The sequence below is a fragment of the Monodelphis domestica genome, chromosome 1 (genome assembly GCF_027887165.1).
Source record: "Monodelphis domestica isolate mMonDom1 chromosome 1, mMonDom1.pri, whole genome shotgun sequence".
Classification (NCBI taxonomy): domain Eukaryota; kingdom Metazoa; phylum Chordata; class Mammalia; order Didelphimorphia; family Didelphidae; genus Monodelphis; species Monodelphis domestica.
In genome coordinates this window covers 596,356,631-597,400,452 of record NC_077227.1, presented here as the reverse complement: position 1 = coordinate 597,400,452, position 1,043,822 = coordinate 596,356,631, and the positions used below count along the sequence as shown (strand labels likewise).

Below are 1,043,822 nucleotides of genomic sequence, written 5' to 3'. Positions count from 1 at the left end.
TTCAATCTGCATCATTAACTTTTTCTCCATCACTTTTTAAAGTCTACACCAATCAACAAAGCAATAAATCAAGCCTTGATTTGTAGTGTGAATGCTCACGCTGAAAATTCAACCATCCAACCAACTTTCAAGTGCTAGTATGAGGCAACTCCAGCATAAGCACTTGGAGGAGGTCCTCTAACTAAGCCCCTCATCTTAGAGATGAAGACACTTATTCCATTTCATTAATATTACATACTATAATGTATTCAATTTTTCCAAAGATTTTTCTCTCCATTATTGATAATGCTATTAGCTAAAATTACACAAGAAGCAGAAATTGAGAATCTTCCCAGCAAGTATCTCTGATAAAGGCCACAATTCTAATGTATATAGGAAACTGATTCAAATTTATAAGACTAACAGTCATTCCTCAATTGATAATATGGCCAAATATATGAACAGGCAATTTTCAGTGGAAGAAATGCAAGCTATCAATAGCCATATGAATTATGATATGAATGAACTAATAATTAGAAAAATGCAAATTAAGACAACTCTGAGTTACAAAAAATGACGAATGCTGGAGGGGGTGGGAAAACATGTACAAAATGTACTGCCAATGGAACTGTAAACCTTTTCAGTCATTCTGGAAAGCAATTTGGAAATATGTCTAAAAAAGCTACTAACTTCTACATAACCTTTGATACAGCTTCTAAGTCTATACCTCAAAGAGATCAAAGAAAGGCAAAGGACCCATTTGTACAAAAATATGTGTAGCAGCTCTTTGTGGCAATGAATTGGGAGGGGGCAATAAATTTTGAAGGGGGTGATTTTAGAAAAACATGGGAAGACTTGTATGAACTGAGGCAAAGTGAAGAGAGTTGAACCAGGAAAACATTTTATATTATACAACAATACTATAAAAACAAACCAAAAGACATTGTTCAACACAGTGGAGCCAACCACAGTTTCAGATATGTCAGTTTGAAATATATAGTCTTCCAAATACAGAGATGATAGACTCAGACTATAGATTGAAGCTTTTTTTTTGCTTTTCCTTTATTGGACATGACTAATTTGGGAATTTGTTTTATATAACTATATATATTTGTAAAAGTTTTGCTTTACTTGCTTTCTCAATGGGTGAGGGAGAGAGAATGCAGACCTAAAAATGAAATTAAATTGAATAAAAAGTAATGCTCCAACATGAGGAATGTGAAAATATGTATTCCATGGTAGCAATGGAATAACATATCAGATTATTTGTTGTTTGGGGGGAAGGGGGGTGTATAGAGGGAAGGAGAGAATTTGGATTACAAAAGGTCAGAAAGAACAATTGTTAAAAAAAAATTTCTACCTGCAATTGAAAAAAATAAAAGGAATAACCCCCCCAAAAAATAAATTAAAATGGTAGTGCTATAAATATCTTTGAATTGATAGCTCTTTTTTCCCTTTCTGTTAGCCCTCAGCAACATGTTCCTAAAAATGAAATTACCATTTAGAAAAATATGATTAGTTCTATGATTTTTCCAATACATAGCATGTCCCCAAACTCTGAGTGCTGTTTTAAATATTAATTCTATTGGAATTACTTTCTTGCCATATTCCATCAGCAATTCCACTAGCTATATATTAGTGTGGCTACATGTTCATCTATAACCTACTAGCATTGAGCTTTGTCTTTCATTTGCATTTCCTCTGATATTTAGTAAGGTTGGCATGTTTTCAAATGATGGTTTATAACTTACTTTCTCTGGGAAATTGTTCAAATCCTTTGACCATTTATCCACTGGATTTTAATATTGATTCATTTTCATAGTTATTGATAAATTTTAGGTGTCCAGTAGTTGTAAACTCACTAAAAGGCAAAGTCACTTGAATTTTGTTTTTTGTAACACCAACACCTAGCACAGTGTCTTGCATAAAGTAGGCTGTTAATGTTCATTTAATTACTTGGACTTAAAATTGGGGTTTTTGCCATATTTTTTAATCTTTTTTCTTTTTCATTTAATATTGAAGGAGAGTTCACAGTATTTTATAATAAATCAACCAGCCAACAAGCATTTGTTATTTGCCAGCTTTATACTAGGGAGAGAGAAAAAAAGGCAAAAAACAGTCCCTATTCTTAAAAAGCTCTAATTCCAATGGAGGAGACAACATTCAAACAATTATGTACAAACAAGTTATATAAAGATTAATGGGGGAGGGGGGAGTTAGTATCAAAGTCACTAGCATAAAGGGGAATAGGAAAAGTCTTCCTGTAGAAAGATTTTTAGTTGGGACATGAAGGAATCCAGGAGATAGAGAGATAAGGAGAGAATTCCAAAAATAGGGAAGAGCCAATGTAAATGCCCTGAGACTGAAGATGGGGTGTCTTGTGTGAAAAATGTACTTGAACATATCTATGTGGTTCCTAATAATATCTTCTGCTTAATTGATTTTAAATGTATCTCTCCTCCACAAATTACATGTTAGTCTCTTTTCTTTTACCTTTTTAAAAATACTTTTTCTATGTTTGTCTATTATCCAGCTTGAATTTATTATGATGTATGGTGTGAGATGTAGCATATTAACTCATTTGTTCTACCTAATCAATTTATTTCTGTTCTTAATTCTATCCCTATTTTTAAAAACTTTCATTTGGTCTATTACATTGTCCCTTTTCTAGTGTCCTCAGTGCAAGCTTAATTAATGTACTTTCTTCATTTCATTAATAATGTAGGTGCTCAGCACTACACATTTGCCTCTCAAATTTCTTTGTTTGCATCCCATAGATTTTGGCATGTAGCACTTGTATTTTCATTGTCTTTTGAATATATTTTGTTATCTTCTGATTTATCCTTTAACCCAATTATTTGCTATCTTGTCAGTTTTTTTCCACATAACATCTTTTATTCATATTATTGATATTTATTTCTAATTTCATTGCATTATGAACTAAAAACATAGCCTATACAATTTTTGTTCTTTAAATTTTACCAAAAGTGTTTCATTGACCAAGTATAGGAGCAACTTTTCTGAGAGTTCCATAAGCATTTGTAAAAGAATGTATATTTCCTGATTCTTCTATTTAGTTCTTTATAACTAGCCTTTATTCATGACCTATTTATACAGCAATCAAGATCTGATCTTTCTTTATTGTTCATATTTTTACTATACTTGTGGATCCTGATAGTGAAACATTGACCTACCTTACTGTTCTTACATTTTCTCCATTTCTTCTAATATTGCTATCAACTTTTTTTTAATAAATATAACTGTCAAATTGATTGGTGTGTGTAAATTAAGAATAAAATATTTATTAATTAGTCCTTTTACCATAAAATTGTTTTATGTCTCTTTTGACATTTTCTCATTTGAATTATATTTTTTCTGACACATTAATGACACTCTTGATTTTTTAAACTTTCAGTTGTTACTTTTAAAAAAGAATTCTTAATTTTAATCTAACCATATCCCCATATTTCTTTCTATGAACAGTGTTTCAGCATATTGTTTCTATGAACAGTGAAGCATCATATTGATGGGGGTAGTTTCTTGTTCTGTTCTGTTCTGTAACTCTTTTTCTTCTAATGGGAGAATTGGTTTCAATTTGATTAATTTTTTAAAATTTCATTTGTTTCCATAGCATTTCTTTCCCCTCTGTACATACTTCTTATCTATATGTTTGACATTATCTACAAAGAATGATGTCTACATTAAACTTTTATAAATACTTCTATTAAAACCAAATAACGAACCAAATTACATTTCTGTCAAACTGCCAATTCTTTATAATTGCCTTTGAGACTTGCCCTTCTTTTTGTTGATGAAAGGGGCACTGATTTGTATTTAAAAGGAGGCACAAGGTCTTGGGTGTAGCTGAAGAGGAAAAGGGGGAAAGGTTCATCCTTTTCCTCAATGGTAGCTAAGTGAAACTGCAAGGGTATTTGTATGGCTCTATCACTAGTGCCCAGGTCCTTGATGAGGGTTAAAAGTCATAACTCAATCCAAGCCCAAATTCCAAGTGAGCCTAGCCAAATTATTATGGAGACCCAATTTTTGGAGGAAAGCTCTTTTGGTAATCTAGATGCTTTCTTTGAAACAAAGGGTCTTCTTAGAAACATCATTGATGGGATTATAGATTTAATTATTTTGAAATTTAAAATTAGGTAAAGAGAGCCTATGGGTCAAGGTGAATAAGTTAGCTTGAGGACCTACTGACTGATTTTTTAAATTAAAATTTATTTTTATTGTCATGCAAAACACTTCCATACTGGTTATTGCTGTAAGAGCAAACTCATATATAACTAAAACCCCCAAATAAAACCATAAATACGCTAATGTGAAAGATGACTCCCAAAGTTCTTTCTCCGGAGATGAATAGGATTCCCCATCATAAGTCTTTCAGGATTGTCCTAGATCCTCGCATTGCTGAGAATAGCCACGTTTTCATAGATAATCATTGTTTAATATGGCAGTTACTCTGTATAATGTTCTCCTGGTTCTGCTTATTTTACTCTGCATCAGTTCATGTAGGTCTTTCCATCTCTTTATGCAATCATCCTGTTCATCATTTCGTATACGCAACAGTATTCCATCACCAACATGTACCACAAATTGTTCAGCCATTCCCCAATTCTTTGCCACTACAAAAAGAGTTGCTATAAATATTTTTGTACAAGTAGGTCCTTTCCCCTTTTTTATTATCTCATTGGAATTATAGACCATATAGTGGTATTACTAGATCAATGGGTATGCATGGTTTTATAGCCATCATACATACTGTTTAAAAAAAAATAAAGAGAAGGAAGGGGATGTATTCCGAGGGGAGGTAGGCTTGGACCCCGAGGTATGGAGAGAGTAAATAGTAAATAGAGGAGCATCCCCTCAAAAAGTGGGGCTCAAGGGAGACAGCAGATGTAACAAGTTGGCTCAGAGAGAGGAGGGGGTTTGAAGATTTTCCCCCTTCTGCCTTCCCTCCTTAGCTAAAGCTGCTCTCCCCAATTCACTCTTGTCCCTCTTGTCCCCCCTCCACTACTCAAGACCAAAAGGTCTCCCCTTGATCCATTTCACTCACACTCAGCTTGGGGAAGAGATAACTTTAATGTTAACTCAATCAGGTAATACAAAGGAATAATGGGCAGGGAAGAATGGGAAAAGGAAAGTGGGAAAAGGGGGGTCCCTCTCTCTATCTAAACCCTTTTCCTCCCTCCTCGAGTTTGGGGGGAACTCAGGCCTTGGCAGCCCGAGCTCCCCTGAGAGAAAGTCAGGTTGACTCACCCCTGGGCAACAGGAGCTGAGGTAAAGTCTGCTCAGTTTTTCTCTAAAGAAAGTCCCTTCAATTGGGAAGTGTTGGGGGGAAGGATTTCCATTCACCAGCAGGAAAAATGGGTAACCCTCAGGAGAAAGTCTTTATCCACCTTCTCTCTTCAAGGTCTCAAGACGGAGAGACCCTCACTGCTCTCTAGCCAGAGTCTTCTCTCCTCAGGAATCCACTCCTGGGGCCCCGCCCCTGTCGAGGTGATCAATTTCATAATACTCTTCAGTCTGGCACTTTTTCTCTAGTGCCAGCCTCTATCACAATACACACACACACACACACACACACACACACACATATATATGGGCATAGTTCCAAATTGCCCTCAGAATGGTTGGATCAGTTCACAACTCCACCAATAATGCATTAGTGACACAATTTTGCCACACATCCTCTCCAACATTTACCACTTTCTTTTACTGCCATATTAACCAATCTGATGGGTATGAGGTGGTACCTCAGTGTTGTTTTAGTTTGCATTTCTTTAATCAAGAGTGATTTAGTGATAAGAAGTTTGCCATTTCTTCCTCCAGATCATTTTGCAGATGAAGAAATTGAGGCAAATAGAGTTAAGTAATTTGTCAGGATAACAACAAGTAAGTGTCTAAGACCAGATTTGAACTCAGGAAACTGACTGTAGGCCTTGCACTCTATCTACTGCACCAAACTAAACTAGCAAGCATTCTGTGTTGTCAATCAGTATTCAAAGGTTACATTAACTCACTGTCTTGGGCAATAAATCAGATATCATCCTTTGTTAATAACTTCACATTCTAAATTTCTATTTCCCAAACTTAAAAAGCCTCAAACACTGCAAAGACAGATGCTACAGATAACAACATTTTAGGTTAATTAAGCTTGCCTTTTTAATGACAAACCATTTATAATTCTAGGAGAGGCAACATGATGTAGTAGAGTGTGCCAAAGAATTGGAAACTAAAGGGATGTCCCTCCATTGGGGAATGACTGGTATATGATGGTGATGGAATTCTATTATGTTATAAGAAATGATGAACAGAATGATTGCAGAAAGACCTGGAAATACCTATGTGAACTAATGCAGAGTGAAATAAATAGAACCAGGGGATCACAGTAATTGCAATATTGTGGAATGATCAAAAAGATTTTGCTACTAACAGCAATACAATGATCCAGGACAATTCTGAAAGACTCATGAGAAAGAATACTCTCTACCTCTAGAGAAAGAACTGTTGGAGTAAAAATGCATATGATTTATCACTTGATTATTTAGGTATATGATTTGGGGTTTTGGTTTTATAAGATTATTAATTTACAAAAATGAATAATATGGAAATATATTTTATGTGATAATACATGTAAAACCCAGATTGAAATGCTTGTCAACTCCAGGAATGGGGAGGAAAAAAGGGAGAGAGACAACATGAACCATATAACTTTGGAAAACTTATGTGGAAATTTGTTATTAAAATAAAGAAAGAAAGTGTGCTACCTGTTACAAGTTCTTAAGTTTAAACATGAGTGATTTTTAAAAATATCTCTTTCCTTCTGTCTTAGAATAAATTTTAAGATAGAAGAGTGGCAAGGATTAGGCAATTGGGGTTAAGTGACTTGCCCAGGGTCATATATCTAGGAGGTATCTGAGGCCACATTTTAACTCAAGTCCTCAAGATCCCAGATCTGGCACTTTATCCACTATGCTACCTCGCTGACACCTGAGTGATTCTTATTGTGTGAGCCTCCCCTCATCTCTTAAATGAATGTATTCAGATCTTCAACTTTGTCCTGGTGATGAGGAAGTGACTCCTCAGTCAGAAAAGAAATGTGTACCGCACTAACTTACTGTGATCTAGAAAAGGCTGCCAAGGAGTTCTTCAACAAAGGATATGGGTTTGGTATGGTTAAAATAGATCTTAGAACCAAGTATTCCAGTGGAGTGGAATTTTCTACATCTGGTCATTCATATACTGATACAGGGTAACTTGGAAACAAAGTACAAAATCTGTGACTATGGGCTTACCTTCATTAAAAAATGGAACCCTGGGGACAGAAATCAGCATGGAGAATAAATTGGCTGACAGTTTGAAGCGGACTCATGACACCATATTTGTACCAAACCCAAGCAAGAAGAGGGGCAGATTAAAGGTCTCCTATAGACAAAACTGTTTCATTCTTGGTGGAAATGTTGACATTGATTTCTCTGGACTGACCCTCTATGGCTGGGCTATATTGGCTTATGAAGTATGATTTGCTGACTATCAGATGAGTTTTGATACAGCCAAATCCAAACTATCTCAGAATAATTTTACCCTGGGTTATAAAGGTGATGACTTCCAACTGCATACACATGTGAATGATGGCACTGAATTTGGAGGGTCGATCTACCAAAAAGTTAGTGAGAAGATTGAAACTTCAATAAATCTTGCTTGGACAGTTGGCAGTAACAACACCCATTTTGGCATTGCTGTTAAGTATAAGCTGTATCACAAAACTTCTCAATCTGGTAAAGTGAATAATGCCAGTCTTATCAGACTTGGTTATACTCAGACACTCTGAGCAAGTGTAAAATTAACTCTGTCAGCTTAATTGGTGGAAAAAGCATCAGTGCAGGAAGTCATAAAGCTGGGTTAGGATTTGAATTGGAAGCTTAATATAGTTTTTAAGTAAAGTATCAACTCTATCCCTGGAATTGAAGAGAAATGAACCCACTCAGTTTGGGCCTTAATATTCTTCTGTGAAATTTCAACGATGTGAACTTTTTATTCTTCCAAAGAATTGTTGTAGTACCGCCATGCTGAAGTCTAGAAGTTTTTGAGTATTATAAGAGAAAGATACTGGAAGACATGCATGGAAGTTGTAAAGTTTGTGCCACATTTCAGTTCAGTTTCTCAGTGTTATTTAAATTTGCTCTTCAACAACAGTGTAGTGTCATATTATAAAGGAAATTACCTGATCTTCCAGTTTGCACATCACATTCTGCATGTCTTACACCACTTTTTCATGAACTTTTATCAAATTGGTCTCTGTGCTCTAGTGAAAGCTTTAGTTTTGCATCAAAGTAAAATAAATTCATTATATTTGGAACGTAAAACAAAATAAAATTAATGTATTCATGTCAGATTCAATGAACTTTGTGGTCCCCTCCTGTTCTACATCTTTGATTTAGGAGGAATCTCAGAGATCATTTAGCCCCACACCCTCCTTTTACCTCTGAGGAGGCGGAGTTCCAAGGAGGTTCAATATAGGTAATAGCAAAGCCAGGATTTCAATCCAGTTCCTCTTACTTCAGATCCATTCCCCTTGCCATTAACCACATTGCATCCCATAAGCCATTCCAGGGTAGTGTGTTCATTTTTGTGTACTAGAAATGGACCAAAATCTATGGCACTCTAGTGCTTGGTCCATACCAAGAACATTTTCATAGTTTGGGGAAGAGTGAAGAATGAAAAAAGGTCTTAGACTTTGTTAAAGCACTGTATTTGTTTTCTTCTGTCATAAAACCCACCTCTGGGAAAACTAATGTAAAACAACCCACGGAAGGAAGAAACCAGGCAGGCTGTCTCCAAAGCAGCAAAAATCCTCTGAAAATCTCAGAGGATCTAAAGACTGAAAGGTGGCTGTTGCCACCTCTGCCAAGGGGACCATATATTTGGTTTGGCATAATAGTTAGAACAGTATTCAGTGAGAGTCACACAGATTGTTGTTTCACCTGGGACTCCTGAACTTTTAGACCACGAGAAAACAAAATTAGGAGAATTGTCCCAGTCATCCACAGGACTGTAATATGTTTGTCTTCCTACTAGAAGACATATATCTATCTGTATTTATGAGTCCCAACCTAGAATAGTAGAAAGAAGATGGCATCTGGCATCGGAGGACATGAGCTTAAACCTGGGTCTGCAACTTCTCTTGTGACTTTGACTAAGTAACTTCATGCAGTTCTCAATTTATGATCTTTTAATCACTAACTATGTAATTCAAGTCCCAACCTCCTCTGTAATAACTACTTTATATGTATATAGTGATTTCCAAAGTATTTTGCTTATGTTATCTTATTCTATCCTCACAACAACCCTGAAAGGTAGGAGTTCATTATTATATCTAATTGACAGATGAGGAAACTGAGGTCAGAAAGGTTAAAGGATTTGCCCAGGGTCAAATATCTAGTAATAATCTGAGGCAGGGTTCAAATTCAGATTATCTTGACTCCCAAGTTGAGCATTCTACTCTCTGGGACACCTAACTATTTCTGCGTACCCTCAGTATCTTACACATAGTAGGCACTTAAAATTTGAATTTTGTTATGTGATCATAGGCAAGTTACTTTCTGGATCTCAGTTAATAAAAATCAAACATTTAAAGCCAGAAGGAATTAGAGATAATTTAGTCCAAACTCCACCTTCTACAGATGCAGAGACTGGGCTCAGAGAAGTGATGAGAGATCACCCAAGGGTACATAGATAGTAAGTGTATAGAACTTGGATTTGAACTTGTGTCCTCAGACTCAAAATCTAGAACTCTTTCTTTTGTTTCCCATCTAATATATCAATTTTGGTTTTCTACTTGTCCACTACCTTAACACCATATTCATACGACCACCAGTTCTTCCAAGACCATCCTATGGAGAACTCAATCCATTTACCACTGCAGTGGAACCACTACATGGCTATCTTGTCCTGATTTGTGAGTCAACCAACACAAAATTACCTGGCCCATTTGGCTCACTCTAGTTGACCCCAACCACATTTCTCATCTTATCTCATTGTCTACTCTCTACCATCTGTCCTCCTGACACCATTTCTCCCTACTTCCTTCTTCCATCTTTTGCTCAAGGTGTAGCATCCAAGTCACTACTAGCAATGCTTCTGGAAAGAGCTTGCTACCCAGAGTCCTTGTGATGTCCCAAACCAAATCACCCTTCCTTGGCTACCACTTATTTACATAGGTTGTTTTCCCTTAATGGATTATAAACTGTTGAGGGCAAGGAATATCTTCATTTGGGCTTTATATCATCAAATTTAGCACAGTACTTGGCCCATAGTAAGCATTTAATAAATTAATATCATTTATGTATTAATTTATAAAAAGTATCCTAATTTCTAAAATTAGAGGATTAGACTAAATGATCTTTTTAAAGATATTTATTTTCTATTATTAAGATATTTTATTTTATCAATTACCTGCAATAACAAATTTCCCCATGTTTTTTGAAGTGATATAATCCAAGTTATCAACCTCCCTCCCTTTCTTCCTCTCCTCCCAGAGCTGGCAAGCAATTCAGCCTGGGTTATACATGTATTATTATGCAATACATATTCCAAAATTAATCATTTTTGTAAGAGAATAATCATATAAAACTAAAAATCCAAATAAACAAATGAAAAATCATATGCTTTCATCTCCCTTCTGACTCCAACAGTTCTTTCTCTGGAGGTGGATAGCATTCTTTGTACTAAGTTCCTCAGAATTGTCCTGGATTGTTAGATTATTGAGAATATCTAAGTCTATCATAGTTGATCATTCCACAATATTTCTAACTGTTAGACTAAATGATATTTAAAGTGGTTTCCTTCTCTAGATCCTCAGAATGGACTTAAATAATCTAAGAATGGTAGGAAAGGTACCCTATTTATTTTTTTAAACACTTATCTTCTGTCTTAGCCTTGATACTAAGTACTGGTTCCAAGGCAGAAGAGTGGTAAGGGCTAGGCAATGGGGGTAGAGTGACTTGACCATGGACACACAGCTAGGAAGTGTCTGAGGACAGATTCAAATCCAGATCCTCCAGTCTCCAGGCCTAGCTCCCTATCCATTATCTGCCCCCATAAAGGTACTTATTTAAAGTAAATAAATACCTAGGGACAATGAAGTACTTTTTTCATTAATCCTTAGTGCTATAAATTATTTCCCTGACCACTGTCCAGCCTAAAAGCTCTCCAAGCCCTTGATTCTCTTCTCTTATACATTTGAATCACTTCAAGCTTCCATATGTAGCTTATCCACAGATCCATAGTGAAGTTTCATTGGCACTATAATATCTGTAACTCCTCTCACAGCTGCAAGCTATGACTTGTATCTCAGATCCTCCCTCTTTTAGCTAGTTGAAGGAGATGGTACAGGTGGGGAGAGAAAGATATGATTACCCCTTTGGCACCCCTCTCTAAGAACTGGTCTTTCTTCTCTTCCATGACAGAAACCAAAAGTAAAAAATATTTTAGTGACATGGGTTATATGTTCCATTGGGAAACTTTCTCCCTCCGCCCCCAATTAAAATGTGCCTGGAGCAGAGAGATGGAATATCTTGTTCTTGGAGCAGCTGGGAGGCCAACATTGGTTAAAAGAGTGAAAGTCAGGAGTAGACTGGAAGGGAGGAGGAGGCTAGGTTATGAAGGGCTTCGAATGCTAACCAAAGCATTTTGTATTTGGTCTTAGAGGCAATAGGGAGTCATATGGAGTTTATTAAGTAGGGGGTAACATGGTCAGACTTGGACTTTAAGAAAATCTCCTTGTTGACTTAAAAGAAGATGGATCACTCCTACCATTAGTAACCTTCACTCCTACATACATGCTGCTGAATGAAGGTACAGAAAGTCATGCAACTGTTCTGACTGGGTCCACTTCCAATTTATGTTACATAACTTCAAATAATGGATTTATTCATTTTGGAACTATGCCCAAAGGGCTTTAAAAGACTGCCTACCCTTTGATCCAGCCATACCACTACTGGGTTGATACCCCAAAGAGATAATGAGGAAAAAGACTTGTGCAAAAATATTTATAGCCACATTCTTTGTGGTGGCAAAAAAATTGGAAAATGAGGGGGTGTCCCCCATTAGGAAATAGCTGAACAAATTGTGGTATCTGGTGGAGATGGAATATTATTGTTCTGGAAGGAATAATGAACTGGAGGAATTCCATGTGAACTGGAAGGACCTCCAGGAATTGACACAGATTGAAAAGAGCAGAACCAGGAGAACAATGTACCCAGAGACTGATACACTGTGGCACAATTGAATGTAATGGACTTCTCCATTAGTGGCAATGCAGTGATCCTGAACATTTCTGAGGGACTTATGAGAAAGAATGCTATTCACATTCAGAGGAAGAACTGTGGGAATAGAAACACAGAAGAAAAACAATTGCTTGAGCACATGGGTCGAGGGGATATGACTAGGGATGTAGGCTCTAAATCAGTGGTTCTCAACATTTCTAATGCCTTGACCCTGCAATACAGTTCCTCATGTTGCAGTGACCCCAAACCAAAAAATTATTTTGGTGGCTACTTCAAAACTGTAATTTTGCTACAGTTATGATTTGGAATGTAAATACCTGATATGCATTATGTATTCTCATTGCTACAAATTGAGAGGTTGAGAACCGCTGCTCTAAATTAACATCTTAGTGCAAATATTAATAATATGGAAATAGGTCTTGATCAATGACACATGTAAAACCCAGTGGAATGAGAAGGGGAGGGAAAGAACATGAATCATGTAACCATGGAAAAATTTTCTTAATTAACCAATAAAATAAAATTAATACTGAGAACTTGCCTTATATTTCACACACACACACAAAAAAACCTGAAGCCATTCCCTATGAACTCCTTTTCTCTCTTCCTTACCATCCTCAGCAAGCTCGGTTGCCCAGCAAAATTCGTCAAACTGATCCAGCTCTTTCATGTTGACATGACAGGGGAAGTCCTATCTAGTGGAGAGACTTCCAATCGCTTCAACATCTACAATGGCATGAAACAAGGCTGTGTCCTCGCTCCGGTACTATTCAACCTATTTTTCACCCAAGTATTTCGACATGCTGTGATGGATCTAGACTTGGGCGTCTACATCAAATACTGACTGGATGGCTCACTATTTGACCTTCGCCGCCTGACTGCAAAAACAAAGACAACAGAGAGACTCATCCTGGAAGCTCTCTTTGCAGATGACTGTGCTGTCATGGCCCACCAAGAAAATCATCTTCAAACCATTGTGGACAGGTTCTCCACCGCAACAAAACTGTTTGGCCTGACTATCAGCCTCAGCAAAACAGAGGTGCTGTTCCAACCTGCACCAGGGAGGCCAACTAACCAGCCGTGCATTACAATAGACGGCACACAGCTTTCTAATGTCAACACCTTCAAGTACCTGGGCAGCACCATCACCAACGACGGGTCCCTAGACCACGAGATTAATGCCAGGATCCAAAAGGCCAGCCAGGCACTCGGGCGGCTGCGCTCCGAAGTCCTCCAACACAGCGGTGTAAGCACTGCGATGAAGCTCAAAGTGTACAATGCAGTGGTCCTCAGCTCGCTCCTGTGCGGTTGTGAGACATGGACACTGTACGGAAGTACATGAAACAGCTGGAGCAATTCCACCAACTCTCTCTCCGGTCAATCATGAGGATCCGGTGGCAGGACCGAATCACCAACCAGGAAGTCCTCGACAGAGCCAACTCCACCAGCATCGAAGTCCTGGTCCTCAAAACCCAGCTACGATGGGCTGGACACGTCATCCGCATGGACCCACAGTGAATACCAAGACAGGTATTCTATGGTGAACTGTCAGCTGGACTCGGGAAACAAGGCCGACCAAAGAAAAGATACAAGGATCAGCTAAAGTCCAACTTGAAGTGGGCTGGCATTACACCAAAGCAACTAGAACTCGCTGCCTCTGACAGAAGCAGCTGGCGAACCCACGTTCACTATGCCGCCACCTTTGAAGATGAGTGACGTCGACATCTTGCCGCTGCGTGTGAACGCCGACACCAGGCTACAACCGCACCTCCCGTAACAGCTGGCGTCCCATGCCCCATGTGCCACAAACTGTGCGCCTCAGTCTTTGGACTCCAAAGCCACATGAGAGTATACCGTAGATGAAACTGCACAAAGACCATAGTCATTCTCTGTCACCGAGAGACTACCACTATCTCCTATCTTTCAGGGTCCTTCTTCTCTTTCACCACAGTTTTACATGATGAAGCAGATTTATCTCAAATCAAGGCTAATCCTTCCTCCTGTTTAAAGGATTCTATTCCATCCAATCTTCTCCTACAGACTGCCCCTTCTGTAATCTCCACCCTTCTAATTATTTGTAACCTCCCCCTTTCCACTGGTTCATTCCCTACTCACTACAAACATGTTGTTGTCTCTCCTATGTTTCAAAAACTCTCATTTGATCCTTCTATCTTCACTATCGACCTATATATCTTCTACCTTTTGTAGTTAAATTCCTTGAAAGTGCCATCTGCAATAGGAGTCTTCACTTTCTCACCTCTCTGTCTTCTTAATTTCTTTCACTAAGACTTCTGACATTATCATTCCACTGAAACTGCTCTCTCCAAAGTCACTGTTGATCCCCTAGTTGTCAGATCCAACAACCCTTTCTCAATCCTTATTCTTCTTGCCGGTTCTGTGGCATTTCTCATGCTGATCACTCTCTTCTTAATACTCTCTTTTCTCTAGATTTTCAGGATACTACTGCCTCTTGGTTTTTCTCCTCCCTATCTTATTGTTCCTTCTCTGTCCCCTTTGCTGGACCCTCTTCCAGATCATGTCCTCTAATTTGTAGGTGATCCTCAGAGCTCTTTCCTGAGCCTTCTTCTCTTCTCCCTCTATACCACTTTACTTGGTGATCTCAATAACTCCCATGGATTTAATTACCATTTCTATTCTGATAACCCTCAAAGCTACCTTTCCTGCCCTAATCTCTCTGCTGATCTCCAGACTCCAATCTCCAGTTGCCTTTCAGTCATCTCAAACTAGATGTCCAGTAGGCATCTTAAACTCAATATGTCCAAAACAGAACTCATTTTCTTTTCCCCTAAATCTTCCTCTCCTATCTTCCCTATTACTATAGGGGGTGACACTACCTTCCCAGGCCCTCAGGTTCTAAACTCCTAACTAACCTAGGTGTCATTCTAGACTCCTCACTATTTCTCACCACCCCCCTCCCATATCCAATCTGTTGCCAAGGCCTATCATTTTGAGATTTATAACATCTCTCTACCTCCCTAGTACAGACTCTTATCACCTCGCACATGGACTGTTGCAATAATCTGCTCATGCTGTCTACCTCAAGTCTCTCCTCACTCCTCACAGGGAATGACAGATAGTGAGCAATCCAGGCCAACCCCTATGTTTCAAGTCTGAGGGTCTGGGATGATGGTATGATAGGGAATAAGATGCTAATAGTCATAGGGAGAGGGTTTAGGGGGAAAGATAATGAATTCTATTTTGGTCATATTGAGTTTAAAACTGGGAAGCCAGTTTGAGTTTATCTGAAAAATAATTAGAGATGTAAGATTGGAGGTCAGCAGAGAGACATGGGCAGGATAGGTAGATTTGAGAATCATCAGCATAAAGATGGTAATTAAATCCATGAAAACTATGAGATCACCAAGTAAAATATACAGAATAGGAGAGGACTCAAGACAGAGCCTAAATAATACCTGTGATTAAAGGGCATGACCTAGAGGAGGGTCCAGCAAAGGAGAGAGAAGAGAGGTCAGACAGGAAGAAGGAAAAAACAAGAAAAAGTGATACCCCAAAAACCTGGATAGAAGAGGGTATCAAGGAGGAGAAGGTGATAATCAGTGCCAAAAAAATGCAAAGAGTACAAGAATATTCATAACTGCGCTTTTTGTGGTGGCCAAAAATTGGAAAATGAGGGGATGCCCATCAATTGGGGAATGGCTGAACAAATTGTGGTATATGTTGGTGATGGAATACTATTGTGCAAAAAGGAATAATAAAGTGGAGGAATTCCATGGGGACTGGAACAACCTCCAGGAAGTGATGCAGAGCGAGAGGAGCAGAACCAGGAGAACATTGTACACAGAGACTAATACACTGTGGTATAATCAAACGTAATGGACTTCTCCATTAGTGGTGGTGTAATGTCCCTGAACAATCTTCAGGGATCCAGGAGAAAAAAACACTATTCATAAGCAGAGGACAAACTGTGGGAGTAGAAACACCGAGGAAAAGCAACTGCCTGACTACAGCAGTTGAAGGGACATGTCAGAGGAGAGACTCTAAATGAACACTCTAATGCAAATACTAACAACATGTCAATGAGTTCGAATCAAGAACACATGTGATACCCAGTGGCATCAGCTGGGGGTGGGGGGTAGGGAAAGAAAATGGTCTTTGTCTCTAATGAATAATGCTTGGAAATGATCAAATAAAATATTATTTTTAAAAAATGCAAAGAGGTCAAGGAAAATGAGGATTGAGAAAGGGCCATTGGATTCAGCAACTAGGAAATCATTAATAACTTTGAGGAGAGCAGTTTCAGTGGAATGATAATGTCAGAAGCCAGACTGAAAGGTGTTAAGAAGAGAGTGAAAAAAGAGAAAGTGGAGGCACCTATTCTATGGCTTTGGAGTCCACCAGCCACGATTTCTCTTTCTTTGGAAGGAGAGATGGGAATTTTAAATCTTTTCTCCTTTAGAAACTCTAAGAGTCAGCCACCGCCCCCCCCCCCTTTTCTGTGAGGGGCTAAGTAGAGTTAACAAGCATTTTTAAGCCCTCATAGAGTTGGAGTCTAGTGATGTCTAGTGATGGAGTCTAGTCTCTACTAGTGCCTTTGCATTGCTTCCTAAGAAAGAATGTGAATTCTGCCATGGACACCACTATCATCTCTTTGGGATAAGGCAGGAACACTGCTTCGAGGGCTGCCCCCTATGAAAGGGCCTAAACCTGTGGTTGGCATTTGAATCCCTCCTGTCCCTGCCAATGGCTATGTGGCCATTGCTGGGATTAGAGCTCTTATCCCTCTTATCCCAGGACCTAGCAGTGGTTCTGTGGGTCAGGAACTATTCCCTTAGCACCAGGGCTACACTACCAATTGTTAGTGCCACAGGCCAGAGGATCATTTTCCATGATTGGCACACCATATTCAGGTCAAGAATGGCCCTACAGAATGGCTGAGGCAACTCCAAGGAGTTCTGGTCAATCAGGCTGGAGTTTGAGTTCCTTCTCTTGTCAATGATTATCCTTTTAGACACCAGAAATTTATGCTGGGATTGGACAGCCTTGCCTGAAGGACTTGGGCATCCCTGACACTTTGAATTCACAAAAATGTATGTTTCAGGCAAAGAAATATAAAACAGAAGAAGCTGCCAGTATATATGTTCTCTCTGCCATGTTTAAGCACTCACCATCTCTATCAGCATGAGAGAGTACTTAGAGCCTTAATTCTGCAGAGAACCATCATGTACCCTTCACTGTGAATCCCAGAGTGAGAAAGTTTTGATTTACAATTCTAGAGTGAGTTCAGAAGTTTCTTCCTTTCTTTTTATTATTATTTTAATTTTAATTTTATCTTCTTTCTTTTTAAACCTTTTTATCTAACCCTCATAATTGGGGTGTATTTGTTCACATTCCAATCCTTTCTTTTTCATTCAAAGATATTTTATTTTCCCAATTACATGTAATAATAATTTTTAACATATATCTTCTGAAATTATAAGATCTAAATTTTCTCCTTCCTTTTTTTCTCTCCCCCCTCTCAGAGTTGGCAAACAATTTGATCTAGATTATACATGTATTCTCATGCAACATACATCTATATTGGTCATTGTCGTAAGAGAATACAACCAAAACCCCAAAATGAAACTATAAATAAACTAATATGGAAGACAGTATGCTTTGATCTGCATCTGACTCTAATAGTTCTTTCTCTGGAGATGAATAACATTATTTGTCATAAGTCCTTCAGAATTGTCCCAAAATCATTGTATTACTGAGAGTAGCTAAGTATTTCACAATTGATCATTGTACAATATTGCTTGTTATTGTATACAATGTTCTGGTTCTGCTTATTTTGTTCTGTATCATCAGTTCATATAGTTCTTTCCAACTTTTTTCTGAAATCATCTTGCTTATCATTTCTTATAGCACAGTAGTATTCTCTCACCATCATATACAGAGGCATCTTGATACATGAGCACCTTAACTCATGAGCAATTTGAGTTACGAGCAGTCAGGATCGGGATTTTTTGCTTCATGTCATGAGCGAATATTTGAATCACAAACTTCTGCTCATGGGAGGAGCCCAAGGTAGGTGAGGGAATCAGTACAAATGAGATTAAGGAAATGTTGAGGATTTAGGAAAAAATTAAACAGTTTATTGAAAAGGCACACCCAGAAAAAGTTGCAACAGGTCATGTGTTGGAGCTGTGTAATGACACTTGTTTCACACATTTTCGAAATGTTCTGAAAGGAAGGAAGAAATAAACTTCCATGGAAAGGTTTTTGTTGAAACAGCCTCTAAGTGAAATCAAGGAAAGTGTGGCAAAACAGCTAAAATTCAATGAAGAAAATGATGATAATTAAGGAAAATTTAAAAATAGCAATTAAGTTTAGCAATAAAGTTACATATCATAAGTAATGTGTAAGGTCAATTTTGCATTTAAATGTAGCAATACGTGTGTAGAGAGTAAGTTATATTAAGCAATAGCACACAAAATGAAAAACTTCTCTGCCAGCATCTTTGTCTGACCCTAAAGGTAAATAACATTTCATAAGCAAGTTTATTTCTTTACATTCTTTATTATCTATAAATATATTTATCTGTTACTTATAAAGTACATTTTTGTATTTAAAAGCATATAAAATAAAAAATTTGTGTGTTTTTTGGGGGACAGAATGGATTAATTGCATTTCTATTAATTTAAAGGGGGAAATTGAATTTGACACACGAGCAAATTGAGTTATGAGCATGGCCATGGAACTAATTAAACTTGTGTGTCAAGGCACAACTGTACTACAAGTTCTTCAGCCATTCCCCAATTGATGGGCATTCCTTTACTTTCCAATTCTTTGCCACTACAAAAAGAGCTGTTGTAAGTATTTTTTTTTACAAGCAGGTCTTTTCCCCATTTTTATGATCTCTTTGGTATACAAATCCAGTAGTGATATTATAGGATCAAGGAGTATGCATAGTTTTATAGCCCTTTGGGCCTACTTCCAAATTGCCCTCCAGAATGGTTGGACCAGTTTACAACTCCACCAAATTATCAGCTTTTCTATATATAACCAAAAAGTTCAGCAGCAAGAGATAGAAGGATGAATTACATTTTAAATAACTCTATACAGTGTAGGATACCTAGCAATCTACTTGCCAAGACAAAGGAATTTTATAAAAACAATTACAAAACACTTTCTGCAAAAAGTCAAATCTAAACAACTGGAAAAATACTAATTGCTCATGGGTAGGCTGAGCTAATATAAGAGAAATGACAATTCTACTAAATCATATTACTTATTCAGTGCCATGCCAATCAAACTACCAAATAATTATTTTATAGAACTTGAAAAAATAACAAAATTTATCTGGAAGAACAAAAGGTCAAAAATATCAAGAGAATTAATGGAAAAAAAAAAAGAAAGGTGGTTTAGCAGTACCAGATCTCAAATTGTACTATAAAGCTATAATCATAATCAAAACAATCTGGTACTGGATTAGAAACAGAATGATGGATCAGTGGAATAGATTAGATACACAATATACATGGGTAAATGGCCTTAGTGACCTAGTGTTTGATAAACCCAAAGATCCCAGTTTTGGGGATAAGAACTCACAATTTAACAAAAACTACTAGGAAAATTGGAAAACAATAAGGCAAAAACTAGGTATAGGCCAATTTCTCACACCCTAAACCAAGATAAGGTCAAAATAGGTATATGATTTAGATAAAAAGAGTGATAATATAAGTTAGGAGAAGATAGAATAGTTTACCTGGCAGATTTATGGAGAAGGGAAGAATTTATGATCAGACAAGAGGCAGAGAGCATTATAAGATGTAAAATGAATAATTTTGATTATATTAAATTTAAAAGCTTTTATACAAACAAAATCAATATGGATAAGATTAGAAGGGAAACAATTTTTATGATAAATTTCTCTGATAAAGGTCTAATTTCTCAAATCTGTAGAGAATAAAGTCAAATTTATAAGATTATAATCCATTCCCCAATTGACAAATGGTCAAAGGATATGAACAAGCAATTTTCAGAGAAGGAAATCAAAGACATCAATAATCATATGAAAAAATGTTCTAAATTATTCTTGATAAGAGGAATGCAAATTAAAACAACTCTGAGGTACTACCTCAGAGCTATCAGATTGGCCAATTTAACAGTGAAAGCAAGTGATAAATGTTGGAGGAGATGTGGCAAAATTGGTCACTTCCTAATTCTGAAAAAGTCTCTGGATTTCTGGAGAGGATCTAGCACTATCCTTTCACATGCCACACCAGCGTCCTGAATCAAATACAGAAAGGAGGAGAGGTGAGGAAATAATTACTTTTCAAATGCCTGCTAAGTGCCAGGCACTATACTAAGTCTTTTACAAATATTAATCATACAGTTTCCAGCAGCCTCCCAGATTCCAACTAAAAATTCCTAAGCCTTCCCTTTTGCATGACTATAAAACAATCATGATATTGTAGTCTTTTGGTGGATGGGGGAAGGACAATAGTGTCAATAGCTCTGGATATGACTATCATCCACAAAAACAAAAATTATGCAAATTCCATAAACAAAGGTTTACAATAGTCATCATTTTTAGGGGATAGTTCTTAAAGCTTCATTGCATATTTATATCTGTCTTGATTTGCTGGAGGCTCATGGACAATTTATTCTATAATTCTGCAGGGGTGATGGGAACTACTCACAGTCAGAAGCTTTGATATTCAGCCACTAACACAAAATGCAAACAGAAGTGGCCCAAGAAGCTTGGGTGTCACCAGGGACTTTATCTTCCTCTACATCCCCATCTCTCTTCAGTGAAGTCATTCAATTTAATTGTGCATCAACTGTATCAGACGAAATAGATCAAGGCTGACCAGATCATACTGATAACCCCAGTTTGAGACTGTAATTATAGGAAATGTTCATCTAACAGTTAACAAAAAGAAATTTACTTAGGCATAATCCATAGTTGGGATAGACTGGGTAACCCTGGGCAAGTCATTTAACTTATTTGTGATGCCTCTATGAGATAGAAATCTCTTTAAGAACTAAACTTATGATCCTATGATGCCTCTCTAGATGAAAAAAAAAATCCAGTAACAACAATACACTAAACTAGCTTATTTTCCATGGAAATACTGTTTGGTAAATATTCTTCTTACTGTAGCATGCAACCTTGGGCAAACTACTTCTAACTACGTCACTCTAAGCCTCAATTTTCTTATCTATAAAATGGAGGGAGTGCATTAGAAAATCTCTAAGGACATTTCCAGCTCTAAGTCTTTGATGTTTTGCTTTTATTTTTAAAGTCATCCCATTTAACCAAGTATAAGTAATATAAAAGGAATGTCAGCAAATATTCTTCCTGAAACTTCTTAACATATTTCTACCTAAAAACTATGAATTGACATGGGTCAGGGGGATTGAAGGGAACAGATTAGGTTCTGAAACATGTTATGTGGGTGGCAGAGCCAAGATGATGGAGTAGTAGGAAACAGTGCAAAGAGATCCCCCTACAAACTCCTCCAAATCTACTTATTAAGTATCTACTATGTAGTGCTTTGGGAAGTTAATGGCACAGTGGATAGAGTACTAGATCAGGAGATCAAATCTGGCCTCAGATACTAGCTGTGTGAACATGGGCAAGTCACTTAATTAACCCTGTTTGCATCAGTTTTCTCATCTATAAAATGATTTGGAGAAGGAAATAGTAAATCACTCCAGTATCTTTGCCAAGAAAACCCATAGGAGTTCATGAAGAGTTGGACATGACTTAAATTATTGGCATGTGCTAGGCACTGTGCTAAGAGCTTTATAATTTTTTTCTCATTTGAACTTCATGACAACCTTGGGAGGTAAAGCTATTATTATTCCCATTTTTCAGATGAGGAAACTGAAGCAAAGAAAGGTGAAGGAACTTAGGGTTGCAGAGCTAAAAAGTGTCTGAGGCCAAAATTGAACTCAAATCTTCCTGACACTAAGCCTGGCACTCTAGCCATTATGCTAACTTTCTGAGATTAAAAGATTAAACAAAAATAATTCACATTTCCTTATCTTATAACAGACACATGTGGTAAAAAAAATATTCTTGAACTTAGGCTTTGTTCTCAATAAAGACAATAATCAGTTTCATGATACAATCATCGAAAAGACGACCAAAAAATTGTCAGCTGGTTTTCTGGCCTGATCTAACCCTTAGACAAGAAGCAGAAATTTAACATTTTGTTCTTGGGTCAAAATTGAGAGAGAAGGGATGATACTGGGGAGGAAGAAATAGTTTTCATGAAATCTAAGTTAAAAATTAATCTCTTCTGCCCATTAATTTTAACTTTCAGTCTCTTATGCTACATTTTCTAATTTCATCATCATCATCATCAAGTGGAGTACTCAGAGGTCAGCTAATGAAATATGAGACATGATCCAAATGAATAGCATCATTCAATTTTTAAAACTAGTCTTAGCCAGCCCCACCCTCTAGTTCTAATCATGATTTGAGCAAAGATTTACGTGTGCTTGGCTAGTCATCTTGATCAATCTAACATTCATCTGTAGCCTCTATGTTTCAGTAAATTTTTTCCCTTTCCCATGTTTACCCATGTGCAGAATATAACTTTAAAAAATAAATTTCTGAAGCACGCTACTTGTGTAGCAAAGCCACAATGATAGAATAGTGGAAACAATGCAGAGAGCTCCCCTTACTAAATTCCTTCAAATCTACTTAGAAAATGCACAGACTGGATACTTATGGGAAAATCTAATAAAAAGTTATAGTGAATCATTTTTCCAGTCCATGTTGGCTCAGAACAGCCTGAGAAGTCTTTAGACTGGCCCACCCAGCAATGCTCTTGAAGAGTACTCTACCATGCAGAGGGAGGCTATGCACTAAGGCAAGAGCCCACATTCATATTTGAGTACCCTCAACCACATACCAGTGTAGCCACTACCCAGTTCCCGGTCACATATCCAGAGTAGATGGAAGAAAATTTCAGGGAAAGCGTGGCAAAAGATCTGGGTAGTGTCTGGTGAGTGAGTTTAGAAACCAGCAGCACCAGTGAGTCTCAACTCCTAGGAGCAGAGCAGAGTCTCAATTAATGATTTTAGCCTAGTTGGAAACCTGTAGATGAATAACCAGGGCAGGAATCTCAGACCAAAGGGAAGTTTCTGCTCTGTCACTAAACCAGCAGCTAAGAGACACAGTGCATAAAGTGACAAGCCTGGAGTCAGGAAGACCTGAGTCCAAATCTGCCTCAGATACTTGTTACCCATGTGACCCTAGTAAATGATCTAGAGAAGGAAATGGCAAAACACTGTAGTATCTTTGCTAAGAAAACCCCAACCATTGTCATGGAGTCAGATATGACTGAAAACGACTAAACAAATCAGCAGAGCTTCCCAGCTGCCTAATAGAGATTGAATCCAACATCAGCCTATGGTTGCTCAAATTTAAACCCAAATCAGAAACTTCAAGAGCTCTGAAAGCTTTCATATCCCCAATCTGGGCTGTCCCTGAGATCCTACAATAAATATGACATTCAGTAGATCAAGAAAATAGCAATGAGATGAGCCTAGACCTTCACTCTGGAAGTGGCTAGACGCTTGGCCCCACCATAAAATCCAAAGTGAGGAAACAAGTTGTAAGAATGAGCAAACCAAAAAAGAATTCTACCATAGAAAGCTATTGTGGTGACAGGGACACTCAAAACATAAACCCAGAAGAAAATCACTCCAAAATATCTAAAAGCAAAGTCTTTAAGAAAGAGCGAGCATAAGCACAAATTCACCTAGGATTCTGAGAAGAGATGAAGCAAGATTATTTTTAAAAGAGTTTACAATCCTTTTATCAGTAAAATAGCAGTGCTATAGGGAAAAAATGGAAAATGGAAAATAAAAAGCACTATGAAAGAAAGGATTGGAAAAATAATTAAAATTTTGGCCCAGAAGATACAAGACCTTGCCCAAACAATAAAATTTCCTGAAATTTAGAATGGACTGAATAGAAGCCAGTTGACAACCTGAGACAACTAGAAACAGTAAAATAAAGTCAAAAGACTGAAAAAAAATATAAGAAAATGTAAGGTATTTTATATAAAAAACAACTGAGAATGCTGGAGGGGATGTGGCAAAGTAGGGACACTAATTCATTTCTGGTGGAGTTGTGAACTGATCCAACCATTCTGGAGGGCAATTTGGAACTATGTCCAAAGGGCGATAAAAGACTGTCTGCCCTTTGATCCAGCCATAGCACTGCTGGGTTTGTATCCCAAAGAGATAATGGGGAAAAATACTTGTACAAGAATATTCATAGCTGCACTCTTTGTGGTGGCCAAAAATTGGAAAATGAGGGGATGCCCATCAATTGGGGAATGGCTGAACAAATTGTGGTATATGTTGGTGATGGAATACTATTGTGCAAAAGGAATAATAAAGTGGAGGAATTCCATGGAGACTGGAACAACCTCCAGGAAGTGATGCAGAGCGAGAGGAGCAGAACCAGGAGAACATTGTACACAGAGCAGTCTCTGTGTTTGTACACTGTGGTACAATCGAATGTAATGAACTTCTCCATTAGTGGCAATGCAATGTCCCTGAACAATCTGCAGGGATCTAAAAAATACCATCCACAAGCAGAGGACAAACTGTGGGGTAAAAACACTGAGGAAAAGCAACTGCTTGACTACAGGGGTTGAGGGGACATGTCTGAGAAGAGACTCTAAATGAACACTCTAATGCAAATACCAACAACATGGCAATGGGTTCGAATCAAGAACACATGTGATACCCAGTGGAATCGTGCGTCAGCTATGGGAGAGGTGAGGGGGAGGGGAGAGGAAAAGAAAATGATCTTTGTCTCCAGTGAATAATGTTTGGAAGTGCTCAAATAAAAAAAATAAATTATAATTAAAAAAAAAATACAAGACAACTGACCTGGAGTCATCAGAACGAAGGAGGAGAACCAAGAGAGAATTATGTGCTGAAAATTTATAGAAAAGAGAGTGTGAGGGAAGAGAGAGTGACCAACAGTGTCAAAGGCTACAGAGAGATCAAGGAGAATGAAACTTGAGAAAAAGATCGTTGGATTTGGCAATTAAGAGATCATAAGTTACTTTAGAGAGAGTAGTGTCAGCAAAATGATATAGAGAGAAACCAAATTGTGAAGAGGTAAGATGAGAGTGAGAGGAGAGAAAGGGAAGGAAGGCTCAAAGGAGAGGTTTTGTTTTGTTTTTTTCAGAATAAGAGAGACATGAGCATGAGCCAGGAGAGAGAGAGAGAGAGAGAGAGAGAGAGAGAGAGAGAGAGAGAGAGAGAGAGAGAGAGAGAGAGAGAGAGATTAAAAGGGAAAGAATGGGCAATCTGTTGGAGGCATCACAGTAGAAGGGTTGAGTGGAATTTGGTTTAGGAAATGGGATGGGAGGGCTAAGAAAAATGGTAATAAGGAATTAGGTCATCCCGGTGAGAAATGGGGTTTGGAAGATGATCTATAAGGTTCAGAATCACTGGGATAGGAAGGATATGACCACGAATGAGAATATTAGAGACAGGATAGAAAGGGATCACCTAAACATGTAGAGGGATTAGCCTTGGTAAATAAATCCACTTTATCATGTGAAACTGGGTGAAAGAGATCATCTAAATGATAGATGAGGAAGAGGAAAGAAGAGGGAGTTCATGGCAAATGGTCTCAATTTTTTTTTCTGTAAAATATGGGGCAGGTAGGGGAATGGGGAGTTACGGGAGGTGAGATGATAGAGGAGACATAGTAGGATTGCCTAGAAGCAGCAAGAGATTAGTGGAGGTTGTGTGATCTAAATTTGTAGTGATCTCAGCAAAAAATGGTTTTTATTATTTTCTCCACGTTTAGTAGCACTTGTAAAGGAGAAAAGGTAGTAGATGGTAGGACTAATCCAAGACTAAGACTTGATAGGGAATAATCAGTGATAAGAAGGCTAGGGATTCAAGAGAAGAGGATGTTGTAGATAGAGTTGATTAGGTTTGCCATGAGATCAAGATGGTAAAAATATGAGAGTGGTTACTACAGGGGTGATGACCTGGGCCAGTTTTTTCCTTTCATTTTCAACCAAATGTGTTTGTTACTAGAGCAAAGCCTTATTGGGTATGTTATTTCATTGAATAACTTTGCTTTTTAAAAAAATCCATCCTTGAGTTGTTCTAATTAAGGTGGATATTTAAGGGCAGCTAGGTAGTGTAATTCATAGAGCTCTGGGTCCGGAGGTAGAAAGACTTGAGTGCAAATCCAACCTTAAACATTTACTAACTTGTGATCTTAACTTAACCTGTTTACCTCAGTTCCTTCATCTGTAAAATGGGAATAGCAATAGCACTTACATTCAAGGTTGTTGTGATGATCAAATGAAATAATAATTGTAAAGTGCTTAGCATGACGTTTGGCAAATAGTAAGCACTATATAAAGGCTAGATATTTTAAAAAACCACGTTTATGGGGATTCATTAGCTATGATTATTAGATATATGATGAATCACTAAATACTTCAGACATGGCCCTTCATGTGAGGGGGTCTTCAGGTGCTAAATATGTTTCTATGACATACTTTACAATATATTCAATTAACAATTATATCTGGATATTTTTTCTCTTCCCCTTTTTTAATTTCACTTTTAGTTGAAAACTTTACTGATCAGATCATCTAATCCCTAGGCAAACACACTTTTCCTTGTTCTCATCAAATGTCCTTTGTCCATCTATAGTTACAAGGCTATCATTCCATTATTATGAGCCATAGCTAAGAAAAGAAAATTTTGTTATTCAACATCACTTATGTAGCTAGCTGTTTGCTTCTGATATATGCCTTTCTTTCAGTATTTCCATCTTCATTTTGGAGAAGAAATGAGTAAGGGGTGGGGGGCTCAGTGGATAGAGAGCCAGACCTAGAGATGGGAGGTCCTGGGTTCAAATGTGACCTCAGAAATTTCCTAGCTGTGTGACCCTGGGCAAGTCACTTAACCCCCATTGCCTCGTGTCTGCCTTGAAATCAATACTTAGTATTGATTCTAAGATGGAAGGCAAAGATTTAAAAAAAGAAGAAGAAATGAGTATCAGCTAAGCTCCCATGTGCCTTCCCAAGATTTCTTGTCCCTAGAGATGCTTTGGGGCGTTCTCTTTTCTTAATTCATCTGCATGTGAATCACCAAGTATGGGAAGCAGTTGGAAAGTTTCATACATCACAGCATATTCTCTGTCATATCTTTTATAGAACCTCCAGGAAGTTAATACTCCCTTTAACTGGTCATGTTAGAAAAGTACATCCATCTGAATCTAACTCTAGCTGGAGCATCACAGACTACCATGATATAGCAATTCCTTCTGGGGCCAGAAAAAGATTTTACATAGAATCTCAGAGTCAGAGGAAATCTCAGTGGCCATGTAGTCCAACACATACTTGAAAAAGATTCTCAACTACCACCTCCCCAGTAAATGACCCAATTCTTTACTTGAAGAGTTCCAATGACAGGAAAGCCACTATTTTCCAAGGCACTTCACCACATTTTCCAAATAGTTCCTGACATCAAGCCTAAATTTGCCTTTTTGCCAGTTCCATCCATTGCATCTTGAGTTATCTTATGGGTCCTAGCAGAGCATGTCTAATTTGTCTTTCACATTACTTTTTAAATGCAAGAAAATAGCAGTCCTATACCTTCCAAGCCTTCTCCGAATTAAGCTAACCATACCTGGTTCCTTCAACTGATCCTCACAGGGCATGTACTTGAGAGGCTTTGCTATTTTGATTGCCCTTCTCTAGAAATTTTCCATTTTAGCAATATCCCTCTTGAATGTGGTACTCTGAGATAAATATGATCCTTCACATTTGGCTTCACCAGGGCAGAGGACAAAAGGACTATTATGTATTTTTCCTGGAAGCCATATTGCAGTAAGGGCAGCTGGAGATTGCATTTGTGTTTTTGGCTAGCACACCGCCATGATGACTCATATTGAGCTTACAGGCTGTTGGAATGATGCTTTTACAGACACATTGCTGTCTAGCTGGTGCCTACTCACATCTTGGATTTTAGAAATTAATTTCCTGACCTGAAATGTTCTACACTACATTGATTCCTATTAAATGTTCTACATTTGATGTTCTATATTCTACATTGATTCCTATTAACTTTTGATTTAGCCCAGTGGTTTTGGATCCCAAGTCTATCACTTACCACATTAGTGAGTCCTGCTGGTTCTGTGTCCTTCACTAATGTGATGTGTGCCTCCCATGCCTTTATTCAAGTCTTCAACAAAATGTTAAATAGCACAAGGTCAACCATAGGTTGATGAGGAATTCTCCTCCTTTTATATGTCTACCACGTAGCTAAATGGCACAGTGGATGGTGGTCTAGTCAGGAAGATCTGAATTCAAATTTGACTTCAAATACTTATTAGCTGTGTGATCCTAAACAAGTCACTTCACTACTGTCTGCCTCAGTTTCCTCAATTGCAAAATAGGGATAATAATAATACCTACCTCACAGGGCAGTTAGGTGGCTCAGTGGATAAAGGACCAGGTCTAAAAATGGGAGGTCCTAAGTTCAATTCTGACCTCAGACATTTCCTAGCTGTGTGACCCTGAGCAAGTCTCTTAACCCTAACTGCTTAGCCCTGACCACTCTTCTGCCTTCGATCCAATTCTCAGTAGACTAGTCTTGGGGCTCTGTATGGCCAAGTGGCTTGATCAGTAACATGTGGTCAGTTATACCTACTTGTTCTTCTTCATTGATCTTTTCCCAAATGTTCACCATCATGCTTCCTTCCTGTTTCCTAGATTTCTTCACATGAATATAACATCTTAATATAAAATATGATCTTATTATTCCTTTGCCCATCCTGTTTTTGTTGTATTATTTTTTAAAAAGTATACCTGTCCTGAGCTGCATTTTGGTCATGAGATTTCATTCTACCAATTCTTAGTGATACCTATGAGTCTAGTCATTATTTATTATTTTATTGATATATTTTGCTTTTACATGACATCAATTTTTGAATATATTCCTCCCCAATTCCTTATGTGGGAAGCCTTTTCTAATACCAAAAACATTTTCAAAATTTAATTTAACCATATCTATAGTCTTCTGCCTTTCCATTGAAAGGAGAGAGAGGTGGTTTCTTATTACTTCTCCAGAGTCAAGGTTGGTAATTATAATTAAAGAACATTTAATGACAACAATAGTTCTTCTTCAGTTGTTTTAGTCATGTCTGACTCTTTGTGATCCCATTTCGGGTTTTCTTGGCAAAGATACTGAAGTCGCTTGCCATTTCTTTCTCCAACTGATTTTACAGATGACAAAATCAAGACAAACAGATTTATGTGATTCATCCAGGGTCATCTAAATAGTGAGTTTCTGAAGCTGAATTTGAACTCAGGAGGATATTAAATATTAAATATAAAAATCAGTTCATATTTGTCTTCTAATATTTCTCAGAATTTTTCATATTTATAATTCTTATAGGGCAATTTTTATATAATATGAACTGATACAGAATACATAGAAGCAACATGCAAGCATAGAAACAACATACAACAAAACTATATACATAATTATTACAACAATGAAAATGGAAAGAGGCCATAGATTTTCTTTACTATTGATTTACTATCTTGGATTTTATCTCTTGTGAACCTCCTGGGTTTCTCAACGGAGATTCTACTTTCCATATTATATCTTCTCTCTGATTTCTAGTTTGATAACTATGCTAGGCAATTCTCTCTCTTATCTTTTTTGATTGAATATTCTTTTGATTAAATTTGCAAAATATTAAAAAAAAATTTTATTGAATCTTTCTACCTTACCCAGACTGGATGTGCTTTAACACACCCATGGGCATACCACATCCCTATCCCATCTGGGAACCTATTATTCCTCTATTTTTTAATTAAAAAAAAATCCCTTACATTCTGTTTTGGAATCAATTCTATGTCTTGATTCTAAGGCAGAAGAGTGCTAAGGGCTAGACAATGCAGGTTAAGTGACTTGCCCAGGATCATATAGCTAGGAAGTATCTGAGGCTCATTTAGAAACCCAGGACTTCCTATCTTTAGACCTGACTCTCAATACATTGAGCAACCTTGATGAGCCACCATTCCTCTATTTTAAACTGTGGTCAAGAAAAATTGGTTTTTCTATGTTGCTTCCCTTGGGCAATAGTAATGAAGTCTATGTCCTTCAGGCTCTTATTCAAGATTTCCCACTTTGGCAATGCTTTCTAGATTCCTTATGACAGGATCGTTTGTACTCAATAAAACACCTCAAGTGGGAAGTAGTCATCTATTTTAAGAAAACTTGAGAAATTCTGTTATGTCATATATATGCCCAGAAAGACTACAGACTTCTCTTTAATGTTAACAGGCTTATAAATAGCTACCTTAGTTCCTCTAAATAGCGATCATAGGATCATAGCTTTAGAGTTGTAAGTAACCTTAGAGATTATCAGTCCAACTCTCATTTTACAGTTGATGAACCTGAAGCCCAGAAAAGCTAAATTACTTACTCAAAGTTACCCAGGCAGTAAGTGACAGTCAGGATTTTAACTTTATTCTCTAAGACTTCAAATTCAGTGCACTTTCTATCCTATAATGTGCTGCTGCTCATCTTTTCCTCTTCTGACCTTTACTCGATAATTTCCTGCTTGAAAGAAATTGTGAATCATCATCCCTTCAAGAACAGAGAGCTTTGTCCTCAAAGCATTAAGCTCCCTCCTCTTCAGAAAGAACTTCAAATTTGTTCCTTAGCTCCACATTCTGGATGGACCCACCTCATCCTTTACATTCTTCTAGCAACTATCTCCTAAACCAGGTCAAGATTACCCTATGATTTCTAAGATACTCTTTGTTTTGGTTTTTACACTGAAGGCTTTCTTCTGGTTGGTTAAGGAACACTTCCTTATCTCTGAAAACCTGTAGTGTGTAAAGAATTCCTTAACCCCATTCACCTTCTCTTCTAACAGGAAAAGTAGCCTGAAATTTAAAGTAGAAGTTGTAGTCACTTAACTTTGACAGAAATACTGTATAAACATTACATACTAAATGCAAATTACTGCATATTTTTCCTGCTTTCCATTGTTTTCCCATTTATCTGTCTCCTTTAATTCTCTAAATTTTCTCTGTTGTGGTTAATTTGGGTTGTTTCTGGTGGAGTTTTTTTTTTTGTCTTCTATAATTTTATTTTTCCCCAATTACATGTAAAAACACTTTCCAACATTTTTCAAAGAATATTGAGTCTTGAATTCTCTAACTCCTCTCTCCTTAGTCATATTAAGGTTCACATACTACCTTCCCTGCTTCTCCCATCTTCTCTTCCACTGTAAAAGCTCTTTCAAATCTCTTTTATGTAAAATAATTTACACAATTCTATTTGCCCTCTCCTCATTGCTGGTAGAGTTGTGAACTGATCCAACCATTCTGGAGGGCAATTTGGAACTATGCCCAAAGGGTGATAAAAGAATATCTACCCTTTGACCCAGCCATAGCACTGCTGGGTCTGTACCCTAAAGAGATAATGGACACAAAGACTTGTACAAAAATATTCATAGCTGCACTCTTTGTGGTGGCCCAAAACTGGAAAACGAGGGGATGCCCATCAATTGGGGAATGGCTGAACAAACTGTGGTATATGTTGGTGATGGAGTACTATTGTGCAAAAAGGAATAATAAAGTGGAGGAATTCCATGGAGACTGGAACAATCTCCAGGAAGTGATGCAGAGCGAGAGGAGCAGAACCAGGAGAACATTGTACACAGAGACTAATATACTGTGGTATAATTGAACATAATGGACTTCTCCATTAGTGGCGGTGTAATGTCCCTGAACAATCTGCAGGGATCTATGAGAAAAAACACTATCCATAAGCAGAGGACAAACTGTGGGAGTAGAAACACTGAGGAAAAGCAACTGCCTGACTACAGTGGTTGAGGGGATACAACTGAGGAGAGACTCTAAATGAACACTCTAATGCAAATACTAACAACATGGCAATGGGTTCGAATCAAGAACACATGTGATACCCAGTGGAATCATGGTCGACTATGGGGGAAGGGGGAGGAAAAGAAAATGATCTTTGTCTCTAATGAATAATGCTTGGAAATGATCAAATAAAATATTATTTAAAAAAATCTTTTAATACCTATAAGCCAAGTCCCAAAGCCTTAAAAGCCAAAGATGGGAAGAGACTTTAACTCAGAGAATGAATCTCTTTTCTTTCCCACTCTCTTTTCAATTTTACCCTATCTTTCATGAATTTAGCTTCAGGGCATTGATCTCTGCGAATGGGAAAAGAATTCTATACCAATGGGCTTACTCCCTTTTATCACTTCCTTATGTTCTTACACCAATTTACCACCCCCTGGTGATTTGATGGTCATACTAAACCTTTTCCTTTCTTGAAATTTTTATTTTTATACTCTTTATTTGCTTTTTTTTTTACTCTTTTGTTTTAATTATTACATCTTAATAGTTATATTCTCCTTCTCCTCAGGTAATTTTCAACCCTATTCCATTTTTAGATTCAGCCCTCTTCTTAAGTTCAAGTCTATCTTCTTGAACTTTTCCTCAAGTTCTCCCAAAGAACTCCTTCCCAAATTGTGCAGGAGATCATTCTTTCCTTCAGGGAGGGAAATCTTATGCAAATGTTCAAGGTTCCAATTTCCTCCACTGCTCCAAGGTCTGCCTTTTGGGACCAAGCAAAACAAGCCTAAGTCACTTTTTCATTCAAGAGATGCTCAAATACTTGAAGATATGTAAGGTGGCTCTCCAAACTGAATACAATATTTTCAATGTGGCCTGACCAGGTCAAAGGATAAGGCTCCCATCATTTGCCCCATTCATAGCATTATTAATGTGACTAAGGTACCATTATTAACTTTCTTGGCTATCATGAAAAATATGTTCTGGTCAGTGTTTAATAATTAGCTCTCTGGGAAAAAATGTAATCACGATATGCTTTAAATTTAATTTTGCACTATTAACATCTTTGTAACTTTCTCAAGTCTAAACAATCAATGAAACAATAAATCAAATCTTGATTTGTAGAATTTGTTGATTTTTGAGGTGTAAATATCACAATGAAACTAGCTCTCTTCAGGTGGTTTGAGAAGGCTCTAGGATACACCTGCTAAGATGACACAGTGCTATTTTAGTATTTACGCTATCAAAGTAAGTACCACTCTGGTGATTCATATTCAGTTTTCAATCCACTAAAACTTCCAGATATTTTTCATGAGAATCAAGTAAACAGTCAATCTACATGCGCTTATTAAGTACCTACATTGTGTTGACCATACTTCCCCAATCCTATACTTGAACAATTGACTTAAAAAATACAAAAGTAGAACTCTACTTTTACCATCATTACATTAAATCTTTAGTCTATTAAACTCTCTGTTCTGTTCCCCATGGGTTGATTTGTACACCCAGGTTCATGTCAGCTTATAAAGTTGAAAGATATGTCATCTGTTCCTGCAACAAGGCCATTGACAAAAGCATTGCACCATTCAGGCCTTAAAACAAAGGTAAATCTATGACATTCAAGTAAATGTAAAATGAGGCAGTGAGTCGATCTAAGATCACTAAAGTCTCTTTCAGTTCTAATATTTTGTGTTTCCATGATCATGATTGTATTCTTTCTTGAATAGCTACAATCCCAGACAAAACCCAAATTTATTTTCTCCATTTGTCAGAGTGTGTCTCCAAAGGGGGAAAAAATCAATAATGAATCTTTGATAACTCTAGTTCCTTTTCATAAATCATTTAAGCCCTGAGGTCACATAGTGTATTCTTTTGGTATTATTCAAGGCAGCTTGTACTGTTCAGGCTATTAGCTGGCACAAAAGACTTCCCATAAAATATTCATAAGCTTAGAGCTCAGACTTTCCCAGTCCCCATACACATTATGTGTTCTGGAGTCTATTGCTTGAGGGATAACAACAACAACAATAGCAATAATAGATATTTATATGATGCTTTCAGGTTTGCAAAGTACTTTACATATATTATCTACTTAGAGGGATCACTTGTGGTCCCACTCTTTCTAGCTCAAGGGTGTGCTCCTGGCTCAGTAATAATGAGAGAGAGAGAGAGAGAGAGAGAGAGAGAGAGAGAGAGAGAGAGAGAGAGAGAGAGAGAGAGAGAGAGAGAGAGAGAGAGAGAGAGAGAGAGAGAGAGAGAGATGGAGGGAGGGAGGGAGGGAGGGAGAAAGAAGATGGGTAAAGAAAGACATAAATACATATAGATGTAGATGCAGACAGGCAATAGAAAGCAGATAGATAGGGCATTTATTAAACACTCATTGTGTACCAAGTACTGGGCTAATAGCAAGCAAGTCAGCTCTGGCCCTCAAGGAGTTTACATTCTAATGGGAGCAAGGAAGAAACAATATGTAAAGAGGAGCTAGAAAAGGGAATTTTTGCCAGAGAGAATGGGGCAGAGTTCAAGGCTCTGGGATGTAAGAACATAAAAATGATGGACCTGGTTGAACCCTTATGATCTGGAGTGGGGATGATGAGAAAGACAAGGTAAGGCAGAAGCTCACCAATCAAAGTCCAAGGTGGTTCTAAAGGTAGAGTTCAAAGTTTTCATAGGGAGACTATTTTTTCACAGTCCATCATCCCTACTCTGACCTCACTTTCCTTACTTCTCAGTCTTAACTGTCAAGTTAAGGTTAAACCATACACCAGCCTCTACTCTTGAAATCCTTGATACTGTCAACCTGGAAAAACACAGAACCCCCAAAGTAGTCAGATAAAACCTATCTCTAATCAGGAAAGAGATAGTGCTCAATATTTGACTGCCCCACAGAGTCAAGCGCCTAAAAACAACACAGAGCCAGGGATCCTATATATCTGTTGGGGGAATTAAGCACATCAAACATACACTGACAGGTTGTAAGCAGGCTTGGGAAAGAGGCTGGGGTATCAAGGAGTAGTCTACTACTATGAACACTAAAAGGATGGTTCCTGCACCGGTGTTAGTTTTCTATGATACAATGGGGAAAACTTCTAGGACAAAAAGGATACTTAACATTTGACTGCATCTAGTAGTCCCAACTAAACTGGGATCATTAAGTACTTTAAAGTCTATTGTTCAGTCTGAAACAGATCAGTCTGGGATATCCCTAGAGGTGAGTTCTCAGGGGACAGGGACAAAATTGGGGTTCCCCAAGACCCAGTTGACATCACTTTGCTATATCTTGCTAAACCCTATTGGTTATCTCCAATCATGTGCTGCAGGAGAAAAATCATGCAAATGTACTACTTACACTACAAATGAATGTTACCTAATCTCAACAGGGGGACAAATAGGTGGCATAAGGGACATAATGCCAGTCCTCTAGGCAGGAGGACCCGAGTTCAAATCTAGTCTCAGACTAACTGTATGATCCTGGATGAACCACTTAACCCTCTTTGCTTTAGTTTCTTCATCTGTAAGATGAACTGGAGAAAGGAATAGCCAACCATCCCAGTATCTTTGCCAAGAAAATCCCAGGTGGGGCCACAAAGAATTGACACAAGTAATTGACAAAAAAAGCACACAAAACAAAAAACTAACCCTAATCCTAAAACTTGTAGCCTAGTAAGATCTGATTAAACCCAAGTTTTAAGACTAGTTTGTAAGTTGGAGACCTCAAAAATTGTACTTGTTCCTATGAGAATCCACCCTGAAGGGAATCTTAGGCTAGCAGTTTCAGACTGAATAATGGACCCTAAGGTAAATGACAATCCCAGTTAGGTGGGGCTAAACGGAAGCCAAGTGACTCTTCTTGTCTCCAAAAGCCTCTCCCACTGTATCACACCCTCCTTTAGAGGATCGAACTCAGGACCTTCAGTTTACAAGACTGAGCACTGCCTATTGTACTAAAGAGTCACTTTATCATAGTAGAGGAAGACAGACTTTGAGAGAAAAGCACCATGAAGACGGGGCCATGGAATTGGCCTCCTGAGCTTGGGAAACAGAAAATGTGCCTTAAGCAGATCAGAGGAGTGCTACAAGGTGGTGAGAAGAAGTGATGAACTCTGAAAAGTCTTTGAGCAGAAGCCAGATTCTTAGGAACCAGTGCCCTGGGCCAAAGTAATGGTCAGCTCAGTGGAGTTATGGCTCTGCCTCCATGACCTCAGTATCTGGAGTATTCTTTTTCCTCACCTCTGCTTCTTAGGATTCCTATATTCCTTCAGAATACAACTCAGGGGCCATACCTTATTCAAACTCTTATCTGATCTTCTCTCATTCCCTTCTTCCTCTATGGCTCTTAAAAAAAAAAAACCACCTTATTTTCCATCTTAGGATCAATATTATCTATTAGTTCCAAGGCAGAAGAATGTAAGGGCTAGACAACAGGGGTTAAGTGACTCATCCATAGCCACACAGCTAGGAAGTAAGTATCTAAGGCCAGAATTGAGCTCAGGATCTCTTGTCCCTAGTCCTGACTTGATCCATTGAAATGACTTTGTCTTTACTTCTTTTTGAATGCTTCTTCCAACCAGTAGAATGTAAAATAGTAAAGAGAGGGGCTATTTTGTTTGTGCCCTAGTATCCTCAGTATATTGTATACAGTAGCTTCTTTCTCAAGCCAAAAAAATAAAAAGAGAGAGAAAAGAAGAGGCAATACTTAAGTTTGACTTTGTATTTGAAAGTATTTATTGTAAAAATGTAACATTTAATTTGATTCCATTTCAGACTGAAGTCCTATAGAAGCCCTAGTGAGCATTATGGAAACAATTAAGATTCTATTATTTCTGGATGACACAGAGGAGGGCAGGTAGAAGGATGAGGAAAGTGTAAATCACCTCAGCTTCAGCCCTACAAGGTGTGGGTGCCACTCACTCAGGATTCAGAGAAGGAAATACCAGGACCCAGACAAACAATGCTTAGATGTTAAAGAAAGAAAACACCTCAAGGATTTTCCTTGTTCCTGCCCACTTTGACTCAGCACCAGTCAGAAAAGGACCCAGCATAGGCTAACCACACCTCAGGGTAGACAATGGGGTATGAGACATGGTAAACAGTGGACATAAAAGAGGACAACTCTTTAGTCTGCAAAAAAAAAAAAAGTCCTTTGCTAAAGAGTAAAAGCTGGCTTAGGATGAGTGACCTTATAATAATAATTAGCAATGGTCCATGTCATATTGGAGAGTGATGCATATATTTATACTTCATATCCACTTATTTTCATAATTGGTATGTAATTTCCCAGCTGGAACATCTACCAAAGGTACCTTGCTTAGGCATTACTATTTATTTTGAAATCCTATTTCTATAGGGAATACATAAAGGATCTCTGATTTCTTCATTGTAGGGATCTCTGATATGGGAATTCTTTCTACCAAGAGAAATCATAGCTATTTATCTTCTATGAAGTAGTGGAGAAATCCTAGAGGCAGGTAGATGACTTGCTCTGAGTCATGTAGCTAGTAAGTGTTAGAGGTGGAATTGAAACTCCGGTCTTTCTGATTCTAAACCCAGCTGTCTTCAAGACTATCCTTATGAAACAGAAACATAGAGATTAGATCACCTGCCCATTCCTCAGATCAGTTTGCTAGTATAACCTGTCAGGTAGCACTGACTACTACAGAAAGACTGATCTGGTTTATCTTCTAAGTCAGAGGAGCTATCTGAAAATGCCTGGGCAACAAACCCATTTTCCATTCCCTTCTTGTAAGAGGAATTTCCCCAGCAGTTTATTCCTTTTCAGGGGAGTGGCTTTCCCTTTTCAAGCAAATAAGTATCCCATCTATCATAAGGATATTGCTTCCTTTTCAAACCTGGGGGACACAAAAGGGAGAAGGGAGAAAAAAATGTCTATCTTTGCTTTCTCTCAGACTCGGATTATTATCAGCACATGCTTTTGTTTTTAATTAGCAATATCTAGGTTGGGGCTTCTTTTGGGCTTCTTTTGCAAGACTTTTAATAGTCCTATACCAGCCCCTCTACTCATGGCAGTCCCTTTTCTAGTCCAGCCATCTCCATGACCAGATCAAATATTGTATTCCATCTCCTCTCTAAAAAAACGAGAGGATATTTTCTCTCCTCCCTTTATCTGAATAGGTGATTCTGAACAAAAATATAGCTTAGAGTTTATGTTGGTCAATAGGGTTTAAAAAAAAAAATATATATATATATATATATGTATACATAATTTGAAAGTAACACTTAAGAAACAAGTAAGCCCACACCTCAAGCTACTTTGACAGAAAGGAGACAAGGAGCTTTGGTGGAAGGTAAAAAGGGTCACAGAATTAATCTTAGCTCTAATAGTATCTTTCTGCTCTGAGATTATGGATTTCTAGTTCTTCTCCTCTCATTGGCACCCTGTCATAAAATAGTGTCTCTTTACTCTCTGGCATTTCTGTAAATATTCTTTTTTTTTTTTTTTTTAGCATCTGTTCCTGATTATGCCTTGTGGGCATCTTTACATTTGTGATGGCTTCTTTCTTTCTGTCTTACTTCCTGTTTTCTCCTACACATGTGATCTTTTCAGTTAATGTCTACTACCTGCTATGCTTGCATTGTATTAAGTCCTAAGGATATAAAGAAAGGGGGAAAAGTCTCTGTTTTTAAGTTCACAGTATAATGAGGGAGACAACATGGAAACAACTATATACAAACAAGATAAATACAGGAAAATTTGGAGAACATCAATAGGAGGAAGGGACTGGAATTAAAGGGCATTGGGGAAGGTTTCCTGTAGAAGGTTGGATTTTAGCTGGGAGTTGGAGGAAGCCAGGGAAACCAGGAAGCAGAGATAAGGAGGGAGAGAATTCCAGGCAGGAGGAACAGCCAGTGAAAATGCTGAGTTGAGAAATGGAGTTTCTTGTGTGAGGAACAATAAGAAGGTCAGTTTCACTGAACCATAGAGTGCATAGAAAAATACAAGGTGTAAAAAGATTGGAAAAATTGGGGCACCTTGGTGGCTCAGTGGATAGGAATTAGGAGGACCTAGGTTCAAATTTGCCTTAGACACAGCCTAGCTATATGATTCTGGATGAGTCACTGGACCCCAATTGCTTAGCCTTTACCACTCTTCTGCTTTGGGATGGATACTTAGTATCCCAAGACAGAAGGTAAACGAGGTTTAAAAAATAAAGAAGACTGGAAACAGAAGCGAGCCAGGTTGTGAAGTGTTTTGAATGTCAAAGAGAGGATTTCATATGTGATCTTGGAGGTGATACAGTATCATGAGTTCATTGAATGGAGGAAGGATGGGGTAATGTGGTCAGATCTATACTTAAAAAGACTAACTTGGCAACTAAATGGAGAATGGATTAGTGGGAAAAGACTTGAAGCAGGGTAACCAACCAGCAAATTATTGCAATAGTCTAAGCATGAAGTGATAGGGTCTGCAAAGTGGTGGCAGTGCCAGAGGAGAGAAAAGGGTGTATGTGTGAGATATTAGATTAGGGAAGGTGAAAGGAGTGAGAGGTGGGGAGAAAAGGGACATGATAATGGTGGAGTCAAATCCAAGTAGTGAAGCTGACTTGAAATTATGACGAATCTCATGTTATGAGCTTATGTGACTGGGAGCATGACAGTACCCTTAACAATTAGGAAGTTTGGAAAGGAGAACAATTTGGGAGAAAATATAAACAGGTTCCATTTTGAACATATATTGAGTTTAAGGTATCTTTGGGAGATCCAGTTTGACAAGCCCAAAAGGCAGTTGGGGATGGAAGTTTAAAGTTTAGGGACTTATCAGTAGATCTAAGAATCCTTAACATAGAGATGATAATTTAATCCATGAGACATAAGGGGATTGCCAAGTGAAAATAGTCTAGGACAGAGCCCTAGGGGATACACACAATTAGCAGGCTTAACCTGGAAGAGGATTCAGCATAAGAGACAAAGAAAAAGAAGTCAAGTGGGAGGAAAACCAAGAAAGAGAAGAGCCATTAAAACCTAGCAAAAAGAGAGTATCAGGGTGGTTGATGATGTGTGTCAAAGGCTGAGGAGAGATCAAGAAGAATGAGGATTAGGAAAAAGGGAATTAGATTTGGCAATTAAAGGATCAGTTGGTAATTTCAGAGAAAGCAGTTTTAATTGAATGATGAGATTGGAGGATCAACTGGAGAGTTAAGAAGAAAATGAAAAGAAAGGAAGTGAAAGCACTGATTGTTGATTGCTCTCTCAACAACTTTAACCACCAATGGGAAGAGAAATCTTTCCCCAGTGTGGTTGGGCAGTGGCACAGTGGAGTCTATCCGTATCAGGCCAAATCCACAGCCTCTCAGAATTTGGGGAAAAACACATGACAACAGACAGTCCTATGGATTATACTAGAAAAAAACTTCATCTTCCTGCCTTCACTATTCCTTGGCCTGTACTCTGTGATATGGCATACACAACACTCGTGCAAGGCAGTGTCTTTTGACAGTTCCCTTGTCTGGGTGATAATTCTGCTTCTGATGAAGGCAGTTAGGTCTGTCTGCACGGTTCACTTGGGTGAGGCAAAGGTTGGAATTCTAAGAAAAGAAAATACTGGGTTAAATGATTTACAGTTCTAAAAGAATTAGTTGCTCATTTGTGTAAGCTAATCCAGCTGAGTTTCCTTCCTCTGTGAAGTACACTGTTAAACAAGTCAGTTTAGCTGTGAAGGAAAGCACCTACTTAACATAGGAGAAATATTTATCAAGGAATTTTTATGAACAAGTTCCTGAGTCACAGAGAGGATGCTGACATCTTCATTTCCAGAGCTGCCAGTTATCCTGACCACATAGGGACCTTTAGTTGTGTGCATTCTCACTATAGATATTGTATTCATTTTTAGGAGAAGGTAATTGAGTTTTATAGGTGGAATGTTACATAAATACTCTATTTGGATTTTCAGTAAATGTTTTGGTTAAGAATAAAGAATAATAGGAGGCAGCTGAGTGGCTCAGTGGATTGAGAGTCAGGCCTAGAGACGGGAGGTCCTGGGTTCAAATGAGACCTCAGACACGTCCCAGCTGTGTGACCCTGGGCAAGTCACTTAAATCCCATTGTCTAGCCCTTACCACTCTTCTGCCTTGGAGCCAATATACAGTATTGACTTCAAGACAGAAAGGTAAGGAGTTAAAAAAAAAAGAATAAAGAATAATAAATATTAGTGGCTGATTTGTTTTGCAGGACTATACATATTTGAAAAGGGTTTTGTTTTTCTTGCTTTTTCAATGAATGGGGGAGGAGGATAGGGAGCAAATTTGAATCTAAAAATACAAGAAAATTAAATTAAGAAAAGAAAATTTTCTCCATAAAGATTGAAGCACCCCATTATGAAAATGATTTCACAATGAGAATAAGATAGTAAAACAAAAAAATGGATGATCCTTAGGGTCAGGAGGACCTGATCTCACCTCTGGCTACTGCATCTGTGACTCTGGGCAAATTACTGAATTGCAATGTTCCTGGCAACACTCTAAGATCCTTCAATTGCAGAGCAGTTGCAGCTGCTTTCATATTAAAATGGTAGATGGAGTTTCTTTCCTGGGAATTCTCACACTAAAGAAATCATGGGCCTGGTAAAACAAAGAAAGAAAACAATTAAGCAGAGGAGAATCTGAGCAGTGGCTCTGATCAAGAAAATATTTTCTGAAAGCTAATATTTTCATACACCTTTGGCATGTAGCTTCCTAACAAGTAATCCCAGCAGCATTTATCTCAATGATTCAATTAAGAAGATTCCATGGTATCTGGCTTAAAAATTGCCTTTCCACATATTTGATTGGTTTATCACCTTTTGTATCTGAAATCTCTTGGTGAATTTTATTTTTTTCTTAAAAAAAAAAAAGATATTAGAGAGTTACTTGCTTGTCCTAGGACTTTAGAAGTATATATATACAAATCTGTTTACCTCTTGAACTTAGAGCACATCACAAAATGTTGGAGTCCTTGCAACTGGATGGGACTTTAAAAATTATATTTTTTTTATCATGATTTTAACAATTATCAGCAAATATAAACATTTCAATATGCTGAAGTGCAAGATTTATGGCTACTTCCCAAACCCAATTTTCACTGGCAGGTTCTGTGAATCTTGAAATTTCTCAGACTTGTGAATGTTAAAAAATTCCCCATTGGGGAATTCTCCATTGGGACAATTCCCTATTGGGACCACTCCCCATTTCGGACAGTGAGAAGTCTACTTAGATAAAAAATGTGAAGACCTCTACTCCACCTGTACTTAAGACTGCTTTAGGGGAGAAAACTCCTTGCTGAACAATGAAAAATACTTAAACCCATACTTAAGCCATGCCTATTTTTAGAATTCATACAAAGGGGTGCTAAGTACCTATAAAGGTCAGGCAACTTGTAAACTTACATGGGACAAAGAGGTGAGAAACTTACTCAGAGGTTCTAGCCTACTCAGGTGTGGATTACTTAAAGGATTAGTCTACTCAGGTGTAAATTCAGAATGGGCTGTCCTTTGGAAAACGTCTACTGTGATTTGTAGATGGAAGAACTTAGGGGAGGTGACATAGGAGAAAACCCCCTATATAAGAAGAGGACAGGCTGTCGAAAAGGAGAGTCTCTAGAGAGACAGGCTCTAAGGAGGTCTCTCAAGGGAGGCTGACTCTGTCTGGAACTCCCTCTGGGGAAACTCTGTCCCCCTGAATCCTCGATTGAACAGATCTTGTGGTGAGTGATTAAGGACTGACTGATCTTTTCTTTTAGGACTTAGGCCTGGGTTGGCCAGGGCTGCCCTGGGCCAGTCTATCCTTTTCTCATTATTCCTTTTTCCCTCTCTTTCTCTCTTTCTTTAATTCCTCATTGTATTATTAATTAAATTCTCTATAAAACCCAGTTGACTTGGGTATATTCATAATTGGGAATATTTCCCTGGCGACCACCTTATATATGATTTAAAACAAGACACTGTAGTGAAAACATATTTTCTGAGGTCACAATTTACTCACCCACTCTTATATCTACTATAATTTAAGTCTTCCACTATTTTAACTCTTACAGTTTTTGGCCTTCAACCATTTTAATTATTACAGTTTCTAGGGGTAACCCTGAGGGGTTGGGAGTGGTTTCTTAGTACTTGAACTTACAAGTCCCCACAGAAATGTCTCTCAGTTGTTATCAATTTGTTGGTCAGATTTATTTATTTTTTAGAAATAAAAATCTCTAATATGGTGGTGTCAACATGGAATCTAGAAACGTATAGCCAAACTTATAGCCTAGTAAGATCTGATGAATCCCAAGTTTCAGGATTAGCTTGTAAGTTGGAGACCCCAAAGTTTGTCCTTGTTCTCTGTTCCTGTGAGAATCCACTCTGAAGGGAATCTCAGGCTAGCAGTTTCAGACTGAATAATAGACCCCAAGTTAAAGACAATCCACTTGAGGTGGAGGCTAAACCCAAGCCAGTGACTCTTCTTGTCTCCAGAAGCCTCTCCCAGTATATCACACCCTCCTTCTGAGGATCAAACTCAGGACCTTCAGCTTATGAGACTGACACTCTGCCTACTGCACTAAAGAGTCACTTGGCTAGGGTTTAGCCCCCACCTGAAATGGATTGTCATTCACCTTAGGGTCCATTATTCAGTCTGAAACTGCTAGCCTGAGATTCCCTTCAGGGTGGCTTCTCACAGGAACAAGGAACAAGTACAAGCTTTGGGGTCTCCAATTTATAAGCTAATCCTAAAACTTGGGGTTCATCAGATCTTAGGGGCTACAAGTTTGGGGTTCCTAGATTCTATGTTGACAATGGTATAAGAACTTTTGGTATAACATATTTCCTCACTTTTTGGGAGGAACTTTCCCAAATATACATACACAGTCCAGGAGAAAGTTTGTTGAAAGTCAGAAAGCATATGTAGCAACGGTTAATTAAATTTCAGCTCCTGGTTGTTGGAAATGCATATGGTCCTCATGAAATTCCACTTTAGCATGGTATAGATTTCTACTGGGTTTCTGGTAGAGTCCTTAGTAGGCTCAGCTTGACTTAAGCTCCCACTTGTAGGCAATGCCATTCTAGGGATTCTCCTAGGAGTGCTATGGGAAGTCCCAAATCTGACTTTTAAAAGTTCACAAGGTCATCTTTTGGACTGAGATGAGGGAGATGGAGACTGTCTTTCCCAAAGTGAATCATTCTGGGGGCCTGGCTTGAACTGCTCCCACAATGAGGCTGGACTATCACAGGATACCCAATTTCAAATTAACTCCTTATTTTTATATAAACCCCCTAAGGCATGGCCAACTACTGTCTCATTTCAACTAATGATTTTCATTTGATTAAGGACTTTCTATTTATTAGACTTTTTGTACCCAGTTTAATTGATTTTATCAAAAGAGGTGTTTTTCCCTAACGAACTTGTGATGGAAAGAGTTTGTGACTGTTTGTTGGTACCCAACCCACAGGGCACTAGAGTGCCAGACCAGAGTGAGCAATGAGGGGAATTGTCAGATCAGATTCCTCTCTAGTTTGGCTGACAAATCAGAGGCACAACTGGGCTCCTCTGTTGATTCCCATTTCTAAAGGAGAACTGCCAGAGAACCCTGGGCAGCCTAGCAAACAAGCTTTCCTTCTGGCACTGTTATCTCTTATGAACCTTGCCTTTTTATTCTATCTATTGACTACTATTTTTCACTGTCCATACATAATATTAATGATGATAGCTAATGTATATGCAGTGGTTTAAGGTTTACAAAATACTTTACATTTGTTATTTCATTTGATTCTCATAATAGCCCTCTGGGGCAGGTGCTACTTATTATCCCCACTTTACTAATGAAGGAACTGATAATGAGGGATGTTAATTGATTTACTAATCACATAGCTAATAAGTGTTTGAGGCAGAATTGGAGCTCAGATCTTCTAGACTCCAAATCTATTATTCTATGCACTATAAACTCACTTTCTCTATCACAATCTGTGGCAGTAGGAGGAATGGATGAATAACAAAGAATTATTAGGTGGGCACTGTGCAAAAACATAATCCAAAGACCTGGGGATACAAATATGCCATATCATGTCAATCCCCAGGAGACAACATATATGGAAAGTTCTCCTTGCAAGATAAATAGAAAGCCCTGTTGGTCTTTAGAGTGATACAATAGAGCAAATGGTACTGTAACTTCTTTCCATTGGTAAAAATGTCCATTTTTGCCACTGAGACATCGGAAAGGGCTAAGGTTTGGGAACTTAATATTTATAGAGGTCTTTGAGTCCCAGAATGTCCCCAGAAGCACCAGCAAGTTTTTCTCATTTAATTCCATTTGAATACATCAGATCTTGGTGATTTTGTGCTGAAGCAGTTTTCTTATCTCCCCTGAAATGAAACTAGTGACTCTCAGATGCACAAAAGCATCAACTTCAAGAACGACAGAGTCACCTGCTGCCCAAAGTCCCTCATTGCAGGCAATTTTCAGTGCCAATATAGCTTGAAGGACACAATGGATGTGTTTCTGAGAAGCCGAGTACCAACTGCATTCTGGTAAATGGACTCATATTTTAAATCCTCTAGGGAAGTTTATTGGCCAAAGGGCTCCTATGGTGAATCCTTTCATAACACGAAGAACCACTTATTAATATAACAACAGCTTCCATTTGTAGAGCACTTTGTAGTTTTCAAAGAGCTTTTGCATACACAATCTGATTTGATCTTCATCATTCTACTGTGAGGTTGATAAATTATGGGGTAAAATTACGAGAAGTACAAATTTGATCCAGGTACATTCTCAAGTTATATCCAGCTCAATTCTCTCTCTTTAGATTTGTAAGACCTTCAGAGTCTGATGTTTAAATAAATACAGATTGCACATCTAAAGCCAAGTCATCTGAAACATTTGTTCCTGTTCACATGTGCAGGATGAATCACAGACCCATGACAAACTGAGGTTCCCCACTATACTTGTCTGAGTGGCAGATGCATATTTCTTGGCTCTACATAGCAGGAAATATGATATTGTAGGTAGGATGTTGATCCTGAAGTCAAGAAGACATCTGTTCAAAGTCTGATATTCTAGACGTATGTACCTAGACAACTTACTTCGCCTTGCCAAGCCTCAGTTTCTGAGTATTTGAAGGACTTGATAGAAGAGGTCCATAAGGATCAAGAGAAGAGGAAAAGTTCTTGAGTTGTTGGGTAGTCACATTTTTTGTTTTGTGTATCTATGTGTATATGTGTGCTGTCTTATTCAATAAATTATTTTGTAGCAAAAGTGGAAAAAAATCTATAAAATGGGAATAATAATGACCAGCATTTATATGGTACTTTAAAGTTTACAAAAACCTACAAATACTATTTCATTTGATCCTCACAACTCTGAGAGGTATGAGATGAGAAAATTGAGCCAGATAGAGAGACTTGCCCAGGGTCACTCAGCTAAGTATCTGAGGTCAAATTTGAACTCAGGTCTTCCTAACTCCAGATCCTATGCTCTATCCACTGTGTCACCTAGCCACTTTTAGCTTAATGTATAAATATACCTATGTGTTTTCTATATGTACATATATACATGTATACAAAACATATACACATATAATATTCTATAGTGTTCTATTTAATGATATGATTGTCATGAGAATTTTGGAAATCTCACTTTTGTCATTTCTCACTTGTGTGATCTTGGACAAAATCACTTAACCTCCATGGGCCTCAGTTTCCTTATCTGTAAAAGGAGAGAGTTGGATTTATGTTCCTTGTATCTGTCAATAGACTATGATGTCAGTATAATCTGTAAGCTTGTCTTTACTCCCCTAAACCTGAAACTCCTTTAGGCACACCAAGGAAGTGTCATTAATTGATTTATTTCCAAAATATATTCTCATGTTTCCAGGCTTTCGTGGTCCCAATTAGGTACTTGATGTGAAGTCAGAGGACCTGGGTTTGAATGTTGTCTCCACAAATAGATATCTATGACCTTTGGTAAATCATTTAACTTCTCTGGGACTCAGCTTCCTCATCTGTAAAATGAGGGGGTTGGATCAGACTTCCTGATCTCTCTTCTAGTTTTAAATCCCATGACTACGACATTTTACAATTCTCCATTCTAAACAACCACAATATATTTAGCTTACTTCAAGCCTAGCTTGACTTCTTAAAATCTGGAACTGTGCTATCCCAAGTGAAATGCAGGTACGTGGTACCCTCTAGTGTACTTATTTATAATTGCAACCCAGAACTAGCGTTGTGGGCAGAAAAGAAGTGTTTTTCTAAAGCGAGTTAATTTTTGCTTTGTTGCTATTGGATTCATTATGCAAGAAGTATCCTCTTTCTCTATGCAAAGACTCCTCCAAGTCACAAATCTCATTTTTAGGTTCTGAACCTCCCATCCAACAGTGAAATAAAAGGAGAGTCCTTGGAAAGTGGATATGACAGGAATCATAGTTTCTTTTATCCTATTTGTCTTCAGCCTCCTTGATTTTCAGTTTCTTATCTGTAAAGAAACCAAGGTTTTACAGAATCACAAAATCATGAATCTCATGTTTGGAAGGGACCTCACGGGTCATTCAGGCCAATTAGAACACGAATAAGAACCCCATATTTGGCAAAGGATTGATCCATGAAGTCACTCCATGAAGGGAAGCCCATTAGCTCCCTTTTGAAAGCTTTCATTATTTTTTCTTACATGAAACTGAAATCTACCTTTCTGCATTTCTCATCCATGACTCTAATGCCAAATAGAATAAGTCTAAAGTCTCCTTCTCCACATGTCAGTCCTTCAAATACTTGTAGATAGCTAATATGTCTCCTCAAATCTTTAGTCAAGGATAAACATAATCATTTCCTTTAACCAAACCTCATGTGGTGTGCCCTGCATGCCTTTCTCCATTTTAGTTGCCTTCCCTTGGATGCTCTCCAACTAATCAATGGCCTTCTTAAAATGAGTCTCTTAGAACTAAACAGAACCCTGTAGGTTTGTTTCTGACCAGGTCAGAGGACAGCAGGACTTTAGCTGGGCTTTCTGCTGATCTCATAGACATGGAATACTAGGTTCCTAAGTCTAGTTCTCGGTCCGAGGGCTCCTAGGACACCTGGACTAAGAGGAACCACTTATCTAGACCTCAGAAAGGTTTTCTGGAAGAAGAAAGAGAAAAATTCCAATTAACATAATAATTGACATTTCTTTAGGCTTTTAGCTAGAGTGCTATAAGTCGGATGTTGCATCCTGGGGATAGGAAGAACAATGAATCAACAACCATTTGTTAATGGCTAATAATGCTAATATTAATAGTGGTTAATAATACCACCAGAGCTGAGCAGCAAAGGAAGATGTGGAAAAGAAAGTTTGCCCATCTCATATTTCCCTAAGTTCAGCCTAGCCCACTCTCCTCCTCTTAGCTGAGACAGTTATCTTATCCTCCACTTCTCCCTTTGTTCTGCTTAGTGACAACAACTCACATTTAATTCAGTTTAAAGTATGTAAAACACTGATCAAAATCATAGGAGACTGGTATTGTGGGTGTTATTATCCTCATTCTACAGATGAGAAGATTAAGGAACTTAGGTTCTAATTCCTTCCCTCAAAAGAGAAGCACAAATTCCTTTTGCCTTGGTTATTATGTCAGAAAATGTTGGGTTTCCTTCTTTGAAGGCCTTTAAGCAAAGGCTAGATAATCATTTCTTCACCAAGTTGTAGATGGGATACTTTTGGGGGTATGAGGTGTTTCCTAAATAGGAACTTTTTCAGTTTTTCTTCATAGAAATGCACCTTGTTAAACATTTCTAGAAAGCACATTCTCAATTGCAAATGTTTGCTCATTGCAGTAACCACAACACTTTCCCATAACCCCATGGAACAGAACAGTGACCCAATCGCTGTCACCAAGGAGGAAATAAGTAACCCACACATGAGTATCTAAGTGAAAGGGGAACTGGGCTGCACCTCTGAGGGTGAAAAGGATTAGAACAACTCAAGTTCCCTAAACACTTGCTAAAAGTGTTTTCTTTATGCCAGACTACCTCACAAGCTAGTTCACAGGAAAGAACAGAGTTGGGAAAGGAGGAGGGAGGAGATTCAGGTACTTTATTCACATAGTTAGAGTTTAGCTGCTGGACTCATTAAACACCTAATTGGAACTGTGGTCTCCCAAGTCTTTCCCAGAATCCTTTGTGAAAATATTTCCTCATATTTGTAATGTGATCTAGTGTAAAGAATTCTATAGTTGCAGTCAGGGAAGAACTGGGATTGAATCTTGCCTCTGATTACTTACATAAAAATGTTAATTTTTTTTAAATGAAGAAAAATCTATTTTCTCTCCTCACATTAAAAAAAAAAGAAAAAGAAAATCATTTAAAAGAAATATGCATAGTCATGCAGAACAAATTCCTGCATTGGCCAGGGCACCCCTCCCCCAAATATGTGTATATGTATATGCCTATGGATATATGTAAGTGTATGCATATCTGTATGGCAGCTAGAGGCATAGTGTGGATAGAGTTCAGAGCCTGAATTCAAATCCAATTTCAGACACTTAATAGCTATGTAAACCTAAGCAAGTTTTTGAATTGTATTTGCCTCAGTTTCCTCATCTGTAAAATGAGCTGTAAAATGAAGAAGGAAATAGAAACCCACTACAATATCTTTACCAAGAAAACTCCCAAAGGGATCACAAAGATTTGAGTATGACTGAAATGACTTAACAACAACAAAAACAATAGACACTCCAAGTTCATCACTCTTGCTTTGGAGATAGGTAGCATCAGTCATCTGGAATTGTGTTTGGTCAGAAAAAGTCAATAAACATTTGTTAAGTACCAATATCTGTCAACCACTGTGCCAAGCACTAGGAATAAAAAGAAAGGCACAATATAATCCCTGCTTTTAAGAAACTCACAGTAAAAGAGAGGATACAACATGCAAGCAACTATATAAATATGAGATAATTTAATAAAATGAATTAAAAATAATCTCAAAGGGAAGGGGCTAAAATTAAGGAGGATGGAGAAAGACTTTTTTATTTTTTAAAAAGTTTATTTAATTAATTTAGAATATTTTTTCATAGTTACATAAATCATGTTCTTTCCCTTACCTCCTCCCACCCCCTTCCCATAGCCACAGAGCAATTCCACTGGGTTTTACATGTGTCTTTGAACAAGATCTATTTCCATATTGTTAGTATTTGCACTAGGATGATCATTTAGAGTCTACATCCCCAATCATAGAGGAAAGACTTTTTGAAGAATGTGAAACTCCATCAGAGACTTGAAGGAAGCCAAGGAAGTCCTAAGGTAGAGCTGAAATGAGAGAATTCCAGGCATGAGGTATGTCCAATAAATGCCTCATCAGGAAATGGATTATAGGAGGTGTGGAATAGCCAGAAGACCAGCATCTGGATCTTAAAGGTCATGGAGGAGAGTGGGAAAATTGTCATGGTGATTTAGGATCTTGAAGATCAGAGATTTAATTGTCATCATAAGATCATAGTTTTAGAGCTGAGAGGGTCTTTTCAGGCTATCTAGTCCAACTTTCTCATTTTACAGATGAGAAAATGTGAACCTTCAAAGGCTAATTGATTTGGCCAGGGTCATTTGACCATGGCAGGAAAACAATTGCAAATTAAGTATGTTGCCGCAAAATTACCTTGCTCTAAATACTTCATAAAAGTAAATTCTTAGTCTCTGTTTTTCAAACTGCATGACTGAGAGTATCAGCCCAGCTTATTAGCACTTCTTTAACACCTTGATGATTTCATTATCCCTTCTTTAACAACTTGAGAGTCACATTCTTCTTTTCCTTTTCTCACTAACCTCTTACCTTGTCTTACCAACTACCTTTTTCTTTTCTTCCTACTCAGGTTATTTTTTTTCCCTTTAATAACAAATCCCTTTATTCCTTTTTTTAAAACAAATGTTGACAAATTTTATTGTGCATAGACCCAAGTAAGTCTCTGTCTTTGAGGAGTCATATTTAACCATATGAAAACAAGATACACACAGATAAATCAGTACAAAATATAAGCAGAATATCCCTTTAGACTGAGCCCTTTTTCACCCTTTGAGATGACATATATGTATATATACATGTATATACATATACATATATATATATATATATTATCCTTGAAGGAACTTTTGAGGTTTGTGTGAGGAAAGAATGAGAAAGAGAAACACTTGGACTAAATAAGAAGGAAATTATTCAGGTGATTTGGAGGACTCTGGGATTGTGAAGAAGGCCAAAGATTGAATTTTGGGAGGAAGAAATTTGGAAGAATTTGAGAAAAAGTTGAAGGAGAACTGCTCAGAAAAAATGTAAGGATGCTACTAAAAAAAGCATCTAAGAGACTACCAGTGACTCAGTTTTGTCACAAAAAGCAGGGATTCATTTGATCAGGTTTATAATCCAACCTCCAGAGGCCACAGAGGACAACTGGTACTCTCCTCAGTGACACAGGTATGCTTCATCCCCTCCTATTTCCCCCCATGCTTTCCTTCATCATGCTCTCCAAATCCCTCTGCCCACAGACAGCTACTACAGTGTGTGGAATAGCATCCTATGCCATCCATGCACATTAAACTAGAAGGTTACTGTGCTTTTCAGTAATCTTCTCTTCCTTTGGATTCCAGTAATTTTAGATGTTAGGCAAAGAATGCACAAAGGATTTAATGGAATTGGTGACCACACAGTGAAAGAACCTCTCCTGATGCAGCTAAGAACTGAGAGATGTAGCCAGAGATCCTCTATGTGGTCTCTAACCTAGAGATTCTGGTTCTAGTTTTATAAATCAATGAACATTTATTAAACACCTACTTTGTGCCAGGTACTATGCTAAGCACTGGGGAAGCAAAAAGGGGCAAAAGACAGTCCCTGTCCTTAAGGAACTTAGAATCTAATGGGATAGACAACATAAAAGCAAATGTATATAAACAAGGGATATATAACAAAAATGGGAAATAATTAACAGAGAGACTGATATTACAATTAGGAGGGGTTGGAAAAAGTTTTTTGCAGAAGACAGGATTTTAGTGGGGTCTTAAAGCCAGAAAAATCAGTAGGTAGAGTTGAGGAGGGAAAGCATTCCAGGCATGGAGGATAGCCAGAGAGAAGGCATTCTGTTGAAGATTGGAGCTGTGAAATAGGCCAATAAGAGCAAAAGCAAGGAAGATAATTGAAAAGTCGCACCAGCGGTTAAAAAAGGGGGGGAAAGCTATAGAATTTTTTATTACTATGTAGGAAAAATGATTTATTTGTCTGGGAAAAATTATTATACTGTTTAAATCCATCCTGTGATTAAAGGTTGTTCACACACAGAATATTGTCTGACTCCAGTATGGGTACAAGGTATTTTAGACTCCCCCCCAACCCCCAGGTCCTGGAACCAAAGCATTCTCATCAAACTTGTTCTTCAGTTTTCCTTGTGTTTGACTGTCCATATTTTGTTGTATGTTTATTTATATCTTTCTCAATCTACATTGCTGTCAAACTGCCCTCTGCAAAATGGCTTAACTGCAACATAGTGGGATTTGTGTGTGTGGACACCCTTGTTTAAATCCTATATGAACCTTTTAGAGCCTGGTTTGCTCTTTTCTACCAAATAACCTAACAAATTTTTTCTTAAACTATTTCAGATTTTGGAGTCTGTTCTCACAAACAACAACTGCTTCTGGGAGGAGGAAGATTCCCTTCCCTTCCCTGAAGGAGAAGGCTGTTTGCTAGAAGTTCAAACAGAAACCTGATAAATGACTCCTTAAAGGTGTGATCTAGTAGAGCTGGTGCTGATATGCTCAACGCCTTTGGACTCTCACATTTATTGTTTTAGAGTCCACCAAATTTATTAGGGGCTCAAGACAGGGGAACGTTCTTTGTATCCTTTTAAGTGTCTCAGAGAGACAGGAAATTATTGGTACCTAGCCCTATAAAGATGACTTCCTATTGAAACCTATTCCTTGATGACAATCTGCAAGGACAGGGAGAAATTCCTAAAGGAAATGAATTTGATAGATTAGAGTCATGTCCTCTCTCACCACCTCTATGCCTCAGTTGCCACACACTATACCCAGCTTGTCTCTTGGGCACCTAAATCCTAACTTTTGAGTGGAGTCCTACCAGAATAACTTCAGATTTTAGTTATGGATTCTCCCCCTCACCCCTTCCATGTTGTGCCTTGGGCAAATATTCCATCAGTGTTAATAGGCAATGGAAGGAGGAGTCACAGTCTGTTGTCCTAATTGGTAGACAGAACACAATGATAACTTTTGGAGTGTATCTTGATACAGATTTAATAAGGAAAAAAATTGATGGTGACTCTATAGAAAGGTATTAAAAATGCATAGGGAAATTCAATACCAAGAGAGCAGGGCTCCTTCAACTCCACCCAGCCCCATCCATCTTCTAAGACTCTGCCCTATTTGAATAATTTAGAGGAGGCTACAGAGGGCAGCCCAGGGAGGGAAGGGGTAGTTTGGGCTCTTGGAAGTCATTATCTGTGCCATTCCTTTCAGCAACCTCTATGCATGTTACTCTGAATAAGGACAGATGGAGACTTTTAGAATGACTTGAACCATCCCATATAACTGACACCAAATAATATTGGGTCCTCAAAGAAATGAAAGATATTTCTTAACTAGTGTTAGAGATGAAGGAAGGTAGAGTATTTAGTCATAAATGCTCCCTTTATGATAATTCTGTGATGCACTTAAGGTTGGCAGATGGTCCCTGGCAGTGGAACATAAACATCTAAACAAAAATGATCACTACAGTTGACTTTGACCTGGCAATGTTGTAGGTCAGGTAGTCCAAGCCCTAGATCAATGGTATGGGGTGACTGCCATCACTGTTTTCCCCTTCTCTGTTCCTATGACTAATAGTCAAAACCAGTTTGCTTTCATCTAGGAAAGAATCCAATATATGTATTTCCATTGTCTTTTCCCAGGGCTACCTGAACTCTGTCATATAAAGTTCAATGGATCAAAGGGTTTTTATTGTTAGGAGGTACATTGATTTCTGGGGCAGCTGGATTGTACAGTGGATAGTGCTCTGAGCCTAGAGTCAGGAAGAACTGTTCATATCCAGCCTCAGATATGTATTATCTTTATGACCTTGGACAAGTCACTTTACCTTTTTTTTGCCTTGATCCCATGAAGAAGAAAATGGCAATCCATTATCTCTGTACCAAGAAAACCTCATGAACAGTATTGCATGCTATGGTTCATAGGGTCACAAAAAATTGGAAATGACTGAATGATTGAACAACAATAACCTTGATCTCTAATAGCACAGGGGAAGTGATACTGTCATTGGTGAATATAAATATACTTGGAAGAAGGGAACAGAAATCTAAGAGACCTTCCCAACATATTGATGAAGAAATGTTGACTAGGCCAGATGAAGTCATGGAGGCAGAGGCCCCAGATCAGATGGTGGTTCATGTGAGAGATAAGGGATAATAAAATTGATCCTAGGAAAATTCAGAGTCTGGTCTGCTCAGTAAAATTTTGGAAAATACAATGAATGAGGAAAATCCAGAGGTCTGTAGGTCTTCATTTCATGATGATGAATCCTAGATAGAGTGGATGCTTCAAGGTTTAGAGAACTCAAATTCTCCACATAGGTATCCCAATGTTATTCATTTCTGCCTCTTTTAAATTTTTTAAAATTTATTTAATTTAGAATACTTTTGCATGGTTACATGATTCATCATTCCTTCCCTTCCCTCCTCCCTCCCCCCTCCTGTAGCCAACAAGCAATTCAACTGGGTTTTTCATGTATCATTGGTCAAGACCTATTTCCATAGTATTAATATTTGCAATAGAGTGATCATTTAGAGTTTACATCCCCAATCATATCCCCATGAACTATGTGATCAAGTAAGTGTTTTTCTTCTGTGTTTCTACTCCCACAGTTCTTTCTCTGGATGTGGATAATGTTCTTTTTCATAAGTCCCTTAGAATTGTCCTGGGACATTGCATTGCTGCTAGTAGAGAAGTCCATTACATTCAATTATGCCACAGTGTATCTGTCTCCATGTACTACATCCTTCTGGTTCTTCTCCTTTTGTTCTGCATCAATTCCTGGGGATTGTTCCAGTTCACATGGAATTCCTCCAGTTCATTATTCCTTTCAGCACAATAGTATTCCATCATCAACAGATACCACAATTTGTTCAGCCATTCCCCAATCGAAGGGCATCCCCTTATTTTCCAATTTTTTGCCACCACAAAGAGTACAGCTATAAATATTTTTGTATGTGTAGTTTTTCCCATTATCTCTTTGTGGTACAAACCCAACAGTGTTATGGCTGGTTTAAAGCGAAGACATTTAAAAGTCATTTAAAGCCCTTTGGGCATAATTCCAAACTGCTTTCCAGAATGGTTAGGTCAATTCACAACTCCACCATTAGTGTTCCAATTTTGCCACATCCTTTCCAACATTTATTACTTTCCTTTGCCAATCTGCTAGGCATGAAGTGGTACCTCAGAGTTGTTTTGATTTGCATTTCTCTAATTATAAGAGATTTCATTTCTTCCTCTTTTAAGAGTGCTTCTGAATAGGTTCAAGAAAATCTAAGGTTATACAGAGCAGTCTCTTCATTCAGTGCTTTATGATCCTGCAGAGAGGCACCAAAAGGATGCCAGATTAAGTAACTGTTAGGTTTCAGGAGCTGAAAGTTCCCCAAAGTGGTTACTCACTAGACCACCTTCGAAAAACAATTGCTCACCAATGAATGACTTTTAGTGAAGTTGCAGAATATGAGATAAATCCACTCAGATTATCAGCATTTCTATTTATCATCAATAAGACCAACCCAGCTGGAAGAGATAAAAAAATAAATTATATTTAAAAACCTTTAGAAGAAACTATATCTTGCCAAAAGTCACAGACAAGGAAGTAATATCCTTACTAAATGCATATGCAACAAATAGCATAGTATCTAAATTCTTAAAGGAAGAGTTAATAATTATTGGAGGAAATAGACAGAAACATTATAATAGTGAGGGGACCTCAATTTTGTAAATCTAACTATAAAATAAATAAGAAACAAATTAAGGAGGTAAATAGAATCTTAGAAAAGTAAGATATGATAGACTCCTGGAGAAAACTGAATAGGAATAGAAAAGAGCATACTTTTTCTCAGTTATATATGGCACCTTCACAAAAATTAACCATGCTTTAAGTCATAAAAATCTCACAAACAATGCAGAAAAGTGGAAATATTAACTGTACTCTTTTCATGCCATAATGCAAAAAAAAAAAAAATTACATTCACTCTAAGGGCTGTGAAAGCATGGATTAAAAATTAATTAGAAATTAAGTAATCTAATCCTAACAAATGAGTGGGTTGAAAAATGTCATAGATACAGTCAATTTCATTAAAGAGAATGACAAAAAAGAGACAATACACCAAAATTTGTGATGCAACTAAAGCAGTACTGTGGGGAAAATTTATGTCTTTAAACACATATATCAATAAAAGAAAGAGAAGATTGGTGAATTCAGTATGCAACTAAAAAGATTCTGGGAAAAGAATAAATTAAAAATCTCTAAACACAAAAATGGAAATCTTGAAAATCAAAGGATAAATTTGTAACATCAAAAGTAAAAGAAATTGAACTATAGGAGTTATTTTTGGAAAAAGCCAATAAAATACATAAGCCATTGGCTAATTTGATGGAAAAAAGGAAGAAAACCAAATTACCCATATCAAAAAAGAAAGGAGTTGAGTGTACCACCAATGAAGAAAAAAACCAAAGCATGTATTAGGAATTATTTTGCCCAGTTATATACCAATAAAAATTATAATTGAAGTGAAATGAATAAATATTTATAAAAATATAAATTGCTCAGATTAACAAAAGAGAAAATAGAATACTTAAATAACCTGATTTTGGAAAAAAGAGAGTGAACAAGCCATAAATGAGTTCCCTAAGAACTTGGGACCACATAGATTTACATATGAATTCTAACAAACATTTAGGAATTTCAATATTATTCCAATATTATATAAACTATTTTAAAGAATAAGTAAAGAAGGTGTTCTACCAAATTCCTTTTATTATGCAATTATGGTTTTGATACCTAAACCAGGGAAAGCAAAAATAGAAAAAGAAAATAATAAATCAACCAATCCTTAATGAATATCTATGCAAAAAAAATTAATTACTAGCAAAGAGATTATAGCAAAAAAGCACAAAGATCAGACACTATGACCAGGTGAGATTTATACCTGGAATTCAGGACTGGTTCATTATTAGGAAAAGTATTAGCCTAATTGATCATATCAATAACCAAAACAACAAAAATCATATGATTATCTCAATAGATGGAAGAAAAACTTTTGAAAAAATACAAGACTCATTAAAAACACCAGAAAACATTGGAATAAATGGAGCATTTAAAAATGATAAGTAGTATTTTTCAAATACCAAGAACAAGCATTATTTGTAATGCGGATAAATTTGAGATCTTCCAAATAAGAACTGGGGTAAAGCAAAATTATCCATTATTATCACTTTTATTTAATATTGTAATAGCAATGCTAGCATGATAAAACAAGAAAAAGAAATGGAAGGAATACAAATAGGTAATGAGGAAACAAAACTATTACTATTTATGGATATTATGATGGCATACTTATGAGAAGCCTTAAAGAATCAACTTAAAAAAAAACTAATAGAACAATTAATAAATTTGGCAAAGTTGCAGGATATAAAACATAAATCATCAACTTTTTTGTATACTACCAACAAAACACATCAGGAGGAGATAGAAAGACAAATTCCATTTGAAATAACTATAGACAATATAAAACACCTTAAAGTCTACCTGACAAGACAAACCTAGGGACTATATGAAGGCAATTATAAAACACTTTTCACACAAATAAAGGCAGATTCTGACAATTTGGGAAATATTAATTGCTCCTGGGTAAGTCAAGCCAATAAAATAAAAATGATAATTCTATATAGGTTAATTTACTTATTTAGTGCCTTACTAATTACACCACAAAATAATTATTTTATAACATTAGAAAAATAATAGCAAAATTGATCTGGAAGAACATAAGGTCAAGAATATCAAAGGATTCAATGAAAGTAAAATATGAAGGAAGGAAGCCTTAAAGTACTGGATTTCAAACTATATTACAAAGTGGTAATCATGAAAACAATCTGATACTAGCTAAGAAACAGAATGATAGATCAGTGGTAGAATTTAAATATCCAGTATCCAGTAGTAAATGATAATATCCAGTGTTTGGTAAACCCAAAGATCTAAGTTTTGGGGGTAACAATTCATCATTTCACAAAAATTGTTGGGGAAATCAGAAAGCAGTTTGGAAAAAAAAAAACTAGGCATACCATATATGAAGATAAGGTCAAATCAGATAAATAAATAGTGATATTATAAATAAATCAGGGAAGAATGGGAAAATCTCAGATCTATGGATAAGGGAAGAGTTTATGACCAAACAAGATATAGAGAGGATTACAGGAAGTAAAATGGGTAGTTTTGGTTATATAACATTTAAAAAGTTTTCACACAAACAAAACCAGTGTAGCCCAAATTAGGAGGAAAATAGGAAACTGGGTAATTTTTTTTTTTACAATAAGTTTCTCTAATAAAGGCCTCATTTCTCAGATATGTAGGTAACTGAGCTGAATTTATAAAAATATGAGCCATTTTAAATTTTGATAAATTGATTTTTGGTAATTGATAAATGGTCAAAGGATATGATTAATCAATTTTTAAAAGAAACCAAAGCTATCAATAGCCATGTGAAAAATGCTCTAAATCATTAAATTTAGAGAAATGGAAATTAAAACAACTCTGAGATACCACCTCACACTTTTCAGATTGACTAATATAACGGAAAAGGAAAATGACAGATACTGGTACGGATGTGCAAAAAATTGGGACCTTAATACACTGTTGGTAAAGTCGTGAACTAGTTCTAATTCTGGGGAACAATTTGAAATTATGCCTAAAAGGCTATAAAGCTATGCATACAAAGAAAAAAGAACCCCCATGTATGAAAATATTTATGTGGTAGCAAGGAATTTGAAAGTGAGCCTGAAGAAGTTATGACATATGACAAAAAAAATGCTTATCTTCCATCTTAGAATCAATACTAAATATTGGCTCCAAGGGAGAAGAGTGGTAAGGGCAAGGCAATAGGGATTAAGTGACTTGCCCAGGGTTAAATAGTTAGGAAGTGTGTGAGGCCAAATTTGAAGCCAGGACCTTTTGTCTCTAGGTCTGGCTCTCAATCCACTGAGTTGCTCTAGAATATGATTTTGATGGGATATTATTGTGTTAAAAGAACTGATGAACAAAATGGTTTTGGAAATCCTGCAAAGACTTATATGAATTGAAGCAAACTGAAGTGAGGAGAACCAGGAGAACATTGTTACAGCCATATTGTAAAGATGATCAACTGTGAAAAGTCTTGCAACTCTGATTAATACAATGATTCAAGATAATTCCAAAAGATTCATGATGAAAAATGCTGTCCACCTCCAAATAGAGAAGAGATCAAAGCATATTTTGCCTTTTTTTCTCACAACATGGGTAATGTGGAAATGTATTTTGCAATGACAATGTATGTAATAGGTACTGTATTTCCTACTTTCTCAATGATAGGGGAAAGTGGTGGAAGGAGGGAGAATATTTGGACCTGAGAATAAAAATTCTAAAAAAATTTAAAAAGAAAAGAAAGAAAAACTGTTTACTAGGGTCAAGCTGCTATGGAACAAATGACTGTTGGTCCTACAATCACCTTTTTTTCAAAGTTGACTATTATGGTTTGGGCCATGCAAGATGGTTACTTTAACAGATGGCTAGGGCTCTGGAGAAGTCTATTACTAATTAGCAATTATACATTCAAAATCATGTATGCCTGGATCCCTGCAGGGCTAGTGTCCTTCACAAATAGGTGGTAACTATTTTGGAAGCTGAGGTCTCTGGTCCAAATACTATACACTTACCTCTTCTGGCCCATTGAACTCCCACCTATAAACTTAGCTGCTGAGGAATGTTGTTTTGCCAGGTTTATCAGTGACTCTCACCACTACAAGAGAGGCTTATGCAACTGGATTTTAGTTAATCTTGTAATTTGGGTCTAATCGTTAAAGAATGAGAATATCAGAAAGTCTTTGCAAAGGGCTGAGCTCTAGGCTGCATGACAGGCATGTGGGAGAGTCTTAAGGAATGGGGAAGAGAAAATCTTCATCTATACTGATTTCTAGGAAGTGATCTGAAGCTTGGAAAGCAGAATACTAGAAAATTAAAGGCTCTCCCCTTTGGAATTAGAAACAATTGAAGAATTTTGCTGATGCCCACCACCATATGACAATAACCATACATTTAATTGTGGGCCATATTGGCACCCATCAGAAATGCTATATGCAAACACTCGAGTTAGATCCCTTACAAGAATAGCAGAATTTAAGGAAAAGGTTCAATGCTATTAGGTTTTGGGGTAAGTGATGTCATATTATGCTGAATATGGGACCATATGAGCCCCTTAATGAAGGACATGGCAATAATCCCTGCCCAATTAGGCTCCTTATTCCAGTTGAAGCAGCTATTTAACCTAAGTGACTCTCAACCTATTCACAATTGAGAAAGTGAAACCCTCATCTCACGGAAAAATGTTTGTCCTTGCTAATCAACAACTGTGTTGTTATGAATCTGATTTTTAAAGTCAGATGTCCAACCTTACATAAGCCATGACTTCTAATTCAGTGGTAACCTATGAAGGGGGAAAGCCCTCTTCTCTAGTGGTTACTGAGATCCAATATTCAGGGCATCACTGATAATAATGGACTAGTTTTAGAAATAGTTTGGGCTGACCTTCTCTTGCCTTTTAAAAAATTCCTTCACCAGGGCAGAGTTGCCATGTCTTCAAGGTTCTTGCCGTCTGAGAGGGTCTCATTTATTCTGGAGAAAAAGCTCAGAACCTCCTTATTTATAAGATTTCCTTTCCTTTGGGGTGGTTTAGATAATTCATTCCCAGAATGGACTTGCAGGAAAAAGAGTGCTATTGTTGCATAACAGCTTGTTTTCTTCTTCTTTTTCAAAAGGATAGTTTATTTTTACCAATTACAAGTAATAACAATTTTCCAGATAAATTTTCAGAAATTATATGATCCAAATTGTCTTTCTCTCTCCCTTCTCTCCCCCTTCCCAGAGAATTTGATCTGGATTGTATATGTATTCTCATGCAAAACATATTTCCTTATTGTTAATTTTTGTAAAAGAATAATCGTGTAAAACCAAACTTCCCAAATAAAAACAAAAATGAAATGAAAAATAGTATACTTTGATCTACATTCCAACTCCAACGATCCTTTCTTTGTAGATGGATAGCATTCTGTGTCCAGAATTGTCCTGGATCACTGTATTGTTTAGAGTGGCTAAGTCTTTCATAGCTGATCATTCCACAATATTGCTATTTCAAAGTACAATGTTCTCTTGGTTCTGCTTATTTCACTCTGCATCACTTCATGTAGGTCTTTCCAGTTCTTTCTGAAATCATCCTGTTACTTTCTTATGGCACAATGGTATTCCATCACCATCACATCCCACAATTTGTTAAGTGTGAGATTTAAAATGGTTGAGGTCTTAACTGTAGTGATTAAAATAGTGGAAGATATAAATTGTGATAGATATAAGAGAGGGTGAGTAAATTTTGAATGCAGAAATATGTTTCACTACAGTGTCTTGGGTTTAAAATCAAATATAAGGTGGTCGCCAGGGAAATATTCCCAATTATTCAAATATCCAAGTCAATTGGGTTTTATAGAGATTTTAATTAACAATACAATGAGTAATCAAAGAAAGAGAGAGTAAGAAAGGAATAAGTATGAAGGGCCTCAAGCCAATATGGCCTAGACCTGAGTCTTAAAAGAGAAATCAGTCAGTTTTTTAACACTCACCACAAGGTCTGACTAAACAAGGATTCTAGTAACACCAGGCCAGCGTCCTTCCTCAAAGAGTCTTCCAGCCAGAGATTGTTTCAAAGGGCCTCTCTCAAGAGCCTCCAGAGCTCCTACCCCAGAGGGACAGAGCCCCTCAGAGATGCTCCTCAAGGAGCTCTCCTTCAGAATGAGAGTCAGAAATCGAGAATCTTTGCTTTTCTCTGAGCTTTTATTTTTAAGGGCAAAATCTCCTCTGTCACCTCCCCTAAGTCCTTACATCTACCAATCACTGTAGATGTTTCTAAAGGACCGCCCATTTTGAATTCACAGCTGAGTAGTTTTAATCTCTTTAGTAAGTCAGGAAAAAATGCTGCTGTGTCAACAAATTTCATTAGAAAAAAACTCTGAATAAGGTATCACCCTTTTAGGTTTAAGTAGTTTACAAGTTGCCCCACCTTTATAGGTACTTAGTATCCCATTGTATCAATTCTAAAACAGTCATGACTCAAAGAACTTCCTGTCCCTTCCATAAGCATGGATCAAAGTACTTTCATTATTTAGCAAGCCATTTTCTGTCCTAAAGCAGTCTTAAGTAGGGTGGAGCAGGGACACTCCCATAGCTAGGAGCCCCAACACTCAAGTAGAGTTCTCACCATCTGCTAGGGAATTTTTTTTAAGTAGAAGATTCCCCAATGGGGGAAACCCCTAACATTCATAAGTCTGAGAAATTTTGAGGTTTACATAAGCCATTCCCCAAGTAATAGACACCCCCTTAATTTCTAATTCTTTGCCACCACAAAAAGAGCTGCTATAAATATTTTTGTAAGAGAAGGTCCTTTCCACTGTTCATTAAAAAAAAAATCTCTTTGGGATATAGATCTAGTATTGGTAAAACAGAATCAAAGGATATGTATGCACTGTTGTATAGCTTTTTGGGCATAGTTCCAAATTGTCCTCCAGAATGGTTGGATCAATTTACAACTCCACCAGCAATATATTAGTGTCTTAACTTTACCACATCTCTTCCAACATTTATCATTTTCCTTTACTGTCGTATTGGTCAATCTGATAGGTATGAAAAGGTATCTCAGAGTTGTTTGAATATGCAATTTTCTAATCAAGAGTGGTTTAGAACATTTTTTGATATGATTATTGATAGCTTTGATTTCTTCATCTGAAAGTTGCTTGTTCATATCCTTTGACCATTTGTCAATTGAGGAATGGGTTGTAGTTTTATGAATTTGACTTAGTTCTCTAGGTATTTGAGAAATTAGGCTTTTAACAGAGAAATATGTTTTTTCCCTGGTTTGTTGTTTTTCTTCTAATCTTGGTTAAATTGGTTTTGTTTATACAAAACTTTTTTATTTTAATATACTCAAAATTATTCATTTTACATCATGTAATATTCTGTATCTGTTGTTTGGTCATAAACTCTTCATTACTTAATTAAAAAATCTTCTATGTTCCCCTGATTTATTTATGGTATCACCCTTTTATGTCTAAATCATATACCCATTTTGACCTTTTCTTGGGATAGAGTATGAGATATTAGTCTAAACTTAGTTTCTGCCATTCTGTTTTTTAGTTTTTTCAGTAGTTTTTGTCAAATAATGAATTCTTATCCCCAAAGCCTGGACCTTTGGGTTTATCAAACACTAGATTGCTAAAGTCTTTTAACCCTAATCTATTCCATTGAGCCACCATTCTATTTCTTAGTCAGTACCAGATTGTTTTGATGATTATTGCTTTATAGTATAGTTTGAGATATGTTTCTAGGTCACCATCCTTCACATTTTTTCCATTAATTACCTTGATATTCTTGGTCTTTTGTTCTTCCAGATAAATTTTATTATGTTTTTAATTCTGTAAAATAATTCTTTGGTAATTTGATCAATATGGCACTGAATAAGTAAATTAATTTAGGTAGAATTAGGCATCCTGGCTTCACACTTGATCTTATTGAAAAGACTTTTAAAATCCCCATTGTAGACAATACTTGGTTTTAGATAGATACTACTTATCATTTTAAGGAAAGGCTCATTTATTGTTATGCTTTCTAGTGTTCTTAATAGGAATAGGTGTTGTATTTTAGCAAAGGCTTTTTCAGCATCTATTGAGATAATCATTTGATTTCTGCTAGTTTTGTTATTGATATGGACAAGTATGCTGATAGTTTTCTTAATATTAAACTAGCTTTGCCTTCCTCATATAAATCCCACCTGTTCATAGTGAATGATCCTTGTGAAATGTTGATGTAGTCTCTTTGCTAGTGTTTCACTTAAGTTTTTGCAACCATATTCATTAAGGAAATGTAATTTTCTTTCTATGTTTTTGCTCTTCCTGGCTTAGGTATCAGCCAGGACATTTATGTCACAAAAAGAATTTGATAGGACTCCTTTTCTTCCTGTTTTACCAAATAGTTTATGTGGTATTGGGATCAATTGTTCTTTAAATGTTTGATAGACTTCACTTGTGAATCCATCTGGCCCTGGAGATTTTTCTTGGGGAATTCTTTGATGGCTTGTTCAATTTCTTTTTTCTAAAATGGGATTACTTAAGTATTCTATTTCCTCTTTTGTTAATCTGGAAAATTTATATTTTTGTAAATATTCATCCATTTCATCTAAATTGTCAGATTTATTGTCATATAATTGGGCAAAATAACTTTTAATGACTGCTTTAATTTCCTCTTTATTGGTAGTGAATCCACACTTGTCATTTTTGATACTGGTAATTTGATTTTCTAATTTCCTTTTTTAAAAATTTAATTTTCTTTATTTTATTACAGTAACAAATCTACACATAAGTTTTCCAAGGTTACATGATTCATGTCATCTCTCTCCCTTCTTCCCTCCCCTTTCTCATAGTTGACAAGCAATTCCACTGGGTTTTACATGTATTATTACTCAAAACCCATTTTCATATTGTTCATTTTTTTTTAAACCCTTACCTTCCGTCTTGGAGTCAATACTGTGTATTGATTCCAAGGCAGAAGAGTGGTAAGGGCTAGGCAATGGGGGTCAAGTGACTTGCCCAGGGTCACACAGCTGGGAAGTGTCTGAGGCTAGATTTGAACCTAGGACCTCCCGTCTCTAGGCCTGACTCTCAATCCACGGAGCCACCCAGCTGCCCCCCCCCCATATTGTTCATTTTTGTAATAGGGTAATATTTAAAACCAAAACCTCAAGTCATATACCCAAATAAACAAGTAATAAACCATATTTTCTTCTTCATTTCTACTCCAACAGTTCTTTCTCTAGATGTGGATACATTCTTTTCATAAGTTCTTCAGAACTGTCCTGGTTCATTGTATTGTTGTTAGCAATTGTGAAGATAGGATTAACTCTCCCCTTGCCTATTTTTAGCTAATCAAATCAAGAACTTAAAGCACCCCTACTTACTTTTAAATATGAGAGTTCACAAGTCACTTACTAGAGTAAGTGATCACCCCAAAGACCACTGCCCCATTGGATTCTGTGAAGGAGGAGGAGTGACAGGAAGTGATGTGGAAAAAAGGGATATAAAAAGAGACCAATATGGTCTAGCATTCATTCCTTTCCTAGCTTCTGGAGAAATTGGTTGCAGCAATTCCTGCTTTGGCTTTGGAGGAGGCTGCATTGGTAGAGCCCTGGCTGAAGATACCACCAGGACTTCTGGCTTGGAGAGATTCCTGCCTTGGTGGCCCTGTGAGGAGAGATCCTCTCTGCTCATTGGCGCCTTGGTGGGACACTCACTTTAGCATGAGTTTTGTGGGGAGACTCTTTTCCTTGGATCCTGCATTGGCTTGCTAGTGAGTGACTCAGACTTCCATGTGGAGATTGGAACTTTGTTGAGGAGTGAGCTGAATTTCATTGGATCAGCACTTAGATTGGGCTAGAAAACTGTGAATCTTAAAACTGCTCAGACTCTACTTCAGAAGATTTGGTTAAGCTATTCCCCTATTTTCTACAATGGAGGTACTTGGTCAGGAATGTATTGAGAACTTTAAAATTACACCTTAGGGGAAGATAAAGCTGTAAACTCATGACTGAACAATGAAAGTCCCCAACTCATACTTATAGTAAAGCCAAAACCTTAAGTTAGGTGGTCTATTTTTAGATCTAATACAAAAAGGTCCTAAGTACCTATAAAGGTTAAATTAATCACTAAAACGCAAGCAACTTACAAAAGTCAAGCTTAACAAAAGAGGTGTGTGAAGTTTTAGTCTAACCAGAGAAGGTGTGAACCAAAGAAGATGTGTACTAAGAATGGGCAGTCCTGGAGAAAAGCATCTACTGTGATTGGTAGATGTGAAAATTTAGGGGAGGTGACATAAGAGAAAATTCTCTTTAAAGGAACTCTCTGAACTTAGTTCAGGGCTCAAGAGTTCAGTTTGGAAGCTGAATTGGAGCTCTGAACTCAGTTTAGGAGTCAGGAGTTCAGAGGAGGGTCTTTGAACTCAGTTCAGGAGTTGAGGACTTCAGTGAAGGACTAGAGCTTGTTTGAGATGATCTTGTGGTGAGTGATAAAGACTGATTCTCTTTTCCTTAGGGCTCAGGCCTAAAATGGCCTAGGCCCTTTCTACTATTCTCTCTCTCTCTCTCTCTCTCTCTCTCTCTCTCTCTCTCTCTCTCTCTCTCTCTCTCTCTTTAATTCCTACATTTGTATTAATTAAAATCTCCATAAAACCCAATTGACTTGGGTATTTTCATATTTGGGAATTTTTCCATGGCAACCACTTATTTTTAATATAAATCAAGACACTAAAAATTATCTTTACAGTTTGGCCGAAACCTTTACAGTTTTGGCAATTCACAGTCTTGGGAACCCACATTTTCACAGTTACACAACTCCTTCCCTCTTTCCTCCAACATTTCATACTTCAACTCTTTCTCTTCCTCGTTATAAATAAAAGCTGCTGTTTTTTTTTTCTGGTTTAGGGATAATATTTTGAATTCAGTAATCACAACAATGACTTTATAACTTTCTTATTTAGTCCAAACCCCAAGTTGACCCTTACACAATGTTTCAGTTACTCTGTCTAATGTTCTCCTAGTTCTACTTATTTCACTCCATATTAGTTCATATAGGTCCTTCCAGTTCTTAAAGAAATCAACTGTTTCATCATTTCTTATAGCACAATAGTATTCCATTGCCATCATATACCACAATTTGTTCAGCCATTCCCCAATTCAGGGACATCCCCTCAGTTTCCAATAAAAAGTACAGCTATAAATATTTTTGTACAAACATGTTGATCTCCATTAAAAAAAATCTCTTTGGGACACAGATGTAGTATTGGTATTACTGGATCAAAAGGCATGCATTCTTTTAAAACTCTTTGGGCATAATTCCAAATAACCTTCTAGAATAGTTGGATCAATTCATAACTCCACCAGCAATGCATTAGTGTCCCAATTTTGCCATATCCCCTCCAAAATTTATTATTTTTCTTTACTGTCACATTGGCCAAACTGTCAAGTATAAGGTGATATCTCAAAGTTGTTTTGATTTGCATTTCTCTAATCAGGAGTGATTTAGAACATTTTTTCAAATGATTATTGATAGCTTTGATTTATTCCTCTGACAACTGCCTATTCATGTCCCTTGACCATCTGTCAAATGAGGAATGGCTTGTTTCTTATAAATTTGACTTAGTTCTTTATATACTTGAGAAGAGACCTTTATCAGAGGATTTTGTTATAAATTTCCCCCAACCCCCAGTTTGTTGCTTCCCTTCTACTCTTGGGTGCATTTATGGGTGGTTTTGTTTGTACAAACCCTTTTAAATTTAATATAATTGAAAATATTCTTTTTTCCTTTTTTATTTTTTAAAAAATATTATTTTATTTGGTCATTTCCAAACATTATTCACTGGAAACAAAGATCATTTTCTCCCCCCCACCCCCCACAACTGACGCACAATTCCACTGGGTATCACATGTGTCCTTGATTCGAACCCATTTCCATGTTGTTGGTATTTGCATTCGAGTATTCATTTAGAGTCTCTCCTCAGTCATATCCCCTTAACCCCTGTAGTCAAGCAGTTGCTTTTCATTGATGTTTTTACTCCCACAGTTTATCCTCTGCTTGTGGATAGTGTTTTTTAGATCCCTGCAGATTGTTCAGGGACATTGCATTGACACTAATGGAGAAGTCCATTATGTTCGATTGTAGCACAATGTCTCAGTCTCTGTGTACAATGTTCTCCTGGTTCTGCTCCTTTCACTCTGCATCACTTCCTGGAGGTTGTTCCAGTCTCCATGGAATTCCTCCACTTTATTATTCCTTTGAGTACAATAGTATTCCATCACCAACATATACCACAATTTGTTCAGCCATTCCCCAATTGAAGGACATCCCCTCATTTTCCAATTTTTGGCCACCACAAAGAGTGCAGCTATGAATATTCTTGTACAAGTCTTTTTCCTTATTATCTCTTTGGGGTACAAGCCTGGTAGTGTTATGGCTGGATCAAAGGGCAGACAGTCTTTTATCACCCTTTGGGCATAGTTCCAAATTGCCCTCCAGAATGGCTGGATCAATTCACAACTCCACCAGCAATGAATTAGTGTCCCTACTTTGCCACATCCCCTTCAGCATTCATTACTTTCCATAGCTGTTATGTTAGCCAATCTGCTAGGTGTGAGGTAATACTTCAGAGTTGTTTTGATTTGCATCTCTCTGATTATAAGAGATGTAGAGCACTTTTTCATGTGCTTATTAATAGTTTTGATTTCTTTGGCTGAAAACTGCCTGTTTATGTCCCTTGCCCATTTATCAATTGGAGAATGGCTTGATTTTTTGTACAATTGATTTAGTTCTTTATAAATTTGAGTAATTAAACCTTTGTCAGAGGTTTTTATGAAGATTGTTTCCCAATTTGTTGCTACCCTTCTGATTTTAGTTACATTGGTTTTGTTTGTACAAAACCTTTTTAATTTGATGTAATCCAGGTTATTTATTTTGCATTTTGTAACTCTTTCTAATTCTTGCTTGGTTTTGAAGTCTTTCCCTTCCCAAAGGTCTGACATGTATACTATTCTGTGTTTGCCTAATTTTCTTATAGTTTCCTTCTTTATGTTCAAGTCATTCACCCATTTTGAATTTATCTTGGTGTAGGGTGTGAGGTGTTGATCTAAGCCTAATCTTTCCCACACTGTCCTCCAATTCTCCCAGCAGTTTTTATGAAATAGTGGATTTTTGTCCCAAAAGCTGGGATCTTTGGGTTTGTCATATACTGTCTTGCTGAGGTTGCTTGCCCCCAGATCCACTGATCCTCCTTTCTGTCTCTTAGCCAATACCAAATTGTTTTGATGACCACTGCTTTATACTATAGTCTGAGATCTGGGACTGCAAGACCCCCTTCCTTTGTATTTTTTTTTTCATTATTTCCCTGGATATCCTTGATCTTTTGTTCTTCCAAATGAACTTTGTTATGGTTTTTTCTAAATCAGTAAAAAAATTTTTTGGAAGTTCCATGGGTATGGCACTAAATAGATAGATGAGTTTGGGTAGGATGGTCATTTTTATTATATTGGCTCATCCTACCCATGAGCAGTTAATGTTCTTCCAATTGTTCAAGTCTAGTTTTAGTTGTGTGGAAAGTGTTTTGTAGTTGTGTTCATATAGATCCTGTGTTTGTCTCGGGAGATAGATTCCTAAGTATTTTATTTTGTCTAAGGTAATTTTGAATGGGATTTCTCTTTCTAGTTCTTGCTGCTGAGCTGTGTTGGAATTATATAGAAATGCTGATGACTTATGTGGGTTTATTTTGTATCCTGCAACTTTGCTAAAGTTGTTGATTATTTCGATTAGCTTTTTGGTTGAATCTCTAGGATTCTTTAAGTAGACCATCATGTCATCTGCAAAGAGAGACAATTTAGTCTCCTCCTTGCCTATTTTAATGCCTTCAATTTCTTTTTCTTCTCTAATTGCTACTGCTAGTGTTTCTAATACAATGTCAAATAATAGAGGTGATAATGGGCATCCTTGTTTCACTCCTGATCTTAATGGGAATAGATTTAGTTTATCCCCATTGCAGATGATATTAGTTGATGGTTTTAGATATATACTGTTTATTATTTTTAGGAATGACCCTTCTATTCCTATGCTTTCTAGTGTTTTTAGTAGGAATGGGTGTTGTATTTTATCAAAGGGTTTTTCTGCATCTATTGAGATAATCATGTGGTTCTTGTTGGTTTGCTTGTTGATGTGGTCAATTATGTGGATAGTTTTCCTAATGTTGAACCAGCCCTGCATCCCTGGTATAAATCCTACTTGATCATGGTGGATGACCCTTCTAATCACTTGCTGGAGTCTTTTTGCTAGTATCCTATTTAAGATTTTTGCATCTATATTCATTAGGGAGATTGGTCTATAATTTTCTTTCTCTGTTTTTGGCCTGCCTGATTTTGGAATCAGTACCATGCTTGTGTCATAAAAGGAGTTTGGTAGAACTCCCTCTTTGCTTATTATGTCAAATAGTTTGTATAGTATTGGGATTAACTGTTCTCTGAATGTTTGATAGAATTCGCTGGTGAATCCATCAGGCCCTGGGGATTTTTTCTTAGGAAGTTCTTTGATGGCCTGTTGGATTTCTTTTTCTGATATGGGATTATTTAAGAAAACTATTTCTTCTTCTGTTAGTCTAGGCAATTTATATTTTTGTAGATATTCATCCATATCACCTAGGTTGGTATATTTATTGCCATATAGTTGGGCAAAGTAGTTTTTAATGATTGCCTTAATTTCCTCTTCATTGGAGGTGAGATCCCCCTTTTCATCCTTGATGCTGTTAATTTGCCTTTCTTCTTTCCTTTTTTTAATTAAATTAACCAGTACTTTGTCTATTTTGTCTGTTTTTTCAAAGTACCAGCTTCTAGTCTTGTTTATTAGCTCAATAGTTCTGTCACTTTCTATTTTATTAATTTCTCCCTTAATTTTTAGAATCTCTAGTATGGTTTTCTTCTGGGGGTTTTTAATTTGTTCATTCTCAAGTTTTTTGATTTGCATTTCCAATTCCTTGGTCTCTGTCCTCCCTAATTTGTTAATATATGCACTCAGGGATATGAATTTTCCTCTAAGTACTGCCTTGGCTGCATCCCATAAGGTTTGAAAGGATGTTTCGCCATTGTCATTTTCTTCACGAAATTGTTAATTGTTTCTATGATTTCTTCTCTAACTATCCGATTTTGGAGTATCATGTTATTTAATTTCCAATTAATTTTTGATTTGGGTCTCCATGTACCCTTGCCAATCAATATTTTAATTGCCTTGTGATCTGAAAAGGCTGCAGTTAATATTTCTGCTTTTCTGCATTTGAGTGCCATGTTTCTATGACCTAGTGTATGATCTATTTTTGTGAATGTGCCATGTGGTGCTGAAAAGAAGGTGTATTCTTTTTTGTCCCTATTTATTTTTCTCCATATGTCTATTAACTCTAATTTTTCTAAGATTTCATTCACCTCTTTTACCTCTTTCTTGTTTATTTTTTGGTTTGATTTATCTAAATTTGATAGTGGTTGGTTCAAGACTCCCACTAATATGGTTTTACTGTCTATTTCCTCCTTCAATTCTCCTAGTTTCTCCATTAAAAATTTGGATGGTATACCATTTGGTGCATACATGTTGATTAGTGATATTTCCTCATTGTCTATACTCCCTTTTAGCAGAATATATTTACCTTCCCTATCCCTTTTGATCAGGTCTATTTGTGCTTTGGCTTTGTCAGATATCATGATTGCAACTCCTGCCTTCTTTCTATCAGTTGAGGCTCAAAAGGTCTTACTCCAACCTTTAATTCTAACCTTGTGAGTGTCAACCCATCTCATATGTGTTTCTTGAAGTCAACATATGGTAGGGTTTTGGGTTCTAATCCAATCTGCTATTTGCCTACGTTTTATGGGTGAGTTCATCCCATTCACATTCAAAGTTATGATTGTTATTTGTGGATTCGCTGGCATTTTGATATCTTCCCCTAGTTCTGACCTTTCTTCTTTAGCTTTCTCCTTTTGAACCAGGGATTTACTTTAGGTCAGTCCCCCTAGTCCCCTTCCTTGAGATGCTTCCCTTTTTAGCCCCTCCCTTTTTATGCTCCCTTCCCCTCCCTCCTCTCCTTCCCTCCCTTTTTTTGTACTCCCTTCCCCCTCCCCCTCCTTGATTTTCCTTTCTTTCTTGCCCTAATGGATAAGATAGAATTCAGGATCCCACTGGATCTAGCTGTTCTTCCCTCTCAGATTTGATTTCACTGAGAGTAAGATTTAAGTAATTCCACTTCACGCTCTCTTCCTCTCCTTTTCATATGAGAGTTCTTCCCCTCCCCTTCCCATGTGTATCTTTATATGGGAAAGATTATTCTATTGATTTCCCCCCTATTTCTTGAAGTTAATCTTAGTATTATCGCGGTTCCCCCCTCCCTTTTCCTTTCTTTGCCTCAACTTTCCCCAAATCTTCTTAATGCCCCAATCTTTCCCTGTGCATGTTTCTTCTAACTACTCTTATGATGCTACAATTTATGAGAGTTACACAAAACATTTTCCCCACATATTAATATATATAATTTGATGTAAATGTAGTCCTTATAGAAGAGAGTTTGACTTAAAGAAAAAGATAAGATTTATCTCCTTTTCCCTTTCTTTCATATTTACCTTTTCATGTTTCTCTTGCTTTCTGTGCTTGGATATTGAACTTTCCACAGAGCTCTGGTCTTTTCTTAGCAAATGCTTGGAAATCTTCTATTTTGTTGAATGCCCATACTTTCCCCTGGAAGTATATAGTCAGTTTTGCCGGGTAGTTGATTCTTGGTTGGAGACCCAGTTCTCTTGCCTTTCTAAATATCGTGTTCCATGCTTTGCGGTCTCTTAGTGTGTTAGCTGCTAAGTCGTGTGTGATCCTTATGGGAGCCCCCTTATATCTGAAGCTCTTCTTCTTGGCTTCTTGTAGGATTTTCTCCTTTACTTGGAAGCTCTTGAATTTGGCAATTACATTCCTAGGGGTTGTCTTTTGGGGATTTAGTATAGAAGGTGTTCTATGAATCCTTTCTATTTCGCCCCCTTGCTCCAGAACGTGAGGGCAATTTTCTTTTATAATCTCCTGTAGAATAATATCGAGTTTATTGTTTACCTCTGGTTTTTCTGGGAGACCGATAATTCGGAGATTTTCTCATCTCCCTCTGTTTTCCAGATCGGTGACCTTCTCAGTGAGATATTTTATGTTTTCTTCTAATTCATTAATTTTTTGGGTTTGCTTTATTGATTCTTGCTGTTTTATCATCTCGCTTTCTTCAAGGTGCTTAATTCTGGTCATTAGGGACTGGTTTTGCTTTTCAGCCTTGTCTGCCCTTCTATTGGATGCTTCGAGTTCTTTTTCCAATTGAGCATTCTTATCTGTCAGACAGCTGATCTCTTTCTCCCATTTTTCTTTCCAGGTTTCCATCTTTTGGATAAGTTCCAGTTTAAGATCTTCCAGAGCTTGTTGATAGTTTCCATTTTGGGAGGCGTGTTCTGAATTTTTTTGGATTTCCTCCTCATTCTCCTCTTTTCCTTGGGTACTTCCACCATAAAAGTTTTCAATAGTCACTTTTCCCCCTTTCTTCCTGGAGGCTTGATTTTGGGCCATGTGAGCCATCCCTTTGATGGTTTTATTCCCCTTTCCTCTTTGGGTTATATGGGTGGTTTTTCTGTGAATTTAGGTTGCTTCAGACTAGTTCTTCCCAGCCTCCGAGGTTTCTTAGAGCGCTGGGTCCCTGATCACAGCCACACTGCCCAGGTGTTCAGCTCCGCCCAGATAATCAAGGCGTGGTCTGCCCCTGTTGTTTAGCTCCTCGGAGGTGTTCAGCGCAGCCACCCCAAGTATAGCTCCGTTGAAGAGCTGGATTCTCCAGTGAAACCGCCCTGAGACGTTTTTTCCTGGCAGTCCCCAGATCCCAAGGACCCTGGAGTGCCCCCCCCCAGACAGAGATGTTCCCCACTCACTCGCTGTCCTGGTGAGCATTCAGGTAGCTCACTCTGGTTTAGTGGGGGAGGCGGGGGGGGGGGGAAGGGCGGCTCAGTTCACTTTTCTGTGCAAGCTTTTCCTTCTTATTTTAGTGTGGAAATGTTCAAGCCCCACATACCTTTGCCTCTGTGGGGTACTGGGGAGTCCTTCTGTTCCTCCAAAGGTGATTTTATGCTCCTTTGATGTAGTCTATTTCGTTCGGTGCCGGGGAGAGGAAGCGTGTGGCATCTAGATTGCAGCCATGATTACCCGGAAGTCCTGATAGTTTATTTTTTAATAGCATGGGTAAGGTGAAAGTTTTGTGATTTAACTATGGTAAATGTGTGTTTACTAGGAAGAAAGAAGAAAGGGGATTCCTTAGCTTACTTGGTAATAATTTTGAGAATCTCTAGATGAGAGAAAGGGAAAGTCTCTTGTTGGAAGAAGGGGGCAGTCCCTCTGCAGAAGCCATTAAGTAGAGGCAATATTCTGTATTATCTCCCTGATGTGGCTTTCAGGGAAGGAGAGGTTTTAGTTAATGCATGGAATTCTGAATGAGTATTAGCATTAGGAAAACTCTGGTATCAATATAGACCCTGCTTGTGAGAAGTTTGTACCTACTTAACCACTTTACCATTGATGACATCTGATATGTGATGAAGAATTGCTGATTCCACCATAAGAATCATCAATATGCTCCAGTGCTGCCTTTTCTCTTCATCACCATCTTATATCAGACAAAGAATCTGTGTGCTGGAACTATTCTGTGTTCTTGACATTTTTGGTACTGTTCCAGTTCACTGGCTCATTATTATGACCTTGCATTTATTAGAAGCCCCGCTGTGAACTGCAGAGCCAGTATCATTCACAAGATTATTGGGATCTGAAGCTCAGTCCTTCTGAATGTGGGAGAAAAAGCCCAGAATTTCTGACTTTTGTTCTTTACGTACTTTTTTCTCTTCTTTTTCTTTACGTTGACTGTGTGCACTAATGTCACTTTCTTTCTTTTGTTTTCTTAGTACTATCTATCCCGGGAGGACTGTTCAATAAAGCTTTAAAAGAGTTTAGATGGTGGAAATTTCTTTAGGAGATTCTTCCTTGCCTTCATGAGAATGTCATGTGAGAGGACCTGTAGCTACCAGAATTACCCATTCCTCCTTAAAAGGATTTTTTGTTTTCCTTAAAAGGTGATAAAGTTGTCTTGGGACCTGATTGGATCTTGTTTCCCTTGAAGCAGCTTTCTGGCCACTTAAAGGTATAAAAAAGTCCCAATCCTCATGGACTCAGGCTCCTTCCAACATGGTCTGAAGACCACAGGAATCACCATTCCCTGACTTGCTGCCCAGGAATGACAGTGGCTTCATTGAAGCTATGTATCCTTTTTTGCGACATCTTGGTGTGTGAATCTACTTTTGTGAACTGTTCAAATTCTACAAGTGTCTCATTTTGTCTTAACATCAAACTGAACAAACAGAGTTCTGGTGTTAGACCTACCCCTAACAGAGGGGATCCAAGAGGAGGAAGCCTACCTTTGTAATCTTTTTTTCAGAAGTTAGCTGTTAAGTCAGTGAATAATGAATGTTGTTACACCATCCCTTCCCTTTTCTAACAATAGACTAATCAGAATGGAAGTAGATCACAAAGGCACCACTTTAGTATTTTAGATACATATTTTATTAGATAATGCTTTCTTTTTACTGTTACATCTTCAGAAAAAAGGATGAAAAGGTCACAATAGGGACATCTTATGAATGCCAAGCTAACAAGCTTGAAAGTCATTCTCTCCTTTGTGTGATGGAAACTAATTTCAGTCTCTTACTGATATATTCCCAGAATCCCATAGACATACAAGACTATGAGGAACTCCCCAAAGATTTCTACTCTTCCCAAAGCACATTTAAATAAGAGTCACTTCTCATGGTCTTGTTCTATGGATACACTCTACAAGGATTCACACAACAGAGACAATGGTAATGTAGTAGAAAGAAAACTGGATTTGAAATCAAAAGATCTAATTTCAAATAGTAGCTCTTTCTTATGTTACAAATGTAATTGTCAATAGGCAAGTCATCTTACTTGTATGGACTTCAATTTCTTTATCTTAAGAATAAACAGTTTGGTCTAGATGATTTTTTAAAACCCTTATCTTCTGTCTTAGAATCAATAATAAGAATTGGTTACAAGGCAGAAGAGTGGTAAAGGCTAAGCAATTGGGGATTAAATGTCTGCCCAAGGATCACATGACTAGGAAGTGTCTGAGGCCAGATTTAAACCCAGAATTTCTTGCCTCTAGTACTGGCTCTATCCACTGAGCGACCTAGCCATTCTGGTCTAGATGATTTCTAAGGACCCTTTAGTTCCAGCCGTGGAATAATGGATAGAGTGCTGGAGCTGGAGTCAAGAAGACCTGAGTTCAAATAAGTCTTCAGATATTTCTTGGCTATGTCACCCCGGGCAAGTCACTTAACTCTAATTTTCTCATCTATAAAAATGATTATATTAATAGTACCTGCCTTCCAGAGTTGCTGTGAGGATCAAATGAAAATATTTGTAAAACACTTTGAAGACAGTAAAGTGCTATATAAATACTAGCTCTTAAATCATATGACACTATGATTTTACCATATCTAGGTTGAATGGACCCAAATTCAGGTGGATTTGTGATCTCATCAATGTGGAGACTGCGACCCATCTATTAGAATACAAGCTCCTTGTTAAAAAGAATTGCTTTATTCTTTCTTCTACTTGTATCGCTAGCATTCAGCAGACAGCATGGCACAGAAGAGGAGCTTAGTAAATGCTGGCTGATACATGCCTGTCCAGCTTCCCATATTTGCCAGAAAAGGGTTTTCACCTTCTCTTGACATTGCAAGCATGCCAGTGAAATACATAGCCTGGCAATTGGCTGTCCCTCGTTCAACCATGTAACCAGTCAACTTTACCTTAAACAATGTTTCTTTATATTTTTGTATGTTTCTTTGATGGCATCCTTTTATTCTGGGTCTTTGTTGTTTCTCTGTGTGTGTGTGTTGAAGCTTTTATACACTTACAATATGTTTCTCCATTGTTCTCTGAGCAACCCTCATTTTTAATTCTTCTTGAACTGTAGCATTCTGTGTCTTGAAGCCACACAACACTGATAGAATATTTATAGTTTTAAAATGGGCTTTTGCTTTCTGGAGAAGTTTGGGGTTATTAAAAAGGCTTTGCAATTTCCCATAGGCAATTTCTGTCCTATTACAACTGCTGTTTAATTTTAGGCACAACTCAGAATTTCTATATAGTGCCTATCCAATATGTATACATATATATATAACATATACACATGATATATATGTATATACTGATGGATGAACTTTATAGGTTGTTCTTTGATGCTGTCATAATCTGATTAATAAGCGATTCTTTTTTCCCGTCTTTTTTAAATGAAATATTTTATTAGTGCTCTTTTTATATTATTATCACTTATCAATGACTTGCCCACACCGAAAACCCTTCAAAATAAAAGATAATATAGTTAAGCAAAAGAATTCAAGGCATTGGCTATGCCTGAGAATGTATGCCTCATTTCATATTTATAGTCAACTTCTTTGCCAAGATATGGGAAGCATGCTATGCTATCAGTCCAACTGAAGTCATCGCTGGACACATCAACATTCTGAAGTGTTTCAGTGTTGTTTTCCTTTACATTATTATGGGCATCATTCTAATTGTTTTTACCGTTAAACATCTTTCATTTACTTGGCCTTTTCCTTTGTAGATGATCAGACAAGACCATTTTGAGTGGTTTTAGATATCATCCAAGAGGTTCTGTAATATTAAATGACAGGGTGCAACTAATAAATTGTCCTTTGGTATCTTTAAGAGGACATTGCATAATTAAAATTAATTTATCTTATTCTATTAATTAACAATTTTTTTTCTCTTTCTCCTCATCTAAATAAATGAAAAACAAAACATTTATAACAAGTATACATAGTCAAGAAAAACAAAGTCCTGTTTGGTCATACCTAAGAAATACATGTGTCAGCTGTGCCTAAAGTCCATCACTTCTTTACAAGGGAGTGAGGCTTTATTATCAGTCCTTTAGAATTGTGGTTGGTTAATGTGTTAACCAGAGGTCTTAGTATTTCACAGATATTTGTCTTTAAAGTCATGATTATATAAAATATTTTCTTGGTTCAATTCATTTTACTCTGCATCCATTCATGGAATTCTTTCCAAATTTCTCTGAAACTATATCTGTCCCATTTCTTATAGCACAACAATATTACTTCACATTTATATAACATAATTTCTTTAACCAATTCCTCAATTTATGGATAGTCTTTTAATTTCCAGGTATTTGCCATTAGGAAAAGAGCTACTTTAAATATTTTTGGACACATTTTCTATTTCCTTTGATCTCTTTGGGGAATAGATCTAGTAGTGAAATTGCTGGATCAAAGAGTACATACAGTTTAGTAACTTTTTGGAACTTTTTCCAAATTGCTTTCCAAAATGGTTAGACCAATTCACCCTGCTGACAATAGTGCATTAATATGCTGATTTTCCCATTGTCCTTTCACCATTTGCTATTTTCCTTTTTGGGGGGCCAATTTTTAAGTTTAATGGATATAAGCCGGAACCTCAGAACTTCAGAGCTATTTTAATTTGCATTTCGTTAATTATTAGTAATCTGGAATAATTTTTCATATGGCTATTGATAACTTGTTTTTACTTTTGAAAATAGCCTATTCATGTCCTTTGGGTGTTTATCAATTAGGGAATGGCTTTTCTTATACATTTGAAACAATGCCTTATATATTTTAGAAATGAGACAATAACCAGAAAATGTTTTTGTATTTTCTCCAGTTACCTGCTTCCCTTATAAAATTAGCTGCATTGGTTTTGTTGGTGCAAAAAGTTTTAAATTTTATATAATCACAATTCTCCAATTTTAATTCTGTGATCTTCTCTATTCTTTGTTTGAACCTTGCATAATTTTGGTGCATAAATAGGAAATATTTTTTTGAAAGAGAGCTTTTAAATAATATTTTGCTTTACTGAATAAAAAAACCCTTTAAAATAGTAAATTATATGATAGTAAGGGTATGTTTTATTGTGGAATATCACTGTGAAAGCCTTCCTCTTTATTACTAACATGTTTATCAAGAATGCCTTAAATATGTGTGTTTATTGTTCTCACATAAACATATGTGAAAAAATGTTGGTAGTTAAAGTTTTCTCTGATACTGCTTTTGGTATTATTTCAGATCTGAGGTTATTTCCATGCCTTTGTTATTTTTCCTTTCTTCAAATACTTTGCAAATCAATTCTCTTGTTGTCTTCACAGCTTTGTCACCCTCTCTTTGTACATTATAAGAAGAAAATGATTGTGTATTATGAAAAAGATTGAATTATGCAACTTAATCTTAGTTATAAGAGAAGCTACAAGTCAGTGCCAAACAAGTAATATTGTACATTGAACCCATAGAGATATAGTTCTATTTGTTTTTTTCCTTCATGTAAAAAAATATTTTTTAAAAATTATTTTCCATAGTTACATGATTCATGTCCTCTCCCTCCCCTTTTCCCTACCCCCTCCCACAGCTGACAAATAATTCTACTGTATTATACATGTATTATGACTCAATAACTAATTTCTATATTATTCATTTCTATAATCTTTTAAAACCAGATCCCCAAAACCTATACCTAATGTGGTTCTATTTGAAAATATCTAACAAGATATATCAGGCTTTGTCTGTGAGTTCCCTTCTAGCTCTCAGTCCTAGGAATATAAGAATTTTTTCTTTAATATGTTTTTAGATCCAAGGGCACTTATAGATTTGTTTTCTTTGTAGTGCCATTTTAATTTCCCCTATAAGCTCACCCAGGACTATGATGTCAGTATTCAAATGGCTCCTTTTTTACCTTGATAGTGAAAAATATTCATAATGAAACTATTTACAGATCTTTTCCCTTTTTCTTCTATTGTCCTTCGATATTTCTCCTTAAAAACTCTCAGGGTGATTTTGCTTATTCGGTTCTCTTGACAAGCCTTCTTTAAATTGGTTTTACCTTTCACTGTTTCTGTTTCTTTGAGGTGATGCTGTTCATAATTTTTCAATTCTTTTCTCTAAGATCTGAAAGTGATTTTATATTCTAAACTGACTTTCATATCTCCTTGGGTTTATTAAGAACTTTAAAGTGGAAAAAACCACACACAAAATAAATACTCATCAATGATTTGGGAATAAATAAATTGTGTTATAGATAGGTAGATATTGCTAAGCTTTGGAGACATAAATAAACATGTTATTCCCTGCTATTAAGAAATTTGCATTTTAATGGCAGATAACACATAAAGGAGGAGAGTGTTGCTGTCTGGAAATGTCTAAGAAGCGATCAGGAGGCCTGGAACTGAGAAAATTCAGGCCAAAGTTCTAACAAAGCCCAAGGAAGTTCCAAGAGGTGGAGGCTGGTTTTCCAGTGGGAAAGAAATAGACTTGCAATCCTGGTGTCACCTTAGATACAGGCAGAGATATCTAGGAAGTATAGTAATGTAATGATATATGAAAGTGAGGAAAGAAACAAATAATATGAAGAATCAAGAACAATTTGGGAAGACTTTTTTGAATGGCTATGAGTAAAATAAGCATAGCCTAGAGAACAAGATAAACAATGATCACATAACTCTAAAGGAAAATAGCTCTAAGAGACTTTAGGATCAATCAATGAGAAATCAGAATCAGTTCAATGCAATGATTAATTTTGTTTCTAGAGTACCAATGCTGAAACACTCCTCTCTGATCTTGGTAGAGAGGCTGTGCATTCCAGTAACAGAATGAGGAAGATTATTGTCAGATTTAAGTAATGTGTTGGCTTGCTTGGGTTTGGGGGAGGAGATGCTATTGGGAAGTAGTTTTATTTAAAAATAAACAAGTAAGGTGGCTCAATGGATAGAGAGCCATACCTAGAAACCGGAGTCCTGTGTTCAAATCTGGCCTCAGACACTTCCTAGTTGTGGGATCCTGGGCAAGTCTATTAACCCTAAATGCCTAGCCGTTACTGTTCTTCTACTTTAGAATGTATAGTTAGTATCCATTCTAAGATGGAAGGTAAGGGTTTAAAATATCCCCCCCCCCAAATAAATAAGTAAATAATAACATCAGTAAAATTCCATGCCAGTCAGTCAGTTACAGATCAATAAACACTTATGAAGCACTTATTGTATGCCATGCACGGTGCTATATATCATGATAGCAAGGCAAAAAATGATTCAGTCTTCAAGGAGCTGATAATATAAAGGGAAAAGACAACATTAAAAAAATTGAAAAGGGGAGAAGGGGAAGGGAGAGAGGACCCTTGACACAGAGGCATGATGAAGTCTTGCAGCTAGGGGGTAAATGAGGTGCCTATTCTGGGTCCTTTCATTAAATAGAGGAGCCATGTTTAGGTCTCCAGTTTCTACTCTCTGTCCTCTCCTCTCTGAGGGATAGAAGGACCCAAATTATAGGGGGTACTAAATAGGTATGAATTTCATAGTTGATTTCATCTTGCAGAATGATGAGTTCCTGGACATGATGATGAAGTCCAGGTGGGAAATGATACCAGGGAGAAAGGGCAGAAAACAAGGTAGAAGGTAAGGGTACACTCAAAGTGCATTGCTCAGGAGAGAGAAGGAGTTTTGAAGACCTTATAGAACCATGTGAAACAAGGGATGGAGGGGAATTAGAAAAATGAATGGATGGGGTGGGGTGGGGAAAGTAAGGAAGTTGGTGACTTTCTTTTCCTAAAATATCTCAAATGAAAGAAAGAAGGAAAGAAAATCATTTATTGATGAAAAATAACCCATTCCTCCACTTGACATTTATAGATAGTTTGAGAAATCCTACTATAAAGCAGAGGCCAGCAGAGTTAGAGAGGCAGTATGTGGGGCTGCATGTTAAAGGCATTCTCTCCAAAGGCTGTGAGAGGAAGGATTTCATTTCACTAGGCTTTTGGGCTAAAGATGCATTTTGAATGAAGATGGTTCTCCTGGATACATAAAAGCAGAGCCGAGCCAGACCCAACAACAAAACAAATAGAAAAGTCCAAAAGGGTCCTCATTAGGGATTTTTCTCTCATTAAATCCTCTCTGAGAAATCACATTAGGAAATCTCATCTCCTGACGGTTGGCATTGGCTCTCACTGGATGGATTTTGCCCCAGAACGCATTAGCAGCCTCACTCATGATTCCCCAGGTTAGAAACCCTTAACATTTCACATTATTTAAATGTGAATTTTGATTGAAATTTCTCCTCATTTGAAATGCAAAAGCTGGCTTTCCATTTACACTACGTGATTAATTCTCATTGCTATGAGCTCTGGTTGGAAAACCTATATCAAATATGATCTCAAAAGCTCATAGACTGGGCATATTTTTTCTAAGGAGGAAGGAGGTATTGAGGTATAGGGGAAAGAGTACTGACCCTGGACTTAGGTTCAAATCCTGCCTCTGTTTCTTATTCTTTGTATGGCCTTGAAAGTTTGTAAGGAAAGAAACAAGTTACATTTTCTCATTTGATTTTTATGACAACTATAGGAGGGAGATGCTATTATTATTTCCAATTAGTCAAGGAAACTGAGGTGGATAGAGGTTCTGGGACTTCCCCAGAGTCACACATCTAGTAAGTGTCTGAGGCCAGATGTTTTTTAATTTTTTTATTATTTTATATGTTATCTCACTTGATATTTACAATAGCCCTGACATAGTAGCTATACAGCCAACTTATATTATCTTATATGGGAAACTTAACCTCTCTGAGCCTCATCTGTTTCCTCATCTGCAAATGACAATAATAATAACTAGCATTTATATAGCTTTTTAGGTTTGCAAAATGCCTTACAAATATTGTCATGTTTTATTTGTACAACCAGCCTGGGAGGTAGTTGCTATTATTATCTCCATTTTCCAGATGAAGAAACTGAGGCATGGGCATGGTGGGTAAGCAAAGGGAACAAGCAAGTATTTGACTACTATATTCCAGGCACTGCGATAAGTGCTTTACAAATATTGTCTCATTTAATCTTCACAATCACTCTCTGTAGGTAGTATTACTATTAACCCCATTTTACAGTTGAAACTGAGTCAGAGGGTTAAGTGAATTGCCCAGGGTCACAAAGCATAGTAAATGTAAGTCTGATTTTGAACTTGGATCTTTCCAGCTCTAAGTCTAGCAGTCCATCCACTGGAGCTGGCCCTTCCTGGATCTCAAGTTTCCTCATCTGTAAAATGAAGGCTTTGGTTTGGATGGCCTCTGAAGTTCCTTTCAGCCCTAGAGACCTCTGATTCTCAGTATTTTTGGATAATGAGGCAGAAGAAATTGAGACTCCCCCCCCCCTTCCTCAGCCCAGATGTTTGGTTTAGTCATCATAATCAGATGCCACTTAGCTGCATATGAGGTCTTTAATAGGGCTCATCAGAGAGGAGACTACAGGGACCTTCTTGGCTCAGTAATGAACACACACATCTAGTAAAAGTTGACCTACAAAGCCTATGGACCATCAGGGGACTCATTAGTCCAACAACATACAGATCTATCAATAATAACTTCTATAGAATAAAAATAAAAGTCTTAACCACAACACTAAATCTTTGAAGCTTACAATTATCCTCATAAGGAGGATTACCAACAGATTATTGCTAATATCTATCTTAATCCCAGTGTGACCTACCTAGACATAAGTGCACAAATTTCGCTCTCGGTCTCTCTGTCTCTGTCTCTCTCTCTGTTTTTTTCTCTCTCTCTGTCTCTCTCAGACTCTCTGTCTGTCTTCCTGTCTCTTCTCTGTCTCTCTGTCCCTCTCTCCCCCTTCTTTCTCTTTCTCTCTCTCTTCCTCTACCCCTTTCTCCTCCCCCTTTTTGTTTTATTGATATTTTTTTAAACTAAAAACATTTACAGATGAACTCCATTATTAAGAAATCTCTTATAAAAAGTAAAACAATTAAGTATAACTAGTAATAGTGACCTCATCAGAAAGTTGTATGTGATGCTCTACATCTATAGTACCCTCCCACCAAATGAGTGTTGGTAAATGTTTAATAACTGGCTTTTGGGAAGGAGAGAATACATCTATGATGCATTTTTATATTTTATTTGCATTACAATAATTTTTTATGTCATATTCAGAAGCCTAGACAGTCAACCAAATAAATCAAGCCATGACTGAGGATGATTTTCAAGGTGTAAATGCTTACACTGAAAATTTGACAATAGCTTTTAAAGCATAGATACACACAGCTTTACCTTCTCTCTTAGAAGCATATTGACTCCAAGGCAGAAGAGTGGTGAGAGCTGGGCAATTGGGGTTAAGTGACTTGCCCAGGGTCACACAACTAGGAAAATGTCTGAGGCCAGATTTGAACCTGGGGTCTTTTGTCTCTAGGCCTGGCTCTCAATCCACTGAGATACCTAGCTTCTCCCTTAAATAACTGTTTATAGAAAAATATATGTCACATCCTGCAGCCTAAATCCATTTCTTCTGGCATAGATAACATGTTTCATATCATTAGCCTTATAAAATCATGAATGGTCATTGTGTTGGTCAGAGCTCTTAGATCTTTCAAAGTTGTTTTTTTTTTTTTAGTGTTGTGGCTATTGTAAAAGAACTATCCTATCTCAAGCATGGATTTCTTCAGGCTTAGCAGAGGGGAAGACAAAGGAAGAGTAAAAGGCGAATTGGAAAGCAGGACCAAGCACCTTCTCTTTTGCTCAGATTGGGGAGGAAAAGAAAGATGGGGGCAAAAGATGAGTGATAGCAAAGCCAAGAGGCTACTTGCTTGTGGGAAGAGAGAAGGAGGAGGTAGAACCAAAAAAGTAGGCAAAAGAGAGTGGTAGTAGGAGCAGCTAATAGGGTCTTACTCCTTCAGCAGTCTGATAAAAGAAGCTGGATCAAAGAACAAAATTCCGGAAATCCTGCCTACTATTTCTGGTCAAACTAGATCATATGCTTAGCTCCAGGGAGAGGCAATGCCTATCTACTTTGAAACCTCTATCAGAAAGAAGGCAGTGTGGAATGAGGGAGTCTGGCCCCCATTGAAATATTCATCTTATAATCGTCTTCTAATTAGTGCTCCTGGCTCAATTTTCTCCCCACTCAAATTCATCTTCTAAACTGTTCATGTTACTCCCTTCCTCAATAAATTACAGTAACACCCTATTACCTTTAAGAAAAACATAAACTCCTCTGTTTAGTTTGAAATTCCTTCTTTACCTGCCCCCTGCCTATTTTTCCAGCCTCAGTGAATATTATTCCCTCTTTTGTACTCTTCAGCTCAGTAAAACTAGCCTTCTCTCTCTGCTCTCAGACTGGATACTCCATCTCCCATCTCTGCACCTTTATACTGACTGACCTCAGTGTCTGGAATCCCCTACCTTTCCATCACTCTATCTGAAGGAAATTTTCTTTTTCTTTATGACACAGCTTAAGTAACATATTCTATATGAAGTCTTTTCTCATCTCTATAACTGGTAGTGCTTTACCTGACAAAACAAATTTGTATTTACTTTATTTTTTGATACTAGTTAATACTAAATTAATTACTTTATATCTGTGCCATATAGACTTTTTTGTGTGTTTGGTTCTATTAGACTGTAAATTCCTTGAGAGAAGAGGTTGCTTCCTTCTTTGTACCTGTATTCCTCATGCCTGGTACCCAGGAGGTGTTTAATAAAACCTTGTTGATTAATTTATCTTCCTGCAAAGAATTCATCCTATTTAATCAAGAGAGTCCTGTCCTATGTCTTTGATAGGAAGCTTCTTCCTCAGTCCTGTGACCCATCAGGGAATGTTCTTCTAAGAGCAGGAACTAGGTGGAGTCTATTCTTCCAAGCCCTCACCATTCAAACAGCTACAATGGAAGAAGCTAGAGGAGGGAGGAGGGAATAGGCTCTTCTGTTGACCTCATTCCAGTTTGTTAACTATGATATTATTAAGGAAGAGAGCAAAGGACACTCCTAATGGCAGTGAGTCATGGAATACCACAATTTCTAAAGATTTAAAGTATGATCAGGCTGCAGTTATCAGAGAATTTGAACAGGAGAAACAGTTCAAAGGATATCATTAAAATTCTTTTAAAAGAATTCTTTTAAAAATAAATTTATTGATATCTCTTATTTTTATATCACCAGAATTTCTTCCAGTATATCACTCCCTTTCCCACTCTCAGAGAGCCATTATATATAACAAATGATATTTTATTTTTATTATCATGAAAGACATATGCCCATATTGGCACACTCATACAAAAACAATACCCCGAAATAAAACCATAAATAAACAGATGTGAAAGATAGTATGCTTTAATTTGCTTACACCTGACTCCAACAGTTCTTTCACTAGAGGTGGATAGCATTCCCCATGATATGATTGTCCCAGATCAGTGCATTGCTGAGAGTAGCCAAGTTCTCACAGTTGATGATCAACAAATGATATTTTAAAAGAAACGGTAAAAAGAAGGAGAAAAAAAAACCAGTAAAACCAATGGATATGGGCATTTAGAGCATCAGGTCAGGAGTTGGAAGGTCCTGGGAGCAAATCTGACCTCAGACATTTCTTAGCTGTATGATTTTAGGCGAATTGCTCAACTCCATTTGCCTAGTCCTTGCCTTTCTGTCCTAGTGTTAGGACAGAAAGTAAGGATAAGAAACAAAAACAAGCAATTGCTACATTAAGAAAGTCTGAAAATAAAAGGTGCCCCCAAAGTCTTATTGCAATTTTGTAGCTATTAAAGCTTAAAACTATATTAAGACTTTTGAAATGACCTATTCATGTAATGTTCCATACCTGTAGACCTCACTTTTGCATTTTAGTGGGGATAGGGATATTTTTTCATAGCTCTTCTTTGAGGATATGCTTGTTCTTTTTAATTTGCAAAGGATATGATAGGTTTAAGTAATGGAATAGAGGCATAAGCTGTGGACAGCCTGTGCTGGGTCCCTTGGTACCTATACAATGTCAAGAGACCTATAGGAAAGTCTTCTGCATGAATGGATTGTGATCCATAGCTTGGAGAAGACTTTTGAGACATGCCTTGTTCATCAAGGAAATTAAATAAGGCAAGACTTAAGGAAATTAATTCAGATTATTCACTAGGAGGTTAAATACTGAAGCTGAAGCTTAAGCACTTTGGTCACATAATGAGAAGACAAGACTCACTAGAAAAGACCCTGATGTTGGGAAAGATTGAAGGTTAAAGGAGAAGGGGACAGCAGAGGTGGAAATGAATAGATAACGTCATGGAAATAACGAATATAAACTTGGACAGACTTCAAGGATAGTGGAAGATAGAAGGGCCTGGTGTTCCATGGTCCATGATGTCACAAAGAGTCAGGCACAACTGAATGATTGAACCACAATTCTTCTAACATTGGTATAGTTAAGAATCATAGAATGCCATGAAGAAGTAAAATTTTAGGTCACCCCAAAAAAAGTGCTTCTAGTGCTCTGGGTTGTCCATCAAGTAGCAAGGTCTTCATAGTATACCATCTGACAAAATATATTTGCTATGCTTATTATCTTTCAAAAAAGTAAGTAGCCAGTGGGGAACAGTGAGGGCAGGTCTGAGGGACTATCACATTTGAATTGTGTCCTTCTTTGGCTCAGATTCCAGGTCTTCTAGGGATCACTTCTGGTGCCTGAAACTGAGGGGAAAAAACATAGAATAGAAACAAATGCCACCAAACTCATTTCTTATAGTGAGGTAAGCAGAGAAGGCAAGTCCTTCCCTTCTCATGGTTTGATTCATGGCATCCATGCTGGGCTCAGCAGATGGAGATTGCTGAAAAGATGGTAGAAAAGATACAGCCAGAAGAAGGCGATTGGCCCCATTTCCCCAGATTTAAAGATGCAGGCAATGAATGATCAAAGGAGGTTCCCCTCGAGTATGTAGTAGGAGAAGTAGCAGGCTCTATCTCAGAAATGCTCAGAAAGCCCAAGTTGCATTAAAAGAAGAGCTCCTCACAAGTGAAATTGGATGCTTAGGGAGGTAGTAGATTTCCTTTGTGGAGGTCTTCAAGCAAAGATTGGTTGACCATTTGTGAGATGTACTATAGTGGGGATTCTTTTTTGGATATAGCTTGAATTAGACGACTACTTGAGGTCCCTTCCAACTCTGACATTTTGTATTTTTGTGAAATTTTTCTGATCCTTGTTCCAAAGGTACACCAGGCAACTCGGATATGAGCCTTTATTTTGGAGTGATTTATTCAGCTAAGATGGCTTTACCTTTTATACCCTAGAATAAATGACCTCCAAATAAAGTTATCAGGATCAAGGATCCCTATTGGACATCTAGATTGCAAAAACTTTTTGTTATTATATATTTACCATCAGAGATAATTTCTGAGCAAGGAGCCATATTACTATACATGGAGTAGATACAGATCATTCTGGAACAGGCAGGGCAATGTGATCACCAAGACATATGAGGAGTGGTCATTTTCTTGCCACATGGAGAGATAGGGAGACCAAAGCTTTAAAAGAAAGCAAGAAATGCACATGTTACTTAGGAGAGAGAGCCCACTGTCACAAACTATTTAATACTGATGTTTAGAAATCCTACTTAACTAAAAAAAAATAATATTATAGTTGCTAAGTTCTACTTCATTGCATTGCTGTGGGGTGGGGGTGATTATGTGTTCTTGGAAGTTTTGCCATGAAGGTCTGGCAAGATCTATGAAGTTGGAAAGGCTCTATGTACAAGACCCAGGGATGACCTAGGAATCCATTTTCAGAGGGCTAAACTAACTAGATTTACATTTTTTAGTTTTTTTTGTAAACCAAGACCATTTTATCTATTACATCTATATCCTTAGCACTTGGAATATTCTTGGTACATAGTGGCAATCAACAGATGCTTGTTGATTGATGAATTTCAACCAACTCATTATATATTTTACTAATGCATGGAGAGATTATTAAATATATCAGTAGAGAGAAGTTTTATTTTTCAGAACAACTCTTTGTGACCTCATTTGGGGTTTTCTTGACATAACTACTGGTAGGGTTTGTCATTCCTTCTAGAACACATTTTATAGATAAGGAAACTGAGGCAAACAGGATTAAATTATTTGCCCAAAGTCACATAGCTAGTAAATTTATACGGTCAAATTTGACCTTCAATCTTCCTGATTCACGTCCCTTGCTCTGTGCACTGCCAGCTAGTTGCTAATTGACCAGTCAATCAATCAAAAAGCATTTATTATGTATCAACGTATCAGGCATTGTGCAAAGAAGTTTTAAAGTGAGACAATCCCTGTCCTTAAGGAGCTTAGATGGAGGCATACCCTCCATATCTGGAAGTAAGCAGAAAGAGAAATTTTCCTTTAGGCAGTTGAGATTGTTTGTGGTATCATCAGTTAGTAGATTGCTATGGACTTTTCAGGAGTTGATTTGATTATTCCATTATTCCCTTAGCAAGAGGTGAAAACTGGCAAGGTGGGTGAAGGTAGGAGGAGGGAAGAAGAGTTTGTGCTCAGCAACAGGGCAGATGGCAATATACTTCATTCGGATACCCAGGTGGATGGACAGGATGAAGCATAGTCTGAAGTTTCCCCACAACTTTCTAGAAATAGAGGGTTGAGATGAAGACTGACTTATCCTCCAATCTAAATAGGAAACTAGAGCATAATATTTCATATTAGTAGAGAGCTTAACAATTTGCTGGTCCATGAATTTGTGCCTGTGTGTCAAGATTGCCTCTCTTGGTATGAGGTATAAGTCACAGACTTACGAGCTAAGTGCACAGGCCAGCTTCTCCCTTTCCTCTTCTCTTTTTCCTAGGCATCTTGGAAAGCTTCTGAGTAGCTCAGAAAAAGTCACCCTGGAAAATTTCCATGTCTTGGTATAGCCACCTAGAGGAAGATAGGAGATGGGAGGGAGCTCAAAACTGCCATGCTGATCCCCTACTCTTTCATGGGGAAGCACATCATCTAAGCTCAGGGGAAAGGAGATGATGGGAGGGATTCACTTTAACTCATGGAGAAATCAGAAATGAAGACTCCATGGTTTAGAGGGAAAAGAAGACTGTTTCCCACCCCCATTCCCTTTGTTTGTATTGTGGGGCTAGAAATAAATGGCTTGGAGCCATTCTCATCTTTCTTTGAAGGAATCTGAAAAATGTGATACTGTCTCCTAGGCTTCTGGGTAATTTCCCCCCATGATTCAGTTGGTTGAAAGTTAGCACCATCTCCCTGGGGGAGGAACCAAGGAGCATCTGCTAGAGGGTAGAACAGCAGGGAAAAGGGTCCATGATCTTTTTTGGAATGGAAGAAAGTGGAAATGGAGCAGTGGAGCATCTGCAGAAAGAAAGCTGGAAAGCTGGAAGCAACAGAGCAGAATTAAGATAATAATAATAATAAAGATTATGGTGCTGACAGGGAGCAGAAGGCAATAACTTCAGCAATGTGGAATGGTGGTGGAAGCCACCTGGCATCAAGAAAGCACTTTGTAAATCTGAAAGGGCTATATAAATGTGAATTATCATCATCCTCATCATCACCACCATCATTTTCATCACTGCCAATATCATTGTCATCATCATCATCATCATTATTATCCTCATTTGGCCCCCCTCTCCATTTCTATCCCTTATTTTTGCCTGTTGTTGAAATTCAACTGCCACTTTTCTGCTCATTCACAAAGTCCTTAAATGATCTTGTTGAAGGTCTTCCCTTTTATCATAACTTTTTGCTGGTGTAATAACTACAAATTTAGAGATGTCACTCTGTACTATCTATTTATATACATGGGAAGTAGGACTAGTCCCAGGAGCTAGCCTTAGGGACCCAACACTAAGTTTTAGCACTCCTCCATTCAGAGATGTGGCTATTTGTACTTATTGCTTCTTGTCATTAGGTCAGTTCCTTACAAATTTCCCCCAAATCCTACCCTGACTGGGTTTGTTTTTCTGGATAATACATGTATCATCATGCAAAACACACTCCCATATTAGTCATTGTTGTAAGAGCACTCTCATAGAAAATCAAAACCCCCAAATAAAACTGTAAATTCATTGATGTAAAGATAGTATGCTTTGATTCACATCCATCCAACTCAACAGTTCTTTCTCTGGAGCTGTATAATATTCTCTATCACACCTGGCTCAGTTTTTTTAAGAAAGGCTTAAGTACAAAAATTCACCAAAGGCTTTCTTCCTAATAGCCATCGATCCCCACCTTGCCAATATACTTCAATAACTCTAGTAGATTAATCAGGCATGCCTTCCTTTTGTAGAAAAATCCTTTCTTTTCCTCTGAAATGTATGCTTACCCACAGTGTCTTGAACATAGTAGCCATTCATTAAATAATTGTTGATTGTTTGGTTAATTAAGTACTCATTAATCTATAATTCCCAGGGTCTCCTCTGGAGCCTTTCTTATTGAATGGAATCATATTGGCAATATGCCAGTCATTAAACAGTATTAATTTTGTCTTTTGGTTTTGTGATTTTTACCCTTAAATTCCTTTGAAACTCTCAGGTGCCTGTCATCTCTGGTCTTGGTGATTTGTTTATCTTTCTTCTTTTTTTTTTAATCTTTATTCTTTAAAAAAACAAACAAACAAACTAGATCTTTGGGTCTCAGTTTCTGGTTGTGAGTCAAATCAGGTCTACAGAAAGGCACGAAAATCTCCTCTACCTTACCTCTCTTCAGGGTGAGTTGATTTGGAAAGTCAGGCTTTTTTGGTGAGGAGAGGAGGCTGCCTGCTCTAGGATCAGTCCCTTCCCTTGAATCTGTAAGGATAAAAGAGGCATGAGTGTCTCCTACCAGTGATGATGCCAACTAATCACCAACTGCCATGCCATGTCAGAGTTGGCCATATCAGGGTTGTGTTGGAGCCAGCTCTAACTGGCCTAAGAACCAATGATTAAATATTCAGTATGGGCATTTGCACCCTGGAAATAGCAAATGTTAAAAATTAGGGTTCAATTCTTTGTTTTTATCATCTGTCTTAATTTAATAAATGGAAAATATGTTAATAATGCATATTAAACTTGAAAGTATGTTGTGGATATTTCCCCCCAGGATATTCAGTTGTTAAACATTTACTAGAACAACCCTATGTTACCATATTCATTTTCTGCCTGGATTCCATAGCTAGTATTCCTGAACTTTACTAACCCGTATCATCCTTTCAAACCCAATTTCTTTTTTATTCTAACAAAGCTTTGAACTTATTATACTCAGTTATGACTGTTCCCTGTCATAAAGACCACCTTTAACACCAATAATGTCTCAGTAATGTGAAATGACTATAAATCATGGAGCACTCTAATCTCAGAAAAATCAAAATTATAGGTGGAAAGAATCACATAGCCATAAATTACCAGTGGTTGACTCCATAAAGAAAGAAAGTTATCTTCAAGTATTTAAAAGACTATTATATGAAACAGAGATCAGCCTTCTTCTAGTTGGCCTCAGAAGGCAGAACTAGGGGCAATGGGTAGATATTTTAGGGAAATAGGCTGGATTTGATGTCCTATGAGCTCCCTTCCAATTCTGACATTTTATGATGTGACTATTAAAGTCATCAAGTCACAGACACGTAAACTTAAATGTTTCACTTGTTTTAAATATTAGAAAGTACAATATTGCTCTGAGCACTTCAGATTTTATAAGGTCCAACTTTACATTTTCATAGGTTAAAAAAAATTGCCTAAGAGTGAAAAAATGTCAAGGAGGTTAGAACATTGAAGTATTGAAGAGTACACAAAATTTGTGTGGTTTTGTGTTTCAAGGCCAAAGAATTTTGTTGTTCAACCATGTCTAACTTTTATGATCCCATTTGGGGTTTTCTTGGCAGAGATATTGGAGTGGTTGGCCATTTCCTTCTCCAGTTCATTTTACAGATGAGAAAACTGAGGCAAACAGGATTAAGTGACTTGATTAGAGTCACACAGCTGGTAAGAGTTTGGCCATATTTTAACTTAAGAAAATGAATCTTCCTGATTCCAGGCCTGGTACTCTACCCTCTGTGATACTTAGCTGTCATTCAATAATTCATATGGATTGCTAACAAAGAATTTATATCTTAGAAATCCTTTAGGCTAACATTATTTTATAGATAAGAAATCTGAGGTCCAAATAAATTATGAATTCCCCAGTATCTCACAATGACCTCCTGGAATCCAGGTTTCCTAAGTTTTTTAATGTTTTGTCTAAATAAAGTCCTAAATCTTTTTCTTTCCTTGCAGAGTCAAAAGTCAATCTCCTAGTTCCACCCCTATAATTACCTAAAAAGATAAAAAACACAAGAGTAAGAAAAAGAAAGTTATTAGACTTGACTTCCTATCTCATGAGAACTCCGGTATTAAGGTGCCTTCAACACTGTATTCTTTGACCTAGAGAAGGATACAGCTTGTGGCACATGAATGTCTTCTGAGAAAACCAGAAATGAATATCTCTTTATAGCAGGGGTGAATTAACTCCTCTGAAAACTTTGAGGAGTAGCCAACCCCATTTCCAACATCTGTGAATGAGTTGACAAGTTATTAAGTTGCACCTATAGGTGAAAAAAGTATAGAATTGCAGTTTCTTCTAGAATTTCAGATGTCACATCATTTATTGCTTAGGATAATTTATCAAATGAATCTATGTCTGAAAAAAAATTCTTCATCCCTGATGAGGAACTGGAGGTGAGAGAGAAATGGGATTACTCTGGCCCATCATTGGATTAAGTCCACAATGTCTACATTGGTACAAAATCCCAAGTAACAGACTTGACTACAGTCAAGTCAGTTCCCGTTACATCGGGAACTTTTTGTTCTGTGTTGTTTTTGTATCTGGGGTCTTGGCTGAATTTTTCCTCCAGAAATCTGTGTTCTGGGTATAGATTTGGCTTAGGGAAAGTCATCCATCTGGATCTGTTTGATTTTAAAGTACCATCTTATATTTAAAATTAGAGTTCCCATGATGAATGCAGGTTCTCTTGATGGGTTTCCTCCCCCCACCCCCCCATCCACAAGCCTACAGGAAGCTTCTTGGGACTGAAAAAAATAACATATAGAAGTTATATTATATGTGAAGCCATTTGTTGTGTTGAAATATTCTGTTGATTCCAAATCTCTGGCAAGCTAAACACTGAGTTACCTTGCAACCAAAGATTCTCGAAATCTCATTTTTCTGATTGATCATAACAATTTATCTATTAAAAAAAAAGTTTTTTAGGGGGCTTGTATCATTCTAAAGGGTCCCAGACTAGTGTAGATTTTAAGTTATTTCACATATTTTTTAATAGTTTTCCCTATTTCTTTCTTTGCTGTTGGGTTGTCATTTATTTCTCATTTCTGACAATATCTGTCTCCAATAATTCCTTTCCTTATGTCTAGTTTTCTGCTTGTCATCTGCTGTAGTGAATGACAATCTAGTTTACTAGAATTGTGTGTAAAGTAAGAGCAAATGGACTCTGAGCTTCAGTGAATGGACTGGCATAATTTTAGATATTCTTTTGTGACTTTAGTGCTTGGTTCCAGACTTGTGGCTATGTTGCATGTGGTTGGTATTGGATAAATAAATTCTGAATAACCGAAATGTTATTGAATTTACATTGAAAGTACAGTATTTATGCTTTTGATTCTAACATAAATTAACAATGAAATTATGAATTTATCATTTCTCTGGTTTTGCAGAGGAGTCAATTGTTTTACTTAAGTGAATTTTCAATATAACTGAATCTTAACCCTTTTAGAATCTCACCTTTTTTGATTTTGCCATTTTTCTCTTTTGGATAGAAATTGCTTTAAAATGTCAGATCCTTCCTTACCCTCTTAAAAAGAGGCTATGAAAAACAATTTAACTTTTTCTAGCTATCTCAGGGTCATTATTATGAGCATTCATTAATCTATTATGCTGTTATCTACAATAGACTTTTGTCTACTTTTCAGCTTTTTCCGGTTCCTTTTGTTAGTATCAGGACCAGAGAAATCCCATGGTGGTTCAAGGAGAAGATCAATTACATTCTGAAATTCATCTTTTCCATTGTAAGCAAAAAGCATTTTACCTGAGGCATTTAAGAAGGCAGTACAAAGACTTTTTGCAGGTAGATATAGGACACCATCCTGTTGTCTTTGGAGAGAACTGGCTTATCACTGGAGAAAGGAATAATAAGAATAAGAATAAGGCAGCTGGGTGGCTCAGTGGATTGAGAGCCAGGCCTAATTCAAATGTGGCCTCAGACACTTCCTAGCTGTATGACATTGGACAAGTCATTTAACCCCACTTGCCCAGCCATTACTGCTCTTCTGCCTTGGAACCAACACACAGTACTGATTCTTAGACAGAAGGTAAGGGTTAAAGAATAAGAATAGCTAACATTTATATAACACTCTGTGCCCGGCACTGTGCAAGACATTTTATAATTATTATTTCACTTAATCCTCACCATAGTCCTGGGAGATGGGTGGTATTATTATCTCTATTTTACAGATGAGGAAAGTGAGGCAAACAGAGTTAATTGCAGAGGCACACGGCTAGTGTCTGAGGTTGGAACATACCTAAGTAGATCTAGATAGCTTGTGGGAAGGATGCAACTGAACTCTGTGAATATTCCAGGAAGTTTTGCCTGGGAAGATCACAAGGAAGGCAACTGCTATGTGTCTGTGTCTTCCCTTTCCAAACATTCTATCTTTGGCAGTTATTTGGTATGTGCCCCAGAGTAGGGTGTCTATTCATTGGCAGGGTGAATCTCTGTTGATTGGCAATTTTCTTGCCTGAGCTAAATATCTATAGAGGCTATTTTTCTGAGGTTTCATTCCATATCTAGAGGTATGTACTATGACTGTCAAATTATCCCTTCTGATTGTTGTCAAGGTATCTACTTTTAATGACCTTTCAGTACCAATTCCCATTCTGGATTGTTGCTTCCAACGTGAAGTAGGTTGGGAAGCCAGATAATCAAGGTTATTGAATCAATGAGGTTGAACAAAAATAATTAGCTAAGGGCCTTTCCTGAAGAACAAATGTCTGGATTTTAGTACAGGGAGTTTTGATCTACAATTTGGGATTCCATTTTGGTTACTTTGTGCTGTGTCCAGAGGGTTGAGTTTACTGGAAGCCTAACCTTTGAATAAGTTGACCGATGTTATAATGAAATTAAGGAAAGTCAGAAATCATTCTGATGGATGGACTGCTCTTTGACTTCTTCTGATGCTTAAACCTGGTTTACCTTGGATAAGTCCCTTAGTCTCTCTCAGACTCATATTCCTTATCTATAAAATGAAAAGATTGTACTGGATGGTCTCAGAAACCTGGTTCCAGATCAGTATCTCTATTTGGTTTTATTCCCTGGACTGTTTGTCACCTGAAATCTGTTTCCTGGAGATTGCTTCAGCTTTGGTATTCAAGATCTCATTATCCTCTGCTGCCTCTCCCAACTGGTTTAGAAAGAAGAAAAACTCCTCCCAAGCTTCTAATTAGATTGTAAACTCCTTGAGGGCAAGGATTGTCTTCTTATTATCTATATCCTCTCCAGTCAAACCACAATAAAATGTACACAAAATTTTGTGAAGATGATTCCACTCACTGTCAGTACAAAGAATGTGCGCACATTCACGGACCTTACAAGATCCACTAGATCCAAGAGATGAACAGCTCTTGTTGCAAGAGAACCCAGACAATAGGACATCCAAATAGCAGTCCTAAGTGAAGTCTTAGGAAGATTCTGATTACCTGGCAAGATAAGGAACTAGACACTGAGATCCTCTCTTGAGCTGAACTATGGGGCATTCTCAGTTCCAGAGAATGCAACTTTAATGGGCTGGCCACATAAACGGAATGTCAAATGCATGTTTACCTAAAAAGGTCTTTTATGGAGAACTCAAGGAAGGCAAACATTCACATGGCAATCAGAAGTTTTGTCCTCCATGTACAAAGCAGAATTAGTAACACAAAGGAAACATAAGCTGTGCCAATCCAGAGACATCTCCATCCCACATATTCTAAGGAATCATTTGTGCTCGACCTGTAGTAGAGCATTGGACTCATCAGCTATAGCCAAACACATTGGTCCCCGATACCAACATCATGATGTCATTGGTCCTCTTGGAAAATGAAGGATGAATAACATCCCCAGAGTTTAACACTGTACCTTTTCTTCCCTTTTAAACCCCATCTACTCCATGGTTAGGAAATTTGGTTTTTGTGTAACTATTCTGTTAACAGTATTTTTCCACTGGAAATCATAAATGAACATTGCCCTCTGCAAGACCCAACTTCCTTCTCCCATTGGTGACTTCCACCTTGGAGTCTCCATTTTGTGAAGGAACCCAAGCTAGCCTGACTTCATTCTTTTCTTAGCCCCATTTCAGACTTTCTGGAGTACAAAATCCTCCCCATATACTTTCTGGAGTACAAAATCCGCCCCCAGTACTTTTTAGCTATGTTTTGTGTGCCATTTTCCCCTATTAAAATGTAAACTCCTTGAAGGAAGGAATTGTCTTTCTTTTCACTTATGTTTGTAACCCCACTATTTATACCATGCCTGGAACCTAGTACAAACTTAATAAATGCTGTTTCTTTGCCCTTCTTTCCCTACTGACTACATTGATGACCCTATAGTCTCATGGTGGCAGACCATCAGAAGCTGCAAAGTATTAAAAGACAAATTAGCACCTATTGGCAACATTCTCCCTAAAATAGTTCGAGATGTTTTGCTGTAAACTTTGATATAAATGAGAACTGAAAAGGAAGCTTGGAGAGGAAGTTGGACAGTATGTTTCTTGCCCTGTTTAGGGAGAAGGAGTCTAAATGAGCCAGCAGGAGCACCTGGTTGGCTTGAGGAGGCTTAACATAAGCATTTTCCTTGGTCTAGTTTTACACCAAATAGCTTTTTGCTACTATTTTGATTTTCCAAGTAAGCTTCCCTTTTGGGAAGAAAATGAGCTGAGTAGGCAGCACAAATATCAGGCCACTTAGAATGCACGTCATTTTTTTTTCAAACTGATAACTCCAAAGGCAATTTAAGCCAACTCCTTCATTTTTACAGATGAAGAAACTGAGATACAGAGAGATAGAGCAGGAAGAATAATGTGGAGGAAGAAGCAATGGATTTGGAGCCTAAGGAATTAGGTTTGAATCCTATATCCTCCACTTGCTACCCCTGTGATCTTGATCAACTCTTCATTTTTCTGCCTTAGATTAGATGTCCCTCAGATTCTTCCAGTTCTTTCTTTCTTTTTTAAAATCCTTAGGTTCTTCTGTATATGAATCAATACTGTATATTGGTTCTAATGCAGAAGAATGGTAAGGGCTAGGCAACGCTAGGCAAAGGGCAGAGGGATTAAGTGACTTGCCCAGGGTCACACAGCTAGGAAATATCTTGAAGTCATATTTGAACCCAGCACCACCCTTCTCCAACCTAGCTCTCAATACACTGAGTCACCTCACTCTCTCCTGGTCCTTTCAATTCTAAATCATACGATTCTATAAGTGAGATGAGGTTTTTGCGCATTCGTTTGTTTATTTCTGATTTAATACCCTGACCACTTGATTAGCTGTCTATATCTCTCAAGATAAATTCTTAAATTTGTTTTTTTGGCATAAATCCATTTTGTGGGTGTGAGGGCAGCACAACTTAATGTTCCCCAGGGTCTGATTACTTCTGAAGAAGCTGATTTTGGTGATTCCAGATTTATATTGTGCCATAAAAAATTATGAAAGGAATAGTTTTAGATAAACCTGAGAAGACTTGTATTAATAGATGTGAAATGAAGGATACTTTATGCAAGAACAAAAACATTGTAAAGACAACTACTTTGAAGGAAGGATTGAAGAGCTCTGATCAATGGAATGACAAAGTGTATCTCCAGAGGACCTATGATAAGATGCACCACTCACCTCCTGACAACTAGGTGATAGATTCAAGAACCAGAAAAAGACATACATTTTTTGGGTATGACCACTGTGTGGATTTGATTTGCTTGATTATATCTAACTATTGCAAAGGTTTGTTGTTTTTTAAATGCATGGAAGGGAATGGAAGGAAGTTCAGGAGTAAGTACAGATAAACAAGACAGCTTTGAAAGTAACTTGTAAAGTTATATACTTTTTAAAAGCAAATAGTTTAAAATGGAGATTCACTGTTTCATACACAAAAATAAGAGGTATAGATAGTGTAATAGTGTTGGTTGTGATATTTCCTGAGCCCCCTTGCCATATGGATGCATGGAAAGAATCAGCAGATGTCCAATGAGTCATAGAACTACACTTAGAATTTCAGAGTTGAAGAGGACCTCAGAATTCTTCTAGTTCAACCCATAACCAAGAAGGAATCTCTCTTTAAACAGCCCTCAGTCATCTAGCCTTTGCATCAAACTCTCTAGTAAGCAGAATTAATGAAGTAATGACCTCCTCAAAAAGAGACACAGTAAGACTTATTCTTGAAAGACAAAATGGTAGCAATCCTGTTGGACACCCTCTAATTGGAGAAGCATTGAACCCAAATCAAGGGCAGGTAGGTGGCACAGTAAATAGAACCCTGGATCCAGAATTAGGAAGACTTGAATTCAAATGCAGCCTCAGACACTTGCTATCTGTGTGACCGTAGGTAATTTGCAACCACTGCCTGATTCAGTTACCTAAAACGAGGATAATGAGAACGCCCAAATTCAAGGGTTGTGAGGATAAAATGAGATAATATTTGTAAAATGCTTTGCAACCTTACGATGTATGTGCTAGCTAATACTGTTTATATGAAGGAATGGCATATGCCTTTACTTTGTTAGAATTGCAGGTCTAGGAGAAAATTCTAACCCTCACCACTTTTTGCACATCTCATATCACTTATTTGCTTGGATCTTATACAATGAATGCAGAGTGGTATATGGAGAAGACACTGAATTTGGAATTAGGAGGGCCCGAGTTCAGCTTCCACCTCTAGGTTGTGAGTCCGTAGGCAAACCACCTTACTTCTCAATGATTCAGTTTTCTTATCTGTAAAGTGGGGAGAATGATGCCTCCTTGTGTTGTTTTTGTGCAACTAAAAATGAAATAACAGATTTAAAGTACTTTGCCTACTTTGCATGAAAGCACTCTAGCAATATCAGCCTTTATAGTCATTTGTCTATGTGTGTATTATAAGTCATCTTTGTGTCTCCTTTTGTCCTCTCCCTCCCATCCCAACTCCCAACACCTAGCTTGGGGCTTTAATAATAATAATAGTAATGTGTTGATAACAACAAAAAGTTTTCTTAAAATTTTCAATAATAAAGTTTTGTTAAATGAATCAATACATGTTTACCAACAAGGCTTCCTGTGTAGGATTCTGAGGAAATTGAGGGGATTAGGGCAGCAAGTGGTTAATTGTGGGAATTGAGTGAACCACACTGACTCTATCTTGTGAGTCAATTCTGGAGCTAGTTCAAGTCTCTTTCTATTCAATTATAGGCCTAGTTCAAATTCTGTTTTATGAGAAAACTTTATTCAATTGTGGGAAATGGGAGAAGACCGTATTGTATTGTTTGAACCTAGCCCTGGGCAGCTGGGAAACTGGACCACCTGTACCTGCTGCTTAGAGACTCTTAACCAAGGACCTGGGTTATGTTGACCAGAAACACAGTCAGATCCCAAGACTGATGTAAGAAGTTTTCTTATAATTGTACATCTCACGTACATATGTTTTATTTAAAAACCAGTCCCATACTGATCAATCAGTTATTGTTTCCATGTTCCTTTGATTGTTTAAAGATACTTGGGGAGGAGTGAGACATCTCTCTTCCTGCATTGAGAGAATAATATCTGTTCACTCTCTTCCTCCTAAATTGGAAAGTCCCTAATTTTTCCTCCAATTAGAAATGAGATGACCGAATATTTTATTGTTTCTTAATTAATTAACCTCATTTGATTAATTGGGTTTTAATGTATAAAAGTCTGTCTCCCCTCAACATTCAGGGTCCAGCCCAAGCTGAGGAAGGGGCCTGGTCCTGATTTGTTGGGCAATTGGCATGCATTGCTCAATAAATTGTTGTGCTTAGATGGAACCTTTGTTTCCTCATTCATTTCATCTTTTGCTCATTACAGGATAGAGTCTTCAACAAATGCCAAGAGCAGAGGAAAGGAACATAGATACAGATCCAGGAGAGATCTTAGCCCAAATAGCTTCTTTTATAGGTGAAGGAAATGGCAAGTAGACTGGCTTTACCAAAGTCATCCAAATGATAAGAGATCCTAGATTCAAACTCAGTTCTTTTAACTCCAAATCTATCTTTTTCTACTTTATCTCTCTCTTTCTCTTTGCTCTCAGCATCCAATTATTACTCTTTCATGTCCTCAATTACTGGCTTCCAGATTAACAAAATATCCAAATAATTGAGAGAAAAGGATTAGACTAAAACAATGATTTCACTGACATAGGGAACTCATAGCTGAGGAAGCTCCCTTTCTAAATGCAGGCTGGCATTTTCTTGGCAACAATGCTTTAAAGAGTTGCCCAAGGCACTAAGAAGTTAAGACTTACACAGGACCATAGAGATAGAATGTACTGGAAACAAGACTTAAATTAAGTTCTTCCAAGTTCCATGGTCAGCCATCCACTATTCCATTCTGTCTCTCAAATAGTTTAAACATGAAAAAAAATTGAAGCATGTAGAGCAGTAGAGTGAACATGGGAGATGACTTGAGAACTCTGTAATCCAATTATAGCTTTACCACTTACTAGATGGCACAGTGGATAGAGCACTGGGCTTGGAATAAGGGAAAGTCATCTTCCTGAGTTCAAATCTGGCTTCTCCCACCCTCTTACTAGCTGTGTGATCTTGGGCAAGCCACTTAATCCTATTTACCTCAGTTTCCTTATCTGGTTAATGAGTTGGAGAAGGAAATGGCAAACTACTTGGCACATCTCTGCCAAGAAAACCCCAGATAAGGTCATGAAGAGTCAGACATGATTGAAAACAATGATAATGGTAGGTATGCAATTGGAAGTCACCTAACCACTCTAGGTCTTTACTTTTCTCACCTATTTAATGAAATGAATACTTATAGGACAGGTTTGTTTATATTGTTATTATTATTAATTTATTTCTCTCATCTATCTTTAATTGTAAGTGGTCTCTTCAAACAAAGATTCCCAACATTTCTACTTCACGATCCCTTCCATGTTGGTCATAACACAAACCCAGGACAGCAATTCACTCCACTGCTTCTTCTACTCTTTGGAGAATAAAATTATCGTTAAGATAAACTAAGAATTGTCAGTTACTTTACTTTTGGTAGAAAGGGTACAGCAGATGTCTGGATAGTTGAAGTTTTGCATCACAACTATATTGTGCTTCTGTGCCAGGTTTGTGATCCATTTCCTGAACTCCTTATTTATTTCCTCCTTCTGTTCTCACTTCTGTTTCTCTCTCCAATGATCCTCACCCAAATGTGCTTCTCCCTCTGGTTCCTGTATTTCCTTACATGTATATATCTCCTTGAGGGAGGCAGAATGATATTGTGGATAGAGGTCCAGCTTTGGAAGTAGAAATTAGACTCTAGTCTTGCCTTTGGTGGGTATATTAGCTAGGTGAGGATGGGCAAGTGACTTTTCATCTCCAAGCAATTGTGTTAGTTGCACATGAGATATCAATCTGCATCAGAATAGGGAATTTTTACACCACAAATTCCTAATAACAATTTGATCACAATCTGGTCTGTGTGTATGTGTGTGTGTGTGTGTGTGTGTATGCAGGGGGCTACACTGCCCTTCCTTTTTGTGCATATTGTTCTTTTTGAATGAATTCATTCAACAAACACAGTCTTTTATATTGTTGACTTTCTATTTGGATATTGTCTTCTGTGATTTATTGATCCTCTCTACTGTTATTAGTATTATTGTTATTATTTTACTTCACACCTACTATTCTCCATCTTGATATACACACTCAAATACATATATGTGTATATCTCTATCTGTCTGTCTGTCTATCTATCTATATCACTTGTACAAAATTCAAGCTGACTTCTATGTGGGAAAAGATAAAGGAAAAGATTATCAAAGACAATAAAGTGCTCCTAGAAAGAAAAGGAAGGAATACTTCAAAGGGAAACTTGAGAGAAAAGGAGAATTTTAAGAGAAAGAGAAGCACTCGAAAAATTTTCATATATATGATCTCCTTAAATAGACAGAATATAAATTTCTTGAAGTCAGGGACTATTTCAATTTGGTCTTTGTATCCCCAGCCCTTAACACAGTGCTTGAAATATGGTAGATATATTAGGATATATTGCTTATTCTATTGCTTACAAAGACTTCTATTGCTTAAAAAAAAGCAATAGAATAATTGCTTTTTAAGGGGGTAGCTGGGTGTTTCAGTGGATTAAGAGTCAGACTCAGAGACAGGAGGTCTAAATTCCATTCTTAGATACTAGGTATTAATTAGCTACTCATTTCCTAAATTTATCTTTCTTCAAAGAAGCCTCTATCTTCAATTGTCAGTGAATGATGAAAACATGACCTGTGGTCTAAATGGTGTCTGGGTTGTCATAACCTACTGCAATAGCATCTAGGTGTGTCTTGTGACAATATCATTCATTCCCATGTGAATAATGAAGAGTTGAGAGCAGTCACTAAATTGGACAAATCTTTCTGACATGTTACAGAAACCTGTGCCACAAAGATAGCAGACCTCTCTTTTTAATATAATTTATTTATTTATTTAGAATGTTCTTCCATCAGCACATGATTCATAGTCTTTCCCCTCCTTTTCTCTCCCCTCCTCCCACAACTGACAAGCAGTTCCACTGGGTTATACATGTATCATTGTTCAAAACCCATTTCCATGTTATTCATATTTGCAGTAGAGAGATCTTTTAACATCAAAACCCCAACCATATCCCTATCAAACCATGTGATCGATCACATGTTTTTCTTCTGTGATTCTACTCCCACAATTCTTTCTTTGGATGTGGATAGTGTTCTTCCTCATAAGTCCCTCAGAATTGTCCTGCATCATTGCATTGTTGCTAGTAGAGAAATGTTCAATTGTGCCATAATGTGTCAGTCTCTGTGTACAATGTTCTCCTAATTCTGTTCCTTTCACTCTTCATCAATTCCTGGAGGTCATTTCAGTTCACATGGAATTCCTCCAATTCATTATTCCTTTCAGCACAATAATATTCCATCATCATCAGATACCACAATTTATTCAGCCATTATCCAATTGATGGACACCCCTTGATTTTCCAATTTTTTGCCACTACAAAGAGCACAGCTAAGTATTTTTATATGTGTCTTATTATCCTTATAAGGATAATATGTATAAATATATATCCTTATAAGGATATATATATATAAATATCCTTATAATATATATTATTATCCTAATAAGACCTTATTATCTTTTTGGGGTACAAACCCAGCAGTGGTTTGGTTGGATCAAAGGGTTGGCAGTCTTTTAAAGCATAGTTCCAAATTGCCTTCTAGAATGGCTGTATTATTTCACAATTCCACCAGCAGTCTATTAGTGTCCCAATTTTGCTACATCCCCTCCCATGTTTATCACTTTCTTTTGCTGCCATATTGGCCAATCTGTTAGGTATGAGGTGATTCCCCAGAGTTGTTTTTATTTGCATCTCTCTACTCAGGAGGGATTTAGGACACTTTTAAATTTGATTATTGATAGTTTTGATTTCTTCATCTGAGAACTGCCTAGTCATGTCCCTTGACCATTTGCTGATTGGAGAATGGCTTGATTTTTTTGTGAATTTGACTTAGTTCCCTATATATTTGGGAAATAAAACCTTTGTCAGAGAGTTTTGTTATAAATAATTTCCCCCATTTTGTTGCTTTTCTTCTGATTTTGATTAGATTGGTTTTGTTTGTACTAAACATTTTTAATTTTATGTAATAAAAATCATTCATTTTTACATTTTCTAATGTTTTCTATCTCTTGCTTGATCTTAAATTCCTTCATTTCTCACATAGGTATACTATTCTATGTTCGTCTAATTTATTCATGATTTCATTCCCTATATTTAAGTCATTTACCCATTTTGAATTTATCTATAGCAGACCACTTGATTGTTCATGTTAGTTCTTCTCATGGCTGCATTGGTACCAAAGAGTGACCATCCATTATTACTCATTTTCTTTTACTCTGAGAAGTACTGATTTAGTGACCTTTCTCAGTGGTACATGTGAATCCATTCCATCTTTCTCTGGAGCCACAAAACTTGCTATTCCTCTGAGGATCCAGCTCCTTACCTTATAGGAATAGCCTCATGTCTGACTATTATATTATACCAAAAGTTCAATTGCCCTTTTTTCTTTCTTTCTCTATGTATCTGACATATAGTAGGTACTTAATAAATACTTGTCAGCTATTTCTTTTCCTTCTGTACTCCAATATCCAAATACAGGCTAGTGTTTCTATGTCTTAAAAGTCTCCCTTTCTCTCAATTTTCCTTTTGAAACATTTCTTCCTATTTTTTTGAGGAGTGGTTCATTGTCTTTTATAACATGGAGAGAGAAGAGACATTTTTCCAACCCTTTTACCTTTTCTGGTATGAAAACTAACTTGTGCTTTGAACCTGTGTCTGATTCTTGTGCTATGATAAAATTTTCTAGACTGTATATTAATTTATAATTATTTATTAATAAAGGAGAGAGACAGAGACAGAGAGAGAGAGAGATCAATCACATGATCACCTGGCTGCACCTAACTGCTTCTACACTACCCTTGCTTAAGGTCCAAGCAGAGTGGCTAAATCCAATTAAGTGGCATTAAACACCTCAGAGAAGGGAGAGGGAGAATGGCTTTCATCCAGTAAGTGAGAGTGAACTTCTTCTGTCCCTTCCCTCATAAAGCCAGTTTTCACAGACCTCAGTCCTAGTCTTGACTTCTGAATATGCCATCCCTTGCATGGGGACTTTCACAAGCCCTGCCTGTATGCCAAGATGCTCTGAGACTTCTGGTGTCCTTCCATGATACATATGCATAGCCAGTCAAAGGGTGGCACTAATATCAACCAAGTTTTAAAACAGAATAAGGGGGTACAACTGATATTAAATTCACACACTTGGCACTGGGTCATTGCAAATTCCTTTGGCTTCCATATTTGCTGGAAGAGAGATCTTCAATGCTCTATCATTCTCATTGGTAGCCATTTTGGCCATGACCAATCACTATTCTAGGACTTTAGATACTTCAGTCTCTTGAATGACTATCATGCCATTTTTATGTATGATGCAGGATCTGAAAAAAGCAAATGAAAATTTAGGTTCTATCATGAAAAGCCTAGTATCCATGATCAGGAAGATGATAAGTCTTAAGGTACTTTGCCTTAGTCAGACCATATCCAGTCCTTTAAGTTTTTTGAGTGAGACTTTGCATCTCACCTTTTCTTGAGAAATTATATTATTTTCTTCATCTTCCTTTGATGGATAACAAGTGGCTTCTCAAAAGAACCCAAATGCAAGCAAAAATTGCCTTCAGCTGTTTCTTAAAGGCTTCTTCAGACTAAACATCCCCAGATCTGGTTTCTTTTTTTAGCATGCTTTCAGGCTCCTTTACCATCCTGGTTACTCTCTTCTGAATACTCTATTTTTTCAAATAAAAATCAAACTTTCATATTCTTCTTGCCTCTTCCTACTTCTTATCCATCCTGAGAAAACTTCAGTTAACTTCTTCCATTCAACAATGATTCAGTTCAACAAAAATTTCACAGAATCATAGAATTTCAGAATTGGAAGGGAACTCAAAGGACATTTAGATCAATCTATTCCTGAATTGGAAGCCTATTTTAAAAATTCCTAACAACTGATTATCCATACTTAAAACCCTTACCTTCCATCTTAGAATCATATACTGTATATTGGTTCCAAGGCAGAAAAGAGGTAAGGGCTTAGGCAATGGGAGGGAGGGGGAGGTAAGTGATTTGCCCAAGGTCACACAGCTAGGAATTGTCTGAGGTCACATTTGAATCCAGGACCTCCAAACTCTAGGCCTGACTCTCAATCCACTGAGCCACCCAGTTGCCTCTCATCCAGATTTCCTAAAAGCTTCTTCGGAGGGAAACCCCAGTTGAAGCATCTCATTTTATTTTCAAATAGCTCTAATGTTGAGAATTTTTTTCTTTATATGAAGACTAAATTGAGATTAACTTCCCAAAACACACAAAAGAATAATCTGCATAGTTAGAGGACCATTCAGAGCTCATGGCTAGGTCATGCCAATATGATAAAAGATGACAATACTCCTAAAATTAATTTATACTTTTAATGCTATACCAATCAAATTAATTTGAGGATATTGAACAAAGATTGACAAAATAATAACAAAATTCACTTAGAAGACTAGATCAATTTCAACAGCTTCTAACTATTGCTCCTAGGTCTGCTGTCTAGGGTCAAGTTGAGGAAGTCTTATCTCTTTTGCCTCATGTTACTCTTTCAAATATTTAATATCTCTGTTCTCTCCCTCTTGCACCTCTACCCCCAGGATCTGTGACCATTTTGATCACCCTCCTCTTAATGTTCTCCATTTGTTAATGTTCTTACTAAAATATAACGTAAAAAATACATATAATATTCTGGCTATGGTCTGACTAAGGCAAAGAACCTTAAGACAATCATCTTCCTGGTCATGGATATTATGCTTTTCATAATACAGCCTAAATTTTCATTTGCTTTTTTTTAGATCCTATATCATACTATTGATGCTTAATGCAAAGCACATTGTAAATACAATGAAACATGGAACAGTCCCTGTACATAAGAAGCTTACATTCCTCTGGGAAGCTACAATGTGTGACCACACATGTAAATACAATTGTATTTATGCGTTGCCTTTGTTACTTTGGCTGATGAGAGATTTAAGCAGACAGTTATCCCAGAGTCTACTAGTTGGTGATGCTTTTGAATTTAAACTTCTAAGAGTATTTGGGGGGCTCTCTAGGAGAAAGGAGTCAGAAGGAGTTAGTTAAAGTCATTTTTTTTTGCGAGTTTTTGCGAGTCAAATTCATTTTTCAGTTTGGAGACAAGGAGTAGGTTTAGGTTGAACAATACTAGGTTGTGGGTCTCTGGGTGCTTGCTCCCCTGGTTTTTTTGTTTGTTTGTTTTTGTTTTTAGTTCTTTGCAGGCTGCAGCCCCTGCTAATGCTATTGATAATGCTGTTGCTATGTTAAGCAGATGGAAGTAGGACTTGAGGGAGTTCTAAAAACCATGCTTGATGACTTAATCCAAATGTACCTTGGAGACAGCATCCTTCCTTCCCCATGTGCTTTGCCTCCCCTTGCTCTCTTCCAGGGAAGAAAGCAATTCCCATCACTGCCTAATTCCTCTGTGCTTTGCCTCTTTCCTCCTTTCCATGAGGATGAAGGAATTAAAAACAGGAGAAGCTTGAAAAAAAAGAAATAAAGACAGAAGAGCCCTCAGGGAGCTCACATTCTAATAGGGAAATATAACACATAAAGGGGAACTAGAAAGTGGATGGTGCAGTTGATAGAGTGCAGTGCCTGGGATCAGGAAGACCTGAATTCAAATCTGGTGTCAGACATTTATTCTCTGGGTGACCCTGGGCAAGTCACTTAAATGTTGCCTCCATTTCCTCATCTGTAAAATGAGTTGGAAAAGGAAAAGGCAAACCACACCAGTATCTTTGCCAAGAAAATCCCAAATGGAGCCACAAAAGTCAGACATGACAACCACAAAATCCTTTGACTATGAAACAGAATATACAAACAACATAAAGTAGGAGTGGGAAGATAAAGGTGCTGCTTTCAGCAGTATGTTTTAGAGTTGGTGGAGCAAAAGCATTTTTTAGGCACTATAAGGTGAGAGTTTATCTATCAGAACCCAGGATGACTCACTGCCAGGACATCCCCCACATAGCTAGTCCTTCTTGATCCTAAAAATTGATAAGATCTAGACTGCCATTGTTTTCTGTTAAACACTCCTGATTCTTCACCCACCTATCTAGACTTTCTTCCACTGCCTACTTGTTGGCAATTTCCCTACTCTTTGATTACCTCTAACTTGTTGGCAATTTCCCTACTCTGACTCCCTCTAACAGGTCAGTCTAGTAGTCTTAAATTCATTACAATCTTGAGCCTGGCTTGTCATGCTACCCAGTGAACCCTGGTAGTATTTAGGTCTTAAATGTGAAATAACCATAGAAAGAGGGAATTTTAAGATCATAAAGCATGGAAAAGAGGAAAATCTCATGAAAAGAAGATGCAGACTTGAAATAATTTTTTTAAACTAAGGAAAATGTGGGAAGGCAAAATATGAATTTCTATTGTAAGCAAATTTATATTTGAAGTAGCCGGTGAATTTTTTTAAAGGCAGGTGATTTTCCCCTGAAACAAAAGCTCATAATTTTTTTAAACCCTTACCTTCCATCTTAGAATCAATACTGTGTATTGGTTCCAAGACAGAAGAGCTAGACAATGGGGTTAAGTGAGTTGCCCAGGGTCACAGATCTACAAGGTATCTGAGGCCAGATTGGAACCTAGGACCTCCTCTCTCTGGGTCTGGTTCTCAATCCATTGAGCTACCTAACTGCCCCAGATTATCTTTTTTAACTACAATATTTAGTGCTATTGTATATGGCTGTGAATAATAATTTAACTCTCAATCAATTGACATGCAACCATTAAGCACCTAACTATGTTCTAGTCATGTGCTAGTGACCTGGGGATATAAGACAAAAATGCCTTCAAGAAGCTTACATTCTATTGAGGAAAGAGGGCATACACATATATATGGAGATAAAAACATACACAATAGAAATAAAAATTACACAAGATAAATTCAAGATGACTCCAGTGAAGCACTAACCACTAAGGGAATCAGGAACAATCTCATGCAGCAGGTGGCATATGTGTTATGAAATATGTAAATTTTTAAAACATTAAAATTTTGAGTTAACCAAAGTACAATGGAGAGGGAGCTGTAAGGAGGCTGAAACAGAAACCTAACAAAGAATTTTGCAGGAGGAGCAATATAAAGGAGGTCATTAAAGAGATTTATAACCAGAAAAGAAAGTGGGCCAGTCACTTAGAGAAAGAAAAGGACATCATGTGCTCCCTGGTATCCATTCAATGTCAAGGGAACTAGAGGAAGGATCCAGATCCTAGTATATTCATTGGAACAACTATGGAAGACTTATGGGATGACATGGAATCCTCACAGGATGAAAGTGTCTAGATAGGTTTCCACCTGTATTGTTAGTAGGACTTCCCATTGATCCTTTGAGATACAGAAAAATAACCATTGAGGAAAGAGCCTAAATCTGTCTAATTTTCCTAGTTCTTTTTTTTTTTTCCTGAACAACAAGAATAAATGTTTATTGATAGAACAATTGATTGATTCAGCCATCCAGGCTGGCGGTGTTAATAGTCTTATCGTTGATGGTGGATCAGCAATCCCCAAATGAGTTTTAAAGGTGGACCACAAAAAACACAAGAATAAAGAGGAGCTCTTTCAAAATCATGAGATAAGGAGACTCAACAGGGTGCTACCTTTGACAAAACTAGAGAAACTGAGGGAAAGCTTCAGTGAAGTACACAAAGTGGGGATGATTCAAGTATTTCCAAGTTCATGAGACATGTACCATCTGAGAATGATACAGGCCATTTCTAAAGTACCTCTTCAGCCTTGTGAAGAACTTCTGACGCAGTGTTCCAGATGTAAGGAGCAAAAGTTGAAATAAATGAGGAAACAAAAGTTTGAACTCCTGAGCTTATCCATTTGTGAAGCAATGTATGCCAATGGCCAAAAAAATCAGGACACGGGTCCCTTCATCATCTTAGGGATGGACTCTAAACACAAAGGGATACATACTTTTATATGAAAAATGATTCATTATGAAATATCAATGAATTAAAATGAAACCATACAATAATGGGTAACCTAATATCGAATATGATGGAAAGTTAGGCACTATCATCCCTCTAGTCATCCAGGTCTCCTCCCTCAGCCTTATCTTCCTCAGCCAATCAGTTACTATTAACTGTACCTATTGACACCTCTTGCATCTGCCCCATTTTTTCTAATCATGACCACTGCCCCTATATAGGCTTTCATCAGCTCTCCCCTGGATTACTGCAACAGCCTCCTCATTGGACTCCCAGCGGACTCCCAGTGTTTAAATCTTTCTCCTTCAAACATTTTCCAACAAAGATCAAGATAATCTTAAAGCAGAGGCCCAGCCATGTCATTTTCCTCCTTAAGGAACCCTTAGTGATTCTTTTTTGGCTCTAGAATAATAAAATACCAATTTCTCAACTTAGCTTTTTAAAGCTCTCACAATCTGGCTTCATTCTACTCTCTTGGTTTATGAAACGTTATTCCCTTCCTTGTATTTTATATTCCAGCCCAAATGGTTTATTTGCTTCCCTCTGAACTCGGTTCTTCATCTTCCACCTCTGCCTTTGCATCAGCAGTCCCTCATGCTGGAAATATACTCACTCCTTACCTCTGCCTCTTGGCATCCTTAGCTGCCTATAAAGTTTAATCCTCATGTCATTTCTACCAGAAGTTTCTCTGAAGGAAATAAAAATAAAGAAGTTTCTCAGATTCTTTTAATAATTAGTGTTCTTTACTTTTCCCCCTCCAATTATCATGTATCAATACATTATGTTATTTGTTTTTGTTTTTCAGACCCTTCCCTCTTAGTATCAATTCAAAGACAGAAGAGTGGCAAGGGTCAGGCAGTTGGGGTTAAGTGACTTGTCTACCTAAGTGAGTAGCCTCAACTTAATTGGAGTTAAGCAACAATGCCCAGTTAAGAAGTGTCTGAGGCCAAATTTGAACCCAGGTCCTCCTGATTTCAGGCCTGGCTTTTTATACACTGAGCCACTCAGCTGCCTCAATATATCGATTTATCTGTTATATTCCCCTACAGACTATCAACTCTTAGAGGGAAGGGCTGTTCTTCATTTTGTGTTTGTATCTTTAATGTCTAGTAGATGAGGGGTACTTAAGAGGTACTGGTGGGATTGGATTGAATTATATTGGAAACCAGGGTATGTGAAGGAAATTTGGATTTAAGTGCTTGTTATGTGTAAAATATTATGCTAAGTCCTTTACAAATATTATCTCATTTGATCCTCATGAGAACCCTGAGGTAGGTGCTATTATTGTTCCCATTTTACAGTTGAGTAAACTGAGGAAGAGAGGTTAAATCACTTGATATTGCTAGTAAGCATTTAAGGCTGGATTTGAACTTGTAGTGCTTTCTCTACTGGGATTGAATTGGGTAGATCAGAAGGGGGGGGTATTGCATCATAGGACATGAAAGAGAAAGTGATGTAGAACATCTGTGAATACAAGTTTTATATTTAGATAATAAGAATTTGACAAAAGGAAGATTCTATCTACCATATGACCAGGATGAGACTGAACTATAAGGTTTATGAATTGAGGGAAACTCCAAAGTCAGGCCAGCTAGCAATAATGTTTGTGTGTGAAATGTAATTGTTAAAATTCCGATTTTCAGTCTATTATTAGCAAGTACCAGAATAAGAATGACATTTTTAAATATGAAAAATGATGACTCTCTAGAATGATTTCTAGATTCCATAAGTAGACAGCCATGATACAGTGTTGAGAACACTGGATGTGGAATTATGGATTCATCAAATTTGTGAGTTGGAAGGAACCTGAGCAACCATCTGGACCACCCTGAAGTAAATGGAATCTTCACTAAAACATATCCTAAAAGTGGTCATCTAGTATATCTGAAAGCTCCCAAGGAAGTGGAACCCCATTACCTCTCAAGGAGCACATTTTGCTTTTGGACAACTCCAATGATTAGGAAAGTGATGCAGTAGATAGAGTATCAGGCCTGGAGTCATGAAAATTCATTTTCCAGAGTATAAATCTAGCCTCAGACACTAGCTGTACAACCCTGGGGAGAGTCACTTAACCCTGTTTACCTCTTTTTTCTTATCTGTAAATGAGCTAAAGAAAGAAATGGAAAACTATTCCAGTATCTTTTGCTAAGAAAACCCAAATAGCATCATGGAGAATTGGATACAACTGAATAACAACAATAATTATAAGGAAGCTCCCCCACCCCCCCAAAAAAACCCTAAATTTGTCTCTTTGTAACTTCCACCCACTGATCCTAGTTTTGCCCTCTGGGACCAGATACCAGGAACCTAATTTTTCTTCCAACTGACAGCCCTTTATACTTCAATATAATTGTCCTGTCCTCATTGAGTCTTCTGTAAGTTTTCTGGAATTGATTCTTATATGACCTGAACTCAGAGTTCTCAGCCATCTTGGTGGCCCCATTTAGGATATTCTCCAGACTGTAAATGTCCTTCTTGAACTATAGTATCCAGAACTGAACACAATCCTCTAGATGGTATGTGATGAGGACAGAATACAAAGAGAGTATATCACCTACTTATTGCCAAAAGCTCTGTCTCTCAAAGTAGCGTCAGTCACATTAGCTTTTTTTGGATGTCACATCACATTATTCATGTCAAGCTTACAGTTCACTAAAACCCCTAAATCTTTTTCCAACTGTTGTCTGACCATGCTTCCCCCAACTTGCTCTTCTGAAATTGATTTTTTTTGTGTCCAAATATAAGACTTTATATTTATCCCTATTGAATTTCATCTTATTAAATTCAGTCCAGTGCTCTAGCCTGTCAAGACCTTTTTGCATCTTGACTTTGTCCTCTCTTATTATTTATCCCTTTTAGCTTGGTGTCACCTGCAAATTTGATGAGCATCTTATCTTTTTAAACAGCACGGGGTTACAGAGATGCTTAGGATAGTCCCCTGAAAACTTCCTACATGTCAGTTAAGGAAGAAACATTTATTAAGTGCCTACTATGTGTCAGGAATTGGGTTAAGCACTGAGGATACACAGAGAGGCAAAAGGCAGTCCCTCTCCTGAAGGAGCTCACAATCTAATAGGGGAGACAACAAGCAAACAAATATGTACAAACATTCAGGAAAAATAAGAATAATTAAGAGAAAGAAGGCACTAGAATTAAAAGGGGTTGGGAAAGGCTTCCTTTAGATGATGGGATTTTAATTGGGACTTAAAGGAAATCAGAAGGCAAAGATAAAGCTGGATATTACAAGCATAAGGGACAGTCCAGAGCCAAAAGATAGCATATCTCATTTGAAGAACATCCAAGAGGCTAATGTCATTAGATCAAAGAATACATAGTGTTGTTGTTGTTGGTGGTGGTGGTGGTGGGAAGGGTAAGATATAAAGAGATTGGAAAAGGAGTCAGAGCTAGGTTTTGAAAGGCTTTGAATGCCAGAGGATTTTATATTTGATCTTGGAAGCAGTTGAAACTCACTGGGATTTATTGAGTGGGAAGGAGGAAGTGGGGTGATATGCTCAGACTTGAGTTTTAGGAAAATCACGTTAGTGGCTGAATGAAGGATACACTGGAGTGGGGAGCAGACTTGAGTCAGGCTCATTACATCACAAGCAGGCTATTACTGTATTCCTGGCTTGATGTGATGATGGTTTTCTCCAGAATCAAGGATGGCTTCTAGGTTGCAACCTTGAGGCACTGGAAAGATGCTGTTGCCTTCTGTAGTAATAGGGAAGGGAGGAGGATGAGAGGATTTAGGAGGAAAGATAAGGAGTTTGGTTTTGGACTTATTGAATTTAACATGTCTGTTGGACATCTAGTTTGTGATATCTGAATAGCAACTGCAGATGTGAGATTGGAGATCAGCAAAGAAGTTAGGCTAGAAAAGATAGATTTGAAAATCATCAGCATAGAGGTGGTATTAAAACCATGGAAGCAAATGAGATCACCAAGTGAAATACTATAGAGGAAGAAGAGAAGAAAGCCCAGGAAAGAACCCTGTGGGAAATCTGCGGTAGGGCATGATCTGGAGGAGGATCCAGCAAGGGAGACAGCAAAGGAGTGGTCTGATAGGTAGGAAGAAAACTAAAAGACTGTATTCCAAAAACCTAGAGAAGACAGTATCAAGAGGGAGACAATGTCAAAGACTACAGAGAGATCAATATGGACAATGAATGAGAAGAGGTCATTAGATTTGTTATTGAAAGGATCATTTGGTAATTGTGGAGAGAGCAGTTTCAGTGTAATGATAAAGTTGGAAATCAGATTATATAGGATTAAGAAGAGAGTGAGATAAACTGGAGGCACCTATTGCAAATGACTCATTCAAGGAGTTTAACCACAAAAGGCAGAAGAGAGATGGGATGATAGTGGGGATAGAATTTTTTGAGGATGGGAGAAACCTGGGCATATCTATAAACAGAAGGGAAGGAGCCAGTAGATGGAAGAGATTGAAGATAAATAATAGAGTAGGGATGATAGAAGGGGCAGTCTGTTGGAGGAAATGGGATGGAATGGGATCACATATACAGGTAGAGGGGTTAACCTTGGTAAAGGCTAAGGCCACTTGCCCTGTTGACACTGAACCACTGATAACTGCTTTGAGCCTGAACAGTTTTGAATAAATTTAATCGTCTTTTCTATATATTTTCATCTGCAGAATAGTATGAAATGATTTGTCAAAACGTTACTAAAGTTCAAGTAAAAAAATATATATAGTATTTCCTTCATTTAGCAATTTAGTAACTCTGCTAAAAAATGAAATCAGGTTATTCTGGCAAGAACTTTCTTAATTAAGCCATGTTAGCTCTTTGTAATCACCACTTCATGTTCATCAACCACCTCTTTTCTGATCTGTTCTAGAATATTTTCCCCTATAATTGAAGTTAAGCCAACTGGATAATAGTTTGAAGATTGTTCCCCTCCCCCCTTTTGAAAACCCAAGCAACGTTTATTATTCAATTTTGTGATTTTAGTAATAACCCACTAGTGAGTCTGCCTGTCTCATCTTTCCTTACTCCAGTCCATCCTCAGTTCAGTCAATAAAGCACAAACCCAATTGTCACCCCTTACTCAATAAACTCCAGTAGCTGCCTATTGCCTCCAGGAGCAAATATAAAATGCTCTGTTTAGCATTCAAAATCCTTCATAACATAGCCACCTCCTACCTTTCTAATCTTCTTACATTTTATTCCTTGATATGTACTCTTTGATCTAGTGATACTGACCTCCTGGCTATTCAATAGCCAAGACACTCCCTCTCTCAACTTTAGATATTCTCTCTGGCTGTCCTCCATGCCTGGAATATTCTCCTTTTCACTCCTCCTCTCTGACTGCAGACCTCCCTGGCTTCCTTTTAGTTCCAGCTTAAAATTCTACCTTTTGTAGAAAGCCTTCCCTAAACCCTCTTTATTCCAGTGCCTTTCCTCTGTTAATTATTTCCTATTTGTCCTGTATATAGTTTGTATTTATATATATATATACACACATATATATAACATGCAATATGCAAACATATATATATATATATATATATATATATTTGACTCCCCTATTAGATTATAAGCTCATTGAGGGCAGGGTTTGTCTTCTTTTATATATCCCTATCCCTTAGCCCAGTGCCTGGTATGTAGTAGACATTTAATAAATGCTGATTAATTAAATATAAATTAATTGGTTATACCTTTTTCCATGCTCCAAAATCTTTGAAATGTCTGGTCTTAAGCACTTCTCTTTGTTCTATTGTCTTCATCCCTTATTCCTGGATGATTAGTCAGAAACTAATAGCAGTTTTCTTCCAGAGCCCAAAGGAACACCCCAAACTCATATATATCTTCTCTTTTTCTCTGTCTCTGTCTCTATAGCTCTAGCTTTGTCTTTTTTTTTTTTTTGCCCTCTTTCATCCAACCCCTACATCTCTCTTCCTTTTTTCCAAGAGTTCAAAAATCTATATGGGTCAAGATAACCCACCTGAGTCCAGGAGAGTAATCTAATTTCATCCTATTTTAGGATAGTTGGTATCTTTAAGATTACAGTTAAGAATAATATTCTCAATTTATAGAATCCATTTCGTTTTATGTGTTTGCTGCTGAGCCAGAACTTCCCTGAAAGAATATGTACCTCATTAAATACACCCCTGCTTTCTTTCTCAAGGGAAATTTTTCAGAAGGATTCAATCCACTAAAACATATCATTCATTTTTTTAAATTAAATTTGTTTTTTTTTCAATGAACGAAAATCTATTCTCTTTTCCTCCCACCTTTCTCTTTTACCCTTCTTCTTGAAAGAAAAAGAAAAAGGCCAAATAAAACAAATTCCCAAACTGACCACATCTAGAAAAATATTTTTAATTCTGCACTTTGAGCACAGTACCCCTTTTTCAGGAGGTGGATGCCATGCTTCATCATTAGTCCTCTGGAACATGGCTGTTCAATGCATTGAGCAGAGTACCGAAGTATTTCAAAGTTGTTTATATTTATAATGTTACTATTTTTTGTCCTCATTTTATTTGTTCATTAAAAATGAAGTTTTTTCAATTGTTGAGCATCTGTTTTTCTCCCTTCCACCTCTTTTCCTCTCTAGTGAAAAAGAGAGTAAACTCAAACTCTTGTACAAAATATGCAGTCAAAGAAAACAAAGTCCCCACATTATCCATGTCCAAAAATGGCATGTGATTCTACATTGTGAGTCCATCACTTCTCTGTCAGGAGATTGGTAGCATTCTTTATCACCAGTCCTCTGGGATCATGGTCGATCCTTTCTTTGATCAGTTCTTAAAGCTTTCAAAATTGTTTGTCTTAATAATGTTGTTGTAAAAGCACAGATTATTCTCTTGGTCCCATTCACTTTACTCTGCATCAGTTCATACAAGTCTTCCCAGCTCTTTAAAACCATATCTTTCCTAATATCTAATAGCACAAAAGTGTTCTATTACATTCACATACCATAATTTATCATAATTTGCTCAACTATTACCCAATTGATGGGCACCCCTTTAGTTTCTAGTTCTTTGCCACTAAAAAAAAGATACTAGAAACAATTTTGTACAGTTAGGCATTTTTCTTTGTGTTCTTTGATCTCATTGGGATATTGACCTAGTAATGGTATTATTGGGTCAAAGGGTAGGAAAAGCTGATTAACTTTCTGGATATAATTCTGAATTGCTCTCAAGAATTATACAAACAGAACCAATACAACCAAGATTAGAAGGAAAACAGCAAACTGGGAAAAATTTTATAACAGATTTCTCTGATAAAAGTCTCATCTCTCAAATATATAAAGAACGAAGTCAAATTTATAAGTATACAAATCATTTTCCAATTGACAAATGGTCAAAGGATATGAATAAGCAGTTTTCAGATGAAGAAATCATATACATCAATAATCATATAAAAATGTTCTAAATCCCTCTTGATTAGAGAAATGCAAATTAAAACAACTCTGAGGTACCACCTCACACCTGTCAGATTGGCCAATATGACGGCAAAGGAAAACAATAAATGTTGGATAGGATGTGGCAAAATTGGGACCCTAATGCATTGCTGCCAACCATTCTGGATGGCAATTTGGAACTATGCTCAAAGGGCTATAAAATTGTGCATACTCGTTGATCTCATTGGATATAATACCACTAAGTCTGTATTCCAAAGATATTTTTTAAAAAGGGGGAAAGGATCTACTTGTACAAAAATATTTCTAGCAGCTCTTTTTGTGGTGGCAAAGAATTGGAAATTGAAGGGATGTTCATCAGTTGGGAATGGCTGAACAAATTGTGGTACATGTTGGTGATGACTATTGTGCTGTAAGAAATAATGAACAAGATGATTTCAGAAAGAACTGGAAAGAACTACATGAACTTATGCAGAGTAAAATAAGCAGAACCAGGAGAACATTGTACACAGTAATAGCAATATTATGGAATGATCAACTGTGATAGATTTAACTACTCTCAGCAATATAATGATCCAGGACAGTTCTATCCACCTCCAGAGGAAATATTGTTGGAGTCAGAATGCAGATTAAAGCATATGATTTTTCACATGGTTTTTTTTATTTGGGTTTTTTGTTTTACGTGATTATTCACTTACAAAAATGAACAACATGGAAATAAATATGTTTTGCATGATAATACATGTATAACTCAGATTGAGTTGCTTGCCAGCTCCAGAAAGGGGGAGGGAAAGGAGGGAAAGAGACAATTTGGATAAGATAACTTCAGAAAACTTATGTGGAAATTTGTTATTACATGTAATTGGTAAAAAAAAAATTGAAGCAATTCACACTTCTATCAACAATGTATTGCTTTGCAGAATTTTCTGTAGTCCCTCCAAAATCGGTCCTTTTCCCTTTTTTTGCTTACTTTGTCCATTTGATGGGCATGACAAAGAAAGTGCTTCAATGTTCACTTCTTGAATTATTGAATACATGGAGTATTTTTATTTGACTATTGTACAGGTGAGTACCCAGTTAGTTCACGTTTGAAGTCAAAATGAAATGAGGCATTCATAAGTCATTGAACAGTTAATAGGGTGGTTTACTTAGTCAGAGCTTGGAAGAAATATTTTAAAAGTACATGATAGCACTTAGCTTAGGTGACATAGTGGTGTCCTCAAGGCAGCTGAGCTGGGATCAGAAATGATTGTTAAAATTTTGATGTGAGCATTTATATGTTAGAAATCAGAAAATGCCACAAATCAGGGCTTTTTAAAATTGATTCTCTTGACTTAAAATAAGGGAGAAAATGTTAATAATGCATATTAAATTTTAAAAATGCTATATATATATATATATATATATATATATATATATATATATATATATATATATTTGTTTGTTTTTTTAACCAAAGTTGATTGTTACACGTTTACTAGCATACCCCTCACCTAGCCTCTTCATCTAAATGTGTCTGGTCAACAGGGTAGGACATGGTGATTTATATGGTGTTGGGAAATTAGCAAGTCTGAAGGGCCTGGACTCCCTGTAGGTAGGATTTTTTGTGCCCTTAAGTAACTAGGAAGCTTTGTCAGTATGGTCAGAGACTAGCAGAAAACTACATTAAGGGAACACTGAGGCCAACCAGGTCCAGGAAATAGCTTTGTCACTATTTGGGCAAAACTAGCCTAATCTATGTTGTGGGTAGAGGGAAGAACCCTGGTAGATATTGGTTCTATCACAGTTATTGATAATATGCCATCTCCCTTTAAAAATTGCCTATTCATATCCTTTGATGATTTATCAATAGAGGAATAGCTCTTATAAGTTTGAATTAATTTCTCATATATTTTGGAAATCATATCTTTATTAGAGAAACTTAGTTGTTTCCTTTTTAATTTGAACTACATAGGTTTTGTTGGTGGAAAGCTTTTAAATTTTGATGTTATGCAAATTGTCCCTTTTATTTCCTATGATCTTCTCTATTCCTTGTTTGACCTTCAACTCTTCCCCTATCCAGCGATCTGAAAGGTAATTTTTTCCTTGTTTCTCTAATTTGTTTATGATCTTGTCTTTTATGGCGGTCATCTACTCATTTGAAGTTTATCTTTGCAAATGGTGTGAGAGTTTTGGTCCATACCTAATTTCTGCCAGATTACATTCCAGTTTTCTAGCAGATTTTGTCAGATTCTTGCTCCAGTAGCTAGAATAGTTGGGTTTATGGAGCACTAGGCTACTTAGTATGGTTGCTTGTGCATATTGCATTCCTAATTTGCCCCACTGATCAACATATCTCTTAATCAATATCAAATCGTTTTGATGATTAGTGTTTTGTAGTACATTTTTGGTAACAGTTATTCCTTTTTCCTCTTATTTTTTAAATTTCCTTTTGTTCTTCAATGTAAATCTTGCTACTATTTTTTTCTAGTTCTATAAAATAATCCTTAGTTAGCTTGATTAGTATGGCCCTGAATATGCACGTCGATTTAGATAGCATTATTAGTCTTAATACCTTTGCCTGGCCTGAGGACCAGCAATGAACATTTCTCTAATTATATTGAAACGGGACACTTCACAAATGAGTTCAAACACCTAGAATATTGATTATTGGAACCATAATTTATTAATAAATAAGAGAAAGAAAGAATCTACCAGCTGGGACAGAATTCCCTAATGGAATACTGCGTTGGTTTGACATTAAAGACCAGATTATATACATTGCAGAGTTCTTATCTAACAAACAAACCTTAACACAGGAATGTGGGGTCTGAGATGGGAGGGGACAATTCTTAGAATTATGATGGGGCTGTTAACCAAGGAGTATTTATCTTCACTTAGTCAAATGTTAGTTCACTGGCCCTTTGATATTCCTAAAATTCCTCTTTTGTCTCTTGCCGCCCAAACTGAGCAGAAAGCATTTTGTTATCTGCCCCAAACATCTTGTCCTTCTGGAGGAAAGGAAAAACCAGATCTGTCCCCTAAAAATGTGGACAGGGGTAATTTTTCCATCTTTGGTTCTTTTGGGGCTACTTTAATATAGATCTGTTCTTCCATAAAGACCATTTTGTAGTTGCATTCTTATAACTCCTATGTGCATCTTGGTAGGTAGACCCCTAAATAGTTTATATATTCTGCAGTCATTTTAAATGGAATTTTTCTTTCTATCTCTCTTAGCTTGGCTTATCTTATTATTAGTTTCCTTAAAACTTTGGCTCTCAACCTGAGTTCAGTATGTGAAATAATTAAAAAATTTTGATAACGATTTACGTATAACTGATTTCCTTTGTAACCCTGTGACTTTTATTTTATACATTTAAAAACATTATTCTGAGAAGTTCTTAGGGTTTACCAGAATGCCAAAATGGTACATGAGAAACGATGAAGAATGTGTGCCAAAATATCCTGCCCTTAATAGATGTGGTGGAATATATCAGCTGTAAAGGAAGAGGGGCACCGGAGGGGTGAAGAAGCAGGCAGGTGTTTTCACGAACGCTTCTCTCAGACAACGGAAAAGGCCTGAGACACCTTGTTTAGCTGAACAATTAATGATCACGCCACAGGAGAAGGTAATTACGACACCCAAAGAACTGTAGGTGGTGCTGTTGATGGATGGTACCCACCCACAGTGCTGAGTCCAGGCAGCTGAGATCTCCCGACACAGACAAGTCTTCTAGGTTCACCTTGGCCCATGTTTTCCGAGTGGAGCCCAGGCCATTGTGCCTGACTTTGCTCTTAGAATGGGAAAAGAGGGAGCCTGTGAAGAGGCTGAGAGTGAGGAAACAGCCACTAGAGGTCAGCCAGAGACCTTCATTCCGGAGCAAACAGTGTTGCTAGGCCCTCGGGTGCCATGTTTCCAATATGGGGGCCTGATGTACTGGCCGGCTGGTGTAGGCCTGTGAAGTCAAATTAAAAGAGAAATGGGAAGCCCTAATCTATATGTAAGGATCCCTGCCAGGCCACCTCTAGGCCGAGTTTTTTAAATGTAATGTGATCTAGGTTTTATTGTAGTCTTTATTTTGTTAAGTATTTCCCAGTTATATTTCATTTGGCTCAGGACACACTGGGAAGTGCTGCTGCTTCCAGGGAATCTATAGGCACCGCTGTGGGCAACACTGATCTTTCTTCAATGGGTGATTCGGGGAATGTCCCTCCCAGCTTTGGAAGGTGTCAGTCCCTTTCCATGAATCTCCCAACATAATATGGACTTGAGTTCACCAAAGGGGGCAGTGCCTAAGGCTCCATATGGGCTTTAGCTTTAGGTAAAAATAAAATAAAAATTCTTTCCTTTGGAATTTAAAGCCCTTTCCCAGAGGCCTCTCCTCTCCACTTTGAAGAGATGAGGAGCTCTACAGGTGGGGAACGCTGCATAGATGTCAGATTTTTTTGATGTAATACCCAGTGTTCTTCTTTGTATGTAAAATATGTAATTCTTCTTTCTTACTTTTTCTTTAAAAAATTCTTTGTTATATAGGATGGCTTTCTAGGAATGGGGTGGGAGACGGATAGGGGAGAAATGTAGGCAATGTAAAAACAAAAGATATCAATAAAATTTTATTTTAAAAAACTTACAATCTGGCTCCAGCCTACCTTTCAAGACATATATTACTTCCCTTCATATACTCTGTGTTCCAGTCCAAATGTCCTACTTGCTGTTAGTTCCCTGCTGTTCTATGACATTTTTTCCTGGTTCTGTGCCTATGAATAGGGTGTTTCCTATAACTGGAAGGCACTTTGTCTTTACCTCATAGGATCCTCAGCTTCCCTCAAAGCTTAGTTCAACTGCTACCACTAACAGGAAGTCTCCCTTCATCTTTCTATTTGCTAGTTCCTACCATAAAGGAAATTATTTGGTATCTACTCTGTGCATATGTGTGTATTAGTTATCTTTTTGTGCATTTCCCTCCAATAATATCTAAGCTTCTTGATTGTTTTTTGTTTTATTTTTATCTTTGTAGCCCCTGTAATTATAATAGTACCTAGTATAGCATAGGAGCTTAATATCTACTTTTAAATTTTGAATGAAGATGAGATCCAGGATGGGGAAAGAATTGAGCCTCATCCTTGTGGCTCCAAAGAGCCAAAGCAAGAAATAAATTCTGGGGGAAAATACTTTTAAATTCAGATCTCCACTTTGGGTCAAAAGACCTTGACCAGATGGGAGACTGAAAAAAATGATTAAGATAACCCTTAGCACTCTGGAAGTTTAATCCTCTGAGAGAGGGACAGAAGGGATCAGAGCACAACAGATTTAGATCTAGAAGGGATCTCAAAGGACATTTAATAGAGTCCATTCATTTTGTAGATGAGGAAACTGAAGTATTTAAGTGATTTGTCCAAGGTCACAAAGGTAACATGGACAGACAGTATTTGAACTCAGGTCCTCTGACTCCAAAACCAGTGCTCTTTCCACTACACTATTCTTTCTCTTAGAGAGGTTATAAATGGAAAGAAGGTAGGAAAAATGCTGGTAACACTAGGTTCAATTTTCAGCTCTGATTGCTTGCTCTGATTATTCTGCTCTTGAATAAATCATTTAACTTCCCTGGGCCTCAGTTTACTTATCCATAAAATGAGAGGGTTAAATTAGATGACCTCCAATGTTCTTTGCAGTTCTCTTCTTCTGATTTATTATTTTGGGTTTCCAATAAAGCATTTAAAAATAATTTCCTGACTTCCTGCGGTTTATTGACTTTTTAAAACTCTACCTTTCAATTTTTCTGACGAATGCATGCCTTCTCTTGGCCTTCTTTTCTAAAAATCGAATAACTATTGGATGGATGTCTTTCCCCCTCACATTAGGATCTTTAGTTTGCCCTGTGATAAATGTTGCATGGAAGCCCACCAGATCCATCTCTTAGAGATGAATTGGCTTTGGGTTATTTACATGCATCATATAGTCTTCATTCAGACCATCAGCTCTACCTCTTCCCCATTAGAACCTTGGACCCTGTCTTATAGGCAGAATTTGACCTGGGTTCTGATAGGTCAGCTTTGATAGAATTTTGCCTACATCCAGTCAGTCCTTTTTTTTTTCTTTAATCCAGTCAGTCCTTTAAAAAAATGCACACAATAAAAACCCCTTACGTTCTATCTTTGAATTGATACCAAGTATTGGTTCCAAAGCAGAAGAGTATTAAGGGCTAAGCACTCGGGGTTAAGTGACTTGCCCAGGGCCACACATCGAGGAAGTATCTGAGGCCCCATTTGAGCCCAGGCAGAGAAGTTATAGACTAGACTAAAGACATATGTTTTCAGACATGATCAATGAGTTGATTTATTTTGTTTGGCTGTCCTTCTTTGGTATTTTGCAGGGCTGCTATTTTTTGGGGGGAGGATGAATTAAAAGGTAATGATAGCAATGCAATAACAAAAAAGAGTAGCAATAAATCATTAATTATAGAGAATAAAGCAACGTGAAGGGGACCCAGACAAATACTACTATATTAAATTTAATATACACTTTAAAGCTGTCACAGAAATTTATTGTTTCATATGTAATCCTTTTTTTTGTTTTTCTTGAACACTGAAATGTTGGTTTTAACTGATGCTTAAGTTCTTGATTAAGAAATTCAAAAAATAATTTGCACACATTGAGGGACTCCTTGATGAGAATATTAGAAGGGAAGAGGTAGGCTTTCACAAATGATATTCAAGTAGATCACATCTGTCCTATCTCAGAAATGACTGAAAGATATAGGAAATGCAGGATCCCACTGATGTTTTTGCCTGCTGTCAAAATTATACAAAATTCCTTGAAAAGAGTCACCATAAAGAAAACCTTTTTAAAAACACTCTTCTGATGAATACTATCTAGCAATACCTACAACAGAGAGACGCATTCTTGCCAAAGATTTTCACCACTGTCATGGATGGTGTCCAGCATGGAGTCAAAGTCAATAAGAGATTTCTTTGTAGATTGTGAGGGGCTCCAGATACTCCAGTTTGCAGATGATATTGTGCTGATTATATCAAGGCCAGGAATACTGCAGAGCATTCTGTGCGAAATTCATACTTACCCCCAAAAGTTTGACATAATCAAAATTAGAAACAAAGAAATGAAGAATTCTAATATGCATTTGAATGGAAAATCTATATATATACATATATATATATATACATTCTTATACAGCATACATGCATCTTGTAGATACAAAGTGCCTCCAAAGTCTTAGTTTTAATAGTTTTAAGTTTTAATAGCAAACAGTGATGTCCAAACAAGATATATGCAGATCAATCAGAGACAAAATCTGAGGGAAATTATTAAAGGCATTAAGGCAGATCAAGAAAAGCTATTTGCAGAAGGCAAGATTTTAGCTGAGACTTGAAGGAATTTAGGAAAGCCAAGAAGTTGAGACAAGGAAAGAAAGAATTCCAGGTATGAGGGACAGCCAGTGAAAATGCATGGTGGGATGGAGACGGGAGGGAAGCAGAGCCAATATGGCAGAGTAGAAGGAAGCAATGCAGCTGACTCCCACCCACAACTCCAAACTGAACCAGAACAGTCACCAGACTGAGTCTTGATGGGGAGATCTTGAAAAAATCACAGTGAGTTCTTTGTCTAGCTTGGGCTGGCATAGGGAAACAAAAAGGGCTGTGGACACTGGAGACAGAGTTAGGCTAGGAGAATGCCACATGCAGAGCACAAGAGGAAAAGGAGACCCCAGACCATACAGAGTACCCCATAGTTCTTACAGGGGACCACAACTGGGACAGGTGTCAGCTTTGTCGCTCACCGTCCAATTCTGGGTCCCAGATCCAGGGCAGAGTAAGAAGGCAGTGGTGTATTCCCTTTCCTGGATAGAGAGATCAGTGTATCTAGAGAGGAAGAAGTTCAGAAGGTGGCAGCCGCAATGGAATAGATCAGACATCAACTCAGAATAGCACCTCACTTCCAGCATCGAGCCCAGACTGCAGAGGAATTGCCAAATCAGAAATCACAGATCAGAGGGAAACTTACAATTTTGCTTCTCTGAGCTCTCTAGCTGGCTGATAAGGATAGAGTCTATTAGCAATCTACTCTTAATACAGACCCCAAATCAGGTAAATAACTTGCAGAGACTACATACTACAGTGGGGATGGAGAACAGCATCAGTCTTTTGCCCTGGATCAAACCACTTAGAAAGCCCTGAAAGCTTGCAGGGCTTCAGCCCATCTCTGAGATTCTGTAATAATTCAACACTGAATACTCCAAGAAAGTAGCATCATGACTAGCTCAGACCTTCTCTTCAGAAGTGGAGCAGAGCCCATCCCTAACAAGTCCAAAGTCAGGAAGCAGGCTGGAAGAATGGGCAAACAAACAAAAAAAGAATTACACTATAATGAGCTATTATGGGAGCAGAACACTCAATGCAGAAGAAGAGAATAACTACAAAACATTTGCAATCAATGTCTCAGAGAAAAACAGCATGGGTACAAATTCAACTAGGATTCCTGGAAGAGATGAAACAAGAGTTTAAAAAAGTTTAAAATGTTTTTGTAAATGGAATGAAAGCATTGAAAGAAAAACAATTGAGAACTATGGGAAAAGAATTGAAAAGGCAATTAATAGTTTGGCACAAGAGATAAAAATCTTGCTCAACCAACAAACTACCTGAAAATTTAAATGGACCAAAAAGAATTCAATGACTTCATGAATCAATAAGAAATATTAGAACAAAGTAAAAAAAAACCTGAAAAAATTGAAGAACATATAAAGTATCACAATTGATCTGGAAAAAAATGTAAGAATCATTGGACTATTTGAACACCATGACCAAAAAAAGCCTTGACATTCTATTTCGAGAGACCTTAAAAGAACACTGCCAAGATTTCTTAAAACCAGAGGACAAAGTCAAAATAGAAAGAATCCCCAATATAAAAATTCTGAGGAACACCCTAGACAAAATTCAAAATTATTTCACATGATTAAGTAATTGGGGTATAGCAGTAGGCACCTATTCAAACAAGATGTACAGAGTGGATGAAATTTTAACCTAATTCTCATCTGAATTGATCAAAAGAAGGAAGAATATACACATATGCAGCTGGTCAAAGAAATACATCTTACCCAGTGGGAAAGTAGGGCATAAAGAAATATATTTCACACAATAGGAAAAATAGGAGAAGAGAGGAAGGGGAATTAATGGAGGGTAGATTAAGGGAAGGATTAGTCCTAAGCAAAACAAGCTCTTAGGTTGTACAAAAATACTTATAGCTAATTTTGAGGTAGCAAAAAATAGGAAAGTGAGGAGGCACCTAGGAGCTAGAAAATGAATAAGTAAGTAATGCTGTATTCATGTGATAGAATTCTATTGTGCTTGAACTCTTATCAAAATAGTAAAAAGCCAGGATTCCAGAAAACTAATGATGAAACATACGACGCTCTTCTTCATAGAGAGTTGAAAGACTCTCTATGTACAGAATGTACAGAATGAGACAAATTTTTTTTGGACGTGGTAAATATGGAAATTTATTTTGATTGGCCATACATGTTCTGTAATGGGGTGTGCTAATTATTTAAGGAATGAGTTAAGGCCAATTGATATCATCTCCAGTGAACCAGACAATTGGTGTGGATGTTTAGTGGGCCAGAAAAGGTGAGGAGAAGGCCACTGGAATGGCTAGCAAAGCCCTTCTTTGTGGAGAGAAGTGGAATAAATAGTGTCATCAGAGAAATGTATGACAGAAAAAAATGGCCTGACCATGTGGGCATAATAAGGAGAAAACTGGACGGCCTATATGTTTTAATGGAATCCTTTTGGTGTCAAAAGCATTCATGGTAGATCCCTGGTACTATGATGAACTAATGGGAGTGCGTGGACAAGAGTCACACAAAATGAGCAGGGGTGAATGAGTTGCCATCTATGTTCTTTTTCATTTTTTACCTTTTTTTAAACTACACTTAAAAACACTTTTTGACAATTGTTTTTTGATATTTTAAAATTCAGGTTTTCTCTTTCCCTCTATCTCCTGCCACCAGGCAGTAAATACTGACAAAGGTTATAGCAAAGCTTTCATGTACTACATATCTCCATATTACTCATGCCATGACAAAGTACACAGGGCAATATACAATTAAAAACTCATGAAGGAAATAAAGAGGAAGATGGCATACTTTGATCTGCAATCAGACTACAACAATTCCTTCTCTGACTATGGATAGCATTTTTCATCATGAGCCTCTTCCGAATGTCTTGGAAATTTGCTTTGCTGATAATAGTTTAATCTTTCACAGTTGATCATCATATACTATTTCGGTTACTGTATATAGTGTTCTGCATCTGCTCATTTCATTTTTCATCAGTTCATTTAAGTCTTTACAGGTTTTTCTGAACTCATCCTGTTTGTCATTTCTTATGGTGTAATAGTATTCCATTGTAATTATATACCACGATTTGTTCAGTCCTTCAATTTATATTCTTAAAAAGGAAAACCTAGGGAGCAGCTAGGTAGTGGATTGAGAGCCAGGCCTAGAGACAGGAGGTCCTGGGTTCAAATTTGACCTCAGACACTTCCTAGCTGTGTGACCCTGGGCAAGTCACTTGACCCCCATTGCCTAGTCCTTACCACTCTTCTACCTTGGAACCAATACACAGTATTGACTCCAAGATGGAAGGTAAGGGTTTAACAAAAAAAAAAAAGGAAAATCCATGTTGATGAGATCATAGATCCATTGAACTATTGAGGTATGCTTTGTATTATATAGAAGCCATTATTTGTAATATACTTTAGCCTACTTACATTCATTATGAATCTCTATTGCCATTTTGAGTCCCTTTGATTTTGACTCTTTGGAGAGTGAGTAGTTGATGGCATATAATGTAACTGAAAGAAATGTTGGTGTTAATAATGCTGTACCTAGGGCAGTGGATAAGGAACAAGAACAGAAATCTGGCCTCAGGTACTTCCTAGCTGTGTGACCCTAGGCAAGTCACTTAACCCCAAATTGCCTAACTGCTCCTCTGCCTTAGAATGGATTCTTACTATTTATTTTAAGACAGAAGGTAAAGGTTTTAAAAAAATAAGGCTGCATGTGAAGCAGTTAGCTAATCAATACTCATTTATTTATTTTTTTAATATATTTTATTTGATCATTTCCAAGCATTATTCGTTAAAGACATAGATCATTTTCTTTTCCTCCCCCCCACCCCCCATAGCCGACGCGTAAGTCCACTGGGCATTAGATGTTTTCTTGATTTGAACCCATTGCTTTGTTGATAGTATTTGCATTAGAGTGTTCATTTAGAGTCTATCCTCTGTCATGTCCCCTCAACCTCTGTATTCAGGCAGTTGCTTTTTCTCGGTGTTTCCACTCCCATAGTTTATCCTTTGCTTATGAATGGTGTTTTTTTCTCCTGGATCCCTGCAAGTTGTTCAGGGATATTACACCGCCACTAATGGAGAAGTCCATTACGTTCGATTATACCACAGTGTATTAGTCTCTGTGTACAATGTTCTCCTGGTTCTGCTCCTCTCGCTCTGCATCACTTCCTGGAGGTTGTTCCAGTCTCCATGGAATTCCTCCAGTTCATTATTCCTTTGAGCACAATAGTATTCCATCACCAACATATCCCACAATTTGTTCAGCCATTCCCCAATTGATGGGCATCCCCTCATTTTACAGTTTTGGGCCACCACAAAGAGCGCAGCTATGAATATTTTTGTACAAGTCTTTGTGTCCATTATCTCTTTGGGGTACAGACCCAGCAGTGCTATGGCTGGGTCAAAGGGTAGATATTCTTTTAGCACCCTTTGGGCATAGTTCCAAATTGCCCTCCAGAATGGTTGGATCAGTTCACAACTCCACCAGCAATGAATTAATGTCCCCACTTTGCCACATCCCCTCCAGCATTCATTACTTTCCTTTGCTATCATGTTAGCCAATCTGCTAGGTGTGAGGTGATACCTCAGAGTTGTTTTGATTTGCATCTCTCTGATTATAAGAGATGTAGAACACTTCTTCATGTGCTTGTTAATAGTTTTGATTTCTTTATCTGAGAACTGCCTATCCATTTCCCTTGCCCATTTATCAATTGGAGAATGGCTTGATTTTTTGTACAATTGATTTAGCTCATTATAAATATGAGTAATTAAACCTTTGTCAGAGGTTTCTATGAAGATTTTTTCCCAATTTGTTGTTTCCCTTCTGATTTTAGTTATATTGGTTTTGTTTGTACAAAAGCTTTTTAGTTTGATGTAGTCAAAATTATTTATTTTACATTTTGTGATTCTTTCTATATCTTGCTTGGTTTTAAACCCTTTCCCCTCCCAAAGGTCTGACATGTATACTATTCTGTGTTTACCCAATTTACTTATGGTTTCCTTCTTTATGTTTAAGTCACTCACCCATTTTGAATTTATCTTGGTGTAGGGTGTGAGGTGTTGATCTATTCCTAGTCTCTCCCACACTGTCTTCCAATTTTCCCAGCAGTTTTTATCGAATAGTGGATTTTTGTCCCAAAAGCTGGGATCTTTGGGTTTATCGTATACTGTCTTGCTGAGGTCGCTTTCCCCCAGTCTATTCCACTGATCTTCCTTTCTGTTTCTTAGCCAGTACCAAATTGTTTTGATGACTGCTGCTTTGTAATATAGTTTTAGGTCAGGGACTGCAAGGCCCCCATCATATGTGTTTTTTTTCATTATTTCCCTGGATATCCTTGATCTTTTGTTATTCCAAATGAACTTTGTTATGGTTTTTTCTAAATCAGTGAAGAAGTATTTTGGTAGTTCAATGGGTATGGCACTAAATAGATAAATAAGTTTGGGTAGGATGGTCATTTTTATTATATTGGCTCGTCCTATCCATGAGCAGTTAATGTTTTTCCATTTGTTCAAGTCTAGTTTTAGTTGTGTGGCGAGTGTTTTGTAGTTGTGTTCATATAGTTCCTGTGTTTGTCTTGGGAGGTAGATTCCTAGGTATTTTATTTTGTCTAAGGTGATTTTGAATGGGATTTCTCTTTCTAGTTCTTGCTGCTGAGCTGTGTTGGAGATATATAGAAAAGCTGATGATTTATGTGGGTTTATTTTGTATCCTGCAACTTTGCTAAAGTTGTTGATTATTTCAATTAGCTTTTTGGTTGAATCTCTAGGATTCTTTAAGTAGACCATCATGTCATCCGCAAAGAGTGATAACTTGGTCTCCTCCTTGCCTATTTTGATGCCTTCAATTCCTTTATCTTCTCTAATTGCTACTGCTAGTGTTTCTAGTACAATGTCAAATAGTAGAGGTGATAATGGGCATCCTTGTTTCACTCCTGATCTTATTGGGAATGCATCTAGTTTATCCCCATTGCAGATGATATTAGCTGTTGGTTTTAGATAAATACTGTTTATTATTTTTAGGAATGACCCTTCTATTCCTATGCTTTCTAGTGTTTTTAATAGGAATGGGTGTTGTATTTTATCAAAGGCTTTTTCTGCATCTATTGAAATAATCATGTGATTCTTGCTAGTTTGCTTGTTGATGTGGTCAATTATGTGGATGGTTTTCCTAATGTTGAACCAGCCCTGCATCCCTGGTATGAATCCTACTTGATCATGGTGAATGATCCTTCTGATCACTTGCTGGAGTCTTTTTGCTAGTATCCTATTTAAGATTTTTGCATCTATATTCATTAGGGAGATTGGCCTATAGTTTTCTTTCTCTGTTTTTGACCTGCCTGGTTTTGGAATCAGTACCATGTTTGTGTCGTAAAAGGAGTTTGGTAGAACTCCCTCTTTGCTTATTATGTCAAATAGTTTGTATAGTATTGGGATTAACTGTTCTCTGAATGTTTGATAGAATTCACAGGTGAATCCATCAGGCCCTGGGGACTTTTTCTTAGGAAGTTCTTTGATGGCTTGTTGGATTTCAATTTCTGATATGGGATTATTTAGGAATTCTATTTCCTCTTCTGTTAGTCTAGGCAGTTTGTATTTTTGTATATATTCATCCATTTCTCCTAAATTGGTGTATTTATTGCCATATAATTGGGCAAAGTAATTTCTAATGATTGCCTTAATTTCCTCCTCATTGGAGGTGCTGTCCCCCTTTTCATCTTTAATGCTGTGAATTTGCTTTTCTTCCTTCCTTTTTTTAACTAGATTGACCAGTACCTTGTCTATTTTGTTTGTTTTTTCAAAGTACCAGCTTCTTGTCTCATTTATTAAATCAATAGTTCTATCACTTTCGATTTTATTAATTTCTCCCTTAATTTTTAGGATTTCTAATTTGGTTTTCTGCTGGGGGTTTTTAATTTGATCGCTTTCCAGTTTTTTCATTTGCATTTCCAATTGATTGATCTCTGCTCTCCCTTGTTTGTTAATATAAGCATTCAGGGATATGAATTTACCTCTGATTACCGCTTTGGCTGCATCCCAAAAGGTTTGAAAGGATGTTTCGCCATTGTCATTTTCCTCGATGAAATTATTAATTGTTTCTATGATTTCTTCTTTAACTAAACGGTTTTGGAGTATCATATTGTTTAATTTCCAATTGGTTTTAGATTTGGTTTTCCATGTACCATTACTAATCATTATTTTTATTGCCTTGTGATCTGAGAAGGCTGCATTCATTATTTCTGCTTTTCTGCATTTGTGTGCTATGTTTCTGTGACCTAATGTATGGTCAATTTTTGTGAATGTGCCATGTGGTGCTGAGAAGAAGGTGTATTCCTTTTTATCCCTATTTATTTTTCTCCATATGTCTATTAATTCTAATTTTTCTAAGATTTCATTCACTTCTTTTACCTCTTTCTTATTTATTTTTTGATTTGATTTATCTAAATTTGATAATGGTTGGTTTAAGTCTCCCACTAGTATGGTTTTATTGTCTATTTCTTCCTTCAATTCTCCTAGTTTCTCCATTAGAAATTTGGGTGCTATATTATTTGGTGCATACATATTGATTAATGATATTTCCTCATTGTCTATAGTCCCTTTTAACAAAATATAATTACCTTCCCTATCCCTTTTGATCAGGTCTATTTTTGCATTGGCTTTATCAGATATCATGATTACCACTCCTGCCTTCTTTCTATCAGTTGAAGCCCAGAAGGTCTTACTCCATCCTTTAATTCTGACCTTGTGGGTGTCAACCCGCCTCATGTGTGTTTCTTGAAGACAACATATGGTAGGGTTTTGGATTCTAATCCATTCTGCTATTCGTCTACGTTTTATGGGTGAGTTCATCCCATTCACGTTCAAAGTTATGATTGTCATTTGTGGACTCCCTGGCATTTTGATTGCCTTCCCTAATTCTAACCTTTTCTTCTTCGGCTCTACCTTTTAGTCCAGTGATTTACTTTGAAACAGTCCCCCTTGTCCCCTCCCTTGATGTTTCCCTTTTTAGTCCCTCCCTTTTTGTTCCCTCCCCCTCCCCCCTCTCTTTCCCTCCCTTTTTGTTCTCCCTCTCCCCCTCCCCCCCTTGGTTTTCCCTTCTCCTTACCCTTGTTGGGTAAGATAGAATTCAAGATCCCAATGGATCTGGATGTTTTTCCCTCTCAGAGCTGATTTCCCTGAGATTGAGGTTTAAGTAACCCCCCCCCCCTCTCTTCCTCTCCTTCTTATAGGAGTTTTCTTCCCCTCCCCTTCCCATGTGAATCTTTGTGTGAGAATGATTATTCTATTTGGTCTTTCTTTACCCCCTATTTATACATTACATTTTTCCCCCCACATGTTAGTATACATAGGTTGATATAAATGTAGTCCTTATAGAAGAGAGTTTGAGTAAAAGAAGAAGATAACATTTTCCCCTTTCCTTAATATTTACCTTTTCAGGTATTCCTTGCTCTTTGATTTTCGGTATCAAACTTTCCACAGAGCTCTGGTCTTTTCTTTGCAAAAAGTTGGAAGTCTTCTATTTTGTTGAATGCCCATACTTTCCCTTGGAAGTATATAGTCAGTTTTGCTGGGTAGCTGATTCTTGGTTGGAGACCCAGCTCTCTTGCCTTTCTGAAGATCATGTTCCATGCCTTACGATCATTCAGAGTAGAACTTGCAAGGTCTTGGGTGACCCTGATTGGCATTCCTTTATATCTAAATTGTCTTTTTCTGGCTTCCTGTAGGATTTTTTCTTTTGTTTGATAGCTTTGGAATTTGGCAATTACATTCCTGGGAGTTGTCTTTTGGGGGTTTAGCGTAGAAGGTGTTCTGTGAGCTCTGTCAGTGGCTGTATTGCCCCCTTGTTCTAGAATCTCTGGGCAATTTTCTTTGATTATATCTTGTATCACCATGTCCAGTTTGGTGTTTATTTCTGGCTTTTCTGGGAGTCCAATTATTCTTAAATTATCCCTTCTCCCCCTATTTTCCAGATCTATCACCTTGTCGGTGAGATATTTTATGTTCTCTTCTAATTTCTTGGTATTTTGGCTTTGCTTTATTGATTCTTGCTCTTTTACACGATCGTTGTCTTCCAGCTGCCTGATTCTGGCCTTTAAAGCCTGGTTTTCTTTTACAGTTTGGTCAAACTGGTTTTGTAGATGCGTGAATTTCTTTTGCATTATTTCCAACTTTTCCTCCCAGAAGGCTTCCATCTTTTTGGTCATTTCTGATTCAAATTCTTCATAGGTTTGTGGAGAGTTTCCATTTCCTTTGGAAGGTTTTGGAGCATTTTCTTTTATATTATCTTCTGTCTGCTCTGTATTTTGTATTTTGGCTCCATAGAATGTGTCCAAAGTCGCCCCTTTCTTCTTATTTTTCTTGGTATTTTGGGGCTTCTGTGGTTCTGTGGAGTTTGCCATTTCTGAATGTGGAGGATTAGTTTTTCTTGTCTCTGTCTGGTGTTCAGAGGCTTTAGTCCTGGGCAGATGGTTCTATGAGCTTTCCCTGGGTTAAACTGAATATGCCTCACTGGAACTGGAATGGAAGGGTCAGACCACGAGGCCACACTCTCCCCCCCCCGGCTCGCTTTCCGGAAGTTGCCTTCAGAATCGCTGGCCGTGAGGCTGTTTCGTCGGCCTGTGGGGGGGATGGGCTGCAGCTAGCCCAAGCTCCGAGGGTGAGGACTTTCACTGAGATTTGGATAGCAGGATCCAGCCCGTGAGGCTGTCTTGCCCGCCCTGAGGGTTGCTGTTGTTTGCAGCGGAAGCCCCAGGCAGTAACTTTCACCAGGACTGTAGAAGGCCCTGAGGGTTCTGCTCTCTGAGCCCGGCCGGGCTGCGGCTTCCGGGAGCCTTGGACTCTGCGCTCCTACCCCTGAGGTCCGAGGGATCTCGGGTTCTGGCTTTTAAGGGGAGCCGTACCTTTTGATCCGGGTCCAGGTCCAGGAGGAGGGTTCCCAGGGTCTGTGCTGTTGATCGTTTTGAATTTCGGCGCCTTAGGAGCTTATCGTTTGAGATCGGTCGGGAAGGGTTTTCAGGAGATCTGAGCTTTAGCTTTCTCTAAGCCGCCATCTTAACCGGAAGTCTCAATACTCATTTATTAAGAACTTACTATGTGCCAGGCATTTTGCTAAGAACTGGTGACACAAAGAAAGGCCAAAACATGGTACTTACCTTCCTAGGAGACAACATACAAACAACTATGCACACACAATATATACAATGTAAATGGGAGGAAGTCTCAGAGGGAATGTACAAGTGGTGGGATAAGGTAGAAGAGTACTAGGAAAGGACTCATGCAGAAAGCTGGATTGGAGCTGATTTAAGGAATGCAGGGAAGCCTGGAAGGAGATGAGGAAGGAAAGCATGATAAGCATGGAAGACAAGTGAAAAGAATCTGGAGATGGATTATCCTGCTCGAAGAACTGCAAGGAAGCAGGTGTCCCTGGTTTGTATAGAACTAGGAGGGGGGTAGAGTATAAGGAAACTGGAAAGTTAGGAAGTATCCAGACTCTGAAGAGGATTTTATATTTGATCCTGGAGACAAAAAGGAGTTACTGGAATTTACTGAGTGGAGGACGGGGTGGAAGTGACATGGTCAGACCTGTAGTGAAATAGATATCTATAATAGCTAAGTAGAGGATGGACTGAAGGGAAGAGAGACTTGAGTTAGGAATTACCCAAAAGTCTATTTTAATAGTCTAGGTGAGAGTTTTTTTGGGGGAAGATAATTACTTCTGTTTTGGATACATTGAGTTTGCCATGCCCAAGGGACACCTATTTTGAAACGTCCAAGATGCAGTTGATTTAAGATTAGAACTCAGGAGGGAGACTAGACCTGGTAATTATCTGCATAGAGAAGATAATTGAACCCATGGCAAATAATATCAACAAGTTAAAGATCCATGATTTAGTCACTGACACAGATCTCAACCCCTCTGGTTTAGTAGATTGCCTTTGAGAGGAAGCTATGGATAGAAAGTTCATCGTCATGGAGCCTCAGATATCCATACTCGAAGTCTTTTCTTCTTTGTAGAACTTGTTGGAACGTGTATCCCAATGGCCTAGATTGTGAGTATGCAGGGTCACCTCTGCACCATGAGATGTCAGAGAAAGATATTATTGGCAGTAGAGAAAATTGTCATATGATAATTCTATGGTGGTTTAAATATTTCAATTCAAATAAGGCTTTTTATATTCATTTTTATCATTCCAGTCTCTTTGGCTTCATCATTTTCATTGTCATTTTTTTCTTCTCACATTCTCTTCTTTCCACACAAATTATCTTTATTATTATCTATTGCATTTGTAGGGAAATTGATCTGTGTCTAACCCTTCAGCCCAGAAAGTCTAGAATGTAATTGCAAGGTATTAAATCATCTGTAAAAACTGATCTCTTCATACAGTGTGAAATGCTTTCTCTTACAAAATTAAAGATAGCAAACTCATAGGCTAAGTAGACAAATTAGCCACACCTTTAGGGGCTTTCAAATAGCTAAGTTCCCAGGAATAGGTGACATTGGAAAGCACTGTAAGCCTGGAGTTGCCTGTGGAGACCTTTGAGGAGAGGAAAAGGAGGGAATTTCTCTTTCCTTCTTTTCCTCCTTTCCACTTGGCATCTAGCTTTGAAGGGAAGGCTCTTGACCAGTAAAAGAAATTGAATCCAGTGGGGAGAAGATATACAGACACTTACACTCTAAACAGACACAGATAAAGAGGTAGTCACCTTAGGCAGGAATTAGTTTTAGGGACCATGACCCTGGGCAGCAGAGAAAAGTTAAACAATCCCTGCCTTCAAGTGCCTTATAGTAGTAGTAGTAGTCTCTTGGTAACCGAGGATAACGATTGTCTTTGTGCGCTTTCATCTGTGATGTAGATGAGTGTACACAAAAACACTTGTGCGTGAAGGAGATTTAAGTGGAAAAGTCCGTGCACAGAGATAGTCCCACTCTCTTGGCGTTGGAAGCCTGGGTCCAGTGGCATGAAAAATCACTACACCTGGAGACTTCCTCAGCTGCATTGGATGGCCGTGTTGTCTTTTGTGCTCTATCACGCCCTAAGCACTCCACAGTGCTTTGCTGCGTCGCTCTCTCAGCCGTTGAACCTTCTTGTTGGTTTCTTCCGTCTGTTTGGCTAAAGCAGTCTTCACATGCTGGGTGAGCAAAGCCCTGGTTCTCCAGGGGTCGATGACCCAATGGCTACCCTCACAAGGTTTAGCTAGCCTGTCAAAACCATTGCCCAGTGTGGCCGCTGCCGCATGCTAGCAGCTACTAGGAGCCACAAGTGAGAGCTGAGTGTCAGGTGAGGGTCAGAAATTGGAGAATACTTTATAGTCTATTGAAAATACCAAGTATTAAAGGTATTAGGGCTCATCCCTGAACTTTGAGGTTGATATAAAAAAAGACAAGCCACCCTATTTTCTATGTAACATTGCAAGGTGGTGCTTCTGTTTGTAAAAATTAAAAATTTAATCTCTAATAATAAAATATCATATTTTAAGAGATTTGTTAATGATCATTAGAAATCAAGGAATAAAGAAGATACAAAATAAAGACCATGGCTGATCAGCCAGTTCAAACACCCACCTTACCACCACCAAGCTTGGGACAGGAAGTAAAGAGGTAGGACCTTCCATGTCCCTGCCTAATATCCCCAATCTTTAGGAAGTACATAATGACAGGACGTCAGTGGGCTCCTGGGAAATGTAGTTCTTTTTTAGGGTAACAGATTTTTAATTATACATGTTGGAGAGATAATGCTGGGTTGTATGAATATTTTATATGTTGTCCCAGAATTCTTTGGTGCTGTTGGTATGGGTTAGAGATCATCAAAGATGTCAGCAAAGTATGATTGCCTTGTTAAGAGATTTTCTTATCTATCTTCCAATCTTCTATTGTACCTCACTTCTGCCAATCTCTCATTTAAGAACTTTGACACCAATTTCACTGAAAACATTGAAGCCATTCTGAGAACTCCATTTTCTTTCCTCCTAATCTCACATCCCTCAGACATCTTCCATTCCCATTTCCTCCTTTACACCAGTCAGGTTGCCCCCATTCAAAGGTCAACTCCATTAAATAAACATGAGTCCATTCCTTACCATCTTCTCCAGGTGATAACCACCACTATCATCTTCATTCTCTATTATCTTTAGTCTCTTCTTATTGACTGGCTCCTTCCCTACTGCCTACAAATGTACTTATCACTCCTTCATATTTTATATAGCCCTCTTTCTTGATCCTACCATGTCCTCTGGTTATTGTCTTATATCTCTACTTTAAAAGAGTAATATAATATTCAATATCAGTACTTCTCATTTTTTCTCAACTCTGTAATCTGACTTTCTTCATCCAACTCTACTTTCTTCATAGTTATGAATTATCTCTTTATTGCCAAATTCAACCTCATCTCAAGAACTTTTCGTAGGATTTTCATCACATACTGGTCCTGGGTTCTTTCTTTTCTCTAGGAGTGTATTGGTGTGATTACCCTCTCTTAGGACTCCTACTTTTCTGACGGTTCCTGCTTAGTATCCTTTTTGGGATTTCTTTCCAGGTCATTTCTGCTAACCAAGGACATATTTCAAAACTCCATCCTAATTCTGGTCAAGGTCACATGTGATACCCAGTGAAATTGTGCATCAGCTATGGGAGAGGTGGGGAGAGGGGAGGAAGAAATGGAGTATGATTTTTGTAACCAAGGAATAATGTTTGAAATTGACCAATAAAAAAATAAATATAAAAAAAGACTCCATCCTAAGCGCCACCCCCCAAATCTAATATCACATTTTTTATTAACTTACATTTACTTGCTTGTTTGTTACATTAACATATGATGGTAAAGCCTTCTCTCTTCTCCACCCCCCAATTAGAAAAGATGTCATTTGACAAAAAGATATAGGAATATATAAAACTATGTATTTTTTTTTCTATTTATCAGTTCTTTTCTTGGAGGTAGACAATACACAAGTCATTCTTCAAACGTTTTTATTGTTGTATATAATGTCCTCTTGGTTCTGCTTGTTTCACTCTTTATAATTTCATGTAAGCCTTTTCATGCTTTTCTAAAATTAATCTGCTTGTCATTTTTATGGCACAGTAGAATTCTATCATATATATATATGTATATATATATATATATGCCAAAACATGTTTAGTCATTCTCCAGTGGATGGACAATCCCTTCAATTTTAATTTCAATCCCTTCAATTTGCTACCACAAAGAGAACTGCTATAAATATTTTAGAACATGATAAAAGGTCAAAATGACAAATATTGGAGGGTATGTGGAAAAATTGGGACACAAATATACTGTTGGTGGGACCACTGTGAACTGATCTAACCATTTTGGTGAGCAATCTGGAATTATACCCAAAGGATTATAAAACTGTGTATGCCTTTTGACCCAGCAATACTACTATTGGGTTTATTTTCTAAGATGATCAGGGGAAAAGGAGAAGAACCTAGAACTTTTTCTATTCTGTCTGACTCAGTGATCTCATCAGCTCTCTATGAAGATGATTCATGGATCCCTCTGACTACCAATTGTCTATTGGACACTTTGTTCTTGTTTTCCCTGAGGCATCTCATCCTCAATATGTCCAAAGCAGAACTCATTACCAAATTCTTTCTTATCACTGTTGAGGGTACCACTAGGAATCTTCCCAGTCCACCAGGCATATAACCTTACTTTCATCCTCAATCCTTCACTCTTACTCACTACATATCTGATGCCAATTCTTGTCATTTCTACCTTTATATCTCACATCTTCATCCTCTTCTCCTCATTTACATGGCCACCAAAATACTTCAGGTTCTCATTACCTCCAGCCTGGACCATTTCAGCAGCCTTCTAATTGGTTTCTCTGCCTCAAGTCTCTTTCTAGTTCATCCTTCATTCAGCTGCCAAGATGATTTTCCTAAAGAATAGGTCTACCCATGTCATCTTCCATTTGATAAACTCCAGGATCAAATATAAAATTTCATTAGGCTTCTAAAGCTCCTCATAACCTAACCCCTTTCTGTCATTATAGTCTTCTTATATCCTACTCTCTTCCATGCACTCCATGGCTCTACTATAGTAGCCTAACTGATATTCCCAGCACTTCTCCTGTCTCCATGCCTTTGTCCTGGTGCCCACGTCACCTTCTCCAGGAGAACTTTTCCAGGACCTCAAGCTGCTACAGCTTTCCCCTCTAAGATTATCTTCCATTGTTGTTCCATAAACAATCCTTTTGGTCGTGTCTAACTCTTCATGACCCCATTTTAAGGTTTTCTTGGCAAAGATACTGGAATGGTTTGCCATTTCCTTCAACATCTCATTTTACAGATGAAGAAACCAAGGCAAATAGGGTGAAGTGACTTGCCCAGGGTCAAATAAATGTCTGAAACTGGATTTGAACTCAGAAAGATGAGTCTTCTTGATGCCAGACCTGGAGCTCTATCTACCGAATCATCTAGCTGCCCACTGATTCTCCATTAATATCTTCCATTAATTACTTACATATCTTGTTTTTACATGTTATCTTATATCTGTATATAGTTATATTCTTATTATTTACATATTATCTTCTCCATTAGAATGTGAGTTCCTTAAGTCCAGAGATTGCTTTTGCTTTTCCTTATGTATCCAACACTTAGAACAATGCCTGGAACATAGTAAATAATAAATGATTATTGACTGGTTGATAGACTGAGAGGGTACCCCAAGTCTGGGAGAATTGTGTTTTCTGACAGACTATAGAACTCCCTTCTGCAGCGACAGGAGATAAGGGACTAAGACAAAGAAAGATTTGCTCTAGCAGAGATCTGGATTGTCCCCAAGAGAAATGTTAGAAATCAGTTTCCAGCTCAGATTCTGTGATGCTGATTCAGTTGCTAGGAACTGCAAGAGGATTCATGAGAGGGAATTTAGTCTGCCTGTCATCATCACCAGGACTGCTAAGGAAATGTGGAACATGACATCCACTGGGAACCTTGCCTCTTTGTGACTACCAAAGAAACAATGAGGACAACTCCTTTTCTCTTTCATTTTCCCATTCTATTAATCCATCTAGCCATACCCACTTAGATTATATTGCTGTCTGCCTTCTTTGCTCTATCTGGCCTGGTACTGTGATAATCATGATTTTTGAAATATGTTATTTGATGTTGAAGTTATAATGATAGCACCCCAAAATGGAGTCACTTAGGCTAAGTGGTCCTAATGCTCATAAAATATATAGGCAATAATACACAATTTTTACTTTTCCAACATCCTGACCTATTCTAACCCTGTCAAGTAGTTAATGATCACAGCTTCTAATGGGATGACTCCTGGCTGGTAGCATCTGCTTATGAGCCATTCTTTTCTTACTCCTTCAGACAGCCAGTTCAAACCTTTGCTCAATTTCTGGTTTTGATAAACTACCACCACGTAAGCCTGGTATCAATAAGTGGCCTTTGGGACTTTTCCCTTGGGTCTGATTAGTAATGCCCCCTCTCACATCTGGCATCAATTGCCTGTTCTCAACCAAGTCATTTTTAGGGCTTAACCTTTCTAGTTCATACCCCTATTCACAGCACTGACTTCTCCAGAGATCTTTGTCACCTTATATGACACCCTTCCCCTTGAGTTTGCTCCAGGCATCAGACCATGCATATCATCCCATTCCATCCATTCATTCACTTCCTAGACAATGCTGCAATGTGCCCATTCCGGCAGCCACTCTTCTTCCAATCCAACCTACTTTCCATTTTTGTTTTGGGCATTGTAATCAAATCTTTAGTGCTATTCCTTCTAGAAAGGGCATGTTAATTAACTATACATCAAATCATTATTTCCATTATTCCCCAGACCCAAGTTTCTTCCCTATCACTCCCTTATTTTTGTATTGTTTTATCCTATTAGAATGTAAGTTCCTTGAGGGCAGGTACTATCTTTCATTTTATATTTGTATTCTCAGGATTTAGCATAGTTCTTAACACATACTGAGCATTTAATAAATACCTTTTCATTCATTCATTTGTGCAAAAGAAACAACCGATGGCAATTTCAGACATTTTTATGGACACCTGTCAAACCTTGATGCTACAGTTTTTATTTTCATGATACTCTGATTCATAAAGAATGGAGGCAAAACTCATGTCATACTCCGTGGTGGATTTTAAAATCAGTTGCTAGAGAATGTCAGTTATGCAAGAAAATACAGAGCTTGTGGAAGAGGCATGAAGGAAGAGAGAATTTCAAGCATGCAAAACAAAGTAAAGGACCTCAGCTGTCAATCAAGAAAGAACATTCCGAATAGAATGTTCCCAGGAAAGTCAGTTGGAGAGTCAAGACAGGCTGAAGGGGGAAGAAGCTCTGAACTGATCCCCTGTTAGCTTCTGTCCTAGGCTGAAGGACCCTTGGGAGGGCTTCTGGATTTAGGCTGAGAAGAAATTAACTTTTGTTGGTGGCTTAGAATGTGAAGAACTGATTATATATTTGAGATTTGAGTTTGAAGAAGAAATAAGATTAAACAGTTGTCCTCCATCTCCCTGACAGATTTTTGTGTCACAGTGTGACAGGACTGACATTTTCCAATATCCTTCTAACCCTCCTTATAGACTAGGGACAACCCTATCCCTCTCATCTCAATTTCCATCCTTTAACTGTTTTTCCCAATAAACCTCCTTACCTGAGAAAGAGGGACAAAGTATCTTCTCTAAACCTCACAGTTCATCTTTGAGTTACATAGAACAGTGGCTGACTAACGGGGGAGGGGAAGGGAGACAGGAGGGTGTGGGTGGAAAACTGGGAGGTGAAGGGTGGATGGTAGGAAATATCTCGACCTATTAGACATCAGTAGTGATCAATAGGCAACCCCAGAGTATCTCCTTTAGTAGTGTCTCTCTATGTCTCAGAAATCTCTCTATCTCCATTACAACAAGGCACCCTCAGGTTTCCTCTAGTATCTCTCTAGTCAAGCCAGAGTATCCCAGTCATTACAACTAGAAATATCTCCCAGATTATTTTCTAATATAATCTGGAAACAAATTCCTAGAATAGAGTTCAGTTTATGGAATACAGAGTTCTTAATCAAGGTTATAGTATATCATGGTTAGGTCAAGAGGATCAGTCTTCCATTCAAAAAGCTATGCAATTTCAGATTCATCCCCTCCTCATTTTATATTACACCTACATATCCAATGGTTGACAACTTTCGTCAGTTCAAACCCCACAATATCTTTTACATCTAATCCTTTCTTTCTACTCCTGTAGCCTGAACTGGGCTTTTCTCCTGTGTAGTAGCTTTCTAATTGGTCTGCCTCAGATCTCTCCTTTCTCTAATCTATTTTCTTCATACCTTCCAAAGTGATTTCTAAAGCACAGTTCTGATTATGTCAATGCCCTAGCTCAATAAACCCCACTGGTTCCTTTTTGCTTTTGGGATCAAACACAAGCTCCTCTGTTTATCATTTTAAATTCTTTACATCTTGGCATCAAAAGACCGCTCCAGGATTATTATTTATCTGGAACTGATGTACCTATAGTCAATAATAATAACTAACATTTATATGGCACTTACTATGTGTCAGGCACTATACTTAGAGCTTTATAATGATAATCTCATTTGATTTTCACAACAACCTTGGAAAGTAGAATACTATTATTATCCCCATTTTATGGATGGGGAAATTGAGGCAAACAGAAGTTAAGCAATTTATCCAGGGTCACACAGCTAGGGAATATCAGAAGCTGAATTTGAATTCAGATCTTCTTGACTCAAGATCCATCCAGTATTCTATGCACACTGCCACCTATCTGTCCTTTTAGTCAAGTTACATTGTGAAGGACAAACTAAGAAGCTAGTTAAAATGAATGGAAAGAGAGTATTCCTCTTTGTTCACTTTACAATTTAGATAAACTGGCCCTCCTTTTAGCTTTCTGTTCCTTACACAGTTTTAAATTTCTTATTTCTGGGCCATTGCAGGTTGATCCCCACTATTAGAATGCATTCTCTCCTCACCTCAGAATCCATTACTTCCTTCAAAGCCCAACTTAAATTCCACTTCCTACACAATCGCTTGTTGTGATCCTTTCCACCCCCAACATGATTCTTGATTCTTCAGCTGCTAGTACCTTTCCATTAAATTATCTTATTTTTACTTTGTATATATTTGGTCGGTCTGTCTGTCTATCCTCTATCTATCTATCTATCTATCTATCTATCTATCTATCTATCTATCTATCTATCTATCTATCTATCTATCTATCTATCTATCTATATCTATCTATCCATTGTAACATGGATTTTTGGATGACTCAGTTTACCTTTACCTTTGAGAAATCTCAGTGCCAAGTACCCCATTTTGGTTTGAATGTTAAGCACCTTTTTGTTTTGAAGGCTTCTCTATCAGATGAAAGTTTTCTTCTCAGGAAGCCCAGTTTGACACTTGCATTTAATTTGCTACAGCTGACCATTCCCTAATACCATAGCTATAGATTGCAAAAAAAAAATGCTATAGACTGTTTATAAACCTGTTTGTGATAACTGATTATCCAGAGGATATAAGGACCCAATTTTCAATTTCCTTTCCTCTTTGGAGAAAGTATCTAGCATGTTTTCTCTCAGGGATGTGGTTCCCAGAGTCCCAGAGCCTTTGGCTCTGTGTGGCATTTAGTTCATGACTCTGTGTTGTAGTCAAATATTTGAACCCTGTCCCTATTCCTGATTAAAGAGTGGGTTTTCTGATTACTTGGTAGTTATGGGTTTTTTTTTTCCAAGTTAACACCATCTAGTTCTATCAATCTGTTTATCTATTTTCTCAATCTATCTAAAGGTAGAACTATGGATGTATCTATCTACCTATGTATCTACTTACTATCCATCTCTATCATTTTATCTATCATCTCTCTAAGAATCTATCCCCATTATCTCTCTCCCTCTCCCTCTCCCTCTCTTTCTTCCCCTGATAAGATGTAAATTCATAGAAGTCAGGGACTATTCATTTTTGTCATTGTATTCCCAGTAACTGTGTAGTTCCTGACACATAGTAGGTACTTAACAAATATTTGTTGAATGTTGGATTGGTAGACATCAAAGGATTTTTGTTTGGCATCAAGCATGTAAATAAGTTGGGGTCTCATTGGAAGTTTCTTGGCACTGATGCTGGAACCAGAACTCTAAATCAGCATCTTTTGCTCTCGAGAGCAAAGTTGGATATAATACAGCTCCTACCTGGTCTGAGACCAGCCTCTGAGGGTGGATTTTGTGACTCATTTTGTGTCTCCCCTCTGTGCTTCGGTTCCTTCCGTGGTTAAATGAAGATATTCACACCTGTTCTCCCTTCTCCCAGGGGTTTTAAGGGAATGACTTTTGTAATTTCATAGAAGGAGATTACTTGTAAGTTAGGAAAAGTCCCATATATTATCATGGTTACAACCATGATAAAAACAACATTTTATATTGCCAAAATTCTCCTTGAAACTGATAATTTCCTCAGTGACTGGACACATTAATTGTGGAGGTCCAAGGTGCAGTTAGGAGGTAGAGTGGATAAAGTGCTGGACTTGGAGACAGAGTTCAAATCCTGCTTCAGAAATTTACTTAGTTGTGTGACTCTGGGTAAGTCATTTAACCATTCACTTCACTTTCCTCATTTGTAAAATGGGGATAATAATGTTGTTTATCCTTCATTTTAAAAGGGGACCAATGACATCACAGGGTGATATATTGACTTGGGCATTGGACTTAAATGAAACAAAATTGCACAAAGTCATCTGCCTCACTCCCGCAGAGTAATTAAAGTCCAGTGGCAAGAGAAAAGTCGGGATGACAGATGATGGTCCAGGATACAGCAGATGACCATGGCTTCTTTGATGTTTGACTAAGCTCTAGGTGCTCCACAGGCCTGCTTCAGCCATCTCCATGGCTGTTGGAACCAATCATTCCATTGGGGAAGTCTTCACACACTTGGGGTAGATATTTCCCTAACTCATCTGTGGACTTGAGGTCTGTTGATTTCCCTCAACCTGAGTTAGTCCATCTGCCAAGATAGTTAACTGGGGTACTGTTGCTACAGCTTCTTGGAGCCACAGGTGATTTTGAGTGTCAAAGGTAGATGAGCAGCCCTGAAAAGGGTTTGGCACACACTCACATCAGAGGTGCTAGTCCTTCTGGAACACCTCCTACACCCTGAGAATAATAATGATATCTGCCTCATGGAAGTGTTATCTTCCAGATCAAATGAGATAATATACAGATCTTAAAGTGCAATATAAGTGCCATTCTTCTTCTTCTTCTTCTCAGCTCTCAGGGGAAAATGGACTAAATAGATATCCTATATGATGTGAACTTCGACATTAGTACCATAGACTACCATGAAGTGCCATTAATGCCACAACAGCTGTTTCTTTAGCAAATGGTGACAGAGCCAACGTGTTAAAACAAAGACAGGAAAGGGCTCTTTTGTAGGCTTTATAGAGCATCTGCCAATGAAACTCTGTGAGTTGTTGGTCATGAATTGAACTCATAAAAAGTAATACAACTTGACTGATATAGATGATTCACTTGGCTGAGTAAAAAATTTACATTTTTCCTGTTAAGAGCATTTCTTCTTCTTTTGGGGAAGGATGGAAAACCTGAGACAAAGAAGGCATGGAATCATAATAGGCATGGGGAAGCAATCTAAGGAGTGCTGGGTAAAAGAGCACTATAGGGTGAGAATAGCCAGGTAGGCAGGAAGGGCAAGGAAAATAGAGGTATTGACTGATTTGCAGCCCCTTATCCAAGCAAGTTGATACTTCCCTCCTCACTTTTGCTCATAGATTTTTTTTTAACTCTAACTTTCTGTCTTAGAATCTATACTAAGTATCAGTTCCAAGGGTTAGGTTCCATGGAGTTAAATGACTTGCCCAGGATCAAACAGCTAGGAAGCATCTGAGACCAGATTTGAACCCAGAACTCCCATTTCCAGGCCTGGTGATCGATCTGTTGAGCCATCTAGCTGTTCCTGCCTCGTAGAATATTTTTTTAATTGAAAAATTTCATTTAATTAATTTAGAATATTTTTTCATGATTACATGATTCATGTTCTCCCCTCCAGCCAATACGCAATTCCACTGGGTTTTACGTGTGTCATTGATCAAGACCTATTTCCAGCACTCATTTAGAGTCTACATCCCCAATCATATCCCCATTGACCCTTGTGATCAAGCAGTTGTTTTTCTTCCGTATTTCTACTTCCACAATCCTTTCTCTGGATGTGGATAGTGTTCTTTCTCATATATCCCTCAGGTTTGTCCTGGCTCATTGCACTGCTGCTAGTAGAGAAGTCCATTACATTTGATTGTACCACAATGTATCAATCTGAGTACAATGTTCTCCTGGTTCTGCTCCTTTCACTCTGAATCACTTCCTGGAGGTTGTTCCAGTTCACATGGAATTCCTCCAGTTCATTATTCCTTTGAGCACAATAGTATTCCCTCACCAACATGTACCACAATTTGTTCAGCCATTTTCCAATCAAAGGGCATCCCCTCATTTTTTTGCCATCACAAAGAGCGCAGCTATGAATATTCTTGTACAAGTCTTTTTTCCCTATGATTTTTTTGGGATATAAACCCAGCAGTGGTATCTGCCTCATAGAATCCTGAGCTTCCACAAAACCCAGTTCAGTGCAACACACTATCAGAAATTTCCCTGATCCCCCAGTCTTAGTGTTCTCTACCTCTTGACAAACTTTTATATTTATTCACCTTAAATGCTCAGGAGCAAGTTGTTGAAACTCTGAACTTTAGTTGGGGAATAATAAATAGTATCTATCTTCAATTTGTGGAGTTCAAATGAAATAATAGGAGAAAGGAAGTTTTGCAAACTTTAAGGTACTATATAAATCCTGCCTGTTATTATTGTGATGTATTCTGCCCTCCCCATTCCATTTAAATGTAAATTCCTTGAGGACAGGTACTATATATCCCCCCCTACTTTGTGTTATTAAACATAGTTATTGAATTGAATTTTGAAGTGGTTGGATCATCTAGTCAGTCTTTCCCAGACTTTTTCAAACTATACTTTACTCCAAGCTTTTGGAGATCCATCTAACAATATATTCTAACCAACTATCCACATTTTTGGCTTTGGTTCATGTGTTCAGCAACAATGGACACATATATCTTCACACCAGTTAGCCTCTTTTCTCCACCATGATTTCTTCTACCAATGGAAATAAGGTAACTTAGAATGCTGGGATGCATTAAAGTTGTCACAAGGATGCTTCAAAATGAAATGTCCTAGTTGGCAAACATTTGCTAAGACTCTCTAGGGATAATTACCATTGTAGTAGCATTACTACTTATCTGTAGTAATATTTATGGTGCCTTTTAGCAATGCACACAATAGAATCTAGCAATATTATAGAAAATTAACTATATGTGTATATATATCGCATATATATAATGTTATGTTTTTCAAAGTAGATGAAAAATTCCTTGCATATGCAGATTCGCTTAGAAGAACAGAATTGACCACCTTTAGAGCTTAATGATAAAACAAGTCCCTAAAAGGACCTTCTTCTGAATTCTCAAGGGTATGTTTGCCACCTAGTAGGCTTCAGCCTGGACCCTAGACTCTACACCATCCCATATCTTGTTTCCTCTCCTAATTGGAAATGTAGAAACTTTACTTCCCTATCTAGGCTTCCTCCAACAGTTGGACCATAGATTTTGGAGCTGGGAGGAATCAGATCACCGATTCCAATACCCTTGTTCTACAAATTGAGAAACTGTGGTCTACTTAAGCTTCCTAAATACACTGAAAAACTGCTCTTGGATTGCACAGGAATTAAGCAGAAAAGCCAGTATCTGAATTTAGATCTTCTAACTCCAAATCCAGGACCTTTTCTCCTATATAGTCAAATAGAAGGTTTAGAAAGTGGGGAATTAATGAGAGATTCAGTTGCTGTGAAGTCAATCTTTGGAAGCAGAAATCATGGCATGACTGTCCCTTTCCCTGCCTCCCTCATCTTCCTTCTCTACTTTTCGTCACACAGGTAAGGATTATGTTATTGTCACCAGTGTCTTCAGGTAAGTTCCCTCACCTATTATTCCCACATAAATATGTGCTTCATTAAGGGTAGAGTTGAACATTTGATCAAGCAGGCTGAGAAAACTCTTATGGTACCAAGGAAACTGGTAGGATTTCCAGTGACGGGAAGTCTCCAGGGTAACCTGTTATTCTTTTAACTCTTAAAGTGTGAATTGGTGTTATTCAGGCTGAGATCTAGATGGGACCTCTTGGTCTAACTTTGCCCAGATTATGAATCCCATTACAACATACCCATCAAATGGTCCTCCAGGCTCTGTTTGCAGATTGTCAGTATGGGGAAATTCACCCCCTCCTGTCCCCAACTCTTTCAAGACAGTCGACTGCAGTTCTAAACAGCTCTAATTTTAAGGAAATGTTTCCTTTTTTCTAGCTGAAATCTGCCTTTCTGTGTCTTCCACCCAATGGTACTAGTTTTATTCTCTGAGGCCACACAAAGACAAGCCTAATCCCCATTCCTGTGGCCACTTTTTAATGCTTTGGAAACAGTTATATTTTTCTTCCTCCAGGCTTCTGCCTCTCTACATCCTGCCCAGGTCAAGGCCCCTTTACCATTAGAACCAATCAGAGCTTGGGATGAATAAATTGTAACCCACAAATCCTACCTCGATCCCTAAGCTGAGCCAGTCTTACGCTCCTCCTGCTGGAGCTAGCTTCATTCTACTTGCAGAACCACTGATTGATTGCCACAGACCACTCTGCAATTGCTTCCTTTTTCTCTGATAAAGGCAAACATGTGTGACCTCCTGATTATTACATTAAATTTGCCAAATAAAACTACCCTATTCTCTTTCTTGCAAAGTGAAGTCAGATTTTTGACCATTTACAACTCTCTACAGTAAACTTCATTCGAAGAGATGAAAAAAAATTTTAGGTTGAATAAAAAAATCTTTGATATTCATATAAGGCTCTGTAATTTACAAAGAACTTTTAAATAACTTGCCTCATTTAATCCTCAAAATAACATAGAGTGGGAAAATGTTGTTGCCTTTATTTTACAGATTATGAAACTGAGGTCCAGAGAATTTAAATGTCTTAGCTGATGTAAGATAGCCATTTGGTGACTCGGGCACTAGATTAGAAACCCAGCCTTCTAACTCCTGGTTTATTGCTTTTTTTTTCCCAATACCCCATTTTTGCAAAGTTGACTTAGAGTATCCTGGAGTTACTAAAAGGACTAACCTAACAGGTAGGGTAACAGAGATGAGCTGTGAAGTAGCTTGCTTGTTTTTATTGCCCACCTCTAACACTGCAATTTACTGGAAGATGGAAGACTTATTATACAACTTTGAACTTTTAGGTTGTGCACCCAGTTACATTTTTGTGTTCTCTGGCCCATTTGGGAGCCTTCCTTGGCCTCATTTTCCTTGTCATAAAATACCCACTACCTAAAATTGCTTTCCAGCCCCTTAGGTCAAGTGTTAAGTCAATGAGCATTGATTAAGCTATAGGCAACTGGGTATAGTAATGTATAGATGATTGGACCTGTGGATACGAAGGCCTGGTTCAAATGTGTCCTCTGCTATTTCCCAGCTGTGTGACCCTGGAAAAGTCATTTAGCTTTTGTTTGCCTCAGCATCCTCAATGGCAAAATGGGGATGACAATAGCACCTACCTCCTGGGGTTGTTATGAAGATCAAAGAAGATGCTATTTATAAAGAACTTATCATGGTGCCTGGCACATAGTAGGCACTTAAAAATGCTTATTTCATTTGGCTTACTATGTGCCAGACATCACACTAAGTATTGGGGATAAAAAGACAAAAACAAACAAAAAAACCAAGGAACCCCAACCCTGCAAAAATAGTCCCTACTCTCAAGGAGCTCAATATTTGCTGTGTCCATCCAGACTTGATTTTTCTAACGGGGGCCGGTGCATTGAATCTTGATACCATTCCTTGTTCTAATTAAAAAAAATGCCAAACCAATCCTCTTTTGTTTCCTCTCAGAGCCTTGCTGTTCTATCAGTCAGACACACCAAAGAGGCAGCATGATATAAATAGAATAAGCACTAGACTAGCAAAAAGGAAGTCTGGATTTTGGTCCCAGGCCATTGTCTAATTACCTATTTGATCATGGCAAGTCACTGAAGCTCCCAAGGGTGATCTTCTTATTTATAAAGTGAGAGGTAAGAATAAATGGTCTTTTAGATGCATTCCAATGCTAAAATGCTAAGATTTAAGTGACTTTTTTTCCCCAGCCAATGGAATACTATCCTTTCCAGGTCAGATATATACATTTTTGCATGTTCTATAGCTAGTGCCTTGGTGAGCAGCACTGAGATGGCATATTGTAGAGATCTTTGGACTTAAGTTTAGAAATATGTTCCTATTCCGCCGTAGATACTTATTAGCTATGTGATGATGGGTAAATGACTGAATCTCTTAGAATTTCAATGTCCTTCTCTGTAAAAGTACAAATCATTAATTGTTCTTTTCCTATCTAACAGGATTTTTGTGAGGATCAAATAAGTTGTAACTCACAAATCTTAACCAGGTCCCAAGCCCTATGACGTCATGCTAATTGTTTCATGTGCCCCATCACCCTGAAAAATCCTCATTTCCTCTCAGCTCTTGCAGTTGTTCATAAATCACCTCAGCCTGGACCAACAATTTTGTTAGATTACTAAAAGTATAGTAAAATCAATAAAGCATCAGGTATATGTATTATATAGAATACAATACACCAGTCTTTTCCCAGCTCCAAATCCCTTTTTGGGGTTGGAGGTTGTTTTCGTTTTATTTGGTTTCCTGGGTTGTATAAGATAAAAAAATCCCTATAAGTTCAAAAGTTGTATAATAAACCTTCCATTTTCTGGTAAAAGCAGAAAAGATACCAGCAGTTAGCTTATAAGAGCAACTAGGTGGTGTAGTAGAGAGAGTACTGAGACTGAAGCTAGGAAGACTTATCTTCCTAAAATCAAATCTGGCCTCAGAAACCTACTAGTTTTGTAACTCTGGGCAAGTCACTTTACCCTGTTTGCCTCAGTTTCCTCATCTGTAAAATGAGCTGGAGAAGGAAATAGCAAATCATTCCAGCTTCTTTGCCAAGAAAACCCCACAAAGAGTTGACTCCAGGCCTCTTTTTACATAGAGAACAAGGAACATTTGAACTAGACCTTAAACTGGTTTCTGATGGTTGAAGATAGATGGAGGGATTTTTAAAAAAATTTTTAGTTTTGGTAGAACCAGGAGAACATTGTACACAGTAATAGCAATATTGGACGATGGTTATCTGTGAAAAACTTGACTACTCTTAGCAAAGCAATGACTTGGGACAATCCTGAAAGACTTATCACAGGGAATGCTATTCACCTCCAGGGAAAGAATTGTTGGGGTTGTCTTTCACACATTAGTGTATCTATGGTTTTATTTTGGGGTTTTTGCTATGATTTTGCCCTTACAACAATGACCGATATGAAATTGTGTTTTGTATGACAATAAAAAATTGAAATAATTTTCATTTTTTACCAATGTAATCAAATTTCCACACAAGTTTTCCCAAGTGGATGATTGAACTTTAAATGGAGAGATTTATTCAAAGTAGAGGGAATAGTATGGGTGTGCTGTAGTCTGTAAGTGAGATTTTGCACAGAGATGAGATGGAATGTTGAGATGAGGCACCAGTGACAACTAAAGACACCGCCATTTCCTTCTTTTTCCTTTCTCTTTTGAATTCTGTGCTATTTCTACAACTCATTATTCTGCATCTCCTATTACATCTACAAGTCAAGAAATCTGAACCTCAGTGGTACCAAAACCGACTGGAAGATGTCCCAGTACTTGTAGTCCAACAGACACATTCCTTACAGAGATTATGTGAGTCAAGTTTTTTGTCAACACAGTGATTCTTCCTACCACCAATCTCAGCTGAGAAAGTGATCACTCTTTTGCCAAACCTTTTCTTCATTCCCTTACAATGATCATAATATTCTGCTTTGAATTGCATTTAATGTATTCATCTCTTACCTCCTCTAGTAAACTATAAGCTCTTTGAGACCAGGGATGATGTTTCTGTTGTCTTCATATTTCCTATAGCACCTAGTCCAGTGCTTGCCACACAATAGGCCCTGAATAAATTTTCTCTGAATGGATAAAAGTAGGGCAGGCCCTCGAAGTGTGTACTTTATAGTAACATAAATTGACACAACCCACACCCAGTTTGTCTTCCCTGTAGAAAACGTAATTGGTGCTGAAGAATGAATACTGTTCCCTTGTGTGAACCTATTAGCTCTGTCATTTTGATTGCACAGGAATATCAAGGGATTGTTTCTAGAAAAAAACTCCTACCAAACCACAGGTCTCTGCAATGCCTTGCTTGTAAATGTAATGGGATTCTGGTGCCTGTGCAGACCTCATCAGGATTCACTCAGAGAATGTCATTCATGTGAAGATGCTTACAGAATTTTGAGAATCAGAGCACATGTGGATAGCTATTTCCAGTTCTGCTTGACCTTCCACATGGTTGAGGGGAGCCCTTTCCCATTGGCTGTTGATGTCTTTAAAAGTGCTTGACCACAGTTCCAGTTTTCTCTTTGCTACGATCTAATCATGGACAGTGAGGTGACTCCTTCCATCTTGGCAGAAGGCTTTAGGGCCTCCTTCACCCCCTAAGGTCATGCGAATAGCCCAAGAAAGAGCCCATTATCTTTGGCCTTTTTGTTCATTCTTTTTATTTTATTTTATTTGAGGTCTAGAGAGATAAGTCTCACCTGGCTGGGAGCACTAGCCACTAGGAGTCCAGAAATCCAGGATGGGTGTAGTTATCCATTCCAGCATCATTGAGAAGGAGAAATAAGGCATTGGAGATAAACTTGGTGGCACCAAGGCTGGTAGGACCTGAGCAAAGCTGTGAATCTAATCACCTTCATCCTTTTCCCTTGGTTTCCCACTCCCTCCCCCATGCTTTTAGGGAGCTAGAGCTGATATCAGAGGGGAAAAAATCACACATCAGCCTCCTAGAGTGTCCTATAAAATGGCTGGCCCTGAGGGGCTGTAGCCTGAATGTATCATGTTACAAAAATAAAATAACAAGTAAAAGTTATGCAGCAGTCCTAGAATCACAGAAGGGCGGGGCAGGCAGAAAGAAGCCCGGCAAAACAGTTTTAACAACGATTGTGAAATTGTATACTGGAGAAACCACACAGAAGTTTCAGATGCATTTGAGGCTGGTGTCTTCATGTGTGGCGATGTTTTCAACAAAAGACTGGACGAACTACAGAGTCAGGGTCCAGAGAAAAGGGAGCATCCATTATCTATGGAGTGAAGGATGCTGGGAATATTCCCCTTTCACGGAGAGGAACAGAAGAGCAGGCTTAATAGTGCTCTTAGCACCCCCTTATTCATCTATTTCACTCATAGGTGAGTGACCTGGAAAGTGGAGAAAGCAGGTCGAACAAAATGCAGGCGCCTAAGAGTGAGCTTGGAGGTCAGACGACTAGTGCTCTGCCGCCCTTGGAAATGCCTTAGCTGACAGCTAGCGGGAGCCGTTACCACGGCAACAGAACTGAACACAAGCAGAAGAGGCGGTTCGTGTGCTGGGGACCAGCAGGGGAATGTCAGAATGCTCCATCCAAGGGTCCCCCCCCCCCCTTCCCTTCGGCTAGGTTTCCCGATGGTGGTCCCTCCCATTTGGGAGGGCAGTTGCTTGCCACAGTGACTATAAGAATCGGGGCCAAAATTTCTCAGTATTTTATTCTAAAAATCTGGCCCCGCAAAGCCATGTCTCAGAGAGAGAAAGCAGTAGGAGAGCTCGCATTTGGAGTTATTTTTCATGGACCCAGAACCCTACTCTAGAGCATCTGGTGTCTAGCCCCCTTTCCTTCTGTGTAGTAATTCTGGATGATTGTTTCTGGGCCAGCCTCTTTGGGGTTCTTGTCCAAGGATGTTGGTCAAACCAAGTCAAGAAATATTTATTGAGTGGCTGTTATGTGCTAGGCATTGTGTGTATGTGTTTGGGGTGGGGGATGGAATATAAAGAATTATAAACCAGGGTTATTGCCCATAAAGAGCTTATTGATGGAGGAAGATAAACTTGAAAGTGACCTTTCCTGCCTCCAGGATTACAGAGCTCCTTTGTCTGTCTCTGCTTCTCTATATAGGGGCTTAGTGGAGACCAGAAGGAAGTAGAACTGGATTTTGACCCTATCAATTGACCAGGAACTGTTGGTCACTCATTTACCTTAGACTTGTCCATAAAGTAGGACTTGAGAAGTGGTTTCTGAGTATCTGTGTTCCTAACAGCAACAGAAGGCATCTGGGAAAATATCTTTTTTTTGCCCCACCCATAGGGACTTGCTCCTAAATCTCAGTTTTGCTGTTTTTTGAAGCATAAATGCACTGAGAGAATGGTCCATGGAACAAAGAAGTTTTGTTGGAGGGGAAGATTTAGGGAAGGGCATTGAGATAAAGGTTAAAAGGAAGTGGGGAGGAGTCTCTTAGGTGGCTCAGGGGGATAGAGAGCCAATACTGGAAACAAAAGGTCCTGGTTTCAAATGTGACGTCAGATTCTTCCTAGCTGGGTGATCCTGGGCAAGTCACTAAACCCCATTGCCCAGCTCTTACCATTCTTCTGCCTTAGAACTGATATTCTAAGACAGAAGATAAAGGTTTTTAAAAAAGGAAATGGGGAGTCAAGAAAAGAGATGAAGGAAAGTGCTAGAGTCAGATTTTGGGGGGCCACACAGCTTTGTTTAGGGCTGGATCTGGGCAGTCAGATCTCATCTTGGGTATAAATTGGGATCTTTAGGTCATGAATATCTTTAACATGATATCAGTAGTATATTCCAGGAAAACATACAAATCACTTTCAGATTTTATGCAAAATAATATGGAAGGGCATTTCCTTCGATTTACTACAAAAAGCCTGGTAGGCTTCATCTAGATTTATGCTGAAACAAATGGAGACAGTTACAAAGTAATTCTGTTAATGGCCTCGGATGTTCCCACTTTCCCTAAATGTGACATTATTGTGTTGTTGGGGTTTTATGGAGGTGGGCAGTAGATAGGTTAAGAGAGATTAATTTTTAATTCTGCAAGTGATTCTTTTTCATTAGCTCTGTATGCATTTGGGATAAAAGCCATTGATATGCCTGGAATTGGACACTAAAAGATCCTTGGGCTTATACCTAGTAGAGTAGATTGATAGGATTTTAATAGGGCTCTAGGTCTCTCTCTATCTCAAAATATCTCCTCTTATGCCATCTACAATTCTTAAGTTTCTCTCATCATTTGAAATTCTGACGGAGATTCCATTGAGTTAATAAGCATCCTCTCAGAAAATGTGAATACCTCTGAAAGGGAGGGGCAGGGGGAAGCTGAGATTCAGTCATTCCAGTCTTAGAATGAATTCAATTGAGCAACTCTTTATTAGGTCCTTTTTTATACATATGCAAGGTAAAGTGCTAGCCTCCATAGATACAAAGGTGAAAAGAGACAGCTTCAGTCCTTCCAAATACATTCCATACCTTAAAGGAATGGGAATTTTGAGGCAAGAAGGGAAGGAGAGGTAATTTTGAATTGCACTTAGTTAGAGCAGTTTGGTTTGGATAGTTCAGTGGCAGGCTTTGAGTAACCGGAAGGACACCTGATGGCCCAGAGCTTCTGGAAAAAGGTAGAGGTATGACACAAGGTGGAGAGGGTATGGATATGGACTTTGGAGGCTACCAAGACTAATTTCCCCAACTTAAAATTTTATTAGTGATAACTCTTAATTGTACAAGCTTATCATCTTGAGATCTTTAAAAATAGAATATTCACATGCCTAGGATGATTTAGGAAGGGCCATGTCTGGAGGAAGAGGGATGAACTTTTCAAGGTCCCTTTTTTCTTTGTGAGTCTGTTCAATTAACCCAACTTTTGGCTAAGAAATCACTAGGTAGAATTATAACTTTTCTTTTTTTCTTTCTCTTTTTCTTCCTCTCTTCTCTTCTCTTCTCTTCTCTTCTCTTCTCTTCTCTTCTCTTCTCTTCTCTTCTCTTCTCTTCTCTTCTCTTCTCTTCTCTTCTCTTCTCTTCTCTTCTCTTCTCTTCTCTTCTCTTCTCTTCTCTTCTCTTCTCTTCTTTCTCTTCTCTTCTTTCTCCCTCCCTCCCTCTCTCCCTCCTTGCCTTCCCCCCCCCCCTCTCTCTCTCTCTCTTTCATCCTAGAAAATACTCTAAGATAGAAGGGTTAGGGCTAGGCAAACAGGGTTAAGTGACTTGCCCAGGATCACACAGCTAGGAAATGTTTGAGATCAGATTTGAACCCTAGTTCTTCTTACTTCAGGCCTGGCACACTACCACTATGCCACCTCGCTGCCCCTAATTGTAATTTTTCTTGCCAGTGATCTCTTAACCATCATGTCTAGAGGCATTTTCTCAGTCCTTGTACTCTGACTTCTCTACTGTGTTTGATCATATTGGCAGGCTTCTCTTGGGTACTCTCCCCTTCCTGGGTTTTCAAGACATTATTCTCTCCTGATAATCCTATTCCAGTCTGATTTATTTTTCTCAGTATGCTTTGATGGTTCATCATTCATATTATACCCATTAATTCTAGATATTCCCCAAGGTTCTAACCTGGGTCCTCTTTTCTTTCTTCCTTTTTTTCTTTTGGCAACTTCATTGGTTTTCATAGATTTGGTTATTATCTCTATATTCATGACTCTCAGATTTAAATATCTATATACTAGTCTCTCTCTCCTGAACTTCAATTCTATATCACCAAATTACATATTTGACATTTCAAACTGGGTATTTCAAACTGAATATCTTACACTCAGCATGTCTAAAACAGAATTCTCCTTTCTCTACACTCACTGCAGTCTGGCCATACTGGCCTACTCACTATTCCACATACAAAATGTTCCTTCTTTATCTATGCCATTAATTTGTGCCTATATATACATTTCCCATACTGCCTGTGCCCTGTGCCTGGAAGACATTCCTTCCTCATCTCTGTATTTTAGCATCTCTGGTTTCCTTTAAAGCCCCACCTTCTTCATGAAACCTTTCCTGGTATACTTTCTTCCCCTCTCCCTCCAAGACTGTTAGGCTATTCTCTTCCAAAACTACTTTGTATTTATTTATTCTTCAAACACAGGTATATGGAATGTGTTATCTTCCCCATTAGAATGTAAACTCCTTAAGGGCAGAAACTGGTCCATTTTTGCCTATGTATAGACAGTACCTAGAAAAATTCTTGGTACATAATAATCTCTCTATAAATGCTCATGAGTTGATTGACTTTTTCTTTCTTTCTTTTGTTTTTCTTTTTAAGGAAGAGCAAAAGGGCTACTGCCACCCTCTTAGCAATTTGTCAGATCCATGTAGTAGTATCTACCTTTCATTCCCCTCCTGTCAAAATTATTTCTAGGAGGTTGTTAGGTTTTCATGGGGACCTATATTGTCCAATACCACTAGGTCAAAATCACCTAGTTAAGTGTTAGAAGACCCTTCTTTTGTATTCTCCTTTTCCCCCTAAGACTACCAGATCTAGGGTCTGATCAACTGGAGGCCAATGATAAATGCTGGGCAACAGAATGATATGGCTTAAAGTATTGGATGCTGTCTAAAAATTTAAAACAGATTTACACAAAAGGGTTCTATTGATATTTTCCACTTAAAGTTAATTGAGTTCCAATTATTTGTTTCTTGCTGGCTTCTGTTTATCAGTGTTCATAATGCAAACACAGTCAATGATGGTAAGAGACTTCTTAAATGAATCTCATTCCCCAATTGGGACAGTACAGCCCCATATAGATAGTCAGAGAAGTCAGGAGCAAGATGTGAAAATCAGGTACATTTTCTAAAGCCTTTGGAAGAGGATTCATGAATTTCCTTCATGAGCTCTGCAAATTACACCTTTATCCTCCCTTTCCTTTCCAGAAAGTAATTAATTAATTCTTTCTCTTCCTTCCTTCTTCCCTCCCTTCCTCCCTCTTTCTCTTTTTCTTTCCCTTTTAAAAAATACATGTACATCATCAAAACAAACTGTAGTCCTTGGCTTTCTAAATTTAGTGCATTTAAGATAGATTGTGGTTCTGTTATTGGAGAGGTAGAGGAAAAGAAGTGAGAGGAAGCACTGATTTCACTGATTGGTGAAATAGGATTCCCATAAAAGTGATTTGTTTTGACCATAAAGCTTTTCTTGTAGGGTGAATTATACAGTGATTCCAGGAAAAAGACTGTGGAGGAGTTGGGGAGTGGTGGGTAAAGGATTATGTGTATATGTGTGGGAGATGTTGAAAAGAAGTAGAGGATGGAATAATTTTATTTTTAAAAATGGAAATAGTTTGCTCCAACTACAAATAACATTTTCTTTAAATGATTAAAAAATCAGTTTTGGAAACCTCCATGGCTTGACTGGACTAAGTGGTGGGAAAAAGACAGTATAAACTAAATCATCTTAGGACGAAAAATAAGTCAGAACAGAGAAACAAAAAAAATGTGTTTTAAGACTGTGTTCTTTTAGGTAGATTCTAGTGCAGAGGCAGTGAACAGCAGGGGCCTGGGCTATGGGATACATAATTGGCCCAGGAATAATAAAGCCAAAATTGGATATTAACAGCAATTAGTTTCTGCAGTGACACTGGGGAAAAGACTGCAGAAAACCCCATTGGGGCTTAAACTGAAGCAATCTGAAATGAAACCAGTGTCTCAATTAAATGGGAATAAATATTGCCTCATAAATCTGTACAAGTGTGGGTGGGAGAGAAAGACAGACTCCGGTGGGAACCAGGTGTGGGGGCAAAAAAAAAATGATTTGCCACAGAAGCTTTCCGACTTCCTGTGCAGAACCCTATTGATATCTTCCCTTGAGTTGGGTGATCTAGAGGTACAGCAGGTTTTTGGTTCCTTAGACACCTTACCTGGAGGCCAGACCCCTGAAAGTTATTTCAGAGACTTAACATGTTTATCCTAAGTGTCCCATCCTGGTCTCTTGTGAAGCAGGGAAGAGAGAAGATACAGAGGCCAGGAGGTGTTTGGAGAGAACACTGGACCAAGGGAGGAGGACAGATGTAGCCTGGCTCTCTAGCCTCTAGACCTTGAATAAAAATATTAAATGTAACTGCCCTTCAGCTTATAACATTGAAGAGGTTGAACAAGATATGGCTTTGTCTTGGTTCCTTTCAGTTTTAACATACGGTGGCAGAGCCTTTCAAACCAGCAATGAAAGTCTAGGGAAAGAAGGCTTGATCTGGACAAATTTTAACCTTAAATTTAATGGTCCAGGAAGGAAGAAGTGTGGTACTTAAAGGCTCCACTGAAAACATCCAAAGGAAGAAAAAGGAAAGGAGCGGATTCTTTCCCTCTGCAGTCTCAGTCAAGCTGATTTACAAGCTTTTCCTTCCTCCCTAAGACCATCTGGGATAAGCTCTGATCAAGAAACATCTGATGAAGAAACATGTTTTTAGGGGTTTTTCATTTTTTCTTTTTTGGTGAGGGGGCGGAGAGGAAGGCAGGTGGTTGAGGATTTCGAGGCTGTGGCAGCGAGTGTGGGTTGAAGATTGCCTGGGATTGGGAGTTGACCCCAGGCTTTGTAACAGCCACTGATCCCTAGGGATTGGGGGTGGGGGTGGGCGGGTGCCACGCAGAAGCACGGATGATGGATTGAGGTAAAAAAGAAAGTGTGTGTGGTGGGGGAGGTCACTTTGCTGCCCCGGTCATTGAGAGTGTAAGGTGAAGGGACGTCAGGGTCGGTTCTGGTCGACTTCCTCTGACACTTTCCTATTTCCTTCTCCTTTTCGGCATCTTTTTATTCGAGTGACTCGAGTACGAAAGGAAAGGCTCCCAGTCTCAAAAGGTCAGGAAGCCTAATGAGACGTAGGGACAGCAGAGAGATTAGGGCTGGGGCATCCCAGGAAAGCTCCGGAACAAAGAGCGAGGTTTTAAAGGAACAGCCTGGGAGAACTACGGGATGGTTGCGAGGTGCAGTAAGGAGGGGATAGAAGGAAGGCTGTGAGGACCATGCTGTGGCTGTGGCCACTGAAAGGGCTATTTTTATACGGCATACCTCCTTCCTTCTCTAGGTCCCAATCTGGGAAGCAGAAAGGATGCCTCCTTCCTGCTCCCCCCCTCCCCCTCCCCCTCCCCCCACGCTCACCGCCCCTCACCCCCCACCCCGACTCATTTTCCGAGCTGACTGTCAAGTGTCCATCTGGCGCCTGGGCGAAAATGGGGCGAAGCAGGTGCATCGAAAAAGCAAACCGATTACCCCGTCAGCAGTCACGGGCTACCGACGGCCTCGCCTTTCTGTCAGTTACCTTCCATTTCTAAAAGCACTTCGTTAACTGCCTTTTGTGGCTGAGTTTGAGTTACCGAACAGGATGGGGGAAAATATTGTAAAAAGCAAAAAAAAAAAAAAGACCAGGAATTCCTGGCTTTCGTTTTTTCCAGTTCAGGACCTGCCGGAGAGAAGGGGAAGCTGCCTGCCACTGCAGTCTGCCGGGGTCGAGGCCCAAGAAAGGGGTCAAGGACCCCCTCTAACCTTTCTCCTTGACTTTTATCCAGGAACAGTTAGTTCGGATTAAGGAAAAGAAAGATCTTTTAGAGTATCTTCTCAGCGACAAGTGCATGAAGAAAACACTTACCGTCAGGGGAAGGAACTAACAAATAGATGGACTTAGTTGGAAAGTGAAGAGCGGAAGGTCACTTCCTACACCTCCTCGCCACTAAAGGACCTCTTTTCAAAAAACCAGGAACGCTTTTGAAAAGTCAAACAAAATTAAACAAACAAACACGATGCCCCAGATGTTTCATTTTTCAAACCCCACACCTTGAGGCGTCCTGGTGAGGAAGCTCACTTCAACTCTTAAGGGAGAAAGGCCAAGAAGCCTTCCAGGCTATAAGTCTGAGCCTGTGGCCAGTGACCCCTGCTTCAGGACTCCGCTGAGGAGCCAGTCAGCCGGCCCATGGCCTGGACTATTTATCTGCTTGCTAAACGGGTGGAAAGACTCCCCGACTTTGCTACGGAAAATATTCAGCAGGCTGGCCTCTCCCCTTTGCTAAGCCTGTCATGGTGGCATGACAAACAAAAAGAAAACATCACACTCCTAAGAAGCTTTCCTTTGGTATATTCTTTCTCTTCCTTTGGGCTTCCATACTAATAAAACTAAGAAAAATCTGAATATACAAGTTTGTCCTGTTTCTCTACAAATAAATACAGTGAGTCCATAGTCATAATAGTCAGATGTAATCTGGTAAAAAGTTACACATTTTCATTTAAAATAAAAACATTTCGACCTCTTTTTTTTTTTGTAGGAGAGGTAAAATCACTCTGTAATTCTTCTGCTATAAAATGGAGATATCTATGTCTCTGGTATTCCTGGCCCCTGCTAGTGATTTCTTGGTGACATCTTGACTTAAAAAAAATGTAAAGAAAGGGATAGAAAAACAAAAGATTGATTTATTGTGAATCTTTTTATCATGGCACTCCTGGACAGAAGCATGAGGGAAAACAAAAATAAAAATAATGACTCTGTTTTTTCTGCAACGGGGTCTGAATGTCCTAACCAAATCCGTATCCTGTCCCTGCCAAAAGCAGACCTTTAGGTATTAAAAACCAGAACAAAACAATCTCTGTTTAAATTCACTTCCCTTCTTCTATATTAACTTTTGAAATGCAATTTTAGATAATAATAATAATAATAATAATAATGAACAAATAAATTAATTGTGTAGTTAAAAAAAACTTCAATGTACTTGAGGAGAAAAAAAAATCTTTATTAAGTATAACTGTTTTTCTTATCATCATCAACATATTTTTTCATCAGTCTACCAAGCACACTCAACTTACTATTACATCATTTCCAGAAAGTTCCTCTACTGCAAAGCCTTGTAAAATATAGGCAAATAAAGATCGTCTTTGAACTGGGCTAAAGGCCAGGCTCCCACATTTTCAGAAAGACAATTCTACTGGTGGTTCGAGGGAGAAAAGAGGTATATGTAAATATTATAGAAAGATTTGGATAATTTTCCATTGCAGAGAGGCACAAATAGATTTTTCTTTGGGTGAGTGACTGTAGGGATAGATAGATGTCCTCACATGTATGAAAGGAATGCCGACTTTTGGATACTTGTATGTAAAGGTCTATGTGTATAACCACAGAGTAGTTGCTGTAGGGAAGGTTCCTCTAAGTTAGGGACTTTCTTGTTTCAGCAATAGTCCTTCCCTTCCAGACTTTCATTATCAGTTCAGGTAATAATTACCTTACGGCTGTTTCCTCTGCTTCTGTTAAAGAACAATTTCCTTTTTCTTTATACAGGAAACTGGCCCTACCTTTAATGAGAAAAAGGGGGAGGGGGGAATAGAGAATAAATATGCTACTTAGATTAATTTCATTGTGTCAAAGTATCATGGATTTAGACCTAAAAGGTACCTTAGAGGTCATTGAGTTTAACATTATCTTTCTGAATACCAAGTACCAAGCACAGAACTGGAGCTTAATAAATGCCTACTGAGATTGAATATGGTATACCCAATGGGGTATACTCATGAATGAGGGGATAGCTCATGAATGATAGGTCATAAGAATAGTGGGATATGTGAATGGATGGATGCCTTGGAAGAGTATATAAAATCCTAAAAATAATTTACCTCCAACATGATCATCATTTTTAGAATAAGATGCCATCTGAAGGTTTTATTGGTGGAGGATAGAGAAAAGAGAAGACAGTATTTGTAAGCAAGGGAGAAACAAAAAATCTTTGGGTTTTCTATGTATGGATATGTATGTAGCACATATAAGCTCTGCATGTTGGAAGGAGAAAGAGGCAGGGTATTATGTATTTACCTTCATAATGGTCCTTTATTTAGTAAGAACTGGGAAGGGTGAAAGAGGAATAGTGATCCATTACCTTCCTCACCCCCTCCTCACCTCCATTTTCTTTTTTGCCATTAAAGAAACACATGAATGCACTCTCTTTGAGTCCACAATTGAAAGCACAATCTCAGGCACACAAATACACGAAAGCACACACTCATGCAGATAAACAAACACATATTCAACCCCACTCAGGCCCAGTACCCCTATAACTCTAGACCTCAGAGGAAGCATATGTGTGTGAGATAGGGGTCAGGGGGTTCATTAATTCTGCCATTCTACTAGGAGGCTCTGTGGGAGGGGAAATCATAATCAGAAGAGTATGATTATAGAGAAGAGGAGGCTCACTAACATAGAAAATTTAGGATGATATGGCACTGATAACCATTGGTTTCAAATCATGTCTTTTGTATGGCCTATTTCTAACTTCTCTAATGCCAGATAGAATGTTTTCTCCTCTTTTTTCTTAACTACCCTTGTGGAAACATCTATTACAAAGAGGTATTATTTCAAAGGAGTTGTCCCAGTTACTGGAGGGAAAAGAAAAGCTCTTCCTTAGCTTCCTCTTAAATGTTTTCTGCAAAAAAAGGTGTTAAAATGTTCTCTCTCTTTTTTTTTTTCTTTCCCCTTGCCTCATGGGCACTGCAGTTCTATTCTAGCAAAGGCAGGTGGCTTATGTCACATCTCTGCAGGACCAGAGAGGCTTCTGGGAGAATGACTTGGGCAATAGTTAATATCCATGTTCTGGGAGTCCTCCAACTCAGGGCTAGGAATTTAGCTGGTGACCAATAAATGTTTGTTAAATTGAAATGGGGAGAATGGTGTTGTTCCAGGATGGTTTTTATTGCCAATTTATTGCTGGAAACAGGACAGTATTTGGAAACAGATGACATGAGGATGAGTAACCTTCTGAAGTCACATTTGGTGGAATATATGGCATTAGTAATAAAAACTAGTAATTATACAGTTGTTGTATAAGGGTTGTGAAGCACTCTATATTATCTCTCTGATCCTCACAACACCACTGTGGGGTGGATGCTATTCTTATACTTGCAAGGATACTAAAGAAGAAAAGAAACAGGTCAACAAATTCCAAGCTCCTTTCTTCACACTACAGAACCCCTCTACATATGACTGGCCATTCTTTCTGTTCTTAGCTCTTAAGAAATAGGCATCACTGGTAGGCAAGGGGTAAAGAACCCAATAGATTCCCTACTTCAACTCCTGATTCACAGAGGAAAAAGGTTCTGATACAGAACGAGCTTCCCAAGCTCCTCTATTTCTCTTTCCCCCCTCTTCATCTTCTCCTCCCTTCTTTTCATCTCCTACCCCTTCCTACACCTCCCCTCCCCCATCCTTCCATCTCCTCTTCCTAGAAAAAAAAAAAGAGTTCAAGTCTTGACACCCACCCTCTGGTCTTTAGTATGCCCTGCAGCTCAGGACTGAGCTAGTGTAATGCGGAGCTGGAGGGGGAGGAGGTAATGTTTTCTGGGTCCCTTCTGAAGAATGGAGGAGGATGCTGTGAAGCAAGAGTGGAAAATGCAGGGGAGCAGCTGCTGCTCTAGGTCTGGGGGTCTGGGGGTGGGGAGAGAAGGCACGATTAGGGAGCCAGATCCTGCAGTTAGAGGGCAGGTTTAATCCTTTCAGGTCTCTCTCTGCCTCCTTTATAACCATTCTCTAATCAAACCCCAGACATCTGCCCTATACGTCACATTTTCTTTCTGTTCAGGTTTAAAGAGGCACCTCCTTCAATTCCTCAGACCCCCTAGTTACTGCATTTTGCTTCACGACTCCTCCATTTCAACAGATTTCTGAGGGGTCCTCTGAAACATTAGGAATAATAAGCAATAATTAAATTAGGAAGCTCTTTCGGCGATGGGCTGGGGCAATGGGAGGTGTCAGGCTCTCTCCCTAAAGGACCTTGGAAAAGCTCTCTCATTCACTCCTCCCCATCCCCCAATTTTCTTCAGTCCCAGCCCTTCATCTACATCCATCCCTGCAGCACAGTGACCCTGGCTTCCCATCAGATGCCCCCAGAGCATTCACAACAACCCACCTGTCCTCTAGGCATCGGAGTTTGTCTTTTCAAGGGCACAACCAGACCCGACGTCGGAAACAAAAACGCAGACTGGGGGAACTGATGGTCCTTATCCACATAAAAAACGTACTCGCACACAGAGGGGGGAAAGTATCTATAGTGGCATCTGCAGTACACAAACGCACGCACGCACACAGGTCAATGCGAACATACACGCGGAGGTCTCCACACAAACACACCTATGTTGCAGAGACCACACACACGTACACGTACGCACACACACCCCTCCTCACCCGGCAGGCCCTAGCACAAGGCTAGCCCTGCCCGCAGTCGGTGCACGTCCCCTCCCTGTCTCCGAGACACGGCCGCTGCCCCAGTTGCTGCTGCAGTGCTGCGCTATGCGGAACCTCCAGTCGGCTCTGACCAAGACCGATCGACGATGCTGCTCAGCCCCATTCTTGGCATTCACCGCGTGCCTTAATTGTATGGACATTTAAATCAAGGTCCGCTGTGAACACGGAGAGAGAGGCTTTCTCCTGAGGGAGGGAGAGAGGGTTGGGGGGGGGGGGGAGGGAGAGAAAAAGAGAGAGAGAGGGAGAGAGAGAGACAGGGGAGAGAGAGAGAGAGACAGAGAGACAGACAGAGAGGAGAGAGAGGGGGAGGAGAGGGAGAGAGGGAGAGAGATAGAAAGAGGGAGGAGGGGAGAGAGAGAGAGAGAGAGAGAGAGAGAGAGAGAGAGAGAGAGAGAGAGAGAGAGAGAGAGAGAGAGTAAAGAAAAAAAGAGGGGTGTGTGCTCATGGTAGGGTGAGGGACTTGAAGGGGGGGTGTCGAGAAAAAAGGACAGTAGCATCCTCCCTACCCCAGCCCCCCCACCCCCGATACACAGACAATGAGATAACAGCGAAGTCTTCCAATGGCTCTTTGTTCTCCCCCCGATCCTTTTTTCATCCAGGCTCTTCCTGCAAAGCGAAGGGGGTGGGGTGGGAGGTGGAGGTGGAAATGGAGGGAGAGAAGCATTCCTTCCCCCATTTTAAATACTCCTTCCCTTTACCTCTTTCTTTCCTCTCACCTCTCCCTCCCTCAGCTTCAGACAATAGGGGGAAAAAAAAAACCCATCAAAGAAACCCACCTCGTCCTAGAGAAGCAAAGCCAACACCTATCTTCTCCAGCTTTCTTTTACCCATCTCTGCCCAGGAAGAAAAGGGAGGGGTGGGGTGGGGGGTGGGGTGGAGGGAGAAGGATGGAGAAGAAAGACAAGGAGGGAGGAAAGGGGCTTGCCGCTGCTGACAGGGCGGCTGCCTCCTCTACCTCTGGTCTCGGAGTCACTGCATAACACAGTCTCCTCCAGTATTCCGCAAAAAAACGGTCTGCTGCAATAAAAGGGCCTGGATTGCAGCAATAAACCGTCCCGGGCTCGCCTGCTGCAGTCAAGTCCTTTTGCTTAGGTCCCAAGTGGTGATGGGGGGATGGGGTTGGGGGGGGGGGGGGAAGAAAAGAAAAAGAGAAAAAAAAACCCATAAGAGTGGGGCCCATCTGGCTTCTCATCAGCTTTGTCAAGTCTTGCATACGCTAAAATGCTAATGACCTAGATAGCTCATGCAAAATGCAGCAGAGAGGGAGGGAGGGAGGAGGGAGGGAGGGAGCAAGGGAGGGGGGGGGGAGGAAGGGGAAGGGGGGAGGAAGAGAGGGAGAGAGAAAGAGAAAGAGAGGAGGGGGAGGGGAGAGAGAGAAAGAATATGTCTTAGAGACACCCCTACATATATCCTCCCTCTCTACATCCAGCCAATGTGCCTTACCAGGTGATGGGGTGGACTTTGATCTAAAAGGTCACCCGACTGTAATGAAGATATATCTGGGGTACAGGATGTTGAAAAAAGGGAGAGAGAGATCCCTAAATCATACCATACGGTCTACAAGGAATCAAAGAAATCATTTCAAGTCCCCTCCCTCTTCTTGTTTACACACCATAGACATTCACCTTTATATATGTGTGGGTATACTTATATATAGATACACAAATATACATAAATATATTCTCCCTCCGAAGACATCTATACAATATTGCTGGAGCTAGACTTTCCCCCATCAATACTCAACCTGTAAAGAGGAATCAAAACATGTCTTTCTCCTCATCTCTCCTTCTTCCACCAAATACAGCTTATCCATGGCCTCTACATTTCAAGACTCTCTCTAAATGTCACATTTACCCATCCCTCACCCCACCCTTTCATTATCCTCTAACACCGCAGAAGGAATATCTCCTTCAATATCGTCTTTTTCTAAACGGATCATTGAACTTCCACCATACCCCTACTAGCCCATCATAACACTCCAATCCTATGCTAGAAGAGGGTGATGAGAAGGTTCCCACCTTCTCAGAGAGAAGAGGAGTAGGAGGAATCCGGAAAGAGAAGTTGCTGCATCCACAGATTTAAAAAAAAGAGATTAAATTCACTTTTATCATCCTCATCCTGCATCTTCCAAAATGAGAGGGAGAAGAGGGAAGAGAAAGCAGAATCAAATGATAGTAGTAGTAGTAGTAATAATAATAAAGTACCTTATAAGGACAAAAAATGTCAAACCCCAAATTCCCTCTCCGAAGCTCAAATGCCTTGGCGCCTTTCTGTCGCAGAGAAAAGCTGTGCGAGATTTAGAGAATGCTCCTCCAACACCCTTCTCTCTTTCTCAGGTCTCATCCCTCCAACCGGATGATGCAGCAGCGGCCGCAGAGAAGGCGAGTCGAAGGTGCTGGGGCTGGGTATCAATCCAAGGTTTCCTTTTTTTTTTTTAGGGGGCTGGTCACTGACAGCAGCATCCCAATCCATGCCCACGAAAGCCAGGCAGCATCTATCGGGAATAAAAACCGAAAAATGTAAAGAGGTAGAAACAAAACCAGAGATAAAAGATAGAGGGAGAGCAGAGAAAGGAAAGAGGGAGGAAGGGAAAGAAAGAAAGGGAGAGAGAGAGAGAGAGAGAGAGAGAGAGAGAGAGAGAGAGAGAGAGAGAGAGAGAGAGAGAGAGAGAGAGAGAGAGAAGGAGGAGGAGAAGAAGAGGAGGAGGAGGAAGAGGAGAGGGAGGAGGAGAGGGAGGAGGAGGAGGAGGAGGAGAAGAAGAAAAGGTAACCAAAGGCTGCTAGTTGAATAATATAGATAAACACCAATCAAAGAACAGATTGGTGGCCAAGGTCGTATCTTTCCCAGAGCATCCAGGAAAAGCAAGCGACCAGGAAGCAGGCGATGGTGGTCTCTCCACCTTGCAGGAGAAAATAATAACCATGATAAGGAACATCATCATCATCATAATGATAAAAAATTCAGGATTTCCCTTCAGTGAACCAGAGCATGCGTGCAGAAAGAGGGTTGCTGCTGCTGCTGGTGGGCAAGGCTAGCGGATCAAAAGGCATTCGTATATTAATCATTATAATGTGCAGAGAGCAGGAAGCCTTTTGCATTGGAAAGTCTGTTGCTCCAGCTAACTTATATGAAGTGAATTTTGCAAAGGCTAAAGAAAGAAATGAAAACGGGGAAGGGACGGAAGGGAGACGGGAGAGAGAGAGAGAGAGAGAGAGAGAGAGAGAGAGAGAGAGAGAGAGAGCGCAAGCGAGCATTTCTGGGGGTCTTCCAAGCTACCCGTCCTCTAGTGAGGATGAACTTTATTATTATTGTTGTTATATCTTTAAAGGATTATTAATCTCAAAGAAATCACATCTGCTTACTGTTTCCCGAAAACAAGAGGATTAGAATGCTCGCGGATCAAGCCTGAGCCTTCTCTGCTTCCCCACTCTCCCGGTCTTTGAACGCTCACACGTCATATTCCTTGCCCCCCGTTACCTCCCTTCCTCTTTTTGCTCAGCTGCTGTCATAGGAAATGAGGATTTGGGGGGAAGTGGAGGATCATGGAAAAGTGGGAAAGGAAGAGCTGGAAGAGGTTCGACCTGCAACCCTTTCCCCTTCCTCTGTCCTCTCCCTACTTCACTTCTATCAGTTTTCATCCCCAGGGCGTTTCCTCTTTACAAATCATTTTGGGATCTGCTGCTGTTTGTGCCTTCAACCCCTTAAATGCGCCTGTGCGCGCTCCCTCCTCCTAGGGATCCCGGCCACCACACCGACTTCATCCACTCCTTGCAGATTTCTCCCAGCCGCACGTAGTGCAGCTGAAGCTGAAAACCAGGCAATCTCGCTCGCCCCCGCCCCCGCCCCCGCACTCCCCACATCCCACTCCCCACCCCCACCTCCGGCTGGAGTCTCTCCCCTCCAAGCATCCAGCCATTTATTTACTTCCTTATTTATCATTTAGCCATTCGACTTCGCCAAGAGAGGTGATGGTATTTTTTTTGTTTTTGTTTTTGTTTTTGGTGGGGGGCAGTAGAGAATGGGAGATCCGGACTCTCGAGTCCTTCCCTTCGGTGCGAAGCTTGCGGAGGTTGGGATAGGTTTGTTGGGATTTTGCCAGCCCGAGATGCTCAGCTTTGGGGGCGGGGACCGGCTGGCTTTTGCAGCTGACATCACTGCAGAGAGAGGATGAGCAAGCTCCTTGGGCTACTGCGGGGTTAGGGGGGGATTTTGCAGTTTTTCCTCTGACAATCTTCAGGAGAAGGCTAGATGGATGGATAACTAAATAGGCAGATAGGTAGGTATGGATCAATAGATACATATACCGAAAGACTTAGCCGCCCACCCTACGAGATTCAAGGTGAATGTGAAGGAGAGATGGACACGCGCATGCAAGCAGACGTGCGCGAGCTTTAAACTGCAAGTCCAGATGCACAGGAGAGATAGGCAGAGTGCGCGTGCACGTAGATCTGTCTTGTTTAAATTTAGAAACATTTAGGTGATGCCCCTTCATTCTTCCGGTGTGCTTGGTGGTAACCTTGTTATATTGCAAGGACGCAGAGTAAGCTGCATGGTAAAGAAGAAGGAGAAGAAAAAGGGAAAACCAGACTCCGAATACGAAAGAAAATCTTTCCATTTTTCCAGCGAGGGAAGTTTTTATGAGTCCATGCTTCCAGCCTGGATCTATGTAGTCCTTTTCCATAAATGAACTCTTCTGCCTCCTCGTTCTTCTCCCTGCTTCACTCATAGCATTTGCTTTGACGATGACTACAAAAATCTAAATGTGTCTCTGGAAACATTGCTATTATTGAAAAGTAAGCATTAGCTTCAACATTAAGCCCTCCTCTCCCCCAACTAAAAACGACTAGTCCCAACACAATCAGTTAAGTAAAACGAATCTACTGGGATTGCCGCAGTTGCGTGAAGATGAACGCACAGAGACAGACTTCTATAAATGAGTATTTCCAGTGGCACAGCTGACCTCAGGCACTTTTTTACTTTCGAATTGTGCACTTCGCTTTTTGAAGGTTGTTGAAAACTTACCTCGGAGGAGTCAGAAAAAAGGTTTCAAGAAAAGAAACAAGTCCTAACTGGCATTTTTTTTTTAGGAAGGGAAGATGCTTTAATGGAAGAAAATAATCAGGTTCCCAAGAGAAGGCAATGTGCCTGTAAGGAGAAAGTTTTGGTCTAAACGTAAAAAAAGAAAACCTAGTAGCATAAAAACAAAACAAAACTGTTAATATGAGTACTTAATATGAGATTTAGACTGCAGTTGCATCTGCAAAGAAGTCACCATCTCCGGCACTTCACTGGAGAACGTTACTCTTCTGATCTCCCCCTTTGTTTTTTATCCCCCACAAGCTCAAAAAAGTGGTCCAGAGGGTAGAGACCACAGTAGTTTGTTTCAGAACTTAAACTGCAGAGGAATTCCCATCCTGGACCTTTGTTGTTGGTGGTTATATTCTAGGACATAGATTCGTGAATGACACAGCAAAGGGGATGAAAATATTACTCTTTTCCACTTAAAAAAAAAAGCAAACAATTCATAACAGCCTGCCTTTGTTCAGATGACAACTGTTTCTTTTCATCTTCTCTTCTAGTGTTATGGGGTCTTTGCTGTTCCCCTTTTAGGGGTGGGGGAAGGGGGAGAAGAGAAAGATCTGTTGTTTAAGTGCAATGCAGTTCTCTGTAGGTCTAGCTAGAATATCTTAAATGATGATTCCTGGGTTTAAAAAGCAGCTGATGCTGAATTAATAGTTAAAATGTACCCCTGGGGCCTTCTCTAGCTAGGAGGAGCAAGAATCCTATCTTACTTCACTTAACCCACATATTGCCCAGATATTTATAACCGTTCTGAAATATTCTGGGCTGTTCTCTTTAATGCCTCAAACTCTGGGCTTACGTGATCTCTGCCCTTGATCAGGTGCCACCAAAAATATTAACACATTAAGAAATGACATCGTGAAACTGCCCCAAATCGGATTGCCTGGGATGCTCCAGGCCCATATGGCTCGGCAGCTGTGCTGACTCCACTTGAAAAGACACCATTGCCCCTCGAATGGCATCAACCAGGGGTTCCCCAGAGAGCTCAAACATGACCTAAGTATTAACTTAGCCTGGGGTATGAATGAGTTAAATCTCTTCCATATCAGGATGGTTTTTTTTTAAAGTACAAAAACCAGAAAACAAAATTAAAAACCCCCAACAACAAAATAGGTGGGGTTTTGAAATCGTTGTACCGTCTTCATTCTTGTCTACTTTTTTTGCTTTAAGGAGCACAACAGAAATAACCACTCATCAGCTTACCTCAAGCATTAGCTGAACAGACTGAAGTCAAGGGAGATTGGGGGGGGGGGGGGAGGAACATATATTACTTGCCAAGAGCACCATGTGTCAGTGAAATTTGTGGTTCTGCATTTAGGGAAGCTGGGGTTCTGACCTCAGCCAATGCCCCAGCCTTAACTATAAAAGTATAGCTATCACAGTTTGATGCCCTTAGCTGAAAGATGAAACACTGCATGGAAAAAGAAAAGCCCATTATAGACTGCAGCCAGATTTAATTTTTAATATGATGGCGTATCCTCTAACACATTCTTCACTGGTGTTTGCGTTCAGAATGAGTGATTCACTTGCTCTGTGGCAGGCATCAGAATAACGTTCAGACTGCCTGAGTGGGGCTGCTTTTGTAACATAACCTAGTTTAAAAAGATGTCCCCAAATAGAATATTCTATAGCCTTCCAGTTGCAGAGACTGAGGAAATTAAGTTCAAGTTTTGCTCATCTTGCTTTGTGTAAAGCTCAGTGGGGTAATATCAAAAAACAAGACTTGTTTCCAGTAAAATTTATGGGTGTAAGAGATTGTTTTTAAAGCCAAAGATATGAAAGGGTTCAATATATGGATATATGTATATGCTCTGCAGCTTGTTGTATAGGCTCCTTATAAAGTGATTATCTCATATATATGGATATACATACATATACTCATATTTTTTGAAAATACTGGTTTCTCAGACCTTAACAGACACTTAACCAACACTACACAGGATAAAAAAAGCTTTCATAGATGAAACTGGAAAACAAAATTTATAAAAAAGCTGTTTAGAAATATAAGTTCTAGGCTACTAGTCCAATGACTGGAATGAAACTGAAGCATCTTTGCAAGTTGCCTAGATGAAATGCTTTCTTTCTCTTTCAAATTAATTTTAAAACATCAAATGAACCTTATAGATTCAGACTTCTTCAACCATCTTTGGAAATGGGTAGAGATGCTTTGGCCTTTGTAATATCCATTCATCTATCTATCTATCTATCTATCTATCTATCTATCTATCTATCCATTCATCTATTGTCTATATATCTTTCTTTCCTCCCTCCACCCCTCTCTCTTTCTTCCTCTTATCTTTCTTACAAAGCTAAAGACCAGCCTTCTGCTGTATCCTTCTGCTGTTTTAACTTTCAGATTTTATTTGAATGACATGTGTCATAGAACCACAGAGTTGGGAAAGACCTTAGAGGTCATTTACCTCAACTCTTTCATTTTATAGATGAGGAAATTGATGTCCAATGAGGGTGAGACCTGACCAAACTTGCTCTCTTGGATCCTTTTCAAAATACCTCATTTTGCCATTATAACTTTCTAGCTGAACTTTCAGCTTGCCTGTAATTTGAGATGAGAGCAAATAGAACAAATACAAACCCTGTAGGTTATTCATTTTATATATATATAAATGAGCTCTAAAATTCTTCCATTTTCCTTGAACTTCAGCTAATTTTTACATTCCTAAAGAACATTTTTTTTAAATAGAGGAAGTGGTTTTTGTAAGGTTTGGGGAATGAAGGGGGGGATTGATACAAGAACCATAGTGTTGTGAGTATACCATATACTGTTCTGTGTTAAGTAAATGAATACGTTAGAAGTGGAGAGGTTTTGAGGGAGGGAAGCAGTTTCTGTTCAACACATAGAATGAGCTCATAGATTGTTTTAAGGGCAAAAGGAAGCATTTTCTCCACATTTCTCCTCACCCAGCTCACAATTCTCTAGGTGTCCCCCCCCCCAATAGATATAGTAGTTATTAGGTCAAAGATGCTTGGTATGGAGAACTTGTGAACAAAATAATTTTTATTTTATTAAGAGAGGAAGTCAGAATGGTGTAATGGAAAAACCACTAGACTACAAATCAGGACACCTAGTCTATCTTCTCAGTTTTGTCCTTGCTTTATTTCTACTATGAACTTGCTGTGAGATTCGGAGGCAAATCATTTTACCTTTGTGGATCTCGGTTTTCTCGTCTGTAAAATAAATGGATAGGACTAAGTGGTGTCCAAGGTCCCTGTTTTGGTTTTAAGATTCCATAATCTACTGCAAAGGAAGCAAAACAAAAAAAAAAGTGAAGGTAACATGTTTCTGAATCTGAGAAATATTCTCTCCATCTAAAAATCTACCTGGCTAAGTCCATATGGGACCTGGAGGATTGAAAGCTTGGGGGAAGGCATTTTATTTTGTATGTGCTTACACACACTTGCCTGAAGCTCTTGCTCCTGTGTTTAAATGGCATTCATCTGAAAGTATAACCTTTTTTATTCTGATTACTCTCTGGGTCAGGAAAAGGTCCTTGTGTCAGGTGAAAGCATTTTTTCCATTCCCCTTTGTGCCATCCAGCACAATATAAATGTCTGCCTACTGTTTGTTCACATAAGCAGATTTAAAAGCTCTCCTACTTAGCCCTAAATCCTGACCTAGATTGCAGGACCAAGTCTAATGATTCATTTGCAATGCTTATGATGGGCAGCTCCTTTAGTCCCCCCCCCCCCTTTCTTCTTTTCTCCTCTCCTTATTCAGGAGTAAACCTTTAGACCATTACCAACTGCTATTGCTCTAAGTAAATATTTTGGTTCTATTGCTATGCACGAAGTAGGAGGTGATTTTCTCATAAATTATCTGTCCCAGAGAGAAGGACTACATCCCACCAGAGAGGCAGAAATTTTTTTGCATTTTTTTATGCCCAAGATTTGTGGCTTTTTTGGGTGCTGGTAGTGGATTCTGGAAGGGAGAGTGGAAGTAGGAAAAATGTGACAAAATCTTTTTTTTTTTCTTTATGGGTTTAATGGTTCTAGACCTGTTAATTTTATTGACCTGACATTGGCATGAGCATGATGTCTTTCCTTACCCAGAGAATGAATGAGGTACTAAAATGGTGGTAAGCCAACAAAAGCTATTAGAGATGGGGTGCCCTTGTCTCTACTCCATGCAAAGATAGCAGAACATGTATTAGTCATTATGAACTCATTGTTCTTAAAAGAAAAAAGTCCCCACAAATGAAGAGATGCCAATTGATTTGTCCTTTCAATATACAAACCAAAGACCAAATTAGAGTGAATCAAAATCCTCACCAAAAAGAGGACAATCAGAAATGCAAGGAAATAACCACATTTGTCTCATCTCCTGAACCATTATGGATTTGGTTTAGAAGATGATTTAAGTGAATTTGGATTACTTTTAGGTGCCCAACTGGAAGTGAGAAATATGGCCATTTGAGGCAAAAATAAATCTGCAGAGAAAGGAGAAAAAGGAGAGGGGGGGGGGAAGCAGTTTGGTAGGGAGAGGAGTTGGAAAGGAAAGAAGAGAATGATTTGGTGTAGGAAGCAGAAGGGCAGAAGGGTATAGAAAGAGACTGCCTAGATAGAGGCCTTGGATTCAGAGGTCCTGGGTTGAATGGATGTTATTTACTACTGTCTGTGTGGTTTTGGACAAGTCACTTAAACTCTCCAGGAGTTGACTTCCTCCTCTATGAAATTAGGGCTTTGGACTTAATGACCTCTAAGTTCTTTTCCAAGTTCTAAATCTAGGAAGTTAAGATGAAAGGGCAGTTTGGTGGGGAAGAAGGAAGCAGTAGTTTAGTGGGTAATCCAAAGGGAAGGAGGAGGGGGTAGTTTGGTGGGTTTCTACCTGAAAATGTATTGACGACATTTGGATTATTTATATCCCATTGCCAACATTGAGAAGACACCTTGTTGTTTTCCATAAAATGTAATCATTGTTCCCACTGTGTTGAACAGTACCAAGCAAATTTTCTCTATGTATAACCCCTATAATGTATAAGTATTGAGGAGAAAAAAAAATGCTCTACAGCCTTGTGAACTAGCTAGCAACAGAAATGGGTGTTTATCTACTTTCCATCTTTAATTTAAAGAGTAAAGTTGATACACACTCATATAACCTTTACAAATAAAACAAATGAGATTTCCTAGCAGGTTTCCTATAAAGAATAAGACAATTATGCTATAATGTAAAGTGTGGATGAAAAAAGTTTCCTTAGCATTTGTCACTCAAGGCTTCATGTACCATGTTGAAGCAAACAGTGAGACTGACAGAGCTGATGAAAAACACCACTTAAGATAATTTTTTCGGCTAAACTCTGTTGTACACTATGCAAATATGATTGCCAAAGTGGGACATTATCAACACTTTAATGCTAGTTATCTTTCAAAGATGATACTTAGAGTAATCAACATAAACTCAGTATACAGTATCTTAAATAATAAAAATGTTGGCTTGCATCACTCTGACATCTTCATATGACCCAGAAAGACTGGATATATTGATGTAGGGGATCTATAATTATAATAACAGTATGCATTTAAATAGGAGCTTAACAGTATCTGTAACGTTACTGGGAGGAGGCAGAGATGTGAAGATGCTGGCAACTGAAAATAATTTAGAGCACTGGGCTTAGAACTCAGAAAGACCTGCATTTAGACATTTCCTGGTTGTTTGATCCTGGGCAAATCATGTAACAACCCCTAGCTGCCTCAATTGTAAAGTGGGGATAATAATAGAAGCTTCTTCCCAGGGTTGTTGTGGTGATCAAAATGAGATAATATTTGCAATGCACTGTACTTTGGTTTTGCCTTTAGTGCCTGGAACATAATAGTTGCTTAATAAATGCTTATTCTGTTCTTTCTTTCTCTTTCCTTAGGTTAGGTGGTTATAAACCGACCTAGGGATAGGGGAGGAAAAATTAAAGGTTATTCTATCCTGTTGTTAAGAGTATTGCTTTCAACACTACAAAGAGCTGTGACAGAATCATGTGACAGAAGCTTTGGACCATATTTGTTACACTGACACCTTTATGGTGTCAAGAGAACTACAGGAAGGCATGTTGGATAGACTCTCCACAGAACATTTACAGGAGGACTTGGAAAGAGTTATGGAAGGTGAGATAATACATCTGTATCTTTGAATGGAAGACCCACAAGAATAAGATCTAGTTGGTATTAAACTGCCCAACACTATAATGGACAGGTTTAGTAAGAACCATATCCAAGAGGGGTACAATGAAATATTTTTAATATTAAGAAGCCCCCAGAAAGAGATATAGAGCACATAAAAATGTAGCCAACTTAGATGGGAATCTTCTAGCAAGGGCCACACCCCTTTTTATATGAGGATGAAGAAAACAGAAAATGTGGCACAGTGAAGAAAGAAAGCCTTGTCCTCAGAATCAGAAGACCTTGTGCCTAGCTGTATGACTTTGGGACCAGTTGCTTCATCTTTCTAACCTCAGTTGACTCATGTTTAAAATAATGGAGCTGAACCAGATAATCTTTAAGGTCCCTTTTGGCTCATCTGTGAGCTCTCCAAGACTGAGGGAGATTAAAATGAAACGGGTGATGGAAGAAGGAGTGGGTGAAACAAAATGTTACCTTCCCTCAGTTGTTCTTGAGATAGTGTTTTGTGTGCTCCAACCTTCACATTTACCCCATCATTTACCCACACAAAAACATGTGACTTGTCTGCAAATAAAGATCTTTGGGCAGTGGAATTCTTTGGCAATGAAAATATGTACCTTTATAAGAAGTAGCATTAAAAGTAATTGTTGTTGTGCTCCCCCTGCTTATACACTAGGCAACTACTCCCGGTTCTGACTCTGTGTTTTTTAATTTGCTAGTCTTGCATATTCAAATTGTTGAGCAAGTGAAGCAGGGAAAGATGGTATCCCTTGCTTGGAGAGTATCTTGCACACTTAATGGACATAGAAGCCATTTCTTAATCAGTAGTGACCATAATGCTCCTATTAATAATAATGACATTGAATCAAACCCCAACAACCCTGATGTATCGTAGAAATACACTTGGACATGCTCAATGACTTAATTCCTTGCTTTAGGAAATCATTGACTGCTGGTGTTGGAAGGGGATTTGGAGGTTATCTAGTCCAGGGGTTCTTAATCAAGGACCAGGAATTTCACAAAACCTTGATAATTATATCTCAACACGACTGTCTTATACTTCTAAATATTTTATCTTATGCTTCTAAAATGTTATTCTGAAAAGTGGTCCATAGTCTTCATTAGACTGCCATTGGGGTTCATTGATGCAAACAGATTAAAGACCTCCCTGTAATATAAACCTTTCCTTAAAGAGGAGGAAACTGAGATGGAGGGAGATGAAGTGACTTGAATAAGGTGTCTTGGGACTAGTAACTCAAAGTTACATACATAAGATTTTGTCCATTGTTTTCCTTTGTTCCTTCCTTTCCTCCTCCCTCCCTCTCTCTCTTCTCTCTCTCTCTCACTCTTTCTTTCTTTTGTCCTTCCTTCCCTCCTTCCCTTTGCCTTCTGTCTTAGAATAAATACTAGATATTGGTTTCAAGGCAGAAAAACGGTAAGACAAATGGGGTTAAATGACTTACCCAGAGCCACACAGCTAGGAAGAGTCTGAGGACAGATGCTCACCTATTTGACCCTTATCCATTATTTTTCACAAATCATAGTCCAATTTTTCTTTTAATTAAGTCATTGCTTTCCTTCCTTTCTTATCAGTTATGTGATTACTTATTTCTGTTTTTCTGAGATTTGATCAATTCTGGAATATTATTCTTAGCAGAAGGGAAACATTTCCCAGGACATAAGGACAGTAGGCTGTATGTGTTGAATTTTTTACTTATCATCTTCCATGTAATAGTGCTTAATACTTTGTTAAGGCAAAATTTTGAGATAGGCAGACTTCAAGGTTACCAGCCTTCTCTCCATGCATGCTACCTGTCCCTTGCCCCCTGCCCCCTTTAGTGCCCGAATGTCTTCATGTTCTTTTCTCCATGGCTCTCAAAAACCTGATCTCAGAAAACCATCAATCCTTTACACTTTAGTATGAATTTAGGGACATGGACTACCTTCCAGGAGTATATATGATTTTTGCTTTCCCTCTAATTATAAGGGATTCTGTCCCTTGATAAAGGATTGTAAAGAACCACTTATGAAAGAAGTTCTTAGGGAAAAGAAGACTTTCTCTGGCCCTCTTGAAATGTTAGTCCCACCTTTTATCCTAAGTTTCCATTTTTATCATAAAAGTCAATTGAGGTAGCCTAAAACCTCTTAGAATCATTTGGAAAGACTCCAAGTAGAACTAATGAAATTCCATCTATTATCTCTGCTCCTACCATCCTTTCTCTAATTGGGGCAAAAACCTAGAGCCCCATCTACTATTGTCTAAAAGGCTTTTCTAGACTCTTCTTTGCCCCAAACTCATCTTTTAGTAGGTTTGGCTTCTGGGTGAAGTTTAATAATTCTGAGATTTTCAATACCTTCTAGTCAATGTGGAGAAAGAGATAGATGCAGAGAGGAGACTAAAGTTATGAGAATGAGCTGACTCATCCACCATTTGGCTGTTCTCTTAAAGGTGCCATTTTGTGCCAAGATATCTGAGTGGCAGAAAAGCAAGGAAAACCTAAATTCTTACAAAACCGTGGAGGAAACTAGAACTAGAAAAATGAACACTTCACATGAGTAACATCTGTAGAATTTTAGATAAGGAAATTTTTTAGTTGTATGAAGGCTGCAATAATAATAGTAACTGACACTGATATCATACACCAAAGTTGGCAAAACATTTGCACATATTATCATATTTGAGCTTCATAACAACCCTGTATTAATAACTGGTTGTTCCTTAGTCATTTTTAGTTCTTTGTGATTTGGGGTTTTCTTGGCAAAGATACTAGAGTAGTTTGCCATTTCCTTCTCTAGTTCATTTTACAGATGGGGAAAATGAGGCAGACAGGGTTAAATGACTTGTTCATGGTCACACAGCCTAGAAAGTGTTGGAGGCCAGATTTGAACTCAAAAGTTGACTCTTCCTGATTCCAAGTCCAGTGCTCTAGCTGGCAATAGGTACTTGAGGTACTATTATCCCCATATGAAAGATGGGAGAAATATAGTTCAGTGAACTTGAGCAATTTGCCCATCATCACATAGCCAGGGTTTGCTGGCATCTACAAGCAATGCTTTTCTTTTCTTTCTTTCTTTTTTTTTTGAACCTTATATTATAAGACTGAACTTCAGTCTTATAATTAATACCTTTTTGGTTTCAAGGCAGAAGAGCAGCAAGAGCTAGGAAATGGGGGTTATTTGATTTGCTCAGGATTACATGGCTAGAAATATCTGAGGCCAGGACTTCCCATTTCTGGACCTGGTTCTCAATCCACTAAGCAACCTAGTTGTCCCCCAGCAATGCTTCTCAATGACAATGCCTGCATAGACATTATCTATGAACTTAATGACTTCGATCATAGAAACATAGATTTAGAGTTGAAAGAGACTTTTGAAATAATTTACTCTAGTGCCCTCATTTTGTGGGTTAGGAAACTGAATCCCAGAGAAGTTACTTACCTAAGGTAGGAGGGAGTAAACTCTTGAAACACTGGAACTATTTTATTTTTGTCTTTGTATTCCCAGCATAGTGCCTGGCACATAGTAGATGCTTGATAAATCTTTGCTGAATTGAACTCAGTGTCTCCATTTAACATATGCAAAATCAGGACTTGAGAAGTTAAGTGATTTATACAATGTCACAGAATAAGTGGTGGAATTGGGACTTAAGCTCAATTCAGTGCTCCTTTGAAAGTAGTCCTACGTCCTTAGCTGCAGCTCTCTTACTTTAAAAATAGGGATATTAGGGGACGATAGTTTTCCTAAGCCCTTGTCCTTCCTTCTGTCTTAGAGTTGTTACTAAAACAGAAAGAAAGAATTTTTAAAAATGGGGATGATAATAAATGTTTATTGATTGATGATTCCTACCTTGTCCTATCTCACAGGGATGTTGTGAGAAGATGAATGTAAAAGCACTTTATAAATTGTAAAGAGTTATGCAATATTACTATTATTATTGTTAATAATAATACAAAGAAAACTAGATAACACGTGAAAAGATTTTGTCAATTTTAAAAACTATGAAATGTAAGTTGGTATCATGATAATGATGAGGAGGAAAATTATGAAATTAAATCATTATGTCTCTTGTAATTCATCTCCCTTTAAAATGTAAATACTTCTTTGGAGAAGTAAGTCATTATTAGACCTCAACTTTCCCAGGACATTGATATGATTATCAGATCTTTATGCGAGAAAGGCCTTGAGAGAATGAGAGAAATTTTGACTGGCCAGGTTCAAGGGGAAAAAATACTTGGAGCACTAAGTATGTAGATTTGGGGTGTTAGAGGGAAAACTGCTGGGAGTTAGAGAGGGAGGAGTCTAAAGAACATACAAAGATCTTGAAAGGAAGGGCTGATGAAATTTGCTTATATTGTTTTATCCAATCCAGCTCTTCCTGTGTTATCATTTGCTAGTGGAAAATTTTAAATAACCATTGGCTAAAGTGGTTTCATTCAGTGGAGGGGCTAAAGATTTCTTTCCCAAAATTTGTCCTTGTTTTTGCCATTCTGAAGACAAGATGAGGTGAAATCAGAATGAAAGGATACTCTTGTCCACAGTGTGGAGCTACTGCAACTGAGTAAGTGTTCAAAAATTTAATAGTTGAGATCCAGGAAATACAAGGGAAAAGAGAAACCCTAGTTCCTGGTTTCAGGTGGGTGGGAGGGGATGTGTAAAAATAGGGAGACACCTGGAGGATGAAACTCAATAGTTAAGAGTTAACTTGAAAAAAAAAAAACAGGCAGGACTGCCTTATGTAGTCAAGACAATGAGCCATAGCCCATTTTGAAAGGTCTAAAAAAAATTCAGGTAAGGGAAACAAGGTAGCTCAGTGAATTGAAAGACAGGCTGGAAATGGGAGGTCCTGGGTTCAAATTGGCCTCCTAGTTGTGTGACCCTGGGCAAGTCACTTAGTCACATTGCCTAGTACTTACCACTCTTCTGCTTTGGATCCAACACAGTATTGATTTTAAGACAGATGGTAAAAAAAAGAAATTAAGTAGAACCACTGAGCTTTCCAATTGGCTTTTTCTCTTGTTTGGTCTTCAAGGACTTCAGAATTTATCTAGAATTGAACCTTTTCATATTATTAAATGAGATATAATATGTATAGTTTCTTGTGGCCCTCAAACTACTACATAAATGTAGTTAGTAGTGGTAGAAGTATTAAGCTTTTGTAGCTTAAAACTGCACCGACTTTTAGAACTCCCTACATTTTGAATAAAGAAACAGGTCCAGAGAGATGGAGTTGGCTGACCTCAAGCTCCTGATTCCTAGTCTATTTGTCCCTTCTTCTCTACTTCACTGTCTCCCATGTCAAATAGCCCTTATAGGAATCTGTATATAGGGTAAGACATTGATGTTATCTATTATAAACAGTCATGTAAGGACTCAAGTATCTGAATAGTAGAGGCATTACTGAGCTATGTCAAATATCGTTTTAGTGTCCTCCAGAACCATACTCTATATTTCTGTTGTACTGGTCATTGAAGCTGGATGACCATATAAGTGGGCAGTGGCTGACAGGTTTGTCAAAAGTGGTGGCATGGCAATTTGGCCAGGGAATGTGAAGACACAACCTCAGAATATGTCACTATGGGCTGCAATGGAGTTGTGATCAGAACTCTAAAAGATAACAGTGGTAAATGTTGATGGGGCCATTGCAAATTTTGCAGATCAAGCAGTTGACTTTGAGTTAACACAAGTTGAGGAAAGCAACAGAGAATCCAAAACAGAGGCTAATATAAATTAATCTCTCTTCAGTTTTGAAATGAAATATTGAGGTCATAGGATCTAGAGCTGGAAGAGATTTTCAAGATTGCTTAGTCCAAACCCCTCACTTTACAGATAAAGGAACTGATGCTTACTGCTATTAAATGACTTGCCAAAAGCCAAGGAGTCAAGTAAGTGACAGTTGAGATTAAAAAACCAGGACACCCGATTTCTACTTTAGTTGTACTATAGTTCCACTATAGTTCATTGTAGAAAAGATGAATTCAAAGACCACAGAAAATGAATAGCTCCTTTTAGGGACCACAGCAGAAAGAAAAACAACCTAGAAATTTTTATCATGAAAGGACTCCAAGTACTCATTACCTTTTCTTGCCCTAAACTGGTCTTGACCCCTTATATCCCCATTCAATAACCATCCTTTGACCCTGCTAAGATAATTTCTTGGCACACAATTTCTTGGCTTCCAGTAACCCAAAGAACAGACTGGGTGAAAAAGGTGGCTATCAGGGCTAGAGCTGTTGAGAGAAAACAAGTAAAGCTATTCCCTTGCTGTTCTCCAGGCTGCAGATGGCCAGAAATGAGTTCTTGTTTACAGGAAGCATCAAGATGTGGCTTATAGATAGTTTTGCTGCAGCTGTAAGGAAGTAAATAACTTTGTGAAGAGGCACCTTGCATCTATTTATTCTACCTATAGTTCTGGTGGTACAAGTGCTTCTCTTACACACACACACACACACACACACACACACACACACACACTCACACTCATGATTTTGTTATTATCTAAACCTGGCACCCCAGTATGTTACTGCAGTACTCACCTCCCTTGGAGTGAGACACACCCCAGCTTGTTCTGGTCTAGGGATCCATCCGTCTTCTTTGTGACCTGGTGCAATTATGGCTCGCAAATGAGTTAGAAATGGTACAATCTGATTGTTTCCTTCCCCCCAACCCCCCAGCTGCTCCTACTGCAGCCACTGTGTGGCCACTGCAGCACTTGTTATTCCTACAACTGCTGCTGCATTAGCACAAAAGTGCTGAGGCCAGCAGATTATCCTTCTCAGGAATGGTGGGGATTTGTGTGCTGGGGATTGGAGTGGGAAGGGTTACTAGCTTTCTGAGATCCACAGCTATCCATAGGACAATTTGTAGCATGGGAGGGAATTCTGCTTGGAAAAAGGGGGGGTGGATCTCTAGAGGATGATTTGAAGACATGTATGTGGCTTTGGTCAATAGATTGGATCCATGTTTGTGGAGCATTCAGGGATGCCAGCTGAGGAAGAGAAGAGCTTGCAGTGCACCCTCTATACAGTGAACCTGCATCTGCATTGTTAATGATGACAATGACCCCATCTTTCAAAGGGACCAATGCTGTGATTTTTCTTAAAGGATGTTTCCCCCCCCCCATAGACTAAGAGGTCCAGAAAGATATAATTCTATTCAATAAAAAGGTGAAGTATCAGAATCACAGGGTCAGTTGTGCTGTTACCTGGAATGAGCAATTGGGGCAAAACAGTGCAAAACCTTAAGACTTGTTAGGCAACAGTCACTCTAGTATTTAGCACAATTCCAGGTCCAATCTTTGCAGTGATGCACTAAGAGGGCCTTAGTTTGTCTTGCTCTCCTTCTTCACAGGCTGATATTTACTAAGGTATCATTATTTCAGTTCATTTCAACTCAATTCAGTTCAATTCAATGTAATTCAGTTTAAAAACATAGTTGTTTGCATGTTGTCTTCCCCATTAGGCTGGCAACTCCTTGAGAACAGGGGATTTTTTTCCCCCATCTTCATCATTTAACACAATGTCTGGGACATAGTAGGTATTTAATAAATGCTTGTTGACTTAATATTTATTAAGCAGATACTGCAATACATTGGTGCAGGGAGCTTCTTGGTGAAGAAACTCCTTCAGACAATGTAGGTCAGTGCCTTCTCTGCGACTTATAGTCTTAGAGAGTTGCTGAGAACACTGAAAGATTAAATGATTTGCCCAAGGTCACTTAGCTAGTATGTGTCAGACAGTCCTGGAACCCAGATCTTCCTGAGTTTTCAATCCCTTATGCCATGCTGCTGGGGAGTACAAAGACAAAAAACAAAACAAAACCCCGACTCTGTGTGACCTTAGGAAAGTCACATAGCTTCTTTTGTGCATGTTTCCCCATTTGTAAAATTAGGGAGTTGGATACAGTTTTAACTGTAGGATCATGATCCTAGGCCAGTCAGCCTCTTCCCTCACGGAGTTTACATTCTACTGGACATTCTTAAGGATATCATGATCATAATGAAACCAATACTTTGATTTTATTGGCAGGATGCATGCCCCCCCCAAATCTCTAAGTATTATCACATGAATGGCATCATTCATTCTTACCATAGGAATAATAATAATGATAATAGTTAGCATTTACATAGCATTTTGAGCTGTAGATATTCCTGCTATTGAGAGAGGAATAGAGACACTGAGAATTTAGGGACCTTCATCAAGTTCACTTAGGGAATCTGTAGCCATTGGACTATAGGTTTCAGAGTAGGAATGAACTTGAGAGATCATCTAATGCAATTATAACTGTACAATGAAGAAAGTCTCAGAGAGGTAAATTATTTTCCTAATGGCTTATGGATAGGAAACAGTGGAGGCAGAATTGATTGCTATTATCTCGATTCCAAAACTAGCATTCTTTCCACTATATTATGCTGCCTCCACCCCATATTTTGCTGTCTCTATAGATTATGAGCTATGGTTCTCCTTTACTTACAATCTATCCAGCCCAGTTTTGTTTGTTTGTTGTTGCTGTGTGTCCTAGTCCTGATTCTTTACTCTGTGGAGCTATAGGATATTAGAACTGGAAGAGTCCTTAGAAATCATCCATTTCAAATAAATAACTTTACACATGAGGAAACTGAGGCTCATAAATGTGAAGTCACTTACTCAAAGTCTCACAGCTTTTAAAAATAAAGCCAGGGTATATATATCCCAAAGAGATAAGAGAAAAAGGAAGAGAACCTATCTTTACAAAAATATTTATAGCAGCTCTTTTTGTAGTGGAAAAGAATTGGAAACTGAGGAAAGAAGTAGAAACCCTATTCAACTGGGGAATGGATGAGCAAGTCATGGTAAATTGTTGGAATGGAAAACTAATGCACCATAAGGAATAATGAACAGAATGAGTTCAGAAAAACCTGGAAGACTTATAAGAACTGAAGCAAAGTGAAGTGAGCAAAATTAGGAGTACAAAGTATACAGTAACAGAAATACTATATGATAATCAACTGTGAAGTACTAACCTGTTATCAGCAAAGCAAGTCTCCTAGATAACCACAAAGGATTCATGATGAAAATGATATCCTAAGCCAGAATTCTCCCATATCATCTCTCCTTTTCCTCCAAAAGAGTATTGATGCTGCTTGGGAAGAGCCACTGAGGATAGATTTGTTCCTTATCTTCTATAGGGCTTTTAAAGAGTCAGAGTACATACTTAAGCACATATGTATTAGGAATCCTCCCTCATGAAAAAAGAAACACTTTAGAAGCATCTTATGTTTTTGGAATAGGACTAAGTTGTTTTTAAATAAAGAAATGTATATTTAAATATCTACCTTAAAGTAATAGAAAGAACATTGAATTAGAATCAGGAACTCTGGGTTCTAATCCTGGCTCTGGTACTCATGAACTATTTGACATGGAAAAATCATTTCACCCTTCATGGCCTTAGTTTCCACACCTCATGACCTTAGTTTCCATATCTGTCAAATGGACTTGGAATCTGTGATATCTAAGATTATCTGCTGAAGCTTGAAACCTCTTACCCAGGGACCAAATGGCCTTTCATTCCATTATTATATAATATTATATAAATATATGTCCCTGCTACTTGAATTTACACCATAGAGAAAAGTCTTGATGGAATCCTCAGTCATTGCCTTTCTGTGTGACCCTGGGCAAATCACTTAACCCCAATTGCCTAGCCCTTTCCACTCTTCTGCTTTAAAGGCTACACTTAGTATTGATTTCTAAGACATAAAGTAAGGGTTTATAAAATATCGATGTAAGTTCTTTAGCTTAGAGTAGTTTTCTATATGAGTTATGGTGGGTGGCATAATGGATAGAACCCCAGACTTGTAGTAAGAAAGACCTGAGTTCAAATTTGTCAGACACTTATTCAATTTATGGCCCAGGATAAGTTTACCATTTCAGAGCTTCAGTTCTTCATCTGTAAAACAAGGACAATAATAGCATCTATCTCAAAGGGTTGTTGTGAGGATAAGTGAGATAACACATATAAAGAGATTTGCAATTCTTAAAGTACCATAAATGTTAGCTATTATTTATTATTGGGAGAAGGGAATGCCAGAGAAGGAATAAAAAATAGGAAGGTGGGGGAGTGGGTGACAAATTAAAACTTGAGCAATTTCATGGCTTTTTCTAGGTTTCTATTTGAGACTAGCACTCACACGATTTGAAATTCCAGGATTCCTTTGCTATTCTTGAACTCATTATTACTAGCCTTAAACCCGAACAAGACTTTTGGAAATGTGGTGGTGGTGTTGTGGAGAGAAAACCTAGGGTACACTGCCCCTACTTCAAAGTAAGGTGAGGATTTACCTTTAAGGCAAATTATTGACAGAGTTATGAATATCATTCTGGTTTTCTTACTGCTAGCCATGGGCTTGAGCCACTAGGCTGTGCTACTTCAGCACCTAAGACAGCGCCTTGGGTAAGCTACATAGGCAAAACTGGGTTTGGTTGCTATCTCAGTATGATGCTATTTACAGGATGTAAATTCTCTGTATATGATTTAGTCACAGACATAACGAATGAAAAACGCATTTATTAAGCACTTGGTGCCAAGTACTGGGGGTACAAAGACAAAAAGTAAAAATAGGACTGAAATATGTCTTAAAATAAATACTGTGTTGAGGGCTCTAACTTGAATGTCTGGTTTTGCTATTGTTTAGGAATTTTCTTTTGTAAAGGTGTACTTTGGTTTTAGTAGGACCCCAAAAGTTCCTGGATACCTTTCCTACGGTATCTTCTGAGAGCAAATTTACCTGCTCTCCCCTCCCCATTTCCTATGAAATTCTTTTTACTCCCAATTGATTTAATCCATGTTCATCTTCTATGGTTTCTTTCTCTTCTCCGTCTTTCTGCTTCCTGTTTCCTCCCCTCCCCCACCTTCTCCTTACCCCCTTTGTCCAGTTCTGTTTTGCAGATGACTGTTAGGTAATGTGTTCATGGGTGAAAGTTATTTCTATACCACCACCACCCTGTTTTCCTCCAAGTAATAGGTATACATTTTTTTTATGAACTTTCTAGAGACCCCAAAGGAATAACTCCCATGGTGGGAAATTCAGAGCTCTAGTAGATCAGATGAGAAAATTATTTTGGGGAAGGCAGAACTCTGTGAAGTCCCACACATTATAACGTTTAGGAAAATCTTCTACCCTGGCTATATGCAGGGCCACCCCAAACACAATTCCACACAATCCACAATGGATAGACTCTAACAATAATGATCCTTTGATCTGGGCAAACTGGCACACATACATCAGAAAGAAATTTTCAGTTCTGCTTGGGGTAGCAGAGTACTACTGAGGGGAAGGGGGGACCCTGGCCTGTCAGAAGACATGAATTTGTATCCTGGATGAGTCAGTTATAAGATATCTGATTTTAAACATGCAATAACTTTTCTGAGACACAGTTTTCTTATATATAAAGAAGGGACAATAGTGTGCACCATCTACCTCACAGGACAGCTGGGAGGATCAAATTAGAGAGAGTATGTAAAATGTTTTGTGAAGGGACAGCATGGTGTCATTTGCTTAAGGTCACACAGCAGAATTGTTTGCAAAAAGTACCTACTATGTACCAAGTGGGCAACTAGGTGGTACAGTGGATAGAGTTTGGGGCCTGGAGTCTAAAAGACTTTATCTTCCTATGAACAAATCTGGCCTCAGAAATGTACTCCTTTGGACAAATAATTTAATCCTGTTTGTCTCAGTTTTCTCATATGGAAATGGCAAATGGTTATACAGTATTTTTGCCAACTAAACTTGGAATGGGGTCACAGAGTTGGATATGACTGAAATGACCAAAGGACAATGTACTGTGGTAAGCACTTTACAATCATTATCTCATTTGATCCTCACAACACTGACTGGGCCATGAGGCAGGAAGACTGGAGTTCAAATCTAGTCTCAGACACTTACTAGCTGGTTGACCCTAGGAAAATCACTTAACCTCTGTCTGCATCAGTTTCCTCAACTAAAAATGAATATAGTAATAAGGTTGTTGTGAGAATCACATAAAATAATATTTGAAAAGCATTTAGCACAGTGCCTGGCACTTAATAGATGCTTAAAAATACTTTTCTCTGTTCCCCACCCCAAGAATGGATTGGAATTCCCAGTGCTTTTTTTGTATACTGTTGTAGTGAAAAGAGTTTGGGAAATTACAATCTTTCTCTTATAGACCACATTTGAATCCTAGCTCTTATATTTTCTATATGCATAACTTTGACCAAGTCTTATAATTTTGGGGAGCCTCAGTTTCTTCATTCATAAAATGAAAGGTTTGAGATGACCCCTAAGTTATAGAGCCTGTGTTAGTAAATGCAGGCAATATACATGTTTTATCACTCCCTGGACATTTTAATTTTAAATAGTAGTTTAGGACAAAAGAGGAAATCACAGGACCACAAAATCTGAGAAGTGATGTCACAAAAGACTGTGCATAATTAATTGCTAAATAAATTGTGTAATACATTCAATCATTTGCCAAATCTTATTGTTTCTGCCTCTTTAGTGTCTGTCTTCCTTCCCTCTACTCATATGGTCACTACTTTAGTTTAAGACCTTAACACTTCTTGCTAGTAATGTCACAATTGTCTCCTAACTATTCTTAATTCCAGTTTCTATCTTTTCTAATAATCTATTCTTTCATAGAGATGACCAATTTATATTCTTAAAACATAGATTTGGTCATGTCACTCCTATGTTCAGGAAGCTTCAGTGACTCTTTCTTGCCTCTATAGTAAAATGCAAAACTTCCTTTATCCATAAACTGAGTCCAGGAGGACTTAGGTCCTTTATACCTGGGGCTCTGACATCCTGATTGGTGTTGCCTCAGCCACCAACTACAGGACTGGGCTCCAGCCATAATTCACTTGACTCTTGGTACTTTTCACCTGGTCCAGAGAGGACTTTATCCTTTTATACTCAGAACTAATCACTCACTCTAATTCTAGAATTATGATCAAATCAACTCTGTCATTGATTCTAGAAAAGGCATGTTGATCTACTTTTTATGGAATCTAGTTACTTTCTATAAACTTTCTAAACCAAAATGTTCTTTCTACCTCATTGATGATCTTCTTTTATATATTGCTCTTTCTATTAGAATATAAGCCTCTTGAAGGTGGGAACCATCTTTAGTGTTTTATTTGTTTCTACAGGATTTAGCAGTGTTTGGCACATATTAAGGAATTAATAAATTATTTTTCATAAATCCTGATTTATTTATTAATAATATTTCCCAGAGAGTCAGGATAGTGGGGTGAATAGAGAATTAGTCTTGCAGTTAGGGAGACCTGAAGTCAAATCATGCCATTAATATAGGCTAATTGAGTGAGTCTGGGTAAGTCATTTAACCTGCCCTGGGAAGCTCCTTAAAGACTATACATAATTTGCAGAGAAAATGCCAATGTGCATTTGTAGGGGGAATTCCTTAACCAGAAGTTCTGAATATCAATGAAATCATAAGTTTGTACATGTCTTTCCCTTATGTAAGATGTAAACTCCTATAGGGAAGAGACTTTCATTTTTTCCTTTCTACTCCTAATATACCTACCATAGTAATCAGGTATTTTCACATAATTTGGTGCTTAATAAATGCTTACTAAGTTAGATTACACTGTAAATAATTGGTGGGGCAGATTAGTGGTGCAATGGATAGAATCCTGGGCTTGTCATCAAGAAGATTAATTTTCACGAGTTCAAATCTGACCTCAGCAACTTAAGATCTGTGTGATCCCGCACAAGCCGCTTAATTCTATCTCAGTTCCTCATTGGTAAAAAATGAGCTGGAGAAGGAAATGGCAAATTACTCCAGCATCTTTGCCAAGAAAATCCCAAATAGGGGTTGGACATATCTGAAAATGACTGAACAACAATAACTGAATGAATAATTAGTATTATAAACAATTAGAGGTAGGAGGAATCAATTGAGGCTATGATTGACCTAGACTCACCATGCACTTATTCTCTGGGTCATCTTTGTGGCCATATCTCTTGTCTCAGATCAGTTCTTCAGATTCAATCTGGAGACCTTCTTAGCTGAGGATAATTCTTAATAACTGTTCTGATCTGGACCCACCATGCTGTTGATCTCCAAGTGTCTTCGTGGCCTGCACTCCTGTAAGTCTTTCTCTGTCCTCCTCTCTTCCCCCCCTTCCCTGAGAACCTTTCCACCTCTTCCTCTGGGAACAGCAATCAAAGTAATCCATAATTCCTGGAAAGGATCTGTCAATCAATTGCTCTAGGTCTCCACTCACCATCCTTTTGACTTCTCAAACTAAATGTTGTTCAATAATTTATATTTTGGCTTGACCCAGAGGTCCAAGGGATGATTTCCTAGCAGGATCAGCTCCTTTCTACTCATGCCCTTGACATTTCTATGCCACTCAGAGCTGGCAGATCTGATAAATTTCAGAACAGAACTTAACATGGTAGTTTGAGGTTGGGAGCTAAGATTTACAAATTTTATACAAATGTCTCTCCTAAAATTTCCCCAAACTAGAATGTGGTTATCAAGCACTATACTTTTGTTTGTTTTTTTAAATTTCAATATACCATATAAAATGACCATTTCCATGCACATATTAGAAAAGAGACATATATGAAACTGTAAATTTCTGTTGTGTATAGTTTGCTTTTCATTTAAAACATATATATAGCAAGCTCAATGTATGATTTTCAAAGCTGTCCTGTTTGTGATTCTTTCTGGATTTTCTTTTGTTCTTATCTTTGTTTTAAAATGCTTTGATGACCCTCTTTCTTTCTTTTTTCCTTCTTTTTTGGACTCCTTGTCTCTAACTATCTCTCTCTATCTTTGATTCATCTCTCATTGGAGAAAAAAAAAGATAAGGGAAATCCTTCATCATAAAACTTCTGGGATTATGGTTGGGCAGTTCATTGACCAGTTCTTAAAGCTTTCTATTTAAAAAAATTAACAAGATTGATTTCCCCTTTTTTCTGCTACTCTTACTTCACACTAGAAAAAAAATAAAGGCAAAATCCATGTAACAGATATGTACAGTCAAGCAAAACAAATTTGCTCATTGGTCATGTCCAGAAATGTATGCTTTATTTTGTACTCTTAGTTTATTGACTATAAGTGAGTAGCTTCATCATCAAGCCACTAGAAACCTAATTGGAAATTGCATTGATCAGAGTTCTTAAATTTTTCTTTTAGTTAAAAAAATTAAAAGCATATATTTTCTCTCCCTCCCATCTCCCCATCATCTCTCATACTAAAATCCCCACCTCAAAATCAACCCCCCAAAATCTTTGTAACAAATATACATTCTTAAGCATATTAAATTCCCACATTGACCTGGCTTAAAATTCTGTCTTATTCTGCATATTTAATCCATCATTTTTCTTCCTGGTGGTGGGTAGCATTATTCATTACTAATCCTCTGGAATTGTGGTAGGTCATTAAATGTTTCAGTTGTTTTTGTGTTGGGCAGAATAATGTAAACTCACAGTTGTAAGTGAACTTAGAGGTCATCTCATGTAACTTCTTACCCAGTACAGTAATTGTCCCCCACAAATTCCCTAATGTATAATCATCTAAACTCTGTATGAATGTGCCTTCTAACAATTAGACCATAAGTTTGTTCTAGGTAGCTTTTGGTCCTTAGGAATCGAAATCCTGTGTTGGCCATACCTTATGCTTGTGAATCCTTCTGAATATCAGGCTTATCTGTATACTAGCAAAAATGACAGAAGAGGAAGGGTTATCTGATCTAAAAATGATATAGCATAATAACAGAAAGCTAGCTCCAGTTCCATTCTGCCCATATCCTCCATAGCTACCAAGAGTGTGTTTGGATAATAGAACCAGAAATTCTATATTTAGAATCAAGGTCTTGATAGCTACAGTCAGCATTGTGGGGATGCAGTAGAGGAATTGTCCTCTTGCCTTCATCAAGGTATCTCTCACAAAGAATTCTGAGGTCATTGTCTCCATATGTTCTTCTCAATTCCACTTTTTGTTTGAGGTTTTCCACAGCTCATGTTGCCATGGTATCTGGGCCCCTCATCGCCATTCAAAAACCCAGAGATAAAAAAGAAGAGGATACAGCTCTTTGAGAATAGAACCGTTTTTGTTTTTTAAACTACATCTGATCCTCGCGGCAGGGTTAGACATCGAAGTTGCAAAGATAATGGTCACTGCCTATCCTAGATTTATTTAGTATCTTACTCCAAGAAGTACAAATCACTTTTCAGGCATCATCTTGTTGATCCTTGGTGTCCTTAAAAGATAGAGAAGGGACAGGGATTATTTTCTTTGTTATTCAGACAATGTGGTAAGTTCATTAAGTCCCTATAACCATATTCCTTATTCCCTGACTTGTTCTCTCTATTTCATAACTGGCATAAAAGACAGGGATGGGCCTTGGTTACTCAGACAACATGAGAAATTAATGAATCTCTATAGCCATTATTCTTTGACCTATTCTCTCCCATCTGGCACAAAGGATGGGGGGTTGTTTACTGATGGCCTTGAATAAAATGGATAGATAAAGAATCCAGAATAGTACTTAGAGTTGGAAGGGACCTTAGGCATCATCGGGTCATAAGATTATGGAACCATAGACTTACAGCTATAAAGAATAATAGCTACTAGCATTTGTAGAATATTTTAAGGGTTGAAAAGACTTTTCAGATGATATTGCACTTGATCTTCACAACAATTCTGTGCAGTAGGTATTATTGTTACCTCCACCCCCTTTTAGAGGTGATGAAACTGAGGCAAAACTAAAGGGAGATAGGTGACAACCTACCCAGGGTTACAGAACTAATGAGTGCTTGTTGCAGAATTTGAGCCCAGGTCTTCTTGGCTCCAAGGCTTACAGTTCTATTTTACCACCTTGTTGCCTTTATAAAGAAGAGATTTTATAGATAAGATGACTTAACATGATTTAATTGATTTGCAGATGAGGAAACTGAAGCTAGAAATGAACAACAAACAGGTTATGAGACTCTCATCATAGTTTGTTTGTTTTTTTTTAGACATAGTCTTGTCGATTGAAAGATCTATTCTCTTAAGTTCCACCATTTTAAGATTGCACTCCACAAGGGGGACTGATTCAAAGTAAATCACTGGACTAAAAGGTAGAGCCGAAGAAGAAAAGGTTAGAATTAGGGAAGGCAATCAAAATGCCAGGGAGTCCACAAATGACAATCATAACTTTGAACGTGAATGGGATGAACTCACCCATAAAACGTAGACGAATATCAGAATGGATTAGAATCCAAAACCCTACCATATGTTGTCTTCAAGAAACACACATGAGGCGGGTTGACACCCACAAGGTCAGAATTAAAGGATGGAGTAAGACCTTCTGGGCCTCAACTGATAGAAAGAAGGCAGGAGTGGTAATCATGATATCTGATAAAGCCAATGCAAAAATAGACCTGATCAAAAGGGATAGGGAAGGTAATTATATTTTGTTAAAAGGGACTCTAGACAATGAGGAAATAACATTAATCAACATGTATGCACCAAATAATATAGCACCCAAATTTCTAATGGAGAAACTAGGAGAATTGAAGGAAGAAATAGACAATAAAACCATACTAGTGGGAGACTTAAACCAACCATTATCAAATTTAGATAAATCAAATCAAAAAATAAATAAGAAAGAGGTAAAAGAAGTGAATGAAATCTTAGAAAAATTAGAATTAATAGACATATGGAGAAAAATAAATAGGGATAAAAAGGAATACACCTTCTTCTCAGCACCACATGGCACATTCACAAAAATTGACCATACATTAGGTCACAGAAACATAGCACACAAATGCAAAAAAGCAGAAATAATGAATGCAGCCTTCTCAGATCACAAGGCAATAAAAATAATGATTAGTAATGGTACATGGAAAACCAAATCTAAAACCAATTGGAAATTAAACAATATGATACTCCAAAACCGTTTAGCTAAAGAAGAAATCATAGAAACAATTAATAATTTCATCAAGGAAAATGACAATGGCGAAACATCCTTTCAAACCTTTTGGGATGCAGCCAAAGCGGTAATCAGAGGCAAATTCATATCCCTGAAAGCTCATATTAACAAACAAGGGAGAGCAGAGATCAATCAATTGGAAATGCAATTGAAAAAACTTGAAAGCGATCAAATTAAAAACCCCCAGCAGAAAACCAAATTAGAAATCCTAAAAATTAAGGGAGAAATTAATAAAATCGAAAGTGATAGAACTATTGATTTAATAAATAAGACAAGAAGCTGGTACTTTGAAAAAACAAACAAAATAGACAAAGTACTGGTCAATCTAATTAAAAAAAGGAAGGAAGAAAAGCAAATTCACAGCATTAAAGATGAAAAGGGGGACAGCACCTCCAATGAGGAGGAAATTAAGGCAATCATTAGAAATTACTTTGCCCAATTATATGGCAATAAATACACCAATTTAGGAGAAATGGATGAATATATACAAAAATACAAACTGCCTAGACTAACAGAAGAGGAAATAGAATTCTTAAATAATCCCATATCAGAAATTGAAATCCATCAAGCCATCAAAGAACTTCCTAAGAAAAAATCCCCAGGGCCTGATGGATTCACCTGTGAATTCTATCAAACATTCAGAGAACAGTTAACCCCAATACTATACAAACTATTTGACATAATAAGCAAAGAGGGAGTTCTACCAAACTCCTTTTACGACACAAACATGGTACTGATTCCAAAACCAGGCAGGTCAAAAACAGAGAAAGAAAACTATAGACCAATCTCCCTAATGAATATAGATGCAAAAATTTTAAATAGGATACTAGCAAAAAGACTCCAGCAAGTGATCAGAAGGATCATTCACCATGATCAAGTAGGATTCATACCAGGGATGCAGGGCTGGTTCAACATTAGGAAAACCATCCACATAATTGACCACATCAACAAGCAAACTAGCAAGAACCACATGATTATCTCAATAGATGCAGAAAAAGCCTTTGATAAAATACAACACCCATTCCTATTAAAAACACTAGAAAGCATAGGAATAGAAGGGTCATTCCTAAAAATAATAAACAGTATATATCTAAAACCAACAGCTAATATCATCTGCAATGGGGATAAACTAGATGCATTCCCAATAAGATCAGGAGTGAAACAAGGATGCCCATTATCACCTCTACTATTTGACATTGTACTAGAAACACTAGCAGTAGCAATTAGAGAAGATAAAGAAATTGAAGGCATCAGAATAGGCAAGGAGGAGACCAAGTTATCACTCTTTGCGGATGACATGATGGTCTACTTAAAGAATCCTAGAGATTCAACCAAAAAGCTAATTGAAATAATCAACAACTTTAGCAAAGTTGCAGGATACAAAATAAACCCACATAAATCATCAGCTTTTCTATATATCTCCAACACAGCTCAGCAGCAAGAACTAGAAAGAGAAATCCCATTCAAAATCACCTTAGACAAAATAAAATACCTAGGAATCTATCTCCCAAGACAAACACAGGAACTATATGAACACAACTACAAAACACTCGCCACACAACTAAAACTAGACTTGAACAATTGGAAAAACATTAACTGCTCATGGATAGGACGAGCCAATATAATAAAAATGACCATCCTACCCAAACTTATTTATCTATTTAGTGCCATACCCATTGAACTACCAAAATACTTCTTCACTGATTTAGAAAAAACCATAACAAAGTTCATTTGGAAGAACAAAAGATCAAGGATATCCAGGGAAATAATGAAAAAAAACACATATGATGGGGGCCTTGCAGTCCCAGACCTCAAACTATATTACAAAGCAGCAGTCATCAAAACAATTTGGTACTGGCTAAGAAACAGAAAGGAAGATCAGTGGAATAGACTGGGGGAAAACGACCTCAGCAAGACAGTATACGATAAACCCAAAGATCCCAGCTTTTGGGACAAAAATCCACTATTCGATAAAAACTGCTGGGAAAATTGGAAGACAGTGTGGGAGAGACTAGGAATAGATCAACACCTCACACCCTACACCAAGATAAATTCAAAATGGGTGAGTGACTTAAACATAAAGAAGGAAACCATAAGTAAATTGGGTAAACACAGAATAGTATACATGTCAGACCTTTGGGAGGGGAAAGGGTTTAAAACCAAGCAAGATATAGAAAGAATCACAAAATGTAAAATAAATAATTTTGACTACATCAAACTAAAAAGCTTTTGTACAAACAAAACCAATATAACTAAAATCAGAAGGGAAACAACAAATTGGGAAAAAATCTTCATAGAAACCTCTGACAAAGGTTTAATTACTCATATTTATAAAGAGCTAAATCAATTGTACAAAAAATCAAGCCATTCTCCAATTGATAAATGGGCAAGGGAAATGGATAGGCAGTTCTCAGATAAAGAAATCAAAACTATTAACAAGCACATGAAGAAGTGTTCTACATCTCTTATAATCAGAGAGATGCAAATCAAAACAACTCTGAGGTATCACCTCACACCTAGCAGATTGGCTAACATAACAGCAAAGGAAAGTAATGAATGCTGGAGGGGATGTGGCAAAGTAGGGACATTAATTCATTGCTGGTGGAGTTGTGAACTGATCCAACCATTCTGGAGGGCAATTTGGAACTATGCCCAAAGGGCGACAAAAGAATATCTACCCTTTGACCCAGCCATAGCACTGCTGGGTCTGTACCCCAAAGAGATAATGGACACAAAGACTTGTACAAAAATATTCATAGCTGCGCTCTTTGTGGTGGCCCAAAACTGGAAAACGAGGGGATGCCCATCAATTGGGGAATGGCTGAACAAACTGTGGTATATGTTGGTGATGGAATACTATTGTGCTCAAAGGAATAATAAAGTGGAGAAGTTCCATGGAGACTGGAACAACCTCCAGGAAGTGATGCAGAGCGAGAGGAGCAGAACCAGGAGAACATTGTACATAGAGACTAATACACTGTGGTATAATCGAACGTAATGGACTTCTCCATTAGGGGCGGTGTAATGTCCCTGAACAACTTTCAGGGATCCAGGAGAAAAAAAAACACCATTCATAAGCAAAGGATAAACTATGGGAGTGGAAACACCGAGAAAAAGCAACTGCCTGAATACAGAGGTTGAGGGGACATGACAGAGGATAGACTTTAAATGAACACTCTAATGCAAATACTATCAACAAAGCAATGGGTTCAAATCAAGAAAACATCTAATGCCCAGTGGACTTACGCGTCGGCTATGGGGGGTGGGGGGGAGGAAAAGAAAATGATCTATGTCTTTAACGAATAATGCTTGGAAATGATCAAATAAAATATATTAAATAAAAAAAAAAAGGAATACAAAAAAAAGATTGCACTCCTTTCACTCCATTGACTTTTTCTCATCTGTTTATCAGAGAATGGGATTTTGTCTAGAGAATGTTGACTGAAAGGGAAAACAGATGCAGCTTCAATAGAGAGTTACCATATTTAAGATGAAGGAGGCAGAATTTTACCTTGTTCCATGAATGGTATTTAGCTTAATTAGAGGAAATTGGAGGTTATATTCAGGGAAATGATAGCCTAGAATGAGGAAATATTCTATCTTCTCTTTAGCCTGCCTAGATCTCAAGTCCATTCCTGAGGCCCTGAATCCCAGGTTTAAAGTTTGTGGCTTGATGATTTGGCCTGAATCCATCATTGAATTTGAACTCTGCTGGGTTGTTTCCACTAAAAGAGGGTGAACTCTGCGTTTTCTGGAATATTTGGGTTTGAAGTAGTTCCTAAGACTGTAACTTCTTTGTGTCTGAAGGCTTGAGTTGATAGGTAGAGATTATTTAATTATGCATTGTTTTAAAATTATTTTTTGTACCATTTATATTTCATCAATTTTATACTGAGCAAAGGAATTGAACACAGCACCTAAGCATGTTTGCCTACTTCTTTGGAAAGCCAGCTAGATTACATAATCTAGGGTAACTGAAATAAAAGTCGTTCAAAGAAGAAGCAGGATTTGGACTGTAAGTGGGGGTTCAGAGGGAAAATATATAAATCTGTGCATCCCGTGACAAAATGTCAGCACTGCATAGGATGCCCAAGGACACAGATCCTCTATCTCCCATCTTCTCTTCTCCTCTCACAGTTCTGTTTTACCCATAAAAGGGGGCCTCTAGGAATGACTCTCTCACTCAGCTACACTTTTCTTTTGGCTTGTCAAGGCTTTTCTCTTATCTTCCACCCAACAACCTTCTCTTGAGACAAAAAACATTTCCTTTCATTGGGCTTAATCTTCACTACTAATAGAGAAAGCCTCATGAATTCTCCCTTCCAATCTACAGAGCTTCTACAGAGGTCCTTCATTGTTTGAGTATCACAGCCACTTTGGTGAAGTCTTTGGACCTTTGCTCAGAATATATATTTACAAACAATTGATTAAATGCTAAATATAAACTAAAATTTACATATTTATATAGTTTATGTAAATGAATTTTTTTCTATCAAAGTTCACAGACCCTAGGTTAAGACCAGCCCAGTGGCTTTTGGTACTGTAAGCTTGCCCAGGAGCAGAGTCTCCATCATGGAGAACCCTTGTCACTAATACTAAATTCACATGTGGTTATTATAAATCTTGACATCCTTTTTCTTTTAACTATCTAAGGAAGATACTTGCACTAATTGTCAATTCCCCACTTCTTTTTTTAATGCAATTTAAATTTTATTTTTCAATTTACAAGCATTTCCCATACCTTCTCCATTCCACCTCCATCCCTAATGGAAAAGAGGAAAACAGAATCCTTGTACCAAATCCACACAATCAAGTAAATGTCTCCATTGTCCATGTCCAAAAATGTATTTTTCATTCTCTATCTTGAGTCTGTCACCTCTCTTTCAGGAAATGGTAAGCATCATTGTTCTTAGTTGTTGATCACTATTAATCAGAGTTCTTAAATTTCAACATTTCTTACTTTAGGAATCCACAAAGACCCATTTCCTTCCCTCACATTTATTCTCTTAAGGAACTAGCAATGATGAGCCAAATTATTCAAGACTGTTGACCATCTTTGCTTGGGATTAGCTTCAAGGGGATTAGAATGGGGAGAAGGCTTTGCTTTCCCAGTTCTTGAAAAGTCACCTATCTTGGGAAAGGAGAAGAGAGGATCTTTCAATCCTAGTGTCCCCTATGGGCTATGGATCATGTCTTTCCCTCTGTAATACTCCTTGTTCTTCTCTTAGCATTGATTGATGAGCCCTAGTGTCAGTGAAAGTCCTGCTTTCTTTTCTTAAATATCTCTAAAGAGGAAGCTGACTTTTCATTTTGGGGAACATAGAGGACTGAGTTAAGTTCCTTTGAATTCTCACATCTCTGTCCTCCCCTCATCTCCAACCGATTTTGGGTCCTGACACTGTTAATGAAAATTGTGGTACATGAAAAGTATTGTTAAGACAGTTAAATTTTTAAAGAATTACAGAAAGTTCAGAGGGGAACTGAGGGGAAAATTCTATTACTTTATCTTCATCAGACTTCTTTAAGTGACATGGTTAGTAGGGTTACTTTTCCCTCTCCACTGTCTGAGAGAACTAGAGAGGAAAGAGACTTCACTATCTCAGGAACATCTAGATCTAGCTTGCTCTCAATCTTCATTTGTTTTTTTCAGAATCCTTAGGATATCACGTGCTCTCTGAAAACCATTGAAGCTCTCTCAAACTCAAAGACTGCCTTTCTTTTCTCCCCTAACTTATATCCTGTATCTAAGAAAAATCTGTATAGAAAATCTAGTATAATTAAGATAAGATGTCAGTAAGATTCCAGTCCTTCGGATTTTTTAATATCCTGATACTTATTTTTTTTAATATGTGGATTTACTATTTGGTCTTGGTTGTTTATTTTAATATAGTAATTAATTTTCAATAACTCAAATTTAACTAATTTTATTTCTATGGTTTTAAAATGATGGTTTTTATTATTAAAGAGGGATTTATTCAGTTATTCCATCATAAGACACATTCTATTTTTTAAACTTTCCACTCCATTCAGGAATGGTAAAGAGGAAGAATAAAAAGCAAAACATAAAATTCCCCTGATACTGGGCCCATATCCATGATATAGAAGAAACTGATTGAAATTTATGGGAACAAGAGTCATTTCCCAACAGATAAATGGTCAAAAGATATGAACTGTCAGTTTTCAAAGAAAGAAATATAAGCTGTTAACAACTATGGAGAGAAAAATTCTTCAAACCATGAAAAAGAGATATACAAGTTTAAACAACTGAATTTTTCATATCCTACCCAATCACACTAGCAAACATGAAAACAAAGGATAATGACAATTATTGAAGGAGCTATGAGAACATAGAAAACTTAAAGCAATGTTGGTGGAGTTGTGAACTAGTCTAGCTATTTTGGAAAGCATTTTGGAAATACATCCCCCCAAATCACCAAATTTTACACACCCTTTGACCCAGTGGTATCACTACCATATGCTACCACAGTGGCATCATTACCACTACCAATTGCCCTATGCCCCAAAAGGAATTTATACGTGCAAAAATGTTTATTGCATTGTGTGTGTGTGTGTGTGTGTGTGTGTGTGTGTGTGTGTGTGTGTGTGTGTGTGTGTGTGTGTGTATGGTAGCAAAGAACTAAAAACAAAGGGGATATCCATCTGTTGGAGAATAATTGAACAAATTACTGTAGTGTATATGAATATAATGGAATCCTATTGACAAAAGAGAAAAGTTCAGAGAAACCTGGGAATAATTGTACGAACTAATGAAGAATGAAGTGACTAGAACCAGAAGAACACTTTATACAATGACAGCAACCTTGTAAATAAATATAACTTTGAAATACTTAAGAACTTTTCATTAATGCTATGGTCAACCATGCTTCCTAAAAACTGATGAATCATTTCTCCCCCCTCTTGACAGAGAGGTAATGAGCTTGACTATACTTATTATAAGACAGTATGTTTATTTTGTTTGTTCGTTGGAGTGTGTGTGTATGTGTGTGTGTGTGTGTGTGTGTAGGCTAGAGTTATGGTTGGAAGTAATGAGAAGCAAAATAAAAAAGGAAAAAAGAAAGAATGATAAAGAAGTAGTAATAAAATACACAAGAGAACAGAGGAAGTTCAGAAAGAGATGGAGATAAGTAGGAGAGTATTGAAATTATTGTGTTAAATTTAGTATACTTTTATATTCCATCCCACCAAGTAGTATAATTAGAGATTCATGGTTTCATATGTGATTCTCTTTCTATTTTTCTCTTCAAAGGAAAATGATTATATTTGTTAACATTAATCAAGTTCATAATTTTAAAAAAATGAAATGGAATCCATAGCCTATGATTAGCAGGAACCTTCCTGGTCTTGCTTAGTCAAAGTCTCAGTTCTGAGGCTTGCTGTCTTCTGAGCAGCAGGTTCTGAACCCTAAGTGCTAGGCTCTCTTCTCTCTACTTGACTCCACAGCTAGACTCAGCTATATGCTTCTGCTATAAGATAACATTGCTGATGGATCTATCCTCTGGACATTCTCCAGCTTATTAGTGTCCTCAGTATGAGAGATTTATCAAATTCATTGTTTAAATCTGGTAAACTATACATTAAGAGTAGGAGTTGAGTGAATTAACCAATCAAGTCACTCCATCTTACTTGAAATAACAAGATGCTCTATACCTTGATACTTTTAAGGTATCAAAAGCATTAAGCTAGATTTAAAGTTCTTAATTAATTTGGAAAGAGAAAAAGGCTTTGAGCCATTTTGGATAAAATAAAATGGTGCTACACAAGAAGTATGTTGGATTGGTTGAAGAGTTGGTCACATTTCAAGGACCTTAGATCTAAACAGTAGGATGGTTCAGAACTAGGGATTCCAGGAGTGGTTCAGCCTAAAAAGAACAGCTTCAGCTAAGGTCATCTGAAGGAGTCACTTGGGGAGGAGAGAGGAGTAAAACTCTTCCTCCCCCCCCCACCCCCCACAAGAGGATGACATTGTAGTCTCTAAGCTTGAGCTCACTTTCTCCTGGACCCTGAACATATTTGTGGGAGAGTGTGCCCCTAGTTTGGGAAAATGTTTTATACCAAATATTTTAAAAAATTATACTGTCTTAGTAAATGCCAGTTTCTAAAAGTGAATTGATTCTGTTTGGATAATGGATATCAACTGATAATCAATGGGAGAAGCCAGTGTAACACTAGGGACTCATAAGTAATAGTATTATAAAGATACTCTGAGTCCTTCATTATTCTAATTTCCCTGGGAGTAGAAGTAATTGGTCATTTTCTGGGGACCCAGTCTACCTGTGCAAACGGGGGTTTGGGATAAGTAGACTCAGAAACTATGCTACATATATCTGTAGCATTTTCCTGATCTAGTTTAGTAAATGTCAAAAAAAAAGGAAATTTGTGTGATCTATTCATGATGGAGCCATATTGGTTCTTTATAATGATTGCTTTTTCTCTAGATGCCTACTGGCCATCTTTTTTAATGATTTGTCCTAGATTTTTCCTAGGACTTGAAGTCAAGATAACTGACCTACAGTTTTTAGACTATTTCCTTTCCTTTTATGAGAATTAGGATATTTATCCTTTAGTTTTTTGGAACTGTCCTTTACTTTTAAAAAATCATTGATATTGTCTCAGCATCACAGCTATACATATCTTTAAAAAATTAAGTTTGGTTCATTAATTCCCAGGGCATATACACTATCAATTAACATTTATTAAGTACTTATTATGTCCCAGACACAGCAAAGCTGAAAGGATAATAAGGGAAAACAAAATCAGTCTTTTCCTCAAGGAGTATAATGGGGGAAGACAGCATGTAAATAACTAGGTATATATAAGATATATTCAGAGTATTTGAAGGCTATCTGAGAGGGAAAGTTACTAGTAGCTGTGGGACAGGGTTGGAAAACAACTTTAGAAGGAAGGATTTGAATTGGGTCTTAAAAAAAGCCAGGGAAACCAATAAATAGGCAAGAGGGCATCAGTGTTTTCAGACAATGCTAATTTCCCCTCCTCATCAGACTTGTTTCTCTTTAAGTCTTCAGGATTTTCTTCTTTCTTCAAGTTTCTCATCTATCCTGGGCCAATTTCCCATATAGAACTTCAGGAAGTCCAGGGGATCTTGCCTGGTCTAGATGCCTAATGATGGATTGGTTGATTCTACTGAACTCTTTGAAACCTGTTTTTCCCAAATCTAGGGTGTCAGTTATACTATGCCAAAGTTTCCTCTGTTTTTATATTGCAACCACAAAAAGTAAATAGACCCCTATAGGGTTTCTATTATTTCTATTTTAGCAACCAGGCCTTAGTTAATGAGAATCAGATTTAATAGCACAATTTCTTCTTTTGGTTTCTTTACCTTTCAAAGAATGGAATTATAATTAATTGTTCTGCTTTTCAGAGAAAGAAAGAAAGAGGAAGAAGAAGAGGAGGAGGAAGAGGAGGAAGAAGAAAACTCCAATTATATATTTCAATTGCATAGACTATTACAAAATGATTTTTCTGTGATAAGGTGGCAATCTATTTCTTAGCATAATTCAATGAAAATCATTTCCATTTTTCATTTCCTCAATTTTCACCAAATTATTTTTATCATGTAATACTCTTTGGTTTCCTGGATTTCCTCACAAAAGTACCCTTAAATTTTTTTTAGATGATTGGGCTTCCTCATATCACCATAGTGGGAGATGCAGGGACCACTTACAGATCTAATCCTGCTACTGGTTGGCATGGGAGATTTGACCTGCTTTATTTCCAATCTGGACAAGTTTTCCCCTCTTTAGACAATATGTTGGCTTCCCACTCATCATATTGATCTTAACCCCCCATCTTTATGTTTACCACAATTTTGTAGGGTTCTGTAACCCATATGCTAACATATAAGGATAAGGAAAGGCTTGCTTAGAGATGGAAGGCTCTCTCCAACTCTTCTCTCCAAGAAAAGGTGCTTTCTGGCATTTAGGATTCTGTTGGGAGCTGCAGAGTGTTAGCTCTCTCTCCTGCCCCTCCACTTTTGGGAACTCTCAACCTGGAAGGCAAAATGCATTTACTCCTATATCTCCTTTGGCAGCAGGACAGTGGGAAGACAATATAACTCTGGCAGGAGGAAAGAATTCTATGTGGAGGAGGGGTTGGTGAGTAGAGGGAAACTCTGTTACCAACCATGTTTAATATCCCTTAGTATAAAAGGAGAACTGATCACACTATTTATAATATAAAATCTATTTTAATATCCATAAAATGCCTTTAAATAATATTTATTAGGTAGAATTATTTATTATAAATTATTAATAAGTCAACAATGCACTTTAATTTAATCATTAACAAGGATGTATCTCTTTAGTATTCTCTCGATTTTATTTCCCATCTGCTTCATAAATTTGTCTCTTTTTTTCCTACTTGTCTCTTCATCAAATTTGCTATTTTAATTCTAGGCATTTTTTCCTGGCCCCTTCAGATTTTCCTTCCTTTCCCCTTTCTTTGGGTCATTGTCCCTTCCCCCGACATTTCCTTCCCATTTTCCTCCCTCTGCTTGCTCACTCCATCACATCTGTTCCCTAGTGGGTTTCCTCTCTCCTCTGTCCCCTCCCCCCCCCTTTCTCCATGCTCTGCTCCAATTCACAAGATCACTTGTCAGTTTCAGTCTGCTGCTGGCAATTGAGTAGAATTGCCAAGCCCAGGAAGGGAAGAAAGATGGGAGTGCTAACACAGTGCTGGTACCCCCTCCATAGTCCCGTCCCTTGGAGCTTCTGCTTGGCTCCCTCTCCTGCTCAGAGTTGCACAGTTCTACCTGGCACAACTTGCATTAGACTGAGAGGGAGGAATCTGCTGATCAAGCTAATGGGTGTTTTTGACCTTAGGAGCAAATCTGATAAAATATTAATCAGATCCTCTAGCCTGAGTCTGAATGGAACAAGCGACTAGTTAAGGGAAGGCAAGAGATTTCATCTTGGAGCTCTTCCTACTGACTTTCTGGGTGATGAGGAGGTTCTTTCCCCCACAACCTTTGTTTTTACATCTATACCATTTGTTATCTTTGTACCCCTAGCACTTAGCAAAGGGTTTTGGACGATAGCAGATGCATAATTTTTTTAAACCTTACCTTCTGTCTTAGAATCAATAAGATTGTAGAGCTAGGCAATGGGGGTCAAGTGACTTGCCCAGGATCACACAGCCAGGAAGGGTCTGTGGTCAGATTTGAACCCAGGACCTCCCATCTCTGGGCCTGGCTCTCAATCCACTACCAAACCCAGCTGCCCCCTTTAAATGCTTTTTGATTAAATAATGATAATGAACTTTCCTTCATGGAAGAATTATAGATCACATTTATGTAGTACTTAAACAGTAAAAAACTGTTTTCCCCAATAAAACCTCATGAAGTACATAGTAAATGTATTATTATTCCCATTTTATAAAGTAGAAAACTGATTCTCAAAGAGATTACAGGTTCAGAGATAAAAAAAGAGACTCTCAGCCCTCTGGGATCATTTAGTACAGCTCCTTCACTTGATAAATTCAGTCCCATTGAATTCAACAAGCATTACTGAGCCTACTAAATGTCAGTGCTAGTTCCTGGCACATAGTAGACATTTAATAAATGCTTGTTGACTTGAATTTGCTGCCTCGGGGAAAAAAGAATGAGTTCTTGCCCTCAAGGAGCTTGCCTTCTATATGTACCCAGATAAATACATTACAAACAAAATATGTAAAGAATAAATTCAAAATAATTTCACTAACAGAGATACCAATCTTATAGAAGTCCTTGTAGTCTTTCACCTGAATTATTGCAATAGCCTTCTTTTTTTAAAAAATCCCTTACCTTCCGTCTTGGAATCACTGCTGTGTATGGGTTCCAAGGTAGAAGAGTGGTAAGAGCTAGGCAATGGGGGTTAAGTGATAGCTGGAAAGTGTCTGGTATCAGATTTGAACCCAGTTCCTCCCATCTCTAGGCCTGGCTCTCAGTCCTCTGAGCTACCCAGATGCCCCCTTGCAATAGCATTCTAATTGATCTTTCTGCCTCTAATTCTTAACTCTGTGTGTATGTGTGTGTGTGTGTGTGTGTGTGTGTGTGTGTGTGTGTGTGATAGACCCCCTTTGGCAGGTTGGTGAAACATATGAACTCCTTAAAATGGTTTTTTTTTAAATTACTAGTTGAAGGAAATGTTAAATTTTAGTTAGAATTGAGTAAAGATGTAATTTTTTTCCATCTGAGTTCATGGAAAACTATCCATGGATCTCAGTTAAGTCTTACTTTAGTCTCTCCTTTCTATAGTTCATCCTCCAAAACTATGACATTGATGTTCCTAGAACCTAGGCTTGACCACGTCACTCTATTGTCCAAGAAGTTTCAGGGGCTCCTTGCTGTTTCTAGGACAAGATGTGAACTCCTCTTTCTGGAGTTTAGAGTTTCATCATTTGGATCTAAACTATCTTTCCAGATGGATCACAGAGGACTCTCCTCACACTTTCTATGTTGAGTCAAACTGGTCTACTTATTACATTCCATCTCTCACCTCCAATCCCTTACCTAATCTGTTTTCCATGCCTGAAGTGTTCTCCCTTCTCATCTCTGTTTCTTGGAGTCCTCAGCCAGCCCTGTGAGATGAGCACAAAGGTCTTGCAATTTCCCTATGAGCGCTGACTTCAAATGAATCCAGAAGCACGTAAGTAAGGTTCTGTTACCTGGAAGGATTGTTCACAGAGACTCCTTGGAGAGGCAAATAAGGCAGTTGGCAGAGTTAGCTCTTTCATGTGTATAAAGGCAATCATCTTGCCTATTAATCATCATTGGCGATGAGCTACAGTCTGCTCACACCTACCGTATGCTTCTTCATTGTACTTTGGGTTAACCACAATTTTGCTTGTTCTGCATATGTGGTGCTATATAATTCATAGCCATATGGCAGTCCTAGAAGAATATTGGTGTTGGTATTTTCTAAAACCCTTATCATCTGTCTTTGAATCAAAACTAAGAATTGGTTCTTAGAGTGGTAAGAGTTAGGCAACTGGGATTAAGTGACTTGCCCAGGGTCATACAGCTAGGAAATATCTGAGGTCACATTTGAACCCAGGTCCTCCTATCTCTAGCCCTGGCTCTTTAACCACCTAGTTGACTCTGGTATTGGTGGTGGATATTGTGGGGTTTTGTTTCATGTGTATGAAGAATCAGTTTAGGATTCTTAGAAGAGCTTTTTTGTTGTTTTTGTTTAGTCATTTCAGTCCTGTCTGTCTCTTTGTGACCCCATTAGAGGATTTCTTGTTGAAGGTACTAGAATGGCTTGCCATTTCCTTCTCCAGATCATTTTACAGATGAGGAAACTGAGGCAAACAGGATTAAGGGACTTGCCCAGGGTCACCTAGCTAGTGTTTGAGATCATATTTGAACTTGTGAAGATGAGTCTTCCTGATTCCAAGACTGGCACTCTATCCAATACACCACCCAGCTGCCCCAGAAGTGCTAAGCAATTTGCCAAACACAACCCAAAGTACTTCTCTTCTTTTTAATTAATTCTGGACCCAAGCTCACTGTCCATTTGCACTTCTTTTTGCTAGTATTCTATTTAAGATTTTTGCATCTATATTCATTAGGGAGATTGGCCTATAGTTTTCTTTCTCTGTTTTTGACCTGCCTGGCTTTGGGATCAGTACCATATTTGTGTCATAAAAGGAATTTGGTAGAACTCCCTCTTTGCTTATTCCATTTGCACTTCTTGCCCCAGATTACACATAGTAAAGATGTGCTAATTCAGTGGACTGTCTATCCAACTGCATATCAGAGCTTAGACAACAGGCAATCTTCATTCATTTAGCTTTTCCTATATGGATGATTAGTCTAAATTATTTTAAATGGTCACTGACCTTATGAAAATATTTCTGGGGTCTATTGTGATATCCCAGGGCTTGGGGACAGTCAGCATGATGCTACCTACAGGAATGCATCTGGGATATCTCACCACTTATAGACATTCTAGAGTCATTTGGGCTCTGCATTGGCTAGTTTGCAGGATGGGGGCAAACACTTTGAGCAGACAACCACCATGTTCTGCATGTCTTGGTAATGAAGTTATCTTGGTGGATGCATCTGTCAAGGAATCTTATAATCCTAAGTTATGCATGAGGATGCCTTTAAGACTGTAATTTGTTTTGAGTTGAATGCCTTTTTTTATAATTAAAAAAACTCACAGCTAAAGCTTGTATTCTCCATACCTTTCAGTCAATTGAATGATTGAAGATGTGTTCTAGTGTAGAAAATCAGTTGCAAAACTCTGCTTTTTCCTTTCTGATACATGCACCAAGAACATCGTTAGTCTGTGTGTAGGTCATTCTCATGAAGATTTACAGAAATGAAGAGAGGAAAAGAATATGGATCTGTAGTTATTGATGCTTTCTAGATAAACTTTTTCACTAGTAATAGACTGCATGGAAAAAGGTAGAATGTGAAGTCCTACCTCTAATACATTTTGACTAACACAGGCTAAGTCACGTCGCCTCTTGGTGATTCCAGGCAGCTGTCTAAACACAAAAGAAGTTCTCAGTAATGAAATTCTGAAGATACAAGAAGAAATAAATCTGATATAGATGAAAAATGGGGAATTGTCTAAAAAAAAGACCAACGTGTAGACAACAAAGATAAAACATGTTTATATGTACAGACATGTACATGCATTGTAGACAATGAAGGTGTATGTGTATGACATGTTTTATATGCAGAGTAGACAACTCCGATTTAAATGTATATGACCTGCATATGCACGTGGCAGGTACATATGTTATAGACACCCAAGACATATGTATAGGACATGTACACATATGTACCAATTATACATGTATAGACACATATATCTTAGTAGTACACATATTGGTCTTTTTATGTATATATATATTATATATACAGACATACAAAGCCAAAAGTCATTCCCAAATTGATAAGTGGTCAAAAGTTTCTTAAAAGAAGATTCCAGACTACTGACAACCAGGTGAAAGAATGCTCCAAATCACCAAATAAGAGAAAAGCGAATCAAAACAACCCTGAGGTTTTACCTTACTCCCAGTTCATTTCTGTTAAGTGAAGGAAACCTTCGCTTAGAGGTAGTGGCTACTGACTCATCGTCCCAAGGGCTTCCCAATCATTCTGATTGATTCACACCTTCCTTCTGATCAATGATGGCCTTTGCAAACTGCTGGCCAGGGTGAAAGAAGCCATCTATTATTTTAGCGCAGACCTCAGGCTCAACACCTAACCCAAGTGGATGGAGATCTTCTGTATCTCTATTATAACTTTTAATTTTGGTTCTGTAAATAATGACTTTGGGTCCACTTAAATGCTACAATACTATACTGAGGATCTTCTATACTATCCTGAAAATCCTTTGAGGTATGAATAATAATAATAGCTATCATTTATGTTATACTTCATGGTTTGCAAAGTCCTTTACAAATATGAATCCATTTGGTCTCCATAACAACCTTGGAAATAGTAGAGGCTCTAATTATTGCTATTTTACAGGTGAGGAAATCAAGGTAGAGGGTAAGGGATTTGCCCAGGATCAAACAGGTGTGACTGATCTTTTCTAAAATATAGCATCTCAGACTGGACACAACATTTGAAAAGTGTCTGCCTGGGATAGATCTGAGGCTGAATTTGGACTCAGGTCTTCCTGCCTATAGGCACAATGTTTTTATCCATTGCATCCTTTGCTTAGCTCCACTAAATGCAAACCAGAAATTATTTTGGGCAATAGTCACAAAAAAATCTTGTCTTGTCTTATACAATGACCACATTGAAAGCAAAATTTTTATGCATAAAGTAATCACACCATTATAAAACCCCAAATATCTAGGTGAGTTCTATTCCTTAAAATAACTCTCATGTTTTTGCTGCTGCTCAGGAATTAATTGCTCTGTGGGAGTTTGCAGAGATGCTTGGTGTCTCCTCATATTGGTGCCAGACTTAGTGTGGCTTCTCAATCAGCTTAGTCCTCCAGCAGCTCAGAACTCTTGGACTTAATCCCCCAGGCTGGGCTTTCCTGGTAGTAGGGCTCCTTGGCAAAAGCCATCATGAGTAAATAGGTAGTCATTCTCAACAGTGGTCAGGTAGGTGGCAAAAGTGGATAGAGCACTGGGTCTGGAGCTGGGAAGACTATATCTACTGGAACTCAAACCTGGCCTCAAACATTAACTGTGTGACCCTGGGTAAGTCACTTAAACCTTTTGACCTCAGTTTCTTCATTTATAAAATGAACTGGAGAAGGAAATGGGAAGTCATTCTAGTTTCTCTGCCATTAAAGACCCCAAAAGGGGTCTTGTCTTGAAGAGTTGAACACAACTGAAAAACAACTCAGCAATTCTTAACAGAAGTTTAATAAAGAAATTACCTTATTTTACCCAAATGTTTTATCTTTTATATATTTCTAAAATAATATTTATCTTTTTCCCAATACAATGTAAAAACAATTTTTAACATTCGTTTTTAAAAAAGTTTTGAGTTCTAAATTCTCTTCCTCCTTCTAATCCTCTTTTCCTCACTCTCCTGCACTCTTCCCCCATCCCTGAGATAATAAGCAATCTGATATAGATTTTACATGTGTAATCACATAAAACATTTTTCTATATTAGTCATTTTGTGGGAGAGTTTTCAAATGGAAAAAAAGGAAGTAGAAAGGGAAATGCATACTATATGTTTCATCTGCATTCAGATTCCATTAGTTCTCTCCCAGAAGGCAGATGACATTTTTCATCATGAGTCTCTGGGATTGTCTTGGATCATTGCATTGCTAAGAATAACTAGGTCATTCACAGTTTGTCAAAAAATATTGTTTTCACTGTGTACAATTTCTTCTCATTTCACTTTGCATCAGTTCATGTAAATCTTTCCATATTTTTCTGAAATCATTCTGCTTGTCATTTTTTATAGCACCAAAATATTTCATCCCAATCATATATCACAACTTGTTCAGCCATTCCCAAAGTGGTGGACAACCAAAAATTCTTCACTACCATACAAAGAGCTGCAATAAATATTTATGTACAAATAGGTTCTTTTCCCATTTAAAAAAATCTCTTTGGATACAGACGTAGTAAAGGAATTAGTATATCAAAGGATATGTACAGTTTTAGAATCCTTTGAACATAGTTCTAAATGACTCTCCATAATAGTTGGATTGGATTGCATCTCCACCAACAGTGCATTGGTGTCCCAAGTTTACCACATCCTCTCCATCTATCATTTTCCTTTTCTGTCATTATTAGTTAATCTGATAGGTAAGAGATGGTAACTCAGAGTTGTTTTAATTTACATTTTTCTAAATAAGAGTGATTGAAATCATTTTTCATATGTCTAAAGATGGCTTTGATTTATTCATCTGAAAACTGCTTGTTCATATCTATTGACAATTTATCAATTGGAGAATGACTTATTTTTACAAATTTCAATGAGTTCTTTATGTATTTGAGTAATTAGACCTTATCAGAGATACTTGCTGTAAAATTTCCCCCAAGATTTCTGATTTTCTTCCAATATCTTTTATATTTTTTCATGGAGATAGTAGCTGACCAACTTTATCCAGGGGCACAGAGGTAGCAAATAGTATAACTGAGGTTTGAACCTAGATCCTCTAAATACAAATTCAATGCTTTTCCCCCAAAAGGGAAAATGGCAGCATTCTAGCCAATCTATATATCTCTTTTCCCCTCTAAGATTTTGAGGGATCTTGAGAAAATCCTCATCAGTCTCGTTGTTCATACTGGCCAGGTAGGAGAGAATAAATATGTGTTTATGAAAGTAAGATATAAAACCAATGTAGACAATTCAGTAACAAATCCTGGCAAATAAAGTCATAAGATCGTCTATGCATAGGATTCAGAATTGTAAGGAATCTTAGTCATCATCTAGTCCTGCTCCTCTGCAAACTGAGGTCTGGAGAAGAGAAGTCATTTGCCAAACTTATCAAGTTACTACATGACAGGTCTTGTCTCACTGTGGGATATGTTGTTATTATAGATGCATTGCTTGAGAAATTAAAGGCAACAAAGCAAATGCAGTAGCCAAATTGTATTCAAAATATGGACTTCTTGAATTCTCCTAAAAGACAGCTTGGAAGGAAAAGACTCTGGACTTTATAGAATCAGGCAATATATGCTCAAGTTCCAATGCTTTCATGTACTAGCAGCCTAACTTTGTCACTTAAACTTTTCTGAGTCTCAGGTTATTGTTTCATCAGTTGTTTCAGCCTTGTCCAAGTCTTCAAGACCCCTTCAGGGGTTTTCTTGGAAAAGAAACTAGAGTGATTTGCCATTTCTTTCACCAGCTCATTTTGCAGATGAAGAAATTGAGGCAAATAGGGTTAATAGACTTGCCTGGGATTACACAAATAATAAGTATCTACTTCCTTAGTTATAAATAATATATAACAATATATATTTATTATAATTATAAAGAGTTATAAAGGATATATAATATAAATAATATATAATATTAATGAAATAATAAATAATAATATGAATTAAAAAACCATACCAAATGCAAGATCACCATGAGGTTCAACTGAGAAAATAGATGTGAAATGTTTAATAAACTACAATGTAATTTATACATATAAGACATGATGACAATGATGAATCCATTGATTCCTGCTCTTTTGGGGGTGGGCAGGGTGCTTTTGTGTATATAATTTAAAAAAAACCCAGGACATCAGAGAAAAGAAAATTAACCCTTCAACTTGACTCTTATGTTTGCAATCTGTATTATATTAAGAAAGTTACCTCTTTGGGCTTTCCTCATTTAAAATGAAAGAGTTGGACTAGCTGGTCCATTAGGGCCAGTCTAGCTCTAGCTGTATGATCTCATTCCCACCCTGGTTGTTTTTCTCTGGAAAAGTTTCAGTTTGTCGATGTCTTTCCTAGAATGTGGCACCATTCCTAAATATGGTCCATTCCATATAGTGTCTGATTGGGGCAGGATTAGGTGTATCTACATTCCCAATGAATGCCTGGTCTGTTCTTCAGGGTCTAGATCTGCAAGCTCTTTAGTGCCCCATTCTTCATTACTCTCCCTTTCCCGGTCATCCTCTCCACCAGCATTGCCCTGGTCCATTTTCAGTGTCACCAGAGATAGATCACTTCCCACGGGACCATGGTTCCTTAATGCATGCATTTTCACCGAGGGGGTGGGGTGGGCAGAGATCCTTCCTTGATGTTTAGCCTAAATGAGCTTCTGCTGACTTCCTGGATGACATTGATTATAGCACCCACAGACTTCCCACCAGGGATTCCCAGACTATTTGGCCACTAATTTCCTTCATTTCCGAAAATTACTTTTCCTCCCATGGGCAGAAGAGGAAGAGATCTAAATTGTATTCAGAAGCACCAAGGACTTGGGAAGAAGCCGAGGCATTTATTTGAAGAGATCATGAGGAAAGGGATTGAGAAAGTTTTCAGAAATAGCATTTTTATGAGCCTTCCGGCAAACTAATTCTCTAGGTAGGACTCTAAGGAAGGGGGCTACATTAATGTAGCCAACATCTTTGTTAGGAATGAGTGCTCTGCCTCCCTGGATTTCCACAGTTAAAGGACAGAATAAGCATAATGTCCTATGAAGGAAAACGCTTTGATTTTCTCCTCACTATAAAGTTCCAAAGGCTGCACAAGTAGACGTTAATCCCTAACTGCATCAGTATAGAATGGAATATTGAAACTTTACTGGATAAACAATATGAGCCAATAAAAGTCTGATTCTCTTCCAAATTTGTTATTTAGTCATTTCAGTTGTGTCCAATTCTTTATAACTCCATTTGGGGTTTTCTTGGCAAAGATGCTGGAATGGCTGCCATTTCCTTCTCTAGCTCATTTCACAGAAAAAAGAAAATATGGCAAATAGGAGTAAGTGACTTGCTTAAGGTCACACAGCAAGTAAGTGTCTGAGGCTGGATTTGACTCCAAACCTGTCACTCTATCCATTGTGCCACTTAGCTCTTACAAATACGCTCAGCCAAAACAGATTACAGTACTTCCATTTTCCTGGACACACTTTGTAGAGCATACCTTGGATTTCTTTCCTGTCTGTCTTCTCCTATTGAATTCCTATGTGGTCTTTAAAATTCAACCAAAATGCTCTCTCTATAATAACATGCTCCCTCTATAATAACAATACATAAATATAAAATATATACAAAATAAATCTACAAAAAATAACAATAGTTCACATTCTGATAACTCTTTAAGATGAACAAGGTGTTTTCCCTATATCAATCTTTTGAGATCTATGGGGCAAATATTAGCATAAAAGTTTTATCTGGCAGAAGATTACTTGAGTTTATAGGGAGGTGAGCCTTTATCTCTTTAGGACTCTAGATTGAAGAGGGAGAAGGGAATAAGTACTTATTATGGGCAGAGTACTAAGTGTTTTAAAACAACCCTGGGCAGTAGGTACTATTATTAGCCCCATTTTATAGTTGAGGAAATTGAGGTAGCTGAGGTTAAGTGACTTGCTCAGGACTGTACAACTAGTAAGTGTCTGAGGTCAATTAGGTCTTTCTGATTCCAAGCCCAGGGCTTGATACACTGTGCCACCTTGCTGTTTGAGATGGCAAAATCAAAATGACTGTAGAGGATCATCTAGTACAACCCATTCATTTTTATACATGAGGAACCCAAGGAGAAGTTAAAGAACTTACACCAAATCACATAGGTGATAAAATGCCAGACCTGAAGGCAGGAAGACTTATTTTCCTGAGTTTGAATCCAGCCTCAGATACTTACTAGTTGTGTGACTAGTAGTGTGACAAATCACTTGGTCCTTTTTGCCTCAATTTCCTCATCTATATAGGAGCTGAAGAAAGAAATGGCAAGCCACTCTAGGATCTTTGACAAGAAAATCTCAAATAGAGTCATAAAGAATTGGACATGACTGAAACAACTGACCAATAACAACTTAGTAGAGAGCATTTTGAGTTGTTAATAATAATAATAATAACCAATATTTAAATAGCATTTGCTGTCTGCCAGCCACTGTGCTATGAAGTTGGAAGCCAGATTATAAGGGATGGAGAGTTGAGTGTGAGATGAGGAAATGAAAGGCATGATTATAGATATCCCCCCCTCCTAGAATCTGGTTGTAACTGGGAGGACAGAAAAAAGACAGAAGATATTTTGAAGGGGAAAGTAGGACCAAACTAAGGATTTAAGGATAGCAGAAAAGTGGGCATATCTGAAAGCAGAAAGGAAGAAGGTAGTAGATTAGGAGAGACTGAAAATTAGAGAAAGAGGATGATGGAAGGGGCAAGCTCTCAGAGAAATTGGATAGGGAAGGGATTGAGGGTAGAAATAGAGAGGTTGGCATTTGCAAAAAAAAAAAAAGGAATTCTACTTTCTCCAAGCATATAGTAAAGGAGGAGAGATTTGGGGATGACACTTAGGTGAAATGGATTGTAAAGTTGAGCAAAAGGATTGGGCTTGGTATCCCTCTGAAGAGAGTCTAACCCATCATATACAATAAATATGTGTTAAGTGCCTACTATGTGTCAGGTACTGTGCTAAGTACTGGGGATACAATTAATAAATTAAGGATTTTTATATATAATATGAATTAAAAAAATAATAAAAGGAAAGGCAGTCTGACCACGAAGAGCTTACATTCTAACTGGAGAAGATAATCCACAAAAGGAGACAAGAAAGCAAGGTGGGGTATGTGTATGTTGGGTTGTGGGGGTGGAAACAGAGATCAGGGGATACCTGGTCCAGAGCCATCATGTTCCATGGAATTGAAGCCAGGCAAAGTAGCAGAAGCAGAGTCAAAGGAGCCCCAAAGTCCAGTTTCTGCCTTCTGTTAAGGAAGGCATTGGGTGGAATTTGATTCTCCACCCTCCAGACCTCTGCTCTGAGGAAAGAAGGGGCTAAGGGAGGTGATGAGCCTTCAAGTCAAGGCTTGAATTTGCTGCATGATAATGAGATTAGAGGTGATGAGCTTTTCCTGGGAGGGGAATCTTGTTCTGTGGACCTGAAACTAGGCAGAGCAGCAGATAAAGAGTGGAGTTATAATCCTATGAATTTTGGAGGTTGAGTGGTACAGTAGAATATTTGCTAGATTTGGAGTTAGATAATATGGGTTCAAATTCTAGCTTCATTGGAATAAAATATAAAATCTTCTGCTTGGCTTTTAAAATCTTTCATAACCCAATTTCCTTCCTATCCTTCTAGTCTTCTTATATCTTATTCTCCGCTCCATCTAGTCTGCAAACCAGTGATAATGGCCTCCATGCAATTTTTTGCTTAAAACATTTAGTCTCCTGACTCTGAGGTTTTCTAATTTCCACTGCCAATTCCCCAAGCCTGGAACACTGTGTTTCCTTTTCCCTTAGCCTCCCTGGCTTCCTTTAAGCCTCAGCTAAAATACTACCTTTTATAAAAGCATTTTTTAGTCCTCCTTAATCTTAGTGCCTTCCCTCTGAGATTATTTTTAAATTGTCTTATCTATATTTTGTTTGTATGTGGTTGTGTGTCATCTTTATTATACCATGAGATCCTTGAGAGCAGGAACTGCTCTTTTTTGTTTGTTTGTTTCCTTTCTATGCCCAGAATTTATTTAGCACAATGCCTGGCACACAGTAAATAGTTTGTTCAGTCCCTTCAGTTATATTCAATCGTTCATGACTCAAGGATTTTCTTGGCAAAGACACTGGAGTAGTTTGCCATTTCCTTCTCTATTCATTCTATGGATGAGGAAACTGATGCAAACAAGGTTAAGTGACTTGTCCAGGGTCACACAGCTAGTAAGTGTCTGGAGCCAGATTTGAATTCAGGAAGATTCATCTTCCTGCCTTTTGGGTGGTCACTCTATCCATGGCAGCACCTAGCTAGCCAATAGTAACTAAGTTACTTGATTGTTAATACTTGTGTGCCTTTAGGTGAATAACTTAACTTTTTTTGAGCCTCATTTTCTCATGTGTAAAATGAGGGGTGTGAATCTTAAAACTGCTCAGACTGTACCTTGGAACATTTGGTTAAGGTTATTCCCTTATTGTAACAAATGAAAGTACTTAATCAGGAATGTATTGAGAACTTTTACATCACTCCACCCATACTTAGGCATACCTTAGGGGAAGATAAAGTTGTAAACTCCTTACTGAACAATGAAAAGTCCCCAACTCATACTTATAGTGAGGCAAAAGCCCTTAAGCTAGGCCTATTTTTAGATCTAATACAAAAGGGTGCTAAGTACCTATAAAGGTTAAATTAATTACTAAAATGTCAAGCAACTTATAAAGGGCAAGCTTAGCAAGAGGTGTGAAGTTTTAGTTTACTCAGGGAAGGCTTAACAAAAGAAGATGTGAATTAAGAATGGGCAGTCCCATTGTGAAAAACGTCTACTGTGACTGGTAGATGTGACAATTTAGGGGAGGTGACATAAGAGAGATTTTTCTTTAAAAGGAGCCATTTGGCCTAGGCCTTTTCCTGCTATTTCCTCTTACTCTGTCTCTCTCCCTTCCCTTAATTCCTTCATTTGTATTAATTAAAATCCCCATAAAACCCAGCTGAACTGGGTATTCATATTTGGGAAATTTTCCCATGGCGACCACTTATTTTTGATTTAATTCAAGACACTAAAATTATCTTTACAGTTTTGGCAATTCACAGTCTTGAAACCATATTTTCGCGGTCACAGGGGGTCAAATTAGATGACCACCAAGGTCATTTCTAGCTCCAAATCTATGATCCCGTGTAAGGGCAAGAACCCCAGAATAGGTGGGGCAAACTCAATTGAGGAAATTTGAGCCCAAGATTTATGAGTTTTTACTTTTTAAACCCATACCTTGTATCTCAGCATCAGTTCTAAGACAGAAGAATGGCAAGAGCTAGGCAATTAGGGTTAAATGACATGCTTAGACTCATACAGCTAGGAAGTGTTTGAGGACAAATTTGAACCCAGGACCTCTCAATGATTGGCATTCTATCTACTATGAGACCTAGCTTCTCTGGAGTTATGTTTTTTTAAAAGGACTACCTCTAAGATTAAATTAACTGGTCCTCAGGGCCTAGAGTCCTGGCTGTGAAATAAGATAAAAATGACCACTTCTCAAGCAAGGGAACTGAAGCTTAGAGAGATCAAGCATGACTTGTCCATGTTTTCATGGGTAGTGTCAAAGGCAGGATTCAAATTCTATTCTGAATCCAAATCCAACGTAGTTTCAACTATATCATGATGATTGTTTAGGAAACTTGATTAGATCCCATAGGTAGGTACTATGTAATTCTGGGCAACCAGGTGGGTCAATGGATGGAGTGTTGAACTTGGAGTCAGGAAGATCCATCTTCCCAAGTCCAAACCTGCCCTCAGCCACTTACTAAGCTGTTTGACCATGGGCAAGTCACTTAACCCTATTTGCCTCAGTTTCTTCATCTGTAAAATGAGCTGAAGAAGGTAATAGCAAATCATTTCAGAATCCTTGCCATAAAAACCCCAAATGGGCTCATGAAGAGTTGGATATGTCTGAACCACAAAAAGATATGGCACGTTTTTAACTGGTGAATCTGTCAGGAGAATGTAAACAACAAAAACCTTAGCTTATAGTTTTGTGTCTGTATTTCTCTTATTACAGTTATTATGTATTATTTTGTATTATATGTAAAAGATATGTTTGTGGGATTCCTAGAGTGCTTGGGGCTGAGAGAGACCCTCACATTTTATTTCCAACTTAGTAAATTGCTAGTCTACAAATCAAAGATTATTACTATGAACATTTTAAGAAAATTGTGGAAAGAGCACAGACTCTAATAAAGAGTAATAATGATAATATCTTTGGAGCAGCTGAGTGGCTCACTGGATTGAGAGCCAGATCTAGAGATAGGAGGTCCTAGGTTCAAATCTGGATTCAGACACATCTCAGATGTGTGACCCTGGGCAAGTCATTTGACCCCCATTGCCCAACTCTTACCGATCTTTTGCCTTGGAACCAATACAAAGTATCAATTCTAAGACAGAAGGTAAGGGTTTTAAAAAAATAAAGTAACAATACAAATATTTTGCAATATCTCAGGATAAGTACCTAAAAATATAGTAATTTATCTTACCATATTCATCTCCATGGTAGCTATGTGTAGGAAGGGGCAACTTTTCTTATTGGCCTGGAGAGTTTCTATGGCTTCACACATTAATCATAAAGCATCTGAATTTGGCTGAGATGACTTCAGGGTAAGAGGTCTACTTTGTTTAAAGAAAATTGATATATTGGGGTGGGTCATTCTACATGACATCTTGCTTTTATAGATTGTTTTGGCTTTCAGAACACTTGCAAGGATGGATCATTCCAACTCCTCAAGGGCCAGGATCGGGCTATTGTCTTTCTTTACATTCCCTGCCCCCATCTCTTCTGCTGGATCTCTGTGGGTGCCCCACTTGGGTTTGTCTGCGCTTCTTCTCTTCTCCCACTGTACTCTCATTTGGTGATCTCATCAGCAAGCAATGGATTCAATTATCAACTCTATGAAAATGATCTCAGATCAATTTTACATCCCTAAACTCTCTTCTGAATTTGTTTCTCCAGATAAGTGGCCATTTATCTCTTCTTTGCAAACCTCCAGCACTGGGGAACCTATTCCATCACCTCCTTTGGCAGCCCATTTCACTTTTGATCAGCTCCCATTGTCAGGAAGTTTTTCTTTACCTCGCATTGAAATCTGGCTCCTGATGTAAATTGCAGAGAATCGGATTTCAGTTCAATAGTTCTTCCCTCTGGGATCAGGCAAAACAAATCTATTTCCTCTATTCCTGGAGAGTCCTGAAAATACTCAGACAGCTGCCTTTCCTCCAAGCTAAACATCCCCAATTTCTTCCATTAATCCCTCATGTGGTCTAATTTCTGATCTTCTCAGGTATTCTAGCACAAAGAATGAATGCGGGAGAAAAGCATTGATTAAGCCCCTAGTATGTGCCGGGTCTTGTGCGAGGTACTGGAGAGGATACCTGCTCTCCAGGACATTCTGTTTTAACGGTGGAGGTAAAATATAAAGTAGGTAGCCAAGGAAGGGAGTCTTGGTCTGAGTAGTTAACAGGGATAATGAGTGAAATGAAAATATAGTCAAATTGTCACAAATTTCCCCTGGCAGTATTAATGGGATTATTGTTCTCAGAACAAGAGGCAGAAAGTGGAGGTGGTGGTGGTAGATGCCATACTTCATATCCTACAGATGGACATATGCCAAGATCCCCAGGGTGGATGGTTATATGGGATGGGAAGGACAGTCTGGGGCTAGCTAGCCAGAGTGGGTTAGGTGAGTTTGAAGTCAATCAGGACAGCTCAGCCATTTCCAAAACTCAGGTGGTATGGTGTAAAAATTAAATTAGTCTCTAGTAATAGAAATATTATATTTCTATGAGGTTTATTAAGGATTATTAGAAATCAAGGAATAAAGAAAATACAAAATAAGAAAACCATGTGCAGAGGGCTGATTAGCCCATTCACAGCTTACTTACTACATCTTGCAATGGCCAAAAGAAGAAGAGCAGAGGAAGAGGTTGAGGTAGGCGTTACAGCCAGTTTAAATACTAATTGTGATCTCGCCCAGGTGGGGACTCAGGTAAGATTATAGGGAATTCTGGGAAGTACCAAGGACTTCTGGGGATTCAAGTCTAGGGTTCAAATCTCCATTTTATATTCTTTCCCCCTGAGGCCTGAGGAAGACTTGTCTCTCCGCTGGGTTTTTTAAACATACCAACTTTGAAATTACAATAATTTGAGGATAAGAGGAAAAGAGAACAAAGCCAATAATTGCTAGACGCATTGACAAAAAGCCAGTTGGGGGCAGTCCCCTTTGACATGAAAGTATACATACAAATAAATGTTCAATCAACTACACCCAAAGTTCATTCTTGATCTTCTCCTGTAGCTTGTGGTCTGTGGAAGCATCTTCATGGTGTCTTCTCCAAACAGTTCAGTTTCTGGATTCGGAGAGGTAGCATGTTTCTTAACCTAAAATTTTTCTCTCAAGGAATTTAAACCTTGCAATTTAAAACAATAATAATTTTACATTTTTCTGAATTGGCTAATCAGCCATGGGCACAAACTGTGCCCATGGTTTATTATTTTGTATCCTTGATTTCTAATAATCTTAATAAACCTCATAAAATATAATACTTTTATTACTAGAAACTAATTTAACTGTTACATGGGCAAGAAATGAATGGTCTCTGGAGATCTCAGGTATGGAGGGTGCTGCTCCGGGTGGGAGGAAAGGGGCAGTGCCAGATGAGACGGTAAGATGCTGGGGGTGAGTGGCTAGATGTCCTGTGAAGAATGGCCTGTTAATATCCTTCTTAAAATATGGTATCCAGACCTACACTCAATTCTTCTGATGGGCTAAGGTGGTGTACAATAAGGGGACCACTTCCCTCATTCTGGACACCATACCTTGAATAATGAAAGCAAAGGCCATATTAGTTGTTGTTGTTGTTGTTGCTGTTGTTTCATATTGAACTTATAATCAACTAAAAGCCTCAGATCTTTTTCATGAGAACTATCTTTTAGTCTTATGTCCTCCCCCCATCCTATGCTTGGGTAGTTGATTTTTTTAAACCACAAATGTAGGATTTTGCATTTATTGCTATTAAATCTCATTAGGCTAAAACAATGGGCTAAATCAATAAGAAGAAAATTTTACTTTGATACTTACCATTAATGCTTACTTGGGGCACTCCATTAGAAACCTTCTTCCTAGTTGACATTGATCCATTAATGACTGCTCTTTGGGCCCAATCATTCAACCAGGTCTGAATCCACTTAACTGTACTTTTATATAAGCCCACATCTCTCTAGTCTCCCCATTGAGTTAGCATAAAAGACTGTCCAAGGCTTTGTTGAAATCTGTATATTATTTTTATGATATTTTCTGATTTACACCTAGAAATTCCATCAAAAAGGAAAATGAGATTAGACTTGACATGCCCCATTCTTGATGAAACTGTAGCAGTTAAAATTTAGTTTCTCTGCTAAAAGTATTATATTTTTAGAGGTTTATTAAAGATTAAGAATTTAAGAAAATAAAAATAAAGCACATACCTAGGGGGGCCGAATGGCCCATTCATTTACACTATATCATGAGAGACACGTCTGCTCAGAAGTGGAAGTAGGAAGAGAGACCCAGTAGACTTTACAGCCAGTTTAAATAGAAATTTTGATCTTGCCCAGGTAGGGATCTCAGTGAGATTAGAGGGCATCTCGGGAACTAGAGCAAGGACTTCTGGGGATTGAAGTCTGGGGTTCAAATCTCCATTTTTACAAAGCCAGGCTGATTCTTAGTGATCAATACTATCCATTCTAAATGCTCATGAAACATCTCTTTAATAATAATTTGGATCAGAAGTGTCAAACATGATACTTGCCCTCCAAGTGCCACTGAACCAGATCGAAATAGAATTGGGAAATAGTTACAAAATAAAAATACAATAGAACACAGAAAATGTTAATTATGTGTCATTTTCTAAATCAACATGACCTATAGAGGGCATAATTTAGTGGCCCCCATTTTTATTTGAGTGTAGGAACTGAAGTAAATTTTGTCAGCCTAGAGTTTGGAGACTCTACCCTCGCTCCTTTTTGGGATAATTGGGAAAACATAAGTCCATCTCCAGGCTTGTGGCAATTCTATTCTTCATAAATTTCCAAAGATGCCCAAAGGTAGATTAACAATCATACCTACTTCAATGGCAGAATGGTCTTTCTAAACCTCAGTCTGACTATGTCAATTCCCCACAATTGGCAAACTCTAGTGGCTTCTTATCCCCAAATATAAAATCTATCTACTTTATATTTCACCCTTTCATGATCTGGCTCCCTCCTACCTTTCCAGTCTTCTTATACTATATTCCCCTCTGAGTGCTCTATAGTCTAGAATCACTCGACTTCTTAGTGTTCTCATAACTGATATTCCATCTCCTGACTATCCCTGGTGCCTGGAATGCTCTCTCTCCTCATCTCTCTTCCCAGGCAAGTCTCAGCTCAAATCCCCCCTTCATGGAGAAGCCTTTCCTAGTCCTCCTTAATGCTAATGCCTTCTCTGTGAAATTACATTCATTTTAGCCTAAATACAACTCATCTGTACATAGTTGTTGGAATGCCATGTCCCTCATTAGGATGTAGCTCCTTGAGGGCAAGGAATGTTCTTGCCTTTGTTTCCCTAGCACTTAAAATAGTGTATGGTACATAGTTAAGTACTTAATTATTTTTTAAACCCTTTCCATCTGTCTTAGAATCAATACTAAATAGGCAGTGGAGTGTAAGGGCTAGGCAATGGGGGTTAAGTGACTTTCCCAGGGTCATACAAGCACTTAATAAATATTTGCTGATGTGGCTTTTTCCTGAGATAGAATTCATCTGGGCTTAGAGATAGAAATCAGTACTTGAAGGTGTTGATTTACTTTGGAAGCAGCTGGGTAAATTGTGGCTAGAACCCTGGACCTGGAGTCAGGAGTGAAATCCTTAGACACTTACTAGCTGTGTGACCTTGGCCAAGTTACTTAACTGGTGTCTGCCACAATCTCCTCATCTGTAAAATGGAAATAACAATAACATTTTCTTCCCAGGGTTGTTGTGAAAGATGAGATAATCTTTTTAAAGCACTTAGCGCAATGCCTAGCACATAGTAGGCACTTAATAAATTCTTGTTTCCTTCCTTCCTATTATCTTAATATTTGTTTTTCAGTTTCAACTACTTGATAGCCATTTTTTTCAGCACTATCTAGATTGAAAATTATTTTCCTTACTAGAAAAAATGCAAAGCATAATAAGAGTGATCCTAATCTTTCTTTGATTTTCCTTTTTTCCCAAGCATGGTGTAATGGATGGGGAAATGGAACCACTTACTACATTTATTTTGATGCTAGAGTAAGAGAGATGGAATGGAGCAAGAAGGTGGAGGGGGGGAGAGATTGTTCCTCCCCTCTCTTTCCTTAGTAAAACCAGCACTAGTTGTCTTCAAAATTACCAAGTATATTTCTTCAGAGACTGGGTTGAATGTAAAATCAAGAACTGATACTGATTCTTCTTCCTTGAGGAGAAAGTATAGCTCTCCTCCCCAAGCTTCCCTTCTCTCTCCCTGGATATTATGAGGCAGGCACTAGATCTAAGGAATATCTATTTATTCTAAAGGGACACACACAAGATAGGGTAAATAGGATTGTTGGGTAAGGAAATGGAAAGTGGGAAGTAGGAGATCCCTAAGGCTAACAACCAACCAAATCCTGAAGTCCTAGGTCAGTTGTGAGAGCTGTCTTGACTTCTATCTACCCAGGTTGTAGTATGAAGTTCAAGGACAAACTTTAGGGGATAGAGAGGAAAATCTTTCGATGGATGGCTTTATAATCAAAGTCCTATCCACTCCTTTTCTCATCAGCTGGATCCAAGGGGTTTGAGTTCACAGAGCGAGATGCTCAAAATGCTCAGAAGGTCTTTCTGCTTCAGAGATTTCTCTGAGAGCAACCACCTGGAGAGGCTCCCAAAGAGAAGTGAAGTAACTGCTTTGAATCCTGTCAGCTCTTCTGTTCCTTCCTGGAACTCTCTGTCCTCCTTGCTCCTCACCCTCCTGGGCTGCTCTTTTGCATGCTGAATCTGACTTTCCTCTCTTACACTAGAGAGAAGTTAGGGAGCTGGTCATTCACTATGGGAAAGGGATCATAGTTTGTTGGGCTTAAGGCTTGCCAGGCATCTCTGCTCTGCCAATGATCTGAAAATCAGAGGACTTTGGCAGACTTTGTGGGAAGTCTGACTGAATGTAGGGGTTTGGACAAAGGAAGAGCAGGGTGTTTACTCCTGGCCAGGAGAGCAAGATGGGGCCCAGAAGGTGAGGGAGCTAATCTTCAGAGTAGAAATCTCAGGTAGGATTGCAGGGAGGAAGAGCTGACATTTAAAATTTTACAAAGTATTTATTCACAATATCCCTGAAAAGGCATCCCTATTTCAGTGAGGAAATGGATGCTCAGAGTGGCTGGGAGAGACTTATATAAAATGCCCTCAGTGACATTTACAATCCTGAGGTTATTGGATAAATATTGAAACCCAGGCTATATTCACAATGCTGGAGTTGCTCTAGAAATTGCATTCCTGGCTCTGCTCATTTCATTCTCTGTCAGTTCATATGCAGGTCTGGGGTTCAGATTGCAATAATATGGTATCAGTCGAATAAGTAACAGGTACTGAGCAAGGCAAAGAGTTATTGCAAAATGTTGCATTCCCATGATTAGAGGTGGAGACACACAGAGCCTTCTCCACTGATTCTGGAGGGCAGTAATGTGTGTGGGGAGTGGGGTGAGTTCAGGCCAAAGAGAAAGTCACCTGGGTCCAGGAAAGCTTTCGGACCTTTCTTCTACCTGACCTGAACTGGCCTGAACCTCTAATCATCTGGCTCATACTCCCCTTACTCACCAACCCTGGGGAGGAGCAGAAAATAGGAGATGGTTTTAGGGCACATGATGGGGGAAGGCAAGATAGATCATTTCCCTCACTCCTGGAACATAAGACCAGGTCCCAGAGGGATGTAATAATAATGGGAATTATTAGGGGAGCATATCAGACAGGTAAGGGAGTAAAGGCAATTGAGGGATGAATGCAGACAACCATGGCAGGGATCTGGGAGAAGACACAAAGTATAGATAGTTGTGGGAGAAAGTAGCCCCTTAGGTTGGCTGCCCTGGACATAGCACTGGTCATCAGCACCCTAGTTATAACTCTGGGTCTAGTCTGGTCATCTAGTTTTTTCTGAAGTTCTTTAGTTAGAGCGATCTCTGCCACCTCCCTCATCATCCTCCATAGGACTATATCTAGGAAGCTTGCCATTAGCTGTAGTTTTGATATATTTCTTATGATATGAATATCTTATGATATTATGATGATAGCACCATGGAAAGACTTGGAATTAGAAAAACCTGAGTTCAAATTCAGTCTTGGATGTTCACTAACTATGGAACCCTGGGCAAGTCACTGAACTTCTGTCTGCCCCAATTTCCTCATCTGCAAAGTAGGCATAATAATAGCACCTACCTCTCAGGGTTGAGAGATCCAATGAGATAATATTTGTAAAGCATTTTACAAATCTTAAAGTATAATGTTGGTAGCTAGGTAACAGAGTGGATAGAGTGCCAGGCTTGGAGTCAGAACTTCCTGAGTTCAAATGTGGCCTCCAACACTAAGTAGTTGTGTGATCCTGTGCAAGTCACTTAACCCCAGTTGCCTAGTCTTTACTGCTCTTCTGCCATAGAATTTTTTTTTAAACCTTTATCTTCTGTCTTAGAATTAATACTGTGAATTGGCTCCAAGGCAGAAGAGTGGTAAGGGCTAGGCAATGGGGGTTAAGTGACTTGCTCAGGGTCACACAGCTAGGAAGTGTCTGAGGTCAGATTTGAACTTAGACCCTCTTATCGCTAGGCCTGGCTCTAAATTTACTGAGCCACCTAACTGCCCCCTCTGCTATAGAATTTTTTTAATGTATAATATTGTGAATTAATTAATTAAGAATATTTTTCCATGGTTATATGATTCATATTATTTCCCTCCTCTCCTCCTTCCCCCTCCTGTAGCCAAAGGGCAATTCAACTGGGTTTTACATGTATAAAGACTTATTTCCATATTATTAATATTTGCAATAGAGTGATCATTTAGAGTCTACATGTCCGCATTGAACCATGTGACCAAGGAAATGTTTTTCTTCTGTGTTTCTACTCCCACAGTTCTTTCTCTGGATGAGGATCGCGTTCTTTCTCACAAGTCCTGGATCATTGCATTGCTGCTAGTAGAGAAGTCCATTACATTCTATTGTGCCACAGTGTATTAGTCTCTGTGTACAATGTTCTCCTGGTTCTGCTCCTTTCACTTTGTATCAATTTCTGGAGGTTGTTCCAGTTCACATGGAATTCCTTTACTTTATTATTTCTTTGAGCACAAAAGTATTCCATCACCAACAGATACCACGATTTGTTCAGTCATTCTACAGTTGAAGGGCATCCCCTCATTCTGCCATAGAATTTTTAAAAATAGTCTCTAGAATATTATCAAAGATGATTTGCATGGAAGATGTGGAATGAAATCCAGGAAGGTGTCTATTAATGACCATGAAGGATACCAGATGAACTGTTTGAGTGATACATTGGTATCCCTGAAATATTAACTTAGAACAATGATTTTTCAAAGGATAGTTTTGAGGTTGGTCCCCCCCCCCGGGTCCCCAAGACCCTTTCATGGGGTCTATGAGGTCAGAACTATGAGATGAGGAAGGATGTGGCAATCCACTTTAGTGTCTTTTCCATGAAAACTCTAAATGGGTCTATTTGTATCTGATACAACTAATAGAGATGGAAAATGAACAGGATCCAGAATTGAATAGGAAGAAGAAAGTAGACTGGATTTCTTTGGGAAATTGTAATATTCCTTTAATGACCTTAAACTTCTCATGAAAGCAAAGACCCCTACTTTAAATGCCATATGTATTTTAAAAATTAAAATTAATTCTTATTTTTATTATTATTTTATTATATACTACTATTATTAATTTTATTTAAATAAGTAAAAAAAGTAAAATATTTTCATTTAAAATTTTATTTAATTTAAAATGTTTAAAAATAAGATAAAAAATAATAAAATTATTACATTTTAAACATATTTTTAAAAATAAAATTTAAAAATCCTGGTGTGTTTCTGTCCAGCAACAAATCATGGAATACAGTAACTTCTAAAAATTTATAAATGAATTCTGAACAGTGGTTACTGGAAAGACATGTGGTAGATAAAAACATGTTGTAGCACCTAACCCACAAAGAACTTTTTGTTCAAAGAAGAAAAACTATAAATTGTCATCAAAGAATTGTATAATAATAAGAGATGATGGGTTGCCAATGTGGCAAGGGCTAGGGATGACAGGTGGGCAGGCAGAGTATTGCACTCATACCCTCAGAATATCAGGAAAAGTTGAGGAAGACTTTAAGCACATTGGATGGATCCCCCTATAGAGAACTTCTGGAGGGCATGTCTAAGAGTTGAGTTGGACAGGCAAGCACGAATGGGTTGGAATCTGTATCTCTAAAGGGAAAATCCAAACTGGTGAACTCATAGGTCTTTTTGAGTATCTAAGGTTTTAAAGTTTGCAGATCATGTACATGATCTTGTTTGTTCCTCATGACTTATCCCCATTTCACAAATAAGGAAAAAAGACAAAGAGAGATCAAGCATTCCCAGGGTAATGTAGACTTTCTCTTCATTGTAACTTTTCATTTTGCCTGCACATAGTAAGCATACAATAAAAGTTCCTCAAATTGGATTGAATTCAATATATATGGGCAAATTTCCACAACTCAGCTTCAGATTTCAAACTGTACCTGAAGGCAATTACAGACGCTTCTTACTCACTAAATATCTCTTTCCATATAGGCACCCCTTCCTGGGGGTTTGTTTCTAATAAGTATTCAGGGCCCATTTCTAGAGAGCTAATGAAGACAAAATGAAATCAATGGGCATTTTTTTCACTGACCCATGATGATGGATCATTGAAGTTGAGAACCTCATCTGCAGGTGGGATTCTCCAAGAGATTGATGAAGAAAAGCCAACTGACTGCCAGGGGAAATGGATTAAACTTGAAAACTGAACTACCACCACCAGTCTTCAATCAACTGACTGTCAACCATGTGCAGATTACTGCCTTAACCAGACATTGTGATTAATGATATGTAGTATTTACATAGAACTTTTAGATTTGCAAAGTACTTTAAATAGACCATCTCATTTCATCCTCACAATAACCCTATGAGGAAGATATTATTAATATCCCCAAGTTAGAGATGATGGATCTGAGTCTAAGAGAGGCTATAACTCTTTTCTAAGGGTGACTATAGGCCAACTAGGTAGCCTAGTGGATACCTTGCCAGGCCTGGAGTCAGGAGGACCTGGGTCCAAATCTGACCCTGGATACTTCCTGACCATATGACTCCCAAGCTTGTCATTTAACCCCAATTGCCTTACAATTGTTGCTCTTCTGATTTAGAATTGATATTAAGACAGAAAATAAGGGTTTAATTTTTTAATAAATAATTTTATAACTAAAATCTTAAATAAAAAATAAATGAAAGGCAAAGTATCTCTATATCACCTGACTGGGAAATGCACTGGTTACTCACAGGCCCAGACCCACTAATTAATCTGCTCTATTTCAGACGTTGATTGGTTCATTCCTCCTTAGGCAACCTGATGGACCCAAACTCCCAGGAGTTCACCACACTCTGCAGTCATCTGATCAGCTTTAGCCCTACTCTAGCTTAGAACTACCAAGCCCGCATTCCTCAATGACCTCACCCCCCCCCCCAAGTAGCTGGATTTATAGGCATGTATCATCAATCCCTAAATTGAGACTTTCCAAGCTATTAAATGTTTGAGGAACAATTTGAAGTCAGGTCTTCCTAACTCCTGGTTCAGCTTTTGACCAATATTCCACCTAGCTGCTGTGAGGGAAAAAATAGGAACCATATTTTGCGGCATCTCGATGTCCTAATCTCCCAATCACTTGGTGGCTTAATATTAGAAAGTCTCCAGTCCCCAAAGAAGGGGAAATTAAATATAACAAACTATTCAATGTAATGGTAAAGCAGATAGTCTCACCCACTGTTATAACAACTACTTTTTGTCTTTAAATTAGAGAATCTGAAATTTTGCCTAAAAGGATTCATTTCACAGCTATAGAAGTATTTTGTCACTTCCTATCTCCTGCCCTTGGACAGGGAATGTCTTTTATTTTGGATCTTGCTAGATGCATTCCAAATATTCCCCTTTTTCTCTTGACTGTTTCCCCTCTTTCTCTACCTCTCCATTTCCTGTGAAGTGCTTTATATTTCTAATTTTTCTAATTAGAATTTTTCTAATTTCCAATATTTCTAGTTTCTAATTTCAAATTCCTAAAGAATGCTGCTGATCAGTTGTGTCCTTTAAGCAGTACTGGAAGGTTATAAAAAAAGTATAACATAAAAAGACGGCAAGATCAGTATTCCTAAGTATGCTAATAAATTTCTTTGCTTTCAGTTTGACCTCTGACATTTGATGTATAGTCATTAGCCCCCATTGATGACTTTACCTCTCTGAAAAGTCCCCATTCCTCTTCATCAAGAAAATTCTCCAACACTGCCTCTTGTATTCTAAAAAAGTATAATAATGGGGTTTATGATGTAGTTCCTAATCAGAAACTTGAAATTATGTCTTGTCATTGATTTGAATGAAAAGATCAGAGTTCTAGTTCTTCTTCATCTACCTGTATAATAAAGCTTCCTCAACATGGGATGTTTTTATTTGTTTCATTTTGAAAACCTTAAATGGAAAATCTCATGTACAGCAAGCATCCCTTCAATATATTTTATTTGCTATATCAGAAAGCACTGTTGTATATAGGATTAAAAGCCATTCTTAGAATTAGAAATATATGAGTTTATGTCCTGTCTCTGACCCATACTAGTAGAGTGAATGTGAATCAATAATTCAGCCTCTTAATATCCCAGGCAACTCTGTAAGATACTAAGTTAGTGAGCTGTCCATATGAATGGTGGGAGATTCTATGTTAGTAGCTTCCCATACAAATTAAATCACAATTTCAAATACCATCTCACTTTTTAAAAAATTGTTGAATTAATAATTTTTAATTCTAGGACATGAGAAGCAATAAAAGGAGCAAAGACCTAGTTGGGGGGGGTGGGTCACAGAAAATCAAGTTTAGAGCTGGGATTGGAGTTACCATCTTAATTTGTTTCTTTTCATTAAAAAGAAATCAAAACTAGAGCTAATGACCAAAAGCTTTAGGGTTCAGGATTAGGAATAACTTTTTAACAAACACACCTGCCCAGTCATTCTGAGCTGCCTCTTGGAGCATGGAGCTCCCCATCACAGGAAACATTTAGTCAAAGGCTGGACCTGTCAAGAATGAAGAGGTTGAAGGCAGTCCTGCATTTGATAGAGACTGAACAGAGTGACCTCTCATATCCCAAACTACTCAGAGATTCTATGAGTCTTCCTTAAGTCCCCTTCTAGAATCCTAACAACCCTAGAACTCTCATCTTTACAGGAAGGAGGTAACATGAGTATCAGTGAATTGATACCCACAGCTTTACAAATTGATATGGTACTAACATTTAGGCTGAAAGAGATATTACACTTGAGAAAATGTATGAGAGCTCAATTTACTGTGATAGAGGGTCCTGAGGAACTCCTTGATATATTCTGAGAGCTTTTTGCTTGTGTGTGATTTAGACACTAATGCTGATGTGGATAATATGGGGGTACTTCAATAAACAGGTGAGACCACTTGGCTTCTTGTAAGGGATGGTGGTGAAATGTGCATTTGCCCATGAGAAGAAGTTCTTTCTAAGACTTATAGTTCTTATAGGGCTGGGATGAGTCTGAACTTGGAGGGAAAGATGAATGTGAGGGGGCAGCCAAGGTGGCTCAATGGATAGAGAATCAGATCTAGAGATGAGAGGTCTTGGATTCAAATGTGACCTCAGATACTTCCTAGTTGTGTGACTGGGCAAGTCACAAAGTGAGCATAGGATTTGATCCTCACATTTCAATCCAATTTGATGAACTTTTATTATATGCTTACGTGAAAGGCACTGGAAATATAAAATAAAAATGTTAAAATAAAGAGAAAGTCTATATTACCATAGGAATCAAGGGCTGGGATTCCTTACACTCTTTTTCTGACTTTTTTGGTGAATTTTCAGTATGATTCAGGAAGTCTAATTGTCTTTCAAGACCAGATTTTTTTTTCAGAGACCCAAACAGATATACAGCATTTACTGAATGAAGATTTAAAACAGGCAAAATTCACAAGTTCTTTGGGATAGAGAGTTGATTCTGTAAATTTTTTTACTATGTTTCCAACCCATAGAGCTGTTTCTGTCTGTATGATGCTAAAAAACGTGCCAATTTAATCAAATTACTGAATGATTCAGTGGAGAAATAAAAAGATCCTTTGGGTTCTTGATGTGAATTGTCAAGCTGACTGAGACAAAATGGTTTGTCCTATGATCTTTTGTTAATATAGTCAGATGCCTTTCCAGAGGCAGAAAAAACTGAGTTTTCAAAATCACTAGATAGATGGAAGATAGAGTATTGGACCTGGAGTTGGGAAGACCTGAGTTCAAATGAAATATCAGATACTAGCTTTGTGACCCTGAAATCACTTAACTTCTGTCTGTCTCAATTTTCTTTTCTATAAAATAGGAATTATCATAGTACTTCCTTCCCAGGCTTGTTGTGAAGATCAAATGAGATAATATTTGTAGAACATTTTACAAACCTTAAAGTGTTCTATGTATGCTTCCTTCCTCCACCCCTTATTGACTCTGATGCTTTCAAAAGAGAATGAACTGGCATAGAAGGTATTCTTAGATACACACTATCCATAAAAGCTTTTGGTCAAATATTCTCACAGGGATAAAGTCCTATAGGACTCATGATGATATTCCTTGAATTTCACTAGATGGGGCTCAGAATTCCATCCTGAAACCTGAGACTTCCACATTCCCAGCCTTTCTCCTCAGTAGCTGACTGGCTTGGTGTTGGAAACATCATGATAACAATTTTATCTATGGAGATGCAGAGCCACTGCTGATGTGAGTAGTTAAAAAAAAAAGAAAGAAGGAAGGAAAGGGGTGTAAGGGAAAAAAGGGGTTATTTTATAAAAAAGGTTGGACTGGATTATTTAAAATTAGAGTCATCAGGAATTTTAATTCATTCCAAGAGATTTATTTATAATTTATTTACAAAATACATAGAGAGTGAAGTAAGAAAATCAGAGAGAGGATAGGGTAAGATATCTAGCTTAAGCACTAAGTAATTTACTCCTGACCTCTGGCTCAACCCCTGGCAGAAAGAGTTAGTCCTTAGCTGGAGAGGTCTTAGCAAAGCCAAGGACTTGGGGAAGTCTCTCTCAAGAGGTAGGAATCTCCTGAGGCTAGTCTCTTCAGAAAATTCAGGAAAGGAGTCAGCCTTTTCACTCACCATGTGTCAGTCCAAAGGAAGAGATTTAAGAACAGCATCACCAGGAACAGGGTCTCAGGTTGAGTCAGCAGATTCTTCTCCAGTCTCAACTCCAAAGAATGTAGAACTGAGTCTCACAGGAAGTTGCAATTCCTTTTAAAGACACTTTCTTTTGCGTCACTTCCTGTGCTTTCCTCCACTTTTTACATGGACAAACCATAGTCTAAAGCCTTGATTAGGACTTCCCAGGAGGCAGTCAATCGATTCTGATTTGTCACCCACTGTTGCACACATTTTGCTTTTTCTGTTTAAGTGATTAAATGATTAAGTGGGATGTTTACACTTTGGGTGATTAAATCTAAAAATGGGCAGGGGAGTTAATTTAATTTTTACAATCAGGGGAGAGTTAATTAATTTCATTTTTACAATCAGGGGAGAATTAAATTTAATCTTTACAGGGGGAAGGGGAAGGAGAAGGAGAAGGGAAGGGTTCCCAAAGCCCAAGTAATAGCTCTGGAAACCTGACTTAGTGGGAACCTTTCTTTGTTGCCAACTTTAAGGTTGAGAGTGTTGAAATTCTTTATGGCAAAGAATATTGTACTAAGGGGCAGCTAGGTAGCACAGTGGATAGAGTACCAGGCCTGGCATCAGGAGGTTCTAGATCCAAATATGGCCTTAGATACTTTCGAGCTGTGTGACCCAGGGGAAGTCACTTAACTGCAATTGCTTAGCCCTTGATGCTCTTCTGCCTTAGAATCGATATTTAGTATATTAGATTTTGATTCTAAGGCAGAAGGCAAGGGTACTGAAAGCAAATAAAGTTTGAGAGCCACTGGATATGATGTTCTCTAAGGTCTCTTTTTATCCTATAAACATATGGCCCCATGATTTTGTTTTTCTGTGCTTATTGACAACATCAAAATAAGGCATATCAGTAAGACATATCCTTAGCAAATTTATGCATTCAATTGGTCTTCAAAATACCAATGAACTTCCTGTAGTTATCCCAAGTTACTAGCCCATTTATTGTTAGTAGGGCCCAAAAGAGAATGCAAAAGAATTCTGTGAGAAAACCATAATCTTTTGGGTTTTTTAAAAATCTTCTTTCCTGACTCTGTGTAGCAAACATTATGAATTAGTTACATGGAACTTTTTCTGGGAAAAATGAAACAGGTCCTAAAAATGACTGAGGAAGTAGTTCCTTGAGAAGAATAAATAGGCAATTGAAGCAAAAAGTTTGAAAATGGCTAATGTGAATAACAGGGAGAGGAGCTAAAATAAATAAGAACAAATAAAAAAGTAAAAAAAATTAAAATTATGATGAAAATAATAAAATTATAGTTAAAAATAAATATACTTAGTCACACACGAAGAGAGACAATAACTGAAAAACAATTCCTTTATTCCAATTGTGTCTACAAAATGCCAAAAGATCTTAAGGACTTCCAGAGTGGTACCTTTGATGAGGATTTATAGGAAGATGTGTATAAGAGCTGCATAGCATAGGCAGGTATGGAGCAAGATCTACTTCATTAATTCTAGATTCTTTTTCTTAAAAGATACTGAAACTTCCCTTGATATTTTTTTCTGGAGGCTAAGGCTCAAACTAAGACTTCATCTTCTTTGAGGCATAAGTCCAAAAATTAGCAGAAGAAAAGTGAGGGGTTCTCCCTTAGGCAAGCCCAGAATGACTTCGCTTATTATAATCTGGAATTAATAAAACCCACTCACATTGCTGCCAGTATGGTACTTGGTGGTTATCAGATGATTCTTTCTCAGGAAAGGCTTGTAGAATCAAAGGATAGAGTTGTTGGGAGATGTCTTGTTTTCTGACAACATGGAGAAATGAAACTAACTTTTGTTGAAGAAAGGGGGCCAATATCTTCATAGAAATCTCTAAAAAAACAAAGATTTAGTATTTTCCTCATCTTGGGGCTCCAAGAAAAAGGGGATCCTGGGTTTTTTTGGCTGGTAAATAGAGTGGGTATGTAGAGAATGATTTTTGATTTTGACTGTGGCACCAGGATGAGCTGCACATAAAAGGGCAATGAGCTCATAACTATCTTACTACAGATGGTGCTGATTCAGGAAGAGTATTGATGACTGTAACTGAAGCACCATTATCTATTTTGTGGTCATAATGCTCCTGTTCTTGTTCATCATTCCCCTTTAAATTGAGAGACAAACTGAACTGCAAAGATTGGTATCATTTGACATCTGGACAAAATTGTTAAGATTTAGAGCTCAGTCCTTATAGGCAAAGCCTGAACTTTTCTGCCTTTGTTCTCTTCCATATTCAGTCGTTCCTTTAGGGGGTTACCTTATTTTTTTGTTGTTGTTGTTATATTGCTTTTACTTTTTGTTTTCTTTCTCTAAGGCTGCCTATGCTAGATTTCTTATAACTCTTAAGTTGGAGTTGTTCAGTAACAAAATAAAGGCCATTTAAAGCCTTCGATGAAACAATTCAGGACCTTGCGGTGGAATGTATGTTGTAGGACCAATATTTACCTCATATAGGTTAGACTCAGTTTTCCTTAAAAAATAATTAAACCTACATGTATAACCCAGCGGAATTGCTTGTCAGTTCCAGGAGTGGGGAGGGAAGAAAGGAGGGAGAGAATATGAATCATGGAACCATGGAAAAATATTCTTAATTAATTAGTTAAAAATAATTAAATCATCCTCAAACTTAATTAGTCTAGGTGACTAAATCTTTTACTACTGATATTATTTTCTGGTGATCTAAGTACAAAAGTTAGCTCATAAGGACAAAGGGGCTCATCCTTTGGACATGACACATGCTTCTTACTGGTATGGGCCTGGTCAACAAAGAGGCAAGAAAGTTGTGCCCAATAAATCAATGCTCCAATATGATGAATTCTATTTCCATGCTTTTGGGTAAGTAAACATCCTTTTGTTAACTTTTAAATCATCTCTAACCATTTCATTTAATTCCATTTAACTCCAATTCGTTGTGATATGCATTGTTGAAGAATGTGCCTACACTGATGAAATGACAACTCCATTGAAGCAACAGTAAATAATCAGCTTAGAAAAAGACAGTAAAGAGTTGTATCAAGAACAAAAAATATTTGGGAGCTGAGTATAACTGTGAATCATACTTTATTATATTTAAGAAGAGTAGTTTAATTAAAAGGGAAAGGTATAGGGAGGTAGCAATTTTCCTGGGAAAGTAATGAGTGGATAAAGAAAATTAAAGTATTTTTAACCCAAGGGTTTTGAAGCAATTTTCTCTGACCCAAGAAGACCCTGTTCTGTGCCCTAGAGAACTTGTGACCATCCCAAGGCCATACAGGTCTCTGTTCGTAGGGAACTCTTCCAAGAGAACATAAAGACTACCTCATTACAAGACAGATAAGTTAAATTTCCATGTTGTTAGGAGTTAAGTTCTGTTTTTGATGACAATTGTCCTTGGTGCTATCTTATCTTGTCTCTATTTTCAAGATCTTGTACAGAAAAGAAATTGGTATTCTTCCATGAAATCTATAAATTATGATGAGGATTACAATTAAAATTCTGACATTAATAGAAAATCACAAGTCAGAAAATGTAAATATGTGCATTAGGTATATATTCAAGCCACTCCCTCCCTTTGCATCCCATGCTGCCAATTCCAAACTTAAATACTGATGTGCTTGATGGTGTGAAACTGACAGTCTCAGTGATGGAGACAGGAAAAGTGGCAAAACTGCTTTTTGCACTCTTGGTTACTTAAGAAAAAGACTTAGTGGAATGGACAGGCATGTAACTGGCATGTTTACAAATCAGTAAAAAATCAAGTACTAGAAGTCCTAATTTATCATGTGCTCGATGCAAGGCTAAACAAAGACAATTTAATATAATGGATTGTTTACAAATGGAGGAGAGAAGACGTTATTAATGGATAACAAATGGATGAAAATGCATCTCACCAGCAAAGAAGTCAATCATTGCATGAGAATAAATAAAAAAGAACAAAAATGGCTTCTAAGTTATCTCCAAACATCTTTAATACATAAAGCACTGCACAAACAAAGCAGTGAGATCAATTTCTATCATCTCCCTTTATAGCTGAGGAGTCAAAGACCTGGAAGGATGAACAGATTTTTCCTAAGTCAAAAAGCAGACTTAGGATTAGAACTCAAGCCTTTTGCATCCTTCCCCTCTAAACAATGCTGTTGATAAATGCCACTTCTTTCTATGAAGGAGAAAAAAAGCTTTGAAATGAAAGCAGTTGTACAGTAGCCTGGAAAGAGAAGAATTATAGGAGAAGAAGGAGATGGGAGAGGTCTGCTTTTGAGAGGGTAATCTAAGATACTGGGGAGTATTTCTATTTTTGTTCATACTTGGGGCAGCATTGCTCTCTTGAAGAGATGATTGAGGGAAGACAGCTGTAGAGCTTTCTCTATACTGAGCAGAGTATGGCTTCAGATCTCAAGTGAGTAGCTCCTTAGGGAAACCAAGGGAGAGTTTCTTTGTTCAAGTAGCATGAATTGTACATGGACTCAAAAGAGCTAGATTCTGTCAGGACCTTGGATAAGTCACTTAACTTACTTGACCCTCAGTTATTTTTTTTGAAATTTCTAAAAATGGCCTTAATAATACCTCTCACCCCTTCTTCACATGGTTGTTGTGAAGATCAAATGAGATTACTCACGCAAAAATACTTTCGGGTGATAATGTTCTATATGTTTATATTTCATTTATAAAAACAGAGACAGTGTAGCTCAGTGTATGGAGAACCAAACTTGGAACCAGGAAGACCCAGCTTTAAATCCCATCTCTGACACATACTTGAATTTGATCTGAGAATTTAGGTTCTTGTCCTTTTGCTGTTTTTTAAAAAACAGTTTCCACACTATGTGGAAAATTCCTTAACTTTTATGTGTTCTAGGCAATTCATTAACTTGCAAAGAAGGTGCTGATCAATAATGATAGATTTCTTTTGTGTATGGAGTTCTCAGTGGCAATGAAATCACATATTCAGTCCCCATCCCTATGTATAAAATATGTATTTTATTTGAAACAAGAATATATTTTATTTTAGTTACATATTCATATTCATAGATTTTTTGTCATATATTTGATTATATTTTATAAGCTTTTATATTACTGAGGAAACATGGGATAATAGAGTTCTAGAGTAGGAGTCAGGTACACCTGGTTTCAAATACCATCTTCAACAGTTATAAAGCTGTGTGACCATGAACAAGGCATTTAACTTCAGTGAGTCTCAGTTTTCTCATTTGCAAAATGGGGTTAATAATGACTGGAATGTCTACCTCACAAGACTGTTGTGAGGTTCAAATAACATCATGTAAGTGAAGCATTTTCCAAACTTTCAATCACCACAGAAATGGGATTTAAAAAATTATGATGATTGTCACTCTTTGATTGGGTCCAGCTTTCTAAATGTAAACTTCTAAAGACACTGCTGCTTCCATATTCAGTATTTTGGTTGTCTAGGACAGCTTAAAAAGCAACTGTTTGCAGTCTCACTTTGATTGACTAACTCAAACTCCAACCTGTCACCTTACCTGCTGAGTTCCAGCACTCAACCTCAGGAGGGTTGTTTGAGGAACCCAGCATGACAGGCTGAAGACTTAAGAAAAAAAATCAACTTAGGGCAAGTATGAATTTTGATAAGAATGGAAAATATGACCAATTCTGAATTGCTAATATTACTCTGCTCTATTATGCTGTTGTAGAAAACATCATGAGGATCTGGGTAAGTATGGAAAATAATTTGGGAAAATATTCAGAGATTCATAATAATGATAATAACAATAGAACTTTTTAGATTTCATTAAAGTTGCATTGCTTTGTAGGCTCTTTTTCAACAAAGAATCTTCCATTTCTACATGAAAATAATTTAATATTCTTTGAAATATGCAGGATGTCCCAAAAGTCTTCGGGCCATCCTAAGCTACTGAGCTTAAAGCTTGAAGCTCAAATAAGTTGAGTGACTTTAAGCAACTAAAGGCTAAAATTGCTATAAGACTTTTGGGATATCTTGTATATTTCAAAAGCTACTAACACTTAAAATGGCGCTAAGACATTTAGGATACCCAATATTACAATAGAAATAACCTTGCTTGATGACCATCTGCTTGTAAGGTGTGACATAAAATAGGAAGATCTTCTTTGCATCTTATGCTCTGCCTGGTTTCAGGTCCATAGAATAAGATGTCTCTCTGAAGATAAGTACATCACCTCTAAACCTGTCACCATGCTGCTAAATTAAGCCCTGACTGATATCATCTCCCTCAGGCTCCTCTCCATTCTGACTGAAGAGAGTATCAAATTCCTCCTAGTGCTTTTCTTTATAGAGGGCCAAAACTGGACTTTTTGGTTCAGAAACTGGATTATGGATTCATTCCATTCTGTATTTGCTGTTTTCAACTCTGTGGGAAAAGAAATGCCCCAGGCTGGGTTCCTCTTGGCATTCCCCCTTCATTTCCTGCCTCTTTTTTGTGTGTGGTCTTCTCTGTCCTCCATTAGATCATAATTTTCTTGAGGACAAAGCCTGTTTTTCTTTTTGTTAATTTTATTCCCAGCACTTAACATCAATAGTTAACAAATGTTTATTTTATTAGATAGATGTATTCACTCCTGTGATGGAGGAGATCTACCCCCATGTCTAACCTAAAGAGTAATTCCCTGTGGATAGTAAGATCCTCTACATACTTCTGTTTGCAGATGACAGCTGACTGATTGAATCTAGGTCTAGAAGACTGCATCCTGGAAGAGATCAATAATTGTTCAAAGGAATTTGATCTGACCATAGACCCAGGAAAGACCAAATGGATGAAGAATGTATATTGCCAATATTATAATACATATCTCAATGGATAGCTTGTAGAGGTTGTCTATTTGTATCTGGGACAGGACAGTTATCAGAGGTGGATAATAAATAGGGTCCAGATTTGAATAGGAAGAAGAGAATAGATTAGATTTCTTTGGGAAATTATAAAATTCCTTTAATGACCTTAAACTTCCCATGAAAGCAAAGACCCCCTACTCTAAATACCAACATCCTGGTGTGTTTTTGACTAGCACAAATCATGGAATACAGCAGTTTCTAAAAACCCATAAATGAATATTGTACAGTAGTTAGTGGAAAGACTGTGGTGGATGCAATTATGCTACAACCAAAACCCACAAAGAACTTCAAAGAACAACTATAAATTATGTCAACAAAGAATTGTATGATAGTAAGAGATGATGGGTTGTCAATGCGGCAAGGGCCAGGGATGACAGGTGGACAACCAGAATATTGCACTCATAGTCTCAGAAGGTCAGGAAAAGTTGAGGAAGGTTTTAAGCACATTGGATGAATCCCCCTGTGGTGAACTTGTAGAGGGCATGCATAATAGTTGAGCTGGACAGGCATAGACATGAATGGGTTGGAATATATCTATATATATCTGAAGGGAAAATCCAAACTGCTGTGCTCACAGGTATATTTGAGTATCTAAGGCTTTAAGGTTTGCAGATCATGTACATGATCTTGTTTGTTCCTCATGATTTGTACTCATTTCACAAATAAAGAAAGAGATTAAGAGAGACCAAACATCTAGATCCGGGTTACTTAACTAGTAAATGTATAGGATTTGGTTTGAACTTAGGTTTTTCTGACTTTAAGTCCAGAATTCAATTGTTAGAACTGCAAGGGGCCTTAAAGAAGCTCAGACCTATAGAAATGAAGTGAATTGTTGATAATCACATAGTATTTAAGTGATTCAAGATTAGAACTCAGGCATCCTAACTCTTGTCTTGAGCTCTTCTTTATTTCAGACTGCATCTGTAGTAAATTCTCTATATGTGCATAGGTAAGGAACATAGTTATCAATCTATAACATAATTTGTAAGATTTTCTCAGGATTTCTACATAAAAAAACATGACTTGAATGAAAAGGGCAAGTGGGAGGAAATACTTATAGAAATAGAAAGAATATTAAAAGGTCATCTGGACCAGCTCTCTGCCCCTAGGTAATCACTATGTAAATTCTTCAAGACAGACGGTTGTCTATCATATTTTTTAAGATCTCTAGAGATGGAACTTGTTGCAATGTTTAATCAACCTTGCAGTTAAGAAATTCTTACTTATCATATTAATTGATAAAACAGGAGGTAGGGTGGGGTAAGGTAAAATTATGCAAACATCTCAGTCCTGGTCCTTGGCTATTGTTGGCTAAGAGCAAAATGCCTTTAACTGAGGAATTATAATGTAGAGATTCCATGTGTGAAGTTGTCAATGTATATTATGTCACTGTACTTGAGAAATAGAAGTAAATAAAGGAAGGAAATGCAGATCCTTGCAAAATGATTGTAAAGTAATGCCTACATTTTGGATCACTAGTGTCTCCTTTTCTTTCAAGTTTTAGGTTTGGTACAATGGAAGGACTATAAATCTGCTCTGCCACAAATATTCCTTCTAGTGTTTGTTTCTTTGGGTGCACTGATAGACATTAAAATCTCAGATAAACATCCTAATTGGTCGAGGTAAGTACTGATAGACTGGGGAGAAAGGAGAAAATCAGAAATAGTAAAAGTGTAAAGGGACATCTGTGTGGACATGAATCAATAAGTAATGAATTTCTTTTCTTTCCCTTATGCTTTAAGTGGCAAGGCTCTATGTCCACTCTCCTAATATTCATATCCACACCCTCACACTCCTGAGGGCTATACTAACCTGCCAAGCTCTACTGCCAAATAACTCATGCATAGTTTTATATCACATGATCACTATTTGTCCAACCTCTTTAAATCTCAGGAGGCTCTGAGCCAAAGGAAAGAAGACACAAAAAGGAGGAAGCTTCATTACAGGTATAGATTTATCTAGGAGACCATTTGATCATAGGCATGCTTGGTAGGGAAGAAAGACTCCCTCTATCCCAGTCCTCCAGAATTCAGAGAACTATCTTTATATTTCATAGTCAACAGGAAGGAAAGTGCAAAACAAAATCTCCCTTAGAGCCTTTTTACATGTACTCTTAGTTCTGTCTCAGTAGATAATCAAAAGTCCTCTTTGCATCAAACAGCAAGTAGAAAGGAAATAGTCACCCAAAATCTGGATATACTCTAAGATAGTTGGAAGGCACCATTCTATATCATCATGAACTTCCAAAAGCTGGCTCACCTTAAATAATTAAATAAAATAGTCAATATGGCAGAGCCCTTATACAGTCCTATATGTAAAGGCAAACCCCACAATCACCCCAAATACAGAGTTATGCAGATTCAGTATAAAACATTTTACAAAGTGTATCAGAGATTATAATTTACTATGTACCTAAAAATGGTCAGTCTTGGTGCTTAGAATAGCTTTCCCTAACTGAAAGACTATAAAGAAGAGGAAAAAAAATCCTAAAGACAATCAACATTTCTGTCTTAGAATAAAACCTTGTCTCTATGGAATTTCCCAGATGACATGTAGCTCTCCTCAAAGTGATTAAGGAATTATGGTTGATAGGAAGTCACCTCTCATCCTCAGGTAAGAAAACACATTGATTCGATTCAGCTTGGTGCTTGCAAACTGGCCCTGAGATTCAATCTGATGTTCTAGCATTCATCCTCTTCAAGAAAACTCTCCCCTATCTATTCTTTACCCACCCACAGATTGAGGTCAATGCTTTAAAATTTCTTTGTGTCCCTGCAACAACATATAATACCTACATTTTCCCCATGGATCCCTGAAATACAGAGAATCTAACTAGAGAACCAGACAAAATTCCAGGTGTCAGTTTCTACACATGACACCAAAATTCTCTGGGTCCCTGAAATGCCTCAGAAGACTGTTTCTAAATTTCTCAATAAGTCCCTGCTTCTACATGGAAAATTTGAACGGAATTCTCAACTTACCCAACAATAGGAAAAGCAGAGCAAACAGGATCAGGTATGCCATGAACAAGTGTGTCTCCTCAAGAAAGATAAGCATTTGAGGATGAATACTGATAGTTTCAAGGCTAAAAGGCCATAGGAACATAGATTTAGACCTAGAAGGAACTTTAGAGGCCTTTTAATCTACCCTACCTACGTTGCACATGAAGAAACTAAGGCCCATGGAGGTTAAATGATTTTGTCAAGATCATGTAGATAATAAGGGAATGGATCCTAATTGAATCCAGGTTTTTTGATTAAAAAGTCAAGATTTTCCCTCTACCAGCACCTTACTATTTTCCAGATGGATGCTGTTTTCTGTTGTTCTAATTTAAGTAAGTATCTGATGTGACAAGGATGATACATAGGTGCTTTGTGGATTGACTCATGGATGGAGTACAAATAGCTTTACGTGAAAGATGTTTCCTAATGTAAAAGCTCATTGTAAAACTGACTGATTTTCTTAATTTCTCCAAAGGAAGAAACTTCTTTAGGCAGCCATGGTTGTTATTTTAAAGCAGAAAAAAAATGAGCATGTAAATAGGGCGCTTATGCCTTCCCAGCAGAAATGACTATATATAGATTTTAAATTTAATTTTCTTTGAGCATATTATTCACCATCCCTACAATAGATTGTAAACTTTTTGAGCCTAGCATCTATTTTACTCTTCTCTGAATCTCTAGTGCCTAGAGTAGTACCAGCACATAAGAACATATTAAACTTAGCTTCTTGAAAACAGGGGCTATTATTATTATTTTTAAAATCCTTACCTTCCATCCTGGAGTCAATACTGTATATTGGCTCCAAGGCAGAAGAGTGGTAAGGGCTAGGCAATAGGGGTCAAGTGACTTGCCCAGGTCACACAGCTGGGAAGTGTCTGAGGCCAGATTTGAACCTAGGACCTCCCATCTCTAGGTCTGGCTCTCAATCCACTGAGCTACCCAGCTGCCCCCTGGGGGCTATTATTTTTATCTTTCTTTATATCCCCAGCCCCTTAGCACAGTGCCTAGCACATAGTAGTTGTTTAATAAATGATAGATGACTGGCTGCTAAATAAATTCTTATTGAATTGAATACATTATTAGCATACCTACTAACCTCAAAGACTTTATAATCTTGAAGCAAAATATCCCACTGAATCAGCATGAATATGGAAGAATTCAACTGGTCCTGATAGGAAATTTGTTAAGAGCTTTGCCTTAAACCATATGATACAATTTAATAGAGCTGCTATATTGGTGATATCTCTTCTGTAAGTATTAAAGGAAACAGCACAAATTAGAATATCAGGGCCCCCATTTGGATGAGGTTGCTCATATCAAGACAATTCAGAGATGGAGGTACCAGCAGAACCTTTACAACTGGATTTATCTCAAATGTGAAATGAAATTTTTACATCCAAATATTAATTGGGTCTAAACCTGGAATACCAAAAACACCATAGACTTGGTAATAGCCTAGAGGAGCCAAGCTGGATCTGATGAGAAATCAGCATGAATCTTAACAGGTAAACATCTCCAACTATTTGTTCACTGGCCATCAGATTTTCGGCATTATGTCAGTTCCTATGGAAAGTGCTGTCCATAGTGCTGAACCCATCAGACCTAGAAGCTGCAGTCCAGGTGAGGAGCACAAAGCAATGTAATAGCCCTGGAAGCTGTATGTAATTAGCCACGACCATTGCCTCTCTGTTCAGGTAAGCTCCCACAACTCATTAGGAAGACCTACAAAGCAGAATATCTACCACTGTTTTTTTTTTTTTTTTGCACTACAGCTGTTTGCCAAGCTGCTGAGGAAGTTTCTCAGCATAAAGGTTCTAAGTATTGATGCTGGAAACAAGTGTTCATCATGATTATGTAAAGCCTATCCACTCTTCCCTTCATCGAACTGGAGGTTTTTATCCCCATTTGTGAGTCTACTTGTCAAACTCCTTGCTAGAATTAATGTTTCTTATTGTGTATGCAAGAGTAGATTTCTCTTATGATTCTGTTTATCTGACATAACTATGCAGGATTTAAAATATTCTGAAGTGACTCCTGAATAAACGAGTCTCACAGCTCAAATGGCCTGCAACATTGACTGGTTTTATTTTAGGCCAGTGATGGTGAACCTTTTCAGGTAATATGAGAAATGTCCTCAAGTGCATGTGAAGATGAGGAGGGGAGCAGCCTGGCCATGTGTCCCTCTGGCTTTCTAGTAACAAACTCTAGTGAACTCTGTACTGGGGCAATGGCACATGCCCACAGAGAGGGCTCTGAGTGCCCCCTCTGGACATGTGCCATAGGTTCATCACCAAGATTTTAGGCAATGTTAAGGCTTTGTGTGAAACTTAAGCTTCTAAAGTCCTACCCATACTAACTATCAGAAAGCAACATCTGATGGGATGGGACAGGGAGAAGGATAAAGGGAATGAGAGGGGAAGAAGCAGAATATCTCATAGGTAAACTTGATCTGGAAAAAGAATCTAGATAGCCAGGAGCAAGGTGATATTTTTCATTCATTTATTCTCTAAACCAACATTTAGTGAATACTCTTTATGTGCTGACAAATGGACTTGGTATTGTGGGAGACACAAGATAAACAGAGTGAATGCCCATTGACTGTGGAATAATTGAACAAATCATATCACAAAGATATAATGGAATATTAATGTGCTCTAAGAAATAATGATCATAATCACTACAGATAACCATGATAAGACATGAAATGAAGTAAGTAGATCTAGGAAAGACAATATATATAATGACTACTGCTTAAGGGATCTGGAGACTTTTCTTGGCCCGAACAAGAAATAATAAGCCAAAGGCCAATGATAAGGACCCCTCATGTTAGACTGCTCTGGGGTCATCCCTGAACTTCATGGTTCTGTCACCCTACCTACATCCACTATGATATGAAGTAAATAATGAGGGGGAAAACCAGAATCTGATACATCTATGACAGATTCATATCTTGCTTCTTAAACATTTTGATGAGTCTAATTTTCTTTTTTCTTTAAAAAAAAATTAAAAACCTTACCTGCTGCCTTGGAATTAATATGGTGTATCAGTTCCAAGGTAAAAGGGCTATAAGGAGTAGGCCAATAGGGTTAAGTGATTTGATCAGTCATACAGCTAGGAAGTGTGTGATGCCAAATTTGAACCCAGGACCTGGGTATCTAGGCCTGGCTCTCAATCCACTGAGCCACTTATCTACCCCTAATGAGGATAATTCAAGCTCAACTAAACTATACATGGACAGACAAAAACTGACAGACTTGACAAAAACAGACAAGAACTACACTGGGCAGTTACCAGTAGGATGAGCAGAACAACAATGAATGTTAGCCATACAAGACCAGCAGGGACCAAAGACCAGTAGAGACAATACCCCTAAGAAAGACTGTATGACATGAGACCAGCAGGAAGCAGACAGAACAAGAGTAGCATCACGATGAAAACATGATTCTGTCTGAGATGATATTGCTTTTGCAAAGCACTGTAGCCCAGAACAGCCCAACTCCTGTTGGGTTGCTCTGACTATTCCATTTTGAGTAAAATCTCTAAATGTTTGATAAGATTGATTGAGGAACTGGGAATAATGGTTGACCTACATTTCCCCCTCATTATTCCCTGAATTAAAGGAGTTTTCACATTGTTTTCCCCTAGGCAATTACTGGGTACATGAGGTTTCTGCTTTTCTAAAAAAGCTGTTTAAAAAAAGGAAAAAGTCCTCCAGCATCTAGGCATTAAGGTAAAAAAGGAATGGCAGAGATCATTTCTGCTATGAGAAAGAGATAGCACTATGGGTGAAGGTAGAAATTTCTGCAAACTCATGACCAGTAGAACTATACTTTTAAGTTATCAATAGGGTGAGCAGAGCAATACAGTGAATGTCAGACACACAAGACCAGAAGGGAGCAAAAACTGGTAGAGACAATATCCCTAAGAGACAGGGCATGACAAGTGATCACCAGGGAGCAGATAGTGGGCACAGAAACCAGATAGGTAATGATGAAAACATCTCCAGAAAACACTGGTGATTCTGTAGCACCAGAGATCCGTATTGCTCTTTTACTTGTGTGCCCTGGCCATGTGTGTTTCCTGAATACATGCTATTCCATTTATTCATCTTGGACACTTCTGTTCCTCATATGTATGCTCTCCAGAACATGTGACCTGGCTACCTATGCTCCCTATTTGTTTCAACTTTTTCCATTGATGGTATGAATATTTGTGCAGTGTTTATGAAGGAAATATTTTATTTTTGTTTTACTTGTTATATAATTTTATTAAATGTCTTTATTGGAAATAATTTGCATCTTCTGACTGACTAGTCAGAAGGTAAACACATCAATGGGGGCTCATGAGCTATAGTTTTAAATGGATATAGGTCACAGAGTAGCTTGATTTTTAAGGTAGCATTTTCTGAGGTATCCACTGTTCAAGTGGGGGTATGACCCTGAGTACTAATTATTGTGTCAAGTTCTTGTGACATATTATTTCTATTTACATCCTGCTAGGTGAAAAAAATTTTAATTTGGAAAAAGTCTTACAACAATGAAATAAATATCAGTTTCAAATGTGACTTTCAGTAATTATGGAATAATGGCAGGGATCAGACCTATGATTTCATTGATATAAGAAAGTCTAAGATGACAAATATCTTTCTACCAATTCAACCTATTGTTAAGAGTATTAACTCAAGTGCTGAGAAGTTAAGTGATTTTCCTAGGTTCATACAACCAGGATGTGTCAAAGGAGGTATTCAAACTCAGATCTTCCTGGCTTCAAGGTAATATCTGTTCATTACTACATATCTCCTTTTTAATGTGGAATATGAGAGTATAGAATTGCTTTTAAAATCATGATAAGGTGGCAGCTAGATGGTTCAGTGGATGGAGAATCAGTCCTGGAGTTGAACCTGGGTTCAAATCTGGCCTCATATATTTCCTAGCTGGGAGGTCCTTGTGTGACATGTAATCCCAATTGTCTAGCCCCTGCCATTCTTGTTCTTTGGAATCAATTCTAAGTCAGAAGGTAAGGTTTTTTTTTTAAATAAAAAAAAGAATAATGACAAGGCAGTCATATAATCTTTAAATATCAAAAGAACTTTTCAAAAATAGGCAAATTAAGCATTTATGAAATACTAGTAAGTAATATTAATACTATATTAATACTATGTTATTACTATAAATATTCCCTAATTAGGTTGTGAGCTTCTTAAAAGGAGTTATTGGCTTTTGTCTATCCTGTATCCTTGGTGCTTTGCACAGTATTTAATAAATAATGGGCACTTAATAAATATTTATTTATTGAACTAGAATTAGAATCTCATCCTTAGAGACCATATGAAGGATCCCTGGCTATAATCTATCAGTTATCACTTGGTTCTCCTCTTGTGTGAAAAGGGAATTCTTTGTTCTCTTTTTCTATTCTGAGTTTACACTTGTGGAAGGGAATCCTTTATTCCCTTTGTCTATTTTGAGTTAACAATAACTTAAGTACTCCTACTTAGTACCTCACTGATTGTGAAGACAGGATTAACTCTCCTTTGTCTACTTTTGAATTGAATCAACAAAAGTTTGAACACCCTACTTAGCACTAGGTGGAGGAGCTCTCCACCCTTTCAACTCATTTAGCCAGGAAATGAGAGTTCACACCTCAATCAACCAGGAATCTGTGAACCCTTTTGATGAGTATTCACCTCTCTAGAAGGTGAGAAGTGGTTCCCACAAACACTGCCTCCTTGGCAGTGCTGGACAATTTGGAAGCTGTTACTGGCCCTTATGAAGAGGGGAAGGGACAAGAAGCCACTATAAAAGGCCCCAAATTTCTGGGACTAGGGAAGTAGACTTCAAGAAGGAAGTCAGCTTCAAGAAGGAGTTCAACTTGAAAAAGGAAATCAGCTTCAAGAAGAAAATCAGCTTAAGGAAGAAAGTTAACTTCAGGAGTCACCTTCAATTTGAGTCATTGTCTTGACCTGCCTCTTGGAGGGAACTTGGGTGAGTGGATAGCTGGCTTTCCCTTCCTGTCTTCTGGAGAGAGTTTAATTCAGTTGGAGGTCAACAAGTCCTGGCTGAGAGCACTGGAGCAATATTTAGATAGGCTAATATATTCTCTAACCCTTTTTATTTCTCTACTTTCACTCTTTCCACCTCTTTTGTAAATAAAAGCTATTAAAGGCCATTTCAACTTTGAGCAATAATACTTTGAATCAGAGACCATTATTATTTATAATCTTCATATACTTTAGTCAACCCATTAAAATTTAATTCTTATATTTATCTGACCATTCTTGCTTGGATATTTACCCTTGTCATAAACTCTAGTTCTTCATATGCTCCAAAGTTCTCTTCTAGGCTATCTTTTTTTTTCTTTTTCTATTCTCACTTGATGTCATCACCCAATTCTTTTGGGTTCAGTGATAATTTCTATACCGATGATTTCCATATTTATTTCCAGGCCTATTCATTCTTCTAAACTGCAGTCCCCATAACGAAGTGCTTATTGAGCATTTTAAACTCTGTATCTTATTGACATCAACATGTCCAAAATAAGTCATTCTTTTCCTCCTTCCCTCTAAAAACTCTCTCCTTTTGTGAAAATTTCCATTACTGTTGAGGATACTTCCATTCTTTTAGTCATCTAGATTTCTAACTTTGAAGTCATCCTTGATTCTGCTCTCTCATACCACATAGCCAGTCCCTTGCCAAATTTTGTAATTTCTCTAATCTGAAACTTTTTGCCTATTTAAAAAATGCAAATAAATAATACCTCTGATACCTTATCATGTTATTATGAGGCTCAAATGAGATAAGGTACTATATGAAAAGTGTTTTGCAAAACTTAAAGTGCTACACAAAGTCTAATATTATTATTCTTTGGGCTAACTATCTCTTATTCCTTCAACTTTTCTTATATGGCACAATATTGATACATATCACCATCCCAATTGCCCTCTTAAGATATTCTTCAGCTAGTCAATGTCCTCCCCAAAGAATCATGCCTAGGCTTAACATAATTATACAATTTTATGGTCTGATCATAGTGAATACAACAGGAGTATCATTCCTAATCTTGGATACTATATATGTCTGAATTTCTCCTAAAATCACAGCTTTTTGATTGTCATGTCACACTATTGATTCACATTGTATGTACTTCATTAACCCCCCCTACCATTTTTTTTGGATGATCTCCTGTCTAGCCACTTTCATCCATTTGGTACTTGTGAAGTCAATTGTTCTGAACCTGAATATAAGACTTTGAACTTATCCTTTTAAAATTCCATCTTATTCACTTTAGCTCAGTATCCTATGCCTTATAGGATCTTCTTGAATCTTAATTCTTGCTCAGAATCTGAAAATCTGATAAACATGTTATCATCTATGCCTTTACCTAAATAATTTACAAACATGTTAAACAGCATAGAGCTCAAGAAAGATCCTGGAACATTTCACTAGAGATTGACTTTCAAGTTGACATCAAACCATTAATTTATTTCAGCCATTAATTCAGTTCCATAGCTGGCTAGTCATACTTTCTTGTAGCCCACATCTCCCCATTGTATTCACAAAAATAGCTTGAAGAACTTTGTCAAAGGCTTTACTAAAATCTAGGTAAACATAAAGGTGGGTGGGCAATATGTTGTCAGTTCCCAAGTATATATTGGACAGACATTTCATATGAATCATAAGTTTGGCCTAGGATTGAATAGGAGAAAGAGTGATGACTTTCATTTGTAAAACTGTAGAATTTTCAAGAATCCCAAGCTGTTTTTCTGACAGAAATACCCATCTTTGAAAACTATTTTTGTCCAGTGGTGCTTTAAATCCACAAATCATGAACAATACAATTTCCAAAGATTCAAAGTTGTATGTGAACCCAAAGGTCAATAAAGAGATTCATGGTAAATTTAAATAGTCTCTAGAGGTGGCAGCTGGGGAGCACAGTAGATAGAGCACCAGGACTGGAATCAGACCAGTGACCCTGGGCAAGTCACTTAACCCAATTGTCTAGTCTTTACCACTCTTCTGCCTTAGAATTGATAGTAAGACAGAAGGTAAGCATTTTTTTAAAAGTTTCTAGAATATTTTCAAAGATGATTTGTGTGGAAGATGCAAGGAAAGGAAATTAATGACTGAAAGATAACAGACGAACTGTTTCAGTGTTGAGCTGGGATCTGTGAAATATTAACTTAGAGCAGTAGTTTTTCAAAGTATATTCTTGTGATTGGTCCCCTGGGGTTCCCTAAGACTCTTTTGTAGGGTCTATGAGTTCAAAAGTATTTTCATAATCATACTAAAATGTTATTTGTATTTTAAAATTCTCTTCCCCCTCCAATATTTGTCATTTTGCCTGTTTATTAATTTGGACCAATCTGACATATGAAATGATATCTCAGAGTTGTTTTGATTTATATTTCTCTAATCAATAATGATTTAAAGCATTTTAATATAGTTTATAGAGCTTTGATTTTTTCATCCAAAAACTGTCTGGTTGGAGAACAGCTCATATTTTTATAGATTTGACCAAGTTTTCTCTATATTTTAGATATGAAACCTCTCTCAAAGAAACAGTCTATTTTTTTTTTTACTTACTGCTTTCCTTTCAATCTTGGCTATATTAGTTTTATTTATACAAACCCCTTTTAGATTAATATATTTTGAATGATCCATTTTACATCTTACAATGCTCTCTATTTTATTTATTTTATTCACAAAATTCTTCTCCTACCCACAAATCTGATACATATGTTCTCTGTTATTCAGTTTTGCTTTTGATATCTCCCTTTATGCCTAGGTTATATATCCATTTTGATCTTATCTTGGTAAACAGGGTAAGGTATTAGTTTATATCTAGTTTCTGTCAGATTGCTTTCCAAGTTTCCCAACAATTTTTACTAAATAGTGAATTCTTATTCCAGAGACTTGAATCTTTATTTTTGTCAAACACAAAGTTACTATAATTTTTTACAGCTGTCTGTTGTATGTCTGTTCTGTTCCACTGATCTACTTTTCTATTTCTTAGCCAGTACCAGATGATTTTGATAATTACTGCTTTATGATATTCAAAATCTGGTACTGCTAGATCATGTTCCTTTACATTTTTTTAATTTATTCATTTGATATTCTTCACTTTTTGTTTTTCCAAATGAATTTTGTTATTATATTTTCTAGTTCATTAAAATAATATTTTGGTAATTTAATTAAAATAGCATTAAATAAATAGATTAGTTTGGGTAAGATTGTCATTTTAATTATATTGGCTCTGCCTACCCATGAACAATGAATATTTCTCCAATTATTTAAATCTGACTTTATTTGTATGAAAAGTGTTTTATAGTTATGTTCATATAGTTTCTGGATTTGCTTTGGCAGTTACATTCATAGATATTTTATTCTATTTATGGTTATTTTAAATGGGTTATCTCTCATTGTCTCTTTTTGCAGGACATTGTTGGTAATATATAGAAATGCTAATGATATTTGGTTTTATTTTATTTTATTTATTTAATTATTCATTCATTCATTTATTTATTTAGTTATTTGAAAACCCTTACCTTCCGTCTTGGAGTCAATGCTGTGTATTGGCTCCAAGGCAGAAGAGTGGTAAGGGCTAGGCAATGGGGGTCAAGTGACTTGCCCAGGGTCACAAAGCTGGGAAGTGTCTGAGGCCAGATTTGAACCTAGGACCTCCCGTCTCTAGGTCTTGCTCTCAATCCACTGAGCTACCCAGCTGTCCCTATGGTTTTATTTTATATTCTGCTACTTTACTAAAATTGCTGATAGTTTCAACTAATTTTTTAGTTGAATCTCTAGGATTTTCTACCTTTCTCCATGTATATATGTGTATATACATGTAAATGTTCATATCATCTGCCAGAACAGATAGTTTTATTATCTCTTTGTGCATTTTAATTTTTTCAGTTTCTAGGAGACACTAATACACTGCTGGTGGAACTGTGAACCGATCCTACCATTTTGGAGAGTAATCTGACATTATGCTTGGAGTTATGAACCTATGCATACCTTTTGACCTAGCAATGCCACTATTAAGTTTATTTCCTAAGATGATCAAGAAAAGTGGAAAAGAAACTATATATTCTAAAATATTTATAGCAATTCTCTTTATAGTGGCAAGAACTAGAAATTGGAGGAATATCTATCAATTGGGGAATGGCTAAATAAATTGTGGTATATGATTGTGATGAAATACTACTACACTATAAGAAATAATAAACAGGTTAATTTTAGAAAAAATGTGGAAATACCAATAGGAAATTATAAAGAGTGAAATGAGCAGAACCTAGAGAACATTGTATATAGCAACAGAAATATTGTTTGAAGAATGACTTGTGTATGTCCACTTCTAGACAAAGAACTGGTAAATAGAACCTAGTTTGACATATGCATATATCTTTTTGTCAAATGATGCCTTTTCTAATGGGGGGAGGACAGGGAGGGAGGGAGGTAAGTGGGTATTTTAATGTACCAAATTAATTAGTTAATTAAAAAATACTCCTCCTCTTCCCAGCTATATATCTGTGTCAGACTAGATTTTCTTCATATACTTAACCAAAACAATTTATCTCAACAGACTGAATGCAAAAGCAATTATGAGAATTTTACTTGTTTTCTATTAAGCCAGATATTAGAGATTTTCAGAAATATGTAAAATAATATCATTCATCTCATTAAATGCTTATTGTTTTGGACAATATAGTTATTTTAATAAAAATGTTTTATATGTAGCCTATTACATGTTAACATATAATAGATTTATTATAGTTAATTTAAAATTCACTAATATATATTTTTAATTTATTACTTTCAACTTTTAATATGGTAAATATCAACAAACATAGCCTACATAAATACAACTCTGGGTTTCTCAGTTAAATGAGACAATAACTGTAAAGCACTTAGCCCAATACCTGGCACAGAGGTGTTTTTGCATAGGATTCACCAAGCACTATTTCAATCACATCAATTGGTTCAGGTAAGACTGGCATTTTTTCTTCTTAAAAAGACTTCATTCTAGTGCTAGAGTAGTTAAGTCATTCCTAGTTGTTCATCATTATAATGTTGCTATTTCTGTGTGCAATGTGCTCCTGGGTTTGTTCCTTCACTCTGCATCAGTTAATGTGAGTTTTTCCTACTCTTGCCATTTCTTATACCACAATAGAATTCCATTACAACTGTATACCACAACTTACTCAGTCATTCACCAATTGAAGTGCATCCCTTTAATTTCCAATCTTTTTCTGCCACAAAAAAAGAGCAACTATAAATATTTTGTACATATAGATCCTTTTCCTTTTTGTTTTTTGTCCCTTTGACATACAGACCTAACAATGGTGTTTCTGGATCAAAGAGTATGTATGTTTTCATAGCCCTTTGGGTATAGTTCCAAATTGCTCTCCAGAACAGATAATCAGTTCACAACTTCCCCAACAGTGCATCATTATCTCAGTTTTCCCATATTGCCCCCAAATTTTGTCATTTTCTTTTTCTGTCATAATAGCCAATATTATAGGTATGAAACAGTATCTTAGAGTCATTTTAATTTGCATTTCTCTAATTAATAGTGACTTGGAGCATTTTTTATATAACTATAAATAGTTTTAATTACTTCATCTGAAAACTGCCTATTCATATCATTTGACCAGTTATCATTTGGAGAATTACATATATTCTTTGATTTATTTCTCTATATATTTTAAAAATAAGGTCATTATTAAAGAAACTTGTAAAATTCCCCTCCCCAGAATTATGATTACTGTGTATTACCCTTCATCCTATTTTCCTCTGTTTATCCTACTCCCCCTCTCTCTTTTTACCCTGTCCATCCTCAAAAGTGTTTTGCTTCTGACTACCATCTCCCCCAATTTGCCCTCCCTTACATCATCTCCCTCTTTATCCCCTTCCCTTCCTACTTTCCTGTAGGGTAAAATAAATTTCCACACCTAACTGATTGTATATGTTCTTCCTTTTTTTGAGTCAATTTTGATGAGAGCAAGGTTTAAGCACTTCCCTCTGCTCTTTCCCCATCTTCTCCTTCATTGTGAAAGCTCTTTCATGCCTCTTTTATGTGAAATAATTTACTCAATTCCATCTCTCCCTTAATTCTTCTTTCTTTCTTTCTCACTCCTTAATTGTTTTTTAAAAATATATTTAGATGTCATTCCATCATATTCAACTTACATCCTTGCCATCTGTCTATATATAATCCTTTTAACTGCCCTAATAATGATAAAGTTCTTAGGAGTTGAAAATATCATCTTCCCAAGAATGGATGTAAACAGTTATTGAATTCCTTTTTCATGATTTTTTTTTGTATTTGAGAGTCAAAATTTTCATCAAAAATGCCTAAAAGTTCTCCATTTCTTTGAATGTCAATTTCTCCCCTGAAGAATTATACTTGGTTTTGCTGGATAGGTAATTCTTGGTTTCAATCCTAGCTCGTTTGCCCTCAAGAATATCATATTCTAAGCCATTTGATTCTTTAATGTAGAAGCTGCTAAATCTTGCTATCTTGACTGAATCTACATGATATTTGAATTGTTAATTTTTGAATGCTTGCAACATTTTCTCCTTGGCCTGAGAGTTCTGGACTTTTGCTATCATATTCCTGAGACTTTTCATTTTGAGATCTCTTTCAGTTGATTGGTGGATTCCTTTCATTTATATTTTAGCCTTTGTTCTAGAATATCAGGGCAGTTTCCCTTGATAATTTCTTTACAAAAAAAAAAAAAAACCCTTACCTCCCTTATCTTAGAATCAATATTATTTATTGGTTCTAAGGCAGAAGAACATTAAGGATTAGGCAATGGGACTTAAGTGACTTGCCCAGGGTTGCACAGTTAGGAAATGTCTGAGGCTATACTTAAACCTAGGACCTCCTATCTCTATGCCTGACTCTCAATCCACTGACTTGCCCCCACAATACTTTCTTAAAAGATGATATCTAGGCTTTTTTTAATAATGTCTTTCAGCATTCAATAATTCTTCAATTATCTCTCTTGGATCTATTTCCCTGGTCCATTATTTTTCCAATTAAATGTTTTATACTTTCTTTTATTTTTTCATTCTTTTGACTTTATTTTGTTTTTTTTCTTGATGTTTCATAGAGTTGTTGCCCTTTTCTAATTTTTAAGGTATTATTTTCTTTGTTGAACTTTTCTACCTCCTTTTCCCATTTTGTCAAATCTACTTGTTGAGGAGTTCTCTTCAGTAAATTTTTGTGCCTCTTTTTCCATTTGGTCAATTCAACTTTTTAAGAAATTCTCTTTAGTATATTTTTATGCATCTTTTACCAATTGGGCTATTCTGTTTTTTAAGACATTTTTTTTATGGCTCCTTTACCAAGTTATCAACTTTTTTCATGATTTTCCTACATTGTTCTCATTTCTTTTCCCCAAATTTATACTATCTCTCTTATTTAATTTTTTAAATTCTTTTTGAGCTCCTCCAGGTATTCGTTTTGGGCTTGAGACCAAACCCCTTTTTTTTTTAATGTTTTGGGTACAGCTCTATTGACTGTGTTGTTTTCTTTTGATTTTGTGTTTTGGTCTTCCCTGTCACCAAAATAACTTTTCATGTTAAGTATTTTTAAATTAGTCTTTGATAAATTTTCCAGTCCTTTTCTTGACTTTTAACTTAAAAAAAAAACTGTTAAAGTTGGGTTCCATTCCTATGGTGAAGGGTGCACTATCCCAAACTTCAGGTTCTTTGCACAACTGCTTTCAGAATTAGTTCTGGTGATTGATAAGTTTTAGTTCTTCCAAGTTTATGTAATCTTAGGAGAGTTTTTAAAAAAATACTTTCTTGGCTTGGACTCTGGATTGTGGGCAACCACAAGCTTTTTTCACCCTACAACTGTAACTAGAATCTCCTGCTTCTCTACAACTGCAAGTGCTAGTATGCTAGTACTCCTCCTCACCCTGGAACTGAGACCTGGGACTGTGACTTGCTTCTGTATAAGGGTAACACAACCATATCCTGTACCCACAGCAAGCAAAGGGAGCCCTGTGATTTCCTTCTGACCAGTTGTATGATCCCTTTCATCCACTGGCTAAGAGCCTTGGAAGTCATTGCTACTGATTCAGTTTGCCTCCAAAGCCTGTGCTGAATTGTCAAGTTGGGATCTGCCTTGGTGCTCTGGTCCATGTTCCAGTTCTGCCTCACTGTGAAAGCCTTTTTGTGCCAATCTTGTAAATTGTCTTGGGCTAAAAATTTGTTTTACCCTGTTCCTTTTATGGTTTCTATTGCTCTAGAATTTTGAGGTATTATGTCAAAATTGTTTGGAGGGTAATTTGGGAGAGATCAGAATAAATCATGACTAGGTTCACAAATTCATGTTCTGATCTGGAAAAATGAAAAGTGATTACATTTATGTAAAATAGCTGTGGTGATACACTTATAAAATATGATTTTGATATGTTTCCTAAATTCTGTCCTGCAGGAAATAGAAGAAAATAAGCACTTATTTACTGATCACCTAGCTAGTATATTGAAGCATTTCTCATTTTATTTCAAAGACCTAGAGATTGTTAAGTATGAACAATTCATTTGAATGAAGAAGTAAAAACTTTCACTCCATCTGAACAATAGTGGTTAAGAGACTTTTGTTATATCAGTACACTGAAGCAAATATATGAACGTAAATAAAATGATTCTTTTACAGTAGACAACTTACTCTGGAAATTTTCTTCTATTACTCTATTAATATGTTCCTTAGAAAAATAGAATTTATTTTTGTTATAAATATGCAATGAATTATAATAAATGTTTATACAAACAATATTAATTCTTTATATTTATATTTTTGTTTTTTATAAATTATATGTAATAATAAATTTCCACACAAGTTTTCCTAAGTTATATGATTGAACTTATTACCCTCCATCCCTTCTCTTACCCCCCTCCCCCAACTGGCAGGCAATTTGATTTGGATTATACAGGTATTATCACGTAAAACATATTTCCATATTGTTCATTTCTTACAAATGTAAGTAATCTTACAAAACCCAAACCCCCAAACATAAATCCAAATAAACAATTGAAAAATCATATGCTTTCATCTGCATTATAACTCCAACTGTTCTTTTTTTGGAGGTGGATTACATTCTTTGTCATATGTCACTTAGAATTGTCCTGGATCATTATATCGCCAATAATAGCTAAGTCTATCACAATTTGATTTATTTGATTTATTCTACAATATCTAAGCAATATCAATTCTTGAAAAAGGATTATAGCAATATCAAGGACTCCATGTTTGGGGAAACTTTGTGCTGAAAACCAGTGTCATCCATCATACTGATAATGTTGGTTATTTTGCTATAAATGTCAAAATAGTAAATTATTTTATAGAAATATGTATTTTAATATTGTATATGTAATATTTGTCCAACAAAATTTTAATCAAATCTTAATTATATTTCAATAAAATGAGATACATAATTTAATGAAAAAATTGCCAACATCATTTAATAAAAGGTATGGGGAAGCAGCACATTTTTTTTTTAAACCCTTACCTTCTATCTTAGAATTAATACTAAGTATTGATTCCAAAGCAAAAGGAGTGGAAAGGGCCAGGTAATTGGGGTTAAGTGACTTGCCCAGGGTCACACAGCTGGGAAGCATTTGAGAATGCATTTGAACCCAAGATTTTACATCTCTAGGCCTGGTTCCCAATCCACTGGATTATTTAGCTTCCCCTAGCACATTTTTTTTTAATCCAAAAAGGGGGCATTGCTACATAAAGTCTGAAATCAATTCAATTTAAATGTCACAGGATGAAGAGAAAAATTCTGTTGGTTGTCAATTGCTTCCTAAGGAAATCTTGATCAAAGGATCTCTCAAAATCAAGAAAACCTAGGAGGCAATGTCCACAAGGCATGGAAACATTTATTCTTGGGAACGATATTTCTGTCAGTCTCTGACCTATGCTTAGGAAAAAAAATAGAAAGGAGAAGGCAGCTAGGAAATCAAAGTCCATGAACTCTCTGCTCAGGCCACGGGGGAAAGCATAGGATTATCACCATGTCTTTCTCCTGCCAGTCATCATTTTCCACTAAGAGAAATCTCTTCCTCCTCACCTTTAACTCTTTAACTTTAACTGAAGGTCCAAAGAAGAGAAAGCAAGATTCAGAAAGAAGAAAGCTGAGCCGTTTCACAATTTACCTTTATAGACCTTGGAGAGGTACATGGCGGCTCTTCAGACAAGAATATGTCCTTTCTTTCCCATGCCACCTCTTTATTTCAGTTTCCTGTCAGCCTGAGGCAGCCCCAGTTACTGAGAACCAATGAGAGGAGTCCCCAGTGTCTTCTCAGCATGCTAATACTACCTCAATGGGAAGTCCTTAATCTTATCAAGTTGATTGAGGGACTAATCAAATTACTCCCGAGTTTCCCTGTCATCCGTTACATACTTTTAAAAGATCAAGACAAAGGTAGCAATCAGTGACTTTGGAAATGGAAATAACTTCCAATTTATGGTTCCTCTTTAAGTCCTCTCCCTACCCAAACCCAATTCTCCTCTCGGAGTCTCTCTAATTAGGGAGTTGGACTAGATCATTTCCAAAGCCCTTACTAGCTGTAATTTTCCATGCATCTTCTCTCAGGAGTTCAGAGGACCAGAAAGATGTACTTATTCCCAGAACTTAATTCCATTTAAGCTGTTTTGCTAAAAACAAAAACCCCACGAATATGTGACATGTCTTTCCAAAGCAAGATGGAAATAGGAATGTTTTAGTGTTTCCTCTCTGCTCAGGTTGATCCGCTAAAGTCGTGAACTGGGAACAGCTCGCCAGCCAGGGATGTCTGCTGCTGGCTGCAAGTTTGCAGCTGGCTCTTAGATGCTCAACCTTTAAAGTTTATTAAAGCAATTAGTCTTTAGACTTGTTTAAATCGTCCCTGTGCTGGTCGGTTATAGTCTCTGCTTCAGAGGAGTCACTCTATTGAAATGAACTGCGGCTTCACTAGCGCTGCTTGGGTGATGGTTTAAGTCCCAATCCTTGATGCCTTGAGGCGATGCTGGCCCCCCCCCCTCCAATGTGTGTGTAGGCTGCTGTGTGTAGTGAGCTCTATCCCCGTGCTTTCTCTCTTACCCCTTTCTCCTCTCCCATCTTCCTCCTTGTTCTTTGCCCTCTTCCTCTCCTTTATTTTTTTCTCTTTTTCCTCATATTTTCTGAAAATGGGATGGAGTTTATCCCATAGTTTGTTTTTTTAGCTAATGAATCCAAAGTGAAATATAGCAGCTAGTAACTGTTATACTGGTACTGATGAAAAATTAAAAGGCTTAGAAGCCACCTTACATATTTTTTAAAGGAAGACATAGGGAAGACTTATGCAGAAAGAAAAAAATGGGGATAGATTCAGTTGTTTTTTTTTTTGAGGGAGTTACTCACATTCATTAGAACAATGATGCTCATTTATCATGTTTGCTTGATCACCAGTCTCAGCCCTTACCACTTTCTCCCCCTTTCCCCATCTTGACCTCTTGTTGAAACAGTTCCATTCTACATTGTCTTTTTCTGAATCTCTAGCTTCCTTATTATATTGCTCACTGTTCCCTACCAAGCTTCAGTACTTTTCTTCATCTCATACCTTTTATATGCCTTTTGCACGTTCTTCACCCATATCTCACATGAAAGATAACTTTACACCTTATTAAGGCTAACTCTTCTACCTGCAGAAGTGATCCCATTTTGATGCCCTTTGATTGGGGAATGGCTGAACAAATTGTGGTTTATGTTGGTGATGGAATGCTATTGTGCTCAAAGGAATAATGAACTGGAGGAATTCCATGGGAATTGGAATGACCTCCAGGAATTGATGCAGAGTGAAAGGAGCAGAACCAGGAGAACCTTATGCACTGAGATTGATATACTATGGCACAATCAATTGTAATGGATTTCACTTCTAGCAGTAATGCAATGACCCACGATAATTCTGAGGGACTGAGAAAGAACTGTGGGAGTAGAAACACAGAAGAAAAACAACTGCTCGATCACAAGGGTCAATGGGGATATGATTGGGGATGTAGACTCTAAATGATCACCCTAGTGCAAATATCAATAATATGGAAATAGATCTTGATCAATGACACATGTAAAACCTAGTAGAATTGTGCATTGGCTATGGGGTGGTGGGTTGTGGGGAGGGGAGGGAAAGAACATGAATCATGTAACCATGGAAAAATATTCTAAATTAATTAAATAAAAAATTTCAACTAAAAAAAAATGATCCCATTCTATGCCATCTCCTCCAACAGCTCCCTCTGTCATCCCCATTCTATCACTTATTTTTAATCTCTCCCCATCTACTGGTTCCTTCTCTACTAATACAAACATGCCCCAAACTCAAAAAAACTTCACTTGATCTTTCAATTCCCACTAATTATTGCCCTACATCTTTTTCCCTTTGTGGCTAACCTCCTTGAAAAGGCCATCTACAATAGGTACCTCCACTTTCCTCTCCTCTCACTATCTTCTTAACACTTAATAAACTGATGTCAACCTTTCACCAAGACTATTCTCTCCAAAGTTACCAATGATTCATAACTGTCACTCAATGGCCTCTTCTTAAGTCTTACTCTCCTTGACTTCTCTTTGACATTAATGATCACCCTCTTCTCTTTGATATTCTCCTCTAGGTTTTTGGGACACCATTCTTTCCTGGCACTTCCTCTAACAGCATTCTTTCCTGAATTCTCAAACAGATCAGGCTCTCTAATTGTGGGTGCCCCTCAGCATTCTTTTCTGGGTGCCTCTTCTCTTCTCATTCTAAACTATCCCACTTGATGAGCTCATTAGCTTCCATAGACTCTTTGTCATGGACTACTTGTCATGTCTCTGCTGACCATTCTCAAATCTACCTATACTGCCCTAACCTTTCTGTTGATTTCCAAATATTTCATCTCCAACTGCTCTTTAGACATCTCAAACTAGATGTCCATCCAGTGTATCCAAACTCTTTCCCTTCCTAATTTCTCTATTATTGTAGAGGGTAAAATCATCTTCCTTGTCCCACAGTGCAAGATTTTACATAATTTTTTTTTAGTAGCTCTAGATACAGACTCTTCAAGTGCCTCAGTTTCTTCTCACTCTGCTCCTGACTCTTTAAACTTCCCATCCCCTTACCAGCAGCATTCTCATACCATACCAGCGGCCTTCATGCTGTAGCCCTCTCCTCTTATTGGTGAATTCTTGAGTTGCACCATCATTTCAAAAGATGCCAAGATCATCTGTATTCACTTCAATCCTGGTTCTACTCCTGACTCTCCAGACTTTTCTGACTTGGAAGGTATCCTCCTCTGCTTTCCAGCTCCCTTTTATACATTGTCTTCTCTCTCTTCTCTTTAGAATATATAAAATATAAACCTCTTGAGAGTAGGGACTATTTTCACCCTCTTGTATTTACTTTGTATTCCCTGGGCTTAGCATACAGCTTGGCACCTAATAAGCATTTAGCAAATGTTTTCTCTCCTTCCTTCCTTCCTTCCTTCCTTCCTTCCTTCCTTCCTTCCTTCCTTCCTTCCTTCCTTCCTTCCTTCCTTCCTTCCTTCCTTCCTTCCTTCCTTCCTTCCTTTCTTCTTTCCTTTCTTCCTTCCTTCCTTTCTTCCTGCCTACCTGTCTGCCTTTTCTCTCTTTCCTCCTTTCTCTGTGAAATAGATTGTCAGATCACCTCCTTACACATTTCCTAGAAATACTATGACTGTCAATAAGATTGATCATATAAAATCTAGTGAGCATTGTGGAAGAAAACCTTATGGATATATTTTTGCTTGTTTGTTTAAATCCCTATCTTCTGTCATTATCAGTTCTAAAACAGAAGAGTGGCAAGGACTAGGCAGTTAGGATTAAGTGACCTGCCCAGGACCATGCAGTTAGGAAATATCTAAGGCCAGATATGAACCCATGTCCTCCTGACTCCAGGCTTGCTGCTCTGTCCAATGTGCAATTCTGATATTTCTTTTAAAGATCTAATTTTCTGGTTCCAATAAAGTTTTATTCCAATATTTACTCCAATATTCCTCATAGTGTGGAGGTAATCTTGATTTCTTATACATTAGAAAATAGCATTCTATCAGTTCTTACCATTCTGGAAAGTTTTTTAGTCTAGGCCCAGTGATCGATTGTATGTTTGTTATCTTAGATCCATCACAACTTAGTTAGTAGAGATCCCTTTTGTGGTTGATTACAGAATGATGAGTTTTTTAGGCAGACAAACTCAAAGATTATTTACTAAGTTATACAGGTCTGAAATCCATGTCAATAGAAGGTGAATCCATTTTTAAAAATCACAGATCTTTGAAGTATTGAAGATAGAGTACAGCTAGAAGAAATCTTAGTGATCTATTCCAGCCTCCTTAGTTTATGGATGAGAAAATGAAGTCAAGGGAGGTAAAATTATTTGCCAAGGTCAAACATGGAAGGGCCAGGACTAGAACCCATATTTGTCTATCTCCTTATTCAAGACACATTTCACTAATAACATGTCTTTATCCCTTAGAATTCTTATTTTTCCATATCTGCACATGCCAAAATCCTAGGCCTTCAGGCTATTGTGCCCATCACTCAAAGTGACTTTGGATGCCAAAGCTATAACTAACAATCTTTGTGCCTGAGGCAAGAAGGACAAGTGCCATGAATTCAAATACTGCTTGAGATGCTGTCATGGGATAGGGAAGAGGTAGGCTGCTGAGAAAATGAAGAGCTCATTGTGTAAAATTACTAGTCAGGGGTATATTGGAGCCAGCTTGATCTAGCCAGTTGGATATAGCCAATTATTAAATTTTCATTGTGAGAATTTATATGTAAAAATCAACAGACACTACTAATCAGGACTTGATTTACTGTTTTTCTGACTGTCTAGACTGAAGAAAGTGATGAAGAAAATGCTAATAATTCAAATTCAACCTAAAAGTATGCCTTGCATAGAGGATTTTTGTTTTCGAGAACCAATCATTAAACATTTACTGGCACAACCCTGGATGACATCCTATTTAAACTTTCTTGTTATCTAAAACTAAATTTAGTTGTTTCTTTGCTACTGAGGGGATATGAGTATTATTAGCACTCTGAATTTCAACATATTGAACCAATGTTACAGTCACCCTGCCCTTGTCCCAGCTCTACTATGTATGTTTCGATGTGGTGGTGTACTTTCCCAATTCAGACAGTAAGAAGTAGAGGAAAATATTTTAATATAGTAAGTCCTTCCCTCCCCTCCTTCTTGACAGATCATTAGCCTTACTCTGATCAAGTCTGTAATCCATTTTAAGACAAGAAGGAAGAGAGATTTTTTTTTAAATTCAGTGTTTGAAGCTATTAGAGAAGTGATTTAATTCCTTGCATTAAGTGGAATGCTCCATCTCTTCCAGTTTGTACTCACTGAACTCCAGGACCAGCTATTTGAAGGTTATAGCATTAGAGAGGAAGAGGAAGTATTTGTGGAAGTTTGTAGGGAATCACTGATTATTAATCAATAATCAAAGTAAAAACTCTAAGAGACAGTCTGCTACAATAAGAGGGTAGCAAGCTAGGAGAATGATTGGCTGCTTCAGGATCAAAGCTTCCTATTTGTGTCTGCATCAATATGAAGCAGGAGGAGAGAATCTAGTCTGAGAGTTTTGTCTCTGTCATGAATCTTGAGGTTCATGCTCCCTTTCACACTCAATCTTGTCAAGTAGGTGCTACGGTTGTTACTTTCTCCATCTTACATACGGGGAAATTGTATCACATGGTCACATAAACAAAGCTAGGTGCTTCTAATTCTATGTAAAATTCGAAATGAAGGCATTCTATAACTTCTAAAGTGGTTTCAGGTCAATAATAATTACAAATGTAAAATGATAATAAAAAATAACAGTTATGTGGCATTTCCCACACATCGTCACTGGGCCTCAACATAACCTTGTGAAGTAGGTGCTAAAATTGTTTTTCTCTCCACTTGACATGAGGAAACTGAGGTTCAGTGACTTGTTCAAGGTCACAAAATTAGTACCAGAGGTGGGATTTGATCCCAGGCCCCTGAATCCCTCCAGATTTAGGATTCAATCTGCTTTGTCATACATTATGCTATGGGAAAGGTATTCTCTTAGGTGATGGTTAATAAAATCAGAAATTCAAAACAAGTGATATGGTTGGAGTCATCTATGGACAGTTATATTGGTACCACTTTAATCTCATAGATCTTCATAGACACAGCTTTAGGTATCTTTGGAATAAGGTGCTATTAATAGTCCCATCTTGGAAGGTGGCATATCTATGCCTAGATTCAAAACAAGTCAAGAGAAAAGCACAGTAGTGTAGGTGAAGCAATTTAACATAGAACTCAGAGGTTTAAAACTGGAAAGGATCATAGAAGTCAATGAGTTCACATCTCATTTGACAGAGGACACCATTATTGGGAAGAAGGTATTAACAGAGATGGAAGGATTAGGCAGATACTATAAGTCTAGGAAAGCAGGAAATAGAATCCAAAGAAGTCAGCAGAGGAAGGAAGATACCATCTAGTCAAGGTTTCTGTTTTAGGATGATGAATCCAGATCGATGCAGATTATGCAATGTAATGACGGAAACTGCCTCACAGATCACTGTAGTTTGCAAAAACATATTTATTATATACCAGAAACCTAGAAAGACATGATTAGGTGGCTAGAATGATATACCAGAAACTCACTATCCTTTATAAATGACATATTTTTTCTTGGTTTGGGTCTTGAACTTCCTTGCCACCATTATAACTCTTTGTAGGGTAGGAAGATTTTTTTTTTGCATTCTTCTAGTCTTCATTCTTCTCATTTTTTCTTTTTTTAATTTTATTTTTATTATGCAAAATACACTTCCATATTGGTCATTGTTGCAAGAGCAAAGTCATACATGACCAAAATCCCAAAATAAAACCATAAATTGATGATGTAGAAGATGACTCCAACACTCTTGTTTCTGGAGGTGGATACTATTCCCCATCATAAGTCTTTTAGGATAGTCCCAGATCATTGCTTTGCTGAGAATAACCAAATTTTCACAGATAATCATCATCTGCATTGCTGCTATTGTGTACAATGTTCTCCCAGTTCTGCTTATTTTGCTTGGCATCTCTTCTCATTTTTTTTACTTCAGATGTGATATTAGAGATAGACTTTTTGGTACTTCTGGAGGGAAGGTCTTGAGTGGTCCCTTTATTGCTTACTTGAGGATATTTGCTGAGTGTTATGTTCCATGATGTCAGGAACCAGGGGCCTGAAAGCTTTTAGTGTTCCCAAACTTACCTGATTCAGGGCAAAGTCTGATTGTTGACCTTCCTAGTCTGGACTCTTCTAGTTCCTGACCTGTTTTTGCGTATGAGCAAGCAAGAATAGATGTTATTGGACTTTGCCTCTATCAGCCAGCTGAAAAAATGTTGAGAGTGGCAAAATTTCAGACTCCCTTTTTTTCTGCTGGGATTCCTGCCTTTGGGTTAGATGCAAGAAATGAGACTCTGAGTCTTGTAGAATCGGAGAGCCACATTATTGCTACTGCTGGCTTCTGAATTTCCTCCTTTCTTAGTATACTGTCCAGAGCCTGCCTACCTAGGGACATCATTCCTGTGCTCAGATCTCTTTCCCAGTTTTACCTGGATCTGTAACCCAGAACTGGGTAGTGGGTGACAAAGTTGCTAGTTGGCTCTTGTCCCTGTGACAGTGTCCTATTATGGGTCTGGTGGAGTTCTTTACATGACAGGACCTCCTCTTGCCCTGTGTAAAAATGGAGATTTGAATGGGCTAATCAGCCCTGGGCACGTGATTTTTTATTTTGTATTTTGCACATACCTAAATCAAGTAAGACGGAATAATTCAAATGAAAGACACTAGGGGAATTCTTTCTGGGAAATAAAAGAACTAGAATACACCTCAACAATGTGCCTTTTCCCAAAATGAGCTTCAGGTTTTGGTCTTGTTCTGATTGTCCTTTACAATTCTAAGAACAGGGAGTGGAGTCTTCAGTTCACTATAGTGATCTAGGCGCCAGGAATCGAGGCTGGCCCTCAAACTGGCTCAGAAGCACAGCCCGGAGGAATCAAGGTTCCTGATGCTAGTTCAGGGGAACTTTGGACTTGAACTGCAGACTAATGATTTGCAGGAATTGAGTGAAATTGTGATTCTAATCTGTTTCCCCTTCCCTTTATTTGGGGGTAATACAGAGGAGATTGGACCAGAAGATGTTGGGGGAAATGGCTTAATGTTTCTTCTTACTGTACCTTTAAAGTAAATATCCCTATGTAAATGTGAATATGATTTTAAGTGGCTAAATGGCAATAGTGTACCAGTCATTAGTCCCTAAAAAGGAGAGGAAACAAAATGGTGGGGGTCCTGACTAATGATAGGAGAAAAGGGACTCCCTTAACCTCTCAGGGTGCTAGAGCATCCTTAGTGGAGGGTGGTGATATATAATCGACACGACCTCGGAAAGTGGGCCGAGGGTCTACCACGTTTTATACACACACACACACACACACACACACACACACAAAGTGTGTGTGTGTGTGTGTGTGTGTGTGTGTAAAAGTTTCCTAAGAGTTATGCTAACCTCGAAAGAATTGACTACAGATGACTCATGGACCCCAGTGGGTAACTTCCAGGGATGTAGCTGAGTGAAGAGGGGGATGGCTATTATGCCGTCACCATGAAAGGTAGCTGTCTTGGGGAGAAATTGTGAGTGAGACAAACTACTGCCCATCAATGCCTCAGGCTGACATCTCCTGGGCTTCCAACTGTATCTCTGTCTTAATTTCATAACTCTTGCCTTTAACTCTGCCTTTAACTTGCGCCCTAGTAAAACATTCACAGCTTGGGCTATGCACTCTCCTCTTTTAGGCACATTTTCTCCCTTTTGTATTAATCCCCCCATCATGCAGATTAGGGACCTGAAAGCTGCCTCCGGGCTTGATGCCAGGAATTATCTCTTGTATCATAGTGACAAATAGGGGCTTGATCATTGTGCATAAAAATACAGTGTTTGTATCTGCTTAGACAGAAACATCTTGTATTGGAAAGAAGATCAAACTAAAAATCAGGAGATCCAGGCTCTAGTCTATTCTGCCATTAGGTACCAGTCATCTTGCTTCTTTGGATCTTAATTTTCTTAGGTTTGAAATTAGGGGCTTGGGTTGAATTTTCTATCTAGACACTTTAAATATTGTTCTTATGACCTTAGACAAATGACATAACCTCTCTAAGTCTCAGTTTCCTCATCTGTAAAATACATGAGTTGTATTAGAAATAATTTTTAAATTACTTTCAGCTCTAACATTCTATGATCAAGCAAAGTAAAGATAGTAGTAGTAGTAGTCTCTCGGTAACCGAGGATGACGATTGTCTTTGTGTGTTTTTGTGCACAAAGACACTTGTGCATGAAGATTTAAGTGGAAAAGTCGATGCACAGAGACAGTCCCACTCTCTCGGCGTTGGAAGCCTGGGTCCAGTGGCATGAAAAGTCGTTACACCTGGAGACTTCCTCAGCTGCATTGGATGGCCGTGTTGTCTTTTGTGCTCTATCATGCCCTGAGCACTCCACAGTGCCTTGCTGCATCGCCATCTCAGCCGTTGAACCTTCTTATTAGTTTCTTCCGTCTGTTCAGCTGAAGCAGTCTTCACATGCTGGGCGAGCAAAGCCTTAGTTCACCAGGGGTCGAGGACTGGATGGCTACCCTCACAAGGTTTAACCAGCCTGTCTAAGCTGTTGCCCGGGGTGTGGCCATTGCCGCATGCTAGCAGCTACTGGGAGCCACAAGTGAGAGCTGGGTGTGAGGTGAGGTAAAGTAAAGATAAGTGAAGTAAAGATAAGGGAAACAATATCACCAGGTCATGGGGAACTTTACAAGCACTTTGTAAGAGGTTTCTACATATGTCCTATGGGTATGTATAGGCACTGGGTGCTGTGTTGATAAGGATTTGTCCAAAAAGTATTTTTGAAAAAGCCAATTTAGATGCCAAATTGTTAATCTATTATCCTTTCTAAAGGAAGAGAATAGAAACTCTCTTTGGTCCAAAGCCAAAATTAGAGTAAGAAGAGCATGAAATGACCAATAAAAATAAAAGGAACCAATCTAATTTTGAAGCCCCAAATAAACAAAGGGTAAAAGAGGCAAACAGAGTATTTGACAAAAAGTAAATCGAATATTTATGAGATGTTCAATATCTAAGGAAGACAAATTGCACTTTGAGAGGAAATGCTATAATAGACAAATCTTATCTTGGCCTCTAAAATGTCTTTAGAGATGATCTTCTTGATGCATCTGTTATGGCCCATATGTCGGAATGCTCTTGTTTCCACTAAGAAAATTGATTTGAAGTAGGAGCTAGAAGACAGGGAGCAAAAGCTCCCTGGGCTTAAATAGAAAAAAAAAATTACAAATGATAAAACCGCGGCATGAAAAACATTAACAAATCAAACAATAACATAATTTCATTTTACTTATGGACTCAATTTATTATTATGCAAAACTGCATGTGTGGATGTTGCATATTTTTAAAAACTCTTATCTTCCATCTTAGAATCAGTATTGTATATTGGTTCTAAGACAGATTGATGGTAAGGGCTAGGCAATGGAGGTTAAGTGACTTGTCCAAGGTCTTGAAGCTAGGCAATGTCTGCATCTAGATCTGAACCCAGGACCTCCCATTTCTAGGCCTGACTCTCAATCCATTGAACCATCCAGTTGCTTCCAATGCTGCATATTTAACACTACTAAATTCCTCCACCCATGTCCCATCCTGAAGATGAGGTGACCTTGGGTCCTCAAGGGCTCTGCCTGTGGAATCCAAACTCTGGCAGGACTTATCTGCCAAGCAAGAAAGACTTTGAGTAAGGGCAGTATATAGTAATAGTAATAGACTATATATTTTTTCTATGAGCAGCTCAGTCAGGTTCAAAGAGACTGGTCAATAAAAGGTTGGCCACCAGGTGATAATTTGTTTTTTTGGCTATGGGATCTTATGAAGATCTATTAAATTACACTTACTTTATAAATAAAGGAATGGTCTTTCCATTTTAATTTCATGAGGATAATTTACTAGATAATAAACCACTAAAATATCTGTGCAGAAGTCAAGGAGCAACTGTATTTAGCTGTTTTCATAGGATGTCTTGCTAGTGCATCATTTTCATTTTAAAGCCCCTTTAATCATCAGTTTGATAAGTCCCCAAACATGAGGGTTTTTTTTAGGCTTTGTGAAATGCTCATATGCCTTCCAGATAAAGTATCTGAAGCAATGGATAGACAAAATCAAAGTCTATTGTCAAATTTCAAATATGAATCTACTTACTACATTTTCCTATTTCAAAGCTCTAATCTTCTACTTGAAGAGATGAAAATACCACCTGGTCCAAGTTTTTTGGTTTACTATCCCATTTCCTTCCTATACCTTTTGGCAGGGAAGTATCCTGGATAGTAATATGTTTAGTTATGCCCATGAGAACTTCAAGGATTGAATCAACAAGTATTTATTAACTATCTACTATGGGCTAAGTACAGTAATGCAAATGGAAAGAATGAACTAATCCCCAAATACAATGAGCTTAGAGATGAACTAGAAGACTAAAGATGGGGCAGGCTCAGTACCATGAAAATTATATGAAGGTTCTATGATAGTAGGAAATATCAAAGGAGAAAAGAATGAAGGTAATGCAAATCAGAGACTGTAGTTCACAAGGGATGGGAAATAGTGGGCCCATCATAGCTTGTGCTTGGTCTGGTCCAATTGTCTATCCCAAAGGTGCTAGCAGGAATTTTAGGGAAAGGAATTTGGAATTCAGGAAGTCCTAAGAATGGACAATAAGAAGCCAGATGAGGAACTTAATTTTCTTGTAGCATAATTATATCATATTCTTTAGTACTTGTGCTTCTGTACAGGACCTTATGTTGCCTGAACAGGGATTGTAGGCAGCAAGTAACTTGGGGTTGGAGGTCTGTTAGAGACAGGATAACTCAGGAGTATGATGAAAACATCTAGTTTGATCATATTTAAAGGAGTCTTTATTAGGATCTAAATGACCTTAAGTATTGGTTGATCTTTGAGCCTCAGGGATTTGATGTCTGGAGTTTAGCAGTGAGATGGAATGTGCCCATCCAGAACCCAGCACTGAGGCATCAAAGTTTGGCCTGCATCACTCCCAGACATCCAGTGAATACTGGGTTCAAGGCAGAAGGAGCCTTGCCTTTAGAGAAAGGAAGCCCCTTTTTTCTTACATTTATTGACTTGTTTAGTTTCCCACCCTACCTATCCCAGGGACAATTTTACCTATGGCTCATAAGTCTAGGATTCCCCCCCAAAGGGGAGAGTACAAATGAGAATCAGGTATGGGACAAGGAGTATATTCCTAACACAGAAAGAGAAAGAATTACAATTCTCATTAATAGAAAGAATAGAACAGAATTCAATCATTTAACTTACCTATGTTTATCAATCCTTGTGAAGATAATATGTAAACATTATCAGAACATAAAGTAGTTTCGTTATACTACTAACCAAGCAGCTTACATTTCATCTTTGCATTTCATCTTTGTTGGGCATTGTCTAATTGAACACCAAGAATGGTCCATTTTTTTCCCCAGTAGTCACCCTCTTGACATAGATGCTTTTATTGCTATCAGCTGTTGCCACTCCAAGGACAACCACAATCCTTGCATACCTTCCAGGACCATCAGATTTCTTGAAGTCATGAAGTCACCTAATAGGAAGAGAACACAAAAGAGTCAAGAACTGCCAAGTGCCCATGTTCAAGCACACTTAATTATGACCCTCTGATAAAAGCTGCCACTTGGGCAGGAACAATATGATATCAGGTTAGAGAAAGACCCTTCACTGTGGTCATGAGTCCCACAGCCAAGAGGGGCTGAGCCAGATACTTTTTCTTCTTTTAACAGGTTTAGTACTCCCATGTTGTAACAGTGTCATGGACTTCATTCATAGTCTTCTATAGCATTCCAAAATACTGGGTCCTTTAAACAGTAAATTACCATATGATCAGAAGCTGCTAAGTTCACCATTCTCCAAAGGCCAAGAATCAGTTACTATATTGTTGGAGTTCCCAAAAGTTTTCAGGAGAACTCTGGGCTCTTGCTTCCTGAGATGGCTCCCACAGGTTTATGTAGCCTTGTAAGAAGAGGAAGAGCTTCTCTAATAAAGCTGTCATGAATGAGGGAGAACTGTAGAAAGGAGGGTTGTGATGGCCCATCTCTCCAGTAGAAATAAGCTATTTGTGGGCAAGAATGGTCTTAATTTTGTATTTGTATCCCCAGCACAAAGTCTAGTGCCTGGTACATAGTAGATGTTTAATAAATAGCTATTACTTGATATAGTGGGGTTCACTAAAGCTGGGCAATTTTGAGACTGGACAATATGGTCGTGTAGGGGGCAGGCTTTGGGGAAAATAGTTTAGGCAACAAAATCCTTGCTTTGGGACAATGTGGTATAGTGGAATGAATGCTGGATTTGTAGTTAATTTGCAGAGGGAAGTGGGTATGAACTTTGTCTTTGTCACTACTAGTTATATGAATAAAAAAAGGGATGGAGGGCTCTAAGAGGAGGGAATACTATTACCACAAACAGGGAGGTAGGGCCGCTGTGCTATGAGAGTAAAAACGAAGAAGCTGCCATCAATAGCATTAATTAGGGTACCAGCCTCTCTCCCACTCTGAGGCAACCTGAAAGCAACCTATAAAAATAAGGAACTCCTGAATCTTGAGGCTGTTCTTACAAAAGTGGCCTTTATGTTGTGGCTTTAGAGGGAGGGTGTTGCCAAGGAGAAAAAGAGAGCCAAGAATGATGGCAAAGTAGTGTGGGTCTTATGAATTTGGCTACCTGGATGGCTGTCCTTGTTTGCCTCTGCTGGGTTCTTCTGTGTTGTATCTCTGAAAAAAAAGTCTTATGCATTGGATTGTGACATAAGCTGCCTGTGGTCTAATGCACAGAGTAAATCAAAGGCCTATGTAACTATAACTCGAGGACCCAGATAGTGCTATTTCCACTTTAATTCTCTGGACTTCTCTTTGGCTCTCCACCTCACCACCACCAAAAAAAGGGGAAGCTTTTATGTTGAACAGGCTCAGGTTGTTTTTTTTTTTTTATGCCCAACCTTGAGTCACAATTATAGGGCATACGGAAATATGGTGTAGTATTTGTTGTACTCTGATCCACAAAGGGAAGCAATTCCAATGAGAAGGAAAAAGGGGATTGGACTGAAGACACAAATGTAGATACATAGGGAGTTCATCTACCTACTTAGCTTAGTAAAAGAAATGTATAAAAGGTGAAAGCCAGGCCAGGTAACAGAAGATGAATATAAGAATGTGACTTGGTCCTATAAAAATGGTGTAAAAAATGCTAAAATTCAGAATGAGCTGAGGCTCCCGAGGAAAGTTCACCATAAAAAGCATGTTTTTTAAAAACTCTATTGCAAGTAAAAAGAAAGTCAAAGAAAGAGTCAACTTGGGGTGGATGGAATGATGATAACTTCAGAAGAGAAGGCTCAATTTTTATGTTGTTCCTCTTTTAGCAGCCAAGGAAAATGCCCTTTTTATTTGAAAGGACAGAACAAAAATGACTAATGGAGAGTTCTTATGGAAGATGACAAAGAAAATCATTAGAGAGCAACTAATTGTTGGTAAATTCAAATCACCTGGCCTAAATGACCTACTTCTTCAGCTATGGAAGCAACACTTCCATCTTCAAGTCGTTTACACATCTCCTCTCTGATTTTTCTCCACTGAGGACTTTGCCTTTGAATTTATTGAGAAAATTAAAGTAATTTTCCATAGCTCTCTCTTCTCTCATTCTCTTTATCTTAAAAGCCCTTGACATCATCTCCTACTCTTTCCTACTTTCCTTTGGTCTTCAATTTTTCCTTGCTAAGGTCAGCATGATCCCATCACCTTGTATCTTTTCTATCAGACAGCATCCACAATTATCCTCTCTCAAATTTTTAGTCTCTTGTGATAACATAAATAAGCAAAAAAACCACTGTAAAGATAACTTCTGTACCAATGGAGAGAAGAAGAGGAGGTAAAGAACCTATGTGAAGAAATAGGCATTTCAAATTAAATCTATATACGCACACATATTTTTATATATGTATTTCAATACTTTGGCATTGCCTTTCTTTAGAATTGGGACATAAAGTGATCTTTTCCAATTCAGTGCCCATTGTTGAATTTTCTAAATATTCTGGCATATTGAGTGCAGTGATTTAATAGCATTACTTTTAGGATTTTAAACAGCTCAGCTGGAATTCCATTACCTCCATTAGCCATATTGTTAGCAAAGCTTCCTAAGACTCACTTCGCTTCGTTCTCCACCATGTCTGGCTCTAAGATCAGTAACCATATCATTGTGGTTATCAGTGTGGTCATCGGTCAAGATTTTTCTTATATAGTTCTGTGCCTTCTTGCCACCAGTTCTTAATCTCTTCTACTTTTGTTAAATCCCTGCCTTGATATTTCTAATTTTCTTGAAGAGATTTAACATCTTTCCCATTCTGTTGTTTTCTTCTATTTCTTTGCATCACAATTTATGCTCCAATCCTAATGAAGAGCAATGCCAAAGAATGTTCAAATTATTGAACAATTGCACTCATTTCACATGCCAGCAATGTTATGCTTAAGATTCTGCAAGCTAAGCTTCAGCAATAGGTGAACTGAGAAATACCAGAAGCATAGGGTGATTTTTAAAGAGGCAGAGGACCTAGAGACGAAATTACCAACATTTTGCTGGATTATGGAGAAAGCAAGGGAGTTACAGGAAAACAAAACAAAACAAAACATTTACTTCTGCTTCATTAACTACACTGAAACCTTTGACCATGGATCACAACAAAATTTGTCAAGTCCTCAAAGAGTTCAAAGTATTAGATCATCTTATTTGTCTCATGAGGAACTTGTATGTGGGCCAAGGAGAAATAGAACCAAACATGAAATAACTGATTGGTTTAAGATTGAAAAAGGAATATGATAAGGCTGCATAATAATATAATAATAACCTTATTTATTTAAATTATATGCAGAGTACATAACTCAAAATGCCAGGCTGGATGAATCAAAAGCCAGAATTAAGGTTGCTGGGAGAATTATCAACAATCTCAGATATGCAGAAGATACTACTTTCTGTTGGCTGAAAGTGAAGAACAATTAAGAAGCCTCTTGAAAAGAGTGAAAGAAGAGAGTATAAAAGCTGACTTGAAACTTAACAACAAAAAACTATGATCATGGCAATTGGTCCCATCACTTCCTGGCAAACAGAGGGAGAAGAAATGGAAACAGTGTCAGATTTTATATTCTTGGGCTCAAAGATTACTGTAGATGCAATTTCAACAATAAAACTAAAAGATGTTTGCTCCTTGGAAGGAAAGTCATGACAATATGCTAAAAAGAAGAGATATCATCTTGTTGACCAAGGTCTACATAGTCAAAGCTTTTTTTCTTTCTTTTTTTTAGCAATGTATAAAGAATGTTGAACTCCACAGAACTGATGTTTCTGAATTGTGGTGATGGAGAAGACTTAAAAAAAATCAATCAATTAATTAATTTTAATGCTTTTTCTTTTTCTTTTTTTTAAACCCTTACTTTCCATCTTGGAGTCAATACTGTGTGTTGGCTACAAGGCAGAAGAGCAGTAAGGGCTAGGAAATGGGGATTAAATGACTTGCTCAGGGTCACACAGCTGGGAAGTGTCTGAGGCCAGATTCGAACCTAGCACCTCCTGTCTCTAGACCTGACTCTCAATTCACTGAGCCACTCAACTTCCCCCTATCTTTTTTTATAACAAATTTCCACATAAGTTTTCCAAAGTTACATGATTCATGTTGTCTCCTTCCCTTCTTCCCTCCCCCTTCCCAGAGTTGACAAACAATTCAATCTGGGTTATATATGTATTATCACACAAAACATATTTTCATATTATTCATTTTTATAAATGAATAATCTTATAAAACCCAAAATAAACAAGTGATAAATCATATGTGTTCCTGAATCATTGTATTGCTGTTAGTAGCAAAGTCTATCACATTTGACTGTTCCACAATATTTCAGTTACCATGTATAATATTCTCCTGGTTTTGCCACAATTTTCTTTTGTTCCCCCCCAGTCATTCCACAATTGAGGGATATCCCTTTAGTTTCCAATTCTTTGCCAACACAAAAAGAGCTGCTATAAATATTTTTACATGAGCAGGTCCTTTCCCATTTTTTTTATCTCTTTGGGATACAGACCTAGTAGTGGTGTTGCTAGATCAAAAGATATGCATTCTTTTATAGCCCTTTGGGCACAATTCCAAATTGTTCTCTAGAAAGGTTAAATTCACAACTCCACCACCAATGCATTAATGTTCCAATGTTGCCACATTCCCTCCAACATTTATTATTTTCCTTTACTGTCATATTGGCCAACCTGATAGGTGTGAGGTGATACCTCAGAATTGTTTTAATTTGCATTTCTCTAATTTAGAACATTTTTTAATATAATGATTGATAGCTTTGATTTCTTCATCTGAAAACTGCTTATTCATATCCTTTGATCACATATCAATTGGGGAATGCCTTAGAATCTTATAAATTTGACTTGGTTCTTTATATATTTGAGATGTGAGACCTTTATCAGAGAAATTCGTTATAATTTTTTCCCCAGTTTGTTTCTTCCTTTCTAATTGTGGTTGCATTGGTTTTGTTTGTACAAAACCTTTTTAATGTAATATAACAAAATTATTCATTTACATCTTAAAATATTCTCTATATCTGGTTGGGTCATAAATTCATCCCTTCTCCATAGATATGACAGGCAAACTAATCTACATTCCCCTAATTTACTTAAATCACTCTTTATGTTTAAATCATATATCCATTTTGGCCTTATCTTGGTATATGGTGTGAGATACTGATCTAAATCTAATTTTTACCTTACTGTTTTCCATTTTTCCCAGCACCTTTTATCAAATAGTGAGTTTTTATCCCAAAAGCCAAGATCTATGGGTTTATCAAACACTAGATTGCTGAGGTCATTCACCCCTAGTCTATTCCATTGATCTACCCTTCCATTTCTTAACCCGAACCAAATTGTTTTGATAATTATGGCTTTATAGTACAGTTTAAGAATCAGTACTGCTAGGCTACCACCTTTCATTTTTTTTTTCATTAGTTCTCTTGATATTCTTGACCTTTTGTTCTTCCAGAGGAATTTTGTTATTATTTTTCTGTTCTATAAAATAGCTTTTTGGCAGTTTAGTATGGCACTAAATAAGTAAATTAATTTAGGTAGGATTGTCATTTTGATTATATTACCTTGGCCTACCCATGAGCAATTGACATTTTTCCTGTTGTTTAGATATAATTCTATTTGTGTGAAAGTGTTTTATAATTGTGTCCATATAATTCCTATGTTTGTCTTGGCAAATATATTCCCAAATATTTTATATTGTCTAGAGTCATGGTGGTGAGCCTATGACACATCCACCACAGAGGGCATGCAGAAGTTAAAGGTAGGGCACAGCACAAAGTAATTAGTCATGGAAACATTCAACATGAATTTCAACATACTTTGAGAGATAGTAGACGATAGAAGGGCCTGGTGTGTCATGGTCTATAGGAACAAAGACATGACTGAACAATAAATTTCAATACTTTTGGTGACTTTAATGAAAGGATTTATAAAGGAGGTTGATAAAACTATGTCTTAGGATAAAGAAATGAAAATGCCAAAGACTTGTAGAAAAAAATAACCATTTATTAAGTTCCTACTATGTGCTAAGCACTGTGATAAGTGCTTTACAAATATTATCTTACTTGATTCTCGCAACAACTCAGAAAAGTACCCACTATTATCATCATCATTTTCAGATGAAGAAACTGAGCAGATAGAGGTTAACTATCTCTATTTACTATATTTAAAGTCACCCGGTAACGTTCCCAGGATCACACAGCAAGTATCTGAGGCTGATTTTGAACTCAAATCTTCCTGATGTCAAGTTCGGCGCTCTATCCATTGAACCTCTAGCTGCTTGTTGGTTACGCCTCATACTCTATGAATAGTTTTTCCAAAAAGGTAGTTGGGAGGCTTTGGAAATGAGGGAAATGAATAACATCATGACTGTCTATTAACATACAGGAAATTACTGGTTTTTTACATAGAGTGGAAAGAATGTTGGATTTGTTATTAAATGATTATGGCAAATTTATTGACCTCTCTGGACCTCAGTTTCTCCAGGGGTCTAGGTCCTTCTGGTTCCACATTCAATAGTCTTTCTACTATACTACACTGCATTTCAAACAAAAGGAATTCTTAGCTATCTTAGGTTTAATGAGTTATTAATTAACTAGAATTTGTAAGACACATATAGGTCCTCTGATAAACCTTGTATAGATTACAAACCTTCAGCAGGTTTTCTTCTTTATATCTGTTCAGTATTCGTTCTCTGCCTTCCATCAGTGATTATATAAAACTGGTTTCCTTATCTCATATAATCTTTGATCCTATAAGGAGTTATGGAATGGAACAAATATTCCTATCAAACACATTAGCCATGACCATTTATTTTCTTTGATATATCAGACAGTTTGAGGCTTATTTCACCTTTCCCCCCAAATTCCAATGTAGTTCTAAATAGCTCTACATAGAACAATTTATTTTTTCCTCTTCCTTTCTTCCTTTCATTTTATTGACTCTGTGGAAGTTGCCACTCAATCTCATCAATTAGTATGAGACTATATTAAGGATGGTTCTTCTGTCGCAGCAAGTGGCAGAAAGAGAATTATGTAGCTAATAGCAGTGGAATACATAAATTATTCACCAAAACACATAGTGTTTATTTGAATATATTACTGCTTTCTAAGCTCCAGTTGACTAACAATATACTAGAGCTGATGTGTTGATTTAAAGGGAAAAAAATAACTCGTTATTTCTGTACATTTTATGGGAGCCAAATACTTTACTTATTTTGAGGAATAGTCTGAGTTGACAAACTTAAAAGGAATGGGTACAATTAGACTTTGCTAACCTCAGATTTATGCTTATGAAAGATAACCTCCCCAATACGATTATGCCAGCCTAGAGTGAGATATCTACTCGCATTTCATAAATTAAAGAAATATTTACTAAATGCCTTCTCTATGGAAGGCAATGTGCCATGTGCTGGGGATACGAAGACCCAAATTAAATTAGTCCTGTCCTTAAGGAGCTGATATTCTAGTGAGGAAATATAACATTTATATAAGTCAGTAAATGGTATCTCCTCACTTCTCTTCATATATGAAGATTAGACTAGCATCAGGTTTGGTGACTATAATACCTTTTTCTTCCAACAATTGCTATTTAGTGGATTTAATCATTGCAGCTTCTGTGCCCTCACAAACAAGGCGGGCAGTGTTAGTTCAAGACCAGCAAGCCGACGAGATAGCTTCTAGCCACATGATATTTGCTAATAACTACTGGGAAGCAGAAATAGCTGAAAACTTGTATTCTTTGCTTTTAATTCTCATATTTATTGATAAAAACAGTATAAAATTATATAAAACACTCTTAAACTAGGCATTCAGAGCCCTCTACAATCTAGTTCCAACTTATTTACCAAGTCTTACCTCTCATCACTCCTTTTCAGGTCATTTCTTGTCCAGTCAAACTGGATTCCTGATTCTCAGCTCCAAAATGTGCTTGATTTTCCTTCCTTTATTGATTCCATAAAACTACTACTACTACTAGTAGCTTCTTTTAATCTCATTTATGCCCTATGAAATTATTTTAGACACCCCTATAGGCATTATCAGGCAACTAGATGGCACACTTAAATCTTCATGCACAAGGGTCTTTGTGCACAAAAACGCACAAAGACAATTGTCATCCTCGGTTACCGAGAGACTACTACTAGATGGCACAGTGGATAGAGTCAGGAAGACTCTTCTTCCTGAGTTCAAATCTGGCCTCAGACACTACACTACCAGCTGTGACCTTGGGCAAATCATTAACCCTGTTTGCCACAATTTCCTCATCTGTAAAATGAGCTGGAGAAGGGACTGACAAACTACTCTAGTATGTTTTTTAAAAACATCTTCCATTTTAGAATTGATACATTTTAGTTCCAAGGCAGAAAAGCAGTAAGGGTTAGGCAATTGGGTTATGTGACTTGCCCAGGGTCACATGGATAGGAAGTATCTGAGACCAGATTTGAACCCAGGTCTTCCTGACTCTAGGTATGGTTCTCTAATCACTGAGTCACTTAGCCTCTACCCCCTCAATATCTTTGCCAAGAAAACCCCAAATAGAGTCACAAAGAGAAAAACAAAATGGAAGAATGTCTAAATAATTAATAATCACAACATAGGTATTATCTCCATTTTGCAGATGGGGAAACAGGCTCAGCCTGATTAAGTGACTGACCCAGGGTTATAAAGTTAATTAAGTACCAGTGGCTGGATTTGAATGCACATAGCTTCTGTTTCCAATTGCAATTTTCCTTTACTAGACCTTTTGATCCAGTGTCCTTTTCACTACATTGCCACCTTTTGAAATACTATCCTATTCTTCAAAGGGTTCTTCATGAAGCTTTTCCTGATCTCTCTGCCCTCAAGCTCATCTAGCCCATTGTACTTCTCACTTTTCTTTTATACCATTCCATACTGTATTATACTATGCCATAACATATGCCACGCCATGCTGTCATGTGTTATATTATGCAATACTATACTACAGCATCTAAGTTTTTTGGCAAACATGACATCTTCCTCTTATAAGTTCCTTGAGGTCAGAAACTGTATTGTATTCATCTTTTTTTTTTTTTAGCTTTAGCATTTTTTAAGAGGGCCTGGCACATAACAGGTAATCAGTACATGTTCGTTCAATTGAATGCAATTGAGCTAACTTCATCTTTAACAAAAACCCCGTGATATTCCAAGAATTTTTTTTGGCAGTTTTCAAGATGTTAGAAGTTCTTATGGGGCCATACCATTATGCAAAAAGCACATGAATAAAACTTCTTGAATTATTTTGAAAAGAGGCAAAAGTTTTTTTTTATCTTGTTCTGAATCTCAAATGTCACAGCTATAATTTCTTACTAATTACATAATTAGATTGTTATGTAGTACTAGTAATTGAACACTTGAAATGCTTTTTTAGAAAATTCTAGTTTTAAGAAAGTAATTACTTAATTCCACTGCATTTCTCTGATATAAATTAAGTGGTGGGTAAGGTTCTGTCTTTCAAGCTCTTCTCTTCTCAGTCTATAGTCTTTCCCTTGGCAATATTATCCACCTCTACAACTTCAAATACTCCCTATGAAGATGACTCCAAATCTGTACCTACAGCTAGGCTCTATTCCCTGAATTCCAGGTCCACATGGAGTATAGTCTACTGCCTCGAGGACACGTCCACCTGGATGATTCATCAACAACCCAAGGCTCAACATGTCTAAAACCAAGCTTTTTATCTTTTCTCCTAAATTGTACCTCCTTCAGTTTCTACTGCTTCTGCTTGTGGCACCACCATTCTCTCATGTTTGAAACCTTAGTACTATCTTTGATTCTTCCTTTATCCCTTATTTCTCATAGCCAATCATTTACTAAGTTCTATTTTATCCTGCCTGAATGCCTCATTCCCTCCTCTCTTAGACTACAGTCATTATCTTACTATAGGCTTTCAAACATTTATCTTAAACATCAATACCTTTGGAGCAACTAAGTGGTTCAGAGATTAGATAACCAGTCCTAGAGATGGGAAGCCCTTGGTTCAAATGTAGTCTCAGACAGTTTTTAGCTATGTGACCTGGGCAAGTTATTTAATCCTCTTTGCTTAGCCCTTGCTGCTCTTCTGCCTTGTATTGATTAATTGATACCTTGGGTTAGTATCAATTCTAATACAGAAGTTAGGGTTTGTTGGGAAAATTTATTAGCTGAGATACCAAAAAATAAAACAAAGTCTCCAAATCAAAAAGAAATAGGTTTATTGAGAGAGGGATCCAGTCTCCAAATAAGGCACCAGAAGACCTTGTGCCTTGAGATTTCCCCTAAATTTTTTCATGTAAATTATACATGTGAAGTCATGTAAAACATTTCCATATTAACCATATTTCAAATTAAAACACCAAAAAACTCCCCAAGAAAAATAAAGTTAAAAAATATGCTTCAATCTGCATTCGAACCCCATTAGTTCTTTTTCTGGAGATGGATGGCATTTTTCATCCTAAGACACTCAGAAATGTCTTGACTCCTTGTATTGCTAAGAATAGCTAAGTCTTTCACAGCTGATCATCATTGCAATCTTGTTGTCACTTTATATTGTCCTCCTGGTTCTGCTCACTTCACTTTGCATCAGTTCATCTAAGTTTTTCCAGGTTTTTCTTTCTTTTTAAACTAGAACTTTAGTTAAGTCAAAGGAATACCCTGGGAGAAACAGAAGTTAAATTACTTGCCTAGTGTCACAAAGATGGATTTGAACCCAGGTCTTCCTGAGTACAAAACCAGTGTACCACCTACCAAGCCAACTCTGACTTTACAAGAACTGACATATAAAGGAAACCACCACAGTGACTCTGGATCAATGTAGCTATACTATTTTCCTGCTGTAAAGAAACTTTATAACCTATTTTCCCTCCCTCTACATTCTACCATTCTGTCTTCAATATTATAAAAGAGTTCATTTAAAGAGGAATACTATTAATGGTTACATTGCCTTTCTTGCTTAAATATGTTGGCTGCATGCATCCCCATCATGAGTGGAAATACCATCAGAGCAATTTCATAGAACAAACAGCTGCACCCTCTTACTTTCTACCTCTATAATTCTATTCCATTGCCTTCCCTACTGTGTTAACAAAATGTGTAGCCTTGGAAGCTAACTATTTTGAAGGGAAACACTCATTTGGATGTATAAATTTTGGTCTGTTTAAAAAAAAAATCGATTGCTTTCCAGGCACACCCCCTATATTTTGTGCCCTGATATTTTAGAGTAATGGTATGGTAAAAGGAGATTTGTTCTTTAAATGGCTGATTGACTTGTACTCACACAATCTTTTAATGCAAGTTTTACACTTGCAATAAGGTACCAAATGAACAGTTCAGAAAAATATAAGGCTTATGTTCTTCTGTATAATAAACAGGGAAGAAAGAAGTAGAATAAGCTTTATTATAGACATGTGCTTATAAAGTACATAATATGCACACAAAAACCCTACTTTGAGTCATTGTGTTCTTATAAGTGGGGAAAAGAATCCTGATAATCATTCAAGATTTTTTCCTTGAAACCTTTAGTTGAATTCTAAATCAATGTGTGAAGTGCTGTAACATGGTAATGACACTATATTTATTAAAAAAAAAAATAACATGACACATTTCTTCCAAAGAACTGTGGGCGAATGTTCTTCATTTGACATTTGTACATTCCTGTGAAGTAGGGGCCAGCTTCTGACCTTCATTCTAGGAGGTTCTGTTTTATAGGGGTTCTTTCTGCTCTTACTTGGTTTGACTTCTGAATTGAAGGAAGCAAGACTGTCTTTGGGGCCCTTCAGGTGCCAGTGCAAACTGCAATCAAGATGGGGAAAAAGCCATCCAAAACCCTACTCACCCTACGTTTTCCTTCCCCTTCTTCTCATTTGGTATGCCACAGAAAATGAAGCACTTTAGAGGTATGGTCTAGTATAAAAATGTTTGTGAAATGCTTGCTTAGAGTGATAATGATAATAAATAATAAAAATAGCTGGCTATGCTTTAAGGGTTGCAAAGTATTTTATTTAATAACCCTGTGAGGTAGGTGCTATTATTATTTCCATTTTGTAGATAAAACTGAGGCTGAATGGTTAAGCAACTTGCTTGACACCTAAGGAATGTCTGAGGCAGGATTTGGCCCTAGGTCTTCCTCACTTCAAGGGGACCACTTTATCCATTGCATCATCTTCTTGCCTACTCTAACTGTGGGTGTGTTCCTGATGTTAGGGAAGAACAATAGCTAGAAGATGAAGCATGGTCCACACCCAGATTCTTGGCTTTCAGAAGGGAGGAAATACAAATACTAGTAACAATAATATCTTTCACTTTTACAGAGCTCTTCAGTTTGCAAAGCTCTTTACATTTGGTCTCCATATATAAGACAAACTGTTTCCTCTGGATGTTCTTTCCTTTGGATTTCTCTCTATTATTCCCTTCCTGAAGATGCAATAGTGAAGTATATGTGGCTTGTGAAGCCTCCAGGGATCACCATAAATAGAGCTGCCAAAGAAGTCACGGAACGCTGTGCTATGATGTGCCATTTAAAACAAAGACAGCTGCCTGCTTTATGGGAAGCCATGCCAGAGGAGGCTCTGAGTGGCACACAGCCATACGAAGCACACCTGAGAAGGAGCACCGGCAGTGAGACAGCAGCACAGTGCCCCTACAGAGTGGAGGCCTGGGCTTGGGGGAGGCTGCAGTTGTCAAGAAAATCCCTTCTTGTGTTCTCCACTGAACTCCAGCTTTCCCTTGGTGATGGGCCAGCTGTCTCCACAAGAATCTGGATAGGAATCACTATTTACCACATGGAGAAATGGTTTCCCTTCTTCCATGGGTGACTTTAACTGAAGAATGGCCTGTTAGCCCTCTTCTTCAAATGGCCTCTGGCTGCATCTGTTCTGCTGGTGAAAGAGACATTGAGATCTTAATGGGAACAGCTGAAAGTGCTGTGATCCTGGGATCTGGGACCTTGTAAGGAGATGAGGATTGCTTAAGAGTGAAAATTTCAGACTTTCCTCAGAGCAACTGTAGTTAGACAGTCGGTAATACTGATCTTTTTCTTTCAATTCCTTTCAGTATAGGTACTCTTGTCTATAATAATGGTAATTTAAAAAAAATAGCTGTACACCATTTGTATAGTGTGTTAAGGTTTGCAAAGCATTATATATATATAATTTCAGTGTATAAATAGATAATTCTTTGGGTCATACCAGGTTTGGAAGGAGTGACAAGAATTTTAATGGGAAGGGGTGTGAGATGTTTGGATAAAAGTTATAAATTTTAAGTTGTCATAATGTCTACATTTTCAACCCAAATCTAAATGAATGTGGCAAGCTAGAACCTTAGGTGATCTTGAAAACACCAAAATGAGTCTGGGGACTAGCAGGAATCTAGATAGGTCTGTTTCCATATGCTCAAAGGAACAAAGTACTCAGTTTGGAAGCTACAGGATGCAAAGTGGGTCTTGCTGCATATGTGGAAGAGTATCCAGAGGGAGACTTTCTGATCCTGGTTCATTATGCCATGCTGCCTCTAAGAAAAACATCTGGATTTGATTCTTAGTTCTCAAACTTCTTAGCTGTACAGATTCTACTTCTTTAGACTTTAGTTTCTTTATTTATAAACTGAGAAGACTGGACTTATATCTCTAAGGTCTCTTGTGGCCCTAAGTTTATCAGTTCAAGTTTGCCCTAACCCTATTTCACAGGATTGTTGTTAGGAAAATGTTTTATAAAACTTTAGAAATGAAGTTATTGTTTTTCAACAAACATTTATTAAGTGCCTAGGATATGCAAGCCACTGTGTTAGGTGCTAGGGAACATAAGACAAAAGTGAAATACTCCTTACCATTAAGGAGCTTATATTTTAATACTAATTACTATTACTGTAACTCCTTGTGGAGTTATTAAACCTAATTATGAATGGTAGATCTCAAATATTTTCTAAGCTTCTGAAAGCCAAGAAATCAAGTGTAGTGGCATAGGGAAACAAAAATATGGATAACATGATTTTCTCCATTCTTTATGAAAGCTTGCTCCTTTAGGACCTAGGAGGTTATAGTAGCTTACATTTATGTAATCCTTTATATATCACATTTGATTTTCATAATATCCTTGTGAAATAGGTACAAATATTATCCCCAATGTAAGGTTGAGGAAATTGAGGTTCAGAAGTGTAGTTAGTAAATGGGAATGCTAAGACTTAGACCAAGAGCCTCTGATTCCATATCCAGTGTTCCTTTTACAATATACTGTATTGCCTCTGGTTTGATTAATACTTTTTATAGATCGGGTCTATTTGAAATACACCAACCCGGGGTTGTGAAAAAAGACCCAGACTTTGGTCTTTAATTTGCTATTTACAGCAATATAACTCTTGTTATGTGAAGTCACCTCTCTGGGTGTCAGTTCTTGCACATGTAAAGCAATGAGGTGGGGCTAGATGACCTCTAAGGTATATACCAGATGTTAACATTCTATAACTTTTACATGATTAATGTTTCTAGGTTGTATGCTTGGCTAGCTGTGCATGACAGAAATCCCCCTGTGTATAGCTTCTACTTGTGTACAAGGCCATCTGTGTACAAAATTGTCAAGTTTAAAAAGTTTGTCTTTAGGATTCTCATGTTCATCTTTCTTTATTCATGCTTTTTTCCTCCCTTCCCAAACCATTATGCCCCCTTCTTTTTTAGGTGCTCAGTATTATAAAGATTAAAATTGAAGTTTTGACTCAATAAGAAAGTTATAGAGTTATATTGTGGTCACCAATTTTAAAATATTATAGCTTAGGTCAAAATGACTTTTAGCAGCTTTTATTAACAAAGAAGTGGAACGAGTGAAAGTGGAAAATGTAGATAAAGAGACAGATTCTTAACAAGCCTACCAGCCCTAAGAGCTTCTCCTGCGAAGTAAAGCCTGGTTTAGCACCGCAGCAGGAGGCTTCCTCAGGTCTTGAGCTCCTCATGGAGTCTTCAGCCAGAGTTCCACCAATACAGCCTCCTCCAAAGCCAAGGCAGGAATCTCATCCAATCTCTCCAAATGCAAGGAAAGGAATAGGCCTCTCCAAAGCCAAGGAAGCAAAGAGTCCTCCTCCAACCTGGTTCACCAACGCAGTGTGAATGACTGAATCCTCAAGCTGACCTTTTTAAAACAGTTTTCTCAACGTCACTTTCTATTGCTACCCCCACTTTATGGGAACCAATTGCAGCCTTCCAATTTGCCTAGCACTGCCATGGGGGGTGAGATGGGGTGGTGAGGCAGTGGCCTTTGGAGATGTCACTTATAAGTGACTTGTGAACTCTCATACTTAATGGTCAAGTAGGGGTGCTTTGAGTTCTTGATAGATTGATTGCTGATTGATTTAATTAAAATAGACAGATAATTCTATCTATCTATCTATCTATCTATCTATCTATCTATCTATCAAATTCCCCTTTGATTCTTTGGGAGACTAGTCTCCCCAATGAATCATTTAACATAATTAGCTTATACCTCTAAAATTCTTCTAGCTAAAGTTAGATATAATATTGCACTTTCTAAGAGGAAACTACAATAGTTGGAGATAAGAGGGAAATAGAAGAGAGAGAGCAAAACCAATGTTTGCTAGGCACATTGACAAAAAGCCAATTAGGGAGTAATCCCCTTTGGTATAAGAGTTTACATTCAGAATAAATGTGTTCAATCCCCTTCACTTTAATTCACTACATCCCAAAGTTTATTCTGGATCTTTTGGGGGCAGTGTAGGTTTGTTTATGGCACTTAAACAGTTCATTTTCTTGATTTGGGGAGTTAACAAACTTCTTTTCCTGAAATTTCTCCCAAAATTTTTAAAATCTTGGATTTTACAAAAATTATACAGTATCCTCCTACTGTTTGATGTGTAAAAACAAGAAAAGATTTTATTTCAGAAATATATATGATATATATTTGATATAAGACTTTTCATACTTATATATTATTTTTAGGCCTCCCTGTTATTTGTCTTTTATTTCTCAATGCAGAATGAAAGACTTTTTCATATAAATAGGACACTAACCAGGGGATCGCTATTGAGTTCCCCCCCACCCCCCAATCCCTTTGGTGATATTATAGGATAATAAGCATAGCAGAGACAATGAGATTTAAGCATATTCTCAAGTCTTAAGTAAGTGGTCACATTTGTCAGTTATAAAGGTATCCTTTTTTATGATATGCTAATGGGCCAAAATCTGAAAATATATCCTCATTAGTGAGCAAGTATTTATTAAGCATTCACTATGGATCAGAGACTATGCTAAATGCTGGAGATACAAAAATGAAAATCCTTGACTAATAAAATTACACTTCAATAGAGGCTATATAACATGTACCTCTATATTTATACCTATCTAACTATAAATAAATACACATGCCAGAACTTTTTGGGGATGAGTTGGATCCCTAGAGCTACTATATTCCCTCAGGGCTTTAGGGGTATACCTGACAGATTGGAAGGTTGTCTTTTTAGTATTTAGTAGACTTTCTGTCTTAATTATCAGTTGAGAATTATTTGTTTTTGTTTTTTTTAGAAAGGAGTAGTTTACATTAAGAACAGTTGGTACAAAATAATCCCTAGCACAACCAGCACTGACTGAGAGAACTTCTCAAATTCATGAGGTCATCTCCCAGGATAGGAAATATCTGTTTTAGAATCACTGTTCAGCTACCTATGATCAAATAAAGAAGTACTGGAAGAAGGAACTGGCCTGAGATACTGGTTCAGGCTCTCCTAGGCAGCACAAATATCTGCTGCCATGTGGGAGAAGCCACTATTAGCTGTCTGAGATAGTTGAGAGGAAGAAGAAATCCTTTCCCCCACCTTGCAAGGGGGGTCTGAGAGAGTTTCATGCTACACCTGATAGGTGTGGAAGGGAGAGAAACAAATGCAGCATGTAGGTCAAGAAAGATTAGAACTGAGCAAAAACTCAGATTTGGCAATTAAGAAATTAGTGATAATTCTCTGGAAAGAGTAGTTTCAGGTGAGTGATGAAACTGAAAGCCATACTACAAAGGATTGAGGAACAAATGAGAAAGGAACAAGTGAAGGCAGAGAGTACAGATAACTTTTTAAAGAACATAGGGAGGAGAGCTATAGGATAACTTGAGGGGCTGGTAGAATATAGTAAAGGTTTTTAAAGTTGGGGCAGCCTTGGACTTTCCTGAAGACAAAAGGGAAAGAAGCAGTTGATAGGGAAATATTGGAGATGAGAGAGGGCAGGGATGCTTGAGGATGCAATCTGTTGGAAAAGACAAGAGAGGATAGGATTAAGTGCCCATGCAGAGTGACCATGTGCCTATGTAGTACCTGTCTTTGGCAAGGAGAAAGCACACTTTTTTTGTCAGAGACTAGAGAAAAGTAGGTGAGAATAGGAAATAATGTCAAGGAGTTTGGAGGTGAAGAGAATGGAAGAAAATAGAACTCACTTGGAATTACCTCAATTTTTTTCCCAGTAAAATAAGAGAAAAGTTCCCAGTCAAAAGAGGAGGAAGAATAATTGTGATGGGCTTGAACAGGGAAAAAATTTGGAATAATTTCTGTGGAAGGTGGGATAGGAATTGATTAAGAAGAAAAAAACAGACTTCCTTTTGCAGTGATGGGCTATAGGAATTTATAATATACCCAGGCACCATGATAGTTCTTCCTCCAGCTCTGTTTAGAGGCTTGTGAATAGTAGGGTGGTGGAAATCATCTAGGGTTGAATTTGGTAAGGAAGAGTGGCAAAAGGTCAAGAGAACAAAGGATTCAAGGGGAAAAGACAATGTAGAGTTGAAATGATTAACTATGGAATAGAAGTTGGAGAGGGAGGAAAGTGGAGTCAGAGCAAATGGCCTGAGAAAATATTGAAGGATAGAAAGAATGGCAATCTTGATTAGGAATAAGAGGTGAAGAAGGGATGAAGCACATGGAGGGGTGGAATGATGGGAGGTGATGATCAGATATAGAAGGATGTCAATTTCTAATTAAGGAAATAGAACACTTGTAAATGTATGCTCATTTATACATGTGGCTAAGGTGAAAGAGTAGGTTATAGGACTTCAGGAAGTTGAGAAAATGAGTTTAGGGAGTTGAAGGAATTATCTATTACTATAGTAACTCCCTGCTACTACAAAACTTTCCTAGTAAAAGGATAGGGGTTGTGATGAAGAGGAAGATGGTGAGTCAAGTCCTGCCTCAATCTCAGGAAGCTAAGTGGCTCAGTTGATGAAGTGTTGGGCCTAGAGTCAAGAAGATGAGTTTAAATACAGCCTCAGACATTTATTACCTATGTAGTCTTGGGCAAATCATTAAACCTCTGTCCACTTTGGTTTCCTCAACTATAAGATGGGGTTAATGATGGTATCTGCTTCCAGGGTTGTTTTGAGAATCAAAAGAGATAATATTTGTAAAGCACTTAGCACAGTCCCTGGATCATAGCTGATGCTTAATAAATGTTTGTTATATGTATATATATTTTTTTCTTGATAAAAGAGGTGTGTGTGGGGGGGGGGAGTTACCTTGAGGTCAGAATGCTACAGCAATGATTTAATAAAAATTTTTGAGTGACCTTTAAAAAAAGAAATGTTACTAAGTGAAAGAGGCAAAAGGAGAGTCTGCTAATGACAATGGATAGCAAAGAGTATTCTGCCTCTGGGGAGGGTAGGTAGAGATGCAGTATTATCAGAATGGAGTCAGATTTCAATAGTTTGGATGAAGGTGAGAAAAAGAAATTCTGGATAATGAGCACAGTGTGAGAGTTGGGTAGAGTTGGATTTGGACATGGGTGGAACAAGAGGGATAAGAAATATGGGGATAAGAGAACATAAAGAGCACAGGCAGAAAAAATGATCAAAGAAAAAGAAAACTAGGAGAAAGTAGGGTCATTGAAAACCCAGAGAAGAGAGGATCCAGGAGGAAAAGGTGATCAACAACAGTTAATATTATGGAGAGATCAAGAAGAAATAGATTTAAATAAAGCCAGTTGATTTGGCAATTAAGAGATCATTGATGATTTGAGAGAGTAGTCTCAGCTGAGTGATGAGGTTAGAAGTCTGATTCTAAAGGCTTTAGAATCAAATGAGAGGAAAGTTAGTGTGGAGTGTGAATGATTCTCTCACCCCTTTTTAAATGTTATTTATCCTTCTCATCCATTGAGAAGGCAAAAAGACCAAATTCATTACAAATACATACAGTTAAGCAAAGCTTTTAGCCACCCCCTCCCAAAAGAAGGAAAAATATATACTTCAATATGCACTGAGTCCATCACTTATCTACCTGAAGGTGGATAGCATATGTCATTAAGTTCACTTTACTCTTAATAAGTTCATACATATATTCCTAGTTTTTTTCAGAAACCATCATCTTCATAATTTCTTACAATATAATTGTATTTCATCATGTTTGTACTCTATAATTTGTTCATCCATTCTCTATTTGATGGGTACCACCTTATTTTCCAGTTCTTCACAAAGAACTGCTATAAATATTTTTGTACATATGGGCTCTTTTCCTCTTTAAAATCTCTGGAATTTACCCCTAGTAGTGGTATTATTGGATCAAAATATATACACAATTGAATAGTTTTAGGGCATAGTTTCAGATTGCTTTCCAGAATGATTGAACTAGTTCACAGGTTTACAAATAGAATATTACAATCCTTTAAAGAACCTATTTTCCCCACAACCCCTCCAGCATTTACCATTTTTCTTTTTTGTCAATTTAGCCATTCAGATTGGTATGAACTACTATCTTAGAATTGTTTTAACTTGCATTTCTTTTCTTTTCTTTCTTTTTTTTATTAAAACAAAAAACCCTTACCTTCTGTCTTGGCATCAATACTGTGTAGTAGCTGTGTAGGGTCACACAGCTAGGAAGTGTCTGAAGCTAGATTTGAACCTAGGACCTCCTGTCTCTAAGGCCTGGCTCTCAATCCACTGAGCTACCCAGTTGCCCCTTGCATTTCTTTTCTAAAAGTGGCTTATTCATATCTTTTGACCATCTATCAATTGAGGAATGGGTATTATTCCTATAAATATGAACCAATTTCCTTTTGCATTTTATAAATTAGACCATTGCCAGAGAAACTTGCTGCTAGCAGTTTCTCCAATTTTCTTACTTCTCTAATTTTAGTTGCATTGGTTTTGTTAAAAAAAAATACTAAAATTTTATATAATCAGAATTGTCCATTTTATTTCCTGTGAACTCTCATTTTTTAATTGAAAATTTTTATTTTTTATTTAATTTTTTATTTAATTATTTAATTTTATTTAATAAATTAATAAATAAAATTAATTATTTAATTAATTTAGAATATTTTTCCATGGTTATATGATTCATGTTCTTTCCCCCCCATCCCCCATAACCAACATGAAATTCCACTGGGTTTTACTTGTGTTATTGATCAAGACCTATTTCCATATTATTGATAATTGCACAGGGTGATCATTTAGAATCTACATCCTCAATCATATCCCCATCAACCCATGTGCTCAAGCAGTTGTTTTTCTTCTGTTTCTACTCCCACAGTTCTTTCTCTGAATGTGATCTATCTCATTTGTTCATGAACATGAATTTATCCTCAACTATAGATCTGACATGTAGTTGTTTCCTTGCTCCTTTAATTTGATTATGACACCTTTATGTTTAAATTGTGTATTTTTTTGGTAGATGCTAAATTTTATGTTATCTTGGCTTCTTGATACTTGAATTCTTTCTTTCTGATTCTTTTTTCTAGGCTTAGAAGTTCTAGATTTTAGTTATAATATTCTTTAGAGTTTTCATTTTGGGGTTTCAGGAGGTAATCAGGGGATTCTTTAAATTTTTTCTTTGATCTCTAGTTCTAAGATATCTGAACACCTTTCTTTTATGACTTCTTGAAATTTGATGGTGAGGCTCTTTTTTGTTCATGGCTTTCAAATAACCTAATGACTTTAAAATTATTCTTCCTCAATCTGTTTTCCAGGTCAGTTGCTTTTCTTATTAGATATTTCATATTTTCTTTTATTCTTTTACAATCTTGTGTCTTTGCTTTACTTTTTTCTTGATGTCCCATTAGCTTACATTTGGCCAATTCTTGTATTTAAGGAATTATTTTCCTCAGGAAGGTTTTGTGTCTCTTTTACCAAGTTAACTCTTTTTGTATATTTCTTCCAAGTTCTCATTTGTTTTTTCAATTCCCCTTACCACTTTCATTTGTTTTCTAAAAAATTTCCCCTCTCTTTAAAACTCCTTTCTTTAGCTCTACTAGGAATTCTTGTTTAGCTTTTGTTCAATTTACATTTTTCTGTGAACTTTTGCCTATAGGTACTTTTAAGTCATTGCCCTAGGTGTTTACATTTTGTTCTTCCCTATCACCATGGTACCATAGTTGCTCTTTATTATTTTTTCTCTTCCTACTCCCACATTCTTCCAGTCTACTTCTTGACTTTGAACTTTATGTTAGTGTTGGTTCTGCTTATTTCTAAAGGGGAATGTATTGCTTGAGCTTCTGTCCTTTTAGGTCCAGTTGCTTTCATAGCTCATTCTGGGAGCCTGCAAATTTTCCATCCTCCCCAGAATGTGATCTTTGGAAAGGTTTATTCATTGCCTTCTTGGTCTGAGATTTGCAAATTCCTGATCCATGTTTGGGTCTGTTGGCTTATGTATTATAGTAATGTGTATTATTATTGTATAGACTGCTGATAAGACTTTGTCACTGTTAACCCCCTATGAGGATCTGTAGATTCAAAGCAACTTAACTGCAATCTCCCCTTTGGTCTGGGCCTCTTGCTTTGGTTACTCCATATAGGCTTATGTTTTAGGCTTAAGCTAAAGTGAAGTTGCTGCTTTGCTTCTGGGCTGAGAGCCACAGTTACATTTCAGGAACTTGTTTCTTGCTCAGTGTATACCTAGGGTCCATGCTTACTCTGCCCTGGATCTGTGACTCAGAGCTATGAAATGTGTGACAGAGTTGCCAGATGGCACCTGTTCCTGTACCTAAAGTTAGTTAAAGGATCCCCAGAGATCTCTTTATGATCCATACTTCCTTTCCTGGTGCTCTCAGTATTTTTTTCCTATCCCTGGATGCTGGAATGCTCTTTGCTACTGTTGATCTGTGCTCCTGGCAAGCTATCTCACCTCCCTAGTATCTCTAGTTCTCTCTTTATATCCACCTAAATTGCCCCGGGCTGGGAAAATGGCTCACTGTGTGTTTTTCTTGGCTTTCTTAATTAGAATTCAGGCTGACATGTTCCTAGGTTGTTGAGGATGAGGTATGTTGGGTAAACAAGGCAAAAATACTTCTCACTCCACCACCTTATTTTACCTCTAGAAATTATTTATTTTCAAATTTAATTGAAAAAGGGAGGAGAAATATAACAAAATAGCTAGTGTGGATAGTAGGAGTTTGAAAAGATAGGGAGACATGGTTGAGTTTGTAGGCAGTGGGAAAGAAATCAATTAATATAAATTAAATATTTGTGAGAGTTGTAAAAGAAAACTCTTGGTTCTCTTTGTCTATTTTGAGTTTACACTTGTAAAAAGGGAATCTTTTATTCTCTTTGCCTACTTGGAGTTAACACTTTGGTTAACAATAACTTAAGCACCCCTACTTATTACCTCACTAGATTGTGAAGCCAGGATTAACTCTCCTTTGTCTACCTTTTGCTTGAATTAACATAAACTTGAACTAGGTGGAGGAGCTCACAAGCCATTTAGTGAATTCACACCCTCAGAAACTTAATCAGCTAGGAAACTGAACCCTTTTGATGAGAATTCATACCTCCAGAAGTTGCGAAGTGGATCCCACAGAGATTGCCCCCCTGGGCAGTGTTGGGCAATTTGGAAGCTGTGATTGGCCCTTGTGAAGAGGGGAAGGGACAAGAAGCCACTATAAAAGGCCCCAAATTTCTGGGACTAGGGAAGTAGACTTCAAGAAGGAAGTCAGCTTCAAGAAGGAGTTCAACTTGAAGAAGGATATCAGCTTCAAAAAGAAAGTCATCTTAAGGGAGAAAGGCCTCAGGAGCCACCTTCAGCTTCTTGAGTCATTGTCTTGACCTGCCTCTTCAAGAGAACTTGGGTGAGTGGATAGTTGGCTTTCCCTTTCTGTCTTCTGAAGAGTTTAATTTCAGTTGAAAGTCAACAAGTCCTACCCGAGTCAAGCACTGGAGCAATATTTAATTAGATAGGCGAATATCTTCTCTAACCTTTTGTATTTCTCTTTCACTTTCCACCTCTTTTGTAAATAAAAGCTATTAAAGTCATTTCAACTTTGAGCAATAATACTTTGAATCAGAGACCACCCTTATTTTTTATAATTTTCACATATTTTAGTCAAACCATTAATTTTTAAACCCTATAGAGTGTGAATGAGAGTGGAGGCAATGTGTTGGGGAAAAAATGGGAGGAAAGAGGATCAGGTATATATATGTAGAGGGGCTGGTTTTGGTAAGGACAATAAGCATCCTTTTTCATCAGATTAAAGAACAAAATGGTAGGAGGATGAAGTTATGGAGTTAAAAGGCAAGGTAGAGAGGACAGGGAACTCCTAATAGGTGCTCTCTCTTTTTTTTTTTCCTCAGTAAGGTTATGAAGAGATTATTAATCTGAGAGTATGGGAATGGGGGCATTCTGAGAAGAGAAGTCTGGAATTGTTAACTTTTGTGAATGGAATAGTGTCAATTCTGAAAAAAAAAATCCTTACTGAAGTGAGAACCATCCAGTCCATCTTACATAACAAATTTTGTTTTGTGACTTCCTTCAGTAAAGTAAGAAGTTCAGCACCATGTGAGGGAGAATAAAGAATGATGATGATGAAAATAGTCTAAGGTTGTGATTTGGTTAGGCAGAGCACTGACAATAAGGGAGCAATATCACACCAAGAGTTTAATTAATTTACTTGCTGGGAAAGGAGGAGAACAAGGGTGATAGCTTGAGAAAGAAATGAGTGGTATATGATTACAGAGATCACCGGACAAAGAATAGGTATAAGGCACAGAGAGGAGAGATAGAGGGAGGGAGGGAGGGAGGAGAGAGACAGAAAGAGGGGGAAAGGAAGAGAAAGAAAGGGAAAGAGGAGAAAGGGGAAAGGGAGAGGTAGAGAGAAACAGTGTGTACAGGGTCATGGAAATGTATGGAAGATGGTAGAATTAAGGGAGTCATCAGCTTTCTGAATAGTTGTGGTGGAATAGAGGAATTGAGTAGACTGGGGAACTGGGCACTTAGTTTTTGAGGGAACAACAAGATGTATTTTGGAGTTCCATAATAGGGCAGGATTTGGGGTGAAGTGGAAGGTATTGAACATGCTAAGGTGGAATAATTGTCTTGGTGGAAAAACTGCTAAGAATCTAGTTTGGGGGGCAAATCTGAATGTGGCAAATGTCCAGGTAAGGGAATTTTCAAGTTATGGAAGTAACGGAATGGTATTTCATCTTTATTTTCCATCTCCTCCAAGATCTGTGAGTTGGAGGTGGTATGAGAAAAGATGTTGGAAAGGCTATCTAGGCCAAGGTTAGAGAGTCATCTGGGAGGAGCAGTGATGGAAGGGAAAGGAATTAACCTTTGTAAAGCATCTACTATGAGTCAGGTACTGTGCTGAGCACTTTGTAATTCTCACTTGATCCTGAAAAACCTTGTGAGACAGGTGCTATTATTATCCCCATTTTAGTTGATAAAACTGAAGTGGAGAGACTGACTTGCCCAGGGTCACACAGAAGCATCTGAGTCTGAATTTGAATCCAGGTCTTCCTGACTCTAGACCCATCCCTTTATCAATTGTGTCATCAACTGCCTTTAAACAAGAGGTAGTTGGAAAATGTGATATTTCCATAGATGAGGAAGACTTTCAGAAGTTGACCAGCTGTATTTGCATACAAAGGAGTTGAGCAGGTATAGAAACAATGACCTACAGGATTAGTATTGGGTCTCTGAGTTTTTCTTTATCTCCTCATCTCATGTGGCATAATAGGAAAGACTTAAGGTTTAAAAACTGAATGATTATTACCTGGTATATAACCTTACTTTCATAGACTGAAGATGGGAAATATATGGAATAATTTATAAGAGAGAGGTCTCCCTAACTATTAAACCCTATACTAGGGAAAGGAGTCCAGAGAAAAGATTGTTAGCTGGGATGACTCTGCTCTTTGTTCTAAAGAATATGGCACCTGGGGTTGAGAATGTTTTTGCAAAGGAGATAAAAGGCCTTGAAAACTAGAATCTGAGGAAATGGAAGCTTTCTGCTGGTCTGAGTGGCAAAAGTTCTTGGGTCTTATCTATTAGAGCTGAAGAAAAAAGGGAGAAAAAGCCTGGTATGGGCATTAAGTGGGCAGAATAGCACCCACTCTTCACTGGGGAGGGGGTTGACACGGTCTATCATACTAGCATCTGGCAGAATAGTGCCCTGCAGATGCCCGTGAAGCAGAGGAGACCCTATAAAGTCAGGGTCAGTGGGAGGATTAGAATGATGTCACTAGAAGACATCATCACTTTACAGCATGGCATGAATGAACCCTCTTTTCTTGTTTTGTGGTTGAGTTTTGTGTGTTCCTTATGTGTTTCTACTCTTCTCTCTGAAGCTATGTACATGCATTTGTGAGGGACTGTCTCCTGGGATCATGGGGAAATGTTTTGTTATTGCTTTCCTTATTATGTCATTGCATTGTGTTTTTTTCTTGAACTAATTGTGTCCTGCTGGCTACTCAAAACACCCAATGGTGGGGTTTATGAGTGATACATAGCTAGTGTGTGTAAGACTGAACTCAGGTTTCTTTTGCTGTGAGGCCAGTTCTCTACCCATTTAGGCCATTCATTTTGTATCTTATGTTGCCACACCCTACTTCATACTAAAATAAGTCTAGTCGGCGTGAAAAAAACCGATCACTTCCTCGAATGCTAATATCGTTATGCACACCTCACACGACGAACTATGTGATCTAGACTGTAAGAAAGTGATAAATCATACAGGCACCAAGGCACATACCAAAATGTATTCCTGGGCCATGGTTGGATTCTGCAGTTACAGGTGAGAACCACCAGATGGCTTAAGGAAATGAATCCATCACAAATGTAAATTCTTTCAGGGAATCAGGAGTTGGTGGGGAGGGGAAGTAACTAGGGATTAAACTGCTCTAGGCACTGGACACCCAAACCAATCAGTGCATTCTAAGGTACAACTTTCCCTGGCACAAGCAGAGATCAAAAGATGTTTTAAAATTATATAGCAACTTTTTTAAAAGGGCAAACTGAAAGCTGACCATTAAAATGAGAACCCTGAACTGAATGGGATCTGTCAGCACTATGTCTGCTGGCTTCAGAAAAGGCATCTTTACTGAAAGATACTGTAGGTTAAAGTTTCAGATGAAGCCTAGGGTAGCTTACTGAGCATGTATACTTTACTAAATGAAGATGACCAAAGGAGGCTGTATGAAAGTTTTTATATTTGTGAACAGACCACTACCCTTTGGAGGAGTTGGTAATAACATTGATGATGTAGTAAACTGTGGCTATCACATCTAGAGGCAAGGAAGGTAAAACTAGACGGATAAATTAAAACATTTGAAGATAATTTAAACTTAAGAAATAGTAAAGCTCTGAGGCATGATCATGAAATGGAGATCAAGCCTTCTGATTACATAGTACTTGAGATAACATATTCAGATAACATAGCCTACTCATAAAACTTTCCTTAAAAAGGTCATGGACTATTTCTAGTTCTTTTTTGGGGGGGGAGGGAGTGGAACAGAGGAGGCTGATATCTAGTGCTATAACTAAAGAAAAAAAGTTATCTATGGATATGAGTTTCATCACTTCTTCATAAAACCATCTACAATATGTTTTAAGGCTATGAAGAGAAAAAGAATGATTTGTTCATAGATCATAGATTTTATAGCTGGAAGGGATCCTAAGATGTAGGTATTAGATGGCCTTCATTTTATAAATAAAAAATAAAGGGCAGAAGTGGGATTTGAATCCAAGTCCATTGACTGGATATAGTTTTAAAGAGCTATACAACTGGATTTATAGAAGTCCCTGAAGCACATCATTTAGCAGGGCTTACAGAAATGTTATATAGTCATAATTTATTCTAAAGGTGAAAAGAATTCTGTTTTCATTTGAAGGATTCATGAATAGGAAATTTTTGTCTTCTTTCTCTAGGCTATGAATAAACAGGAAGATGAAAATAGTAGTATAGCCCAATTTTTTGAAGCATCTCAATTTGACTTAGTTGAAATTGGCTATTTGATATATAGACAAATATATTATATATAAAAAACACCTTATACCCACTAAATTTTCAATGGTTTGAAAAAAATTCAAAGTCATTGAAGCTGTGGAGAAATAAGTACACTGGTACTTCTGTACAGCTGGCATAGTTATAAATTGGTGCAATCTTTTTAGGAAGCAGTATGGCTAAAAAAGAAAAAAAAAAGAGCTAAAGAATTTTATTTATCTTTTGACTCCAGTGATCTCATTATTATGACTATGCCCAGAGGAAGTTATTGAAAGGAGAAAAAAACCATTACCACTACAAAACACACACACACACACATATATATATATCTGCGGGTATACATATATGATATATATTTGCTTTATTTTTTTAAGTAGGAAAAAGATGGAACTCCTGTTCAGTAATTGGAGAATAGTTGAAAAAAATTGTAGAATCTTATGAAAAATTACTAAACCATAAAAATCAAGTGTGAAGACTAAAAATAGAAATTATTCTTAACTCTTATGAATATAAAATTTAGGCATAAAAAATTCCAGACCTCAAATTAGCTGAGGCTTGTAATTTGTGCATCTAATTTCTTTTCACTTTAACATTGATTGCCACATACAGGTTGACTTTCATAGTTCAGCTCCTGGTTCAGTATGTAATTGGGGATGCATGGTTGTGGGCAGGGAATTATCTTTAGATATAGGGTTCTAAAAGGCTATGGGTATAAGCAATAGGTAGAAGGTAGGAAAGGGAATTCTTGCTCTAGATTTCTACCACCTCCCAACTCATGGACTAAGGTACCAAGATGTTTTTCAAGGTAAATACCATCAATGTCTGGAAGGTGTTAGGTAGAACTCTATAATAATAGCTAATATTTATTTAGTGCCTGCTATGGGCCAGGCACTGAACTAAAAACTTTATAGTTGTTATTTCATTTGATTCTCAACATCCCTAAAGGATAGGTGCTATTTTCTCCATTTTAAAGATGGGGAAACTGAGGCAGATAGAGGTTAAGTGCCCAGGATTACACAGCCAATAAGTATCTAAGGCTGGATCTGAATTGAGATCTTCTTAACTCCAGGACAGGCACTCTATCCACTGTGCACATCTGTGACCTAGATAACTGTTCTCTTTGGAAGCCTGGATTTCAGTTTTAGCTCTTGTAATGTAGTACTATGTGACCTTGGACAAATCAGTTAACTATAAATCTCTCTAAATGTCATCTATAAATGTATGACCTATCTACCTCATAGGGTTGTTGTAAGGATTAAAGCAATATGCAGAAGTCTATTTAAAACATCTTGGGTAGAAGAGAACCAGAACATGCCTTCTCTAGTTGTTTTAAAACTTGAACTAAATTGTGAAGGAAGCCAAGAGGCAGAGGAGGGGAAGCATTCTAGATATAAGGGAACAGTAAAAAAAGGCACAAAGTTGAGAAAAGCCAGTGGCACTAGCTCAGAGTATTTAGAAGGGAGTAAAGTGTAAAAAGTCTAGAAAGGAAGGAAGGGGCCAGTTTGCCAAATTACTTAAAAAGCCAATACAGGATTTTATACTTGTTTCTGGAGTTGACAGGGAGCCATTGGCAGTGACCTAGTCAGAACTTCATGAAAATCAATCTGGCAATTGTGTTGGATACACTGGGAAGGGGACAGATTTGAGACAGGGAGGCCAATTACAAAGAAGGCTATATTAATAGTTCAAGCAAGAGGTAGCAAAGTCCTGAACTAGGAAGTTATTATTTACTATTTAAATAAAAAGGAATCAAACTCAAGGGGCACTGTGGGAACAGAACTGATTGAATATGTGGAGTAAAAGAAAGTGAGGAATTAAGGCTAACACCAATACAGCAAATGTAGGTGACTAAAAGGATGATGATGTTCTGAAAATTTGGAGTGGTTCTAGGGGGCAAACATAATGAGTTTAGTTGTGTATGTGCTCAGTTTTAGACACTTTCAAGACATTCATTTTGGAACATTTAAAAGGCAGTTGGAGATGCTTTAGGAGACTTCTGGAGACAGGCTAGGGTTGGATACAGGTAACTGAGTATTAGAGTTCCCATTACCTTCTCACTTAAAATTCAAAAGAAATTGAAGAGAAAAACTTTATAGGATAAAGAAGATCTGGGTATGGATCCCTCTGCTAACTGAAACCTCTATGACTTTGGGACACTTCTTTTCTCTGGGTCTCAGTTTCCTTATCTTTAAAAAGCCTTTAGATGATCTTTAGGGTACCAACCAACTATAGATATTAGGAGAGAGAAGAGGTGAGGGGAGAAGAAATCAAACCTGAGATTTTGAGCTTGCCTTGTAAAGATTAAAATTCATTAGAGACTGTATCTTAATTTATAATTATTAAATGATAAAAAGTGGATCTGAGAAAATTAAGGCACATGTGACCAACTATTCCCTTTGCAAATCCCCACCCCCTTTGACCTCAAGCATGAAGGGGTTCCCCTGGCCACCATTCACCCACTACAGCTTTTCTATCAGTCTCTTCTCCTCAAGTCTGGGCAAAAGAGAGTGATTTCCTTTTTGGACCTAAAACTTATACTTTCCATGAAGCCACTTTTCTAAGTCTCTCTGATTTGATGGCCTTGACCTCCAACAGGGTCAGAGGCTGGTCTTCAGGATGCCAGGAATCAGTGGGCCAGAAGGCAAGTATCTTCTAGGTGCCAGGGAGCCATGTGGCTTCTGGCATCCTCCCAGAGTGCTCATGTGTCCCCCTTATACAGATAAGCCTGGGCCTTGTTCTTAATTCAAAGGGTGGAATTGAATTGCAATCTCAAAAGAATAGGGGTTCACACTAGTAAATTCTCATAGCTTCATGTGGTCATTTCAGAGATATTGTTACTTCTGCTATGCTTCATACACTGAGACATGATCACTTTTACTGTTAAAAACTATCCATGTACTTGTAAGAACTTGTAAACATGTGTAATTTATAATTCCGTAAGTCAGTATTCAAGCTGTATAACTTGTATTATCATTTCTTCTACTTTGAACCAGAGTTAGGCTTTCTTATATAATGAAGATACATTTCATTTCATGTATTCAAATATCAAAAAATAGAAAAAGCAAATTAGGAAACTCAGATGACCAATAATCCATCAAAAGCGAATAAAAGCTTTAAGAAATTTGCTTGTCTGGATAGCTGCCTCAATGTTTCTCTTGCCTAATGCTTCCAAAGTAGGGGTAGGGGGAGATAAATGGATGAGAGGTGTGGAGATAGTATTAGAACCAGGACTTTGGAATTGTCTTTATAATTAGGCAGTGGGAAAAAAAATATTACTAAATTCCTAGGTTCTCAGTAGTCAAGAAAAACATCAGTGGTGAACAAGTCAATCAACTTTACTATTTCTTGCTAAACTGGAATTATTTGCTCAAGGACACTTGTGGGGCTATTTTACCGGTTACCTGTCATATTCTCGACTATATTAAAACACAAAAGGTAGCAATTCACCTTGGAAATGGTCCAAGTCAAGACCATCTAATTTCTTTTATCTAATTTCTTTTTGATGGTGAATATTAACATAGATGATGTACCTCTCATTTATCTGAGAGACTGACTACTCATTTTAAGAAAACATTTATATTAAGCCAAAAACTCACTTCTGGGACCTTGAAGTCATTTATTTGTCTCCATCTAAAGAAGTCTCATTAGCAAATGGGACAAAGGCCAGAGGACTGTGTTTGTTTGTAATAACAAAGAGTTCCATTTGAGAATTTAAAAAGTGTTCTAATATCACTATGAAATGCTATCGAGTATGCCTAGATTAGTCTGATGAACTCTGCTGTTACTTTTCTGCTAATAACTAATTTATAAAGTGTCTTCCTGGTACAAAGTTGGTGTCTACCTTGTACAACAGTTAAGAGGCAGAGATGCAATGGTTCCAAGTCACTGGATAGTTACTCTGTTTTCACTTTAGGTTAATTGTTAAGCCATTAGCTTATGATTAATTGGTAAGGGTAAATTTTAATGCTCCTAACGCAGGATTCCTAAAATCCTAATGGCAATTCTGAGTACACAAGGGGATACAGAGTGGATAGAGTGCTGCGCTTAGATTCAGGAAGACAGGAGCCTAAGTCTTGATTCTAGGCAAGTCACTTACCTCTTGGATCATTTCCTCATCTGTAAGATGGGGATAATACCTATTTCATAGAGCTGTTGTTGTCAAAGAAAAAAAAGTTAATGTTGTACTATGCTTTTTAGGTAACTCTGCCAGAAACAAATTTATTATCATTCTGTATCCAAGCATTTTCTAGCTTAAAGAAATATCTAAATTGGCACAATCCTCTAATCATGCCCTCAGATATCTCTTAAGCCAAGACAACTTTAGGTAATATTTATAGGAATCTGGAAAAAAGGAAAATGTTATTATCTTAAAATGTAGTTTTGGGATAACATTCCAGTTTTCCCAGTCATGATCTTCAATCAGAACTTCCTTCAATGACCACTTACCTCACAGATTAAAAGGATTTAAAAATATCATAAACCTTTCTGAATGGAAAAAAGGGGTGTCTTCCCTTGGTGTAGGTTACAGGTCACACTGGGTGAAGGTTTAACAAGCCAAGAAGTACTCTGTTTAAAGTTTGGTTCTTACCCTTAATTATTTCTCTAAGGCCTTTTGTTTTTGACCTAACCCTTCATCTAATAATGAAAAGCCAGGAAAGGGTTTTAGGCTGGAGAAAACATTTTTAATAGAAATAAAAAATGCTTCCACAATGTAAAGCTTAAACAAGAGTTTGCATTTAAAGTGCTTTGCAAACTTAAAATCACTATACTGTATGTCATCATCATTAATGAATTGCTTGTCAATTCTAAGTTGTTTCCAACAGAATACTAACTCCTGGAGGACAGGAATTTTTAAATTTTCTTCCTTATAATTCTACTTATATCAATTATGTGTTATAGGGAGGTATAAGGAAAGATAATGGTTCCTCTTTGTTTAGCAAATTGTCTGACTTTCCCCATAATCCGGTGTGGTAGATGGTATTAAGCAAGATTTGCCTCACTTAACAGATGTGATAATGAAGCTCCGGAAAGGGTGATTTGCCCAGAAGTCACAACTGGTGAAAGGTTTAGAAGAAATCATACAGATCTGGAAGGGGCCTTACAAGTTATTTGTCCCAAGCGCCACATTTTACAAATTAAGAAACGGATGCCCAGAGAAGTTAAGTGATTTGCCCAGAGTCCCACGTGTCAGGAATTCAAACCGAGACTCCCTGCCTTCAAAAGTAGCATTCTTTCTAGTGCACCATTTCCTCCATCCCCCAATCCTCCTCTTTAAACGCCTAGGAGAGGAGCTCAAGGAACTTAAATATCAGGTGACTAGAACCAAGGAATTTAGATGTTTAGATCTGGACCCAAGTTTTGTAGAGTGGAGGGTTTGGAAGTCGGAAGAATCTCACTTTTCTCCAGGAAATGGAGGAACTGTAATTTTCTCATCCGTGAGCTACCTTGCCAGGATTTAAACCCAGGTTTCTTGACCAGCACTCTCCTCCTCTAGAGTTAAGTCAAATGCGGTCAACTATTCAGTACAAATGTTCTCTTCTTCCGAACTCTCCCAGAGTAGTTTAAGGCACAAGAGTCATAAACACGCCCACAAAACCTAACCCAAACACAAAAACCCTGGGTGCAATACCAGCTCCTCCCTCGGAAGGTCCTGTAAGCCGCTCTGGCTAAAAAAAGGTTTGTGTAACTCCCGCGGTAGGGGAAAAGCTCTACCACTCGGGGTAGAGATTTTAAAAAGCAGAGAGCCGGGGCGGCACGCGGACAGTCTTGCGCCTGCCCGGGATTCCACACCCTCCTCTCCCCCCAGCCCCATCCGCCCCCTTCGCTCCGCCCACCCCTGGATTTTCGACCCTCGACCCCCGACCCAGTCTATGCTGTCTCGGATCGCAAACTCTCGAAGACTGCTCCACGGTTTCTGGTCTCGCTCCACTACCGGGATAATGGGAGACTCAGTTTCAAAAATAATCAGACGTGAGGAGGCTTTACCCGGCCGCAGCGAGTCGCTCAAAGTAGCAGGTAGGGACTACGGGGAGCAACACGCACACCGCCGCGCAAGCGCGCTGCTGCCCTCCCTTCCCCCACTACTCCCGCCGGGCTCCATGCCTGGAGGAAGAAGCAGTGCCCAGCTTCACTCTGGGCACGTAACGTGGGGTACGGCGCAAGCGCAGAAAGCAATCGCTCCAGCCGATGGGGGCTGGAAGGAAATGTGGAGTGGAAAACAGAAAGGAGGACGCGTGGAAGTGGGGGGGAAGTGTAGGTTGGGACTTGGGCTTTGTGCTGAAGGCCTAGTGGTATTTCGGCATCGTCCTTCTTCTTGTCATTCATTTCCTTATATTTCATATACTCCAAGGAGTCTAAAGTATTTCAGACGTGTAATGATAAGTTATTATAACTTTATAGTTTTTATGTGATGTTTATTTGGTGAGTTACTATAACTATTATATGTTATATATTATGGTTATTACAATTTAGCTTACAATATTCATATAGCATTTTAAGGTTTGCTACTATTATTCGACCGGCCCTCATTCTTGAAATACTATCCTTCCTAAATTCTTCTGGTTTAAAAATCCCACCTTCTATAGGAAATCTTCCCCTATGGCCTCTTAATTTACAAAGTTTTCTGTCTGTTAATTATCTCACTTTATCCTGTGCATAACTTTTTATGTATTTGTTGTCTCCTTTAGATGATCCCAAAGACAGAGGCTGTCTTTTTGCTTCTCTTTCTAACCCCTAGGGTTTAGTATAGTTCCTGGCACATATAAGAAGCTTAATACATGTTTATTGAATTGAATTATCTCACTTTATGTGTGATTTGAAGATGTAAAGGTTCTTGGTCTCAGAGGATCCTAGAGGGTCATTTTCATTTTTTCTCTTAATTTTTCTCCAATCTCCTCTTAGGGTTCATAATTTGGTATTCCTTTGTTCTGCTGATAAACACTGTACCCTAGCACTTAGTGAGCATTTGATTGTGAAACATTCTTACCTTGGGAGGGGAGGTTGCAGGAACTTCACATGGAATGTTCAGCACCTCTACTTTAGACTAACAAAGAGAATGGTGAGTTGAGTCCCTCTGCCTCAGCCTCACTTCCTCTTTGAGATAGCTTTCCTTATCTAGGTCTTCTTTCCTTTTCATCCCTGGCTTACTCGAAATGTCAGGTACTACTGCTGTTATTGGAACTTTGCTTTTCAGAGCTTGTACTGGGCTGAGTATGCCCTGTAGATTAAGAAATGGGGAGGAAGATCTGAGTGGATTTTTTTTCCTCCTACAGAACTTTATTGAAAAGGACCTCAGAGATGGTCTTGTCCAACCAGAACTTGAATAAGAATCCTCTATAGCCTCTCAGACAAGTGGGCATCTCCCTGAAGTTCCCTAGGAATGGAAATCCCACCATTTCCCAGGGTAAATTAGTCTACTTGTGGACAGCTCTATTGTTAGGAAATTTTTCCTTGTGGAGAACCTAAATCTTCTTTGTTGCAACTTCCACCTGTTGCACCCTGTTTTGAATTATAGCAGAACAAATCGAATTCCTCTTCCATATAATGGCTCATCAAGTTAGAGTTAACAGAGATCCCAAGCTGCAATGAATAGGTTATTCTTCTCAAAAAACTATTCAAGTGAAAGCCAAATGACCAGTTTTAAAAAATGTTAAAGTAGGGATTTCTGTATAGGTACAGGTTGTGCTATATGGCCTCTGAAATCCCTTTCCACTTGAAACTTTTGTAATCATATCAGATATTTTAAGATAGCTATTGTATGCCCTGTTGCTAAGTTGTTTCAGTGCCTTTGGACTCTGAGCCCATTTCGGGTTTTGAGCAAAGATACTAAAGTAGTTTGCTATTTCCTTCTTCAGCTCATTTTACAGATGAGGAAATTGAGGCCAAAAGGCTTAAGTGACTTGCCCAGAGTCACACAGTGTCAGAGGCCAGATTTGAACTCTGATCTTCCTTACTTCAGGGCTGACTTTCTATCCATTACTCCATCTAGCTGCCCCATTGTATACCCCACTTCCTCTTAAATCTTCTAATAGGTTAAAGAGCCTCAATTCCTTCCATTAATCCTTGTATGGCACAATTTTCAGCTCCTTCACTATTCCGATTACCCTTCTGTAGATGGGCACCAGATTGTCAATAACCTTCCTAATTGTTGGTGCCCAGAACTAGAAGCTATATCAGAAGTAGTCCAGTATGGACAGAGTACTATGGGACTGTCACTCCATTATGAAAACTTTTTTAGCTGCTTTGATGGATGTTGGATCCAACATTTGTTGATGCAAAAGTTGCAATTATCTTCATAGTGAAGTTCTACAAATGGTTATGAAAGCACTGTAAAAGTAGATGGTCCTAAAGTGATGTTTCTCATTTTGCCATTAGTTCTGTGATTAAAACTAGTTTTGTCATCTCCTTTATCTACTGCTTTTAATAATTAATATAATAATTTTAATAATATAATTTAATATAATAAAATACCACATTTGAAGAATCAGACTGAGGTGAAACCATTAAAACTTGTAGCTCTTTTAACAAAGTGTTACTTAGCAACACCCTTCTATTTTATACTTGTGTACTTGAGGTTTTGAATTCAAGTACAGGACCTTACATTTGTTCTAGGTTTCTTGGGAAGCTGTCCTAAGCCCAGGTATCAGAATGGCACAAATGATCAATCTAGAATAAATCCAGGTTATAGCAGAATAGGTTTACTTAGCTTATAAGAAAACAGAGCAAGGATACATGTTGGTATTTCTGATGATGGTTCAGTTAAGCACCAAGACTTTCCCAGGTAGCACAGTCTTAAGTTACATCTTTGGAAGGTCTTAAGTTAGCCATGAAATAAAGTAACTTTGTGCTATAGCTGTACCCTTGGGAGGGAAGTGGGGCAACTACCTACTTGCATTCCAGAATAGAGACTTCCTCAGTTAAAATCTACCCATACCTAGGATACAGCCTTGACACTTCCCCTTTGAAATTCTGACTGCTTCATCAGACCTATCTTCTCCATTGTAAAGAGCATAGGTCTGACCATATTCTACCTCAACATTTATTTTTATTAAATGTTATCTTATTATTTTGGACCATTTCCCATATTTATTAGGATTTATAAATTAGCTTATTAGCCAATCTTCTCTGCTTTGTGTTACTTATGAATTTGATAGGTATGCTACTGCCATCAATGCCAGCTCCAAGGCTGAGTGCTGGGCTTACCAAGCTAGTGGTAAAAAATGTGAACATCACAGGGCCATCCGTAGTTCCCTGGGACATTATTCTAGATACCTCTCTACAAGTTGCTATCAATCCATTAATGAATTCTCTTCTTGATAATGTAAGATCCTCCTCTTCTTTCTTCTCCTTTCTTCTCTTCCCCTTCCCTCCACTTGGGGTGGCAGTCCACATACTCACAGAAAATGTTCTGTGTGCCATCTTTTGGCACCTGTGCATTAGGTTTGCCATCACTGGCCTATAGCATTCTCAAAACACTTGGGATTTATTTTTCATCTCAAAAGCCCTCCCATTTATTTCAGATTATATAACTGTTCTTTTTTCTCAAATAATTTATAGCTAATGGAAATTCTTTACATTCACTCTTTTACTTGGTATTTTCTTTGTATTTGGAAAACATTACCATTTGTTAGATTGGGTACTTATGTTCTGGTGACATCAATCAAGGCTACATTCTTTCTTGACTTCCTTTCAAAACCCACTTTCTTGTCTTGATATCTTAGGCTACTTTTGGTCCAATTTTAGTCTTTTTATCCTTCCTTTCCCCCTTCTATTCTTCCTTTCTTGAACTCAACTGCTTTGCATTTATTTATACTTATTCTCCTTATATTAATTCCTTTTTATTATCAGTATATGTATTTGTCTACTTGATAGAATATAAGCTCTTCACCAATAAAGAATGTTTTCTTCTTTGTATTTTGTAGCCTTGGTGCCTAGGACAATTCCTGGTACATAATAGACTCTTAATAAATTCATTTTGAATGATTTCTCTTGTTATGTTCATTCAAGTTGAGCAGTGTTAAACCTTTAATAAACCTTTATTTAATTCCTATTATATGTAAAATATTGTTCGACTTTAAACATATCTAAAAATTATTCTAAATTTTCTAGCAAGTTATCCATTTCCCAATTATTTATCATTCTTTCTCTTAGCTATTTCAAGTGTGTTTCATCTTATTTCCTTTTTTTTTGTCCTGTACATTTTTCTCAAATTGCTTTTGTAATCAAAATCTACATTTTGGCATGATTTTGAAATCTAATTTTAGAGGAGGGAATTGGAATAAGTTCATCTGAGTCATTTTACATTTCATAAATATTCATTTTTGCAGTGGCATCATTAGTATAGATAGGATATCTTTGGAGACAAATTTCTTTCACATTTATATGAAGGGTATTGTTGACATTTTAAAAAATTGACTGATACATAGAAAAAAATTAAAGTAGGAAATAGTTTTTAACTTAAGAGTAGTTCTCTTTCTGATTAATTTTTAGATTCCAGCATATATAGTTAATATCAATGCTATCTTTCTTTTTCTGTCCATTGTTCTTTGATTGTGTCTCTCTCTTACTTGATTATCTTCCTAAAATACTCCTTTAATAATATGAATACTAAGGTGAAAGGAAAAAACCCAACCATTTTAGTGATTACTCATTTCCTATATGGCAAAGACTAGACTTTAGCTTAGTATTCTGGGCCCTCTACAGTCAAACCCCAGTCTGTCTTTCCTACCTTATTTCTTATTCCTCCCAAGTATGAATCTTCAACTGGTTTTCACACTGTCCTTCCTGAACAAACCTTACACTATTTCATCTTTTCATCTTTGCTCCTTCTGCTTCACCTTATTGGAACACCCTCTTCTGTTTTTATCACATACACAATGCTTCAAAACTCAGCTTACCTCCTGCCTTCTTAAACATTTGAGTATCCATCTCACTTTATGAGTCAGAGGGAATAACTCTTTTCTCCAAACTTCCTGTAAAAATTATTGTGTTTGTGATTTACTTGACATAGGATCATATATTGCCTTGGGTATCCTTTCTTGTCTTGAACTGTTGTTTAAATATTTTTCTTTTATTGCTTCAAGCAATTCTTTAAGATTATATATTTTGGGGACAGCTGGGTAGTTCAGTGGATTGAGAGCCAGGCCTAGAGATGGGAGGTCCTAGGTTCAAATCTGGCCTCAGACACTTCCTAGCTGTGTGACCCAGGGCAAGTCACTTAACCCCATTGCCCAGCCCTTACTGCTCTTCTACCTTAGAACCAATACCCAGTATTGATTCTGAGACAGAAGGTAAGGGTTTAAAAAAAAAAGATTATATATTTTGGAGCAGTTGTTTATCTGCTTTGGAAGGAAGGATATCCTCATCAGAAATCCCCTACCTACACCAATGAAATACGAAAAGGAAGAAACAAACAAACCTGTTATTTTACTTTGCTCATGTTTACATACTTTATCTCCAGTTAGTAAGCAAAATTCCTTCAAAATGATATCTTCTGTAGGATAAAGAAAAAATTAGACTAAATATATTTGCTTTGCTTCAATGAATTTAAGATTTAACTAAGCCTAGGGAAAATAAAAGCAAGGCAAAAATTCAGTAGACCCTCAATCCAATTCTGTGAGATAAATTGATAGAGCATATTCTCTATTCACCCTGCAAAGAGAAATGAGTAGCTAGCAGTGAACTTCACTGAAAGGCATTGCCACCAGTGATCTCCATCTCATTCTCTTACTAAGGAGTATCATGAATTGGATTGTTTGAACTACAAGTCTTCGGACTGTATACTAATCATAATAGTTCACCTTTTTATGGCACTTTAATTACATTATCTCATTAGTTTATAAGAACAACTATGTGAGGTAGGTCCTGGAATTATACTCATTTTGAGGATGAGGGAATTGGCTCAGAAAGCTTAAATAATTTGTTCATTCACAAAGCTCATAAGTATCTGAGGTAGGATTTGGATCCAGGTCTTTTCAACTTCGGGTCCATGACTCTTTCCACTGCCCTGTTTTCTCTACATAAAAATATATATCTGACCATAGTTACTTTTTCTTTATGAACAGAAAAGGTAAATACAGCTAGACCTAGGCAAAACTCTGATGGTTACAAAATTAGACTTTGATACAAATCAGTTACGATTAAAGTCTCAAAGAATTTTAATGAATATATATATGTGTGTGTGTGTATGTAGGTATATATGTACATTTGTGTGTTTGTGTTACAAAGTTTTTTGGCTTAAAAGTAATTCTCACTACAGTAAGTAGAAGAAATTTTTTTGACATTTGTGCTGATTTCTTTCTAACATAATTATGCCTATCATTAAATGTGCTAGGCTAACTTTGTTGTAAATTGTATTTGATTACAATACTAAACACTCAGCTTATCCATTGTTCTTTGATTATATTATCTGTTTACAATTTTTTAAAATGGCAAGAATATTTGTATTGGGTTTCCTTCAAAGTTTAAAACATTGTCAGAACCAAGAACAAGATCCAAATGTCCATAAAATTCCCAATTGATTTTCATACATTTTGTGTTTCATTATGCCTTTTAAAAGTGGATCCTTCTTGCATCTTCCAGTATGCAACTTGTCTGAAGGTTTATCTTCCAAAAAAATCATACCTCTTCCACATCTATCTCCACCAATATTTCAAGATTTAGCTCAAATATCAACTTCTTTTTATTTAGCAAAACAGTGTATAGTATAGTGAAAATAACATTTAGAATTGGAATAAGTTTTCTGGGTCTGGAATTCTACCTCTGCTACTTGGTAATTGTAGAACCATGGCAAGCCCTTATGAAACAGGGATGATTGTTGTACTGCTCTTACCTTAACTTATAAGATTTTTTGAAGAAAATGCTTTTCACACAAGTATCAGATATTGTCCTGATGATAAAAGTGAACTTTACCTCATCTAAACTTAACATTTTGCAATCCTTTTAGGCATATGCAGATTATTTCCCAGGGTTTAGATCATAGGATCATGGATTTAGAGTTGAAAGGGACCTGAGAAGTCATTGAGTCCAACTTCCTTGTTCTATTACATTCTAATTTGTAATTCATTTATGTACATATCTTATTGCATTTATTGGACTATAAGTATAAGGCTTTTGAGGGCAGAGCTCATCTTCAGTCAAAAGTCTTTATTTTTACTCTTTTTAAAAAAATGCCTCAGAGAGAGCATTCTTCTAAATGTTTAATGAATGGGTGAATATATGTGTGTTCTTGGATTTTGTGCAAATAAAAATTTGCTACACCTGAACTACATTTACCCAGCATCCTTTTAAGTTATGTCCTCATTTTCATATGGAGGCTTGGAAGATAAATTTGGCTGTGGGGCTCTTTTTGAGCTTGGGTTTTTGGTAAAGCACAGTAGGAGTGGGTTTTTCTGGCTCAGTGCTGTCTGCTCACTTGGCTGAATTAAGCCCTTTCTTACTCACTTTATTATTATTATTATTAAATCCTATGTAATAAAAAACTAATTTTTTTTAATTTGTGAAAACAGTAATAGTCACCCTAAAGTTTGGGAGCTCAGCTGTTAGGTCATATATAAGTCTAGTGTGTTAAAAGCTAAAATGTGTTCTTTGTGCAGAAAAAATTTAGAGACAGATTTACTAACTTAGAAGAAAATCAAAGAGTTCAACAAATTGAAAAGACAGTGTAGTGTGAAAAGTGCTAGCCTTAGAGTCAGGGCACCTGGTTTCAAATCCCACTTGACATACTTCTTAGGCAAGTGTTTTCTGCTGAACAGAACTCTGAGGTTTGTTGTATAAATAGTATTCTCCCCCTCCCCCTTTAAAAATGAGGATGTTAATCTCTGAGAATCAACCTATTTGCCTTGAAGTATGGCACAAATTTAAGTTATTATTAGTACCCCTAAAGGTTTTTACTATTTATATCCTTACGTCCATTACTTTTATGAAATTGATGATGAACACGAGTGGAAAGTGGCTAGTTTCATTGAAAACTGCCTTATTCACAGTGAAGATAGAACTTTAGATATTTGTACTTGTTAGTCTTTTAGTGTTTATCTGTTCTTCCTGCTATTTCAAGAAATTTAATTGTTGAAAGGAAAATATTGCTGCCAAAGCAAATTTTTTTTTTGTGGCACAGGAATCACAGAATCAAAAAACTTTAGAACTATAAAGAAACTTAGCCTAACTGTGGCCAACAAGTACCTGAAAAGAAGCCCTACTTGAAGATACCTGAAAAGTATGGCTATCTAGCCTTCTCTTTAAAGGCTGAAAATGGGGGAGGGGCGGAATCAGAGATAGTTCTTATTGGTAGGAAGTTTTTCCTCCTGTCAAGTCTAAATGAATCTTTTTGTCATTTCTATCCATTGCTCTTAGTTCTTCCTCTTGGAGCCAAGTGGTTATTTCTTTGTGTTAGAGCTCCAAATACTTAAGGATAACCATCATGTCTCCCTTGAGTCTTCCTTTCTTCAAATTAATTATCTTCAATTTTTTAAACCCATCCTCCTAGGTCATGATCTCCAAACTCTTCTCTAGACCCATCCTGGTGGCTCTTCTTTGAACATTATCAACCCTTCCAGTGTTCTTTCTAACGTCTGGCACCCAGAATTGAACATAATAATAATAATTGCTGATCTTTATATAGGATTTTAAAGTTTGCAAAATGCCTTGCAAATAATATTTCATTTTATCTTCCCAACAACCCTGGGAGATAAGTGCTATTATTACTCCTATTATTCCTGTTTTACAGATGAGGAAACAGACAGGCAGAGAGGTTAAGTGACTCGCCTAGGGTCACACAGGAGGTTTCTGAGGCAAGATCTCAGCTCAGGACTTCCTGACTCTAGACCTACCTTTTATCCACTGTTCCATCTAAGGTAATGTTCCAGATATGGTATAACTAAGGGAGATTATAGGGTGGAAGAGGTATCAATATTTGATATATGGGTAGTCACTCAGTTGTTTCATGAGAATTTCTTTATCTTCCCTGTTTACTAAATTCTAGATTCAGAAGACTACCATAGCATTGCCTGGGAACAGTTAAACAATTAATTTTTAAACAAACCTGCCATTAATTAAGATGAATATTGTCATTAAACTTGGAACACTGCTTATTATATTGATGATACCATTGCTTAGAACATTTTGATCACTTTTTGGAATTGTCTTTCAGGTCGTTAATGACATATTCAGGAAAATATATTTCATTTCTTTATAGCATACCTTATTTTTAATGATTTCTTTTTTTAATTGAAAACATTTGCGTAATTAATTTAGAATATTTCCCATGGTTACATAATTCATGTTCTTTCCCTTTCCCCTCCCCCCATATAGCATTCCACTGGGTTTTACTTGTGTCATTGATCAAGACCTATTTCCTTAATGATGCTTCTTAGCTAGATCAACCAATTCAGTTACTAGACTTGACTCTCTGAATGACTTTAGGCTATTTTAACATATGAAATCTCCCTTTTAAGAGTAATGATTTCTATTCTTGAAAATATTCAAAGAATATGCTACAGACACTATAGGAACTTTTATTCTCCTTTTTTGTTACTAACAAAGGAAATAAAAGGTAACTTTGTGGATGGACAAATCTATTCAAACTACTGGTTTAAAATGAAAAGATTCAAAAGAAATGCCTTTCTGATGGTGACTCAGTATCATATTGACATATAATTGGAATTATATTAGTAAAATGTCACAATTTGTGCAATAATTTTAGTGGAGCTATTACTACTCCAGCCCATTGATTTTGTAGATAAGGCCCAGAGACATGAAGTAATTTGTCCAAAGTGAGTTACGTAGTTTGTTAGTAGCAGAGCTAAGATTAGAACTTTGATCTTTTGGATTTCACTCTTACCATACTCTCACCTTTAACTCATGTGATACATAGCAGTGTTAAAAGTTGGTATTTGCAAAGTAACAATACCTTTAATACTTCTACTGGGTCATTCTCTCAACTTCACCTCAGGTTCCTGACTACAGACCTAGCATATCTTATCCATTGTGCCAGTAGATAGCTCTAGGTATGAAGGAGAAGAGAAGTGAGATCATTGTTGGGAAGCATTATTATCCTACTAAGTATCAGACATTGTGCTGAGCACTGGAGATACAGAGAAAGGAAAAAAAAAACAATCCTTGCTCTCAAGGAGCCATTGTCTTATGGGGAAGACAGTCTGCAGACCACTAGGTACAAACCTGATGTAATAGGATAAATTAGAGATAATCCCGGAAGGAATACATTGAAGTTAAGGAGAACTGGGAAAGGCTTCTTGCATGATATGTCATCAGACTTTAGCTGAGATTTGAAGGAAGTCCAGGAAAGTGAAATCAGTGGCAAGGAGATATATTAGAAGATTTATTCCTACAATTCCCAAGTTAGGCCAGAGGAGATAGAGCCTATAACTTCAAGGGTGGTGGTGCAATTAGAAGGAGGGACAGATAAATTCAGGAGGTGAGGAGACTGGTGATAAATTCAGCTTTGAACCTATTTCAGTGGTGCTGTTGCAGACTTGTCTACTTTCTTTATTCTTAAGGTGATTGGTTATTATCATTCTCTTTATTTTAGTAGTTTGAAAGAGAGATAAGCAATTAGGGAACCTGGGTTCTCACTCTGATTCTGACTTTGTGAAAAACTTCAAGTAGTTAAGAAAAATTAGTTTTCAAGTCTTTCAACTGCCTCCAGGCCTTTTATTGCACAGCTTTCTAACTTCTTTAGCTATTTCCCTCTATAAACTCTAAAAATTTTATAAGAAGAGAATGTGAAACTGACTAGGTATGTGAGTGACTATGAGTAGATGGGGATAGTAAAATTCTATGTGTAAAGGCAGGTAGTTAGGAATTTGGGTCTTCCAAGTAAATCATTTAAAAATGATCCCTTACCTTTTAGTAATTACAAGACAAATGACCAGCTTTCTTGCAATGCCAGGGCTATTGTGTTGTATTTACCATTGATTGAGAAAAAGAGTATATTGGTCATCCTTGGGTAGAACAGAGGCATTGTGAGTAATTACCCTTTCCAAGGGCTGAGTAGACCATCAACAGTTTTAAGAATTAATCAGCAGGTAGATTAACTACTGAAATTTTAGTGAGTTTAGTAGAAGTGATTATTATTTGTTAATGAAATAGCCTGTGAACTTAACTTTCTTTTAAAAAATATTTATTTTTTATCATTTTTTTTGAATCTTAAGTTCTAAATTCTCTCTTTCCCTCCTACCTCCTCCCCACCCACCGAGAAGGTAAGCAATATGATATTTATGAGGCTTAACTTTCTGATAACTATGTAAAAATCCTTTGTTGAAATATTAGAAGCCAAATTTTTTAATCTAGGGCCTATAACCTGGCAGGCTCTAAATAAATATTTGTTGGATGAATGAACGCATGAACAAGTAGGATGTTAAGTACTGCTGCTACTAGGACTTCCTGCTTATATCTTAAGAGTTGTTTTTTAAAGACTTTTTTTTAGTGTTGCATAGGCTTCTTGAACTATAGTTATGATTGATATGTCAATACTATCAACAATCTGAGTAATAAAACCTTCAGTTCAAGTGTCTTTGGTTAATTCTTTTGCCTTCTAAATATTCCCAACATTTGACCATCTCATTAATCTCCAGTCCTGGTTTTGTAGCCTTCTAAGAATATTTTAAATTATGTAAATAGGTATGAAATTTTAAAAAATTCTCTTAGTCCTTTAATTAAAAAGTTTTAAGCCACATTGCATTTTAAGAAAGAAAGAGTATTAAAGAATCAAATAGTGAAGTTAGTGGCATTACCAGGTCCATCCCTGGATTCCAGTATGACTTTTCCACTGTCTTTGAATAATAATTATTTCTATAGTGCCTATGAAATGCCATACATTTGATCTTCACAAACACTCTGAGAGGAAGGTACTATTATCTCCATTTACAGTTGAGGAATCTGAGGTAAACAGAGGTTATGTGATTTGTCCAGGGGAGCATAGCTAGTGAGTGTCTAAGATGGGGTATGAATAAAGGTCTTCCAGATTTTAGGTCTATTATTTCATTTAATTTCTCCAGATCTTAGTTTTCTTCTTTTATAAAGTGAATAATTTTCCACTAGTCCCATAATGAATGCTGCAACTCCCAAAATGTTGGTAATTATGGGTCTAATTAAGTATTATGAAAACTTATGGAAAAATCAGTTTTTTTTCTTAACAAATATATTTACTAGACACTGACAACTTTCAAGGTTCTACATGAAGACATTGTTCCTCATATTTCTGTAGAGTTAAAATTTTAAAAATACATTTCAGAAGGGGGAAATTAACGATATTTCTCCATTAGTAGGTACAATTCTGATCACAAGCTTGTTGAACAAGTGTATAAAATTTGCATTACAATACATCTAAAACCCCAGCTAGTGAAAGAGGAATTGCCACATGTCAATTTCTTTAAAGGCGAAAGCCTCCTTAAATGTTCATTAGATTTTCTTAAAAACGAAGACAAAAATTTGGGATCATTGAATAGGTTTCCTCAAAGTACCTATTTGAAATGAACCTTGAATATGGCAATCTGATAAGAGTGATCGTTAACAGGAATGAATTTTCCCCTGGTAAAATTTTTAAAAGATTTTTTTCAATTTTTGTACTATGGTGCTTTGAAGTAACTTATCCTTTCCTTGGTCCGAATATATACTTCAGTTTTGTAATGAATTCAGAGATTAGGGGACTATAAAATATCTAAGGACTGAATGTATAAGGCATGAAAATATAAAAACAGAGTGTTTTAGGAGAATTTTTAGTTTGCCAGCTGGAGAAAAAAAGGCCCTCAAAGTCAAAAACATGCCTCTCCTCTAGTTAGCAAACAAAAAGAATTCGAGTGTTTTAGTTTGCAGATCTGAGTAGCCAGCTGTCAAACCGAGAAAATGCCGCCCTTCCTCAGGGCGTCTTCAGCCCCAATTCATAAAGAGCTACGTAATCCCGCAGTAAGCCCTCCGCAGTCACTCTTCTGGCCCCGCGGAGGCCAGGGCTGCTTAGCATTCCGCGCACACTCCGCGCTGGGCAGGGACCCAGAGCCGCACTGCACAAAGCATTTCCCCTCCGGACTGCGGCGAGCGGCCCAGCTCACAGAGCTAGCTCTCTACCCGCTTTCTCCCTGGTAACAGAATGCGAATTTCTGGAAAACAGCATGAAACTTTACCCGATTGTCAGTTTTCTGAATGTAAAAGAAGGGTTTGAGGAGCTTGGGACAGGTAGCATCGGTGAGAGAGGGAGGGAAGAGGACAGACCAGGAGAAAGAGAAAAGAGATAAGGAGATGGAAAGAGAAAGAGACACAGAGAGTGTGGTGGTGTTTTTTTTCTGAGGATTATGTAGGAGTATTACTTAGAAGCTCTCTTTTCATATATGATGTAAGAAAAGATTATTTTTTTCTCGAGAAGGGGAAAGTGTTAGATAAGCAAGATCCAGTAGCAGCTATAATTAGGTGTAAGGCACACACCAGATTTATGAACTAAAAGCATGAATTTCCAGGAGTAAAATATGAACTTAGACATCTGATGATATTTTATTAAATTTCACTAGAAACTAGAAAGTTTATTGTTATTTTTAAAGGCCAGTTGTTTAGTTTAAAGTAAAGACATTCATTAGGAAGTTGGATTTTACTTTTTAATAATCATTGTCTTTCAGAGGTCCACATGTGGGTAAGCCTTCTTCAGCTTGTGAAAGCCCCTAACCAGGATAAAAAGTTGAGATACATGACAACAGAAGAGGACACCAAAGAAATGAGATATGGTTTAATTAAAAAAAAAGCTAACAATAAAACAATGTGGTACAGTGGAAAGTGAGCCAATTTGATTGTTAGAGGATTTGTATTCAAATCCTGGATCTGTTATGCACTCCCTCTGGGATCTTGAACAAATTTCTTCTGTAACCCCTTTGGACCTCAGTTGCATTATCTGTAAAATGAGGGGTTGGTTTAAGTTTTCTTCCCAGATTTATATCCTATGGCAGGGGTCCCCAAACTTTTTACACAGGGGGCCAGTTCACTGTCCCTCAGACCAATGGAGGACAGGACTATATAAACCTAACCCTAACCCTAACCCTAATCAGGCAGCAGTATACACAGTGTGAAATCTCCTCCCCCACATCGCAGCTCACCATGCTGAGGTCTTCCATTGTGCAGCCACATAATCCTTTGCATGGTGCCCCCTTCTAAGGTGCCACACAAAGGATTATGTCACTGGAAGTAGTACTGTAGGTGAGCCATGCGGCCACATATAGTGCTCCTCTACTGACCACCAATGAAAGAGGTGCCCTTTCTGGAAGTGCTGTGGGGGCCAGATACATGGCGGCCGCATGTAGCCTGTGGGCCATAGTTTGGGGACCCCTATCCTATGGTGTTTTTTAGCTTTTTTTTTCTTTCAGAAAAAGCACTGCTTATTCAGGGAAAATCTAGATTTTATTCACCATTACAGCTGACAAATATTAAACCTGATAAACCTATTCAAATACTCTTAACTCATAGCTGAACTGGAATAGTTCTTCAAATAGTAAATTTGAAGTTGTCTTTGACTATGAGGTCTAGGCCAGACACCCTTTTCCCCTTCTCCTTTTTTCCAGTTTGTCCTGACCATATTGTTTACAATTCTCTATTTAGAACTTCCATGGTAGTTAGTGGTCTAAATCATGGTCAGGTAACCTTCAGTACCCTAGTCCATAGTCTGCCTTATAGATATGCCAGTGTTACAGCAACACATAGGTCTGTGTTGAAATTATACCATCAAAAATGACCTTCAGATACCACTTTCTCCATGAAACCTTCCTGACCCTCTAGCTGAGGATGCATTCTCCCTCATCTACCTTTGTACTTCCTGTAAGCATTTCATCTTGAGGGGGAGCACTCACAGAGATCTGATTGGGGATCCATTAAAGCAGGGATCCCCAAACTTTTTACACAAGGGGCCAGTTCACTGTCCCTCAGACCGTTGGAGGGCCGGACTATAAAAAAAGCTATTAACAAATCTGTATACTGCTGTCTAGGATAGTGGAGGCTGCAGTGCTGGCTGTGATGGGCCTGTCACACCTTGTACAGGCCCATGACCACCACTATCCCAGGCAGCAGTATACACAGTACAGAATCCCCTCCCCCAGATCACAGCTCACCATGCTGATATCTTCCACTGTGCAGCTACATAATCCTTTGCATGGCACCTTATTCTCCTTCAGTTACTCTCAGAACAAGGCACCACACATAGGATTATGTCACCGGAAGTAGTTTGTGAGGAAGTGAGCGATGCCCCGCTTTGAGGTGCTGCCACATACAGTTCTCCTCTCACTGACTACCAATGAAAGAGGTGCCCCTTCCAGAAGTACGGTGGGGACTGGATAAATGGCCTCAGAGGGCAGCAGTTTTGGGACCCCTACATTAAAGGAAATAATTCTTTGAAGAGAAAGTATAAATATCTATTTGTATATATTCTTTAGCAAGTTCCTATTGTATGTTCCCTGAGGGCAAGGACCATATCTTATTTAACTTTGTTATACTGCATGATATTCTGCACATGCAGGATTCAGCATGTGTTGAATAAATGAGTAAAACTGAACAGAATTTTGTTTCACAGTTCTAACCAAGAGCCCAGTCTCAATGTCTTCTCTCCACTGAAGATATTAATTTATCCTTGCCTTTGTATCTTGTTCAATTCACGACCATGTCCCCATGTAAAGCCTCCAATGAAAACAAATTAAAATGCAAGTGCTTAAGGGCACAAAAAGATACTACTAGGCTGCAATGAAATATAATAAATCCAAGATGCTCCAAATTTCATAGAATGTGAGAGTTGCAAAGGTCCTAGAGATCATTTAGTTAAACCTCTCCATTTTACAAATTAAAAAACCCTGAAATCCAGAGAGCTTTAATTACTTGTACAGTGTTATACAGCTAGTTAATGGCAGATCCTGGCAAAAACTCAGATTTTCTGATTTCCAAATTCCAAGGAACTTTGGGAGGAAGCTTAGTTAGCCATTTCATCATCTGATCACTGATGATTTCTCACTTGGCTTATGCTTTTGTTGTTTTGATCTGTGCTTAAGGTAGTATTTAATGGGTGCTGAGGGCTTGCTAGGTAATTGGTTTGGATTTTAATATGAACCTCTTGGAGACAGAATGAGGTGTTACTCTTAATAATTCTGGGCCTTTTGCCTCTCCTCAAATCTTACCCAGTAGGCATCTACCAATTCTTATATGTAGGACTGATTGTGGTAGCAATAAAAATTGTGCTAATTAAGTTTTATAGATTTATTGAAGTTAGATTCAGAAAGCTTCTTCTTTGGTAGTTATCTAGAAGTTAAAGGACTTGCCCAAAGTCACACAACTAGGTGGTTTGTTGAATGAGATTAAAAAAAAAGAATTTAATATAAAATGTGTGGTGAGAAATTGGATAGTAATTATCCTATATATGTAATAAAGCATTCTGAAAAATTCTGGAAAACACTTGCGGGTGTTGAATTTGGAGTCATCAGCTACAAATGTGGAATTTTAGGATAGGATAAGAGAAACCATGTTGAGGAGATCAAATGAAACAGCATCTGGAATGTACTTTACAAACCTTAAAGTCATATATGAATGCCAGTTATGCTGATACTGATGACAATAATAATTTTGGAATGGATCAGGAAGTCTTCTGTACCTTTAATACCTTTGAATGTGTTTGTATATGCCCTTTTTTTCAACTGATGCTATCTTTGGATATCAGCCCAGCTTTGAAGAACAGCTTCGGAAGAGAGAATATTCTAATTTATGACCAAATTGGAAAGGACTAGAGCTGATGAATATTTTAGGAATCATGGACAATGTGGTATTTTTTTTTATATCTCCAGCATTGTTTCCATTTTGGTATATGGATACTAGAAGTACTAGTCCTCATCCCTTGAATCCTAATTACTTATACTTCATGTGCCTTATAGTTAGTTCTGGGACCCCATTAGTGTAAATTCCAATCTCACAGATCTCTTCCAGCATTTAATTCTATACTGGAATGGTACACCCTGGACCTAGAACTCCTACTAAAAATTTTAACAATTGGTGCAAGTTCATTTAGAGAGGGAAATTGTGAGGAATTAGAGATAAGGATTAAAGTGAGTCCATTTTTCTTTGTAGTTGGGTTGTACTGGAGACATAGATCATGGGACTATAGGAAACTGAAGAACAGGGAAGCCAACATATTCCAAGGGGAAGAAGGGTTTTGTTGGAGGTGATAGCAGTAAGATTCTGGATAGACTGGAGTAGACCTTATAGTAGGTTGCTAATGGATTGTAGTAGAAGGATGTTCTGAAAGTGGTAGTGTGGTGTTGTTAAAGAGAATGCCAACTTCTCTTGGTCCAGTGTATCAGAGAATATGAGAGTAGGAATAGGCAGCCATGAAAAGAATGCTAAGAGGAGTAACTTTAGGAGGTTAGGTTTCACTAAACATCAGAAGATTAAAGGAATATGAAAAAAAGAAATTTAAGATAAAAAACCCATAGATTTATAACTAAGGGGTCCTTAGGGATTATTTCAAGTCCAACTCTTCATTTTACAGATGAGATAATTGAGGCCAAGAGAAGTGAAGTGATTTGTCCAAGATTGTATAATCAATAAATGGTAGAGCCAGGTTTCAAACATATTTTTTTTTCTCTAAATACAGTGATCTTTTCACTTACCAGTAACAAAAGAAGAGTCTCAAAAGGAGAAGGACAGAGGAGAATATTGATTGTGTGAGGGTTATGGCTGAATTTATTATGATTGGGGTTTAGGGGTGGATCTTTGGCTGATCCTTCTGGCTCATCCTGCATTGATTATGGTGTATCCTGTGACTTGGGTATCCTGGCACAGAGGTATGGGGTAACAAATTCTGTACCACATGGGAGAGGGTTGTGACATCCATAAGACCCTGAGCTGGATGGTGGGAAGGTAGGGGAGAATGCCAGCCATGAGTCCATCCATGAGCTAGATCTGGGAGAGAGGTGAGAGGGGAGGGTGGGAAGCATGCTCCATGAAATGACAACTGGGGAGAAGTCTTGAGTTGCCATGTGCTAACTTTGGCTTTGCCCAACTTTCACCATCTCTAGCAATTAAACTACCTCTGAGAATCTAAACTTTGCAATTCTGCTGAGGAAAATTAATGTTGGATTATATTATTTATTTGCAATATTTCTATGAATCCATTCATTCTTTTAAACTTCAGCCCCAGAAGGTCAGAACTAAGTAAGATAATTAGTCCCAGGCTCCTAGTCATTTAAGTGGGCCAAGACCCTAGTCATTTGTTAAGCCAAGTGTAGGTAGACCTCTACTTTCTTTGTCTATAAACAAAAACCCTTCCCAAGGCATTCCACAAGCACATGCTCTTTTGTCCTTGCTAGACCTATCATCTAGTTTTCAAGTGATTTGATTTACAAAAAGGGAAAGAGCCAGTGAAAACCCATTTGAGACCACATATTTTTCCAGCCAAAGACTGATAGAAGAAGGTGAGTTTCAAAAATTTACTGACATGACATTTCTTAAAGTACCAGAGAAGGGTGGGTCAGGTACATAGCTTAGTGAAACTGTAGGGATCCATCCAATTGAGGAGAAGTCCTTCCCCTCCCTAAAATGAAGTAACATTTTGATCTATTTGATCTGAACGTTTGATCTGAACCAGTTGAGATCTCTAAGTCAGCCTCTCCCTTAAAATACCCACCAATTGGGATTGCCATAGGAGGTCTAAATGATGTACTTGCCAGGCCAATCAGAAGGAAAGTTGTATAATAACTCTGTATAAGACTGTCAACTTCCTTTTCAGGGCCTTTATGTGCAGAATCACATGTGATTGATCCATTCTTTTAGATTGTATGTCTCTATTAATAAATGATATTCTACTCATAGAAATAGCCTATTTTTGCTTAATTGTTAAAATTTCCAGTTCTATACTGCTTTGTCCACAATCTCCTATGCTTCCATTTCCCCTATTCTCTTTTACCACACAGATTGTTATGAGGATCAGATGAGCTAATGTGTGCCATTCAAATGTTTTTTTGAATAATCATGCTAAAATTTTGCCTTTAAAGTGATAGGTCTCTTATGAAAAGAATGCTATCCACTTTCAAAGAAAGAACTGCTGGAGTAGAAATACAGATGAAAACATGATTTATCACTTCTTTATTTGGGTATACTTTTGGGGGGTTTTTGATTTTATAAGATTATTCACTTATAAAAATGAATAATATGGAAATATATTTTATGCGATAATACATGTATAACCCAGATTGAATTGGCTTGTCAGCTCTGGGAGGGGTTAGCAAAGAAGAGAGGGAGACAATATGGATAATATAACTTCAGAAAACTTATGTGGAAATTTCTTATAAAAATAATAAATAAGAAACAATGAAAAAACACCAAAATAAATAAATATACAAAAAAGAAAATAAAGTGATAGGTCCCTGACTCATCTGTATTCTTCTCTTCCATCTCCCCAACACTAATTTCACTTACATCTGTACCTAACTTTGACCTCATAGTTAAATCACTTCAGTATTTCATTAGCCGCTGCCCCTGACTTTACATTGGCCATGTCTTTTATGTCCTAATTTTCTTCTTAGGTAAGCCCTACTCTGATTTCTCTGTACTTGCTTTATTACTGCTTAGTGTCACTTGAAAAACTTACACAATTGAACTGATTTCACCATTAAATTTATGGTATATTTCATTAGCTGAATCCTTGATGCTTCTCGATATTTTTTCTTGTACTGTGGAAAATGCCTTGGTTCTGGAGTAGGAGGACTTGGATTCAAATTTTACCTCTGGTAGTTACTATCCTGTATGATTTAGGGCAACTTGTTTAATTTCCCCAGAGCTCAGTATCCTTTTGATGAAGTTGTACTAACCTCTGAGTTCCCTTCCAACTCTACATCTGTGATCCTATGATTATCCTGCTGGACATTTACTACTGATTTTCTGTCTCATTCCCCATAGTAAATCTTCCAAACTTTTTCTGTCCTCAAGTTCCCAACTCCTGTATTTAGAGGAAAAGACTTAGCTGTCTGCTTTAGTGGGAAATTAAGGAGTTCCTCAGCTCTTGTTCTCCATTCATCAAACTCAGCATCATCATTCAGTATGCCCCCCTCCGTGCTAAAGTCACAGATCTAGATCTCAGAGGCCATCTATTCCAGTGCTCTCATTTTGCAGATGAGGACACTGGAGCTCAAATGATTTGTTCAAGAGAATGTAGATGGTAATCTTGAGAAGCAATGAGAACTTCTTGACTCCAGTGTTCTTTTGTGGTAACCTGTCTTCACTCATTCCCTTTCATCTTTTCTGGAATGCCACTATAACAATTATTTCCTCTATCCCATGCATCTTTGATCTGTTCCTTTCCCCTGGCTTCTTCCTATCTTGCCCTGAATACTCAAGTTGCCTCAGTGGTAAACATGTCTTCATTAGACTTTATGACCTTTTCTAGCTTCTTAAAATATCCTTAATATTCTCTCTCTCACTCTTAAAGTTGTTGAAAAGTTGTTTATACATGATAATTCCATTTCTTTAACACCTACTCTTTCCTCAAAATTTTGTAATCTAACATCTGCCAGGAGTACTCTATTGAAAGTATTCTCTCAGAGGTTACCAGTGAGTACATAATTTCTAAATTTTATGTCTTTTATATTACATTCAAACTATATTACTTTTTCCTGCTTACACCCTTCATTTTCCCATGGCCTTTACTCACCCATACCTATATCTGAAATGCTACTCTTCCCTTTCACCCTTCCATTACTTCAACTTCTTTACCTAATTCAACTCACAATGCCAAACTTTTTAAAGGAAGGGTGCCATAATTAAAATTGTTGACAAATTCTGCATAAAACATTTCTGGTGGATCTCCAGTTTTTTTGATCGCTTTGTTGCTCATTATTTTTCTTTCAAGGAGCAGTAAGGAAGAACTGCCCACTAGTAATCATAATAATAGCTCTTATATTTGTAGAGTGTTTTAGTGGTTACAAAAGGTTTTCATACCCATCATTTCATTTGAGTTTTACAATAACTATGTGGGGTATGAAGGACAAATGGAATTATTGAAAATTTTCTTCTGATGATTCTTAGGCTCAGTGAGTAGGGGGCTTGTACAAACCCATGATACTAATCACTGCTTTATCTGCCTTTTGATCTCATCACAACTTTTACTGTACCTGAAACCTCATGTTTGAAAAGGAGCAATGCTGTTGATATTCTCTTACAGGTGAAGTCAGAGATGCCTGTTGCTCTTTTCTTCTGTCTTAGATTCTTCTTTGATCAGCTCTAGCTCACCCTCCTTATGTGACTGTTGAGTGATGCTAGTCCTTCCCTCCTTATCCTTTTTTCCTAGGGGATAACACCTATTTCCTAGAAAACCCTTTGGAATGAAGATAATTCATTTGTATAGTTATACCCCTAGTTGTTTGCACAGTGTTTTTTACTTAATAGATACTTGATTATTGCTTACAGAATTGAATATAGGATAGAGTAAGATCACTTTCCAATGTTGATCACCCTAAAAGGGGATGAGGGGAAAGTTGATTTGGAAGGAACTTCCTCCAGTCTTTGTGGTTTAACTCTGTACTATTTTTTTTTTGACTCTCATACTTCTGGTAGAATTAGGAGTTTCAAATAGAATAATAAATTTCATGTTAGGACCATGTTTCATATCCCACCTAGCCATCTACAGGGTTACTAGACTACACTTATCTCGAGCCATTTGTATTCTTGTTATGTCTTTTCCTCCTATCGGGAATAGTGACCTTCTAGACTGAGCTCCTCAGAGACCATGACTCTTCAGTATGGGGGGGAACAAATCTATTCTATTTTGGAACTCCACAGTAGGGTTGAGCTGTCCTGATTGAATGAAAACTCACCTATCACTCTCTCTATTCTGCCCCAGACCATGCTTTACACCCCATGCTGGCAGAATCCCTTTTTCAGTGCTTCTATTTTTTTTGCGGGGGGGTATAGTTTTCGGATTGGATGAAGGATCTTACTATTGTTTCTCACTGAATTACTTAATCATTATTTGATCTGTACTGGAAGCACATGAAACAGCTGGAGCAATTCCACCAATGCTCCCTCCGGTCAATCATGAGGATCCGGTGGCAGGACTGAATCACCAACCAGGAAGTCCTCGACAGAGCCAACTCCACCAGCATCAAAGTCATGGTCCTCAAAACCCAGCTACGATGGTCTGGACACGTCATCCGCATGGACCCACAGCGAATACCAAGACAGGTATTCTATGGTGAACTGTCAGCTGGACTCAGGAAACAAGGCCGACCAAAGAAAAGATTCAAGGATCAGCTAAAGTCCAACTTGAAGTGGGCTGGCATTACATCAAAGCAACTAGAACTCGCTGCCTCTGACAGAAGCAGCTGGTGAACCCACATTAACCAATGCCGCCATCACCTTTGAAGATGAGCGACGTCAATGTCTTGCCACTGCACGTGAACGCCGACACCAGGCCACAACAGCACCTCCCATAACAACTGGCGTCCCATGCCCCGTGTGCCACAAACTGTGCGCCTCAGCCTTTGGACTCCAAAGTCACATGAGGGTACACCGTAGATGAAACTGCACAAAGACAATCGTCATTCTCGATCACCGAGAGACTACTACTACTATTTGATCTGGTGCCTTTTAAAAATCTTTACTAGAGTGTAGATGAAAAGTCTGGGTTTCTATATGCCTTTTCAGTTTTCTATCTAGAAGTCCAAAGATGTTCTTTTGGTGTCCATTTCTAGGTTTTTGTGAAACAAATGATTACTATATAGTTACAGATTCTGCAAAGAAGGGAGAGCCAAGACTGATCAAGGAAGAAGTCAAGTCAGAAGAAGAGGAATAGGCCTCTCTCTATTCTTTGCCTAGCAGGGAATATCAACAGTACTGACTCTTTTACGAAGTTGAAGCTGCTTGTACAGTAAAAATAGTGACAAGTTCAGAAGACAGAAAAACAGTGATTAGTATTAGAAGATACTAATGAGTTTGGGCAGACTCCCACTCTGTGGATCTGAGATTCATCAGATGGAAAACTGGAATAATCCCATTTTCCCTTTTACCTCATAAAAGTTTCTGTGAGGCTCAAATGATATAATGGATATAAAATCATTCACTACTGTGGATCTCTATACTTGTTTTCTTTCCATGAAAAATTAGAGTCTACTGTGTTTCTGTGGTATTTATAAACACAATTTATAAAGCAGCAGGTAAGAATAAACTTTTGAAATAATTTGTTTTCTGACATCAAAATCTTAACTTTTAGTTATCCTTTGTTAAAATCTCTTTACCTACCTTTTCATAGAGTTCATATCAATAGAAATTTCTCTTTCATTATTTGGTAGATTTCTCAATCTAATCATTTCAATTTACTACTTATAATTATATACCATTTATTTTAAGTCCTTTAATCCAATCTCCTTAGTTACTTATCTTCTTTTTTCTCTATTCTTATTGGTTGTTATAATTTTATGTCCAGTAACTAGAGCATCCATAAGAAATTGATGACTTATTTGCAGAATTGCCACTCCTCTGACCAAAGAAAAGAAACTCAGATTGTAGTAATAGCACTCAAATATTTTGTACAAAGGACAAATAATGAAGAAGTGGAAAAGAGAGATTTAAAGTTCATGAAGCTAAAATAGAAAATTTTAAATATTCAAATCACATGCAAATAGGTAACTAAAGGAAAACTACCCCAATTTTTCTATAGCCATAGGAGTTTAGCTACTGGAAAGACTAATTCAAGTCAGTTTTAAAAGTTTTGAAGGTTTTTGCTATCTGAGCATTGTGTTAGTTACTGTGATGAATAGGTTGAAACAGAGAAGTCTAAAAAGACAAAATATCTACCCTACAGCTTATATTTAGTATAAAGGGAGATATATACAAAAGCTCTTATCACAGATATTCAACCAATCAAATTAATTTAATTAAGATGATCTTGTGTTTTTCAGCATTCACTGTCTTTTGCTTTAAAGATTTCTGTGTTAAGACAGAAAGATTAGAATTCTTTCTGATAACTACTAGTTTTGTACTGATTTCTTCATTTCATCATCCTATAAAGTACTTAGTGATTTTTCTCATTTAATCCCATGCCTCAAATGTGACAGTTGTTCTAATGTTTTATTAGTTCTATTACATTCACTGTCAACAACATCATTTTAAATATAATTGATAGAATATTAATCATTTACTAAAATTGTATCATGTAGTATCTTTGCAAACCAATATACAAATCTGTACTTACATTATTTAAAACTTAAAAAAAACCCTGTTAGATGAGAAACATAATAAAAAGGGGGCAGTTGGGTGACTCAGTGGATTGAGAGTCAGCGTAGAGACAAGAGGTCCTTTGTTCAAATCTGGCTTCAGATACTTCCTAGCTGTGTGATACTGGGCAAGTCATTTAACCCCCCATTGCCTAGCCCTTACCATTCTTCTGCCTTAGAACCAATACAACAGAATCGAGTCTGAAGGTAAGAATTAAAAAAGAAGAAATATAATAAAAGTAATTGATATTTTTATAGTACACCAAAGTTTGCAAAGCACTTTATACACATTTTCATTAAAGCTTCAGATCATAATGCCTTGAAGTTACAAATGAGAAAATTGAGATTCCGGCAGGTTAAGTAAATAGCCCATATTCCTATAGCCAATAAGCATCAGAAGTAGAATCTGAACCTTGTATTTAATACTACATTTAATTTGTCATATAGTCTCCATAATATAATAGAACCCAATACTACAACTTTGAAGAGTGAATTGATGAATCATTGTAACATTTAGACTGTTCATTTGTAAGCTCTCACTTGTTGCTATATGCCTGGCTTTCTTTATCACATGGATTTCTCATTTACTACTTACATGACAAGATCTATAATCACACAAAAGAATTTGATTTAAGTATTAAGAATGGAAAGACTTAAGAAAAACCAGGTGAATGAAGAATGCCTTATTGTCCAAGTCAAGTCAAAAAGCTTTTATTAAATGCTACTTTGAGGCTAACATTGTGCTAAGCACTGTGAGAGGAATGAAACAAATAATTTTTTACCTTAAACTGGAGGTTCAAGGAGAAAATAACCATTCAGAGGAAGGGACCCCATGTGCCACAAACTCTGTGCCTCAGTCTTTGGACTTCAAAGCCACATGAGGGTACATCAATAGATGATAATGCACAAAGACAATCGTCATTCTCGGTCACCGAGAGACTACCACTAACTAACTAACTTTGAATTGAAGATGTCTAGGGGATAGGACATCCAGTTTGACCTGTTTAATAAGCAATCAGAAATGTGAAGTTCTTCGCATAGAGTTAATATGTAAGTTATAATCTTATATAAGTTCTTTGCATAGAGTTAATAATGATGATAATAATAATAATAATAATAACCCATGGGAGTTGTTGGGATCACCAAATGAGAAAGCATAGAAAGAAAAGAAAAGAGGGCTCAAGACAGATTGTGGGAGGATACCCATGACTGTTGGGTAATTTATAGCTGATGATCCAACAAATGAAACTGAGAATGAGTAATCAAACAGATTAAAACCAAAATTTGGAAATCCATGGTAGAATATGAAGTGGCTTTACTGAGCCCTGAGTCATCTTCTGGGATATGATATTCTAAATCCTATGGTTTTATTTTTACACTGACAACACTTTTTGCATTACTGTATTTCAGAGCCCTTTCTGTAATTTTTGCTTCAGGGAAGTTCATAGTTTTAACTGAATATTAGGAAGTAGATAGACACTGGGATCCAGATCCTTGAGCTATAGGTAAATTAAATTTACTTTCATAAACACGGAAAATTGTGTTAGTAATGTTTATGTGACTTAGTGGAACCATGGACATAATCACATTGAAAGGGGAAGTTTTGCCCTGTAGTGTAAAATTCTGTTGATAAAATAGCACAGAAATATTTTTCAAAGTATCTTTTAAAACCATATCCAATTAGAGTTATGTTCAAGTATAGAAATGTAGACTTCATTATATGTATTCCAGTAGTTTTAGTCATGAGAAACTTGAGAGCTATGAATTTTAATTCCGACTTCTATTAACTTATATACAACTTGGGTAATTTAATCTTTTTATGCACTGCAGTTTCTTGTTCTGTAAAATGATTATCTTTAAAATGCTTTGCATAGTGCATGTAGGTGGCTATGTAGATAAGACATCCAGACCTGAAGATGGGAGGCTCTGGGTTCAAATCTGGCCTCAGTTACTTCCTAGCTATATGACCCTGGGTAAGTCACTTAACTCCCATTGCCTAGCCCTTATTGCTCTTCTGCCTTGGAACCAATACTTTGTAAGGTGTTTTTTTTTTTTAAGATGCTTTGAAAGTCCTCTTAATAATAATTGATTATTTAAAATTAGAAAGGGTTTGCACAAACAAAACCAAATGCAACCAAGATTTACAAGAAAGCAAAGGGCTGGGGAAAATTTTTTTCTCAAATATATAGAGAACTGAGTCAAATTTATAAGAATTTAAGTCATTCTCCAATTGATAAATGGCCAAACGATATGAAAAGTTTTCAGACAAAAAAAATCAAAGTTATCTATAGCCATATGAAAAAGTGCTTTAAATCACTATTGATTAGAAAACTGAAAAGTAAAACAGCTTGGAGGTACCAACTCTCACATATTAGATTGGCTAATGTGACAAAAATGGAAAATCCTAGATGTTGGATGGGATGTGGGAAATTTGGGACACTAATGCACTGTTGGTAGAGTTGTGAACTGATCCAAGCATTCTGGAGAACAATTTGGAACTACTCTCAAAGGGCTCTAAAACTTTGCATGTTTTTTGATCTAGCAATATCACTACCAGGTCTATACTCCAAAGAGATTTTTTTAAAAAAGAAAAGGACCTATTTGTGGAAAAATATTTACAGTAGCTTTTTTTGTGGTAACAAAGAATTTGATATTGAAGGGATATCCATCAACTGAGGATGGCTAAACAAGTTGTGTTATATAATTATAATGGAATATTATTGTGCTATAAGAAGTGATGAGTAGGATAATTTCAGAAAAAAACCTGAAAAGATTTAAATGAACTGATGCATAGGGCAGTGTACAGAACAAGGAGAACATTGTACACATTAGCAATATTGTATTTTCAACCATTTTCAGCAATACAGTGATCCAAGACAACTCCAAAGGACTCATGATGAAAAACATCCAGCTTCAGAGAAAAAACTGATGGAGTCTGAGTGCAGATCAAAGCATACTATTTTTCACTTTATTTTCTTTGTGGATCTTTTTTTATATTTGTGTCTTCTTCCATAACATGACTAGTATAGAAATATGGTTTGCACATGTATAATCTATATCAAATTGTTTACTGTCTCAGGGAAGGGGAAGGAGAGAATACATAGTGTTTAGTTATAATACTTTCAGTAGGTAATATTAGCAGCAGCAGTAGTAGAATAAAAGAGATGATACATAACTTTCAAGCCAAGGTAACTGGGAATTAATGGTGGTGTTCACAAAGTTAGGGAAGTCATATAAAAAGATGAATTTAATGTTGGATTTGTTGAGCTTGAGGTATCATCAAGCCATTGAAAAATACTAATTAACCAACACAACCCCTTATTTCCTCTTGACACTGCCATCACTCTGGTATAGATTCTTATCATCTCACATATTTCAAGAGCCAGTTGCGTCTCCCTACTTTAAGACTCTCCTTACTCCAGTCCATTCTCCAGTCAGCTGCCAAAGCACAGGTCTGACAATGTCAGCCTCACATTCAATAATTTATGCTGTGTGTTCTCCTTCTACAGTGTCTGTCATATCTATTCCCTTTATTCCCACTGCCATAACCATAAGAGAAGCTCCCAAACTGGTTTCCTTGATGACATCTGTAGAATGTAGATTATGGTACCAATAGCACTCATCAGGTAGCTTTCTTGTGAGTATCAAATTATGCAATGTAAAATTCTTTGCAAACCTTAGAACACTCTATATATTCCACTTATTATTATCATCATTACCCTGATCTTAGGGTACTAACATGGGTCATGTTGGTATTGAGAGTTCTTCATTGTGGGTTTTTGTGATCTTCTGGAAATTTGGCTGAATCAGGGAGATAAACAGGGAATTGAGTTCTATGTTTTTTTATCCTTGGAAAGTGACTCTAGGAATATCCTTTGGTCGTGTCTGTCCTGGGGCCTTTTGGATTATCAGATTGAAGATTGTGTTATTGTTGACAAAGGTTCTACAATGAGTTTTTCTCAGTTTTGGCTCAAAACTCAAATGCTACCTTTACTGTCAAATGTTCCATCAGTAATAATCTCTTCTTTCACATAGAATATGCAAACAGAAAGTAAAATTTAAATCGATTTAAATTTAGTTTCACACAAAGTGTAGCAATGCATTCCAAGGCTACAAAAATACATATTGGAGTCTGATTGTGGAAGGCTTAAGAGGCTAGGGGAGATTGTACTAGGTCCTGGATGAGCCACTGGAGTTTATTGAGTATAGGAATAGCATGTCCACTTTGGCAATTGTATGGAGGATGGATTTCAGGGGTTCATGACTTGAGGCAAGATACCAATTAGGAGTTATTTGCAATAGTCCAGGCAAGAGATGAGGTCCTAAATTAGGGTAGTGGCCATATAAGTAGAGAAAAGAGGTCTGATGCTGGAGATGTTTCACGTCTTTACTTAACATTCTACTAAAACTACTCTCTCCAAAATTACCAGTAATTTACTTATTGTCCAAACTTAATGGCCTTTTCTCAATCCTTATCTTTCTTAGCTTCTCTGCAGCTTCTGAAACTGTTGTTCAGCCTCTTCTGGAGATCCTCTTTTCTCTCTATGTTTTCATATAACTGCTTTTTCCTTCTTCTTTTCATAACTGTCTGATCACTTTTCAGTGTGTACTGAATGTGGGTGTCTCATGGGTCTCTGACCCAGGCCCTCTTCTCTTCTCTCTTTCTACTATTTCTCCTGGCAATCTTACGAGTTCCCATTGACTAAATTCTCTTCTCTGCAGATGATTCTCAGATCTATCTGTTGTTGGTCAATTGTTTTTCAGTCATGTCAAACTCTTTATTAGACCATTTGGAGTTTTCTTGGCAAAGATACAGGAGTGGTTTGCCATTTCCTTCTCCAGTCTATTTTATATATGAGGAAACTGAGGCAAAGAGGGTTAAGTGACTTGCTCAGGGTCATACAGCTAGTAAATAAATGTCTGTGGCCACGTTTGAACTCAGGAAGATGAAGCTTTCTGACTCTAGGCCTGGCTCTCAATGCACTGTGTCACCTAGCTGCCTTCAGGTCTAATTATTTAGCCCCAAGTTTTCTTTTGACTTCTAGCCTTGCATTTCCAAATGTCTATTACATATATCCTGAAATACAGCACCTTAAACTCAAAATTCAGTATCTTTTCCTCCTACTTTATTATTCTACTGAAACTCTATGTTGACTTCTAGTGAGCTCTTATGGGAAAGCCTGTCCTTCTTTTAGAGTTGTATCTCTAGCACTTAGTACTGTGCTAGACATATAGAAGGTACTTAATACTTTCCATTAATCCATTCATATATGGATATTAAAGTTATTTGCATAGAAATGGTAATGAGATCTAATGGGGTTAATGAAAAAGAGTGTAAAGAGAGAAGAGGGCCTGAAATTAAGCCATTCACAATTATAGGGCATGATATTAATGGTGATATAGCAAAAGATCCTGAGATAGAACACTGAAAGAGAAAATGGTATCAGAAAACCTAGAAAGGAGAGAATATTCTTTATCTCACTGTCTACACAAATTTTTTAGGTCAATCAGATTGGCCTATGTAGTCAATGTCCTAGGAAAATGCCACTGTTTGGCTTGTGCCTTTCTCCTCCATGAAGGTTTATTTTGTACCTTGTCATATAGTACCTTATAGAATTTGTTATATCATTAGCTTGTATTATTTTACTTTTGTAATACTATTTAACTTTTCATGTATGTGAGTTTGTTTCTCACAGTGTTCATCTGAGCTTTTAGAGTATTAATGCTGGAAGGGACCTTAGAGATCATAATATACAGATGATTAACTGAGGCCTAAGATGGACACTTGAGTAGCTTAAGATCACATAACTAGTAAATGATCAAGCTAAGTCTAGAATCCAGATCTCCTGACATCTAGCCAAATATTCTTTTCACTATGTTATCCTGCTTTCTTGTTTCAAATTGTAATCTTTTATAGGCTATGTATTCTATCTAATACTTCTATCTATCAGTACCTAGACAGGTACTTGGTAATTTATGACTTTGTATTTAGTGTAATTTTATATCAGGAATCTACTATGAGGCAGAGACAAGATCTCTTTGTTCAATCAAGCCCTCTTAATATAATACATACTTATTAAATATTAATATTAATAAATTTCTCAAGAAATGTGGGTTATGCTTTTAGATTTACCTTTTTGGGCAAGCTTTACATCATCAAATATAAGTTTGAATAGGAATACTTATGTGAGCTTAATGGTTCCCTTTCCAAGTGAAGAGGAGTTAGGGTATTTTAACTTCTCTATTACTATTTGTGTTTAATATTTATAGGAGAAATTACCTTCTATAAATATGTGAAAACATTAACCAGTGAAGCAAATGGCTCCCAGTGTGACAGAAGAAAATATCTTTTAAAGATCTGCAGTTATCAGCAATTTCCCAGAGGTTGTATTTACATGGAAAAAAAAAAGACATTGTTTTATATTCTAGAATCAAGGGATGATTTTTGATTTAACAAGTTATGTGAAGAACTTTCTTAAAATTATCAGTACTGAAATAACTGCTAAAGAGATCACATAACAATATTGGTATGCAGACTTATTGAGTTGGCTTCCTTCCTTCAGTGTTATTCATCTTTCTCTTGAGGGTACCACTTTCCTCACTTAATACAAAAATGTGGAAGCTCATTTATGCTTCATTGTATGATGCTGGGAAAAGAATGACACTCTGTTATCTCTCCTTCTAGGACCCATCACTGTAAGAGGTAGATGATTTTGAGCTTCTATGTAAATAGGTGATTTGGGGCAACATTTTATTTATCATTGAGGATTCCACAGAGGGATTTATAGTAGAGGCAGCACTTATCCCTGGGTTATCTCATCCTCAATGATAGTGACTTGCTGTTAAAGGAAATCACAGTAATAAATGATGTCTGCAGCATAGGATAAGGAGGCAATTAGGTTACAGATTCATCTACTCATTCCAAATCCATATTTTTAACTTCCTTTCTGAGGAACTTTATTTTACAGGAGGAATGGCCAGGGGGACTCTAAACTTGGAATTTTATTGAGACCTAGTAGCACCTTCCAAATAAGAGTGTATCATCGTTTAAGGTCACAGTATCATAGGATCATAGATTAAAAGCTGGAAGGGACCTTTTTTAGAGGTTGACAAAGTCCAACCGTGATTACGGATAAGGAGATTGAAATTCAGAGAAACAAATAGTCTTTCCCAAGGTGACATGGTAGTAATGGGTAGATCCAGGATGTGAACACAGCTCTTCAAATTTCAGATCCAGTGTTCTTCTTACTGTATCATGCTGTCTCTCTCCAAGTACTCACATTCTCAGAACAAGCTTTCCTTAAGGTAGTCTCTTTAAGGCCTTTCCCCAAGGCATTTTCCTATAGTTCAAAGTCCCTAAATTTGCCTACTCCCCCCCAAATTTTTTGGTGTGCTCAATTTTAATAGTGTATAATTATAATTGCTTAAGAATTCCTTAAGAAAAGTGAAGTCCTTGTGGGAAGTGCTTTCTTAAGGGCCAAAATGGACCCTAGGTCTTTGTTAAGTGTTAGCTTAGTTGCCTACAGGTTATAAATCTTTCTTCTAAGAATAATATAAACTCTGATGACAAGAGATTATTTTGTTTGTCTTTGTATGCTAGCATGTAAGTGATACCTAGTCAAAAAGAACAACTCAATGTGATTCAGTTGAATTCCCCCATTAAGACCTCCCATTCTCCTGGGATGCTTTACATATTAACAGTTGTCTGAGATGAGAGAGAAAGATAACTACTAGGAATGTGGACCTGGAGAAGTTTTCTTTAGGAGGAAGCCCCAGTGATGAGCCTTGATAGAAACTAAGAATAGTGAGAGGCAGAGGAGAGGAAGAAATACATTTCTTTCGGTTCAGTTGTTTCTCAGTCATTTGGGGTTTTCTTGGTAGAGATATTGGAATGGTTTTCCATTTACAGCTTGTTTTACAGATGAGGAACTGAGGCGAACAGAGGTAAGTGACTTGCCCAGGGTCACATAGCTAATATGTGGCAGAGGCCAGATTTGAGCTCAGGAAGATGAGCCTTCCTGATTTCAGACCTCTATCCCCCATGCCATCTAGTACAGTACATTTCTAGCATTTATTATCTCAAATCTTAACTTTTCTGCTGAAATCCTGAACTCCAGTCATCTCTGCCTGTATGTCCTACTTGTGTCTCCAACTCAACTTGTTCAAAACCAAGCTTATTATCTTTCTCTATAAACTTACTCTTCTTTCTGAATTTACTCTTTTAGCCTATAGTATCACCACATACCAAGATTTATGTTTTTACTTCTCATATCCAATTAGTTACCAGGTTCTGTAATTTCACCTCAGCAATACCACTCACATTTGTTCCTTTGTCTCTATTCCTCCAGGACCTATCTTACCACAAGTCCTTCTTCCTATCTTCCTGGACTATTGCAGTGACTCCTAAGCTCTCCCAGTCTCCACTTTCTTTCCCAACTAAGCACTTTTTATATTTTCATAATAACCATTTTTGTGTATAGATATTCTAAAAATATTCATTGCTTTTCTATTGTCTTCTGAGTAAAGTTCAAACCTCTATTCCTAGCATTTAAGTTCTTCCATAATTCTTACTCTAGAAAGCCAATGGCATAGGAAAAGGAACATTAGAATTTAGGTTTGAGTCTTGTCACTCACTACTTTTGTAATTTTGGACAAGTTATCTCTGAGTCTTAGTTTCCTCTGTAAAATGGACATTAATGCACCTCACTTACCTCTCAGGCTTATTGTGGGATCAAATGAGCATATGCATTTGAAATAGTTTTATAAAACTATGAAGTTTTTCAAGTATTAGAGAATATTACAGATGTTGACTTTAGTCTGAGAGATGGTCTAACATTCTTTTGATGGAACTTAGTGTTATCACCCTAAGGATAATATAGAGAGGTAGTTTGTGATTATTTCATTTAGTCAACAGGTACTCTGTGAGCATCTGTTATGTTCTTGGCTTTGTGCTAGATGCTCTGGATTTTTTTGTAGAAGGCAAAATACATTTATCTCTGTGCTAAGGAAATTTGTAATCTGGCCAGTGTGGGTAGAGAGGAGTTGGGGGAGGAACAAGATAGTTTAGAGAATGGGCTCCTGGAGGGCAGAGACTCTGCTTTAATTATTTTTATATCTCCCTAGTATATTGTACAACACATGGTAGATGCTTAATAAACATTTATTGAAAGAAGTATTAAATTACATAGTATAGACTAGTATCATACGATCACAGATTTAGAGCTAGAAGGGATCTTGGAGGTTATGTAGTCCAACTGGGTCATTTTACATATTTTGCATATGAGAAAAAATTTTTCATATCAGAAAAACTAAAGCCTACAGAGGTTAAACAATTTGCTTCAAGGTCACACAGCCAGTATGTCTGAGGACATAAGTTTTGCTTCTGATTATTACTTTTGGAAGATGGTTCCATGTTAGCTACCTTTGTGAACTTAGGCAAGTCATTCACCTTTTTCAGCTGCAGTTTCTTCATCTGTAAGATGGGGAGGGGGTTAGACTAGATGATCTCTCAGAATCAATTCCAGACCCTTTGATATCAATGCTAGTGTTACCTCTTAATGCTCCCAGGAAACTCTCTAAGACTGCAAATTGCAGAATAATTGTAGATCTGCCTTGGGGAGTTGCCTCATAGGGAGTTTATTACAAAATAAAAAAAGAAGGAGGGCATGCTTACCAATACTTAGGCTCTGTGTTGTATTATTTACACTATTGAAATTGTGTGCTTTTTCATGGTTCACTATGATGTTTTTCCTTTTAAAAATAGAATAATTGAATGGCTTTTGTTAGTGATGTTAAAGATATGGGTTCTGTTCTGGAATAATTAATGAAGTAAAAAAATCCAAGTAACTTGTTTTCTAGAGATATTGTTATGAGAAGAAATGTCCATGCCTTACATAAAAACTCACAGTTATTTAGTGACATTTTTTTGCAACTTGCTTTCCTCACAGTCATCCAAAGAGGTCTGTAATAAAAATACTAATATTCTAATTTTATAAATAAGGAAACTAAGATCTATAGATTAAATGACTAAAACTCAGGTTATTTGACCCTGATTTCTGTGCTTTCTTCTCTTATGCTTTATAGTTCACAGAAGAGTATATAGGAGGCAAGTGGGTGGCTTAGTGGATTGAGAACCAGGCCTAGAGATGGAAGCTCAGTCCTGTGTTCAAATTTGATCTCAGACACTTCTTAGCTATCCTTAAAACCAATACCAAGTGTTGATTCTAAGACTGAAGGTAAAGGTTTAAAAAAAAGAAGAAAAGAAGAGTGTAGAGAATAAGATATTGTTTTATAGTATATACCATTAGATCTCATGGGGATTTGAAAGAAATTTTATCCATAAGATTTTGATTCAGATATAATTTATTCATTGAAATGTGAAGGTATTTGGTGTTCAAAAGATACTTATGATGCTTTTAAAGCTTCTCTTTTTAGAATGAATCTCATTTTGCTAAAAGTAAAGTGTAATACAGCCTTCATTGTAGAATTCTATTTTATGTTGGTTATGCCAATGGTTATATTCTAGCCCGGTCATTTTGATCTTGAAAATTTTTTCTCTGGCTATTTAGGGCTGAGTAAAGGAAATTTGTCAAGAGGAAAGTTGTTTTTTACCTGAATCAACTTTGTTTCATCTCTATCTTGTCACTATTTTTTAAAACAAAACTTTAAGATTTTAATAAATGTTAGGCAGTGAAAGCTCTTTGGCTGTTTGGTTTGGGTATTCAGATAATTTCATGCCTTTCAAAAACTTAGAATTAACATTTACATAAATGGATATATTTTTAAAACTCAGTAGAAATTTGTTACCAGTACTGGATAAATATTTTAGACTTTGAAAAAAAGTGTAAATTGAGATCTTTATACAGCAAAAAAGCTTGTGCTTTGAAATTTCTAGAGTAGTTTTGGAAATAAAAAAGCAAAGAATTATCATTTATGACATTTAGATGTTTAATTAGTTAGCCACCTGTTAGAAACCTTTTCTAAACTCCCTTCTCTCTGTTTTTCCATTAGACTATCAGTAAGCCCCTTGAGGACAAAATTTTTTTTTCTTTGTATCTCCAGTCCTTAGCACTGTGCCTAACACATAGTAGGCACTTATTAAATGCTTATTGACTTAATTTGACTTTTATCTGGAAAATTACAAGTTATCTTCAGAGTTTATTAATAAACTGTATTCTGGCAGTGAATGCCAAAACACTTGATTGTTTTCTCTGAATCCATGATTCACCAGCATGGATGGTCCTCTCCAAACTGCTACCTATCTGTATCTTTGAATAAAAGGGGATTCATCATGCATCCTGGAAGAATCTGGTGAGATCGCAAGAAAATGATTTTTCCATTGCCAAATTGTTCATACTGTGCTGTTCAGCATAAAGAAAATTATATAGCCTTTCTTGCCCTTTAACAACAAGATTAGAGTGTTGTCATGTGAAACAGCACTGAAGGTTGTTTGTTTATTTGCTTGTCGATCTGTTTTAGGGTGTGTGTGTATGTATGTGTGCTGTTTTTTCTGACTTATTTCCTTTCCTTTCTTTCCCATAGTAATCTCATACAGATGAGTTTAAAATAGCTGTATCCTATAAATGAACATGGATAGCAGTTTTCTTTTGTTTGATAGCTAAACTAAGCTTTGAACATATTTTCTGGTACATGTCAGTTGGGTAAAACAATTTGGCTATAAATTTTTGAACTGTCTTACGTGAAATATGTTCTTCATCATATACAATTTAGAAAGCTACATCTTGGATTCAGAATGGTACCTTTTTGTCAATAAAGTCTTAACTAGATTTGATTTTGTGTCTCTTTAATGAATGATTCATTTCCTTATTGAAATTTGTAAATTTAAAATTTGTTAATGGTCATTGTTTACAAAAAGTATACTTCCTTTCTTCTGATGGCTGTAAGACCTCCTCTAAGTTGATAGGGTAACTATTTTAGGATTGTATAGCAGCAATGAGGTTTTACTTTCGTTTGGGAAACATGAATTTGTAGTGGACCAGTCAGAAAAGTTACATGATTTTCACCACTTTTGTTCAGCACATGTGTAGGAGCCAAGGTGGTAAATGATGGGAGTGATCAGACGCTTTGACTTAGCTGAGCATTAGGTTGGATAGTGTTTGGTTGAAACTTTGGGGTGGGAGGGTTAATGGAGAAGCCTTTGAAAAATTAGGTGGTGGGAGGTGAAGAATGGGATTTGGATACTTATCTATAGGAGTTCAGAGTCACTTGAATGTAAAAGAGTAAGACCAATGTGAGAATGCTCATCCTTGAGTGAAGGACATAATAACTCCTTTTCCCAATAAAGGTTAGAGATCAGAATGGAGGCAAGTGTATCATGGGATTGGAGGCACATAGTCAGATGGCATGTGGGAAGCTCCACTTCACCATACTTCTCTTCCTTACAAAGATTATAGGTTAGGTGGGATAAAGACCCAGAAGATGGAAGGTGAACCTATATAGCAGGAGAAAGAATTCTCATTCCCCACTGACTTTCCTCTTCCTTTTCTCTCAAGGGACAGGAGCAGCAGGAAATGGAAAACCCGAGGTCAAAGGGTAGGTTGTTTCCTTTTGCAGTAGAGCTTCTCCACATCCAAGATGAAGACAATGGTTGTGATTTGTGTCATGTACTCTCATCATATTAGAAATAAAAGTCATATATATTACAAGAATCTCTTCTAAATAAATTTGATATATACTTCATTGTTTCAACCATGTATGATGTTTTAAATGTTGGGTCTTTCTCTACTATTGAAAATTATAAAACCCTTTCTTCCTTGATAAGCATGTTGGAAGTACTGTGTTGCTCCAGAGGGTGAACTATAACTAATGGATAGAAATTACAAGTGGGCAGATTTTGTCTCAGCATAAGAAAGAACTGAGTGCAGTTAAAGCTGAATAATAAAATGTTTAAGTAGAGGTTATTTGTTAGGTATGTATAGAAGGAATTCCTGTGCTGGATGAGAGGACTTCTGTGGTTCCTTCCGGGGTTCTTTCTGGCTCTAAATTTTGTGTTTCTATGATTTAGAGAAATGAATATGTAAAGTTTGACTTACTTGCCCAAATATATATGGATCTAGTACCAGTCTTGGCACATAGATGCAACTCAGAGATTGAGTTTCATTTTTTAACTGAATGATATTTATCTGGATAATTCACGAAGAAACCAACTTTTGCCTCAATTATCTGAATATTTAGAAAAGTAATTTGTGTATCAGTCCTTTCATTCTTACCTTTATAATAATACAATGAGAGATCATGGCATAATTATTTTCTCAGGGGTGCCACTACTCTTTCAGACACCTGGATTTGTGATCTTGAAGTCATTCTCAACTTTTCATCCTCCCTCATCTCAAGTATCCCAAGACTCTTGCCAAGTTTTTTTCAGTTTTAGCTCAACATATTTTGCATCCACCCTTTTCTCTACACCTACTCAGTCACTACTCTAGTTCAGGCCTTTATTATATTTCATCTGGATTATTGTAATAGACTCATCATTGGTCTCTTTGCATCAAGGCTTTCCTTTCTCTAGTGCAACCTTTATATAGTTGCCAAAGTGATATTCCAAAAGCATAATTTGAATCATGTCACTCCCTCTTTTTGTAAAAGTGATGGCTTCCAAATTCAAACTTTTCTATTTGGTATTTAAATCTCTTCACAGACTTGCCCCAGGCAACCTTTCTAGGCATGTTATGTATTCTTACCTTTAATCAGCAATGTGGTCAAGCTAAACTGGCCTCCTTGATGTACCTTACACATGACATTCCATCTCCCATCTCTTATTGTGCTTTTGTACAAACTGACTCCTATACTTGGAATTCACTCTCATCTTAACTTTTAGAATTCAAGATTGTTTCCAAAGTCAATGCCTATATACATCTTTCCTGATTCCTGTAGATGCTACTAGAGCCACTCCCAGAAATTATCTTGTATTGACTTTGTATTTATCAACAAACTTGTCAACAAACATTAAAAATTTTTTTTTTGCTATGGAGTTGCATGAACTTGCAAATGTACTTTATTAAGAGCATAAATTACTTCCAGATAGAGTATTATGACTACCATGATGATATATATATATATATATATATACATACACACATATATCTTTAATAAATATATATAGTGATATTGCTTTCTTTTAGTTAAAGTAGCTTAGTATGAACTTTATTTTTTTTCCCATTCCTTTTTTTAAAATTTTTATTTAATTAAATGATTTAGAATATTTTGCCATGGTTACAAGATTCATGTTCTTTCCCTCCCTTTCCCCCGCCCCCTTCCTGTATCTGATGCGCAAATCCACTGGGTTTAACATGTCATTAATCAACATCCATTTCCATATTATTAATATTTGCAATAGGGTGATCTGTTAGAGTCTACTTTCCCAGTCATAGCCCCATCGACCCATGGGATCAAGCAGTTGTTTTTCTTCTGTGTTTCTTTTCCCACAGTTCTTCCTCTGGATGTGGATAGTGTTCTTTCTCATATGTCCCTCCAAATAGTTCGGGATCATTGCGTTTCGACTAGTAGAGAAGTCCATTACATTTGATTTTACCACAGTGTATATGTCTCTGTGTACAATGTTCTCCTGGTTTTGCTCCTTTCACTCTGCATCAATTCCTAGAGGTTGTTCCAGTTCACATGGAATTCCTCCAGTTTGTTATTTCTTTGAGCACAATAGTATTCCATCACCAGCATAAACCATAATTTGTTCAGCCATTCCCCAATTGGAGGGCATCCCTGTATTTTCCAATTTTTTGCCACCACAAACAACGCAGCTATGAATATTCTTCTACGAGTCTTTTTCCTTATTATCTCTTTAGGGTACAAATCCAGCAGTGCAATGGCTGGATCTACCTGGTAGACAGTCATTTAGTGCCCTTTGGGCATAGTTCCAAATTGCCTTCCAGAATGGTTGGATCAATTCACAACTCCACCAGCAATGCATTAATGTCCCAATTTTGCCACATCCCCTCCAACATTCACTACTTTCCTTTGCTGTCATGATAGCCAATCTGCTAGGTGTGAGGTGATACCCCAGAGTTGTTTTGATTTGCATTTCTCTGATTATAAGAGATTTAGAACATTTTTGTGTGTGCTTATTAATAGTTTTGATTTCTTTATCTGAAAATTGCCTATTTATGTCCCTTGCCCATTTATCAATTGGAGAATGGCTTGATTTTTTGTTCAATTGATTTAGTTCCTTATAAATTTGAGTGATTAGATCTTTGTCAGAGGTTTTTTTAAATAAAGATTTTTTCCCAATTTGTTGCTTCCCTTCTAATTTTGATTGCATTGGTTTTGTTTGTACAAAACCTTTTAAATTTAATGTAATCAAAATGATTTATTTTGCATTTTGTAATTTTTTCTAACTCTTGCTTGATTTAAAAATCTTTCCTTTCCCAAAGATCTGAGAAGTATACTATTCTGTGTTTACCTAATTTACTTAGTTTCCTTCTTTATATTCAAATAGGATGAACTTTAGAATTAAAATAAACCTTCATTTCTTTTTCCATTTAAAACAATAATTCTCAAGTGATGCTGTTTTCCTGCCTTGTTCATCCTTAAATCTTTGTAAACCCAATTATTTAATTTTATTTTTTCAGTTCAATGTAGAAACAATTTTTTTATCTGACTTTTTTTAAAACCCTTAACTTCTGTCTTACAATACACAGTATTGACTCCAAGGCAGAAAAGTGGTAAGGGCTAGGCAATGGGGGTCAAGTGACTTGTCCAGGGTCACACAGCTGGGAAGTGTCTGAGGCCAGATTTGAACCTAGGACCTCTTGTCTCTAGGCCTGACTCTCAATCCACTGAGCAACCCAGCTGCCCCCTATCTGACATTTTTTGTTTCAGATTTTCTCCTTCTTCATGTGCTCCCTACCCCCATTTGTGGTAAGGATACATATTTCCATATTCCTCATGCCATGAAAGAAAACATATCACACATACAAGGAAAAACTTGTGAAGGAAATAAAGTGGAAAATGGAATGCTTTTGATCAGCAATCAGATTCCAATAGTTCCTTCTTTGTCTGTGGATGACATTTTTCATCATGAGTCCCTTGGGGTTATTTTGGAACCTTGCATTGCTGATAATAATTTAGACCTTCACAGTTGAACACCATACGATATTTCTGTTCTTGCACAAAATTTTATCCTGGTTCTACTAACTTCACTAACATTAGTTCATTTAAGCCTTTCTAGGTTTTCAGCAAGCATTTATCAAACCTTTCCTGTGTGATAGGCAATGTTTACATGCATATCTGGATAAATTTTATCTCTTGATAGAATGTAATCTTCTTGAGAAGTGGGATAGTTTCATTTTAGTTTTATATCTTCAACATATAGTATAGTACCTGGCATGAAACTGGTGCTTAACAATGCTTTCTGATTGATTGATCTGTTGATGGAGTTCTGTAACTGACATCAGGAAGCTATGGATTCATCTAGATACTTACTGGGGGGTTTTGATCACTTATCACTTAGCCTTTCTTGAGTTTCAGATAGCTTTTTTTAAGATTTATCTAATAATTGGATCCACTGGAGAAGGAAATAGCCAACCATTCCAGTATCCTTGCCGAGAAACCCCCCACAATATCTGTGGTCCATCCGGTAATGAAAGGTGGAAACAACTGTATGTTGAACAACAACAATAATTCATAATGATTTGCTTTGGCAGAGTGCTGACAAAAACACAGAAACTTAGGATATTGATATAATACCAAAAATATTTATATGTACATCTTCTGGCATGTACTTAGTTAAAGTTTCAGATTCTATCTCTGTAATAATTAATTGAACTAAATAGTGATATAACTGAGTTTTGGACACTTGTTGAGGGGATTCCTTCATAAACTGTGTTGATCATTAAGACAACAGAAATAACTTCAGTAGGTTGTGTTGTCTTTTGGCCAATTCATGTGAATATACACAGCCTTCATTTAAAAAAAAATTTACCTTGCCTTTTCATTCTAATTCATTCTATGTAGCTTTACAAACACTTTACAGATTTATGTTTTACTGTCCATTCAGGAGTTTCCCAAGTACTCTTTTCTACTTTTAAAATATAATTTATTATTCACCTCCAGTGATTGGACAAGTGGGTATATTCAAAGTTGATTACAAAATCTGTTTACTGTAGTTTCTATGTAAGTGTCAAAGGGTGAGGAGTATAGTTACTTTACTCATAGGGAGGAATGCATATTTTTCTTGATGGAGGTAATAGTTGTTGATAATACTGATCTTCTAGTAATTATTTCTTGTGTTTTTTTTTTTTGAACTGTGTATCTGTTAGCCAAGTTGAAGGGACCTAGAAAAATAGTCTGAATTCTAACTTAGATTTCACATTTACTTTACCTACTATTTTGCCCCATAATTATAGGTTTACTGTTGCATGATCACATGGTTGGTGTTATTATAGGGTATAGGCAGGCAGCCAACTGTTACTATCCAGTAGATAATGGGCTGGGGAAATGATAGTCAGATCTGAGAGGGCAGGCAGGTAACCAGGGCCATGGATTTCTCTTGGTAATAGAGTCTGCCTGTATCAAGCAGTAGGGTGGGCTGCTGGCCATGGTGCTTAATCACCCTAGTCCTCCAGTGTTGTGATGGCTACATGCCATAAGGCTACATAAGAAGGGCAAACAGCTCCACCTAGCATAAGAGAATTTCATGTAAAATCTGGTGGGGCAACTAGGCTAATCCTTTGGTGGTTATAATTTATAGGCTACCATTTTTTTTGGAAATCTTACCTTTCCTCAAACCCGGTGAAAATGCTACTTCTTCCATGAAGCCTCTTTTATCTATACCTGTTTCTACTCTACCTTCAGAGAGAACTGCTTTGATTCTTGACTTCCATGTTTAGTAAGCATATGACCTGAGGCAAATATTTTAAAAATCTCTGAGCTCCAGTTTCCTAATTTGTTAAACAGGGATAATAATACATTGCCTAGCCAATAGACTTTTGTAGAAAATGGTTTTGTAAACCTTAAAATACTTTATAAGTATTAATTATAATAATAATTATTATCATAATAATTCCTAGAAAAGACATTACAAATATGGAATGCTTTCCCTCCTCATTTCTACCTACTAAATTAACTAGCTTCTTCTAATTCCCAACTAAAATCCCATCTTTTATAGGAAGTCTTTTTCAACTCCTTTTAAATTTGATACCTTCCTTCTTTTAATTATTTCCTATTTATCCTATGTGTATCTTGTTTTTGTCTCCTTTGTTGAATTGGGAGCTCCTTGAGGGCAAGGACTGACTTTTGCTTCTTTTCCTATTTCCAGCACTTAGCACAGTGCCCAGCAGCTAAATGTTTATTGATTGATTGGTGTAATTTCTTTTTTTTAATAAAAATTTTTTTTACATGTACAATTTTTAATACTTTTTTTTTTTAATTTTGAATTCTAAGTTTTTTCCTCCTTTCCCTCCTCCCTCCTTGAGAAGACAAGCAATTTGATATGGCTTATAGATGTGCAGTCATGCAAAATGTATTTCCATATTAGCCATGTTGCAGAAAAAACTCCCACAGAGATTGGTGTAATTCCTAATTGCTTTTCAGAATGCTTGGATGAATTCAAAATTTACCAATGTTATAATAGGGTCCTTGTCTTTTCAAAGCCCTCCAGCATTGGTTATTCTCTTCTTTTGTTATCTTTGTCAGTTGGCATGAGATAAAGTGAAACTTTAGGGTATAGGTATAGGAACACCATGAAATATAAGGAAGATGATTATAGAGAAGAAATTTTGGGTAATAGTTCTCTGTTTTGGTTTTCAGCTAGTAATATAAAATCAGTTTGATTGCTATATTGAATGTTCTCTCCAAAATTACAATGATCTCTTTGTGGCCAAATTTAATGGCTCTAGGTGTTCTCTTTCTTGACATCACTGCAACAATTGGAAGAAAAATAATTATTTCTGTTTCAGACAATGCTTAGTTTGAGATGCCCGCAGGACAACTAGTTTGAGATGTCCAATTTGGTAATGGGGGGCTGAAGCTCAAGAGTGAGATTAGAGACGGGTGTATAGATCTGCCAATTACCTGCATAGATATGATCATTAAATCTAAGGGAGCTGATGAGATCACCAGATATGAAAATATACAGTTAAAAACAGAAGAGTCAGGAGAGAGCTTTGGGAGATACCCATACTTGGATATGGTCATGGATAAAGAAGTCGTACAACAAAGGACACTAAGAAGTGACCAGACAGGTAGGAGAGAACCAGGAAGGATCAATGTTAAAAAACCTAAATGAATGGCAGGCATATTCTATAAACTATAATGTAGGCTCTTTAGTCCAACTTCTACATTCTGTAGTTTAGTAAACTGAGGTCCAGAAAGGTTCATTTACTTTGCCCAGGGTTACACAATGAGCTTGTAGAAAATTGAGTATACTACCCAGATCTCCTAATTTTCTACTCAAGTATTCTCCACCTTTTGGGTAAGGGCGATGAATTATTTTTTAATTTTTATTTTTTTGCAGGTAAATTTTATTTATTTGAGATAAAGAATAAATAATTTCCTTCACCAGACATTAGAATATAATACAAATAAAGTGATAATAATAGCAGAGTTCCTCTAGCTTAATAGTCTCCTTTTACTTTGGTCTTATTTTATTCTCAGCTTACAAGGGGAGCTAAATAAAGTCCACAGATCAAATGATTTGTTGTTTTTGTTAAGTCATTTCATTCATTTCCAACTCTTTGTGACCTCATTTGGGGTTTTCTTGGCAAAAGTTACTGGAGTGATTTGCCATTTCCTTTTCTAGCTCATTTTACAGATGAGGAAACTGAGGCATGACTTGTTCAGGATCATTCAGCTACTGTCTAAGGCTAGATTTGAACTCAGATTATCTTGACTTTATTTTAGCTAGGTGGTGACTGCACCACCTAGCTGCCAAATGATTAATGCAAGGTCATCTGGCCTGGAAGTGTCAGAGCCAAGATTCAAGCTTATATTTCGTCTGACTTGAAATCCTGTGCCAAGATAAACTCCATAATTATCAAGGTCTAACTGGGAATGCTTCATTCCATTAAAAAAACCTGATTTTTTTAATGAGGAATTTCTGTTTTGAAAATAATTGCCTCTCTTCCTCCCCACCCCCACAGCTCCTCACTTCCAATGATTAGTGTTTTTAAGAAAAGGAGGAGATGAGAGCTTTGATATTTGATCTCTTGAGAGTTGGGATTCTGATCAGAATAACCGAACAGTTGAAGCAAATTTTTCAGAAGATAAAATATGACTTCTATGTGTACTCAGTTCTTAGTTTTATTCTATATGCCTCCATTCTTCTTCCCAGGATTCTTTGCAGTTGGACGAGGAAAGCCAAGTATTATAAAAAGAAATACAGTATGTGGTACGTACTTATTAAAGTTATATACGGCCCCTCTCCCAGAAGACTCTTGATTTAATGCAGGTTGTGCAAATGTCGCATATGGGCATTTCTAGAGAACAGATTCCTTATCGCTGAACAGTGAATGGCTTCCGATATTCCATGATTGCTTCAGGAAAATGTTTGTAGTGATTACGAAAGGTAGGGTACCATGAAATCTGTAAGGTGATTTGGCAGGAGAAGAGGCTGTTGGTGCCAGGATTTGGTTACTAAACCACAGTTTCCTGTTTTTAAATATATTAATTGATCCGCAAAGGGCATCTTTTGGAAACAAGAATTCAGACAGCCTGGCACAGGTTGGAGCTCCGCCAAGCCTGCTCGGGAAGGTTGCCATACTGGGAGCAAAAGAGAGTGACAGAGAGAGAGAGAAAAAGAGAGAGAGGGAGAGGGAGAGAGAGAGAGAGAGAGAGAGAGAGAGAGAGAGAGAGAGAGAGAGAGAGAGAGAGAGAGAGAAGGAGAGGGAGAGGGAGAAAGAGAGAGAGGGGGAGAGAGAGAGGGAGAGAGAGCTGAGGAAAGAAAAAAAAAGGCAAGACTTGGCACAGCTCAGTCAAATCAGCTTCTTTTGTCTGCTTTCTCGGCTTGAGCTTGAGGAAAGAAACCGTCCTGGGGCACAGAAAAACCCAGAACTTTTTGGTTTTCAAACTTAGAAGGCTTTTTAAGTCTCTTGGGCTATTTAAAAAGTGGTGGTACATACAATGCCAGTCAGTCACCAGTATTAAGGGAAATAAGAGGCTTTTCAAATGAAGCTTCCACAATGTCCACACATTTGGGAAATGTTGCATTTGGTTTTTGCAGGTATGATAACATAGTAAGGGAGACAGGATTAATTTAGAAGATGGCAAGTCAGATTTCCAAATTAAAGGGAGAATCTTAATTTTCGACAAAAAAGTTTGCTCATCTACCCAAACCTGCTTTCAAATCAAATCAGGCATCCTTCGGAATGTATTCAGAACGTAAGTTTTCAGATTTTTTTCTTTTCTTTTTTGCCCGTTAAAGAAATTAACTTTTTCAAGGAGCATCTCCAAGATTTCATACAACTCAGCCAAGAAGTAAGAGTAAAAGTTGTTTTATCCAAGTATTTAAGAAAATGTTTTCTTAAAGCAACAGCTTTTATTTTTGCTTCTTCATGCTGTCCTAACTACATTCCCCAGCAATTAGTGACAACACTGAAGACCAGAAAGGCAAGCTGAAGACACCCAGACTACGCCTGAAGGGCAAACCAGAAATGTGAGCATTGTCATCTTTTTTTTTTGTCTCTGCTCTAAAACATTTTTGGGGTGTGGTGGGGTGGGGGTAATATATGTATAAAAGTGTGTAAGATTAGTGAATTATATGTGTGAGGGGGAAATTTTCAAAGATAGTTTCTGATGCAAAAAGAAATGACTTGGAGTACAAAAATGAAATTTGATGTTTATACTAGATGAACAAACCAGTATATAGCGAACTGTGTTTGAATTAACTGGTGGGGAAAAATTCCATGATTTTTAGTTAGTTAAGTTCAATATTTCAGAAATTATTGCAGTCTAGACTTCTGGTGAAAATTTAAGCAGATCAAAGGGCTAAGTATTCTGTCAATTGTCTTTTAAAAATTATCTGAATTCTCAGTAAAATAGGTATTTCATTTTAAATTTTATAATAGCAAATATTGCCCAATAGGCCTGGTTATAGTTAGATTATACAACTTTTGCTCTTGCAAACAATATTATTGTAAGGGAGAATAACTGTAAGTCATGTATTTTTATAAACTATTTTCACTTTCATTAAGTTTTCTATTTCAGGAAATAGTTTGATTCATTTGGATGTGCAGTTTTATGATTTCTGTTAAACATGTATTTCCCTTTTCATTGTGTAAGTTAGAAGAGGAAAAAATCCAGGACATTCAGATCCTTACTACTCATTGACAACTGTAGAAAAGATTGCACAAGAATACATGCTTTTGTTTTGATCTTATTTGTGGATCCTTGAACAAAAGAAAAAGGCTTTGTGTACATATACCTATAGCGACTTATTGTAGAACTTAAATCATTGGCAGCTTTTAAATAGTTTTTTTCTCATGACAATAATATATCAGCAAGCATGACAACGACATTTACTATATGAATCTGAATCGATAATCTGAAAATTAAAACAGGTGTTTCAGCATTTAAGACTGTAGGTTTTACTAAGCCATTTTATTCAGTAATATTTTAATCTTCAAAAAAACCCCAATTATTAGTTTATGTGGATTGGCAAAATAAGAACCTTTACTGTGTAAGCTGCTTAATACAGTATTAATGGTGTTTGCTAAAATGGTTGCCTGGAAAGAAAAGACACACCGATAGTCCCTGGAAAAGGAAATATTTGTATGATCTCTGTGTTTATTTCTGAATTACCCATTTTACAACTTGTTCCTTTACAAATACTGATAACAGATCATAGATGTATGATTTAAGATATGAAAGCAAATAAGCTTTCAATTAGAACTATATAGCTTAAAATTTCCTATTATTACACAGATCCTCAGGTCCAGATACAATTTAAAAAGCATAATGCAATTTTTGTTATTTGTTTATGAAAAATTTAAAGACTTTTATCTTATACCTTGAATGGCCTTTGGGAACTTATTTTTATTATTTTTTTAGAGAAAACTAAGGTTTTAAGGAGAACAAATCTTGCAAATGCTAAATTTATAGCCACATTTTACTTTTTAGGAAGCAATATAATTAAAGGTGCATTTAAAATTGATAAATTTCAGAAGACAGCTTAAAAATATTTATTTTTTTGTTTCCACTCAAATTACATTTTTATCCTATGGTTTTGACTTTTATTTTGTAAAAAATCAGTTATTTTGCCTCTTTTCGTTTCTTACTATTGCCATTGTTGCATTATCTTCGGCCTACATGTTGAGGAATCTAAAAATGAATTTCGCTACAACCAAAATACTTCATGAAGCTATGTCTGGGAGAAACACCTTTCTCCAGTTCAGATTTCATGTTTTTTGTTTTTTTTTTTTTTTGTTTTAGAACTGGCAAATTAGGTGGATGATTTTGTACAACAATGTCATTTTTGGTGTTTATATATTTGGTAAACTTCCTTTCTCTTAGACATCTCATTTCACTAACGTTCTGAAATTTGAAAATTTCTGAATATTTTAAACCCAGTTTAAATACTTTAGAACTTTTACTTACTAGATGCATGGATGTCAACTATTTGATTATAAATGAACATTTACCTAAATCTGTTTATATTTTGAAATTCATGGCATTTTATAATCATACTGTTAAGTGACAGAAGTAAAGCTTGGGGGTGAGTAGATAATTGATCTGTTAAGTTATTTTTAGGTGTATAAAAATGACAAATGACTCCATTATTCTCTATGACATAATTACAGCAGTGTTTTTGTTTATTCATTCAACATATTTATCCAACTTCTTATCAGAACTGGCATTCTAGGGGCAGTTGGGTGGCTCAGTGGATTGAGAGCCAGGCCTAGGTTCATATTTGGCCTCAGACACTTCCTAGCTGTGTGACCCTGGGCAAGTCACTTGACCCACATTGCCTAGCCCTACCATGCTTCTGCCTTGGAACCAATACACAATATTGATTCCAAGTCGAAAGGTAAGGGTTTGTTTTTTTTTAAAGGAACTGGCATTCTACTTTGTCTTGTATCTTAGATTGCAGAGAAGAACATTATCAGTATAGAAGGAGCATTTAAATTGAAGTATAAAAGAGTAGGTAGGAGTGTATAGTGTTGCCATAAAAGTATTTTTTTAAATAAATAAAAAGTAACTTTCAACATGTTTTATAAATGTTATAGTCTTGTTTTTATTCATTAGTAACTTGTATAGGAAGATCACACAGCTGAATAGAGGCATTTGTGTGCTTGAGATTTGAAAATTGTCTTGCTTTGCATTTGAAATTTGTGCTTCCTACAGCATGAGTTACTATCTACCAAAGACTTTGAGCCTTCACTAAAACATGTACAACTTGATTTATCTATCACTGTAAATAATTACTATTGTACCACTGTTATGTGTCACTGAAAATATAGGTTTTTATAAAAAAATAATTTGAGGGGCAGTCAGGTGACTCACTGGGTTGAGCCAGTAGACATGAGAGTGAAATCTGAAAAGTCAATTAACTCGTTACCTAACTTGCTTAGCCCTTACCACTCTTTTGCCTTGGAACCAATACTTAGTATTGATTCTAAGATGGAAAGTAAAAGTTAAAACAACAAACTAATTTAAGGATCTACAAAGTGCTCATAGTACTGCTTGTGTTCCTGCTGTTTTCATGTTTCTTAAGCTTCAGTCCTATAAATTGTCTTCTTAAAAATCTAGAAAATTAAGCGACCCTGACCCTAAACTCTTTAAGAAGTAAATTGCGTGGGAAAGATTGAATCATCTCTAACATGTTACTTTTCTCTTAATTCTGTTAGGATTTGTGAAATTTTTTTAGTGAAATAAACCAAAGTGTGCTGATGGCTCTAATTTATTTAAGAATTATTTATATGAGTTTTTCTTTCTGGAGATTTCTTACATGATACAAAAGAGGCTAAACAAGCATATCTTACAGAATTTATATTACCTAGATTGGCTCAATGAGGGCATATTTTAATGGTGTATAAGGGAGCCAACATAATTTCCATAAATGCTAATCAATTCATAATTCTTGTGGTCTTTCATTTTCCTTGCCCTCTATAAAGTTACTTATGACCTCTATCATCATTCTTAATTTTTTTGGAGCATTTGGAGCATCTTATTATCTATTTTCCTTTTACTTCTCTTGGTTCTATTGCCTCTGTAGCCAATTTTCTCCTGTCTTCATGCCTTCTTATCCTCCTTTCAAAGTGTGAAATGGCATCTTTCAAGATTCTCTTTCCGCTTTGAACTTTTTTCTCTTGGTGATCTCTTCTACACTCATGACTTTATCATCTCTCTATATGGATCACTTGCAAATATGTCAATATCTGCGTCTAAGCCTAAGTCCGTGCCAATGTCTGTGTCTATGTCTATGTCTTTGTCAGTGTCTAAGTCTGTCTATATTATGTCTGTTTTAGGTCTGTGTCCATATCTACATCTAAATATATATCTTCGTTACTTTTTAATTTACCTTTCTCTCTATCTCATCTCCAATGCCAACCTTCCCTTAACATTAGTTACACATTTCCAGTAACTATTGGACTTGTACATCTCCTCAAAGATTCAAAGGCAAAGGCCCCAAATTGAATTAAACATGTTCTACCTTCCATATTCCTATTAATGGTATTTACCATTCTCTTAGGCTCAAGGACAGAACTTTTTTTTTTTTGCTCAGTTAGTAAGCATTTCTTAAAACACTTATTATGTACAAGCACCAGGAGTACAAGGAAAGGCAAAAAACTTGGTCCATGACTTCAAGAAGCTCACATTCTAATTTTAACCTAAGTAGAATAGTTTCATGTTATTTTTTTTAAATTTTTAAACATTATTTTATATGATCATTTTCATACATTCTTCATTGGAAGAAGAGATCATTTTCTTTTCCTCCCCCCCCCCCCCACTACCACTCCATTAGCCGACGCACGATTCCACTGGGTATCACATGTGTCCTTGCTCCAAACCCATTTCTTTGTTGTTGGTATTTGCATTAGGGTGCTCATTTAGCCTCTGTCCTCAATCATATCCCCTCCACCCCTGTAGTCAAGCAGTTGCCTTTCCTCGGTGTTTTTACTCCCACAGTTTGTCCTCTGCTTGAGGATAGTGTTTTTTCTCATAGATCCCTGTAGATTGTTCAGGGACATTGAATTGCCATTAAAGGAGAAGTCCATTACGTTTGATTGTAGCACAGTGTCTCAGTCTCTGTGTACAGTGTTCTCCTGGTTCTGCTCCTTTCACTCTGCATCACTTCCTGGAGGTTGTTCCAGTCTCCATGGAATTCCTCCACTTTCCTTTTAGCAGAATACTATTCCATCACCAACATATACCATAATTTGTTCAGCCATTCCCCAATTGAAGGGCATCCCCTCATTTTCCAATTTTTGGCCACCACAAAGAGCGCTGCTATGAATATTCATGTACAAGTCTTTTTCCTTATTATCTCTTTGGGGTACAAACCCAGCAGTGCTATGGCTGAATCAAAGGGCAGACAGTGTTTTATTGGCCTTTGGGCATATTTCCAAATTACCCTCCAGAATGGTTGGATCAATTCACAACTCCACCAGCAGTGAATTAGTGTCCCTACTTTGCCACATCCCCTCCAGCATTCACTACTTTCCTTTGCTGTCATGTTGGCCAATCTGCTAGGTATGAGGTGATACCTCAGAGTTGTTTTGATTTGCATCTCTCTGATTATAAGAGATTTAGAACACTTTTTCATGTGCTTATTAATAGTTTTGATTTCTTTGGCTGAAAACTTCCTGTTCATGTCCCTTGCCCATTTTTCAATTGGAGAATGGCTTGATTTTTTTGTACAACTGGTTTAGCTCTTTATAAATTTGAGTAATTAGACCTATGTCAGAGGTTTTTGTTATGAAAATTGTTTCTCAATTTGTTGCTTCCCTTGTAATTTTAGTTACATTGGTTTTGTTTGTACAAAACCTTTTTAATTTGATGTAGTTAAAATTATTTATTTTACATTTTGTGACTCTAAGTCTTGCTTGGTTTTAAAATCTTTCCCTTCCCAAAGGTCTGACATGTATACTATTCTGTGTTCACCTAATTTACTTATAGTTTCCTTCTTCATGTTCAAGTCATTCACCCATTCTGAGTTTATCTTGGTGTAGGGTGTGAGGTGTTGATCCAAATCTTTCCCACCTAATCTCTCCCACACTGTCTTCCAATTTTGCCAGCATTTTTATCAAATAGTGGATTTTTGTCCCAAAAGCTGGGGTCTTTGGGTTTGTCATTGACCATCTTGCTGAGGTTATTTACCCCAAGTCTATTCCACTGATCCTCCTTTCTGTCTCTTAGCCAGTACCAAATTGTTTTGATGACCACTGCTTTGTAATATAGTTTGAGATCTGGGAGGCCACCTTTCTTTGTATTTTCTTTCATTACTTCTCTGGATATCCTTGATCCTTTGTTCTTCCAAATGAACTTTGTTATGGTTTTCTCTAATTCAGTAAAAAAGTTTTTTGGAAGTTCCATGGGTATGGCACTAAATAGATAGATAAATTTGGGTAGGATGATAATTTTTATTATGTTAGCTTGTCCCACCCATGAGCAATCAATGTTTTCCCAATTGTTTAGATCTAGTTTTAATTGTGTGGAAAGTGTTTTGTAGTTGTGTTCATATAGTTCCTGTGTTTGTCTCAGCAGATAGATTCCTAAGTATTTTATATTGTCTCAGGTGACTTTAAATGGAATTTCTCATTTTAATTCTTGCTGCTGAACTGGGTTGGAGGTATATAGAAATGCTGATGACTTATGCAGGTTCATTTTGTATCCTGCAACTTTGCTAAAGTTGTTGATTATTTTGACTAGCTTTTTGGTCGATTCTCTAGGATTCTTTAAGTAAATCATCATATCATTTGCAAAGAGTGACAGCTTGGTCTCCTCATTGCCAATTTTAATACCTTCAATTTCTTTTTCTTCTCTAATTGCTACTGCTAGTGTTTCTAGTACAATATTAAATAATAAAGGTGATAATGGGCATCCTTGTTTTACTCCTGATCTTATTGGGAAGGCTTTGAGTTTATCCCCATTGCAATGATGTTTGCTGCTGGTTTTAGATATATACTGTTTATTATTTTTAGGAACGCCCCTTCTATTCCTATGCTTTCTAGTGTTTTCAGTAGGAATGGGTGTTGTATATTATCAAAGGCTTTTTCTACATCTATTGAGATAATCATGTGATTTTTGTCGGTTTGCTTGTTAATATGGTCAATTATGTGCATGGTTTTCCCAATATTGAACCATCCTTGCATTCCTGGTATGAATCCTACCTGATCATAGTGGATAACCCTTGTGATGACTTGCTGTAGTCTTTTTGCTAGTTTCCTATTTAAAATGTTTGCATCTATATTCATTAGGGAGATTGGCCTATAGTTTTCTTTCTCTGTTTTTAACCTGCTTGGCTTTGAGACCATATTTGTGTTGTAAAAAGAATTTGGTAGAACCCCTTCTTGACTTATTCTGTCAAATAGTTTGTATAATATTGGGATTAGTTGTTCTTTGAATGTTTGATATAATTCATTTGTGAATCCATCTGGACCTGGGAATTTTTTCTTAGGGAGTTCTTTGATGGCTTGTTATTTCTTTTTTTGATATGGGGTTGTTTAGGTAATTTATTTCTTCCTCTTTTAGTCTAGGCAATTTATATTTTTGTAAGTATTCATCCATATCACCTTGATTGCCATATTTGTTGCCATATAATTGGGCATAGTAGTTTTTAATGATTGCCTTAATTTCCTCTTCATTAGAGGTGAGGTCTCCCTTTTCATCTTGGATACTGTCAATTTGGTTTTTTTCTTTCCTTCTTTTAATTAGACTGACTAGTACTTTATTTTATTTGTTTTTTTCAAAGTACCAGCTTCTAGTCTTATTTATTAAATCAATAGTTCTTTGACTTTCAATTTTATTAATTTCTCCTTTGATTTTTAGAATCTCTAATTTAGTCTTCATCTGAGAATTTTTAATTTGTTCACTTTCTAGTTTTTTAATTTGTATGCCCAATTCATTGACCTCTGCCCTTCTTAATTTGTTTATATATGAACTCAAGGATATAAATTTCCCCCTGAGTAGTGCTTTGGCTGCATCCCATAGGTTTTGAAAGGATGCCTCACCATTGTCATTTTCTTCAATGAAGTTATTAATTGTTTCTACAATTTGTTTTTTAACTAGCTGGTTTTGAAGAATCATATTGTTTAATTTCCAATTAATTTTTGAGTTATCTCTCCATGTACCCTTACTAATTATTATTTTCATTGCATTGTGGTTTGAGAAGGTTGCATTTATTATTTCTGCCCTTTTGCACTTGTTTGCAATGTTTTTGTGCCTTAATACATGGTCAATTTTTGTGAATGTACCATGTGCTGCTGAAAAGGTGTATTCCTTTTTGTCCCTATTTATTTTTCTCCACATATCTACTAACTCTAATTTTTCTAAGATTTCATTCAGTTCTCTCACCTCTTTCTTATTTATTTTTTGGTTTGATTTATCTAGTTCGGATAGACGAAGGTTCAGATCTCCCACTAGTATAGTTTTTCTATCTGTTTCATCCTTGAGCTCCTCTAGTTTCTCCTTAAGAAATTTGGATGCTATGCCATTTTGTGCATACATATTGAGTACAGATATTTCCACATTGTCTATACTGCCTTTTATCAGGATGTAATTACCTTCCCTATCTCTTTTAACTAGATTTATTTTTCCTTTGGTTTTGTCAGATATCATGATTGTGACTCCTGCCTTCTTTTTATCAGTTGATGCCCAATAGATTTGGCTCCTTCCTCTTACTTTCACCCTATGCATATCTACCTTCCTCATGTGTGTTTCTTGCAGACAGCATATAGTAGGATTTTGGATTCTAATCCACTCTGTTATTCGCTTGCGTTTTATGGGTGAGTTCATTCCATTCACATTCAGAGTTATGATTACTAGCTGTGTATTTCCCAGCATTTTGATTTCTACTCCTGGTCCTGCCCTTTCTTCTTTCACTATTTCCTTCTACACCATTGTATAATCAGTCCCCGTGGTTTCCACCCTTATTTTACTTCTCTTTCTACCCCCCTCTTCTTATTCCCTCCCTTATTTTCCCCTGTAGTCTTTTTAAAATTACCCCCCACTGTCTCCCTCCCTTGTACTGCTTCCCTCCCCACCAGTCCATTTTTTACCCTTCTACTCCCCTATAGGGCGCAAATCTATTCTCTGCCCCAATGGAGTGGATTGTTCTTCCCTCTTTGGGTCAGTTTCAAAGCACATAAGAGTTGAGTATTTCCTATCTCCAACCTCTTTACCTTTCCAGTGTATCGATGTTCTCCCCCTCCCGCTATGAGCTTCTTTGTGACATATAAATTTACCCCCATTTGTTTCTTTTCCCATTTCTTTTAGTATTAACCTCTTTTTTTTTTAGCTCTGGTTGTGTATATATATATATATATATATATATATATATGTATTTATATATATACACACACATGTATATGTATGCATATATCTGTATACTTATTTATGTCTTGTCCTTTCATCCTATAAAGTTTGTCACTGTTCTCTCTAAGTGTAATTCTTCTAGCTGCCCAGGTGATAGCAACAGTTTTTAAGAGTTATCAATGACCTTGTTTCTTATAGGGGTACATATCATTTTAACTTATTGAGTCTCTTAAAAAATTTGTAGTTGTTTTGTTTTGTTTTTCTTAAGTTCAGCTTGGTTGGGCTGGATGTGCTCTGAATCCAAAACTTCCAAAACATATAAACCCAAATAATGGAAAAATCACATTCTTTCATCTGCATTCTTACTCCAACAGTTCTTTCTCTGATGGTGGATAGCATTAATTGTCCTTAAACCTTCAGAATTTTCCTTGATCTTTGTATTGCTGAGAGTAGCCAAGTCTCTCACAATCAATCATTCAACAATATTACTGTTATTGTGTACAGTGTTCTCCTGCTTCTGCTTATTTCACTCTGTATCAGTCTGGGAAGGTCTTTCCAGCTCTTTCTAAAATCATCCTGTTCATCATTCCTTATGGCACAATAGTTTTCCTTCATCGTCATATACCACAGTTTGTTCAGCCATTCCCCAATTTATGAACATCCCTTCAATTTCCAATTCTTTGTCACTCTAAAAAGAGCAGCTAGAAATATTTTTGTATAAGTATGTCCTCCCTGCCCCCTTTTTAATGCCTTTGGGATAGAGACCTAGAAGTGGTATGACTAGATCAAAGGAATTCATTCTTTTATCACCCTTTGGGCATAGTTCCAGATTGCCCACAAGAATGGTTGGATCAGTTCTCATGTGAGATTATTTCCACTGAAAAATATGATTTTATTAGTTATGCTATTCTAACATTATTCCCACGTGCCCAGTTCAATAATTAGAAGGATTAAAAAAGAGAACAAGAAGACAATGGAGTTATTTTTGATAGCAATTTATTGGAAAAAAATCAAAATGTCACGCTTGAGTTTTAACATCCAAAACTATTATGCTGGCATGGTTCTGATATGTATTTAAGAAAATTAAATTGAACAATTATTGTTTATCTTGTGTTCATTCAATTCTATGCAACAACTATTTAGTATTATTTATTTAGTTCTTAGTATGATTATGCTCAAGGTATTATGCCAGGCACTAGAAACTCAAAATAAAATAATTTATGCCCTGAGGTTCTACCAAGATAACATGGCATTTTTTTCTTGACAATGGTCTTTTTTTCCCACTGAATTTTTGGGAAATGGATCATAAATTTGGAACCAGAAGGGAACCATTAGTCTGTCCTCTTAATTTTGTAGGTAAGGAAACTAAGATCTTTTTAAGTTCATTCACTTGCCTAAACAAGACACAGGTGGGAAGTGGCAAACTGGTCCTCCAACTTTAAGTTTTGCACACTTTCCATTATGCCATATGGTCTCATTCTAAAGAATTTGTGGTGAAGTAGAAAGGAAGGTTGTGATAAAATTATAGAATCCCTGTAAATTAATAAAAAAGCACGTTCATTCTTTGCTTAGAGATGAAGCACATAAAACTCATCTTACTGTTCTGATTTTGTTTTTCATGTGCCTCTTCCAACTGTCCATGTAACATCCCATAAAGTAATGGGGTGAGCAGTAAACATGGTGTTATTCATAGGACAATGAGGAAATCAGCTTGAAAAGAGTGGACTGATATAGCAGAGGGTAGATTTGAGTAGTTTGGCATCTATCCTGAGAACAGAGTGGACACCCTGAAGTTTTTTTAAATAAAGGACTGACACGACAAAAGCAGTATTTTAACAAGAGTAATCTGCCCTTAGTGTCTAGGATGGATTGAAGGGAGATTAAGAAAAGAGATAGGCAGAAAAGTTAGAAAATTATTAGGTATAAGGTGAAAAAGTCCTACCAGAGCAGTAGCAATGAAAATGAAATGGGATTTAAAAAAATAACAAACATTACTCTGACAAATGATGGGGATAGACAATAAAAACAGAATTTAGAATTGGATGGGACCTTAGATATCAATCAGCTAGTCCTATCTCTTAATTTTCCCCCCTTTTCCTTGTTAAATTCCCTAGAATAGGTTAGTATTAGTTAGATTAAGATAGTTGAGTGTAGGTTGTTTGTTATTTTGGGTAGATATCTTAGTTTAGGTAGTTGGTAAGTATTTTAGGTTCTGCACAAATGCCACAATCGTATTTTCAACACGATTTAGACTTTGTTCAAAAGGGGGACTGTATTAAGGAAGAGAAAAGACTGCATTTTGATTGACAGAGACATGTGACTCAGAATCACATGGGACCCTGGGTCAAGATTCCAAGCAAGGAGGTTGGGGAGGTTTGTCCCAACTGACAACAGTTTTCCCCTTCTGGAGCAGAAGTAAGTGAGACTGGTAGCTACAATTTCAACTATAAAAGATACCACTGGTCCTTGGAAGACATCACCTGTGGAGAGGGACTACTTCAGCCAGACTGCAGGTCATCTGGACTGGAGAATAAAAGGAAGATTCATCTACTTGATTGGGAGCTGTTATCTTTCCTTTTGGACTTTGGCCTATCTTGGACTCAACTTTGTGAGATACTATTAATGTAGGGCTTAACTTATTTTGCTTAGGAAGTTAGCCAATAGGATAGTTATTAGTTTTAGGGATAAGATTTAGAAATTTCCCTTCTCCTTATTACCTTCATTCCTTTCCCATTTCTCCACCAATAAACTCAAAATATATGTTTACCTCTTGTTTCTTCCCCTTAAACATCCCATAATAACAGTTGTTACTTATTTTACACAAGGTTGAAAAACTATACATATATATGTGTGTCTGTGTATGTGTTTTGTTTTTTTTTGAGAGCTTACTGTCTAATGAGTGTGCACATAGGGAAATCTAACATTGCACTCTGACTCACCCCATCTTATATTTATATTCTGGTACTATTCCAGTTTCTAATTTTGCCAGATATGTTACAATGCCCATGGTGCACTATCAGTGATGACTCTGAAAGCTAACTACTTTTCTTTTTATCCATTTGAAATGTAAATGATTGATAGAATTTTTTTTCATGACTAACAGATGAAAAGCATTTTATACCTCTAGTGTTCTAAAGTTTTCTTAGTGTGAGTAAGAATCTTCTTTGTGATTCAGGTATAAATTCTGAAGACTGTTGAATGTTCTGTCCTCAAAGATGGAGTTGGGACTGGAATAGGACAATGTTGTAAAGCACAAATGAGTTCCCACAATGTATTGGATCCAAGACAATGCCAGGCTCCAGCACTTTGGAAAGTAGTAGAAATTCTCACTGGATATTTCCAAGTGGAGGCCCAAAGAGATGACTCTCATTCAGATATGGTAGTCTAATATGGTACGTGAGGTACCTTCTATTGCATAGATCCTATTATTAAGTCATGTGTAGAACCATCCAGTTAGCAAACACAACTATGGCACTTATTCCTAATGGGAAATTATACACAATTTGTTCAGTCAAGAGGCAGCCAACCAATCAACAGTGTTGTAAGTTGATAAGTTATCCCTTTGTCACTGGTATGGAGTATATAGATTTAGTGATGAAACAAAAATTTATTTAACTTTTGAAAAAAATGAACATAATATCACTTTATTATAGTAGATAATTTACCTTACAAATTATTGCATATTTGCAAAACACAAAATCCAGTTTCATAAAATACATAAGTACAAATGGCATGGAAAATTCCTCATGAATACTCTAATGAGCTCTGTTTGTGAAACTGGTACTTCTGTTAGATTTCTCCACACTGTAATTAATGGCATCTTCATCCTTATAGTTCCTAGGCTAATTTTTTGAGATATTTTGAGTTCCTTCTTTTGTGTTATATATTCAATTTTGCCATTACTACTCTATCCCTTTAGATTCCATTGGCGACTCAGCCCAACAACCCTAGCAAAAGGTTAGTGCACCCCAGAATACCTTGCCAGCTTAGCTTAGCAACTACAATTATTAAAGACCTAGAAAAGAAGACTTCCTACAAGTCCTTGGTACTCCAAACAGTTCAACATCAGAAACAATAGGATTTTATCAGTGAAATGACATTAATGAAGATGTATTACCATCATCTTTGCTATTTCACTTTAAGAACCTTAGGGCCTTTCCATTTGACTTGCTGATAAAATTTGATTTATGATATATAATGTGAGCTCTTTGAGAGCAGATTGTCTCTTTTTTCCTGTTTGTATCTCTAATGCTTAGCATAGTGCTTTGCATATAGTAATAATCATTACTACCTATATAATAAAGATATTTTCTTTTATACATTTTTTTAAACTCTTACCTCCAGGACTGGCTTTCTATCTAATGAACCACCTGGCAGCCCCTATTTATCCATTTTTTCAATTTCTTTAGATGACCTTTTAGTTTGGATCTTTAGTACTGTGAATCTTAAAATTTCTCAGAATTATGAATCTTAAAAATTCTCAGACCCTACTTCAGAACACTTGGTTAAGACCATTCCCTATTTTAAACAATGAAGGGACTTAGTCAGGAATGTGAGAACTCTACTCCACCCAAACTTAAGCATACTTTAGGGGAAGATAAACTTGTAAACTCCTTTACTGAACAATGAAAAGTACTTAACCCATACTTATAGTGAGGCCAAGCACTTAAGCTAAGTCTATTTTTAGATCTAATACAAAAAGGTGCTAAGTACCTCTGAAGGTCAAATTAATCACTAAAGGTTCAAGCAAGCTTAGCAAGAGGTGTGAGGTTTTAGTCTACTCAGGTGTGAATTAAGAATGGTCTGTCCTTTGGAAAACATTTACTGTGATTGGTAGATGTGAGAACTTAGGGGAGGTGACATAGGAGAAAATTCTCTTTAAAAGGAGAATCAGACGGCCTCCAATAGAAAGAGATTCAGCCTTGGAAGCTGAAGTGGAGCTCAGGAACTAAACTGGTGGGTCTCTTTGAACACTAGAATCTTGCTTGGGACAAATCTTGTGGTGAGTAGATTAAAGACTGACTGATCTCTCTCTTAAGGCTTTGGCCTAGGCTGGCCTAGCCCTTTTCTCATTATTTCCTCTTACTCTCTCTCTCCCTTTCATTAATTCCTTAATTTGTATTAATTAAAATCTCTATAAAACCCATCTGACTTGGGTATATTTCATATTTGGGAATTTTTTCCCTTGCAACCACTATATTTTTGATTTGAAACCATATTTTTGCGGTCACAATTTAAGGCAACCACTTTTTTAACTGTAACAGTTTATGCCAACCACTCTTTTAATTGTAACAGTACTCATATTTGGACTGCTTTAACAATCTCTTCTTAGATTTCCTTGCCTCTATTCTTTACCTACTACATTTAATTGCTTAGAATAATCTTCCTCAAACATAAATCTTTGAGATATGACAGTGGAAAAAACAATTAGTTTCTTCTATAGAACTGTTATAGCAGATTCTACTTAAATATCTTCCCTTTTATCATATTAGAACTTAATTCCTTAGCTGGATAGAGCATGTTTTTTTAAGAGGTATCTACACAAAATAGAGTGTTCAAGGGAGAGTGACCAGGGTTGTGTGGAGTCTGGAAATTATGGAATAGGAGGTTCTTACAGACATGTTAATCATCTTAAAATATCTGAAGGATTACCACATAGAAGAGAGAATATTTTTATTCTTTGTTCTTCTGTCTAGCGGGTGAAAATAGAATCAATGTGTGGAAATTACAGAGCAATGGATTTGGTCTCTGCCCAAGTCCGAATTCTCAGATGAAGTAGACCTGTCTAACCATGGAATGTCCTGCTTCTTAAAATAGTGAGCTCCTTGTCATTGATAATATTCAAACAGATATCTCTTAGGAATGCTATAGAAGGTAGCAAAAATACTGATTCACATTTATTTAATATATCTCACAGTTTATAAACTTCTTTTTCTCACCATAATTTTGAGTTAGGCATTATGAAGTCCATTTTGCTGATAAAGAATTGACCTCAGAATGATTAAATGGCACATAGCTAAGAAATGGAAGAGCCAGAGCTCATACCCTTTTCACTGTGCTCCCAGGATTATTCTTTTTAATTATGTTGTTTTTTTCCCTGAACTTTGTGGGATGTTGGATGTGAAGCCCATTGTAAGGATAAGTGATAAGGGATAGAGAAAAATACACATATTGTCTTTAAGAGGAAAAGAAGAGAATTTAGACACAAACCCTGGGAGAAGATTCTGGAAGGAGAGGAGGATCTTGGGAGTTTACTGGATTTAATGGTCACTCCTGATCTGGTTTTCCTCTGAGGTGGTAAGAAAGATCTTTCCTTTGACATCCCCTGGGAAAAGACTAATCTTGTGGAAAGATTAGGAAATTCCTGAGTTGGAGAACTGTTTTGGAGGAAACTTGCCTTTCCCTGAAGTACAGAGATCAACTTACCAGAAACAACTTCAGGCAAACCCAAGGGTTTTGTCACCTGGGACTTTGAGTTTACCTAGGAAGCCAACCCCAGGCTTTGGGTAAGGATTCAGTACATCTGTGAGTCCTGCATCCTCAGCATTTTTTTTTTAAGGAAATCATTTCTTCTTCTTCAAAAAATTCTCCCATAAGCATTATAAAAAAAATTCTTTTTTTCTCCATAGAAGTCATACAGAATCTCATTTACAGTAAATGGTTAGCTTATAACAGTTACCATACATGAAATGACCCAGTTAGCAAACTCAATAAACTTTTCACAAAGATAGAGGTAGAAAAGTCCAAGGGAGGAGATCTTAACTTTGAAATCTCAAATCTTAACTTGGATAAACATACAATCTCAATGATCAGATTTGTGTGGCCTCTGTGAAATGCTGAACTTGGAAAGCTGATACATATCCACACCTTCCCTTAACAATGTGAGAAGTGTAAAAGAGTTTTTGGCTATTCAGTTCTCTTCTGTACATATTGAACTTATTTAGATTCTGTAACAAAGTATATAGGTAGTCAGATAGTTTTTTGGGGTCTAGATTAGATCAGGGAGTGAATAGGAAGGGTTTGAGAAGATCAGAAGAGCAATCTACATGAGGGGATGCATAGATTGGTGGGAAGAGTTAGAACTGTGTAGATTTAGGACCTTATTTATAATTTCCCTTCCCTCAATAAAATTGTTTTTTTCTATAATTACAAGGGTTGTACTTTATTGGCCCTGGGAGGTTCCTAGTTGTTTTTTTTTTCCTATTTCCCATCCATCTAGGTCCTTCCTATTAAAGTTGTCTCCTTCTGGGGGTAGTTTTCTCTTTCAATTGGTGAGTTTGAAGGACAAGAGCCAAGGAAATTTTGAATTTTAGGGGAAACTGTCATCTTGAGTCCCTTGAAATTCTAAGAGTTCCTTCTGGCTGGGCAAAAGCAGCTAATGGAATCTTGGTGCTGCTAGCAAGGGGAGTGGCTCTAACAGGTAGCCATTTTGGTTGGAATTTTCTATCTCATTGGTACTCAGGGAACATTCTGTTGGGAACTATCATTCTGCAGATCATCTTGGGGGAACAGTGGAAGATTCCATTTACCTGTTTTTCACTCAGCTTCATTTCTAAAAGCTTCAGCTTGGTCTGAATACTTTTTACAGTGGCAGTAAACAATAGTTTTCCTTTTTATTGGTCTACACCATTACCACAGCTGATGTTATCTGTAATATACCCTATAATTACTACAAAGATGGGTTTGGGATATTATCTTTCTCACATTCCCTATGTTCTTTTGGTAGTAATACCTGACTATTTCTATGCTTGGTCTAGGGTTGAAATATTATTACCCTTTACTGAAACAACTATACGAAGGGCTATGTCTTGTATTTCATCTGTGATATTGATTTGTTGTTTTATGTCTGTGCTGGTAAATGTTTTAAGATGGGTATTAAAGAGATGCAATGTATATGGCTGGATAAGTTTTGGTACTGGTGAATTAAAGCAAATGGTTATTGCCTTACAATTGAAATTGAACCAAATTGAACAAACGTGGGGAATTGATGAAACGTAATGGCATGGCACATGATCTAAAGCAACAAGAGCTAGTGAAGCTTCAAGGGGCTAATCAACAAGCTCCTACAAAGCTGCAACTAGAAATTGAGAATTTGGAAAATAATAGTTACAATGTGTCCTTTAAGAGATGTTCCTTATGTTACACCAGGCCATGGCATTGTTCACATTAGACAGCAGAAGAATTTCACCCAAGGTGAACTGGAATCCTTAAAAAAGTGGATTTCTAAATATGAAGAAGAAGCAATGCAAATTGTTAAAGAGTTTGAGAGAATTATCAGAATCTTTGATCCAAGTTACTAAGATTTTGACCATCTCTTGGATGAAATTTTAACAAAGAGGAAGAAACAATAGATTGTGGAGCAAACAAACAACAATACTGCTCTTACTCCATGGTTGCCTGAGTATAATGATTTGGAGAATTATAGGCAGCTTGGAATGTCAAGAGAGTCTATCTTGGAAACAATGAGAGAAAACTCTTAAGTGTCCTGGGACATGGTCTAAATTTGAGAGGTTGAGGCAGGATAAAGGAGAAATACCAGCTAGCTTCCTCGATAGGATTATTGATTGTGGAGAGCATTGGCTTGGGCTAGATTTAAGATCTGAGGAGAATGCAAGTCACATCAGGAGGCAATTTGTTAAGAATGCCTGCCCAGTGGTGAAAATTTTTTTCAGAAGCAATTGCCCAAACTAGTTCACCTTGGGTCTTGATGAATTGAAAAGAACAGGGACTTACCTATACCAGGATGAGTTGGATAGGCAAAGGGAAGATAAGACTTACAACATCTTATTCTGCATAAAGTTTGTCTTCATTGGAACAAAACTTATTCATGTTTGTCTTCCTGGAGATTTTCAGTAGTGTCAAGGAATCATCCTTCTTTCATTTGATCTTTTTAAAAGCGGTCAGAACAGTGGAATGGTAAAAGCTTATTTCTAGTGTCAGAGGACCTGAGTCTAAATCCTGCCTTTGATGCCCACTAACTAATTCTGGGCAAGTTACTTGCCTTCAGTGTTCTTGTTTGTAAAATGAGGATGTTGGGTTGGACAGTATCTGAGGTCCTTTTTGGCTCTAAACCTATGATCTGGTTATTCCAAGATATTCTCCATGATAATGGCAGACACCCATGATGAGCATTCCTGTGCCTGTTTTATACCTTGCTTGATACTGATAAGCAGAGCATCACTGAACTACATTATCCCTGTGGTTTGTATCACAAAATCTTGTATGACTTTAGAATATGCATGAGAAAATCTTTGTTGAAGGAGAGTCTTCAAGGCTGCATCTGTCCTAGCAAACAAAAAGCTTTTTTTTTTTTTTGTAATCAAGAAACAATAACCAGTGGGATCCTTTATTCCCTACACTTCTTAGTTGATTGTATCACTATGAAGATGTAATGTGCCATAGGAAAATGATTGTAAAAACTTGCTTGTTTCCTTCATGAAGGAAACTTGATAACATATTCATAGATCATTTTCAGAAAGAGTTTATGTAAGAAAGTAGGCATATGGTATTTACTGCTATCTTCCTAGTTTTCTTTTCTTTTCTTTCTTTTTTGGGGGGGGAGGGGGTTAATATTGCCCCTGATCATTTCCGTTCTTTTGTAACCATCACTGAGATGCTATGGAAGTTAATTTCTGAGAGGAGTTAAAGTCATGTTATAACTAGTCCTGAATTAGTCTGTATATATTTGGTCAACTGATTTTTATCATTTCAAGTTCCATTTCATCTTTGTCATGTGAGTCCTAAGGTGTTAGAATTCTGTGGTCACTGAGGTGAATAGAAATGATGGCACATCTATTTGATTTCATGGGACCTTCTCTCAAAGACTTTTCCTGGCTTATTCATATGCTAGAATTTTCTCAGTTAAAGTTACCCAGTGTCTACTTTGTAATGCATCTTGTATGTAGCTAGTTATTTACATGTTATCTATTCCTCCCACCCCTATTTGAATGTAAACTCCTTAAGAGATTGGATTGTTTTTGTTTTCTTTGTGTCCCCAGCCTTTAGCACAGTCTTTCATAAATGCTTGTTGATAAATATGTTATAGAATATTGGTCCTTCTCTCATTTTCCATCTATAAATATTTTTGGGAGCTATATGGCCCAATTGGATCTCAGATCCAGTTTCTCCACAGTCTTCCATTCTCTATTTTTCACTATTTTATAATGTGATATATCTTCTAATATTATGCTATACTCCTCCATAGTGGTTTTAAAATATGCATTGATGTTTTTGTTATTGTGTTAATTTCTTAATAGATAGATCCTTTGCTCTCCTATCCTCTTCCCTAAACTGTAAAAATGCTTAAAAAAAGAAGAGAAAAAACCCTAGCAAAACTAACCTAACAAAACTAATTGTATATGCTTTCCAAAAATTTTTGGAGTAATAATATGCTAGTGTGCCTGTTTCCACTATTCTATCAATACTGATTATTCCCATCATTTGTCATGTTTTTCCAATTTGCTGGGTGCAAGGTGAAATTTAAGGTTGTTTTGCTTTGCATTTCTCTTATTAGAGATTTTTCATATGGTTGTTAATGGCTTGTAATTTTTATTTTGAGAACTATTTTTTTAAATATCCCATGGCCATTTATTCATTGGGAAATAGATTTAGTCTAACATATGCACATACACACATATCTATTAGTTGTCTACATATTATGTATAATAAAACCTTGTTTGAGAAATTTTCTACAAATACATTTTTCCTCATTCAGTCACTTTCTTTCTTCTCATAGTTGCAGAAAACTATAAGGTTGCTTGTTTTCTTCATGCTCTCTACAAAGAGTATACTGGCTTTGGGGCTGGTTTATTTTATTTTATTTTTACATTATAGAGTGTTTCTGACTCCTTATTAGGTAGATGCTTTGCTTTAACTCTGGTTTTTGATTTATTTTTCTGAGGTTTTTGGGTTGCAGAGTTCTGAGGAAAATGACCACTTTTCTCTTTTATTACTCATATTATCTCTTCCATCTTTTTTTTATAAAAGGGTTTGTTTCCCTTGGTTAGGGTATAGGTATTGGTATAGGACCCTTGGTTGCTATGTCTTTTCACTTAAAAGTAGGTTAAATATTTGTTGACTAAATGTTTTGGTTTTTCTTTTAGACTCTTCATCATGACAATTCTTTTATATTGGTTAAATTTTTATAAGAATATGGCTAAGAACAATGAAATCTTTATTTTTACCAATTTCTCACATTTTTCTGGATTAAAAGCAGATTTAAATAGGTCGTGTAAAAACTGTGGTAAATCTGCTCATATGTCTTCAGATATGGTGTTAATTTTCTGCTTTATTCTAACCAGCCTCTAATTTTTTACACGCATGTTCTATAAATATATAGACTGCTATTATTATTATCTTGTTCTTTTTAATGTAATTATATATAAGTTATTGTTCTGTTATTCTTTTATATTTAATGTTTTGTGACAACTTCTTTTTTTGTAATTGAATAAGAATATTGGCATGTGAGGCCATCTTTTGTAGTCTTAATGAAAACAATTTTAAGATAGTTCCAGTAACAGATAAGATGATTGAAGATCAAATATTTGATTTCTTTTTCTTTATTTCTTTTTTGAAAGCTTTAAATTCCATATTGCTTGGAGACTATGGGTATTTGGTAAGGCAACATTTATTAAAATATTGTTCTTAAACTTTTATGGATCCATGCCGTGTCCAGGTAATTGTGGACAACATTTTTGTCATTAATTCTCAAGGATATTTTGAGTTTTTATTATTGATTTGTTATCTATTAGTTTATGAAAAAGAGCAAGCTTCTGATGCTTTATTTCTATGTACTCAAAAGATCCTAAATTTTTGCAGTCTTCATCAATATATTAATTTCTACCACTTTGTTGTAAAATCTGCCTTGGTCCAATAGGTTAATATTGCTTAAAGATAACCCTTCTATAATTTCTGATGGTGTGGCAGAGTTGGTGTCTCTTCCTTTATCCTGTTCCTTTCATCTTTATCACTTTATTCTTCATTTATCTTGAATTGAGACAGTTCCAGTGAAATGTACTGGGTTGATCCTTTGAAGGGCTGAGTGTCCATTTGGCTTCTTTCTCACTTGACTCATGAAAAGACTTAACCAAATGGGAATTGATGTCAGAGAATAGATGTAAGCTTCCTCAGCCTTGAGCTTCTGACCTGGTGTCTATAGGTAGAGGGGAATACAGTTTTGTTTTAATATTGAAACTGATTTAAATTTTATTTAGTAATATGGCTTTTAGTTCATTTTCTCATCCATGAATGCCCCATTTACATTTTAGACCTTTAAGCAAAATCATTAAATTAGCTTGTGAATGTTAGTTGTAGTACTTGGGAATATTAGTCTTTGGAGAATCTTTTGATTTTCCTCTTGGATCTTAGCCATTTCATAGGCTTTATTATTATTGCTTTTGTTATTGTTCATCTCATTCTCACCTTTCTAAGTGTAATTTAGATAGAAATGACCCTGAGATAAACTGTTAGCCTGCTACTTTTCTTTTATAGATAATTTTTTGTAGACTATTGTACTTCCTGCAAATCCACTGATAGCATTATCAGGACAGTTTTAGTAGCAGACAGGTTATGGGGATGAGGTGTACCCTATCTTGTTCCCACATGATTTTGATTTCTTCTAGCTCTTTTGTCAATTTGTGTGTGTGTGTGTATGTGTGTGTGTGTGTTTCATTTAGCTTAATATTGATGAACATTGGTTATGGAAATGGTCATTTATAAACATTCTTAAATTTTTGGTGAGGTGATTTTGAGGAAAAATTATGTCTGTTATGTCCATCCCAGTTATTAGTTGAATTTTAAAGGATATTTTGAAGTTTATATTTTATAAGAGGGGAATTGTCACTGTTAATTATCAAAGATAATGAGCTACTGAAACATTTTCTAGCTACCAAGTCATGCCTTGTTAGATATTCAGGAAATGATACATTTTTACATCCTGCAGTGACATTTTAAACAGTTTCTATTATTTTCAAGAGTAATCAGTATTGATATTAGCATCATAGAAAACAATTTATCTTATTTTATTTGGTAGGCTTCAGATTGAAATAGTCTTGGGGCAAGTCACATTAATTTATATTTAATGTTATGTGGACAATTGCCTAAGATAAAATAATTAGTAGTTTGCATGAAAGCATTTGGCCCTTTTGGAGGTATGATGAAATCATCTTTAGGATAATTCCAGTATATACCTCATCCTGTTCCTGGCAGATGATTTTTTCTTTTGTTAGGACTCTACTTTTGAAAGTTTTTCATTCTACTCAGCTTAGAGAGTATTAGTATTTGATATAATGGCATAGGCAGCTAGGTGGTACAATGGATAGAGTGCCAGTCTTGCAGTCAGGAAGCCTTATTTCCCTGAGTTCAAATCTGGCATATGGTACTTTCTATCTGTGTGAACCTGGGCATGTCACTTAATCCCATTTACCTCATTTTCCTCATCTGAAACATGAGCTGGAGAAAGAACTGGCAAATCATTCCAGTATATTTGCCAAGAAAACCCTAACTGGGGCCATGAACAGTCAGAAACAACTGAAAACAACTGAATGAAAACAAAAATAGTTGCATCTATTAAAAACGTTGTCTTTAGGTTTTTATGAATTAGCATTATGTGCCAGTGATTGTGGGCATTAGTTTTGGCTGTGATAATAATCTGGTTCCAGTACAGATTATTGGTTTGAGTTCTTAATGATATTTTAAGGTTTATTTTCAGTATGGAAATTTGTCATCTTTCAGTCTATGAAACAGGGTGAACTTCTTATGCATAATTCTAACTATGAGATCATATCTTGCCTAGTACTAAATTTTTGTTAGCTGCAGTATTGTACTGCAAAGAGTCTACATTTCCAAGTGTATGCTGCACTTTTAATTCCAAGGCCAGGCTCCTTAAACCCTTTTGTAATTTCTAATGGCTATGATCTATTCTTGAATTTCTATCAAAAACCTTTCCATGACAATCATTTGTTCATTGCTTCTTTATCAATGTATTGTTGGCTGTGTTCCTGTAATTGTCCACGGAAGTTCTTTTGATTCCTTCCTTGGATCTTAGTTGTTTTTATTAGGATACTCGATAATCGTCTTGTTTTATTTTATAATTCAAAATGTGTAAAAATTAAGATGGGGATTGTTTGGGTGGTTATTGAATAAAAATATTCTTCCAATTGAAATTGCATTTTCAGTATGACAGTGAGTCTCTAAACCTACTTAGCCATAGCTTTCTTCCTGATAGCTTTAAATTTAATGTGTCTAAGATATATATTTGTAAGTATTGTTTTTGTTCTTTGCCTCAATTTGTTTCTAGCTCAACTGCATAAAAAAAGATTAGGACAAGATAATAATAATAATAATAATAACTTATTTGTAAATATTTTCTTCATCTAATAACTTCAGTTTGAACTTTTATCTATATATAATGAAATAGTTATTATTGTGATTTATTAAAGGAAATGAACAAAACAAGGTCTGAAACATCTTTGTTTTATTTATTTTTATTTCTAGGAAATATAGTGATTTTAAGGAAAGATAGTGAGTTCCCCATCAACATTCATTAGGGTATTAGAAACATCCACTCAGTTTTGAAACTCTTATTTCAGGCATCTCAAATCATCCCTGGGGTCAGTATTTTTTTTTTATTAAAACCCTTACCTTTCATCTTGGAGTCAATACTGTGTATTGGCTCCAAGGCAGAAGAGCAGTAAGGGCTAGGCAATGGGGGTCAAGTGACTTGACCAGGGTCACACAGCTGGAAAGTGTCTGAGGCCAGATTTGAACCCAGGACCTCCCATCTCTGGGCCTGGCTCTCAATCTACTGAGCTACCCAGCTGTCCCCATCAGTATTTTTTAAAGTCAATGGTACAAGTAACTTTCTTTGTATTTAAAAACAATATAGGAAAAAAAATTTATAATTCATGTACAGTGATGACTACTGTAATTCCTCACCTATCCCACTCTAGTCTCAGTGTCCTATGCTATTTGGGGAATACTTTCTTCATTCTTGAGTTTTGTGGCCCTTGTAAATTCCACAGAAGAATGTCTCATCTTTAATGCATCAACATTATTCTCTTTCCCTTTGCTCTAGTCTTGCAAGAACTGGTAGCCCTAGTCTTTGTTAAGGCTAAGATCTCTATTGGCCCTCTTTTATTTATTTAAATGGTTATTTATCTATTTATAATTGATTTATTTTTAACATTCTTTTAAAATTTGGAGTTCTAGATTCTCTTCTCTTTCATCCCTCCCCAAACCATTGAAAACATAAAATAATATATTAATTTTACATGTAAAATCATGCAAAAGACATTTCCATATCAGCTGTTTCACAAAACAAAGGAAAAAAACCGAACAAAAAAGAAAGTGAGAAAATTATACTTTGAATTTTACTCAGTTTATCAGTTTTTTTCTCTGGATAGAATTTTTTCATGATAAGCCCTTTGGAATTGCCTTGGATCACTGTATTGATTAGAGTAGCCAAGTCTTTCACATTTGATCTTCATTACAACATTGCTGCTAATGTGCCCAGTGATCTTCTTCTCACATCATTTTGTACTAGTTCATATAGATCTTACCATGGTTTCTTGAAAGTACTACTCTCATAATTTCTTACAGTATAATAGTACTCCATCACAATCATATGCCATAATTTGTTCAGGATTCCCCAGTTGGTGACTATTTCTTAAATTTCCAATTCTTTGTCAACACAAAGAGCTACTATGAGTATATGTAATGAAAAAGTTATTATATGATTTATTAGAGGAAATGAACAAATGTCCTGAAATGTCTTTGATTTAATTATTTTTATTTCCTTCTTAGCTCATCATTTCTAGTCTCCTCACCATGCTGCTAAATGAAATCTTGGATACCTACTTTGCTCAGTCTCCTTTCCCTTGTGACTTGAGGGCTGGAAAGTGTAGTATCAAACTCCTCCCAAAGCCTTCCTTTATTGAGGCCAGAAATTGGACTTCTAACTTACTCCTCTATACCTGGTTTCAACTCCATAAAACAAGATACTCCCAGGCTGGGTACCACTGTGTTGGAGACTCAGTTACTAAGGCATTTAAGGTAAAGAGAAAAGCTGGAACAATGACTAAGAAATAAGGTCAAGGAGAGACTGAATTCTCAATTCTCCTCCCCCCACCCACTTTCTGTTTCTTTCTGTTGGTTTCAACAGTGATTCAGAGTTGGTAAGTTGACTGCAGCTTCTAACAGACTAATCTCACTCTATAATGCTGAAAACAGGGATTTATTTTTAAGGAAGAAGGGTAAAGGAGTAGGGATAGAAGAGAGGGAATTTTGGTTTCCCTAATCTATTATAAATTCAATATAAGTAAGTAAGGTTGAATAGTCTTTAAGGGATATTGTTAGTAACTTAAAAAGATCTTCAGAGCTGTTCCACAAATCTTTCAAGGAGAAGCCAATAACTAGAAAGGTAGAGTAAATCTCCCTGATAGCTCCTTCCTCAGTAAAAACAGTTTGTGCCAGCTTATTCAAACTGCCTCCCTCCTGGCCACATTCTCCTTTGGAATCTCCCTGGTTTACAGATCTTCAAACTTCCATTCCTTGCACTTGTTTGCAAGTCTTTCTGTTGTAGTATTAAGTTCTTCACACTACCTCCTACTTCTCTGTGAGGATGTCCCATTTACTTTCACCCTTCCCTCTGTTCAATTCCCATTATGCTTTCCAGCCTCATTTTATGTTCTGTCTTTCCCCTATTAGACTGTTGAGGACAGGGAGTGTTTTTCTTTTTCTTATTTGTATTTCCAGCACTCAGCACAGTGCTTGGCACATAGTGAGCACTTAATAAATATTTATTGAATTAAACTGAAGTCTCACCTTTGCACTTTGAAATTCCTAGTTCTCCTCAAGCCTCAGCTCAAATCTGCCTTCCTATGTGAGAGCCCCCTCCTGATCCAGCCATTTGTTAATGTTTTTCCCTTCTCCCTGAAATGATGCCTATTTTGTATTTACTTATCTATATACATGATTTCTTTCTTTCCCTCCTCAGAAGAATATAAATTCTTTATGGGCAGACTGTTCATCTTTGTCTTTGTGTATCCATATTCTAGCAAAGTGCCTAGGTACATAGAAGGCCCATAGGAGATGCTTATGAATTGACTTAAAACTACAAAAATTAAACTTTATAAGTTTGCAACAGACTGCTGTCTTTCCTTCCCCTTTCCCACCCTCCCCACTATCTTGTTGTGAGGATAGGATGGGATTTTGTTTGAATGCAACAATTCTGAATTTATAAGATTCTGTCTGATTACTGACTGATGCACTGATTATAGAATGATAGGAAAGGATATATTTTAGTTCTAAAAACAACTTATTCTATGCCCTTACTTTTAAATAGCTAAGAGTTACCTATTCCTAGGGATCCCAGAGAAGTAAATTTCATATTTTCTCTCAGTAACACTGTAACATGTTTAACAGTGCCTAGCAGGTAGGTGCTTAATAAATACTTTTGGACGTTTTTGATTCAAAACATCATCCACATTTAATCTTCCACCTGGATTCCTTTTAATGCTTTAGAATAGCACATCAGTAGACGATGGCTTTGTTGGGCTATTTCTGTATACAGCTGCAAAAATAGAGAAAAAGTTCAAAGAGAGAAAGATGAGTTTCCCTTCCAAGAGAGCTTTTGCCATTTTCTTAATGCTTATTCTCCTTTTGAGAGCTCATTACTGAACACTATACAACATCAGCTTACAGTGGCGAATGTGTCTTGCCTAGAGCCAGGGGATGAATTAGATGACTGCTAAAGGCCATAAGATCAGACAAAATCACACCTAAATTATCCTAGACAGATGAGAAGCTATTCTATTTTTTTAAAGATCTCTAGAGAACATCCCACAATCTCACTTGGTTTCTCTTTTCAGTGTTTAATAACCTTCACTGTCAGTAAATTCTTCCTTATATTTAACTTCGCTCTCCCTTGCTACAGCTTAAAACCATTTCCTCCTGTTCTGTCTTTAGTTGAGATGGAGAACATCTGGTCATTATCCTCTTTATAATAAACCTTCATATAGTTGAAGGTCATTATTAAGTTTTCCCTAAGTCTTCTCTTCCCCAGATGAAATAATCATAGTTCCCCCTTTAAAGCCTTTTTTCCCCTCATAAATTGCATTTTAAAACTGTCAACACCTTTTTAAACTTTACTTTCACTTTTCTGATCCAGAGAGTATGATATAATAGAATGAGCCCTCAGATTGGAAAGGAGATTTCTTAAAGTATGGTCTTTTAGAGGTCACTTGACTTCTCTGGTCTCAGTTCCTTATTTATAAAATAAAGACATCCTAAGAGTAGTTACTTTAAAAAATGCTTTGAACTCCTGTATTGCTATCAAGACAGTTTTATTCACTTATCCAATACTTATATCTAGAGTATGATGATAGACACTATATAACTTTTAAGGATCAAATACCTTTATGTCTTAAAGTGCTTTGAGGATATTTTGACACATTGACACATTGAATCTAATAAAATTGAATAGGAATAAATCCCAAGTATTACATTTGTGTTCAAGTAAATGACTCCACAAGTACACGAGAAGAGGGAATATCTAGCAATATTCAGAAAAAAATCTGAGGATTTTAGTGGACTGCAAGGTCAATATGAGTAACATTGTGATGCTGCATCCAAAAAAGCCAATGTGATTTTGACTTCATTAAAAAACATCACTTCCAGAAATAAGGAAGGATGGGAATAAAATTTTATTAAGCACCTACTATGTGCTAGGCATTATGCTAAATGCTTTACCAGTAGTCTCATTTGATCCTCCCATATCCTGGGAGGTTAGGTACTCTTGTTATCCTCATTTTGCAGATGAAGAAACTAAGGCACAGAGAGATTAAATGACTTCCTTGACATCACACAGCTATTAGCTGTGTTATTTGTTTATTTATTAATTATCTGAGTTTAAATTTAAACTTAGTCTTCCTGATTTCAAACCCAGTACTCTACCCCTTAATTGCCTCAGTAATAAATACTCTGTGCTTTCGACCTGATCAGACTAAATATGGAATTCTATGTTTAGGATTCTAGGCATCACACTTTAAAAAAGTTTTTATTGATGCTATTTATTTTTTGTATTGTCAGTCATAGTTTCCCCCTGCCTTTCCCTTTCCAGAAAGTTTCCATATAGCAAAATTTAAAAGATGGGGGAAAAAAAAGGAAGAGGAGTGTCAGTAAAACCAATTAATGAATTGAAACCTTTGAAAATATTTACAATATGCAATACTTGTGGACTTCATGCCTCTGCAAAGAGGTGAGTTGGGAGTATTCTCTCATACCTCTTCTTTTGAGTCATGCTCAATCTTTATAATTTTGCAATATTCACTTTGGTTTTTTTGCACATGGTTTTCCCCCTTTACTTTGTTATGTATGTTTATTGTTTTCTTGACTTTGCTTATTTCACTCAGCATCAGTTCTTTTATATCTTTCCATTTTTTTCTGTATTCATCATATTCACTATTTCTTACAACACTGCAATATTCCATTATATTCATGTGCCCTCTACTTTGTTTATAATTCACTGTTATCTCAAAAAGTGCTACTGTAAGTATTTTGGCATGTAAAGGAATTTTCTTCTTATCAGTAACTTCCTTGTGGTATTAGCTGGGCATTGTATTTTAATAAGCACATTGATAAATTTTCAGATGTCTAGAACAGGTGATCAAATTGGTAAAGAGTCTAAAATCCATGCCTTATGAATATTGGTTGAAAGAACTAGGAGTGTTCAGCTTGTAAAGAGGAAATTTGGAGGGGTGTGAGAATTGTCTTTAAAAGTTGTCTTGAAAAGATGTTGCAGCATATGAGGCATTAGAATTGTTCTGATTCTATTTGGCCTCAGAGGAAGAACCACGAACAATGGATAGAAGTTGTAAAAAGGCATTGACATTAGGAAAAACTTGGAAATGATAATAGGAATCCAAAAGCAGGTTGTTACTGAATTAGGGGACTGTTCACTAAAAAAATTATTTTTAACATTTTTTTAATTTAAAATTTCAGGTTCTAATTTCTCTTCTTCCCAAACTACTGAGAAGGCAAGCAATGTGTTCTCTCTCTCTATTATTTTTTTTTGCATGATTATATATATATATATATATATATATATATATATATATATATATATATAATATATAAAGGTAATCTCATCTCTCACCTTTATTTTGCAGATGGTGAAACTGTGGTCCGGAGAAAACAAATAAAAGTATCCACAGTTACATAGCTATCAATAATATATATATATATATATATATATATATAATCATGCAAAACATATTTCCATATTAGCCATATCACAAAAAGCAAGGAAAACAGAGAAATCTATACTTCAATTGGCACTCAGAGTTCAGCTTTTGAGGTATTTTTCATTGTGGACTCTTTGAAATTTTTTTTGATCATTGTATTGAACAGAATAGCTAAATTTTTTTACAGTTGATCATAATTATACATTTGCTGTTATTGTGTACAATTATCTACTGGTTCTGCCCTCTTCACTCTGTATCAGTGGACATTTTCAAGAAAAATCTGGATGATTAATCATCTTGTTGGGTGTGTGTTAATGATTCTTTTTCAAGTAAGAGCTCATTGTATCATAGGCCCATAAATTAGAACCAGAGGAAAGGTAATCTCATCTCTCACCTTTTTTTTGCAGATGGTGAAACTGTGGTCCAGAGAAAACAAATAAAAGTATCCACAGTTACACAGCTATCAAGTGTCTTGCTGGAATTTGAATTGAGATCTTTCCATGTCCGCCACTGTTTTCATTGTACTACCTAGATTAGCTGGCCACTGAGATGCCATCCAACTCTGAAATTCTGTGATACTACTATATTTGAACTTTAGATAATGCTTTACTTATGCTCATTAATTCATTAATTTAAGCACCTGCTATCTGCTATGCAACATGCTAGATGTGTGAAGGGAACTCCTTCCCAGGATCACACATTGGGGTTCTACCTGCGTCCCTGCGCTGTTAGAGCTGCATCACACCGAGTGTGGGTGATGGGACAGTGACCTAGGCACTTGATCCAGAAATGATTGGAAAATTGATCTAAGTGTAAAGGGAAGAAATAAAGGAGGGGGATCCAGGAAGTGGGGGCTCTCTTTTCTCTTGCATGTGTGGCTAAAAGAAGGTGGCTAAGGGTCCACTGGGAGACCACCTACATGGTGGGATAAAATTAGACTTTTCTCTCTCTGTCTGCCTTCTATCCAAGTAAATATGAATAAGCTTTATGGAAATTAATTATAGTTCTTACACAGAGCTGGGACTAGAAACAGTTCTTTCCTTCAAGGAACTTACATTCTATTTGGTGGAAACAATATGCATATAGAAGGTTTAATACAAAGTAATTTCTGGGAATCAGGCAGTAACAGCTACAGATGGTTGTGGTAATGTTGCTTGGGGATTAGAATAGGGTTCACATAGAAGGTTCACTTAGCCAAGCTTTAAAGGAAACTAGAGGTCCTAAAAGGTAGAGGTGGGGGAAAGAGTACAATCCAAACATGGCAGACAGTATATATAAAGGCACAGAATTGGAAAATAGAATGCCATATTTGGGAAAGAGCAAGTAGGTCAGAATGGCTAGAAAATAGAATGCATGAAGTAAGAATATCAAATAAGTCATTCCTAGAAATGCACTCTACCTTCATTTACTCCTGCTAAAAACGTACTTATCCTTTAAGATTCAGTTTAAACTCCACCTCCATAAAATCTTCCCTGATCTAAACTCTTTTCATGTTTGACTTGATCTTTTCCCTTCTCTTCTTGGTACCTGTTAATAATTTTTTTATTTACTTATGTTGTTTTGTATTGTGCTTATTTGCAAATATACTTATCTTCCCTAGTAGATTATAAACTCCTCGAAGGTAGGGACTATATTTTATTACTCTACACATTTTCTTTAGGGATTGACCTGATGTAGTGTGCTGTTATTTAGCTTCTTAATAAATATCTACTGACTTTAAAAAAAATCTCTACCTTATCTCTTAGAATTTAGGAGTAGGCAATTGGGGGTAAATGACTTGCCCAGGATCACACAGTTAGGAAGTGTCTGAGGCCAGATATGAACCCAGGACCTCTTATCTCCAGGTCTAGCTCTAGATGCCCCATTGAATTTTGAGAAAACAAATGAACCTAATTTTATCTTTCCTTAGTTTTGCCTGGAATGCATTATCTAAATCACCCTTGTGCCCTCAGCATACCTTTCCATTGTATTTTGTATTTTTTCATTTTACTTCATGCTCTACCTTTGGAATGTAAGCTCAATGAGGGTAGGAATTAGAGTGATGCTTTTTTTCTCCTTGGTATTGTATATGCCTAACATGGCATGAGCAAAGGCATAGACATGGGAACGCACTATGGTTGTTTTTGGAGAATGGTGAGCAGTTCAGTTTGTGCAAGGGAGATGATGTAGGGAGAATTAAAGAGCATTTCTCAACATCTTAGATCATGGCCCATTCTGTTGGTCAATGCCTTGTACAAAGTGAATGCTTAACATGTTTGTCGAATTTAATCACAAAATCTCAGAGCTGGAGGCAATCTCAGTAGGCATTTATTAAAATCCATACCCCCAAACAACCCCATCTGTATCATATACAAGCAGTCATTTAGCTTTTGCTTAAAGACCTCAAACAAGGGGAGCCTCGTATCTCCTGAGTCATTCCACTTTTAAATAGCTAATTATTAGGAAGTTTTTCTTGCTCTCATGGCCATTGCTCCCAATTCTGTCCTTGAGGGCCAAGAAGAAGTCGCTCCTTGTCTTGTGAAATACTTTTAAATGCTTGAAGAGAGAGATGATGTTTCCCCTGATCTTTTATTTTCTGAGTTTAAAATTTCCAGGTCCCTCAAGCTATCCTTATGTGGTATGACTAGTTGCCCTCCTTAATACATTCTACAGCTTAACAGTGTTCCAGATATGATCTGACCCGAGAAGAGTACAGTGAAACTCCCTTCATTGTTCTTGGTGGCTATACATACATTCAATGTAGTCCAAGACTGTATTTGCTTTATGAAGCTTTCATATTACACTGTTGATTCATAACGCGCTTGAACCCCCAAAATCCTTAGATCTTTTTCAGACAAACTACTGTCTAACCGTTCCTTCCCCATTTTGTACTTTTAAAGAATCCACATGTACGTAATAAACTTCATCTTGTTAGATTCAGCCCAGTGTTCTAGATGGTTATTATCTTTTTGGATACTGATCAAGCTGTCTGCCGATAGCTGGCCCTCCCAGTTTTACATGGTCTGCAAGTTTGACACAGATATTGTCTATGCTCTTATTCAAATCCCTGATAAAATTATTAAACAGCCTGGGACGAACACAGATCCTGGGAACATTCCACTTAAAACCTGCTAAGTTGGCATCAAACTATTAATGACTACTTTTTGATTCTGACCAGTAACTAGTTCGGAATTCATCTGATTTTTCTATCATCTCGCTGACATTTCTCCATTCCCTCCATTTACTCCTAGGAATAATATGAGACACTTTATTAATTACTTTGCTAAAATATAGGTAAGCTGTCTATGGCATTACTCTGATCTACAATTTTAGTAATCCTGTCCAAAAAGGAAATGAGGTTAGTCTGACAATCAGACCTGTGCATATTTAAGCTGTGCTGGCTCTCCTTGATCACTGTGGGCTTCTCTAGGTATTCTTCATAACCATAAAAGTTCAGCTTACTGGCCTAGGATTTGAAAACTAAAATCTGCTCTGTTTTGAAAATTAGGACCGGTGTCTACTTCTTTTAGTCCCATAAGGTCTTTTTCTGTTCTCCCCAGTTTTTCACATATTATTGGTGGTGGCACAGCAATCCCATCTTCTAGGTCTTGTATTTATTGAGAATATAATTAATCTGGTCCAGTTGACGTGACGTTTTCTTACTATCACCTTGTTTTCCTTGGGTATCAACTCTTTAATGGATATTTTTGTCTTGTCTTTTCAACATATTCCTTGGTAGTGAAAACTGAACCAAAAGAAGCATTTAACAGCTGTGCCTTGTCTCCAGAATCATTCAAGGCCAGTAGCAGGACAAAAGTTAGGACAACTGGTGATCACCCAGGATGCAGTGGATGATCTTGGTTTCTTCTGTGTCTGACTAAGGTTTAAGGGTTACACAATGGCTTTGTGGCTGAACATGGGAGAACAAATTGTTCTCATCTGACCATATATGTGTTGGGAGAAGACATCTCCCTACAGTACGATGGGTCTGAGGCCTTTTGGTTACCTTTAACCTGGTTTAGTTCATCTGCTGAGACAATTATCATCCTGTCCACCATGACCAGTGGTCCTATCCCTTTTCTGATACTCTTCCTTTTCCCAATAGATTTTTTTTAAAGCCTCTTTTTGTGAGTTCTTAGCTTCCCCCCCAACCCCACCCTAAATTCAATCTGTGCCTTCAGTTCTGCTATCACTGTTCTTATAGGACCACATTACACTTTTGTCTTTGTCCTCTGTTACTTGCCCTTGCCTTCATCATAGATCATACTTAGAATCATAGATTTAGCTGAAAAGAGGGGAATGGGGGAAGGGTTACATACCACATTGACTCTATATTCTGCTCATATCTTTTTTTTAGGTTATTAGTTGATTGGTTGGCACACACATCCATCTCTTCAGACAATTCACATTTTTCATCCACATTTGGACTTGTTTCTCTTTGCATTTTTAGAATTTAATTCTGTAGAGTTTTCCATCCCCTTTTGGGCTGACTTCCCCTATAAAATCTCAGTTCATGGGATCCTGTCTTTCCTCTCAAGGCCTTTGTTTCTTTATACTTTCCACCTAAACATAAAAGCAGTGCAATTATTGCTTTGCTACTTGAACAGGCAGCACTTCTCCCCCTGACTGCCAGGCTTTGAGCAGATGAAATAAAAATCTATTTATAACATGTCTCTGATGGATTTCCTCCCTACCTGTGGTGGTGCTCCATCAGCAGGTGTACTGAACAGATGGAGGAGGGTTTTAATTTTTCAGTTCAATTAGATCAACTCTCCAGGTTCAGACCAATGTGTTCCCTTTCTGACTTTTTTCTTTCCTCTTGGCATTAAAATTGTTGAGCACAGCAAAACACAAATTAAGACCAGGAGAAAAAAATGCATGCAGGTTTGGACTCTTAAAACTGCAGTTTAGTCATGTTGCTAGTCAGAACCATACCACTTGATTTTGTACTGTGTGCAAAGTTGGCTTTAACCCTTTTATCACAAATTCTTATTTTTAAGATAATTTTCCTTTGTAGCAATGAATCTGAGAGGCAGCGTGGCTTATTGTTTGTCCTCTTTTTTGAAGAGGACCACAGGGTAATATCTTGACTTTCAAATGAATTGGATTTAAGTGGAGCAGAGTCATCTACCTCCCTCTGTCTCCCTCTGTCTCCCATAGTCATTGAAGTCAAGTGGCAAGACAAAAATCAAGATGACTCGTGATGGTCCAGGATTCAGTGGATTACTTTGTCCCCTTTTATGTCTGCCCAAGAGGGGTCTAAGTGCTCCATAATGCTTGCTTCAGCCACTTTTATGGTCTTTGGAACAAATTGTTCTCACCTAACTATTCCCATGCTTGGGGAAGACATTCCCCCTACTTCACTGATAGGTCTCAGGCCCTTAACCTGGTTTAGTCCATCGACCAAGGCAGTTTTTACCAGGGTGTGACGTGAAAAATAGTATGCTGTGATCTGTATTCTGACTTCAACAGTTCTTTTTCTGGATATGGGTATCATTCTTTGTCATAAGTCCTTTAGAATTGTCCTGGATCATTATATTGCTGAGAGTAGCCAAGTCTCTCATAGTTGATCATCATACAATATTATTGTTATTCTGTATAATGATCTCTTGGTTCTGCTTATTTTGCTTTGCATGAGTTCATGTAAGTCTTTCCAACTTTTTTAATCATCCTGTTCATCATTTCTTATAGCATAATAGTGTTCCATTAACATCATATACCACATTTTTTTTTTGCCATTCCCCAATTGATAGACATCCTCTATGAGTGGTTTTAGTGAGAAATCAGGTAATTAAGTTTATAGAGCCTGGTTTACTTCTAACTACAATTTTTTTTTTATTCTTGTGCAACATGAGACAGACTAGAAATATTCTCTTGCTTCCAGCATTGTTACAACTGGCTGAAATACTTGATCTTTCAGCATTAGACATACATTTAATTTTTATTAAATTGTTTTGTTTGCAGAAATTGTCCATTTAAATAAGTATACCTTTGAAAGGCTACATTATGTTATTCTTATCAATCATTAACCCTTTGTGGAGGATTGATTTATTAGATTTCTTTATTTTTTTCTTTTTCTAAAACCTTACTTTTGCCTTAGAATTAATACCAAGTATTGATTCTAAGGCAGAAGAGTGGTAAGGGATAGGCACTGGGGTTAAGTGACTTGCCCAAGGTTACATAGATAGGAAGTGTTGGAGGCCAGATTTAAAACAAGTAAGTTTTATTAAAGGCAAAGGAGCAAGAAGTTTGAAATATTAAATGCTGTACCAGAAAAGCAAGTTGGTTCAGTTCTGAAGTAAGGGTTTCTGAGCAGTCAAGATCAACATGAAATAGCTGGTCTCTTGAATATAGGAGCCACCAGAAGGAAGGAGAAAACCTCAGAATGGAAAGACAATGAGAAGGCATGAAGCACAGGTGCCTCATTTGCCTATCCTATTACACTGTGTGGGAACTTGCTGTCCTCTGTGACTAAGTCAAACTTACTAGTACTGCCAAACTCAAATAGCCCACTCCTTGTGGGCTGTATATTGACCTAGAAAATCCACAAATTAACATTATCTATGTGGTACTGCATTTTTTATTTATTTTGCTGGACATTTCCTAGTTATATTTTAATCTGGTTCCAGGTAGTTTTGATACCTCTGTTTTAGACTAGGAGCTATATGGTAAAGATAATGTTAATCAAATTCTGTTAATTCAGTGGTGTGTCTTATACACAATAGGTTGTGGATATTTTGATGATGATCTCCCCAAAAATGTACTTCACTACAAAGTTAAAACATAATTCGATAAAACTTGGATCCTTTCTTGTGCTAACTGCAGAATAGTAGTTTGTTAGGGTGTTTTGTTTTTCTTTCATATCATTAAAAAACATTAAATGTACTCCATTGGCTCAGTTGGAGTAGTTGTAAGGTGTTGACAAAGAAATTATAAATTTGCCTTGATTTTCAGTCATAGCTGAACCTATAATTGCTCTAAAAAAGAAAAACCTGGATCTCACATCTTTGCTGGAACTGGCACAGGAATATCGCCTGTCTTGATTAGAAGATGTCATTTCCTTCATGTAAACCAATCTTTCCTCCTTGAGATGAGAACAGTTTAAATTAGCTTCAGTAGGAAAGATATTTTTCTGAAATCAAAGACCCTATCAGCCCTCAAGTGCTTGTTCTCCGTCTTTCTATCTCCACTGGACTAGCTCCTTGGTATTATACTGGTTACTGGAAAAGCTTTGAGCTCTTACTTTCTGATAGGTCAGTGCCACACAAGTCCCTTTTTTATTGATGCCACAGAAATTTTTGTTTCATCCACTTTCCCAACATCTTTTCTGCCTCTTTTATCAGAGACCAGAGCCTCTAGGACTTCCTACTTTTCTTTTTAGCTTTTCTTTAAGTATTCTTTCTCTTCCTGCTCCCAGAGTCAAGGAGCAATTCCACTGGGTTATATACCTATCTCCATATTATTCATTTTTATAATAGAGTAATTTTATAAAATCAAAACCCTACATCCTATACCCATATAAACAAGGGATAAATCAAATGTTTTCCTTCTGCATTTCTACTCCCACAGTTCTTTCTCTTGATGTGGATAGTATTCTTTCTCAAAGGACATCCCTCTTTTAGCACTAAAACTCCTACCTTGAGGAATTTCCACCTGCTTGTCCTATTTGTTATTGGCTGGGTATTTCCAGCCATGCTTTACATTATTCCCTGGTCAAGTTCTTGACAACCCTCCCCCCTTTCTCCAGTTCAGGAGATTGGGAAGGTATGTATCATTCTACTTCCCTTGAGTTTAATTTAATATTCTAGTGAGTTTACAAACTATCCCTCCTTTGGCAGCACTAGTAAAGTTTGACTTAGTCACAGAGGACAGCAAGTTCCCACACAATGTAATAGGATTGGCAAATGAGGCACCTGTGCTTCATGCCTTCTCACACACACACACACATATACATATACGTATGCTACCTCAGCCTATTAAAATATATTAAAATATAAGATCTCTGTAAGGACTATTTTTATTTTCTTATTTGTATCCTCAATTATCAGCATATAGCTTAGTAAATCCTTTTTCATTAATTACATGACAAATGTATATCAGTATCATTGTTGCTAATATCAACTGTCACGTATCAGTTCATTTTTTGCCTATGTTTAAAAAATTCTATTGTTTTCATTTTTTGTATTTATCTATCAGGGTTTTTCCTCTGTAGTAGGTTAATATTGATTCATTTACTCATTCAGCAACTATTTATTGACTATGTTATATACAAGGTACTCTGGGAGGCCCTGGGCAAGGTACAAAGATTCTATGGGTTCCACGTCTTTCAGGAGGTAGGTAAAAGGGAAAGTATATGTGGCAAGAATCTACTAAACAATGCCAGTTTCCATGTATTTTATTCCTTGGTAGACAAATAGCTAGGTGACATAGTGGATACCATGTGAAGCTTAGAGTCAGGATGACTTATCTTCCTGAATTAAAATCTGGCCTCAAACTAATATTAACTGCTTGACTCTGGTAAGACCCTGTGAGACACCCTATTTGTCTCAGTTTCCTCATCTGGAAAATTATCTGGAGAAAGAAATGGCAGAAGCGGTTGTTTCAGTATCTTTTCCAAGAAAATCCCAAGTAGGGAAATGAAGAGTCAGAAACAACTAAAAATTATTGAACAACAACAGACAAATTTGGATTTTGATTTAGCCATATATTTGTCAAGGTCCACTAGAAGGCTCCAGGCTGAAAAATATCTTGCATATTTTCATACATAGTTCATTAGTTAAAAATTAATTTTCATTTTAAGTTCCTTTTTTGGGATACAAATTAAAATTTATTTAACTTAAAGGATTAACCCTATTTGTTATTTTATAGCTTAGTGTCAGTGCTTTAATGGAATCAGTATCTAGAAAGAATCAGCCTTGATAAGTGAGAGATTTATCTTGGGGGGGGAGGGGAGATTAAAGGAGAGGGGCAATTTGGAGGAGTGGATACTTTGGAAATGGAGGTTAGGCCTCCTTGGGGGGGGGGGGGCGGATTTAGGACAAGAAAGTGCTTAAGCATTCAGGCTACCTGCAAGTAAAGGGGGAAAATGACAGAGATGGAGAAGGGAGAGGATAATCCCTTTGACCCCTTTGTAGTTTTGTGTAGAGACCTTCTCAGGACTGTAAAGGAAAAGTACATTGTACTGGGAGTTGGAAGCCTTGTGCTCTGGTTGTAGCTCAGCTTAGTGAGTAGCTCTGGGCCTGTGCTTGCTTATCAACAGAATGAGGGAGTTGGTCCAGATGATCTTTAAGTTCCCTACCAGTTCTGAATATTTTATAGGTGCCTGAAAATAAATTATATTGTTGCCTTTAAGTGATTAATAATATATCATAGATTATTACTATCTGATTTAGAATGGCAGAAATCACTGGGAAGGGCTGTTAACCTTATTTAGTAAAAATTTAGACTAATTTAGTCTATTTCAGTTTAGCCTTTTCTTTTCAGCCCACTATCTCTCTATCTTCTCAACACTCAACTGTGTGGAAGAAGATAAGAGAAGGAAGAAGAGAAATAATAATGAGCCACTTACCTTCAACTGGGGGAAGGTACTTCTGGTTCTTAGTTTTAGAAGGTCATCCTCCTCCTGGTTTCAGGCCATGATCATAGAATCAGAGCTGAAAGAAAGGGAGTGAAAGCCCAACTCCTTCATTTGACAGATGAAGACACTCAAGCTGAAAAGGCTTTAAGTGACTTGTCTAAAGTCACACAGCTAATAAATATTTGAAGCAGGATATGAACTGAAATCTTTCTGACTCAGCCCAGTGCTCTATCCACTAGTTTCCTTTTCTTTTTCCCTCTGCATTTCCATATTGAGAACTCAAGGATTGCTTTACTGGAGAGGACCTCTAGAAACTTTACTGTGAAAGCTGAGAGCTTCTAATATGTATTTTAACTACTAGCATGCTTCTTCTGGTTCTGACTGTACATAGCTGTAATTCATTCATTAAGACACGTTGCCATTCATGCCCATATCTAGATGAACCACACTATTTTATACCTCCAGAAGAGCACTCTAGTGAATTACAGCTATTAACTTCATGTGATCTGTTATCTTCTATATTATCTCTGGAATGTGTTAATATTGCTATATAATTTGCCCATAAAAATGCATGGGTTTATAATGAAATGTGAAGGAGACTGAGCTGAAAGTAAAGGTTTTAAATGTAGCAAACTGATGACACAGTACAATATGACCCTGTTATTTAAGCCTCTGTTATGTCAAGGTCATTATGATCTGAGATGACTGCAATGGCTGCTTTTTAATATAGTTTCTGTTGGTAGCTCAGAGAACAGAGCTACAGTCCCATAGGGGTGATAGGCAGTGGGATGAGTAGTTAAAAGTGACTGCAGCCCTTGAAACTGGTATGAGCAATAGAATCTTGGCAGATGAGTTGGGAACATTTTCCTAAGCTAAGAAAAACTTAAGAATGACCATACTGGGTCACATGCATTGTGAAATATCTAGTTTTAGTTCTTAGATTTCTAGGCTAAAGAGTGTTATTTTAAAATGTGTCATAATGGTACAGTTTCTTAATTTGAAAAATTATTTTAGTTGTCCACTTCTGGAATTTATTCAATTTTAGGAGAGTTTTTTTCAGGTGTATTGACTATAATTACACACAGAATTATAGGTGCAAATACTGCATTATCTTCCTCAAAATAAAATGGCATATAATTTTTGTCTCATTTCCATGTTGTTTGTTCATTTTAGAGGGTCACTTTTTATTGCATGTGTACATTGGACTTTTGCTTTCCAAGTATAATCTATAGTGATCCTTATATTCTTTATTGGATTGAAAATGATAATTTGGATGTCATAATTAAGTAAAACTCATTATTTTCTATTAAATACATTGCGCTACCCTCCCCCCATGAATTCCCTCTATCACCATTTTTGCTTCCATGCTCACATTCCTTAGTAGATGCTCTCTTTCAAGTTATGCTTACCTAAATATTTACAGATTTTTAAAATACAGATTCTTCCAGTTTACCTTAAATGATTGAAATTTGCTGGTTGGGGGACTCACATTATCATCTCCTAGTTCAATGACTATTAATTGCAATAAGCCATATATTTGAATCAATTCAAGTTTCAAATGTTCTTTAGATCTTTAAATGAATGCCCCCAATAGTCCTGGTTTTTATTTATATTGTTTTCCAATTAAATTTAAAGTAGATTACACATTTAATAATCTTTGATCAATCCCTTTATACTTATTCATTTCAAAGAGTAATTTAGGAATAAGAATCTCATCTCAATTCAGCAAATTTGTTTTATTTTTATTTTCTTTTTAAACCCATACCTTCCTTCTTGGAGTCAATACTGTGTATTGGTTGGAAGGCAGAAGAGTGGTAAGGGTTGGGCAATGGTGGTCAAGTGACTTGCCTAGGGTCACACAGCTGGGAAGGGTCTGACACCAGATTTGAACCTAGGACCTCCCATCTCTAGGCCTAGCTCTCAATCCATTGATGTACCCAACTGCCCCCTAGCAAACTTGTTTTAAAGACCTATCTATGAGGCCAGAGTCCTTTACTTATACACTTCGTCTTCTTATCTTCTTCTACAGTTCTCAGTACTTCCTTGTACACATACTGATCCCTTCCCTGCAAAAGTCTCCAAGTCTCTCTCATTACAAAAAATCCCCTTACTTGATCCTACCATCTCTTAAAGCAATTATCTTATATCTCTTCTCCCTTTGTTGTCACATCCCTTGAAAAATGCTATCCACCCTTTTTGCCTCCACTTCTCTTTCCTTGAACCTTGGAATTTGATTTCTCAAATTATTAAGTCAAATGAGATTGCTTTTTCCTGAGTTGCCAATGCTATTTAAATTGCCATATTTGATGATTATTGCTCTATTTTTGTTCTTTTTGACATTGATGTCAAAGATTTAAACTTTTAACCATTCTCTCCTTCTATATTCTCTTGTCCATCTTGGTTCTAGTGTTATTATTAATATTTATTGGTTCTCTTCCTACCCATTTGATTGCTCTTGTCTCCATTGCTGGATCATCATCTATGTTGTAGTCCCTTACTGTGAACATAGCTGAAGGCTCTGTCTTGAGCAATCATCTCTTCTCTATACTTGTCTTTTCTGTAACTTTTTATATAACTCTATGATTCATGGACTTATCACCTCTATGCAGATGATTCCCAGATCTATATGATCACTCAACTCTTTCTCCTGAGTTCCAGTCCCATATTGGATTGTCTATTGGACATTTTGAATTAGTTTTCCTATAGCCATTTCATTCTCATTATGTCAAGAACATATCTCCGAGTTCAACTTCCCTCTTCCTCTGCCCTATACTCATTCCTCTTCCAAACTTCATTATTACTGTTGAGGGTGCTACACTCAGTCATCCTCAACTCCTCGTTGTCACCCTCATCACATAACCAATCAGTTGTCAAGTCACATAGATTTTACTTCTACTATATTTCTCATGTCCATGCCTGTTTCTTATGTCCATGCCCTCTCTCTACTCTTGTGGCCACTATCTTACTTTAGACCCTTTCACAAGTGTCCTTCCCTTTACTTATCCATCATCCACAAAGCTGTGAGTGTGATCATCCTAAATCACTCATTTGATATTTGTAACTTCCCTATTCAGTAAATCCATTGGCTCGCTAATACTTCTAGGATCAAATACAGACTCTTCTCTTTGGAACTTGAAGCTCTTTACAATTTTTTCATATTCTTCCAATCTTATTCTCATACTTTCCCAGTCTTATTCCATATTACTCTCCTTTATACATTTTGTGACCTAGTCAAATGGCCATTCTTGCCATTTGTCACCAATGAGCCCATCTCTGGTTTTACTGCCTTCATTGGAGTTTCCTTGTGCCTAGAATGCACTTTCTTTTCCACCTTTTGTTTTTTAAAACTCAGTTTTAATACTTCTACATAAAGTCTTTCCAGAAATTTTGCTCCTTAGCTGCTAATGCTGCCTTCCCTCAAATTTCATGTTTTTAAATTTTGTATATTTTGTACGTTTTTACATAGTGCATGTTGCCTTCTCTAATATAATACAAATTCATTTAGATCAAGGATTGTTTCACTTCTGTCTTTATCACCAGTGGCTAGCAAGTTGCCTGGCAGTAGCAGGCACTTAATACATATTTGTACATTTATTGAGTAGAAATCAGTTAATGGACATTCCAGAGGAAGCTGTGGAAAGAGAAAGATTGCAGGATAATACCTGAGAAGAAATTGGATTGTATGCACATGAGAGCATGGAGAGAGGTGACAGGAAAAAAAGATTCTTCTTTTTATGGACACAGCCACAGTGATTAGGGGAGTAGGAGGTAAGAGCCAGTAGTCTTGGGACAAGAGAAATACCAGCTGATTGGACTATTAAGTCCACTGGAAGGCTTGACAGGAGAGTTGATGGAAATTATAGCCAGGAAAGATTTATCGTTTTAGAAGGCCAATGGAACTGGTGTTGAGGAGAGGCCTTTGGTAAAGAAGGCCTCTGATGTGCAATATCAAAAAGTATGTGGATGGGGTGGTTGTAGTGGTGCTATTTCCTTTTTTCTTAACAGTGGTCTTGCCCTCTTGGTTCATGTGGCAAATGAGGGCTCAACTCTGATCTTGCACAGCTATAGATATACTCCTTCTTAACAGTGATTATTTAGTGGTTCTTCTGATTGTTCAGATGACTTCTATTTTTGATATATTCAAAGAAACCTTTATTATTAGCAAATATTAAGAGAGAGAATAAATTAAATTACTCAAAACTACTCTCCATCAGTTGAATACAGCCTAATGGATTCCAAAATAGGGATTTTTTCCCCCTCACCTTAATACATGACCTAGGAGAGTTGCCATGATACTTTTCCTTACCTTTCAGATTACCATCTGACTGTCAGCCTTTGATGATTGAAGACTTTTCCATTTAGTTGGACCTGCCACATTTTATAATTCTATGCCATACCTTTAAAAAAATCCAGGATTGCTGTCATTAAAACAATGAAGTCTTAAAACTATAGTAGAGGACTCAAAGTAAATGAGTTAAAATTTTTTTTGTTCACATTCAGACACTTTTTGCCCAAGTTATTTCCCAAAGTTAAAATGAAATTTAAATTTATTTGCTTATAAAATATAGCAAGGCTTCATTGATATCTTTTAAAGAAGATTTTGTGACTGTATTAGCACCACCATGTTCTAAAAATAGGTGAGAATAGTGATGGAATAAAGACTCGAAACACATATCTCTATATAATATATATTACATATACATATATGACACATATAGATATATATGTATGTCTGTGTTTACCACATTTTTGGATATAGTTCTCTGAAGCCATTGGTAAAGGGACCTTCTGTTTTGGAGACATAGAAACTCCTTCTATTAGTGAAGATGGTCTGTGATTTAGTCTTAGCAAGTTGGCTCAAGCACCGGAAGGATCAAGCGATTTTTCCATTGGTCACAATGCTAAGATTTGTCACAGGCAAGTCTTAAAACCAGGTCTTTTTGACACTAAGGCTAGTTCTCAGTTTACTATTGATATGCTGTCTCTCACCAAATACTAGACTAGTCTTAAAATAAACAAGCATGCATATTGCCATATGAGAGGTCAAAGTACATCTTTTATATGGCACACAACAGAAAACAGATTATGATTTAGAGATGGTAGGAATCTTATAGGTAATCTTGGCCAAACCCATTCACTTTGCAACTGAGAGGGGTCTGGTTAAATGACTTGATCAAGTTAGTATGTGGAAGAATTTAGAGAAGCTGGAGGAGAGTGCCCTGAAGAAGGCAGTCAGGATGGTGGGGGCTTTGGGCTCAGATTTTATGAGGATTAGTTGAAGGAGCTGGACATGTTTGGATAAAAGAAAACTTGGGAGGAGGATATGACAGTGTCTATTTCGATTCAAAATGTCTTATGGAGAAAGGAGTATACTTGTTCTGTTTGTCCTCTGAGAGCAGAACATGTAGCCATGGACAGAGGTTATAAAGAGGCAAACTTAGGTTGTATGTCAGGAAAAACTCACTAGCAATGGCTAGGCAAAAATAGGCAAAAAATAGGCAGCTGCCTTGAGGCATGTTATGTGGAATTCCCACTCCTTTTAGTTCTTCAAGTGGAGGCTGGAGGAACAACTTTTTGAATATGTTGTAGTGGGAGATGGCTTGGATTAGAGAGATCTGGAGATCTTTCCAATTCAGCTTTTGTATTTCTGTGAACCCAGAGCCTTCCATTCCAAATCCATTGAGTTTTCTTCGGAGCACACTTTCTCTAATTTACAGTTCTTGCTTCTATTGGCAGTTTTGTTTATGTATATGCAAGGGCATCCCCACATCAACTCTGAACAGTATCATCTCTTTCTTCTGTCTTTCTGTAGCCTATCTCCAGATTTTTAAGTTGTACTTTGTGATTCCTCCCCACCTCCCATCTTTACCCCCATATAACCACAGAATTTGTGCTGGTCATTTTGTGGAGATGCTTGCTACCAGTTTGAATGGAATCAAGAGAGCTGGAAGTTTCACTCTCAGCAGCTTCTCTGGGCTTCGGTTTCTTCTTCTTTAAAATAAATGAGACAAGGGATAGACTTAGCAGTTACTCGCAGCCCTATCATCTCTTGGTTTTACGTCAGCCAGGCTCTGCAGTTTTTACTATGTTCTGATTTGGCTCCATGTGTGTAGTTAAATCTGACTTTTTGCTACTTTGGTTCCAGTTAGACACTAAATATGCTTTCCATTATGAGACATCCATCAGTAAATAGATAGAAATGTATGGTTAAATAGTTAACATTATTTTCATCATTTTCATCATTACAACTATAATATGCATTGCCATTTCAACCCAAATAACCACTTATCTTCCTTGAAATATTGCAAGAAATCTATTATTCAAGGGTACAGAGGAGGGTTTTTTTTTTGGTTGTGTTAAATTTTGTTATGGATTAGATGTGAATTTAGTACAAATAATTGAATTAAATTGGATGGCATGAATAATTCATGACATGTAATTTCACATTAGTGCTAGCATAAAAATAAAGCTCTTGGTTTATGTGCCAGGAAAAATGCATATTATTATTTGAAAGGTAGTGAACATTTATTATTTTGGTAGATAATTCACTGTATGATTAAATAGAGATATTAAAGCCCAAGATTGAAAATCTAAAGTTCTAACTCTGAGGACTTGATACATATATAACCATCTCTGTCTACTTGGTAAAATCCTTGAGTGTGTGTATGCATGTACACGTGTGCATATGTGATTAGTGATTTCTGACATTACATAGTAATAGCCTTTTCCAGGCATTGAAAATTAGTCCTTAACTCCCATGATGCCCAAGCTTAAGACAACAGAGAACTAATTAAACTTATGGTGCTCCAAAGACATTCTTAATACCATCTGACTCCCTAAAGGAACTATTGTAAAGACTGAATGCTTCTCCTTGTGGATCCATCTTGTCTATAGTATAGACTGTATTATTGCATTAAGGGATCATTATTAATTTTTGTGACTTGTGTTAATTTATACTCTCATTGGTGAGGAGTTCAAATTCCAGTTGTAGAAGGGCATAATGGAAAGCCACCTTAATCTTTGCCTTTTCTATGTATTATATTCATTTTTTTCTTTTAATCTCTCATTTCATCTCTGTTGAATCAGGAAGCAAGAGGAACAGGAAGCCATGATTTAAAAAAGAGGAGATATTTGTTTGAAATGACAGTATTGATACTCTTCTTATAGAACTTTTAGCTTTATGAAGTAGATATTCTAAATATTGTTATGGTCCTTGGGAGATTAAGGAAAGTGAATGACCTGTCTATACCTACCAAGCTAATAGATGTCAGAATTGAGATTTGAGACCAGGTTCCATAATTCTTTCTTTGCATGACACCAGGCGGTCTAGATTTGTGGTATCATCAGTATGGGTTGGTATTTCTACCATTAAACTATATTTACTTTGACCTCAAATCTTTTGGTCTCAGGACCCCCTTACACTTTTTTTAAAAGGTCCTTACCTGTACTAAATATTGGTTCTAAGGCAGAAGAATAAGAAGGGATAGGCTAGTGGGGGTTAAGTGACTTGCTTAGAGTCACAGAGCTAGGAAGGGTCTGAGTCCTGATTTGAACTGGGGACCTCCTCTTTCCAAACCTGACTCTTGATCCACTGAGTCATCCAACTGCCCTGCTAAATTTTGCACTCTTAAAGTAAAGACTATGGACATCTCAGAATAATATGTTTAAATGCATAAAATGAAATTCACAGGATTACAAAGGAAACCAATTATGTTGAAATATATTTTATCAAAAATAAATTTTTTAGAGGGCAGCTGGGTAGCTCAGTGGATTGAGAATCAGGCCTAGAGATGGGAAGTCCTAGGTTCAAATCTGGCCCTAAACACTTCCCAGCTGTGTGACCCTGGACAAGTCATTTAACCTCCATTGCCTTGGCCCTTACCACTCTTCTGTCTTGGAACCAATACACAGTATTCATTCCAAGACAGAAGGTAAAGGTTTAATATATATATGTATATGCATATATGTATATGTATATGTATATATATGTATATATATGTGTATATATATATATATACACACATTTTTTTTACAAGTTTTTGGATCCCAACTTAAGAAGCCTTGATGTTGACGAAGAAGCCTGGAACATATTTCTTTTTTTAAAAAATTAATTTATTTAGTCAATTTAGAACATTATTCCTTGGTTACAATAATCACATTATTTCCCTCCCTCCCCTCCACCCACCCTTCCCACAGCCAAGGCGCAATTTCATTGGGTATTACTTGTGTCCTTGATCAGAACCCATTTCCATGTTGTTGGTGTTTTCATTAGGATTTTCATTTAGAGTCTCCATCCCCAGTCATATCCCCTTGACCCATGTATTCAAGCAGTTGTTTTCTTCTGAATGTGGATAGTGTTCTTTCTCATAGATCCCTTTGAGTTGTTCAGGATCACTGCATTGCCACTAATGGAGAAGTCCATTACATTCAATCGTACCACAGTGTATCAGTCTCTGTATATAATGTTCTCCTGGTTCTGCTCCTCTCACTCTGCATCACTTCCTGGGGGTTGTTCCATTCTCCATGGAATTCCTCCAGTTCATTATTCCTTTCAGCACAATAGTATTCCATCACCAACAGATACCACAATTTGTTCAGCCATTCCCCAATTGAAGGGCATCCCCTCGTTTTCCAATTTTTGGCCACCACAAAGAGTGCAGCTATGAATATTCTTGTACAGGTCTTTTTCCTTATTATCTCTTTGGGGTACAAACCCAGCAGTGCTATGGCTGGATCAAAGGACAGACAGTCTTTTAGCACCCTTTGGGCATAGTAGAACATATTTCTTGAGTGATGAGGACTCCCCAAAGAAGAGAGTGTTATAGGGTCAAGCCTAGCCTTTTAAGAAGATCAGTTTGGAAGATGAGAGGATAGATTGCGAAGTGGGGGACAGACTTGTGATAGGTAGACCAATCAGTAAGCTATTGCAATAGTCCAAGGGTGAAGTAATGAGAGCTTATGCCAAGGAGGTGGCTGCTAGAGGATAGAAGTGGGTATATGTGGAGGATAATAAGAAAATAAAAGCAATGGGCCTTGACAAGTATGTATGTGTGTGTGTGTGTGTGTGTATATATATATATATATAGTGAGAGAGGCTGAGCAGTTGAGGATGACACCTAGCTTGTGAACTTGGACAACTACGAGAATGGTAACTTATTGGAGGCTGAGAATCAGTAGTTAGGTAGATGGGAAGAGAACCAGGCGAGAAAGCAATGTCACAGAAACCTAGAGAAGCATGAGTATCAAGGAGAACAGGGTGATTGTCAAAGTCAGACTTCAGAGAGGTCAAGAAAGGATGAGGCCTGAGAAAAGGCCATTAGATTTGCAATTAAGAGATCATTGATAAATTTGGACAAAGCTATTTCAGTGAATGATGAGGTTGCTTTGCAGTCTGAAGAGATTTAAGAAATGAGTTGAAAGGAAGTGTAATTATTTATTATAGATTACTTTCTCAAGGACTTTAGCCACAAAATAGATTATGTAGGACAATAGCTGTGGGAAATAGATGGGTCAAGTAAGGCTGGTGGAGGCATGCACTTGTTTGTAGATTGTAGAGAAATAGCCAGCAAATAGGGAGAGACTGAAGGTTTTTGAGAGCGTAGGGTTTATAGAGGGGACAATCTACTGAAGAAGATGGGATGAAATGGGATCACTTATGCATGTAGAAGAGTTTGCCTCAGCAAGGAAAAGAACCACCTTTTCACATGAGACAGGAATGTAAAAAGAGTTAGTAGTGGAAAACTTAAGAAAAGTGTGGGGAAAATGCCATAAAGAATGAGATGGAAAGTCAACCCTCTAATTTTACAGTTGAACACAGTGTAGCCCAGAGAAGTGATTTGTTTAAATGTTATACAAAGAGAAAATCTGGACTAGTTCTCTTATTACAAATCTAATATTCTTTATACCATTATATCCCACTGTATAAAAGATAAGTTAGATTGTAATCTTAGCCAGAGATAACTGAAGGGAGGTGAGGAAGAAGCAAAACAGAAACCAGGAGGGATTTATGCTAAATTGGAGTTCAAATCTGGAGGTCACCAGTTAAGGAGATTTAACTGATGCGGATTTAACTTAAATCAGAGTCTCTGTTCAATTAGTTAGGGGTTGATAAGCAAAATACTACATCAGAGGCAAGAAATACTGATTTTAGGACCATATTTTTCACATAACTTGTTGGCATATATCATTGCCCTTTTCAAATGAAAAATGTGGCACTAGACATGACCTTTCTCATTTCATCTATATAACCAGATGATAACATTAGTTAAGTTCATAGACATTATTTCACTTGAACTTGAACTTGAGGCTAGTATCCTATACTCTTTTCTGAATTTTTATTGCATTTGTTTGTACCACACAGTCTGGCATCTCATATGTTTTACTATTCTATAATTGCTTCATATTTATACATATTATCTCTCTAATGAGATGATATGTTTCTTAAAAGTAAGGGCTGCATCTCACTTTTTTCTTCTGTAGCACTTCCTTATAAAATCTTTTTCTTTTCCTAAGGCTCATCTCAAACTCATCTCTTGTAGGAAGCTTTTCCCAGTCCCCCAGCTGCCAGTGCTACCTCTCTGGCGTTAACTTCTGTTTACCAATTTATATATATGTTGTCTCTTCTGTTAGAATGTAAGCTCTTCAAGGGCAGGGCTTGTTATTGCTTTTCCTTTGTATCCTTAGTGCTTAGCACAGTGCTTCTAACACAGTAAGTACCTAATAAATTTTTGTTGATTAATTAACTTATAATAGTGAAAATGTCTGTAAACCTTGTAATTAAGAAAAGGGGCTCATACCTTGCTTTTTGCCACCTACCATGAGAAGTCTAAATATATACCTCACCAATTTTGATGTAGTTTTGGTTACTCTAAGATGAAATCGTACTATATATGCAGCTTTAACCTCTCTCTCTCTCTCTCTCTCTCTCTCTCTCTCTCTCTCTCTCTCTCTCTCTCTCTCTCTCTCTCTCTCTCTCTCTCTCTCTCTCTCTCTCTCTCTCTCTCTCTCTCTCTCTCTCTCTCTCTCTCTCTCACACACACACACACACACACACACACACACACACACACACGCCCCACTTTGCTTAGAAATTATCATGGCTCACTTACCTCCAAGACATAAACAGAACTCTGGCACTCAATCTCTGTCATGATTTGACCTCAGTATAATTATTCCAATTCTGTCTCCCACTCTTACTCTTCCTTTTCATGCATACTCTGCCCCATTAAATTTCAACTTACCCTAGACACAAATGATACCTTACCTCCCTGAACTGGTATGATACTTTGTACTTTTTATATATCTAAATGTTTATTTTCTATGTTGTGTTATAATTATATATATATTTACATATAATATGATGATATGTAGCAATATCATATTACATTATATTATTTGTAATGTCTCTCCAGCATTAGAATTTGAATGTAAGCTCCATGGACACAAGAATCATATCTTATTTCTTACTTATGTCTTAATATCATAGTACTAAGTGCTTAAAAATGACTATTAAATATATACACATGCATTCTCTCGTTTTGTTGAGAGTCCCCTCCCTCCCACCAATGATAATAAATGGAAGATATGAGATAGAAACTGGATTGGTGAAGAACCTCAGAATTTCTGTATATATACATATACATAAAGGTAGTTTGCTAAATGAAATTTTGCATCTCTTTTCTGATATTATGCAGGGAAACTAAAAGTGCCAATAATAGAACAGGAATGCAATGCTTTTGAAGGCTTAGAAAGCAAATGACAATGTGATAGCTAAGTAATATTTTCTAGTGCCTGGGAAGAAACTGCCATTCTTATGGTATTGCTGGGATTTATCTTAGAGCCTTTGAAGGTATGTGGAAAGCTAATGATCACTCAAAGGAATAGAGTGTTCAGTTTTTCAGTGATATAGAGATGCCTGTGATACTGAAGCCTGTATAGAATCCAGAAGCTTCATTTTTTCTTGGCTGTAGATACTAAAGCCATTGGCATTGCAACCTCTTCTCCACACCTCAGCAGATAGTAATTCACAACTTGATGTGACTAAAACAAAACAAAACAAAACAACAAAACTCATTATGTAGCAGATAACCTTGTGGTGATGACTCTCTTGGCATACTTAGTCTGGTCCTCTGATGATAGACACAGTCTATTGTGGTGAATACCCAAATCCTTTCTAGGTTAATGGGACCAGCAAGAGATTCTGCTGCCTCATCATTGACTTAAAGATCAAAAACTACTTCCATGTGATGGGGAAGCACTGCTGAAGAATTTTGAGAGAGGAAACCCTAGACATATTAATTTGTAACATGATTCTTATAGGGTCCCAAGAATTCCATGTTATGAGGCGGAATTCTTGTTCTGATGTGAAATAGCTGGGATATGCCATTTCCTTCCTCCTGAGTAGGCTTTGGGACTAGCCCAGGGCACATCATCTCTCAGCTCCTCCACATTCACAATGGTTTGAGGCAAATTTCTACTTCAGTTGAAGAGGCCAGGACTTGCCTTCTTTGCTTCTTCTCTAGGCTTCCAGACTGGAAGGAACATACAGCCTTAGTGTTACTCTTGATTCCTTACCTTACATAACTAATCACCCTATCACCCTATCACCCTGTCACACCCTATAATTTATTTTCTCTATAATATCCCTCATATATCTGCCATATTCCTCACTCACACAGCCACCACCCTGGTTCAGGTTCTCATCATATCATGTCATATGCCTCTGCCTTTTTCCATCCAGTCTCCACACTATTGACAGAATGATTTTTCTTAAAATGTAGTTCTGACCATCTCATCCTTCTTTCCAGTCAATGCTAGCAGCTCACTATTATTAAGTTTAGGATTTTTTTGGTATTTAAAGCATTTTACAACTTGAGCTCTTACGAACTTTTATATTTTAAAGGAAAGCAAAAAACATGTTATTGACCATCATATAACTCTGTGATCCAGCTGTCCTTTCTCTATCCATATGTACTTTATCACTCTCTCTCTTACAACCATGTCTTTACCCAGGCCCTAGGCCTAAAATAGTCTTTCCTAATCTCTGTGGAGAATCCTTGTTTTTGTTTTTAAAGATTCAGCTTAAATCCATCTCTTGCAATAAGTCTTTCTTAGCACTCCCAGCTTTTAATGCCAACCCATCCATGTGAGGATATCTTCCATTCCTTATCTATGTATTTCCTTCCCAACTGAAATGTAAACTCCTTTGAGGGCAGGGACTATTTAAATTTTTCTTTGTGTCCCCAGTGTGGAGTACAGTGTCTAGTGCATAGTGGGTATATAATATACACTTATTAATTTATTGTTCTATCAGTGAAAGTGTCTATAGACATTTTAATGAAGTTAAAGGGTCACATTCACCTTGCTTTTTGCAAATGATAGCACAGGAAATGTCTAAACTGAAACTCATTAATTTTGATGTAACTTTTATTCTTTCAATTGGGGTTAGGCACATAATACCTCCCGTCTTGGAATCAATACTGTATATTGGTTCCAAGGAAGAAGAGCAGTAAGGGCTAGGCAATGGGGTTTAAATGACTTGCCCAGGGTCACACAGCTAGGAAATGTCTAAATCTAGATTCAAATCCAGTACCTCTCACCTCTAGGCCTGGCTCTAAATTCCCTCAACACCCTAGCTGCTGCATTTTTCTTCCCCCCTCCCCACCTCTCACCCCTCGGCTCCCAATATTATTTTTCAATCATTATTAGGACAAGTATGGCCTTCTTACAGAGTATCTGGCTGATACAATATTATTGCCTCAGGTAACTAGCCTGAAAGTCTGACAACTAGCCAAGATTTTTTTTTTTATAGGGAGTGCAGGGAAGAAGCTAAACTTGCTTTTCTTAAGAAGTACAATCATCTAATATTCTCTTCAGTATCTACAGTAAAATTCCATTTTTATGTAATGCCATTTTAATGGAAATGCCAGTTTTATTAAATGAAAGTGAATGACTGGTAAAGAAGATTTGAATGATGTTTATGAGCCTTTCATATGATTTTATTGAGGTTTCTTTTTTCTTTCCAATTCATTAGTAAAGGCAAAAAGAAACATGAACAGGTTTTATCTTCAGTCATTAGTCAAGTAGGATAGACTTTCCCCCATAAAATTCTTAGGGTAAATAGCTGAATTAATTTTTCTGAAAAATGCATTTCAATGATTTATCTTTGATTTCTTCTCATTCTATGAAAAATAGTATTTTTAATATTCTGGGAAATGTATCTCCCTACATTTCCCTTTTCGGCACCAAGGTAGCAGGGTAGATAAAAGAAGACTCTTTAAATTAGCCTTTCCAGGCCTAGATGGCATACAGTCCAATAAAATTACTGCAGTTGAGGCCTGCCTTCTCTCTTGCTAGGAGATACTAGCATTTCTGGCTCTTCCTTGGGACTGTTGATCTATGTCCCTGGATCCAGCAAGTATGACAACAGTCACAGAACCCTGCTATGTTGAAGATTTCTGCCCTCTCCAATTTGGCTGTAATGCAAATGTTTGTATTAAGGACTATATTTCCATTTACTCTATTTGAAAATTGCCTGTCCCTTTTTTTGAGGACTACCTGTCATGTTTAGTTGCTATTGCCCCCTCTCCATTTTTGTTTTGGTAGCAAATGTGCTCATTTTATCTTGCTGAGATCAAGGCTGCCACCCAGTTCTCCCTGTCAATTTTACAGGGCACAGAGGATATGCTAGGCTTAGCAATAGTCACTGAGCCCCAGACTCAGTCTCCATTACTATTCTATCACTGCTTAAAACTAGCATCTCTGTTGAGGTTTGAAGAATGGGAGTCATTGAAATATAACTTTCTCTTAAATGGGGAAAAATGGCCTATAATCCTTAATACTGTCATACAGAGTAATGAGAAAGTGTTTTGAACACTGTTGTTGCTGTTATTATTATTATTCTTAATTATTATACTATCAGCACCTGAGGAGTAGCTACTTTTAGGTGAACAAGAGAGGGCTCCCTGGACTCCTAGGTCACTGGATCCTGGTAGAGAGTTTATTGTTTCCTCTGTGTGGGCTTCAGTTGGTACTTTACCTTTAAGAGAACCCTGCTTTTAGCCAAGAATAAGTGACAATAATAATTAAAGCGAATATTTCCAGGGTGCTTTAATGTTTGCAAAGTTGTTTATATACTGTAGCAAAGGAAAGTAAAACTTATGCAAGGAATGGTTGACAGGGTGTGAGACTTAGAATTCTCCCAGGGCTGTCAGGATTCTAAACTGTTGAAAAGACAGTTCTCCAACTGACACGTTGGACCTGAAGGTGAAGCCTGGAAGGTGAAGATCTGATCTCTCCTGGACTCCCCTGGACAGCTAGCAAGCAGCCTCTTTTAATTCCACCATACAGGGTTGAGAGGACATATCCATACACTCTGGTGAACAGAGTGAAACTTGGAGAAACCCTCTTTTCCCTGGGACAATTGAGAACTCAGCTGAATCCCCATACCTGAACCACCAAGGACCCTCTGTGTGTGAGAAATCTGGTTCCCTATTGGACTTAACCTTAGGAAACTTAGGTATTTAGATTAGAGTAAATAGGTAATGGGTTAATTGTCAGATGATAACCTTTTCCCCTCATTCCCAAAACCTTACCTTTATCTGTTGATAAATTCTATATATTTTTATCCCTCCATATTACTTTCCTTCCCCTGTCCAAATTATATTTCCTTATAACAGTTTGGTGAGCCAGCTAGGAGTCAAACCTAGAATCTTTTGATCAGATCCTCACCTTCCAGGCGTCACCTTCAGGTCCAATGTGTCAGTTGGAGAACTGTCTTTTCAACAGTTTAGAATCCTGACAGCCCTGGGAGAATTCTGAGTCTCACTTTCAATCAGTTATTACTTGCATAAGTTTTATTTTCCTTTGCTATAATATGTAGTGCCATTTGATCTTCATAGTAATCAATCAACAAGCATTTATTGGGCACTCACTATATGTTATTCCCAGTGTTAGAGACTGGGGATACAGATACAAAAAAATGAAACAATCCCCTCTTTGCAGAAGTTTGCATTTTATTGGGGAAGAAAATATGTATCTATAAATATAAAATTTATATAAAGTAGTTAAGGAAGTAGTTAGGAGTTGGGATGATCACACAAAGGCTTCTTGGACTTATTAGCTGCAAGACCTAGGGCACTTAAATTCTAATTGTCTCTACTTTCCTCTACTGTAAAATGGGGATAACAATAGCATTTACCATCCACTGTTGTGAATATCAAATGAGATGTTTGTAAGACTTTTAGTATATTGCCTGATACACAATGGATGCTTAATAAATGCCTTTCTTAAAAAAGTGAGTTTGATTCTATGAAGTAGAAAAATCAGTTCTGTATGAACCAGATACTGCAGGCATTATTATTTCCATTTTACAAATGGAGAAACTGAACCTCAGAAAGGTTAAGTGACTTGCCTATAACAAATGTGTCAGAAACAGCAGAAGCTGAGCCCAGGCCTTTTTGATTCCATATTCATAGCTGTTTTTACCATAACATTCTACATCTCAGTTGAATTAGGGTCAACTTTTTAAAGTGTTGACTTTTAAGAGCACAGCTCTAATCTCTGTGATGAGAAATGGATTCTGCTGAAACCCCTGAGACCTAGATGTGCATAGAGTAGGCATTCAGAATTTAGTTGGGGACTTGGGAGAGGCCCAGCATCCATGGACTACATAGTGAGTACAACTTGCATGGAGAAAAAATTTGCCTGTATTTCAGTATAATTGGATTAGGCCATAATATATAGGCATTGGATTTCAACCTTAGATTCTCAAGAATAGGAACACACACACACACACATAGATAAATAGATTGATAGATAAGTATATTTTGAAATAATTGATTTTCGTAATATCTTTTTTATGCATTTAACAGTGTTATTCTAAGAAGGAATCCATGGACTTTACCCAAATGCCAAAGGAAATAGGTTCATAACATAAAAGAGATTAGGAAGTCTTGCCATAAAATCTAAAATTTAATGCTAGAAGAACATGCATTCTTTTTTTTAAATAAAAAATTATATATTGGTTAAAAATAGTAATTTTTTTCATAGTAATATAACTGAAGGGATTTTGTTTGTTTTTAATCTGAAAAAAGATCAGAGAAGACTCTAAAAACTCAACATTTTCAGGAAATGTTTCCCACATCTGCAACAATCACTCTCTTCACTTCCACCCTTAGAAACTCATCTCTCCTATCTAGATTCAACTCAGTCTTCTTCTCTTTTTTTTTTAACATTATTTTATTTGGTCATTTCCAAACATTATTCATTGGAAACAAAGATCATTTTCTTTTCCTTCCCCCCTCCCACCACCTCTCCCATAGTTGATGAGCGATTCCACTGGGTATCACATGTGTCGATTTGAACCCATTTCCATGTTGTTGGTATTTGCATTAGAGTGTTCATTTAGAATCTCTCTTCAGTCATATCCCCTCAACCCTTGTAGTCAAACAGTTGCTTTTCATCAGCGTTTTTACTCCCACAGTTTATCCTCTGCTTGTGGATAGTGTTTTTTAGATCCCTGCAGATTGTTCAGGGACCTTGCATTGACACCAATGGAGAAGTCCATCACCTTCTATTGTACCACAGTGTATCATCAGTCTCTGTGTACAATGTTCTCCTGTCTCCATTTTGGTCACGTGAGTGATAGGGACTGATCTCTTTTCTTTGTCCCAGCTATCTAAGGGCTTGGGCTTTTGGCCCAGCCTAAGCAGAGGGGGTATTTAAGCCCTATTCCCTTCTCTCCCCTGTGCAAATGGTGGCTCTAGCTTAACCCAGGACCCCCCAGAGGTCTGTTTCCTTTGCACATGTCTGTTGAAGGTCATATTCTCAAATAATTAAATCTTGATCTTTGCTGCAGCCCTTCCTAAATCCTGTTACTCTGAGTAGGGTGGAGATTGGAAGTTCCAAGACCTGGTTCTGTCATTCCAAGTATCTCTATTGTATCAATTCTAAAATCAATCATGACTCAAAGAACTTCCTGTTCTATGCTTAAGCATAGGTCAAAGCCCTTTCCATTGTTTAGCGAAAGGTTTCTGTCCTAAAGTAGTCTTAAGTAGGGAGGAGAAGGATCCTCCCTTGACAAGGAGTTTCATATTCCAATAGAGTTCTTACTATCAGTAGGAAATTTTTCAAGTATGAAATTTCCCAATGGGGAAATTTCCAACATTCATAAGTCTAAGAAATTTTAAGGTTTACACCTGGTTCTGCTCCTCTCACTCTGCATCAATTCCTAGAGGTTGTTCCAGTCTTCATGGAATTCCTCCATTTTATTATTCCTTTGAGCACAATAGTATTCCATCACCAACATATACCACAATTTGTTCAGCCATTCCCTAATTGAAGGGCATCCCCTCATTTTCCAATTTTTGGCCACCACAAAGAGCGTAACTATGAATATTCTTGTACAAGTCTTTTCCCTTATTATCTCTTTGGGGTACAAACCCAGCAGTGCTATGGCTTGATCAAAGGGCAGACAGTCTTTTATCGCCCTTTGGGCATAGTTCCAAATTGCCCTCCAGAATGGTTGGATCAATTCACAACTCCATCAGCAATGCATTAATGTCCCAATTTTGCCACATCCCCTCCAGCATTCATTACTTTCCTTTGCTGTCATGTTAGCCTGCTAGGTGTGAGGTGATACCTCAGAGTTGTTTTGATTTGCATTTCTCTGATTATAAGAGATGTAGAGCACTTTTTCATGTGCTTATTAATAGTTTTGATTTCTTTGGCTGAAAACTGCCTGTTCATGTCCCTTGCCCATTTATCAATTGGAGAATGGCTTGATTTTTTGTACAATTGATTTAGCTCTTTGTAAATTTGAGTAATTAAACCTTTGTCATAGGTTTTTATGAAGATTGTTTCCCAATTTGTTGCTTCCCTTCTGATTTTAGTTACATTGGTTTTGTTTGTACAGAAACTTTTTAATTTGATGTAGTCAAAATTATTTATTTTACATTTTGTGACTCTAAGTTTTGCTTGGTTTTAAAATCTTTCCCTTCCCAAAGGTCTGACATGTATACTAGTTTCCTTCTTTATGTTCAAGTCATTCACCCATTCTGAATTTATCTTGGTGTAGGGTGTGAGGTGTTGATCCAAACCTAATTTCTCTCACACTGTCTTTCAATTTTCCCAGCAGTTTTTATCAAATAATGGATTTTTGTCCCAAAAGCTGGGGTCTTTGGGTTTGTCATAAATTGTCTTGCTGAGATCATTTACGCCAAGTCTATTCCACTGATCTTCCTTTCTATCTCTTAGCCAGTACCAAATTGTTTTGATAACCACTGCTTTATAGTATAGTTTGAGATGTGGGACTGCAAGTCCTCCTTCCTTTGCATTTTTTTTTCATGATTTCCCTGGATATCCTTGATCTTTTGTTCTTCCAAATGAACTTAGTTATGGTTTTTTCTAATTCAGTAAAGAAGTTTTTTGGTAGTTCAATGGGTATGGCACTAAATAAGTAAATTAATATAGGTAGGATTGTCATTTTTATTATGTTAGCTCGTCCCACCCATGAGCAATCAATGTTTTTCCAATTGTTTAGATCTAGTTTTAACTGTGTGGAAAGTGTTTTGTAGTTGTGTTCATATAGTTCCTGTGTTTGTCTCGGCAGATAGATTCCTAAGTATTTTATATTGCCTAGGGCGATTTAAAATGGTATTTCTCTTTCTATTTCTTGCTGCTTAAATGGGTTAGAGATATATAGAAATGCTGATGACTTATGTGGGTTTATTTTGTATTCTGCAACTTGGCTAAAGTTGTTGATTATTTCGAGTAACTTTTTGGTTGATTCTCTAGGATTCCTTAAGTAAACCATCATATCATCCGTAAAGAGTGATAGCTTGGTCTCTTCATTGCCAATTTTAATACCTTCAATTTCTTTTTCTTCTCTAATTGCTACTGCTAGTGTTTCTAGTACAATGTTAAATAATAGAGGTGATAATGGGTATCCTTGTTTTACTCCTGATCTTATTGGGAAGACTTTGAGTTTATCCCCATTGCAGATGATGTTTGCTGATGGTTTTAGATATATACTGTTTATTATTTTTAGGAAAGGCCCTTCTATAAGAACATGCATTTTGAACAGTCTTTCAAGATGTTGTTTGGTTATTTTAGTAACGTCTGACTCATGTCTGACAGAAAACTGAGGCAAATAGGGTTAAGTGATTTGGGTCACATATCTAGGAAGTATCCGAGGCCAGATTTGAACTCAGGAAGATGAATCTTCCTGACTCCAGAGCCAACACTCCATCTACTGTGCTACTTTGCTGCCCCAGTCTTTTCTATTTGTGGTGACCAATTCATAATGCACTTTACACTTGTATTCTTGCTTGACCTTGATGTAACCTGAGAAATGGCCAAAAATAGCCCAAAAAAATTGCTACCCCCACAAAGAGTTAACTAGCTCACAGAAGGATCAAACCTATAATTTTTTTAGTATGAGCAAATTGCCCTATGAAGACCATCCCTAAATTCAAACCATCTGAGACAAACCACTCTAGATTTAAACATAAAGAACATAGCTTTAATCACAGATTCCTGGAATGTTAGAGCTGCAAAGAACCTTAGAGATCATCTAATTGAATGTTCCTATTTTACAGATGAAAAAGCTGAGGCCCAGAGAGTTCATTATCTTATTAAAGTTAGCATCACATCTAGAACTAGAATTAGGATTTATGTGAACTGACTTCTAGTCTAATATTCTTTTTATGGAAGGCGCTGGGGGAATGGGGCATGGGGGGGGAAGGTCCATAGAATTAAAGCTAGAATGGATTTTAGAAATCATTTAAATCAATGTATCATTTTGCAGATGAGGCAAACTGAGACCTGGAGAGGGAAAGTGTTTGCCCCTAAATCTCACATCTAGTTTGTGGCAAAGCCAGGACAATTAGCCAGATCTTTTGACTCTCAGTCCCTCACACTACACTGTGACTGAGATAATTTGATTCATTTCAGCTTGCCAAGGCTTGTGCATGTCTCTCGGCAATTTTGAGGCTTGCTTAAAGACAGGCAAAATGACTTGACTGCCTTTCCTTAAGCACTAATTAGGTGTTTAGATTAGAAATCACCCTTTTTTGTTGCAGAAAAGATCAACCAATAGCAAATGTTTGCCTGAAACATTTGTGATGAAATAATTTTATCTGTTTAAAAACCTTGTTAAGTTTTCGTTTAGGTGTTGTTTTAGCAAGTTATCTTCTGGCTGAAGTACAAGTGCTTTCAGAAATAAATTCTGAGGAACTCTTTTGCTAGAGTGATCTGTACCCAATGCAGGCTGTAAAAGGTAGATCTGTTGCTAAGGTAACCATCTGAGAAATTTTAATGTATAAACCTTGGTATTGTGTTTAAATTTCATCAGACACCTAATCCAGGAACTCTGCTAGAGATTACTACTGGGAAAGGGAAACGTTCTCTCTTTCTCTTTTGAAAAAACAAAGGAGAGGGGAAAATTACTCCCTTATAACTTAGAAAAATTAGTCATGAAGGTTCACACTCTTCTGGGTTTAGAGATGAACCAACTGACTAATCTTTCTGCCAAAAGAAATCGAGGGAAGGAAAGGCCTTTAAAGAACTTCACTGGAGAGGGGACACAGTGTCTCCCTATCCTCCCATTTTTTCTCTGGTAGCTTTGGGAGACTAGACTGTGATAAAGTAGACATTACCTGTAGAAAGCAAGAGGAGACAACACATAGAACTTAAACCATGTGCAAACCTGGGGTTTAGATGCCAAATCAAATAGTTTAGAGAAAAGAAATATAAATTTTTCTATCTTTGCAGCCCTGAGGGAAAAGAAATAAAAGATTAGGAATGATAAAAGTTAAGGAATTAAGAAACCTGAACCTGCTTCTGTTCCCGTGTTTATCTCTTTACAGTGTGTTCTTTAGGACTACTTTGTTATTTAACTATGTTAATAAGTGATTTTATATGTATTTTTTAAAAAGATATGCTAGTAATTCAATCTTGAGTAAACTGCAAAGACAGCAAAAAGCCATTTATTGAGACCTGGTGCTGTGGCCAAGACACTATTGTTGTTATTTGGTGTCAGCTTCCTTTAGTAGCAGACAAGATGGGACACCTAACAACCTCTTGAATATTGAAGTTAAAAACCCCAAACAATCAAGGGATCATATTAACAGTTTCATTGACCAGAAAGTTTTGTTTTTGAGAGACTAGTCATTCATATTTAAATAGCGATTGAAAGCACTTTCCTTACAAAAATCCTATGAGAAATAATGCAAATATCTCCAATTTATAGGCAAGGGAATGGAGATTATGTGAAGTTAACTAGTTGACTAGTAGATTGTTGAGTTCCGTCCAATCTCTTTGATGGGGACACTTCCTATGGTGGTGCATATCAAAATTCTTCGATTGCCTATCCATTCTGTGTAACTTTTGTCTATCTCCATTTGTAAATCTGCCATAATATATTCACTTCACATGCTTGGGACCTTACTTTATCTTGATGTTGCATGAATACCAGAAGAACATTGATATGGCAAATAATAAATTCCAGAACTGGTAACCTATTACTTACCTCAAAAGTGAGGAGGTAGAGCTGATTACACCTTTTCATTTGGTTCTTTTCCAAATAACTTCAGATATTTCTCCTTTTAAATTCTCAGGGTATTGGTCTTCTGAGTTATTGGTACAGACAAAAAATAAGAACCCATTGGTTGTTGTAATTATCATTAGGTTGCCAGAGGACATTAAGCCTTAATCTGAGAGAAAATCAAGCAGAAAAGGTTTTTTTTTGTTGTTGTTTTTAAATAGAAAGCTTTTAGAATTTTAAAAATGTAATTAAATTTTTTTTCAAAATTAAATCAACAGTTACAAATATTTAGAGATGTGAAAAAGAAGTGATCATTTAAGAAATAAGTAAACTTTTATGACACACAGTATATTGGTTTAAGAAATATCTAAGTTGATGCTGTCATAGGAGGTGCCCTTTAGGTGCCTCCAAATAAAGGCTTATAACCTGTAATAATTAAATTTGGGAATTCATATTAATCAGGGACTCCCTTAATAACCTATCTCCCCCCACCCCCATCCATCGGGTTTGCATACAAATAACACAGAATATCTAATTTTCATTTTCTTTTAAAAAGTACATTATTTTTTCTGGATATGAACATACATTTATTTTTCTTTGAGAGGCATATCATAAGATACACTTATTTATTTCAGAGCCTGGTAACAACATACCGAACCAGCCTTCAGTTTACTATTTTACTGCAGATATGCTACCCACAAGATAACTAGTTTCTTGTTTTATACTCTGAATTTTCCTTCAGCTCTCTCTGCCATCAGTTTTACAGAAAAAAGGATATTTATACTTCCACTTAATTTCTATCCTGTTGAGCTAACTTTGGTGGCATCAGCAGGGCAGTAATCTATTTGAAGCCACTCTTCTATGTTTCTCTGAGATCGGACCAACAAAGCAGCTCAATTTTGTGTTCTTATATGTATAAGTGAATTCCTAAAACTAATATTTTCTCCTTTTCCATATATGAAAATGTTTTTTCAAAAAATCTTACAGTAGGTGCTGATGTGAATATGCTCGTCTGAGATAAACTGTTTGGGATTTTTTTGGGGGTATCAACTCAAGTTATTACTGGTTATCACTATCTTTTGGAAGGACTGATTAACTCTCCAGTAGTTATTTTTTTATAGACATAGTCCTTTCCACATAGGTTTAGCACCAGCTTGGAGGAACAGCATGCTACTTATTAAATTTAAACTTAATGTCAATGTTTATTTAAAAATAAGGTTTTATTTTGCAATGGAATTCCAGACTTTGTGTATTTATAAAAGAATATTTATTATGAAAGTAACTTTTTTTTGAGGCTCTAACTAGCCAGATAAGTCAGAGAATTAATGCAGAAATAGAATATTTAAATTTTAACAAGACATTTTCCAGGTGTTTCATACTATTCTTGTATTCAAAATAGGGAAATGTGTGGTAGCTGTAAGACCCAAATAACTCATGATTGAGTCATTGTCAGCTTGGGGGATGGTATCTAGTGGAGTGTTCCTTTATTCAACATATTTATCAGTGACTTAGATGAAAGAGAAGAAAGCATTTTGGTTCTATTTTCAGGTGACATGAAATTGAAATAGATAGCAGTAACATGTTGGGTCCTAAAATCTCAGAATTGGAAATAATCTCAGGTGTCATCAAATCAAATATATCTACAGCATATTTGGTAAATAGTCATACAGTCTTTGCTTGAAGATCTCCAGAGAACAAGAACTCACCATCTACTATCACAGTCCTATTACTCTTATAATTAATGTTTGTCTTTATACTAAGTCTAAAGTTATTTATTTGAAATTTTAAACCATTTCTCCTACTTCTACCCACTGAGGTCAAACAGAGCAAGTCTAATCCTTCTTCTCAGCTACAGTCAAATATTTAAAGTCAACTATTATCTCCATTTTAATGTTTCTCATTTTTGTAATAAAAATCCCCACGTTCTTTAACTTATGCTTTGATGGTATAATCTAGACTATGTAGCTTATTAATATCCTTTAAAAATTATGCCCAGCATTTAACTAGAATAGATTGATTATCACAATGAGATTATCACTTTCCTATCCCTGGATACTACAACTTCTCTAATACAATCCTAACATCACATTAGCTTTCTTGGCTACCATAACATTCTATAGATTATGTTGAATTTATAGTCCACTAAGGCCTTCATATCTTTTTCAGTTGGACTGCAATCTAGCCAGGGCTCCCTAATCTTGTATTTTTGGAATCCAAATCTAAAATGTTAAATTTCATCTTAACTGATTTGAGTTAACATTCTAGTCTGCCACAATAGTTTTTGGATCAAACTCCATTGTCCCAGAGGCAGGAGTATACTGTTAAGTGTTTAAAAACCAACTCTCAAAAAAAAAAGTGCACTTGACATACTTTTAAACTCATTTAAGTTCATATTATTAACATTTCTCTCTCTTAAGATTAGACAATCAATAAAACAGTAAATCAAACCTTGATTTGTAGAAAGTATCAAGGATAATAATGTGATCAACAGTGGCGCAAGTTAGAGAAATGAAGAGGATTGAGAAAAGATCACTGGATTTGGCAATCATTGGTAACTGTGGAGAGAGCAGTTTTGGTGGAATGATGAAATCATAAACTGAATTCTAAGGAGTTAAGAAGAGAGTGACAGTAGAAAAAGTTAAGACATCTATTGTAGATAGCTGCCTAATTTTTTGAAATTACATGTAGAAATTTTTGGCAATTGTTTTTTGACATTTTGTAATTGATTCTCTCCCCTTCCTGAATTGGTAAATAGTCTGATATAAGTTATATCAATGCTTTCATGCAATATGTTTTTCCATATTCCTCATGCTGTGACAGAAGACATATATTACGTGTACAATAAAAAACTCATGAAGGAAACAAAGTGAAAAATGGCATGCTTTGATCTGCAATCAAACTCCATCTAACAATTCTTTCTTTGGCTGTGGATAGCATTTTTTTTTTATCATGAGACCTTTGGGGTTATTTTGAAAACTTGTTTTGCTGATAATAGTTTTGTCCTTCATAGTTGATCATTGTATAATATTTCTGTTACTGTAGACACTGTTTTGGTTCTGCTCACTGCACTTTACATCAGTTTATATAAGGTAGATAGCCTTCTTATGGAGTTTAGTCACATAGGCAGAAGAGAGATATAGGAAGACAGTGAAAGAACCAGTGTAGAGGGATTGATTGAAGATAAGTGATAGAGTAGAAATGAAGACAAAAGGAGAAGAAGAGAGGGAATGGGATTAATTGTACAGGTAGAAGGATTTTCCTTGGTAAGGATAAAGGCCACCTCTTCCCATAACATGGAATGAAGAGATAGTGACAAAAGGCATCTGAATGAGGGAGATGTGGAAGAAAGGAGAAGAGAGAACTCCTAGTAAATGGTCTCATTTTTTTCTGTAGTGCATTAAGAAAAGTTCACAGATGAGAGGACAGGGGAAAGGAGAGCAATGGAAAATTTGAGAGGGATAAAAAGGCTTAAAAAGCCACTATGGAATAATATATTTATAAGGTAGGTAGGTGGCACAGTGGATACAGGACTAGGGCTGAAACAAGGAGTTAAATTAAAATCTAGCCTTAGACACTAGCAGTGTTACTTGAGCAAGTCACCTAACCTCTGTTTATCTTAGTTTCTTCAAATGTAAAATGAAGTTAATAATACTATCTAACTCCCAGAGTTGTTGTAAAGATTAAATAATATCATATTTGTAAAGTTCTGAGCACAGTACCTAATACATTGTAGGCATTTAAATGCTTATTCCCTAATAATATTCCTTTTTTTGTTAGTATTCAATAATCACCAGGTCCTTCACTTTATTGTTGTTTATTTTTCTGTTAGATTTGTCAAGATTTTAAAGGTATACATCATCTCATCTCCCCCATTATTATAGTTTCACTGTCTCTTCTTCTTTGTAACTTGATTAACTTTCCCTTAAAATATTTAAGTGTTATACTATTTAGTGCAAATGTATATGTAGCTGAACTATGCAATCTAATAAAAATTCTCAGACTTTTTTTTTTTTGCTTTTGTATACTCTCCAATTGAGAATGACCAAGTATTCACATTTTGGTCAAACAAACAAAAAAACACCCAGCCACTAAACAAACATAGACTGAAGTTGCTTTCTAGCATCTAAATCTTAAGACTAATCTAATCTAATATAAGTAAGCTACAACATGAGTAAAGGGATAAATTTTATCTCAGTTCTCACTCGTATTAATAGACTGGTATCCCAGAGATACCCTCAGTGTTCTAGAAGATTCTGAGTGTCTTAGGGTATTGTTGTAATGCTATAGCTCATTAAACTCAAAGGTAATGTAGTCCCCATTGATTATCAGTCAATATCTTTTTATTTTGTTTTATTGTTTCTTGATATCTTGTGAAATCATTAGACATGGAAGTCGTTCTATTTGCCCATTTCTAATTGTTAAAGAATGAATTTCTTCTGTGACCATTTGATCCTTCTTTTCCATTCTACGCTTTCCATTTTACTTTTCATGGAACTCTTTTCTTCACTGGATTTTTTTTGGGGGGGGGGCTCTTTTTCTAGTAGGTCAATTCTGTTTTTGAGAAAACTCTTTTCTTCATTGGATTTTTGCGCCTCTTTTCCCCAGTTGACCAATTTGCTTTTTAAGCTGCTATTTTCCTTTTTGTTAGTTTAATTTTTTCTCCATATTTCTTCAGCCTATTTTACTTGATTTTTAAATTCCTTTTTGAGTTCTAGCACTTGAGACCGATTTCCATTTTTCTTTGAAGTTTTGTATGTGATTGCTTGGACCTCACAGTCCCCTATGCATTTTATTCTTTATCTCCATAGAAATTTTCCAGGGTTAGGTCTTTCTTTTGTTCTTTGTTTTCCCAGCCCCCCCCTTTTTTTTTTTACCTATGGACTGGGAATTTGGAAAGCTTCAGATTCTGTATCCTCTGCTGCTGGTTTGTGAGGCTTGTTACTGTGACCTGTTTTGCTCTAGGGCTAGGTCTTCACTACAGTGTAGGCTTGAAAGGGCAAAGCACTATGGTCTTCTGGGCCTGACTGCAGGCTGGTGCCAGGGCTTGGGACTTAAAGGTTTGGGTCTGGGCACTCTACTGTTAGTGTGGCCCAGGTTCAGAACCTTGGTGCAGTAGGTGGGGTGGGAGTGGGAGTGCTTTGTTGATAACTCCTCTGTGTGCAGTTTTACTTCTGGTTCCCCTTTATCCCATAAAAATCGACACCCTCTGGCTACCTCTCAATTTGTATTCCATAAGAGAGCCTCCTCACTCCATCTTGCTGTTGGTTTTTGACTCTTGCCATTGTAAGGTGCTTTTTAAAAGATTGGTTGGAAGGATTTCAGAGTGGTTTTAGTTTTTACTGCTACTTAGCCTCTATCTTGGCTCCACACTTTCAAGTAATTACCTATCAGTTGATATCAATTTATCAGCCAAATTAGCTTTTAGAAAAATTTTATTTACTAGAGTGGTTAAGTAACAACAACAAAAAAACCTATCCCACAGTTTGTGATATACTCTTCTACCAATACATACACAATATAAGAGAGAATAGGCTTAAATTGGAATCATTTGTAGACAAGGAATAACTCATGACTCCTGGACTCTAGAAGAATTTTACTTCTTTTTATAGGATATTCATGAGGTACCCCATAGACATTATGTAGCTTTTTTGCTGGACTTTTTATAGAGTGTTTGGGGCTTTTTAACTGTTCTAGGTAGGTTGATAAGATGCTAATGATATTCCAAAATCCATACTTTTTGAAGTTTACAAGGAGGCCAAAGTGGTGGTAGTGGTGGGGACAGGAAGAGATTGAGGCTTCTTCTTCTCCCTATCCCACAACTATTCTTTCTCAAGAGATTAGCTAAATCAACTCTCTCTTCTGTGATGTAAAACACTGGAATGCCCAGGTTCTGATCTGGCTTGCTCTCTTATAGATGTTCTAGAGCACTTGGCTGAGTTGCCTCGACAGTGGCAACACACTATTCCTGTAAAGTATTATTCCAGTGTATCCAGTGGCTTTCAAATTTTGCCTAATTCCTTTGATTGATTGGTTGATTTGCTAGAGATGGTCTTACTTGCTTAAGGTAGTTACTTAAGTGGGGTGGGGTGATAGACCAATTCAACCTTCCCCCATTATTATACTCTGAGAAGGGAAATCTTCTAAATTGATTCCAGAGTACTGAAATAATCTCTCAAAGATGACCAGCTTCTTACTTCAGGATAAAGTTCATTTTATTTAACCCAAGGATATTCTAATAAATCAGATTGATATGAACTTTTAAATTCACTCTAATATTTATAGAGGATATAATCTATCTCTCTCTCTCTCTTTGTCTAGTAGCATCCTTAATAGCCTCAAAGACTAAAAGTAACCTGGATCAAGTGATCTGGATTAACCCTTTACCCTGAGGCATAGCAGTGACAAATCATTGAGATCAGATGGCTATTTCTCCCCACCCCCTTTAAGACTCTGGAAATGGGGACTCAATAACTTCTTTCCAAATCCTAACTCTCAATCAGTGTTTCTCTTTGATTTTTTAAAAAAATGAGTGTTTGGTAGATCTTCATTCTTTTAACCTTTTCATATGTTTAGAATAGGATAGCTTTCCTTCTACCTGTGCAGTTTGGAACCCATTCATGCCAAATTCATCTTCTTGATCTTTTCTGTGTCTGTCTTTATTTTGTTGACATTTTTATTCAGACTTCCTTTGTTTATACATGAAAAAAATTGGTAGGGTAGAATGAACCTCAGTTTGTTATGCATATGAAAAATTTTTCCTTTTAGGCAGTTTTACAAACATTTTGAGATACCCCAAGCAGTAAAGATTTTAGTGATCATAGTGTATTCATTACATTATTCAAATTTTAAAAGAACTAGTTGCTGTACTAAATGACAAAGTGTTATTAGCAAACTAAATAACATTAAGTTATAATATGTAGATACACTCTTTTCCCTCCCTAAAATAAAAACAATATAAGCTACAGTTATTACTAGTTCTTGCTTGAATGCCTAAGATATCACAATATCTGTTATACTTAGAGTGGAAAAAAAATTAAACCTCCCCTTAAATAACATGTACATTCCATCACATAATTTTAAAGTGATAAAAAAAATAAAAAGAATATTTTGGAAAACACATGAAAGTGGGCAGGTAGGCTGCACAGTGGTTCGAGAACCAGGCCCAGAGAAAGGAGTTCCTGGATTCAAATGTGGTCTCACACATTTTCTAAACGGTGTGACCCTAGGAATTGCTTAGCACTTACCTTTGAACCCAATACATTGTATTGATTCTAAACTGGAAGGTAAAGATTTTTTAAAAAAGTGAAAAAATACACACCAGAGGCAATGAAACTATTAAATATGTTCTTAGCATCTTATACCAAATAACTTGTTTAGACAGCCTAGGAAAATTATTATAGTTATTTATATATTCACTCATCATATATGCATAAAACATGTGTCTACAAAAATGTTATATTTTCTTGTATTAGAATTCTTTATTTTGTTTCTTTCAGGTATTATGTGTCATTTTGTTAAAGAGGCAGCATTTCTTCAGCCACCATAGTGGAGTCTTCTTCATTAATTCCAGATCTAAGTTTTATCACCATGTTGATCTTCTTGACTTGTATCTAGGGATGGGAAGAGTATTCCTATACCATGAGATAAAGAGAACCTTCCTAGATTGGTCTTTCTTGTCTGCCTCTGTCTCTTGCTTTGGAGTTTCTAGAATAGAATAGTCAGGGGGTTTAAAACTTAGTATTTTTGTTGTTGTTTTTTATAACTACATGCTTTTAAATAATATTCACAAGATAAACATATTTACATATCTCTTATGCATGTTGCGCGTGCGCGCGCGCGCGCGCGCGTGTGTGTGTGTGTGTGTCTGTGTGTAAAGGGGGTTATATAGAATTTGTATTTGTATTGCTTTATCTGTCAGTTCCAATCTCTAATTAAATAGAAGCTTAAGTATGTAGATAACAAGATAGGATAAAATAGAAGAAAGTGGGACCTGCTAGCTTGTGTAATATATAAAAAAAAGATGGTAGCTCATGAAACTAGTGAAGGATGGAATTCAATGTCTCATCCATTTGAGCCACCAAATCACTGATTCCACTTTATTTAGCTTTAACTTTTCAATCCTGTTGAGATGGTTAACTCCTCAATGTTAAACCTGTGAACTTGCCATTAAGTCACCCAGTTTGGCACGAGGATCTTATGCTGACCAAGGATGATCAATTGCACCCCAGAGAAAGTATGGTTTTGGACAAATAGGATAGTCCTTGTCTAATGACTTAACAAGATATCAAGAAATAATAAAACAAAATCAAAAGATATCAACTGATAATCAATGGGGACTACATACCTTTGAGTTTAGTGAGCTATAGCATTACAACAACTTGGACTATCCTATTTGTCCAAAACTATACTTTCTCTGGAGTGCAATTGATTATTCTTGGTTCAGCATAAGATCCTTGTACCAAACTGGGTGACTTAATGGTGAGTTCACAGGCTTAACATTGAGGAGTTAACCAAGTCCAAGTTGTGATCAAGGAGAGTGAACTAGAAGCTGGGCTAAATCTTAACATTAGCATGCAGCAGGATTCCCAGTCCTAACATGAGAGGCTCAGCCAGAGGGATGGTGGATGGGGGTCAGAAGTCAGAGGAGTGAGCAGAGACTCAGAGAAACTAAACCAACAAGGTAAGAAGCAGCCTACAGTGAAGTGACATTTTATTCTACAACCTCTTTGAGGAAGTCATTCTTTCATGGCATCAGTATGCCAGCCTTGCCTTCTCTTTGCTGTGCTACGTGACAAAAATGATATGGGTTCTAACACTTCCCATCCCTAACATGATTTTCACAATTTTTAAAGCTTTGGCTAACTTAATTTTTATATTTTTAGGTAGATAAGTAGAAAAATTCTTATATTCTGTGGAAACACTATTATATCTACTGATTTTTTAAAAATGAAGCTCTGGGAAAAAAAAACAACAAGCTCTACTTATTTTCATTATGTATGTAGTTTTACACAGGCTACATTAAAAATCTCCCCCCTAATTGTAAAATCTATCCTAGCAAAATTGTGTTGTGGTTCTGAGTAGATCTCAGTTTTACAAATATAATTTTAAGAAGGGAGACTTTCTTCCTTGTTTTATTCATTCTGACAAGGGAAGAGAAACTGGGAGGTGGTTAACTCTTTGATATCCCCATCTATACATATGCATTTATTAATCAGATTGCCTGAAAGCAAATGGAGTGTTATATGCAAAGAGGGGAGGAGTGGGGGAAAGCTGGGAGAAGTTGAAAGTGAAATTGCTTGAGTCTTAATTGGAAAAGCACATCAGTAAGCCAAAGGCTTTCAGAAAAGGGACACTTCATGGAATAATTTGTCTGGTATGGCATCACAGTTTGTTGTGTAATTTCAGTTCTGTTACTATGGGAACTTGCTTTAGTGTCGCAGTGATTGTTAATCAGGATTTGCAGTTATACCCCTTTCATCAGTAGGCTCTATATCCTTATGGATTAAATCACAGTTCTCATTGACAATGGCATAGATCAAACATTATTGCCAGAAATAAAATCCTATCAAGCTTTCTGTCATTTTTCTCACTGTTACCAGAAGTAGCAAATGCAAGCCCAAATCTAACTTTTACAAGGAAATCAAGATTCTTCTTAGCTATTCTACCATTTCTGATTTCTGCCAAATCCCACTTGGGGAGAAAGGATTATTTTCTTTAAAATAATTTTCCGTATGTATAAAAAGGGCACACCATTTTATATAGTCACAGGTGAGCTCTTGAAAAAAATAAAGACAAATAATAAATTAGTTAAATATGACCTCTAATCCCTCTCTCATTAATCTTTTTACTTACCACTAGTTATTTAATGAAATCCTTTATTCTATGAGTTGCAAAATTCCTCCTTTTTTATTAATAGATTTCTCCAAATTCTAAACTACAGCCTTCCTGGATGAACTCCAAGTTTCAGGCACTAAAAAATAACAGTTGAATAAGAAAGTTCCAAACTATTTCTTTATCTCTCATACGCTAATATCACTCTATAAAGTGTTAAAATGCTCATAACTATTTGGTCATCCCATCTTCCTTAAAAGTGAAAGCATTTTTTGGCCATTCTGGCACCAAAATGTTAAGGACCTTTAGGTTAATAACAGGTTTATACAGAATCTCTAAAAGGCCTTCTCTCAAACTGCCTTTTGAGGGATTGTGTTCCAGTTCAACTGGCATATCTCTTACTCCTGTTCTCATCCTGCCTTCTCCCATTTTTGTGCCTGTTCTCCTATTTCCTTCTTTCAAAAGCTGTTCCAAGGATCATCTTCATGACCCCGCCTCCCTCAGGTACCAATGATAGCTCTCTTTTCTTATATCTCATATTATTTTGTATGGATCTCTCCTTTACATTTATTTCACTTTTACTTGAATTATAATTAGTGGGACTGCTGGTAGGGACTGAGGTTGATGTATCATTTGAGTTTGAGAGTTTTGAGTTACAACAGGGCTAAACCTGTTCAAGTGTCCCCCACTAAATCCAGCATCAATACAGTAAACCCCCTAGAGCAGAGAGCCACCAGTCTGCCTAAGGAAGGAAAAACCAGCCCAGGTTGAAGGAACAGAGCAGGTTAAAGTTTCCATGCCAGTCAGTGTTGGGATTGGGTCAGGTTTCTGTATCCGCTGCTCTTCCAGCCTGGATAAAATATGAAAATCTAGTCTTAAAAAAGAAAAATAAAGAGTAAGGGCCATGTCATGTTTACCTTGCATCTCTAGCACCAAAAATAATGCCTTATACATAGTAGTTGCTTAACGAAAATTATTGAATGAGTAAATGAATAACAATGCTCAAACTTTTGTTACATGATAAATGCTTATAGATAGATCATGAATGATAATCAATCCATGCCCTAATTTCTAATTATCCCTATTCAAGACAAGAATTTTTAAATAATATGAGTTACATTTAATTTTTGTGTATTCAAAATATATTTAGAGGATGCATTATTCAATCATTTGAGTTAGAAATAGTGCTTGTTCCTACCATCTTCATCTCTCCCCACCCCCACTATATTTTTCCTTTCTGCTTTTTTTCTCCTCTTCATCCTTGCATATACCCAACCCCCACGTATAATTCTGATTGGCTAAATTAATTCTGCAGCATCCTGCTGTGAATAATTATGTTGATCCAGTGTGTATTCTGATGCCTTTTTTCCCCCCTTTGCCTAAATTATAATGTGACAATTGCAGCTCACAGCTGGCTCATCAGAGGTGGGCAGTTTGGGAATTGGCACTGAATGTGCCTCTCCGTTAACTCCCTGCCTTGATTGCTGAAGACAAGACATATGTAAACCCGATGATTATTGCCATTTTGGTGGATTTCACAAAGATTCTTCTTTTAAATATAAAGCTGTCGTATTTGTTGGGGGGAGGGGAGATGGTAAGATTTTCTCTAACACCCTCCCTTTCCCTTCAGACAATAAATAGCTGTCAGGCTGATGTCAAGGATGAAATTATAGGTGCACATGGGGCCTTGATTACATTGTTTTGGATAGATTGCTATTAGCATACTGAAATGAAGTCTAATTTTTCACTGACGGAGCTGAGTCAAAACTCGAGTGACACTGGCAGGGGATATCAGCTTTAAGAAAAGAAAGCTGTAATATGAGCACCTGTTCTATAGTCTGAGTCAGTTTTCAGCTATTTAAAGCAGATAATAAAATAAAAGAATGAATGCTTTAGAATATAGTGACTGGAAATGGAAGATAAATTGGTAGAATATGAAACAAGACATTCAAGTTAGATATAGTTCTTTGTGAAATTACTAAGTATATTTTGAAAAGAAATTTCAAGTGTACTTAATCCATTTTATTACAGCTTCTCATTCATTTATTACATTTGTGTTCCATGGCTGGAAAATGGACTGCAGGATTTTTTTTTCCCTCTCAGTGTTTGCATAATTCATTTTCTATTGCCCAATTCCCCAAGCATGTATCCTTTGAAGATGCATGCTGATTATCATCTAATCTGTAGGGCAAGTACCCTGGTTGTGTTTTTATTGTTTACAAATTCTGATGATATGAACACATTGCCTGTTCATTTTGAAAATCTTCAGTTTTATATTCTGGGAATATACTTTCCTTTCAATGTTTTAAGGATATGGTGCCCCATATGATGACAATTTTATTAGTGATATGTGTATTACATTAAATACCCTTGTTCTACTGAGGTGGGGTTTGGGGGAAGAAATTCAGCTACAAATGTTGGCCCTTTTGAAAATAAGAATATGAGAGTAATATAGTAGGGGAAGCCTAGCTTTGAGATTCTGCAGGACTTGACTTTAAATCCTGGTTCTCCCACTAGATGTCTATGTTTATGTAGGAAAGTCATAGCATAGAGGTGGGCCTCAATTTACCCCTCTATAAAACGAGTGGGTTGGACTAGATGATGTATAAGTCTCTCCCATTTCCAGAATTCTGTGATTCTGTGAATGCTTTGGTGAAGACGTGTGAGGCAGGAGTTATGGTGTGTATGCAGAGGACGTAGTCACTTTAGGATCATTGATATAGAACTGGAAGAAACATTAGATGTCTATTAGTCTAGACTGTTAATTTTATAAATGAGGAAAATGAGGTCACAGTTACTGATTTGCCCAAGGTTACCACAGGCAGCAAGTGGCAGAACGACTATTTGAACCTAGGTCTTCAGACTACAAAGGAAATAACTTTTACAATGTTCTCTTCTGTTTGTATGAAAATCTTTCAGTATTTCCCTATCATCTATCAGATAAGTATTTTTGGCATTCGAGGTCATCTACAATCAGACTCCAGTCTGACTTTCCAGGAATATTTCACAATTCTCTGCTACATGTACTGTATGGTTCCAGCCAAATTGTATTACTCATCCTCCCTTCAGTTTTAAACCTCCACTATCTTATATCTTTTGCCTTTGCTAAAACCATTACGGGAATGGACTCCCCTCTAAGTCTCTCTCCTGCCCTGACATCTTTGCCTACTTAAATCCTTCACTTTATCTAATCAAATTTAAGAACTACATCCTCTATTCATAGAGCCTCCCCAGCTGGAATGTGCTCATTCACCTTCACTTTCTCATGGTACTTTGTATAGAGCTTTCTTTTGCACTTACTGTTCAATTTGCATCCTAAATATTTACATACATGCCTTCTCTTTGGTTCTAGATTGTAACCACTCTGAAGACAAGGCCCCTTTTTTCCATCTTTTTCTCTCTTTCCTTGGGTGCCTAACACAGTAAAATTTTTAACTATTCAAAGTAGAAAATAAAAGAAGGGAATGCATGCTTTAGAATATAGTACCTGTAAATGGAAGATAAATTGCTAGAATATGAAACATGACATTCAAGTTACATATGGTTCTTTGTATGATCACCAAGTATACCTTGAAAAGAAATTACACAAAGAAGTGTGACCTGGGGCAAATTATTTAACTTCTCTGGACCTCAGTTTACTCATCTGTAAAATGAAGGCACCTGAGTTTCCTTCTGGCTCTCAATGGGGTTTTCTCTTAGATATAGATCTATGGTCCTGAGGTAGGAGTACTTCAGTAAAGACACTACTTGATGTTAGATCAATATATAATTTGCTGTTGTTGATAGATAACTGTGTTTCCATCATGTCAACACTCACTTCTCACAGCCTAGCAGCGGTTGTTACCACCCTTTGCTTTTTGCCTTTTGTGTTCATAGATCTTTCAAAACATTTGGGGCAGAAGACCTGTACTTAAGTGTCTGTTCTACACTTTACTAGCAGTGTGGATTGGCTGACCATGGTGCTTTTGGTAAATTCCAGTTATTCCTTATTGCCCTCCAGAATTAAATACAAGTTCCTTTGTTTTGTCTTTAGAGCCCATGACCATCTGGTTTCATCCTACTTTTCTAACCTTATTGTTATTCCTTTATGTGTGCTCTCTGGTTGAGCCCCTAGTTGGTTTTTTTTTTTTAATCTTACCTTCAGCCTTAGAATCAATACTGTGTATTGGTTCCAAGTCAGAATGGGGGTGAAGAGACTTGTCCACTCAGCTAGTAAGTGTCCAAGGTCAGATTTGAACCCAGAACCTCCCATCTCCAGGCCTGGCTCTCCATCCCCTGAGCCTCCTAGCTGCTTTTTGCCAGTTTGGTTTTAATTGTCTTCGTCCATCTCCCATCTCTGTGTCTTTGTAATGGATGTTCCCTGTGCTTGGAATTATTCCCTCTTCACCTCCATCTCCTAAACTTCATTTTCTTCAAGAGCTAGTTCAAGGAGCACCTTTTCTACAGAGCCTTTCCAGATGCTTGTAGCTGCTTTACCTTCCCTTTCACTTTGTATTTATGTGTTACTACAGATATATTTTACAATAGATACATACGTATGTATCTGTTGTCTTCATTGATAGAATATAAGTCCCTGGCAATGAAGGACTTTTCCATTTATCTCTCTGGCATCGATGCAAAGAGTGAATGGAGGAGAGTAAATGGGGTAAATATGGAATGACAGCCTGGAGCCAGGCCATGAAGGATGGCAAACGCCAGAGAGGAGTTTATATATTCTCTGCTAGAAGCAATAGGAGCTCCTGAACGTTTTTGAACACAAGAGTGACATGGTGACATCTGTGACGTAGGAATAATACCACTTTGGCAGCCATGCAGAGCATGGCTCGGAGAGGAAGAGAGTTGCTGCAAGGAGATTTAGTTTGGGCAAGCAATGCTGAGGGCCTGAACTAGGACGATGAGTTAGGACATGAGGAGCCCCCCTGCTTAGAGCTGGGAATCCCCTGCATGGAAATGATTGAGCCAAGGGGAGCAGATGAGATCCCAGGGAAGGTGCGGAGAGAGAAGAGAAAATGACCCAGGACATAGTTAGAGGGAAGCCTGTAATCCGGAAAGGGCTCATAGGGTTATACATTTGGAGCTAGAAGCTGTGTTTGCGCTCATCTGGTCTGATGTTGATTGATAGGGAAACTGAGGTCAAGAGGTTCCATAGCTTCCCCAAGATCCCGTCAATAGGCAGGGGCAGAGCTAGCCAGGGCCTCCCCCTCCCCAGTGAGGACTCTTTCCATTCTACGTTAGCCAAACAGGCAGGAATATCCAGAGAGTCAAATGTTGGTGCAGAAGGTGGCAAAGCCATCTGTTATCGAGGCCACAGCGAGTATCCTAGTGGAAAAGAGCATCGGCACGGAGTTGGGAAAATCTGCTCATAGCTGGCCTCGGATGCTTCCTGACTCACTGTGGGGCCTTGGGCAAATGCCTTCCCTCTTTCTGCTTCAGTTTACTCATCTATAAAATGGGGGTAATTATCCCTCCCAGGGTTGTCATGTTGATCACATATAAAGTGCTGGTACGGGGTATGCCTTTGAATGCTTAGTCCCTTCTGGGAGTGATAGTGTGGGCACTGGAAGTAGTGAAGCTAACTGTTGATACTGACTTGGGTAGACCTGCCAGGTCCTCAGGCCTCCTGGTCTAATGCAGGGAGCCCCAGACCAGGGTGAGGGGGTCTGTGTTCTGGGCTTGGGCTCCCCATTTACCAGGTAGAGGAACTTGCAGAAGTTTTGTAATCTCTCTAGGTGCTTGTATTTGCATCTGCAAAAGGGATATCTGTCTTTCTTACCTCATTATGTGAGCTATTAAGCATAAAGTGTGGTGAAGACTGGAAACATTTTAAAAACTGAAAAACTGTGTTTAAGGGAATATTTTCATTTGCATTCTTGGGGCCTGACCAGAACCAGATAGGTTTTGCATATGGCAGTTATAAGCTCTGGGAAAAGAGCTCGTCACTTGACCTTTTCCATGACAGATTTCCCTTCAAAGTTATATTCATTTGAGCAAAATGTTCTCATATGGACAGATTACCTTCTTTAGGATCAATCATGTAATGGCGAATATGGTAGATTGCTACTAAGAGTCTAGGGATAGTATCAGCTGAATATTAAGAGCAGGGTTTTATTTGGGACTGTACTATCTACTTCTGCAGGTGGGTAAATTTTCTCTATGCCAGAGAAGAGTTAAGAACGAACCTCTACAGGTGGGATGCTGAGAGATAGGGCATGGAATATCACTTATTCTATACTAATAATTAATTCAATAAATATTTATTAATGTCTGACTCTACATAGAATACATTAGGCCCTGGGAGAGATAGGAAGATGCCTTCCTGCTTACAGTCATTTCATGGTGCTCCTCACTATCTTGTTGATTTACTCTGAATTTTCTCCAGCTTGTCAGTGTCCTTTCTAAAATGTAAAAACCAGAACTTGAAACAATATTCTGTATGTATGATCTTAAAGGGCAGAGCATAATGGCATTATCCCCTGCATTATTAAGGACCCTATACATTTCTTAATATGTCCTATAGACTACACAGAATTTTTTGGCAGCTACATCTCAGGAAAAAATTAATCAAGGAGGTTAGATTTGAATTGGGCCGTAAAAAATGACTAAACTTTCAGTTGAATGAAGAATAGGATAGAGTGTGAAAAGGAAAGTAATTTCAAGTAGGAGAAATTGTGTGAGCAAAGTCAGAGTCAAGAAACCAAGAGCCATATCAGATTGACTGGGACATAGATTATATGTAGGCAACTAGATTTGGCAATTTGGGGTCAGTAAATGACAACCTTTAAACATTGAGCTATAAATTTTGGGCTTTATTCAGTAGGCAGTTGAATTATTTTAGAGCAAGATGATAATTAGGGCATCCAGGTGATACTCATTTTATAGATGAGGAATCTGAGGCAAAGTTAAGTGACTTGCCCAAGGCCACACAGCTAGTGTCTGAGGCTAGCTTTGAATTCACGAAGTTGAATCTTCTTGATTCCAAGAGCTCTATCCATTGCACCACCTAATTGCTACCACATATTTATTTAGCTTAATAATAATGTAAGAAGGCTATTAATAATAGATTATGATAATAATCGATTTTTATAGCCCTTTAAAAGTTGCAGAATATGTTACAAATACTTCATTTAATCCTTAAAAAATCTAATTGTATTTGGTCTCATTTTACCTGCGAGAAAACTCAGGGACACTGTTTTTTGCATTGTACATAGATAAAGATTAATGGAAGTTCGTTGTTTACTCACTATCTGAATGAGGGTCCATGACTCACAGTCAGAGGCATTGGTGCTAGACCTCCTATTCTAGAATTAGAATCATGAGAGTTTCAACTTCATAGGTACAAGATGGGGTAGTATGGGTAGACAGAAGTTTGTCAGAAAAAGATCTGGGAATTAAAATGAAATTCAATCTCAGTATGCTTCAACAGAGTAATATGGTGGACCAAAAGAAATAAATCATTTAAAAAAAGAATCATAAGATTTAGAACTAGAAGGTAACTTAGAGATCATCTTCTCTAACCTCCACATATTAGAAATGAAGAAACTCAGACTCAAGAGACTTGAAGTCACTTATCTAAAGACAGTTACTCAATAGCAGGGTGATAAGGTAACAATTAAAAGCCAGAGCAAGACTAGAACCCACTAAAGAAAAAAACTCCTGTGGATGCCAGAGTTCAGAATCTTAGCTACCTATGTTCATAACCTTAACTCTACTGAATGCTCCCCCATGGATTGACCTCTAGAGTCTCTTATTGACCAGAAATCTATATGTACATTTCAGTTTATTGTTAAAAGTTTGGGATTGACCTGGTCTTGTTTCTGGTACAAGCTCTTACCTAACCCTAGTTTATACTTACTTTATTTTGTTGATATCTCTAAGGATGTAAGGAATAGAACTTTGTATTATAAGTTAATCACTTTGAAATTGAATAAGTATTCTTGAACTTGTGTGGATCATAGTGCAGTTAGGACTTTCCAGTTTGGGGATAATTTTGGGAAAGATGATAAATTTAGGGAATAAAATTAATTCTCCTGGTAAACAAACTGTTAAAGTTTTCAAATTATTGAAAAGTTCTATGAGAACTTGTTATAAGATAGCCAGGTGAGAGGATGTTTAACCCAAAAAGAATAGAAATGTTTGAAATAAAGTAAAAAGCAACAACTAAAAGAGAAAAAGAAAGAAATCCCTATGTGAAAGCTCTCTAAAGAAAACATCAGCAGTGAGGCTAATGAAAAGCTCCAAATCAAGGTAGAAATACTACGGGATAAGATAATTCTAGAATGAAATTCTAAAAGACAACGAACCCCAGAAAGGAAAATTGAATGAGTGAACTCTGCAAGTGATCAGAAAGGCTAATAAAGGAACTGAAGAAAAATGTGAGTGAAATTGGACCTTACTGGAAAAACTTGAAAGGAGAAATTCATGGCTTAGAAGAGAAGCTGGAAAAATCTTATTAAAGCATTGGAGGCCCTGAAAAAAAAGAGTGGAGTAGAAGGAACTCAGAAATTTAAGGATATTCTTATTCTACCCATAATTATGAACAGTCCTTATTTTTTGTTCCTCTAATTTTTTATGATGTGACCTTTTTTTTTTATCTACAACATGTATCCATTTGGAACTTATTGTTATTGGATATGAAATCTTGGTCTAAACCTAATTTCTTCCAGTTTATTTTCCAAATTTCCCACCAGTTTTTGTTGAATAATTAGCTCTTACTTAATTGAGGTCTTTAAATTTAGTCTACACTATGTATCTGTGCTTGTTTACTTCTGTTTTAAGCCAATACTGAATAAATTTGTAATTCTTTGTAGTAGATTAAAATCCAACCCCTTCCTTCCTACTTTTCTTCCCATTATTTCCTTTGAAAAACCTTATCTTTTGCTTCTCCAGATGAACTTAAATATTTTTTCCTAACCATATAAAATAATCTTTTTGTAACTGGGTTAGTATGGCATTGAATAAATAAATTTAGAAGTATTATCACTTTTATTAAAAATATTGAAAAGCCATAAGTGTGAGCAATTAATATTCCTCCAGTTATTTGTGGCTTTCTATTTCTGTAAAGAGTATTTTGTAACCATATCCCTATTGTTCTAGTATTTGTTTTGTTAGATGGATTTGTAAATATTTTATATGTTCTATAGTTGTTTTTGAATGGGTTTTCTTTTTCTTACAGGGTATTGTTAGTTACCTATAGGAAGTCTGATGATTTGTTTTATATCCTGATTTTTTGATGAAGTTATCAATTGTTTCAACCAAAGTTTTAATTGACTTCTCATAAAGGCTGTCATTTCATGTGCAAAAATCATAATTATGTTACCTTTTTGCCTATACTTATTCCTTTTTTTTGACTTATTGATGTAACTAGTATTTTTTAAGATATGTTATATAATATTGATGATAATGTAAATCTTGCTTTACAGCCTTTATGTTATTAGAAAGGCTACTAGTTTATCTCTATTACATGTAACTCTGGTTCTTGGTTTTAGAAAGTCCCATTTATTCTTATGCTTTTTAGCATTTTAGCAGAAGTTGATGTTGCATTTTTTCAAAATAGCTGGTTGTTAACATTTTCCATTTTGTTTATGATTTTTGTTACATTGAGCTAACCCTAAATTCTTGATGTAAATCCAATATGTCATAATGTATACTCTTTTTGTATGTATGTGTGTTTGTTGCTATAACTTCTTTGCTAATATTTTACTTAAAATTTTTGTATTTATTCATTGGGGATATTTATATTTGTATTTTATTTCCCTTGTTGTATTTGTGTCTTCCTGATCTAGCTATTAAGGCCATATATTTATCATAGTGTGGACTTTTTTGTTAACAATTTTTGCAAATAATGTATACAATATCAGAATTAATCAATTTTTGACAGAATTCCATTTTAAATCCATATAGTCCTGAAGTTATTTTTCCTATAAAAGCTAATTTATGGCTCATTCAGTACCTTTTTCTGAGATTGGGTTATTAAAATTCTTTTTTTCTTATCCTGTTAAAAGTGTATTTCATATTTTTATAGACATTCATTCATTCCCTTTAAATTATTAGTTTTTAAGTATATATTTAGATAAAATAGTTTCTAACAATTTCTTGATTTGTTATATTTTCTCACTTTTCATTTTTTATATCAGCAGTTTGGTTATCTTTTTTAAAAGATGGTTTATTTATTTTTCATTTTAAAAATAAAGCTCTTAATTTTATTGATTAATTCATTGGTGGTTTTTGCCTTCAGTCATGTTTTCCAGAATTTCTAATTTGGTATTTAGTTGCATTTTTGTTGGTTTTCTGCACTTTGCAGTTGCATCCCCAGTTTGCTAATCTATTCCTTCTCATGTTTTTATTGATGAAAACAATAGAGATATACATTTTCTCTTTCTTGACCACACCCCATAAATTTTGGTATGTTGTCTCATTATTATAACTTTCCTTGATTCCTCTTTGGATTCTAAGATTTCTCCTTTGATCCATAAATTCTTATCCCTTAAGTTATTAAGCTGCCCATTAATTTTTTAGGGGATAAATACCTTTTTTGGGTAGTATCGTGAGAAAAACTTTTTCTGGTCTTACTTTAAGACCAGAAAATGAGTGTGGTGAGGTTACTAAGATTTAAGATCCCAAAATGGCTCCTACATTATTGTAGTCAAGGAACTCTCTTTCCCAGCAGGCAATAGGATGAGTAAAGTAGATTGCAAAGTTTGCTGGGAAATGTAGTTCCCTTGTTCTCTGAGGTCTCTCATCACAAAACTCAGATACCCAGAGTAACTTTCCATGAAAATGTAAAATGTCCTTTCTCTTCCTTTTTCCAAGCATTTTCAAAAGGAATTTTTAAAACTTCCATCTTATAGCTTTGAAATGGTTTTCAGCATGTTTTAAGAAATATATAAATCCTTAGAAAGCCATGCTCTCCAACAAGTTAGTCTAGATGGGGGGAAAATGAACTAAAATCAACAGAAATCCTTTTCCCCCTTCAACAGCTAATTTGGGCAAAGAGGTGAATGAAGTTAGACTGAGATTGGGGCTGGGTAGTTATCTTCCCTAGCACAAGAAGGCATCTAAGGCTTTATATGAAAGTTAGATGGTACGTACCATTTGAAAGAAATTCAATAAAAGTCATTGCTAAAAGCGGAGGAGATCCAAGAATGCTAGTGATTATGTAGGCTTGATTGATGGTGGATAGACAGGATTGGTAATACCAGGATACCCAGATATGAAGGATGATATGGAACTCCCTAGGAAGGTACACCCCTGGATACTCTTCATTGGTGTCCCATGTGCTTTGATGTTCTATTGCCTTTTCACTTCCATAGGAGCCAGAGTCCTTCCTTCAATTTTTAATTTTTAACCCTTTTTTCAAAGACCTTTCCCTGAATATAATTTTATTGTGTTTCAGTCAAGAGAAGATTTATTTAGTTTATTGGTTCTCTACGCTTATTTGTGGGATTTTTATAACCAGATACATAGTCAGTTTATGTCAAGATGTGATATATAGCCGAGTATAAGTATACTTTCTATTCCTATTCACCCATCAATAGAGATCTTTTATATCTATCACCTCATTCCTGAGAATGTAAGATTTCCTTTCCCCCCTTATGTTTGTTACTAATACCATCCTGAATATGCCATCTCTTTTAACCCTCTCTCTCCTTTCCCTGTATTTCTCTTGATTTATTATTGAGTTTTATGAATCTCTATGTTAAAGTTTCTATGTATGTATAACTCTCATTTGTTCAGATAAAAACCTGAATTTAGCTTATTTTTCTAACCCCCTCCTGGTTTGTATAAGCTCATTTAATATAATCATGTGATGGTGATGGGGGTGTCACATCCAGGGTGGACACTGATCATTATCCTTTCAAGGTTAGGGATCCTGTTTTGGGGTGAGAGTGACACAGCTGCAATCTCTAAGCTTCCTTAGCTAAAACCTGGTCTGAATTATCATCTCCTGACCCCTTTCTGTTCTAAACACATAGCTTCATGTCTCCTTGACCTTTACCCTGGAAGACTTAATATTCTTGGCTTCAGACTGGGCTTTTCTGCCAGTATCCCTTTTCCAGTACCCACAGGATCTTGCTATTTTTGTTTGTGAAGCTGGCCTGGCAAAATGCTCTTATGGTAGTTTTTCCTTCAATTCTCTTTTGAGTATGCTGGCTTTCTTTATTCTTCCTTCTTCTTCCTCATCCCTCCTCCTCCCTCCCCCTCTTTTCCTTCTCTTCCCCTTTTACTTTCTTTTTCCCCTTTTCCTCTCTCAGTCACTTCTCCCCCCTCCTTCCCTCTCTCTCTTTTTGAATCTTGATATAGATTATTGATAATTCCTTGGTGATATAGGTTGGAGGAAACTAGACTTTTCTGCATCCTCTCCCTCAACCTGCCATCTGTTTCTTTTTATGATGTCAAGATTGGGGAGGGGAACACTAAACAGGATTTTAAAGATTCAGTAGTGGCTGCCTAAATATAAGTTAGCTTTTTGGAGTGGTAATAGGTACTTTGTAGCACACAATCTGCTAAGATTGATGCCTGTATCAATCCTACTACCAAACTCCTACATGCAACCTTTGCTTGACTTTAGTTGACACTTTCCAAACCAAATGATGTCTGATTCTTTAACAAGTTCTGTTTTTTCCTGTAGAAGTTTGATAAACTATTAAAGAATATTTATTTTATTGAATCTAGAGTACATTAACAGGTTTGCAAAAGATTACTCTAAGTAAAATGGGAAAAATTGTGAAAGAAAGATTGAAAATATTGAAAGCTATTTGAAAAGTATTCTTTGCAAAAAAAATTGTATGAGATGAAACATGGCTTTAGGTCCTACATTTTTATTCTCAAATTTTAGGAAACATTTATCAAAAGTGAAGGGAGTACTTGAGATGGAAGTTCTTACTCTTATATGTAGGGGAAGTTAAACCTTACAATTTACAGTGAGCCATCTCAAAGCCAAACAATAAAACGTCCCTTCAAGAATAAAATCATCTTGTCATATCTTGACAGATATGTGTACATCAGCTGTAATTACCAGTCATTGTCTACCATTTTGACAATACTATTAATTATCTAATCAATGATAATTAAATACACAAGTCTAAATATCCTAAGAGAGTTTACATTTTATCAATTGAAACAAACCAATTAAAATATTCAAAATGCAAACATGTAATCAACAGCTTAATTCATGCTAATTGTGACCAAAATATCAATTAATGTGTTAATATATTATCTCAAATTCACAGAAACAACAAAAATAACGTAATAGTGATGCATATAGTAATTATAGGCTATTTTGATTGGCAGATATCTGGGAACTTTTTTTTTTCACCTTGACTTGGGGAATTCATTTATATCAAAATAATTGGTAAATGTTAATAGTAATCGGTTTCCTTTTCTCCAATTTTGGGAGCAATATTTATTAAGCATACACACTGAAGATATGGGTTCCTCTATATTCAGAAGAGAAAGGAATTGTCCTTTTGTGATTTATGCCAATATTCAATGCTAAGAATATTTCATGTTATAGTCATTAGTTTTTACTTTTATCTTCATTTTATGGACAAGAAAGCTGAGAAAATTAAAATTAAGTTACTTGGACATTCATAGGCTTTTATGTATGGTAGAGTCATTTAGATCTTTAAAAGGGACTACTAACTACATGGATATCTTCATGTAGAATTGCTTTAATTAAGCATTTAATTGAAGTTAGATTATTTTAAGCATTTCTGTTTTGAAGAGTTGGGAATTCCTTTGGAGCTTCTTTTTATCATCAGTAGTTTTAACAGATATTCTTTTGTCCCCCTAATAAGTTGGTTCCAAATTATTTCATGGAGCTTACATGGTAGTAGATAACATAAGCTATGTATATAAATTTAATAGTGATATATGAAATTTAATAATATGTTTTAATAGGTGTCTAGAGGAGAGAAAGTTAACTTTTTATTGGTGAAAACAGGAAAGCTTTATGGAGATTGTGACAAATTTGAATTTATAAATGTTTTGGAGATTTCACCATAGCTTTCTGCCAAATGGGATACAGGTATTACACTGTCCTAACTGAGCAAAACAGTCATTGCTGTCAGGGAATTCATATTCTACAAAGAAGAAACGATAGGTAAACAGGGAAGTAATATTTGTGTGTAATAGAAATAATAATTGCATATGTATATGCAACATCTATATACTATGTGTTACATTTACTTTTTTGTGTGTGTCCCATCTCCCTTTGCTCTATCTAAATAAAGGCTATCAAAGTTTAGAACTGCATTAGGACTTTTGGGATGAGGTGTCTCAGAAGTTTTAATTCCGTTTTAAGCTTTAGTTGCTGATCATCATGCTTACATTTCCAACTGCTTATCAGATATCTCACACTAGATGTCCAAGAGATATCTTACCCTCAACATGTCCAAAAGTGAACCCATTATATTTCCTCTCAAAACCTTCCTTCCAAGCTTTTGTGTTACCTTCCAGGGCACAACCATTCTTCCAAATCCCCTGGCTCACAATCATCCTCACCTCCTTAAACATTTCTCATCCTCCCAGGCCAATTTGTTGCCAAAGGCTGCCATTTTCCACTTTGTACCATCTCTTGAATGTACTCCTATTTCTCCTCTCATACTGTTGTCATCTTGGATACAAATCCTCATCTCTAACACTTGTACTAGTATAATAACCTACTGGTTAGTCTTCTTGCCTCAAGTTTCTCTCCCCAGGCTAGTCCATTCTCTCTTCAGCTATCAAAGTAATTTTCTTAAAATTTTACTTAATGGTACCTTAAGTAAAAAAATAAGGAAAAGAAAGAGGGATTAGTTTGGGGTAAATATCACTTCTGATTCTGGACATGTTGAATTAGTGATGCCTACGGGACATCCATTTGGAAATATTCAATTGACAATGATATGGTATTGGAGATCAGGAGAAAGATAAGGGGTTGAATGTTTAAGTTTAGGAAATCAGTTGCAGAGCCAGAATTGCTGATGAGATTACCTAGAGAGAAGAAAAAGGCCTAAAATAGAGAATATGGGGATAGGACATAAATAATGATGCAGAAAAGGAATCTGAGGAGCCAGACAAGAAAGGAGGAGAACTGGTTATTTAGTCCCTTTTTTCTACTATGTTGTAATGCCTTTCATAATGGAGTGTTCTTTCCCTTATATATTTTACCTTCAACTGTTTCATTCATTTATTCACTCGCTTATTCAGTGACTATTTATTAAGTACCCTTTCTCTCTCTCTACCAAGCCTTGTGCTAGGTGGTGGGAATACAAAGACAAATAGCAAAGAGGCACTTGCCCTGAAAGAGCTTGTATTATGATTAAGAGACTGGAAAGATGCCACAGTAGATAAAGTGTGGGCTTTGAAGTTGAGAAAATCTGAGATTGAACCTTGCCTTAGCTACTAACTTATTGTGTCACTTGGAGCAAGTCACTTAATTGTTGTCCACCTCAGTTTTCCCATCTGTAAAATAGGGATAATAACACCCACCTCACAAGATTGTTGTAATGAATGCTAGTTACTAACAGCTATGTCATCATCACCATCTTTTGGGAAATACAGATAAGTACAGATGGATATATACAGTCAAACACAGATGAATAAATACAAATAAATATAAAATTATTTCCAGTGGAGTAGATACTAACAACTGGGAAAACCAAGATATACCTTGAATTTAGGTAGCACTTGAGTTTGTAGAGGAAGCTAAGAATATCTTATCTCCTCTAAGAGACTTTACTGTACATTTCTGTAAACATTTCTATTCCTAGACCAAAAGATGAGGGGAGGCAGAGTGTTTTACAGGCTGTAGGATAGAGGTCTAGGTAGGTCATTTCTCTATATGTTTCTTATGCAGTGACTCACCCCTGGAGACTCTAAAAGGGTTTAGAGTGGGACTCAATGAAGGGGAGAATGGCAGATGCGTAGGATTTGTACTTTCATCATTTGTACAACTGGGACACATTCCCTGGTTTTAGTATTTTTGCAACAGCCCCTGAAGAGATCATAACATCCTAAGAGTCAAATCATTGATGAGTAAGCAGCAATGGGGGCCCTCTGGTGGACATGATCAGAGCCAGAAATAGTGGAAGAGGGTTCCCCAGATAGTTCTCCACAATTGTTATCTGTCCAGGGAGATAACTACCTACTAAAAATTCAAGTTTAATACTATAGGGAAATACAAGTCAATGAAGAAGACTTGCTTCAGCCCTTAAATAGCGATTGAGGCCATTTTAAAAGGTTAGCTTGCCCTTTTCTGAATTGAAATACTTAGCACTGCTTCATATCATCAGCTGGCCCTCATTTTCTTATAGTGTTCTGGCCATTTTGGAGGATAATTCAGTTTTATTCTAAAGGAAGCTGCTGTATTTCTCAAACAAGTTATCTATTTAAAAACAAAACAAAACAAATAAACAAACAAACAACTTCTATGAGCGTGTGATTCCACTCTGAAATGGTGCTTAGTGTTTGTGAATATAGGTTACTTAACTGGTTTGCCAATTTTATCATGAGCAATTAAATTTGAATTTGTCCATTTTTTATAGATTCCAAAAAAAATCTTCTTGAGGTCCTTTGAAAATTTGTTAAATTGGATTTTATTTTAGAAGGAATAAACAGAAAATAACAATAACAATAGCAACAATAATAGCTAGCATTTATATAGTGCTTTAAGGTTTGCAATGTACTTTATATGTTTTTAGTCATTTCTTAGAAAAACCCCATGAGGTAAGTGCTATAATTATTTACCACTTTATCCACTGCTTTTTCTTTTTGTATCCCCAGTAGCTCTGTGCCCAGCATATAATAGATGCTCAGCATTGACTGACTGACAAAAAAAATGGGTGGGAGGAGGAGACAGGATAAGGGAAGGTTTTATATAACAAGAAATTTGAGATGACTCTTGAAGGAAGCTAAGGATATTTATTATGGGGTGGATGTGAGGAAAAAGTACCTTCCAGAGTTGAGGGACAGTCTATGCAATGATTAGAGGAGGATAGAAAAGCAATTAGGCCATTTTAAATTTAATTGTGGTTGGACTCTGAATATTTAAATAGGTGGTCACCAGGGATTTAATTTCTAAATCCCAAAATTAATTACTAAAGTAAATGGAATTTATGGTAGTTTACTTACAATAGAGGGAAGATATTGAAAGAGAGAGAGAGAGACACACACACACACACAGGGTCACTAAGTCAGCCTTTCACTCACCAACAGTGACCATCTAAAAAGAAAGCAGTCCAATGTCTCCTGCAGGTGTTCCTCCAGGGTCGAGTTCCTCTTCCAGTCTCTCTTCAAGTGTCTATCTTCCAGTCTTTACTCCAAGTCAAGAGTTCTTCCATCCCGAATCCCTTCCGTGGTCCTCTTTATAAGATCTTTTTCTCTTGTATCAACTCCCCTAAATTTTACTTCTACCAATCACAGAAAACTCTCTGCTCTAGGACTGCCCAGAAGGCAATTAGTCGATTCTAATTTGTTACCCACTATTGCACACTTGGGTCACAGACCTCCCACCTCATGATTAAGTGGGAGATTTACACCCTTAGTGATCAGATCTAACATGGGCAGATCTTCCCACTCAACTTCAAGGACTGTGCTTACATTTCTGGGGATTAAATCAACAAATAGACAGAGGATAACAATTCAATCTTCATAATCAAGGAAGAGCTAAATACCTTCATTGTTACAATCAGGGGAGAGCTAAATTCAATATTCACAGCCAAAATGGCAGGAGCATAGTATGTACAAGTGAGAAATGTGTAATATATCTGAAAAGTAGGCTTGAGGGATCTTAATTATAAGAAAGGAATTTATATTTACTTCTAATAGCCACAGAGATCTTCTGAAGCTTTTTGAGCCAGGGAGTGGTATGATTCAGAGCTGTGCTTCAGGATTATTGCTTTGCTGGCTGAATGGAAGATAATTTGGAGTGGGAGATAGATTTGAGTCTGGAAAACTAATTAGAGGGCTATTGTAATCATCCAGGTGAGAGGTTATTAGAGCCTGAGTCAGGGTCATAGCCATATTAGTGGAGGGAAAGAGGACAGATATGAATTATATTTTGAAAGTGGACATGATAAGTCTTGGTACCTGAATGAATATAGTGATGAAGTTGAGTCAAGAATGACTGGGGTTTAATGCAAACACCAAGAACATGGAAATAGGTTTTGATCAAGGACACATGTAATACCCAGTGAAATTGTGCATCAGCTATGGGAAGGGTGGGGTTAGGGGAGGAGGGAAATAATATGATTCTTGTAACCAAGGAATAATGTTATAAATTGACTAAATAAATTAATTTAAATTAAAAAAAAAGAATGACTGGGGTTGTGACCTATCTCCATTAGAGAATTAATAGTTTTTCTGACCCAGAAGGGAGGAATAGTGGGTAGGTATTTTCAAGACAAAGAAATACACAATATGTGTTAACTTCTATTAATCTGATTTCCTTACCACTTCATTGGAAGACGAATCCCAGGATTCTGAATTTGAAGACTTTAAGGCATCATTGGGGAAATTCCTCCAGTCTGGATTGTTTGATCCAATGACTAAATGAATGCTTAGATATTAAAAAACAAATATTTTTCTAATTTCTTACACTCAGTGATTCCTCAGTACTCTGTTCTGGAGGATGTTGTTAAAGTAATTAAATCATGAAGAAATTAGCATTTATATTTTGTTCTACTAGTTATTTAAGACTATCCTTAGTAAATATGTAAGCTCCTTAAAGACTGTCTTCTAAAGGGCCTTGACCATTATAAATACCCTAGAACTATTTAAGAGAATAAGAGCAAGATCAATTAGTATCCACCATATTGGTGTGGGGTCTTAGTCGAGATACTTGATTTTAGTTTTGTAGCGGAGAACTCCCAAACTCAAGTGATCTACCACCACTCTCTTATTTTCCACCATTTTTAGTAATCTTGATTTAATTGCTACAAGTAGCCTTTTGGAAGAATATTAGGATAAGAACATAACTAGATTTTAGTCTTGGATATCTGTATGGCTTTGGTTAAGTTGTTTCAATTTTATGAGCCTTGGTTTCTTTCTGCAAAATGAGGATTTTGAATTAGTCAGTCAGTAAGCATTATGAAGCACATAATATATGCTAGCACTGTGCTAAGTGCTAGAGATAAGAAGAAAGGGAAAGGCAGTCTGTGTCCTCAAGGAGTTCACAATTCATTTGGGAGACAACAATGTCAACTAGTATGGTCAGACAAGTTATATATAGGATAAATGAGAAATAATTAACAGAGGAAAAGCCCTAGATTAAGAGGGTTTGGTAAAGGCTTCCTGTATAAGGTGGGATTTTAGCTGGGATTTGAAGGAAGCCAGGAAAGCCAGAAGGTAAGCTAAGGAGAGAGAGCAGCGATCTAGGAATGGGGGAAAAGCAGGAAAAAAAATGCCTAGAGCCTAGAGAGGGAGTCTTGTTTGTAGCCAGGAGGTCAATAACACTACAACCAAGAATGTGTTGTAAAATATAATTATGAAGACTGGAAAGGTAGTGGGAGGAATGCAGGTTATGGTACCCTTTTAGTTCTGAAATTCTAGGATCTTTAGCTAAGTAGGAGAAAGCTATAGAATTAGAAGGGGCTTTTAGAAGTACCCTTATTTTATGAATGAAGAAACTGAGGTCCAGGGAATTCAAGTGGCTTCTCTGAGGCCACACAGAGACTAAGTTAGAGATAAGATGTAATCTCAGGGCTGTTGTGCCCTAGAGTTTCTGAGAATTTTATATTTTGTGGTCTCTCTATAACTTTTTCAGGAAGCAAATTTTTGATATTAGTTAAATTGAAATTTTAATTAAAATTAGTTTTTAATTAAATTAGTTAAATTGACAGTTAACTGGTTAGATGATTTTGAGGAGATATTAACTGGAGATTGATATTGGGTAAATATTAACAAGTGGGGAAAATATATCAGATAGGAGCTTGTGAGCTATAGAGTTAGAATAATCACTTTCAACCCCCTGAGAGTTTCTCCAAGAACTTTCAGTGTGGTAGAACTATTCAAACTGTAGAGATGATCCAGTCAAGACTTAATTAGGAAGGGAGAATATTAAGTCCAGACTTTTGCCACATAATCCTAGAATCATATAATTTTATAGTGGGAAGAAAACTCAGAGGTCTTTTAGTTCATCTCCAACCTAAGGCATGGATCTTCTTTATAATTCTCTAGAAAAGTGGTCTTGAAGAATGGATAGTATTTCAATAAACAGAGATGGAAGTAAGGGTACATTCCAGGTATAGAGACATAAAAAGGGAAAAATAAGTGTTATTTCACTGTAATATATCATACATGAGAAGGAGTAAAAGATAAGGCTGGAAAGATAAGTGGGGACTATGCTTTTGAAGGTCTCAATTTAGAGTTTAATTAGAGAACCCATATGGTGACCTGGGAATAAAGGGCCACTAGCCTGCTTAGGTAGAGGTCAACCAGGCTCAGCCACAATTTAGGGGGCTGAAGAATTTTTATAGAAAGTGGGAAAACAGTGAAAGATCCTGAGCACAGAAGTAACATGAACAGAGCTAATAACTACCATTTTTTTGTTTAATATTTAGTAAGCAAATTGGTGACTATACAATTTAAAATTTTTTTAAATTGACTGGGAAAATAAGAAACTAAGCAATTTGCTTAGGGTTACACAGCTCGTTAGAGGTTAGAGGTAAGACTTGAACTTAGGTCTTGACTCCAAGGCTGGTTCTTTATCCACAATGTTATGATACCTGTTGATGGGTGAAACTGAAGTTATGTTGAATTATGGAAAAAACTGGAAAAGTCAGTAAAAAGAACCCTACTTTTTGGTTTTATCAAATATATTTTTTTGTCAGTGCAAGATATTACAGTCTTGTGTTTTCTCCTGAAGTCTATGTATAACTTAGACCCCAATCATAAATGTTATAGATTTCCTGTGTATTATCTTTGAATTAAAGAATAATAGAGCTGAAGGGAGATGTAGAAGTCATCAAGTATGAATCCATACAGGAGACCAGATATCCAGATGAAAATTTGAAGTTTCTTTAAAAAAGGTAGGTGTTTTATTTGCATAATGCTAATCCTGGTCTGTGGTCTAAATTTTGATTCATTACCTATGCAATCTGAGCCCAAATAATTTTGGCCAAGGTGTAATGAACGAATGACTTTCATTAATAATATTCAGTGTTATTGTTTCCTGTTTCCTTGTCTAGAAAATGAAGACACCAGAAGTAAACATAATAGACTTTGAGTTAAACAAGACACATTTTAGGCTATTTTGATGAATAAAAAAATAGATTTAACTAGAGTTTTAGAATTGAATAAATGTCAAACCGTGGTAAGTCATGGTGTGTTGGGGTACATTAGGAATGGGGAAGGAGAGGAATAAGCATTAATGTAGTGCCTAGTATGTGCAGGGTACTTAAAAAATCCCAAATATTTCATTTTATCCTCCAAAACCCTGGGAGTTGGATACTTTTATCATCCCTGTTTTAGAGTTGAGGAAACTGAGGTAAACAAAGGGTAAGTTACTTGCCCAGGGTCATATAATTTATACGGCTGGATTTGAACTCAGATCTTTCTGCTTTCAGGCTTAGTGCTTTATCTGTTGTGCCTCATTAGGACATCTAAGCAACTGCTTGCTAATTTTTCATAGAGCTGGAATGTGTTAGTGAACATTGTTCTTATAAATGTTAGAGTAGATATGTAATTTCAAACAAAATATTAGTGAGAAAAAGATATTAAAACTTCTTTTGAAAAAAAAAGTTCAGGGGGGCAGCTATGTGGCTCACTGGATTGAAAGCCAGGCTTAGAGATGGGAGGTCTTAGGTTCAAATCTGGTCCCAGACACTTCCCAGCTATGTGTCCCTGAGCAAGTCACTTAAGTCCCATTGCCTGGCCCTTACTGCTCTTCTGCCTTGGAACCAATACATAGTAAGAAAAAAAGGGGGGAAAAAAGTTCAAAGGCCATTTTCTTTCTTTCCCTCCTACCCTCTTCCTTCCTTCCTTCCTTCCTTCCTTCCTTCCTTCCTTCCTTCCTTCCTTCCTTCCTTCCTTCCTTCCTTCCTTCCTTCCTTCCTTCCTTCCTTCCTTCCTTCCTTCCTTCCTTCCTTCCTTCCTTCCTTCCTTCCTTCCTTCCTTCCTTCCTTCCTTCCTTCCTTCCTTCCTTCCTTCCTTCCTTCCTTCCTTCCTTCCTTCCTTCCTTCTTTCCTTCCTCTCTCCCTCCTTTCCTCCCTCCCTGCCTCCCTCCCTTCCTCCTTCCCTCTCTCCCTCCCCCCCTCTTTCTTTCTTCTTCGCTTTCTTCTCTTTCTATAGGTTCCTATTTTGAAAGAAAGTTTCACTTCTTTTTTAGCAAGGAGTATTAATATAGAAGTCATACCATTATTTAATTATTTAGAGGTCATTTAAGAAATTACTATGAAATGTGTTGGAAAAGGTTTTACATTTCTTTTAGAAACTGCCATCTACTGTTTCTATGGAAATTGGAACTGTGCTTATGAAAGGCTCTTAATGGAGGTTTTTAGAAGCTTAACATACCAAAGCTGAACAGCTCTTATTAAAAATCACTCAGAATTTGCAGTATTTTTATATGATGGTTATTCCTTCATAATAGCTGTATTCTGATTCTTATACATTCTGGTATTGTCTTACATTCACTCTTTGGGGAACCAACTAATTTTAGGAGTAATGGGATAATTAAAAAAATTTTTTAAGCTTGCCAAAGACTTTTGCATGTAAAAAGAAAATTTGTGCCTACATTAACCTCTATCCAACCTATAATTTGGCTTTTAATATGGCAACATAGAGATATATGTTTGGGCAGTTGCCTGGGAAATAAAATACCAAGAAAAATTTTCTCTTTTATTAAAGTTACCAGGATGCTGATTTATTTCTGTTGAACAGTAGAGGTATCACAAAATCTGCCAGTGAAGCAATGAATTGAAGTATATTTTTTCTGGTTCCATATTAATAATCTTAGTTTCTTAAAAATTGAAAGAAATCTGTACATATTAAGACAAAAAGTATTTCAGGATCATCTTGGTGTGTTGTGGGAAATAAAGTACAGTGTGGATTTAATTTTATTTTATACCGAAAATCTTTCCCTCATATAAAAATGACTGTAGAACTTCAATGATGTCCACAATAAAGCTACAACTTTACTGAATGTAGAGTATATTAAATTTTGACATATCTGTTAATTACTCTATGACCCTATTCAGCATTTTCTCTGACTTCCCTGTCTAATACACTTTTTCTTTGTCTCTACTCCTTTTTTGTATCAACTTACTCTATTAGAATTGAAGTTCCTTCAGAGCAGAGATTGTCTTGGTTGGTTGTAATTGTGTCCCTAGGATTTAGCAGTGTACCAAGTGCTTAATAAATGTGTTTTTTTCCTTCATTCATGTGAGAGATATATAGTGAGAACAACCTTGTATGGAGAATATTAGTCCCACCTCTGTTAACCAGCAAATTGGACAAGTCATTTATCTTGATCTCACTTATTTATCTATAAAAGATGGATGTTAGAAGAAAATATAAGCTTCTAGAGGGCAAGCCCAGTTTATTTTTGTTCTTTTGTCTCTCATGCATAGAATTATGCCTGATATGTATCATAGATATTTGAGAATGTTTGTTTACTGACTGACTACATAAGAGCTTATCTAGTACTATGATCATACTTTATTTAGAATTGGAGGAATTGCAAGAAGAAACAGTTTAATCTTCAGAAAATATAAATTATAAGATTTGTCTGCAAGTAATTGATGGTTTTTTGGTTGTTGGATTTCTTCATTTCTCAATTTTTCCACCCTGAAGAATTGCTGGCTATAGCAGTCACCTGAATTTTGATTTAATTCAGGCAATTGAACCAGTTATATAATATATGGGCTAAATATTCAGAAGTCTATTTCTATTTGCATACTAAAAGTCATCATCTATGTGATTCAGTTTAGCTGACTAAGATGGATTTAGCATAGAAATAATGTTCAGTGTGGTATGATAGTCTTAAGACAGTAATTATCTGATTAACTACCCCAGTAAAATGGGCAAAGGGTGTATGAGTTGGCATGGGTAGGAGAAGGGGAGTGGTGAATTAGGATTAAGGATATTAGTGTGGGTACTAAATGAAATCCAAAGATTCGTTTGCATACCCAACTTCCATTTTCTATGATGTTTTTGCTCTTCCTTAATTTATTTCCAGTTCAGTTTATTTCCACATTATTTATCTAGTACCTGCTTTGTACAAGAGTTTGTGTGACATATTCTGAGGAATGGAAAAGAAGTATAAGACATTCTTACTGCTTTTAAGAGCATTATCATTTTATTGGGTAGTTAAGTTATATACATATATAGTATTTAAATAAAGTACAAAATAGTATATGATGAAATGCCAAAATTCATGGATCAATAATATCTAAAGCTCAATATGGGATAAGTCAGATGAGAAAAGGTAAGGACAAAAAAGGATTATATTAAAGAAAAGAAGAGGATCAAAATGAAAGAATAAATTAATGAAATGCAAAATGAAAGAATAAATTAATGAAATGCATTTGTTAAATATTTAACCATGTGCCAAAGACTGTGCCTGAGATACAAATACAAAAGCAATGACAACTCCTGACTTCAAAGATCTTACATTCCAATAGATGGAGACAATGTAGCCTAGGGGTGACCAGGGAGGAACACTTTAATACTGAAACTTATGGAGAGAGTCAGAGCTGAGATCTTTTCTGGGTAGAACAATGGGCTGAATCTACTTAGGTGAAATTTCAGTCTTAACATGGGTTCAAAGAGCAACTTCAGGATGGAAAGGTGTGGCTAGGCAGGAGCTTGAAGCAGATGGATTTTTAAGTAAACTGTAAGCACATTTTTTTGTCCACAATGTATTATGGGAGTCATTAAAGTTAATTAGTCTTGGGCTTCCTTAAGAGAGAGAGTGCCTAGGACTAGGACTCTCCTGTGGTTCTCTACCTGCAGCAGGTTGTTCCTGGATTATTGAGTTCAATTTGCAGTGCCACATTTTAGAAAAGAGATTGATAAGCTAGAGAAAATGCTGAGGAAGGCAACCTGTGTGATCCCGAGGCTTGAGACCCTGACGAATAAAGGTCAATTGAAGGAACTGGGGATGATTAGCCAGAAGAAGGACAGTTTAGAGTCATGGACAGAAAAACCACCCTCTAATCTAGAAGAACCTTGTTTCTTGATGCATGATGTTGGGCAAGTTGCTTACTTCCTCACTGGTCTAGGCTAAGATTATAAATTAGAGAGACAATGTCTACCTGCATTGATAGAAGGATTTTCCTCATCTGGGAATTCCTTTTATTAGTGAAATCACTGGTTTAATATCTATCACTTTGACATCTTAAGTTAAAGAGGGATTGGACTTGTTCTTGATCCCAGGGGACGGAATCATGAGCAAAGGTGGGATCTGCAAAGAAATACTGGCTTGATGTGGTGGAGAGGGGACTTCCTAATAATGAATGTCTTCCCATTATAGATTATTGTGTATAGCTTTTGGAATGTTGTCCAGGCAGGAACTGTCTTTTGCCCTTTTTTCTTCTTTATTCTTAGTGCTCAGCACAGTGCCTGGCACATAGTAGATGCTTAATATTTATTGAGCATTTTAGGTTTTTGAAAAGGTTGAATAAACAATTCTGGACATTTTATAACAATAGGTATTCTTCTGATGTGGATTAGATTTGTAGGTCTCTGAGGTTCTAGGTTTCTTAAGAGGAGTTGCAACAAATACTTGCTATCATTGTTCAGGGGTGTATGAGATTAGTGGACTAGGGTGGTCAGAGAATGCTTCACTGAGGAATTAGAATTAGGCTTTGTAGATAGTTAACATTTGGCAAGATAGAGAGGTGATAGGAAGGTATTCTAATCAAGGGAAATATTGAGCTGGGAATGAATATGACTTATTTGTGAGATGCCATTGAGTCCTGAATGAAACACGGGATTTGTGTAACTGATAGGAATAGTGGGAAATAAGAATAGAGAGTTAGATTTGGGCTAGATTATAGAGGATACTGAATGCCAATTATGGAGTTTGGATTTTATCCTCTTGCCAATGTGGAACCATCTATGAGTTTCAGCAGGAAGAATTCATGTTGCAAGTGTTATTTTAAGAAAATTAATCTGGTGACTCTGAGTAGGACTTCCAGATTACATAGTGAATAAGCATGCCAGAAAGCTGATTTTAGTCTTAAGCTTTAAGCCATTTGTAAAAGAAGGAAATTGATTGTACCTATTATTTCAATTGGCATGGGAAACTTCCAAGTGAGGAAACTCCCTCTTCCAGTGTCGATCAATACCTTCTCATCAATTTACAGGTTTATAGAGTTGCCCAGAGCACAGAAAACTTTATGGTCTTGTCCAGGATCATAGTCAATATGGGGTTAAAGGTAGGAACCCAGGTCCTACAGTAATTGAAGCTAGCTCTCTCTTCACTCTATCATTCTATTTCAGTAAACCAAGTACTTCTCATTCAGTCTGTAGCAGGCTTACACTTTAAAGGTCCTCTCCAACACTTTGTTAAATTTAAAATAGTTTTGAGTGTTAAATAGTTGTAGATAAGAGAGTGGTAGCCATAAACTGTGATAATTAAAATGTTTTGGGAGCAAGGGAAATATATAACAATTATGACCACTGAAATATGTTTTCTACTGTGTCTTGGGTTTATATAAATATAAGATGGTCGCCAGGGAATATATTCCCAATTTATGAATATGCCCAAGCCAACTGGGTTTTATAGAGAAATTTAATTTATAATACACTGATTAATCAATAGAAAAAGAGAGAAAGTAAGAAAGGAATAAGAATGAATAAATCAGTCGGTTTTATCACTCACCCAAGATCTCTCTAGGTAAGGCTTCTCATGCCAACCTCAGGCTCCACCTTCAAGAGAGCCTCCTTTCAAGAAATGTTCCAGAGAATTCTCCTCCTGATTCCCCTGAGTTCTCCTTCCACAGCCTCCTTTAAGACCTCTCCAGGAGCTCTCCCTCCAGGACCTCTCTCCTCTCAGACTCCTTCAGAGCAAAACCTCCTCAGAGCAAAACCTCTCAGAGCAAAAAACTCTCCTCCTCCTGTCCTCAGACCCCACTATCTTTAAGGAAACCATATAAGTTCCCTCCCCTCAGTTCTCACATCTACCAATCACTGTCGATGTCTCCCCTGTGCCAATGATGGTTCTAGTTTAATCCAGGACCGCCCAGAGGTCTGTGGCTTTGCACATGTCTGTTGAAGGTCATATTCTCAAATAATTAAATCTTGATCCTTTGCTGCAGCCCTTCCTAAATCCTGTTATTCTGAGTAGGGTGGAGATTGGAAGTTCCAAGACCTGGTTCTGTCATTCCAAGTATCTCTATTGTATCAATTCTAAAATCAATCATGACTCAAAGAACTTCCTGTTCTATGCTTAAGCATAGGTCAAAGCCCTTTCCATTGTTTAGCAAAAGGTTTCTGTCCTAAAGTAGTCTTAAGTAGGGAGGAGAAGGATCCTCCCATGCCAAGGGGGTTCACATTCCAATAGAGTTCTTACTATCAGTAGGAAATTTTTTCCAAGTATGAAATTTTCCAATGGTGAAATTTCCAACATTCATAAGTCTAAGAAATTTTAAGGTTTACAACTTTCTGCCCCCAGAAATGAGATTTGCTTTGACTCAGATAATTTGCTTTTATTCCCCTCATGGTACTACTATAATATCTCAGTTGTAGAATCTAGAAGCAAAGTCAAAATATTGGAAGATTCTTTCTCTGTCCTTTTCCTTTTCACTTTCTCCCCAAAGCAAAAAATTCACTGCAGCATTGGCATAACTAGAAGGGTTAATAAGTCACTGGATTTAGAATTAGGAAGTGCTTTGTTCAGTTCCCCCAAAACTTACTAGCTTTGTGACATGGACAGGTGTCTTAACTTCTCAGTTCCCTCATTGGTAAAATGAGAGTTGGGCTCAGTGAACTCTAAGGTCTCTTCCATCTGACAAGTACAAAAAGGGATAGGGAAAGGTATCCTTTCTCCTATTTTAATTATGGATAACTTTTATTTAAAAATTGCTCAAAGATATGCATGACCTCATTTCAAGGACCTTTTGATAGCTTGGTATAGTTTGACCACCTGTTTATCAAATCCCCACCACTAAGGTCTCTGTCTATAGAATCACAGGACTTGGGAATTTGATGAGACCTTCAGAAAGGACATAGACCTTTTCTTCTAAAAACTGAACAGGAAAGCCTACAGACTTGGAAAAGTATGTTAGCTCCATCTATAGCTACATAGGCCTTTAGAAAAGTTAGGATATGGTACAAATAAAAGCTGGTGCTTCCCCCAAATTCAGGCTATTATTCCCTTTCCTCTTCAGTTCCCATGACTTCAGTCACCCACAGAACCAGTCTACATCTAGTCCAGATCTCTCAGTTTACAAATGAGGAAACTGAGACTCAGGTTATTGAAATGAATTGCTTATAGTGGCAAAACTAGTATTAATAAGAACTTGGATTTATGATTTGTATTTTACAATCCCCTTTCTTTGCAATAACTATGTCTACCAGATGAGTGTTATGATGTACTATTAAAAAAAAAACCCAACCCAATTTATCTTCTGTTTTAGTACTGATACTGTATATTTTTTTCTAAGGCAAAAGAGCAGTAAGTAGGCAATAGAAGTTATATGACCTGCCCAGGGTCATACAATTAGGATGTATCTGAGGGCATATTTGAACCCAGGATCTCCTGTTTAATATGCATTTTTTTAAACCCTTACCTTCCATCTTGGAATCAATATTGTGTATTGACTCCAAGGCAGAAGAGTGGTAAGGACCAGGCAATGGGAGTCAAGTGACTTGCCCAGGGTCACACAGCTAGGGAGTATCTGAGGCCAGATCTGAACCTAGGACCTCCCATCTCTAGGCCTGGCTCTCAATCCACTGAGCTACTCAGCTGCCCCTTATAATATGCATTTTTAATAGAAGATCCTGAGGTTGGGAGGGGTTAAAATGATTTTCCATGGTTACCTGTGGAGTAAGTGGTAGAGCTGTACTAAAATCCAGATGCCTTTAGTTTTTGTCAGGGCTCTCTCTAATGTACCACTTTTACATCTGCAAATAGTTATGGGCCACAGAACTTGATGTGTTTATTTTAATTTAATCTTTTTTATCTTTTCAGAAAGATTCTTCCCCCACTTCCCTCCCTTAGTTCCTACCCTTGCCTTTACAGAAGATGCTTCTATTGTTTGTGGAGGAAAAGGGAATGCCTGTGTTATTTTTTGTTTTGTAATGAAGCAAAATATTTCACTGGGCTTCCTTACTCATGATATGAGCCCTTTATAAAATATAAATAATTGGATTTTGTACCTCTAAAGAGCTCTTCATTTAAACTTAAGCTGTTTCAAAATAAACTGTTGTCTTAGAGGCTATTAGTCCATGTTTTTGGTGCTGTAAATTTTAGTCACACATCATTTCTTTATGTAAGTGATACACCATACTTTAAAACAAATTTTATTGAAATCCTTTGTTTTTACACCACCTATATTCTCCAATGTTTCATACAACACAAGGTCCTTAATTATTCATGAATCATGGTTTATTTATTCAGTCTCCAAACTATGGACATTGACTTTGCTACTACAAAAAGTTGCTATAAATAATCTGGTGTTATGGGATCTTTCTTTTTATCCTTGACCTCCTTGGATTATATGCCTAGCAGTGGGTGTCTTATATTGTATAAAGTGAAGATTGAATTTAGGATCTTGCTGTTTCAGAAGTGTCTCAGATTTTTGGCTAAAAAGGAAACTACAACATATTCTAAAGTTTCTTCTGGAGAAGAATTGCAAAAATTCACCTCCATTTCTGAATTGGGGAACTATAATTGTAGAGTATTGTTTATAACTCAGACACTGTCAATGTTTTGGTTGATTTTTCTGACCTGTTTTTTCTTTCCCTTTGTAAATTTTTGTTAAAAAAGAACTTTTAATGTGGAGAAGAGAAGGGTATATATTTTGAAATGAATATGGTATAATAAACAAAAGGTCTCAAGATAAAATATATCCTACTTATTGAAGTTATGAAGCTACACAAGTAACATAGCTTTTACCTAAAGGTAGAAAAATCATTACCTTAAAAACAAAAAAAAATATGTTTATTTTTGGAGAGATAACATGGTATGGGTAGAAAACCTGAACTTGAAGGCAGAAAATCTGGGTTTAAATTCTAGCTGGCTGGGCTGTTTTCCTAACTATATAGTGATACTGAACAAGACCCTTATCTTTTCATTAAAAATAAATTTTCTTGATATATTTTGTCCTTGTATCACCTGAAGTCTTTCCCATCTCCCTTCTTCCTTCTTCCCTCCAGAGAACCATCCCCTATAACAAAAACTTTTTTAAAAGAAAAAGAGGAAGAAAGGGGAAAAAACCAAACTAACCAAGTCATTTTAAAAAATCTAACAATAAAGGCAATGCTTCATATCTGTGGATGCCCCATCTCTGCAAAATTCTGGGGAAGAGAGGTACTTAACCTTTCTGAATTTCTTTTTACCTCACCTAAATGGCAGCAAATCATACCGGCATTGTCTCCCTCCTAGTACCATTCTGTTTATGTTTTAATATGTGAAAGGGAGTTTAATTTTGGGAAATCTCTGTACCTTATAGCCTTTAACTTCATGAAAAGATGTTAGCAAGGTATTAGAAAACTTTAAAGCTGAGTATAACTGATCCATTTATGATGTGTGAACACCTTTCTTTGATAGAATTAAAGGGAGCAACCTCAGAGATGAGCAAAAATTAGACATACCTTTGCAGGACTTTATATGGCTAAGCCCTAGGGCTTAATTAGGAGAATGTATTAACCAGATCCAGTATTCTGAAATATAAAGCAGAATGAAATAACATATAAAGGGTCAGTTTTAAGTCCTAAATGCATCCTTTTTATATGTGTTATTTTAGTATTGGATGGCTGAAACTGGCTGCTAGATACCATTTTGATCCCTGGTTTTTGTGTTTGCTTTTTTGGGTAGTTTTCTGGCAAGAAAGGAATATAGGCAGAAGTGAGAAGAAAGAAAGAGAAGACTGGGAGGATGGCAAGGTCATGTTGTTTCTCCTCCCAGCTTCATTATCCTAATGAATAAAAAGAAGAGGTTGGAATAGTTGACCCCTGTGTTCTCTCCCTGCACTTGCATGCATATAACACGTCTGTGAAGGGCGAGGTCACTGGAGGAGGAAAGGAGGAGAGAACAGGCTAGAAAGTAAGAAGGGTCAGGTGAGCAGTGCACCAAATGGGAAGACTTTTTGGGAAGTATATCAGATTTGTATGACAAATATTCACAAAGTTTCTGAAAAATGTCTTCATCAGAGGCCCTGTGTCAGGCAAATTAAGGATGGACTGTGGAAATACTTTTAAAAACTTGGGGTACATCAAGAGAGACATAATGAGAAATGGCAATGCTAAAAGCATTTTGTGAGAGATTGAAACTTTCCTTAAGGGCCATCAATCATGAAGTTTGATGCAGCAGGTGGCTTCTATGGTCCCTTCCCTGAATTTTTCTAGTATTTCATGCTGGAAGAAGATCATTAACAGAGGCTGGTACAGTACAGCCTTTGCCTTTTATCTACCAGGACTTCATCATCAGCAATCCTTCTATCCCCAGACCAGTGATCTAGAGAATTTAGGGAACTAAATATAGTCTTGCCTCACCTGAAGATGGGGGAGCCCTGCTTTTACTACAAGGGTCAGTCTGAAGTAAGAGTTTTCTTCAGGAGTTGTCTTGTCAACTGAGACTCTGTGCTCTTCGACTCACTCTTCAAAGTCATATAGACTAATGCACACACAAATCTTGGTGCTTGTGTGACTTTGTACAAGTTACTTAAATGCTCTGTGACAACATCTAGGAGGAATGCAGGGTGATACAGAGGACACAGAAGCTGACATAACCAAATCTTTTGTTAGGAACAAAGTGACAGTTTTCATTTTCCCTTAGGGATATGGGATACAATTAACACCCCCCCCCCCAAACAAACAAAACTGTGAATATAGTTCTTCTGCATCCAAATGATGAGTCCACAAGGTATAAGTAAAAATTCTCTCAATCTTTTTCATGTATCTAAAGAAAGTTACTAATTTTGATTTTATGTTGACATCTGGAAATGGGGAAAAATAACTTTAGTTTGTTCACTGGTTAACATAAAAGATTTATGGGAAACATGAAGTTCACTTTTATAGCTCAAGTTTTGTTTTTTTTGATCATGTATAATATGCCAAATTGATTTGGCATATTTTAGTGTTCAATAGGTTGTTGTTGAGGAAAGCATCTTGTAAACATTAAAAAGTATTTTAGAAATTTTAGAAATGAGTATTATTATTTTTGCTGTTGTTAACTCTGTGTAGTTGTTGAGTAAAGGAACTTTCTTTCCTTCCAGATAACCTGACAAAGACTCCAGTCAATAAATTGATCCATTTTTGTTATTTAAAAGGCAGCATTTTATTGACACAATCTCCAATTTTTTTAAAACTATGGTACTTTGGATTTGCATGACAGTCCATGAAATGAGAGTGTCTTTCCCCATTTCATCTTAGTAGTTTCCTTCCTAATTTGGAGCTTCAGTTAATTTGTAGCCTCTAAAAGGTGAGTTTTTCCTTTTCTTTCTCCTTTCAACTTTCTTCAGAAAGTGACCTTTACAATTTCAATCCCTTTTCATATTCTCAGAAATGAGTACAGATATAATGCTCAGCATGACACAGGATTCCTTCTTTCTTTTCCTTCCTTCCTTCCTTCCTTCCTTCCTTCCTTCCTTCCTTCCTTCCTTCCTTCCTTCCTTCCTACCTTCCTTCCTTCCTTCCTTCCTTCCTTCCTTCCTTCCTTCCTTCCTTCCTTCCTTCCTTCCTTCCTTCCTTCCTTCCTTCCTTCCTTCCTTCCTTCCTTCCTTCCTTCCTTCCTTCCTTCCTTCCTTCCTTCCTTCCTTCCTTCCTTCCTTCCTTCCTTCCTTCCTTCCTTCCTTCCTTCCTTCCTTCCTTCCTTCCTTCCTTCCTTCCTTCCTTCCTTCCTTCCTTCCTTCCTTCCTTCCTTCCTTCCTTCCTTCCTTCCTTCCTTCCTTCCTTCCTTCCTTCCTTCCTTCCTTCCTTCCTTCCTTCCTTCCTTCCTTCCTTCCTTCCTTCCTTCCTTCCTTCCTTCCTTCCTTCCTTCCTTCCTTCCTTCCTTCCTTCCTTCCTTCTTTCTGCCTTTCTTTGGCTCTTACCCCCTAGAAACTGTGAAAAGGAAAACATTTTAAATTCTCTTTGGATGATGGATTCAGCTTCATCAGGAAGAAGATGGGATACAAATGAGATGAACAAGTCAGGCATCATGTCTGACAAAAAGCAGATCATTATGCTAAGCCAGGCTAAATGTCAAATTTGGAAATGACTCCTTTTATTTCAAAGAACTATGGAATTTTAGCTTCAGGATGACCTTAGAGACAATCTAGTTCAAGCCTCATTTTACATCTGGGGAAGTTAAATTATAGAGTGGTGACATAACAATTTTTAAGGTCATATAGCTAGCTAGTGGCAGAGCTTGGCTTGGAACAGTACCCTCTGATGAAGGCAGGGTAGTATCATTATCTCCATTTTACAGACAGGCAGACCAAGGCCCAGAGGAATGAAGTACCCTGTCTAAATGTGGCCAAGCCAGGACTGGAGCCTAGCTTTCCTAACTCTTAACCTGTTGCACTTTCTACTCTGCTGTATATGCCACCTTCACCTTACCAGAGGAAAAAATGTAGGCAGTTTCTCTTCCCTGGAAAATTCTTCTTTGGCGGAGAGGACGGCAAGCATAGATTCACACTTAAAAAATCAACCAAGAAACACCTTTAAATTACAAATGAATGTACTTTTAGATTCACTTAGCTATAGTTAAATGAAAGTAATTATGATTACATTAGTGTAACGTTAACAAACATTGCTAATTCTTTGGATGTAATTATGTATAATAATAAAACATAAGTATTGAAAAAATATACCTGAGCTCTTAAAAACGAAATATTATGTACACATATATGACATATCATGTAGATAGATAGATAGAGAGACAGACACATATCATTGATTCAGATTGTGAATGCATATTGTTACCAGGCTTTCAGACACCCAATTTGTAAACATAGCCATTATGGGCTCTCATGGGGAAAAATGAACATTGTATAGATGCTTTCTCAGCATTGTGATCCAATATATGTGTGCTTAGCCAGGTAATAATTCCTTTCCTAAGAGAATTGTTGAGAAGAGTTATATAATTAAATATCATCTGTTTCTCTCTTTAATTCCTGCTTTTGTTTTTTGCCCCTATTCTTCCTTGGTAGATCAAATGCTGCCTTTGTTTGGCAATGGCCAAAGAAAGTGACTTCTGCCTTGATGAATTGTATTCATTAAGTGCTTGAGATTATGAAGTCCCAAACAATGCTTCATTTAAATCAGCATGTGCCAAAGTCAAACATTTTACCGAAGGCCTAGTACAGGTTAGAGTTTATTGCAACTCTAGGTGGGTTTGCTTTATAAAAGAAATAGAAAACTGATTCTCTTAGAAAATAACTTTGGGAAATACTTTTAGTTCACACATCTTTGAATTAGTAAGGTGAATAGCTTAAGGCTTTTCATACAGAAATGAATGAAATCTGTGGCATCGTAGAAAGGCACCCAGACTGGAATAAGATCTAATCCTTACTCTACTAATAACTGTATAAGTATCATCTAGGGTTGGAGTTGGAAGTGACCTTATAGAAAATTTTGATAATTTAGTGTAATCCCATCATTTTACAGAGTAGCCATTGAGGAGGTAATTTATTTGGAAGTGTTTGGAAACCATAAAAAACTATGCCTATCAAATACTATTAATAATATTTAATGCTTTTATTCATTTTTTACCTTTCAGTTGTCAATCCAAATGTCTTTCTCATGTTTTCTTGGCCATTTTCCTACTCTCTACAAATCTGTTTAGATTCATAAGAAGTCAAATGATTTCTCCAACTAGCCAGTGATGGAGCTACAGCTCCAACCAGTAATTTTCCATTACATTCTACCTGCTTTGTTATTAACTTTTTACAGTAATAAAATGATTTCATCTACATTATCTCATCTGTTTCTCCCAACACTTCGGTATGTTAGATAATGCAAGTATATAATTGTCTTCATAGTAAGTCAGTTAACATTTATTATGTGCTTAATGTATGCCAGGCACTGTGTTGACTGCTGGAGATATAAGGGAAGTGAAAAAAAGTTATCCTGACTCTTAAAGAACTCATATTTTGCTCCTCCATTCTTGAAATGCTCTTCTTTTCCTCTTGGATTCTTTTGCTTCCTTCATGTCTCAGCTCAAATCTGACCTTCTGCAAGAGGCCTTTTACTGTCCTTCTCAATGCTGAGGACTTCCCTCTCAGATTACTCTCTCATAAGTCAAGTGAAATTGTTTCCCCAAAGTTATGAATTATATTTTAATTTCCAAATCAGATAATCTTTTCTTTTTTTTTTTTAATAACTCAAGGTTCAAAGTTTATTGCTTTTCCCTCTATGGCACATTTTTTTTACTTCTTTTTTGGGGGGTATTTTATTTATTTAATTAATTTAGAATATTTTTCCATGGTTATAATATTCTTGTTCTTTCCCTCCCCTACCATAGCCGATGCACAATTCCACTGGGTTTTACATGTGTCCTTGATCAAGAATTTTATTTCCATATTATTGATATTCACACTAGCTTGATCATTTAGATTCTAAATCTCCAATCATATCCCCATCAACCAATGTGATCAAGGAATTGTTTTTCTTCTGTATTTCTATTCCCACAATTCTTCCTCTGAATGTGGATAGCATTCTGTCTCATAAGTTCCTCAGAATTGTCACTGCATTGTTGCTAATAGAGAAGTCCATTACATTCAGTTGTACCACAGCGTATCCTAAAAGGATAATTTTAGTGTTGTGACTTAAAATCTAAATTACTTGGTTGTCATGGGATATCCCAAATAATAAAATACCCAAGTCAGCTGGAAATTATGGTGATTTTAATTAATATAGAGAGAAGGAATTAAGGAGAAGAGAGAGGGAGAGGAAAGAATTAATTTAAACTACTCTGGCTCAGGCTGAGCCAGGCAGGAGTTAAAGGCCTTAGCCAAAGGGGAAAAGGAAGTCAGTCTTATCACTCACCATGAGACCGTCTCAAGGAAGCTGTCTGAGTGAGCTCCTCCAAGCTGAGTTCCAGGATCGAACTGGCACCCAGGCTGCTCACAGGAAGTCATCAGCCAGATCCACCTCTCTGGGGAAAGAGAGTGAGGGGAGGAAGTGATGTGCCCTATATAGACACTTTTACGTCATTTTCTTGTGTCTCTTCTGTTCCAATGGTAGCTTAGCTTGACTTAGGACAGCCCAGGGGTCTGTCAGCTGTTGAAGGCCATCCTCCTAGATACTTAATTCTTGAGTATAGGTGCAGACATTCGTGACCTTGTTAGACTAAGTAGGGTGGAGCATTTTAAAGTTCCCAAGACATTCCTGATCAAGTATCTCCATTGTTACAATCAGGAAATAGCTAAATCAAATCTTCTAAAGTACGGTCTGAGTAGGGTAGAGTAGTTTTTGAAGTTCACAACGTACATTGTTCTTCTGGTTCTTCTCCTTTCACTCTGCATCAATTCCTGGAGGTTGTTCCAGTTCACATGGAATTTTTCCAGTTCATTATTCTTTTGAGCACAATAGTATTCCATATACCACAATTTATTAATATATATATACCACAACATATACCACAATTTGTTCAGCCATTCCCCAATCAATAGACATCCCCTCAAGATCATCTTTTCTTAATCATTCCTCAGCAGCATATGGCACTGACAGCCCTTTCCTCTTGGATGCTTTCTTCTCTCAGTTTTCATGAGACCACTCTCTTCTTATTCTTCTCCTTCCTGACTGTCCTGACATTTTCAGTTTCCTTTCTACTCTCTCTGACAGTCCTTTCCCTCTACTGCAGGTGTTCCAAAAGTCTCTGCCTTGGAACCTGTTGAGTTCTTTATGTTCTTTCTTGGTGATTTTATCAATCTCTGTGGCATTGTTGTCTCTATGCAGATATTCTGTTTATCTAATAAAAGTCTTCCTCTTGACCTTGGTTTTACATTACCAGCTACCAGAGCCATCGGAAACTGAACATGTCCCAGAAACAGTTCATGACTTTTCATTCTAATCTTTGTGCAAACATTACTTTCTATTGAAAGAATTATGATCTTCTAGTCTCTCAAGTACATAATCTCACTCTTTTCAATGACTCCCCTCTCTCTCATTCCATATATTCAGTACATTACTAAATCTTTCCATTTCTTTCCTTACAATTTTTCTCATATTTTTCATTTTCTCTATACTCCCACAGCCACAGACATAACTTTAGTTCAAGTCCTTTAATTCTCTTGTCTAGAATATTTCAATAGTTTTCCAATTGATTTTTTCTGTTTCAAATATCTTACCACTCCAATCTGTCTTCCATATATCTGTCAAAATGATTTTCCTTAAGTGAAAACCTGATGCTATTCATTAAACTCCAATGGCTCCCTATCCTGTACAATTGTGTGTATCTGTGTGTACACAATAGCATATAAACTTTTCTTAGGCTTTTAAAGCCTTTTGTCATACACTTTTTTGTCTCACTACTCAATTAGAACTTCTTTCTTAAAGGTTACCAGTTGTCCTCTATTTGCTAAATCCATTTTTCTCCTTAAACTTCATATCCTCCTTGACTTCTCTTTAACTTTAGACACTTGTTCATCCCTTCCTTACTGTCAACTCTGTCTACCTTTGGAGTCAAAGTTAATGACTCTCCTGATTCTATTCTTTTCTCACTTGCTGCTGGCTATATATTGAGCCTGACTTCTCTCTGGAATCTCATATTTCTATCTACAACTATTACAGGACAACTCAAAGTGGGTGTTCTATTGGCATCTTTAATTCAACACATACCAAAATATTCTTGATATTTGCCCCTCTAAAAATGTTCCTATCTGTGGCCCAACCATTCATCCTATTTTCCATGTTTTTAATTATATGACTGTGTTTTACTATTCCCTTTTTTGCTTTTCATATCTAATCAATGTCACAATGGTTTACAGAAAACTGTAAAATTTTCAGGCTGTTCATAAAATAATCTATGCATAAAATTGTCTGAGTTTGTTTTTTGCTAGCAAATTTTTTTATTTTATTACAGTTATAACATCAATCATAAATATGTAATAAAATGTAACATGCACAGATTTTAATTTATTTAAAAAATATTTTACTTCTGGATACTTGTAACACAAAATAACCACAGTAATGACTTTGTGATGAACAGGGTTTTTTTAGTTTAGAATTTCTCAAAACATGAATTCTCTAGTGATATTAGTATTCATTATTTTTAACTATTAATGAAGATTAATCTTTTAGCTTTATAACAGCCACACCAGAAAACTCCTTTGAACAAGTAAGATGTTATGAATAGTAGCAAAATTTCTCTCTCCTTTGACAAACCAGAGAATTCTTTATTCAACCGTAGCCAAAACATAATAAGATTTTCAAATTTAAACACTCATTTCAGAATGTAATCAGAAGACAAGTTTATTAACTGTTCTTGTTCAGATAGAAATAAGACCAAATGTATCATATTTGTATGTGGCACATGGGTTCTTTTGCCATTCATAGAAATCTCTCAGGCTTTAAAATTTGAATTGCTTCTACAGTTGGTCAGGTTATTAATGAACAGGCCTTTAATTTTTCTTTTTCATTTGAAGGTCATATGTTTTTAAAATTAAGAAACATATTCAAAATATTATTTGTTCAATTTATTATTAGTAGCTGTATCTTTTTGATAAATGCAGTCATTTTATCTTTCTGTATCAGAGTGTTAATTTAAAGATCCAGTATTAACTTATTTAAAGTACTCAGTTTTTCAAAAAATGTCCACCAGATTTCTGTTATAAAAGGTATTTGCTTCATTTTTTTTGTTATTGTTACTTTAAAATGGCAATTTCTTTTTAGCACAAACACCCATCAAAGTACTTTATTTAGCACAACAAATCTAGGGTGTTTTGTTATAATGGAAGTGCTTTATATTCTGACCTAATATTGCAACATGATTTTGTAAAGAGCATTCCTTTTAATACACTCTTATTTTAATAAAGTTGATTACTCTTGAGGCAACTTGAAAACTACATATATGTCTTCACTGATGTTTCTGAATATAAGTGATTATCTGTGAAGCATATGACATGTCCAACTTTAAAAAGTACCTCATTTTTAACTGGTATGCTTCTAGATCTGCATTTTTTCCCTGGCACTGAGTCCCTTTAATGTGGAGACCCTTAAAATTCTCCTATATTATGTAAAAAATCTATCAGTTATATTGCAAATTTCTTTTCATGTGATGCTATTACTAATAGGTTTACAAAATAATAAATTGGCCCTTACATCAGTTTTAGTAACATATCATAAATATATAATCAAATAAATATCTTTACATTCTTTGTTTCATCCACTTGCAATACAAAATACTAAAATTTTAGTTTCTTGATGAATGGATCACAAAAAATAATCTATAAACATAGATTCTTTCCTTCCATATTACTTGCAAGTTGAACCATCTTGTTAGGGGTAAAATTTATGGTTGGACTGAATATATTTTTAGTTGTCCACCAGGGATTTTAAATTCTAAATCCCAATGAAATACTCAAGTCAGAATGGAATTTTATGGTGGTTTATTTACAATAGAGTGAAGATATTAAGGAAGAAAGAAAGAGAGGAAAAGGAGAGAGATGCCAGGCATGAGTTCAGAGGGGGGGCAAGGATTAAATCTAGCACAGGCGATGAGGCCTCCTACAAGATGAAGGGCCTCTTAGGAGGCTGGTGCCTCCAGAAAAGCCAAGGAAAAGGGAGTAAGCCTTGAACTCACTACATGACAGTCTAAGGTCTGAGTTCTCCTGCTGGATCTCCTCCACAATCAAGTTCCACTGCCAAGTCACACTCACAGGAAGTGACATGAAATATAAAGACAGTTCTTTGTGTCACTTCCTGTGTCTCACATGTACCAATGGTAGCTTAAATTTGGCTTTTGGACAGCCCAGGGGGTCAGTCAGTTTCTGATTTGTCACTTGCTAGCACACGCAGGTCATAGACCTTCCTCCCCTACAGTTAATCCTTAATTGGGGGTGTATACATTCCTGGTTGCTAAAATTCTAAAGCCTAAGCAGGGTGTAGTATATCTAAAATTCACAATCTGAAGCTGCTTGCTGTTGCCAGGCATTGTTTCAACCATATTTGTAGCTGTAGGCAGCCTCAGTGTCCCTTTTATTACATAAGATTTTTAAAAATAGAATTAACATTTCTGTAAGGTAACTCATATGATACAAGGAAAATCACTGACTTTGTTTTTGAAAAAAAGTTTACTTTTGCTTAATAAAAGTATTTAATTTAATTTCAAAATTCACTTATATTGCCAAGATATTATGCGTGTATACTTTAATAGTGTTTCAATTGATTAGATTTAACACTATTTGTAATTTACACAAAACAAATATAGCAAGTGATCTTTCTTCTGTCAGTAATAATAATTCTGAATATTAGGGATCACTACATAGTTCATGTTTTCTGGATTTGGGCTTTGTAGTTCTGTGTTTCTGATATACAAATTGAATCTGTTATCTTTGTTTATTCAGCCACTCCAATGGATTTTTCTCTTCAAGTTACTTTCATCATGAAGGGATACTATTTTACTTAAAATTTTTAAGATGATAAACATTTTATGACAATCAAATTTAAATATCCTTGTTCATAATTTCACAAAATTATCTGTAATCATTCAATAGTTATTTTGGTTTTTAAAATTGCAGGGTTTTTTTCAAGTAAGCACTCACTAAAATGAATAACATTGAGAAATATACCAGATATTGCAGTACTTTTAAGTTTATTCTGAATTGAAAAAATCAGTAAGCAGTAAAATGATACCATTCCTCTGGGTCATGAGCCTAATGGATGATAGAAGATTGCTGTTTAGACAAGCTGTAACATGCGCCAACTAAAATTTGGCCTCATTTGTACCTATCTTTTAGAGATGCTCTTGTTTCTCACTTCTAGAAGGTTGATGTTATTGTTGAGTTGTTTCAGTCATATCTAACTCTTTGTGATCCCACTGGAGTTCTCATGACATAGATACTGGAGTAGTTTGACATTTCCTTCTCCATCTCATTTTACAGATGAGGAAACTGAGTTAAACAAGGTTAGGTGACTTGTCCAGAGTCACTCAGCTTATAAGTGTCTGAGGCCAGATATGAACTCAAGTCTTCCTGACTCCAGTCCTGGCACTCTATCCCTTGTACCACCTAGTTGTCCTTTTCTAGAAGGAGATGGCCTAAACATTTCCCTTAGTGTTCTAAGGGTGCCCTTGAGGTGTAGGGGTTATCTACTCTCAAATACTTTTTTCTTAAGCTCCATTCTGGTATAGTTCAATCCCTGTTGACTAAGGATTAAATCTTCAGTTCCAATTAGCTTTTATAAAGGGACATTTACTTTGAAGATATATGGGATCCGCCAGCATCTCCTATATAATGAACCTGTGGGTGGTGACCTGAGAAGGAAAATGGAGGCTAGAGGAATATGGATGTAAGATAGATAAGGCAGTCAGAAGAAGAGATGCAGGAATAAAGACTCAGAGACCACAAGTTAAAACATGTGGGGAGTTGAGAGCTCTGTAATTACCTCTCAAGAAAGAGAAAGCAAGCAGAGAAATTATAAGTATGAGAAACAAGAGAACATACATGGAGCTGAGAACTCCGGGATATCTCCCATGGACCAGGTGGTCAAGCGATTAATGGGAGATATGCGGGGCAGCTGCACTGCATCAGTCAGTCAGACATGAGAGGCCATTATAGGCCATAGCAAGATTAAGAGGTGCAAGGAGCAAGAGGTATAAGAGAAAAGGAGGCTCACACATGTTCCCTAGCCTTTATTGGGGACCTTAGGAATGTCAAGTGGGAGGTGATTAATGAATACGTGACATGATATAGGTTTTTAAAATGATGGAATCAAAGAGGAGAAGATTAATCCAACCCGTGCTGAATATAGTCTGAGCCAGTGGCTGTCAACGCCCAGCCCAGGAATTTGCTAGTCCTTTGCACTAGTCCTTTGGACTGTCCCTTTCCATACAATGAACATTAAGTGATCTGACCATGTGTCTGGTAAATGAATATACAGGATACAATATTGATACATCAATCAGACTTCCAAGATGCTAACATGCCTGGTTTGCTACAAGATATAATAAGAATAAGTCACTAACTTTTTCTTCTGACATTCTCTGTACCTCTGATGGATAAGGATGGTGGACTGAGATTCTTTACATAGCATTGATCCTACCAAGCTACGTCCAAGTAGAGCATAGGAAGTTTGTGTATAGTGTATGCTCCAAATGAGCCAACAGTCACCAGTTCCGAACATGATAGATGCTCGGTTGCATCAGGAGAGGTAACATTTCTAGAATGAGGGCCATGGTTTTCCTTTTTCAGAGCTCTTGTCAGGCCACATCTACTTTATTGGAATCTATTCTGGTTGTTCCATTTTAAGGCCATAGAAAAAGTGGAGCATTTCTAGAAGAGTGAGACATAGGAGAGCTGATTAGAAGTGATGCTATTTGAGAATAAATAGGAGGAAAAAAGATAAGGGTTAAGGCAATATAAAAGATACTTTTTAGGTATTTGAAGGACCATCATATGAAAATGGAATTAGGCTGTGTGTAATCTGTCCCTAGATGGCAGACCTAAGGGTAATGGGCAGAAGTTGCAAAGGCAGACTTAGATTTGGTGAAAGATAATCCAAAGAAGAATGAGCCGTCTCAGGATTGAATGGGTTTCCTCAATACTAAGGTTCATTGCTGTGCTTGTTCAAAAGTTGTAGAGGGAATAGGTAAGCGTTAGAATAAGTGAGCAGTGAAGTCCCGTGACCTCAGAAGACTGCTTTGTTTGTGTCTCTGTCTATCTGTGTTGTATTTCAGTTGCTCATGTGTGCATCATATCACCTAAAGGAATTTAAACTCACTGAAGACAGGGATCATGCTTTAATTAAGTTTAGTAGCTGTTCAGTGTTTTGCAGAGTAGGAATTTAATAAATTGCTTAAGTAAGACTTAGCAGTGTTCCTTAGGCTGCTTGGTTAAACTGGTGGCAGTAAGAGAGAAGACAGAAACTTGTCCCACATTTTGGTTCATTTTGGTTTTTGCCCTTAGGGGGTTGTTACAACCTTCTAGAACTATGGGGAAAAAAAAGGATGCAATCAGATAACTGTTCAGGGACACGTTTTTCCTCCTAACAGTTCCTTTAATCATTAAAATTAAAACTATTATGCAAAAGTGAAAGAAGAAAAATGAGAAAAATACAAGGATGAAGACCTGCAGTATTGTTTTTTTTAAAAATATTATTTTATTTGGTCATTTTCATACATTATTCATGGGAAACAGAGATCATTTTCTTTTCCTACTCCCCACCCCCCACCCCTACCCTAGTCAAAGTGTGGTTCCACTGGGTATCACATGTGTCCTTGCTCCGAACCCATTTCCTTGTTGTTGGTATTTGCATTAGGGTGCTCATTTAGCATCTCTCCTCAATCATGTCCCCTCAACCCTTATAGTCAAACAGTTGCCTTTCCTCGGTGTTTTTACTCCCACAGTTTGTCCTCTGCTTGAGGATAGTGTTTTTTCTCATAGATCCCTGCAGATTGTTCAGGGACATTGCATTGCCACTAATGGAGAAGTCCATTACATTCGATTGAACCACAGTGTCTCAGTCTCTGTGTTCAATGTTTTCCTGGTTCTGCTCCTTTCACTCTGCATCACTTCCTGGAGGTTGTTCCAGTCTCCATGGAATTCCTCCACTTTATTATTCCTTTTAGCACAATAGTATTCCATCACCAACATATACCATAGTTTGTTCAGCCATTCCTCAATTGAAGGCCCTCATTTTCCAATTTTTGGCCACCACAAAGAGTGCAGCTATGAATATTCTTGTACAAGTCATTTTCCTTATTATCTCTTTGGGGTACAAACCCAGCAGTGCTATGGCTGGATCAAAGGGAAGCCAGTCTTTTATCACCCTTTGGGCATAGTTCCATATTGCCCTCCAGAATAGTTGGATCAATTCACAACTCCACCAGCAATGAATTAGTGTTCCCACTTTGCCACATCCCCTCCATTACTTTCCTTTGCTGTCATGTTGGCCAATTTGCTAGGTGTGAGGTGATACCTCAGAATTGTTTTGATTTGCATCTCTCTGATCTCTATTTATTTTTCTCCACATGTCTACTAACTCTAATTTTTCTAAGATTTCATTCACTTCTCTCACCTCTTTCTTATTTACTTTTTGGTTTGATTTATCTAATTCGGATAGAGGAAGGTTCAGATTTCCCACTAGTATAGTTTTTGTGTCTATTTCATCCTTGAGCTCCTCTAGTTTCTCCTTTAGAAATTTGGATGCTATGCCATTTGGTGCATACATATTGAGTACAGATATTTCCTCATTGTCTATATTGCCTTTTATCAGGATGTAGTTACCTTCCCTATCTCTTTTACTAGATTTATTTTTACTTTGGCTTTGTCAGATATCATGATTGTGACTCCTGCCATCTTTTTATCAGTTGATGCCCAATAGATTTGGCTCCATCCTCTTACTTTCACCCTTAGCAAATCTACCTTCCTCATGTGTGTTTCTCGCAGATAGCATATGATAGGTTTTGGATTCTAATCCACTCGGTTATTCACTTGCATTTTATTGGTGAGTTCATTCCATTCACATTCAGAATTATGATTACTAGCTGTGTATTTCCCAGCATTTTGATTTCTACTCCTGGTCCTGCCTTTTCTTCTTTCACTATTTCCTTCTATACCAGTGTTTGTGTATAATCAGTCCCCGTAGTTCCCACCCTTATTTTACTTCTCTTTCTACCCCCCTCTTCTTATTCCCTCCCTTATTTTCCCCTGTAGTCTTTTTAAAATTACCCCCCACTGTCTCCCTCCCTTGTACTGCTTCCCTCCCCACCAGTCCATTTTTTACCCTTCTACTCCCCTATATGGCAGAAATCTATTCTCTGCCCCAATGGATTGGATTGTTGTTCCCTCTTTGGGTCAGTTTCAAAGCACATAAGAGTTGAGTATTTCCTATCTCCAACCTCTTTACCTTTCCAGTGTATCGATGTTCTCCCCTCTCCCGCCATGAGCTACTTTGTGACATATCAATTTACCCCCCTTTATTTCTTTTCCCATTTCTTTTAGTATTAGCCTCTTTTTTTTCTTAGTTCTGCATGTGTACATATATATACATATATACACACATGTATATGTATTTATGCATGCACATATCTGTATACCTATTTATGTCTTGTCCTTTCATCCTTTACAGTTTGTCACTGTTCTCTCTAAGTTTAATTCTTCTAGCTGCCCAGGTGATAGCAACAGTTTTTAATAGTTATCAATGACCTCTTTTCTTATAGGGGTACATACCATTTTAACTTATTGAATCTCTTAAAATTTTTTTTGCTGTTGTTTTGTTTTGTTTTTCTTTTTCTCTTCCTTTTTAATTACCTTTTGATGATTCTCTTGAGTTCTGTGCTTAGACATCAAATTTTCTGTTCAGGTCTGGTCTTTTCATTATGAATGCTTGGAATTCTTCTATTGTGTTGAATGACTATACTTTTCCCCCTGTAAGAATATAGTCAGTTTTGATGGGTATTTGATTCTTGGTTGTGGACCTAATTCCCTTGCTTTCTGGAATTTCATATTCCATGCCTTTCGGTCCTTCAGTGTGGATGCAGCCAGATCCTGCATTATCCTCCTCACTGTGTTTCCATGGTATCTGAATGGCTTCTTCTTGGCAGCTTGTAATATCTTTTCTTTGTCTGATAGTTTTTGAATTTGGTTATAACATTCCTGGGTGTTATCAGTTGGGGATTAAATACAGTAGTTGATCTATGGATTCTTTTAATCTCCACTCTCCCCTCTTGTTCTAGGATATCGGGATAGGTTTCCTGAATAATTTCCTGTAGTATTATGTCCAGGTTTTTTCTTTTGTCATGGTCTTCTGGTAGACCAATTATTCTTAAATTGCCTCTTTTCGAACGATTTTGTAAATCCTCTGTTTTGTGAATGAGATGTTTCATATTTTCCTCAATTTTTTCATTGTTTTGTTTTTGTTTTATAGTGTCCTGCTGCCTTGTGAGGTCACTTAATTCCAGTTGTTTTATTCTGGTTCTTAAAGACTGGATTTCATCCCTGGTTTTTTGGTCATCCCTTTCATTCTGGTCTGATTTTCTTTGGAGGTTATCTTTCATCTTCTTCACCTCATCTTTCCTCTCCTTTGCCTTATTTTCTAGCTGGTTGATTTTGCCTTTCAGGACACTATTTTTTCTTTTTAATTCAAGTGCCTCTGTTTCCAGATGACTTATCTTAATTTTTAAGTTCTTTTCCCAATTGTCTTCAGCCTCTCTTAATTGTGTTTTGAGTTCTTCCACAGTCTATATCCAATTCACTGGGATTTCTGATTTATCGTTTGCTGATCTCCCCCTCTCTGTTCCATTTGCTGAGTAGAAGCTGTCTATGGTAGTTTCTTTCTTCTTTTTCTGCTGTTTGCTCAAATTCACCCCATCTTTACACCCTGTATTCGTCTGTGCTCTTGCTCCTCTTGTTTTTTTGGTTTGGGGGCCTCTGTCAGTCTCCCCTCTTGGAACTTAAACAGGAGATCTCTTGGTGTAGTCTTTGGTGGAGGCTTGTTGGGGTTTGAGCTTCCCTGTCCTTTTGAGGCTTTTGATTGGATTAAAGTCCAGCAGTCAATGAGGATGGGTGTGGAGCCTGGGCTTCCCTGAGTTCTGGAGACTTTTGATGGGATTAAGTTTATCTTAGTTGGACTGGGTTTGCTCTGAGTCAGAAACTTCCTGGAAGGCTGGAGCAAATATGGAGGATCTCCACAGCTCTGGCCAGGCTGCCTGGTCTATGCTCCCTCTGTAGCTCCTTCCCTGCTGTCTGTGTTGAATGCTCTGAACTTGGCCAGCCTTGATCTCAAGGAATGCCCTTCAAACCAACACCTTTGCCCACGCAGAAGTTCCTGCTGCTGTTGGAATCTCAGCGCTCTGGCTGGGAGGGGGGATGGGTCCTGGGACCTTCCTTCTGTCTTCCCCTTAAACCTGAGTGTTCTCGGATTTCGGCTTTTTTGGGGGTGTACCTTTTGAATTAAGTCCAGCAGGAGGGTTCCTTGACTCTGTCTTGTTGTTAAGTTTGTTTTTCAGTCCTCTGGGACCATTCAGTTCATGATCGGTTAGGAAGGGTATTCAGAGGTCTGAACTTCTGCTCCTTCTAGGCCACCATCTTGACTCCGCCTCCCGATAATCCAGTATTGTTTTCATATAGTAGATATACCCAATCCAGAGATTCACGACTAAGGGAATCAAATATTGCTATCAAATATGGTCACTGTGACCTCCATCCCCACCAAAAACAAAACAAAACAACCCACTCACCCTTTGAAAACTAATCAAATAATCATTAAAAAAAAATGAAAACATCATCCTAACAGTGTTGTTAACACATAAAAGACTCGGGAGTAAATCACTTTTAAGTATGACAAGTTTTCAAAATGTGTTTCATCTGAACACAGGGAGAAAAAAGAGATTTTTGTGTTATCAGAGATGCCATGAAGAAGGTTTTACCCCTGTCTAAATCTGGATGAATATTTATATGTGCACAGCATGACAACAACAATCACCCTAGCCTGAAGATTAGCACCAGTATTTTCTCTAGTAATTCCAGAATGTAAATCTGAAGCACATCCAGTCTTCAGTCTGAAGAATACAGGGTATTCTTTGTACTTCTGTTTTTAATACCTTGATAGTTATTGTCAGTTTTGTACCATTCTTAATTTTGTTCTGCTTTTCAAAGGTGTGCATCAGAGGAGAGACTGAGATTAATTACATCTATGCCATGTCAAATATCTGACTGCTTGGAAGCATCCAGTGATTGAATTGAACAGTTTAAAAATTCTGTGTTTTTGACCTTGTATATACCAAGCCAGAAGTATAGAAATTCTTTCTGAACTTGGAGAATAAAGCTAATTGGATTACTTATTTTCCTTTTTCATTATTTTTATTCATTTGTTTTGTATCCCTGTTCATAAATTTAGTCATAGATTTTAGAGATGGATGCAATGCTAGAGGCTACAAAATTCACACATTTCATTTTAAGGTTGAGGAAACTGAGGGGCAGAGAGGCTAAGAGACTATCCCAGTCATATATCTCATAAATGCGCAAGGTGGGATTTCATAGGGCTGCCTGTTGGTGTCTTGGTTAGAATGCCATCCCTGGAGTCTGGAAGATGAGGCTTCCTGAGTTAATATCTGGCCTCAGAGACTGACTAGCTGTGTGACCCTGGGCAAATCACATAATCCTGTTTGCCTCAGTTTCTCCATCTGTTAAATGAGCTGGAGAAGGAAATGACAAACCATTCCAGTATTTTTGCCAAGAAAAATTCTCAGATGAGGCCACGAAGAGTTGGCCATGGCCAAAATAGCAAATAACTAACAAAATAACAAAGCTTTCTGATTCCAAGTCCATTTCTTTAGCTATTATTCTATTTTATGGGTTGTGTTTTTAGATTGTGGCAAAATGAAGAAAATGTAAACTATTAATGTGATGAAGTTGATGGCCACTCTGTGGGTCCCTCAGCTTTCAGGTTCTGCTGTAGCATAGTGTCTGGAGTGCTGGGAATGGAGTGAGGAAGTCCTGAGGTCACATCTTGCCTCAGACCCCATCAAAAGTTATTTAACCTTTATTGCCTTCAGTTTCTTTATATATAAAAGAGGCAGCTAAGATGGTGCTGTGGATAGAGCACTGTGGCTTGGAGCCAGAAAGACCTGAGTTCAGATTGACCTTAGACCAGTTGTGCCACCTTAGACAAGTCACCCTGTTTGCCTCAGTTTTCTCATCTGTTAAATGAGCTAGAGAATGAAATGGCAAACAATTCCATTGTCTTTGCCAAGAAAACCCCATACAGGGTCATGAAGCATTGGACACGACTGAACAACAAAATGGGAATAATAGCTTCATAGGGTTGTTTTGGGGATTAAATGAGATAGCCTATATATGGTACTTTACAAACCATAAAGCATTTTATACATGCTATTTATTATTATTATTATTATTAGTCTGAATTCTGCCACTTACTCCTTTCTGAACTTCAGTTCCCGTGTCTATAAAATGACACGATTAGACTTCCTGTTACAAAGTTCTGAATACAAACTGTGAGTCTTATCTCTTTTACCACTTCCATGCAGAATAATGCTGTTTAAAAGATATAAATTTGAATATCAGCATAGAATTTTACAGTTAGATGAAATCATTCAGGTCCTCTAATCTAAAGCCGAACCCCAATAAAGGGATGTCTTTATACAATTGCTGTCAGTCATCTAGATTTTACTTGATTATGATTGGAAGACCAGTCACAGTGACTGGCACTTAATATATATTTATTAATATATACTTGTTAACTTGATTGTTCTTGGTCCACACCTATTGAGCATCCCTGGGAAATTCAGACCATTTAGCTGATTTCACCTATTACAAATTCATGTTGTATAATTGCTGGCACACATTCTCTTTTCTACTCTTTATTGATGCCCTGCTTGATTTCCTACAGTAACTTTTTCAAAACTTTCTTTTTGGCCCCATTTGCCCCTCTGCTTTCTTGCCTCCTATGTCATCTTGATGCCATCTAAAGTAAACTTTCAGTGTACATTAAACCTCAGCATTATTATTCTTTTATCTCCTCTGGTAACAAACAAATAAATATCTTAGTAAGAATAATCTTATTTTATCTTTTATTTCTGTTTACTTTTGTTTATTTCTATGATCCCATTTAATTGGCTATATCTTGTAGAATCCCTAGAGATGATCTACCTTAGTTGAAAAAAAATCTTCCTCATGAATTTATAACTGTAAATAATTCAGATCTTACTTTATTTTATTTTAAACATGAGGAAACTGATCTAGAGCTGAGATTCAAAAATAAGTATTTATATTTCATTTCTAATTTTTTTCATGTTACTATGCTATTTCTTACCTTCTATGGAAATTTATTCTAATAGTTATTCCTTTTGTCTCATTTTTCTTCAATATTGACTCCTTTTCTACTTATAAACATTCTTCTCTATTCTGAAATAAAAAAACAAGTTACCCTTAAAAGCTTTCTTTGGGACTTTATAGCCACTATCCTCTTCTTTTCCTTTCCTTCACTTCTAACCTTGAAAAAGTTGTCTATGCCCAATAACTTCCTTATAGCCCATTTTCTTTTCACCTCTTTGTAGTTGGGTCCCTGCCCCTACTTTGTTGAAATTATTTTCACAAAGGTCAGTAGTGGTTTCATATGTGACAAGTCCATTGGCCTTAATTAATTTTATATTTTTCTTCCTTGACTTTTCTATAGCAGTTGACACTATTAAATGTTACCTCCTCCTCTCCTTTAGAGAGACTACGTTCTCCTGGTTCTTTCCTATCTCATTAACCTTTCCTTCTCTTTCTCTTTTGCTGGCTTCTTGTCTTCTTTCTAGTTCCTTAATGAGTTTCACCCAAAGACTTACCTTTGACCCTCTTTTTTTCTTCATACACTCTTGGTTTTTCCCATGTCCTTTATGACCATGACTTCAAATACTACCTCTAAGTACATGACTTCCAAATTGTTATGTCCTTGATATATCAGCTTAGAACATTTATACTTTGACTGCAAACAGTACATTTCTACTTGGATGTCCCACTAGCACCTCAGTGGTGACTATCTTTTTGTTGACCATTAAGTTCCTTATTTCCTTCCCTTTAAATCTATTCCTCATGACTTCACTGTTTTTACTGTGGCCCCAACATTTGTTCAGTCTCTTTTGCTTAAAACCTTGGTATTTTCTTTGACTTTTCCATTACCTCCCTTATCTAATGAGTTAGCTTAGTCCTATAACTATAACTTAGTCCTATAATTGTTGAAACAATTAGCTGATCTTCATGTTTTTATAGTAGCACATTTGGCAGTAGTTTTGAAGTTTAATTATTGATCCAACTGAAAAGTATAGTAAAAAGAAATTCAGAAATTTGTCTTGTGACTTTGCATTCATAGTTCAGTTCCTCAGTCCTGAGCTCTCTCTTAGGAGATGACATTTCTATCTTGGACTACTGTGAAACCAGGAACTATTTTTAGCTTAATGAAATTTATCTCTTTCAAAATTATATAAGAACACTGCATGCCATATGATAGAGATATTTTGTCTTGTATGCTGTATGTTGATTTTTTCAATGATTGTTGAGCACTTACTATAACAGATTCTGATCTCCAGGATCCAAAAAACCAGTTGGAGAGATGAGAGATATACAAAGAAAGCAATCATTTTTGTCTGTCATGGATTCATTTTTATAACTTGTGAAGTTAAAGGAATGGGAAAAATGGAATTACAGCTGTAATAGTGCATGATTCTAAATTAAGTAACAATATAAGACACGATGTGATAAAAGTAACAATAATTGGGTAGCATTCACTTCAAATATGGTAGGAGAACAGAGAGAGGAGGGAGGTAAATAATGGCTTGAGCCTTTGGAGGACACCTTGTGAGAATTGGGGATTTGAACTGGGCTCAGAATTATGAGTATTTGGATAGGCAGAGAGCAAGGAAAAGTGTATTTCAGGTGACACACATAATACTTAGTACATTTTAGTTTTCTCAATAAACAATAATCAGCGAAAGTATTGAAAATATAATATACAACAGCAATTCTTGTTATATTTGTCATGATTATAGATACTGGTTATTGCATTTCTCTGATATACCTCGTAACATTTGAAAATTAAGGAGGAAAGTTACATGGCTAGAGGGAAATATTTTGGGTGAAAATAAATTAATAATATGATTAAGAGTAGTGACTTAAAAATTTTTTTTAATTAGTAACAATTCTTGAGACAGAAGAGCAATAACTAGGTAAATGGGATTAAGTGACTTACCTAGGGTCACATAGCTAGGACATATCCAAGGGCTGATTTGAATCTAGTTCCTCCTGATACCAGGCCTAGTGTGCCACTTAACTGCTCCAGTAGTGTTTTATTGTGGAAATTGTTTCTATCTTTTCACTTAAAACATTTTTTGATTCAAAGTGTTTATTTCTGGTATATTGAGGGGGAGTTACTTAGACAAAATCTGTTTTCACTCTACTTTTTACACTTTGGTTCTTGTCTTCACTCTTCAACTAGAATAGCTATATAACTTTGGGCAAGTAACAGCCTTTCAAGATCACAATTTCTATAACTGTGAAATGGTAATAATACTTTTCTAACTTACCTTATAGGATCATATAAAAAAAGTGCTTTGTAAGGCATAAAGCACTATTTACTGATGATAACTCACATCTCTATGGCAAAGTAAAGTCCTAAATGCTTTGTAATTACTATCTTATTTGATCCTCACAACAATCCTGCAATGTATTATTTTTATTTTCCTCAATTTACATTTAAGGAAACTGAGACAAACAGGGTCACACAGTCAATAAATGTCTGAGGGTAGATTTGAACTCAGTGCTCTATCCACTATACCATCTAATTGCCTTTCCAGATACCTTGTGGAACAGAAGAAAAATCTTCTACATGAAACTATAGATCTTTTATGTAGAGCTTTCTTCTCTTTTCAAATGATTAATAAATCCAAAATGTTAACTTCAAAGCTATCCCACAGATGTGGTTTCTTGAATTTCTTAATTTGGGGTGGGGTATCCCTAGTCTAATTTCCTTTTCTCTTTGACCACAGCTCCTAAATTGAAGAAAGAAAAAAACGAAACCAAAACTTTAGAACAGATCTATCTGTTTATCTATCAGATGTGTGTGTGTGTATATATGTGTGTGTATGTATATGTATACATACATATGTATATATATGCAAACAAAACAAATATCTACATTGACCATGCCTAAGAATATGTGTCTCACTTTGTGTTTTGAGTCGATAACCTTTTTTGTTAGGAAGTAGGCCATATGGTTTGTTATTGGTCCTTTGGAATACAGTATATTTTGCCATTGTATTGATTAATATTTTATAATGGACTTAACATTTGGAAAATCTGTCTAACACTGAGTGAAAGTGAAACCTTGCCCAAGTCACCTAAGCTCTATATCTCAGGGTTCTCAATGATAAAATGAAGGGTTGTACTTAGTGTTGTATAAGTCCCTTTCAGACCTGAATTTATGTTCCTTTGAGTCTTAGATCTATTTCTCTAGCTCAGTTCTCGCTCCTGAACTTTAGTTTGGCATTATTAACTGTGTATGATCAGGGAGCAGAGAAAGAAGAGTCATATAGGTAACTCGAAAACCAAAATAGAACTGGGCTCCGAATCTCTTTAAGTGTCTGGGCAGGAAGGTGGCCAAAGTTATCAGATGCCACGAAAGAGAAAGGAATGAGAATTGAACTGGGAATAGAAAGTAGAACTTTGATTTCATAGATTGAAAGAATTCCCAGATTAGGACACTCTGTCCCAATTAAGGGCAGCAACTTCTTTATAATTTATTATCTTTTAAAACTGGTTATAGAATGGATAGATTAAGCAATTTGTTTAGGGTCAAATAGACAGTACACGTTAGCAGGATTTGAATCCAAGCTTCCTGGCACCGAGGCTATCTCTGTATTGACTATGCCATACTATGTGTTCATATTAAGAAGTATCATTAAATTTGTCAGGTCAGGGGTGATTGGTAATGTCAGAAGAGCAATTTTATTTGAGTGATGAATGCAAAGGGTTGAAAAATGAGTGTGAGGATGTATGGCAAGTATAGATAACTTTATAGGAGTTTGAGAAAGGGAGATGCTATATAGGAGAGATCTTGAAGAGATGGTAGGATCTAGTAAGGTTTTTTTTTTTTAAAGAATGTGGGAAACTTGTTCATATTTGTCTGCAGCAGGGAAAGGACTAGTTATTACTAGGAGAGCTTAAAGTTTGGAGAATGAGAAGGAATCATAATGGAAGAAACTGACTGGGCAAGACTGGAGGGAATGACATCAAAAGTACATGTAGAGATATTGGCTTGGTTAAGGAAATGGAAAATCTCTATTAGAAACTGGAATAAAAGAGGAGAGAACAGGGGATCTAGGGGGCCTGGGATTTAGAGAAAGGGAGAAGGACTATGGAATAGCCAAGATTTTCTTGTTATAAGTATGAGGTCTTTAGGAGTGATTGTTATGGGAGTCTTGAGGTGATAAGATAAGGTTTGAATGACTATTGAAGGGAGTGAGATAGAGATTCAATTAAGGAGAAGTAAAAGGATGGCTTTGCTGATGTAGAGCCTTTGAGAACAGATAACATGTATTTGTAGTAAACTTGCATTTGTCCTTGTACATTCATGTTTTCTTCTGATTTTATGCAGTATTGTGTGAAAAGCATCAAAAAGAAATAGATAGTGCCTGTAATCCAGGGTTAGTGTTTGGCTAGGGATTGGAAACTAGAGGATGCAATAGAGTTGAATTGCTTTACTGAAAGATAGAGTGGGAAGGGAATGAAATGTAGCTAGAGCAGAAGTGATGACCTGTGAAAATACTGAGGGATGGAGGGATCAGAGATGATGGCAAGGATGATGCATAGAATTAGTAAGAATAAGGTATGGGAAGAGAGTATGATTATGACTGATCAGATAGTAGAATTTCAGAGTTCTTGATCATGAAAGTAGAATTTCTGGGTAATAGCAAGATGAAGGGGGTGACCATTGTTTTGTCTAACTGAGATGGAGTGGAAAAGTCAGCAAGTCCTTAACTTTATATGGAAATTGAATAGACTGAGTGGCCATGAAGTACTGGTTTTTCTTTTTTTTTAATTTATTTTTTTAAATGTAAAACCCTTACCTTCCACCTTAGAATCAGTACTATATATTAATTCTAAGGCTTGAGTGGTAAGGGCTAGGCAATGGGGGTTAAGTGACTTGCCCAGAGTCCCATAGTTGGGAAGTGTCTGAGGCCAGATTTGAACCTAGGACCTCTTGACTCTAGGCCTGGCTCTCAATCCACTGAGCTACCCAGCTGTCCCCAAGGTACCAGTTCTTGAAGGAACATCAGCTGTTTCTTAATATAAAGGCAGGAGTTGGGTTAGAAAAGAAGTCTATAAACTAAGCACTATTCAGTGAGAAAGGAGGGAGAATGACCTGTGGATCAATAGATATAAGCCATCAGGATCTGGATTGGGTGATAAATTTGGATAGAATGAATTTCAAAGTGTGAGAGGTTGTATGGTAGTGGTCCAGGAAGACTCTATAAATGGCAGTAGAGGAGAAGGAAATTTTTGACCCCTTTTCTAGAACCCTTGTGTTAGGAGAGGATATGAAATTAGATGCAATCAGTACTAGGTAGGATGTCTCATTATATAACATCATATATAAGGAAGGATAAATGACTCACCCTATGTGTGTCAGAAAGTAGGAGCATGAGAAGAAGTATAGGGAATTATATTAAGGGAAGGCTATTAATTAGGGAGAGGAAATTCCAGAGGTCACAATGGAATGGGTGAACTTAGCTGTTATGGGGAAGAGAGAATAGGAAGGAGTTGTTGTATAGTAGAAAGGGGATTATTTACTTATAGGCATGTGGGGATTCCATTTTTGTGTTTGTAATAGGAATAGTAATTAACATAATATACTTTAGAGTCTGTGAGATAAACAAGGGCCTCCGATCTTTATTGACAAGATAACAAGTAATTATTATTAATAAACACAACTGTAGGAAGAAATATATTTTTTAATTTGTCAAAGTTGTTCATCCCCCAGTGACTAAATTACTGCATATTTGATCGCACTGGCAGCAATAGCAAACTACTGATATGAAATCATCCAGTTAATTAAATAAAAATTATATTACTGGAAAAAGCTAAATCATCAACTCAACCATGTTGCAAATGCTTTCAAAATCATCTTAAAAACATTTTCACAATTTGTTTATTATATTCATCATTATAATATAATATATTTTAAAATAATGTTTTCAAAATCAGAAGCAATTATATTTGTATTTTTTTAGGCATATGGCTTTAATGCTATGGTGGAAAGAGTACTGAGTTTGGAACCAAGGGAAATAAATGGGTTCAAATTTTAGATTCCCTCACTTATTACCCATGTGATCTTTAGAAAATAATTTAGCTCAAGTCCTAGAGCAGGGAAGTCCTGGGTTCAAATTTGGCCTTGGACAATTAGTAACTAGACAGAAGGTAAGCGTTTAAAAAAAGATAAAGAAAAAAAATCATTTAGGTCTTTCTTTGCAGGGCCTCATTTTTCTTAGCTATGTAACCAAGGGTTAGAATAGGTAACCTGAAGGTAACCTTTAGCTCTAGTGCCATGATCCTTTAACTTCCCTTAACACTCAATTTCCTCATCTATAAAATGAGGGGCTTGGATTAGATGATGTTTAAAGTCCTTAACAATTCTTTATAATGATCTTTTCAGAGAGAGTACATCTTGCTATTCAAGTACCATCTCCAGAAAAGCAGCAATCTTAATACAAATTATCTTGCTGTTTAAATCCTATCTGTCCTTCAAGGCAAAGCCTAAATATCACCTCTTCCAATAAATTTGCCCTAAATCCCATCAGCTCATGAACTGCTTAATTCTTACTGTCTATCCCACATATATGGTACTCCATTGAATTTTACTCATCCTTTGAAGCTTAGCTTAACTGCTACTACCCTATGTAAAACCTTTCCCAAGAACCTCATGTAGTAATAACCTTTCTCCATCTGAGATTTTACATAGTACTTTGCTTATACTTCCTTAATGCTTTCTCTTTTATAATTTTGTAGTCTGGTTATATATATAGATTTATGTGCATGTATCCTCATGTATCTATGTAGAATTAAGGATAATATCTTCTTTAAATTTTGCATTTTTATTGGTATCTAAGTAGAGAACTGCTTAATATATGTTGAATTGATTATTATTTATATTTTATGTTTAAAAATAAAAATTATTCATACTTAAACACTTTTAGAACCTGTGGTTTCAAATCTTTTTGTGTAGTTGTACCCCTTTCACCAAAGCAGATCACAAATATTCCACAACTTGGATGCTTTTCTTAGAGTTTACTATAACCCAAAAATTAATCACAGTGCAACCAGCCTGGTGATGAGGCTCTACTATCTTAGTTAGGTTTGTATTCAGACAATAGAAATACCATGGGTCTCCTGGGCCCATACTTAAGGCTTTTTAGCTTGATAATATCTCACATTGTTTGTGTGAATAACCTTGAATATCCTGGAATGACTTCTGTGCCCCAATGTGATTTTGGAATAGAACTTTACTGGAGGATACAACATTCATATTGCTAATTTTTTTATTTCTTAAAAAAACATTTAAACAGCCTTTATCTTCCATCTTAGAATTAGTTCTGTATATTGGTTCCAAGGCAGAAGAGCAGAAAGGGCCCAGGCAGTGGAGGTTAAGTGACTTGCACAGAGTCACACAGTTAGGAAGTATCTAAGGACAGATATGAATTCAGGATCTCCCATCTCTAGGCCTGGCTCTCCATCCATTGAGCTACCTACCTGTCCCTAAACTCCTAATTTATTAGAAATGTTTCATTCAACTGTTGTGCTAAAAGAAATAATGAACTGGAGGAATTCCATGTGAACTGGAACAATCTCCAGGTATTGATGCAGAGTGGGAGGAGCAGAACCAGGAGAACATTATACACAGAGACTGATACACTGTGGCACAATTGAATGTAATGGACTTCTCTACTAGTAGCAATGTAATTAATGATCCTGGTCAATTCTGAGGGACTTATGAGAAAGAACACCATCCTCATCCAGAGAAGGAACAGTGGGAAGAGAAACACAGAAGAAAAACATTTCCTTGATCACATGGTTCAATGGGGATACGATTGGGGATGTAGACTCTAAACAATCTATATGCAAATATTAATAATATGGAAATGGGTCTTGATCAATGACACATGTAAAACCTAGGGAAATTGCTTGTTGGCTATGGGAGGGGGGAAGGAAGAGAAGAGGGAATGAAGATGAATCATGTAGCCATGGAAAAATATGCTTAATTAATTAATTAAATTTATTTGAAAAAATAAAAAATAAATGTTTTATCATTCATACATCTAACTATTACTTTATTCACTTGGTAGCTATTTATCTGTTATATGCAAAGCACTTTGCTAGAATCTGGTGGAAATGAAACATCTGAAGTTTTATTCAGCTACAAGCAATAGGTATAAATTAATCAAAAACTAAATTAATCAGAATATCTAGTAATCTTTTCTTTTCAAGACAAATTTTAAGTATGTTTAAAAAAATAATCGCCATCCCTCCTTCCAAATTCACAAGTGAATTTTCAGATGCTTTCCAATCTATCTGGGGTCAAAAAGGATTAAAGTATTCTTTTTATGACGGTGGGCCCTGAGCTGTGACTGGTAACTGGAAATATAACTGGGAGCCAAGGACATGACTTCACTGATGCTCATCCTGAATGGAAAGTTAGGACCCCAAATCTTAACAATGAGACAGGAAAAGAGGTAAATTGGATTTAGAGCAGGAAGGAAACTTAGAGATAATCTATTCTATACCTCCTCCATTCCCCCTATCTTAAAAATGAAGAAACAGAGGACCAAAGTTAGGTTAATTTATTTGGCCAATGTCACACAGAGAGTAGAAATGAGATTCAAACCTAGGCCCTTTCTATATTCTATTACCTAGAGTTGTAAAGGGGCTTAGGACTTTTAGAGAACAGAATAAACAACTTTGGATAAGATGAGTGATGTTGGAGAGTGTGGGGTAATAATTAGCTTGATTGTAGAATGGTACAAGTAGTAATAGACAAGGTTGTTGGGGACCTTGATTGCCATTCAGTTTTAAGTACAAGGCAGGGGGCAGGAGGGAGCTACTGATTCAGCAAAATTTGGGTACCAGTCTGCAAATTCTTCCCTGCCTGATCCATCAGGTTCATTGGTTGCAATGGGCAAACAAACCTGTCACCTAGTAGCTAGGCTCCAAGAAGCTGCAGCATGCGCACTGGCCATGCCCCGAAGGCTGATCCTGGTTGAGGATCATGTATAGGCTACAGATGAGGTAGGGGAATGTCTATGCCAAGCATGTAAAGACTTGGCCTGACAGAATGGGCGGAGGAGCACAATTTGTGCCAGTGGCCATGAAGGGCATGTAGGACTTGGTCACACACCGAAGAGGCCAATGCCATCCACTTCATCCTTGGATATCATCAATCATTCTGACTTTTGTCTTGCTACTGGACTTCGACAATTGGAAGAGTGAGGCTGATGCTTTGTGCAAACCTTAAATCCAATTTATGTGCAAGTCAAGAAATCTGTGTCTGTGGTGTAATATTTATTGAGAGAGATGGGGAGAATATGAAAAACTAGGAGATAATGGGAGGTTTGTAGTAGGTATGGAGGAGTTGAGGGGAGAGAGGGAATATTGCGCGGTGATGCAAAGGGGCCAAGACCCAACTGCCACTCCCAGTTGCCTCTTCCCCCACCAACTGTTAGTCTAGTTTCCTTTCCACAGTGGCATCATTGTTCCTTTTCCCAAAGGAAAGATGAACAACACCAACAGCAACATTGTTCCTGTTTGTTCACCATCAGGTCAAGGAAGAGCCACCAATCAGACTTGGATAGGGAGGATCTTCTAGTGGGAGGAGTCAGCATCCAACCTGGAGTGACCTTATGTGACCTTGAGCTCCTTTCTCCTCTTTTTACCTTATATTTTACATCTCTGCATATCTGTTAGGTCTCCAGCAGAATATAATCTCTCTGAGAGAAAGAACGATTTCATTTTTGTTTTTTAATGCCTAGTGAATCGGGTGGAATTCAATTTAACCTCCTTTGACTTTAGTTTCCCAATATTTAAAATGAGAGGACTGGATCAGGTGCTTCCTCCCCAAATCCAAAAGACAAGTAGTTATTTCACCACGCTGGCTTCTCTTCTTAATTCTACTCTGTTTCTTGCCTTAATATAACTAGGCTCTTTCTACCAACCCCCCAATCTTTGAGGAAACAAAGCCCTTTCTTGCTGTTTTCTGGCACTGCCTCTGAAAGCCAGGATAAAGCTGCTCTCTAGGCAGCTCCCCAAAACCCCAAGCTGGTTGCTCTATCCTCCTTGGGCCGCATGCCCAGAAATCTCTTTCTACTCATTTCCTGGGCATGGGGCCAGGTTCAACTTTTCAATATGTTGTCTTCCAGATCCTGCCTTGATTAACTCAATCTGCTGTCCTCTTAACTTATTCTTCTTTCTTCACCTTTTTAGCTCTTTCCAAGTCTTCTCTTTCTTTGTTCAAACTTTTGGCTCATCTAATATCAGCATTTGGAAGGAACTACATTTGCATCAGATAGCTTTTGTCTATTGCATGAAGAAACATCCCCATAATACACATAAAATTGAGAAGAAGGGAGTGTTCCTATTACAGGCTCCCTCAGGAAAGGGGTCTTTATCTTTAATAAAGGTTTTCATGTAAGACCTAAGGTGATAAGGAGTTTTAATTAACACTTAATTGAAACAATGAAAGAGAACCCTCAATTTTTCAAAGTTCAAAGTCCCAGATTAGTCCCATACCAGCTCTTTTTAGAACCAGAGGCAAACTATTTGCAGAGTAGATCATTGGCTCTGCAGTTAGAGAACCTTGGTTCAAACTCCATCTCTGACATTTAGCATATTTGACTTTGGGAAAATCACTCGATATCCCTGGGCTTCAGTTTCCTCATCTGTAAAATGAAGAGCTTAGACTAAATGATGTCTGAGGTCCCTATAATTCAACATTTCTTTGGGCTAATAACATACCTTATAGCTAAGAATTCATTTGATATTTTGAATTTGAGACCCCAAACCCAAGATAAAGTGGAAAACCAATCAAAAACAAAAATGGAAATGGAAATAAAGGAACAGAGAAGTAGTTCACATTCATATCACACTTTATGGTTCGCAAGGTGCTTTCCTTAACAACAATCCTGTGGAAAAAGTAACAAAAATATCATTCCCATTTTATAGAAGAGATCACACAGCCCTAAAGTGGTAAAAAGATTTGCACATGAGGTTCTTTTTTAAAAAAATTTTATTTAATTAGTCAATTTACGACATTATTCCTTGCTTACAAGAATCATATTCTTTCCCTCCCCTCTCCCACACCTTCCCATAGCTGATGTGCACATGAAGTTCTTAAGGCAATGAATTTTGACTTTGATCTCAGGACACACCAAGGTTTCAAGTCTCACTGCCTTAAAAACATCCTGAAATAAAACGGGCCCTGATAATGAGTTGAAATTGTGGGTGCTACTCAGGTCCCCCTGACTCCATTCTCTCACTTTGAGCTCTGTTCCTCCCCACCTATTTGGGGAAAAATCTTACTTGACCCTTCAGTGACCTCTAGCAACTTACCAGTGACTACACAAAGGATGATTTTAGGCCCAAAACATTTGAGAATGTTTGGATAAAATCGGGAATCAAGGATAGATGATAATATAGACATGAACCAGATACAGAAGGTGATGGTTAAGGTGAATTCAGAGATCTGGAACCAGGTGAATATTCCAGAGTTTTAGATTTAGAAGACCCTGGTTCAAATTCTGTCCTTTCTGCTCATTAGATTCCTCATCTAGAAAATGAGAAGCATAGACAAGTTGTGGGTTTAAGGTTACTTCCACCTCCAAATCTTATGAACTATAAAAAAATGGCAGTATCATTCTTTGAATTTTTCATATTCACTTTTTCTGATGGCACAGTAATATTACATTACATTTATATATACATATGTACATATATGTATATATACATATACATATATATATACTTTGTTTACATCTAATTCTAATGTTGGTAATTAATATTGTTGCATATATTCAGAGTTTCTTTTTGTCATCCTCCTTGGCATATATGCCCAACAATGGCATTTCTGGATTAATGAGTAGAATTCTTTTAACCATTTAAAAAACAAACATAATTCCATATTGATTTTCAAAATAGCTAGACCAATTCACAGCTTCACCAGTAGGGTTATTAGTGTGCCCCTCTTTCTGAAGTTTCTTTAGTTTTGCTTTTAGAACCTTTCACAATTAGTTCTAGTCTGCCTATACATTTGTACATGTTATTTGCCCTCTCATGCCCTCTGGTCCAATCAATCTGACTTACTTGCTACTCCTCACACAGAGCATGGTTTCCTTTTTTTTCATACCTTTGAATTTTATTTCCACCCTTATGCCTTAAATGTACTCCTTTCTCACTTTTACCTCTCAGGATCCCCAGATTTCTTTCAAGCCCAGCTAATGTTTTATCTTTCATGAGGCCTTTCCCGATCTTTCCTCATGCCTCTCTCCACATATTATCTTGCACTTTCTTTATATGTTCTTTGCATCCATTTATATTTAGACATGTTATTTGAACTGTTTTTTTTGTCTTTGTATTCTTAGGACCTTTACAGTGCTTGGTATATTTGTTGTTGTGTAGTTGGTTTTGAGTCATCTGATTCAGTGAACTCATTTGGGGTCTTGATAAAGATACAGGAGTAGTTTGCATTTTCCTTCTGTCTCATTTTATAGATGAAGAATCTAGGGCAAATAGCGTTCAGTGACTTGCTCAGTGTCACACAGCTAGTAAGTGTCTGAGGTTAGATCTGAACTCAGGAAAAGAAGTCTTCCTGACTCCAGGCCCAGGTTTTTTTCCATTGTACTACCTAGATGCTTGGCATATAATAGAACTTTAATAAATGTTTGTTGAGTTATTATTCACTGGTTTTTCTTGCCTTCACTCTTTAGACTTCTACTTTTTTCTAACCTTCAAAGTTTTTCAGTTTTTAAAACACTACTATCATTTGCATCCTGATGACATCTAATTTATTGCTGTGGTTTTTGTCTGCTCATACAAGCACCTGTTCTGTATTTCCTGCAGTATTGATACACATTTCCTTTGGATTTTCCAATGACACCACAAATTCATCTTGTCCAAATTCATCACCTCCCTCTCTCTAACCTTTCCATCTTGAAATAACTTTCCTCAACTCCTTCTAAGATATTCATTGTAGAAATAAATGATGCTACCATTTTTTTTAAATATTTCATAAGATTTAGAGCTGGAAAAAACCTTAAACACACAGATTGTCTATACTCTTCATTTTATAAATGAGGAAACTGATGCTAAGTAAATTGACTTTCCCAAAGTCATTTATATGGTAAATATACAGAAAAGAGAGAATTTGAACTATGGTCTTCTAAGTCTAAAACTAGTCTTCTTTTTACCCTTTCAGATCAATCACACAGGTTTACCACAGTGAAATATAGTCTTTAAAAATTCTCCTTCATTATTTATGTCCATCCAATTTGTCTTCAAGTTGTTTTGACTTTCCCATTGAAATATCTCTCATATCTGTCCCTCTTTCATTCATGATGCCACTACATTAGTGCTGACTCTCATTACAATATTATCCAAGCAGATTTCTCACTCTACTATCTTCTGTACCTGGTCTCTCTTGGATATCACCATCAGTCTAATCTTCATTATGTTTGACTATTTCCTTGTTTATTGACAATAGCACCAATAGCAGCAACAACCCTCCAAGTCCTTCATTGGCTACACATTTACCAACACAATAAAAATAATTTCATCATTTCTTTTCTATGCAACCTTATTTTCTACACCATTCCAGAAATTACAACCATCTATTTTAGTCAAGCCCATTTTTTTCATTATTCTATAGATAGAATAAAGAGCAGTGACAAAGAGTAGGTCAAGGCTAGGATGAAGGTGATAGGGTCAATCAGGGAATACTGTAGAGAAGAGAGCACAAAGTGTCAGTGAATGACAGTTTAAATTGGGGATATATCTATCTGAAATAGTTCTTTTTTCATCAGTCATACCCTCCTTCATGTAACACTCTGTTGGGCATCAGTTTGGACCTGGAGAATTCTCTATTACACTGATTTAACTTAGTCTTTCTATAGAATGTTAGAGCAGACAGAGGCTTAAAGATCATTTAATCCAACTCTGTTGTGTCACAGATGGGTAGAATGAATCACCTTTTTAGATTTTTGTTATTGTATAGACCACAATCTTTTTGCATAAGAGTACCTTTACTGAAGAATTATGCCCACTGAAACCATGGGTAAACTGAAGGTAACTTTTTTGTTCTACTTATATCCAGGTTGAATCCATTTTATTTTGAAAAATTTCAAGTATAATTTCAAAGCTAGAAGAGAAAGCTCTCTGAAGGGTGTTTTGTTTATCACATTCCTTTCAGTTAAAGTACCAGAGAAGTCAGGCAACAGCATTTATTACACTTCCCTTCTATCTTTCGTCAGCATTTCACTTTTCTTATATTGCCTTTCCTGAGTCATCAGTATTGGTCTAATGAACTGGAACAGCCCAAGTTGAATGGTAATTACTTATTGAGTTGCTGATAGCTCAGATGAGAATTGGACTTATTAGCTTAGTAATAATGGAAATCTGTGTTTAATGCAGACATTTTAAAGCCATTTGAAATTCTCTTGAATCTTTCTTTCTATGTTATATGTTAAAATGCCATATTCATATTTTAAAATTCTATAGATGCCTGCGTGTAAAAGAAATCTGAAATCTGCTCATTTAAAAATTAGAGTATCTCAGTGAAAAATTAAAGTTTGCCATGGAAAAAAAAATCACAAAAATCCTTCCTAGAAAGAACATAGAGAAGGCACATGGATATGTGTTTATTAAAGAGGCAGAAATGTTCCACATTCCCATCTTTCCCATCTCTCCCTCTCAAGTCTTTTCTTCAGTCTATTGACAGATACATTTCCTTTCTATATGGATCTGGTATGCCACTTTGCCTTATTCAACATTCTTTAGTGACTACTCAGTATATCAGTGGGTCCCTGAAAAATCTGGGAACTCTTGCCCTGGGGCCCCTTGCTTCTTTCCAAGGTTCAGTGTGAGTTGCTTTGAGTTATCCTGTAATCACAGCTAGTCCCCTACTAATGTAATATTCCCTTTTTATAGACCATGTAAGCCATAAACTAAATAACAAGCATTTACAGCATACGAGTAATGTAAATAATGAGAGAATCAAGGAGCAGATTGTGAGATTTAAAATAGTGAAACCCATAAACTGTAGTGAGTTAAAATGGTGGAAGATATAAATTGTGATAGATATAAGAGAGGGTGAGTAAATTTGACTGCAGAAAATATGTTTCACTACAGTGTCTTGGTTTTTAAATCAAATATAAGGTGATCGCCAGGGAAATATTCCCAATTATGAATATAGCCAAGTCAACTGGGTTTTATAGAGATTTTAATTAATACAAATGTGGAATTAAAGAAAAGAGAGAAAGAGAGAAAAAGGAAATAAGTATGAAGGGCCTTAAGCCAACATAGCCTAGACCTGAGTCTTAAGAGAGAGAGAGATCAGTCAGTCAGTCTTTTAACACTCACCACAAGGTCTGCCTAAGCAAGGATTCTAGTGACACCAGGCCAGCTCCATCACAGCTGACTTCACCAGAGAGCCTTCCAGCCAGAGACTGTTCCAAAGGGCCTCTCTCCAGAGCCTCCAGAGGGACAGAGTCCCCTTAGAGGAGCTCCAGCGAGACCTCCTTAGAGATTGTCCTCCAAGAGCTTCCCTTCTCCAGAGCCTCTCTCAAGAGATTCTTCCCAAGCGATCCTCATCAGAGATCCTCCAAAAGGATATATCCTCAAGAGATTCTGCTTTTTCTTATATAGGGGTTTTTCTCCCATGTCACCTCCCCTAAGTCCCTACATCTACCAATCACTGTAGACGCTTTCCAAAGGACTGCCCATCTGAATTCCTGCTAAGTGGACAAATCTCCTCAGTAAGTCTGAACCAGAAAAAATGCTGCTGTGTCAACTAATTTCATTAAGAGAAAACCTCTGAGTAAGTTTTCACCTTTTAGGTCTAAGTAGTTTACAAGTTGCCCCACCTTTATAGGCACTTAGCATCCCATTGTATCAATTCCAAAAATAGGCATGGCTCAAAGAACTCCTTTCCTTTATAAGTATGGTTTTCAAGTACTTTCATTGTTTAGCAAGGAGTTTTCTGCTCTAAAGCATTCTTAAGTATGGGTGGAATAGAGGTCCTCCCATAGCAAGGAGTTTTCACATTCAAGTAGAGTTCTCACTATCTGGTAGGGAATTATTTCAAGTAGGGAATTGGAGGATTCCTCAATGTGGAGTAAAATTTTTAACATTCATAAGTCTGTGAAATTTTAAGGTTTACAAGATTCATTCTCTATCTTCATGCACAAATAGAGATTCTAGGGAGATTATTACTTAAGCTCAACCTTGACCCTACTTATTCCCCCAAAAACCTGGGGAAGGGAAGGAATGGTTTTGGAACTCTCAGTCTATGTGGTAAACAAAACAAAACAAAAATGTAGGGTTCAGTGCTATTCGTCTTATGTATATCAAGATAAGCCATATGAGTAAGTATGGAAAAAGGCCAAAGCCTTAGGTTAGGCTGCAGATTTGTTAAACCTGCTTTAAATCTCTTAAAATCCTACTAGGACTTCTAGGATCAAGGATACCATGGCAATACTATTCTGTGTGTTCCCCTCCAATCTCCCACTTTATCTCCTCAATCCAATAGCAGCCCACTTCTCCATCTCATTTTGTTTCTCTAGCAGCCCTGCTTTTTTTTTTCTTTTCCCTCCCAAATCTGGCACTCTTTAAAACCCTTTCTACTTTTTAATCGGAGTCCTAATAAGATGACATCACTGCTATGCCAGCCTTCTAGAAAATGTAGTCGAGGGATTTCTCCTTATCTATCAATGCCATCTCAACCCAACTGTCATTGAGAAGTCCTGGGGCCTTTCCTTTTTGTCTATGCCAACTACATAAATAAAACTTCTTAGCTTAGAATTCAAGGTTTTTCTGCAACCTGACTCCTTTCTTTTCTTTTTTTTTCAGCCTAAATTTATTTAACTTTCATACATTGATTATATGCCAACTGGACTACTCATCATCCCTTATACATATTCAATTCTTTTCCAACTCCCTGCCTTTGTTCATGCTTGGAATGCCCACATCCCCATCTCTAATGTGTAACGTGCTTCCCATTCTTCAGAGCTCAGCTGAAATACCATCTTCTACATAAAAACTTTTTTGCCCTTCCATTCACAGATAATCTTTCTTTCCCCTGACTTTTTACAATATTTAGTACCTCTAAGTGACATTATATTTCTTGTATTTCATTGTTTATCTCTATTTACACATTTATATATGTATATACACACATACAGTGCAGCATATATGAGTCCCCCCCCCCCCATATCTTTATTTCCCGTTAGATTATCTGGTTCCTTGAGATTTGGTAGTTGGATTATTTATTTTGTAGTTTCCCAATATCTAGAGCAGTGTCTTTCACATACACAGAAGGTGCTTAATTACAGGGTTGTTGAATGAACTATAGTGGTTCCATATCTCCCTCTGAATGAAAACAAGTCTTGGTAAGAAGACTTTGTTTTTAAGTCAAGTGATAGGCTAGAAAATGTCATTGCCAAGATGTGTGTATATTATATAAAAATGAATCAATAGCTAAGGTGAATTTAGAGTTTTTTAGAGCCGAAAGGAACTTTAGTGCAACTTCTACCTTTTTCACCCAGTCTTTCTGTTCTCTGGTTTCCTTAAGTGACTTCCTCATGATTGTACAACTAAGTAGTGTGAGAGGCAGGACTGGAATGTAGATGTCCCACCTCCTAGTCTAGTGTCCCCCCCTCCCCCCCAAGCATTCTGAAATAAACTTGATTTATTTCAGAAAAAAGAACAAAGGTATTTTTAGTTGTGATTAACTCCTGGTCCAGCGCTTTTATTTTAGTAACTGACAGACTTTCTATTTCTTCCAGAAAAGTTTTGGGTAAAGAATATAGCTAATAATCCCTGTTTCTTTATGAGTAAATTGAGGCAGTTGGGATAGATGACCTCCCTACTCTCACATTTTGTGTTCTAACATGTTCTGATATTTTCATTGTCCTTGAGTCATACATGAATGAGAAATCTCAGGGAAAACAAGCAATTATCTCAGTGTTGTGTGCATGTTCTGTAATAGATTTCGCTAGATTTAGCTTTTTCACAGTCAGAACCAAAGGATTTTGCTGCTTGACAGCAATGTACACTCTATGAACAGCAATTAAAAAAAACCAACAAAAACAACTATCAGCAACAACGTTGCTGACCTGATTGCTAATTGCAGTATCTTGGTACCATGTTCTCAGATGCATACTCATAAAGAATGTTAGCCATAAGCACAATAGATATGTCACAAGTCTGAAAAGGGAAAATACACCTCAGTGACTGACAACTCCTTGCCAGCTCCTTAACTATTTAGTCATTTTGCTACCACACTGGCTTGGTTGACTGTAATGACTATTCTGCCAAATCATTTTTTTATTCTTCCTCTTCAGATATAGAATCACACATGTTAGTCAGTGGGACCACACTACAGTTCCTCCAGTGATCACACAGGGATATAAATAAGAAAGAAAAACTTTTCACAAAGCTTTGGATCTCAGGATATTTTCTTGGACTAGGAACTGGGGCAGGTATCTGCCAATAGCTGTCAACTAAAAGGAAATGGATGGGAGCTAATAAGAGGAGACTTTTCCCTCTAATGCTATTGTAAGGGAAGCATTGCAATTTTAATGAGTTTCCTTTCACTGGGGGTAGGATTTCTCCCCTTTTTTGGCCATAGGGACATGTATTTTAGAACATCTACCAGATTGTGTGGTTCTGGATACCAGTGTCACATCAGGTCCATTACATGTGGTGAAATTTTCATTTTTTTTTTACACCTTCCCCCTGAGTATTCAGTTATCATTGCTACAATTAGTCAGTGTCTCAGCCCAAAAGAGTGGTTCCTTCAGATCAAAACTCCATCTTAGAGTGATTGGCCAAACAATTTCTATGACTAGTGCAAGAGTTGAGATGATGTTTAAAATAAATTTTATTTCTTATGAGATTGAATAAATTCTACAAGATCTGATCCTGAAAATAGTCTTTTGTAGGATCTGTAAATATTTGGCTATGAAAACTCAATAGGTCATAGTGGATGGTGAATTGTGTTCCCATCTGTGCTCTGCACTAACTCAGTTTATGAATGAATCACTTTGCATTTCTGGATCTTAGTTTCCTCATCGGTAAAGCGAGAGGGTTGGACTGGATCATTGGCCTTCAAAGTTTTTGGTCTCAGGATGCTTTTCAGTTCTTAAAAATTATTGAAGACTCCAAACAGCTTTTATTTATGTTGGTCATATCCATTCATATAGATATCCACTATGACATCTGTGGTGGCTTTTGTCACCTGACTTTATCCATCCGTCCCTCGAGTACTTTGCCCTCCTTGGCTTACCTTGACTTCTTTCTCCTCATTTCTTTGTGATAAACTGTTTAGTCCTGAACCCTGGTCCTCTTCTGAATCCATTATTTTTAATGCTAGGCATTGGCTTATCCTTGTGGCTCTGCTATGGCATCTGCAGTCTCAGCTGTCAGTCTAGTACCTTGAGTTACCAACTTCCTTTAGCAGAATTTGACACCTCAGTCAGCTGAATCAGGAAATAGTCCTGTCTGCAGAGTTGGTTGCTGTGCCACTTCTGGTGATTCCTGACCAGCTGCAAATGTTTACAAAGGCAGATAACGGGGAGCCTCCATTTTCAGATCAGAGAGCCTCTTGTTTTCTCCTAATCACTCGTGTGACCTCCTATCTTTGATGTGCCTCCTTTAGCCTCTGAATCCCTCCTGTCTATACCTGGGAGACATTCCTCACTCTTCCTGCCTTAGCTAACTCGTGTTTGACCAGCCCCAGGCATCCGATTTGCCCATTTTCTCACAGGGTTTGCTGAACCATGCTTGTCTTGATGGATTCCCAGTTGTGGTTCTTGCTTGCCAGGCCTTCTCTGAATATGACAGTGGGGGTGGTTGGAGTTTTGAAGCAGAAAGAGATACTAGGGGATAAATTATGTGGGAGGATGTCTTTTTCTTGATTTCCTTCTCAAAATATGTGTCTATAAGCATGAAATAACCTGAGAGGGGGAGAGAATGGAATTATTTCTCAAGAGCTTTCTAGGACTGAACCAAAATAATTTGCTGGCACATGTATTATAGCAGAAACTTCATTGGATTTGGGATCAGAAGACTTGGGTTTGACTCCCATTTCTTCAATTTACTACCACTGTGACCTCGAACAAGCTCCTTAACCTCTTTAGGCCTCAGTTTTCTTATTTATAAAATGAAGAGGTTGGACTAGATGATCTTCCTTCTAGTTCTAAAATTTCCTGTTCCAATGATCCATTGTCTTGGAGTGTTAACAGCTTCCCCAAATATTTTGCTTCCAACTATAGAGGAGAGTGAGTTTGTAATGATAATATTGAATCCATCATCAAGTAGAGCATATAAACAGGGTTAGCTGTGCCCTACTTAGCTATAATAACAATAACAATAGCATTTTTCTGGTATTTAAAGGTTGGCAAAGATATTACAATATTATCTCATTTGACCCAAACAACAATACTAGAAAGTGGGCTCAGCACTCTCAAGTGGCAAATCTGGAATTTGAATCCACAGCTAGTGATTCCAAATCCCTTGCTCTTTCACTTTTACTATCCTGCCTCCTCAGTACATTTCTTCAGCCACTATTCTGGTTGCCTTCCCCTGGATAATCTATAGCTTAACAATTCCTTCTTTGGCTAATTCAATTTTAATTTAACCAACTTCTTTAAAGCATCTGCTGTGTTCAAGGAATCAGATGATCTGCTCTGGATCCTAGAAAGATAGAGAATAAAGTCTGTTAGGCAGAGATTTAGGTCTGTAAGGGACCTTATAGATCATCCAGTTGTATATCTTTTTATAATTATATATCAGGAAAATTAAGCCTATAGAAGCCTTGTCTAATGTAATGCAACTAGAAATCCAATACTACTTCCCCTATAATGCCTTGAACCTTTAAATCTGCTTTGTCTCCTCTGATGCTTTAATTTTAACTCTTGTTTCATCCTCACTCTTGGATCCTTTGTACCATAGTCCTCACCCATTAGATATTCCCTTTTGCTTCTTGGTTCTGTGTTGGCTGAATTAGTACTGACTTTTCACTATATCACAGGTCCAATAATCAGAATTCAAGAGTAAGTATGACTCTAGGTCAAGGATGATTTCTCACTTGGCCTCATTTTTTATTTCCTGGTGGTTTTAGTGTCCAGAAAGTATATTCAAGAAAGGCTAGTAGATCTGGAATATATTTCCAAGATTTTAAAAAAAGGAAAAAATGCCTCTAAGTCTTTGTCCCTGGAAGCCATGAACATGTGTGACTAGGCTCCCTCTAGTTATGAACAAATTCCTGCTACTTCACAGCATTTCTTTTCCCAGGGTGTAACTTGCTTTGGCTTGATTATCCTCAATGCTAAAGATACTTTTTAAATTTTTAATTTTTTTATAACTTGCCTTGCCAATTCCTTCAGAAAACATCTTAGAAACTGGGAGATAGATTTCTTATTCACAAATGTACTTGGTAAAATACATAAATGTAATATAATATTAAGCAAAAAAGAGAACTGATTTAATGAATTAGGGATGCATATGCAAGTGCTTTGAAAAATATAACTCAGTGTGTGAAGGTTTTAGAAAGAACACTGAGTCTGGTATTAGAAGACCTGAGTTCTAGCCACCTGGTTTAGCTACTTACCTAGATATATAATTGTAGGACAGCCAAGCAATTTCTCTCAGACCCTCAGATTCTATATCTATAAAACAAGGGTCAGACATTTAGACTACCTTCCTAATGAGGCTGTCTAGAGGCCCCCATAAGGTAATATAGAGGAAGAACTTTGTTACCATGAAATACTGACTAAATAAGCTATTGTTAACTAATAATTATAACCTATTTTTATAATAATTTGTGATATTTATCTTGAGAAAACACTTTAAAAACCTATTATCTGGAGTCCTAGAAGTAAAAGGGACTTATCTGATCTAAATATCTGATCTAAATTTTCAGCATTCTTTTTTGATTCTCACAACAGTACTGAGAGGAAGAGTTCCCAATTACAGATGTGGAAAATGAGACTCAGAAGGTTTAGGTGACTTGTCCAAGGTCATATAGTTTGTATGAAGCAGAACTGGGATTCAAAACCATATCTTTTTGATTAAGGAATAAGTATTCTTTCCAGTATCTTACAACTTTCTCATAAGGAGGTGATGATTTCTCTCATTTCTCTTGTACTCCTATAATATTTTGTTTATGTGCATGTGTGTATGCATAGCTTCTTTTGTTTTTTCTTAATTACATGTAAAATTATTTTTAACATTCATTTTTAAAGAGTTCTGAATTTTTTTCTTCCTCTTGAGAAGGAAAGTGATTTGATATAGATAATACGTGTGAAGTCATGAGAAACATATTTCCATATTAGCAGTGTTACAAAAGAAAACACAAACCAGAAAAAAAGGTAAAGAATTTTAAAAAAGGGATGCTTAAGTTTGCATTCAGGCTTCTTCAGTTCTTTCTTCAAATATAGATAACATTTTTCATCATGAGTGAAGTTAATTGTCTTGGATCATTATATTGCTGAGAAAAGCTAGTGCTATTCCTGTGTACTGTTTTCCTGATTCTACTCACTTCAGTGCGCATCAGTTCATATAAATCTTCCCAGGTTTTTTTTGGAAACCATCTTGTGTGTCATTTCTTATAGCACAATAATATCCTATCACAGCCATATATCACAATTTGTTCAGCCATTCTCCAGTTGATGAATATTCCCCTCAGTGTCTAATTCTTTGCTATCATGAAAAGAACTGTTATAATTTTTGTACATTAAAGTTCTTTTTCTTTTTCTTCTGATCTCTTTGGAATACCTACATAATAGTGGTATTGCTGGGTCAGAGAGTATGCAGTTTTATGGCCCTTTGGATATAGTTCCCAGTTGTTTTCCAGAAAGTTTAGATCGGTTCACAACTCTACGAATAGTGTATTAGTGCCTCAATTTTCCCATATTCCCTCCAACATTTGTCATTTTCATTTTCTGTCATACTAACCAATCTGAGAAGTATGAGGAGGTACCTCAGAATTGTTTTAATTTGTATTTCTCTAATGAAGAGTTATTTTTAAATATTTTTTCACATGATTATTGATAGCTTTGATTTCCTCATCTGAAAACTGCCTATTCATGTCCTTTGATCATTTAGCAATTGGGGAATGACTCATATTCTTATAAATCTAACTCTAGTTCACTAAAAATTTGAGAAATGAGGCCTTTCATCAGAGAAATTTGCTAGATTTTTTTCCTCTTATTGGTTTTGTTTGTCCAAAAGCTTTGAAATTTAATATTATCAAAATTATTCATTTGCTATCCAGTAATGCTCTCTATCTCTTTTTTGGTCATGTAGTTTTCCCTTATACATAGATCTGACAGTTAAGAATTTCCATGTTCCCTTAATTTGCTTATATCTCCTTTTCTGTCTAAATCATGTACTCATTTTAACTGTATCTTGGTAAAAGATGTGAGGTGTTGGTCTATACCTAGTTTCTGTGAAATTGCCTTTCAGTTTTCTCAACAATTTTTTTTCAAATAAAGAGTTCTCGTTCCACAGCTTAGATCTTTGTATTTACCAAACACTAGATTACTGTGGTCATTTGTTACTATGTATTGTGGATCTAATCTATTGCACTAATCCATCATTCCATTTTTTAGCCAGCACCAGATTGTTTTGATGATTACTATTTTATAATATAGTTTTAGATCTGGTACTGCTAGGCCATGTTTCTTTATAAAATTGATTTCCTTGACATTCATGATCTTTTGTTCTTTCAGATAAATTTTGTTGTTATTTTTTCTGTCTATATAAAATAACTTGTGGTAGATTGGTATGGCACTGAATAAATAATTTAATTTAGGTAGAATTATCATTTTTATTATATGGCTCAAAATACCCATGGGCAATTAATATTTCTCCAATTGCTTATATCTTACAGTATTTGTGTGAGAACTATTTTGTAATTTTATTTATATAGCTCCTGGGTTTGTTTTAGCAGGTAGATGCCCAAATATTTTATATGATCTGTAGTTATTTTAAATTGAATTTTTCTTTCTGTTTTTTTTCCTGCTGGACTTTGTTGGTAATATATAGAAATGCTGATTTATATGGGTTTATTTTATATTATGCAACTTTGCTGAAGTTGTTAATTATTTCAACTAGTTTTTGAGTTGATTCCCTAAGTATATCATCATATCATTTGTAAAGAGTGGTGGTTTTGTTTCATCACTTCCTATTCTAATTATTATAATACTTTGTACTTCACCTGTGGCACATAAACCTTATACTGTAATTGTTTGCATACTGGCTTTGTTACTCTTCCCTTAAATTAAAATAAATTGAAACCAGAAAATGAAATGCTAATTCCCCTCTCCAAACCCCAGTGAAGTTCCTAGTACAGAGTTAGATGCTTAATAAATATTTGTTGAATTGAAATTGTCTAGAGTGAGTGACAATTTATGTGATATTCATCAAAACACATTAAATAGTCTCTGTATACAATCTTATAATTCTTTACATGATTCTTAACTTGAATTTCCCTTACTTTTATGATATTTAGCAATATTTGTTATTAAATCCTCCATTTATAAAGAATGATATGGGTTGACATTTTCTTGAAGATTCTGCCGTTTCTCTATCCCCAGAGATTGGTACACCCTTAGTAAATGTGAATCCCCTGATGGACAATTGATGATTCAAGGACAGCTGGCTGGAAGGGGCAGTTCCATCAGTATGCATCACCACTAGGGCACTCCAGTCATTAAAATTCATTATAAATGACTCACAGTCCCAGGAATCTCATTTATTTCTCATTCAGCAGCTGGAAGATGCTGCCAGCTGTGAATATAGGGTTTCCCCAAAGATTTTACCTAAGAGTGGGGGGGCAAATAAGTCAAACTCTCTTATGAGTAGGGATGGGATGGTATAGAATATTTATAACTGTATACATTTATGTATACACTCATACATATATACACAAATACAATGTGGACATATATCAGATATACATATACATTATATATGCAGTTTAAAAATATATGTGTGTGTGGATATTTGTTGCCATTAGAGTCACCATTGGAGCTTGGCTAAGAGGAGAAACTGGCTAATTTGAGTCCAGGGAAAGAAGAAAAGGAAAGAGGAAAGACAGAGGAGGGAGTAATTAAGAGAAGGAGGGAGATAATACTTGATGAAGAAAGAAAATATGCATATGTGAATGATATTAGAGTGCCACCAATACTATGGTGACTTTCATTGTTACTGGTTTCAAATCTTCACCCATGAATTGGAGTGAACCATCGTTAACCTGCAGAATTCCATAGTATTAAAGTTAATCAAGTATATGCCTAGCTAGGTAAGGGGCAAATAAGCCTTTGGTAATGGCAAGTAATGGCATCTTTTGGGTGTGAAACTCCCAAAGGGAGAGCTTGATGTTGCCACCAATGTATGATCCATACCAGATCTGTTCAACAGATGATCCATCAAGAAGCTCACCAAGGGTTCAGTAATCCCTATACCTCAGTAATCCTGCTACCTGCAGGGACCGTAGGCATCCCTATAGTGTCAACTCTAGAAATCAGTGAAGCTCCTGTAGACTCTTTTGATGCTGCCCCTAAGGGTAGCTTTAGGTTTGTGCCATAATTCCTGATCACAGCCAGAAGAAATTCATCATTTGGGCAACCTGATCATCTTCCAATACAGCTTAAATACATAGTGGTCAGTGTTTTTAAGCCCTATCTTTTAGGGCTGTAAAGTTTCATGCTATTGCCAGTGAAAAATCAAAGTCCCATCAATAGTATTTGCTTTGTGACTTGAAATGAAGAGGGAGTTTTTCTATTAACATTTTCTATTCCTTTCAAAACAAAACTTTTTGTGTAAATTAAACTCAATTTTGAAGTTCGTACAATTGTGGGGATTCATACAGTATTGTATAATACTTAGTTTTCCTTTATCTTCCTAAATGTCCCCTTGTTGAGAGATCTGACATTCCAAGTTGGTCCTTGATAGAACTGTAAAGGAAATGAAATTTGCCTTTAGTGTCCCCAGGCTCCCCTTTCAGTGTCCCTTTCCTGCTATGTTCTTCTCCCTCTTCAGGCACACTCTCTCATTCCAACCAAAACTTGTTTTGGGGGAAGAATTTGTCAAGTCATTTACTCAATTATGAACTTGTCAGCATGTTACCTTTCCCAGGTATTATACACTTGTAGTCTGAATCATATTTCTAATTGGAATAAAAGGCATTTTATTTTCTTCAAGAGAGTACAGGCAGTAGGAGGGAGATTTTAATTTAGAGACCACTTTTTTCTAGAAGTTTCTTTGAAATCTCAGACCCTAACACACTGATTCGAGAGAAAACTGGCTGTTCTCTACTTTAAAACAAAAACAATAATAAAAAACAATTTTTAGTAAAAAATATTTTTACATCTATAGGATTTGCACAGTATACCTTATCTCACTTGCTCCTCAAAACAGCCCTATAAAGTGATGATTACAGCTGTTTTGGTTTGCATTTTAGAGGTGAAGAAGTTGAAGCCCAGAAAATGTAAGTGATTTGCCCTTAGTCCTATGGCTAATCATCATCAGAGTCCAAAAGCAAGGAAGTAATGTCCTTCTGAACTCTGGATAGGTAAAGTCCCATTTGTGGTATTATATTTAGTTCTAGAGTATTTTATTTTAGTAGGAATGTTGATCAATTGGAATTTATTCTAAGGAGAGTGATGAGACTGCTACAGGAATATGAAAGTATTTCATATGAGGAACAGTTAAAGGAAATAGGGCATGTTTATCTCTAAAAATGAGATGGTATTTGGTAAACAGGATGATTTTCTAAATTTTTGAAAGTTAGTCATGTGGAAGAGGGATTAAATTTATTTTTTATACTTCTAATTGCAAAAGCTAAGAGCAAAGGATGAAAAGTTCCAAGGAAATATATTTCAACACCATATAAGGAAGAACTTTCTAATAATTAGCACTAAAAACGGAATTGGCTACCTTCTGAGGTAATGGATTCCTAGTCACTAGAAATGTACAAATTGTGGTTAGATGATCATTTGTATGTGATATTAGTAAGAAACATTCCACATTAGGTTGGAGTTTAGATTAGACCTCTTAAGGTTCTTTCCAATTTTGTGATACTGAGATTCTATCCTTAAGATTTAGACGAGTTGAATTTTTAGTTGAAACTTAAGAGTCTACTGAAGTCCATGATCCATGTGCTTCTGAGGCTCTTCTATTAAATACAATTCATAATACTTAGATAAATGGTTCCTGGGTTATTTGCATTGGTGCTTTTCCATTTGCATGGATTCTTAAGAGTTAAGACTTCTAATTAAGATCATAAAATGTTCTTTCTTTATGATTCTGTTTTCTTCTTGTTGGAACTTATATTTTGATTATTTTGTAGCTTCCTATATAGTATATGATGTGCCTATAAGATCACCCAATTCACATTGTTTCTTTTGCAATAGCTCATGCTATTAGCCAAGGATTTCTTCTTTGTGAAACAGTAACTTCTCTGGTATGTCATATTTCCTTTCTTGAAGTATGCTTTCTGGCTGGGCTTATTTTCCATAGGCAAGGGATTTCCTTCTTAACTGGCATTCCATTGAGAAGGCAAAAAGACTTCTTGTGTCAGTGGTGAAGGAGAGGGGCTGCAGGATGAGGGAAGTGGAGAAGGTTCTCTTCCAGACACCACATTTTAGGAAGAGCATCAGTGGATTAGGAGAAGAGCCAGAAGAGGGCAATGAAAGACCTTTGCTTGATGCTGATTGGTTGAGAGAAATGTTTGTGTCTTTAAGAATTGTGGAAGGCAAGGGGGACATTATAGCCATGTTTAAGTCCTTGGCATAAGAAGAGAAATTAGACTTGTTTTCTTTGATTTCAGAAAGCAGAACCAGGAGCAAAAACTAGAAGCTATAAAGAGCTACGTATTGGTTTGATGTTATTAAAAATTTCCCAACAATTAAAGTCAAAAGTAGAACGGAATGTGCCAGGAATTGACGAATTTCTCTTCATGTAGGTCCTTCAGCAAAAGTTTGGATGACCACTTATGGGGCAAATGGTAGATGGCATTCTTTTTCAGGTATAGATTGGACTAGAGGGCCATTGAGGGCTCTTCCAACTCTGAGATTCTGTGAGTCTGTTAATGTTTCCAGTATTCTTAGTTGAAACGTGGGACAAATATCACTGACACAATGATATTTAGATTTTTCAGGAGAGTCATTTTCTTTGTGTATTATAGGTTAAATAGATTTTTGTGCCTTGCTCAGGGAACACAGTCCCCATATGTAACATTTTATTGTATCTACAGGAAAACTTGACATTATCGAGTTCGAAGCAATTGACTTTTCTGTCTCAGTCTTACAAATTGGGGATCACTTGTTTTGCATTCAGAAGAGACTAGGGAGGGAGGTTCAAATGAGAGCTATTCACAGTTTTTGAAGGATTGCCATGTAGAAAAGGGATTTTTTTCCTACTTGACCCCAGAGGACAGAATTGGTATCAGTGAATGATTACAGTGGCACATTTGGCTCCCTGTAAGGGAAAACTACCTAAAAATGTGTTTTTGGTTAGTCATATTCAGTTGTGGCAGACTCTTTGTGACCTCTTTTTCTTGGCAAGGGTACTGGAGTAGTTAGTCATTTCCTTCTTCAATTCACTTTGCAGATGAGAAACTGAGACAAACAAGGTTAAGTGACTTGCCCAGGGTCTCACAGCTAGTAAAATGTCTGAGGCTAGATTTAAACTCAGGAAGAGGAGTCTTCCTGACTCTAGGTCTGGCACTCTATCTACCTCACCATCTAGCTGCTTCACCTAAAAATTAGAACCCAAAAGAAGAATAGACTGCTTTGGGAGATAGTGTTTCTTCCTCATTAGAGGTTTTCCAGCAGAAACTCAATGACCACTTGTGGATGTAGTGGAGGGGATTTTCAATCACATATAAGTAAGGTTGGACTAAGCTAATCTCTAAAGTCAGTTCTAAACCTGTGATTCCATGATTCTATGACTTGTACACAGTCACTTGACTAACACCAGACTCAAGACTAAAATTCAGATCTTCTGATACCTCCAGATGGTTTTCTGTGCCTCAAAATAAAACTTCATTGTTTCCAGGAAAATGTGATCAAAATGCCATATGAAAAAGATATTTTTGGAGCTGTGGATCAGCTGGGTCCTTCCTTTTCTGTTTTTGCACTGATAAAGAACAGAGGCCTGTTTTCTATGTGGCTTTATACTCTATGTTCTTTTATTTCCCCCTATTAGATTATGAATTATATGAATTGTTAGAAAAGAAAGTCATAATGCCCTTTCTTGGTTGGGGATTGATGGGTAGTGGGGTTTGGTGGAGAGGGCCTAGCCTTAAGCCCTAGTGATCCTGCTTTGTATTGCCAACAGGGGACACTGAGGGGAAATAGGTGGATGCTTGCCTGGAACAGATTGCAAGGGGAGGTCTGGGCCTGTCAGGCTTAGCTGAGCATTAGACCTGATCATTTATCACTGTCAGATGGAAGTGGGGGGAAGATGCACTGGACCATTCCTGCTCATCTGCTGACTGATGCTGAATGCAACCTCTAGGCAGATAATCTGCCATCATGGGGGCATGTGCAAGCGTGAGATATTATATCACAGACTGCAGTGCTGCTCCCTGCTTAGAGCTCCTGACATCTTCACAAGGAGAGAAGAAACAAGGACCTCTCATGCTGTGCTCCTTCGCTGAAGCACGTGCTGCCTCATTTCCATGGTTTTGTATAGATCCGTTCGTTAAAACGGATTTAATGGTGTATTAGAGACATACATCCAGGCTCAGGAATAATAATCCGATCCTGATGATAGGATGAGAAAACACCACTCTGTGTTTCATGCCTTAATTTAATTCCCAGGACTTGGATACGCTGCGAAGCGCTGATTATTTTAATACCACAGAGCTGACATTGATGAATGCAAGGAGGAAAGCCAATAACTTTGTGAACATCTATGTGAAAGTGACAAAAAAAAAAGTTTAAAAAAAGTTAGCCCGTGAAGGGAGGGAATAAAAAACAGTAAAAGATAGTATAGGATTTCAAAATAAAGGCTGCTTAAAATTAATTTGTAGGCATCTCAAATGTATTTTAGAATCAATACAGAAATCATAGCCTCTTTGAAAACCACAACAGCTATATTAAAGGTCTTTAGAACTGTATATTTTTTACTAAAATGAAGATTTTCATGCTTGAATGCATCTTATTTTAAATTAGGTGTTAAATTGGTTCACAATATTTTATTTTGATACTCATTACAAATGACGAATCACTAGTAACCAGGGGAACACTTCATAGAGGTCAGATGGAAATTTTTCAATAAATTAATATAATTCTAATAGCTTCTGAATTAGACATTGTTGTTAAGAATTATAATTATAGCAGGAGTACAGAAATTAAATCAAGTCCTTAGAACAATGAAAAGAGAGGTAATAGCTAGCTGTCGTTTCATTAATAATAGTGATTCTGGGATACACGTTAGTATAGAGAGGATATTGGTGTTGGATAGGAGTACTAGAGCATAAAATTCTTATTGGATAGATAAAGAGACTAAGGGTCAGATTGTAAGCTTGGGCCAGTTTCAGGACTCAAGCCCCAAGCCTCTTCACTTCTAGACTAGAATTCCTTCCCCTGCAGAGTGTTGAGAGCAAGGCAAGGGGACATTTTTTTTAAGGTCCTGCTGTGTGCTAGGCACCAGCTAAGCATGCAACAAATATTATCTTATTTGATAATATTTAACAGAACCTCAAAACAACCCTGCAAGATAAGTGCTTTTATTATCTCCATTTTACAGTTGAGCAAACTGAGGCAGGCAGAGGTTAAGTGACTTTCTCAAGGCCATACAGCTGGTCAATGTCTGACTCCAGTGTCTGACGCCCAGTGCTGTATCCACTATGCCACCTAGCTGCTTTAAAAGCAGATTGCTAGTAAACGTCCTGCATCTGGTTTCACCAGGTATACATACACATACCACTACTAGCACAAAGAGAGCCAGCACAAAGTAAAAAAAAAAAAAACAAAAACCTGGGTTTAAGTCATATCTCTAGGATAGATGGGTGACCTTTAGCAAATCATTTGCTATATCAATATTCTGGGCAATCATTTCAGACTTTTAAGTTGCAGAGAAGAGGCTGACCTATGTTGAGAGAGGTAGTTTCTTTACCCAAGAGTTTCTTATACTGATTAAAATACAGTTTTTCTTATTCTGGGCCTTCCTATTCCTAGTTCTTATCCCTAGTTTTCAAACATGCCTTAAAATAAAACTTTATATTAAACCAATTAAGAATATCATTTAAAATAGTAAGTAGCATTAAAAGCATACAATTGAGGAAAGATTTTAAAAATATAAACTTGCCAGTATAATTTGACATCTTTCTGACCCATTTTTAACTTTTCTTAATCACCAATTAATATAAGCCAAATCAAGTATGAGTTGAAAATTTACTTTAAATAATCCAAAACCTTTATACTTTAAGTCAAAAGTCTTCCTGAGGGTTATTTATTTACTGTGGTGTTTCCATGATTCAGACCAATTTGGAGTCAGAAACCTTTGTCTTTGTTTTTAACATTTAAACTGCTGAGTATCTAGCTCTGTCTTTTTCCCCCCTCCCCCTTTATATTCTTTTATTTGAACTCGTCAGTTCCCATGGATTTAATCAGTTTTTATATTAATTGTTTTTAGTCAACAAATATCTACCTTCTCTGTCTCCACCTTCACCCCTTCTCATTGAGAAAGGGAAAAAAAACCCTTCTATTACAGACATGTATAGTCAAGCAAAACACATTTTGTCAATAACAATGTCCAAATATTCAGATTTCTTTTCTATAAAAAAGATTCTCAAACCTATTTATCATCCCACCTTAACCTCTCTACCGACTTCCAGTCTCACATCTCCAAATGAATACTGTAAATCTCTCAGACTGGTTATCTCATGGCCATATTAGACTCCTTGTATTCAAAACTGAATTTATTATCTTTTCCCCCAAACCTTCCCTTCTTTAGAAATCTTCTGTTACCACCCTCTCATTCACCTAAGCTCACAAGCATATTCTCAAGTCCATACTGTCTTCACTCTCCTCCTCTTCCTTTCCTGCCCATATCCAATCTGTTGCCACGATGAGTTGATTTTACCTTTTGCATTATCTTTCATATATGTCCCCCTCTTTCCTATGACACGTTCACCAAGTGCCATTGCTCTTTGGTTCAAACCCTCATTAACTCCTGCCTGAACTATTGCAATATTCTACCTTTTCATTCCCTGCTTTAGTCTCTTTCCCTTCGCTATCAAAGTAATCTTCCTAAAGTTCCAGTTTGACCATGTTACTCTCCTGTTAAATAAACTCTAGTGAATCCCTATTGCCTCCATGATCAAAAATGTTTGATTTTAAAGGTCTTTATAACCTGTCCCTCCCATTACTTTTCAAATCTTTCTTTTGCTCTTGAATAACTCTCCTTGTGTAGTGTTTGTATAATCTAATATTGGTATATTGCTATCATGTGCCTTGGCCACATTCTTCACAAATTAATTTTCCTAGCTCCTAAATTTCTATTGCTTTTCTCTTTCCTTCCTAGTAACAGCATTTTGGTCCCCAGAACTATGTGTTGTTATTTTCAGTGTTTTCAAAACATTGCCACTTCCCCATTGTCAAGTGGGAACTGATTTTCTAATGAACACTGTTGAGTGAATTGGGGAGTAAATGGCCTTGGAATGGACCTAGATCCCTGGGGGTGCCCCTAGATTGATGATAATCTAGGAGTCAGACAGATGGTTCTTGGGTGATTTGGATATAACTAGATTCCCGCTGGAACTGAATTGGCTTCTTTGATAGGAAGGGCAAGATCCCAGACTGTCCAGCATAATTCCCTACAATGAGGCTACAAGTTTCTGGTAAATTGTTATTTGTGTAGGCAGATGTGAAATATACCAGGTTAAGCTATGGTCTAGGTCACATGGGGAATTAATTCAAACAAGAAAACAGTGCCTCCGATATGGGGCCCATTGTAATCTCTGTTGTCAGGCAACCAGCTTGTCTGTGTGGTTCCATCAAAGATAACTAAAGAATTTCAGAAGAAAAGCGTCTCAGACAGTAATACTCATGTCTCCTTCCTCCACTCTTTACTGAAAGGAAACTGACCAGCACTTCATCACACCTTGAGGTGGGGCAGCACGATGTTGGGCATATGGTCAATAAGGGAGGGGGCCATATCCTACATGAAATATATCCAGTAATACAATACAAAATACAGCCCCTATTCCTGAATGCTTTCTTAATGTAGTCCAAAATCACTTGGCTACTTCACCACACTGGTAATTGGTAGTTGCCTACTAGTCTCCCTGGCCTTCTCCAAACTTGTCCAGTCGTGTTTCCCAGCTATAGTGCTGGAGAAACAAATCTAAGAGTGACATAGTTTCTGCCTGAGGACTGAAACCACATGGTTACAGATAAGTAAATACAGAATATGTCCAAAGAAAGATACAGTCTTTGTGGGCTAGAGGTTATTGCTGTAATAAATGAGGGAATCATAAATTTAAAGCTGGCAGAACTCTTAGAATCATCTAGTCTAACTCAGTCATATTGCAGACTAATGAAACTAAGGCCCAGAGAAGTTGTCCAATGTAAGATATTAACCTTTTAGAGTATGTATGGTTTCAGGAATTCTTGTCACCAGACCAAGACTATTAAATCTTGTTGACCAGCATATCAATTTTCCTATGGAAGGTAAAAAAATTTATTCACATAGCATTTGTTAATTGACAAACATTTATTAAACACTTACTCCATGCTTGCCACTGTGTAAATATGAGAAAAATGTCTTCCTGAACTCAGGGAACAGAAAATAGGTTAGTTTGATTGTAATGAGGAATGTATGAGTAGAAATAATATAACAAATCCAAAAACGTAGGGTGGTAAAAGGTCAGATTATACACTATTTTAAATGCCAAAATGAGAAGTTAATATTTTATTTTAGAAGCAATGAAAGAGAGTATAGAGAGTGACATGGTTGGTCTTGTGCTTGAGGAAGATTATTTAACAAAAGTGGAAGATGAATTAGAAATAGAGACTGAAAGTGGGAAACCAATTCAAAGGCTTTTGCAGTAAATCCAGTGAGAAGTAATTAGGACCTGAACTGGAATGGTGGCTTTATGAGTAAGGAAAAGGGGAAAGATGCAAGGGATGTTTTGGAAGTAGAACTGATAAAGCTTTAAAAATTGATTAGATATAAGGCCAAATGGGAGAAAGAAGAGAAGATGATGGAAAGGAAGTCATAGTGTTCCCAACAGAAGCAGGAAAATTTTGAGAGCATGGTTTAAGGAGGAAGATAAATCAGCCCTAGGTTGGACAGTTTGAATTTGAAATAAACAATGAGTCATCCAGGTTGAGGTTATGGATATTAAATGATCATAGATTTAGAGCTAGAAGGGATGATCGTAGAAGTCATCTAGAAGAGCTCTGTAATTTTACAGATGAGGAAACTGAGGTTAAGTGGCTTGCCATGTTCACACATGTAGTGCAATCTGTATATCTGATGTAAGGTTTGAACCTAAGGTCCTTGACCAGTTTCAGATGCCTTTCCACTATTAGTGTTGGAAAAAGACTATAGCTTAGAAGAGAAATTAAGATTAGCTATGTAGATTTGGTAGTCATCTCCATGAAGATGATAATTAATCTCATGGGCATTGATAAATATTCGGAGAGGGAGGATGTAGATAGAGATCTCCTTGTCATCATTGCAATCACTGTGCTTTCCTACTTAATGGCAAATAATAAAACAAAATCAAATACTGTGTAAATGTTTTTATCTCCATTATCTCAGCTGATGCTTATGCTTTCTGTGACTGATAAAGTACTAGCTAAACCGAACACCACTCGTGCATAAATGATTATTTTACTTCTGAATGTATGTGACTTCTCAAAGGGATGACAGTGTGCTGTGGTCCAGAATAATTCAGTAGTGCTAATGCATTTTCCTTTTACTAGTGAGGAAATTAAGTCAGTCAGGCAGTCAGCTAGCATTTTATCAAGTGCCTCCTATGTGCTAGGCCTTGTGCTAAGCACTGGGGATACAAAAAGAGTCAGAAGACAGTCCCTGCCATCAGGGAGCTCACATTAAAATTAAAGCTTGGTCCAACTCATATAGCTAGTATGGGATGAATCTGTCAATTGAATTTAGGTTCCATGACTCCAGTTCTTTGGCATTAATAGATACTATCTCATTCAAATATACTACCCTTCTTCTTCCCTACCATTTTACTCCTTATGAATTTTTTCTAACTCAGGACAGTTTGCTGGCAATGAGATATTTTTATAGCCTAAGAAATATTGATGATTAATGTAATATAATAATAATAGCTAATATTTACAGAGCATTTTAAAGTTTGAAAAACACGTTAGAAATATCTCATTTTAGCCTCTTAGCAACCATGGGATGTAGTGCTTTTATTACCCCATTTTACAGATGAGGAAACCAAGATATGGAGTGGTTAAATGACTTGCCCAATGAGGATTTGTGACTAGATTGATTGTCTCTGAGACCCCATCTTCCAGTTTTAGAATTATGGTTCTATGAATTCAGGTTTGAGGAATTTGAGAAAGCATTCAGACTGGAACCTATATTTTTTGTTTCTTTAAGGAGAATGTGGGACTTGCTCTCCACCATGAAGAACAGTAGATGAGAGAGAGAAGGGTTGGGGGGCTTATGGGGTGTTTGGGAGGAGCATCTCTGGAGTAAGCCAGGTTTACTCACCTACCTTTGGTGTCCACCTGTTCCCCAACTCTCACATCTGACTTCAAGAAGAAGTAGGACTACAGTAGCCATATCCCAGTAAAACCATCTCAGTAGTCGGGTTAACCAGATTGAAGGTAAGCCAATAAGCTTCAAACCCATGGATGAGGCCGTGGGGATGTCTAGCCCCAAGCATATTAAGACTTCCCCAGGCAGAATGAGTGAGAACAATTTTTCCCAATAGTCATTAAAGTGAGTCTGAGGAGTGCTTAGAGCTTGGTCAGACATGGAAGATGCCAAGGTCATGCACTGCATCCCAGGCCATTACTGGTTGTCTTGACTTTTGTCTAGCTACTGAACTTTGATGATTTTGGAAGAGAGTGAGACTGACCACTTAAATCCAGTCAAGACATCACCCCATGACACCATTGGTCCTCTTCTAAAATGAAGGATGAACAACAGCTACAATTAAATATCTCTGGCCCTCAATTTCTTCATTTTAAAATGAGAGAGTATAATAAAACTCACAGGCTTTTTGCAAAGATCAAAGTGTGGCAGAGTGGAAAGAGTGATGGATTTAGAGCCAGAAGCCCTAGGTTTGAATCCTAGTTCTGTCACTAATTGGGCAATCATTACCTTTCTGAGCACCTGTTCCCTTGTCTGTAAAGCGAAAGAACTGGTTTAGATGATTTTAAAGAGTTCTTACTCTAATTCTATATTACAAAGTGTTTTGTAAACTGTAAAGTGGTATTTTGGTGTCATTGCTATTAAACTATTACTTTAGCATCCTTTAGTGGGCAAGAACACAAGACCAGGAGTCAAGAGACCTGAGTTTTAGCTCTATATCATCATCATCATCATCATCATCATCATCATCATCATCATCATCATCATCATCATCAACAACACCATCATCATCACTTCCACCACCACCACCACCACCACCATCACCATTATCACCATCTCCACTACACCAACAATCATAATAATAGCTACCTAGCATTTATGTATCTCTTTAAGGTTTGCAAAACACTTTACAAATGTTATCTAATCTGATCCTCACCACAACCCTTGGAGATCAATGCTATTATTATCTCCATTTTCACAGATGAGAGAACTACATCCTACTCTTCTCACCTCCCACATACTCTATAACCCAGTAATACTGACCTGCCTCACACAAGACATTGCACACCTGCAATGCATTTCTTCCCCATCTCCATCTCTTGGCTTCTCTGGCTTCCTTCAGGTCCCAATTAATATTTATTCCACCATCTTCAGGAAGCCTTTTCTGATCTCCCTTAATTCTTTTGCCTGCATCCACTGATTATTTCCAATGGATCGTTTATGTAGATTGTACGTAGTTGTTTGCTGTGGCCTTTCCCATTAGAGTGTGACCTTCTTTAGAGGAGGGACTATCTTTCCCTTTACTATGTATCCCTCAGGGGCACTTAGTACAGTGCTTGGCACATCAGTGTTTATTGACTGGCTAAGGCAAACATAGAGATTAAAGTGAATTGCTCAGGGTGACACAACAAGCTGGATGAACTTGGGAAAATCACTTTCCCTCTCTGGGGACCATTCTGCCCCATTTGTGAAAAAGAGGGGAGTGTGTATGATACCCTCTAAGAGTTCCTTTACTTCTTTTATTCTGTAATTACTTGATTCCAATCTTAATGGTAGTCTTGCTTCTTAGCTTCTTGTCCCTGAGAACAGAAACATGTAAATCAGGATAATCAAATTCTGGGAAGCTTATTCTATCCTAGTTTTTCTCAGGTAGAAAAAGGCCTCTTAAATGAAGTAGATACTTATTATTGATATTAGTAATACCACCATATTTTTATAATGCTTTATACTTTTCAAAGCATTTTATGTCTATTATATCATTAACCATTTTGTCTGAAAAGCTTTCCTAGGTTTTTCTCTCAACTAACATTTAGAAGTAATATTTTTAATAGGATGTATTTGGTTTCCACATATTGAGAACGCAATGACTACACACTACAACCTCCTGCCACAGCCACACTTCTTCACCGGGAGAGTTGCCCTTAGGGCTTTTTACTTCTTTTTTGTCATTCTTTCTCCCTCCTTCTCCCCTTTCCCCCAGCACTTGCATTTCTAAACATTTTGCTTTCTCTGCCACCAAAGCAAAAGGAAGTAGCACTAGACTGGGAATTAGGAGGCTTGGGTTCAAATCCCAGCTCTGTAATTGATTCAATATATGACCATAGCCAAGTTACCTCAATTTCTTTATTTATAAGATAATAAATTGAGAGGCAAATAGGTATTACAATGGATAGAACAGTAGTCCTGGAGTTCAAAGGACCTAGGTTCAAATCTGGCAACAGATACTTCCTAGCTTTGTAACCCTGGGCAAGTCACTTCACCCCAATTGCCCAGCCCTTATGCTCTTCTGTCATGGAATTGATACTAAGTCAGAAGTTAAGGTTCTAAAAAAAATAAAATAATAGGTTATCTTGATGATCTCCAGTAATCACTGAGTCTATTAAATGTATAATTTTGTAGACTTAGATACTAAAAAATGCATATTTTATGAAGCACTTTTATGAATTTATAAGTTCCTTTAAAGTTTATAACTAATTTCTTTGCAATAATCCCATGAGGTAGATAGTTTTAATAAGATATTAAGTAACCTCCCCAAGGTCACACAGGTAATAAGTGGTAGAACCAGGATTCATTCCTGCTCCAAATTCAGCCCTCACCTCCACTGCTGTTTCCTCCATTTCAGGTCAGGAGGCTGCCAGTTTTTGTTTTTAAGCCAAGGTCCAGAAATTCAAATCCCATTTTCAGATACTATTTTTTAAGCCAGCCTCTGCCCCATACTCTTCAGTTTCTTCCTCAGGACTTCATGATCCTTCACATTTTCTGTGTTCCTTCTGGTGGTATCATTTGGTATCATCAATTCACCAGAAGTGCAGTAATCATTTGTTTCGAATTGCCTTGATGAGTACTCTTGTCATATCTTGGATACATGCCTCACAGACTTTTCTGTTCTGTTGTTTTCAGTTTGACTAAATTGACCTTAGTATCCCTAAGCAGCGATACCTCCACCATTTTCTATTTTTCCTTTTACCTTAATTAGGTAATCCTTTATCTTTTAGTTTGCATGGTTCTATTTTATTTTTCTTTGGTAGTCAAAGGGCTACTTGTTCTTCAAGGCATCTAGAGTCTTCTTTTTTAGGATGTTTCAAATTTGCTTTTTAGTCCAAGTGCATAGTTGTCTTTTTCCTTCCTTTCCTTCTCCATTTGTCATTCTTCCGCTCTTCAACTTCCTGACAAAGTCCAAGTTTCTGTCACTTAAGATATTTTCTTAATTGATTGCCTTTTTCCACCTATCACCCCCCCCCCCCCCCCCCCCCCCGTGAGAACCTTGAATGTAGTAGTCAGAAGTAGTCTTTGATCCTTCTCAGCTTCTCTTCTGGGAAAGCAAGCAGCCTTTATTTGGAATATAGTAGCAATCACTTGACTTTGGCAGAAATACAAACATATTACACTTAATGCATGTTACTATAGGATTTTCTTGCTCTCCATATGGATTGAGATTATCAGACTTGTTTTTTGAATAATTAGTGGTTCTTTACAATGCACCTCTTAAGTAGTTGTTATAGATTTTTACAGTCCTTTATCATCTTTTAGCTTCTTGACATCTACATTTAACACTGTTTCCTTTTTCTCAGAAATTTTATCGACATTTTTATTTCCCTTCTTAAAAAAAAACTTCTAATTTATTTTACCAATTTTTTCCTTATCAGTTTAATAACTTAAAAAATTTATAGTTTGTGTTTTTTTATTACTTGTCTTTTCTACTGTCTTTTCCTTTTCTTTCTCAAGTTCATTTCTCTAGGTACTTACTCCACATTTCTTTTGTGCTCAAAAATTAAATCTGCTTTCAGATTTAACCCATTTCTCCTCTATAGTTTTCACAGAAGCCAATCAATTTTTTTCTCAATTCCTATCAAACTTCTTTCCAGATTAAGTATATAGCCTTCCATCCCACTTCTTGCCCTGACTCTTACACTCCCTAGAAGATGGTCTTTGTTAATCTTTATGGTTATTTTCAAGCATTATGTTTCAATAACATTACCTTCATGCTATCAGAGCACCCTTCATGCTATCAGAGCACTTTCCTAGATAGAGACTCCAATTTGGAATCTTCATTTTTTTCTGTATTTGTAACAATGGGAATGAAGAGGCATATCTTCTTTGTTGTTTTAGGAGGCAGGTGAATACAAAACCCTCAGAGTCAATGTGGCATGCTGCTTGTGATCATGAGCAAATTATTTAATTTCTCAGAATCTCAGTTTCTTCTTTGGAAAATGAGGATAGTAGTAATTGCATTACCTCCCTCTCTGAACCTTAAAGTACTGTATAAATAAATGGAAGCTAATGTTATTTTTTTAACAGCTTTAATTGCTTCTCCTTTTTCTTCTCTTCTCATTTGCCTCCTCTGTATTTTTTCTTCTGCTCCCTCATATTGCCTGGAAACCAGGCTAAAGGCGAGACAGTGTGGGAATCTGACTGGGCAGGATTCATTGGCACCCAATCAAGAAGCCTTTGTCTGCAAAAGTCCCTTCAAGGTAGAAGAAACAAAGATGGAAAAGAGGCCAAAGCTGCTGTAGTCAGTCACCAGGACATAGTTACTCAAATATATACACAGAGATTTATTTATTCTTTGCTAATAGATTAGTTTTCCACTCTGCAGAATGTCCATATTCATTATGTATACAGAAAAGTGAGGCTTTACAACAATTTAACTAGTTTGCATAGTTGCAGTTCTATTTTTTGTGCAATATAGTAGACATGTTCCTGAAAGGATGTCTATAATTTTATGAATATTTGACATGCAGTAGTGAAGCTTGCTATTTAATAAATTGGAGTGAACCTGTTTATAAAGCCAATGAGAAGCATTGGCATACAGTGGAAATAGGGTGGAACTTAAAGTCACAGGACCTGACTAAGAATCCCCACCTTGTCACGTGGCTCTTTTGTGAGCTTAGGCCAGTCACTGAGTTTCTCATGGCTTTAGTTTCTTCATCTGTAAAATGAAGGGGGTCAACCAGATGATTGCTCAGGTGATTTCCAGCTTTAGATCTAAGATCTAAAGGAGAATTTTTTTTTGTCACAAGTAATTATCCTTACTCTATTTGTATTTTGAAGTTTTGTATTTTAAAACTTTTTGTTGTTCAGTCATTTTCAGTCATGTTTGACTCTTTGTGACTACATTTGAGATTTTCTTGGCAAAGATACTGGAGAGGTTTGCCATTTCCTCGTCAAGCTCATTTGAGAAATGAGGAAACTGAGGCAAACAGGGTTAAGTGACTTGCCCAAGGTCATACAGCTAGTAAGTATCTAAGGCTAGATTTTTAACTTAGGAAGAAGAGTCTTCCTGATTTTAGGCCCAACACTCTATCCCTTGTACCACCTAGCTGCCCTATATAAAAGGGTCTCTATATGAGAGATAATCAGATCTTTCAATAATAAGCATATCACTTAGCAAGTTACTACTTTTACAAATAACATAATAGAATGTAGGATCTGCTTCAAACTGAGTTCAAATCCTGTCTCATAGACTCCAAAGTGTATGGCTCTGAGCAGATCACTTAACTTTCCTATGCCTTAGTTTTGCTATCTATAAAATGGTAATAATAACAAAACCCATCTGTTGTGAGGATTAAATGCATTTACATATATAGAGAGCACATCGAAAACATTAAAAAGCCTTATATACATACTTATTATTTTTATCACAAGTGATTGTCTCCTCCCCATTTATGTTTTGAAACTTTGAATGTTAAAATGTGAATACTCCTGCATCTTAAACTGAGATGAAGAATAATTAGACCTATTTAGCTGTTATGTCATGCAGTAAGTTGCTGCTTTTTAATATAAAATTATAGAATATAGAGCTATAAGAAACCCCAGAGATCATCTAGTTCATCTAGTCCACCTTACATATTTTTATGGATGAGAAAACTAAGGTCAAGGAGGTCAGAGAAATGCCTACAGTCTGAAATAGAAGCAAAATCCTAATTCAAACCCAAGTCCTCTGACTACAAAAAATGCCCTTTCTACTAGACCCTATCAACTTTTGTAACCTACCTACTTTCCTCCCTCCCTCCCTCCTTCCCTCTCTCCCTCCCTTCCTTCCTTCCTTCCTTCCTTCCTTCCTTCTTTCCTTCCTTCCTTCCTTCCTTCCTTCCTTCCTTCCTTCCTTCCTTCCTTCCTTCCTTCCTTCCTTCCTTCCTTCCTTCCTTCCTTCCTTCCTTCCTTCCTTCCTTCCTTCCTTCCTTCCTTCCTTCCTTCCTTCCTTCCTTCCTTCCTTCCTTCCTTCCTTCCTTCCTTCCTTCCTTCCTTCCTTCCTTCCTTCCTTCCTTCCTCCCTTCCTTCCTCCCTCCCTCCCTCCCTCCCTCCCTCCCTCCCTCCCTCCCTCCCTCCATCCCTCCCTACCTCCCTCCCTCCCTCCCTCCATCCCTCCCTACCTCCCTCCCTCCCTCCCTCCCTCCTTCCTTCCTTCCTTCCTTCCTTCCTTCCTTCCTTCCTTCCTTCCTTCCTTCCTTCCTTCCTTCCTTCCTTCCTTCCTTCCTTCCTTCCTTCCTTCCTATTATAAAGGTGCAGAAATGGGAGATGGGGTGTTATTAGTAAGGAATAGAGAGAAGTCCAGTTTGATTGAATTTGAGCGTAGAAGGGAGAGGAATATCTAGTGAAGATAGAAAAATAAATTGGATTCAGATCGTGAAGGGCTTTAAAAACTAAACTAAGTAGTTTATATTATCTGAAAGGCAATAGGAAGCTATTTGAATTGGTTGAGTAGGGAAGTCAAATGATTAGATCTGTGTTTAATGAAAATTACTTTGGCAGCCATGTGTAGGATGGTCCAGAATAGTGAGAGACTTGAAAAAGGGAGACCAAATAGAAAGCGACAGCCGTCCCTTACTATATTGTGGTTCACTTATCGTGGCCTCACTGTATCGAGGGTTAAAAAAAAAATCAAATTCTGTATTGTGGAGTTTTTGTTATATTGTGGAATTTGGGGGATGAATACTGTACTGTCCACAATGGAAATGAGGCAAATTTGCCAACTTGAGATTGTACATGGCACACTATTGGCTGATGGAATGAAAGGTGACCAACCACAGTGATGTTTTCTATATCCTGGGGGCTGATTGGCTCAGTGGTATCATAATGGCCTCTAGACTGTAACTCCCACAAAAGGTGAGGGATAACTGTATTGCCATAATCAGTAAATTTCCTGTGCATCTCTTGGCTCTTTTAGGGTCCCAAATCAGCTCAGAAACAGATATTTCTCTGCTTCTTCCCACTCTGAATCTGACTACCATTATATATAAATATATGTCATATACATGCATCAAGACAATTTGATCTGAAAAACAATTTATTCATCCACTTTTTGGATCCCCTAAAGTATTAGTGACTGAAGACACTTTGGTCATGTATATATGTTTATAGTGCTTTATAGCCTTCACCATGGGGCCATTAGGATATTTTAGTCATTTCCTCAATGACCTTTTTATAATTCTTTACTTTTTCTATCTCTTCATGTTCATGACATGAATAATGTTATTAAAGTGATCCCTCATCTGTATGTATTTATATATGTATATGTGTGTATATATATGTACATACACACACACACACATATATATATAATATATTATATATATATATATGAATGATTTATAAACCCTTCCCACTTTCCTATAAACCTTTCCCTTGCTCTTATAAACACTGAGCCAATCAATACCCAAGCTACAGAACACAGCACTGTGGTTGGTCACCTTTCATCCCATCAGCTAATAGTATGCTGTGTACAATCTCATGTTGGCAAAGGTGGCATACTGCATTTCCATTGTGCACATACATTGTAATATTCATCTACAAAATCTTGCGATATAGTGAAAACTCAGCAATACAGAACTAGATTTTTAAAAAAAATCCCTTGATGTGGTGAAGCTGTGATAAGTTAACTTGATATAGCGACTCAATACAGTCAACTGTATTAGAAAAGTAAAGCTAATTGAATAGTCAAGCTTTTGTTGTTATTAGTTTTTGTTGTTGTTGTTGTTGTTGTTGTTGTTGTTGTTATTATTATTGGCTGTTGTGATTAGGAAGATGAAGAATCATGGATTTCCTTGTCACAGTTGTAGAAACTAAATGTAGAAACTAAATGTGGTAAACCTTATCCTTAGACTACAGCAGTTGACATTCAAAAAATCACCCATTATGGTCGAGTTTGATTTTTATCAGACTCAAGGTTTAGAAAAACAGGCAAAATAATATATTAAGAATAAAGTAATCCATGTGATTATCCATACATTCAGAAAAAAAAAACTTTTTGAAAAAGTATAACACTTTTATATACTAAAAAGCCTGAGTTCAAATTCAGCCTCAGATATTTACTAGCTGTGTGACCTGGGCAAGGCACTTAATCTCTGCCTTAATCAGCCAAAGAAGAAAATGACAAACCACTCTGTTACTTTTGCCAAGAAAATCCCATGGACAATATGGCCCAGGGGATCATGAAGAGATATGGATCTGAACAGCTGAACAACAGCATGCTAAAAATCCTACTAAGTATAGGAATAAAGGCATTTTTTAATATTATAAAAATATCTTTCTAAAATCCTAAGTAAGCATCATATGCAATAGGTTTAAACTAGAAGATTTTCTGTTTAATGCAGGAATGAAGAAAGGATAACTCCTTTTCTTGCTATTCTTCAGTATTGTACTGGAAATGCTAGTAAAACCTCTTTGTTGAGAAAGAATTTTAAGGGGCTAAGGTAAACAAAGAGAAGATAAAATTATTCCTATTTGCTGATGACATTATATTTACTTAAAAAAAAAAATCCTAGGGAGTTGGTAAAGATCATAACAGAGAAAATAACTGTAGCAAAATTGAAGGCCATAGTGGGCAGTTGGGTAGCTCAGTGGATTGAGAGCCAGTCCTAGAGGCGGGAGGTCCTAGGTTCAAATCTGGCCTCAGCCATTTCCCAGCTGTGTGACCCTGGGCAAGTCACTTGACCCCCATTGCCTAGCCTTTACCATTCTTCTGCCTTGGAGCCAATACACAGTATTGACTTCAAGACAGAATGTAAGGGTTAAAAAAAAATTGAAGGCCATAGAATAAATCCACAAAATCTACATTTTTTAAAATCATGGTAACCTAACCCAAGAGACTATAATAGAAAGGGAAATCCTATTCAAAATAGCTATACAATGTGCAAAATATTTGGGATTTAGTCTACCAAAGCACACAACATATTTGAATAAATTTAATTACAAAGTAATCCTTAAAGAAATAAAGAACAATTTAATTAACCAGAGAAATATTTAGTGTTCGTGGCTGGGCTATGCCAATATAACAACAATGGCAATGTTATTCAAGTTAATTTATAGTTTTAATACCATACCAATCAAACTCAAAGAGACATTATAGAATTCAACATAATAATAAACAAAATTTGTTTGAAGGAACAAGATGTTATAGACTATCAAAGGAAATAGTGAAAAAGATAAGAATGAAAAGAGAATAGGACCTTCCTCATGCTATATGCTAAAGTAACAGTCATGGAAATAATTTGGTACTGGTTTAAAAATAGAGAAGTAGATAAATGGAACAGATTAGATAAGCAAGAATCAGAAATAATAGAATATTGTTTGCCTTGTTTTTCCAAATGTATTTTAAAGCCTTTGAAGGCAAAAGTCATGTCCTACTACAGTGTCTAGTATGATGTAGATATTTAGTAAAGCCCCTGAGACTTAGTAAACTAAGATTCACATGTACTAAATTAAAATATTAAGTTATTATTTTAGGTCTTACTTGCTTATTTATTGGGAAATCATAGTATAGAAAATATGGTGCTAATTCACTCCAAAATCAAATTGGGTAGTTGGTTTAGAGTTCAATAAGACTAAAAAGAACATTATCATATACTTGACTCATCATTGTAAATGATCATGTCAGGTTAAATGAAAGCAGGTGAATACTTGAAGTCCTTAAACGAGCTTCTTATCACTTTTGAGAGACTATTCCCTATCCCCAGTATCATGGACTAAGAAAAAAAGAACATTAATAATGTTCTTTGTATATCAACCTCATCTTTGAGACTTTATAGGCATCAACATTTGAAGAATTGTAGGATATGGTGGGATGCTGCCCTGTTTGTTTTTTGAAAATAAGGCCCTAGAATGATTGATTCCTATCACCATATTTTTTTTGCCTCAATTGTGTCTGAATCCAGACTTTGATAATTTAATGGATCTGTGTTCTCATATTCTTCTTCCATGAGTGAAAATCTCAGCCTGTCCTCACCAAATTCTCTCTGCTGACTCTTGTATATGTACTCCTGTAATCCATCATAGAAGGTCTAGTTTTGAAGACTTTTCAACTAGGTCTAATAATTTTTGGGGTACCAGTGCAGCATTTTGTGCTGTCCATCTGTTATATTTTGTCCTTTTCGGAAAACTAGTCTACCTCCTTTTCTTGCTCCATTCCTGTGCTACAGCACAGGTCTGACTATGTCAATACTTCCCTCCCCTCAACTTTCTGGGGGGAAGTCTCCCCATCACCTCTAGGGTTAAAGAAGCATCAAATCCTATTTGTCATTCAAAGCCCTTTACAACTGCATTTCTTCCTAACTTGTCCGTCTTCTTATACCTTCTTTGCTCCCAGGTACTCTTTGATCCAGTGACACTGGTCTCTTCTCTGTTCCTGGAATAATATACTTCCGTCTCCTGCCTGGACCTTTTCATTGACTGTCCCCTGTGCCTGGAACTTGCTCTTCCTCTTTTATCTCCTAGTGTCCATCCCTTTTGACATTAATGCCTGTCCTCCATTGATTATCATATCTATCTTGTGTTCATATACTTGTTTGCATATCTTCTCCCACATTACACTGAGATTCCTAGAAACAAGAAAAGCCTTTGTGTCTGGTACATAATAGATACTTAATAAATGTTTATCAACTGACTTCATTAATTGAATTTCCTACTCCTTCATGCAATAATGCATAAACCAACCCACTTTCTTCCTCCCCTTTAAAAATAAATGTTATTGACATATTTTGTTTTCATATCATCAAGGGGAACTCCTTCCCCTTCCAGAGAGCTATCCTATATAAGCAATAATATTTTTAAGAAAAAAAAGTGAAAAAGAGGAAAAAAATCAGCAAAAACATTTCAATACATTGAGTAAGTCTGAAAATGTATGAAATGTCTCACACTGATTGATAGCCCATCTCTCCAAAGAAGTGTCTTCTCATATTAATTCTGTGACTCCAAGAAGCCAAAACATGTTCATGGCCACAACATAGTAAAACTTATCTGGGCAGACAGAATGTAACTGACAGGCTTCAAATCCATCTGTGAATTGGGGGGATGCCTACCCCAGGCATGTGTAGGCTTCCCTTGGCAGAATGGGCAGATGGGGATGATTTATTCCAGCTACCATGAAAGTGGCTAAAGTAGGTGCTGTGGAATACTTAGAACTTGTTCAGATATGGAAGATGCTAGACCATTTTCAGTCATTTTCACTTTTGTTTTTCCACTGGACTTCAAATGATTTGGGAAGAGAGAGGCTGACCTCTTTGTGAAACTCTGCATCACTTAAATCCCATTCATGTACAAGTCAAGATATCGCCCTGTGATGTAACTGGCCCTCTTTGAAAAGGAAGTACAAATCACAACAGCAATTAGTTCTTTCAAACTATAATCATTTGTATTTTACAGCATTCACTTTTGATCATTTTTTGTGGTTTCCATTTACATTGTTTTAGTTATTTTCTATATTTTCTTCCATGCTCTAGGTATTATTTTGTACATCTTTTCACATAGGTCTTTCTGTGTTTTTCTGTATTCATAACATTTATCATTTCATCTAGCACAGTAATATTCCATTATATTGATGTACAAGAGTTGTTTAGCCAATGACCAATCAATGGGTAACTACTTTATTGTTGCTATATTTCACTGCCACAAAATATGCTACTATAAATATTTTGGTGTATATGGGTATTTTCTTCTTATTAAATTCTTCTGTGGAGGTTATGCTCAGCAGTGAGAATGTCAGGGTTGAAGAATATGGATGCTTTAGGCATTTCATTTGCATAATTCCAAATTATTTTCCAAAATGGTGATACTGATTAACAGATGGACCAATAACAGCACAATGTGATTATCTTCCTATAATTATTTTCTTAAAAATAAAACTCTTACTTTCCATATTAGAATCAATACTGTGCACTGGTTCCAAGGCAGAAAACTTTAGGCAATGGGAGTTAAGTGACTCACCTAGAGTCAAATAGTGAGGAAGTGTCTGAGATCAGTTTAGAACCCAGGACCTCGCATTGCTTAAGCCTGCTCTAACTCCCCATAGCTACCTAAGCACCCCTACTATAATCCTTTCAGTAACAACTATTCTTATCTTTTGCTGTCTTTGTCAGTTTTCTGGGTATGCAATGAAATCTCAAGGTATTTTTGATTTGCATTTCTCTTGTCATTAGGTTATTTGGAGGATTTTTTCATATGGTTATTAATAGATTGCGATTCTTATTTTGAGATTGAACTGCTTGTTCATATGCTTTGATTACTTATTTATTTGGGATTGTCTTTTGGTCATTTATATGTATGAATATATATTCACATACATATGTATACATACATATGTATATATATATTTTCTCACATGTACACACATTTTTATTATGTGTGTGTATGTATGTATCTATATATATGTAATTCTTTAAGGGCATATTTTTGTGCTTTTAGAATCAGAACTAGAGAATTTGGCTTACTGACATTTAAAGCATCTGTCAATATGTATTTATGAACTTACACTTAATATTTTGCATTTTTTTCTTTTTTTCCAGTCAAACATCATGTCAATGGAACTAGGACTGTCGAACCTTTCCCAGAGGGAACACAGATGGCTCTATTTGGTAAGATATCAAATCTGGAAGGAAACCCAAATTGTGTGGAAAGAATGAATGCCAAGTTTTTTAGTTTTAGCAAGGGCCCTCAGGGTTTTAACATTTGGACTGCTCTAGATAAGTCATTCTGGCCAACAGAAAACTATTCTGGGTTTTTAATAAATTCTGTGGTTAGGATGTAGTTATAGGTTTAGGTATTTTTTCCTCATTTTAATAAGCCAATCACTAAATTTTTAATTTACTTTTTCTATATCTGTACTTTAAAATAACCTGGTGACTTGGTGTTTCTGTTTTTATTTACAGAAAAGAAAAAGAATGATTTTTATGTTGAGATCATATGGCCCTATTACTTTGATTGATCATTGAAATAGTTTGAATTGCCATTCTTATAATCATCCCCATAAAAATATTTCTATTGTTTTGAGTTTATTAATTCATACACTAATTTTTTTCCTAGCATTTAGATTCTTCAAACACTGCTGTATTCTAGGATAGAGACGAAGACAAAGCAATTTATATACTTGCAGAAGTACTCCTTTGCTATTGGCCTCTCTTGCTTAGCTCTGCCTTTAAAAACATTTTATTAAGGGAAACATGTATATAAATAAGTTATATATATATATATGTATATATAAATAAATAAATAAAGTGTATTGTGGCTGGAGATAAGTACAACAAGGAATGGGGTTGAATAAAGGCTTCATGCAGAAGAGGACATTTGACATAAGCATTGAAGAATGCTAAGAGAATAAAGAGGCACATGTGAGAGTGAAGAGATGTTGTTTTCTTCTGTGAGCTTTTGAGTCTCCTTTTTCATTTGGCCCATTTCTTCTTTCATTGCTTTAGTTTCTCTTCCACATTTTTCCTCTGCCTCTCTTAATTGATTTTTATAATCCTTTTTGAGCTCTCCTAGAATCTGGGACCAATATATATTCTTCTTTGAAGCTTTGCATGTGTTTGCATTTACTATCCCCTTCCGTGTCTGTGCCTTGCTCTTTGTCTCCATAAAATGTTTCTGTGGTTAGGCATTATTTTTGATATTTGCTCATTTTCCTAGCCTTTTTCTCATTTTTCTCTCTTATCTTAAAGATGGGCTCTGTTCTCAGGGTAGATAAGTCACTCTCTTGAACTTCAGTTCTTCCTTGATGCTATTCTTAGCTCTATTTCTGGAATTCTGCAAGTTTCAGTTCTTCTAAGGTAGTATGGTGTCCTCTGGACTGGGAACTTTGAAAGATACCTTCTACTGCTAATTCAATCACCCCCTGAGACCGTTGATGGCTTGCAGAGTTCTTACAGCACTATCAGCTGCATTATACTGGGGCTCAAAGTCTAGCCTTCGGCTCGGCCAGGGGCTTTTAGCCTCACTCTGAACTTGATCAGGTCAGTCATAGTGTGGACTGCCTTTTTGGGTTTTTTAACTCTAGGGATTGCTTGGTCTGGGCTCCCACAGGAGAGTACCCTGGGGTCTGCCTTGTGCTGGAGATTAGGGCCTAGCCCTGGGCTTACACAGATTAGAAGTGCCCACAGACTGATTCAAACTGGGATTTATGTCTTCACTACAAGCTTGGGCTGGGGCTCCTGGCCTCCCAGATTAGGCATGCTCTGCAAATCGCCTCACACCGGGATTCTGGTCCTTTCTGCAGTCTTAGCCTGGCATTTGAAACTTTACAGGTGTTTGGGGGTTGGCTTAGTTGGCTTAGTCAGGGTCTCCGGGTCTGGATCTCGTCTTGAGACCAGGTTCCAAACCCGGAAGACTAGATGTGGGGTGGAGGGACTTGCTGTTGGCTTGTGCCATACATCTTGGTGTAGCCTCCTCTTCTGCTCCCCTTTCACTCCAGTGAACCAAATGCTTTCTGCCTACATTTCAAGTTATTCTCTGCATGAAAGTTGCTTCACTCTGTTCCCTTGTTGGTTCTTTCATTCCAGTATTTGTTTTGAGGCGTTAATTTTGGTAGGAGAGGTTTCTCAAGGTGGTTCAAGCTTTTCCTTCTTCTACTCCATTTTCTTCATCTCCCCCCCCCACCCCCCAAATGCTTGTTAGGGATGTGGTTGAGTATGAAACTTTTTTAGGTATAGATTAGATTAGATGGTTCCTGAAGTTTCTTCCAACTCTGAGAGCCTTTGATTCTTTGAAAGTATAGACTTTCAACATTCTCCTAAACTAAAGGAAAACAAAATTAAGAAATTAAAACATTCTCTTGAATGTCCTTTATATCCTTTAAACACTCAGGCTCATTCCATGACCTGTTGAGATTATGGAATGGGATTCAGGTATAGGGAAACATTATTAAGTAGACTCTATTCAGTAGTCCTTTATTCATACCTTGTAGATTTCTGAACTTTCCCCCCACAACATCATTTTTCAAATTTCTCTTTGTTTCTTGAGATCCTTTTTCCTTTGTTCCCATTTCTCATTCAGTATATGATTTTGTTTCTTACTTTGCTAAAAACAAAACAAAACAAAAACAGAACAAACACCCTCATTTACTCATTCTTGACCTACATAGATCTCTCTCCATGCTATGTATGTCCTATCTCCATTTTTCCTACCTGATAACCTTAGAGGAGGAAGTTTTTTTGATCTCTGATTTTAACTCATTAACCTGTGTTCTCAAATTCATTGCTTGCCAAATCTGAAGGGCCTGCCTCCCACAGGGAAAACAAAATAATAGAAAGCAAAGCAAAACCAAAAAAAACAAAACCTTTCATTTGACCTAGATTCTCTTTCTATTTGTGGTCTCATTTTTTTTTCATTCTTTTTGATGCCAAATATCTGGAATTTATTATCTAATTTGCACTTTTGTCTTCATTGCCTCACCACCCATCTTCCTTCTTTGTCACTCAACAAAATTTCTTTGACTGTAAAGTTCATGGTCATACCCATCTCTTTCTAAATTTTTTTTCCTCCCTTGCCTTTCTTTGCACATTACATTATCCGAGTTCCCTCTATATTCTCTGTCTCATCCTTTATTTTCTCAAACACTAGGTCCTTATTTTCCCCTCCCTAATTGTGGATGTCTGTAAGGCTCAGCCTTTCGCCACACTCCCTTTTTTCTCTAAACTCTCTCAGAAATTTTTCTTTTTTTGGTTGTCATTGTTGTCTTTATTTTGAAGTCTACAAAATCCACTCCATTAGCCTCAAACTCTCATCCAATTGCTTCTATGACATTTCTACTTATGTGTCTGTGGTCACTTCTTACTTACCATGTACATATAGATGTGTCAGTCCATTGACTGCATGAGCAAAACTTCCTGAATTCTGTCTGAACCAGATTAAAATGTAATTAAGAAATGTTTATCAAAATGAAAGAAAATACAAGATAACATAAATAATGTTTGTTTGTGGTTTTCTAAGTCAATATGCAGCCTGCAAGAATCTGTTTCTGTTTGAGTTTGAAATCACTGATGTAGAAAACTAAATTCATCATCTTTCTTAAGCTGTTGCCCCTATTTTCCTGTTTCTATTAATGCTTGTATTTTCCCAGGTTCCTTGGTGGAATATTTGATGAAATCTTTAATGTTATATTTAATAGTCTTTCTTTTTCACCTCTCATATTTAGTCAATTAGCAAGACTTTCTGATTCATCCTTCCTAATGTCAGTTGGTTCTATTCCTACCTCTCCTTTACAAGTATCAACACCCTAGTTCAATGTCCTGTCCCTTTGCCTTAAAGATTATTATTTAGCAACCTCTCACCTAAGTATTTCCCAATTGATATGCTGCTGTACATTTTAACTAATATTACAGTACATTACCTTCATTATGTTGTTTCCCTATGAAACCAACCAGTTTTGCATTGCTGCAAAATTGCCATTCTTGTTCATGTGAATTCCTATGATGTGACTTCATTCCATCTGTTTAACCATAACCATTTCCCATTGAAAACTTCCATTCTAGATATACTAATTGTTTTTTAGTCATTTTAGTCATATTATGTCCTGGTATCCCAACTATAATCAATTAGTGTTTATTGAGTACTTATTTTGTGTGTTCCTTTCTATCCCATAAAATTTACTTATTGTCATGCTCCCAATCACAGGATGATGTAGTCTTTTATACTTTCCTTCCTCAAAAATGTTTTGCTTCTGCCTACCATTTCCCCCAATCTGCCCTCCCTTTTATCATTTTCCCATTTTTCTTATTCCCTCTCCCCTCCTACTTCCTTATAGGGTAAGAGTGTGTCTTGTGTTGTTTGAGTGTGTATGTTATACCTTCTTTGAATCAATTCCAAGGAGAGTTAAGTTGAAGCATTTTCTTCCCCCCCACCTTCTCCTTTATTATAAAAACTCCTTCATACCTTCTTTATGTGAGATAATTTTCCTCATTCTACCTTTCTCTTTCCCTTTTCCCCAGTGCATCTGTCTTATCCCAACATTTTTTGGCAGCTATCATCCCATCATACTCAACTTATACCCATCCCCTCTGTTTTATACTTCTACTTGTCATAGTAATGATCATATTCTCATTTATCTTCTTATGTTTCTCTTGAATCTTGTATTTAAAAGTTAGATGTTCTATTTAGGTTTTTTCTATTCAGTTTTTCATCAGGAATGTTTGAAAGTCCTCAATTTCATTCAATATCCATTCCCTTCTCCCAAGAATTATACTTAGTTTTTCTGAGGTGATTCTTTGTTGTAATCCTAGCTCCTTTACCCTCCAGAATATCACATTCCAAGCCCTCTAATTCTTTAATATAAAAGCTGTCAAATCTTGTGTTATCCTGATTGTGACTCTATGATATTTGAATTATTTCTTTTTATTATTATTATTATTTCTCCTTGACCTGAAGCCTCTGGAATTTGGCTATAATGTTCCAAAAAGTTTTCATTTAGGGATTTATTTTAAGAGGTAATTGGCAGATCCTTTCCAATTTTGTCCTCTAGTTCTAAGTCGTCAGGGTAATTTTTCTTGAAATGTGATGTCTAATCTTGGGCCATAGTTTTCAAGTAGTCCATTAATATCTTAAATTATTTTTCCTTGACCTATTTTCCAGGTCAGTTTTTTTCCCAATGAGATATTTCACATTTTCTTCTACTTTTTCATTCTTTGGGGGTTTTTTCTCCTCCATTGTTTCTCAATATCTACTAGACTCATTAGCTTTTATTTATCCAGTTATAATTTTTATGAAATTATTTTCTTCATTGAGTTTTTGTGCCTCCTTTTCTATTTAGTCAGTTTTATTTATTTAAAACTCTTACCTTCCACCTTAGAATCAATACTATGTATTGGTTCCAAGGAAGAAGAGTGATAAGGGCTAGGCAATGGCGGTTAAGTTACTTGTCCAGAGTCACAGAGCTAGGAAGTGACTGTGTTCAGATTTGAACCCAGGACCTCCTTTCTCTAGACCTGGCTCTCAATCCACTAAAGCACCTTGTTGTTTCCTTCTTATCCAGTCTTTTGACTTTTAACTTTATGTTAAAGTTAGACTCTGTACCTAGTCTGGATAGGGCACTGCTTCCAATCTTTAGGTTTTGCATGCTGCTTTTTTCAGAGCTAGTTCTAGGAGACTATAAATAATTTTCAGTTCTTCCAAGGTGATATGGTCTAAGGGGAGGTGTAGTCACTGCTTTTCTGGACTGTGTTCTGGTCTGTGAGTGGCCACAGATATTCTTTTTTTTGGTTGTTGTTGTTAGTTCCTAAGCAATTCCATTTATTTATTTTAGGTATACTTTTCTACTCTTGAACATTGTCTAGTTTCCCTGCTCCAGTTAGTACTCCTCATGGATTTGTCACTACAACCCATAACCATGCAACTGAGTTTTGTTCCCAGTGCCTAAAAGGGATCCCATTTAATCAACTTCTTACTAGTTTATTGACTCCCTTACTGATTATCGGCTAAGAACTCTAGATGCTGCCATAGTGCCATGCCACTGATTCAGTTACCTCCAAATCCTTGCTGTTGGCTTTCAGGGGCACTGCCTACACTACTGGTAGGACCTGTGCTGTACTGTGCCCCATTCTCACCCCAGTGAGATAAAACTTTTTTTGCCAAATTTCCAAATTTTCTTGGTCTGGAAAATTGTTTCACCACAACCTTTTGTTTGTTATGCCACTTCAGAATTCAATTTGTGGCATTATTTTAAAGTTATTTGGAGGAGAATTTGGGAGAAATCAGTTGAGCTCCTTTCTTGATTCTGCCATCTTGGCTCTACCCCATGTACAAAGGATCTTTTAGTGGTAACTTTTTCAGCTAATTCTTTTTTACTGTCTTGGATTTAGGAAATTTTTTTGGGTTGTTGTTCTAAACAGGAAGATTAGTGGAGGAAGTACTTTCTGTTAAATAAAAGGGATAAACATGCTAACTTTTTTCCTTACCAATGAAACCTAGACAATTAAAAAAAACAACAACAAAAATGGAACATTCTTAGAATATAACCATCATGTTAGAAAAATAATTTTTATGAATACTGGAAGTTTTATTTAATTTTATTATAAAGCACTTCAGAAACTTTTTGTAATGCATTGATTAATTTTATAGCTTTCAAAGAACTTGTTCAGTTTCCTTGCTCGTTTCCCTGTCTTTTGTTTCTGTGACCAAAATGACTTTCGTCTCCTGTGATATCCATTCTGTGTGTTCTGGGATGATGATAATGAAAGTAATGGGTTTTATTCTCTGGATGGGTGTCTCTTCTAGGCAGGGAGCTCTCTTTTAAGTCAGTGGGAGTTCTTTGCTTAAAGTTAGGAAAAAAGAACCCAACATCTTACCATTACTCATTGTCTTTGTTCAAAGTAGTTCAAAGTATATAAGATATCTTTTCAATCTTTACAGTGGTTCTATGAAGTGGGTATTATAGGGCCTTTTTAGGAAGGGATACTGAGGCAACCAAAGGTTAAGGAATTTTGGTAGAATAAAGAGAATACTTTCTTAGGTATGAAGAGACCAGCATAAAATTGTTGATATATGTCATCCCTTCTAATAAATACTTGTTGAATTGAGTTAAAGTAGGAAAATTTTTGAAACATTTTGGGAATGTAATTACATCAGTTTAGAATCATTGAGTCTTTCCTTGTGATTTTGAAACATTGAAGGACTTCCATTTTATTTGAAAATGCCTTGATGTCATAAGAAAGTTGTTTCTACACAATATAATTATTATTCTCTATTAATTATATAAATGAGAAACTTTATGATTTCCTCATGTTATGACTTGAACTTTATTAAGATAATAATAATAGATCACATTTACTCAGTACCTTATAATTTACCTAGCACTTTCTGTATAAGAGAAGCTAAATAAATTATGCAAATACTATTATCCCCACTTTGTGGATGAGCAAACAGAGGTTTAGCAATTTGCCTCTTGCCAGTAATTAGAATAAACATGTGAATCCTTATATCTCAGACCAGTAATCTTTCTCCACAATACTTTATTATTTCTAAAAAATATTTTAAAATAAAATTTTGTTGTATAAAGTAACATAGGACCTGAAATTAAATATGTTGCCTTTCTAAGATTTCATAAATACATGTTGAACTTATTTGAATTGAAGATATAAATGAGCTGAAGCATATAATAGTGAAACAAATGAATAAAAACACAGTTCACAAAAGACTTAGCTTTTATGAGAATGGATAATAAGCACTCTTTAAAGATAAAAATAAATCCTGCTGCTGCTTGTATTCTTTGTACTCACATAGATACCTATTTCAATGACTCTATGTAGCACAGGTGGGTGACCTTGGGTGCTTGAATGCAGTGGACATTACAGTACAATTCTGTTAGATTGTCCTATGTGAGAGATCTCATGGAATCCCAATAGCAAATTCTTCTTGCTTTAGTATATAGCCTGGGTGAATATAGAGACACTCATCACCAGTACATCAGCTACTTGATGACAAATTCTTTGGTCATAGTAACACATGAAACAAAAAAAAAAATTAGTGGTCTTTAGACCTTTGTTTGAGTCTTAAATAGTGGCCTTGAGTCTTAAACAGCCCACCTTGTATGTATGGATATGGGATATGTAGGGATACATATGGAAAATGAAGTAGAGGTTGCTAAAATTAAGTTTTTAGATCATTTATAAATTATCTTTAGATCTTTGTAGTGTAAATGTTAGAGCCTTGTCCAATGAAAATTTAAAGTGTGTATGCGTGTGTGTGTGCTATAGATCCTTCTGGACCTTTTCTCAGAATCATGTTTTCAAATGCATGAAATAAAATACATAGGATTACAAAGGAAATTAATAATATCTAAATACAGTTATTAAAACATTTTTAAAAAGAGGTTTATCAACTCCAGGTAAAGAACACCAGGCATGGTGCTAATTAAGATCATAATAATAGGGGCAAGTAGTTGGCTCAGTGGATAGGGAGCTGGACTGGAGGTCTTGAGTTCAGATTTGTCCTTAGATACTTCCTACATGTGTGACCTTGAGCAAGCCACTTATCTATAATTGCCTACTCCTTATTGCTCTTCTGCATTGGAACCCATACATTGGATATGTGTGTATATGTGTGTTTTGTGTAGTATAGTATAAGGGCTTAAAAGTATAAGAAATTTTAAAAAAAGATTAAAATAGTAGTTCACATTTACTTCATATTTTTGCTTTACCTAGTACTTCTTGCACAAGAGGATAGGAATAAATAAATAAATGATGCAAATATCATTATCCCATTTTATAAATGAGGTAATGATGGTTCTATTATTTGCCTCTCATCACATGGCAAGTAAGTAGAAGAACTGCATAGATATATAGGCTAAGTATTAGTAAAACAAATTATTAAGGACTGGGGATACAAATATGAGAAGAAAGTACCTAAATAAATATCAGTTTAGGATCTAAATGTATTTGCAAAATTTTATGAATGTAATATGATAGATCATGTGTAGTATTACCTTATGAAATAGAAAGATCTTGGGCAGGAAAGAATAAGTTTATAGGAAGCTTGCAAGCTATTCATTTAAGGAAAATCATTTTGAGGGTATTAATAATATAGATGGAAGAACAGCAGACAGAAAAGGGAAAAAATCTTTCAAAGATTTTTTAAATGGATTTTTTCTTCAGTAGTGGCATTTGTCAAGAAGCATTTATTAAGGGTTCTCTGTTTTCCAGGTTCTAGTCTAATTCCTGGGGATACAAAGAAAGGGAGAAAAAAGCCCTGTTGTCAAGAAATTTCATTTTAATTGGAGAGACAACTAGTGAATAACTAGCTATATATGAGAGCTATAGTATAGAAGAAAAAAACAATCTGAGATTGGAAAGCATTAATACTTATGGAAGAGGAAAGGAAATGAGACAGAAAAGGTGAATTTTGAGCTGTATTGTGAAGGAAATGAGAAGGGCCAGTATACAGTGAGGAATACAAGGAAGAGAGTTGAGAATATGGGGCATATTCTATGTTTGAGAGGGTTTGTGCTGGAAGGGATACAATTTTGAGTCTGCTTATTGTTGACTTTTTTAAAAAGGGATTTTGAGTCAATAGAGTAAAATATCTTAGATTTAAGATATCTGTTAAGGTGTCCATTAAGGTGTCACCTGTGCATCTGTTAAAATCATATAAGATTCTCTGAAAGATGTAGCAATAAAAATAATTTTGAATCTCCTCTCATTATTAATAGCAAATGAGGTATGAAATAGGGAGACAACACTCATCAAATTTATTTGCCAGTGTCATGGAAGATATTCAGGGCAGAGTCCAGATGGTGAAATCCTCCATATACTTATGTTTTCAGATGCTGTTGTGCTGATGGCATCAGTCTTTGGAGTATTAGAGATTTCTAAATGAAACACATAATGAGCCAATCAAAAGAGTTTAGGCTGTGTGTCTGTGCTGGGAAAAACAAGTGGATGAAGAATGGCTATTATTACACATCTATGATGTGTAGTTGTATGGACCACTTTTTGTGCTCATTCATAAGTAGATAGATAGATAGATACTAAATATACAAGTCGGACCAAGAATTAAATATGAAGAGAATGGGTTAGATTGCTTCTGGGAAATTGTGTAGTTATTTTAATGACTTCATGTTTTATGTTGCTTTTTTTTTTGTTTTAGCAATATTATTCTTCCAGGGATTTTATATTATCTGTGAATCATGCATGGAATAAAAATGGAACAGACAATTATAACTTTAAGTCTGTGGGACAAGGGAAAGGTGGATGGTAGGCAGATCACCAGCCAAGAGAGGAAGCATAAAGGATATCATCTGAGAGATGTATTACCAGAAAAAATATGGAAAGGTCCTGAGGTGAAAGTGAGAGCTCACTGTGAGGAACTCTCTGCTAGCATCCATGCTGTGCTAAGAGATCTAAAAGAAAACATGTTGGGTAGATTCCCCCTTTGGAGATTTTAAAGGGTAACAGAGGCAAGAATAACAAAGGATAGACTTTGATTTACAAGAATCATTTACATATGTAAGATCACAGATCTACCAATGTGTTGAAGTATATAACTGAAATGTAAAAGTCCTGAGGTGAACTTTTTATTTTAGAGTTAAAGTCAATAAGAATAAGAATTTTGAAGAATTATTAAGAATAAGAATCTTACTAAGATTCCCAAACTCTGTGCAAATTATCTTATTCCAAGTTTGGTGAATCAAAATTTATAAAATTTTAATACTTGACTCAATATATTTGTTTGTATATATGCATATGTGTGTATATATAGCACATGATATATTGATAATTTTATTGACAGAAATAGATGTCTGCTGGGTAAGGTAGTGACTTCTTCCCTTCACTTAGAGTCTTCAGGTAGAGGTTGAATGATAGCATTTTAAAGATAACAGAAAAAAGATTTCTGCTTGGATTGGTGAGCTAACCTAGATGGTTTTCTTAGACCCCTTCCAACTTTAATTTTTATGATTTTATAATCTGAATCTACTTGCCTACTTCCCTCAGGGGAGAACTTGAAAAAACCTAATGGACAAAGCAGTGGGATTTGGAGCCAGAAAATTCAGGTCAAATTCTGACTTTGTTTCTCCCCTGTGTGAACTGTGGGCAGGTTAGTTAACCTCCCTGGGTTTTAGTTGCCTCATCCATAAAAAGAGGAGTGACTTTAAATTATCTTTCAGCTTCGAATCTATGATTCTAAAACCAAGAGACCACAGCAAAAGAAACTCAGTGATTGTTTGTGCTGACATACTTTGTGGGAAAGAAGGAAACACCTCAGAAAATTTATACCAGCCTGAAAATAATGAATTAGTGACTTGATAACAGCTGAAGACAAATGATGAACCAGCCTTTCTATTTTAGTCTTTCTGAAGGCACTTTGATTAGGCAGGAGTAAAAAATGTTTAAATTATTATGGGCAATGCAGTGACAATATCTTCTCAAGCATAAATATTTAATGCTAAGGCTCATGAGCTGTGCAAGTGGCAAAAGATTACCTGAGCTCTGTGAGGCAAGTCAACTCCTTTTGGAGTGGAGGCTGGGGGAAGTGGCACTGTGGGAGAAGAACATGCAGATGCAAGACTGAACAAAACCACCACCTCTGCCTATTCAGGACATAAGTATTAGTTGCTCTGTAGTCTAGAGTATTTGAATCGAGAGATAAACCTTAAGATAGAAGAGAAACAGAGTTCAGTGTTTATGAGAGGAACCGACTATAGCAAACTCTTACTTGAATCAAACGGTAGGTGATTTTTGAAATAGCCAGTTATTTGTCTGCCAGCCAAGCAAATAACATTGAAAACAGCATGCAGTATGTCAGACTTCAAGGGAAAATCTATTGGTGTAACACTGGCTTGAATCCAACATTATGTTGGAAAATAATCTGATTCTAGTGTGACATATTTCTTCTTGAACCTTGACTGAAAATTATTGAAGATCATTTTGTGATTGCTGAAGTGGCAGAGTCTCTTATGGCTTTAAAGAGTGGAAGAATGACCTTGAAATTGGTTGATAATTAGATAAATAATTTGACTTCATAAGCTTGTTGGAATGGTGTGTTACCACCCACTGTAAATTTCTTCCGTTATCTGTCAGGTGAGGAAGCAAATACAGATTTTTTTCCATTAATGATGTACAGTGAAATGGTAGCTAACTAGATATTTGAGTCATTTGGTTAATATTTTTAGCCAGATTTATAATATATTTATTGTGTGCTTAATTTAATAGTTTACATTTTCCCTTCTTTAGTTGTGATGGATTGGCCAAGAGAAGGTGAAATAAAGCCAGATTAGGGTTATTTCAGTTGTATAAAACCTCTTTCTCTTCATGGTAGCACATGGGAAAAGTCCAGATCATAGATCTTTGCATTTAAAGCTGGAAGGCTTGTTAGACCCCAACTAGGAAGGCCCTTGTTTTAGAGACAGGACATGTTGCAGCTGGGAGAGCTAAAGTGGCTTGCTTGAGGTTCTAAGCCTTGAATTTAGGTCTTCAGATTCTGGTACAGGGATTTTTCAGGTATTCTACACTGTCTTCCAGTATATCTCTAAATAAAGATGTTGCCTAGGCAAAAGTGAGAAAAAAAATGGGCTCATGCCAGAAGTAGCACCTGAGTCCTGAGATCAGAGAATGTACTTAGAATGAATGAGAAGCAATTGGGTATGACTGGTACCTTCCTAGATTTTTATAGGAAAGAACTGAATCTCTTAAAATGTATTTTATAATTCAGTGCTTACTTCATTTAACACTTCCTTTGTTAGACAGTTAATTACTTATAAGCTTATGTTATTCAGAAGATAGTCAAGTAGGAGGTGAGCAAAAAAAAGTTATTAAAAATCAGAAGTAGCATGATGCAATAAGTAGAGTTTAACTTGGTATCAAGAAGAATTGAATTAAAGCTGTCTGACACATGCTATGACACATGCAAGGCAAGACAAGGCAAGATAAGAACTTACTATATGAGGGTCTTACTATGTGGCTCAGTGGATAGAGGGCCAGGCCGGGAGATGAGAGGTCCTGGGTTCAAATCTGTCTTCAGATACTTTCCAGCTGTATGACCTTGGGCAAACCACTGAACCCTAATTGCCTAGCCCTTAATGTTCTAGTGCCTTGGAATTGATATTTAGTATTGATTCTAAGATAGGAGGTAAAAAAAAAAAACAGGTAAGGGTTTAAAAAAATGGAACTTGCTTTGTATCAGGAATTATTGTAAAGGTTGTGAGTACAAATAGAAGTATAAAGAAAGATAGCCCCTTTAAAGTGCTTACATTCTAATGGAAGAAGATATCACACAAAAGGGAGATGAAAAGTAAAGAAGATGAATTTACCTAAAGGGGGTATTGTTGTGAAATCTGAAATGTCAGAAGTAAAAAAATAGGAGAGAAATGAAGGCTGGCCAATCTTAGTCCTCTCCTGAAATGGAGGCCCTTGGAGGAACTTATTTAAGGGAGAAAAGGTTCAGCAAGGTGATGAGATGTTCCATTGGGATCAGATGTTGAAAGAGATGGATGGTCCATTGTGAGGAGACCTCCTGTGCTAAGGGAGGTTAAGGGGTAAGACTTTATATAGCTGAGGCTTGGTATTGAAGTCTGGAATGTCACAAGCACAGCTAGGAGAGGAATGAAGTTTGGCCAAGCTGGCCCTTTCCCAAAATGGTAGCCACTGGAGGAACTTCTCAGTATCTTACTTTGGACAAGTTACTTAATTTGCTTGGGCAATGCTCTAGGCAACTCTCAAAGTCTAAATTGAGAGAAGAGGCTGATCTGCATTGCCAGAGGAAGTATGCCTATCTAGGAGTTCCATTATCAGTGAAATCACACATCCAGTCCCTATTCCTATCAAAACATCATAGAGATTTCTAGAACTAGAGATGGAGGCAACTTTAAAGGAAGACCTTAGAGATCATGTAATCCAAATTCCCCATTTTTTAGAAGAGGAAACTAAATCTCAGACTGGAAACTGGACTTGCCCAAGGTCACATAGTCAGGCCATCAAGATTTTGTTAAGCCTCTACTATGCATTACATTAGGCACTATATTAAGCACTGGGGATACAAAGAAAGGTAACAAATAAGCAAATGGAAAACCATGTAAATAAATAGACAATTCTTCTATAGAAACTCATTTTTTTTTGAGAGACAGCATGAAAAAAATTATGTAGAGAGAAGATATAGATAGGATAAATTAGAGATAATCAGCCAACTAGTCAGTCAACTAGTATTTATTAAATGTGGACTATGTGCTAGGCACTCTACTTAGAGTGGGATATAAAGAGAAGCCAAAAAATTATATATTTTCAAGGGAAGATTCTAACATTAAGGGAGATCAAGAAAAACTTCTGTATAAGATGGGATTTTAGCTGAGTCCTAAACAATGTTAGAGAAGCCAGTGGAGGTAGAGATGGAGATGCAGAAGGAGATAATTTGAGGAATGATGGACAGCCAATGAAAATGTACAGTTGAAAGATGGAGCATTGTATATAAGGAGTAGCAACAAGGCCATTGCTACCAAATTTCAGAGTAAGTGGAGGGGAGTAAGGTGTAAAAAACCTAGAAAGGTAGGGAGGGGCTAGATTGTGAAGGGTTTTAGAAGACAATGCCAATTGGACTCAGATATTCTAATACTCTGAGAGCCTTGGAGTTCCTTTACCTGTTATTTTGATTTGGTCCTTTGATTTCTTTAGTGATTGCCTTATCCAGGTATACATTCATAGCCTTGCTTCTTATTTGCACTACTCATATATCCCTTCTTCAGACCTTCTGAATATTCCCTTTTTCCCCTCAGTATAGGTTGGAACACTCCTTGATCCCTGTTGCCACTTCCAGGTTTTATTCCTATATCCTTCACTTAATGACTTCTTCTACTTTGAGGCCCATGCTATTCATAGCTACCACCCAACCAAAATCCTTGTAGCTGTTGTCTGTATACCTCCAAGTTTTTCTTTCTTTCTTTCTTTCTTTCTTTCTTTCTTTCTTTCTTTCTTTCTTTCTTTCTTTCTTTCTTTCTTTCTTTCTTTCTTTCTTTCTTTCTTTCTTTCTTTCTTTCTTTCTTTCTTTCTTTCTTTCTTTCTTTCTTTCTTTCTTTCTTTCTTTCTTTCTTTCTTTCTTTCTTTCTTTCTTTCTTTCTTTCTTTCTTTCTTTCTTTCTTTCTTCAATTTTGGTACTAGACTCATAATTTTTCTGCTCTCTCCAATTTATGTACTTATACTTGGGGACTTCATCATATATATCAAATCTCCTTAAAATATTCTAACTACTCAGTCCTTCAGTCTACTCATTTCCCATGACCTATTCTTTAATTCCACATCAGCCACACACAAAAATGGCTACACTTGCTCCTGCCATCACCCACAAATGCACTATCTTCATCTTTAAGCAACCAAAAATACCCTTATATGATCATACTATATTGGCTTTTCATCTCTCCCTCTCCTTTCCCTTACCAAACTCTTCTTTATCCACACTGCAACCTCCAGTTCTTCAACGATCTCAGTTCTCATATCTCTAAATGTCTTTCAGACATTTCAGAACTGGAAGGTGGAAAGGAATGGAATAGAATTCATTGTTTTCCCCCCTACCTTCCCTATAATTATAGAAGGCAATATCATTCTCCCAGTCCCCCAGTCCCTTGTGACCTGAGTCATCCTTGGTTCCTCACTGCCTCTCACCTCCCATATCCAGTCTGTTGCCAAAATCTGTCAGTTTTGCCCCTGCAACATCTCTTCAATACATACCCCCTTCTTTCATCTGCCACTGCCACTGCTCTGGTGTGGGCCATCATCTCCTTGTACCTGGAATATTGCAGTAGCCTGCTGGTGAGTCTGTGTGTCTCAAGCCTCTCCTCATTCTAATCCATTCTGCAATCAGCCCCAAAGTTATTTTTCTAAAGTGCAAGTCTGACCATGTTATTCCTCAACTCAGTAAACTCCAGGATCAAAAACAGATTCCTCTTTGGCCTTCAAAGCCCTTCATAACTATCTCTTTTCCAGGCTCCTTACAACGTATTTCCTGCCACATACTCCTCAATTTAGTGACATTGGCCTCCTAGCTGTTCCATGAACATGACATTCCTCTTGACTCTGGGCATTTCCCCTGTCTCCTGGACTTAGAATGCTCTCTCTCCATACCTCTGTCTACTGGCTTCCCGGGCTTCCTTCAAGTCCCAACTAATTCCCACCTTCTATAGGAAATCCTTCCCGACCTCCTTTAATGCTAGTGCCCTCTCTCTGTCAATTATTTCTTATTTTCCCTAAATGTAGCTTGTTTGTATGTTATTATTATTATTTTTTTGCTTGATGTCTCCTGTATTAGACTATAAGCTCCTTTAAGGCTTTTACTTCCTTTTGTATCCTCAGTGTTTAGCACAGTGCCTGGCACATAGCAAGTCTTTAATACTGACTGATTGACTGCTGTACCTGTACAGCATACAGAAAGGCACATATATATATATATATATACACATATATATGTATATATATATTATAATCACACATATCTTTGTGCACACTCATCTATCCTAACCCTGTCCACCCTCTTCAAGACCTGCGGCGATGGGGGAGTGACGACGCAACAGGTGGAGGTGACCACTGGCAGTTGTAGTCACGATCCTGCACGTAGGCGGCCCACGGACCAGTGGTCGCTCGGCCCTGTGGGCAGCAGGGACGCTCGGCAGCATCCTGGGTGACTGAGTAGCCCTCTCTAGGACAGCACTGCTCACCCTAATCAAGGTAAGGGACTAGAAAAGGTGTCCCAAACATTGCCTGCCCTACAAACACCCGGTCAGCACACCGCGGCTGGTGGGTCATCCCTTTAAGAGGTCGAAACCAAAGAAAAAATACAAAGCAACTCCTACTAGGAGAATGGGACATCAGGACATTACTTGAAAGAGAGAATACCCCAAGACCTGCGAGAAGAACAGCTCTAATCGGTAAAGAACTGGCGCGATATAACATCGACATCACAGCCTTAAGCGAAACATGCTGACCAGAAGAGGGATCACTCAGTGAACCCACCACTGGATATACCTTCTTCTGGAAAGGTAGAGCCTCAAATGAAGACAGAATCCACGGTGTTGGCCTGGCCATCAAGACCAGTTTGCTCAAACAACTGCCAGACTTGCCTGTGGGCATCAGCGAGAGGCTCATGAAGATCCGTTTGCCTCTCAGCAAAGACCGGTATGCCACAATCATCAGCGCATATGCCCCAACACTGACCAGCACAGAGGAGACCATCGAGCAGCTCTACTCTGACCTGTGCACTCAGTGCCCACAAATGACAAGCTGATACTACTGGGAGATTTCAATGCCCGCGTTGCCAGGATGTACAGATCACCAGAGCCAGTGTAAGTTTTGTGTACCGTAGTTATTTACATAATCTTCCCTATTAGAATATAAGTTATTTGAGGGCAGCGACTGTTTTTTGTTTTTATTTGTATCAGGAGCCCCCTAGGTTGATGCCTAAAAAGTAGGAAACATTTATAAAGGTTTATCAATTGACTCCCTTTCTTACAAATCTTGCAGTCCCTACTAGTTCAGTTGAATTCAGCAAGGATGTATTCAAGAACTCTTAGATATGACTCTATGCTAAGGACACAGACCAAAAAATATACAAGGGGCTTAAATTTTCCTTGGTGATCTATACATATGTAAGGTAGTATAATTTGTGGATAAAAGCTGGTGGGAATAAGAAAAAGTTTCTTATAGGAAGTGAAGTAAGGAGTATGTTTTAGGTATGGAATAATAACCCTGGAGAGATGAGTAAACCGAAGAAGATAATGACCTCTAAAAAAATGATTGTAGGGCCAAAATGACCAAAACTTCAATACAGATGGAAAGAATTAAACCATGAGAAATGCAATCAGAGACTCAGGGAAAAAATGGATTTTCTCCTAGGATGACATGAGTACATAAAAGAAATGAAGCAAGAGATTAAAAATAAAATTTAAAAATTTAAGAAAAGAATTGACAGAATAAATATCTTAGAACACAGAGTGGCAAACAAATTCTTTGACAATAAATTTAACAGACTGTGAAAAAACAGAATAAACCAAATAGAAAACATTGACTCTGACAGTACAAGAAATATTAGCATAGTATCAAAAGAACATGAATATCAGAACAATTTCAAAAGACTGAAAATTGGAAGAAACTGCTATCAAAAACAACTCTTGGAAAACAAGTCAAAGAAAGATCATTTTGAAAATCATTGTGCTCTCTGAAAACAAGTTAAAACAAAAGGCAAAGCTTAGACACCATATTTCAAGAAATCCTAAAAGAGAACTGTCTAATTCTTAGACCTAGAGGGCAAAATTAATATAACAAGAATCCACCAATTATGCTCCTGAAAGAAACTCCAAAAGGAAAAACCAAAGAAATTGGCATAGCCAAAATTCAGAGCTTCCATGTCAAAGAAAATATATTCTTAGTAGCCAGAAGGGATGATTTCAACTACCAAAGACTACAGTTAGATCACACAAAATCAGTCAACTTCTTCTTTAAATGAGAAGAGATCTTGGGATACAGTATTCCAAAAAGCAAAGAGATAATGAATTTAAAACCAATAATTCTTTAACTGTAAATGAGAGTATAGTCCTACAGAAGAAAAAAAGGAATCTTTAAGCAATAGAGCATTTCTGATGGTTAGAATGCATTACAGAATAAATCATATAGACATGGAAGGAGGAGTAGGGAACAGGAATCAGATGAACCCTTGCTCTTAAAAAAAAATGAATGAGTGCTTATCAATTATGTACTAAAAAAACCTAATAAAACATTTTCCCAAATGCATAAGAGAACAAAAAGTAGTTCAAAAGGAAACAAATACAGGACAGTTTTTTTAAACACATGAAACTGATTGTTTACTTAAGAAAATAGCTTTTTCAAATGAAGGCTCATGGTTTCTTATCCAGTCCTTTTTTGTGTTCTATTGCTATAAGAAAATTATCATTTTTTTATTCATTTTGTATTTTGTTGGTATAAATAAATGATCAGTTTTTAAGTGTTTGTGTTGAGAACAGAATTGTAGTTAGCACATAACTTAATTCTATTATTTTATAATATTAACAAAATGGTTGAATTTATTGATTCTTGTCTTACTTTGTAGAAAACTATGTAGAACAAATAAGCAGATATTTAGCTGGCAAAGGCAGTCATACAAATGTGGAAGAAGGACATGAAATCAGATAGTATTTAAAGCTGGGAAGAAATATTTGGTATCAATTTGTCCACTGCCTTCTTTTGACAAATAAGGAAACATTAAAGAGAAGGATTTTTATATCAGTAACTGGCTTAGTTTCATGTGATTGTATTACCAAACTACAGTTCCATTAAATCTTGCCACAATTCAGTGGCTTATTGTAATGTGTGTAGCTAACAAAACTTGAACCAGCAAGAAGATTTTAAAGTAATATGAAGGTGTTAGTGGAGGTCAAGCTCAATAATAGTCAATAATATCACAAGACAGCCTCTCAAGCCAAGAGTATCTTAAGTTTCACTAATAAAGCCATAGTACCCAGGACTTTGGAGGTGAGACTTCTGGTCAGACAATACACAGCGTACTAACTTCAGTTCTTGGAGCTGCTTTTAAGGAAACAAATTAACAAGGAAGAGTACAACAAGAAAGGTGTGAGGATGGTGAGAAAAGTGATAATATTGCTTTATGAGATCCAGGCTGAAGGAAGAGGGAATATTTAGCTTTGAAAAGAGAAGGCTTTATTGGAAACTTTTTAGCTGTCTTCACTTATTAGAAGGATTATTATATGGTAAAGGGATTGATCAGGTTCTACTTAGACCCAGAGAGCTGGCCTAGGAGATGTGTATGAAAGTTGCTGGTTTTGGCTCATAGAAAGGAAAAATTTCAGAACGATTAGAGCCATCCAAAAGTGAAATGGATTATCTTAAGAGGTATTTGGTTTCCCCTTATTGAAGGTTTTCAAGTAAAAGTTGGATAACTCTTAAAATCATTTTACCTTTCACACAAATATCTTTTGACCTTTGGCCTTTGTGTGTATGACAAAAGGCAGAATCACCCAATGAAGACATAGATGCCTGCCATAGAAAGCTTTCACAATTGTTGGGAACAATGCATCAGGATAAAACATCCTATCAAAGGTCTATAATAGATGCTGTTATCAGAACCATTTCTGATAGTGATTCAGATTAGTGATTACTTATAAGAAAGCTTAATCTTACTGACTTACTTGTTAGTGCCCTAAAGCTCAGAAAACTGGTTTATGATCCTCTAAGATAAAGTTAAATTCCTGAATTCAGTCATGGAAACTGATAATTGCTAGGAAGATGGATGTCATTCAGTTCTAGAGCGCTCTAATTAGCCTTTAAAATGACAAGTGGGCTGAGTTCACTACAGTTAGAGTTTGAAATGATATAAAATGAATTAATGATAACCTTTATTATGACAAAGTAAAAAAACATATTTAAAAATATGTTTACAGCATGGTTTAAATGAAAACCCCATTAGATTTTCAACCACTGGAGTCAAATTTATTCTGAGATCAGCCATGCTTTCATGTGGAAATTAAGTGGAATCCTCCTTCCTTTCCCATACTTCTGAAACTAGTTTAAATAGATAAAATCTGAATTGTTTTTAAATTTGGGATAGCTGTTTATTTTGTCTTTCTATAGAATGTGTATATAACAACTTTCACCAAGTTAAGAGTTATGCAAACATTATTTTTCCTGCCAGTGTGTTATATATAGTGTGGTATCCTTTCTTTAGTTTTAGCATCACCTTCTAAAAAATGAGGAAAATATAGATGACTAGAGATTTAAATGAGTCATCTCTGGTGATTGAAAAGAAAATAAATGAAAAAGAATTTGAGTTAGAGTGTGGGCTGACATCAGGTAAGTAATATAGCTTATACTTGGCTTTATTATGAATATTGATGGAATTTAAGAATTTGTTATTTGGCAGCCATATAGATTTTTTTTGGAGATCTAGGACAACAAACCATTGCTGATAATGTTTTTTTTAATGGAATTATAATATTGAAAATAATTCTATTTAAGTTTTTAAAAAATATACTTATTTATTTAGAATATTTTTCCATGGTTATATGATTCATAATTTTTCCCATCCCTCTTCCCTCTCTCCTCTTGGAGCTGACAGTCATTTCCACTGGGTTTTACATGTATCATTATTCAAAACCTATTTCCATGTTATTCATGTTTGCAATAATCTTTTAACATCAAAACCCCAATCATATCTCCATTGAACCATGTGATCCATCATATTTCTTCTGCATTTCTACTCCCAAAGTTCTTTCTCTGGATGTGGATAGTATTTATTCTCATAAGTTCCTCAGAATTGTTTTGGATCTTTGCATTGTCACTAGTAGAAAAGTCCATTACGTTTGATTGTGCCACAGTGCATCAGTCTCTGTGTACAACATTCTGGTACTGTGCCTTTCTCTCTGCATCAATTCCTGGAGGTCTTTCCAGTTCACATAGAAATTCTCCAGCTCATCATTCCTTTCAGCAAAATAATATTCCACCACCATCAACCATTGTTCAACCACAATTTGTTCAGCCATTCCCCGATTGATGGACAACCCTTCATTTTCCAATTTTTTGTCACCACAAAAAGCATGGTTATAAATACTTTTGTACAAACATTTTCCCCTATTATCTCTTTGGGGTACAAACCCAGTAGTGGTATGACTGGATCATAGGGCAGGCAGACTTTCAAAGCCCTTTGGGCATAATTCCAAATTACCCTCCAGAATGGTTGGACCAATTCACAACTCCATCAGCAGCCCCTTCAACTTTCCTTCGCTGCCATATTGTCCAATCTGCTAGGTGTGAGATGGTACCTCAGAGTTGTTTTAATTTGCATTTCTCTAATCAGGAGGGATTTAGAACACTTTTTCATGTGATTATTGATAGTTTTGATTTCCTCATCTGTGAATTGCCAGTTTGTATCCCTTGACCATTGTTGATTCGGGAATGGCTTGATTTTTTGTAAGTTTGACTTTGTTCCTTATATATTTGGAAAATTAAACCTTTGTCAGAGAGTTTTGTTATAAAGAGTTTTTCCCCAGTCTGTTGCTTTCCTTCTAATTTTGGTTACATTTTTTTTGTACAAAACCTTTTAAATTTAACGTACAATAAAAAAAATAAAAAAATAAAAATTCAAATTCATTTTACATTTAGTAATGTTCTCTATCTCTTTCTTGGTCCTGAATTCCTTCCTTTCCCCCAAATTTGACAAGTATACTATTCTATATTCACCTAATTTACTTATGATTTCACTTTTTATTTCTTAAATTTTGACAGAATTATATTTTAGTTCCGACTTATGGTTGTCAGTATCCCAAAGGTTAATTTATGGTAAAGACAATTAATGCCATATGTACCTTCTAGTAGCCACTATATTTGTAGATGTAACATTGAGTATCACAGGTCTGTTTTCACCAGAACTAGAGAAGGGGATCTCATCAGAACCAGGAAAAGGGTTTAAGGATAACAACAATTCATTTAAATTAGAGTCCAACTCAGAGACAGAATTCAGAAGGATGCAATCAGCCCAAATGCTATAGGAAAACACAAGAGAGAAGGCAGACTCCTAAGGAGGAAACAGGATGGATTGACTAGCAATTCCTAGGATTGTCCACTTCAAATTCAAGTCAGTAATTAACAGGTTTCTGGGAAGAATTTAATGGAGGGAGAGAGGATCAGGCAGGTAGAGGAGAGAATTGAAGCAGCATCCAAATAGAGATCAGAATGGAAGCCAAGATCCAAATGCTCGTGAATCAGAGTTGATTTTTAAGGGTAGATGTAGACTTAATAGGTTGAGAAAATTCCTTAGTTAAGGGTGCATCTAATTCTATCAACAAGTTAAGGGTGTATCAATTCTATCAACAGGAAGCTGGGGTTTTAAAGGTTCTCCACCTAAGGAGATGGATATGGCCTAATATTGTTTTATCAGTGGGAGAAAACCCAGGAACAGGTTTTGTTACAATGAGAACTTAAGTCAATACATAGGAGAATTTATCCAGAATGATACTGAGAGATTAAAAGAGGAGGTGTCAGGAAATGTTATACTTATTAACTAAATAAGCATTATGTTACAAAAACTTAGAGAGGAGAATATTTGGAAGGATAAGGTGATCTATAGACTCACTGCAGAGAAGTCAAAAAAGATGAGGATTAAGGGAAACAAAACAAAGCATCAGATTTTGAGAGTTTAGTGCCATGATGGTGAACCTTTTTGCCTTTTCGAGAAGGAGTGCTAGGCCCCACCTCCACCCTAGTACCCAGAGACCAAGTGCCATGCCCTGTTCCCCATTTCCCCCATCCCGTTCCCCCTCTTACTCCAGACAGGGCAGGGAGGAAGCACTTCCACTGGGCTGCTGGGCAGAGAGACAGGTGATGAGAGATGCGTGTGGAGAAGGGGAAGAGAGTAGTCCCAGTGCTTTACTCCCCTCCAGCTCTGCTCTCCTCCAGCTATGTGCCATGCTGTGAGCTCAAACCTAGCTCCTCTCCAACCCCACCATGGAAATCACTTTCACCCCAGACTCAACTGGCTGGTGTCTGTGCTGCACCTTCACACAGTATAGGACCCCCACAACCCTGACAATTTACCTCAGACAGGAGAGGGAAGAAGCCCTCCCTTTGAACTGATGGGCAGAGGGGCAGGTGATGTGAGGAATGACCTCAGGTGCAGGGAGAGGGGGAGGGGAATAGCTCAGACCTCTTCTCCAAGTCCCTCTGGCTTTTTAGTAAATAACTCTGGGGGCGACTGTAGGGGTACCCATAGAGAGTGTGTGCCCTTTTTGGCATGTGTGCCATAGATTCACCTTTAGTGGTATAGAGGATAGTGTTATCTTTCTAGGTGTCAGTTTGAATCCTTCCTCAGATATTTACTAGCTGTGTGACCCTGAGCAAGTCACTTAACTTTAACCAGCTTTAGTTTTCTTATCTGTAAAACAGAGATAACATCTGTCTCAATTGTGAGGATCAAATGAGATAACATAGATAAACTTTAAAGTACTCCTCCTCCTCCATTGCCTTCTCCTTTTATTTGTTGATGAAGAGATCATTGGAAACTTTGGAGAGGGCAGTTTCAATTAAATTATGAGATCTGAAGCCAGATTAGTCCTGGTTCACCTGTGGCATATGAGCTCTGCCTTGAAAGGAGGGAAAGAAGAATTTTACTAAGTAGATATGGCATGGGTTTGGCAACAGTCCATTCCAGACTTGGAGATGATGATGATTAGCAAATGCAAGGAGACAGTGAAAGGGCAGGATGAAATTAGATGATAGTTTGGTTTGATTGGAATATAGACTATACAAAGAAGAGTACTGTTCAATAAGTGGCACAATTAAATATTACTTGCCTAGAAAAAGAATAGGCTCATCATGTAGCAAGAACCTGCCATAACAGATGGACAGCCCAAAGGTTGCGCTGCCTTTTGAAGAAAGGAAAGGTCTGGAGGGAATTATTTTCTTGCTTTGTTTCTCTGTATCATTCTTGTGTAATATCTTTCATCAATTTTGTGTATGCCATGTTGATGTGTTCTTTGTAATGATCATTGAAATGGAAGCCAGAATTTAAAGTCAAAGCAGAGAAATGGTTTATGTGTTTTGTTTCTCTAGAACATTTTATGCATTTTTTGTCACCATTTTGCTGCTGCAAAAAGCTGCCATCTCCTTTATAATGAGCATTGGATACGATTGTAGTCTTGGCTTTGCCACTTAATAATAACATTTGTGAGGAACTTTAAAGTTTGCAAAGCACTGTTTATATGTTATTTCATTTGGTCCTCACAGTAATCCAATGAAGTAGTTGATACATATTATTTGCAGATACACTCATGATAGGGGCCATTTTAATATATTTTCCAGTTGAAAAATTCTATGAATACAATAACTCTTTTTGTTTTTAGGAAGAATTTTTTTAATTAAAAAATTTTTTTAGAAAATTTTATTTAGTCAATTTAGAACATTATTCCTTGGTTATAAGTATCATATTATTTCCCTCCCTCTCCACCCCTCCCATAGCTGAAGCACAATTTCATTGGGAATTACATATGTCCTTGATCAGAACCTATTTCCATGTTGTTGATGTTTGCACTAGGATGTTCATTTAGAGTCTACATCCCCAACCATATCCCCTCGACCCATGTAATCAAGCAGCTGTTTTTCTTCTGTGTTTCTACTCCCAAAGTTTTTCCTCTGAATGTGGATAGTATTTCTCCTAGTGGAGAATGTTTCTCATAGATCCCTCTGAGTTGTTCAGGATCACTGAGTTGCCACTAATGGAGGAGTCCATTACATTCAATTGTACCACAATGTATAAGTCTCTGTGTACAATGTTCTCCTGGTTCTGCTTTTAGGAACAGTTTTTGAAAAAAAAATACAGGTCATTTTGGAGCACAAGATTGGTACACTATTAGACAATTGAGGAAAATTATTAAACAAATAAACTGGCATGGTTAAGTGAATGAATTAGGGAATCCATCTGTTTCCATCCTAAAATGGAATGTTCAGTGATATGATTTGAATTCTAGGTATCATTGGGTACATAGGGAATGGAGAAACCATGGAACTATATGCTGATTTTTAAAAATAACATGTTTACAAATTTAATACACGAAATTGGCAAACTATATGGGAGCTTCAAAGAAAATATGGATTTCCACAGGCAGCACTAAATATCATAACTTTAAATATAATGAAGAAAAAAATGAGTAGAAAAATAATAAGAATGAATCTCTAGTGAATTCACTAGCACATACTATGCAACCAGATAGGAATTTTTAGGAGAAGGAGAACAAGTTTTAGGATTCCATACCAGCAGGCCATCAAAGTTTCACTGAGGTTCCACATCATGCTAATATATAGCAGGAAATCATGAATTCATAGTAGCGGCCTCGAGGGTCAGGAGCCTTTTCTATTCTTGGCAGCCATTCACCAGAACAAGGGAATGAAGAGAATGACCCTAGTGTAGAGAGAAGACCTGGACCCACACCTAGGTAAGAAATTAAATTCATTCTACCATGAGGATAATGAAATGATATAAGGAAGGTTTCCAGGTTGTTAGGAACGAGAAAATCTCCAAGGAACAAATGGGACATCTAGAGGAAGGAAGGACTCCTCTTACATCTAAATGACACCAGACTTGTGGGTCAGAACTTAAGAAGGTGGTAGAGCAGTGTATGGCCTGAAAATTAGGGGAAAAGTCAAAAGTACACAGTCAAAATAACTGAAGTCTCAGATTGAAAAGCTAGAGATATAATATCCAGAATAGAATTTCATGATATGATCAGGCTACCACATGCATGGGAATGTCAGCATAACTAATGCATTCTACTAGATCACTAAAAGGCATGAGTAGTTAAAGAAAGGCCAGGTTAGATCATAGAATGTATTTATAACAGTGATAAGAATTCAAATAATATTAGTATGGATGAGTAGGAACGTTTGGCTACAAGTGAGGTCCTTGTCTCATTTGACATCTTGATAGGTGAAAAACTGCTGAGACAATGGGGCTGATAGCCTCAAATGTGATATAAAGCATTGCAATGGGTAGGATACAGGAGATATAGCAATTCATGATGAGGATGATATACACATTTTGGCAGGGAAGGTAGTCTGAACATATGATTTCATTGATATAAAGAACCTCTGGAGAGCAAACTTCTCTACCAATGCAGATCAATAATTTTTTAAAAACAATTTATAGTATTTGAGTTTCCTCGAGTGGAAAGAAGTCATAATATGCTTAGGGTCACACAGTCTGTATAAAAAGAAGAATCTAGTTCTTTCTGAGGCCAGCTTTCATGCTATTTGGTAGCAATAGTGACAGACGTGGGTTATCTAAATATAAATTGATAAATTCTCTCATCAAGAATAAGAAGTACAGATACAGTTTTTGGATGAGCAAAATGATTACTTTCCAGGACAGTTAACTCCACAACTCATCACACTTCTCCCCCAAGAGCAGTTCCCTTTATCATCTTATGAATTCTAGACAGTGAGATGCTGAACTATCTCTCTGTGTGTTTTATGCCACTTCACAGGACATGAGTGATTCTTTTCAACCAGTCACAAAATATTTCTTGTGTAGGGTCATTTGCTTTTATCCAATAATTAAAGCATTTCCTTCTTAGAATGATTAAGATCCTACCTAGTTTGTGTCATTGATTTATTCAGTCATTCAAACAAGAAGTTAGGCCTTTTGTGTTTAGTTGAGTTTTTAGGATGAACTCCAGCTTTTACAACATGAGAAACAGAGCCATAATAAGAACAGCTATTTGGGAGACCTTTGATATCAATGGAAACAATTCATCTCATAATGACCTTAAACTCTGATGTTGGAATGAAAGAGCAGAATCATGTAAAGTCCCTTTGTAGCTCTGTCAGAGAGAGACAACTCTTCTGGAAAGATTCCTGACCTGACCCAATATAGCAATTCATATGGAATTGATGTGTTTATATCCATTTTAGTGTCAAATATTAGCCTACTCGTGAATCTTAATATGCATGCACTCCTGCACACACACATACAACACATATATTTGTTATATGTTGCTAATTATGGTTATTAAGTTAGAATATATATATAGAGAGAGTTATAGTTTTTGTTGCAAATTTTTCTTCATAAGTCAGTTATTTAGAACTGAGAAATTTTCCTAGACACCATGTTATATTGGTGGTTAGTTACCTCTAGCTTGCTTGAAAAAAAAAAATCTGTTTTATCCCTATTGTCGTACATTTGCAGTGGGAGAAAAGCAAAAAATACTATGTAACTCTTTTCACCAAACGAACCAGAAAAATCAATATTGCATACGAATTTTTTCCATGAATAATTGAAAAATAAGTTTAGAGGCAGCTAGGTGGCTCAGTGAATTGAGAGCCAGGCCCAGAGATAGGAGGTCCTGGGTTCAAATGTGACCTTAGACATTTCCTAGTTGTGTGACCCTGGGCAAGTCACTTAATCCCTATTGCCTAGCCCTTACTACTAAGGCAGAAGGTAAGGATTAATAAAAAAGAAAAGAAAAGAAAAATAAGTTTAATTAGAGGAGGTAAATGGAAACTTAAAAAAAAATCAGATTTCTGAGAACTTTCAAGGGACTTAAAGGTTGATAATAGTGATATGAAATGTCCAGTTTTCCTTTCAAAACTCATTTCCCCCACTACCTTAATAAAAATGTATCTCTAGCACTTTTTATATATAGCAGTATACAATTTGTGTTCCAAGGATTCCTTGAAATTCTTGAAAAGAGTCCATGAGGGGGAAGCTGGGTGGCTCAGTGGATTGAGAGGCAGGCCCAGAGATGAGAGGTCCTGGGTTCAAATGCGGCCTCAGACACTTCCTAGCTGTGTAACCCTTGGCAAGTCATTTAACCCCCATTGCCTAGCCCTTACCATTCTTCTGCCTGAGAACAAATATCCAGTATTGATTCTAGGACAGAAGGTAAGGGTTTAAAAAAAAGAGAGAGAAACGGGTCCATGAGTCTATATGGCCACCAAATTTTATCATTTTGATCTTAAAAAACAAAAATAAAACCCAACCCTGCCACAATATTTGCAGCAAGACTGTATAATAATAAATATCGATTATAGACATTATATGCAGACTTTTCTTCAAATATATATAGATGCTATTATGACTATTAAAATATAAATTCTTTGAAAAAACATTATTGAATTGATACCATTTTATCATTATATATTTTTTAAATAGTGGATCATTATAGTGCAAATGTTGTAGTATTATGAAATGTTTTAGTGTTTAAAAAAGGTTTACATGTTCTTAAAAGCATGGGAGCTACTCTTCCTTATTTATAAAGTGTTTTCTTGATTGAAAGAATGACAAAGTAAGAAAAAAGAGGAAGTTAGGTGGAAGCAGAGAGGTGAAGAAGGAGGGAGAAGAGATGAAGAAAGAAGAGGAAAAAGAAGAGAAGGAGAAGAAGGAGGACAAGGAGGAGGAAGAGAAACAGTAGGAAGAGGAGGAGGAAAAGAAGAAAGAGGAAGAAATATATATATATATATATATATATATATATATATATATATATATAAAGTTACTTGTATATAAGCTGAAAGAAAAATGGTGAAGGGGAAAGGGGTTTAAATCATGTGAATATTTAGTAACTTAAAAATATTTCTTATGGTACAACTAGCTACTTTGTAAATGATGAGAAAAAGAGAGAGGTGCTTGCCATTAGCACTATTCCTCTAAATCACAAACTATGTATTGAGAGAGCTCATTATATTTCCCTCTTTCCTTCATTTTTTTTAGGCTACCTTTATTCCCTAGATTCACCTTTGAGTCCAAGAACCAGATTATGGAAACTGGATATTGCCTACGTGAGAAAAGGAAGAGACTCCGTAGGACTAAATCAGTCTGCCCCTCATGTGTTAATTATGTCAGTGGGCATTCAGAGAGCTCCACTTGAGAAATGGGTGGTTTTGGGGACAAGTTGGTCATCTGTTATTTCCAACTTTCTTGATTATAATTTCTGCCACAAACTTCTGCCATGTCTATTTCCTAATGAAGTCTAATTGCTTTTATTCTGTTTTTAGATAAAATCAGCTCCAGTACAACTCTTGATACATATCTAGTCTTAATTTGAGATCTTGTTATCAACCTGTGCTCTGCTAACAAGATAGGCCTCCTCCTCTTAAGGTAGTCCCACTGCAATTGACCAGTATCCTTCTATTCCTTAAGCAGCCCTGGAAATGCCATTTATTGTCTAAATACCTAGCTAATGAGATTTTGAGATCTGTGATATGAATACTCTGTAATTGAGGGAAGGATGTATTGCAAAAGAGATATGGAGTCAGACTATTCCCTGAATTAATAGTGTTGTAGACATAAGACACCATAGTTAGATTGTACTGGGGTGAAAATAGAGGAACTTATGAGTCGGATAAAGGGAATACAATATACAACTACACATCCTCACATATCTGTTGCTGTAAATATAGAAACTTTGGAAATGATGGAATAATTGTATTATTACTGAATTGCGTGACTCCTACTAGACCCCATGGTCTTTGCCTTGTTAAGTCCATAAACTGACCCTTTTGTCTCTCACTATAGAGGGTTAATAAACGTCTTGTTCAGTGAAAGAACTTAGTAAAAAAAAATAGATTAGCAGAAATCTTTCTCATCATCTCTACTAGGAATATAATTCAGAACATACCCCATTGACAGGTCAATAGATTAATCCCCCAACCCAACTTGTCATCTTTGATCCTAAAATCTACTCCTTCAAATGCTTCCCTTTTTTTTTTCTCTTGAAGGTATCTGAATCCTCCCAATCTCCCAAGCTTACTCTTTTCTCTATCTTGTCCTCTCCATTCTAGCTTTCACCAAATTCTGTCAGTTCTATTCTTAGAGCCTCTTCTTGCCACCACCTTAGTTCAGTTTCTTATCATCTTATATTTGGACTTTTATAACTATCATCTTAGGCCTTTCTCTTTACTTTTACTTCATCTTTCTCCGTTCTTCTTTACCTTTCACACACCTGTCAAAATAATTTTCCTAATTTAATCATCTTTAATGTCCTGCTGAAAAAACCTTCACTGGTTTCTTTTTTTCTCTAGGATAAAATGCAAGCTACTTAGTTTAGCATTTAAGATTGTCCACAACCTGGCTCCAACTTACCTTAGCCTTATTTGAGGCTCCTGTGGGAACATGGGAGCCATCTATATTTAGGGGAAGAGTGCAAATATTAAGAAAGGAAGTTAGTTTTTTAAAAATCTCATTTATTTAGCATTTATATTAAGTTAAGCCCTTTACAAGGGCATGTAGGTGATGTAGTAGATAGAGCACTGGGCCTGGAATCATGAATATCTGTGTTCATATGTAGCTTTTGACCCTTATGTGATACTGGGCAAGTCACTTAACCTCATTTGCCACAGTGCCTCATTTATACAATGTGGACACATTGGAGAAGGAAATGGCAAACCACAATAGTATCTTTGCTAAGAAAATGCCTTAGATGATGTCCATGGAGTCATATAGAATTGTACATAACAGAATGACTCAGCAATAATTTCTTCACAGTAAACTTTTGACATAGTGTACAATATTTCTATTTTTGCAAGTAAGAGCTGAAGTTCATAAAGTATTAATAATAATAATAACAATGTTGATGATGATAAATAACATTCATATAGTGTTTACTATGTGCTAGGCACTGTATTAAATGCTTTAAATAACTTGTCCATTGTCACTGAGGTAGTTATTATCAGAACCAGAACCTGAAACCAGGCTTTCATACTTCAAATCCAATACCTTTACTTTAGATTGACTAGTAAGGAATTGGGGCAGTGGGTTGGGTTAGTTTAAACAAAGGGACAAAAGAGGACTCAAATCAGGTTGGGAATAGAACTGAGAAGGAAAAGAGTAAAGCATAGCGTGGCATCCTTTCCTCCCAGTGGAATTCTAGGTGCCATCCATGAAAAAATGTGGCATTCAGATACTATATAACTTTATACTATATATGATGAAGTTCAGAGTAAGTCAGAAATAAAATACCATGAATAATGCTGCCTTCAACCTATGATAAAAGAAAGCCTATTGGCTGGGACACTAGGGATTTCCTTTAATTCTTAGTGGGCCAATCCAACACTTTATTAAATTAATAGATATACTAAAAGTGAAGTAAAGAATATGTTCAGTAGAAGGACCTCTGTAAAGATTAATTTCTAGGAACTAAGAGAAACCCATAGAATTTATGTATCATAGAGTTTAGTTTGGGAGGAAAGAGAGATTCTAAGATTTCTAAGATTGGATAAAGCCTTATATCTCTTTGAAAATCCTTTTATATCTGTTAAAGGAGGCATATGCTGGAGGATTCAAAGACAAAAACAAAGCATTCCCTGCTTTTGCTAAGCTTATCTTCTTTTGGAGGAAGCAACATGTGCATAGAAAATTAAATATGGAATATATATTACATAATTGGGGAAGTGGGAGTAGAAGTCACAGGTCTATTATGAAGGGCAATTTATTAACAATAGAAGGATAGAGTTGAATGGGATAGCTATAGGGGAGGGATGGGACTGACATGGATGGATATGAGAGAATGGGTCTTGGTGGCCCAAGGGAGTTTCAACTTTATCAGCCTATAACACAAGTGGGAGGGACCAAAGAATAATAGTGTTATTTGATCCTCAGTTCCTGAGAAATGGAAATTTCAGGTAGGGCACCATGGTGGCAGGAGTGAGGATGAGTTCCTGATTCTGTCTATAATTAGACTCTGGTAGGAGCCTACAGAGTCCTAGGATCCTAGATTTAAAGCTACAAAGGACTTCAGAAGCCATTTCATCTAAACCACTCATTTTACAGAAGAGAGTACACTGGGGTTTAGAGAATTAAATAATTTGCCTTTAGTCCCATATTAATAGGGTGTTCAGGGAGGGGTAGTATCTCTGGTATCTCTGGTATGGAGGGCTTGTCGTGCCCTCCTAGGGCAGCTCTCCAGCCTCTGACCCTTACCTGACACCCAGCTCTTACCTGTGGCTCCTAGTAGCTGCTAGCATGCGGCAGCGGCCACACCCCGGGCAACAGCTTAGACAGGCTGGCTAAACCTTGTGAGGGTAGCCATCGGGTCGTCGACCCCTGGGGAACCAGGGCTTTGCTCACCCAGCATGTGAAGACTGCTTCGGCGGAACAGACAGAAGAAACCAATAAGAAGGTTCAACGGCTGAGAGGGCCATGTAGCAAAGCACTGTGGAGTGCTTAGGGCGTGTTGGAGCACAAAAGACAACACGGCCATCCAATGCAGCTGAGGAAGCCTCCAGGTGAAATGACTTTTCGTGCCACTGGACCCAGGCTTCCAACGCTGAGAGTGGGACCGTCTCTGTGCATCGACTTTTCCACTTACATCTCCTTCACGCACAAGTATCTTTGTGCACACTCATCTATCCTAACCCCATCCACCCTCTTCAAGACCTGCCGCAAAGGGGGAGTGGCGACGCAACAGGTGGAGGTGACCACTGGCAGTTGTAGTCACGATCCTGCACGTAGGCGGCCCACGGACCAGTGGTCGCTCGGCCCTGTGGGCAGCAGGGATGTTCGGCAGCATCCTGGGTGACTGAGCAGCCCTCTCTAGGACAGCACTGCTCACCCTAATCAAGGGAGGGGACTAGAAAAGGTGTCCCAAACATTGCCTGCCCTACAAACCCCGGTCAGCACACCACGGCTGGTGGGTCATCCCTTTAAGAGGTTGAAATCAAAGAAAAAATACAAAGAAACTCCTACTAGGAGCATGGAACATCAGGACATTACTTGATAGAGAGAATACCCCAAGACCTGAGAGAAGAATAGCTCTGTCTTCATAGACCTGACAAAGGTGTTTGACACAGTGAACAGGGACACATTGTGGGTGATCCTCAGCAAGCTCGGCTGCCCAGCAAAATTCATCAAACTGATCCAGCTCTTTCATGTAGACATGACAGGGGAAGTCCTATCTGGTGGAGAGACTTCCGATCGCTTCAACATCTCCAATGGCGTGAAACAAGGCTGTGTCCTCGCTCTGGTACTATTCAACCTATACTTCACCCAAGTATTACGACATGCTGTGATGGATCTAGACCTGGGCGTCTACATCAAATACTGACTGGATGGCTCACTATTCGACCTTCGCCGCCTGACTGCAAAAACAAAGACAACAGAGAGACTCATCCTGGAAGCTCTCTTTGCAGATGACTGTGCTCTCATGGCCCACCAAGAAAATCATCTCCAAACCATTGTGGACAGGTTCTCTACCGCAACAAAACTGTTTGGCCTGACTATCAGCCTCAGCAAAACAGAGGTGCTGTTCCAACCTGCACCAGGGAGGCCAACGAACCAGCCGTGTATTACAATCGACGGCACGCAGCTTTCTAACGTCAACACTTTCAAGTACCTGGGCAGCACCATTGCCAACGATGGATCCCTAGACCACGAGATTAATGCCAGGATCCAAAAGGCCAGCCAGGCACTCAGGCGGCTGCGCTGCAAAGTCCTCCAACACGGAGGTGTAAGCACTGTGACGAAGCTCAAAGTGTACAACGCAGCCGTCCTCTGCTCTTCCTGTACGGTTGTGAGACATGGACACTGTACCGGAAGCACATGAAACAGCTGGAGCAATTCCACCAACGCTCCCTCCGGTCCATCATGAGGATCAGATGGCAGGACCGAATCACCAACCAGGAAGTCCTCGACAGAGCCAACTCCACCAGCATCAAAGTCATGGTCCTCAAAACCCAGCTACGATGGTCTGGACACGTCATCCACATGGACCCACAGCGAATACCAAGACAGGTATTCTATGGTGAACTGTCAGCTGGACTCGGGAAACAAGGCCGACCAAAGAAAAGATTCAAGGATCAGCTAAAGTCCAACTTAAAGTGGGCTGGCATGACACCAAAGCAACTAGAACTCGCTGCCTCTGACAGAAGCAGCTGGCGAACCCACATTCACCATGCCGCCACCATCTTTGAAGATGAACGCCGTCGACGTCTTGCCGCTGCGCGTGAACGCCGACACCAGGCCACAACCGCACCTCCCGTAACAACTGGCGTCCCATGCCCCATGTGCCACACACTCTGTGCCTCAGCCTTTGGACTCCAAAGCCACATGAGGGTACATCAATAGATGATAATGCACAAAGACAATCGTCATTCTCAGTCACCGAGAGACTACCACTATAATACCATCAGAGGTGGAATTAGAACCCAGGTCTTCCAAGCTCCAAATCCATAGACAGTGCTGAAATGTGTTTCTTCTTACACTCAGCCAGTAAGTAGCCTCTGATCTCACAAGCTCATTGAACAGATTGGCTCTCCTAGATCAAGGTTGGGGTGGGAGTTGAGAGGGTTCAGACTGGTCTGGTTGCCAATGTGGAGGTGAAGGGATAATGAGGCAAATGACAAAATGGTGGAGATAGCATATAAAGTTTGTTAACCTAGAATATGTGCCTTGAACTCAAGTGCCATCCCAGTGTGCCTCTCATGGCTCCCCAAATCTCTGCAGTTTCCACCACGAGTAGGGTACACCCTCCCTGCTGCAGACTGTATCTATGTGTCCTACATGCTAAACAGGTTCCAAACGGAATCAAAATCATTCTTGCCAAATTCAGTTGTTCATCTAAGTTCATAGGAAACTCCTCAGAAAAAAAGAAAGAAATCAAGCTGCCAGTGTCACTGGATATTGGGGGTTTGTGAGCAGAATGTATCTTGGCAAAGCATTGAGCTGAGAATTCCCTCTGCTGGCCTTGTGTTAGGCCAGTGGAATTGAAAATATCTTGCCTCAAGCTTTGTTTTGTTTTTTTGCCCCAGGCAAGCTGTTTCACAAATTTGTCAACCCCTGGTCTGGTATTGCTGTGCTGGCTTAGTGAACATTGCCATCAGCTCCAGGCTCATTGTCCTGAAGAACTTTATTTTCTTGAATTAAGCAGCTACTCCCTTGTTGATCTTTTGTGTTCTACTAGCCCAGTTAGTTACAGTTTATTTTCCATCAGCCTCAAGAATGCCCTTGTTCTAGATGAACTGATTTTGGTATAAACACCTGAAAACGTGGGGAGTAAATATATGAGCTGAGGCCCTAGTAATTTTACACAATTCTGCTACCCTTCTGGCCCATAAAGCCTTGGCCCAGTCTAGGAAAGGGTTCCTGCTTCAGGGCTGAAATGCAGTAAGTTGTGATATATAACATAGAAAGGATTCTTTATCATCTGTAGTACCTAGTGACAGCAGAGAATGTGTGTGTATGTGTATGGGTGTGCATATTTACAGAATGGCTTGAAATTGGGGAGGAGGCTTCAAAGAATAATTTATCAAATTAAAGTAACATTAGGAATTGATGTGGGCAGAAGGCAATTAACTGTCATTAAATACAGAAAATATCAATTAGACACTAATTGCTCTATGGTTTGTTTTATTTTGTACAATTAGAGGTAGGTATTTTTAGTTTTTAAATAACCACATTCAAATAGGTGCATGCAAAAAAGGAAAACTTTGGAATTTTTAGCTTGATGCAAGTTTAGAGGAAAAAAAATCTAGTTTGTAGAGAAAATCTTTTAAAAAAGAAACTTCCTCTATCATTTTAGTAGATTTTTAAAAAGTCTCTGAAGAAAAAAAATGTATTCCCCATTATTAGCACATATTAGCTCCAAATTAAATGTCAGATAGATATTATTAGATAGAATTATGTATTATTAGGTATAATTATTTTCTACTAAACATTTTAATTTCTAATTTGACAAATATTGATAGATTTGTGCCTCATAAACAAAATATCTTTGGAATCTTTGATAATGTTTAAGAGTTTAAAGAATTCAAGAGAACAAAACGTTGGAGAATTGCTGGACTAAGGGAACTTTTCTATGAAGGGACGGACACATGATTCCCCCCAGATCATGGAACATCATAGTACTGATTCTGGTGGTTATCTTTTTTCCTTTTCTCTGTACCTCTCTCTTCTGAGGTACTGGATCCTATCTTTAATGCCTCAATCTCATTTCTCTTTCTTTTGACCCCCTGAAGTCTGGGCACCTTTAAAATCATAAGAGTGCAGCCTTGAAATGAACTTCAGAAATCACTGACTGAGTCTTACCTATATCAGAGTCAGGAACCTCCATCATAAGAAGTCATAACAAGTGGCCTCTTTCTCACCTAAGAGGCAGATCATTCACCTTTTGGGCAGCTCAGGAGTCTTCTCCTGTTTATTGAGCCTAAAATCCCCTTTTACAGCTTTGTTCTTTCAGTCTTAATCTTGCTCTCTTAGGGTCATGTAAAGCAGATCTAACTCATCTTTCAGCGATAATTCATCAAATATTTGAAGACAGTTATCAGTTCTTTCTTTCCTCTCACCCCCAGGCTTCATATTCTGGGCTAAACATCTCAGATGCCTTCAACTAATTCTTGTATCAAATGATGTCCAAATTCTCTCATCATTCTGGCTTCCCTCTTTTGAACTTAATACAGGTTTTCAGTGTCCTTGTTAAAACCCAGAATTCAACAGAATGAATGTTCCAGATGAGGTTTCATTGGATTAAAGTGAGACTCTCATCTCCTTTATTCTGGGCATTCTGGATGTATCAGAGTAGCCCAAGATTGTTAGCTTTTTTGAGTGCCACATCACAATGTAGCCTTCCTCCCTGGAGATAAAAAGCCACACACAGATTCAGTGCTGAACTACAGTGGCATGTGGTAGCCCTTTTTATTATCAGATTCCCCAACTTGTTTATTCAGGTGTGCAAACACCCAAGTGAATTAAGATGATAACACTACAAGCAACATAGACATCCTTTCTATTGATATGTAGTCATTGCATTACAGATTAATGCCACTTCCTTTTCTTATATGAAACAAAGATGTCTGAATATTCACCTGGCTTTCTTCTTCCTGTTTTCACCCTCATTTTCTACCTTGTACATATATGTTTGTTATTTTCTCTTGTGAATTTCAAAATTTCCAAGTTTTATAAAAATCTGTCACTCATAAGATGCCCATTTGTTTTTGCCTTCGCTATCGTAATCACTATTCATTCTTTTGACATATGGTATGTTACATAGTAATATATAGCCTTTCTTCATAATTGATTTAACTATGAACAGAAAGTTTTATCATAGAGACATTATATATCTGGTCAAGAACTGGACCTTACTGTACACAGAGAGGGCTGTCTTCGAGATTGGACCCAGAATCAAGAAGACACAAGTTCAGATCCAATCCCAGACAATAGCTGTGTAAACCTGGGCAATTTACTTAACCTCCATTTGTCTCAGTTTCCAAAACTGTAAAAGGGAAATAATTACAGTACCTACCTCACAGGGTTGTTGTGAGCATCAAAAGACGTATTTTTAAAAGACAGTTTGCTGCAATGCCTGGTACATTGATGAGGAAAAGATGAAATGACTGAAGAAACAAAGATCTGATCTTTTGAGCATATCAGTTGATTAAGCAAAGCTTGCCAATTGCCTAACAACTCAGGACAAGCCCTTTCGTCAGGTTAGGGTGGACTCTCAATATAGGGGGAGGTAGGTTTTAAATATTAAATATATTAAAATATGTAAATATATTATATTCAAATATGCAAATACTATATAATAAAATATATTAATACCAATAAATTAAAGAAAATATATTAAAATCTATAAACCATTAAAGTAATCAAATAAGATCAATTTATTAAAAGAAAAATGCAACATTAGATAATCTGATTTTCTAATTGGATGAAATATTAAGGACTTTCCAAGTGTGGGAGGGAAGAGTGAATAGATGCAGTTCCCTGTATTCAGGAGAACAGGTGTCCCACTCTTCCCCAAGTATCTGAAAATGATTAAAGGAATATGGAAATAATAACTGATCGGTCAGGATGATCATCCAGTTTTCAGAAAAGACATATAGGTTGCTTGAGATGTATACTTATGAAAAAACTCCTTATATCAGTCTTTGGTTCTGTAAGATTTAAAAATAGTTGACTGCCATAAACTGTAGCAGTTAAAAGAGTTAAGGGTATAAACTGTAGTGAGTAAAATAGTGGAAGATATAAATTATAGTAGATATAAGAGTGGATGAGTAAATTGTGACCGCAGAAAATATGTTTCATTACAGTATCTTGGTTTTAAATCAAATATAAGGTGGTCGCCAGGGAAATATTCCCAATTATGAATATAGCCAAGTCAACTGGGTTTTATAGAGATTTTAATTAATAATACAATGAGGAATTAAAGAAAAGAGAGAAAGAGAGAAAAAGGAAATAAGTATGAAGGGCCTTAAGCTAACATGGCCTAGACCTGAATCTTAAGAGAGAGAGATCAGTCAGTCAGTCTTTTATCACTCACCACAAGGTCTGTCTAAGCAAGGATTCTAGTGACAGAGTTTCCTCAGAGAGAGTTCCAGCCAGAGTCCTCCTCCAAGAGCCTTCCAGCCAGAGACTGTTTCAAAGGACCTCAAGAGCCTCCAGAGGGACAGAGTCCCCTCAGAGGAACTCCAGCGAGACCTCCTTAGAGGTTGTCCTCCAAGAGCTTCCCTTCTCCAGAGCCTCTCTCAAGAGATTCTCCAAAAGGATTGATTTTCAAGAGATTCTGCTTTTTCTTATATAGGGGTTTTTCTCCTATGTCACCTCCCCTAAGTCCTTACATCTACCAATCACAGTAGAGTTTTCCAAAGGACAACCCATTCTAAAAACACTGCTGGGTCGACTAATCCCTTTAGTAAGTTTGTACCAGAAAAAACTTCTGAATAAGTTTTCACCTCTTTGCTCCTGGCAAGTTTACAAGTTGCCTGACCTTTAATAGGTACTTAGCACCCCATTGTATTAAATCTAAAAATAGGCATGGCTTAAAGAACTTTTTGCCTCATTATAAGTATGGGTTAAAGTGCTTTCATTGTTTAGCAAGGAGTTCTCTCCCCCAAAGCAGTCCCAAGTACTGGTGGAGCAGAGGTCCTCCCATTTCTGATCCAAGTAGAGTTCTCACATCCAAATGTGGAATGTTCCCAGTAGGGAATTGTTCCAATGGAGAATTCCCCGATGGGGAAATTTTTAACATTCACAAGTCTGAGAAATTTCAAGATTTACAGTTCTAACTGTATTTCTGGTCAACATAACCAAGGTCCTTAGTTAAGGGCCTCTAGATGGCAGGTTTCCCAGTTTCCCAGTCATGCAGGGCTGTGTTCAAGCTATGTATTAAGGTTTTTCTCTCAGTTTTCACAATTGAATAGTTTTCTCACAGGGCAGAAGTTAGACTCCGTCCATAATTGAAAAGAAAGTGAACTAAACCAGCTCCAGAATTGAGTCACCAGATGGAGTCTGTGTGGTGCACTCAGGTCCCTTAATTAACTACATGTTGTCCTAATCCCTTCCATTCTTTCAATTTTCTTACAATACATAGTGGGAACTATTCTTTTATTTGATCTTCCTGCCTTAAGTCTCCTTACTCTAATTCATCTTCCACTTAGCTTTCAAAGTGATTTTTCTAAAGTACAAGCCTGGTCTTGGCTCTTCTCCATTCAGTAAACTCCATTTGCTCTCTGTCATCTCTAGGATCAAATCAAATCGACAGACATTTAGCAAGTGCAAGTGCTTGCTAGATGTTAGAAACAAATATAAAGTCCTCTACTCCTGCCTTTCCAGGAGCTCTACCGTCCATCCACAATGGCTTACTTTCAATTCCTTGAATACTGGCTAAATCCCACTTGCTGCAGAAGGCCATTTCCTATTTCTCCCCCTGAACATCACGCAACACCCCTTTCTAATGACTTCTTTCTGAGGTTACCTTTTATCTACTCTATATTTATTGTGTGTGTGTGCATACTTAATTAGATTGTCTCCTTAATTAGAATATAAACTTTATATTCGTTGATCTGAAGAGACCCAGATTAACCATCTTTCCTTATAAGTGGTGGATAGAGACTTTTTCCCCTTGGGGAAGACAAGAGACTATCCACCCCGAAGATTTTCCTTCAAAGCTGTATCTCTATCTCAGGAAATTACACCAACCTGACTTCACAGAGATCCTAAGGTCTTCTGGGACTTGGTTTCCTAGACCTGAGCCTCAACCCCTGAAGAAACTTTAGGTAGAAAATAGAATAGGGACTTCCTGTTTCCCTCTTCCCTAACCTACCATTCCAGACTTATCAACTAATAAATAGATCTTATAACTTACCGAAGAATTAGACAACTCTTGTTCAGTGCACTAAGGGGATCACAGATAACAGTCATCCAAAGAAGAGAACAGAAAGCAGAGATTGAAGGGGATTTCCTCTTACCCTTCAGCTCTGGACATTGATTAACTTCACCTTCCCTGGGACAGCTCTGCCTGGGAGGCAAGTGGGGTTTCTCTTTATCTGTTCCCTCCCTCTCAGATACCTGTCAAACTTTGGTTCCTGATGCCCTGCTAGTACACACACAATAATTTCTTTTTGACTGACTGACTTGCAAAGCAGCCTTTAGCAATCTAGCTTCTGATTGTATTACTCAACTGAAATTCCTTTCTCCAAAGTTGCTAAAGATGACTTAATTTGGTGTGTTTTTTTTTTTCTGATGGTGTTTTTTCTCCCATCCTTCTCTTTCTAAACCTGCCTTTTGCATTTGACGGTGTTGACAATCTCTGATATTTTATCCTCTTTGTGTTTCTATGATGAAATTCTCTCATAGTTCTCCTATTTATCTAACCAATCCGTTTCAATTCACCTTTCCTGACTCATCATGATTATCAAGCTCTCTTTTTGTCAGTTTGCTTGGGCCTTCCTCTTCTCTTTCTATACTTGGCATCTCTTTAGCTCCCTTTGGTTTAATTAATATCTCTAGGCAGACCTATATATATATCAAACTATGTTATGTCCCCCGAGTTTCATTCCCAGTTGCCTATTGGACATTTCAAACAGATTGTCCTGGAAAGGTCTCAAACTTAACATTTCCTAAACAGAACTCATTATCTTTCCCACTAAACCCTCCTCTCTTCCAGATATTCCTCTTTCTGTCAAAAGTCATTGCCTTTCTTCTAGTTTTCAGAATTCATAACCTTGGCATTATGTCAACACAGCATTCTCCCTTGCACCACATATCCATTTAGTTGTCCTATCCTGCCATTCTTTCTCCACCCCTTGCATTTGATTCCTTTTGTCTAGTCATACATCTACTACCAGAGTAGTAACAGAGATGTATATATATCATAATTTCCCTCAATATCGTGATGCAGAGAAAAATCTCATATTTTTAAAGCTAGCAAAATGAAAAAGAAAAAGAAGAGGAAAAACTTAGCATGATCAATCACTGCCATAAAAAGACCAAAACTATATAGAACATACAACACTTGTGGATCCCCGTCTTTGCAAAGGGGTGAGTTTGGAATGTCTTCTCATATCTTTTCTTTCAAGCAGTGCTTGTTCTTTATAATATAGCAGCATTTATTTTGTTGTGGTGATGCTCTTTTTTTCTTCATTTACATTATTTTAGCCATTGTGTGTATATATATATATATTTTTTTTTAACCTCTGGTTACTTTAATCTGTATTAGTTTATATTGGTTATTCTCTATGGTTATTGTTATTTTATTATTGAGTCATTTCAGTCTGTCAAGTTCTTCATGACCTCATTTGGTGTTTTCTTGGCAAAGATACTGGAGTAATTTGCCATTTCTTTCTTCAGCTCATTTTGCAGATGAAGAAACTGAGGTAAACAGGTTGTGACTTGCTCAGGATCATATAGCTAATAAGCATCTGGTGATGGATTTGAACTCAGGTCTTCTTGACACTAGATCCTAGCTCCATCCACTGTGCCACCTAACTCCTTAGATTATTCCATACTTCTCTGTGTTAATCACATTCATCATTTTTACAGCACAGCAATATATTCCATTTTTAATACTACAAATTGTTTAACGATTTCCCAGCCCATAGACATCTACTTTGATTCCAATTCTTTGCTCTTACAAAACTGCTGCTATAGATATTTTGGTATTCATGGTTATTAATAGTTTGCAGTCCTTTTGGAAACTGTTTGTGATATCTATTGAGGAACAACTTTTGCTATTATTTCACTGTTAATTGTTATGTCTTGGATAACAACTTCTTATCAGAGAAATTTGATATGTTTTTTTCTCCCCATTCAACTACTTCTATCCTAAGTACATTCATTTTGTTTCAACAGAAACTTTTCAGTTTTATATAGTCAAAGTTACTGATTTTATCTTTTGTAATTATCTCTATCCCTCCTTTGGTTAAGAGTAGACTCCTATGCATAGCTGTGTGAGGTATATAATTTATTTCTCTTCTAATTTTTCAAAAAGTATGATATTTAAAATTAAGGCCTTATATTAATTTTGAATATATTGTGGAATATGGCAAAAATGAAGCTTTATTTCTGTCAGACTGATTTCCACTTTTCCAATGTTTTTTATTATCAAATAAAGAGAGTTTTTAAAAATCTAATTGATGTTTTCCACATTATTAAACAATGGGCTGTTGAGTTCCATGACCTAGTGCTAGGTGGTTCAGTGGATAGAGTATGGGGCCTGAAGTCAGGAAGACTTATCTTCCTCAGTTCACATCTGACTTCAGACACTTATTAGCTGTGTTACTTTAGGCAGGTCAATTCTGTTTACCTCAGTTTACTCATCTGTAAAATGAGCTAGAGAAGGAAATGGCAAACTACTCTAATATCTTTGCTGAGAAAATTCCCAATGGGGTCATGAAGAGTCTCGATCTTTGTTCATACAAATAAATTGTTATTATTTTATCCAATTCAATTAAACACCCTTTTGGCAGTTTGATATTGTACTAAAGGTATGAATTTGGTAATGTCATTTTTATTATATTGCCAAAGCCCATCAATAAGCACTGAATAATCATGCAGGTATTTTGGGAGCACTTAACTGAATCTATATAAGTATTTTCTGTGCTTTGCTAGATGATTCCCAAAGATTTTGCTTTTTTTTCCAGCTATTTGGAATGTAATTTCCCTTTCATTATTGACTCTTCTTAATGTAATATAGATATGTAATTTTTGAGGGTTTACTTTTTAGCCTATAACTTTGCTTAAGCTATAATCACAATTATTATCTTTGCTAATTTTCTAAGATATTCTTAGTAAACCATCATATCATGAGAGTATAAGGATAGTTTCATCTCCTTTTTACATATATTTATGCTTTGAATTTCTTCCTCTTGTCTTATTGCATTTCTAAAATTGTACCAAATAATAAGAGTGGGCATCCTTAATTTACTATTGCATTTATTTGGAAAGGTTCTAGTGTGTCCTCATTTTAAAAGACGCTTACTTTTTATTTTAGATAGACTCTTCTTGTGATAGTAAAAACGTCATTCTATGCTTACACTTTGTAGGATTTTTTTTTTAGCTTACAGTATTATTCTTAGGCAGTCATTTTCCTACATCTATTTCCTACATCTAATCATGTGGTTTGAGATTATTTTTATCATTAATATAATTAATTGTATGTTGTTTTCCTAATATTGAACTATTCTTGCAACCCTAGTATAAATCCAGTTTGGTCATGATGAATTATTTTTTGGATCAATTGCTAAAGTCTGACATGATTTTATTCAGTGTTTTGGAATTTCTATTCATTAATGATATTGCTCTGGCTTTTTCTTCTGTGTCTTATCATTACCTACTTACTTTTAAGTCTTAGAATTATATTTTTCTCATAAAAGGAGCATAATAGGTTGATTTTTTTCAATTTTGAGAATAATTTGTGTTATATAGGTACTAATTGTTTTTTTAAACATAATTCCCCTGTGAATCCATTAGGACCAGAAGTTTTTATATTTTTATATTTTTAATAGCCTTTCTCTTTTTCTTTGTTTTCTCAGTTTTGTTAGTATATGGTTTTGCATAGTTGGTTTTGATCATTTTTTTGTTCTGATTTTGTTGTGATTTTACTTTGTTTATTTGTTCTTTTCTTGATTTTATTTTCTATCCTCTTTTTTAATCAGATTGGCAAATAGTTTATCAATTTTATTAGTCTTTTCAAATCACCAGCTTTTCACAGAATCAGTAGCTATTGTTGCTTATAAGAAATACATCCAAAAACATAAGGAGAATAAAAATGAGGGGCTAGGAAAAAAATTACTAGGCATCAGATAATTCCAAAAAAGCAGAAGTTAGAATCATGCTTATAATACAAAATTAAAAAAAAATTCATAACATAAAAAAGGACAGCATAGAAAACACATTATGGTGAAAGGAACCCTGGGCAACCAACCATTATCAGTATTATACTTATATGATACAAATACATTAGCATTTAAATTCATAAAAGCAAAATGAACTGTATTCTAAGAAGACTGAAGTTGATGAGGGATTTCAATGATTCTAAGTTTTTGATTAGTATAGTAGAAAGATAAACAAAAGAGAAAAAAACAGAATTAAAGAAATTTTGCTGGAGAAACTAGAACCGAAAGATGGGATTTCTAAATGGGACTGCTAAAGTATTTCTCAGCACTCTATTGAATTTTTACAAAATCTAGCCAAATATGGGGCACAGAAATATTGCAAGCAAATGTAAAAAAGCAGAAATAGTAAGCAAATCCTTTGTAGGCCATAATGCAATAAAAATAATCAAATTAGGAAAAACCAAAGATGTAAGACTAAATGAAGACTTAATAATTTAATTATAAATTATAATTATAGCTAAAAAAACAAATCATAAAACAATTAATGATTATATAAAAGAAAATAATAGCAGCAAGCAATATCCCAAATTTTCTGGAATACACCTTAGTGAAAGATCATTTTCCTACCACATACATTAAAAAAATAAAATGTGAAAGTATTAATGAACTGAATATGCATTTACAAAATTAGAAAACCAGCAAATAAATCTTAAATAAACAGAAAAGAAAAATATTAAATATTATAGTAGAAATAAACTGCAAATAAAAAAGAACCTTCTGGAAATTATTAAAGTTAAACTAAAGGCTTTAATGATCTTCTAATTGGTCTCCATGTCTCATATTTCTACCCATTCCAGTCTCATCTACTCAACTGATATAAGACTTTCCTTAAATCTAATTTTGAATATATCTTTCCCTAATTAAATACATTTAAGTAGCTCCCTATTGTCTCTAGAATAAAACATAAAACTCCTCAAATTCGCTTTTAAAGACCTTTAAAACCTACCCTGAGTCTCTTCATATATGATTCCTCTATATTCTGTTTTCCAGTCAAACTTCCCTTTCATTTGTTCTTCACTCATTTGTTACTCCATAACCCATCCCTGTGCCTTTCTTTTGGTTATTTTCTGTGCTTTAACTGAACTCTCTTCTTGTTTCTCCCTCAAAACTCTTTATTCCTTCACTTTTTATCTTAATCACTATTTTCTATCTCACTCTTTTGCTGATCCCTCCCAATTGCTAGTTCCTTCCCTCCCCAAATTCTTTGTTTTTAAACAGTGTTTATTTTTATTCATTCTCGTTATACTTACTTTGTATATGATTCTATGTATTGTCTCCCTCATTAAAATGTTAGCTTCTTGTGAGTAGGGGATGGTTTTATCCTTTGTATTTCTGTGCCCAGCATTGTGCACAGTACTAATTAATCAATTGGAGATCATAGATCATAGGAGCTTAAATCTGAAGCTGTAATTGATATCAGACTACATAATCCTGCCTCCTTATTTTATAGAAGAATAACTTGATAGCCCATGCTATGCAGTTTTTAGGTATCAGAAACAGGATTTGAATGGAGCTCTTCTGACTCTAGAATCAGAGCTCTTTGTAACATATACTGCCTCTCTTAATCTATTAGAACCTATTCATTTTACTGAGGAAGAAGTAGATGATCAGAAAGATTATGACTTCCTTGACATCAAATAGCTCCTGGAAGCCTGAACCAGAATGCAGAAAGAATTTCTTGATTCTTTCCCTCATGTGTTTTAACTTGTTTTTCTGGAGTTTTTGTTGTTTCTACGTAGATAGAATTCACTCACCAACACTTTTATCCTCTGTCCATACACTGCATCAAAAGATCCAGAGTAAACTTTGGCCTGTAGTGATTTGAACAGAGGGGGTTTGAACACATTTACTACAAATGTAAACTCTTATGCAAAAGGGGATTGGCCCCTAATTGGCTTTTTGCCAACGTGTCTCCTAAGCACTGGTTTTGCTCTTTCTCTTTTATTTCCCTCTTATTCTGGAATTATTGTTATTTCCCCTGAGAAAGTGCTATATTGTATGCACCTCTAGTCAGAGATCTTTAGAGATACAAGCTGGGTATTTGGAATGATTCACTGGGGAGACTAGGCATGTACGATTTCAACAGGCTGGCCTCCCAGGGGAATCACAGGGGGATTGTGTAGATAGAATTCACTACTCAAGGCTCATCCCAATATCTTTGCATGCTTATGTTGCGGGAACACTGTGTGAATGGATGTGAATGCACATGCGTGGTTGGACAGAGAATAGAAGTTTTGGTGTGGTACTGCCCCCCCCCCCCACTTCCCTGAGTGTGGCTGGAGAGCCTGCTGAGAGCCGGGTCAGATAGGTCGTTTAATTTGGCCAGAGCCCTGTGCTGTTATAACTTCATGGTAGGAACAGATACAAATCACCATCCCTCTCTGGTTCTCAGTTTGCTTAGCTGTAAAATCAGTAAATTATATGCTGTGATGCCTCTAGAAGACTTTTATGTGATTTTTGAGCCTATGAATTGTACTTTTAAGGAACATAATTTTCTGGTCATGTTGATAGTTTGTTGGTCGTGTTGTCATTAATATGACAGACAAGACAGAAGACTATACATTTTTCTCCAGTCCCCACTAATTCTCAGAAATCTTCCATGAGAATTCACAGGACAAGAAATTGGAGAACCTAACACAGTAATAATCTTATGAATGAACTCTTGGAAAATGCAAATCCTTAATGCTCTCACTGAATGAATAGTCCTTTTCTACTAACCTTCAGTTCCTGACAGAGTGCATGGGTTTGTGTTTGGGACAAATGTAGTTTTCTCCTTTTTTGCTTCAGGGAATCTCCCGGTGCCCCCTAGGACCCCACTTCAATATAAACATCAAGCATGTACTGTACTCGACCATGGAGATGTGGGAAGTGGTCAGAGTTGGGGAAATCAAGAGTCCTGCTTATGGTGGTTCCTAGGTTATGGACCTTCAAAACTGCAAATATTTTGCTCAGAATACTCATCCCATATTCTAAGATTTCTGCAAAAGGCAGACAAATTCAGCCCAAACAAAGAATGAAAGAATACAAACAGGAACATAATATTCTCCCTAGACTGAGCCAGGAGGATCTGTATGAGTAACTATAACAGTCTTGAAGGAAAAGGGACTAAAATTAAGCTGGGACCAATCTTGTCTTTCTACAAGATAGTTAAGGCAGGAAATCAGGTTGATTAAAAAACCAACAACAACAACTTAGGGAGATATTGAAACAGCCTTTTGATTTGCCCCAGAGATACATCCTTATCAAAGGGAGAGATCATGAAGGGAGTGAAAGGGAATATAAAGCAAGAAAAGGCTAAAACTACCAAAGATTTTGAGCAGAAAAAAAATTAAATTTAAAACTTTTAAAATTATAAGGAAGAAAGGGTACTAAAATATCAAAAAGATTGCAAACTTCTCTAAATCAGTAGTATGAAGCCAAATGAACCATTGTCTGAAGAAACAAGAGAGCTTTGTGGAATCCCTGGGAAGCATGAAAACACAATAGTATATTCCAGAATGATTCAATGGAGAAATGAGAACAAAAGATAAGAAGTTAGAATTTATGACCTGCATACCAAAATAACAACCTTGAATTTGTGGTAATGAGTCTTTGTAAGGAAGTGAAAGGGAGGTCAAACTTGTATTTAAAACAATGTATCAAAGGACAATATAAAATAATGTAAACAAAAGCAATAACACTAAAAGAACATAGAATCTCTATATAAAAAGTAATTGATTTCAAAGACAGTGTATGAAGAGATAACTTAATCTTCCAGATGAACATAAAAAAATTAAAAACCTGAACACCCTAATTCTAGAAATAATGCCAGAAAATTTCCTCAAATTACTGAATTCAGAAACCAGAGGACCTATTAAAAACATTACTCACAGATTACTTCCAGAAAATAAAATAATACAAAAACCTCTGTCTAGACTTTGTTGTATAGTGGACATATCTAAAATTCCCAGTGACAAAATGCATATACTGAAAGGGGGCAGGAGAAAGATCTTCAAATGTAATGGCATAGTAATCTGAATAATATTGAACTACAATACACAAGAAACTATAGTTTCTGCATAAACCAGAAAATGTAAAAGGAAATTGAACAATTTATTCTAATAGAAATTCAAGATGCACCCCAGAATTACAGTTCTTGAAAGACTGAGCCTACTGAAAAAGACTGAGCAACACTGAAAAAAGATAAACTTTCCAGAAAAGAAACATGAAAAAATTTCAGTAAAGAGAACCTGATATGATCCAAATATTCAACTTGTAAACATTACCAGAAAAACCCAGAAACACACAAAAAAGATAAACTATGAAGGAAAGAATAAGTAAATATATCTCAAGGTTGTTGTTGTTTTAAGAGAGAAGGAAATTAAGCTAATAGAATTGGAGGGAAGGAAAGGATAATTGAGAAATTTTTTATTTCAAGTTACACATAGGGATAAAGATAAAAGTGGAATTTCTTGCCACATAGAACATAGACTGGAACTTTGCACACTTGCTAGAACAAATCATTTAGTGATTTTTGAATAGTTCTTCCTCTGCGATTCCTCACTTCAATAAATTATGTTTTATTTTCTCTTCATTTAATTTAGAAGGAAAAAGATTGGACCTGGGATTTCTCATATGGGGACCTTTCTAGATGAGTTAGCTCTCTTTACCACTGTAGGTAATATTGTTCCAGTTGTCTGTGTCACTAAGCAATTAGGTGACTTGTCCAAGATCATTCAGTGAGTATGTATCAGAGGCAGGAATTATCTGCCAATCTATCTATATTTAAAAATTTTATGTTGTTCAATAACAGAGTGATTAAAAAAATCTGTTTGGATTTTAAAATTCATCATTAAAAATATCTGTAAAAATTTAAGAAATTTCCATATGACAAAATATTCATTCTCTTGCATAACCACCAGATATTGGTAAGCAAGGCAGATTAAGTTCTTACTTCCAAATTACAGAACCTGGGATCTAGGTTTGTAAAATAATTCTTTGGTAGTTGATTGTTATAGCACTAACTTAGGTAGAATTAAACCCCTTCTCTTCAGGTGGACAGAGCTTCCCTAGAAACAACTCCTCTTCTAGAATGTGGTTTTTATTTCAAACATGAAGTGTTACTTTCCAAATGAAAGGAAAATGGCTGCCTACTTCAGTTTGTACATCTTGTGGTTGTTACTAGCTCAAGTATTTCAATTTATTAGATGTTTCTTCTTATGGATTGTCTGCTGTGTCTATCTGTTTTTCTTAACTCTATCACATGTATGGTCCTGAATTCTGAGCCAGTTTTTGTTGCAGAAATCTAATTGAGTTTATAAACTCAATAATTTTTATTTCTTCTTTCCCATATTGTCTTTCTTCCTTTCTTTTCAATCTCACTACCTCCTTTCAAATAAATAGTACTGGCACAAATTTATAGCTGTCTCGTTTTTGAAGTATTTCAATTACATAACAAGAAATTCAAATTACTGCTTAAAGAAATAACAGTTCTAAATTATTGGAAGCTCAGTTTCCACCAGGAAAGCCAGGGGAAACCATTCCAGTTCTTTGGTCTATAAGCATGTAAAAGCAAGAGAGAGACTCAGGCAGATAAAAGTGGAGTTGATTTTTATTCCCAGGAGCTTTCAGCTGGGAGAGCTCAGGTTAGTCACACCAAAAGCCTACGAATTTTTTCTAGACTAGTCTTCTATGCATCAATTTTCCCCAGTGCTTAAGCTTCCTCTAGCCCTATCAAGGGGAGCAGTGCCTGCTTATTCCGTGCTCAACCCTATACTAGAAATGTTAACTAGGGCTCTGTTCTGACTCCCAGTCTCCCCTTCATCACTGCTATATTCTGCAGTCTCCAGGGTCATAGAACTCCCTCTTCCTATCAGAGTGAGAATGAAAGGAAGAAGAGGGTGGAGATCTGCCACAGCACAAACCACTGAGAACCAGAAGATGCTCCAGACAGACGTGTTTATGTGTCTCTCAGGTCTCTGAACTTCACTGGCCCCTGGGATGTGTGATGCTCATTAAAATGGGGCGGAAAGCTGCAAAAGTATTTGCCATCATGATATAAAAGTTCTAGCACAAATTCCAAATTGGAGAGGATTCTTTCTTGTTCCTTCTATGAGACACTCCAGCTCCCTACTCCTGCTCCTGGCTGTTGCCAATGCCTGAGATGTTCTCTCTCCTCATCACTACTTCTTAACTTCCCTGGCTTCCCTTGCTTCTCAGCTAAAGACCTTCTTTCTACAAGAAACCTTCCTAGTCTTTCTTAAACCTAGTGCTTTCCCTCTGAGACTATCTCTGGTTTATCCTGTATGTATCTTATTTGGATGCTGTCTCTCACATTAGATTCTGAAGCTCTTGAGAGCAAGGACTCTCTTTTCCTTTATATCTCCAATATTTAGCATAGGACCTAGCATATAGTAAATGTTTAATAAAAGTTTGATGACATGTTGATTTTTAGATTGTGAAAATTTCCATCTTCTCCTGTTTCCAGATAACATTCTACATTGACCACCATTATCATTCACAGGCTTAACTTTTGCTTTGGAATTTCTAAACTAAGAGTAGTAAATGATATTCATAGTGAAATGCCTTATAATTCAGTTTTCCCCTAGTTTTCTATTGGGAGAAGGAAATGGAATAAGCATTTAGATGGTGCCTATGTACCAGGTTTTGTGCTAAACATTTTTTGCACATATCTAATTTGATCTTCACACCAATCCTTTAAAGTAGGGATAATTATTGCCATTTTTACAGTTCAAGAAACTGAGGCAAATAGGTTAAGTGATTTGCTTGGGGTCATATAACTTCTAAGAGTATGATGTTAGATTTGAACTCAAGTCTTACTGACCAAATGCATCACTAATTGCCCCTGTTACTACAAATAGAAAACTTTCCTGGTTCTCAAGATTAGGAGTGCATACTGCTTTATCTACTACTGTCTTATCTAGACTCAGAAAGACTCTGTGGGGTGATAAAGCTGTACAGAGATTCTAGGAGTTAGTAATTATTGCTTATTACCCAGAGTGACACCTAAAAATAGGCTTATGGATAAATTGGGAAATTAATTCTAAAATAATCTAAGTTTGTTAGTTCACCAGAGTGGGCTTATCTTTTAAGTCATTCATTATATGCATCAATAATTCCCACAAAAGTAAATTAGTATGTTTTGATCCATGATGTATCATATCATCTGGATCAACTGTTTTAAAAATAAAATAAAAGAAATAATTTATTGAATTTTTAATGTATAAAATTGTGTTAATTATATATAATACATCCATTTGAATTGTATCCTTGATCTCTATAATTTGTAATGTTGTTATTCCTCCATATTTAAAGGTTGTCTTTCAAGAAAACAGAATAGTAAATTACTATTTATCATAAATATAAATTAATGTTTTGACAACTCATTAATCAATTAACAGAAGATACTTAAAATATATGCATTTGCTTTTCAAGCCAGCAACTTTCTGATTTGAGATAGGTCAAGTTCCAGTTTGTGACATGTAAGATTAAGCACTGCCTAAAAAGAGAATCTTATTTTAAAAATAGAAAAGCATGTATAATCCACACCATCATACCTATGGATTTGTGAATATTTGATTAGCAAACAACTGGAGAAAAAGTAATATCTTACATAAATGTTTAAATGATTGAATTGTTTTTGAAATATTATCATTTTGTGCTTTTTTCAGCAATGGGATGTTTCTGGGGAGCAGAGCGGAAATTTTGGAACTTGGAGGGAGTGTATTCAACTCAAGTTGGCTATGCTGGAGGCTTTACTTCAAACCCAACTTATAAAGAGGTCTGCTCAGGTAGGAAGATTTTGATTTCAAGATGACAAGTATAATGAGTAATCCTTCTTTAGTACCTTTCCCAGGGCATGTGGACACTTTCTGGGCTGGCTCACTCCTCATTTTGTCAGGTCTAATTTTACCAGAGAAGGACCCCATTGGGTTATTTGACTGAAAGTTGTTCCTCTTTGTGGGGAAATACATTCTCCCAAGTCAGCACTACTCCCTAGCCTCTATTGATATATTTTAATTATCATAAAATCAGCCACCCAGAATCATGACATCTGTAGATTTCAAATATAATAATGTATTAAACAATATGGCAGAAGAAATAATAGCATAAAAGGGACTCAGAGAGCAAATCAAATGTAGAAATTATAAATACATCACAATCTAAACAGGAACTTGGATCATACTCTCCCACCTGTGTACTCAATGTCTGTGGGAGTGATTAGTGCAAATTCATAGAAACATAGCAGTGAATCAATCACATGAGTGAGGAAAACCCATGTGCTAGGTTATCTCATAACTCCTCTTTCTGTCTCAGATACTTTCTATAAAAACTCTGTGATTAAGTACCTTTTGTGTCATATATATCTATCCACTGCTAACATGAGTTGTTCAATGCCACGAGTGACTAATTGTTCATTGGGCATGGCGCCTCAGCTAAAATAATAGTTTTTTCATTCCTCAATAATATCACAATAACTCCTTCCATAGTCTCCTCACTTAAGATGATAAAACAAAGCAAAGCAAAACCATATGCTGCAGTAACTATAACCAATGGAGTGCCATTCCATACTAATAGTCTGACTCTACTTGGAGGAAAGAATATGTTCCAAATAAATCATTGAGAACCAATATTGATTTTCCAAAATCATAGCCTTGGGCATGCTACTCTTTCTCTCTCCCAAGACTCCAGTGACTCCTTATTACCTTCAGGATCAAATATATAGCATTCAAAGCCCTTCCTAACCTCTCCCTTTCAGATCTTTCACGTATTCTCTCTTCTTCATATCTCTCATTTAGATATACTGGGCTATTCTCTGTTCCTCAAACATGAAACTCCATCTCCTGTCTGTTTTCACTGACTTCCCCAGTGCCTCGAATATTTTCTCTCCTTCTTAGTTATGTTAAAATATTAGAATAAATATTAGATTTTTGTTATTAGATATTAGATAGAATTAATTATTCTAATCTAGTCTAAAATCTAATATTAGATAGAATTAAATATTAGAATATTAGAACAAATTCCCCAATTCCCTTAGAATTTCTTCCAGGTTCATCTAAAATCCTAGCTTCCTCAAGAGGTCTTTCCAAGCCTCCCTCATTTATATTCCTCTCTGGGACCACCTTTCATCTATCTACTAGGTATATATCAAGTAATTTTCATATTTGTCTCTCCCAGCAGGATGTGAACTTCCTGAGGCTATAGAATATTTTTGCTTTTTTATTTCTTGGCACATAGCATGGACCTTGACATAGGTTAAAGACTTAATAGATGCTTATTCACCAGTCGAGGAACTGACTGACAGCTCCAATACCACATCTTACATGAAGCCTTTTCTGATCTCCATGATCAGTAAAGATGATCACTTTCAGACTTTGCATAGCAACATTTTTTTGTAACTTCCTAATTCCTTTTTTCAATGATATTGTTTATTATTGCTATATATAAATAAACCTTCTCTCTCTCCTCTGTAAAATCATAAAAAGTAAATTCATAATTTTTAAAAAAAATGTAGCTTGATAACTTTGGCAAAATATACAGCTAACTTGTAAAACTTATTTCTTTCTCCTCCCATTCACATTTCTCAGCCATGTCAGCCACTAGATAAAACCAGCTCTCAGAAGTTTCTGGGATAGAAATATGGGGTGGTTTTCTCCTTATTAGTCTATTTCTAATATCCATGCTTCTTTGATAGCACAAAGGGGTGCTAGACTGATAAAACAGAAAACGTCTTTAAATGTGCAGAAACTTTGAACAGAACAAAACTATCCTAAAGCAATGGGTTGTTCCATACAATTTTGTCTAAGGCTTCTTAAAAAATTAATCATGAGAAAAAATAAATCTTTTTAGTAATTTGATAATGATATTAACATTCTTGCTGCCCGATACCATATTCAGGAGGCACCACAGCAGAAGACACAAAGAATAGCCCAGGTCAAAACAGACAAGTTTATATTCCTACTTCCTCAGGTAACTTCCAGTTTTTGATGGTGTTCCTCAATCTTATCTCTTGATTTTCATCTCTCCTACATGCAAGGTGCCCTTATGCTTTTCCTCCAAAAAAAAATCAGCTCTTGCAATATAATTTGATAAACTAAATCATCAATGAAAAAAATGCCTGCCAATTTTTATTCTATAATTTATTATTCTCAGGAGATTTGCTTTTTTTGGTTATTAAAATTCATTTATTTAAATAGTTGTATACTCTCTACGTGGTACAATGCAGATCTTTAGTTAGGAAGACCTGAGTCTAAATCTGACTTCAGATACTAGGTGTTTGACTCTGAAAAAGTCACTTAACCCTGTTTGTCTAAGTTTCCTCATCTGCACGAGCTGGAGAAGGAAATGGCAAGCTATTCCAATATCTTTGCCAAGATAACTTCAGATGGTATCATAAAGTCAGAGATGACTGAGAAATGACTGAAAATAATATATAGCTATATATCAAATCTACATAATTCTATGAACATTTAATATTAAACTTCTATTAAATTATGAATTTAAAAATATGATGTTCAGAAATTAAGCTTATCCCCCACTCTGTCATATTATATCCCCAAGTTCACTTTTTCTCCTGGTAGAAAGGAATTTGTTCTTTTCCAAAGAAGAGAATGCTTAGACTCAAATGGGAGAATATATAATTGTGCTCTTGTAGGAGTCAGACAACAGAACATCAGACAGGCATTATTTTATTTGTTTTGTTTTAGAAAGACAGGCTCCCTAGAATGTTGGCATGGTAGTTACTGCGTAGTAGTGCTAACAGAGAGCCGTGAGGCCTTCCTGTCCTGATTCTGCAACAGACTTAGCTATGTGATCTTAGGCATATCACTGGGCCTGTTTAGACCTCAATTGTTTTAGGTTTCACCTGAGGGGATTGGACTAAGTAATCTCTAAAGTTCCTGATAGAATCCCCTCAAAGGTCTTCACCAAAACCTAGAGTTCCAGGATTTTCCCTTATGAATCATAGCATCCTGCTGTTTGGTATACCAATCAAGGGACCATGGCCAATCTATTGGAAGTACCTAAGAATGAGTTTCTACAGCTCTAGCCAAGAATGAAGATAATGAGTTATAAGGTACTTATTCTACGGATTTTGTAATCAATCCTTAGTATGTATGTATCTATCTATCTATCTATCTGTCTGTATTCCTATCTAACTATCTGTCTGTCTGTCTATCTGTCTATCCGTCTATCTGTTGCTGGTTTTCTTCACATATTTGTTTTCATTTGACTTAGTGTATTCTAATTATAGTGTGTTCTGTGAAAACTTACATCTTTATTTGTAATTATGGAGCCATATATTTATTATATATTATATATATAATACATATTTATCTGCTTATCAATCGATATCTTTGGAGGTATATAAATATTTCTATAAATCTCAATGTTTCTATCTATATATTGTATATTTGTGTATTTTTGATTCATCTTTGTGAAAGTGGGACATTTTCAGAGGCTGTAAATGTGTTTATCTTTGTGCATATGAATGAATTTAAAAGAGAATGATTATGTATAAATATGTCATTGGCTACCTAATTTCATAAGTCTTAAAGTCATACTTGACCCTTCCTTCTCCTTTATCTCTCTGTAGCCAGTCAGTTGTCTAAACCTGCCTATTTGAACTCACAAAATCATAGAATTAAAGAATTTTGGAGTTGAGAGAAAACTTAGCAATTATATATGCCAACTCCTACCCAAAAATGAGTCCTCTTTATAGTATATACCAAAGGAACGCATCTAGCTTTTACTTAAAGATTTCCAGAAAGAGGGAATCTCCTGTCTCTTTAAGCCTATTCTGTTTTTGGATAGCTCTAGTTATTGGATGTTTTCTTGATCTGAAGCCTAAATTTTCCTTTTAGACCAGATAGAATAAGTCTAATTCCTCCCTGATATGAAGGCCTTTCCAGCCTAGAAAGCCCCAGTTCCTTCAGGTCATCCCATATTGGCTCAAACTGTAGGCCCTGTATCATTGATTGCTCTGCTCAGGATGCACCTCCAGCTCATTGACATCCTCTCTAAAGTGCACCACCCAGAACAGAACACAGTACTCCATGATTCTCTGACTAGGGTAAAGTACGACAGGTAGAACTGCCTTATTCCTGGAAGCAGTGCCTTTCACAACAGAGCACAAATTAGCTTTCTTGGTTGACTTATACTGCTGACTTGCAGTGCACCAACCTCTTATTCTTCTAAAAATTGCTAATAATACCTCCACCCATCTTCTACTTGTCAGGTAGTTTTTTGAATATGAGTAGAAGACTTTACGTTTGGCCCTATTAAATTTCATTGAATTCAGTTTGTCCCAGGGTTCTAGCCTGTCTAGATCCTTCGAGAATTTAATTCTGTCATATAGTGTGTTAGCTTTTCCTCCAGACTTGATGTTATCTGAAGATTTGATGAACATGCTATCTCCTTGCCTTTATTTAAGCCATTGATAGAAATGTTTAAATAGTACAGGAGTATGCAAAATCCTAGGACATTTTCCTGGATAATTTCCTTCCCATTTGAGTTCAGTGTATAAATGACTAGTTTTTTTAATCCAGCCATTCAAAATCTATCCAATTCTATTAGTGTGGAGATTATATCTAACCATCTTTTTTAGAAGAATAGCATGAGAGATTTATCAAATGCTTTGCTAAAATTTTTCTCTTTTTTATTTCTTTCTCTGTTTTATATTTGTGTTTATTTGTATCTATATATCATTCTCCTGAGCTACCTATTTAGGAACTGTCAAAAAAAGGAAATAAGATCAGTCTGAAATGATCAATTCTGGATGAATTCTTTGTGATAATACCTTCCTTTTCTAGGTGTTTCTTAGCCATTTTTTTTTTACTATCACATTCTAGAATCTTGTCAGATCAAAAGTCAAGCTTGCTGTGACCTATTTAAAAATTCTATTTTCTTTCCTCTTTTGAAAATCATGACATTTACCCATGTCCAGTTCCCTGGAATTTTTCCTATTTCCCACTATCTTTCAGGAATCACTGACAATGATTTAAGTAATCAGATCCACTTGTACCTGATTATATGGTCTATTTGGTTGTTAACTTTAACTGATTAAAGCTATCTAGGTGATCTCTTACTATCTTCTTATTTATCTTACATATAAACTCCTTATTAACCCTTTTTAAAAATTTCTAATCTGTTTTCAGTTACTTTCTTTCACTGCATCCAAAAATAACCCATTTTCTTATCCTTAGCTTATAAAAAATAAACCTCAGCTCATTTGGAACTTCATCATTCTTGACTTTTTTCTTTTTTTTACATATATGCCTATATATATGTACATATATATAAAGCATATACATATATGCTTTTATATTTTTCCTCCATTTTCTGCCACTGTTTCCATCTACTAGAAAAATCAAAAAAATAATTAGTTGGTTGATGAGTTCCCAATTCATCAACATTGTTCTCTTCTGAGAACTCTTCTTTCTCTTCATTGAAATTTATTTTCTTTGTGTAGTCAGAATATCAATGGGAGGAAACTTTCCATCAGTCCTGTACTTACTTCCCCTATAGAATTTTAAACTTTGGTCTTTGACTTTTGTACCCTCTCTGCTATCTGTTTCCTCTCCACTTATGCCTTTATCATCTTTCACCTGGACTATTGCTATAGCCTTATAATTGTTCTCCCTGCTTCCAGTCTTTCTGTTCTCTAATTTTCCTTCCTAATAACTGCTAATATTGTCTTTCTAAGCCCCTTGGTAAGCTATTACAAATACAAAATGGTCCTCAGGCAGTGTGCCCCCTATCCTTTTCCAGTGATGGTGGAATAATGGCCTCAAAGTGGGCAGAGGAAAAACCACACTGTTTTCAGAGCATCTATAAACATGAACTTATTTATACTCGGAATATGAGATACTTAATCATTGAATGACATACTGCTGAAGTACCTGAATTTTATCAATATTGATAATTTCACTATTAATGAAACTAGAAGAGAAAAAGAAAATTGTAACTAAAAAAAGGATGGTCATAGATTCTCCACTGAGAAGCAACATAGAAGTTGATAGGTTTTGGTCTGTCTATTTTGTTCAAAGGTAATAAGAAAGATAATTTTATGCTTCATTTACTCATCTTTTATTGTAATAATCACAATATGTATTTGCAAAAAGATAGCCATAAAATAATCAACTTATGTGCAAATATCTATTACAAAGGAGGAAGAGAGAAAAATTCCACAAAGAACTCTGTAAGGTTCTTTAAGTTTTCTTAATGTATAATTTAGTACTTAGTGACTTTAATGTAAAGGTTGATTTAATGGAAGATAATGAAAAGTGTTACAAAGTAGTCTAGTAAATAACTGGATAAAACTTCTTTTATACAGAATCCTAATGGCTATATTTTATGAATACTTCTTTTCAGAAAAAAATTAGAATATGTTGAACATGGTGAGCACCAAATAACCTAACAAAAATTATATTTTAATGGATAAAAATGATATTACTGATGTAAAGTTATTTTCAAATTGGCTGTCTGTGTCTAGATCATGGATTTTTTGGAACAGTCACCCACTCAAAAATGATGTTTATTATGTACCTCCTATAAACCAGTCATTGTGTAAGTTCTAAGGATAAAGGAACAAAAATATGATGGTTCTTGCCCCCAAGGAGTTTATATTTTATTATGGAAGATAGCGTGTTTAAAAATAAATAAATACAAAATAGGGTTTTGGGGCCTGGGGGAGGGGAGTGATTAGTAGCAAAGGCACCAGGAAAAGCCACAGGTAAATGTTGAGCTGGGGGAAAGGGGAGGGGAAGAGGAGGAGAAGTATTCCTGCCTTTGTGAAGGAAGACCTGAAGATGAGTTAGTAAGAACAAGAACACTAGTTTTGTAGGACATGGAAATATATGAAAGAGAAGAAGGTGTAATAAAAGTATAAAGATAGGTTGGACCCAGAGTGTGTGGGATTTAAAATCAAAACAGAGGAGTTAGCATTTGAACCTAGGGAAAAGAGGAATCCATTTAGAGCTTTTGGAGTGGGAATATGGCATAGTCACATCTATGCCTTAGCAATATTGATTTGGCAACAGAATGAAGGGTGGATTAGGTAAAAGATTAAAACACATTAATGTAGATGTAAATTAAAGAATAAAATTGAGAAAAAGGCAAGGTATATAATTAAAAACAATTATAGATGGATTTATTTAAGTTATTGATGCTAACAAATAGGAAATGGGGAGAGGAACTGATACAAACAATTATTGAAACCATTTCCTAAAGTTTCAGCTATGTTGTTAAATTGCTATTGAGAGGAGAAAGAAAAATCCTAGAAATACCCAGTCAATCAAATACTTGCTAATCTTGCCAAGTGGGGATATATTAAAAACTGAGGAGATCAGATCTTATGATGGTTAACATGATCTGTAGGTCTTTTTGTTGGTTACCTACCTTTTTAACTTTATTTCATATTACTTGCCTTCAAAACTCTAAATTCCATCTACCTTGACTATTAGAAGAGGTCCTCAACTACCTACTTGAACTACAATACCAGGTCCTAAACTACAGTACTTGAACTACAATATATTTTATCCCACATCTTTGTACTTCCCCTCTGCCTGGCTCTTATGCTTGGGATATAATTACTCCTGATCTCTGCCTCTCAGGGTCCTTTCCTTTAAAGATTCAGTTTAGATGCTGTATTTCCTTTGTGAAGCTTCCTTTGATCTACTCAGTAATTAGGCTTTCTCCTTTCTAAATTACCCTACATTTTCTTATCTATATTCATGTTGCATTATCCACCCCCAATAGAACATAATTTCTTTGAGAGTAGGTATTGCTTTTACCTTTCTATTCTAGATTTATTATTTTACCTTACTCTTATTGGAAGGCATATAATATAGTATTTGTTGAGTTGAACTAAATTTAAATTGGCTTGTACTTAATCTTGCAAAATAGAACATTTTAAAACAATTGCGGTTAGTTACAGTCAATCCTCAACTTTCATAGGGGCAGTGTTGCTAGAAAATGGTGTGAAAATGAAAAACCCAAATGTTGATACATTGAACCTATGGGAAATAGAGGTTTGGGTTCCCTTGACTACCCAAAACTATTATCATTCGTTAGAGCTAGCTGGAAATATACTTTTCTGTATACAATCCTTTACAACAAAACATGAATTCTGATAATATATAATTTTTATAACATAGTAGCCATAAAATAATGCATCAAATGCAGTACACAAAGTAAAATTGGTAACATGCAAAACATTTTTTTCTCACTAGTACTTTACTTTTTTTTGCAGATATAATGAATTTTCTATTCATAAATCAAACTTGCAAGTGACTGCTGCAGACATTCCTATACAGTTTATCTACCACCTTTATTTTCTTGTTAAACCACATTACTGACTTTGCACATGGCTTTAGAACCCAGAGGTCTTGCATTATGCATTTGGGACAGAATTACAATATAAAACTTGAGTTTTAAAGGCAGACAATGAAAATATTCAACAAATGGAGACGGTGATATTTACTCCAATGTGAAGTGAACAAGAACAGTGAAATGCTTAGTGTAGGATACCAGTTACTTCATATGTGTCTATCTTGCCTCTCCTTTTTTGTCTAATTGCATAGCCACAAATGTTCATGATTGTCTGCAAGAAAGTGAAAATGAGATTACTAATAAAATTACCAAGATGCTTAAAGTCACTAAAGTTAAACTTGAATGTTGAGGATTGATCAAATTACTTTAATCCCTTTTTCCTTTCATCCAATAGGGTCCTGAAGTTCTCTGACACTGTTACTATATAAGGGAACCCCTTAGGATAATTCTTATTTCTTACCTTTTTCCCTCATTTTTTGAGAAGTCTCTCAAGTTCCCTGGTAGCTACTTCTTTCATCCCTTTTCTTGCTTCTGGCTGGGTTTCCTCCTTATTCTTCCATGATCCAATGATTGCTAGCTTTTCCTTGTAGCTATGGGAAAAGAAGGGTAATAGCAATTGGTTAGGAAATAATTTTTACTCACACAAAGGTTCCTTAGCTACATGAAACACAGGACAATTCTTATGTTAGTGACTAATAATGTTAATATATTACTATCAATGTACTAATCTTTGTTTTCTACTCCCATTCATTACAAACCATACCTTAATAAAACAAACCAAAGCAAAACTGGGACATATAACAACTAATGACCTGTATTTGAAATAAAACTAGAATGCAACTAAGTATTAGCTCAGCTTCAAGGTGCAGGATACTGGATGTCCCATATTGATAACAATCCCACAGATTTATCTCTTGGTAAGAATTAGCTAAGCTTTATTTCCATAACAACAATTTCAGTGAGAACTTATTCCAACCTTCAAAAACCAAAGGGAGTTGTAGAATGTTAATTAATACTCAGAGTTAGAATTTATTGTCAGCAATATGGCATCCATATTTGTTATAGGTCTTGAAGTTATAATTTAAAATTGGAAGCACTAGAAGGTTCAATGTTCATGTGGGGAGAGTTTTTGGGTACAGCTTCACCCTGTACTATCTTGATGACTCAAACACCAGGATAATCTGCAGAAATGGAGGCTTGCTGCCAAAGGCATGATGAATATTGAAGGGGATTTACTTGATCAAAAATCTAACTGACCTTGAGGGAGTTATGACTACTGGGAAGCAAAGGGAGTTCACAAGACAGTTTTAGTGTTAAAGACTTTGGCTATGCCTTTTATATTAATTGGAATGGTTTATAGATTTAGAATTAGAAGGGACATTGGAGCTTACCCCTCATTTTGCATATGTAGTTTGAGATGCCTATAGGATATTCTCTTTGAGATGTCCAAGGCAACAAAGTTGGTGATGCAGGTTTGTAGTTCAGAATAGAGACTAGGTCTGGATAGATAGATCTGGGAATGTTAGATAATTAAACCCATAGGAACTGCTAAGATCACCTAATGAAACAGTATAGAGGGAAGAGAAAAGGTCCAAGATAGTTCATTGGGAGGCACCTAGATTTAATGGAAATGACAGAGATGAAGATTCTGCAAAGAAAATTGGGGAGGAGTACTAACATAAGTGCGATGAAAACCAAAAAAATGTCATGAAAACCCAGCGAGGAGAGCTTCCTGGAAGAAAATGTATCAGGCATTACAGAGAAATTCTCAAGAAGAATAAAGACTGTAAGAATTGAATTAATATTTCTACCCAGATATATATTTTATAAAGTTTATTAGAAAGGGTAGACACTCATAGTTTTAAATCTCATCATTCCTATAAGTAACCTGACCATGAGGTGCCTAGCCTGCAAGTCTCTTCCTCTTTTCGTTCACCTGCCTGCTCTGCTCCTGAGTCCATTCCAAGCAAGACACCTCTTCAGGACCTCCCCCCTCACTTTTATTGCCATACAGCACCTACAAGGACGCAAAACCTGGTGCAACTGTTATGTCAGGAATGTTGATGGACAGGTTAAGCTACTCAAGAGGGGGAGGGAACGAACTTCCTTGACACAAGACTAAAATAAAATTATCATTTGATTTGTCAATTAAACGATCATTGGTAACTTTGGAAGTGGCAGCTAGATGAGATAGGAGGCAAGATTTCTGTGGGTTAAGAAGAGAGTTAGTGGAATGGAAGTGGAGGCACCTATTAGAGATGACTTCCTCAAGAATCTTAGGTAACACTTGGAGGAGACATATAGGATAAGAGCTATCATGGAAGGTAAAACAAAGTGAGTGTTTTAAGCTTGGGGGAGAGTAGGTAGTAGAGGAGCCAGTAGATAAGGAAAGTCTGAAGATAATGGAGAAAATAGAGATTGCGGTAGAAAAGACAAAAGGGGATTGGTTAGCCTTGGCAAGAAGGGTCACTGCCTCATTTTATACAGGAATGAAGGAGATAATAGTGAGAGATGTCTGAGTGATATGAGATGAAGAGGAGAGAAGAGGGAGCTCTCTGAAAATGCCCTTTTGCTTGTTCAGGGAAGTTTGAGGAGAGGTCCCTAACTGATAAGGAAGGTGGTATCCTAGGAGTCTTGAATAGAGATGAGAAAGCTTGGAATAACTGTGGGAGGGTAGATGTTGGTGGTTTTCTATTAATATAATGTTTTTGTGTTGAATTGCTGTGTCCCTTTGGTTTGGTCTTATGAAAAGAAGTTTTGATTGGAGGAGGTATGATAGATAAAATCACTAGTTTAGTAAGGAACTCTACAGTATTCCATCTATTTTATTCTTTTTGTAATGTGTAAACTCCTTGAAAGCAGGGAATGATGTTTTTTTTTTTCTTTGAAATCTTCGTAATTTTAGTTTTGGCAAAGTTCCTAGAACATAGTAGGTTCTTAAGAAATGTTTGCAGCTACTCAGCAGATTTGATTAAATAAAAGGTTATTGTTGGAAAAGAGCTCAATTGGAAATTCAGGTTTTGAATATCCAAAATGAAATAATGACAAATCCAAGAATGTAAAAATGCTCTGGCAGTTTGCTAAATTAAATAAAGGGCACCTAGGTGGTACAATGGATAGAGTGATGAGCCTATGATGAGTGAGGAAGGCTCATTTTCCTGAATTCTTATCTGGCCTGAGACACTTATTAGTTGTGGGACTCCTGGGCAAGTCACTTAATACTGTTTACTTAGTTTTCTTCATCTGTAAAGTGATGTGGAGAAGGAAATGGTAAACTCTCCAGTATTTTGTCAAGAAAACCCTAAATGAGGTCACAGTCAGACACAACTAAAAATGATTGAACAACAATAACTTACATAAAATTCTATGCCTTGATATCATTATTAGTATATGAAAATGCTGACTACCTCAATTTAACTAATACAAGTATGAAATAGAACATATAATCTGAATTTCAACCCCTTATCACCCACTTACAGTTTCAAATGAAGAGAGGACCTTACTTTAAATAAATAATTAAATGGACAGTGGAAACAAACAGGGGACACCCTACAGGATTTGCTAATTAGCTGCGTTTTGGTCTGGGAAGACCCTATGGTGGATTTTTAGCCTGTAGGTCATTCACCTGAATTAGATATTCTGAAAATTATCATAACTTTTGATTGAGGCTTCCCATCCTCAAACCATTTTGTAAATGCTGAGCCCCCAGCTTTGATGTGTCCTGAGGAATAATGTGCTTTAGGTTGAGAGGTTTAATCCTAGTCAAACCTAAGGTAAGTGTCTTAACCACTCTTTGCCTCAGTTTCTATCAAATCATGATCCTTTGAACATGTATCCCTTTCCACCTCACCAGTGAGAAAGACCTTTTATCCCTACTGATGTTTAATTCCTCGTTAAAATCTTAATAGTTGCTCCCTGTCTATGACAGATATTGAGAAGAATCATGAATTAGGGGCCATTCCTCTGCTCCTAAGAGATTTTTCATTCATTCATCATCCCGTATTTATCAAATGCCTGTTGTTTATACAGCTTTCCCTAGCCAATGACAACAACAACTTATATTTATATATGGGCATTGAAGTTGGCATGATCCTTCTGTATGAGCCTAACAACCCTTTGGAGGTAGCCCTTAGGGATGACAGAAGTGTTTTCCCTGCTGTAGAACGACCCCCATTTCATAGATGAGGAAATCGAAGCAGAGGGACTTGTCTGTAATCATATAAACAAACCAGTAAGTGTCAAGAGTTTAGAATCAAATTCAGTTGTTTTGAGGAACAAATAAATCCAAGACATTTCACTGTACACACTTCCAACACCAGAATTCCTCTCCCATAAGAAAGAGACTGTAGGCGAATAACCGTGCTGAACTGCTTTGGACTTCTATTGAAGAAGGACAAATTGTATAGCCTTTCATGAGCAAATCCACAGAGCACTGCCATCTCTGGGTTTTACTGTCCTAAACTCTGACTCAAGTTAAAAAAAAAAAATTAGACTCACTGTCTCTCTCTCACACACCCACATACACAATAGTCATTATGCAAACCAGCCTATCAGCTGTCATGTTATGGCTTTACTACATTGATTTTAGAGGTAATTGAGCTATTCAAATTCCTGAGGCTTATGAATACACTGATAGAGAATTATTCTTACATTTTATAATAACTGCTGTACAGATGAAAATATGAAAAGACATTCTGCAGTGGATAAGCATTCTGGGTTATTTTCAGTACATTAGCCTAATACACAAATACTCCATATTTGGCAAGCATTAGCCAACCCAGGATGTTCATTCACTATGAAATATCTTCTCATATTTTGCTTACAGATGTTCAGAACAATTCTGTGTTTATTAGTGTATTCATAAGCTTTTAGAAAACTGCACAGCTGAGTGCCACCAAAATCAGGGGCTTGAAGGGTGAGGGAGGGAGGAACTGTATTATTCCTTTTCACAAGTTGTCTCTATACTATTACCATGGAAAAGCTGAGGCCTAGACACTTTTCTTTTAAGCAGCATATTTCTTTGGACTTTGAGGCCCGAGTTGAATTTGTGAATATGCCATATTCCAGTTCCTCTCCCCTTTTTCTCCCCTCTTCCTTCACCATGTTCTTTACTGATAAAAATTGTTTTTTCAAGTTCTTTTACTATAATACTGTGATATTGTTAAGTCAATTTACTTTGGTTGCTTGAGACTTATACCTGAAGATCCCATAAATTTCTTAACAGATAGAAGAAAACTTTACTTCATTTTGTTTGAATCAGGTGATGGACTGGCAGTGTTTGTGTGCCTCAGTGCAGCTGTGGATAAGCTCATGCAATTCAATTCAGCAAACATCTATATGCAAGGCCCCAGGAACAGGAAGACAAATTGAAAAAGCAATCTTGACTTTAAGAAACTTTCTAGTACTGGGTGTATTTCCCTTGGGCTTTTCAGGGTTAGACTAGCCCAAATTGGGGGCGTCTGGGTAGCTCAGTGGATAGAGAGACAGGCCTAGAGACGGGAGGTCCTAGTTTCAAATCTGGCCTTAGACACTTCCCAGCTGTGTGTCCCTGGGCAAGTCACTTAACTCCCATTGTTTATAACACACAGTGTTGATTCTAAGACAGAAGGTAAGGGTTAAAAAAAAAAGGACTAGCCCAAATTTATATAATTCTTTATGCCTTGTGAAGTATTTTTCTCACAATAACTAGTGAAGGAGGTAGAGATTGTATAGATGAAGAAATGTAAGACTCAGGTTCAGTGCCATGTTCTTAGTAACCCAACCACAGTAAGGATTTCAGGATCATTGGTTTTTTATTGTCCTAAATCTATTTTCCTTTTATTATTCTCTGCTATGTCCAGGGATGTGCTAGTAAATGTTTAATAGCCAGCTCTCTGAATTTAAAAAAGATTAAATTATTCACTTTTAAATTTAATTTTCATTATTAACATTTTCTCCATCACTTTCTTAAGTTGATAATTAAAAAACAATAACAACAAGCCCTGTCCTTAGCATTGGCCAATTTTGAAGACATAAATGCTCATGTTGAAAATTTAACATTTGGTTCCTGGTATGAGCTGAGTGGCCACAGAACACTCCTGGCTATAGTTTAAAATAATAAATAAATAAATAAATAAATCAGTCAATCAATAAAATTTATCTTCTTAATCAATTACATAAAAAACCAAATGTAATTTTTTTAAACCATTACCATCTTAGATACTGTGTATTGGTTCTAAGACAGAAAAGCAGTAAGGGCTAGGCAGTGAAGGTTAAGTGACTTGCCCAGGGTCACACAGCTAGACTAGTGTCTGAGGCCAAATTTGAACCCGGGACCTTCCATCTCTGGGCGTGACTCTCAATCCATTGAGCCACCCAGCTGGCCCCAAATGTAATTTTTATAAATACTTAGCAACCTTTCCTAACCTTATTATTTGGGGTCATAATTAAAATTATTTTAATCATTTTGAAAATGGGTAAAATAAATTTTATAGTTATGCTTAGAACAGAGTCCACCACTGAAGAATTCAGCTCTAGGTTTATCATCTTGTATCAAAGGTGTGGCCCTATTAGCCATTGTCTTAGCATTATTATAAATTATTTTGGGGAAAATTGTTTTTTATACTATAAGTCATCCCTATTTTTCAGTGGAGGAAACTGAGCTTCAGAGAGACTAAATGACTTGTTCATGGATACAACCCAGTAAACATGAAATCTAGGATTTGAACCCAAGGCTCCTGACTCTGCAACTTGTACTCCTTTCACTAGATGATGAAAATATATCCATTCTTTACCTCTAGCAATAGAAATAATTCTTTATTTTTAATTGAAACATTTTATTTAATTAATTAATTTAGACTATTTTTCCGTGGTTACATAATACACATTCTTTCCCTCCAATAGAAATAATTCTGCCATAGTCTCAGGTTTTATTTCTTATTAAGAGGAATCTGTCTAGCAAGCAAGAAATTGATGATGGTCACTCCATTTTGTATTTTTAGATTACATGTTTGATGTACCAGACGTAGAAAATCATGTTCACAAAAATTATTCCTCATTGTTATGAAGGTTGTTCTAAGCAAAATCAAAACAGAAAAGGAGTTCATTAGTGATCCTGCCTGAGAGGTTCTCCAGATACTCCTGTCTGTGACTGGCATTGTTCTGATTATATCTAACCCTAGACCACTACATGGCATTTTAAATGAGACATCTGGACTTCTGGAAGGTATCTGTTTAGTCATCCACACCAGAAAAACAAAGCAGGTAAAGAATGCTGATCTCTAAAATTATGATAGATGGTTAGACTTTTTATTAGTTTTTTAGTATTATTATCTTGGACAGGGAATTCAGGTGAGCATTGAGCTGTTCCCAGAATTGAAAAGGATGAATAGATCGTGCTGGATTGTCCTGGGAAATGGCAAAGCACTTTGAATTCAGCAAACATTTATTGAACACCTACAATGGGGTAAGAACCTGGGTTAAGCACTAGGTATACAGAACCAAAATGGAAACAGTCATAAGGTTACAGGTTTAGAGCAAGAAGGATCCTTTTGGTTCAGTTATCCAGTCTGACCCGCTCATTTTACAAATTAGGAAGGAGAGGGCTGGTGAGACTTGAGAGACTTGCCAAGGTCACACAGAGGCCTGGGAGCATCTACTTTCCATAATGCCTGAATGATCAATACCACACAAGTCTATTTGTTTTAAACAGCATCGCCCTCCAGATGATGTAAGTCATGGAACACCAGGATATCAGGTTGAGTACAACTGAGGATGTCCCAAAGAGCAATGGACAGTTACGTTCTGGGTGTAGTAAGCAGGCTAGAAAATATTATCAGTGTTCACTTACACATCATAAATAACATGAAAAAATCATCCTGGCTCGAAAAAGCACACAAAGCATATATCAAAAATAAGGAAGAACAGGTGACAATGCAAGGGTTAAAGTGCTATCCATAGAATATTGAAAGGATTGGAGGAAGACTTATTATCATGACTTAAGTGGATCCTCTCATGTTTTGAGGAATTCTGAAAAAATAGAAACAAGAATGACATAGACTATCAGAATATGGAATGATATGGTCCATACCATATCCACAACAATGAGATTTGTTGAATTCAGTTCAAGAAGCTTTTATTGTAAACCATACATCTTGCTTATGAATATTATTGTGATCTGTAATCACTCAAGACTTTTCCCTGACCATCCACACAGGAAAGACCAGGCCAGTGAGGGATGTACATTTCTCTGATTACAGCATTGGGATGGAAAATATATAAGTCTTGTGTGCTTGGCTCTGTCTGCTTCTGCCTCTGTCTCTCTCTCTGTCTCTGCCTCTTTCTTTGTCTGTCTGTCTGTCTCTGAAATAAATAGTACAGAAGGACGAGTGTGGGAGCAGAGTAAGGTGGAATCTCCTTGTGGAATCTTTTGTATTTTTGCATCACAGTTACTGGCACGTTTCTAGTGCCTTTGAATGACTTTTTAAAAAAAAACCCATATCTTCTATTTTAGAATCAATATTAGATCAATAATTAGAATCAATACCAAGTATTGATTCCAAGGCAGAAGTCTGGTAAGGGCTAGGCAATTGGGGTTAAGTGACTTGTCCACAGTCACACAGCTAGGAAATGTCTGAAGCCAAATTTGAACCCAAGTATTCTCTCCACCAAGCCACCTAGCTGTCTCTGAATGACTTATTTTTAAAGTAACTTTTACAAAATTCTGGGTGTGCTTGTCCTCCCCCCAATTTAGCGACATACATAGATAATAAATTTATGTGTATGCATATACACCATGTATGCTACATATAACATGTAAGGTATGTTCTGTGTATACTATGATGTAAGAACTACAACTATATATAAATTCTAGGCAAGTAGACAAAAGTAAAACTGTAGTAACCAAATCATCTGTCATAGGTGTGAGTGACTTGATAGGGTCAGAAAGTGATTCGCTTCAGGATAGCCAGTTGCTCTCTGCTACTCTTGTGTTTCAACGCTGCCTGACCCTTCACTGCATGTCAACTATTTCCAGACCACCTAGCATCTCTCAGCTGTGGCTAAGCTTCACTTAATAAGATTTGTCCCCTGGTGGGGAGAATTGTGGTCTCATTGAGCATTAATTTCAGGGTTTTCAGTCCTTAAAAATGTCAATCGCATAAATGTTTATATGACGAAGTACTAAATGCTAATGTCTGTCTAAGTATAAAATATTTCATCATTCTTTGTTGATTGTGTTCTGTATTATATCTCTAGTCCAGGTTTACTTGGCATTTCTTTTCATGTGTGAATATTTTAACTGTTTTTAAAAAAACAGGATAAGGAATTAGTAAGTAACTAGAGGCTCATGGAGAAATTGGTTAATCATAGTACCCTTTAAGATAGCATATATTGTCACATATTAATATTAATAAGAAAAGGAAAAAGGGGTTTATATTTAGGTCTGTCTCTTTTCAAATAAGTTTTTATTAGTAAGCAAATAATGATTTTCAGAGACATAATTTCATGGTAGCAAGACCCTTAAAAAAGACTAAACGTTTTTTAGCATGTTTTTTAGTCTTGATTAACTACTATGTTCTTTCATTCATTGGGTATTTTTGAGCAAATAAATTGTGCATGACCCTATCTTAGATACATAGGATACATAATACCTTACCTTAAAAGAAGATGCAGTTTGATTTAGTGGAAAAAACACTAAATTTGTAATCAGAAAACCCAAGTTTGAGTTCTGGCTCTGATACTATCTTTCAGCAATACATTTAACTCCGTGCCTCAGTTTCCCCATCCCTAAATTAAAAATAATACAATACCTACTATGTAATGTTGTTATGAGTGAGGAAAGCATTGCATAAACCTTAAAGTGCTATGTAAATATGAATTGTTACAAAAGAGCTTACATAGATACCATAATAAACAAACAGTTATTGAACACCTACCACACACAGGGAACTAAGGACTGGGAATATAAACATTAAAAAAAAAATACAGGTCCAGCTTTCAAGGAGCCTGTAATCCAATAGAAAGAAGAGATATGTACAAAGATAATTGCCCTTTTTCTTAGAAGTTTTCTTCTGTGGCATGAGAAACGCATTTCTTGTGAATTTCCTGGACTCCTATCTATGAAGAACATTTAAACCAAGTTTTCCACAGTAATTTTCAAATAAATGGAGTTATTGGTTTAAGTAAAAAAAAAAATCTCTCTTTTAAGAGCATATGCCATGATTTTTAAAAACATGGTCTTGAGCAAAAATTGATGGTGGTCTTTTCATCACTGCTGTCAACCTGAAGGATGGGATTTAAAAGAGAAAGACAGGGTACAACTGGTTAACAGATGGAATCTGAAAATAGGATTTTATTTTTAGAACACAGTTTCAAATATAGGAATGACTTTCCTGCCCAGGGGATGGAGTACATCTAACAAAGACGGGTAGGAATGTATTTCTAGTGTCATGCAAATCTAATCAAAAGTAATGAAAGCTGAAGAGAAAGATAATAAAAACTACCCCTCCTCTCTTTCTCTCTCCCTATGTGTGTGTGTGTATATACATATATGATGTACACAAATACATGTATTGTTTCAGTCATATCCAACTCTTTGTGATCCCTTTTGTGGTTTTCTTGGCAAAGATACTGGAGTGGTTTTCTACTTCCTTCTTCAGCTTATTTTATAGATGAGAGAACAGAGGCAGACAGGGTTAAGCGACTTTCCCAGGGTGCTAGTAAGTGTCTGAGGCTAGATTTGAACTCAGGTCTTCCTGACTCTAAGTCTGGCACTTTAATCTACTATACCACCGAGCTGTCCATATACAAAGATATTTATATGTGTGCATATATACATACATACAAATACATGTATATATACACATACATACACATATATCTACTAAGCTTGATTTCATAGAGAGGGGCTGCAAAATAGTGAGGTAGGAACAGGGGAGAATACTAGTATAGAGCCTAAGAAATTCACAAGCAAAATAGCATAAAAAAGATCTACTAATAAAACTCAGAGCCTTAAACATTTATATACAAAAATATGTATAATGAGAAAAATAAGTTAAACTAGAGATCCTAATGCAATAAAACAAATTTGATTATATAATTATTGCTAAGGTTTAGTGGCATGGAATTCATGCCTGGACTATGATCCTCTATTCAAAAGAAACAGGTTAAAGGTGTGTGTTTTAGGCTTGTGGAGTCATGAGGGAGTGGCAGGAAGAGGAGGGGCATTTTATATTTTAAAATTATATTTATGATAGGAAATCTGTGAACTGGAGTGTGAGGGAGGGAGTGGTTGGGGAGTTTGAATTAAGATAAAGAACATTTGAATTAAGATCAAGGAAGAAAGTTAAGTAATATTTGTCATCATCATATACTACAGACATCTTGGAAAGAAAAAGTAAATAGATGAGCAGTTTGAAAAACAGATTGCAAGCTTGGCATAGAGGCATAATTTAGTGTAGGAAAGAAAAAACTTGCATTATCTTGATGTGTTTTGTAGGTCTCTTCCCATCAAAAGCAAAGCTGCTCTGAAATTCTTGATATATTTGAGTATTAATTTTATTCGTCAACATGTGAAGGAGCTAATGAAGAGAATTTCTATTCCAGAAGCTAATTCTAGTCAATAAGAAAGAACTGTCTTCTAAGGTAGAAATGATAGGGAAATATCACCATTCAGGAAGAATTTGGACTGTATCCTAAAAGTCACTAAACTGTACCTGCCCTTTAATTCAATACAGCTATTGGGTCTATACCCCAAAGAGATGTACAAAAATGTGATATTTGTAAGAAATCATAAGGAAAAATGTAATGATAACGTGATTATATGACGGTATTTGGGAGATCATAACATAGAAGTAGAACACTTGTGGGTGATTGCAGGATCAAGGACATGACCACTTATCTGCATAAGTAAGGTAGAAGGGAGGAATAAAACATGAAAATTAAGTAAATTAGAAGTTTGGAGAATTTAGAATATATTGAGAGAAAAAATCTCTCTCTCTCTCTCTCTCTCTCTTCTCTCTCTCTCTCTCTCTCCCTCTCTCTCTCTCTCTCTCTCTCTCTCTCCTCTCTCTCTCTCTCTCTCTCTCTCTCTCTCTCTCTCTCTCTCTCTCTCTCTCTCTCTCTCTCTCTCTCCTTCCTCTCTCTCTCTCTCTCTCTCTCTCTCTCTCTCACTCTCCTCTCTCTCCTCTCTCTCTCTCTCTCTCTCTCTCTCTCTCTCTCTCTCCTCTCTCTCTCTCTCTCTCTCCTCTCTCTCTCTCTCTCTCTCTCTCCCCCCCCCATCCATCCATCTGTTGAAATTAGGAGGACAAGAGATTGGAAAGAGAGAGCCATGTGATCCATGCCCTGAATTCATGGGAGGTGGGGGGAGGGAGAATGTCTTCAGTAGCAATAGGTAATAGCCAGTAGTATCTGGGTTGCATGCAAAAATTTGGATTTGCAAGAGAAAAAAAAAGAAGAAGAGAGGGAGGAAGGAAGAAAAAAGGAAGGCAAGAAGGAAAGAAGGATCTATTATGACATTAGACTGCAATAAGAGAGGTTTAGTGTCCCACGGTAAGGAAATAATGGTACTGATATACTTTGCCCCGTCCGACTATACATTGAATTCCCTGTTTATTTCTGGGCACTATATTTTAGGGAGGACATTGGTAGTGGATAGTATTTAGAGAATAGCACCCTAAATGGTAAAGGACCTAAAGATCATGCCAGATAATAATCATAGGAAGGAAGGAAATGGGGATGTTTATACTGGAAGAGAGAAGACTCTGTGTGACAAGGAGAGACCTAGGAGAATTAGGTGGAAGTAGCAGAGAAGGGAATTTGATGTAAGTAAAACGTTCATAATGAGAACTATCTAAAAACAGAATGGGCAACTTTGAGAGGTACTTGGATTCTTTTCTAATGTTGGTCTTTAGTAGAATCTGGAGGACCACTTGTTGTGTATAAATATAGAGGAAATTTTTGTTCTAGGCTAGGTTCAATTAGTTCATCTTTGAGATCCCTCCAAGCTCTGTGATTTAGTATCTAAATTTCTTCCTCACTTCAAATTTACCAGCCACATCCTGAGGCTTTCCTGCCTCCCTTTTTTCTTCTGTGATGGAAAACATTCTAAAACCCCCTTCTTCACTATTCTTTAAGCAGTGATTAGAATAGGAGATGTGATCCTTATAATATTTGGGACTAGAGGAAGAATGTAGAAAATACCTCGTTTAAAACCCAATAACTAAAAGGATTTTCACATTATAGAGATGAAAATCTTTAATGACAAAAAACATATTTTCAAAACTTATTTTATCTTTTATTACATCTGCATGAAATAGTAAGGAGCACCTATTCCCATCTGAGGGATACATGCTCTAGATTCTTTTGGAGAGGCAAATCCTGGCTATTCATGCATTCATTTCTAACTCAAAATGCTTTGGCTATCTGCCTATTTTATCTGGAAAATGCTCCCCATTTTAATTCTCTTTCTTAAAACTATTTCAGGTAGTAAGGTTGAGTTGGGTGCAAATCTGACTTGAACACTTGTAATTTATTCTAATAATAAGGTGTTCTTTTTTAAAAAAGACCGAAATATTAGACAATTGTAGTGAATCAAATATGGAGGAAAAGGCTGAAAGGTTCTGAGGAGGTCAGAAGGAAATCAAATTTATTTCAGCATAGCTTTTTTAAAAGCAACTAATTCTGAATCTACTTACCCAGATGTGTCAGAGTTGAGATTAGAAAAAGAATGGATGTTTCCTTTACATTTAACAATATTGGAACCTGGAAGAGATCTTAGTGAGATCACATAGGCCAAATGCTTATTTTATAGTGGAAGGAAACAAAGGCTAAGTAACTTGCCCCAGATCACAGAGTTAGTAACAGAGCTAGGACTTAGGACAAATGTAGTGCAACGAATAGAGTCCTGGGACCTGGAGTCAGGGAGAAATAAATTCTAATCCAGTTCAGACACTAATTAGCTGTGTGACTGGCCACATATATTTCACATGACCCCCTTCCTCTGCTTCCTCATCTGTAAAATGGAAATGACAGTACCTAACTCTCAGATTTGTTGTGAGGATCAAATGAGAAAAATAATTATAAATTACTTAGCACAATTCCTGGCACACAATAAGCACTGTCTAAGTGTTAACTATTAATATTATTATTACTGTTCCCTACTGATTCCATATATCTAACATGATCCAATTTGTAGATAATACTTCCCACTATGATGCGTATTTATAAATTTCTAGCACCACCATGACCACCTTCTCAGCTCAACTTGTTGATTTATTTAATACTCGATGAACTCTTGATGTTCTTACGCACTTATACTCTGTTTTGTGTTCGAGTCATGTCTGTGCTTTTCTTATTTCCCCTACTAGTCAGCCTCTTTAGGGCAGGACCTACAACAAAGTTATTGTGAGAGCCATAACTAGGAATTATTGTCCCTGGCTCAATTTCCACAAACTGCATTTAGGGTCAGAGTACATAAGACATATCTTTAAGCGAAGGGAAAATGTAGCACACCATGCCCTGGAGTGGAGGAAGAGACCAGGGAAAGGAGTGCAAGGCTACTTTTGGGGAGGGTCCCACTTGCTGAGAGAGATGGGGAAGTAAAATGCAGGTCAGGTAAGGAGCTCCATCCAGCCACTCTTTGCTAACATCCTATTTGAACTAAGTATCCTCAATAATTAGATGGCAATAGCTGTTGTTTCTTTGTTGCTTTTCAGCTGCAAGTACTCTCAGTTTTCTCTAAATTTGGTATCCTGAGTCCAGTCCCTTCTTGCCAAACCTTAGTTCTGGTTCATTGTATTGTTATGTCTCCCAAGGTGCCCTGCACATGATTAGAAGAGAAGGAGGGAGGGAATGAGGAAAAAAAAAGGAAGAAAAGGAGAGGGAGGGAGAAAAGGAAAACAAATATTTGAGTGCCTATTCTATCTCAGGCACTATGCTACTCTGATTTGCTCTTTACAAAAACCTGGGGAAGAAGTTATTATTGCCTCCCTTTTATAGTTGAGGAAACAGAGACAGTTCAAAGTTTAAGTGACTTGTTCAGATCATACAGCCAGTAAGTATTGCAGGTCTTTCTGGCTTTAGGCCCAGAACTTATCACTTGATTGCCTCTATGGAAGCAACATAGTCCAGCAAAAAGAGACTGAGTCCGAGGATCTAGATTCAAATCCCTCTCCTAATGCTTTTGATCTGTGTAACTTTGGACATTTATTCTCCATAAGTCACAATTTCCTTATCCATAAAATGAAGGTATGGCTTCTGAAGTTCCTTCTGCCCCTTTGAACCTAAATGTTTATTTACTGAATAAATACTTGAACAAATGTTGAAAGAATAACCAATTTTAAACAAATAAACCACTTCATTTGTTCACAAATTAGGGGGAAAAAACACAACTGTGATTAGCAGAATGGACTAGGAAGAACATGACATAATGTGGGAAGAATTGTAATTTACCCTCCACTGAGTAAGTGAGGGAAATGCCTAGGGATGGATAACATCTGGCCCAAACAACTTCCAGAAGGTGGTATGTCACTGTTCAATGCCCTTGCCAATGCTTCAGTGATTAAGTAAGGAACAGTAAAATATCCAATGTTGGAAAAAATTCAAGGAAAATGCTATTCAGGAATAAAGGTGATGCAAAGCAGGTCTTTAATTTCCCTTCCTATTATGGTCTGGTAACAAGTTCATGAGGACCTTGTTAATTATATAAAAAATGATTGCAAATAAAGAGGAAAAAGCAGACTTCCTCTAGGTTTTCCTACAATAGAACATATTAGTTTACTCATTAGCATAGAGTTACAAATGTTACTCAGTATATTTAACTCTCAATTTTAACAGCACTCCCATTGCCCTCAAAAATACGAAATCTGTCCCGTGTCCTTGCTTTCTTGGTGGACAGGCTGGAATTGTTTGATGACCTCTTCCTTATATACTGACAATGCATAGGACCATAGATTTAGAAATGGATGGGACTTTAGAGATCATCTAGTTTGTTGTCGTTCAGTCATTTCAGTTGTTTTTGCCTCTTTGTGACTTCATTTGGAATTTTCTTGGTGAAGATACTGGAGTGGTTTGCCATTTCCTTCTCAAGCTCATTTTGCAAATGAGGAAACTGAGGCAGACAGGGGTTAATTGATTTGCCCATGGTCTGAGAGCTAGTATGTGTCTGAGGCCAAATTTGAATTCATGAAGATGAGTCTTCCTGACTCCAGGTCTGACACTTTTTCCACTATGCCACCTTGTTGCTCTCACCTCATCTAATTCCTTCCTTCCATAGATGAGGACTCCGATGCCCAGAAAGACTAAGTGGTGTCTGTTGTTCTATGATGTCATGCAAAATTGAATTAGAAATTAACTTTGACCAAGTACATGAACTAGCACAGGACTATGGATACACCAGGCCCTTTAAAAGTACATTTATTTGACTTGAGTAAATGTGCCAAAGGATCTGTCAAGATAAGTGATTGAGTGGTTGTCAAAAAATCATCAGCCATCTCTCTATTTGGATCCCTTATCAGATTATGGAGAATATAGCTAGAGGCACCTTGTACCTGTGACTACAGTGTCAAAACTTCATCTCTGGACGAAGAGCTGCTGTAGAGGGTCAAAGAACCACTTGATTCCACCATCCTACCAGTTATATATGGAGCTGAATATGATAGCTGAAGTAACACCCTCTCCCCAAACCCTTGTTAAAAAAAAAAAAGGCCTAAAATAAAAAGCAACCCAACACACTGAAACTAGCACAGAAATCAATGGAAGACTATGTATAGTTTCCCTCTAAGATCACCTATACTCAGTGAAGTAATCTACAAACACAGATGGGCAGGTCACATAGCCTGAAGTTAGGGTAACAGATGGACAATTCCTTTCACAAATTGGATGCCCAGGGACTTTACATGCCTGCTAGGAAGACCAAGGACAAGTTCAGTTGACCCAATGACAAAGCTACTTGGTCAAGAGGTAGAAACCAGGTACGTATTCATAATATAAAAGGAATGGGCCACTGGAATCTGGGAAGAAAATCAAGGAAAACTGAAGAAACAAATAAAGGGCGTCTCCTTCTTAAAGTACCCTTTTTGTTTAACTAGGATTTTCCTACCATATATCTGCTTATACATGTGTTAAATAGCATCACTACTAGGAATTTTCTTTACATATTAATAATACCTGACATTGATTCAACCCTTTATCTCATTTCAAGCTCACAACAACCTTGTGAGATAGGAAATACAAGAATGAGTGCCTGACCTTTAATAGATGTTTCTTAACTCATATTGGACTGATCAGTCCCAGTTGAACACATTATATACTCTGACAACGTCATAATGTCATTGGTCTTCTTCAAAAATGAAGGATGAATGATAGGATTTAGTATTATTTCCCTCACTTTCAGAGAAGAAACCTGTCTTCATTTCTATTTCCCATTACCATCACTCTAGTCTAGTTCTTCATTGTTTCATAGATAGAATACTGTAATATTTATATGATATTTTATTTAAATACCAGTCCCCACCCAGTTCTTTTGATGATCTCCAATTTATCTTGTACTTATTTATACATAGCTCTTCTTAAAGAGGATCAGTGACTTGCCAAGAGTTGAACAACTAGTAAATGTTAGAGGCAGAATTCTAACCAAGATCTTCCTTACTCCAAGTCCAGCACCCTATTTACTCTGTCCACTAGGCTTCTTGGCATATCATGCTGTCAATGTGACATTTTGATACAGGAAATATTTCTAATGCTTCCTTTTTATGTGTTTATATGCTTCCTATCTTTCATTTCTGATAAAAATTTGGTGAAATGTGTATCTTTTCTGTGTAATAAAGTATATATAGCATAAAAACCCAATTCTCCCAAAAACTATGTATGGATTGTTGTTTTCTTTCCTTGTAATAAGTATGAGAATCAGAATATTATAGAGGGTCAACTAGCCTCAGAGTCAGATAGCCTGCAGTTACTTCTGATATGCACTGGTTGATTTTCCAAGTCTCTCAGCCTGCCAGCATTGGCAAGCAAATCTTTGACTGTAAGTTGCATAAGAGTCACCAGTTCATGATCATGGAAAATTTTCCTAATCAGTAATTCCTGCACCAATGAAATCATAAATCTGGACCCAAAAATGCCATTAAATTAAGTGCAATTCACAAGGTAGGTTCAACATTTGTGAAGGCTACTAATAATGTGAGTAAATGTGTGTGTGTGTGTGTGTATACATTTGCTTGCATATATATGTGTATATAGACATTGAAAATCTAACCCAAGAATATTTTCTCAGCTAGTGATATTATTTGTCCCTGATATGGATGAGATATAATTGCCATTAAGCTCTTGCCACTCAACTTTTTTTTAGTATACTTTGTATTGTGCTCTAAATGTCACCATTCTTCCACCTGTCATGATGAAAATCTTGGAATAGTTTCTGACTTATTCTTTTCCTTCAGCTCATATAGGCAATCAGTAGACTCTCTAAGACCCCTTCTAGTTTTAAATTTATATAATGATATAATTCTATGATTCAATCATGGTGATTCTTGTTCTAAAAATTCTTTTTCCCCCTTCATTTCCATTCCCACTATCATCAGTGTAATCCAGGCTCTCATTGCTTCATGGATGGAATATTGTAATGTCTTTTACAATACTTCATTTAAATATCAGCCACTTTCCTATTCTTTAGATTATATCCAATTCCATCCCTACCAAAAAAAAAAGAAAAGAAAACACTTATTTTGTCATCTTAGCAAAGCTGTGAATAGTAAAAAAATTCTTTCCATGCTTAGACACAAAAAATTTGGCAGATGAATACACAATAAGGAACATGTGGCTAGATAGCAATTATTGAGAAAAAGGTCTGGAGTAATTTAATGGACTGCAAGTTCAGTATAAATCAAAAGTGTGATATGACAGCCCAACAAGTTTAACTTAATTTTTTTTTCTGTTCATCATTTCCCTTTTTATTTTTTTAGTCTTTCAAAAATTTTATTTAATTAATTAATTTAGAATATTTTTCCATGGTTACATGATTCATTTTCTTTCACTCTCCTCCTCTCATAGCCAATATGCAATTCCACTGGGTTTTACATGTGTCATTGATCAAGACCTATTTCTATATTATTAATATTTGCATTAGGGTGATCATTTAGAGTCTACATCCTCAATCATATCTCCATCGACCCATTTGATTAAGCAGTTGTTTTTCTTCTGTGTTTCTGTTCCCACAGTTCTTTCTCTGGATGTGGATAGTGTTCTTTCTCATAAGTCTCTTCAATTTGTCCTGGATCATTGCATTGCTGCTAGTAGAGAAGTCCATTACATTTGATTGTACCACTCAGTCTCTGTGTACAATGTTCTCCTGGTTCTGCTCCTTTCACTTTGTGTCAGTTCCTTGAGGTCGTCCAAGTTAACATCAAATTCCTCCAGTTCATTATTCCTTTTAGCACAATATTATACTATCACCAACATCAATCTTAACTTTATACCAGTTTTGTCCCATTAAGATGAATATATCTTATCCACATTCATAGAAGCAAAATCCAGAACAAGGTATGTGCTAATGCTGCTATATTCTGCCAGGATGTATCAAGGGAATTAGATTCATTAAAAAAAAAACAAACTTTTACCTTCCATCTTTGAATCAATACTATGTATTAGTTCTAAGACAGAAGAGAGTTAAGAGCTAGGCAATGGGCGTTAAGTAATTGCCCAGGTTCACATAGCTAGAAGTGTCTGAAGTCAGATTTGAATCTAGGACCGCCCATCTCCATGCCTGACTCTCCATCCACTGAGCCATCCAGCTGCCCCTCACACTCCAGAGTTAGATTCATTTTTGAGATTACCTTTTAGGAAACACATTTGGAAAACGGAGGACATTCAGAGAGGATAACTAGGAGAGCAAAGAGCATGGGGATTATACCCTGTGAAGACCAACTGAGTGACTATAGGGATCTCATCAGTTCTTTGGAGGATTGCTACGTAGAAGAAGAATTAGGACCACTCATTTGAAACCTGAAAGATCAGATTTAGATTTGATATAATTAAGAATCTGTGAACCTTTATAGCTGTCCCAAGTAGAATAAGCACCCTCAAGAGAAAATTCTCCATCACGGAAGGTCTTCAAGTAGAGGTTGGAAAAAGCATTCATCAAGGAAACTATTCAGGTACAGGTTAGATCGCTCTGGTTCCTTTCAGTGTTCAGATTCTGAAGTTATGATTCCATTTAGAACCTCTTAAATTAGCAGTTTGTGTCATTTTGATGTAGAGAGAAGGTCCAGAGGGAGCTGAGCATGAGGAAGATAGGAGTGCTTCTAGGCACTGAGCCTGGAATCAGGAAGACCTGAATTCAAATCCAGATTTAGAAACTTGCTAGTCCTGTGACCTAGAACAAGTCATTTACCATCTGGCTTAGTTCTTCAACTGTCAAATGGGAATAATAGCAACATGTACCTCACAGGGTTATCATAAAGATGAATTTTAATAATATTAAAAAGTGCTTAGTACAGTGCCTGGCTATTAGTACACACTATATAAATGCTTATTCCTTCCCCTATGTAAAATGAATTGTAAAACTTTGTGTTGTATAAATGCTGGTTATTTTTATACGGAATACTGATTTTTAGTGTTACATTTTTGTTTTTGTATCCCCTGCACCTAGTAGATTGACTTGCATCTGGTAGATGCTTAATAAACACTGCATTGTATTGAACAGAACTTATTTGAATAATGAGATTGTATGGGACAGTATGAGTTATATCTCTTTCACACACTCCTTGTGTGATCTTGGGTACTTGATTTAGCCTCAGCTCATTTTTTCTCATCTATATAATAGAGTCAATAATCTATACTATAAATACTTCTCAAGGTTGGTTTGGAGAGCTAATGCAACAATGTTTATGATAGTTTTTTTTAAGCAGAATTAAGTAAATGAAAAGTATTATTAGATTAGACAGAGCCTCAATTCCTCTGATTCCCTTATAAATCTCAAAATCTCTGTACTCTGTATTGCAAACACAAGCCTGCCAGAATAAATTTTTATTAATTTAGACTATTCTAAGCTACACATTTTTGTTTAGAGAAAGGACCACATATAGAGCAACTGCATGACTCGGAAAATCTTTCTTATATATTATTTTTAAATTATAACTTATAGCATTCCCAGAAAATATACAAAATTCCACAATTCCATAGAATATAGAGAAGTCAAGTAAAAGTCAGTTAGCATTTTGTTTTATAAAAAACAGGAATCACTTGACTTTCTTTTGTCTATACCTTTAGAGAATCATTTTCCTAAAATAGTTCAATCCTTCTTTGACCACTCCCTCTAAAGATTGTCCTTTCTAGCTGGTCATAGTTAAACTTAAAAGATACATTAATTATCTGAGGTAATAAAAACGTCATTTTATCACTTAGTCTGACTGTTACCCTAAGGACATGGAAATAGGTAATGACTTTAACTAGTTTGGAATATTTCTTACTCTAAGTCTAATTACCACTCTTAATCTTTTTTCTAGTATTTTAAAGTTCTTCCTTAACCTTTTACATGGATTCCCAGCAGAAGGTGGTTTTGTTTTGTAAAAGGGAGAAAGTACTTAGTTCAGGAAATTTTTCCAACATTGGTGTCTCTAAACCCTAACAAGAAGAAAATAATCAATAGGACGGGATGATTAGCAGGGTCAAATACTGTATAGACATCAAGACTGAGAAAAACAAGCATTGGATTTGATGATTATGTTGTCATTTATGACCTTTGAAACAATAGTTTCAATAGAGCAGTTAGAGTGTGAGCCAAGTTATAAGAGAATAGAAGAAAGAGTAGATAATGTGTGCTGGACAGTGTGAAATGTAAATCCCTATTTTAAGATGCAAACAGTGAAGGAGAAGAAAAAGATGGAATAGTGGCTGGATATCATAAAGGGTTTGAGAAAAGGCTCTGACAAATCAGAAACAGCTGATAGACCCCTGGGCTGTTCTAAGCCAAGCTTAAGCTGCCATTGGTACAGTTGAGATGCAGGAAAGTGATGTAAAACCATCTATATATTTTGTGTCACTTCCTCTCTCCGGAGCCTCTTTGGAGGTGGAGAGGTGACTGGCGGCAGTGTGCTGAACCTTTCGGCATCTTGGCATGGCGGCAGCTATTGTCTGGTTTTTAGTGGTGAGTTTTCCTTGATAACATACTGGAGGAAGTCTAGTAACTTTGTTCAGATGAGGTGTCTTCTCTGAGCTCTCTTGGAGTTTAGGCTGATTTTTCCTCCTTTGCCTTCCAAACACTATCCTGTTAGAAAAGCCTCTAATCTTCAGAAACCTTGTGGCGGAGGACTTTGAACTCCCCCTGGCACAGGCCAGGTGGGAGAAAACCTATATCCTTTCCCTCTCTCTTCTCCTTGATTTCTTCCCTCTATTGTGATTAAATCACCATAGATTTCCAAACTGACTTGGGTATTTTATTTGGGATATCCCCTGGAGACCAAAAGTTAAATATAGATTAGGTCACGACCCTAAAGTATCCTTACAGTCACCATTGCCTCTTTTGGATACCATGCTGCCTCCTATTGTAATTTATTAATAAATTTCCAGTTTAATCTAATGATGAAATTGCATTAATAAAAAAAGGTTTATAAATTACTGAAAGTTTTTTCAAGATATATTTCATTCCACATTTTATAGATGTTTACTTTGACTATTCCTATAGTAGTTTATATATGCCTCTGTGCCAGTCATCATTTTTCTTAAAAAACAAAACAAAACAAAAAACCCCCAAAAAACAAAGTTCTGGGTTTTATACCAAAATGACTCCTCAGGGTCTTTTCATTAAACCTTTGCTTATTTAAAAAATTTTTTAAATGTTACATATTTCTGATATACTATACTCTAACATAGATAGTTCTTTGGAAAAAAAGAAACTGTGTTCCCACAGTAGGCCTCTGAAACCAATATTATTACATTAAATCAATATGCTGTTGTCTTTTAATGTTTTCATTTACATAATTATATTTACTATCTTCTGGGTCTGATTTCTTCTGACTGCATCAGTTCATGTAAGTCTTCCCATGCTTCTGAATTTCTCATATCTACTGTTCCTTTTGAGCATATACTATTAATATACTGTAATTTGTTCATTCATTCCATATTTGATACCCACTTATTTTATTACTCATTGTTTACTACCACATAAAATGTAACACATCACTTTGAAAAGAAGTGAAGGTAATTTGCAAGTTTACCTAAATTTCATATTTTGAACTGATGCAGAATCATTGAATGTTAAAGTGAAAAGCATACATTAAAAAATAATTTAGTCAGGCCCTCCTTTACATTTGAGAAAACTGAGGTTCATAAAAAGGGCTGTTAAGATTAAAATTTTGGCCAAACTGTGGCAGGTAAAAATTAGTTTCTCTCTGCTAGAAGCATTATATTTTATGAGGTTTATTAAAGATTAAGAACTTAAGAAAATACAAGTGAGAGAGCATGTGCCTAGGTGGGCCGAGAGGCCCATTCAATTTCACTTACATCATGAGAGACGTGTCTGCTTGGAAATGGAAACAGGAAGAGAGCCAGTAGGCTTTACAACCAGTTTAAATAGAAATTTTTTTTATCTCGCCCAGGTGAGGGTCTCAGTGAGATTACAGAGCATTCTGGGAAGTGGCCAAGGACTTCTGGGGATTGGAATCCGGGGTTCAAATCTCCATTTTTACAGGGCATGGCTTGATCAAGATCACACCATTAGTAAATGGCTAGCTACTGATTCCCAGCCCTCTGCTCTTTCTGCAATGCCAAATGTTTTCCCTGCTTCAGTCCACACTGATCTGAATTTAAATACTATTCATAGTATGAGACTCTAGATTGTTGCCTCTAATATGGTGGCTTATGTGCTTAAAGTGGTTTATAAACATGACTTACATGCTTGGTTGAACTGCACCTGTGCCAAGAGTTCTCTAGGAAATTTAGTCCTAATTTATGCTGAGTTTGCCCCATTATATTAGAGAAAATTACTTGTTTCCTACTGTGGTTAGGGGTATATGTTTCATTCTTCTCAGTCCACAAAACATTTCATTAACTATGAGCATTTTAAAATATATGCTTCTGTATTGATTCAAAAGGGATTTAAAAGGGTTCCATAGGTTATGTAGCACAACACATTTGTATATTATACATATAATATATATATGTATACATATACATATATTTATTTAGACAAATATAAAGATCTTTATCTGTAGAGAGAGTACCTGCACATATTCCGGTGTCCAAAAAATCTATAATACTAGTTTGTCTCTAACATACTTTACTTTTTAGCTATCACAAATAGCATTATTGTAAAACTCCAGTTAACCAGAATGTTCCAGCTTGTGCTGTTCTGCTTAATTTTAATTTCCTGATTAACTAAGAAATAAGCAGAAAACCCTTTTGGTTTCTCCTCTTATTGTTTACACCATTCCTCATGCATAATAATGTGCTCTCCTACCTTAGTTTAATGAGCATGACTGAATCAATAAACTCCAGGGGCTCCCTATCACCTCCAGGATCAAATATAAAATGCTCTGTTTGGCATTCAAAGCCCTTCATAACCTAGCCCCCTCCCATCTTTCCAATTTTCTTATGCTTTACTTACCAACACACCTTCTTCAATTTGATCCATTGACACTGGCCACACAGAAAAGGAGAAAAAGGGACTGTGTCCAGTGTCCTAACACTGTACTTCATGTGTTCTAAGGGCTTAAGAGGCATTTGTTGAAGTGAATTGGATTTAAAAGAAAAAATAAGATTTTTAAATTAGTTATAATTATTCTCCCATTATGAAATGGCCTGCCAAAGACCATAAGAAATATCTACATAAATAATTATCTAGATGAAAAGGTAAGTGAACTAGGCTCTAGTCCTAATTTTGCCACTAATTTGCTGTTTGATCCTGAGCAACTCACCTAATCTGTCTGTCCCTTAAATTTCCCTGTTAATTATTAGGATCAAAAGACCACAGGATTTTAGAGCTGGAAGAGACATTGGAAGTAATTTAATCTCCTTCTTCATTTTGCAGATAAGGGAACAAAGGCCCCAAGAGGCGCTTCTGTACCTATAGATACATCTTTTAAAAATTTGTCATTTGTGAGGGTGGCAGCACAGTGCAGTGGAGTGGATAGAGAACTGACCTCAAAGTCAGGAAGAGTTAGATGTGAGCATTCATATTGGCTGTGTGACCCTTGCTAGGCAAGGCACTTAACTTCTCAGGGCATCAGACATTTCTCTTAAGGTCACAAGTCCAGAGAAGGCATTCATATTCCTCACTGGGTACTGTGTTCCAAAGAAATACCAAGTCTGAGAAAAAAAAAACAAAACAAAGCCAAAAAGAAGGCCATTATGGGAACATTGATAATCTCTGTCAGTCCAGGGACAGAGATTTTAAAAAAGGAAAAGTTCTCTTTGCATTCAAATCTACCTTCTCTTAAAAGGAGATTAAGAATAAGGGGGCAGGCCTAGAAAGTAAAATGGAATTAGAATCATTGCCATTTTATTCCTATTCTCCCACACTTCTACCCCCCAACCTTAACTCCATGAGAATTTTTTTTTATTTTTTAGCAAGGAACTGTCTTAGGTTTCACGGACACAGAGACCAAGTTGCAAATGGTCACTGTCTTCATAAAGTTTATATCCAATTCTACAAACATTTATTAAGGCCCTTCCATGAGTAAAGTATTACCACTCTAAGCACTGTATAAAACATTGTATTGTAGTATTTTAAATTTGAGTACAGAATGCCAGACATAAAGGGGATAGGATTAAATTAATCAAGATTCCATTTTAAAATTACTTTTGGCTCTTCTTTATGGACCCTGTTCAATGAGCAAGTATTACTTTTGAGATTCTCCTATAGGTACACAGGCAAGTTAGTTTAAGCCTGGGTTTGATTCCTAAAAGAATACAGTTGGAAGTAAATTTTCTTTTCTCTTCCGTGTGTTTACATTTTCAAACTGCCATCTAATAATTTGATTCTAATGTCACATTTCCATAAAGAATATAAATTGAATTTTATTAATATTGGCTATAAAAAGAATATAGCATTTTCAAAAGAATTAGCAAAGCCAACTTAGGCATATGTTTCAAAGAGATTGGGGAATATTTTCTGTGAGTTTAGTTCATACTCAGAGGCCTGCTTTGTGTCTCCTCAAAAATAAGGTGTATTTGTATAGCTCTTCTAGCTCTACTAAGAATTTCCAGGGTGACTGTAGATTAGTTAACAAATACCAAAAGAAGATAGGAACAGATCTTCCTTTTTCCATTCCACTGGCCTGAAGTAAAGCTGAGAAAAAGAACATGCTTCCTTTCTGCTCTCTAACTACTGACCTTTCTAGCTTCCTTTAAGCCCCATCTGCAATTTCATCTTTTTACTGGAAATCTTGCTTTGATCTCCTTTAATTTTAATACCTTTCTTGTGTTGATTATTTTTATTATAAATTTTTATTATAATTTATTTGATTTTTTATTGTACAATGTATTTATAGAGATGTTTATATATTATTTCTTCCAATAGATTGCAAGCTCCTTGAAGGCAGAGGCTGTCTTTTGCCTTCTTTTGTACTGTTAGTGTTTAGCCCAATGCCTGGCATGTAGTAATGAATGTAGGAAGAAATTATTTCTGACTGATGTTGCCTACTAGCTGCTAGATGGCAGCTAGACTCATCTTTCTGAATTCAAATCTGGCCCCAGACACTTACTAGTTATGAGACCCTGGGGCAAATCACTCAATTTTGTTTCCCTTACAAAATTTGAGCTATCAGTGGGGCAATGATCTGGGAAAATTCTGAAAGGCTTATGATAGGTAATGCTATCCACAGCCTGAGAAAGAACTGTTGAGGCAGATGGATGCAGATCAAAGCATACCATCTTTCACATGAGTATATTTATGTATGATTTTATTTTGGGCTTTTTGTTTTGTATTTAGTGTGTTCTTTCAATAGTAATCAATATGGAAGTGTGTTTTGCATGATGATACATGTATGGTGCAGATCAAATTGCTTACCATCTCTGAGCAGGGCAAGGGAAAGGAGGAAGAGAGACAGTTTGGATCTTACAATTTTGGAAAACACATGTTGAAAATTATAATGACATGAAACAAGTAAAATTAAATATCTTTTAGTTTTAAAAAATCATTTGATAAATAAATGTCCGTAAAATGATCTGGAGAAAGAAATGACAAACTGCTCTAGTATCTTTGCCAAGAAAACTCCAAATGGGGTCATGGAGAGTAGGGCACAGCTATAAATGACTGAACAGCTAATATGGTAGATACAGCAGACATGAAGGTAAAAGTAGTAGTACAGTGGTAATATCTCTGTTTCCAGAGTCAAAGGATTTGCATTCAAATCTCATTTCTGATGATTACTTCTTATGTAATTTGGGCTTATAACAGGGCCTGAGTTTCCTTTTCTATAAAATGAAGAACATGATCTTGATGACTTCTAAGGTTCCTTCTCTGTCTAAAATTTATCTTAGATCTTGTGTTCTATGAAACAGTTCCTGCCCTTAAGGAACATATATTTTGTTAAATGGAGATAATTTAATAATCATTCATATGCTCTAATAGATCCACAATTTTATTAATTTGGAAGTTTCCTCCAGTGCTGAATATCATAGCTCATTTATTCCCACTCTCTGAGTGATACATGTCCATATTCTCCCACACAAACCATAGGCACCCACCTCATATGCTATAGGCTTTCTTCAATTCCTCCTGATCCTATACCTTGATAGTTTGATGAGTGTACATATTAATCAAAAATCCTTTTATTTCTCATCTCTTTCAGAACTTTTGGTTCTGAAATTTTACCTATTGCAACCTGATATTATCATCATATACCTTTCCATTACTCTCCATATGATACCTCTGTTATTTTTGGGGGATGGCTTTGCATTTCTTGTTGCCATAAAATGACATTAATCAAGTGTTTATCTTTCAAAGGTGGATCTTTCCTGTTATAGGAAACTTAGGATCTAAAAAAGTGCTTTGTCATTTGTCAAAAATAGTCCGCACTACTATCCACCTTTTAAACTCTGAGTCTAACTCATTGGCCATCTATGTTGTCTATCCAAAATATGTATGCTTATGGACAAAGTTCAAGAGGGTCTTTGTGCTTTCATATATTAAAAAATAGGCAATAGACATACTTCATCCATTTGGCTTTTCTGTGTTAATGGTGTAGGATTTTTAATAAAAATCAAAAGAGAGGGAAAAGAAAAAAGTTTCTTTCAGCCAAGTAAGCAGAGCAAAGAGATTCAGAGATTTACACATAACACAACCAAAAGCACAGGCTCTGAAAAAAGAGCCCTGCAGCTTGGGTCTCAGCCAAATTTATTTCCTAAGCCTCCTTACATAAAATGAGAACATAACTTAAAAGGATGCTAGGAAAGTAGCTCATATTTTCCATCTGCACATAACTCCCTGTGATCTTTTGGGAGATCAGTCTCCCCAGTGGATCATTTTAAACATAATTAACTAAGGTATATACAAATTTACACAGGGAAAATACAACAATTTGGGGAAAAGGAAACAAAAGGGAATCAAGAACAAAACCAATTTAGGGGGAAGTCCCCTTTGGTACAACAAAGTATATATAAACAAATGTATTCAACCCCCCAAAGTTCAGTTCTGTACATTCAGGTATTCTCAGGAACTCCTGGAGCAGTGTGCAGTCTCCACAGGCATCTCCATGGCATCTTCCACAAGGAATTCAGCCTCTGGATTCAAGGAGGCAGCAAATTTCTTAGTCTTAAAAAACTTTTTTGGGGGGCAGCTGGGTAGCTCAGTGGATTGAGAGCCAGTCCTAGAGACGGGAGGTCCTAGGTTCAAATCTGGCCTCAGCCATTTCCCAGGTGTGTGACCCTGAGCAAGTCACTTGACCCCATTGCCTAGCCCTTACCACTCTTCTGCCTTGGAGTCAATACATAGTATTGACTCCAAGACAGAAGGTAAGGGTTTAAAAAATTTTTGTTTTTTTCTCAAAAGGAACTTGAAACTTTTCATTACAAAATTAAAAAAAAAACAACATTCCCCCCTGAGGAGGATATCAATACACTCCCCCCTGAGGAGAATATAGGGATACACGTAGGAATCAAGGTAGACATAATCAAGTGATAAGGCATGAATCAATTGAATCATTTATCAAATCAATTATCAAAACCATCAAAGAATCCAAAGAAATTTAAAAATAACCTCTGAGTGAAATATAGAATATCAAAAATGTGAAAAATTTTAGGAAAAAGGGAAAAAATTTTAAAATCACAACAGGTTCTTGTAGCAATCTATGTCCCATAAGCCTGCAATACCAATCATTCACTAATCCAATTTAGCAGTCCAGGCTATAGAACACTGTCACAGCATGAAAGAAAATTGAAGGGAAAAAAACCCCTAGGTTTCGAAACAAATTGGAAATAGCATTGCCTGGTTTGACCCTATTTTCCCCGCTTTCAAAGATAATGGAGCCGGAGCCAGAACAATCAATGTTATATCCTTGATAAAGAGTGTGGTATAAGGAAGTCCTGCATTTAACACATGTTAAACAGTTGCAACCTTGAGTCTTACACATAATCAAGTCCTTGAGCTCTTTGAGCAGAATGTCAATTCCCATAGGATTGGTTTGGTTTTTTACTTTTTTTGTTTGTATGGCACTTTGCAGGTCAACTTCTGTGCTCCTTTGTGGTCCATTTTTTCCTTAATTCAGACATAGTTATTGAGCAAAAGTCTCATGATATAAGTTAATGTCAGATTGAAAGTCCAAGGCTTTTTGGGTATGCATCTATATGATAGGCAAATGAACATCTTAGCTTATTCTATTGCAAAAAGTAAAGAAGTGAAAAAAATCTTTTCAATATTGGTGATATGTGCTTTAAATATGAAAAATGATAGAAAACTCAAATACTGTATCTCACATGCAGTAAGAAAAACAATAATGAGAAAATATCAAAATTGTATATATGTCAGAATTATGGAGGTAAACTATAAAGGCTACTTGCTGAAAAATAAGATTAATTTCCTTTTTAAATTGCCATGATCCACCATGTGAGTACAAATGAGGTAGATAACATAATGGAGGTATAGCAGCAATAATACGTTTAAGAGAAAAAAAATTTACAGAAGGCATAAACTGTTATAAAAAGCATATCAGATTGATATAGGTCACTAATACAGTTTTATTTTTTGAGGTAATATATGTATTGTTCTGTAAGGGCAATTTGTTAAAGTAGAGGGATTTAATGAAGTGCAATAAAATAATACAGATCCAACAATAGAGAAGTCTTATCACGATCAAGTCAAATAAAATCAATATAGTCAGTTATTCATTATCAACAGAAGGTACTTGTTTTTCATGACTACAATGAATCTATGAGTCCCTCTGCCCATTTTAATTGCCGTTGGTGTAGTCAATAGAACTTGGAAAGGTTCATCATAAGTAGGTTCAGTTGACCCAGTACATTTGAAATTCTTTATGTAGATGCTATCAGCTTAGTTTAAATCATGAAGCGAGAAATCTATTCAGGGCCTGCCTGAACAGCAGCTCCAGAGTCTTGGAGTTCTTGCAATTTAGTTTGTAATTGTCTGATATATGTGGCAATGACTGTATCCCCTCCTAATAATGACGTATAGGCAGGGGTAAATGGTTGTGCCTGAATAGGTGTAGGTCCAAATAGAATCTCAAAAGGTGAGATATGTAAATCACCTCTGGGTCTGCTTCTGAGATAAAATAGGGCCAGAGGTAGAATTCTAGGCCATTTTAAATGAGTCTCCGGGAACAATTTTCCAGTCATAGTTTTAAGTTTTTTATTCATTCTTTCTACTTGGCCAGAGCTTTGGGGATAGTATGGTATATGAAATTTAGGAGTTATTCCCAAACATGAATAAATTTGTAATAAGACCAAATCCGTAAAATGAGTTCCTCTATCTGAATCAATTTGTTTTGGTAGGCCAAAACAAGGAATAATTTCTTTCAAAAGAATTTTGATAACAAAAGCAGATGTGACACGAGCAGTAGGAAATGCTTCAGTCCACCAGGTCAGCTGATCAACTATGACCAAACAAAATTTATACAGTTCAGATTTTGCCATAAAGATAAAAATCAATTTGTAAGTGTTCAAATGGTATGTAAACGAGAGGATGTCCACTGAAGACTTTTCCTCGAAAGGCGTGTTGATTAAAGGCCTGGTAGGTAGAGCAAGCTGTACATACTTTGGAGGCAATTGTAGTTATTCCAAGTGCTATCTGTACTTTTTTAACAGCTTCTACAATGCCTTGAGTGCTGAAATGACCATGTTTATGAATGGATTGACAAATTTTGTTGTAGAAATTTCTAGGGAGCAGTGGTTTGCCTTCTGATGATACCTATACTCCATTAATTTATTTGGCTTTATTTTTTTTTCCATTTTCTTACTTCCTTGTCATTGTAGGAAAGGGATGGATTGAAATCATTAGTAATTGTTAGGGTTAAAATGAACTCAGACCTTTCTAAGGATGCTAGCTTCGCTGCTGCATCTACTCATTCATATTCCTTGGATACAGGGTCAGTACCACATGTGTGGGCAGAGCAGTGAACAACAGCTATGGCTTTGGGGAACTGGAGGGCAGAAAGAAGGTCAGTAATAAGGTCTGCATTAGCAATACTTTTTCTAGCTGATGTTAAGAATCCCCTCTGAAGCCATAGCATGCCAATGGCATGGCATATGCCAAATGCTTAACGGGAGTCAATGTAAATCATGACACTCTTATCCTTCACAATAACACATGCCTGTTTTAGAGCTGAGTTCTGCACCATGCATACATTTGAATGGAAGGAAGCTGACCAGAGAGTGGAAAATTCAGTAACTACCACAGCTCCTCTATAGCGCTCGCCATCCTCCATAAACGAAGAACCATCTGCAAATAATATTAATTCTGAATTATCCAAAGGGGTGTCCAATAAATCATTAGGATTTTTATCAGCAATGTATACTAAATATGTAATGGTTCTCTGGAAGTTGACAAATTGTGGAGCAAGGTTGTAGGATTAAGAATCCACAGAATTTTAAGCTGATTTGTTCATTATTCAATAGGGTTATTTTGTATCTCATGATTCTTTGATCAGTAAATGTTTGTGTCCTTTGTCTTAATAATAATTCTTCAACCTTTTGCGGCACATTATGGCCAAAGGGCATCCTAATAATAAATCAGTAGATTTGGTTACTAATAAAACCTGTGGCAGCCACTCCCCTAAGGCATAGTGATGCTCCTGAAATGACTGGGTCCAACATGGCAGAATTATAGGCTAACGGGCTTTGAGCAGGTCCTAAAAGTTGAGTTAGAACACCTAAAGCTACCCCTCTCTGTTCATAGATATATAAGGTGAATGGCTTATTGTAATTTGGGATACCTAGAGCAGGGGCAGAAAGGAGAGCCTATTTTAGATTTGAAAGAGCTGTCAGATGTTCCTTTTCCAATTTAAGTTGTTCAGGGACCTATTTTATTTTTGGGAGTGATACAAGGGGTTTAGTGATTTCCCCATAGGAAGGGATCTACTGCCTAAAAAATCTCGTTGTGTCAAGCATTGCCCTCAATTACTTTTTAGTGGTAGGAGCACTTAATTTCTGGATACTTTCAATGTGTTTAGGAGAAATAAGATGGGACCCAGCAGTTAAAGTAAAAGAAATTTTGTTCATTGGGAAGATACCACTGAACTTTGTCTTTAGAGACTCTGTGGCCTCTCTTATGTAATTCCAAAAGGAGGAGTTTGCTGTCCTCTTGGCATGCTTCAGCATTAGGTGATGCCAATAGTAAATCATCCATATATTATATTAAGTGGCTATATTTAAATTTGATGGCATTAGTATCAGCAGTTAAGAATTGTGTAAAAAATGTAGGACTGTCCACGGAACCTTGGGGTAAATAGGTCCAGGTCCATGTGAACCCTTCCATGTGAAAGCAAAGATATGCCTGGAATTTTCATGTATGGGTATAGAACAAAAGCAGAACACAAATCTACTACAGTAAAATATGTAGCTGTGTTAGGAATAGAAGAAATAATAGTGTTTGTGTTGGAAACTATAGGGTGTCTCTTTATAAAGTGACTGTTAACCTCTTTCAAATCCTGGAAAAATTGATAGAGATGCTTGCCATCGGACCCCAATTTTAGTTCCTGAACAGGGAGGATGGGAGTATTGTATTCAGATTTACAGGGAATTATGATGCCTTAGTCAATTAAAGAATTTATTACCAGTGTAATGTCCTCAATTGCCTTCTTCGAGAGAGGGTACTGTGAATCTTAAAACTACTCAGAGTCTACTTTAGAAGATTTGATTAAGCTATTTCCCATTTTTAACAATGTAGATACTTGATCAGGAATGTATTGGGAACTTTTAAAATTACTCCACCCTACTCAGACAGTGCCTTAGGGGAAGATAAAGTTACAAACTCCTGATTGAACAATGAAAAGTCCCTAACTCATACTTATAGTAAAGCTAGAATCTTAAGCTAGGTCTATTTTTAGATCTAATACAAAAGGGTATTAAGTACCTGTAAAGGTTAAATTGGTACCTAAAAGGTCAAACAACTTACAAAAGGCAAGCTTAACAAAAGAGGTGTGAAGTACTAAGAGGATTTAATCTAACCAGAGAAGGTGAGAACCAAAGAAGATGAGAACTAAGAATGGGCAGTCCTGAGAAAAAGTGTCTACTGTGATTGGTAGACGTGAACATTTAGGGGAGGTGACAAAAGAAAAAAATTCTTTAAAAGGAAGGGGTAAAAGGTAAATTAGGGAGTTGGAGTTCAGAGTTGAAGTGAAGACATTTTGAATTGAGTTAGACTCTGAACTCAGTTCAGGAGATTCAGTGGAGGCCTGGAGCTTGCTTTAAGATGATCTTGTGGTGACTGATAAAGAATGACTCTCTCTCCCTTAGGCTCAGGCCTAGGCCAAAATGGCCTAGGCCCTTTTCTACTGCTTGGCTATTCTCTCTCTCTCTTTCTCTCTCTCTCGCTCCTTCCCTTAATTCATTCATTTATATTAATTAAAATCTCCATAAATCCCCAGCTGACGGGTATTTTTCATATTTGGGAATTTCCCATGGTGACCACTTATTTAGATTTTAAGTCAAAACACTAAAAATTATCCTTTACAGTTTAGCCAAAACCTTTGGCCTTTACAGTTTTTTGGCATTTACAGTTTTTAACATTCACAGTACTGAGGAATCAGAGGAGGTGGGCTAGATTTTGTTTCAATTTGGACATCATGACACTATGTTCAGTGTTCCACCTCTCTGAAACCCACTCCCATAACTCTTCAAAAGAGAGGTTTCTTCCTACATATATCACATCTTTGGGGCTTAGCTTGGTTTTTTTTTTTTTTTAGGTTTTCAGTATTTATTTTTGTTTGTTTTATGGTTCTTGTTTTTGCTTTTTTCTGTTTTCATTTTTTTGCACACAGTAGTGTATATTGTCTGGCCCCACTCACTTGACTCTGCTTCAGTTTATAAGTCCATGCTCCTATGTATTCATCATATTCACTGTTTATTAGAATATAGCAGTATAATATTCTATTTCATGAATATACTGCAAATTGTTTAGACATTTCCCAAGTGATGAGTATCTGTTTGTTTTTCTAGTTCTTTACTACCATGAAAATGCTGCTATAAATATTTTTGCTGCATATGGATTGTTTCTTTTCTTAACGATATGGCTTCATTTTGGTGAATATTGCAGTCTTTTCATAGTATATGCTCTTTCTAATATACTGATGTAATCTATTTGCTAACATTTCAACATTTGTAAATTTATTGATCTCTAGTTATCTTTCTCTGTCTCATCTCTCCCTGGTTTAGGGATTAGGACTATATTTGTTTTGTAGAAAGTTTTATAGGATTCATATTTTTTTATTTTTAGAAACAAAACCTATGTAACATACTTAATTGATCTTTGAATATTTCATATAATTCATTTTAAAATTCATGTGGTTCTAGGGTTTTTTACCCTTTGGGTAGTTAATTTATGGCTTGTTCAATTTTTTAATCTGAAATTGGAACTTTAAAACTATATTTCTTATTCTGATAAAGTATCTACTTTTAAATGTTTTAAAATATTCATCCATCCCACTTAAATTCTCATTTTTCTAAAATACAACTGGGCAAGCTAATTTCTAATATTTTCCTCTGTTATCTTCATTTGTGATGATTTTCCTTTTTCATCTTTGATCTAGGCAATTTGTTTTCCTTATTAAAATATTAGCCAACATTTATCTTTTTAATTATTTTTACTAATGATTTCAATAGGTTTTTTTTAGTTTATTTTATCTATTTTTTGATGTCTTAAGTTGAGTTGCTTTTCTTTTTTTTAAGTTGCAAGTCAAATTCATTAATGTGTTGTTCTACTTTGATTTTGTTAATTAAAGTATTTGAATATATAAATTTCCCCCTAAGGACCACTTTTGCTTTATTTTCAAAGTTTTGTATATCTTTGCTGTTTTTCAAACTGAAGTTGCCTATTAATTTCATGATTTATTGTTTGACTCATCAGTTTTTTAGGATTAAATTATTTACTTTTTAATTTAAATTTATATCTATTTAATATAAACTACTTACTGATTATATTTTTATTGAACTCTTGTTAATAGAGGATGTGTTTAATATTTCATATTTTCAGCATGTTTGTGATATTTTAATGTATGATCAGTTTTTGTAAAAGGGGCATGCTCAGCAGAGTAATATTCCTGTTCTGTTATATTTCCAATCAAGATTCAAGAAACATATATCATATTTCAAATTTCTAAGATTCTCATAAGCTATTAGATTTAGAGGTAGAAAGGACATTAGAGACCATTTTCAAATGTCAAGTGACTTATTCAGTATCACACAGGATCACACATCCAGGATCTGTGTTAGGATTTGAAAGCAGCTTTTTTATACTTAATATGACATGATCCTACTGTTCTTTTTGGCCAATCTCATACCCTGTTCTCTGGTTCATATACTTTTTTCTCTTTAAATTCCCTCTAAAATCTACCCACTTAATCTAATTGTTTTGCTTCATTTTCTTTCCAAAAACCTATTCTCTCTTATATCTGACTTTTCATTACCATGTCCCTATCTGTATCCCAATAGAGATGAAAAATATTTGTGAGAATAATTTATACAATTATTAAGGATATCCTTGATGAAAGTATGATAAGGAAGTATATCTATATATTTGATCTGTGATTGGATTGATGCAGTGAAATTTCAGTTAGGAAAACCCTGTAACAGTGTAATTTAGTAGCACTACTCTGTAATTTATAATATTATAAACTTTTGTGGAGCACCAACTGTTTAAGATACATGCCCAGGTTCATAACTTTTATGAAATATGTGAGATTTGAATAAAGGTCTTCTTGACTCCAGGATCTCCTTTCTATATACATAAATAGAGATAGAAATAGAAATAGTGAAAAAGATTGATATTGATATCTATACATAGCAATACACATAACCTAAAATCATTTCCAATATATTTTATATGTATTGGTCTATTTTTGCAATATTCTAGGAAATAATAAGGTCATTTGGGACAATTAGTATTTTGTTATGTTCCTGACTTCTAATATGAACCTATTTGGATTAAGATAAATTTCTTCACTATTTAATGGAGATGAATATATTATTAGACTGAAGTTTAAAACCTTGTCAACAACAATGATTATCCATTGTTTGCTTTCCCCCATATTTGTTGTAATTATAGTACTTTCAATTTCCTGAAGAAGATGCAAGGTTTAATCATGTAATTATTGTTCTTGAAGGCTACACAAGATATTCTAGACAACATGGGGCACCATTTCTGCATAATAAGATAAGTGAAAAGTATAGTTTTGTGTGTTATGAAGAAATAATGTAATGAAACTGAGGATATAAGCCCGAAGGCCATCTAAATCAAAGTTTTCTTCTGAAAGGGTTAGATTTAGTAAGGTCCGAGTATGGTAGTTTATAAATTTGTGTGTGTGTGTGTGTGTGTGTGTGTGTGTGTGTGTGTGTGTGTGTACATTGATTGAATCACAAGCCTTTGCATCTGACCTTCACTACTAAAAGAGACCTGACCAATTTCAACTTAGAAGTCAAGCATTTGTTCACTCTTGGGCTTAGAATGTAGCAAGAATAAGTTTGTACATGATGGTGACAGAAGAGGGATATAATATAGGAACAGTGGGATTAGATTTCTCGGGCAAAGAAAAGTTTTTCTTCAGTCATTTCAATTATGTCTGACTCTTCATGACCCCATCTGGAGTTTTCTTGACAAATATACTGTAGTGGTTTGTTATTTATGTCCTTCTCTAGATCCCTTTACAGAAGAGAAAACTGAGGTGAATAGGATTACATGACTTGCCCAAGGTTACACAGCTAGTAAGTGTCTGAGGTCAGATTTGAACTCAGGTCTTCTGACTCTAGGCCCAGCTTCCTATCCACTGAACCATCCAGTTGCCCACACCAAGGTTCATCTTAGTGAAGGGAAGGGACTTCTTATTTTCTGGGATGGGAGATAAGGATTCAGGAGTTTATAGCAGTAATCTCTAAATTTTTAGTTAAGTATAGTATTAAAGTTATAGAAACAGGATTGGAAGAGACCTGAGTAGTTCCATCTATATGTGAATAGTTATTTCCCTCATAACATAATCCCTCCACGAAATGTCATTTAATTAGATCTTTGATCGTCAACCATATGTTGAGTCTAAGCATTAAGATTCCCATAAAGAGAATAATGGTAGAGACCAGCATTTGTTATAGAAGAAGATGTTGAGAAAATCTTCAAAGAACTTGGTAAACTCTTCAAATTAAATCAACTTTGATTCTAAGTAACTTCAGTCCAAAGGTGGACATAGAAATAAACTAGGAAAAATATATTAGAAAGTATGGTCCTGAACCTACAAACAAGAAACTTATAGGTTTAGACTATAAAAGAAATCACATCTATATTTAATTAATACTTTTGTTGTGAAGCACCAGACATGACTAGCACCAAAAATATTAAAAACAAATTGGATTATATCTTATAAAAATCTTAAAAAATGGTGACATCTGATTACCAAAGTAAGAATCATTTTCAATCATCTGTCTGTGTAATCTGCCTATTTACGAGATATAATAAAGATCAATAGCAGTGCCAAACTAAAAGAAAGAATAAAATTAGGAAGATGTCATTCAATTAAAATACCTCCATCTTACATTAAAAATATCAATACTAAATAATAAATGGATAAGTGAACAGGCACTTACATGTATTTTCTCTATTTGATATAAATCAATTGCCAAAATGAGGACATAAGAGTGTAGAAAACTAGCTCGGTACACAAATACTTGATCTCCTTGCCAAGACAAGAGATATTAGAACCCAAGGCAATAAAGTTATAAACCAGTTTCCAGTTCATTTAGGATATATGCTTGTATTGATTATCTTCATTTTCAATAGGATTATAAACATTTCCAAAGTCTGATGATAGAAAATGGAAGATTATGAGTAATATTGCTTCAGAAAAGTGTAAAATGTGGTGAAAGGACAAATAAATTCACAAAATGTTAATCATTAGAACTAAGTAAGAAACATCACTCTGGGACAATTCGAAGATGAAATCTGGAGGAAAATAGACCCAAAATGGAAAAAAAAACAAATGAAGATTTTCATATAAAACTTATTCACTATCAATGACAGTAGGACCAACATATTTCAGATCTATTCTTCATATTCTGGCTATAACATCACAGAGAAAGTAGAAATGATACTAAAGAAAAGAAAGATAAGAAGAGTGGTTGGACCAAAACAAGTATACCCAGAGGAGGTCCTTATTGAATCCAAAACAGTTTTGAAGTTATCAAAAAATAGATTATCAAGAGACTTGAGCAAAAGAAAGATAACCAACACTTGGGTTAAAATGATAGGCCTTATTTTCTCCCCCAAAAGGCTACCAAGGAAATATCAGTAACTATTGACACATTTTACTTTTCTCATTTGAACAAAATATTTGTGAGAATAACTTATACATACATTGAGGATATCCTTGATGCAAATATGAGAAGGAAATATGTAGACTTTCTCAAAGGCACACTGCATATTTATGACAAAACTTTGGAAAATACAAAATCCACAAAATGTTAGTGTTTATTTTTTCTTGACTACAAAATAGCATTTTATTTTAAGTGGAGCAAAATGTACCCTTAAATAATCTTTTCTAACAAGATTTCTCCAATACATGTTATTTTCAGCTTAATTCAACTAACATTTATTAAAAGTATCTGCCCTCAAGGATTTCACATGCTGCTGGGAGAAAATGGCACATATACAAATAAATATAAAGAATATATGTATATACATAAACATATACATATAGTATAAACATAAAATATTATATTTGCATTTATTTTTTTGTTCAACCCTTTCTGTCTTAGATTCTGAGGCAGAAAAGTAGTAAAAGCTAGGCAATTGTGGTCAAGTGACTTGTCCAGGGTTATACAGCTAGGAAGTGTCTGAAGCCAAATTTGAACCCAAGTCCTTCTGACTCCAGGCCTGGTTGGTCCACTGTACTATCTAGTTGCCTCTATGCACTTCTAATGTGTGTGTGTGTGTGTTGTAATAATTAAATTTGTCTCTAATAAAAGTATTATATTTTATGAGGTTTGTTAAGGATTATTAGAAATCAAGGAATAAAGAAAATACAAAACAAGAAAACCACGTGCCTAGGGCTGATTAGCCCATTCAGAGTGCCTGCATTTAGATTACTTACTACATCATTGCAATTGCCGAGAGGGCGCATGTGAGGCAGAGAGCCAGTTAAATACTCATTGTGATCTCGCCCAGGTGGGGACTCAGGTGAGATTATATGGAATTCTGGGAAGTACCAAGGACTTCTGGGGATTGAAGTCTAGGGTTCAGATCTCCATTTTACAGTGTGTGTGTGCATGCATATACATTATTAATATAAAATATTGCTTATGTATGTTTACATATATAACATGTATAAATATGAAATGTTGAATAAGAACATATATATGTATATGAGTGTATATGTACGAATTTTTATGTATATGTATATTTTGAGAGAATCATTAACAATTGACTGGTTCAGGAAGTGCTTTATAGAGAATCTAAAACTTGAGATGTACCTTGAATGGAGGTAGGGATTCCAAGGTCCAGAGATGAGAGTAAAAGAACATTCCAGGTATACTTGATAGCCTGTGCCAAAGTACAAAACTCTAAAATGGATTCTCTTATACAAGGGAATAGGTAGGAGAGTTTTGCTGGAATTAATTGATTTTGGAGAAGTACTCTATAAGTCTAAACAGCATGAGGTCAAAGGGGAAAGAATTTAAAATGTAAAAGAAGTCTTTGTCTCTTAGGTGTAAAGGGTAGCCACAGCTGCCCTTGGAAAGGAGTAGTGATATGATTAAGGATATATTAGAAAATGGAAAGGCTTGTAAGGAATTAAATTTATGGTTGAAATAAATATAAAGGGATGTGGCTGCTGATTTTAAAAATTAATATAGCTCAAGTCAAAATGACTTTTTAGCAGCTTTATTTACAAAAAGAGGGAAAGTAGAGAAATGTAAAAGAGGGTAAGAAGTCTAACTTCTCACCCTAAATGTTGCTCTGGTCTCCAGTTCAACCCACGGCAGGGCTCATTACCCCTCAGCCAGAGGGCTTTGTGTTGAATTAAGCAAGGGTTCAACCCACGCGGCCTCCTCTAAGGAGGAGAGGCCTCTCAGGAACTAAACTCTCCAGAAGTCAGGAAAGGAGGGTCAGCTTTTTTCACTCACCCAATCTGAAGTCCAAAGGGAGAAGATCCAAGAACAGTCTTATCAGAAGCAGTTCAAGTGCCAGAGTCCCAGGTCCAAGCGAAGCTGAAGATTGAAGTCCCAAGGTGAAGTCCCAAAGGAGAAGATCCTCTAACCCAAAAATTTAGGACGAAGACCTAAGTCATAGCTCCAAGCCTCAGTCCCAGTCCAAGGTCCTCCAAGCCCAAAATTCAGGCCAAGTACACTCTTGGACAGGAAATTAATCATCTTTTATAGTCCCATTTTGCATCACTTCCTGTCCCTTCCTTCACTTTATGGGGACCAATTGTAGTCTTCAGATTTGCTTAGCACTGCCCAGGGGGACAGTCAGTTGCTTCTCAAGGTGTTACTCACTTTAGTGAGTGGTTATTGAACCTCCCCTACTTAACAGTAAGGATGTCTTCGCTTTTGGTTTATTAAATTGAAAAGTAGGCAAGGGGAGAGTCAATGTCATCTTCACAGGCGCAAGGTAGGGAATTCAGTTAGGTGGCCAGAGCAGGATTCCAGGTATCTGAATTCTGGTGATGTTAGTGGTGGTAGCGAGAGAAGAGAAAAGAAGATATGAATCTGAATACCATAGAGGGGAAATAGATGATGTGTGCATGCCATTTCTACTAGTAGAGTGTACGCAAGGAACACTTTGTCTTTGAATCCCAAACCTTTATCATAGTTCCTAGGTAGGTGCTTCATAAATGTTTGTTGATGGATTGATTTGAAGGGATTAGGCCTGAGGTTGTGGCCACATAGCTAAGCATTGTGTGATACTGTATCTGAGCCCATGTCTCCTCACCCTGAGTGTGACTATGTTTCTGTTATGCCATATGTTTCATGCTGGCTCATATAATGTTAGTACTCAAAAAGACCTCAGAGATGATCTAGTTATAGGGAGGCACGTATGTATATAGATGTGCACAAATAGATAACAAGGCGTTTTTAGAGAGAAGATACTGGCAGCTGGCGGTGGGAGAAGGAATCGGGAAAAGCTTCATGAAAAAGGAGTCCTTTAAGCTGAACATTAAAGGAAACTGGGGATATTGATAGAGCAGAGGAGGTTCTATAGCCCAGGCATGAGAAAGAGAGTGGAAAGGTACGATTGTCGGAAATAGTGTCATCCATGAGGAAAAGCAAGAAGGCCCATTGGCTAGAGTGCAGTATCCATGGATGAGAGAGATATGTAATAGGGCTAGAAAGACAGATTGAGGCCAGCTTTTAAAAAGGCTTTACATGTCAAAGAGAGGTGTTTCTATTTGATCCTGGAGGTTATGTGGCGTCACTAGAGTTTATTAAGGAGGAAGATAACATTTTCAGGCTTGTGTTTTAGGAATATTAATTTAGTAACTATGTGGAAAATTCATTGGAGAAGAAAGAAACCAATTAGTTAGAAAGCTATTGACTCTTTCAATAGTCCAAGGAAGAGGTGATGAGGTCTTGAATTAGGGTGTGTGATTGGAGAAAAAGAAATGGAGGTAGAAGCAACAGCATTTAACAACTAAGTGGCTATGTGGGGATAGTAAAGGTGAAGAGTTGGGAATGACTTCAAAGTTGTCAGCCTATTTCTCAACAAGAATGCTCTGAATTGAAAATCAGAAACCAAAACACGTTTATTATATATAGTAGCATGGAAGAATTTGCAGTTTATTTACCTTTGTATTTCAAAAGATACTTCTTCTTCTTCTTCTTCTTTTTTTGGCCAGGATAGGTACTTGTGCCAATGATGTAGATGTACTTTAGGGATGATTTCAAGTTATTAAAAAAAAAAAAACAAGCAGATAGACAGACCAGCAACTCCTTTTTCTTAAACATTCAGTTCTAGTGTGCTGGAAACGTGCAGCCTCACAGCTATGACATAAACAGATGAGGGAAGCATCCGAACCATGTTAACCTTGCCTGATGTATTTTTGTACGTAGTTATCTGTTAAGCACCCTGTTTGCTTCTCGCCTCCTTTTATTGACCATGTGTAAACAGAGCTCTTCCACATATAGGCATTGTTACCACAGAATGCAATTTGTCACCCCACACTGTTGTCAGATAATGGGAAAAGGGGAGAATTCACTGAAACAATTACTCAAAGCAATGATACAGGTGAGTGGGCCTTTTTTGGTTCTCCAAAGACTGAAATTGCTTCAGAGTGCTTTATTCCTTTGTCAATTCTTCTCAGAGTTTGGGAGTTGATAGGCCAGTGGGGAGAGCTTTAATTCATGGGATAATTCTGGATAGGATGCCAAAATGTGGAGCTATGGACAACCAGGCATCAGGAGAGGCTGAAAAGAGAATAATGAAACAAAGTGTGTAAGGGGCCCTGAGCCAAACTGGAGCAAATTTTTAGGATATAGGGCACATCACTCTGGCCACTCTCTAATATAGACATATGGTATCCTTAAGAGAGGGAAATAGTAGCCCTGAGCCCACATCACGGAGGGCTGACAACCAATTTGACACTGTACAAAGGCCCAATTTGGTGATTTATTTTTCCCTTAAGAAGTTATATATAGTAGAAATAAAACTGGAAGGTAGAGCTAAGATGGCTCAACTTAAAAATAACTAGAATTCAAATTTTGGAGCAGCAGAGGCCACAAAAGGTCAGAGAGAGATATTCTTCAACCTAAGACAACTTAGGAAAGGTTCATAGGAGAGAGATCTGTAACACCTGGTGTAGGCTTTGAACATGGCAAGAGCACCAGTGGTGAGACTTTGGGGTAGCTATGATAGCAGCAATAGCAGCAGCAGCTTTGGGATTTCTCATCCCAGAGGTGGGAAGGGAATCAGACAACTAGTCAGAAGGAGATAACAGGGAACCCCCTGCAGACACTTGGTATAACTGGCACTGGTTGGAAACTCTTGTCCATATGCAGTTTTGAATTACATTTCCACAGTAGAGAACACTTAGGGTAGATGACAAGGGAGTAGTGGTCCTGGTTGCAGTTGCATGGCCAAGAGGAGTGCTAGTGCTCATGGTTGCAGAAAAGCAAGTGCTCACAATCTAAGGTCAAAAGGCAATAATAGAGCAGGGGACCAGAGGCCCCTCCTGGAGAAAGAACCCAGAGCCCAGACCAAGAGAGTAGTAACCACATCTCTGCATAGGTCATGCCATCTTGGAAACACTAAAAATTTATGGACACCCCCCTCCCCACCCCAGACTTGCTTTCAAAACAGTATTATGAAAAAGACTGAAGCTTATTAGGGCAGTTCTCCCCAATTCCCAGATTATTAGAGTCCAACTATAACATAAAGGTCAGAGTCAAGAAATAGCCTTAAAAAATGAGCAAATAACAAAAAGGAATTAAACATAAAAAGCAACTATAATGGTGGGAAGAAGAAGATAAAAACTTAGAAGACAATGATATGAAAACAACTATAAACAAAGCCTCAGAGAAAAATGCTAATTGGGCCAAAGCCCAACAAGAATCCCTGGAAGAGGAAAACGATCTATATGTACAAAAATATCTATAGCACTTCTCATTTTGGCAAAGAACTGGAAATTGAGGGCATAATCCTTAATTGGGGAATGGCTGAACAAATTTTCACATGTGATTATTATGGAGTACTATTGTGTTATAAGAAATTACTGAAAGTGGTGGTTTCAGAAAAACATGTCAAGATCTATATGAACTGATGCAAAGTAAAGTGAGAAGAACTAGATCATCTTGCACAGTAAAAAGCAATGTTGAATGAGGGTCAACTGTGAAAGCCCTGGCTGCTCTGATTAATGCAGTGATCCAAGATATTTCCAATGGACTCATAATGAAAATTGCTATCTACCTCCAGAGAGAGGACAGATTAATTGAGCACAAATTGAAGTATACTTTTCTTTCTTAAATTTTCTGCTTTGTTTTGCAGAATGGTAATATGGAAATATGTTTTCCATGATTTCACATGTATAATTGATATATTGCTGACCTTCTCAATGGGTTAGGGAGGGCATAAAAAGGATGGAGAGAATTTGGAACTCAATTAAAAAAAGAGAATGCTAAAAATAAATAATAAACATAATAATATTCAATAGTTAATAAAAATAAATTCATATGAATATTACATATGGAATATATATGAAATAGAAGTATATGTTTCATGTATGTCTTATCAAACTTTATCCCTTCCATTACTGAGCAGAATGTTCTTTGTATCATAGCTATATAATAAATGTATATTGAATTGACTAAGAAAATAATTTTGTGATTTCTCTCTATTGACTGTGACTCCCAGTTTTTCCTTCTCTTCTTGATATGAGCCTTTAGCTTTTTGACTTTCTTCCTTTTCTTCTAAATACTTTTTTTAAGAAATAGTGTCATTTTTTTCTTTATAGTGCTTGAAAAAAGCTCAGACCATTTCTGGAACTTTTCCAAAGGTCCCCAAGTAGCCAGGACACAGAGATAAAAGTAGAGACGGTTATTTCAAAATTGAAATATTCTAACATTTTATGGAGACTAGAAATCCTCCCTAAGCAAAAAGTTACATACAACTTTATTCCAAGAAGAATATATAATACTCCATTTACCATTTCTTTACCTTTACATAGACTGTTCACAAAGGCCCTTCCTTCTTCCTCCTGCTTCTTACATTCTACAGTTTCCTACAAGACTTGGCTTAAATGCTACCTTCTACCTGAGGCTTTTCCATATCACCCAGGGTGTAAGTACTCTCCAATAAAACCACTATGTATAGTTTTTTTTTTTTAAGTTTCTTCAATAATGTGTTATTTTCCCATTTATATGTAAAAATATTTTTTGATATTCATTTTCTAACACTATTGAGTTCCACATTCTCTCCCTCCCTTTTTTTTCTCCCTCTTTTACCCAGGTTGTAGGCAATTTGATATTGTTTATATATGTGCTATTATACGAGACATTTCCATATTTGTGGAAGAAGACACATTTTTTAAAATGAAGAGAATATAGTAGAGTGATCTGTTTTGATCTCTGTTTAGACTCCATCAATTCTTCCTCTGGGGGTGGAAGCACTTTTTCACCTTAAGCCCTTTGAGATTGTCTTGGATCACTGTATTGCTGAAAATAATTAAGTCCTTCACCCATCATACATTGTTTTTCTTGTGTATAATGTTCTGCTCATTTCATTCTGTTTCAGTTCATGTAAATCCAGGTTTTTTCTGAAATCTTTTGCTCATCATTTCTTATAACACAATATGATAGTCCGTCATGATCATATGCCACAATTTTTCAGCCATTTCCCAATTGATGGACATCCCCATAGTTTCTAATTCTTTGCTACCACAAAAAAGAGCTGCTATAAATATTTTTTGTATGAATACTCCCCCCCCCCTTTTTAAATCTCTCTGGAATATAGATCTGGTTGTGGTATTACTAATGGGTATGCATAGTTTTATAGTCCTTTGGGCATAGTTCCAAATTGTTCTCCAGAATTGTTGGATCAGTTCACAACTCCCATCAGCAGTGCATTAGCATCCCAATGTTCTCACATCTCCAACATTTATAATTTTCTTTTTTGTCATATTAACCCAACTATCCATTTTTATCTACAGTTTGCACATGCTGTCTCCTGATAGACTACAAGCTCCTATAGGGCAGGCTATATATATATATATATATATATATATATATATATATATATATATATATATATATATACTTTTGCCTTTGTACTCAATATCCAATACTGGGTGCTTTGCAATATCTAGATCACAGTAGGTGCTTGCTTAATAAATGTTTGTTGACCATAGGGTTAAAGCTGAAAGTGTTATTAGAGTCCAGTTAACTTAATCCCCTCAGTTTATGGATGAGAAACTTGAGGCCATGAAAAGTTTACATGTCTTTTCTAGGTTCACATGGCTAAAAAGGATTTTAGGTAGAATTTGAATCCATGTATTCCTGATTATAAGATTAGCACACTTATCTACCATGCCATGTTACTCAATTAATTGATTAATGTATTAGAATAAGCATTTGCCTAAAAGTCACAAGTTCCATATCCTCTCCCTAGCTCTACCACTTAACTAGTTGCATGAAGTTGGGCAATTTAAAAAAAAATGCTAAATGTCATCTTTAGGAAAAACACCTATCCTGACCCAGCCTCAGTTTCCTCTCTTCTAAAATGATGAGATTGAATTAGACATCCCCTTGGGTTCTTTCTAGCTCTCTTCAGGGGACTTTGATCTTCAGTTGTAGTCTTACTTGGAAAGAATTTACAATTTACAGGCCTCCTCATTGAAAAATAATTCTTGGATACCCTTGATTTCTTCAAATGCCAAAATATCTGTTGGGTAAGGTAGAACCCTGAGTCATCCATATTTGCCTGATTTTTTTCCCATTTCTCAGCACAAGGCAAATTTTTGTTCCCCAACTCAAAAATAGCCTGAAAAATGGAGCACAGGGCACATTTTCCACTGCTTCCAGCCTCCAGCTCTGTGCAGAAGACAGAGGTAGTGTTTGAAGCCAAAGAAATGTGGTTAATTGGAAAGTGGCAGTGGTAATGGTGAATCCAAAATTTCTTTTCAAATAGCTCCTTTCTAATTGGTAACCCAAAGCAATGGTTAAGTGAATAGAATACATAGCAGCAGCTGTTCAGCGTTCAATAACTGGACACACAGTGATGGTTAAGTGCATGGAACACTCATCCCTTCAGTCAGAGTAAGCTAATCATATACAATTCATGGAACAGGGGAGTTGCACTTATAGAGCAGTAGGCTGCCTTGTAATTGTGGTGAGGCTTTTTCAGTATCTTGCAGTATCTTTTGTCTCTGCTAGAGCAGTTTTGGTTGCATCCTGAAAACTGTCAGTTTGCCTTATTTTTGCAAGGGCCTAACAATTCTTGCCTCACAATGTGGTTTAAATTGGACCAGATGCTGCATCAATAGAACAGTCTGCCCATCTCCGAGGCATTAAGCCCAAAATTATTTAGAAAATTGAAGCCTTTAACATACTCTGGATTAATGTGATTAAGTAGAGCTTGCTTTAATTCGTAGCCATCTATTCCTTTATTAATAACCGTCTCATCAACAGGAGTAGCACATATGGGTACAAGACAACTGAAAGTTAAATTGATTGCAGTAAGCCTGTTAAGAAAAGCATTTAGAGTTTCACTAACAACTGATATAAGACTTCACTGTTAGGCAGTTTGGATAGATTAAAAGCAGCTTTTAATTTTTTATGTAAACTTAATAAGTGAATGAGGTCTCATCCCTCCTCCCCAAGATCTCCATTTTGATTAATATCTCTCTTTAAGTAATAAAGAAAATAATCTTTTTTTTCATCTGAATTGTAATAGCTGGCATAAACTAGCAGAAATATCCTTCAGGCTTAGAAAAGGTGAAATTAAAAGGAGCTTAATTTTTTTAACATAATTGAAAGTGCACAACCATTTTGAGTATTACAAATAACTGTTAAGGTTATCTTTTAAAAAGAGAGAAATACACACATTTCATCAGCATGGGGTCTAGGTACTCATAAAATTATACTTATTAGAGTAGCAGAAAAGAACATTATATCTTTAACGTATCTCTTAACATTCTTAGAGACCTATTAAAATTCTTTCCCTACATTTTCCATAGAGTCTGACGAATTTTTTGTGGTAATAACTTTAAAACTCCTCTAGTTTGGCCCTTTGACAGTTTAATTGATGAAAGTTTCTGTTCTGTGAAGAAATAATGGTCTCAGGTTTTTTTCAGGGTAAGATAAGCAACAATAGACTAAAATTTGGGAGGTCTGGATTCCTCTTGTAGCTCTACCACTAATTAGTAGTGTGACCATGAGCAAGTCCCTTAAGGTGCTTCTGTTTCTTCATCAGTTAAATGATAGGGTTTGATAAATCCACCTCCCACTGACTCAGGTATTTTTTGTAGCCTTTTGTCCCTCTTTGTTCATAGGTATTAGCAAATCTTTGTGAGGATAAACAAAGATTTAAATAGTAGTAATGCAAATAAATGAGTGTCATAAACTTCAAACATGTGAAAAATTTCACATGTCCATTAGTGGCAATGCATTGATCCTGAACAACCTGGAGGGATCTACGAGAAAGAACACTATCCACATTCAGAGGAAAAACTGTGGGAGTAGAAACACAGAAGAAAAAACAACTGCTTCAATACATGGGTGGAGGGAATATGGTTGGGGATGTAGACCCTAAAGGAACATCCTAATGCAAACAACAACAACATGGAAATAGGTTCTGATCAAGGACACATGTAATACCCAGTGGAATTGTGCATCAGCAATGGGAGGGATGGGGGGAAGGAGGGAGCAATAGAAAATGATTTTTGTAACCAAGGAATAATGTTTGAAATTGACCAAAATAAAAAAATAATTGAAAAATAAAATAAAATAAAATAATATGATCTTAATTCCACCACATTGCACTTAGATTCCTTAGAAGTAATTTTGTCTAACTACCTTTGATTTATGAATGTGAAAGTTAAGATCTGGAGAAAGAACATGACTTATCTCGGGTCACACATTTAGTAAGCTACAAATATGGGGTTTAAATCTTGTCTTTTTATTCCAAAATCAAAGCCCCTTTTTCTTGCCATGTTGCTGTCTGAGTTATGAATGAGGGGCAAAGTTGGAGCAGAGATGAATAGGAGGAAGAAGGAATGCTGTTACAAGTCCTTCGGTTCCCTGTGAAAAAATGAAGAAATTTGCGATCTGTGAATAATTCACAACTGTTATATACATGCAGTTTTAATTGCTAATAACACAACTTCTAAAGTGACCAATGCTTTATTTATTAACACAGTTACTTACTTATGTCAGTTTATTGAATTTCATTGGCTTGAATGATAATTAGTTCTTACCAGAGCTTCTCTTAGGAAGAAGAACTCTAAAGTAACAGAAAACCATTATCAAGTTTTAGGACTTACTAAAGTTATTAAAATGTCCTCATTTCTGACCAAACTGTCCTTTGCAGTTCCGCCAGTATATAAAGTAGCTTGGGTTAGTGACTAGAATGAATTGTTAAGCTGAACTAGGATAAATAGGGGAAACAGAATCCTATCATCTGGGAATTGAAATTTCTCTTAGAGACTATTTGTTGTAGAGGCTATGAAGAATATTCTCTACAACATGGCCAACATAGTCAAAGAGTGACTCTTGGGTGCAGTAGGCAGCATGTCAGTCTCAAAAGCTGAAGGTCCGAAGAGCTGAAGGTCCCAAGTTCCATCCTTGAAGGAGGGTGTGATATACTGGGAGAGGCTTCTGGAGACTAGAAGAGAGACTTGGTTTTTGCTTGGGCTTAGCTCCCATCTGAAGTGGATTGTTAAACCTGAGATTCCCTTCAGGGTGGATTCTCACAGGAACAGGCTCAAAGCTGGGGTTTCTACTTCCAACCTAAATAAACTGGGGATCACTAAATCTTTCTAAGCTACAAGTTTGGGGACTTCTAGATTCCACGCTGGCAGAATTAACCCCTTACAGTTGTCTTTATAATTTATAATGTCAATTTAGCTAATGCTAACAGATAGCAGCAGGTATTAGTTAAGAAATTACTCATTGTGCTGAGGTCTAGGGATACAAATATGAGCAAAGAGGGAGCAACCTCAAGGAGCTTACATCCTAATGAAGAAGGCGTAAACAAGAGCTGCAAAAGCTGAGGGGAATGTTCCCAGAAAAACAAACAAACCACCAATGGGAGAAGAGAGTTGACATGAAAGAGGGATATTTCAGGGTAAGACCTTCTGAGTCATGGTGCTGAAGTCTGGGAGAGTCAGAAGCATAGTCAGGAGGAGAATAAAGCCTGGCTGACTTGGGTACAACCATGAAATGAAGGCCTCTGAAGGATCTCACAAATGAGAAAGGGGGATCATCATGACAGAGGCATGTTCTAGAGAAGTCAGGCAATTGAGTCATGATGGCAAAATATGGGAGAATCAGAAACTGAACCAGGCAGAGAATGAAAGGCTGGTTAAAAGTAGATGCCTATTTTTAAAAATTCTCAATATTGGGGGTAGAACCCTTCATTTCCTAAGTCACAGTAAAATTTAATAATAAAAATGATAGTTTACATTTTACGTATTGTATTACAATTTACAAAGAAGTTTTCTCACAAAAGTCATGTGAGTTGATTAGTGTCAGTATTTTGTGTGTGTGTGTGAGGGTGGGGAGTGGAGGAAGGATATGCATTGATGTGGAAAACTCCCACTGTGGAAACTCCTTCTGTTTGTAGTTTATAGACTCAGAGGGTAATCTGGAATATTGAGAGGTTGATTGAGTCAGAGGAAGGACTTGGACTCAGGTCTTCCTATTTAAAAGAAAGCCCAACCCTCTACTAAGCCACACTGCTTCCCAATGTTTTTAGGGTGTTGCTTTGATTGCATAGAAGAGGAGCCTGAAGTTCAGAGGATAAACTTACACAACTAATGAATAACGGAGCCAGAATTAGAAAAAGATCACAAGATAGTCCATGAAGATGGACAGAGAATCTTAAAACCAGTTTCTAAAACCCACCCCATGGACAAGTCATTTATCTTCTCAATCTCAGTTTTCTGTCTCTAAAGTGGGTATAATGGCATTTTTGCTATCTACCTTGTAGATTATTATTTGAAAAGTGTTTTGTAAACCTTAAAGTGCCATGTAAATTTGAGTTGTGATTGTTGTTTTTTTCTTACTATTAGATAAATGACTTCACATGAGTTCAAATGTGACCTCTGAAACTACTAGCTATGTAGCCATGGAAATGTTTTTTAACCTCTCTGAGACTCAGATAACTCTCTAAGATTATTGAGAGAACTCATTGATAAGGAGAGTTTCCGCATTGAATACATCTATAATGTATTGTGTTAGAGTTGTCTGAGTTTCAGAGGTTCAATAACTTTCACAGTCATATTGTTTCAGAGGTTAGATTTGAATCCATGTCATTCTACATTCCTGCTTCATACATTTACACACACACACACACACACACACACACACACACACACACATATATGAGTAGGTAATACATTTAACAAAAGCAGCATTAGGCTAGTTTCTAGAGTGACTTATGAATAATCACGTTCTTCTAAAGTCATCAACAAAAAGATAAAAATGATTTTTAAAAAGATAAAAAAAAATAACCATCAGCCCCTATAAGTCTCAGTAACCTCACCCTCTAGGCTAAATCAGTCTCAACAAAACCACACAGTTGCTTGAAAGTAAATTCATTCAATTGCTAAATCTAGACTCAGTCTGCTCTAAACCCAACTTGGTTACAAAGCGAGAAGGAAGGAGTTTTAAACACAGTAAGGAAAAGGCAGTTAAGGGGGGGGGGGGTGTTGCATTTGTACAGTGTGAGGTAATAGATGGTGCCAAACCAGATCATTTCTTATATTTTCTCACTGTCCCTCTTCATATCATAATATGTAAGTAAAATGGATTGACAACAAGAAAGAGAAAGAAAAATTGTCAGGCCGCTTCCAGTATATTTATTATCTTGGTTATAAAGCTGTCAATAGCTTATTGCATTCCAGTTGCTGGGGTGAGGGAGTGATACTCCAGAATGTAATTAGAATTAAAATACAGCTGTCTGTGAGCCAAAGGGAGAGGAGGAGGAGGAGAGCATTTCTTTGGTTTCAAATAAACTTGCTATCTCTAGGAGACAAACCCATGGTCCTAGACTTGGGAGAATTGAGAGAAGGGCATTATCATCCTGAGGTTAAGAAAGAGATAGAGGAAAAAACCTATAACAATAACACAAAAAGTAATTAGGAGAAAGCTTGGGTCGAGGGCAATGTCTTGCCTGTGCCCCTCTCCTTCATGTTCTTCCTTTACTGAGTTGATATCATATAGTGGTGGAAGGAATGTTAAATATGTCAAGATGAAAAGAGTTGAGCTAGAAACCCTTTGCGACCCAGAAGGGTAAACTTGCAGTTTGTAGAAGGAGTGTGAACTTTGGTGATATAAAAATTAGTGCAGAGAATGAGAAGGGTATATAATGATTAGGATACACGTTATTAGAGTGGATGATTGTTGTTGTTTTTCCTTCCTTTTCTAAGAGGGCTAAAGACATCCTGGTGTGATATCTTGACTTAATTCATGAATTGGATTTAAGTGAGGCAGTTACACAAAGTCATTAGACTCACTCTCTCTTCCAGAATCCATGCCAGACAAAAGACAGAACATGCATCTTGGATGTCTGAGCTCTAGGTGCACCTTCATGGCCACAGAAGTAATTTGTTCTCATCTACCTATTTCACTGGGAAATGTTGTCACGTACTTGGGGTAGACACACCTCTAACTCACCCATGGGTCTGTGGCACATAGGTTACCCTCAAATTACTTTAGCCCAACTCCCAAGAGAGTAGTTTATGAGATGTGGCTATGCCTGCTATAGCTTCTTGGAGCCACAGGTGGGAGTTGAACGCTAGGTAGATACCAAAGGTGGATGAGCTGCCCTGAAAAAGGTCTCTACCATGCCCTCACACCAGAGGTGCTGGTCCCCCTTGAACACCCTTCCACCCAATGTGGATGATAACAACAATTATAGCTACCATTTTCCTTGTGCTTTCAGGTATGCAAAGGGTTTTTCATATTTTATCTCATTTGATCTTCCCAGCAATCCTGTGAGGTAGGTGTAGCTACTATCCTCATTTTACTGGTGAGGAAACTTGAGTCTGAAAAGAGATTGAGTGACTTGCCAATGGCCACACAGCTAAGTAAATGACTGAGGCAGAATTTGAACTCAGGTCTTTTTGACTACAAGTTCAATATTTTATGCACTGTGTCACCTAGCTAGGTATGCCCTAGGGTTGAATTCTGAGTTCTCTTCTCTTTCTATACTTTTCTCTTGGTAACTTCTTTAGGCCACATGGTTTCAATTATCTCTATCTGGATAGTGCACAAATTGAGTCCTGATTTTTCCTCCTGAGCTCACCAGCTGTTTATTGGCTATCAGGATGGCTTATAAGGCATTTCAAACTCAATGTGATCCAAATAAAACTTACTGTGTTTTCAACTAAATTTGCTGTTCCTCCCCAATTTCCTCTTTCTGTCAAAGGCACCATCATCTTGCCAATCTTGTTGTCAATCTTATCAGAGGCAGCTGGGTGGCACAATGAATAGAGTGCTAAACTTGTTATCAATAAGACCTGAGTTCAAATTTGTCCTCAGACACCTAATAGCTATATCATTGCTCTCAAGCTTAGTTTCCTCATCTTTAATTGTTTTGAGGATTAAATGAGATAATGTAGTAAAGCACTTCATAAACCTCAAAATTATAACTTTAGCATTTTTATCCTTGAATCATCTCTGTCCCTTCTTCTCCCAACTGGTTGATTGTTTATTCTTCTTCTGTGCCTGCCCTTTTCTCCATTCACAGGACCACTAGCCTAGTTCAGACCCTTCTCATCACCTTCACTTCAACTATCGCAGTAGCTTCTCAATTAGTCTCTTCTCTTTCATTCTTTTCACTCCAGTCTGACCCCTACATAGCTGACTAAATTATCTTCTCAAAGCACAGTCCTGATGATGTCACTTTTTTGCTCAAGAATCTTCAGTAGTTTCCTTCTGCTTCCATGATAAGATTTAAAATCATCGTTTTGTCATTGAAGGCTCTTCATTATATGGTTCTAACCTGCCTTTTCAGATTTATTTTACATTCTTCCCTATCACACATTCTGTATTCATACTATAAAACTAAACCTACTTGGTTTTTCTCTGTTGTACCTTCATGCCTTTGCTCAGGCTGTCCTACAAGTTTAGAACACATTCCTGCTCACCTCTGTTGCTTTGAACCCCTAATTTCCTTAAAAGCTCAGCCCAAGTGCCAATTGCTTACAGTGTAAGTCTTACATGATAAGACCTTTCCTCGTCCATCTTGTTAATATTCGCTGTTTTCCTCACATACAACCTCCAAATTCCTTTTCATTTTCTTTATATATACATTTTGTGCTTATTTATTTTGTACATATCCACTTTTCTATACTCCCGTCCCCTGCAACATACATACCCAAAGTAAAATGTAAGCTTCCTGAGGACAGGGACTGTTTTGTTATTGTCTTGGTATTCTCTGGCATGGTTTCATAAATATATAATAGGTGCCTAATAGTTATTCAGTGAATGAAGTTGGAAATTTGTTTTTCCCCCCTTGGTGATTGAAACCTCTTGCCCAGTAGGAGAGCCCTGAGTATCTCAATCCCTGGTCAGATATTTATTTGTTCTGTTACACTCCTTGAAAAAAGTTTAATCCTGCTCCATCCTGATTCTTCCATATACACTTAAATTGTGATTAGAATTTTTGTATTAAAACTAAAGATCCCCATGCAAAGTAATTACCTGATAGATTAGTAAATGAGTTTTTGATTTAATATTTCCCTAGGATAATGAGTGTTCATTTTTTAAGTATGAATGTATGCCCTTGCTTTTAGGGAGAGATCTGGAATTGTGATTTACTGAGTATAGTATGCCAAGACTTTAAGTTTTCTGTTGCCCAAACTCCAGTGATTACAGAGAGGTATCAAATGTGGAACCCATGGCCACTAGCGACACTCACAAGTGCTGCCAGAATGAGATTAAAATATAATTGGGAAATATTCAACAAAATCAATAAAAGTACAATAGATTTACATTTTAAAAAATTTACCTTCTATCTTAGATTTGATACTAAGTATCAGTTCTGAGGCAAAAGAGTAGTAAGGGCTAGGCACTTGAGGTTAAGGTCTTTCATAGGGTCACAGGAAAATGTCCGAGGCCACATTTGAATCTAGAATCTTTTCACCAAGCCTGGCTCCCTATACACAGAACTACCTACCTGTTCCTAGCATTACATTTTAAAACTAAGTCAAGATGTGGTCCTGAGTTATTCTTTACAGATTAGTGGCCCTCTTTCACTTCAAGTTTGATACCAACTAGTTTATAAGATTAGTTTTTCAGTTAAATTTGGAAAATAGTCTCATTAATAATTATGGGAGCACATTGGACACCTTTGGAAGAATGTATACAGCCTTGGTCACAGTAATCAGAGATAAGAAACAGAGAGAAAAGGTTTGGACAAAGTTAAGCCTATAAGGGTAAAAAGATGAAGAGAGAATGTGAATAAAGCTAAAAGAATCTGTAAAATAAAGAGGACATTACTAGAGTTCAAAGGATTCACCTTTCTTCTTAAAGTATTGTCAACAGCTAAGGGAAAGGAATATTGAAATGACAACTCTATTCATGTTATAATTAGGATTCTTACAAAGCAAGGCATCTCAAAGCCCACCCCCCATGTGGATCCATATTTCTAATACAAGCATTAGCTAGATCTCCCTGCTGGGTTCAGGTGAGTGTGGCATCCATTATAAATCCAGATTCCATACTATCAACAAATAAATTTCATCAAGAGATATTGCTATATTTTAGTGATTTGAACATTGTAAAGTCTTATCCAGTTGGAGATAATAGAGATGATGATCCTTATGGTAGCAAGATGAATATCATGGTGTCCATTTTAGTCCTAATCATAATATATTATAGAGGCAGAAAGGACATAGGTACCATCTAGTCCAACCTCCTGATTCTACAAATGAAGAAAATTAAACTTAGGCAGAAATGGCTTGTTGTTCAGAGGCATTAACCTTAAATATTCAAGCTAAAGAGAAGTAGTCCTGATGATGTCACTTAAGCTGCTTTTCACACTACCTATCACACCAGAGTCAGAGTGAGGGCTGGGGCAATCTCTAAATTCTCGAGGCTGCCTGAGGGTGCCACAGACTTAACCCTAAGGGTAGTGCTAGGCCTTGGCAGTGAGATTTGAGACATGAGGCTGAGGTCCTTGGAACCTGGGCAACAGAGCACAGAGCCTGGGCAGAAGTGAGGCTGACCACAGCTGAGGTAGCAAGGGCTGGAAAGATAGCCTCAGGGCCAAATACTTTAAAGTGAGCTACATAAAGAACAATCATAGATTTACCTGCCCTCATTCAGGCTTCTGACTGGGAAGGGAAGATACTACCAAGGCAAAGCTCTGCAAGACAGAAGTTAAGTAAGCACTCAACATGCAGGAACCCCAGTCCACTAGTGACTAAAGAAATAAACAGCAGCAAAAAAGCCTCTTGATCCTGAATAATTTCTATGGAGAAAAAGAACAAAATACAGACGCAACAGCAGAGAGTGACAAACAAGCAAACACATCCAAACTTTCAGGAAAAAAAAAGGAAATTGGTCACAAGCTCTCAAGGAACTCAAAAAGGAATTCAAGAACCAAGTAAGAAAGATAGAAGAAAAATGGGAAGAAAAGTGGGAAAAAGCTTAAAGACAAAATTGCCCATATGGAAGAAGAGGCACAGAAATCAAAGTAATAAGTGAATTATAGGCCAGAATTGACCTATCACAGAAGTAATGAAAAGCAGGATAGACCAAACAGAAAAGGAAAATCAAAAGATCATAGCTAAAAATCAGTCTTTAAAGGCTAGAATTGGGCAAGTAGAAGCCAATGATCTCACAAGACAGCAAGAACTAATAAAGCAAAGTCAAAAGAATGACAAAATAGAAGGAAACATGAAAAATAGAAGGAAGTTGAAAAGACAACTGACTTGGAAAACAGATCCAGGAGAGAGAATTTGAGAATTGTTGGTCTACCAGAAAACCTGGAACAAAATAAAAGTCTTGATATCATATTACAAGAAATTATCCAAGAAAAGTGCCCAGATATTCTTGAACAAAAGTGAAAAATAGACGTTGAAAGAATTCATAGATTACCCCCTCCATTAAATCCTCAAAAGACAACCCCCAGTAATGTTATAATCCAATTCAAGAGAAAACTGCCCAGTGTCCTCAGGAAGGTCATTTCACTTGGCAGTAGTTCTAGTCCTTAGGAGAGTTTTTGTAAATATAAAGACCAAGTTTTTCTCTTTTTAGCATTTACCTAATGCATCTGGTTTTGCCTTCAGGCCAAATAGGAAAAAAACAAACAAACAAAAAATAATACCTCTTGAATTCAACAGTTCTTCAAGTACTTGACAGCTTTCATTTCCTTCCACCATCATCCCTGCTTGGGTCCTCTTCAGGCTAGGCCTCCCTATTCCTTTAGCCAATTTTCATACGTCAAAATCTTTCATCATCCCAATTGCCTTTCTCTGAATACTTTAGCACAGTGCCTGTCACATAGTAGGTACTTAATGCATTTTTATTGGTGATATTGAAGATAACATGTCCAATATTTATCTCTCAAAACTGAGCACAGCATTTCAGATGGAATATGGTAGGACTGCCCCCTACTTATTCCTGGAATCTGTATTTCTCTTAATGTAACCCACGGTTACCTTGGCTTTCTTGGTTGTTATATTATGTTGTTGATTCATAGTGAGTTCACAGCCTGCTAAATCTCTAAGATCTTTAATAGACAAACTGCTGTCTAGCTATACTCCCTCCCATCTTATATGTGAAATTGATATTTTGAACCCAGGTGTATGACTTTATATTTATTCCTATTAAATTCCATTTCATTAAATTCAATCCACTCTTGTAGCCTGTCAAGACCTACCTTATGTCAACCTGTGTCTCATGCTAAAAGCAATTAGCCCAGGGCTTTATCTATTAGTATCAGGGATTCCCCTGGTATTGGTAATCTGATTAACCATTTTCCCAAGATTTCTAAGAAAAAGTTCTTGCTGAGCAGAAACTCTCCAAATTCACAGCTGGGGTATTTGTGCAGGGCCATTTGCTTCTGGAAATACTCAAACTACAGTGTGGTAGAGTGAACTGAAAGTTGACAATACCCCCTTATCTCTCACCTTAGGTATACTCTAAACTCAATCAGTTCTCTGATTCTTTCTCACTACCCATAGGTAGACTAGCAAGTTCAAACTGGTCAAAGGTAATATTTGTTCAGGAAAACTGGTCCCTCTGAGAATTCTCCTTTCTCTGTTTTCAGGGGACCGTTACCTTGGGAACAAGAGAGGATTCATTCCTAAAGATTCTTGACTCCTTTTAGCCTTTTTTTTTGTCTTTTTGATCACAGGTGAAGGGGTTTTCAAGGGGGTGAAAGGTATTTAGTCTTATGAAAATGCTAATATAAATTAATTAGAAGTTCACTAAACATAGGAAATACAATGAAAACAAGTACTTCTACACTGAATATGGTACTAACATTGCTGTATCTGTCTTCAAGGTTTATCAAAGTAGCTGGGCTTGAAACCAAAGAAATATAAAAATTGATAGCCACTACCATAATATCATTAGCAAACTTTCCAGTTGGTGTAAGATTTGTGAGGATTGGCATTTGCTAGAAACATCTGGAAATATGCATTATTTTCAATTTTCATCTATTGGCTATTGGCTATTATGTAAACTTTTTTTTTAGTTCTTAAGTAAAAGGAGTAGTAACCAGGACCAGATTTCAAGATTATTAGTGAGAAATAATTAATAAAATGGGTTTAAAGTACCAATGTTATTCTCTGAGCATATCGACAATTGTTTCTGCACTCTAGTCTCCACCTTAGCTCCACTATTTTTTTTCAAACCATTACCTTCTGTCTTAGAATTAATACTAAGTATCAGTTCTAAGACAGAAGTGTGATAAGGGCTAGGCAATTGGGGTTAAGTGACTTGCCCGAGGTCACCCAGCTTAGAAGTCTATGAGGTCACATTTGAATCCAGGACCTGCTAACACTAGGCCTGGCACTCTGTTTGTGCTACCTAGATGTCCCACAGCTCTGCTTTTTCTGCATGATAGTCTCCATCTCAGCTCATCTACAAATCAGGGATAATTACACTTAACCAGATATTTACTTCAGAGAAGGTTTGAGAAGAGAATGTAAAATATCTTGGCTTCCTTGGATGAAATTTTTTTTATTAGCACAATTTATAAATTATTCTTCATTAGTAAGAACAAATGAATTCCTCAAACCAGTAGTGCATTTCAGTGATTCAAACACTATTTTATTGTAGTTTCAATGATTTGAAGACAATCTTAAGACTTACTTGCCATACTTTCTTAAGATAATATTTAGACTTCCACTGTCAAACCAAATAACAATTCTAAGAGCACCTCACGGCAGCCCAGGAAAGCTCAGAGAGGAGTCTCATGTTGCTTTGTGCTTTCACCTCCGAAGCAAAAAGAAATATAATTAGAAATGTGTCAGAGAAACCTTGGCTATTGTACCTAGTTGTAAGCTTCAGATGTTTGGATCCCAACTTGATAATGGCAATCATCCATCATCTTTGTTCCTTTTTGTGTTTATTCCTACTTCATTTGCAGCGTAGGGTCAAGGTTTCTACTGATTTGGGGGTGGGGGGAACGACACGACGGTGAAATTTCAAAAAGGTCTACTCCATAGAATTAAATCATTGTGTGTGTTTCATATCTTCCTTTCTTGTAGCACATACCGGGCATCTTTTCCAAGAGATTTTCATGTTAACTGCATTTTAGAAGCTTATTAGATGTGTGTACTTTTACTACATTTGGTACATGTCACATGGTGCTTTCACAGACAACATAATTCCAAGCCATTTACACTAATAAGTATTGACATTTTATATTCAAGGTTGTGTCATTAAGGTCTGCTTGGTTACCACTAATTGGTAGAGTAGAAGTGGTAAAATTGTGTGGATTTTAATGTTTTCCATTAATTGTAAAAAAATTAACTGCTTATACTAAACATCTTGAATTGTCCTTGTTATCCTTTTAAAGAAAAAAAAAGAAAAGAAAAGTTGTACCTATAAAATTGAACTGAAGGCTGAGTATTACTGATGTGGAACCAAAGCAGTAGACTTGGAATCCAGTAACCTAGAGCTATATTTCAATTTCTCACACTTATTATCTGGGTGACCTTGGACAAGCTACTTCATTCTTCTGGAGTTTAGTTTTCTTTTCTGCAAAATGAGAGGGTTGAACAAGATGTTCTCCAAACTCTTTTAAAGTTTTGTTCTATGATTCCATTAATAGTCATTCATTAATTTTTCAGATTCTACTTGGTCAAATTTTGGAAGTGATATGTTGTGAAATATTGAGTTCATTTCTGAATGATATGTTTTAGAAAGGAGATGATAAATTGGAGGCAGCCTACAAGAAGGCAATCAGGATGGTGAAGGGCCTAAAAATTATATATAAGAATTGAATGAAGGAAGTGAAGATGTTTAGCCTGAAGAAGAGAAGGATATGGGGAATAAAAAAACTATCCTATTAGTATTTGAAGGGTTGCCATAAAAAAAAAAACAACAGATTAGTCTTTTTTTACTTGACTTAGAGGACAAAACTGGGATTAATGGACAGAAATTTAGACTTAATATATAATAAAAACAATAACTAACATTTAAATACCACTTACTATGTGCCTGGCACTGTGCCAAGCACTGTATAATTATTATCTTATTTGATGTTTATGACAACCATGAGAGTTAGGTGCTCTTATTATCCATTTTACAAATGAGGAAAATGAGGCAAATAGAAGTTAAATGACTTGCCCAAGGTCTTTCTGACTCCAGCCTGGATACTATTTTTACTATACCACCTAATTATCCCCAAAGTATAGACAAATTTTCTAAAAAAGAGAACTATGCAAAAATGGAGACAATGGGTTCCCTCTTCCCTCCTTCCTACCCTACCTTGTGTTCTGGTAAATGTTTACCAATAGCTAGCCACAACACATTTTAAGTTTAATCTGCATTATTAACATTTTCTCCATTATTTTCTTTACTCTAGAGAATCAATAAAACTTAAAATCAACCCCTGACTTGTATCATTTATAGATTTACATGGTATCAATGTTCACACTAAAAATTTAACAAATGGTTCTTGTCATCTGTGCTGACTCCAGCACACTTTCATTCCCCCATTGCTGGAGGTCTTGCAGCAAAGGCCAGTCATCCAGTATTAAATAGAGGGTATTCTTGTTCCTTCTATGGGTTGGACTAGATAGTCTCTGAGATTCTTTGATTCTGTGAAATATGCTCCAATATAAATGAGATAACTAGGGATGTGCCTCTATTGAATAACTGTCACAAAGGTTCAGCTCCTGCCTTTTGTTTGGCACTCTCAGCGTTGTCTTGTCTTTGTGGTCTGGGCTAGCTCTGCATTTAAGTTGCAGTCGCCACTGGGTGACTCTAGTGTGCCATCATCACAAACAGTGCTTCTGACTTCCTGGCACCTGCTTTCCCATAGATCCAAGATGGAGCCTCTGTGCCCAAGCTCACCTTGAGCATCGGGGATTACGCTGAGTAATCAGAGAAGCCTACATTTCCTCCCCAAAACATCAGCAGACTTTTAAACAAACAAATCACCAAAATCAAAGGTGAAACTCTAAAATAATAACTGGCATTTGTTGAAGGTTTAAAAAGCTTTAAGGACATATTCAAATCCTAAAATACATGAGAGTGTCTTTCTTTGATCATTTTTAACCCTTGCCAGTTTTTTCTTTCCTTCTTGCTGTTTACCTAGCTTCACTCTAAGATCCCCTGGAATATTTTGTTATTATTTTATATTGGACACGTGTCTATACCCAACTGCCACTTGCCACTCAATTCTGGGCCATGAGGCCTATGCCACAGTGATGTTGACATGATGGTCCATGGGACCCCTGCAAAAATCTCTAATGCCCCTGAACTAGATGAAAATGCATTTGGGAAATGTTTAACAAAGTAAATAAAACTATAATGTATTATGGATCATATTAATTTGTGTTTTTCTAAACAATTGTGTTGCCCACAGAGCAGGACTTTTTATTTAACAGCTGTGTGACCAGGGGCAAATCTCTTACCCTCTCTGGGCTTCATTTTCCACATTAGTAAACTGAAGACATTGGACCAGAGAACCAGCTAAGGTCCCTTCCAGCTCTAATTCTATATTCCTGTGTATCATTTCTGCAAGGCCTTCTGCCATCTTCTTTTTATACTGGATCATAGATTATAAAGCTGAAAAGGGCTTTAGAGGCTATCTGGTTCAACATTCTTATTTTTTTTAACCCTTATCTTCCATCTTGGAATCAATAGTGTATATTGGTTCCAAGGCAGAAGAGTGGTGAGGGCTCTAGGCAATGGGGTTTAAGTGACTTGCCAAGGGATGCACAGCTGGGAAGTGTCTGAGGTCAGATTTGAACCCAGGGCATCTCATCTCTAGGTCTGGCTCTCAATCCACTGAGCTGCCCCCCAACATTCTTATTTTTTTAAACCTTTTTTAAAAATTAACAGGTTTTTCTTTTCTTTCCTTCCCATTCTCTCTCCCAAAAGACAAAAAAAAAACTTTTAATAAAAAAAATGCATAGTCTTTATTTTATAACTCTGGAGGATGAAGAGAAGAAAGATAGTTTAGATTAAGTGACTTGCGCAAGGACACACAGGTAATAAATAAAGTTGGTAAATATGAGTTCAGTTCTTTGAATCCAAATTGGATTTTTTTTGCCAGTCATTGTCCTTCCTTTCTTCTTAGATAATTCCACCCATTCATTTTATCTCAGTTCAGTTATCTTTTCAGTCATTTGTCTTCCTTTCATGGGAGAGGGCTTAAAAAGGGAAGAAAGAGAAAAAGGATAGAGGAGCAAAATGTCTCTAGAATAACAAACTTTTGTTTGACATTCACCAATCAGAGGAAATGCGAGTGCTTTGTCACCTCTGTGTATTTGCTTTTTTTTTTCTTTTTTGAGTGACTTCTCTAATACTTGACAAAAATATTCATATAATATTTACTTGAATTATTACCTACTTCCCTCTTAATTGATTTTTCTTGTCAACCTCTTGCAACTGGAATGAGATAGAGAAAGACACATTAAAAAAAAAACCCAAAAAACCAAAGCATTCAAATTTAGTACAAAAATTGATGAAGTGTTCTGAGTGGTAAGATCTACAGATTATTTAGAAATACATATAATAATCAAGTGTAACAATGAACAAAATTTGTGAAATAATCTTAGAAATGTGGATTGTGTTAAATCTACTTGGCTTTTAAAGTTGAATCTAAGAATTGGATACATAAGTTATGTTTTCATAGTCAGACTGAGTTGGAAATGAACTTAAACTGTCATTGTCCATGTGTGGCTGAAAGTTCCAGTCTGCATTAGAATATTGTCATTCTAGTCAGCCTATTCAAATCTTAAATTGCTTTATGGATTTTAATACTCATAATACTTCTTATAGGAACACTTTACTACAACCTCTTTCCAGGTAGAAACAAGAAGCAGTGATTATATCTCCCTGGGGTAAATGGACTGACCATATTCATTAAATTAGCACACCAGTTTGGTCCTACAGCTTCCTGAATTGACTTCTTATTTGAGTGAAGCAACTGGTTGTTTTGGCATCATGTTGATGGTCCCAGGGCTATGTTTCTGTGATACTACAATTGGTCAAGAAATGGACAATTAATTTAATGGGCTTCTTGTTTTATGACTTTTCCAAACCCTCACCAGCATACACCATCAAAGGGTTGATAGATTTTTTCCCCATTGAATTATTGACTTGTTTTGACATTTGCCCAAGTGCTACCAAACAAAATACTAAAAGACATAGATGAAGAAGACCTCTGGCACATTGTGTAATGTGGATTTTGTATGAAGTATCTATGGAAGAATGTAAGAATTGAACAAGATGAAAAAGCATGGCAGGACTGCTATCTGCAACCATGAAAAAATCAAGTGGATATGATGCATAGATCCACTGTTGGTAAAATTAAATTTAATATTATATAGATATAGTTCAGGATATGCCTAGTCCAAATAGCATATTGGCACAATGCTATGATATCAAGATTTTAAAGTCTTAATTCCTAGATTCATTCTTGTCAAATATATGTTCAAGTAAATATAAACTCATAGATTGTTCCTAAAGAATTTGATATCCACAAATAAGGAAAGAGGATGCTCCTTTGGTAATCCTACAAAGTCAGTTGTTTTGTAGAATATTTTCAAATAGTGCATAAGATGAGTCAATCGAATATACCAATGCCACCCACAGGCTTTAAAAATCAATAACTGTAATGCTTTTTCTGTGCAAAATGAATGAGCAATTATCATTATTTTCAGATGAATTCAAGTAGCTCTACTGGAAATCTGTGTAATCAGCTTAGGCATCAGTAAAAGTAGTTTCAATATGGCTTCTATTCTTTGTTTATTTTCCCCCCTTTATTCAACCCCAAAGTATTTTCTTTTGAAAGGCAGAGTAACATAAAGCAAAAAGACCCCAATTGGGGGGGACTCTCTACTGTCAATATAATTTTGTTATGCATTTATAGAAACAAACTATATCATTCTTCTTATATGTAGCATATAAAATAAGGAACCATATATATAAATCTGATCCAGAGAGAGAGAGCAAGAGGCATACACACACACACACACACACACACACACACACACACACACACACACACATATAAATACTCCTAAATTATACCTTTTACATATATGTAGAGACTATATTTTTAAAGTGTTTCTTGTAAATTGTTAATATTAGATTACTAGTATTATTAATATGAAACATGAGTTGTTATTATTGCTAAGATAAATAATGTGACTATTAGTGTTACTCTTACAAATGCTAACAAACTATCGTTTGCCAGGAGAATCATTTTGCATACTATTATAGTTAAGTTACTTAATAAGACAATTTTAGAATGAAAAAGTCCTTTTTTAGACATAGTGAACTCCTAGAGATTATCTGAAAGTAGATTAATAAATTGTTCACCAAAATGAAATAGTTAACACTACTTTTACTCAGAAAAATTAGTCTTTTTCTCTTTTTCCTTTGTTAGCTCTCCAGACTCTATTATCAGTGTCAATATCAGCAGTTTTATGCTAACTTATGCTACTTAATTTTTAATATAATAGTTGACATTTACATAATACTTTAAGGTCTACAAAGTGCTTTTACATACATTAACTCATTTGACCCTTTGCAACCACCCTGAGTTGGCATTGTACACTTTTTATTGATGAGAGAACTGTGCCTCAGAGAGAGGTAGTGACTTATCCATATTCTCACTCTAAGTGTCACACACGAGATTGAAACCATTTTCTTCTGACTCTCAATTTTTCCACTATGTAATTGTTATCACCACACTCATGGAGCATATATTCATAACTATTAAAAAGTAAAATTCCTGAACCTTATTCCCCAATAGCAAATAGCTAAAATCACTGCTTTCTAGATTCATTTTCCCAACTTCCATGCCCTTCCACCCACCCATAGTTCCTTTTGCCTGTTGGAAGAAACTTTATAAAATAAAATTAAAGCACCCAATTAAGCTGTCTGACAATCTGCCCTCAAACCCTTAAAGACTAAAATCAGTATTGTCTTTACATCCCACCTTCTTATATAGTAAAATTTCATAGTCAAGAAGTTATCTCCTCTACCCCCCAAAAAATATACCCTTTTCCTCTTCCTATTGCTTTAAATTCCTTTATATCAGTGGTACCAAAGATCCATTGAAGTGGTGAGGTTCAAAGCAACCTTCTGCTGTACACATTGTAAGAGAAGAATTTGCAAAAGAAAGAAAGATGCAAAACAAGGAAATCTGATCCAGTGAAGCTAGAAGTAGCCCACATGGGGGAAGGGCAGAAAGGAGGAGACCCAGGATTTCAGGGTGGGAACAGAAGCTGAATAGAACTCAAAACTGCCACTTCAACTCTGACTCCTTCAGTTGAGAGCCTGACAAGAGGATCTAGGAAGCTGGAGATCTCTCTCTGGACAGGAACTACTTCCTAGTGATCCCTGGAAGTCTTTTACTCATCTAAAACATTGTAGATTGGACTTTGAAGAAGCCATCTACTGAGAAAAGCCTCTCCAAGGATTTTCTCCACCTCTCTATCCCCAATTTGTCCTAAACTCCAGCAATTTAATTAGTCTAGCTCAAGAGTAGGGACAATCAGCAGCTGGCCAGAAGAGTGGTCAAGGCTGGGGACCTAGACCCCCAAGATTTGGGGGAATCAGTCTTCCAGTCTCCAGGGACTCTATCCTTTTTCTCTTTCTTTCCTTTCCCAACTTTCAATTTTCCTTCCCTAACTTTCAATTTTCTTTCCCTGTGTGGTTCTCTATTAAAGTGTTATTAGTTAGATAGAGTCTGCCTACTTTCTGACACCAAAGAAGGAAACTGAAGATTTGAGGAGAACCATACTTCTCCCCAAGAGGAGGACTAGCTCAAGACCAGGACTGAGGAGTTGAACTCAGATCTTAAAGGGAAAAGTGGTAGTTGGGGTACTGGGAGGATCCAGAGGCAGGAAAATCTATCCTGTCTCTCTACAATAGCTAAGATCAAGAAGGGAGGCAGTGGGTTATTTCCCTAAAGCCCTCTCCTCCTGCCCTTAACCTCCACCTCCCAACCCCATTCTCTGAGGAGATATATTCTGTCCCTCAGGAAGACAAACTCAGGTTGTCTTCACCAAGGGGAAGAGAGGGGGAAAATCAACCTCTTCTCCCCTCTCATTTTCACAGCCCTTTTTCTTTCCCCATTTCACCAGTGTAGGTAGGGGTAACCTCCCTTATTGGCCTATATTACCGCATGCTAACTTAGAGCAATGGGATTTGGAACCAGAAGATTTGAGTTTAAATTTTACTACCTATTTAAGTCACTTACCACTATAGACCTCAGTTTTCTTATCTGTTTCATGTCTCAACAACCTGAAAGACTGTTCAAACTCTAATTATCAGAAAAATACCAATTAAAACAATTATGATATATGACCTTTTCCTACTAAATTTGCAGATACTTAAAATGACAAAAGTCGATTTGGTGCTGGTGAGAGTGTAAATAAATTGACGCACTATTTCTATTGCACTATCAATGGAACTCTATATTGGGGTCATTGAGTTACAGAACTAAAGCTGGAAGGTACCTTGGAGGTCATCTGGTCCAACCATTTCATTTTACACATGAGGAAACTGAGGACTGGTAGGATAAATAATTTTACCCGAGATGACATATATAGTATCAAAGGTACATAAACCTAGGTCTTCTGTTATTCTGAGATAGTCCTCTTTCAATTGGCAAAATCTTTTGGAAAGCAACATGGAATATACAATTAGAGGTATAAAACTAGTTATACCCTTTGATCCAGGAAACTCAGTAGTAGGATTATATCTTAAGGATGTCATTAAAAGGAAGGCTAGGGGGCAGCTAGGTGGCACAGTAGATAGAACCAGGCCTGGAGACAGGAAGTCCTGGGTTCAAATATTGCCTCAGATACTTCCTAATTATATGACCCTAGGCAAAGTCACTTACCATCCTTTACTGATATTCTGGCTTAGAACCAGTACACACATTATTGATTCTAAGATGGGAAGGTAAGCGTTTTTGTTTTTTTTTAAGGAGATGGGGGGGGGGGACTTGCAAAGATATTCATGACAGAATTATTCATAATTTTAAAAAGCCCAACAACTGGAAAAATGCTACTGGTGGCCAGGATGGAAATTGAGAAGGTATCAAAATAACAGTCGGTGAACCATAATCATTAAAAATAATCAGTTGATCAAGAGATTTTTGTTGTGTCCGCTTTGTGCCAGGCACTGAGACAGGTAATGAAGATACAAAGACAAAATTTAAACTTCTCTTGATCTCATAAAGCAAACATCCTTTTAAAAAATGCTATATAACTTGTCTATGAATTTAATTGGATAGTCTTGTATTATAAGAAATGCCAAATAAAAAGAAATATAGTAAGAGATGTATGCACATAGGCATGAAGAGAAAAAAGCCAGAAAAATGACCTAAATTTACTCCAGCTGTGCAAATTAAACACCAACAATAGAATTTTTAAAATTTTGTGAAAGGAAATGTTTAAAAGTTAACAATGGAAGCAACCAGAATATGTTTTTTAGTATCTTGTTGAAGTTAATATGCATATTTTAGAAGACAAACTACATGGAATTTAATTTAGTTTCATTAGTTACTTTAAATTTTTTTGTTTGCATTTGAATATTTGTTTTTGTAGATGGTTACTGAATTTGGAATTTTAAAAATTATTAAATTAAAATTTAATTTAATTTAATTTAAAAATTACTAATGTAAATGAAACAAAATCAAAAGGGAAAAGGAGAGATTCTTTGTCTCAGGAGATTAAGCATCAACATTAGGAGGGTTTTCCGGTCTTTTAAAGTTTAGATAGCTTCCTTTTAGTTCTTAAACATATTCATATTAAAATTTTTTTCTCTTTCTTTTCTTTCTTCTTTATTGCTATAAAGTAAGATTTTCCAAGCCTTCCCCTACCTCCAGAATTGAACCATATATGTATACATGTGTTTATATATATATATATATATATCATATATATTAAAAAACCTAAATGATATTTTAGTTTGAAATGCTTCTTTATTCAACTCATTTACTCTTAGGCCTTCCTCCCATGTTTGGAAATACAAAGAAGATTATTATAGCCTACCCTCTCACAGAAACTCTTTAATTTTACTCTATTTTGTAGAATCACATAATCATAGAAATATTGTATTAGAAGGAGCCTTAAAAATAATCTAGTCCAATTCCTCTCATTGTACAAATGAATTCATCACTGTCTAGAGAATTAAATAACTGTGACTCAGCATCAGGTATGGCAGTACTTGGGAGTGTGTATCTCCTCTAATGATAAATTCCAACCCACTGTTCTCTAGAGCTACTCTGGGTTTAGACTTTATCTCTATTGAGATGGAGAATAGCAGTTGACTATGTACATGATTCTACCCGTAGAACTTTCTTTAAAGCAAACAAAAAAACCCTTTACTTTGTATCTTAGTAGCAACTTAAAGAGTAAAGGACAAGGGCTAGGTGTCTTAAGACCACACAGTTAGAAAGTGTCCAAAGCCAGATTCGAAACCCAGGTCCTCCCATCTCCAGGCCACTGTGCCACTGTATGTTGCTTTATTTTCCTCCTTTTCTTTTTAAATTCTTACTTGTCTTAGTTACAATTCTAAAACAGAAGGACAAAGAAATCCCGCCCCCCCGCCCCATTTCCTCCCTTTATTTATTTAGAATATTTTCATGGTTATATGAGTCATGATTCCCCTCCCCACTCCCAAAGCTGACAAGTAGTTCCATTGGGTTATACATGTATTATTGTTCAAAATCTATTTCCATGTTATCCATATTTGCAATAGAGTGATCTTTTAACATCAAAACCCCAATCATATCCCCATTGAACTTCTTCTGTGTTTCTGTGCCCACAGTTCTTTCTTTGGATGTGGATCACGTTCTTTCTCATAAGTTCCTCTGGATTGTCCAGGGTCATTGCATTGCTGCTAGTAGAGAAGTCCATTACAATTGATTGTACCACAGTGTATCAGTCTCTGTGTACAATGTTCTCCTGGTTCTGCTCCTCTCGCTCTGCATCACTTCCTGGAGGTTGTTCCAGTTCACATGGAATTCCTCAACTTCATTATTCCTTTGAGCACAATAAAATTCCATCACCAACATGTGCCACAATTTGTTCAGCCATTCTCCAATTGAAGGGCATCCCCTCATTTTCCAATTTTTTCCACCACAAAGAGCGCAGCTATGAATATTCTTGTACAAGTCTTTTTCCTTATTATCTCTTTGGGGTAAAACTAACCTTCCATACCTTGATGCAAAAAACAACAACCTGGTATCCAACCTTCTGGTGATGAGTCTTTCTACAAATACTGAGCTAATCCTTCTTCTCCCCACCCCCCACCCCACCCCCCATCCCTCTCTCTCTCTCTCTCTCTCTCTCTCTCTTTCTCTCTCTCTCTCTCTCTCTCTCTCTGTGTGTGTGTGTGTGTGTGTTTGTGTGTGTGTGTGTGTGTCTCTTACACACACACAGGAGGAGATCTTATTATTAAACTTCAGTAGGGATTTTACTTTTATATATGTAAAATGTAGGTGATGCACATATATAATATATACATGCGTACACACCCAAACCACTACTTTCATGTTTTTAGTGTTATAAATGGAGAGATGCTATCGGAGTGGTTTGAAAAGTGTTAATTCATTAAACAAGTGACCAGGATAGACAAGGTGTCAACAAAATGACCCTAAATCAGTAAACAGGCCAAATAGGAGTTTGTGTGTGTGTGTATGTGTGTGTGTGTGTGTGTGTGAGAGGGGCATAAATACTTTAATCTCTTAGACAAAATAGTAGGAAGCAGCTATCCATAGTGAACTAGAACACGTCCCCAAAGTTGGCATGAAAACTGGATACATATATTTGGTACCATTGCACACAAACCAACCGTGCTAAATACAGTAGAGTTGAACACATGACCAATCATGGGCAGAAAATTGTGAAACGTGCCTTGCTGTCAGTTGGTTAGCTGACCTTGCTTTGCTCTGTGAAGGCACATGATTCCATGTGGACCTTACCTTCTGTGTAGATTCTAGTCCAGAATCCCCAGTGTTTTAGCACATGGACCAAACCTTATGTCTCCTAAAAAGTGTCATAAGATCTGAAATGGTTGCCCAGAATCTATAGCCCTTGCTATTATTTCCCACTGAGCATTTAAGGAGAGCCTATGGAGGAGAAGGGGAAAAAACCCCCACCAAAATGAAACTCAACAGTTCTTTTAACATCTTTCCTTTTAAAAGCATTTTTCATCCACATGCTAAAACACATATTATGCTGCTTTGACTCTTTAACAAGCACATTTGCACATCACATCAATTCATGTCATTTGCACAGCATCTGTGATCAAAGCTATCATAGTTTTAAAATCTGGCCCTTATCTCAGTGAAGCATAAAAAAATGTTTGCAGATTGATCTCAGAAATCAGATTAGCCTAGGACTGGTTCATTCCTATAAAATGTGAGGATTACTCTGAGTTGTTCATAGGCCCTTAATCCTTTTGATCATTTACACTGTGTAGTTTTATACAGGTTGTTCTGCTTTGGAGGAGAAATAAAGTAAAGAAACATAAAGGTGAATTTGACAGAGGTATCACCTCACTATTTATCAATGCAGGGAGATCTTGAGTTTTAAGGGTAAAAGCTATAAAAGACTTCAACTAAGCTGCCTTTAAGCCTTACTGAATGTAATATCTGTAAAAAGATTTCATAAAATGGATATCACTCTCTAATTATACTTATCACAATTAGGATATGAGGGGAATAATTTCTTTGCCCAATTTAATATCCAATAAAAGGAAGCATATTTCTAAACAGTATTGTGAAATTGCTACGTTTCAGTTAGCACAGTCTGCTGATTTAGACCATTTCCTATGTAACATTTGCCATCACTTTATTACATGAGGTTTCTAAATTCTCTTAAAAGCCTGCTTTCTCCTTTTAGGAACTCTTCCAGAAATTAGGGGGTATGCTGTCAGTGGATAATGAAGATATCTTAATTCATCTGGCCGAGTAATCCAAACTATGGCCATATGTTATGCATGAGATCTGGAATGCAGAGAACCAAGAATTTTCCTCTCTCCTGTAAAAATGCTTTATATATTTTAATTGATAAAAGTAAATAATATTGACTATAGTGGAGATAATCTTTTAGAACAAAGTTAGTAATAACTGACCACAAAGACAATAAAAGTGATGACATGTGAGAAGAGCTGATTTAAAGCAATTAACACCTATATAATAGCAGTGTTTTTTAAATGTTTTATTTCAAACTTATACCCCAAAACTGAGGATTTATATATATATATATACATATATATATATATCAGAGCATGAAAAAATGAATTTTATATGAAACTATGGTTCCATATAATAATGCATTTAAAAAGAGAATATGATCAATTCCATGTATTAATTCCAAAACTGTCCTAACATTGTATACTTTTAGAATTACAAAATGAACCACAACATTTTAGAAAATATCTAAGCAAAATCATGTACAATGCCCATTATCATAAGGCAGGTTTAAAGAGATTAAAATTTCCTCACCCCAAAGTATGAGAAGATTGATAAGTATTCTAAGACCACATGATAAATAGGCCAAAAACAAGACAGAAATATTTTTGGATCAAGCAGTCTTTACTTCACTGAGCAGTAATAAAGGCTGATGGCAGAAATGCACCATTGGATTTGTCAAATGTTACTGAAAGCTTCTGTTTTCTTTGGAATTGAGCATGTGAAACAACTAATAACCCCAGCAGCGGAATCAAAAGACCCTCCATGGGTAACATCTGCATGAAACTGGATAACAATATTCCAATAAAGAAATGTCAGAAAGTTGAGTCATGTGGATTTGTTCATGAAAATAGAAGGATTTATTTATTAAAAACCCTTACCATCTATCTTAGGATCAATTATAAGGCAGAAGAGTAGCAAGGGCTAGGCAATTGGGGTTATGAGACTTGTCCAGGGTCACACAGCTAAGGAGTAAATGGAAGGATTTATGATGGCGATTCAGAATCCCAGCATTGCTACTATAAATTAAGAAATGTCCTTAAAGGAACCAGAATCAATGCATATCATGCAAGGAAATGGTTTGAAACTATTAAACATTTAGCACCTGCCAAATATCAAGCAATATATAACCCAGTAGCTAGAAATATATATATATATATATGTATATATGAAACTTACTGTTTTCTTTCTTTTTTACTTTTTTTTTCAAATTATTCATCAATTCCATTTTGAATAATCATTTTCTAACATTTTCTGATACATGCTTCCTCCCTCCCTCTCACCCCTCTAACCTTCCCAAAGTTGGGCAGGCAATATGATAGATTGTACATAGAAAGTTGCTATCTGTCTTTAAACTTGCAATAAGTCCTTATCCTACAAAGATACACTACTTTGAAAAAACAATAAACTATATCCTAAAACTAGAGCATTTTCACAGAACAAGTTGTTGCCCCATTGGCATTGTGATGATGATAATAAAGCACAAAATAGTAACTTTCTCATTCATTCTTAGTTGTTAACAATGTTCCCTTTCAGTTCAAGGAAGAACATCTCAAAGGCATGACTCATGCATTTAACAAATTATGGTTAATAATTATAAATTATGTCAATTTATTAAAAAATTAACTATTTATATAACATTATCATTTTATTACACTGGCATTGCTCAATCAAGAGCAAATTATCTCTCTCCACTTATTTAGATTTATCTTTATTTCCATAAAGAGCGTTTTGACTTGAATTCATTTAGTTCCTCTTTGTCTGTTGGTATGTAGACTCTACTTACCCCCTGAATAAATCATCATGAGAGTCAGTTAGATGGTGCAATAAACAGTGCTGGCCCTGAAATCATGAAGACTTACCTTCATGAATTTAAATCTGACTTTGCTAGCTGGGTGACTCTGGGAATGTCACTTAACTCTGTTTCCTTCAGTCTCTCATCTGTAAAATGAGCTGGAAAAGAAGTGTCAAATCACTCCAGTATCTTTGCCAAGAAAAAAAATGACGTTGTGAAGAATTTAACATGACCAAAATGACCAAACCAAACAAACAAACAAACAATCATGGTATCAAGAAATAAGGATAGTTTTGTCTCACTTGTCTCTATCTTCAAGCTTTTAATTTCTTTCTGTTTTCTTATTGCTACTCTTAGAATATTTAGAAATTTCTGACTAGGACTTAAAACAATTACTGTTACATATTTTTTAATTTTTTAAGATGAGAAAAATTCAGATGCAGATTCTATGCTTTAGTCCTCTCAAATTTAATTTATATGACTAACATAAATAAATTTTTAAAAGAATGAGCTGGCTACATCAAACTTCTGGATTTGTGTTCTTGGTTCTCTTATGCTCTATCCCTTGAAATCTTTAAAGTCTTCTCTGATGGCAGATAAAAGGTGAAAGATAGACTTTTAAACATAACTTGTCATGTAGGGAACAGATATAAGTTGTTTCATACCAGGTTATAAAACCATTGTACCAAGGAAGATAGTAGGGAAAAAGTGAATTCCAGAGGTATAAAGACTTAGAAACAAACATCTGGCTTTCTGATCTAAGGAATACCTCTCTTGGGACAAACTTTGAGAATGGGCCAACCAACAACAATTGGAAAAAAAAAAAGCCTCGGAATTAGCAACACTAGTTGTTTACCACAGAGACAAATTAGGTAAAGAAAACACTGCCCCAGTGGGTATTTGAACCCAACCCTTGCAACATTGTTAACAGAATAGCAAATATGTCCCTCTGTTAACTAATTTATCTAATGTGATTGAGCTATAAGCCTGCTTTTTAAAGGCTGTGTGTCTAATGCCAATTTCTATTAGTATTGCAGCTGAACTTGTAGTATTCAGGACATGAAGCTTCCATACGTTTTCTTGTTTTGTTTTGTTTTTAATGTTTCAAGAATTCTTTTAAAGATTTTTATTTTTATTTTTCACTGGTCTTAGAGTAAAAAGATCTGAGTCCATATCTAAACTCTTTGACTTACTGTGTGACGATTTCCTCATTTAAAATAGGTGGGGAGGGAGAGAGAAAAAGGAGAATGGGGGTAGGGGAAAGAATATTTTTATTACCTATTACATAGTGTTATTATGAGGAAATAATAATAATTCACTTTTATAAAGCACTTAAAGTTTACAGTGTTTTACATGCATTATTTTATTTGAGACACACAACTTTGCCACAAAGGAGGAAACTGAGGTTCAAGAGGTTAAGTGGCTTGCTTAGGGTCACATAGCTAGTAAGCATCTGAGGTAAGATTTTAATCTAGTCCTTCCTGATTCTAACTATCGTGTTGTATATGCCAAGCTGAAAATCGTAAAGAACCAAATATATGTAAATATGAGCTATTGGTTTTAAGTCTGCAAGAAGTTGACTAAAAACCTTTGTCTACAAATAACAACAACAACAAAACTATTAGAGACATTTTGGGAGAAATTGTGCTCATACTTATCATCCTATCTTTCCTCTTGTTTCTTGGTTTCAAAAATAAATACTAATTTTTGGATGCATTTTCTGTTTCTTTCAAGAGAAAACTGGGCATGCAGAAACTGTCCGAGTTGTGTACCAGCCAGAACACATCAGTTTTGAGGAACTACTCAAGGTCTTCTGGGAGAATCATGACCCGACACAAGGTAGAGTGATGAATGAGCCAGTATTTAATTATCTTACTAATTACAGCTGGGATAATTAGTGTTTGAGCTGCATGGAAGAGATGAACCTTGAAATCACACAGGAGTTCAAGAATATGATGGCAGACATTTATTGACAAGGAAAAAAGAGAGAGAGAGAAAGAGAAAGAGAGAGGAGAATGAAAGCATAGACTTAGCCTAGACCTACATTCCCCCTTGCCTCTCCATTTACAGCTGTCTGTGGTGGGAGAATTCCCACAGAGAAAAACATGAGACAGTAGAAAATCCATTCACCTTTGATTATTACATTATGCTTCCTTAATGCGGGCTTTTGTCTATGAAATTAGTGTCTTTTTTTTTAACCATTCCAAGTTGTTCTGATTTATGCTTCCTGTATTTCCTTCAGCTTAGATTTTTCTGTCTTCTAATACAGTTGTTAATTGTATTAAAAACATAAAACACAGTTCTTGGGGATAACTGTAGTGGGGCCCATGATGTTTATAATTCAACCATCCTCCATGGAGGGGATTACATAGGGAAATTAATTTATTTTCATGCAAACAATGGCAATCATAATTTTTGTCATACTCTTGTGCACATAAAGGCAGAATGCCATGTGCATGGCTACCATTATACTCTTGTGCACATAAAGGCAGAATGCCATGTGCATGGATGCATTATAACATGCAATACACAAGACTTTCCATATTCTGATCTAAAGGCCGTACCATTGCTGCTTTACTGATATAGTATTCTTGTATAAGAAAGTCTATTAACTAAAAATTCCTGTGTGCCTATTCAGGCATCTCCGTCCATTTGGCAGTCACTTTAATAATATCTGTTTCACAATAGCCCTGTTTTTATGGTATTTATGTGTAGTATCACTACCATGTATATAATATTTGAAATGGCATCCCCAAAAGCCCATATGACATTTTGAAGGGTTGGGGGAGGGAATGCAAGTGGGGCAGAGGCTGTATCTCTTGATAGAAAGTACTTCCTGTGAAAGACAAAGAAATCTTTTGCCCATTTTGGTGATTACAATCGGCTTCTTGCGTGTGCTCCTCCTCAGGCCCAACCAAGCCAACTGTCTTGTGTCTTCAGCTTGTACACAAGTGGTTGGTGGGATGGGTCATTTCACATTTGTGTGACCCACATTTCAGTCTTTCAGGAACCTACTATAATAACTCTAGCAACAACAACAACTATAGTTACAAAGAAGAAAAAGCAGAAATAATAATAATTTTTATTTCTATAATTTCATGTTTCAACTCCTTTATCAAACTGTTACCTTGTAAGATAATTTTAGCTTTGTGACTTGAAATCTAAATTGCCAGGGATAATTCCCAAATAATAAAATACCCAAGTCAGCTGGGAATTATGGTGATTTTAATTAATATAGAGATAAGGAATTAAGGAAAACAGAGAGAGAGAGAGAAGAATTAATTTAAACTGCTCTGGCTCAGGCTGAGCCAGGCAGTAGTTAAAGGCCTTGGCCAAAGTGGCCTCCCTGAGCTTAAGGGAAAGGAGTCAGTTTTATCACTTACCATGAGACTGTCTCCAAGGAAGCTGTCTAAGTGAGATCCTCCAGGCTGAGTTCCAGTCTTGAACTGAACTGAATCCAATTGTACTCCAAACTAAATTGCCTCAACTGACTTTTTTAGTCTCATTTTAAAGAAATTTTGTCTTATGTCACCTCCCCTAAATTTTCACGTCTACCAATCACAGTAGATGCTTTTTCCAGGACTGCATATTCTTTAGTTCTCACCTTCTTTGATTAGATTTTCTCCAGGACTGTCCACTCTTTAGTTCTCACCCTCTCTAGTTAGATTATATCTTTTGAGTACTTCACACTTTTTTTTTAAGCTTACCTTTTGTGAGTTACTGGGCCCTTTTGTGATTAATTTAACCTTTATAGGTACTTAATACTCATTTGTATTAGATCTAAAAATAGACTTAGCTTAAGTTTTAGCTTCACTATAAGGTATGAGTTAAGTACCTTCATTGTTCAATCAGGAATTTACAACTTAACCTTCCCCTAAAGTATGTCTAATTAGGGTGGAGTGATTTCCAAGTTCACAACCTCCATGAAAGATCTACTTTAGTGCTTGTGGTAGCAGAGAGGTGACCCTAGTTTTTCTTGAAGGATAATATGAGGATATGAAATTCAAATTTGAGCAACACTTATTAAACACATGCGCAGAGTATTGTGCTAGGAGGGGATTTTCTAAAGACAAATGTAGTACTTGTCCTTAAAGAATGATATGATAGAAAAATAAGATAAAATAATTCCTACCTAAGTGGCCTAATATAAGTTAATTTTTCTAGGCCTCAGTTTCCTCATCTGTAAAGAAAACATTCTCTTAGATGATCATTGAGGTCCTTTCAGTTTTAAGATTCTGATTCTGAAGGCAGCTATATGGTACAGTGGATAGAGTTTTAGGCATAAGAATTAGGAATTCCTGATTTCAAATCTAGCTTCAGAAACTTATTTATGTGATCCTGGGCAAGTCATTTAAACTATTTGCCTCAGTTTCCTTTGTGGTAAAATAGAAATAATAATAACACCTGCCTCTTAGGGATGTTGTGTGGATTAAATAAGATAGGGATGAGAGGGAGGGGGAGAATGTGGATCACAAAATGTCAGAAAATTATTATTAAAATTGTCTCAATATTTAATCTGGAAAAAAACATAAAAAGTAGGGGGGGAAGGTTAAATAAGATAATATTTATTAAGTGCTTAGCAAAGTGCCTGGTGTATAGTAGGTGTTTAAAAGTTTGTTTCTTCCCCCTAAGTAATTGTAAGAAAATAAAACATGTAAATACAAAAGAAAAGTATAAACAAAGCACAATAACAATTGCAAACACTTATATATTATATATGGATGTATATATATACACCTACATATATATAATACTAGCATCTATTAGATATCACATGCAATGTGATATAGAGGATAAGTACCAAACCTAAAATCATTAGCCCAAGATTCTAATCCTAGCTTTGCCACTGATCCTAAATGTGACTTCTCTGAGCCTTACTTACCTTATCTGCAAAATGAAAGTGTGATTTCTAAAATTACTTCTGGATTTAACAGTCTAAAATTTTATAGTCGTTATATATATATATATATATATATATATATATAATAGTCTCTCGGTGATAGAGAATGACTATTGTCTTTGTGCAGTTTCAATCTACGGTGTACCCTCATGTGGCTTTGGAGTCCAAAGACTGAGGCGCAGAGTGTGTGGCACATGGGGCATGGGACGCCAGTTGTTACGGGAGGTGCGGGTGTGGCCTGGTGTCGGCGTTCACGCGCAGCGGCAAGACGTCGACGTTGCTCATCTTCAAAGGTGATGGCGACATGGTGAATGTGGGTTCATCAGCTGCTTCTCTCAGAGGCAGTGAGTTCTAGTTGCTTTGGTGTCATGCCAGCCCACTTCAAGTTGGACTTTAGCTGATCCTTGAATCTTTTCTTTGGTCGGCCTTGTTTCCTGAGTCCAGCCGACAGTTCACCGTAGAATACCTGTCTTGGTATTCGCTGTGGGTCCATGTGGATGACGTGTCCAGACCATCGTAGCTGGGTTTTGAGGACCAGGACTTCGATGCTGGTGGAGTTGGCTCTGTCGAGGACTTCCTGGTTGGTGATTCGGTCCTGCCATCGGATTCTCATGATTGACCGGAGGGAGCGTTGGTGGAATTGCTCCAGCTGTTTCATGTGCTTCCGGTACAGTGCTCATGTCTCACAACCGTACAGGAAGAGCTGAGGACCACTGCGTTGTACACTTTGAGCTTCGTCGCAGTGCTTACGCCTCTGTGTTGGAGGACTTTGTAGCGCAGCCGCCCGAGTGCCTGGCTGGCCTTTTGGATCCTGGCATTAATCTCGTGGTCTAGGGACCCGTCATTGCCAATGGTGCTGCCCAGGTACTTGAAAGTATTGACGTTAGAAAGCTGCATGCCGTCGATTGTAATGCACGGCTGGTTTGTTGGCCTCCCTGGTGCAGGTTGGAACAGCACCTCTGTTTTGCTGAGGCTGATAGTCAGGCCAAACAGTTTTGTTGCGGTGGAGAACCTGTCCACAATGGTTTGGAAATGATTTTCTTGGTGGGCCATGAGAGCAGTCATCTGCGAAGAGAGCTTCCAGGATGAGTCTCTCTGTTGTCTTTGTTTTTGCAGTCAGGCGGTGAAGGTCGAATAGTGAGCCATCCAGTCGGTATTTGATGTAGACGCCCAGGTCTAGATCCATCACAGCATGTCGTAATACTTGGGTGAAAAATAGGTTGAATAGTACAGGAGAGAGGACGTAGCCTTGTTTCACACCATTGGAGATGTTGAAGCGATCAGAAGTCTCTCCACCAGATAGGACTTCCCCTGTCATGTCTACATGAAAGAGCTGGATCAGTTTGACGAATTTTGCTGGCACGATATAACATCGACATCGCAGCCTTAAGCGAAACACGCTTACCAGAAGAGGGATCACTCAGCGAACCTACCACTGGATACACCTTCTTCTGGAAAGGTAGAGCCACAAATGAAGACAGAATTCACGGTGTTGGCCTGGCTATCAAGACCAGTTTGCTCAAACTGCTGCCAGACTTGCCTGTGGGCATCAGAGAGAGGCTCATGAAGATCCGTTTGCCTCTCAGCAAAGACCGGTATGTCACAATCATCAGCATATGCTCCTACACTGACCAGCACAGAGGAGACCATTGAGCAGTTCTACTCTGACCTGAGTGCCATCCTGCACTCAGTGCCCACAAATGACAAGCTGATACTACTGGGAGACTTCAACGCCCGCATTGGCCAGGACCATGAAAGATGGAAAGGAGTGCTCGGCAAACACGGCGTGGGCAAAATGAACAACAACGGCCTACTGCTACTACTCAGCAAATGCTCAGAGTTCGAACTCACCATCACGAACACTGTGTTCAGAATAGTCATTATAGCTGACATTTATATGGCAGTTTTGGGTTTACAAATTGCTTTATAAACATTTAATTGTTTGATTCTCAACAGACATATGGAGTAGGTACAATAGAGACTAGTATTTTGCAGTTTAGGAAAAAGTTAAGGAACTTGCCCTGGGTCACTCAATAACCAAGAAAGAATTTGTATCCAAGTCTCTCCTGCCCCTATTCACACTATATAGCACCTCATATTATGACTTTATAAAAGAAAGCAAGAATACCTCTAGGACACAACATATTTCTTATGAAGGAATGATACAAAGTCAACAACAATCATGAATGAGCCTTTCCTGATGATTCCCCTACTTACTAGTTTGCTACCTCCTAAACAACAACAACAACAACAAAAAATAGTGTCTTTACAAAGGGCAGTTTTTGTCCCTGGATCCTCAGCACTTCACGTAGTGTTCAGGACATATTGGACACTGGAGAAATGATTATTGAATTAAAGTGCATTAGGTTATAACAGTATTATTTGAATTCAGATTGTGTTTGACCAATGCTCTAAAAGCCATTATTCAGTCTTTGGCCTCTAGATGGGAAAAAGCAAGCAGATCATCACTGTTATCACTATCAGAATTTTCAAATTTGTTCTGACTACTAAGAAAAGATACCTAGCAAACTGGTACCTATAGAGACAGAGTTCAGCCTTCAAGATGGCAGTCACCTGAAAGTCCTTCTGAAAAAAAAAAACACCTGGAAGGTCTAGTCTCTAGTTAGAAGATATTGTGGTAGGAGTGGAAGTCCCAAGGGAAATATTTCCCAGTTTATGACAAAGAATCTAGAAGAAGCGTGAGCAAAAAGGTGGGCTGAGGTACCAAAAACATTTAGAATACTGGGAAACAGAGGGAAGTGTACAGAATCAGCAGATTCTGATTTAATACCAGTGTGTCTAAAACGGTTGGGATGAGCTGCTTGTCTGACTGTTCATGGACTTTGCTTTGTATAGGTCAGTGTTGCTTATTCCTTTTGTGAGAAAATGAAAAAAAACTCAAAGCCTCACCAAATCATAGACTGAGAACTAGAAGGGCCCTTAGTTTCTATTTCTCGTCCTTTACAGGGGAATAAACAGGCCTAAAAAGTCAGGACTTACCAAAGATCACATAATTATTAGTAAATAGAAAAGCTATGATGAGAACTCAGGTCCTCTAATATTCCAAATCCAAAGTTCTTCTTACTCTGCCAAGCTGCCTCTCATGTTCTTATTGGAATATCCTTTTCCTGGTCTTTAGGAAGAACTTGATTTGTCTTCTTTTGTCTAGAAAATGACAAAAACACTTTAAAATTATACTAATTTTGAAGTTTTGAATGAGAAATAAAGCAAAGCATGATGAAAACCTGTTTCTTTCTTATTAGGTGATCTGTCTTCCAGATCTGATGATAGGACTAGAATGATAAGCTAACATGCTAAGCATATTGAGACATTTTGTTCTAGGACCAAGTAATTCTTATTGATTTCACTAGGTAGTGTAGGTATAGAGGATAGAGCCCTGGACCTGAACTTAGGAAGGTCTGAGTTTAAATCTGGCCTTAGGCACTTACTAGCTATATGACCCTGGGCAAACCACTTAACTTTTTGCCTCAGTTTCCTCTACTCCAAGATGAGGATAATACTACCTATATCCAAAAAGACAATTGTGATATTTGTAAAAGCACTTAGCACAGTACCTGGCATGTAAATTATTTCATCTGAGCTTCATAACATCATTTTATAGTGAACGAAACTGAGGCAAACAGTGCTTAGCACAGTGTCTGGCCCATAATAAGCATTATATAAATATTCGTTTCCTCTCCCATCCCTGAAGAGGAAACTTTTGCTTGCCACTTTGCGTAGATCAAGCATTGGATAAAGAAATATTGACGCTCAGCATCATGGTAGAAGACATTTCAAGTATCAAGGACATCTTTCATACATTTGCCTCCTAGGTCAAGGAAATAGCAAAGCGGTATGGTTGGCAATAGTTTTAACAGAGAAAGGGACAAGAAAGGAGAATGAATAGATGAAGTGAGCCAGGAAGATCATGCCAAACTTCACAAATTATCTACTGACGACTGTTATGATTTGGACAAGTTATTTCGAGTGGTGTCTTATGTTTTCCTTCTTTATAAAATGAAGGATTTGGTTTAAAGACAATTCTAATAATCTATTCAATTGTTAAATTTAACATCAAATTCTGGAATTCAGCACATATATATTTAAGATATCTGACCCATAATCTCTAGAAATATCTATCTTATGTTTGTATGCCACAAAGCAGTAGGTGTTAGCAAAAATTGCCATGTTGGAAATTACTGGATTATCTGGAATTCTGGGCAGAATATATAAAAAAGGGAAAACATTTGGCATTTTCTGACTAAAGATGAACTTCATAATGCCTTATTAGGCCATCATAAGTGACTGAAGTCAGAGTGAATCCCTCCTAGTAACATATTAAACATATACACTGTCTTTTAGGGTCCTTGTTATGACTAAAACTCTGTTATCACAACAGGTTGGGCTGAGAAGCCAATGCTGAGAAAGTAGGCAGTTTCATAGAAGATGGGCAGATGGTAAAGTGAAGTCACAGCAGTAGGCAAAGAAAACAAGTCTAAACTTGTGGGCTTAGCATCTTAGACAGGCTGAACAGTGGGTACCAGTCAGACATCTATGTAGTTCTGGGTAAAGCATAGTGTCAAAAGGATTCTGGCAGTAGGAGATAAGCAGGGACCATTTGACTCAAGGACAAAGCAATCAGTAAGGATCTATCCTTTGTGGTTCACTGTTGGTCCAAATTCCTTGGAAGGACTGGGTCCTAAAAACAAAAATGTATCACATGCAGAACCAGAATAGGAACTAAGATATGCTATTGAGAGAAAAGGGGAGGAAACAAGTACCAAATTATGAGAATTGGATATTAGACTGTCCTTTTTGCTTGCCCAGGCCACCCTTAACACTGCCACCTAAGCTACTTTTCTCATGTGCTGTTCTGTTCATATTTCTCCACTCCAAAATCTCAGGTAGCTCTCCATTTCTGGCCAAATAAAGTATCAACTCCTGAGCATGACTTTCAAAACTCTCTACCACCTGTCTCTACCCTTTCATTTGAACTTTATTTCATACTATTCCTCTTTATCTATTCGACTTTCTAACCAAACTGAACTGTACTTCAAACCTCCTTGAATTGGTACCTTGTATTCATTTTGGCCATGAACTGTAGATAGCAATGAGCTAGATCAAAAATTGAATGGAAAAATAGGTTCAATTACATTTCGAAATTGAGCAATTCTTTCAAGGACCTCCATCTCAAAGCACATTAATTTATGTGTAGATATGTATGCATGCATATATATGGGTATGTATGTGTATGTATTCTTTCACTGATGGATATGCCTTAAACAATAGAAATCCATAATCTCAGAAAATTCAAGTAAGCAGTGAACCTCAAAGTCAATGATAGAAGTACAGGAGATTTTAGTAAGCTGAAGCATATTGCTAACAATAACTTGCCAATAAGAAATGATTTAATAGTACTATTAAAGAAATTAATATCTACAAAAGAAAGTGGGTCATTCACATAGAAGGGGGAGGACAGCTATAATATTGCATAGATGTCTGTGAAATATTTAAAGAGGGCCATTGAATAGTTTTTTTAATTGATGATTTGTGGGAAGATAAGGATTAGGACAGGAGAAGGCATAGTCAAACCGGTCAGCATCAATGGCTGAAGACTGCATTAGTAAAATCATAGGTCTGTGGGAATCTCAGTATCTTATGTAATGTGATTTGCTTTACTTCTCCAGGGACAACCAGTGAACATGGCTTAGGCATAGAAGATAAAGAGAATAAAGGAGGAATAAGGAGATAGAGGAAAGGAGGAAGAAAGATACAAAAGGAGAGGATTTTTCTTCTCCATACTCACATGATAGAACATTTCCAAATGCAAAGGAAAGAAAAGAGCCCAAATAACTTCCACAGTGAAAAATCAATGTGCTAAATGAATATATATATATTTTTTTCTTTCTGTGACTTTATTACCAAGTTGGCAACAAGCTCCGCCAAATTAATGTCTCAACTTCATAGTGTTCAACATTTTTAGTTAGTGGGTATTTTTTTATTAGTCTCTAGTTTTGAAGGACTGTACTTTTTTTAGACAGTGTATGAGGAATCTATCATCTGCAAATAATTAGACAGTGGAAATTACATTGTATTGCTAATGAGCAGATGTGTATACTTATAGAGGAAGAACAGCTGCACACACATAAAATGCTAAAACAACCCCAAACCAGCATTATGTATTCTGAGAGAAGTTGCATTTTCATTTAAGAATCTAAGAACCAGAAAATTATAGGGGAAAAAAGAAAATTTGACCATTTCTGATACTCTGCATTATTATTGGTTTATTGTCATTTGTACTTTTTTGAGGGACAGAGTAATTAATGTTCTTTATTTATCACCTTTTCTTGGTGTTTCTAGTGTTAACAAGGGTTGGATGGCACATCCATGTTACTGCAAAATATGATAAAAGCAAGAAACAGGGTATTAAATTTATAAATAATGACATTGAAATATTTTAATGAATAGAATTCTGACCCGATCAAATCCATCAGACCTGTAGCACTTATTTTTATGAGGAAGAAACTCTGATGATCACATGAGAAAACACTAGGAAGAACATCAAATCCTCTGGGAAATAGTATATATAGTACAGAACAATTTGAATAAAATGAAATGAGGCAAAGAGAATAAACTAGATAAAAGTTGTGGTTGGATAGTGATGAAATAGTAATGACAAGATCTAGAAATTACAAAGGATGATGCAATGATTGTTGAATGAGTCAACAATGTACACAATGCTTTAAGTTTTGCAGAGCACTTTCCTCAAAACACTTGTGAGAAAAATGAGAAAAATGTAGTAGAGTTAATGTATCAATGAAGAAGCTGAGACTCCAACAGGCTCAAGATCTTATGTCTAGAGAATACCTTGGTAACAGTGTGGGAAGCACAGCTCCCTTCAATCTCCACACTTTCACCTATACCTTCAGGTTTTGCTGCCAGCTGGGGAAGATCTGACATCAGAGCTTATTAAACTCCATCAGTCTAATCTAGTCAATCATCAGAGCAGAGAAGAAGCCCCTTAAGGACAAAATATCCTAAACCCACAGATCCAACAAATAATCAGAGGAGCAAGATTATAGCCAATGACAAGAGGAAAGAAGAAAAAAATATGAGTAAACAACAGAAAAAGAAAAAAGAAATTACAATCGACAGCTTCTATCTAGGTAATGAACAAAGAGTCGATGGAACAGAGGAGGACCAAGGAACCCCAATCAGGTTTTGGAAGAAATCAAAACACAATTAAAAAAAAAACAATTAAGAGAGGTTGAAGACAATTGGGAAAAGAACTTAAAAAACAAAATAAGTCATCTGGAAACAGAGACACATGAACTAAAACAAGAAAATAGTGTCTTGAAAGCCAGAATCGACCAGTTTGAAAACCAGGCAAAGAAAGTAAAAGACAGCCCAAAAAGAAAAACATACCAGAAGGAGAAGGATGACCAAAAATCCAGGGAAGAAATTCAGTCTTTAAAAATTAGAATGCACCAACTAGAAGCAAATGACTTCACAAGGCAGCAAGAGTCTATAAAACAAAATCAAAAGAATGAAAAAATTGAGGAAGATATGAAATACCTCATTGATAAAATTACAAACGTGGAAAATAGATGCAGAAGAGACAATTTAAGAATTATTGGACTACCAGAAAATCATGACCAAAGAAAAAGCCTAGACATCATTCTGCAGGAAATTAACCAAGAAAACTACCCTGACATTCTTGAACAAGAGAGAATAGTGGAAATTGAAAGAATCCACAGATCACCTCCTGCATTTAATCCCCAATTGACAATGCCCAGGAATGTTATAGCCAAATTCAAGAACTACCAGAGCAAGGAAAAGATACTACAAGCTTCTAAGAAGAAACCATTCAGATATCATGGAACCACCATTAGAATAACACCGGACCTGACTGCATCCACACTGAAGGACCAGAAGGCATGGAATATGATATTCTGGAAAGCAAGGGACTAGGTTTGCAATCAAGAATCAACTACTCAGCAAAATTGATTATATTCTTGCAGGGGAAAGTATGGTCATTTAATAAAATAGAAGACTTCCAAACATTCCTAAAGAAAATACCAGACTTGAACAGAAAATTTGATGCCCAAACACAGAACTCAAGAGAATCACCAAAAGATAATTAAGAAAGGAGGGGAAAAAACCCAAAACAACCTTTTTAAGAGACCTAATAAATTCAAATGATTTGTATTCCTAAAAGAAAAGATGATATTGGTAACTCTTAAAAATTGTTATCATCAGGGTAGCTAGAAGAAGTATACTTTAGAGGGAATAGTGACAAACTATATAGGATGATATATATATATATATATATAATATAGAAATGTAGAGGATTGAATAACAGGGGATACGGAAGGTTTGTGTAACAGGGAGTGGATGAGTTGAAGGGAGAGAAGGGAGATATATGGCTGCTGGTGAGGTAAAAGGAGGAAGATTCCCACTGCTGAGAGGCTATCTTTGAAAAATGGAGTTCCCAAGAAATGGACCAACTAAGATAGCCTGAGGGTACATCTTCTCTATTGATTGATGTTTAAGATATCCCAGAGCAGGTAAGAATGGACCCTCCTGAAGGACAAGCCTCCCCGAGACCAAGGTCGCTCAGCAGGGGTCCAATAGAGTCTATGGTTGAATGGCTGTCCTGAGGTTCAGCTCCCTCTATGTCCACCTAAAATGATAGTCCTCTTATCTGACTGTGGTTATTTAAATAAAGATGAATTTTAATAAAATATTTGGATTGGGGAGGTATCAGGGAAGAGGGATTTCCCTAGACTGGGTTTGAGTCTTTCTCAGCTTTTGAGCTGAGGCCAGGCCTCACAGGCAGGTGGAGGGTTTCTTTTATTCCTGTCTATGCTAATCTGTGCTAGTTTTCTTAAGTCCAGTCTTTAGCAATAGACAGCAAGAGGAAGTAAAGGTTCTCTCAGAGCTGGTTGGGCCTGTCTCTTTGGGCTGATGCCCCTAAAGACCAGCCTTATAGTTCAAACTGCTTCCCTTAAGTCCTTTTGTTCAATGGCATGATCACAGGAATCCAGGTAGAGCACACAATTGGGAAAATCAGGAATAGAGGCACTTTTATCCAGAGATAGGGAGAGAGGCTCCTTCCAGTCTGAGGGTCAGGAAGAAAGAGACCAACTGCCACTCCCAGTTGCCCCTCCTCCCACCAACTGTCATTCTTGTCAATATCTTCTCTCTAACATTCCAATTGCTGTTTGTTCCACCTGGTTGGCAGAAAGTCCAAAACTTGTTTCAGTTTTCCTTTCCTATATACACACACACACATATGTAAAAGTACTAGGGATAAAAAAAGTGAGAGAAATGGGAAAAGAAATAAAATGGGGTAATTTTATATTTCATAAAGAACAAAGACAAAGAGGGAGGAGGAGAGAAGACCAATACAATGGAAAAGTGAAAGAGGTTGGAGATAGTCTCCAAGAAAATGTTAATCATCACAGTGGGAAGGGTCAAAAAGGTTCAAATGGAAGGAAAACCTCCAACTCCAAATTCAGTCATCATCAAAAACAACACCAACATCACCATCACCATCATCATCAACAACATCATTAGCATCATCTACAACAACATCATTAACAACATCTTCAGCATCCTCAACAACATCCTCAATGTCATCAACAACATCATCATCCACAACAACATCACTGTCATCAACATCAACATCTAACTATCCATCATTTCCTGGCTCAGGAAAGATTTTTGCAAGGTGGCCTAACCTAATAGCATACTATGCAGAGTACTGAATGAGAGCCAAAAAACCTAAACTCTAGGCTTGAGTGCCACTATGTCTCCTTTGGGAACAAAAAGAAAGCCTTCTTTTTCCTGGACTCAGTTTCCTCATGTATGTATGAGTGAAGTTTTCCTGTACTCTGCATTAAGTTTTCAATTAAATCAAAGAATAAACCAGGTATAAACAAGGAAAAAAAGATTATTCACTTAAAAAAAAAGATCTTATGTTCAGTTAAACATCTGAGGTAGAATCCAAATCTGGATCTCTAACTTGAAAATCAGCTGTTCCATGCTCTATGCTTACTCACATAGTACAAATCCTAATGAGTACCTTTTAAAATGTGATTTAAATATCTCAAATCATAAAAGGATAATTTACTATAGTGGAAAACCTACTGGACTTGGAGTCTGAACAACTGGCTCTCTCATTTACTTCATTTATGTTCTTGGACAAATCATTTAAATTTCTCAGAGCCTCAATTTCCTTTTCTGTGAAATGGAGAATAAAATTCTGCTATATACCTGAATATATTGTTGCAAGATCAAATAATATTGTATGAAAAAATACTTTGTAATGATGTGCCATATAATGTACCATGTAAATTTGAGTTGTAATTGTGATGATGGTTATTTTTTTTTAAACCCTTACCTTCCATCTTGGAGTCAATACTATGTATTGGCTCCAAGGCAGAAGAGTGGTAAGGGCTAGGCAATGGGGGTCAAGTGACTTGCCCAGGGCCACACAGCTAGGAAGTGGCTGAGGTCAGATTTGAACCTAGAACCTCCCGTCTCTAGGCCTGGCTTTCAATCCACTGAGCTACCCAGCTGCCCTCTGATGGTTATTTTTGATGGTTATATGACTATTGTTACGTACTAAAAATAATATGTTTTGTAATAATAATAAAATATATTGGCTAGGGTGGGGAGTAGGAAGAGTTTCAAGGTGGGGGGGGGGTGTCAAAGAGCTCCAGTTAATCATATAGTTGTTATCTGGTTTCTGGTGTTATCCCTTTCTACTTCTCAGGCAGATTAAAACTACAAACCAAAGGCTTGACATTTAAGCACAAATTTCTACATTGTTTGGGGTTCCTTGATCTGTCAGATATCATAAGATCTTTGGATTTATATCTGGAATCTATCTCTCTATCTACACACACACACACACACACATATATATATATATATATATATATATATATATATATAGAGAGAGAGAGAGAGAGAGAGAGAGACAGAGAGAGAGAGAGACAGAGACAGAGACAGAGAGAGAGAGAGAGAGACAGAGAGAGAGAGAGAGAGAGAGAGAGAGAGAGAGAGAGAGAGAGAGAGACAGAGAGAGAGAGAGAGAGAGAGAGAGAAGTGTCCTATATTCCTACATTGGACCTAGAGCCTCATCATAAAATTTAGTTTCTAATTAAATGAACTTCCTCCTTGCTCTCCAACACCCTGGGAAGGTTAGGTTTGCTCCCATATAACCCTTGTTATATATGTTTATAACAGTTTAAAGTTGAAGAAACTGAACCTTAGAGACGGGACATGACTTTGCAGAAATCACACAGCTAATAAGTAGCAAAACCTCTTAGGATTTGAACTCAAGTCTTTGGACTGCAAACACATGGTTCTTTCTACTAGGTGCCCTTGAATGATTCGGAAAAAGAAGAAATTAGAGTTGAAATAATGAAATAGTAGTAAACAATATTTTTCTGTGGGGAAATATGAGCTATGAACAGAGTTTATGTTTTGAATTTAAAATTAGGTGTTATCAAATTAAAATGGACAGAATTAATTTTATAACTAGATAGAGTTAGATTGTTCCATATTAATAAGCCTTGTCTAAAACACGTAAGCTATGTTTTATATGTAATGAGTTGTGTGAGGGCAAGGCTACACTTCCCAGTGGACTGAGTGCCAGTCAGAAGCCCATCTGATTAGGAACTTCTTTTCTCAAGAGGCTTATGGCCCAAGAAAAGGATCTGCATGCAAGTAAGGTACAGGGAAGAATACAGCAGCAGGACAGCTTGTCAAGTGACTATTGAGAGAATGCTGAAGAGATGAGGGAGAGGAAAGGAGAGAATACAAAGTGAGGTAGCGAGATAAAGAGAAAGAGACATGGAAACTGACAGACAAAGTGAGACAGACCGAGAGACAGAGACAGAGAGAAAGAAAGGGAGAGAGGGACAGACAGAAATAGAGAGACAGAGACAGAAAGAAACAGAGAGAGAGAGAGAGAGAGAGAGAGAGAGAGAGAGAGAGAGAGAGAGAGAGAGAGAGAGAGAGAGAGAGAGAGAGAGGAGAGAGAGGGCGGGAGATGGGGGGGATAGACTTCCTGCCACAACCAAGATAGGAGAGACTTGTAGATTTTCTAAGTGGAGATAGATATATGAGGATTCAAGGCTCATCTCTGAGTGAATAGTGTAGGAAAACTAAGGATGCTGGCCCAGAGGTCGGAAGAACATACTCATGTGACATCTGGATTTCTTCCAGTGGGAGTTCCTTTCTTTGTCCCTCTTTTAGCTCTCCTCAACAAAATAAATGACTACTGTCATCCTTTCTGTACCAGATGCTTCTTAACTATCTTTTTCATTCAGCTCTCCTTTCATTTCCTCCCTATCCTTGTGTTGAGAAAAATCCTATAACAGGTACAATCTCACAGGAACTGAAGTCTCAGCTAATCTGCATTTGAAGCCTTTTTTCATGGGCCTAGGGGCTCATGGGAAATGTAGTTCTTAATCAGAAGGGCTTCAGCCTGCTGCTCAGCACACTGTAAAGTATTAGTTTGTTCTCATCTAAAGCCTGTTACATATGATTAAATAGATGCTTGGACAAATATTTTCTTATGACATTTTATATTCAGATGTGCCATGTATGTTTGCCAAAATGCAATATTATAATAGCTTACATTTCTGTAGGGCTTTACAATCACAAAGACCTTTCACATACATTAGCTTATTTGATCTTTACAACAACCCTGTGAGTTAGGTAGGAAATATAATATGTTAGTAAAAATATAGACTGCTTTTTTCTCTAAATTATGGTTGTCTTGTACAAAACCTAAGTGCAGCCTAAAATTACCACACAATTGGCTTTTGTCTATCATTATTTCAGCTTCCCAGGGAATAAGTATGAAATTTGGAGAGGGATTTTTTCCCCCTCTTCCTCTTTTGTTCTCCCACCAAATTAAGGATTTTAAATGTTTATCAGATTACTATTTATCAGATTACTATTTAAAATACCCTCCTCAATAAGAGAAATTGCCATCCTTAAAGTAAAGCAATTCATGGAGCTCCTAAAATCATACCTTTTTCCATTCATGAATAAAGGAATGTTGTGATAAAGTAGAATTAGCACTAGATTTGGAATAATAAGACTTGATTTTATCAAGATTTGTCATTTACTATCTGTGTGTACCCATGGAAAAGTCATTTCAACTTTCTAAATTTCAATTTGACTTTTGTAAAAACTAAGGATCCAGTTATTTGTACTACTTATTTCACAAAATTGTTATGAAAAAAAGTGTTTTGTAAACTGTAAAATACTATGTCAATGTGAACAGTTGTTATTTTCTGTCACAGCTCTGTCACTAACTTCTATCTGGTTCTCTCCCTATCTCAGTGTTACTTTATTACTAGCTGCCTTGAAATAAGCTATCTCCAACTCCCTACCCTTCCTTCTCATTTTCTCATTCTCTTCAACCTACTTCTCCCACATTCCATTCCATCCCTGCTTCCTCTTCCATTGGGCCCTCCAGAATCTTCCTTCCATAATGTACAAATTTCTCTTCCCTTCCTTGTCCTTCAAATGATCTTAATCTCATAATCATTTAATCTACCTGGCTCCTCAGATGACAATGAATCTCTAGATTCTTCTTTATTATTAGTTGTACTTTCTCACACTAGTCCTAGAAAGAGGATGCATCTTGCTTTCTACTTCTACCTCCACATTCTCCCCTTGCCACCAAAATTAAGCAACTTGTTTAAAGTTCACTCTATGAATAACTTTTATGATAACTGTTGTCAACTTGTCCCTGATTGTTTCCCATTGTCCTGGTCATGGTTCTATATTTAAACAATGAATTACTCAGAACCCAATAGTAGTAATAATCTCTTCAGTTAAAATGTCCAACCACGTCCATACAAAAGGCAGTCAAAACCATTCCGGAAAAATAAGTGTGTGAAGGAAGTTATTGAGGAGACTTTGATCACGAGGATAGAATTGAAACTCTGGTACCCCTGTAGTCAGCACGAAAAGCCAGCAATTGAAGAAGGGGACAAGGAGGGCAGGCCAATGTCCCCTGAGTGGTCCCCTGGGCCCAAAGGTGAAGAAGGTAGGGTGACAGTGGGCTCATGAGGCATTATGTGTGATAGTGAGTAGAGAGAATGTTTGATAAACTGAGGCCAGACCAGATTTTGCTCTCTAGCTTCTGGATCAAAAATGATGAGGTACATTGACTAGGTGGTTGCTGTAATAAGACATTTAGACCAGCTAAATGGAGTGATTAGATTAGGGTAAATTCTCTCTAAAACCAATCTACCATCAGCCTTTCATTCTCTCATTTCTTACCTCTTCCATTGACTGATTAATAAAGCATTAAATCTCCTCAGACTCCAAATTTGGAGAGAGAGGAAATGACCAACCAATACCATAATTTTTATACAGTTACAGTTTAAGGAAATAAGAAATTCAACTTGAAGCTCTTTAATTCTTGAAGAAAAAAAATGTTAAAATTAAGAAGTATTTTCTCTTTAAAGTTGCATAGTGCAAAGTAGCAGAGAGGGGAATATAATGAAGTAATATTCCTCCATCATCAGCATACTGACCAGACAAGAGAAGCCATCAAATATTTCTTAGTTGCAGCAATTATCAGATATAGATGACTATGGATATTGATATAGATACATTTTAGAGAGGGACAGAAACAGAGACAAAGCTGGTCTTTTATGTAGGAGGAATGGGGGAAATTCATTGAAATCTCATCAATGGCTTGCCACTTATAAACAGAGTCATATTTGGAAAAAAGTTGTTGGAGAAATCTCAAACAGTTGGTAGAAGCGAAGAGGTCACTACTTCTTTATAAATGCCAAAAAGCTCTGTTCTCATTAATCAATTTCTAGAGCATTTCTGAAGAATGTTAAGTAGAAAACTATTATTTCTAATGGGCCAATGGGCCAATGGGCCAATCATTTGCTTTTCATCCAATGGACGTGATATGTTCTTCATCCAACCCAACAACTTTTATGTGACGTATCAATCAGGTTCATTGCTTTCTTTCCTGGGAAAAGGAGCAGCCTCATAGCATCCTTGTTTCTCTGAAGTTATTGAAGGAAAATGGAGGTTCATGGCAGAATTTTCAATGTTTCATCTATATTAGAGCTAGTTCTGTATTTATTATTAAATTCATTCATAAGAGAATTTGATAAAAAGGATGTACATAAAATGTCTAAATCTGAACTCATCTGCCTAGCTTGTAATATTCATGGTAATCTGGCTCAATATATCTTTATTTCCTATTATTGAGTATAAGCATTCCAATCTGAGAAGGCCAATCTTTTTACTCACACCTCACTGTATCTTTTGTGATGATGTTTCCTTCACCTGGAATTCCTCTTCTTCTCCCTTCTTCTTATGCAAATAGCCTTCAATTCCTTTGAATTTAATCCAGCTTTAGTCACCTATGTCCATATAGGCTCATTGGGCCATAATTTTAGAGTAGAAGGGATCCTGGAGATTATCTAGTCTCACTCACCAATGAGAAAACAGAGGAATTCCTCAAAGGTGTCTTCCCTTGCCACTATGGTTCTTTTTGTTTGGTGATCTTATCAATAACTAAATTAATTATACTGTAATTGCCATTGAAAATTTTAGCCCTTTGATATATTTTATCTTATATTGCTCCTTTTTATTTCACCAGGGTGACTATTACTTATTGACACATTGTAAACTTGTAGAAGTACATTATGTTGCTATTATAATTCCTAGTGTGAAACACATAATAAGTGCTCAATAAACAGGATCATTGATTTAGAACTAGAAGAAACTATAGAGGACATCTAGTCCAGATTCCTTATTGAGGATGAGAAAAATGAGACCCAGAAAGCTTAGGTGATGGTGCGAAGGTCACGCAGGTGAATAAGTAACAGAGGTAGGATATGTATCTAGATTTTCTGACTTCAAATCCAACTCTGCCTCCATGCTGCCTCTACAAGTTTTCTTCAGATCTTTATTTCATTTCATTTCATTTCAATGGTCTTTACTTGCCCTTTTGGTTCTTATTGCTCACTCCCTCCTTGAATTATGTTGCATTATTTTTCTGTTTAAATGCAATTCTGATGCCAAGTAGTGTTTAATAAATGCTTGTTGACTTAATAATTATCAAATAATATGTCAGAAAAAGAAAGGCCATTTTGTTTCATTTGAAAGAAAATTATGGCAAAGTTTGTCACTTGGAGACCAGTATCATAGAGGATTATGCATAATTTGAATTCATTATAATAATTGAAGAATTCACCTGTTGCACTATATCAGTCCAAACTAGACAAATCCAGTCCTGCAGTCCTAAATATTTGTTTTCTTGTTCCAGTTTTAAGTTTATTAATAGATTTCTTGTTCTTGAAAATTTTTCCTCCTTCATATCCTTATAGATATACTGATAATATTATCAGTGTAAAACAGGACTTTTAACCTATTTTCTTCTTATGGACGTTCAAATATCCTGTCAAGGGAGAAGACAGATATACCTGTTTCCTTCTTAATATATATGAAACAGTTCTTTACTTTTATGATTCAAGCTTATGTACATTAACTAAAGGACCCCAGTAGCTTTGAACTGGTCAATCTGTTCAGCAGTCTCTCTGAGGCTAACTATAAATATAAGTAGCAAGCTAACTCAGCTGTTAAAGTGGCCAACTGATGGATTTGTTTATGCTAGTCTTTTGTTTTTTGCAAATATGTTATGTCTAAAGGACATGCTGGCTATTTCCAGACCTCCTGGCTCTTTGCCATCTTTTCACTCTTCCATACTATGTCTCTTGATCAAATTCATGAAATGTTTTTGTTTTTACCTTTCCAAGGCTCACTGGTTTTTGTTTGCTTATATCCCCTATTAAATAAAAGTGTGATTGGAGACTCATATTTCACACTATGGAGCAAAAACTAGCAAATGATAGCTTCATAAAATGCTCTAAATCACTTTTGATTCGAGAAATGCATATTTAAACAACTGAGGTACAACCTTACACATATCAGATTGGCTAATATTGACAGAAAAGGAAAATGACAGGTGTTGGAGAGGACATTGAGAAAATTGGAACATTAATGCAGTGTTGGTGGAGTTGTGAACTGATCCAATCATTTTGGACAGCTTTCTGGAATTTAAGACTCATGAGATCAGGAATCATGTCTTACTTATGCCTAGAATATTGTTGTGTATACAGTTGGTTCTTTACTTAACTTTTTAAAATTGTTTAATTGTAACAAATCCCATTTGGGCTCCCCTTTAACCAGGATAATGTAAATTGAATATTTTAGCTAATACATTTGCTGTAATTAATTTTTTTGCATAGTCAGTAAGTTCTTCTGTTCATTTATTTTTATATCTATGACTGATACAAGGAAAGTGGCAACCTAAGGAAGACATTTGACATTACAAATGTAGAAATCCCCCCCCCCTAGTTCATTTAAACACAGAAGACCTGCATTTTGGTTTAATGAATCAATCAAAAGTTCAAACTAATTAAAATAAACACCCTTAATCAGTTCATGAGTAGGAATGTACTTTGATTATTGGATGAAGACATGTGATGGATGCCATGCAGAAAATATCTTGTGCTTGGCTGAAAAGATTAGATATACTTCTGGACCTACCTATCACCCAACCAACTAATTCGGAGTAGTATATATAAACAGTAGTGAGGCCAGTGGTGATCAAATCTAGTGGTAAAGTAATCCTTAGAGGAAACTGATTTTGGGAGAAGGAGGCCTTTCTTACTCCATCCCCTATAGATCAGGTCAAGGTCCTTGAGAATTTTGAAAGGTTAAAAGATCTGAAAGGTTAAAAAGGGTTCAACATTGTTGTACTGTCCCCTAGAGCTAGGCACAGTATCCCTACAATGTCACTTGATCTGCATAGAAGCCTGGGATACAAATTGAGGATAAACTAGACCTATCAAGGAAGGGTAGCTTTAGTATTCTACCAAGAAGCTGATCTTCAGAACCCAGAAATCAATTACACCAAAGAGGACATTGATATACCTAAGAGTACCTCAGGAAGGGAAAAAAGGACTTCTGGTATATAGAAGCTGTGAATTGATCCTTTGACTGAGTGTATTCTCTAATTTTAAAACCAGTATCCCCAAGGATCTTATGTATACAAGGATAGTATGCCCCTACTTTGTTATTTTCAATTAACAAGTATTTATTTTTTAAAATAATCTGTCTGTTCTTTTGCCCCCACCCACTCATTTGAACAAAACAAAAGAAAAAACAAAAAACCATCATCATAACCATGCATAATCCAGCAAAAAAAATCCCCACATTTAGGGCTATGCCCTCAAATTTATATATTCCATTTACATTTTTAAGCTCATTCCTGCTTAAGCAGGAGTATGTCACATATTTCATTTTCAGTCTTTTGGACTTGTGGTTTATCATTCATTACACGGATCTGAGTTCTTAAGTCTTTCATAGTTGTTTTCTCTAAAGTTGGCATTGTACAAATTGTTCTATTTTGTGCTCACTTTGTTCTGCACTCAGTTGTAGAGATCTTGGTAGGAAATGTGGAATGGGAGAGTGAGGGATGATATTTTTAAAACAAATATCTTTGCTATATTTGCTTAGTAAAATAACTTTTCCTAAAAGTTATTTAAGTATGGCTTATTATCAGTGGCAAGCACCCCAAAGGAAAACTTGAGAGTAATAGTACTAAAAATTCTAGCCTTTTTGGGAATCAGCTTGTCATTATGAATGAGAGTTGGAGGAGTAGTTCTCCAGGGGGTCAGATACAAACAAAATATAATAAATATTCAATTAGAAGATTGAGATTCTCTTAGTAATGGGCACCTGAGGTTTTCTTTTTCTTAATGGTCACTTCAGTGTGAAAATTGGAGAAGTATTAAAGAAGAAGCTTCTGTAAAGATAATAATTATTATAATAATAACAATAATATTTAACTTGCACTTTAAGTTTTGCAAAGCACTTTTAAATTGACCTCATTTGATTGTTCTAACAACCCTCTGAAGTGGGGGCTATTCCCATTTTACACATGAAAAAACTGAGTCTCAGAGAGGGTTAAATGACTTACCTGGGTCACATATCTCATAAATATCTGAGGTAGGATTTGGACTCACATCTGCTTGACTCCAAATCTAGCTCTCTGTTATAGGATCATTTTAAAATCTCTTCTTAAGACAAAAAGGAATTACTGTATTATAAATCTTGTATATTTTAGATGCATTGATTACAATTGAATAATCCATATTATATGGAGCAAAATTTTTGGATGCAGTTTTTTCTAGACTTTTGATTGTACCTATTAGTTTTGAAATTGGTCTATAAGATTCATACTTCAAATTTACATATAGTTGGAATTGGAAAATTAAGATGCATAAATGTCACATTCATCATTATAGGAAATATTTTACAAAATCTAATTAAAATAACCAGTAGTTATATATAGGATGTACATTAACTATAATAAATCAGATGATGGCAAATAATAATAGCTCATTTACATAGCACTTTTATGGTTTATAAAGTTGTTCCACATATATTACAATTGTTTTTATTCTTATGGTAACCCTGTAAGATAGACAAGGATAATATTATTATCTCCATTTCATGGCTATGAAAATGTAGGCTGAAAGAGGTCATTTATCCATGGTTGCATATATAGTTGCTAAAACTGAGCTAGGAACCCTATACTCCTAACTTTAAGGCTGTGGCTTTTTCCATTGTATTAAGTTGCATCTTCCCATATAACCCAACTAAAATCAAGTCCTCTGGGCATTATCTATATCACCTATTTAGTTCTAATCACTCTGAATTCATATTTTTGCCTTCTAGGAATGCGTCAGGGTAATGACTTTGGCACCCGATACCGTTCTGCTATCTTCCCAACTACTCCAGAACAGAACGAAGCGGCTCTTCAGTCTAAAGAGGCTTATCAGAAGGTAAGAGTGAGCAGCATACAAGCTGGTTGTTCGGTAAGATCAGCTAGTATTATAAATACAAGGCCTAATTCAGACCTGTGACAACTGCTTTAAGCTAGGATGGATACTTAGCTGCCCTGTTAGTTTTCTTCTCATAATTGAGTTCTGCTTGCAAAGATTATAGAAGATTATTACAAGTACTTAGTTGTTTAGTGAAGCCACTGAACTGTGAAGCTGTGAAGGGAAATATAACAACTTTTTTTGGTTTTGTATCTTAAAAAAAAAGTTCTGTCATATTATATTCAAGGAATTAAAAAAATATTTATTTTCTGTTGGGATCTATTACTCTTAAAAGTGCTTTAGAAAATCTTTTCACTGAAAGAAGACTAGATCTTCAAAAACTCAATCTGAATCTAGGGCTTCATTTAAAAAAAAAATCCCAGACTTCCAGGTAAGCATGGCTGCAGAGTAGATGCGGCCAGGGGAGGGCAGTCCCTGGGCTTCCCCGGGAAGACAGTGCAGCTGCAGAGAACCTAGAATTAGCCTGAGACTAAAGCCTTGACCATTAGACCCTTATACTGAGAGCAAGTACTACTCATTCAGATTTCTGACTGGAAAAGGGAGGAAGAAAAAAACAAACAAAACACAGAGATGGCAAACTGTACCCAAGAACCCCAACACTAAGAAAAGCAAGAAGAAGGGGGTGACTTTGGACACATTTTATGGAGGGAAAGCACACACAAAAAAAAAAAAACAGAGGAAATAGCAGAAGAGGAAGCGCAAGCAAATGCACCAAAACCTTCCAAATGAAATGGAAATTGTCCACAAGCTCTTGAAGAATTTAAATTGGAAGTTATCAAAAAGATGGAAGCCTCCTGGCAGGAAAAATGGGAAATAATGCAAAAGGAACTCAGCAATCTGAAGCATGAAAAAACGCAACTATAGAAACAGCTTGAAGCCTCAAATAGCAGGATAGACCAAAGTGAAAAGGAAAATCAGGCTTTAAAGGTCAGAATCAGGCAACTAGAAGACAATGATCTTGCAAAAGAGCAAGAATTAATCAAGCAAAGCCAAAAGACCAAGAAATTAGAAGATAACACAAAATATCTCAATGACAAGGTGACAGACCTGGAAAATAGAGGAAGGAGAGACAATCTGAGAATAATTGGCCTACCAGAAAAGCCAGAAATAAATAGTAATCTCGACATCATAATACAAGATATCATCAAAGAAAACTGCCCAGAAATTCTAGAACAAGGGGGCAATACAGGAATTGAAAGAGTTGACAGAATACCCTCTACACTAAATCCCCAAAAGACAACTCCCAGAAATGTAATTGCCAAATTCCAAAGCTTTTAAGCAAAAGAAAAAATCTTACAAGAAGCCAGAAAAAGACAATTTAAATATAAAGGAATTCCAATTAGGTTCACACAAGACCTTGCAATTTCCACTCTGAACAACCATAAGGCATGGAACATGATTTTCAGAAAGGCAAGAGAGCTGGGTCTTCAACCAAGAATCAGCTATCCATCTAAACTGACTATGTACTTCCAGGGGAAAGTATGGGCATTCAACAAAATAGAAGATTTCCAAGTTTTTGTAAAGAAAAGACCAGAGCTCTGTGGAAAGTTCGATATCCAAACACAAAGAGCAAGGAAAACTTGAAAAGGTAAATACGAAGGAAAGGGAAAAGGAGAAAAATGTTATCTTTTTCGTTTATTCAAACTCTCTTCTATAACGACTACCTTTATATCAAATTATATATATTATTATGTGGGGAAAATGTAATGTGTAACTCTCAAAAATTATATGCATCATTAGAGTAATTAGAAGAATCATGCATAGGGAATGATTGGGGCATTAAGACAATATGGAGAAAGGGGGGGTGAAAGAAAGAAAAAGGGAGGGGGTGAATCGTTGATGGTACTAAGATATACTTCAAGAAATAGAAAAAAACTAAATAGAATAATCTTTCTCACACAAAGATACACATGGGAAGTGGAGGGGAAGAAATTTCCTTTGGGGAGGAGAGGAAGAAAGTGCTAATCAGTATTACTTAAACCTTACTCTCAGTGAAATCAACTCTGAGAGCTTAGAACATCTAGATCCATTAGTATCTTGAACTTTATCTTATCCAACAGGATAAGAAAGAAGGGGAAATTAAGGAGGGGTGAGGGGAGGGAGCATAAAAAGGGAGAGAAGGAGAGGGGCAGGGGAAGGGAACAAAAAGGGAGGGGCTAGAAAGGGAAGCATATCAAGGGAGGGGACTAGGGGGACTAATCTAAAGTAAATCACTGGCTTAAAAGGTTATAGCTAAAGAAGAAAGGTCAGAATTAGGAGGATATCAAAATGCCAGGAAATCCACAAGTGACAATCGTAACTTTGAACATGAATGGGATGAACTCACCCATAAAATGTAGACAAATAGCAGAATGGATTAGAATCCAAAACCCTACCATATGTTGTCTTCAAGAAACACATATGAGGCGGGTTGATACTCACAAGGTTAGAATTAAAGGATGGAGTAAGACCTTCTGGGCCTCAATTGATAGAAAGAAGGCAAGAGTTGCAATCATGATATCTGACAAAGCCAAGCAAAAATATACCAGATCAAAAGGGATAGGGAAGGTAAATATATTCTGTTAAAAGGGAGTATAGACAATGAGGAATAATCACTAATCAACATGTATGCACCAAATGGTATAGTACCCAAATTTCTAATGGAAAAACTAGGAGAATTGAAGGAGGAAATAGTAAAACCATATTAGTGGGAGACTTGAACCAACCACTATCAAATTTAGATAAATCAAACCAAAAAATAAATAAGAAAAAGGTAAAAGATGTGAATGAAATCTTAGAAAAATTAGCGTTAATAGAGATATGGAGAAAAATAAATAGGGGCAAAAAGGAATACACCTTCTTCTTAGCACCACATGGCACATTCACAAAAATTGACCATACACTAGGTCACAGAAACATGGCATACAAATGCAGAAAAGCAGAAATAACAAATGCAGCCTTTTCAGATCACAAGGCAATAAAAATAATGATCAGTAAGGATATATGGAAAACTAAATAAAAAAATTAATTGGAAATTAAATAATATGATACTCCAAAATCAGTTAGTTAGAGAACAAATCATAGAAACAATAATTTCATCGAGGAAAATGACAATGGTGAGACATCCTTTCAAATCTTTTGGGATGCAGCCAAACCAGTAATCAGAGGTAAATTCATATCCCTCAGTGCATATATTAACAAATTATGGAGGGCAGAGATCAATGAATAGGAAATGCAAATCAAATAACTTGAAAGCGAACAAAATAACCCCCCCCAGAAGAAAACCAAACTAGAGATCCTAAAAATTAAGGGAGAAATTAATAAAATTGAAAGTGATAGGACTATTGCACTAATAAACAAGACTAGAAGCTGGTACTTTGAAAAAACAGTCAAAATAGACAAAGTACTGGTCAATCTAATAAAAAAGAAAAGAAGAAAGGCAAATTAACAGCATCAAAGATGAAAAGGGGGACCTCACCTCCAATGAAGAGGAAATTAAGGCAATCATTAAAAACTACTTTGCCCAACCATATGGCACTAAATATACCAACCTAGGTGATATGGATGAATATTTACAAAAATATAAATTGCCTAGACTAACAGAAGAAGAAATAGAATTCTTAAATACTCCCATATAAGAAAAAGAAATCCAACAGGCCATCAAAGAACTCCCTAAGAAAAATCCCCAGGGCCTGATGTATTCATAAGTGAATTCTATCAAACATTCACAGAACAGCTAATCCAAATACTATACAAACTATTTGACATAATAAGCAAAGAGGGAGTTCTACCAAATTCTGTTTATGACACAAACATGGTACTGATTCCAAAGCCAGGCAGGTCAAAAACAGAGAAAGAAAACTATAGACCAATCTCCCTAATGAATATAGATGCAAAAATCTTAAATAGGATACTAGCAAAATGACTCCAGCAAGTGATCAGGAGGATCATTCACTATGATCAAGTAGGATTTATACCAGGAATGCAGGGCTGGTTCAATATTAGGAAAACCATCCACATAATTGACCATATCAACAAACAAACAGACAAAAATCACATGATTATCTCAATAGATGAAGAAAAAAGCCTTTGATAAAATACAACACTCATTCCTATTAAAAAGACTAGAAAGCATAGGAATAGAAGGGTCGTTCCTAAAAATAATAAACAGTATATATCTAAAACCATCAACTAACATCATCGGCAATGGGTATAAACTAGATGCATTCCCATTAAGATCAGGAGTGAAACAAGGATGCCCATTATCACCTCTATTATTTAACATTGCACTAGAAACACTAGAAGTAGCAATTAGAGAAGAAAAAGAAATTGAAAGCATCAAAATAGGCAAGGAGGAGACCAAGCTATCGCTCTTTGCAGATGATATGATGGTCTACTTAAAGAATCCTAGAGAATCATCCAAAAAACTAGACGAAATAATCAACAACTTTAGCAAAGTTGCAGGATACAAAATAAACCCACATAAGTCATCAGCATTTCTATATATTTCCAACACAGCTCAGCGGCAAGAATTAGAAAGAGAAATCCCATTCAAAATCACCTTAGACAAAATAAAATACGTAGGAATCTATCTCCCGAGACAAACACAGGAACTATATGAACACAACTACAAAACACTCTCCACGCAACTAAAACTAGACTTGAGCAATTAGAAAAATATTAACTGCTCATGGGTAGGACAAGCCAATATAATAAAAATGACCATCCTACCCAAGCTTATTCATCTACTTAGTGCTATACCCATTGAACTTCCACAAAATTTTTATACTGACTTAGAAAAAACCATAACAAAGTTCATTTGGAAGAACAAAGCTTCAAGGATATCCAGGGAAACAATGAAAAAAAAAATACAAAGGAAGGTGGCCTTGCAGTCCCAGATCTCAAACTGTATTATAAAGCAGTGGTCATCAAAACAATTTGGTACTGGCTATGAAACAGAAAGGAGGATCAATGGAATAGACTTGGGGTAAGTGACCCCAGTAAGATAGTATATGACAAACCCAAAGAGCCCAGTTTCTGGGACAAAAACCCACTATTTGACAAAAACTGCTGGGAAAACTGGAAGATAGTGTGGGAGAGATTAGGTTTGGATCAACACCTCACACCCTACTCCAAAATAAACTCAGAATGGGTGAATGACTTGAACATAAAGAAGGAAACTATAAGTGAATTAGATGAACACAGAATAATATACATGTCAGACCTGTGGGAAGGGAAAGACTTTAAAACCAAGCAATACATAGAGAGAGTCACAAAATGTAAAATAAATAATTTTGATTACATCAAGTTAAAAAGGTTTTGTACAAACAAAACCAATGTAACCAAATTGAGAAGGGAAACAACAAATTGGGAAACAATTTTCATAACAAAATCCTCTGACAAAGGTCTAATTACTCAAATTTATAAAGAGCTAAATCAGTTGTACAAAAAATCAAGCCATTCTCCAATTGATAAATGGGCAAGGGACATGAACAGGCAGTTTTCAGCCAAAGAAATCAATACTATTAATAAGCACATGAAAAAGTTTTCTAAATCTCTTTTAATCAGAGAGATACAAATCAAAACAACTCTGAGGTATCACCTTACACCCAGCAGATTGACTAACATGACAGCAAAGGAAAGTAATGAAAGCAGGAGGGGATGTGGCAAAGTAGGGACATTAATTCATTGCTGGTGGAGCTATGAATTGATCCAACCATTCTGGAGGGCAATTTGGAACTATGCCCAAAGGGTGCTAAAAGACTGTCTGCCCTTTGATCCAGCCATAGCACTGCTGGGTTTGTACCCCAAAGAGATAATAAGTAAAAAGACTTGTACAAGAATATTCATAGCTGCACTCTTTGTGGTGGCCAAAAATTGGAAAATGAGGGGATGCCCTTCAATTGGGGAATGGCTGAACAAACTGTGGTATATGTTGGTGATGGAATACTATTGTGCTAAAAGGAATAATAAAGTGGAGGAATTCCATGGGAACTGGAACAACCTCCAGGAAGTGATGCAGAGTGAAAAAGAGCATAACCAGGAAAACATTGTACACAGAGACTGATACACTGTGGTACAAGAGAACATAATGGACTTCTTCATTAGTGTCAATACAAAGTCCCTGAACAATCTGTAGGGATCTAGGAGAAAAAACACTATCCACAAGCAAAGGACAAAAGATGGTAGTAAAAACACCGAAGATAAGCAACTGCTTGACTACAGGGGTGGAAGGGACATGAATGAGGAGAGACTCTAAATGAACACCCTAATACAAATACCAACAACATGGAAATGGATTTGAATCAAGGACACATGTGATACCCAGTGGAATTGTGTGTTGACTAGGGGAGGGGTGGTGCGAATGGGGGAGGAAAAGAAAAGGATCGTTGTTTCCAAGGAATATTGTTTGAAATTGACCAAATAAAGTAATGTTTAAATTGGGAAAATTAAAAAAGAAAAGAAAACAAAAGCCTCTCCTCAAAAAAAAAAAATTCCCAATATACAATTTAAGTTTCTTGGCCTACTCCTAATTGCTTTCATGATAGGGGGTTGGAGAATGAGGCGTGCATTCTTTTCCTTCAAAATGATGGTTGATACTTTGGGATGATCATCTAACTCATCACCTCTCTCCTTGCTAGCCCAACCCTGTTGCCTGCCTGTCTTTGCTTCATATATTGATCCTTCTGGTTTTTAAACTGTTGTTCCTGGTATCATATGGTGTCTTCTTGCCTCGCCACCAAGATCTGGTGACTTATTGACAGGTGAATTGCTAGATTTCATATTTGGACTATCATAGGATTACAGAGAGAGATCTAGAAGGAACTTTAGAGGTCATGTAGACCACCCTCTCATTTAACAGATGAGAAAACTGAGGCCATGGGAGTTTAAATATCTTACTCAAGGTCACTCAAATGATAAACATTGAGGTTGAGATTTGAACCCAGGTCATCTGAATCTAATCCCAGCATTCTCCAACACCTAATTGTTTATTCTATTGATTCTCAATCTCTTGCTTCCTTTCTTCTCCAGTTTCTTCAAGATTTATTGACTCTTTCATCATTATTTCATCTTTTTTCACCTGTAATGTTATAGTTGCTACCATTGGTCAGCATTGATTACAGTAAAATTGTTATCTTCAGGTCAACCAGCTGAGTCATGAAATGGTTAGACAGTTAACTCTGCAGTTGGCTATGTATGCCCTAGGGTGAGAAAGGAAGAGACAGCTACCAGGGATGAAGCAAACTCCTGGTCAAACAGGGGCACAATGATTTTTTACCAGAAAGTCAGAATAGGTAAGAAACAGATCAACATATTATACAATGTCTACTAGAATAGTAGTTTCATTTTCCTGAGCTGTGTAGTGTCAGAGTTAGAAATAAATGAATGGATGAAATCATAGCTGAATGGGGGTAGAAAAGGCAAGGGAAGAAGGGAGGTGTGTGTGTGTGTGTGTGTGTGTGTGTGTGTGTGTGTGTGTGTGTGTGTGTGTGGTTGTTTTTTAAATTGGGAAGACCTGAACAGATGTGTCAACATATAGGAAGGAAGCAGTAGAAAGGGAGGAATTAATCCATGTATGAAAAGGGATGAAAGTAAGAAAAATGCACTGGAGGAGGCAAACGGGTTCCAGTAAGGACTCAGAGGAGTTATCCTTAGCAATTAGCCATAAGTATGACCACAGGCAAGTGATGTCCCACCTCTAAACCTTAATTTCTTCATTTATCAGATGAGGGGATTCCCTTCCATCTCCAAATCTATGTTCTATGATTACAGGACAGCTTTTTAGGGGTAAGCTGAAATAATTGGAGAAGTTAGAGAGGAGAGGCTCAATTTTCATTGAAAAAAGAGGCTAAGTCGTACATAAATATGTTTGCAGAAGTGTGGTTGGGGGCTTGAGGAAAGAGAGAAAAAGCTTTGGATAGTCACTCTAGAATGAGATAATGAATCAGTGTGAATGTAGAATTGCTGAACCAAACTGAAGGTCCAGCTGAAGTTATGAGATTTATATTATGTGACAGCTTGATTTTGTTATCTTCTCCATTGACACTCAGGAGAAAAGAGATTGGATGATCAATAGAGGCAACTCAGGGTTGAGGATTAGCTACTTGAGAGTATCAAGCAGTCCCAGAAGTGAGGCATTCTAGGAATATGGCTAATGGATCATTAAAGTCCCAGACCACAGTGTCAAGGATGGATATAGAAGTAAATGAAGCAAGAATGCAGAAATGAACTGGAGTTAGATAGAAAGAGAGCAAGCAAATGGATGTTTTGATGAGTGATTAAGAGAGTAAGAGAGACAGAAAGATGGAAGGTGGTAGTAGAAAGAAAGGGAAGGAATGACATTTCTATAGCACTTATTATTGCTAGGCACTGTGCTCAGTGCTTTATAAATATTACCACATTTGATCTTCACAATATACCTGCAAGGTAGGTATTATTATCCTTGAGGAAACTGAGGCAAGCAGAGGTTGAGTAACTTTGCCCGAGTACATATAGCTACCAAGTGTCTGAGGCTGCATTTGAACTTAGATCTTCCTAACTCCAGCCCAGTGCCCTTTCCACTCTGTTACTTAGCTGTCTCGGCTCATAGGAGAGTAGAATTTTAGAGATCTTTGGGAGAATATGCAGCTATTTGTGAACATGCTGGTATGTGGCTAAAGCAGAGTAGAGATAATTGGAACTGAGGCACCTGCATATTCAAGCCTTAGAGAGGTCATCAATATCAATTTCTCTGAGGATAATTAATAGGGAATAGAATGGAAAAGAAGATTGTAAACCAAATGCTAAAATCATTCTTATAGGAAACTGAGGTACAGAGAATGACTTGTTTAAGGTCACATAAATAGAATACCAAAAGCACTTAAAGAATCATATTATAAAGAAGGGTTTCATATCACTTTGCATTGAAAAGAATATGCTTTCATTGGTAGCCCATAAAAACATTTTTGTTGTTCTGAGCACAATGTTTTCTTTTCTTTAGTTCCTTTTGGTGTAAAGAAATGTTATTATGGAAGAAATTAATGGTATTTTGTCTGGCATGGTGGAGAAGGGGAAACCTATAGCACCATGCTAGTTGTATGGGTTATAAAAGAAATATAAGGCTTATTTCCCTGCTGTCCAGGAGATTACAATTGAAGTCTTCATGATAGAAACTCCTTTCTGACAGGCCTAGGTACATGCCAAGAACTTCTCACCTTTATTTCCCCCATTCACGTGGAACTTAAGAAATTAGGATTGTCTTCTTAAAAAGAAATTTGAGACTTTGCCAAGGGTGACAGTCAGCTGTTTCTCATAAGCAGTCAGGTTGATGAGGCTTCAGAAAAATTTTTACAAGGGACTCATTCTTACATATGATAACCAGAGACCCCATTCCATCTGAGCACATGCACATGCTTTTTGATGAGCCAATTCTTCCCTTAGGTGTTGGTATCATCTCATGCTTGATGGTATTTTCTTGACTAGAATCTCAGCTAGACAGAAGTGCTCTATGCCACATTGATGATCTGCTCCCCATTGTTTGAGCCTTCAATAGTCAGTCTTCTTTACCAGTCCCCTACTGCATTACTTTCCACTAGGCATGCTCCTCCATTTATTGCTCCCTGGGAATAGCTCTCTCACAGGCCTCTCTCCAGTTGATGCTCCTCCACTCCATCCCTGGCAGACATCTTAATCTTTCTGACTTCTATCACTGATCTCATCTTGCTTTTGCTTCCTCCTTCTATTTTGCCTGCTCCCCTCCTCATTTTTTTTCTTTTGACTTTTATGGCTTGCTATTTTCACAGCTAGGTCTGGGGGCCTGCAAGTTTTTATGTGCTTCTTAAGTGTTGTGATCTAAGGATCAGTGTTCTCTTTGTTTTTATTCTGGTCTTTATCTAGCTAAGGCCCCCTGCCCTGTATCACTGTAACAATACCCTCCTGCCATGGAAAGATGACCTAGAATTGGAAAATGGGTGAGGGAGTTGCCAAACAGCACCTGATCTTAAATCCAATCTAGCATGGAGGGTCCCTGGAATCTTTTCCTGGCTGGGTGTTCAATCTCCTTCTATTCTTGAGTGTTGTGGCTTAGCACTCCCAGCACCGCTGCCACTGTTGCTACTGCCACCTCTAAGGCTGACCAGGCTGCACTCCTGCCTAGCCCCCACCAATATCCTCATATCTCTCTTTCTATTCCCAGCTTCCTGATACAGGCCTGATAAAAAAGGGCTCACTATAATTTTTTTGTTGGTTTCTTCATTCTGAATTTGGTTTGATGCACTTTTTGATTAGAGGAGTATGTTGGCAAAGTTCAGCAAAAGTACTCTCTTAACTCCACTATCTTGGCTCTGGCTCTTCATTCCCCATCACACTCAAAGAATGGTTATATTATTATGTATAAGATGTATAAGTAAAATTCAGTTTTATTTCCAAATTTACAGTACTCAGCTTTGTGATAGGAAAAAAGCCTGTATTTCTTTGCTTCTATTTCTTTCTTTCCTTATCATTTCCTAGTCCTTGAGTACTTTCCTTTTCATATATATATATATATATATGTATATATATATATACATATATATATATATATGAAAATATATATATATATATATATATATATATATTCATTTGGAAATCTTACCCAACCTTTAAGGCTCAGATTAATGGCACCTTCTCTATAAGTTTTCTCTGATCCCTACAAATAGGATTTAGATCTCCCTCATATAATCTCATAGCAAAATTTTTTTTAATTAATTTATTTAGTCAAGTTAGAACATTTTTCCTTGGTTACAAGAATCACATTATTTCCCTCCTTTCCCGCAGCCAACATGCAATTTCATTGGGAATTACATGTGTCCTTGATCAGAACCTATTTCCATGTTGTTGATGTTTGCACTAGGATGTTGATTTAGAGTCTACATCCCCAACCATATCCCCCTCGACCCATGTAATCAAGCAGTTGTTTTTCTTCTGTGTTTCCACTCCCACAGTTTTTCCTCTGAATGTGGATAGTGGTTTTTCTCATAGATTCCTCCAAATTGTTCAGGATCAATGCATTGCCACTAATGGAGAAGTCCATTACATTCTATTATACCACAGTGTATCAGTCTCTGTGTACAATGTTCTCCTGGTTCTGCTCCTCTCGCTCTGCATCACTTCCTGGAGGTTGTTCCAGTCTCCATGGAATTCCTCCACTTTATTATTCCTTTGAGCACAATAGTATTCCATCACCAACAGATACCACAATTTGTTCAGCCATTCCCCAATTGAAGGGCATCCCCTCATTTTCCAATTTTTAATCTCATAGCAAGATATACCTCTCTTTCTCCTACATTTTTTATATTCTAAATTGTCTACAGTTTACAGACTACATACTCACTGAAAACAATTTCCCTATTTTACCCATGTCCTTCCCAAACTGTGGTGCCCAGAAATAAATGATTCTTCAGATTTAGTCTAACCAAAACAGAGTAGGGCAGGACTATCCCTTTTATATTCCTGAAAGCCATGCGAAAGCCATGTCTCTCAGTGTGGCCCAAGATCATATTGCTTTTTTGATTTCATATCTCATACTGTTGACTTTTATTGAGTTTAAAGTCCATTAAAATCCTTAGATATTTTCAGAGAAATTTCTTTCTATTAATGATTTCTTTATCTTATATTATGAAGTTGATTTATTGAACCCATGCAAATCTTTTTGTTTATCTCTCTTAAATATCATCTTATTAGTTTCTGTCCAGTGTCCAAGCCTGTTAAGAACTTTTTGGGTCCTAACTCTGTTATTCAGTGTGTTGTCTCAACCTCAGAAAGAGTTGTATATGTCCTTATCCAAGTCACTAATAAAATGTTAAACAGTACAGAGCCAAGCATAGATTCCTTGGGCACTCCACTGGAGAATTCCCTCCAAGTTAACAGTGAATCATGGATGACTACTTGAATTCAATTAATTATAGTATCATCTAGTCCACATCTCCACATATTTTCCACAGTAAAAGCATGAGGTACTTTGTCAAATGATTAGGTAAAACATTGGCTTATTATCTAGTCTCTTCACTCATTTTCAGAACCCATTTCAATGTATGTCCTTCCTAAATGTTGTACCTAGAACTGAACATACAGTACCACTCAGAATTGGACATTTTACAGTGGAACTATGACCCTCAAGTTCATTACAAATTTATCAGGATGCTACTTGCTGAGTAGGATTAGTAATCTTATTGTAAGGATTTAAGAGAAATTTTTATTTGTTGTAGAGGAATTGGTATTTTAAGCCTGTTGTTCAACACATATCCATCTTGTGACTGTGATTATTAAAGAGTTTATTAAAAATATGAAATTAGAATATTTGCAATAAATGATTAAAATTGGCCTGTCCCAGTATGGCAGGAATTTTTGTATTTAAGATTTTAATTAGTTTAGTTGCATATGTGACAATTCGTTCTTACTTGTTTCTAGTTGTTATGTTAAATATCTACAAATGATTACTTAATGTACATTTTGTACAGAAAAAATCTCTATCAATTCTGTGATGTCTGTTGATTAATAGCAGATGGGGGAGAGGTTTACAATAATGGGCTTACATATTATTAAGTTGTAAAGCAAATTTTTTGTCCAAATGAAAAACCTCATTTGTATTATTGCCCTCTAGTGGACTTTGCACATCTCCACAGCAGAGCAAAGTGCTGTACACAGTAGTGCAGTGCCAGGGAGTTATGGTTTAGAGCTTGTCTTGGCATTGCAGAGAATCATACTTTGCCAAATAGCTTTCTTAATAATCAATTTCATTGTATTCCCCTAGGATGCTGTTTCTTATATGAGATAATTGTCACTGCTATCTTTGCAAGAACTTGGTTGGAAATTTTATTTTTGCTTAGAGGAATTGACAGGTTATTCTATTGTCTACAAACCACTTTATATTCCAGAATCGCAGTAAAATATTTATATATCTCAAATATATATGGTGTAATTGTTTTCAATGTGATATAGCAAATGAATTAAACACAAGATCAAAGTGAATATTAGAAACATTTTTTTATTTCTATTGTATATTAACTACATCTCATCTCTCAGATTAGGAAGAGAGAGCTACTTTTCCTCTCCTTTATCTGATTCAAATCACAAGACAAATAGAACTAGATCTACATAGCATCTTGTTTCAATAACAAATACAAGCTAATCTTGTAAAATATAGATAGGTGTACTCTGGTTAATTCCAGGGAAAGGTTAATGGAAATATTTTAAAGCAATATCTTTGTCTGGAAGAATACAATTTGCAGTTAAAGAAAGGATCTTTGTTGTTTCCTTCAAAAAATGATAACCCTTGACTTGAGTGAATCAATAAAATGACCCTAGAAATCTTAAGATCTAAAAAACAGAGCAATTGTGTGCATCTCCATTTTAAGGAAATAGCACTAAGATTGAAATAAAATCTATTATGAGTCTACCCATTCAGTACATTTGGTTTTAAAATAACAACTGACTCAGTTGCAGCTACATTTGGTACGATGGCTCCAGCCTATTCTTAAATGGCAGCAGAATGGCTTCTTGAATTCTCCTAATGGAGGAGAGATGTTCATTTAGAGTTTAAACAAAATCATGGCTTTCATGTTCTCCCCAAAGCTAGGGAAATTCAAGCATCTGTCTAGAAAGCAGGAAAGGCGTGTGAGTGTGTGTGTGTGTGTGTGTGTGTGTGTTTCAAACTTGGAGAGTGCACACCCCCCAAAAAAGGAAGAAGAAAGTAAGCAAATTGATATTACAGCTTTGCACTTACTTCAGAAATGACTCACTCCCTCTGGTGGGAACATTTAACACAGAATGTGTGCACCTCCCCCTCCCTCCTCACCCGCATCACATTCATCTTGGCTCATGTGACATCTGTTCAGGATGCTGCAGAGCCCGTAGTTCAGTTACTATGGCAGCCAACCCAGTGAGCCCACCCATTGGCTGGGAGCAGAGAGGAGCTGAAGAAAAGGCCTGCAGTGTCAGGGGTCATTGTGCACAGTGCCCGCCTTCCTCTGTTTTCAATCAGCTGTGAGTCCTGGATGAACTAAGGGAGTATGCCAAAAGGGGGCGAAGTTCACAAGGTTACCTTGGTTGCCAGCTGTGTACACTGCTAGGGTGGAACAGAGGCAACCTCAAGGTCAATGCCATTAGCTTTTCCCTTGAGGATGAAGTGGTGGAAGCCCAGTAAACCAAGCAGAGGATACACAGACTGGCCAGTTCTTTTTCTTCCTTTTTCTTGGAACTTCACACTCAATTTTCTTTTGTCCTATTTGGGTTTCAGATTTGGGAATAAATGTTATATTTTTGACCTCCAACATAGTCTAGGTACCTGAATTAAGTTGCTAGGATGAAAGTCCTTTTAGTATTCATGTTTGTTTCAAGCTTAACTGTGTCTTTAAAATCAAAAGGAGGGTAGCACTATCATAGAATTCACAATTGAACCTATTTCTTTAAAATTCCATTTTCCTTTGATTCATTTCATCACTGAATGTAATGATGTGGTTGGAATGCACACTGCCATATTATCTACTGTCTACATTTGTTATTTTTCCTGTGGCCTGATGAAAAAGAAGTAAAGGACTTCAAAAGCCTAGCCTCTTTTGTTTTTAGTTGTAAGAGAAGGTGATCCTAGAGACTACCTAGCTATTTGTCAATATTGTGAAGGGCTACTAATAATTTGGTTGTTCATGTTTCAGCAGAAGGGAAACTAATGGAGATGTAGTGAATAGGAATTGCTGGGAGATCTCAGCTTCTAGGGCTTCAGCCATATGCTTTTTTCCTTACCTGTAGTTCTGTGGCCTGGGAACCAGATAGACAAAGGCCTGGTAAAGATTATCATGAAATCTGGGTCCACTGTGGCCCACTATACCAATCAGTTGGCTCTCTGGTGTTTTAAAGATTTAATAAATGGAGAAAGAGGCAACAGTGTCAGAAGGGGGTAACAGTAGTAGCCTCAGAAGGCCCCTGGACTCAAGTACCACTTTCTGACACTTGCTGTGTGATCACAGGCTAGTAACATAATATCTCTCAGCTTTTGTTCCCTTATCTTAGATTAAATGGCCTTTGAGATCCCTTCCAGATACAAATTTATGATCCTCTGATCATATAATAATGTGATAACATATTATTGTAAAATATAATAGGATAATGATGCTTAAAGCACGTACCTCAAAGACTAGCTGTGAGGTTCAAATGATAAAAATCTTTGTAAAGTACTTTGAAAACTTTAACTAAACATCAGCTTCCATTATCATTGTAAAGAAAATCTTCACTGATCTTTTGCCCCCACACTAAAAGCTGGAAGACTTTTATCACATTCTTTATTTCCTCATGTGTATTGAATAGCATTTTAAATTATATTATAATTTATCATACTTCAATTTATATCATATCCTTTACTAGACTGTAGGCTCCTTGAGGACAGAGACAGGTCTTGTTTTTCTCTGCATCTCTACCAGAACCTATTCCAGGATTTGTCATATGAATACTGAAATCATCTTTGTTATCATCTGTGTAGTCTCCTTGTCCTCCTCCTCCTCCTTGTCACGACTGCTATCATTATCACCCATTCATTGTATCTGAAGAGTTCTTCACATATGTGAATAAGGGGATGACCAAGAGCAAAGAGAAAGTCTGAAGTTTGAAGGGATGCTTCAGAAGAGGGGCAAATGGAACCTTCACAGGACCTGCGGAGGACAGGAGAGTTCCATCAGGATTCAAAAGCAGTTGGAGCCAGAGGGAAAACCTTCTTCTTATCTGGGACTCTGTGGAGCTGGATGGAAGAAGTACTCATCTCAAAATCCTTTTGCTTGAATTGAATGAGGATCTCAATTATCTACTGAAGCTAATTACAGATAAAGACTCTTTTTACCCTTAGGGGAACCCAGAGCTTAGCCCTGAAGACTTTTCCTTGATCAAATCCTCAAGAGTTATATTAGGAAAGAAATATTAGGGACCTTCCTTTTTCCCTCTGCCCTTTCCTTCCTTTCCTTTTCTGTCAACAACCCTATACTCCAATAAATTAGACACCTTGAGTTATACCAGAGATTGATTCAGAGTTTATGTAGTAGGAGGGGAATATCAATCTATCAGTTAAAAAAGAGGCTGTGGGAGAACAGACTTTACCTGTAGTCTAAACTGCCTGACTCCAGATCAATCAACTCAGTGGAAAAAAGAGGAAGTGGCACATAGAACTCAATCCCCTAATAGCTGTTCAATGGTTCCTTCTTTTTTCTAAGTCCCCCTCGCTATTCCACATAGTATGATCTCGAAGACAAAAATGAAACTATAGAGTGAATCAGCACCAAAGTTATGTAATAACAATTTTCCACATAAGTTTTCCGAAGGTATAATATCTAAATTATCTCCCTCTCTCCTTCTTTCTCCCTTCCTAGAGATCCTAAGCAATTTGATCTGGACTATACATGTATTATCATTAGAACACATTTCCATATTGTTCATTGTTTAAAAAGAATACTCATATAAACCCAAAACCCCCAAATAAAAACCCAAATAAACTAAAGTGAAAAATAGTATACTTTGACCTGCATTCTGATTCCAACAATTTTCTCTGGAGGTGGTTAGCATTCTTTGTCATAAATCCTTCAGAATTGCCCTGGATCGTTGTATTGTTGAGAGTAGTTGTCTTTCACAGTTGATCATCCTTATAACATTGCTGTTACTGTGTACAGTGTTCTCCTGGTTCTGCTTATTTCACTCCGTATCAGTCCATGAGGTCTTTCTGGCAATTTCTGAAATCATCCTGTTTATTATTTCTAACAGCACAATAATATTCCATTACCATCATATACCACAATTTGCTCAGCCATTCCCCAGTTATTGGACATCACCTGAATTTCCAATTCTTTGCCACCACAAAAAGGACTGCTATATAAATATTTTTGTACAAATAACTCCTCACACACACACACATACACACACACACACACACACACACACACACACACACACACACACTTTTTTTTTTTCAATCTCTTTAGGATATAAACCTAACAGTGGTATTCCTGTTGGTCTCCAGAATGGTTGGATTAGTTCACAACTCCACCAGCAATGCATTAATGTTCCAATTTTGCCACATCCCCACCAACATTTAGCACTTAACTTGTCATATCTGATGTGTGAAGTAGTACCTCAAAGTTGTTTTGATTTGCATTTCTCTAATCAACTGATTTAGAATATTTTTTCATATAATGTCAATAGCTTTGATTTCTTCATCTGAAAACTGCTTGTTCATATCTTTTGACCATTTGTTAACCTGGGAATGGTTTTCAAGGACCTTTTGATCACAGTCTTTTAAATAAAAGTCTTCTGGTTTTTTTTTTTCTTATATACTAATATTAGAAATATTATAATAGAGGCTGTAGGAAAGTGATAAAAACAGATTTGGTTCTTTCTTGTTTTGTTTTTTCTAAATTTTTTCCTCTTTGAAATTATAGATGTTATCTGTACAGTTCAAAGAGAGGGAAGATTTAAATATAAGAAAAAATAAATAACATCAAATTGCTTTGCAACAAATTCAATTTTGTTTTATACAGTATCATTTCTTTGGTTGATTGACATTTGACAAAAGAAATTGACTTGTTTTATATACCAGGCAGAGGGTTGTACTGGTTAATCCTTCATATCTTTTTTTAATCTTATAATTATACATATATAGATACATATGTTATATATGTATATATTATCATATAATTTTATAATTCTAATCTTAATCTAAGATTCTCTTATTTTATAGTTTTCCAGCAGATATACCCAATATGCCAATAATTGTGTGTTGATGTTTCTACCAGTCATATCTTGACTTAGGTCACATCTTAATGGTTTCTCTATATTTTTGCCACTAACTATATACCTTATTGATTCACCTCCAACTCCTTCAACTCAAGAACACACTCTAATAAGTGTTGAATGGAAAGTACAAGCATTATACACATATAACTTGTATATAGATAGTTCTGGACCACATATTCTATTTGATCTCCACATCCAGCCCTTCCCATAGGAAAAAAAATCTAACAGACTAATTCTGTGAGGGCCAAAAAATATCTACTTTTCTTTCTTTTCCTAGCCCAAAGATGGGAACTAGCCTGAAAGTTCAGTTCTCAGTTCAGTTCCCACCAAAGAATGTAATAAAAGAATTTTGTTTTTATTCACATATTTGTTCTGTCTAAACTTAGATTTCTTGTTTATATCGTGTAAGAACAGTATCTCTACACCACAACTTCTCCTCTGCTTAGATCCATATGAATTACTTGCTCTGTTGTATAGCCCCAAGATCTAAGTTCCTTCAAGGTTTGTGCTGTCTTTGCAGCCCCTAGCACTGAAACTGAGGACAGGTTTAATACCCTGTGCTATTCCTATGCCTATTTGGTACTGTCTGACAGTCATAATCTAGCTTCCACTGAAGGAGGTGAACTGCTTTGGGTTTGGATACTATTAATTCCTTTCTCCTTTTTTCACTTCAACACTGCACTGTCCACCATTTGACCTCATCCACACAGGTGCATGTTTGACCGAGATGACATGTGGGAGGATCACAGGTACAGCAAGGATATAGACTCTTGAACACAGCTTGAATAGCTTCCTTACATTTGCTTTGTGTTCATTCATCAGAGCAATCAGCAAAAGGAGTCCTTGCTGTGGTATGCTGCCTTAACTCTACTTACTCTGAGCCTATGCCCCTAGCTTCAGAATGAACTTACATACAAACAGCTGCTTACCTGTGTTGTGATGTTCAGGTAAATGTGTTTTTCCAGTCCTTATATTTCAATTCAAAACTATATTTTGGTGATCTTATGAAGTTCAATCCATAATTTACTTTAAAAAATTGTTTCATGGAGCCTTTTAGAGATTTGAAAGTGATCTCAGAAGCTGACCACTCAGAGCATAAATGTGAAAAGAAATTCTCAACAAGTAGGTATGTAGCTTTTACTCAAATGTCTACAATGAAGGAAAATCCATTCCCTCCTGATATAGTCTTTTTCTTTTAACATCAAGCTTAAATTTGCCTTTGTAGTTTCCACCAGTTGTTGCTAGTTCTGCCCCATAGAGCAAAGCATTTAATGGATTTAATTAAAAGGAATCAATAAAATTACAAATCAATTTAATGAGTTACCATTAACCTTCCATTACAATCAAACTAAAATGATTAGCTTGCCTACCAGGTCCTTCACCTCTCTAGCTTCCAAATCTGGGGCAATATAACCACAATATTTAAGCTTGGCCTATCCCTACTTCAGCCCCACAGACTCTGGGATCATATGGGGTCAATACAAGTGGTACAGTATGGCTAGCAACCAGGCTGGGTTTATGTTGGTCTAGATATCAGACAGCTTAGTTTCTACCTTGATACCTTATATGCCACTTACTCTGGAACTAGGACCTGTTATACATTAAAAGAGTGGATGCCATAAACTGTAAGAGTTAAAATGGTGGAAGACCTTAAACTGTAAGAGTTAAAATGGTTGAGGTTGTAAACTGTAGTGAGTTAAAATAGTGGAAGATATAAATTGTGATAGATATAAGAGTGGGTGAGTAAATTGTGACCACAGGAAATATGTTTTCACCACAGTGTCTTGTTTTTAAATCAATATATAAGGTGGTGGCCAGGGAAATATTCCCAATTATGAAATATACCCAAGTTAACTAGGTTTTATAGAGATTTTAATTAATACAAATGAGAAATTAAAGAAAGAGAGAAAGAGAGAAAAAGAGGGAATAATGAGAAAAGAATAGATCAGCCCAGGGTGGCCCTGGCCAACCCAGGCCTAAGTCCTAAAAGAAAAGATCAGTCAGTCAGTTATCACTCACCATAAGATCTGTTCAGGAGAGGATTCTGGGGGACAGAGTCTCCCCAGAGGGAGTTCCAGCCAGAATCAGCCTCCCTTGAGAGACTTCCTTAGAGATTTCCTCCAAGAGATTCTTTCTCAAGAGACCCCCTTAGAGCCTATCTCTCAAGAGCTCCTTCTCAAGAGATCCTTCTCAAGAGATCCTTCTTAGAGCCTGTCTCTCAAGAGCCCCTTCTCAAGTGATCCTCATAAGATTTTTCTTCTTAAGAGATTTCTTTTTCTTATATAGGGGGTTTTCTCCTATGTCACCTCCCCTAAGTTCTTCCATCTACCAATCACAGTAGACGTTTTCCAAAGGACAGCCCATTCTGAATTCACAGCTGAGTCCACTAATGCCTTTAGTAAGTTTGAACCAGAAAAAACTTCTGAATAAGTTTTCACCTCTTTGCTCCTGGCAAGTTTACAAGTTTCCTGACATTTATAGGTACTTAGCACCCTATTGTATAAATTCTAAAAATAGGCATGGCTTAAAGAACTTTTTGCCTCATTATAAGTATGGGTTTAAGTACTTTCATTGTTTAGCAAGGAGTTCTCTCCCCCAAAGCAGTCCTAACTATGGGTGGAGTAGATGTTCTCCCATTTCTGATCTAAGTAGAGTTCTCACTGTTCAAATGGGGAATGTTCCCAGTAGGGAATTGTTCCAATGGAGAATTCCCCAATGGGGAAATTTTTAACATTCACAAGTCTGAGAAATTTCAAGATTCACAGACCTAAGCTAGCAGAATGAATCACTCTAAAGTCTGGTTATTTGAAAGTCTTGGTTATTTGGGTTCTGTTGAATGGCATTTCACTATAATGTGGCAGAGTTCTCAAAGAAAATCATAGGCTTTTATATGTTTTGCCTTTTAAGTCTTATAGAAGGAAAATTATTATCATCTTCTTTGTTCTCCAAGAAACAAGCACATCACTGCTTCCTCAAATGACCCTGTAATTGAGTCTAAAAACCAAACCTTTGACTCATAGTCCTGTACTTTCTACATTAAGACAATGGAGCTTCCTTTTAAAAAAACTGTTCCTATTGAATCAGTGTAGATTAGACTTATTTCTGCATAAAGTCACAATGAATATTGAATGGTATGTCTTTCAAACAGGGTAAAATACCAAAACCTTGAGTATTTGAGTATTCTGGAAAATGAATTGTAGATTTGGAATTTATTTAGTATGAAAAAAAAGCAAGGATAAAGGGTCTTAATCATGTAAATTTGAAGTTATTATGTTAAGAATATGGCAGGCTTCTCCACATCCAAGCTGATCTTTCACAACAACAGAAGGATTTAGGAACATCTTCCTGATAATGAGGGTTGTTAAGCACTGGAACAGGCTCCAGGTGGAAATATTGAAAACTTTTCTAAGAATCTTTTTTTAGAATATTTTTATTTTTTACATTTTTTAATTTGGTCAATTTCAAACATTATTCCTTGGTTACAAAAATCATTTTCTATTCCTCCCTTCCCTCCTGCCACCCCTCCCATAGCCAACACACAATTCCACTGGGTATTACATATGTCCTTGATCAGAACCCATTTCCATGTTGTTGATGTTTGCACTAGGATGTTCATTTAGAGTCTACATCCCCAACCATATCCCCCTCGACCCATATAATCAAGCAATTGTTTTTCTTTGGTGTTTTTACTCCCACAGTTTTTCCTTTGAATGTGGATAGCGTTCTTTTTCATGGATCTCTCCAAGTTGTTCAGTATCACTGCATTGCCACTAATGGAGAAGTTCATTACATTCAATTGTACCACCTTGTATCAGTCTCTGTGTACATGTTCTCCTGGTTCTGCTCCTCTCACTCTGCATCACTTCCTGGAGGTCATTTCAGTTCCCATGGAATTCCTCCAGTTTATTATTCCTTTGAGTACAATAGTATTCCATCACCAACATATACCACAATTTGTTCAGCCATTCCCCAATTGAGGGGCATCCTCTCATTTTTCACTTTTTTGCCACCACAAAGAGCACAGCTATGAATATTCTTGTACATATCTTTTTCCTTATTATCTCTTTGGAGGTACAAACCCAGCAGTGCTATGGCTGGATTAAAGGGCAGACAGTCTAAGAATCTTTATTTAAAAACTTGGTGAAAGATCCTCTTAACTAGAATTGCTTGATGATGTTTCTTCCAGAAATTCCTCAATCTACTTTCAACCTACTGAATCTATGCATAGGACTATATTCTTAACATCTCAGAAACAAGTTTCCTTTTCATTTCTTTGAAAGTATTCCTCTTTTTCCAGTAATCTATGGCTAGTTAACGTGCTGAAGAATAGTCCTTAACTAAGTGTTTTGATGGCTTTGAAGTAATCTATAATGCAGAATTATCAAGGAACCTGAATGTACCTGTGCAAAATAAGAGAATGGGACTTTCTGTTACTTTTTGCACAGAAACACATTGTTGCCCATAAATATCTTCTATTATCTTTTCCCCTTCTTATGCCTAATTCTCTAGTCTCATAATTCTACTATCTCTATAATAACTCCTTCATTAGGACCATGTCCTGTTCACCTTAAAAATGCGGTTTCCTGTAGAAACTTTCACTACACTCTTTTCTCTCCCTCCATTCTATATTTTGATGTCATCCTTTTATGGGGGTTTAAATACTGAATGATTCTCAGTTCTATAACTCTAACTTTTACATTTTCCTCTAAGCTCCAGTTGTTCCTTTCTAGTGTCTTCCTCCTTAAAATGTTAACTCCTTGAGGTCAGGGACTTCATTTTTGTCTCTACATCCACAATACTTAGCATTTAACATGCACTTAATTTTTGCCTTTTGAATTGAATTGTATTGTTGGATGCCATATATCTCCACCCTGATGTTCCACTATTATCTGAACCATATGCAAAATGGAACTCTTCACTTTCCCTAGATGTGCATTTTTTCTTTTTTCTAAAGATCCATAATTTGAACAGTATAGATTTTCTTTCCACCAAAGCAAATTCCAACTATCTTCTGCCTTATCAGGTAATCTTCTTGAACTACCAGAAAGTATTTATCACCAAATATCTATTGTTTGTGAACAAATTCCCCAATTTATCTGGGCTAATTCTCAGAAGTTCTCATTCACAGTATGTTTCAGTTACTTTCTTGAAGCCTTTCCATCTCTGCAGGAACTGCAAGAGTTTGCAGCTTAGTGAACCTTTGAGAACCCAGGCTCATCTCTATACTGCAGTGAGGCATCACAGTATATGGAATTGTGGCCTATTTCTCCTCCAAACTCCAGAGTTTTTGTTGATGTTGCCATCATTCAGTCACCAAGGCTTGAAATTGTAGCCATTTTTGCCTCTTGGTCAACATACCCACTCCATCAAATCAGTTGCTAAATTCTGTACTTTCTCCTTCTGTAATTTCTCTCAAATCAGTTTCCTCTTTCCTAATTCTGCTTCCACTGTTGAATTAGAATCTTAGTCTTTTGCAGAGCTGTTTTACATTGAGGACTATTTCCTACAAATTTGGATTTCTCTCCTCTCTAAGAATTTTTTTTTCCAGATCATTGCCTGGGTAATTTCCCTAACTTACCACATTAAATTGAACATGCTGTTGCTTTCCTCAAAAACTCTTTGGTTCTCCATTACTAGGCATATACTCCAAGGAGGTCAATGGCTCCCACTTTAGTCCAAAACAGTAACTCAGAAGACTAAGTTCTTACAGATCTGAATGGGATAAAGAGGGTAAGGTTCTTAGTCAATTTAGGCTTAAAACTTAAATTTATTCCCCTCTCCACCCCTTTTATGATAGCACTTAAAGTTGCTTATCTGAGTCTCGGTATTCTAACAATTGTGTAAGACTAGGGAAGTTTGCTGTTTGGCCACATTTATTCCTACTATTGTTGGACACATTGCCTAAGACAGTTATATACAGAATACCACTGTATTCACCAAGAGGATCCCAAACCAGGTAGCTAGATTTATCATGTTTGAGTCAAAAACTTATATGCATATAAGTTATTCAGCATGAAATGAGCCTTGTTTTAAGAGCTTCAAACCCACCTCTTTGGATCTATGAATTTTACCAGGCTAAAAACTGTGGTCCTAAAGACAGGAACCAAAAGGAAGAATTCATCCAGCCCTCCATGTTACCTACTAAAGTTCTAGTGCTATTTATTTAGAAGAAAAAGAAAGAATTATGAGAATTATGACTCTACTATGAATACAGAAGCCTGAATGCAATCATTATACACAATTGCTATCACCTCAATACCTAGTCTGATAGATCAGTTAGCAAAGATAACGATGTTCACCAAATTAAATCTCCAGAATGTATCCATCTATAGACTTAAAGAGATGCTAAAAGGGAGATGGCATTGTAGCTTCCATATGGCCAGTATGAATACTAGATTATGAAATTTGACTTATGAAATTTCACTATAGTGTTTCAAAAGTTCATTAATTTTATTCCCTTATACTTTCTCTCTAATCCCTTGTTTGCTCTTATCAATACTACTTTGTGTCATATTTACTTGTTTTGTCTTATTTTAATTAGATTAACTTATGTAAGTTTTTATCTTATCTAAAACATAAGTGCCTTTAGGGCACTGCCAGTTGTTTTATTGTTGTTGCAGTTGTTTTACTTTTTATATCATCATTACTCAACAGTTATTTAATTGAATCACTGTAAAATTGAAGTTGCAGGTGGAATGATCCTTTTTACCAAATGTCTGCACATTGAAGTAAATGTTACTACATTATTGTTCTATGTGACTACAGAAATTTATGTGACTGTATTATGTAACATTATTGCCACTCCCCCATGACTCCCTCCTCCTCAAGAGAACCCCAAAGAAGAATAATCAACCAAAACAAACCAATCCATTGTTCATGTCTGACAATGTGTGCTTCATTCTTCATTTGTAGTGTACTGATTAGTGGGAGGTATGCTTCACCTTTAATCCTCTGATATCATTTGGTTATTGTATTGATCAGAGTTCAAACACCTTTTAAAGTTGTTTTACTTTGTGACTGACCACAGTTTGTTGAGCCATTACTCAATTTTAGTTACCATGTTGTTTCTTATGCTACTAATCTCAGCATTTTATAGTTTTGAAAATTTCTTATGCGTTTTACTTTTCAGAGTTTTTCTTCTAAATTTTTCATTTCTTAATTTTTTGTGAATTCTTTTAATTTTGATTGTTTTCCTTCTAAAAACATAGTACTTAATTTTATTCATCACCTCAATGGTTTTATTTTTAATTTTTACTTTTTGATTTTCAGAATTTCTATCAAATCATTTGTCTCTTTTTCTGACTTTGGTTAATATAAGCACTTAAAGATATACATTTTACCATAGGACTACTTTGTCTACATCTCATAGATGTTGTTAAATTGTCTCATCATTCTCATTTTCTTTCTTTTGGAGAACAATATTTAGTCTCCATAGTTCAAGTTTGTTTTGTTTATGACTAACTATTCCTTTCTCAGCTCTATTTTTTTTAGTCTCTTTCTCCTTCTCTCCCTATCCTAATCCAAATCCTTGTAATCTCTCCCACTCCCTATCTTCCCTTGCTTATGTTAAGATTCATAAGATTTTCATTCTTCCATCTCCCACCTCCTGTCAGAAAGGGTTAATATTCTCCTGTGATCATCCAATTAAGGGGGGAGGGGGACAGTAGTCATTCTCTTTCCATTCTAAACCTTGAAGGTAGGTGTTTGGGTTTTTTTTTTGTTTGTTTGTTTGTTTGTTTTTTTGGCAAGGGGTGTAGGGTTTGCCTCAGTATTGGTCTTCACAGGTAGCGATCTTCTGATGGGACAATGGTCTTTTTTTTTCTTTTTCATACTATAAGCATTTTCATCATCATTTAGACCTTTCAAATTGTTCAAAATTGTTTGTTTTTAGAATTTTCTTCTGTTCTTAGGATTCTGATCAAGTTTTGGTTGGTTAACAAGAAGTTTTTTAAAAATCAATTTTAATTTTCTCCCAGTATAATTAAGCTTAGAGTAACAGTATTTATTATTCTTGAATGTAAGTCTTTTTCTTTTGCCTCCTTATGCTTGTTGCACTATCCTCTGTGAATCTGACTGAAGTTCCTTCCCACATGACATCTCTTTTTACTCAGAAGCTTCAAATATTTTTCCCTTTGACTTGGAAGATTTTTAGTTTTGGCAATTGTGTTTCAGATTGGAGTTTCTTTTGGAGTTTCTTTCAGGGGACACATATAGGTTCTATTTCTTACTTTGACTTCTTATTCTTATAATCCTGTATAATTTTTTCCCTATAGTTTCTTGAAACCTACTGTCAGGATTTTTATTTCATTATACATTTTGAAGAGCCCAATGATTATTCAATTCTCTTTTGTTTTTCTTTTTTGAGCTTTTTTTTTGGCTACTTGATTTTCTTTTGTTTTTTGTTGTAGCTTTATTTTTTTTAGTTCTATTTATGCCATTCTTTTTTTAATGGTTTATTTTAATGGTAATGGTTTCCAGTTTTTGTTGAAAACTATTTCTAACATTCTAAGTCTTTTGTTTCAAAAAGGATCATATGTCATAAAATTATTGACTTAGTGCTAGAAAAAAGCATATGGGTCAGCTAGTCTTATCCATTTCCACAATTATATAGATGAAACTGAAATTTATAAAACTGATGCGACTTGCCCTTGGTTGCACAGCTATTAAATATCAATGGCAAGATATGAACTCAAGATTTCCATCTCTATGTCTAAAATACTATCAACCAAGTTGTGCTGTGGGTTTGAATCCTGGGTAGAAAATCCTGCCATCTATAGTCCCAGGTCCCCATTGTTTGGAGTGCCAAGCTAAGAAAGCCAACATAAATTCCTTGACATTATCATTGGTCAGTAAAGGACACTGGAGAGTGGAGATCTGATCAACTGAATTTTCTAAAATGTTATGACTTGTAAACTCCTCTGTAAGCTAATATTCAATTTTTAAAAGTAAGTATTCTTGGTTGTAAGCCTTTATCTTTTGCCTTTTTGAATACCATATCGCAGGATTTTATTTTCTTTGGGCAAATGGTACCAACTAATTGTTTGATCCTGACTGTGATTCCTAGGTGTGTGTATATATGTGTGTGTGTGTGTGTGTGTGTGTATATATATATACTTTTCTTTCCCCCCCTAAACACTTAGAGACTTTTTCTTTGACATGGAAGCACTGAAATTCCTTACATTTTGTTTTGCTTTGTTTTGTTTTTAGATTGGAGTTTCTTTCAATAGGTGATCAGTGGATTCTTTCTATTTTTTGTTTTGACCTTTTGTTCTACTAAGTCTGAGCAATTTTCTTTTATGATTTTCTGAATTACTGTATTTAGTTTTTAGTTTTGTTATGGTTTTCTGGAGGTCTAATTTTTGAATTTTTGAATAATCTTACCTTGAAATTTTTTACATCTGTTTATGAAAGTAAGATATCTTACATTTCCTTTTCTTTTTTTTTTGATTTTTTGATTCCCTTTATTAATATTTCTTTCTCTTTCATGAGGTCTGAGTTTTTGTTCACCTCATTCTAATACTGAGCAAGTTCACTACTTGGGTAAAGTTTTTTGCCTTCTCTTCTCAGCTATTTATTTTCCTTCCAGTTCTTTTTTCCAGGGCTCTTATTTCACATGTAACATATATTTTCAACTTTTTTATTTCTTCCAGTCATCCTAAAGATCTTTGTGACTAAGCCATTTTTTTTTATGAGACACTACTTGTACTTGATTGTAGAATTGCTCTTTTCTTCTGTGTTGACTCCGTGGATCTCTTGACTACAAACTATTTCTTTGTTGTGTTTGGACTTCCCTTCTGTTTATACTTATTTCTAGTCTCACTTCTTTTTTTCAGACTTTGTGCCAGAAAAAGACTCCACTAAAAACCTTTCCTTGATACAGACATCATGACATAAATATGGCATTACATTCTGTCCAAGGACCAGTCCATCAATAAATATTTTATTAAACATCTTATATGTAAGTGCAGGTGTACTAAGTCACTGGGGATATAAAAAGAGGGAAAAGGCAATCCCAGACTTCATAGAGCTTACACTCTCTAATGGGGAGACAACATGCAAACAAATAAATACAAAGCAAGCTACATACAGAATAAATAGAAGATAATTAACAGAGGGCAGGCACTAAAGTTTAAAAGAATTGGGAGAAATTTCTTGGAAAAGATGGGATTTCAGTTGCAGCTTAAAGAAAACCAGAGAAGTCAGTAAGATGATGTAAGGAAGGAGAGCATTCAAAACATAGGGAACAGCCAGAGAAAATGTCCAGAGCATTTTGTATTTGCTCCCAGAGGCAATTGGAAGCCACTGGAGTTTATTGAGCTGGGGAGTGGCCAGAGAAAGATATAATTGGATCTACATTTTCTAATAATCGTTATAATAACTGAATGGAGAATGCATTGGAATAGGTAGGTAGAGAATTAAGGCAGGCATACTCACCAGCAGTCTACTACAGTAGTCCAGGCATGAAGTAATGAGGGCTTGTGCCAGGCAGGTAGTGTCAGAGGAAAGTGATAGTTTCAAGATATACAGTATTAGAAAGATGAAATCAATCTATTTCTTGTCATCCAATTGGCTATGGGAGGTGAGACATAGTAAGGAATTGAGGATCTCCTGGGTCATAGACCTGAGTTCAAATCTAGCTTCAGATATTTAGTAGTTGTTTGTCCATGGGTAATTCACCTAACCTAAATTTACTTCTCTTTCCACATCTGTAAAATGGGGTTAATAATCTTCCTAGGATTGTTGTGAGGATCAAATGAGATAATTATAATAAAGTATATAGTACAGTGCTTAGCACATAGTAAGTGCTATATAAATGTTATTATTATTATTGTTGATATTATAAATTTTCCAAACCCAGTTAAGAACAATCCAAAGAATGTCAGGAGACATAGAGGATGCTCATCCAGCACATTGGGTGGATCACATGTAGTGGATTTATGAGAAAGATTGTTGTACATAATAAGAAGGGATAGATAAATCACAATCTGTACTGTTGGAAGAACACTCAAATTCATAACTGATCCATTAAAGAAAAAAGTGGGTACCCCCATCTCTCTTGATCTTGAACTTGGGGCTGCTCTTAATTTTTGCTGTAACACAATAAACTTCATATAGACCTCAATTCCTCAGTGTAAATTTTTAGAAAGGGAAAGGGCTTCCCCACCTCCACATTATACACCTAGCCTCTATTCCCAACTGCTATCCAGGTTATCTGGATAATTCAGTTCTTGTAGCCTCCTTTTTTTATATCTTTGAAGGACATCACAATCAAAAGAAGATTTCAAGCTCTTGTTTCAAGATCTCATTAATATGTAAAGATGCAGATTGTGACACACCTGGCTGAAATAAAAAGTTAGCTTCTGAAGATGAATGGGACAAGAAATATCCCCTGCCCTTAAGGGACTTACACTCTAGTGGTGGAATTTACAAAATTAATCAATTACAAGGTAATTTAAAGAGTGAGAGAACTTTAAATCCTGGGGAGAATGGGGAAGATTTACTAGAATAGCATAAAAACTAGACTTGGATACAACATTCCTCTTGCTTTGAGTTATTTCTTTAAGGAAAGCCCCAGTCATGAAGGACACAAGTGATTATGCAAATACTTTATTATGGACAATAAGATTTCATTAAAAGGAAGTTTTTTTTAAATGCTTCATTAAAAATATAAATTATGTACAAACTTTATTATGGACACTAAGATTTCACTTTTTTAAAGTGATGTGGGGGAAAATGAACTTAGCTTTGGTGATATCTTTTTATATGAAGCAATTATTTAGATTAATTGTTTTATCATTTTCATACCTATGTGTACAAATGAATGTTATTTTCGAATATTCATACATTATATTACATTAACACCCACACATACAAATGGAATATGATGATTAGCAGAAATCTGCCAGGAGTTTAACCTCAAAACACCAGTGTATGAAGGGAACATCATTAAAATACCATTAGTATGCAGCAAGATATTCCTTTTTCTGCTAAATCAGTTTGTAAAGTGGTCCTACAAATGCGCCCTTTCTTTGTTATGACATCAAGTCTTTGTGCTTCTGGTGCAAGACTAATAAGACTTGAAAATAGAGAGCTAAATTAGGTGACCAGGAAACTAGAGTGAGAGTTCCATGAAAGAAAGAGGAGGGATGAAAGCATGACCTGAGTTTATGTGCAAAGAGAAAGTGTTTATGCTTAGAGAGGAAAATGAAACCCAGAGGACTTAAGGGGACAAGGACAGGACTCCAAGAGGGAAAATGGAAGAGAGGAATGTGAGGTATTGTGTGCAAAGCAGAACCACTGAGAAATGGGTTTCTGAAGGAAAATAACAGATGATGAACCAAAAGAAGACTATACAGGTAGAAAGGTCTGGTGGCCCTTTAATGAGAAAGAAAACTAAGGAACAGTGAGTGGTAGAGATAGCCATGCTTAGAAACCTTACTACATTTGTAAGGCAATTTTTAAGAACACTAATATCTTTTTATTGTGAAGAGGTGATTTTGCTCATTTATAAACCCTTCTAAAAGATAGATTAAAATTATAGCCTCAAAATAAGATCATGTGGAAAAATACTGTGGCCAAAATGTATCATATAAGTTTTATCTATTATTATGTCTAATAATAACTTGATACATTAGAGGAACCAGATTTTTGGCAGTGTGATTATTCTCACCATTCCTAAAGACTGTTTTTATCTTGTGGTCTTGTGTGATTCTTATCCTTATTTTCCCAGAAGCCTTCATAGAGGACCTGACTAATTCACTGGACTCTTTACTTCTTTTCTTATAGGATTTTAGTGGTATTTGCCTCTTTTGGTTTGTGTCATCTCCCACTGTCCAACTTCATGAGAGAAGCAGGGTCTGAATCTTAAATTGGTTTAAATTATCTTTCTGTTTCCCCCAGCACTTAATATTGTGTTGTGCTCATAGTAGTCAATAAATAAATGTTTATAGAATGAATGGATTCTCACTATAATTAAGCTATATTGCCTTGATTCCTGGAAGACCATAATCTCAGAAGAATTATACTCACAGAATTACTCTTTGTACATTAGAATAGAAGCTCCTTGAGGACAAGGAATACATCATTTTTGTCATTTTATCTCTGGTGCCTAATCTGGTGCCTAATACAATATCTTGCACATGGCAAGTACTTAATTAGTTTTTATTGCACAAAAGTCAATTGAAAGAATCGTTAGCATAGGGAGGCTGTAGAACACTGCCAACAATAGCTTGCTTGCATATAAGAACAGTAGAAATGATGTTGAAAATCTGCATGACTAGAATAAAGAGGTGAGACTTAGAGTTTTGTATTATGTGTGTTTGTATCTCAATAAACCACCAAAGTTGTTCTTGTTTTGTTTCTATCTTACTACATGAATGTGTTAAAGGTAAATTTAGGGTTGAGACTGAATATTTTTTTAGTGGTCACCAGGGATTAAATTCTAAATCCCAATGAAATACTCAGGTCAGGATGGAATTTTATGGTGGTTTATTTACAATAGAAAGAAGAAATTAGGAATGAGAGAGAGAGGGAGAGAAGGGAAGATTTGCTCTGTACTGGTCTGAGCTAGGAGGAGTTCAGAGGCCTTAGCCAAGGGTCCATCCCAGAAGATTAAATCTACCTCGGCTTCCAGCTATGAGGCCTCCTCCACAATGAGGGGCCTCCTTGGAGGCTGGTGCCTTCAGAAAGATCAAGGGAAAGGGGAGTCAGCTTTATCACTCACCATGTGGTCATTTCAGAGAAGCAGTCTGAGGTCCCATTCTCCACCAAGTCAAGTTCTACCACCAAAAGCCCCTCTCACAGGAAGTGATGTGAAATATAAAGGCAGTTCTTTACATCACTTCCTGTGCCTTACATGTACCAATGGTGGCTTAAACTTGGCTTTGGACAGCCCAGGGGGTCAGTCAGTTGTTTCTGATTTGTCACTTGCTAGCACATGCGGGTCATAGACCATCCTCCCCCACAGTTAATCCTTAAGTGGAGGTGTATACATTCTTGGTTGCTAGAATTCTAAAGACTAAGCAGGGTGGATTAAATCTAAAATTCACAAATGTCACAAACACAGATAATTACAATAATATATATATTATGTAATCATTGCATTAGAGAAGTAGAAAAGCCAGTGCATTCCAAAGGGAAAGTCATTACCAGTCAGAGATAGTTAGTAATAATAATCTAGTTGATACCTAGCATTTCCTAGCAAAATAGCATCCTCTAACGGGTGACATGTCTAAGAGATGATTTTCCAAACCTGTAAGAATTGTCCCTTTGTTCTTGGTAAATGAAGCATCATGATTGGAGGCATGGAGGAAGGTTGAATTATACATTGGAAAAATTAGAAATATCTCCTTTTAGCACAGTAATAGTTACCCTAATATAACTTGCTCACTCAGGTGAGTAACTGTAGAATGAATACAGAGAGATCACTCATCAACCACCACCAAAAGGCAGGCAAGCATCTTGGTCTGAGTAAAATACTCCTTTCCTGTGGGGGAGGGGGTAAATTGCTCTGATTTTCCTGCTTCAGCAACTTTTCAGTACAAAGGAAATGCTCCCCTTGAGCTAGAAGGAAGATTGCTATAGATGGAAAGAATTGAGTATTCATACCCTCCTGTGTCCTTTAAACCTCAAGTACCTGGCCTTTTCTTTTAGGCCAAAATGTAAAGCTCAAATTTTAAAAGTCTGTCTCCTACTCAGGGGCACAGAGAAGCATGTTAGAGAAAAGAGAGAAAACAGAGGAGAACCTCTTTGCCCTTCTTTGTTCTGTCAATGGTCTGTAGTACTGTCACTAACTATTCCTGTGCTCAGCTATCTTCCTCCTTCCAGTTTGCTAGGTCCAAAAGTTAAGAGGGAGACTTGTGTTATAGGCATTTAGTGTGGTAGTATTGGTTCTCTGGAATAGCAAAGGAATTTATACATTGTTATATTTATGCATATCATTTAGAACTGTAGTATATTAAAATTGGAAGGCCCACTAGAAATTATCCAATTCAACTCTTAAAATTTTTTAAATGAGGACACAAAGGTCCAGGAAAGAAAGGGGAAGGGAATTAATAAAGGTACAATAATGGAAGAGAACTGACCCAGTAGACTTTCAGCTATTCCACAACAAGGTCTCTTGCCTCAATAATAACTTACTCTTTTCTGTTTTATAATTTCAAGGTGATAAATGTTCTATGAATTCTTGAAATCATATTGCAGTCCCAGTTGTTCAATTGTTTTTGGTCATGCCAAACTCTTCATGATCTCATTTTGAAATTTTTTTGGTGAAGATATTTGGAGTGGTTTGCCATTTTGTTCTTCAGATTCTGTTCTAGAGGAAGAAACACTTCACTTGTTTGATAAGGAGGCCTAATTTTACTTCAAATGCTTTCACATGTGATTGCACATCACAGATGAGCTTCCCTTTTCCTTGACATAGCAGGTTGAAACTTTTGAGTAGCTCTGTTACATCTGTCAGAAAGGCGAGGTACCATTTCCATTCTGCATCATTGAGTTCTGGTACTTATTTGTTTTTTGAAAGCATAAAAGCTCTAATCTGTAGAAGTAAGTCATAGAAATGTCTCAAAACTCTCCCTCGACTCAGCCAATGGACTTCTGTGTGATACAGAACATCTTCTTAGGCAACATTTAACTCAGACAGAAATTCCTGAAATTGTCTGTGGTTTAGTGCATTAGCCCTAATGAAGTTAACACAAGATACCACAATTTTCATAACAGAGTCCCACTTCAGTGATTTACTACATAACAGCCCTTGTTGGTGGATGAGGCAGTGTATGGCAATTGGATGAGAATGGTTACATTTGTCCATCTCTTGGCTAATGTGAGCACTTACTCCTTTCTTAGACTCCACCATGGTAGGAGCACCATCAGTTGTCACATTGGCTAGTTTAGCCCAGTCCAGCTCCAAATCCTTCACAGTCTGGGAAACCTTTTCATAGATATCCTCTCCTATAGTTGTTCCTTTGATGCTTTGCAGTGCAGCAAGCTCTTCTGTGACTTCGAAATTGTCATGTGTCCCACAAATAAAAATTAGAAGTTGTACAGAATCAGAAACATCATTGCTCTCATCAAGTGCCAAGGAAAAATAGGAAAGTTTTCTTGTGGAGTTTTGCAAATACTGATGCAAATTGTCTCCCATTTCTTCAATCCTTTGTGTAATTGTAGATTCTAAAAGACTAACTGTACTAAATGAGTCATCTGGGGGAGTATGGAGGCCATTGTATTACCATGTTTCCCCCAAAATAAGACACTGTCTTATATTAATTTGACCCCAAAAAACAAGGGATGTCTTTTAAAACATCCAGTGGCAATGGTGGACTTCTCACAGTAGAGGCCCACCGCTGATGTCACAGTCCAGATCACCACTATCCGATGCCTGTATACAGTACTAGAGGTGGTGCTGGGCCTATAGCACTGTATACCGCTGTCTGAGATAGCAAAGGCTGCAGTGCTGGCTGTGATGGGCCTGTCACACCTTGCACAGGCCCATTACTGCCACCTCTATACTGGGCAGCAGTATACATAGTGTGGAATCCCCTCCCCCAGATCGCAGCTCACCATGCTGATGTCTTCCATTGTGCATCCACATAATCCTTTGCACGGCGCCTCGTTCTTGTTCAGTTACTCTCAGAAGAAGGTGCCACACAAAGGATTATGTCACCGGAAGTTGTACTATACGTGAGCGATGCCATGCTTTGTGGTGCTACCACATATAGTACTCCAGGAGCACAGGATAACTGACTACCAATGAAAGAGGTGGCCTTCTGGAACTGTGGTGGGGGCCGGAAAAATGGCCTCAAAGGTCTACATGTGACCCGTGAGCTGTAGTTTGGGGACCCCTGTTTACAGTATATAAATTATTATACATGAATGTAGTAGAATATCACTGTGCTATGAAAAATGACAAATATGATGATGAATACAGAAAAGCATAGAAAAGCTATATGAACAGATGCAGAATGAAGTAAACAGAACCAGGAAAACTATATACACAATAACTATAACAATGTAAATAGAAAGAACACACACACACACAAACTAAAGTGAATTTTACAAAATTGCAAAAATAATTTTAAAAAGTATGACTCCAAAGAAGACATCCCTTGCCTGTACCCCTTTATAAAAGTGGGAGGTTCATGAATACTTTGCCCTTCTATTCAGACTTTTGTAATATATTGAATAGTTTTGCTGATTTTCCCCTCTTTCTCTTTTTTTGTTGTCTTAAAAAAAAAACTTTTTCTATGATATGACTTTCCAAGATGGGGAAGGAGAGAGATCTTGTAAAAACTAGTAATGTAAACAAAAGACCTCAATAAAAATTCATTTAAAAACAAAAAAATTCCTAACAAAATGCTCATCTATTAAATTATCTGTGCTATGTCCTTGGAACATCCCTAGCAACCTAGAAGTCATTTAATTTTCATAATAGCTCAGAGATCAAAAAGGATATATAATTCTAGATGCCAGAATATCCTGACAGTTACATCCTAGGCACAGTCCTCTCTAGGCCACAGAAATCTGCACATTTTTCTTAGTGATTAGATTTAGGACTCAGGAAGGATCTTTCTGAGAAATCTATAGAGTCACACTAAGGAACATACATTCAGGCAAGGCAGCAAGCATTTATTAAGCACCTAGATGTTACACACACACACACACACACACACACCTCAGTACTAAAGGATTCACCTCTAGGCTATATAAACAAATGTATCTATGTGTATATGGATACATAGCCCAGAGGTAAAGTGTAATGCACACACATGCACAAACATATGGTTACTTCAACTGATTCTCACACACTACTTCCAAGTTGTCACATAATCCTGGTTTCTTTCTTCTAGATGTGCCTAAAGTATGATGTGCAGAGCTGAATGCAGTACTCCAAGTACAGTTTGATCAGTGCAGAATTCAGAAAGACTGTTACCTCCCTTGACTTTGACATTTTTCCTCTCTGAATGCAGCCCAAGGTTATATTAGTTTTTGTGGCATATCCCACCTCTGACTCATTTTGAGTTTACCACTAATTAAACTTGCAAATCTTCGCATAAACTGGTACTTAGCTATACTCACGCCTTCTTGTGCCCATTAATTTTTAATCCAGTTAAAAAACTACACATTTATTCCCACTTAGTTTCATTTTTATGGACTCGGCCCATTATTTTAGTTTATTGAACTAGTTCTGCATCCTGTCTAACTGCTATCCACAATTTTAACTAATCATTTCAAATCTGAATAGGGGATAAATACTTTCTGAAAAAAGTGGTATGATTTCAAGGTAAGGCTTTATGAAGAGGTGATACCTTGGGCCTTCAAAAGTATGTAGAATGTCAGGTGGCTCAATAGATTGAGAGCCAGGTCTAGAGACAGGAAGTTCTGGGTTCAGATATGGCCTCAGACATAAATCCTAGCTGTGTGACCCAGGGCAAGTCACTCAATACCCATTGCCTAGCCTTTACCACTCTTCTTCTTTGGAACCAATATACAGTATTGATTCTAAAATGGAAGTAAGGGATTTTCAAATAAAATATATAAATAACAAAATAAAATCAGGATGTCATGGGAACATCATATCATATTAACAAAAGTGAAAAAGTATACACTTAGTAATTTTAATTTCAGTCTTCTCCCAAAGCATGAAATCTCCTGAGATGATGTTCAATAGAATTCTTGGAACCTCGTAATCTCCAAAGAAACAAAATGCAAGATAACTCCAAAGATAATGAAGAATGGTGTAATAGTTATTTAAATAATCAGAGTATAACATTTCTATCAACAATAGGCACAAAAGATGACATAAAAGACAGAGAATCATAGAAGCTTAGAGGTATAAAGGATTTCTAGAGGCCTGACTGGTATATGAGCAAAACACTTTTTATCTACCTCTAACAAAGGGATGTCCAAACCTTATCAAGAGTCTGTGTGATTGGAAAAGAAGGCGAACTAGTCTTGCAGGAGGAGGAGAGACCATAAATTGAAAACTTGATTCTTACGTTAGTATTCTTGAAAAAATGATGTTGATTATAAATTCTTTATGGAAAGACATAGATTCCAGGACTTGATTGTAAATTCTTTATGAAAAGATATGGATGGGAGGGCATTGATATATTCTGATATGACCTGTACCAATGGAGGGAGCACCTGTATTCAAATCATAGATTCAATCATATTATATAAACTATCATTGTTTGTTTGATCCCTCATCTGTGGAATAAGATATATTGTTTTGTTTTGTATTGTTTTGAAGAGAATCCCATATTTTGAAATCAGTCATAACCTCTTTGGCCAACTTTCTTTTTCCCAATTTAAAATCAAAGGTCAATAGAACTCTGACTGAAATCCTAAAATGAGAGATAATAATAATTATTGCTGTAAGCATTTATATAATACTTTAATGTAGGAAATTTCAAAAATTGAATTAAAGATAAAGTTTGATTGGCAGGTTTTAAAGCCAGTGAGTAACTATAATATAAGAGATAGAGAGAAATAAGCAATGAGGTAGAGTTGAATAGTCATCATATAGCCTTCAAACCATGATAGTCCAAAGGGAAAAATTCTACTTCCACTTGAAAAGCATTTTAAATCTAGTATTTTATAAAATTAGGTACATTTCTTTTAGCTCCTGCATTTCTATGATTTAATAGAAAAACATTTGGGGAATGCCAGCACTGTGAAGATTGCCAACTCAAAAAAGTTGTAATTAATATACAATGTGCTTACTGAATCTGTTCAAATAGTACATTTATTATAATTAGATAATGCATAATTATACATGATGATGGTAGATACCAATAATTATATATACCATTGAATGTATTTATATGTGTGCTTTTTAAAAATCAAGATAGTATTTTATAGCATCAGCATCTAGGCTGTCAGAAGATTTGCCTCCGTTACCATGATTAGTGATGCATGAAGCATTTTTAAATGAATTTTAAAAATACTGACATTAAAGTGAGTTTAAGAATACTGACCTAAAGTTGTTCACTGGTTCTAGGAAAATTCAACTTCTGGGTGAAATAGTATTAAAGAGGCAATTATGAGGCAGCTAGGCACCTGGTCTCCTTCCCACCAGTTTTTTAGCTCCCTTTTGTTAGCTGTCTTCTCTGATTAAAATCCAAGATTCCTGAGGATAGGACCTATCTTTCTTCTTTTTTTTTAATATTTGTATCTCTAGTGTTTAGCACAGTACCTGGCACATAGTAAAAGCATAGTAAATTCTGCAGTAGAAGATCTCAGGTACTAATATGCAAAATGTGTACTGGTTGCTTTTTGCCTTGCTTATAGCATGCTGCGTGACAAAATTAGTATTTTCTCACTTATTTAGAAATGTCCCCAAGTTTTCTCCATCCTAGGTTAAGTTGGCTGAGTTTAGTCCTTGAAGATTACAGAGGCATTTTAATTGCTACAAAATGAAGCAGCCCAATACTTTTTGCATTCATTAGAGCATAAAACATTTTGTTCTATGTGTAGCTTCCAGTTTTTCTTCTAGTTAATATTTTGACACTATTAAATACATCAAGAAAGACAGTGAATCAAGCCTATGAGCACACTGGGACTTTTGGGAATATTGCCCCTTTGGGGTCCAGGCAGAAGTATCCCTAACCCTCTTTCCAGTTATTTAAAAATGGCTAAGTGGATACAAAGCAGCCACTTGAGGATTTCTTCATCTGTAAAACAAGAGGGGATCAGACTAGATGATATCTCTATTTCTTCCCAGCTATGGTGTCCATTATATTGCAGGCGATTCCTTCTCCTGCAGAATGAAGCAGAAGCAAGTAGGGTAGACAAGACTAGAACCTTCCAGTATTCCTGCATGACCCTTCATTAATTGATTGAGCTGTTAAATCAGCATCACTCCACCACATTATAACAAGCAATTAAAGTCTAAAGCTATTTAAATTCTTACTTGTTTTATCTGGTGTTTTTTTTCTTTCTGGTGCTTCTGTATGTGATGGTTCTACATTTAAGGAAAGGTAGCAGTGGGCAGCACAGTCTGAAATGAGAGCTCAGGAGCCCCAGCTCTAATACTCACTAGCCATGGGACATTGGGCAAGTCCCTAAATTTTCTTTCTTAGATTCCTCATCTGTAATAGGTAGATAATACTTACACTATCTGAAGGACACCAGTGTTACAAAGATCAAATGTGAACTCAGAAAAAGCACTTGATTATGTGCTGTTTACACTGCAAGAGAGGGAACAAGAGACCAACCAGAGCCATGACTGAGCTCTTTCCAGTTCTTTGGTTCCATCATCAAGTAAGAATTCTCTTTTAATTCCCTTCCCTACTCCAGACCTCAGTCATTCTACAGTGTTAGCCAAAATTGTCTAAATGCTCCCTCTTTCCTCACCCCCACATGTTTCAAAATCAACAACAGGAAAAAACCAGGAGCTTGAAGGAGAACAAACATAAGGGTGGAGCGTGTATGACACCTCCCTCTTTCTGCTATCACTTCTTTATTCTGGTTAATTTACTTCAAAGAGGTTGTTGCTTACTCTATTTTTACTTCTGGCATTGAAGACTGAAGGTTCATTTACTTTGACAAACTGCTCTTGCCAAGATACAAAAACAAAACAAAATAACAACCAAAAAAAAAAAAAAAAACAGAGAGCTCCTATGAGCTCATTATAATGGATTTTACCTGGATGTTTTCTAAAATGTATCCAACACACCTGAGACTCACAGAAAATGCCTTTGCTAACTTGGAAACCGAACAGTCATAGAATTTTGAGCTGGCAAAGGACCATAGAGATGATTTAGCCCAATCTCTTCACTTTATGTAAAGTAGGGAGGCCCAATGGTCCAAAGAACGTAAGTTTTCCAAGCCAGCTTATGGCAGAGTAGGACAGAATCCAGGTCTCCTTATTCCCAGGCCCTTGTTCTCCTCCTCTTCTTCCTCCTCCACTGTGCCATAATGCCTCCTATAAATGTCACAATCTAGCATTTGTGAACCTGTGAGGCTAAGTATTCAACCGGTTTTGCCATTTCCTAGTGAATCTGGGACCATCCTCTAATGTATTAACTTCAACTTTGCAAAGAGTAAAGATGATGTGGACCACTTTGCACTTTGGGGGAAGAATGGAATTTGCTATATAATCTCTGTTCTTGTAATGCTCTCCTAAAGTGCCACTTTGTAACAGTAAAATGCTCACTAAAAATACTAAAATATTTTTAGTGGGAGAGTACAAATCAGATGGAGCTGCACATTTCCCTGGTGAGCAAAAGTGATGAGTTTGTGTTCATTAACTCCAGGCCATCTGGTGCAGACATGCTGCAGTCTGTGAATCAAGCGTGCACCAAACTCCAGGGATCAGAGCAAGTGCCAAATCCAGTGTTTTGGAGAGGCAACAACAGCAATGGGGTGGGAGTGGGGGGGGGGGGCACTTGACTATCTTTTCCCCTTCTTTAAAAAAAAAATCAGTTCTGATATGCTGTATATGAGGACATTCCAGGCTGCTCAGTTGGGAAACCACATTACAATCTCCTCATTGACCATCTGAGCAGTCTTTAGGGTGTACTTCCGCAATTAGAGTCATTTTGCCAGGCTTCCTCTCCATTTGGGGGCAGAGGGATGCATACATTATATTGTGCTTCTCAGAATTTTCACAGAACTGCAGGCCAGAGTGAGGGATCCTCACATGCACTCTCACATATGCTCACGTGGTTGACAGAAAATCTGGAAGCAAAAGTCAAGACTTTGAAAGCTCACTGACGCTTCACAGAAGGCCAAAAAACACTCTTTGGAGAGGGCGTTTCAGGAAAACAGCCATTTTCTTGAGAAAAGTTCTCTTTCTGGAGCTCTGTTCATTTAAGAAAAAATGGAGTTTCTTGGCAACAAGGTTGACCTCCCACAGATTTGCAGTGCCGTTGTGTTACAGGCAAGGACAATTAAAAGAGATTTGTGTTCCTGCCATCACAGCCTGAACTTTTATTTGAACATACACACACACACACACACACACACACACACACACACACACACACACACACACACACATACACACACACCTTAAAATAGAATATGTTATTAGACTTGAAATCACAAATGTGGGTTCAAGTCATATAAATTACTAGATGTGTGAATCTTTTTGGCTTTATTTTTTGTGATACAAAAATGAGAATAATAATATTTTTCCTGCCTATCTCACACAGTTGTAGGATTGAGAATTGGAAGGAACATGAGAGACCATCATTTTATAGATATACTAAGTGATTTGCCCAGAGTCACACAATAAGTGACAGAACCTATCATTTGAACCCAGGTCTTCTGCTTCCAGATCCAGTGCTTTTTCTACAACAATTTTCTGCAAAAGTGCTTTGTAACCATAAAATACAACATACATATGTACAAGGCACTATTGCTTATTATTTGTGGACAGCTGTAGTTACTGTTCCTTTTCAGTACCAACACAAACATACATTCAACCATATTTAAAACTAAATTATATTTCATATTTTCTAGTATCAGCCAAGAGGAGAATTCTTAAGTCTGCATATTTTTGGGGAAGTTAACATTTCTTATCACCATATTAATCCTCATTTAGGCAAGGGCTTATGTATTCTACGTCATATTATATCTCTGTCTTGAATAACTCTAAATAGTTCTCCATCTTTGAGAGAATCCATTTGAATATATCTAATCACATAAGCTGGGGCAGTGAGTATAGTAGATAGAGCACTGGATCTGGAGTCAGGAAAATCTGAGTTCAAATCTCACTTCAATCATTTACTAGCTATGTGACCTTGGTTAAGTGATTCTTTGCTTCAGTTTTCTCATCTGTAAAATGAACTAGAGAAGGAAATGGTGAAACACTAGTATCTTTACTAAGAAAACCCCACCCAAAGGGACAATAGGGAAAAATACATCAAAAAAATATTCATAGCTGCGCTCTTTGTGGTGGCAAAAATAACTGAAAAATGAGGGGTTGTCCTTCAAGTGGGGAATGGCTGAACAAATTGTGGTGTATGTTGGTGATGGAATACTATTGTGCTCAAAGGAATAATAAACTGGAGGAATTCCATGAGGACTGGAACAACCTCCAGGAATTGATGCAGAGCGAAAGGAACAGAACCAGGAGAACATTGTACACAGAGACAGATCCACTGTGGCACAATCGAATGTAATGGACTTCTCTTCTAGCAGCAATGCAACGATCCAGGACAATCCTAAGGGACTTATGAGGCAGAATGCTATCCACAGCCAGAGAAAGAACTGTGGGAGTTGAAACACAGAAGAAAAACAACTGCTTGATCACATGGGTCGATGGGGATATGGTTGGGGTTTTGACATTAAAAGATCACTCTAGTGCAAATATTAATAATATGGAAAAAGGTTTTTAGCAGTGATACATGTATAACCCAGTAGAATTGCTTGTTAGTTCTGAGAGCAGGAAAGGGAAGAAAGGTGGGAAAAATCATGAATCATATATCCATAGAAAAATATTCTAAATAAATATATATTTTTTAAAGAAAGAGGTAAGGATTTGAAGAAGAAAATAAGTTCTGTTTTGATCATGTTTGAACATGTTGAGTTTGACATGCACATAGAATGCCTATTATGAGCTGTCTAAAAGGGAGTTAGTGATAAGGGGTTAGAACTGGGGAAAAATAGGGAAAAATATAGATCTGGAAATCATCTGCATAGAAATGACAAATTAGTCTTTGAGAGTTGATGAGATATGAACCAGATAAAATAATACAATATAAGAAGAGTACTAATTATTGTGTTGGTAGACTTGAAGTCAAGAAGAACTGTTTAGCTATTCTCTCAGATGCCTATTTATCAAAGGCTAGTTATTTTATTTCTATGGGTCTTAATATCCTCTTCTATAAAAGGGGAATAATAATGATAATAAACACCTCAGGGTTGTTGTATTGAATGAGATAATGCATATAAAGCCCTTTGCAAGCCTCAAAGTGCTATAAAATTGTTAGCTATGATTGTTGTTTACATTAGACTAGAACATTTAGTGGATAAAAGAGATACTGATATAGACCAGAATTTTAGGAACTATTAGCTTTTTTGAAGTCAAACTTGTAATAACCATAGCAAATAAGTAAATTTATAGTAAATATATACATAAATCTAAAGTTTTTCAGTAAACATCATTTTATGAAAGATAAAGAGCCGAGGTTGAAGACAGGATGGAAAGATTGCTCCCTTCCCACTGGAAAAAGGGATATATGAGAGGATATCACTGATAAGCAAAAGGTGTGGAGGGACAAAACTCCAGGAAATGTGAGTGCTCAGAGACCTGACCAGTATAAGGAAGATAGCTAAGGCCTTTCTGAAAAAGGTAAGACCTAGATTTTCACTAGTTTAGTTCATAGCATAGTAGAAGAAAGGCTGTAGAGATTTTGCCAGCTTGTGAACCTGGTGAAAATAATGGAGTTCTAGAAAAACCATAGAAGAATGCCCCTCCAGTAAATGGTTCAGAGTGAGTTTGAAGGTTGTATTCCACCTAAGGCTGAGATAAAACTATGATCTGATTCAATAGTGATTGTTAATGGATTGAGCTTTTTAGCATTTTTTAGAACCAAAAGGCTTTATTTTTATTTGTTGTAACCATTTATTTTTATAAATAAGGTAATATGTAATATAATAATAATATATTATTTGTTATAAATATGTAATAAACATGCTTATCAAAGAGAAACAAGTTCTCATGTCTCATGTCTCACTATGTCCAAAAATCTCATTCTTTTTTTCTACTCTCTCCTCCTCAAGAAGACAAGTAATATGATATAGGTTGTACATATATTATCATATAATACATATTTCCCGTCTGCCACATTGTAAAACAAGATATATATGGCTTATACTACAGAAAAATCCATGGAGGAATAAAATGAAGAATGTTATATTTCAATTTGCATTTGGACTCCATCTGTTCCTTCTATGGTAGTGCATATCCTTTTTCATAAAGAGTTCCTCAAAGTTGCCCTGGATCCCTGATTTGTTGATAATAACTGTCATTCACCATATCATATATTATCATATTACTCATCATCATATATTATTCATGTTACTATGTACAATGTTCTCCTACTTCTGCTCATTTCACTTTGCATCAATTCTTATAAATTGTATTAGAATTTTTGTCTGATTATCTTATTTACCATTTCTTGGCATAATAGTATTCCATTATAATCATATACCACAACTTGTTCAACCATTCCCCAACTGATGGACCTCCCTTCAGTTTCTAGTTCTTTGCCACTATAATATATATTTTAGAATATACAGTTCTTTTCCTTTTTCCTTAATAAACTTGGAAAATACTACTGGGTCAAAAGATATACACAGTTTTGTAACTCTTTGAGTATAATTCCAGACTGCTCTCCAAAATGGTTGGATCAGTTCACAGTTCTGCCACGTATTAGTGACCAACCTCATTTTTCTACAATTCCTCCAACATTTGTTATTTTGCTCTTTTATCATTTTAGCCAATCTGAAAGGTTGGCTAATATCTCAGAGTCATGTCAATTTGCCTTTCTCCAATCAACAATAATTTAGAGCAATAATGATGGTTGATTATTGGTGAGTAAATCAGGAAAACTAGATTATCTCAATGGTTCAGGTATTAACATGCTATGTGACCATATACAAGTCACTTTTGTTCTTTAGTCCTCAGTTTTTTTCAGCTATTAAATAAGGGGGTTGAACTAGATCAAGGGTTCTTAACTGTATTTGTATGACTGGTAAACCTGTGTTCTTAAATAAAATAAAATAGAATAGAATACACAAGATTAGAAAAGAAACCAATTATATTGAAATAACAAATATCTGAAACAACAACAAAATAAGTTCAATGACCCTAGATTAAAAACCTTTAAATTAGATGATGTCTGTGTAACATGCCTACCATCTCTGTAATTCCATTTTACTAACACATGAATTCCAGGAATAATTAGATATTCCAAATAATTTAATGACTTCACGTTCTTTTTGTCAGAATGCACAAGAAAAAGAAATGTTAACTAGGGTGATTAATTTTTCTACACTGAAGCTTTTTAGTGTGATAGGATCTTTGCAAAGCACAGTATTTTCATATCATAGACTAGAACTGTAGTTTTTTAAATTTTTGTCGTTGGAAGTAACCACTTGGGAACAACTTGTAGCCTTGAATATTGTCTATCTCATTTAATACTCTGGAGAGAGGGGGCATTCAGTCAAGGTTGCAAGGATCTTGACAAAAGAATAAGGGCTATCAGAGTGCTTGTTGCCCTGTTCCCATGAGAATTTCAAGCCATTATTTCTATTGAAGTCTTGCTGTATTTTTGTATTTTTCGATCTCATGTACTCTATACTCTTTCAAATGGGTTTCTACTGCTAGAATAAGTAAAAAACTGAAATAACAAGTGGTGTTTTTAAACTATAATTCATGTTAAATTATACTTACTAGTGTAAACCTTGAAATTTCTCAGACTTGTGAATGTTAAAAATTTCCCCATTGGACTGGGAACATTCCCCATTTTGATGAGAAAACTCCTTGCTATGGGAGGACCTCTACTCCACCCATACTTAAGACTGCTTTAGGGGAGAAAACTCCTTGCTATGGGAGGACCTCTATGCCACCCGTACTTAAGACTGCTTTAGGGGAGAAAACTCCTTGCTAAACAATGAAGGTACTTGGACCCATGCGTATAATAAGGCAAGGAGTTCTTTGAGCCATGCCTGTTTTTTAGAATTGATACAATGGGATGCTAGGTACCTAAAAGGGTCAGGCAAGTTTTCTCTTAATGAGATTAGTTGACTCAGCTGTGTTTTCTCTGGTTCAGATTTACTGAGGGGATTAGTCGACACAGTAGCATTTTCTCTGGTTCAGACTTACTGAGGAGATTAGTTGACTTAGCAGGAATTCGGATGGGCTGTCTTTTAGAAAACATCTACGGTGATTGGTAGATGGAAGAACTTAGGGGAGGTGACATAGGAAAAAAAACCCTATATAAGAAAAGGTATCTCTTGAGCAAAGGAGGCTTGGAGATCCTTGGAGATAGAATCCTTGGAGATGGATCCTTGGAGATAGATCCTTGGATACTTGGAGATAGATCCTTTTGGAGGAGGCCCTTTGAAGATCTCTTGAGAAGAAGTCCCTTGGGAGGCTGACTCTGGCTGGAACTCACTCTGGGGAGACTCTGTTCCCCAGACATCCTTGCTTAAGACAAATCTTGTGGTGAGTGATAAAAAACTGACAGATTCTCTCTCTCTTAAGACTCAGGTCTAGGCCATGTTGGCTTAAGGCCCTTCATACTTATACCTTTATCTCTCTCTCTCTCCTTTTCTTTAATTACTCATTGTATTATTAATTAAATTCTCTATAAAACCCAGTTGGCTTGGGCATATTCATAATTTGGGAATATATTCCCTGGTGACCACCTTATATTTGATTTAAAAACCAAGACACTATAGTGAAACATATTTTCAGCAGCCAAATTTACTCACCCTCTCTTATATCTATCATAATTTATATCTTCCACCATTTTAACTCACTACAGTTTAAAACATCAACCATTTTAATTATAACACTAGCCACAACCCTTTCCCACTGCTTTGGAAATTTTTTCAAGTCCCTTACAATTTTAGCTACACATTGAAGTATAGTCTAGTAATCAGAGTTCTAGTCTACAATTCAGGAGGCTAGGATTCAAGTCTTTATAGTATTTAATTATAGTATTAACTATCCTTTCTGCCTGGGTATCCCTCCTCTCTTAGGTTTTCCTGACACTGCTCTCTTAGCTCCTTTCCTCTTTGCTTGACCACTCATTTTCTTTTGCTGGATTGCCACTACATACAGATGCACCCCAACTTTAAGAATAATCCAAGGATCCATCTGGAATCTTCTATGTACTCTCTTGCTGGTCTCATTAGCTTCCGATGGGTTCATTCCTAAAGTTGTCATTCCTAAAAATTATTTCCAAATCAATATATATATAATTCTGGTCTATTTCCTGAGCTCCAGTCCTATATCATCAGTTGCCACTTGAACATTTCCATAATCTCAAACTCAACATCTGAAAAAGAACTCATTTTTCTCAAAACCTGACCACCTTCCTCATTTCTTGACTCCTTTTGATGGCACCACCATTGTTTCATTCAGTTTCACAACTCCATCCTTGACTCCTTACTCTGTCTGATACATCATATCTGACTGCCAGGTCCTACATATTCTATGTCTATATCTATCACACCCATCTTCCTTCTCTCCATTCACATAGCAACCACTGTAGTTCAGGTATCTATCTCCTCTATTCTAGTCCTCTAGGACTATTGCAACTACCTTCAAATTGTGTCTCCCTGACTCGGGTGACTACTTTTTTTCTGGAATGCATCATATAGCAACCAAATGACATTCCTAAAGCACAGGTCTGAAAGCTTCTCTAAAAGTTCTGATGACTCTCTCTTGTCCCTAGAATCAAATATAAATGCTTCTGTTTGGCATTTAAAGCTATTCTCAGTCTGGCTCCAGCCAACCTTTCCATTCTTCTTTCACATTACCCCTCCCCATCTCCACCTCCACCTCCACCTCCACCTGCTATATGATTCAGCCAACCCATCCTACTTACACTTAATCACCCATGAAATGTCACCTCCCATCTACTTGCTTTTTCCCAGGCTAGAAGGTGCTCACTTCTCTTTTCACCTCTCAGAACCCCAGCTCTCTTTGAAGCTTAGCTGAAGCACTGCATCCTACATGAGGTTATTCCTAATAATCCTCAGTGCTAATGCCTCACCTTCGCCAAAAATGACCTGTTTTTACCTGACATTTATTTTACTTATAAGAGAATAAACATTTCTTAAGCAACTACTTTGTGCCAGGTATTGTATTAAGCACCTTAGAAATAGTATTTCATTTGATCCTCATAATAACCTTTGATGTAGGTGCTGTAAGATCTCCACTTTACAACTGAGGAAACTGAAGTAGAAAAAATATAAATGACTAGAGTATCACATCTATTAAGAGGCCAGATTTGGTCAGGACTTTTCAATCCCAGGTTCAGTGCTCTATTCACTGAGCCACATAGCTGCCTTATATTACCAGTTCGGGTTGTTTCCTCCAAATAGAATATAATATCTTTTGGAGGTTTTATATTTTGTTTTTGTGTTTATGTCCCCTACCATTATGTCTGTCACATAATGCACACTTAATAAATGATTATTAATTGATATTAATATTAATTATTTATTTTAATATTATTAATTTATTCTCTCTGCCAGAGACTTTCTGTGTAGCACTGGTAAAGTTATCCTTTCTCACTGGGCTTTCATTTCCTCTTATAAAATGAGAGGTTTGTACTTTATCATCCCTAATGAATTTTTCTATTCTGATATCCTGTGATTCTTCGTCTATGAATGCTCTAGGCCTATGACTAACTCTTTTCACAATATGTACAAGTTATTATAGGTACATGCTGTTTGCATAAAATGATGCAAATACTGATTTAGAGCATTTCTGACATTTTAATTTATATTATTTACCATATTGCAGACAAAAGCAAGAAGTTTCTAGATGTTTTCAATAAAAGGCAGAAATGGTATACTAGACTTGAATCACAATAAAGTTATAGTCAGATGATTTGGGGAGAATTGGCATAGTACTGAAATCCCTCACTGATTATTATAAGGAAAGTGCTTTGTAAATTGCAAAGTGCTATTTAAATGGAGTTATTCTTATTGTTACTCAACATCTCTCTATTCCTCTCCATCCCATTTTTCTCCCAATAGGACAAATAAATGTGCATATGTTTGTGTATATGAATGTGATTATCTACACTTAACAAAATAGAGCATAGAACCTGTTACATAGCTTTACATAGACTGTTATTCAATGATGTATAGATATGGGATTTTATAAGTAGAAGGTACATCAAAGATAATTTAGTTAAATCATTAGTATTAGAAAGTTGACCTTATTTGCTGAAGTTTGCACAGCAGTTGCAGAGCCAGGACCAAAGCCTACATTTCCCAGAATCTATTCTACTACACCATAATGCATACATGATTAACCAGTGTAATAGACTATTGGTCCAGGGGACTAGGACAGTTTCTTCCACCCCCAGTTCTGGATTCATATCAACCACGTTAAACTTCAGAGAGGCTGGCTTCATTATGCCCCTATTTTTATTTAAACAAAACTTATGTTTGACTTATTTCAGGGGCCTCTCCAAAAGAGATTAACAGACTACCATCTAAAAAAGGTATTTCATGTACAAGGTAGATCAGATATGGGACAGTTATTCATTTCCTCCACAAAAAAAGAACTGTTTAAAACACAAATGCTCATAATTACAGACTTCAAATATTAAAGAGTAATTCATCCCTCATACGTAACTGGGAGGTTGCTAAACACATTAGAATATGAAATAGTCTGTCTGAGCAAATGATCTCTTAATTGTTAGATTTAATGGCCTTTTCTGAATCTTCATCTTTTTTTCTTTTATGTTTCTGCAGGCTTTGATAATGTCAATTACCCTCATCTCCTTGAAACTCTCTTCTGTAAGAACACTACTATCTCCTAGTTCTCCTCTTACCTGTCTGATCTCTCCTTCTCAGCCTTCTTTGCTAAATCTTTATCCTCAGGTCACACTCAGTAAAGTTGGGTATTCCAGAGGGTTCTGTCCTGAGTCCTCTTCTTTTCTTCCTTTATGTGGTTTCACTTGGTTATCTCATCAGCCCCCATAGACTAAATTATTATCTCTATGCTGATAATCCTCAAATTTGCTTATCCAGCCCTAACCTTCCTGCTGACATCCATCTCCAGTTGCCTATTAGACATTTTTTTCCGGATGGCCTATAGACATCTTAAACACACATCCAAAACTAAACTCATCATCTTTCCCTCCAAACTTTCCTGTCTTCTAACTTCTCTATTACTCTTCAAAGTACCACTATTTTCCCAGTCACCCAGGATTGAAACCTAGGGGTAATCCTTACCTTCTCACTATATTCCACTCTCTGGATTCAATCAATAGTCAAGTGTAGTTATTTCCACCCACACACAGACTTCTTTTCCTCCTCTAACACTGCCATCACCCTGGTATAGACCCTCATCACCAGACAACTGAACTATATCAGTAGCCTACTGGGTTGGTCTTTTGTGTCTCAAGTCTCTCCCCATTCCAGTTCATCCTCTACTCAGTTGTTAGAATGACCTTTCTAAAGCATAATTTGACTGTGTCACCATGCCCTTCACTATATTCCAGTGGCTTATTACCACTTCCAGGATTATATAGAAAACCCATTATTTAGCATTCAAAGCCCTTCACAGCCTATCACCTTTCTCGTCCAGTCTTCTTATATCATACATCCATGTGGACACACTCTCTCTCTGTCTCTCTGTCTCTCTCTCTCTGTCTGTTTCTCTGTCTCTCTGTCTCTCTGTCTCTCTCTGTCTCTCTGTCTCTCTCTCTCTCTCTCTCTCTCTCTCTCTCTCTCTCTCTCTCTCTCTCTCTCTCTCTCTCTCTTTCTGTCTCTCTGTCTGTCTCTCTCTCCATCCCAGTAACACTGGCCTCCTTGCTATTCCTCAAACATGATACTTTATTCCCTGGAATTTTCATTGGATATCTCCAAGCCTGGAATTCTCCCCTTCTTCAGCTCTACTTGGCTTTCCTAATTTTTGTAGAAAACTTTTCCCAATCTCCCTTATTTTTAGTGCTTTTCGCTACATTTATTTTTCCAATTTATCCTGTATATAGGCTATTTGTATATAGATGTTAGCATGTTTTCTACTCCACGAGATTGTGAATCTCATGGTTTTGTGAATTGTGAAAAAGACTCCTTGAGAGAAGGAATTGTCTTGTGCCTTTCTTTATGTCTCCAGCACTTAGCATAGTGCCTGGCACATAGTAAGACCTTAATAAATGTTTATTGATTGATTGACTGACCTCATGGTCCATATCTCCTAGCAAGCCAGGGTATGACTTGGACCCATCTCCTGGTTAGTAGTCATTCTTCTGAAAAGCATTGTAGTAGCTTTATGAAAACATTATAGTTTTCACAGGGCATTGATGGCACTCAGAAACAGTCTTCTATCCCGAGGAGGTTTATATTCTACTGGGGTTGTTGTTCAGTCATTTTGTCATGTCTCACTCTGCATGATCCTATTTGGAGATTTCTTGGCAAAGATACTAGGACAGTTTGATATTTTCTTTTCTGACTCATTTCACAGATGAAGAAACTGAGGTAAACACAACTAATAAGTGTGTGAGGCCAGATTTGAACTCTGGAAGATGAATCTTTCTGACTCCAAACCTGACTCAATCTACTGCACCACCTAGCTGCCCTATTGGGATAGAATATGCCATATTCCTTGTCCTCTAGGACCTTACGATCTAGCAACAAAAAAATTGTACTTCTGCTGACTATTTTATGCTGATTCTGGATTTAGCCATCAAGCATTGACTTCTAAAACAACAATAAAAAAAAAAGTCAAAGGGCTTGCAATGCAAAATCAAGTGATTTTGTGCCTCTTCATGTACTTTTTTTCCATTAAGTAATAGTAGTTTAGTTGGCAATAATTTCTCTGATTCCTTTCTTCAGCTACTGATTTAAGTAATTTTCATCTGAATAGATAGCCTTTCTCAGTCTAATAGAGTTTGGTGTATATTTAGGTGACTCCTCTGTTCCCTTTCCTCTATTGCAGAGGAAAGAGACTAAAATAAGAGTGAATGAGCTGAGGTCCTAGACCCAGCTCTACTGCCGAATTACTACTCACTGTGTCACAATGGAAAGTCACGTAACCTTTTGGGGGTCTCAGTTTTTTTCTCTCTAGTCCCATATTTATAAACCTCTTTTTTTTGTTTTTCCCTAAATCGGCCTTCATCAGAATGGCAGTAATAGTTTCTTTTTTAAACAATATTAACTCTTTCACTATTCCTTTTCCTTGCCATATTATTTTCTAGCCCAATAACTAGAGACTTTCTAATGCCTCATTTCCATCTGTGTAATTTTCAGTCTTCTTAAAGGCTGGCATATTTTGTATTTCTTTCTTTCTTCACACATTATCCTCTTCCCATGGACTAGTCAAAGAAACCTAGGAGGGAAATAATTTTATTTCACTTAAGGCACAAAGTTTATTTTTCCCTCTTCTTATTTCTAATGTTTGGTTTGTTTGTTTTTTTAATTGTGTCTACTTTTCCATTCTGTTCTTTCTTTGTTTACAAGCTGTTGGGCACACCGACCTGCCAAAGAAAATTCTGATCTTGTGTCAAAGACAGATAGATAGAATGGGAGTGGCACATAGACCAAAATTTACAAAGCCTTTACTCATGTTAATTCCCCTGCTCCATCTCTATCAGTGGGGCAGTAAAAGTTTTTTTTTGTTGTGTATGTGTTTTTAATGGCTTTAGAACATCTTTCCTCTACAGTTTCCTTCCTCCACACTAATTGAGGGCATATTTTTCAACACAACTTTTTTTATCTCTACCAAATCAAACCAAGAATAAACCTACCTGTACCTTTCTCTAGTCTCTCTTCAACTGCCAGATCTAAATTCTTATGAGATTTCATCTGGTTGAATAAGTATATTTTATGACCTTGTTTTTATGAACTTGGGGTGTATTGGGGTGCTCAGGGAGGGGTAGTATCTCTGGTATGGAGGGCTTGTCATGCCCTCCTAGGGCAGCTCTCCAGCCTCTGACCCCCACCTGACACCCAGTTCTCACTTGTGGCTCCAGTAGCTACTAGCATGTGGCAGCATGCTAGTAGCACGGCTTCGACAGGCCAGCTAAACCTTGTGAGGGTAGCCATCGGGTCATAGATCCCTGGTGAACCAGGGCTTTGCTCACCCAGCATATGAAGACTGCTTCAGCCAAACAGACGGAAGAAACCAACAAGAAGGTTCAACGGCTGAGAGGGCGACGCAGCAAAGCACTGTGGAGTGCTCAGGACGTGTTAGAGCACAAAAGACAACACGGCCATTCAATGCAGCTGAGGAAGTCTCCAGGTATAAAGACTTTTCGTGCCACTGGACCCAGGCTTCCAAAGCCGAGAGAGTGGGACTTTCTCTGTGCATTGACTCTTCCACTTAAATCTTCATGCACAAGTGTCTTTGTGCACAAAAATGCACAAAGTCAATCGTCATCCTCAGTTACGGAGAGACTACTACTACTATGACCTTGTCTCATCCATATTGTCCTTGTTCTAATCACAGAAATAACCATTGTTTACAGAGCATCCCTTTGAGTCCTTGAGAACCCAAGGGAGGTGCACTACCCTCTTTGCCTCATTCCTCTTCTCTCTTCACCCCCCCACCATCTTTGATTGCTAATTAAATAGGTAACATTTTTGAAACAACAAAAGGGCATACTGTTATGAGCTGGAATTCCAGTGAAAAATTCTTTGATGCAATTGATGGTAAAAGTACCCCTAAGAAATTGCTCAGGGACACCAGGCAGCATCTTCCAAGTTCACTTTCAGGCATTCAAGATTGGACCAGAAAGAGATTTTTTCCCCTAAAAATGTTTATTCTTCTTTCATTCTTTTTGTTTCTAATATATGTCACACGAGTAATAATGTATTTTAAATTAAAATAGTTCTACTTGAAAAAACTATATAGACTAGACAGTACAGTTTAAAGCAATTAGCACAGTGCTGATCATAGAGTAGGCATTTAAGAAATGCCTGTCTGCTTTATATAAAACAATGTGCTAGATCCTGAAAGAATATACAGAGATCAATAACGCCTCCATCCCTCATACAACTTATGATCTATGTATGGAGAGCTAGTGGTGTTGATTTCTTGTTATGTGAATGTGACAAATAAGTTCACTTCTGTATGCCTCAGAATATATATATATATATATATATATTTTTTTTTTTTAAATTTCAGGGCAATGTCTTTATAAATAGGAAATAATTAATAGAGAAGGCAATAGAATTAAGAAAGGTTTGGGAAGGCTCCCTGTAGGAGGTAAGAATTTAGTTTGGATTTAAAGGGTGCCAAGGAGGTCAGAAATTAGTAGAAGAGGGAGAGCATTCCAGAGTTTAGGGAACAGTCAGAGAATATGCCCATAGTGGAGAGAAAGTGTCTTGTTTATGGAACAGCTAGGGAGCCAGTATCACTGAATCAAAGACTGTGTTAGGAAGTAAAGTGTAAGAAGACTGGAAAGGTAAGAGGTGGCTAGATTATTAAGGGGTTTGAAGGCCAAACAGATAATTTTGTACTTGCCACCGGAGGTGATAGAATGCTATTAAGAGTTTATTGGTGGGGTAAGAATAGTGCATTACATGATTGTACCTGCATTTTAAGAAAATCACTTTAATGACTGAATGGAAAATGAATTGGAGTGGGAAAAAACTCGAGGCCATTAGACCCATCAGCAGGCTATTGCAATAGTCAAGGAGAGAAGTGCATAAAGATAATAAAACATCAAATAAAAAGACCAACAGGATTTTCAAAGGACTTTAGAAATTATCCAGTCCAAATTCAATTTACAAATTAAGAGATTGAGGACCAAAGATGTGATATGGCTTGAGTTAGAGTCAGGTTAAAAATAGAAACCAAAACTTCTGACTTCCCAGGCTAGAGTTTTCTCTGAGATAATGTCTGTTCAGTATAAACCATGCAACAAAGCTAAGAGAGGTTGTCTATGATGTTGATTGTTTGCTTGTTTTACTGTAGTTATGTATCACATGACAGGGATCCTCTGCACAGGACTAAGTATGCAAATACATCAGGTGTTCTGTACTTTAATGACACAGGCAATACTTCCAGCTTTGCAAATATCCCAATCTCATATCTCCTTATCTTGGTATAATTTTTAACTCTTTTGAGAAATCCTTCACAAGAGATTAGAAAATGCATTGGAGACATTCCTCTGATTCTGTTATCTCTCATTCTCCATGATTGGCCTTTTTCATTTTCTGGTCATATATGATATCAGTTCTTGAGTGCAAATTGTCATTGCTAGTAGGCAGCAGTCTACTTCCTTCTACCATATGGCTTTCTATTTCCCTTTTGGTCATCTGAAATTTTGATTATCCAAATTATAGTGCTCTGGGATGGCATGTTGGGAAATAGTGTAGCATAACTGCAGTTTCCATGATTTTCAACTATAAAGTATTTTCAGCAAAATAATGGTATTAAAAAGATGGAGTTTTATGGCAGCAAATAACTTAGGATCATTGGTTTCTGAAATGTCATCTAACCTGATGTCTTCCCTACATTCAAGATATTTATATGGCTAGAATAACACGATTGTCTGCCCATTCCTTCTCATGCCATAATAAGAACTTTTTTTTAGTTAATCCCTGTGATTTTATGTGAAGAAAGTCACCCTATTAATGAATACCTACAATTGTTTTACAACACACAGTTTTAGAGAATTGTTTCATTCATTTATTATGTGCCTACTATGTACCAGGATAAGTGCTGAACATATAAAGAAAATAATAGTCATTACTCTCCAGGAGTTCACAGTCTCTCACAGGGGAGAGATGAAAATGAGTTTGTACAAACAAGTTATTAAAAAGATAAATTAGAGATTAGCAAAAGAGGGAAGATACTAGCATTAAAGGGGATCATGAAAAGATTCATTTTACCTCGGACTTGAAGGAAATTGGGCCTCCTTCTGGCAGACATTAGCCTCAAGAACTCAAACTCAGATCTCTCTAATTTAGGATTACCCATAATTAATTCTGAAAGCTAAAGATATTTATTCTCAAGATGATTTGTCTCTGACATTCACTCAGAAAAGGAAATGCAAAGATAGAAAAAAAGGAACCAAGAACCTAATAATTTTTAGGCTCATCTAGTCAAGCACAGGTCACTTCAAGTCACCATTTTTTATTCTTGCAGAGCAAGAAAAGAGGTAAATACCTCCCACAGATTATAACATGGTCTGGATGTCTTTTGGAAAGATAGTATGAAAAGAAAAATGGACCAAGATTTTTCACAGTTTTGGGGGTTTCTTTTTTATGAAACATAGGATAAAATGTGGCTCTTCCTATATAAGAGTAGCTCTTTTAAGTCTTAGTTAATTAGTTTGAAAGCAGGTAACAATCAGAGCAGTTTCATGTGTTGTCTTAGAAAGGATTAGAATATATGAGTGCCTCCATGGGAGGTTCCCTTCTGACAAAACCCAAACCGTATAATCTCATTGGGTTGATTGGGGGACCTTATGAAATTTATCATTAGATTCTGTAATCATTCTATTTATCATTAACATGTACATTAAAGACAGCCTTCATGAAGAAGAGCCTTTAAAGTTAAATGGTAATTTTTTTTTATTCTGTCAAGAATTTTATTCTGTCAAGATTCTTTGAAATCAATAAACTAATTGGACCTTTTATGATTTTTTTGTTAATTGTGAAGTTGTATAGATATCATAGACTATCATATACTGTAGATTATCATAGAAGAAATCTAAAAAAAGATATATTCTTCTCTTCTTTATATCATAGGGGTAAGAAAGAAATAAGATGTATATCTTGATACCTACTTAGTCAACTTTTAAAAATTATAATAATACCATTGATGATATTTTCTGTTCCATTTTATAATACTCTTTCTCTTTTTGAGATATTTGAAAATTGATCCCCAAGTTCCCTTTAAAGGAACTTTTAAAAATGTGTAACTTCCCACACAGATTCTTTCTATATATGTGAGATGAAGACCAATGGCTTTACAGACAATTTTCTTGAGAGCCATTTTTGTTTTCTTAAAAGGACATGAATACTTTGGTTAAATGCAGTCATCTCATCCTGAAACATGGATCATGAAATTAGATCCTTATAGAAATTGTGACAAATATGTTTTATTTCATACCAACTCTATACCCACCCCCCTTCTCTTTTCCAAGGAATACTCTTAGGATGACTTTACTAAGTTCTACTTCTGGCAGCCAAGATGGCAGAATAAGGAACATTCTGAGCTTGCTCAAATCTCCAAACATTCACCCCCTCCAACCCCCATCCCCACCAAAAAAAGCCTCAAAATAAATTTTAGAGTGGCAGAACCAACAAAAGACAGAGTGAAGTGGGGTTTCAGCCAAAGGATGATCTCATAGCAAGTTTTTTTATTGTTTTTTTTTTGCATACACTTCCTTTTACTGTTTATAAACTTCTCTCTTTCCCAGTACAGTGTTACAAAGAATCTTGTATGCTAGCTGATGTTGCCATCGATTACTATATCTGTCCAAAAGATTAAGTGTTTTTTGGTCTAAGTGCTTTCCAGGTCAGTTTGGTCTCAATGCTGTGGATAATTGTTTTTCATTGGTTAAACTTTTCTAAGAAATGGTGATATTAGAGTCAGTGCTTTTATTCATTTGCCCATTTTTTTGAAGGTAGCAATTTCAAGATATAATTGCATGCAGTATCTTCTCATCTTTATTCTTTTTTTCTAATGTGATATCGACTTTGACCTGTGTTTTTAACAGTCTATGATGTCTTTATACTGATAGCTTCTAATGAAATGACTTAAACAAGTTGTTTTATGCCTAAGCTAGTCAAAATCATTTTTTTTGTAAAAGTTCATACTTGCCATATGCAGCATCTTCCAGTGGAGTGTCTATGATATACAAATATGGACTTCTCAGTAACACAGTCCTCTTTTCTTTCTTTATCTGATTCATGTCTTCCAATGCATTTTTTTTTGTTATCCTTACCTACCTAATATATATTGAAGACATCATTCATCAAGATTTATATAACTAAGTTTGAAGGAACTTTGTGCTTTCTATGTACACAGCATTGTCCTATATCCTGGAGGTACAAAAAAAATTATTTTAAAATTGTGTTTGTATGAATCATTAATGAGATGACCACAAGTTCTCTTGTATCTCTAAAATTATGTGATTCCAATAAAGCTTTATCTTTATTCATATTTCACATTATTGGTATTTTGTGAAGATTTTTTAGCATCAGAATATTTGACCATTTTAAGAATTTGTTTTTGAATATCTTTATAAACCCCGTCATCTTTGTTGCCTTATGTTAAATAGAACTTTGGGAAAAAAGCACATGGAAGAAACCTTGATGTAAAAGGGCCTTTAAGATAGAAATAAATATGAAAAAGCAAGCTAGAGCCAGCAGTTAGGGCTTTAAATGCCAAACAGAAGACCTTGGGGGTTTTTTCCTTGAAATATAGGGAGACATAGTTGTTTCCTAAGCAAGGGGGGGGGTTACTTATTCAGACCTGTGCTGTGGTAAAATTATTTTGGCAGCTGTGTAGAAGATGGATTGGAGAAAGGAAAGAGTGAATAAAGGGAAACAATTGAGGTGACTATTATAATAGTCAAGGTTGAGAAGTAATGAGGACTTAAAGCAGGGTTGTGAACCTATAAATGGATTAAAAAAAAAGATGGATGTAGCTATGAGATAGGGGTAGAATAAACAAAACTTGGCAATTGATTAAACGTAGAGACAGAGAATGAAGGGAAAAGAGGAGTCAAGAATAAAGCCAAAGATTCAAAACTATGGAGATAATGGTGGATTCCTTCAATAGACAGGGAAATTGAAGAAGGGGCAGGTTAGGGGTAAGAAAATTATTTCTTTTTTGGAAATGTTGAATTTTAGATGTTTTATAGAACACTCAAGTGGCAGGGTACATTCATTCATCTAATAAACATTTAGCTATTAGAATTTAGGAGAGAGATTAAGGCACAACATAGGGTTAGAGTTTGGATCCATGATTTTTATTGGTAAGAGAAAGTCAGGAGGAGTAAAACCCCATTCCAGTGCAAGTTGGCACTTTCTCTGAAATTTATTGTTTTAGAGAGCTGCCTAGAGCATTGATAAGTTACATGATTTTCTGAAGATCATGCAGCCAATATGTCTGAATTGGGACTTGAGCCCAGGTCTTCCTGGCTCTGAGACCAGCTCTATCCATTGTGAAATGCTGCCTCTTTGAGAGACAGAATTATACAATTGGAATTCATCTGCATAGAGATGATAATTGAACCACTGCAAGCTGAAGATATAATAAAGAAAAAAGGCACAGAAAGAGAAGACAAGAGGTGCTAGGATAGAGCCTTAAGGATACCTATGAGTAGAAGAGAGGAGATGAAAAATGGTCCAGTAAAAGAGACTAAGAAACAATGGTCAGTTAAATAGAAGAATCAGTGGTTCTTATTAATACCTCCATAAAATTTATCTACTTCATCCTCAGATATTTCCATGTCATCTGCAGTTATTTATGTCTTAAATATCTGTTATAAGGTGGCTTGTTTATGCTCATTGGTCAACTCTTTAACCCAACTCTCTGAGGAAAACTTATTTTATGCCTTTTGAATTAATTTGTGCTAAGAAAACTGTATAGATTTTATTTATTTCTTCTAAGAATTTACCAACTGTTTGATCATTGGTCATTCTGTTAAGATGCTACTACTAATAGAATATTGTAAATATTCTAACAACTATAATTCTTAGATACCCCTTACTTTTTGTAGGAGTAGAAGGGAGTTCTGTATAGGATTGAGGATGATTTTAAATTTTTAGCTGTTTCATAAGTCAACTTTGAAATAATTGTCATCCAAAAGGCAGCTTTCAGCTGAAGAGCCTCTTTTTACTTATTGTCCTCAGACATTGTTTCTGGAAATATCTTAGAAATATTTCTAGCTTGGTACAACCTCTCAGAACATATATTTCATTGGTATAGCTTTTGAGAAACCCAGGTCACCTCCACAATCTTGTTGCAGCACAGGAGTAGGTCTCATGTTGAAAGGAACTAAACATTCATTGATCCAGTGAACAATAGCCATTTTATCAAAATTTCTTCCAGAGCCTTTTTCTTCTTTTTGCATTCTTATCACTATTGAGGTCTATTAAATAAAAATTAATATGTATTTTATTATTGCTTTAAAAACCAAAGTCTTCTGGCTAATTAGAAAAAATTCAGAATAGCAATTATGTTTGAAGAAAAACTTTACCAAGAAAATTGAGAATACTAATAAGTGTTTCCCCTTACAGATTCTAAAATGGTTATCTTGCAGTGGAAATGAAAGATCTTACACTTTGTTGATTTGCAAGTAAAAACTAGGTCAATCTTGCTGAAATACAGAGAGCTATTTGGACTTTTCAAAATGTATTAAGATTATTAGCTCTGATGGGGAGAGCAAGGTGGCTCAGTGAAATGAGAGGCAGGCTTAGAGATGGAAGGTCCTAAATTCAAATTTGACCTCAGACACTTTCTAGCCATGTGACCTTGGGCAAGTTTAACCCCCATTGCCTGGCCCTTAGAGCTCTTCTGCCTTGGAACCAGTACACAGAATTGATTCTAGGGCAGAAAATCAGGGTGTAATAAATGAATGAATGAATGAATGAATGAATGAATGAATGAATGAATGAATGAATAAGATTATTAGCTCTGAACTTAATTGATCAAAATAAGTAAATCTCTTTGCAAATAGAAACTCATTTTGTCTTTCAGAATCATCAGTATTTCTCAAACTTTAATATCTTCCAAGTTCTTTTGTGATGTATCAGGCCCCAACCACTAGGCAAAGATCTACTGAGTTAGCTATGTGACCTTGGGCAAGTCATTTGACCTTTGTCTGCCTCAACTGTAAAATGGGATTAATTATAGCACCTCCCAAACAGGGTTATGGTGAGGATCAAATGAGATATTTGGAAGAAGTGCTTAGCACAGTGCCTGGCACATAGTAGGTGCTACAGGAAAGCTGTCAATCTCCTTCCCACATGTCCTCTCCTCCATTTGCCCCAGACTCCTAGGAAGGAGTGGGGGAAGCTGCACCTCCGGAACTTCACAATGAGGCCATCACAATAGTGAAGAAACAAAACATCGAGGGGCCCCCCAAAAGGCCCATGGTTCCCATTGTAATAGATTGCTCAGTTTCTTCTGCTCATCGCATCAGAAGTAACTTGATACAATATGAATATCTGGGGTGAGGCCAGAACCAACTAGAAGGGAGCCCAGAGACTGGACCACCTCCGGAGTTGGAATTGGAGCCTACAGCGAGTTGGTGGTTGAGCCTGCGCTGGAGGGCAGACCTTTGCACTATTTTAATAGGCCAGCAGCCCTTTGAAGATGTGTGGACCATCCCATTGTTTTAAATGGGTCTCCGGAAGTCGAGCTTCCGGTATCTGAGGGAGGAAGTGGCCCACTGGAACGGAAGACCAAGTCGGCTCTCCCACGCGCCTACAACTTATGGCCTTTAGGATCTCCGTTACTCATGGTGTCAGCTTAGTAACCAACAGAAAAAGATCTCTGTCCCAGAAACGTTTCTTCCGCTTCAGGGCTGTGTTGCTTATTGAACTCTGCGGGGAAAGGTTCAGGATTCTCCGGTGGATGCCGCGGCGCCGCCCCTCGTCCCTGGCTCTGAGGACAAATTAGCAGCTCTCCCGATGGCTGGTGACTTCCACATGGCCTCCTCCGTTTTGGAAGAGAGTACATTAAAAAAAAAAAAAAGTATAGCTTGGAAGAAGCAAACTTTCAGCTAATTATCCTCCCTTTCCCCTCCCTTCTGAGTGCAGACTACTGTTCTTAATTTCCTGACCAGCTTGTGCCCCTCCCCCGCTCCTTTCCAAGCATCTGTGGTGGTTTCAAATTGAGCTGTGCTACCTGCTGCTCTGACTTTCTAACATACCATACCAGTTGGTTTGCCAAACAGTGAACTGCCAGCCATCTGCCATCCCAATCGGAATTTACATTGTTTCATCTTAAAATAACGCCTTCAGAATATCAAGTAACTCAGTGCATCAGGTTTTAAATTTGAATATCAGCCAGAATTAAAAACAAATACCAAATGGGCATAGTAGAGGGAACATTAAGGGGGAAAAGTTTGGGGAAAAGTTTATTTTTCTGCCTTTTACCTGGTTTCTACCAAAGTGGTCAACTTTAATTTTATTACCAACAACAGGAACTGCTTAGAGCGGGAACTTTTAACCCTTTCTCTATCGGGCTGTTGAGGAATAGGCAGCGGAAGAATTATTTATGCTGCAGAAAAAACAGAATCTATTCAACCCGTGGTGGGTCCTCTTGACTCAGTGGAAGAATGTCATCAGGGTGGTTCTGTGTAGGCTCAGTACATTAGCCTAGGAGGAACTTTACCTACGGGTTCCTGGCCCTCCCTTATTTTAGAAATGAGGAAGTGGAAGACCCAACAAAAGGAAGTGGTTTGCCCAAATCGCAGAACAAATCAGTGCTGAGAGGAGAAGCTGGGGTTTCTGATTCCCAGTTCAGTTTGATGCCTCCTGCTTTACCCTTTCAAGTATGGTTGAGCTCTGTAGGTCGGGTCCTGCTTTTGTAAAAGTAAGGTAACAGAGAAATGAGGGTCCTATCAGAAATGCAGGCAGTGTGACTCCAAAAACCTGAAACCAACCCCCTTTTCAAAGCACAAATACACTTTATCCATCCCAAACATAGCTGAAAACCAGCGGTGAAACTCTGCAGCCATTGTTGACATCACCAAAAGTCCATGCATGCCACAGGCTGCAGTTTCCAAACCCACAAACAATTATAAAGGGGGGATGGAGGGCTGGAGAGGGGATTCCGTCCAAGAAAGGTATGCTGACAGCCATGAGAAGGGATAGCTTCCAGTTTGAGGGTAAAGAATGAGACACCTATAAAAAGAACACAAGAAACTCAAAAAACCTTAGCAAACTAGGGTATTTAGTGTCATTATATAATGACAACCATGAGCCATCAAGTAAGATTTTATTTAGTTTTCTGTTTAAAAAATCAGCAAAGTATGTCATATCATAGGAAAGTTTATACCACAAATGACCATTAAAAAAAAAAAGTTTGTCATGTCAAGAGGTAATGCTTCATATAGAAAGAAGACTCAGCAATCTAGAAAACCCCATTACCAAAAACTCATTATTCCCTTCAGCTCAAAGAAAGCTGAAGTCTTACCATAAACCAATGTTGTATTTAGACCTCAAATGAAATTATGAGTATTCAAACTGGAACAAATCAGCTCATTCTCTAGACCCTAGTTTCCTATATCTGTAAAATAAGAAAAGCAGAGTGGATAAAATCTAAGATCACATTCCAATCATGGAATTTAGGCATTGATTTAAAAAATGCTGTTATTAGTCAAAAAGTCCCAATGCTAAATGTCTCTTTTTGGTGCTTTGGGGGCAGTACCCCCTATACAAATTATATGACCAATTTCAAAGCTGTATTAGAGCTTGGAACTAAACTATATTTTTCTCTTTTTTTCCAGTTTCTATCCACATAGTTGTCCTCCTATATCCCTAATTATAGACCTTTCCAACTTTTTAACTGATAAACAGAAGTATTATGAGGTAATATACCAGCTGCCTTCTAATAGGTAATATTTATCCAGTGCTTTAAGGTTTTCAGAGCCCATACATATATTATCTTATTTGATCCTCATACCATAGGATACCAATCCTATGAAGGAGCTGCTATATTAATCTCCATCATACAAATGAGGAAATGGAGGCGGATTCACCTTAGATCAACTATGCCTTATCTGAGAATCAAGCTTCCAAAGAGATCTGAACCAATAGGAGTACATTTGGGCTGGCAAGGGTCATAGTAGACTATTTAGTGGCATACAGAGTGGCAATGGAGAGTAATTTTTTCTTATGTATAGACCTGGTAATATTGTGCCTAGGCTCAAACATCTTCAGTATCCTCCTTCTGTGTCAATAAAATTTAAATCCTTTTGTTTGGCATTCAAGACATTCAAGACATCCTTACCATCCTGCACATTATAGGAGCTGTATACCTTTCTAGTCTCATCTCATATCACTACCTTCTGTGCCTTCTGTCCTTCAGCCACATTGGACTACTCTCTGCCCCATGAGTATTTTTTGTGTTTTCTTGCTTATACTATTTATTCCCTATGCTTAGAATATATTTATTCCCCATTTGTCTTTTGAATTCCTGCTCATTCTTTAAAATCTGGTTTCCATGCCTCTTCTTCACCAAAGCCTACTGTGATTCTCCCTCTGTTGGTAAGGACTGTCTGCCCTCTTTGAAGCTCAAGTTGGCCTTTATTTTACAACTCCCTAATATGCTTACTATATACTATTGTGTATTATAATTATTTGTGTTCATGTCTCATTATCCTACTAGATTGTTACCTCTGAGGGCAGATAGCATATCCTTTCTAAACTTTTTAAACTTCTCTGAATATAATGGGTTCTTAATAAATCTTTGATAAATGAAGGGAATGAATGAATGAATGAGAGAACAGAAAAAACAATAATGGCCAAAGAGGTTATCTAACATTGATTTTAGGTAGATGTTTTTCAGTTATTAGAAAGAGGAAACAGATAGGCTAAATAGAGACAGGACTTCTGTAAGATTCCTCTGATTTATTCATATCAGAGTCCCTCTTTCCCATTCTTAATTGTCAGCCTAACTCTTATAGACTCCTTGGTTAGTAGAAAGAGAAAAAAAATGTAACAGCAAGTCATTTATGACATGATGATGTAGTTTAATATTTCTTTGAAAAATTTTACCCTGGATTTTAAAAGGTTTTAAAGAGACTAGATTTGATAAAACTAAGTCAGCTTATACTTTGCAAAATAAGAATCTGGCAAGGTGTTATTCTCTCCCTTCCATGTAAATAATAAACTGTAGTCTTTCAATAGATATATAACTGTTGAATAACAAACTTTTGTGCAGTTTAGGTAGAGAAAAAATAAATGCTGCAAATCCTAGAAAATGGTCATAAGTTGGAGAAAAAAAGAAGACAAAAAGAATTACTAACAATTAACAAATATTTGCTATGGCAATCAAAGATGCCAATCATAGATACATTTATTGCAAGTTAGAAGGGAATACAAAGATAAGGTGGGGCAAGCTGGCTTATTTAGAGTATTATTTATTAGTTGCTACACTTTAATGGATGAGGGAGGCATTCCTTGACTGATTCCTTTGGGGCCTTTTTTCTGTCCCTGTGTCTGGCTTTATCTCTCCTATGTATCTTCTCTCTCTGTCTCTCTGTCTCTCTGTCTCTTCTCTGTCTCTCTGTCTCTCTGTCTCTCTGTCTCTCTCTCTCCCCCCAAATTCTTTAAGAACATTTAGAATTATCACATAATTAAAATTACAGAATGTTTTAAAAGAACTTCAGTCTTATTGCATTCCTGCATGCATAAACAATGAATACTAATAATAACTAAGTATTGCCAAAGAGAGAGCCTGCTGGATATGCTTTAATGAATAGATTAAGATTATGCTAAATATATAAATTATTTATATTAAGATGAGTACAGCTAAAATGCCTGAAAACACTGTTCTCAAGTAGGCTAATTCTTCCCTCAGCAATCTTGTTTATGCTATTAATTTGCTCAGTAAACTCTTTGTTCCTAGATGATACAGTTAAACTTCTACCTAGGCTATTTCCAAATTATTATGAATTCCAAATTCATGGAGCCCCAGTTAATGAACTCTTACAACATGAACATTTTATATAAAAATTATTTCTCTTTTATGTACTTTAAAAAGTTTTGTTGCCTTAAATATAATGATTATTTCATATGTTCAGAGGCTTTCTTCTGATTTATTCATTTAACCAATATTTTGTTTTTTTTCAAATCATGTAAAATATTTTTTCCTTTGAACTTAAAACATTTTTTCCAATGATATGTAGAAACAATTTCTGACAGTTGTTTTCTGACATTTTGTGATACAGATTCTCTCCCTCCCTCCTTCCCCTTCCATTCCACAGGTGATAAAATAGTCTGATATAGGTTATAACAGTGCTTTCATACAAATACATACTTCCATTTTTGAGAGGAATGACCACCTACTAAAAGAATTTTGAATTCGGCATTAACATGGCATTCTTATGAGAATGGGTATTCACAAGCCAGTGTTATAGCCAGTAAGTAAGTAGAAAGTGGAAGCATGTAGGCTCCCTTTTATTCTAGACTCTCCCCTTGGTCACCATAGACCCATTGCTAGAGAGTTATAATCTGGTCAGGAGAGCCAGTTTATCAGAATGAAATTTACAACCCCAATCATTCACATGAGTTTTAACCAATCAAAGTAAAGAAACTTCGTCCTTTAGCCTCTTAAAGGACAAACGTGTTCCTCCTCATGTCTTGCTGACCCCAGTGTGAGGAAAAGGAACTTAAGTGAGAAACATGAAACTTAACTCAATTTCTTTTCTTTTCTTTCCTGTCCATTTTATGGGTTTATGAAAGGAGACCACTATCTCGTCAGGATCAGTTTCTCACAATTTTCCTCATGCCATGACAAAAGATACATACGTATATATGTGTGTGTGTGTGTATGTATATATATATATATACATATATACATACACACATTAAATAAAAAACTCATTAAAGAAATAAAGTGAAAGATGGCATGCTTTAATCTGCAATTAGACTCCAACAATTCCTTCTTTAGCTGTGGTTAGTATTTTTTATCATGAGTCCCTTGGGATTGTCTTGGAACCTTGTGTTGCTGATAATGGTTTAGTCCTTCACAGTTGATCATTGTACAGTATTTCTGTTACCATATACAGTATTCTCCTGGTCCTGCTCACTTCAGTTTGCATCAGTTCATATAAGGCTTTTAAGTTTTTCTGATCTCATCCTATCACTTTTTACATGCAATATAGTATTCCATTACAACCATATACCACAACTTGTTCAACCATACCCCAAATGATGGACATCCCCTCATTTTCCAATTTTTGCCACTACAAAAAGAGCTGCTAAAATATTTTTGGACAAATAGATCCTCTCTCCTCCCCCCAACTCTCTCTGATCTCTTTGGAATATAGGCCTTTGGGTAAGGTTCCATACAGCTCTCCAGAATGGTTGAATCACTTCATAGTTCCACCAACCGTATATTTGTGTCTGAATTTTCCCACATGCCCATCAACATTTATAATTTTCCTTTTTGGTTATGTTAACTAATATGATAGGTATGAGGTGACATCTCACAATTGTTTTAGTTTGCATTTCTCTAATCAGTAGTGATCGGAAATATGTTTTCATAGGACTATAGTTTTAATTTCTTGATCTGAGAACTGCCTGTTTATTTCATTGGCCAATTATCAATTGAGTAATGCTTTGTGTTCTTATAAATTTGACTCAGTTCTCTACGTATTTGAGAAATGAGGCCTTTGCCAGAGACATTGCTATAAAATTGTTTCCCAATTTGTTATTTCTCTTCCATTCTTGGATTCATTGGTTTTGTTTGTATAAAACCTTTTTTAATACATATAAAAATTTTAACATTCAAAAAAAATTTTAGTTCCTCAGAAACTTTCTGTGTGATCATAGGCAGGTCACTTAACCCCCATTGCCTAGCCATTTCTATTCTTCTGCCTTGGAACCAATACTTAGTATTGATTCTAAGACTGAAGGAAAGGGTTTTAAAAACAAACAAATAAATAAATTTAGAGTTCCAAATTGTCTCCTTCTATCCCTTCCTTCCCACCAACTTGAGAAGCTGAACAATTTGATTTGTGTACAGTCATGCAAAACATATGTAAAGATTAAAATTTAGGGGAGACGGGGAGACTGAGGCAGGTAGAAATTAGTTTCTCTCTGCAAGGAGTATTATAAATTTTTTAGAGGTTTATTGAAGATTAAGGATTAAAGAAAATACAGGATAAGAAACACGTGTCCAGGCCATAGAGTGGCCTAGACACAACCTCACCTACATTATGAAAAAAGACCACGTCTGCTCCAAAATGGAAGTCCAAAAAAGCGAGAGAGAGACCTTCAAAAGCCTTTAAATTAGCTTAAATACCTTCTCGATCTCGGCCCAGGTGAGATTACAAGGCATTCTGGGGAAGTGGAGCAAAGGCTTGTGGGGATTGTAGTCCTGTATTCGAGTCTGTTTTTTACACATATTTCCATATTAATCATGTTGTAGAATATACAAACCAAAATCAAACAAAAAATTAAAAATGATTAAGATAATATGCTTCAATCTACATTCACATTCCTTCAATTCTTTTGGATGTTTCACCATAAGTCTTTTGAGATTGTCTTGGATCATTGGATTTTGAGAGGACTATTGTGTTTCCAAGTGTAGCTAAGTCATTTATAGTTGATCATCACTTAAGATTGTTTTTGCTGTGCATAATAATCTCCTGGTTCTGCTCAATTAAATTTGTATCAGTTCATATAAGTCTTTCCAAGTTTTTCTGAAAGCATCCTGCCCCCCCCCTTTTTTTATAGCACAATAGTGTTCCATTTCAATCATATACCACAACTTATTCAGCCATTCCCCAATTTCAAATTTTTTCTCAACACAGGAGTTACTATAAATATTTTTGTACTTATAGGTCCTTTTCCTTTTTAAAAAAATTTATGTGGAATAGAGACTTAGCAATGCTATTGCCAAGTTAAAGGATATGCATACTTTTAAAGCCTTTGGGTCATAGTCCCACATTCTTCAAAATGGTTAGTTCACAACTCTACCAACAGTGAAATCATGTCTCAATTTTCTGACATTCCCCTCCAGTGTTTGTGATTTTCCTTTTTTGTCATATTAGCCAATCTTACAGGTATGAGTTAATTTTAATCCACATTTCTCTAATCAATAGTGATTTCAAACATTTTTTCATGTGATTATGATAGCTTTTATTTCTTTCTCTGAAAACTTCCTATTCATATTCACTGACCAATTAGAGAATGATTTCTATTCTTATACATTTGACTCAGTTCTCTCTATATTTAAAAAATGAAGCTTTTATCAAAGAAACTTGCTGTAACCCCCACCCTCACCCCAGTTTTCTGCTTTCCTTCTAATCTTGGCTCCGTTGATTTTGTTTATACAAAACTTTTTTCATTAAATAGAATCAAAATTTTCTGTTTTATGTCTCATAATGTTCCTAATCTCTTGTTTGGTCATAAAATTTTTCCTTATCCTTAGATCTGAAAGGTAAACTGTTCTATGTTCCCTTAATTAGCTTTGTCTAATTCATATATTCATTTTGACCTTATCTTGCTATATGGAGCAAAATGTTGGTCTATATCTGGTTTTTACCTGATTTCCAATTTTCCCAGCAATTTTTATCAACTAGTAAATTCTTGTTTCAAAACCTTGTATCTTTGGGTTTATCAAATACTAGATAACTATGATCATTTATTACTATGGACCGTGTATTCATCTCATGTGCCACGCTATTTCTTAGCTAGTATGAAGTTATTTTGATGATTACAACTTTGTAATACAGTTTGAGATCTAGTAGAGTTAGACTACCTTCCTTAACATTTTTTCATTGATTCCCTTGATATTCATTGTGTATGTATAATAATATTTTATTTTCCCAATTACATGTAAAAATAATTTTAAAATTCACTTTCTACATTTTCAGCTCCAAATTCTCCCTCTCTCTTCCTCCCTCCCCTAGCCCCTTCCTGAGATGATAAGCAATTTAATATAGGTTATATACATATATGATCATGGAAAACAGATTTCCATATTTATCGTGTTGTGGAAGAAGACACCAACATGTAAACACACACAAAATGAAAAAAAAAATTAAAATACTATCTAAATTCAAATTCCGTAATTTCTGTCTCTTGTTTTAACATAAGTCCTTCAGAGTTGTCTTAGGTGATTGTATTGCTGATGTTAGCCAAGTCCTTCACAATTGATTATCATGCAACATTGCTGTTACTGTATACAGTATTCTCCTGTATTCTCTTTGCATCAATCTATGTAAATCTTTCCAAGTTTTTCTGAAATCCTCTTGCTCATAATTTCTATAGTACATAATTTCTATAACACAATAGTGTGCCATCACAGTCCTATACCTCAACATAGTCAACCATTCCCCAATTGATTGACATCCCCTTAATTTTCTATTCTTTACCATCACAAAAAGATCTGCTATAAATATTTTTGTAGATAAAAATCCTTTTCCATTAAAAAAAAATCTCTGTGATATAGATATAGTAATGGTATTGCTGGAACCAAAGGGTAAGAATAGTTTTATAGGTCTTTAGATTTTTCTGACATTTTTCATCTTTTGTCCTACCAAATGAATTTTTATTATTTTTTCTAGCTCTATAAAAGTATTTTATTCATATGGCCCTTAATAAGTAAATCAATTTAGATAAAATTTCCTTTTTTGTTATATTGACTTGTCCTACCCATAAGCAATTAGTAATCTTTTCAATTGCTCAGATCTGATTTTTTGTGTGAAAAGTGTTTTATAGTGGTATTCATATAGTTGCTGGGCTTGTCTTGGCAGGTAGACTGAAATATTTCACATTGTCTGCAGTTATTTTTAAAACTCCTGCTGCTGAAGTTTGTTGGTAGCATAGACATGCTAATGATTTATGTGGGTTTATTTTATATCCTGCTATTTTGCTAAAGTTGTTTATTATTTCAGCTAGTTTTTTATTTGATTTTCTAACATTCTCTACATATATCATATCATCTAAGTATACATATCATCTGCAAAGAATGATAGTTTTGTATCTTAATTACCTATTCTAGTTCCTTCAATTTCCTTTTCTTCTCTTATTGGTATAACTAGCATTTCTAGTATAATATTGAATAATAGTGGTGACAATGGGTGTCTGCTTTACTCTTGATCTTTTTAGGAAGACTTCTAGCTTATCTTCATTACAAATAATAACTTCTTGGTCGCTTTAGATAGATACTACTAAGCATTTTAAGGAAAACTCCATTTATTCCTATGCTTTCTATTCATTATTGGAATGAATGTTGTATTTTGACAAAAACTTTTCTGTAACTGAAAAACATGATTTGTTTATTTTTCATATTGATATACTCAGTTATGTTGATAGTTTTCCTAATATTGGACCAACTCTGCATCACAGTGTTTGATCTTAGTGATAAATTGCTATAATCTTGTGTTTTATTTAAGATTTTTGCACCAATGTTCATTAGTGAAAAAGATTTATATTTATTATATTTATATTCACCAGAGGAGTTTTGACTCACCCTGGTTTAGCTATCAGAACCATATTTGTATCATAAAATTCATTTGATAGAAATCCTTGTATATCTAATTTTCCAAATAATTTACATAATATTAGAATTAATTGTTCTTTTAATATGTGGTAGGATTCATTTGTGAAACTTTCTGATCCTGATGATTCTTTTTTAGTGAGCTTATTGATGCTTGTTCAGTTTTTTTTTTTTACTAAGATACAATATTCTATTTTTTTTTTCCAATCTGGACAATTTATACATTAAAAAAAAATATTTATCCATTTAACTTAGATTATTAGATTTATTGGCATATAAATTGGCTAAATAATTATTAATAATTGCTTTAATTTCCTCTTCATTTGTAGCGAATTTACTCATTTTTGATCAAGTAATTTAGTTTTCTTTCTTTTTTAATCGATTAACCAATGTATTATCTGTTTTATTACTTTTTTTCACATAAAACCAGCTCCTCATCTTGTTTATTAGTTCAATATTTTCCTTACTTTCAATTTTATTCACCTTTCCTTTGATATTCATGATTTTTAATTTTATATTTAATTAGAGGGTTTTAATTTGTTCTTTATTCTGTTTTTTTTTAGTTTTTTTTAATTTCTTGCCCAATTTATTGATTTTTTTCTTTCTATATTGATCTAAGCAATTTTTTTTCATTTTTATTTTAATCTTTGCCTCTAGGTTATCAGGACAATTTTCCTTGGTAATTCCTTTTAATATGGTATATAGGCTCCATTATATATATGTATATACATATATATAATATGCCTTTCAGATAGACTAATAATTCTTAAAATTCTCTCAGCTCAGTCTGTTTTCTAGGTCAGCTGTTTTTCCAGTGAGATAGTTCACATTTCTTTTACTATTTCATTCTTTTGATTTTGTTTAATTATTTCCTCATGTCTTACAGAGAAATTAGCTTCCACTTGCCCAATTCTAATTTAAAAGAATTTATTTTCTTCAGTGAGCTTCTGTACATCCTCCTCCATTTGACCAATTTTACTTTTTAAGAAGTTTACTTCCTCAGTGAATTTTTGTGCCTCTTTTTCATAGACCAATTCTGATTTTTACTGAGTTTTTCTCTTCATTGAATTTTGTATATCTTTTTCCATTTAGCTGGGTATCCTTTTCATTTACCATTTAGACTATTCTGTTTTCTAAGATGTTGCTTTCTTCAATATTTTCATTGAAGCCTCTTTAACCAAGCTGTTGGCCCTTTTTTATGATTTATCTGTCCTGAAACTGTCACCAGGGTTCCTACTCCCATTAGTTTCTTCCTCACCCTAGGATTGTGACCTAAAACCATGTATACAACAGAATTTTGCACCCAATGCCAGAAAAGGGTACTCTGTAACCTCTTTCTGATCAGTTTTCTGACTTCCTTGTAGTATATGTATTGAGAGATTTAGAAGTCACTGGTGCTACTTTTATTGTATGCAAAGCTTGCTGCTGATTCTCCAGGAATGGCCTGCACTGGTATAGCCATTGCTGGACTGTCTTCCAGTTTTTCCCTAGTGAAACAAACATTTTCTGCTGACATTCTAAGTTGCTTTGAGTGGAAAATTGTTTTCCCCTGAACTTTTGTAGGCTTTTGTTTTGAAAAGTCATTGTTAGCATTTTTTAAGGGAAATTTTGGAAGAGTCCCTTTCTTTACATCTTGACTCTACTGTTACTTTAACAAATATATCTAAAACATCTACTATATCCAATGTTCATCTCATATAGTTATGAGTTTTTACTTTATTTTATTTTTCCAGTCCTAATACAAGGTCAGTTGCCTCTGATAAGCTTTTTCATGAAATTGGGTATATCTTGTATGAAAAACTTAAATTTAAAATGATTTGATCACAAGAGGCAATCAGAACATATCTCATTTAAGGTATTGTTATCAATGTAAGAAAAAAATAAATTTAAATGGAAGTCGTTGGGGAAATGGGATTTTTTCCTCCAGAAATCTTTTTTTTTTTGCAGATGGATATTCTATATATGTGTCTCTTCTAGGTGGCATATTAAATAAAATAGTGTACTTGAAGTCAGTAAGACCTGAGTTCAAATCCAACCCCAGATACTCACTAATTGAGGGATGCTGAACAAGTAACTTAGCCTCTATCTGCTCAGTTTGGGATGCTGAACAAGTAACTTAGCCTCTATCTGCTCAGTTTTCTTATCTGTAAAAGAGCAATCATAATAGCATTGACCTTGCAGGATTTTTCTTAGGATCAAATGAGATATGTGTCAAGTGTTTTGCAAACATTAAAGTGCTATATAAATTCTAAGTATTAGTAACTCTCATTATTTTCATGGCAAATCAGACTTGTCTGCAAGCCTCCCTAAATCTATTGATGAATAAATTATCAAAATTAGACAGGTCATTGCAAGATCCATATGCTAGGAAAATGGTATTCAGAAGGTGGAAAAGCACATACGTTGCTAACAGCAAAAGGCTCTAGGAATCTTACTTGGTTTATATCCAAGATGCAATTCAGTCTTCCCCCAAAGAAGGCATACAGAATTGCCCAGTTTTAGAAATTCTTCCTTTGATCAAGTAAAGAAACCCAGAACTGCTTTGCCCATAGAGCCAACTTCTCTCCAATCCTGGTAAGGTTCATTGCTAACAATGTTTCTATGTGTGAAAGGGAAAATTTAACCTAATGATTATATTTCTTAATAACAAACCTGTTTGGCAAAAATCGAAGCACACTTATCTCTATTTTAAGATATTGGTAGGGTCATCATCCTAGTCTTGTTTTTGAGTAGTGACATAGATTTCCTGATTTCTATCCCAATTACCTTTTAAAAAAAATTGGATATATACCTCTTTATTCATTCACTTAACAGATATTTATTGAGTTTCTACTATGTGGGAAACACTGGGGCTGAGCCCTATGGGGGATACTGAGATAAAATATTCTTTCCTAGCAACATGTGATGGTAGTTTTAAACATTTTTCTTATCTCTGGTTATGGCAGAAATATTATGAATATCAGGACTGTGAAAACTGGCAAATAATTGTATAAAGACTTTATAAGGAAGTAGATGAAGTGAGAATACCATATCTTGACTTTAGGAAAACATTTGACAATCTCCTATAATATTCCTCCCTAAGATGGTGAAATGTTGACTGACAGATGGTGTAGTTAGACACACCTATGGTTGCTTAAACAGTTATTCCCAATCAATATTGATGAACAATTCTTTGTGAATCTAAAGCTCCTCTTAGAGTGCTAGAGGACTTTTTCTGTGGGACAGTGTTGTTCAATATATCTTATCAGTGACATAAAAGAGATGCTTATCAAATCTGAGTATGACATAGCACTAGAAGGGACAGCTAAAACTATAGAGGACAGAATCAAGGCTGAATTATAAATTCTTCTTTCTACATCATAAAGAATTAAAGAACCTTAGCAACCATCTGGAACCTAACTCTCTCGTTTGATAATAACAACTTGCTTTTATGTCATACTATAAGGTTTACAGAGTGCTTTACAAATATTATGTCATTTTATTCTCCCAACTACCCCAGAAAGTTAGTGCTATTATCATCCCACTTACAGATAAGGAAACTAAGAAAGAGATTAGTTAAGTGACTTTCTTGCCCAGGGTAACACAGCTAATCAATATCTAAGGCTGAACTGAGTGCAGATCTTCCTGATTCCAGGTCCAGCACTGTATCACAAATCTTTATAGATGAAGGAAATTGAATCTCAGGATGGTTAGCAAAATTGCCTAGCTATTACCACTCTTCTACCTTGGAAGTGATACTTAATATTAATTCTAAGACAGAAGATAAAGGTTTTTTTTTTTTTTAAAGGACTGGAAAAGACTTCTTGTAGAAGGCAGGACTTCGACTGAGACTTGAAGGAAACCAAGGAAGCTAAGAGGGAGAGACGATGAGAATTCCAGGCATGAGAGAAAGCTAATAAAAATGCCTGGAGCCTGGAGATGGGGAGGCAGGATCCAAGTTGGAGGATATAAGAAGACTTTGAAGGGAGAAAGGGACCATGTTGTGGTGGGCTTCAAAAGCCAAATAAAAGGTTTTATATTTGATTTCAAGAAGCAATAGGGAGCCACAAGAGTTCATTGACAAGAGGAGATGACATGATCTAACTTATGTTTTGGTATGAACAATTTGACAACTGCATAGAGGGTGGATTGGAGTGGGGAGAGACAGAGAGTAGTTAAAATACGAGGTGATGATTTTGTGAGGTCCTGTACCAGAATAATGTCAGAGGAGAGAAGGAAGCAGATATGAGAAATGTTACAATTGATTAAATTGGAGGAACTAGACAGTAACTGGGATGATAGTGGACATGGTAACTGTTCAAATATTTAAAGCTATGACATGTGGGTGGGAGATTAGACAATTTCCCCCAACAATACAGAACAAGGAGCAATGATGGAAATTGAAAAGAAGCAAATTAAGTCTTACTATGAGGGAAAACTTCCTAACAATTGGAGCTATCTAAATATGAGATGGACTACTTTGGGATGTAGATGCTGATGTAGATCCATTTATCTAGTGTGTAATAGAGGAAATTCTTGATTAAGTAATAATTGGACTAGATGATGGCTGAGATCCCTTCCAATTCTAAAAATGTGGGATTCTTGGACATCCTTGTAATAAATACTGAGTATTATTTTTCTTTTTAATTCCAAGTTAGAGAAATGAATAGTTAGAGCTTCCTGTGAAGGAAAAATAGTATTTGTTTCCCTTAAAGAAAATGTCAAATTGCCTTCTAATAGGTAAAAAGAGATTACAAGTTTGGCCCATTGGTATAAATGGAGGGTTTGGGATAATTGAGCCAAGGATAGGATCTTTTGGGGGACAGAGGACTGAGCCATACTGGGGAGTCTAGTAGAAAGAGGGTAGGGTCAAAATATCATATCCAATAATGGAGCTTTTTATGTAGAAACTATATAAACCTATGATTTGAGACATGGAAGAGACAGTCACAATGAGAATGGGAGGGTGGGAAGGCAAGTCGATATGTCTGATCAGGGGAATTCAGAAAACTAAAAAACATCAAAGCATGGCTGAGTCACAGAGAGATTATTCCAATAATACCTGTGAATGAATATTCATTCCTCATACCCTCAATTTTCCTTTTGTGGCCAATTCTTATATGGAAATGCTCTCTAACAAACTCTTCCATCCTCCCATAGCTTCAAGTAGTGGGGCCTAGACGATAGAAATTTGTGCTGGAATGCAGGAAGAAATATGTCTACTTGACTAGAATCTTGATCATCTTATTCTTGCACAGAGGGAAGAAGATATTCAGCAGTCAGAGGTAAAGCAGACATAGCTGATCCACAGGATAGAAGGCAAACTAAGAATGTCCCTTTAATTAGTTTAAACAGTATAAGTTTTATTCCTGATAGCATTTAACCTAAGTAAAGCATCTCAATCCATTCTTTGAGCAAAAAACATGTTATGAAATGTTTTAAAAAATATTTTCAGCTAGTGTTTTTCTGGAAACTATGGTACCAAAGAGAAGTAGACTGTAATGAAATAATAATTATAACGAGGAAAATAAAAAGGAGAAGAAAAATAACAACAACAATTTGTCATTTACATACCACTTTTTTAAGGTTTAGAAAAATCCAGGTTCAAATCCTGCCTCAGACACTTATTAGCTATGTAATCCTGGCCAAGTTGCTTAAGCCTCAGTTTCCTCAACTGTAAAATGAGGATAATCATACTCACCTCCCAGAATTATTGAGAGAATCAAATGAGATCATACATGGAAAAGTCTTTGTAAACCTTAAAGTGTTATTTAATGATAGTACTGACAATTATTGTTGTTAGCTAGATTATTATGTTGCAGTTGGAGAATTAAAATAGTTGAGATTCATGAGGTGATGATTGGAAGGAGGAAGAAAGAGTTGAATGAGACCTCCCTGCCAGAGCAGTGCAGCTTAGGGGTCTGCTGTTCCTGGGTGGCTGTCTATCTCTGAGGAAGTCTTGTGTGTTGGGAAATGCTGCATACCACCTGAGATCTGGGCACAGAGGCTGTGGAATGGGTTTGAGGAATGATAATTTTATGAAATAAAGTCAAGGATGGCTGCATCTGGCAACACCTCCATCAAATTGTAGAATCACCTATTCCCAACTTTTCCTGTTCTTTCATATGTTCCTCTATCAAAGATCACAGAGCCCTGATACAATAGAGAAATAAATGAACAGATATGAAAAGCATTTGTCTCAGAAGTCAGTATCATGATCTCCTCAAGTAACCTTACCTCCCAAAGATGCTTTCTAGTAGGTCTGTGAGTTATGATGCAAGTCATACAGCTCTTAAGTGGCTAAACCTCAACTAGAACCCAGAATTCCTGTTTCCTAGTTCTTAATTCTTTGCACTCTAGTAAGCCTAGTATAGTTGTGGAGATACTGAATTGGGGTCAATTGTCCTGGGTTCTAATCTCAGCTCTATGATACATATTAGCTGTGTGGCCATAGACAAATCAACCACTCTGGGCTTCAGTTTCCTCATGTGAAAAATGAAGGTTTTGGAATAGATCATCTTTGAGCTTTAAATATCTAATCCTATGATTCTATGCAAAAACTAGAATTAAAAACATTAATATGCTATAAATAGAAGGAACAATCTGGGCAAAATACTACCCTTCTGAGTATTCAAATAAAATGATAATACTCTAGGATAGATTTTCCCATTTTTGTTCCCTCTTTCAAATCTTTTGTGTGGCCCATTCCTAACATTGGAGGGGCAGAAGAGGGAGGCAGGGATGAAGTGTTAGCTCTAAAGGTTCATTTTATTTGATTAAGACGAGACTAGAATCATTTGATTTAAACTGACTCCATAACTCCCACCTCCTTTTCTCTTCTTCTCTTTCCTTCTTTCAAAGCCTCCATTCACTGAAGTTGGATTTCATCTAAGTACAGGTATGATGAAATGGCACTGGCTTACTTACTCCTTTAAGGCGTCAGTGTTATCATCCCAGAGAAAAGCTTTTGAGAAAGAAATGCTGAACAAGGTGCTTGTAAAGAGTTATAAGACCCTCCTTCTCTTCCCCCTTTATCTTTCCCAAAAGAATCTACTCTGGCAAGAAAGAATAGAATAGAATCAGCCTCTTAGTAGCAAGCAATGTCCATTGCCTACCGTTTCCTTTGCCTTTACACGTGACTATATAACCAATAGTTTGTGTAAAAGCAGTCATTGCTGGGGGAAAAGAGGAAGTAGGTAGGCAAAAGTAATACTTAAATCAACTAAAGGAAGATCTATCAGGAAAACGGCTTTGCTTGTAAATACAGTTTAACCTTCAAATGTCCAAATTATCTTCGTTTTATGTTTTTTTTTTTTATTCCCAAATCTGTCCTTATTATGGAGCCACTGCTGGTTGTTATTTTTTGGGAGGATGGGGGTTGAGAGAGGGAGAGAGGTTGCATCTGGGGAAAAAATTCCACTGGGAGTTGAAGTACCATTTGGCAATGTAAATGGATTGCCAGAATGATATGTCTATTCGGGCCTTTACATGAATGGAAAATTATGATTAAATAGCTTGTCTTGGAGTCATTTCCATAGATTTATACACAAAACCACATTTGGCATGGGAAAGAGAAGACTTAGGGGGGACATGATAGCTGTCTTCAAATATTTGAAATGCTGTCATGAAGAGGAGAGATTAGACTTATTCAGCTGTGGAAGTTACAAAGAGGCAGATTTTTTATTCCATATAAGGAAGGATTTCTTAACAGTTGGACCTTTCCAACTGTTGACTAGACTGCCTTAAGAGATAGTGAATACTTATATTCAATCAGACACTGGACAGCCACTTATCATAAATGTTACAGAAGGGATACCTTCATCAGATTGAGGCTTCATTAGATAACTTCAAAAGTCTCTTCTAACTCTGAGATTCTATTATTTGTTCAATTTTTTATTTTTGGTTGTGAAGATTGAATTTGACTATCTCCTGATTGTAACAATGAAAGTTCTTAGTTCTTCCTTGATAGTGAAGATAAAATTGTAATCCCCAGTCTATCTTTAGATTTTAATCCTCAAAGTGTTAATTTAGTATTTAAAGTAGATCTACCCATTTTAACCACAAAAAGGTGTGAATATACATTTCATGCATTGAGTGGAAGGTCTGTGACCCATGTGTGAAAGAGTGGGCAGTCCTGGAGAGGAGCGCCTGCTGTGATTGGTAGACATAAAAATTTAGGGGAGGTGACACAAGAGAAAAAGGTCTTTAAATAGAGGAAACAGAGACACACACAAGAAGATCAAGAGTGAAGAAGAGCTCAGAGTCAAACTGGAAGACAGACACTTGAGGAGAGACTGGAAGACAAACACTCAGACTTAGAGAGAAGATACTTGGCTATGGAACTGGACCCCTGGAAGAGCTCGTGCAGGAGACCTCTGTCTGCTTTCCTTTAAGATGGTCACGTGGTGAGTGTAAAGACTGACTTAGTTTCCTTGACCATGCCTGACCAAGTATAAGAGCAAGAAATCCATATTGAAAATGAAAACTGTAAAAGCATTCAGGGATTGGTGTTCAAAATACTTCAGAGATGATTCTACAAGATAAGAAGATAGCACAGGTAGTAATATTTATTAGTAGGATACATGACCAAGAGGCAGCAGGGTAGAGTTGGGAGGACCCTGAATTTATAATCGAAAGAATAGTATTCAAATGCTCAGCTGCTTTTTTACTAGCTTGTGCCACCTTGGGCAAATAATTTAACCTTTTTTAGCCAAAATGTCATCATCTGTGAAATGAGGAGAGTGAACCATGTGATGTTTTATCAAAGATTCTATATCTTAATCTTATCATTTATTCAGAAAAAGATATTGGCATTAAATGAATAATATGCCTGCTTTTTTATCTCTATAAAATGGTCTGTGCCCACATAAAGGGTGTCTTTGGTGGAAATACAAGCAAGGAACAGGCACACTTCTCTAGATAATTGTCTGCATTTGACCATACCTTCAAAGTCACAAAATTGAATGAGGTATGGAAACTATGATATCACTCAATGTATTATTATGTATTATTGTTTACAAAAGTGTGGTTGGCTCATTAAAAAAATTTCTGTCTAAAAGGTTCTTCTCAATCAAGATGTCTCCCATATACAGTGATCCCTCACCTATTGCAGGAGTTACATTCCAGAGACCCCTGCAATAGGTGAAAATCCATAAAGTAGCAGGGGTGCAAAGAGACTGATGCTACAGTCACTGAACTAAGCACCCAGGATACAGAACATGGCTCTGTGGTTGGTCACCTTTGCACAAGTGGTAGTGGCCTACGGCATTTTTATTGTGTACAGTATGGTATTCAGCTGCAAAATCCCACAATATAGCAAAAAAAATCATGATACAGAATTAGATTTTTTTTAAACCCATGATGCAGTGGAGCCACAATAAGTGAACTGTGATATAATAACGGATGACTATATACAAGATTCCATTAAAGATGTGACTGCATACTGTAAGGGACAGAATGTAAGGGATTAATATAAAAGGTTGGACTCCATCTTCACAATACATAACCTCATTCAAGGATTTAATGAGTCAGGAATAGCTAGGGTCAAATCTTGCCTCTAACATTAATGTACTCGCTATGCTTCCCTGGGAAAGCCACTTATCCTCTCTGACCCTCAGCTTCCTCATCTGAAAAATACCCATGATGTTTATAATAGAGAAGGAAACTGAGTATCTAGAGGATAAGTGGTTTGCCATGGTTAGGCCTCTACTTTATGGTAGTGTCTTGAAATCTTTCCATTGACTCTTGTTGCCGCCCTATTTTTAAAGCATTGTCAACTTAAAAAAAAAATTACTGTTAACTATTTCCCAGAGGTGCCAACCCAGGGGGAGGGAGAAAAAATCAGGAAAAAAATAATCTTTTATGGAGCACTTACTATGTGCCAGGCACTTTTACAAAAGATCATCTCATTTGATCCTCACAACATCCCTGTAAGGTCAGTGCTATTACTACCCCCATTTTACAGATGAAGAAATTGAGGTAAATAAAGTTTATGTGACTTGCCTAAGGTCACACAGCTATTAAGTGTCTGAGGTCAAATTTTAACTGGGGTCTTCCTGACATCAGTCTCAGAGCAGTATCAAATGGGCCACCAGCTGCCTCAAGGTGGTGGAAATGGGGGACACATTTTAATCTGAATTTTAACAACAGAACTTATTTAGCAGGAGGATAGTGAAATCAGTATTGTGGGAGGGCTCTTTGATTTTGTAGAAATTTGGAGTTAACTAATATAGTGATATTCCCATTGTGATTGTGTCAGTGTACTTATTTAATTATGATTCTGTCAACTTTCTGGTATTTGTTTATAAAGATCTATGGGACAGTATTTGTTCATGGAGCTTTCTTTGGTTTTAGAAATGGGATAATTACTCCAACTTCTCCATTAGTGAATCCTATTTTTAGTCACAGACTTAAATTTCTGACAATTTGGATAGCTCAATATTACTTAGGAATGAAATGTATATTTAACCGAGATAAAAATTAGTAAAAATCATTTGCTACAACCCTAACAGAAAAGCTTTGACCTTGGCTATAGATAATGCTCCCTGGAAAAGGAATTGGCCTTTGGGAGGTTGGTAGGTTGAGTATTAGGCAAGCAGATAAGCCTGTGGTTAGACAAAGCTTAATAAAAGAAGCATACCGCAAAGCAAAATGCTCTGAAGATCTTTCCTATGGAGACAAAGTCATAAGGAAATATACCTGGGAAATCCTGAACTACACCTACCCCACTAACTTACCACCTTGTAAGCATCACACATTGCCTCTTTTGTTCTTGACTGATCAGTGATTTATTTTGCATGGCACAATGAAGATATTAGTCTAGAAACTAATGACTTCCCCAACTCCTCCCTCCTCAGATCACTAGATTTAAATTCAGAGGATTCATATACATTTGGCCAAGTTTCTTCTCCTCTTTGAATTTTGGCTTCCTCAGCTATCAAATAAGGAGGTTGACTAGATGTTGAAGTCACAATCATAAATGATTTTCAATGATTAATTACCTATCACCTACAAAAGTGATTGTGCTTATCTCTTCCTTCCTTCCCTGTGGGATCTGGTCCATTAAAAACCTTTTATGCACATAGGCAAGCCCGGTAGTGATATATACTGTTGACATGTCTTATTTCTATCTTGATGCCAGTCTTAGGTCTTGTCATTATGCATAGAAGAATTAGGCTAACTGAAAATTCATGTCAGTGGGCCACATGTCATCATAATGACTATACCACGGACACATTTCTAAACAGCATGGTGTAGCTCTCTTGCATTTATTTAACATCCCTATAGAATTCCTTTTGTTTATCTATGAATCGAAGAACAATAAACAGGCATTTATTAAGCCCTTATTTAGTACCAGTACAGTGCTAAGCATTGGAGGTACAAAGAGAGAAGTGAAATAGTTCCTCCTCTCAAGAACTTAAATTCTAATGAGGACTTGACAGCTTGTATTTAAGTATATAGAGAATATATGCAAAATTAATGCAAGATAGTTTTGAGAGGGGGTAAGTAGAAGAAAATAGCTAAAGCTGGCAAGGTTTCAAGGACAGAGGAACCAGGAAAGGTTGCATGAAGGAGTTTATACTTTAGCTCAGGTTCAAAGTGTATAATTAGAAATCTTGTGCCTTTGAACTACATTTCCCAGGAGTCCACTGATTTCCTGTTCTTACATGCTGATGTAGGCAGGAGATAAATTTGGGTGGTCTTCCATGGCTAGCTCTCTTTCCTTCCTGGGTTGAGACTTTGGTGGAGCGGGCTGTTTGAGCAGGTAGATTAGCCATGGGCACATGGTTTTATTTTGTAATTTCTAGTGATTATTAACAAGTCTTATAAAATATACTATTTGGAGTTATTGATGTTATTAATAAATCTTCTAAAATATGATAATCATTAGAAGTAACAAAATAAAACCACATGCCCATGGCTAATCTGGGAAATGTAGTTCAAAGGCACAAGATTTCCAATTACACAAAAGGAAACCAGATTCTGACAGATACTACCTCCTCCTGATGAGTTATTGTAAAGCTCAAATGAGGTAAATAGATATGAATTTTTCTGTTTTATAACCCTAAATGCTATGCTATTTAGAGGGCATAAGATAAGGAGCAGCCAGGTTACCCAGTGGTTAGAGAGCCAAACGTGGAAATGGGAGGTTGTGGATTCAAATGTGGCCCAGACACTTTCCAGCTTTGTAACCCCGAGCAATTCATGCAAACTGCAGTGGCCTAGCCCTTACCTCTCCTTTGCTTAAAAATTGATACTTAGTATTGATTCTAAGACAAATTAAGGATTTAAATTTTTTTAAATAGCAGATGATAATGCTATGTGAAGACAGACTAGGATTCTTCAGCCTTGGAAAAAAAAAGAAAGAAAAGATAGTAAAAATATGAACTATAGAATTTCGTCGTTACTAGTGTCACAGAGAAGCAAAGTCATTAATACATTATAACCAAACTCTACCTTAATGTTCCAAGACTTCATTGTAATTTCATTTGATTGTCCATGAATCCAATGGAGCTAACTTGACTCTGAAATGTTCCTTCCTCTTACATAACACTTATATGGAATTGTTTAGTAATGTAAGGCAGGATATGTCTATATTCAATTCAAGACAACAAACATTGATTGTATACCATGTGCAAACCACTGTGCTAGACTTTGGAAATACTAAGACAAATGAAATGGAGTCTATCCTTACAGCTTATTTATCCTACTTGGGGATGGTAGGGAGGGATAAAATGTATAGGCAAATAATTATAGTACGAGGAAGAAAAAGACACTGACTTATTTCCCTATCTATTCACTAATCATTTGATTAGTGGATATAGTTTGGGTTGTTTTTTTTTTTATCCTACTTCATCCATTTGGAAGGGCAAGATGATGGGGTTAGAGGATATGAGGAATTTTTTAATCTAGAAATACATTTTCCAATTCATATCTTTTGGCTTTGTCTGTGCTGAACAACATTAACTACCAAAATGGCTTGACACTGGTAACGAAGGGAGAGACTGTGTATCCAAGTTGTGGAAAGATGTATTGGCTATTATGCCTCACTTGGTGGTCCAGAGCTGACCACTTTGAGGATGCTGCTTTCTCTACTGAAGCAAGAAGCAAACCTCTGCTGTGTCCCATTCACAAGCTTTAATTACAGTACTTTCACACAACTACCACATGCTGACAAACTGCTTTTTCAAGAAAAGGGTCATGAATACCAAAGTGCTTGGCTTTGAGGTAAGGATGTATCTGAGAGTGATTTCCAGCTGAGAAAAGCTTAGCACACTTTTTCCTGGTCTGCTAAGAAGAGGCTACCTTGATAGAACTATTATTGGTGGACCAGGAGGATCCCAGTTTGAGCTGTGGCTATAGAAATATGCTTGTGACACCCACACAGGGAGTGCTGGCCCCAGGACAGAAAGCTGCTAATCAGTGAAACCTGCTCAGGACAAATGGCCTCTAGTGGCAAGCACAGCAGAGGTCTCTCTAAGTGGCTGAACAAAGCAAACTATGCTAACTCTAGGAGCACAGGTTATTTTAGAAGACCCCAGGGAGGCAAAAGCTTTGAGAATTTGATCAAGAGCAAAATGTACATGGAGGAGGGAGTTTCACAACAGTGGGTCCCTAAGCTGGTAGTTGACCACAAAACGTATCTGCTTCCAATGCCTGCTCTCAGATAGTACTTTCTTTACCTGTTTCCCTAATCTAAGACAGATGAGTATCTAACTTTTTGCAACTAGGAAGTTGAACTTTTACATACATACACCTTTGTGGTTCCAATGTAGACCTATTTCCTCTAGTAGTTCTGTCTTTTGGACATCCAGACCAGTGATTTGCCTCTTTCTTCTAATATCCCCTATATTATTAGAAAATCTGAATCAGAAAGTCATTGAACATTGATTAAACCTACTTCATATTAACCACTGGTGATAAAAAGAAAGGAAAAAGACAGTCTCTAATCTCAAAGAGCTCACAATCTAATATTAGAGAGAGAAAACACAGAGAAAAACGTAACACACACCGAGTCTGATAATGGTGGGAGAGAGGTCCAGGAGGCAGGATGTCTGCCTCTGGAATAAGACATGATCTGAGGAGTTGTAAACAAACAAATAAAAAATTAATTAATTAATTGATTGATTGATTGATTAATTAATTGAATCTGAGGAGTAAATAAATCAGAGTTTAATTTATCTTGCAGAATGAGGCACATCTGGAGATCCTGAAGTCTTGCTCATGAAGAGCTGGAGGGTGGGAAATGATGAGGTGAATCCCTTTCTTCAGTGGTAGAGGATCTGGGAGGAGCTCTCCAGTGTCCACTCTTTCCAATCTGAGGGAGCAAGGAGCCCTCAGGGTAGGAGATGCTAAGGAGGTGTGAGTTTCAAAGTGGATTTCATCTTACATAGTGATGAGTTTCTAGTGATCATGAAATCCAGGTGAGCAGCCAGATGGGAAATGAAGGCAGCAATTAAATCATTCAGCCTTCTTCACCAAGCAAAATAACTCCAATTCCTTCATATTTGCCTCCTAGGCTATACCTTCTATTCTCTTCACTTTTTGCTCTTCTTTACTGCACCAATTTCACATTTCTGCTCCCCTCTCTAGTAGAGAGCGAAAGTGAGCAGAATGTATACAGTAAAGTGAATAGAGGAGTTACCTCTTGACCCCAGGTATCACCATCTTCAATATAATAATATAATGTCTCTTTAATATAGCTCTCACTACCCTGCTGACTTTTGTTCATTGTGCTGTAGAATAATTCAGAGCCAAGTTTTGTTTCTACTTTTTGGTTATTCTGTCTTCTCCTTTGTTATCAGGCTGGCATCAATCACTTCTCATTGCTATCAATGTACCTGCCTCTAACAACCCCCTTTTCTAGCTTCTCCTAATTGTTCATTGGCTATAATCAAGCTTGTTACAATTGTAATCAAAGTAAAGAATAAATGGACAAAGAAAGTACTTGAAGAAGATCTCTCTAGTTAACTGAAGTGTTCAAATTCTTGGGTTATTTTGGAGGCTCTGAAGCTTTTAAAAAATACTTTTAGGGGCAGCTAGGTGGCTCATTGGCGAGAGCCAGACCTAGAGATAGGAGGTCCTGGGTTCAAATGTGGCTTCAGACGCTTCCTGGCTGTGTGAACCTGGACAAGTCATAACTCCAATTGTCTAGCCCTTACTGCTCTGCCTTGGAACCAATATTTAGTATTGATTCAAAGATGGAAGATAAAGGCTTTTTTAAAAATCCTTTTAGAATCCTGCCTATTATGGAGAGCTAAGATGTCCATTATCCTGTACTATTCACATATTCAGGCCTACATGACATCATTAGGAAATTTTAGCCCATATAAAAATTATGACAAACCGTAAGATCCTAAAGTGTCTTCTAAATCATCAAGATTCAATTATGTTCTGTATAGATTTAAACATTAAATGTATTTTGTTGGATTAGAAAACAGATTGTGTGATATCCTGGAAAGTACAGTGAACTTGGAATTAAAAGGTCTTGCAGTAACTATACTTCTCTGGGTCTCAGTTTCCTGATCCTTAAAATGAAAAGGTTGGGTTAGATAATCCCTGGTTCATTCCAACCCTGGGAAATTCATGCCTTCTTTTCAGGATGATTTGTCTCTTCACTTACTTAGATTTTCCCATTTATTGAGTATTTTTCTTTAAAAAATTGGCCTGTGGTCACCTTTTCCAAAGTCTAATTAATTGTCATATAAACATACCGGTCAGCAAGCTCTTTCCAAATTGGGCAGCTTCCTTTAAATGATACTTTTATTAATAGATCTACCAAATCCCCACAATGGAATAAACATAGAATCTCTCTAGATACTAGAATGAAAGAAAGAAAATGGAGAAGAAATGACTCTGGTAGCTTGACACTTTCTAACCATTACCACTTGATTTTTCTCCCTGTGGACTTGTTTTTGTTTTGGGGTCTGAATCTGGCTCTACAATCAGTTCTTTATCCATTACATCTGTTGCTGCAAATTAGTAGAGTAACAGTATTACAGTAGCAATACTCAAAGTATTCCAATGGATCTGTGATCTCTTTGATTTGGATATTTCTTCCAAAGAAGAAATATTTCTTCCCAATGATACCCTTTATGCCAGTTCTTCAAAATTCCTTAATTACTCCGTTGTGACTTGCTCATCCTCAACATGTTCTTCTTCATTGCACTTTATGTGATACTTATTATATTCCATGTAGTATATCTATGTAGTATATTCATTATATTTCATGAGTTGTAGCCAGGCATGACCATCTGTTGAATATTGATATTAAGAAGAGGAGCCTTTTGTCTGGTGTCACCAAAAGAACTTTGTAATATTCCAGGAGTAATTCATCTCATTCTTCCCCTTCTTATTTAATTCTGGGCCCAAATCATTATCCATTTTGTTTACAAGATATATTGATGGACATTCTTAAAAAATTGGCCATCTGGCTGCACATTATAATCTGACAAGAGATATTCTTCATCCACTTGGTTTTTCCTAAGTGAATAGTGGGGCTAAACGCTTTTGTGTAATTTTGTATCTCTTTCAGGAGATTATACAGTATTCTTGGGTTTGATACAACTAGAATGATGTCATCCTCAAAGAGGAACATTTGCAGAATCTTACACCACAAAGAGCAGATCCATGAAACAACAGTAATACTTATTAATAACAGTAGTTTATACTTATGGCACTTTATTATTTAAAAAGAGCTTTCATCACAACTCTATGGAGTATATAATATAAGTAGTATTATCTCAATTTGATTGACTGTTGTTGTTCAGTTGTTTCCATCATGACTGACTCTTTGTGAGAAGGGGAAAGGCATAGAATCATAACTTTTTTGGTAAGCATCTCTAAAAATAATTCAGGCTTTGCTACTCTTGATATGAAGTCTTTAGCCAACAACATAAAAGCTGACATATTCGGTGAATACTGTCTATATTTACATTCTCATTTGAAATGAAATGAAAAAACAGTATTGCTAAATGTAAAGATAGCTCATGGTTTCCCTTGGACAATTAAGGGAGTTGACAGTTGTTTTCGCAAATAACCACAAAACAACAAGGAACATAATTTCAGAGAGTATTTGGTTATTTTTCATTTCAGTAACCAAAATGAATCTAAGCCAAGAAGATATGAAAATATTTGAAAATTATGTGTAGCCTATGTCCTAGAAGCCCCAAGTCCTAGAATCACATAGATTGGGGTAATCTTGGGAGCTCCTCCAAAAATATCAAGCTCTGTGGCTTGTTGTGCTTCTACTCAGAGTTTACTCTAGGAAAATCTCTAAATATTGTTTGTATATGAATCATATCTAGATCGCCAGGTATAAAGAGAAGGTTCTAGTTCCTGCATAATACCCATACATTTATCAAACATGGGCAAGTTTCATAATTCCCTCCCCAGGAAATGTAAAAAACAAAAAGGATTCACAATAGTTCACAGACAACCAATATTATTCTCTGATTCTGGAAAATCCCATTTACTTTCTCCAAAGTTCTAAATTGTTCCAGACTTTCACTGACCTGCAGTCTGAATTCTTTTGAAAGAAAATCAAATAAGTCTATCAATGGGGCCACTCCCTCCCTGACAGTGGCAAGCTCTACCTTTCCACAGGGACCTTTACAGACATGTGGTGTCATTTTGTGGTTTGGACTTCCCCAAAGAATGGAAATGAATTTGGTGCTGCAGGCATCATCTTTTTTGTACTTCGCATAAAACCATGTAGATATTCAACCTTTTAATAACACTCTTAGGACTTAAAGTCTTTCAAAAAGGAAACATACTTGGGGCTTCTGGGTAGGCATGACCCTCTATCTCCATTGTTCCTTATATCTACTGTTATGATAATTCATTTTAATACAGGTATGTGATATAATCAAGTAATAAACTGTGTAATAATAAAGTATAAAGTCCATGTCCCAATATGGTCTCTCAAGTCCTTTGCCTGTTCTTCCAAATACTGGAAGCCAAATGTGCCATTCTTTTCTCTCATCAAGAGATGGATGCTCAGGAAATTCCCTTCTCTCAATAGAGGTTCATATCTTTAAACTTTCAAAATTGAAGTTATGTGAAAGGCAGGCCTTTTCTTTTACTGTTTGGTCATATGACTCCTTCATCCATGACTACCAGAGTTGAGAAATTACTCTGCTGCTAAAGACTGGGTTGAGGACCTCAACATTTTACAGAAAATCATTTCTCAGACTACATGATAGAGTACTGGTAGCTTCTTTATATGTCGGCCCTAAGTCTGCTAATAACAGCTTCTGGGACTCAGGGGTGGGGGGAGGAACGAAAATGAACACCTCCCACAATCTGCTAAGTTTTCAGGATCTCTCCAGGAACATGTGAAAAGGAAAAAATGGAAAGGACTAAAAAAATTTTCCCTTTTATAGGTCAGCACAAATGCAAGATTTATTAACTCTTTATACTTTCATACTCTTGTTAACTTAATATGTTAACATCATTTTATCCACTCTTAAAGATTTCATAGTTACATACAACTGCATTTCCTTTCCCAAACTTCTTACAAATTTGTTTTATTTATCTTCTTATACTTACTAATCAGCCTGACTAATCAGCTTCTTTTTCTCTTTAAGCAATTCTACTTCCCAGGTCCTTCTTCATCCTTACTCATTTAAGATTGAGTCCTCCTTCAGATTTAGTCCTTTTCTTCCTTCCTCCTGAATACTCCTCCTACACCTCGAGTAGTTTGTCAACTCTTTCTCAAGCTCTCCCAAATTTCTCCTCCCCAAATTCAATATCTTGATATCTGTTATCAGTCCAAAGTCTTTTAAATCACTTTCTCAACTTTCTCCTCCTCCTCATCTGGCTCACATCCTCCTCCTTCTCCAATTCCCACTAACATACAACCTGCTTCCGAAGCCAGCAATAGCTTTTGATTGTTGACTGCAAAAACAAAAAAAAATTTGATTTATTAGAGCAGAACACCACCTTAAAAGCACTCCTCCAACTGGATGTCTCTTTTGCCTATGTTAAGATTGTACAAGATACCAGTGTAGATGTGTCCAAGGAGATAATATTTGTCAACTATATTCTGAGTATATATTGTACTAAAAGGAATAATGAACTGGAGGAATTCCATGAGAACTGGAACAATCTTCAGGAACTGATGCAGAGTAGAAGGAGCAGAACCAGGAGAACCTTATGCACAAAGACTGATATACTGTGGCACAATTGATTGTAATGGAATTCTCTACTAGCAGCCATGCAGTGGTCCAGGACAATCCTGAGGGACTTATGAGAAAGAACACTCTCCACATCCAGAGGAAGAACTGTGGGAGTAGAAACACAGAAGAAAAACAACTGCTTGATCACATGGTTCGATGGGGATATGAGTGGGGATGTAGACTCTAAATGATCTAGCTCATTTTATAGATAAGGAAACTGAGGCAAGCTGGGATAAGTGATTTGCCCAGGGTCACATAAGTAATGAGTGTCAAAATTCAGATTTGAACTCGGCTCTTCCAGATTTCAGGCTCAGAGCTCTATCTACTGTACCACTTAGTTACCCAGTTAGATACTGTTATTTATGGATGACATGGTGATTTCATTTACCACTGCTAGAACACTAGAGGCTTTCCTCAGTGATATCCATTTTCATTTAATAGATACTGGCCTATCAATCTATGGGACTAAAACTGAGTGGAGGAAGAATTTCTTCTACTCTGATTATTACCTATTTGACAGGCAACCTACTTAGTTCATCCTCCAGAAGATATTGAGAAGTGCTACAGATGGGAAGATGGAATAGGCCTAGTCTTGAATAGGCAGAGATTGGGCTCAATTGCATTTAAGAAATTGCACTGTTCTTTCAGTAACTGAAAGCAGCTGCATCTTTTTAATACCATTATGCTTCTGCTGATGTTGTATGGCTGTGAATCATAGAACACCATGAAATCAAAAGAATCAAGAGAGCAGGTACCCCAAAAGAGAATGACAATATGGAAAATGGCACTGATAAATGTAAGCACTAAGTGTAGGCTGTAGTGTATTGCCAATAATGATTTGCACATGAGAAGTGGCATGAAGGTCATCAAGGACCCACATAACTGGAAAAGAAGGTGGGTTGGTTATGCATCAAGGGCCAGGAAGTCAGAGAATCTCAGAGTTGGAAGGGACTTGAGAGTCTGTCAAGTCTAAACTCATCCCTGAACAAGTATCTCCTCTACAGTTTATACAAGTGGTCTTCTTGCTTGAAGAACATGAGTGAGGGGCATGCTTTCCTCCCTGGGTAGTCCTTTTCTATCATCCTTCATTCTCAGAGCCATGCCAATTACTATAGGTGTCAGAAAGGATACTACTCCATAGTAGGGTCCTTCCCCCCCCCTCACCCCCCCTCAACTGATCTATACTCTCTCGTTGACCATTTTTTCTCATCTGCCTAGAAATCTTTTTCCTGTGCCTATGCTCTATTACTCTTCCAGGTGCCAGTTGCTCCTAAGAGTTTCAATTCCTCTGCATAGTCCAATACAAGTAGACTTTTCAGGTACCAAAAGTTTTAGGCCAAATCCAATGTAATGACTTAATTTCCCTTCACCCAAAGGAGAATTCATCAGTGGAACCCCTTCCACCTTCATAATAAGGCCTCCTTCCTTCCTTGTCTTTTTCAAACTTTTCCCCTTCATCCTCACTCATTCTCTTGTAGGCTCTTCTCTTTCTGAGACCACAGAGGACAACTTCCTTTCAATAGTAGCCTTTGATTTGACCCTGGAGATTCACTTAGTCCTCTATATTCCACTGTTCTCCTCTAGTCTTGCATGTACCCTACCATGCTTTAATGTGATCCCACAAAAGCATTCACTTGTAGGCAGGGTTTTTGCAGGTTCTTTCCATAATTTCCACTTTCCCCTTTTCATTGTTAACTTTAACAAGCTTCTGCCTTCACCCCTATTTCCTTGTATACCTTTAGAAAGAAATCTTTTACTTAGCTCTCTGTTGTCACTCTGTTGCTTTCTGCATTTATTCATCCCTCTTATAATATTGTCATAGTATTCAAGAAGCAAATAATCTTTCCAGTTCTGGTTGTCTTTTCTAAAAATGTTTCAAGTTCTCCTTTATTATTGCCTATATGGTTAAATTCAAAGTTGCAGAATAGGACACTCTTAGAAGAATCTTGAGATCTGATGCTTTATGGAACACATCTCATTCCCTCCTATTTCTAGTGGTTTCAGCATACTCTTGAGTTATTCAAATGTCCTTTCCTTTGTATTTGACAACCTTTCTTCTGGTGGCTTACAGAACATGTTGTTGCCAAAATTAATTGTTAAATGTAACTGCTATGTTTCTTGGAGTTTTCAATCTTGGGTTTTTTTCTGGAGATGATCTATGAATTCTATGATCTATCTGGAGGTAATCTATGAATTCTTTCAATAGGGATTGCATTTTCTATGTTCTGAAAGTGTGAGCAATTCTCTTCTGTTATTTCCTTCATTGTGGTGTTGAGGGGTTTTTTTTGTTTTTGTTTTTGTTTTGGCCTGTCGTGTTCTTTTAGGAGACCTATGATTCTTAAGTTGGGCCTAAAATTCTTTATGGGTATCCATATGTTTTGCTTGCCTAGTGAGCATGTTTTCTGTTAATGTTATTGTTTTTTTCGCCTCTTCTTCTAGTTTGTTCTTTATTTCTATGTATTTGCATTTGCATTTCCAATCTATTGTTCTCTTTTTTGTTTCTTTGGCAAAGCTTGCCATTGAAGATTGAAGTTTTTCTATTCTGTTTCTTTTTGTTGTGCAGTACATAAATTCTGCTCTCATAATTCTCATTTCTCTTTTAAACCAATTGGGAACAGCATGTTATCATTCCATGTTCTCTTCAAATTCCATATGGTCCTCTGTCTCATTGAATATTGGATCATTTTCCTCCATTGTGAAGCATTTATTCATAGATGCCCCAAACTCATTTATTAGATTTAGAAGCTGCATTCCCCTCTGTTACTGTTTTTCTTGTTGATTTGTCTGTGTTCAAGGTCTTTGAGGTTCTTCTTCCTGAAATCTTTGGTACTTTCAGTCTTTCCTACCTCCCCTATTTTCCTTATCACTCATTTCTTGAATCCATCCATTATGATTGTGGTTTCCTTGGAGCTAAATCTCAGAATACCTCAGCCTTCTTCCATGCTGGACAGTTCTCCGTTCCTCAGCCTAGCTCTCTACCCCAGCTGAATTTGAGTGATCAGAAGTGGTTCCAGCTGGAAATTGTGCTCTTTCTTTCAGGCTTGGTAGAATTCTGCACAACTTCTTGCCTGTGGATGTTCTGTCCTGGTGACCTGTTCTTTGGCCCAGCACCAGCAGTTCAGAATTCCCCTTCCTTGACTTTGGCATTTTAGCACTTAGCAATACTGGTGCTTTAGGTTGCAGTCCCCGGTAGCTTGAAGGCCTGTGGCCAAGCTGGTTTTGGAGGCTTGAGCAAACTTCTGAAGCTTGGAGTTGGGTTTTCTGTGGCCTTGGAGAAGGGGAGACCATGAGCAAGTCACTTAACCTTCTGTCTTAGAAACCATACTTAGTATCAATTCTAAGACAAAAGATAAGGGTTGAAAAAGAAGGAAAGAAAAATACGACAATAATTACACAGGATGAGAATGTGTGGATCTTTTGTATTCTGGACTCATCAAGTTAGTACTCACACCAGTAATATCATAGATCCCTCAAAGTATTGGTAAAAGAGAAAATTAAAGCTCAGAGAAGTTTTAATAAATGGTAGGTAGTTCTTGATGGTAATAAAGTTGATGACAATAATGAGATACAAAGCAAAAATCATTCTCGTTTTCATCTATTACCCTATTGTAGTCCATAGCTCATAGTTTCTATTTGAACAAGAAATCCTACATTACAAAGGCATTAACAGATCTGTTTATAAAACCTGCTTTTCAAAATGCTGAGTTGGAGGTGGGGAGCTGTAGGTAAGGATTATGGAATAGTGATTTATGGTATTCTGAATCTTTAGTCATATATCTTTCAGAGCAGAGACAAAGATTGAGGCAGGTCTGATCAGGTCAGTGAAACAAAGGGTATACAAATGTCTGAAATATCTAGAAATGTCAAGGCTGAGAAGATTTGAGGAAAAGGCATACAAGGTATCATAATTTCTAGTTAACATTTAAATAGCACTTACTATGTGCCAGGCACTTTGCTAAGAGCTTTACAATTATTATCTCACTTGATTCTCATAACCACCCTGGGAGGTGGGTGCTATTATTATCCCCATTTTACAGATGAGAAAACTAAGGCAAAGAGATTAAGTAAATTTTCCAGTCACATAGCTAGTAAGATTCTGAGACCAGATTCAAACTGATGTTTTCTTGACTTGAGGTACTGTGTTCTACCCACTTTGACATCCAGCTGTCTCATATCAGACAAGGAAAAGGATTCATTTGAGAACACCAAGGACTTTGGTGGCAAAAACTGGATTGTTATCGATTCCTATCGAAGAATGTCTCTGTCGTGTGATTTCCCACATATGTAGTATGTAACAAAAGCTGGTGCCTGGATGATACAAAGTTTGCAAAGAGCAACATTTCAGTGTGCCTATCAAGTTTGTGGATGATTTTACTTACCTGCAATTTAGACCCTTTGCTTGGTCAGTCAGTTAATAAGCATTTATTAAGCAACTACTAATCCCTCAAGGTTCCTCTCACTTTGCTGCCTTACTCCCATCTTCTGTCTTCATGGCATCTGTCAGAGTCTAGAGACTATGAAGATGGAGTGGGGGTTAGTGAAGGATGCCTTCCCCACTCTCAGCATCCTCAGGGCTTACATTATCTATTTAGATACCTGTCCATTTCAAATTGGAAAAGGAAACTAGAGATATGAAGGTGGGGGGCTAGTTTGAGAACTGGTGGGAACCTTTCTATTTGGATTTTAATTGAGTAAAGAGGAGCATTAATAAGAGATGGAAGTCTTCTCTCACCTTCTAGTTCTAGGTTTACTAGGAATAGGAAGTGGAGAAGAAGGAGTCTGAGGGGGAAAAATGCAATGTGACAAGATAGATGTTTTTCTTTTATCTCATTAAGTTTCCCATTTCTTCCCTGAGGAGCAGAGTTGGGTACTTTCTGAATTAATGTATTTTGTCTAATAAAGTAAAGGCCTGGCTTAATGAGGTCAGGATTGAGTATGCCTTTCTCACAATACAAAGTCTCAATCCAGGAATCTCTACTTTGGAAATAAACATGGCTATTTCCCCATCCGCCAGCAGTTTGGAACTATTGAAGGCAAAATCATTTTGTTTACTCTCAAAGGATGGTTTTATGGCTTGTCTTTGTGTAGATTCTCAAGCCTCTCCCCTCCTCTGTTTGCCTTAGGCTTCTTCTCAAAACCTGCTTCTTACCTCTTTTCTAAATGTTGAGCCTTCTAATATATCATTTATGTTGTTAGGTACAGCAATCAATAGATTAATCAGGGGAAAAATGAGACCAGTATACTCAATATTTGTTTCACTGGCTCCAAACTGGCATGGAAACTAAATTATAGGCACTTGTAGTAATATCTCCAGTGAGCTTTCCTTACCTTGTGCTGATTCTCACTTTGCTATGCTTCCTAGAACTGTCAACCTAAAATATGTGTGTGAGATTCCCTTTAGGGAACTTTAGCCATAGTAGAATTTGGAATTTTATACGAAGATCCAAAAGGCTATATACCATTTTGGACTTTATAAATTTGATATTGAAAATTTCCCTTTCTTTTTAATTCAACTTGCCTACCTTTAATTTTGCCCCAGATATCAATTCGATATTGAAAATTTCCCTTTCTTTTTAATTCAACTTGCCTACCTTTAATTTTGCCCCAGATATCCTGAAGAATTATTCCCTCATTATGTAAAGAATGTAAAATTATCCACAGGAATGATGGGGAAAGTGCTGGCAGAAGGATTTGATGGTCAGTGTTGTTGCAAATTTATACAGTGTTTCTAGATGAAGACCTCCAGCAACAGACATAAAATTTACATGTCAGATAATATTAAGGAATATATGCATCATCCCCAAATGGCTTGTGTTTTCTTATATGACTAATAGTGTGGGTGACTATCTGGCAATGCCAGATTTTATTAGGGTTTCTCAGAAAACCATATTAGTTGCACCACAGATAATTCTGAATTCTCCAGCTATAAAAGACAAAGTTACAGCTGCAAGCCCCATTCTTTAATTGGTTAGCCATAATGATCTAATAATGTACATTCCTCTTTATATGCAATAGCATTAAAGCTTCCAAGCAACTGTGTTTGGAGTGCATATTAGCTTCCTGAAATGTTTTAATGAAGACACAGACAGCCACCAGGGGGAAAAAAAAGATAGTTATTTTCCTGCATATGCTGAAGATAAACCTTCACTTTCAAGGAGATGGTACTTCTAAAGTTTATATGTACAAAAGAGTATATTAAGGTGGAGAGAGACAGACAGACAGAGAGACAGAGAGGAGTCCTAGACTTGAAATCAGGAGAAATTTGGGTTCAAATCTTGTCTTTTTTAGAATTTGTCTAATATAGACAAGTCACATAATCTCTGAACTTTAGTTTTCTCATATATAAAATAGGCACAGTTATACTTGCACTATATATTTGTTTATTGTGAGCCTAAAATGAAATGATGTATGTTAAATGATTTACAAATCTTAAAATCCTTTAGCGGACAGTCAACAAACATTTATTAAATACTTACTATGCCTCAGGTTCTGTGCTAAGTGCTATGCATACAAAGATTTAAAAAAAGCTATATATGTTAACTATTATTATTAATGCCACCTGCAGTATCAGCAATATCTGATTTTTCCTGACTTCCTTGGTTATGGGAGATACTATTCCATTGTGTTTAATAGATTGATTAGTTTATCCTTCAACTAGGGGGGAGTTCTCTAAATTCACTTTTTTTTTTTCCTGGACACGGTCCTGGGTTGTATCCCTTTTCCACTCCAAACTCCTATCTCAAGTCTTGTTGAAATTTTCTCTTAAAAAGTACTTCAGCATATGGAGTTTTGTATTCAGTTTGGGGTACCACATTTTAGGATTGATAGGGATCAACTAGAGGTAATTCAGGATGGCAAGGCTAAACCTAGAAAAGAGAAGGGAGAAAACATTGATAGTTCTCTTCAAGGCTTGTATGGCACTTAAACATTTTAGACCTCATCTAAAAAATGAGTGCTGGACTAGATGTGATCTCCAAGATACCCTCTAGCTTTAAGTTCTATAATAATGCTAAGCATTTGAATGGCTGTCATACAAGAGTTGTTAGACTTGTTCAGTTTGGCCCAGAGGGCAAAACTATGAGGAAAGGGTACCAGTTGCCAAGACAGATTTTAGCTCAAAATGAGTGATTACTTCCTAGTGATCAGAGATGTCCAAAAATGAAATGGATTGCCTTTGGAGGAAATTATTTCCCTGCCACTTGATATCTTCATGCAGAAGCTATAATATTGCAGTGGAGGATGTCTGTGATTTTCAGCCAGGCCCAGGTCCTTACCAAGATAAGAGACAAACTAAAAGAGAATGAAGAATTTTCTTCTTGGCTGGGGTCTATGCTAGAGGGACAGAAGAAGCTTTAGTAGTTTGTGGGCCATTCCAAGGCTACTTTCCTTTTATTCACAATTGTCCTTCCCAATAGCCCAGGACCCACCAGACTACAGGAACCATTAATTGTCTTTGCTAGAAATAGTGTACACAAGCTCAACTCCATCTAATGGTTTCTCTTCCTTTAGGGATTCCTTTCCCACCATTGGCATTAGTCCAACTTTCCTCTTTCATATATCTCTCTGTTGTCTAATTTTTTTTTCTTTCCCTATGTTCACTGGAAAAAGGGGTCTGGGGGGACAATGGCCAAAATGTGAATTCAGTAGCAGCAAAGAAAAGAAAAGATTGCTGGGCAGAAGCAAAACCAGGAAACTACAAGAATGGGAAGAGGCTAGTAATCAGGACTGAGAGAGGTTCAGTGCAGGAAGAAAGGTCTTGGACAGGTAGAGCACTGCTCCCAGGGAGCTGAGCAGCAGCCTTGGACCCTGGTCTCCACCTGTGGGACAGAAGCTAGGACAGTATTCGAGGAAACTGTTGGGTGGGGGACACACATGGGCAGAAGCGCTCTGACTCAGGAGCTCTGTTGGTTAAGATCTTTGGTGGCTTTATTGAGACTTAAGGTAGGTAAATCACATATAAGAAATAGAAGTCCTAACATAGTTTTAATGTCTTACCTGAGGCAGACTTGACTAAATCTTTCACTTCAGGAAGTCAAGGCTATGTGGATTCCACATGCCTTTTGTCAAAAAAAAAAAAATCCTTACCTCAATCAATATTAGTTCCAAAGCAGAAGAACAGTAAGGGCTAGGCAATGGGAGTTAAGGGTCAGGCAGCCAGGAAGTGTCAGAGGTTAGATTTGAACCCAGGATCTCCTCTCTCTAGACCTGGCTCCTAATCCACTGAGCTACTAGCTGACCCCTCCACATACATTTCCTTATGTCCCTTCTAGAGCCCCCAAGTTCTCTGAGAGCTGTTTAATCAGTAACTGCCCTCATGCCAATCTTCTGATGTTATTATGCTTTTCCCACAATCTAATTGCTTCACTACTGGTGACAGCACATTTTTGACTTCCTAATTTCCTTTTTCACCCACCACCTACTGACTTCATCCCATCTGGACATGAGGAGTTGTTGGTCATACCTACTGAAGGCCCCAAAAAAGTCCTGAACAGAAGAGTAGCAAAACATCAGGATGAGTCATGTAGTAAAGGTTCATCAGAACTTAGAAATCCTGTCTTCCAACTCTCTTGTTTTACAGATGAGGGAAATGAAGTCCAGAGAAGGGACTCAAAGTCTCCCAGCTAGTTAGTAGCCATGGCACCCATAATTCTTCAGAACCATGTTCTCCCCACCCATCTTCCCATGGGGATGAAGATAAGGCAGCAGAGTACATTAAGGGCAGCTAGGTGGCACAGTGGATAGAAGATTAGATTTGAAGACAGGAAGACCTGAATTCAAATCCTACCTCAGGTACTTAATAGCTAACTGGGGCAGTGACTAGATTACTGGACCTGGAGTTAAGAAGACTCAAATTAAAGCTCTGCCTCAGGTACGTCACAAATGCATGACCCTGGAAAGTCACTTAACTTTTATCTACCTCAGTTTCTTCAGCTGTCAAATGGGGATAATAATAGCACCTACCTCCCAGACTTGTTGTGAGATTAAAATGTATTATTTGCAAAATGTTTTGCAAAACTTAAAGCATTATGTAAATGCTATCATCATTATTCATATTATTATTATTATTATTATTATTAGCTACATGACCTTGAGCAAGCCACTTAATCTCTGTTTCAGTTTCCTGATCTATATAAACTGGAAATAATAACACCTTTCTTCCAAATTTGTTTTGAGGATTTAATGAAATAGTATGTAAGGTGCTTTACAAATCTTTTTTTTACATTTTAGCATTGACCTTAGGGTTACTGTGCCGTGACTGAATAACGTCAGAGTTGGAAATGGGGACATAGATCACTTACTTCCACACTCCTTTGTGGGGCAGAAATTGTAGGATAAGGTCCTTCTTGGAGCTCCACAACCTCAGAGGGTACTGGGGAAAATCAGAGCTTTCTTATCATTTTGGAATTCTCATTAAAACCCCACCATTCCTCCAAAGAGGCACTATATTCCTTTGGGTAGCTCCTCTGGTACAGCTTGTAGCTATAGGAACTTAATAGGAACTTCTGGAATCAGAGCTGTCTCTGAAGGGCCCAAAGCAAAATTGTTCTGTGTCACCACTACAGCTCCCCCGCCTAAGAACTAATTTTTTTTTTAATCATGGAGACATCAGGTTTTATAAAATGCACATCAAAGGCAACCTCAAAAGTTAAATACTTCACAAGAATGAGTACCAATTATTAAATTTTCAATGTGTACACTTATGCCTTGGAAATCTGCAAATGCTTCAAATCAGGGCTTGCTTTATTATTTTGTTGAGTGTCAAAACTTAAGAAAAAGATAAAGGAAATGTTTCGTAATGAAATTAAACTCAAAAGTATGTTGTGTATATTCCCTTCCCCAAACCTAAGCAAGTTATTAAACATTTCTAAGCATTCCCTTAGGTGTAACCCTAAGGGCCACTGTATAAGGATATCAAGATGAAAGTCTGAATTTCTCTTATTTTTATTCGCAAAGCAGCCCCCAGTGGAGCCCATCACCAAGTCCACCATGAAAGCCAGGCTTTTTTGTCTTAGGGAGTGAAAGGTTCTGAGTTCCCTTTTAAAGTCTGGTTCAGGGGTAGCTGGGTGATTCAGTGGATTGAAAGCCAGGCCTGAAGATGGGAGGTTCTGGGTTCAAATTTGATCTCAGATACTTCCTGACTGTGTGACTGGGCAAGTATTTAGTGCCAGTTGCCAAGCCCTTAGCTGCTCATCTACCTTGGAACCAATACTTAGTATCAATTCTAAGACAGAAGGTAAGGATTTTAAAAAAGATTTGGGAGACCTCATACCATTATAGCAAAAATAAAGGATAAATGGCTTGTGGTATATTCCTAATTAGAAAAGGTTCAGCAACAATGGGACAAGGATTGGGATAATCAGCCCTGAGCTAAGAAGAAGTCTAGGAAGAAAGTAAGTGTCCTGTGTGAGGAAGACCACCAGAGCTCTCTCTGGTGTACCCTTCAACTTGCAGGGGACAAGAGGGAGGACACAAGCAAGTAGAGGTATCAAGGGGTCAGCAACAGTCTTTATAGGATTTAAATAAGCTGGAAGGGAGACCCAGTTTCTAGTGGAGTCAAGAAACAGCCTCAGAAATGAGTGGCATTCACACCTAGCCAAAGCGGTCAGGGAGGGTCTATTCCTCCATAATTCCCTCTATATTCCCCACAACACATTTTTATCTGTGTTCCCACCACACAGATGAACTACAAAAATAAAAAGCAGACTTTATTATTAACGTCTCTGATCACCCCATTATTTTCCCTGGTATGGAAAGGAAAACCCCATGTCAGCCACTGCTCTTGGCATGGCTGCTGTGAAAACTGCTCTGAGCTGCTTGCTGGCCTCTCTGCCTGGGCACTGCTTCCGGGTCAGTCACTTCTTCCTCTCATTTGCAAGTCTTCTGTGGGCTACTCCAAGACTTACTCCCAGTTCCCAAACCATTCAGAACCTCCCTAGGCCTAGAGACAATGGACATTTTAAATCCCTTTCTTAGTCATTGCAGGTCCTGGCCACTTCTCTAGGATGCAGGGCATTCCTTATGCCTTGAGAGGCAGAGAATCATCTGCCTCTCCCACCTCTACCTCTTTGAGAGGACTGTTATAATATGTTTAAATTAGATTATTCTTGCTCTCTGGACTATTTCAAAGCTGCAATTTTTTTTTCTTTGATAATCAGTGATGAGTCAGAGCAATGTTGGAGTATGAAATCAGATTGCTGAATTCTAGGGAGAAAGGGAGATGGTGTTTTATATCATTATCTGATTTAGTATGCATCTGTCCATTCACCTGCCTTCTAGCTAAGGGCAAAATACAGAATGCCTAGGAAAAAGCTTTGAATTTTAATTTGGAGGCCTAAGGTTCAAATCCTGACTCTTAGTTACTCCTTATATCACTAATGAACACTAATACCAAAATATCTAATTAAATTCTCACAAGACTATAACAATATTTACATTTTTTTCTATAATCAAGTTAGATTTATAACTGGGATGCAAAAATATTTCATAATTAGGAAAAAACAAGGAAATTAATCATATAAAAACAGACATCCCAAACCACATGATAATATCATAATATCATAACCAGATACAGAAAAAGCTCTCGAAAACATACAACACTCATTTAAAACTTTTTTCAAAAGCATAACAGGGGGGCAGCTGGGTAGCTCCGTGTGTTGAGAGCCAGGCCTAGACACGGGAGGTCCCAGGTTCAAATCTGACCTCAGACACTTACCCTGGGCAAATCACTTGACCCCCATTGCCTAGCCCTTACCACTCTTCTGCCTTGGAGCCAATTCACAGAATTGACTCTAAGACAGAAGTTAAGGTTTAAAAAAAAAAAGCATAACAGAACCATAAAAATATGATTAAAATGTATCTAAAATAAAAAGTAACATTTTCATTGGGCAAACGCTTAAAATTTCTCAATAAATACTGGGATACAAAGATGACCCCTCTTCTTACTAGTATTTGACATAGTTCTAGAAATGCTATCAATAGCAATGTTAAGAGAAAGAAATCAAAGGCAGAAATATGGGCAAAGAAAATAGAATTATCTCTATCTGTAGATGACATGATATGATTAGAAAAACCTGAAGAATCAACACAATTACTTATTATAACAATAGCTTCAATAAATTATCAGATACAAAATAAATTCACAAAAATCAACTACATATTTAAATAGCAATAATAAAACCCAGGAAGGAATAATGGAAAAGGGACATCTCATTAAAAATAGCTATAAAATAAGGGTCAGTATCAACACACTCAAGATATATAAAAAATAATTATACAACTCCTTAAACAAATAAAGAAGACTCAGATAATTGGAGAAGTTTTCATTACTTGTGGTTGGACCATGCCAATATAATAAAAAAAAAAACAATACTATCTGAATTAATTAAAAAATTTAATGCTATGTCAAACAAACTATGGAGGACAGTTCTTTATAAAACTGGGCAAAACAATAACAGAATTAATTTAAAGGAATAAAATATTTAGAATTTCAAGGAAAAATGGGGGCAAATAGCATACATGGAAGATGCAAAACATATACCCCCAGATCACATATATATATATAGTATAATCCTTGAGTCGTAATCCTAGGTCTTCCATTATTAAGCTATATAACCTTGGGCAGCTCATTGAAGCTATTTGGGCTTCAACTTCTACCATTTTACAATGGTGATTGTACTGCTTGTACTCCCTTCCAGGGTTGTTGTTAGGAAAGTATTTTGCAAACTAAAAAGTTTTATAGTGATGGCAACTATTATTTATATAGTGCTTTAAAGCTTATTACAATGTAAAACAGGCAAAAACCAACCTTACAAGACAGTTATGAGCAATTTTATAGTTTATTAGCATTTTTCTCTCCAACTTCAATTCTCTCTGTTGCATCCAATTTCTTTACTTGCTGAGAAAGAATGTGTTTTAGAAGGAAGAACACTGAAATGGGAATCGGATAACCTGAATTTTAATCCTGACTGCCACTGAATGAGCTTGAATAAATCAGAATTTTTCTGGGCCTCAATTATCTTCTCTATAAAGTCAGCAAATAGCTATGTGTAACATTCTATGACTCACTGAATATTACTAAATCTGAATGGCTGTGGAATTTATGCAAGACAGTTGGGAAGTTCCTATGTGGAGACTTAGTGCCAACCTCATTCAATATTTATTATGTACAGGACTTCTTAATTTCCCATTTTTTGTTGAGGATACCATCTTTCCATTCCTCCAGGTTCAGCCTAGTCATTCTCTACTTCTAATCATCCTCTCCTCATTTACTGTATACCCAACCCCAATTACCCAAATAGTTTCCAAGTTTGACTGATGTTTCCTCAGCAGAATTGGTGACCTCCTACAAATAGTCACCCAAATTTGAAACTTCAGCATCATCCTTGATTCTTTATTCTTATTCACTCCAAAGGCATTCTATTGATGAATCTTTGTCTCTACCTTCACTCAGCCTCTTGGGTATAACCCCTTCCATTCATGCAGAGAGCTCTCACCCTAGCTCAGGTCCTCATCAACTCCCACTTGGACTATTATAGTAACAATCTCTAGGTGGTACAGTGGATAGAGGACTGGGGCCAAGAGTCAAGAAGACCCACATTCATTTATAGCCCCAGATACTAGTGGTGTGATCCTGAGCAAGTCATTTAACCCCCGTCTACCTCAGTTAAAATTCTTTAACAGTAAAATGGGAATCACAATAGTTCTTAACTTCCAGGATTCTTGTGAGGATCAAATGAGATCATTTTTATGAAGCATTAACACAGTGCCTGGTGTATGGTAGACAGTTAATAATGCTTGCTCCTTCTCCTTCCCTCAAGGCTCTTCCCTCTCTAGTCCACCCCTAAACCACTGCCAAAATAGTTTTCTTAATCTAGAGATCTAACACATTTCTTTTCTAGTCAATAATTTCCAGTGGCTCTCTACTATCTTTGAAACTAAATGTAAACTCATCCACTTTAGTTAAAACCCTTCCCAAGCTGACCCTAACTCACTAAATTGTGAGCTCCTTGATGGCAGGGACTGCTTTGGCACATAGAAAGGCAGTGTTTATTGACTGATTAACTGACTTGCCTTTCAAGCATTTTAATATATTGCTTTACTTTTCACATTCTATGGTCCAGCCAAACTTTCCTTTTGGTTGTTTCTCATAAACACTGCCATTTTCAGCATCTGTACCTTTGCATTAACTATATTCTTTATCTCTGATAATAATAATAATAATAAAATAAGTATTTGCTCGGTATTATTAGAATCTCTAGTTTCAAGCCAAAGTTGGTTTAAATGCTATCTTCTTAATAAAATCTGCCCTAACTCCTCCCAAAAAAAAGCATGCTGTATTTAATTTGCATACATTAGATAGATAAATAGTTAGATGATAGATAGACTGAATGGTTGATTGATTGATATTTACCTGTCTTTCCCAATACAGTGTAATCTTTGAAGACAGAGATTGTTTAATGTTTGCCTTTCTATCCCCAGTGGTTATCACAGTGCTTATCATATAGTAAGTGAAGTCTTGTTGATTGATTGACAAGGTATCCCCATTTTGATGTTGAAACAGATTATTTTGTCTTGACTTGATTTCTCTTTCAACTGATCTCAAGGCACTAGTCAGAAGACTTGGGCTTGAAATTCTGGATCTTCTCCTCTCTGCTTGTATTCCCTTGGATAAGTCCCTTAACTTCCCTGAGCCTGTTTCCTTGTCTGTAAAATGAAAAGGTTTGGACCAAGTTGTCTATATCATTCCTTCCAGCTTTATCTACATCTGTGCTCTTATACACTATTCCAAATTTTTTTTCCCATTATTGGGTTTATACTTAAAAAAAATAAAAATTATTCATTTGTTCATGTATTTCATTAAGATACCTAGGTAACTTCCTCTCTGCTTCCCCTCCTCCATTAGAGAGGGCATCAGTTGACAAAAAAAAATGTATATATAAAACTATGTCTTGCTTATTTCTATTTATCAGTTCTTTCTCTGGAGGTGAACATACACAAGTCATTCTTCAAATGTATTTATTGATTCATATATCTTCTTACTCTTTCTACATCTAACCTTGAACAAGCATTTTTAAGTACCTACAACAATCTCTGCTCTCAAGGAGCACATGTGTAAAGAGGGCAGAAAACGCATCTTTTCTCTGTATTTTGCTCAGTGTTGGGTATAGTGCTCTGCCCATAGTAGGTACTTAAACATATCGGGGGTTTTAAAATAAAAGAATAAATCTATTTCTTGGGAGAGGACTCCTTTAAAGCCTCAAGTATGAATTCTTAAAAGACACAGGCAGTTATAGAATGAGTCAGTATGGAGTTCCCCTACCAAAAAAAGAAACAGAGAAATGTAGGTGTTTGGCTTTTGATCTTTGGGGGAGGACGTTGCAGTCCTTTCTAGAGGTGAACTGAAAGAAGATTCAATTCTTGCTGAATGTAACCTTGTTTACAAACTCAGGGATGTGTCTGCAGAGATCCAGGACTGTCAGATGCTAAACAAAGAGCTGCATTTGGTAGTAGACTGAATTCAATAGGCTCAGAAGATTTTTCACTGAGATACTGGCCATTTACACACACACACACACGCACACGCACACGCACGCACACACACATGCACACATGCACGCACACACACACTCAACTACAAACATACACCCAAGCTGAATAGACTCCCATTTTAGCTGCCCATCAGCTGCTTAAGAATAATCATTTGAAGAGCCCATATGTACTGGGCCTTTTTCAATCATGGTTCTGAGCATCATGCTTTATTGGCCACATACTGTCTCAGAATGACTCAAATGAAATATAACAGCTTCTCTTCACATGATGCCAATATCAGATTTAATTAGAGTCCTTTAATATAAGTAGTAATGTAATTTCTCTGAATTAAAAAAAAAACACAACCAAATAACCCAAAGCCTTGCTGGTTGATTCTGCATCATAGTGAAAGGACAGGAGATCATACAGTTTTAACGTAAAAGGTAAAAGAAATTGCCCAATGGCCCTTTTATTACTTCAATACTGTACTTTAAGGATCTAAGCTGCTTGTAGGCATTACCTCCTCCGATTTACATTACTTTTCTGGTCTGAGAGTTGATGGCCAGAAAATTCATAGTCCTGTAGCCAGGCATGGGATGAGCCTATTTTCTCAAACTTAGCTCTACTGGTTCTTAGACCACACGCATAAAGTGTGTCACCAGGTCCATGTGAGAAATCTTTCCAACTTGGTAAGAACTGCCAGAACTTGAGCCCCACTGGCATGGCTTTCTAGGACTCAGGGTCACCCCCATAGCAAAGAGAGGGTCAGAATAGAACTTTCTTGGAACAGCTTTCTAAAACTTAAACAGGAAAGTCTTTGTTTTACTTCAGATGTTCAATAACAATAAAAACTGGTTTAAAAATCAATCCGCCTGTTATTTGTGACCGTCATGAATGAGTCACTATGAGAATTGCTTATGTAATTTCTCATTTCACCTCTCCCTCCACCTTCCCTTACAAAACCCTATTCTTCTTCCACACTATGACCTTGATTCTTTTCTGGAGCCTTTGACTGTTCATCATCCCCTCCCCCTTGATTCTCTCTTCTCTTTAGATTTTTGGAATACTACCCTTTCCTGGACTTTTTCTACCCCACTGGACTTTCTCAGTTTTGGCTGCTGGTTCCCTTATCTACATCCTTCCCTCTAACAGTAAATGTCCCATAGTTCAGTAGGCGTCATTATGACCATTTTACACATAACGAAACAGAGGTTCAGCGAGGCCCAGTGACCTGCCCATCATTACACAGTGTCTGAGCTCAGACTTAGACCCTTGTCTCCCAAGTCCAATGTTCCTTCCATTTCATGAAGGTACTTCAGGGTTCTTTTGATACCTTGCTGCCTATCCTGGATTAACCTGGCCACAATTACTTGGCCTGAATGACTGCAAAGAATATGTGACTTGGGAACTGAGTGCCCACTTAATCATTACTCCATTTTCAGAGGGGGAAAGTTTACATATCAGCTGGGGCTGGCATGTCATTCTAACTGCTCTAGAACCTCAAGTATTTTAGCAGGATATTTGAATCCTTGCACTTAATGTATTGACTACAGATAGGTTTCATCTTTTCAATAAAGTTATCCTAATACCCTTTTATTTTCCATTCGTTTTTTAATAGTACCATTAGGAAAAAAACAACAACTAATAGATGTATTCTATTTTATTTTCTGCAATCCTATAGTTCTAACTCTTCACTGCTTCAGACTGGCCTAAAGCTTAATAAATCAAAATTAATGAGATTTTAAGATTTAGATAGTACAGTGGGTAGAGTGGCAAGCCTGGAGGCAGGAACACTTTCCTGAGTTCAAATCTAACCTCTGACATTTACTAGCTGTGTGATGCTGGGCAAGTCTAAGAATTCTATTTGCCTCTGTTTCCTCATCTATAAAATGAGCTGGAGAAGGAAAAGGCAAACCACTTCATTATCTTTGCCAAGAAAACTTCAAAGTAGTCACAAAGAAAACACAAAGTAGTCAAACGTGGCTGAAAAATAAACTTAACAAAACTGAGATTTTATTTTAATAGGCATTATACAGCCACAATGTTGGACATCTTTAGTTTAGTCCAGAATACTATATCATGAAAGGAGTACTGTATACTAGAGTACTTGGCCTGGGCCGTCAAACCACTTGTTTGACCTTTATAATTGCTCACTTCCCTGAGCTGGTTGCCTCTTTTATTATATGCTGACCTTTGACTAGATGACTTCCGAGGTCCCTTCCAGCTCTGATATGAAGTACAGATACAGCAGAGGCTATGAGAGCTTCTGGCTTCTGGTAATCTCTCTTTCCTAGCCAGGCATTTGGGGAGGACTAATCTAGTAAGCCTGACTGTCCTCGTTTCTAACATTTTAAATAGTCCTGTCCATCACCTAGCAATAGCCAATTAAAGTGGAAGAGAAGAGAACATCCTGTCTATTGAGGATAGACTAGGCCTTGGCTCAATGTTATTGTTTAAAAGATTTTGTGGGTGTTTTCTCTCTATTATTTTATCATTTAACTTTCCCTTAATGGAATTTTTAGATTTGAATCCAAAGTTCTTATTAGAAAGCCTGCCAGGAATCATATTATCTAAAAGATATTTATTGGCTCTTAGCAGGATATCAATCTGATGTTTTCAACAAGAAGGAAATTCAAGTCAACAATATTTATTCAACACCTATTATTTGTGACATGGCTAAACAGGGACAGTTAGGTGGCCCAGTGAATTGAGCACTAAACCTAGGGTCAGGAAGATTATCTTCCTGAATTCAAATGTGGCCAAAGACCCTTACTAATCATGTGACCCTGTGCAAGTTACTTCACCCTCTTTGCCTTAGTTTTCTCATCTGTAAAATGAACTGGAGAATGGTATGGCAAACCACTCTAGATCTTTGTCAAGAAAACACTAAACTGAATGGCTGAACAAATTGTGGTATATGATGATGATGCAATATATATTTTATAAAGAATGATGAACTGGAGGATTTCTATGTGAACTGGAAGAACCTCCAAGAACTGATGCAGAGTGGAATGAGCAGAACCAAAAGAACATTATACACAGAAAGTGAAACATTGTGGAACAATCCAATATAATGTACTTTGCTACAAGACAGTCCCAAGGAACTTATAAGGAAGAATGCTATCCACACCAAGAGAAAGAACTGTAGGAGTAGAAACACAGAAGAAAAACAAATGACTCATTATTCTCTTATATGGATATATCATTAGGAGTTTTGGTTTTAAAAGATTTCTCTATTGAAAAAATGAACAATATTGAAATAGGTATAAGTGATAACATTTGTATAACACAGTGGAAGTTGTTATTGGATTCGGGAATGTGGAAGGAAGAGGGGAGGGAAAGAAAATGAAATGTGTAAACATGCAAAAACAGTTTTAAAAGAAGAAAAAGAAAACCCTAAATCCTGTCACAAAGTTGGACACAATTGAAAATAACTGAACAACAAGAAATGTTGCTAAATGCTAAGGAGGATTCAAAGGGGAAGGGAATATGTATTTATATAGTGCTTACTATGCACCAGGTAGTGTGATAACTTTATAACTTTACAATCTCATTGGACCCTCTCAACAATCCTGGGAAATAGAAGATTTTATCTCCATTTTACAGATAAGGAAACTGAGCCAGGGAGCCAGAAAAGAAGCTCTCCTCTAGCTTCCAGCATCTGTTAGATTTGCTGAATCTCTAGAACTAATGGCATGGCAAGATGCCTGAGATTTTTTTATTTTGATTTTAATGTACCAACAAAAATGCACAACAAATTGCACAGGTTTGGTCCAGAGTCTAAGGTATTTAATGGTAATCATCAGCATATATACTACTAAAAAGTCAAGAATGACTAAATAGAACTCTTAGTAATAATCCTAATTGTTGGCATAGAGAAGATTACAGTTGATATTCCTCTTAAATTGGAAAAGAGATTGGAGGGGGAAGAATTAAAGAGGATAGAGAATGAGACATAGAAAAATCAGAGAGACCAAGAGAGATAAAGATGGCATCCTAGAGGCAATACTTCACCATTTCACTAATCTTTAGGTTGTAGTATCAGTGAAAGTTTCACCTTCTGCAAGAAATCTTTTCCGGTCCTCCTTAATCTTAATGCCTTCTCTCTAAGACTACTAATTTATCCTTTATATGTCTTGTCTGTACATAAGTAGTTTACATGTTGTTTCTTATTGGGCTTTGAGCTCCTTATGACCAGGGACTGAAGTTTTTGGTTTATTCATTTGTTTTTAACTCTTCCCTCTGTTTAGTGTAGTACCTGGCACATCTTAATCACTTAATAAATACCAGTTGACTAATTAACCAATCAGAGGAGGCCAGCAAGAAAGACCAGGGGAGATGAAGACTTAGAGCACTTCTGGGCTGCCAGAAGGGAAGGAAGGTTGGGAGCTCAGCCCAAAGGCTACCAGTCTCTCCCATAGCCAGGGGAGAAAAGAGTGTAAGTAGCAATAAGTTCGATTTCTGCTCCCTTGGCAGCCAGTTGACTCCTTGGCAATCCATGGGAAAGTTTTCTGGACAGGGGGAAAGACAGAAGACATTAAATGTGGCATTAGTCTGAGTTTCCAGTGAATTGAAAAGAGCTTAGTAGTTGCTGGCCTCTTTACCTTCTTCATTTACAGTAACATTTGAATATTTTATCAGTCTCTCAGTCTTCCTCCTCACGACCACTTTTCCTTATTGATCTTTCAAAATTAAAAAAAAATAGCCTGTGTTTTCACTACAGAGAAGCCTCAGTTGACATTATAAATCTGTGGATTTGAAAGTCAGCATTCTTCAGTGCCCTAAAAAATACATTTTGTATTTTCATAAAAGCCATCAATCCTTTCTGACACTAGTGAATAGAACTCCCTCTCCCCCCCCCACCAGTTTCCTTATTCCCCCTATATAGCATCCTCCCTCAAAAAATAATACAACCCAGAATAATTCACTAAAAAGTTCTCTCCTTGTCCCATTGCTCTGGAAATTAACATGTTATTTTATAAAGCACTTTGTGATGCTAAGAATATGAAAGGTGACGAATGACAATGAATTCCATCCTAACAATGAGCCGACATGACCTGTTTAATCAAACATTATAGTAATTGTTTTTCTGTCTGAATCAGGTCAAGAGTTTGGGGATATGGGTTAGTTCTTTATTCTGCATAAACCAAAGAATTGGAATAAATGTTGCCCCCATCACAAATCATTCAAAAGGAGGGGGCTATGGATTGAGATCAGAAATATCAAGGGCACATAAGTCATGTGAGTGCATTTCTTGATCAGATTTGACTCTTGGATATAGGTCTACATAGCACAGAGAAAGGGGGGGGCACTATAATTATGTAGTTTGTTTAATGAATGTAAAAAGTAAATTTAGATTCTCTAGAAATATCCAGGTTTTTATTTCCATTTGGCTCATTCCTTCTACTCAACTGATCTTGGGGGTGATGTTGCAATATAGTAAGGAAGAAGAGGGATGAAGACAGTTATAGCTGTCAACATGACAGTACACTCTTGATTCTTGTCCTCTGTAGATCCTGCAAGTAAGAATTTCCTTCCCTTCTAGGTAATCCTCTTCTCTGAGAATCAGTTCTTATTAATTCCTCCTTCCTACTTATTGGGCATTCTATTTGATTTCTATAGGATATTACTGTCCTATCCCATTTTCCCAATTCTTTCATTGCCTGAAGATTTCAGTGAGAGTAACTAGATACCCTTTTATCATCTCCTTACTTGTCTTGGGCATGAACTTCCTAATAGTTTTGTTTTTTTCTGTCCTTTCCTTTAGGAAGGTTAATAATCTCCTTGGTAGAGAAAACAGATGCAAGGCAAAAATCTAGCTGATATCTGCCTTCTCTGTGTTGTTGTTTGTCATTATCCCATCTACTGCAAGCAATAATCTTTTTTCCTCTTTGATCCTCCTCTCTCCCCCAATGTAGCTCCATGATTGCTAATGTCTTTCCAATGGGTCCTGTGGAACTCTCAGTCATCTTTAAAAAAACTTTCTATCATCTCAGGCTTTTTTTTTTTCTCTTAGCTCTTTTATTGTCCTTGTCCTCATGGAAACATAACATCTTCTAAAACATTTTACCCCTGGCCACTCTACTTTGGGGTTCTCCTTCCCCAACATTCTGAGCCAGGAGAAAGAGTAAACATTCTTAGTCCATTCTCAGTGGTGCCACTCTCAAACCACTCCTTTACTGCCATTACTCAACCAGCCTCTCTTTCTTGGAGATTTACTCCATCCTCTCTGATACACAGTCCACTTGTTTGTCCTGGTCATGTCCTGACCCCCAGGTTATCCTTACTCTTTTTTTCCCAAGGAGTTTAATACAGCACTCTTCCTCCCAGCAAAAATCCCCACTCCCATATTTGGGAACATCATAATACATACTAATGTCCCTTAAAGCCCACTAAACTCCTAGATCATCAAACTTTCCAACTCTCATGACCTATTACTTTATTCTCCCTCAGCCAATTGTAGGAAATGGCATATGTAGGCTATTACCATTACCTATTACTCTTCTTTCCCTATGATCTTGAACTATGGATTTTCCCTCATCATAGCATCCTATCCTTCTATCTCTTCTCACTCTTCCTAAACCTATTCTTTTGTCTTCTTCTCCATCTCCATTTCTTCAGCCCTGATCTGTTATCCAGTTTGTCACCTCCATATTCTTTTTTTTTAAACCTTTACCTTCTATCTTGGACCCAATACTATGTATTGGTTCCAAGGCAGAAGAGTGGTAAGGGCTAGGCAATGGAGGTCAAGTGAATTGCCCAGGGTCACATATCTAGGAAACATCTGAGGCCAGATTTGAACCTAGGGCCTCCCATCTCTGAGTCTGTCTCTCAGTCCACTGAACTACCCAGCTGCCTCCTCACCTCTATATTCTTGCCAAAGCTTCACTTTCCTCCTTTCACATTGTTAACCCTGAATTTCACCAGATTCAATAGATACTATTCTCTTCCCTTTAACTTCTTGTTTCCTTTTCCTATCACTGTACCACCATGACAAAAGTTTTATCCCTGGAACTTTATCCCCTCTGATCTCTACTTCCTAATTTACTTCAAGTCTCAGGTAGTTTTACCTTCTTCAAGATGTCTTTTCTGATCCCCCTTAATCTTAATAGCTTTCCCTCTGTTTCTTCTCTACAATTTATCTTTTATAGATGTTGTTTATACATGGCTGTTTAAATGTTGTCTCCCCTATTAGATTCTAAGCAACTTGAGAATAGTGATTAGATTTTTGTTCATGTTTCCTTTTGGGAGGGGTTGCATTTCTTTATGTCTCCGGTGCTTACTTAGTACAATATCTGGCATAAAGTAGTCACTTAATAAATGCTCATTTTCAGGCTGAATGCCTGACAAATACTAAACCTATATTTTCTCCATGATCTACATTTTTGCAACTATACCAACTGGATCCATTACAAATATCTCACTGCTCCATAATAGCCTGTTCATTCTTTTCTGGCTGACTCTCCATAACACCCCATGAAGCAAGTATTCCAAGACTTCTCTCATCTGCCCACCTAACCCACTCTCTTCTCTCTCTCATCAAAAGAATTTCCCTCTTAATTGAGAAAGTGAGGCCATCTGCTGTCAGCATCTATATCATTCTCATACTGTCCTCCTTTGCACCACTTTTTTTTTTAAACCCTTACCTTCCGTCTTGGAGTCAATACTGTGCATTGGCTCCAAGGCAGAAGAGTGGTAAGGGCTAGGCAATGGGGGTCAAGTGACTTGCCCAGGGTCACACAGCTGGGAAGTGGCTGAGGCCAGATTTGAACCTAGGACCTCCCATCTCTAGGCCTGGCTCTCAATCCACTGAGCTACCCAGCTGCCCCCATGCACCACTCTTAAGAGAAGAGATGGCCTTTCTCCTTGTCAAAAGCATGTTATATTCTTGATTTCTATCCTCTAGAAATGTATTCCCTTCATCGTTCAAGTCATCATTAGCTCTTTTTTATCCATTTTCATTATCTTTTATTTACACTTTCTTTCCCTCTTTTTACAAATGTACCCACACCTCCTTCATTCTAAAAAAACTCTTTATTTGACACTGGAATGTCTTCAAGTTATTATGCTCTGCTTAATCTCCTTTTCAGAGCCAAATTCCTATCTACATCTCATTATCTCCATTTTCTTACCTCATACTCATTTCTCAATTCTTTGCATTTTGGCTTCTTTTGTTGCCATGCCATGACTCAGCCAAAACTCTCTATTACCTAAAATGCCCTAACTTCCCAAACCTATATCCTTGTCTAATTCTTCATCACCACATGACCTCTTTAAAGCTTTTGACCCTGTTGACTTCAACTTCATTTGGCATTAATGACAGTGCATTTTCTTAGTACCCTTCCCTAATCAGTTCAATATCCTACTTTCCAAAGGAGCTGTTCCAAACCTTATTGTCTCTCCTTAAACCTCTCAACAGCACTTCCTCTCTCCCCATCCTCTCAGCTAAAGACCTACCCTCATCCATCACTGAAAACTTTGAGGTCTTTCTCAGAGAGCTTACCCTTCTCTTTTTCTCCTCATTTCATATCATTCAGATATTTCTCCCCAATATCCCTTCATTCCTGCCCCCAGATATATTATCTCCTGCCCTGATATCTACCCCAAAAATCCCTGATATCTACAAAAAAAAAATCATTCCCACCCTTTAAGAAATCTTTAGATGTTTATGATACTGCTGTTGCCTGGTTCTCCTATTTGTTTGATTGTTCCATTTCAACCTTCCTTTGACTGATCTTTATCACTGTCCCAACCACTAAGCATGAGTATTCCTCCAAGGTTCTATTTTAATTCCTCTTTTCTTTTCCCTCTTTAGTATTTCACTTCTTATTATTTGCTGTGGGTCTGATCATGATCTCCTCTGGTAATTTACCAGATCTATATGTCCAATCCTAATCCCTCTCTTGTATTCCTAGTCTTGCATCAGTTGCTGCCTCTTATATACCTCAAACTATGTATCTCAAGCTCAAAACAGAACTTATTATCTTTCTACTTAAATCCTCCCTCCCTTTAAACTCTTCTTTTACCTCACAGTCCCCCCAAACTGCAAATTCATCTTGACTCCTAATTCTCACTCATCCCTCATATCAGTCCATTACCAAATCTTCTTTTTGCCTTCATAACATTTCTCTTAGCTATCTGACACTTTATTTCCCCTACCTATTGCCTCTATGTTAAAATGCAAATTCCTTTTCCTGCAATTTAAAGCCCTATACCATTTGCTCCCTAGGTTTCCTTTACAAAATTATTATATTCCCTTTAAAGCACTATAATCTATCTAAACTAACCTACTAGAATTTCCCCAAATTTGATATTTCATGGTCCATCTTTGTGCCTTTTCACAAGCATTCTTCCATTTGTGATAATTGCATAACCTTCTCACCTCCTCAGAAAAGTAGAACTCCTGGTTTCCTTCTAGAAGTCTTTCCTGACTCCTACCGTTGTTAATATTTTCTTCTACTTCCTAATATTTTCCTATATTTGTTTATCTTTGTACATGTTTAATCTACCAGTCGACTGTAAACTCATTGAGGGCAAAGGCTATTCACTTTTTGTCCGTTTCCCTTACACTTGGCACAGTGTTTTGCATATAACAGACATAACAAATGTTTGATGAATGAAGTTAAATTGAAGTATAATTGACCTATGGCTTATCTTTCATGATCCATGCATAATATCTAAACTATGTTTTATCTAAATTTTTTATTTTATATCTAAAATTTTTATTAGATATAAAATAGATATCTTATATCTAAAATTTATATCTATGCACAAAATCAGTGTTTGAGAAAGCTTTAAGAACTTGAATTGAGGGGGAAGCTAAGTGGCTTGGTAGATTGAGAGCCAGGCCTAGAGATAGGAGGTTCTGGGTTCAGATTTGGCCTCAGACACTTCATAGATGTGTGACTTCAGGCAAGTCAGTTAGCCCCATTTGCTTAGTCCTTACCACTCTTCTCTTTTAGAATCAAAACTTAGCATTGATTCTAAGGCGGAAGGTAAGAGTTTAAAAAAACAACAACAACATGAATTCTAATCATTATTATAACATGTATATAACATTGAAGGATGGATTGACTTCTCTTTTATGGTCTTACCTAGTCAAAGCATACCCTTTTAGGGAAGAAAATGAAGTTCCTTTCTCCTAATTCAGCTACACAACCTTTGGACTCCAAGACAAGCAAAAGAATTACTAGCACCAGAAATATCTGGGACCAGCAATTTTAAGATGAGCCATAAATGTAGCCAGACTGAGAGTCTTCAGGATTGCTAAATAAAAGAAATATCTAAGTTTGGAGTGAAACATGTCCTTTCAATTCTTTCATGTTTTTAAGTGGAATTATAGAATGCTGAAGCTAACAGAGGCCTTTGAAACAGCCCTGTATCAAGCGTATCATTTTACAGACAGGGTAACTGGGACGCAATGGAGTGCTTTAGTCATGGTGACACACAGTACATTGATGGTAGAGCTGGACCTAGAACCCAGGGCTCCTGGCTTCCCTTGCTTTCTCCTACACTGGCTGCCTAGTAAATGTAGGCATGTTTTACAGACCTTGAAATCCACTCTCTTGCAGCAGCCACTTACGTATCTTTCAGAACAGAACATGTTGACTCCACCTCCATCCTAGACCTTCCTCTTGATTGTTTCTAGGAGTTTGTGTAGATACACTGAGAAGTATTGATGCCTTTGGGAATGGAAGCAGAGATAAACTCTTCTTTGTTGCCCTCCCAGAGGCTCTGAGGGAAGTGGCATTGAGGACTGCCCTTAATGAATGGAAGCCTCAAGCAGAGACCCCCTTTTTCCTACAAGAGCTCAGATCTGAAGTTGACTTTTCATAAGTATTCCTGCAGATCTTTGTGAGCCTTTCAAAGTGGGTTCAGCATCCTCCATGCTTCCTTTAGAGCTGTTTACTTGTTGATACAAGCCTGTTTAATACTATTCACTCACATTCAGGTACTCAGCCTCAGCCTTTGATCTCCCAGACTGGCATCAACTCACTACAAGGCTTGATCACCTCTCAATTTACTCTCCTTGCCATTTACTTAATGGACCCACTAGCAAGTGAAATTAATTACAGTGACAAGTTGTCCTTGCTATTGTTATCCATGTTCTGTGTCCTTGATACAAGTACCAAACTTCAGAGAGGAAACTGTTTTTGCAGTCATCCTATCAATACCCATGGTCTCCCTGCCCCCCTCCCAGGCCTTCCCCCGAGTTATTCATATATTTAAATATTTATTTATTGTGTGTTAAGTGGCCAGGCATATAAAAGAAGCTGTAAACATTTCAGTGACTTCTTTTTTTCTTTCTTTTGAACCATGGGAGAGATGAGAGGCTGGATGACTAAGAGAAAATTCTGCTGGAAAATCTACAAAATTATAAACTTTTGAAATGTTATCCTGGGGTTGTTTCTCTAGTAGAGTTTGCCCTGAAGACTTATCTTGTGTCCAGCACCTCAATCCCTGAAAATGTCTCATATCTATTAAATATCTTTGACATGGTGATGAATTGAAATTATTAACTTGGCATTTAAAGATTTGAGATTGGAAATAATTTCTCATCCAGACCCTTCTCAATGATATATCCATTCTTCTGCTTTTTTTTTTTGGCTTTTTTTTTAAACCCTTACCTTCTGTCTACAGAAGAGTGGTAAGGGCTAGGCAATGGGGGTCAAGTGACTTGCCCAGGGTCACACAGCTGGGAAGTGTCTGAGACCAAATTTGAACCTAGGACCTCCAATCTCTAGACCTGGCTCTCAATCCACTGAGCTACCCAGCTTCCCCCTCTTCTGCTTTTCTAAAAAACCTTCCCTATTTATCAGAAAGAAGCATCTATTGATGAACTGACAAAATGTTTCTTTTCTCTTTCCTTAACAACATACAAAGTGTCAAAGCTGGAAGGTCCCCTAGAAATCCTCCATTTTAGGTCAGCCCTCTCATTCTACAGGAAAGAAAAGTATAGCTCACTTAAATATAGTGAGAAGGACAGTCAATGGCAAATGAGTTTATGGCAGAGCCTGAAGTCAAGCCACAACTCCCTTCTCCTGGTCTAATCTTCATATTGTTATGTTTATTTCTCTGTCCTTTTCCAAGAGCAAGATGTCCTGGTTAGAATATTCAGACTTTAAAAATAACTAAGCAGTTTAATTTTCAATAGGATTGGAGAACCTAGTATATAAAGCATCCCTCAAGGTGGAATTAGTTTTCTTCATTTTTAGGGATACAGTTCCTCAAAAAATTTTTTTTGCTGTCTTGCCTTGCATTCACTTCAGTATCCATGCCAGGGCACAACCCTTTGGGTGAATTAGGCCATATCTTTCCAGCTTGGCCAATGGGAAAGCAACTATAGAACAGTCTAGCAGCTGTATCTCCTTGAAAACCGGTTGTGAGGGGACCCTGGTTCAAGCAAGGAGCTGAGAGTGTGGAAGATTCTGGATCCTGTGAACCTCTCCTGCACTATTTATACCAGGCTTCAGAGAACCATAGAATGTTAGGGCTAGAAGGGACCTTGGAGATAATCTACTCTATTGCCTTCATTTTACAAATGAGGAAATTGAGAGCTAGGGAGTTGGAATGACTTACCCATTGTAACTCAAAGAATTAGTTCAAGATCTAGAAATAGGATTCAGGTTTCCTGACTAAGATGCTCCATGCTCTTTTGGCTATGCTGTGCTAATTTGTCAATGAGTTTAATCAGTAATGAAATTAATCATCTCTAATGAGATGTCCCAGGCAAATGAGCAGAGTTATTATTTAGCTCTTCTTTATAGTGTGTAAAGTTCTCACCTAAAACCCTTATTCTGTTGCTTCATTATATATAGCAATGACCCTGGGTTCTCAAAGGCTCAGTAGAGCTTTAAGCCTTGGCTGGTTGTGCCAAACTAAGAAGATTTTGAATACAAATCTAGTAACACAATGTATGTCTGTCCACAAACCAGTTTACCTAAGTTTAGAGAAGCTTATCACCAGGTTAGCTTAGGGTGATGAATTTTTCAACCACAGCAACTCTAAAAGAATGCACCCAGATTGCATACGGATTCTAAAAGAAACACATATGCCAATCAACTCACAAACCTTTGAAAGGTCTTCTATGCCTTTTTGGTTTTGCATTTTTTATTTAAGTGTCATGGATCCTTTTCCCAGAGTACAAACCTCTTCTCAGAATAATATTTGTTCTCTAAATTAATAATTGAAGGAAATGCTAGATTTCTGTTAGAAGCTAGTGAAAATAAACATAATTTTTCTCCCATCCAAATTCATAGACCCCCTGAAATCTATTCATGAAAGCCTTTCGAGTCTGCAGACTCCATCTTTAGAACCCTTGGTATAGTGTAAAATTATGGCTTTATAGATTCTTAAATTCAGAACTTGAAGGAATGCCATTATCTTCAAGTTTAAAACTTTTAAAGACATATTTAGAAATTTTAGAAATTCTGCTTTTTTATAGATTTTTTTAATTCCTCATCCTTCTCAACATCCCCCTTCCATTCCTTTTGCTTAAAAAAGCAAACAATCCCATTCTATTTAGGTTTGTTAAACCATGGAATCACACCATGGAAAAATCAATGTGCCATGTGCAGAAGGATGGGAAAGTCTCTTCTCTCTGGGTAGTGGGGAGAGACCAGAACCTGAGTATTATCCTCATCTCAACACCCCAGAATCTTAGAGCTAGGAGGGACCTCAAAGACCATCCATCCAGGACAACCCATACCTGAACAAGAATCCACATCTGGGAATTATTTCTTCTTAAAATTTCAGCAATTCTTGAAGTGCTGAGATCTCTTCTGTGCTTCCGAAATTGATGAGTTATTGAAACTGATGCAGGATAGGGGACAGAGGCCTTAAGGAGGGATGTTTTCCTTCTGGACTTCCTATAATGAAAAAAATGAACAATGCTGATATTTCTCCACACTGTCCACGTCCTAATTAGGATAAACTTAAAAGGGAGCATTTGGCATTCCTGGTGGTCTGGGCCATGTGCTACCTGCAGCAGGCCAACTCCAAAGTGAGGCTGATTTGTCTCTTACCTTCCCTCCGCAGTCAGCAGCTGCTCCTAACAGGTGCTTCCTCTCTTCTGTAGCAGATGGTGACCAAAATGGGTGTTATTGGCAGGTTTTACTATAAGGCAGCCTTCTTATCACACATACTGATGTGTATACAAACATGTACCCAAACTTTCAGCTTTTGTTATAAAGTGATTTTGTCTTTGGTTTCAAGTGGAGTCAGAGAGATGCTTCCCCACCTTCATTCTTCACCTTGCCCCCTCTGTCCTCTTTCTCCCTTGCCTCCTCAAGCCTCACTTGTAAGCCCTCCAGCATTTGGCTAACAGATTGTGGATCTGGCAAACGTTTGCTCATGGACAGACACAACTTTTTTTCTTGGTCTCCCTTTCTTTCTTGGCAGCATGTTGAATCTTGCTGGTGTATTTAAAATTTTATCTATTTACCAATTTTTCCATCATTGATAGCTGTGAACATTGTCTGGAAGGTCCAGTGTCCCTGCTGTCCCCTCTGATAGTCCTAAAATCCTGGCATTCATTGGGCACTTTTCCCTGTCATCAACAAGACAAGTTGGGCCAGTGCAAAGAACCCAAGATTTAAGATCAAAAGATTTAGATTTGGTTATTTATGACTTTGGATAAGTTGTTCCATCTCTCTAGGCCTAGGTTCCCTCTTCTGTCAAGTGAAACTGTTGGACTATATTATCTCTGAGGTTCTTTCCTGCTCCAGTATCCTAAGAGAGGTGGAGCTCAATCACTGACAATTTAAAATATCCAGGTAGCTTCATCTATTTTCTGAAATAGGTAACTCCACCTGAGCTTTTAGCAGGGCGCATGGGAAAAGGGCATTTTGCCACTCACCTTCCTTCTGAGGACAGTCAGTCATGACACACTTTTCTCTTTTGGTGTTGGGCTCTTCTCTTTTCTAATCTGCCATTCCTAGGAAGAGCTACCTGCATTATCTAAAGTTTTTTAAAAATCTAAGCAGAGATAGAAAGCTTTCTACTTTACCACCTTGCCCTGTGATCAGTCCTGGAAGGCCCCCACCCTCACTCACTGTGTTTGGGCTGTTCATTTCAAACAAATCATCCAGCCAAGACAACCAGATGAGGATGGCATCTGGCTCCTAGGCTGTTGCCAAGTCACTGCTGCCGCATTGCTGGCAGAAAAGAGCTATGTTCTTGCCAGGTTCTTCCTTTCAACAACAACAAAAAGAGCACATTACATTCCCAGCATTTTTCTCTTTTATCCCCCCGATATGTCAGCTGCACTGAGCCCTTTCTACTTTCCCTGAAACTTAGAAATTGAAGGCCCAGTATTCACAACCCTGATTGAGAAACCTAGCTCGCCACCAACCACTGCCGGTGCTCTAGATGTCTTTGAAACTGACTGAGACATTTGAGAGGCAGCTTAGTACAGCCAGAAGACCCAAGAACTGAGGCTCGGGGACCTACCTGATTTCAAGTCTTCCTTCTGATGCTTATTTGGCCCTAGTCAAGTCCCAATGCCTCTCTGAGCCTCAGTTTCCCCATCTGCAAAAAAATTACAGTACTTGTACCACCTAACTCACAAAGATCTTAAGGCACTATATAAATGGGATTTATTGTTATATTATTGAAAGCCATGACTTGAAGTATGGCTGACCTCTCTAATACTGAAAAAAAAATATGAGTTCTCTAAGGGAAGAAATATGTAGAATGTAAGGATGAGGAGCAAATGAGTGAGAGAGACAGCAGAGGAAACAAAGGATTTGGCAAGGATCAGGCCCATCACCCCCCTACTCCATCCTGCAAACTGATTAGTCTTTTCTAACAGAAATGAATAGCATAAGGTTGATCTTAGGGAACTTGGTCAACATCTACTAATTTGAGATACAATCATTTCAAAACTGAAACATTTTAGAAACTGTAACTCATATGGGTTCCTTTAACAGACTAAAATTGATAAGCATTGTCCCAGTGCTGTTTCAGTAGATCCAGAAGTCAAGCATGAAAGCTTCCATACCAATGTATAATCCCCTTTCTTTGTCCTTGAGTCAGCCATGTATTCCCTTATTAATACTTTTTCCTTTCTGCCTCGTCGTTGCTCTGATTCTGTAAGATTCACAAAGCCCACTTATCCATCCTAACCTTGAGCCAAAAATGGCATCACCAGTTCTCTAGAATATTGTGCTGAGCCTTTGAATCTTTGGGTGGTACCTGAACCTTCCCCAGGCCATATCAAGGAGGTATTAAATAAGAGATTTTCCTGTCCCTTTCTGGGAAACTTCTAATGGCATCACCCAGCTGCCATTGAAGAAGAGCCTCACCCACATCCACCAGTACAGAGTCCCCTATGGAAGCTCCATTTGAACAGCATTCCTGGTTCTAAGACAGAGATAAAGTGACCCAGTCATACACAGATTTTCTTCATAGTTGCCAGGACTGGAGATGAGGTCATAGGAAAAGGCAAGGTTATAGCTAGATAATTACGTATCCTCATCTGCTCCTTCCTCACTCCTGGAGTCAGAGACTTCAGGGTCTGAGGGCTTGCAATATAGGTAATTATAGACCCATTCATCCTATAGCAGGAATAGGGAGTAATTTCTCTCTTTCTCTGCCCCTATATACATACATATATTCTGCCTTACTTTTCAGCCAGCCTCTCTACCTAGTATGGTATAATGAAAAGAGGAGTATGAAGGAGCTGGATTTTAATCCTGTTTCTACAACCAACAAGCTATTGAATCTTAGAGAAATCATTTTACATCTCTGAATATGAATTTTATCATCTGAAAAATGAGGGAGATAAGCTAGATTATTTCTCAATTCTTTTGTAGTTTAAATATGTTTGGTGTCAGACTAAATAATAATAGAAAAGTGTCATTTATACTCTGACTAATGAGATTTTTTTTTTCTTGAAAGCTGACCATACAGGGAAATGCTGTATACAGAACACAATTTTCCTGTATTTTGCCTGCTGGTTTTGTGGTTCCTAACTAGACCTTGGAATATGATCATACTCTGGTTACCACTTAATCACAGACCCTCCATTGAGTCCCTCTTTACTTCTTCCACTTCTGGGTGTTAGTAGTAATTATTAATACTTATTCATGATGATAAATTATATTTATATAATGATTTCAGTTTTTAAAAGTCTTTATCACACTTGATTCTCACAGTGATGTTGTGACATAGATAAGTGCAAGTATATTTATTTATATAGAAGAAATAACTGAAACATAGTGAGGTTAAGTAATGTACCGAGATTCATACTGATTAGCAAGTGACAAAACCAGGATTTTAACCCAGCTGCAAATATAACCCATGAGGAGTCATCATCCTTGTGGTCACCATCCCTTGTATATACCTAGCATTTTGCAGATTATACTCTCATGTCTTTTATGTCTTTTGACTCTTACCTGACCTTGGGAAAGATGGTGGGGACAATCTTCTGGAGAAGATAAGAAAGTATGAGATAAAGGGTACATGTTGGCCTTAGAACAGAATAAATAAGGAGATAGTGAAGTTGAAAGACTTGATTGAATAAAGGTCATTTTCTGACACATTTCGACTAGGCAGCTATGGACAAGTTACTTAAGATTTTTATGCTCCAAACATCTCTTAAAGACTGTAAATTTATTTTTATTTTTTGAAAATTTTATTTAGTCAATTTAGAACATTATTCCTTGGTTACAAGAATCATATTCTTTCCTTCCCTCCCCTCCCCCCACGCCTTCCTGTAGTTGACGCGCAATTCCATTGAATTTTATATGTGTCCTTGATCAGAACCTATTTCCATGTTGTTGATTTTTGCACTAGGGTGATCATATAGAGTCTACATCCTCATTCATATCCCCTTGACCCATGTAATCAAGCAGTTGTTTTTCTTCAGTGTTTCTACTCCCACAATTTTTCCTCTGAATGTGGATAGTGTCCTTTCTCATAGATCCCTCTGAGTTGTTCAGGATCACTGCGTTGCCACTAATGGAGAAGTCCATTACATTCAATTGTACCAGAGTGTGTCAGTCTCTGTGTACAAAGTTCTCCTGGTTCTACACCTTTCACTCTACATCAATTCCTAGATGTCGTTTCAGTTCACATGCAATTCCTCCAGTTCATTATTCCTTTGGGCACAATAGTATTCCATCACCAACATATACCACAATTTTTTCAGCCATTCCCCAATTGAAGGGCATCCCCTCATTTTCCAATTTTTTGCCACCACAAAGAGTGCAGCTATGAATATTCTTGTACAGGTCTTTTTCCTTATTATTTCTTTGGAGTACAAACCCAGCAGTACTATGGCTGGATCAAAGGGCAGACAGTAAGACGGTAAATTTAAAGAAGTAAAAATCTGCTTCAGTAGGAACAGAAATTTCACAAACTTGGATTGTTCATCCAGTAAAATCATTGGCCTGGATAAAAGGGAGAGAAGAGAGAGGAAGGAAGGAAGGAAGGAAGGAAGGAAGGAAGGAAGGAAGGAAGGAAGGAAGGAAGGAAGGAAGGAAGGAAGGAAGGAAGGAAGGAAGGAAGGAAGGAAAGAACGAACGAAGGAATGAAGGAATGAATAAAGGAAGGAAAGCTATAAAAATAGTTTTAGGATTCTTTACTAAAAAAAAAAAAGCCTTAAATTGTGACTACCTATCCTTCCCAAAAAACATTAAACAAATTGAATGGAAAGCTTTTAATTTGCATAACTATTTATTAGCAACAACTCTAACTCTATACTACTTGAAAGCTATCAAGGACTTGAAAAATAGCTATACTTTATGGGTGCATGTTTATTTCTAGAAGTTCTAATGGCTTGACACCAAATCAGAAAGCAGCACATCTCCTCAGCCCAGAGCTCCCAAAGATCACACTGAATTTCTGCCCTAACCCTTCTTTTATGGGAAGACATCAAGTTTAGTTATACTATGACATCTTTAAATTTCAGACACAACTAAAAGGACTTCTTTTTATTTCACAGTCTTAAAATCTTACTTATGAAACCAGGTATGAAAATGCCAAGGCTTCTTAGCTCTTAAATGCATTTTTGGTTTGTTGCTTATGTTTTTTTTTTCCCTACCTTCCCTACTTTGTCATTTGAATCATGCTCTGTGTAGTTCCCCCCTCCACTACATACATACACGCAAACAAATTCAATTATCTTTCTTCTTTTCCATATTGAATTTTAGTGTGTTAATGTATGCTACCACCCAGAGGAGAATGTGAACTAGCTTTTGCAATCTGCTACAGCTTCAGCTTCTACCTCTATGCCAATGATTCCCAACTCAATATCTCTAATCCTGACCTTGCTTTTGAGCTCCGGAATCTCATAACTTCTGTCCTCAGAGTATTTCCAACTTGACATAGCCTCAACCAAATGCAGCTTCTTATCTTTCCCCAAAACCTGTTCATCCGGACTTTACTATTTCTCTTAGTACTGTTGGTCTTTACCCAGCATCCTAGGTCCTAAATCTTTGGCTATCTTTGACTTTCCCCTTTTCTCATCTCTCATCACCAAATAATGACCAAATTACTGTCAATTTTATTAATATAACATCTCTGCCATCTTCCTGATACTAAGCTTTCATTGCCATTCATTTTACTCAATAAGGATTTTCTAGGCAACTACTATATGCAAGGCACTGAGCTTACTAGAGATATAAAGACAAAACAAAAATAAAAACAGTCCCTTACCTCAAGGAGCTTATATCCTAATGGGTTGGAGATATGGTACAATATTTAAAAATATAACTATATGCGTAGTTTTTTTGAGGAGTGAAAGTATACTAGCAACCAAAGAGATCAAGAAAGATTTTCCATAGGAGGTGACAGGAACTGAGTCTTGAAGGCAGCTAAGGATTCCATGAGTCAGAGACCGGGAGGACATATACTGTGTATAATATCTTGAAAAAGACAGGAGATGGAATGGTGAATTTATGGAGCAAAAAGTAGGCAAGTTTGGCTAAGAGAGTACATCAAGAGGTATAAATATGAAATAAGCCCAGAAAGATAGACTGGAACCATATTCTAAGGGGCTTTGAATACCAGGGAGTTTATATTTTATCCTAGAAGCAATGATCTGCACTGACCTATTAAGAGATATTGACATAATTGGATCTGTACTTTACTCTTCTCCTCTCCATTCTCCCTCTCTACACTGGCACCACACTATGGCCAGAGGAAGCTTCTTTATTTATGCATCTGCTTATGTCATTCCTTAGTTTGTCTGAATTCAGATGGTTTAGGTATAAATGAAGACTCCGAGGGACTCACTGGGCTAGCTGTAGTGCCTCTCTTTAACCAGCTGCAATCTTTGTTTAGATACTGTAATGTTCAGCATTTTTAAATGAAGGGTTTTCCTTTTAATGAAATTTGTATTTAATCTGAAAGGTGAAAAACAGGCGTCCTTTGCTTTCCCAAAGAAGCAAGCTCTTTTATGTATCAAATGCTAAGGACACAGATTGCAGCAAATTCATTTCAAATAAGAAATGCCACCAGCATCACAACCCAAGAGTTTGAAAAGAAAAACTCCCTTTCTACAGAGCTGAATGTCACTTAATGAAAACTGATAGACAAAACTTCACAAAGCTTCATTTTTGCAACAAGAAAACCTCAGTAAAAGATCAAATGAAGCAGATAACAGCAAGCTTAGAATAGGTAATCCATGGTATTCACTGTATTGGTACAGAAGGACTCATTTACTCTTACCTGGCCTACCGCAATAGACCTAACTAGTTTCCCCACCTCCAGTGTCACTACCTATCCCTACCCAATTTATCATTCATATCATTGATAAATTAATCTTTCCTTTGCACAATTATCATGTCATTCTCCTATTCATAACCCTTCAATGACCATCCATTGCCTGTTGAATAATATCCAGATGCCTTAACCTTGCATTTGAGGCCACTCTACAAACAAGCTTTCAGGTTTTGTGATATTATAATGACCTCTGAATGTTTCTCACAATTCTGAAATCCTCTGGTTTCTGCTCCACCTTATCTTACATTATTCTCCTTAAACACTTTAGTCAAACAGGAATGTTCACCCTGCCTTGAGCATAACACACGTTTTGCCTCCTCTGTTCCTTTGTCCACACTGTTCCCTTTGCAAGTACCTTTCCCATTTTTACCTGTTAAAATTCAACTTTCCAGGCACAGTAAACCTTCTAAGGTTTTTCTTAATCTATTTCTTTCACCTTCTGTGTTTGGGTCTCTCCTTGTTTCCCTTAGTGTGTCTCTTTTCCAAAGAACAGTCTCTGTCTCTGTCTATCTCTGTCTCTCTGTCTCCTTCTCTGTCTTTCTCCCTCTCCCCCTACTCTTTCTTTTATTCCCTAGTGATTTGTGCATGAGGGTGCTAAATAAGTATTTGTCAAATTGAATTATTAAATTCTTCTAAGCAACTTGCTTCCTTTTTTATTATAATTTCCTTACCTTCGACTAGCTATAAAGTGAAAATGAAATATACATTCCATTTGTTCTATTTCTTGAATAAAATGTGTTTCTTCCTTAACTTAAACTCCTATGACTCCCTACACATAGAATCTCTCTCTCTCTCTCTCTCTCAAATCTTACCTCACATTTCACTGAAAAAAATGAGGCCATTTTTATCCCCTCCTCATCTCCCATCACTCAGGTATCTTCCACCAACATCTCCTCTTTCACCTTTGTCTCACAGGAAGAGGTATCATTTCTCCTTGTCAAGGCTAATGCAGTTACATGCACAAGTGATCCCATTCCGTCCTGTCTCTTCCAGCAGATTTTCCTCTCTATCATTTCTGCTCTCACTTATCTTTAATCTCTCCCTATCTACTGGTTACTTTCTACTGTCTACAAGCAATTCCATATCTCTCTTCATCCAAAAAAATAATATATAATAAAACCCAAACCTCTCACTCTATCTATCCCCATAAGCTATCCTTCCTTACTTTAGCATGCCTCCCTTTTATGGCTAATCTCCTTGAGTAGGCCTTGAATAATTAGTACCTTCACTTTATTTCCTCATCTACAGTTGGTGCCTCTACTTTTTATTTCCTCTCACTCAGAAATCCCATCATTTAACTGAAATTTCTATCCCCGAGGTTACCAAAGATCTCTTAATTGCCAAATCTAATGGCCTTTTCTCAGTCTTCATGCTCTTTTCTCTCTAGGTTTTTGTCACCTATTTCCCCTTGATTTGCCTACTACCTGTTTAATCATTCCTTCTCAGTGGCCTTTGCTGAATCTTCATCCAGGTCATGCCCACTAACTTTGGGTACTGCCCCTCCAAAGCCCTTCCATCTTCTCTTTTTATGCTTTAATGTCCCACTTGATGATCCCATAGATTCAATTATCATCTCTTTGCTGATGATTCCCATATATATTTATCCAACCCTAACCTCTCTCCTAAATTCTAGTCTTGCATCTCCATCTGACCAACTGGACATCTCAAACTAGGTATTCTGTAGTGTGACAAGGAAATCACTTTAAAAGACTGATATATATTAATTTAAGGTCGCCAAGGAATTCAGCTATGTAATTCCTAAATGAAAACTCAAGTCAGCAGTCAACCTTTTATGGAGTTTAATTACAAACAGGAGGAAGAAAGGTATTAGAGATAGAGAGAGAGAGGGAGAGAGAAAGGGGAGAGAAGGGAATAGGGCTTAAATACCCCTTCTGTTTAGGCTGGGCCAAAAGGCCCAAGCCCTTAGATAGCTGAGGCAGAGAAAAGAGATCAGTCCCTATCACTCACGTGACCAAAATGGAGAAACAGTCTCAGGGGCCTCCACCTCCAGCTTCCTTCAGAGCAGCTTCCTTCAGAGCAAGCACAACCTCTCAGAGCAAAACCTCTCCAACCAACCACCTCTCAGTCCTCAGACCCCTCTATCTTTAAGGAAACCATCCAAGTTCCCTCCCCTCAGTTCTCACATCTACCAATCACTGTCCATGTCTTCCCTGTGCCAATGGTGGCTCTAGCTTAACCCAGGACCGCCCAGAGGTCTGTGGCTTTGCCCATGTCTGTTGAAGGTCATATTCTCAAATAATTAAATCTTGATCCTTTGCTACAGCCCTTCCTAAATCCTGTTACCCTGAGTAGGGTGGAGATTGGAATAATTAAATTTTGATCTATGCTGCAGCCCTTCCTAAATCCTGTTAGGACTGAGTAGGGTGTAGATTGTAATTTCCAAGACCTGGTTCTGTTATTCCAAGTATCTCTATTGTATCAATTCTAAAATCAATCATGACTCAAAGAACTTCCTGTTCTATGCTTAAGCATAGGTCCAAGCCCTTTCCATTGTTCAGCAAAAGGTTTATGTCCTAAAGTAATCTCAGGTAGGGAGGAGAAGGACCCTCCCTACCTAATGTTGGAAATGGGGAAATTTCCAACATTCATAAGTCTAAGAAATTTTAAGGTTTACAGCAGACAGCATATACCCACCACATATCTAAAACAATTTATCTACCTCTCCTCCAAACTCTCTATCCTTCTAATTTTCCTTTTACTCTCTCCACAACCATTCAGACTTGCAAACTACACTCCTCATTTTCCCTCTCATCCCTTATATATATATATAATCTGTTGCCAAATCCTGTAAATTCTACCTTTGTATTCATACATGCCCCCTTATCTCTTTTGACATTGCTACAGACCATCATCAACTCATGCCTGAAAAATTTCAGTAGCCTACTAATTGGCTTCACCGCCTCCAGTCTCTCCCCACTTCAGTTCATACTCCACTCATCTGCCAAATCGATCTCCCTGAAACATAGATGTGATCGTGTCACCCCCCTATTCAGTGCACTCCAGTGGCACCTTATCACTTCCAGGATAAGCTAAAATAATCTTCTGACATCCAAAGCCTTTTTTAACTTGGCCTCCTCTTACTTTTTATATCTGATATACCCAATGGTACCTCAATGTACTCTGCAATCCAGTAACACAGGCTTCCTTTCTGTCCATTACACAAGGTGCCCCATCTCCCAACTCTAAGCATTTTCATGAACTCACCCCATGCCAAGAATTCTCAGCCTCGTCATCTGTCTCTTGCTTCCTTCAAGTCCCTACTAAAATATTACCTTCTACAAGAAGCCTTTCTTGATCTGCCTAATGTTGATGCCTTCCCTCTATTAATTATCTCCAATGTTTATTGTATACTTTTCCCCCATAGTTGTTTGCATAGTCTCCCTCATTAGATTGTGAACTACTTAAGAACAGGGCCTGGATTTTTGTTATTTTTTCTTTGTTTTACAATTTCTTTGTATCCAAAATGCTTAAAACAGTTCCTGGAGCATAATAACACACAGTGCTAGGTGACCCAATGATAGAGTGCTGGGCCTAGAAGATCTGAGTTCAGATATGGTCTCAGACACGTACTGGCTATATGATTCTGAGCAAATTATTTAACCTCTTTTTCCTTCTCTGTAAAAAAGCACAAACCTCTCAAGGTTATAAGGATCAAGTGATACAGTAATAGTAAAGTGCTCAGCAAAGTGCATAGCACATAACAAGTATTATTTATGACAGCTATTAGCTAAACTAGGTGCTCGATAAATGTTTGCTGATTTAATTTAAAAATCATCTTCTGTATATTTCCTATTTCAAAAATTTTTATTGAATTTTTCCCCAATTACATGTAAAAACAGTTTCCAACATTTTTCAAAGAATAGTGAGTCTCAAATCCTCTCCTTACTTCCCATCCTACCCTTCCACCCCACACTGAGATGGTGTACAATCATGTAAAACTTTTCCATATTACTCCTTCTGTATAAGGAAACAAAAAAACTAAGAAATAAAGTGAAATTTTCTTTGGTCTGGATTCAGATTCTATCAGTTCTTTTTCTCTGAAAACAGATGACATTTTTTTTTATCATGAATCCTTTAAGATAGTTTTAGATCATTGTATTGCTGAGAATAGCTAAGTTATTTACAGCTGTTCATTGTACAATATTCCTGTCACTGTGGACAACATTCTCCCAGTTTTGCTTATTTCACTCTGCTTTGGTTCATGTAAGTCTTTCTAGGTTTTTCTGAATTCTTCTTGTTTGCCATTTCTTATAGCATAATAGTATTCCATTACAATCATATATCAGCCTTTCCCCAATTGGTGGGTGTCCTCTTAGATTCCAATTCTTTGCCCCTCATAAAAAGAACTACTTTAAATATTTTTGTCCATATAGGTCCTTCTCCTTTTTGTTTTTTAATATCTTTGGATACAAACCTAGTAATCGTATTGCTGGATCAAAGGGTAATTATTGTTTTCTAGTCCTTTGGATACAGGTCCAAAATGCTCTCTGGAATGACTGAACCATTTCACAACTCCCCCAAGATTGCATCCGTGTTTCAATTTTCCCACATCCCCTCCAAGTTTTGTCATTTTCTTTTTCTGTCATAATAGCCAATCTAGTACATGTGGGTTGGTACCTCGGAGTTGTTTCAATATGCATTTCTCTAATTACTAGTGATTTAGGGCATTTTTTGCATGACTAAAGAGAGCTTTTATTACTTTGTCTGAGAACTACCTGTTCATATCCTTTGACCATTTATCCACTAGGGAATGATTTGTATTCTTATATATTGGACTCATTTCCCTATATGATTGTGGTTCACATACTCTCCTCCCCAAGTCCCCCATCTTCCCCTCCACTATAAAAGCTCTTTCAGTCCTCTTTTATGAGACAATTTACCCCCATTATATTTTCCTTCCCCCTCCTCCCAATGTATTCTTCTTTCTCATGCTTTAATTTTCTTTTTTTATATCATCTCATCATATTCAACTCATCCTTGTGCACTCTCTCTCTCTCTCTCTCTGTTTTTTAAGGTATTAACTTCTTTGGTATTTTTTATGCCTCCTTTATTAAGCTATTGACTCTTTTTTTCATGATTTTCCTGAATCACTGTCATTTCTTTTCCCAATGTTTCTTCTATCTCTCTTACTTGATTTTTAACATCCTTTTTTATCTCTGTCATGAAATTGAAAGCAATGCATATTTTTCTGGAGACTTTGGATGTAGCAATATTGACTTTGTTTTCTTCTTCTGAAGTTGTGTTTTGGTCTTCCCTGTCACCAAAATAACTTTTTGTTTGCTCATTTTCTGCCTTTTTCCCCTCTGAATTAAAAAAAAAAAACAACCTTCAGGTTTGGGATCTATAACTAAGGGGAAGGGAACACTTATGAGCTTCAGATTCTTTGTACAGCTGCCTTTAGAGCTGACTCTGTGAATCTATCTGCTTTCTTTTCTCTCAAGGTGGTATGATGTAAAGAGAGTTGTATTTAATATTCTCCATCTACCTTGGAACTGTGACCAGGGTCCCCTGCTTCCCTGTGCCCACAAGTACTAGTGTGTGCTAATGTTCCTCCTCCCCTCGAAATCACATCCCAGGACAGCTTCATAGATCCGCACCCAGAACCAGCAATGGGACCCATAATATCTTTCTCAGAAATTGTCTGATCCTCCTTAAGAGCTCTGCCTTTGATGCTACTTCCATTATGCCCAGGGCCCACTGCCAAGGTGGAGCCTGCCCTGGTGTGATGCTTTGTACTCTACCTCCACCTCAGTGTACTAGATCCCTTACACCAGCCTTGGGGGCTGAAAAATTGCTTCACTTCATCTTTTTTGTGGGTTGTACTGCTCAAGAACTCCTTCTGAGACATTATATCATACTTTTTTTGAGGGTAATTTGGTAGAGATCATATGAATCCATATATACTTTCTCTGCCATCTTAGCTCCACCCCTCAGCATGATAGTTCCTATTTTTCAAAAAAGGGTTTGTTTTTTTATATTCATGTGCTCCTTCTTCCCCCTATTCTCCATGAGTCTACGGCCTTTAAGAGAAAAAATGGGTCTTTCCTTCTCCCCACAGTACGCCTCAGGTACTTTTGTTATAGAAACTGGCTGATAAGGCCCAGGGAAAGCATTAATTTATTTATAGTCTGGGCTTCTGCATTGTAGATGATTTGTTAGAGCCATATCAATAGCTCTTACTCTGGGTTATTGGCCAAGATGTGAAAAATCACTCTGTGATGCAAAACACATCTTTGTAATGGCATTCACTATAATGGGATTCCACCCATATAATTGATAGTATAGACAAGTTAATTTTGAAAGTCTATTAGCAGTGGTGTATTTTTAGTTCAGATTGACACCCCTTTAGATACATGCATAACTGATGTTTGTTCAGTAAATACCAAGACATGTCACAGAATATGAGAGAGCATCTGTTACCTCTAGTAAATTTTAAACCAAGTGCAGTGCCAGGGAAAGTAGATGACAGATTGATATATGTTTCCTCAGATCAAATAATTTTTTGATGAGAAAAGGCATAGACCATTTAACTGACAGTATCAAATATAAAAGAACAATTCAGATCCTTCCTCCTGTGATGCTTACTAGTTGTGTGACTTTGGGCAGATAAATTACTTAGCCTTTCTGAATCTCAGTTTCTTCATCGATAAAATGAGATAAGACTGCATGGAACTGCATGGAATACCCACCCCTCATAGTTGTCATGCAGCTCAAATGAAACCATATATGTAAAATATTTAGCAAATGTTAAAGTTATATATGTATATATATGTATATTGGATATTATTATCATGATATGTGAGAATGGTTTAAAGAAAATGGAGATGTTTATCCTGGAAAAAGGACAATTTGGAGAAGGGCAGAGCATGATAACTGTGTTCAAGTATTTGAAGGTCTGTTACATGGAGGAGGGAATAGATTTGTTCTACTGGGCACCAGAGAAAAAGCTAGGCAAAGTAGATAGAAGCAGATTTAAATCTATTTCCAGGGAAACAATGAAAGACATCAGAGAACAAGAGGCTCTTGGTTTCTCTCTCCTTAGTGGCCATCTAGCCTTTGCTAGATGTTATAGAAGAGATTCTTTCTTAGAGACAAGTTTGAGTCGGTGGCCTCTGACATAGGCCTCTTCCAAATCTGAAGTCATATGACCCCGCTTTCATGGGAAGCCTTCAAGTTTAGTTACACCATGCCATCTTTAAACTTCAGATGTAAAGTTCCTCTTATTTCATACTGTCTTAAACTCTTCCCTTATGAAACCAGTTATGAAAATGCTAAGGAATTTTAGCCCTTACATGCATTTTTAGTTTGTTGCTTATTTTTTCTACCTTCCCTATTTTGTCATTTGAATTGTGAATAGCCTTTCCTTCCAAAAACAAATAAATAAATAAATCCGACCATTTTTTTTCTCTTTCCAACACTGAATCTTTGTGTGATCGTGTATACTGCAACCTAGATGAGAATGATAACTCCCTTTTGCAAACTTCTAAAGGACAGTGAGAATCTTAGGGAAGATGCCCACTGCTTCCCACCCCTTTCCTCAAGGTGCTGTCCTTGGTCCTCATTTCTTTATACTCCAATTTGACAATTTAATTTACTCTCATAGCTTCAACATACCAAAATATGAAAAGGCTCTGTTGTAGGTCTGTGTCAGAGCTGTTTACAAAGCATTGACCAGTCAGTGGAGGGTAAGTTCTCTCTGGAAGAAGTCTGTGCAGAACGGGTTTTATTGGGGGTGGGGGGAGTTGTTGGGATTTTTTTGTTGTTTTTTATGAGGCAGCAATTGTGTGTGTGTGTGTAGGGCAGGTAGATAGCACAGTGGATAGAGCAAGGGAGAAGCTTGCTTTAGAGTCAGGAAGACAGGAATTCAAACCCAGACTCAAACACTTAATAGATCTAAGACCATAAACAAGTAAATTAATCTCGTTTGCCTCAGTTTCCTCATCTGAAAAATGAACTGGAGAAGGAAATGGTAAGCCACATCAGTATCTGCCAAGAAAACCCCAAGTGGAATCATGAAGAGTCAGACCTGAATGAAATGACTGAACATTAAACTCTCTAGATTGTGCATTCTTAGTTCCTTCCGTATTCCTCAGAACAGTTTCAAGACCATTATATTTTTGGCCACTCTCTTTTGGAAAGATATTCAAATGTGGCACTCAGAAATGAATAGAATATTCAGGGTACATGAGGAGTGCTGTGGTCTATATTCTAGTCACCATGCTTCTATTAATGAAATGTAGCTTTATGCTATCTTCTTTTTTTTATCAGTCTTAATAAAATTTTGGCTCCTATTTAATTGTATTCAGGTGAAACCCACAGATCTTTTCCTCTCCATGACGTATCTTCCTTATGCTAGATTTGTATAATTGATCTTTTGAATGTGGATAATAATGGCAAGCATTTATATAGCATTTTTAGGTTTGCAAAGCATTGCATAAATATTGTCAATGTTTTTGTATTATGCATTATAAAATTTATAAATATTTGGATATATTATCTCACTTGAGCCTCACAACAACCCTATCAGTCAGGTGCTATTGCTGTCCCCATTTTATAGATGAGGAAACTGAGACAGAGAGGTCAAGTGAACTAGCCTAGGTCACACAGCTTGTATGAGTCTGAGGCAGTATTTGAATTCAAGTCTTTCCGACTCCAAGCCTAACACTCTTTCTACTACACCATCCAACTGCTCAAGGGACTGAATTATTTTTGTTTTTAAACTCATTCCTTCCATCTTGGAGTCAATACTGTGTGTTGGCTTTAAGGCAGAAGAGCATTAAGGGCTAAGCAATGGGGGTTAAGTGACTCACCCAGGGTCACACAGTTAGGAAGTGTCTGAGGTCAGATTTGAACCCAGAACCTCCCATCTCTAGGCCTGGCTCTCGATACACTTGAGCTACCCAGCTGCCCCTCTATGAATTGTTTTTAAATTTCATCTTGTTAGTCTGTGCCAAATATTACAACCTATTTAGATGGTTTTTAACCTTCTTTCCCCAATGGCATTAAGTTGTCTCTCACAGTTTTGTGTAATCTTCACAATAAGTATCCCTTCTATATCTTCACCTAATTCAATGATAAAAATGTTGAACAGAACTAAATCTTGTAGCCCTCTACTGGAGACTGCCTTCTAGGTCAGAGATTAGCAAACTTTTAAAAGAGAAGAACTGGGGGCAGTTAAGTGGCTCCGTGAATTGAGAGCCAGGCCTAGAGAAGAAAGGTCCTAGATCCAAATCTGGCCTCAGACACTTCCTAACTGGTGACCTGGTCAAGTCACATACACCTCATTGCCTAGCCCTTACTGCTTTTCTGCCTTGGAACCAATATACAGTATTGATTTTAAGATGGAAGGCAAGGGTTTCAGAGAGAGGAACCAATTTGGAGTGAATAGTCTTAGAATATTACTTTATGAAGAGCCATCTCCTATGGTTGAAGGGATGAAGCCAATAAAATAAGTACATTTTTTTTGGCTAGCTGAATTGCTCAGTGTAAAGAGAATAGTTTTGTTTTTTGTTTTTTTAACACAACCTAATGTCATTTACACTTTTACTGCATAGTCCATCAAGAAAGTCCTCGGTCAGACATCAGAGATGCCCAGGTCATCCACTATATCCCAGGCCATTGCCAGTGGTCCTTACTTTCCCATTCAGTCTTGAGTCAAGACCTCACCACATAATATCATTGATCCTCTTCGAAACAAAGGATGAACAATGGTAAAAAGCAAACATACTGAATAGGGAACCACATCATTCATTAGTTTCTTTCCCTTAGCCTAGTACATGCATTCCCAATAATTGGTCTTCTGTAGGTCAGGGAGCACCTTTATGTAGACTAATACTAATGAAGCTTTTTAGTAACCACATGGGAGCCTCATTGGCACACCCAACAGTTGGTATGGATTGAGCTATCAGTCAACTGATTTCTTTGCTGATTTTTGCCCTAGAAATGCCATAATTTGGATGGCTGATCTTCCTTGGCTAAAAGTATTCTTTCCCTCCTCAGGTATTCCTAGAGTATTTTGTTCAGATCTCTTTGTTGCCCCCATTGCTTCCACCTAGTACTTACTTAATCATGTGAACTTATCCAACAGAATGTATGTCGATTAAGAGCCAAGATGGTACTATTTCAAAAAATCTTGGTTTCTGCCAGTGCGTCACACTGTAATTTGCAAAGAGAGCATCTATTTCAAACAATGCATTGAATTGAATGGCATAATAGAGGATAGAGCAGAAACAAGAAAATATTTCTTATCATAAAAAGTAGATACTTTCTAATTAAATTACTTTTAAATAAATAGTCAACAAAAGCATTCATTCTGGGTGCTTTTCTTGAGATACTTTCTTATATATAGTCCCTTGATGTAATAAAGACATCTTAAAGCTCCATTTAAAATCTGTGTTGTGTTTATTTTTGAGTAATATCACAAAAAGGCATATCTCGGTACAAGCTTGAATTTGTAAGTAGAAGGTTTATACAAAAGGCAGAAAGAAGGTTATAAAAGTTATGAACTTCTAGGAACCGTGAAATTCGATTTGAATCACTAATAATCTAACTAAGGACTTAGATGTCTATTGGGAGTGTAAAGGGTCTTCCTTTATTCTACCTCCTGCTTTTTTTTTTTTTTACAGAAAGTAGAAAACTATTTTCTTCTGACTTGGTAAAAGGCAGCATGTTGTCTCATGTATCTTTTCTTTTGGCTTCTCCATTCTAGAAAAAACAAGAGGAGAAAATGGGAGATAGAGATGCAAATTGAAGTCTTTCTATGATTAGCTGGAATCAGTTATACCATAGGTGGTCATGCCCTATCAGCATCATTAATTGTTTCCAAAAAGAACTTGATATTAGGAGAAACTGTTACAGGGAGGCAGTTAGTTCTAGAGTAACAAAATCATAGATGAGAAATATTTTCCTAGATAGTAAAAATTTAAACTATAATTTTTTGTAAAGAATGGAGAAGGAAGACAGGAATAAGAGATTCTACCAGGAGAGAGTTGAGGGAGGGAAGAAGGGAAGGTGATATGATTTGAAAAAGAAAAGATAAAAGAGGAAAAAACCTCCCCCAGGCCTATCTAGCAATTATTTTCTGATTACTTGGATTCAGTGTTTTACTGTGAAGTGGAGGACTGCCCCAGGGACTGAAGGAAGAAGGGAGCCACTGCTCAGAATTCAAGATTTTGTTGGTTATGACTGACTATACCATCCTTAAAGACAGAAAGATACTGACCAATGATAAAAGCAATCTTTTAGGATTTGGATCTGAAACCCAGAGCTCCTGGGAATGTCAATAGGGAGAAGCAAGTGTTATGACTTCTCCAACATAGCCAATTAGTTGGTCATGTGAGAGAAAGTGTAGGCAGTTCAAGTGCAAGCAGAAAGGGTTTCAAAGGAAGCAGTTTATAAGCCTAGTTACAGTGCATATCAGAAGGTGGAAAAAGTAAGAAAGGAAGAGGTTGAGAATGAAGGGCAATTTGTTAATTATGGAGCATATCTTCCAAGAGGTTACAACAGAAGGGGTCTGACTGATCTGAATTGTAACAAAGAGGCAGCTAGAAGGCACAGTAGATGGAGAGCCAGGCATGGAGTCAGGAAGTCCTGGGTTCAAATCTGGCCTCAGATACTTCCTATCTTTGTGACCCTGGGCAAGTAAATTAGCTCCAATCACCTAACCCTTCTGTCTTGGAATTGTTACCAAGACAGAAAGTAAGGGTTTTAAAAAACAGTTGTAAAGGAATAAACATTGGAGGGGGGGGCAGACCAAAGGCTGTATTTTAGTAGCTGGTTAGTTTTAATATCACATGAGACAAGAGAATAAAAGGGGGTAAGAGTATGCTAAAAATTGGAGAATGCGTCCAAGTGGAGTAATAGTGTTTAGAGAGTTTTATTTGGAGTAGACAAGTTATTGGACTGTTAAAAGCTCTGCCTTGAGATTCAACTTGTTTCAAATAATGATACTGTCTAATGTGAGGTTCTAGGAGTACAGATTCATCACCAGAAGAAGTTATGGTCCTGATAGCACAGCTCAACCAAGAAACAAGAAGAAGTAATAACTGATCTCGTCTGGAGACCTGGGGACTGATAGAAATTGGTTTCTAGTCTCTAGGTCCCTGGGGATGGAGATGGAAAGCAGGAGGGAGGTGGTAGAACTTAGTAACTATACATGTCACCTGGGCCTGGTGAGAGAAATTCCCAGTAGGAAGTATAACCTTCCCTAACAGAAATGTCCTGTCACACCAATTTTTGAGTAACATCACAGTTCATATCTTCCCCCAGCAAAAAAAAAAGTTAACTAAAAAAATACTGAATTGTGTAATTGTGTTTAGTTTGCTTTTTTCAAAAGGGTATAACATTAAATGTAATGTGATATTTGGTAATACTTGAGTTAGGTATTTTAATAAGGATTTCTGTTGCTAGTAAAAAAAAATAATGTTCTTTAAGTATGTAATAAAATGAACTATGTTCATCTATTATTGCCATTTTCAGTTAAGCCACACCTGTAGCATCAGCTTTCTGGACTACATGGTCATGACCAAGGTACAATCACCACCTAGTGTTACCCAGAGTATAGATTCTGTTCTTTTGAGAGATGAGAATCTCCTAAAAATGAAATTATAAAAGTAAAAGGAGATGTCACCACTGACATGAGGACAGTAGGGGACATTATAATAAGACTGAAATGTACCTGCTCTTTTCTCTCTCTCTCTAGTTCAAGATTCCTTTTATGCCATTTATTAATTTTAAATGGTTTACTGCCTGACATCCGTGGTGTCATCCCTATCTTTCCTGGCACACCAATATATCAATCAATACCAGGAAAACTAATGTAACCTGCCCCTCAGGATTGGCTTTGAGCCCATACAGACCAACTTCAAGCTTTAGAAGCCTTTCCATATTAATATTCTTTGGCCTGTGTCCTCACCCAGGATTCTTCTTGGAAATAATCAGAAACACAGATTATGGACAAGATCCCTATTCTCTGCTCCCACTATATTGTCTATGTGAGCTTTGAGGCTTAAAAAATAATTTAACAAAGAACAGGTTTATTCACAACAGGACTAAAATAGAAAAACAATCAGTAATGCAGTAAGCCCTTTTCCTGTAAGCTTTCTGCCAATTAGTGAACATACTTGAGGACCTCTGGGAGGGAGCAGCAGCAATTTGGTGCTTCCCTACTTCCCACTGAGATAGTCTCCCTTCCCTCCCACCATTGTTACTGATACTCCTGCCGCTGCATTGGGCCCCTGGATTTTCTCTTGGCCCACTGACCCCGAAGTTCCCATGTGAACTCTCTGTTTTCATTGTCACTTTCTTGGTAGTGTTTTCCCTTTCCCATCACTGGCCCCTTCGTTCATCATGGCCAGTGAGCCCTGTAGGGCCTCAGAGCCTACATTGATAATATGCACCTTGTCTCTCACCGAAAAGAGCTATCTGATACACAGGCAAGAAGAGTGCCCCTGTGTGATCCCTCTGTAGATCTTACAGTTATATTCCCTTCCACACACTTCCAGCCCGGCAAAAGTCATGCCTTCCTTTGAACATCAAAGGCCACACTTGCCATTATGTTATCTGTTTCATTAAGAATTTGCAGTCTTTGCAAGTCGTACTTGGTGTATCTATACTTCAGGTAGACCTTCATGGCATTCCATATGTTATAATGCATATATTATGTGCAATATTATATATCAAAGAAATCTATATTAGCTTTATATATACTCAGTCGTTAGGGGCCAACATTTCCCAAAGGAAATCTATAATCTTGTACCAGCAAGTATTGCAAAGCCAAGTAAGTGGCATCTTGCCCTAATAGGATGATGATGATAATAATGATAATAATAATAATAATAGATCCCCTAGAGATCATTATATAGCAGCCTTATCACTAAACACATTATCTAGCCACTGTTTTGGTGACACTTAATGAAAAATTCAGCCTCCTATATAGGCACAAGTGTTCCCAAGGACCCAGGCAAGAAGGGCCTCCATATTGGAAAGACTACTTCAGAGATCAGTGACCAAGGCCACGGGGCTGGGGAGATCATGACCCCCACTGGCCTGTCCTGAGTGATCAAGAGGAGTTTTGATGACTATACCGCTGGCCACTCAAGCAGCAGGAATAGCCCCAGTCCTGACCTCCCCACCCACGGGAAAACAATATCGATCTGGCGAATTAATGGGGTAGAAACTGAACCCAGAGTGCAGCGTCCGTTCCAAAGCTCCAAAAAGTGGCCCCAGGTGACCGTGTGGTTCAGCTCTCCAAGCCTGAACCATCGGATCCACAAAATGTATGTGCTTAACAGCACTGCCTTCATGAAGGGCCAACCATAAAAGATCAGGGCCTCATTGCCAGCTAAATGTCTTCACCTGGGGCCTCTCTTCAGCCTCTGTGCTGGAATCCTTTTGCTCTGCATTGACTGCCCAGCAGCCAGCATCCAAGGGCACCATCTGGGTCTGTGGGTCTTCTGGTCCCATGGTTGCCCCGTTTTTTCATCCTCCAGCTGCTTTCTGTCTGCCGCATGGTCACTCCAACCTGAAGTCTCCTGATGGGCAGGCCCTGATTGGCACATGCCTGTCTCCCTCTGTCATGGAGCTTGTTGGGCATTATTCCATTTTCCTCTGTAAATGCACCAGTCCCTGTGGTGTGGAATCTGAAAGATCTAGGTGGAAGCCTAGGAAAGGTTTATGTGACAAGACTTAATTTCCCAGAGACCTGCAACAATACCTATCCCTAACTCCACTTCTTATTTTCTGATAACAAATGTCAAAACCAATACCCAATCCTCTTGAGGACACCTAGAATGAATAATAACAATTTATTATATTTATAATAGCGCTTTACATCTCTCCTCTCAAGTAATCCTCACAACTCTGTATAGCCAGTGCTATCAACCACTTTTTTCAGATAGGTAAACTGAGTCTGAGAGTCAAAATGACTTCTTGGTCATCTTGTACACAGTGGTATTAAGATACCAGTCTGTCTCTCTGGGTGTGCTTTGTCTATGCTGTTCCTCAAAGAAGATAACATCATCTTCAGATCCTAGGGCCCCATGACCCTTTGGGGGAATGATTCTAGACCTAGTTGGACCAATAGAAAGCCTAATCTGAACATGTCCTTGGAGGTCTTTCAGCCAGTCATTTTGGCCCATGGCTGAGTAAATCACTTAGGGTCATGTGGGGCCAATTTTTTAAGCCTTTGAGTGCTCTCTTCCCTTTGGATTCTGTTTCCACACACTAAAATTCACCAGATCAGTACTGACTTGCTGGGGGTAAGAAGATCAGGAGTGGGATTATTCCTACTGTTTATATGGCCATAGATGTAGTCATCAAAAGGCCCCTTAATCACTTGGGATAGGCCAGTGTGGTCCATGTGCTCTACAGCTCCCGTGCCCTTGATTATTACTTTTGGAAGTAGCTTTTCCAATCTTTGGGCCTGGATCTCAGAAAGCAGCTTACATAAATAGGTTTTCATATGTGGGACTCGACAATAATAACATGATAATAGCTCAGACATAACTTGAGGACCGACTCCCAGAAACATCTCAATTTGTCTCCTGTCTCTCAAAGGATCTTCCTTTTCTGTTACCCCAGATAGGGTAAGGACACAACCCTTGCCTTAATGAATCTTAAAGTCTATAGCAGGTACAAAATATATGTATAGATAACTATAAAAGAAAACAGAACAAAGCAGCAGATAGGGACATTTAAACAACCAGATGTCTTGGAAAAGAATGGTAATTTTCTTTAGAGTCCTGAAAGATAAGGAAGAATTCAGAAAAAGAAAAAAAAAAGATGCATTGACATTCTCTGCTAAAGAAATTGGTCAACCCCTCCTCAGGGCCCACCCATCATCCCTATCATTTTCCGAAGGCAGCTACATCCTGCTTCCTCTTTTCATCATAGAGAGAAAGTAAACTTGTAGTCACATAATCTTGAATTTCAAACCCTGTAAGAAACCCAGGATAAAATGAGGAGGAATATTAAGGGAGTAGAGGCTGGGACTGTTCTACATATTTGTCTTTATATCCACAGTGCTTAACAAATGGTTGTTGGATTGGATTGAGGGTAACATATAACCTTTACCTCAGAGATCAGAGAATTAAAGCTAAGGCCTTAGAGACCATCTAGTCTGATTCCTTTCCTTTACAGATGAAGAAACTGAGCCCCCCAGGAGGTAGAGTGAGTGATCCATAGACTAGCACATTGCTAGTAGATTTATAGATGAATGAAAAAAATGTAAATGTAAGACAGATATGACTAATTGTCTGATCTGAGTTTTCAAATTAAAATTTACATGGATTATTCATTTCACAAACAAGTCATTTCAAAGGGCCACATTAGGATTAATCGTTTCACCTCTCTTCCTACTCTCTCCATTTGTTTCAGAAACCAGCTCATCTAAGTTGTCAAGAGTCTGTGTAATTCTGATTGTAGCTTGTAAATGGATAATGCTTCCGAGCTTAAAGTCCCTTGTAATATGTTGTTGTTCGAACGACCTTTTAAAAAACTTCCTCTGACTAAACTGTAACTGATTGAATCAGGAGGCAAAATTCCATTATTCTAGCCAGACGTTGGGTTTCCAATGGTTTGCAGTCTCAGAAAGAAAATAATAAGTGCTGTAGTCCCACTCAGTGGCTGAAACACTAGGGGCAGGTGTAAACCGTGTTACAATAGGAAGTTAATATTATTGGACAGAGGCAGCATGTTCTATATGTGCTGAGCACAGGAATTAAGGAGCCTCCATTCAATACCAAATCAATAGCATTTTCTTTTCTAGTGCTTCTATTTAAAAACTATAAAATAACCCCCCTCTTTTGTTCTTTAAATGTTTGTTCAATAAAAGTCTAGCCAGCCCAAAACTTCCCCAAGAAAATAACCACTAAATCAGGTACAGCATAGGTCAAAGATTATGGTAGACCCTGGTCTTTTCTGATAGGGAATGATTTTCTATCTTTTGTGCCATTAGGAGTCCAAAAATACAGCTTTACCTCCTGCCTTGTAGAGGACATTTCATACGCCAAAGAATCTGAGAAAAAGGAATCTGGTTGGAGGTTTACCAAAGGATATAGAGGTTTAAATGGGAAAGGGGCAGGGGTGATAAATCTAGAGAAGGACCAGTAATGAAACCCGTGAGATTTGCACAGTGCTTTACAAATAAAATCTCAATCCTCACAATAACCTTATAAGGTATCCTCATGTTTACAGATGGGGAAACTGAGGTTGAGAGAAGTTAAGTGACTTTGCTTAGGGCCATACATCTAGGAAGAATCTGGGGCAGGATCTGAACTCAAAAAGAAGATGGTGATCTTGTTGAAATCAATCAACATTTAGTAAGGACTCTTTAAAAGGCCAGGCACCACGAAACGCTTCCCCTTCTCAAGAAGCTTATACTCCACTAGGGAACACGCTACATTAAAACAAGTAAATGTAATTTAGTTTAAAGAGGGAGAAAAAGCCCAAAATGAGGGTGGGGAGGAGGGAATCAGGAAAGACTTTACATAGGAAGTAAACACCTGAGTAGAGCCTGCAAGAAAGCTAACAGTCCTGAGAAACAGAGTCCACTGCTAGGAAAAAAAATGATGCTAATGATAGTTGTTTTTTTTCTCCTCCAAAGTTATGCAGAAATTTAAGCACCATAATAGTCATTTTAGCTGTAATCTAAGGTATCCTTTTGACAGGCAGAAAGATATTTGGCAAGCATTGATTGTGCACTTACTATATGCTGTGCCAGGTTCAGTATCTTGCTACCTAATTATATTGCATGCCAACTTGATGGTCTAATACTAAATGAAGGAGATGTCCTAACCCAACCAAGTAATCATTTTGTCTTCCTCCTCCTAACAATAAATGATATTTTCACAAGGATCTTTTGGACTCACATCCCTCATCTTTTTTGTCTAAGCCATTGGGGTTATGCTGATAGTGCAAATTCTAGGTAAGGAACGGCTTTACTCTGGTAAGTTAGAAAAGAGAATTAGTTTTATTTTGGTTTAGTAAGCTTTGAATGAAAAAGAAAATTGATCAAGCTCTTCTATCCGTTTCCTTACCATTTAGTTGTGAATGCTTTCTAAATGAGTGATTTTTGTGGTAAGCCAGTAGCTGTGCCAGAGAAATGAAAAATAGCCCCCACACAAAACTTACATATCCTATTGAGGTTTATTGATGGGATATTCTTTTTTATGACCAGCGGAAGCCTGGAAGTGGGAGAGCGGAGATAGGGGGTGCTGTGGTTGTTTTAATCTACTTCTCAAGATAAGTATCCACCAGCTATTTGAGAAACACAGTTCCTGTGGTCTCAAGGGGTAAGACCAAAGGTAGCTTCTCAACTTTCCTTTTTTCTTAAAGGAAAGATTCCTTCTCTAATATATATTAGCAGAGAGACAGAGAAGGGGGAGGGGGAAGAGAGAGGCAGAGACAGAGACAGAGACAGAGACAGAGACAGAGACAGAGACAGAGAAGGGATGCAGCAAAGAGTCTGATTCATTCCTCAGCTAACTTTGCATATGTATTGAGTCTATCCTCATGGCCTTGGCCAGAATCTGAGAAAGTTTCTCAGAGACTAGGAGCAAGCCATTATTGCTCTATCTTTAAAGGTCCATGGCTCAGAGAATGCCCTACTAACCAAAGGCAAATAGAACAGAGGATTCATTATTTCTTCATTACTTAAGTCTCTGATTTAACTCTTTGCTCTCATAAACTAGTCTGCAGACCTTAACTCATAATATCTTTCTGTAGAAGCACAGTGACAATAGCAATGACCAGGCTCCCTTAAGCCCTAGTTTGTGCCTGGCACTGATAAAAATGAAACCCCACCTCTGCTCTCAGGGAAGCTTATAGATTAACACCAAGCCAGGACTTTTGTTCCACGTAGCATCTATTGAGGTATTCTGTATCTTTGAGATGGATCAGCAGTCAATTACTAGAGCATGAGGGAGACCAACTTGGAAAAATCTGACCAGAGGCAGTACGTTTGAATAGAAGGAACCCTGAATTTAAAATCAGAGTTTAAATTTAGACCTTGCCTCTTAGACTAAGCTTTATGTCCTTTAGCAAATTGCTTCATTTCTCTAGACCTCTGTTCCTCATCTGTAAAATGAGACAATTGGACTAGATCATCCATCTTTAAATCCTGTGACAAAAGAGAATTGTAGCACATTTTATACTGTGTAATATTTGTTATTTCTCTGTGTAGAGCTAGAACTGTAACATGAGTCTATTAATAGGAACAGCAAAATAATTGTATTTTTAAAATTTAAATCTAAGTTTTTCCCCATGTAGGTATGTTATATCAATGTAATATAGTGAGAGATCATGGAGTAATGAAAAAATAGGAACAAGGAATTAGGAGACCTGGGTTTTAGTCCTGATTCTGCTACTAATTAACTGCAAGACAATAAATATATGCCTCATTTTTACCTAAGGACTCAATTTCTTCATCTGTAAAATGAAGACGTTGAGCTAGATTATCTCTAAGGTTTCTTATTTAAAAACTTGTTAGAATAAACTGTCTAATCCATATGTAAAATTTTGTCAGTTGATGAACATTTAAAAAATTAATCCATCCCTTTCTTTTACCTTTCTCCTTATTAATCAATTTTAAAAAAATAGCCTAACAAAACAAATCCCCACATTAGCCATATTTGAAAATGTGTATTCTTTTTTTGCATGTTAAGTTCATCACTTCTCTATCAGAAGGTGAATGGATAGTTCGTTTTCAATTTTTTTTTTTTGACTCGTGGCTTACTATGACATTGATTGGAACTCTAAAGTCTTTCAAAGTGTTTTCCACTATAATATTGTTCTAATTGTATCAGTTGTTCTCCTAGTTCTTCTCATTTTGCTGTATATTATGTATCTTTTAATTCCTGGTTATCAAGTCTTAAAAGAAAAATAAAAATGAAATGTGTGCCATCTTGTGGCAAAAACATGGTAATGACATGATCTCCAGCAATGGAGGGACTTCAGAAAAATTTCCAGAGATAAAGATTGTTATTTGTTAGCTACAAAGAAGCAGCAGTGAAGGAGCCTGTACAAGTAGCAGAAGGGCTGATAATACTCAAAGGAGGCTTGCTGACTGCCAGGAAACCTGGGAGACCCAAAGGGCTCCCTCTGCAACTGAGGAGTGGCTCCATATTCTCCCTGCAATTGTAGGAACTAGACTGTCCTTCACCATCCCTCAGACACACCCTTCGATCAATTCCTTTTCTTATTCCTGGAATCCCCACTTCATCCAACTTTCTCTAAAAAACCCTTTTCAGATCTTTCAGACTCTAATGATCCTTCTTTCGTCCAAGCTTATGCTTTTCTTAGATAATTATTTCTTATTTATATCATATGCTTATGCATCCCTGTTTTGCCTGTTATACAATACTGTATGCTTTTTGAGGGAAAGATCCTTGTATTAGTGTGCTTTGCATCTTCCTCAGATACAGAAATGTCTGTAGTAGATGTTTGTTAAAATTCAAATTGCCTATTATGTGCGAAGCTGCCAGGCTGGTTAGAGTGAAGGTCAAAATTAATATAGATTTAAAAGGGTACCCATTGAGAAGACTGGGCACAAGTATTCCATTGTATATCCACAACCTATTTAAATGAACTATTGAATGAAACATGGGAAATAGGTAAAAAGCAGAGATTCTAGCCATCATTTTTTCAAGAAGCTTATACTATCTTTAGTTTAGCACTAGAAAAGCCCTAAAAGGCTGGGGAATTGAGGTCCAGAGAGTTTCAGAGATAGGCAGTATCATTATCCCCATTGTACAGTTGAGGAAATTGAGGAAGACAAAAGTTAAGTGACTTGCCCAGGGTCACACACCTAGCAAGTCTCTGAAGCAAAATTTGAACTTAAGTCACCCTGACTCCAAAACCAGTGTTCCATCCATAGTGCCACCTAGTTACCAGATGACATGAGACATGGCAGCCAAGGACAACTGGTGTAGAATGAAAAGTAATGGAGAGGAAAACAGACTTGCAATAAATCTTAGCAAAGCCAGATCACCCCAAAAGTATATAGATGGAAAAGAGAGGTGTGACACTCATTTGTTGCCATTGTTTTTCCATTCATGTTCAGCTCTTCATGACCTTATCTGGGATTTTCTTGGCAAAGATATTTTAGTAGTTTACCATTTCCATCTCCAGCTCATTTTACAGATGGAGAAACTGATGCAAACAGATCAAGTGACTTGCCCAGGGTCATACAACTCATAAATATCTGAGGCTGTATTTAAACTCAGAGTTATGAGTCTTCCTGACCCCAGGCCCAACACTGCCCCACCTAACTGCCTATAACATGGGAATGTTGTATATAAATAAACATAGTGAAGGATAGAAGGTGATGGAACAAATGCACTCTAGGAAATTTTGAGGAGAAATTGCTTTCAACTGGAGTGATCAGAGAAAGCTTCATGGAGGAGGTAGTAAGTAAGCAGACCTTAAAATAACATCATGATAACCATTAGCAGAGTTGAAAAGAAAGTACTGGAAACGAGAGAGAAGAGCAGTATCAGATAAAAGCTAGTTGTCCTGTTTGGCTGCAATGCAGAGTACATTAAAGGTAATAATGTAAAATAAGACTGAAAAGGGAGATTTGAGCCAGATTGTAGAGAGCCTGAGATACCAGATTGGGGAAAATGCCTTTTTCCCAAGTGCCAGTAGGGAGCCACCAATGGAAATGGGCATAGGAGTAACATGGCCAGTGCATGAGGAAGACCGTTGTGGTAAATTTCTGAGTATTAATTGAATGAAGAGAACTGCCCGGAAAATGCCCTTTGTGATCAATTAAGAAGATATGGATTCCTACAGAGGTTACAAAGGTTATATTCTAAAATGGTTACCAGTTTCCTAGGATATTATTAAATATAGAAACCCTAGAAAGAAACCTACAATATGGTGATTTCCCCCCTCAAAATGAAGACATGAATGAATTAGATTTTCAGATTAGTAGTTCTTGAAGGTTTAGCTTAGATTCATATTACTTAGAAAGAATGAAGTAGCTGACCCCAATAACTTTCTCAACCCTTGGAACAGACTGGATTTTTCTTTTAAATTATCTATCTTCTTCTTGGAAGCCTCACCTTCAAGCACACGGGAGATGCTGCTTAATGAGCAAGATTAATATATCATGCTAAAGCAGTTTATAAAGGATGTAAAATTTTAAGAAATGCTCTCCCCATAATAATCCTCTCAATTACGTAGTAAAAAAAACATTATTTCCCATTTTACAGAGTAGAAGATTGAGTTTTAGAGCAATTAAAAATAATGTAGATCACCCAGCTAATATAGAGTAGTGAACCAAAATCTGTGATTTCTGACTTAATAGTATACCAGACATAGACCTTGCCCTCAAAGAGCTTACAATCTAGGAGAGATGATGAGACTTGGCCCCAAAGAACTCTGAAACAACATAAAACATAATAAGTGCACAAAAAATTCACAAACAAAATTCTGTGAGGGTTCTGAGGGGAGGAAAAGCACATTTCTAAGTGAAACAAGCAAGGGAATGTTCATGAAATGGGTAGCATTTGGAGCCTTTGAAAGATAGATAGTATTTTAGTAATCAGGAATGTTGGGCATAAGACAAAGAAAACTGGGGGGAAGGCTGAGATCTGTGTGCATCTAGGAGAAGTCTAGTTGGGCTGGAGCATTAAGTATATGAGAGGATAATGTAAGGTAAGGCCAGAGAACTGGCATTTATGAAGTGTTTTATGGTTTGCAGAGCACTTAGTTTAGAAGGCAGATTGTGGTGGGCCCTGAATGCTGGACAGAGGAACTGGTGGCATGAGGAAAAGCCTGTACAAAGGCAAAGAGATGTGAAATGGATGGTCATATACGGGGAACAGCAAATGATCTAGTTTAGCTGGAACAAAGAATAGTCCTAACTTAAAGCCTACTAGGTGGCACAGTAGACAGAGTGCCAAATCTATGAGGAAGGCTCATCTTGAGATGAAATCCAGCCTTGAACTCTTCCTAACTTTATGACCCTGGGCAAGTCACTTAATCCTGTTTGCCTTGGTTTCCTCATCTGCAAAATGAGCTGGAGAAGGAAATGGCAAACCACTTCAGTATCTTTTGCCAAGAAAACAATTTTAGTAGTGCTTTAAGATTTAGAAAGCATTGGGGCAACTAAGTGGCTGAGTGGATTGAGAGCTAGGCCTGGAGATGGGAGGTTCTGGTTCAAATTTGGCCCCAGGCACTTCCTAGCTGTGTGACCCTGGACAAGTCACTTAACCCCATTGACTAGCCCTTCTAGCTTTTCTGCCTTGGAACAGACACTTGTATTGATTCTGTGGAGGAAAAGGTTTTGGGGGGGAAAAAAGAGCAAAAGGAAAAACAAAGTAGGATCATGTACTTTCCTTAAGAGCAGATTTGTTTTTTGTTTTTCTTTTTGTTTTTTGTTTTTTTTTTACTTTTACTTATCCTCACTGCTTACCCCATTAGCTCAGTTGTGGTAATGCTTCACTAAAGGGTCTGATTTTTTGGAAAGATAATGAATTGAATTCAAGATACCATATTAAATTCCTGGACTAGAACTAATAATGCCCTTGCTATTTCTACAATCTAGACGCTCAAAAGCCACGGGACACCCATGACAATATCTCCCTCTCCTTCTGTCCTCCCGTCAGAAATGCAGTTCCTTTAGTGAGAGGCAGGGACAAAACAAAAAGCCCAGAGCGAGTTTGGCTTAGGGCGAGGGATAAAGTATGCCTGTGTTTGAGTAAAATGCTTGATGGCATTTAGACGAGGGAATGGCATTCAATGCCGAAGGCACGCTGGACCCACTGGACCCCAAAACAACAGCCAGAGCCAGTGCTGAATCTCAGTGCATCCCTGGCCACAAGTATCTGCAGAGCAGCCATACAAATCATTTGGACCTGACAGTATAGGCATTCAGAATTTTTTGCTATTCATACTCCAGGGAAGACTGCCAGGAGAGAGCGCCTATCTGCAGTCCCTTGTCTCCCCTCACTCCCCACAACCCCAATTCAAATAACCACATGATACAGCACAGGATGAAACAGCTGCCTTTCTCTTTATGTATACACTCACAGGTGCTGAACAGCGTAGTCTGAGCCCCAGAAGGAAATTTGAATCCTAATTCTCTTGTGAACTTACCTTTTTTTATTTGATTTTTGAAAAAAAAAATTTTTTTTGGTCTCATTTTCAGTGGAATTAAATCTTTAAAAAATAACTATGATTTTCTTGGGATTTGAATGATCATATATATATATAACTCAAGTGAAATTGCTTTGTCAATTCCAGGAGAGGGGAGAGAAGAGGAGAGGAGGACAATAAGAATCATGTAACCATGGGGAAACATTAAAAAATAAAATAAAATAAAGGGAAAAATTTATTTTCTATATAAAATAGAGTTTAGTTTAATATATATGTATATATGATAACCTATGTAAGTCTAAAGTTTAGGTAAATAGTAATGTGCCCCTTGAGGAGGCTGCCTTCATCCTAGTCTGCTCACTGGCAGAGTACTAACAGCCCACGCTGAGTTGCCTCGGCTGCCCTCATGTATGGGAGCTTCTTTGGAATTCTCTCCCAGAATTGGAGAGCTAGACAAAGAACGTATCCCATTTAAGCCTCGGCAGAGAAGCGTCATCTTTTAAGGAGGTTGAAATATTCCAGATTTAGTTCACTGGTGTGATTGGCAGGGCTGGGATGGGGGAGGAGGAGATGTGATAGGTCAAGATGGAAGCTTTCCTGACAAATTCCCATTCTCTCTCCTCACCTCCTTCTGCCTCCCCTGCCCACTGGCGAGAGTCCTGAAGCCACGGGGCTGCCAATCGCAAGTGCAGCCAAATATGCACCTGTGTCCAGAGCATGGCACAGCCGTTGCTGGGGAAAGTTGGCATGCCTCTGTTCCCAGGAAGCGGCGAATTCTGGAGCTCAGCTTCTGCAAGCCTGGAATAGGAAACATGTGACTAGAGACAGAAGCTGTTTTCTGTTCTAACCTAGAATGTTAGAGCTGGAAAACGTCCCAAGCATTTTTACTTAACTTTTCTGTGGTCTCAGCTCATCTAGTCTCCTTATTAGCACAATCACTGAATGATCTTGCTGATCTCCCAAGTGGACCGGGGCTGGGGTGGGGGATGGAAGTGGTGATGGAAGAAGATGGGAAATACAAAAGAATATAAGTCAAAGGCTGCTCTAGAAGAGTCTTCATTCCAGTAGGACATGGAAAGATCATCTGGGATGGGGGTGACAAGGGCTGGTCAGAATTTAAGGACAACAAATTCTTTAGGAGACCAAGTCAGGCTGTCAGAGAAAGCTTCATGGGAAAGGAGGGTCTTGAACTGGGTAAGTGGAGAGGAGAAGCATTCTGGTAAGAAGGGGCAGGAGGGGAGATTGTGAGCAAAGGTTCCCAAGGGGTAAGGAAGACAAGGCGTAAAAATCCTAGCCTGTTAGAATTGGGAGGGATCTTAGACATTATCTAAGGTCCAGCCCCCCCTTATTTGACAAGCAAGAATAGGGCTATGAAACAACTTGGCCAAGGTCATGGAGCTGGTTTAAGGCCAATTCACAGCTAGAATGCTGGTCTTCTTGTTCCTAGCACAGTTCTATTTTCATTTTGTTGCTCAGTTGTTTTTCAGTTGGATCTGACTCTTTGTGACCCCATTTGGGGGTCTTCCTGGCAAAGATACTGGACATGTTTGCCATTTCCTTCTCTATCTCATTTTACAGATGAAGAAACTAAGGCAAATGCAATTAAATGATTTGCCCAGGGTCACACAGCAAGTAAGTGTCTGAGGTCAAATTTGAACTCAGGAAGATGAGCCTTTTGGATTCCATGTCCCATGTTCAATCCACTGTGCCACCTAGCTTCCCAGGCAGCTTATATACCTCAGGGGTTTGGAGTAGACCCATTTCACAGGAGTAGGGAATTTGCATGAGTTAATTCTGGAGAGGTAGATTCGGGTCACATTGTGAACAGCCTCAAATGACATATGAAAAAGTTTTGACATAGTCCTCCAGGCAGTGAGAAGCCACTGAGAAGTTTTAAGCAGAGAAGGGACATGATGAAAGAGATATTTGGGTACTCTTAATGTTCTTAATAGCAAAAGTAGAGCATGAGCCCAATAGTGATAAGCCAGGGGAGCAGTTAGACAGATGAGGCTCTTCAAATGGTCTGAATTTGAGCTGATTGGGTCCTGAACTAGGATTGTTCAGTGCGTGTGGCAAAGGAAAGACAAATACCAAAGAAAACAAATGCAGAGTTTAATAAATAATAACTAACATTTATGCAGTACTTACTATGAGCCAGGCACATAATTATTATTTCATTTGATCCTCACAAGAATCTTGGGAGATAGATCCTATTATTAGTCCCATTTTACAGATGAGGAACCTGAAGCAGACAGTAGTTCAGTGATTTGTTCAGGGTCACATAGTCAGTACAGGTCTGAGGCTGAATTTTAACTGAGATCTTTCTAATTCTAGATCCAGTGCTCTATTCATTGCAATATTTCATTTCTGTGTTAGAAAAAGGGAAGAGAAAAATTATTTCAAGTCTTGCAGTCTAGGTGCCAGGAATAAGTTTTGTGGTCCTCTAAGACCACTTACTTATACAAGGAGAGGGTTTAGAGTAAACAGAATGGGATGTATGTTAGGAAATCATTAAAAGGAAAGAGAATGATTAGGAAGCCATGAATGTGACTTTACAGTAGCTCAGCCCTATTCTGGGACTTTCCTTAGTAACTTTGTTCTTAACCTCAGGCCTGTGTAATTGTTTTTCATTCATTTGTTTGTTCATAATTGTATTCCAATGTAATTGATTTCTTTTGTACTATATAACTTAATTTATACATGTAAAACCTTACTCTGAGGAGTTCATAGACTTCACCAAACTGACTGCCAAGGAATCCATTCCACAAAAAAAAGATTGTTTGAGGTCAATCTTATAATTGTTCAGAAGGACAGCCAAGTCAGAAGTGGTCATTTAATTCTCTGAAGACTGTATATTATTAAATTTTAAACTTAGTTTATTCAAAGACCACTCAAGATTTCTAATTTAGCTAATTTAGCTAGTAGACTCCCTCTATAGTCCAAAGAGATGCCTTAGAATTCAAGAGGGCCAGATATATTTATCCCTTCTGACTTCATCATCCAATCCCTCCCCTAGACATTTCTAATTGAAAAACAGTCACACAGGAAGTAGAATCAGAGACTTCAACTCCTCCCTCGTCACAGGAAGAGGCGGATCTCATGAAGAGGCCCTTTCTTCTTGTCATGTGGCTGGTCCACCATGGCTGCCTAGGGTACTCTTCCCTACCTGGAGGCTAGACCTGATTGATTGCATCACACAAGAGTTTTTATTTACAGATAAACAAGAAGCAGGTCTCCTCCCTACCTATCTTAAAAGCCAGCCCAGTCATATGCCCTTAACCCCCTTATCCTTAACAAAGACAAAAGATATAGACAAAAGAAGGGAGGACCCAACCCAGTTTCATGAACTGCCTGGTAGCTTTAAAATCAAACTCTTCTTGGGGACCAAAAAGGAAACCATTTCTCAAAAAAAAAAATCCCAATTTAATATTACTTCTCCACAATATGAACCACCACACTAAGGAGAAGTTAATTAGAAAGATGCTCAAAGACTATGCTTCTAGACTCTTGTGAAAATATAACTATGCCCCCCTCCCAAGAAATTCATTAAACCTTTTTCATCATTTTTATGTCATTGTGAATGTTTATCAGCTGATCCTAGGAAACAAATGACTTAAAGTGACTTTCATGGGGTAGGAAAAAGAGGAAGTAGAGAGAATAGGAGAATATCAGTTGCCTTAAAAAATGGGCATAGGTGCCATCAAAAGTGGGAAAGACTGAATAAATAAAATTGGATACTCCCAAATCTAAAATTTCGCCAAGAATTGCCTTTGCAGAAACTTACTCCAAGGGCCAGGAAACCAAAAAGAGGTTGATAATAAAGAATATTAGTTCAGATGAAAGGAGAAAAGTATAAGAGGGACATTCTCATAGAGCCCATAGATTTCAATAGAAGGGGATTTCTACATTAGGTAGCAGTTTGACTAGATGGCTACCTTTCACCCAAATTGAATATTCTATCATTCTACCATTCCATCATTCTATGAGGAATTCTATCCATTAACATCTCTATGGCTTTCCTTTGGGAAATGTTTCCTGATCTCTTAGTTGTTAGTATTCCCTCCCCCACAAAATTATCTCCTATTTACCTAGGTCTGGTATCTGTTGTGAGTCTCTTCCCATAATATAAATTCCTTGAGGGTAGTGATTGTTTTTATTTTGTCTTTGCTCCTTGAATGTAGTAGGTGCTCATTAAATGCTTACTGAATTCAATCTTAAATCTCTACAGTCCACAAATTTCCAAACAAGTTTTTGTCAGTTGCTGTGCTGTCTCTTAATATATTTTGTTGAGGAAGCTAGAATAAATGCTATTCTGCCATTTATTAGAATAAATGTGAGTTTATCAAATGAAAGGGAGGAAGACAGTAGACCAAATCTCTTCTAATAATCCTATCAATGACACTATCATTTCTCTAGGCACTATGGACTGGAACCTTGGAGTCACTTTTGACTCAATTCTATTCATTCTAATAAAAGATAAATTAGAGGCAGCTAGGTAGCCAGGCCTGGAAATGAGAGATCCTGGGTTAAAATCTGGCCTCAGACACTTCCTAGCTGTGTGACCCTGGGCAAGTCACAACCCCAATTGCCTAGCCCTTTCAGCTCTTCTGTATTTCTAAGTATTTCAAATATCATAGAGTATCATAGTATTTCTAAGACAGAAGGTAAAATTAAAAAAAAAATGATAAAATGATTCAGTGACCCATTGAGTTCCTGTTGGTCAATCAGGTTGAGGCAGAGGCATCACTTAGTCTGTCACAAAGGCAAGTCTCATACCCACCTGTGTGGGAAGTGTCACGTAACCCTACTTGTGCAAAGTGCCACATATCTACGGGGGGACTGAGCTGCATGGGCCCCCTTCTTCTGCTAATGGAAACTTTTCAGAACATGTCTATCTCATTACAAAAGTTTTATTTTTAAAAGCTGAAATCCAGGCTGACCTCCAACAATTAGCCCATCAACATGTTGGTACTTTGAAGTGTTTTAATAAACTCCTTTAATTTTTTTTTATACTGAGTTTTGATCCTTGGGTAAAAGTCCAGAAAGGGAAAGAATTTTTCTTTCAATAATTCCTCATCTAGCTGTTCACCAAGTATTTCCAATTCTTCCTTTGAAATAACTCATCCTTCCTCTTTTTAATATAAACATAGTTTTATTATATTTTCTGTAGAGGGATAAAACAATAACACAGGCCAGTAACAGAGCAAAGGAGAAATCAAAGGGCTCTGGAACTATATGAGAAAGGAGAAAACACAAGTAACTGTGGAGGTCAGCAAGAGTTTAATAGAAAAATTGACCAAGACTGAGTTTTAAAGGAAGATAAGGAATGTGCAAGGCAGATATGAAGAGGGAGCTAATTCCAGAATTGAGATGTGACTTGTGCAAATGCAGGAGGTGAGAGATGTCATGTTGGATGCTGAGGTATTGAGTAGACTAGTTTGGAACAAAAAACATGTGAAGAGCAATAATGTGAAACAAGGCTGGAAAGGCACAGTAAAGCCACTAAAGAGGACCTTAAAACTCAGGATAAGGAGGTTATGTTTTGTTCTAAAGGCATGAAAAAAACAGTCAAAAACATACTTTCTCTTACTGTATGATGGTTGTTGACTACTGGTTATGTATTAAGGGTACTGGAAAACATTAAGTATTTTGGGGGAAGGCAGCCAGTGGCTCAGCAAATTGAAAGCCAAGCTTGTAGAGAGAAGTTCTGAGTTCATATTTGGCCTCAGACACTTCCTAGCTGTGTGACCTTGTGCAAGTCACCTAACCTTCTTTGCCTTGCTCTTCTGCCTTGGAACCCATACACAGTATTAATTCTAGATGGAAGGTAAGGGCTTAAAAAAAAAAAAGTACTGTGGGGCAGTAGAAAGCTTTCTTGAGGAGTTTGCAATCTGGTAGAGGAGCCAGGAAAAATTCATACTATGGGGCATACTCTTAGGGGCACTGGCCTTTGAGTTAGATGATCTGGATTCATATTGCACCTCCAGTTATGAAATAACACAATATCTGTGTTACCGTAATCAAGTCACTTACCTCACTTGGACTTCCATTTCTTTATCCATAAAATGAAAGGTCTGGACCATAGAGCATTTGAAGCTCCTTTCCACTAGAACTGCGACAAATGCCAGATGGTTTGGAGACTTAAAACTAAAGGCAGAAGTCAGTTAAGAGGCTACCCAGGTGTTGGGTGAAACAAAACCTGAGTAACATCACCAGAGCTCACAAGATTTAGTGCTAGGACAGACCTTTAGAAAGTGTTTAGTTCAATTCCATCATTTTACAAAAGAGGAAACTGAGGCAAGAGAATAAGGTCCAAGGCACAGGTGGAGGTATTAGAAGTAAAAAGAAGGATTAACTCTTTCCTTTGAGATGAAACCTGATCTAGGACAGTGACTGCGGGGATGGATCCCATTTGAAAAGATGTGATGGTGACTTTGATGTTGGGAATAAAGGAGGAAGATGAAAAGATGGCGGGAAATTTGGAAGCCTTTGGTCTTTCTGGCAGTAATGGGAAAATTGAGATGAGCTGTTGCTTTGGTAGAAATCATCTGTAGGTATCCTCATGCATCGCCAATGGGAATATCAAATATGGAAGAGTTACAAAGCTGAAAGCCGTGTCCTTAGGTCAGAGGCCCAGAGAGATTGAGAAGCTTTCTCTCAACAGATAATCATTCAAACTGTGGCTTGACAAAGCTCATGCGGAAATTAGTGTACATGAGACATAGAAATGAGCAAAACTCAGCCTGAACCTTGCGATATGCCAGCGTTCGAATAGGAGGTGAGAAACCAAGGAAAAGTGATAAAGAAGTAGCAGCCAGAGATGCAGAGAATGCCCGACAACCCAGGTTAGAAATCTTGTGACGCGAGGAGTCACTGGTGAATAGTCAGGGAAAGTCAAAATATTGAGAACACATTATTTGTGAGGGAGAGGAGACGATTCTTCTGGAGAACCTCAGGCCTTTCATTCACATTTGTAGGTCCCCAAACAGCAACAGCGCCAGGGAAAGAGGAAGCAAGGAGGAGGGCACAGAGGAAAGAGGGTGAATGCTGGCATTGGGAATTGGCCTCAGCAGGTGTACGTTTGTAATGGCGGCCCGTGGGTAAGGGGGCCCTGCTTCAAAGTGACAAGCTCATTCTCTTTTTCCTGGTGTCACTCAATCCCACATCAGAAGAGCAGAAGGAAGCTGATTGGCATTGAAAGGACTGGCATTGCTTCCTGTTGACCCTTGTAAACCCTGTGAGAGGATTGTCTGATCCTGAGCCAGGCGGTTGGAGAGCTCTCTTGGCGTTGGTTGGTCAGCCCCATGTTGCCTTCATGGCCTGCTCTGCTTAGAAAAACACAAATCTCTTTCATCCTAGGTTAGTGAACAAAACGATACTTCCAAATTATATTCAAGGGCACAGCAACATTGAAAGCACTGTAGAAATGCTTAATAATAAAGCGAGGGCCTGTCTGGTCCTCATACATATATCCTGTTTAAGATGACATTAGATAAAGAACTGACATCACCAACAAGAGGCAGCTGTGAAAGAAAACACAGACAAGAAGAATGTTAAAAGTTTAAAAAGAATGTGTTGTGCACTCGGTCTCCATCGGTTCTTTTTCTGGAAGCCGGGAGCATTTTTCATCAGAAACCTTCAGAATTGTGTAGGTCCATTGTATTTCTGAAAAGAGCTTAGTCATTCACAGTTGATCATCATATAATACTGCTAGTCATATGAAAAAATGTCCCAAATAATTATTAATTAAAGAAACATAATTTAAAACAGTTCTGAAGTACCACCTCACCTCAATGCCTTGCCCAGTGTTTTCCCAGCTCTGCTTACTTCACTTTGCATCATTTCACCTAAGTTAGTCCAGGTTTTTCTGAAACACTCCTACTCATCATTTCTAATAGCACAATGGTATTCCATCACAATCCTGTATTACAATTTATTCAGCCATTCCCTGACTGAAGGGCATCTCCTCAGTTTCCAATCCTTTGCCACCACAAAAATTGCTGCTAAAATATTTTTCCTTTTTAAAAAAATCTCTTTGGATGTGATATATACACAAGTATAACCCAGATTAAATTGCCTGTGAGCACTAGGAGGGGAAAGAGAAGGAAGGGAAGAAGGGAAGCTCAATGATATAACATAGGAAAATTTGTGGGGAAATTTGTTATAGCATATAATTGGTAATAAATAAATAAATCATCTCTTTAGGATACAAACCGAGTCAAAGGGTATGCATAGTTTTATGGCCCTTTGGGCAGAGTTCCAAATTGTTCATCAATTAAGTGTCCCAATTTTCCCTCCAAAATTTATCATCTTCCTTTGCTGTCATATTGGTCAATCTGTGAAGTGTGAGGTACTTCAGAACTGTTTTAAATTATGTTTCTTTAATCAATAATTATTTGGGACATTTTTTCATATAACTATAGATCGCTTTGATTTCTTCATCTGAAAACTGCCTTTTCATATCCTTTGACCACTTATCAATTGGGAATGACTTGTACTGAATTAATTTCTTTAAGTATTAAGTATTGATTGATTTGGTCTCCTTGCAGCCCACATCTCTTAAAAGTCTTCTCTAGATCATAATTTGAAAGCATTGATTTTGTGGTACTCAACTTTCCTTATAGTCCAACTCTCACAGCCATATATTACAACTGGGAAAAAAACGATAGCTTTGACTATATGGACTTTTATTATCAAGGTCATATCTCTGTTTTTAGTATGCTGTTCAGATTTGTCATAGCTTTCCCTCCAAAGAGCAAACATCTTTTAATTTCATGGCTGCAGTCACTGTCTGCAGTGTGATCTTTATGCCCAAGAATATAAAATCTAACATTGCTTCAATTAAAACTCCTCATCTATTTGCCAGAAAGTGGGGGGACCAGTTGCCAAGAGCTCATTGTTGGTTGTTTGTTTTATTAATGTTACATTTCAGTCCAGCTCTTACACTCTCCTCTTTCACCCTCACCAAGAGACTTCTTAATTCATCTCTTTCTGCCATCAGAAAGTAGTATCTTCTGCATACCAGAGATGGTTGATATTTCCCCCAGCAACATTCATTCTGTCCTTTGATTCATCTAGCCTGGCATTTCATGCGGTGCATTCTCAATATGGGTTCAATAAATAAGGTGGCCAATCAGTCCTTCCACGTTCAGTTCTACCTGTTGCTTCTTGGCCCGTATGCAGGTTCCTCAGGAGACAATGAGATGATCTGGTACTTCCATCTTTTTGAGGACGTGTTGCACAATCAGATGCTTTAGGGTAGTCAGTGAAGTCGGTGAAACAGAAGTAGATGTTTTTCTGGAGCTCCTTGTCCATCTCGGGTGACCCTGCATGGACTTCTGCCATGACAAGGCAGTGACCCAGGAGGGGAGGATCCAGAAGGCATGCATAGGTTCCAATCTCAGCTCTGCTGTGTGATCTTGAGCAAATCATTTGACTTTTTTGTGCTTCAGTTTCCTCCTCAATGAAATGGGGATCATCCTAGATCAGTCAGAAGGAACATTGCATCTCGTCCAGCCCCCTCATTTGGCAGATGAGAAACCTGAGACCCAGAAAAGTCAAGATACTTGCTCAAGATGACAGGCAGGCCAAGAATTCAAACCCAGGTCCTCCAACTCCAAACTTAGTACTCTGTGCTCCCTACCTCTCAGGATTATAATGAAGATCAAATGAGGAAGTTCATATAAAGTATTTTATAAACTGTGAAACACGCTATGAATATTCAAAGGCCTGGGTTCAAATCCTTTGCTCCTGAGCAACTTATTTAACTTTCAGAGCCTCATGAAATGAGGATAACAATGCCTCCTGTGATGGTTATGAAAATCAAAAGAAATAATTCATGTAAAGTATGTTAAGCATAAAAACCATTTTAATACCAGCTGCCATGATGATGATGAAGATGATTAACAAACTACTCTCTCTTAACAGGTCCTCACAGAAAGTGGCTATGGAACAATCACAACTGATATCCAAGAAGGCCAACAATTCTATTACGCTGAAGATTACCATCAACAGTACTTGAGCAAGAATCCCAATGGATACTGTGGCCTGGGAGGCACAGGAGTCTCCTGCCCCATTGGCATTAACAACTAATTCATGCCTGCGGGATGGCATTGAGCTTGCATTTGCTATGGCACTGCTATAGGGTAATTGACCAGAGGCATAACTTTTAAGCTCTGACTCTGTTTTGGGGTCTCTAAACAAATTAAATACAGAGACACCCTGAAGCAATGTGAATATCTCACATGGAAATTCTATGATTATTGGAACCACACTTTCTGGTAGGGGATACTAACTAAGGTAATTAAGCCTAAAATGTGGGCAGTTTCTAGCTTTCAGGAGAGGTGGGGTGTGTAGGGAAAGGGTGATTGGAAGTTGTTTCTGGTGAAAAAATCTTTACTATTTCTCTGGCCTAGGCAAATGCATTCTCCCTTTCCTGTGCCTTCTGATTTTTAATCATTTGTAGCCATGATGACGTGGTTACTGAAATATTTCTCTGATAGAGCCAATGGAGCTTTTAGTACCTGTTGCAGGCTTCCTCCTGGCGACAGAAAGATGCAAGTTTGCTTTATGGATTATGATTGCTTTGCTTATAGCAATGAGAAAGGTAGCAAATGTATAATCTAATAAAATCCGAGAGTCAATAAAACCAACCTGATGTTTAGCTTGTTTTTTACTTCAACGCATTGTCTCACTGAATTACAAGATGAATTTGCATCCTTTAAAGGAACAAACAGAAAAACAACACAACCAATCATACACCTTTCTTCGTCCCTAAAGAGAAAACCCAATATAATTGAAAGTTTGGAAAATATAATGTACATCTCAAGGCTTTACATAGGAATTTTGTACTAATGGAATTCATAGAAATAGTTCTAGAAGGCATGAAAATGTAAAGAGACTATTTCTTCCCCCTCTTTCCACCAAGAAGATTGACTAGTGACTATTGACTTGATCAGCATCAAACCAGCAAGGGATGGGTTCAGTGGGTTCTATTAGGGCCTGGCCATCTCCAAATGCCCTAGTGTGGCCACAATAGCTGGAGGAGCCTATAACACCTTGCATTCCATTTGCAATTCTTCTTAGAGTTATACTTCCCACAACTATTATTTTCATTGTTTCCATTTTTCCCAACTGTAGAAGAGGGAAGGATGTTAATTCATAGGTTAGTTTTATAGTAATAAAGTATAGTAGCAGAGTAGTTGGCTTGGGATCAGGAGGAGCCTATAACACCTTGCATTCCATTTGCAATTCTTCTTAGAGTTATACTTCCCACAACTATTATTTTCATTGTTTCCATTTTTCCCAACTGTAGAAGAGGGAAGGATATTAATTCATAGGTTAGTTTTATAGTAATAAAGTATAGTAGCAGAGTAGTTGGCTTGGGATCAGGATAAGAGGGTTAAAATCCCAGCTTTAACACTTTCTACTTTATAATTTATCCTCTCTATATCTCAAGTAATTCTTTACGATTTATCTAGAAAGTCATAAATGAGTTGTGTTTACCTTTTGGAGGAAAATTCTCACACCAGGAATTCTTTACATGGTTGAATTTGTATCCCAGTTAGCCTTAAGCCACATTTCTAGATTTGAAAGACACACATTAATAATACTAATCGACACTCATATTGTGCTTTGTTTGCCAAGTCATTTATTTGACTCACAACTACACTGTGAGGCAAGTATTCTAGTAATATTATCTTTATTTTAGAGAGCTGGAAACTGAGATGCTGTGAAGTTAAGTAACTGGGCTGTAGTTTTACAGACAAGAAGCATCAGAGGTTAGGACTTGATTTCAGTTCTTGACTCTAAAGTCCAGCATTCAAAAATCAGTGATTTGGAAGAGATTTGGGGAAATTGGAACACTAATAAATTGTTGCTGGAATGACTCTGGAGAGCAGTATGGAACCATGTCCAAAAGACCATAAAACTGCATACCTTTGACTCAACAAAACTAGCTCTGTATCCCAAAGAGGTCAGATATAGGAGGAAAGGACCTACTTGTACACAAATATTTCTAGCAGCTTTTTATAGTGGCAAAGAATTGGAAACTGAGAGGATGTCCATCAGTTGAAAAATTACTCCAGTCACTCTTGTCACTTACGAACTGTTCAAGTAAGCTCAGAAAGAAACATGGACAAGCAGGATGACTTTGAAACATGTTGAGGGGCAACTCGGTGGACACTTCTTAGCTGCTCCAGCTGCCTTTGGATTGATTCTTAGTATTGATTTTAAAACAAAAGGCAAAATAATTTTTTAAGTTACATGTTAAATTTATTACATACTTAAAAGGAAAAGCAAATTGTACATGATAGAGATTCACAATTCCATGTTCAGTCTTTTTTTTCCCTATTCCACTATTTGTATGGAAATGTTCCTTTTCTCTGGTATTTCTTAAGTTCATAATAAAAAATAAAACATTTTAAATATTGCTTCTTTTGATTATTTTTAAGTCAGTAAGGGAGCATGAGCTAAGCCATTTAATTAATTAACTAATTAATTAAACAATTTTAATGTATCTGTGACATGGAAACATGGACAGAAATAGCATTCTCCCTATTTCCTAACTTAACTGCCAGTTAGTCAGAGAAGGTAATTCAATAAGTACTAGACTCCTAAATGGAAACTAATACCTCATACTTCAATGCTATGGTTGCTTTGTTATTTTTTTTAAATTGGTGGGGGGAGAGTAATAAAAACTTTTATTGCTATATTTTGTATTCAAATAGTCTTTATCTCTAAAAATCCCTCACCTTCCCCACCCAAAGACCCATTTTCTATAACAAAAGTTAGAAGAGAAAGGGAAAAATACTTTCTAGCAAAAACTAATCACATCTTACAAAATATGCAATGTTCTGTATCCAGTTCCCCATAACTAGAAAAAGAAGAATGGTGCATTGATGCATCTTCCCATCTCTTCTTTAATTAATTTATTTGTTTGTTTGTTTTAAAATTCCTATCTTCCAACTTAGAATCAATACCATGTATTGGTTCTAAGGCAGAAGAGAGGTAAGGACAAGGCAATGAGGGTTATATAACTTGCCCAGGGTCACACAGCTAAGAAGTATCTGAGGCCAGATTTGAACCTAAGACCTCCCATCTCTAGACCTATCTCTCAATGTACTGAGCCACCCAACTGCCCCCTTCATCTCTTCTTCAGGTCCAAGCTTGGCCATTATGATTACACAGAATTCAGTTTGGAGTTTGTTGGGATTTCTTTGTCCTTTTCATTTACATTATTGTAGTCATTATATATGTCCTTTTTCAGATTCAACTCATTTCACTTTGCATAAACTCATATGTGTCATTCCATGCTCACAAAAACTATTACTTTACTGAGAAAATGAAAATAATTTAATATAAGCCCCCTCTTCTCTTCTAATCTTAATGTCAAAATCTACTTTCTTTTCCTCTCTCCCAGTCTCTGACACTAAAGTGTCCCTTTTCCTTGCCAAGGCCAACTCCTTTATAAATAAATGTGCTGGGGGCACCAAAGTGGCTCAGTGGCTTGAGAGCCACACCCAGAGAAAGGAGGTCCTAGTTTCAAATCTGGCCTCAGACACTTCCCAGCTGTGTGACCCTGGGCAAGTCACTTGACCCCCATTGCTTAGCCTTTACCACTCTTCTGCCTTGGAACCAGTACACAGTATTGATTCTAAGGGTTTATTTTTAAAAAAAGGAATGAAGGAAGGATGAAAAGAGAGAAAGAAATAAAGGGAAGGAAAGGCAGAAGGAAAGAAAGAAAAAGAGAAGAAAAGAAAGAAAAAAAATGGGCTGCATCATAGGTTCAAATCTGGTCTCAGACACTTCCTACCTGTGTGACCCTGGGCAAATCATGTAACCCTCATTACCTAGCCCTTACTGCTCTTCTGCCTTGGAACCAGTACACAGTATTGATTCTAAGGGTTTATTTAAAAAAAAAAAGGAAGGAAGAAGAAAAAGAAAGGAAGGAAGGAAGAGAGAGAAAGAAAGAAAGAAAGAAAGAAAGAAAGAAAGAAAGAAAGAAAGAAAGAAAGAAAGAAAGAAAGAAAGAAAGAAAGAAAGAAAGAAAGAAAGAAAGAAAGAAAGAAAGAAAGAAAGAAAGAAAGAAAGAAAGAAAGAAAGAAAGAAAGAAAGAAAGAAAGAAAAAGAGAGCGAGAAAGAAAAGGGAGGAAGGATGGAAGGAAGGAAGGAAGGAAGGAAGGAAGGAAGGAAGGAAGGAAGGAAGGAAGGAAGGAAGGAAGGAAGGAAGGAAAGAAGGAAGGAAGGAAGGAAGAAAAGGGGGGGAAAATGGACTGTATCATAGGTTCAAATCTGGTCTCAGACACTTCCTAGCTGTGTGACCCTGGGCAAGTTATGTAACCCTCATTGCCTAGCCCTTACTGCTCTTCTGTCTTAGAACCAATACACAGTTATTGATTGTACGATGGAAGGTAAGGGTTTGAAAGAAAAAAAAAGTGGCTTGCCTCTGGAATCAAAGATGAACTCCTTTTAGTTTTTCAAGCCCTTTATAACCTCACCCCTACCCCATCTTTCAAACAACCTTACTGAGCATCCCTCCCTCCTCACACTCTGTAATCCAGCCCTATTGGACTTTGTTCCTCCCACAAGAAACTTCACTTCTTGTCCCCATGCCTGTAATGCACTCAACCTCCCCTCCTCAATTCCATCTCAGAGTCTCCTCTCTTCAATTCACAATTCATGTACACCTTCTACATTAATTTTCCCTGATCTCCTCAGCAGTTAATACCCTCTCTCTCAAGCTTTCTTCTATTTATCTACTTTCTATTAATTTCTTTATTATATCTTCTGTATATAATGCATTTATTTATTTATTTAAACTCTTATCTTCTGTCTTAGAATCAAGACTGTGTAATGGTTCCAAGGCAGAAGAGCAGTGAGGGCCAGGCAGTGAGGGTTAAGGGACTTACCCAGGGTCACACAAATAAGAAGTGTCTGGGACCAGATTTGAACCTATGATGCAACCCATTTTCTTTTTTTGTCTTTCCTTCCTTCCTTCTTTCATTTTCTTTCCTTCTATTTCTGCCTTTCTTTTTCTTTCTTTCCTCCCTTTCTTTCTTCCTTTTTTTTTTTTAAATAAACCCTTAGAATCAATACTGTGTACTGGTTCCAAGGCAGAAGAGCAGTAAGGGCTAGGCAATGAGGATTATATGACTTGCCCAGGGTCACACATCTAGGAAGTCTGAGACCATATTTGAAACTAGGACCTAGGCCTAGTCTCTAGGCCTGGCTCTGTAAAGGTTAAATTTAGTGATTGGACTTAAATTATATGAAATAACGTGGTCACTGAAATATTATATCTCAAGTCAGAAGTTTATTTACCAAAATAGAGGGGAAACAATAAAGTAGAGAAATGTGAAAGGTTAGAGAAAATACCTATACTAGTCCTCAGCCAGGAGGGCTGGTAGTGAGCCTCCTCCAAAATGGAAGTTAGTTTATTAGGAAACTAGGAAGGGAGTCAGCCTTTTCGCTCATCTAATGAAGCTGTCCAGGAGTCAGAGTCTAAGTTAAAGCCAAGATCCCAGCCTAAGTCTCCAGTGAAGTTCCCTCAAAAACTATCTCCATGAGACTGCCCCAGTCGAAAGGATTTCATGGTGATTTCAAAAGATTTTTATGGTGGTTTCCTGTCTCTGCCCCTCTTCACAGGGGCCAATCATAGTTTCCAAATTGTGCAGCACTGCCCAGGGGCAGTGTCTTTGGGATTGACTTCTCACCTCTAAAGGTGTTAACTCTCCTCCTGGGATTCACAGGTTTCTGAGTTGTCACCCAGTTTGGATTCACACCTTTCTGAGGGTATGAACTCTTAAAAGAATTCAAAAGTTTCTGTCTGTTTGAGTAAAAAAAAAAAAAGGGTGGAGCTCTCCAAGTATCTTGCTGGCTTCTCACCTAGTACTAAGTAGGGTATGAATTCACTAAGTGGTTTGTGAGCTCCTCCACCTAGTTCAAGCTTGTGTTGATTCAATCCAAAGGTAGACAAAGGAGAGTTAATCCTGTCTTCATAATCTAGTGAGGTACTTAAATTAGTGTTAACTCAGGAAAGACAACAGAGTAAAGAATTCGCTTTCACAGCTCTCACTTAGCCACCCAGCTGTCCCCTTCTGTATATGATTTAGAAATATGTGTGTGTACATTTGTCCATTGGAGTACTGTAATCTTCCAGCAAGTAGCAATTCCTTCCTAGCCTAATGCCTGTTACCGAGTTGGTAATTAATTACTGTTTGATTGATTACAAAGTATTTATATAGAAACTTTCTCCTTTGATTGTCCCAACAGCCCTGTGAGAGAGGTAATAAAAATATTCTCATTGCCTTTGTGAATATGAAGAAAGCAGGGTTAGGAGAATGGCCTGAGGTCCCAAAGCTAGTGACTCTTTAAGTTCCCTCTCTTAGAGCTTGGCCCACCTGCCTAGAACCTGCAGAAACACCAGCCTACTGTGACCTCAGCAGCGGTGGATGGGTCAAGTGATGACCCAGGAGGCTAGTGAAGCATCGCTGTCTCCAGTCTGAAGAGGCTGGGAAACGCTGTTTTGTCCTCGGTAAACTCGGGAGGTCATCTCCCAGACTGTGCTCACTGAGCAAGGAAATGAGGAGAAGACTAGGAAACCAAAATGTGATTTGGCTGCTGCCAATCATTTTAAACTTTTTGATGTGGGGAAATCACTTGAAGGCAGAAGAGTTAAGTAAGTACAATAATGTACCATGGATGTGTGTGTGTGTGTGTGTGTGTGTGTTTCTTTGTGGCTACACAGTGATTCTATCAACTCCCAAAGAGAAATCAATGACTTTGCTTCCTAGTCCTACCTCTGTAGATTTCAGATGAATATCTAGAAATATCTATCTATCTATCTATCTATCTATCTATCTATCTATCTATCTATCTATCTATCTATCCATCCATCCATCTACCTATCTATCTATCCATCTATCTATATCTATCTATCTATCTATCTATCTATCTATCTATCCATCTATCTACATATATATGTATATGTATGTATATATTTGCAGCTAGGTGGCACAATGGATAGAGTGTTGGACTTGGACTCTGGAGGACCTGAATTTATAATTGATCACAGATATTTACTAGCTGTGGTGATCCTATGGCAAGTCACTTCGCCCTGTTTGCCTCAGTTTCTTTATCTGGAAAATGAGCCAGGTTAGGAAATGCCAAACCATTCCAGTATCTTTGCCAAGGAAAACCCAAAGGGAGTCACCAAAAGTTAGACAGTTTTTGTCTGAAAGGACTAAATACCAACCACCACAAATATGTATTTAAGTATGCAAATTATATGTATATATATATATGTATAGGTACATGTGTGTTTTTTATTGGACGTGTGATTTAATTACCCTAAAGAAATTCCTTTAGCCATGCAAAATCTGCTCTGCAATTTGTATTTATTAAGTTGCTTGGTGTAATAGAAGAAACCAAATGTGTGTGAAAGGCAGAATTTACCCCCTGGTCTTCCTGACTCCCCAAATCAGTCTCTCCATTGTACCACATACGGGCAGGGTCTTTTGTATCCCAACATTTAACCTACTACCTCACACATATTAGGCACTTTATAAATATCATTATTGATTGACTGGGGATGTGTGTGTGTGTGTGTGTGTGCATGTGTGTGTTTGTCATTCAACCATTTTATGTCTGACTTTATGATTCTGTGGACCATATAGTCCATGGGGGGGGGGGTTTTGGACCAAGTCACTGCAATGATTTACTATTTCCTTCTCCAATGGATCAAGTCAAACAGAGATTAAGTGACTTGCTCACAATCATGAAATTAGTAAGCATGTAAGTCCAGATTTAAATTCAGGTCTTCCTGATACCAGACCCAATGTTCTATCCCAGTGATGGAGAACCCACGGCACACAGAGAGCTCTCTATGGGCACGTACTCCCTCAGTTCCGCCCCTGCCCCAACTGAGTTTGTTACTAGAAAGGCAGAGGGACTTGGGAAGAACTGCTCCCTTCCCCCTCTCCACTGTGCCTGATGACATTTTCTTACATTCCCCACCCCTCTGCCAACAGCCATTGGGAGTGCATGGGGGAAGGTGGGCAACTCACAGGCAGCAGAGCCACTCCCTGTCCCCTCTCCACACTCACTGAAGACATTCCTTACTTCACCACCCCTCTGCCCAGCAGATGGCTTCCTCCCTCCCCTGAGTGGGATAAGGGGAGGTGGGGCACTGAGTGGGGGGGAGGAACACAGTACTCAGTCTCTAAAAGGTTTACCATCACTGTTCTATCCATTGATAGAACCTAGTTCCCTCCTATCATGACAAATATATATGTATATATACACATACCTATACACAGAAGTCTACACACACACACGTGTCTAAATATGTATTTAATTATATATACAGATATATTTCATCACCTTTATTTCTAAAATATATCCATATATATTTTAATTATTAAAGATAAACATATATGTTTGCCTGTCTATATGATATATGTGAACATATGGATATATGCGTATGCAGGCATGTATGTATCCTAATTTAGACAGATAACAGCATGACCCTAAGTCTTTGTGCAGTTTGAGCTCAAACTTGCACTGAGACTTTGGAGACAAGCCTGTATAAGGTGATCTTCATTTCCCAAATAAAATTCATGTGTGCATTAAACCTCAGAGATGTCCTTATAATAGTAACAACAAGAACAATAATGATAGTAATAATCTGTGTTCTGCTTTGTTTTATAAAAACTTTTACTTAAATTTTCTCCTTTGATCCAACAACCTTTATTTAATAGATCCTTATTTTATAGATGAGGAAACTGTGGCTTATAGAAGCTATTACTTGCCCCAGGTCACAAAGGTAATAAGTGTCCAATGTAGGATTTGACCTCTTGTCTTCCTGGCTCCGTGTCCAGGACTCTCTTCTAGCTTCCTCAATACTCTAGTGAAGGAGAGGAGACCCAGATATCTCCCAAGTGATTAGAAGCAGCATTATCGATCCACCTTCTGCCTCTTCCTCTGGCCTAAAAGCCACCATGATTTCATAGTTGCATCCTACATGCTGCTTCTGCCTTCCTCACTGTTTCTCCCCACTCCTGGCTGTCTCCTTGAACCTCAGGCTTTTCTGTGTATGCCCAAGGAATCAAGAACTTGCTTTTAGGAATTTTAGGGCATCAAAATCTTATGCAAATGTTTCTGTATGCTCCTGGAACAGGAATGTCAGGGCCTGATGAAATTTGGAGCTAGCAAGGGACCTTAAAAGTCACCTAATCCAATCTTCTTCATTTACAGATGCTGAAACTGAGGCTTAGAGAGGATAAATGTTTTGACCATGGTCAAATAGGTATTATCAGTGCCTCAATTTGAACCCAGGTTCCCAGATTTAGTGCTTTTTCTTCTGTGCTATAGAGTGTTAATGTCAATCCTGCCAGATGGTTTTACAAAAAAGATTCCATTAATTGGCAATTCTGCCAGTTGTAACTGAATACCTCTTTCTCTACAACCTCATTTGTCATTTTTGCTGTCCCTTGGGCTTCTGCCCTGGACCCTCTTCTTTTCTTCCTCTGAACTATCACATCATGATCTCATCAGCTCCCAGGACTTTAATTGCTATCTCTTTGCCAATGATGCTGTCCTCCTTCAATCTTTCTGCTGATCACCACTATCACATCTCCAACTTGCTTCTCAGACATCTCAAACTGGATGTCCAATAAACACCATAAACTCATTCGGTCCAAAACAGAACTCATTCTCTTTCCCCCTAAACCCTCTCCCCACTACATCCCCTATTACTGTAGAGGGCAGCAGCATCCTCCCAGTCCCCTCGGTTTGCAACCCAGGAGTCATCCCTGTATTCTTTGCTATCTCTCAATTCCCCCCTCTCCATCCCTATACATTATCCAAGCTATTGCCAAAGCCTGCAGATCTCTGGAATACACCCTCTTCTCTCCTCTGAGGCTGCCACCAGTCTAGAGAAGGCTTTTGTCACTTATGCCTCGATTACACTGCAATAGTCTGTTAGCAGGGCTGCCTGCCTCCAGTCCCCATTCCAAACCGTCCTTCATTTAGCTGCTAAAGTGATCTTCCTCTCATCATGCTACACTCCTTCATTTGATTAACTCCACTGGCTCCCTAGTGCCTCCCAGAGCAAATACAAAATGCTCTGGTTGGCATTTAAAGCCCTTCATAACCTTGGTTTCTTGTACCTTTCCAGTCTTCTTATACTTACTCCCCAACCTGTGTTCTCTATTTCAGTGAAACTGGTCTCCTGGTTGTTACACAAATAAGATACTTCATCTCTCAACTCTGGGCATTTTCTCCGGCTGACCCCATTCTCTGAATGCTCTCTCTAACCACGTCTTGACCACTGGCCTTCCTAACTTCCTTTAGTTCCCATCTGAAGTCTACCTTCTACAGAAAATCTCCCCCGACCCATCTTAATTCTGGTGCCTTCTCTCTTAATTATTTGCTGTTACTGGAAAGACCTCCAGGAATTAATGCAGAGAGAAAGGAGCAGCACCAGGAGAACATTGTACACAGACACTGACGCACTGTGGTACAATTGGAATATAATAGACTTTTTCTACTAGCAGCAATGCAATGACCCAGGACAATTCAGAGGAATTTATGAGAAAGAATGCTGTCCACACCCAGAGAAAGAATTGTGGGAGCAGAAACACTGAAGAAAAACATAGGATTGATCACATGACTCGATGGGGATATGATTGGCGTTTTGGCACTAAAAGATCACTCTTTTGCAAAAATGAATAATATGGGAAAAGGTTTTGAACAATGATACCTGTACAACCCAGGGGAACTGCTTGTTGGATTCGGGAAGGTGGAGGTAAGAGGGGTGGGAAAAATCATGAATCATGGAACCATGGAAAAATATTTGAAATAAATTTTTAAAAAATTATTTGCTGTTTATCCTATACATAGCTCATTTTTATGTATTTGTTTGAATGTATTCTCCCTCATAAGGTTATAAGATCTTTGAGGGCACGGATTGTTTTTTCTCTCTTTTTACATCCCCAGCACTTATCACAGTGTAGGCATTTAATAAATGTTTATTGATTGTATAGATCTCAAGGTCAAATATTCCCCAAGTTTTCTGAGATGGGTTACATACAAAAAGCTGGTTTGTGTTTTACAAAATTGGTTTCCTGACCCCAAAGAAGAAATAGATTTGAGAGACAAAGAGAGCTCCTAGTCAACTCTTGTCCTAGCTGGAATCTCTGGGGAAAATGGGAGAGATAGGAGATATCTTCAAGGTTGAGTTCAAATCTCTCCTTTTATTAATGAGGAAACTTGTATCCAGTCAGTCACCCAATAGCATTTATTATGTTCCTTCTACGGACTAAGGAAACACTGAGAAACCAAAAAAAAAGAGTCCGAAGACAGTCCCTGTTCTCTCCTCTTAAAAGAAGGAAAATAGACTTATTCAGAGGCATACAGCCAGCAAGTAGCAGAGCTGGATAGGCTCCAAGCTCACCTAACAACTAGCACAGAGCCCCTTCCTCTACAGCAGGGGTCCCCAAACTTTTTACAGGGAACCAATTCACTGTCCCTATGACCATTGGAGGGCTGGACTATAAAAAACCTAACCCTAACCCTAACCCTAACTGGGCAGCAGTATACACAGTGAGAATCCCCTCTCCCAGATCACTGCTCACCATGCTGACGTCTTCCATTGTGCAACCACATAATCCTTTGCATGGCACCTCCTTCTTGTTCAGTTACTCTCAGAACAAGGCGCCATGCAAAGGATTATGTCATCAGAAGTAGTACTGTACATGAGCGACGCCGCCCCTTTCACTGACCACCAATGAAAGAGCTGCCCCTTCCAGAAGTGTGGTGGGGGCCAGATACATGGCCTCAGGGCTGTAGTTTGGGGACCCCTGCTCGACAGCATGAAAGTATTCTTAACAAGTATGAAGGTAGATGGGAGTTTTGCTTTCCAAGGTATGTGAAAACACATATGAGACCAACCATGGTTCTTCCCTTCTCTCCCAGCACCCTGTGGCCAAGTTGCTGTTACCCAAACCTTAAAAAATGAAGCTGAACCTATCTTAGGAGGAGTCAATATGACCAACTTGGAAGTTCCCTGGCATGTGACCATTCATTTCAAGAAGTCATACTTATGTGGAGGAACAATCCTGGATAAGTGGTGGATTCTAACGGCTTCTCACTGTTTCAGGAATGATAAGTAAGTATGGAGAAAAGGATTTTGTTTGAGTGGTTGTTTTTTCTTGCAGAAGGACAGAATCTCAGCAGCCTCTGTCTGTTCCAGCAAAAGGATCCCCGACTATGTGCCCAATACGTGGCCATCTAGCACTGACTAGAAGACTTCTTAAGGCAGGGTGGCCCATGCCACTCTGCTGCAATTCAGACTGTTAGGCATATCTTTTTAGCAAGCCTAAATATGTTCCTTTACAAGTGACACCCACTGATGGTGGTTCTGCCCTCCAGGGTGAAGCAGAATGAGATCATCTGCTTGTGATGTTTATCATCATGGGACAGATACACTCAGAAAGATGGGGCAGCCCTGAAACAAAGCATAGGAATGAAACCTCAGCCATCTGGTTTTGTTTACTTAGCTCCTGGCAATCCTTAGAGGTGACTCCTTTTTTTCCTTATGAGGTTTTTCATACTAGGTGCTTCTATAAACAAACTAGGTGGTGTAGTATTTAGAGTACCAGCCCTCAAAGCAGGAAAATCTGAGTTCAAATCTGGCCTTGGACACTTACTAGTTTGGGTGACCCTGGGCAAGTCACTCAACCCTGTTTGCTTCAGGTTCCCCATCTATAAAGTGAGCCAGAGGAAGCAAATACAAACTGGGATTCCTTGCTTTTTTTTTTTTTTAAACCCTTACCTTCCGTCTTGGAGTCAATACTGTGTATTGGTTCCAAGGCAGAAGAGTGGTAAGGGCTAGGCAATGGGGGTCAAGTGACTTGCCCAGGGTCACACAGCTGGGAAGTGTCTGAGGCCAGATTTGAACCTAGGACCTCCCGTCTCTAGGGCTAGCTCTCAATCCACTGAGCTACCCAGCTCCCCCTGGATTCCTTACTTTTTAAAAATGTTTTTATTTTAAAATTTAAAAATGTGATCTTTATTTGATTTGCAATATTTGAACATAAATTTTCAACAATTATATGATTTATGTTGTCTTGCTCCCCTCTTCCCTCCTGGAGTTGACAAGCAATTCCACTGGCAAACTAGGATTTCTGCCAAGAAAACCCCAAATGAAGTTGAATGTGACTGAACAAGTTTATACAAGAACAGAAAATGCCCTCTGGGTACCTTGTCTTAGTATTACATACATAGATATTACATACATACATAGAATCTTAGGATTAAAATAAATAACAGCTGATGTTTACAAAGCTCTTAATATGTGTCCGTGCTAAGTGATTTACATTTATTATCTAGTTTGATCCTCACAACATCCCTGGGAAGTAGACACTTCCTATTATTTCCATTTCACAGTTGAAGAAACTGATAGTCAGATATCCAGTGACTTGCCTAGGATTTCATCACTAGTAAGTGTTTAAAGCTAGATTTGAACTCAGATCTTCCTGATTCTAGGTCCACCACTCTAGCCACTGGGACCATTTAACTGACTCTAAAGGACTGTAGAAATCATTTAATGAAACTTCATTTTTGCACATATGAAAAAGTAGTTCCAGAAAAATTAAGATATTTATCTAAGGCCATACAGGTGCTTAGAGGCAGACTCAGGTCTCAGATTCTATTCTAGCACTTTTATGGTGACATCATTCTCCTTCTTAGAGATTTATCAAGTTTTTTCATTAGGTATTAATTCAATCTATTATAACTTGATTTCCAAAAAGATTAATTGATCTCCTCTCCCCTTCTCTATGGCTTAAAACCACTTGATATCACTCCCCTAACACATTCTTTTCTTACTCTAGTCTCTGAGAAAAGGTGACTTCTCTGGTCTCATTGGATTTTGTCAAGGCCAATCCCTCTACATATAACCTTGATCCTATTCCCATCTCTCTCCATGGTCAGATTGTCCCATAATCAAACTCCCGCCTTTCTCCCCCTTTTCTCTCTCTCCTCTCTCTCTCTCCCTACTCTCCTTCCTCCTCCTCCTCCTCCTCCTCCTCTTCCTTTTCCTCCTCCTCATCTTTCTCCTCCTCCTCTCTTCTTCCACGCTTAGGTCTCTTCTATTCTTAAAAAAACAACAACAACAACAATAGAAATTTATGACCCTGAAACTATTACACAAGATCTCATTTTCTTTCACAGCCAAAATCCTAGAGAAAAACTATCTACATTCATTGTCTCTGCTTCATTTCATTTCACTCACTTCTTAGTTCCTTTGGATTCTGATCTTTTAATTCAACTGAAACAAAAAACATTAAATTTTATTTTATTTTCAGCTCTTCCCACCTCCTCCCCTATATTGAGAAAGCAAGAAAATATTGTAAACATTAATAGTCAAACAAAATAAATTCTATCAGTCATATATGCTTAAAAATTTTTTTTACCAATTACATAGAATAACAAATTTCCATATAAATTTTTTGAAGTTATATGATTGAACTTGTCTCCTTCCCTTCCTGCTCCAAGAGTTGGCAGGCTATTCAATCTGGGTCATACATATATTATAATTATTAGTCATAAACCATCTTAAACAATAATAACTCACAACTTGACAAACATATTGGGAAAACTGAGATTGCTCTCCTCATAATTACCAATGATTTAAAAAAAATTGACAAGTGTTTATTATCGATCAACAAACAAACCCATATTAAGTGCTAGGTGCTAGGGACCCCAAAACAAAAGCAAGACTCTCCTTGTTCTAAGAAGGATTTGACTATTTGGTGGAGGGGGTAGCTGTCAGGGAAAGGGGAGAAGGAACAACATGTACACAGATAAGTGAATACAACACATGTACAAAGCACATACAAAAGAATTGGAAGGGTGTATTAGCAAATAGAGGAACCAGGTAGGCTTCATGTAAAAGGGAAGCTGCACCTTGAAGCAAGGAGATAAGAAGAGAACATATACTCCAGGTATGGGAGACCCTCTGAGCAAAGATGTGGAAATGGAGTGGAATATCCTGCATGAGAAATATCAAGAAGGTCAGTTTGGCTGGAACATAAAGTGAAGAAGAACAAAAGGAATTTAGAATGGTAAGGGGTGGGGGATGGTTGGGAAGAAAGTGAAAGCAGTTATTAAGTACCTACCATGTGTTAGGGAGTGTGCCATGCAATTTAAAAATATTAACCTATTTAATACTCACTACAACTCTTAGAAGCTGATGTTATTATCATCCCCACTTTGTATTTGAGGAAACTGAAACTAGGGCAAGAATATTAAGGATCCCATGTTAATAATTATTAAGATTTAAATAATTAGAGAAATATTAATTGTTTATGTATAGGCAGAACCAACATAATTAAAGTGACAATTCTACCCAAATTTGTCTCATTATTCAATGCCTTCTGAATTAAATCATGAAAAATTATTTTATTGGATAGAAAAAATAATAAAATTCATTTGGAATAGCAAAAGATCAAGAATATCAAAGGAACTGATGAAAAAAGATAAAGAAAAGAAACCTTGCAAAACCAGATCTTAAATTGTATTATAAAGCAGTAATTTATCAAAACTATCTGGTACTGGTTAAGAAATGGAAAAGTAAATCCAAGGAACAGAAGACACATATAGCAAACCATCATAAAAGACAAATAGTAACTTTATGTTTGACAAAAACAAAGATCTAAGCTTTGAGGATAAAAATTCACTATTTGGTAAAAAAATGGGAAAACTTGAAAGCCTTATCATACTTGCAGATAGGAGAATTTGTGAATAAATAAGAGATAGAAAGAGTTGTGAGATGTAAAATAGATCATTTTTATCACATTAAATAAAAAAAGGTTTTGTACAAATAAAACAATTAGAAGGAAAACAGAAAATTAGGGGGAAATTTCTATAGATGGTTTGTCAGATAGAGGTCTCATATCTAAAAGATAGAGAGAATTTTGTCAAATTTGTAAGAATACAAATCATTCCTCAATTGATAAATGGTCAAAAGATACAAACAGTTTTGGGATAAAGAAATCAAAGCTGTCTTTAACCATATAAAAATACTCAAAGTCATTATTGATTATAGAAATGCAAATCAAAACAACTCTGAAATATCATCTCCTACCAATCGGATTTTCTAAAACAATAAAAGGTCAAAATGGCAAATGTTGGAGGGGATATAAGATGTTGATGGATCTGTGAACTGATCCAACCATTTAGGAGAGCAATCTGGAATTGTGCCCAAAGAGTTATATATCCTTTGACCTAGCAAAACTATAATCAGTAATGTTTCCTAAAGTGATCAGGTAGAAAGGAAAAGAACCCATATGTTCTAAAATACGTATAGCAGCTCTTTGTGGTGACAAAGAACTTGGGAAATGGATAAACAAGTTGTGGCATATGATTGGGATGGAATGACTTAAGAAATGAGAAGCAGGTTAATTTTTTTTAAAACAAGGAAAGACCAACATGTAAAAAAACAAACAAACAAACAAAAAAATATACTGCAATAGAAATAGTTTGAAGAAAACTTGTGTATGACCACCTTCAGAACAAGAAGTGATAAATAGAAATGACATATACATTTGACAAAATATTTTTATATATCTTTTTGTCAAATCCTTTTCTAGTGAAGGGAGGGGAGGCAGGGATGGAGATACCTGGGAACAAAAAAAAAAGATTATTACAGGTTTCAAAACCCAAAGGATTTTATATTTTATCCTAGAGACAAAAGAGCCATTGAGGGAACCACAAAAAGAACCTATGTAGAAGAATGACTTGGCTATAATTCAGGAATAGCACTTTTATGTAGAGGTAATTTATCATATATGCTGATATTATTGGGCAATGAAGCTAACAAAGGAGAATGCTAATCATCCTTTTTGGTATCTAGCAAAGCTTTGCTCATGCTATGTAGAGAGACGTGTGTACTTTGAATCAGGTACACTCATCCTTAGCCATACTCCAGTCACAGATTGGATCCCACTAAATTTTCATGATATTCCTGAGATTAGATTTGCTTCCTTGCTTTAGAGCCTCTAGAAAAATATCTAGTCCTTCTTTCACATGACAACGTTCATATTGGTATAGTGCGCTATCCCTGGCATCATGTAGCTGCATCAGGTTTAGTTAAATTCTCTTCCAATTTGTAATTTCCCAATTTTCCCCCCATATTTTTTGCTTTCAATCAAGTGCATCCGGTTTTAAAGTACACCTGGCAACAACGGACATTCACAGTCAGCAAGTGGAGAAGAGAACTGTGAAAATGATCATCCTTCACCCTAACTTCAATCAATTATTCATGGACAATGACATTGCTTTACTGTTGCTCAATGATCCTATAGAATTTGGCACTGACAAAATACCAATCTGCGTGACTAAAGACATAAAAAATATGAAAGAATGCTGGGTATCCGGATGGGGAAGTTCAAGTGAGTGACTTTTCCTGGAGTGCCTGACACCTCAACCTCTGGTACTATTTGTGGCATCTGTGTGGTGTAGACAGAATAACAAACTTCTGGAGACTTGTTTGCCCTGAAAAAATATATTTAGTTTATCTAGTAAAACCTAATCTTTGGTTTGGATCAGAAAGGCACCATTATTTCCCCAATTGCATTGTATATCACCCCACCTAATGTGAAAGGGAGGTAAAACCTCTGTTGATAACCTCCAGGATTCTTCCTTCCAACCAAGATAATAATAAAATAATAGGATCATGGAATGTTGCAGCTAGAATGGAGCTTAAAGAATAAAAGGAAATCTCTGTTTAGGCATAGTTTGGGTTAGGTAGCCTCTGGAACTCCCTTCCCATGCTTTAATTCTGTAATTCTATGAAATCACATTCAGCAGTTCCCTGTTGCCTTAAAAATTCAATACAAACTCTTGAAATTTCACCTCTACAACTGGGCTCTAACATACCTATTTTTGTGTCTGTCTGTCTGTCTGTCTGTCTGTCTGTCTGTCTGTCTGTCTGTCTGTCTATCTATCTATCTCTATCTGTCTGTCTATCTGTCTAAGGCATAGTTCTTTCCTTCAAAACAGATCTCTGTTTCCCAATATCACATTCTACAACTCCACATCAGGGGACTTGTGCAGTTTGTTTCTGATGCTTTATAAACTTTTTAAAATAGAGCTTCTTGCTTTTTTCTTTGTATCATCAGCACTTAGCACAGTGGAAAAGGCTTAATAAGGGCTTGTTGATTGATTGTTAAGATGTTGAAAAACCTTCTCTTGCTTCAAGACCCAGCTCAATTACCACTTTCTTTCAAGAAACTTACTCTAGGGGGAGCTAGACTCAGTGGATAGAGAGCTAGACCAGGAGATAAGAGGTTCTGGGTTCAAATTTTATCTCAGATACTTTCTAGATGTGGTCCTGAGCTTCCCCCTACCACTCTTCTGCCTTGGAGCTTATACTTAGTATCATTCAAAGACAGAGGGTAAGAGTTTTTAAAGAAAGTTTCCCTCTAGTGAGTTTTCTCTCCTATCTCAAATTTTCTTAGAGTATTTTGGTCTTTTTTTTTAATATCTCATATTATTTTGTATAGTACCTATCTTTGGCACATTAGTACTAGTGAATTTATTATAAGCTCACGGAGACCAGATATTATGCATCACTTTTCAGCTCTCTATAGTCCCTATGCCTCACAAATAAGTAAGTACCGGATAAATGTCTGAGTAATTGAGGTAGGATAAATTGAAAGAAAAAAACAGCATTCTCTATATCATTCATCTAACTTTTTTCTTCCAGTAATATTTCATTGCATTTGCCCCAATTTCATGTAAAAATAATTTTTAACATTGATTTTCTGACTTGTGATTCCAATTCTCTTCCTCCCTTCATCTCTTTTCCAAGATGGCAAATAATTTGATATACATTATACTTGTGCTATTATGCAATACATATTTCCATATTTGTTATGAAACAAAACACATGCACATACAAGAAAAATTCATGAAGGAAAGAAATGTTATGCTTCTATCTACATTCAAATTGAATTGAATCCTTCTATAGCAATGGATGGCACTTTTCATCATGAGTCTTTGAGTTGTCTTGGATCCTTGCATTGGTGATAATAAAGTTATTCACAATTGATCATTGTCCAATATTGTTGTTACTATGTACAATATTTTCCTGATTCTGCTCACTTTACATCACTTTCTATAGTCCAAGATTTTTTGTGATCATCTTTTGTCATTTCATATGGAACAATAGTATTCCATTGCAATCATATACTAGAATTTGATCAGCCATTCCTCAGTTGATGGGTATCCTCTGTTTCTAATTCTTTACCATAAAAAAAAGTTGCTATAGTTTTTTTGTTTGTTTGTTTTTAACAAATAGGGCCTTTTTCTTTTTCTTAGACATTAGTCTTTGGCATACAGACCTATTAATGGTTTTTCTGGGTCAAAGGGTATGTACAGTTCTATGGCCCTTTGGGTATGGTTCCAAATTGCTCTCCAGAATGGTTGTATCAATTCACAACACCAACAATGTTTTAGTGTTCCAATTTTCCCACATCCATTTCAACATTTATTATTTTCCTTTTTTTGTCATATTAGCCAAACTAGTAGGTGTCAGGTTTCAATTTGCATTTTTCTAACCAATAGTGATTTAGAAATTTTTTTACATGACTTTAGATGGTTTTAATTTCTTCAACTGAGAACTGCCTGTTCATATCCTTGGACCATTTATCAACTGAAGAACAACTTATAGTCTTATAAATTTGATTCAGTTCTCTCTGTATGAGAAATGAGGTCTTAGTCAGAGACATTTACTATAAAAAATTTCTCCCCAGTTTTTGTTTCCCCTTTAATCTTGGTTGCATTGGTTTTATTTGTACAGAAACTTTAAATGAAATATAATCAAAATTATGTATTTTATAGCTTGTAAATATTCTCTGTCTTGTTTGGTCACATATTCTTCTCTTATCCATAGATCTGACAGATAAACTATTTCATACTCCTCTAATATGCTTGTGTTATTACTCATTATTTCTAAATCATGTTTCTATTTTGAGCTTATCTTTGTAGATGGTATAAGATGCTGGTCTGCGCCTACTTTCTGTCATACTATTTTTCCATTTTCTCAGCAGTTTTTGCCAAATACTGAGTTCTTCCAAAAGCCTGAATCTTGGGAATCTTTCAAATACTAGGTTACTACTGTGTTTTGAGTGCCTAATCTATTCCTCTAATCCGCTACTCTATTTCTAAGCTAGTACTAAATTCTTTTGATACTTGCCATTTTATAATATAGTTTGAGATTTGGTAGAGCTAGATTTCCTTCTTTCACATATTTTCCACTAATTCATTTTTATTAACATTTTTAATTTAAAAAAATGTTTCCATTTTTATATGATTCATTTTCTTTCCCTTCCCACTTTCTTCCTCCATCCCAGAGCTGACAAGCAATTCCACTGGGTTGTGCAAAAGTTATCTTTTGCTATTAAGTTAAGCTATTTCTACATTATTCATTTTTGCCTTAGAGTGATCTTATAAAGCCTAAACCCCAAATCATATACCTATATATACATGTGAAAAGTGAGGTCATATGTTTCTCTTCTGCATTTCTATTCCCATAGTTCTTTCTCTCAATGTGATTAGCATTATTTCCCATAACCCCTTTGGGAGTGTCCTGGTTTGTTGCATTACTACTAGTAGCAAAGTCCATTACATTGGATTATTCCACAATGTTTCACTTTCTGTATACAGTGTCCTTCTGGTTCTGTTCATTTCACTCTGCATCAGTTCACTGAGGTTCTCCCCATTCATATAGAAATTCTCCAATTCATCATTCCTTACAGCACAGTAGTATTCCATCACCATCATATACCACAATTTGTTCAGCCATTCCCCAATTGAGGGACAGCCTTTCATTTTCCAATTTTTTTTTTTTTTGCCACCACAAAGAGCATGGCTATGAATATTTTTACCCAAGTATCTTTTCTAATATCTCTGTGGGGTACAAACCTAGTAGTGGTATTTCTGGATCAAAGGGTATGCATTCTTTTAAAGCCTTTTGCATATAATTCCAAATTGCCTTCCAGAAGGGCTGGATTAATTCACAACTCCATCAGCAATGCTTTAGGGTCCTGATTTTGCCACAACCCCTCCAACATTTATTGTTTTCCTTTACTATCATATTGGCCAATCTGTGAAGTGGTACCTCAGTGTTGTTTTGATTTGCATTTCTCTATAAGAGATTTAGAACACTTTTTCATGTGCTCATTGATAGTTTTGATTTCTTTATCTGAAAACTGCCTATTCATGTCCTTTGACCATTTGACAATTGGGAAATGGCTTTATTTTTTGTATAATCTACTTAGCTCCTTATTCATTTGAGAAATGAGACATTTGTCAGAGGTCTTTGTTATAAACTTTCCACCCAATATATTGCTTCCCTTCTAATTTTGTTTGCATTGGTTTTATTTGTGCAAAAACGTTTCAATTTAATATAATCAAAATTATTCATTTTACATTTTGGTCTTAATTTTTTTCCTTTCCCATAGATCTGATGAGTATACTATTCTATGTTCACCTAATTTGTTTATGATTTCCATCTTTATCTTTAAGTCATACATCCATTCTGAATTAATCTTGGTATAGGGTATAAGATGTTGATCACCTAATTTTTCCCATCTTGTTTTCTAATTTTCCTAGCAGTTTTTGTCAAATAGTGAGTTCTTGTGCCAAAAGTTGGGATCTTTGGGTTTATCAAAAACTGGTCTGCTGAGGTCATTTACCCCTAGTCTATGCTATTTATTCACCCTTCTATACCATATAAACTACTTCATAGTAAAGTTTGAGACCTGGTAACCCTTGGGCCTCCACCCTTCACATTTTTTTCATTAGTTCCCTTGATATTCTTGAACTTTTGTTCTTCCAGATGAACTTTGTAATAATTTTTTAAATTCTATTGAGTTTGATAGGTATAGCACTGAATAAGTAAATTAAGGTAGATTGTCATTTTTATTATATTAGATTATCCTATCCATGAGCAATAGATGTTTTTCCAATTGTTTAGATCTAGTTTTCTTTGTATGAAGAGTGTTTTGTAGTTATGTTCATATAATTCCTGAATTTGTCTTGGCAAGTAGATTCCAAGGTATTTTATATTGTCTAGAGTGATTTTAAATGGAGTTTCTCTTTATAATTATTGTTGCTGGGTTTTATTGGAAACATATAGGAATGCCGATGATTTATATGGGTTTATTTTGTACCCTGAAACTTTGCTAGTTATTGATTATTTCTATGAGCTTTTTGGTTGATTTTCTCAGATTCTCTAGGCATATCATCATTTCATCTGCATTTAGTTTCTTCATTACCTACTTTGATCCCTTCAATTTCTTTTTCTTCTCTAATTGTTGCTACTAGCATTCCTAGTACAATATTAAATAGTAGTGGAGATAATGGGCATTCCAGCATCACTCCTGATCTTATTGGGAAGGTATCTAACTTATCCCCATTGCAGATGATACTTGGTGATGGTTTTATATAAATACTGCTTATTATTTTGAGGAAGGGCCCTTTTATTCCTACATTTTCTAGTGTCTTCAATAGGAATGGATGTTGTATTTTGTCAAAGGCTTTTTATGCATCTATTGAGATAATTATGTGATTTCTATTAGTTTGGTTATTGATATGGTCAATTATGTCAATGGTTTTCCCAATATTAAACTGTCCTTGCATTCCTGGTATAAGTTCCACCTGATCATAGTGAATAATATTTCTGATAACTTGGTGAAGTCTTTTAGCTAATATTTTATTTAATATTTTTGCATCTATGTTCATTAAAGATATTGGTCTATAGTTTTCCTTCTCTGTTTTTGGTCTTCCTGATGTAGGAATCAATACCATATTTTTATCATAAAATTTTTTTGAAAAGACTCCTTTTTTTGCATATTTTGTCAAATAGTTTGTAAAGTATTGGGATTAATTGATCTTTAAATGTTTGATAGAATTCACCATATGGCCCTGGATATTTTTTCTTAGTTCCTTGATGGCTTGTTCAAATTCTTTTTCTGAGATGGGATTATTTAAGTAGTCTATTTCTTCTGTTAACCCTGTTAAATTCTGTTAAATTTATATTTTTGTAAGTATTCATCCATTTCACCTAGATTGCCATATTTATTGTCATATAATTGGGCAGAATAGTTCTTAATAATTGCCTTAATTTCATCTTTATTAGAGGTACAATCACCCTTTTCATTCATGATACTATTAATTTGGTTCTCTTCTTTCTTTTTTCTTAATTAGATTAGCCAATACTTTATCTATTTTGTTTTTTAAAATACCAGCTCCTGGTCTTATTTATTAGTTCAATAGTTCTTTTACTTTCAATTTTATTCATTTCTTCTTTGATTTTTAGGATTTCCAATTTAGTCTTTAGCTGAGGGTTTTAATTTGTTCTTTGTCCTTTGTCCTCTTTTCTCTCAACCCACCCTTCCTTCTCTCATTCCCTCAGTCCCCAAAGGAGATTCTCAGTTCCTCCCTTATCCTCCTTCTCCTCTATTTCCCTGTACATTAAGAAAACTTACACTTCTTATCCTCCTTCTCCTCTATTTCCCTGTACATTAAGAAAACTTACACTTCTAATAATTGTGTATGTTCTCTCTTTATCCCAGGTCTAATGAGAGTTGGATTCTAGTACTCCCAGCACTCTGTGTCCTCTTCTTCTTCTTTGGGACAGTCCTTGCAGTCATTCCTCCTCCACATGAGATAGCCATTCCATTTTGTCTCCTCTTCCTCTATTCCACTACCATTTTAGTTCATTACATTACATTCTTCAACTTTGAGTCTTCCATACATACCCACCCTTCAAATCATCCAGGCAATGATGCCATTTCCAAAGGTCTTAGATGATATTTCCCCATGCCAAAATCAACAATTTGACTTTTGGGATCATTTATACTCTTTAATTTCCATTGTGTATTTCTGGGTTTTTCTCCAGAAATAGTTTGAACTCCTTTAGTTCATTAAATATCCATTCCCTACCCCTCTTTTATAATTATGCTCATCTTTGCTGGATATATTATTCTTGGTTGTAAGTCCAGTTCTTTTGCTTTGTGAAGTGCTATATTCCATGTCCTGTACCTTTTGAATGATGTGGATGCTAAGTCTTGTGTTATTCTGGCTGTAGCTCCACAGTATTTTTTTTCCTTACTTGTAGTATTTTCTCCTTAACCTGGGAGCTAAGGAACTTAGCAATGATGTTCCTGTGCATTTTCATCTTGGGGTCTCCTTGAAGTGGTGATTGATGGATTCTTTTGATGTATATTTTACTCTCTGTTTCCAGTACTTTTTGGGTAGTTTTCCTTGATTTCTTGGAGTATGATGTCTAAATTCCTTTTTGTTATAACTTTCTAAGAATCAAACTTTCAAAACTTCTATTATTTCACTTTTTGATTTTGCTTAAAAAAATTTTTTTTTGTTGCCTTAGGAAACCATTAGCTTCCTCTTGTCTTAGTCTGGTTCCTAATACATAATTTTCTTTCTTAAGTTTTTGGATCTCCTTTTCCATTTGGATGATCTTTCTTTCATAATTTTCTTGATTTTCTTTCATTGCTCTTATTTTTTTCCCTAATTTTCCTTTACTTTTCTCATTTGGTTTTTGAAGTCTTTTAAAAGTTCTTCCAAAAGCTCTTTTTGAGATTGTGCCCCTTTATTGTATTTCTTTACTGTTTTTGAAGTAGGTTTTTTTTACTTTACTGTCCTCTGATTTTGAATCAGTCTTTTCTGTCTGCATAATAGCTACCAATAGTTGAGTTCTTTCACTCATTTTTATTTGCTTATTTATTTAAATTTTAGTGGCCAAGCCAATATACTTAATTATTGGCGTTTTTTTTTTTCTTGGAGTCTCTTGGTTCCTACTGTGTTGATGTATATTATCTCAAGTTTTAGGATTTTGTGTCTGTTTTTTTCCTGGGTCCTATTTAGTAATTGCAGTTTTTTATTGTACAGAGTTGGATGTATTGGCCTCAGGTGCTCCAACCAGAGCCTGAAGGCAGTTCTACCACTTCAACTGCAAGTAGCCAGTTCTCCTTACCCTGTGGCAGGTAACAGCCAGGCACTCCACTCTCCTGGAAGTAACCACAGCTATAGAGGTCCCAAACCCTTAGCAAATACACTTACTGGTATGTGCATCTTTTCTCACTCTTCCTCTTCTACCTCCAAAGCCCCAGACAGAATAGGCTTCTAGTCTGTGTTTCTTTGGTCTCCAAAGTCCCTCATTTGTTAGCTCATTGGCTTGAGTTTCTTTCCTTAGAGCCTGGTGTCTGCTGACTCTGAGGTGTCCACTCCCTTCAGTCCCTAGTCATGGGCCAGTTGGGGAGCTCTTGAGCCTAGGCTGCAGCAGATTCAGCTGCTCCCAGTGCCCTTCACCTGAGGATTCAAATTCCTGTGGGACTGCTTTGTAGATTTCTTTTGTTTGTTCTGTTCCTGTACCCAAGGAATATCTCAGGAACTAATTGGTGGTGGGATTGTAGCCAGGAAAATTTGAAACCTCTTCTTCTTAGTTGTCCTTAACTTTTCAGTTTTTCTCCAGACTTCTATTTGTCTTCGCTGCATTTAGTGTTAATTTTATGGAGTTATTTTTGGTTGTTTGAAAAGTTTTCAAAGGGCAAGTAAACTTTACATCCATCTCCACCATCTTCCTACAATGCATCTACAATTAATGCTTTTAAAAGCATTTAGGTCTGCCTTTGTGTGAAAGTTTTATGTAATTATATTCATGCAGTTCCTCAATTTGTCTGGGCATATAGCCCTCCAGGTCTTTTATATGGTCTACAGCTATTTTAAATAGGATTTCACTGTCTCTTCTTGCAGGACTCTGTTGGTAGTATAAAGAAATGTTGATTTTTGTGGGTTTGTTTTATATTCTGCAACTTTGTTTAAGTTGTTGTTTCAATAAGATTTTTGGTTGATTCTCTAGAATTCTCTAAGCATGTCATATCATCTGCAGAGTGATAACTTTCTTTCTTTATTGTCTATTCTAATTCCTTTTTCTTCTCTTCTATAATTAGTATTTTTAATACAATATTGAATGATGGTGATAGTGAGCATCCTTTTTACCCCTGATCTTATTGTGAAGGCTTCTATCTTATCCCCATTATGGATAATATTTGCTGATAGTTTTAGATAGATGCTATTTATCATTTTAATGAATGTCCCATTTATTCCAATATTTGCTAGTGTTTTAAACTATTTTATTTCCACCAATTACATGTAAAAACAATTTGTTAACATGTATTTTTTTAATTTTGAGTTCCAAATTCTCTCCCTCCATTTTACCATCTCTCCCTCACCTACTCACACCTCTCCTCACTCCCTGGGATGGTAAACAATTTGATATAGATTTTATACATGAAATCATATAAAACATTTTTCCGTATTAGTCATTTTTGTGGAAGAGATCTCAAATTTTTAAAAAGAACATAAAATATAGTATGTTTCATTCTGTATTCAGACTCCATCAGTTCTTTCCCTGAAGGTAGATTTCATTTTTCATCATGAGTCTATGGAGTCTTACATCACTGTATTGCTGAAAATAACTAGGTTATTCACAATTGTTCGTCAAAAAATATTGCTGCTAGTGTATACAATGTTGTTCTAGTTCTATTGACTTTACTTTGCATCAGTTCATTTATGTCTTTCCAGACTTTTCCAAAATCATCCTGCTCATCATTTCTTATAGCACAATAGTATTCCATCATAATCATGTACCACAACTTGTTTAGCCATTCCCCAACTGATGAACAGCACCTTATTTTCCAGTCATTTGCTACCATAAAAAGCAGCAATAAATATTTTTGTTCAAATATGTCCTTTCCCCCTTTTTTGGACCTCTTTAGGATATAGACTTCAGAGTAGGATTAGTAGATCAAAGGCATATGCAGAGTTTTGGAGCCCTTCCAAATTGTTCTCCTGAATGGTTTGGAACCGACAATGTCCACCAACAGTGTGTGTTAGTATCTCTATTTTCCTACATCCCCTCCAACATTTATCATTTTCTTTTTCTGTCATATTGGCTAATGTGAGAGGTATCAGAGTGATTTTTATTTTCATTTCTCTAATCAACAGTGATTTAGTGTATTTTTACATATGACTATAGATGGCGTTGAGTTCTTTATCTGAAAGCTGTAAGTTCATATCCTTTGACAATTTATCAACTGGAAAATGGCATTTAAAAATAAATTTGTCTGTTCTCTATGAATTAGAGAAATGAGATGTTTATCAGAGAGACTTTCTGTAAAAAAAAAGATGTCCCCCAACTTTCTACTTGGTTGGTTGCATTGGTTTTCTGTGTATAATCCCTTTTATATTTAATATAATCAAAAGTTGCTTCTCATAATGCTTTCTACCTCTTATTTAGTCATAAATTCTTCCCTTATCCATAGATAATCAGTTTAATTATTCCATTCTACCCTAGTTTACTTTTGCTATCACTATTTCTAAATTATGTACCCATATTGACCTTATTTCGGTATATGCTATAAGATGTTGATTTAGCCTTAGTCTCTTTAATACCAATTTTCAATTTTCCCAACAACTTTTGTCAAATAATAGTTCTTGACACAAAAGTTTGGATCTTTTGATTTATCAAACACTAAGTTACTATGGTCATTTATTATTATGTATTGTGTCACCATATCAATAACCAAACCAACAGAAATCACATGATTATCTCAATAGCTACAGAAAAAGCCTTTGATAAAATACAACACCTGTTCCTATTGAAAACACTGGAAAGTATAAGAATAGAAGGGTCGTTCCTAAAAATAATAAACATTATATATTTAAAACCATCAGGTAAGTATCATCTGCAATGGAGATAAACTAGAAGCCTTCCTAATAAGATCAGGATTGAAGCAAGGATGCCCATTATCACCGCTATTATTTAATATTGTGCTAGAAATGCTAGCTTTAGCAATAAGAAAATAAAAAGAAATTGAAGAGATTAAAGTAGGCAATAAGGAGACTAGACTATCACTCTTTACAGATGATATGATGGTCTACTTAAAGCATCCTAGAAAATCAACTAAAAAGCTAATGGAAATAATCAACAATTTTAGCAAAGTTGCAGGATACAAAATAAACCCACATAAATCATTAGCATTTCTATATATTTCCAGCACAACTCAGCAGTAAGAGTTAGAAAGAGAAATGTCATTTAAAATCACTCTAGGCAATGTAAAATATTTAGAAATCTATTTGCCAAGAAAAATACAGGAATTATATGAACACAACTACAAACACTTTTCACACAATTGAAAGTAGATCTAAATAACTGGAAAAACATTAATTGCTAATGATGAGCTACTATAATAAAAATGACAATTCTGCCCAAATTAATTTACTTATTCAGTGACATACCTATCAAACTACCAAGAAACTTTTTCATAGAATTAGAAAAAAAACTATAACAAAGTTCATCTGGAAGAACAAAAGATCAAGAATACCAAGGGAAATATTATGTGTTGTGTCCTTAATCTATTACATTGACCCATCACTGTTAGCCAGTACCAGACTATTTTGATGACTACCATTTTATAACACAGTTTGAGATCTGGTACTGCTAGGGCACTTTCCTTCACCGCCCCCTCCCCCCCAACTGATTCTCTTGGTAATCTTGATCTTCTGTCTTGTAGATGAATTTTGTTATTATATTTTCTACCTCTATAAAACAACTTTGGGGCAATTTTTTTGGTATTGCACCAAATAAATAGATTAAATTTTCTTTTTTTATCATATTTTCTTGGCCTATCTATGAGCAATTAACATTTTTCCATTTGTTTAGATATTATTTTATTTCTATGAAAAGATTTCGTATTATGATTTCATAGATTCCCAACTATTTTATGCTATCTACCACTAATTTAAATGGATTTTTTCTATCACTTGACTGGGCTTTGTTCTTAATAATTATGTATGTGGGTTTTTATTTTTTTTTAAGTTATATTTTATTTGATCATTTCCAAGCATTATTCATTAAAGACATAGATCATTTTCTTTTCCTCCCCCCTACCCCCCCCCCACACCCCATAGCCGACGCGCAAATCCACTGGGCATTACATGTTTTCTTGATTTGAACCCATTGCCATGTTGATAATATTTGCATTAGAGTGTTCATTTAGAGTCTCTCCTCTGTCATGTCCCCTCAACCACTGTATTCAGGCAGTTGCTGTTCCTCGGTGTTTCCACTCCCATAGTTTATCCTTTGCTTATGAATGGTGTTTTTTTCTCCTGGATCCCTGCAAGTTGTTCAGGGACATTACACCGCCACTAATGGAGAAGTCCATTACGTTCGATTATACCACAGTGTATTAGTCTCTGTGTACAATGTTCTCCTGGTTCTGCTCCTCTCGCTCTGCATCACTTCCTGGAGATTGTTCCAGTCTCCATGGAACTCCTCCACTTTATTATTCCTTTTAGCACACTAGTATTCCATCACCAACATATACCACAATTTGCTCAGCCATTCCCCAATTGATGGGCATCCCCTCGTTTTCCAGTTTTTGGCCACCACAAAGAGCGCAGCTATGAATATTTTTGTACAAGTCTGTTTGTCCATTATCTCTTTGGGGTACAGACCCAGCAGTGCTATGGCTGGATCAAAGGGTAGATATTCTTTTGTCGCCCTTTGGGCATAGTTCCAAATTGCCCTCCAGAATGGTTGGATCAGTTCACAACTTCACCAGCAATGAATTAATGTCCCTACTTTGCCACATCCCCTCCAGCATTCATTACTTTCCTTTGCTATCATGTTAGCCAATCTGCTAGGTGTGAGGTGATACCTCAGAGTTGTTTTGATTTGCATCTCTCTGATTATAAAAGATTTAGAACACTTCTTCATGTGCTTGTTAATAGTTTTGATTTCTTTATCTGAGAACTGCCTATCCATGTCCCTTGCCCATTTATCAATTGGAGAATGGCTTGATTTTTTGTACAATTGATTTAGCTCTTTATAAATATGAGTAATTAAACCTTTGTCAGAGGTTTCTATGAAGATTTTTTCCCAATTTGTTGTTTCCCTTCTGATTTTAGTTACATTGGTTTTGTTTGTACAAAAGCTTTTTAGTTTGATGTAGTCAAAATTATTTATTTTACATGTTGTGATTCTTTCTATGTCTTGCTTGGTTTTAAAGCCTTTCCCCTCCCAAAGGTCTGACATGTATACTATTCTGTTTACCCAATTTACTTATGGTTTCCTTCTTTATGTTTAAGTCACTCACCCATTTTGAATTTATCTTGGTGTAGGGTGTGAAGTGTTGATCCATTCCTAATCTCTCCCACACTGTCTTCCAATTTTCCCAGCAGTTTTTATCGAATAGTGTATTTTTGTCCCAAAAGCTGGGATCTTTGGGTTTATCGTATACTGTCTTGCTGAGGTCGCTTTCCCCCAGTCTATTCCACTGATCTTCCTTTCTGTCTCTTAGCCAGTACCAAATTGTTTTGATGACTGCTGCTTTGTAATATAGTTTAATGTCAGGGACTGCAAGGCCCCCATCATATGTGTTTTTTTTCATTATTTCCCTGGATATCCTTGATCTTTTGTTCTTCCAAATGAACCTTGTTATGGTTTTTTCTAAATCAGTGAAGAAGTATTTTGGGAGTTCAATGGGTATGGCACTAAATAGATAAATAAGTTTGGGTAGGATGGTCATTTTTATTATATTGGCTCGTCCTATCCATGAGCAGTTAATGTTTTTCCAATTGCTCAAGTCTAGTTTTAGTTGTGTGGAGAGTGTTTTGTAGTTGTGTTCATATAGTTCCTGTGTTTGTCTCGGGAGGTAGATTCCTAGGTATTTTATTTTGTCTAAGGTGATTTTGAATGGGATTCTCTTTCTAGTTCTTGCTGCTGAGCTGTGTTGGAGATATATAGAAAAGCTGATGATTTATGTGGGTTTATTTTGTATCCTGCAACTTTGCTAAAGTTGTTGATTATTTCAATTAGCTTTTTGGTTGAATCTCTAGGATTCTTTAAGTAGACCATCATGTCATCTGCAAAGAGTGATAACTTGGTCTCCTCCTTGCCTATTTTGATGCCTTCAATTTCTTGTATGTGGGTTTTTAAAACATCCTGCAACTTTGCAAAAGTTGTTAATTATTTCAAGTAATTGTTTAGTTGATTCTCTAGGATAAGTAGGTTTTCATATCATCTGCAAAAAATGATAGTTTTGTTTCTTTATTACCTAGTCTAATTCCTTAAATTTCTTTTTCTTTTCATTGCTATATTTCAGCATTTTAAGTATAATACTGTACTTATTGAATGTAGTGGTGATAATGGGCACCCTTGCTTCACCAGTGATCTTTCTGGGAAGGTTGGACAGCCTATCCCCATTATAGATAATGCTTGCTGATGGTTTTAGATATGATACTTTAGATAGTTTAGATACATTAGGCAGATGCTACCTATAATTTTAAGAAATATTTTCTAGTGTTTTTAAATGGGAATGGGTGTTGTATTTTTTCTGCATCTATTGAGATAATTATAGTTTCTGTTGGATTTGTTATTGACATGGTCAACTATGCTGACTATTTTCCCTATACTGAACTATTCCCTGCATTCCTGGTTTGAAACTACTTGGTCACAATGTATAATTCTTTTGATATACTGTTGTAATCTCCTTGCTAGTATTATATTTTAAATTTTTTCTTCAATATTCATTAGGGAGATTGATCGGTAATTTTCTTTCTCCATTTTTGCTCTTCCCAATTTAGGTATCAACATCATATAGTGTCATAAAAGAAATTTCACAGAATTTTTCTTCTTAATCTATTTTTGCAAATAATTTCTATAGAATACAAATTAATTATTCTTTTGATGTTTTGTGACTATCTGGCGCTGAGGATTTTTCTTAGGAAATTCATTGGTGGCATGTTCACTTTCTTTTTCTGAGATAGAGGGTGGTTTGAGTAATTTATTTCTTCTGTTAATCTGGGCAGTTTATATTTTTGTAAATATTCATCTATTTCATTTAGATAGACATATATATTGGCATATAAATCTGCAAAATAACTCCTAATAATTTCTTTAATTTTCTCTTCATTGGATGTAAATTCCTACTTTTTTATTTTTGATACTAGTAATTGGGGTTTCCCCCCTCTTTTTAAATACTTACCTTTCCATTTCATCAGTTCTATTTTTTTAAATGAGTTTTTGTATATATTTTTACCAAGTTGCTGACTCTTTCATTTATTTTCCCAATTTTTCTTTTACTTCTTTTATTATTTGACTTTTTATCTCCTTTTTGAGCTCTTCTATAAGTACTTCTTGAACCTGATACCCTTTCACAGCTTCTTTTGAAGATTCACATTTTCCATTTTGGCATTGTTGTCCTCTGCTGATTTTGTATTTTGATTTTCCCTATTGTTAAAGTAACTTTCTAAGATCAGGTTTGTTCTTTGTCTTTTGCTCATTTTCCAGTCTTTTCCCTGACCCTTCCTATATGTTGAAGTTTGACTCTTTACCTGAAGTGGAGAGAATGTGTCCTTCCTTGTCCTGAACTGTTCCAAACTTGTATTGTGGTCTACACTGGTGCTTGAGGGATGACCTAGCTGCCTTTTGGCCATAGAGCATAGACAGAGAGGGGGTGGTTTGGATGACTTTCTGTGGGGAGACTTGTATTTGTTTACTCTAGATGTCATCTTTGCTAGTTTAAGCTGGATTCTGCTCCCCATCTCCCACCTCTGCTTCTGGTATCTTTAGGTTTTGTTTGCTTGTTTGTTTGTTTTTTTGGAGCTAGGTTCAGATCATTACTTGCTCTACCATTTTAGTTCCCAGGAGTGAAAGTCCTCATTCATATATATTAATTGGGATTGAGGGAAATTCCCTGATGTGGAAATTCCCACCACTGAAGTGGCTTGGCATCTTTCTGTAATTATAATCTTAGAAGGCTGTCTGGGGAACAGGTTCAGTGATCACACAGCTAGTAACATTCAGAAGTAGTCACTGATCTTTCTGATTCCAAGGCATATCCACTCTTCTCTGTTTTCCTAAGTCAGTAACTCACAGTCTTCCATAAGGTTTGCAAGGTTCTTTAGAAATTGTAACTCATTCTATCTTTTTTGACCAGACCACTTTAAATGTCTTTGGATCACTAGCACGGGCCAAATTCACCCTCAAAGGACTATAACTTGTTCTTATTGAATATATTATTTAAAAGGAGAAGGGAGCAAACATTTATATAGTACCTACTATGTGCCAGAAGCTATTCTAAGTACTTTACAAACATTATCTCATTTGATCCTTAAATCACATCCCTGTGAAGTAGATGCCACTTATTATCACCATTTTATAGTTGATGAAACTGAGGGAGACAGAGGTTAAGTGGCTTGGCCAGGGTTACATAGCTAGGATCTATTTGAAGCTGTATTTGAACTCAGATTTTCCTGACTCCAGACCATCTTCTCTATCCACAATCCTACCTAGTTGCCTCAATTAAGTCCTTAAAGTCAAAAAGGTTTGAAGTAAAAGAAGCCCTTTTGGGTTTAATCTCACAAGGTGGTATCAAATTTACCTTATAATCAATTCAATTATCATTCACAAACATACATTTTCCAGGAATTTGAGTAAACATATTCAACATTTCATTAACCTCCATGTTGAGAGAACCTGTTCCCATTATATACCAGGAGAGGAAAATGAACCAAATCAATAAATATACTTTTGAGCAAAGGTGGCAGTCATCTTCCCCCAAAGCTACTGATCATTCTGTGTGTTTCTATGAATGAATTTTCCCCCCTATGAATGGATTTTAAAGTAGGTTTGTGGAATTTTAAGGACTGTTCTCTGGGGGGTAGTACAGTCATGACAAAAGACTTTGGTACTCAAACTAATGATTTATGCCTAGGAAATGGACATGGTTTAAGGGGATAAGCTGCCTTGATTCTTTTTTTAAATTAAATTTTATTTTATTGCCATGCAAAACATTTCCGTAATGGTCATTGTTATAAGAGCACACTCTTACATAGTCAAAACCCACAAATAAAATCATAAAGACACTGTTGTGAAAGATGACTTCAACAATTCTTTCTCTGTAGGTAGGGAGCATTCCCTGTCATAAGTCTTTCAGGATTGTCCCAGATCATTGCATTGCTTGGAATCGCCAAATTTTCACAGATAATCATTGTCCAATATTGCTATTACTGTGTATAATGTTCTCCCAGTTCTGTTTATTTCACTCTGCATTAGTTCCTAAAGCCCTTTCCAGCTTTTTCTGAAATCATCCTGTTTATCATTTCATATAGCACAATAATATTCCACCACCAACATGTACTACAATTTGTTCAGCTATTCCCCAGCTGATGGACATTCCCTCAATTTCCAATTCTTTGCCACTACAAAATGAATTGCTATAAATAATTTTGTACAAGTAGGTCCTTTCCTCCTTTTTATTATCTCTTTGGGATATAGACCCAGTAGTGGTATTACTGGATTCAAGGGTATGAACAATTTTAGTGCCCTTTGGGCATAGTTCCAAATTGTCCTCCAGAATGGTTGGATTAGTTCATGACTCCACCAATGCATTAGTGTCCCAATTTTGCCACATCCCCTCCAACATTTTACTTTACTTTTACTGCTATACTAGTCAATCTGATAAGTGTGAGGTGGCATTGTTTTAATGTGCATTTCTCTAATCAAGAGTTATTTAGAACATTTCTTCATATAGTTATTGATGGCTTTGATTTCTTCATCTGAAAATTGCTTGTACATATCCTTTAATCACTTCTCAGGGGGAATGTATTAGAATTATATTCTAATACATTTGACTTAGTTCTCTATGAATTTGAGAAATTAGACCTTTATCAGAGAAATTTTTTATGAAAATTTCTTTTCCCAGTTTGATGTTCCCCTTCTAATCTTGATTACATTAATTTGGTTTGTACAAAACTTTAAAAATTTAATATAATCAAAATTATCATTTTGTATCTTATCTCTTGTTTGGTCATAAATTCTCCCCTTCTCCAAAGAACTGCCAGGTAAATTATTCTGTATTCCTTTAATTTAGTTATGGTATCACTTTATATCTAAATCATATATCCATTTTGACCTTATCTTGATATAGGATATGAAATATTGGTTTATACATAGCTTCTGCCATACTGTTTTCTAATTTTCCTAGCAATTTTTAAAAAATAGTGAGTTCTTATTCCAAAAACTGGTATCTTTGGGTTTCTCAAACACTAGGTTGCTAAGGCCAGTTACCCCTGTATATTGTGTATCTAATCTACTCCACATTTTATTTCTTAGCCAGTATCAGATTGCTTTGTCGATTCCTGCTTTATAGTACAGTATGAGATCTGGTAATGCTAGGCCACCTTCCTACACATTTTTTTTTGTTAGTTCTCTTGATATTCACAATCTTTCCAATGAATTTTATTATGTTTTCTGGTTCTATAAAATAATTATTTGGTAGTTTGATTAGCATAGCACTGAAAAAATAAATTAATTTAGGTAGAATTGCCATTTTTATTATATTGGCTTGGCCTACCCATGAGCAATGAATATTTTTCCAATTATTTACATTTGACTTTATTTGTGTGAAAAGTGTTTTATAATTGTGTTCATATAATTCCTGTGTTTGGCTTTGCAAGTGGATTCCCAGGTATTTTATATTGTGTAGAGTGATTTTAAATGGGATTTCTTTCTAACTCTTGCTGCTGGATTTTGTTGGTAATCTATAGAAATGCTGATGATTTATATGGATTTATTTTGTATTCTTCAACTTTGCTATAAAGTTACTAATCATTTCAACTAGCTTTTTTAGTTGATTTTCTAGGATTCTCTAAGTATAACATCATATTATCTGCAAAAAGTGATAGTTTTAGTTTCCTCATTGCCTACTTTAATTACTTCAATTTCTTTCTTTCCTTATTGCTAAAGCTAGCATTTCTAGTGCAATATTAAATAATAGTGGTGATAATGAGCATCCTTGCTTCACTCCTGATCTTATATGGAAGGCTTCTAACTGATCCTCTTTGCAGATGATACTTGCTGAAGGTTTTAGGAAGATACTACTTATCAATTTAAGGAATGACCCATTTATTCCTATGCTTTCTAGTGTTTTAATAGGAATGGGTGTTGAAGTTTATCAAAAGCTTTTCCTGTATCTATTGAGATAATTATGTGATTTCTGTTAGTTTGGCTATTGATATTGTCAATTATGCTGATAGTTTCCCTAATATTAAACCAGCCCTATATTCCTGGTGTAAATCCCACCTGGTCATAGTGAATTATCTTTGTGATATATTGCTGTAGTCTCCTTGAGAATGTAATTGGCCTATAATTTTATTTCTTTGTTCTTGTTCTTCCTGGCTTAGGTAATAGTACCATATGTGTGTGTGTGTTTTTTTAAGAATCTGGTAGAATTCCTTCTCTGCCTATTTCCCCAAATATGTAGCATGGGCATTAATTATTCTTTAAATGTTTGATAGAATTCACTTGTGCATACATCTGGCCCTGGGGATTTTTTTCTTAGGAAGTTCATTAATAGCTTGTTCAGTTTTTTTCTCCCACTATGAGATTATTTGTAGATTCTATTTCCTCTTTTGCTAATCTGGGTAATTTGTATTTTTGTAAATATTCTTCCATTTCATTTATATTGTCAGACTTATTGGCATATAATTGGGCAAAATAGTTGCTTTAATTTCCTCAGCATTAGTGGTGAGTTCACCCTTTTCATTTTTTATAATAATTACTTGATTTTCTTCTTTTTAAAAATCGAATTTCCTAATACACTTGATTTTATTTATTTGTTTTGTCATAAAACCAACTTCTAGTTTTAATTATTAGTTCAATGGCTCTTACTTTCAATTTTATTAATTCCTCTTTTAATTTTTAGGATTTCCAACTTAGTCTTTAAATGAGGATTTTTAATTTGTTCTTTTTCAGTTGTATACCTGGTTCATTGATTGCATTTTCTCTATTTTTATTGATTTGAGTGTTTAGAGATATAAAATTTTCCCTAAGTATTGCTTTGGCTATATCCCATAAATGTTGATATGTTGTTTTCTTATTGATTGTTTCTATAATTTATTCTTTGACCCATCCTTTTTTAGCATTAGATTATTTAGTCTCCAATTAAATTTTTATTTAACTTTTCATAGATCTTTATTGATTATAATTTTTGTTGTGTTATGTCCTGAAAAAGATGAATTTATTATTTTTGCTTTTCTGCAATTGGTTGTATAATTTTTGTGCCCTTATACATGATCAATTTTTTGTGTAGAATCCATGTACTGCTGAAAAGAAGGTGTCTTCGTTTCTATTGCCATTCATTTCTCTCCAGAGATCTAGTAGTTCTAACTTTTCTAAGATTTCATTCATTTTCTTTACCTCTTTCCTATTTATTTTTTAGCTTGATTTATTTAGATCTGAAAGGGGGAGGTTGAGGTCCTTGCTAGTATAGTTTTATTGCCTACTTCTTCCTAAAGTTCATTTAATTTCTCCTTTAAAAATTCATTTGATGCATGTATGTTTAGTATTGCTATTACTTTGTTGTATATAGTACCTTTTAGCAAGATGTAATTTCTTTCCTTATCTATTTTAAATAGATCTATTTTTGCTTTAGCTTTGTCTGAAATCATGATTGCTATTCCTGCTTTTTTTACTTCAGATGATGCCCAGAAAGAGGGTTAAGTGATTTGTCCAAGATCATACAGTTGGAAAGTATCTAAGGCTGGATTTGAACTCAAGTCTTCCTAGGCCACACTCTATCCACTATATCATCACACTGCCAAGAGATAAAGAAAGATTCATAATAGGTGGCTAGGAGAGGGTAGTATTCTGGTTCTTGAGTGTAAAGGGTAGAGACATTAATGATCAGATCTCCATAGTCTTGAGGCATCTAAATTCTATAAAATAACAATTTTCTATTGCTGATTACTCTTTCTTTATTGATCTGCCTTTCCTTTTGGTTAGGACCTAAGAGGAAAACATCTAGCTCCCTGCAAAAGGCTAACCTTCAACTCTTAAATTGGGAAGAATGCTACAAGAAAGTTTTTATGCTCACTGAAAACATGCTGTGTGCCTGGGATGTTGAAGGAAAGAGAGATTCCTGCCAGGTAAACAGGACTCTTATTATTATATTTGAAATCAAACCAGCTCCCAAGGAACCTTTGTGACCTCTTGGTAGGGTTAATAGTTAATGGATACTGTTGAGTAGCAGTCATTTCAGTATAGGCTACTTCTTCCTTTTTCATATTTCTATTAACACTTGGCACAAGAAGATGTGAGACTCTTCCTTATAATATCATGTAATTAGAGAATGCTTTTATTCTATACAAGTTTGTGAGGTGCTTTCCTTAGGTTCCTTCAACGGGTAGAATTTTGTTACCTAGTAACTACCCCTTAGATGATGGACCAGTCCATCATTTATTAAGTACTTACTATGTGCTTAATAAATGTGTTAGACTATGGGCCAGGGCTTGTGCTATACAATGGAAATACAAAGAAAGGTAAAGGACAATCCCTGCTCTCAAACATGATGGAGGAAAGGGGGTGGGGTGTAATATATAAAAGAAGGTCAGAAAGGTAAGAATGGACAATGTTTTGAAGGAGTTTGAAATCCAGAGGTTTTTATATTTAATTCTGGAAACGATAGGGAGCTACTAGAGTTCATTGGGGAAGGAGGGTGAGATCTGAGCTTTAGGAAAATCACTTTGATAGCTGAGTGGAGGATGGACTGGAGTGGAGTGGGCTGTGGCAGGCCAACCAACTATTCTACTCCAGATATTATGTAATGAGGGCTTGAAACCAGGGTGGTGATGGTATCGGGGAGGAAAAGGGACATACATGAGAAATAATATGAAGGTAAAACTGGTAGACTTTGACACATTTTAAATATGAGGAAACTAAATTTATAAAATTTAACTTACCTGCCCCAGCTTATACAGAGAGTAAATAGAAGACTAAGGATTTTATCTCTTGATCTAACTAGAATGTATTTGGAATAATATTTTCTTTCTCACCTTTAGGGTGACAGTGGGGGACCTTTGGTCTGTCATCAGGGGACTAAAAAGAAAATATGGTACCAAGTGGGCATTGTCAGCTGGGGAGAAGGCTGTGGTCGAAAAGGGAAGCCTGGTATATACACTGCAGTCTCCAACTACTTGCTTTGGATTGTGCTACAGACCCGTAAGGCAGGTTATCCTTACATCCTAGATGCTGGATATTTTTTTGCTCCCTCACGATGTTTAGTTTTAACATTGTATTTCTTGTCTCTTTTTTATCTTTACAATTACATAATTTAAAGCCCCTAGAATAAGTGTGCTAATTGGGGGGAAGAGTGTTCCAAGGTTAAGGTGATCATGGAGAATCACTAAAGACCTGAAATAATTCCTAAGACTTGATATGAATGAGGCTTAGCCTCTTTAGTTTACTGGTAAACCTCACCCTTCTCCCTCACCTCCACTTCTATCCCTAGCACCACGATACAGTAGGGAAAAAAACTCACTTGGGGAAAAAGAACACTAGGCTTCTAACCTTGGATCTATCATTAACTATTTGGTTGAGTCAGTTTCCCAAAGTCTCAGTTTCACTTTAAGTAAAATGAAGAGATTAATTAAATGAACTGGTGTGATAATATAGCACTTAGCTGTTCTCAATAAGTTCAAGTCACCAGGCTTAGACCATTTCCCAAGGGGAAAAAGAAAGCAAACTTATGAATGTACTTCCAGAACTGCTCTCAGTGATTTGAGAAAGCACTTTAAAAAAGGGAAAAAAAGTAAATGTGAGCAAAAGGTATCAAAGAATTGTTCAAATCAAATCAGTCTGACTGAGATTCCTGGCAACATTCTGGAATTATTGGAATGATATTATGTCAGCATTTAGAAAAGGAATGGTCACCATAAGAGAGCTATGCCAGCCTAACCTAATTTTATTTTTTGACAGAATTATTAGACTAATAGATAGGAGGAACAGTATGGAAATCATTTATCTAGATTTTGACAAGGTGTTTAGCAAAGTATCTCTTGTGAAGAAAATGAAGAATATGAATAGAATAATGGTGTAGTCAGATAGATTCATAACTAGTTGATTGACCTAGCCTAAAAAGGACTAATGAAGTGATGTCATTGCTTCCTCATTCTCTTTTGCTTGTCTGAAATAGTCTCTTTTTCCTCTTTACCTATTCTTATCCATTTCTTAAAACTAAACTCAAATGCTACCTTATCAATGAAAATCTGAATATTAGAATCCAATCTCCTTGGATTGGAGATATTCAATTTTCAGAAAATTTGGTTGGAATATGGCTGATGGAGACAAGTAAGTTGTCTTCAAATTTCTTGTTTTCATATGTAAGGGAAATCAGACTTATTCTGTTTGGATTTGGAGAAAAGAATTATAAGAAGCAGATAATGGTTATAAGAAGACACATTTTTAGCTCAACATAAGTCCTTGTAATGAATGTAATACCTTATAATTAGAATTGTCCAAAATTAAAAATTTTTGCCTCAAGAAACAGAGAATCCTTATCATAGAAGTCTTTAAGAGGAAGCTAAGTAACTATGAGGGCAACTAAGTCTTCAGTGGATAGAGTGCCAGTTCTGAAGTCAGGAAGGCTCATCTTCCTAGTTCAAATTGAGCCTCAGACACTTACTAGTTGGGCAAATCACTTTACACCATTTGCCTCAGTTCATTATTTGTAAAATGAACTAGAGAAGGAAATGGCCAACCACTCCAGTATCTTTGCCAAGAAAATTCCAAATGGGGTCATGAAGAGTGGGACACAACTGAAATGGCTGAATAACAACAACAGAATCATGTGTTGAGGACCCTCCTATTAGAAATTCATGCTTTCCCTTCTATTAAGAGCATCCCTGAAAGTGCCTTTGTTTGAAGGTTTCCAATGGGGGAAAAAATCTTACTACCTCATGCCAAAAACAAAATTGTTCTGAAGATCAAATAGGATTGTGTAAAGAGCTTTGCAAATTTTAAATTATTATGCATATTTCAATTATTATTATTATTGCTCTCTAAGGCAACCCATTCCTCTAGGATTTAGGACAAATTCTAATGATTTTTCTAATATAAGTATAAAACTAGAATCAGTTTAAGTAGTGACTGATAATTGTTAAGAAAGAATAATCCATCTGTTGGAGCTCACAGAATCTTGACTCCCTCTGGAAATATAACAGATCTTCTTTGTCTTCTCCAGTCCTAAATATTAACTTTCTCATCTTCCAAATAGACAGGACCAAAAAAAGCAATAGAGATTCTCTTTCTTCAAGGCCATTTCCAATGTCATGTCATATCAACAATCAGCAAATTCTTTTCTCTGAAAATCACTACACCTCTCTATGTAACTTAATTCAACTCTTTTGTTATAGTCATCTCCAGTTTCCTAGTCTGAATTTCTTTCTCAAGGAGTTCAGAACCGGATTCAGTCTTTCTCTCTACCCCAACTCTTCCCTTTTATAGTTGGGGATTTAAAGGCAAAGTTGATATACCATCAAACACCTTGGTCTCCCAGTTCATCAACTTCATCTCCCCAAACCTTTAAAAATTTTTATTCTCCCAATATATTTAAAATTTGACAAATGTCTGTGTAAAATATATTTCCTTGAGTTATATTTAGCCAGATGACATTTCTTTAAGATACAGAACTCATATTGAATAGAATTGAATATACTTAAAAATTCATCTCTTCTATACTGGAATTATGGGAATTTGGGAGAGAAAAGTAGACATTTGAAGGTTGATAAAAAGTGTTAACACTGGTATAAACATTTGTTTCCATTTTAAATATTCATTGTATTTCATTGGAGGGGACCCAAAGATTAAGGACTAGAACAAGCTTTGGAACTCCAGTCACTCTCACCAGCATCCATAACTATTTAATCCCAGTTTTCAAATGATTAAAATGTTCTAAGTGTATATGTGGAGGCAAGATGGTAGAATAGAGAACTTTCATCTGAGTTCCCAACATCCCCCCCCCCAAAAAAAAATTAAATTCTGGAATGTTAGAGTGAGACATTCTTCCTGCCCATGACAACATATAGGAAGTCAGAAACAGAGATTTGTGGCACACTGGAGGATTAAACACCAGTAGTGGAACTAGATGGTAGTGGCAGAAGTATCAAGTTTTAGGAGCTCCCAAACCAAAGAGACAGTAAGGTGATCTGGCAAATGGTCAGATAGAAAAAAACAGGTTATTCTTGTACTAGCACTTCTCTCAGGACCAGATGCTATTTGGAAGCTTCATTTCCTATGCCCACTTCCAGGTCACATAATTGTGTTAGAATTAAATTTGAGTCTGGACATAGGCTTAATGATTTTATTAAATCAAAAAGGAGTAGGGGAGAAGGATGAAAGAGAGAGAGTGTAGATTACTTAAAGAAGTTTTACCCTAACCTAGCTTCTCCATTTAGCTTGCTTCTGTAGCAGCCATATGGGCACCAACATGGAAGTTCAGAAAGTGAAACCCAGTCTCCCCTGAGTTTAAAAAACTTTCTCTCCACCCACTGACTCATCCCTCCTGTGCCAACAAGGAGGACCAGAGTTACAATTCTATTCTCCTGATTGGAGTTCCTTCAAAAATTTCCTTCACACAATCCCTATTCCTTCTGATTTTTGGGGAGACCAGCATGTTAAATCTCCTCACTTGGGTTTTTGGGGAGATCAACATGTCAGGTCTCTCCAATGAATCATTCCCCAAATGGAGTCTGTACACTAAAATTTCTCTTACTTAAGGGTTATGAAATATTCCACCTTTACAATAAATTTTGACAATAAAAGGAAAAAAGAGAAAGAAAAAAATGATTGATAGGCACATTGACAAAAAAAGCCAATTGGGGGTACTCCTCTTTGGCATAAGAGTTTACAATCAGAATAAATGGTAGTAGGTTCAACCCCACTTCAGTTCAGTTAATTATATCCACAAGTTCATGCTAGATTTCCTGAAGTAGTGTGTGATTTCTGCAAGCATCCTTATAACATCTTCTCTAGAAGACCTACTTTTCTGGTCCAGAGTTTTGACTATTATCTTCTCCTAAAATTGCTTTAAAAGACTTTAAGCTTTGGATTTTAGCATAATTATATAATCCTTCCTCCCTCCCCAACAAGGAGGGCACATACCAACACTATAATCATCCCAGTTTGAAACCAAGCAGGAGGAGAAGATAAATTATATAGATAGATAGATCCTATGTGTAAAAAAATGAATAAAAATTAAAATCATAACAGATCCTTGATTCATCAGCAAGGTCCAATTGAGGTAGTTTATATCCTTCAAGCATACAGGATAAATTGCAGCAATATTGCACTTATCCATCAATAAAGGTCTACAAAAAATTGCCATACTACAAAAGGAAAAAGGGACAAAAGCTTTAGTTAAAAGGGAAATATGATTCCCTAGTCTGATTTCTCCTTCAATCACAGGAATAGGAGAGCTAAAGTGAAAGTTAAATAGGGATACTTGTACAAACTGGGAGACAGGGAAATGTCTGGCTTTGCCAAACAACCACTTCCCCAAATCCCTGGGACAAGTTCTCTCTGCCTTGACATAGATCCTTACCAACTGTTCAGGATCATTGGTCTCCTTGACCTTATGCTTCTTCACATTGTACAGTGGCTCATTAGCAGTCCTTTCTTCTGAAATCAGGCACAAATATCAGTTAAAGTCCCATAATATTTAACAACCAATGACAGATTTCCATAATCTAAAACTTTTGGGTATGCCATGTTATTAGGGCTAATAAGTATTGTAAACTTATCCTTCAAAATAAAAATAAAAATAAAACTGATTCCATATACTCAAGTTAAAAAAAATCAAATTCCAAGTAGGACAAAAGAAAGAGAAAAAAGAAAAAGAAAATCATATTGTGCCTCCCATTTAACAGTGGGTCAGCCAAACAGAGGCATAACAAAAGCTAGAGCTATTTCTTCTCTAACTTGGCCATGATTCACAGTATGAGTGTATAAAATTTTTCACCTGGCAAAAGCTTGGTATAAATTTTGCTACAACGGCTAATACGAATTCTAAAGATTATCAAAATGTCCAAGATTAGAAAAGTACATTTGGTTATAGTAACAAACAAACCAGTTCCCTGTAGATGGAGGTTCCACCATCCACCATCAGATGTCATATGAATCTCTACAGTATTTTGCTGAGTGTCATTTGAAATTCTTTGAAGCTTATGGGTATTTGTCACAATCTCACCAGATCTATTTATATATCATATATATATATATATATATAAACAAGATTGATTAATAAGGGCACATATACCTCCTGAAGTAGCTGTGTAAGCATGTCAAAAACCAGTCAGTATTGTATAACTGTTTCTGCTAAGGAGTCAATCTCATCTTGTAGGAAAGAGATAGCCTTAGAAGTTTGGGACATGTATCTTGAGCCAATTTTTCAACCTCAGCCAAGATACTTATAATAGAGTCTATCAGAGACCTCATTTCCAAATTTCGCAGAATTGCCCAGATATACTAATGAGGATGCCACCGCACTGAAGAGGATGCTACTGAATTTGGTCTTGACCTTTTGGTTCTTGAATGCCACCATGTACCTAGAGTCTGGCCATGGACTTGGGGTACACATAAGCCAAACCACAAGTAGCATACCACCCTTGGGGAAGGGTAGAGTAAGCTGAAGAGTTATAAACATAGAACTGTCCAGTAGTCACCAATCCCCATGAGGAATTCAGCTGGGATGCGACTATAACAGTCATAACAATATTTATGCATCCCTTCCATTTAATTTCTTGCTTTACCTTAGCACAAATAAATGTTGAGATAGGGAATAGAATGGTGAAATTACACTTCATCTTGTCACCCATATACTTACTACTTAATGGATCCTTACCTCTTTTCACACACAAGTCAAAGGTAGGCACATGATCAGTCAGAGGTAGTAGGACTCCCAAGTATCTAGAAACAACTTTAGAAAACCTGTTAAAATCAACTGAGATTTTCAGTTCCTTAAATTTCTCAAAGATTTATAATTCAGTTTGCAACCAGTTAGATGGACTCCATCTATCATTATCTATGTAACATGTAATAGGCAAAAGAAGCAAAAGGCTTTTTAGGTAACATATGACCTTCTGAATGTGGTGCAAGTTGTGGTAAAATCTCATTCCTGTGGACTGGAATTGTTGCCCATGACAAAACAGAACATCTATGGATCTGATGACAGACCCAGCATCCATAAGGTCTAAGGGCATTACCTTAGAAAAGAGTTTGTCCAACTTGACTTTGGACTTTTATAATGGCATTATCCTTAGTCCAATCATGGGAAGAGGGTACAAATGAAGACAATGCAACAGAACTTATAGCTAATACTTAAAATATACTAACTGAAGGTAAAATTGCAAAACAGAACATCTTAGATTAGATAAATTTATAAACTTAAAGCAAAATCAAATCCAAAAATAAACAAAAAGTAAAATACAATATATGTGACAGGATAAGTCACCCAGTGTCAGTAGAACCATTTTACATGCAAACAATGAATCCAAGAGTTCTTTTCTCCAATTTTGATAGTTATCAGAGTAGTTAACAATTCTTGAAATGGATTTTCCCAGGCAGTCTGAGTTCCTCCAGTATGCTGGAATTTTTTATGTACACCTTGTCTCCTGGGAGTAGATATGTATTTAAGATTGAATTACATAGACTTCTTCTCTAGTGGGAGGGGAGTATACTGAAATGATTAATTAGCATCAACAAGATAATGGAGTCTGAAAAAGCTTAAAATTCACCTCCAGACTCCATGAGGTCCCTTCCCCTCCCTTGTTCCATCACAAATCTTAATTCCTTCAGCCATGTCCCTGGTCATTCTGCTAGCTATACCTCTGGTCATCTCTCTGGTCATTCTGACCATTCCTCTGTGGTGCCCCATGGTGATTATAGATTCCTTGAGGGGTTTTATAGTCTGTGTTATGATTTATCCCATTATGATCACTAACCCTGATGGAGGGTCTATTATTATTATTTCTGTTTCTATTACCTTGATTTCTCTTTCTACAGTTAGTAGCAACATGGCCAGAGAGGAACATTTTCAGTCAAGAGGGAACTGAAGGAGATAGATTAAGTGGTTCAGTGAATAGGGAGTTAGGCCTGGAGATGGGACATCCTGGATTTAAATCTTTCCTTAGACACTTTCTAGTTGTATGATCCTGGGTAAATCACTTAATCCCTATTGCTTAGCCCTTACTGCTCTTTTTCCTTGGAACCAATACCTAGTATTGATTCTCAGATAGAAGGTAAGATGTTTTAGTTCTTTTTAAGAGGGAGTTGAAGACCTGCAAGAAAATATTACTACTGGTCTCAAGGTATCAGGGACTCTGAAGAATAGTATTATTTACAGTCCCAAGGGAGGAGGGGCCCTAAGAAGCAATATTAATTGTAATCCCAACAGATTATGAATTTTTTCCTGGGTAAAGTCTGAGTATAACAATTCAATATATCAGTGCCCACACCTTTCCCCAGATTACATCATCAGGGAAGCATCAAAAGCTTTCAACCCCCCCAGAACTAGTTCTGAAAATAGCAGTGTGAAAAAGCTTAAAGCTTGAGACAGAGCTTTTCTTTCTGAGAACAGCTCAACACTAAAAGAAAGTTGAAAATTTAAAAAAAGTAAGCAAACATCAAAAAAAGAATCTGACCATAAAGATCTACTATGGTGACAGGGATGATCAAGACACAAACTCAAAAGAAGACAATGAAATCAAAACCACTATATACAAAGAAAAATGTGAATTGGACATAAATTCAATAAGGATTCCTGGAAGAGGTAAAAATAATTTTTTAATTCAAATAAGAGTGGTAGAGGAAAAATAGGTTTTAAGACAAAGGGAGAAAATTATGAAAAGATAATTTACAGGGAGCAATTAGGTAGCTCAGTGAATTGAGAGTCAAGCCTGAAGACAGGAGTTCCTGGGTTCAAATCTGACCTCAGACACTTCCTAGTTGTGTGTCATTGGAAAAGTAACTTAACATCCATTGCCTAGCTCTTACTAGTCTTCTGCCTTGGAATCAATACATAGACAGAAGGTAAAGGTTTTTTTTTGTTGTTTGTTTGTTTTTGTTTTTTAAGAATTAACAGAATTCATAAAAGAGACATGAAAATACTCAAAAAAATACCTTATAAACAAGAACTGACAAAATGGAAAAAAGGCACAAAAATTACTGATAAAAATAATGGTTTAAAAAGCAGAATTCCAAATAAAAAAAGTACAAAAGCTTACTTAATAAAATAATTTCTCAAAAACTAGAATCGGGCAAGTAATAGCTAATGGATCCTTATGACTTCAAAAGAATGAAAAATAGAAGAAAATATTGAAATGTCTCATTGGAAAAACAAGCATCAAGAAAAAACAGTTCAAATATTATAGAGCCACAGTCAGAATCACACAAAATTTAGTGGCTACCTGTTGAAATAGAGAGTTTAGAATATGGTCTTCTGGAAGGCAAAGTGGTAAGGATGGCAAAGAAAAATAACCTACCTAACAAAACTGAATGTAATCTTTTAGGGAAAAAATAGATATTTAATGAAAAAGAGGACTTTCAAGCATTTTTGATGAAAAGACCAAAGTCAAATGTGGGGACAGCCTGATGGGAGGCAAAAAGCCTGAGACTCCATGGAGCAAAGCTCTGGAGGACACAGACCCTCAGTAAAACTGAGGCCATAGCTCAACTGAAGTTAGACATGTAACTCACTCCTCACCTGAGGCCTCAAACCCCCTCCTCTCCACCCTTCCTGCTGCAAATGAATGTTCCTACAAAAATCACTGATGTATGCATTCTCTGGGAATCTGGGTTAGATAATATTTTACATACATAATGCATTTATTAGCCTATAGAAAACTCTGTGTAGACTCAAAGAGGTAAAGTAATTACATTGTACCACTTTATCAATTATTTACCTTCATTTTATAAGTGGAAACATACAAAATCCCCAGCTTGCTTGCTTTCCATATAAAAGTAGAAGTAACTTTTTTTTTTTTAAACCCTTACCTTCTGTCTTGGAGTCAATACTGTGTATTGGCTCCAAGGCAGAAGAGTGGTAACGACTAGGCAATGGGGGTCAAGTGACTTGCCCAGGGTCACACAGCTGGGAAGTGTTTGAGGTCAGATTTGAACCTAGGACCTCCCATCTCTAGGCCTGGCTCTCAATTCACTGAGCTACCCAGCTGCCCCTGGAAGTAACTTTTAATAAAGTGCTTCTGGTTGCTACCAGTGCCTCTAGCCCTCCTGACCCCTAATTGTGTCTGTGTCATTTTCCTTGCCGCGTTCTGGGGACCTAACTTGATTCTGTCAAGCTGGCATTTGATAGACTTGACAGCTGAACAGAAAATTTGACATTCAAACACAAGACTCAAGAAAGCCACAAAAAGGTAAGCATGAAAAAGTAATAAGGGATTCAATAAATTTCAGCTGTTTACATTCTTATATGGCAAGGTGATAGATATAACTCTCAAGAACTTTATCATGATTAGGGAAGTTAAAAGAAGTTAAGTAGAAGAGATGGGTGTGAGTTGATCATGTTGGAATGACTTTTTAAAAAAAAAGTAAAGGTGGAGGGGGCAGCTGGGTGGCCCAGTGGATTGAGAGCCAGGCCTAGAGATGGGAGGTCCTAGATTCAAATTTGGCCTCAGACACTTCCCAACTGTGTGACCCTGGGCAAATCACTTAACCCCCATTGCCTAGCCCTTACCACTCTTCTGCCTTACTGCCTACACAGTATTGACTCCAAGACGGAAGGTAAGGGTTTTTAAAAAATAAAAAAAAATAAAAAATAAAAAAATAAAAAGGAAAGGTGTGAAAGAGATACATCTAGAGAAAGGGGAAGGGAGCAGTAGAATGAGGAAATTTCTTCATGCAAAATAAGTATTCAAGGAAGAGCATTTACAATGGAAGGGAAACTTGGGGGTGGGATAGGCAATGCTTGAACCTCTTTCTGGTTGTAATTGGGTCAAAGAAGAAAGAATATACACACACTTGTGTATAGAATTGTAAATTATTCTATTAGGAAATAGGAGAGGCAGGATTTCTACATATCAATAAAATCAAGTAGGAAGAGATAAAAAGAGAAATTCCATTAAAAAATTACAGATAATACAAAATCCTTTTGAATACTTGCTAAGACATACCCAGGAATAATATGAATACAATTTCAAAAATTTTCACACAAACCAGATCTAAACAATTGGAGAAATAGTCATTGCTCATGGGTAGTCTGAACCAATATGATAAAAATGACATTCTATTTAATTTACTCACCATTGCCATACCAATAAAATTACCCAAAAATTATTTTGCAGAGGTTAGAAAAAATAACAAAATTCATTTGAAAAACCAAAAGGTAAGAAATGTCAAGGGAATCATTGGGAAAAAATATGGAAGATATCTTAACAATATCAGATCTCAAACTGTGTTATAAAGAGGTAGTCATCAAAACAATCTGATACTGGCTAAGAAATAGAGTGATAAATCAGTGGAATGAATTAGGTACATAATACACAGTAGTTAATGACCATAGTAATAATGTTTTGCAAACCAAAGAGCCAAGATTTGGGGATAAGAAATCACTGACAAAATTACTAGAAAGACAGGAAAGCAGTTTGGAGAAAACTAAATATAGACCATTTCATAACATATATCAAAATATGATCAAAATGGGTATATAACTTAGACATAAAAGTTGATATAAACAAATTAGGGAAAAATGAAACATTTTATTTGTCATATTTATGGTCAAGAGAATAATTTATGATGAAAAAAGAGCATTATGGGGTATAAAATCAATATTTTGATTAGTCAAATTGAAAAGATTTCACACAAACAAGACCAATGCAGCTAAGATCAAAAGTAAAGCAGGAAATGGGAATTTTTACAGCAAATATCTCTGAAAAAGGTCTCATTCCTCAAATATATAGAGGATGGAGTCAAATTATGAGAATATGTCATTCCTAAACTGATAAATGGTCAAAGGATATGAACAGGCAGTTTTTAGATGAAGAAATCAAAGCTATCTATAGTCATTTGAAAAAATGCTCTAAAATGCAAATTAAAGCAACTCTGAGGTACCACTGATGAGACTAACATGACAGAAAAGAAAAATGACAATTATTGGAGGAGTGTGGAAAAATTGGGGAGCTAATGCTATGAAGATTGGATTTGGCTCTCTCCTGATTATAACAATGAAGGTACTTAGCTCTTCCTTGATTGTGAAGATTAAATTGTAATCCCTTATCTATTTTTAGATTTTAATCCCCAAAGTGTAAACATAGTACTTAAAGTTAATCTACCCATTTTGGATTTTAACCACAAAAATGTGTGAACACATTTCATACATTGAGTGGGAGGTCTGTGACCTACGTGTGAAAGAGTGGGCAGTCCTGGAGTGGAGCTTCAGCTGTGATTGGTAGACGTAAAATTTAGGGAAGTGACACAAGAGAAAAAGGTATTTAAAAGTGGAAACTGAGACATACTTGGAGGGGACATTGGGACTTCACTTGGAGTAAAGAGGGACACTTGGATATGGAACTTGACCCTGGAGGAGCTCATTCAGGAGATCTCAGTCTTCTTTCCTTTTAGATGGTCACTGTGGTAAGTGTAAAGACTGATTTCCTTCCTTGCCAATCCTGGAGGTGTGAGCCTTTGGGAAAGGCCCATTGTCTTGAAACTCCTTTCCCCTGGCTAGGGCCTTAGAATTGCTACCTGGGTCAGAGGAATCTCTCTCTCTCTCTCTCTCTCTCTCTCTCTCTCTCTCTCTCTCTCTCTCTCTCTCTCTCCCCTTTAATATCTTCCCTCTATTATAAAATAAACTACCATAAATTCCATTTGACTTTAGTAATTCAATTTTGGGGTTTAGAAATTAAATCCATGGTGACCAATTAAATATTCAATCCAACCATAAAAATAACAATGCACTATTGGTGAAGTTGTGAACTAATTCTGGAGAAATACTTGGAATTATGTCCAAAGAGCTATAAAATTTTGCAAACCCCTTGACCCAGCAATTCCACCACCCCAAAGAGATCACAGAAAGGGGAAAATAATGCATATGTTCCAAAATATTTATAGTAGCTTTTTTTGTGGTAGCAAGGAATTGGATATTAATTGGGGAATGGCTGAACAATTTGTAGTATATGCTTGTAATGGAATACTATTGTGCTATAAGAAAAGATGAGTAGGATGTTTTTAGAAGAACCTGGGAAGACATACATGTACTGATGCAAAGTGAAATAAACAGAACCAGAACATTATGACAGCAATATTATATGATGATCAATTGTGAATAACTTAGCTATTCCCAGCAATACAATGATCTAAGACAATTTTATAGGACTTGATGATGAAAAATTCTATTCATCTCTAAAAACAGAACTGATGAAGTCTGAATCCAGAATGGTGCATACTTATTAATGTCTTTATTATTCAAGTTTTTTGTTGTTGTTTGGGGGCAGCCTATGTATTCTTTTATAGCATGCTTAAAAATGAAATGATCTTCATGGCTATAAATGTATGATATATATATATATATCATATATATATATATATATATGTATGTATTGCCTTCTTAAGAAGGGGAAAGAGGAAGCAAGAAGGGAAAGAATTTGGAACTCAAAAAATTTAAATGACTTTAAGGGGCAGCTAGTTGACTCAGTGAATGGAGAAACAGGTCTGGAGATGAGCCTTCCTGGGTTCAAATCTGGCCTCAGACACTTCCCAGCTGTGATCCTGGACAAATCAATTAACCCCCATTCAAATCTAGCCTTAGATCCAATATATAGTAGTATTTCTAAGTAAGAAGGTAAAGGTTAAAAAAATCAACCTAAATTTTTTTACATGTAATTGAAAAATTAAATATCGAAAAAAGTACAACACCCAAGAGAAACAAGGCAAACAGGAAAGAGAAATAAGAGATTCAATAAGATTAAACTGATTATCTTTCTATATGGGAATATGATGCATGTGCCTTCTAAGAACTTTATAATTGTTAGGGCATTTAGAAGTATTCTACATAGAAAGAGAATGTGGAAATGAATTGATTATGCTGGGATGGTATAAAAAATGGATAAGTGAGAAAGAGAGAGATGCCTTCGGAGGAGGAAGAGAAAGAATAGGGAAAATTCTCACATAAAATATTTGAGCATGGAAGAGCTTTTACCATGAAGAAGAAAATGGTGAAGAGGCAATTCTTGAAGCTGACATCTAAATTGGCTAAAAAATGGAAAAAATCAAAATATATAAAAATGTACACACACACATATGTGCAATTAGTAACAAAAATAAGAGATTCAATAGAGACATAGGGGAAGGAGATAAGAGAAAGGGGGAAGAATAAAAGGGGAGGGCAGATAAAAGAAGGCAGTAGTTAGGAATAAACCAGACCTTAGAGGAGGGACAGGATAAAGAAAACAGGGTAGTTAAAAAAAAGAAAATAGGTTGGAGAGAAATGCAGTTAGTAATCATAACTGTGATTGTGAAAAGGAAGTGAATAGCAAAGTGTATTAGAAACCAGATTTCAACAAAATATTTACATAAACATATTTGAAACACATATGCAGAGTGAAAATAAGGGATGAATATAATCTAATATACTTTAAGAAGGTGAGGGTAACAATCATCATCTCAAAGCAAAATTAAAAATAGACCTGGTTAAAAGAGATTAGCAAGGAAACTACATCTTGCTGAAGAGAATCACTGAAAAAAATATGGAAGGCTTCTTAACTATACCAGATCTCAAACTGTATTATAAAATGGTAGTGATCAAAGTAATCTGGTACTGGCTAAGAAATAGAGTGGAATGGATTAGGTACACAATACACAGTAGTTAATGACCATGGTAATAGTGTCTGGCAAACCAAAGATCCAAGATTTGGAGACAAGAAATCACTGAGCCTTGAAAGAAGCCAGGGATGCTTAAAAGGTGAGGTAGAGAGAAAAGTCAAAAGGGAATAAAATATAAGAAGCCTTCTAATGCACCCACAATTACTGGATATAACTTGGATGAATATTCAGCAAAGGAAAATGAGAATTGAATGAGCAGGCATGCTGACAATGAGCAATGTCACAAAAATTCAAAAAGGAGAGAGTATTTTGCCAATGCAATCAAAATGAGAAGGGAAACAACAAATTGGGAAAAATCTTTATAACAAAAACCTCTGACAAAGGTCTAATAACTCAAATTTATAAGGAACTAAATCAATTGAACAAAAAAATCAAGCCATTCCCCAGTTGATAAATGGGCAAGGGACATGGACAGGCAATTTTCAGATAAAGAATCAAAACTATAAATAAGCACATGAAAAAATATTATAAATCTCTTATAATCAGAGAAATGCAAATCAAAACAACTCTGAGGTATCACCTCACACCTAGCAGATTGGTTAATATGACAGCAAAGGAAAGTAATGAATGCTGGAGGGAATGTGGCAAAGTTGGGACATTAATGCATTGCTGGTGGAGTTGTGAATTGATCCAACCATTCTGGAGGGTAATTTGGAACTATGCCCAAAGGGCACTAAAAGACTGTCTGCCCTTTGATCCAGCCACAGAACTGCTGGGTTTGTACCCCAAAGAGATAATAAGGAAAAGGACTTGTACAAGAATATTCATAGCTGCACTCTTTGTGGTGGCAAAAAAAATTGGAAAATGAGGGAATGCCTTTCAATTGGGGAATGGCTAAACAAATTGTGGTATCTGTTGGTGATGGAATACTATTGTGCTCAAAGGAATAATAAACTGGAGGAATTCCATGGGAACTGGAATGACCTCCAAGAAGTGATGCAGAGTGAAAGAAGAACCAGGAGAACATTGTACATAGAGACTGATACACTGTGGCACAATTAAATGTAATGGACTTCTCTATTAGCAGCAATGCAATGATCCAGAACTATTCAGAGGGACATATGAGAAAGAACGCTATCCATATCCAGAGGAATAACTGTGGGAAAAGAAACACAGAAGAAAAGCAACTGCTTGATAACATGGGTCAGTGGGGCTATGTCTGGGAAAGTAGAGTCTAAAAGATCACCCTAGTACAAATATTAATAAGGAAATGGGTCTTGATCAATGGGACATGTAAAACCCAGTGGAATTGATTGTCTGCTCTGGGTGGGGGGGGTGAGAAGGGGAGGGAAAGAACATGAATCATGTAACCATGGAAAAATATTCTTAATTTTAAAAATTACTATGTTTAAATAGAAAAAAAAAGAATAAGAGAGAAAGTAATGAAGGTTGAGGGTGAGAGAGGCAAAGGTTGAGGCTAGCAGTAGGAAATATAGGGTTGGAAATTTTAAAAAGGCAGAGTAAGAATCATCCTTTTGTAATCTTTAAGTCTGTGATGATGGCTAATATAATTGAATGTTTTAATGAATTTATGGGCTATTTGGTTATCCCAATGATGCTTACATCAAAATCTGTTTTGATCATTTTTTCTTAAGATATAATCTGAACAATGAAATAAATTTCTGACATTTCTCTGAAAATTTTATCTCCACATTTGTCATAATTAACCTTTTCTTTCCTTTCATACAGCTACTACTCTAAGTCAGGGTATTATCTCTGTGTCACCTGGACTGTTAAAGTAGCCTGCTAATTATTCTCCCTGTACCAATTCTCTCTCCTCTCTAATCCACCTTCTACCCACCTGACAATCAGATTCTTATAAAGCTTTAGGAATCCTTATTGTCTCTGAAATAAAATAAAAATGTCTCATTAAAAAAGGAGAGAGTATTTTGGAGGATACTGTAGTCAATAATATCAAATGCTACAAAGGTCAAGAAGTATGAAGAATAAAAAAGACCATTAGATTTTACAATTATGGAATTATTGGTGATTCAGAGTAAGATGGCATCATGAATAGTGATAGAGAACTTCACATATCTATTCCAACAATGATATAAAATGGGCACAGGACTAAGTAATAACCAGGAAATAGATGATCTTCATCCAGTCCAGAACTGCACATAAATAAACTAAAAGTCGTGGACTCGACTGGAACATTATCAAAGCAGGAATAACGAACATTTATTGTGTGCAGCTACACAGGTTTTAAAGCTCTCCTCGAGAGAAACAACCTGTCCTTTGCAATCCTCCCCTGAATGTGAACAGAGGAGTTTACCAGTTCTCAGGAGTTCTTGGAATTGTTTATGCAGCCTTATTTGGAGAATTCTATATTTTTGCGTACTCAGCAGAAATAGTATGCCACAAACACCTGGGAAGAGGAACTCTTTCTCATGGGTTCATGGAAGGTTCACTACAAAAGCCCATAGTTACTCCTCTGCTCATGAAAGCTCCAGGAAAGGAGGAAGAGCTGGAGCAGTCCCCTTACTAGTGATGCTCCAGAGAATCAGACTTCATTGGTGATCTCATAAGCTCCCATGGATTTAATTACCATCCTAATGCTGATGATTCTCAAATCAATTTATCCTCTCTGCTGAACCCCAAATCTCTGCTGACCTCTAATTTCACTTTCCCAACTGCCTGTCAAGCATTTCAAGCTGAATGTCTAGTAGGCATCTTCACCTTACTATGTCAAAAACAAAACTCCTTTCTCCCCTGAACACTGCCTTGCAGAAAACCATGAGATCATCTACAGTGCATTGTGTTTTTATTTATTTTGTTAAACATTTTGCAGTTACATTTAACCTGCAACAGTGACTATTTTCTTAAAACTCTTAACTTCTATCTTAGAATTGATACTAAGTGGTAAAAGAGCAATAAGGGCCAGGCATTTGGGGGTAAATGACTTGTCCGGTCTCACAGTTAGGACGTAAATGACTTGTCCGGTCTCACAGTTAGGACGGATTGGAGACTAGTTTTGAAGCAGGACCTCCTGTCTCCAAGCCTGACTCTCTACCCACTGAGCTACACCTAGCTGCCCCCCAGTGAGTGTTTTTTACCTTGTTTATTAATCAATCAATTAATTAATTAATTAATTAATTCATCCATCCATCCATTCATTCATTCATTCACTCATTTATTTGTTTGTTTGTTTGTTTGTTTAGTTATTTGTTTATTTATTTATTGTTATACCCAGTGCTTAGCACAGTGCCCAGGACATGACAAATACTTAATTGACTGACCTATTGATTGAAGCTATTTCTGGGTCATATACAGACCAGACCAACTACATCTTCAATCCACCAGAATGCAATGTAATCCAATCAGAACCAAGATTACAGAAATAAAGCTCAGGTTGACTAAGCTAGGGAAACAAAGTGAACCTGCTCCCTAGGATACACAAGAACTTCAATGCCATACTCTACCCCGCCCCCTTTTCCTTCTCAAACCTGAAGGGTCTGTCAGCAGACAGCAAAATAATCATCCAGATAGCTGTCACCCAAGATCTTCCAAAAAAGTAAATCTCTCTCCAATCAGGAATTTCCCAGGTGAAGGTTTGTATCTTCTGCTTCTGGCTGCCCTAGCAACAGAGCAGCTTTTCAGATCCTCCCATGTGTCTCTCATTCTTCTTAAGTTGTCATGCCAAGATCCTCTCCCTGATTCCTAGCTATTTCTTCAGGGACTTTAATTGAAAATCTCTTGACTCTCAGGAACTTTTCACTTAAAAAAAGTAGCAACTCCCCATATTTTACTATGAAATTGATTTTTTTTTTTTGGTTGCTGTTGGCTGGTCATTTTAGTCATGTCTGACTCTTCAATATCCACTTGAAGTTTTCTTGGCAAAGATACTGGAGTGATTTGCCATTTCCTTCTGCAGTTCATTTTACAGATGAGAAAACTGAGGCAAACAGAGGAAAGTAACTTGCCCAGGATCACACAGTAAGTGTCTGAGGCTGGATCTGAACTCGGGAAATTTAGTCTTCTTGACTCTAGGCCTGACTCTCTAACCAATGAACCACCTAGCTGCTCTTATGAAATCCATAGTCCTTTTAAAATCATACCCCAGTCTCATTGGATTCGATTTTTCATTTTTATACTTTTAAAAACTTCTTTTTCCATTAAACAATTATATGCAAATTAGCTGAGGTACCAAAATGCCTCTAAGGGTTTGTCTTCATGCTACTTTGTTGTCCTTGAAACTTTTTTTCGACACTCACGTTTGTCTAGTTTTCAGTAAATAAATTATTTCTCCTCTTCTTTAAAATATCAAACTATTCACCTACTCACAAGTAATTATTCAGAGTTGTTCCCAAAGGAATTTGAGTCTTTGCATTCCCATATTTCCGGTGGCATTTCTTTAATTGCCTCTGGCAACAGTGACTCCTTACCTTGCAGTTTCCCTCACTGCCCTGCGGGATCAGGGAACAAACTATTTGGTTCCATCCTCCAATTAGACATGGATGTAAATATTATGTTCCCTTAAGATTCCTACCTGGAAGATGCTTGCAGTAAGCCATTGCTGTATTTGTGTAGTTACAGAAATCCATTAACTGTACATTTGTAATAATGTAATATAAAAAGCATAATTGTATAACATTTTGCATTTGAGTTTCCTAATCTAGTCCCATGCCCTGGCTTTTGCTCAGTACCTGGCAATGGACTTTGGGCCTCATCTCAACCTTTGAAAATTGTAGGTTTTAATGCTTTCACATCTATTGGCTTCAATATAGTTTAGTTTTTAGATTAGAGACCGCTCTTCTCCCAACTTGGGCACTGCCCTCTGGTGGGGATATTCTTCCATTCCACCCAAGGAATCTCCAGACCCATCGGCTAGCTGTATCGCCCCTTGGTCTTCTAGTCACTGTCTTTGCTCTCCTCTTAAAGTACTTCTTTTTCTTTTGTCTGATCACTATGCCCCACTCCTTTTATGTGTGGCTCTTCTCTTTTATCTCTATCTTTCTCTCTCAATGCCTTTGTCTCTGATTCTGCCTTTCTGCCTCTCCTCTCCTTCCCCTTTCTCCCCTTTTCCCTTTTTCTTCTTCCTCCCCTCTCCCCTTTCCTCTTTAGCATGATAGCAATTTCTGTTTGTGGGCAGTTACCCAATGCATAGTAAATTTTGCTTTAACCATTTTTTATTCAGTATGTTTTACCGTTATGTCTTATTGCCCTGTTATCTTTATGGCATCTTTCCTTTTTATTCTTTTGGAAACTTGTGACCAGGTGAAGGGGACAGACAGCAAAACTTAAAATGAGAATTTTTCCAGTTGTAGGATGTATCCCAGTTTTTTTTTAATAATGAATTTCCATGGAAAGGAAATATTACTTTCAAAAGGATACTCGTTTGTGGAGGATCAATAATCAGTTCATGGTGGATTCTAACTACATCCCAGTGCTTCTGGAATGATAAGTAAGCACTTGGTCAGTTATTTGCATTTTATTTTATATATATAATAGGTTATATTGTCTGTGACTTTGGTGCTTATTGTGATGTTATGAAAAATATGATCTCTAAAACAAAACATCGACAGAGGGAAAATTTGGTCAATTGCTTTCTTTTTATACCTTGCAATATTGAGGAAGATAATCTTCTTATGAGATTTTCTATATTAGAGGGTGACAATAGACCAAATGCAGACAGAACTCTGATTTAATTTTGTAGAAATACAGAATCTGACAGCTAAAAAGAACTCAGAAGACACCTGATCCAAACCTTTCATTTTAGAGGATGAAAATGAGGTCCATAGAAGTAATGTAATTAGCCCAAAGTCATACAACTAGTGAGTTCATCATCCAGATATTTTAGCTTTAGTATTACATGCTGATGTCTTCATAGTATTTAGGATATCAAGTGTTTAGGCTATCTAAGGAAGAAGGAAAACTCATATGTACTGATTTAACCCCATCTCTTTAACATGAGTTAGCTTATTGAGTTAGATTATAATACACGATATCATCAAAGAAAACTGCCCAGAGATTCTAGAACAAGGGGGCAACACAGGCATTGAAAGAGCTCACAGAACACCCTCTACACTAAATCCCCAAAAGACAACTCCCAGGAATTGCCAAATTCCAAAGCTTTCAAGCAAAAGAAAAAATCTTACAAGAAGCCAGAAAAAGACAATTTAGATATAAAGGAATGCCAATCAGGGTCACACAAGACCTTGCAGTTTCCACTCTGAATGACCGTAAAGCATGGAATATGATTTTCAGAAAGGCAAGAGAGCTGGGTCGTCAACCAAGAATCAACTATCCATCAAAACTGACTATATACTTCCAGGGAAAAGTTTGGGCATTCAACAAAATAGAAGATTTCCAAGTTTTTGCAAAGAAAAGACCAGAGCTCTGTGGAAAGTTCGATATCGAAAAACAAAGAGCATGGAATACCTGAAAAGGTAAATATGAAGGAAAGGGAAAAGGAGAAAAATGTCATCTTTTTCTTTTATTCAAACTCTCTTCTATAAGAACTACATTTATATCAATTTATATATATTAATATGTGGGGAAAATATAATGTGTAACTCTCAAAAATTATATGCATCATCAGAGTAGTAAGAAGAATCACACATAGGGAATGTTTGGGGCATCAAGATGATATGGAGAAAGGGGGGATGGAAAGGAAAAGGGAGAGGGGAATCATTGATGGTACTAAGATATACTCCAAGAAATTGGGGGGAGAGAAAAAAAACTAAATAGAATAATCTTTCTCACACAAAGATACACATGGGAAGGGGAGGGGAAGAAAACTTCTATAAGAAGGAGAGGAAGAGAGTTTTTACTTATACCCTACTCTCAGTGAAATCAACTCGGAGAGGGAAGAGCATCCAGATCCATTGGGATCTTGAATTCTACCTTATCCAACAGGGGTAGGGAGAAGGGAAAACCAAGGGGGGGGGGAGGGAACACAAAAAGGGAGGGAAGGAGAGGGTGGAGGGGGAGGGAACAAAAAGGGAGGGGCTAGAAAGGGAAACATACCAAGGGAGGGGTCTAGGGGGACTGATTTAAAGTAAATCACTGGCTTAAAAGATTATAGGTAAAGAAGAAAGGTCAGAATTAGGGGAGGATATCAAAATGCCAGGGAGTCCACAAGTGACAATCATAACTTTGAACGTGAATGGGATGAACTGACCCATAAAACGTAGATGAATAGCAGAATGGATTAGAATCCAAAACCCTATCATATGTTGTCTTCAAGAAACACACATGAGGCGGGTAGACACCCACAAGGTCAGAATTAAAGGATGGAGTAAGACCTTCTGGGCCTCAACTAATAGAAAGAAGATGGGGGTTGCAATCATGATATCTGATAAAGCCAAAGCAAAAATAGACATGATTAAAAGGGATAGGGAAGGTAATTATATTTTGTTAAAAGGGACTTTAGATAATGAGGAAATATCATTAATCAACATGTATGCACCAAATAGTATAGCACCCAAATTTCTAATGGAGAAACTAGGAGAATTGAAGGAAGAAATAGACCGTAAAACCATATTAGTGGGAGATCTGAACCAACCACTATCAAATTTAGATAAATCAAATAAAAAAATAAATAAGAGAGAGGTAAAAGAAGTGAATGAAATCTTAGAAAAATTAGCGTTAATAGAGATATGGAGAAAAATAAATAGGGGCAAAAAGGAATACACCTTCTTCTTAGCACCACATGGCACATTCACAAAAATTGACCATACACTAGGTCACAGAAACATGGCATACAAATGCAGAAAAGCAGAAATAACAAATGCAGCCTTTTCAGATCACAAGGCAATAAAAATAATGATCAGTAAGGGTATATGGAAAACTAAATAAAAAAATTAATTGGAAATTAAATAATATGATACTCCAAAATCAGTTAGTTAGAGAACAAATCATAGAAACAATAATTTCATCGAGGAAAATGACAATGGTGAGACATCCTTTCAAATCTTTTGGGATGCAGCCAAACCAGTAATCAGAGGTAAATTCATATCCCTCAGTGCATATATTAACAAACTAGGGAGGGCAGAGATCAATGAATTGGAAATGCAAATAAAAAAACTTGAAAGCGAACAAATTAAATACCCCCAGAAGAAAACCAAACTAGAGATCCTAAAAATTAAGGGAGAAATTAATAAAATTGAAAGTGATAGAACTATTGAACTAATAAATAAGACTAGAAGCTGGTACTTTGAAAAAACAAACAAAATAGACAAAGTACTGGTCAATCTAATTAAAAAAAGGAAAGAAGAAAAGCAAGTTAACAGCATCAAAGATGAAAAGGGGGACATCACCTCCAATGAGGAGGAAATTAAGGCAATCATTAAAAATTACTTTGACCAATTATATGGCAATAAATATACCAATCTAGGTGATATGGACGAATATATACAAAAATACAAACTGCCTAGACTAACAGAAGAAGAAATAGAATTCTTAAATAATCCCATATCAGAAAATGAAATCCAACAGGCCATCAAAGAACTCCCTAAGAAAAAATCCCCAGGGCCACATGGATTCACAAATGAATTCTATCAGACATTCAAAGCACAGTTAATCCCAATACTATACAAACTATTTGACATAATAAGCAAAGAGGGAGTTCTACCAAACTCCTTTTATGACACAAACATGGTACTGATTCCAAAACCAGGTAGGTCAAAAACAGAGAAAGAAAACTATAGACCAATTTCTTAATGAACATAAATGCAAAAATCTTAAATAGGATACTAGCAAAAAAACTCCAGCAAGTGATCAGAAGGGTCATACACCATGATCAAGTAGGATTTATACCAGGGATGCAGGGCTGGTTCAATATTAGGAAAACCATCCACATAATTGACAATATCAACAAGCAAAGCAACAAAAATCATATGATTATTTCAATAGATGCAGAAAAAGCCTTTGATAAAATACAACACCCATTCCTATTAAAAACACGAGAAAGCATAGGAATAGAAGGGTCGTTCCTAAAAATAATAAACAGTATATATCTAAAACCAACAGCTAATATCATCTGCAATGGGGATAAACTAGATGCATTCCCAATAAGATCAGGAGTGAAACAAGGATGCCCATTATCACCTCTATTATTTGACATTGTACTAGAAACACTAGCAGTAGCAATTAGAGAAGAAAAAGAAATTGAAGGCATTAAAATAGACAAGGAGGAGACCAAGTTATCACTCTTTGCGGATGACATGATGGTCTATTTAACGAATCCTAGAGATTCAACCAAAAAGCTAATTGAAATAATCAACAACTTTAGCAAAGTTGCAGGATACAAAATAAACCTGCATAAGTCATCAGCATTTCTATATATTTCCAACACAGCTCAGCAACAAGAACTAGAAAGAGAAATCCAATTCAAAATCACCTTAGACAAAATAAAATACCTAGGAATCTATCTCCTGAGACAAACAGGACTATATGAACACAACTACAAAACACTCTCCACACAACTAAAACTAGATTTGAACAATTGGAGAAACATTAACTGCTCATGGGTAGGACGAACCAATATAATAAAAATGAACATCCTACCCAAACTTATTTATCTATTTAATGCCATACCATTGAACTTCCAAAAAATTTCTTTACTGATTTAGAAAAAACCATAACAAAGTTCATTTGAAAGAACAAAGGATCAAGGATATCCAGGGAAATAATGAAAAAAAATAGAAAGGAAGGGGGCCTTGCAGTCCCAGACCATAAACTATATTACAAATCAGCAGTCATCAAAACAATTTGGTACTATCTAAGAGACAGAAAGGAGGATCAGTGGAATAGACTTGGGGCAAGTGACCTCAGCAAGACAGTCTATAATAATCCCAAAGATTCTAACTTTTGGGACCAAAAGCCACTATTTGATAAAAACTACTGGGAAAATTGGAAGACAGTGTGGGAGAGATTAGGTCTGCATCAACACCTCACACCCTACACCAAGATAAATTCAAAATGGGTGAATGACTTGAACATAAAGAAGGAAACTATAAGTAAATTAGGTGAACACAGAATAGTATACATGTCAGACCTTTGGGAACGGAAAGACTTTAAAACCAAGCAAGACTTAGAAAGAGTCACAAAATATAAAATAAATACTTTTGACTACATCAAATTAAAAAGGTTTTGTACAAACAAAACCAATGTAACTAAAATCAGAAGGGAAGCAACAAATTGGGAAACAATCTTCATAAAAACCTCTGACAAAGGTTTAATTACTCAAATTTACAAAGAGCTAAATCAATTGTACAAAAAATCAAGCCACTCTCCACCTGATAAATGGGCAAGGGACATGAATAGGCAGTTTTCAGATAAAGAAATCAAAACTATTAAAAAGCACATGAAAAAGTGTTCTACATCTCTTATAATGAGAGAGATGCAAATCAACACAACTCTGAGGTATTACCTCACACCTAGCAGATTGGCTAACATGACAGCTATGGAAAGTAATGAATGCTGGAGGGGATGTGGCAAAGTAGGGACACTAATTCATTGCTGGTGAAGCTGTGAATTGATCCAACCATTCTGGAGGGCAATTTGGAACTATTCCCAAAGGGCGCTAAAAGACTGTCTGCCCTTTGATCCAGCCATAGCACTGCTGGCTTTCTACCCCAAAGAGTTAATAAGGAAAAAGACTTGTACAAGAATATTCAGAGCTGCGCTCTTTGTGGTGGCCAAAAATTGGAAAATGAGAGGATGCCCTTCAATTTGGAGAATGGCTGAACAAATTGTGGTATCTGTTGGTGATGGAATATTATTGTGCTCAAAGGAATAATAAGGTGGAGGAATTCCATGGAGACTGGAACAACCTCCAGGAAGTGATGCAGAGCGAAAGGAGCAGAACCAGGAAAACATTGTACACAGAGACTGATACACTGTGGTACAATTGAACATAATGGACTTCTCCATTAGTGGCAATGCAATGTCCCTGAACAATCTGCAGGGATCTATGAGAAAAAACACTATCCACAAGCAGAGGACAAACTATGGGAGTAAAAACACCAAGGAAAAGCAACTGCTTGACTACAGGGGTTGAGGGGACATGTCTGAGGAGAGACTCCAAATGAACACTCTAATGCAAATACCAACAACATGGAAATGGGTTATAATCAAGAACACATGTGATACCAAGTGGACTCATGCATCAGCTATGGGAGAGGTGGGGTAGGGGGAGGAAAAGAAAATGATCTTCATCTCTAATGAATAATGTTTGGAAATGATCAAATAAAGTATTGTTATTAAAAAAAAGACTATAAAGCATTAATCCAAAACAATCTGGTATTGGTTAAGAAGTAGAGTGGTGGATCAATTCCAGGTTGGGAAACAACAGTTACTTACCATAGTAACCTAGTATTAGGTTACTCAAAGATCTAAACCAGTGATGGCAAGCCTTTTAGAAACCATGTGCCATGCCCCCCCAACCCCTAGAGACTATGTGCCATGTTCTGCCCTCCCACCAAATGCTGGGTAGCCCCTTTGCCCCACACAGGGAAGGAAGAAAGTGCTCCCATTGGGCTGCTGGGCAGAAGGGTGTGTGAAGTGAGGAATGACCTCAATGAGTGTAGATAGGGGGAGGGGAATAGCCCAGTGCTCTGCTCTCCTCCAGCTCTGCCCCTATGAGCTACCCACTTTATCCCCTATGCACTCCCATTGGCTGCTGGACAGATGGTTGGAGGATGTGAAAAAAATGTCTTCAGGAATGGTGGAGAGGGGGAAGGGAGTGGTTCTGCCCAAGTCTAGCTGCCTTTTCTAGTAACTAACTCTGAGGGTAGGATTGGGGAAGGGAAGCCATGTGCCTACAGAGTGTGCTTTGAGTGCCATCTTTGGCACCCATGCCATTGGTTCATCATCATTGATCTAAGCTATTTGGGGAAGAGCTCACTATTTTAAAAAAAAGGCTGAGAAACCTGGAAAACAATAAGGCAGAAACTAGGCATAGATCAACATCGCATATCCTATACCAAGATAAATTCCAAATTGATACTTGATCTAAAAATAAAGAGTGATGAAATAAATATGTCAAAGTTTATCTGGCAGACTTATGGGAAGAATTTATGACCAAACAAAACATAGAGAACATAATGCCAAACAAAATGAATAGTTTTGATTACAATAAATTAAAAAGGGTTTGTACCAAAAACCTAATACAACTAAGATTAGAAGGGGAATAACAAACTTTAGGAGAAATTTTATAGCAAATTTCTCAGACAAAGGTCTAATTTCCCAAATATATAGAGAATCAATCAAATTTATAAGAATACAAAGCATTCCCCAAATTGACAAATGGTCAAAAGATATGAACAGTTTCCAGATGATGAAATTAAAGCTATCTATAGTCATACGAAAATGTGCTCCAAGTCAGTACTGATTAGAGAAATGTAAATCAAAACAACCTCATACCTATCAAATTGGCTAATATAATCAAAAAGGAAAATGATAAATGTTGGAGCAGAAGTGAGAAAATTGGAACACTAATACACTGTTGGTGGCACTCTGAACTGAATGGACTGTTCTTGAGAGAAAAATGGAATCATACCCAAAGAATCATATGATTATGCATAGCTTCTGATTCCACCATTGGATCTAGATTTGGATTCCCAAAGAGATCAGAGATAAAGGGAAAGGACCTATTTGTACAAAATTATTTTTAACAGCTCTTTGTGTAGAGGCAAAGAATTGGAAACTGATGGGATGTTGATAAATTGGGGAATGGCTCAGCAATTCGTGGTGTATTGTTGCAATGGAAACAATTGTGCCATAGGAAATTACAAACTAGATGAATTTAGAAAAACCTGGAAAGTCTTATATGAACAAAATGAGGTGAGCTAAACCAGAACAGTGCATACACAGTAACAGAAGTAGCATATGTTGATTGACTGTTAAAGACTAAACTATTATCAGCAAAATAATTTTCTAAAATAACCCCAAGGGATACATGATAAAAAATACTATCCACAGCTAAAGAAAGAACTGTTGGAATTTGATAACAGATCAAAGCAAGCCATCTTTTGCTTTATTTCCTTCATGAATTTTTTATTGTGTGTGTCTTCTATCACAGCATAAGGAATATGAAAATATGTATTGCATAAACACCTGGCATAACCTGTAACAGACTATTTACCACTTCTGGGACAGGAGGCTGGGGGTGACAGGAGAGGAGAGAGGGAGAGAACCAGAATTGCAAAATGTCAGAAAACAATTATTAAAATTTATTTATACTTGTAATTGAAAAAAAATTTAAAGTGAAAAGTATGAGAGTCAGGTTTACATTTTTCTTTCTTTTTTTTTTATATTTGTTTTTTTATAACATTATTTTATTTGGTCATTTCCAAGCATTATTCATTGGAGACAAAGATCATTTTCTCCCCCCCCCCCCCATTGCCAATGCGCTATTCCACTTATCACTAGTATTCTTGATTCGAACTCATTTCCATGTTGTTGGTATTTGCATTAGAGTGTTCATTTGGAGTCTCTCCTCAGTCATATCCCCTCCACCCCTGTAGTCAAGCTGTTGCTTTTCCTTGGTGTTTTTACTCCCACAGTTTGTCCTCTGCTTGTGGATAGTGTTTTTTCTCATAGATCCCTGCAGATTGTTCAGGGACATTGCATTGCCACTAATGGAGAAGTCCATTATGTTCGATTGTACCACAGTGTGTCAGTCTCTGTGTACAATGTTTTCCTGGTTCTGCTCCCTTCGCTCTGCATCACTTCCTGGAGGTTGTTCCAGTCTCCATGGAATTCCTCCACCTTATTATTCCTTTTAGCACAATAATATTCCATCACCAACATATACCACAATTGTGTCCAGCCATTCTCCAATTGAAGGGCATCCCCTCATTTTCCAATTTTTGGCCACCACAAAGAGCGCTGCTCTGAATATTCTTGTACAAGTCTTTTTCCTTATTAACTCTTTGGGGTAGAAAGCCAGCAGTGCTATGGCTGGATCAAAGGGCAGACATTCTTTTAGTGCCCTTTGGGAATAGTTCCAAATTGCCCTCCAGAATGGTTGGATCAATTCACAACTCCACCAGCAATGCATTAATGTCCCAACTTTGCCACATCCCCTCCAGCATTCATTACTTTCCATAGCTGTCATGTTAGCCAACCTGCTAGGTGTGAGGTGATACCTCAGAGTTGTTTTGATTTGCATTTATCTGATTATCAGAGATTTAGAACACTTTTTCATGTGCTTTTTAATAGTTTTGATTTCTTTATCTGAAAATTGCCTATTCATGTCCCTTGCCCATTTATCAATTAGAGAATGGCTTGATTTTTTGCACAATTGGTTTAGCTCTCCCCCTCCCCCTCCTTAATTTTCCTTTCTCTCTTACCCTGTTGGATAAGATAGAATTCAGGATCCCACTGGATCTAGATGTTCTTCCCTCTCAGAGTTGATTTCACTGAGAGTAAGGTTTAAGTAATACCACTTCGCACTTTCTTCCTCTCCTTCTCATATGAGAGTTCTTCCCCTCCCCTTCCCATGTGTATCTTTGTATGGGAAAGATTATTCTATTTAGTTTCCCCCTCTCCCTCTATTTCTTGAAGTAAATCTTAGTATCATCAACAATTACCCCCCTCCCTTTTTCTTTCTTCCCCCCCCTTCACCAAATCTTCTTGATGCCCCAACCTTTCCCTATGCATGATTCTTCTAACTACTCTTATGATTCATACAATTTTTGAGAGTTACACATTATATTTTCCCCACATATTAATATATATAATTTGATATAAATGTAGTCCTTATAGAAGAGAGTTTGACATAAAGAAAAAGATAAGATTTTTCTCCTTTTCCCTTTCTTTCATATTTACCTTTTCATGTTTCTCTTGCTTTCTGTGATTGGATATCAAAATTTCCACTAAGTTCTGGTCTTTTCTTAGCAAATACTTGGACATCTTCTATTTTGTTGAATGCCCATACTTTCCCCTGGAAGTATATAGTCAGTTTTAATGGGTAGTTGATTCTTGGTTGGAGACCCAGCTCTCTTGCCTTTCTAAATATTGTGTTCCATGCTTTGCGGTCTCTTAGCATGTTAGCTGCTAAGTCATGTGTGATCCTTATGGGGGCCCCTCTATATCTGAAGCTCCTCTTCTTGGCTTCTTGTAGGATTTTCTCCTTAGCTTGGAAGCTCTGGAATTTGGCGATTACATTCCTGGGGGTTGTCTTTTGGGGATTTAGTATAGAGGGTGTTATATGAACCCTTTCTATTTCTATTGTGACCCCTTGCACCAGAATGTGAATTTTAAAAGTCTCCATCTTGGTATAGCACCCAAAAATTGTGCACACCCACACTACACGGGCATGTACTAGTCAATGACAAATCAGAAATAACTAACTACCCACCTGGGCTGTCCTAAGCCAAGCTAGAGCCAACCATTGGCACTTGTGAGACACAGGCAGTGTGGTAGGGAACAGCCTCTGAAATTCGCTCACTTCCTGTGGAGAGAGAGAGAGGGGAGTTGGTGTTAGGAGCTTGGACAGGGAGGACGCCCGCAGACAGCTTTCCTTCAGATCGGTCACGTGAGTTAAGGACTGATTCTTTCCACCTTGGCCCTTTGGGCCTAAAACTCCCTCTGCCTTGGTCAGAGGTTGAGTAGCCCCTCTTCCCTTTTCTCCTCTCTCCTGCTCTCTCTCTCCTTTCCCTACTCCCAGTGTGATTAAACCTCCATAAACTCCATTCTGACTTGAGTGTTTCATTTTAGGAATTTCATAAGTAAATTCCTTGGTGGCCATTGTTCAATATTACATCAATCTTAAAAAGGTGAAATTTTTACCATTACAAGAACATGTGGGCAATTTTATTCTATAATCTCCTGTAGTATAGCATCGAGGTTTTTGTTTATCTCTGGTTTTTCTGGCAGACCAATGATTTTCAGGTTATCTCTCCTTCCTCTGTTTTCCTGGTCTGTCACCTTGTCAGTGAGATATTTTATGTTTTCTTCTAATTCATTAATTTTTTTGGCTTTGCTTTATAAATTCTTGCTGTTTTGAGAGCTCACTGTCTTCCAGTTGCTTATTTCTGGTCTTTAGGGACTGGAATTGTTTTTCACCTTGTTCTACCCTTTTGTTAGAGACTTCCAGCTCTTTCTCCAATTGTGAAGTCTTGTCTATCAGACTGCTGACCTCTTTCTGGGTTTTTTACCCATTTTTCTTTCCAGAAGGTTTCCATCTTTTGGATAAGCTCCAATTTGAGTTCTTCCAGAGCTTGTGGATAATTTCCATTTTGGGGGGCATGTTTTGATTTTGTTTGAATTTCATCCTCTTTCTCTTCTTTTCCTTGGGTACTCCTACCATAAAAAGTTTTCAATAGTCACTTTTTTTCCCTTTCTTCTTGGAGGCTTGATTTTGGGCCATGTGAACCATCCCTTTGGTGGTTATTTTCACCTTTCCTTTTTGGTCTGAGGTCTGGGTGATATGGGTGGGTTTTCTGTGGATTTAGGTTGCCTCAGACTAGTTCTTCCCAGCCTCTGTGGTTTGTTCACGTGCCCGCCCCCGTGCTCAGCATGCCCCCATGCTCTGTGATCTCTTCTCACTGGTGTGCAGGAATCTCCTGTAAAACTGCTCTGAGGGGTGGATCTCTGGTATTCCCTGTCAGTTTCCAGTGAGCCTGGCATGCCCCCCCCCCCCACAACAGCGAGGGGAAATGCTTTGGCCTTAGGCAGTTTTGACAGACTCTCGAGACTCCTCACTGTTCGCAGTTTGCAGGGGCCTGACGTCTGCACGCTCTGCAGTGTGCAGGGTTCTCCCATGAAACCGCCCTCAGAGATCATTTCCTAGCAGTCTTTAGATCTCAAGGACCTTGGTGTGCCCCCCCCAGACAGAGACATTCCTCACTCACTCGCTGTCCTGGTGAGTGCTCTGATCTCCTTTTCTGGTTCAGTGGGGGAAGTGTGTGTGTGTGGGGAAGGCGGCTCAGTTCACATTTTTGTGCAAGATTTTCCTCCTTCTTATAGTGTGGCAATATTCAAACCCCACCTAAGTTCATTTCTGTGGGGTACTGGAGAGTCCCTCCATTCTTCCAAAGATGATTTTTATGCTCTTTTGAGGTAGTCTATTTCATTTGGTACCAGGGAGAGGAAGTGATTCGCGTCTAGATTGCAGTCATCTTTACCCAGAAGTCCTCCCAGGTTTACCTTTTTCATTTGTCTAATATTGAAAGTTTTTTCCAAGTTATCATTTTTCCCTCTTTTACTGCAAACATAGTAGTATATTTCATTTATTCTAGGTTAATGTTTTTTTAAGATGGCCTGATTCCTATTGACTCTTCTCCTCAGTCTTAAGATCCTTCTTCTCATTTGTTACCCATTTCCCTGTTTTTGGGGATTTAAAAAAATTAGTTCTTTTTTCTTAGTTTTATCTCATTTTATTTTTTTCCCTTTCTTTTTCCTCTTAGAATTAAGACTTCTTTTTCTCTCCTCCCAAAATTTGTTTTGCTTTTAAGATTTGTTTTGCTTTATGTTTAGTTTTCTCTTGTCTAGAGTATATGAGAAGCAAATGATCTCCTTATTTTTGGTTTCCTTTATAAGCATGTTTTGAACATCCATTGTTTTTGCATTTATGATTATGCTCAAATCTGCAGTATGAGTCACTTGGGTCTACATATTGTGCTCCATTGTTCCTTTCTCTTTCTATTTTCCAGTGAATGTAGAATAGTCTTATATTTTCAATTTTCCTTTGTTTTACATTGTAAGGACTTTCTTCTGTTCACTTATAGAATTCATTGTTTTTCATTGGAATTATTCATTTTAACAACTACATGTGTTGGGGTTAACAGCCTTGGTTGTTGTTATTACTTAAGAGAAGGGAAATCCCCCCTTAATTTCTGTCTTAGAATTGATACCAAGCATCGATTCCAAGTGTAAGGTCAAGGCAATTGGAGTTAAGTGACTTGCCCAAGGTCACAGGGCTAGGAAGTATCTAAGGTCACATTTGAACCCAGGACCTCCTGTCTCCAAGCCTGGCTATCTATTGAGCCATCTAGCTGCCTCTCATTATTTTTTAAGGCTATCTATGGATACTTTCAACTGGCATTTTGGCTTTTGTGTTTAGAAGTTTTCTTTTATTATTTCTTGCATTGTGATATTTAGGTTTTGGACTTACTATGTTCTTGTGGGAGATCTCTAATGCTTCAGTTGTCTCTATGCATTTTTGTGTTTAAGATCATTGTTTGCTTTTATAAAGAGTATGTGATCTTTTAATATTATTGCCTTTTTTACTTTTCTTCTCAATCTTACTGTGTATTGTGTAATCTCAATCTTCTGTGTATTGTTTCCTAATTAGTTATCTTTTCTTATTTATTGGCAAGACTTGCCACCACAGATTATCTTTTTCTATTCCACTTATTATTTCTGTTGTGCAGGCTATAAATTCTACCCTACTAATTCTCATTTATCTTTTAAGTCATTCAAGAATGACATCTGTGGTTCCATCCTCTCCTTAAAATCCAGTAGTTCTTCTGCCTCATCAGAAATTAAATGATTTTTCTTTGTATTGAAATATTTCTTCACAGATGCCTAAACTCTTTTACTAGATCTAGAGGTCAACTGAGAGGACAGAGCCAGAACCAAGATAGCAAGAGCAGAGGGAACATTCCAATTAAACTCAAACTACATTCCCCTTTAAGCAACTTAAAAATAATGTGTAAAATCAGATTCTAGAGTAACATTGCTTCTAAAAGGTTGGAATGGTGCATTTCTTGATAAAGACCACTTGGGATGTTAGAAGGAGAGTTCTTTGGGACTGGGGTAGGGGTTGGCCCATATTTCAGCTTGGTGACAACACTAACTATGGAGGTTGCCTTGAATAGAAGGAACAGTTCTAGTAGCTCTCACTACCCAGAGAGGGTAAAGAGATTGGATGACTGTTCAGAAAGATCACAAGGGACCCCTGTGGACACAGGGCACAGGACTAAATGCCATTTGGCAACTCTAAACCCATTGCCCAGTTCTAGGTCACAGTTCCAGAGTGAAGGGGAGCACTTGTCATCACAGGGGAAAAGGGGCTGTGATCATAATTCTAGGATGAAGAGGGAACAGAGTCTTAGTTCTTGGTAGCAATTTTAAAGTAAAGAAAGGAGTGCTAGCACTTACAGTAGCAAGGAAGGAAGGTAACAAGTTTTCTGGGTAAGGACCAGAATGCAGACCAGGAAAGGAGTGATTATACATTTCTGTAGGTCACACCATTTTGGAAGCACCAAAAACTTATAGCCCTCCAGGACTAACTTTGTAAACATTAGGGTGAGAAAGCCAGAATCCTGTGGCAATAACTGCCTAACCCCAAAGAAAGGTGAGCATAGCCCAACTCTAACATAAAGTTTAACTCAAGAAATAGACTGGGGAAATGAGCAAACAACAATAAAAAAGAATCTGATCCTAAAAATCTACTATAGTGACTAGAAAATTCAAACTCAGTAGGAGGTAATGATGTGAAAACCTCTATAAGAAAGGGGAAAATTACAAAGCAAAATAATAAAAAATATTAGAAGAAAATGTGAAATATCTCATCAAAAACAAACTAGAAAATAATTCAAGGAGAGATAATTTAAGAATTATTGTAGTACCTGAAAGTCACGATTTTCAAAAAATAGCCTAGATACCCATATTTCAAGAAATCAAAAGGGAAACTGCAAATATATATATATGTATATATATATATATGTACACACACACACACATATATATAATAGAATCAGAGAGCAAAAAAAAAAAATTAAAAGAATTCACTGATCACCTCCTGAAGGAGATAACATTGAAATGACAGGAACAATATATACAAATTCCAGAGCTCCCAAGTTAAGAAGAATATATTGCAAGCAGCCAGAATGAAATTTATCATGGATTTACCATCAGGATCACACAAGGTTAGCCACTACCATGATAAAGAAGTAAAGGTTTGGAATATGATATTTCAGAAGGCAAAGGCATAAGGATTATAACTAAGAATAGTCTACCTAGCAAAACTGAATGCAATCCTTCAGGAGATAAAACAGAAATTTAATGAAAAAGAGGAATTTCTGATAAAAAAAAACAGACATTGATAGAAAATTTGACACTCAGACACAACACTTAAGAGAAGCATAAAAGCTTAAATGTGAAAGAAAAAATCATAAAAGATTTAATAAAGTTAAGCTGTTTCCATTCCAGATGGGAAGGTGAAACATTTGAATGGAAAGACATACACAGAGTTAAAATAATGAAGCACAATCTATTATGCTTCAGTTAAAGTAAAAATGATAGGAGTAACAATCGTGATCTTAGACAAAGCAAAAGCAAAAGCAATATATAAACCTAATTAAAACAGATAATCGGGGAAGCTACATTTTGCTAAAAGATACTATGGACAATCAAGTAATTGCCTCCAACTGTAACAAGGGAATCACTTTAAAAGACTGATATATATTAATTTAAGGTCGCCAAGGAATCAGCTATGTAATTCCTAATTGAAAAACTCAAGTCAGCCGTCAGCCTTTTTTGGAGTTTAATTACAATAGGAGTAAGAAAGGAATTAGAGATAGAGAGAGAGAAAAAGGGAGAGAAGGGAATAGGGCTTAAATACCCCTTCTGTTTAGGCTGGGCCAAAAGGCCCAAGCCCTTAGATAGCTGGGGCAAAGAAAAAAGATCAGTCCCTATCACTCACGTGACCAAATGGAGAAACAGTCTCAGAGGCCCCCACCTTCAGCTTCCTTCAGAGCAAGCCTTCTCAGAGCCACAGGAACCACACCAACCAACTCTCTCCTCCCTCGAGTCTTCAGCCCCCCTATCTTTAAGGAAACCATCCAAGTTCCTCCCCTCCTTTCTCCCATCTACCAATCACTGTTCATCAATTTCCCTGTGCCAATGGAGGCTCTAGCTTAACCCAGGACCGCCCAGAGGTTTCTGGCTTTTGCACATGTCTGTTGAAGGTCATATTTTCAAATGATTAAATCTTTACTCCTTTGCTACAGCCCTTTCTAAATCCTGTTAACTTGAGTATGGTAGAGATTGGAATAATTAAATTTTGATCTAGGCTGCAGCCCTTACTCAATCCTATTAGGACTGAATAGGGTGGAGATTTATTCCAAGTATCTCCATTGTATCAATTCTAAAATCAATCAAGACTCAAAGAAATTCCTGTTCTATGCTTAAGCATAGGTCAGAGTCCTTTCCATTGTTCAGCAAAGGGTTTCTGTCCTAAAGTAATCTTAAGAAGGGAAGAGAAAGAACCTCCCATGCCAATGGGGTTCCCATTCCAATAGACTATCAGTAAGAAAATTTCCAAGTATGAAATATCCCAATGGTGAAATTTCCAACATTTATAAGTCTAAGGAAATTTGAGGTTTACACAACACAGGGAAATTCATAGTTCATAAGCCTGGGTTTCTGTCTCTAGGTGGTATATCCACCAATTGGTAAATGGCTGAACAAATTACATTTCATAAATGTAATGAAATATTATTGTGCTATAAAGATTTCAAAAAGAATAAAATCAGAAAAACTCAAGAAGTCATATAGTTTGGTACTGAGAAAAATAAATGTGACTTGAAAAATAACTTATACATTGATTATATCATTGTAAAGAAAGGCAACTCTGAAAGACTTAAGAACTCTAATCAATGAAATGGCTATTCGCAAGCCCAGAGGACCAGTAATAATCATGCTCCCCACCTCATGACTGAAAGATGATGGTTAAGAGATGCAGAATGAAGCATACATTCTTAGATATATGCAAGGTGTGGATTAGCTTAACATGATTATACTTATTTGTAAGTGAGGGGTTGGTTCTTATTTGTTTATATTTTTTAATTCAGGAAGAGAAATGAGGATGCTGTCCAAAATGAAAGGAAGTAAAAGAAAAAAAAAGCATGAAAAAATACAGAGTGGAAGAAAAAGAGATTTGGAGAGAAATATATGCAAAAACAGCTCAGGTTTAAAAATAACATTGAATTTATTATATGTTTTTTAAAAGGACAAAATATTCTAACGCAAATTTACAGTTCCATATACAAATCTCACTTCCTATTTTTTGAATATAGAAATGCTCATGTTAATTAAGATTTGGCAATTTCAGGGGGAAGCTGGGTAGCTCAGTGGATTGAGAGCCAGGCCCAGAGATGGGAAGTCCTGGGTTCAAATATGACCTCAGACACTCATGTGACCCTGGGCAAGTCACTTAATACCCATTTCCTAGCCCTTACTGCTCTTTTGCCTTGGAACCAATACATAGTATTAATTCTAAGATGGGAGATAAAGGTTTAAAAAAATGCTAGTGATAGAAATTAAATAAGAGAAAGGAATTAAAGGCATTAATTAATTAAAGGCATAAAGGGGGACATTACTCTTCTGGCTATCAAAGTGATGGTTTATTTAGAAAACACTGTAAGACCAGCAAAGAAACCAGTTGAGAAATATAATGGCTTCATTAACAGGCTATAAAGTAAGTTCAGATATAATATAGGCATTTATGTATGGTAAAAAGAAAACTCAGGAGGAAGTAATAGAAAAGGAGATCCCTTTCATAGTAATTACAAAACTTTTGGGAATTAGGATGCACTTTAGATTATAAATGTGATTACAAGATAAACAAGGATAAATAACTGGAGAAATATTCATGGTTGCTTTTTGTTGGACTCCACCAAAATGATAGCAATAATGATAATAACTAGATTAATTTACAAATCCTAGTGTTATATAAATCTAATTCCCAAGGGGATATTTTATAGAGTTAGACAAAATAACAACATTCACTTGGTGGAACAAAAAAGTTTGGAATCTTATGAAGAATAATAAAAAATAGGAAAAAAGAAATAGCACATTTATTCAGATTATTTTTAAAATGGTACATAAAATAACTAAATATATATTTGTTGAAAGATTTTAAAAATAAACCAATGGAACAGACAATCAGAACAACCAAACTTAGCAGATATTACTTGAGAATTTGACAAAATCTGCTTAGAAAACTGGAAATCACATTAGCTGAAATTAGGTTTAGAAATAAATCTTATACCATATGCTATAATACATACAAAATATAATGTGAATATTAAAGTTTATACTATTTTAAAAGTATAAGAACTAAATCAAATAACACATAGCAGTCAAATAAATCTTTTTGCTTTATTATTTATTTTCCCTCAATTACATGTAAAACCAATTTTTAACATTCATTTAAAAATTTTTTTGAGTCCCAAATTCTCCCCCTCCCTCTCCTTTCAATTTGTCCATTCTCAAAAGGGTTTTCCTTTTGACCACCACCTCCCCTAGTTTGCCTTCCTTTCTATCATACTCTTATCCCCTTTTCCTCCTACTTTCCTGTATTATTTTCTAATTGCCCAGTTTTGATTTTTAAGGAATTATTTTCTTCATTGCACTTTTGTACCTCTTGTTTCCACTGATTCAGCCATTCCAAAGGCCTGCACTGGTCTGTACTCTATTTCCAACTAGGTGCAACAGACCTTTCCTGCCAACTTTCTAAGTTGTCTTGGTCTGAAAAATTGATTCACCCTGTCCTTTGGTTACTCCAGAATTTGTTTTGGGGCATTATATCAAAGTGGTTTGGAGGGTAATTTGGAAGAGATCAGGCAAGTCCCTTCTCTGCCATTATCTTAGCTCTGCATCTCAATATATACTTTTGAAATAACTGTTGCGCTATAAAAAGTTTTTGTTTAAAAAGCTGAAAATATTGTGGCAAGTTCATAAGACAACTTAAGCCTAGGATACTCTCAAAAAAGAATAATAATTCTTCCTCTGAAAACAAAGAAACCACAGCTCAAAATGATAGTTCTAAAAGAGAGTAATGAGAATTCAGCAGAGAAGCTGTAAGTAGAAGATTTGGAGGTAGAGTGCAACTTTAGAAGATGATGAGTAGCAGCAGCAAGTTCCTTGTCTGTAAAATGAACTAGAGAAGGAAATAACAAATGATTCAATATCTTTACCAATAAAACCCCAAGTGGGTTCAAGAGTCAGAAGTGATTGAAACAAGTGAACAACAGAAGCAGCAACAAAGGTGCTAGAGGAATAGGGCTGAGAAACAGTAAAGTTCTTCCTCACCTAGACATTTTCTGGGAAATATCCAAGTCTAAGAATTCTTTACCAAACATGGGATAGAAGTGATTACAAAAAAAGATAAAGTAGGTAATTTAATTATATGAAAGTAAAATGTGTTTCACAAAGAAAATGATGCAACTAGGATAAAAGGGGAAATTGTCTTCTTGGGAAAATGTTCTTATGAAATATATATAACAAAGGTCTGATATGATATGATAGACTTGACCTTCAATTTCACTTGTATAGGGAACTCTCAGGTAAGGAAATGCTTCAAATTCAGGTTGACGGTGCATTATGACTAATATGAGATCTATCTAGAAGACTGAGGAATTAAATCATTTTCCCAGGATCACAAAGTTAGTATGTGTCAGAGGTGGGATTTGACCCAATGTCTTCCTGGTTTGGAAGCTGGTTCTCAATCTATTACTTCAAATGGCCTCTTACAAGCTAATATCCAAGAGACATAATCAACTAACCAAAAAATATTAGAACAAAAACCATTCCGAATAGATAAATTATCAAATGATATAAACAAATAATTCTTTTTTTAAAACATTACTTTATTTGGTCACTTACAAACATTATTCATTGGAAACAGTGATCATTTTCTTTTCCTCCCCCTACCCCACCTCTCCCATAGCCGACGCAGGATTCCACTGGGTATCACTAGTATTCTTAATTGAACCCATTTCCATGTTGTTGGTATTTGCACTAAAGTGTTCATTTAGAGTCTCTCCTCAGTCATTTCCCCTCAGCCCCTGTAGTCAAGCAGTTGCTTTTCATCGATGTTTTTACTCCCACAGTTTATCTTCTGCTTGTGGATAGTGTTTTTTAGATCCCTTCAAGTTGTTCAGGGACATAGCATTGACCCTAATGGAGAAGTCCATTACCTTCGATTGTACCACAGTGTATTAGTCTCTGTGTACAATGTTTTCCTGGTTCTGCTCCCTTCGCTCTGCATCACTTCCTGGAGGTTGTTCCAGTCTCCATGGAATTCCTCCACCTTATTATTCCTTTTAGCACAATAATATTCCATCACCAACATATACCATAATTGTTCAGCCATTCCCCAATTGAAGGGCATCCCCTCATTTTCCAATTTTTGGCCACCACAAAGAGCGCAGCTATGAATATTCTTGTACAAGTCTTTTTCCTTATTATCTCTTTGGGGTACAAATCCAGCAGTGCTATGGCTGGATCAAAGGGCAGACAGTTTTTTATCACCCTTTGGGCATAGTTCCAAATTGCCCTCCAGAATGGTTGGATCAATTCACAACTCCACCAGCAATGAATTAATGTCCCTACTTTGCCACATCCCCTCCAGCATTCACTGCTTTCCTCTGCTGTCATGTTAGCCAATCTGATAAGTGGGAGGTAATACCTCAGAGCTGTTTTGATTTACATCTCTCTGATTATAAGAGATTTAGAACACCTTTTCATGTGCTTATTAAGAGTTTTGATTTCTTTATCTGAAAACTGCCTATTCATGTCCCTTGCCCATTTATCAGGTGGAGAGTGGCTTGATTTTTTGTACAATTGATTTAGCTCTTTGTAAATTTGAGTAATTAAACCTTTGTCAGAGGTTTTTATGAAGATTGTTTCCCAATTTGTTGCTTCCCTTCTGATTTTAGTTACATTGGTTTTGTTTGTACAAAACCTTTTTAGTTTGATGTAGTCGAAATTATTTATTTTACGTTTTGTGACTCTTTCTAAGTCTTGCTTGGTTTTAAAGTCCTTCCCAAATAATTCTTAAAACAATTGAAAATTAATAATTTGTTCATTTAGCAGATTAAGCTAAGTCTAGGGGCTTAGGAGCTGACCTGAAAGCAAAGAAGACATGAATTCAAATCTCCTCTTTATATCATACTGGCTATGTGACCCTGGGAATGGATGAATTAACTAATTTCTCAGGGCATTAGGAACTTTTCTATGATCATCAGTTGCAGAGAAGATGCTAATTTGTGTTGGTAGGAGTTTCCTCACTTAGAAATTCCTTATACCAATTAAATCCAGATCCAATTCCTACGTAATCACTCTTTGAAGATATGCTCTGACTTACTTTTTTAAAAAATCCTTACCTTCCATCTTAGAATCAATACTGTATATTGGCTCCAAGGCAGAAGAACGTAAGGGCTAGGCAATTAGGAAGTGTCTGAGGTTAGATTTGGACTTAGGACCTCCCTTCTCTTGGCCTGGCTCTCAATCTATTGAGCCACCCAGTTGCTCCTTCTGAATTACTTTTAATAATAAAATTATAAATTAAGATAATTTTGAGATTCTACCTATCAGGACAACAAGTTGACAAAGAAAACAAAAGAGAAGAATAAATGTTGGTGATATTGCAGGTAGACAGATACACAAATGCACTGTTGGTGAAGTTATGAATTGACCCAACTAACAGGGAAAATTATTTGAAGAAAATGACTAAGATCTGTCGACCTGAAAATTTCACTGTTATGCAAATATTAAAGGGAAATAAATAATAACAAGGAAAATGTCATATATGCCAAAATATTTATAATAGTACCTTTTGTAGTAGCAAGGAATTAGAAACAAAAAAAGATGCCCATGTCCTAGGTTCAAATCTGGCCACAGACACTTCTTACTTGTGTGACCCTGAGCAAGCCACTTAATCCCCATTGTCTAGTTCTGACCATTCTTCTATCTTAGAACCAATTCACAGTATTAATTCTAAGATAAAAGGTAAGGGTTTAAAAACAAGTTGCCCTTCACTTAGCGAATAATCAGATATGCTCTGGTACACATATGCAAAGGTACATTAGTGTATCTGTCTGTCTGCATTTATGTATAAAATATATAATGACATATAAAAATAGTATAATGGCAATTAATAAGACAAAATGGACATCAAAATATTTGTGCTACTTCAAAAAGGTTATTGTGAAGAAAAAAGTACCCTTGTACAATGTTATTTAATTGTGAGTTGATATTATTATTTTTATTGTTAATACTATTATTTTCACTTATTCTTTGAGAGAGTTTTAACTCCAATTCCACTTTTAACAATTTAATTTAAACCCTAAACCTGACCCTGGCCATTTAATCCTTTGAATATCACCTCCTTTCCCAATACACAGATATAATTGGGATATACCTTCCCCTGATAGAGCCTGTTTCTCCCATTCCCAGTCACATTTCTAATGGAAGACCCAATTCCTTAAGTACTACCAGATATCCCTGGGAAAGATGTGCAAAGAAAGTGAGGACAGGAAAAGGGGTAGCTATATACCTACCCTAACCATGGGACCAATTGTAGTAGTCTCTCGTTAACCGAGGATGACGATTGACTTTGTGTGTTTTTGTGCACAAAGACACTTGTGCATGAAGATTTAAGTGGAAAAGTTGATGCACAGAGACAGTCCCATTCTCTTGGCATTGGAAGCCTGGGCCCATTGGCACGAAAAGTTGTTACACTTGGAGACTTCCTCAGCTGCATTGGATGGCCGTGTTGTCCTTTGTGCTCCAACACACCCTAAGCACTCCACAGTGCTTTGTTGCGTCGCCCTCTCAGCCGTTGAACCTTCTTGTTGGTTTCTTCTGCCTGTTCCGCCGAAACAGTCTTCACATGCTGGGTGAGAAAAGCCTTAGTTCACCAGGGGTCAATGACCCGATGGCTACCCTCACAAGGTTTAGCCAGCCTGTCGAAGCCATTGCTCAGGGTGTGGCCGCTGCCGCATGCTAGCAGCTACTAGGAGTCACAAGTGAGAGCTGGGTGTCAGGTGAGGATCAGAGGCTGGAGAGCTGCCCTAGGAGGGCATGACAAGCCCTCCATACCAAAGATATTACTCCTCCCTGAGCACCCCATACACCCCAATGGGACCAATACCAAGCCTAAATTATTAAATATTACCTTCCTTTGGGCTGAATCATATCCAGTTTCCCCTTTTCTCACATCCATTTTCTCTCCTCTCATTTGTTTTTATTATTAAATAAGAATAAAAAATTTTGAGGTAAGGATGGGAAGAGAGTTGTTAAAGTGTCAAATGTATTGGTTGGACTGAATATTTAAATTGGTGGTCACCAGGGATTTAATTTCTAAATCCCAAAATGAATTACTAAAGTAAAATTTAATTTATGGTAGTTTATTTTTACAATAGAGGGAAGATATTAAGGAAGAGATAAAAGAGGAGAGAGAGAGAAAAAAACTCTGGCTTCCTTTGAGCTAGGAAGAAATTCTTAGGCCCCAGCCAGGGGAAAGGAGTCTCAAAATTATGGGCCTTTCTCAGGGGTTCACACTTCCAGAAAGTCAAGGAAACTAAGTCAGCCTTTTGTAAAGGGTGAAATTATGGTTGAGACTGAAAAAATCTAAATTTAAGTGGTTGCCAAGGGAAATCCCAAATAATAAAATACCCAAGTCATCTGCCAAATTTTATGGTGATTTAATTGATAGTGGAGAAGATGAAGAAGAAGGAGTAGGTTTTTTCTCTCCCTCTTCCCCCACATGATTAGTATAAGGGAGTAAGGGATTAGATAAGGGAGTAAGGGTTTGGAGTATGAAGGAGGAAGGAATCAGCCTGATCTCCAAAGGGGCTCAGCTAAGATGCCTGAACCTGAAATCAGTTCCAGGGCAAAACTCACCACCCAACACTCCAAGATGTCGGAACGCTTAGCACGCTGCCAGCCAGAATCTTCTCTCCAGGGAAAGAGGAGGGGCCAGGAAGTGCCGTGCCTTATATGGATGATTTTACATCATTTTTCTGTGTCTCATCTGTACCAATGAGGACTTAGCTTGACTTAAGATAGCCCAGAGGTCTGTCCTTTTTTTTGCACATGTCTGTTGAAGGCCATCTTCTCAGATAATTAAATCTTGAGTTTGATGCAGACCTTCAAAATCTTGTTAAACTGAGTAGGGTTAAGAATGTAGAGTTTCCAAGACCTGATTCTGTTATTCCAAGTATCTCCATTGTTACTTATCAGGAAATAGCTAAGTCACATCTTCTAAAGAATGGTCTGATTAGGGTGGAATAGTTTTGAAATTCACACTTTACACTCACCACAAAAGGAAAGCAGTCTGAGGTCTCCTGCATGAGCTCCTCCAGGGGTCTAGTTCCACAGCCAAGTATCTTCACTCCAAGTCTGAGTGTCTGTCTTCCCCCTCAAGTGTCTGTCTTTCCTCTAGCTCTGAGTGACTCTTTTTACTCTAAGCCAGAGTGAGTCTCTTCTAGTTCAACTCCAAGTGACTGAATCCTTCATTTTTTATCCATGCAGTATGCCTCTGTTTCCTCTATTTAAAGATATTTTTCTCTTGTGTCACCTCCCCTAAACCTTACGTTTACCAATCACAGCAGATGCTCCTCTTCAGGACTGCCCATTCTTTCACATGTGGATCACAGATCTCCCACTCAATGTATGAAATGTATGAAACCACAACTTTTTGTGGTTAGTTCACACCTTTTTTTTGTAGTTGTGTAACACCTTTTGTAGTTAAAATGGGTAGATCTACTTTAAATACTGAGTTAACACTTTTGGGATTAAAATCTAAAAAGAGACCAGGGATTACAATTTTAAGTTCACTATCAAGGAAGAGCTAAGTACCTTCATTGTTACAATAAGGAGATAGCCAAATCCAATCTTCACAACAGTAATTATAGGGAATGGAAGAAAGTGAAGATCATTACACATTCCAATTTCTCCAAAACATTCATGGTAAATGACATAAGCTTGGTGATGGTTCAGTCTCTGATAAGAACTGATCATCCTAAAATGCCCATCTGCCTGATAAGGAAGAATTTGGATTGGAAAGAGTGCTGAGTGATAGGATGAGGAAACACAGGTGACTTTATCAGTGATGTTCACATACCTAAGATATGCAGGAAAATATAGTCAAGGGGACTCTAGTTTAGATACAAGTTGTATTAGAATACCTTGGAAGTTCCTTCCAACTCAGATACTGTGGATTTTTTTTAATGAGAAGGAAATGCTAAACAGAAATAAATGAGACACGGTTTTATGTATACATATATCTTTTTTGTCAAATGATGCCTTCACTAATAGAGGGAGGGAAGGGAAGTAGTGAATTAAGCATTTTAATGTAGCAAACAACTTAAATTTCAAAATAGAATGATTAATGATCTTTCCACACATATGTGTTCTCTATGGAGAGAATAATATAGATATGGCATCTTCCCAGAATTCATAGTTAAAAACCACAACTAGTGAGTCAGAGACTTAAACAAAAACACTGCAGACAACAATGTCAAGGCAACAAAGCATGATCAGAATATACACATCAGTAAAAGGGGAGATTAATGGTGAGTGACCAGGAGAGAGGATACATTCAAATTCTTCAAGAGTAGGAAGCATCTTCTTCATTCTTGTACTCTTAGAACTTGCATAAAGGAGGAGCTGAAGAAATATGTAAATGTGATGATGATGAAGCAGAGCATTGGAGTGATGAGTAGGGTGAAGCTGGTCCCCAGTGGAGTGCCATTTAAAGATCAGATATGATTAACAGTGACCATCATGTGTTTACTGTGGGATCATTTCTAAGCTATTATCCAGGTGGTCTTAGTTGAAAAGACTTTTGCCTGAGTGTGTATGTGCTTGTGTGTATGCTTGTGTGTGTGTGTGTGTGTGTGTGTGTGTGTGTGTGTGTGTCTAAATTTTGTCTAAAAATATTTCTCTAATCCGGGCTCTTTTCTCTCCTAATATATCTGTTGGAATGGTGTGAGTGCCTCAAATTACAGTCCTTCATCACTAAGAATTTGCTCTGTGCCTGGGAATCCAGAGGAAAACAGAATTTGTGCATAGTAAAGGACCTTAATGTTCAACAGTTGTGCCAGAAGCCACTTGATGTCAACTATCTTGTCATTTTGGAGAACCTTTCAGGGGATATGACTTCCTCCTTCTTGGGGTTTCTGATAATATTGGCCATGATCACAGGATCATAAATTTAGAGTTAAAAGAGACTTTAATCCACTCTTCTATCTTCTTTCATTTTATAGATGAGTTCATCCTGTTCACATTTAAAGTTATGATTAACGACTGAGTCACCCAGTTGCCCACTTTCCCCCCTAATAAGATAGTTCATGTTTTCTTCTGTTTTTTTTAATTCTTTTGATTTGATTTTATTATTTCTTGATATATCATGAAGTCATTCACTTTTAATTGACCAATTCTAATTTTTAAGAAATGATTTTCTTCTGTGAGCGTATGAACCTCCTTTTCCATTTGGTCAATTGTACTTTTTAAGCTGTTATTTTCTTATTACATTGCTTTCACTAATCTCCCCCATTTTTTCTCTACCTCTTAATTGATTTTTGAAATTCTTTTTGAGCTCTTCCAGAGCCCAAGACCAATTCATATTTTTTCTGAAGTTTTGCATGTAGTTACTTTGCTTTTTCCCTCCTGAATCTATGCCTTGATCTTTGCCTCTATAAAAATTTTTCTATGGTCAGGTTTTTTTTTTGATGTTTGTTCATTTCCCCAGTTTTTTTCCTTGACTTTTTCTGGGGCTGAGGCTTAGAATTTTTAGGGGTGTGCATGGCATTGCATTGCTGTTGGCTTAGGCAGGGTCTCAGGATCTCAACATTGGCTTGGGTAAGCTTTTATCTTAGAGGTAGGCTCTATTCTCATGGTGGAGGGGGTGCATTCTCTTACACTTCAGTTTTCCCTTGCTGATACCCTTAACTCTATTTCTGGGTTTCTGCAAATTTCAGTTATTTCAAGATAATATGATGGTCTATGGACTGGGAGCTCTGAAAGCTACCTTTCTCTGCTGATTCTGTCACCCCCAGGGATTGCAGAGGTCAGAACAATGTGAGCTACTCTCTGCCAGGGCTCAGTGTCTAGTTTAAGGCTTGGACAGGGGCTTTGGGCCTCACTCTAGGCTTGATCAGATCAGGCACACTGGACTGCCTTTCCCTGGGGCTCATAACCTCTCCTTAAGCATGGGTATGGGCTCTGGGCTTTGCTTTGGGCTTACATAGGCTAGGTATACTGTACCAACTGTCTTGGGCTAGGATTCAGGACCTCATCGCAGGCTTGGGTGAGGACTCTGGGCCTCTTGTTGGGCTTGCATCATCTAAGCACCTTGTCTTCTGCCTTGAGATGGGGTTTGGGGCTTCGGTTTGGGATTAGGCAGGGGGCTCAGTCCAGCCAGGAACTCTGAAGACTGCCCTGCATTAGGGCTTGAGGTCTCATTGAAGACTGGAGCTGAGGCTTACAATTTTAAGGGGTGTGCATAGGGTTGCCCTGCTGTTGGCTTAGGCAGGGTCTCAGGGTCTCAACATTGACTTGAGTCCAAGTTCAGAACCTGGAACAGTGGCTGTGGGGTGGGGGAGTTTGCTGTTGGCTTGTGCCTGTACTTGTGGATTGGACCTTGCTGACGGTTGGGATCCCCCTCTTAACCCAGTGAGCCAGACCCTCTCTCTGTACTTTTCAAGTTGTTTTCTATAGGAAAATTTTTGCTTTGCTCCATTCCCTTGTCAGTTCTGTCACTTCATTACTCCTTTTGATGCATGATTTTAAAGTTTTTTAGGGAGGATTTTCAAAGTGGTTTGAGCTTTAGTTGCTTCTGCGCTGCCATTTTGGCTCTGCTCCTTAATATTCCTTTTTCTTAAAGGGCTTACATTCTACTAGGATAGATGAGAAAGATTATAAAAGAGTGAGATAAACACAGAAGACCCTTCTACCTCTTCCAAACTTTCCTATTTTGGCTAAACGCAGCACAATTACTCTATTCTCTTGAGTGCCTAACCTGGGTTTCACCCTTGATTTCTCGTTTTCTATCACTCCATATATACAGATATGTGCATATGTGCACACACACATACATTGTTTGCCAAATCTTGCTATTTTTATTACCATGGAACTTCTCACACACATCTGACTCCTCTCTGCTCACACAGTCACCAATCTAATTCAGGTCTCCATCAACTTTAACTACATTCTTTCTTCAGGCTCCTAATTGGTCTTTTAGTAAGTTTCTCTCCACTTCAGAGGATATACTCCACACAATTGCTAAAATGATTTTTTTTGGTTGCAAATTGGATCATGCTATTCTCCAACTCAATCAACTCCAGGCATTCTGGGAGTTGTCATTTGGGGCTTCTATTCAGGATATGGCCTGCGGATTCTTTCTGTTTCTATTTTGTTCTATGTTCTCAAAGACCGTGGCAGTTTTATTTTAAGATAGCTTGAAATATGATGTATAGGCTATTTTTTTTGGTTCTAGTATTTAGGTAGTCCAATAGGTCTTAAATTTTTTTTTCTTCCCACTCTGTTTTCTAAATCAGTGGCATTTGCTATGAGATACCTTACATTTTCTTCTACTTTTTTTAACCTTTTAACCTGGTCAAACATTAATTTAATAAAATATTGACTCTGTAGTCCCAGTGTGCTAAATTGAGTGTATGATAAGTCATTAGAGGTTACATTAGGGTTCTCACACTGAGAACTGGGGTTCTCAGTTTATAAAATTTTAGGATCTCAGAGCAGGAGAGATCATTTAGTATGACCTCATCTTATAGATGAGGAAACTAAGGTACTGGGAATTAGAAGGTATTTTCTCAAGGTTACATAGATATTAGGAGAACCAGTATTCAAACTTGAATCTTTTAATATCTAAGAAATTGCTATTTCTATTGCAGAGTAATCTACCTCTGTCTGAACTCTAATAGGTTACCTTTCCTTTTTATCTGAGAATTTCCTTGATTTCCCTGTTAAGACCCTAGATGGTAATTGCCACTGGCAAGTAATAATAGCTGACATTCATATAGAAGTTTAAAGTTCACAAATTATATATATATGCATATATATAATATATATATGCACATATAAATACACACTCTCATACACACATACATTATCTCATTTAATTCTCATCCTAGGACTGAGGTATGTACTAGAGATATGATCCCACTTTTATCAAGATTATGAAATGGGAAGACTTGTCAATAGCCACATTATTAATGACAGAGGCCATATTCGAACTTATCTTCTTAACTCTAAGTATAGTTCTCTATCCACTATCCACTTAAAATTCACCCAAATTTAACAACCACCTATTAAAAATTCACCTGAGCCTTGAGAGAGTTCAATCTAATTTTGCATTCACACTTTAGAGTAGTGTAAGGGTAAAAGGTTGGTTTGACAAAATATATATGAGTTAAAAAGAAGATTGTGGTCACCAATTATAAAATATTAGCCCTTAAGTCAAAATGACTGTTAGCAGCTTTTATTTACAACAAGGTAGAGATATTATAGTGGGAAATGTAAGAAGGAAGTAGAGAAATATCTAGCCTACTGGTCTAAGTGCTGATCTCGTGAAGTCTGGCTCAGCACCTGGCAAGGGGTCCCCTAAGTCTCCATGTCCATGTGGAAGTCCCAGTGATGTCTTCAGCCAGAAATCCACCAATGCAAGCCTGCTTCTTCAGCCTGAGTCACTCACCCAGCAAGCCTCCCCAGTGCAGACTAGTCCAGGAAAAAATAAATGCCTCTAAGAGTCTCCTATCAGACTGGCTCACCAACACAGAATTGATACAGAATGAATCCTTGGGCTGGTCTTTTTAAAGCCCTTTTCTCAACATCACTTCCTGTCATTCCCTCACTTCACAGGAACTAATCACAGCCTCTCAACTTGCCTAGCACTGTCTGGAGGGGCAGTGACCTTTGGAGGTGTGAGTTTTCTCTAGTAAGGGACTTGTGAACTCTCTTACTTAATGGTTAGCTAAGTGCTAAGTAGGAGTACTTTAAGTTCTTGATTTGATTAAATTAAAGAGTACTGATTGATTTATTACATTAAAAATAAACCAAGAGAGTCTAATTCTCTATTCACAGTATATTACTTGAATCAGAAAATCTCCTAATATCTAGTTAAGGAATGAAAAACAATAGGTCAAAAAAGATGAAAATTCACCTTGGAGCTGGAGGTCCTTTGGGGGAGGAGGGGCATTAACGTGAAACTCAGGGAAAAACTCCATCTCATCCCTTCAGGCATTTTCATTGGTTGTCCTGAATGTTTATAACTTATCTTTGTCCCTTCGCTTTCCAGGCTTTCTTCAAGCCTCAGATAAAGTCTCATCTTCTGTAAGAAGCCTTTACTGATACATCTTAATTTTAATGCCTTTTTTCTGCTAATATCCTTTAATTTATTCTGTATATAGCTTGCTTTTACATAGCTATTTGCATGTTCTCTCCCTCATAACGCTATGCAATCTTTGAGAGTAAGACTTTTTTGCTTTGAGTTTTTTGTCTATGCATTCCAGGCACTTAGCAGTGTCAGGTAAATAATGGGCATTTAATAAATGTTAATTGAATTGATTTAATTATGTGGGATGTTTTTGACAGTCACTGGTTTGTAGGATTCATGGAGAAAAAAATTGAGGGAAGAGATCTCCCAAAATTAACTATACTCAATTTTCTGGATGTTCTGGCTCATGTGCCAAAGAGAAGACTAGTTTTTGTAGTATAAAAAGGGATGAAAGGAAGAGGAAAAAGGGAAAAAAGAGATTTGAGTAACACAATTCTACTTCTCAATTTTTAGAAGCACCTTTGGCAAAGCTTTTCCCCTCTCAACCAGTCCTCCTATGTGTTTCTTGTCCCTGATACATCATTTGTGGGTGACCTTACATTGCCTGGAAAAAAGCAAAGTCCCACCCCATCCTTAGTTCTCTAATATCATTTATTGAAGATCTTGGTATCACTGTACACCTCTACCTACCTTCTCAACTACTGCTATAATTTTCAGGCAGCCTACTTCTTAAAAGTAACCCCTCTGCCTCAGCCATTAGTCCTATATTCTCCTTTCTCTTCTGGGCAGCTTTCTCTGATGGGAATTATTTCCTCATCCTCTTCTTTCAATCTTGATTTCTATTAATTTTGATAAGCTGATTTAAAATATGTACAATACTTCCTCTCTACTTTCCCTCCAAGATAGCCTGCCATACCATAAAGCTAGCATACAAAACCTCTCTTGTATTTCAATGCCAAGTTCATTGCATTTTCAGATATGTTGCTAGAAAAATATCATTGCCTTAGAGAATCACAGAATATGAAAGTCAGAGGTAACCTTTAGTTGCTAGTGAATTCAACCCATACTTGAAAGGAACCTACACTATAACATTCCTGACAAGTGATTGTACAGATTCATCTTGAAGGTATTCAGTAGAGAAAACTCTTCACCATCTTTCGAGGCAGTCTTGCTCCACTTCTGGACTTCTCTAAGGCAGGAAATTGATATCAACCATAAAAGAGCCTATTAGGAACTTTCATACATTTGCTCCTGTTTCTGTCTCCTTTTGAATCAAATAAAACATTCTAATCCACTCCCCACAAGATAACCCTTCAAATACTTGAACACAGCTCTCTTGATCCTCTGAGCTTTTCCTCTCCAGCTTAAACATGCACAACCCCTTCATGTAACATGGACTCAATTGTCTTTACCATTCTAGTCACCCTATCAACATCTTTAGTAAATCATGACTCCTAGAACTGAGAATAGTACTATTGTTGCTCAGTCATTTAATTTGACTCTTTGTGACCCCATGGGATATATCTGTCCATGGGGCTTTCTTGGCAAAGAAACTGGAAGGATTAACCATTTCCTTCTCCAGTGGATCCTTTTGTCAATCAACCCAAGGTTAAATGACTTGCTCAAGGTCACACAGACAGGAAGTATGTAAGACTGGATTTGAACTCAAAGTCTCTTGATTTCAAGCTTAGTGCTCTTTCTACTGAGCTACTAGCTACCTCTCTACTGAGGACAGTATTATAGATGAATAAATGAGGCACCATTACCTCCCTGTTCCTAAAAGTAACGCATCTCAACATTGCCCAAGTTTGTATTGGCACTTTTGACTGCTATATAGCTCTTCTAATTGATTGAGCTTTACTCGAACCTGCCTGACTGCGCCTCCTCTATATTGTACTTGAGAAGTTGATTTTTGTCTCCAAAGATAAGACTTCACGTACATCTCTTTTGAATTTCGTCTTAAGACGTTCAGACCAATACTTTTGCCTGTCAAGATCCTTTAGGACATTGACTGTCACATAAGCATATTAGTTATACCTCTAAGCTTTGAGTTGTTTGCAAATTGGATTTGCACGCCATCTATCTCTTTAACCAAGTCACTGATAAAGATTTGAAATAGCCCACTACCAAACACAGAGCCCTGGAACCCTCTAGTGGGACCCTCCTATAATGTTCACATTGAACCATGAAGAACAGCTCTGACTTTAGCCATCCAACCTGCCCTGAATCTCTCTAATGATATCATATTGTTTTATAATCCATATTTCCATCATCTCCACAAGAGAAGTGTGAGACACTTTGTCAAAAGCTTTGCTAAAATCTAGGTAAGCTACAGCTACAACATGCCCTCATTTACTAGTTTAGTAATCCTTTCCAAAAGAGGAAAGTTAAACAGGCATGAGCTATTCTTCATGACATGCTCATTCCTTATATTCATTACATTATAGAGGATTATTTTTAGAGATCTCACCAATTACCTAGAACAGTGGTATCAAACTCAAATAGAAAAAGGGCTCAACTAATTTAAGCATAAAGATCCTTGAAGCCCACGCCCTTAGTTTTAAAATGTTTGTTGTATTTTGTTTATTTTGTTTGATATTTCTCAATTTGCATTTTAATCTGCAGCTGCAAAGATTTGACATCTATGATCTAGAGGTTCTTTCTTTCAACATGCTTACCAACCATCTCTTTATTGATTGATTTTAGAATTTTCCCAGAAATTAAAGTCAAGCTTATCAGCCTACTGGTGGCAAATTCTCTTCTGTATTAAAAAAAAAAATGAGGACATTTGGCCTTTTTGAATTTTGTAGGGTCTGTCCTGTTTTCTGTGGTTTTTCAAATGTTACTAGCAGTGGCTCAGTAAACACATCAGTCAGTTTGTGTGTGTGTGTGTGTGTGTGTGTGTGTGTGTGTGTGTGTGTGTGTGTGTGTTTTGGTACCAGAGAACATCATTCATCTAAGCTAGATGATTTGATGACTAGTGCTCTCTCTTTCCTTATTGATATGAGATTTCAAATTCCTATTAGATTTTTTTTTCATTCCATTACCTCTAGTACAAGTGCCATTTGCCTTTGGAAGCTCTGCCTCCTCTCTGTTGTCAATTATCATCTAACCCACTATGAGCAAAAGTTCTCATCTTTCTTTGACCCTTCATTTTCCTTCCCTCAATAGAGCTATTTAAAAATTCTTTTTATTGCTTTTAGCTTCCCTCACCAGTCTTGGTTCATTCTGAGTTTTAGTGTTTCTGATGTTTTTGTATACTATGTTCTGTTATCTGTACTCAGTTCCATCTTCTGTAGATCTATTTTTAAAGTCTGAGTTTATAAAGGATATGAATAGGCAGTTTTCAGAAGAAGGAATCAAAACTATCAATAGTCACATGAAAAAAATGCTCTATATCACTACTGATTAGAGAAATGCAAATTAAAGCAACTCTTGAGATACCACCTTTCACCTCTGAGACCACAGATAGGTTAACAAGCCAGAAAATGAAAAAGATGAAAGAGGGGAGGGGATGTGGAAAAATTGAGACACTAATGCACTGTTGGTGGCATTGTGAACTAATTCAACCAACCTGAAGAACAATTTGGAACTACACCCAAAGGACAACAAAATTGTGCAATACCATTACCAGGTCTATATCCTAAAGAGAACAAAGAAAAAGGAAAATGATCCATATGGACCAAAAATATTTATAGTAGCTTTTTTGTGATAGAAAATAATTGGAAATCAAGAAGATGCCCATCAATTGGATGATGGCTGAACAAGCATAGTAGGTGATTATTGATGTAATACTATTATGCTATAAGAAATTATGAGCAAGATGGTTTCAAAAATACATGTGAAGACTTATATAATCTCAGGTAAAGAGAAGTGAGCAGATCCAGGAACATTTCTTCATTCAAAAAGTACTTTCTTGGGGGTAGCTGGGTGACTCAGTGGATTGAGAGCCAAACCCAGAGATGGGAGGTCCTGTGTTCAAATCTGGCCTCAGACACTTCCTAGCTGTGTGACCCTGGGCAAGTCACTTAACCCTCATTGCCTAGCTCTTACCACTCTTCTGCCTTGGAACCAATAAACACTATTGATTCCAAGACAGAAGGTAAGGGTTAAAAAAAAGAAAAAAGATGGTTACCATCTCTTTTTTTTTTTTACTAGTTATGTCTCTATCAGGCTAGGCCTGAAATTCCCCTGATGTCAGAACTAATTTGCTTTCAGATTGATTTGAGACTTCTTTTGTTGTGCCTCCCAACCTAAGTCCCAATAATAGTCTAGCCATCTTTTTGTGCAGACTTGGACTAGGTGGAGGAACTTCTTAGTATTTAATTTCATGTATTGCTGCTTGATTTGGCACCATTTAAAGTCTTTATTAAGCCATTTCACTTAGGAGTTGGGTGATCCTGAGCAAGTCACTTAATTTCATTTGCCTTAATTTCCTCATCTATAAGAATGACCTGGGAAAGGAAATGACAAACCATTCTAATACCTTTGCCGAGAAAATCCTGAAGGGATCACAAAGTCAGACGTGATTGAAATGGCTGAATAACAAATATCTAGTTTGTAAATAGTTATTTGTATATTGTCTTTCCTTTGAAATCATGACATTCTCCTTGAGAGTAGAGACTATTTTTTATTTTTATTAAAATATATTTTATTTTCCCAATTACATGTAATACCAATTTTCAACATATGTTTTTCAAAATTATAAGATCCAAATTGTCTCCTTCCCTTTCTGACCATCCCTCTCCTAGAGATAGAAAGCAATTTGATCTGGGTTATATATGTATTATCATGCAAAACATACTTCTATATGGGCCATTCTTGTAAGAGAATACTCATATAAAACCCAACCCCCAAAATAAAAGCATAAAAAAACGAATGTGAAAAATAATATGCTTTGATCTACACCAGATTCCAACAGTTCTTTCTCTGGAGGTGGATTGCATCCCTTGTCACAAATCCTTCAGAATTGTTTCAGATCATTTTATTGTTGAGAGCAGCTAAATCTTTCACAGTTGATAAGTGTACAATATTGCTGTTACTTTGTATTATATTCTCCTGGTTCTGCATGTTTTGCTCTGCATCACTTCATATTGATCTTTCTAGCTTTTTTTGAAATCATCTCACTCATCATTTCTTTTAGCTAAATTGTATTCTATCTCCATCATATACCACAATTTGTTTAGCTATTCCCCCATTGATGGATATCTCCTCAATTTCCAATTCTTTGCCACCACAACAAAGAGTAGCTATAAAAAACATTTTTGTACAAGTTAACCCTTTCCCGTTTTTAAATGATCTTTTTCATATATAGGTCCAGTATTAAAGGATCAAAAGGTATGCATTTCAAGACCAGGGCAGCAGTCTCTTGAAGCCAAAGGATTTTCCTGAATAGGTGTGGTGACTTAGGCGAAAGATGAGAAGTGGAAGACAACTTGGATGTTTCAGACCTGTTGTCCAGGCATGGCAAGAAGCTGTTCCTCAAGTCAGAGGGTTTGTTTTTATTTCTACCGCAGTGGTTACATATTTCTCTGGCACAGTCATTTTTCAACATACATGATTTCTTACAGGTAATTGGATATGTCACATATTAACTTTTAACAAATTGTTTAATTAACATTCTATGATCATCTTGCATATCATGTTGCTACAACAAAAATAAAATTTGCTAGAGATAAATGACACAGGCAGGGTAACCAGGGGTCAGTTTACCCTGACCTGTGGGATGACCAGCTAAGAGAATCATTGTAGCTTTTAATCAGCTTTCATAATCAATCAGAATTACTTAGGAGAAGAGTTACAAAAACATTTGCTGCTAGGTGCAGAGTTAAAGGGAAAATTTAAGACAGACCAGATTCAGGTATTATCCTAATTTCCAAGTTTCATTTTTCAAAAGTTGCTGGGCTTCAATAAACAAAACAAGTCAGTGGAGTATAATGTACCAGACTGTGCTTAAGGGGTGATTAATGTACCTGTCATCTCTAGTTTGTAATGGAGGTGGAGATCCTGGATGTGATCCTGCTAGAGGCTTAAGTCTAAGAGAGAGAACAAGAGAGAGAAAGGAGGGAGGGTAGTGGGTACATGAAATTTTTTAGGTTTTTAATTCTGTGAATAAGATCTTTGGAGAGGATCTTTGGGGGGATTAAGGTGGGACATATGTATTAATCCTGTGAGTATTTACTCTCATATTGTTTTTCCTGAAACTAGGTAAAGAACAATAATCATAACAATTTCATTAGTAAGGGAAGTTAGTGGGAGAAGTCACATAGATGGGGGCTAAGTGGGTGTCTCCATCTTTCCAGAAGGTTGCTTTGCATCTCTGGTATCCACATGTGACTGTATCAGACAGCGTGGGTTAGACGGCCCTCAGTATGTGCACATTTTTATAGCCCTTTAGGCATAGTTCCAAATTGCCCTCCAGAATGGTTTGGTCAGTTCACAATTCCACTAGCAATGCATTAGTGCCCCAATTTTGCCACATCCCTTCCAACTGTAAGAAATAAAATGAAAGAAAACAGAGGAAGTAGGAAAGACTGTATACTGGGGAACTACATCCCCCAGCATCCTCAACATTTTCCACTTTATTTTACTGTCATATTGGTCAATCTGATAGGTGTGAGGTAGTACATCAGCATTGTTTAAATTTGCATTTAAATCAAGAGTGATTTAGAAAATTTTTTCATATGATTATTGGCCATTTTTATTTCTTTGTCTGAAAATTGCTTGTTCATATCCTTTGACTATTTATCAATTGGGCAATGGCTTGTATTCTTATAAATTTGACTTAGTTCTCTATAAATTTGAGAAGCTAGACCTTTATCAGAGAAATTTGGTATAAATGTTTCTGGAGCTTATTTTTCCCTTCTAATCTTAGTTATATGGCTTTTGTTTGTACAAAAGCCTTTTGATTTAATATAATCAAATATATTCATTTTACATCTTATAATGCTCTCTATCTCTTCTTTGGGAGCAGTGATTGCTTTTTACCATTCTTTGTATCTCTAGATCTTTGCACAGGGGCTGGTTCACAGTAAGTACTTAATAAATGTTAGTACAGGGAATCTAGGTAACTCAGTGGATAGAGTACCAGGACTGGACATAGGAAGTCTAAAGTTCAAATCTGGACTCAAATACTTCCTAGCTATGTGACTCTGTGCAAGTCAATTGCCTAGCCCTTATTACTCTTCTGCCTGGAAACCAATACTTATTCTAAGTTCAAAGGTAAAGGTTTAAAAAAAATGCTAACTGAATGACACTGGTTTCTATTGATTGACTGGATTATTTTTGTTCAGTTACTCAGTTGTGTCTGATTCTTTGTGACTGCATGGGACATAACATGCCAGGAACTCTTGTCCTGCACTATCTCTTGAAATCTAAGTTTATATTTATTATTTCTTTCTCATCCTTTGCCTTCTCTTCTTTCCCAACATCAGGGTCTTTCCCAATGAGTCCTATCCCTTCCCCTCCTACCTCCCATTTGGCTATAGGTCAGTACCTGGTCAAAATATTTAAGCTTCAGCTTCAACATTTGTCCTTCCAGTGAATAATATGAATTAATTTCTTTAAATATTGATTGGTTTGACCTCCTTACTGTCCAGGGACTCTCAAAAGTTGTTTCCAGTTCCACAGATTCAAAAGCATTGATTCTACAGCATTCAGCTTTCCTTATACTCCAACTGTCACAGCCAAACATTGCTGCTGGAAAGATTATAGTTTTCCCTATATGGGATTGTTGCCATCTTTTTAGTCTGCTGTCCATATTTGCCATAGTTTTCCTTTCAAGGAATAAGTGTCTTAATTTCATGGCTATAGTTGCCTTTTGCAATGATCTTTGAGTCCAAGAATATAAAATCTGACATCACTTCCATTTCTTTTTCCTTTATCTTCCAGGAAGTAATTTTGACTTAATTAGCTTCCTGTTAACTCCAGTGTCAAAGTTACTAAAATATGCTCTTATTTTCATTTTAAGCCCTTCATTGCCGAGCCCCTTCATACTTTTTATAGCCATCTTACACTTTACTACCCAACACATATTTTATAATCCAATCATATTGGTCTTCCTGCTAGCTATTTCTCATCTGTGATACTCTGTTTCCCAGCTCTAAAGCTTTGTCCTGGCTATGGTCTAAGGTTGATATGCTCTCTCTCCCTACATTTGCGTATGAGTTTCCTTGACTTTTTTAGTTTAATTAAATTCATCTTCATTTTCATTCATTCAATTTCAATTCAATTCCTCAATTCAAATCCCACCTTCTGCAATTTGGAACTATGCCCAAAGGGCACTAAAAGACTGTCTGCCCTTTGATCCAGCCATAGAACTGCTGGGTTTGTACCCCAAAGAGATAATAAGAAAAAAGACTTGTACAAGAATAGTCATAGCCATGCTGTTTGTGGTGGCAAAAAATTAGAAAATGAGGGGATTCCTTTCAATTGGGGAATGGCTAAACAAATTGTGGTATATGTTAGTGATGGAATACTATTTTACTCAAAGGAATAATAAACTGGAAGAATTCCATGGGAACTGGAATGACCTCCAGGAATTGATGCAGAATGGAAGGAGCAGAACCAAGAGAACAATATACACAGAGACTGATACAGTGTGGTATAATTGAATGTAATAGCCTTCTCTACTAGTAGCAATGCAATGATCCAGGACAATCCAGTGGGATTTATGAGAAAGAATGTCATCCACATCCAGAGGAAGAACTGTGGGAGTAGACACATAGAATAGAGACAACTGCTTGATCACATGGTTCGATGGGGGTGATTGGGAATGTAGACTCTAAATGATCGTGCAAATATTAATAATATGGAAATAGGTCTTGATCAACGACACATGTTAAACCCAGTGGAATTATGTGTCATATATGGGAGTGGGGTGGAGGAAGGGGAGGGAAAGAACATGAGTCTTGTAACCATGAAAAAATATTCTAAATCATCTAATTAAATAAAATTTTTTTAAAAATCCCCACCTTCTGTAAGAGGTCTTTCCTGATCACCATCTCACAACCTGGCATATTCCACTCAACACAGAAACACAAAGCTACCTTAAGATCACCTAGTATTTGTATATTATGTATCATGCATGCACATTTTTTGCATGTTGTCTCACCTAAAACAATGTAAGATTCTTTAGGAGAAGGATGGTGGGTTTTAAAAATTCTTTCTTTGTTTGTATCCCTAGTGTGTCATAGTAAGTGCTTAATAAATATTTGTTGACTGTGAAGCCTGCCTCTCACCAGGAATGAGTATAGGACCCATGTCTGGAGGCAGGACAAGGGGTAAGGAAGGGTCTTATCCCAAGGCAGATGAATGATGAAGAAATCCTAGAAATCAAGAGGCAAGTTGTAAGTGTATGTCTCTAGCCATGACCCATGGTAAGAGAAGGGTGCAGGGCCCACAGGTATCTGGTGACAGTTTTTTTTTTCCATGTACAAAACAGACTGGGTCTTGGGTTAAAAAGGTCCATGGGATAAGGACCAGGAATATGGGAAGCGAATAGAAGGGTCTTGATGCATTGAGTCTTTTCTCCGTGGCCAATCACAGGGGCTATACTATTAAGAAGATCAAATTAATAGTATCTCATGTTTCTACAGTATTATTTTCTATTGAATTCTACTTTGTAATTGAAGCTGTTTTATATTGATTTTGTAATATAATTGATTCTGTATCTGCTTCATTCCCCTTTCTATGTCCTTGAGTTGAGCTCAGAAATTTAGTCTTCTCTATGAGTTAGTTTAAAGTTAAAATGAAAAGAAGTTATCCCTTGTACTAGTAGCCCTTGGGATACTTCCAGTACCTCTGTTTGTTATCTTTAAACCCCACAAGTTAACTTGATACCATCACCAAAATATTTATTGACAGCCTTGTGCAATTAGAATAATTTTTATCTTTCTAAGGAGACAGCAAGACTGATAGTTTTGATCCCCTAGCAAAGTTGAGAAGATTAAGACCGATCCTGTAAAACAATTTACATTCCTTAATTGTCAGAAATGCAATTAACCTCACCTGAATGCCAGAGCAATTTTCTTAGTCTGGGCAATTGTAATGTTTCACACCTACCACAATCCCTTCCTTGTCATATGTCAATAAAAAGGGTGTCCTCCTTCTCACTGGAGTCACTGGCTTTAATAAGGTCATGGTAGTCTGACTGGCTTTTTAAACAGTTATAATGCATCACTGTTAATAAACTATTTTTGTTCAGAGCCATGTATCTCAGTTTACCTTCATTAATTTTGATGACCTAAACTCACTTATAGTTCTAGCCTCTCTTTTCCTATACTTTACTACCCATCAATTAATGATAATTCTGGTCTTGTTTTACGCCCAAATAGGGTTAATCATATATCTTAGCTTCAAGGTGGTTTTATCATGAAAAACAATGTTTAAAAATTATTACAAAGAAGTTTGTTTAATAATCTTTCCCTATTTTAGTAGAGCTTTAAGAATTACAAAGCAATGAAGCAGTTAGGTGGCTAATTGGAGACAGGAGGTTCTGTAATCAAAATTGGCTTCAGACAAATTGCCTAGCTTTTACCACTCTTCTGACCTGGAACCAAAACTCAGTATCAATTCTAAACAGAAGATAGGGGTTTTTAACAAAGATCTACAAAGTATTTTTAATATATATCCTGTAAGATGTACAAGTCTAGATTTGAGACAGGGCAGCTGCCTCAAATATTAGTGATCTTTCCATAACATCACAAAAGCATCTTAAGAAATGTCTATTCCTTGAAGTTCATTTCCCTAATCTATACCTTAGGTAAAGAAAGAGAATCTCACCTTTCAGGTGCTTGATTCACTCTACAGTGATCCACTCTTGAGATTAAAGCAAATGCTCTTAATTTAATTTTTTGTGTGCCCTAGGCCTCTTTGGCAATCTGGGGAAGCCTATGAACTCCTCAGAATCACGTTTTAAAATGTATAAAAATGCACAGGATTACAAAGGAAACATTATATCTAAATACAATAATCAAATTTTAAAGAAAATTCACAGAACCCAGTTAAGAACCTCTGCTTTAGAGGAAATATACTTTCCTATCTTTAGTAGATAGCAGAAGCCTGACAAATCTTCCTGACCCAAGGAATTCCCAAAATCCCAATGGTCCTCGGAGGGCATTTCTCAAGGTGCTAACCAAAGCACCCAGACAGCATCTTTTGAAATGTCATGGAAACGAAGAAGACAGGTATATTTCTTTCATAGGCTGACAGGTGAAGCATAGGAATTTTCATTTTCCCACATTCTCTCTTCTCTTATTCTAAGTCTTACATAATAAAAATGGAGAGAAGCAGTTCCAATTTTGGAGAACTTTTTTTACGGAATATTCTGACATTTGCAGCTCTTGGTTCTGGCAGAGATGCTTCCTGCATATACCCTTGCTCTCTCCCAGAAATAAAGGTTAGATTGGATAGGAGAGCCATGAGATCACTGGAGATGCTCAGCAAAGGCAATGTGAGACAATGCATTGTCAGTCAGTTAGTCAACAAGCAAACCAGCAAAAGCTTACTGTGTGCTAGGCACTATACCAAGCACTAGAAATATAAATATAAGCAAAAAAAAAAAAGGACAGCTATTTGTCTCACTTAACTCCAATTGGGGAAGGAAGGAAGGAAAGAAGGAAGGAAGGATAAAAGAGAAGGAAAGAAAGAAAAAGAAACAAAGAAACAAAGAGAGCTCCTACTCTCAAGGAGCTTACTTTTTTTTTGTAATATATTCTGTTTTTAAAATTTGTTTGTTACATAAAAATACCCAGTTAGCTCCCTTTCTTCCTCCCCTATCCCCTTAGAGAAGGCATAACTTTAACTGGGGAAGATAACACATAAAAAGGAGCTGGAGGGTAGGTGGGGGAAGAGGGGAAGTGGCTTCTACAATGGCATAGTGGCATAGTCCAGAGAGTCAGGAGTATAAGTGATGGTGCATCTGTTTGAATGGCTATTGGTCCACAGAGTGCCTCCAATTTGGAATGCCTTTGGGGAGTCCATTTGCAAGAAAGAAGATGCCTCCAAGGCTATGCTATTGCCAATGGAACTCAGAAAGTATATCATGGTGGTACAAATATTCCTCACTTTTCAAAGGCTATTGACAAGCAAACAATTTAGAAAGTTATGTTTTAAAATATCACCATTGTTTCTAAACCATAAACTATCCCCACCTCCATAAAACTATCTTTTTAGAAGCTTTCATCAGGTGAAAAATTTGGGGGCTGGTTGGGACTTTTGTCCCTCAACTTTTGTCATCACACTGAAACTAAGTGGGTCCTTTGATTTTGCAGGGAAAAAAAACAAAAAAGGGGAAAGGGGAGCAATAAAAGACAAAGGAGGGAAGAAAAGAGGAAGTAATAGAGAAAGATATGACTCCTGTAATTTCCATCTCCTGCTCATCAAGCAACCTTTTATGAATAGAGGAATCAGTCAGTATTCCTCTCTGTTTTTTCTCTCCTGAAATGTTCTGAATTTAGAAGAAAAAAATACCAACACTGACAAATGCATATTGTTTTCCAAACTATAAATGTCACATCCGCTTCCTCCCCCTTGCGGCACAGATGTCCCTCTAGTCTCTCTTCCAAACCCATCTGAGTCATAGGCCTGGAGCTTGCTGAGAGCTGCAGGGCTAAGCTGGGGGCTGGAGCCATTTCCTTCCAATGGCATCTTCCAAATGGGCATGCAGATGGAGCAGAGGAGAATGATCTAAAATGATCTGTTGGCAAACCACTCCTAGGGTCACTTGCATTCAAAGGGAGCAAAAACTCTGAGGCTGAGCTTCCTGTGGGAGAATTTCTAATTTGAGCAGTGCATCTACTCCTTTTAACTTGCCTCAGATTGAGAACACCTAGCAGCATAGCTTGTAGTAACGTAGTGCTTGACTTGTTTATGAAGCATCTTCACATGGCTTATTTGGTTAAGCATCTATTAAGGACCTACCCTGTGCCAAGCACTGCATCAAGTTCTGGGGACACAAAGAAATGCAAAAACAAAACAACAAAACAAAACAAAAAACCCCAAACAGTCCCTGGAGCTAGTAGAGGAGACAACAGGTGCGATAAATTGGAGGTAGTCTCAGAGGAAGGGCATTGGGATTATAGAGAACTAGGAATGACTTCTTGTAAAAGATGAGCATTTAACTGAACGCGGCAGTATTATACCCATTTTGCAGAGGATGAAACAGAATCAGCATGAGTGACTTACCCCAAAGTACACTCCGTGGGTAAATAAATTTCTACAGTACATCCTGCAAATGTGGGATAACTTTGAATTCTCCCATGAGTATAGAGTAGTGATTTCATTATTGTTCATTCATTTCTGCCATGTATGACTCTTTGTGATCCCATTTGGGGTTTTCTTGGCAAAGTCACTGGAAAGGTTGCTCGTTTCCTTCTCCAGCTCATTTTACAGATGAAGAAACTGAGGCAAAGAGGGTTAAGTGACTTGCCCAGGGTCACACAGCTAGCATGGGTCTGGGGCCAGATTTAAACTCAGGAAAAGGGAGGAATCTTCCTGACTCCGGTACTCTACCCACTGTGCTACCTAGCTAACAAACACCCATAAAGAGAAGAGATGGAAGGTAATTTCAGAAGGAAAGGCAGTAGCAGTGGGAAGGACTGGACGAGGTTGCCAGCAAAAGGTGGATTTGAGCCGAGTCAGGAAGGAATCCAGGGAAACCAGGATGTCAGGATGAGGAGAGAGAATATTCCAGGCACTGGGGACAACCAATGAAAAGGCTCAGTCAGGAGATAGTATGTCTGGTGCAAAAATCAGCGAGGAAGATGTTGGTGGATTGTGACATATATAGAGAAGGAAGTGTAAGACTGGACAGAGAGGAAGGGACCAGGCTGGGAAGGGCTTTTAGTGCCAAATAGAGAATCTGATGTTTGATGCTAGAGATAATGGAAGGCCATTGGAGTTTACTGAGGGGGCAGAATGGGGTCCAGTGTTCAGACTTGCTGTTTAGGAACTCTTACCCTGAAAGATGCAGTTTGGGTACTGTTGATTTCAGGAAAGTCATTCTTAACTGTGGTAAAGATCGATCAAAGTTCTGATTCTCACGTTGCTTCTCCTTTACCCTCTCAAATTATCTTCACCACAATATGTGCCACTTTGTGCCTCCCCCCCTAAGCCAGGTGCCCAACTCATCCATTCTTTTGCCTGGCATGAGGATTCCACTACCCCTGCCCCACACCGACCCAGGCCCAGACTGTCACTGGCTACTGGGTTTACTTTCCCACCTAGGAGGACTGCTTCCTGTCCCCACCTTGTTACCTATCCTGGACTTTCTACCACAAAGGATGTTTGTGATTAGGGCCGGCTCAATGGAAAAATTAGTGGAGAAGTTTACCAGTGCCTTGACCCTAGTCATCCTCAACCCCTATTCTCCTCTGCCTTCCCTTTCCACAGTGCCCTCTGAAAACTCATCTATTATTAACCCTTTTCTATTTAGGAAGCTAGATAGAGGGCTAGACTTTGATTCAAGACCTGAGTTCTAATCCCAGTTCAGATGCCTTTTGCTGCATGATTTGGGGCAAGTGATATACAAGCTTTCTCAGCTTTAGTTTCTTCATTGAAAAGTGTGTATAATAATAGTAGCAGATAGAGTGCCAGACATGGAGTCAAGAAGACTCCTCTTCCTAAGTTCAAATCTGGTCTCAGATATTTATTAGTTGTATGACCTTTGGCAAGTCACTTAATCCTGTTTGCCTCAGTTTCCTTATCTGTAAAATGAGTTAGAGGAGATGACCAACCACTCCAGTACCTTTGCCAAAAAAACAAAAAACAAAAAACAACAACCCTAAATGAAGTCATGAAGAGTGGGACATGACTGAAATGACTGAACAATAACAACAACAAAAGCATTTCTAGAGAATGGAATGCTTTTCAAGTAAAGGAAATTGTCATGGCAAGAAAATATGTGATATGTCCAAGCAATGGTGAGTGGTATACCTTGACTAGAGTCCAGGATAAATATAGGAAGTCATAATAGATAAAACTGAAACGGTAGTTTGTTCTCAGACTGTAGAAAACCTTAAAAGTCAAGGTTTATTTGGTGAGTTGCCCTTTAAATATTTTTGGAATAATGGAATACTTTTGACTCAGCTTCAAGAAACAGTCAGAGCTCTTCTACTTATGAATTAACTACTTTAGTTTATTGATAACATATAAACCATTCTGATGAATAAATGATACAAAAGATAATTTCGTCTTCTTTGTCTTCCACCACTCTGTGTCCCATTTATCTAAATCTGCTCCTGGAAAGCACGTGCCCAGGAGTGATCAACCATACTCAGAACTACAGAGACCTACAGAAGGCCTAGGACAGTTAAGGTAGGTTGTGTTTTATATTTAGAGATAGTCAAAGAAAAAAATGGCATAAAAGAAAAAGAGTCAGCAATCTAAAGGAAGTTCTAGCACTTGGTCAAACATATCAATTACACACAAGCCAAGAGAAAAATAATGAAGGCTCATTTCTGAGTCATGTAAGGAAATTATTAAAATGTATAAGAATAATATAAAATATAAAAATAAGAACTAATTCCATATTGATGAAAGGTCAAAGCATATAAACAGGTAGTTTTCAAAGGAAGAAATGGGAGCTCTCAATAGTCATAGGAAAAAATAATCCTGATTAATAATAGCTAGATGGTACAGTGGATAGAGTGCTGGGCCTGGAGCTAGGAGGACCTGAATTAAAATTTAGTCTCAGACTAGCTATGTGACCCTGGGCAAGTTACTTAACCCTGTTTGCCTTAGTTTCTACCTCTATAAAATGAGTTGAAGAAGGAAATGACAAACTGCTCCAGTATCTTGGCTAAGAAAACCCTAAATGGGGTCACAAAGAATCAGGCACAACTGAAACAACTCAAAAATATATATATCTTGGGTATAGCTAATTATGGGGACTTGTTTGCTTAACTATGAATATTTGTTATGAAGATGTTTATCTTTCTTTTCTCTCTTCCCATCATTAGGGGAATGGAAAGAGGCAGAAGGAAGAGAACTTATATATTTATTTGAAAAAATTAAAGAATCTGGAGTCAAGATGGCAGCATAGAGGCAGCTAAAGATCAGACCTCTGAAAACCCTTCCTTACCGATTACAAACTAAATGCTCCTAAGGGTCTGGAAATCAAACCTAGCAACAGGACAGAGCCAAGGAACCCTCCTGCTTGACTCAACTTAAAAGGCATTCCCCCCAAAAGCCTGGATATGAGAACACTCGGATTTAAGGGGAAGGAAGGAGGAAGGTCCCAGGACCCCTCTCCCACCTACAGCACTGCACCTTCAGCAGCATATGGAACCTCTGGGGGGACAAGGGTGCTGGTCTGTAGAGAGTACCTTGCGGGCAAAGCTGTGCCAGGCTCAGAGCGTTGAACACAGCAATTGGAGAAGAAGTGTAGAGCAGACAGACTAGTTGCAGCAGTAGAGACACTCTATATTGCTCCCCCCCTTTCCAAGGTTTTGGCCTCAGGGCACATCCAGCTCTGCAAGTTCAACCCAGCTGGACTTAATCTCATCAAAGCCTTCATAGAGCAGGAAACCCCTCCCCCATAGACTGCACTGAGAGATTTGCTGACTAAGCTCCAAGGGGGAAGGCTGACAGAAAAGCCCCAAACCACAGATCCAACACAAAATGAGAGGAGCAAAAGTGCAGGCAACTACAGGGAGTAAAGAATGGCTAAATATGAGCAAACAACAGAAAAAGAAAAAAGAAATTACAATTGACAGCTTCTATCCAGGCAATGAACAAAGAGCAAATGTAACAAAGAAGGATGAAGAAATACCAAGAAAAAACACAGAAAGTCCAGTGAATTGGACACAGGCTTTGGAAGAACTCAAAATACAATTCAAAACACAATTAATAGAGGCTGAAGACAACTGGGAAAAGAACATAAAAAGGAATATGTCATCTGGAAACAGAGGCACTTGAAATAAAATGAGAAAATAGTGTCTTGAAAGCCAAAATTAATCAGCTTGAAAATGAGGCAAAGGCGATGAAAGATCAGAAGGAGAAGGATGACCAAAAATCCAGGGATGAAATTCAGTCTTTAAAAACCAGAATACAACAATTAGAAGCAAGCGACTTCACAAGGCAGCAGGAAACTATAAAACAAAATGAAAAGAATGAAAAAATTGAGGAAAATATTAAGCACCTCATTCACAAAACAGAAGATATAGAAAATCGTTCCAGGAGAGACAACTTAAGAATCATTGTTCTACCAGAAGACCATGACAAAAGAAAAAGCCTGGACATAATCCTACAGAAAATTATCCAAGAAAACTGCCCCAATATTGTGAACTTTAGATTTACTCCACCCTACTTAGTATAACAAAACAGGAATGTCTACACCCCTACTTAAGGATTAAGTATTGAGAAGGATGGCCTATGACAGACATATGCTAGCAAATGACAAATCAGAAACAACTGACAGGCCCCTGGGCTGTCCTAAGTCCAGCTTAAGCTACCATTGGTACATGTGAGATGCAGGAAAGTGATGTAAAAACAGTCTATATGTTTCACATCACTTCCTCTCTCCAGCTCTTTTGGCAGAGAGGTGGCTCTGATGGCAGTTTGCTGAGTGTCTTGGCATCTTGGCGTGGCAGAAGCTATTGTCTGGGTTTGGTAGTGAGTTTCCTTGATACAATACTGGGAGAAGCTTAGTAGCCTAGTTCAGGTGAGACAACTTCACTGAGCTCTCTTGGAGTTTAGGCTGATTCTTTTCTCCTTTACCTTCCAAACACTATCCTCTTAGGAAAGCCTCTCATCCTCTGAAAAAAACAAAACCTCGTAGTGGAGGTCTTTAAACTCCCCCTGGCACAGGCCAGGTGGGAGAAATCCTATACCCTTTCCCTCTCTATTCTCCTTAATTCTTTCCCTCTATATTAATTAAATCATGATAAAAATTCCAAACTGACTTGGGCATTTTATTTGGGATATTCCTTGGCAACCAAAATAAAAATTAGATCAAGTCACAACTCTAAAATTACCCTTACAATATTCTAGAACAAGAGGGAAAAGTGGATATTGAAAGAATCCACAGATCACCTCCTGTACTTAATCCCCAACTGACAACACCCAGAAATGTTATAGCCAAAGTCAAGAACTATCAGACCAAGGAAAAAATATTACAAGGTGTCAAGAAGTCATTCAGATACCAAGGAACTACAGTGAGGATAACACAGGATCTGGCCACATCTACACTGAGGGACCGAAAGGCATGTAATATGATATTCTGGAAAGCAAGAGAACTAGGTCTATAACCAAGAATAAATTACCCAGAAAAAAACTGACTATATTCTTACAAAGGAAAGTATAGTCATTTAACAAAATAGAAGAATTCCAAGCATTTGTAAAGAAAAGACCAGACCTGAACAGAAAATCTGACACCCAAATACAGAACTCAATAGAATCATCAAAAGGTAATTAAGAAAGGGGGGTGGGAGGAGAAGAAAAAACAAAACAAAACAAGAAAAACAAACTTTTTAAAGAGACCCAATAAGTTTAAATGATATATATCCCTATAAAAAAAGAGGACATTGGTAACTCTTAAAAATTGCTACTATCACCTGGGTAGCTAGAGGAAATAAACTTAGAGGGAACAGTGACAAACTGTTTCGGATGAAATGCCAACACATAAATATGTATATAGATATATGTATACATAAATTTATATATGTATATGTATATATGTATATACACAACTAGAGCTAAAAAAGAGGTTAATACGAAGAGAAATGGGAAAAGAAACAAAATGGGGTAAATGTATATGTCACAAAGAAGCTCATGGTGGGAGGGGGGTAGAATATCAATACACTGGAAGAGAAAAAAGGTTGGAGATAGGAAATACTCAACTCTTATGTGCATTGAAATGACTCAAAGAGGGAAGAACAATCAAATATATTGGGGCAGAGAATTGATTTGTGCACTATAGGGAAGTAGAAGGGTAACAAACGGACTGCTGGGGAAGGAAGCAATACAAGGGAGGGAGAGGGTGGAGGGAGGTAGTTTAAAAAGACTGTAAAGAAAATAAGAGGGGAAAAGAAGGGGGGTAGAAAGGGAAGTAAAATAAGGGAGTGAATTAGGGAGAGTGATTAAAAACAAACTTTGGTATAGAAGAAAATAGTGAAAGAAGAAAAGGCAGGACTAGGAGTGGAAATCAAAATGCTGGGAAATACACAGCTGGTAGTCATAACTCTGCATGTGAATGGAATGAACTCACCCATATAATGCAAGTGAATACCAGAGTGGTTTAGAATCCAAAACCCTACCATATCCTGTCTACAAGAAACACACATGAGGAAGGTAGACACAGACACACATAGGGTAAAAGTAAGAGGATGGAGCCAAATCTATTGGGCATCAACTGAGAAAAAGAAGGCAGGAGTCACAATCATGATATCTGACAAAGCCAAAGTAAAAATAGATCTAGTTAAAAGAGATAGGGAAGGTAATTACATCCTGATAAAAGGTAGTATTAGACAATGAGGAAATATCAGTACTCCACATGTATGCACCAAATGGCATAGCATCCAAATTTCTAAAGGAGAAATTAGTGGAGGTCAAGGATGAAATAGACAGAAAAGCTACACTAGTGGGAGACCTAACCTTCCCTTATCAGAACTGGATAAATCAAAACAAAAAATAAATAAGAAAGAAGTAAGAGAAGTGAATGAAATCTTAGAAAATATAGAGTTAATAGATATCTGGAGAAAAATAAATAGGGACAAAAAGGAATACACCTTCTTTTCAGTAGCACATGATACATTCACAAAGATTGACCATGTACTAGGTCATAAAGACATTGCAAACAAGTGCAAAAGAGCAGAAATAATAAATGCAACCTTCTCAGATCACAATGCAATGAAAATAATAATTAGTAAGAGTTCATGGAGGGGCAAATAAAAAATTAATTGGAAGCTAATTAATTAATTAAATTTAATTGGAGAATAATATTGTTCTCCAAAATTGGTTAGTTAAAGAACAAATCATGGAAACAATTAATAATTTAATTGAGGAAAATGATAATGATGAGACATCTTTTCAAAATCTATGGTATGCAGCCAAAGCAGTACTCAGGGGGAAATTTATATCCTTGAGTTCACATATTGACAAATTAAAGAGGGCAGAGGTCAATGAATTGGTCATGGAAATTAAAAAATTAGAAAGTGAACAAATTAAAAATCCTCAGATGAAGACTAAATTAGAGATCCTAAAAATCAAAGGAGAAATTAATAAAATTGAAAGTCAAAGAACTATTGATTTAATAAATAAGACTAGAAGCTGGTACTTTGCAAAAACAAATAAAATAGACAAAATACTGGCCAGTTTAATTAAAAAAAGGAAAGAAGAAAACCAAATTGACAGTATCCAAGGTGAAAAAGGAGACCTCACCTCTAATGAAGAGGAAATTAAGGCAATCATTAAAAACTATTCTGCCCAATTATATGGTGATAAATATGGCAATTTAGGTGATATGGATGAATATTTACAAAAATATAAATTGCCTAGACTAAAAGAGGAAGAAATAAATTACCTAAACAACCCCATATCAGAAAAAGAAATTGAATAAGCCATCAAAGAACTCCCTAAGAAAATATCTCTAGGGCCTGATGGATTCACAATTGAATTATATTAAACATTCAAAGAACAACTAATCCCAATATTATACAAACTATTTGACATAATAAGCAAAGAGGGAGTTCTACCAAATTCCTTTTACAATAAAATATGGTACTGATTCCAAAGCCAGGCAGGTCAAAAACAGAGAAAGAAAACTATAGACCAATCTCCTTAATGAACATAGATGCAAAAATCTTAAATAGGATACAAGCAAAAAGACTCCGGCAAGTGATAACGAGGGTTATTCACTATGACCAGGTAGGATTTATATCAGGAATGCAAGGATGGTTCAATATTAGGAAAACCATCCACATAATTGACCATATTAACAAGCAAACTGACAATAATCACATTATTATTTCAATAGATGCAGAAAAAGCCTTTGACAAAATTCAACACTCATTCCTATTGAAAATACTAGAAAGCATAGGAATAGAAGGGCCTTTCCTAAAAATAATAAATAGTATATATCTAAAATCATCAGCAAACATCATCTGCAATGGGGATAAACTAGAAGCCTTCCCAATAAAATCAGAAGTGAAACAAGGATGCCCGTCATCACCTCTATTATTTAACATTGTACTAGAAACACTAGCAGTAGCAATTAGAGAAGAAAAAGAAACTGAAGGTATTAAAATAGGCAAGGAGGAGACCAAGCTATCATTCTTTGCAGATGACATGATGGTCTACTTAAAATCCTAGAGAATCAACTAAAAAGTTAATGGAAATAATCAACAACTTTAGCAAAGTTGCAGGATACAAAATAAACCCACATAAGTCATCAGCATTTCTATATATCTCCAACAAATATCAGCATCAAGAATTAGAAAGAGAAATTCCATTTAAAATCACACTAGACAATATAAAATACTTAGGAATTTATCTGCTGAGACAAACACAAGAAGTATTTAAACAGAACTACAAAATACTCTCCACACAATTAAAAATGGATCTAAACAATTGAAAAAACATTAACTGCTCATGAGCTAACATAATAAAAATGACAATCCTACCCAACTAATTTAATTATTTAGTGCCATACCCATTGAACTAACAAAAAACTTTTTTTACAGAATTAGAAAAAAACATAACAAAGTTCATTTGGAAGAACAAAAGATCAAGTATATCCAGATAAATCATGAAAAAAAAAATGCAAAGGAATTTGGCCTTGCAGACCCAAATCTCAAACTATACTATAAAGCAGTGGTCATCAAAACAATTTGGTACTGGCTAAGAGACAGAAAGGAGGATCAGTGGAATAGACTTGGGCTAAGTGACCTCAGTAAGACAGTCTATAATAATCCCAAAGATTCTAGCTTTTGGGAACAAAAGCCACTATTTGATAAAAACTACTGGGAAAATTGGAAGAGAGTATGGGAAAGATTAGGTTTGGATCAACATCTCTCACCCTACACCAAGATAAACTCAGAATGGGTGAATGACTTGAATATTAAGAAGGAAACTATAAGTAAATTAGGTAAACACAGAATAGTATATGGGTCAGACCTTTGGGAAAGGAAAGATTTTAAAACCAAGCAAGAGTTAGAAAAAATCACAAAATGTAAAATAAATAATTTTGATTATATCATATTAAAAAGTTTTTGTACAAACAAGCCAATGCAACCAAAATTAGAAGGGAAGTAACAAATTGGGAAACAATATTTATAACAAAAACCTCTGACAGGTCTCATTACTCATATTTATAGAGAGCAAAATCACTTGTGCAAAAAATCAAGTCATTCCCCTATTGACAAATGGAGAAGGGACATGAATAGGCAATTTTCAGTTAAAGAAATCAAAACTATTAATAAGCACATGAAAAAGTGTTCTAAATCTCTTATAATCAGAGAAATGCAAATCAAAACAACTCTGAGGTATCACCTCACACCTAGCAGATTGGCCAACATGACAGCAAAGGAAAGTAATGAATGCTGGGGGGGGGGGGGTGACAAAGTCAGGATATTAATTCATTGCTGGTGGAGTTGTGAATTGATTCAACCATTGTAGAGGGAAATTTGGAACTATGTCCAAAGGGCTTTAAAAGACTGTCTGCCCTTTGATCCAGCCATAGCACTGCTGGGTTTGTACCCCAAAGAGATCATAAGGAAAAAGACATGTACAAAAATATTCATCGCCATGTTCTTTGTGGTGGCAAAAAATTGGAAAATGAGGGGATGCCCTTCAATTGGGGAATGGCTGAACAAATTGTGGTATCTGTTGGTGATGGAATACTATTGTGCTCAAAGGAATAATAAACTGGAGGAATTCAATGGAGACTGGAACAAACTCCAGGAAGTGATATACTGTGGTACAATCGAATGTAATGGACTCCTCCATTAGTGGCAATGCAGTGATCTGAACAACTTGGAGCAATCTATGAGAAAGAACACTATCCACATTCAGAGGAAAAACTGTGGGAGTAAAAACACAGAAGAAAAACAACTGCTTCAATACATGTGCTGAGGGGATATGGTTAGGGATGTAGACTCTAAAGGAACATCCTAATGCAAACACCAAAAACATGGAAGTAGGTTCTGATCAAGGACATATGTAATACCCAGTGGAATTGTGAATCAGCTACGGGAAGGGTGGGGGAAGGGAAGGGAGGGAAGGAATATGATTCTTGTAACCAAGGAATAATGTTCTAAATTGGCTAAACAAATAAATAAATACAAAAACTTACTCTTATCTCTATAATTCTACTATTACACGTGCAAGTCACTTTACTTCTACCTTATTCTCCTCTGCTACAAAATAGGGATAATAATAGTACCTACTTCCCAGTGTTGTGATAATAAAATTTGTAAAATGCTTTGCAAAACTTTGATCTCTATGAAAATATTGTGTTTAGTCATTTTCAGTTTAGGGTTTTCATGACAAAAATTACTGATGGGGTTTGCCCTTCCCTTCTCTAGCTCATTTTGCAGATGAGAAAACAGAGGCCAATAGGGTTAAGTGACTTGGCCAGGGTCACACAGCTAAATATCTGAGGCCAGATTTTAACTCAGGAAGGAGAGTCTTCCTGACTCCAGGCCAGGCCCTCAATCCACTGCACCACCTGACTGTCTCATGTAAATGTTAACTATTATAAATAAAAACAGAGTACTGAACTTGTCAGTAATTTGAAAAAAAATTAAAGTTTCGATTAAATAAAATTTATTATCATTTTTTAAAAGAAAAGCACTTTAAGGGGGCAGCTGGGTAGCTCAGTGTGTTGAGAGCTAGGCCTAGAGACGGGAGGTCCTAGGTTCAAATTTGACCTCAGACACTTCCCAGTTGTGTGACCCTGGCCAAGTCACTTGACCCCCATTGCCTAGCCCTTACCACTCTTCTGCCTTGGAGCCAATACACAGTATTGACTCCAAGACGGAAGGTAAGGGTTTAAAAAAAAAAAAGAAAAGCACTTTAGACTGGTACAATATTATTCTCCTCTAGTCATCTTTAGCTCCTTTCTTTTGTGGTTTGTCCCCTCTCTCTTCACTCCAATATATGAGGAAAGAGGAAAACATGGTCAGCCTATATAATAAAGAAATCTAATCAGAGCGGTACTTTTAGAATTTGCATTAACCTGGACGTCATAGGATTAGGTAGAGCCTGGAGGTGGTAATAGTTGAAAAAGGGTTACTAAATTGTAATAATTAAAGTTAAATTATGAGTCTGTTAGTAGCTTTAACAATTTAGTTTAAGCAAAGTAGAGATAGTAAAGAGAGGAAAATGTAGGAAGGAGGCAGAGAGTTGTCTAGTCTACCACCCTAAGTGCTGTTCCTATGAAATTGAGCTCACCCTCGCCAGGGTTCCAATCTCCAGCCAGAACTCAGCAAGAGTCCTCAGGGTAGTAGCGTCTCCAGCAAGAGTGTCACCAATGCAAGAATATGTGTCCAGTCAGAGTCACTGGAGCCAAAGAGTCCCTTCAAACTGAGTCAGCAACCCAGGAATAAATCTGAGACTCCACCAGAGTCTGAATGGGAAGCCGAATGATTCCTCAGACCTCTATAAGTACTTTTCTTCTCCACACACTAGCTCTCCCAAATCACATTTCAGGAACCAATCATAGTTCCTTAATTTGCCTAACACCACCCAGGGGGACAGTACCTGTGGGATTAATTTCCTGTCTTATTGATTTCTGCTTCCTTTCTCTGTGGGCTGGTCTATCCCTATGCATCTCAATGGTAAAGGACCTTCAGGTCCCTGATTAATTAAATTTTAAAAAAGGGAGGGGAAGTCCAAGTCCCTGATTTATTAAATTTTTTAAAAAAGGGGAGATGAATTCCTTTTTCACAAAGTGTTAAGACCAATTGGAGGCTATGTCAATAGTTAAGGTTGTGAGTTCAAATTATGAGTCCCTGAAACAGGATGGTGAGGATGGCAAGGAAGGGCATGGTGAGAGAGAGACACTGAGGAGTGGGAATGGTGGCTAGGACTTGGCAACAGATTTCATGGGGATGAGCAAAGGAGTGGAAGAGGAATCCAAAAAGACTCTCACGTTAGCACCTAAGGACTGGAAGACTGGTACCATTAACTGAAATAGAGAAGTTGTTTTCTTGCATCATTCATGTTTCAATATTTCTTTTGACAAAGCCATTTGCAGGTAAGATGATGAGTTCTTTTTGAATTTCAGGTGCCAGTGAGATAAATAGATGGACATGTATGTCAAGTAGTTTAAAAATATTTCTTTACCATCTAGATTGCTATAGAAAAATAAGCTACCTAAATATATCACTTGTTTTTTAATCTTATGTACTCTCCGTACAATTGGAAAATAAAAAAAATCACCCCTACTGCCTTATCCTGTGTTTCCTGTCAATACCTTCTGGAGGGAGTCCATCAAACCTTCTGGAGGGACTCCCTCTGACTCTCCTGATGTGACATTTGTGCCAATGTAGTATGCAGACTATCTATCTGCTGTCCTGGACCTTTGCAGGTGTAAAAAGGAATTTTAAAAGAAATGATGAGTTCTTTTTAGACTGGTTGAATTTCAGGTGCCAGTGAGACAAATAGCTGGATCTATATGTCAGGCAGTTTAAGATATTTTTGTGCCACCTAGAATGCTATAGTTTGCATGCAGACTGTCAGGCTGCTGTCCTTTTATGTACTCTTTTAAATGAGATTCATCACTGGTGATGTATATTCTATATATCTATATTGGTGATGCTCATGTTCATAGCAACAGTGCTAGATTCAATAGCAAAAAGACTTGGGTTCAAATGTTTAAATGCTCTTTCAAAGACTTACTTCCTTGTGAAAACCAATCTCAGTTTCCTCATCTGTAAAATGAGATAGTTTCCATTGTGAGGAGATAACATATGTAAAGTACTTAAGAAGCCCTAAGTGTTGCATGAAGTTATTATCATTCATGACCATTTGCAGCTCTCCATTATCCTTTAGGAATATTGATTTCTTAGAAATTGTGACATCTTATGATAGTAGCTTCCAAAAAATATTAATTTTTAAAAGATGGGCTTTGGCTTCAAGGAGAAGCCTGGGAATCATTGAAAATATGCATTTCCTCAAATGTAAACCAGATTTTTCCTCTTCATCCTATTCAGTTCTAGGCCCAGCTCATTATTCACCCGAAATGTGTGTTGTACATGCATACATAATATATGTGTATATATAAATATATATGCATGTACACGCATGAAATGAAGTGGAATGGACAGTCCATAGAATTGGTCCATCAGTGTGTATGCAGATACACCTATAGAAAAATCCACTGTGGATGGTGCCATGACATGATCCATTACCTGGAAAATTGGAATTCTTTATCTGCTTCATTTCCCCTGTTTGGACAATTAATTTGAACTCTTTTTAGTGATTTTTAGGCCTTGTTTATACACATATATTCAATATTTCAGGGCTTGATAGAGGTGACTAGGTGGTCTCATTATTTTATAAGTTTTTTTTTAATTTATTAAATTCTCAATAAATAAATCATCTGATACATTAATAACTGTTTATTTTTATAATTTACATAATATTTTATTATTTATTAAAGCAAAAATTACCCTAGAACTGTAATATTTTCAAAAAACATTGGCTTTTCTCACAGAAACCCAATGAAGTATATACTGAGGATTCTCTCATACCCTTTTATAGGTGAGAAAAGTAAGGCTCACAGACGTGAGGTGATCTGCCCACAATTGCTTAGCCCTCAGTGACCAAAACAAGATTTGAACTCAGATCCTTTCAAACTCCAAATCTAGGACTCTTTCCAAACTCCAGTCTGTGCTCTTTCCACTGTACCACAGCCTATTATTTATAGCATTCAAACTGGGATCTCTACAGAAAGAAGATGTTTTCTATCAGAGGAATAAAGGCAATGAATGACTCTCTTGGGGGGCACCAATTCGGTAGGTGGTCTAGAAAGAGCCTGAAGTGTGGAGCTTAGGGGAATCAAGCTTTAGGCTCTCTCCCTGGTTCCACAGACCAAGCATTATAATTTAGAGGCTAATCATATTAGATGCACATTACATTGCAATCAGATATCTAATTTGGTTCACGATTTACCCTGCCTCTTCATCCATAATTTTAACTGAGATTTTTTTTCCACGGTCATTGATTATTCATTTCCTTCAATGAAAGACCACACGATCCTCCAGACCCCAGAAGTGCTTCATTCAAAATTCTGTGATTTAATAGGAAGACCCTGAAGAAAGTGTGTTTAATGTTGTTGTTGTTATTTTGGTTATTGGATTTCTGGGGTATAACAATATCTACTCCCCACATGGGCATGGATGACATCCCTTAGAGCTTCTTAGTAAAGTATATTCAATCTTCCCCCTCCTCTCCTTCCCCCATTGCACATACATATAAGAACTCTGTCCTCTTAACCCCCATTGCCTAGTCCTTACCACTCTTCTGCCCTGGAACCAATACATGGTATTGATTCTAAGGTGGAAGGTGAGGGCTTAGGGAAAAAAAAAAGAATGCTGTGAATGGAGTCCTGAGTAATGCCTATATTTAGAGGAGAGGAGAAAGAGGAACCACTGAGGAAGACAAAGAAGGAACAGACAGAGAAAGGGAGAAACAAGAGAATGCAATATCCCAGAAGCCAACGGAGGACTTGTTAGGAAAGCAAAGGCTGTAGATTGTGTCAAATACAAAAGATCCATCAATGAAGACATGAACTAAAGGGAGAGTATTGGATGGGATCCTTGCATTATTACCTTCTCCATTGAGGTCTGTCTGCAAAGGGATAGAAGGCAAGACAACAACAATATCTCAGCCCAAGACAAATTCAAAATGAAGAGGGAGAAAGGTCTTCTTTCTTGGGAGCTGTAGGCTTCTCTGGATCTCATCTATTTGGAAACTGAGCAAAAACAAAGGGGAAACACTGTCTTTTCCTCCCAAAACTGTATTCCAGACACATTGTGAAATTTGCCTTCATCTCCTTCAGTCTTCTTGGTCTAACCCTCTTTACTCCTCTCTTTGCCTCCTTGACAACTGTTCAGATGCCAGCCTTGTCTTTTCTCCGTGGTCTTTATAACCTACTTTCAGATCTTTCATCCCTGTGAGGTAGCAAGGACTGAGCACAGGTTAGAGAATGACACTGCCTGTTCCCCATCGCATGACAATTGTAGGGTAATACAGCTGGAAGGTACCATAGAAGCTGTGTTACAGCTGGGACCCAAGAGATTACGTGGCAGCGATTTGCCCAGGATCACACACCCAACAAGCAGGTCTTCCTGACTTCAAGTCCATTGTACTATCCACTGCCTCTGGGTGGAGAGTTTCTATTCTGTCAATGAGGGCAAAGAGAAGAGTAAAAAGGGAATGGAGGTTGGGGAAGGTTCTATTTTAACTGGATTCAACATGTGCCACTAAAGAGATGAAATCTTTCCAATACTTCAAATCTTTCATGTTTTTTTTTCTTTGTGGGTGCTTCCAACCTCCATTGACAGCTGGGAACCCCTCTGGGCAATTCATGGACCCATTGCCAAGCTTTCGGAAACAAACTTCTCCAGACCTGGCTAGGCTGATTATCAGAATGAACAAAGCTCTCTGGCTTAGTAGGTAAGAGTAAGACCTGCCAGAGTTTGAGCTTGATTGGCCAAGACTTTGAGAATCATGTCTACACTATGCTTTGGCATCAGAATAAAGCCAGCGTAGAGAAGAGAGATGATAGTTACACAATCATATCATGATAGAATGTGAGAGCTGGAAGGAACCATGGAGATTATAATATCAAGTCCAAGTGCCTCTGTTAGTAATTTAGATGGGGAAACTGAGGTCCAGGAGATAAAACTAATTTTAAATTAAACCCTTACTTTCTGCCTTAGTAACAACTCAGATGGAAAAGCAAGGACTAGGCAAATGGGGTGAAGTGACTTGCCTAGATTATGCAGCTAGGGAGTGTATGAGGCCAGATTTGAACCCAGGTCCTCCTGACCCAGGTCTGGTGCTCTATCCATTATGCAACGTGCTGCCCCTCATTTAGTAAGAGACTAATACATGCAAAGCACCTTCATTTTATAGAGCACAAAGCATAAAGAGGAATAGTAACTTGTTTAAAGTTATATATAGCTTTTCCTGACACTGAGCCCATAAATGTATTTTAAAGTCATGAGATAAAGTAGAAAGAGAATAGGAATATTGGTAGGATAAGAAAGGAAGAAGGGAAGAAGGGAAGAAGGAAAGAAGGAAAGAAGGAAAGAAGGAAAGAAGGAAAGAAGGAAGGAAGGAAAGAAGGAAAGAAGGAAAGAAGGAAAGAAGGAAAGAAAGGAAGAAAGAAAGAAGAAAGGAAGAAAGGAAGGAAGAAAGGAAGGAAGGAAGGAAGAAAGGAAGGAAGAAAGGAAGAAAGGAAGGAAGGAAGAAAGGAAGGAAGGAAGAAAGGAAGGAAGAAAGAAGGAAAGAAAGAAAGAAATCTGGCTTCAGACACTTAACTAGCTATGTGACCCTAAGCAAGTCATTTAACCCTGTTTGCTGGTGAAAGGAGCTAGAGAAGGAAATGGCTACAGAGCCAAAGATTTGGAACTTATCACCTCCAGAGAATGAACCAGAGGATACAGATATGAAGGGCATAGTTTATGCGTATGTGTTTGTCTCCTGGATGATGACTTCTGGAATGTAGGGAGGAGAGGGCTGGGCACTTGTAGGTGAGTTTTCTTTAAAAAATAAAATAAAAAGTAGAAGGAAATGACAAGCCACTCTAGAATCTTTGCCAAGAAAACCCCAAAAGGGGTCACCGAGAGAAAGACATGACTGTGAATGATTGAAAGAGAATGAATATGGTGAGGGCTGAGGACAGTGATGAAGGGAACCCATGTGATGGGTCCATGCTGAGGAGATGAGATCTGTATTAAAACCCACTGAAGAAGCACATCGCCAAGATGCTATCTCAGGTTGAATGCTAACCCTTTCAGTCCCAACTAAAATTTCCCTTTCTACAGGAAGCCTTTCCCAAATCCACTGAATTCTGTTGCCTTATCTCTATTATTTATTTTCCTAATTCCTATATATCTTATCTATAGATTGCTTTGTATCTATTTGTTTGCATCTTGCCCCATTAGATTTTAAGCCCACTGAAGGTAGGGACTATCTTTTGCCTCTTTTTGTAGAAGTTTAATACAGTGCCTGGCACAAGAGTACACACTTAATATTGATTGGCTGATTGATTGAATGGTGCTGGAGGAAGTCATGGAGGACAGGGGACTTTTTGTGAAGGTGAGACAGGCCAAAAATGGCAATTGGCAAAGAGCCAACCTACAGTTCGTGGTCCTCACAGCTCTGTACCACCTCCCTGCCCCTGTACCTATGCAATATTGAAAGAGAAAAGGGGCCAGCTAGAATGAGTAAAAGTTATCTGTCAATCTCCCTGGGTTCTTTTTGGGGGCTTGACTTAGGGAACACTATTTCAGTGACTGGATTCTTTTGAAGGAATTCTCAGTCCAAGGTCTAGAAGCCCCAAATAAAAATGTTGGGTAATGGATTTTCCTGAGAGAGTATAAAAATTAAATGTGAATTCCTGTACCAGGAAGAAGTCAATAAGAGAATGAAAGTGGGGTAAAGTAAGGAAGGAGGAAGGAAAAACTAGAGGAAAATATTGAGCCCCATGCCTTTCCTCACACTATTCTCTCCCTATGGTATCCTACCCTACTCCTTAACTTTACCTGTATAAATCTGCCCTTTTTTCAAGGTACAGCTCAAATGCCATCTCTTCTATGAAGATGAATATACATTCTGTAATATACATTCTTTGAATATATGATGTACATATGATATATGTGTGAAGAATGTATGCTGAAAGGAGAAATATACATTCTTTGAATATATATCCAATGAAAAAGTCATCTCTAATTCCTTTGAGTTTCTATTTATGCAGTATCATGTAACAGGGAGGAGAACCCTGGAACTGGAATGGGAAGAGACCTGGTTTTCAATTCCTTCTCTGGTATTTATAAAGCAAAGATCTAGTGGTCTAGGTGGCTCCGGGGATCTCTTTGAGGTCTGAGATTCCTTGATTCTATGAATGTGTATCCTTGTCCCCTTGAAGCTAGAAGGTGTCAAACTGATGCCCACAGCTCCTTTCAAGTGTAACTGGAATCAGGAGAATCATGGTACAGTACCCAGAGTCTACTACATGACCAGCACCAACCTGGTGTGGCAATGAGATATTTCCCTCCCATTTGATTTCATTCAGCCATTTCAGTGCCTAACTCTTTGTGACCCCATCTGGAGTTTTCTTGGCAAAGACACCAGAGTGGTTTGCCATTTCCTCCTCTAGCTCGTTTGACAGATGATGAAACTGAGGCAAACAGGATTAAGCATCTTGCCCAGTGTCACACAGCTAGTAAGTGAGGCTGCATTTGAAGTTAGATCTTTCTGAAACCAGGTCTAATACTCTATCCACTGCGTCACCTAGCCACCCTGCTACTACACCTGACATTCTACAAGGGGAAACTGCTCCCTCTGAAACTTGGAGGTTTTTGGTCTTTAAGGTTCTCCTATTGGAAGCCTGAATAGCCCTAGAAAGACTCACCTCTTACCATTATTTGCTTGCCAAAGCCAGGGGAAGAACCAGCCTCACTGATTTACAATTTCTTTATATCTTTGTGAATGATGATGCAGATGAAGCAAAAGTATGGAGAGATTGTGCAAACGCTGGCAGTTACTGGGAAGGAGAGAACTCTTCTGGGCTCTATCCTATGGGATTAAGATGATGCTGTTAGACATGGACTAGGTCTTTATTCCTTCATGATCCCCTCTTCTGGAAAGAGCTTGCCTTTCCCTTGGGAATCAGGTGGCACCATGGATAGAGCTTTGGGCATGGAGTCAAGAAGATCTCAAATCAAATCCATCACCTCCTGAGCTATGCAATCCTTCATCTCTGTGCCTCAGTTTCCTTAACTAGAAAAGGGGGGGGTGATAATAGCATTTGTGAACCCATTTGGAGTTTTCTTGGCAGACACCAGAGCGGTTTGCCATTTCCTTCTCTAGCTCATTTGACAGATGAGGAAACTGAGGCAAACAAGGTCTCCCAAACAAGGTTGTCATGAGGATCCTATGATGTAAGATTTGTAAAGTACAGCACAGTAGTTGGTCCATAGCAACTACTTAATAAATGCTTGTTTCCTTCCTTCCTTCCACTTAAATTACCATAAAAATATTTAAGTTTTTAAAAATGTAAAAAAAGTAAAATAATAGCACTTAATTGTCCTTCAATCCCTGGCTCAAGTCTTCTCTCCATGAATCCTTCTCTAAACTCTGGAAAATCTGATCTGTTTTCTGCTCTTCTAGCTAGCATTTGCTCTTCTGTATTGAGGCGCAGCCTGGTTTCATGGTAGAAAAGACAGTCTTGGAGGAAGGAAGCTCTAGGTGGAAGTCCAACCTCTGACACATACCAGACAATTCTCTAAGATGATACCTGCATCAGTGGAGGGGGTGTCCTCCACCCGGAATTCCTTAGCCTGATGAAATGATAAATCCAATCCAAGCATTTGTTCAAGTTGAAAATATGATGAACAAGTCATTTTTATTTGGTCCCTTTGTTCTGCCTGAAGTAGAGTTACTTCGTCTTGTTTAATGAGAGTTTGTAAAAAGCTCAAGAAGGATAGGTGCAGACAGCTAAGATTCCTTTTCCCCTCTTTAAGATGATGGCGGTACAGTGCAGTTCCCAGACTTGGCCACAAGGTGGCACAGTGACTGCACACAATCTTCCCCTCCTAGAAAATTTCTGGTTCCTGCTGAGAACCAAAGAGAATTCTAAGTGTCTCACAAGGGAATGGGAGATGGAGCTGGGACAAACTTTAAGCAAAAGAGAGGGAGAAGAAATCACTGGAGATAACCCATCAGAGAACTGGTTGGGACTTATGGATGAGTTATCATTACTCTGATCAGCTAGGACACAAATTAAATGAGCTCTGTAAAATACTTTACATCTTAATGTTCTCATTTTATATCAGTTATTGTTAACCACAAATCACCTGAGTGAGAAGACTAGAGAATGTATATCTGGAGTCAGAAGTCCTGAATTCAAATCATACATTGGACATTTACTAGCTGTGTGACCCTGGGCAAGTCATTTAACTGCCTCAGTTTCCTCATCTGTCAAATGAACTGGAGAGGGAAACGGTAAACCACTCCAGTGTCTTTGCCAAGAAAACCCCAAATGGGGTCACAAAGAGATGGACATGACTGAAGTGACTAAACAACATCAACAAAGTGGGGGTAATAAGAGTTCTTACAGGTTTGTTATAAGTATTAAATGAGGCAATTATTATAAAATGTTTGGCACTCAGTAAGTACTACATAAATGTTAGCTATCATTATTGCTATTATTATTCGCTGTATGAGTCTGAGAAAGTCATTTGACACAGCCTCAGTTTCCTCTTATGTAAAATGGAATCATAACAGTACCTACCTATCAGAGTTATTGTGAAAATAACTTGAGATCATGTATGTGGAGCACTCTGTAAACCTTAAAGTGCCTTTTCAATTCTAGCTTGTTTCCTCTTGCACCTGTTATGGTGACTGCATATGAAATACCCCTAGAGAGACGCTGAGGGAGCGGGATGAGGATCCGGTTTTAAGCCCAGAAATAAAGGGTTTGGTTTTCATTGTCTCGCAAGGCTAGAAGGGACTTTCCCAGTTCCATCACTGCATTCAAGGGCAGGTTGTCCCCAACCAATTCAGTTCTACATAATTCCCCAAAGCATTTATTAAGCACCAAAGTACTACTGAAATCCTGAGGATACAAAGATTGGATGAAAAGCAATCCCTCAAGGAGTTTATGCTCTAATGGGACATATAAGATTAAGTAATTGAGCCTGTTTTCATTTAGTCATTTTTCAATCATGTCCAACTCTTCCTGACCCAATTTGGGATTTTTGGGGGGGAAGAGACACTGGAGCAGTTTGCCATTTTCTTCTCCAGCTCATTTGACAGATGAGGAAACTGAGGCAAATAAGGTTAAATGACTTGCCCAAAGTCACATAGCTAGTAAGTGTCTGTGGCTGATTTGAACTCACAAAGAAGAGTCTTCCTGCCTCCATATCTGGTACTCTCTCCATTGTGCCACCTAACTTCCCTAAAGCACATACTGTTCTGTTGCTTCCTTATTTTTATTATTTAGTAGATTGTCATGTCCAATTCTTTGTGATCTCATTTGGGGTTTTCTTAGCAAAAATAGTGCAGTGGTTTTACATTTTCTTTTTCAGTTCATTTTACAGATGAGGAAACTAAGTCAAATAGAATTAAGTGACTTTGAAGGGTCACACAACTAGAAAATGTCTGAGGCCAAATAAGAATTCAGGAATATGAGTCATCCTGACTCCAGGCCTGGCATTCTATCTACTGAGCCACTGGCTATCTCAGCTAACTATAGAAACCATCATTTGAGGAGGGAAAAATGCTAACAAGTTAAGGAGATCAGGAAAGGCTTTCTTTTCATAGGAGGTAGAGCATGAGCTGAGTTGTGAAGGAAGAGAAGGTTTCTAAAAGATGGAGATGAGGAAGAAATATATTCTAGGCACAGGATAGCTCCTGTGCAAAGGCACAGAGACTGAAGATTGCAAGGTTTGGGGATTGATAAATAGATTGCTTTATTAGAACATGGAATATTAGATAGATAGATAGATAGATAGATAGATAGATAGATAGATAGATAGATAGATAGATAGATAGATAGATAGACATATAGGAGAGAGAGAGAGGAAGAGAGAAAGGGAGAGAGGGAGAGAGAGAGAGGAGAGTGGAGGGAGGAGGAGGAGGAAGAGGACCTAGGACAAATCCTTGGGAAATGCCCACACATAAGGAAAGGCAAAAGGAAAAGGATTGAATGGACAGGTAAGAAAAGATTCAGGGGATAGAAATATCATGAAAACCTAGGAAGGATAAAATATACAGCAGAAGGGAGTAGTTAGTCATGTTAAAATAAATTCTATAGAACAGTCAAGGAAGTAGAAGACTCGTAATATTCAATCTGATTAATTAAGATTTGGGGGAAGGCAACCTTGGAAGGAATAGGTTCAGTTGGAAGACAGCTTGCAGAGAAAGTGGATGTAAGGAGGGTAAATGCCATTTATCAGGAGTTTGGGTGTGAAAGGGAAAAGTGCAGGGGTTGATGGAGGTTTTTTTAAGAATTAGTAAAGGCTAGACATGCTTGTAGATAGCAGGGAAAGAGTTATTAGATGGGAGAAATTGAAGATTAGAGAAATTGGAAGGGGAACAATTAAGGGGAAAAGCTCCCTTAGGAGATGAAAAGGCATAGAATCAAGGACATGAGTAGATGCCTGGGGACTAGCCTTGATAAGAAGGGATCTAAAAGGAATCCCAGAAGACATCAAGTCCAACTTCCTTATTTTACAGATGAGGAAACTGAGGCCCAGGCAGATTGTTATTTGCCAAAGGCCACACAGGTAGTAAGCATCAGAGATGTGATTCTGAGTCTGTCCTCTGGCTTTAGCTCACTGAGCTACACTATTAAATCATCAGAGCCTATAGTAAAGGAGAACAAAATTGGGGCTGATGTTGGGGGGCTTTTGAGTCAAGAATAGTCAAGAAGAGAGAGATGATGAGGAGTGCCTTCTATTTTCTTGATGAAGTAAAAGTCAAAGTCTTCTTCAGAGAGGGAGAAGAAGGATTAGCATAGGTGTCTTGGGGAGAAAAGAGAAGGTTTGGAATGGCTGATAGAAAATACATGGAAAATTAGTGAGAAAAGAATAAAATGATGGTCCTGTATCCAGGAGGGCTCAGCTGAGATTAGTTCAAGTTGTGCCTCCTCTGTGAAACCTTCTCTCAGTTCCTTGGATTGCAATGACTTTTCCCATTACACTTTTGGATAGCTGTAATTGTTAGGAAGTTGGGGGTTTTTGTTGTTGTTGTTAGGAAGTCTAATTGTTAGGAAGTCTAATTGTTAAGAAGTAGTCATTGAAGGAGGTTGGCTGTGAAAGGAAGGAGAGTCAGGATAGCAACTTGAGGGAGCAGCAGTGTCAAGTGAAGGGTTTATTTTATACCAGTCAGTACAGAGGGAGTAGTTGAAAGATGCCAGAGAGGAAAAAGATGGATATGGAAGGAGGTCCCTTAGGGCCTAGAAAACACAGGTGGAGAAGCTGCTCCTGGGACTTCAGGGAAGAATGTATTTGTGCAGAGAATGGGCATAAGGTCAAAGCACCTCCTACTCTGGAGTATTTTTACTCCTCAAAGGTGAATAAGTGTTCATGGAAATCAGCAGATGATAAAATTATCTACCTGCCAGGGGTAGGACAATGGGTGGAGGAAAGGATGAGAAAACTGGATCTTGTATTCATGGGTATTATTAAATGTTTTATAGGAGTAGAGTTGAGCCTCTAGCAGGTACCCTTCAGCAGATTGCACACTGAACAGCAAATATATAAATTATTCTTTATTGGGGATGTAGACTAGAGAAAAGACCAAGGGGAAAGATCCCAGCTACTAGAAAAGAGACCAGAGCCAAAAATGTTGAGAGATGGTGAAAGGGATATGAAGGAACTCATGCTAGAAATTAATCAATTATCAAGCATTCTTAAGTATTTACTATGGCCACGGAGGGGAAGAAGACAAAAGCACTTGTCTCTATGAAACTATATTTTAACAAGGGAGACAACATGTAGACATAACATGGTGCATGGTTTACTTGCACAGGATTATCCTTATTGATAAAGATTGAATTTGAATGCTCCTCACTTGGGAGGGGAGAGATTTTGGTCTTCTGGCTTTCAGTTTTAAGAGAAAAGACATTTGGTTTCATATTTTCTTCAGAGAGATCTCTGAAGGGAGAGAGATGCTCCAGGGAGAAGCTGACACAGATGTTATTGCTCTTTAGTTGTTTTTAGTCATGTCTGACTCTCCATGAACTCTGGGGTTTTCTTTACTTTCTAAAACCCTTCACAAGCTAAATCCAATTTATTTTTCTATCTTCACTAGATATTCATTTCCCTACTATATTCAAATTCAAACTGGACTTCTCTGCTCCTCACCAATGATTCCCCATCTCCCATCTCTGTACCTTTACAATGGTTAAAAATAAAATGAAGAAAGGAAGGAAGAAAAAAGAAGGAAAGAAAATTATGATACCTTCTAGCAGGAGAAATACATATGTGGTAGAAGTCTTCACTTTTTTTCTCTGACTAGAGCATCCATTAATTACAAGTAGAAAATGTCCCTGCTTCTCCTAATTCTGTGTTCTCATTTCCATCACTTTCACCAACTAGAAATTACAGAAACTCCAAAATAATCTCATCACTCCCAAAATTAGTGAGAAAAAAAAAACCACAGATTAGTGAGATCAACTGGTCTTATTACTGTGCAAAAAGTTGGCCCCAGGAAACCAGATGGCCTGTGACACATGGGTGGGTTGGTATATGAATGTCAGATGGACCTCACCCAGTTTGGCTGTCTGCTCCCTGGGCTGTTCCTATCCTTAGCCATGACTGGCAATCACCTCCCACCCACCCACCCCTAAAGAACTTGTCCCTGCCTCCGCAGATTCTCTATGTTGCTTCACTGGGCAGTCACCGAGAAAACATGCATATGGGAGATAATAATTCGGTTCTTATCAAATTATTGGGATTTGGGGGTTGGGGAGAAGGAAGAGGGAAAAGAGCAAATTCTCTCTCTCTCTCTCTCTCTCTCTCTCTCTCTGTGTCTCTCTGTTCTATCTCTCTCAGTTCTCTGTCTGTCTCTGTCTATGTCTCTGTCTGTGTCTCTGTCTGTGTCTCTCTCTGTCTCTCTGTGTCTGTGTCTCTCTGTGTCTGTGTCTCTCTGTGTCTGTGTCTCTCTGTGTCTGTGTCTTTCTGTGTCTGTGTCTTTCTGTGTCTGTGTCTGTGTCTGTGTCTGTGTCTGTGTCTCTCTTTCTCTCTCTGGTAGGAGCTCCTTTTTAGCTCACCATACATGAAGCTCTTTCTGAGCTTTCAGTGGCTCTCGTCTACATAAAAAATAGTTTCTTTTGGCAAAGGGATGGATGCCAGAGATATTGTGCAGGAGGAATTAAAAGCTGGGAAGCACTGCCTAGAGCAAAACCCTCTATGGTTCTGGAAAGAAGAAGAAATTTATAGAGATAAATGGATGATGATAAGAGCTTATTCTCATTCTCATTCCCCTAACATGGCCCAGATAGATGAACACATATACACATTCACACACACACACACACACACAGAGGCATGCATTCTGGTGATATATGGCCCATCTCTCTAGAACTTTAAGAACCTGTGGGACCATGGTGCATTGCTTAATTCTGCAATCCAGTGAATGGGGCCAGTTGATTACCATACCAGGACAACCACACAGGTCTACTCAATGCTGAGGGACTTAGTCCATACTACAATTGTAGGCTGGTTTTAGAAGAACATCATATCATTTTCAAATCATTTAATTTCAGTAAACTGAAGGTCTTTGAATTTCAGGACTAGAACTAGACCTGGGGCCAGAACCCATATCCTATTTCCACCCGTTGGATGGGACTTGATGGAAGTCCTTTCCTCTTACTTCCTAGAAACTGAAGACAGTCAGTAATAGCTTCTACTGCTATGACAATTCTAGCCATCAGAAGACACTTTTCATTTTGCTGCTGACTGGTTTGAGCAATCCTTGAGCAGTTCAGTCAAAAATTAAATCATCATTGGTCAGTTTGATCCTAAATGACAGCCTAGTCAACCAGTCACATTAGTGGAAAGAGAAAAGGGATATAGCTTCCTCTCCATCAAATTCTGTAAATTAAAATATTTTAAAATATTTTTTCTAGGGTTCATTTATCAGATTTTTACAATAGACCATGTCAAATATTCTACCATTCTTGCCATAGTAAGCATGGTACAGTTGTAAGATCATTGAATTTGAAGTCAGAAGTCTTAGGTTCAAATCTTGATTCTTCCATTTATTATCTATGTAAACTCTAGTCAATCACATAACCTTTCTGGGCCTCAATGTCCTTATCTTTAAAATTAAGAGGTTGGACAAGATTGTCTCTGTGGTTCTCCAAGTCTATGATTCTATGGTCCCCCCAAAAAGACTATCACTGACATCGATTTGGAAGTTATGATCACTTTGTTCCTGAAAAATGGTCCTCCAACCCCTGATTTTACACTTACTTTTATACTGCCACTTATTGTAAATGACTGTAAGCTTGTTGCTTTTAAAGGAAATTCATTCTATTTTGAGAACTGAACTAAATTATTGAGTCAGAATTAGTCTATGTCAAAGGATGATGTTCATAGTGGGACTCGATTCCTGTGATTTGTTTATTACATGATTTATAATAGTTTTTTAGAATATTCTTTGAGAGGGGAGTGTGGTGACACTTAGGGGTCAGAGTCAAGATGGTGGAAAAGGCACATGGATCCATCTAATCTCTCCCAAATGACCTTCCAAACCACTTTGATATGATGCCTCAAAAGGAATTCTGGAGAGGAATGTGTGGAGTTGTTTATTGAACTGTGTGGCAGATTTTTCTAGGTTTTGGGAGGAGGACTTCTGCCAATTGAAAGGTAATAACCTAAAAACATTATCCAGGCTATTCATGCCACAGGTAACAAAGGTTATACCAAGAAAACAAAGATTGCTTAGGTAACCAAGAAAAAGACCAATCAGATTTCTCCCCAAGTCAGAGGTGCCTCCTCTGAGCTAGGTAATAGCTTATAGCAAATAGCTGTGGCAATAGATGCCAGCTGTTATTGTTATTGTTGCTGTTTGTCTTCCAAAGAGGACCATTGACATCACAGGGTGATATGTTGACTTGGGTGTGAACTGGATTTAAAGGAGGCAGAGTTGCACAAAATTATCAGCCTCATCCTCTCGTGCAGAGTCATCCAAGACTTGTGGAAAGACAGAAGCCAAGATGACTTGGAGATGGCTTGGGCTGCATGGGAATGACCTTGGCATCTTCAACTTCTGGCCCAGATCTAAGCGCTCCACAGTGCCTGCTTCAGCTACCTTTATGACTGCTGGAACAAATTGTTCTCATCTGCCCATTCTGCTGGAAGAAGTCCTCTCACGTTTGCAGTAGACATCCCCCCTCCACACCTACTAGGTACAGGGCATGGTGCTAGAGTCGATCACTTTTCAGAAAAGCTTTGTCCGAAAGGCAAGGCTTTCATGCTAAAAACCCTCCAAAATTTTACACCTACATATAACTTTCAGCCTTTATAAAGCATTAGCTCTAGCGTCAAAAGCCACATAGAAAACTTTCTAATACCTCTTCTACAAGGCTTCAAGGATTGGAAAGGTAGCATTACATGGGGGATGGTATAGGTAGGTTTTTGGAACCAAGAAGAACTGGGTTTGAATCTTACTTCAAGGAATTCTTAGCTCACTTACTCCCCGGAAGGTGCATATTCCTTATCTGTAAAATGGTAATAATAATAATAGCATGTACCTACAGAGTTGTTGTCAGGATCAAAGGAGATTATGTACAAAAAGCACTATTTGAATGTTCTTATTATCATCGATGTGAGTGCTTTCAGCATTGCTATTTATCCTTTCTATGGCCGGGACAGCTAGGTGGTGCAGCAGATGGAGTGGCAGGCTTAGAGTCAGAAAGACTCATCTTCCTAAGTTCAAATCTAGTCTTAGACACTTATTGGCTTTATGATCCTGGGCAAGTAAGTCACTTAACCTTGTTTGCTTCAGTTTCCTCATCTCTAAAAATGAACTGAAGAAGAAAGGGTAAATCACCTCAAAATCTTTGTCAAGAAAAACCCAAATGGGGTTACAAAGAATCAGATATGACTGAAAGAAGTAAACAGCAAAATGAATTGGTAGATAAGATAAGATGGTTTTTGCAGGTTGACGTGGTGAGAAAAGTCATCACCCTTTTACCAATATAATAATGAGCCTCCCCTTGAATAACTAGACCAAAGGCAGGTTGGGGAGGGAGACAAGCATCTATCAAACACTTCATAAATCTTATTTCATTTGATTCTCACAAACTGTGGGAGATAGATCCTGTTACAATCTTCATTTTACCAATGGGGAAACCGAGCCTTAGGGAGATTTGAGGGACTTGCTCAGAGTCACACAGCTAGTAAACATATGAGGCTAGATTTAAACCTCTAGCCTTCCTGACTCCAGGTCAGGTACTCTATCCACTGTACCACCTACCTGCTTTAAAATACATTTAGTTTGTTGCCAGAGCAAGTTATTCTAGCTAAGTTGGACCTGATAGACCTTATGTTCTGCTGACACAGACTTAGAGAACTCAGGGTAAGCTCTGTATCACATTGAAGCAACATTGTTATATATAGCCATTTCTGTCGTGTCTGACTTTTTGTGACCTCCTTTGGGGTTTTCTTGGCAAAGATACCAGAGTGGGTTTTTCATTTCTTTTTCCAGACCATTTTCCAGATGAGAAAATGGAAGCAAACAGGAGTAAGTGACTTGCTCAGGGTCACACAGCTAATGTGTGTGTGTGTGTGTGTGTGTGTCTGGAATTGAACTCAGATCTTCCTGACTCCAAATCCTGGCCCTCTAACCACTATAACACATAGCTGCCCCATTAAGTCAGAGGGCCCCAGTTTGTTATCATTTCATTGTTTTTCAGTTGTGTCCGTATCTTTGTGACTCTTTGGATGTTTTCTTGGGCAAAGATGCTGGAGTGGTTTGCCATTTTTTTCTTCAGCTGATTATACAACGAGGAAACTGAGGCAAGTGGAGGTAAGTGACTTACTTGCCTAGGGTCAAAGAGCTAGTAAGTGTGTGAGCCTGGATTTAAAATCAGGTCTTCCTGACTCCAGGCTGGCCACTGTACCAACTAATTGCCTCAAAGCGATGAAGGAAGACTAAAGAATGATCCTTCCAAAATTCAGACCACCCAGACTAAATATGTCAGTTCCTTCAACTATTTCCAGTTTTGAGTCCCTCCTTCTCCTTTCTTCTCCTCCTCTTCAACCCAGACCTGGGAACTGACTTTTAACCCATCCTGAACACATCTCAGACCCCTGGAGGCAGAGGCTTGGGGCAGCCAAGGAAAAAGTAAAAAGAGAGTTCCTCCCCCCTCCTCAGGAATCTAAGCCTAGAGAAATAATGAAGGAGGCCAATTTTGCCATCTACACCCTAGCCTAGGGCTAGGGTGGCACCACAGAGCAGAGGGTAATAACTATTTATTATCTACTGATCCTTAATCATGAAGGTTTCCTATACACAATCCTATACCCAGAGTTAAGGCAGAAGCCTCAAGCCACTCCACATTCTTGGAGTTTAGGACTGATTGGGATAAGTGGATTTGAAGTCTGTGTTTCCTATAGCCTAAGAAGGTTAGAATTAGAAGACACTTGGGGGCAGCTGGGTAGCTCATTGGATTGAGAGCTAGTTCTAGAGACTGGAGGTCCTAGGTTCAAATCTGACCTCAGATACTTCCCAGCTGTGTGACCCTGGGCAAGTCACTTGATCCCCATTGCCTAGCCTTTACCACTCTTCTGCCTTGGAGCAAAGATGGAAGGTAAGGGTTTAAAAAAAATTGAAAAAAAAAAAGAATTAGAAAAGACTATAAGGACCACTCAATCAAAGCCTTCATTAGTCTTTATAAGTTTTTGTCAAGCAGAAGAGGAAACTGAGTGAGACTCAGAGAAGTAACTGGGTTTATCCATTCTACTGAGCATTTACCTCTAATTATTGGAGAAATCATTCAACATCATTATTGTTGTTTTAAAGAGTGATAGTGACTGTTATGTAGATTGTACAAATATTATCTCCACTTTACAGATGAGAAAATTGAGTCTCAGCAGGAAGAAGTGCCCATGGTCACTTTGCTAAATAAATGTTAGAGTGGAAACTTGAACCCAGGTCTCTAGAATCTAAATCCAACACTTTGTATTCTTTATGCACTTTCCCAAGAGAGACATTTCCTCAAAATTTCCTTGATGCTGATATGAAATTCTATTGGTCTGGAGCCCAAGGAATGTCTCCTATGCTGAGGCTCCATTTGTACCTGTGAGCTCAGTTACCAATGGGCTGTGTAGAGCTCTGTTGGTGTTGGAAATGACCTTACAAGTTAAACTCAACTCCATGGAGTGAGGTGTATGTAGTACTTGTCCCATGGGTACATTTTGTAGTCTTGGGGCTATTTCTGTAGGACTGCAACTACTTCCTAAAAGAAAAGACCTTGTGTTCATGTGAGATCTTTCTTCTTGTCTGCCCCATTCTCCTTGAGGAGAGGATCTGGATCTGGAACAGCTGCAATGGAGATTGAATCAATTAAAAGGAAAAATAGAATGTTTGCTGTCTAGCAGTGAGGGCTTAGTTGTAGTTGGATAACAAATTTGTAGTTGACCTAGTCAGAATGATTTTGTGATTCAGTCTAACTTTATTGAAGAGGCAGCTAAGTGGCTCAGTGATTAGAGTACTCGACCTAGAATTAGGAAGACTGGAGTTCAAATCCAGCCTCAGAAACTTCCTACTTATGTGACCATGAGCAAGTCACTTAAGCTCTGATTGCCTAACAAAAGGATCCACTGGATCCATTGGAGAAAGAAATGACAAACATTTCCAGTATCATTACCAAAAAACTCCATGGATAACTATGGTCCACAGGGTCACAAAGAGTTGGGCAGTACGGAATAACAACAACATAATTTGTATATATTTATGGCAGTTAGTGGCACAATGGATAAAGCACCTGGCCTAGAATCAGCAGTCAAATCCAGTCTCAGAAACTGGGTAAGTCACTTATCTCTATTTGCCTCAGTTTCCTCTTCTGTAAAATGAGTCTAGGGAAGGAAATGACAAACCACTCCAGTATCTTTGACAAGAAAACTCCATGAGGAGTCACAAAGAATCATGTATGACTGAAAGGATAGAACAATGCCTATCTCTATTCACCAGCACATGGGACAAGCTGAAGGAGGCGAGAGTAGGAATAGCCCAGGGTTGGTGTTGGGGCTTGGCAAGGTGTGATCATCTATAGAACAAAGGGACAAACCAATCGGGGTGGAACATAGTATAGAATTCCGTTGGTTCACCAATGGGTCAAGATAGGGAAGGGAGAAGAGCGTAGCCAGTGTAGGGTGATGCATCCCATAAAATAACTGAGGAGCTGAGGGACCAGAAGTCACGCTGAAGATGAAGTACAGGACTAGGGGTCATAAGGCACAGGGAATGATGAAATGAAAAAAGAGTATGATTTTCCAAAAGAATTTCAGAGTTCATGAGTGGGTGATGACATGGTCAAGGGTGTAACCATCTCTGGGTGGAACCAAGGTGGCTTGGAGGGTAGGTCACAGGAACTGAATAGACTGAGGAACTATGAAGTTAAGCTATTTGAGGGGCTACTGATATATATGTGTGATGAAGTCTTCTAGTATCAATGCAGGAGAAAGGAGAAGAGAAAGCATGAGCCAGGTACTGAACTCTGGAGGAAGGAAGAAGAATATTTGAGGGGGTATTTGGGTGGGTTGGGAGGGGTGTCTATGAGTAACAGACACCACCATCTGAATGGGATGATATATTTGAATATTATGAATTTTGAAGGAGGAGAAGTTTCTTTTTAAAAAAATTATTAATCAATTAATTAATTTAGAATATTTTCCCATGGTTACATGATTCATATTCTTTCCCTCCCCTCTCCTGTAGAGCAATTTCACTAGGTTTTACATGTATCATTGATTAAGAGCTATTTGGAGGAGAAGTTTCTTAAAGAAGATGTTCCCATGAAAGTCTGAAAGTGACATCAGAAAATAAGGAGTATTCTGATTATCCCACTCTAAAAGAAAACACAAGCAGTAGGGGAAAGGACTTAGTGTTGAGAGGAGCCATGTTTCACTGAGGAACCAAAACAAAAAGGTTTAAGATGAAAAGAAGTCTGTTACCACAGTTTTTCCAGCCTAGTCAATGGTTGCCATTTTCTTTCCAGTTTTTTGCTACCCCAAACAATGGTGTTATGAATATTTTAGTGTCCATGTGTTTTTTCCCTTTTTTCTCTTTGGCCTCCTTTAGAGCACAAATCCAGTCCTGAGATCACTGAGTCAAGAGTCTGAACAATTTTGTGTCTCCTCCCACAATTCCTAATTATACATAGCACCTACCTCCCAAGGTTTTTGTGAGGATCAAATGAGATAATTTTGTAAAGCACTTAACATAGTACCTGGCATATAGGTGGTGCTATATAAATTCTAATTCCTTTCCCTCCCCCCCCCCTTTATTTTTCCAGAATGGTTGGACCAAGTGCTAGTTTTGTTCAACTGCATATTAGTGTGCCTGTGTTCTATTGTTGCCATTTCAAAATAATCACTTCCAATTTAGAGAAAATGAGGCAAAGAGAAGGGAAAACATGGTAGTTCCAGATGGATCCAGATCAGGAGGGAAACAACCAATTACTGTCGAAATATTGATAGAGACTTTGGGGAACCAACAGTAGAATCCCTCCATATCATACACAAGTAGCTGCACAGTCTATTTTATTTAGAGATTCTCAATCTGGGATTTGTGGACTTTTAAAATTAAGTATTTTGATAGCTGTATATAAATAGAATTGGTTTCCCTTAAAATGATATATATGTTTGTGTGTGTGTGTGTATAATTTTATGTATTTAAAAACATTTTTTTTTTCTGGGATGGGTTTGATTACACCATCAAAAGGATCCACGATACAAAAAATAGTTGAAAAACTCTTGTTTTAATTTTATGATGGGCTCTACTTTGGTTGTTTCCTTCCCAGCAGTCAAAATTGTTAAATAACCAAGATATAACTTGTCAGAAATGTTTTCCTCGCTAATGTGCCCCCAATGAGTCAGAGGAACAACTGGGAGAAATGACATTGCTGGGGTTCATACTCACAGAGCTATAGGTGTGCCACTCCAGGAATGTGATCTGAGATGGAGATGAAGCCTGAGGGATGCATCTCCGGTGGTCTTGAGTAATCTGCCTATACCTACTCACTGCCTAATATAGCCACTATACCCACTCTTCCTAATGGAAGTTAATGGAAAGCAATTAGGTTGACTTGCTAGCACCTGGATGTAGTTCCCTGGGGGAAAGGACATCTCCATTTAAGGGAGAGAAAAACACTCAGAGAAAACAGAATTACAACTCCATAAGGTGGGGTTAACTATTATAAAATCTGAACAGGTATTTATTTCAAAATTTTGACATTTTGAAAGTAACTAAAATTCTATTCCTTATATGTTACTTTGTAAAAGTAAAAAATATGTATCTAAAAAGCTTAGGTGATGCAGTGGATAAGAGTGCCACACCAGGAATGAAGAAGACTTATTTTCCTGAGTTCAAATCCAGCCTCACACTTATTAACTGTGTGAACCTGTGCAAATCATTTAACCCTGATTGCCTCAGTTTCTTCATCTGTAAAATGAACTGGAGAAGGAAATGGCAAACCAACCCAGCATCACTGCCAATAAAACCCAAAATGGGGTCATAAAGATTTAGACATGACTGAACAACACCAACAAAAAACTTGGAGATTGTGACAAAAGAGAATCTTAGAAAAAGAGAAACCTGTTTTGGCAAGTCCCTAAAGAAAGAAACCATCCCTAAAAATTATTTGGGGGCGCAAGAGAAGTTTCCAAGACCTACCCACTATAAAAGGTCAAACAGGACCCAAAGGAAGAAGAGGAAAATAGATCAAGTTGATGCCAGGTCAGTAGGAATCTGAGATTCTTATTCCAGTTTTGATTCAATTAGGAAGATCCCTGCTTGAACCAAACTTACTTTTTAAAAAATATATATTTAATTAATTAATTAAGAATATTTTCCCATGGTTCCATGATTCATGATCTTTCCCTACCCTCCTACCATTCCCCCTCCCATAACCGATGAGCAATTCCATTGGCTTTTACATGTGTCATTGATCAAGACATATTTCCATATTATTGATATTTGCACTAGGGTGGTCATTTAGAGTCTACATCCCCAATCATATTCCCATCGACCCATGTAATCGAGCAGTTGTTTTTCTTCTGTGTTTCTGCTCTCGCAGTTCTTTCTCTGGATATGGATAGTGTTCTTTCTCATAAGTTCCTCTGGATTGTCCTGGATCATTTCATTGCTGCTAGTAGAGAAGTCCATTACATTCCACAGTGTATCAGTCTCTGTGTACAATGTTCTCCTGGTTCTGCTCCTCTCACTCTGCATCAATTCCTGGAGGTTGTTCCAAACCTCACGGAATTCCTCCAGCTGAACCAAACTTTGAATAAAGATAGTAAATTATTTTAAAAGGTATTCATGATTTGCTGTCATAGAAGACTTTAAGAGGACCTCACTACTTTCAAGTGAAGGAGTTGATGCCAGTCTACTGAGCTACCCAGGAGAGGATTTTCCCCAGATTGATAGGTGGGACTACAGTCAACTAAAGCATGGCTGCCTTGAACTTTGCATCTTGGATGTAAAATTTGCACCAAGAAAAAGTCCACGATGCTGTCCCCAGAGTTGGAATGGAGATCCCTCAGCTGAGCTTGTGACCTCACAGCAGCAGTTGACAGCAGATCATTTCTTAGAAAAAAGCTTTCTACACTGAAAATGACTTTTATTTCTCCAAACCACCAAGTCTACCATTTCTTTTCCTCATCCATCATCGCTTTGTCTATACTCCATTTATCTCTCCTACCTCACTTCCATCCCTCCCCCTTAAGAGTCAACATCTGATGAAAATACCAACTGAACCAAAGTAATCCCAAACGTAGAGGCAGAGAGGAAGCCAAAGAACAGACCCAGCCTTTCTTGCTGGATCAGGCTGCCTGTACAGGTTATTTTAGTTAGTTAATTTAGTATTTCATATGAGACAGGCACCGTGCTAAGTACAGGTTTACTAATTCAATTCAACTTAATAAACATTAAGTGCTTACAGTGTTCCAGGCACTATGCTAAGCTCTGGGGGTACAAAAATAGTCAAAAAAATAATAGCTTATGTTCTAAAGGGGGAGATGACAGGCACATAACTTTATCTATATAGGATTTTATGCACTTATAGGAAAGGTACTAGCAGAGAAAGGTCTTTTCCAGACACCTTGAACAAGACAAAGCATGTCTAATCCCTCTTCTATGGAGCTCTTCAAATACTTAAAGACAGCTTTCATGTAGCACCTAAATCTAGGCTAATCATTCTCAATTCCCCCAAATATTTCTAACAGGACAGGATTCCAAATCTCCTCCTATTACAATTGGGCTCCTTAAGACCGTATGGCACTCCTAAACTGGGTCCAAGATCCCCGCCTGGGCCAGTGAGCCCATTCCCTGCTTCCTCCAGAGAGGATGCTTCCTATTCATTGGATTGTCTCTCTTTCCTTGTGTAAGGGTTAAAAGTGCAGCAAGCCAGCGGACATGGGAAGAGGATTTGGGAAGAAATCGGAAAGGATATCTTGCCTTTTTATCCCAGCTACAATGCTGAAAGTTAGCCAGTAAAAGGGGGTGGGGGTGGGGGGTGGAAATCTGAGACCAAACAAAATTATGAATGGACCAAATCCAAAACAATAATACGAAGGTTCAAACCGGGGAGGGAGAGGGAGATAACCCATTCAGCATGTTGACAATCATCAAGGTCAGCGGCCTCATTCAGCAGCCCGTATAAACAAGGGCTCACAATAACCTCCTTTCCTCTAAGAATAAACTCCTCTGCGGGCTTTCCCCTGGGTCCCTGGCCTCCCTGGTCCCTCATCCCTGGATAGCCCCTCACTGAAAAGTGGATGCTACTTCCTCAGGCAAAAACTCCAGCTCTTTTGTGAGACCCCATTTCCTCCTCCTGTGGGAACCACCCTGGGCCCCAGTAAACAGCTGCATCATGGGCCAGCCTTTCTCAGAGGCCCCAAGGTGGGAAAGGAGGAGGGGGTGTTGGAAGTGGAAGGGGGAGCCCTCAACCTGCCCCTGGGCTGGGATTGTAATCACATGGCCCAGAGGAGAGAACAATGAAGGGACGCCCCCCAACATGCTCACCGATGTGCCTCCCAGAGGGCTCCCGGATGGGAGACGTTTAGACAGTTTCCTCTTCTCCCAAGCCTGTTCTTTTGTATTTGTGTGTGTATGTGTGTTTTGGGGTTCATTGTTTTGTAGAGGGGTGAGACGGGAGAGCCCGGCAAAAGGAGATGAAGCTGATGCCATAGAGGGTAAAGGAAGAGAAGGTCCCTCCCTGGAGGGCCATAAAGAGCCTTGGTGTGAGGAGAGGGATGGGGGGTTGAGGAAGGCTGAGAAGAAAGTTCAGAGAGGCACTGAGCAGCCTGGTACCTCACAGGCAGCATTCCCTTATCAATGATGTGTTTATTGAATTAAAAAAGAAATGAATTGAAAACTTGGTTGGAGGAAGGAAGGATGTGTGCCCCTAGAGTTGCAAATGATAGCCAGGGCTTACAGAAGATGTGAAGGAAGAGAAAGGGCTGGGATGGGGAGATCTGGATTTGTGGGAGGCACAGTGCAAAGGACACTGGTTCTGAGTCTTTCAGTCAGTCACATCCAACTCTTGGTGACCCCATTTGGGATTTTCTTGGCAAAGACGGTTTGCCATTTTCTTCTTGGGCTTATTTTTTCATATGGGGAAACCGAGGCACACAGAGCAAAGTGACTTGCCGTAGGTCCAGTATCTAGGAAGTATCTGAGACCGGATTTGAATTGAGGTCTTCCTGGTTCTGGGTCTGGCATTCTATACAAATACTGAACCACCTTAGTTGCCAAGACACAGGAGAAAAGGAAGAGTTTTAAAGTGAGAGTTTTGGGGTTCTTATCAGCTAAGCAGCGCCCTGGGCACCGTCCTTTTCCCAGTTATAGTTTCCTCATCTAGTGAAATGGAAGAATTTAGGCTCTCAGTGGCACGACCTTATCTCTGCCCAGTCTGCCAAAGAAGGGAGGCCACGGCTGTCCTGAGTCCCCACCATCCTGCCCTCGGCTGTACAAGAGTTGCCCAATATGCTCCGGTAAGAAGGTTGGCTCTCACTCCCCTGGCTGTTGGCTGACTCAAAGCAGAGCCGAGCCTGCCAACAGTGAGGGCCTTCGATATCTTTGCAGAACACCTGGGAAGCTGGCTACTCCTCCCAGGGCTCATGCCTGCTCAGGTCTGCCAGGAAACGCTCAGGTTGTGTGTGCCCGGTGACTCGCAGATGGGCAGGGATGTTTTTCTTTCTCTTTTCTTCACCAAACCTTTCATGTACTGCCTTTTTATTTCTTAAGGGAGTTTGGAAGGACTGCCTTCCCCAGCTGATTTCAAGCCAAGCATAACCTTCTGGGCCATTCCACCCCTTCCTCCCCGCCCCCCCCCATGTGGTCTTAGGGTACCGTGGATCTGTGCCCTGGAACATAATGTCTTGTTCCTCACAGGCAGACCCCAGAGCATGGTGAAGTCCCTCTTCCAAGGAAATGAATGCTTGTTGTCTTGCTCTACCCATTGAGCTATGCCTGGAGGAAACTCTTTTCTCCTCCTATGCTTGGCATGAATGGAGGTCATGGAGAAGAAATTCTCTCTGACAGGAGAGGGATAGGAGCTGTCTGTGGTCTGATGTCCATGCAGAGACTCAAGTTTAAAGTCTTGTTTTTGTTTTTTTAATTAAAAAAAGTTTTCCAAACACCTGTAGAATAATTTTTAATAATTGTTTTCTGACACTTTATGATCTAAACTTTTTCTCTCTCTTCCCGCCTCCCTCTCCAGATGGCAAATAATCTGATATAGGTTATATCAGTATTGACCTACAAATACAAATATTCACATTCCTGATGTCATGAAAAGAGACACATATTGCATATATAAGAAAAAAAAACTCAGGAAGGAAATAAACTGAAAAATAGTATCCTTTGATCTGCATTCAAATCCTAACAGTTCCTTCGATGGCTGTAGATAAGATTTTCCCTCATGATTCCTTGGAATTGTCTTGGATCCTTGCATTGCTCATAGTAGTTGAGTCCTTCACAAGTAATCATTGTATAATATTTCTGTTACTGTATACATTGTTCTCCCGAGTCTGCTCACTTCACTTTTATCAGTTCGTAGAAGTCTCTCCAGGTTTTTCTGATCTCACCCCATTCATCATTGCTTATGGTGCAATGTTCCATTACAACCATATACTACAACTTGTTCAGTCGTTGCCCAGTTTCTAATTCTTTGCCACCACAGAAAAAGATGGTAAACCCATTTTGGTACATATATACCTGAAGTTTTGTTTTTTAATGAGAGACTAAAAGATGTGCTTGGAAGAACGATACGCTAAAACAAAATGAATAACAAAACAAAATGCTCTATAAGAGAGGACACCTGAGGTCTGGACTTTATTCTTCCATCACTTAAGCATGTGATTTTGGACAAATCACTTCCAAGGTTATATAGAGAATTTTTTTTTCTTTTAATGGGACCCTAGACAAAGTTCTGTGGCAGATTTGTATACACCATGATGACTCAGGTTCCTTAATGTTCCTTAACTCTGAGTGTAATCTAAGGCTGCTAAATTGAACCTCCTTCTCATCTCCCATGGCACCATCTAGCTGCCCAATATATACACCTACGTATATCTGTCTACACAATGTAGATATATGTGCATATGCATACTTACCCACATGCATCTAAATATACAGGTGCATATGATATACATAGATATGCACAGAAGTATGTGTATGAAGATGCACACACATGCAAATCATATAAACACCCACAAACATGTTTATTCATACATCCATGTTATTTCTCCTGGCTAGACTAGCAGCTTCTGAAGGAGAGACTATTTCATTGTCATCTGCATCCCAAGTACCTAGTACAGTATCTTAGTGGGTACCTTAATAATATTTCTGGATTAAATGATTACTTAAAAAAAAAACAACCCTTACCTTCTGTCTTAAAATAAATACCGTGTATTAGTTCTAAGGCAGAAAAGCAGTAAGGGCCAGGCAATGGGGGTTAAGTGACTTGCCCTGGGTCACACAACTAGGAAGTGTCTGAAGTCATATTTGAACCCAGGACCTCCTGTCTCTGGGCCTAGCTTTCAATCCACTGAGCCACCTGGTTGCCCCCTAACTGATTACTTTTTGATTAACTGACTAATTATAATGGATGCTATTAGTTATCTTGGTACTTTATCTTGGAGGACTGGCCTGATTAGTTACAGAAAATCTAAATGTGAAAGAGAACCCCTTGATGAATCTCCATCTCTTCTTCCTTCTTTTCTCCTCCTTTTCTCTGATACAACACAAAAAGAGTTTCTCAGATTAAAGTGGGAAAGTGCCAAGAGGCTACCGCTGTACCCAAAATGGCAGAGCAATAGTCCTGAATCTTCAGGATGTTCAGATGGTTGCTCAGTGATTTCTTCACTTCTACAGTAGTAACTGGGGAGAATTCCTGATTCTGCCCCAGAGATCTCCAAATAGGACATATCTATCTGTAGGGTCATGATTCTATCCATTTCCCTTCCATAACTCTTGCTATTCTCATTTGTCTAAAGTGCTTCAGTTCCTGACCTTTGATGGATGGACCAGATTCACCTTGGAGAGGTAGTAGCAATTTTCATGGCTCATCTTTCCCTCACCCAAGATTTTCCCTAGGGGGAAAAACCAATATTTGTCTCTCAGTTCTCCCTGAAAAACAAAACAGATCCCCTGAAAGCATTCAGGCTCACAAAATATTGAATATGGGACAATCAGAACAAAATCCTCAGGAGTCAAGAAATCTCTCCTTCCTTTTTAAGGGGCATCAAGCAGTCTTCCCCTTCAAACCTTTGTATTCTACATAGCTCACAAGGTCCAACTTTCTCCTCAGTCATATGGCATTCTGCTCTGCCAATTCTTTCCCCCTTTGGGACAATCCAGATGGTATAGCCTGTGGACTTCTCTGGATCCAAGTGAGTCTTGGCATCTCCAAATCCTCTTCCACCTTTACTCACTAGAGGCTATAAATTCTTTTCTCCTCCCTTTAGTTGAGACACTGTCTTCCCTTCTGGGTCTCCATCTGTCACTGGCCACTAGGCACACATGGTTCCCTGTAGAATCAAGCAGATGTTTAAGCCCTTCTCCAGATCCATGTGCACCCAGGCATTTCTGAATCTGTGTTGTTAGTGTACGTGTGCATGTGTATGTGTATGTGGCTGGGGTGGAGGATGAATGTTTGTTTATGTCTGAGCCTTACTTCTCTTTCCTCTCAGGAGAACTTCTCAAGCTTCTAATATCTTTTGTGTATTCTTGGTGGATCCACTAAGGAGAGCTCAAGTACATAAACTATATGTTGGTAACTTGGTGATCACTTGCCACTGACCAACTGCCATGTCAATGGGACACAGAGATACCAAATGGGAAGAGAACTGATACTTTGTATAGAACTTTGTTCAGGAAATATTAAGAGTTGAGTTTTTATGCATTCTTCTATTCTAGACTTGGGTCATTTAAGTGATATTGTAAAGTGGGCTCCAGAATCTTCTTCTAAAGAAGTTCAAGAATATTTTACATACAGACATAGACTTTTCTGCTTTGCACAGATATGAGTGGGGACCAAACCCAGAAATTAAGAATCCTAATCTTGTCTAACACTCCTTCAAGATGACATTGTCCCAAAGGAACACCTACCAAGGAAAGAAGTTACCGTGTGCAGGCATATGCAGTTGAGTAGTAATGATATAGAATTTCCTTAACAAAGCCTACCTTTCATGATCAATATGGGCCAAAGATGAATGTTCAGTCATTTTCGGTCATGTCCAATTCTTCATGACCCCATTTAGCAAGGTAGTTTGAGAGGGAGGGAACTAGCCTTTGTGGGATCAGCAAAGGTCTCCTGTTGAAGATAGTCCTTGAGTTTCACCTAGAAGTCAGTGAGGAATTCTTTGAGGCAGGGTCAGGGGGTGGGAGGAGATAGTGCCTTCTAGATTGGGGAACCTGACAGTGCAAAGACAGGCAGGAGATAAGTGTCATGTATGAGAAAGAGAGAGATCAATTTGACTATACCACAAAATTCAGGAAGGGGAAGAAAAAATGAGGAGAAAAAGAGAGGTTGGAGACAAGTTATAAAAGGCTTTAGGGGGCAGCTGGGTAGCTCAGTGGATTGAGAGCCAGCCCTAGAGACGGGAGGTTCTAGGTTCAAATCTGGCCTCAGACACTTCCCAGCTGTGTGACCCTGGGAAAGTCACTTGACCCCCATTGCCTAGCCCTTACCACTCTTCTGCCTTGGAGCCAATACACAGTAATGACTCCAAGACAGAAGGTAAGGGTTTATTAAAAAAAAAAAAGGCTTTAAAATACAGAAAGGACTTATCTTTTATTCCAAAGTGTTATAATTAAAATTATCTTGAAAGACCAATTTTTGGGTAAGAATATTAACTTATTAATTAAATCCATTTATTGGTTACACCAGTATCATAACTGATAAAGAGATATAGGTCTCCATGGTTGTCTCTAATGACCAGGTCTGAGCTGGAAGCTGGGTCTCAGGCAGCTTAATAAATAGTTTTAGGAGTTCATTATTTATCTCCTACCTTGAACATACCGAGACATTTCTACCTGGTGGATAGCTAATTAAGAGGTGGCCTATTCAATTCTGAGGGACTTATGAAAAGGGATGTTATTCACATCTAAAGAAAGAACTGTTGGAGTAGAAATACAGAAAACAATCATGATTTATCACTTATTATTTAGGTACATGATTTGGGGTATTGGTCTTATAAGATTATTTACTTACAAAAATGAATAATATAGAAACAGGTTTTGAGTGATAATATATGTATAACCCAGTGGTATTACTTGTCAATACTTCTGGGAGGGGGGAGGACAACATGAATCAGGTAATCTTGGAAAACTTATGTGTAAATTTGTCACTGGAATACATTTAAAAATAAATAAATAAATAAATAAATACAATTACAAGTTTAAAAAAAAAAGTGGTTGTCTATCACCCCTCTCCAATGCCCATGGATGGACAGGTTAGGCACCACAGGAAAAGAACTTTTCATTCATTAACCAAATTCTGTTAAAAAGGAAGATATTCTTTGGGATTCCTAAGGACAAAGAAAATGCAAAAAGCCATAGCCTGGATGGAATCTCTGACCCAGATTTCAGACATAGAACACACAGTAATTCTCCATAATCTGATATAAGAATTAATAGAGTATATGCAAAATAAATTCTCAGAGAAGGTAACACAGGGCTTCTTACGTTGATTGAGTAGGAAGGAGTGGAGACATGGTTAGATCTGCTTATGGAAAATCATTCTGGCTGCAATGTGTAGGGCAGATTGGAATGGGGAGAGATTTGAGGCAGGAAGGCCAATCAGGAGACACTTGCAATCATCCAGATCAAAGGTAATGAGGGCCTGGATTAAAGTGGTAGCTGTGTGAGTGGAGAGAAGGGATCAGATAGGAGACTTAAAGAAGTAGAAATGGCAAAATTTGGCATCGGATGGGATCTATCTGGTGAGGGAGAGTGAGGAGTCAAGGACAATACTGAGATTACACTCCTGGAAGGCCAGAAGAATAGTCATATCCAGAACAGAAATAAAGAAGTAATCAATTATGAGTACCTTGAAGGCAGGCATTATTTCATTTTTTAGCACTTAGCACAGTGCTTGGCACAAAGAAGGTACTTGATCCTTTCTTCTCACAGTGCCATGCTCACACTGACCTTCCCTGGTCCTTTTCTTTCTATTCTCACCCAACCAGGGAAACCAGATCCAGAATTCTTTTCTTTTGCTTGGGTCCCCTCTGCCTTGGCATCCAGGTTGGTCCTTCCAAGAGCTTTTCCAACAAGGAATTATCAGAGAGTATGTGTTGGACCAGGAGTTGGTAAATCTGACTTCTAGCCCCAGTTCTGTCTTTTACTAGCTGGGTAAGCTTGAGCAAGTCAACTAAATTAGACCTAGATTTCCTTGTCTATAAAACCCAACCTACATATGTATGTATATATATAACAAAGTCATTTCAAGGATCAAATTAGAAAATAGATACGAAGCATTTTGAAGATGTCTGGGTCATAGGACCAACCAGATGTCATTTGCCCCATTTTTTCTAACTAATTTTCAACAACCACCTCCACCAAATTAAGAGAAATTATGTGGCAGGCACTAGATAATTATAGATTAATCCAGAGGACAAAAAAAGGAAAGAGGAAAGGGGGATGAGGAATAGAAGAAAATGACAATATGACTTTATCAAATTATGTTAGTGAAAAGCAAAGAAATCATGATTTTCTATAGCCTTTTGGTAAGAAAGAGGGTGGTTCCCTTTGATCCAGCCATAGCACTGCTGGGTTTGTACCCCAAAGAGATAATAAGGAAAAAGACTTGTACAAGAATATTCATAGCTGCACTCTTTGTGGTGGCCAAAAATTGGAAAATGAGGGGATGCCCTTCAATTGGGGAATGGCTGAACAAATTGTGGTATATGTTGGTGATGGAATACTATTGTGCCCAAAGGAATAATAAAGTGGAGGAATTCCATGGAGACTGGAATAACCTACAGGAAGTGATGCAGAGTGAAAGGAGCAGAACCAGGAAAATATTGTACACAGAGACTGATGATACACTGTGGTACAATCGAATATAATGGACTTCTCCATTAGTGGAAATGTAATGTCCCTGAACAATCTGCAGGGATCTAGGAGAAAAACACTATTCACAAGCAGAGGACAAACTGTGAGAGTAAAAACACCGAGGAAAAGCAACTGCCTGACTACAGCGGTTGAGGGGACATGACAGAGGAGAGACTCTAAACGAACACTCTAATGCAAATACTAACAACATGGCAATGGGTTCGAATCAAGAACACATGTGATACCCAGTGGAATCACGTCGGCATAGCGTCGGCTATGGGGGAGGGGGGAAGGAAAAGAAAATGATGTCTCTAATGAATAATGCTTGGAAATGATCAAATAAAATATTATTTAAAAATTAAAAAAAAGAAAAAAGAATTAGGGCAGTAGAAGAATGGGGAAGGTGGGAAAAGGGAGAGAATGAATCAATGGATTATATAAATGATAAAAAACCAAAAATATAACACTAAAATTTATTTTAAATAAAGTGAATTAAAATAAAATAAAGTACTTTGTAATTACAATGTGCTGTATAAACAACTATTTATAGGACCATATATTTAGAGCTGGGTTTATAGGGTGTTCGGGGAAGACTGGTGCCTTTGATGTAGCTGAGCCCTGATTTCCTCCTTTGGTGTCTACCTGCCACCCAGCTCTCACCCATACCTCCAAGAAGCTATAATGTGCATGGCAGCCACACCTCGGTAAACCACCTTGGCAAGTGGACTAAACCAGGTTGAGGGTAATTGTCAATGAATTAGGGAGTGTCTACCCCAGGCATATGATTTCTGATGGAATGTGTGAATGTGCGGATGGAGAACACTTTGTTCCAGCAGTCATGAAGGCGGCTGAAGCAGGTGCTATGGAGGGCTTAGAGCTTAGTCAGACATTGAAGATGCCAAAGTCACCCTCTGCACCACCAGCCATCACCACTGGTCCTAACTTGTGTCTTGCCACTGGATTTTGACTCTGGAAGGGAGAATGAGGCTGATGACTTTGTGCAACTTGTCTCCCTTAAATCTAATTTGTGCTCGAATCAAAAGACATCACTAGTAATTTCATTTTGTTCCTCTTAGAGCACAAAGGATGGCAGCAACAAACATATGTAGAGATAGAATAGAATTTGGCGGCCTCTTTTCTTCATTCCTCTCTGAGGTCTAGTCATGACTCTCCAGTCTTACTTCTCATCATGCCCCAGCAGTTTTCTCGCCCTGGAAGATCTCTCTGCCCCTGCAGCCCCTTCCTGTGATTGATCAATCTCTCCCTAAACCTCCATTTTTAAGATAAATGCCCAGACCAGCCAAGTTCCCTCCTACATGGGTGCCTTCTCTCCCTACCCACCTTTTCAACTTCATTTTATATGATGTCTTTTCTCATAAGAATGTAAGCTCTCTGCAGGCAGGATTTCCTTTCTTTCTGATTGTATTCATGTCCCTTGCACAGGTAGTAAATAAACACTTAATAAAAGTTTTCTTGACATCTTGTCCCACCTTCTCATTTTGTAAAGAAGCTCAGGATAGTTAAAATAGCTTATCCTGCAAGTGGCAGAGTCAGGATCTGACTAGGTCCTTTGACTCCAGAATCTCTGTTCTTTCTGAGGTAATACATTGCCTCTTTATCATTATGTGGAATGTTTGCTCTCTTTATGGAATTTAGGGAAACTGGAAGATGCCACTGTAGGGTCCAGTTTTCTACACTAGTCCTTAATTTCATTCAAGAAGACTATAGTAAGAAGACAACTAGGTAGCAAAGTGAATAGAGAGCCAGGTCTGGATTTGAAAGGTCCTGGGCTTTAATTTGACCTTAGCACACTTTTTACCTGGGAGACCCTGGGCAAGTCACTTAACTACAATTTCTTAGTCCTTACCACTCTTCTGCCTTGGAACTGATATCCAGGATTGATTCTAAGACTGAAGGTAAGGTGTTTTTTTTAAAAGACTATATTAAATGCCGACTATGTAAGACATTGTGGAATCCTTTAGGGAATATAAGATTGAAAATATTTCCTGCCCTTAATGGTCAAATCCATGCTCAGAGCAAAAAAGACCAAGATGGGACCATTCCAGATCTTTTTCTGGGGAATTGAGGTAAGACCAGAGTACCTGTTTGGAGTTCTATCTTCTCAGATAATGGGAAGCCCAAATGGCAACATAGAAAGAACACCAAATTTGGAGCGAGAAGATTTGGGATTGAATCTCCCTATTCTGCTACTCATTATATGTGGCACCTTGAACAAGTCATTAAAATTCTCCTGCCTCAGTCTCCTTATCCGTAAGTATAGTTCCTTTCACCTCCACAGCCATTGTTCAAGGGAACAAATATCTATGGAGAAGGGACCTGCTGTCTCTGCCATCACCAATACCAGCCGTCAACCAACGTCAATGCCAGGGCAAGCAAGCTAGCCTATTTGAAGCAGCACGAAGGGAAAGGAGGCAACATGTGCCAAGGAGGTCAAACCATGGAGACACCATGACCACTACCTTTCATTAACTCCCATTGGAGAAAGCCCAGTCTTGTGTAAGCCAAAGGCATAGGAAGCACAGCATCCTTAATCCCCACCAGCCCTGCTTCCAGTCTGCTCTCTCCCCATCATACAAGGGAGAAGGTATTATCCATCTCCACCACCACCAAATGCCAACCTCCAAAGTCCAAGGAACAGTAGCCACCTCTCCCTATTCCCTGAACCAGTGCTTGAAAGCAACATCGTGGAGAGGTGGCTGGCAACTGCCTCTGCAGGTACTGAAGCCCCCGTCTTCTCAGAGGTCACAGCTATTGAAAGCTTGGAAAAGAAAGTTCTCAACACCAAAGTCTATGGCCCTCTTCAAATGGTGGAGCCTCAGAAATATACTGTTTTATTTATGGAAATGATGCTAAAAGAGGGAAGGGTACAAGCATGTGTTAAATACCCACTGTGTTCCGGGCACCATGCTAAGTGCCTTAGAAACATTGCATTAAAGGATATGTATTACCATCTGCCCTACCATTGCAATCAAACCTTTTCAGTGGACATGAAACCAGAGCTTCCTGTGAGTCCTCTTAGAATTTGAACTCTTTGAGAACAGGGAATGCTTTTTGTCTCTTTGTACCCCCAGTGCTTTGCTCATAGTAAGCATTTAATAAATGCTTTTTCATCCATTGGCAAGGGAGCATGACTAAAGTCCCTTCCAGCCTTAAAATTACCCATTTATTTCCCTTTTTGCCAGGTGTTCCAAACAACATCCCTTCGATTGTTTTCCCCTTTACCATTCGCCTTAAGTTACAAGTCATTGGGCAAGCATAAAAGACCAAGGAAGAGGAATGCCCCAAATGTCAACCAACAATAAAACTGTAAATTAAATTATTTGGGCCTCTACTTCCCTAGGTCAGAGAGAAGGGAAGTGCAACAGTCTTTGTGACTCTGTCTTCACCATTGTCTGTGCCAGTGACCCCAGGGGAAAGGCTGGTTCAGGGAATTGGCTCTGTTGGCTTCTGACTTGGAACAATACTCCATCTCAGATGGGTGGGCTTTAACGGGATGCCTCAGTGGAATGCTGAACCTGGAATTTGGAGTCCTTGAGCAGCAAACAAAAGACAAGAGGCCTTCACAACAACCCATTTGTTTGGCATTCAAAAACAGGTAAGATTCCTTGTGTCAACTGGGACCCCAGTCTGGGAAATGATGCCCTTCATAGCTAAAGGGAGCCCCAACATCAGTCTATTTCACAGAGATACCAAATTTAGTCCTCTATATTGGTCTTTGAACCCAGGCCAATTCACTTGCAGCCCTGGCACAAAGTAAGGAGAAAGATCTTAGGACCATGGATTTTGAAGGGATCTCAGAGGTCATCTAGTTCAACTCTCTCCTATTCACCAGAGAGGCTGAATTGTCTGCTTGAGGTCACACAGAAGGGCTTTGATTGAAATGTTTTATATTAGAAGTACCCTCACAAAAATGGGGGAAGGGAAGAAGCCCAAAGTACTCCAGGAGTGGCCAAAAAAATGCAAAGGTCAAGTGTTTGAAAAAAGACTAAATGATCATTTTTCAAATTTACAGTTGGAGGAAAACCAACAGTTCAAGCTTTCATTGTGGGAGGAGGAAAATAATAACCTGCAATTCCATGGGGGGATGCAATTTTAAAAATAAGCTTTGGGGCCAGCACTTTTTAAATGCCAACTCTATTTGGATTCCCCCCTTGCACATAACTCAGGAGTACACAATGTGTTTTCTTGTTATGAATGAGTGTGAAGTATCAGAAAAGGAAAGAGGAAACCCCTAATGGAGTCCTGAATAGACCTGTGAAACGGGATAATAAAAGTTGTCCTGGATTTCCGTTACCAGCAGGTGCTTCCTTCGGGTTTCTATTCATTTAGACTTCAGGATTTGCCAAAGCTGCCAAATCTTCCCTCCCCCCTTTCCCCTCACCCCAATGCCCTTGAGGTCACTGCAGCCATGGAAGGCCACTTTGTGTCTGAGGCTCTGGGGATGCTGAGATTAGGAGTTCCTGACTCCCGTCTCCCATTGTAGGAGACAGGATCTTTGTAGTATGTGGACCAGAGGGAGAAAAGGTGACAGGATGAGCCACCTCAACGCAGTATCCCGACCACATTCAGGAGGGAGAAGAGAAACCCAGGCTCTCTCAACATGGAAAATCCAGTCCTGGATTGAAGACATTGGCCAAGGACATATGGCATATGGCCTTGCCCCAGACCAAGAAGATGAATGGATTTAGACTGGAGACCACAAGGCCAATTATTCTAAGCCAGAAGGATACCAGGAGGGATTTGGCTAGATATTTGGAAAAATATTCTAGAAGTAAGGGTTTGAGAAGCAGCATAGCATAAGAGATAGAGGGTTGATCTTGGAAACAAGAAGAGCTGAGTTCATATGCTGTCTCTAATATATACTGTTTGATTATGGGTAATTCTATAAAAATAAAAATTACAAGTGATTTGTCAATCTGAATTTATAGATGAAATTTCCACCCTATCCTATATCAATGGAAGAAAACATAGGGGAAGAGGGGAGGGAGAATATTATATGAGATCATTGAAAAAGGTTGTCGAATTTCCTTTTCCAGTGACTTTTAATGAGACATCTAGGTGGCACAGTGGATAGAAAGAATTAATTATTTACCTTAAAATTAAATTAATTATTTACCTTAATTCAGGAAGACCCCTCTTCCTGAGTTCACATCTGGGCTCTGACTTTGGGCAAGTCATTTAAGTCTGCTTGCCACAGTTTCCTCATCTGTAAAATGAGTTGGAAAAGGAAATGGCAAACCATTCCAAGATCTTTGCCAAGAAAACCCTAAATTGGATCATGAAGAATCAGACACGACTGAACATCAATAAAAGCAATTTTTAAGAACAAAAGGGAATGATAGAGTGATATCACTTAAACCAGCATAGATTATACCTAATTGTCTCTGGCAGTTCAAGTTGAGTCAATCTGAAACTAGTTGGACCAAAAAAAAAAAAATCATAGAATTCTAGAGCTGGAAAGGAACCTGGATAGTCATTTGATAATACTATTTCTGTGGCTATAAAATTCAGGTGAATGAGTTCTTGGTTTAATAAAGGGAAGAACTTTCTGGTAGTCAGAGGTATTCAAGAGTAGAATGGCCTGCCTTGGGAAGGAATGGCTTCTTCCTCACTGGAGGTTAGATGATAATTCATCGAGAGGCTGGAGAAAGTATTTTTGATCAGGTAGAGATGGATCTAAGGGCAGCTAGGCAGTGCAGTGAATTGAGTGCTGGGCTTGAAGTCAGGAAGACCCACCATTCTGAATTCAAATCTTGCCTCAGACACTTCCTAGCTGGGTGACCCTTGGAAAATCACTTAATCCTGTTTGCCTCAGTTTCCTTATATGTAAAATGAGTTGGAGTAGAAAATGTCAAACCACTTTAGTATCAAAAGGAGCCATAAAAAATTGGATGTGACTGAAACAATTGAACAACCACAGAAGGTGGACTGGAGATTATTTCCAACTGAGAGATTCTCTGAGAATTTGAGATTTTTTGGTCACTGCTTTACTCAAGAGAGTTTAGAAGACATATTTATTAATGGGTTCCAGAGGATAGTAGATCTCTAGCCAAGTTATGGGCAACAGTATTTCATATGGAAAATTTTTTTGCATGCTATCTCCACCAATAGCTACTGGAGCTACTGGAGGACAAGGACCAGGCTTTTGTCTTTCTTTTGTATCCTCAGCGTTTATCATGGTGCCTGACACATAGTGAGCTGACATATGTTTACTGATTCAAGGATACGTCTAAATATGTTCCTACAATGTTGATTCCCAGAGCATTTTGGTACTTAGATGCTAAATTGACTTTAAATATCCAAATGATGCTCAATTTCCTCCACCCCGTCAGTCTGTGCCCAAGCTTGTAGGGGATACAATAGCTTATTTGAGTGCTCTAATAGGTCTTCTTATTCCATTCTAATCAAAGCAGACAAATGAATCTGGTAAATCATTTAACCTGTATGCCTCAGTTTCCTCACCTGCAAAGTGAGTATGATTAAAGCACTTACCACCAGGGTTATTGTGGGCACTCAATGTGCTAGTTTTTTAAAGTTCTTATCTTGTCTTAGAATGGATGCTAAAGAATTGGTTCCAAGGCAGAAGAGCCGCAAGAATTAGGAAACTGAGGTTTCATGACTTCTTCAGGGTCACACAGCTAGGTAATGTCTAAGGCCAGATTTGAACCCAGGGACCTCTCATCCCCAAGCTTGGCTCTCCATCTACTGAACTACCTGCCCGCATATGATACTATTTGTAAAGTGCCTAGCTTATAGTAGAATCTTAATAAATGCTTACAAATTTAATTTCAGTAGACCTAAAGCAAATAGGGCTGACATTAAGAATTCTAATAAAAATAGAAAATATGACCCCTTATATTGTTGGATATATCCAAGAACAGTTCATGTTTTTCTAATACATTGTTGTTTTCAGAACACTAGCTACATATACATTTTTATTAATGATTTAGTAAAAATATATTTATTATGGGGAGATTGCCTGGCTCAGTGGTTATCATGCTGGGCTTGAAGTCAGAAAAATCTGCATTTGAGCTCCCTCCTCTGATCCTTGCTGATTCGGTGACTATAGGCAAGTCACTTAAACTCTCACTCTGGTTTCTTGTCTGCAAAACTGAGAAATTAATACCTATAGTAACAAACTTATAGGCAGACCAAAATAAAATGGTGGCTGTAACATATCTTTACAAACTTCTTTATTGCTACTATATTCATAAAAACACTGTTTGTGAATTGCTGACCTGGTAAATGGAAATCTTAATGAATGGGAAATATTGTACATATACTTAAAAGTCTGGAACTGAAAGGGATTTAAACGTCCTTCATTCCTATCCTTTCATTATATAATTTGAAGAAACTAAGACCAAGAGAAAAGAAGTGACTCGTTTCTTACAATTTTGTCCTTGTTCAGTCATTTCAGTTGTGTCCGATTCTTCCTGACCCTATTTGGGATTTTCTTGGCAAAGATACTGGAGTGGTTTGCCATTTCCTTCTCTGGCTCATTTTACAGATAAGGAAACTGAGGCAAACAGGGGAAAGTTACTTGCCTAAGGTCACAAAGCTAGTAAATGTCTGAAGCCAGATTTGAACTCTGAAAAGATGAGTCTTCCTGACTCCATCCACATTCTCTTCATTGTACCATTTAGCTGCTCCAATCCCATAACTTACTTCATCATTAAAATAAGGATAGAGGAAGATACATATTAATAGACTTTGGATCTGTCTTGTTTTATGATGCCAGAAAATTCTACGTAATTGCAGGAACTCTCTCATTTCCTACCCAAGGATTTTCCTAACTTTCCCTACTGTTTAGTGGTCACTCCTCCTCCAGAATTCTGAGAGTGTTCTTCATCGGAATCATAAATGCAGATATATCTGATGAGACCAGCGCAGCATAGATCTAGAGCTGAAAGGGACCTGAGAAGTCATCCAGTCCAAGTATGACTTATGGTTCTTTGTCTACACCGTAGAGCAGAGCCCAGGAGTCCATACCAGGGACTCAAGAAATACTTTTTTGTTCTCGTTGATGATGACAAGATGGGAATGCCAAAAATAATTGACATATATATGTATGTATATACATATATATATATACACACACACATATGTATATTCTTTCATATGCTCTTCATAATAGCAACAATAATTATCACTAGTATTTATATAGTGCTTTACATGTTAACTCATATGTGAGCTCATATGTGATATAGGTGCTATTATTATTGTCCCCATTTTATGGATAAGGAAACTGAGGCATGAAGACTTGCCCAAGTGATTTGCTCAAGAACATACAGCATCTGTGGCAGGATTCAAAGTCACATCTCCCTGACTAGAGTCTATCCACTGAGTTATCCAGCTACTCTTTCTGAGTACCATTATTCCCAATTTACAGATAAAGAAGTTGCAATTCAAAGATTTAAGGCACTTATCCAAGGTCATATGGCTAAGTAGGTGGCAGAGGCAAGATTTGAACTGAGATCTCCTGATTCCATGTTTAATACTCCTTTATATGCTTAGCATAGTAGGCACTTAATAAAGGCAGCTAGGTGGTGCAACGGATAGAGCCCTGCGTCTGGAGTCAGGAAAACCTGAGTCCAAATTCAGCCTCAGAATCTATCTGGGCAAGTCTGGCTTCTCCTTGTCTCAATTTCCTCACTTTTAAAATGGAAAGCATAGCAGCACTTATCTCCCAGAGTGGGTGTGAGGCTCAGGGCACTTCACACAGAGCCACCTGGTCATTTGTGGGACTGTAGTTATTTGAGTCCTAAATTATAGTCAACTTAACTCAAATAACTGCTCTCTAAACTTTCCATTTTCCAGAGAATTCATCCCTAATGAGTTAGTAGCTATGACTTGGAAATTGACTCTGTGGAGGCATCACCCATAATGATGGTAGCAAAAATGGGAAATATTGTTGGCAGAATAGGGAAATTTTTATAGCTTCTAGAAAATGTTGAAGACTTGGTGACTTAAAAATCTTCTGTTTGACGTATGCCTGTGGGACAGGAGGGGCCACAGTCAAGTCAACAGACATTTATTAAATGCCGTGCTGTTCAGTCATTTCAGTCTCGTCTGACTTTTTGTGACCTCATTTGAGGTTTTCTTGGCAAAGATTCTGGAGTGGTTTGCCATTTTCTTCTCTAATTGATTTTCCAGATGAGAAAACTGAGGCAAACAGGGATAAGTGACTTGCCCAGGATCACATAGCTAATAAGTGTCTGAGGACAAAGTTGATCCCAGAAAATGAGTCTTCCTGACTGCATCTAGCACTCTACTCACTGTATTACCTAGGTGTCCTTATAAAGTGCCTACTGTGTGTCAGGTACTGCGCTAAACACTGGGAATAAAAAATGCCACAGGCACTTGTAGGGTTGCTCAGATTTCCTGGATGAGTGATCATCTATCGTGACCACACAACAGAACAGCCATGTTTTCTCTTTGGATTTACTGACACCCAATGCCCCAAGTGTGCGTGGATGGCCAGATTGGAGATAGAGATTTTCCATTTATATAGGGAAAGCACCTCAAGTTATGTAGGGAAAGCTCCCTATTCATTTGCTGTTTGTTGGGTTACAAGGGGACTTTTCCCCCCCTAAAAACTCATGATCATTTTAAGATTGGAAAGTTCTTTTTTCTCTCCTCCAAATGGGTGTGTGAAAGGAACTCCTAGTGTGGAAACTCTTATCACCTGATGCACATGGGCAACTCATTAGTGCTTTAGAGAGTTGCCTACAGTATTGTGAGATTAGGCAATTTGTTCATAGTTGTACTATGAGAGTTGCATCAGAGAAAGATCTCAAAGAGAGGTGCTCCTGACTCTAAGGCTGACCTTTTATTGACTAAATCAAACTGCCTTTCAAGCTTTTCATGAAAAAATTAAATCCTTCCTTTTGTGCGTGACTATGCTTACTTACATCTCAAAAAAGGCAGAAAAGAGCACAGGAAGGGCACGCTATTATGTTCTACATTTTCTAGAAGGATAAACAGAGGCACAGAAAGATTGGCATGTTGAAGCTCACATAAAGCAGGGGGGCATTCAGGAAAATGAGCCCCATACAAATGCTTTTATGTAGAAAGGGGAAACTGAGGGCTGACATTACCTAAGACATCTTATAAATCTTCTTAAACATTAGATACATCATTGAGTAAATATCACATACAGAAAAATTCAAGAAGAGATGCAACATGGTATCTTATAAAGAATACTTATTCTGGAATTAGAAATTTGTTGTTGTTGAGTTGCCATTTCTGACTCTTCATGACCCATTTTGGGTTTTCTTGGCAGAGATGCTGAAGTAGTTTGTCATTTCCTTCTCTATCTCATTTTAAAGATGAAGAAATTGAGGCAAACAGAGTTAAGTGACTTGCTCAGGGTCATATATCTGAGTTTGGATTTGAACTCAGGTCTTCCTGACTATAGGCTAGATGCTCTATTCACTCTGCCACCTAACTGCCCTGGGCTTAGAGAATTCGAGTTCAAACCTCACCTGAATGGCCTTGGGTAAGTCAAGTAACTTAATCTCACTGGGTCTCAGTTTCCTCCTTAAAATTTGGGTTTTAGCCATTGAGATTTCTTCTCATTCCAGCAGTATGGTCCCATAAACATGCATACCTGCACCCCTTTGCCACAGATTTAGGATCATAGCTTAATGGTTAGAAAGGACCACTGACATGATCTTTCAAAGATTCTTGACCCGAGATCTATGAATTTGTTTTTAAAAATATTTTGATAACTATATCTTAATAGGTTTCTTTTGATCTAGTCTAAATCCTTCATTTTACAGGTAAAGAAACGGAGGCAGTGACTTGCCCAAGGTTACATAGGTAGTGAATGCCAGAGGCAGGATTTGAACTCATTCCACTTGAGTCCAGATTCAGCAATTATTCTCTTATATCACAAACTGCCTCAATGGTATGTACTTGTGTCCAATCTAGCCTGTGCCTACAGTAAAGTGTAGTCAGGAGATGACTTCTATTCCTCTGAATTGTTTGGGTTCGTGCCAGCCCCCCCCTTTCCCCAAGTGATCCATTTTGGCTATTGTGCCTATTACAGCTGATCTTTATCTTATTGTTTATCCAGTTGCTGTATAGATTGACTTCTGAATGTCAGGTTTTAACTGTTTCCATAACAGGAAGTTGCTTGCTGTCTTACTGTATTAAGGAACTCCCTTGTATACAATAGAACCCACAACAAAACTCTAAACACTACATATGCCCAGGGAACTTCATTGAATCCCATTTTTATTGTTTCTTTTATAGGCTGAATCCTGTATTTACAGATAGAAGGGGTTTTGTGTTTATGTATATGTGTGTGTGTATGTGTGTGTGTTAATAGGAAGCCAAGCCTAGTGGTTCATTTTCCATGTTCCCCACCTTGTCCCACATCAAAGGTCTCCCTGGTGCCAAGTTGAGGTCGCTCTGCTCCAGTCCAGGGCTGGGATTTGCTAAAAGGGAGCAAGCCAAACCCTTCCCCCAGAGAGTTCAGCATTGGTTCCACTTGGCTTTCTTTGCAGGTCAGAAGGAAGTTTGAACCTTTGTTTTCTTTCATGAACTTAGTTGACAGAAGAACAACTCTCCCCTTCCCCTTAAACCTGGGGTGCCAAGACCCCCATGGAGGAAATGGAAGATCAAAGACAATAGTTCTTCCCTTGCTGCTTGGTTATCTTGTGAGTTGGTTCCCATGGCTGGTTGGTACTTCTTTTCTTGACGAAAGTCTCTTTCAGTGTTTGATTAAATTTCTTGGATTCCCTTTCACTGTTTTCTAGGGTCTCATCATTTTCAGAGACCTCAGAGACCAAATAACCCAAGCCAGACCTGAATAAGGGTCCGCTCCACAAAGTGTCCCCCAGAGTCCATTCCACTTTGGGACAGCCTCCTGCTGCTGCTTTGTCTCTTTGGGGCCAGGCAGAACAAGCCTTTTCTCAACTGAAGGACAGCCCTTCAAATATTTTGAGAAAGAAAAGCTTTCCCTTCTCCAGGTTAAACATACTCAGTTCCTTCAATCTTCTTATAGACTGATGTCAAGGTCTTTCACCATCTGGTTGCCCTTTTCAATTCCTATTTCTCTAGACCAGGGGTTCTTAACCATCAACTTTCTTTTCCTAAATAGTTTGTTAGCTTTATTTCAATATTATTGATTTCCTTTGTAATCCTAAATATTTTTATATTGTGCATTTAAAAACAAGATTCTCTAAATCTGGCCTCAGATACTTCCTAACTGTATGACCCTGGGCAAGTCACTTAACCCCCCCATTGCCTAGCCCTTACCATTCTTCTGCCTTGGAACCAATACACACTATTGATTCTAATACAGAAAGCAGGGGTTAAAAAAACAACCCCCAAAACTCCAAGATTTTGAGAAGGGTCCATAGGCTTCACCAGACTTCCAAAGGGGTCTATGAAATAAAAAAAAATTAAGGACCCTTGCTCAGAAATATGCTACCATTGGCAAAAAGGAAGAGAAACTAAATAATAATTAATATGACTGTGTGTGGTCTGGAAAAAAATATGAGAAAAATGCAACTTCCTATTTTCACCAGAGAAGAAAGGAACTATGGCTGTAAATGGTACATACACTCCCAGAGGCAGTCAGTATGTCCATTCATTTTGTTGAATAATTTTTTTCTTAAATATTTGTTGCAAAAGAGGCTTTACTTGGTATGAGAGAAGGGAGAGGTATAGTCAGAAATGGATACGATTGGGGCAGCTAGGGGACTCAGTGGATAAGAGAGCCAGGCTCGGAGACAGGAAGTCCTGGGTTCCAATGTGGTCTGAGACACTTCCTAATTGTAACCCTGCACAAGTCACTTGATGTCAATTGCCTAGCCCTTACGAACCTTCTTCCGCCTTGGAATCAGAATAGATTCTAAGACAGAAGTCAAAGATGTAAAAAAAAAAAGAAATGGATATGATTTTTCCCTTCTTTGGAAAGTTAGGGAGCTGTGGGTATAGGATACCACACATCATATCAGACTTTGAATGTGTTAGAACTTCCCCCCTCTTTTTTAATTCTTTCTTAGAAGGGATGGCTTTTTGGGAGGGGGCCAATAAAAGGATATACCAGAAAATCTAGGTGATATGATAACACAAGGCATCAATAAAAATACTTTAGAATTAATTCAAATTTAAAAATAAAATGAAATGCGACCTCAGCAAGACAGTATACGATAAACCCAAAGATCCCAGCTTTGGGGACAAAAATCCACTATTCGATAAAAACTGTTGGGAAAATTGGAAGACAGTGTGGGAGAGACTAGGAATAGATCAACACCTCACACCCTACACCAAGATAAATTCAAAATGGGTGAGTGACTTAAACATAAAGAAGGAAACCATAAGTAAATTGGGTAAACACAGAATAGTATACATGTCAGACCTTTGGGAGGGGAAAGGCTTTAAAACCAAGCAAGATATAGAAAGAATCACAAAATGTAAAATAAATAATTTTGACTACATCAAACTAAAAAGCTTTTGTACAAACAAAACCAATGTAACTAAAATCAGAAGGGAAACAACAAATTGGGAAAAAATCTTCATAGAAACCTCTGACAAAGGTTTAATTACTCATATTTATAAAGAGCTAAATCAATTGTTCAAAAAATCAAGCCATTCTCCAATTGATAAATGGGCAAGGGACATGGATAGGCAGTTCTCAGATAAAGAAATCAAAACTATTAACAAGCACATGAAGAAGTGTTCTAAATCTTTTATAATCAGAGAGATGCAAATCAAAACAACTCTGAGGTATCACCTCACACCTAGCAGATTGGCTAACATAACAGCAAAGGAAAGTAATGAATGCTGGAGGGGATGTGGCAAAGTAGGGACACTAATTCATTGCTGGTGGAGTTGTGAACTGATCCAACCATTCTGGAGGGCAATTTGGAACTATGCCCAAAGGGCGACAAAAGAATATCTACCCTTTGATCCAGCCATAGCACTGCTGGGTTTGTACCCCAAAGAGATAATGGACAAAAAGACTTGTACAAAAATATTCATAGCTGCGCTCTTTGTGGTGGCCAAAAACTGGAAAACGAGGGGTGCCCATCAATTGGGGAATGGCTGAACAAACTGTGGTATATGTTGGTGATGGAATACTATTGTGCTAAAAGGAATAATAAAGTGGAGGAGTTCCATGGAGACTGGAACAACCTCCAGGAAGTGATGCAGAGCGAGAGGAGCAGGACCAGGAGAATATTGTACACAGAGACTAATACACTGTGGTATAATCGAACGTAATGGACTTCTCCATTAGTGGCGGTGTAATGTCCCTGAACAATTTGCAGGGATCCAGGAGAAAAAAAAACACCATTCATAAGCAAAGGATAAACTATGGGAGTGGAAACACCGAGGAAAAGCAACTGCCTGAATCCAGAGGTTGAGGGGACATGACAGAGGAGAGACTCTAAATGAACACTCTAATGCAAATACTATCAACAAAGCAATGGGTTCAAATCAAGAAAACATCTAATGCCCAGTGGATTTACGCGTCGGCTATGGGGGTGGGGGGAGGAAAAGAAAATGATCTATGTCTTTAACGAATAATGCTTGGAAATGATCAAATAAAATATATTAAAATAAAAAAAATAAAAATAAAATAAATTAAATTAAATTAAAATAAAATAAAATGAAATGTGTCTCTCAGGGCTGAATACAATGTTCCAGATAAGATCTGAGAGGGAAAAGGTAAATGGAATGATCACTTCCCTAGTTCTAGACACTATGCCTGCCTTAAAGAAGCCAAAGCTACATTAGCTTTTCTGACTCCCATATCTAACTGATGAATCATTTTGATCTTAGAACCCATGAAAAATTCTGGCATTCTACCCCCTTCCACTGCTGTCATCAAGCTTTGCCTCCATTATTTTACACTCGTGAAATTTATTTTTTTGGACCCAACTATATGACTTACAATTACTTGTTAATATTGGCTTTCCTTATTGGATGCCAAAGGGTCTACAGGAAGAAGATAATTAAGGTGCCACTGAGTGAGGGAGTGAGTTGATAAATTCAGTTAATGAGATGATTCTCTCATACTTATTTTTAAATTAAAATTTATTTTCCAGATTGCACGTTGCTACAATTTTCAATAATTCTTTTCTCGTCTTTTTTAAATTAAAAAAATTTTTTTAATTTAATTTAAAAGTTTATTTAATTGATTAATTAAGAGAATTTTCCCATGGTGACATGATTCATATTCTTTCCCTCCCCTCCTCCCACCCCTCTTCCCAATGGCCAATGTGCAATTCCACTGGGTTTTACCTGTGTCATTCAACAATCATTTTCTAAATTTTGCCCTCCGTATTCTATCCTTCCCCTCCCCCAGATGGCAGGGATTGTGATATAGGTTGTACATGTATTATCATACAATACATATGTCCACATTTGTCACTTGAAAGGAGACACATGGCTTACACTAGAGAAAAATCCATGGAGGAAATAAAGTGAAGAATAATATGTTTCAATCTGCATTCAGACTCCATCCGTTCCTTCTATGTCAGCCTTTTTGATCACGAATCCCTTGGAGTTATCCTGGATCCTTGCATTGATGAAACTAGTTAAGTCGCTCACAGTTGATCGTCATACACTATTATTTCTGTGTACAGTGTTCTCTTGCTTCTGCTCACTTTACTTTCTATCACTTCATATGTCTTTTCCAGGTTTTTTGTGATCACCTTGTTTATGTTTCTCTCTTACAACAAAGTTCTGGAGAATATGAGATTTCAGAAGATTTTTTTCTTTTTAAAAATTTTTTTAATTAAAAAAATTTATTTAGAACCCTTACCTTCCATCTTGGAATCCATACTGTGTATTGGTTCCAAGGCAGAAGAGTGGTAAGGGCTAGGCAGTGAGGGTTAAGTGACTTGCTCAGGGTCACACAGCTGAGAAGTGTCTGAGGCCAGATTTGAACCCAGGACCTTCCATCTCTAGACCTGGCTCTCAATCCACAGAGCCACCCAACTGTCCCAGAAGATTTTTTTTTTCTGGATAGAATAATGGCAAAGTGACAGCCTCTTAATATTTCCTATATATTCCAATCCTTCAAGTATTTTCACTTTTGATATTGGTGATAATTTCCTCCATGGACACTAGTTTTATCCCTTCAGAAACTTTGTAAATGGTCTTTGTGAATAGCCATGGCCAAAAAATGATTATCACTCGGTGGCCGACCTTCTGGTGATGAGGATATGTTGTGCCTTGTCTGGGCATAGTCAGCCCAAACTGTCAGACCATTTGGTGCATGCAGATCCCCTACGTGGCCAAGTTATCTGCCACACAAACAAACTATCTATGCTTTGATTCATCCAGTGAAGTCAGCTAAACATCTCGTGTTCTAGTCTAACTTGTGCACTCTGGTTCCACTCTCCAGCTAGGACTACTATATTATCCTTCAGGGTCTAGAGCCTCCTGAGGAGATCTTGTTATTGTCTCTTTTCTCCGCTGTCAGCTTGAACCCTCACCAGCTATGTTCCTCCCTCATGTTCGGGTCCTGTGACTAGCGCCTCATTTCTTTTTAACATTAGGTAGCTTCTGCAAATAGATATTTGCTTCAAAAATATAGCAAGAATGAAATGCAGAGACATTTCCCTTGGGGGCACAATTTCCCCTTATAGCTCTGTTTGGCAGCAGTTAGACATTTTCAGAACTGCTCAGTTCTTATGCAATATTGATCTCAACAAGTTCTTGTCCAAAGACATCCTTTCCAGAGGAGTCCTTCCTCTGGTTTTGGTATTCAGTAAGCCACCTAGCAATTATTTTTATTTATTTTTTAGTTTTATATATTCTATATATTTTTAAAATTTTATTTAGTCAATTTAGCACATTATTCCTTGGTTACAAGAATCTTATTCTATCCCTCCTCCCCCCCCCCAACCTTCCTATAGCCGATGTGCAATACCACTAGGTATTACATGTGACCTGGATCAGAACCTATTTCCATGCTGTTGATATTTGCACTAGGATGTTCATTCAGAGTCTACATTCCCAACCATATCCCTTCAACCCAGGTAGTCAAGCAGTTGTTTGTCTTCTGTGTTTCTATTCCCACAGTTTTTCCTCTGAATGTGGATAGTGTTTTTTTTTTTATCATAAATCCCTCCGGGTTGTTCAGGAACACTGCATTGCCACTAATGGAGAAGTCCATTACATTCTACTCAATCACAGTGTATCAGTCTCTGTATATAATGTTCTCCTGGTTCTGCTCCTCTCACTCTGCATCACTTCCTGGAGGTTGTTCCAGTCTCCATGGAATTCCTCCACCTTCTTATTCCTTTCAGCACAATAGTATTCCATCACCAACATATACCACAATTTGCTCAGCCATTCCCCAATTGAAGGGCATCTCCTCATTTTCCAACTTTTTGCTACCACAAAGAGCGCAGCTATGAATATTCTTGAACAAGTCTTTTTCCTTATTATCTCTTTGGAGTACAAACCCAGCAGTGCTATGGCTGGATCAAAGGACAGGCAGTCTTTTAGCGTCCTTTGGGCATAGTTCCAAATTGCCATCCAGAATGGTTGGATCAATTCACAACTCCACCAGCAATGCTTTAATGTCCCAATTTTGCCACATCCCCCCCCCAGCATTCATTACTTTCCTTTGCTGTCATGTTAGCCAATTGCTAGGTGTGAGGTGATACCTCAGAGTTGTTTTGATCTGCATCTCTCTGATTATAAGAGATTTAGAACACTTTTTCATGTGTTTATTAATAGTTTTGATTTCTTTAACTGAAAGTTGCCTATTCATGTCCCTTGCCCATTTATCAATAGGGGAATGGCTTGATTTTTTGTACAAGTGATTTAGCTCTTTATAAATATGAGTAATTAGACTTTTGTCAGAGGTTTTTGTTATAAATATTGTTTCCCAATTTGTTACTTCCCTTCCAATTTTGGTTGCATTGGTTTTGTTTGTATAAAAACTTTTTAATTTGATGTAATCAAAATTATTGATTTTACATTTTGTGATTTTTTTCTAACTCTTGCTTGGTTTAAAAATCTTTCCTTCCCTAAAGATCTGACATGTATACTATTCTGTGTTCACCTAATTTACTTATAGTTTCCTTCTTTATGTTAATAGAAGTCATTCACCCATTCTGAGTTTATCTTGGTGTAGGGTGTGAGATGTTGATCCAAACCTAATCTCTCCCATACTGTCTTCCAATTTTCCCAGTAGTTTTTATCAAATAGTGGCTTTTGGTCCCAAAAGAAGGGATCTTTGGGCTTATCATAGACTGTCTTGCTGAGGTCACTTAGCCCAAGTCTATTCCACTGATCCTCCTTTCTGTCTCTTAGCCAGTACCAAATTGTTTTTATGACCACTGTTTTATAGTATAGTTTGAGATCTGGTACTGAAAGGTGCCCTTCCTTCGCATTTTTTTTTTCATGATTTCCCTGGATATCCTTGATCTTTTGTTCTTCCAAATGAACTTTGTTATGGTTTTTTCTAATTCAGTAAAAAAGTTTTTTGGTAGTTCAATGGGTATGGCACTAAATAGATAGATAAATTTGGGTAGGATGGTCATTTTTATTATGTTAGCTCATCCTACCCATGAGCAGTTAATGTTTTTCCAATTGTTTAGATCTAGTTTTAATAGTGGAAAGTGTTTTGTAGTTGTGTTCATATAGTTCCTGTGTTTGTCTTGGCAGATAGATTCCTAAGTATTTTATATTGTCTAGGGTGATTTTAAATGTAATTTCTCTTTCTAATTCTTGCTGCTGAGATGTGTTGGAGATATATAGAAATGCTGATGATTTACATGGGTTTATTTTGTATCCTGCAAATTTGCTAAAGTTGTTGATTACTTCCACTAGCTTTTTAGTTGATTCTCTAGTATTCTTTAAGTAGACCATCATATCATCTGCAAAGAGTAATAGCTTGGTCTCCTCATTGTCTATTTTAATACCTTCAATTTCTTTTTGCTACTGCTAGTGTTTCTAGTACAATGTTAAATAATAGAGGTGATAATGGGTATCCTTGTTTTACTCCTGATCTTATTGGGAATGCATCTAGTTTATCCCCATTGCAGATGATGTTTACTAATGATTTTAGATATATGCTGTTTATTATTTTTAGGAATGACCCTTCTATTCCTATGCTTTCTAGTGTTTTCAATAGGAATGAGTGTTGTACTTTGTCAAAGGCTTTTTCTGCATCTATTGAGATAATCATGTGATTTTTGTTGGTTTGCTTGTTGATGTGGTCAATTATGTGGATGGTTTTCCTAATATTGAATCATCCTTGCATTCCTGGTATGAATCCTACCTGGTCAAACTGAATAACTCTCGTGATGACTTGCTGGAGTCTTTTTGATAGTATTCTATTTAAGATTTTTGTATCTATGTTCATTAAGGAGATTGGTCTATAGTTTTTCTTTCTCTGTTTTTGACCTGCCTGGCTTTGGAATCAGTACCATGTTTGTGTCATAAAAGGAATTTGGTAGAACTCCCTCTTTGCTTATTCTGTCAAATAGTTTGTATAATATTGGGATAAGTTGTTCTTTGAATGTTTGATAGAATTCACTTGTGAATCCATCAGGTCCTGGTGATTTTTTCTTAGGGAGTTCTTTGATGACTTATTCAATTTCTTTTTTCTGATATGGGATTATTTAAGAATTCTGTTTCTTTTTCTGTTAATGTAGGCAATTTATATTTTTGTAAATATTCATCCATATCACCTATATTGCCATATTTATTGCCATATAATTGGGCAAAATAGTTTTTAATGATTGTCTTAATTTCCTCTTCATTAGAGGTGAGGTCTCCCTTTTCATCTTGGATACTGTCAATTTGATTTTCTTCTTTCCTTTTTTTATTAGATTGACCAATACCTTGTCTATTTTGTTTGTTTTTTCAAAATACCAGCTTCTAGTCTTATATTTTAAATCAATAATTCTTTCACTTTCAATTTTATTAATTTCTCCCTTAATTTTAGGACCTCTAATTTAGTTTTCATCTGGAGATTTTTGATTTGTTCGCTTTCAAGTTCTAGCATTTATTTATATATACTATGTGCCTGCTATTGTGCTAAACATTGGGAATCTACAAAAATCACCTCTGGGACTACATCAGAGACCTGAAGGAGCCCTCGGGATCCCAATGGTGGGTCCTAAAGATTACTCTTTGTTCCTGTGGGCATTGATGCTATGCTGGCTTTGAAATTCAAGCTCTGGATTGAGAGCCAGGCCTAGGGATGGTAGGTCCTAGGTTCAAATCAGACCTTAGACACTTCCCAGCTGTGTGACCCTGGGCAAGTCACTTGACCCCCATTCCCTAGCCCTTTCCACTATTCTGCCTTGGAACCAATACACAGTATTGATTCTAAGTTGGAAAGTAAGGGTTTAAAAAGAAAGAAAGAAAGATATTCAAGCTCTGGAACACTGGACACCATGGAGCACTCTGGACCTTTCAAACTCACAGGTTGTAGGTTCCACTCCCTTCACCAGTCACTGAGCTCCCCTAAAACCAGAGACAAAAAGACAGTAACTGAAACTAACAAGTCTTTGCGACTGTCTCCAAGACAATCAATGAGTTTTCTCTTAACACAAAAGTAGTTGACCAGAACTAGTTATACAATGTATGTGCCTATTCTGCTGCCATTTTCTTCAGGGTATTTCTCTTACATATCATATCATCATTCCTCTCCCAGAAGTAGGCTTCCCAGTTTCTCTAAGTTGAGAGATTCTGTCCGTCCCAGGTATTCTGAGGAGACACCAGAGCCCCATTATACCAGTTTGGATGTGTAGGTCTGATTTTCTTCCATAGAGCTTAAAGTAGAGTTATACCTGATTAATGATCTCAGCATCACTGGGAGAGAGGTAAGTCAGATGAAGCAACAGGAAGGTGTAATTAGTGAATCCCATGTCTAAGAGAAAGGTCTCATCAACACCAAAATATTTATAGCAACACTTTCTTGTGGTAGCAACAAATAGGAATCAAAAAAAGGTGCTCTTTGGCTCTAAAAGGGCAAAGTAAAGGTGGTACAGGAATGTAATGGAATATTCATTGTAAAAAAAATAATGGGTATGAAGAAATTAGAGAAAGTGAAAGAATTATGTGAAGAGTGAATTTAACAGAACTATGAAAATAATATCCAAAGTTACCACAGCAATGTAAGTTGAAAGAAAAGGAAAATGAAACTAAATTATCATGACTATGCATGACCTAAAAAAATAAGAAAAATGAAGCTTCCTTTTTTCACTGGAGAAGAGAACTACGGATGTGGGGTATGGATGGTGCATATACTGTCAAAGGTAGTCAATGACTCCATTGATTTTGCTAAGCTGTTTTTAAAGTATTTGTTATAATTGAAGCTTTACTTGGTATTGGAAAGGAAAGAGATATTCAGAAATAGATATGATATAAAAATAAAAGTTCTGGGGACAGCTGGGCAGCTCAGTGGATTGAGAGCCAAGCCTAGAGATGGGAGGTTCTAGGTTCATATATAGCCTCAGACACTTCCCAGCTGTGTGACTCTGGGCAAGTCACTTAACTCCCATTGACCAGCCCTTACCACTCTTCTGCCTTGGAACCAATATACAGTATTGATTCCAAGACGGAAGGTAAGGGTTTTTATAAAAAAAAAAATTCTCAATAAAAAGAAAAATATACTGTGCTTATTTTACAGCTGAAGAAACCTAGACATGAAACAAGTAAGTGATTGATTCCAAATTACAGAACATATATAGGATGTGGTTGGTTGGTTGTTGATCTTTGTACTCAAACAAGACCAAAATGACATCACTGTGTTGAGATTAACCTAAAGTGTGTCCATCGGTGGCTGATCAGACCAATATAAGCTCAGGAGGCTCTACCACAGGTTGAGCACAAATCCTGTATGAAAATTTTGGGATGGATATGTCTAAATTTTCAGGTATTATATTTCTTCTGAATAACTCTAATTCTCATGTGAACACACCATGCTGGATGATTGGTTGTACTTTCTGCAGACGAGTTCAAATGCTAAGCATCTAGCCTAATAGAAATGTCCCAAAGTGACTGTAGCCTGCATCCCTTTTCTTCCCAACACATCTAGGAAAGTCCATTTCACTTTAATATAAGAAAAAGGAATCACAAAATAACAGAATTTTAGAATGTCCGAGCTAGAAGGGAGCCTATATTCCAGCCCCATGATTATATAGAAGATGAACCGTAAAAGACAGAGAAAAATTATTTACCCTGGGCCACGTAGCATCAATATGTCTCTGGGTAGTTAAAGCTTCTTCACTAACCAACTGCCACCAATAGGCAGGTAAGTTCAAAATCATCAGGAAAAGCAGATCCTCTTATTACTTCTACTATCCCCCCATCATCATGCAGGGACCTTTTGTGGAAACAGCCTATGAGTTTCCACTGCAGGCGCCAGAGTCCTAGATTCCTAAATAACCAAAGCCATTAACAACTCCAAAAAGGGAAAGTTTTCACCACCAAGTTGTTGGAACAATAAATGGCTCAATGATAGGAATAGTTGTAGTTTTATTAGTGGAAATGGCACTAACGAATACACATTACCATCTGCCTAAGGACCACTAGACATTTACACTGAACATGCAACTGAGAACTTCTACATGTGTTTTCTCCCCCTATTAGAAAGTACGATCTTTGAGGGCAGGGCTCTTACTTTTCTATTTGGATACCCAGGACTTTGCACATATTAAGCCCAGTTAAAACATCATCATTCATTCATTCATTTCCTCATTCACTTCTTCATTCATTTATTAAATAATTTTTTAGGTCCCAGGCTCTATGGTGGATGCAGTGGCAAAGACAAAAATGAAAGTTCTAGCCTTCTAATTTTTAATAATAATCCCATCGATATCTTTTATTTTATTGCTACATTTATATCAAGGTTTATGATTTAGAAAGTGCTTTGCACATACTTTCTCCTTTGACATTCACAACAGGCTCTGATAGAGGCAACGTAAAAAGTATGATGCCCAATTTAGATGAGGAGAGCCAAAGAGACTTGTCTGAGGTCACAAAATGAGTAAACATTGGAGCCAAAACCCAGACCCCTGTCTTCTGTTCCTAAATAACCAAATCCATCATCGGTTACACACACACAGACACACAGACACACACACACACGCACGCACGCACGCACACACGCACGCACGCACACACGTACACAGTTTCCAGCTATTGTATAGATGCAGCCTACATAGAGAAATCACATTTCTTTGTCTGGTGTCACACTAACAGAATTGGGCATTGTGTTTATACACAGAGGTACAGTGTGAATGTGTTGGCTCTGACTTTTTTCAAAACCACACCCAAACCATCTCAGATAAATAAAAATCCTGTTTGTGAAGTATTTTTCCAGCCCTAGGTGTGACCCTTCGAAAGGCTAGTCATTAGTAATATTACAGAATCTTGGTGTCTGTCATAGCATTTATGATTAGAGATGATGACCTTAGGTATCACTGAATTCAGTGACTTCATTTTACAAACAATAAAATGGTCTCAAAGAATAATAACTAAGAGTTATTATTATCACTTCATCTACAAAATGATGGTGTTGAACTGGATGAGGACTTGATAAGGTCCCTTCTAACAATAGGAATTTGAATATTCTGTCCTGATATTTTTGCTGCTCTCATGTGTGTGTGTCAATCAAACATTATTTTAAATTTCCTTTCCTTTCCTAACTTACCTATTTCTATTAAATCCAATTTGTTATTCTTATAGGAGTTCAGGTCCAAACCTCTGAAAGAATTTCCACAATCAGTTCTGATCTATCATGTTGCATTCCTCTTGTTCAGTTCACTTAAAGAGGTGTCCACATTATACCATATTCATATGAATTTCCCATGATACCTATTCTTTTGTTTGTGAAATTGAATTAATGATGATCTAGGTTCAGAAGACTTACTCATGAATCTGAGTTCTGACTCATATTAGCTATACAATTTTGGGGACCTCAACCTTTCTGAAACTCAGTTTATCTGCAAAGTAGAAAAAATAATACTTGAACTTCTCTACTAAAGTTGTACTTTGCTTCCTCATTGTGGTATAGAGATGACCTCCATTGTCAAAGGCTTCGCCAATAGAGCATAAGTCTTGGCAGATCCTACCAAACTGGAAAGGCTTTGAACACAGGCTGGGCAACAGACTGCCTTTCTGTCACCCAAGAACCAGGCCAATTCAGAACAGTTTATACCCAGAAGGCTGAATGCTAAGTGAGCTGGATTTTGTTTGGGGGGAGTTTTTTGTCCATAGCAACTCAAGAAACCATTGACGAACCTTGGAGTACAAAGAGAGTGTCTACTCTGATGAAATCAAGAAACTTTTGAAATATTGAGTTAATAATTGTACTTATCTACTTCATATTTTTGTTGTTAATCAAGTACTTAGTAAGCCTGAAGAAATATAAACTCATTAACATTCTCCCCTCCCACTACAAATACCCTATTTGCATCATATTTACAGCATGAGGACTTTTTGTTTCCACCATAAGTGAAGCCCAAATTTTCATTAATATCCCCACTTGATAGGCAAATTCTAGCATTATCCTAGAAGAGTTAGCTAAAATTAAATCTTACAAGGAACAAACATAGATAGCTTGATAATTAAACACTTCTCATACTGAGATTCCCCCTAATGATGTCATGACAATGAGACGGATGTCCCTGGGTGGCTTAAGCCAGTATGAGAAGTGTTTAATTATCAAGACCTTTCTGGGTAACGTCAATGCTATCTGACTAATATTGACATTTTCTTGGAATGTAGTCATAACACACAGGATGTTCCAAAAATCTTAGTGCAGTTTCAAGTTTTTACAGCTATGCTAACTTGGCATTATTATATTTTCCATACATATATCTGTGCTTTTTCGTGTTTGTTCCATGTCTTCTCCGAGATTACAAATGTCTTATCTTTTATTTCATTTGAGTCTCCCTGCAGCAGCCACTGTCCTATTTTGTGTGTGGACTAGAATTAATTCAGCTATATATTTTCTTCATATTTCCTGTGGCTCTGTTTGCAGTCGCTGGGACAATTCTCTTGGCCTGGGTTTGAAGGGAGTTGCTTCAGGTAGATAACTTTGTTCTTGAAGCAGTCTTGCCAGGAGACATGGAAGAGATTATGGCACACTTTGAAGTGAGCTGTGCTGAAGTTGAATAGTAATTTTACTCTGTGCCAAAGGGAGGAAACAGGAATGTGAATATCCCTAACATAGTGGGTTATCCAAAAGTCATAGAACCTCAGATTATTAGAGTGAGAGTGGCCCTTAGAGGTCACTAGCGAAATTATTTTTCAATCATCTTGGGTTGACAAGTGACTGAAAGTGTTTGCTTCTAATATTACTAACTGGCTTAAGGAAGTATATGCTTACACTCAGGAATTGGTAAATCTAGGCATTTATAATACTACAAACTAGAAATCCTAGAGTATTGAAGGTAGAGGGACCTTTAAAAGTCCAAAGTCCTGATTTTACAAAGGGAAAAAAGGGCTTGATTTGCCCAATGTCACACAGAAAATTTACCCTCGGCATTGGTTCTAGAATCTAATTCAGAATCTAACTCCTGCAACAGCAGTATCAAATTAACCAGGTTAAAACATGATTAGAAAATATTTAACCAAAAAAATAAAAATATAATACAAAAAACTCATTCATGGTCTTCCAAGTCAATATGTCTGTGGCAGAGATTTTTCTACTTGAGTCAGACACCATTGCTCTAGTTTATGTCACCAACTCACCTTATTAGAGCAGGTTTAATCATTTAATTTAAACATTTTAAAGGAAAATATACTTTTGGAGGTCTTCTAGTTGAATATTCTCATTTTACAGATGAGGAAACTGAAACACAGAGGTTGTGACTTAACTAAGGTCTCTTGGATGGCCCAGACCCAACCTATCTTTCCAGTACATGACTTCCTTCATTCACTCTGCAATCTAGCCAGACTGGCCTTTCTTTTCCTCACCCACAACACCCCAACTCTTTTATTTCTCTTGACATTTGTACTGGCCATCGTCAGCAGCTGGATTACATTTATTTCTTGCCTTTCTAGGTGATATAGTGGTTAAGAACACAGGACCCAGAGTCAGGAAGACCAGAGTTCAAATCTCGAATGAATCTCATCTCAGATATAACATCAGATAATATTTCCAAAGTTACTAGTATTTGACAAAAGCTTCTCCTCCTTTATCTTCTTTCTCCTCCTCCTTCCTTCTCCTCCTTCCTTCTCCTCCTCCTCCTCCTCCTCCTCCTCCTTCTCCTCCTTCCTTCTCTTCCTCCTCCTCCTCCTCCTCCTCCTTCTTCTTCTCCTTCTCCTTCTCCTTCTCCTTCTCCTTCTCCTTCTCCTTCTCCTCCTTCTCCTTCTCCTTCTCCTCCTCCTCCTCCTCCTCCCCATCTTCCTCCTTCTTCCCTCTCCTCTTTCTTCTTTTTCTTCTCCTCCTCCTAGCCCTCCTCTTCCATCACCTCTGCCTCCTCTTTCTCCTACTCATCTCCCTATTTCTTTTCCTTCTCCTTTTCTTTTTCCCCTCTTCATCCTTCTTTTCCTTTCTTCCTCCTCTTCATTGTTGTTGCTACCTAATAGAAGATCTACCTTTATTTAAGATGAAACTCAATAATCAGATTCTTTATGAATTCTTTCTTGATTCCTGCCATGTTCTAGTGTCTGCCCTCCCAAATTACCTTGTATTTAGCTATTTTGTATATACTTATGCTGTATATAGTTTATGTATTTGTCTCCTCCATTAGAATATAAGCTCCTTGTCTGTAGAGATGTTTCATTCACCATATTCCCAGGATCTAATACAGTGCCTGACACATAGGAAGTGCTTAATAAATAAATTAGTGGTAGAAACATTGATTTAAACCCAGGTTTTCTAACTGAGTCTGGTCTTCCACAAACAAATTAGATTCTTCACCTATCAAACCAATTCAACAAAATAATGTCAGCTGTAGTTATGCGTAAGATGTCTTGCTATACACATTATACTATTACTTTTTTTGTGTGAGGATTAATATGGAATACAGCAAAACTCCTGTCATGTCCATATTTTATCAGCAGAGGGAGGTATCTACCCATTTGTGATTCATGAAACTTCTTTCAATCCTCCCACTGCAGCAAATTTCATTTGTCCAGTCCACTTTCTTGAGGACCAGTCTATCCCCACAAATTGGGTTGCTCCAGCAGTGCCATTTTCCTTCAACAATGGTGCTGGGAAGCCTCTAACAAAAGTCACACTTCAGAACCTCATGACTCAAGTGTACTCAGGTACCTCTGGGGGAATTGACCACTGCCAAGTGAGTCTTGGCTTGGTTTCAACATCCCCATCCCCATTTCCATCTGCCTTTAGCCCCAGAACTTAATGGAGCCCTTGGAACCTCTTGCAGGATTAGCAACCTTGATGCTCTATTCTGTGCTTCTTGGGCAATCTTCAAGGAATACTGGTTCCACTGGACCAGACCAATGGCTTGTGAGATGTACCACAAACATCTGGAGAAGATAGATGTCCCACCATAAGATCTCTTAGGTTTCCTTCTCATACTTGGCATAGGACAGGCTTGTTCATTCAGAGCCTTTCCAGCAGGATACCTGGGTAGCCTCAACTGTAGATCTGTTTTCCTGTGTGCTGTGCTCCGTCTTCTGAGTGCATGTGGGATGCTGATAATGGGAACAATGCTGCAGAGGAAAAAGCATTAAAGGAAGGAGACTATTTCCCTGGAGTGGGGACTCTCCTAGGAGCTGGTACAGAACCAAAATAGCATTCTCTCAATCTACAGATATACAGATGTGAGAGGCAAAAGGGAATGCCCAAAGGTCACTGGTCCACTCTGGAAGGATAGAGTCTCCAAGTCCACATATCTATCCCTAATAACTGTAGCTGCAGGAGAGCCTAGAAGTAGAGCTGCCCAAGAGTAAGTTCAATTCCAGGCTACCTTTTGGGCAATTAAATCTTCTTTGTGTCACTGATATTATCTCAGACCCTTCTCAGAATAATGTCTTAAATAATGGAGGGAAATGCTAAATTTCAGTTAGAAGTTAATGAAAATAAAGATGTGTGTGCGCGCGCACGCGTGTGTGTGTGTGTGTGTGTGTGTGTGTGTGTGTGTGTGTGTGTGTGTAACCATTCAAATTCACAGATCCCTTGAAATCAATCCAACCATTGATCCCTTGGAGTTTTGTAAAACCCAAGTTAAGAATCTGTCTGCTCTGGGGTATATAGAGAAGCAAAAAAAAGATTTCATAGGATTATAGGATTTAGAATTAGAAGGCACCTTAGATTGACTTTAATGAGATGGAACAAGTATTTATTAAATACTGATTATGTGCTAAGCACAGTGCCAGGTGCTAAAGAAACAAAACCAAAACCAAATGGTCCCTATTCTCAAGGAGCTCTCTGGAGGGTTACAGCATTTCAGCAGAAAAGTAAATAGAATACATATGTAACAAACATTCTGAGGAGACTCCCAACTCACATTCACACTGATGAGGCAGTCCCCTAGAGTGTGACTATTTTGTAGCTGTAAGGAGCTCTTTCTAGGTCCTTAGATCATGAGCCCCCACTGATGTGCTTCCTGCCAAGATTTTTAGTTGGGAATCAATTTAGTTACACTAGGCTTAAGTAATGTTTAGAAAGGAATTTTTACTATGGTGATACCATAAGAACTGTTCATATAAAACTTCTAGTAAGAGTTTGTGATACACTTTCCTACCAATCATACAGAGTCCAAGGGAAAGTGGGTTCAAACTTTGTGGGTACAGCTCCTGGTTGCTAGAAGTCTTTCTCTCTTCTGTGTATGAGACCCAAGAAATTCCTCTAAGGCAGTGGTTCTCAACCTTTCTAATGCTGTGATCCTGCAATACAGTTCCTCATGTTGCAGTGACCCCAAACCAAAAAATTATTTTGGTGGCTACTTCAAAACTGTAATGTTGCTACAGTTATGATTTGGAATGTAAATACCTGATATGCATTATGTATTCTCATTGCTACAAATTGAGAGGTTGAGAACTGCTGCTTTAAGGCATGGTGTAGTCCCTTTACTAAGCAACTTGTGGATCCTTCTATCTAGAACACTAATTGGATAATGGTGATTCCAAAATCCTCCAGATTCTTTGAAGCTCTCGAAGTCCTCCTCTGGCCAAAAATTGGGGGATGGGGAAAAAAAGACAGATTTGGGCCAAAGCCTAGGGTTTTTCCCCCTTAAATCATCAAAAGGTTCTTCTTGAGGGGTTTAACTAGAATGACTCACTGGGTCTTCCCAATGGAATAACTTTGGTTCTGACAATCTTGATAATTTACGAACAACTTTTTTTTGGTTGTCATTTCAGTTGTATCTCATTTTTTGTGATTCTGTCTGGGGTTTTCTTGCCAGATATACTGGAGTAGTTTGCCATTTCCTTCTCCAGCTCATTTTACAGATAAGGAAAGTGAGGCAAACAGTGTTAAGTGGTTTGCCTGGGGTCACACAGTTAGTGTATGAGGCTAAATTTGAACTCAGGTCTTCCTGACTCCAGGTCTGATGTTCTACCTATTATGGATGATTCCTTAGGCATGATTAAGTTTTTTCAGCTTATTTGAACATTTTTCCTGTGCAACATCACTCCAATCCCAGGAATATTTTATACTTAGTCTAAAGCCTAAAAGTTGTTGATTAATTGAAACAAACCTGTGGTTAAGATTGATTATTTTCACCTGCTCAAGGTCCCAAAGCATATTATCACTTACTTTGTGGAGTGGATAAGATTATTGGGGAGGATGAAAAGTGACCTAGATGTTCATTGATGACAGTGACAAAAGTTTTGATAGGGTTGAATAAAGTTTAAAAGAGGAGAAGTGGTTGCAAAGTAATTTGCCTGAAATGGCATTAGGGAGTAAGGAGTACCTCATGTCCTCATTGTGGTCCTCTGTATCAGGGGGAATGAGATGAGCAATCAGTCTTGGGGAGGTGCCTAGAGTTGTGATGTTTTCTGGAGATGGTTGATCTTCGGAGAACACCAGATGGAATAAATGTAAGAGGAAGAGATGTAAGACCATAGAAATAGTGCTAGAAGAGGTCTTAAAGGTCCCCTAATCTGATCCCCTAATCTGATCCCCTTCATTTTGCAGGCAGGAACCTGAGGCTGAGATTCAAATTCATATTCTTTGCTTTTAATTAAATCCAGTGACTTTTCTATCACTCTACCATAAAGTAAAGTAATACCATAAAGTAATAAAGGGCTCTAGAGGACTCTGTGAAAATAGTAGGGACTATTACTTTGGATGTAAGCCAGATTCTGTTTAAATGGCCAGAGTTTACAACCTTTGTGCTGATCTCTAAACCAAACTTTCATTGATCATGTGTCCCATATCACACCAGTAAGGGTTTGAGCACAGGGTATCTACTCTATCCAAATGGAAAAAAAGACTGAGACTGACATGATGGCTGTAGTATCCTAGGGCGTGGGAGTGGCAGCTTGAATTGTTCAAGGGAGCAAGGATAGACTGGTCCAGGTTGGCAAACAAAAAGTGTAAGCTGGGGAGGAAGGAGGAATCACACTCAATCCTCAAAGATATCTTCATCTAGGGAATGATCACATATTACATGTTAGTTCCAGTTGTGGTATGGGATGAAAGAGAGAGAAGAATCAAAGTTATCTCTAAGATTCTGAGGAAATTACCTGAAGGGGTAGTTTAGGTCTTGTAATGAACATGGGGCTATGCTTAGAGTCAGAAAAATAATTATTTTAATCTTGCCTCAGAAATTTGATAACTATATTGCACTGGTCAGGCCATCTGCCTTTGCCTTCCTCAATTTCTTCATCTGTAAAATGGAGATTTTAAAAGTATATTCTCTGAGGATTATCATGAAATACTCAATTTTCAAATCTTAAAATGTTATACTGAAGGGAAGGCAAGGATGATTTCAAATTTGAGCAAGTTGAATCTGAAATGCCAGAAGGACTTTCAGGAGCTGTCTAGCAGGTAGTTGGATATGTGGACCAGGAAATCATGAGAAAGATGGGAGTGGGATATCAAAATTAAGAAGTCATAATTATAGAAGTGATTCTTGAACCCATGGAAAGAAGTGCTATCTCTAAGGGAGTGAGTGCAGAGGGAGAGAATAAAAGAGCTTATAGGACAAAGTCTTGAGGGGTATCCTCTCTAAGTAGGAAGAAGGGTGATGAATTTATGAAGATGGCAAGAAAGAACTTCTAGTCAGACAGGTAGGAGGAGAACCAGGAGAGAGGAGTATCATGTAAACCAAAGTAAGACTGTTTCTCCAGGAAGATAGAGTAACAAAAATAATAATAGATATTTAGACAGCCCTTATAAAGTTTGCAAAGCATTGGATATATCAAATCATCTGAAATGTCACACAACCAGTAGGTGTCAGAGATGAGGTCTTGGGTCTTAACTCAAAGTCTAACATTGTTTCCACCATACCAGGTCTCAGATGCTGCAAAAAGGGTAAGGAGAATCAGAACTGAGAAAAAGCTATTAGATTTAGAAGTCAAGAAGTCATTTTGGCCTCTTAATTAAGAGCTCACCTTTGAGAGAACCAGATAATCAAGGAGTGAATGGATGGATGATGAGTGAGTACAAATGGTGAGTGTAAATTATTCTCTATTTTAGGAGAATAGCAATGAAGGAGAAGAGAGAGATGGGACAGTAGCTTGTTAGTAATCAACAATTATTTATTAGGCACTTACTATGTGCCAGACAAGAGCTATTTGCTTTATAAATATCATTTCATTCAAATCTCAATAATCCTGGGAGGTAGATGCTATCATTTTTCTCATTTTATAGCTGAGGAAACTGAGACAGAAGCTAAGTAACTCACTTAGTAAGTGTCTAAGGCAGATTTGAACTCAGGTCTTCCTGGCTGTAGATCCTCCTGACTCCATGCCCAGGGCTCTATACATGAAGCCACCTAGATGCCCAAGACACAAATATGAAGAATCTCTACTGGTAAAAGGTCATTTTAGGGTTACAATATGGAAAGCAGGATGAATGATGGTGCTAGAGAAGGAAACATATAAGTAACTGGAATCATGTAAGGGAGGAAAATATTGGATTTTTGAAGAAGGCTTGGATTAAAATCGCAGCTCTGTCATTTACTCCATATGAGACCTTGGGCAAGTTCATTCCCTACTCAGCTAGCTGTCAGTGACCTTCTTAAAGCACAGGCATAACTAAGTCAAGCACACCTATTTATTCAATGTACTTCTTATTACCTCCAGGATCAAATACAAAATCCTCTGTTTGGCATTCAAAGCCATTCATAACCCAGACCTTTCCCACATTTTCAGTCTTCTAAAACCCAAACCCTGCTTTCCCCCATGTCCTCTGTGATTCAGTGGCACTCCATCTCAGAGCCCGGGACATTTTTCACCGGCTGGGTCCCATGCCTAGAACTCTCTTCTCACCTCTGTCTCTGTAGCTTCCTGGGCTTCCTCAGCTACAGTTCCACTTTTTAAGAAATTGTTCCTGGTCCTTCTGAATCTTAGTGCCTTTCCTTGGTGATAATCTCCAATTTAACCACCTCTTGCTGCTTGTTCAGAGTTATTTTCTAACTTTCCTATTAGACTCTGAGCTACTCGAGGGCAGGAACAGGCTTTTTTTTTCCTTATGCTTGTTTTGTTTTCCTTAATATCTCCTTGAATCCTTAGTGATTGGCACAGTGTTCTGCAGATAGCAAACAATTAATAATACTTGTTTATGGCAAATTTTTTAAAATGGATACATAAGTGAAGTGAAATTGGTGCTGGTTATACTTCAAATAAGCCACAGACTTTTTATAGTTTTATCCACTGGAAGCATTTGAGAAAGCTTTGTTAAATTGAATTGTATAGTTAAATTTAGGAAAAATTCTCACATTTGTACAAACAAAAATTTGCAATCTCTAAGAGCATAGCTTAGATGATATGTAGAATGTATTTTGAAGAAAGAATTTGTACCTTTCTATTAGAAAATCCAGTAGATTGATTTTGTAAGCATGTCTATATGATGCTGAAAGAAAAAATTCATTCAGTGAAACAAGATGTTATTATATAAGGGATATCCTATTAGGAGGCAGGAGACCTATGTTGCAGTCTTTCCTCTCTACTGCTCACAAACAGAATGATCTTGGGCAAGTCACTTCTAGGATTTGGACCTAAGGATTTCTTATCCGTAAACTGAGGAAAATTATAACAATAGCTATTAACTTACCTTTCTAAAGACAGGGAACTGGACCTGTGGTTTCATAGCATGAATACTGACTTAAATCAGAGATCTGGATTCAAATCCCAGTTCTGTTCTTTACTAGTTATGTGGGCTTGAAAAAGTTTCCACATCTCTAAAAGGAACGGACTGGACTAATGACCTCCAAGGTCTCTTCTACCTGTAAGTCTTAAAACTCTATGACCAAATGATATCTTGATTATTTCTAGAGTGGTGATTTATAAAACCAAAGGTCTGGAAGTGACCTTTGAAATAATAGTCAGTGCCCTTTATAGAAGATGAAGATGATGACCAGCCTGGTTAATTAATTAGTCTGGTATTATTCAGTTTGATAGTGGCAAAACATGACTTCTAAACTAATACTCTTTCATTTAATCAGCAAGCCCTTATTAAGTGCTTACACTATTCTAGACACTGATCTGAGGATACAAAGAAAGATTTAAAAAACCCAGTTTCTGCTCTCAAGGAGCTCACAGTGTATTGAGGGAGAGAAGACCTCCCTCCTTTTGTTGCCTTTTGTAGCAACAAAGAATGGAGCTAATCAACAAAAGAAAGACACTAACATCAAGGAGGATCTAAAAGACTTCTTGTAGAAGCAGTTTGGGGGGCTGTAGCTGGACCTTGATGGAAACTAGGAAGACCAAAAGACAGATACAGAAAGAAAGAATTCCAGGCATGAAGGATGCCTTATTGGCCCTTAGTTTGGATCCTCTTGTGGAAATTTTTGTCAGCACCAGTGTTTCTCACGTCACTTTGGCCATGTAATATTTAAAACTTGCCAGTTATTCCTGGTCTAGAGGCAAAGGGTATGAAGTTGTGAAATACCTTGGGAAGAAAGAGAAAATAAGGGAAAACACGAGGTAACATAGGAACAAACATCCAACTGATCGAACTGATCAACTATATTTGTGTTAAACACATGTTCTAAGTGTTAACTTAAGATGTGTTTTGGGGGAAAGCTATGGGAGCCCCACAACAAATTGTGCCAGTTTAGACAAATCCAGGTTCATTTTCAGCATCAAGAACAATGAAACTTTAGTCATCCTGCACCCTGTAACACCAAGTCCACGGACTTCCTTTTACCCCAAGGTAGCTCCCAAGGCAGCCTCACTTTGCCATTCTGTTGTGTTTCTAATAATTCTCTCCCCCACCCAATCAAGAGCCCATCACCCACATCCCTTATTATGAACTGTTCTGTCAGCACTTGGCATGCACTCAACAGAGGTGACACCAATTATTCGTGTCAAGGCTCCCCCTGGAAGACGGAGATGTATGAAATCTAGCTCAAGGGCAATCCATCAAGGACCAACAAGGTGCCGAGGGCCTGTCATGGCAACAGGGTACCGAGGGAAGCCAGAATCTCTCAGGACGGATGGTTGATGAAGAGCACTCTATCATAGAAATCGATGCATCTGCTGAGACTGAAGGAATGCATACAACTAGGGACTTTAAGGTGCTAAAGAAATGTGAGTTATTATTATTGAAATTATCATTTACGTTAGTGGAGGTTATACCATTTGGAGGGATCTCTTTGAAACTAGGTGCTCATTGTTTTGGATTGAGTAAGGACAGACTCCTTTCTTCTTTTTTTTTATTTTTTTTTAGGAAGAAACTTCTTGTTTCTCCTACTTTGAGACCACTAGGGAGTCAGGGAGTAAAGAAGGGAGAAAAATCCCTGAATGAGAGTGGGATGGAGCATTTGGATATTAACAGTCAAGTCCTAGAAAAAAGTGGAATGTGTGCTTTCTCCAACTGCATTCCCTTCTTGGCCAGAACTCTGGAAAGGGGACCATACTCAGGAGAAAGGTGAACAGTGTGTCTGTGTGGTGGTATTGGCTACCAATATGGAGATTTTCCTGGTAAGGCTTAAAAATATTTGGATAGATTCTCATCTCATGATTGAGGGACTCTTTTTCTGGAGAAAAAGGAGGGATTGCATGATCTTTTCTTTTAGGAGTGCCATTGATCTAGGAAGAATTCTATATTTTCTGAAATATCTTTGTAAGAAGTATCCCATGAGGTAGAATGATGGAATGGAAGATCCTAAAAGGTCAAGTCCAACCCCTTCATTTTACACATAAGGAAACCAAGATCCATAGAAGAGAGAAGACTTACCCTAGTTTGCACAGCTAGTTAGTAGCAGAGAATTTCCAAAACAGATCTCCTAACTCCTACTTGGTTGTTTTCTAACTTTGACCATTAAGCAATTAAGTAGACACAGCTGGTGGTATGGTGGCCAAAGCATTGTGCCTGGAATCAGGATGACATGAGACCACATCAGGCCTCAGATACTTGCTCTGTGATCCTGGACAAGTCACTTAACTTTTCTTTGCCTCAACTGTGAATAGGGATAATAATAGCTCCTGAAAGGGTTGTTGTGGGGATCAAATGATGTAATATTTGAAAAAATGCTCAGTACAGTATATTGTAAAGATTAAAATTTAGGGGAGATGGGGAGACTGAGGCAGGTAGAAATTAGTTTCTCTCTGCAAGGAGTATTATATTTTTTAGAGGTTTATTAAAGGTTAAAGATTAAAGAATATACAAGTAAGAAACATGTGCCTAGGCCAGAGGCCTAGACAAAATAACCTCACATCACGTAAGAGACCGCCTGCTCCAAAACGGAAGTCCAAAAAGAGCCAAGAGAGAGAGTGAGAGAGACTCAAAAGCCTTTGAATCAGCTTAAATACCTTCTCGATCTCGGCCCAGGTGAGATTACAAGGCATTCTGGGGAAGTGGAGCAAAGGCTCATGGGGATTGTAGTCCTGTATTCGAGTCTATTTTTTACAATATACCAGATGACAAGTATATTTAATTAATATATTTTATATATAATATTTACTTATACAGCACACACACAAAGGAGGGAAAGAGTAATTAAAGGTGCCAGGTAGATGAGAAGAAAAGTAAAAGAATGAAAAATACAGAATGAACAAAAGTCTGAAGAAAGGATTGAAGAGAAGAAATGCACTGAAATACTGTGAGATAAGAGAGATAAAAGACATAGAGAGATAGATTTAAAACCTGAAATTCATTGAGTTGACATGATTTCATTCAAACTTATATCAAGGTCCAGGCCCAGAACTTTGATTAAGGAAGGTAAGACAGCATAGTTCAAACATAGGGAAATGTAGAATTAGTCCAAGTCACAAGCTACAGACATAGAAGAATGTGGGTACAATGACTCCTCGGGAATGGGAGATCCTATTGTAGGAAGCATTAGAAGGAGGGGAGCAGCAGAGACAGAAGAATCACAAGGGGGTCTTTATTTTGATTTCCTTATGGACATGATAAGAACCCTGAAAAGGATCTTATTCTGACCTTATTTCTATAATCTTAGGAATAATTACTGTGGAAGTAATTCTCAGATGACTATCCCATTAAAAAATGCCCCAAAGCCCTAATGAGATCTAAAATAGAAAGAAAGGTACCATGTACACCAGTATCTTCATGGCATCCTTTTTAGTAAAAGTAAAGTAACAACGTAGGTGCCATGTATTGGGGAATGGCTAAATACATTGTTGTCCATGAATGCAATAGAATATTACTTACTGTGCCATAAGTAATAACAAATATGGAGAATTTCAGTATGGTTGGGAAGACTCATCCGCACTGAAATAGAATTAAGTAAGCAGAAATGGGCTACTATAACATAAACAGAGAGTATAATTACAATAACATGAAAGTGAAATAATATTTTGGAATTCTTATGACCAATTTCGTCCCAGGAGAAGAATTGAAAAAAATGCACCTTCCTTCATTGCAGATGTGATAGACTATGGAAGTATGAATGATAAAATTAATAAATAAAAATGGAATGTCTCAGATTTAGTTAATGGTTAATTTCCATCTTTGTTTCAGGACATAGTTTACTGTTAGGGAAAAGGGAGAGAGATTTAGAAACTAATGTTATGTGAAGACAATACTTATCAGTTGTCTTATCAGTTAAAATAAGATGCCCTTTAAAAAAATAACTAAAGTTTTGATAAGATCTTTTGAAGATCAATGAACAATATTAGATGGTGAAGAGAATTCATAGGACATTAAGAACAAAGCCATAATAATTTTAAAAAATAGTTTTCCCAATACAAATGAACAGGAGGAACATATTTTGTAATAGCAGTGAAATATGACAGATTCACTTAAGAACTGGAATATTTCTCTTTTCATCTACTTTTATATCTATCTCTCTATATCTTTTATCTTTCATCACACAGTTTCTCTGTGCACCTCTTCTCTTTAATCCTTTCTTCAATTTTTTGTTCATTCTCCTGTATTTCTCACTCTTTAACTTTTCTTCCCACCTACCTGTCACCTTGAATTACTCTTTTCCTCATATGTGTATATGATATATAAGTATATATTATATATGTAATATAGAAATTAAATATTTTATATTTATATCTCTACAAAAATACATGTGTATAGTATACAAGTATATATTATATATGTAATATAGAAATTAAATATATTTTATATTTATATCTCTACATAAATATCTGTGTATAATATATAAGTATATATCATATATTATATATAAAATAGATGCGTAATATTTTATATGTATGTGTGTTCTCTCTCTCTCCCTCCCTCCCTCTATCCCTGCCTCTCTCTCTACTCTCTCTCTCTCACTGAATGACTTCATTGATGTAGGGAATTCCTGGTAAGAGATCTGTAGATCTACAACTGTTCTGCAACTTATGGAGTTAGAGAGTTACTTAGAACAGAGGTTCACTGGCTTGCCCAGAGTCACATAATTAGTATTTGTCAGGGACAGAAATTGACTAGAGCTTCCTTGACCCTAAGGCCAGCCCTTTATCCACAACACCATATAACTTCTCATAATTATTCATAATGTGTCACTTTAACATATCAAAGAATATAACTTTTATTTTTAAAAAAAAGTTTATGCTTTAATTTTCCAGACAGATGGTTTGAACTCCTTATTTTTCCTCTTAAAAAAAAATCAGTTTAGTTGCTTAAAAAAAATGGTGGCCCCCAATTGATTATTTCTTCAGTGCTGTTTAATGCCCCTCCATAGAACATTTCCCCTCATTGTCCAAGCACCAAAATCCTCTGCCCTTTATGTGACAGTCTTTGTTAAGGATCCTGATCAAGCTTTCAGAGTTTTATCAAGTATGCTCCCTTTGAATCCAAACTTAGCTGCAGGAAGAGCTTAGCTTCAAATCTTGCTTTGTCAAAATTTCCAAAGTACTTGCATGAGTGTTAAATATTCCTGGTCTGGTGGGCCTCCCAGGCAAGAGCTTAGGAATCAAAATGAAAAATTTTAGCATCTTCATGTTATGAGATCTGGGGCAAATCCCTGAACTTCCTCCACTCAGTGAAGGCCCAAACAAAGACTAAACAACTGCTGATGCCAAAGCCTATGTGATTACATCATTGTCAGAAATCATTCTCCTCTGGAAAAGGCAAATAATCACTAAAGTCAACTTTGCAGTGTTCAGGAGAGATGAGCAGCATAACAGATTCCCATAGGCCTGAGAGAAATGGAGTGAGACCTAAAGAAATGTTGCACTCAAAAACCAAAGTTACAAAAAAAAAAGTTATAAAAATTATAAAAGGCCAGCTAGGTGGCACAGCAGAGAGAGTGCAAGAATCAGGAAGGCTTATTTTTATGAGTTCAGATCTAGCCTCAGACACTTTTTAGCTGGGTGATCCTGGGCAAGTCACTTAACCTTGTTTGCCTCAGTTTCATCATCTTTAAAATAATCTGGAGTAAAGGAAAATAATAAATGTTGGAGGGAATGTGTCAAAATTGGGACACTGATGCATTGCTGATGGAGTTGTGAAATGATCCAACCATTCTGGAAGGCAGTTTGGAATTTTGGCCTAAGGGCTTTAAAACAATGTATACCCTTTGATCCAGCAATACCACTACTGGGTTTGTACCCTGAAGAGATAATAAAAAATGGTTGTACAAAAATATTCATTGCCACTCTTTTTGTGGTGGCAAAAAATTGTAAAATGAGGGAGTGTCCCTCGATTGAGGAATGGCTGAACAAATTGTGGTATCTGATGGTGATGGAAAACTATTGGGCTATAAGGAATGATGAATTGCAAGGTTTCTATAAAAACGAGGAAGACCTCCACGAATTGATGCAGAGTGAAATGAGCAGAACCAGGAGAACATTGTACACACTAACTGAAACATTGTGGGATGATCAAATGTGTTAGACTTTGTTACTAGTAGCAATACAATGATCCAGGACAATCCTGAGGGACTTACAAGAAAGAATGCTCTCCACATTCAGAGAAAGAACTGTGGGGGTAGAAATGCAGAAGAAAAACATAGGATTCATCACTTGTTTACATGGGTATAGAATTTGGAGTTTTGGTTTTTAAATATTACTCTACTACAAAAATGAATAATATGGAAATAGGATTTGAGTGAAAATATATGTATAACCCAATGGAATTGCTTGTCAGTTCTAGGAGTGGGGAAGGAAGAGGGAAGGGAGAGAACACGACTCATGTAACCATGGAAAAATAGTTAAAAATAAATTATTAAAAAATAAAATAAGCTGGAAAAGGAGATGGTAAAGCACTCCGGTATCTTTTGCCAAGAAAACCCCAAATGGAGTCAAGAAGAGTCTGACATGATTGAAATAACTGAGCAACAAGAACAAAGACATCAAAAGGCATCCAGGTCCTGTACTAGAATGTTACAGCTGGAGGGAAATGTCGAGATCAGAATCAAAAGCCCAGAAGCCCAGATTTGGGAGGAATCTCCAAGGTCTATTTGTCCAACCTATACATGAATCTTCTCTATAATGCACTCAACCTTTGTGTGAAGACCTTCGTTGATGGAGATACTGGTACCTCAAGAGGCAATTCAATCCAATAAACATTGATCTCCCATTATGAAGTTCTTTCATTTGGGGAGCTGGCCATGTTTTGTTCCTCTTTGTGCTTTTCCTCTAACCCTGGTCCCACCCCAATATAAATACTGCTGCCCCCTGAGTTCTCCTTTACAGTATTGCTTTCCCCTATTAGAATGTGAGCTCCTTGAGGCCAGGGACTCTGCTTGTATTTGTATTCCTAGAGCTTAGCACAGTGCATGACACACCATGAACATTTAATAAATGCTTGTTGGGGCAGCTAGGGAGCACAGTGGATGGAATGCCAGGTCCAAAGTCAGGAGGAACTTGGGTTCAAATCTGGCCTCAGATACTTCGTAACTCTTGGACCTTGAGCAAATCACTTAATCCCCATTGCTTAGCCCCTTTCCACCCTTTGGTTTTAGGGTTATTTCTAAGACAGAAGGTAAGGATTTAAAAAATTAAAAAATTGAAAATCTTTGTTGCCTGACTTTATTATGTGTCCTCTTCATGGTCAACCATCATACTAGGACAAAAAGCTTATATTCTAATTGGGGCAAGCAATGTATATGTAGATAAGTAAATATAAAATATATAAATGATGAATACGAAGTAATTCCAAATAAGGGAATGTTAACAAGTAGGATCCTCTGGAAATAGTTGCTCAGCTGAATGAATAAAAAAAAGCAGGTATTCCAAGAGGCAGAATTGAGGAAGGAGAGAACTCCAGAGATGAGATAGTGTTTATACAAAGGAAGCAGGAGTGGAATGTTGCAGAGGGAGATCCCAGTTTGCCTGGGATACAGATTGAAGTGAAGAAAGATATTTTGAAATAAGTTTGGAAAGATGGGTTAGAGCCAGCATCAAAGGCCAGAGAGGTATGATTAGAGCATCCAGACAATAAGGAGGCACTGAAACTTCTCCAACAGGAAGTGAGGAAGAAGCAGAGAAAGGGATAATCACCAAGACAAAAGGAATGATGGGATAAATTATCCTAATAGGCACAGGAGTAGAGGCAGGAATTAGGAACTGACAAGTTCTCAGACATAATTATGGGCAGTAAAATAATAATATTACCTGGAGTTTACATAATGGCTTAAGGTTTACAAAGTGATTTCCATGCATTACAAGAGCAAGTAAAAGCTCCTGAAGCCTGGGGACTAGTTTTCTCATCTGTCTTTGAAACTCCAGCTGCAGAATAAAATTCAATTCTATTACCTGATCCTCACAACAATCAAGTGGGATAGAGATTGTAAATGTTATTATCCTCATTTTACAGAAGAGGCAACTGGGTAGGACTAGGGATAGAGAAGACACGAAAACCAGGGTTCAAGCCTAGCCTCAGATACTTCTTGGTTGTATAACCCTCCATAAGTCAATGAACCTCTGTCTGCCTCAATTTCCTCATCTGTAAAATGAGGATAATAACAGCACCTACTTGCTCTGAAGAGAAAATAAGATAACATTTGTAAAGTGCTTTGTAAAACATTAAAGTACCACATATTGTTGCTTAGTTATGCCCAACTCTTCATGACCCCATTTAGGATTTTCTTGGCAAAGATACTGAAGTGGTTGGCTATTTCTTTCTCCAGCTCATTTGCAGATGAGGAAACTGAGGCAAACAGGGTTAAGTGACTTGTCCAGGGTTACACTGCCAGTAAGGGTCTGAGGCTGGATTTGAATTCAGGAAGATGAGTTTCCCTGAATCCAGGCCCAACATTCTGTCCAATATGCCACTTTGTGGTCTCCTATTAGTGCCATATAAATGTTAGCTATTATTACCAGGAAATGGAGACTAAGAGAATAATCACTTGCCCAAGGTCACCCAGCCAGTGTCAGAGAAGAGATTCTAACCCAGTTCTCTTGTGCCTGCAGGTCCAGCACTCCAAATAGAAATAATTAAAAGACTAGGATTTTTAAAAGAATAACACAAATCCAGAAGAAAAAAAGAATAACATGTTAAATTTATTACAAGTGTTTAAAAATAACTTTTACTATCATTTATTTTTTACATTGCCAAATTTTCTTCTAGTTTCCCTCCTCCTCCTCCACCCGAAAACCCCATCTCAGATGTTTTAAAATAAAGGATAAAAATAAGAGGAAAACATCAATAAAACTGGTCATATACATCAAAATTCTGAAATAAGTGCAGTGTACCATGCTTGTGGTCCTCTGACCTCTACAAAGGGGGTGAGAGTTTTTTTTTTTTATATATCTAGAAGAGGAGGATTAAGGAGATTTGGTGTAGTATAGGACTTGTAGGCAAAAAAAAAGAAAAAAAAAACAAAAACAGAAACCAGGAGGTAATGCATATCCACATGATTCAGACATGCTGTACTAGGCAAAATTAGCCCTTAAAACCTTTTATCACTGTTTGTTCTATACTAGTATTCACTGGAGGGTGGGGGAGGGAAAGACACTAGAATTAGGTCATATTAAATAAATATGAAGTCATGGAATCTTTGGGTCTTGGGGTTGGAAGGGACCTCAATGGACAGCTAATCCAAACTCCTTTGTGAGGCATGGCTTTGCACTAATGCCATGATAGCTGGCTTCTGTTTGAGTATCTCTTCTTGCTTGTTGTCCTTCGTACTTGAACTAGCTGACAAGTTCTACAATGGTACTCAGTGAATCAGTATAATTGGCAAGCAGCCAATTTCTCTTCCATTGAGACTTGTGGAGAGAGTTGGTTCTTGGGTTTCTTGCCCTCATTCTTCTTCTAGGACTCTCTAGGAGTCATATGCCCCCTCTCTCCCCACAATCTCCTCTGTCTCAGAGCATGACAGCTGGCTTGAGGAGTATAGTATCACAGCCGATATTTATGAAGGATTTAAAGGTTTATATAAAGTGTCTTATTTGTACTTTTTCATTTGATCCTCACAACAACCCCTTGAAGCAACTAGGTGGCACAATGGCTAAGAAGTCTTCATTTGTAGTCACAAAGATTCAAGCTCAAATCCTGCCTCCTGTACTTACTAGTGTATAAGGACCTAGGAAAGCCATTTAATCTCTGTCTGCCTAAGTGTCCTCTTTCTAAATGTGGCCAATAATAGCACCTACCTCACAGGTCTGTTGTGAAGATCAAATAGGATTACATGTGTACAGTGCTTTGAAAAACTACAATGTTATATAAATTCTGGATAGGTAGTGATATTCTCCCCATTTTACAGAATAGAAAATTGAGGTACAGAAAGAGTACAACCTTCCTAGAATCCTATGGACGGCAAGAATCTGAGGCTAAGTTTGAACCTCAATTTTCTTAATGCCAAGTCCAGCACTCTACCCACTATGTCTTAATTGAAGCTCAGGGAAATCTGATGATTTGTCCATGGTCACTCAACCATTATGTGACAGAGATACAATTCCAAGCCAAATCTTTCGAAGTCCACGTCCAACTCTCTTTACACTATATCATGTTTGTTGGGAACATTAGGCTTTGAGTCAGGAGTGACCTGGACCAGGTAGATTCCTCTGAAGTTTACCAGCTGGGTGACACTTGACAAATCAGTTAGCTTTTCCAAGTCCTAGTATCTGCATATGATAAAAAATGAGGATAATAGCACTGGTATTACCTACTTCCTAGAGTTACTATTATGCAGAAAACACCTTATAGGATTTAAAGTACTATTAAAATGGAAATTATTACCTTCTCTTATTCTCCTCCATCTTCTTAAATTGTGTCCCAAATGCATCCTCTTTATCCTCATCCCCCATATCTGCTACTTTATCCCCTTTTCTTTCTATATTCCTCTCTCTTCCCCTCTTTCATCTTCTATCTCCCAAATGCCACCATCTCAGGCAAGTAGCCCATTTTTTTTTTACAGACTAAGACAGTTCTGGTGCAGGAGGGACAGCTGAGGAGAAGTAACTGGTGGGGAGCTGAATAAATGAGAACTACAGAAAATTAGCCCTGGAGGAAAGCAGAAGGTCTAACTCTCTCATTTTATGGAGACATGTGAAGCAACTGATCCAAAGTCACAGAGCCAAGTGTCAAACCAGGCTCTCAACTTCCCAGACCAGAGCTCTTGATAACATGGAACACAACTGGTTGGTTCATCTGAAACCTGGTTACTTTAGCCAGAGGCAAGAAACATATGGGCATTTGACAGGGCAATTATACCTAGGAAGGATGTAGTAGGGAAGGTAGCAAACCTAAGAGAGCTAGGTTTAGTGAGAAGAAGAGGAAGAAGAAGAAGAAGAAGAAGGAGGAGGAGGAGGAGGAGGAGGAGGAGGAGGAGGAGGAGGAGGAAGAGGAGGAGGAAGAGGAGGAGGAGAAGGAGGAGGAGGAGATGCTCATGTATACATATATGTGTGGGTATATATATATTTGTAAAATCTCATTTGATCCTAACAACATCCTTAAGAGGTAGATGCTGTTATCTCAATTTACAGATAAGAAAACAGAAACAGAGGGGAGGTTGAGAGACTTGACCAGGATTACAAAGTGAGTTAAGTAAGGTAGATTTTGAACTCAGGTCTTCCTGACTCCAAGACCAACACTCTATCTACAGATGAAGAAGAAGGTGTCATTTATGTCCCAGAGTAGCTAAAATGAAAAAGGCTCTTCAAGTATTAGTAAGTTAGCAACATTTCTTGGGAAAAATAGCAAGAGAGATGTACTTGCTGCTTCAGAGAATTGCCAATAAGGCTGGTCTTAGGGATAGGAGAGGTAAGAGGTCACTTAGCTGAGGTGATTTCAGGAACAGAGAGGGTCTCCTTCCCAAACATATCTTCTAAAACTGCTCACAATTGTTTACTTCCTTTCAATGGCTAAAATTCCACCTCGTAGAGATTAATTTGTTTTAGTAAGTTTTGTCTGGAAAGGGGGCAGGTAGGAGGTTAAAGCAACAAGTCAGATGGTAAAGGAGTGGGGGTGGGGTGAGGAAGAGAATAAGCATTTATATAATGCCTAATATGTGCCAGATATTATGCAAAGAACTCTGCAAATATCTTATTTGATCATGCTAATCTAATGTTACCATGAAATAGTCTAATACTTTCTTCGTACTGCGTAGCCTTCTGTTCAGGGAGGTGAGGAGAATTTTGTTTGTGTGGGAAGAAAACAATTAATTTGAAATTTAGAAAGCTTTCAGGGGAGCAAAGTCCTTGATGGTTTGGTCCAGTGAAATATCAGGCTAACAGAAGGAAGACTAAGAATATCAATTTAGTAATAGTATCAGACTAACAGAAGGCAGCATGAGGACATTGTACCCAGGGATGAGGATTGGAAGAGACACCAGGCTACTAAAAGGAATACATAGAAAGGGAGATGGAAGGGCACCAAAGATAAACCTGATCTCTTGACATTTTGTCCTGGGTTAGCCCTGCTTACACAAGAAACAGAAAGTGCTTAGAGGTTATATTTAATTTCTTTTTTCTACTTATACAAATCAGAACCCAATTTTTGTATTGGTTTCATTTCATTGATAACCAAATGACAATTGGAAGAAAAGTGGCAATGTGTGGTCACAAGAGCAAAAAATCAGGCAAGTGACTACTCACCTTACCTATTCCTTAAGGCCAGTCTGGATGGCAACTCCCTGAAGTAGCAGGTACATCCATCTTGTAGTTAGACCCAGGAATTGTTGCTGACTGACTTGTGCCTGAAGAGGTTTTTTGTTTTATCTACTTGGGAGCATAATGGCATTTTCTTCTTCATTTTTGGATAGAATGCTGCTCCTGGAGTCAGAAATTCTGAGTTCAAAACCTTGATTCCAGGCTCAGGACTCAGTGGTTTCCTTGATGAACCACAGAGGCTTTAAAAAGCATCATGAAATCCAGAGATGACACAAGGAAGGACTGGATTAAGGATCAGAAGACTTGGTTTCTAATATTGGCTCTATCTCCAATTATGTACCAATAAGACCTTGGGCAAGTTACTTCCTCTATGATTTTTGTTTCCCTCACCAGCAAAAAGAAAATATTGAACTCGGTGAACTGTCTTTAAGACCACTTTCCAATTCAATGAGTCTGTCTGAAAATACTAAAGAAGTCATTGAAGCAAGCTCCTCTCTCCAAGCAGGTTATCAGTTTAATTACCTAAGACAAAGGAATCCCTATACTGGGTTTAAAGAGCTCCAGAAAGAGACTTCCCCAACTTTACCCAGCAGTCTGCATCTCCATGACCTAATATGGAAATTAACAAAATAGTTTAAGATAATTAAATGCAAGACATTATTTAAGAACCCCCTGTTAGGACCCAGAAATGACCTAGCACTGGGATAAACTGCTAAACTGAGGAAACGGTAGGGTTGTTTGTTTGTTTTTTTAACCCTTACCTTCAGTTTTAAAATCGAATAGGTACTAAGGCAGAAGATTATTAAGGGCTCCACCGCTGGGATTGTGGGACATCATTTAAGTGACTTTCCCAGGGTCATACAGTAAAATAAAGAAATCTTAAAGCACTTCAGAAGTGTGAGCTATTAACGTTATATTTGTAGTTATTCATATTGGTGTTGCTGTTGCTAGCTGCTGTTGTTTGTTTTTTTAATTGGATTGATGATAATGATGACTAGGATAATGACTAGGATGATGACAGGGAAGTCATGCGGGCATCCCCGCTCAGAATGAGAAACTTTCTAATGTCATGCTTTGGGGCAAAGTTCAGGTTCTGGATCAGATCTCATTGATTCTTGGCTAGTCATAAATATTGGGGGTCATTCAGGACAGGGCCCTAGCGATTTCCCAGGTCTCCGTGTCATTCAATCATAGAAATGCTACCGCTAAAAAGGAACCCAAGAAAAGGTAGAATCGGAGATTTCCAGCTGGAAGGGATTGCTGAGGGCATGCAAAACAACGGCCTGCTTCTGCACTGACAGGAAACTCTCCCCGAGCGGGGAGATGCTCTGGGAGCAGGACGCTGAACAGGTGCGATAAAGGCACCGAAACTAGGATTTCGCATGCCCAGGATCGTGCGGGACATAAGGAGAAACAAGACTGGGCAAACCCCCGTCTCCAGCTCCCCAGGGCAAGGCTTTCTCCAGCACCCCCCACAGCGGCAGATAGCTTGAAACGGGTACCGGAGCACAAGGGACTTCCAGGATTCACAGCGCACAACTCCCCTGGGGACTCCTTCCGCCGGGCAGCTTCCTCCGGCTTTGCATGTGGGTGGTTACCCCGGAATGGGGAGGGCAGCATCCAAACCTAATTAGAAGCTGTAGAGAAGCCGGGACATGGGAGGCTTTGCACAAAGATTAGTGCGCCTTTCATAGATCATACGCACACAGGGGACATAATAAATAATCCACCCAAAGTTTTTAAAGGTAAAAATCAGCAAACCATTAATAACGTCCTTGGCACCATATATCAAGCTGAAATCTTCCCATTACAGCTGATCCCCAGTTTCCTGAGCCTGCCGATTTGCATTTTCTCTCCAGCTTCTCTTAGCCTTGGAAAAACTCGCCCCCCTCCTCCTTTTCCTCCTCCCTCCCCTGTCCCCATTCACCTCTGGTGGGGAGAATTTGGATCCTCTTTTTTTTTTTTAAACAAATCTGTTTGGGTTGGGGGCGGGGCGGTTATTATTTAGATCCCTAACACCCATTCAATCAATGGAGCAAACATTTATTGAATACCTACTAAGAGCAGGACAGAAGAATAGCTAAGTGAAGGGAGCCTTCACAGTGACATTAGGTGGAAACTGAGACTTTTAATCAATGTGATTTGGCGTTCTCATCTTCATTGCCTTCCCCTCTCATCACCACCCCCATCCTTACATCAGGCAACTTGCTCCCTTCCCCAATATTAAACAGGAATCGTTCTGCTGGCCTTTTCTCTCTGTGATGGAAGTGGCTTCATTAATCAATCCATCCATTAACTAATGCAATTGGGTCACCCTATATATGAAAGTAGCTTATTGGTGTTGTTTCAAGATCTTAATGTAAGTGCCAGCTGAGAGAGGGTTGAAGGAAAAGTTCATCCAAATAAATGCTTGAGATTGCAGGTTGGAAAGGACTCTGTGATAATTAAGACCCCTTCGAGACCTAACCTGCCCATTATTTTTCTAAAGTAGGAATTCATAACCTTTTTCTGTACTTTTAAAGGCAGCTGAGTGGCAGTGGATAGAATCCTGGACCTAGAGTCAGGAAGACCTGAGTGCTAATGTGGCTTCAGACTCTGATTCTGAGAAAGTCACACACACAAAAAGAATCTCTGCCTTAGTTTCCTTATGTGTAAAATGATGAAATGAAGATAAGTATAGCACCTGACTTCCAGGATTGTTGTGAGGATCAAATGAGATATTTGCAAAGAACTTAGCACAGTTGGGGAACTAGATGTCTCAATGGCCCAGAGGAAGAAGGTCCTGGGTTCAAATTTGGCATCAGACACTTACTAGTCATGTGATACATGGTAAGTCACTTAACCTCAAAGCCTTTACTGTTCTTCTGCCTTGAAAATAATACTTAATTTTGATTTTAAGATGGAAAGTAAGGGTTTAAAATAAAACTTAGCACAGTGCCTTATGTAAAGTAGGTGTTTAATAGATGATTGTTACCTTTCTCCAACATTTATTGAACAATTTCTGTTTAGAAAATATTTCACTTTAACTCATTTGACCTTCTCAATAACCCTACTAGGTAGTGAAAATATTGCAAATCTCATTTCAAAAATGAGGAAATTGCAATTAATTCAGAGGCCAAGGGACTTCCCCAAAGTAGTACATCTAGTAAATGCATAACAATGAAACCAGTTTCCCCTTGGCAAAATTGTGAAAGACATCAGACTTTTCCAGGACCTTTTTGTCTTTCCTTTCTGTGACCTCTTTCCTCCTTTAGGGCCACAGTTCCTTCCCTATGAGGTATTGAGTGTCTTCTAGGTGTCCTTCCCCTCCTAGAGGGAAAATGCGTCTGATACTATGGCTAAGATGTTAAGATCCCTAAGAAGTCACTCTTCTCTTGGGTACATGCATTTTAAATGAAGACTCTGTAGGGAGCAATGCTTAAACCAGAGACATGCCAAGAGTGGTATTTCCACTGACAAAGATGGGTCCTGGATGAAGATATTCAGGGAATGGGTCTTCTTAGTGGTCCTCAAATCGCAGAGTCAGACAACATAATCAGGCCAGATTGCAACCCAGATTCTACCCTCTCTGGGCAAGGAGACTGCAGATAGAGGGAGCAAGAACTATGTAAAACCAAAGTTAGAGCCACTGGAAATGTATTTTTATCTGTCTAAATATATATAGTACCTAATGATTTTTGTGTGTGCTCATTGTGTCCCTTCTGGAAACTCTCAAATCTCAAACTGAACTTACCAACAGTGTTTAAAGCCCTGGGATCTGACTGAAAAGTTTTAGATAGAGGTCTGCTCAGGACAGAGGAAAAAGGCCAAAGAAATTCAGAGACATTCCTGGGTTTCATGAAAAAAAGAGATCTGCAAAGGGACCCTAAAGCAAGTCTAGAAGAGTGCTTTATATCTAAAATTTGCATTTTACACAATTGACAGCATCCTGGAGATTATCTTGTTGGTGGTCAGTCATTTTCAGTTGTGTCAACTCTTCATGACCCCATTTGGGATTTCCTTGGCAAACATATTGGAATAGTTTATTATTTCCTTCTCCTGCTCATTTTGCAGATGATGAAACTGAGGCAAACAGTTAAGTGACTTGCCCAGGATCACACAGCTAGTTAAGTGTCTGAGGCCAGATTTGAACTCAGGAAGATGAGTCTTCTTGAATCCAGGCTTAGCACTCTAGCTGCGCAGAGATTATTTACTCTGATATTATTTTACAGCTGAGGAAATTAAGACCCGCAGAGTTTAAATAACTTGTCTAAGGTCTAACAAATAGTTTTTCCTTTCTCCTGAGTTCTCCTATTGAGTCCATTTCTCTTATCTCCTAGGATAATGTGGGTCTGTATCATTAGCATCAGTTGTTATATAAATGGGCATGTTGGAAGTAAATTCATCCTTCATTCTTATACCCATATCTGGTGCCTAACTCAACCTGTCCTGATTGCCCTCTGTACTTTGGCATTTAATTCCAGTATGGCTATGTAGCCCAGAAGGGAACATGGTCAGCCCCACTCCTCCTATCCAAAACTTATTCATCCTTCAAAGCCCAACTTCATCCACGAAGACTTCCCAACTAGAGCTGGGCTCTTCATTCCCTTTCCTCTTGTTGATTAAATAGTTAATCAATCGATACTTATTAAGTGCCTATTATGTGCTAAACCCTGGGGAGACAAAAAGAGGCAAAAGATAGTCTCTGACCTCTAGGAGTTTATAATCTAAAGGGGGTTGGGGGGCTTAAAATCTAATGCTCAAACACCTCCTCGGTTGTAATATATTTGTTCTCTGTTTCATCTTCCCAGCCAAACAGTACACTCTTTGAGGGTAAGGACAGTAATTTGGGGGTCTGTATATCTTCCATAGCAACTAGTGTTGAATTTACAGTGCATATCCTTGATTGAGTAGGCTGGGTTCATCTAGTTCTTGATGTCATTTTTAATGGGCTCCTTTTTTGGTCCCAGGAATACTGAGATACAAAGATTAAGGGGTGTGCTCTAAATAATGAATCAGCAAAGGATAACTCCTCCTAACTGTCTAACCACCCCTTTTCAGTATTCTTTGCTGATATTTTCAGTTCCCTTAGAAGCACCAAGTTAACATGGCATGGAATAGACAATAAGTATATTGCACAGGACAAAGAAGATAGAAAGGCAGCAGCGAGGTTGCACAGTGGATAGGGAGCCAGGTCTGGAGTCAGGAGAACCTGGGTTCAAATTTGGCCACAGACTAACTGTGTGACCCTGGGCAAGTCACTTAATCCCCATTGCCTAGCCCTTGCCACTCTTTTTCTTAGAATTGATACTAAGACAAAAGATAAAGGTTATATACATATGTATATATATATATGTGCCATTCCTGAGCCCAAAGCTAGCCAAGAAAACTTTCCCCTATGAGGGGCCCCTTCTCTTGTAGGGACCTCAAAACCACAGTGATTTCTTATTATTTCTAGAATAAATTCACCTGTATAGCTCTTAAAGTCCTTCATATTGCTTTTGTTTATAGTTGATATTGATGGGAAGAACAAGTGGAAGAGCTGGGCAAAGGAGACAAAGTGTAGGATATAAATGGCTATGAGGAAGATTGGAATTAGATTTCCTGTCAGGACTCATGAGTTGGCATATGATCACCCCACTTTCCTCAACCTCTTTCCAACCTCTGTGTACATCCTCCTCCCCCCAGCACTTTGTGATCCAGCCTGATTGGCCTTTTCTTCACTCCTCATACATGACACTCCTTCTCCAACCTTGGTCTGCCATAGCTCTCCTCACTTCTACCTCATAGAATTCTTCCCTTCTTTCAAGATATAGCTATTCTATTCTAGCATGAATATTCTATATGAAGCCTTTCCTGATCATTTCAAATGTTCTCTCTCAAAAACATGGTTTTAACTACTCGGTATTTAATTTGTCTTTATTTGTTATTGGTATATATCCATATATACATGCAGATACACATATATAAATATTAAATAAATTAAATAAAAATTAACTTTAATAAAAATAAAATAAATAAAATTAAACAAATATATAAATATATGTTTATATATTTATAGAAGATATATATGTGTGTGTGTACATCTATTGTCTAATCATTTCCCTGTTATCTACCTCATTAGAATGTAAGCAACTTGAGAACAGGGATTATATTACTCATTTTGTTTTTTTTTAAAACCCTTTCTTTCTGCCTTAATAACAACTTTAAGACAGAAGGGAAGGTGCTAGGTAAATAAGGTTAAGTGACTTGCCCAGGATCACATAGCTAGGAAGTTTCTGAGGCCAGAATTGAACGAAGGACTTTCCAACTCCAGACCTGGTGCTCTTTCCAGTGTGCTACTTAGCTGCTTCCTGTATATATCTGTTTATAGATAGATATACATAATAATTTATCTCATTAGAATACATGCAACTTGAGAGGAGGGACTATATCATTCACTATATTTATATTTCCAACATCTAGAGCAGCGCCTGGCACTGAATTAATAAATACTTGCTGATTGGTTGATCAACTGAAATTTATTAAGACTACTCTAGGTTTGAGGGTGTCCCAAGCAGGAAAAGATCTTCAGTCACCAGAGAGTCTACTTCTTCCTCAAGACCTGCAATGTCCATAAGACTCACAGTACCAGTGAAGGGCAAAGGCTGGTCTGTCTGGGGCCACAACATTGACTCATTGCACCCTGGGTCTGGATGCTGTGTTTCCTTTCTTGACCTGACTCCTTGGCTTAGTCCAACAGCTCTTCCATAGCTTTCACTCTGCTGATGCTGGTGCTAGTTTGAGTTACTGTGGTCCTCAATTTATCCCATGTATATTTCTCTACCCATCATACACTGCTTTCCTCTGGGCACCACTGGCTCCGTGGGCTCTTGCCACTGACAGTACTATTAATTTACACCTTACATTTGCTTCCAGGGTTGCTGCTTCCTCAGATAAGTGTCATTGCCCATTTGAAATGAGCCACTCCTAGACCAACACACTTCAGGCTAGTCAATATATTTTTAGCTTTTTTAAGTGAATCACCATTCTTGATCAGGAAAAAGAGCCTCATTGTACATTTTTAAAGATGTTGAAAATCTGTTGATTCATTCTTCTAAATGAAAGGTTGCTAGTTGTCATTCTTAATTGAGTTGAGAAGATTAAATTCCATTCCCTTCTTCAGTGTTTAGTTTCTCTTCCATTATATGCCATTCCTTCCCCAACAGTCAATAACTCTCACTGAGTTTTTTGTTTTGAGGTTTGGAGAGAAAAAGCCCCTTCCTGTCCATTTGTCTTTTTTATTCCCATATTGTCCCTTTTTCTCTATTACCCTAGGCTATGCAAATTACCATAAGTCTAAGAATTCCAGATGGGAAGGGATTCACTTTGTGGTTATAGAGGGAGCTTTGTGATGTGCTCAGATTTGAAAAAGCATCTCAGAGGATGAAAGAAGAGAAACATCACTATGGGTAAATACCAATGAGAGACAGGCACAAACATGGAAGAAGAGTATTAAGAAGACAAAAGCTCAGAAGAAGCTAAGGTTGGGTAAAAATGGTAAATTAAATGAGACTTTAAAAAAGAAAAAAAGCAATTTTGGGAGCCAGAAATAGGAAAGAGTAGGCCCATTTCCTGAAGGTAAATGATGCAGAATTTACTGAGAAACTCTGAAATCTTAATTCACTACTTCTCTATCAAGATAAAAAAAAAAACCCTATAAACTCAAAAAGGTAAAGAAAATGGAAGTCCTGGAAGGGTGAGGAGATTCCTTGCTTTTACATGTCAGCCAAAGTCTCCTGATGCAGAGTATTTATTCCCCAGGTATGATCATGAAACTTTGAGAAATCATGAAAAAATAGGAGAAAAACCTGGGCATGAATTTATGGCCTCATTTAAAAAAAAATAATGTGGAAAAAAGATGAATTTGAGAAACTATAGACAAAGAGCCTGACATCAGTCTCCAGGAAAATTCTAGAATAGACTTTTCTATTCTTCAAAATTCAATTGAATCCATCAAATATTTATTAAGTTCCTACTAAGTGAAAATCTAGGTCTCTTTATACTGGATCCCCAGAACCAAGTATTTGCTGACACATAGAAGATTTTAAAAGATGTCAATGGTCTAGAACAATAGGTTAAGCAAAAAGATAAATGTAAAGTTTTACCTTTAGGTTCAAATGGTCAATTGTATAAGTACAGGATCCAGATGACCTGATTTATAAACCATCTTTGTGATTGCTCTTTTTTTTAAACCCTTACCTTCTATCTTAGAATCAATACTAAGTATCAGTTCTGAGGCAGAAAGGGTTTGGTATTTGGGGTTATATGATTTGCCCAGAGTCATACAAGTAGAAACAAAATGGCCATTTTTTTCAAAATTTTATTTAAATGATTAATTAAGACATTTTTTTCCATGGTTACATGATTCATGTTCTTTCCCTCCCCTCCTCCCACCCCCCTTCCATGGCCAACATGCAATTCCACTGAGTTTTATATGTGTAAAATAGCCATATTCTAAGGGTATTAAGGGATATAATATAAGGGTATATAGAAGAGAGTCTATAAGGCTTATAAAACTATTGCCAATTCTAAGAGTTCATTATTCTAGTTATCAGTAAAAGTTCTGTGAGTAGATTCACTGCAAGGAAGACCATGCCAAGTTGTCCCAGCTGGGTGAGTTTCCCAGGTTTCTGGGTAGCAGTCTGAGCCAATAAGAAATTTCAGTCCCCAAAAGGTATTCTGAGTTGTTGGTGCTGCCATAGACAACTTCAAAAGAAAAATTATATTCCATGTTGTATAGTGAAAGTTTATTGTATTTAAAATCAGTCATTGTAGGAGGAAATTCCAGATTACACAGTGTTCATACGTAAGTCATTTAACCTGACAATGCCTCAGTTTCCTCATCAGTAAAATGGGAATGCTCTTTGTATTACACATATTAATGGATATATAGCAAGGAAAGTGTTTGGCATGGCTTAAAGTCCTATATAAATGTGAGCTATTATTATCACATCCATTTTTCAACATAGGTTCATTTGGCTAGACCAGATTTGTGCAAAAGTACCAAAAACAGGAAAGAGCCCTAGAAATAGCAGAAGAAATGAGTTTAGAAACAAAACTGGCTGTCGTAGCTATGTTGGATATGGGTCTCTTCTCTCTGTTCTTCACAACTGCGCCCCCCTCCATCCTCATCTCTCACACACACACACACACACACACACACACACACACATACACACACACACACACACATACATCTCTTTTGGGGACAGACATTTGGTCCTTCTCCATTATGTGTTTTTCACACACATAGACCAGGTGGATTCAGGAAGTGAGACATTTCAGTTCCCCTTGGGATCTCAAAGGATAAACCCACCCACATCTCCTTCCAAGTCCCATCTCAGCTTCCCTACTCAGGTTGACCCATTCAGGATCTAGATGTGAATAAAAGCCTAAGATGTTCCTTTTGTTGTTGCTGAGTTGTTTCCAGTTGTGTCTGACTCTTTGGGACTCCTTTTGGGGATTTCTTGGTAAAGACACAGGAGTGGTTGACCTTTTCCTTCTCTGGATCATTTTACAGATGAGGAAATCAAGGCAAACAGGGTGAAGTGACTTGCCCAAGTGTCTGAGATCAGGGAGATAAGTCTTCCTGACTCCAGCTCCAGCACTCTATCTACTGTGCCACCCAGCTGTCTGGATACCACTATTGGTATTATTACGACTACAACTCCTTGAACCTAGAAAGACAGTGCTATAGCAGACCTAGTCCAGACAAATGTGATGCCATTTTGTATATGATGTTCTCCGTTAAAACAGAGCCCTCCACATACCTGCCCCAGAACATTCACAACCATATTGTATAGCCATCACCATAAGGAATTTCTTTCTCACATTTGTCCCTGACCCCAGAAATACTGGATTGAATAAGTGACTCCCTCGTGGTACTACCCCTTTTCTGTCACTCCCCTTTACCTAATTTCCTACACACCTGCTGGTAGAAATCCACAGAGGAATCCACACTCTGCGTTAATATTCTTTGTCTGTCTAGAATCATGGTTCCAAAACTATTTTTTTGGAGGATGACTTTGCTATGAGGAGGTCAGTGTATGTACTAGGAAGAGTGAAGAGGTTCACCCATTTGGCAAGTATAAGTTCTTTGTGAATCTAGGCACACCTGGGAAGTCTGCCTGACACATTGTTTGGGACCCAGAGTCCTAGAATCATGGAAGGTAGAACCAGAAGGGAACTTAGAAATTACCCAGTCCAACCCCCTTTCTTTGTAAGAGAAAATTGAGCCAACTAATATTTACCTGCAGTGATTTCCTCATCTGACACTGTCAAGTACCTGGTGACATCCTGCTGTAACCAGGCTGTTTACCTTCTCCTGAATCTTCATGTCCACATGAGTTTCCCTTCTAGCCTTTCCTTCTCTGACCATTTCTAGAATTTTTTGACTCATGATGTCTCCACAAAGTACTCTCTCTCCCATCCTTTGAGATCCCTGTTTTCTAAGCTTGCCTGGTCTACTAGCCAATTCCATCTGTCCCCATCTCTCTCTCTCTCTCTGTCTCTCTGTTTCTCTCTCTCCGTGTCTCTCTGTTTCTCTCTCTCCGTGTCTCTCTGTCTCTCTCTCTGTCTCTGCCTCTCTCTGTTTCTGTCTCTCTCTCTGTTTCTGTCTCTCTCTGTTTCTGTCTCTCTCTCTCTCTCTCTCTGTCTCTCTCTCTCTCTATTTTAACACAACTTCTGAAGATAATATCTTTTAGCTAAGACACAGGGTTTCATCTCAAGGTACAAGGACTCCCAAGAGGTCTGTGGATAGATTTTAGGGAATCTGTCAATATGGATGGAGAGGAAATGACATCTTTGTTTCAATATAATTGGTTTCCTTTGTCATACTCTGTATTTAATTGTATTCATTTTATGCAAATTCCAAGAAGGGTCCACAGATTTCACCATATTGTCAAAGGGATCCATGAACAAAAACATGGTTAAGAAGCCCTCCTCTAAAAGAGTAAGTTATGCTGGTTATTTCAGGCACTACTAGATGATAGTCTGGTATAAGAGGTTGACACTGGATAAGAAGCAGTTTGATATAGGAGGAAAAGGAATGGACTAGGAGCCAGGAGTCCTGGTTTCTACTCTGGCTCTGATATTAACTAACTATGATTATATAACCTTGAGTAATATTTTTGGATCTCAGTTTCCCTTCCAGTAAAATGAGGAGGCTGGGCTAGACAATCTTAAATTCTTTATCTTAAATTTTATGAAAATGGATAGAGCACAGAGGATAGTTAGGGCTGCTTTTTTTCTGAGCAATCTCCCTAGGGTCCTTTGCAGAGATAATGAATTGGTTAGCTTCCATTCCACATAGATCTTAGAAATACCTCTGATTTACAAAGAAAGTCATGAGGGGTTTGTGTACCTGTGTGTGTATATACCTGCATGTTTAATTATCAGTGTCTTACTCTTTTGATATTGCCTCTTCGTTGTCTTTAACACTTTGGGGAACAGTGAAAAACTCTAAAAGAACTTATTTCCAGATTAAGGTAACTTAGCACAAATATGTTCATCAAAAAAGAAAATTGATTGGTTAATACCATATTATTCAAATGTGCCGAATTCTGCAGCATTCATTTAACCTATCTAGTGCTACTTAAATTAAAGGAAGGAAACAAATATTTATTAAAAGCTTTTTAGGTACAAGGCACATAATGAATTCTTTACAAATATCTCATTTTATTCTCACAACTCTGGAAGGTGGGAACTATTATTATCCTCTTTTTGCAGTTGAAATAACTGCAGAGAAAGGTTAAATGACTTGCCCAGGGTCACAAATCTAGTCAATATCTGAAGCGGGATTTAAACTCAGGCCTTTCTGATTCCAAACCCATTCTTTGGACTGAAGTTCTGGAATGCTAGAGAAATGAACTTATGTATCATCTAGTCCAGTTAATTAATTTTTAAACTATAAGCAACTCACCATTTATATAACATTTTAAGCTTATAAAATGTTTCCTCAATAATAATCCTGTGATGTAAGTAACACAAGTATTTTTTTCCCTTAATTAATAAATTAGGAAACTGTCAGAGTCGGGAAGGCATTTGGCTAAGATCATTCAGTATTTAGTGGCAGAGATGAAACTTGAAACCAGCCAGATCTCTTAACTCCCAGACAATATTTTTTGCCTTGCCAGTGGTCATGAATTCATTTTTCAGTCTTCTTCTTCTCTCTGAATCATAAAAGTCAACATTGATGAATCAGAATGGTATATTGCCAGT

At 37.1% G+C, this 1,043,822-nt stretch overlaps 2 protein-coding genes, 2 non-coding genes and 1 pseudogene across 8 annotated transcripts; 3 read left to right on the top strand and 2 right to left on the bottom strand.

The window, feature by feature from the left end:
* Positions 1 to 7,085: 7,085 nt before the first annotated feature.
* Positions 7,086 to 7,819, top strand: LOC100033157 (voltage-dependent anion-selective channel protein 3-like; annotated as a pseudogene).
* Positions 7,820 to 166,828: 159,009 nt separating this feature from the next.
* Positions 166,829 to 166,911, bottom strand: MIR124A-1 (microRNA mir-124a-1). Its single transcript, NR_032164.1, is given in 1 exon segment — positions 166,829 to 166,911. It is a non-coding gene; the product is annotated as a microRNA mir-124a-1 (primary transcript).
* Positions 166,912 to 167,753: 842 nt separating this feature from the next.
* MIR7258 (microRNA mir-7258) lies at positions 167,754 to 167,820 on the bottom strand. The gene has a single exon (NR_127445.1). It is a non-coding gene; the product is annotated as a microRNA mir-7258 (primary transcript).
* Positions 167,821 to 306,294: 138,474 nt separating this feature from the next.
* On the top strand, positions 306,295 to 842,429 carry MSRA (methionine sulfoxide reductase A). Of its 4 annotated transcripts, none has more exons than XM_007476498.3 (6): positions 306,295 to 306,705; positions 522,170 to 522,238; positions 574,387 to 574,506; positions 658,483 to 658,587; positions 681,461 to 681,567; positions 841,705 to 842,429. In XM_007476498.3, exons 1-6 carry the CDS (start codon positions 306,561 to 306,563, stop codon positions 841,867 to 841,869), a joined length of 711 nt encoding a protein of 236 aa, XP_007476560.1. In that variant the 5' UTR covers positions 306,295 to 306,560; the 3' UTR covers positions 841,870 to 842,429. The 4 variants fall into 4 exon arrangements, with proteins under 4 accessions (XP_007476560.1, XP_007476558.1, XP_056669691.1 ...); XM_007476496.3 differs by lacking the exon at positions 306,295 to 306,705 and adding an exon at positions 350,937 to 352,265; XM_056813713.1 differs by lacking the exon at positions 306,295 to 306,705 and adding an exon at positions 351,104 to 351,276.
* Positions 842,430 to 847,701: 5,272 nt separating this feature from the next.
* Positions 847,702 to 881,063, top strand: PRSS55 (serine protease 55). 2 transcript variants are annotated; one of them, XM_056813712.1, is made up of 6 exons: positions 847,702 to 848,455; positions 851,995 to 852,583; positions 853,753 to 853,945; positions 858,994 to 859,232; positions 879,719 to 879,861; positions 880,774 to 881,063. In XM_056813712.1, exons 2-6 carry the CDS (start codon positions 852,532 to 852,534, stop codon positions 881,047 to 881,049), a joined length of 903 nt encoding a protein of 300 aa, XP_056669690.1. In that variant the 5' UTR covers positions 847,702 to 848,455; positions 851,995 to 852,531; the 3' UTR covers positions 881,050 to 881,063. The 2 variants fall into 2 exon arrangements, with proteins under 2 accessions (XP_056669690.1, XP_007476557.1); XM_007476495.3 differs by lacking the exon at positions 851,995 to 852,583 and having other exon boundaries at positions 847,718 to 848,455.
* The last annotated feature ends 162,759 nt before the right edge of the window (positions 881,064 to 1,043,822 follow it).

What these genes read in the sequence shown, in the direction of transcription:
- MSRA (XM_007476498.3), top strand. Translation starts at nt 306,561, where the DNA reads ATGCTGTCTCGGATCGCAAACTCTCGAAGACTGCTCCACGGTTTCTGG. An exon ending in AACACAGATGGCTCTATTTG is followed by an intron (nt 522,239 to 574,386) that starts GTAAGATATCAA and finishes TGCTTTTTTCAG; the next exon opens with CAATGGGATGTTTCTGGGGA. An exon ending in GAATCATGACCCGACACAAG is followed by an intron (nt 658,588 to 681,460) that starts GTAGAGTGATGA and finishes TTTGCCTTCTAG; the next exon opens with GAATGCGTCAGGGTAATGAC.
- PRSS55 (XM_007476495.3), top strand. Translation starts at nt 848,359, where the DNA reads ATGAGGAGAAGACTAGGAAACCAAAATGTGATTTGGCTGCTGCCAATC. An exon ending in CTTGAAGGCAGAAGAGTTAA is followed by an intron (nt 848,456 to 853,752) that starts GTAAGTACAATA and finishes CTTCTCTCCCAG; the next exon opens with CACCCTGTGGCCAAGTTGCT. An exon ending in GAAAGAGAGATTCCTGCCAG is followed by an intron (nt 879,862 to 880,773) that starts GTAAACAGGACT and finishes TCTCACCTTTAG; the next exon opens with GGTGACAGTGGGGGACCTTT.